Raw genomic sequence first — 1,064,407 nt, forward strand, 5'->3', positions numbered from 1 at the left:
CTATGGGCTGTAGGAAAGTCTACAACTTCATTCACTTGACTGACTATCGAAGAGATTTGAGTGGAAGATGTAAACATCCTCACTGCAGCTCTATCGAACTTATAGTTATTTGAGAATGACGAACAGGTTTGAAGAGTGAGGGAAAAAAAATCCTTATTTAGCGGTAAATAAAATACAATATATTGAAAGAATGGGAGAAGATACTGACTTTCAAACTGTCACTGGTTTTTTATTTCACTGATAATACTTTTCTATTTTATTGACATTTCCATAGAAAACGATCACAATGGAAGCATTACCTTCGGAACGACTCTCCCACCATTCCATATACTGTATTTGGGATTGATTATCACATGTGAAACCTATGTTTAATATCTAGTAAACAAAGATCACACGCATTTCGTAACGTTAAACCCAAAGCTAACAACGCGACAGTTGTTCTTACTTTTTCTGTCCTTCCATTCGAGCCGTGGGCGCCACACGTAGCAACTGAGATTTCCCTAGCCATGTGACCGCGAACAAAAATTGTGTTATCCCCACCCCGGACACTTGTAATTGGTATTCGCACTAAATTTGACGGAAATATCGCTTGTAATTGCACTGTAACTAAGCGAATTTTGAGATGAGCGTTTCTACATAACAACGTTGATTTTTTTTTTCCAGTTCACCCTGTGAATTTATACCATTAATAACATCAAATTATAGTAGTAAAAATTTACCAAAAATAATGACTTTTTCATAAGTTGTAGACTGTTTATTACCCAAACGTAAGGTTAACATTTAACCCCAGAAAAACATTCGTATGGTGCTGGAACAAATACTGAAGAAGTCTTGATTTAAAATAAAATTTAAAATTTATTTCAAATGCTTAACAAATCCAAAGGAAGTGCAACAATACCCACACAAAAATAAGACGTCAACTACACTTCGAGTCTGCAGTAGTAACTGAGAATTCTTCAGGAGGTTTTATTCTTCCAAATTTATTAACAGAGAGCGAGACGCATTCATCTAAAAGGCTTGTCAGAAAACCAATATGCCACTACAGATATCGAAGAATTTCTACGACGGCAAAGAAATAATTTTATTTTCCTTATTTTCATTTCAGAGAAACAATTCATTTTTTTTTTTTTTTGCACTAAATTCAACACATACACGCGCACGCTGTGCACTTATTAATTTTAGAATAGAACATTAATATGGTGATAATGCTTGTCTTTTTTGTCTAATGACAATTTCTTTCACGTACTTAAATCTCACAAGTTTATTAACTAAGTGCCAAAGGAGATAATAATACTAAAAAGAAATAAATTTATGATCAAAAACAAATGAAAACAGTTCCATACGCTTTCACTAGAACGTTTCAGCGGTGGCCATGTCCAAAATTAATCCTACAATTCATTCGATGAAAGCGCAGTCATTTGACAACGTTAACAAAGCTCGTTTTGTCGTCCAGAGCTTTTCATAATGTCACCAAAAGTAATTGTTTTAATTACTTAAAATTGTGACTTCGTGTAGTACGATAACGAAGTTAATTACAACGATACTTAATATAAACATCAAATGATTACCGATCTTTTTGGTATTAAAACAGTTGCCAACATGCAGAACTACTGTTCATTCTTTTAATTAAATTTCTGAAATAATACGTAATGTGATGTCATGAAAAAACATTAGAACCAATTAATAGCATCTCTTATTGCAAAGAGTAAACTTTATCTGTTGTTTACGACTGTGTGACGTAAATGGCCCTTTCAGTATTCGCTTAATGTTCAAAGTAATAAAACTTGACATTTTTGTAAACTTTACATTTATAAAAAAATGTAAAGTTTACAATTTTTGTAAATTGTAAATTTTTCTTTCTTGGGTCACAAATTGTTCGCAAATAATTTTTAATAAGTTTAAGCTACATTCAGTATACTGTCGGCGGTACTGAATGTAGAGTTGACAAGATAAAACTTTACATTTTTTGTACTGAGTAATCAATTTTACGACTGGTTACTCAGTTTTATGATAGACTATGCAAAAATAGGTCAGTTTAACCTGAAATTATTTCTTTCTTATAAATCATCCAAGAAGCATAAATCTGCGATATTAAACAAACATTATCAGAAGATCATGCTGTCAACAATGGCAAAAATTGATTGGAGGGAAAAGAGGGAGAGAGAGAGAGAGATGATCACCACAGTTTGTTACTCCAATTACTTTGTTGTTAAATATAAGAAAACGGAAGGAATTCCGTGTCGAATATTACAAAAATAAAACTTCTCCTCGCATTTACACATCATTAACTTAATGATTCCAATAAGGACAATGATTCACTACAGCTGTTCCAGACGTTAACTTTCGAGTTATTTTAATGACCCACACGACAAACACTCAGTTAAAAATGCGGACGTAAAAAAATCTTGTTTTGCAAGATGCGCAGAAATGCAATTGGCAAACAAAAGATTTACTGGTTCTTTTGTAGCGATCACACTGCAAGTACTTAAAAAGATTTTCTTAATTTTCATATCATTTTCATCTCGTATATCTTAAGAACCAATCATTTCCAGTTAAAGTAAGTTATTTATATACGGTGATGTCGTTTTTCCCTACATTTTACAAAGAAACCTCATTTTGCTTCTCTTGTGCAGATAAAAAGTTTTTATTTTTTTTATTTTTTTTTTATTTTTATTTTTTATAATAATAAACCATTCTATCGTAAAATTTCAGACTTTCATCACCATTCAGTAATATCTTAACAACAGACTAGCGGTGTCTGTTTTGCTTTTTGGAAAGTATTACAAAAGAAAATAAACATGGATAATATCCAGGGGCGACTCGTGCATAGGCTCTGCGGAACTGCAGCACCTCCAATTTTTCTCGATATATAAATATATTTATTAATTTATTTATATTTGCTTGTAATGTTTAATTTTATCATCAACAATCCTATACAATTCTCTTATTTTGTAAAAAATAATAAAAATCCATCTTGTAGCACTCAGGAGGGCGAAGGACGCTATCAGCAATGTGTTTACCACATGTCATATTGCTACGCGCGCAAGCATATGCACGTCATAGTGAGATGCTATTAGCGTAATGCGGCACTGTCCGTCACGCAGTTCCACTGTTGTTTGTATGCAGTTTGCGCCAGTAGTAGAGTTTTCGTAGTGCTTATCGTGTTTACTCCGTCTCTTTAAATATTTGGACATTGCAATTAAATCCTTTAATTGTAATGTCCAAAAATTGTAAATCCATTCCTTTAATTACAATTAAAGGAATGGATTTTTTTTTAAAGTAATTTTGAATTATACTAAACTGTATCATTTTATCGATAATAAACAATATTTCTTCATGAAACAAAACAAGAAGAATATATTTTATTTTTAAGTAATTTTGAATTATACTAAACTGTATAATTTTAACGATAATAAACAATATTTTTTCATGTTTATTTTTAAAAAAAAATTTTTTTTAATAATTTTGATATTTTATCCAAACACGTTTATACTGTACTTACAGTGTGTATGTATATTTCGAAAGTTGCAGCATCCCACGATTTCAAGCCACGAGCTGCCACTGATAATATCAGTGTTATTCTTTGCTACGAATAACAGAATAGTGACAATGGTGCTCTAAGACGCCATTGTCACTATTTTTGGATAAGTATCACACGTGAGCATCCGTAGCTGAGTTCAGTATAGACGACGATCTTTGGTCAGGAAAACCTGGGTTCGATTCCCATCCATGACGTGTGGAACCTTTATCTGGTCTTTTCGTGTAAAGGCGAACCAAAGGGTAATACATAGAAAACTATTGGCGAATTATTAGCAATCTACAGCCAATCTATTGACAACTTTCAGCGATTGTTGTAAATCTCAGCATGGTCTTTTTATAACTCGAACAGCACTTTGATAACAAAACTTTCCTTTTAGCGATAATGGCTTGTTAAAAGTCCCGAAAAGACCAGGAACATATAACAAGCTTTTCAACCAAAAGACAGATTTTTCCTCCCATAAACTGATTTATTCCTTCAAATCGGACAAACAGCCAAAGTTTAAAGGTCAAATACATATAACTAGGATATTATCAGAAAACTAGGGTAAAAATCTCTATATAGCCCGTAAAGGACGCAGAGAACAAACCCGGACTTTTCACTCTATATCCAACCATAACCTACTCGAGTTGCACATTATTATTGGGGGATTCATGTGGATAATGAACAAACGAGGACAGCCTGGAAATTTTGGACCGTCGACCAAATTGTATAGACCAATATAATGATATAAAATGACCAACTGTCATGTATGCTTTCCTCAGGAAAGCAAGGATCAAGTTGAAACGCAGTATCTAGTAGAGAAGAACAATAATAGGAATATCATAATTATTACTGCCAAGAAGACTGCTAAATATTAAACATAAGACATTATATATTCTGCCAGTAATGATCAGGATGAAGACGAAATGGGTACAATATTAAACAAAGGTAATAATATGCAGGTGGAGAGATATCGATAATTTTCAAAATGAGAATTCGGACAAGACTTTTAGCGAAAAAGTGAGGGAATTTTCGATATCACTAGAGAGAGAGAGAGATCAGCTAACAAAAAATTAGCATCAGGAGAGAAAAAAAGAAAAGCTAATGATAATGATAAGAACCTAAATACATGTCTGTTAGCACATGGACTAGTCATTACTAACACCATATTCCACAATACAAATTCACATGGAGAGAACACACAAGAAATAAGTAAAGCCTCGTTGACTACGATCTCCACGCTGGTTCAGGATACAACAGTATATAGTGAATATGAATAGGAAGTGATCTTCATTTAGTTTTGAGCTGCATAAAAATGAATATCACACTGAAAAGAAGAAGCTGTAAGTAAGTTAAAAAAAATAAATTGAACTAAATTACTTAAATTAAATTAAAATTAATTACAGTTAAGTTATTATTTTTAATTTTAATTTAATTTAAGTTCAGGCCACAACGCGCCACTGCACGCAATTTGGATTCCTTTTTACGTACGCACCCTGCCTTGTTGTACTGATGATGTCCTAAGATACCTAGGATGAAATATTTACGCAATAAAAAACCTACTAATGTGGTTCACGTGTGTTAAACTTAGTCATAAATTAGAAGTTAAGCCTGTAAAATTAGCTGAGCAGATGTCTTGGGAAAAGCTTGGAATTAATATCGAAAATAAATATCAGTAGCGTGGCACAATGTACTAGAAATATTGAAAAAAACTTTCAGAGAAAAGAGCTCAGTAAAAGGAATCAAAGAATGGTAAAAGTGACATGAACACTGAAAAAGAAAAGGATATGTATGTTTATGTCTGAAGTAATTACTATTAACAGATTTCTCTGTCTCTCTCTCAAACCACTTCTCCCAAAATGGCAGTCTCGTGTTGTAGGTCCTGAGGCCTCTTCTCAGTGGGGTTGATATAAAAACATTAAATTTTGTTAATTATTTCAAGAACTGGAAATGAAGTGGAAATGAACGAATTTTTTTATTTGTGGCTCTCGTTGCCGCAAAGATATGAGAATGTTGAAGCTACATAGCTACGTGTTGGTGTGGTGAATTCTGTTTCTTTTATGTAGGTTTTGTGTATATCGTATCGAGCCACCTACATATACAATCATGCAAGTGGCGAGCTCGACTGTGTCAAACGCGTGCAAGTCATGTAAGCTAATTACAGTAATTTTGAAATTGTGTTATTGTTCTATTATTGAAGATAGTGGAAAGAATTTTTTAGAACCACTTTTGAAAAATATAAAACAAATGAAATATTCTCGTGTGACATTGGATGACAATACTGATGTAAATGACACATCCCAACTTGTTATCTTCATACCGAAAGTTAATAAGTTTGCACCATTTGGATATTTTAAGAGCATGTACGGAACAGCTACAGGTCAATTTTTTTTTGAAAATTTTTGCCAGTCTATTGAAATGTTTTGATTAAACATTAAAAACGTCACGGTGCAAGAAAATATTGCGTGGTTAAAACATTGGGCTTATGAGTAAAATAGCTATGAAAATGATAGACATCAGCGCTGAACCACCAATTGAAAATTCACCTCAACGTGCATTAGGAAACTCTCTGTGGGAAAATATTGGATCTCCAACACGCTATAAATGTGGTTATTTCGCTGTAAATTTTATAAGGTGACGTGACCTTATAAAATCACGTGACCTTAAACATCGTATATTTCAACGGTTTCTTTCAGAAAGTGGCGCTGGATGCCGAGATGTAATTTTACATAATGCAATGAGATGGCTTAGTTGTGGCAAATGTTGTACTTTTTCTTTCAAGTGCGTCATGAAATTGATATTTTTATGAGAGAAAAAGAAAATCTTTATGATATAAATATATATATCCATTTATCTTTACTTGACTTCCATGGTCGTTGTTAATACTGCATTCACTGCATGGACATTTAAACATTTAAACGTCTCATGTCCAGAGCAACAACAATGAATTTAAGATATTAAATACATAACATATAATTCTAAATTAGGATAGATTTTCATCTTCATAGAATTTTTGACATGAACCCTCAAGGTACAGGATATTATAATAGTACTACATGAAAAGCATACATCATTACTAACTTCCTGGCAAAAAAGTTTCCGCCAAATTAATGTTATCAATCAGGACATACAGTAAATATCAATTTGACCTTATATTTCGGTTTTATAAGGAACTTGTTAATGTATTAAACCACCTAGATCTCGGCCTTCCCCTGGTTCGTTTTTTCTTTTTTCTGCCATCCTGAAAACACCTACTTCACTAATATTTTCTTTTATCCCATTCTGTTTTTTCCCACACATTTCTCAGTGCTAGCAGTGTCAAGTTCCTTCCTAATATCTTTATTTTTTTTAATATGACACTGCCATTGATGCTAATGGCAGTATCAATGTTTTGTTTTTTTTATCTATGTATCATTGATCTTTGATCAAAGTTTTATTTCTAACCTAACTTTCAGATCCATAAGGTAAAATTGGTTTTTAAACACCTCTTGTAACAGCTAGTTTAGTGCTTTGATTAATTTCTCTCTCATATCATAAAAATTTAATTAGTTAAGTCTCTACCATACCAGCTTTGCTAATTCTGCTGTCTATTTCCATATTTAGTTTGCCATATTCACTAAACATTGTGTCTAAATTCCTCCCTATTTTCACAGTCTTTTTCTTTTTTTACTGCTGATTTTGTTATCTAATTTTTTAACAGTTATTCAGTTTAATTAGGAAGTCTTGCAGAACTGGTACCGGTTTTATTTAGGATTATAATATCATCTGCATAAAATAAAGAGCTCAGATTAACATCTCCAAAGTTGATGTCGAGTTTAATTTCACTTTCCTTCATAATGTGATCCGCATATATGAAGTAACAGTAGATGTAACGTGCCCCAATTATCCCATACCTGATTTAACATCAAACCATCATCCTATACCTCCTCCAATTCTAACTGCTGACTTACAACTCTCATATATAAATTATATATTGTCGATATAACGTCCATTTACATATAATGTAGCATTTCGAATTTCGAACAGCTTTTCTGTTGGTACCTTGTCATATGTCTTTTCTAGATCTACTGATGACTTTTGTTTAGCTACTTTTACACACAGTTTCGATTCTTACATTTTATTCTATTATTCTCTCAGAGCGCATGCTGTCTTACTTGGCAGGAACTTGCGGTACTCTTTATTCTTTTCCGTGACTGCCTCTTTAATTTCTTGAGTCTACCATGGAGACCTGGTTTTTTTATCCTTGCAAACAACTTCACCACATACATATCTGGCTGAATCAATGAATATTTTATTCATTCTGCCACTCAATCTCCGTGGTCTGGTTCTTGTTTTCAGACTCTTTTGCTTTTCTTGAATAATATTTTTCTATTTGAGTCTAGAGTTCACCTCAGAAATCATCTCACCTTTCATTATTTTTAAAAACTCTCTTTTTAATATGATATTCAATTTTATCCTGCCCAAAAGTAAATAGTAATTCCTATTTCTAAATTTAATTCCTATTTCATATTCCTTGTATACTTGTGTGTCCTGGACTAGTGTGAAAATATTGCTATAGCGATAACGTAGTCGATGAAAATTTTCTTACTTCTTGTGTCTTCTCTCTATGTGAAATAATGCAGAAGTTTTATGTTGAAACATGGTGTTAGTAATAACTAATCTTGCCTTGAACAGAAATCCAGCAGGCATTTACCATTATTATTAGCTTTGCCGACGACCAAATAATAATTACAAATTCTGATGATAACTTACAGAAAGCTATTTTAGATCTCAATGAGATAGCCAAAGATTATGATATGATAATATCAACAGAAAAAACAAAAACTATGGCCTTTAAAGGACAAGATCCAGCAAGAACTGAAATAGTAATAGATAACAAGATGTAGAACAGGTGAATTCATTTAACTACCTAGGATGTACGATCACATATGAAAATGAAAACGATATAAACGTAAAAATTGCAAAATATTTAAAAATAACAGGAGTAATTAACTCTATATTTAAACCAAACCTAGTTCAAAAACAAACCAGACTAAACGTATAGTCTGGTTTGTTTTCATGTATGGAAGCGAAATCTGGACAATAAAACAAAAAGACAAACAAAGATTTTATAACAGCAGAAATGAAGTTTATGAGAAAAACTGCAAAGTATACCTTATTTGATCACAAAAGAAATGAAGAAATTATGAAAGAATTAAACCAAGTACCAGTAATAGAAAAAATTAAAAAATATAAACATAAATGGATGGAACACGTTCAAAGAATGAAAACAGAAAGATTATCAAAACAAGCCTTAAAGTACAAGCCATTAGGAAAAAGAAAACCAGGACGTCCTCTTAAACGATTCAACGATGACTTCTAAGGCCAGAACAGGCCACGCTAGGCCTTAATCCTTGATACGGATGATGATGATGATTAGCTTTGCGCTTTTCTCTAAATTGTCGTTATTTCTATATGTCTTATATTTATTTCCTAAGAATTTCATATTCTTGAAGTATTCATAAGAAGTTTTTTTTTAATTTAATTATATATAATATTAATTTTAAATTTAAAATCTTTAAAATTAATGATGAAATAAAATATATTACTCAAATGATTCTAATGTATAAGAATACATTATTGTTATTATTCTTTTAATAATAATAATTATTAATTATTTTGCTATTAAGTAAGTAATATATATTACTTGATATTATAAAACCAATATATTAAACTAACAATTTGCTTGGGTAAGTCCTAGTATAAGAGATGTGTTTGCTTTAGTTTTTCTTTCTTAATTCAATAGCGAATATTTCCAGATATTTGATATTTACTATGAAGTTAATTTTTAAAAAATACAAGGTCCTAAGGTCCCTTTCTTAGCTTTTATAGTACAACAGAAAAGTCAATTAAAAAAAAAAACAGCTTTATTTGGACACGCGTTATATTCCAATCTGAGATTTAGCGTAAAATGTTATTTGGGAAAATCCAGATATTTCCAGTTCCATTGATTCGCCAGGAATGTAAAATATGGACACAAACAGTATTCAAATGAGTTTAAAATGAATGGACTAAAGTGCATGTCTTCTCTTTTGGTTTTTAATCAAATATTCAAAAGAAAAGGATTTTATGAAGGATGCGACACATATACACATACCAGATGTGCTGAACACAATGCCTGCGTAAATACAACTTTGCATGTTGTGTGTTCCACGCGCCATATTAAATGAAAAAGATCGTAAACCAAATACACAATATGATGACATGCATTTTTAAAAGAAGTCTATGCCCAAACATTAACTTTTTAGAATTTATATCGATGAAAACCTGTTTACTATTAATCAGTTCTCACAAACAGTAATCTTCACATGCACGAGATCTAACTAGAGGCATAGTAAATAATCATTAATTCATTATAACTTATACAAGCTAAATTCTATATTCCGACATCTGCTAATATAGTAATTCTTCCCTGTGCTACTGTTTGCACGTTTCGCCCAACCTACAACAAAAATTGATTTTAGGAAGTACATAAATTTTAGTAAAGAAATCACATATTAAATTCCATCAAATACATTATGAACAACTCTTTATGTGACGCAGGTTTGAAATATTTTATTCATACTTTAAATTAGTTTAGCATCTTCGAAAAAAAAATTTTTTTTAGCTAAAATATTAAATTCCATATTTAATATTTGGATAGTTTGGCTTTTTTTTTTTTTTTTTTTTTTCTGGTTTCAATACTTGAAAGAAAATTGGAAGAGTCATCATATGTTTGCAGGTTTAAGTAAGACATTCGCTATTCTACCTGAATTAAATTTCCAAGTAACATTGGTTTAATAGTAATAAGTTTTTATTGAATTTTAATGAATATTCATTCATAAAATTACATTTGATTATTATTATGCATTTCACGCACAGTTTAAAGTATTCCATGTCATGTGTCGAAACGCTCAGATTTTACTTTCTTACCACTAAAACTATAATTCACTGAATAATTATTTCAGTGACTGATCGATCATTTTCAATAACTATTACAAACGGTCGATTTATCACTAGGGATCGAGTGTAATTAATGGTGTCAAAAAAGTGACCCATTTATGATCTCTATCACAAACCTGAGAACAAAGAAAAACTGTACTCAATAAATCGGCGGTCAGCATTTATAGGCTAATTACTGAATTAACCTTTTTATTTCAGCGTGTGTGTGTGTGCGCGCGCGCTCATTAACTATTTTTAATTTAATATTATATTCTTACGTATTACAAACAGACACGTGTTAAGTTCCCCTCAGTGGTTGGTCAACACACAGCTATCAATTCTTTACTTTTTGCTTCTCCAATATGACCTAAACATAATTTTAACATATTTTAAATATTTATTTTAACTAATAATTAACTAATTAATTGACTGTATAATTTAATATATAATTACTATATGATATACTATAAAATAATATTAACATTCTTGCTCAGAACATTTCGACACGGTTATCATCACCTTAATCCTGTTAGCTACATCATTATCAACAAGTGGATATGCGCGTTATGCGGTAAGTATAACGCATGTTCACTTCACAAGCGCATCTTCCAGACAACACTCTTCATTTAGTTTAAAATGAATTATAATTTTAATGCCACGTTTCTTTATACTATGAGAGACCTTATCTTAACTGGCCATTTAATAGCACTGCTATACTGAAAGTCAACTAACAAATAATGTATCTTTCAGTTTTATAAAAGGTCGTAAATACAAAAGGTTGTTTTACTGTGGTACGCTACCAATGTGGACAGGCAGCTGGGAAGAAAGAAAACACTTGTTAGCTATGAAAATCTGTAGATTGTACTCATTCGGAAACACAAGCAAAGGCCGATTGCTCCAGAGAATACTGAGAAGGAATGAACAAAGAGGAAACATTTGTTGTGAGTGTAGAAATGAACTGAAAATTGGTGCGGATGGCTGTTGAAACAGTCGTACAAGATTTAGAAGAGAGTGGAAGAATTATTGATAGCAATCCTAATGAACATTAAGCGAAATATCTGTAGGAAACGCATTCCCTAGAAACTAGATGTGTTCGAAATAAAATGTAGAAATAAAAGATTGAGGAGTCAATCAAACTAACTGTTTGGTTCCATATGAATGCTTAAGATTATAATCCTAAATCCGAAAACAGTATTCAATTCTGTAGATTTAATGGTTGTTGAGATACTGAATTAACAACTGGAACAAAGAAAAAAAAAATATTGACTAGTGATCAAGGTCATCTCCATTTAGGTATTATGAAAAGTAACACTGGGGGATTATTTTTTTGAGGGGGTTAATAAAACAGGATTAAAGTTTTTTGCACTGAAGTTCGGACGGTTGTTAGGTTCCCATCGAACAATGGTTTGGATCTTCGTATTTAAGATTGCAGAGCTAGATACTCTAGAAGTTTGTTCAATGGGCAAGGTAATCAAATAAGAAAGAAGAATGCAATGTACTCTGATCAGCAAACTGTGGAGATTTGTAGGTTGAGAAGGTATGATATTTGTCCATTGTTATCTAACAACGGACAAGTAAAATACTATATATTATACTTAATATATTTTAGCATTTAGCATATATTTGCTAAAAGTTAATTTTACGAAATAGCATTAAGTGCACCATGATTGATGGACCGAAGAGACTTATATTATTACTGAAGATTTATTATTGGATAACAACGATAAATATTTCTAATAAATATCTCTAGCATGGATTTTCTTTCTGATTTCAATGCACAAGGAGCACTTTTTCCTATGTGATCACCTTGCGACCGAAAAAATCAAAATCTTTGGAGAAACTTAGAAAATTGCTCTTGATATTCCTAAGGCAGTAGATCCTGGAATGGATCCCGAACCGGGTCTTGGTCATTTTTAACGATATTCGAATATTCCGATACTAAACTACCTTTTTTTTTTATTAATAAAAAAGTAATTATGTTATTGACTACCTTTCCTGGAAATGCACGTCTCGGTTAATTCTCGAAGCTTTACAGACCCAATAGACATAAAAATATCTTCAGTGAACACATGAGAGGAAGCAATAAATCTTCAGTATGGTTTACACAATGTAAACCATACTAACACAATGTAAAAGATGTTCAAAAGAAATTTGATGTTGTGGAGGATCAACAAGTGGACTCCATACGCATTTGAAGAAAATAGATGATATAAATTTAAGAAAAAGCGATGTGCAGGCGGCTACTTTAGAGGAGGAAGAACAGGAACTTGCTACAACAAAAGAGGCAAAGCCGAAATTTTTATTGACTGATTACTGTTGGGGGAATTTTGTGGAATATGGAGCTAGTGTGTGTGTGTGTGTGTATGTGTGTGTGTGTGTAAGAGAGCGTCTACAAGTTCTAAGTAGCAGAGAACTGCTGAGAACTTGTAGAAAACAAAAGGTGAATACGGTCTCTGTTTTTTTTTAAACACGTAATTTGCATAATTTGATAAGATGATCAAATTTGATAAACTAATCGATGCCGAACAGCAGTTCTGTTTGGTCGATGATTAATACGTTTAGCAGTAACAGATGTGCTTTATAAGTCAAAAGTAAATGAGGAAAAATCCGAGTTCAACAATTTTGTAGAATCAATTGTTGATCAGGAAAATTACGATGATGAAGATGATGATGATGATAATGGGAATGATGTAATTCTAGAAAACACTCTCACAGGTATTCTTTATGAACTGAATCACAATTATTCATCTCCTCTTATAACAAAAATAAGAAAAATAGAATTTTTAGAAGTTCACCATCCAGAAATGATAAATATTTACAAAAGTATATTGTAGCAGAATTTGGCAAAGAAATTATCTTCCAATTAGATTCCAAGACTCGCTGAAAAACTATCTGCTGTCCACGTTGAAAAGAAACATTTAGTTGAGATATTACGTACAAAAAGATTTAATTGATTTACGTGCAAGTATTAATTTCTGTGAGGATGACTTTAATTTGTTATCTGCTGCTATATCTACACTAATCCTTACAAAGTTAGCGATATGTCGCAAAGAAGCAAATCTTTTAACTTTAGATGCTGCCATAAAAGTTATGATCGCAATCAAAATTGAAGCACCGTATTTTGCAAAAGGGTACAAATTTATCGCAGATTCTTCGGTATTTGCAATGCCATATGATAGTAAAGATACTACAGTGGCAATTATACCTCGCTTAATAAAACATCATTTTATCCTGGAGAAAAAGATTTTTTTTAGAAGTCAAACATCTTAGAAGTCAAAAATGGAACGTAACATCGGATATGTTATAAAGGAAACGAGATATTTTGAAAACAAGGGAACAAGCGGTTAACCTGCAACTCGTCTTCGATTCTCACTATCCAGCATGTAATCCGAAAGGGCGGTTTTGTTTTCTGCCGCTAAAGAAATATCTACCAAAATTAGATTCAGTTTAAACGATAGGAGAACACTATTGATCGCTTATGTTTCTTAAAAACTCACTATTCAGACAAGTGGTGTTGATGCTTAAACATAACTAAAATTTGCAGTATCAGTATTATATATTTTTGTTTTTTAAATAACTGTGTTTGTGTTTACAACAACACAGTTAGAATAACGGTGTTTTTGATTGTAACGGTGTTTTTAATTTTAATTTACTATTGTAATAAGCATTTGATTTAAAACATTCTTTACTTTCCTTTTCCTTACTATTATTACGCCTAACTATCATCCAAATGTATTGGCGAAAATGTTTGTGTTTTGGAATACTATTAATGCCTTTACAAGGACTTGATAAGACCTCACTTGGACTACTGTGCGCAGGTCTGGTCTCCTGGTTACCGTCGTGATTCTGATACAATGGAGAGAGAGCAAAGTTAAAATTATATCAGGATTGTGGAATACTGATTATGAAGGCAGAGTGAGAATTTGTAGACTGCAGACACTAGCAAACAGGAGACAGAGGGGGTGATATGATTGAGATTTACAAACGTCTGAAAGGGTCATACAACATTTCAGTTGATGGAATTTTTCATTTTACTGAGGGCGGGGAAAGGACAGGCCTGGTTGGTCGGTCTGGTTGGCCGAGTGGTTAGCGTGTCCGCTATCCAGCCAAGAGGCTGCGGGTTCGAGTCCTGCCATGGACACGGATGTTTGTGATTGTCCTACAAACCCTGTGAATGGAATCTACTACCTTACCACTTATTCTAGCAGAAGACTTCACTCCCAAAACCCGGTGAGGTACGGGAGTGACCATACGACATCTACGAGCATTAAGTGTGAATTTTGTTTGGGGGGGGGAGGGGTAAGGACAAGAGGGCATCCTTGTAAGCTGACAATGAATGCCGCCAAGAAGGGTATGAGGGCTAGATTTTTCTCTCAGAGGGTGGTGCGTGATTGGAATGAATTACCATTGGATGTTGTGAGTGCAAGCAGTGTGAATGAATTGAAGAAAAAGTATGACAGCCTACAATATGATGACATCCCTCTACCGTTATGAACTTTATATAAATATTTCAGCCACAGTTGTTCATCAGAACTGATATTAGCGATTCCCTTACAACCATCAACTTATTATGACGTGAAGAAGCACTAAAATAAACGCACTAATGCTTCTGCATTCCAAAAAGGAAACGGCGGAGGTCTGTACAGTTTTATGATTTAGTCATTTCCTTTTGGAAATTGGTAGAAAACCGATCTCCACTTCCTACTCTCGCAGGGGTTTAGTTCATTTCTCGGGGCGCTATACGCTTCTAATTATAACTAGTATTTATGTGTATATACTCATCTGTTTTCTCGTTTTTCTAGTAGCGTTCAACACATCGACATCACTACACTTATTATTGGTTGAACGATTTTTGAGTCCTGGATCACCATAAAAATTTTGGAAATACTGAATTTGATCGTGAGCTCTCTATTTAATGATTCTGAAATACAATACACGATTTCATGATTTTAACGAAACACGAAAAAAAGGTTTTTATCGTATTTCTTAATTCATTTGCTTTTGTGAAAAGCATAATTAAAATTTAATGAATAAATAATAGTTTCCTGTGTATCCTCATAGTAAAGATTAATATGTTTGTTGATCCTTAACTGACGAAAGTAGTCTTTTCGTTCCATCCAGAAAGAAACTAGCGTTTATACAGTGTAACTTGAGCCTTCGTAGCTCAGTTGGTATAGACGAAGCTCTTTGGTCGGAAAGACTTGAGTTCGATTCTCGTCAATGACGTAAGGAGCCTTTATCTGGTCTCATTTCGACTAATGGTGAGTTAGCCGGTCTCATACAGAGGTAGAGGGTTTTTCGTCCCTCAGAACAGGCAAACCGGCCCGTGAATACACGGATTTACAGTCATAAAATAAATACCTAATTCCCTCGTTAGGAAGGCTCAACCAGTCCTAAGGGACGGTTGATAGTAGTTAGAATTAGGAACTTAAGATGGCTCCAACAATCTGCCGTATGCTCGGTCAACTTTCGTCCAATGCAAGCTAGAAATGCACTCAAAGCCTCCTATGAGGACAAAGGGCTTATGCGTTTGGAATCAAGGGGAAAAAAACTTTCATAACATTAAAGTAACAAGAATTAATTTTGACCAAATTGGCGTCTATTTTTTGAAGGCCAAAGTTACGACTAAAAAAGTGCATCCACTATTTTTTATGAAGTGAAAAGGAGAATACTTATATTATATCAACATAACCTATATATATATATATATATATATATATATATATATATATATATATATATATATATATATATATATATATATGTATATATATATATATATATACAGTATATGTCCCCATCCTCACCCATGGTCATGAGAGTTGGGTAACGACCGAAAGAATGCGGACACGAATCCAAGCGGCTGAAATGAGGTTCCTTCGAGGAGTTCCGGGGCTGACAAGACTCGACAGGGTCAGAAGCTCTGCAATTCGGGAAACCCTCAATACTCAACCGCTGCTTCTCCGTGTTAAGAGATCACAGTTACGTTGGTACGGCCACCCTCACCTGGCCACAAGTGAGGGTCCCAGCAGGCCCTTTTTGCCAAGCCAGAGGGTGGGAGGCCACGTGGAAGGCCAAGGATTCGCTAGATAGATTATATCCAAAACATTGGGTGGACACTTTTGGAAATCCCACCAGAACACCTGAGCTTGGTGGCAGAGGATCGTGACCATTGGAAATTCCTCTTGCAGCTTTTGCCCCCACGACCCAATTAGGAAAGGTGGGCCTTGAAGATGCATGTATCTTTTATACTTGCGTATTTAGTCTGGTATGGCACGACTGTCTGAATGCACAGCAATTAAGCTTCCAATCTTTTCCTGCTTCCGAGAATCGTCACTATCATCCTACAAAGGTCCAACGCTCGGAAGAAGTCAATGTTCAACTATATATATATACTGTATATATATATATATATATATATATATATATATATATATATATATATATATATATATATTGTTTATGAAAAAAATTGAATGACTAGAACCGAGATTTAATTAAAAAGGTTTTAATATAAACACACTACTAGTTTCGGCCTGTAACAGCCTTCTTCAGGTGACATTATAAAAGAAAAAACACTAAACATTGAGGGTTAAAAGACTATGAACAACATAGACAGTCTTTATACATAATTAGCATGAAAACATTGTATTTGTATTTGAAGCTGTTCTTTCATTTGTTGCATTGTTGGCAGAGTGCCAACAATGCAACAAATAATGCAACAAAAAAATAAACAAACAATGCAACAAAAAAATAAACAAACAATGCAACAAAAAATACAATATCAGAACCTTGTTCTCTCCACTTCCAAAGATCCGTTCCTTAATTAGCCACCCAAAACCTTGTCATCATCAACTCAAATACTCTGGCGTATATAAAATATTATGTGACTGCGATATTCCTTATTTCGGGCAAACAGACAAATCTGTCGAAATGCGTATGGAAGAACACATGAGAGACATTACTTACAAGAGACAGAGAGCAAGTGCATTATCAAGTCATATCCTTTTCTCGGCTAATCCTAATGATGATAACCAAAGTCACAAAGTCTGCTAGGAAAAATCTACAAACATCTTCCGTTGCAGTGACGAAATAGAGAGAAAAATTGTGGAATCGAGAGAAATCATCTTCAATCCTGTTCATCTAAATAACAACTTAAGCTACAACCTCCTAGATAGTCATTCAGCTGTAATCATGTACTGGCGTTCACGCGATGCAGCAAGCACGCACTCTGCCAACAATGCAACAAATGAAAGAACAGCTTCAAATACAAATACAACGTTTTCATGCTAATTATGTATAAAGACTGTCTATGTTGTTCATAGTCTTTTAACCCTCAATGTTTAGTGTTTTTTCTTTTATAATGTCACCTGAAGAAGGCTGTTACAGGCCGAAACTAGTAGTGTGTTTATATTAAAACCTTTTTAATTAAATATCGGTTCTAGTCATTCAATTTTTTTCATAAAACTATGTATGTTAACCGAGTCAATGATCATTCTGTCATATATATATATATATATATATATATATATATCCAAGAAAGATAACATCGTATGACTACTTCGGCGTAATGTTAAACACACGCACATACACCGTAAAAACAGGAGGACAAGTATTGTAACGATCAAAATGGCCTCAAAACTGAATTGGTGGCAAGAAGTAAAATGTAGCCCATTGACGAGGCGTCACGAAATATTTGCGAACACTGGATAACTGGATTTGACTTATAAGTAAATCCAATGACAGTATGACGTATAGGATAAGAGAATCACCCAGGTAACAGTAACAGTTTGTACGTTGGCTTGACGAATATGAGCATGGCACTGGTCTATTGGAAAGGCATAGTTGGATAGCAAATAAATTTCGACATGACGTTTTTATCCTTCCTTTTCTACTATGCACCGTTGCACGCACTGGATATTTTAAACTTTGTCAGGTCAAGTGCACTGAAAGTATTTAAATTTTGACAGTTCCTCTGGTGGTAGGAATTTTTATGCCATCAACAGAATATTCTTCTTACGAACAACTTGAGGGATATAGAAATACTCTTCTGTTTAGAGAATTGAGCTCAGTTTTCATGGCGGCGAATAAAAACGGATTTTAGAAACATAAATATTTGAACGTACTGCAAAAGTGAGTAGTCTCTTTAGATATGTCTCACTCGCTTTAAGAATTTTAAAAAAATTGGTAATTTTTTTAAAATTACCAATTTATTTATAATGCAAAGAGCAATATAATGATTAGTGTAGCCTTATTTTTGCTTACGAAGAGCCCTTCGCTTACCAGAATGTTAAGTTAAAATGTATTTATTTAAACTTTCTTTTTATCGTGATCTGTAATCTTCTGTCAGCAGTATCGTCTCAGCTGAGATGTTTAAATTATAATTAACTGAGATGTTTAAACCCCGCGCATCTAATTCAACTTCATGCAGTTTTAATTAGGATAATACGAGAACAGTGCTCGAAAACTCGGAGTTTATGATTAAGTTTAACTCCAGCAATTCGATTCAAGAAAGCAATGATATATCATTGCTTTCTCAAAAAACAATCATTAAATATACCAAGGAGGGAAGTTCACAATTGCTGCATGATTAAACTTAGAAAACTTGGCACAGTTTTGCTGAAAATCTGAGCAATGAACCGCAACTGTCGAGTTTTGGTGCAGCTTCTAAATAAGTTTTATTAGAGAAGCAGCCACCACAAATCAGCCTTAAAAGCATCAGTCACAATATTCAGTGGCATCAAGTTTATGTCGCTAATTACGTCTCGAATGTTGCTACCCCACTAGAACACTTCCCTAGCGGATTGCATATCGCCGAGCAATCCGCTTTTTTTTCCCTTCTTCCCATTCCGGGACAGTGACCTGATCAGCTGGCGGAAGGAGGTTTCTTGGTGACGTAAGTCGGAGGCGGACCAAGAGGGGGCGCGCTACTTGGAACGGAAACGCGTCACGCCACCGCCGCCGGTCTAAGTTGAAGGACGTAGTTTCTTTACGGGCGCATGTCGCTGCGTGAGCCACATCGCTGCTTCGTGTAGGACTTCCTGGAGATCTCCGAGTAGGTTTGGATTGCTCCCAAGGATAAACGAACCTGGGCATTACCTCCGTTAGAGACATTTCTCAGCAGCAGAAACTTGTTCGTGTGTTGGGATCGGATTTGGTAGCCGAGAGAGAACCGCAGGAATGACACGTGAGTTGTTTAGGTTTGATCGACGACACGTGGATATGACAAGTTCTCCTCTGGTCTTTGTGAAGAACTTATACGTGATCACTGTCTTTATTTATACAACAGTCGCGTTTAACGTGGATACCAAGTTAGCCGTAGTTCATCAAGGACCACAAGGATCACTTTTTGGTTTCTCGGTTGCCCAACATCGCATCGGTGGAACAAGCTGGTAAGTTTGATGATCCAAATTCAACTTACAAGATTTGTATTTTATTTCATTTCATAAAAGCTTTATTTCATAAAAACTTCCTATTGTTGTTTTTCAACAAAAAATTATTGCACGTTTGCGCGTGAAAGGCTCGTTCATCGACTGAATTGGGTTTGAGGATTGTGTTGAACGGTCTCTTGTGTCCCAGTATTCCACGAACGTATCCGTTTTAATAATAATAGGCGTGTAAGCATTTACAGTATATTTTGACTTAGTAAATGTTCTTAGAGCTGTTTAATAAATCAAAAGTTCTTTGACTTGTTAAATATATCTTAAAAGTTTTTATTAAAGTAGTTCATAATATCTGACTGCTTGCTTGCTCAGAAATTGTTTCAAAACACCGACAGTTTCACAATGCAGTTCTGCATTTAATGTTCTGCTTTGGTCATGTTTATTATAATCGTTATTTAGTATTCATATACACGTTTAGTTATTGCTTAACAGCATATGGCTCTCCTCGTCAAAATCTATTAAAAAAAAAAAAAAGAGTTAAACGTATGGAGGGAAAAAAATAGAACGTAGTAGGAACAGATATTTCTTTCGTTTTTTTTTTTTTTTTTTTCATTTCTAAGAATGCCGGGGGGGGTAATCAATATTCGCTTAACAACAGTCTTCAACCCACTCAAAAAGTACTTAAAGTGTATTTTCTTTTTAATTTAATAAATATTGTTGTTTTAATGCTGTTTTTTCTATTAATCACAACCGTGTTCCTATTAGTAATTGCTTGTTAAAGAAATAATTATTAATATTAATACCTGCCAGGTTGTCCGGAGATTAGTGTATCCACTGTTCTAGGCTGCGGGTTAGAATCATGATGTGGAAAAGTTCCATGTTTGGCCACTAGAGAGCAGGATTTCTGAATTATGGACAAAAATATAAAAAATTCAAAGATATATACAAATATGTAAAAAAATAATAAAAATGCATAGTCTACGCACTGTACTAATGAACTATAAGTTCATAAACTTTCTCGTGTGTGGATGTCACATGCATATATATATATATATATATATATATATATATATATATATATATATATATGCATATGAAATATATATTTCACATGCATATATACATGCATGCAATATATATATATATTTTTTTTTTTTTTTTTTTCAAAATCTAAACTTATATATTAATTCAGATTTGAAAAACTTCTAATGAATAAAATTTCATTTCGATTTCCACCATTTTCGGTTCTACTTGGTTCTCCCTGTCCCCTCTTTTTTTCAGCAAGTTGCGGCAACGGCAAATAAAGATGAAAGGGAAATGCTCTTTTCCGGAAATCACTTTCAACGTACTTCCTCTGCACTGTTTCCTTCACTCTAACCTCTCTTCCTGCGGTACTTACAATGTCGTGCTTCAGTCTCAGTTTAATGATTTTAACTATCGAGTAATCTGAGATTTTCTCCTTTTTTTTTTATTTGATATTATTTTTTGAGCAAATCAGGAACATTTTGTTTACAGCATCAAATTAAAACTGTCAGAACAGTTTTAATTAAAATCATTAAAACTGTCAGAACAGTTTTAATTTGATGAGCTGCAAACAGCTAGCCTAACTAAACAGCATTCCTATTCGGCAAACTTTACATCAAACTGGACTTATAGCTGTTAAAAGCAGCCTTACTCATCTATTTGTCACATTTAAGAAAGTGATTTGTGACTATACGCCACCTTGTCGTCCGAGTGTGGGATGAGTGCCGTAAGTAGTCTGGGACACGAAAAACGCGTCCTTCGAACAGCTTAAACCACTAAAACGGGAAAAAAGTGATTGCATCTGGCCCTGAATGTCGTCTGTGTTAACCCCCAGATGGTGTAAATTACAACCCCAATTTCCAAGCCAGCAGGTAGAAGCTATCAAGAAGATGTCACCGGAAAATGGCTATTAAGGTCTAAAGTTACACACACACATGTCACGGAACCGCACCCTTCCTACCAAGCCACACACACATACCAATTCTACTTGACCTTCAAGCGACACGCTCAGCAATCGGGAAAGAATAATGTTTAGATGGGCAGCGTTTCGCACATTTACTGAATTTCAAATAAAAAATTTGGTCAGCTTTAATTATAATTCATCGCGCCCAAGTATTAACTGTAAATTAATTTCAATTAAGTGTTTTGGCTTTCCATTCTTTAATTATCATCATCGGATTATGAGATAATTAGTAAACATTACCTTGTGATAAGTCCAGTAACTTATTAGCGTGCAGGGCTGACGAATGATTTGTAGAGACTTGAAACTATGTGTCATCATACCATAAAAGCCTTTCTACAAGGATCTGACATTCCTTGACGTGGAAAATTAAGTTTCGTATAGCATTAAGTAACAAATCTTTCGAAGTAACGCATGCATAATGCAGTTGATTTAGTCTCTTCATGAATTCAGTTATCAGTGTAATAAAATATAAACTATACTTAAATCACCTTTCAGAGTTAAGTAAATATTTTATGACATTTCTAGAAGGAAAGTTAATTCTCTCGATATAGCAGTTTCTTTTAAAAGAAATATTAGCATGTCCTTCCTAGAATGTCTAAGAATTCATCGGCAGTATCGAAGTACAGCGAAAGACAGTTTGAAAAATACTGTTATGACATCAAACATCTAGAAAGTTAAAACTTTCCCCAGAACTAACTTCATTTCATAGTACATGTACTATTTCTGCTGCAACTGTTTTAATTAAATTATACAGCTTATTTATCTCACTACAAGTTTAAATGAGAGACTTTAAAACAATTTTAATCAATGCGGAAAACTATGAACGTGTTATTGTAGACAATGAAATTGTAAACAATGGAAAAAATGCATTTCATAGCGTGGACAAAAGTGAAAATTAACAATTATTAATGTCTAACAATACACAATCACCTCTATTAAATTCAGGTACTTTTTAATTATTGTGAAATTTCTGACGTGTTTATTTCAAACAATAAAGGTTACTACTCAAAGCACGTCATAAAAAAAGAACGAGTAAATGCTCCATTGCACAGAATGTATATTAAATAACTGCAGCGCAGGATGAACAAATACATAGAGTAAAGTTGAAAAAGTAGCGAAGGATACCTACTCTCATTTATTAAACATAACTGATCGCAGTGAAATTAAGGAATGATTCCAAAGTAAGTTAGTAAGTTATTACATGTTAGCTTTAAATTTAAATGAATAATCTGTGTTGCAATTTCAAACAAACGACAATTTACGCCACACGGGTAGATGAATCATCCAACTGTGAAATATGAACTAAGAGCGCTAGGCATAACAAAAATGAAACTGCTCTTTCTCTCTCGCTAAAAAATATTTCTGCATTTAACATTACTGCACTGATGCTACGTATGAAATACTAGTAAAAACTGTTTCTTGTTATGTACAGCATTCATCACATCGGATCAAACTTTTTATCGAGTTTGTATAAAGATATAGGAACAGGTTTGAAGCTGTGGTTCCTACCTTTCTCACGCGCTTTCTTTTCTTAAAATTTTAGTTTCATTCTTCTTATAATCTTATAATCTTCTTATAAAGTTGTTTCACTAACTGACACTCACTTTTTTATTTAAACTACTGTTATAAACCCAGCAGAATCGTGATTCCTCTAAATTTACAAATGATTGCATCTCCTTTAACCGTAATTACCACATAGATCGGCGGTGAATATAAACATATGTCTATGTTTATATTTAATTTTATATCATTATTATTATTTGTCACCTCCAGGGAGTCCAAGACTCATCGAGGAAGGGCATCTACTCTACAATTCTGCTTCTGCCACTCCCAATCCACCAACTGACCGCAACTACACCAACGCCATCTACCGCCGACCACCACCACTAGTATTTCCACAGACATTCACAAACATCCATGCCCATGACGGGATTCGAGCCCATAGCCTATTGGCTGGAGAGTGGACAAGCTAACCACTCGGCCAACCAGGCCGGCCAATTAATATTAATAAATATTAATTGATTATTAATAATTAATTTTTCTAGAAAATATCTTGCAGCTCAGAAATATCTGAAAAACGTCCTATGTGGCCCTTGGTCCTAGGAAACTTGGCCTCTCCTGATTTATGTCATCAAATTTCAAATCTTTGAGATATATTTTCAAGTCTGCCAACTATTTTTGGATGTGAATTAAAAAAAAAAAAGGACTGGGTTGTATGGAATTATCCTGAGATAAGATAATAAGGTGTCAGTGTGTTATGTCTGTGAAGTGAGTGTGTTGTGTTCTCAGACTAGTTTATCCCGAGAGGACAAATCGATTTGCTAATGGAAGGAAAATTCTGCAATCGCTTTCTGAGACAATCGGTTAACTTGTGGAAGTGTTTGCAAAAAAAAGATTAGAAAATTTCTACTGTCACACTTTCGTATGACTAGCAATTCTCTATGAGCTCGGAATGTGAACTTGAACTTTTTTCCACGCGAAATCGCTCAACCAGGCAGGTATCCAACTCATTCGGGAACAAGAATGAACTTGGATTACCCGAATTGCTTGATGACCTCCAGAGAAACTAAACCTGTTATGCAATATGCATCATCTAATTCTAATTTCGTGTGTTTTTCTAGTCAGTCTGTCTGATTTTTGGGAGGGGACAAAGTTCCGAGACATTTGACAACATGCGTTATAATGTTGTAAAGTGTAAAGGTAGTTACTACAAAATCACAATGTAAGACTTGCGCAACTGTCAATGTATGACATACATTCCACATCCTACCCTCAAACCAATCGTCCAGAGAACACAACCTAGGTTTAAAGTGCACTTCAAGCATAGCCTCCTAACATCTATTAGACGAATTATTTGTTGAATACCAATCAAAGATGTGTTTTCGTTGATTATTGGTATTCAACGTTATTGAATGACTTGCAGCACTCAACTGTTTGGCATTATGGGATTGCCTGTGACTGTTCACATCTTCAGACACAGATATACTGTTGAGTATGATGACGAAATTAGGCAACCAACCTTCCCAAGACACAACAGCTCAGGTCAGTCAGTACTGTAGGCGTAACTGTCGTATCGCATACCAGGTATCTTCAAGGAACTTTAACTCCGTATATTGGCAACCGTGAGCTGTAACAAATGCCTTATTTGCTTCGCAACAGTACATTCAGATATTTTTCTCCCCTACTGTCATTTTCTCTCTGAAAGACTATTTCTGTGTCTTTCGAGAAAAGATATGTACATGATTTCCTTGCGAAAGGCTGGTGTAGTCTACAATATTTAAATTGTTGACGGCGATAGACCTTAAAAATTTAAATACTGCATAGTCGCATCGTTTTCTTGTAGTCAAAGGAATGTCCATAACTTTTGGTCGAATACTTTACGTTTATTATATTTTAAAATATCAACTGTAACTTTCATGAAAAATAGGCATTGAATAATGTTAAAAATAGTTCGAGGATGTTCATGTTTGAAAACGCGTGATGATTCTTCACGTGTGTCAGCAGAAAAAAAAAGTTTCTGAACTGTGGGTTCCAAAATTATTTTCTATTACATCCCCAAGTAGCTCATCACATGTTCACAATTTCCATTTACGTAGTATCCTTAACTTTTTATTTTAACTTCATCATCAACAGAAGGTAAGGGTGAAGCTTGCCCCCCCCCCCCCCCCACATATTTGATCTAAACTGGAAGAGTGCGAGAATTCAATCATGTGAGAACTATAATCATTGTAAGAGATTCTGCAAGATCTTCCTTTTATAAACAAATCTGGATGAAGATAAGTGCTCGATCAGTTTTTGTAACACACGTGCCTTGAATCACGAACTTGAAACTAACGCTATCACAATTATATAACGAAGGGAAATTCTCTTTCTGGTTTTGAAGAATCATCGTTTTTTTTTTCTTCTTTCTTTTCTTCTCTAGTAACGTAACACTGTGACTCGAATGCACGTGACCACAGTTGCTTGCCTTGCGTCCGTGGTTTCTAAACATAGGTGACACATATGTGATATAGAGCCGGAAATTGCTACAACCTTGCAACGACTAACAATAGTTAGACTCGAGATGGATATCAGAAAAAAAGAATTATTCACTTGCACATCTGATATGTCTTTATAGCAAAATGTTCGTGAATCCTTATAATTTATTTAAAATATAGATTATGAACTGGACTAGTTCTAGAAGTAAAACAGAATGCGAGAAAATATTTCTAGGTTAGCACATCAGGAAAAAAAAACATTTTTTTTCCTCCTTATGTATAAAATATGATTTATTTATATATTTTATTCCATTTTTTACTTTTTTTATTTGTTCTTTTCTGTCACTGCGTCGTTTTTTTTTTTTTTACTGATTATTTCAAGTTCATTGATTTCTTGTTCAGCCGTCGCCATCCTTAAATGTTGATTTAGACTCAAGCTATCCGATCTATTGCTATTCTTAAAAGCTAATTTCACCCCCCCCCCCCAATTTTCTTAAAGTTATGGAGGAAGGAGGATTACGGTGCTAAAGAAAAGTAATACTTGCTCTTGATCGAATTCTTTGAGAATGTGAATCCCGATTTAATAAAAAAAAAAAAAGTACTTCATGCCTTCTCCATTTTTATCGACGCCTTTCTTATGAATAAACGACGAGAAATTATAACAGTCAGAAGGACTGTTTCCACTCAGACGCACAGAAAGCTTCATAGTAAGCTGCCGATGGGAAGATTCGGCTAAAACAAAGGCTAAGTCATTAACTATCTTTGGCTTTTACTGGCGGGCTTCCTTTTGCCCAAGTAATTACTTTGTCAGCTAAAAACGTCCAGCCGATTCCAAGTGTAATTATCCAGGTGTTTAATTAAACCTTCCCTTACCGCACGTGTCGCTCCTCGAAGAAATGGCCCGTGCATCTTAAAAGAAAACTTCGGCAAATAAAGAAGTCCAAAGAGGGATCCAAGTGAGCAAGAGCAAAAACTATTCAAATATTTCTCCACAAATGCCGACAGGTGGAAAGAATACTCGAAAAAAAAAAAAAAGATGTGAAGTAGTCAAGTAAAAATAATGCGTGACCTGAATGGAACAAACGAAAAATCAATAGAAACAAAGACACTAAGACAGCACTTTAGCCTTAATGAGCATCAAGGGAAAAGGACCTAATCCGAAAACAAACATTTGGTATCTGTTTGTGATCCATTCTTGCCTCTTTAATTATTTCCAGACAAGTGATATATATCCAAGTATTCTCTCTCTCTTACACACGTGCGAGCGCGCGACTATCAATTCATAATTTACCTTACTCCTAAACAACAATCGGAATATTAACAATAGCGATTTTGTTTTCGAACTTCTTTCTTAACTCTCGTGTGTGTGTGTGTGTGTGTGTGTGTGTGTGTGTGTGTGTGTGTGTGTGTGTGTGTGTGTGTGTGTGTGTGTGTGTGTGTGTGTGTGTGTGTGTCGTCCTTCTCTTTCCGTCGTGTTTTGATGTGCGTTTCTCATTCTTTGTCAGTAGGTTGTAGGCGTGTGCAGGTCGTGACAGTAATACGCGGAAACAAAATCTAGGGACCAGGTGTCATTTAAATGAATATCATTTGAGACACAATGTAAGCAGAAAAGGTTTATGTAGCACACATCTGAGAGTTTACATCATGAAAAATGAAACCCTAAATTTCAAAACTTTGTAAAAACTTTGAATGTAACCAAGGACTGAAACAAGAAAAAGAAAGAATATGAAAACGACTTGTTCTGTATCTACAATATGTGGATGAAGTTGAATAGGAAAGCTTGCATTGATGTATGATGAAAATGACAGCGGGGCAATCTAAGAAAATTCTACATTTTCCTTTCTCTTCAGGTTGATATATTCAGCAATAAGTATTCATGATATTCAGAGCACGAAATCTAGCGAATAAATGTTATGCAAATACTCGGGAGTCGTTTTTTTATTTCTTCTTAGACCCTTCTCTATTTCCACTTCTACCAATTTAGTGAAGCTGCGCACTTTACAGTGAACTGTATCCATAAATACCAGTTTTCTTCAAAATTTTTTAATTTCTCTAATTAAAGCGATGTTATTTATGAGAGGAAACTGGCAATTTCATGTATACTGTTATCCACAATGCTTGTAATTACTCTATTAATGGCACAAATCGTATAACATTACAAAGTTGAATGGGCAGCTATTTTTTTTCCCTGCCAAGCATATCGGAATATCGCTCCTGTGGCCATTCTTAAAAGAAATATTTGCAATTTAAAATATCGCATTATAATTCGTAATTCAGGAAATTTTTGATAAATTGCCGATTCAAATTCTAAACTTCATGCAAAACAGGATGCTTCTTTCGTTCAGGAAAAATGATGGCTGTTTCTAATACCAAACCCGTGTAAAAGCACCTATTTCAAAGAAGCACCGCAGAAATAATCGCAATGTTCACCTAGAATTAATAAGCACCTGTTCAACATGAGTTTAAGTGAAGGATAATGTTCCGAGCCTTGCAATTTTGAGATAGCAGCTATACAATAATTACTGCTAAGCAGTAAATAAAAGTGTCAAATGATAAGCGATGCTTTTATCTATTATAAGCTTTTATTTGTTATAAGTATCGTGCAAACCCATCAATTAATTTATAAATATTTTTCTCTAATTTCAGACTTCTTCTTCCTGTGGCTGTACAGTCTAAATCAAAACTTTCCCACTTGTCATTCTTCTTATTATTTCATATCGGCTCTAAGTAGTACAAAGACTCATCGCGGGAGGGCGCTCCACTCAACACAAACAATCATCTCTACTTGTGTCAGTTAAATAATATTAGGCTTAGCATTAATCATTATTCTGGCTTTTTTGTTGATTAATTTTAGCCCAATCTCGTGTACTAATCAAGCAGAAATATATTTCTTCGGCTTTCTGTTTGACTTCATGAATTTTAATATGATCTGTATATGCCATCAATCTGCGCTGATTTATTTATTTAGTTGCCAATAGATACTAAAGGCACCCTAATGATAAGTTAAAAAGCATTGGAACTATTTGACTATTTGCTTTAATTAAACCTAGAGTTACTGAAAAGGAATCTGTTAAATCATGTTGCATTTTAACCTATTTTTACTTTTTCACTGTTAATCTTGAATATCCTAAATTGTTATCCGATCATTGCTAAAGGCACTCACAAAATCAATAGCAGCTAAATATTAGTATTTTTATATAGCGGGCAGGTAAGATTCTTTCTCCATTCTCCTGGCATTTTCTCTTTCTTCCATATGGTCAAAATAAATTTGTACATTTTGTCTTCAAGTTTCTTTCCTTCTGCTTTCAACAACTCCATAGGAATTTTATCTATTCTTGGTGACTATCTTATCCTGAGATTTGTAGCTATACTTAATTTGATCAGATAATTATCTGAATCACAATAAGCTACTTTACGTGATCTTAAATCAATAATACTTGAAGCAGATCTTCTCATGTATCTGAACATGGTTAAATTCTCTGCCATTGGGGATGTCCAAGTTCTTTTATGAATGTCTTTATGAAGAGAACCTGTAAGGATATTGCCATATGTCTACATTGAGCAAAATTTGTCAGGTTCTCTACATTATCGATAGAGTGACTATGCAGATTATGTTTCCCAAGTGTCCTTCATATATTTCTTCCTGTCCAATCTTGGCATTAAAATAATCAATAATAGTTTTTATACCATTAGATGGGGCGATTCGTACAGACTCTCAATTTGGCAGTTTTTTTTTTAATTTTTTTATATCATCTTTTCTTCTAACGATGCATGGGCATTTAGAATCCCGAAATAAATAAAAAAATATTCTGATTGTAGTAGTATTGCGTATAATCTTTTATTCACAGGTCTCTAAAATTTAAAACATTCTCTTTTACGATCCATCTTGTTCTTGTACTGAACTAATTTTAATTTACATTAAAGAATTTTTGAAGTCGTCCTACCTGCCTTACATAATGGCATTATATTCAATGTTCCAAAATCATAATCCCAGAGCTGTTTAGTCTGTGAAAAATTATGTTCTTCTTTTCTTTCTAGGTTCTTTAACAATTAGTAGTTTTGTGGAAATAGGTAGTCAGCCTAACTCCCAACGTGAAGGAACCATATTTCTGTATTTATATCCCCAAGAATATGGCAGCCCGGCCATACACCCGGGCAATGGATCTACATGATCTATGGCTCCTTATTCAATATCTTCGGAGCATCCCTAACATGGAACAAATTCCAAATCAGAGGTTCTCTTCATCCGCCACTTGAAGGGATGGGCGGTAGGTTGCAGTAAAATAAAACAGTCAATATTTATTAAATCATAATGCGTGTCCAATACCGTCTGCTAAATTGGAAAAAAAAATTCATATGCATTTTCTTCAGTTTTGAGTTGGTTTCGGACCAAAGGAAAATTGCTCCATATTATCTCTTTCATAATCAAAAATCATGAAATTCCTGATACATTTAAGGGATATTTAGGACAATTGGTTTCATTGGAGGATGTATCGGATACCTATACACCCACCTTATATAGATCTACTGATGGCTATGAGAGCTACTGGAGACGTATCGATCCCCATTAGTAGATCTCCAGAAAAGCTGGAAATCAATGATGTACAGCGAAATAGAATTATTTATCAGATCATCATCCCATATTTCCAAAGTATTTCATGTAACAACTAATATTACATGTATTATTCAAGTGCACAAATTGTTCATTCTCCTACTCAATGCTATCCTTATAATAAACATTATACTGGAGATGTAGTACTCAGCAGAAAAACTTTTCTAGATCTGTCCTCCCTCCTATACAGAATAAAAAACATACTTTCCAACTGCTCTTATTTGAGCTTTCTTCTCACGAGGTATAAATAGTACATTAAATAGAACGTCCTTCTATTCTCCCTCAACACCAGTATGAGATCAGCAAAGTGAATGGCTAGCCAAATACTGCACGTCGGAAATCTTAACTATAGTCACCAGTGTGAAAGACGTGTTCTTACATACTGTATTATGCAATATCCTGAGGGATAAAAGGAACGGTCTCGGGTAATAAAAGAATTGTAATGAAGTACTCATTCCAAATATCTTCTCTCTCTCTATATATATATATGTGTGTGTGTGTGTGTGTGTGTGTGTGTGTGTGTGTGTGTGTGTGTGTGTGTGTGTGTGTGTGTGTGTGTGTGTGTGTGTGTGTGTGTGTGTGCTTTCGTTATATATATATATATATATACTAGAACTTGTTTTCGCTATTAGGTTTTTTACGATTTTCGTGGTGATTCCAGGCAAGATAGATTGTTCAATCTGCATCACGGAAAAAAAAAAAAAAAAAATCTTACCATTAAAGTTGTATACACGTGGATCGCTTTTGAGAAATATATAACAAAGGGAGAATGTTTCAAAATTTTATTCCGTGATTTTAGAATTGAACTGCAAATGAGTGGTGGATGTCAGATCACTGAACGTATCGCAACAGATTGTGAGCAATGTGGAAAAATTACCATTGCCAATTCTGATGAATAATGGTTATGGGAATATCAGCAGAAAATAGAAGTGGACGAAACCAAACATTACGTGCGTGCGTGCGTGCGCGCGCGCGTGTGTGTGTGTGTGTGAGAGAGAGAGAGAGAGAGAGAGAGAGAGAGAGAGAGAGAGAGAGACCACTGGTCATTAATCAACCTGATCACGCTCTTCTGCAATGAATCAAGAATTTTTAGAGACCTTTGGAGTGCCATCCCAAATATGAGAACGCCATTCTATGGTTCGAAGCATTTGGGATTTTTACCATGATTAATAGCTGTTCAGAAGTAAGTTGACATCTGAGGCAAAAGAGAAAACTGGCTTCTTAGATGCGAGGATGTGATATGTGCGACAAGTTAACGCCAAGAAAGATTGGAGGTTAAATGTATCTCTAGAAAAGAAATTTCCTGCTTACATTTTTTTGGATTGATTGGAATCCCGGCTACGAAACTAGTGCATCTGTTAATTTCTTTCCCACTCTGCAATTTTTGGGAATGAGTTTCCGGGGGGTAAAATTGTACTACCTCCTTATAAGACCAGCTAACTCACTTTAGATCAAAACCATTATAAATGTTCCTCGCAAATTACACAGAACTCGAATCCAAGCCTTTCGGACTGAGGGCAGTCTCGTTGTCATGGTGACTCTAGATTGAGGATAAAATGGGGGAAAAATTTTGAGATAAGTAAGAATTAAGTTTTAATTGCATTGAAGTTATCAAGATTACGAGATACTCCTCCTCCATGAAGATCGGTTTGATGATTGCTATAGAGAGATATATTTAGAGGACACGTCTGTCTTTGTAGCGCAGTACTCTTGAAATAAGAAAGAGGGCAATGCTTTATAGTCAACAAAGCTGTTGATTGTATTTGCAGTCAACTGGTTTTATTTATTCTCATGGGGGTTCCCCCCATTCCTCAACCGTTCCTTAGGACTGGTTGAGTCCTCTTAATAAGGAATTAAGTACGTATTTTTCACTGTAAATCCGTGTATGTTCACGGGCCGGTTTGGCTGTTCTATGGGACGAAAACCCCGAGTTTCTGGGCGAAAAAACCACTATCTTCGTATGAGAGCGGCTAGCTCACCTTTAGTTGAAAGAGACTAGATAGTTCACCATGGACGGGAATCGAACCCAGGTCTTTCCGACCAAAGGGCTTCGTCTATACTGACTGAGCTACGGAGGCTGTAGTCAACTGGTCAAGTTCGTTGATCACATTTCGTTACCATCATCCCTTACATGAGAGGCTCAATGGCTTGTCACTGCCAGGTAACCGGACTTGTTTCGTACCTGATGAGTGCTTTCTCAGAGAACAAGGCAATTAATCCTACGTTAAGGGATAAAAAAATTCGAGTTTCCAGGAAGAAAAATCTTTTCACCTCCGTATAAGATCAGCTAACTCGCCTTCATTTGAAAATCTTGATAAAGGTTGTCTTGTTAAATTTATAGTTCTGTAAAACGGCTGAAGAAGAGACACGGATTTCGACATTTTTGAAAAAAAAAAGTGTTAAATGTGTGATTTGCGCACATCTTGGATGAACAGTTCTGCATGAATGACTGCATCGTTTAGTCTGAATGGAAAAGAACCTCCCACTCACAGAAAAATGCATCAAAAATATATACACTATATCAGCTGCAGTGAGGAGTTTCAATTAGTCCTTAAGTGTAAATTTTGTTTAGGTAATAGCGAGGTGTCAGTACAGCGATTGCATAACGACAAAAACATTTAGCACGATTTTTTTAAAAGTAATTAATTGTACACTGGTCGCGTAGAGTGCACTAATGTACACGTAGTTATCCCTAATTAGGAACATTTAAGTGCAAAGAGTCTACTGAAATTCAAGACCTGATTTAGAAAATGCTAAGTAGATGGCGGTGATTTCATTAGACGAGTTGAGTTTCTTACATAATATTTTATTTCTTTCAATATCTTGAAAATCTTTTTTATATAAAAAAACTAGTCTCCGGAGCTCTGAAATATCGTCTATTTTGTTCTTCAGTTTGTAACTAGTTAAACATTCATACTCAAGCACAGAACACTATATTTTTAGCAGCCTCGTTGGCTGAGTGGTTAGCGTATCCGCTATCCTGCCAAGAGGCTGTGGGTTCGAATCCCACGTAGGTATGGATTGTGATTGTCACCATGGGAGTAGTAGACCCAAAACCTCCCGCAAAGGGAGAGTCCTTCCGTGGGTAGAAAAATAGGCTGTTAATTTTTTATTTATTTATTCTAAATCGGAAGACTTCAGTATTAATGGAAGAACATTAGTGAGTGAAGTTTTCAAGAAAAGTTTGGAATATTGCACATTGATGTGCCGTATTTTCTGAGCATATTGCCTTGCTGAATTATCCGCTTGAACATAGTCATGCTATTCAGTTAAATATACGAGAGAAAAGAATATGTAATGATATTTTAAGGGGATGAAGGTTGTATTACATCAGAACTCATCTAAGATCACGATATGGTAAGTAACAGTTTTTCCTGCGTTGAGGGGGTTGTTTTGAATTATGACCGAAGCTACAAGACCAATGTTTATGTCTACTAATTGCGTGTATTCTTCTGATCAGTTTGCCTGTTTGGAAGAAATGAAAAACTCGGGTTTACGGAAGCGAAAATCTTGTGACATCTTCATGACAGTTTTTGCTACAGTGGAGCGTATATGAGTAGATTCAGTGAGAAAAAAATAAAGTCGAGCTGGTGTTGATGACAAACTAATGACTAGGGTGTCCAGCAAATCAATGACTATCATCACATGTAGATATCTACGTGTACACGTTTAGATGCATTAAAAAAAAAAAAAAGGTTGGTTATCTTGTAAATGTTCATTTTTTGCACCTGCTGTACTTTTAGATTACAGAAATTTAACGACTACGATTGGGTCTTTTCTGGTTCATATAGCTGATAACAATAAGATAAGTATCTGACTTAAATATTAATTAAAGTTCATGTTAATGTTTTGGTGAATACTGATCGAATTAAAAAGTAAATAAATGATTGCCAATACTTTCTACCTGAGCATCGTAAAAAATGATTTATGAGAAAAAAAGTAAAGAAAAAATATTAGCCAACCTTCCCTTTATTTTTCAATATTAAAATGGAATATGAGTGAGTGAAGTTTTCCATGATTTCACAAGAGAGAGTAGCTCCGCTGCAAGCAATGGGCTCTTAAAAATGCAATGACGATGCATCTTTGTTGGTAAAAATACGATAATAAAAAAGTCTTTTCTTGTAGGTGAACACCTCATTTGTTGATTCAGGCTTGCGCTGCTAATCAGATTTTGCACGAAGTTTAGAGAACAGCGGTGTTTATGTTCAGATAACGTTGTAAGGGTTAATGTCATTAATGATAAATAACATTAAGAAAAGGGTGTTTACATTTCTCAAGTGGACAGCAGAAACATCGTCTAAGTAATATGTTTAGCGATAACACAGCGAATTAAAAGCAAACTGAATTAGTGACGCAACGTAACTACAAGAACACAAGTTAGGCTCTTTTTCTTTCTTTCCTTCTTTTTTTTTTTTTCTCTTCCTCTGCATGGCTCTAAGCAGACATTTGAAGTTAGCAGAATATCACTGTTGACCATAGGATATGAGTTTTTTTCCTTTGATATTTAATAGTTAAAATTTTAAATATTAATGGGGCTTCTAGATATTTGCGTCTATCAGTATACGAACAATTCGTGAAATTATGAATAAACAAGGAAAGGATCCAAGAAACTAATAAAAAAAAAACGCATTTTTATGCTGATATAATTTTTTTCATTCAACAACTGAACCAGACAAGTTTTGACTTTGTATTTTAGGAAGTTTATTTATCATTTATTGGTTAAATAATTAATTCCGTTATTCATCGTATAATACATTACTGAAATTGGTTCCAGGCATGAGGAAACGGGGGGGAAACGGGGGAGAACGGGGGGAAATGGGGCATTGCTCCCCCTGGGATCTACTTGTGAAAAAAAATTGAAAAATTAAATAAAAATTTATTGATGTAATTATTTGTCTCCAAGGTTTGTCCACCCCTCCCCCTGTAAAAATTTCTGGGACGCCCATGGTCCCAGTAAGCCAAAATTGAAAATTCTCGACAATTTTTTTTTGTACACATCGCAGATACCACATTTCATTAAAATCTGTCCAGCGAAAGAAGAGCTGTTATATGCTGCATAAACAAAACGAGGGTAACAAATATTTACTCATAAAAGCACTTGAAGAGATTTATTAAACATAATCAAAATTTTCCAAGCAGAAATGTTTTTATGTTTTTTAAATATGAAAATCAACAAGACAGCACTGCTTATTTAAGATGTGTCGTTGCTTGTTGTTGTTTATGGTTAAATAAAACAAAGCAAATAAGGCTACGCAGCAAGGACATCATGTATTGTTAACTGTGTGTTCCACCTGCTGGTTTGTCTTTTAATGAAAAAAAAAAAACTTTTCCGGTAGGTAGAAAAAAAATTATACCATCTCTGTATAAGCTAAATAAATTTCAGCTGAAAGGTTTTATAAGGGTCTTGATATCGTATGCAGACTCCATACCAAGGTTTTTACAACCGTATCCAAAAGGGATATAGGTTTTGTTGTCACATGAATTTTAAAGAGCACCTGGCGTGCTCCATAATACACCCGCTTTGATGTGATCAGTTACACTTTTTTTATTATATAAAACCACATAACAGATTTTCTTTGTGTTTGTTGAGATTTTTTTTTTCACTTCGTGCACAGCACAGAAATACGAGAACTGTGAGCATCAATAATCTCAAAGAAAAGGTTTAAAATCTGAAACGTACGCACACACGCACACACACCTTCGTAAAATATTATTAGAATTTTGCGATAAGTTGCGGACACAATGTAACTTGTCACGTTCACTTGTATACAACTGGTTTTCGTAACAAATAAGAATTCTTTTATTGAAAAAAAAAAACTGTTTTAATAAGAAAATATCTATTCGGCTTTTATATATAAGAAAATATGGCTTTTTATTGATATTCTTTGCTGCCCATATTTATTCAGTTTTCTCCATCACTTAACAGGATTTTTTTTGAGTTAGTCGCACTAACAAATTCCGCTTCGTAATCAAGTTAGGCTGCACTCTTGTCGGTGAAAAACACGCGGATCTTATTTAATTTATATGCCTGAGATGAAGCAACAGATTCAGTGTAATGATGAAGTGTTCACTTGAGAATACTCTTAGCATAACTGCGACACATTTTTGAGATATTTTAGATACCGTGGGATTGTGGCTTTACAAGCCTGGAATTATTGATGTCGCTGTTCCCCCAACTGAAGTATATTAAAGCCATGCGAATTCAAGTTTAGACTCAATTAAAGTTAATGCCACTAAGTGCAATGTAATTTGGAGGTACCTTGGCACAAAATCTTCATTATGGTTTTGTGAAAGAGTGCAAGGCGATTGTGTTATCCCCGATTATATTACTGAAGATTTTATGTCAGTTTTCATAATAATACAGTCCTGGTTTCAAAATTCTCAAGTGCATACACTTGAGAGACTATCTAAAACTACCTTCGTACACTTTCGGTGCTTTCTAATTCCTTAAAATCCGTTTTTTTTGCTCTTTTGTTATGATTTTCTTTCTATTGCAGTAAAGTGCCGTAAAGGAAGTTAGATAGCAGCTTGTAAGGATGCTTCCATGTCGCGATTCTCTTCACTCCATTAGAGCAGTCCCTTGAGTACACTACTATGTATTCCCTTGTGCTCCACAGGGAAGTATATAAAGGACTCATTCTGTTTATGATCTTCATTAAGGATTTGGTTGACAATTTCCAAATAGCTTGCGTTACTTTCCCGTAATGTGTGCTGCTATCAGTTGGGCATCGCATGGGAAATTTGGCATGTCGTATCCATGATGATATCGCTGAATAACTGGAAGCAATTCCTCCAATACGTTCAAGTGGAAAATCCTTATTGAGTCGTTTATATCTATCTAGGGTGAAGTTGTATCTGTTTGTTAGCCAGAGTGTTAACCACAAAGCGATGCGGTTAGACTTTATTCCAATATATTTCATTCGGTGAGAATCAGAATAAATGTAGAATGTAAATCATGTTAATTTCTAATTATATGTTCAAGTTTTAACAATTCTGATTTAGCGCGCCCACGAGAGAGAAAGCACGAACCATGCGCAACAATAAGACAGGACTATTTTAAATTACCAGAATTCTGTTTAGAATGGTATTTGTTATCACTTGTAATGTTTATACATTACCGTTTTCTATGCTTAGTATGTAATTGTCTAAACTCGAAGACGTTCTTTGTAATACGCATAATATAACTATATACTCAAATACTAATATCCTCTTCCTTTCCACATATACTTAATGAACTACTAGCGCCATGTAATGGGAATCCTAATGACATAGAGAGTATGAATTTAAACATAAACCACAAATTTAAATCACAATCCACACATCGTATTAATGCATGCTTTGAAATATCCTGTTTTATTCAATCTTTAAAATAAGAACGCATTCTTCTGTAATACAGATAAGACGTGCATTGAAATAAGTGAGGTGCCATTTCATTTAACTAGTTTTTCTGAGCTGCCCATTTCAATGGATGTCCTTCCTGTCTCGAGAACGCATTAGTTCGTGAATAGATAGCCAGTACCGTTTTATGCCCACACAGTAAATGATGGAATTTGAGATTTTTACGATTATAATAGACCTTATACTTGATGCCATAAAATATTTTATCATAAAGAATATATCATTCACGTATTCTGCAGCTAAGGCGTAAACTTAATTTCTTTTTCAAGAAAGTGATCAAACATGGTTTTATGTTTTGGTAGAGCCGGTATCTACTGTAATAAAATGGGCTATCATATATATTTTCTGTACGTCCCTCGAGCTTGGCTGAATTTAGTTATTGAAAATCATTCTTCTTTAAAGAAAGAACGAAGAGATGTGCAGCAGATTTTCCGAAACTGAAAAGTGAAATTTCCGCATCACATCACATGTGGATTTCGGGAGGATACAACATTTGTTGAAAGAGAAAACTGAAATTCAGCGAAACGAAAAAAATAAAAGAAAAAGAAATATTTGCAGATCCCTGATGATCTGACATTAGCTCAGCCCACTCACTGTTCTTCGAGTTACATGTAGTACGAAAGGGAAAATGTCTAGTCATGACAACTACAAAAGCTATTTGCTCAACAATGTCATTTGAGATAAACTACTAAAGCTATTTGCTCAACAATGTCATTTGAAAAAAAAAACTACAAAAGCTGCTTGCTCAACAATGTCATTTGAGATAAACTACTAAAGCTGCTTGATCAACAATGTTATTTGAGAAAAACTACAAAAGCTATTTGTTCAACAATGTCATTTGAAAAAAAAAACTACAAAAGCTGTTTGCTCAACAATATCATTTGAGATAAACTACTAAAGCTATTTGTTCAACAATGTCATTTGAAAAAACTACAAAAGCTTGCACAACATGTCATTTTAGATAAACTACAAAGCTGTTTGCTCAGCAATGTCATTTGAGATAAACTACAAAAGCTATTTGCTCAACAATGTTTTGAGATAAACTACTAAAACTGCTTGTGTAACAATGTCATTTGAAAAAAAACTACAAAAGCTATTTATTCAACAATGTCATTTGGGAAAAGATACAAAAGATATTTGCTCAACAATGCCATTTGAGATAAACTACTAAAGCTGTTTACTCAACAATGCCATTTGTGATAAACTACTAAAGCTGTTTGCTCAACAATGCCAATTTGAAAAAAAAAACTACAAAAGCTGCTTGCTCAACAATGTAATTTGAGGAAAAACTACAAAGCTGTTTGGTCAACAATGTCATTTGAGAAAAACTACAAAAGCTATTTGCTCAGCAATGTCATTTGAGATAAACTACAAAAGCTATTTGCTCAACAATGTCATTTAAGATAAACTACTAAAGCTGTTTGCTCAACAATGTCATTTGAAAAAAAAACTACAAAAGCTGTTTGCTCAGCAATGTCATTTGAAAAAAAAACTACAGAAGCTTCTTGCTCAACAATGTCATTTGAAAAAAACTACAAAAGCTATTTATTCAACAATGTCATTTGGGAAAAGCTACAAAAGATATTTGCTCAACAATGCCATTTGAGATAAACTACTAAAGCTATTTACTCAACAATGTCAATTTGAAAAAAAAAACTACAAAAGCTGCTTGCTCAACAGTGTAATTTGAGGAAAAACTACAATGTTGTTTGGTCAACAATGTCATTTGAGAAAATCTACAAAAGCTATTTGCTCAGCAATGTCATTTGAGATAAACTACAAAAGCTATTTGCTCAACAATGTCATTTAAGATAAACTACTAAAGATGTTTGCTCAACAATGTCATTTGAAAAAAAAACTACAAAAGCTGTTTGCTCAGCAATGTCATTTGAAAAAAAAACTACAGAAGCTTCTTGCTCAACAATGTCATTTGAGTAAAAACTACGAAAGCTGTTTGCTTAACAATGTCATTTCAGAAAAACCACAAAAGCTCTTTGCTCAACGATGTCATTTGAGATAAACTACAAAAATTGTTAGCTCAACAATGTCATTTCAGAAAAACAACAAAAAGAAATTCATACCAGCCACAATCTTCAACGGACAAATATACTAAAACTATTTGTTTACCTTACTTTCAATCTTTTTACTGTGGTCTGACTTAACCGCACGTTGCATATCCTGTCTTCTACTACACAATAGTGTGCGAAGAAGTTTATTTCACTTATTCAATAACAAACGAACGCAGTTCTGCTTCCAATAAGAATTTAATTATGAAACTAACTGTAACAGCCACCAAAGATAATGTGCTTTGCAGACTGAAGACACTAGCGCTACTACATGTTCTAGAGCGCAATTCTGACATGTTTTAAGCCTACAGTGAACAAAATGAAATCTTTTATAAATATGCCTATCATCATAGAGGAATTCGAAATCATGTGTTCATTTATATGGATACTTCTTGAAAAAAATCATCTCTATTTTGAGCTACTTATTTCTTCGTAGAAACCAAAGCTAGTGCCGTATAACTACGATTTTTGTGCCTGCCGGCAAACATGCTTTACTTTGGACCTTCACAGATTCCTTCTGTGAAAGCTTTCGCTGAGTTGCGTTGAATTCTTACATTGGACAAAGTTGTTTTCTTCTTTCAGTTATAGTATATCGTAATACAGCAGTAATACTGTCGATCAAAGATCGAATATATATATATATATATATATATATATATATATATATATAAAACATCTAAAAGGTTTTTCGGAGTCTTAGTTGAGATCTGAATCCACGTATTTTCAAATTAAGGACTTTGTCGATATCGACTGCGCGATGGAGGCGTCAAACTCACCTCGTTTGTGACATGATACTCTCTCACTTAATCATATGTTGGGCTGAAGAGCATAGAGAGAGAGAGAGAGAGAGAGAGAGAGAGTCCATGGAAAGATGCTACCAATCTAATCTTGTGGCTAAAGTACCACTTGAATATCCGGTATATGTTTATGTGGATTGAACCTTCCCAACTCTTCACGCAATCTTTATACCATGCAGAGAAGAGTGTAAAATAATATATGCCTTTATTTGTTTAAATGAGACAGGAAACGAAGAAATTTCGCTCAGATAAGGCTTTTTTTTCTTCTGGATTTCCACTAAATGATCAAAATGAGTATGTGGTAGGAAATGAGATTGCAGCCTTTGACAGAACCCCATCCGGAAACATCCCAATCTGTACGCTGTTCCATTAAGTTTACTGTGTGCTGAATATGATTTTCACGGAAAAGCACGATTATTTAGGTAACTTGATAAGTAAAGCTGATTAACTAAAAAAAAAAAAAGCTAAGGAAAAAAATAAGCTTTTAGAGCGAAAAAGATTTTTTTTTTTCCAAAAGGATAGCTCGGCCATCCTCACCAGATCGTAAGTTTGAATCCCATTTCGAGCACAGATGTTTGTAAATGTCTTCAAGTAGTAGTAGTGAGATAAAAGACCACTGTCCTACATCTAAAGATCCTCCACTATTGAAAAACCTTCGTTATTTGGTTTCTAAAGCAAGGTTCCCCGATTATCTGGCCTTAGCCCATCTACAGTACAAATATACGATAAGTTTCTAACGGTAAGTGGAAAGGATTCAAATGAAAATAAAATCAGTTTAACTAAACCCGATAATTAATTAACTAAATAACGAATATTCACTAAAAACGTTAATCATATCCCGAAATTCTATGCGGATTTGTCTTCCAGCAGTGCGTTATCCTTCTTCGATTGGTAAAGTGTGTTAAAAGTTCGGAGTAACATCGACCAATCCGTCAGTCCGCACTGCATTTTGACCTGAAGGTAAGCAGTGTGAACGCAGAAAAATGAATGTGAACGAAGTCATGCTCCTTGACTGCAGCACCTGACACTTCAGAATATGCACTGGAGCAAAATAGCATCAAGTTCTTAAAATGCGTAAATGAAATCCAAAATATTACGATAATCTCTTTTGCTAGGTAAAGTCCAAAAATTATTTTATAAACTTTTTTTTCACTGTTGAATTGCACCTTTTTTTTAACCTTTTTTTTTTTTTTTGTTCAGATGACGTTTTTAGGTTACTAGGACTATGTGTGCTATATGCTGAGGCTGATCTGATATGGAATAGTAATTGTCGTTCGATATTTTATAAAAGTCATAACTAAGTAATTTTAATAATAACTTATGTCAGCTAACAGTAGACCTGCTAAGAGTGTCCTCTGTCTATTACGTAATAGTTGAGTAGGCCAAATGGAAGTAAACAAAATAAAGGCTTCACAAAAGACATACTTTTGCAATATTATATATATATATATATCATAATCATCATCATCATCATCATCAAATTCCTGCCATGTACCCACAAGGGGTGTACAGGATATGATAGTACTACGTGAAAAAATTATATCATTACTAACTTCCTATCTATAATTTTCCTCCAAATCAGTCTGTTACCTGTCAAGACTCCAACATTATCAGATCTTATATTTCTATCGTCGAAGGCACTTTGTACCGTATCAATCCACCTATATCTTGGTCTTCCCCTGGGTCGTTTTGCTGCCAACCTGGCAGAGAGCACTTGTTTTGCTAATCTTTCCTCGCCCATTCTGTTTAGGTGACCATACCACCTGAGATTAGCTCTGCTAACGCATTCCCGGATGCTGACAATGTCAAGTTCTTTCCTAATATCCTCGTTTTTAATATGATATTGCCATTGATGCCATCTGTTCACGCCTATAATCTTTCTCAAGACTCTCATATCTGCGGTCTCTAGTCTTTGGTCAAGTGTTTTACTTCTGACCCAGCTCTCAGATCCATAAGTTAAAACTGGTTTGAACACTGTCTTGTATACAGCTAATTTAGTGTTCCGACTAATTTCTCTCTTATTCCATATTAATTTATTCAAATGACTTCCCACCATACTAGCTTTGCTGATTTTGTTGTCTATTTCTATATTTAATTTACCATCTTCAGTAAAAATCGTGCCTAAGTAGCTGAAATGTTTTACTTGTTCCACAGGTTCTCCATTCACAACACACTTGACATTTTCAATGATTCTGCCTATTTTCATTGTCTTTGTCTTTTTATTGCTGACCTTCATACCATATCTATTACAACAGCTATTCAATTTAGTCAGAAAATCGTGCAGACTTGTAGCGGATTTATTTAGAAGTATAACATCATCCGCATAAATAGAGCTGACATTAACATCTCCAATTTTGATATCATGTTTAATACCACTTTCCTTCATAATGTGATCCATATAGATAATGAATAACAGAAGGGATAATGTACATCCTTGTCTCACACCAGATTTAACATTAAACCATCTTCCTGTACTTCTTTCAATTCTAACTGCTGACTTACAACTCAAATAAAGACTAAGTATTGCTTGATATAATGCCCCATTGACACCATATAACTGCAGCGTATTGAATAGCTTCTCTCTTGGCACCTTATCATATGCCTTTTCCAAATCGACAAAACTAAAATACAGATCTTTGTTATATTCCCATGCTTTCTCGACTATTTGTCGTAAAGTGAAGATCTGATCGTGACAGCCTCTGTTTGGCCTGAATCCAGCTTGTTCTTCACCAAGCTTTTTTTCCACAATTCTTCTCAACCGTTTCTCAAGTATACTTGTATAGATCTTGCCAGGAACACTCAGTAGGGAAATACCTCTATAATTCTCACATTCGGTTTTATTTCCCTTTTTATATATGGGTACTATGAGAGCTCTACTCCAGTCATCGGGAATTCGTCCCTCTGTCCAGGCTTTCTGAACTATGCAGTGCAGCCACTGTAAGACTCTTATACCACCATACTTCAGCATTTCTGGTCGAATATCATCCACTCCAGCTGCCTTTCCACATTTCAAGCATTTGATGGCTTTTTCTACTTCAAGTATGGATATGTATTCCTGACTGCATGCCTGGTCAGTGTTTCTTACCACTTTCTTACTTAGAGCCAGTTCTGCTTGTAAATTTTTATGTTTTCAATAATATCCAAATTACAATTTAGATTAGCGTCATTCATCAATTTCAAAATAAGCGTCATTTGCCCACTGATTCTCTACCCAGAGAGGGTACAATTAGTCTCTTACCTTAGTAACACTCCAACACCCCATTTTCCTCCCATATCCTAATACTCAGAAACCAGCTTGAAGCAGCAGAATGGATGAAAGAATCTGAAGGAAGAGAAGTCAGTGGTGCCTGAGGGGATACTAAAGAGAAAACTGTTGACAGCAATGGTTGATTGTATACCTTGAGTGAAGAAGATAAAGCAATTTGAAGTAAAATGGATGGCCAGAGAAGAAACTAAACTGAAATTACAGATGGAAAAAAAAAAAAAAAGAGAGAGATGGAAAGCATATAAAGAGAAACATGAAGAACAGCTGCATGAGGAATATAAGACTCAGGTTAGGAAGGTAACTAGTATAGTATGGAAATAAAATCAGAATACAAAAGAAGAGTAGTGTGTGCTACAATCCACGAAGAATTCCAAGGAGTTTTTTTTTTCAGAATTACAGATTTGACAGATTATTTTGTTGAATTGAGGAAGAGACTCAGGTGACCAAGTCAGATGATATAGTTAAGATATGTAATGATCACTTTAATATTAGTGTTAGATCCCAGTAAAGCAGGCTTTATTCCTTTACTGAGCATGATGGATGTCAGTAAGACAAGGAGACTAGATGGAATTTCACCACGTGTTTCAAGGGAATGTGCTGTGGAACTGACTGTACCATTAACCTAGCTGTTTAACGAAAGTCTAGCAATGGGGAAAAGTTCCTCAAGAGTGTAAGGAAGGTAAGTCATTGCCAATGTATATGGGTGATGGTAAAATAGAGCTATCCAACCACAGACCAGTTTTCTATTTCTTCTTTGGTTGTTAAGATTTTGGAAAAACTGATAAGAACTCACATCTGCCCAATTCTGGTAATATTATTTACCCAGGCCAGCATGGATTTATTAAGGGAGAATTTAAGTTGTGCCATAAATTAGTTTGGCTTTCTGACAGACGTCAAAGAATTGTATATAGGAGAACAATATGGGAGGGGGGGTAAAGAGGGTACAAGCAACGTTTTACAGGGTTCAGTACCATTCATTCTCTATGTTAATGATATTGTCACTGAAATACAGGAGATATTCAGTTTTTACAGATGATGTGAAACTTATAAAGGGTTATTAGTAATAGTGCTGTGGCTCTTCAAGAGGATTTGAATAAGCTAGAAAGGTGGGCAATTAATGGGGGATGTCAGTTTAATTCAACTAAATGTAAAGGTTCTGAAATTTGAGATCCACAGACAGGATGTTTCATACTCAGTTTGTGGAATTATACTGCAGGAAGCAAGAGATCTTGGGATGATTGTAGGTAGAACTTTAAAATGCAAAGGATTATATTGACCATGAGAGAAAAGGACAGTGATCCCAGTGTACAAAGTTTTGATCAGACAAAATCTGGATTTCTCAAATCAGATGAATGGAATTTGAATTGGATGAAACAACTTTGGAGAGGATGCAGGGAGGCAAATAATGAAAAGGATATAAGAATTATACAATGTTAGATATGAGGATAGACTGAAGGCATGCAAACTTTGGTGCATATAAGTTGAAAGGGGAGAAGGGAGATATGATCGAAAGATTTAAGCTGTCGAAAGGTTATTATTGGATCGATTTTCATTTATGGTGCTGAATCTTGGACACTTAGCAAGAAAGATACGGACAAGATAAAGCTTTGAGATGTGGTGCTGGAGAAGGATGTTGAGAGTCTCCTGGATGGACAAAAGGTCTAATGAAAATATAATAAGTCAACTAAAAATAAAGAGGCAGCTATGTGACATTGTAAATGAAAGAATTCTCAAATATTTCAGTCACATATCAAGATGTGAAAATGACAACCTTGGAAAAGTTATCATCCAAAGCAAAGTGGAAGGACAAAGAAAAAGTGGATGCCCAAGACCAAGATGGTTTGGAACCAGATTAAAAAGATCACTGAACTTACTTTGGAGTTGGCCACTGCTGCAGCAAAAGACAGAAAGAAATGAAGAGATATTATGGCTAGGGTCACAAGTCCTACATGAGGAGACCGAGCAAGTGTTAGTCATGAGACTGCAAAAGTATATTCAACGATGACGTTCAGCAAAGAGCCTTTGTCTCTTCTGATGGCTGTGCTGAGAACATCCATATTCTTTCCGTGCTCCTTTCCGATTCCAACCGATGTTTTGAGCCTCTGTTTCTGGCTTCCCCGGGCCTTCAGAAAGCCTTTGATAGTGTTTCTCTTCCTGCTATTTTAAAAGCATTATCTACTGCAGGCTGCCCAGATTCTTTTTTTTTCACTTGTTTTAAAGTTATACTCTAATAATCCTCTAACCATTAATATAGGGGCCTGTGCAACTTCTATTCCTGCAGTTCAGGGTGTTCATCTGAATGCAATGGCCTTTGCTGACAATGTTAATTCTTGTGGCCTCCACTATGGTTGGCCTGCAGGAACTCCTTGACCCGGCAGTAGACTTCTTTCATGTTAGAGGTTTTACCATAAATGTGGAGAACTCCTGCTCATTAGCACTTGTCCCTTTGGGGAATGACAAGACGCTAAAGGTCAAAAATCTTGAGTTTTTCCTGCACAATAGGCCATTGCATTGCCTTACTGTCCTGGAGAAACCTTCTTTATGCCAAAAGGATGGTCTTTTATTCCACTCTCTTTAGAAAATGCTTTGTCATCTTTAAGAAAAGCTTCTCTCAAACCACAGCAAAGGATTTTCCTCCTTTCAAATTATTTCCTCCCTAAGTACTATCATAAGTTGATACTCGGGCATACCTATGTCTCAGTACTGACCCATATGGATAGGGCTATTCACTCTGCCATTCATTCATGGCTCAGGCTTCCTTTAGATACTCCTGTTGTCTATTTTCATGCCATGGTGAAGGATGGTGGACTTGGTATCCCTTTCCTCTGTTGGCTTATCCCACACCTCCGTTATAATAGAATTAAGAAATTTTGACTTCTCAGAGATGATTTCATTGTCCTGCTATACAGGAAGACTTTCGGCATACTACAGGGTGGGGCAAGTATCAAGGTCAACTGACAAAGACTGCATCAGCAGAGCATAAGAAATGGGCTACACAGCTATATAGCTCTGGCGATAGTGCATCACTATATGGATCTAATCTAGCACCTCCTGAGCATCGATGGATATGGGAAGGTGCTAGACTCCAACCTGGTTATGAATTTGACTTAATCAGGTCTAGGATAAATGCCCTACCCATGAAGGCCTTCACAACCCGCAGCAGCAGAGGTGAGAGTAGTTGTAGGGCAGGTTGTGGCTAAAGTGAAATCCTTTCTGATATTGCCCAATGTTGTTTTCGAACTCGCTTCATTGGGTGAAGCGGCATGATGCTGTGGTCTCCATATTAATTAACCGGCTGAAAAACAAAAGTTGAAAGACTGCAGTTGGACCGCAATACAGGACTATAGCTGGTAACAGAAAGCCAGATAATGCATAGCATTATAAACGTCTGCAAGGATATGTGCTTTGCATTATGGGATACTAAGCTAAGTGATGTGAAGTCATTAGCTTCTGTGTATGAGTTGCCCCAGTCCTGAAAATACTTCAGGCACAAACTTTTTTGCTTACACTTGGATAAAGGATTAAACCAAGTATATAAATTTCTTGGTATCTTTAATTTATAGTATAACCAAGTGGAAAAACTTCCAATAAATAATAAATAAAAAAGTTATTAAATGTTCAAACCCCTTCATTACTTGTGGGCAACCCTGTATATTCACTGTTGTTAATTTATTACCATTTAGTTGATACTTACCTTCTGCAGTGAAGTGAGCTAACATATATCTTTTCTCCTCCATTCTAAAAGAATTATTAAAGAATAATCAAAAAATATGAATTTGCATAATTGGTGAAATTCATGTATTTGCTACTTGAGACAGTTATGTCTCTTGGTGGAAGGCCAAAAATAACAATTGTAGCATAAGAGATTCAGAACATCTGGAAGTAGTGGTAAATAGTAAATTACTAACTGCTCACTAATTTTTATTTGCTAACATGATGTAGAACCTACCCACTGTCATCACTTTAGCTTTGATGAATAAAAAACTATTTTGTTATAACAGAAAGATATATCAATCAGCACTACCACAAAAGATTTTTCTCCTTCTGTGAATGGTCTTTACTTCTGTAAGTGTACATAACATATATACTTCTGTGTATATGTCCTTAATTATGAAAAATTAACAAAATATGCCTTACCTGTATCCATTTTGTATAATAATCAATAACAGTTGCAACTTGTGTTTGCTGCAACATAATTTCAGAAACCCATACAGCATATCCTCTCTTATTTAGATTTTTTTCTGTTTTTGCCATCTCTCGCCATGGTAATTTGCGTTGGTCTTTATCATACCAATCTAGCAATTTATTCTGAATTAAAAACACCTCATCTTCAGTGAACCTATGTAGTTTGCAGTAATTTCTCGATTAACGCTCAGGACGCATTCCTAGAAGACAAAGCGCTAAACGAAACAGCATTAAACGGGGTCATTTTAACACATAGTAAATTGGGATAGGGAAACGCAACCATGAATAAACAAGTTTTACTTTAATTTCAAGTTATTTTTATATTAATTTCCCTTTCATGGCTCTTGGTGTTTTGAAATAATACACAAGCAACGGTTTTAATTTGAAATCACCATTGGCGTTACCCCCCAGAAGAAGGGTTAAACGGTCTTTTGCAGCTTTGAATCCTGGTGCATGTCGCGCGATATAAATGTGCGCTTTAGTATTCTCTTACATAAAAGTCCCGTTTCATCAACATTAAAAACTAGTTCGGAGGATAATTTCCTCTTTCAATTATGGCCCTTAAAGTTGATGGAAAGGCTGAAGCAGCTTCAGTATCTGCACTCGCCGCTTCTCCGGTGATTCGAATGTTGTAGAGGAGGTTGCTTCTTTTTTTAAATCTATCGAACCAATCTCTGCTAGCTACAAAGTTTTCGCTCGTATCCTCTCTTTGTTTTTGAATATGATTAAAAATACTTCTGGCCTTTTCCATGATTATTGCCTGACTTAATGGCATGTTGCGTTGGGTTTCATCATCAATCCAAATGAAAAGCCGTTTTTCCATTTCCTCTAAAACATTGCTTCTGGATCGGATTGCCTTTCTTGCAGAAGACGTTGTGGTTGTTGAACACTTAATTTTGTCATTGTTTTTTAAAATCATTCGTATAGTAGAAGTAGACAAATTTAAAGCGGCTCCAATGTCAACTAGACGTTCACCTTTTTCTAATCGCAGCACCACCTGCATTTTAATGTCGAGCGAATTGCTTTTCGTATCAATTTTGTTTTGTTTTAATCTTTCGCTGATTGGTTCGGGTACGTGATAATCGTATTTTATAAGAATTAAGGGAAATACAGCGATAAATTGAATCAGCGTGAATTTAGCGCTTATTTTTTTAGGCTTCGAGTAAAACCGCGTTATATCGAATCATGGAATATTTAGGACTTTTTTAGGGTTCGGAAAAAACGCGTTATAGCGAATCGGCATAGCGTTAAACGGGGTCTTACTGTATATATAATAAATCATTTATTCGTTATCAGTATTCTTTCAATTGTATTGTTGTAGAGTGTCAGTTTTCAGAAGAGCAAAATCATAGATTTTAAAAAGTACGAGAAACCTCGAGAAGATGAACGCGCGCGCGCGCGTGCGTGTGTGCGTGCGTGGTGTTCAGGAGAAGAAATTTGTTAGATTTGAAACATATTCTTTCTTCATCTCCTACCCAAAGATGAGTTGAGTCCTTGGCTACGAATTTGCAGGCATTTTTAATGCAGCCGACTTGACATTCCTATGCCATACCCCCTTAAGGGCAGAAGTGCTATGTCTGTAGAAATGTATATTCACAAGTCCGATTCATCTGTTTGCTCGAGAAAAAAATCCCGTCACCTAAATATAAGACTGAATGACTTACCTTTTACTGAAAAGCCTTTATTCGAACCAAGCCTAGATTCGAATCAAGATGTTTTCAACGAGGCATTGCATTACCGACTAAGCTACGGCTTTCCTGTATGTGGTGCACTCTAGGAAATACATGACGCGCGAGAGAGTTCCCAAAGACAACAGATGGAATCAAGAAGAAAAAGGTTCTATGAGTTTGAAGAAATGTTTGAACGTGTTTCACCAGATTAAGAAAAGAGTATTTTCAATTTTGCGCCTCATGACGAACATCTTACGATTCCGATTAACGCAGTGGTGTAGCTAGAACTTTTGTCGCACGGGGAGGTCCCTGAGTTTGCCACCCCTCCAATACAAACCAAAAATACTACGAAAAGTCAAAATGACGTATAGGGAAATAAATTAAAACACTATGTTTATTTTTGAAGTAAAACTTTACTTTCAACATTCTAAAATGTTATTTTTCTTGCTTTTCTGTTAGCAAAGAATGACATTGGCCAAAAACTCCTCAGGAAACACTTACAGCAATTATAAGAAATATTCGCAGTAGTATTACAATATTTGAAAATGAATTCTCGAGACTGTATTTTAGAATTAACTGAAAAAATTCAAAAAAGATTCAAAGTTCAAAATTCAAAGCAGAGGGTCGGACCGCCCCCCCCCCCCCCCCTAGCTATGTCACTGGACTGACGCCCTAAATGAAACATGAGTTCGGAAGACATGAACTTCTCAGCAACTTGAGAACTGGCTCAATGCTAAATGATTAAAGCTGCAGCTTATTATGATGTTAAAATTATAACTTTAGAAAATGAATCATTTTCATAATAATTAATGAAACATAATATGAACAAGATGTAAACGAATGTGGAAGTAAAATTACATTTCATCCACGCGCATCTGCGTTATGAATTAGGAATATGTATTAACTAAATATTTTAATCCCGGAGACAACTTTCTATTTGCATCCACATTAGGCTTCGCAGTGTTCAATGAAACATGAGCTCACACAGACGCTCGCTTACGTCGTAACAGACGAGCAAGCTTTGGTGAAAGACGTGACAATTTTCTACACCTGTTTAGTTAGGGTACGAAGGAAGGGAGGTGAATCATAGTGCATTTATAGAAAACGACAAGGGGGAGGAATGAGACTTAAAGATGACTAAACTAGTGTAGGAAGTTTTAAAAGAGAGAGAGACATGGAGGAGTGAAAAAAAAAGAAAATAAATTAAAAAAAAAAGGCAAAACGTTTTTCTTCTTTTTAAGAATTCCACTGCGCATGATCAAAGCAGGACTGTTTTCATGCGTTAAATTTATGAACGGTTTAAATTTCGTACTCTTTTAAACAATACATGGAAAGAGGACTTCAAAAACCCTTCACAAAGCTATGCGGGTCAACACATGCAGTATCCACCCATTGCCGTATTTTAACCTTAAACAAATTTTCCGTTACCTTAACTTCAACTCCTGAAATGCTGATCGGCCGATAATGTTATGTTTTCATAATAAATTAGACCTCGGAAAATAGGAAGAATCACTATTATTCTCTTTTTCTGTCAGCTTACTAGTAGAATTATGCTCTTATTATCCTCTTAAAGATTCAACGATGACTTCTAAACCGGAACAGGCCATGCTAGGCCTAAATCCTTGATATATATGATGATAATGATGACTACTATTCTCTTATATTAAAAAAAATTAATATAAATATAAACATTAACAACAGGACCGATAAAAAAATACAATAACCGGATACAAACATGCTTTGTAGACTTTTTAAAACTAAAAAATAGGAAGTGTTCTAAAATAATTAACTAATTACAATAATAAAATTAATGATTTCAGTGATTTATTATTATTATTATTTCTTTTAAAATGAATAAACCACTATTAGAAACAGAAGAAAGGCTTTCATCATCACTCATTTCAAGGATTTAGATTTGTCCCAGTTTTTTCGGCCTTAGAAATCTATCGATTCCCCTCTTTAAACCACTACTTGATTTCCTTTTTCCGAATGGTTTATGCCCGAGTGCTTATCTGGCCAATCTTTTAATTTGTGTTCTTTTTAATATGCTCCATCTCCCCCACTAGTAAACTAGTGGGAGAGGGCTTTAGAATATGCAGTTTACTTATAAATTTAAATATATTTTCAGTGATTTTAATTACGTTTTATGCAGAAGTCAATCTTCTTGCTCTACGCGTTTATCCCGCTTCCAATGCAGGGTCCGCGTGTTACATTTTGATGCGTGTTACATTTTGTTAGTACAAAAATACATCCCCCACCAACCGGCCTGCCGCTGGTGGGGGATGTATTTTTTGATTGTAGACGCGTGTGTTCACAGGGCCGGTTTGTCTGTTTGTGGGATGAAACCCCTCCCAGATAAACTGGGAGGAAAAACTCTGCTGTCCACGCCCAAGACCGGCTAACTTGGCTATGGCTGAGAAAGATCCTTAAGCTCCTCACGTCGTAGACGGGAATCGAACCTAGGACACTCCTTCCCCAGGCATATGGTTATGAAGCGCATGGCCACTAGGCTAACCGCGCGGACTTTATGCAGAAGTCAATAAACAATTAAAATCCCCAAATTTGGATCCTTAAACTTCGCGTATCCGAATGTCTCGCATTCATTGCATCCTTTACCCATCCCTGAGTAGAAATATGCTGACCAGAAGACTAGATGTCACCATAAACCATTAAAATATTTCCGAATTTGAAATATTTTGATAGATTTGTAACTGGATAAATGGAACTAGTAACCATTAATTACTTGTCGAAAAAAAAATTGTAGCCATAAAAGGCTGAAGAAACACGCAAATGTGTGTGTGTGTGTGTGTGTGGTTTCACGAAGATGGCGGAGTTCTTCCCTAAATTAAACATACCGTCGGTGATCACACATAATAATGTATTCTAATAACACAATCTCTTCATGAGCTCTCTGTTTTAATTTTAATTCTAAACCAATCAGAATTGTTTTTAATAAATCTACAATAGATTTCGAAAAACTATCGAGTAGGAAATCGTGAAAAGTTTAATAACACGTTAAGGAACACCTCTCAACATATATGGTCTTTTCTTTAACTCAGACGAACAAGGCAAATCTATTCTCCTCCCAGTATATTCCACAAACTACCCACAGCATGCTCGTGCCTCCTCTGATCTCTCGTCAGAAGGATATCAGCAAAACACTGAAGTAGCCTTGATACTAATAAAATCTTCTAGTCCAAATGGGACACCATTTGGACCAGGTGCTAAATACTTGTGCTCCAAAATTAACACCCTCTATTGCCACTGTGAGCTGCCATACACAATCTGGCACCTGCCCAACAACATGAAAGCAAGTCTTTATGTAGCCTGTCCTTAAAAAGGTAGTCAAAGTCAGCCTTCATACTAACGTCCCATTATATTCACCTCAATTCTCTCGAAAGTGGCGGAGAAGGTCATTACAACCAGCTTCGTCACTACATAGAGGTTCATCAGTTAATTAGTGATTGCTAATATGGACTCCACCATTCCTGTCTTCCAGCAGACCTCCTTGCTAACCTTACCCACCTTTGGACACAGGCCATGAAAAGATTTGGAAAAGCTCATCATATTTCGTGAGTTTCTCTAATGATATATCGAATCTCTCTCGCTTGATATTTTGAAGGCTTCCGATCGTGTTTGACACCAAGTTACATTTTATAGTCTCTCTCTCTCTCTCTCTCTCCTGTCCCTTGCTATTTGCGAAATGGTCCTTCACTGCATGTCATGGTGATAGCTCCTTCTCACAGATATGCTTATCAATACTGGAGAATCTCAGGGTTCGGTACACTTCAGATTTATCCATAGTTTTGCTAATGATAGTAATTTCCATTTCTCTTCTTCATTCGAGAAATATTACTCAAGTTTCAAGATCTTCCATAACCAGTGCTTAAAAACCAATGCCATTGTCAAGTAGGGTGAAGATAATCTAATGAATTTCAATTTTATCAGAACACAAGCCTGCCTTATTTTTCAGAAGAAAGATCTCACTTTAGTGAGATCTTTCTTCCGAGAAATTCCGATGTTGTTTATTATATATCGGCTATGGGAATTTGTATATTAACATGGACGTATATATTGTTTACTCTGAAATTATTGTTATTATTACCGGTGAGTAATGTAGCACCGAGGAAACAAGGAATGCATGGATATGTTTAACCAAAAATTCTCCAAAAATATTGCTTAAGGTGGACGTTGCTTCATGCAGAGTTAATCACTTTTAAATGGATACTCCTTGTACTGATTTTAAAACATATCTATTACCGATTCGGTGCAGTTAATACCATATCGTGAGTATATCAAACAGTGAGTGTTTCTGTTTAAGTTCAGTGATTACAATGAAGCTAATTCAATAACATTTTTTTAATTGCGAGTGACTATTAACGAAACTGCACTTTGAAAACTTTTGCCCAACATTATCTTTCAAGATGAGTTATGTAAAAATATAAAGGTTCCAATCAGACGCCGTTAGTATTGCGTTTCACTCGCTACGGGAATGTGAATCTCTTGGAAATTTGTGATTTCACAAATATATGATGCTAGCAGCTTCGTCACCTTTAATTTTACACGGTTCTTCATAGGATGGACATCACGAGACAGTCAATTATTGAATGTAACGAGAGGAATTCTTAAAAATGCGGTATCGAAATGTAATTAACTTTCAGAGAAAGCGGCTTAAAACGTGATGACGGCTCACTAAAAGCGAACCATGCTAATAATAACAGAATATTGTTCTGTTAATAACATAGTAATTCTGTCTGTTCGTTCTCAGAGAAATGCACGACTTTCTCTGGCGTAACAAAGTATTCTTTTCAGAAAGAAAGTATCGCGTTCCACAGCTGGATAGTCATTTTGGGGTAGTTAATATATTTAAATAAGCCATGTTAAAGAATTAAATTGTTAATAAAAATAATAATTTTATTTACGAATTCGAAGATTTTTTTTTTGCGAATATTTTTTTTTTTTTTAGAATTGCAAAGTGCGAATAATCTCATCCCATGTCTCTCATTTGCCACATGTGCCTAACAAGACTCTTAAATACTCCACAATTTCAGTCAGACGTGTCAGGATATTCTAGATATCGAGTGATGAAATAGTAGAGAACATGACTGATCCACAGCATCACCTATTACCAGAAATATAAAATAAACCTTTTGAATAGCTAGCATTGCTGTTTTAGAAATAGAATTGACTTCCATGGAAACCAAATTTGCTGATGCAAAACGGCACTTACAAATTTAAATGTCTGCGGGTTTCTTTTTCTGAAATTATTTTATTTATATTATTATAGAAAAGAATTTAAAAAAAAGAATTCAATTTCAGCTCTATCACGTTTTCGAAAACATCAAATTAACTTCATCACGTCCTCTACCTAATATCAACTTGATCGTTGTGTGTGCGATATGAAAATTTCCACTTTTTGCATCCACAATCCCCCCCCCCCCGTGCACAGAGTTCTTATTTCATGTTTGCCTAAAAGAAAAGGAACACACTAGAAACACTAAACTAGTTTTATGAGTAGCGAAAATAAATCAGCGAAAAAGGAAATTTATACGATAATCCATGTTGAATGAACTGTTCGCTTTTTTTTTTTTTTGTTTGTTTTTGTTCAAGGGATAACCAACAATGTCATTGTTGAAAATGGTTGGATTAATTTACGTGTAAGCATCTGATATCTGCCCACGATGGGATTCGAACGTGCAGCCTGTTGTTTGGAGAGCGGATATACTAATCACTCAGCCATATTTCTATTATGATTAAAAATCTTTTATTTTTTTATTACATAATATTAAAACAGCCGATGAACAAACACAGTAAAATTATTAATTTTTATTAAATAAAAACACGTTAAGTACTTTTTTAAGCAAATAGTTTCAAAATACAAGGAATTTTGGAGTTTGGCTCGCGATTTTTCTATCAGCAATCTAAAAGTGTGTTATACTGTACGCATCTGCGTAAAATGTTTGCCGATCTATTTGTACTATCAACTTCAAGTCTACGTGTACTTTTTGCGAAGTATCACTTATATTTCTATTATTCTTCATACCAGATACAAAAACTCCGTTTCCTATATATATTTTTATTCAATTTTATTTTTGAATTCCAAGAACGATTTAATCAAGTAAATGCGGTCTCATTTTGAAACCCGACTGACGTTCACGAATTTAAATATTAAAGTCATAAATTGTTATTCATCTTGATAAGGTAACGATTTTCTGATGGAGCCAATGCACGTAACTCTTTTCTAATTAGTCAGATAATTGATTAACGGTGTGTTTTCCTGCAGCCATAATCGGAATTGACATAATATATCAAAATGCACTTAGGGGGATTATGTTTGCCAAAAGGTTTTTCCAGTCTCGGAACAAGCGTTTTTGTGTCTGTTTTAGTGTGATTAATCATTCCGTCCCCTAAATGTGCATGCTCAAAATAAAGTCTTCTAAGTCTTTTTTTTACTTTTACTTAACCCTTCCAGTTGCTGTTTTTTCTTTTAAGACGATATGAATGCATTTGCTCCACACATCTCTTAATATAATGCAACTAGCCCTCCTCTGCAACCTCGTAGAAAGATATTTATCGAATGCATTAATCACAAAGTTCACGAAACTAAAGGCAGACTCGCACGATGACGTAGTCACCCATTGCCCGTTCCATATTCTAATATGGAACCAGCCTTCCTTTTCACTCCTTGACCCAGTGCCCTCGACGTAAACAGGACTACCACAATCCTAATACAGATTAGAGAAAACGACATGGAATTTTTGTCACGCGAGAATTTCTCCCTCCCACCAATTCTTACCTAACATCGTAAGGTTATGACGTTCAGTTGCGTGACCTACATGTTTGACATTTATGTCTCTCTGAGACTTTTATATGTGTGTGATATGCACCAGAAGGGGTGAAAATAATAATAACAGCTATTATTTTCAACTTGAAGTGGTATCGTGATAATATCCCGCAGAGAAAATCTCAGCTGATAAATGGGTAACCGCGTATAAATCAGTGCACGTTAATCAAGTATTATAAGTAAAAATAGCTACAGGCATGAAGGCAATGCATTCGTAATAAAATTAGTAAAAAAAAATCGACATCAATTTGTGAAATGAATGCTGTTCGCTTTTTTTTTTATTCTTTATGGTTAAACTAGCTTTTTTTATGTTACTTTACACAAGAAAATATCGTTAAAATGTGTGTGTGTGGGGGGGGGGGGGCTAAGAAAATAGGAGGGAGAACGAAAGAATCTACTGATGTGTTTCTTGAATGGCTACAGGTTGAGATCTTTGGAATTGAACAGAAGTTAATTCAGTTGTTTCAGGTTGAATTGTGTATGAATGTTGCCCAGCGGCTAATTGAGTTTTTACATGTTTAGAGGGGAAATGAAGGGTGGGAAACGGCCACTATGATGGAGCGGATATAGAAAGAGACAATTACAGAAAGAGAGCTTCTATATGAAAGCGGCTGGATGGAGTTTTTGTGACAGGAGTCATCTATAAGCGGACCTGCCGCTACTGGGTAGCATCAATCATTCTTAGAAAAATCCCAAATATGAAAGCAGTATTCTAAGGTTGGGAGAATTTATATAGTGTTAGGAGTTGTACAGGATGGAGACTTTCACAAACAGAAGAGGACATTAAGATTTTTGAAGGATGAGGCTATGGATGCAGTGTGTTTTTGCAAGGAAAGGCTAGCTTATAAGTTCGCCCAAGAAGAGAAATTTGATCTTGACTGAAGATTTGAATAAATAAATAAATAAATAAAAGTAATAAAAACTGAGTTCTTTCTGATGAGAAATAAGACAGTACTGAATCTTGGTAATGCTGAAATTCAATAGATTATCTTTATTCTTGCAGAATGATATGAAGATCACGGTTTAAGACAATCAAGATCTTGAAGTTAACGAGGTTCTTGAATCATTTGAGCAGTCGATGAGACAAGATCATTCATATATAAGAGGCAAAGTGTGAGCTACAGCATTGAGCTATACGGTACTCTAGCATTGATAAATATATGAAAAGAGAGGAAACCATCCACGACGATATCCGGTAAACTATATCAATACAGCTGCAAAGAGTGGAAACATACAATAAGAGCTTGGAAAAGGGCCAAGGCGAGGCAAATCAAATGCTCTGGAAATGTCTAAGAATCAACCATCAGTTTTTACAACCCTTTCATGGCTGTTGTCTACATCTTCTTAATCCTCCTCTTCTACCGTTTACGATTTCGAGTTTTTATTATTATTTATTTTATTTTATTTATTTATTTATTTTTATTTTTGCAACCGTCTCGAGGATAAGATGATTAGCCCTATGCCTCCCAATGTGTCTTATGTCTGTAGATGCGTGTGTTCACGGTGCGAGTTTGCCTGTTCTGGGTGAAAAATCTTCTACCACCGTACGAGACCTGCTAACTCACCTTTGGTCGAAAGAAACCAGATAAAGGTTCCTCACGTCACTGATGGAAATCGAACCCAGGTCCTTCCGACCAAAGGGATTCGTCTATACTGACTGAGCTACGGAGGCTCTCAAACGATATTTATTACAAAACAAAAATACAAATATACAAATCAATAGTTAATCCCATGGGCAATAGTGAAAAAAAATTAACATCCAGGAAACATTATCGTCAATGCGTTGAAAATACTGCTAATAATGGTGTATGCCATTGTTGAGTAGAATTTTTTAACATCGTTTTTTTTTTAAAGAGAGTTTGCATTGTTTCAATAAATATTTGGACACCTATAAAAATCTCAGAATATGAAGGCCTGTTACTACAAAATTAAATTGAATTATTCAGAAATATCTAACAGGACGATAGTTAATAAAATAGTATTCAAATACTACTACTACTACTACTACTACTACTAATAATAATAATAATGAATGTAAGCGATAGCACTATGACAGTAATTTCAGAAAAAAATTGTTAATGACTCTAAATGAAAATCCTGTCAGAAGTCCCAAGTAAGTGAATGATGTCTGAAGTCTGTGTTTTCGTTATAATTAATTTAAGGTGGTCCTTCAGGTTACCTTACTAAGATAAATTAATGAACCGATAATACGAAATAAGGCACTTTAGTTTCTTTAAATACATGCGATATACTTGGATTTCTAAGAAAAGCGAAAACATTAAGAAAATTTTCGTAATTTATATTATAAATTTATGTTATTAATGATTCTGAACCAAAAAAAAAAAGTATGAACCTAATCTATGCTCCATTCAATCAATATTCCCCTTTAAAAGATCGTGCTGTGGGCTTAATAGCCCTCAGCACGAGGCTTTTAAAAGGAAATTTTCTTACGTGATAAAAAGTTTTTGCCTTGTAAATCACGTCATATCTTCGGCTAAAATCCATTAAAATAATCTTCAAAAACTTTAACAAAGCGTTTTATTTTTGTACTGGAGCGGTCAGCTTGCTTTCGAGTTCGCATTCTGCATATACAGGATCAGATCTGACTTCCCTCTACCTGCTCAATCTTGTTCAATCATCATATGTAACCAAGTTCATACTTTTGCATTCGGATGAATATTCTCTTGTCAATATTATTAGGTAATAATAAAAAATAAAATATTTTTAATAACCCCCACCACTTTTTCTGTTTTTTATTTATAATATAGTATATATTACATATTAAGCAGTAGATTTAATATTCAGAGAAAAGTAAGAGAAAAGTGAAAAGCTAGTGTGTCTATCTGCTATATCCTATGATAAATCACTCATCTAGATAAATGCTTTTCCACGTGATACTATATTCTAACTCATTCTTCGAATATTTTCTGCAGAATACTCAAAATTCGTACTCTAGTTAAACAACAATGCCACAATTTTAGTTGCTTAGTTACCTACTGAATCACAACAATGCCACAATTTTAGTTGCTTAGCTAGCTTTTTTACCTAATGAATCACAATACTGATATATTACGCTTCCAGTGTGAAATTCTATCAGAAATATTCAAAGGAGTTCAATCACCTACGTTATAATATACTTTGGGTTGCGGCTACGAAGACAAATAAAGGACAGTGGAGAGTTATTCCTCTGCGATTAGATATGAGGAACCGTTTTGTATTGGTTGCGCCGTTTCGCCTTCGATTTTGCGCCTAATAAATATTACTCGTAATCTCTCTTCACATGTCAATATCTCAGTCAGTCGGTTATCAGTCGTTTATCGTTCTGCTGGTGGTTCATCTAATTTCGATAATTATATAACCGAGTCCATGCTGGAGGTCTGTTGAGGAATTGCTCCGTTTATGATTCCCACTCGCTCAGATATCTGAAGGAGATTCACATTATAAGTTTTCAACTCCAATCGTTTTCATTCAAAGTGAGCGAAACGTTTCTCCCTGATCTCGCACAACTACGTTTTTTTTTTCTTTTTCCCACAACTAATTTCTTCTCTTTTTCATTAAATACTATCCATAAAGCTGTATCACCCACTAAATCATTTTATCGTTTTATCTATATAACCTCAGGAATTATAAGCATTTAATTTCGTAGGATTTACCCGAAAACTATACGAAAATAATTTTATCAGTGTCTTCACCTTCATCCCTTACCTGACATTAAACCGGATTTATCGGAGTTCTCGAGAGAAAAGAAAACACCACAGTATTATTGATGAAGGGACTATAATGAGAAATTTTTAAAAATGATATAACTAAATCACGAAAGATGTAACACGTGCATAACTTATATCTTTGGAATCCATTCTCTGCTCTGTTTTAATTTCTGCGGCAATATTTTTATCTGTCCAGATATATTTATTAATTGAAGGAGTACCATTGTTAGCCCTCTTTACGGCTGAACAGAACTGCGAAATTATTATGAGCTACTTTCCTAAGGCAAGTCTTGAGTACGGAGTTCTAATTACACAAACCAATATCTATAATTCATAAGAACACTTAAAGTAAATGTTTTCTCACACTGTCATAGGATAATGTGCTGCGTTGTTTCGTTTGTACATTCGAAGACGTGATGGTTAGAAGATGAATTTTTATTTAACATAAATCTTTAAGCCTTTGCGTTTAGTTAAGACTTTCGTTTTCTTTTCTTTCGCTTGTTTCCAGCAGCTAAAATATTTAAAAAAAACAAAGGGGGGGGAATCTTCTTATTAAACAGGTGTAGTAAATTTATAACTTCGTGACGATAAAATGTTTTATCTCATTCCATCTTCCTAAACGCAGCCCAGACAGATAACTTGGCCGTAACCGAGCTTTGGTTCATGATAAAGAGATTAATCTTATCTCCATACTCCGTCTGTCAATGGTGTGTGTTTTCTAGCAGGTTTCTTTGAGGGAAAGTTCCAGTTTAGCGTAAAAAAGAGTTCTGTCGCATTCGTATGAGTGAGTGACTAATAAAAGCTTTTCAATCGTACCTTATAAGGAATCTTTAAAGATTTCTCGCAACCAAGACAGAGACGAAAGCCCATAATAGCTAAACGTATGCTAGCGGGTGAATTACCGATGAGATAAACACGCTTTTTTTTGGGGGGGGGTACAACTTTTTATTTGTTAACAATGGCGTGATAATACTGATTCTTCAAATAGCCTAGTCAAACACTTCGTCGTCTATTATTCAATTTAGAAGCAAATTGACAGTAACAGTAGCAGTACTGTTAATTCATCATAAAAAAATTTTGAATTTTTAATTCTAAAAACATGACGCTCTAACTCATGTTAGAATTTTTAGACATAAAACTCTAAAAAAATGTAATGGTGAACAACATTCAATTATTCTTATTTATAATTTCAAAACACTAGCGGTAATATTGTTATCTATAAATTAACATTACTTAGTAAATATTTAGAAATCAAACTTATCTATATCTATATCTATATAATATATAGATATACAGTGGTATCTCGCTAATCCGAACAAATAAAAACCGTGCTCGTTCAGAGTAGCGAAAAGCTCGGATTAGCGAAATTTCCCCCAAGAGAGAACAATAATTAGCGTTAAGACAAAAATAATCAGATTCTAATGGTACATCAATTTAATTCTTTAAATAAATGAAGTAACTGATAGAAAAAAAAAGCTACTGTACTGTAATGTGAAGCTTAAAAAATAATACAGTACACACGTTTATTTTAGTAAAAAATTTAGTTTGTATGTGCCTGTATTGTTGAGGATTCTGATTTAATAAAATTGCATAGTTCAGTACGTAACTTAATTTGCTTAAAAAAAATATCACTTTCTTGTACACAACACAAAAAAAGTTTCACAAAATAACACACACACAAAAAGTTTTATTTCTTTGTAAAAAAGTCACTGATTTTCTTTTGCTTCTTGGAAGCTAAACTTTTTTTCGAATGCTTCTTCTCGGAGCTGAATTAGCAATAAAATTTTATGGAATGACACCCATCATTCTGCTTAGCCCACTCTATACACATATTAAAATTGTCAACTGCCTCTTCATGTTTAACTTTTTTTCTTCGAGTTCTTTATCGTCATTGTCGTCTTCTAATTCATTCTGTATCTTCATATTTATAATTTCAGCATCTGATTTGATTTCAAATTCGACGATTCATGCCGACAATACAGTACGTACTGTACAGTATGTAAAAGCAAACGTGAACACACACAATAAATCAAAATGGGCCTACAATATAACCGTACAATCGACAGTATGAAAAAAATACTGTACTGTAATAATAATAAATAATAAAATAAATAATAATAGTTAAAATAATAATTATTAAATAAAAATAATAGTGCATAAAATAATAATACGTAATAAATAAAACATTTTTTTTACCGCAGTTCGGATTACTGGAGGATTCGGACTAAAGAGGTTCGTATTAGCGAGACACCACTGTATACAAATTCAAAATTTTTATTACGAAGATTTTGAAGACAAACTTTTCTTTTTAAGAAAGTGAACTTTATGCTATGGAACGAGTGGAGAAGATACGAGGATTCAAAATTCTCTTTAAAAAAAAAAAATCCGTGACCTAATTTTTTACTTATGCTTTTTTTTTTTTATTTTTTTATGAAATTTGGATGCCAGCGTCTTCATTAATGAAATGTCAAAATATTAGCACCATTAAATACTTACAAATGCCCGTCACCTTTTAGAATTAAATTTTTGCAAATCTGCATATTTTTATATTGATAAATAAGTAAAATAAAATAAAAATAAATAACAGTGAGATAGCGAGAGAGAGAGAGAGAGAGAGAGAGTACAGAAAGCAATTGCTGCTATCTAATGTCTCTAAACCCCCACACTCGTATTTTTTCTGTATTAGTGTGAGTTCAACGGTCGATTTTCTGAGATGTTCAATTAAAACTCAAACTTCCAGGAAGAAAATCTATTTGTAGGATACAGACCAGTGGCGGCTCTTACATAAGCACTGCGACACTGCAGCACCCCCAAGGAAAAAATGAAAAAATTAAATTTTTCTGTGTTTATAAATAATGACAATGCTTACAACATTATATAAATGCAATACAACATGCTAAAGGTTACAGCTTATGTTTTGACATTGATTGAATAGTTAATAATTGGAATTGTTCGATTAACGCTTTTTAGATTACGAAACAAATGCACTGCGATCTAACGCTGATATTCGTTTGCGCTTGTCATTACACGTTACGTCATTAGATACACTGCCGTTTGGGCAGTGTATCATATGCTTCCGCGCCTTATTTCTGGGAGATATGAAACGTTCATTATTGGTGCTTGATCTTGGTGAACTGTTTTTTGTAGATCTTATTTTATTTTGTTAAAATAACATATAATTATTTATTTGTTATAGATACAAAGCTGAATTATGACGAGTGTCACTGTTGAAAATAGGAAAATAATTATATTTTTTCAATTATCGTTACAAGAAACAAATGCACTGCGATCTAACGCCGATATTCGTTTGCACTTGTCATTGCTATTGATACGAAACTTTTATTATTGGTGTTTGTTCGTGGTGAGAATGAAATATTTTCAATAAAGCAATTTTTAATATGCAAATTTTTTTATTAATGAATTCGTTAAGAAAAATGTTTTTTTTTTTTTTTTTTTTTGTATATGCAGCATCCCCACTTAAAATTTTTACCGGCCACCACTGATAACATCGTCTAATTGGAGTTCTGCCTGAAGGAAAGGCTTAGAAAAAATTCCTCTAGTGGCCAACTAGACTCTCACCCGTAGCAGTCTTTCTTCGAACCACCTATGGATGTAAATGTCACCATATCTGTTTTTTATATTAATATTCTCTAAATTGACACCTTTTTTTTATTTATTTGTCAAACAGGAGCAAATTTTTCACTCTCACTCACTTCAGCGCTGGTCCTAGATCAATCCTGACGGCAAGCACGAATAAGATAAAATGTCACAGAGAATCAAATAAAAGGCAACGAAATGTACAGTTGGTACACATGCCGTTTAATAACATACCCGTTAAAAGCTAATTTTAAATATTACAGTTCCGTTATCGAACTGTAATAATATTCCTATTACAAAAGGAATAAATTTACTTCTTTCATGCTACCACCTTCAAGGTGTCCGCTTAAGAAGCGAAATTTGTTAGTTTTATGATAATTAAAGTTTGTGAGGATGTATCTTGCTTTTAATTTAATCATTTAATGTAGATTAAATACTTTTCTTTGTCTGATTTATAAAAAACGAATAAATAACAACTTCCCGACAAAAAAAAAAAAAAAGCTGTCTAATAAGGGATATCCATACGCGTTAGTCTCCAGTACTTGTGGTACAACCAGAAGACGTTCTCCAACACCCCTTATATGATCTTTTAGAAAGACTGGAATAGCAAACTAAGGTGCCCAGATAAGTTTTGGTAAGCTAATTCTGATAATGCTATTTCCATATGTTAAAAGATTTTTCGATATTCCAGTTAGAAACTAATTAGTTAACAATAAATGCTTCCTTTATTATTAGTTTTTCATGTATACGAGGCGTTCCCAATCCCATTCGCTAACCAGCAGCCATCATTTCACATAGTTTGTATTTTACGTTATTTATTTATTTATTTATTTTTTATTTTTTCAATTTACCTCATACATAAATGAGCATTGTATCCTCCTCCCACACGCACACACATTTATGTAATTCTTTATACGTACCCACGAAATTCCTGAGTCTCCTATGGCACTGATAAATCCTTAGTATATCAGTGCCACAGGAGATTCGGGAGTTAATTCAATTTTTTTTAAATTATTTTTTACATAATCCAGAAACTCTGCTCTAAAGGCCAAAGCTGGAACTTTTTCAAGCCCCTCAGATCTCCCGTAAGCAAAGCATGATCTCACCCCCAAACGATGGCATATTCATCTTCCATCTAACGGTAATCACAAACATCCAGGCCACAGTAGGATTTGAACCAGCAGCCTATTGGATGTAGAAGCGGATACGTAACCATTCGGTCAAACCAGGCAGGCAAGTTACATTTATACATATATATAGAACGTAGTGTATATCAACAGATGGCGCAGAGCGATGTTTGTTCGTCGCACGACGATTTTGTATCATAAAGAAATGAAATAAATTGCAGAGAATGCATTGAAAAAAAAATGGATTGATAGTTTATTCCTTGACGAGCAGATAATGCTGAGAATTCTGACCACAACGTTGTATGTTTGCAGAGAGCGATGCATTTCGTATATCAGAGACATCTTTTGTGATAACTGGGACCATTCAATAAAACCAACAGTTATCATAAATTATCGGAAAAACAAACGAAAACTATTTTGGGCAAAGAGGGGAACGAACTTTCGCGTAGAAAAACAGAGATACAAGATAAGCAAATTTAAAAATTTAAAGGTAAAGGATTTAAATACTGAATTTAAAATTTAATGTTCATACAGTGTTCACTCAATTTTGTAACAGGAATTCGTCTTTTTTCTGATACTTTTCGTGTATTAAACGAAGCAAGTAAAATCGAAATCCAAAGCCATAGAGGAGGCATAAATCTATTCTTTGCACACTGTTACATGTGATGACCGTTATTGATTTATTTATTTATATGAAAATAGAGCTTAGAGGACTTGAGTAACCTTGTAAAAATGGGCCAAACACTTTAGAACAAACTGACTGGATTTTAGCAATAAAATGAAATAAATTACACAGCCTGTCAATATCCATATTTTGGTGTTATTTGCTTTTAATATCACTTTTTTTTTCTCTTCTTCACTTTTGTGCCGCTTTAAGCAGCAGAAATATTGATACTGCCCTTACAAAATGGTCACTAAAAGACTTTATTCTGAGTTGAAATTTATTCTGAGATGGATAAAATATTCATAATGTTAAATGGATAATTTTATTCTACACAAACAGATAAGACTAAGTAAACGTGTTAGCGACATCTAAAATTGAAATTCCACCAAAATTGATCCAAAGGAAATTGTTGTTCAGATGAATTCGGGAAATGTTACTGATGATCTTCAGCTGTTCGACCCCAGAAATACGAAGTTTACCAAATAAAGTATATAATTATATGGAGATCTCCTTCCCTCTCAAAGAAATGGTTATATAGACATAATGTATTATTATTATTATTATTATTATTACATGACACCGCTAAGCAGACCAATATATTTATATTCTAGTGAACATGTTTATGTTCACTAGAGGCCATTACATTAAACTCTCTAACCCCCCCCTCCCCCACATTTAATCCTCCAACTACTCGCAACGATACCACTATCATAAAGATACTAAAAATAATTTTAATTATACAGTAATTATAGTTGTAATTATTGTAATATAATGATAATAACTTTACAAGTTATTATGCAGCCCAAGATTAAGTAATTCCAAGATTAAGTAATTGTTTTACACTTTTAAACAACAGGTAAAGCCTTATTATTTAATGTCGCTACTCACTGAAATGCAAACTTAATTTACGCTATTGTATAATAAAAATATATATAATAAATACCCTTCATTAATAATTTCATATGCAGTGCATAATTACATATCTTCATTATAAATATCAGAGAGTTAATAATTACACTCAATGAATAACAGTCGAGCAAATTAAGTACATACCGCAGGAACGTGACGTCAAAATTACTGCTTCATTGATCTTCACTTATCAGTCACTATTAAATAACGTAAACACATAATTTTTGTCAATCAACAGTTTATTATAACTACGATGAAGCCCAAACAAGTACATTAACAAGTGCGTAAACACTAGCGCATCTAGCTTAAATAGAAGGAGGAAAATACATAAACAACAAAAGCCAAACGATACTTAGCTTTGTAACTGGAGGTATTTTGTTTATATATCTGTTTCGCTAGGTGTCGCTTTCTTATTCTGATTTTCATGAAATTTTATATTTTATTCAACAAACCAAAAAAGGTAAAGGCATAAATATATAAATAAATATCTTTGTGAAAGAATATTGAAGATAAAAATCAAAATGAAAAATAAAACTTTAAATATAATATATGTCTATAGCCACAAGGAAGGAAAACAAAAATCAAAACCTGAAGAATTTTACGAAACATTACAGAAGTTCATAAAAAAAAGGATTATATACTGAATATAGAATACTAGCTGGAGACTTAAATGGAAGAACTGGAAACAACGAACATGGATTGGGGTAACTTTAATTTTGCACGTGGCGAATTTAGAATGTATAACACTAGATTAAACGCGATGATTGATTACATCTGCATGTGCAACATACCAATCCTTCACTATACAGCCCTTTAACTGGCTCAGACTTGACGGATGAGGACTTGCTCCAGGATCTGTTTTTCTAACATGATCCATACATTCTCAATGGGATTCAGATCCGGGATTTTTGGAGTACCGGGGAAGATGGTGGTCACCACAGTTCTTGCGCGATAGACAATAGCATTGTCATCTGTGAAACAACCGTCACCTAACATTGCAGGATGGACTTGATCGGTAGTAATGTTCAGATATTCCTTGGGGACACCCGACCTTCCAGCAATATCAGGGGACCAATTCTGTACTAACATAACATTCCCAATAACATGCCACCACCACCACCTCCAGAATCTTCAGTTGTGTTCAAAAGACAAGCAGGGTTCATGGACTCCTGCCAAACTCTTTGCCTACCGTCAGTACAGAACGGGTGTACCGTGACTCGTCAAACCACGTGACTTATTTTTTACAGTCTTCCAGTGTCCAGTCGCAGTGTTCTTGACACCCCCCCCCTCTAAACGAAATTCCGGTTCTTCATAGAAATTGGTGGTTCTGTATAAGTATGCGACTGCCAATACCGATCCTCTTCAATTCTCTGCCCATGGTTCGATGATATATAGGTCGGGAACAGACTTCATTATAAGGTTTGGTCAATTGCTGCACACAGGAAGTTCTGTTTGTCCCCTACAAGTCGTCTCAGACGACGGCAATATCGTTCTTGACAGACCGTCTTAGGACCATAGTTATGTCTCTTAGACAAGCAATATGTTTTTTTTTTTTTTTTTCTCACCGATCACACACCTGGGATATCTTACCTTTTGAGAAACCAGTCAGCTCTGCTGTTTTCAAAATCATGGCTCCAGTCAGATGGGGTGCCCACAATAAGTCCTTTATCGAATTTCGAAAGATTTTTTGTTTTTTCCATTTGTGATCAACACTATTGACGATTAATGACAAGCAGCAGCATTCTTAAATAGTTGTCTAAAACACTTGGTGACGCACGTAATCAAGTATATACGCTTGTTCACGTGCGTCATATAAGCATAAACTAAAGTAAAAAAATAGAGTTCATGTATACATCGATACATATACTAACTACAGAAAGGGAACTTTAGGTAAGTTATTTTACCACATTGTATCAAGAAAAAAGAAACAAAAATCGCAAGTAATCAATTCGGAAAATACTGATTACTGATCATATTAAATCAGTAAACTTAAAAAAAACTAAAAAGAAATTACCGGTTGATGGAATTTATAATGAAAAACTAAAATATGGAGATAAAGAAATTGGCTGGAAACATGAGAAAATAAACTAATTAAACTCAATTAAACTAATCTTTAAGAAAAGTCAGATGCCTAATGAATAGAGGATGGTTGTTACAATTCCAACATTTAAAAATGAAATAAAATCTGTTCCTAAAAGCTATCGAGGAATAAATTTGTGCGCAAATGATAGCTACAAACAACAGCGATTGCGTAAAACGTCTGAATATGCCGATTTTCTGATGTTTCTTGTAAAACAAATAATAGAACATAACAAACCAACATTTAGGTCCTTCATTGACTTAAGAAAAGCTTCAGAATCAAATTACATATTTGGAAAGTAGTCTAGCATTAAGAAATATTGAAATGGTTCAAGATATAAACACAATGAAGGGAAATGAATGTGTAATAAAATAATACGACAACTTTTCAAGAATCCCTATGAGAAAAGTAATTACTAATTATCCTTATTTAGCTTAATCATATATGAAGTCATAACATAATTTAATAACGAGAAATCATTATTATTATTACGTGATATCCCCAAGGAGTCCAGAGTCATCGAGGGAAGGCACCTACTCTACACTACCTAATGCACCAACTACAGCAAACCGCCACCACCATCATCACTTATACCAACGCCATCTACTGCCCACCACAACTAGTATATTTTGTTTGTAAATTGCGTGTGTTTTCAAGGCCAATGGGATGGAAAAATCCGAATTTCAGGGAGAAAAAAACCTTGCTATCTTCGTATGAGATTGGCTAACTCACTTTCAATTGAAAAAAAAAATAAAAAAATAAATAAATAAAGATTTCTCTTGTCAAACGACGAAAATCGAACTTAAGCCTTTTTCAAACGAAGAGAGCAACGTACAGTCGTTCTTCCTATTGCTACGGAGATTAAATAGTGTAGAGATCAAATAAGCAATTTAAACGTAGCCAGATATGCAAATGGTATTTTATTACTTTCAGAAAAAGACGATTATTCAAACTAAGATAGATATATGGCAATTTTAATATGGAAATATCAACAGAGAGAACAAAAAGGATGCTAAAATCACGATGAAAAAAAAAAACATAAACTCGCTAACTATTTATTCTTCAAAGCAAAGAGAATGGGTGAGGTAGTTTTAGCGTTTAAAAGCTTCCCTGCTCTTAGCTGCCAGTAATCGCTGGCCCAAAACGATTAGTCATCCAAAAGCCATCTGTAAGAATAGCACTGCATGCAACTGTTGCCAAATCGTAGTACATAAAGCTATATATTATTGTCTAAAATGGTGTGAGTTCTATGGTAAATTTATCATGAGCTGCAGAATTTAAAATCTGAGATTCAAGTAGGGAAATCCTACTGGTCTGTGCCAAAGATCAACTAGCTCGGATACTGGCTAAAAAAAAGGACAAGAAAAAGTTCTACTAGGCGGCTACTAGAATCGAAATTTATAAAACGGTCTTTCTTAAATTTGAACTAAACAGAAATCATTAGAACTTGTAATGAAACTATAATAGGATTAACAGTAAGCATATTACACGGGAAGAAGTCAGAGAAAGATCTAGAAAGTTAATAAAATATCAAAATATTAAATTCAATAATAAGGAAAAATAAAGACAAACCAAAATAAATTAAATCTAAGAATCTATAAATAATAATTTAACTAATTTTAACATTTGCATATGAAATTATAATTCTTCTTCTTATGGTGCCACCTTCTATCGAAGGTCAGCGACCATCTTGGTGAACAAACATGTTCTTGCGTTAATCTGAGCAGTTGTACACTGTTCTTTCCTGCCCACGTCTTGATGTTGTCAAACCAAGATATTCTTTTTCTTCCTCTGGTTCCTTTGCCATCAGTTCTTCCTACCAAAATAGTTTGTATAAGTTGGTATTTGCCACATGATGTGGCCAAGATATGATGCTTTTCGTTTCTCGATTGTTTGTATGAGATCTTTGGCTTTGCCAATGGATTTTAAGATCTTCATTGGTAATATTTTCTGTCCATGACTGCCACATCTCAAAAGCTTCAATTTTTCTGGATGGTTGTCACCTTCAATGTCCATGTTTCAACTCCATAGGACAGAATGGACCAGACGTAGCATTTCAGCATTCGGAAACTGACTTCTATGTTTAGATCTTTATTGCAGAATAATGTTGATTAAAATTAAATTATAATACAAACAACATAATTACAACGGATAACTACAGATAAATAGATATATAAAAAAATAAAATTTGACAGAATACAAAATGAAAAGAGATTTATGAAGAATGGCCGTTACAAACAATGAATGAATGGAGAAGAAGAAAAAAAAAAGAGAAGCTCGGAATGGAATGAGCATAATCATAAAATGCACTCGAAAACAATGTTACTTATTACTATGCAAATAGAAACTAAAAAGATAAATTTGCAGACCCTGCGGAGGGATAAAACATTGACTGACAGACTCTCTACATTGAAATACTGTATTGTAAATACGAAATTTGGTTTCAAGCAAAGAGAAGCTTTTTAATTACAGTCAGCATATGAAGTAACTGGGAAAAAAAAATCCGAAATGACTTATGTGGTTTTATATATTTTCGTCTGTAATTTTTCTTCTTTTTCACGTTTGAAAATTTAGGTGCAGTTTTTCTGTGATCCCCAATTCGTAATACAAAACTATGCTTTTTTAAATAACTTTACAAACGAATTATTTTTGAATAATAATTAGTTTCTCTTTTAACAATCATAATACTGTTTTGTTTTGAAAAAAATGTAGTAACTTCGTCTGAGATAATTTTAATTGGCTTATTTTTAAAATGTTCTTCTGAACAGAATCATTGTTCACGTTATTAAGGAGATAATTCTTGATTATTATTAAAGTGTTGATTTTGATATAGAGAATAAAACATATTGATTGGAGACTACAGATCGACAGGTGTATGCGGAGGGGGAAACGTTTACACCTTTCCAAATGTTTTTAAATTAATTTTCCCTTTTTATTTAAAAAGGCACAAAGTTAAGGCAATATTTATGTACCGTAACTGATATATAATTGTTAACTATGCTTTATCGTAATCAACACTTATTATAACTCCGCATATATAGCTTTGACTTTGAAGAATAATTATTGTACAGGTAACCTTTGTATAACGCGGATGTTAAGTTGCTCAGAAATGCCGCGTTATGCGAGACTCAGATCACATAGAAAAAGTAGGGTTATGTTCCGAAATCGATTTTTTTTAAAATTATATAAACAACAATGACGATTCCAACAAAAAAAAATTATTTAATTCAAATAATTCATGTAAGTTAAGAAAACATATAAACTATGAAATAAAGTATAGTATAAAAATTACAAATTGTACTCAAACTTCATTGCACATAATGCACAAATAGTTCAGGCAAATTAAATAGTTCATATTTTAATCATTCACAGCACGAGAGGATCGGTTAATAAACATTTGTCATGTAATCACCTGATGCATTACTACAAAAGAGCACACTAATTTTATCTTTGGAAACTTTAAATCCAGGAGCTGATCTTCCATTTTTCGAAATATAGGTGCGTTTTTGCATTTTTGTTTTCAATATAACCCGAATTGATCCGCATTGAACACTTGGTCTGCACTATAAATGTTTATAAACTTTGAAAGAGTTTTGTTTAATAAGATTTCCATCCAAAGGAATTTTCTTTTGAGGTGCAATCTTCTATCCAAATCATTAGAGATTTCTCCATTTTTTTCCATCAGAATACAGATTTCCATCAGTATTAAAAAACTTAGCTCTAGTGAGTGAAAATCGTGATTTTCACTCACTAGAGCAAAAGCCTAAAACATAAATTGGCTATCGGAACACGTGTCGTGTGTGTAGCAAGTGGCGATGGTTCAGATTTATTTCTTCATTTAAAAGTTCCCTTACTATACGTGTCGCACTTTGATGTGGCACTTATCTATCCCAATGGCTTTAACAGACCTTTAAGGCCCACAACCTTCCAAGCATGCTTGGAATTCATAACCGAAAATACGAGTATAGAATTGTCACTCCTGTGCCTCGAAGTATTCTTGGCCGTATCACTGTGTGTTCACGGGTCCGGTTTGCCTGCTTGCGGGATGAAAATCCCCAGATAAACTGGCAGAAAAAACCCTGCTGTCCACGCCCAAGACCGGCTAACTTGGCTATCGCAGATCCTTAAGCACCTCACGTCGGCGACGGGAATCGAACCTTGGACACTCTTTCCCCAGGCATATGGTTGCGAAGCCACCAGCCACTAGGCTAACCGCGCGGACTACTTTGATGAATAAAGGTACTAATAATTAACACCTCGTTATGCAAATGAATTGTTGCTTTGGAAATGCAAGATTTGTTTCACATTAAGTTAGAAGGTAACAAATGATTTTCATATAATTGAAACAATATTGACATTTAATGCGAAATGTTAATTATTAGTTCGTTGAATAAGAATACCTTTGAAAGATAAATGCATAATTTTAAACTGATTTTTGAAATTAGCTTTTATTTGGATAATGAAAAGATTGTGAAGTTATCTATCATAGTTATTGTAGTTTTAGCTTTTATTTCATAATACTGATTTAGTTTCATTTTTTTTTTTAATTCCACTTGAAACTTCTTTCTTAAAAATCAATTTTACTCCATAACGAAGCAATATCATGAAGTAACGTGAAGTCACTACGATACAAAATCATATCTGTCTATCTGGTTTTTAATCAGCTGTATGAATTTTACATGAACTGCTCTTTCTAATCTGAAAAATGACTTATCTTATTATTATTTTATTTTATTTTGGTTTTTACTACTTCAGTAAAAACAAATCAGTATACCAGTTTTACAGTTTTACGATGGCAAGCTGTGTTCTGAAAATAACAATTCGTATGAAACGAATTTTAGGGTAGCTAATAATTCAAGACCAAAATATATCGTGCAAAAGCGAGGCGCTATCGATATGTATATCACTGCTAATTTCAAATCACTGGCTGAAATAAAAGATCAGTCAGAAAAGAAAAAGAAAAAAATAAATAAATAAAAGGAAGAAACCAAAAAAAGCTTATATTTTTTAGATTTCGTTCAGACCTCATTATCATGTTTTTTTTTTGGTAATGTCTTTTTAAATGTTTTTGTAAATTACAATTGGAGTCATAATAAGTATCTCTTGGGCATGGAAAGAGTAATTAATGTGTTAGCACCTCCTGATCTTCCATTTTTGATATCATGCCAGAAAATTGAAGCAATAAAATAGAAGAATTTACAAAAGTAAATTATAAATCAATGAAATATATAAATAATAATAAAAAAAATTATGATTCTGATTCCACTGGCTGTTTGGGAAATACAGTCAACAGTAAAACTATGTTACCAATGTGGTTTGAAAATGGAAATGCAATCCATCAAATCTTTCTTTCTCCACTGTGAATGGATAGTATTCGGTTACGATCGTGAACTATGAATGAGAATATTTGAATGTAAATCTAATTTTCAAAGTTTTTTTTTTTTTTTTAGGATTCATCTGATCAGCGAGCAGATGAATTACAATTCTTGAGGGAGTTTAGAAATGTAAAACCTGCTTGTTATGATGTTGGTCTGAGCACTGAGGATGAAAGTAAAATTACGTAATGATTGCTCTGTTATTTCATAATGATTTGAATGGTTTAGTTATTAGTTTATAAAGGGAAGACCTGCTAGAATATAAATAAATGAACCAAAATTGTAAAATATCAAGTAAACAATATTTCAGTAACTTATTAGGCTCTGGTTGGATATCATATAACCTGATATTTTCGAGGCTAATGAAATAACAACGTTGTTTAATGAGATCCCCGAAAGAGACGGAAAAGGAATGGAAATTCTTCCGGAAATTCTAATTTATTTCGTATAAGTCATGGAGGGGATAACTGAAATCATGCACCAAACAACAGTTTAAATTGCAGATGGAGAATAAGCAACTAAATAAGAGTTTAAATCGCAGATGGAGAGAAACTTATCAAATTGATATTTTCGTTTACCAGGATAATGGACTTTTTAAACAAGAGCGAGAAACGTTTGTAACTAAAACAACATAAACTGGAAAAACGAAACAAGACTAGATTTTTAGATTAGATAGAAAACAGCAAAAAGAACATTGTGATGAAGAAGCTTTAATACCAAGCATCCAAAAATCAGTATTTATTAGTTATGTAAAATAAACAATTCTGCTGCCGATCTACACTCTCTATCATTACCTACAGTTGAGCTCATGGCTACCAATGATTTTTGAAGATTTCGGGACATGAATACAGCAGGCAAAACGAAAGCCATCTTATTTTCCTGAAACCTAAGTGGCATTGTTGTCTAACATCATGAGATTTCTGTAGTTAATTTTCTAGAAAAATGTTTTAACTTTAGGTGATACAATAATTTGTATATTGTGTAATCGTATAATTACTGACTCATACAGATAGGATTTAATACAGTCATCCCGACAAGAACCAAGGAAGTGAGGAGGGTAAGAACAAATATCATTCTGTGTCTTTTGGGATAATCTTAAACCTAAAAATCTGTTTCCATTATTTTAAATATCCAGTCAAGTATATTTAAGAAGGGAGAGAAAAATAATTGAAAGATCGCCATGCATTTTTAAAGCGTTTCATTGACTTCAAGTGCCAGGAATTTTTATCTTATTTGACTGACTACTGTTCTTGTATTCTTTTGCTCGGCAATGTCCCCCTTCACCACCCCTACCCCACCACTTTCTTTCTCAAGAAAAGAGTAAATGCTTGTAACTTAAGAAAAATCTAGCCATTACTTTATGGTGATTAACTAATACATGCAAGTACAAACATCGCAAATACTAATCATTACCCCGCGCTGCATTCCATTTCCCTAGACACTCTGCTTCTTTTAAAAACTGCTGTTGACATGGCTTGCATGCTAGACACGTTCATCTTTGTCACATTTGAAGTATTCATTTTGTCTCATAAAAAAGTAATCGGAGCGCTACATTGAAAGCTTTTAACGATAAAAGGTAGTCATGTCAAAGGGATTTCTGATGTTTTCCTCATTTATTAAATGTTGTTGGAAAGGTAACTAATGTTCCATTAAGACCAACAAATGGCTTTCAGTTTTCTCTTTCAAGTTCTTTCATTTAATTGATGTTTCATGCGTAATCCGATTTCGGTTCGGATTAGGACGCCATCTGCGGTGTCGTGTGTAAATAATCGAGTTTATCTTTTTACGCTTCCGCTTCCATCTCTACTATTATCTTATAGCTTTCATCTTAATATGAGAGAGATAGATTGTGTGTGTATGAGAGAGAGAGAGAGAGAGAGAGAGAGAGAGAGAGAGAGAGAGAGTTCTGTCTCTCGTAAATCCATTTCTGGTTGCGTTGATTATGAATAATCTCCGTGGTGACGTGTTGCATTGCATTAACTGAATTGCGAACCTTCCAACGCCAGCCGTAATTACTTAGCATTTCAGGAACTCAAATGTAAGCATCAAGAATACAGCGCACTCTCTTTTAGAAGTGCTGTGTTTTTAAGGAAATGAATACAGAAAGCAAGGAAGCATTAATCATTTATCATGGTTAGGAGAAATATGGCTTCTGACAGACGAAGATAAATTGTTTTTTTTTCCCACGAACACCAATATGCGCTTGTAGTGCGCCGATGTTTATATCCAAAGGAAGACGGATGTAATTTGCAAGTTTTACTCTAAAACACAATCCGGATCTACTAAAAGCTAGTTCTGTTGCTACATATTAGGTAATTTAGTGACGTCATTGCATCACGACCAAGCAACAGAATGTCCCTAAAGAACAAATTGATGTTTTCCTTTGAAGCGCACATTGAGAAACTTGATAAAAAAAACAATTTAGGATTATTGAAACCAAAGAAGAGGAACGATATATCGTATAGTAAATGAATACTGTGGCTACTTGTAACCATCACGTCCGTAATGAAATTTGAAATAATCAAGGCATCTTTAGGAATGAATGAATGTATAATATATGACGTGTCCTGGCTCAAAACACAGATGATATCTGAAAAGACATGATCGAATAGGATGGTGTTAGCTGAATATTTTAAGCAATATGCGGAATTACGAAGCAGTTAGAGAGAATTTAAAACCTATTGATACAGAAATTCTCCTTAGATAGCAGTTTACGTACGTGAATAGAGTTCTATTGAAAATAAGAATAATTAACATAAACAAGGTAATGTAACCAACTTATGTGGTTCGCTATCCGTTAGTGGTCATTCTTGAAATAATACAAACGTAATGTCTAAGTTCAGGCAAGTTTGTATGAAAAATATTCATCACATCCACGACAAATGTCACGAATGTTTACACCAATTCAGAGGCAAGCAAAACGGAAATAGTGCAGGAAACTGCAAGCATTCCGTTGCGAATATAATCAAGTATATAATTTAAAAATTGAAAAAACAACAACAACAACTGAGTGTTAAAACATTCTCCTGAAACACCAGAGGGTTCTCATATAGTTCCACTGAGCTATTATTTCATATCAATAAAAAAAAAAATAAAAATAAAAACAAAGATCAGTGCTCAAGGATTATTTGGTTTTAAATGTAAGGTAGGCATCCTGGTTTGTCCTTGGCTTATTTAAAGGCCTAATGAAACATTCAAATACATACCCATATCAAAACTGTACATTAGCCAACACAATATAGCACTTTTAGCAACACTATTATTTTTGCAATAAACTCTAAATAAATTCTTGTTGTTTTTAGTAGTCTGGTGACAAAATTGAATAAGGATCATCAATTTTAAGCAGGTGCCAATTCTCTGAATTTCGTGCTCATGTACTGATTCGATGGCCAAATTTTAAATGATGCTCGTCGACGATAATTGATTCCCCTACAGCAGCGTTTCTCAATGTGGGGCGTACGCCCCACAGGGAGAAAGGCAATTTGAATATTTTGGGGAAAAATTAGAAAATGCACATGTACATAACTTTTTTAGAACTTGGCTGACTATTATGCTAGAGGGGGCATCAAAATCTTTGAGACGTTGAGGTGGGGCATGATCCAAAAAACGTTGAGAAACGGGAAACTGTTGAGAAACTGCCCTACAGTAAACAAGACACCTTACTAAACTAGAAGAACATTTGATTGAAAAAATATATAGAAGTCTAGCCTTGCAAAACATTTATAGCTTCTTGCTTCTCCTAAGTCTAGTAGCTGACTGGAAAAACGTTTTTAAAGCCTTTTTTCACCGATTTCCGAGTTAGTGGATCTCTGGCACGGACAAGTAGGTTTTTTCTCCTGGAAACTTTGGTTTTTCGTCCCGTAGACTCAATAAAATCACCATCTCTCGGTACAAATCCTAACAGGATTTGGTACCGAGAGATGGCAGCACTTGTCTGTCCACGTATTCATCGGTTGCCACTTATAATTAGTGAGCGTCTTGGAACAGCAATTCTGATTGGCTACAGTGGAGATTGAACTGCCCTCTCAGTCTCCAAAAGCTAGATATGGTTAAAAGACCTCGCCTAGTTAAGGCCTTTTATAAAGTAAAAAATGTAGCTGCTTTTTTTGTTTCTGCTAAAATGCTCATTTTTTAATTATGATTTATCATATCAAAAGTGTAATTAATCATCACAGAAATGTTTTCTTTTCAACAGTGATGGCGTGAATGCATATAAACAAATATGCACAAACATTATCTTCGAAATCTCCAGTTTTTTTTTATATAAAATGCATGGATTTTCACCCTAGTAATTAATGCAGGGGCCAAAAAGGTTACTGTGTAATATTAAACTTTAATTTTTCAAAAATATTTCTGTTACATTGGTTAAACTGTAAAGTACGGTGATTGCTATCACCATACTTTCTGAAAGAAGTCCTATTCATTCAATACTGTGGACCTAAAGTACACTAGTATTCACTTTTGATTATTTTAATCACATAATCAAAAGTGAATTTAAATTAAATTCACCTTTGATTATATGATTAAAATAATCACATAATAATTCACACACAAATTAAATTCTTGATTTAATTCAATACCAGCAGGTCATCTATGTCAGGGCTGTCCAAAGTACTACCCGTTGGCCGGATGTGGCTCGCGGTGCGATTTCTTGCGGCCCCGGCGGGTTTTGATTTTGACGAGGGAAAAAATAAAATAGCAATTTAAATCGAATGGATATTAGATATTTTAATTTTATTACTAATCGATAATCTCGATGTTGATAATTTTATTTGATGGTTTTACACACTTGTTTTTCAAATATTAGATGTGTCAAAGAAGCGTTGTTACACTGTTTTGTTCAACGCGCATGCTCTGGGAGCTCACGGGGAACGTGAGCGCACGACTAGTGCCCAATCAGTGTTGTTCGTTTGTTCAGCTTTCGAGGTTGTGTCGCTGCTGCTCATCAAATTACTAGATACTCATTGTGATGCGACCCTCGGATAAATGTTTTTTTTTTTTTTTAATGCGGCCCTCGGATTGTTGGCCCTAAGGTTGGACAGCCCTGGTCTGTCATATACAAGATGCGAAATTGTATATTTAATATTTTAGTAACAGACCCTTCATATCTGAGTCTGTTTTGGCGATGCTGTTTTGTTGGAAAGATCTGGGTTCAAATAACGCCTAGAAAATGAAGAACCTTCAAATGGTCATTTCAGTTTGAAGGTGAGTTAGCCAGTCTCGCGTAGAGGTGGATGGGTTTATTCTATCGGAAACACAAAGTTTTCAACGGGGAAAAAAAGCGGCCTAGGAAAACACTCACTTGACAACAGCATTATTATTATTATTATTATTATTATTATAAAAACCTCCATGGAGTCAAAGACTCATCGTGGGAGATCCACTGTTATACACACAGTTTATCATACTGCCTTAAATATATTCACTGTCTCTGCACACACCACACACTCTCGGGCAAAGTATTCCAATCACTCACCAATCTTCATGCAAAAAACCTCCTCACTCCCTTGCTCACACCCTCCTTATACAGGTTCCAGGAATGACCTCTTGTTCTCCTACTATCCTCACCCATTCTGTGCAAAACCACCCCGACATTAAGCTGGTAATAACCTCCTAACAGCTTATATATCTCAATCATATCCACCCCTCCTCCTTCTATCCACCAATTTCTGCAAATTGCATTTTGTCAATCTGTCTTCATACTATACATTCCAGAGACCAGAAACCACCTTAGTCAATCGCCTCTGAACTTTTTCCAATGCAATTTCATCTTTTTGAAAACCAGGTGACCAGATCTGTGCACAGTAATCCATGTGGCCTGATCAAAGCCTTATGCAAAGGAACCATAACATCCTTACTTCTACAAGTCAATGTCCTCCGCATCATTCCCGTTATCCGCTGTGTTTTCTTCGCTATTTTAGTAACATGTCCCCGAAATTTTAGGTCTTTGTCTACAATCACTCCCAAATTTCTCATTTCCTCTACCTCTTCCAAAATATTTGCACCGATTGTGTACTTTACATCCCATCTCTGCTTCCCAAATTTCAAAACCTTACATTTTGAAACATTGAATTGACATCCCACTTATTTACCCATTCAGCCAGTGTACTCAAGTCCTCTTGCAAAGCTACAGCATCCACACTACTCCTGATAGCTCTCCCCAACTTTGCATCATCTGCAAACAACTGCACATCACCATTCAGACCTTTCCTCTTCTGGGATATTGCTCCTCCATAGACAACTCGCTGATACCTATCAGACAGCCAATCTCCAATCCAGCGAACCAATCTACTGTTCATCCCCATCCGTTCCAATTTAATTACCAGCTTGTCATGTGGCAATTTATCAAACGCCTTTGCAAAATCTAAATATACCACTGTATATGCAACACCCTTATCCAACGCATTTGTCACTTTATTATAAAAAGTAAGCAGGTTGCTAAATCATGATCTTCCTTTAGTAAATCCATGTTGGTCGCCAAAGAGTATTTTTCTGTTGTCAACCCAATTCTGAATCTTATTCCTAACTAACTTCTCTAATACTTTGACCACAACTTCAGACACACCGACTGGTCTATAATTCAAAGCCTTACTCTTATCACCTCCCTTATGAATTGGAACAATTTTACCTTCTTTCCACTCTTTTGGAACTTGACTCAGTGAGAGACTCATGTTAAAAAGATATACAAAAGCTGTTGTTAACTCTCTGGCACATTCCTTCAAGATACGTGGTGAAATAACATCAAGTCCCACAGCCTTATTTACATCAAGTCTATTCAATTCCTCATATACTTCCTGTTCACTTACTAACAGTTCCTTCTCCTTTCCCACTGCTTTCAATTTCTGCATGATGCCACATTCACAAGAATGAAATATCTTTAGAAATTGCTCACTAAATATCTCAACTATATCCTCCGCAGCGGTTATCATTCCTCCGTTTTCACCAATCAATCTCCCATCCTACCATAATCATTCATTCTTCTACTGGCGACATATCGAAAAACTCCTTAGGAATTTGTTTTGGCCGCTTTAGCTAACTGCTGCTCATACTGCATTTTTGCTACCCTTATCAAGCTAGTCACCTTCCTCGCCTGCTCTTTGTACTTCTCATGCAACTGGTTGTTATAAATACTCATTTTGTGTTTCTTTCATAATACATTCTTCTTCCAGATTGCATACCTTATCTATTGATTCATCCATTTTACACCCACTCTATTTACCCTCTTGACCCTTGGAATACACTCTGATATTGCCTCCACCAAATAGTTCTTGAGTATGGCCCAAGCAGCATTGATATCCTTCCCATCCAGTTCCTCTTTCCAATTTATTATCGCAAGCTGTTTCCGGGGCTTTTTGTAATTACCAGTCTTATAATTCCACATATATCTCTTTCTAACAGACGTCCTCGAATGACTGGTCACCCTGCAGGTGATCACCTCGTGGTCACGCTCACCAACTGGTGGAAGATTTGACACCTCATTTATAATAACATCATCTGATGAGATGATCAAATCCAATACTCTTGATCCTCGTGTACCCTCAGTTATGTGCTGACTAAGGTAATTATCTTTTAAAAACTCCAAAAATTCATTTTCTTTAACCCCAGATGCAGTCTTGCTTCCAGTCTATATTATCATAATTAAAGTCGCCCATAATGATAACTCGTTTCTTGCTAGCTAGGCCAATTTGCCTATACATTTCCTTCTCATTATCCTCCATATTACCAGGTCTATAGCAACACCCAACTAAATATTTCATCCTGTTATCTTTAATCAGGTTTCCAAGATGCCAAATTACTTGCTATGAGGGTTCATTGAGCCTGCCATGCAAGAGAAATGGGAACAGAGTATTTTAGTATACTCTGGATTTAAGAGATTGGTAACAGATTATATATCTTGTTTGCTTACTAAAGGGAAATATGATGAAAAGGAATAAAATTAATTATCAAGTATAACATCTTATCCAAGTAAGCAAAAAAAACAACAAAAAACACAACTTACTCCATATGACCGCATATTGCAATTGATGATAAACATTGGTGCAGGAACTCCTATTCTACTGAACAGGTGCAGATGGAATGGATGAATAAGAAAGCGGAGTTAACCGGATGATCCAGAAGTTTGACTGAAATTGCTTGTTTACTGCTTATTTCTCAGTCACAATTTTGATAACAAATTTCTAGGATTTAAAAGTAAAGCAACTTCCCAAAAGCAAAGCAATATTCCATTACTGGAATAATGCGATTTGTGAAAGAATAGTTGCAGAAACGATAATTGGTGTGTCTACCAAAGTGCACGTTAAAGGACAACGTTTCCAACATTTTCGATTTTTTAAATGATCATCCTGCCTGGAAAGGTTTGAAATCTTTAACTCATTAGTAGCAGGCTCAGGTCATGTTATAAAGAATAAGGCCTTTTCGAACGTCACAACCTTGTCGCAGTACGATTCAAAACTGCAGTTCTCTGGTTCCAAAGGTAACGATAGCCATTAGGTTACTTAATCTAGCAATGGGATATTTATACCAATACTCAGTGAAAGTGGTGCTTGCATCCTCTGCGCTAGGTCGCTTGAAGATAGACTTAAGTTCAAGTCTAGTTGCCGCATTGGAGGAACTTTTTCTAAGCCTTTCTTTGACCGGTTACTGAGTTAGTTGATCTCTGGTATGGGTAAGCAGTTTTCCAGGATTTTTCCCCCGGAAAATCTGGGTTTTCGACGAACCCTGCGGTCTAGTAAGCAGGAAAGAAGCTGAGTGGTCATAACGTTTTGCTGATGAGTGTGGTATGATATTCTATACATTGATATCCTAGTTAAAAATTACGTATTGATATACTAAGAAAATTACATCGCTGATCTTCTACCCCAAAATTTCAAATAGAAATATCTCCTTAAATTCTTATAATCAAAGCATGCATTGTAAGACTATAGTGCAATATACAAAGAAAGTGATTCTAGTGATGAGTTTCGTGGTGCTCATCACAAAGTAAACTTTCTCAATCTTTAATCTCGCTCTGCCTGTCTGTCATTGCATCACTGCATAGCTTACTGGCTCATCTATACAGTCTCAATTAAATCACGAGCATTGCTGCACGTCAGTAGGATTAGCCAAGCAGTATATTTATCAAGGTTGTAAAGTATGGGTTGGGGGTCTTTGGTAGTGTATAACAATGTTATAAATATAAGGAAAACTCAATCAAACACTTTTAGAATACTATCACTTCGCGTCAACAATTAATTCGCTCTGCTATTTGACATCAATTATTTCTAAAAAAACCTGCTGATGTCCTTTGGATGAGAAACGTTCAAATACACTGGAACTTAATGAGCAGCATCTGATATACTCTCTGGCATCTTTACCGTATATGTTAAGCGCATGCTCGCGCAAGCACGCATGCACGCACACACACACACACACACACACAAAGTTCCAAGGCTGCCTCAAGTTATTTTAAGAAAAGGACAGTCTCGGTTATTTCACACCGACTTCCCCCTCTGAGTAAACATTCGAAGTAAAATATGGATTTAGAAATGTGACCTCTCGGTACACTAAGGCCTCTTTCTAACGAACAGGCCCTCATCTATAAAAGCATACTGTAAATACCGAGGTGTAGACAAGTCTGACCGCGTTGATGAACAACATTCGGTACAATTTTCTTTTCACCACCATCCATCCATTACTCCAAGCGATCTATAGTGTGTTACATGTGGTAAACTTCAAGGCTACTGACCCAACAAGTGTTTTTATTTCTGAGTATTAGTCATACTGTAATACATTTATTCATGCCTTTGTTATGTATAAGATTTTTTTTCCCTTTTTTTTTCACATCTCATTTTAGTTGAAATAAAAATTGTTTCATGTGAAAAATGAGAAGTTCGATAAACAATGGACAATAATAAGTGGGTAGAGCCAAACTTTTTCTAAATTATTTATATAATTTAGAAATTATTTATATAATTTCAAAATAGAAAATCATTTTCTATTTTGAAGTTCGATAACTGCAAATATTTATTTAGTATTTTCACTTTCATTTCCAAGCAGAATTTACTGTGAAAATTTGTCGAGTGGTTTCATTCAGAGCTAAACAGAAAAGATGACTTCTGCAGAACAACACGACAGTTATATTTAATCAGAGAAACAGTCTTCCAGTTATGAAACTCCAATGAAGTAGGTGCAACCAATAAAGGAGAAAATTAACGAAGTGTTCTTGTAACTGCTTCAGAACTCAGTTAAATATGTTACAATGCATTTTCTAGTATGTTATTCTGCTAATACCTGTTACTACGAAGACAGCCAATGCCGTTCCACTTGCAATTTCTAATTACAGAGCATGCGATAAATCCAAGAAAGCTCCAAAAGTTTTGTTATTTGTTCTTGTATCAGGCGAGTCCCAATAAGTAATAAAGTTCGCATAATTATTTAAAAGTTTACTTTACTGAAGAAAACTTTAAAAAGTAACTTCTAGTTCTTACAAGATTTGAATAGTAAATGTCTTTAAAAACACTTTCAGTATAGTATTTTACTAAATATTGCACTAGCAAAGTTACATCCTGGAGTATAACTGAAGAATTTTCAAATAATAATAATAATAATAATAATAATAATAATAATAATAATAATAACTAGTGGTTTCAAGTTGAAAAATGTACGATGTGTTCATTCTTTTAATTAATATTATTCACAATTATGATTTTATTTGTATATCTTAGGTTACTAGTGGGCGCTCCTGAAGCTCAAACTAATCAGCCGCAAGTTACTACAGGTGGCGCTGTATATCGATGTAGGACTGACGTTAGGGGCACGTGTACTCAAATTCCTTTTGATACTACAGGTAAGTTGTTTATGTGGTTACGCGTAATGCAATCTGGAATTACAGTATTTAGTATAACCTCTTTCTTTAATTTAAGAAATCGACGAAATCTAGTCGGCATTTATACTAACAACTGATGTTTAGCTATTTTCGAGCTAACGCAATTACGTCATTCCGGCGGCCATTGGCCATTATTTCTGTTTTCTTACATACAAAAAAACATTCCAGTTTACATTGCAAATTAGGTTTGCAACCTAAATTCATTAAAATCAAAGTGAAATACTCGCGGAGAATAATAGCATTTTCCCGGTCTCCCATATAACAACCTAACAAAATTTGAAATAGTCATACTAAATATGTTGCATAATAAACATATAGTAAACAAGTGAATAATACAGATCCTGCATAAATAGGCTTGTGATTTTTAGTGATAAAAACATATACAGTATATATATTCTGCATTCTATCAGGTGGTAAATAAAATACAAATTACACATTAAATTCATCCAGAGTTCTTATTGAGTGAGTTTTTTTTTTTATATTTTATTTTAAAATGCATGTGAAATGAATGGCCCTTTGCAGATTAAAAACTGTTGTGTTAAAATAGTTTAGTGTGAGATGAACTTCATCGCTAGGTGTGAGATAACCACCCGGCTCATTGCAGGTCTGAATCGATTAAAAATAATATCTACTCACCCTCGACTCTGATGTTCTGTAGGTCTTGCGATGTTTCGTTTGTGAGTCAGATATTGAACAATTGATAAAATAAAGTAGAAATTTAGCGTAGGCTTACATTACACAGCGTTTTCTAAGAAATTATTTCTACATGTGTGTTGAAGATGTACTGCATTATTATTATTATTATTATTACTATGACTACAGCAAACTAAGTGGTATTTAATTAATGAAAGACATGCTCAGACAAATAAATCATTACATCGTGTTCAAGTTTATACTTGAACTGTATGAGCGCGCGTGCATGTTCGTGTGCGCTCACACACACACCTGGCTAGCAGTTTGTTTCATGGCGAAAACTAGTGGTGTAGTAGTGATTATTCATTTTCACTTTTTTGTTTGTGCCCACAAACTCGTTAAATTTCTTAATGTTAAACTAACTTTTTTCCTTTAATAAGGTAATAACTAATCCGACTGCGAATAAAGAAAAAATTTAATTATTCATAATGAATTATTTAAAAAAAATTCAAATATTTTATAATATTAATTATAAATACAATATATTGAAATTCAGAATTAAAAATAAATAAATAAAATAATAAATAAACGAAAGCAGGCAAAAAAATAGCTGTAAAAATAATAAATAAAATAGTTTTTATACAAAAAAAATGAATGTTTAAATTCACTTATTTTATGTCTTTTTCTGAAAAATGCCTTTTTCTGTTTGTTTAAGGTTCAAAGTTTACATTTATTGGGGATAAGGAGAATCAAACAGATGAAAAATCAAATCAGTGGTTCGGTGCTACAGTTCAAAGCTCTGGAGAGGATGGCGTGGTTGTGGTAAGTTGAGCTATCCTTTATTAGTAAAAGACTAGTTCATTTACTAAATAAATAAAAGTTAACTCCGAGTATTTAAAATTCGCAATTCGTTTGTGAACACGTCTCCTTTCGTGGGGTAGTTGGAATTCGATATTCGAATATCAAGTAAGGATATTCGATAGCTGATAGTTCAGTTAATGCTGAGTTCCTTTTACAGTAATATCTAAGTTATTATTTATTTCTTATTATTGATTTATTATTAATTCTTAATTTATGTAGAAAGATGGTAAAAATGTGACGCAGATTATAATTCTCATCCAGACAATTTTTATTTTAATTAATTTATTTTATATTTTGAATTTGACTTAATTTATTTATTTATATTTTGTTTTTGCGAAATGTCGTCAGAAGTGACGTGCGTATTAAAACGAATTTCTTCCATATTGCAGAAAGTGATTAGCACATCTTAAAAATATTATGAACCACATCTTAGCGGGCAGCATCCCTACCTATTCATCATTACCCAAAAGATATTTTTGCATTGATGATCAAATTTATAGATGGCGTGAAGATCGATGAATGAGCTCGCATTACAGGCAAACCTCGCTTAACGCGATAATTAATCCATCAATTCATGCGCGCTAAGCGAATTCTCGTTCTCGTTAAGCGAATGCACTAAACAATAGGAATAATTATAATTCATCCATCAGTTAGCGTAAATTTAGAAGGAAAAAAATTATAATATAAGCTATAGTAGAGGACGAAAGCATCAAAGTTAATAAAAATCAATTGCTTAAATTTTTATTTAATGTCTAAACATTGATTGAGCTACTTTTTTTTACAAAAAAAAATTTAGTAAAGATGTTTGAATCGTGCTCCACTTTTTCATCTTATCATGCAATTTGCGATAGTGGGGGAACGCACGCTTTATCAAGATTACGGCGGACTTCGAAGTTTCGTTCCATATCAGGATCAACATCAAACAGAATTTCCTTAGCAACTGAATATAATTGAAAACTAGCTCAAGTTCTTTCGCAGTTAGCTTCTTAGTCGTAACATTCTCTTCTTGTTTGCACTCATCATCTTCTTCTTCATATGCACTCTGTTCTAGTTGAAGGAGATCATGCTCGCTTAACTGTTCTGAATGGAAATCGAACAAGTTTCTCACATTTTTATTATCCAGTTCATTAAATCCAAGTTCTTTTCCAATTGTGATGATTTCTTCAAAATATTATAACTTGGATTTCGCGCACGATAAACTAACATAGGCTTGAATTTAAAGCCACCTTCTGCATTGCCTCCTAATAAGAGCGTAAAACGATCTTTATATACTTTATATCCTGGTTGAGATGCTTCAGTTTTAGCTAGGTAAGTTTTTCTTGGCATACGCTTCCAAAAGAGACCGATTTTCGTGTACGTTGAATATTTGCCGATCGTCATAATCACCCTCCTTTAATTAACCTTTGCAATTCTTCAGGAAACTTGGCCGCAGAATCTTTATCGGCACTAACAGATTCCCCAGTTATTCTTACGTTATGCAGTCCAGCTCGATTTTTAAAACTGTCAAACCATCCTAAACTCGCAGTAAAGCTTTCACATTCCTCTTGAAATTTGGTCTCTCTCAATGAGGTAAAAATATAGAGAGAGCTTATGCCTGAATATTTCCTGTATTAAGAGGTATTCTTTTTTGGTTATAATCCTCAATCCAGAGTGATAGAAGACGATCCATCATGATCATTAAATGGCTTTTATTTCGGGTGATCTGCATACTTAAAGAAGCAGTAGTAACTTTTCCTTGTTCTTTGTATTCTTTGCTCTTATTTAATATAGTCCAAACTGTACACTCGCTGTTTCCCAGGTCTCGCACAGTCATTGTATTACTAGCACCACTTTCATGTCTCTTAATGACTTCCAGCTTTTCCGCTCGCTGCAAATCGGCGCCAAAAAATTTCGCGTAACGTAAAAAAAATCGCGTTAACTGATTAATCCCTCACGTAAAGCGGGAAATGGTATCATTTCACTCAATCGCGCTAACTGATGATCGTGCATAGCGAATTCGTTAAGCGGAGTTTTCTTGTATTTAGGATACTGTGTTTTTGATAATGTATTAGCAAAACATTCATCACAGCAACGCGAACTGTTGTGTGTGTGTGTGTGTGTGTGTGTGTGTGTGTGTGTGTGTGTGTGTGTGTGTGTGTACTGATGGGTGACGGTTGTTTTTCTCATTTCAAATCAGTGACTTTACGACGTATTTATTAATTTGAGTACTATCAAACAAGATAACTGATGAAAATTCATTACATAATGCTCTATTGCAATGCCAGTGTCTACTTTGCGATTTAATTAAGTGATTTTTACTGTAAAAAAAGGGCAAGTTTCCCTGCCTTATGATCTTCTCATATAAGAAGTATTTTTATGATCGCAAGGAAAAAACAGTCGATTCATTGTCGCATGATCATATACAGTATATTGCAAGGTGCAGTAAACGGGTATACTCCGTTTGCAGGCCTAATATACTGATCTCATTTCCTTTGGTGTAATATAAAAGAAACAAAACAGCAGCTTATGATGTACCGCATCAAGGAATGGTAAATGGACTTTAATAATCGATTTCACGAAAATCGTCTGTGTGCCTCATCACTGTATGCTGCGCATAAATGTGTTCCCAGATATTTGTCATAATCTCAGATGCCAAACACTGTGAGAAGAGCGATGTTAAAGACACTTTCCATAACTCTTCCAGTTTCCGATCTTATCGCCTGTGACTTACTCGAGGCTATACTTGAAAGAACAAACCACTCGCTAATCCCTTTCCTCGAACAATCGAGCAGCTGAAAACCTACATCTAGTGGCAACGAGAACCACCAAGAGCCACGGGGATAGTAACATCTCAGGTTTCTCTCTTTTCCTTTCCTTCACTACCGACAACGAAGGCATAGGTCATACTTCAAGCAAAACAAACAGCGCAACTGTAGACTAGCAGCCAAGCTTCATATACAACTAGTGCTAACCAGGCCACACATAACGTTGGTATCCAATATGTTTCTTCTTAGTACATATTGCATGATATTATTTCTTACACGCAGTCAAGTCATTAATATATACTTTGAACTCTTGAAATTGCTATGTGTTGAAAAAAAAAAATTTATCTTGTGCAATCAAAAAATTTTCTTTTTCGAGTTTAGTCCAATTAAAAATAATAGGTGAAGTTACTCGTTTCTGTTAAGATAAAAATGTTATTGCAAACAATTAAGCTGCGATTCGCTAAATACCACTTTGTACTCTGCGATTTCAATTAGGAATGGCGCATCTTGTAACTTAGCAACAAAGTAGCCCTTAATCAAAATTAAATCAAGCTACACGTGGATTCTTAAGTCCTGACTTCTGTCTAGTCAAACATTTTCTCTCATTGGCCTACGAGGAATCCTAATCTCAGTCTCCGAATTTAAAATATCTCACAGAAGTGAACATACTTCTGTACATTCCATGCATAATTTTTGGCTATTATTATCAATATGTTTAATTTGTGCGAATATTTGTGTGTGCATATATACCCACGTCATAACTCCTTGGCAATGGTTGGATTGGTTTATATAATTGGTGGCGTCATTATGCATATTGAACCAGCTAAAAAAAAATGAAGTACATTTGCCTTTCTAAAAACGTAGCTATATGTAAATCTTTACGAGAAAGATAGTTACAAAACGTCAAGAATCGTTAAGGCAAAAATAACCGAAGAACAGAGCTAACATCAAAGGTCGTGCGACAGAAATAGGTAGATAAACACGATTCCCGTGGAACACAAATACAGTATTTGAACTTCTGTTTCACATCTATGAAAGATGAAGAAATTCTTGTTGAATATCCTAGCTTACGGAACAAGCAGAGGCTGAAACATTGGAGACAAAAGTATAAATAGCATTACATGGGGGGGGGGGCACAGAAGGAACTTGCAAACCGCTTGCACACGCGAGAATGAAGAGGGGGAGTAAATGCCTTGGGTAAAGATAACGATCGCTCCTTGGTGTTTGTATTAAGCAGACAACTGTCTTCAACCTGGAGGGGAGGGAAAGGAATGCGTTTCTTTTGCGTTCAGCTCTTTGTCACATTTATATATAGCAATAGGGGTCGACTCCCTAATGCATTCTTTCCATCTCGGGGCGCCGATACTAATTTCCCCTCTTCATCTTTCCACCTTGAGAGACATAGGTATAGCAATCACTACCACGCATATGTCATGAAACGGTGGAAAGTATTTGTAGAGCAGAATTGGAGTGGGTCCCTAGTGAGCTTACTGGAAACCCTGGAAGATTCAATAATACAATACAAAACTGATTCTTCTCATGCAGCGATGCAGTAAATCTCGAACTAATTACTTATTCAAAGTTTAACTTGGTTTAGGTTTTTTTTGATAAGGTCTTTTGGCGTCACCTAAGTACAATACAATATATTTCGACCTTGACATTTTCTGTATTGGGATTTCTTAGAGCTCGTCTGCAGTTCTTTATTTTCAGTCTAATTATAGGAAATCGTTGTTTGTTCTAATTTAAATGAAAATCAGTTTTACTTTCCAAGGAGTTGCGTCCTTTAATGGACTTTCACAGAGTCACCAAATCGACTTTAAAATCAATTCCCTAAACTGATGTGGCACAGAAGAAAATGTTTACGTTTCTTTAATGGAGGAATCGAATGCTGAGTGTAGTTGCATACTTGTAGTTAAATAAAATGCGAAAAAGTATACAAAAATATGCAGCTTTTTCGACGAAGTTAAATTAGTAGCCATGAATAAGAGACGTGCAGTAATTAAGCTGAAGTTCTTTATCATCTGTATCTCAATTAGAGACAGTCGATCTTCAGACCCGAAACAATGATATAAAACCATAAAAAATGAGTTCAGATCGATGTTCTTTCTCTGCTTTCGGCCACCTGGAGAAAGAAATCATAACGAAATATGAAGATAACATAAAACACTCAAGACAAATGTTACGCTGTAGATTAAACCATAAACACAGGCACATCCATTCTTCACGTGCTGTCTTGCGGATGGTATGTTGGTGCAGAGTTCTAGTAGTCCTTTGTAACCCGTTTATATATTGGCTTATCAAAGTATGCCTTGTGTCTTCAATCAGGCCTAACGTCAGTGCTCATATTAAGCTTACGATAAGGCGTTCTGTCATTATCACTTCGCGAGTTGAGCACGTGTAATGTTACGAAGCCATTCTCCATCCTTCATATATGACATCCACGTCTACCCTATGCGTGTACCAATCGAAGCAGTCTTCGATGACAGATGTGGTACTTGTACTTAAGACACACTATTCAAATTGAGAGAGAGAGAGAGAGAGAGAGAGAGAGAGAGTGTGTGTGTGTGTGTGTGTGTGTGTGTGTGTAGGGGAGTAGATAGAGACGAGAAACATGACTGTGCATGCGCATTATACTCGCACACTCATTCAGAGTTGAGTGCGTTCGGACCAGCTGACCGTCTCAATTTTTGGTTTCATTGGTAGTACTTTGGTGTTTCAATCTCAAATCGATCCTTCTTAGGCAATGATTGAGGTTTTTCAGTCCCAGAACCTTGAATTTTCTGTCCCACTAAATAGACAAACTATTCTAAATATACTGCATACACACAATTTTCTTATATATTAAATCAATAAAATGCTATGTGAGTCAACCACAGTATTAATGTACCATCGTCCATTAATACCGTGGTTGAGATAAAATTAGATAATCTGGTATCCTCGATCTAGAGATCCAATAGTAGGTTAACAGTCCACTTCAGAAAATCGTTTCCTATCTCAAGTCTTTCTCAGTTTCCTCCAATCCGCAAACATTTTCACAAACATTCATGCTGCAATAGGATTCTAACTACAAGACTATTGAATGGAAAGCGGATACGCCATCCTCTCCTCTCGGTCAACCAGGTCAGTAACTATTAAATGTACCTTGAAATGTGAGTGTTCTGATTCTCCAGTATAGATTCGTCTAAGCGTGATAATTGTAATGTAAAAATTATATTTCTTTCACCCCATTTCTTCATAATAAATGTTATAAACATTCAGACTCTTATTTGAAAGCTTATTTCAGGTTTTGTTTACTGATGGTTTTGGTTTAAATGCTTAATAATGTGCTACATAATTCCTTCTTCACCAGTGCTGACTTTTAAGTGTTTCTTTTAAGTTGGTCAGAAATAAAGATTTTTATTCAGATTATCTGAAACATTCAGTTCAATACTTTGAAAGTCATTTTTTGCGTTTTGTTTTTGTTTTTAAAGTTTAATACTTAAAAAAATTCATTTGATATCCTAAGATGTGTTGTATTATGCACATCAATATTTACAAATCTGTAAATCATTTTCTTCTAATGTTTGTTAAATTAAGATTTACTGAGCCATATTGTAGCATTGCAACATTTGACTCTTTTGTTGGAATCAGCCTGCCATGGTTTATTACTCGACAGTCTTGCGCCAGACTGCATTCTGGGAGCTAGTTAGGACTAAATTATGTTGCTTGAACTTTTGTCACTAGTTAAGTCACAATAGGAGTAATTTCTTCCACATCCCTTATTGCGGTAAAGCCCACACTGTTCAGTCACTGTAATACTGCATCGTTGCATAATGCAAAAACCTCTCATTATAATGCCAGACCTCTGTTCACTACAAGAAATCTAAAGGCCAATTACCACCGTGTTATCCACATTTCGTACATCCCCAATGGTCGACCCAACACGTGTTCCTCATCTCTTTTTCCTTCATTTCCCCCTTGAGCGTTCTAAAGGATAGATAGCTGCCACGTTTTCTCCTGTGGCGGTGGCTAACGACCTGCAAATCATCGTTTCTCCAGACCCCAGCTAAACTTTGTTTTTATTTTATTCTCCCCCCCTCCCCATTGTCTCCTTTGAAAGTAAGAGTAATACAGTGCTATTGTAGCCTCGTACAGCATGTAGCAACGGAAAGAGATAGGGAGGACAATCATTCCCGAACAGAAGAGCTAATTAGAAACATTTGTAATTTGTTTTCAGTATCATAGAATTAACCATGTATCAGTAAATGAATTGTGTAAATTATATTATCGTTTACTCTCTGGAGTTTTAGGAATATATACGATGAGAATAAAAGTAGTGCCCCCATGAGTTATCTCATGCCCCTTTTTTGTTTTTAAATTATAATTGATGTAATGGCACTAATATGATTTGCTATATCTCTGGTGTCTTGATAACGATTATATTTTATTTGTTTCACTTTTTTCCCACAAAATACTCCCGCACCTTATTTTGGCACCGCTTCATTTCATTAACGTATTCAGTTCACTGATGTTGCAGCAAAATATCCCTTGTTTAAGGCATAGCATAGAATAGTTTCCTGTTGATGTGTTTTGGTGAGACGTTTTGTTTCCAATTTCCTTTCTTGTTGAATTTGGTATAAAAAAATTATTCCTGACTTCCTCTTTGCAGCACTTTATGCATGGCGACTGGTCGCTCAAGTTTCTTTTACTGTTTAGATAGACATGGCACATCTCTCTTGAGTAGAAAACTCAAAACGAAGCCCTATGGTTGGAAAGACCCGAATTCGAATCTGGTAAAGGTAAGTTATCGGTCATATACAGAGATTCCTCAAAATTAGCAAACTGGTCCAGTGAGCACACACACACATCTACAGGCATAAAGCACTCGTCCTTGGAGATTCAACAGAAGAGTGACATGCCAGCTGTATTAAAATACATGCCAGCTGTATTAAAATACATAATTAGGAGACTCCACCCGCCCTAATACACGCAAAAGTGGAAAGGGAAGGTGTGTGTATTATAGCACAAACAACATCCCACATGCTTATTGTCTGATTAAAGAAATTTTACATTTTAGCATGATAAAAAATAATGACTCCCAAAACAAATAGACTATGACCAGATTCACTGTGTTCAAACTGCATCGAAAAGTTTCAGCGAAGAAAACTGATGAAAGGCCTTATAAGTGAAAGTGCTCAACAAATATGTTTAATCACACACACACACACACACACACACACACACACACACACACACACACACACACACACACACACACACACACACACACACACACACACACACACACACACACACACACACACACACACACACACACGCGCGCGCGCGCGCGCACGCACGCACGCACGCACGCACGCACCCATCAAATTTCGGATTCAGTGATCTATTTGGAATCTATAATCTAACGGAAGTCTTTTTTTTTCTGTATGCCAACAGCACTAACATAAAGTGTATTCTGCATTGCATCATGGAAGTCTCATGCATATTGATAGTTATATGTACATCATCCCTATTCTTTTGTGTGTGGTATGCAACACGCATATTTAGCTTCTGTTAATGTTTAAACAATTTAATGTTTAAACTTGTTTTGACCCAAGAAGACGAGTTTGAGTCAGACTTAACTGCTAACCTCATTAATGGCGCCAGTATTCACCGTCTGTATACTTACAGAGGAATTAACTCTTATTTACCTTCTTGAAGCATTTTCTGTATCGCTGTTGTTAGTCCTCTCCTTCTCCCAGTAGAAATTTAATGCTCTGACAACAAATTACCTAAGTTACTGCAGCTTGATTTCTCAAGTCCTAGCACCGTATCAACACTACTTAACTCATAACCTTACAATGACGTTCGTGCTTCTCGTCCAGATTTATAACCTTTGTCTTCCATTAGCACAGACCAAGTGCCATCTTTTGGCGAGAACGTGGAAGCGCCAATGAGCTATTGTTTGCTGGTAAAGCTTAGTCTGTTTACATTGTTGGCACTTTGGGCCATTAGTTAGCTAGCATCAACTGCTTCCCACTACCGGGTTACTCTAATGTAAAGCTAAGAATCTCAGCGGTGTAATGGCAAGTAACAAAATAGTAACAGGATTATGGAGTAAAGCGATATAAGAAATTCAAAAAGACGAAGATTGGTATATTTAGACTCAAAACTTTCCCAACTCCTCATTGAGTGTTTACTTTAAGCATTATTCAGATAATTAGTTCTACGCCTTCTGACAGAGAGCATTTATCTTCCAGGTTTATTCTGGCCGAAATAGCAGCTCAGCACCAGTAATTACGAACTCAAGTTCTTTGAAGGTTAGGAAGGTAATCCTTCGGAGTTCTCATTACTGAACTTCATAGTTGTATATGTAGATAAGTTTAGATTAATGTTACCATCCACTAACATATTCTTGCAACGCTCTCTATACTCGGATAACGCACCCAACCTATAGTAACATTTTCGCTCATTAAGAGCATTATAGAATCACTATTCTATAATGCTCATAATGAGAAAAAATGTTACAGTGTATATCGGGTATATGATATGAATAAAATTTTATTAACCTCGGGGCTTCCATTATCAGCGAGTGTTAACGTTACCAGGAAATCAAAACGTATTTGTATAAAAGCTTTACATATTCATATTACTCCATCTACCGCAACATTTTACATAAAATGTAGTAGATAGAGTAATAAAGTTCATTAAATTGAATGAACAGTAAAAAGAAAGATAAAGATGCACAGATTTTATGCTGCAATTTCTCTACTTTTATGCCCTTTCTGTTCTGTTGTACATTTATGGCATTATCTTGCAAAACAGTGTTGGCCTCAGTTGGATACATGAAACCAAGTTGCCTAACTGAGAAGAGTAACTGTTTGGATTCCCAATAGACTAAGTAGAGATATAAATAAATTTATTATAAATATTTTATGATATAATGTATGATAGTTCAATTGTACAAGGATGGTGCAAAAACTGATGCCTCTAACTACCGACCTATCAGTATCAGTGGTGTGGTAGTAAAGATTTTAGAGAAGTTGGTAAGAACTCGCATACAAAAATGGATAGACAAACAAACTATACTCTGCAAGTTGCAGCATGGGTGTACTAAAGGAAAGTCTTAGTAATTTGCTCATATTTTATAACAACATTACGGCCGAGTATGATAACGGGGATGGATACACTATGATAATGTTGGATTTTGCTAAGGCATTTGATAGGATACCACACTATAGGCTGTTACGTAAACTGGAGAATATGGAATTTAAATAAACTCTTAATTTGGATCAGGGAATGGTTGACAGACAGATATTAGAAAGTATACAGTGTACACCTTATACAATGTATAAGGTCTACAGTGGGTGTGAATCTGCCAGATTTAAGGTAACCGTGGTGTACCTCACGGTTTAGTCCTTGGGCCATTATTATTCAACCTATACATTAATGATATCAAGCAGGGTCTAACATAAAATGTGCAATTGTTGCCGTTGATGCGAAGATAGGTATGGCAATCAGGGATAATCAGATATTCAGCACTTACAAAACCATTTGAATAGGCTAAAAATTTGGGTAAAAGAAATAGTTGTCAGTTATTAAGTGTAAAGTTATACACTTCCGCGATGAGATTTCCAGTGGCATCTTATATTAGCGGGGTTGTGCTACAAGGAACTGAGGAGGCAAGGGATCTTGACGTAATGGTGAATAGGAATTTAAAGTTCAATTACATAACAAAAGTTGCAAATACAACTCAGAGGATAATTGCGATGTTGAAGCGAACCTTGACATGTAAGGATAAGGAGGTCACTTTGCCTCTTTATAAGACACTTGGATTATTGTACGCAGATTTGGTCTCCGGGGTTGGGGATAAAGAAGCCGTGGAAAGGGTGCAAAGAAGAGTTACAAAAGATATCCAGATTATGAGGACAGGTTGTGAGTATGGATTACAGACTCCGGTTAACAGGAGAAAGAGTGGTGATGTGATAGAGGTCTGTAAACTTTTGTGAGTATTATAAGATATCGTCTGGTGAAATATTTCGTTATATGGAAGGTGGGGAGAGAACATGGTGCGTCCATGGTGCATCCACTATTCCACTCACTCACAGAGCAGTGAGTGAGTGGAATAGTTTGCCCTTTTAGGGTAGTGAGTTCATCCAGTGTGAATAAATTTAAGGGAAGGTATGACAGCTGATTTGGGTGATATATAGCCTCCCTCGATGAGTCCTTGACTCTCTGGAGGTCTCAGATAATAATATGAGACGTAGAGTTTATAGTAAAATGCTGGTTAGAGCGACAAAAACTATTTTTTCGGAAAAAGCATTTACTAATTTAGTTGAGGAAGACATATCTATTCATAATTTAGAATATTCCAGTCGCGATTTTGATGACATTTCCATGTAGGTTATTTGAGCAAGATACTTTGAACTGGCATATGGAGTGTGCTTGCGTGTATATGTGTGTGTCAGTGGTTAAATTTTAAACGAATAAGCTCCGAGGCCCTTAAAATAAGGACCATAAATGTGAGGCTATTGCTAGATTGTCGCAACATTTGTTTAAATTTTATTTATTTATTTATTCTGGTGGATTTAAAGCCATCGGGCCCTCTCTTCCACACCACCAGACACATTTAATAGAAATACAAATTGGGATACAAATACAAAATTACAAATTAATATATTCTAACATATTAATCGTAATCGTTCGTAATCAGGCGACTGTTGATATTGACTTTATATACACATTCAAAACTGTAAACAATTATTGAATAATAACACCATGATGTAGGCATAATTACTTTAAATGGAGAAAACTCACAAAACAGAAAAATGTCCCGGGTGCGTGCTCAGTGAATAAAAAAGTTACGGGGTCGGACTCCAAAGGGCCCCAGATGAATTTAACCACTGGTGTGTGTCGAAATGCGCGTCGAAGCATCTATCCTATCTTATCCCTACAACTTTTTATTTCAGGCGTGTGCTCCAAGGTACGTGTATTTCTCAGCCAACCTACATAGAAGGGAGCCAGTTGGCACGTGCTGGATATCAGAAGGTACCCTGAACAGTTTCGAGGAATATTCACCCTGTCGCCTAAAATGTAAGTAAGCTAAGAAATATTCTTCTATTATTCTATAAACTCAGTTTAACTTCTACTGCCAGTGCTCTTGGCATGTGTTTGACACATTATGATGACGTGATACTTCGTGAAACCGTATCGAAGAATGTTTTCGGTACACACATGTTGGTTTGCCTACCTGTATGTTAGGTGATCAAGTTGAAAAACACTGAAATGGATTTATCTGCTATTCATTCCCTCCAGAGGGAAGGACAAGCCCAGAGGCTGTTCTACATTTAAAGCACATTGCAAGGAATTCCATTATGATGTCTGTAAGACTACGAAGAACATGATACTTGTTTGTAACCAATAAATCTTAACTTGTTCATTAGAGCTTCCATATAACCATTTGCTGTGAAATAGCCATGTGGTAGGGAAACATGTAATTACGCCTTTACGAACGATAACTATACACGACTTAGGAAGGGAGTACATCGTGTTTCTTTCTGCACCATTGTCTGACCTCATGCCAGTCAAGTGACAGGGTCACAGAAATACATGACAGCACTCACCAACACTATCATTCATTATGTGCATCTACTTGAGAACTTGAGATTAGTGCAGCTCGATCAACTTCTTTATGCTGCATTATGATGTATTAACGTCTCCTTGTAGCCGCAAACTTCTCTCTGGGGAGCGATAAAAAGTCCCCAAAGCAAGTCCCAAAAAAAAAAAAGTAGAAAAAGAAAAACTTTTTCCTATCCCTGCAAGCAATGCGTTATAATTATGAAAGTGTCAGATAGTCTCTGCAGCTATCACCTTACATTGCTTCCAGACTTTCGACTTTTCTTGGTGATAAGGGCGTGCCTGAGTGTTCTTGGCACACATTTCGCATTTGCGATAAAACGACACTGTCATTTTGCGAACGCCATTCGTGACCTGTTTCGTGACCCAACGATCTAATGTGATATCACGCCTCTACCGGCGTTTTGACAAACTACTTATCACTTTGCTCTTTAGTCCTTTCCATGGAAAGATTTTAATATTCAGAAATGTCGCGAGTCTCATGGTCATCGTCAAAGTCGAATCGTGACTTAACACATATTAGCAACATTTCCAGCAATTTCTCTCTTCCCCATTTCTTTTTGTGATTTTTTCTTCTGTGCTTTTAGTCACATTTCGGACTACATGAAATACTTTTCCCAATGGCAATAGAAAAGTGTATTATCAGTCATAAATTTGTGGAGTCATGGTGTTCTCTTCACGCTATAATAAGTATTGCTGTTGCTAACGACCACTAACTCTACCTAATCGATACACCAGTGCGTTATTCGATCACACACTTTCAGGATGGCTAGACATTATTCTTCATTAGCAGAAATCACACACCCTGCTAGTTTGTAGTAAAAGTTCGCTCCACTATCCCTTTATGGTCATTCCTACCTGAGGCGAAACCAGTCTTCAGTGCTTTCATCACATTTATAATCTATGATATCGGTCACGAGCTAGTTGAACTTACCAGGCTAGTTTCTGATGCGTTTTTGGCCTTAACCTAAAACAAATATAACATGGTAGCATCCACCAATAAGATGTTTAAGAATTAAGTGACCTGCTTCCGTCTATTAGGCGATCAGACTAGTTACATAAGCTTGTTGCTGTAACACCATGTTGTCCTTGAAGAAAATAGTAGTAATGCCTACTTGCTTTCAACAGCATCATGCGAGAGAGTAGTTTTAATGAACAACGTTGAGAGTGTAATGTAGAAAACTGATCACGCTTATAGCTCCATGAGCTAGATATTCTTTGACTAATATGGACTGTCACTGATGTGTATTTCCTAATTTAGAATACTGTATAATCTAAGAAATCCATTTGGGAATAAGGTGAACTTTATAATAAACTGTTGTGGTGCGATATTTGTATCTCAGCTAATCTGTTCCTTCGGATTTGTGTTTATTTATCTCAAACTCTACACATCTAGATCTGTAAATAAATTATCTTTTTCGGTTTCCATGGATATGCCGGCATTCTAGTGCCCATCCTAGCCGAGACGGTTATATGTAGTGAAGATTCCGGAAATTGCCCTAACACCGTTTACAGAAATTTAATCAACATCCCCTTCCTTTTGTTCAAAATCCATACTTCATAATGGGTTCATAAAACTTATAAAACAAATAGATAATCCTGTCATCCCCGTGAACCATAGGTTTCCTTAAAAATGTTAATAATGTTATTTTGAATGTCTGTCCTAGTTTTACAGTGTAAAATTATCTCTCCATTTTCTTTTTTGTGTGCGTATTTCGCAAAACTACTTTTTAGTCTCAGTGGGATCATTTTATCGGCAAAATGTTTTGAAAAAACATTTAATACTAATATAAAAAAAGGGCTCGAAGTTTCTTAAAGCTGTTTCCTGACTTTATGACTTTTAATAATTTTTCCCCGTTTCCAAAACACCACTATTCGATAGAATTGTATGATTACCGCAAATTCTTCACAAAGATTACGACGATTCTGTTAAAAACGGCCGAAATATTGATATTCAAAAATTAGTTAACCTCTGAACTGTATTGCGTAAACAATTTTAAGATTCTGAGAAGTATGTTTTGCATATTTGTTCATCTGTGTTTGTTGTAGTGCATTAATTTTTCAGGCTTGAGTTCACGATTGACTGATGAGACTTGTGGACCGTTAACCACGGCCGGCTGGAGGGCTCGAAGTTTCTTAAAGCTGTTTCCTGACTTTATGACTTTTAATAATTTTTCCCCGTTTCCAAAACACCACTATTCGATAGAATTGTATGATTACCGCAAATTCTTCACAAAGATTATGACGATTCTGTTAAAAACGGCCGAAATATTGATATTCAAAAATTAGTTAACCTCTGAACTGTATTGCGTAAACAATTTTAAGATTCTGAGAAGTATGTTTTGCATATTTGTTCATCTGTGTTTGTTGTAGTGCATTAATTTTTCAGGCTTGAGTTCACGATTGACTGATGAGACTTGTGGACCGTTAACCACGGCCGGCTGGAGGTTTTGCGGGCCCTCGGGAAAAAAGTTATTATTGGTGTCCTAAATATTTGCAAAAACAAATTTTTTTATCGAAAAATCATAATTTTATTAAACATAATTTACAAACTATTTCCTATTGCTTTTATCAAAAATAATTAATAATTCTATGATTAATTATTAATTTTATTATAGAATGAAATAATTCTATTATCAAATTTTCTTTAAAATGTGAAAGTGCGGGGGCCCTCTTTTCATTGACGGTCTTCGGGCTGAAGCAGTTTAAAATGATAACAGAAATTCCCCTCTGGCTCGTTGGCAGGAAAAAAAAATTTCCCAATACATTGCCAAAAACATTTCTGCATGAGGTTGTTGTAATAATGAATGAATGTCAATGTACAAGCATACAATTATAAAATACACATTTTTTTATGATTGTCTGCGATTATTTCCTTTATTATTCTTATTTTATTAAAAGACGAGCTTTGAAACCCCAAGGAGCTGTACAAGCTTGTCCAAAGCAAGATTTTACAAACATCCAAGTCTTACGCAGTATTCAAAGCAGCGAGCTTAGCGATAAACAAGCAGTGACTTCTTCAGCAACTAAGCTTCCGAGGTATCATTATTATTAGGCATCTCTGTAGTTCAATCGTTAATACGGATGTCCTTTGGTTGGAAAGTATATTTGCGAATCCTAATTTATAACGACTTTTCAACTGAAGGTGATTTGACTTGCATCATTCCGATGGTCCTCCACCATCTCCTCGGAAACTCTGGTTTTTCATTCCACAGAACAGACTATATGCTAATAAAGAATGATAAGATCATTGTTTATGATATAGAGAAGATCTCAAAGCTTCAATGTAAGTAAATCATGCTTGGTTGAAAAAGAAGAGGAACGAAGTGTGCTGTCGTCAGAAAACTGTGGATAGGATTTAAGGTTAGTGAAATAAAGTCATTGATGTATAGTAAGAAAAGTGTGGGTGAAAGCACAGAACCCCAACATTGACAGAGAGAAGAAATCTAATGAGAAGAATCCATCACCATACGCAGTGAGCGACCATAGAGGAACCTGGGAGTTTATCCCCAAAGGACAGGGGAGAGATGACCGCTTCGTAAGAAGGCCTCGATGTCAGACTTGATCCAGTACCTTCGGAAGTATCAGGAGCAACCACTTGAGTTTCTCCAAACTTTTTCATTGTTTTTATGCATAGGTAGGAAAGGTTGATTAGAACAAATGGAGAATTCATATAGGTGAACACTAATTAACTGGACGAGTCTCTAGGTAATGAAGAAGTTGGCTCTTAATGACCTTGTTTTCTGGAATTATTTTTCCAATTTTTCTAGCTCATCGACACCATGATTAAGATGTCACATACGAGTAATATATAGCTTCCTTGTTTCATAGTAAGTATTGTTGATCATGCATATTTATCCGTATGTTCATAGTAAGTATTTAGAAAAAAATCCTCTTTCTGTTTTCACGTATAGTATTAAAAAGGCATTTAACAATAACAATAATTTATCTTCTCATACAGAATGATTATGTAGTTAATGGACAAGTTTTATGTTATTTCGTTGACTTTGGAGTGCCGTATGGCTAGTGAGCGATTTGATTATTTTTAAAAGCAACACGGTATGATATCACATTTTTTTTTAATGAGGAGGGCAATCCCGAGGAAACTCATGACAAAAGTAGAGCGACTCTGAATATATAAGCACTCAGAGGCCACTTGATCTTGATTCAAAGTGGCTCGGGACCGAACCTGGATTACAAGATCTTAAAAAAACAACAACATTAGAATTGGACAAGATCGGGTTGGGTGTTTAAAAAATTGAAAGCATTTATGAAATACTACACACTTTTATTTGCAGATATTTTTTCGTATAACGCATATATAAATCAGTCAATAATTTTAACAAAGAACGCACAAGGAAAAAAAAAACAGAAAAACGGCAGTTATATAAAATGGGGCAGATGCGATTTCATTATAAGTTGGATTCAACACGCGCACTGCCATTTTGCTATCGCTGTATCATGGCGATGTCATGTTCATAAACATTTCCTGCTGCAACCATTTATTTGAGTACTTAGTGCGAAACGCATGTTTTAAATCTTCTAAATAGTAAACTAAGTTTGTCAGGGAACTTAACTTTAGATTTTCTGGTTAAATGGTAAGCTATTTTCTTCACTTCCGGTAACCGATGTATCAGAAGCAACAGTGGTGCAGTAGTGAGACATTTTCGCGATGTGACAATGACAAAGTTTAAGGATCTGTCAGATCTTATCCATTCCCTCCTCTCCACTACTCCTCCGGCATATGTCTGCACTTCGTCACGTAGTGAATGGGCGCTTCCTGTTCCTGGAAGTAACGTGACCGGCAAAATGCCAGCGATTTATATTTAAAGGCGAGAGCGATGCCAAAACACTGACACTGGTAATAGCGCCAAACAGGAGAGACCTGGTTTACAAGATAAATAGAAAGTAGGGCCACGGATCTAGCCGCATGAAACAGTAATAAAAATATTTACGTTTCCGTTTTTACCAGTGCACCGCTGTTTTTCTCTATCTCTGGCTAGATACTACATATATTACTGTGTGTGTATTATATATATATATAAACTTTATTTCGGAATCCTCTAGAAAACTATTGATTTTTATATAAAATCAGTGCTTTTGAAGAATGACAGAACAGCAAGTAGATTATTCATAGAATTTACGTCAAGAAGGAAAAGAAGAGTGTTTCCATTTTTTAATGTAATTCTAGCCGACTAATATTACGAAAGGTGGTTCTTATTATTTAAAAACAATACTTTTTATATAAAATATCTTTTGTTTAGATTAATACGCTTTGCATTTATCTGACCTGCCACTGATCTCTGAGATTTTGTTCTGTGGGAGGTGTCTGTCTAGTATTATCTACCTGTCAGTTAACTTCACGTGTGTGCGTTTTTTTTCTTATTTTTCTTCACTAGTTGGTTACAGTACAGTATTGTTGAGATCGATTAGGGCAGCACTGCTTGAAATGACCTATCAAATTCCTGACGTAATTTGAATCAATATCATATCATTCGAGCACAAAAAAAGTTTAAAACATGTTTTTAAACTATGCTGTTAAAAACAGATAAGTATCAGCTTAATTCAACAGTAGAATGGATATTGTTTAATTTGGATGATTCGTTGTTCACTAACTCGTTTTTTAAGTTGTGAAGGTTGTATTTTATTGCCTTAAAATAGTAATTTTGCACCAAAGATCGTGTCACCATTTCTCAAAAGGTTGTTCTTAACTAGTTAAAGTATAAATAGTATAAATATAATTTAGCTAGTTAAGAATAAAGTTGTAATCTTTGGTTGATTTTTTCTTCATCCTACTCGAGCCTCTTTTTTTTTTTTTTTTTGCTGCTTTGACTCTTCTCTATAGGTTCTGTAAACAGGAGATGTAATGGATGCACCACACCCATGGGACAGATATAAAAAAAACTTTTTTTTTGTTTTACTTTTTATTCATGTGTTATATACCGATCTCTTTTTTTCTCTCCTACCGAGCTGTTTAGATGACAAGGCTAGTATCTAAATTGTAAATGGTGATGCTATATTCTGTTTCAGGCTTCTCCATTAAGTTCCCAGAAAATATTTGTTGTTATTATTTATTCCTATGTCATGGACTTGTACTCTTAGTAATGGATGTATTTAGGGCGGGAGGGAAAATACAATTTTTTTTACAATTGTTTTAAACACATGGTGGTCGGGAATTCGACCACCATGTGTTTAAAAATATTCTTCTGTTATTCTTTTAGGTTTCACAACCAGCTAATTATTCAGTGGAGATGAAATTTGAAATTTCAGCTACATTTTATATATACATTTTGTATTCTTTGAATACATCTCTTTCTCAATGCGTTTCTTGTGAAGAACTACTCCGAAGGAACCAATGCAATCATCCTAGCGACTTTTCTGATATGTTTTGTTTATGAGAAAATGGCTTAAATACAATGCTGTAAGGTCAACGACCATTCGTGGGATGGAGTTCACATAATAATATTGAGAATATTCTTGCTTGTGAAGGTTGTTAATCACTTCTAAGCATTGCCGTTCGTGAATATTAATCTCATTTATTCATCCACACGTGGCACATTTTAAGTATGGTTTCTGTTGTTGATCAACACCGTATAACATAGTACTTGTTAAAACCACAACATAAATCGAAATATCAATATCCATCGAATAGTGAAATGCCTACAGTGCACAGAAAATTGAAGAATTATTAATTTTTCAATTTTCAATTGAAAAATTACAATTCAAATTGAAAAATTACAAAATTCAAAATTCAATTGAAAAATTACAAAATTGAGAATTACAATATAACAGAAGGCCTTAAGGCCTTCTGTTATATTGTAATTCTCCAAATATATTAGTGTTTCTTCAAGTATGTAATTGCTTTTAAGCAGTGGTGAGCTATGGAAATTTTAACAAAGGGCTCACATCGTCGAGAGAAAAAAAAGCCATATTTCACACAAAAACTTTTATTAATACAGCTTGTGTACAAATTCCAATCAAAAAGTATGAAAGGACAATCAACCTCTAAAGGCTATCATTTTTAAACAAATATTTCATTATCTAAACATGAAATATTTGCACACAATCAACTGTGTTCATTTATCTTACATAAGAAAAACGTTTTTTTACTATCAAAATATAATAAGAATGAAATCTTTTATAATCTTTTACAAAACATTTAATTGGCTACTGGTTTTACTATACGATTGACTACGAGAATGGTAAAGATAGCGCATGCGCTTTCAAACTTGGGCGCATTCGTCATAGAGGAGTTGAAACAATAATTCCAAATAATCTATACACTGCCGAATAGACTAATTTTTGTTAGTATCGTATGGGTTTGTCGCTTAATATGTTTCAAAAAAAAATTTTTTTTTTTGAAAAAATAAAAAAGTAAACAAGGGGCTCGCAAATTTGAGAAGAATTTAACAAAGGGCTCGCGCGAGCTCCTTATAGCTCACCACTGTTTTTAAGTAATGTTTCAACGCCTGCTTCTAGTTTCTTCAGTCAGTAACTGAAATGATTAAAACAGAATACTGCACATTGAACTGTGCAGTATTCTGTTTGATTGCTGTTGGAATGTTTTTTATTCAGCAAAATACAAGAGAATTTGATAAAGCACTTGAAGATGTCACTCTTCAACTAATAACCGACAACTTGACTCAAGAAAGATTTCCCGTAAGCTGCACTAACAGACTAGAAGACGACAATGTTGTGTACTCCGACAAACCAGGTTCAAACTGAGTAGACTTTGTCTGCTAGAAGTATAGGCGATAGGTGATTATCATCATTCGACGTGAGACCATTGACTCGCTTATTCTTCTTCACTTCACTGGGCATCTACAGATGCCGTATGGTCACTCCGATGTTCGGTGATGTGCCACACCAGGCCTCGCCATGTAGTCCTGTTGTTTGCTTTTCTGGCGGCCTCAACTCTCTGAAGATCACTCGCTCCACACACGCCATCCATCCATCTCATTGATGGTTCCTCTTTTTCTAGGAACTTTACAGTCGCTTATTTGCGACTTGGAAAAAAAAAAAAAATGCATATTTAGTCCCAGAGTGTGTATGTGTGTGTGTATATACCAGGTCTTTTGCCCAAACACGGCACTTCTTGTGTGTAAGTTCATATTAAAAATGTACATTAAGTACGGTCACCACGTATAGCATATTAGAGCCATGAGGAAGCAAGATAACAAAGAAATAATCTGATGATAATGCTGAGCTATCAAACAGATCCTTGAATTTTAAGTGGCCATTTACACACATTCGGGTCATTTTTTGTGAAGTGAAGAGAACTACAGGAAACATTAAGGTTATTTTATGGAAAAACAGAATTGATACAATGTCCGATATAGTCGCATTGGGTCCTCCCATCTATTACGCGACACCGTCTCTATCTCTTCCCCCCCCCCCTGCTAGAATAGGATGTTGGATTTTAACGTTTAAAAGTTCGTTCGGCATAAAACAAATGCTGAAAATACATCCAGACCGATCCGGTCTGAATGTATTTTCAGCGGGTGGACGCCTTTTTGACGATGGTTGTGCCTCAAATGCCAGTTTTGCTTGGACGATAAAATCTCGACGAAACAATAACGTTCCGACTGAGAAGATGCAATCATGCTGACGGTTGCCAAACAAAACGGTTAGTACCGCGCAGCGGTCCTTGCACCACAAAGAAGTGAGATATTTCAACTATGTCGCCACCCCGCACATCCACCGTCACGTGACAGTTGGTGTACCGCATGACACCAAAGGAATTCCTGCCAAACTGGTGATGTAGGGCAGTGACACCTAGATCTTAATGTGACCGTTAAAACACAGTTCGCTTCCTTGTCACTCTTGATGTACGGTGTAGAATGTCGGTGGATGCCTCGAGACCATGCAGAAGTAGCTGGGCGCTCGTGAATACATTTGCTAGAAGGAATCAGGCACTCTTACACCTACTAATTTAATGGTTAGGCGAACAGAAAGTTTGTGAATTAAGATGACTCTCTCAAAGAGCAATTTCATACCGGCGATGCCTTTCAGTATATATAGACGATTTTTAAAACACTTCTAGCAGTAATAGCAACATTTCTCGTAGTTGCAGTTTATGTTAGCTGGTAAATGGAAACAGTATTGTTTTTGAAAGAAAACTGAATGAGTAATCTTTGAGCAGTATCAGTGAATTGTTAAGATCTATGGTAAATCAAGGCAGGCTAGAATAGCATTATACAGGAACAGCTATTCCATATTACGGTATCATTCATCCACTTTGAGATTTTTCTGATTTTTAAAGAAGTGCACGTGTTATGGTTTGGTCTATCCAGTAAATTATTATACAGAAGGGGAAGAAATTAGGCTTTATGGGTTACACCGAGGATGTAATGCCAGATCGCTAACTACAGATTTGCTTTCAACCGATTTGGAGAAAGGAGGATAATCATGTTTTCAAATATTTAAAAACCAGATATTTGAATATGCCTTTGTAAAAGGGGCATCATGTGATGCAAGCAAAATCAGAGTTTGTAGAAAGTATTAAAAAAAAAAAACCACTGCAAATAGCATCTCCCTGCTACTAGTTCACTGATATACAAAAGACACAGCTTACGTAACTTAAACTTACGTTTTCCGAGAGTGTATTTCAGCAATTCACCCCCCCCCTCCCCGTGCAGTAACAGATCTGGATTTCAGATTTGGGGGGAGGGGAGGAAAAGCATAAGAAATACCAATAAGTATTTCTTAATGGCGCTAATAAAAGATGAAATATAAGTTTTATAATATTTCATCTTTTATTTTATATTAAAGATTTCACGTATAGCATTTGTTTCAAATTTATAAAAGCATATTGTCGTGTTTTTGAATTCACAATATTATGTTCTCGTTCTTGAGAGGACAGGGAACGATTGTTCCTCTCTCTCTCTCTCTCTCTCTCTCTCTGAATTCCTTTCTTCTTCATAGCTCATTTAATCAAAATTTGTCTCGCAGTTTAGGCTGATACTTAAGCAAATTAAAGATATAACTTCGACATGAAGTCTTTTCGATACTTTTAAAGAAATACTAAATACACAAGATGAGAAATTCGATCATTCATAATTGTCTTTTGAAAAACTAACTGATATATCAACTGTCAATTAGTTTTTCCACGTTGGCTTGCATAGGATAAAGAGGGATAATCCAAAATCCGTCTGTAACCGGAGGAATTTTAACCATGAAGGGCTAAGTTAATCTACGTTATGCGGGAACGAAGGAATTTCTCCCGGTATCTGTAGTTTTCCTTTTCAAAGAGGAAAATTCGCTTTCCTCTAACGAAACATGGAAACTAGCCAGTGAACACAGTCGCAAACAATCATACAATTCTTCGTCTACATCTTTATTTATTTATTTATCTTTTATGTTTACGAACAGGACCACGTTGCGGAACACTGAAGCCAAGTCTAATTAGCCGCCCCTATTCTCAGTTTGCTTTGTAAGGGTTGGTTTACCTGTTTAATGTCACGCAAAAAAGGTTGGTTTATTTGTTTTGCTAAAGATTTGGAGAAAATAGCCCTACTAGTACTGTATGCGATATGCTCATTTATCTTTAATTGAAAAACTGCGCTTATAATGTTTCAAATGTATCATGAAATGTTTCGAACCCATGTATTTTTTAATGAAAAGGCGTATGTTATTCTTCCGAATGCGCTACGGTAGATACAATGCGTTTAGAGTTCGAGATGCGAAACAAAATAAATCAATACTTTTTATAAAAATCCAATAGTATTCTTTGCTTAACGTTATTTTTTCTGTTGCTGTTCGTTGTTGTATTCTCCATGAAGCACAAATTAAGAGACTCTTGAGACCTGAACATTATTTACTGTTTGAAAAAAATTGCCCTGGACAAACTTGAATACTAATTAAGGTAAAGATTATTGAATGCGCTTTCCCTTCGAAATAGCAGAAATTCAGCGGAAGTTTTCAGAACAATTTACATTCAGTGAACACTTCCTCTTCATAAAGTTTGACTTTGTGTCACTTTAACGTAACGATATCCAGAAACTGCGACGCTTCCACAAGAGTCAAGGAGGGGCACTTGTCACGTTCTGTTGAGAGGTGTTGAAGTGTTTCTATCGGAGACCTAATAGTATGATAACGCGTCATCTCTCTCTCTCTCTTCCTCCGTCCATTATTTCCAGTGACCTGTGTTATCTGATTTTAAAATAGAAACAGAATAAAAAAAACTTTAAGTGATACAATTAAAGATGTTTACATGCTCCTAACAACATAAATTATTACTTTCGTAGTGCTTCAAACAAGGTTGCACGCAGCACATAAGAAACTAGATCTTACAGGAAAAAGTCGAGACATACATGGTTTATGAAGAACGGTCTCCCCCCCCCCCCTCTTGGTATCAGTTATCTTTTCTTTGCTTTTTCTTCTGTGCTAAGAAACGTTGACAACATTTTGAGAAAATAAATTACCTTTCTGGATGAATAGGCATTATTAAATGCCTAATTATCCTAATTATTCTAATTATCCTAATCTACCGAATCTATACATTAAAGTTTATCTCTTTCGCAGTGCATCCTTTTTATGTGACTTCTACCCACGAAAGATTGTCAACCTTTAGTACATTAACTTCAACAAGTTAAGGGTTTCATATTTATTTAAAATATATCAAGAAAGCTTGCTCGACGGACTAAACATGGAGCTTTTTTTCAAGTGAATTTAGTTTGTGTTTCTACGTGTAGAATTCCACGTATTAAAGATGCTTATCTACGTACTTACTTAGGATGAGTACTTGATGGAAGGACACCTATCACGACTTCCTCGACTGAACAAAGGAGATGGGCTTTAATGTTACACCAGTTGACGGAGCTGCATTACAAGAATCTAAACACATTCTCTACGAATATCTTCCTTCCTGGATTTGAATATATTGATTTAATTAGGAAAAGAATCAATGCTCTGACGATATGAGCTCGTACAACTCGGAGAAGAAGTGATGACGTAACTGCAGAACAAGCTGTCAGAGAATAGAAACTTTGGCTCATGCTGGCAGAGTTGTTAATCGCACACATGAAATATGTGTCAGAAGACACAATACAATAGTGAGGGTTATAGAGAATAGGTTGAAGAACAGACGTTGGACAACAGCTATTGAATCAAATCCTCATTATATAGGAGTAACATTGTATTGAGGAAGCTTGACCTTGAAGTAGTAAAGAAAGGAGATGAACTAATCGTTCTTGGTGCTGGGTAACCATTCACTATCCTTCATGAGAAAGCTACCTACTATGCTGAAAATCAAGACTTGGTGCGGCTACTTCTGGAAGAACACTACATTGTGCCAAAATTTATCAATGCAACTGTATCCATCAAAGGTATATGGTGTAGCAGAGTTATATGGACTTACTAAGCTTTGTATTTTCTCGAGCTGATTTCAAGATATTCTCTTTGCGTGCCTTGCTGGATAAATTGGCGGCATGGAGGACTTACTGGAGAATGACTTCTCGAATCGTTAGGACACGATAGGATAGCACGGCATAGTTAGGGGCTTGTCCTACAGGTGGGACCGTGGTATATAGTATTGTTTGCAGTGCGAAGTTAAAAAAAATAAAAATAAATAAAAATTTCCAACAGTATGCAGGGTCTTGGTTTCACACCCGCGATTGAAATTGATACACCTGAAGATGTTCACAAACATCTATTTTCCACTACTTGATTCGAACATATAGTCCTCTTTTCATTCCATTTTTTTTATAATGCTGTCCCAATGTTGTTATGATTTTTGAAAACTAGTGACAGCCTCCGTTTCTTTAATCTTAGCTGGTAAGATTTCTTTATCAAACTGAAGTTATTTATTTTGTTTGGGGAGGGGGATATTTTTCTTACATATATCCTTTCCACGTTGTTTCTGGTCTCATGTATTTGAATTTAGCGATTAATATAGTAAACATGTGATGTTTAGTTATAATGATTATTTTGCCTTCTAGTTTTCATCATCATTTACACACCATCTGAGTTTATTACAGTTTCATTCTGGTTTAGGATTTAAAAAGTCTTTGGCAATTTTTCCTACCACATTTAGTATATTCATGGCCTTTTTGTTTCAGTAGTATTGATAATAACAACATCATCATCATGCTTGTCAAGGATTTAGGCCTAGATTGGCCTGTTCCGGCCTTAGAAGTCATCGTTGCATCTCTTAAGAGGACGTCCAGGTTTTCTTTTTCCTAGTGGTTTGTAATTTAAGGCTTGTTTCCTGTTTTCATTTTTTCAACGTTTTCCCTCCATTTAGGCTTATATTTTTTTAATTTTTTCTATTACTGATTCTTGGTTTAATTCTTTCATAATTTCTTCATTTCTTTTGTGTTCGAATAGAGTATACTTTGACATTTTTCTCATAAACTTCATTTCAGCTGTTATTAATCTTCGTTTGTCTTTTTGTTTAATTGTTCAGACTTCACTTCCATACAATAGGACTGGTAGGGCTAATGTGTTGTTTACTTTTAGTCTGTTTTTTTTTTTTTAACTAGGTTTAGGTTTAAATATGGAGTTAATTTACACCCGTTATTTATAAATATTTTGCAAATTTTAGGTTTATATCTTTTTCTTTTTTATATATGTAATCATACCTCCTAGGTAGTTAAATGAATTCACCTGTTCTAAAATCTTGTTATCTATTACTATTTTAGTTCTTATTGTGCTTATTTTAGTTCTTATTTTAGTTGAGTGCACAACTGCTCAGATTAGCACAAGAGCGCAGTTTGTTCGCCAAGATGGTCGCTGACCTTCGATAGAAGATAGCACAATAAGAAGAAAGAAGAAGTTCTTATTGGATCATGTCCTTTGAATGCCACCGCATACGTTTACACCTATACAGATGGATAGACAGGAAAAAGCGAAATTTAATACGCCTTGGATTTCTGTCAAACGTATGCACGTGCAGGGTTGGATAGACAGGAAATATGTTTTCCTGTAATTCTACCTGTACCCGTCTTTCCGAACATACCTAAAAAGATGTGCTTCATGCTCAACTCGGATTGTGCTTGTAATCTCCTCGCGATCGTCTCATGAAATACTCAACTGAAGAAAATGTAATCCTCATCATTATCAGCCATTTTCTGTCCTCTGTGGACGAAGGCCTCCATCAAAGCCCTCCATTCAATCCTATCTTGAGCTTTTCTGTGCCACTGAATTCCAGCCACCTCTTTAATCTCATCTTCTCATTGTCAGTTTGGTCAAATCTTCCTCTAGCTCTTTCATCTCCAGGCTGGCTACCGGAAATTTCCCGGTGGGCAATTCGTGCAATTATCTAAATATCTGCCGATTTTTTTAATCATTTGAGCGTCGTTGTTATTCAGAAAATACGATGGTAAATAAATATTGCTTCTCAAACGTGAGGTCAATATATGGCCAAATAGAACATAATGTATTGAACTTGCTTGGGTATCCGCCGGCGACAACGAGAGAGTAACGTCATATCCCTTCCCCCCGTTTAGACTTGTACTGCACACTTTTGTGCAATTGGCTGTTCTGCTATTCAGCGCTTATTTGTTTACCTTGTGAATAACTAGGTGTATTTATTGCTGCTAAATAATAGTTTAAACTATTTTATATGCTAACATACCCATAAATATGTCAAAAAGGAAAGTGGAAGCGTCTGGAAGAAGAAAAATATGATGTTGCAAGTAGAATCACGGTAATATAAGAAATAAAAATATATTTTCACTAAATATCGCATAGTATTTCAGCTGTGAATGTGATCAACCCGTCTTCTCTATCACTATCATTGCCACTGAATGCAAATATTGATGCAGCGTCATTGGTGGCTCGTAGCCTGAAGAGAGGCAATCATCTGATCTACAGCTATATCTGCACTACAAAGTTCGGTGTTCATATTATCAGCATTAACGATAAATAGGAATGTACTGTATACACCTGACGTTAATTAGTCAATTCTATCAATGTCCTGTTTTGAGAATTGAATATATAAATCCAAAGAGCTGTTAAATTTAGAATCTTTACTGGTAACCCTAATGAATTTTCAGGTTTTATCAGAAACAACTTAGTTTTAGTTGGTAATTTCAATAAATTTTTGAACAAATCCCTCTTGTAGCATCAAACTTTGTAAAAATGACAATTGAAGTCTTGAAAATCTATATGTTTGTTCAAACAGATTTTAAAAATAAACGGGCTACAACGATAAAAAATTTCTTTAGAAAATGATTATATAACAAACATCAAAATTCAAAAGAAACATTGTATAAATGCGTAATTAAACAGTGGATAGATTACTTCATTGTTTCAATGAAAGATTTTTAAAATATCAAGAATTTTCCAAGAAAATGCTCGTAAAAACTAAACGAGGTGTTAAAATTACTAACAATATCACAAAGGAAATATTACAAGTGGATCTGAATCTGACGTATTTTCCAGTAAAATGGAGAAAATTCAGTTCATCTCTTTATACAAATATTAACAATTATGATGATGCCTGCGATGTCAGTTGTACACTTGACATTTTGGATATTGGATTGACACTAACACAATATCACTGATTCGTTATTAAGAAATAAATTTTTCGATTTCAAAACAAAACTGAAATTATTCGACAGATTTTTACCAGAGATTCCATATCTGATTAAAACGATCTCTTTCTTAAATATGGAAAACGCTGTTGTAATACGTGTGCAGATAAACAAATCAAATAATCCAAATAAGTATTTCATTCAGTCTTATGAACAGGACCGGAGTGAGGAGTACGTCATCTGCGCAGTTATTTGGGAAAGGCACTAGCCTTCCTAAGGACGGACGCCTTTTATTAACTATTACGTGCCTGAAGCAACACTCTTTTCAAGTGACGAAATGTTCTATTCTAACTCTAATTGTTCATTTCTGATGCGCACGTAACGCAACTATACACTGCTGTCTATTACCAGAGCACTACTAGACGCTATTTCCATAATCCAGCAATTAATATTGTGTACGACACACAGGATATCGGATAATATATTTATATCATATATATTAGAAAAATATTCAGGAAATAGAGTAAAACAACAAAAGAAATATTACAAACCTTCATTTCTCTAAAAAAGGTCGACAATAAATTGTCATTCTAATTAGATGGTGACGTTCCTTAATTTTTTTTTTTTTAATTTATGGGTCTGTGTAAGAAATCTTTACAACAAGAAGACTATGTCAATCGCAAATAGAGGTAACATATGTGAGAGAGAGAGCGTCACGCAGAAAAGAATGAACTAGTAAGTGAAACGATTGGTAATGACAGCAGAGAGAGAGAGAGAAAGAGAGAGAGAGAGAGAGATCAATACCTCAACGAGGAGATAAATTCCTCTAACTTAAATCATTCGGATGTGTATTAATATGCAAATTTATTGCCGTTTGTGCTCACCATTTAATGTGGTCTTGATAAAAGTGAGTGATATCATTTCAGTAAAGATCTAAGATGTGATCGTTATGCAAATCTGTCTTTTGGTTGAAGGAGTTTGAACTTCTCCTCGGAACGCGCTTGCATTGCCAGAAAGCTCCCATCAGCGTTGTTATATTGCCTTCAGTAATGCCTCCCTCAGGCGTTATTAGGATTGTCGAACCAACTTTGAAGTCTTGCAGGGAAATGCTAGGACTGTTATGCCATCTCGTTTGTTATCCTTCGCCTAATGCTTCATAATCAGAGAACGAAACTTTATGTCAGTTCTGTCCAACAGAACATTCTATTTAGGATGAATCACCATAAAACGTCCACTTCAATGCGAAATAAATTGTTTCTAGAGATTTTCTGATAAACTGCAGCTAGCATTTGCTCAGCGTTTGCATATAGTGAACTCGAAATGATAGCAACGATAATGTTTTAGCATCTACCATACTGACGGAAAAGCAAAATGCGTGCGCCAAAACGAACGAATTCGTAGCACACATTTCCGAAAGGTTGTAATCATACATTCGCCACTTCTACCCAACAGTAAACTTTTTTACATTCGACCATAAATAGCTGCTTATATTTGCAGTCCGTTCTTTATTAGGTCGAAATATTTTTGAGCTGTTTAGAATTAACACCAATCCAACATTAAGGCCAAGAGACGAATATTATCTCTATTAATCACATGTTATCCGTTCATTGTTTCTCTTTTATAGAAGGAAAAAACTTGAGTTTTCTATAGAAAGAGCACTGCCATATCCGTCTCAGTCTAGCTGGTTGAAATATCATCTGCTGAACAATTCATTTATTATAAATTGAATTTCGTGGAAATGCTGTCATATACCTACAGATAGAGACCCAGATTTTTCACGCATTGTTACTTATTCGGCTTTCATTCTGTTTGAATTTTAGTAAAATTTATTGAGCCATTTAAATTGGATAACTTTCTGATACTTATATTGTATGTAAACTCAAACACACAGACGCTTTGACAGGACAGTTCTTTCTTTATTTGGATGTGCTGTCGTGTGGCTTATGCAACCCGCGCTACAAAATTCAGGCCAACTTGAACGTATGACTGCATTTTTATTGATGTATGAAAGTTTTCAGAGTGCATGGCGCATCTTAATTAGCCCAACGCAATTAATTGTAGGATAACTTTGAATACTTTAATTGATCAATTAATATGATTTTAAATATCTTAAGCATAAAGGTCAAATGAACAATAGCTATGGTTCACGCGCGCCGTTTATGCGAGAAGCACAAAGGGTTAAAGCTTCGTGGTGAGATTAGATTATCATTGGCAAATACTAGTGAGACACGAATAATTTGAATTTTAATACGATTTTTAAATACAGCCATATACTATGCATAGAAATCAGAATAAAAGTAATCACTTGGGAAATTATTATTTTTATTGATTGTCCCAGAGAAAGGCTGAAAGAACTAATTTTATTTACCTATTTATACACAAGTTCCAACCTCCGACTATAATCATACAATCCGCGAAAGCGCTGGAAGTAAACGGGACATTCAGTACATCGTCAGCACTGTTTTCCATTGTAAATATGGGCAAAAAGTTATACATTATTTATGGAAAATTATATACTGTATTAAAATTTGTCTGTATCGGTGTACTAAACACGTCAGTTTACACTTCACGCACGCAAAAACAGATGAAACTCATAAAACAAACATCAACTCATGAAAAATGACCACATTCAATTGGAATGGTTGACACAATAACCAATCACAGCCACTGCACTCTGAGTGCTATTTTCCCAGCGCACAACGTGCCTACCTTTTGGATGATTTAAATCCACCGGAATGCTAAGAATTTGACTCGCTGCGCCATTTGTACGTCTGCTCAAAGGTGTCCATATTTGTGACTACACACCATGTCTATTAGCGCGAATGTGGTGCAACGTTTACGTGTCGAAAAGTGTCCTCTTTTCGAAACATTAATATATTGCGTTTAATTTTAGGAATCACGCGAGGCCAGGAAACAGTTAGGGGAGTCTTTAACATAAATATCGGTGATATTGCTATTCCGTGCATGTGCACTGCACTGCACACCCGGAATATACGTCCTTGATACTGTATATATAAGGTATGAAATATAATATATATGAAAACTAAGTTAAGGGGATAATAAATCCCTCATTATTTTAAAGCCGGATACGAAACTCGGAGATCGAAATCTAAGAGTTTGATGCCGAAGAACTATCGGCGAGTCCAAGCGAAAATCAACACTTGGGTAGCACAACACTAGGGCAACTCAGAGCAAAAGGTGGAGCAAGATCCATCACTATCCTTAATATTTTCTGATAATGTAAAACGCAGCTTCTAGGAGATGTATTACTGTTTTACATTATGAGAAGAGGTCACTACCCTTAGATTTCGATCTCCGAGTTTCGTATCTGGCTTTAAAATAATGAGGGATTTATTATCCCCTTAACTTAATATACGGCGCCGGAAAAAAATAGCCTCTTGGCGCTTTATAGTAGTAATAATAATATATGGGTACACCGGTCGGGCAATTCGTATAGTAAGGGTATATGTAAGTTCGGTTCACTTAAACCTTGGTATTCCAGGTCTACCTACTCACTGATGAGACCTCAATAAAGGTTGAAACCGGTCTGGGTAGTGACCTCTCCTCATAATGTAAAACAGTAATACATCTCCTAGGAGCTGCGTTTTACATTATCAGAAAATATTAAGGATAGTGATGGAGCTTGCTCCATCCTTGCTCCGACTTACCCTAGTGTTACTACCCAGGTGTTGACTTACTACGCTTGGACTCGCCGATAGTTCTTCGGCATGAAACTCTTAGATTTCGATCTCCGAGTTTCGTATCCGGCTTTAAAATAATGAGGGATTTATTATCTCCTTAACTTAATATACGGCGCTGGAAAAAAATAGCCTCTTGGCTCTTTATGTATGAAAATTGTCATGTCTCTACATCATTTTTGGATTCTTCGCATTTTATTTATTTTTTAATATTTCTTTATTAAATACTATCACCAAATGATCCACGCTAAGCGTTTTATGTATATACATGTAGGATTATGGAGGCAGTTTCATAAAGACAAATATATACCTCTCTAAAGCTAATTTAAGGATAGTAAACAGTCAAATACCATTTAGAATCGACAGGTACCTAGTGTTTATTCCAAGTATTAAAAAGATTACAAATATGGCGTCTCTGATGATAGCAAATATCTCAAGTCTACATAGTTTGTCTCATTCACTGATGCGATTGTTTTAAGATTGAGTTCTCTCAGTCCACTATTTCAGTTCACACACACACGCACGCACACACAGATATAACTATTTTCCCCTCTCAAATTTTCGGTGATCCCCCTTTGATATTTCGAGAATTTTTTGACCGCCTTGATTGGATCCACCTAAGCCTCCCCTGCCGTAACAAATGGATTGCCATTAAGCACTATTCTTGATTTAATGCGCAAGTACTAAAGCTTAATTTGATCCCTGATTGCAGCTGTTAGAATTCGAATGGAATTTCAAGAGTGTAAGTTTTAGATAGTTCAACTTAGAAGTAATTTTGTTAAAGAACTGGAGACTGGAGTCAAATATGGACGAGTAAGAGTGTAAGTTTTAGGATATAAATAAAACGAAAATTAAGCAAGGAAATGATGTTTGCCGATGAGCTTTAATACGAATAAAGGTAGTCCTTAACTAACCTCTTAGTTCCAGTCTAGGCCTCTTTCATGTTCCCATGTCTAACTTTTAGAAATTTCTTTTGCTTGCAAATTCGGTTTTTTCTTACAATATCCTTTATATACATTCTTTTACACGTGGCTCGGCAGCTAATTGATGTCAATTATATCAGCGAGTGTAGCTGGTCAGCAGGTGATATCATAGGGTTTTTTTTTTTTGGGGGGGGGGTAAGTATTAATAGCCCTGTATATGTAGCTATCCTGTAGTACTTAGTGATACTAACGTACTCTGTTATATTTAATTATTTAATCAGTATTATTTATTTATTTATTTTGAAGTCTTACAAACTCAAGACTTACACAAACGTGTTCAGAACAGGCTTTTAAGCCATCAATGTTTTAAGCGGAACTCGAATCCATAGCTTTTGAGAAAAGTTTTGGTAAAATTCCTACTTGAAGAAGCGATGATTTTATACACCTGCGTTTTTGAAGCACTGAAGTCACTTAAATATCTGTTAGATAAAAATCTTTGATTCGGTGATTTATATTTTATCAACTGGGATATTAATTTAAAGTTTTCTTATGATTTAATACTTTTGAGTTTTGATTTATTTGAAAATGCTGATTTTACCTGCACAAATTATAAAAGGGTTACAACCCACATTCTGGTCTCGAGGCAAATGATTGAACGATCCTAATCTTCACCATCTGAGTATCCCTATAGGAATGCTCTAGACGTGCATATGTGAGCTTTAGCATTAAAAAAAAATGCATTATTCTGAGTCAAATTTTTGCTTACATGATTATACAGTTAAAGATTAGGAATAACATTTGTAATAATTCTTAGCTTGGCAACTAAGGGAGCGATTGAAACCAGTTCCAATATATTAACATTTCTTTAAGATGTTACGGTTTCCCTCTGAGTTTGTTTCCAGTTTATCGGGAAGAAAGAGTGGCACGTTTGTTACCAAGAGACAACATTTAATTAAATCAGAATCAATATGTAATTTAATACCAGAAAAGGTGCTGCCTCGGTATAAGTTAACATTTCTGGTAAATAATGAGGGAGATTTATATTGTTTACACGCCCAAACTCGCACATTTATTTAAGTGATACAGTTGGTCTACTCTTTTGTCTGTTATTACTTCAACGGACGTTAACGATTATATTGTCTGCACACACGAAAGGACACTTCAAGCGAAGAATATACGTCTTCTTGAAAGACGCAGACAAGAAATAAAATTCCTAATACGATGTCGTGGTGGGGGATGGGGAGAAAAAAGAAGCAAAATCACAGTAAAATACGATAATAGAGTCACTAGAAGAAATCCATTTCTCCAGTAGTGACGACATTATCTCCGCCTTTGCGTCGTAAAAACTCTTCGTTTATGATTTCGTTTTCCTCTGGAGGGTGATTTAGTACTTTTCAATACTTGTACAGTGTGTACATTTTTCGTACTCGACTTTGAGTTCCTTTTTTTTTTTTCCTTTTTTTCTGGAGAGTGAAAGATTTTCTTTTCGTGGATAATATGATTACTTCACGTATCACTTGAAACGCATTTATAACCGTAGCTTTCGTTCGTAAGAGCTCACAACATAGTTGAAGATTTTTTTTTTTCCGGCACAACCAGAAATAAGATTTTTCTGCAGACAGGCTGTTACAGACCCAATACAATCTCGTCAGTGGTGATATTAAACACAATTGTTAGGGGGTTTGTAGTTACCATCCCTACTCGCAGGGGTACAATTCTAACTTGGAATGGTGAATTTCAGGTTGAAAATGATACCTTTGAGACGTTCTCGTTCACTATTGGCTTTACTGCCTAAAGACACAAATCTTTCGTTTATCTAATACAAAAGTATTTCTGAAAAATAATATTCGGAAATAAGTGTAACGATGTTAGAGAGAGCAAAAGAAAAGAAAAGAAAAAAACTGGTATTGACAAAGAAAAACAGAATCGAAATAAAATAATAAAAATCTTTGGGAATGCATTAGATGGCGCTGTAAGAGTTGGAGAGATCCGAAAGAAATTGAAATAAACATACGCCACCATAGTAGACACTAGTGAAACAAAACTGGGGATATCATTAACCTTTCTTAATGACAGCAGCTCGTTGTTTCCCATCTTGTTTGAAAGCATGCCCCCCCCCTCTTCTTTTATAAATTTACCTATTTATGCATAAATTTTTCTTAGTAAGAATACGCAAATAGGAAGATGTGGCTGTTACAACCATATTTTATGCATATTTATACGACTAAAACATCGTTGTCATTGCCATATGTTTAGAGTGGACATTTCTGTTTTAAATGATAAAATGGTATGTTTATGCATGATGATGCATAAATATATATCTGTGTAATATAAGGAACGTAAACTTGTTTCTGTTCAGCTCCAATCTACTTTGGAGAACCAATAAAGCTAAATGGCCTTCTTTCGCAGGAAGTATTTAAGATAGCTGAAAGTACGGAGCAAAATGCATAAATTTCATTTTCAAAATTGACAACACTGCTAATGACGACTTGTCTTGGACAATATAGGAGGCATGCGCTGATATTTTTTAAATAAATATCAACCTATACACACCAGTGGCGAATTCTCCATGCTTGCTGCGCAAATTCATTAATTGAGAAAGAAGTAATATTTATTTGTTAATAAATGCATGCATTTATAAGCATTCCGTTTAGGCTTTTATTTTTGTAGACAGAAGACGTTTTAAGCTTGTGCGGCAATAATTGAGCTTTGTGTTGTGTATCGAAAGCCGACGCTAGTCAAGCTACCTTGGCTTGCTCGGTTGTGGGAGCATCGCTTCAGCACTGTGATTTCATGCGCGCGCACAGCCATTTCCGCTCCCTCCACGTCATCTCACCGTTGCTTAAACACGGGCCATACGCAGTCAAAGTAGCTCTAGTCAGTGAGCTTCAGCTAGCCTTTATAAGTGTGCGTGTTGCTTGGGAAAATTAAGTTACAACCAACTTTTTATGACGATGTTATTGACTAGTTCATAAAGAAGAACCGTAGGGTAGAATTTGTATTCAAGTAGCTAAATTGAAAAAGATAGAATATCATTTGTAAAATAAATGTTGTATTTGTATGATTAAATGTACATAAATTTCTAAATACAGTACATGGTTTTAAATGGTCAGTAATTCATTATTCCCCTAATCAGACTTCAATCATACCTCTCATTCCCTGAATGATAACAAGAGCAAGTGTGAATTTCAAGACCAGCATTCGCCCCTGATACACACGCACTAGAAATATCAAGATATGTAATATGACTGTATCGTATGTGACGGATTCAGTAGCGCACCCAGGGAAGGGGCCAAGCCCCCCCCCCAAAAAAAAGGGAAAAAACACTCGAAAATTTTCCAAAAATCTTTTCCTAATTAAAATTCTTTTTTTTTGTTTGTTTTTAATTTATGTTGTGTCGTGTCTTCTATTTCTATACTACTTATGAATTAGTGATCATTTCAGATGCTCAGTCATAGGTCGTATGCGATGCATAGTGTGTATTCTCAAATCGTCTACTCAACTCTCCCCCATCCCTCCAAGAATAAATCCTGAGTACTCGGCGCCCCCTCCAAAGTTAAATCCTGAGTGCGCCACCGGACTGATTACTGTCAGACACGTGGACATGAGCAGAATCTGTTGTTGATATGGAAGCATGAGGTCACGCTTTTCTGAGTTGACAGCAAACAAAACTTTTATCATTATCGGCATCAATGGCCTTCTTCAGTCCACTGCTGGACGAATGCTTCTCCGTGTTTCTTCCATTTGGCCGATCGTGTGCACTTTCCACAATAGATGTCCATAATATCATTTTATTTCATAATTTCATTCTTACAGCTGGTCTACCTAGTCTCCAATAACCAGTTCTTGGTGTTCATTCTGTTGTTCTCTTTGTGTTAAATATAGAGACTAAAAAGAAACGCTACACAAACTTCAGCTTTCGTACTCGCAGGGTTTAACTCCCAACTACTGTTTTTTTGTTCCACACTCATAGTATTTCTTAAGGGTCGCAGATTCGATAACGTTGAGTCCATTAATCGAAATTTCACGATAACACTCGCACATTTTGAAAACGGATTTCGATAATTGTTTCCGGTGATGACAGAAACGATGGGAAAAGTTTGTTGCTGCTTACTTTAAGAGAGACTGTATTCCAACTCGTCATTCCTCATTCTTTGTGCAATCACATCATTCTGGATACTTGGGAACCAACGTTATATTTTCAAAGAAAATATACGAATTGACGATATTTCGCTGTAGTTGGACGATTTTATTTCTAAAGGCGTTTTTTCATTATGTTTCCCATCCATGAAATGAAAACCTTAATGACAATTGCCTCCTTAGAAAAAGAAAAAAAAATGTCTTAATACGCGATATACATATTAATAAAATACTTTCAATGGCTTATCACTAAAAAATTGTAAAATATACCAATATTTTGCTATAGAAACATTTTCCTGGAAAATGAAAATGCTTCAGTTACTGTAGAACTACCAGTTTTAAAATATTTATTTATTTATTTATTACCTTCTGTATTGTGATAAGCCAATAAAATGTTTTTTTGAATCGTCTTAAAATGATACTTTAGATATCGTACTTTTAAAAATTAAAATAGGTTAAAAGCATGTCTGGATATCTCTTTACTGTAGAGTTACAAAATTTGAAACTGTTTTGTTTCACCAAATCTCATTCAGATGCGAATATTGCTAGTCATCCTCAGCTCTAAAGTGCGAACAAACAAACTTGTCTCGCAAATAAAATGTTTTAAATAGACCCTATGTGTATTAGTGGGGTTTAGGGGTGGAGGAAAGAATATTTTTTTAGAAATTTAAAAGTTTCACCAAAGGGCCTCATCAGATCTCAGTATCTTGCGTACTTGTTTACGTAAGATAAGCAAGTACCAAAATTATCTCAGAAAATCATTTCTGAGATAAAGTACCTTTCTCTGTAGTATTATTGAATAGTGACGTCATCCATTTTCATTTAATAAACTATGAGCCACTTTTTAGATGCGTTTTTACAAATGCTTGAAGTATCTTAAGTTTGTTTGCCAGTCGGCCCGTTCTTGAGTACTCAAATTATACCTCGGTCGTGGCTTGACGAATTTTATTGGCGTGCGTTGATAACGAATGGGACCAGTTGCGCATGCAAAATTTGTCCAAAAATTTCGAAACTATAGTGAAACAGTAACTTCTCTGTGCCTGAATAAAATTAAATAAAATTACATATTTAAGATGTATGCTAATATATGTTTGCGCAACCAATGTTAGTTACATTCGGACCAATATCTGTTTACAAAATTAGGCAAAACGAAACGATAGCAATAATTCCGTTCTAGCTGGACAGAATTTAATGACATTTGGTATGTAGAAGGTCGAGTAAACTTTGTCATTTCAACTGTGATGATTTTACCGTGATGATTATTAGCTGTATATGTATAAAGTATGACTTTTGGTATATAAACTTACCTCCCCCCCGCCCCATAAACTGTGTGAAAATTGCTCTTTAGATTGCGTCGTTGATGCCCTTGCATTTTCAAGTTCATAAAATTATTTTTTAATACATGCACGTGTATTTCTTGTTATTTTATAAGTCTTTTCTTAATAGGGTACATAGTATTTTGCTTTGCATATTTATTCAGTACAGTTTCCTAAAAATCTTATTTCAGAAAAAAATTCTGAAATAGTTGTCTGCTCCTTTAAAAAGAAAACCTGAGTCGCTTTGAAAACGATTCTTTTTAAATAGATCCACTTTTCTATTTGAATAACAACAACAGAAAAAAAAAAATTAAATATAAGCGTGAAAAGGTACACACGTTGGAAGGAAGGTTAGGTAGCGCCACCTATCGAGAGATATTGTTAGTATGTTACCTTTAATTGCATGCATCAAACCTCTATACAAATATCAATTTTAATGTGACAGGACACGCACACAGAACACAATTTATCTGCATGAAATAACTTGTATCTCGCATTGCATCTTTGACTCAGTGGCGCGTGCTGCTTGTTGGCCTCTCCGAATAGATATGCGTCACGGCGGCGCATCGTTTTCAGGCCTCCACGTGTCATGAGAGACACATGAAATAGCACTCCCGCTACGGACAAGAATGAAGGATGGTGTCCTGACAGGAGGCTATCCCCCATGAAGGATGGCATCTACAGGAATGTTCGGAAAACTCATTCTTCTTCCGGACTTGTCACACTAACCCTCTTTGTGGGAACTTGCCAGAAAATACGACTTGGGGGAAACATCCATTTAGAAGTGGTAGCAGTTCTAAATATTCGAAACGGACATCGTGGTCCCATGTAGTGCAGATGTTTTAAGAAAATGATTGAAAATATTCCCCATTAATTAAAGCATTGTGACAGAGATTTTCTTCTTATTGGAAGGTCAATTATATCTTTAAACCTTTGACTAATTGTTAATTAAGATCTAAGGATACCGCAGGTCATTCGTTTAAACTTTGAAGAACTCCATACTTATCTTTACCAAAGCAAAAAACTGGTTATTTGATAGAGTTTCTCTAACGGCTGAAACATTTAGTCATCATTTCATGTTTATGCTGTAATAGATGATATCTAAGAAAAAATGCAAATATTAACTGCATCCCTCAGTAGAAATCTTCAGATTTTTCTTATTTGCTGACTGCAGAACTCCATAGAACAACTCCCTTTTTCCTTTGATTTCTTGTCAACTTTAAGTTATATAACTTCTATAATTACAGAACATCGCTAACAAAATTGCACTTCTTATTTAATTTTTGTTAGTCATTGTTTGTCTTATTTAAAGCAAAATGAGCAATTTCTTTTCCAAATATATTTCTGAACAGCTGGAATTCTTTCTTGCTTCATTGCTTGTGTGATTGAAAATATCATCCATATGTCTGCATCTTTAAAATTTTCATTCAACTTTTAATTGAACTGTCAGAAAATGGATCTTCCTGATAGCAAGTTCTGAACTGTAGTAACCAATTTTAATTCTCCTGAGCGCAAAAAAATGCAGTTTACTTTTTGTTTTTATAAAGTAAACTCTGTTTAGTTGCTGCAATTTGGTCCATACTAGTACCTCTAAGATACGACGAGAAATTGCAAGAAAATCAAAAAATTAAATTTTATGACTCGTTTGGTAAAATATTCTGTTGGAAAAACTGAAAGAATAAAACTTATAATTGAGATGTGGATTTAGTAGCGCTCCCTTAACTGTATCATTTAATGAACTCTTCAACCAACTGTAGTATCCTCGGTGAAGTTTTTAATTTCTAATCTCTCTCTCTCTCTCTCTCTCTCTCTCTCTCTCTCTCTCTCTCTCTCTCTCTCTCTCTCTCTGTGTGTGTATGTGTGTGTTCATTTGAATACATTTTTTGATTAATTCTCTAACAGAGAGAAGTTTTGCTTTGAGACACATAATAATCTTTAGTAAACAGAATTTACTTTTAAATTTTTTACCTTCGGTTCTTTTTGAAGCAAGTCGCGTACACTAGGGAGAAATGCGAATTAAACAAACAAACCAAAAAAAAAAAAAAAAAAGACGAATGAATAGACGTATAGCAACAGGGACTACTTTATATTCCATTTTCACCTAAGAATAATGTAAAATTTTATATTCACACTAAAAGCGATTTATGCATATCTCTGAATTGATAAAAGCGTGAAGACCACAAGTGAAGTATATTTTGCTAAAACAGTACAAAATTAAAACCACAAAGACAGTTTCAAGACCAGTATTTGGAAAGTATCTTCTAGAAGAAGAAAAACAACAACTTCACAAAAATAGGGGGAAGATTACTGCATTTATTAAGTAGCGTTATGTAAATACCAAAATATACTTAATCGAAGACTGAAATGATCCTTGAACTGCCATAACCATCTAATAATAAATAAAAATCCGTGATTACCATAAAACTAAATAATGCATCTCAAATGTAAGCGGCGAATCTGCAACTATTGTGACGGATAACTTTAAGTTCGTGTCCTTGCTTATCGTAGTTAATCTGGATCTCCAAAAGCTTTTGCTTTGAAACTCACTTTGTCCATTTTATTATATGCGTGCATGTACGTGATTTAGAGAAATGCCATCATTTCTGGGGAGCCTCTACATCATCAGATAATGTGATGTCTTGTCACCAGTTACAGAAATTCGTTTTCTATAGCCCTGATTCACATTCTGATTAGTTTTCTACAGTTGTAAACCATTAACCCAAATGCGTACGCCATTAATAATACATTTGCCTCATCTCTGCAACGAATGTTCTCTAGTTGAAAAGCTGTTGTTTACATACCAAGTAAACAACATCTTTGTAGATTTATTGGCTGCCTTTATCGAACGCGTTGGAATGTCACAAACGCACGCTCTTTCTCTTCGCTTGAAATGGCTATTGATGACACGTGATCCGTTTCTATGTGTGCGAGTGTCTCTCACTGTGTGATTTCCTCACTACGTGCGCGTGTCAATATTACATTCGCAGAGAAGACACAACTCGAAGGTAGCACTAGTTTGCCAGTACTCGAGCAAGACTGCTCCATCTTGCTCTCTAATAACATCGCTCAACATGACACAGTCACGTATTGGTTGACAAAAAAAATTCTAGAAAGTGTATTCTTATAGAAATGGAACACCTTCATAAAATTTTAGATGTTGCACACTCACAAACTTTAGCTTCCCATTGTGCATCGATGAGACATTGTGAGATTTCCATCGTGAACTAAAAATATTACATGAAAAAGCCCTGTAGCTATGCCAGAAGAGACAAGGAGAATGGCAAGAATTAATTCTTGTTATCCAATCACTTCGCCGTTCTATATTCTAAATTCGCTCAAGAATCTCCGAGTAGTTGTAAAACTCTGTGAAAAGTAAATTTATTGGATAATCTCATATGCAGTTAAGGTAATAAATTAAACTAGGATGATGCCCACAGTTATATTTGATCGATTTCACATCAGCACTCTGAATGCCATAAAAATATTAACCAAAAAGACGTCTGTAGATAAATGATGTATCGAGTTAGATGTTCCTTCAATAATGATAATAAAAAAATAAAAATTGAAATGGTTATAAATATGTTTTCTTAAGATAATGCCCAACTGTCAAGCTATCTATGTCAAGCAGAAATGCTTTAAATCAAATGATATTAAAAAAAAAAAAAAAAAAAAAATATATATATATATATATATCCAAGAACCAATTGAAGTTTTGGTTATTCAGATCTTACGTTTCTTCACATTGAGCTCATTATTGTGATTACCCCCCCCCCCCCAAAAAAAAATAAAGATAAATTTAAACTGGTTGAAGAAAACACAATAACAATTTAAGAAACATATTAATATGTATATATATCCTAGCCTATAGCTAATACTGCACTATACTAAACTACATTAAAGCCAGTCTGCCTAAGTTAAAAGTCGCTGCTAAATTATCACAAAAGCTGCATGTTCGAATTCCGGTAAAGAATGAATATTTGTAAAACCTACTATGGTCGAGCTTATATAATACTAATAATACAAACGCCGTTAAGGCCTACGACCTACCTAGTGACCATGATAATATTTATTCTCGTGTATAATTTGCGTTTATTCCCAGGACGGTTCACCTGGTTGCGGAGGGGGAAAAAAAACGAATTTTCGAACGAAACGAACGAAAAAAACGAAAAAAAATTCTACCACATCCGTATGAGATCAGCATAACATGCCTTCAATTGAGAAGCCTTGAAAACGGTTCTTCTCCTATACGGAATCCAAACGCAGATCTTTCCAACTAAAGGGCTTCGTCCAAACCAACTAAGCTATGAGAGAAAGAGGAAAAACCATCATTTTTCTTTTTATTCTTACTCCTTCATATCCCCTGATATAGATAACTTAACAATATGTAAGAAACACATATCTTAACTGCAAGTCAATGGTCGGGCCTACTAAGTGCACTTAATCTGACACTGCCAGTAAAAATATCTTAGAATAGTTGAGAAATACAAGTCGAATCCTTTCTTAGCGGAAGGAAACCTGTATGAAGTCATTCCAGCCGAAAGCGAGTTAGCCCCTCGTATGGAAATAGCATCGGTTTACCTTCTGGAAATTCGGATTTTTCATTCTGCAACACAAACTTCACCATTTACAGACATAGCTGGAGATAAAAGTTCATTGAACTATCATTACTAAAAGTTAGACTTTAAAGAAGCCGTATTTCTTAACCAAAACAGCCCCAATACTCAAAAGAAAGGATTCTGTTAAAATGTGATTTTCCATTTCCATCCTTCAAAACAGACAAACTCATCAAAAGAATACACCCAAACTAAGAGTCATAACACTGGCTATGACGCCAATAACGCCCTGGCCTCTTGGCTTAAACTGTTTCTGCCATAATTCAGAACAATCCAATCCAATATGTAAAGAAAGAAGAGATAGCCGTATTGCTAATAGCAGCATTATTTTATTATAATCCCCCTCGCGAAAAGTTGGAAATTGCAACACTTGCAAAATTTAGTGTGACTAAGAATTCAGTGTTCCAGGAACTCCTCTCTAGAGATCACACCTCGTTCCCTTTCAAGCCAGTATTTCAGGCCTCCAGTAAATAGTTTAGTTTACCCAGTATTTTTATAGTTATCACATGGAAGAATAAATCACGAAGTCTTACATCAAACATAATTGTGATTGACAGGAAATCGCGTCATTCTTCTTAGTGAAGATCATATTAGAAGATCAAGACTAGTAAGTCGGATGTTGACGGATAATGTGTTGTTCTTATTGAATACACAGTAATTAAACTTTTACTCAATTATCTTTCTTAATTAGTTCGTTATAAGTAAGCATGGATAATGTAGAGAATCGATCCATAAGCACCGAGTGTATACACAGTATGACCGTTAAATAGCGAGACAGATTTTTTATGGGCATACTGTAAATAGAATTGGACAAAAGAGTATATAATTTTAACCGCTAGAGGGTGTTCTTTCCAGCGAGCACATGCGCGTTGCGATAGCTTCAGTTCTCTGTCGACGCTGATGAGTGAGACGGTGTTAGGGCTCCGTGTCAAAAATTCGTAAATGAAATCCATTTTAGAAAAAAAAAAAAAAAATCATTACCTGTGATGAATCTTAATGCTTCCATTACGACCCGAAACAAAACGACAAATTATGGAATAGCGATCGTCGATCTCCAAGACAGCAAAACGTTCTCCTGCAGACGTCTGAAGTCACCGTGTTCTTTGATATTCATAGACTGTTCATAAGGAATTTGTTCCTTAGGGCCAAACGGTTAACACTTAATACTATCTCGGTGCCATTCAATGCGTTAATCAAATGAGAGGGAAAGCAGTATAGAACAAATGGCACAATGCACTTTCACATTTGTGCGTGACTGCCGAGCTGAATTGTATACCTTCAGATGCCCACCAGGGGTATTTTGCAAATTTGTATGAACGATGTAAACGTTCATAGAAACGTTCATAGAGATTGAATATTGTATTGAGTTAAGGGGAGAATTGGAGATAAACAAATGATTTATCTTCCTGTACTTGCTCTTTATTTTTATAGGAATTTTATATCGTTTTAAAGCATTCACAGTGCATACATATACACATTTTGATTTAGGAACGACTAGTTAAATGTATCGACCGTATGAAATGACCGCATGTTGGCATCCTGTTTATAATCACTTGACGTGATGCAAATAACTAAGTAAAAGTTAAGGATTTTATGTCTGTTATAATTAATAACTGTGTTATTTTTCTTTCCATTTCCTTAACTTGGAGCTTTTTTGTTACCTCTGATCTAATTAGTTTGAACTTTTATATATATATTTTCGTCAACATTAGAAACTTTCAGATGTAGAATATCCTTGAAAGTGATTTAGTAGTATTCTCTCTGTGATTATTTTCATAGTTCCTTTCGATCATAGATTAAAGTCTTATAGCAGACTGTTCTAGGATTTTCGCGACTTAACTCAGTTGAGCATAATTGTGTTTGGTGTCCTTGGTAGGATCTCATCTTTGAAAGGATTAGCAATTAAGTTGCAAGGGGCTGTTGTTCTATTGAGCAGAATCACTTATAAGGGAAAATAGTTTTTGTTTTGTTAGGATTTCTAATTTTTTTTTTATTGCGGTAGCAAAGTAAAAACAGTGTACTGAACTAGTTTTCTTTTCATTCCAATAACACCTACGAAGGGTTGTTAATCTATAATACGTTGTACTCTTGGTGGTTATAAAACGAGAACCTTGCTCTAAACGCAAAACGTTTTCAAGCTCTTTCAGGGTTGGATTTATTGGAGTTACGAGCGAAGCAGCCCAGACTATGAGAGTAGCGCAGGTGTCTATTAATTGCATGTATTCTGTCGTCAATCTGATATGGCTGTTTTGAGGGATGAAAAACCCCATTCTCAGCGTTGAAAAAAAAACCTGCAGGTGAGATTTTGTAATTCATCCTCAGCTCAAAAGAAATCCTTTAAAAGTTTCCTTGCGTCTTAAACGAGATTCGAGCCCAGGTCATTGTACCCGAAGGAAAACTGTGACATCCTCAGTACTGCGCTACTGAGGAGATTGCAATTTCAGCGTTCCAATAGTAGTGTAATGACTGTGATCCCACGATGAAAATAAGATTTCACTTTCACAAACGCCCATACCACAGTAGGATTTGAACTCGCAAAATGAGATGCTGTGGCCAACTTGGCCGACTAAGCCGGATGTGGGGACACTACATTAGCATTCTAAATTAGGCAGGGCTTCAAACTGTTTGGTAGGCCACAATCTTTGCGTTATAAATTCTCGTGAGACTGTACCTATCATTTCCTTCAAACTCTTTCTGATAGTTCGCCATTTCGCCAAATATTAATTTTAGGCATCAGTGGAGCTAGGCTTTTCATACTCAAAACGAAGATGACAGGTAGTTTTGAAATCTGACCTGCGGCACTATTTGTATCATCGTTCGAAGCGCAGACACGAAAATTGAGAACTGTAAGAGGCAGAATAATTTCCATCAAATGAAAATATTTTTGACCAGACTTTACATCTTAATGTGTAAATGCTTATATCTGCTGATGCAGATTTGTTTCCAAGGATTTTATTGGGTAGGTGCTTGAACTTGTCACTAAAAATTGTTGATTGCCTATTGCATGAATTTCTGCATTTGCTGTATGACAGTTTGGTGTACGGACTGAAACTGAAAAAGGAGAAATATTCCATGAATATCGACTTGAAGAACAAGCATGGAACGGATCTGAGAATCATACAAAGGTACGTTTCGCAGTCACGCACTTTAAACTCCTTCGATCGTTCTGCTGATTTTAACCAAAATTGAGAATACAAGACAAATTTTAGTGAATTATTTGGTGTCATATCTTGTGTTGCCAATTTTTCGAACTAAAAATGGACCGATTATAATCATAACTGAGCTGAGGTAACTAAAATTTCATAAAGATCCCAAATACCAAATTTCATTAAATTCAGACCAACAGCAGAGCAGAGTTTTATAAGTGCTTTCTCATTTTGAGAAAATCACTTAAAAAAACCAACTTGACTTTAGAGAACAATAACATTTTTAGAATGCTACCTAAGAGAATATTTATTTTAGTTCATTACTAATTGTTTTTATCTCATTGTAGAAATTTCATACTGTTGCCTTGAACAAAATTAGGTTATAGTTTGGAAGTAGCTGCCACTGTTTTCAAACGTGAATCAAGAGAGCATAGATAATAATAATAATAATAATAATAATAATAATAATAATAATAATAATGATAATAATAATAATAATAATAATAATAATAAGTAGCTTCATAGTGTTTCCCGAGAAGTTTTAAATATATTTCAAAAACATTTTGCGGCCAGTGATAAGATCGCAAAGTAGTTTCAGTGCAAAGAGACTATAATCAAACCTACATTGCTGGGGAAAAACGAGAGACTACTTTAATATGACAAGTTATTCATTCCAGTACCATGAACATTCATTACAGTTATACGTTATGGGCAATAAATGCACTTAGTTTAAAAGTGTAATAAAAATTAAATAAACTCTGATATGAATTTGAAATGAAAACCAACTTAATAGAGGGAGCTTTCAAGTTTATTAGGTTTTTCTAAATGACCTGCATCATTTTGAGCGCACGGTAAATACGTTCAGCCCACCTCAACCGTGAAGATTCCTTGTTGCGAACTTATTAAGACATTTCGAACCCGAGAAAAAAGCGATTTAAGAGGAAAAAAAAATTAAAATTGGCTACATATTTTACCCACCTTTGTATACGATGCACATGTACAGTATGCATTTTAAGAATGAATATTGTTAAATTAAAGGGCATTATTTTGTGGACCGTTGTTCATTACACAACAAAGTATTGCCGAAAAAAAAATCAGTACGCCACCTAACTTAGCTGGTACGACATGACAACGATTGTCCATTTAAACGGAATTCAAGTGAGAGGTCTCTGACATTCCGAAAGAGTTTATCAATGGAACGGAAAGGTTTGTTCCTTGTATAAGCCAGAATCCATTAAACTGGTTATCACATAGCACAGGAAAAATATCAAGCTGTCTGACGTACTTTCGAGGCGGTGGTAATCCCTTCGGCAGGTAAAGAACGTGACATGGAATAGTGCTACAACTACCTCAGTCAGCATTACAGACATTATCAATTATTCAGCTAGTCAAGATGTTGGCTCAGAGATTAGGAGATTAATCGGTAAAACCTTTCTCGTGATTATCCTTGTGACATCGATCGATACCACTCTATCAAGGAGGAACAGTACCTTTTGTCATTATAAGACCGAAACCAGTTGCAGTGTCACATCTCGCATCTGTTACCGTGAAATATTCTTTCATTTTGTTCACTGGTGAAATATCAGATTTGGGATTATTAAAATATCATCAGCTAGTTAGAATAATTTTGATGATATAAAAAAGAAAGTCAATTAAAACCATCTTAAAGTCCTCGAGACTTTTATATCATCGCCATCAAATGAGCATCTTTTAAACGTTTCGGCGGTTCTGAAGTTGGCGCTTATCACTAATTAACCAGACTATCTTAGAGTCATTTTGCTTGAATGTTAATAGTGTGAAGGAACGAAGACGACAGCTTTAATTCATTTCTTCGGTGACTATTTTGACTGAAGGCTTAAAACCGCTAGGATGATGGTCTTTAATTTCACTTTTGCCTTGACAAGCGGCTACAGACGCTTTATTAATTTGTATGCGCTTTAAAAAAGAGAACATTAGCTTGAGAAAACTGCAGATGAGTGGGAAATCTCATCCGTTTTGTGACCTTTTAAACGAACATTTTACTAAATTATGGGCCGTAAATTAAAGCCTTCCGGTTCATTACTGTGCACACAAAACCAGCACGCACCATAGAAGATCTCCCATCGCACAAGACGGTTAGCGTAACAATGAACTTAATTAAGAATCCAAATAGTGATATAAAAGTGATTTATGGTACTTAATCGTTTTAGAAAGAAATAATGCACCGAAAATGAAAAGTGTTTTGTAATGCGAAAACAATTAAAAGGCTGCCGTTAGTCTACCAGGAGGATTATGGGAAATTAATTTACCTAATTACGTGCTATACATAATCAGAGGATTTCATCATTAAAAGCAACTAACTTAAGTTTGCTCCTGTATTGTCTTTACGCATCGCACAATGTGTGAGATCCCTTTTGAAAGCGCTTAAATATTTTTATTTTTAGCGCTAGTCAATAACTTGGGATTTGCTTTCCTAGAAATTTTACTCTTTAGTTTAATAATGTACTTTAATGAAGAGTTGTGTTTTCTAAGCTTAATTACACAACTAAAAAACAACGAGCAAAAAAAGTAGGAATATCCACTCTATAATTTAATTAAATAAGTTTTTGAATAGTCGGGCATTTTCTTACAGTTCGGTCAGTATTCAGATCAGCACATGTATTAAAGGCTTCCCAGAAAAAAAAGTTATAAAAATGAGAGGAATCAATAATTATCCATTTCCCAAAGTCTACTAGCTAAAAAAAAAAAAAGTTCAGAAAAAACTATTTTGCCCTACGCCACTCACTTTACTACGAGTTATAATAAGCAAAAAAAAGTTTTAAAAAATTATACATACTTTCCTTTCGAAAAATTGATTCAAAAGGGATAGAGTTCTTCGTTGTTGCTGTTGTTAAAAGAATATTTGCTTTATTTAGGCCAGCTTAGATTAATTAAAATGAGGAGTCACTTGAAAGAGACAAAACTCCATCTTGTACATTGCTCATATCGTTCACACTATACTTTTATCTTAGCACGTATTTTATGGTTTATTTTATATCTGTATTCTTTTATAATAGCCCTTCGGGGAAGATTTCTGAGGAAACATTACTTCACATATATACTATCTCAAATGAAACGGAACTGTTTTATTTTATGCACAGATGAGAGATGCGAGAGATCCAAACATGTGCTGTCAGTCAGTATGCTTGTTTATGAATATGAATAGCGTATGTAGAGGGCCGTGATATCTTTAAGTATGTATTATATAATAAAGCATTAAAATACTTTTGCAGTTAACATTATCTTAAAATAATATTTAAATGTTAATTTGATAATAAGGTGGATAAAAGTGTATCGCCTTTTTATTAAATTTTATTTTTAGTTAAAAATATTTAATGATACCATAGATTTTTTTTTGTTACTTGTATATAGAAAACATATGACTTATGCATTGATTCAACTTGGTATCTTCCATGGTCTGGCTCCCACTGGTAAGACCTTAATAAAGGTCGAAATCGAAACCGACGACATTGGCCCTTCCCATAATGAGATATTGAGGCAATTGATGTGAAATCAACAGCTTCTGTATTTCATATTCAGCGTAATCGTGAAGATATTTCACTAGAAAGCTTTGTTTGCTTGGATAAAGGCTTAAACAAGGACATAATTTCTTATTAGATATAATTTATCAGTGATAAACCAGTATTCTGCTTCCTGCACCACCTTTCCTGCAGAATCCTTGGTTATCTTTTTTTCACACCCTTCTGTGATGCCCTAACTCCTTCCATACTCCTCGAAGGGGAACATGGTTCCCCAAATATTAAACAAACCGTTCTAGTAATATCCGATGATGGTGGAAACCAATCCAAGAGACTTTCTAAACCATTTCGTTAAGGAAATATGAAGGCTCTCGTATATAACATTAACCACTCCTGCATGCAGGATATCATTTTTTTATAAAAAAAAAAAAAAAAAATTAAAGGACAGTCCATGTGTGATGGTCTCTTCCTCCACTATCATTATGATGTACAATTCATTCCACATAGCAGGCATTTCAAGTGAATACAAATCGCTTTCCAAAGAGGTTCTTGGTATGCGAAGTCGTATTAACACGGTCTATAAATCTACAGAATTGAAAACTTCCTTCTCTCACGTATATTAGGCCTAGTGGCCCGTTATGTTCGCATTAGGCATGGCCTATTACGATTTAAAACCAGACCGCCTCAAGGATAAGGTGGTTGGCCCTATGCCTCCCGGTGTGTCTGTCCTATGTCGTAGATGCGTGTCTTCACAGGGCCGGTTTGCCTGTTCTGGGGGACGAAAAACCCGAGTTTCAGGATGGAAAAAAAAAAAAAAACCTACCTCCGTATAAGACCGGCTAACTTACCTTTAGTCGAAAGAGACCAGATAAAGGTTCGTTTTTTTTTTTTTTTTTTTTTTTTTTTTTTTTTTTTTTTTTTTTTGCATAATCCTGAAACTCTATTTTAGAGATTAAGCGTGAACCTTTTTCAAGGTATTTTAGATTTTCGGTAAGCGGAGAGTTGGTCTCATATTGAACAATCAGACACCTCAAGACAGTTAACCCTAATCACAAATATCTTTCCAGGAATTTGAGCACGCACACTGTTGGTTGGCGAGCAAGTACTCTAACCACTCCGTCAGCCAGACCAGGCCGAATAATGAATCTGTGTGTAATTATAATTTATTGTACTCCAATTATTACTAAATAATTAAAAATAATCAGCAGGTGAAAAATACGGAAAAAAAGCTAGGAAAATTAAATTGAATACAAATAATAAAAATCAATAGAAAGCACTCCAAAATGGGTTTTGCTACATATGAATATTCTCTTTAGCATTCCCATTCTTTAAAGTCAGCTGAAAGATGAATAATGAAATGTTGTCAATCGAATATTTATAGCTTGTTTAGATGAAATTAGATTAATTAAACGTGGAGAAACATCTACCTGTAGAGTGATCTTCTTCAATCCCTTCTTCCCTTAGGATGGGTACAATCCTCTTATTAGGAATCACAGCGATTTAACAGCCTGCACGCCACTTCTCTGCTGCTTCTGTAGAGTTATTGTTATGCATTAGTAGCCTCTGGAAAAATAAGTTTGAGAACTGATGTACATTTTTCATTATTTTGGATAATCTGTAATAATTATAAAATGAATACATAAGGTTTCATCGAAGATTTAACTCATGTGGTGTCACGGATAGTACGATGAAAGATTTTTCAACTTACAGGCTGCATTATGAAGGCAACACTTTTATGTTAATTCTTTTCGCTATCCAAGCAGTTGAAATGAAACGAAGCCCTTTCATTGGAAATATTGGATTTAATTACGGTATTCTATCTATGTTGCTTGAATAGTTTATAAGGCATTTTCAACTGAGAGTGAATTTGCGTTCTCATGGAGGCCTCAGAATTTTTCTACTACCTCATATAAACCCGTTTGATAGCCAGGTTTATATGGAGATGGTAGGAAAAAAAAACCTCTACAGATAATATGCTCTTGTCAATTTTTGTTATTATTCTAACTAAATAACAAAATAAATCTTTGAGATCTGACTTGATTATCCTTATGATATCCAGTACGCTGACCATGCGGTTCGCTGTTTATTGATTAGCAGTTCAGTCTTTATTCCTGACATCAGCAGTGTTAGCGAGTTAGTTTTTATGCTTTAACTCCCCTCCTCTCCACAAAATCATGCCTTATGTAAACTAAATGATGAGTGCTTAAAAATCCGCAATCAATGGGTATTTTTTTTCAAGGTTGATACACAGCTTTATGTCATTATTTCAAGATCATATTCTTTGTTAGAAATTCCATTTGAAATTGGGCCTCAGCCCCCCACGGTTAGGAGACAATGCATACCTGAAATGTAGCAATCTTTGACATGTTCATAGGAAAACCAGCACACCATAGCACTTCAGATGGCAAATAATGTGTCGATAACATGTATGAGAATTCTGCCGTTTCCATTTTCCAGTATGCAGAATATACATCTTATTTTAAAAGTAAGTTTCTTATCTTTAGAATTTTTCTAGGCAGCATTAGTATTTCGACTTCCTACTTTTGTAATTGCAACGCGACGTGGGAATTTGGAAAAATATCGACGAAAAATTTCCACGATCTAAGATTAACTTGAACGTGTGCAATGTTCACCGATAATTGTGATATCCGATCTTTCTCCCTTTCATCCTCAGAAGGCGAGTTTCCTCACCTCTTTGATGGGGAAGATTACATTGGTTTGCCATTTCCCTGCTACATCCCTTAAAGGCAGGTGCATTGTATCTGTCTCTAGCTGATTTTGTTGAAGACAGTCTTGATAAAAGTGGGAAGAATAGTTGACTGAAGAAACTGACAGTTAACTTTCTATAAGAAAGCTAAATTTTTTTTTTCAGATCAAAGAAGGAAATATCTGTCAGTAAGGTATATATATTATGACCACGTACATTTGTGAAGTGAACTGCAATGTTTTAGGTGGTTTGCCTTTTTCTTCGTGTAATCCATTTCTCCTAGGCTTGGCTTTTCATAGATGTTAATATGAGTTGAAATTGGAAACGATATGAAGTATGCAGGAATAGATTCTCTATTAAGGTATATACAGTACATGGAAAATTTCACCAAGCTCCTCAGCAAATAGTGAACCTGTTTAGTCCCATCCTCACATATTCGGAATTCCTCCATCATATCTGGAAGCAAGATTATTTGCTACTTTAACTGGAATCTTCCCAGAGCCTTACTACTACGTACTGTTCAGTATAATATCTTTTGATTGGCCTGTGCAATAATTGTTTTAAAACTGTACGCTCGGAGAAATGTTGATCTCCCCACTCCATTAAATCTGATATAACTCTGAAAACACCAGTCATCGCGTTTCATGCTGTGTGAGATTAGGGGAAAAAAGTGAACCAAGTTGCTCCGGAGTTAATATTTTATTATTTTTTTGACCACTTCATATCGTAAATAAACAAAGCGGTAGTATTACACAATACAACGAAAATCATCCGTCACCTAGTAGTGTCTATCAGTATGGAGATGTTACCTTTCCTTTGAACGATATGGACACCACACCCTGACCCCCGCCTATATGCTCACTTCTAGTTTCCTTCAGGTTTGTTTTGAGCGTCTTGGCTTTTTCCAAGGATATGAACAGGCCACCAACATGAAGGATCAACATGTAGATGAAGATTTAGATCTCACAGTAAAGTGCATTGCATTGTAATTTCCCCAACCAATCAATAATCATATTTGTTCAGTCCAATTCAAGCTATGCTTAAATACCGGTTAACTGCTGAGAATCTAATCCATGTTCGTATAACATTTGTGACTGATATTAAATCAAGCGGACTGCTTACAATTCTTTCTGACTTACTTGCTCCAAATCGCGGAAATGTATTCTTCACTTAGTAGGAATTTTCCTAAGTAAGTTCCTACTGAGTTTTGCGGTTAGTAACATTTTATACATTACTTCTAATTTATATCCAGTGAAGATTAAGGAAAAACACAAAAATACGAATAATGAAACCTACCTGATTTGTTAGACATGTTTCGCTTACACATAAGGTTAGAGCCAGCTCGGATGATCGTCCTAGATTCTCTTTCTTTCACCCCCCCTGTGGAAACGTTATTTTCACAGCTTACTTGGTAATACGAAAAAACACCTAGCTATAGGCGGTTCCATAATAACTTTTCCTTATATAGAACGTAAAGGTCATATTGTCATACCTAGCTATTTGCAGTATATCAAAACACATGGACAAATAAAAGAAAATTGCATGTAAGAAGCAGCAAGCCGTACACCAATCTCGGGAGAGGCTTAGGAATGGTTCATTATACCGTTGTCGTGTAGTAGTATCGCTTCGGTTTAGCCTCACTATAAATTGTTTAGATGTAATTTGCAAACACACTCAAGAATACAGTTTCTGATTGCAACCCTTCTCTAATCCTTTTGTTTTACCTTAAATCATTCGGTAATGTCAGACATAAGGATATTACGAGATTTTATCATATTTATGAGATAACATTATTTCACATATGGTTAGATCGGTGGTCTCGACTTTAATTTGTTTCTACAGCTTGATAGACGTAATCTGAAAATTTTCCGGCACAGCAAACGCAATCGGAAAACTTCATAGCACACAAAAGCAGTTTGTCTTGCAAATGTAATTTACAGAATGATGTAATTCAGTAAATATTACTTATTAATTCGCATTTAATAATTCTATTCTATCACCCTTTAGCGGATATACATGAAGTTGAATTTCCGTTACTTACAGCGGAACGAACCGAACGAAGAAATAATAATATTTCGTAATATCGTACTAATACTGGATGCATAACGAAATATTTTTCGCTTTTCAAGTTGTAAAATAACTTTACAATGTCTCTGGAACTATTCAATCCAGATTGAATTACTCTAGGACGTTTATACTTACAAAATAAGCGAAACAAGAATCCAACAGGGTTAAAAACAATGAACAGACCAATAAAAAGATTTTCGAAAAAGGAAAAAAAAAAAAAGAAAGGCAGGTTAGGAAATGAACGAGAGGCAAGGCTCCAGATTGGAACTCCTATCTCGAAATGTCATTTCTATGGAATAGAAATAATATTTAACTACTTAAATATAAAGAGCCAATAGGCTTCATTTCGGCGATATAAACATTATTTAAACATTATTCAAATTAAGGGGATATTAAATCCCACATTCTCTCTGATTCCAATCTTTGAGTTTCTTATTCGATTTTAAAACAATGTGGGATTTAATATCCCCTTAATTTGAATAATATTTAGCTGTTTAAATACCTCCCAATGTTCCTTATTTTTTGATGCTGTTAGTATTTTATTTCAATTAAATGTAGTATTACTAAGATGAAAAGCCAAACGGCTATTTTTTTCTGGGGAGGTTGATATAAGTTAAGGGGATAAAAATCCCTTATTGTTTTTCAGCCAGTAAGCGAAACTAAGATCGAAAACTACGATCTGTAACGTTTCATGCTGACGAACTGTCAGCGTATCCAAGCGTAAGTGACCACTTGGTAGTGCCACACCACGGCAACTCGTTGCAAAGGTGGAGCAAGATCCCTCACTGTTCTTGATATTTTCTCATAATGTAAAACACACAGCTCTTAAGAGATGTAGTACTGTTTTACATTATGAGGAGAGGTCACTACCCAGACCGGTTTCAACCTTTTTTGAGGTCTCATCAGTGAGTAGCTAGACCTAGAATATCAGAGTTTAAGTGAAGAAAACTTACATACTTTTACTATACGATTGCCCGAAAGGTGTGTCACTATATTATCGGCATGAAACGTTACAGATCGTAGTTTTCGATCTTAGTTTCGCTTACTGGCTGAAAAACAATAAGGGATTTTTATCCCCTTAACTTAAATGTAGTATTATTATTATTCTAAAACTTTTAATTCATTTTATACCTAAAAATCCTATCGAAAGTAATAAATTCCTGTGAGAGCGTAGTTTTTACGAATATCTAAAAATGTTATTGCGGTACCTTTTTTAAAATTATTTTTTTAATATTTTTTCAATAATAATTACTGTAAACTGATTATGAAAATGTTTTGAAAAACTATAATAAAAACTACAAAAATTGGAATTTTATTTAAATTATTTTTGCGAATTCCAGAACGCGTTCCGTGGAACTTAATTTGAACATCACTGCTACGGTTTGATTTATTCACTAATCACGCATTTTTTGACATATGTACTGTAAATATAACTGTCTTTTTCCTAATGTTGTCACTAAAAATGTGTCGAATGAGACCAAATTAGATCGATATGACATGCCTGTGATTATTCTAACACTTTAAAGTCAGAATGGAAGTATCATTATCATCATGAATTCGTTTGCGAATAAAAACAACCCTCTTATAAGTAAAATTGAAATGAGTTGCAAGACTTTAATGCACGTAATGAATATCGAAATCCATTCAGTTCCATCCAACCAGATCGTAGTTCGGAATTACTCTGTTTGAAGCATTTCGCCGAAATTTTTCCCAATAGGTTATTAACTTGAAAACAGATTTAAGACTTTTTTTGAGAAATTTTTGTAAGAATTGCAAATACTATACCGAATTTCAATAAAATCAGTTCAGCTAAGCTAAAGTATATATCATGTAGCAACGATGGATAAAACGAATGTAAAAGATGCTGACACATTTTGCGAACCACACCTGAGAAGAGGAGTTCCATAATTGCATTTTGTATATACACCTGTGGTAAGAATATTAGAAATAATTCTCATGCTTAACGGAATCCGCTCGTAAAACCGAATCTACCTGGGGCAAAACCCGAAACGGCTGATCGAGGCAAGAGGCAGATGAAAGATCGGAAATAAATAAATAAAAATAAATAAAAAAAAAAACTGTAAGGGAGTTCTTTTTAACAAAATAATATCAGCATCTTAGAGAAAAAAGTTTTCAAGGATTTTTCTCCCGAAAATAGGAGACTAGACCAGAAGAACACGCGGCAAGCAACAGGCATAATATAAAGGTCTTATAACCTTACTGCTTGAAAGTCACCCCATCCCAGTTTTTGTTCACAATAATGCACGTTGATGGTAAAAGTCTTGGGAATGTTCTTCTGGCAATGTTTAGGCCCTTCATACTGAATAAACGCTGAATGATGTGGTGTACCTAAACATTTTGTTGACCAAGTAAACTCCATTAAGTTGACCATTTACTCTGTATTTGGTGGACACTTCTAACAGGATAATATGAGGTCAATGAGCGTATCATCAAGGAATGATTACAAGAACAACAATGACATTATCTTAAGAGACTGGCTTCCTCAGTCACTTGTTCTCATTCACATTGAGTATCTGCATGATGTGGTGAAACAGAGTGTTTATTGACATGGATTTACTAAATGTGTTTAAGCTTCAGGAACTAACCATATCCACTAGAAATACCAGTGAAATCTCCACAGATATTCCTGGTGAACAGCTTACAGTGTGTAATAACATGCTGTTATGTATGTGTATAATAAACTGACCTTTCAGTGATTAGTGTCATACACTATGTTGACAAAAGTATTTGGACATCTAGGTGTGGTCAAAAATGCGTTTTAATTACATTTTAGTACCAAGTGGGACCACCTTTGGCCTGAATGACAGCAACTACCCTTCGGGGGATGATTTCAACCAATTTCTGATACATCGCACAGGAATATTCTTCCATTTCCATTACTCGCGCAAAGCAACCCCCCCCCCCCCCACCCCCAATTGCTACTGACGGCCGCTGTGGTCTGGAGCGACTTCGGTGTTCTAAATTCGTCCCATAGATGTTCGATGGAATTGAAGTTTGGACTCTGAGCCGTCCAGTCTAACAGTTCAATGTTCTTTTGTGGAAACCAGTCTCGGACACGGTGCAGTATGGCATGGAGCTTTGTCATGCTGAAACATGCAAGGGTCACTGCCGAAGTATTTCCACAGCGTCGGAAGCAGGAAGCTATGTAGGATGGCCTAGTAACCATCAAATGTCATGGTTTGGGGCACGTTTCAAGTTCCATCCAACTGAAACATCTCCATTACTGAGCTTCCACCAAACTTGACAGCTGGAATTCCTGAATCGTTCCCCGGATAATCTCCAGATCCAAACACGACCATTAGAGTGAAACATTTGGAAGTGTGATTCGTCGCTCCACAGAACTCTTTTCGAATCATCTACGGTCCAGAAACGGTGTGAAAGACACCAGTCCAAACGTCGTTTGGAGTGGAGAGTGGCTTGTTCGCAGCAGCTGTGCCGTTACCTAAGGCATACCACTCTCTACGGACATCTGAGGCGGATTCCCCCCCCCCCTCCCCCCAGCTACGCCTCTGTAACTTAGTGGTCCGCAGAATCGTTTTAGGCATTTTACTGGTCATTGGGCTTAGAAAGATTGAGAAAAGCTGCTCTAACTGAATGAAATATAATATTAAGTACTTAGACTTCACTAATTGTCTGAACCCAAATGATTTCAATCGGACCACTGTGATTGGTCCGATTCCATTTCGACTAGATGGAATTTTATGAATCATTAATTTTAATCGGACCACTTTTAGTGTCAGAATTAGGTAACGCAAAATTATACATCTGCGATATAAGCTAACAATCGAAATAATCAGGCAATCAAAAAAAAGAAAAAAAAAGATGCGTTTTATACTAGCATTTTTATATAGTTGGCATCGTTCATACAACTGAATCGCAAGTTGTTTTATGATATGTACTGTTGATATAAAATTTTTGCTTAATTCTGCCATCAAAAATGGTTCAATTTAAGTCAAAACTGAAAAAACATCGATAAATTTTAGTAAAGATCTTAAATACAGGGTTTTATTATCCATTTGACCTGCATGAAATTACCACTTTTATTTTGAATCGTTTTCTAGTTTGCCAATATTCTGATATTCTAATAGTCTGATTGACGAAACAAATATGGAAACTAGGCAGGTTTTAGTGAAGATCCAAAACGCTGAATTTTATTAAATTCCATTCAGGCAGAGCAGATTTATTAATGACCCAGTAAATTGTTGTACCACTAAAATAATACAAAATCGCAAACTGAAATAACTTGACAACTTTCAGTTATAATTACAAGTAAATTATAAGAAAAATAAATAAATAAAAAAAATAAAAAATAAACATTACTCCAGTCCTGTTGACAGTAATCCCGGCTGCTGGCCTGGTGGAATAATTAAAACTAGGTAGAATTACTACCGGACTAAATTTATCATCCTAAATACTGAAACCTGAGGTTGCTGTATTTAGAAAAATCTTTGTCATATGTGCATAAGGTCCACTTTTATCAAGACTGTCTTCAACAAAACCAGCTAGAGACAGATACAATTTACAGACATAATGCCTGCCTTTAAGGGATGCAGCAGGGGAATGGCAAACCAACTGCATTAGATGCCGGTAATCTTCTCCATCGAAGAGGCGGGGAAATTCACCTTCTGGGGATGAAAGGGAGAAAGATCGGATATCACAATTGTCGGTAAACATTGCACACGTTTAAGTTAATCTTAGATCGTGGAAATTTTTTGCCGATATTTTTCCGACTCGCTAACTCGCTTTCAACTAAAAAGAATTAAAGGTTCATAGAATTAGAAAGACATCTCTTGTTCGTGAGCATACAAGACGAGAGCGAACTACACTATGGTGAAAAGTATTTGGACACCTTACGTGCCATGCAAATTTCGGATCCTACCACATGCAAATATTCAGCGAGTGTCTGCGTAAATCTGGTAATAAAAGTTGGGATGCATGTTTTCGATGTCAAGATGCCACGTTCAACTGAAATTACAGACTTCCAACGTGGAATGGTAGTTGGGTGCTACATCAGTGGTCTTTCTGTCCATGATTTTTGTCATTTGTGAATGGAAAGTTTGATGTTACTACTACAACAGGAAAACACCCTGGGAGTCTACCGACACTCACTGGTCGAGATCGACGACCTCTGTCTCCAAACGTTCGTGCATTCGGCACGTCATCAGCGCTGGACCTCGCAGTCAACAGTCAGCGCCAAAAAAGGCGGCACCTTTTTTTGGCGTTTATGAAATCTTGCCTTACTGTCTATAAAACAGCAACTGAGTGATGAAATAGACTTCGACAATGTGATCGACGATTTTGCGAACAGAAAAGCAAGAAAAATAACATTTTAGAATGTTGGAATTAAAGTTTACTTCAAAAATAAACATAGTGTTTTAGTTTATTTCCCTATACGTCGTTTTGACTTTTTGTAATTTTTTTTTAAAAACCTATGTGGGAATTACCAACATTTCGGAAAAACTGTGCCATTTATATCATTAAAAGCATGTTTTGAAAGATATGGCAACATAATTAATTAAATTGGAAGTAAACGATTAAAACGATTTTTATTAAACAAATAAATAAGATGATATAATTATGTTACTACTTACTTTTAATGAGATGGATGAGCTTCTCGGCCCTTGCAGAGTTGCTGGATATCTTGCTCAATATTGGTCAACTTCCGTCGAAGATCGGAACACACACTAAGACGATTTCTTTATTTTGTTTTTATTTGAAGGAGGGATGAAAATCCTTTCTCACAAAGATAGGTTGTAGAAAACTGCAGGACGATTTTCAGTGCTTTTTCAGATAATTCCGGAAATTCACTTCTCACTGAAGACGAGATCCAAAATCGAGCAAAACCAAGATCACGGAATTGCATTTTAAGTCAACTGTCACTTGAAAGCTCAATTAACTGTTCCTTTTTCGATAACGAAAGGTCGTTCTCGTGACTGCAAGCCTGAAATGGATCGCGAACCCACAGAAATTTCTTATAAAAGTTATTCGGAAAATATGTTTCAAAATTTCGTTCAGATTTTTGAGGTGGTCACAAACCCTTTCCACAAACTCAAAATGAACAAAAATACTATTTTCCACTAAAAAGGATTCCAATGTTGGAAAAGGTGCAAATTGTCTGTCTTTTACATAATTAATCCATAAAACCAGTATTTTCTCGAATGCCTTTATTTTGTCGTAGGCATCAAGAACAGTTAAAAATTTCCCCTGAAGGAAGGGAGAGATTTAGTTCATTTAATTTCGAAAAAATGTCTGAAAGATAGGATAGTGTTGATAACCACACTTCGTCAACAAGGAGTGATGCAAAATCAGAATTATGTTCATTTACAAATAATAAAACTTCGTGCCTTAATTGACTGGAAAGCCAGCGAATTTCAGAATGAAGCAAAAGTTGTGTATATTCACTGTCCATTTCATCACAGAGTACTGAAAATAACCTGTTATTTAACGGTCGAGCTTTAATAAAATTAACTAGCTTGACAGCGTTGTATAGCACAGCTTTAAATTCTGGTGGCATTCCTTTGCAGGCTAACGCTTCCCTATGTATGAAACAATGCACCCAATTCATATCCGGAGCTACTTCTTTGACCTTAGAAACAACCCCACTATGCCTGCCTGTAAGCTCGAGCTCCATCCGAACAGAAGCCTATACATTTTTCCCACTGGATCCCTTTGTGTATTATGTAATTATTGAGAGTGCGAAATACTTCTTCTCCAGTTGTTCGGAATGACAAAGTTCTGCAAAACAGAATATCATCATGAATGTTGTTATCATGCGCATAACGTAGCATATCAACTGCACATCATTTGTAACATCAGTAGTCTCGTCTATTTGTAATGCATAATAAGGGCTCTTCTTAACTCATTCGATTAACTGAGATTCTATGTCATCTTCCATATCATTAATTCTGCGACCAACAGTGTCATTTGAAAGAGGAATCAAATCAACATCTTTTAGTAACTTGTTGCCAAACATAGTTTTTACCACATCTTTTATAGCTGGAAGTAGTAAATTTTTCCCGATAGAATGAGATTTCCCTGTTTTCGCTATGCGCAAACTTAAGAGATAGGATGCTTCCAGTGCTTTGCTATTAATGGAACACATGGCTGAAATTATATCTTTCCCATGATTTAATGTCACTAAGCGTCGCTGAAAAAATTCAATTGGCTTATTTTTCACATCACAATGTTTAGTTTCTAAATGTCGTCGGAGTTTCGCAGGTTTCATGCACTCGTTCGACAACACTTCATAACACAAAACACCTTGAGGTTTCTGTTCACTTTCATCTCCACACCAAGTAAACCCGAATTCCAAATATGAACTGTTATATTTCCTACTGTATTTTTTCTTTGAACTGCTTGTTTCTTCTTATTTAATAGTATCAGATTTACTGCCCATTACAACACGTGTATTACAATTAGGGTTAGTATTACCTGTTTCATTTGCTCTTCTTTTCAAAGTCCTAGTTCTAAGCCACTTTTCCATTATTAAAAAACACGTTTCCGAAAAATATATAAATATATAAATACTGGGGGTTAACTCACAACACACTTTGTTCAAGTATCACTTAGCACTTCTGAAGATATACTGAGCCTTGGTTGAAGGAAACCTTCAATAATAAAAATCAATGCACAACAAGCAATTGGTTGAAATGTGGATAACACATGTTTACTTCAAATCTGGCAAAACAGCAAGGGAAGGCAGAAGCAATAAAACTATATTGTTTTTCATTTTACCCCTCTTTTATTATTCATCATTCTGCAGCTACAAATTTAGCGGCAGAATGACGAATAATAAAAGAGGGGTGAAGTGAAAAACCATATAGTTTTAGCTTCTGTCTTTGAACATTCTGACGCTATTTGTTGTTTTTTTAAGGCTCCAGTTGATTTAAATAATTTTTACTTACTTATTCAATTTTAATTTGTTTTGTTTGGATAATTAAAAAAATATATTTATTTAATTAATTTAAGTCTGCCTGCGGACTACCTGTGGTCTGCGGACCGCAGGTTGAGAAACACTGAGTTAGAGCAAAGTTAACAGTTTAGTTTCGAAACGTTTTGTCGTTAAAAATCATTAAACTGAAATCATAATTAAAATGAATCCAAATTTTATGCAATGATTCTCAATGCCGAATTTAAATGAAATTTACCAGTCCGTAGACAAAATAATAATAATAATGAAGTGTACGATATACAGTAAAATACTCATATGTTGTATGACATTGCAATACTCATTTGTATGACATTGAAATTATCATTATAATTTCAATGTCATATAAATATCATTATTATGATATATAAATAAAGCTAATCAAGGCGTCATATATATCAAAGTAGCATATATGCAAGTGAAGAGACTGAGTTGTTCGTTTAAATATAATTGTGAAGCACAGAAATTATTAAAATTCAGTGAGAAGGACTCAGCTGAATTACACACTGATAGTTTCAACTCTGGGAGAAATATGTTTGCAGCAGGTGTCAGTGAGATCGGTGAGAATTAAAGGTCAAAATTCTGATTTGCTTAATGATTTACTTAACGCTGATTTTGAAGTCCTAAGATTTCAAAATCAGTGGTCAGAGTACACCCGTATATTTCAGAAATCTGAAAACCTTTCCAGTAAGTTCACTTTCGAAGTTTAAAAATTTTATAGACGCAGGCATTTTTGAAATGTTTTTGATTGTTTTAATCTGTATTTTAGTTAAAAACAGCAAAATCAAAATTTACATTTATGAAGTGTTTAGATTTAAGTAACTTTTGATTGACTCACTGATCTTGAGAACAACGAGTGTGACACTGAATGCATAGGCCTCATTTTTTACTTTATGAGATTCGAAGTTTCGGATGGGGGATCGACGGAATGGGTAATGTTATTATTATCATTTTTTTAAAAGTAATCAAAAATTCTGCCAAGTTCTGCTTCAATCACTGTGAGTTCTTAGTTTAGCCTCTCTCTCTCTCTCACACACACACACACACACACACACGCGCGCGCGCGCGCGCAATCATGTTGTTCAGCATACCAATCTTTGAAATATTAACATCCTTGGCTATCACAGTCTGTTAAACATAATGCAATTCATTTAATTAGCGATTCTAATCTTTTTCATCTTCAAAACTTCAAATGTCTGTATTGTACCGTCCTCTATGTGCTCTGCAAAAGGGGAAATAATAAATTTCCATCAAGGACCTCAAATTTGTGCTTGTAGTTTCGGGGTAATATATTTAGCCATGTGTACGCGGACTAATCAGAAACATCTTTATACATCCCATTTTAATCACGGAATAGAATATTTGATCTCTGTATTAAATTACTTTCTTTTAGGGTAGTTTCCGCTCTCAACTTTCGTCATGCATCTGTTTAATAACGTGAAATAAATGAAACGTGCCTTAAAAAGCATTTTCTCTCTGAAATATAATCAGACTTGAACATGGGAAGGATATTTAAATTTAATGAAATGGTTTTTTAACCTTTAGTGCCATTACAAGACAAATCAGTTTTATATTTTTTTTTAATTCCGAAGTAAATTTTAGATTATTTAATATGCAAATAGACAATTTTGGACTCCACACAAGAGCATTTCTCAAATGAAAACGATATAATGATAGCAATAATCTCCGCTATGAGATGTGATTTAGATTAAGTCGAATTTAATACCAAGTGTTCTATATTAAAACGTACAGTTTATTGTGAATTCTATCCAAAAAATTTCACGATTTTCTTTTAACATTCTGTCTGCTTTGTTGGCTGCGTATTATTCGCAAAAGCCATAGTCTCTGTATACTTAAATTTATTTGTTGGTTCATGCCAATAAAACACAGTTGCTCTTTCTGGACGGACAAAGGCAGATTCAGATTTTAATTTCCGCAGGGCAATTGCAAAACATTTATTCGTTTTTTTTTTTTTTTTACCGTTCCTAGTTTTACTAAATATTTCAATTTTTCACTAGTAACATTTATTGCAAATTCTAATTTAAAAAAAAAAGTACAAATAAATCTTATAACGCATTTTCATTTTACTGGATTTTTGGAAAATGCTATACTGTTGATCTTCGCGTCTCACCATCGCCGAGATTGATTGATTGTTTTCTCATGACGTGTTTTACAAAAGAGGGTGTTCCTAATCCTAGCTAGTATTAATTTATTTATATGTACTTGCGTGCATATTAATAAATAGCACGAACCATGAGGCTTCGAAGGCAGTTTTAATATGCAATTTTTAATCTCAAAGTAAAACATGAGATAAATTTATTTCATATGAGATCCTTCGATACCAATACTATGAATGTATGCTACTTTTACTTTGACTACAAAGAGCGTAAAGTAAAATTATGATATGAGCTCTGCAACCTTGAGGTCACCAACACGTACGACTCCCGGAATGTCCACTTAACATTGAATTAATAAAACATATGGCAACTGGAAAGTCTGGATAGTCACCTTATTGGTTCATTTTAAAGGATCCACTATTTAGACAGCATTGTTTCCAACTCAGTGGAATGGAATCTGTGATATTAGTAATTTGATAGTCATAAGTTAAAAGCGAAGGGTAGCAAATCATAATAAATACAGGAATGAATAGGCATCATTGGCAAAATCGGACACTTTGGTTGTGCTTTTATTCGATAGTAAGCCTACGATTATCAAGATATGTAAACATCTGTGACCCTCAATTTAAAGAGGTTCTGATTTTATTAACGCCTTTGCGTTAAAAGTAAAAGCTGGATACATCTATTGCTTTTCTTTTTCTTTTTTTTTTTAATTTCTATTTTGTTATGTTTTACTTTTTTTTTACTATTTTAACAAATAAAATTTAAATAGCTGTAAATTTAACATTGATTAAGGAGAAAAATAGAACTTATTTTCCGGAACATTTTCTTTTCTTTTTTTTTCTAAAATAAAAAACCCAGGCATGATATATGTCACAAATTTTGAAGACGTTTTATTGGTTAGATTATTATTATTAATAATTCGGGAAGACTGATCATGTTTATTAGTACATACGATTCTAATTCTAATCCGAGCGAAGAGACAACGGAGAAAGGCGCGTTTACTGATTAGGGTTCTTACTGTGCAGACAAACTTTTAAAACATTTTATGTGAATTGCTCCCACGACAGACTGTAACCTATACCCCATTTAGTAGGTGGGTGGGTGAGTGGGTGGACTAATGACGATATAAACTGTTCTTCCCGTTTTTAAAAGTTTATTTTAATGTGAATCTCACCTGCGAAAAGTTATAAACATATCTTACATTGAGCATCGTGGATGGGTTAAAAATTAGATAAATTGTCTCCCCCCCCCCCTCTCTCTCTCTCTTTTTTTTTTTGCATCATGCATTTAGCATCACGAGTGGGCTGAGGGTTAGCTATTCTGGGAATCCTGTTCTACATTAAAAAAAAAAACAAAAAAAAACCGTCATGCTGTTTCAAACCTCTAATAAGTAAGTTGGAGACCAGAGATCCAGCAACGAAAATCGTCTAACACAGCATGAATTTCATAAACACCCGTGCCGGAGTAAAATCTATTGGTTGGATAAAGGCGATGAGCTTGTGCCAGGATGTCCACTGCTAGCATATCCTAGCACAAATACATTACAGCAATCCCTCGATTAGTGCTCCTAATGCGTTCTTTAAAACAGGCGCATTAATCGAAAACGTGCTAATCGAATATAATAACCTATGGGAAAATGTATAATTCGTTGCTCAGATTTCTTTTTTGACCCTTAATTTTTTTATAAAAGAATTAGGGTATGTGTCAGGGCCTAGTTAAAGGAAAACCATGAAGCTGAAAGACAATAAAACATATTCAGAATATAAATTTATTATTCTACTTCTTAACAAAGAATTGAGCTAACGTAGTTTGGTGGGCATTTTGTTTCTTTTTTTCATACAACGGACGGTATGGCCCTATTGCCTCTTCTGCAAATTTTACTGGTTCTCTCTTCACCAGGGTCAGCCTCTAAGCACTGCTGCTTAAAAACTTCGATTGTACGAAAACTATTTTCAAATTGTTTCTGTGAAATCTCTTTTGGCTGACTATCAGTGGTTAAATTTTCTTCATATTCTTCGGGATCTTCCCGCTGTGCATCTATATTTAGCAGGTCGGAATCACTCAATTCTTCAGAATGAAATTTAATTAACTCTTGGACGTTATCATTGAAGGGGAGAAAGAAATGAAGTACGTACGAATTGGTCGCCAAATACGCGAAATCACGTGCTCTATAGATAAAATTTTCAAACTGTTATACAAGCAAAATAGTTACCACTTTATAAGTTACAATGATCATAAAAGAGAAGTTAATTTTCCGACGTGTAATAATAAACAACTCATCCCAGAAGACGTATTGATTACCTTATCTGAATGGAGTCTCCTTTTTGTGACATGCGCAGAAGTGGCGAAGGATCTCGAATCTGTGGGCGTACTATAGCAGACACCATTAATTTTGGCGGTAAAAATTTGGAACATAGTATAAATAATGTGTACATAGACATAGTGTAGTATGCCATTGAAAATAACTTTATAAAATGTTTTAAATCAGTAACTAAATTATTTCATTCTGGTGAGTGATTTTTTAAAATAGTTTGCCATAAAAATGTATAGATAGAAAATTCTTAAAATCTGTAACATTTATTTTTAAGATGTATATAGGCGCACTAATCGAAAACGCACTAAAGGGGGATTACTGTACATCAAATCTATTGCCGCCTCAGTTTCCAAAATGACTTAAACACTACTCCTCACCTGCACAACACTATAAAAAAACTCTAAAACACTATCAAACTCCCAACACTATAAAAAACTAAAAACCGCTTGCCTTAGAACACTGTACTCACATTTACGTGTGTTGCACCAAAACCCTCCAGAAAATTTCTTCATGCTATTCATAGGAGGTCAATCCGATTTATAGACGACTTGGAGATTCTGGTTCTGCATTATGTCATTTTCATAGGCATTTTCGTGATGCTGCTATACCGAATTGGTTGCAACTTTCTTTTAAGCTTGTAATAACACGGGAAGCTGTTGGTCAGCATCTATACATGGTCCAAGTTTCAAACTTATCGAAGAAACATAATCCTTCTCTTTCATTCCGTTTGCCCGTGTTCTTTGAAACAGCTTCCCTATACTGTTTTGTCCAAATACAACATTCAAGAAGAGCACATGGACTCATCTCTTCTTTCTTTCTCATTACTTGTACATACAGGACGGTTGTTTTCTAGGTTTTGTGACCGCTTTTGTTTGGGATTGATTTGAAGGGAAAAAAAAAACGCTGACTTATTTAAATTTTCCGAGAGATCGGTAGACGTCCTGCCTTTATAAAAATAGACTTGTACAGATTAATTTGAGTTGAAATCACCTTAAATCCAAAAAAAAAAAAAAAAAAAACTCTGACAGTCCGGATGATCATCTCAGCTTGAAAAACTTTGTCTAATTTCTATGTATATCCACAGCTCATTACACAATTTGTACATATATACATGTACAATATTTTAGCTTAACATATTGTACATGTATATATAAATAGCCTCGTCTAGCTAATTCGGTAATGACAGAGCCGTTTGGTTGCAGAATCCTTCTTGGATGCATAGAACCTTTATAAGGACTTGTCAACAGAAGGTGAGTAATTTGGATTTTTCTTTACACGAGAGAGAGAGAGAGAGAGAGAGAGAGAGAGAGAGAGAGAGAGAGAGAGAGAGAGAGAGAGAGAGAGAGAGAGAGAGATCATGCTTTGATAGAAACAGCAGACTTTAAATAGAATTAACTGCCTTGTCACAACATTAATTACGTTTCGCTGAAACCAAGTTACTGGGCTTCGGCGAAACTTTAATTTTGTAACAGTGCATTCAGCATCGCAAGTTAAAGGAAGATGGAGGATGAACATGATTTAAAATATACAATTTGAGAATGTGCATTTATCTCAAACTGTGCTTTGGTCAGTCAGCCAGTCGTGTGCTCATTATTCGAAGAGATACTATCGATTAGAAATATTAAGCGCATTTTTTTTAAAATTTACTTAATAAAAGTTTATTATTTGTTTTGCAGAACCTCCGTACAATCCAAAGACCCATTGCGCGAAATTCGCTTTAGGCGTCACATTTTTTATGTTACTCAAGCATTCCATGTGTCCCTTTTTTGGGGCAATGCATGACATGATGCATCAGCGCGCGCACACACACACACACACATACACATGCTCTCTTATTTGCACCCCCCCCGGTGTACCCTCCGGGGATAACCACTTAGAATATCATTCCTAATAACTTTCCGCAGCTTCGTATCATCTACAAACAATTGAACATTTCTTTGCAATCCATTTACAATATTGTTGACATAACAGTTTAATGGTAATTGCCCCAGATTGGAGCCTGCAGAATGCACTTGCAACTTTTCACTTTCCTTCATACACATACCAGCCACTGAATTAGAAACTTATTTAATACCGTGTTGGACCTCTTTTAGCGACTGCCAATACCAATCATCTTCAATTCCCTGTGCATAGGTCGGTGATATATGGATCGGAAACAGCCTCCATTCGGTGAATTCTGCACATAGGAAGTTCTGTTTTCCCGCACAATCCTTCTCAGATGACAGAGTGTCTTAGGTTCACAGTTACACCTCGTAGACAAAAAAAAAGTGGGTTATTTTCCCACTGATTAAACATCCTGCATATTTCAAATATTTGAGAAACCAGTCAACTCTGCTGTTTTCAAAATCGTGGCTTCAGCCACACATGGGTACCCACAATGAGCACTTTATCGAATTTCGAAAGATCCTTTGTTTTTCCCATTGTGATCAACTCAGTTGATGATTACTGATCAGCAGCATTCTTAAATAGTTGCCTGGAACACTTGGTGACGTACGTGACCAAGTATTTTACATATACGCTGCGTAAGTGACATGTACATTCTGCATAAAGATTTCTGTTTCAGTGGCCGGTATGTGTACTACTTTTTCCGTGCACAAATTTATGATATCTATCACACATTCAATCGACAATTTGATTCATTATCCTTGTGGATTAAATTATCAGCTATTACGTGCAATCTGTCAAATGTGTTTTTAAAATTTGAAGGATCAGAGTTTATGCGTTTCCCTCACTGTTCACACTTGTCCGTGAAAAGAAAAATCTGACTATATGACATAAAGTCTCCTCCTCGAAAGCCTATGAAATCATTCATAGACTTGTACTTGCTATCAGTGACAGCTAAAGGTGGAGATTGGCTGCCTTTCGATCTTCAAAAAGTTAGGACTAAATGACCTCGTCTCCTACATTTGGGGAATGTGCTATTCTATTTTTTATGAATATTCTTTCTTAGCTCTATGTTACGAAAAATCAGAATCGGAGCGTCTGATATGAGCCGAGTAAATAACAGTAAGCTCAGTCATCTATTTACTCTTTAAATGAACATTTTTCACAACTTCAGATCATTTACGCAATGATCACTTCTTTCTATTTGAAACTACAGTTTTTAACGACGCCAGTCTTGTTCTACCTGAAAGCCTTTTCGTGTTGAGTACATAAAAGTTCATTGGTAGCTGCTGTTTTTAGTATTTTTATTTTCTACTGAAACTGGATTCTTGTAGCATATATTAATAGAGTTTGGGAATAGGAATTCGTGACTGACTGGCAATCTGTATTTGATTCGATGATTAAATGTTTATCAAGTATTTACGTTTTTGGCCACAACAACGCTTTTCAGAACAAAACGAATTAAAACACTGAAAAAATCCTTTATATAAAGTATGTTTGCAAAAAATAAAATAAACTCTGTAATAATAATTTTTGGAACATTTTTCATGTCTTGGCTTTTGAAATTCATTCAGATAGGTTTATATCGACATTGCCTAAATGGAATCAACATGAAATATCCTAGTTTTGCTACTTGTATTACTATTTCTCGCTCCTGCAAAGCTTCGCAGTTGCCTTTATGAGCAATGATGCCATGGTTAGGAGCGAGAAATTATTAAATAAAAAGATTCAACGAATGGCCGCAAAGCTGCTGTAATATAAAGTATTATTATTATTGTTGCTGTTGTTATTGGAGGATTTTGATGAGAACGGACGTGTTATTTTAGACTGAGCCTGATTACATTGCATACAAGGTTTCTCAGTAATCTGACATTGCACTGGTGCTAACACAGTGTGATTCCTACTGTCTTCCCCTCAGCACGAAATCTGCAAGAGGTCAAATGGCCGGCAGGCACCACCTGCCCCACCTGCATTGAGGACCAGTGGTGGAATTAAGGTTTTTATAGGGAAGTAGGTTTCTAAACTGTGGCCAAGTGAGATATTGATACTCCTTTTCCCCAATTAGTAGGTTCTAACAAGATTTTGCTAGTAGACCAACTCAGTCTACAGAACACTTGCCGGCAGGCTTCAAGCCCTGCGGAATTATACACTGCTAGTAGTCCGTCTAGGTCTACAGGATACTTTGCTGGGAGGCCCCTGACCCTGCGGGATTATTTATACTGCTATTAACCAATTTCTGCTGGCAGGAAATCGCCAATTTGACATGGAAAACATCAAAGAACAGATCCAGAGCCTTAATAAGGAGCAGTTCCTAGAGGAACTCAAACTCATAATAGGCAAGTTAGAATCTGATTGGCCAGGATTTATAAAACAATATATTCACTCTAATGATCAGGATGCAGAGGAGGAGGAGAATGAGATCTGACAAGATGAACTCATTGCTGCTCTGTCACAAAAATCCCCCTGTCTAAACATCTCTCAAGGGGAGCGCTCCAACAAAAGAAGAACTATAGAAGACCAGATGGATGAACACATACCAACATTAGAAGTCCCGAGGAACACCGAAAAGGTTCCACCAGTAATACTAAGGGACAAGGACAAATGGACCACTGTCACATCAGCCCTTAAGGAACATAAAATCGCATATTCCTGGGCTAAAAATCAAGATGAAGGAGTCAAAATCCAGCCATCCTCAGTCACTGACTACAGACAGTTGATAAGATTAATGGATAACAAAAGTCTTCCATATATCACTTTTGCTTTACCCAGTCGGAAGAATCTCAAGAATCTCTTCACAGAGTGACCGAGGGTGTCACCTGTGAAGAAATCACTGCTGATCTTATGAGTTGGAGCCTAACACCAGTGAAAGTGAGCAGGATGTTCAGGGCAGATAAACGACCAATGCCACTGGTACTCGTAGAAATTGATAAGACACAGAAAGAGATTTATGAATGAACTGACAATGATATGTGGCCTCAGGATTTCTACTGAACCACTAAGGAAGAAGTCGACAGCTGGGTAGTGCCATAGGTGCCAAAGGCTTGGCCATGCCCAAAAACTTTGCAAGGCACATTACAGGTGTTTAAAATGTGGCGAGGGCCACCAGACCATCATGTGTACAAAACCAAGATCCACTCCAGCTAAATGCGCCAATTGTGGAGGACCTCACTCCGCTAACAACAAGGGATGCATTACACACCCAAATAACCGAGGGTCAGGAAAAACTACCCTTCCAACACATTTCAGCGATGCTCAAGACAGCCGTGCAAGTCACACCCCAGTCCAAATTATCTCCAGCTTGACAACTCAAGAAAGGAAACAAATGCCTAAAACTTATGCAGAGGCAGCACGAACAAAGGCTACTCCATCTCATGACCATATAAGCTCAAATCTAACATCAGTACTAACTGCCTCACTAGCTACCATGTTACAAGAATTCAGTTTGACGAATCCTCCACGAAAAGATTCCTACAAGGTACCCCCACTCAATTCTGACAGCCCTCAATAATGAATAAAAGAAAATTCCATCCCAACTCTCTCATGATCACTGCATGGAATGCCAACGGACTCAATAACAAAATTCTGGAGCTGCAAGAGTTCTCTCACAGACACAATCCTGACATAATACTGGTAAATGAAATTCATCTCAGGCCAGCTAATAATCCCAAATTACGGAACTTTATGTACAAAACAGATAGACTCACCAGCAGCAGAGGAGGAACAGATATATACATTAAAAACTACCTAAGCCACAATGTTCTGACCAATCCCCAAACCATGAACCTAGAGATAACAGGCATTGAAGTTCATACCAACAATGCAGGTAATATCAAAATCTATGCTGTATATAATTCACCCAGCATTCCATTGCTGGTATCTGGCTTGGACTCCATTCTCAGCTTCACAGACTCCATCATCATGGCTTGTGACTTTAACGCTAAACATACAGCCTGGCATAGCTCCATAAGCAACGACAAAGGTCGAACTCTAAACCATTACTCAACGCAACATTCTATTGTTGTAACAGGACCCACAGAGCCCACCCATCACAGCTCAACTGGAAGTTCAGATGTACTGGACATAGTCGCCCTCAAAAACATCAGATACTAATAACAGCTGGAAACAATAAATGAACTTTCGTCCGATCACAACTCTCTTCTGCTTCAACTTGGTACACAAGAACAATTCTCCACTCCCCACTCTTTCATATCTTGGGACAAACTTTCCGGAATCCTACCTGATCACATTGGCCTAGTCCCTACTATTCACACTAAAGAGGAGATAGAATTGGCTGCAAACAACCTTACCAGACAAATCAGAAATGCAATAAAGTCAATCACCCAAACTACAGTCTTTCATCCAAGTGGTCGGATCCCCGAGGAAATCGTGAATTTAATTAGACTGAAAATTCAAAACCAGAAAGAGGTATCATAACACAAGAGCACTTCAAGATAAATCAAATGTGAATAAATTAAACAGACAAGTCCGTGAAGCCCTCCAAAAACATCGAAACCAAGAATGGGAATCTAAGCTAACGAAATTAAACCCAGAAGACAACTCTATTTGGAAGTTTCTGAGAACCTTCCGCACTAAAAGACAACTTTTACCCCCAATTCAGACCACGAAAGGAATAGCTCATACTGACAACGAAAAGGCAGAGGCTCTGGCCGACAGCTTGGAAACTCAATGCAACCCCTCATATGAAAATTTGAACATCAATCTCATCTACAAGATTCACCACCGAGTTAGACAGGCCATAACACAACAAAAAGATGACCTAGAACCTCTCACACCCACTTCTCAAACAGAAGTTATAAACATTATAACCCACCTGAACAACAATAAAGCTCCAGGTTCAGATGGAATTACAAACAAAATAATTAAACTACTCCCCAGAAAAGCCATTGTACATCTAGTCAACATAATTAATGCCATCCTCAGACTGAAGTATTTCAGTCTGAGGCATGGCATTAAACTGAGATTAAATTAAATCTGAGACATGGAAAATAGCAGATGTCACACCAATTAAAAAGATTGGTGTGACAAAAAACGCCTAACTCCCTGAAAACTACAGACCTACCAGTCTTCTGTCTAACCTTGGAAAGATCGCAGAAAAAGTAGTTCTTACTTGACTTCAATCACTAACGGACCAACTACGTATAATCCCAAATGAGCAATTTGGATTTAGAAAAAATCACTCCACCGTCAGCAGATCCACAGCTGATCGAATATATCTGCTCATCACATTCAATATGCCTAATAATCTAGTTAAAATAATTCACTCTTACCTCAGAGACAGATACATGCAAGTCAAAATAAATGAAACTGTATCAACGAGACACAAGGTTCTGGCGGGAGTGCCGCAGGGCTCACTCTTGACCCCCTTGCCGTTTTCTATCTATATTGCTGATATCCCTCAAAACCCAAGCTCAACAATCACTGCATTATTAGCAAGATCTCTCAGCCCCAAACTAGCTGTCAAAAGACTCCAAAACATCCACACAATAGAGAAATGGTTGATGGACTGGAGAATCCAATCCAATCCACAGAAGTGTTCGGCCATACTGTTCACTAGGAAAAAAAAGCTTCAAATCAAGGAAGATATGCATTTACTAGGTGTTAAAATCCCATGGCAGAATACAGTCAAATACCTCGGAGTAATTCTCGATAAAAAACTACAATTCACCAATCATATAGAACACATAAGTTCAAAGACATCCAAAGTAATAGCGCAGCTCTACACCATGATCAACAGAAAAAGTAAATTCGATACTGAGAACAAACTGGTCTTATACAAGATGGTAATACGCCCAGCGATCACTTACGCATCTCCTGCATGGAGTCATACTTCGAAAACAAATATTCAAAAGCTGCAGAGAATACAGAACAAATGTCTGAGAATGAGTTTGAATGCTCCGTGGTTTATCAGAAACTCCCAAATTCACAGAGAAGTCAACATTCCCTACATCACATCTCTCCTTCACGACCTAGCTGAAAAGTTCTTCATCAAGACAATTAATCATCCGAACGACTGATCAAGCAAGTTTCAGACTATAATGAAGCAGATTTCTGCAAATACAAGAGACCCAAATCAATTCTATGCTCAGCTGAACACAGTTAATCTCACTGCCCTTTCAGGGCGAGCTTAAAGCTGAATAATTCTCCACCCAAAGAACTTTCCTTTTCAGATGGAGGGGAATATGAAAAGCATTTATGCTTCACCCATCAAAACAGTATCGTTCTGCGTTCTGCTGTTGTTATTATTGCTCTCAACGTCATCAGTGTTAGAAGTCGTTCAATGAAGAAGTCCAAAAATATAACTAATAAACAAGAGACTAAGTTGTAGTCGTATAGTAAGCTTACAAACTATTCATATATTCCTTTTGCTAAAATAAAGTTTCACCTTCTGTGCTTTACGAGCATTTTTTCAATTATCTTTGAACTTCCATTGTAATTTTTTTCGGAGGAAGACTTCTTTCTTAAGAAAGAAATAAATGGCCTCGATAATTATTTTCTTCATTTATTTTGCTCACCCAAATTGACACCCATGCATTGTCATTTCATACTTGTCTAACATCCAGGGACGGCTCCTGCATAGTGACTACGGAACTGCAACACCCCAATTTTTCTCGATATATAAATATATTTATTAATTTATTTATATTTGCTGGTAATATTTAATCATCAACAATCCTATACAATTCTCTTATTTTGTATAAAAAATAATAAAATCCATCTTGTAACACTTAGGAGGGCGAAGGACGCTAGCAGCACTGTGTTTACCACAGTGTCATATTGCTACGCGCGCAAGTATATGCACGTCATAGTGAGATGCGAGATGGTAGCGTAATGAGGCACTGTCCGTCGCACAGTTTCACTGTTGTTTATATGCAGTTAGCGCAGTAATAGAGTGTTCGTAGTGCTTATCGTGTTTACTCCATCTCTTTAAATATTTAGACATTACAATTAAAGGAGTTAATTGTTATGTCCAAAAATTGTAAATCCATTCCTTTAATTACAATTAAAGGAATGGATTTTATTTTTAAGTAATTTTGAATTATACTAAACTATATAATTTTATCAATAATAAACAATATTTTTTCATTAGAACTATAACTCATTTTAGGAATGTTAGTGAAGTGAGTAATATTTATTATCCAACTAGTTTTTTCACCGATTTTTTGCTATCGGCATCTTCAGGGACACAATTTGTAAGCGATATAAAAGTAACAGGCTAGGTTTTAACTGACAGTTCTAATTCATACAAAATTAGTACTGTGCATGAGACAATACGCATGTCGCGGGTACATGATTTATTCGTTGAGAGACATAATGTAATTGGCGTGAAAGTTCATTTCTTTAGTGTTTAGTGATCTAATTAAAGTTTTCCAAATATCCGGTAGGACTAGACCTTGATTCTTATTTAGATTTCCTGTTGAACGGGCGACTATACTTGCTTCGCCACTACCAAACCATCTTATTGAGTGGGATAAGAGTCATATGCCCTATATAGAAGAGAACTACCATTCCAGAACCTTCAAGGAAGCTGCTATAGTCGCCCGTTCAACAGGAAACCTAAATAAGAATCAAGGTCTAGTCCTACAGGATAACTTTAATTAGATTACTAAACACTAAAGAAATGCACTTTCATGCCAATTGCATTATGTCTCTCAACGAATAAATCGTGTACCCGCGACACGCGTATTGTCTCACGCACAGTAGTAATTTTGTATGAATTAGAACCGTCAGTTAAAACCTAACCTGTTACTTTCATATCGCTTACCAATTGTATCCCTGAAGATGCCGATAGCAAAAAATCGGTGAAACTAGTTGGATAATAAATATTACTTTAATACAAGTAGTCAAGAAAAAAAAGTCACACACAATATTTTATCCAAACACGTATACACTGTACTTACAGTGTGTATGTATATTTCGAAAGTTGCAGCACCCCCACGATTTCAACCCACCAGCCGCCACTGCTAACATCTATCTTACATCATGAAATCAAGTTTATATTTAACCAATTAAAAAAAAAAAAACGGGAAGGAATAAAAATTATCGTCTGCTTTCATTCCTTTTTGATAATAATGAAGAAGGTCATCTAAAGCCAACTTTTTACCATCTAAATGACCAGAAATAATATGGATTCCACTACTCGATCCACAGATATCCTAGCCAACATTACCACTTTTTGGACAAAAAAAAAAAAAAGCTCTTCATATCCAAAACATTTAATCTGATTTGACTTTGACATAGAGGTCAGATTACCAACTCACACGTCTTTGTTTGTAGTAGCGATCAGCCCTCTCTGTTTGTTCCAATACGTTACAGTTAACGGCATCCTCTTTTCAACCTCACCCCTTAAACCCTTCAGACCCACTTCTGCTGGCCCCGCGGCTCTGCACTTATGCCTTTCTCCTATGAATAAAGATTTTTCCATTTCTAATGTCTTAATGCCTCCATACCATTGTCACGCGGTGAAAGAACAACCTTGCCTCTACTTCTTGGACCCCAGTGATACAAAAGCACAGCAGCGTTATCTTATTCCTTGCAAGAAAGATCTCATTTCAACAGCCTCTTACATTTGATAATACCCAGATCTTCAGACAAGATTGAATTTCTCTGTTGTCTAACTTTTACCACTAACTTTTCTTGGCATAAACGCTTCGCATCCACAGTTTCTTCATTGTCAATGTGGGTAAAAAAAAGAAAAGAAAAGAAAGAAAATGCTGTCCTTTTCTGCTCAAGGAACTATTTCTGAGCACAATTGCTAACATTATAAGCAACACAAGCTTTAGAACAGTGTCTTTCAACATTTGGAATAATGCACCAAATATTAATAATACCTCTTATTTATTATTATTATTATTTATCATTTGGAATAATGCACCAAATATTAACAATACCTCTTATTTATTATTATTATTATTATTTATGTAACTACCACCCACGAATGTTTTTTTGTAAACCTATAGTACATTTCTATAAAACTGAAAAACAGATCCTTCTTATATCCCCATGAATTTTCAACTATCTGTGTTGAAGTGAACAAAAATTTCCTATTTCACTGGAGCCAGCTTGTTTTTCTCCAGGTTTCTCTTCGACAATTTTTCTTAGCCTCTTTGCAAATATATTTGCATAAATCTACCTGGAACACTCAGTAGGAAAATTTCTCTGAAATTTACGTATTCCGTTTTAATTCTCAATTTATAGATGTACTCTGAGTGCTCCACTTGAACCATCAGGAATTCGATCATCTCACCATGACTTATGAGTATGTAGTGCAGTGCAGTAGAACCAATATAAGTCTATATTAGAGTATTTCTGATGGCATTTCATCTGCGTTAAGCTGCCTTCTCACATTTCAGGCTTTTGAGTATTTATATTTCAAGGATTGATATATATATATATATATATATATATATATATATATATATATATATATATATATATATATATATATATATATATATATATATATATATATATATATATATATATATATATATATATATATATATATATATATATATATATATTAGGATAACCAAGCAATTTTATATGCTTGGTTATTTTAGCTCCTAATCCCAAGTATGCAAACAATTAAGTTTGCGCCTGAAACAAAGTTCAAGTCTAAAGATGGTACAACACCTGTGCAACTCATTGTAAAGGTGGGTAAAGCTCTGATCACTATTCTTAGTATTTTCCCATAATGTAAAGCACATCTCACTAGAAGATGTATACTGCAATGCATTATGGGTGGGGTCACTACCCAGACCGGTTTCAACCTTTTTTGAGGTCTCCTCAATGAGTAGCTAGACTCATTGAGGTATTAAGCTTTAATAAAAATCTCTGGAGGAGATATTGATGGGAATAAATTTTTAACTTGGGTATATTGTATATTATTGATTCCCATCAATATCTCCTCCAGAGATTTTTATTAAAGCTTAATACACCTTATTGCAACTTATATAGGTAAAGTTGATAACGCTCTGTATTACTAAAACCTTGGTATTTAGGGTCTAGCTACTCACTGAGGAGACCTCAAAAAAGGTTGAAACCGGTCTGGGTAGTGACCCCACCCATAATGCATTGCAGTATACATCTTCTAGTGAGATGTGCTTTACATTATGGGAAAATACTAAGAATAGTGATCAGAGCTTTACCCACCTTTACAATGAGTTGCACAGGTGTTGTACCATCTTTAGACTTGAACTTTGTTTCAGGCGCAAACTTAATTGTTTGCATACTTGGGATTAGGAGCTAAAATAACCAAGCATATAAAATTGCTTGGTTATCCTAATATACAATATACCCAAGTTAAAAATTTATTCCCATATATATATATATATATATATATATATATATATATATATATATATATATCTTGCTATATATTCCTATTATTCCTATTGATATTTCCTCCATTTGTACGTTTATAATAGCCTGTGGATCATTTTGCCACTTTCCTGATATTTATCATCTATATTATTACCAAACTATTCCCAATACTTTTCTTTAACTACTTTTTTACACGTTTTGTTTTCTTACGTTTTTCCATGTGTTCCCAGCAGAGGGTGACTTAAAAGGCTCAGTGGAGATCTTCTCCCAATGTCTGGTTTTAACCATTAAATGACCTCGTTAAGAACGAAAATGAAGATGGGTTGGCCATATTAGCAGATTTATCAGATGAATGGTCAAGAACAAGATGGAAAGATGATTTATAGAGCTTTGACTTAATATGGCCAGTTATCTAGTAATAGCTCATTATTACTAGATAACTGCAATAGCATAAACATTTGTTGCAGTTATCTAGTAATAATGAGCTCCAAAAAATTACAACGTTTTTTTTTTTTAAATACAGTGGTGATTTTAAAATGTAAAGAATATCAAGGAATTACTTTTTTAATGAAATGGAATTAAGCTTTACTGATTTCAAGGAATTACTTTTTTACTGAAATGGAACGAAAAACGGTTGGTCACTCGCAGTGAGCAAAGAAATTCCATGACTCTGTTAGCTGATATGTTTTCACAGTAAAATCTTTGCTCGAAGAGAATGAGAGTATTATTATTATTATTATTCATTCGTCGAATATTTGTGGGAAAATTCATCTAATGGTACCAACCGAGCAACAGTAAGAATTTACAGTTGTGGGGTGGGACGAAAAAGAATATTGAACAGTCGTTATATTTTACCGGTATAGTTACAAAGTGTGTTGTTTTTAAAGCCATGTTTGAAATAATTGAGTGAATGAAATATTGTAAATATAAGTATCCTAATTTTTCTACTAAAAGCTGAAACTTATTCAAGTTCCTGTTCACGAGTAATCTGAAACCGCTTCGGGCATCTCTTAATTTCTCACTTGCGCGACCGTTTGTCACCATGTTTGGCAAGCATGCTGTCACAGTTAAATTCTGCCAAGTGGGTCATGACTTTATTTCTTTCTCCAGATCTGACATACACCTTGACACATCAAAAAGGGTTCATTTCAGTCATACAAATACAAAAAGCAGTTAGAAAATTATGATCATTATTTTGATAGGATATGTATATATATTTTTTAAATTATATCTTTTGGATTCTGAAGTTCCTAATAATCGAAGTTCTAAAGTTCGCTACCTGTGACTGGAAAAAATAAATAAATTATTAATTAAATTAAATAAATAATAAATAAATAAACCAATAGCTAAACTCGGTGTCTATATATAGCAGGGGTGGGCAAACTGCGGCTCGCGAGCCGCACGCGGCTCCTAAAGCTACTCTCTGCAGCTCCCGAGACAATATTGGCTTTCCTTGCCATTTTTTCTTCTAAAGTTTTATATTAATAATCTATAATAATATAGTATGTACCAATATTAGAATATTTTATTTCGTAAATGCTTTAAAGATAAGTAAAAAAAACATATATTTTGAAACTTTACATTTTTAGCTTTTAAATGGTACCGGCCAAAATGGTTGTTAACGTGGATTTTATTATCGTATTTGGTTGGTAAAAAGTGTTTCGACATTTTATGGCCTGTGTTGCTCCCGCCAAAATTAGTTCCAAAAGTGATTACTATGATCGCTGCATTACCCACCGCCTCTGTTGCCTGGGACTCTGCGTCATCACTTGTCACGCAGTACACACAAGTTACGCGCTTGTGGTGGTAGCGAAACATAACTAGTGAATTTTAGTGTAGATAAGTACTTTTCTGATTAATAAATAATTAAGATTGATTTTAGTGAAAGTTATAAAACCCTTGTTTAAAATGACTGAACAACAGAAGAGTATAAAACAAAAATACGAACAAGAAACGAGAGTGTTTAACCAACAATGGGAGGACGATTTTGCTTTTACTGTTAAGGGTGAAAAGGCTCTGTGTTGTCATACAACCATCAGCCACTTTAAAGCCAGTCATATAAAGCGTCACCATGAATGAACACCATAAAAAAGTTTACATCTGAATTTCCTCCTGAATCAGAACTGCGAAAAAAACAAGATAAAACGTTTGAAATCTAATTTAGTTACTCAACAAAATTGCCTATTTAACCTCTGTAAGCAAAGTGATTTGGCTACTGAAGCTAGTTTTGTTATAGCTTGGAATATTGCTCGTAGTAAACTACCTTATAGCAAGGAGAATTTGTTAAAAAGAATATTAGTGATGTGATTGCAATTCTCGCACCAGAGAACACAAAACTTAAACAGGCAATAGAACAAATTCCTATCTCCCGCCGCACTGCTGAGAGACGTATTTCTGAAATTACTTCTACAATCGTATGTTCACTGCAGAGTGATCTGAAAAACTGCGTTGCTTTCGGCTTTAGGATTGGATGAATCTACAGACATTCACGATATCCTTCAGCTAGCTATATTTGTTCGCTATGTTACGAACGATGGAAATGTAAAAGAAGAATTCTTAGACTTGATAAGCTTAAAGGAAACTACAAAAGGTATTGACAGCAAAAATGCACTTAACAAAGTTTTAATAAATGCTCAACTACCACTGCATAAACTTGTTAGCATTGCAACAGACGGAGCACCAACTATGGTAGGTCAAAATACTGGCCTAGTTTGGCAATTGACACATAATACCAACTATCCTGCATATCTCTTTATTCATTGTATCATTCACCTTGAGCATTTAGTAAGCAAACACTTCATGTTCAAAAATGTCATAAATTGCGTTTTAGAAATTGTGAATTTCATTCGGACAAGTGCAAAACCACACCGTGAAGTTAGAAATTTTATTGAGAAGCTGGAGCTTGAAGAAAAGCCAAGTGAGCCATCTTACAATACAGTAGAATGAAAGAACTTTCATTCTACTGTATTGTAAGATGGCTATCCACTACCAATCTTTTGAATAAGTTTGTTGCTCTTTTTGAACCAATCATAGCTTTCATGAAAGAAAAGAAAAAGAAATAAAGGAATGGAGCAGTTATTTACAATGAAAGGGTGTTGACTAATCGAGTTTATGTTGCAATATAAGGGCTACTTAAGAAACGTAAAATTATTTTAATGTACAGTTAAAAATAGTTGAGAGACACATTTAACAGCTTTCCAGACATTTGTCGCAAGTGAAATGCATATTACTCCCGCCACTCCCATAAAAGTGTCTTGTGTATCAATGGGGTTTAAATGTATCTTAATGGAAAATAAAAAATGAAAAAATAATTTAAAAATTAATGTGTTTTTCCTCTTCTTGCCAATTAGAACAGGCAATCATTTGATGAATCATTGGAAGAAGTACATATTCCAATTTCACTTGGTGGTCTGCTAATCCAAAGTGCCCTTGTATGTATCCAATCTTCATATATTCAAGAAACATAGAAACCCCGATGTTCTCCTTCTGGTGTGCGCTTTTCTTATTTCCAAACCACTGAACTTTTAGGAATGTCAATTAACTTTTTTTTCATTCTACGCATGTTCGGAAATACAGTAGTACCACTTCCTCTCAGTCAACCTTTTTATGCCCGCAGTATTGGTTTAAATATTATGATTGAGATGGCGCAGGAAAGTTATTCGATTGCAATTTTAAGATGCAACAGGCAAAATGTGTAACATTCTTCACTTCATGCAGGTAAGTTAATTTAATTATTCCCGCAATGTCAAATTGACACATAATACCAACTATCCTGCATATCTCTTTATTCATTGTATCATTCACCTTGAGCATTTAGTAAGCAAACACTTCAAGTTCAAAAATGTCATAAATTGCGTTTTAGAAATTGTGAATTTCATTCGGACAAGTGCAAAACCACACCGTGAAGTTAGAAATTTTATTGAGAAGCTGGAGCTTGAAGAAACGCCAAGTGACCGTGACGTTTTGCTTCTTTCACCAGTTACAGCATAACAATTTTTATTTATTTTTTTAAAGCAACTATTTCATAATATGGCAGCCCCACAAGTAATCTAAATACATTTATTTTATATCTAAGCAAGATTTCAGTAACCAAAAATAAAATTAACATCACAAAATGTGTTCCTTGCGATATAACAAAAAAAAGAAAGAAAGAAAAGAAAGAAAGAAAGCAACGTTTAACAACTTTATAAAATAATACCGTATTATTAATTGCTTAACTTTAATATGGTTTATTTTTAATTTGCGAGAAGATATGTGAATTTTAATACAGATATCCTACAATTCACAAAGTGGATTAATGCATAATGCAGAGCTATCCGTATGCGATAGGTTAGTGTGAATTGATTTCGTAAACTCGGTCTCATACGCTGGTAGAGGTTTTTTTTTTTTTTTTACCTTGGAAACTCAGATGGCAGGTTTGAATGCTTTTCATCTCCTAGAACAGTAAAACCGGCTCTTGGAACAGACCAATTAACATACATAATACACTGGCATCATAGTCTGAGTTTTTCGGCCGTAAATCTAACTAAACTAAACTTCGTAAACTCAGACCGTGAGTCATTTTATAATCTTACTTTCTCATGTGGTCATGTACATTAAAATAGAACCAGTACTATTTTTCTAAAAATTAGGTGCCTGTACTCATTCTTTACTGGAAGGAAAAATTGATACTATTATCACACTACTTTATAGTGCGATAATTATTATGTGACATCCTCAGGGAGTCCAAAGATTCATCGAGGGAGAGTGTGCTAACAGCATCGAACTATTGAACCCTTCCTACTACTAACCGCGCTCAAACTTGCTTAACTTTTTAAGTGAGCCATTAGTAGCAGAGGCTCTACTAATCGACCAATCTTTGCTGTTTTTGGAATAAGAACAGCAAATTAAATATATAACACTCAGTTTTTAAGCATATATTTGTTATACATCTATCCCATCTATCCCAATGGCTTTAACAGGCCTTTAAGGTCCACAACCTTCCAAGCATGCTTGGATTTCGTAACCGAAATACGAGGATAGAATGGTCACTCCAATGCCTCAAGGTATTCTTGATTGTATCCCTGTGTGTTCAAGGGTCCGGTTTGCCTGCTTGCGGGATGAAAAACACCAGATAAACTGGCGGAAAAAACCCTACTATTTTTTATACAAGTATATAAAAATAAGTAATATATATATATATATATATATATACAGGGTGTTCGGGATAAATTTGACAGTTTCGTAAGGAAAAAGAAAATCTTCTTTGTATCTATTAAATTTAATGAATTGACAAAAAAACATTACAGGCAGAGTTAATTACAATACTATCAACAAGATTTACTCAAAATAACCACCATTAGCATCGATCACAGCTTCAATTCTGCTTCGGAACCTCGAACAAGCTGATGCTACAGTCTCCCTGGGAAGGGCCGCAAAAACTGTTTTAATTTTATCCATTAACTGGGCTTTTGTATTACTGGAAGTGCGATTGGTGTCTTTTTCAACTGCGCCCCATACAAAATAATCCATGGGGTTAAGGTCTGGGGAGTTTGGAGGCCAAACATTTGGACTGGTGAAGTCGTAGAAATTTTCAGACAACCATTTTTGACTTTTCCCAGAGGTGTGGCAAGGGGCCGAATCCTGCTGCCATACATACGGCCTACCATTGGCTACCCTTGTTATCCAGGGCTTGACTACAGTTAGCAACTCCACGAACAAAGCCCGAATTCCAATGCCAGGGTTCTTCAACACCTGTTCCTGCAGATTTGCGAGGAATTCTGCTGTACGAACGCAATCAGATCGTCTGCTAGGGATCTTTCTTCTTGCTACATCCTCGTAGTCACCATTGCAAGTCTCTAGTTCATGCCTGATTGTTTTTACTGTATTCAGGGAGCATTGGGCAGCAGTCGTAATATCCTTATTTTGATGGCGGGCACGAATCATCATGATACAAGTTATTCTCTTCCATGATTCAGGTGGGTTCCAGCTATCCATCCTTTCTGACATCTTGTATATGAATGAAGAAGGGTCCAAACTTTTAAATGAAGAGAAGTGTGTGTTAATACATGTAACTTACGGAAAAATATAATTAATTATAAATATGTCAAATTTATCCCGAACACCCTGTATATAATATAATATTTTATATAGAAAATATATAATATAATATTTTATATAGAAATATATATAAAAATTTTTATATAACGCTTCTTAGCAATAGATAGTGAAAAATTTAAATCTTATTAAATAACTAAGTAAACATGTAAAAATTATTGAACATCACACTGCATAGCATTCGAAAATTGCAATGGATAGAACTATGTGCATGGTTTAGCTTATGGTATTTTCCTTAGGTCAGCTAGGCATAAGGAGGATGGCTGAGCAATATTAATTCATGTTTAGCTATAAGCACAATCTAGTGAGAGCCAGTGAATGATTTTTAAATAACTTTAATTTTCAATTAGCTGTTGTTTGTCATTGAAGTAACTTGAAACCAAGAGCATGGCATTTCTTTTTAGAGACATTGTGGTGAGTTAATTGTTTCCTGAATACTAATAGTGTTCATGAAACATTATTATTATTATTGTAGAACATCTGAGAAGTTATGAGATTTGTTGCAGGAGATCCATTCTACGTAGTATAAAGCTGATCATTCTGTTGCTTGAATTAATTCAGTTTGCACTTTCAGTTGATGCCCTTAACACACCCACCCACTGCTCTCCTTGCAAAAAAAAAATTTTACACATATCCTTTCATAAATTCAGGGATGAACCTTGTCCTTTCTCATATTTTTGTATTTTTAAAAATCTTCCTAACCCATCAGTAAATACTCTAACATCATATACTTCACATTGCCCCATTTTCTTTCTAGTTTGCAGATTACATGCTCATAATCCATCCTCTTAGTCAATGTTCTACAGGTAGGATATAATTTTTTATAGTATCTGATGACCAGGTCTGAACAGAACCTTATCTAAAGTTGGTCGATTGGTAGAGCCTCTGCTACTAATGGCTTGCAAAAGGTTAAGCAAGTTTGAGCGTGGTTAGTAGTTGGAAGGGGTTCAATCATTCGATGCTGTTGGCACAATCTCCCTCGATGAATCTTTGGACTCCCTGGAGGTGTCACATAATAATAATATTCTGACGACTATAGAGTATCTGTTCTCAGGGTTGTTTTTTCACTACTTTTGTAGCTGAACTTCAGCTTCCCACGACCTAAAGATCCCTTGCCACCTCTGTTACCTGTAATATAGTTACACTTGTACTTGAGACAGCATGCAGGCTTCATCTGTTGAGCAGAATTTAAAAGCTGTGTGTAGATTTAAACTAGTATCCACTCATTTGTCCCTTTCTCAGCTTTTCAAATCTTCCTGGAGAGCAACATCACCATTACTAATAATCTGCTAACTCCCTTTATTCTCTTACAAGAAGTAGGCTAGCCCTATTTAACTTTTGGTTCAATCTCCACTGGTAGCCCATCAGAGATAGCTGGCCCAAGGCTATCACTAATTTAAAAGGCACACTTTGAAGAGACACTAAAAAAGATGGCTAACAAGTGCTGCCAACTTGTGGTACTTTACACAATATTTTTAATGTCTGAAATAGTGTGGATTCTACAGTTGATTTACTTGAGTTTACAGAACAGAAAACCTGACTTTCCTGGAGAAAAACCTGCGTGCCCATGCTAGAGATCGACTAACTCAGGAACTGGTTGAAAAAAGACTTGGAAAAAGTTTCTGTAGTCAGAAGCTAAGAAATGAACTCTGAAGAGTGCAAACACCACTTCCACTGAGCTACACAGGCTCTGTACTCCATGACATTGCAGAAGTTTGCTTGGTTTCAACTACCTTGTAGTTGCGAAGCACCTCAGCTTTACATCACCCATAAATAACTGAATCGATGATTCAGATCAATGAATTGCTTGGTTTCAACTACTTTGTAGTTACAAAAGATATATTTCGGCGATTACACCACATTTTTTATTCATTTATATAAAACACTGAAATACTTTGTAGTTGCGAAGCACCTCAGCTTTACATCACTCATAAATAACTGAACGATCTAATGATACTGTCAGAACAAAAGTTAACAGCACTTGAAATCTTAGTTTTTGATAAAATATGAAATTCTATGATTACCTATCAGATAGCCTAGCAATTCAGACTACTAACCAAGACTTATTTTGGTTAGTAGACTGAAAATTTAATAATCAAAACTTATTTTTTTGTAGCTTAAATATGAAATTGTTATACAGCAACTTGTGATTATTCTTTTACAAAATGTAGAAAGATCAGAGTATGTGCCATTTTTTCATTGACCACTTTTTTAACCGTTTTATTAAATGTGATGAGATTTCTAAAACAATATACTGAACGGGATCAAAAATTCTATACACTGGCTTCATTTTGTGATAAAAATGATGGAATGGATGAATTTTTTCATATGCAGATTTATTATTATTATTATGTGACACCTCCAGGGAGTCCAAAGACTCATCAAGGGGATTGTGTGCCAACAGCATCGAATGATTGAACCCCTTCTACAGCGCTCAAACTTGCTTAACTTTTTGTTGAGCCATTAGTAGCAGAGGCTCTACCAATCGATATATGATAGATTCATATTGATTTTTGTTTTTAAAGAATAAAAATCAAAATGAATCACTATCGGTATTTTAATCAAAAATTTAAAAAAAAAAATGTTGCACCCTAGTTTTAGATTGTTAAAAATATGTAGGAGAATAATAATGTGTGTGATTCATTGATAGATTGCTATTTCACATATGTGATTTAGCTCTTCATGTTGACCAGTTATGCTTGCAAAGAATCCTATCATCATCAATTTCCTGATATGTACCTACCGTAAAGAGGTGTTTAGGTTACTGTAACAGCACTATATGATTAAGGTTACATTATTATTAATCTCCTATCCACAATTTTCCTCCATGAAGGTAGCATAAGAGAAGTGGTGATAACCAATTCTCTGAGGATTACAAAGACCAGGCAAGGCAGGTGACTTGGTTGGTTAGGGTAGCAAAAGTGAGATATAAACAGCAGTTAGCTAATGAAGCCAAACAGAATCCTAAGGAGTTTTTTCAATATATAGCCAGCAAAAAAAAAAAATGCTTATGGAAGGATGACATTGATTGGAGAAATGGTATAAAGACAGCTGTTGCAGAAAATTTAGTGAAGATACTTAATGAGCAGTTCATGAAGTTCTTTCAGTCTTGTGAATGTGGCTTTGTGGAGAGATTGAGAGCAGTTGATAATGGGGAATAGAGACTGACTGTAAGTGAGCAAGAGGTGTATGGGGAGTTGAGCAAACTAGATGATAATAAGGCTGTGGGACTTGATAATATATCACCACATATTCTGAAGGAATGTACCAGGGAATTGACACCCACCTTGACATATTGTTTTAATATGAGTTTTGCATTGGGTCAAGTTCCTAAGGAGTGGAAGGAGGGCAAGATTGTGCCACTTCATAAAGGAGGTGATCGAACTCAAGCATCAAACTATAGGCCTATCTGTGTCAGGTGTTGTGGTTAAGTTGTTGAAGCTTATGAGAACTAGGATCCAGAATTAGGTTGACAACAATGGTATTATTTTTGATGGGCAGCATGGAATTGCTAAAGGGAGGTCATGTTTTAGTAATCGACTAATTAAAATGAGGTGACTGCTTCGTTGGTCAGAGGAGAGGGATAAACAGTAATATACTTAGATTTTGCAAAGGCTTTTGATAGATTACAGCATGATAAGTTGATAGTCAAACTAGAGAGGATGGGGTTGGATATTAGATTGGTGAATTGGATTGGAGACTGGCTATCTGATAGGTATCAACAAGTTGTGTATGAGGGAGCGATATCCAGGAAAAGGAAAGTGACTAGTGCAATGCTTCAGGGGTCTGTTTTGGGTCCATTGCTGTTTAACTTGTATATTAATGATAGGTGAAGATTTGGATGGAAATATTCAGTTGTTTGCAGATGATGCAAAGTTGGGACAAACCATGAAGAGAAAAGATGTTGTGGCCTTACAAAAAGACTTGAATAAATTGAGTGATTGGGCACAGGAATGGGGATACGAGTTCAATGTTGCAAAATGTAAGGTTTTAAAATTTGGAAAACAAAGATGGAATGCAGAATTTATGCTTGGTGGGGTATATTGTTGGAGGTGGATGAAATAGATCTTGAGGTGATAGTGGATAAGGATCTGAAATTTAGGGGACACATTGCCAAAATTGTGAAGACAACACAGACTTCTGGGAATGACGCGGAGGACACTGACGTGTAGAAGCAGGGAGATTCTTGTTCCATTGTATAAGGGTTTGATTAGGCCACACATGGACTACTGTGTCCAGATTTGGTCATCTGGTTTTCCAAAGGATGAAGAAATGTTGGAAAGGGTCCAGAGCCGACTGACTAAGGTAGTTTCTGACCTCTGGAATATCGAATATGAGGAAAGATTGAGAAGATGCAATTTACAGAGGCTGGTGGATAGGAGGAAGAGGGGGGAGATATGATAGAGACCTACAAGTTGGTAAGGGGTTGTTATAGGATTAGTGTTGGAGAGGTTTTATAGAAAACAGTGGGTGATCAGGGGAGAACCAGAGCTCATCCCTGGAAACTTTATAAAGAGGTTGTGAGTTGAGAAGCAGGTTTTTTTGCATGCTGAGTTGTGAATGATTTGAATGCCTTCCCTGATAGTGTGGTGTCTGCAGGGAATTTGAGTGTGTTTAAAGTGCGGTACGATGAGCTGTGTGAATGATAATAAGACCTTCTAGATGAGTCTTTGACTCCATGGGGTCTTGGGTAATAATAATAATAATGATAATATTAGTCTATTACTTGTTATCACTCCACTCAAATATTCTAATATCTAACACTTTGTGCTTCTAAGGCACTTCTGACTGAATCAGTCCTCCTGGATCTTGGTCTTCCTCTGGGTCTCTTTCTTTCATGCCTCCTTAGCATCAAACATCTGATTTGCTAACCTTTCCTCACACATTCTATTTTAGTGGCCATTGCACCTTAGATTAGCTCTGCTGACACATTCTTGAATGCTAACAATGTCAAGTTGCTTTCTAATATCTTCATTATTAATATGATTTTGTCACTGATGCAATCAGTTCACTCCTGTAATTTTTCTTAGAATCCCTATCTCTGTAGTCTCTTGCTCTTGTGTTTGATCAAGTCCTTTATTTCTAACCCAACTCTCAGATCCATAACCTAAAACTGGTTTGGACACTGTCTTGTATAATGCTATTTTGGTGTTTTGGGCTAATTTTTGTCTCATTCCACATAAATTTATTCAGTTGGCTCTCCACCATACCAGCTTTACTTATTCTGTTGTCTATTTCCAGATTTTAACTTCCCATCTTCACTAAAAACTGTGTGGAACTAGCTGCAATGTTTTACTTGTTCAGTTCCCTGTTGGTGAAGGTGATCACAAAGTATTGGTTTGGAAGGTAATCAAACAGGAAAATATTATCAAGAAGATCTATATGTGGAATTATAAGGTGGGTGATTATGAGTCAAAGCTATAGTCAACTAGCATCTTTTCTACATGACTACAATTGTATAGAAAAGATACATTATGAAAATTATGGAAACAACTACCACGTTTGAGTAAAAACTGTAAAAACTTTAGTTTAATATAAACCAGAATCGACACTCAACATTTTGACCTTCAAAAAGCTGTACTACAATCTACATAGTATGCTAAAGTTACTGATCAATCATTAAAATTATTGGCCTGACCTTGTATGGAAAAAAAACAAAAAACAACAACCTTACTACATCAAAGCTAGAGTCATGTTGTTATTATTAGGTTACAAAATTAAATTAAGCTGGAGAGCAACATGTTCACACCAAAATATAGGTATACTTATTATAAGTAAATTTTCTGGTGTGAACATGTTGCTCTCCAGCTTAATTTAATTTTCTAACCTAATAATAATAACAGGACTAGCTTGAAGGGTTTTTTTTTCCACACAAGAGGTCAGGCCAATAGTTTTAATGGTTGATCATTAACTATAGCATTCCATGTAGATTGTAGGGTAGCTTTTTTCTTTGTATATATGTGTATACTCCAGATGATGACCTTAATGTGAAGGTCGAAATGTCAAGTGTTCATTTTGGATGGGAAAACTTCAAGATGTACATGAGAAATGCATTCACAGTCTTGCCAGTATATAAAGCTTTACATGCAAGTATATAACATTATATACTGGTATAGAGCATGTCAACGTTGCCGGTATATAAAGCTTTATATACAAGTATATATAAAGCTGTTTAGTGCTTGTTGATTTTTAGAGCCATTCAGTAATGATATCTCATGCTAACAAAATTACTGCTATATGCTCTATTCAACAGCATTTTTTTTCTGAAGTTTTTACTCTAATGCGGTAGTTGTTTCCATAGTTTTCATAATGTATTCTGATCACCGTGTAAGCATGAAGGAATGTATAGAAAAGATGTTGACACTGCATGAGAAATTATAAGGCAGTATCTAACACAAGCAGTGCATAACTACATACCAAGAGTCAAGCAAATAAATAGAGTAGGTGTGAGTTGAATGAACAGCAAAATCAAGCAAGCAGTGTTGCAAAAGAAGTTATGGAGTAAGTACAAGAGTTTCCAGTGAACAGATATATGAAGAATATAACGTGCAGGTCAGAAAAGTGACAAGCATGGTTAAAAAGAAAAAGTAGAATATGAGAGGAGATTGGCCAGTCAGATCAAAACTAATCCAAGGGAATTTTCTGCTATGTGGCAAGCAAGAGGAAAAATAATATGGCAGGTTGCTAGTGGATAGCTATAGTAGCAGAGTAACCATAACAAAGGTGCAAGAATCGGAGGTGCATCGAGGGTTGCTCAGGTTAGATGTTAATAAGGCTGTAGGAATGGATAATATATCATCACGTATTTTTAAAGGATGTGCAAAAGAGTTAGCCATGCCCTTGTCCTGGTTATTTAATGAGAGTCATGCAGTGGTTAAGGTTCCTAAGCTGTGGAAAGAAGGCAAAATAATACATCTCCAAATGCATGCTTCAAGAACAGAAGCTTCCACTTACAGACCGATCTGTATATCTGCAGTTGTGATTGAAGTGTTGGAAAAATTGGTTAGAAATAGAATGCAGGATTGGGTTGATGAACATAAGATTCTCTATACTGTACTATTCTATACTGTGTACTATGCTGTACTGTCTTTGCAACACTTGCATTGTGCCCTCAGATCTGCAGTTCAGTATGACAGAATTAGAGGATAACAACATTATCAAAAAAGAAAAAAAATAATAGTCTTTATTTTTCCTCTTTAGAAAGTCATTTTGGATGTTGTTTTAGTTTGTCTAAATAATTAATGTGGCTGCAAAATGAAAAATTTATAAAGTGTATAAACATAGTGCATTCTATATAGAATTTTAATAGAGAAACTTCTAAAATTGCTTACTGTTCTTCAGCTCAGCTGAAGCTATCAAAAATTTAGGAAGTCCGATGAGCAACTATTCATAATATTAAAGTCAAAATCACTGGTATAGGCCCTTTATGCAAGATATGCTAGAGAAGCCCCTGACTATGCTTTCTTTAAGAACATTTTGTCAAATAAATATTCCATTTGTTTCCATTTTAGAAATGGACTGTAAACAGCACTTAAGATACCTGTATGTGAGATAAAAGTACTGAACATTAGACAGTATTAGAAATGGTTCAAAATGAAGAGTCTACTGCAAGTATGAATCCTGCTTCAGTTAAGGATATCAACTTAGAAATTTGAACCTGATACATCTAAACTGACATCTAGTGTTGAGAAAAAGGGTTGGGAATCTGGTGATTCGGTACCAAAAGCATCTTGTTCAGGAAATGAATTCCCTAAAGGAATAATTCAATGCCTAAAAAAAAAATTGATATTAAACAAAAAAAATTCTGAATTAATTAGATTGGAAGAACAGATTACTTCTTTTGTTTATGATTAAAGTTGAGAGTCTAAAAGATAGGCATTTTTACCAAAATGTTAATAATGATACTTTCACTATTAGAATACCTCTACTTTTAATAAAAGGCAATTTAGATGCGATAGCTGTGGTACTTTGGATTAAAAGTATCATTGGTTTTTATTTCACTGATATCTCTTTTAAGTGGGGGAAGTATCAGAGTGGAGGTACTAATTTTATAACATACCTTGTATACTTCTAGAAAAATTATGGGATATAGTAATTTTTAATTTTATTTCTCAGTTATATAGTGTTATATCCTTTGGTTTTATATATTGTTATATCTCTAACTGTCTTTACTTTAACTTTACAGTTAACATAAATTTTATTTGTATCACTTAATATCAGATATTCGTTTGCTGACAAATTTGTATTGATTAAAGACTGCACCAGCCGGCAACTAAACTCTGATACATTATCCAAGAATACTTAAAGAAAATGTAGGGATCATGAAGCATGCAGTCGTGGTCCCGATATTTATACCACTATTGGTTTCCCCCTTAATGCATGGTACGTAAGTTTTCAAATGATAGCTCAATCCGCAGAAAGGATGACAAACTCATTTGATTGTATATAAAGAAACACATTTATTATGGCACAAAGACAAGTATACATGTTAATCAAATCCTTAATCTTAAGAGTCTGGGTTCCCTTTACTTAATTAATCGCATCCAAAACTTCTATATTATAATCCCTTACTTGACATAAATTTCTCACTTCTATAAGTACATCTATTCTCAGACTCTTATAACTAAGTTAGCTAATATTATCACACATGTAATATTGCATATATACACAAGACAACTCAATAATTCTGACATGAACTTCTCTAGGATAATACTTCTTATTCTTACTTTATCCTCCTTACAAAAATTCTAGCTAACATTTAATTACGTTCTGAGTATATAATATTACTGTTCCTAAATCACACAAACAGTTCGGGCCTCGGTGTCCTGTTCGCCTGGAGCCTAATATGCTTTCTTCTCAACTGCAGACAAAAGTGTCCAAATCACAGACTGTTCTTATAGCACCACACGGAAATAGCATGTTTCCTTAACTTCTGCTTCCTTACCCCACGATTACTTTAATCCAACGTTTAACATAAGAAAATCTTATGCTTACCATTCTTGCCTTGAACTTGATATTCTGTTCTGCTTACAGTATCTTCACTGATGGCAGCCTTGCTATTCCTTTGTTTCCATACGAACTGGAAATACTCATACACAGATTTTGAACACTGACGTTGATCTCATCAGTGGCTCTTTCTTCTTATGGATCTGAATACATTGTAGTTGCAGCCTTGGCCCACGTAGCATACATAGCAAGGGGGAATCTTGCTACACGTGGCGGCAAGCTCTACACAGCTCTCCGACAGGAAACTAGGTGCTGACGAAAACCGGAGACAAGAGAACGATTCGAATCCCCACCGAAACCTTTATACCTCAGAACAGCTCCCTCACTCGGCGGTATCGTCACGCATACGGCGACTGCCGATTGGATGCCGTGGCCACGGACTGTTTTTACATGGCTTAAAACATGCTCTAGCTTATACATATTTACTTGGCAATCTATACATGATTTTATATTCTAATTCATTTACAACTATTCTCTATTAAACTCATGGGTTATTTTAACACTGTTCAGAGCTTACACACTTGGATATTTACATGTTCTTGGGACATTGGTCGGTACATTTCCCATCTGGAGGCATAAGCATGTCCTTATCCACTCCTTCTGAAATAACTTAATGTTGGGTGGGAAAAAAAAGTGACATCATTTTTTTCCAACACAACAATAGTCATTCTGTGAAACAGGATTAGATCCTAGATTCCTTGACAATGATGTGATGTTGTTGGCACACTCTCCCTCGATGAGTCTTTGGACTCGATGGAAGTGTCACATAATAGTAATAATAATAACTGTGCACTTCTCTAATGGACTCAATTAATGAGCTGAAAGTCTCGTTGGAGTATAAATTGCAATTTCCGAAAGGTATCTAGTGCTGATGCTGTTCGCTAGATACACACCAAACATGCAACAAAATTTGACAAAATTTTCCAGTTTGCTCTACACACCAAACATGCAACTTTTTTTTATGCAATTTCATGCTTTAAATAAGCAGGGTGGACACACACCAAACAGTGAAATTCTTCTACAACCTAAAACAAGGAACAAAATTAAATTGAGGTTCATTTTTCTTCTCTATTCTGATCCATAACTTTCATCACATCAGTCAACCAGTACCTGAGTTTGAAATTCTGCATGGATGTTATTGATAAAATTTGATTGGAATAGGTTGAAAAGGTAGGTGAACAAGTGATCATTCCAGTTTATTGTAACAGAGTATAAGGTTTTTAAGCACTGTGAAAGAGAATGCTGCATACTGTATTGGTGAAAATATATTGAAGGAGACTGATCTTGTGATGATAGTGAACAGTGTTGAAGTTCACATATGCATTGAAAAGTAGGTTATTCAAGAATAAGTAGCTAATGGCAAGAAATAATAACAGAAAGAAGAATATACATTTTACTTGACTAACTGGACAAGAAATTATATTCTTGTTTTAATGTTTACCGAAGCATGAGCAAACAAAAGTTAGTGTGTGAAATATATATTACTTCACAACAATTTGATTTCATTTGATTTGCTGTTAAGTCAATAGCTTCCATATTGTTTGCTCATTATTATTACTATTATTCAAGCCTCCATGGAATCAAAAGATTTATCGTGGGAGGTTCCTCCTGGGAAACACAAAGTCTGTCATACCACTCCTTAAACTCATTGACCATTCTCGCTCTCACCACTCTATCAGGTAATGAATTTAAGGAGTGGTATGACAGACTTTGTGTTTCCTATTCCTCAGTGTCAACACTGTAACCACCTCTCAACAGTTCATCATCAAATTCCTGCCATGTGCACTCAAGGGGTGTATAGGATATGACAGTACTAAATGAAAAAATTACATCATTACTAATTTCCTATCTACAATTTTCCTCCAAATCAGTCTGTTACTTGGCAAGGCTCCAACATTATCAGATCTTATATTTCTATCGTCTAAGGCACTTTGTACCGTATCAATCCACCTATATCTTGGTCTTCCTCTGGGTAGTTTTCCTGCCAACCTGGCAGAGAACACTTGTTTTGCTAATCTTTCTTCGCCCATTCTGTTTAAGTGACCATACCACCTGAGATTAGCTCTGCTAACGCATTCCTGGATGCTGACAATGTCAAGTTCTTTCCTAATATCCTCATTTTTAATATGATATTGCCATTGATACCATCTGTTCACGCCTCTAATCTTTCTCAGGACTCTCATATCTGCGGTCTCTAGTCTTTGGTCAAATGTTTTACTTCTGACCCAGCTCTCAGATCCATAAGTTAAAACTGGTTTGAACACTGTCTTGTATACGGCTAATTTAGTGTTCCGACTAATTTCTCTTTATTCCATATGAATTTATTCAATTGACTTCCCACCATACCAGCTTTGCTGATTCTGTTGTCTATTTCTATGTTTAATTTACCATCTTCAGTAAAAATTGTGCCTAAGTAGCTGAAATGTTTTACTTGTTCCACAGATTCTCCATTCACAACACAGTTGACATTTTCAATGATTCTGCCTATTTTCATTGTCTTTGTCTTTTTATTGCTGACCTTCATACGATATCTATTACAACAGCTATTCAATTTAGTCAGAGAATCTTGCAGACTTGTAGCGGATTTATTTAGAAGTATAACATCATCTGCAAAAAGCAAAGAGCTGACATTAACATCTCCAATTTTGATGTCATGTTTAATACCACTTTCCTTCATAATGTGATCCATATAGATAATGAATAACAGAGGGGATAATGTACATCCTTGTCTGACACCAGATTTATCATTAAACCATCTTCCTGTAATTTCTTCAATTCTAACTGCTGACTCACAACTCAAATAAAGACTAAGTATTGCTTGATATAATGCCCCATTGACATCATATAACTGCAGCGTATTGAATAGCTTCTCTCTTGGCACCTTGTCATATGCCTTTTTCCAAATCGACAAAACTTAAATACAGATCCTTGTTATATTCCCATGCTTTCTCGACTATTTGTCGTAAAGTGAAGATCTGATCCTAACAGCCTCTATTTGGCCTGAATCCAGCTTGTTCTTCACCAAGCTTTTCTTCCACAATTCTTCTCAACCGTTTCTCAAGTATACTTGCATAGATCTTGCCAGGAACACTCAGTAGGGAAATACCTCTGTAATTCTCACATTCAGTTTTATTTCCCTTTTTATATATGGGTACTATGAGAGCTCTACTCCAATCATGAGGAATTCGTCCCTCTGTCCAGGCTTCCTGAACTATGCAGTGCAGCCACTGTAAGACTTTTATGCCACCATACTTCAGCATTTATGGTCGAATATCATCCACTCCTGCTGGCTTTCCACATTTCAAGCCTTTGATGGCTTTTTCTACTTCAAGTATGGATATGTATTCCTGACTGCATGCCTGGTCAGTGTTTTTTATCACAGTGCTGTCATCACTGCTTGTTTCATTTAGCAGTTTTTCAAAGTAATTACTCCATACTTCAAGGATATCTTTTTCTCCTGTTTTCATGTCACGTTTATCATCTCTAAATCCTTTTACAGCACTCTTTCCTCCACTCCTAAGCTTCTTCAACAACCTCCAGAATATTTTGCCACCTTCATGATATTTATTTTCTATATTCTTGCCAAAGTCCTCCCATGACTTTTGTTTAGCTAGTTTTACACACTGTTTAGCTTTCTTACATTTGTCTCTGTATTCTGTAAGAGTAAAAGCTGACTTATTTGGCAGGAACTTTTGATATGCTTTCTTCTTTTCCTTCACTGCCTCTTTAACTTCCTCTTTAACTTCTCTCAACTGTTTAAAGTCTCAATCATATTACCTCTCCTTCTTCTATCTACCAAATTCTGCAGTCCACATTCCCTCAGCTTCATAACTAACATTGTACAATCCTGAAACCATCTTTGTTGTCTGCCTCTATACCCTTTCCACAGTTAATTTATCCATTTCAAATCCTGGGGACCAAATCTGAGAACAATAGTCTAAGTGGTCTGATCAGGCTCTTATACAATGGAATGATAACTCTTTTATCTCTGCAGGTCAGAATCCTTCTCAGTATTGCAGCAATCCTCATACCTGAAGTGGTGAAGGTAACTTCACCACCTTTGCAATATGTGGCCTGAATTTCAGGTTTCTATCAATCATCAACCCCAGATCTCTTGTCTCCAATAGAGCATTAAGTGTCCCATCAATATGTCCCAAACCGCAAGACCTTATATTTTTCTGCATTAAACCGATACCCCCATTCATTTGCCCATCTGTCTATCTTATTCAAATCCTCTTGCAGGTCTACCACATCTGCACTATTACTAATAATCCTTCCCAGCTTCATATCATCTGCAGACAACTGAATATCCCCCTGCAATCCACTGACAATGTCATTGATATAAAGGTTAAACAATATAGGTCCCATAATGAGCCCTGTGGGACCCCACTTGTAACCTTTTGCCTCCTCGAAACTGCTCCACCATACACAACTCTTTTATACCTATCAGACAGCCAATCCTGAATCCAGTTGATCAACCTGACATCCAAACCCATGCGCTGCGACTTACATATCATCTTATCATGCGACACCCTGTCAGATGCCTTCGCTAAATCCAAGAAAATGGCAATATATGCCTTTCCCTCATCTACTGCTCTTGTAACTTTATTATAAAAGGCTAGCATATTGCTAAAACAAGAGTGCCCCTTCAGAAATCCATGTTGACTCTCGCAGATAAAATTACTTTCATCTGCCCAATACTGTATACGGTCCCTCACTAATTTCTCCAAGATCTTAACAATTACTGATGACACACAAACTGGCCTGTAATTAGACACTTCCAGTCTGCTACTGCCCTTATGCAATGGCTGTCAGTTCTTTTGCACATTCTCTCAAAACCCATGGTGAAATACCATCCAGTCCCACAGCTGTAATGACAATCAGAGTACTCAGTATTTGGAACACACTCTCCTTCTGTACCTCTAAACTTCGAAACTGCCCTAAACCTCTAGTATTAATATTTACTCCTCCAGGATGAAATACTCCAATAAAGTGTTCAAACAATTCCACTATGTCCTCCGCATCAGTCATTTTTATTCCCATTATTATCGCAAGTTGTCATTCTTCCACAATCGTTTAACCTCCTACTGGCCACATAGCTAAAATATTCCCTAGGATTTTCTTTGGATCTTAGTGGCAATCTCTTCTCATGCAGTAATCCCTCGATTAATGTGCCCCCGATTAGTGCATTTTCGATTAGTGTGCCCCTAAAATTCGATTAGTGCTCCTATATACATCTTAAAAATAAATGGTACAGATTTTAAGAATTTTCTATCTATACATTTTTATGGTTAACTATTTTAAAAAATCACTCACCAGAATGAAATAATTTAGTTACTGATTTAAAACATTTTACAAAGTTATTTTTAATGGCATACTACACTATGTCCATGTACACATTATGTATACTATGTTCCAAATTTTTACTGCCAAAATTAATGGCATCTGCTATAGTACGCCTACAGGTTCGAGACCCTTCGCCACTTCTGCGCATGTCACAAAAAGGAGAATCCATTCAGATAATAAGGTAATCAGTACGTCTTCTGGGATGAGTTGTATATAATTACACGTTGGAAAATTTACTTCTCTTTTATGATCATTGTAATTTTTAAAGTGGTAACTATTTTGCTTGTATAACATTTTTGAAATTTTCTCTATAAAGCACATGATTTCACTTGTTGGTGACCAATTCGCACGTCCTTCATTTCTTTCTCTCCTTCAGTGATAACGACCAAGAGTTAATTAAATTTCATTCTGAAGATTTGAATGATTCCGACCTGCTAAATTTAGATGCACAGCGGGAAGATCCCGAAGAATATGAAGAAAATTGAACCATTGATAGTCAGCCAAAAGAGCTTTCACAGAAACAATTTGAAAATATTTTTTGTACAATTGAAGTTTTTAAGTAACAATGCTTAGAGGCTGACCCTGATGAAGAGAGAAGCAGTAAAATTTGCAGAAGAGTAGAAGAGACAATAGGACCATACCGTCGGTTGTATGAAAAAAAATAAACAAAATGCGCCCCTCCAAAAAGCTCAATTCTTTGTTAAGATGTAGAATAATAAAATTTATATTCTGAATATGTTTTATTGTCTTTCAGCTTCATGGGTTTCCTTTAACTAGGCCATGAGACATACCTTAATTCTTTTATAAAAAAATTAAGGTTCAAAAAAGAAATTTGAGGAACGAATTATACATTTTCCCATAGGTTATTATATTCGATTAGTGCATTTTCGATTAATGTGCCTGTTTTAAAAAAACGCATTAGGCGCACTAATCGAGGGATTGCTGGTATTCCAGTTTCGCCCTCCTTACCATATTAGTCACTCTCCTGGCCTGTGTCTTACATTCTTCATGCATCTGCTCTCCACCCCCTCTCCTTATATCTCTTCGATAATCCCTTTTTCACCTGCAGTTCCTGTTTAATATTGTTTGTCATCCACTTTACACCAAAGTGTGTCCTCTTCTTCACTTGTGGAATACAGCTTACTGTTGTTGCTAACAAATATTCCTTCACAATTTCCCAAGCACTAATGATATCCTGGCCTTCCAATTCCTCCCTCCATGAAACTTCCTCAAGTTGATATCTAAGACTGTTCTATTCACCTGCCTTATAATTTCACATACATTCCTGTCTATTTGATATTCCTGCATGTCAATTCATCTTCCAAGTCAAAACCACATGGTCACTCTCTTGAACTGGTGGGAGAGATGTCATCTCAGTTATTATCAAATCTTCTGATGCTGTGACCAAATCCAAAACTCTCGAACCTCTTGTTCCCCTCTATTACATGTTGCTTGAGACATTTGTCCCTAAAGAATTCTAGATATTCCATTCCCTTGTTGCTACATGCATCTTCTTCTCCCCAATTTATACTGCTGTTGTTAAAATCTTCCATAACCATCATTCTTCTTGCACTTGCCATGCTCAACTGTCTAAACATCTTCTGGTACCCACACTCTGTACTCCTTGGTTTGTAGCAACACCCCACTAAATATCCTGTCTTGCCCACCTCTACCTCACACTATATGCTTTCAAAATCATTAGTGTCTCTCAGGGGCGAATGCTGGTCTTGAAATTCACACTTGCTCTTGTTATCATTCAGGGAGTGAGAGGTGTGATTGAAATCTGATTATCGGAATAATGAATTACATACTGATCATTTAAGATTATATATTTAGAAATTTATGTACATTTATTTTACAAATGATATTCTATATTTTTCAATTTAGCTACTTGAATACAAATTCTACCCTACGGTTCTTCTTTATGAACTGGTCAATAACATTGTCATAAAAGGTTGGTTGTAATTTAATTTTCCCAAGCAACATGCACACTTGTAAAGGCTGCTGAAGCTCACTGGCTAGAACTACGTTGACTGCAAATGGCATGTGTTTGAGGAACTGAGTGATATGACGTGAAATGGCTATGCACGCACATGAAATCGCAGTGCTGCTGTGAGGACCTGTCAGATCCTACAACCGAGCAAGCATCGGCCTTCGATACACAATGCAAAGCTCAAATATTGCCACACAAGCTTAAGATGTCTTCTGTCTACAAAATTGAAAGCCTAAATGGAATGCTTATAAATGCTTGCATTTATTAACAAATAACTAGTATTCTTTCTCAATTAATGAACTTGCGCAGCAAGCATGGAGAATTCACCACTGGTGTCACTGCCTTCCAAAGCACCCACTCTTAGAGGACATGAGTCGTCACTTATAAGCAGTATGCTACCACCACGCTTTCCCTTCCAATCCTGCCGAAAAATACTGTACCCTGCACTTCTATTCCTGTTACTATAACCTCTTCTGTTAATCACGTCTCATTGATCCCAATCATTTTTGGCCAGGCTGAAGCTATCAATGCCACCAATTCCTCTCCTTTATTCTGGATACTCCTGGCATTAGTATAAAGCATAAAAAATGCCACTGTTTCTATACCTAGCATTATCCCCTCTAGACTCCACTGGGCTCAGCATTACCTGATGGCATACCCCTTGCTCATGCTTTGGTAAAGGATCAATGAAGAGTATTTCTTTTCAAGTGACATTTATTTTCTAACCAAGTGTTTCTACAACAAGAATGCGGTGGTTCTAATGTATGGAATATTGGTCATATTATATATGAACTGCTATGCAGAGAGAGAGAAAGGGATCAAGCATCTTAAAAAGGATACAAAAGTTGATACTAATGGTAATATCTGCACTTTGGAATGGTGGTTATGATACCAGATTGAAGAAATGTAATCTGCAGAATTTAGTAGATAAGTAGTAGAAGATTTTCATCACTGGTGTATCATGACTATCTGCTTATTGAAGGCCTGGAATGGCTTAAAAAAATTCGTCTTCAGAGCATGATTCCCAGATAATCTAACACCTAGTCTACCAGTAGTACTAAAATTGCCATGCATTTCCAGTCTTTCGTGGATGACTTTGATAAACAAGAATGGAAAATATAAGTGTGTGTGTTATTTTTGGAGGCACTTAACGACAAATAGATAGCTTTTCAAGAATAGAACAAAAGCAAGGGACCAGCGGCCAGGAAAGTAAGTTTTTTTTTTTTGCATGGCAAATAATGAGTGTGTGAAATATGTTGTTGCATAAGGAAATAAGTATGAGAATTTAATGTGTACGTGTGACAGAACTTTGTGGAACATTGGACAAATTCCCAAGTTGGGTATCTTTACTCCATAGAGGTTCTATGATATTACTGACTGTTAATAATAAAACAGCCAAAGCAAAGCATATGTGATTAAATTTCTCAGGGAGGATGAGGATTATAATAATGTTCTACATGCAGATTTCTTCTTTAGGTATCAAATATTTTAATTACTGACTGTTATTAAAGCTGTCTGTTTATATTTCAATAATGTTTAGGACCAATGAAATTCTGTTTGAGTGGAATTTCTAAAGATTTTATTTCGTTAAGTTAATGAACTGGTTTTTGTCAAATTAACTTTTGTAATGCTTTGTAAACTTTATAATCCATTTTATAAATAAGGAGGAAATATAATATTTCTTATTTAATTTGCAGTTAGTTGGGGATTTCACAAACAAGGATTCTGTCAGGCTGGCCTTTCTGCTGCCCTGACCAAAGTAAGTTTGATATTTTTCAGAATCTGTTTTAGTTGAAATGATATAGTGAGAGAAATTAATAGTGAATGATATGTATTTTATTGTGGATTTTGATACTGTTGAGAGTGCTTTTGTTCAAAATCTAAAGATATGGGAGGGAAAGGCATAATAATACTGGAAGTTAATTATTATTATTCAGGCCTCCATGGAGTCAAGAGACTCATCGCGGGAGGTCCTTCCTAGGAAACACCAAGTCTATCATACCACTCCTTGAACTCATTGACTGTTCTTGCTCTCACTACTCTATCAGGCACTGCATTCCACAATTCCACCATCTTCCATGCAAAGTAACCACTCCTCACCCTCTTGCTCACAGCTTCCTTTCATAACTTCCAGGGATGGCCTCTTGTCATAGCTCCTTCTTGCTGATCCACCAAGTTAAAGAACTCCCCAGTGTCCATCCTGTAACTGCCTCTCAACAGTTTAAAAGTCTTGATCATATCACCTCTCCTCCTTCTATCTACCAAACCCTGCAGTCCACATTCCTTCAGCCGATCCTCATAATTAACATTGTACAGTCTTGAAGCTATCTTTGTTATCTGCCTCTGCACCCTTTCCACAGTTAATTTATCCCCTTCAAATCTCCGGGCAAAAAATTTGAGAACAACAGTCGTAAGTGTGGTCTGATCAGGGTCTTATACAACGGAATGATAACTCTTCTATCTCTGCATGTCAGCATCCTTTTCAGTGTTGCAGCAATTCTCTGGGTTTCCTTCACCACCTTTTGCAATATGCCCCCTGGATTTCACGTTTCTATCGATCATCACTCCCAGATCCCTTGTCTCCCCTGCTTTCTCCAGGACAGCTCCTCCAATCGAGTATGCAGCCTCTCGTCGATGTATTACAAACGTCAAAACTTTACATTTTGGCATTAAACCAATGCCCCCTCCCCCATTCATTTGCCCATCTGTCTAGTTTATTCAAATTTTCCTACAGGGCTGCCACATCTGTACTATTACTAATAACCCTTCCCAGTTTCACATCATCTGCAAACAACTGAATATCCTCTTGCAATCTGTTGACAGTGTCATTGATATAAAGGTTAAACAATACAGGTCCCAGTACCGAGCCCTGCAGAACCCCACTTGTAACCTTCTGCTTCCTTGATATTGCCCCACCATACACAACTGTCTGATACCTATCAGACAGCCAAACCTGAATCCAGTTGACTAAACCCAACATTTAAACCCATGTGCTGTAACTTAAATATCAGCTTATCATGTGGCACCCTGTCAAATGCCTTTTGCAAAATCCAAAAAAATGGCAGTGTATTCCTTTCCCTTATCAACTGCTCTTGTCACTTTATTATAAAAGGCAATCGCATTACTTAAACAAGAGTGCCCCTTAACAAATCCATGTTGATTCTAACAATCAACTAATGAACTGAAATTAAATCAAACTTAAACACTTTGCTAATCTCTTAAGTTTGAATGGTAAGATTAGGGAAGTGTTTAAGTAATATAAAATTTTAGAAAGACATGAATTTAAGGCTTACATTTGCATAGCCATATGCACTTTTCCTGCCTATAATAAGTTAAGGACATATAGAAACATGCAGAAAAATATCCAGAATGATGTCTCCCTTTTTTAATTTTTAATTCTTTAAATTTGCTTTTTGTAATGTAATGATGAGTTTTTAATATAATTAACTTTTCCTTGAAATTAGTCCAAAACTCCTCTTTAGTTTTTGCTACAGTGACAAGTTCACATCTGTCAGTTGACACCCACCGGTCAGCCAGAAGTTCAACTTGGAAAACCTTGCACAGGAAATGTGTGATGTCGAATGCCTTCCTTCTATGAATGTGATGACATGGTATGTGCAGTGAAGTTCAAGGAAAACCTCTATGATATTTAGCACTATACACAACCATGTTCAATGAGTTCGAACAAAAGAAGAGCAGCTTTCCATCACAATGTTCCTGAAAAGGACATCTACATTGACTCCTAAGACTCCTCGTGCACCTGAACCAGAAGTCTCTACATTGGCCTATCCTGCCTCTTTTTTAGCCTCTGAGATCCCTACTAGTGAGGTGAATACCCTGGTGCATGCCCTGTTCTTAACACTAGTAGCATTTTTGATATAGTATTTTCAAAACATAGGTCTGAAATGGTACTCATTATTGTAAAACACAAGACATTTTAAACACATTTAAACCTTTTTCTATTAACTGTAAATGGTTGCATGAGTGTTTAGGGTTATGTAGAAAACATTAGGAGAGAGTATATATTTCCACAGAATTTCCCATTTTTGCAGGAAGTGTTACACATAATGCTTGTTGATATGAAGATCCAACTGTAGTTAAATCAGATTTATTTAATTTTCTGTCCATAATAAAATTTTCCTTTATACTAAATTGTCTATTTTATTGATTTTTATTGTGAACACCTTTTTACACATAATATGGCCTCTGTTGCCAGTTCAACAATGAAGTACACACTGACCATCTTCATTTAAAATTTTTCCTTGGTTGAGAGAAAGAATTCACATTGGGCCATAGAGACTATAGCACTTGTGTGGCTGAACATTATTTCAGAAGGTGATTTGAATAGATAGATTTGTTATTGTTGTCTCTCCACAATCTGGACACATCAACTTTTCATCACAATGTGAAGTAGTTTATTCCAAATTTCTTATGAGAAAAGTATTGCATCATCTGCATGTTTTGTCTAGCTGTAATATTCCTTATCTGAATTGAATCAAGAAAATCTTCAAAAGAAAGAGATTTTGTGAAGTGAAAATTGCAAAGGAACATGCTACACAAACTACTTTTTGACAGGCATTTCTCACAATGTTTATCAAAACTGAAGAAATACTTGACTGTAGAAGCACTTCAGAGGAAATTAAAAGAATGAAATTACATATTATCCTATTTCAAAATTATGGGATAATATGAATAATATCATAAATTATAATACATATAATAGAGGAAACTTATTAATCTATCCTATTATATATTATTATCTCGTTATAAAATCCAATAAGTAAGATATTAAATATCTTGTTTTTTCTATCATTGGTCATATTAATGTTTCAGCAGTTTTTAGTATATATTAATTTATATTACTGGGATAAAAAAATGAGCTAAAGGTATTATTTTTTCAGGATGGAAAAAGATTGTATGTTGGAGCTGTTGGAAGTTGGTACTGGCAAGGTAAAATCATTTCTACTTAGTTATACATCACAGTGCTTATCATTCTTATGTGATAATTAAAAAGTGGGACATTAAGAAGTGAAATGCTTTTGAAAAAAATATGAAGATAGAGAATTAAGACAGTTTTAATACCATACAATTGAAACGAAATACCTCTGTAGCAGTGATCCTCAATCTTTCAAAGAAGGTGAGAATGTGTTAAAGATCAAAATGTAGAAGGATTGCACTCATTAACAGAGAAGGCATCGCCTCATGTTAGACTTAATGGGGTGAAACAGCACCGAGAGAGGAGTCATGAGACTCATCGTGGGAGTTCTCTCTCGCTCTCACACACACACACACCCTACTCATCATACCTCGACTTAAATGCATTCACTGTCCCTTCACTCACTGCACTCTCATGCAATGCATTCCAATCACCCACACTCTCCATGCAAAAAATTTACTCTTCACCCCCTTGCCCATCTTATACAGTTTCCAGGGATGGCCTTGCATTCTCTCCCGTCTCTTTCTTGATGAAAAATCTATGAATAATCTCGCCCATGTTAATCTGGTAATTAGCCATCTTGATCATGTCTTCCCTCTTCCTTCTATCCACTAGATTCTGTAATTTGCATTCTCTCAGTCTGTCCTCCTATTTCAATTCTGGAGATGAGAAATTTAGTCAATCATCTCTTGACCCTCTCCAACGTCTCATAGTTTTGAAAACCTGGCGACCAAATCTGTGCATAGTAATCCATATTTGGCCTGATCTAAATCTTGTACAATGGAAATCAAAACATCCTTACTTCTACATGTCAATGTTCTTCTCATCATTACCATAATCCACTGTGTTGTTCTCACAATTTTAGCAAAATGTCTACGAATTTTCTACTATTCACCACAACCCCTAAATCCTTCATCACCTCCACCACCTGCAAAATATTCCCACCAAGTCTGTACTGTGCATCCCAGCTTTGCTTCCCCAATTTAAAACCTTACTCTTTGCAGCGTTAAACTAATATCCCCACACATTCGCCCATTCAGACAGTGTATTTAGATTCTCTTGCAAAGCTACATCTGTTCTACTTCTCAGAAGTCTACCCAACTTTGCATCATCTGCAAACAACTTTGAGTTCCTGATCACCATTTAAGCCCTTTATACTATCATTTACATGCAAGATAAACAACAGCAGTCCCAGAACAGACTCCTGGGACACTCCACTCCACTAGTGAACTTTCCTCTTCTGGGATACACAATGTTGATACCCATCTGAATAGCCAATCTCCAATCCAATGCACTAATGTACTATCCAGCCCATTCTGTTCCAATTTAACTACTAGTTTGTCACATAGTAACCTATTGAAAGCTTTTGCAAAATCTAAATGTACGACTGTATATGCATCCCCTTGTCCAATATATTCATCACCTTGTTATAATAAGCAAGCAGATTATTAAACATGATCTTCCTTTAACAAACCCATGCTGTCCATTAAAGAGAATTCTACTGCTGTCCACCTAGTTCTGAATCCTTGTCCTCACTATCTTCCCCAACACCTTGACCACAACTCCAGATAAGCAGATTAGCCTGTAATATGAAGCCTTAGTCTTATCACCTCTTTTATGAAGAACAATTTTGCCATTTTTCTATTCGTTTGGGACCTGGGCTAATCTAAGACTCATGTTAAAAATGTATATTAAAGCTGTTGTTAACTCTGGAACATTCCCTCAAGACATGGTGATATACCACCAAGTCCTATGGCCTTGTTGACATCAAGTTGACTCAATTCCTTATGCTCACTCACTCACCATCAGTGGTTCCTCCCTCATTCCCATTGCTGTCAAGTTCTGCATTATGTTATAGTCGCAAGGATGGAATCCTTTATTGAACTGCTCATTTAACAGCTCTTCAATATTTTCTTCTTTCATTCTCCCATTATCACTGACCAGTATCATCCTCCCATAATCATTCTTCCTTCTACTGGCCACATATCGAAAAAAACTCCCTAGGATTTTTTTATTGTCATTTGTTAATTGATGCTCATACTGTACTTTGGCTACCTTACTCAGTGAGTCACCTTCCTTGCTTGCGATTTGTACTCCTCGTGTAACTGATCATCCTCACTCATCTCGTGCCACCTCCACAATGCCTTTTTTTCTTCCAGATTGCATGCTTCACCTCTTCAGTCATCCATTTTACATCTACCTTATTTAATCTCCTGAACATTTTGTCATTGCCTCTTCCAGATAATTCCTGAGTAGAGACTAAGCAACACTGATTTCCTTCCCATGCAATTCCTCGTTCCATAATATCGCTGCAAGCTGTCTCCAGAGTTGGCCATAATCAACTGCCTTATAGTTTCACACACAACTCTGTTTCACAAAAGTCTCAACATGGCTGGCCACCACTCAAGTGTCACTTCATTGTCACTTTCACCAACTGGAGGAAGATGTGACACTTCATTTACAACAGTATCTTCTGATGAGATATTTAAATCCAAGATCCTTGATCCTCATGTGCCATCTGTTATCTATTGCTTAAGGTAGTTATCTCTTAAAAACTCAAATTCATTCTCTTTGGTTCCTGATGTCATCTCTTCATTCCGGTCTATATTACCATAATTGAAATTTCCCATAATGACCAGTTTATCTAAATATGTCCTTCTCACTGCCATCCATATTACCTGGTCTATAGCAAACCCTACTAAACATTTCATCCTGTCCACCTCCATTTCACACCATATTGCTTCAAAATCAGTCACTATTTGCTTCTTGCATCTCCACTCTAGATGGGCACAACTCCTCTGCCTTCATCAATAACACTTCTCCTGCATTTTTGCTTTGTCTGCCTTTGCGAAAGACTACCTATCCATCCATCCATCTCAATTCCTTTCAGAACATCATCCTCATTCAATCATGTCTCACTTATACCAACAATGTTTGGGCGAATGAACTCTATCATTGGTACAGTTTCATTCACCTTGTTTCAAATACTCCTAGCATTTGTAAACATACACGCTAGCTCATTTCTATTTCTATAACAAGTCTCACTAACTCCCCTCTTCTTGGACATGACTCCTCTACACTTTGTCCTGTCCATTCTTAATCTATCATCACTGATATTACACACCTCTCCTGATCTAAATGTCATCCCCATATCCTTGTCTGTCTTAATCCTGTTTTGCACACTCACATGACTACTCCTGAAACCATCATCTCTGCTCTTCATGCGCTGTTCCCCCTGCCCACTCTGTGTTCCTTCTGTCTTATTCTTTTCACTCGTGCCACTTACCTTCCCATTCACAAACTTGCTCACCTCACTCTCCTGCTCTTCCACAACACCTCTTGCTTCCTCAGGTCTTACATTCACTTAAGTTATTCTCTCTGGCAGCAACAGTTTCTTGAACTGACTCACACCAGATCCATTCAAATGCAGTCCATCTCTTTTGTACAGCTTTATCCGTCCCTCGACCCCCCCCCCACATATACATTCATAAAATAAACTCCTTTCTCCTTACACAACTCTGCTAGCATGCCTTACATGGAATCATAACTTTTGTCAGAAAATTCAAGGAATCTTCAAAAACACACACACTTTCCCAGTGTAATAAAAACCTAGAAATCATAAGTAAAATCTTGTCATTAGTCATCAAAAATCTTACACATGCGAACTTCTTATATTATTATTATCTGAGACCTTCAGGGAGTCAAGGACTCATCGAGGGAGGTCTCAGATGATAATAATATCATCTGAGACCTCCTTCGATGAGTCCTTGACTCGATGTAAATTACCCAACCCAGCTATCATACCTTCCCTCAAATTTATTTACACTAGATGCACTCACTACCCCTAAGGGCAAATTATTCCACTCACTCACTGCTCTCTGAGAGAAAAATCTAGCTCTTATCCCTTTCTTGATCTTTATCCCCTGAGAACAACCTTAACTTCAGTGGACGCTCCTGTGTTCTCTCCCCGCCTTCCATATAACGAAAAATTTCATCATTTGAAATGCTGTAACACCCATTAAAAAGTTTATAGACCTCTATCATATCACCCCTTCTTTCTCCTGTTAACCAGAATCTGTAATCCACATACTTGCAATCTGTCCTCATAATCTAAATCCCATAATCCAGATATAATCTTTGTAACTCTTCTTTGCACCCTTTCTGCAGCTTCTTTATCCCCTTGGAACCCGGGAGACCAAATCTGCGCACCGTAATCCAAGTGTGGTCTTATCAAAGCCTTATAAAGAGGCAAAATAAATTCCTTATCCTTACATGTCAAGGTTCGCTTCAGCATAGAAGTTATCCTCTGAGTTGTATTTGCAACTTTTGCTATGTGACCTTTGAACTTTAAATTCTTATCCACCAATATCCCAAGATCCCCTGCCTCTTCAGTTTCTTGTAGCATAACCCCGCTAATATAATATGCCGCTGGATCTCTAATCACGCCAAAGTGCATGACTTTACACTAACTAACATTAAACTGACAGCCATTTTAGTTTGCCCAGATTTCCAGTCTATTCAAATCATTTCGTAATTTCTGAATATCAGTAGCATCCCTGATTGCCCTGCCTATCTTTGCATCATCAGCAAACAATTGCAAATCTGATGATAGACCCTGCTTGAAGTCATTAATGTATAGATTGAACAATAATGGCCCAAGGACTGAACCCTGAGGTACACCACTGGTTATCTTAAATCTGGCAGATTCACACCCACTGTATACCACTTTTTGATATCTATCTGTTAACCATCCCCTGATCCAAGTCAATAGATTATGTTCCAATCCCACATTTTCCAGTTTACGCAACAGCCTATCGTGTGGTATCCTATCAAATGCCTTAGAAAAATCCAACATTATCATAGTGTAGACATTTCCTTTATCCAACTCGACCATAACATTGTTATAAAATGAGCAAATTGCTGAAACATGACCTTCCTTTAGTAAACCCATGCTGTTCCCCGCAGAGTATAGAATGATTGTCTACCCATTTCTATATGCGAGTTCTCACTAACTTCTCTAAAATCTTCACTACCACACCAGAAATGCTAATAGGTCGGTAGTTAGACACATCAGTTTTTGCACCTCCCTTGTGCAATGGAACTATATTACATTCCTTCCATTCCTGTGGTATCATTCCTGAGCTTCTTAAGTTATACAAATGTGTGAAAGGCCTAGCCAATTCAGCTGAACATTCCTTTAACAAGGAATTTTTTTATTTTAATAAATGCGTGATGGTTTAATAGTTATTAAACTGTTGCGATGTGTGGTGCCATTACAGTTAGCATATGTGTAAGAAATATCTCTCGTATCCTCTCAACTTAATATTTTTTACAAATTTCCCCCAAAAGAAGTATACAGAAGATATGCAAGATTAGTAGAGAATTGCAGAAACAATAAAGTAGTCTTATTGTCTCATGGTCTATATACCATACCACTGAAAGAATTTATTTTTTTGATACGACATAGTATGGGAGATTTATCAGTTTAATCTTAAAACTAGGACCGTGTGAAGATGATCTTGTTTGCATTACATCTCATATTGGATGGATGAACAGCTTTAAAGCTTAGATCATTAGGAAAACATATAGAGCTACCTAAAAAGAATAGGGATTGTTTATATTTGGGCAGCTATTCAGCAAAGTGTGTTTCTAATCCTGAGTATGTCGTTTCAAGTGAAAGGTTAGTAAGTGATTATGGTTTCCTTATATGTCTTCGTCATATAAAAGAAATATTTCTCTTCTGAACTTAGTCATCCTTCTGGTAAATATATACATTAATTCATAGACTGTTAAATTCCAAAAAATAACAGTTTAAATTTAATCAAAAAAGCAAGGTTCAACATACTTAAAAAGAGGAACACAATTTAATAAGAATGATAATATCAAAATAAATGAAAATGTGATTCACCATCTGGTTTAGTCCTCCATCTATCTAAGAAAAGCATAATTCTTTACTAGCATAGGAATGGGGGATGGACTTCAGTGAAATAATACAATTAATAAACATGTATTTAGGCTTAATGTTGGTTTATGCTTCTAACAAAATTTAATGGAATGAATACTGCACACAGAACAATTATTAAACCTCAAGTTTAGTTGCTCTGATATTTTTTTCTGTCACAGAGATATCTTCAGGAATACAATATTAAAGTTATAACAACATGCACAAAACATTGTATTCCTGAAATCTTATGAGAGGCACCCTCTATGGGTGCTGTTGGCTACCATTAGTTAGGTGGGAGGCCTAAGAATTAACGTTTACCAAATATTAAATCTTCTGCTGATTCATTTTAGAATCAGCAGCAGATTTTTTTTAAAAAAGCCTAATCTTAATAAATATGGTTGTTAAACTTCCAAAGATTTGGGAAACTTCATTTCTTAGGCCTACTGACCCAAAACTTAGGATAGCCATCAACACCCATAGAGAGTAACCCCCCATATGACATTAGGCTTTAAATAGTCTAATTTCTTCCACTTATTGTTTTCTGTTTTTTTTTTTATTTTTTTATGTGTTATTACAATATTAATATTGCATTCCTGAAGATATCTCTCTGCAACAGAGATGAAATATCAGAATGATTAAACCTACTGTTAATTTGTTTGTGCTGTATTCATTCCATTAAATTTTATTATGAGCATATATGTTAAAGATGTCTTTTAATGCTATCTGACTGGCTATGGGGATATGTTTTTTATATGAATAAAAGAAAAAAATTTGCCTTTTGAGTAGATAAGAAACATTTCCTTTAATGTCACTTTACTGGGCTTTGTTTGTTCATTTTTCCAGTGTTTGCTCATGACAGCAGAATATCAGAATAGTTGTTCTGCTTTATGTTGACATTAGCTCACAATCAAGAGGGAAGAAGTAATCATATTTCTTAACTGAATTATGAAATGCAAATATTTCACTTAATCATGAAGAGAAGGAAGACTTCATAAATAGTTGGAAGATGAAATCTGGTTTGCCAAATTAGCTTACTTCACCAGCATTTTTGAATATCTTTAACAAAATTGCAGAAGAGACAGAAATTTAGTAATTTTGTCTTATTCATACAAACTTTATGCTCTAAAAGAAAGGATATAAAGTTTGTATGAATAAGACAAAATCACTATATTTTTGTAGATTTAAAAGAAAGGATGTAGGGTTGAAGGGCTTCTGACCTAATGTCGAATCCTCACCTTCACGTGGTGCACTGGATACTGAACGAACGAGGATGGGCTGGCAATTTGGGATTTAGCTGACAAAATTGTATTCCTATTGGCTTAAACCAATAAACAAAATGATGGTACAACATGACAAAATTTCATGCCGGCTGGGGCGTCGCCCGGTTAAACAAGGCCCCCGTTGTTTTCGCCAGGGAACCAGGGCGAACAGCGAAAAGTCAGCTACTGGAACAAATCTGAAAATAAACCCCAACTCAACATCACCAGAGTTAAAGATCGGTACTATCAACGTAAGAAGCTTGAATGGCAAAGAAATGGAGCTAGCTGAGGAATTAGATAAGTACCAGATCGACATAATAGGGGTGACTGAAACAAAAAAGACCAAAACTGGTGAGATCTTTCTGAGCAATAAATACAAAATGTTATATTCAGGCAATGACAATCAAGGAAAAGAAGGAGTAGCCATAGTATTCAACACAAAATACGAGGCTAATCTTCTTGAATGGCAGTCAGTCTCAAGTAGAGTAATGTAGAGTAAAGTAGAGAAAGGCAGCAGGAGTAGATTATATTCGACCAGAAATGTTGAAGTATGGTGGTATAAAAGTCTTACAGTGGCTGCACTGCATAGTTCAGAAGACCTGGACAGAGGGACGAATTCCTGATGATTGGAGTAGAGCTTTAATAGTACCCATATATAAGAAGGGAAATAAAACTGCATGTTAGAATTACAGAGGTATGTCCCTACTGAGTGTTCCAGGCAAGATTTATGCCAGTATACTTGAGAAATGGCTGAGAAGAATTGTGGAAGAGAAGTTTGGTGAAGAACAAGCTGAATTCAGGGCAAATAGAGGCTGTCAGGATCAGATCTTAACTTTACGACAAATAGTTGAGAAAGCATGGGAATATAACAAAGATCTGTATTGAAGTTTTATCGATCTGGAAAAGGCATATGACAAAGTGCCAAGAGAGAAGCTATTCAATACACTGCAGTTATATGGTGTCAGTGGGGCATTATATCAAGCAATACTTAGTCTTTATTTGAGTTGCAAGTCATGAGTTAGAATTGAAGGAAGTACAGGAAGATGGTTTAATGTTAAATCTGGTGTGAGACAAGGATGTACATTATCCCCACTGTTATTCATTATGTATGTGGATCACATTATGAAGGAAAGTGGTATTAAACATGATATCAAAATTGGAGATGTTAATGTCAGCTCTTTGCTTTATGCAGACGATGTTATACTTCTAAATAAATCTGCTACAAGTCTGCAAGATTCTCTGACTAAATTGAATAGCTGTTGTAATAGATATGGTATGAAGGTGAGCAATAAAAAGACAAAGACAATGAAAATAGGCAGAATTATTGAAAATATCAACTGTGTTGTGAATTGAGAACCTGTGGAACAAGTAAAACATTTCAGCTACTTAGGCACGATGTTTAGTGAAGATGGTAAATTAAATATGGAAATTGACAACAGAATCAACAAAGCTGGTATTGTAGGAATTCAATTGAATAAATTCATATGGAAAAAGAGAGAAATTAGTCAGAACACTAAATTAGCTGTATACAAGACAGTGTTCAAACCAGTTTTAACTTATGGATCTTAGAGCTGGGTCAGAAGTAAAACACTCGACCAAAGACTAGAGACTGCAAATATGAGAATCCTGAGAAAGATTCGAGGCATGAACAGATGGCATCAATGGCAACCATTTTAAAAACGAGGATATTAGGAAAGAACTTGACATTGTCAGCATTCAGAAATGCATTAGCAGAGCTAATCTCAGGTGGTATGGTCACTTAAACAGAATGGGTGAGAAAAGATTAGCAAAACAAGTGTTCTCTGCCAGGTTGGCAGGAAAATGACCGAGAGGAAGACCAAGATGTAGGTAGATTGATACGGTACAAAGTGCCTTAGACGATAGAAATATAAGATCTGATAATGTTGGAGTCTTGACAAGTAACAGACTGATTTGGAGGAATATTGTAGGTGGGAAGTTAGTAATGATGTAAATTTTTCATGTAGTACTATCATATCCTGTGTAGTACTATCATATCAAATTCCTGACATGTATCCTTGAGGGTACATGTCAGGAATTTGATGATGAAGCAAGAAAGGATATATCCCTTGGAGGTAATCACAAAAGAAAAGGACATGATTCCAAATGCTATTGCTGAAAACTGAACAGGATAATACTGCTGATCTGCAAACTAGGAATTACTAAAGAAGCAAATTATTTAGCATTTGTACTTTCTAGCTATGTACTTTGTTCTGCACTCCAGACCATGAGTTTGAATCCCACCATATACATATATATTTTTTGAGTCATTATTATTATTTGACACCTCCAGGGAGTCCAAGGACTCATTGAGGGAGGACACCTGCTCTTCAACTCTTGTCTCCACCATTCAATCACCAAATATGACCGCAACTACACCAATGCCATCTACTGCTGACCAGCACTGGTATTTCCATAGACAATCACAAACATTCATATCCATGGCGGGATTCAAACCTTTTTAGCTAGAGAGCGGATATGCTATCCACTCTATTCTTAAAAAACTTAATCTACCACCATTAGGTGGTAGATTAAGTTTTTCACTATGTTTGAGACACCACTTTCCTTATTGAGACCTGAAATAGGTTTGTATAAATCCTATATTTGATACTAATGTTTTCAACTTTATTTTGCAATATGGATTTTGTCATATGCACGTTTCATTGAACTAATCAAGAAGGAAGTGGTTATCATGTTTTAAATTGAAATATGAAATACTAATATTTTTCTTAATGTTATTCATAGTTCTGCTGATGATAGCACCCTCCACAAGACTTTGACAGAATGCTTTAACAGTGAAGAATTGCTATCTAATTAGACCACTAGTATGGATTTCACCAATTCAGATCCAGTGATGTCGTGGCCTGCATCACACACTTCTGGACTCTTTCTATGGAAAGGTTCGGAGAAACCTGTGCCATTGCACTTGACATCTCCAAAGCTTTTGATAGGGTCTGGCAGTGAGGGTTTCTCAGCATATTACTACTATATGGACTGCCTTCATTTTTGTGTAATTGGACTGTCAGTTTTCTCTCCCTGATTGATCACTATGTGTAATAGGAATCAATCAGTGGCTACTGTTCTCTCAGATTTTCCTGTTAATGCTAGTGTCCCTCTGGGTTTCTGATTTATATAAATTACCTGCTTTCAAAAGGTTTGCATTACCTGCAAACCTTTTCATAGTTCTGCAGATAATAGCACTCTCTACAAACATCCCAGGCTTCAAAATACTCTGTCATAAATTCCCTGAATACTGATCTCCACAGTCTCCTTGATTGGGTTGAAAACGACTAGTCAACTTCAATGCTTCCAGAACACAGTTTTGTTTTCTCTCTCTCTCTCACACGCACACACAAAACCTTGGATCTTCTCCACTTCCTTTTAATGATTCTCAGCTCAGCAGTCAAGACCAGATATCTCTTCTTGTACTGACTCTTATTCCAAGCATTTCCCAGCATAATCATGTCACCTCTATAGCATCATCACTTTCCAAGAAACTTGACATCCTTTACTGCTCAAGATAGTGCTTCTCTTCTGACCAGTTACTTACTCTGTATAAATCCCAAATCTTAGCCACTCATTGAATGTTATGTCTAAGACCTCTCTAAAAATTCTTGATGTGTTCAGAAAAAGAGCAGTTTGGTTGATTAATGACACATTTCTTATAGACTCTCTTCAGGCACTTTCTCATAGATGATCAGCTTTGCATTGTCTGTTCTACAGATATTTTTCATGGCTGCTGTTTAGCAGAACTGGCATCTTTTATGCCTTCCATTTCTGCCAGATCAAACATCTGCTCAACATCCCTTTATGTCAATGTTTATCAATGTGGTGCATATGCCCCCACAGGGGAGCAATTTGAATATTTTAGGGGACAATTAGAAAATGTACATATTTATATTATACTTTTTCAGAACTTGGTTGACTATTATGCTACGGAGGGGGGGACATCAAAATCTTTGAGACGTTGAGGTGGGGCATGATCCAAAAAAGGTTAAGAAAGTTGAGAAATTACTTTATAGTCAGAACTCCATGCTCATTGAACCTGTCATTCCCAGTCATCTTTTGTTTCATCTACTGTGCAGCATTTCCAAAGACTGTCATCTCTAACAGTTTATTTATGATGAACATCAACAGATTGTTCTGTTCCTGACCCCTACCCACATACAGAATTTATTTCTTATTGGCTTCTCTGCATCTCATGTGTGGAAATAATATGAAGGAAAAATAAATCAGTTTTGGTTGAAGATAGAGTGAACTGTTTCTTTCTTTCTTTTTTTTTAATCAGAATATGATTCATTTGTAGGAGCCAGCATTAGTGTGTTAAGGGGAAGTTATATTTTACTTATCTATTTACATTTTATAATAGAGTATCACCAGAAGTTGATAAGCAGAATACATATACTTCTGTATTTTGAATTTTTGCAGAGGCATTTACAGATTGTCATATAGCAAATTGGTGCTACTATAGTAAGTAGTTAAACTTGATGTGAGAAAGATATCAATTGTATGTGAAAAGTAATGCCTGGAAGTCACGAGTGACTATTTGGGTACTACAAGTTTTCCCAGCTTGGCACACCTAAAGACATTCACAAACATCCATGCCAATATGAGGATTTGAAGCTGTGGTCTGTTAGAGAATTGGACAGAATTCAAGCAGAACTGGCTGCTTTTGACCTACTCTGCTGCTTTAGTGATATCAGCTGAAGCTACACAGTCACATTGCAGCACATATTTCAATAGTTGCCATGTTAATATAATGCTTTTTCTAACTCTGTGGCACATTCCTGAGATTGTTTGTTTGTAGAATAATGACAAAACATTAGCAATTTATAATTATTCATTATCGATATTGATGAAATCATCAAAGCTCATTGATATTTTTTCTTTATTTAGAAATATTTTTTATTCATATGTTTATTTATTTGTTATAATGCCATTTTACTTATAAGTTTATAAATCTATAGTACAGTAGCACCATAGGTGGGGATGATCAGATAATCTAGAAGCTCTGTTTTATAAACTTTTTCAATCTTAAAGGCATTTTTAGAGAATAGGAAAATTTTGGAAAGAGCAAGAATAGCAAGGAAGGAATCTTAAACATCTGTGTATTCTGTGTTAGACTGTGTTAGAGCCTAGTTCCAAGCACCATCTGCTATGTTTGCCCTTAGGAATAACCTGTGGTTTTTCAAGCTATTTCAGCTCTTCACTATGTGTGGTGGTAGTTTCTCACCATATATATGCTGCATTATGATATTTAAGTAGGCTGACCATATTTCCTTGAGACAAAAACGGGACATCAGGATGGCAAAAACAGGATGGGGGTTATGTAATAATATTCTGGATTCATGAAAAAGCAAGACGACAAAAAAAAGTTTTATTACATAAACATATTGACCTTGCCAGTATTCTTCAGTGACAGAACCCATACAAAAATTTAGGTAGACGCAGAAGGGGAGGGGGGGGGGACTGTATTTCACCATGATCATGAAATGAATATTTCTCTGAAGTGATCTTGCACAGCAAATTTCGGTCTTTCAACACTATCAAAACTTTTCACAACTCCATGACACAATTTTGTCTTACAACTAACATAGTCCTCATTGTCTCAACACTTAATCTAGATTTCTCCTTTGACCACATACTTTTCATAACAGAAAATATTCTCTCAATAGGTGCTGTACTTCCTGGAAGACAAAGAATAAACTCTGCAATATTACAAAAGTCTCGAAATGCTAGGCGTTTTTCGCTCATTTCAGAAAAAATTTGGACCCATCTATCAGATACAGGAATGTTTTCTTTATTCCATGTATCCAACTGCCTCACAATTATAGATACAATGAGGATCCACTGATCGAATACATGAGTTTCTTCTGTTTTAGTGCATGTGATGAGTTCCTTGTTCCTGCTGTCCTGTATTTCTTTCCATTCAGGTGTCTTCTTTAGTAACACCTACTTGAACTTCTCAGTGTTTCCTAAACTGCACTTCCACTTGTTGATATATTGTATCTGGTTTCATAGAAATTCTCAACTACCTCAAAAAAACTTAGCCTCATTAATTTCTCCTGAATCTACTAACATTTTCAGTTGTTTTTTGACATCAGTAGTTACAAACACTTCACTTTTTCTGGACTCTAAATTGTTTACAAGAATATCAGTGTTCATGGCTACTTCTGTAGCTGAAATATTCTGATTTGGTACATGCTGAAGAAAATTTTGGTTTATAAATTTTATTTATCAATGTTGACAAGCAGTTATTTATGCGAAAATTTTGGCCATGGCACACAGTATGATAAGCAAGGAGCTTCACTTCCTGCAATTTTATCACTTTCACTATCACCATCTTTTCAGCATCCTTGTGTTTCTAGCTACGTAGATATTGGTTGATATGTCACTTCTGCCTCCATGAGCAACGGAAAAATGAACATTACAGTGTTGGCATACCACTTTTGTTCCATCACTACACAGCTTGTCCAGTTTAATAAATTTGAATTCTTTCTGGAGATTGTCATTAAAACTGCAGTTTCGCTTCTTTGACATTGCAAGAATAGACTTAAAGCTTTAAAAAATAAGACTTAAAGCTTTAAAAAATATGAAATTTAAACCACTGGCATTGAATAACAAAGCTACCGGTTAGCATACAGACAAAATAAACACTAATGCTACAGCAGAACAGAGACACTGCATCTGAGATGCGCAAGTGTTGCCAACATGTATTTTTTTATTTTCTCTGAATAAATCATAGCAGATATAGATATTTAGTATCAAACAATGTGACTCCATGGTTATGCAAATTACTGGTACCCATGATATTGATATATGATTATAGGTTATGAATAATAATTTATGATTGACCAATATTAAAGTATATTTATAGTTTTCAATAAAAACAGGACAAAACTGACATTTTTATTAAAACAACAGGATGCCCGGGAAATATGAAAAAAAACGGTACTATTCCATTCAAAACGGTACCTATGGTCAGCCTATATTTAAGATATTTGTATCAAGTGATGGAAATCATCTGTTACTTAACGACATCCACATCCCTGCCATAGTTGGATTCAAATCCACATCCTAGATTTGAGAGTAAGTGGCTATTCACTCAGTCCAGAAGACCAACAACAAGGCCAAAAATTCCTTAATTTTTTCTTTCTAGCAGATGTGAAATAGAAAAGAAACCTTTGGGAAAGGAATAGCAAAGATTATAAGAACTACTTATCTCATTTTTTACTTAGCTGTTATTCATGTTTATTTTCTGAAACATTCTTATTAAATAAGTATAGAATTTTAGTATTATTTCATCATATAATATCATTTCTTTTTTTCTGTTAATGATGTAGGACAGGTTTTTTCTCGTAACATTCGCTCTGGTGTGCAGCATAGCACAGCTGAAGCACCAGCATACGATGATGACAGTTACCTTGGTAATTATGTTTTGAATTATAAAAGTCTTGTACCAGAATACTCTTTTTTTAGTCATGTTTTTGTAAAATATTTCCCATCAAAGTTTTTTTTTTTTTTTTTTTTTTTTTGTTATTTGTAAACTTAAAAAGAATTCATAAAAATAATTATTATATTTTCAAGACTAACACATATAACTGAATTAAAAAAATAAAAAAAAAATATATAAGACTTCAAGCCTTGGTGGTTAAGAATATGTTACTCTATATAGGATAAGATATTCTTTTTTTCCCATTGGAAAACTTAATGATTACAGTTTAATATCCTGTAGATAGCAAGCTTACAATGCCGGCTTGAGCAAATTTTTGAGTGTGGGCAAGATTTTTTTTTTCTGCCCTTTGGTCGAAATTGTATATGTATATATAAAAATTATAAATAAATAATAATAATAAATAAATAAAATATTTTTGCGTTTATTAATGAGTACATAATTTTAACACAATTTATAAATATTACATAAATCACAATAATATGACAAAACAAATATGAAGAAGTCTAAATTAAGAATTAACAATTTTAATTATTTAAAAAAAAAAAGAAACTTTCTAGCCTTAATTTCAGCAAAAGACTTTACTACTTCTTTTAGATCTAATGTCTTGGCTATGTCACTTTCAATAGATAAAGTGGCTAAGCCATCTAATCTCTCTCTTGGGACATTGCAGACCTCAAATAATTTTTAATAAGTCTTAATTTAGAAAAACAACTACGATCTGCACTTGCTTCGTAGTGATGTGTACACATTAGGAAAAAGACTTATGCAGTTATTTGCACAAATATGATTTAATACTTCTTTGGGAGAATAATTATATGATATCTTCCGAGACAAAATTTTTAATTCATCTAATAAACCTATTGCTGAAATATGTTTTTGATCACCATCAGACAGAACAATTTCTAAGTTGAAATAAGCTTTTTTTTAACGTATCATTATCAAATTTTAAGTTACCAATGTTAAAGAGAAACCCAAAAATTGATTCATATTTATTTATTTATTTATTATTATTATTATTATTACCCCAAGACCTCATGGAGTCAAAGACTCATCTGGGAGGTCCTTTTATCACACACACATCTCATCATACCATGTTTTAAAACACTCAAACTCCTTGCAGACACCACACTCTCAGGCAAGGCATTCCAATCATTCACAACTCTGCACGAAAAAAACCTGCCTTTCACTCCCCTACTCACATCTTCTTTATACAGTTTCCAGGGATGACCTCTGGTTCTCCCCTCATCTCCCACTATTCTCTATAGAACTTCTCCACCATCGATCCTATAACAACCCCTTACCAACTTGTAGGTCTCTATCATATCTCCCCTCTTCCTCCTGTCCACCAGACTCTGCAAATTACATCTTCTGAATCTTTCCTCATACTCGAGATTCCAGAGGTCAGAAACTACCTTAGTAGCTGTTCAAATCTCTCAGTAATTGATGTTATTGCTGAATCAAGAATTACATTTAAAAAAATTAAATTATTTAAATTAAGGGGGATATTAAATCCCACATTTTAAAACCGAATAAGAAACTCAAAGATCGGAATCAGAGAGTTTCATGCCGAATATAGTAAACTATAAAAGTATCGGCGATCACTAGCGTGAGCTAATGCAAGTGACCCTAGTACATAGTACAATACCGGAGAACTCGCAGCAAATGCGGTAAAGTTCTGATCGCTATTCTTAGGTATTTTCCATAATGTAAAAACACATTTCCTAGGAAATGTATGTTGTTATTACATTATGGTGGGAGGTCACTACCCAGACCGGTTTCAGCCTATTTTGAGGCATCATCAGTGAGTAGCTATACCAAATGAATACCAAAGTGTATAGCGAAAAGAACTTATATACTCTGCTATACGAGTTTCCAAACAGGTGCAACCATTAAGTTACTTAAATATAAAGAGCCAATAGGCTTCATTTCGGCGATATAAACATTATTTAAATTAAGGGGTTATTAAATCCCACATTGTTTTAAAACCGAATAAGAAACTCAAAGATCGGAATCAGAGAGTTTCATGCCGAATATAGTAAACTATAAAAGTATCGGCAGTCACTAGCGTGAGCTAATGCAAGTGACCCTAGTACGTAGTACAATACCGGAGAACTCGCAGCAAAGGCGGTAAAGTTCTGATCGCTATTCTTAGGTATTTTCCATAATGTAAAAACGCATTTCCTAGGAAATGTATGCTGTTATTACAAAAGGCTGAAACCGGTCTGGGTAGTGACCTCCCACCATAATGTAATAACAGCATACAATGTAATAACTGCAAAAACAGAGGGTGAAAGAGATGATAATCGTGGCAGGAACGAACGATTTGAAAGAGGACAAAATGGAAATGATAGAGGATGTGAGGGAGTTGTTTGAGGTAGCAAAAGAGAAGAGTGAGAGAGTTAGGATGGTATCTTACCGTGGTATGACAGCGAAGTGTTTAGAAGGAGGGCCATAATTGACAATGACTTTATGCGAGGGTTATGCATGGAGAGTGGTGTGGAATTTGTGGATGTGTGGAATGAGTTCGATGGACGAAAAGACTTATATAAGATGGATGGGTTGCATTTGAATGGAGTTGGTGTACGGAGACTTGAAAGAGTGTTGATGAATGATGTTGAAGTGGATGTACAGACTCAGGGAAACTAGATTTATTAAGAGGGGGGAGTAGATATGCAGACTTTAGGGGGGGCAGTTAAGTGTATGAATGAGTATATTATGCCCGAGCGAATACGACAGACAACAAATCAGAATGGGATAGTTAGGGATGGAACAAATGGGCTTCTGCGATTCATGTACACTAAAGCCAGGAGTATTAGGAACAAGAAGGAAGAGTTTTTGGCCATGGTTGGCACTTCCAGGCCACAGGTTGTCGGTATTAGTGAAACATGGCTGACAGAAGATGATAAAGCTAGTGGGATTGAATGCGACAGGTATAGCGTGTTCAGGAGTGACAGGGTGAATAAAAAGGGGGGAGGATTGTTATTGATGATAGCTGATGAGCTTCAGCCAAGGAGTATAGAAGTTGAACTGCATGATGGGGAAAAAAGCACATTTGAGGCTGTTTGGTGTGAGATAGAATCTAGCAGAACAAAATATACAATTGGGTGCTGCTATAGACCGGGTGATGGAGCAGATGGTGGGGATAGTATGCATAAGCAAATAGAAGAAATGAGTGGAAGGAGGGTAATTATTATGGGTGATTTCAATTATGGTAACATTGACTGGAAAGAGGAGAGGGCACATGGGAGGAAGGAATTGGATTTTATGCGGTTATTAAGAGACAACTATCTACGGCAACATGTATTGGAAAATACCAGGGGGCAGAGAGTGCTGGACCTAGTAATTGCAACCGAGAATGTGGCTGTAATGAACATGACCAAGTTGCCACCAATTGGTGAGAGTGACCATAAAGTCATGACTTGGGAGGTGGCTAAAGGAGTCGAATTTACAATTAAGACAGGGTACATGTGGAATTACCGGGCTGGTAAGTATAACAAGCTTAGGTGTGTGCTTGGCTCAATGCCATGGCATGTAAAACTGCAAGGGCTGGATGTTGATAGTGCATGGGAGGTGGTTAAGAACTGTTTGCAGGAGGCAATGGTTGACTGTATACCAAGAGTCCGAATAATAAATCAAGTAGGGGTTAAATGGATGAATAACACTATTAAGCTTGAGCTGCAAAAAAAGAAACAATTGTGGAGGGAATTTAAGGAGAAGGGTGACCATCAGGTGCAGGAACAGTATAAAGCTCAGGCCAGGATGGTAACAAGGGTGGTAAGAAAAGCAAAAGCAGATTACGAAAGGAAATTGGCCATGCAGGCTAAAGAGAATCCCAAACAGTTTTTTCAATATGTTGCAAGTAAAAGGAAAAATGCTCATGGTAGAATGATCTTAAAAAATGCTGAGGGTAGGGAAGTAACCGAATCAGTCGATATTGTGGAATTACTGAGCGAGCACTTTGCAAGAGTATATCATCCAGGTGGTGACTTCGCAGGAATGGAAGAACCAACAGCTTATACTGGAATTGTGATGAATGAAGTAGAGGTAACTAGTCTATTACAGAACCTCAATGTCAATACATCTGTGGGATTGGATGGTATACCAGCTTGTGTCGTAAGTGAAGCAGCCAAAGAATTGTCAGTGCCCTTGACCATTTTGTTTAATTTGAGCCTCAGGACTGGGTCAGTCCCAAGGGGGTGGAAAGAGGGGAAAATAGTTCCACTGCACAAAGGTGGTTCCAAGGCTGCTGTTGAAAATTACCAGCCAATCAGCATAACAGGAATCATTATCAAGGTCTTAGAGAAAATAGTCAAGAGGAAAATACAAGATGGGATAGAAGAAAATGGGTTACTGTATCGGGGACAGCATGGTTTTGTGAAGGGTAGGTCATGCCTCAGTAACTTGCTCACGTATTATAACACAGTGACGGCTGAACTGGATAAGGGTAATGGGTTTACAGTGATTCTACTGGACCTTGCTAAGGCCTTTGACAGGATACCACATGGAATTCTAATCAGTAAATTGCAGCATATGGGAATGGACATAGGGTTGGTGAGATGGATAGGAGGGTGGCTGACGGAGAGATATCAGAGAGTGGTTTACTCAGGAGTAGAGTCCACAAGACGGCCTGTGACTAATCGTGTGCCACAAGGATCTGTTCTTGGACCACTGCTGTTTAATTTGTTCATATAGGAAAGGATAGGAAATATAGGAAAGGATCTGAGAGGAACAGTTCATTTGTTTGCAGATGATGCGCAGTTGGGTAGGGCAATAGTGAATGCAGATGACGTCAAAATTTTGCAGGATGATTTAGATAGATTGGAGGTCTGGGCTAAGGAGAATGGATGTCAATTTAATGTGGCAAAATGTAAGGTTATGCATTTTGGGGTGAAAAGATTGGCGGCAGTTTACTGCATTGGTGGAACCGTGCTCCAGAAATTGATGAGGCACGAGATTTAGGAGTGTTGGTGGATAAGGAATTGAAATTTAGGGGACACATTGCAAAAGTGGCCAAATCAGCTCATCAAATCACTTGGTTGCTGAAGAATACGTTGACAAGCAGAGACAAGCAGGTTATTGTTCCTCTGTATCGAGCCTTGATAAGACCCCATCTAGACTACTGTGCTCAGATTTGGTCACCTAGGTTTCTTCTTGATGGGGAGGAGGTGGAGAGGATCCAGAGGCGAGTGACCAAGATGATAGCAGGTCTGTGGAATGAACCATATGAGAACAGGTTGAGGATTTGTGGGTTGCAAAAATTGGTTGATAGGCGGAGGAGGGGAGATATGATTGAACATTCAAATTACTGAAGGGTTTCTATAAAATTAATTCAGAAGATATTTTTGAGAACAGGGCTGGTTGTGGGAGGACTAGGGGACATCCATGGAAACTGGGCAAAAGTGTGGTTAGTAAAGGTGTTAGAGCTGGGTTCTTTACTTTTAGAGTAGTGAATGAGTGGAATGCGCTCCCTGAGTCTGTGGTGGATACTGTGACAGTGAATGAGTTTAAGGCGAGGTATGATAGATACTGTATGAATGTCAAATAGTTGTGATGAATATGATTTGGGGCCTCCCTCGATGAGTCTAATGACTCCCTGGAGTTGCCCGTAATAATAGTAATAAATATGGTTTTAAGTTTAGTGGGTGGTTTAAAGGTGGCATTGAGGTTATAATATTGTAGGATTCTGTTAATTTTTTCTGATAACCCTTTAATGTATGGGATGTATAATTTTTTATTTATTTATTTATTATTATTTTTATTATTTTTTTTATTTCACTTTTTTATTTTTTATTATTTTTTAAATTTATGTATTTTTTTTTTTCACCAGAGGTCAGGCCAACAATTGTGGTAGCGGTTGGTCAGTGTCTTTAACGAACCAGTTTGATTGTAGTATAGCTTGTTTCTTGTGTATATTTGTACGCTCCAGAAGATGAACTTGACATAAAGGTCGAAACGTCAATTGTAGATTTTAGTTATATTAAACTAAACTTTTTAATTCAAACGTGGTAGTTGTCTCCATAATTTTCAAAAATGCATTCGGATCACCGTGCCAGCCTAAAAGAAAGGATACTTTATGGGTTGTTACCTTCAGTATCTAATAAGTGGTTTCTAAAATGTTTAGTTTTAGTATGTGTGACTATAATTTTTTTATTAATAAAATATAATAAGCACATTTTTAACTGTCAATGAGAAATGGCAACTTTTTTTATTTAGTAAACTAAATGCTGTATTTTTGTAAAATATTGTTGCCATAATACGGCTGAACGAGTGCCCTTATTAACACTCAGGAGCTCGTGGCGGTAATTTTGTAGCGTACAGTGCGATATATCTGAGAGATACATTCATTACTAGTATGTGCTAAAATGCAAAAAACATAAAGAAAAAACACTGCAAAAATAATACATGATGGTACAAATTAAGTGAATATTGAATCCAACATTATTTCATAGCCGAATATAGAAATTAAAAGTTTTGGCAGATGCAAGCATAAATAGTGCCTTATGGGCAACTAGTAGTAAAAGGTTGAGCAAGCCCCAGACCACTTTCCTTAGTATTTTCCATAAATGTAAAGCGCATCTTCTAGAGCAGTTCTTCCCAAACGTATGGATGTAAAGGGCCCCTCCCCCCCCTTTGGAAAAATTAAAATATTTCACGGCCCCACATCGAAAAAAAAATCGTAATACAGACATATATTATTATAACATTTATTGTATTGGGTTCCTTTGCATAAGGGTGGCTCTAAAACTGCAGTATTGAATTACAGACCAATCACCATCTCAGGAGTAGTGGTAAAAGTATTGGAAAAGTTGGTTAAAGACAAAATTCAAGAATGGGTGGATCAGGATATGATACTCTATAGAGGCCAACATGGTTTTGTTAAAGGTAGATCCTGCCTTAGCAATCTATTAACTATCCATAATAGAATAACATCAGAGTTGGACAAAGGAACTGGCTACACAGTGGTACTTCTGGATTTTGCTAAGGCTTTTGACAGGATACCCCATAGAACACTGTTACGCAAATTGGAGCAGATGGGAATGGATATTAAATTGGTGATATGGATAGGAGAATGGCTCAGGGAGAGATACCATAAGGTGGTGTATGGAGGAGCAGAGTCCAGAATGAGGCAGGTGACCAGTGGTGTGCCTCAGGGCTCTGTGCTTGGGCCAATGTTGTTTAATTTGTATATAAATGATATAGGAAACGGCTTAAAGGGAGATATTCAGTTGTTTGCTGATGATGCAAAGTTGTGTAGTGCAATAAAAAATCAAGCTGATGTTGAAAGTTTGCAGGAGGATTTAAATAAGCTGGTAAAATGGGCAAAAGAAAATGGATGTCAGTTCAATGTGGAAAAGTGTAAAGTCTTGCATTTTGGGATTAAAAGATTACCAGCTGTGTACTACATAGATGGAAAGGTACTCCAAGAGATTGATGAGGCTAGGGACTTAGGGGTATTGGTAGATAAGGAGATGAAGTTCAGAGGACACATTGCTAAGGTGTCCAAGATTGCACATAGGATTACTTGGTTGTTGAGGAACACACTGACATCCAGAGATAAAGAGGTTATTATTCCCCTTTATAAAGCATTGATACTTCCACATTTGGATTACTGTGCTCAGGTCTGGTCACCTGGATTCCTTGGAGATGAGGAGGCTGTGGAGAGGGTTCAGAGAAGAGTGACCAAGTTGGTGAGTGATATAAAAAATGCTCCCTACATTGATAGATTGAGAGCTTGTGGATTGCAGAGATTGGTTGATAGGCGAAGAAGAGGGGATATGATAGAAACATTCAAATTACTAAAAGGTTTTTATAGGATTGATGCAGGGGAAATGTTTCAGCTGTGTGATAGTGATGGAAGAACAAGAGGTCATCTCTGGAAATTAAAGAAGAGTGTGGTTAACAAAGGTGTCAGAACAAGGTTTTTTGCCTGGAGGGTGGTGAATGAGTGGAATTCATTGCCTGACTTTGTTGTGAGCTCTTCATCTGTAAATGAATTCAAGAAGAGATATGACAGATATTGTTTTGCTAGTTTGGGTCTCCCGCGATGAGTCTACTGACTGCATGGAGATACCCGTAATAATAATAATAATAATAATAATAGTATTTATATTCATTGCAGTTTATATTCAAGATTTTCCATTTGTGCGCTTCTTATCAATACCTTTGAAATGAAACTTATATGAATAAGCCTATATTTACTAATATTCATTAAGCGCCGAAATACGCAGGAAGCAAAATTTGTGAATGAACACCGATGTGCGATTTTTTCCATTATGACATAAAAGAAATTATAAAAATGAAATGCGTTTCTTTTAAGATTAAAAAAAAAAAAACTGCTTAGTCTTAAAACATTTTAAATTTGTTTTCATTATTTCATGGCTCCCTCAACAAAACTTGGGGCCGCAAGGGGATCGTGGCCCACAGTTTGGGAAGCGCTGTTCTAGAGGACATGTATGATAAATAAGCCTTTGGCTCTCTATTTCTGTAATACATGATAGTTTATTTATTTTCAGTTACAATCTAGAAATTATTGAAATAAAGAAATGTAAAGAATAAAAATTTTTGTTACAAAATAACGGAAACATCAATAATGAAAGAAAATAAAACTAAACAAATGCATTTAACATTAATTAATCAGAATCTTCAATAGTTGGATTTACAAAACTGTCATAAGTCATCGCAAAATACTTTTTACAATGCTTGCAAAAATATTTTGATAAGCGACTTTTTGAATTCACAGCACATAAAACATCTTTTTTCTTTTTCTGTTTGTCGAGAGAGCTATATCTATGTCGTCATTAGAATTTCCTTCAAATTGTGTCTGAAATTGAAGTTTCAGCTGTAAAAGCCTATTCACACCTGTAGAGATTTCTGAATGCCTTTTTATTTGTTCTGGCACTAACTGCATTACGAGATTTCTAATAAATATTCTGTGTCGTATTTTCACATTGTTGTTCAGCATATGAATAATCTGACCATTTATATTTATGAGCGATACTGACATCGGAGCTTGTGGTATCTCTCAAATACAATTTACTATCAAATATCACAAACCTTTACCAAAAAAACGTGTTCAACCAAACTGATAGCAAAACTAAAGTGTGGAATATCACTCGTAACATACGCATGCTCAGCTAGTTATGACTTTCAACCTATACAATAAAATATCTATGTCAATTAGCAAGTATCTGTCAGATCTGCCAGGACCTCCGCAGGGTCATATATCACAAATCTTTGCATAACACATATTAAACCAAACTGACAGCAACCAAAAGTGCAAAATTGCACTCGTAATATACTCACGTGCAGCTACTCATGACCTTCAACCTATACAATAGATAGGTTAAAGAATATTCATATGAACAATTAGCATGTATCTGTCAGATCAGATGCGAGCGCCCGAGTGTTAAGCAGAGCCATGAGGCAGGCTGCCTCTATACTACATGCTGTCGACGGTACTGGTCCCAAGGATTATCAAAATAAAAATAATTATTTGGACCTTATATAATTAGAATAAAATATAATTATCTTTATAAATATGTATATATAAATTTAATATTTTTTTAAAATTTTTTCTGCCTCCAGTATAATCGTAACGTAAACTCTAAGTTTTCCACCCTTTTACTTTTCCACCTGCGGCATTCTCCCATTCCGCCCCTGCCTCGCGCCGTGGCTGCAAGCTTAACAAAACTTAATTGTGTGATTCCATTATAACAATGGGATCATGCCACACACACATACAAACGAACAATCTGAATATAAACAACAGGCATTAAATAGACATCAAATTCTTGTTGAGTCTAATGTTTTGGATTTCTGTGATAAAGAGAATCATTTAATGTGCTTTGTGTTATGGTACTGAGAACCTCCTATTATGGCTCTTTTGACTCTTTGAAAGTGCTGTTAATAATCTTTGTAGAGAATGGTTGCAGCATTTTACTGCAGAAAATTGCATGCGATAAAGTATTAATTTTTATAAGGGAATTATCAACCAAGCTGTTTAATATAAGCCCCAGTACTGGGAAGGTGCCAATGGAGTGGAAAGACGGCAAAATAGTCCCTTTGCATAAAGGACGTCCCAAGACAGAAGTAGCATATTATATGCCAATCAGCATCTCAGGAGTGGTGGTTAAGGTATCGCAGAAATTTGCGAAAGCTAGACCTCAAGCCTTGGTGGAAAACATGGTTTTTGTAAAGGGTCAGTCTTTAGTGATTTGCTTACTTTTTCTAAAAAAGTGAAAATGACAGTGGAGATGGATAAGGGAAATGGCTACTCACAGCGATACTGCTGGACATTGCAAAGCCATTTGATAAGATTCCACACAGAACTTTGTTGCATAAATTGGATCAATTAGAGATGGATACGAATCTGGTGATTTGGATCACTGGATGGATGAATACTTTTCCATGAACTATAACCCATAAACCACTCTTTGACAGATATCAAAGAGTGGTTTATGAAAGAGTTCAGTCCAGAAGAAGGCAGATGACTAGTGGGGTATCGTAGGGCTTACTACTTGATCCGCTGTTATTTAATTTGTATATCAATGATGTAGGAAATTATTTGATAGGAAATATTCTGAAGTGCAATGGTAAATGAAGGTAATGCAGAGATCCAGCAGGAAGTCTTAAACAGACTAGCAGTTTAATGTGGCCAAGTTTATGGTGATGCATTTTGGGAAGAGATCAGAAGCTGTGTATGTATTGATGGAACTGAATTGCAAGAAACTGATGAGGCCAGGAACTTGGTCGATTGTGAACTGGGATTGAAGTTTAGAGGGCATATTGCGAAGGTAATCAAAACAGCACATCAGATTACTCACAGTGATACTGCTGGAAATTGCAAAGGCAGTGTTCAAAAATGACAAGCAGGGTTAGAGAGGTTTTTGTTCCCTAATATAAGTCCTTAATAAGACCACATCTGGACTACTGCACACTGATCTGAACTCTAGAATTCCACAGGGATGGTGAAGTTAGAGAGGATTCAAAGGTGTGACAAAGATTGGCAAGTCTATGAAATGCTCCCTGTGAGAATGGATTGACAGTCTGTAGGCTTAAAAAATTAGCTGATAGGTGAAAAGAAGAGACATATTAGAAGTATTTAAGTTTTTAAAGGGGTTTATAGGATTGATACTGAAGCCTTTTTTTGCAGCAGGGCAAGAAGGGAGAAAACAAGTCACCAGTGGAAGCTGTGTAAAGAGTGTGGCTAGCAAGGGTGTCAGGACAAGATTTATTGCTTGGAGGGTGGTGAATGGGTTGCCAGAGGTGGTTGTTGGTGCTTCATCAGTGAATGAGTTTAAGGAGAGGAATGATAGGTATTGGGGCTTAAGAGTCAAAGCTATATAACTGAGAGGAGATCACCATATATCCTGGTCAGAGAACTGACCAGAGCTTCTGATCCACTGTCCAATCCTAACTTTCTTGTGCTGTGCCCTGTTAGTTATCTACCTGGATACTGAACAAACATGGATGGGCTGCCAATTTGAGATTTAGCCAACCAGATTGTATTCTTATTGAGTTGAACCTAAATATAAAATGAAGATACAACATGACAGAATTATATGCTGGACTGGAGTGTCACACGGTTAAATAAGCCTCCCCCCCCCTGTCTTTGCCAGGAACCAGGGTGAAGAGCAAAAAGTCAGCTACAGGAACAAATCCTGAAACACACCCCAACTCATCACCAAAGTTCAAGATTGGTACTATCAGCATAAGAAGCTCCAATGGCAAAGAAATCGAGCTGGCTGTGGAATTGGATAAGTACCAGATCGACATAATAGGGGTGACGAAACAAAAAAGACAAAAAAATTATGAGATCTTTCCGAGCAATAAATACAAAATGTTATATTCAGGCAATGACAATCAGGGAAAAGAATGTGTAGCTATAGTATTGAACACAAAATATGAAGCTAATCTTCTTGAATGGCAAGCAATACCAAATAGAGTGAGGTGGGCAAATATCAGAATGAGGAACTGGACAATGGGACTTATTTGTGCTTATGGTTCCACAGGTCATAAGGTAGAAGTGGAGGAATTTTTGAGGCTCTAGAGATAGCAATGGACACAATGAAAAAGGAAAAGTTGGTCATTGTTGGGGATCTAAATAGCAGAGTAGGAAATGATTGTCAGGCATACAAGCATATTGGGAAAATTTGGATAAAAAAAGCAAAGCCAATAATAATGGCAAATACCTGTTGGATTTCTGCTCAGGACATGGGCTGGTTATTACTGACACCATGTTCCAGCATAAAAATGTGCACAAATTCACTTGAAAAGAAGCGGTAAAGAAAAAGAGAAGTCTCATTGACTATGTTATTGTTGATAGTGGGGTTTTCTCACTGGTGCAGGACACCAGAGTGTACAGTGGATTTGAAATTGGAAGTGATCACCATTTCGTTTAGTTTTGAGCAAGTTAAAATTGAATTCATATTGAAAAGAAGAACAAACATGTAAGAAAATTTTAAAGTGAATAAAAGTTGAGCAGCTCTCAGATGTGAACTGTAGACTAAAATACACAAAGTTTATTGATAAAAAAAAATGCAAGAGTTTGAGAACAGGAAATCAAACCTTGGAGATTCAGTGACAAGCCTTGAAGAAAGCCTTGATTGATTCAGCTAGAGAGGCATGTGGTGAGGTTGTCTGCAATGATAGAAAAATGAGAACTCCATGGTGGACACAGGAAGTTAAAGAGGCAGTGAAGGAAAAGAAGAAAGCATATCAAAATTTCCTGGCAAATAAGTCAGCTTGTGCTCTTAGAGTATACAGAGACAAATTTAAGAAAGATAAAAACTGTGTAAAACTAGCTAAACAAAAGCTTTGGGACGACTTTGGTAAGAACGTCGAAAATAAATATCAAGAAGGTGGCAAAATATTCTGGAGGCTGTTTGAAAAAGCTCAGAAATGGAGGAAAGAGTATTGTAAAAGGAATTAGAGATGATAAAGGTGGCATGAAAACTGGTGAAAAAGATATCCGTGATGTATGGAGTAATTACCTCGAAAAATTGCTGAATGAAACAAGCAGGATAATAGCACAGTAGTATAAAACACTGAACAGACATGCAATCAGGAATATATATCCATACTTGCAGTAGAAAAAGCCATGTAAAACCTGAAATGTGGAAAGGCACTGGAGTATTTGAAATGCTCAAGAATGGAGGTATAGAAGTCTTAGAGTGGCTGCACTGCATAGTTCAGGTCTGGACAGGGATGAATTCCAGATGATTGGAGTAGAGCTCTCATAATACCGTAAAGGGCTCGCATAGAGCTATTTTTATACATGGGTACCATGTATGAAAAGGGAAATAAAACAGAATATGAGAATTAAGAGGTATTACTGTACTGAATGTTCCTGGTAAGATTTATGCCTGTATACTTGAGAAACAGTTGAGAAGGATTGTGGAAGGGAAGCTTGGTGAAGAACAAGCTGAATTCAGGCCAAATAAAGGCTGAAGTACAGGAAGATGGTTTTATGATAAATCTGGTGTCAGAGAAAAAAAAATGCATTATCCCCTCTGTTATTCATTATCTATATGGATCATATTATGTAGGAAAGTGGTACTAAACTTGATACCAAAATAGGAGATGTTAACCTTAGCTCTTTACTTTATGCAGATAATGTTATACTTCAAAATAAATCTTCTACGTCTGCAAGATTCCATGACTAAATTGAATAATTGTTGTACTAAATTTTGTATGAAGATCAGCACTAACAAGACAAAGACCATGAAAATAGGCAGATGCATTGAAAATATCAACTGCATTGTGAATGGAGAACCTAAAGAACAAGTAAAAAATTTCAGCTACTTAGGCACGATTTTTAGTGAAGATGGCAAATTAAATAATGAAATAGGCTACAGAATCAACAAAGTTGGTATAGTAGGAAGTCAACTGAATAAATTTATATGGAATAAGAAAGAAATTAGTCAAAACACTAAATTAGCTATATACACGACAGTGTTCAAACCAATTTTAACTTATGGATCTGAGTGCTGGGTTAGAAGGAAAACACTTGACCATAGACTAGAAACCACAGTTCTGAGAGTCCTGAGAAAGATTAGAGGCATAAATAGATGGCATCAGTGGCAATATCATTTTAAAAACGAGAATATTAGGAAAACACTTCAGATTGTTAGCACCCGTGAATGTGTTAGCAGAGCTAATTTCACGTGGTATGGTCACTTAAATAGAATGGAGAGGAAAGATTAGCAAAACAAGTGGTCTTTTTCCTGTCAACCTGACAGAATACTTATTTTGCTAATCTTTCCTCTCCCATTCTGACCAAGACCAAGGAAGACTAAGATATAGGTGGATTGATACTGTAAAAATTGCCTTAGAAGATAGAAATATCATCATCATCAAATTCCTGTCATGTACCCTCAAGGGGTGCACAGGATATGATAGTACTACATGAAAAATTTACATCATTACTAACTTCCTATTTACAATTTTCCTCTAAATCAGTCTGTTACTTGTCAACACGCCAATAATATCAGATCAGTCAGAGAATCTTGCAGACTTGTAGCAGATTTATTTAGAAGTATAACATCGTCTGCATAAAGCAAAGCACTGACATTAACATCTCCAATTTTGATATCATGTTTAATACCACTTTCCTTCATAATGTGATCCATATAGATAATGAATAACAGTGGGGATTATGTGCATCCTTGTCTCACACCAGATTTAACATTAAACCATCTTCCTGTACTTCCTTCAATTCTAACTGCTGACTTACAACTCAAATAAAGACTAAGTATTGTTTGATATAATGCCCCATTGACACCATATTACTGTAGCGTATTGAAGAGCTTCTCTCTTGGCACCTTGTCATATGCCTTTTCCAAATCGACGAAACTTAAATACAGATCTTTGTTATATTACCATGATTTCTCCACTATTTGTCGTAAAGTGAAGATCTGATCCTGACATCCTCTATTTGACCTGAATCCAGCTTGTTCTTCCCCAAGCTTTTCTTCCATAATTGTTCTCAACCGTTTCTCAAGTATACTGGCATAAATCTTGCCAGGAACACTCAGTAGGGAAATTCTCACATTCAGTTTTATTTCCCTTTTTATATATGGGTACTATTAGAGCTCTACTCCAATCATCAGGAATTCGTCCCTCTGTCCAGGATTTCCGAACTGTGCAGTGCAACCACTGTAAGACTTTTATACCACCATACTTCAGCATTTCTGGTCGAATATCATCTACTCCTGCTGCCTTTCCACATTTCAAGCCTTTGATGGCTTTTTCTACTTCAAGTGTGGATATGTATTCCTGACTGTATGCCTGTTGAGTGGTTTTTATCAGTGTGCTGTTATCACTGCTAGTTTCATTTAGCAATTTTTCGAAGTAATTACTCCATACTTCAAGGATATATGTTTTTATCCCTTTTTCATGTCACCTATATCATCTCTAACTCCTTTTACAGCACTCTTTCTTCCATTTCTAAGCTTCTTCAACAACCTCCAGAATATCTTACCATCCTCTTGATATTTATTTTCTATGTTCTTGCCAAACTCCTCCCATGACTTTTGTTTAGCTAGTTTTACACAATCAGCTTTCTTACATTTGTCTCTGTATTCTCCAAGAGCATAAGCTGACTTATTTGCTAGGAACTTTTGATATGCTTTCTTCTTTTCCTTCACTGCCTCTTTAACTTCCTGTGTCCACAATGGAGTTCTCATTTTTCTATCCTTGCAGACCTCACCACATGCCTCTCTGGCTGAATCGATCAGGGTTTTCTTCAATGTTTGCCACTGAATCTCCAGGGTTTGGTTCTTGTTCTTAAACTCTTTCATTTTTCCTTCAATAATCTTTGTGTATTTCAGTCTACTGTTCACATCTGAGAGCTGCTGAACTTTTATTCGCTTTAAAACTTTCTTACATGTCATTCTTTTCAATATGAAATTCAATCTTTATTCTGCTCAAGACTAAATAGTGATCACTTCCAATTTGAAATCCTCTGTACACTCTGGTGTCCTGCACCAGGGAGAAAACATCACTATCAACAATAACATAGTCAATGAGACTTTTCTTATTCCTTGCCTCTTCTCTCCATGTGAATTTGTGCACATTTTTATGTTTGAACATTATGTTAGTAATAACCAGTTCATGTCCTGAGCAGAAATCCAACAGATATATGCCATTATTATTAGCTTTGCTCTTTTCTCCAAATTTTCCCAAAACATTTTTGTATGTCTGACAATCACTTCCTACTCTGCTATTTAGATCCCCAACAAGGACCCACTTTTCTTTTTTTCATTGTGTCAGTAGCTCTCTCTCTCTAGAGCCTTAAAAAATTCCTCCTCTTCTACCTTAGTAGAGCTTTCTGTGCGACCATAGGCACAAATAAGTCTCATTGTCCAGTTCCCCCATTCTGATATTTGCTCAAATCGCTTTACTTGATACTGCCTGCCATTCAAGAAGATGAGCCTCGTATTTTGTGTTGAATACTATGGCTGCTCCTTCTTTTCCTTGATTGTCATTGCCTGAATATAACATCTTGTATTTATTGCTCAGAAAGATCTCGCCAGTTTTTGTCTTTTTTGTTTCATTATTCCCTATTATGTCATCTGGTACTTATCTAATTCCTTAGCTAGCTCCATTTCTTTGCCATTCAGGCTTCTTATGTTGATAGTACCGATCCTTAACTCTGGTGATGTTGAGTTGGGGTTTGTTTTCAGATTTGTTCCAGTAGCTGACTTTTCGCTGTTCGCCCTGGTTCCCTGCCGAAAATAGTGGAGGGGGGGCTTGTTTAACTGGGCGATGCCCCAGCCGGCATGAAATTTTGTCATGTTGTACCTTTTGTATATTGGTTTAAGCCAATAGGAATACAATTTGGTCTGGTAAATCCCAAATTGCCAGCTCATCCTTGTTTGTTCAGTATCCAGGTAGATGCCCAACAGGGTGCACCATGAGAAGGTGAGGATTGGACATTAGGTCAGAACCCCTGGTCAGTTTTCCTCATTCCTTTCAAGGCTATATGGAGGTCTCCTCTCAGTTATATAGCTTTGACCCTTACGCACCCCAAGATAGAAATATAACATCTGATAATGTTTGATTCTTGACAGGTAACAGATTGATTTGGAAGAAAATTGTAGATCGGAAGTTATTAATGATGTACGTTTTTCATGTATTACTGTCATATCCTGTACACTCCTTGAGGGTATCAGTAATTTGATGATGATGATAGGTATTGTGTGAATAATGAATCTCCCACAATGAGTCTTCTCATTCCATTGAAGTACCTATTTAATTATTTATTGCAATGGCCTTTCTTTTTATTATTATTTTTATCTATCGATGGTGAATTGATATTATGCACTTTGTTTCTCTTAGTATTTTATATCTTCTATTAATGCTAGGCTATTCAGTGGCTGTAGGAGAATTTACTGGGGACAATGATGCTGACGTCGTTGTCGGAATGCCAAGAGGAAGTAATCTGACTGGAAGGGTATTTGTTAATCAAGATTTTATTTGTTTAATATGGCTGTTTTCAAATGTTGAAAGTTTAACTTAAAATGTAAATTATATTGTTGACTCTCCTTATGTGCTACAGATGTGTTGCAGTATTTATTAAATTAAATTGTGAAATTTTTATTCTGTTTATAATTGCCAAGCTAATTGTTTACCATATAATTGTGTATTGTTTTATATCATGTTGATGTATAATATGATTTTTGAATTGAATGAACATGAAAACTTAATTCAAAAAAGATTGTTGTGAGAATATATATACACCTCCTAATCAAAAAATTAGAATAATCAAAGAAAATGTGTTGAGTGATTTGCAATTTAATTTATTGAATAGAAAATAATCATTACAAATATGAATTAGCATCATCTAAATCTACATACTTTCTAGATTATATAATGTAAACACACAAAAATGTAATATAAATTATAAGAAAACTGTTATTTGATAACATTTACAAAATTAGAATAATTTTAACCTGCTTCAAAATATTACAATAATGCAAAAAAATTACAGTCCAAGGGAAACAACATAATAAGTAGTACTTTGTTGTATTCCCCTTAGCTTCTGTGACCATTCGTAAATGGCCAGCATATTATTTACTAGTGGTTCAGAGTCTTTTTTTTTTATCAAAACATGCCCATATGTTCTGCAGACTAGTTCATTTTCATCTCTTGGGGAAGATGTTTCTTCATAATACCTCACAAATTCTCATTGGGGTTTAAATCTGGTGAGTTTGCCAGCCACGGAATTACATTGATTTGCCTTTCTTTGAGCTATCTTGTAGTGGTGTCGGAAGTGTGACAAGAAGCTGAATCTTGCTGAAAAGGCAATTACCATCACATAAATCTTCTGATGCCAGTAACATGAAGTGCTCAAGAATTTCTTGGTATGCTTTGGAATTCAGTCTTTCACACAATACACAACCTACCTGGATTCTCAACAGTCATACAAGCCCATACCATGATAGAGGTTGCAAATTTCACCGAACGTTTCATGCAAATGCTTCTTTCTTAAGAAACATTTGATAACACAAAACATGTATCCCTTGATGACAATGAGACACATAAAACATACTTTCATTGCTAGAAAGTACCCTTTTCCAGTCCTCTTGATTCCACAACATTTTTTGTTTATACTATCGCACTCTATCTGCCTTTTGCTTGGAAGTCATAAGCAGCTTCGTCTTTGCCACACATGATTTAAAACCCAATTTGTGAAGTCTTCTCAAAGTCATAGATTTAGACACGTTCACACCTAGTTCTTTCCATCTCCTATGAAAATACGTTTCACTTGAGAAGCGTTTTTTTTTCCTTCATGATATTCTTCAATTTCCTCTCATCCCTAGATGTAGTTATTACCTTTTGACCAGTATTGCAGTGATTATTTTGAAAACTCCAGTTATTAGAGTATTGTCTCATATTCTACTCATGCTTGCTTGAGAACACTTCAATTCTTTAGCTATAAACTGCTGACTTTGGCCTTCTTTGTGTAGAGTCACCATACAAAACTTCTTGGCTTCTGATATATCACTCGTTCGACCCATGTTTAGTAAATGATTAACTGAAATCCACGTGAAAACAATTCCTCACACACAAATCAGTCCCGCAGCTACTGAAATATATGCTATTTCTATGCTCTCCTCAAAACCAATCGGGAAAAATTTGGAATATTCTAATATTTTGAATCACATTAAAAATTATTCTAATATTGTGGATGTTTTTGAATAACAGTTTTTTATAATTTATATTACTTTTTTTTTTATCTTTACCTGGTTATATAATCTACGAAGTACGTAGATTTAGATGATGCTGATTCACATTTGGTAATAATTATTTTTATTCAATAAATTAGAATTGCAAATCATTCAACACATTTTCTTTGATTATTCTAATTTTTTGATTCAGAGGCGTAGTGCAATTTTGGATTTTGCAATTATAAATCAAAATAACTGAAAAGATAGGATTATCATTAGGTGAATACATATTTAGGATCTACCTTCATGTTGATAGTAGAATAAAACAGACATTGAAAGCTAATAATTAACTACATTTATTTAGCTAATTAGATTACCAAGCCAGTATATTTGCCTTGATAACCAAGGCTTGGGCATAAAGAGATATATTGAGAACATGCACATAGGACGGCATACACAGACCGATTATAATGGTGGGCTCTTGCAGTCCTAACTGGTGTCCTCTCTTTTTGTGATGGACATTTGCTGAAGATCTCAAAATGATGGCCTCTTGGATTTTTGGCAACATGATGCTGTCTAATTTAAGTTTGCAGGAATGTTGTAGTGATGTGATGGATTGTAGAAATAGTCTCTCTGATTTAAATCTGTTTCTGTATAAATGGACGATTTTTTTCTTTGATAATATTTGGTTGATCCATATCAGTGGCATGGTCTACCACCCTGACATTACTATAGTGTAAGTGGATATTTTCTGTGTTCTTCTAGATGGATATTGGCAGTTCTTCTTGTTTGAACAAAGAAGTTTAAGATTGCAGAGAGACGAGGGATATTGTAGACCCAGGATAGGCTAGTTGGTGGAGAAAATCTTTAGGTGAGCAGATAAGAGTAGTCAATATTTGGGATAAGGCCTGAAGGATGTCTCTGTTATGCTTTTTAAGAATGCATGCAATTTTTATTGAGGTGCCCCAGAGTTACAAAATGGCAATGGATTTTTTGTGTTCTGGATTTTTATTTTGGGATGGGGGTGGAGAACTTGGCTAAAAAGGAGTCCTAAATGTGATTGATTGTAGTGGAAAGGCTGCTGTGTTTTCAAGCACATAATTCTGGCTCTGGTTCCTAAGTTTCCATTACAACATGTCTGTTTCCTAAGGGTTTGATAACACCATGCTGCTCAGGATATGCAGAAAATTCATTGAAAACAATTGTTTGAACGATAGTTTATAAAAGGCAATTTTTCGAAAAAAAAAAAAATTAATTGAATAAACGATTATTCTAAAAACAGTTAATTCAATAATAGTTAATCAAATAAGCATTTAATCAAAAAGAAGTTCCCCCAAAAAACAATCGATCAATCAGCAATTAATTAAAAACATAATTTGTCAAAAACCAACAATTCATTAAAAAATCACAATTCGTTGAAACTACAAATCATATAATTCATCCTCGTGAAAGTACATCATACACAAGTTGAGAGCAGGGAAGGGAGAATAAGCCACTGATGGTGAGTGAGCAGGAGATATATGAGGAATTGAGTAAACATATCAATAATGTCAATATAGCTGTAGGACTTTGATGGTATATCACTGCATTTCTTGAGGGAATGTTCCAGGGAGTTAATGACAGTTCTAACTTACCTCTTTAACATGAGTCTTAGATTTGTTGAAGTCCCAAAGGAGTGTAAAGATGACAAAATTGTTCTGCTTCATAAAGTGGGTGATAACATTAAGACTTCTAATCACAGTCATTCTGTTTGGAATTGTGGTAAAGATGTTAGAGAGGCTAGTGAGGATGGGATTCAGAATTGGGTTGATGATAATACCATTCTCTTTGATGGATAGAATGTCCATCAGATGAAAGGAAGATTGTGTTTTAGCAGTCTACATAATGTGACAGGTGCAATGGACAAAGAGAATGCATACACAGTGGTATATTTAGATTTTGCTAAAGTCTTTGGTCGATTGCCACATGACAATCTGCTAATTAAACTGGAACAGATAGGGTTGAATAGTTTATTAGTGCACTGAATTGGAGATTCACTGTCTGATAAGTATAAGCAAGTTGTCTAATGAGAGCAAGATGTCCCAGAAGAGGAGAGTTGTGGGTCTGGTTTTGAGATATTGCTGTTTAATTTGTATCTGAATGATGTTCCGAAGTGCTTGAATGGTGATATACAGTTGTTTGCAGAAGATGCAAAGTTGGGAAGAATTATGAGAGGTAGAATTCAGTGTAATGACATTTAAAGTTTTAAAGTTCGGGAAGCACAGATGGAATGCAGAGTATAAGATTGGTGGAGAGATATCTTTGAGGTGGAGGAGATGAATGATCCAGGATGTTGGTGGGTAAAGATCTGAAATTTCAAAGAAAATTTTACTAAAATTGTGAGGACAGCACGTTATGCATTATTGCAGTGATGCAGAGTACACTGACATGTAGGAGTAAGGATGATATGATTCCTTTGTATAAGGCTTTGATGAGACACCATATGGATTACTGTGCACAGGTTTAGTCATCAGGTTTTCAAACAGAAGAGATATTGGAAAGGGTTCAGAGACGAATTGACGAAAATAGTTTCTGATTTGTAGAATGGTGAGTATGAAGATAATTAAGGGAATGCATACTGCAGTGCAGTGGATAGAAGGAAGAGAGGGGGAGGGCCATGATCAAGACATATAAGTTGGTAAGAGGTAATTTCCAGATTAATGTGGATCAGATTTTTCATACAATGGACGAGACAGTGGAAGAACAAGAGACTATTCTGGAATCTGTATAAAAAGGGTATGAGCAAATGGGTGAGGAGTAGGTTTTTTTTTTTTTTTCATAGAGAGTTGTGGGTGGTTGAAACATCTTGCTTGGAAGAGTAGTGAGCGTGGAGACATTGAATGCATTCAATCACAGATGAGGGGGTGTCTGATAAGTATAAGGTGAGGGGGTATGTGTTATGGAGACCTCCTGGGTTGAATCGTTGGCTCCAGGGAAGGTGCAATAATAATAATGATAATAATACATGCATATGCCAGCATATGACACTGTAGGTTCCAGATGACCACTGTATAGTGAATCACTGCCTTTTTATCACTTGTAATGATGCATGTAATGGTTAAATAACATTTAAATAGTCATAAATGTGTGTAAATGATGTAAATAAATCATTTGTGTGTCAGTTATGCAAAAGAGAAATTTATAATAATTTTCAGGCGTAAATATTATTCTGAATAGCCTGGCTTAAGGAATGCACCAACTTTTGGTCATCGATCTCCATTGAGCACTTTCCACTTCGCTATGAACTTTATCTTTGTTTTTAACAAATGCAGCAGCAGTAGTCTAAGGTAAGTTCAGCATATGGCCTCTCTCAGTATGCAATACACCATTGTCACTAAATTTAATAATTTTAATCTGTATGTATTCTTATGGCAGAATTCAGCTATAGTTTAATGTCCAATGTTGAAAGTTACTCTAGAGCCTTCTTGATACACTTCATGTATCAAGTTGCCTTGGAAGTGGCGAAGGGGGCAGTCACTGATGATATGTCTGTAGAATATGGGTGCAGTCACAGTTAGGGCTGTTTGCCATATTCCCAGTAGGAGATATTTTCATTTGTCCTATTTCTGTTGATAGTTGTCCATAGCCTTCTAGGAAGGATGAAACCGGGGAGGGGCAGCTGCAAGGGGGGGGGGTTCTTTCACAAAAGAGTCCTTTGTTGGCGAGTTCATAGCCCATTGTTGGTTCTACATGTTGTGAGTTAAAGGTGCTTGGCCAGAAAAGGCTCTGTTTATGTCCCAAAATGGATGCCTTAACTCCATCCAGGTTCTATGAGGGGGGGGATTTATAAGGGTTGAGTGGAGAGGCAGTAGTGAGTTATTAGTGATTTTTCTCTAATAGTTCTTTTAAGTGAAGTCTGCATTTTTTACATATTTGGTGGGGCTATGTTGGAAGGCACTGGTAACCATGGCAGAGGGGTGGATTTCAGAGTCCTGTAAATTGTGTGCATGGTTATGTTCAGTTAGGAGTCAATGTTTGTGAGAGCACGTCTTTCCCAGACTGGTGCACAGGTTTCTGCAGCAGAGTAAAGGGCCAGGCCCTGAGACTAAGTACCACGACTCTGCAACTCCAGCTCGTTCCACTTAGTCTTGAGATGATGTTTCTCATTCCCCTCCCCTATTTACAAATGATTTTTGTAGGTCAGACTTCTATCCAGGTTCACTCCTATGTATTGCAGATAAGGATCATTCTCGACTGGTCTGCCACAGAAAATTAGGTTGAGTTAGCAGTTTGCCTCCTTGTTAGTTATTAAGATGGAAAGGCATAGACACTTTTGGTGAGGTTCAGCTTTATGTACATCTGCTTGAAATATTTCTCGAGGATCTCTAAATCTGTGTTCAGGGCAACCTCCAGGGAATTGAAAGAAGGTGATTGGTGGAGTATCTCCTGTCATCTGTGTGCATATCTTTGCTTGTTCTCGTTGAGGGAATGTCCGAGATATAGATCTTAAAAAGAGTTGGAGCCAAAACAGAGCTCTTGGACAAGCTATTCTGAAGGAATCCGGATCTGCTTTTCCTTCCTCCAATATGGACCTAAATTTTTCTGTTTGTGAGCATGGATCCTACGAGTGTAAGGTTGTTTTTCATTTTATGATGAAACTGATCTTTGATAGCAAGCCTGTGATCCAGACTGTATCATAGGCCAATGTCAAGTCAATGAACAGTTTCAGATTTTAATTTATTTTGGAAACTGGACTCAATTTGAGTTGTTAAAATCAAGACTTGTTTATAGCAGTTTCTGCCAGACCTAAAGCTTACTCTATAGGGAGAGAGCAGTCTCGATGAATTGGGGGGATGGGATCCTTTTCAGTATGATTCTTGCCAGAAGATTGAGCATAGAAGGGCAATTAGGTGGTTTCCAATGGGGGAGGAGGGGGGTGTCTTTCCCTGGCTTGGGAACCGTAGTTATCTTATATTCTTGCCAGAGGGCTGGTAGTTGTACAGTAGAGATGATGGTGGAAAGCAGGACTGCTGGCCTTTCTAACTAGATTTAGGGAAGTCAAAATTTTCCATAGCCGACAGCCATCTCTTTCTCTCCCCTATTGTTATCCATGAGCTTTAATAGTGCTTTAGCCACTAATGGGTCACCAGATTCTTCCTGCAGAGCTAGCAAATCTTCAAGCTATAAATTATATATTTAGTTTAATCCTTTATCCAAGTGTAAGCAAACAAAGTTTATGCCTGAAGTATCTTCAGGACTGGAGCAACTTGTGGCAAAGGTGGACAAAACTTCACATCACTTGCCTTAGTATCCCATAATGCAAAGCACATCTCCTTGCAGACATGTATAATGCTATGCATTATTGCTTCAACCTTGGTATCACCTCTTGATCTGACTCCCACTGAAGAGATCTCAATAAAGGTCGAAACTGGTCTGGGTAGTGACCCCATAATGCATTGCATTATATATGTCCGCAAAGAGATGTGCTTTGCATTATGGTATTCTAAGGCAAGTGATGTGATGTTTTGTTCACCTTTGCAATGAGTTGCCCCATTCCTGAAGATACTTCAGGTGCAAACTTTGTTTGCTTACACTTGGATAAAGAATTAAACTAAATATACAATTTATAGTCTAACCAAGTGAAAAAAACTTCCAACAAAAAATTCTTCAAGCTCTTTGTTCCAGTATGGTGTATGATGGGGGGCCAGAAACTACAAGAAATGATTGCTTAGACTGCTGTTTTTACTAATTTGACAAATTAGGTGTAGTTTTTGACACAGGCAGGATTGCATTGGTGGTTTGATCAGTTTTTTTCACCAAACTCCCTCCAAAAAAACTGTCTTTCCAAAGGTTCCATGTAGGGATTGCAGCAGTTTAATAAGTAGAATAAATAAACTGATCTCCAGAAGGAAAAAGCAATATTGGCTGCTTTGAAATTGTTAAAGATAGATCTGCGTATTGGCAGGGGAGGGATTGTCAGTGTTTCCCTATCCGGCAGAGTGAAAGGTTCCTGGTTGTTGGGCAGCAAAGATCAGATGAAGATTGTGGATATCCATCCATTTGGCCAGTGGTTCTCTGTTAAGGTCAGCAGATTGGTAGCTTAGATTAGACGTAGATTTTAAGATTGTCCACCTTTATTCTAATTGTTTATTCCAAGTCACGTCACAAAGTAACTGTTGTGAAGTTACTTCACGTGCGAACTTTGGATGAAGGATTAAACCAAGAATATAATTTCTTGGCATCTTTAAATTATTATACAACCAAGTGGAAAAACTTTCAACATCTATTTCTAATCCAGAGTATTTTAGTAATAAGGTGTTGCACCTTTTGGCTACTTGTATATGGAAATATGACTTCTGCATTACATCAACCTTGGTATCACAAATGGTGTATTGAGATTCTGCTAGTGACTTTTGATGTGATCGGATGTGTTATTTTAAGCTGTGAATGGAGGATTGACGAAAAACTTTTGTAAGTGATGGTTGGTGCATATAATAAGATCACGCCATATTATATGAGTGCTCTTACCCAAAACATTCTGAGTCCTGTAAAAGTGCCGGCAAGGCTACAACTGCACGGTAAGCAGCCCCCCCTCCACCGCTTCAGGTACTTCACATTGACAATTATGGAAAAACAGTTAAACGAGACAGTATTTGAGGAAGTATATTGGGAATTTATCAGACTAGGTGAGCTACTTAAGAAAAATTGGCCGGAAAAAGTGAAACTTTATGACACATTTCCCCTGGCAAGTGTCATAGACATTGATGCCGAGAAAATGGAAGATCAGTTAGAATCGGTGATCACCGCTTCTTCAGATTTTTAAGATGTCTGCACGTGTAAAAAGTGGAGAACAACAGTTGGACCACTCAAAGACAACATAATTGAACAAGATGGTCAAGTTTTGGACTCCACTGCTTCTCCCAAAGAAAAGGTGCCTCCAATCATATTAAAAGAAAAACACAGATGGGCAGCCTTAAGATCAACAATGTCTTGATCTTAAGGCTGCTTAAGGTTAACTAAAGAAATGGATGATATAGGTATTCAGTTTCATACCTATTCGCTCGGCTCGTAAAAAAAATGTAAAAGGTTAACTAAAGAAATGGACGATAGAAGCATTCAATGGACGATAGAGGTATTCACAGATGCCATACCTCCATGGCATCTGTGAAGACATTGATACAGAAGACATAGCTGTTGATCTTAACTTGCAGGATCTGCCTCCAGTTAAGGTCAGCAGAATCCAACAAGACTCCCATGCCATTAGTCCTTGTAGAGATCCACAACATAGATCCACTGAAGACAGTTCCAGATTTTAATTTATTTTGGAAACTGGCCTCAATTTGAGTTGTTAAAATCAAGACTTGATTATAGCAGTTTCTGCCAGACCTAAAGCTTACTCTATAGGGAGAGCAGTCTCAATGAATGGTCAATTCATCGAGACTGCTCTCTCTCTCTATAGAGTAAGCTTTAGGTCTGGCAATTTGGTCATGCCCAGAAACTATGTAAAGGTGAATACAAATGTCTGAAGTTTGGGGATAGCCACCCAACCAATATCTGCACAAAGCCAAAAACCACCTCTGCTAAATGTGCCAACTGCTGTGGCCCTCATGCTGCCAACTATAAGGGATGTATTTGGCACCCAAAGACCAGACAGATGTAGAGAGCTAAACAGTCCTCCTCCTTTAGTACAAGAACACCAGAGGCCTCTACTCCACAGCCGGAGGCTCGGCGGCCACAGTCGGAGACCTTCAAAGATAGAGGGAGCCAAAAGCAAACAAGAAGTTATGCTGATGCACCTGCACAAACAAATCAGCACCTACAAACCTAACAGCTGTTATTACGGCCTCTTTAGCAAACATGCTACAAGACTTCAGCCTGTCAAACCCTTCAACAACAACTTCCACTAAAAGATTTCTACGTGAAATACAGGCCATTCTCACAGCACTTATAGATGAGTAGAAACAGACTTATTCCAGCCTCTCTTCAGATTGTTGCATGGAATGCAAATGACCTTAGAAACAAAATACTGTAGCTCCAAGATTTCACCTATAGATATCAGCCAGATATTATACTAATTAGCGAGACACATCTAAGACTCTCAGACTACCCTAAAATAAGAGATTATCATCTACATAAAAATGACAGATTAAGCTACACAGGTGGCAACACCTGCTATCTTCATTAAAAATTACATCAAGCACCATTCTGTAAACAACCCTCCAACCACTAACCTTGAGATCACAATTGTGGAAGTATTCACCAGCTCGGCTGGCAGACTGAAAAATCTACTCAGCTTATAACCCACCCTTAAAAACTCTACTGATCTAAATGCCATCTTAGGCACCAGAGAGTCTACCATTATTGCTGGGGATTTGAACTCCAATCACCATGCCTGGAATTGTAGAACCACCAACAAGAATGGATGGCTGCATCCTCTCCAACTACAAAGGATCAAACTATGCTGTTGTGGCATGCCCCACAGAACCAACTCATCTTAGTACGTTTGACACTGCTGGCATCCTGGATATATATAGCTATCCTGCAAGATATTAAACTCCAATACAGCTTAAAATCATTAAATGAGTTATCATCTGATCACAACCCAATTCTACTGCAGCTGGGAAGATGAGAATACCTGTCTCCTCCCTCTCACTCCTATATATCGTGGGAAAGATTGTCGGAAGTGCTTGGGGATTGTATTGGACCTGTTCCTCACATATGTACAAAAGAAAATGTAGAATCTGCAGTTACAAGCCTCACCCAACAAATTAATTCTGCAATAAATGTAGCTACCTCCTACAAATCTGTCCCCAAACCTGGCTCTGTTTTTTTCAGAGGAAAAAACAGAGCCAGGAAAAGATTTCATAACACTTGCATGCCACAAGATAAAACAGTTCTAAATAGATTGGGGCAGTGAGAGATGCACTCAAGGCTCACAGAGACCAAGTATGGGAAGAAAAATTATCCTCTATCTCACGTACCGATCACTCTGTCTGGGGACTACTGAGAAATATCAGAAATAAAGGCAGATCCCTTCCTCCAATATTTTCTGACGAGGGCCTTGTTCACACAGATGTAGACAAGGCAGAAGCCATAGCAAAAAATTTAGAAGAGCAGTGCAAACCTTTATATGAAAATCTAGACTTCGATCACATATATAAAATTCACAGATAGGTCAGACACTCAAACTTCCTGATACCAGTGCTGACCATATTGCACCCACATCACCTGCTGAAATATATAATATTAAAAATTTAAAGAACAAAAAAAGCTCCTGGGCCAGATGCCATCACAAACAGGGTGATCAAGCTGTTGCCCCGAAAAGCTGTAGTGCATTTGACCATAATAATAAATGCAATCTTAAGATTTCACTATTTTCCTTCCACTTGGAAACTGGCTGATATAATCCCTATACATAAGCCAGGCAAGGACCTGCATCTACCTCAAAATTATCGTCCGGTCAGTCTCATCTCCAACCTGGGTAAGGTTGCTGAGAAGGTCATCCTCTCATGACTTCAAGCCTCAGTAAATGAACTAGACATCCTCCCTAAAGAACAGTTCGGTTTTCAGCAACACCATAGTACTACCCAGCAAATCCACAGAATTGTGGAATATATTACCACCAGCTACAACTGCGTCAAAAACGGGAGCTGTTTTTCTTGATCTATCCAAAGCATTTGACAAGATATGGCACTTCGGATTGCTACACAAACTTATCTCAGCTGGTATCTCACTAAAAATGGTACATTTAGCTAGATCATATCTCCAAAACAGAACCATGCAAGTCAAATTTAATGGGATTCATCTCAGTGCCATATCTTAGCCAGAGTACTGCAGGGATCCCTACTGGTTCCATTGCTGTTCTCTATATATATATATACACATCAGAATATCCCACACAACCCAATGTCATCCATCATAGCCCTATGTGCGGATGACACAGCACCATTAGCCAGATTTCTCTGACCACACTTCATTACTAGAAAGCATCAAGAAAACCTTCTAAAATTAGAGACATGGTTCTCCAAATGGAGACTGGAAGTAAATCCCTAAAAACATTCAGCCATTCTCTTCACGAAAAGGTCGATATCTCCTGCAGGAGACGTCATACTATTCAATACCAAAATTCCCTGGCAGACAGAAACAAAATACCTTGGTGTCATCCTCGACAAAAAATTAACTTCTAATCAACACATCAAGGCTACCTGGGCAAAGGCATCTAAAATCATCGCTCAGATCTACCCCCTAATTAACAGGAACAGCAAGCTAAACATCAGAATCAAATTGCTTTTATACAAACTGATGATTCGTTCTATACTTACTTACGCTTCTCTAGCCACTATAAATATTATCAAACTGCAACATGTGCAAAACAAGTGCTTGCAAATGATCTTGAACGCCCCATCAGGTTCGCCATAAACAATCAACTTCATCGAGATACAAATATTCCTTATATTTTCTATTTCCTACAATCTTTAGCAACAAACGTCTTCTTAAAGACATCCATACACCCAACGATCTAGTTCACCAAGCTGTAGCATATGAGGCAACAGATATATTCAAATATAAAAGATCAAAAGCCATTTGAAGCTTCCAGTAGCGATGCATAATCTCCATGCCCATCCAGGGCAAGCAAACTGCTCATAAAACTACCCTCACTGTAGCCGTAACAGATAGCGGGGGGAATATGAAAAGCTTCTTGCTTCACCCCTACAGACATAATATCAATTGTCAAAAGTCTTGGTATCACTTCTGGGTCTAGTTCCCACTGATGAAACCTCAATAAAGGTCGAAACTGGTCTAAGTAGTGACTCTTCCCATAATGCATAATATTATACATGTCCGTAAGGATGTGCTTTGCATTATGGGATACTAAGGCAAGTGATGTGAAGTCATTAGCCTCTGAGTTGCTCAGTCATGAAGTTACTTCACATGCAAACTTTGTTTATGCTTAGATAAAGGATGAAACCAAGAATATAATTTCTTGGAATTTTTAATATATAGTAACCAAGTGGAAAAATTTTCAACAGAAATATTAAAGCTGTTCTTGAGATTGACACAGAAGACTTCTTAAGATGTGGCAGGAAGTGACAGAACAAAGAGTTGCCTCTGTAAATTATGACAGCATGTGGTTAGCAAGGATATGAGGAATAGAAATTTTGTAAGGGTGGTTGAATGAGTGGTTTTGAATGCTTTATCAGTGAATGAGTTCAAGCAGAAATGTGACGGATATTGTGTGAATAAAAGTTAGTATTGATCTCCCAGAGTGAGTCTAACTGCATGGAAATGTTTGAGAAAATAATAATTTAGATTGACTCCAAAGATTTTGAATTACCCTTGAAGGTGAGCCACCTTGCTATGAGTTGCCTTTACAAGTGTTAATTTAGAGCATAGGTTCCCATAGTGGGTGGTACTGTCCCCCAGTGGGTGCTGAAGCCTTCTAGGGGGGGGGGGGGGCTATAGTGGGATCAGAAGCATTTGGGGGTGTTCAGGCGGTCTAGAGATCGGTGGCTCTTTATAGAAGAAATTAATAATATATATTTAAAAATTAATTATTTTCATGATTTTGCGATTAGATAATCATTTAAAATTTAAATATTGCATTTTAATTTATCTTATGCCTGTCTTACACGATCAATTTTTTTATCAATTTTCTATTTCAATTATTTAATCATTTAAAACTTTACCATGTCAGATAGAAATAGATGTCAATTTTCAACGTCAAAAGAGCATGTATATATGTGTGTATAATATGTTATATTTACAGTAGCAAATATATTCATTATATTTCATTTCAAAATATATATAAAATATTTAAAACCACTTTTTTAATTGATTTGTGCAAAAATAAACCCAATTTTATATAATTTAATATTACGAGTAAAAATAATAATGGCAAGAAAGAAATAAAATCGTAAATTTTAATTAGCCTAGTTAGTGCTAACTAGAGGGAAAAAACAAAGCAAATATTATTCGAAATTTATTATACTGTTTTCTGTGGTTATGTTTTGTAGGTTTGTTGTTTATTATCTTGTGTAATTATTTATTATTTATAATTATTTGGACAATGTCGTGGCCAGATGAACAAAATGCACTTGTGTGCAAAATAAAAAATTGAACGTGTCATACAGGATATTTTAACTTCTATTTTTTATATACTTAAAAAATTTATTCATTTTTTGCTATTGTAAAAATGGGGGGGGCGTTACAAAATTTTTGTCTTGCAAAGTGGACGGTGGCCCGAAAAAGTTTGGCAACCTATGATTTAGAGTAATGTGTTGGAAGGTAATTATTCATTATAAAGATGGCTGGCTTAAGTTTAGTTTTCAATAGCATTTCTGTTCTACAACCAGTAGGCCATGGTTGTGATCCCAAGACTTCTAACTGTTATTCTCCTTCACCCTCCCCCATAGCACCATTGTGTAGTGGATTTACAACCTTTCTTCACATTTAAAAAAAAAAAAATAATAATAATAATTCTAATTTCATGTGTATCGTTGCAATTGTTTGGCAATAATTCATCAGTCTAATACATGAATTTAGAATCCCCATATTACAGACAAGTTAATATACATGAGGAGAATTATTAATTTTATGACTGATTTGTATACAGTAGTGCTGTGGTGGTAATGTAAATATTTTTATAGGAGGAAGTTGAAAATCAGGTGTAACATTCTTCATGTGAAGGTTCTTAAATTCCTTTTTAATTTTTTCTGGATAAGAATTTTTATCGAATGTTGCTATGAATGAGAATGGCTTCACATTGGGGGGAGAAAAAATTATTAAAAAAAAATGAAGTTCAAAAGTTAAACCCACAAACTTTTTTAATAAAATCTTTATTTTATAAATATTTGTAGATGTTTATTTTTTTCAGTAAGTTGGTATTCTTTATGTTGAAAAACTATGTGATTTATATCTATCTCATTACTGTAGGTAGTTCTGTTTAATTCTACTCTACATAATATCCAAAACATTACTGGAGAGCAATTAGGAGCATACTTTGGGTATTCTGTGTGTGTTTCTGATGTTAATGGAGATGGGTGAGTTATAGTGTTAAAATCCCTGTTTATTCAAAATTTTCTTTAGTTAAGAATTAAGTGATACAAGTGGTTTCATAAACCATGACTTATTTGCTTTATTTAATTAAAAAAAAAAATAACCGTCATGACTTCATATTGACATTAAAATTTATTTCAAGGAAGGAATATTTGTTATTGTTTAAACAACAACAAACATAAAGAAAATATTCTTTGTGTTTTATGATGTGAAAAACTGTCATATTTAAATGTTTGATTCCTTTAAATGTGTCACTTTTTACATAGCACTTACAAATGACATTTGTAAGTGCTACGTGAAAAGTGACGAAGCCGGGAATGGTTATTAGTAATAGTGCAGATGTGATAGCCCTGCAAGAGGATTTGAATAAGCTAGATAGATGGGCAAATGAATGGGGGATTGTCGGTTTAATGCAGCAAAATGTAAGGTCTTGAGGTTTGGGACACCGATGGGATGCTGCATACTCTATGGGAGGAGTTAAACTGGAGGAAGTAGGGGAAACAAGAGATCTGGGGTTGATGATTGATAGAAACTTGAAATTTAGGGGACATATTGCAAAGGTGGTGAAGGTAACACAGAGGATTGCTGCAATAATGAGAAGGATACTGACCTGCAGAGATAAAATGGTTATCATTCCATTGTATAAGTCTCTGATCAGACCACACTTGGATTTGGTCTCAGATTTGTTCTCAGATTATTGTACTCAGATTTGGTCCCCAGGATTTGAACGGGATAAATTAACTGTGGAAAGAGTACAAAGGTGGATAACAAAGATGGTGTCAGGACTGTACAATGTTAGTTATGAGGATTGGCTGAGGGAGTGTGGTGGATAGAAGGAGAGGTGATATGATTGAGATGAGACTTTTAAACTGTTGAGAGGTGGTTATAGGGTTGACACTGGGGAGTTCTTTCGCTTGGTTGAACAGCGGGAAGGAGTGATGACAAGGGGGCCATCCCTGGAAGTTACGAAAGGAAACTGTGAGAAAGAGGGTGAGGTGTGGTTTCTTTGCATGGAGGGTGGTTAAACCATGGAATGCGTTGCCTGATAGAGTGGTGAGAGCGAGAACGGTTAATGCATTTAAGGAGTGGTATGATAGACTTTGTGTTTCCTAGGAGGGACCTCCCTCGATGAGTCTTGATAGACTTGTGCTTCTTAGAAAGAACCTCCCACGATGAGTCTTTTGACTCCATGGAGGCCTGAATAATAATAATAATAATAATAATTACATGCTAAAAATTATCAAACAAAGTTGAATATTTAGAATGAATTTCCCTGGAATTGTACCACTTAAGACACACAGTTTCTGGAGTCCATTCATCTACATATGTAAGGAATTTATGGCTAACAAAATGCAGATGTATTGATTCCGGAGACTGTATCTGTTTACATTCTTTTATTTTTCACTAAATATCAGCCTGACAGCTATTCTGAATTTTGGGTTTGTATCAGAGAAGACTTAATATATAGCATATATGGTCATCTATTATTTATCTGATTACAGTGGTAAGGCAGTTGCTGTTCTGATAGTTGATGGGTCAGATAAGTGAGGAGAAAAATCATGTCACTATACCAGAAGTTGTGAAAGGGTGTGTGTGTGTGTATATATACATATAAGAGAAGAAATTGCGGAGGTAAATATAAGAAGGGGCATCTTTCACAGAGACTCATTATCTTCTTTATTGTTTATCTTGTCATTGATCCCCTTAACTAGAATTTTAAATAAAACTGCTCATGGTTATCAAACTGCACAAAAAAGTGTAAAGATAAGCCACCCTTTATAAATGGACAATCTGAAACTATACACAAAATCAGAGAATGAACTCGGACATCATTGCTTAATAACTAATATTTAAGGAATTGACAGCGTATACTAGAAATATAGATTAAATAAACTTTAATATATACTTTCCGATATTTCGGCGAACGTCACGTTGCCATCTTTGCTATTATTAGTACTTGTGTGCACGTGTCTTGTAGTAAGTTCCCAAGAAGATGGCAACGTGACGTTCACCGAAATATCAGAAAGTATATATTAAAGTTTGTTTAATCTATATTTCTGGTATACGCTGTCAATTCCTTAAATATTAGTTATCATGTTTAACCAGCGTATAAGCTTCTCAACAAGAATAAACATCATTGCTTAACACGTTCGCTGGCTCACTACTCGGGCATTTTGTTACTGTATGCCAAGCAATTTCACTTCTTCAAAGTCAGTATGGGTAATCTCGTTGCCTACGGCAATCGACATAAGAGTATATTCGTAGTTGGCTTGTGGGACTCGTATACCATCTACGAGTATACACACTTTCGCTGCTAGCTCCACATGCCAAGCATTTTCACTTCTTCATAGTCAGTACGGGTAATCTCATTGTCATACGAGTATATTCATAGTTGGCTTGTGATGCTCATATACCAACTACAAGTTTACTTGTAGTTGGCGGCGAACGTGTTAATACTGTGCACATATTCAGTCAAGATGTAATAATGGATTTTGGCTTAGACAAATGTGCAATTGCTGTAATAACAAGAGGAAAGTTGGAAAATCTGAACGAAATTGAGCTGCTCAATGGTGAAAAAATCAATGCAATAAAATTCGGAGATAGATACAAATATTTGGAAATTTTAGAAGTATCAGAAATTCTGCACAATAAGATCAAAGAAAAAAACTAGAGCAAAATACATAAGGCAACTAAGAAAACTCCTTAAGTTAATGTTTAATGCTGGAAATTTGATAAAAGCAATTAACACCCGGGCCATACCTGTTCTGAGATATTCAACAGGCATCGTTGAATGGACCCAGCTGGAGGTGGAGAATTTAGAACGAAAAACTTGAAAATTAATGACAATGCACCATGCCTTCAATCCTCGCAGTGACATTGATAGGCTCTACCTATCACGTAAAAAAGAAGGCAGAGGATTATTACAGGTAAAGCAAGTTGTTGAAGAAAAAAAAAAGAAATCTCAATGATTATTTGCAGAATACAACAGAACAATTTCTAATTGAGGTAAGAAAAGAGGGTTTATTCAAACCCATGGAGACAAAATTGGAGTACAAGACCAACCATGTAAAACGGAGAACTGAAAGATGGTAAAATAAGGCATTGCATGGAAAATACTTTCATAGCCTAGAGGACAGCACTGACAACAACTTGACATGGCAATGGTTGAGAAATGGAGCACTAAAGAAAGAAACAGTAGGTAATTTTTGCAGCACAAAAACAGGCCATTAAAACCAACATTATGAAAAATACAAAAAATTCAAGAAGACAGTAAATGCAGATTGTGCAAAGAAAAGGAAGAAGCGGTAGACTACATAAGTGGGTGCAGCAAAATTGCACAAATTGAGTACTGTAAAAGGCATGATTATGTAGTTAAGATAATTCATGGAATTTTATGTAAAAAGTATGGGTTTAAAGTATCTGAAGACTATTGGAAGCATAAAGTTGACCAAAAAGTGATTGAGAATGAAAAAGCTAAACTACTCTGGTATTTCATAATCCAGACTGACAAAAGCTTGGAATGTTATACAACATATAAGAGTGGTTGAAAAAAGTGAAAACAAGGGTGTTCAGTTTATCAAAATATCAGTACCAGGAGATAGGCGAATTGACAAAAAAGAAACTGAAAAAATTACAAAGTATTGTGAGTTGCAAGTCAAAGTTGAACGAATTTGACAAAAGAAACGAAAGTTGTTCCCATGATAATAGGTATTTTAGATGCCATTCCGAAAACATTGAATAAATATCTAGAAGCACTTCAGTTAGATGGATTAAAAACTGGGCATCTGCAAAAGGCTGCTTTCTTAGCACAGCATTCATATTCAGAAAGTATTTCCACAACCCATAGGCCCTTGGGTAGGGCTCGAATTAGTGGAATATGACCAGCCTTTTATTTAAGTCTGAGGAAGCAAATCAAGCTTGGATGAATATTATATAAATATCAACCAAAGTATTATCTTGTCTGAATACATCCTATCCTTCATAAATCAAGAATATTCACGTGAATGCAAACAACATTTGGAACAATTAGAAATAATTTATAAAAAATAACATCAGTCTCTTTTATATCACGCATAACAGTTGTCACCTTTGTTATTCCTTACTGTTATTGTCTATTAGTTTGTTTATTTACACATGAGAAATACTGTGCATTTAGGATGAAATGTCTTACTTAGTAAATAAATGTTATCAACTTATTCTGGTGTTTTGCCTTATAAACTTTAATTGTGTGTGTGTTTGTGTTTGATTGAAGATTTACTCGGTTTGATATCATATTTAAAAAAATTTTAATGAGTAAACCAAGGTTTGAATAAAAAAATTTAATTACACTACTAGTTTTGTCTAAACCAAGACTTCATCAGGTGTGAAATAAATATAAATACCAGTAACCAATCTAAAGGAATTGGGTTTTTTAAAACATAGAGTAACGTATCTAACACTGAAAAGAATAAAGGCTAGAGTTTAAAAAGAAGAATGAACTCTGACTATATCATTATGTACATGCATGTGTATAAGGTCTTGAGAGTGCCAATATTGAATGGTGAAGCTATGAGAGTCTGGTAGGCTGTAGATTGGGAGTGCTGGATGAATGGAATGTTTTTCCAGAAAATGTGAATGAATTTAAGGCATGGTATGAAGATATATTAGTGGTTGAGTGGACCCTTCCTTGATGAAGTTTACTGACATCAAAAAATTAATAATGATAATTTGATAACCACTTTTTTATGCTACAGCTGTTTGTTAGGATGTGGGATATATCAAGCTAAAGCTACTGATTAAGAATTTTCTAATTTAGTATAATATCATTCATTTCAGCTATATCTAACTATATATTCATCAGTTGTTAAACGGATAAAATTTCATTGGTTATAATAAATGAATAAAATATTTAAAATTTGTTTTATAGATTAGATGACATAATTATTGGTGCCCCACTCTTTACTAATTTCACCTCAAAAGAAGGCAACTATGAAGAGGGAAGAGTCTACATATACCTGAATTCAGAGGTAAAATCATCATCATTTATATTACAGTTATGGTACTGTTTATTATTTTTGCAGATAGAATAATTTTCCCCATGTATAAAATTTTAAAACATTATTGCACCATACTATTTTATTATAATGAAATAAATTAAAAAGGTAATCTAAGTTAAAATGAATAATTTTAATGATGGATTTTTTGCCATCATTAAAAAATGACCATACTAAAAATGACATACTCATAGTATGTGCAAGAGTATCACTATGATAGTCCAACACAGTTAAGTGGTCATTACTAGTTTCCAACTTACATTATTCCTCCCAAATTGCTCTGTTATTTATAAGATCTCTGATTTGATTAATTATTCTATTTCTTTTTTCAAAAGTGATCCTAATTGCATCTACCCATTATCTTGCGCTTCCTCCATGTTTTATCTTTTGCATTTTTTTCAAGCAACTGTTCAGCTAATCTTTCTCATCTCCCATTCAGTTTAAGTATGCTATGTTAGCTCTGCTTATGCATTCATATCAGAAATACTAATAATGTCCAGTTTCTTTCAAATATCTTAATTTTTCATATAATTGTCATTGATGTCATTCAGTTCATTTCCCTGGTTTTCTTGATAATTCTGATATCTGTGTGTCCAATCATTGACTCATAGTATCCAATCAAGTTGTTGAATTGCTTTGTTTTCTAACACAAGTGTTTTATCTGGTGAATTGTGTTTTATATTTAGGTGTACAGAGAACAGATAGGGTGAAGTTCAGGAACCATATTGCTGATGTATTGTAAAGTCATTGTGGTAGAGTTCTGGCTTTGGTGGTGTACTTACATTACAGCTTAATGGGGGGGGGGGGGGGGGGGGGAGAGGAAACAAATCGAAATCTGACTTGAAAAGGCCAGGTGCAGGAAACGTACCTCCTACTTCACCAGCACCTTTACCTTCTGGTTCCTTATCAAGGCCACTAATTGTATCTTCTTCCCTTCCAACATATCTCTAACTCTCTCACACATATACATCTAGAACCATCATACCATCACAATCAGATGTGTATGTTTGTGTGTGTGTGGGTGGGTGGGTGGGGGGGGGGAATGTGCATTTTTCTTGTTTAATATGTGTAATCCTATCAAGTTGCACCCTTTGTAAATTATTCCCTCCACTCTGAGTGGTTTCTTAATTTTAAATAAAAATAAACCACCTTAAACTAAACTACATATTAAACTTACACAGAGAAGATTAGTATCAAAGGATGTTACATACATCCTTTTATCATTTACTCACTAAGAGATCGAGTCTTCAAATACACGATAACCAAAATTAAATCAATGCTCATAGCTGATTTTGCTTATTTCCTAAAGGAACACTCCTTGTATTAAATCGTTTTTTGAATGATTAAATTAAGATATGAATGATACATACATCTTTGAAACATATATTGAAAGAGAAATGATAAAAGAAGAGTAATTTTTGATATATGTTTAGAGAATCTTCATGTTTACTTTAAAATTTTTGATGAAACATTAGAAAATATAAATGGTAAAAAATATATAAATGGAACTCTAAAACAATAATCAACTATAAAAGGATTTTTAGGATTGCCAATGAGATTAAAAATTAACACATTTCCTGCCACGCTCCTCGGGCATAGTTAGTTACTGCACGCCAGACACTTTAACTTCTTCAAGGTCAGTATGAGTAATCTCTTAGCCGGCGGTAATCAACATACGAGTATATTCGTAGTTGGCTTGTGAGGCTCATATTCCAACTACAAGTATAATCGTAGTTGGCAGCAAACGTGTTAAAAATGCATTGGAAATATTTTCAGAAGGGGGTAAAATATTGAAATTAAAAATATGCAAATTAGAAACAGAGGAATACATACAGTGGTGCCAATGGGTTCATACCAAGAATGAAGTATTGAAATTAAAAATAAAAGATAAATAAAAATGACAGGGATTGAGTCATTTCGACATGAGTTGTCTTCAGAGCTCAAGGATAAAGTGGGGTCTATGCCATGTCTGCTTTATGTTTGCATCAAATTTCCTGGGTTATTGTTCATTGGCAGAAATACTAAATAATAACCAAAATTAAAATCATTTAATTTACAAAAAGAAACACAAATTAGAACATAAAATCAATACAACTTAACTATACGATTACCAAAACCAAGTCTTTAGAATGAATTCATTTTATGAAAGCCTCAATATACTTCTTTAAAGAAATAACTAAGCACACATCTTTTTTTAAAGGATATTCTCTCTTAGTTTTCTGTTTGTAACTCTTTTAATTTCTGTTTATTCTTCATAGTTTGCAGACACAAACTCAATAGTTCTCCCCCTGCTTTGTTCCTTTCCTAATTTTGAAAAGCTGAACCTTACTGATGTCTGTTAACTTTCTTTTCACATCACAGTCGAGTAATTTCCATTTAATTAGCAATTATATTCCACCATTACTGTTTTTGGTACTGTGCTTGAAAACGACAGTTATTTTCAATTTACATTATAAAACAAGCAGGATTTATAACATTTGTTCATTTCACAATCTATTATGCACTGAGATAAGTTCATTTAATCCCTTCCAATAATAATAATAATTATTGGTATCGCAAAATTGGTATATGTTCATTGGCAGAAATACAAAATAATAGCCAAAATTAAAATCTTTTAATTTACAAAAAGAAACACAAATTACAACATAAAATCAATACAACTTAACTATGCAATATTAGTGTGTGGGATATTTTGTTTAAGTTTATTTCCAAATTCGTTGATATTAGAGCTTAGTGTAGTAACCGGCAAAGGAAAGATGGTGGCGGCTTTGTCCATGCAGGAATTTAATTTAGACTTCAGTCATTTCATGAAATGTGAGGTGTGCTATATGTACTCGTTTGATTATATAGATAAAATGTGGATATTTAAGGCAGATGGAAGGTGTGTGTGCGCGCGCGCGCACGAAGTGTGAGCTGAATGAGGACTTGAAGAATACTAATATGTTGATAACTGAAAGTCTTAGTAGAGAGAATGCCACGAGGAGGATCAATGCTCGTTTGATAGAGAAAAACAACGTAAAAATGTAGCAAAAAAATCTTTAAAAAGTTTTGAAAAAGAGAACAAGCGATCTGAGAAACTTAATCGATGGTAAGAAAGAGGAAAGTGATGCAAATGTGGTGTAAGCAATGAAATTATGAGAATGAAAGGGAAAGTGTGATGCAAGGTTAGAAATATCAAAAATTCAAAAGAATGAATGAGAGCAAAAATGTGACGCGAAATTGGAAAGTTGAGTTGGTTAGGATGAGGCAAGAGATGAAATGGATGCAGAATGAAATTAAGAAAATTCAAGATACGTATGGAAGAGTGAAAATTGAAAACAAATGATGTTGGTATGAAAGAGGTAAAGACCTGTGAATGGTGTTGTATGGTGATTCAATTATTAAAGGTATGCTGGATGAGAGCATGCACAAAGTATGTTTTACTGGAGGTAGAATGAGTAGAGTGATGAAGGCATTAGATACAAGAGGCAAACGAGTGAAAGAGTTGGTTGTTGTAATAGGTACAAATGACTTGACTGTGAACAAAGATTGGATATCAAGAGGTTGCTTAGATGGATAAAAGAGAATATTGCAATAGGAAAGGTAACATGTTGCCTAGGTATGACAGGTAAGATGAGGCAGAGAGCAGAGTATCCATTTTGTTTAAAAACTTGGAACTATATCTACCTTAGGACACAGAGCACGTTCTCTCTTAAATGAACAAGATGAACTACAAAAAGAAATGAATCACCTCACTCTTATTTTTAAACAAAATGGATACTCTGAAAAAACAATTACGAAATTTCTTCTGGATCCTCCTAGGCAGTGCACAACAGAGACTATTAATTTTAAAGGTAGCATCTCCATTCCATACATTAGCACAGTCTCCAAAAAAAAATAGCTAAAGTCCTTAAAAAATATAATATCAGGACCTTCTTCACCACACTTCCTAAAATCCGTTTTCTAATCAGCCATCCAAAACCTACTCATCACAACCTTAAGTACCCTGGAGTATATAAATTATGGTGGGATTGCAATATCCCATACTTTGGACGAACTAACAAATCTATTGAACAATGCATAGAAGAGCATAAGAGAGACATCTCTTACGAAAGATCTCATGCAACTGCGTTATCCAGTCATGTTCTTTTTTCAAATAATCCTAATGATGACCAACCAAGCCACTCCGTTTGCTGGAATAGATCAGAAAATATCTTTCGCTGTGATGATGAGTTTGAGAGGAAAATTGTAGAATCAAGGGAAATCCTGCTGAACCCAGTCCACTTAAACAACAATTTAAGTTATAACATCCCAGATAGCCATGCTGCAGTTGTTCAATATTGGCGTTCACGTGAACCTGCACGCACAATTGCAATAAACAATGACACGCCAGTTGGAACAACTTGAAAAAATACAACATTTTTATGTATCGATTATGTGAGGCAATTTGTACCTGTAATTTCCAGTTTGTTTAGATAATTCAATGTTTATCAGTATTCTTTTCCTTTCTAAATACCTGAAGAAGGCTGCTATATGCCGAAACTGTTTCTCTGTTTTCTTTTGTTGCTTTTGTGGATTACATGATTAGTGTTTTAGTAATAATTTCAGTGGTCTTCTAATGATTAAAAATGCAGAAAATCAGTTGTAGAAAATAATATTATTATTCAGGCCTCCATGGAGTCAAAAGACTCATCATAGGAGGTCTTTCCTAGGAAACACAGTCTATCATATCACTCCTTGAACTCATTGACCATTCTTGCTCTCACAACTCTATCAGACAATGCATTCCACGGTTCAGCCACCCTCCATGCAAAGAAACCACTCCTCACCCTCCTGCTCACAGCTTACTTTTGCAACTTCCAGAGAAGGCCCATTGTCATCTCTCCTTCCTACTGTTCTACTAAGCGAAAGAACTCTCCTGTGTCAACCCTGCAACTACCTTTCATCCGTTTAAAAGTCTCAATCATATCACCTCTCCTTCTATCTACCAAACTCTGCAGTCCACATTCCTTCAACCAGTCCTCATAACTAACATGTCCAGAAACCATCTTTATTTGCCTCTGTATCTGTTCCACAGTTAATTTAGTCCATTCAAATACTGGGGACCAAATTTGAGAACAATAGTTTAAGTGTGGTCTGATCAGGGTCTTATACAATGGAACAATAACTCATCTCTACAGGTCAGCATCCTTCTCAGTATTGCAGCCAAGTGCTCACATCATTTCAAACAATTAACATGTGCTTTGAAATCTTAATTTTACTACCTAATAAGTATAAAATTAAAATTTTGTTAGGTAGTCATATTGTAAAAGTTTGATGCAGCATGAGTTTTTGTCCAGTTAATGCATTGACCTTTTACAGAAAGGTCAAACCCAGAAAACTTGTAAATATGTCTCTTATATTATTATTTAGTATTGTATACAGAATATGTACAGCACAACGGGGATTAGCTTACTCGTTACAAAAACAAAACATAGAATTGATAATGCCAAGGGCAAGGCCATGCAGTCGGGAAGCCGTTTTATTCTTGTTTACATGTTCAGTCGCAGGTGGCCTTCAAAGTCAGTGCAAAAAGGGACTGCAGGAATCAAACGTGACTTCTGTGAGCCAACAAAAACAGAATAGGAACATGAAAGAAGAGGTCAGCGAAAGTTCCAGAACACACTATCATGTGATATTGCAAGGGGGTTCCAAAACTGAACGATATAAGGCAAGTTTTGGGGAATGAGGGGGATCGACATCTAAAGAAAGGAACAAGGGGAGGTTCCGCTGAGACACGGAGAAGTCCGGGGAAGGAGATCGGAGGTCGATCAACCGTAAGCCGTTTGAGTCAAGGAGCATGGATGTCCAGAGGTGAATACATAAGGAGAAATGAAACTGTCCAGACGCTATTCCACTCAGCCAAGTCTGTGAATGCCTGACAATCGTAACCCTTCGATCGAGTGTTCGATGCCGGAGAATCGTTCCTCGTATCCCGCTCGCCGATCCGACAAAGCTGCCAGTTCTCCGAGGATCCAGAGGTAGAAAATCCAAAACCCAGAAAGGAAAAGGAAACATAGGACACCGTGACAAAAATAGAAGAAAAAGGTGCATCATAGAGGGGACTGTTCACGTGAGTCTGATATTGTATCTTATAAGATTATGTGGTGTGAGAAAGATGTTTTAACGAACTGATAAGATTCATAAGATAGGATGGTCATTGCCAGAGAATAACTGATATGTCCCTTAAGATTGAAATTGATAATGCATGTGTATATGAATATAGCTAATTCCTGAGAAGCTAATTGAGATTAGGAGTTAATCTAACACTTGTGTAATATCTAAGTTTTGTCCTGTTGTTGATATGATTGATTGTTTTATAATTCTTGATAAAGATAGAGGTGCATTTAAACTAGATATTGAAATTTAAACTGAGGAAAGTATTACAAACTGGCTGAGAAATGTTGGGAAAATACCTTGCGTTTTATTGATAAAGATTGATTGCTATATACTTGTCATGTTGTTATATTGATGCAAATAGAAGTAGATATTGAGAATTAAGTTGAGAAAAGTAATATAAACTATTTGAATAACTAAAGAAAATTGTGGTAAGAGATATATAGGTAGTTACGTGAATTTTGAACTGAGATTAACAGCATAGTTCCCCTGCTCTTCTCTTTGTATTGTACATTTTTTTAATTAGTGATCATTAAATATGCTTGTTGAATTTTCTTAAGGAGTGTCACCTGATCTTATTTATTGTGATGCATTGATCTAAAAATAATTTGAGCCTAGAAGTGGGAAATCATTAGAGTGAAATAAGGTAAAGAGACCACGACTGTGAATGTTCTAAGAAGTAATTAATATTGCATGATTGAGGTCTACCGGAGGTATCATATTTCATGTACCATATTGAGGCAAGGTGGCACAGTCAAAAATCTATATAAATTTCCTATGCTCTCAGGTGCAAAGAATATAGAATCACCAAAGGAGCGATATATATGCTTCAGTTAATAGAAAATAAGATAGTTAGGATAGATACAGAAAGAGGGCACTACATGTATGTACGTTACAAAAATATGTAAAACAATGAAAACACAGTGAATAAATAAATAAATAAAAAAATATTACAATATATTTCACTAAGCACAGAAACAATTCAATTTCTGTAATGTGTAATATTTTTAAATGGAATGCTTTTTTTTTTTTTTCTGTCACTTGAAATAAGAACATTACATTAGTGTTTTGCTGTGCCTTTGAAACGGTCATAATTACAAGTTTTACACAAAAATTCTCCCCCCAAAAATTGAAACCATTCTATTAACATTGACCAGTTGCTGAAAATGTGCATGCTGATTATGGAAAGAGTATAGATAAGTGACCTCCTGGTTTATTATTATTATTACCATTACCACCCTAAGACCTCATGGAGTCAAAGATTCATCTGGAAGGTCCTTTTATCACACACACAGCTCAACATACCGTGTTTTAAACACATTCAAACTCTTTGCAGACACCACATTCTCAGGCAAGGCATTCCAATCATTCACAATTCTGCACAAAAAAAACCTGCCTCTCACTCCCCTACTCACACCCTCTTTATACAGTTTCCAGGGATGACTTCTGGTTCTCCCCTGATCTCCCACTATTCTCTGTAAAACTTCTCCAGCATTGATCCTATAACAACCCCTTACCAACTTGTAGGTCTCTACCATGTCTCCTCCTCTTCCTCCTGTCCACCAGACTGCAAATTACATCTTCTCAATCTTTCTTCATACTCGACATTCCAGAGGTCAGAAACTACCTTAGTCAATTGCCTTTGGACCCATTCCAATATCTCTTCATCCTTCTGAAACCCGGTTTATGTTCAACACATATGATGAATGTGTTAATAATGGATGTATCTAGCACAATCCTTACTGGCGGTCTTTGATTAACTGGTAGATAGACTTGAAAGTAGTGGAGAAGTTACTTTTGATGACTTCTTAATCTTAATTTAAGATGAAGGTGATTGTGATGTCATTGGTTGAATAGCAGAATTTTATCTCCTTTTTTGAAAGATACATGTTTTCTTCCACTCATTGGGATAAGTTCCAGCTGGGTATATAAGATTTTAAAGATGATATAGGACATTTAGTTCTGGTGTGTTTGAGTACTGTTGGAAAGATGCCATTGGGACCAGTAGACATTTTAATGCCTAAATTATTTAGTGCTCTTGTGATGTCTTCATTTCAAAAAATCACAAGAAGCAGGCATATGCTGTACTGTTTCTGGTATGGTGGGGGTGATTTGCCTTTATCATCTGTGCAGCTTTATCTTTAGGTGCTGTAACAGTGCTACTATCAGGATGAGAGAGGTAGAAATGTAAGTGTAGTACAGAAGTTGTATTAAAGCCTTTGCAAGAGAACCGCAAGCCACAACTTCCATTTGGACAGGAGCTAAGGGTCAGATTTTGATATGTTACTATTATTATTATTATTATTATTATTCAGGCCTCCATGGAGTCAAAAGACTCATTGTGGGAGGTTCTTCCTAAGAAACACAAAGTCTATCATACCACTCCTTGGACTCATTGACCGTTCTTGCTCTCACCACTCTATCAGGCAATGCATTCCATGGTTCAACCACCCTCCATTCAAAAAAACCACTCTTCACCCTCTTGCTCACACTTTTGTAACTTCCAGGGATGGCCTCTTGTCATCACTCCTTCCCGCTGTTCAACCAAGCGAAAGAACTCCCCAGTGTCAACCCTGTAACGGCCTCTCAACAGTTTAAAAGTCTCAATCATATCACCTACTCCTTCTTCTATCCACCAAACTCTGCAGTCCGAATTCCCTTAGCTGATCCTCATAACTATCATTGTACAATCCTGAAATCATCTTTATCTGCCTTTGTACTCTTTCCACAGTTAATTTATCCCCTTCAAATCCTGGGGACCAAATCTGAGAACAATAGTCCAAGTGTGGTCTGATCAGGGTAGTATACAATGGAATGATAACTGTTTTATCTCTGCAGGTCAGTGTCCTTCTCATAATTGCAGCAGTCCTCTGTGTTACCTTCGCCACCTTTGCAATATGTCCCCTAAATTTCAGGTTTCTATCAATCATCCCAGATCTCTTTCCTCCCCTACTTCCTCCAGTATAACTCTTGCCATAGAGTATGCATTGTCCCATCGATGTTTCCCAAACCTCAAAACCTTACATTTTGCTGCATTAAACCGACACCCCCCCCCCCCCCGCCATTCATTTGTCCATTTATCTAGCTTATTCAAATCCTCTTGTAGGGCTGCTGCATCTGCACTATTACTAATAATCCGTCCTAGCTTCGCATCATCTGCAAACAACTGAATATCCCCTTGCAATTCACTGACAATGTCATTGATATAAAGGTTAAACAATATAGGTCCCAGTACTGAGCCCTGTGGGACCCCACTTGTTACCTTTTGCCTCCTTGAAACTGCTCCACCATACACAACTCTTTTATACCTATCGGACAACCAATCCTGAATCCAGTGGACCAATCTGATATCCAAACCCATGTGCTGCAACTTAAATATCAGGTTATCATGTGGCACCCTGTCAAATGCCTTTGCTAAGTCTAAGAAAATGGCAGTATAAGCCTTTCCCTCATCTAATGCTCTTGTAACTTTATCATAAAAGGCTAGCATATTGCTAAAACAAGAGCGCCCCTTCAGAAATCCATGTTGACTCTCACAGATAACATTACCCTCATCTGCCTAATGCTGTATACGGTCCTTCTCTACTTTCTCCAAGATCTTAACAACTACTGATGACACACGAACTGGTATATAATTAGACACTTCCAGTCTGCTACTGCCCTTATGCAATGGCACTATCTTACCTTCCTTCCATTCCATAGGTGACTTTCCAGCAGCCAGACTTTCATTGAAAAGCCAGGTCAAAGGCACTGTCAGTTCCCTAGCACATTCTCTCAAAACTCGTGGAGAAATACCATCCAGTCCCACAGCTTTACTGACATCTAGAATACTCAGTATTTGAAACACACTCTCCTCTTGTACCTCTAAACCTTGAACCTGTCCTATCCCTCTAGCATTAAAACTAACTCCTCCAGGATGAAATACTTCAACAAAGCGTTCATTGAACAATTCTACGTCTGCTGCATCAGTCACTCTATTCCCATTTTTATCCCACAATATCATTCTTCCACAGTCATTTCTCCTCCTCCTGGCCACATATCTAAAAAATTCCCTAGGATTTTCTTTGGATCTTAGGGCTAATCTCCTCATATTCCAGTTTGGTCTTCTTTACCATACTAGTCACTCTTCTGGCCTGTGTCTTATACCCTTCATGCATATTCTCTTCTCCTGTCTCCTTATATCTCTTCCACAGCCTCTTTTATGCATGCAATTCCTGTTTAATATTGTTTGTCATCCACTTTACTCCATATTGTGTCCTCTTGTTCACTCATGGTATACAACTAACCATTGCTGCTAACAATTATTCTTTCATAATTTCCCACGTACTAATGATATCCTGGCCTTCCAATTCCTCCCTCCATGAAACTTCCCCATGTTGGCATCTTAGACTATTATAATCACCTGCCTTATAATTCCACATACGTTCCCGTCTCTTTGATACTCCTGCATGTCTATTCATTTTCCAAGTCAAAACCATATGGTCACTCTCTCCAACTGGTAGGAGATGTGTCATCTCAGTTATTATCAACTCTTCTGATGCTATAACCAAATCCAAAACTCTTGTTCCCTCTATTACATGTTGTCTAAGACATTTGTCCTGCAAGAATTCTAGAAATTCCATTCCCTTATTGCTGCATCTTCCTCTCCCCAGTTTATATTGCTGTAGTTAAAATCTCCCATAACAATCATTCTTCTTGCACTTGCCAAACTCAGCTGTCTAAATTTCCTGGTCCCCACCCCTCTGTACTCCTGGGTCTATAGCAACACCCCACTAAATATCCTGTCTTGCCCACCTCTACCTCACACCGTATGCTTTCAAAATCATTAGTTTCCCTGTTTTCCAAAGTCTCCACTCTTAGAGTACATAGGTCGTCACTTATCATGAGCAGTACTCCATCACCACACTCTCCCTTCCTATCCTGCCGAAAAATGCTGTACCCAGCGACTTCTATTCCTGTTATTATATCCTCTTCTGTGAACCATGTCTCAGTGATCCCAATAATGTTTGGCCAGGCTGATACTATCTGCGCCACCAATTCATCTCCCTTATTCTGGATACTCCTGGCATTAGTATATAGCATATAAATGCCGTTGTTTCTATACCCAGCATTACCCCTCTAGACAGACTTATTCTGCATTTATTGCATTCTTCAGCACAGGCTGAGTATGAAGCAGAGTTCTTGTTTCAAGTTATTTGCAGTTACTGCAGTGGCAGAATTTCAATTACTTTGGTACACCTTTTGTTAAGACCATATCTGGGAAAGTGGGTGGGAATTTTGGGTGGACTCGGGAATGAAGGCCTTTAGGTAGGAAAGGTGCCCTCTACAGTATATCTGGAAGGAGAATTGGTTAAGAAAAGATCAATAGTATTGGGAGAGTGGAGAGGGTTATCTGAATTGGCAGATGCATGATTGCTTATTACAACTACTTTTGCATCTTGTCCAGCTTGTCGCTGGTGCTGGAAAAGGTAGCCAGTCGGTGTTGTGAGCATAAAGGTTATCTAGGATTTCAGTGTTTGAATTGCTGGATTGCAGAAAGTCAAGCTTTAGGGATAACAAGATGAATAAGACAGAGTGGTTTTTGGAATCTGGAGATCAATAAGTACAGCAGATGAACAAGGAGTCACTCCCAGAGTTTTTGAGAGTGTAATTAGTAATGCTATCAGGACTAAATTTTTTCTTGTAGAATGCTACATGTATGATGAAATGGATTTCCAGAGGTGGTTCTGTGTGATTTGAAATACGATAAGTATCATGTGAATAACAGTGTGGTCCTTCCACAGTGAGACATCAGACTCCATGGAGATGCTTGTAAAGTAATAATAATATGGGGTATAATTTATATTATTTATGACTTGTTTTTTACAGATTTGCTTTTTAACTGCAATACTCATTTTTGGTGCATTTTATAAAATGTTAAGTGCCTATTATGTTTTATCTTATCCATGTTGCAGTTATTCTAGATGGACAGATTTTATTGAAATTTGGTATTTGAAAGTGCAAAAGGTTTTATAACCATCCCCCTTTTTTTTTTTCAATTAGACCATTTACATATGCATGAAGTGGTACAATGTGTGAAAATTATATACCGCTAACTTATTTCTGCATCCTACTGTTATTATAATCTAATAAATTTAGTTTAATCCTTTATCGAAGTGTGAGCAAACAAAGTTTTTGCCTGAAAGTATCTTCAGGACTGGGGTAAGGTGATACAACACCAGGGCGACTCCTTGCAAAGGTGGAGCAAGCTACCAACACTCCTATCTCAGTATCTCCCATAATGCAAAACACATCTCCTTGCGGATATGTCTAATGTTATGCATTAAGGGAAGGGCCACTACCCAGACTAGTTTCGACCTTTATTGGGGTCTCTTCAGTGAGAGCCAGGCCCAAGTGGAGATACCAGTCAGCATTAGCAAGGTCATCTCTACCTGTATCACCTTACCCCAGTCCTGAAAATACTTTCAGGCACAAACTTTGTTTGCTCACACTTGGATAAAGGATTAAACTAAATTTATTATATTCTAACCAAGTGAAAAATAAACTTTCAACATCTTCCTCTAAATCCAGAGTAATTTATTAAAAAGGTGGCACACCAATTGGCAACTCCTATAGGACCTTGCTAATGCTTCTGACTGGTATCTCCACTTGGGCCTGGCTCCCACTGAAGAGACCTCAATAAAGGTCGAAACTTGTCTGGGTAGTGGCCCTTCCCTTAATGCATAACATTAGACATATCCGCAAGGAGATGTGTTTTGCATTATGGGAGATACTGAGATAGGAGTGTTGGTAGCTTGCTCCACCTTTGCAAGGAGTCACCCTGGTGTTGTTATCACCTTGCCCCAGTCCTGAACATACTTTCAGGCACAAACTTTGTTTGCTCACACTTGGATAAAGGATTAAACTAAATTTATTATATTCTAACCAAGTGAAAAATAAACTTTCGATATTATAATCAGTTATGGTATCTAGTCTTTGTTTGCAAATGTTCTCACTGAAACTCTTCATTTAAACCATTGGATGTTGCCAAATTGTTTTACTACTTTATCCACTCTGACAATTTTGTCTGCCAATTTCTACCTTGAGCATTTACGAAACACGATATCCTCCTTCATACAATCCAAACCATCGTTTTCGTCATTCTGTATGAATGCCTGCATGTATGACAGATGCATTAATTCAAGCTGACTACTGCTGATGAAACTGCAATAAAGGTCGAACCCAATCTGTATAGTGACCCTTCCCATAATGACCATGGGATTAGATGGCATATCAGCTCATTAGATGAGCTGATATGCCATCTTATTCCCTTGCACATTATTATAATAATGTGCAAGGGAATCATAAACTTCTCTGACCAAACTATAAGCCTGAATATTGGGAAGGTGCCAGTGGAGTGGAAGGAGGGGGAAAAATAGTTCCACTCATCTGGAGGCTTCAAGAGAGAGAGAGAGAGAGAGAGATAACAAATTATAGGCCAATCAGTTAAGATATTGGAGAAATTGGTAAAAGACAGTGCAAGAGTGGGTGGATAGGAACATAATACTTCATAAGGGGCAACATGGTTTTGCAATGGATTGGTCTTTCCTTAGTAATTTGCTTACTTTTTATAATAAAGTTGAGTGTAGATTGGATAAGGGAAATGACTACTCACAGTAATACTGCTGGGCATTTGACAGGATTCCACACAGAACTCTGTTGCATAAATTGGAGCAAATGGGAATGAGATATGAATCTGGTGATTTGGATTAGAGGATGGCTGATGAACAGATATCAGAGTGGTTTATAGAGGAATTACGTCCAGCAGAAAAGATGTGACTGGTGATGTACCACAGGGCTCAGTACTTGGTCCTTCATTCTTTAATTTGTATATCAACGATATAGGAAGTGTTCACTTGTTTGCTGATGATGCAGAATTGGGAAGAGCAATAGTAAACGATAGTGATGTTTGAGTTACTGCAACACAATTTTAAATAGACTAGTAGTAGGGGCAAAGGTAAATGACTTCCAGTTTAATGTGGCCATGTGTAAAGTGATGGACTTTGGGAAGAAGAAATCGCAAGCTGCATGTTATATTGATGAAACTGAACTGTGGAAAACTGATGAGGACAGGGACTTGGTGGGTGATTGTGGACAGGAAGTTGAAGTTTAGATGGCATATTGCAAAGGTAGCCAAAACTGCACATCAGATTATGTGGTTTTTGAAGAACAAACTAACAAGCACTGATTGAGATGTTATAGTTTTCCTTCATAAGGCTTTAATAAGGCCACATCTGGACTACTGTACACAGATCTGGTCAACTGGATTCTGTGGGGGGGGATAAAGAAGTTATGTAGAGGATCCAGATGTGTGACAAAGATTGTGGCTGGTGTATGGAATGCTCCTATGAGAATAGATTTGAAGGTCTGTGGGTTTCAAAAACTAACTGATAGGTGAAAAACAGGAGACATGATAAAAGCATATTAGGTTATCAAACAGGTTTTATAGAAGATTGACACTGAAGACTTTTTTTTAAGTATATGGCAGGAAAGGAAAGAACAACGGGTCACCCTTGGAGATTATGTAAGAGTGTGGTTAGTAAGGATGTTAGCAGACTAGATTGTTTGCTTGGAGAGTGTTGAATGGATGGAATGGGTTGCCAGAGGTGATCGTGAGTGCTTGATCAGTAAATGAGTTTAAGTAGAGGTATGATAGGTATCGTGCGAATGACGAATCTCCTTCGATGAGTCTTCTGATACCATGGAGATGCCTGTAAAATAATAATTCTGTGCATTCTCACCAAATGTTGAACTGTTAGATCTTCAGTTCCACTGTTCAAGTCTCCAAGGACAAAGAGGTGTTGGTTATCTCTACGTTTCTCCATCATTTCATTGAACTTTTAAAAATGCTAATTTTTCATCTGTTTTGGGACATAGTCTTACAATTACTGTTTACACCTCACAAATGTTGAATGCTATTTAATAACCAATCACTGACTATTTTGCAGCTTTTAACAGGTTTTACATTTCTTTTTTAAGCACAAGAAAATTGCACTTTAGTGTCTGCTCATGTTGTCAATAAAGAGAGCTGTTCTGAGAGGTGAAATATTGTTGATGAGGAATTTGATTGCTGTTTGGATAAGAAAGAGTAAGCATGGTTTAGAGGATTGAAGGTGAAAATGAACATAATGTGTCACATCATTTGGTTCTGCATTAGTTAAACTGCTAAGTGTATTTCAAATGATTTGGAATATTGAGATTCATGAGATCCATTTTTTATTCTCAAAAGATCATTTGTTTTACTTTTCATTTGTTTTGAAAGGGAAAAAAAATGAAAATTAAGACTCCAAAGTATGAACAGATGAACTGTGTGTATGCATATTATGAAATCACTTAGCTTGTTCTTAGTGGACTCTGTTTCTTGTCACAAACTGTTATCCAGTTTCTCTCATGGAGTCTCTGCTGTTCATCCAGTATCAATGATTCTTTTGGTAGGAAAGACCTGGATTTAAATCCTTACTGAGATGCAAATAATCTATGAGGATTTTTAATATAAAGGTGAATCAGCTAGTCTTCTCATACAGAGGTGGAAGCAGAAGAGTTCCCCCCCCCCTCCCCTGTTAAACTTGGTATCCTTCAAGTCAGGCTAACTGACCAGAAGAACATGCACAGTCATAGTACACTATCCCCATAGCTTTACTTGCTTTGGCTGCAATCCCACTAACAATACCAATGCCATATTGCTCCCCCCTCTCTCTCTGCCCCCCCCCCCCCCCCATCAAGATCAGCTGGAAGTTCAGTTGGTAACAAGAACAAGACTATTCACCATCTTATCCTGAATTTCCAAATACATTAAGTGTAGCTTATTGGACTTCCTCTCATTCTTTTTTCCCCCCCTCTCCTTCTACTATTGCACAAATATAAAGAAAAAGAGGACTCTTCTCACTCTAAAACAATCCTATTCTTGAATATTAGCTATTTAAAGTCATCAACAAATGTTGAGGTAGTTTTATACTGAATAATAAGTTATCTAAGTCCTATATTTGATTGGGTAAGCATCTTGCAACCAGTACCCTTCTTTTTAGTCTCTGTGAAGACCATTATATCTGTTTTTATTAGTAACATTTTTTTATGCTTGATGATGATCAGCCTGTTTTTCTACCCTCTACAGGGTGAAGGCCTCTCCTATTGTAGTAGGGTTGGATCTACTTCTCCAGTGGTGACCCAGTCCATCTTGAGAGAGTGTGTATATACTTGGATGAATGAATGTATGAAGGTGGAAGATAATCGCAAACATCCATGCCTAAGCGAGATTCGAACCTGTAGCCTCTTGGCTGGAGAGCAGATACGCTAACCACTTGGCCAACCAGGTCGACTTTTTAATGCTTACTCTCATTTAATTTCATTCTGCATGTTTTATCTTCTAAATGTCATAATCCATTTTTTTAACCAATTTCATTGCTTAAATATCTGTGCAGTTCCACTCTTCTGTTGAGAATATGTAGTAATAAGATTTTTTTTTACAAGGAGATGGTGCATTTGTTAAACTACCATCCTGGAGGACCAGTGTTTTGTTCTTGCAGTGCACATTCAACTATCTTGTATGAGGAACCAATCCAACACCATACCTAGGCCACACAGAAGTATTAACATTGGAGATCTCTACTCCTGGAAGAATTGTCTTCACCCTGACTATGATCTCTTTTTACTCATAGAAAGGTGGCATAAAGTAGGAGAAGAAAGGAAAGAACCTATCCCTTGACTCTTCTGACATCATCAGGAAGTACAAAAGGGTTAGTCAAGAGCGACCTGACCTCAAAGGTAAAAGAAAATAGCCTGTTTCAGAGTTAAGTGTCAAAAGAGAACAAAAAACCCAGTTTGGGGAGGGGGGGGGTATCATAGGAATTCCATTTCCCTTACTATAAAGATGATGCTCCTCTACCACATTGTTTTGATGTTTAGCAATAAAAAACAAACATTTAGGGATAATTACTAACTAAATTTATTTAACTAATAACTTATTACACTAATATTTTGCCTTGTGCCTGTATGCAGGTACATTAACAGGAGGGCACACACCCATGTCATAATCAATGACAAAGTATCCATACCAGATTTATGATATCCTCCTTGTTGGTCCTTATTCAGTTTATCCAGACTACTCCACCACAGTAGGTTTCTATATCTGTGGCTGTGGGGATGCACTCTTTAGAGATCAGAGTACTCTGAGAGATGTAACTAATGAGAAAAATATTTTGATAAAGTAGAATGTTGGCATTATTCTTAATCTCAATTTGGTTGATGTTTATGTACTCTTTCTTATGTGTGAAAATATAATTTTATAAGCACTTATTTTTATTGTTCTTTAGCATCAATTCATAAACAGTACCCGTTTAGATGGCGAATACAGTAAAGGTAGATTTGGACTTTCTTTAGTGAATCTTGGAGATATTAATAAAGATGGATATGAAGGTAGGGAATATTTCAAATATTTTTATATACTGTGTGCAGAATTAACTTTTTTTTTAAATACTAGACCAAATAAATTTTCCAATCCATCTTATGAATCGAATCTAAATGACAAAGTACTATTAATACATTAGTCCATGTATATAATTATATATATATATATATACAGTCAACTCTCACTATATCAAACACAATTATAACAAACTCACTCATTGTAACAAGCTGTTAAAAATTCCTAACCAAATTCCTTTAGATACGGTACTGTGATTAAGAACACTGATTACAGTCAGTGTTCTTAATTGCATAGCAGACTCATCAACTCATAAACTTAATCCTATAGCAAACTCATAGGGACCATGGGAATAACAAACTGTCCCCTTGGTCCCTATGAGTTTGCTATAATGAGAATCAACTGTACTATATGGTGAATTAATGTAGTAGGTTAAAAGGACATCTGTTTAATTATTTTTTTTTCCACAGGCACTCCATGCAGTCATTAGACAAATCAGTGGTTTCAGTAAGGAGGTCTGCTTTATATCCCAAATAAAATGAGAACAAAAAAAGAATAAAATATATATGTCATTGAAAATATCTAGTAATTGCTAATGGTTCAGAACTATAAACCTGGGATGAGACCTCAACATGCTCGTTTAAGGAGTGTGGAGAACTGATAAGGGCTTATGATCTTATGTGCAAATGTGTGGGGTGCACTATGATCTTGTCATAGTACACCCTGTTGGTAAATATCTACCTAGATATTGAACAGGCAGTGAGCTTGTGATTTAGCTGACCAAATTGTATTCTTATTGACTATTAGAGATGGCACAGCATGGTGGCATTCGTGCCAGCTGAAAACCTGGCCAAATAATAAATGTCAGCTACTGGAACAAACTCAATATTAGCAGAATTCAAGATAGGCACTATCAATATAAGAAGCATCAGAAAAGAAGTGGAACTGGCAGAATTGCAGAGTATGTTAACATAATTAATGTTGCTGAAACAATTCAGCAACATTAATTGTGATTATTAATTGTAAAGGATGAAAATAGGTGAAATTCTTCTAATTGTAAAGGATGAAAATAGGTGAAATTCTTCTAATTGTAAAGGATGAAAATAGGTGAAATTCTTCTAATTGTAAAGGATGAAAATAGGTGAAATTCTTCTCACTGACACTTCATAAACATCACATCCACCCAACCTTACAATATTATTCTCACGTTTTGAAACTTGACATAGAAATTTATTTGTACCTATGGTCACACAGAAGGTTCTTCTAAAGAAGAAGTGAAGGTGTTTTTCGAGTTATTAGAGTGAGCAGCTGACATAAATAGAAAAAATGCTCTTTGTTGGAGTTCTAAACACCAGAGTAGGAAATGAATCCCACCAGGCATATAGGAATGGCAAAATTTGAAAAAAAAAGCAAGATAATCCTAACAGTAATTATCTGCTAGATTATTGCTCAAGACGAGTCATTACTAACACCATGCGCCAGCATAAAGATGTGCACAAGTTGGCATAAAGAGAAGACAAAGGAAATAAGAAACGCCTCATTGCCTATGTTGTTGTTAATATCTTCATGCTAGTTCATGATGTGAGAGTGTTCAGAGGAGTTGAAATTGGAAAGGGACTAGTACTTAGTGCTAAGAAGGATAAGAATGGATATTACATTGAAAAAAACAGTCTATCAGAAAACTTGGAAAATAATTAAAGGTGAGTAGCTTTTAAAGGTAAACATGGTTTGGACCTTGGATTCTCAATGGCAAACTGAAAAAGATGTTGATTCAGCTAAGAAGGTATGTGATGAAGTTGTCTGCAAGGATAGAAAAATAAAAACACTAATGTGGACACAATGTTTAGGAAGCAGTCCTGGACAAAAAGTACATGGAAAGTTCCTAACAAAAATGTCTGCTGATTACCTAAAATAATGCAGAGAAAATGTAAGAGATGCTAAGTTATGTGTAAAAGTAGCTAAACAAAAGGTAAAATTATAGAAAATATCAGGCAGGTGGCAAAATGTTCTAGAGGTTATTAAAAATAGCTTAGAAAGAGTACTATAAGAGGAATCAAAGATGATAAATTTGACATAAACTGAAGATAAAGTTACACAAATGTCTTGGGTAATTACAATGTCTCGAGGCTCACAACATGGGTTTCCATGGTAGGACCACAATATGCAAGCCCCACATCACCAGAACCAACATGCAGCATCATCTTCAGTGGTGCAAAGAGCATGTATAGTGAGACATGAAAGCTTGGAAAGCTGTGTCATGGAGCTGTGAATTATGCTACACCCTCTACCAAGCAGGTGGATGGATGTATATCTTTGTGGCGGATGCCTGGTAAACATCTCTTACCATAGTGTGTGACCCTAACTATGAAATTTGGAGGTGGCAGTGTGATGGTATGGTGCTGTTTTTCTGGTATGGCCTTGGATTTCTGTTTGTGGTGCCACAAACATTAAACTCCAAGAGGTATATGAACATTCTAGACAATGCAATACTTCCTACTTTGTGATGTTTCTACAGAACTGACAGTTGTTGTCTCTTTCAGCAAAACAATTCATGGTATGGTCGATGTCATAAGGCTACTGATATAATTGCATGGTTTGTGGACACAGACAGCCACACTTGACTGGCCTCCACAGAGCCCTGATCTCAACCCTATGGAATATCTGTGAGATGAACTGGAGCAGCTGGTGAGGTCAAGGGATGTCCATCCCCAACAGTCCAGAAGCTCATTACATTACATTACAGGAAGAATGATCAAAAATTGATGACTATTGTGCACTTCTGGAAAGTATGCCCAGCAAAAGTCAACACAGCAAAAGGAGGTCCTGTATTTTATTAAGATGGTTGTTTGTTCCTGACACTATTATGATTTTTGTTGACTTCTTTCCAAGCAGTGTATAATCCTTGTCCACTTTCATATGAAGTTATTTAAATTGTGAGGTTGTCCTAATATTTGAATACTCTATTCAGCTTAATGTTATCAGAAAAGAGGAAAATTTTACTGTCATTTCCTTATTCAAGGAGTCAAGATAAAAGTGAAGTGAATGTAGACAGGACAAACTGCTTAATGATGTTTAGCTATAGGCCTATATATATATATATTTTTTTTTTGTCACTTAATGACTACATTTTTACAAGTCAGTAAGTGATTTTTTTTGACTTAGTGATTTATTCGAAGGAAGAATCAAACATTATGAAGAAGAAATTTCTGGAGTTTCTGGTTATATGCCACCTGTTAATTGTTTCAGGAAGAAAATAATTCTAGATTTGATAATGGCATCAGAGAATATGATTGTAAAAAGTGTTGTTTTTCTTCCAAGGAGGGATAGTGATCATTGGTCTTTGCTGTGTAGATGAGCCAGTACATATATGTCTCAGGGAGAACAGATGTGGAATTATAAGATGAATGATTATGGCAGTTCTAGAAGATCTTTCAGAAATACCATAGTCCTTATGTGTTTGGCAGAGAAGAAATTATTAGAGCTAATAGTTAAAATAAAAATAATACTTAATAGATAATAGTTTAAAAAATATTTTGCAGTCAGCAATGAAGAATTATGCTCTCAAAGTTAGCAGGAAAAATAGAGGAATTAAGCAGGAATTAGTAAAGAAAAAGTAGTATAAATATAATACATGAGAAGTATAAATAGGATAGTGGTAAGCTGACAGGCTAAAATATAACTGATATAGTAAGGAAATGAGAAATCAGAATATTAGAAAAGAAATCCCTTGTGAATTTTTCTGTAAGTGGGCTGTAATAATTTCTTTTGAAATACTCCCACAAAAGTAGAACTAGAGATCATCAATGGAAGCTGTATGAGGAGAGTGTGAGCATGGGAGTGAGAAGTGGGTTCTTTGCATGGAGAGTGATTGGTGAGTGGAATGCATTGATGAACTGCACTACAGCTGTACACTACACTGGATCTTGTGCAGGAAATATAGGTTTTCAATTTACAAAACTCTGGGAATACATGGTTGAAACGTGTGGTTTATTCACATGGCAATAATGGTTCACAGTACAGTAAAAGACAAAAGAGTATGAAAAATTGACCAGATATAGAGATCTGGAGATTGAAATTATGATTATTTTCATCCATAACCAACTTTTATGGAGTCAGTAGACTCATTGCAGGAGGTTAATTCAACCAACAACATATATAAAATAAAGAACTTTTATTGTTAAAAGACCAGAAGATAAATGATAAAATATACAAAAAGCCAACAAGTTTCACTAGCCACTGTCTAGCATTTTCAAGGCTGAACTGGTGTGAAAACAAATGCATTAAGTTACATGTAAAACATACACTTTAGTAACTGTTAGGCCGTTACATTTGATCATTTGTGTTTGATGGCGTGCATGCGTTCGAATGTTTCAGTCAGAATCTGGTACATGACCATGTGTTGTGTAGTTTTTTGCATATTGTAGTTCTGTTGAACTGAGAAAGATGATGAGATTTTTCCATATGTCTTTAAGAATAATACCTTGATTTCTATTTAAATTATTGCCTGTGCATAGTACCACAGCTGCTTCTTTGAAAGTTCTGTGTCTGTAGTCATTCTCGATGCAAGGTATAGAACTGTTTTTCCAATCTATAACATGATTTGATGTTGAGAAATGATGAGCTAAACCAGATGTGATGATTCTGTTATGATTGACATCCCTCACATGTTCCTTCTGTCTTATTTCAAAACTTCTAGAAGTCTGACCAATGTAAGAAAGGCCACACGTGCATGGAATTTCATATACTCCAGGACAGTTGAAGAAAGGTACCTCATCTTTGGGTGATCTTAAGATTTGTCTGATCATGGTAGTTGGTTTAAAAACCACTCTGATGTTATGAGCTTTTAACATTCTCGCCAATTTTGTGGAAACTGAATTAATATATGGAATGACAGCTGTGGACACATATTGGGGCACCGTAACATGTTGTTGGTGGTTGTCTTTAAATAGCAATTTGTTTAAAATGTTAGAAGGGTATCCATTCAGAGATAGAGTGTTAGCTATTAGTGACAGTTCTCTCTGTACATCTGCTTCTTTTGAAATAGACCTTAAGGCTCTATTACGGAGCATGTGAATGATGGTGTTTTTGTGATCTATGATGGTTGGACGAATAATGTAGATATCTACCTGTATCTGTGTGTTTCTTGTAAATGGAGAGTTGGAAATTGTTGGAAAAAATCAAGAGTATTAAAATATCAGAAATGGACATTATGTCTAGTCTTGATGTAGTGTCCTTATTCACTAATGTACCGATCATAGAGGTAGTTAACGTTCTGAAAGATCTTTTCCCTCAAGACATCATACATTTGTTTCATCATTGCCTGAAATCAAATTTCTTTAAATTTAACAACACTGTATACAAACAATCGGAAGGTCTAGCTATGGGTAGCCCCCTGTCACCACCATGTGCAGACCTTTTTATGAAAAAACTTGAAAAGGATATTCTTTCCACCATTTTACCAAAACCGTCAGTTTGGTGGAGATATGTCGATGACGTGTTCATCATCTGGAAGGATACCATGGAAAACCTTCTTGTGTTTCTGAACAAAATCAACTCACTACACAATAAGATCAAATTCACTATAGAACTAGAGAAGAACAAAGCACTTCCTTTTCTTGATATCCTCGTGAAGAAAGAAGATAACAATTTCCAACTCTCCATTTACAAGAAACCCACAGATACAGGTAGATATCTACATTATTCGTCCAACCATCATAGATCACAAAAACACTGCATCATTCACATGCTCCGTAATAGAGCCTTAAGGTCTATTTCAAAAGAAGCAGATGTACAGAGAGAAGTGTCACTAATAGCTAACACTCTATCTCTGAATGGATACCCTTCTAACATTTTAAACAAATTGCTATTTAAAGACAACCACCAACAACATGTTACGGTGCCCCAATATGTGTCCACAGCTGTCATTCCATATATTAATTCAGTTTCCACAAAATTGGCGAGAATGTTAAAAGCTCATAACATCAGAGTGGTTTTTAAACCAACTACCATGATCAGACAAATCTTAAGATCACCCAAAGATGAGGTACCTTTCTTCAACTGTCCTGGAGTATATGAAATTCCATGCACGTGTGGCCTTTCTTACATTGGTCAGACTTCTAGAAGTTTTGAAATAAGACAGAAGGAACATGTGAGGGATGTCAATCATAATAGAATCATCACATCTGGTTTAGCTCATCATTTCTCAACATCAAATCATGTTATAGATTGGAAAAACAGTTCTATACCTTGCATCGAGAATGACTACAGACACAGAACTTTCAAAGAAGCAGCTGTGGTACTATGCACAGGCAATAATTTAAATAGAAATCAAGGTATTATTCTTAAAGACATATGGAAAAATCCCATCATCTTTCTCAGTTCAACAGAACTACAATATGCAAAAAACTACACAACACATGGTCATGTACCAGATTCTGACTGAAGCATTCGAACGCATGCACGCCATCAAACATGAATGATCAAATGTAACGGCCTAACAGTTATTAAAGTGTATGTTGTACATGTAACTTAATGCATTTGTTTCACACCAGTTCAGCCTTGAAAATGCTAGACAGTGGCTAGTGAAACTTATTGGCTTTTTGTATATTTTATCATTTATCTTCTGGTCTTTTAACAATAAAAGTTCTTTATTTTAATACATCAGACGAAATGTGTACAATTCAACAACACACATATATCATACAGAATCTTAAAATTCTGAAATCTTAAAAACTTCCCATTCTCCCACAATTTTCCATATAAAAAATCTACCCGTGACACTTCTTCAGTACATTCTTACACAACTTACAGGGATGGCCTCTTATTCTTCTGCTCTCACTATCTACCTAGCTCTTACAGCAAGATTGCTTATTCAGACTAATAAACAAATGCATAATTGAGATGCAAAATTATTATTATTATTATTACATGATCCTCCAAGGAGTCCAAAGACTCATTGCAGGAAGGACACCTACTCGACAGCTCTCTGTCTCCACCACTCAATCCGTCAACTACAATGAACTGCAACTACCATCATCATCTACACCATGCCATCTACCATCCACCACCACTACCACCACTAGTATTTTCACATGCAATCGCAAACATCCATGCCCACAGTGTTATTCGAACTTGCAGCCTTTTAGCTGGAGAGCGGATGCTCTAACCACTTGGCCAACCAGGCCAGCCACTACACTACACTGGATCTTGTGCAGGAAATATAGGTTTTCAATTTGCAAAATTCTCTGGGAATACACGGTTGAAATGTGTGGTTTATTCACATGGCAATAATGGTTCACAGTAGAGTAAAAGACAAAAGAGTATGAAAAATTGATCAGATATAGAGATTGAAATTATGATTATTGTCATCATAACCAACTTTTATGGAGTCAGTATACTCGTTGCAGGAGGTTAATTCAACCAACAACATATATATCATACAGAATCTTAAAATTCTGACGTCCCATTCTCCCACAATTCTCCATATAAAAAATATACCTGTGACGCTTCTTCAGTACATTCTTATACAACTTACAGGGTGGCCTCTTATTCTTCTCCTCTCACTTTCTGTTCTTTAAATTCCCTCTGTATTAAGCTGATAAAATGTTCTCACTAACTTAAATGTCTCTGTCATCACCTCTTTTCCTCTTGTCTACCAAACACTGTAATTAACATTCCTTTAACCTTTCTCTATAACCAACATTCTATAGTCCTGATATGGCCTTAGTCACTTGTCTCTGTACCTTCTTCAATGTTTATATATATATATATACACGGGGGGAACTGGAAAGTTCTGATAAACACCTAATGGTATTAAAGCAACTGATATAATCACAAGAAAACACATGAGGGTATAAGAATATAAGAACATGAGTTACCTTCATAACTCTATTACTAGTATGTTCTTGTGGTTATATCAGTTGCTTTAATATTATTTTTGTTCCATCTGTTTAACTTTTGAGTCTCACCCACAACAAATGAAAACAGCGACATGTTTCAATTAATATGGTGTTGATCTGCCATGGGCATCTAGTACAGCCTGTATTCTTGAGGTCGAACTATCAGTGCTTGGAACTCAACAGGAGGAATTTTACACCATTCATTCAACAGAAACTGGATCAATTCGCTTTTGTTCTTTGGAGGTGAGAAATGTTGCCTGAAAGCTTGCTCCAAAATATCTCATAAATGTCCTATGGAATTTAAGTCTGGTGATTGGGATAGCCATGGCAGACAGGATACTGCACAAATATGTTCTGCAAACCACTGGGTGATCACATTCACTTGATGAATGGGAGCATTATCCTGTTGAAATATGGCTGGCTGCTTAGGAGAAAAGTGTGTCAACATGGGATGAAGATAATCACTAATGATAGAAAGATAACATGCAGCATCCATTTTGCCTTCCAATACAACAAGTGGATCCAAAGCATGCCATGCCACAAGAATGCACTCGAGACCATTACAGAACCGCCAAAACTTTTCACAGTTGGAAACAAGCACTTTGCCTGATAAGCTTCCTTTAACTCACACCACACACATATTTGTTCATTTGCAGTAAAAAGTGTGAACTTAGATTCATTGGACCATATCACATCTCTCCACTGTAGTCCATTGGCTGTGATCTTTAAACCATTGGCTGTGCCTATGTGTGTTGACAGGAGTGATCAAAGGCTTGTGTAAGGCAGCCCAACCATGATATCCAAATTTTTCTGTTGTTGAAATGGGTTTCTCATAACCAGTGTTGAATTTTTCACACAATTGCTCAGTAGGGTGTGTGTCATTTTTTCCATTCAGTCATTTTTGACTTCTGATGTTTCTATGAACATACACTCTCTATTCAGATCTGTCCCTGGCCATGTCCCATATCTTTCAGAATTTCCAAGCACATTCCAGTTGCTTCTTTAACTCCATCCACCCATCTAATTCTTGGTCTTCCTCTTCTCCTGCTTCCATCAACTTTAGCAAGCATCATCATCTTCTCCAGACTGTCATTTGCTCGCATAATATGTCCAAAATATGACAATTTTTGCTTGATGACCATAGCTTCGAGGGAGCAATCTGGCTTTCTTCTGTCTATCACTGATTTATTGCTTTGCAGTCCATGGTATTCTTAGCATCTCCAAACCCATAATTCAAGTGCATCTATCTTCCTTCTTTCACTCTTTCTCAGGTCCAACTTTCACATCCGTACAGTACCACAGGGAATACCATTGATTTCACGATTCTAATTTTTGTTGTGAGGCTAATATCTTTAAAGATCTTGCTTAAATTTGTCATTGCTTTCTTTCTTTCCGAGTAATAATCTCCTAACTTCCTCAGTACAAAGCCATCTTTATCAATTCGGGATCCTAGGAGCACAGAATTGTTAACTGCTTCCATTTTCTCCCCATCTACTTCAAAAAGATTAAGTTCACATTTTGCCATAACTTTTGTCTTTTTGAGGATAAGTTTAAGGCCATATTTATCACTTTCTTCTTTAACTTTCATTATAAGTTCCTCCAAATTTTCTTTGCATTCTGCTAGCAAGGTGGTATCGTCTGCATACCTCAAATTATTAATATTTCTTCCACCAATTTTAATTTCAACTGAAGACTCCTCCAGCCCCGCCATTCTTAAAATGTATTCGGTGTACAAGTTAAACAAGTATGAAGATAAAATACACCCTTGTCGCACCCCTTTACCTATTGTGAAGTACTCAGTTTCTCCAAGATCTGCTTGGATAGCATCTTGTTCACAATAAAGATTCCTCAACAGATAATGAAATGCTCTGGTACTCCCATTGTTCTTAATACATTCCAGTTTTACGTGATCTACACAGTCAAAAGCCTTACTATAGTCAAAAAAACAAAGGTAGACATTCTTTTGATATTCCTGTTCTCTTTCTATTTTCTATCTCACATTGAAATTTTGAAATCCTGCCTATTCATCTGGCATTTCTCATTTCATGAATGGTTTGTCTTTTCTGAATGATCTTAACTTTACTTGCATGAGAAATCAGTGCTATAGTTCTGTAATTTTCTCACTCTCTTGCATCACCTTTCTTCAATAAAGGTATATAAACTGATTTTTTTCCATTTCCTAGGCCATGTAGTTGTGATCCAAATTTGCTGACATAGAGCTGTTAAAATTTTAACAGCCTCGTCTCCCAGGGCTTTGAACAGCTCAATAGGTATTCCATCCCCTCGTGGTACTTTCTTACTGGATAGTTGTTGCAGTGCCCACCTCACTTCACTCTCCAGTGGTACTGGCTCCTGTGTATAATCCTACTCTTCAAATTTCTCAGTAATTTTTGAATCCTTTTGGTAAAGGGCTACTGTATATTCTTTCCATCTTTCTTTGATGTCTGCAGCTTCTGTAAGATATCCTTTATGTTTACTTTTCAATATTGTCACTTTGGCACTAAACTTCCCTGTCAGTTCCCTTATCTTTTTGAAAAGATCTCTTGTAATAATAGACAGGCTACTGCTCAGCAGTAGCCTGCCTATTTTTCGTGGTACAGTACACTAATGCTTGAACCCCCCCCCTCTCTTGCAGTAAGCACTTTCATCCACTACTGCATTTCCAGATATAACATATCTCAAGTCCTGAAAGTGGCACTGTTAGGAACATCTCACATATCATGATGATATTTATTCAATTCCTAGACCCTTAAGGCATGAATTAAACTAATTTACCAGCCAAAGATTTGATTATACTATAGTTCGCCCACCGATTTGAGGTCCCTCGAAACTACTGCGCATGTCAGAAAAAGGAGAATCCATTCCGATAATAGGGTAATCAGTCTGTCTTCTGGGATGTAATAATAAACAAACTGAGTTTGTTTATTATTACAGGTCGGAAAATTTAGCTTTTCTTTTACGAACATTGTTGTTTTTAAAGTGTAACTATTTTGCTTGTATAACAGTTGGAAAAATGTACGTAGAGTGTTAATACGTGCAAATACTGCGTTCTACATAGAACAATGTCACTTCGCTCCATGATAAGTTTCCTTTTATTCTGGGACTTTTTAAAACAAAATCCGATTTCATGAAGTATTTTCCTTAAAGTTTCTCTTTTCCACGGAAAATTAATTTTTTCTTTAAGCACAGGAATCAAGTTCAGAATAGTTGGCACTCTTTTCTCGAATACGTAAAATTCGTGAATAGCTCTTCTTATAACGTCTACATCAAAATCATTCAAAGCTACAGTTTCGATGGTTTTCTTTCTCTGGCGCTTTTTTTTTTTTTAGGAGATTTAAATTTTGGCTCACCTTCACCTTTTGATTCCCTACGAATTCTTTTAACAGTCAACCCCCGCTTGCACGTTTTATGACTTGAGAAAGGGGAACAAGAAGACGGCCTTCTGACGATTCTTTTTCGCAGAATATCAGCACATTATTCAATATTCTTTTGCAAGAGCTACTGAAACGTTTAACAACAGAACTTGTTGACTGTACTGGATCCATCATACAAATTAATAATAAAAAAATAATGCAAAAAGAGAACAACAAAAATCAAGCTAGTGCTAGTACAGCAACAGACAAGAAAGCACGTGATTTCACATGTTGGCGACCAATTCGTACATCCTTCATTTCTTTCTCCCCTTCAGCATGAATCGACTATTCTTGGCACAAAGCCAAGAAGGGATCTAGAAATGGTGGGCAAACTATATCACATGTTTCCCGTTACTCTTTGACTGTGATGGATTAACTGGTTATAGAAATAAAAAATAATCGGTTGTTTAGATAATTGTCAGTTCATAGTGAATTCCCTCCCCCCCCTTATATTAAGAACATGGCTTAATATAAGGACTATATTAAGCCATGTTCTTCTCTGATATTACTTCTGGTATGAACCACAATGGGGGGAGGGAGGGTGTTAATTAAAAATTTTGTACTTCTACTATTTAACTAGGCCACGCAGCATACTTCATCCAGAATAAATATTTTAATTTGAAAAACTTATATTTACATACTAATTACTAATACATAAACTCCCATAGATACATAGTTGTTAAACTGATTATGCATGCTGTGCTCAGGTTCAAAACATGTGATTTAGTGTTGAGTTGCAATATGTAATGTTTATCATGACCTGGTTTCGTGCTTTTCTTAGGTTTTTTTGGATGCTGACCATAGTTGGTTTAACGCAAAGCCTTGATTTGTTGCAGTGTGTTGGCATACATGTCCTTTCCGCAGCCTGTTTGAGTTTGCAAACAGTTATTAAATTCATCATATGGCATCCTTATGATGCCATATGATGAACTGCTCACCTTTTCTTAACATCTTTATTATGTGCTTTCATTCAAATCTCTCTCTCTCTCAAGCATCTCTTCTATCACATGCAACAAAGACTGCATTCATAGAAAATTTTATAAAAACTTGATTTGTTAAGTCATTTTGACGTTGTTTTAGTGAACTTCACGGGGACTTTCATCATTGGCATAAAATTGACTTAAATTTTTTTCTATTTTTTATTGTACTGCCTTAACATAGTGCCAGTTTTGTCCATAAAGTTTTTTTTATATAAATTAAAAGAACTCCACCTGTATGTCTGTTTTCTTGTATATGAGCTGAAACATTTGATGGCTTTCTCAAAATGCTATTGATAGTCTTAAGATTATAGCAATTCACTGGAAGTGCTGTCTGCATGGTTAGCCTTGTGGCTATGCGCTTCGCAACCATATGCCTGGGGAAGGAGTGTCCTAGGTTCGATTCCCGTCGGTGATGAGAGGAGCTTAAGGATCTTTCTCAGCTATAGTCAAGTTAGCCGATCTTTAGCGTGGACAGCAGGGTTTTTCTCCCCAGAAAAACCCTGCTGTGGGAGGGGGGGGGTCATCCCACAAACAGGCAAACTGGCCCTGTGAACACACAATGATACAGTCAGGAATACCTAAGACGATCCCTCCAGACCATAGGTCTGAATTGTCAGCTAAACCCAGATAAAAATAGGGGGAATTGAGGTGGTGCTGTACCTCCCTGTAATAGGGGCTCACTGCCATTGAATCACCATACGGAATAAATAAACTGGAAGTGCTTAGATGAGGTAATGCATTATTTGTTCCCTTTTATTGTTGTCACTTGTTATGGCACATGTTCACTTTAAGGTTTTTTATGACACTTTGTTTCTGGGTAGAATGATCATAGCAATTAGGATGTAAATATCTTCCAGTGTTGATTTTTGTATGTAGAGAAAGACAGTCTATTTATTATTATTATTATTATCCCAAGATCCCCATGGAGTCAAAGACTCATCCAGGAGGTCCTTTTATCATACAGACATCTCATCATACTGTGCCTTAAACACACTCAAATTCTTTGCAGACACCACACTTTCAGGCAAGGCATTCCAATCATTCATAATTCTACATGCAAAAAAACTGCTTCTCCCTCTCCCCTGCTCACACCCTACTTATACAGCTTCCACGGATGACCTCTGTCCCTCCACCCCCCGATCTCCCATCATTTACTATAAAACCTCTCCAACATTGATCCTATAACGATCCCTTTCTAACTCTTGTAGGTCTCTGTCATGTCACTTTTCTTCCTCCTATCCACCAGACTGTTGCATCTGTTCAACCTCTCTTCATATTTGACACTCCAGAGATCAGAAACTAACTTAGTCAGTTGCCTCTGGATCCTTTCCAACATTTCTTTGTCCTTTTGAAAACCAAGTGACCAGATCTGTTCACAGTAGTCCAGTATGGCCTAATCAAAGCCTTATACAATGGAAGAAGAATCTCCTTACTTCTACAAGGTAGTGTCCTCCGCATCATTCCCAGAATTCTTTGTATTGTCCTCACAATTTTGGCAATGTGTCCCCTAAATTTCAAATCCTTATCCACTATCACCGCAAGATCTCTTATTTCCTCCAACAATATATCCACACAAAGCATAAATTCTCCATCACATTGTTTGTTTCCCAAATTTTAAAACCTTACATTTTGCAACATTGAACTTGCATCCCTATTCCCATTCATATTCACTCAATTTATTCAAGTCTTCTTGTAAGGCCACAACATCTTCTTTACTCTTCATAGTTCGGCCCAACTTTCATCATCTGCAAACAACTGAATATCCCTATCCAAATCTTTGCAAATCCCATCCAAATCATTAACATACAGGATAAACAGCAATAATCCTAAAACAGACTACTGAGCCATACCACTAGTGACTTCCCCTCTTCCGGGATATTTCTCCCCCCATGCACAATTTCTGATACCTATCGATAGCTAGTCTCTGATCCAATGCACTAATCTTATATCCAACTTCCAACTCCATCCACTCTAGTTTGACTATCAACATATCATGTGGTAATCTATCAAAAGCCTTTGCAAAATCTAAGTTTACTACTTTCTATTCCTCTCCTCTGTCCAAGGAAGTTGTCACCTTATTGTAATAAATAAGTAGATCACATAGATAGGCCTATAATTTGATGCTTGAATTCTATCACCTCACTTATGAAGTGGCATATTCTTGCCCTCCTTGCACACATTTGGTACTTAACCGAGTGCAAGGTATATTAAAAAAATATGCCAAGGCAGATATCAACTCCCTGGCACATTCCTTCAGAATATGTGGTGATATGTTATTTAGTCCCAGGTAGCCTTATTAACATCATGTTTGCTCATTTCCCATACACCTCTTGCTCACTTACAGTCAATCTCTCCTCCCCATCATCAACTGCTCTGTCTCTTTCTTTCTCTATGATGTCACTTTCACAAGAATGAGAGACCTTTATGAACTGCTTATTAAGTATTTCCACTATATCTTCTGCAGCAGTTGTCCTTATACCATTTTCTCGAATCAATGTCATTTTTCCATAATCTTTTTTGCTAGCTACATATGAAAAGAACTTCCTAGAATCCTTTTTGTTTTCATTAGCTAACTACTGCTCATATTTCAGTTTTGCTACCCTTACCAACCAAGTCACCTTCCTTGCCTGGTTTTTGTAATTCTCATGGAATCTTATTACCACTTCTTTTATGCAGTCTCCATATTGCCTTTTTTCTCTATATTGCATGCTTAATCTCTTCATTCATCCATTTCACGCCTACGTTATTTAACCTTCTGACCCTTGGAATACATTTAGACTTTGCTTCTACTAGATAGTTCTTGAATATCTCCCAAGCTGCATTGATCTCTTTTCCAGCTAACTCCTCATTCCATGTTACACTTGCAAGCTGTCTCCTGAGTTCCTCATAATCACCAGCCTTTTAGGCCAATATATACCCTTTTCTCACTGAGGTCCTATCACTGCTGGCAACCACCTAGGTAATCACTTCCTGGTCATTTTCACCAACTAGAGGGTGATTTGACACCTCATTTATAATTATATCCTCTGATGAGATGATCAAATCCAAGACCCCCACTCCTCATGTGCCCTCTATTACATTCTGTCTGAGGAGTTGTCTCTCAAAAATTCAGTGAACTCATTTTCTTTACTTCCAGTTGCTATCTCATCATCCCAATCTGTATTGCCACAAATGAACTCACCCAAAATTATCACCCTTTCCTTATTCACTGCTAATTTGATTATACATTTCATAGTCACTACCATCCACGTTACCAGGTCTATAACAACATCTGACTAAGCATTTCATTTTATTCACCTCTTTCTGATACCATACTGCCTCAAAACCACTGGCACTATTTTTCTCTCTCTCTCTCTCTCTCTCTTGCATCTCTACTTTGTATCGACATAACTCTTTCTCCATCATCAGTAGCATTCCGCTCCCTTTTTACCATTTCTATCCTCGCAAAACACATCATACCCTTCCATCTCCATTCCTCATCTAACCATGTCTCACATTTTCCAACAATTTTTTTGGGTGAACAGACTTAATTAATGCAACCATTTCATTTGCCTGTTTCTTACACTTCTAGCATTTGTATACAAACATAGCAGCTTATTCCTGGATCTATATAGCTTCTTCCACTGATACTTATTTGATGTGACTTCTCCATGCTTAACTTGTGCCATTTCTTTTTCTACTTATTCATCTTAGAATCTTTTTTAAATCCAACTGTTTTCCCTTGATCCCAGGCCATCCCCTTGCCTTTTTGTCTACTCATGCATTCGTATCTTCTTGTTGCATATACTTTTCTCATGCTGTGTTCTTCTGTCTGCCCTGAGCCTCCTTGTTTCTCCTGTCTGTCTTACACACCCATTCTCTCATTCTCTGTAGTCATGCCACTCACTTTTTCATTCATAACCACCTCTTCAATCACTTCTGTCTTACTCTCCTGCTCTTCCACATCACTTTACACATGATCAGATTCATTCTCTGCACTCACTTCTCTATCTAACAGCAGCAGTCTCTCCAAGCGACTCACACGAAAAACCACTCAAATGCAGTCCATCACTTCTATACTGTTCACTTCAAACTCATTCCACACATCAATAAACTGCACTCCTTTCTCTTAACACATTTCTGCTAACAAGCAATCATAAATTTTGCTCTCCACCTCATCTCACCACTGCCATACCTTGGCAACATGCTTACTACCTTTCCTATCATACCACTTTCTTTTATTTGCTCAACAACCTCCTGATATCTAATCTATCGTGTCCTTTGTTTGGAGTCAAGTCGTGTACGTATTACAACTACCAACTCTTTGCTCACTTACTTCTCATATCTAATGCCTCAATCACTCTACTCATTCTACCTCTAGTAAAACATATTTGTGCAATCAGTAAACAGTTAAAAAACTACTTAAATATAAAGAACCAACAGGTTTCTCACTGATGAAGCCTCAACAAAGGCTGGAACCGGTCTGGGTAGTGACCTCCCACCATAATGTAATAACAGTATACATTTCCTAGGAAATGTGTTTTTACATTATGGAAAATACCAAGAATAACGATCAGAACTTTACCCACCTTTGCAACGAGTTGCCCGTGTTTGTACTACGTTCTAGGACTACTTGCATTGGCTCACGCTAGTATTCGCCGATACTTTTATAGTTTTGTATGCTATATTCGGCATGAAACTCTCTGATTCCAATCCTTGAGTTTCTTATTTGGTTTTAAAATCATGTGGGATCTAATATCCCCTTTATTTAAACAAAGTTAAAAAACTGTTTTTCGACACTCATTGTAGCCCCTGAGTGTCGAATCTTCGAAATTCGAGACATCAGAATTCAAGGAGAACCGGCCTACCAGTCCGAAACATATGGGTTGGGCACCGTAGGTGCCAGGGGAGCATCCCCCCCCCCCCCCTAGTAAACCTATAAAAAATGTTTAACTAGGTGATGATAGACATTACATATTGCAGCTCAGCAATGAACCACATTTGAAATCTCAATACAACATGCACCATCAGTTTAACAACTTTGTATCTATGGGAGTTTGTATTGGGAATTGGTGTGTTAATACAAGTTTTTCAAGTTAAAATGTTTATTCCCAATTAAGCGTGCCATAGAGCCGAAGAAATGCATGGAATTAAACAATTGTTATATGGTGTTTTTTCATTGTGGTTCATACCAAAAGTAATGCTATGAACAGTACCATAAGAAGCTTAATAGCCCTGTGCTATTTTTTTAAATTGATTACATCTTCTCTAGTAAAAAAAAAAAAAAAAGTAATTTTGATGGGATGAGTGTGTGTATATTCAAACATTTATTTATGTCTTTTTTGTCATAGATTTTGCTGTTGGTGCACCTTATGCTGGTAAAGAAGGCAATGGACTGGTATACATCTTCCATGGTGGTGTTAATGGAGTTAACAAAAAACCGTCTCAGGTAAGAAATAAAGATTAAACTTAATTTTCTTCTAGATCATATTTTGAATTAGTGGTGTTTCTGTTATGTAGGACATCATTTGAGGATAATTGCTACTGGGAAAAGGCAGCATTTTCAAACTGTTGGTTGTGGCCAGCATTTCTTTTATAAAATAGAATATATCAAAGCTGATCTCACAGATTTTGCAGCTTTAAAATACTTAGATTTGAACACTTGTGCACAATCAAATCAAACTATAAAATACAAATGGATGGATGCTACACTTACAAAAATGTTTCTTTCACAAATGGAATACTGTGAGTTGCCATAATCAAAATAAATATAAAAATGGAGGAAAACTAACATAGGCAAAAATTTACATTACTTTTTTTTTTTTTTTAAGTGTCATAGGCATCTTCTATATAGGATCATAGAATGACATAATAACAGACAATTCCAAAAAGTGCCACCTAGATACAGTCAGTAATTTCCTAACTTAAAAAGATATATATGTGTGTGTATAAATAAATAAATAGTTGGAAAGATTAGATTTAAAAATTATCTATGTCTATGACACTTAGGCAAAAATTTTACATTAAAGAAGTTTTTTACATCTAGTTTCTTTGATTTTTATATTTACAAAAATGTTTTCTATCTTGCTGACAAACCATATAGGTGGCAGGAAGTGTGACATTTTCCTGTACTAAAGACCTCAAAATAAACCTATAAAAAGTGTTTAACTAGGTGATGATAGACATTACATATTGCAGCTCTTGTGGCATCTAGTTAAGTATTATGCACACACATATGCACACAAAAATCCATTTACCTGTCAGACTGATGTCATTTAGGAATTATCAGGGAGTTTTTCAGAAAGGACATTTCAAGTTCAAACAATTGTAACATTTTAATCAACCAAGTAAAAATCGCTTTCAAAATGTATCGTTTTATATTAGAATAAAAAAGAATGATGAAATAAAAAAAAAACTTTTATTTTCAACCTTTAGCTGACTTGAAAACAAACATGCTGAATAGTACACTATATATATATGTAATATTATCCACATGTCTTCCATGTTGGAACAAACTTATGAACAGGTAAGTACACCTGGTACATTAAATAAAATAATCCCTAATTTGCATTGTTTATTTTGAGGTCTTCTTCAATGTTGTATTCAAATTCTAATAAAATCATATTTGATATCATCTTATGCAGAAGAAGTGGTGTGCAGGTTGTAGACCTGTGGATTGAATTTGACAAATGGAAAGACATGCTGATGTATTGAACCTAAGCAAATTTAGAGTTAGATGCCTCAAGAATGCATTATTCAATGAGTGGAATTGCAGTCAGGGAAACTAGACCTGATGTGTGTGTGTGGGGGGGGGGGGGTTACATATAACATGTATTCAAGCATCTTTAAGATGAGTTAGTGTTAGAATGACAAAAAAATGCTGAAGATAGTCTCTCAATTGACAGAATTAAATTAAAACGGATAAAAGTAGTAGTTGCCTAATGTGCACGTTATATATATACACTAAGAATTGTCTGGAATAAGAGGGAGACATTTTTTTGGCATATGCAGATTTTCCAAAGGATAATTTTTGATATTAGTGGAGAAAAATTTTTTTCACAGTACATGTAAATTACAGAATAGAATGTTAAGGAATTATTATTATTATTATTATTGCACAGGCGTATCTGTGGAGTCCAAAGACATCGCAACAGACCCAAACTATCCACACAATCTATCATACCTCTCCTTGAAACTATTAATAGATAAAGCACTCCCAACTGACACTGGCAACCCATTTCACTCATTCACAACTCTCCAAGCAAAAAACCTAGTCCTCACTCCCCTTACTAACCACAACTTTATTCAACTTCCATAGATGACTCCTTGTTCTGGTCCATCCAGCCAAGTGCTGAAACATTTTCCCTGCATCACCCCTTTAAGCAACTTAAATGTTCCTATCATATCCACTCTTTTTTTCCTATCAAACCAGCTTCTACAATCCACACATCTTCAATCTATTCTCATAGGGAACATTCCACAGACCACTCACCATCTTGATCTCTCACCTCTTAATCCTCTCCACTGCTTTCTTCCTCATCCCCAAAAACCCAGGAGACCACACTTCAGCATAGTAATCCAGATGTGGACATATCAAGGAATTATAAAGGATAATAACAAGTTCATTATCTCTACTTGTTAATGTGTTCTTCAATGGCCAAGTAATCTTAGGGGCTACCTTAGCAACATGTTCTCTAAACTTTAGCTCTGTTTACAACCACTGCTAAATCTCTAGCTTCATCTATTACCTGGAGTAAAGCACCATCAATGTAATACACAGCTTGTAATATATTTATCTCAAAATGCATAACTTTACATTTTGCATCATTGAACTGACACCATTATATTTTGCCCATACTTGACAGCCTATTTAAATCGTCCTGCAAGTTCTCCACATCACCTTGATTAACTATTACTCTACCTAATTTCACATCATCATCAAACAACTGAATATTTCCTATATCATTTATATAAAAAATTAAACAGTGGTGGCCCCAGCACCAAACTTTGCAGCACAGCACGCCACTAGTCACCTGTTTTCACATCGATTATGCCCCTCCATGTACTACTTTTTTGATATTTGTCCAGCAGCTGTCCTCTTATCCACTTAACCAGTGTCATATCCATCCCCATTTGTTCTAATTTGCATAACAGAGTTCCATGTAGTAGTCTGTCAAATCTAGCACAATCATCATATAGCCATTTCCTTTATCCAACTCTATAATACTCTATATTACTCTATTATAAAAAAACAGTAAATTACTAAGGCATGACCAACCCCTCACAAAGCCATGTTGCCCCTCATGCAGTATCATATTTTTATCTACCCATTGTTGACTTTTCTTTGGAACTCTACCAAAGCTGAGAATTAGAGCATAGTCAGAGATATTGTCCGTTCCCTTTCACATTTTTGCAAAACCAAAGCTGATATCCCATCTAATCCCACAGCTGTGTTTACTTTGAGTTTCTGCAATATCCTAAGAACCTCCAATTCATCCACCTCTGTTTACACATTAGAGTCTGTCACATATGTTAAAGCAGCAACCTTGCTAGGATGATATACCTTTGCAAAGTGGTCACTCAGTAAGATAACTATTTTATTCACTTCTGTCAACTTGTGACCTTCATCAGTGATTAAGGTTAATCTTCCATAATCATTATTACTCCTACTTTTCAGATAACGACACAACTCTGGGATTTCCTTTGGCCTGCTCAGCTAGATTCTTCTCATAATCTGATTGTGATTTCCTTGCCATGCTTGGTCACCTTTCTCCTTATATACCCTCCACAGCATTTTTTCTTCTGCAGCTTGTGCTTGATGATATTACTCATCTAACTCCTACCTGATTAACCCTCCTTATCTTAGATATACAATTTACAATTGCTTCCTCTTGATGATCCTTAAGTATCTCTCATTCACAATCCTTACCTACAGTGCTTTATGCCATTGCACAGATTTAAGCTTTTTTTCTAAGTTTGTCATAATCACCTGTCTTGTAGTTCCACATATCTTGAAGTTTCCATCTTCTTTACAGAATATTTCTCATGTTGTACAGTCTCCCAAGTAAAGACCACTTTCAGCACTCTCACATCCCTAGTCCCCCTCCCTTGCATTCTGCCTCAAGTAATTATCTCTCAGTAGAAGTATAAATTCCATTTCCATCCTGCCATCTGATCTTTCTTACTTCCAGTCTTTATCTCCATAGTTGAAGTTCCCTATAATAATCACCCAATCTGTACTCATTATACTAATTGGGTGATGCATGTCTTCCAGTAAAACAAAATATACATACTATTTAAATTAAGGGGATATTAAAATCCCACATTGTTTTAAAACTGAATAAGAAACTCAAAGATTGGAATCAGATAGTTTCATGCCGAATATAGTAAACTATAAAAATTCGGCGATTACTAGCGTAAGCTAATACAAGTAGTCCTAGTACGTAGTACAATACCAGGCAACTCGTTGCAAAGGTGAGTAAAGTTCTGATCGCTGTTCTTGGTATTTTCCATAATGTAAAAACACATTTCCTAGGAAATGTATGCTGTTATTACATTATGGTAGGAGGTCACTACCCAGACTGGTTTCAGCCTTTTTTGAGGCTTCATCAGTGGGTAGCTAGACCAAATTAATACCAAAGGGTATAGTGAAAAGAACTTATATAATCTGCTATACGAGTTGTCCAAAAGGTGCACCCATTAAGTTGTTTAAATATAAAGAGTCAACAGGCTTCATTTCGGCGATATAAACACTATTTAAATTAAGAGGATATTAAATCCCACATTGTTTTAAAACCGAATAAGAAACTCAAAGATTGGAATCAGAGTTTCATGCCAAATATAGTAAACTATAAAAAATCGGCAATTACTAGCGTAAGCTAATGCAAGTAGTCGTAGTACAATACCGGGCAACTTGTTGCAAAGGTGAGTAAACTCTGATTCCAATCTTTGAGTTTCTTATGTGGTTTTAAAACAATGTGGGATTTAATATCCCCTTAATTTAAATAGTGTTTATATTGCCGAAATGAAGCCTGTTGGCTCTTTATATTTAAGCAACTTAATGGATGCACCTTTTCGACAACTAGTATAGCAGAGTATATAAGTTCTTTTCACTATACCCTGTGGTATTAATTTGGTCTAGCTACTCACTGATGAAGCCTCAAAAAAGGTTGAAACCGGTCTGGGTAGTGACCTCCTACCATAATGTAATAACAGCATACACTTCCTAGGAAATGCGTTTTTACATTATGAAAAATACCAAGAATAGTGATCAGAACTTTACTCACCTTTGCAATGAGTTGCTTGGTATTGTACTACGTACTAGGACTACTTGCATTAGCTTACGCTAGTAATCGTCGATTTTTTATAGTTTACTATATTCGGCATGAAACTCTCTGATTCCAATCTTTGAGTTTCTTATTCGGTTTTAAAACAATGTGGGATTTAATATCCCCTTAATTTAAATAGTGTTTATATCACCGAAATGAAGCCTATTAGCTCTTTATATTTAAGCAAAATATACATATTTTGATTTACTGGCATTAATCTCATGTCAGGCTACTTCAAATGAACAGCCACCCTCCTGCTTATCTCCTATTCATTTTGGCTGCAATTTGTCTGCTATCATCAGTACCTTTCTCCTATCCCATCTTTATCTTCCCTGAAAATACTAAACTCTGCACATTCTATCCCTGTAAGTACATCATCTGTTGTTAGCCAAGTCTCACTAATGCCTATAACCTTTGGTGAGGTTGCACTAACCAGTGCCTAGAACTCCTCCCTCTTGTTTCTAATACTTCTGGCATTAGTATATAACAACTGCAGCATCCCTTTAGTCCCCCACCCACCCACCTTTGCTTCCCAAATTGATTGCCCTATTCGATATTTTTGCTGGAGAGACTAGATTCTGTCCTTGGTCATTATCACACTCACTCGCCTTATGGATGCCTTCACACAAACTCACCTGTTTCCACCATAATTGCTTAGGTTTTCCTGAATTTGCACTTTAGCATGCTCATAAACAAAGCTCTCTTGACACCTAACACCAAAACCATTTAGATGCAGAACATCGGGATTGTATAAATCCTTCTTTCCGTCAAATACAGACCACAAATCCTACATTATTCTTTCTCCACAACCTACGTATAGACGCATTAGCCAGCAACACTCACCTCCTCGTGAGGGAGGAGGCTAGGGATGTGAGAATATTGAACTTGGTAATGGGATCACAAGAGCTACCCATAACACTGTGACCATGCTGCCTCTGATAGGTGAAAGTGATCATGTGGTCTTGCTTTTGGAGATTGTACAATATGAGGAATATTCTGTCAAGAAGGGTTATTGTGGAACTACAAGACTTAGGAAGCCTTGTAGTTCCACAAGGACAAGCTTAGGAAGACATTTATATCTGTGCCATGGCATAAAGTACTGCAGATTTAGGGTAGTGAATGGGAGGTAGGGTCATCTAGAGGAAACAGTAGTAAATTGTATATCTAAGGTAACAATGTGGAGTGTATATAAGGAGATAAGTATATAATGCTGTGGAGTGTATATAAGGAGAAAGGTGACCAGCATACCAAGGAAGTCAAAATCAGATTATGAGAAGAATCTAACTGAGCAGGCCAAAGGAAATCCCAGAGAGTTCTTTTGTTATGATAAGTAAGAGAAAGAATGAGCATGGAAGATTAATCTTAATGAGTGATGGTCATGCTGTGACAGAAGCAAATAAAATAGCTGAGTTACTGAGTGACCACTTTGCAAATGCATATTATCCTAGTGAGGCTGCATTAACATATGTGACAGACACTAATGCTGGGAAAGAGGTGGATGGTTGAAGGATTTTAGGATATTGCAGAATCTTAATGTAAATACAGCTGCTGGATTAGATGAGATATCAGCTCTGGTTTTGCAAGAATGTGTAACGGAACTGGCAATGCCTCTGACTAGGCAGTTTAATTCAAGTCTCTGTTCTGGTAGAGTTACAAGGGAGTGGAAAGAGAGCAAAATAATTCCCTTCCATAAGAGAGGTTCAAAAACTGCATTAGCAAATTATAGACCAATCACTTTCACAGGCTTGGTGGTAAAAGTACTGGAAAAATTGATCAAAAAGAGAATTCAAGAATGGGTGGATAAAAATATGGTACTGTAATGAGAGGCAACATGTCTTTATGAAGGGTTGGTGATGCCCTTAGTAATTTACTAACTTTTTATAACAGAGTAATAGCTGAGTTGGATAAAGGATATGGCTACATGATGATTCTGCTGGATTATGCAAAGGCATTTGACAGAATATCACATGGAAGACTGTTATGCAAATAAGAAGAAATGGGGGTGGATATGACACTGGTTATGTGGGTAAGAGGATGGCTGCTGGACAGATATGAAAAAGTGGTATGAAGGGACGAAAACAGGTAACTAGTGGTGTGTTCAGTGCTGGAACCATTACTGTTTAATTTGTATATAAATGGTATAGGAAATAACCTGAAAAGAAATATTCAGTTGTTTACTGATGATACAGAATTAGATAGTAATAATTAATCAAGGTGAGCTTGCAGGAAGATTTAAAAAGGCTTTCAAGTATATGCAAAAGATAATGGGTATCAGTTTAATGTGGGGAAATGTAAAGGTATGCATTTTGGGATAACTTGATTAGAAGCTGTGTATCACATTGAGGGAAATGTACTCCAAGACATAGATAAAATTATAGATTTAGGGGTGGGTAAACAGAGAGTTAGCGTTTAGAGGATATATTGCTGAGGTAGCCCGTAAGATTACTTGGCTATTGAAGAACACACTAACAATTGGAGATAAGGATGTTGTTATTCCCCCTTTATAAGGCCTTGATACTTCGACATCTGGATTACTGTGCTGAAGTCTGGTCTGCTGGGTTTCTTGGGGATGAGGAAGTGGTGGAGAAGATTCAGAGGCAAGCGATCAAGATGATGAGTGGTCTGTATTATGTTCCCTATGAGGATAGATTGTGGGTGTGTGGATTGTCAAAGTTGGTTGATAGGAGGAAAAGAGAAGGCATGATAGAAACATTTAAGTTGCTTAAAGAGTTTTTTAGGATTGATGTATGAGAAATGTTTCAGCACTTGGCTAGAGAGAGAGAGAGAGAGACCAGAGCAAGGGGATCTTCTATGGAAGTTGAATAAAGGTATGGTTAATAGGGGAGTGAAGACTAGATTTTTTCCTTGGAGAGTTGTGATTGAGAGGAATAGGTTGCCAGAGTCAGTGATTGCTTTTATGTTAGTGTTCAAGGAGAAGTATGATAATTTGTGTTAATCATTTTTGTCTCTCTCTCTCTCTCAATGTCTGCAGACTTCATGAAGGTGTCCTTACAATAATAATAATAACAATAATATAATTATTGATTACAGTTTATCTATAGCATAGTATCAATAATTATTTTTTAAGTTAACCACTCAGTCTAACCCAACAAAGATTGTTGGATTAAATTCCACTGTGGACATGGAAGTTTGTGATTATCTTTAGGGGACAATGTATTTTTTTATTTCAATGCAATTATCTTGGACCAGTGTGAGATCACTTCCTTGCTTAACGGAGGTGTAAAGTCACTCTGTCAGAGATTTACATTCTTTTCATTCATCTTTTTAATCAGTTTCTAAAACATTTCAGGATTATACAAAAAAATAAATAAATAAAATAATAGCAAATATAAAAAAATTTAAAGAGAACAATATAAAATAAAGCACATTAATAAAAATAAGTGAAATAAAAAAAACTCTTAGCCCTACAGTGCTGAAGTACTAGAGGATTACAACGTTTTCTGGGTGAGAGTTGCATAAAAAAAATTTAATTTCAAATTGTTTTCATTTAATAACTATTACTAGCATGTAGAAAATAAACTTTTTTTTAATACACATAGCTATATATCTAAAATGAAAACTAGAATCTAGTGAAAACAAAGTAGGAAAGAAACTACATAATTTCTTATTATGTGAACCTCCAAGGAGATATCACATAATAAGATAATGACTTATTAAGGCAGGACACTCTACTCAACTCTCAGTCTCAACCACTTAATCCACCAACTACACAAAACTTCTACTGTCATAGTTGTCTCTCCACAGCACCATCTATTGCTCATCACCTACTAGTATTTTTTGTCTGTAAATTTCCTGTGTTCTCAAGGCCAGTTTGCCTTTACACAGGATGAAAAACACTAGTTTCTGGGAGAAAAATCCTGCTACCTCTGTATGAGATTGGTTGACTTACCTTCAATTGAAAAAAAAAACTAACATAAAATTTCCTCGTGTTATGATGAGAATCAAACTTAGGCATTTCCAACGAAGGGCACGATGTATCGTTGTTCTTCCATTTGCACTATGGAGGCGCTTATCTCCAAGAAGATAATGAAAATCTAGATTCAAAATTACTGACATAGCTGTTTATCTCAGTTTCTTGTTTTTTTGTGCCAAAATAAATATAATGCAAAATATAAAAAAAAACAGTATAGGAGATTCAGAACTTACAAGCTACACTTACTGCAACAAATATCAGAATCATTAGAAGCTTGAAGAACTAAAGGCAGTACTGCAAAGAAATATAGTTTGGAATAAGATTTTTGGAATCAATTCATTAGTAATATTATCATCATCATTCAAGATCCCCATGCAGTCAAACACTCATCACAGGAGGTTCCTTTGTCACACACACACTCTCTCTCTCTCAGATACATTCGCTCTCAGACAATGCATTACAATCATTCACAACTCTACATGCAAAAAGCTTTTCCCATCCCCTTGCTCAAGCCCTCCTTATACAGCTTCCATAGATGACCTCTTGTTCTCTCCCATCTCCAACCATTTTATGAAAAACTTCGTGAAAGTTAATTCTATAACAACCCCTTACTAACTTGTGCACCTCTATTGTATCATTCCTCTTCTCATTCACTCCATCCATTCATTCATTGGACATCATCATTAGATGATGGTCACTTAGTTGCTTGATGTGCCAAACTAGTCCTTGCCATGTGGTCCTGTTGTATCTTTTTCTGGAAGCTTCAGCAGTCAGTGATTCTACACACCATCCATCCATTTCATTGAAAGTCTCCTTTCTTTTTCTCCAGGAACTTTACCTTCTCCTATTGTTTTAGAACGTCCTCCATTCCTTTCATTGTGTCCAAAGTGTCTCAACTTGCTTCTAACAGCATCGTTAAGGAACATCAAAGTTCTTGTGATCCTTGCTAGCACCCATCCATTGTCTGCTTTTCAATATATGATATCCACAACAGCACATCTCAAAGCATCAAATTTCAAAAGAAACTATCCTTTTCCTATTAGACTTCATTACGTTCAAGTCTCACATCAATAAGTCGCCATACCTAATCTTCTTCTTACATCTGCTGAACAGCAATTCTTCATGTTAATCATGGATCTGGTACTATTTGCTAGACTCTATAAATTGCATCTATTCAACTCTTCTTCATACTCAATTCCAGAGACCAGAAACTACCTCAATTAATTGTCTCTGGACTCTTTCCGATATCTCTTCATCCCTTTGAAAACTAGGTGATCAAATCTGTGCACAGTAGTCCACTGTGGCCTAATCAAGAGTTTATACAATTGAATCAGAATCTCCTTACTTCTAATAGTCAGTGTTCTCTGCTTCATTTCTAGAATTTGTTATGTTGCCCTCACAATTTTGGCAATTGTCCTCTAAAATTTCTCCTCTAAATTTTAGATCATTATCCACCATCATCCCAAGATCTTTTATTTTCTCCATCCCCAAGAATATATCCCAACCAAACATAAATTCTACATCCTGTTTGTTTTCCAAATTTTAAAACCTTACATTTTGCAACATTGAACTCACATCCCCATTTACTTGCCCAATCACTCAATTTATTCAAGTCTTCTTGCAAGGCCACAACATCTTCACTACTCTTTAAGGTTCGTCCCAACTTTGCATCATCTGCAAACAACTGAATATCTCCATCCAAATCTTCGCCAATATCATTAATATACAAGTTAAATAGTAATGGCCCCTAAAACAGACCCCTGAGGCACTCCACTAGTGACTTTCCTTTTCCTGGATATTGCACCCCCATACACAACTTGTTGATTACTTTCAAATAGCCAGTCTCCAATCCAATGCACTAATCGAATATCCAACCCCATCTGCTCTAGTTTGACTGTCAACTTATCATGAGGTACTCTATCAAAAGCTTTTGCAAAATCCAAGTATATTACTGTGTATCCTTCTCCTCTGTCCAAGGAAGCAGTCACTTTATTGTAATAAGTAAGTAGATTACTAAAACATGACCTCCCTTTAGCAAATCCATGCTGTCCATCAAAGATTATACCATTGTTGTCAACCCAACTCTGGATCCTAGTTCTCACAAGCTTCTCCAACAACTTAACCACAACACCTGACACAGAGATAGTCCTATAGTTTGATGCATGAGTTCGATCACCTCCTTTATATGAAGTGGCAAAATCTTGCCCTCCTTCCACTCTTTAGGAAACTTGACCAAGTGCAAGACTCGTATTAAAAAAATGTCAAGGCAGGTGTCAACTCCTTAGCACATTCCTTCAGAATACGCGGTGATATAGTATCAAGTCCCACAGCCTTATTTACATCTAGTTTACTCAACTCCCCCAAACACCTCTTGCTCACTTACAGTCAGTCTCTCCTTGCCATTATTAACTGTCGATGAAGTCATATTCACAACACTGAAATATATTTATGAACTGCTCATTAAGTATCTCCACCACACATTCTGCAACAACTGTCTTTTCCTCCAATCAATGTCATCCTTCCATAATCATTCTTTCTTTTGCTGGCTACATATCGAAAGAACTCCTTAGGAATCTTTTTGGCTTCATTAGCTAACTGCTGTTCATACCTCTCTTTAGCTACTCTCACCAACCAAATCACCCTCCTTGCCTGGTCGTTGTAGACCTCATGAAATTGGTTACTTCCACTTTTCTTATGATGCCTCCACAATGCCCTTTTTCTCTGTATCGCATGCTTAATCTCTTTATTCATCCGTCTCACACCTACCTTATTTAACCTTCTCGCCCTTGGAATACATTTAGACATTGCATTTACTAGATAGTTTTTGAAAATCAACCAAGCTGCATTGATCTTTTTTCCAGCTAACTCCTCATTCCATGCTACACACGCAAGCTGTCTCCTGAGCTCTTCATAATCATCCCCCTTGTAGTTCCACATGAGGATTAAGGGTCTTGGACCAAATCCAAGACCCTTAATCCTCGTGTACCCTCTGTTGCATACTGTCTGAGGTAGTTATTCCTCAAAAACTCAAGAAACTAATTTTCTTTACTTCCAGTTGCTATCTCTTCATTCCAGTCTATATTGCCATAATTAAATTCACCCATAATGATCACCCTTTTCTTATTTGCTTGGCTAATTTGACTATACATTTCACTATCACCACCATCCACATTACCTGGTCTATAACAACATCCCACCAAGTATTTTATTCTGTTCACCTCTATCTAACACCATACTGCCTCAAAACCACTGGCCCTATTTCCTCTTGCATCTCTACCTTGTATGGACATAACTCTTTCTCTATCATCAATATCCCCCCCTCAATAGCCCCCCTCCCTTTTTACCCCTTCTATCCTCACGAAACATATCATACCCTTCCATCTCTATTCCTGTCAAGATGTCTTCCTCATCTAACCATGTCTCACTTATTCCAACAATCTTTGGTTGAACAGATGCAATTAGTGCAACCATTTCATCTGCCTTGTTTCTTATACTTCTAGCATTGATATACAAACACAACAGCTCATTTCTGGATCTACAGCTAGTTCCACTGATACTACTTGCTCGATGTGATCTCTCCATGCTGGACTGGGGCCATTTCCCTTTCTGCTTATTTATTTTAGAACCCTTTTCATTTCCATCTGTTTCCTGTTGATTCCTGGTTATCCCATTTCTTTCCTTCCTACACATGCTCTCACCTCCTCTTGGAGCACCACCTTTCTCATGCTGTGTACCCCTGTCCACCCTGAGCCTCCCCGTTTCCCTGCTCCTCTTGCACACCCATTCTCTCATTTTCTATACTCATACCACTCACTTCCCCATTCATATCCACTTCTTCAATCTCTCCTGTCTTACACTCCTGCTCTTCCACATCACTCCCCTCCCAATCTGATTCATTCTCTCTATTCACTTCTCTACCTTCCAGCAGCAGTCTCTCCAAGCGACTCACACCATAACCACTCAAATGCAGTCCATCACTCCCATACAGCTCACTTCGTCCCTCAAACTCATTCCACACTTTAACAAACTGTACTCCCATCTCCTCGCACATTTCAGCCATAATATCATTCATAATCCTTGCTCTCTGCCTCATTTCACCACAGTCATACCTAGGCAATACACTGACTACCCTTCCTGTCACACTATTCTCTTTTATCTTACCAAGCAGCCTCCTGATATTCATTCTGACATGCTCTTTGTTCTCTCTCAAATCATTTGTACCAATTAATACTATTAACTCTTTTGCTCATTCCCGCCTGATATCCAATGCCTCAATCACTCTACTCATTTTACCGCCTGGAAAACATACCTTGTGCATTTTATCCTCTAGCACACCTTTAATCATGGAGTCGCCATACAACGCCACTCACTCAGCTTTCGTTAACTCTTTCATGCTATCATGATTTATTTTAATAGTTTTGACCTGAATCTCTTAATTTCATTCCGCTTCCATTTCATTTCTTGCCTTATCCAATCCAGTTCACTTTCCGAATCTCGCGAGACATTCTCTCTATCATTAAATCTTTCTAACACTCTAATTTTCAACCCCCTCTTCTCACTTTCCTTCTCATTCAACCTTCTTTGTTTCTGTACTTTCGGTCCAACATACGTCCAACTTTCACTGTCATTCTTCTCACTTTCACTCTCATTTATCTTTCTTTGTTTCCATACTTTCGGACTAACATGCGTCCAACTTTCGCTATCATTCTTCTTACTTTTACTCTCATTTATCTTTCTTTGTTTCAGTACTTTCAGTCCAACTTTCTCCATCATTCATTCTTTTTTCGCTATCATTTATTCTTTTGATTTTTTTCACTTGCGATTTCTGCATCACACCATTTCTAGTTTCATTCGTTTTCTCAATTTCGTTTCTTTCTGCCACTCTTGCCTCACTTCCGTCCCTTTTAACATCCATCACGGTTTTCAAATCGCTCTTTTTCTATTTTCCTGATTTTTTAACATTTTTTCGCCTGCCTTCTCACCATCCTTCTCTTTCAAAGGTGCACTCGCGACACAATCGTTACTAACACTTTCTGTCATCAATTTCATATTTGCATTCATCAGTTCCTCATTCAGGTCACACTTTGCACACACCCTTTTTCCGTCCGTGCTAAACATCCACAAATCATTTATGTAATCGAAGGAATACATATAACAGACATCACACTGAACAAAACGAGTGAAATCTAAATTAAAATCATGGAATGACAATGCCACTGCTATTTTTTTTTTTTTTCTCCCTGCAGGTTACTAGGTCTAATAATAACGATTTCGTAATTAAGTTTAGGCAAGAAAAATCCCCCACAATAATAATTCCGGTAGCGCACAATGTTTACAGCTGCTCTTACTCAAACAATTATGCATATATACTTAATTATTCCTAGAATAACTTATCTCAATCAGGAGCTCTTCTTATACACGTCCACTGCACTTGGCTCGCTAGCCCCTCTTCCGATTTATAGTATAACCAAGTGATAAACTTTTGAATATGTTCTGTTTGTAATCAGTATTCCATTTTCATCTTTTACACCTGTCATATAAAGATTATCTGCATTATCAAGAAGTTTTATCTTGTTTTCTTATACTGTTGTTATTTCCTATTGCTATTTCTATCATTTTTGTATTGAAATGTCATATCCTCTCTTATCTTTTTCCTGATTGTTTTGTAAAGTTCAATATATTTATATATTTTGTTTCTTACACCATATCTGTTATGTTTCTTCTCTTTTTTATTAGGTTTTTTCTTACACCATATCTGTTATGTTTCTTCTCTTTTTTATTAGGTTTTTTCTTACACCATATCTGTTATGTTTCTTCTCTTTTTTATTAGGTTTTTGGTTTTCTTTATTAATTTGTTTGTTTTTGCTCTTTTTGAATCCCCAGAGAAACAACTGAAGATCCTCATTAAAATTTCTGCAATATCATTAACATAAAGGTTAAACAGCAGTGGCCCTGAAGCACACCACTAGTGACTTTCCTTTTCTGGGATATTGCTCCCCCCATAGACATCTTATTGATATCTATCAGATAGCCAGTCTCCAATTCATTGCACTAGTCTGATATCCAACCCCCACCTGCTCTAGTTTGATCAATGTGTGGTAATCTGTCAAAATCGTATGCAAAATCTAAGTATACTTAGATTTTGCACACGATTTTGATCTGTGTATCCATTTCCATTGTCCAGTGCAGCTGTTACTTTATTGTATGAAAATTATTTATGTGGATATAAAACATCACTTATAAATTAGTGAAATATTTGAATAAATCGGAAAAAATGCAGCAGGATTTTCAGAATGGAAAATATCTTAAAAGAAGAATGGACACATCATCACAACAGCTTGATATGAGCCAACATTTAGTGAAGAATAATTAGCAACTGAATATGTGTATGATACAGGAATAGATTTATTGCTGATTGTCAGATTGAATGAACCTTTATCTTTAAAAAAAAAAAAAAATAAAGGTACATATGGAATTAAATTAATTAAATACAGTTATATTAAAGTCGATGATTGAGCCTATTAAATGTTTGACCTACCTGTAGTATACTTGATGAATGAAAAATGCTACAATAAAATATAAATGTTGGAGTTTTTATGCTTTCATGTCTTGTTAATCTTCGACATAAGTGTTGAAATATTGAAGTCTTCATGCCTTCCATCTCATGGAAGGCATGAAGTCTCAGTTCAGCAGGATGAATGAATGAAGAGATTAAGAGACTAGAGAGCTTTGTTAGTACAAGAGAGCAAAAGTAGGTGGGGGGGGGGCAGAAAAAAATCTAATTCTCTCTTCCACTCCCAGATAGTGAATAATTATTTACTTGAAATTAACAAGGTACCAGTAATGAGAGAGAGAATGGGAGAGACAGGGAAAGATGGGAAATTGGAGAAAGTTAAGAGACTGTGGGAGCAGGGGATAGCAAGATGAGAAGAAGGAAGGAAGGAAAGAAGAGTGATTGGCAGCAGAAAAGGTCAGGGATGCCAGCGAGACAAGAATGAATGAAGCTGTTAAGAGTATCATGTATGGAGATTTAATGATTTGGAGGTGTGCAGAGCAGAGTGCCACAGTAATGCTTGCCAGGAATAATGATAGTTTGGTAATGGCTAACCAGTTCATTGCCAGTCATTTTTTATTTTATTTTATTTTTTTTTTTGCAAGGGTACTTGATAGGGTGCCACATGACAAGTTGGTTTTTAGTTACAACATATGAGTTTAGATATCATGTTAGTAGATTAAATTGGTAACTGGTGCTTTCTGATAGATATCAGAGAGGAGCAGTATCAGGGAGTAGGAAGGCTACATGTAGAGTTCCACAGGTTTCAATACTTGGACCATGACTGTGTAATCTTTATTGAACTCCACTTGTAACCTTCATACACCCTGTGATGAAACTGCCTTGTGTTAGTTTCTAAGTCTGTTGAAATTATCCATTTTATAATTCCACATTAATTTCTTTCTCCTTGAAACGTCTTCATATCATTCTCTGAGTCATGGTTATTCTCAGCACCAAGGATGCCACCCTATATTATCATCTACAATTAAATTTCCTCTAGAATTCAAGAATAATTAACTCAATAAAAATAAATAAATATCCTTTACTGGTAAATATTACACAAAATTAAAAGGATTTATAAAATAATTACAGTAATAACTGCATTGATAATGATTACTTATTATATCTCTCATCATATAATTAGCACAGAGCATCTTCACTGTACCACTTTATGTGTGAAATAAATCTGTAAAATTAGCTTTTCAATGGTCCCATGAGAATTAGTGTTATTCCAGTAGACACTTATGCCTATTTGCATAGATAGGTGGAAGAGTAACGTTTAATCACAAGCAGTATTGCATCTGTCACTTGTAATACATCTGTGAAGTGACTTACTTGCCTTTCTCTGTATATATATAAAAAAATTTCATTGTTTGGTGTGAGACTACCACCCCATTTATTGGAGGTCTGAAGCGGTTTGAAAAAGTTCTGTGCTTGGTCTCTGGAGTAAGGTTTCTGGACATATATAAAAATATGTAAGTATATATATGTGTGTGTGATCATAGGCTTTTACTAGATTGTTGCGATACATTTTAAAACATAGATATTAATAACTTAAAATACTGAGATAACTTATAAAGATTTTAATGAGAATAATGCAAACTAGTTTCGGCTTATAACAGCCTTCCTCAGGTATTCATAAAGGAAAAGAATAGTAATAAACATTGAAGTATCTAAAACAACTGGAAATCACAGGTAAAAATTGCCACATGTAATTGATACATAAAAAACATTTTTTCAAGTTGTCCTAACAGCCTTGCCTTTGTCTTTTGCAAGTGTGCATGCAGGCTCACATGAACGCCAATATTGAATAACTGCAGCATGGCGATTTGGGATGTTATTACTCAAATTGTTGTTTTAAGTGGACAGGGTTCAGCAGGATTTCCCTTGATTCTGCAATTTTTCTCTCAAACTCATCATCATAGCAAAAAATATTTTCTGATCTATCCCAGCAAACGGAGTTGCTTTGTTGATTTTCATTAGGATTATTTGAAAAAAGAACATGACTGGATAACGCAGTTGCATGAGATCTTTTGTAAGAGATGTCTCTCTTATGCTCTTCTATACATTTTTCAATAGATTTGTTAGTTTGTCCAAAATAAGGGATATTGCAATCGCACCATAATTTATATACACCTGGATATTTTAGGTAGTGATGAGTAGGTTTTGGATGGCTGATTAGAAAACGGATTTTAGGAAGTGTGGTGAAGAACGTCCTAATATTATATTTTTTAAGGGCTTTAGCTCATTTTTTAAAGACTGTGCTAATGTATGGAATGGAGATGCTACCTTTAAAAGTAATAGTTTCTGTTGTGCACTGCCTAGGAGGATCCAGAAGAAATTTCTTAATCGTTTTTTCAGAGTATCCATTTTGTTTAAAGATAACAGTGAGGTGAGGTGATTTATTTATTTTTGTAGTTCATCTGGTTCATTCAAGAGAGAGCGTGCTCTGTGTCCTAAGGTAGATATAGTTCCGAGTTTTTGTGGTGGAAAATGATGAGAAAGATTATGCAGATATCTATTGGTATGAGTAGGTTTTCTGTATATAGAGATTTTTAATCTTTCAGAGCATCGTGTAAGCATGACATCCAGGAAAGCTAAGGAGTTATTATTTTCTAGATCAGCAGTAAATTTTATATTAGGATGCTGGATGTTTAGATGATGAAGAAATTCTGTGAGAGATGTGTGCCCGTGATTCCAAGTAATGAATATATCATCAACATATCATTTCCAAACTTTTGGTTTAAATGAGAAGGAAGATATGGCTTTCGTTTCAAAATCTTCAAGGAAGATGTTAGCTAGAACTGGGGACAAAGGATTGCCCATTGCCAGGCCTTGTTTTTGTTGGTAAACTGAGTCCTGATATCTGAAGTAACCAGAATGAATGCAATGTTTTAATAAAGCAAACATTTTTTGGATAATTTGTCCTTTAGTGATGTAAGTACCTCATCTGTAGGAACGTTAGTAAATAAAAATAATGTCAAAACTTGCTAGAATGTCAATTTCATTGATGGGAATATCTTTTATATGAGAAACAAAATCTGTGGTGCCTTTGATGAAAGACGAAGATTTATTGGAGAAACACTTGACGTACTTTGCTAGATATTTGGAAAGTTTACATGTAGGCGAGTCAATTCCTTCTACAATTGGGCAAAGAGGGATGTTTTCTTTATGAATTTTGGGAACTCCATAGATGCGTGGGATAAGAGGATGTAGAGAGCGTAAAGAGAAGCGAACATTATGAGGAAGTTCACTTGTAGTTTTTAACAAGTTGTTTGTACGGTGTTGTAATTCACTTGTAGGATCTTCCTGAAGAATTGAACATGTCAAATTATCTTCACGTAATTGAAGCATTTTGTTGTGGTAATCTTCAGAATTGAGGATGACCGTGGAATTGCCTTTATCCGCAGGTAAAATAATAATGTTACTGTTCTGTTTTAGATTTTTCAGGGCTTGTCTTTCAGCCAGAGAAATATTATCTGTTGGAGGTTTAGCATTATTGATAATGAAAATCGATTCAATACGAAGAAGTTTCGCCAAATGATTAGGAATGAGTGAACTTGCTTTTTCTATTTTTGTAAGAAGAGATTCTTTAGGGATAAATTTTGGTGAGGGAATGAAATTGGGACCTTTGCTAAGAATATCCGTTTCCGCATTCGTTAAAATATGAGAAGATTTGTTCACTACAACTTTTACAGGATTAATATGGACTTCACTATGACCAGATCTGTTTTGTATCCTTTTTAGATTATTAAATTTCCTGATAAGAGTATATTTATTCTTGTTTTGTATTCGTGTGGCTTGTGCTTCACTGTTAATGATAAAATCATGCAAGTTAACATTATCCATAATTTCTTCAAGTTTTTGAATTTTTTGTGTCTGAAATTCTTTTGCTGAGTAGATCCATCATAGCTTCATGATAAATTCTTTTAGTGCGTTCCGTTGTTATCTTTTCTTGAAAAGAGATGAAATTGGGAAAAACTGTATGGAATTTACAATGTTTGAGGAAAACTAACCTGTTTATTTTCAATCCTATTTTCTTCAATGTTTTTTTAAAATTCCTTTGTATGTTAATTTGAGATGCCTCATCATTAGGCTATAGATGTGATCATAGACTTTTACTCGGTTGTTGTGATACATTTTAAAACATAGATTTAATGACTTAAAAAACCGAGATAACTTATAAAGATTTTAATGAGAATAATACAACTAGTTTCGTCTTATAACAGCCTTCCTCAGGTATTCATAAAGGAAAAGAATAGTAATAAACATTGAAGTATCTAAAACAACTGGAAATTACGTCATGCCATTGTTTATTGCAAGTGTGCATGCAGATGTTATTCACTATTGGCATTTACGTGAGCCTGCATGCACATTTGCAATAAACAATGGCACGTCTGTTAGAACAACTTGAAAAAATACGTTTTTTATGTATCAATTATGTGTGGCAATTTTTACCCGTAATTTCCAGTTGTTTTAGATACTTCAATGTTTATTACTATTCTTTTCCTTTATGAATACCTGAGGAAGGCTGTTATAAGCCGAAACTAGTTGTATTATTCTCATTAAAATCTTTATAAGTTATCTCGGTTTTTTAAGTCATTAAATCTATGTTTTAAAAAAAATATATATATAGCTCTTATAAGCTCAAAAATTTAATGACAAAAAAAAACCAAAATCAAATTCTCTCTCTCTCTTCTGCTCCCATATAGTGAATAAATATATGCTTGAAATTAACAAGGTACCAGTAATCAGATAAATGGAAAGTTTGAGGTACATGATGATGCTCATATCATTAGTGTTGTGCTTATTTATTAAGGTACATGCTGATCTAGCTAATCCTGTATAAAATTTGGATTAAGTTTTATGATGTAATTTTTTTTTATTCATTTATTTATTTATTTTTAGGTAATAAGTGTAGATGATGTTCGTGACACGAAAATTGACACTTTTGGATTTTCCCTTGCTGGAGGATTAGATCTGGATGGTAATCAATATCCAGGTGATGTGTATATATAATATGTATATGTGTGTGTGTGTGTTCACGTGAGCAAATATTTAACTTATTTGATGTTTTTACTGCTCTTCTTCAACTTACCTGTCCATTAGAACAAAATGAGTCCCCTGATTAGGGGTCATGAGAAGTAATGCAGCTGGCATGTCACTCTTCAGCTACATCCCCTACTTGAAACTGATGATCACTTCCAATTTCAAATCCTCCCCAATATACTCCTGTATCCTGAATCAGCATGAAGATATCAATTGTACACCAATGACGTAGTCCATGAGGCTTTTCTTATTTCTTGTCTTTTCTCCACATGAAGTTGTTTACATATTTATTTTGAAACATTGTGTTAATGACTACAGCAGAAATCCAGCAAATACTTAGCTGTTGCATTTTGGAGTGCAGAAATATAAGACGGTGTACTTTACCGATGGTGCCGTATTGTAGGAAGTGGATGAGATTAGGGATCTGGGAGTGATGGTTGACAGTAGACTGAAGTTTAGAGGGCATACTGTTGCAAAGGCTGCACATCATAGTGCTGCTATGATAAAAAATACTCTAACATGTAGGGATAAGGAAGTGGTTGTGCCATTATGTAAGGTACTGGACAGACCACACTTGGACTATTGTGCTCAGATCTGGCCACCTGGTTTTTAATGTAATGTGGAGACATTGGAGAGGGCCCATACACGAGTGACTAAGACAATATCAGGAGTTTGTAATGCTGGCTATGGAGAGAGGTTGGAGAAATGTGGATTGCAGAGTTTGGTGGATAGGAGGAAAAGAGGCGAGTGATATGGTAAAGACGGTTAAGTTAGTGAGAGGATTTTATCAGATTAATTCAGAGGGGATTATAAAAAGAGTAGAAGGTGAGAAGAGTATGATGTTTCCAACAAGTAGAAGGTGTGAGGAGTAGATTTTTTATGTGGAGAATTGTCAGTAAATAGAATGCATTACCAGAATGTGTTGGTAATGCAAGGAGTGTTAAGGATTTTAAGATTCCATATGATAAACATGTTGAGAGTTGGGTGAATCTCCCACAATGAGTCTGGAGACTCCATGGAGATTGTAATAATAATTAGTGTTGCTCTTTTTTCAAAATTTCCCTAAAATATTTCTGTGTGTCTTGTGGGATTGGCTTGCTACTCTGCTCTTTTATCTCCAACAAGTACCACATTTTCCATTTTGCTTTATGTCGGCATCCTGCTTTCAAAGAATGTGACTCAAAGAATTCCCACACTTCTTCCTTAGAGAAACTTCTGTGGAACTATAGGCACAATGCTATTTATACTCCTTCTTTTCCTTGATCATTATTGCCCGAATATAACATTCTATACTTATTATTTAGTGAGATGTGTTTCTTCTTTGTTTCAGTCATGCCAGTTGTGTCCACATGGTACTTTTCCCAATTCTTCTGCAAGCTTGATTTCCTTTCCGTTACTACTCCTTATAATGATTTTTGCCATCTTCATTTCTTCTAACATTGGATTTGTTCTTCTATCTAGGTATCGAATTTGAGTCTGTTTCATTAGCCAACTTTTCAATTTTGTCCTGGTTACCTGATGAAAAGGTGGGGGGGGGAGGTTAAATGGGTGATGTCTCAGCCAGTATGAAATCTCATGCTAGATTTCTGGTTTAAGCTTATAGAGAGTAAAATTTGATCCACTAAGTCCCAAATTGCTATCCAATTTTCATTCATTCAGTACCCATTGAATATCTGCTTAAAGAGTGCACCACACGAAAGTGAGGAATGGACATCGGGTGATGTCCATTCCTCACCTTGAAGCCCCAGTCGGTTATCTGCATTTCTGAATGGCAATGTGGAGGTATCCACCCAGTTATTTGGCTTTGACCTTTAAGCGACCCCTTTGCAAATACAGTGATGAAAAAACATAAAAATTAAATTTCTGTTAACGTAGAATATACTTTACAGGATGATGTTTCCAACAAGAAATTGTTTTTTTGGGAAAAAATGAAGATGAAGAGTAAAAAATAGACTTACAGTTCATTTTGGCCTACAAAATTTTGGGATATATTACAAAGTATGACAGACAGATTTTTTTAAGAAAGCTCTTATGTATGGAAGGATGAATATTCAAAAGGGGCTGAAAATATATTAAATTATTTAAAACCTCTGAGATTTATAGTTGAATGAACTCTGCTAACAACGGAATGAATTTTTAGATTCCTATTTTGTAATTTGGAAAAACAGAATTCTGATTTAAGTGCAATGCTTTTGAAATAAATCTTTGTCATTTTTTAGATATAGAGATAATCTTATGACTTATTGTTTAAACGAGGTTATTGATGATTTTTGTATTACAGAAGATAAAAGTGAAATTACACAGTGAGATTGATAATGATAAAATTTTCTAAGAATAGTGTGCTTCAGTAGACGTTTGAAACAGAAAATAATATGAACAAAGAAATGGGAAATTGTGATCTTGAAATTTAGAAGCAAATTAGAAAACACAGGTAATTAGAGATATATTCATTTTGAATACCCAATCAGAGACAGTTCGATTAAAGTATTTTCATCATTAAAAGGTGAAATGAATTTATATGAATCAATGTATACTGGCATAAAAGCTAGAAATTTGCTTTGCTAGATGTGCTATTAAAAACTAGACAGTGTTGTTGGTGACTGAACAGAAATCCAGGCTTTCTGAGTGAACATTTAAGACTTTTTTTTTTTTTTTTAAATTGTATTTTAAGAATGAATGGTGAGTATATACGTGTTTATTTTATTTTTACATCAGACTCAGTATTTTTTTCAACAAATATATAATATCACCTGTCTGTACATTGTTCCAACATAATACATGAATATAATATGTATGTACATTTTTTCAAACATTGAACTCGCTCTGCATACCCAACACCTTGACTAATTTGCATAAACCTCATTGTAGATGTGCCTCTATTATATTGTGTCAGCAGACTTACTATGTTTATAGCTCATCATTCTCTTTTTGCTGCTTTCAGTAACTTTTTCATCCTCTTCCTCATGACTTACTTATCTCCATTCAAAGTTTATACCCAACAGACAATCCACTATTTCATTATGCTCTCATCAAACTCTTCCTCTTTTGCATGGAATATTGTATAAAATTCTGTCCTTACTTTCCTTTCTTGCTTAGTTGAGTGTGGAAGAATGATTTGTGTGTCATCAGTAGTTAAGATCTTGGAGAAAGTAGTGAGGGACCGTATACAGCATTGAGCAGATGAGGGTAATGTTATCTGTGAGAGTCAACATGGATTTGTGAAAGGGCACTCTTGTTTTAGCAATATGCTAGCCTTTTATAATAAAGTTACAAGAACATTAGGTGAGGGAAAGGCATATAGTGTAATTTTCTTAAACTTAGCGAAGGCATTTGACAGAGTGCCACATGATAACCTGATATATAAGTTGCAGCACATGGGTCAACTGGATTCAGGATTGGCTGTCTGATAGGTATCAGAGAGTTATGTATGGTGGAGCAGTTTCAAGGAGGCAGAGGGTTACAAGTGGGGTCCCACAGGGCTCATTACTAGGACCTATATTGTTTAACCTTTATATCAATGATTGCCAGTGGATTGCAAGGGGATATTCAGTTGTTTGCAGATGACGCGAAACTGGGAAGGATTATTAGTAATAGTGTAGATGTGGTAGCCCTGCAAGAGGATTTGAATAAGCTAGATAGATGGGCAAATGAATGGGGGTGTCAATTTAATGCAGCAAACTGTAAGGTCTTGAGGTTTGGGAAACATCAATGGGATGCTGCATACTCAATGGAGGAGTTATACTGGAAGAAGTTGGGGAGACAAGAGATCTGGGATTGATGATTGATAGAAACCTGAAGTTTAGGGGACATATTGCAAAGGTGGTGAAGGTAACACAGAGAATTGCTGCAATTATGAGAAGGACACTGACCTGCAGAGATAAGAGGGTTATCATTCCGTTGTATAAGTCTCTGATCAGACCGCACTTGGACTATTGTTCTCAGATTTGGTCCCCAGGATTTGAAGGGGATAAATTAACTGTGGAAAAGATACAAAGATGCGTGACAAAGATGGTCTCAGGACTGTACAAGGATAGTTATGAGAATTGGCTGAGGGAATGTGGACTGCAGAGTTTGGCAGATAGAAGGAGAGGTGATATGATTGAGACTTTTAAACTGTTGAGAGGTTGTTACAGGGTTGACACTGGGGAGTTCTTTCGCTTGGTTGAACAGCAGGAAGGAGTGATGACAAGTGGCCATCCCTGGAAGTTACGAAAGGAAACTGTGAGCAAGAGGGTGAGGAGTGGTTTCTTTGCGTGGAGGGAGGTTGAACCGTGGAATGCATTGCCTGATGGAGTGGTGAGAGCGAGAATGGTCAATGAGTTTAAGGAGTGGTATGATAGACTGTGTTTCTCAAGGGGGACCTCCCCTCGATGCGTCTTGACAGACTTTATGTTCTTAGGAAGCACCTCCCACGATGAGTCTTTTGACTCCATGGAGGCCTGAATAATAATGATAATAATAATAATTTCTTTCTCTTTTCTCTCTCATCTTCTTTGTTTCTTTTCTCCGCTGTACCACTCTCCAGATGTCTGCATTCTTTCAAGCTTGCATTTCTTTCTATGAAGGATATCACACAAGCACACTCTCTTATTACTTTGAACTTTTTGTTCTTCGCATAATCCATATTATCATTCTTATGCTTATTAACTTTCTCTCTCATTTTCATACCTATTTCCTGCTTTGTGCACCTCTTCACTCTCCCACTTGCAAGCCAGCATGTATTTCTTGTACTCTCTCAAACACTTCCCTCACTTTCTCATTAGAATCTATTCACTCTTGGTAAAGAATACATTTCATAGCTGCTACATTGCATGAAATCTCTCATCCTGAACTCTTTGATCTAGAAGGACTTGGACACTATTATTCTAATAGTGTCCAAGTCCAATTTAAGCTATTGCTTAATACAAACATATAAGCAGTATCACTAGATTATATATATATATATATATATATATATATATATATAAGACAGCTCTAATTATATTGACTTCTACCAGGTGACATCTATTAAGGATGAATGATATATGCCTTTTCCTTAGGAGCACTCTTGGAAGCTCCTGTAGAGAAGACATAATGTTGAAATACGTTTTCAGTGAGAAAGAGTCATCAGTTAACCAAATTGTCCTCTTACAGATAACATCAAGAATTGTGCCATACCTCAAATATGAAACAGTATTCTGCTGTGGATTTCTATGGTGTTAGCAGCTGGAGAGTAAAAAGTAATGTCTTGAGCAAAAATTTAATAATATACAGATTCTCTCTCGGTGCTTATTTGAAGATAAGGAATAATTCCTGAAATAAGTTACTAATGTGAAATGTGAAGCATTGAAGTTGACTAACATGTTTGATCTATTATAAGTGCATCGTGAGATACTTGTCTCCTACCTAGCTAACTGTTCCATTTAAGTTGGTTTGTTAGTCTTATCTTAACCTCTTTAATTTCCGTTATACTTGGTTAGTTGTTGATTGATGCTCATCATATAATATAAATTTCATATAAAGAAATTTATATTATACTGCACCACCCTATACTCAGATTAGTCTAAATAATATAGAGGAATTAGTCATCAACTATACTTATATTATCTCTTTATGTTCAGGCTGAGGCTATTACTAGTATTTAAGGCTTCCGCAAAGGTCCGAATAATTTTATGAGCGGTGGTGCAATGTAAGAAAATCAGGCAAACACCAAGTTTAACTCAACAAAAGAAAACATTTAATGTGGAAAAGTACAATATATACATTGAAGTATAACTATCTGCAAAAGGTTATCCAGTTAAGATATAAGAATTCACATTCATACATTAATAACTTCTCAATTAGGTTTGAGATCATGACTAATATTAACAATTGTTAATTCACAAAGCATTAGTATTTCTCTGACATATTTCCCTCTAACCAACTGGATGAATCACATCATAAATATATTAGCTCAGTTTAAAGTATTTAGAATAATTACAATCCATAAATTATCAAACATTCATTTATCAGTTCTTTATGTTCAGTCAATCAAGTTGAAAATAGTTCTTCAAAGTTCGACCTTGCAGATGTTACAGTAATTAATCTTATGACAGGCTACACTATAATTTTTCTCAGTCAGCTAACACTCAACAGAACAACATGAGATTTATTATTTTGAGGGGAAAGTACTTTAGTACATCTAACATCCAACCATTAATCGACATAACACCACAGCTAAGGTTAAAATATATCCGATGGAGTTAACAGTTGTAGCTTCACAGGTTACAGAAAGGACAACTCTTACCGGGTTACTGCTTCTACACATCGAATTCGCAAAGGCACATTTGAAATTCTTGTAGACTTTTACTTTATGACTACACAATTCTAAAGAAATCTTCTACTATAATAACTGAATTATAGATAAATATACAAGTCTTGATGCACCAGGTTTCAGTTATCTACTAATTCCTTATTTTCTTCTATGTATTAACTTCGGTTCTGCACTATTCTTCCACAAACCACTTGGAAAATATTGTAGTATCAAAACTCCCATAGAAGTAATTCACGATGCTTATTAATTCCCGGTCCTTTCCCAGTCGATTTATGGCATATGTTCCTTCCTCTTCGGTTACACACAACCGGTCTCTCTCTTATCTCTAAAGCTTCTCCCTTACTTACTTTCGTTTTCCAATCAACTACGTTCCTCCTTCCCGCCAAAATTCGGTTCTAACCAGTTCAGCTCATATCCACTGGCGTCTCTGTTTATACAACAGTAGTTGACGTTCTGCGCATGAGCTAACTAAAATAAACTTGGTTTCTCCTTTAGCAGCCAATCAAATCCAATCAGAAGAATTACATAAAATCACTCTTACATACAGAAATAAAAAGATATATCACAATTCATATAATATACATTTAAATCTACATACACACAGTTTCTTATAATAAATTTTACAGAATAAACTAAATAATATAAATGACATTTATATAGAGTATGGGATAAGCATTTATCACTGTATGCTTTTTGAAGCATTTGATGTATTTCGGTAAAACTTTTACCAAGTTTAATACAAAAGTCAATCGCAGTTCTCTGTTTGAAGCTCATTTTCCGACTATTTGTCAAAACACACTGTCGCTCTTGGCACTGTAACTCGGCTTCTAATGAAACAAATGTCATAAACATCGCACAAGCTCGGGCGTGAACAGATGTGCCTGAAATCGCTCCTGCTTTTTCCTTTGCCGGCTTGGTTGGGCAAGTGGTTAGCGTATCCACTCTCCAGCTAAAAGGCTGTGGGTTCGAATCCCACCGTGGGCATGGATCTTTGTGATTGTCTGTGAAAGCACTAGTAGTGGTAGTCGGCAGTAGATGGCATTGGTGTTAGATGATGAAGGTTGGTGGAGTAGTGAGACAAAGAGTTGTAGAGTTGATACCCTCCCTTGATGAGTCTTTGGACTCCCTGGAGTTGTGATATAATAATAATGAACAGTTGACACAGCACTAATGAAGGTTGCCACTTTTTCCAACAAAAAAAGATACAACAGGCTGCACCACTAGTTTCTTGTATTTTCGAAAAGTTCGGTTTCTTTTTGGACAGAGGGTTTACATCAAGCCACAGGCCTGAACAGAAAAAAAATCTCAAAATAAAGAGAAAACAGATTTTTTAATATTAACATTAGAGTATATAAGTAGAAAATACATGTTACAAAAATACATATAAAATATAAAGTTTACATATTTAAATAAAATTATACATATCGTTTTTTTGAAGAAACTTGACATTTTTCATTAATGAATCTTCAAAATTTGGTTTAATTTGTTGAGCTGTAGCTATTTTCAATATTGCTTGCACATGCTGGTCTGTTAATCTTGATCTTTCTGCAATTTTATTGTTCTTTAAAGTTGAAAATAGTTGTTAGCATAAATATTTGCTACCAAACATAGATAAAATACTCCTAATTGCACATAACACATTGGAGTATCGATCAACTGATAAATAATTATAAAACTTTGGAATTCCAACATCTATATATTTTAATTTCAATATGGAATCACACTGAATTTCAATTAATTCCAACTGTAAATTGTCATCTTCAATATCAATAGATATAGGAGAAGTAAATAGGTGAAACTGATTTTTATTTCTTAAAATCTAAAAATCTTTCAAAATCATTTTCTAATAACTTAATTTGATTGACATATTCTGAAAATTTCAATTTCGGTGATTTTTGTAATAATGATTGAGACAACATTCAAATTGGGATGAATTTTCTTTTTGAATTTGTTTTTGCAAAGTAATAATTTCTGTTTGAAAATGTTAATATTGTCAAATAACATGGTAACTACTTGACGTTTGCCTTGTAGTTTAAGATTAAGTTGACAAAGTCACTTTTTCAACTGAAAAAGCCAGGTCCTTTATCCATTGATCAATTTTTAATATTTCACATTCATAATTTTTCAATTCTAAAAAAAAATGCTAATTTCGTCCAGCAATTAGAAGAATCACTTTAAAACTTTACGACTGGAAAGCCATCTAATTTCTGTATAATAAGGTAGATCGCTATATTCACTATCTGTATCTTCTAGAAAGTTACTAAATTGGCGATGATTAAGCCCACGTGCACGAATATAATTTACATTTTGTTAGGACATGTCCAATATTTAAAACTTTGGAGCATAGTGTTTGCTGATGAATAATGCAATGAAAATTATTGTCTTGTTCTTTGCATTTTTCTTTTAAATTTGTAACAACTCCTTTAACAACACCAGTCATGGCAGGAGCACCATCAGTTGCAAGACAAACTAGCTTTTTTAATGGTAAATTGTATTAATTCAAAACTTCCATAACATCAAAAATATCAACTCCAGTGGTGGTATCATGCATAGGAATAATTTCTAGAAGTTCTTCACTTACTTTTAAGTTCATATCACATTTACTAATAAAAACAGCCAGGTGAGCGATATCCCGTACATCTGTACTTTTGTCAATTCCAAGGGAATAGGCCTGAAATGTTGGAATTATTGATTTCAGTTGATTCCTTAAGTTCCTGGCTAGCAATGGTATTTCGAGATAAGCTTATTTTTTTTAAATTTCCTTAATTGATCAGGACAAAACACTTCAACTGCTTTAATAATACATTCGCGAATAAATTCCCCTTCAGTGAATGGTTTCGACTTGCTTGCAATTAAATGTGATAACAAATAACTGGTTTACACCATAGCTCTGTTATCTTCAATAGGTTTAGTAAATAAACTGGGTTGATTTTGAAGTTTCAACTTTAATTTCGACAGTTTATCTTCACGAAGTTTTGCAACATATTTGTCATAGTTTTCTTTATGATTTGTATCGTAATGCCTTTTAATATTATATTCTTTGCAAACTGCAATAGAGTTTCTACATATCAGGCATAATTTGTTTTTCCTTGAATGCAAAAATATTGTAACTCCCATTTTACTCATTGAAGATTTTGACATTTTGTAAATTCAGAATAAGAATGACAGAATTTTGTAAATTCTGTATTAATTATGAAGAAAACACTACACTTTCTTACGACTTGAAAATTGCTAATGGCTAGCCTCCTATTGCTGTGGTCAGCAGATTAGCCGCGTACGTAGACTTTGCTTGGTAAAATTCGATTTTATGCAGTGGTGTAACAAGATTTTTTGAAATGACAAATAGAACATTATTTCCTTTAGAAATTGCAGAGTAGTTTGCCAAATAAAATAGTGGAAATATTAATTTTTTAAATATGTTTATTTAATTCGGTGTTGTCAAAAGTTAAACGACTATATTAGTTACACAGTTTGGCAGGCAGCATGTTACCTGTCAGCAGGCTGCATGCCTGGTATATCAGAACCAGAAACCTTTTTAGTAATCTCAGTTGTGTAAGATTCTTCTGATATCACTTTGGTGACATGAGATGTTCATTATATTTTGGTATAACAGTAGGAGGATTTGCCTAAGTCACTCAATACAATTAGCTTTGTCATTAATTGTTGGTGTAATAATACTTATTTATTATTATTACACCAACCTCTCCATGAAGTCTGGTAACTCATGATACAATAATATCATACCCCTCCCACCCACCCCTCTTCCTTAAAGTCATTCACTGAGAAAACACTCATAACCTCTGTCAACTTAGTGCACTCAGATCTGTGTTATAGTTGTCCAGATGTAGTTGCATCAAAATCTTATGGAGAGATAATAACTAACCTTATCCCTGCCTGTCTGTGTGTTTCTTTATTATTATTATTAAACAAGACCTCATGGAGTCAAAGACTCATCTAGGAGGTCCTTTTATCTCACACGCATCTCATCATACCGGGTCTTAAACACATTCAAACTCCTTGCAGACACCACACTCTCAGGCAAGGCATTCCAATCATTTACAACTCTGCATGAAAAAAACCTGCCTCTCACTCCCCTACTCACACCCTCTTTATACAGTTTCCAGGTATGACCTCTGGTTCTCCCCTGATCTCCCACTATTCTCTGTAGAACTTCTCCACCATTCATCCTATAACAACCCCTTACCAACTTGTAGGTCTCTATCATATCTCCCCTCTTCCTTCTCTCCACTAGACTCTGCAAATTACATCTTTTCAATCTTTCCTCATACTCGACATTCCAGAGGTCAGAAACTACCTTAGTCAGTCGCCTTTGTACCCTTTCCAACATCTCTTCATCCTTCTGAAAACCAGGTGACCAAATCTGGGCACAATAGTCCATGTGTGGCCTAATCAAAGCCTTATACAACGGAACAAGAATCTCCCTACTTCTACACGTCAGTGTCCTCCTCCTCATTCCCAGAAGTCTTTGTGTTGTCTTCACAATTTTGGCGATGTGTCCCCTAAATTTTAGATCCTTATCCACTATCACTCCCAGATCTCTTATTTCCTCTACTTCGAACAATATATTCTCACCAAGCATAAATTCTGCATCCCATCTTTGTTTTCCAAATTTTAAAACCTTACATTTTGCAACATTGAACTCGCATCCCCATTTGCTTGCCCAATCACTCAATTTATTCAAGTCTTCTTGCAAGGCCACAACATCTTCACTACTCTTTATGGTTCGTCCCAACTTTGCATCATCTGCAAACAACTGAATATCTCCATCCAAATCTTCGCCAATATCATTAATATACAAGTTAAATAGTAATGGCCCTAAAACAGATCCCTGAGGCACTCCACTAGTGACTTTCCTTTTCCTGGATATTGCACCCCCATACACAACTTGTTGATACCTATCAGATAGCCAGTCTCCAATCCAATGCACTAATCTAATATCCAACCCCATCTGCTCTAGTTTGACTGTCAACTTATCATGAGGTACTCTATCAAAAGCTTTTGCAAAATCCAAGTATATTACTGTGTATCCTTCTCCTCTGTCCAAGGAAGCAGTCACTTTATTGTAATAAGTAAGTAGATTACTAAAACACGACCTCCCTTTAGCAAATCCATGCTGTCCATCAAAGATTATACCATTGTTGTCAACCCAACTCTGGATCCTAGTTCTCAAAAGCTTCTCCAACAACTTAACCACAACACCTGACACACAGATAGGCCTATAGTTTGATGCATGAGTTCGATCACCTCCTTTATGAAGTGGCACAATCTTGCCCTCCTTCCACTCTTTAGGGACTTGACCAAGTGCAAGACTCGTATTAAAAAAATATGTCAAGGCAGGTGTCAACTCTCTGGCACATTCCTTCAGAATACGCGGTGATATATTATCAAGTCCCACAGCCTTATTTACATCTAGTTTACTCAATTTCCCAAACACCTCTTGCTCACTTACAGTCAGTCTCTCCTCCCCATCATCAACTGCTCTTAATCTCTCCATGAAGTCACATTCACAAGATTGAAAGATCTTTATGAACTGCTCATTAAGTATCTCCACCACACATTCTGCAACAGCTGTCTTTATACCATTTCCACCAATCAATGTCATCCTTCCATAATCATTCTTTCTTTTGCTGGCTACATATCGAAAGAACTCCCTAGGATTCTTTTTAGCTTCATTAGCTAACTGCTGTTCATACCTCTCTTTAGCTACTCTCACCAACCAAGTCACTCTCCTTGCCTGGTCTTTGTAGAACTCATGAAATTGGTTACTTCCACTTCTCTTATGCTGCCTCCACAATGCCCTTTTTCTCTGTATTGCATGCTTAATCTCTTTATTCATCCATCTCACACCTAACTTATTTAACCTTCTCACCCGTGGTATACATTTAGACATTGCATCCACTAAATATTTTTTGAAAATACCCCAAGCTGCATTGATCTCTTTTCCAGCTAACTCCTCATTCCATGCTACACCTGCAAGCTGTCTCCTGAGCTCTTCATAATCACTCCCCTTGTAGTTCCACATATACCCTTTTTTCACAGGGGTCCTTGCACTGCTGGCAACCACCCAAGTAATCACCTCATGGTCACTTTCACCAATTGGTGGATGATTTGATACCTCATTGATAATTACATCCTCCGATGAGATGACCAAATCCAAGACCCTTAATCCTCTTGTGCCCTCTGTTACATACTTTAATACTTTACATACTGTACATACTGTCTGAGGTAGTTATCCCTCAAAAACTCAAGAAACTCATTTTCTTTACTTCCAGTTGCTATCTCTTCATTCCAGTCTATATTGCCATAATTAAAATCACCCATAATGATCACCCTTTTCTTATTTGCTTGGCTTATTTGACTATACATTTCACTATCACCACCATCCACATTACCAGGTCTATAACAACATCCCACCAAGTATTTGATTTTATTCACCTCTATCTCACACCATACTGCCTCAAAACCACTCGCCCCATTTCCCTCTTGCATCTCTACCTTGTATGGACATAACTTTCTCTATCATCAATAGCACTCCCCCTCCCTTTTTACCCCTTCTATCCTCACGAAACACATCATACCTTTCCATCTCTATTCCTGTAAGGACGTCATCCTCATCTAACCATGTCTCACTTATTCCAACAATCTCTGGGTGCACAGACGCAATTAGTGCAACCATTTCATCCACCTTGTTTCTTATACTTCTAGCATTGGTACAAACACAACAACTCATTTCTGGATCTACAGCTAGTTCCACTGATACCACTCACTCGATGTGATCTCTCAATGCTGGACTAGGGCCATTTCCCTTTCTGCTTCTTCATTTTAGAACCCTTTGCAATTCCATCTGTTTCCTTTTGATCCGTGATCATCCCATTACTTTCCTGCCTACACATTCTCTCACCTCCTCTTGGAGCATCCACCTTTCTCATGCTGTGTATCCCTGTCCACCGTGAGCCTCCCCGTTTCCCTGCTCCTCTTGCACACCCATTCTCTCATTTTCTAAACTCATACTACTCACTTCCACATTCATTTCCACTCCTTCAATCTCTCCTGTCTTACTCTCCTGCTCTTCCACATCACTCACCTCTCGATCTGATTCATTCTCTCTATTCACTTCTCTACCTTCCAGCAGCAGTCTCTCCAAGCGACTCACACCATAACCACTCAAATGCAGTCCATCGCTCCCATACAGCTCACTTCGTCCCTCAAACTCATTCCACACATTAACAAACTGTACTCCCGTCTCCTCACACATTTCAGCCAGAATACCATTCATAATCCTTGCTCTCCGCCTCATTTCAACACAATCATACCTAGGCAACACACTGACCACCCTTTCTGTCACACTAGTCTCCTTTATCTTTCCAAGCAGTCTCCTGACATTCATTTTGACATGCTCTTTGTTCTCTCTCAAATCATTTGTACCAATTAATACAATTAACTCTTTTGCTCGCTCCCGCCTCATATCCAATGCCTCAATCACTCTACTCATTTTACCGCCTGGAAAACATACCTTGTGCATTTTATCCTCTAGCACACCTTTAATAATGGAGTCGCCATACAACGCCACTCGCTCATCTTTTGTTATCTCTTTCATGCCATCATGATTTATTTTAATAGTTTTGACCTGAATTCTCTTAATTTCATTCCGCATCCATTTCATTTCTTGCTTCATCCAATCCAGTTCACCTTCTGAACCTCGCGACACATTCACTCTATCATTAAATCTTTCTAACTTTCTAACTCTCGACCCCCTCTTCTCACTTTCCCTCTCATTCATCCTTCTTTGTTTCTGTACTTTCGGTCCAACATACGTCCAACTTTCACTATCATTCTTCTCACTTTCACTCTCACATATCTTTCTTTGTTTCCGTACTTTCGGACTAACATGCGTCCAACTTTCGCTATCATTCTTCTCACTTTTACTGTCATTCATCTTTCTTTGGTTCAGTACTTTCGTTCCAACATGCATCCAACTTTCGCCATCGGTCATTCTTTTTTCGCTATCATTCATACTTTCGATTTTTTTTTACTTGCGATTTCTGCACCACGCCATTTCTACTTTCATTCGTTCTCTACTTTATATCCAAGTAATCCTTCAGGATATTTTGTCTACTTTTCAAATATTTCTTAACTTTAGCTCTCTGTCCACCATTGACCCTATATTCCTAACCTCATTAGTTTCTTGCATTGCAGTTACAACTATGCAATATACAGACTGCTTTTTTAAATTCTTTTTACAACTTTTTAATAATTTTACTCTGACACATTAAATAGCATCCAGTATCCCCTTCCCAAACTACCAGTCTGTTTAGATCTTGCAGTATCTCTGCATCGTCTTTATTAACTATTACTTTCCCAAGTTATTCCCTGGATATTATCACTGAATTCATCTCCAGTATCATCCATATGTTCACTAGTACCACCTGGGTAATACAGAGGCAGAAGCATTGATTTGGAAAAAAATTTCATAATTGGACTTGATAAAAAAAAAAACAGAAGGCATGGCTGGACTGATCGCTTCTTTTATTAACAATTACTTTCCCAAGTTATTCCCTGGATGTTATCACGGAATTCATCTCCAGTATCATCCATATGTTCACTCGTACCACCTGGACAATGCAGAGGCAGAAGCATTGATCGGAAAAAAAAATTGCATAATTGGCCTTCATAAAATACCAGAAGGCATGGCTGGGCTGTCAGTTGAATAAGTATTTTGTATATTCAACCTTTTTGAAGTAGTTTTTACAGTGTTTGAATGCTTCAATACATCATGAGAATAAAGCTGGGGTGTTCTTATCACAAGACACTCCTTTTTTTTTTTTTTTTAAATTCCTCTTGGATAGTATTAGTCCACCTTTTGAAAACCCAAGAATTGGATGAGTGAGAATTTTTTGAGCAAAGTAAGGAATGAGGACCCTCATTTTACAACAGCGGAAAGGAAGAGTACAGGCTGTTGACTGCTATTCCACTTGACACATTGTAGAGTCAAATGCTGTGAGTGGAGAGTACCTGAGAGAAAATAATGTAGGGAATGAAACTTGTACACATGAACTAGGTAGAGGTCAATACTTTTTATGATAAAAATCATTTACCTTTACAATATAATTTTAAATGAAGGGAAAATTTGGTTAATAAAAAGATCACCAGTGTTGGGAGATTGGACATCTTGCATTCTTTTAGGTTAATTGGCTGTGTGTGTGTGTGTGTGTGTGTGTGTGTGTGTGTGTGTGTGTGTGTGTGTGTGTGTGTGTGTGTGTGTGTGTGTGTGTGTGTGTGTGTGTGTATTGGATTACTTTTTTTCAGTAATTACTTTGATATCTCTTTCTCTGTTTGGATAGTAGGATTGTAAGAAATCATGCAGCAGTGGTAGAGATGCAATTATTATGGAATGTGACAAGGAAACCTTGTGATGAAAGGTCAAGAAGAGAGAGAATTCTGAATTTGGCATTATCAGATATGGAATTTCACATTGAATGAATTTACAGATACTGCCAGAGAGACTGTTAAAAGTTTCTTGGACATAACTGCCATACTATAATGCAATTCACACTATACCTCAGAAACTGGCCACATGTCAGTATCTGAAGTATGGTGTGATTAAAAAAAAAAAAAAAAAAAGGAGAATCAAAGCAATCTTGAGCATATGGCAGAAATGGCTCATTGATCTGAGAAGCAGACAAAGATCATAAAATCCAACAGATTTGCTATAACTAGTCAAATAGCTGTGCAGTACAACCAGAGTTTCATGGGATTCAAGGAACATCTGCATTGGAAAGCAGAAAATTGAAGAAAGTTTTATTTCCAAATACTTAAATTTATCATTTAAAATTATGTTTTTTGAATGTAATGCTGTAGTACAAGTTAAATGCCAGTCTGGTTGGCCAAGTGGTTAATGTAATCTCTTCTCCCCAAGCAAGTTGGTTCAATCAAGCCATTTTGTCCATAGGTGAGAAAATATCATCACCCAATGTGAGACCACCATCACTATTTATTGGTGGCCTGTGAAGTGGCTTGAAAAAATGGCATGCTTCTTCTCTAGAACAGGATGTTCAGACTGTGTAAAAATATAAATAAAGAAATAAAGAAAATAAATAAAAAAATAAAAAAAATTCCTTTGACCATGATTTCACTAATGTACAGGTTTGCAACCTTTTGAGGGTGGAGATATAAAAAATTAGATTAACTTCTCTTCTTGTGCTATGTCTTTTTAATATTTCATTTAGAAACCATATACCATTTTTTTTTGGAAGACTAGATTATACCTCATAAAAAGTTGGGAAATAAAGCCTTGTCTTTCTCTTTCTAAAATAGAAAGAAATTTGTTAACATTACTGTTATTCTTGTTTTTTCCTTTAGATCTACTGATTGGAGCTTATAATTCAGATCGAGTGGTCTTCTTAAAGTAGGTTCATTTAAAATTTTCTGAAGTGCCATTTTTAAAAATTTTATTAGTGTGACATTCAGAAAGAATGTTATTATATTTACATAAAATATAAAAAATATTTATGACTTAGTTGAACATTCAGAAATACATGATCTAAAGGTGTGAAACTAATTATTCTTACTATTACACAAGCAATGTCATTTATTATTTTATATTGTATATACTGTATAAATTATATACAGTGGAACCTCAGTTGTTGAACTTAATTCATTCCCGAAGGCTGTTCGGAAACCAAATTGTTCGAAAACTGAAACTGTTTTCCCATAAGAATTAATGTAAAATGGATTAATCTGTTCCCGAACCCCAGACAATTGTTTATTTAAACCTTTACAATAGTACTTCATGCATAAGATCGTATACAAACATAATGAAATGCATAAAATCTTACATAAAAAGAACAAACACAATAAATAGATAAAATAAAAACGAAAATTTAACTTCACTTTAACTGTATATACGAAGGAGAGTTGATGGCATAAGTGGAAGGAGGTGAGTAATGGGAGTCCCCTTCCATAAAAACAACAGGTTACTGTCCTTCTGGGTTTTTTTCTCTTTTCTGTCTCTTGGCACTACTTGACTCTGCTTGAGACACACTGGGCCTCTGTCCCACTAAAAGCCTATCCATTGAGATTTGTTTTTGCCAGCATTTTATAATGTTTCTGAAGTGAGACATGGCACTGTCATTGAAATGGTTTATGATGCGGTTTGCTGCAACTTTGTGAGGGTGATATTTTGCCACAAAACATTGCACCTCATCCCATTTTGCACACATTTCTTTGAACAAAGAACTAGGAACATCCTCAATCTCTTCCTTTGTGTCCGAAGACATTTCCTCCACCTCTGTCTTTTGCTGCTCCTTCTGAAGGTGTTCTGGTTCTTCCATGGTGAGCTCATTCCCATGATCTTCCACTAACTCCTCCACAGTGGTACACAAGCAATGGCTTGACCTTGAAGTCCCCACTTGCGTTTCCACATAGCAAAGTCCTTCATTGGCTTGTGTCCTGGCAGTGCTTTTTCCTTCCGAGTGATGTAGGTCCTCTTTGGCAATTTTTTCCAAAATAGGCTGGTTTCATGACAGTTGAACATTTCTTGGGTAAGAATACCCTCAGCCTTTACATAGTTACTAAATTCTTACACATATTTTTCAGCAGCTTCTCGGTATGCTGCTTCTCTTAAATTTCTCGAACCACCCTCTACTAGCTTTGAAGACATCAGTATCACCACTCGTATCAAGGTTTTTCTTTAACAGGTCATCATGTAATTGCCTCGCTTTTTCACAAATTATAGCCTCAGAAACAGTATCACCAGTTAACTGTTCATTGTTTATTAGCTCGTGTAGTACGAGAAGCAGCTAAAGAATTGTCAGTACCCTTGACCATTTTGTTTAATTTGAGTCTCGGGTCTGGGTTAGTCCCGAGCGGGTGGAAGGAGGGGAAAATAGTTCCACTGCATAAAGGTGGTTCCAAGACTGCTGTTGTAAATTACTGACCAATTAGCATATCAGAAATCATTGTCAAGGTCTTAGAGAAATTAGTCAAGAAAAGAATACAGGATTGGATAGATGAAAATGGGATATTGTATGGGGGACAACATGGTTTTGTGAAGGGTAGATCATGCCTCAGTAACTTGCTCACGTTTTATAACACAGTGACAGCTGAACTGGATAGGGGTAATGGGTTTACAGTGATACTACTGGACCTTGCCAAGGCCTTTCACAGGATACCACATGGAACCCTAATCAGTAAACTGGAGCAGATGGGGATAGATATAGGGTTGGTAAGATGGATAGGAGGGTGGTTGAAGGAGAGATACCAGAGAGTGGTTTATTCAGGAGTGGAGTCAAAAAGACGTCTTGTGACCAGTGGATTGCCGCAGGGCTCTGTTCTTGGACCACTGCTTTTCAATTTGTTCATCAATGATATTGGAAAGGATTTGAAAGGACGTGTTCACTTGTTTGCTGATGATGCAAAGTTGGGTAGAGCAATTGTGAGTGCACAGGATGTCAAAATTTTACAGGATGATTTGGATAGTTTGGAGAACTGGGCTAGGAAAAATGGATGTCAGTTTAATGTGGCAAAGTGTAAGGTTATGCACTTTGGGGTGAAAAGAATAGCAGCAGTATATCGCATTGGTGGAACAGTACTCCAGGAGATTGATGAGGCCAGGGATTTGGGAGTGCTGGTGGATAGGTAGTTGAAGTTTAGGGGGCACATTGCAAAAGTGACTAAAACAGCTCACCAAATCATTTGGCTTATGAAAAATACTTTAACATGCAGCGACAAACAAGTTGTTGTTCCTCTGTATCGAGCTTTGATAAGACCCCATCTGGACTTCTGTGCCCAGTTATGGGCACCAGGGTTTCTTTGTGATGGGGAGGAAGTGGAGAGGGTCCAGAGACGAGTGACCAAGATGATAGCAGGTCTGTGGAATGAACCTTATGAGAATAGGTTGAAGATTTGTGGGTTGCAGAGATTAGACGATAGGCGAAGGAGGGGTGATATGATTGAGACATTGAAATTACTGAAGGGTTTCTATAAGATTGATCCAGAAGATATTTTTGAAAATATGACTTTTTCAATAAACTTTGTGTATTTTAGTCTACAGTTCACATCTGAGAGCTGCTCAACTTTTATTTGCTTTAAAAACTTTCTTACATGTTATTCTTTTCAATGTGAAATTCAATTTTATCCTGCTCAAGACTAAATAGTTTTTTGAAAATAGTGATTACTTCCAATTTCAAATCCTCTGTACACTCTGGTGTCCTGCATCAGAGAGGAAAACATCACTATCAACAATAACATTGTCAATGAGACTTTTCTTATTCCTTGCCTCTTCTCTCCATGTGAATTTGTGCACATTTTTATGTTGGAACATTGTGTTAGTAATAACCAGTCCATGTCCTGAGCATCAATCCAACAGTTATTTGGCATTATTATTGGCTTTGCTCTTTTCTCCAAATTTTTCCAAAACATTTTTGTATGTCTGACAATCACTTCCTTCTCTGCTATTTAGATCCCCAACAAGGACCAACTTTTTCTTTTTCATTGTGTCAGTTGCTTTCTCTAGAGCCTAAAAAAATTCCTCCATTTCTACCTTAGTAGAACCTTCTGTGGGACCATAGGCACAAATGCGTCTCATTGTCCAGTTCCACATTCTGATATTTGCCCAAACCACTCTACTTGACACTGCCTGCCATTCAAGAAGATGAGCCTCATATTTTCTGTTGAATATTATGGCTACTCCTTCTTTTCCTTGATTGTCATTGCCTGAATATAACATTTTGTATTTATTGATCAGAAAGATCTCACCAGTTTTTGTCTTTTTTGTTTCAGTCACCCCTATTATGTCTGGTACTTATCTAATTCCTCCACTAGCTCCATTTCTTTGCCATTCAGGCTTCTTATGTTGATAGTACTGATCTTTAACTCTGGTTGTGTTGGGGTGTGTTTTCAGATTTGTTCCAGTAGCTGACTTTTCACTGTTCACCCTGGTTCCCTGGCAAAAACAATGGGTTGCTTGTTTAACTGGGCGATGCCCCATCCAGCAAGAAATTTTGTCATATTGTACCATCATTTTTTATTTTTTTTTATTTTAACCAATAAGAATACAATTTGGTCGGCTAAATCCCAAATTCCCTGCCCATCCTTGTTCGTTCAGTATCCAAGTAGATACCGAACAATGTGCACCACTAGAAGGTGAGGATTGGACATTAGGTCAGAAGCCCTGGTCGGTTCTCCGCATTCCTTTAAAGGCTATGTGGAGGTCTGCTCTCCTCAATATTTAATATAAGTATTCAAAAAATAACATTTTTACAGAATAACAGAAAATAAATTAAATTACATAAATATACTTGAAATTGTTTTCATTAAAATTTTAGGGTTTTTGATTTCATATTCACAAAATTACAAATAATGGTCTTAATGTCTAATTCCGCACATATATCATTTTCAATAGCTATTAACGGCAAAACGCTTTTGTGACATATTTGTTCTTAAATAGGCTTTAAATGAATATTTAAATTATCCTTCCGAAAAATATCCTGGAAAGCACATAACTCGTCATATAGTTCTATTGCATTTACGTCTTTATTGTCACCATCCTTCAAGAGAATCTAAATCGTCACAATTTTTTTTGTAAATCTTCATTATTCGTTTGTAGTAATCTATACAAGAAATTGAAATTATCATAATATGTTTTTAGTTGTTGAAAACGTTCTATTAATGAACACATTGAAACATCTAGAAGTGTATAAAACACATTCACTCTAAATTGATCTTCTGGTGATTGTGGCATTTCATCATGATGCTCGTAGTCAAATTGTCGCGTCTTCTTTTGTCGTCGAACTTTTGTACCAGTTTTAAATTCTTGTTCTCCATTCACCTTTACTTGGTTCTTTTGCCATTTTTAGAACTTCTTTAAAATTTGTATTTGATCGATACTCTTGTAAGAATATTTTAAAATTTTCAATAGAGAGTGGATTGCATTAATTTTACTTTCCCATCGCGTTTCTGATGGCTGTTTCAATGTTAAATTTTTTACGAACTTTAAAAGGATTGCTCAACATTTGTAAGAGAATGAAAAGAAATTGTATATTTCTTGAATAATTGCAAGGAAACTAATTGTATCTGCATTCACTTTGGCAGCATCATTAAAGATTAAATTTAGAGTATGAGTAGCACATGGCACGTAAAAAGCTCGAGGATTTTTGTTCAAAAGCTTTTGTTCAATTAAAAATGTACACGTACATATTTATATTATACTTTTTCAGAACTTGGCTGATTATTATGCTAGGGGGTGGTAGCATCAAAATCTTTGAGACGTTTAGGTGGGGCATGATCCAAAAAATGTTGAGAAACATTGCTGTACACCCTATAAGTCCATAGCATAGAGAGTCCCACTTGCAAACTTGCCCAACAGTTATCCAAGTGCCTTGTCTCCCTTACTGGAACTCCTCTACTTTTGTAAGAAAAACTCAATCCATTTCAAATCACTAGTTAAAAATCATATCCTAAAAAATTCAGATATAATAGTTAGTTTTGATGTCACTTCTTTATTTATTATTGTTCCACTAATAGACACTCTTGATTTGATCAAGTCAAAATTTCCCCTGAATACCTTTTGAATTATTCGAATTTGTTATATATGCATATAACATTACATGATGAAGATTATGTAATAAAGACTATGTATGCATATGACATTACATGATATTCGTAGATTTTTCCTTCCTATGTACGAAGGAAAAATCTACAAACAGATTAATGGTTCTTCTATGTGTTCTCCCCCTCTCCACACTTGAGCAAACTTTTACATGGAACACTTTGAAAACAAAGTGCTTACCACAGCTATAAACAAGCCTCTAGTTTGGTTATGCTAGATGCTTGTTTGCCATTTGGCCCCCCATGGACAAGACACTCTGGATGCGTTTTTCACCAACCTAAACAGCCAACAAACCTCAAAATCCATTTCGCAGTAGAAAAACATTCTAATAACTGCTTACCTTTTCTTGACACATTAGTCACCCACCATTCAGATGGATCGCTTTGTTTTTCCATTTACAGAAAGCCAGCACACACATGGGAAAATATCTATATAAACAATTGCATCATCATCTATTTCAACAGTATAGTATTTTAAAAAGACTTACTCAAGCCAGAGCCGTTTGTTCTAATGATACAGCTCTGTCCACAGAATTCAAATATCTGCACCATACTTTCTTGGCCAACAGCTACAATTCCTACAAAATAGATAAAATACTACATAGTCCCATTACTTCTCTCTCCTCTAATACACAAGAACATGTTATTTCTATTCCCTCTGTCAGAGGTACATCAGAAAAGATAGCCAAAGTACTAATGAAACATGGCCTTCACACCACATTCAAACCTCATGTTAAATTAGCAACTCCGATCCACTTGCCTAAGGGGAGTGTATGAAGTTCTGCGTGAATTGGCCTGCTATGGTCAGACAGCAAGATCTGTTAACATCTGCCTGGAAGAACATAAAAAATACAGGGTGGCCATAAATTAATTTTCCCTCATTGGAGGATACACGGAATGAGACCACATTTTATATTGAGACTTTCGAAGGTAATGGGAGATGAATTCCACGAAAAAAGATTTAGTACCAAAAGTCACCGATAGGGGAAATTTTGGCACTGGCAGAGCCAAAAGCAGTCAAATATTTGCAGTAAATGCAGGTAAAAAGGATTATGCAAATTTTACTGTGCGTACGTGACAGCAGCACCACCAATTCCACTTAAAAAGGGATTGGGAACGTTCAGGCAGTTATTCAAATGACTAATGAATTGTGCTCAATATGCATCCTATCTTGCCCCAGCATGCTTTACTTGTTAAGTTGTTTTACCTTAAACAGTGCAATGCCGTAGCAGCCCTTTTGGAATTTGGAAGGCCTCATAACCTGCGTACAGGTCCTATGTCAGCTGTAGTACTGAGAGTAATGATTTAGAAGTTTGAAGAAACTGGATCACTAGGAGTTAGACCTGGCAGTGGACAGAAAGCAGTGCAAGAAGAGACAGTAACAGACGTTGCTACTGTGGTGTTTGATGACACAGGGACCAGTACTGGTCCAAGCGCTCGTGCTATAGCTCGCAAACTTGATATGGCTTATGGTACAGTCTGGAAAATCTTACTGAAAATGCTTTACTTCTATCCGTATAAGTTCAGTCGTGTGCAAGCACTAACTACCACAGTTTATGATAAGCACATGACCTTTGTGCTAACGTTTCTTGCCCAAATGGAGGTCGACAATGACTGGCCTTGGGGAATATTGTGGGGTGATGAGGCTCATTTTTATCTGAATGGGTCGGTCAACACTCGCAACTGCAGAATTTGGGCATCTGAACATCCCCAAGCGATCCAGCAAGTACTGCTGCATTCTCTAAAAGTAACCGTGTGGTGTGGCTTCACAGCCGATTTCATAATAGGACCATTCTTTTTTGAGCGTATTACCCCTACAGGTCCTGTAGCCCTGCTCCATTACTGGAGAGATTTATCGACGAATGCTGGAAAATTTTGTCATTCCTGTATTGCAGCAAAGACAGTGTTTGGACTCCATAATTTTTATGCAGGATGAAGCATGGCCACACATAGAACGTTCAGTACAGCACCTTTTACGCCAACATTTCAGTAATGAGAGGGTTATCAATCAGTTCTTTCCGGTGGCATGGCCGCCTCGATCCTCGGACATCACTCTGTGACTTTTGGCTGTGGAGGTATTTGAAATCCGTTGTGTATGTTGCTGGCATTCCCAGCTTGCATGTCTTGAAAGAGAACATAAAATGGGCTGTTATGAACATCCATTCCAACTCCTTACGCTCAGCTGTAGAGCATGTCGCACACTGGATGCAATTTTTTATACACAAGAAAGGTCAGCACGTTGAAAATCATGTATGTGGTCCAGGGGACCCTGATTCTGATGAATAAAACATTATTTCCTGTGAGTCCAAGTTGTTGTTTTAGTTTAATTATTATTATTCTTATTATCATTGTAATGCGCCACATATCCAGCTGGAATGAGTGATGCGGCTGTCGCTTACACCGTCGAAATGTTATTATTCCATTTTATCTGCCTTTAATGTAATTATCAGCTTGTTTTTGACTCCACCAGCACCAAAATTTCCCCTGTCAGCGATTTTTGGTACTAAATCTATTTCGCAGAAATCATCTCCTCATGCCTTCTTCGATATAAAATTTGGTCTCATTCCATTTATTGGTTTTAGCTACAGATGCAGATGCCTCCAAAGAGGGAAAGTTATTTTATGACCTCCCTGTACATTTGCTACCATTATTATGGAAAGTCACGACTGCTAGACTACGCTTTGGACATCCCTTCACACAGGATTAGAAGGAAGAAAAGTAACGTGCTATATAGAAGTCGTTAGAAATTCAAAAGATTATTTTTTGAGTCAGCCATAGCTGTGAAGAAATCTCCGAACCTGAAGAAATATGGTTGCATTAATTTGTCAAACATATGGAGACTTATCTTAAGAACAACTCCCACATAGCTTTAATTTTTTTTTTCTCTTTATTTTTGATGACTGATCTGGAGGAGAAATAAAAATTGAAATTATCCAATATATATAAACGGTAATATTCAGCACTAGTGTTAAAAATTATTGGAAGTTCAGTGAATTGATTAATTATTTGAATAGATATGAATAGTTCTTAAAATAATGCTAGAAAATTTAAGGAAAAAATATAGGTCATCATACTGGCATATACATGCCGGTCTGGTTGGCCAAGTGGTTAGCGTATCTGCTCTTCAGCCAAAAGGCTGCAGGTTCGAAATCCTACTCTGGGCATGAATGTTTGTGATTGTCTGTGAAAATACTAGTGATGGTAGTGGCCAGTACATGACTTCGGTGTAGATAAGGTAGTTAGTTGTGTTTTTTTTTAATTTAATTTTATTTAATTTTATTTTTTTTAAATATCTGTTGCAGTACTGCATTGGTTTGTTCTCTCCTTTTAATGCAGTATTTGAAATTTTATCTTGGCCAGTATATTCCCAATATTTTTCTTAGACATGTATCTGTAGTTTGTTTGTATTTTCCTTAGTTAATTTCCAGGTTTTCGATCCATGTAGTAGAATAGTTTTAACATTAGCATTGAAAAGCCTTATTTTAGTTTTTAAGTTTTGTTCTTTACCTCTCCATATGTTTTTCATTGTATTGAAGATACTTTGAGCTTTTTGTATTTTGTTTTTTATATCTTCTTCTGTTTTGGTCATCAATAAATAGGAACAGAACTAGTCAAGGTAGATGTAGCCACCTTCCACATAAATGGGAACTGTCAGATCACCCTTATTGTGATTATTCTCCCTTGGCCCAGATGATTACTCATATTGTGTACGTCTGCCCAAGGCGCCAATTTCACGGTGGTGGTCTACAGGACATCCACAAGGTGACAGATGAGGCCTTGAATTGGCTTTCCAGCCTGGACCTTGACCTGTAGTTGGTATGGCGGTGGCAGTGGTTATGGAGGAAACAGAAGATCATGGTTCCGTCTCACTACGAAGATGTTATTCTCATAGTCACTCTTATGGTCCTCGTCATAGTATCAGCAGAACTCCTCCTCGTGTTAGAAGATGATGATGATTAAACTTCGGATACAGCTACATTTATGTTGTGAAGTGTTGTGAGAACATGCAGCCTTTTCATACTTATTGCAACAGGACGATAATTGTCCCTGGCTTGATTATGACAAGTTACTGTTGCTTTATTTTAAAAAAAAAGGAAAGACTTACAAAGCAGGTTGTGCCTTTTATGTAATGAACTTTTATATGTTAAGATTTTCATCATTTGTTTCTGGAAATTGTGATTGTACTTTTCACTTACCAGTTTCATGTAGCCATAAGCATAAATAAATGTTCTCTGGCAGTATTTCTTCCTGTGTCATAGATTTGTTGCCCAATACTTCCTGAAAATATTCAACCCATCTTTTTTTTTTCTAGCTTTTCCCTAGTCAGTAAATTTCTGTATTAATCTTTTGTTTATTTTTCTTTTCTCATCTTTTTCCTCACAGTTATTTTTCTTGTTATCTCATATAGTTTATTGGAGTCATTGTTCCTTGCAGCTTGTTCTGCGTCTCCACATAATTCTTCAGTATATTTCCTTTTATAATTTCTCTCTCTTTTTAACTTGTTCATTTTTTTCTGTGGGGTGTTGCTACAAACCAGGGAGCACAGAGGGAGGAGAGCAGAAGATGTTTAGGCATTTGAGCTTGGCAAGTGCAAAAAGAATGATTATTATGGGAGATTTTAACTACAGCAATATAAACTGGGAAGAGAAAAATACATGTAGTAATAAGGGGATGGAATTTCTAAAATTCTTGAGGGACAGATGTCTTAGGCAACATGTAATTATTATTATTATTAAAACAAGACCTCATGGAGTCAAAGACTCATCTAGGAGGTCCTTTTATCTTACACACACATCTCATCATAACGTGTCTTAAACACATTCAAACTACTTGCAGACACCACGCTCTCAGGCAGGGCATTCCAATCACTCACAACTCTGCACGAAAATAACCTGCCTCTCACTCCCTTACTCACACCCTCCTTATACAGTTTCCAGGGATGACCTCTGGTTCTCCCCTGATCTCCCACTATTCTCTGTAGAACTTCTCCACCATTGATCCTATAACAACCCCTTACCAACTTGTAGGTCTCTATCATATCTCCCCTCTTCCTTCTCTCCACGAGACTCTGCAAATTACATCTTTTCAATCTTTCCTCATACTCAACATTCCAGAGGTCAGAAACTACCTTAGTCATTCGCCTTTGGACCCTTTCCAACATCTCTTCATCCTTCTGAAAACCCGGTGACCAAATCTGGGCACAATAGTCCAAGTGTGGCCTAATCAAAGCCTTATACATTGGAACAAGTATCTCCCTACTTCTACATGTCAGTGTCCTCCGCATCATTCCCAGAAGTCTTTGTGTTGTCTTCACAATTTTGGCGATGTGTCCCCTAAATTTTAGATCCTTATCCACTATCACCCCCAGATCTCTTATTTCCTCTACTTCCAACAATATATTCTCACCAAGCATAAATTCTGCATCCCATCTTTGTTTTCCAAATTTTAAAACCTTACATTTTGCAACATTGAACTCGCATCCCCATTTGCTTGCCCAATCACTCAATTTATTCAAGTCTTCTTGCAAGGCCACAACATCTTCACTACTCTTTATGGTTCGTCCCAACTTTGCATCATCTGCAAACAACTGAATATCTCCATCCAAATCTTCACCAATATCATTAATATATAAGTTAAATAGTAATGGCCCTAAAACAGACCCCTGAGGCACTCCACTAGTGACTTTCCTTTGCCTGGATATTGCACCCCCATACACAACTTGTTGATACCTATCAGATAGCCAGTCTCCAATCCAATGCACTAATCTAATATCCAACCCCATCTGCTCCAGTTTGACTGTCAACTTTTCATGAGGTACTCTATCAAAAGCTTTTGCAAAATCCAAGTATATTACTGTGTATCCTTCTCCTCTGTCCAAGGAAGCAGTCACTTTATTGTAATAAGTAAGTAGATTACTAAAACACGACCTCCCTTTAGCAAATCCATGCTGTCCATCAAAGATTATACCATTGTTGTCAACCCAACTCTGGATCCTAGTTCTCACAAGCTTCTCCAACAACTTAACCACAACACCTGACACACAGATAGGCCTATAGTTTGATGCTTGAGTTCGATCACCTCCTTTATGAAGTGGCACAATCTTGCCCTCCTTCCACTCTTTAGGAACTTGACCAAGTGCAAGACTCGTATTAAAAAAAATATGTCAAGGCAGGTGTCACCTCTCTAGCACACTCCTTCAGAATACGTGGTGATATATTATCAAGTCCCACAGCCTTATTTACATCTAGTTTACTCAACTCCCCAAACACCTCTTGCTCACTTACAGTCAGTCTCTCCTCCCCATCATCAACTGCTCTTAATCTCTCCATGAAGTCACATTCACAAGATTGAAAGATCTTTATGAATTGCTCATTAAGTATCTCCACAATACATTCTGCAACAGCTGTCTTTATACCATTTCCTCCAATCAATGTCATCCTTCCATAATCATTCTTTCTTTTGCTGGCTACATATCGAAAGAACTCCCTAGGATTCTTTTTGCCTTCATTAGCTAACTGCTGTTCATACCTCTCTTTAGCTACTCTCACCAACCAAGTCACCCTCCTTGCCTGGTCTTTGTAGACCTCATGAAATTGGTTACTTCCACTTCTCTTATGCTGTCTCCACAATGCCTTTTTTTTCTGTATTGCATGCTTAATCTCTTTATTCATCCATCTCACACCTACCTTATTTAACCTTCTCACCCATGGTATACATTTAGACATTGCATCTACTAAATAGTTTTTGAAAATCCCCCAAGCTGCATTGATCTCTTTTCCAGCTAACTCCTCATTCCATGCTACATCTGCAAGCTGTCTCCTGAGCTCTTCATAATCACCCCCCTTGTAGTTCCACATATACCCTTTTTTCACAGGGGTCCTTGCACTGCTGGCAACCACCCAGGTAATCACCTCATGGTCACTTTCACCAATTGGTGGATGATTTGACACCTCATTTATAATTACATCCTCCGATGAGATGACCAAATCCAAGACCCTTAATCCTCGTGTGCCCTCTGTTACATACTGTCTGAGGTAGTTATCCCTCAAAAACTCAAGAAACTCATTTTCTTTACTTCCAGTCGCTATCTCTTCATTCCAGTCTATATTGCCATAATTAAAATCACCCATAATGATCACCCTTTTCTTATTTCCTTAGCTTATTTGACTATACATTTCACTATCACCACCATCCACATTACCAGGTCTATAACAACATCCCACCAAGTATTTGATTCTATTCACCTCTATCTCACACCATACTGCCTCAAAACCACTGGCCCTTTTTCCCTCTTGCATCTCTACCTTGTATGGACATAACTCTTTCTCTATCATCAATAGCACTCCCCCTCCCTTTTTATCCCTTCTATCCTCACGAAACACATCATACCTTTCCATCTCTATTCCTGTCAGGATGTCATCCTCATCTAACCATGTCTCGCTTATTCCGACAATCTCTGGGTGCACAGACGCAATTAGTGCAACCATTTCATTCGCCTTGTTTCTTATGCTTCTAGCATTGGTATACAAACACAACTCATTTCTGGATCTACAGCTAGTTCCACTGATACCATTCACTCGATGTGCTCTCTTCATGCTGAACTGGGGCCATTTCTCTTTCTGCTTCTTCATTTTAGAACCCTTTGCAACAACATCTGTTTCCTCTTGATCCCTGGTCATCCCATTACTTTCCTGCCTACACATGCTCTCACCTCCTCTTGGAGCATCCACCTTTCTCACGCTGTGTATCCCTGTCCACCCTGAGCCTCCCCGTTTCCCTGCTCCTCTTGCACACCCATTCTCTCATTTTCTATACTCATACCACTCACCTCTCCATTGTTTTCCACTTCTTCAATCTCTCCTGTCTTACTCTCCTGCTCTTCCACATCACTCCCCTCTCGATCTGATTCATTTTCTCTATTCACTTCTCTACCTTCCAGCAGCAGTCTCTCCAAGCGACTCACACCATAACCACTCAAATGCAGTCCATCGCTCCCATACAGCTCACTTCGTCCCTCAAACTCATTCCACACATTAACAAACTGTACTCCCGTCTCCTCACACATTTCAGCCAGAATACCATTCATAATCCTTGCTCTCCGCCTCATTTCACCACAATCATACCTAGGCAACACACTGACCACCCTTCCTGTCACACTATTCTCTTTTATCTTTCCAAGCAGTCTCTTGACATTCATTTTGACATGCTCTTTGTTCTCTCTCAAATCATTTGTACCAATTAATACAATTAACTCTTTTGCTCGCTCCCGCCTCATATCCAATGCCTCAATCACTCTACTTATTTTACCGCCTGGAAAACACACCTTGTGCATTTTATCCTCTAGCACACCTTTAATAATGGAGTCTCCATACAACGCCACTCGCTCATCTTTCGTTAACTCTTTCATGCCATCATGATTTATTGTAATAGTTTTGACCTGAATTCTCTTAATTTCATTCCGCATCCATTTCATTTCTTGCCTCATCCAATCTAATTCACTTTCCGAACCTCGCGACACATTCTCTCTATCATTAAATCTCTCTAACTTTCTAACTCTCGACCCCCTCTTCTCACATTCCCTCTCATTCATCCTTCTTTGTTTCCGTACTTTCGGTCCAACATACGTCCAACTTTCACTATCATTCTTCTCACTTTCACTCTCATTTATCTTTCTTTGTTTCCGTACTTTCGGACTAACATGCGTCCAACGTTCGCTATCATTCTTCTCACTTTTACTGTCATTCATCTTTCTTTGTTTCAGTACTTTCGTCCAACATGCGTCGAACTTTCGCCATCATTTATTCTTTCGATTTTTTTTACTTGCGATTTCTGCATTACGCAAGTTCTACTTTCATTCGTTCTCTCAATTTCGTTTCTTTCCACCTCACTTTCGTCCCTTTTAACATCCGTTACGGTTGTCAAATCGCTCTTTTTCTTTTTTCCTGATTTTTTAACATTTTTTCGCTTCTCTTGCTCACTATCCTTTTCTTTCAAACGTGCAATCGCGATACAATCGGTACTAGCACTTTCTGTCATCAATTTCATATTCGCATTCATTAGTTCTTCGTTCAGGTCACACTTCGCACACACCCTTCTTCCATCCGCACTAAACATCCACAAATCATTTATGTAATCGAAGGAATACATATAACAGACCTCACACTTAACGAAACGACTGAAATCTACATTCAAATCATGGAATGACAATGGCGCCGCCATTTTTTTTTCTCTCTGCCGGTTATAGGTCTAATAATAACGATTTCGTAATTTAGTTTAGACAAGAAAAAAAAACCCACACTAATAATACCGGTAGCGTACAACGTTTACAGCCGCTCTTACTCAAACAATTACGCATATATACTTAATTATTCCTAGTAAAAACTTATCTGAATCAGCTCTTCAAAACACGTCCGCAGTACTTGGCCCACTAGCGCCCCCTTCAAGAGGGAACAAGATAATAGAGGGAACAAGAGGTTCAAGAGTTTTGGATTTGGTCATAGTGTCAGAAGAGCTGATAATAAGTGAGATGACATCTCTCCCACCAGTTGGAGAGAGTGACCATGTGGTTTTGACTTGGAAGATGAATAGACATGCAAGTGTATCAAAGAAAAGGGAACTTATGTGGAATTATAAGGCAGGTGATTATAATAGTCTCAGGTATCAACTAGGGGCAGTTCCATGGAGGGCAGAATTGGAAGGCAGGATATCATTAGTGCTTGGGAAATTGTGAAGGAATATTTGTTAGCAGCATTAGAAAGCTGTATTCCACAAGTGAAGAAGCGGACACAATTTGGTGTAAAGTCGATGACAAACAATATCAAACAGGAACAGCAGTTGAAAAAGAGATTATGGAAGAGATATAAGGAGAGGGGTGGAGGGCAGATACACGAAGAATATAAGACCCAGGCCAGGCAAGTGACCAGTATGGTGAGGAAGGCAAAACTGGAATATGAGAAAAGATTGTCACTATGATCCAAAGAAAAAATGCTAGGGAATTTTTTAGCTATGTGGCCAGTAGGAGGGGAGATGATTGTGTAAGAATGACATTGTGGGATAAAAATGGGAGTAGAGTGACTGATGAAGAGGACATAATGGAGTTGTTCAATGAGCACTTTATTGGAGTATTTCATCCTGGAGAAGGTTTTAATACTAGAGGGATAGGGCAGGTTCAGGGTTTAGAGGTGCAACGGGAGAGTGTTTTCCAAATACTGAGTATTCTGGATACCAGTAAAGCTGTGGGACTGGAAGGTATTTCACCACAGGTTTTGAGGGAATATGCTAAAGAACTGACAGCTCCATTGACCTGGCTCTTGAATAAAAGTATGGCTGCGGAAAGGTACTCAAGGAATGGAAGGAGGGTAAGATAATGCCATTGCATATGGGCGGTAGCAGACTGGAAGTGTCTAATTATAGGCCAGTTTGTCTGTCATCAGTAGTTATTTAAGGTATTGGAGAAATTAGTGAGGGACTATATACAACATTGTAAGATGAGGGTAATGTTATCTATGAGAATTAACATGGATTTGTTAAGGGGCGATCTTGCTTTAGTAATATGATTGCCTTTTATAAAAAAAAGTGACAAGAGCAGTTGATATGGGAAAGGCATATACTGCCATTTTTTTTTTTTTGGATTTTGCAAAGGTGTTTGACAGGGTGCCACATGATAAGCTGATATTAAGTTGCAGCACATTAAATGTCGGGTTAGTCAAATGGATTCAGGATTGGTTATCTCATTGGTATCAGAGAGTTGTGTATGGTGGAGCAATATCAAGGAGGCAGAAGGTTACAAGTGGGGACCCACAGTGCTCAGTATTGAAACCTGTATTGTTCAACCTTTATATCAATGACATTGTCAATGGATTGCATGGGGATATTCAGTTGTTTGCGGATAATGTGAAGCTGGGTAGGGTTATCAATAATAGTGTACATGTGGCAGCCCTGCAAGAAGATTTGAATAAACTAGATAGATGGGCAAATGAATGAGGGTGTCGATTTAATGCAGCAAAATGTAAAGTTTTGAAGTTTGGGATCCATCGATAGGAGGATGCATACACGATTGGAGGAGCTATACTGCAGGAAGTAGCAGTAGACGAGATCTGGGAATGATGATTGATAGAAAACTGAAATTCAGGGAGCATATTGCAAAGGTGGTGAAGGTAATCCAGAGGATTGCTGCAATATTGAGAAGGATGCTGACCTACAGAGATAAGAGTTATCATTCTGTTGTATAAGACCGTGATCAGACCACACTTAGAACTATTGTTCTCAGATTTGGTCCCCAGGATTTGAAGGATATAAATTAACTGTGGAAAGGGTACAAAGGCAGATAACAAAGATGGTTTCAGGACTGTACAATGTCAGTTAAGAGGATTGAATGAGGGAATGTGGACCTCAGAGTTTGGTGGATAGAAGGAGAGGTGATATGATCGAGATTTTTGAAGTGTGTTGAGAGGCAGTTATAGGGTAGACTTTCGGGTGTTCTTTCACTTGGTGGAACGGCAGGAAGGAGCAGTGATAAGGGGCCATCGCTGGAAGTTACAAAAGGAAGCTGTGAGCAAGAGGGTGAGGAGAGATTTCATTGCATGGAGGGTGGTTGAACCGTGGAATGCATTGCCTGAGAGAGTGGTTAGAGCAGGAACGGTCATTGGAGTGGTATGATAAACTTTGTGTTTCGTAAACATGACCTCCCATGATTAGTCTTTTGACTCTATGGTGGCCTGGATAATGATAATAATATTTTGTTCCTGTCACGTTTTTCTTCTACACTATGACTTTGCAGTTCTTTTTTACCCATTTCTCTTCTTTCTTGTCTTAACTATATTATTTTATCTGTTTATCCATTATTTCTTTGACCTATCCTGTCTCCCAAGTATTTGCTTAGCTTATAATAAATTTAGTTTAATCCTTTGTCCAAGTGTGAGCAAACAAAAGTTTGCACCTGAAAGTATCTTCAGGACTGGGGTAAGGTGGTACAACACCAGGACAACTCCTTGCGAAGGTGGAGCAAGCTAACATCACTCCTATCTCAGTATCTCCCATAATGCAAAACACATCTCTTTGTGGATATGTCTAATGTTATGCATTAAGGGAAGGGCCACTACCCAAACTAGTTTCGACCTTTATTGGGGTCTCTTCAGTGAGAGCCAGGCCCAAGTGGAGATACCCCAGTCCTGAAGATACTTTCAGGTGGAAACTTTGTTTGCTCACACTTGGATAAAGGATTAAACTAAATGTATTATATTCTAACCAAGTGAAAAATAAACTTTCAGTATTTGTTTAGCTGTTTCATTATAAATTTGTTTTATTTCTCTCCGTCCTCTATATCTGCATGTTGCATTTTGTTCAATATTTCTATTTCATATTTATCTTTAATTATATGTGAATTTTTCTGTATAATCCTAATTTTTTAATTTACTTAAATTATATTGTTTTCTCTGATTTCTTGGTTTAAAAAAGTTTGCTAGTTTTATTTTTATCTTTGCTATTATTAATATATGATCTGTATATGCATCTGCTGATCTTTTTGTTCTTACATCCTGTAGAGAGGATCTCGATGGTTTATTTATTATTATATGGTTTATTTGATTTTTACTATTATCATCTTGTGTTATGCGTGTATATTTATGTATGCCTTTGTGTTTAAACAGAGTGCCTCCTATTATCAAGTTATTGAAGAGGCAGAAATCTTTTAAATTTTCAAATTAAAATTTTTCATTTTCAATGCCAAGTCCTTCCTTTCCCATAATTGCTTCATCTCCACTATTATCTTTACCCACCTTTGCATTTGCATATCCAATTTGCATCTACTAGTCATATCTATCTCTCTCTCTCTCTGTTGTAGTTCATGAAAATCTTCTTTTTCCCTTAAATAAGCATTGTTTGTGGGAGCATATATATTTGTTATTGTAATATTTTTATATCGTGTTTTAAATCTAGCTCTTATCATTCTTTCTGTTTCCATTCCAACATTGCCTTTCTTGTCTCCTCTGACATCATTATAGCAACACACCTTTACTATGTTCCTCATTCTTCTGGGTTGTCAGCGTATTGGATATGTTTGTTTGAAGACAGGTTGACTTCCAATTCCATTTCATCTGGTTTCGCTAAGTCTCAGGATTTGTATGTGGTATCTGTCCATTTCCCAATTTTTGTCACATGATTGGGTGTGAAGATATCCCTTTCAGTCTTCTGCCTGTTGGCTTCTCCAAATGAGCTTCCACCAGCATGCATCATCTCCTCTGTAGGTTCATCAGCAACATAAGTCCAATTTCTTGAGGTTTCTGTAGCAATGTTTTTTTTTTTTTTTTGCATATTGTGGTTGATAGCAACAAGTATAACTCTCCTCCTTTCTCATCCTTGCTTGGGACTGGCAATGGCAGAGTTAATAGTTGGAACAAGTAACAGAAAAGGTCAGTATGGTAAGAGAAAGTATGAAGACTTGTGAAATAAGAGCAATAGAGTAAAAACTGTGCTGTTATTGCCAAAGTGTGAGATGAATAAATTGAGAGAGAGAGAGGGAGAGAGTAATAGAACTGTAATTTCTAATCATTCAGTACATTGGCCAGTGAAACAGCATGTAGCATGTTGATATATAGTCTTTTTTTCATGTTAGAAAGGATTTAAGTGTAACTTAAATGGACTTGATATTAGTAGCTTGGATCTGAGAGGAGACCTCCACATAGAGTTTAAAGGATTGTAGAGAATCGACCAGGACTTTGATCTAATGTCCAATCCTCGCCTTCTCATGGTGCACCCTGTTAGGTATCTACCTGGATACTGAATGAACGAGGATGGGCTGTCAATTTGTTATTTAGCTGAGGAAATTGTATTTTTATTAGCTTAAATCACAATATAAAATGATGGTACAACATGATAGAATTTCATGTTGGCTGGGGAATCGCCTAGTGAAATAAGACCTGCCGTTGTTTTTGTCAGGGAACCAGGGCAAACAGCAAAAAGTCAGCTACTGGAACAAATCATAAAACACACCCCAACTCAACATTATCAGAGTTCAAGATCGGTACTATCAACATAAAAAGCCTGAATGGCAAAGAAATGAAGCTAGCTGAGGGATTTTGAGTACCAGATCAACATAATAGGGGTGACTGAAACAAAAAAGACAAATTGGTGAGATCTTTGAGCAATAAATACAAAATGTTATATTCAGGCAATGACAATCAAGGAAAAGGAGTAGCCATAGTATTCAACACTAAATATGAGACTATTCTTCTTGATTGGCAGGCGATTTCAAGTAGAGTAATGTGGGCAAATATCACAATGGGGAACTGGAAAATGAGACTGGTATGTGCCGATGGTCCCACAGATGGTTCTACTAAGGAAGCACTGACACAATGAAAAATGAAAAGTTTGTTCTTGTTGGGGATCTAAATAGCAGAGTAGGAAATGATTGTGAGACATCCAAAAAGATTTTGGAAAAATTTGGAGAAAAGAGTAAAGCTAATAATGATGACAAATAGATTCCTACTTACGACATTATTATTATTAGTGTGGACTGGTAATTACTAATACAATGTTCCAACATAAAAATTTGCACAACTTCAAATGGAGAGAAGAGTCAAGGAATAAGAAAGTCTCTTTGACTATGTTATTGTTGATAGTGATGTTTTCTCCTTGGTGCAGGACACTGGAGTGTACAGAAGATTTGAAATTAGAAGTGATCACCATTTAGTCTTGAGCAGGATAAAATTGAATTTTATATTGAAAAGAAGACCATGTAAGAAAGTTTTAAAATGAATAAAAGTTGAGCAGCTCTCAGATGTGAATCTGAGATATTGTAGACTGAAATACACAAACATTAAAAAAAAAAAAGTTTGAGAACAGAAACCAAAACCTTGGAGATTCAGTGGAAGCCCTGAAGAAAACATTGATTCAGCCAGAGAAGTGTGTGTGGTGAGGTTGTCTGCAAGAATAGAAAAATCAGTTCTCCATGGTGGACACAGCAAGTTAAAGAGGTAGTGAAGGAAAAGAAGAAAGCATATCAAAAGTTCTTGGCAAATAAGTCAGCTCGTGAAATATGAAAAATGTAACAATCAGTGTCTGCACAGTGTTCAAAAACACTTTCCATGGATGTGATCAGGAATACATATCCACACTTGAAGTAGAAAATGCCATCAAAATCCTGAAATGTGTAAAGGCAGCAGGAGTAGATGATATTCGACCAGAAATGCTCAAGTATGGAGGTATAAAAGACTTACGGTGGCTACACTGCATAGTTTAGAAGGCCTGGACAGAGGGACGAATTCCAGATGATTGGAGTAGAGCTCTCATTGTACCCATATATAAAAAGAGAAATAAAACTGAATGTGAGAATTACAGAGGTATTTCTTTACTGAGTGTTCCTGGTAAGATTTATGCCAGTATACTTGGGATATGGTTGAGAAAAATTGTGGAAGAAAAGCTGGATGAAGAACAAGCTGGATTCAGGCCAAATTGAGGCTGTCAGCATGAGATCTTCACTGTATGACAAATAGTTGAGAAATCATCGAAATATTACAAAGATCTGTGTTTGTTTTATAGATCTGGAAAAGGCATATGACAAGGTGCCAAGAGAGAGAAGCTATTCAAAATGCTACAGTTGTATGAGGTTAATGGGACATTATATCAAGCAATACTTAGTCTTTATTTAAGTTGTAAGTCAGTAGTTAGAATTGAAGAAAGTACAGGAAGATGGTTTAATGTTAAATCAGGTGTCAGACAAGGATGTACATTATCCCCTCTGTTATTTCTTATCTGTACGGATCACATTATGAAGGAAAGTGGTATTAAACCTAATATCAAAATTGGAAATGTTAATTTGAGCTGATTGCTTTATGCATATGATGTTATACTTCTAAATGAATCTGCTACAAGTCAGTAAAATTCTATGACTAAATTGAATAACTGTTGTAATAGATATTATTATTATTATTATGTGACACCTCCAGGGAGTCCAAGGACTCATCTTGAGAGGGCACACACTACTCTACTTCGCTAAATATGTCTAATCCTCTCCACTGCTACTTAATTCTCCAACTACGGCACTACTACTACCATCAACACCATCTATCGCCCATCACCAACGACAGTAATTTTTTTGTCTTTACGTGTGTTCTGAAGGCCGATTTGTCTGTATGTGGGATTAAAAACCCGCATTTCCGGGAGAAAAGACCTGCTTCTACCGTATGAGATCAGCTAACTCACCTTCAACTGAAAAAGCTCCTATAGGGATTCCCCTCATCATGACAAGAATTGAACCCTGGTGTTTTCCAATTGAAGGGTGCAATGTTCTGCTGTTCTTCTAATTGCGCTATGGCGATTATGTGGTAAGAGGGTCAGAAATAACAAGACAAAGACAATGAAAATAGGCAGAAGCATTAAAAATATCAACTGCATTGTGAATGGAGAACCTATAGAACATGTAAAACATTTCAGCTACTTAGGCACGATTTTTAGTGAAGATGGTAAACTAAATATGGAAATAGATAACAGAATCAACAAAGCTGGTATGGTAGGAAGTCAGTTGAATAAATTCATATGGAATAAGAGAGGAATTAGTTGGAACACTAAATTAGCTGTGTACAAGACAGTGTTAAAACCAGTTTTAACTTGTGGATCTGAGAACTCGGTTAGAAGTAAACACTTGACCAAAGATTAGAGACCGCAGATGTGAGAGTCCTGAGAAACGTTAGGGGTGTGAACTGATGGCGTCAGTATCATATTAAAAACGAGGATATTAGGTAAGAACTTGACATGGTTAGCATCCAGGAATGTGTTTTAGCAGAGCTAATCTCAGGTGATATAGTCACTTAAACAGAAAGAGGAAAGATTAGTAAAACAAGTGTTCTTTGCCAGGTTCATAGGAAAAAGACCCAGAGGATGACCAAGATATAGGTGGATTGATACTGTAAAAAGTGCCTTAGAAGATAGAAATGTAAGATCTGATAATTTTGGAGTCTTGACAGGTAACAGACTGATTTGGAGGAAAATTGTAGATCGGAACTTAGTAATGATGTAAATTTTTCATGTAGTACTATCATATTCTGTACAAACCTTGAGGGTACATGTCAGGAGTTTGCTGATGATGAAGAACTTGGATAAGTTGTTTCAGATCAAGAGGCAATGGAGATAGCCAGGAAAACTAGGTAATGACAGGTTGGTGATTGCACGAGAGCTTGAACACATGGACTAAGGTAACATATTAAGATTATTGTGAGTACAAGGTTGGGGCAGCAACAATAGTATGGAAGGAATAAACGATTAGGGAATTTCATTGATGAGGTAACTTTCAACCAGTCTGGTTTAAAGGGTTACTGGGTTACTTGAATATGCATTGGCTTGGTTGTTAGTGGTCATGCTTGTTTTCTAATGTTAAAAGCATCAGACTAAAAGGAGATTCATTTTAATCATGAGTAATGAAATGAGGCCAAGAATTATTGTCATAATGTGGCCTGTCTAATAGAAGAGAATATCTTTATGGAAATAGCACGATAGAAATTCTATTCTTGAATTTGGTAACTGGGAATGCAGGTTGTAAGGAGGAGAATGCAAGATGAAGGAAAGAGAATTTACAAGAGTTCCTGAGGATTTATGTGCACTAAATGGCTCATGATTGAAGGAATTGTTTAAGTATATTGGATCTAGTAATAACTTCTGAAATATAAATCAAGTGACTGTGTTGTTTCCCTTTAGAGAGAGAGAGAGAGAGAGAGAGAGAGATCATGCTGTCTCATTTTGGGAGTATTTATCTCACTGATTCTCAACCACTGTGCCGCGGCACTTTGGTGTACTACGAGATTTTTTAAGTGTGCCGCCACTGCGAATACCCATACATAAGCAGCGTCAGACAAGTGGTTCAATCAGTTCTACCTTCCTAGTGGGGACTGGCTGAACCAATGCGCATGGCTATTATAGTTTTGGCTACTGGCTAACAAAGCTACATATTAGTTTAGTCTACTAGTCGCTCGCTTGATGTGTGCTTACGGTTAGTTACAACTTATATATTCGTTTTCGTACGTGCAGTACCACAATATTGTGTAGTCAAACTTAATTAAAACGGATTCAAAGGCAATAAACAATATGTCGTTTTTAATAATTTTTTGACAAAATTATTTTTATTTTCAATGAACCCCCCCCCTAAAATGGATAAATGGAAAAAAAAAGAAAGCTTAACGACGATAATGATGATGCTAGCGATCATGCTAACGAGCCTATTACAAGTAAAGATGTTTCCTCCACCAAAAAATATAATGTTCATCTTAAGTATAATGATGACTTCTTAAAATTTGGATTTAAATCTACAATGGAAAATGATAAAACTGTTCCTGAGTGTGTGGTATGTGGTTGTAAATTATCAAACAGTGCTATGGTTCCGAGCAAGCTCCAACATCACCTGCTCACTAATCATCCTTCGCTAGCATGAAAAGACAAAGCCTACTTTCAAAATTCATTATCTGCAAGATCCAAACAGTTAAAGATTTTTAAAAAGCAAATTAGGGTCTGAAAAAGCTCAGATAGCTTCTTATGAAGTGGCTGAATTAATTGCTCTCAAATTAAAATCTCATAATTTGGCTGAAGAAATTATATTACCTGCTTGTCGTAAAATTGTAAAAAGAATGATCGGTGAATCAGCAGAAATTGATCTTTGTAAAATACTACTTTCAAATGACACAATTCATCGCAGAATTATAGACTTGTCTCGAAATATTGAAGAAAATACTGCTAAAACTCTTGCAAATTCAAATTTTGCTTTACAAATCGATGAAACAACTGATATTATGGGAAAAGCACACTTAATTACATTCATTCGATTCATTAACAAAAGTGATATAATTAATCAATTTTTATGTTGCCGTGAATTATCTGATTTCACAACAGGAAAACATATTTTCGATGAAATTAATTCTTAATTACAAGAAATTAAAATTTTGTGGAATTTGTGCATTGGCATTTGTACAGATGGTGCTCCAGCTATGACAGGAGCTATAAAAGGATTTGTAGCACATGTAAGAGAACATAATGCAGATATATTAGTTACCCATTGTTTTTTTGCATCGGGAAACACTCATTACAAAACAATTACCATCAGAATCGAAAGTAGCACTGGAACAGTGTGTTAAAATGATTAATTATATAAAATCAAGACCATTAAAAAGTCGCCTGTTTAGTCAATTATGCCAGGCTATGGAGTCTAAATACGAATCATTGTTACTACACACGAAAGTCAGGTGGTTATCCAGAGGGAAAGTTTTGTCTCGCGTGCTTGAATTAAAAAAACGAGATAAAGATATTTTTTGAACAAGATAATAATGATTTTGTTGGATGACAAAATATGGTGTGCTAAGCTGGCTTACTTATCTGATATTTTTGTTATTTTTAATAACATAAATACGAGTTTGCAAGGACCGAAAGAAAATATTTTAAACTCAACTGATAAATTGTTGGGATTTCAAAAAAAAATTACTTTATGGAAGAATAAAGCACAAGAAGGTAGTTTAGAAAAGTTTGAGTCAGTTCCAAAAGATTGTTATAAAATAATTCATAAAATAGTTATTGATCATTTGACAATACTAGAGCAAAAAATTGTTCATTACTTTCCAAATTTTGAAATAAAAAAATTTGATTGGATTCGGAATCCATTTGTGATAAACGACACATCCATGTATGAACTAACTTTGAAAGAAGAAGAACTGATTTCTGTGTGTAATAACCGAGATTTAATTTCAAAACATTCAGAAGAATCAATAATTCATTCTGGATTAATCTTAGATACGATTATCCAACAATATCACAAAAAGCTTTAAGTGTGTTATTACAATTTTCCACATCTTATTTGTGCGAATTCGGATTTTCGGCTTTGACCGATATTAAAACGAAAAAAAGATCCAGACTTTTAAATCTGGATCACGAAATGAGAGTAGCATTATCATTTATACACCCAAATATAAATGAAGTTATCAAAAAAAACATGCTCAAATTTCGCATTAAATGTAATTTATCATTAAATAAACATTTTGTTTACTTTGTAATGCAATTTCATTTTATATTTTATTGCAAATTATTATTGTATGCTATTTTTACAAAATATATTATAGGTACATGAATTAATTAACCAAGTAAAATTCTTTTAAATTTATCTTATTGTTAGTGTGCCATTTCATTTTATATTTTATTGCAAATTATTATTGTATGCTATTTTTACAAAATATATTATAGGTACATGAATTAATTAACCAAGTAAAATTCTTTTAAATTTATCTTATTGTTAGTGTGCCGCCAAATTTTAAAACTATTAAAAGTGTTCCGTGACGAAAAAAAGGTTGAGAATCACTGATTTATCTTGTGAAATTTTGAATAAAAGAGATATGTATGTATTTAATTATAAGTCAGGAGATTATGATCGACTAAGAAGGCAGCTTGATGCAGTGCCCTGGCATGAAAAAACTGCCTGTCTTCAAATACTGAGAAGTGTTAAATGGTTTTAAGAAACTCATATTTTTGCATCCTACAACACAGCCAGAGAATATACACAGTTGATAGACACAGAAGATTATTCAGATAGGATTAACTACTCTATCAGAGCACAAATTAAGTCTCTAAGAAGCTAATTTACTTGTCCGTTGTTATGTCTTGTTACTTCCCTGTTATTATTATTTATATTTCACTAATCTTACTTATCCTCAGCTATTCCGTTGCCGACAAATTTATATCCTTTTAAGTCGACTGTGACAGCCGGCAACAGAATTCTGACACACAATTTAAAACTACTAAAAAACAATATAGGGATCAAGTGGTTTGCAGTCGTGGTCCCCCTTTCTTAATTGCTAATGGATTCCCCTACTAATTATGCATGGTCCGAAATTTAACAAGTGGTAACTCAATTCTCAGAACAATGACAGACTCATGACGTTTGAATTAAAGAAATACATTTATTTAGACAAAATACATATATACACTTTGGTCAGAGATTTCAATTCCAAAGAGCCTGAACTCCCCCCCCCCCCTCTTAAATTTACATATCCAAAAAAATTTACTCTAAAATCTTATAGTATCAATCTCGCACGCTTCTTTGTATAACTATATTCAGGCTCGGTTCATTTCTACTGGGTTGCTCTGTTCCCATATATAGGAATAACACAAATACATAGATGCATTCTACAACCCTAGTGTGAAGCATATCAGACGTACTCTGTCTTGCAAAATTCATGAGACAATATTCTCTCTTATGTTCAGGCTTTATCCTCCCCCAAAATTCAGTTAATATTTAAATTCAAATTTAATACAATGATAACAATGTTTCTTCTAACATAAACAGCCCGAAGCCTTGGTTCCCAGCTCAGCTTAAGCTTAGGGTGTCACTTGCTCTTTAGACGTAGACAGAATATCCAAAAGATTACAGTTCTTTAGATATAAAGTAGAAGTTGACTATATGGAGCTCCTTAATGTTCTGTTTCTTATACCCTCTTTGATTATTATTCAATTTTAATACGAAAGCTTGCATCTTACCGTTCTTGCTTTTCTGGTAGCTATTGGGACTTCCTTAACTTGATCTCCGGATTTCCTCACTGTATGTATTTTATGGCGTCTGCGACATACTTCTTTTCTTTTTGAAAGAGATTCACCTCTTTGCTGTTTTATACGTTGGCATGGCTAACCAACGGCCCTTTTCTGGAATTTTCCGGCCGCATTCTTCAGTTGTGGCTATGGTCGACGCGGCACCGTATAGCAAAGGGAGAATCTTGCCGGGCACGGTGGCAAGCTTCACAGCTATCCAGCACTTTGATCAGGAACCAGGAACAGAAAATAAGAGACCGATTGAATTCAGCGCTGAAACCTATATAGCTCATGTGAGCGCCCTCTCTTGGTGGCTACATCACGCACATAGCGGTGGCCGATTGGTCACCACAGCTCCGAACTGTTTTTGACATGGCTCAATACATATATCATCTTATATACACCTTTCAGCATTTATAAAAATTTTTTCTCTGTTAAATAATCCACAAACATTTCTATTTACATTATGGGTTTCTCAAAATTTACTTAATATCTACTAGAAAAATGATTAGACACAGTTCTGAGTTACCAAGATGCACATTTTCTTCTGGAGGCATAAGCATGTCCATATCCATAGCTTTTAATGTTACCTTATGTTGGGTCGGAAATAGGATAACTCATTAAAAGTGAGTTGGCACTTTTTCCGACAAAACACCGTAGTAAGTCATTTAACAAATAAGGGAAAGATGAAGAATATCAGTGTGTTTATATTTTACCACAGTTTGTAGTTTCATTTTCTGTAGTTGCATGATATGGTGATCATCTGAAATAGGCATTAATGCATTCAAAAATGAATTTGCTTTCTTTCATGGAAAATAAGAATTGTGTTTATGAATTAGGTTAGTGCAGAGATGAATTCATGTGTTATATACATTGCTTTTAAAGAAATCAATGGACACACCCCATGGGTGTGTTGTGCATTGTGCCATGTAACAAGTTATCGTTTTGTAGCCAGTTTAAATTGGAGAAATATGATGCTCCCAAGTCAGTCTAGGTGAAAGGGCTGCAAGAAGGGAACTGCTGGAGTGTGAAAGAGCCATGTGATAGGATGTCATGTTGCATGCATGTCTGTTTGGCAAATTGTTGACAAATTGAGCCATCCCAGGTCAACAATCAGTGATACCATATTGAGATGGGTGGTCCAATGCCTATATGCTACCTACCAAGTTTGCAGTTTGCAAATGGAAGTGCAGGGAGTTAGCTGCTATCCACAGTAGATGACCCACCATACTCACTGAACATAACCATAGAGCACTATGAAGAATAATATGTTAAAGCTGCCATTCATTGGCAGACATGTTGGATGCAGAGTTCTGAGCATTTGTTGTGAAATAAATCTGAACAAAAACATTCAGAACTGAGGCTCATAACATGGGTTTCCATGAATAGGACCGCAATATACAAGCCCGACATTACTTGAACCAACTTGAACCAATGCAGCATCATCTTAAGTGGTGTAAAAAGTCTGTGTGTGTGCAGTGGGACATGGAAGCTTGGAAACCTGTGTTTGTGAACAATGAATCACACTAGCCCCTCTACTGAGCAGATTGATGGGTGTGGTGGATGCCCAGTGAATGTCTCTTACCAGAGTGCATAACTCTATCTATGAAATTTGAAGGTGGCTTTGTGTTGGTATGGTCCTAGTTTGGTCTTGAAGCTTTCTATTCTGAGAGGTATATTCTGAATATTCTAAAGGAATATTCTGGACACTGCAGTGCTTCATACTTTGCGGCGGTTCTCTGGATCTGACCATTGTCTTTTTCAGCAAGACAATGCACCATGTCATAAGGTTACTACTATAACCATGTGGTTTGTAGACATGAATGTCACTACACCTGACTGGCCTCTGCAGAGCACTGATCTCTACCCTTTTGAACATCTGTGGGTTGAATTGGATCTTCTGGTGAGATCAAGGAACGTCTTTCCAGGAATTGATTATATCTCTAGAGTCTAGAGGAAGAATGGTTCAAAATTTCTATTGATCACTATCATACACTTGTGGAAATTCAGCCCTTGTAGGATTGATGCAGTCATCTGAACAAAAGGAGGCCCTTCATCTTAGTAAGCTGGTGCCATGGCTCTTTGTTCCTTGCACTATGGTGACCATTGACTTCTTTCCAAGCTGTGTGTGTAGGCTAAAACATAGTTTATTTATTTATATAATTATCTTTGCAGAACTCGTCCAGTGGTAACAATATCATCCAGTTTGTTACTTGAACCTGATGTTATTAATTTAAGTGATAAAAATTGTTCCTTAAGAGATAAATCAGCTGGTCCTTGGTAAGTAAACATTCTGAAACTTTTTCATATACCATCCCATATCATCATCTGACAAGTAGCCAGATGTGTTATGTCTGGACTTAATATAGGAAAATTAAAATTAAAAAAAAAATATTTGAAAATAATTTAAACTTAAAACTGAATCATATTATTGGAAGTGTACCTGATGATTATTTTTAATGATTACTGCAAAATACTCTGGTGTCCAAAAACTAATAACAAACTATATTTATATGAAAAAATGTTCACGACTACAGCCAAACATGGTCATAAATTTATTGCCAGCATACTAAAAAATTATATTGCACAAAAAAAGTGTTATTAATTTTGTATTACAAATTAAATTGCACTACATTTTTGGCAAAAGTTACAAATTTCCTATGGACATGGTAAGAAATTAATGTATAGTGCTTACAGAAAATGATGCAGAGAAACATTTTAGTATGGAATATGTCCACTATGAACTGCAATGCAGCTCTCATAATGCTGTATGCTTAGAATCAAGTGATTCAAGAATTCTTGAGGCAAAGTGGCCCACTCCTCCTTCAGAGCAAGGATATGGTCGCTTTTTTTGGGAAATTTTGAGCTGCAGTGCTTCTTCTTATTGTATCCCAAATGTGTTCTATTGAGTTGAGATCTGGGGAGTGTGCTAGCCACCTGATTTGATTATTATCCTCTGTCTCCAGAAGTATTTCCACAATGTGGTGTGGCATTGTTGTCCATAAAAATGAATTCTTTGCCTACAGCACCATGGAACAGTTGAACATAACGTTGAACGACTTTGTTGCAATATCGTTTACCAATCATAGTCCCTCTTTCCAGCACTTTCAGCTTGGTGCATCCATTAAGCATACCATTCAAGAACATTCTCATGATGGTAAGCAGTACCACTTTCACACCAGATCAAGTGTCATCTAGAATCTGAGGAAAGACTAAAATGACTCATCTGTAAAGATTAGCTCATTGGTGTCCAATTTTTATGGATGCTACACCACTGAAAATTATGCTCAATAATGACCTATGGATAAAAAGGAGCAGGACTTTAGTCATTTGCAAGCTGACATGCCATGTCGTGTTGATTATGTTTTGCTGTTATAACCAAAAATCTGTCTTGATGCTCCATGGTAGAGCGAGCGTGACTTGTTAGCAAACGTTTGGAACATATTTCCTTGGTTTTAAACATTGCCCAGAGCCTGGTTACGATGCTATATGAGATTCCAAACTCTCTGCCAATATCAATAATTCTATCGCTGCATTCAATCTTTCCAATAATTCTCCCCACGGGAAATCACCCAGATGATGTCTTTGAGACATTACAAGACATCCATGTATGTATGCAACTTTATTCCTTTACGAAAAGAGCTTCCTTCAAACACAATTCACTTAGACTTAGTTGCATCCTTTTGCCTTTTATCTTGTTGAGTGCTACCACATGATCCCTTTGTGTGCAATTTGAATGTTCACATGCTTTCTGCTTGAAATCGTCAGTTGTGTAAATTGCCATAAGCTGATTTGTCTGAATTTGTGGTTGTAATCTTCAGAAATAGTGTGTTCATCTTTAGGTTTTGGACACTGGTGTACATTTGAATAATTATTAGGAATGAGGAACAGTTATTAGGACCTGCTTGAATTCATAGAGGAATGCCTATTTATGACTACAATGTTTAATATAATTCTTGGAATTATTTTTCCAGTGTATCTGTAACATTGTGTTTGAACTATACCGGAATTGGTGTTGATCATGAATTAGGTAAGTGTCTACTATTGAGTATTTTAACTTATTTTAAACAAATATTGGAAAAAATTTTGCACTTATTTCTCATATGCTCATCTCCTAGACTACCAAATGATCATTGTGTTAACAAGCATCAGAAATTGATTTCTTAATCCAAGTAGTAGCAAGTCACAGACTAATTTGGTCTTCTCACTGACAAAAATCTTTATATGCCATGGTCTCCTGCTGCCACCACTTCAGTCTGAGGTGAAGGATAATTGCTAAACACATTTGTTATACACATACCAGTCACTGGTATGTGTATAACATTAGAAAGTTTTATTTAATACCTACTTTGGACCTCCTTTATTCCTGAATTACAGCATGTATCCGATTTGGATTGCATCTATGTCTATAACATGCTTCCTGAATTACAGCACGTATCCAATTTGGATCGTATATATGTCTTCACCATGCCAGTCTTTCACCAGACAGTCCTTTAACTGGCTCAGATTTCATAGAAGAGGATCTTGCTCCTGGATCTAATTTTCTACCATGTCCCATTCATTATCAATGGGAATCAGATGCAGGCTTTGTGGTGGCCAGGAAAAATGGCAGAAGTCACTCTCGTGCCTACCATCAGTATTGAATAAGGCATACCATGACTTATCAGACTACATTCCCAGTTCTCAGCAATCAGTGGTTTGTGTGACCGCCAGTACTGATCCTCTTCAATTCCTGTGCATATTGGTCAGGAACAGCCTTTATGGAATGTTTCAGTCAGTTATTGCACACAGGAAGTTCTATTTGTCCATACAAACCTTCTCAGATGACAGCAATCTCGTTCCTGACAGACTGTCTTAGGACCACAGCTACACCTCTTAGACAAGAAATGTGGGTTATTTTTCATTTTTCTGCTGATTAAACACCTGGGATATCTCACCTTTTGTGAAACCAGTCAGCTCAGCTCTTTTGAGAATTGTAGATCTCGCTAGAGAGACACCCACAAAGATAGACACTCTTTATCAAACTCTCTGAAAGATGCTTTGTTATTTCCATTGTGATCAACACTGTTTGTGATTACTGACTAGCAGCATTCTTAAATAGTTGCCTAGAATACGTGATGTGATCTTTACATACATCTGCATAAAAACTTGTGGCTGGTGTATTAGATTTATGGAGTCAACTACCATTTGAGATAAAAATTTTAAAATTCTGTGTTTTACTTTAAGGCAGTGTTTCTCAACATGGGGCAATTAGAAAATGTACATATTTATATTATACTTTTTCAGAACTTGGCTGACTATTATGCTAGAGTGGGAGGGGTGGGGGGGGCATCAAAATCTTTGAGACATTGAGGTGGGGCATGATCCAAAAAACGTTGAGAAACACTGCTTTACGGCCATCTTCAGGAATATATACCTGCTTGGAAAGAAGTCTGTGAACAACCCCCCCCCCCCATGCCATTTAATGCGCAAGGTTGCATCATGCCATTTAATTGATCATGTGTTCATAGCTGGAATAAATTTGAGGAATATGATGCTCCCAAGTCAGTGCAACTGTATTTGGGTGAAATGGCTGCAAGAAGGGGTACTGACTGTGTTTTAAAGCAATCTGTTTGCAAATTTGGACCATCCCAGGTCAACAATCAGTGATACAAAACTGAGATGGAAGTGCAGGGAGTCAACTGCAAGTGCTACCCACAGTGGATGACCCACTGCACTCACCAGACATGACTGTAAAGTGCTATAAAAGATATGTAAAAACTGCTATTTGTCAAATGACATGTTGAATGCAGAATTCTTGGTATTGACTGGGAAATGAATATGCACAAAAACATTCAAAATCGAGGCTCACAACATGGGTTTCCATGGTAGGACTGCAATATTTAAGTCCCACATTACATGAGCCAACATGCAGTGTCATCTTCAGTGGTGTAAAGATCTTGTACAGTGGGTTGTGGAAGTTTGGAAAGCTGTGTTATGTAGTGACAAATCATGCTACACCTTCTATGAATCAGATGGACAAGTGTGGCGGATGCCTGGTGAATGTCTTACCAGAGTATGTAACCCCAGCTATGAAATTCAGAGGTGGCAATGTGACGATATGGTCCTATTTTTTCCTGGTTTGGATCAGGCTTCTGTTTTTCGAGAAACATCAACTCCGAGAGGTATTGGAACATTCTGGGTAATGCAGTGCTTTCTACTTTTGACAGTTTCTGTGGAACTGACTATTTTCTCTTTTAGCAAGACAATTCACTGTGATATAAGGCTGCTGCTGTAACTGCATTGTTTGTGGACATAAATGTCACCACACTAGTCTGGCCTGCACAGAGTTTTTCTTGATCCACAGATGTTCAGATATCTGTGGGATGAACAGCATGATGTGAGGTCAAGGGACGTCCACCCCACAATGGTTCAGGACATTATTACATGCTTACAGGAAGAATAGTCCAAAATTCCCATTGATTGCTATTGTATGCTTGTGGAAAGCATGTCCTCCTTAAGATTGCTGCAGTCATTGCAGTGAAAGGAGGTCCTACATCTTATTAAATTGGACACTATGGCCTTTCATTCCTCACACTATGGTGTTTGTTCACTTCTTTCCATGCAGGGTACATCTATATATGAGGGACATCCAGAAAGTAAGTTCCGATGGGCTGTCAGAGAAACAAAAATATACTTACAAAAAAAACCTTATTGGAAATTAAAGTAGACATCTTTCACTACTTTTCTACATAATTTTCGCCATTGTTCAGGCACTTGTCATAACGGGGCACCAAGAGTTGTATATCTTCACCATAGAAGGTTGCCACCTGTGACGCAAGCCACGTATTGACTTCTTTTTTGACCTCGTTGTTGTCTTGAAACTGCTGGCCACCAAGGAAAAATTTCAGTTGTTTGAACAGCTGAAAGTCGCTTGGTGCAAGGTCTGGACTATATGGGGGATGATGGAATTGTTCCGAGCTGAAGGTGGCCAGAAGTCTTATCCATCTTTGTACCATTAAATGACTCGTTGCATGTTCTTCATAAACCTCAATAATTTGTCGATGAATTTCAGCTGCTTTAATGTTCCTCGCATTCAAGAAACGAATAACTGAACTAATTTCACATGTGGCGAGCAATTCGATTTTACATGCAGCAGGTGATTAGATTTTCTTAGACATTATAAACATGCACCAAGAAGCGTACCCACTGTGAGAATGTCTGAAAATGGCACCAATTCCTCGATAACAAATCAACAAACTTGGCACGCATGCACACCATTGCAATTGCAGCACTGCAGTGAAAATATTTAAAAACAGAACTTACTTTCTGGATGTCCCTTGTACGTACAACTACATTAAAACAGCTAGCAGTATAACATAGCAAGCTACACCATGTCTAAAGCTGATTAAACAATTTAGCCTGACCTCTTGTGGTAGAAATAAAAGAAAATAAATAATCAAATAAAATTTTTACTTAAAAAGCATCCAAGTTGAGATTGATAAATAATTATATTAACCGATCAGAATTTTCTTATATATGACATTTGGTTCTTGCATATTACTTTGCTTTGAGTTTGGTACTTTGTATTACTGTAATCATTCCCTTCTGGTTTGACCTGTGGTATTTAGCCTAGAGTCCTTTTTACATATATTTAAAAAAAAAAAAAAAAAAAGAGTAGATCAGCTTTTTGAAGCTTATTTTACTTTAAAGTTTCCATTCATCTGATAATTTTTCTTCTTTTTCTGTTGTGGAGATCAGGATCACCGGTGGTGATATACTCGAAGCAATCTGAGGATGTACATTTTTTGTCAGAGCTGTATATATGTTGTCCAAAACTTTTAGATTTTTAACTCATCATTTTTGTTTAAATTAGTTTTTTAATGTTTGATGTGGCTGTTTAATTTTTTTTTTTTTTTTTAATACCAGCTTCTGTGATGTAAGAGTTGAGTGTGTTTTCAATCAATTCTATGGAAAATCTCCAGTGCATGATTGGAAAGGCCTGTTTTTCAATGGTGTATTAGGCAGATATGAGGTTTTTCTCTCTCTCTTTCTCTCTCTCCAGATATTATGAACTATGTGTCCAGTTTAACTAAGATGTGGAAAGTACATGTACATTTGATTTGGTGCAATACTCTTGAACATGAGGTGGGTGGGGGGGAGTCTTTAGGTGTGCTGAAGAAATGTTTTCGGAGGTTTAAAAGTAGTTTTTATGTTGTACTTATTGGTGTTTTCTGATAACCTTTAATATACATGACGGACATAGTTTGTTGAAATTAGTTTTGTATCATTCTGCTGTCTTTATGTTGTCCAGTATGTTTGTCAGTTACCTTTTTGTTATATCCTTATTATTATTACCTGACACCTCTAGGGAGTCCAAGGATGCATCGAGGGAGGGCACCTAACTCTACAACTCTCTCCACCACTTGATCCACTAACAAACTTCAACTACACCAATGCCATCTACTGCCCATTACCACTACTAGTATTTTCACAGACAATCACAAACATCCATGCCCATGGCAGGATTCGAACCCTCAGCCTTTTGGCTGGAGAGTGGATATGCTAACTATTCGGCCAGCCAGGCTGGCTAATATATATATATATATATATATATATATATATATATAAAAAGACTGAATACCATAGTTAGGATCGATGAATAAATACGATAATATAAAGTATCAGACTGAACATGCAAGAACCAGAATTTATAAATAAGAATTTTCTTATTATAAAAATATTGAGAATATGAAAATAAGAAAATCTTATTAATTTTTACAAAAAAGTGAGATTAATAATTGATTGGCAGATGTAATTAATTATTAATCACTTTTTTTTGTAAAAATTTTAAAGTTTATGATTATTTAATTGTATTTTTTTTCTTTTATTTTTACCACAAGAGGTCAGGCCAGACAAAGTAAACAGCTTTAGATGTGATGTAGCTTATTGTTGATGTAACTTATGTTGATAGTTGCTGTAATGTGGTTGTGTGCATTTAGATGTATATTTTCCTGAAGATGGCCTTAAAGTGAAGGTCAAAATGTAGAATTTTATTATTCAAGTTTTTATCTTGAATGGTAATTGACTCCATACATCAATCAGTGCTATTCAATATTTAATTAAATCAAAGGAAATGCTAACCATGTTTATTTGACAAGGATATTCAATGGGACAATGTCAGATGGGAAGCATAAAATTAATTAATAATAGCATGTACTTGTTCTTCTATGCAGACAGCTCTGCAGGTTGCAACATTGAACTGATTTCAGCCAAATATGGAATATAAGTTTTTTTTTCTCTTGTCGATGATATCCTGAGAATTTCAATCCAACTGTACAAAAATGAGGAGAATTATAATATGGAAGAGGAGAAGAATGTGCTTTGCAGACATCTACACGTGTTGGTTTCAAACAAATTTAGGTTGGTTTTTTTCTGACATTACTTATGGTCCTCTGGAAAACAGACGACAAGTTAAGTATTGTGTTTGTGTGGTGGTGGAGGTTTGCTTCCTCTACAGACACTTCTGCAATTCACACCATTCAACTGAATTTGACTAGATTTGAAATGCAAGTTTTTTTTAAAAAAATTCCTTAAGCATTCGGCTTAATCAGAGTAAAATTAAGGGAAGGAGGTTCTTCTTTTGCAGGCACATGAATCACCTGATTTTGAACACATTTAGAAAATAATTGTTTCAGTTCTCATCTGATCACTGAAGTTGAAGCAAAACCTGACCCCAATTAGTACCTAAGAGTGACCACCTGGGATTACTTTGGCTGCTGACAAAACAATTTATTGGTTAGTGTAGGATTCCCATGTTGAACTTTGACTCCATGGAGATGCCCAAGAATATAATAATGTTATGTCCCATTCTATCTTACGATATTTGTTTGTTTTACAAATTGCCTTCATCTATATTCTTCTAACTTCTACTTTCAAGACATCACCAAAATTCCTACTAATATCTGAGTTATTGTTCCCCGTAGTATCCCTTGTATTTGTATTTTAACTGCACCCTTTGGGATATTTAGTTTAAGATATTTTATACATAAACAGAGAAAAGGAACTCAAATATCTGAAAGTGTAACTATTGCAGTTGTGACACTATTTCTTGTTACTCGACATTAATTCCTTAAACTTCCCGTTTCTTAACATTAAATTCCCCGCGTAATTAGGCTCGAATGTTTCTAAGCAGTGCATTGGATTAGCAATATCAGACAACTTTTTTATCATTAAACAAAAGGTTTATTATTTCTCTAAACATGGTACATATCAAAATACTCAACTAAATTACTTACACACTAAAATTAGCTTAATACAAGTAGTTGGGCTATGATTCGACAAAAGTTACTACGATCATCCCGCCACAAAATTTCATACAAAACATGAATTCACTTAACATGGACAACTTAGATTACCACACACTATTAGATTATTCAGCTTCAAGTACACTAACAAAATCATTAACTACTCTAGCACATATTTATGACAATTCCGATTCTCTACACATCATATTAGGCATTCAAATTCCTCAGGCTACTTGATTACTCAATTCACACTAATCAAACTCAATATTAACAAAACCATTTACTTCATTAACACACAACTATGTCATTAACTTTCCTTTTACAATATAGTAGGCACTCAAGATTCTTAGGACAATTAATTATTCACAAATTATCAACACTAGCTAGCTTATTCTTGTTGAGAGGCTTATACGCTGGTTAGACATGATAACTAATATTTAAGGAATTGACAGCGTATACTGGAAATATAGATTAAATAAACTTTAATATACACTTTCCGATATTTCGGCGAACGTCACGTTGCCATCTTCTTGGGAACTTACTAAAAAGACACGTGCACACAAGTACTAATAACAGCAAATGAGTACTAGCTAGCTTACTTTTAACACTCTCTATCAAACTCTAAAGTCCTATTATAATTTCTCCCTAATCACTTTAACAGTTCCGTATTATGACAATGGTGCCTATCACAAACAACTTCTAGTTAACATAAGACAAAATTCACAATACCTTTCTTTAGCTTCACTTACGGGCCTTTACCTTCTACTGAACGAACTTGCTTGCATAACTTCTTGCAATTCAGGGGTATATAAACATCTGTGCCGTTGGCTGTACTATCTGAAATGAGGACATCGATATTTTCACAGCTTCCTATGACTCTATGGTATATTTCGCATTCTACATAGGAATACGGGAATAGCTTTCCCACTCACCTTTGATTCCTTGTTGTGGCATGAGGATATAAGCCATATCTCTCCACTCAGGAACACCGTGAAATCCACTAGAAAACCAAACTAAAACCACCGCGACTATCCAAACGTTTCTTCTCCTCTGGCAAAAGGCAAAAAGGCCTCAAGCCTCCTTGACTATCTAAGCGTTTTCTCCCAAAACCCAAAAGAGCCAACTCTTCTCAAAAAGCCTCGAGGGGGGGGGGGGTTACCCTTTTATAGCTGCTCTCCTAACAGCGCCCTTCCTTACTTCTTTTTCCCGCCTCCTACTTGTTTTCCGTCTGTCTACCAATTGGGTGGCATTTTGCCGCCATACGTCATTTTGATCGGCAACTCATAACGAAGTTTCTATCCGGGTATAGGCCCTAAGCGATATTCCGTTATTTCTCTTGTTAGTCTCTATCTTAACCCCCTTTTAAACCTTTTCTCAGAATTCTACTTAATGCTTAATCTGTAGCCTCTTACATAGCATATTTCATGACTCATTCTTTTATACTTATGCACTTAACTCTTTCATTCTTAATCGCATTACTATATTAATTCTTAGTTAGCTACTTATTCAATACAAATTCCTTGTTTAGTCATAATACATCTTAATACATTCTTTTCTTTTGTTATCTTAACTAAACAATAGACCTTTACATTTTACTCAATTTATACTGGATGCAAGAATATTTTATTAATTAAATTATTCCTTTTATGCAGGGTTTTTTATTTATGTTATTTATTTTCCATGTTACACCATGATAACTGAGAATACTATATTCTCATGATATCAGGTGTAACAATAATAACACTGGCCAAAAAAAAAATTTTTTTTTCTGCTGATTATGATCTGACACTTGTTTTTTACTAATTTGGGTGTGCTGATTTCAAATATTGAACCCATTTTTCTCTATCACGTCAGGTTTTTCCTCTATGGCATTTTCTTTTTGCTAATTTGTAAGTTTTTGATAGTTTTAAGGAGGCAGTACTATTTAGAGGATCAAAAAAATCGATTTTTTAATATTATTTTCTGAAAGTATGTACTTTGAAAAATCTGTTCCTAACTTTTTATCAAGAAATTCAAAAAATTTCCAAAGATATAGCCTATTATTCAAAGCGGTGCGCAGATCAGATTCGGAGCGCTCACCGCTCTCGCTTGTTAGTAAACAAATAAATGCATAAGAACCTGCAACGGCACATACTGGCGCTTTGAATGCAAGAGAGGCCGATAACCGACCTAATACATTTAAGTGATGAAAAGTAGGCGATGACAACTGCCTAAAACAAATGAATGCTATATGCATCATAGTGGACAAAGAATGATCGAAATCAGTCGATCGTTAATCGATCGTGAAAGTATGATGAGTGCTTATAACGTTTCAATAAAGTCTCTGGTTTTTTTTGTCTTGTTAATTGCATGTTAGTCGGCAGTGAATAAAATACATCATGTCTACTACTTGAAAATGTGTCAATAGTGTAGATTCCTTCTGCTACATTTGTGGCAGCTTTACTGTTCCCAGTCAAAGGACAAATATCGCTAATTTCATTAAGAAAGTGAACTTTGCATACTTTGACATAAAACTTGCAGATCAGGACAATTCATGGGCTCCAAATAAAGTGTGTAAGTCGTGTAGAAAATTTACTACAGTGGAGCAAGGGAAAATGCCAAAAATTAGTTTTTGGCATTCCAATGATTTGGCGTGAACCGAAAAATCACGTAGATGATTGCTATTTTTGTTTAGTTCAGACTTCTGGTTATAATAAGAAAAAATTGCGTATCCAAATCTCGACTCAGCAATTCGGCCAGTTGCTCATTCCAATGAAATAGCCGTGCCAATTTATAAAGGACTTCCTTTACTTGAGAACGAGCATGATCGGGATATGCCAGATGTTCTTGAGGAACAAGACCTGGATGTTGATTTAGACAATGAAAATTTAATTTCTAGTTCTGGACCGCAACGTTTTACTCAAGCGGAATTGAATGACTTAGTAAGAGATTTGGGCATATCAAAGGAATCATCAGAATTGTTAGCTTCAAGATTAAATGAAAAAAACTTACTGGAGCAAGATACGAAGATAACTTTTTATCGTAGCAGGGAAAGTAATCTTGTACAATATTTTAAACACGAATGTGGGTTTGTTTACTGTAACAATGTGTCAGGTTTACTAACTGAAATGAGTGTTGTACAATATCATCCAAATGAGTGTAGTTTATTTATTGACAGTTCAAGCAGAAGTCTCAAGTGTGTCTTACTACACAGTGGGAATGTATATGGCTCAATTCCTATTGGCTATTCATCCACTTAAAGGAAACATATGAGGACATTAAAAAGGTTCTGAAATTATTAAAATATACAGACCATAACTGGATCATCTGTATGGATCTTAAAATGGTGAACTTTTTATTTGGCTTTCAAAGAGGATACACAAAGTTTCTGTGTTTTCTATGCTTCTGGGATAGTTGAGCTTAGGATTAGGATTAAAACATTAATTAATTAATTTGCTATTTTATCTGTTTTTTTTTTCCCACTAGAGGTTATGCCAATTGAATAAATGGTGATCAAATCATTGTTTCTTTAGCTTACTGTGTGAAATGTAACTCAGCTTGTTCTTGTATATTTGTATATACTCCAGATGATGACCTTAATATGAAGGTCGAAATGTCGGGAAATTAAAATAGTTATTTATAACATGGTTATAAAGTCCATAATTTCTAAAATGAATAAATTATATCCTTAATGAGCATATGGAATTACTGGAGAAAGTACTTCAAAGAACAAATTCTCAGAATGTGTAAAAAAGGCATTTGACAAAATGCTTCTAGTTGTACCCTACACTAATGTTTTCCACAATTCTGAGAATTTAAGGGTACAACTAGAAGTGTTTGACAAAATGTGGCTTCTTTTCAAATTGCTAGAGGCTAAATTCCCACTAGGGCTGGTCAAATATGAAATCCTACCTCAGTGATTGTGAACTCTGAGTGAAGCTATAAGGCATCATATCATCCAAATGCAAAAAAACACAGGAGGTATACCTCAGGACTTCCTGCTATCACCCCTGAACTTTGCCATTCATATGGCTGTTGTTGAATAAACAGTTACCACCACAATGGTCCTATTTGCAGATGATACTGTAATAATTGTACACTCCATCCAGCCTAGATTAGCAACTGCAAAGCACAATCTTGGAACTAGAATGATGGTTCAAAAAATGGCTAATTAATGTCAGTACAGACAAGAGACTGCATTGCTATTCAAAAGAAGACAAGTATCACCAGAGGGAAAAATGGCATGTTCAGTACCCTAAGCCATTAGCCAGATGAACACTCAGGGCTGCAACTAGATAAAAGGCTTTGCTTCACAACTCACTTTGATCATGTCTGCTTTAAAGCAAATAGGGCAATAGGACAGATATACTTACTATTACTCAACTGAAAGTAGCCAGCTAAGTATGGAACCTTAACTACTCCTGGAAAAGATGCTAATCTGGCCTACTTCTGATATATGGTTCATCCATCTGGAATCACTCAGCAGATTCATGTGCTCAATAATCACCTGAGATCAAAACTTCCCTACGGGAAAGGGCTACAGAATTCTTTGCAAATGCTGCAGTCTACCCTAAGTCAGTAATCGTCCAACTAGTGACTACAGTGAGCATGACTCTGTAAAACACAAATGTCTCAAAACTATAGTGAATGGGTAAGTTTGTTCCTTCTCACTGCCTGAAGCCCTAAATGGATGAGCCAAAGGCTAAATAATGTTCAAGTCCATTGTGGTCTTCTACCTAGCACTAGACTAGGTAGCAAATATCTCTGGAGAAGCTTTCCAAAAAACTACACTGAACTAGTAAATTTTTTTTTCGTCCAGTAGCCCAAAATAGGCAAGCTAGGTGCTCAGAAATCACTCTTAACTCAACAATCTCTTTGCAGATCCTACAGATGAATAAGGATGTGCAGGTCCAGTCAGTCCATCATGCCAGAACAGTTATCATTCTCGGTATCTTCTTGGATCTAGCTCCTATTAAGGAGAACTCAGTAAATGTCAAAACTGATTTGGATGGTTATCCTTCGTATAATGCATAGTAATATATATTATACATATCCAAAAAGATGTGTGCCTTGAATTATGGAATACTAAGACAATTGATGAAATTAAGAGACTACATGCAAGTAACCTACTCATGATTTTGTTTCACACATAAACTCTGCTTATACCTGGTTATAGGATTAAAGAAGAATAAAAGTTCTTGTCTATTATAATTTTCTTTCTCTTATAGTTATATTATTTCTGATAATTTTATCTAAAGAAAAGTTTCAATAAATGTCAAGAGTTTGTAAAGCAAAGAAAACTTTAAAAGTATTCAGCAACATCAAAAATGCATAATAATAATCACATTTATTTATCACTCTACTTAAAGAAAAAGGAACTCATTTATAATACAAGTGAAAATTGTATCACTTACTATGGAAAAGGGTTGCACTCCTCAAGAAAAAAATTTGGATTATATTGAAGCTGTTATTCCTGAGAGGGTTATTATAAACCGTAAAATTCAACCAAGGCAAATAAGTTTGCATTTGAAAAATGAGGACACTATTTCATGTACTAGAGTATAAAATTTTCATTTATTACTATTATAATATTTTAATATTTTTCTTTACATATATTTCAAAATAATTTTCAGATTAATTTATTTTTCAAACTGCAATTTAATTTTTTTTTTATAACCATAGATTTTAGGTATAATATTACATTGGATTCTGAGAAACAGAGTTCTAGAGCATCCTTCACTGATGAGAGCCACCACCTCGATGATCAAACAATAAGACTTCACATAGATTCAAATTACTGCACATACACTGCCTTCTATATTAAGGTGATGTATTGTTTTATTTTATTTTATTTATTTTTTGCTTATTTGATCTTATTTTGCTCTTGTTGTGAATATATATATATATATATATATATATATATATATATATAATTACTACAATTTATGTTAAATTTTAATTTAAGTATTTCAAAAACCTTCTCTGAAGAAGAATTCAATTGCAGTGGAAGTCACAGGTATAGCACCTACTTTGTCATAGCATCATGGTTAACTTTGAAGTATAGAAGCCCCAAATTACGTATATTCATACTCTGTTTAGACAGAACTTATTTCTTATTATAAACACTATAAAAATGATTTTGGTTCATAATGATGGAGATGTTGGAGAATCATTCTAATTCTTTTGGGGCATAGGGAAAAATTTGAAAGTCTAGTGGAACATTCAAAAATATTAACAGAAATCCTAAAGAAATATGAAGAGCTATTCGTGGAATTTGCATCAGCCCTGAAAAACTTTCAAAACCTCAGCATATTTGGGTGCATGAAACTGCTCCAAATTTCAGAAGCGCTCATTCACAGATCCACAGCCAAAACTACCCGATTTAGTCCACTACGGGGCATCATTTAGGACTCGAGGCCTGACTTTGGTTGACTTTTGGTTCACATTTATCCACTGTTAGTTCCTCTGTGCACATATCATTGTTTTGTAATTCCTGATGATGGCAGTGTAACGCCACTGAAATATAGGGAGTATTAATTAAACTTATCATAATTAATATTGATTATACATTGTGATTTCCTGAAAAATAATAGTAAGTTTTGTATGTCCAAGTTAATTCCTTGATCTATAGTAAAATACAGCTGTGTATTTAGCTCTGAGGTTTTCTTCTACTTCATGCAATTTCAGATATCTGTAAGACAAATGTCTGCTAACAAAAAAAACTTTCATCTTCCAAGGTCTCTAGATGATTTCAGTTTCTCTGCTATTATTAGCAGGGATTACCCCCCTTTTTTTTTGTTTTGTCTATCAGTCATTTTTTCACTAAAAGCCTTACTAAAGTAATAAAAAAAAAAAACTGGGATATTCACTAGAATAGATGATGATAATATATAATTTAACTAATTATTTCTATTAAACTACACACACACACACACACACACACACACACACACACACACACACACACACACACACACACACACACACACACACACACACAGATGCCAAATAGAAAGTTTTAATTAGACTAGTTTCATGAAAAACTGTTCACTTCATCAGGAAATAGCATGAATGAATTAAAAACTAGAAGGAAAGTAATCAGTTAACATTTATTATTATTATTTTAGACTTCCAGGGAGGCAAAAACTCATTGAGAGAGGCTATAAATCATCCAAACCAGCTGTCATGCCTTCCCTTAAAATCATTCACACTAGATGCACTCACTACCCATAAAGGCAAACTGTTCAACTCACTCACTGCTATTTGAGAGAAAAACCTAGCTCTTACCCCCGTTCTTGACTGTGAACAAACTTAGCTTTCATGGATGCCCCTGTGTTCTCTCATTACCTTCCATATAATGAAAAATTTCATCAGAAGATGATATCCTATAACCCATTCAAAAGTTTATAGACCTCTATCATATCATCCCCTTTCTCATGTTAACCAGAGTCTGTAATCCACATATTCTCAATCTATCTTCATAATCTAAATCCCGTAATCCGGATATAATCTTTGTGACTCTTCTTTGCACCCTTTCCACTGCTTACCCCCCCCCCCCCTTGGAAACTGGGAGACCAAATCTGTACACAATAATCCAGGTGTGGTCTTATCAAAGCCTTATAAAGAAGTGAGATGACTTCCTTATCCTTACATGTCAAGGTTTGCTTCCACATCACACTACATTAATTCCACATCCTCCAAATTGTATTTGCAACTTTTGCTATGTGACCTTTAAACTTCAAATTCCTATCCACCAATATGCCCAGATCCCTTGTCTCCTCAGTTTATTTTTTATTGCATAACCCTGCTAATATAATATGCTGTTGGAAATCAAATCACGCACCAAAGTGCATGACTTTACACTTACTAACATTAAACTGATACCCGTTTTCGGTTGTCCAATTTCCAGCCGATTGAAATCATTTTGTAAGTACTGAATATCAGTAGCATCCCTGATTGCCCTACTGATTTTCACATCACAGTAAACAATTGCACATCTGATGGTAGACCCCACATGATGTCATTAATGTATACATTGAACAATAATGGTCCGAGGACTGAACCCACTGTATACTACTTTTTGATATCCATCTGTCAACCATCTCCTGATCCAAGTCACAAGGGGGTTATATTCTAATTCCATATTCTCCAATTTATGCAACTGCCTTTCGTGTGGTATCCAATCAAATGCATTAGAAAAATCCAACATTATCATAGTGTATCCATTCCCTTTATCCAACTCAGCCATAACATTGTTATAAAATATGAGCATATTGCTGAAATGTGACCTTCAGTAAATCCATGCTGTTCTTTACAGAGAAGACTAGAGTATAGCTTGCTTGTCTACCCATTCTTGTGCAAGTTCTTACGAACTTCTAAAATCTTCACTACCACACCAGAGATACTGATAGGTCGGTAGTTAGACACATCAGTTTTTGCACCACCCTTGTACAATGGAACTGTCATACATTCCTGTGATAACTTTACTGAGCTGAGACTCAAGTTATACAAACATGTAAAAGGACTAGCCAATTTGTCTGAACATTCCTTTATCAAACTGGCTGATATTCCATCTGTCCCTTTAGACAAATTCTTATCCAGGTTATGCAACAGCTCTTCAACCACATTTTCATGAACCTCTAACTCTTTATCCAATCTATCAATAGCATTAGACACCATGCTACATACACTTGGTTGATATATGTTAGCAAAGTAATCACTCATTAATTGAGTACCATCTGCATTCAGTAAAGTTATTCTTTCACTTTCATTCTTTCTTTTGCTTGCGGCATTAACAATAAAATTCCTTTAAATAGCCTTCAGCTTGCATGGCCAATTTCTGTTCATACTCTGATTTAGCATTCAGCACAATACTCGTTACTTTTCTGGCCTGAGCTTTATATATTTCTTAACTTCTCTCGCTCTTATTCTCATGATATTCTTTCCATATCATCTTCTTCTTGTGAATCTTTTGCTTAATAAAGTTGCACATCCATTTCACTCCTAACCTATTTATTCTTTGAACACTAGGGATACATTCAGATACCACCACATTTAAGCACTTTTTCAATGATTCCAATGCATTGCTGATACCATGGGATCAAAGATAGTATTCTCCTAATTTGATCATAATTTCCAGATTTGTAGTTCAATATATAATATATTCTAATCAGAGCTTCAAAATTAGATACTACCCAGGAAAGCATAGCATGATCAATGTCACCAACTGGTGATAATATAGCCATATTTTTAACAGAGATCTCCTTCTGATGCTATGAGGAAATCCAACACTCTTTGACATAGAGTTCCTTCTTTCACATGCTGCTTGAATAAGTTGTCTCACATTTCAATAAATTCCTCTTCTTTCTTATCATGAGAGTTCTCTTCTACCTAATTATTGCTTGGAAAATTAAAGTCACCCATAATGATCACTGATTTGGTACCCATGAGGCTAAATTGGTGATGTTTCCTGCAACTGAGCTGTTAGGTCTGTAGTAACACCCCACCATATATTTCATTCTGTTAACCTCCAGATAGACAAACTCGCTGCTACATGGGACATTGCTACCATTGTTGTTTTGTTGTGTTTTTACTCTAACTGGACTAAAGTCAGCTGATTTTATTAGTAGTACCCATCCTCCTCTCCTATCTCTTCTGTCATTCCTAAAAATAGTATACCCATTACACTCGATACCACTTACCATATCTGATTCTGATTGCCTGGTTTTACTAATGCCAATAATGTTAGGCCACATCATATTCAATAAAACAATGAACTCAATCCCTTTGTTTCTGATGCTCCTGGCATTTGTATATAGACATAATAAATTACCGCCTAGCCTATTCTCATAGTTAGATATGCAATCTAGTTGGTCTTGTTCTAGAAGTTTCTCTTTTCCCTCCCCATACATACTCAAAAGGTTTGAACCCAGAGCATATTTTTCCACCCCTTTACCACATACATAACCATGTCCTAAGACATTCATATCTTTATCACGTTTGCATACCATAGCTGAACTTTCACACGTTTTTCCCATTTCTCCTTTATGATCTAGTTTGCCTTACTCTCTGCATTCGGTCTCATACCACGAAGTAATTTTTTCAGGCTCCTGATGCCAAATGAATTCAAGTGCAGGCCATCCTTCTTATACAAGTCTTTTCTGCCATCAAACTCATTCCACACATCCAGAAACTCACATCAATTTCTTCTACGCAGCCTGTGTGTGAAATCATTTGCTATCATCGCCCTCCTCCTTAACTTGTTACTGTCATATCTGGTTTGCAATACTACAATTTTTACTCTCTCAAATTTCTTTTTTGCTTCTTCCAACAGACCTTTCATATCTTCTCTCATACTATATTTCTCACTACTTAAATTATTAGTACCTACCAGAAGTACAATCGCTTTTTCTTTTTTTTCCCAATTACATTTGTCAGATTATCAGTTTTCGACCTGGGAAAGTAGAAGTGATGACTCACTCGGCAAGTGCAAATTTTAAGATTGAATCACTGTAACATATCATCTCTTTTTTTCTTAGAATTTTTTTCATTATTTCTAGTTTAAAATATCTGAAAATGTTTAAATAATGGAAAACATGTATTTGCTATTATGCTGCTGGTTACTGTGTTACTGTATACTACTGGTAGATGCAAGTGTTTCATATTGGATTAAGGAAGACTAGAGGCAATGTAAAATCAATGATCATTTTTTTAAAATTTAAAAAAAAAAATTTTATACTGATTCTCTGAAAGCTCTTGAGTAAAATACAGTAATCGATGTGGAGTATTTCAGTTTGTTGCCATTCTACTAGATGTTGGATGTATTTGTATGTGCTGCCATCACCTTCTTTTATTCTCAATGTCCTTGAAGTGTTCCTATCGCTGCATATCACCAGATCTGCCAGTTTGTTCTATGTACTGTAGACCACAATTGCAACTGATCTTGTAGACACCTGGATTTTTAAGTGGTAGATATGGAAGTTTCAGAGGTTTTAGATGATTGGATATTGTGTTGATTAGGTAGACAGCTACTTTTTTTTGAGAAGCAGTCGGGCTATTTTATCTGTGATTGACTGTGTGTGTGTGTGTGTATATGTGTGTGTGGGAGAATCACTGCTAGTTTATTTTATTGGTTTATTTGTTCATATGTTTGCTTCTGAGGGTGAGATAGAATTTTTTTGACAAATGTTCTGTTGTTATTTTTAGGAAGAACAGAATTAAGATACTGTAGCTCTTGGTTTCTTTTACCTAAGTCAGTTGAAATTCTGTAGGCTCTAAGAACACAACACACTTCATAGAAAATATCAAAGACATTGCATTGGCTTCTACTGATATAATTGCAAACTTGGACATAGTAAACCTCTTCACCATTGTTCTAGGAATAGAAACCATACAACTACTTCCTCACCAGATACAGTACACCTATTTAAACATTGCATCCCCATAGCACTTTTTTCAAATTTGAGATTTTTTTTTTTTTTTTTTAATAGAAAGGATGATTAGCAATGGGCTCTCACCTCTATATAAGATGACCTATTCATGGATTGGTTTGAAAGAATAGCTCTACGCATCATAGAACACAACCAAAAATTTGGCGAAGATGTGCAGATGATATTTTTATCATCTGCCTTGTTTCCTCTATCCAATTAGATTTCATCACCTTCCTGAACAACATTCATCCTCAAATTAAATTCATTGTTGAATTAGAAAGAAATAGGTCTTTACTGTTTTCGGATACAATAGTTGAGATATCAGAATAAAACACACTTAACTTCTTAGTTTACATTAAACCAACTAATGCAGGATGTTATTTACACTCAACTTCTCATCACCACCCAGCACAAAAAATGGGTAACATTCACTCTTTATGGGATAGAGCCTACAGATTTTCCACCAACTTAGATGAAAGAAACCAAGAGCTATAGTATCTTAATTTTTTCCTTCCAAAGGATAGCTACAACAGAGCATTCAAAATAATTTTATCTTGAACTCCAAAACAAATAGAAGAACAGATAAACCAAGAAAACAAACTAGCAGTAATAAAATAGCCAGATTTCTCCCCCCCCCCAAAAAAAAAAAAATCCTAAAAGTTGCTTTCTACCCACTTGACAAAATCTCCAGTCATCTGAAACCCCCCATATCAACCACCTAAAAAGCCAGGTGTCTACAAGATCAGGTGCAATTATGGTCTACACTACATAGAACAAACTGGCAGATCGCTTGAGATGCACTGATCAGAATACTTCAAGGACGTTGAGAATGAAAGAAAGCACAAATCAGGTTTGGCAGCACATACAATGGATATAAACCATCCAGTAGAATGCCAACAAACTGAAATTCTCCACATTGATTACTGTGTTTTACTCAACAGCTTTCAAAGAATCAACTGAAATGATGAAGAATTCTCTACAGTATTAAAAAAAAACAAAAAACATTGAATTTACATAAAGTCTGGTCATCCTTAATTCATCACAACACACTTGCATCTACCAGTAGCAATACAGCATCCAGCTTAACAGAAAATTCCTGCTTTCCATTCATTGTTTAAACATTTTCATATATTTTTCAATAGAAATGTTAACTGTTATTACTTCTAGATTTTTAATTGATTCGTCCTATTTCCTGATGAATGAAAGTTTTTCACAAAGGTAGTCAAATTTAAACATAGTTTCTATTTAACATCTTTGTGTATATGGTTTAATACTACAAATAATTAGTTCTAATGTGTCCTTTCCACAGAATATTATACAACAAGTTAATAATATAAGCAAAAATCAACTCTAATTAGTCTTGGCTGCTCTGGAAATCAACGTATTGCCTTCCTCCCTGTTCAGTGCTCAATCTAAAACCTGTTGTATGGGTACTACAACTTAATGTAAATAATTAATAACTTAAATTAAAATTAATTATATTAAGTTAGAATACAAGACCATTCTAGAGTAAAAAGAGCTCATAATGGAATGTCCCATTCTCCCCTCTCTCTCTCTCTCTCTCTCTCACACACACGGCTCTCATTTGGTAGTACTTGTCCAAATAATGTCTAGTTTGGACAAGTACTACAACTTAATGTAATTAATTAAGAATTTAAGTTAAAATTTAAATAGTAATTTAAGTCCAAACAATATCTAGTTTAACTCTGGATAGCAAATGTATATTATTGATATTTTTTTGTATGTGCCTTATTGCAAATAAATATTCATTTTTTAGGATGGTATAAGAGATAAGTTAACACCAATTGTAGTAAATGTCGACTACTATTTAATTGACCTGGAGCCATATCGTTATGTTCTAAAGCCAATACTCAATCAACATGTGTCCAATAGTATCTCAAAACAGGTAGGTCACTAGTGTCAAAAACTTCAGTTCTATTTTTATTTATCAGTTTTATTTTTGTTTTTTTATGTAATTTCTATTCAATGAAAAGTAAGTTTAATTTTGCATGAATTCTGTAAATACATACATTTTATGAGCAACATTTGGAAATTCTTGTAACTCATTATAGTTTACCTGGCTACGTTATTATCACTCGTTTCTCTTAACTATATCATTAGGGATAAAATTTTACATTCATGAGAAATCTTGTGACTTAGTGATGTTTACCTACATAATTATATTAAGCATTTGGTGATATACAGCATTTAACACTATGCTTGCTGTTCTTAAATGTGTAGTTGTCATTATCAAAGATAAAATTATACTTTGCAAGGCATGACAATGGCTTGCAAAGTATAATTTTTATTCCAACTTATTCCACTCATTCACCACTCTCCAAGCAAAAAACCTAGTTCTAACACCCTTGCTAAGTACTCTCTTTCTCTGTTTCCAAGGATGGTACATAGTTCTCCCACCACCACCACCAGAATTTCTGAAAAATTTCCTCTGTATTAATCTTGTAAAAACTCTTCAGTAATTTGTGTGTGTGTGTGTGTCTCAATCATATTACCCCCTTTCCTCCTGTTAACCAGTTTTGTAACCCACAAATCTTCAATTAATTCCATAGACCTGCTAACATCTTAGTCACTCACTTCTGGATCCTCTCCACCTCTTCCTCATTGCCAAGAAACCCAGATGATCAGATCTGTATGCAGTAGCAAAGATGGGGGGGAGGGGCGGGACCTTATCAAGGCTCGATAAAGTGAATAATAACATGCTTTTCTCTGTTCGTCAAGGTATTATTCAGTAACCAAGTAATCTGATGAGCTGCTTTAGCCACTTTTGCTATGTGCCCTCTGAACTTTAACTCTCTATCCATTAACACTCCCAAATCTCAGGCTTCATCAGTTTTCCAGAGTACAGTTCCATTAGTGTGGTATACAACTGGTAATCTTTTTGCCCAAAATTACATAACCTTACTTTTTCCACATTAAACTGACATAAATTCTCCTTTGCCCAGACTGCACCAGTCTTTCCAAATCATCCCACAAAATTTTAGCACCATCCATATTAACTATTACTGTACCCAATTTTGCATTATCAGCAAACAACTAAACAGTTCCTCTCAAATCCTTTCCTAAATCATTAATGTACAAATTAAACAGTTGTGGCCCAAGAACAGAGCCCTGTGGCATGCCATTTGTCACAGGCCTTCTTCTGGTCTCTACTCTTGATTAAACTACTCTCTGATATCTCTCTCCATCAACCACCTTCTTATCCACCTCACCAACCCTTTATCCATCCCCATGTGCAGCAATTTATTGATTAGAATTCACTGTTATATCCTGTCAAAGGCTTTAGCAAAGTCCAGCAGTATCCTTGCCTTGCCTTGATTACCTTGATGGACCTGTGATTTAGTCGAGATTTCTCCATGACTGCAGGTCGTAAAGAGTCCAGCTATTCCTGTCTTGGGCCTTTCTTCTCCATTTTTTTTCTGACTTTCTTAATCATTGGTTTACCCACCTTAAGGCTTGTCTTCCAGGTTTCCTTTTGGTATCTCTCAGATACTAGTTTGTTACTCTCACTGTCCATCTGTTGTCTCTCATGCTGGCGAGATGTCCTGCCCATCTTCTTTATAGATTGCTTTTATTACATCTGTGACTCCAGACTTCTTCCTGATTTCTGTGTGCCTTACGTGGTCTATTTTATTTATATTGCACATTCTTCTTTCTATTGCATGCTGAGTTGTTATTAAGCTTTGTTCTTCTTTTAAAGTTGTATTCCATGTTTCACTGCCATAAGGTAATGTTGGTAAGATGTGACTATTGAAAAGATGGACTCTTCTTTCTATATCTGTGTTTTGGTCGGTAATTGTTGATTTTATTTTGTTGAAGGCTATCCAAACAGCTATTTTTCTCCTTGCTATTTCATTTGATATGTCATTATTCATTTTTATGGACTGGCCAAGGCAGATGTAATCTTCAACTTTTTCTATGGTGTGGGATTCTGTAGTGATTGTATAATCTCTACAGTATTTGTTTTTCATCCATCTTGTTTTTGTCTGGATGTATTTCCAATCCAATTTTTTGGCAGTTTTGGCTTATGTTATTCAGCGTTGATTCTAAGAGTTTGGGTGAGTGAGATATTAATACTACATCATCAGCAAATAGTAGGATATTTAACATTTCACCATCAATGTTTATTTCCACCTTTCATGTCAGTTTTTCGAATGATGCTGTCCAGGATAGATGTGAAGAGATTAGGTGATAAGACATTGCCCTAATGTTCTCCTCTACTTAAGTTAATGTAAATTGGGTGATCGAAAAGGGTGATATTTGTTGTGCCTTCATTGTATATATCTTTTATGAGTTGGATGTATGCTTTTTTTTTAAAGCCTTGTTGTATTAAAGTTTGGAATACTGCATTATGTTCAACAGTGTCAAATGCCTTTTTAAAATCTATAACAAGAAGACAAAGTGAATCTGGTGTTCTCTGCATCTTTCTGTTAGCTGAGTAATAGTTTGAATGTGATCTATTGTCGAAAAGCTTTTTTTGAAACCCACCTGTTCTTTTGCAGCTATTTTCATTGATGAAGGTTTGTATTCTGTTTAGGATGACTCTGGCGAATATTTTGTGTGCGTGCGTGTGTGTGCTAATAGACAGGGTCTGTAGTTACTGATGTCTTCTTTATTACCTTTTTTTTAATGCAGAATTATAGTCATTGATGTTTTCCATTCAGTAGGTACTTTTCCTTAATTGTATATATATCAGGTAAATCTTTCTGCTAGAGCTTTAAAGAGTACTTCTCCACCCATTTTTAAATCATCAGATTTTATACCATCAATTCCTGGTGATCGGTCATTTTTCATATGGTGGATAGCCATTTTTACTTCTTTAGGTAGGACAGATGGTATTTCCAAATTTTTGTCTGGTACTGGAGCTGTGATTACTTGCTTAGATGAGTAAAGATTGTCATAAAACAATTTTATTATTTTTTCCATTTCACCTCTGTGTGTCTGTTTCCTTGATTGTCTATGAATGCAAACTGTAGTGGTTGCTTTAGATTTATTTCTTTTTCTACTTTTTTTAGGCTACTGTGGAACCTAGCTGCTTCTGCCAATTTTGTCATTCTGTATATGTTAGTCATCTTTGATATTCTGCTTCAGTTGTTTACAGATAATTTTATATTCTAAATAGTCCTTTCCTGTATCTTTCAGTATTCTTCTTTTCTTCAGTAGTTCTATCGTTCTTGCTGATAGGTGATAGGTCTTAGGAGGAAGTTCATACAAGGTTCTTTAACTGATTATTAATGTTTGTGAAATCTTCGTTGATGTTGTTTTTTAATTTCCCGTCGGTTTCTTCCACATTTTTTTCTAAATTCTAATGGGTTTATTTGTTTTGAGTTTTTTATGGTTAGACTGTGCTCGTATGCATTCCTCATTTTTTCTATGTATTTTGAGGATGGCTCTTATTGGACGGTGGGCTGAATGAATGTCTCAGTAGGTTTTCCCAATGACTTCGATATTTTTTATTAATCTTTTGCAATCTGTTAGAATGAAATCAATTTTATTTCTTGTCTCTCCATTTGGAGATTGATAAGTCCATCTTTTCCCAGTTCTCTTTTTAAAAAAACTATTCATAATGTACAGCCTTTCTACTTCTACAAATTATGCCAGGAGTTCACCTCCTTCATTTCTTTCCCCCCATGGTCCTATGTATTTATGTACTTTTCTTCAATAAATCCTGATACCAATCTTTGCATTGAAATCCCCACACACTATTGTGTATGTTGTTTTTTTCTGTAATGTTTCTCGTAGGTGTTCATAGAAGTTTTCAATTTCTTCTTTTTCAGCTGTTGAGGTGGGTGCATAGGCTACTATTATTTTTATTGTTACTGATTCTCCTATTTTTAATTTTAGTCTTCCTAGTTGTTCAGAATGGATTGTGCAAGAAATAATATTTTTAGTTAGCTTTTCATTTATAATGAAGCCAACTCCTCCAGCCCTTATAATGTTATCTGAAGCTTCCAGGAAAATCTGGTTGCCATTGTTCGTTCCATTTTGCTGTTAATTCAGAGCTTCTTCAGGTTTCACAAATAGCAAGGACATCAAACTTTACATTTTGCAGTACTTGAAACAGGAAATCAATATGGGAGTCGGAAGACAGAGTTTGAGTGTTGAAAGAACCAATAAATAGGGTCGAATTTCCAGATGTGGTCTACCTTCCTCTGCGAGACTCTTAGCATCCTCTGCTCTTGCAGATTTCTCACCACCACATTGGTTGGATTGCAAAGAGCTGTGCAGGACTGGGGGGGCTTTTTCTTCTTCTACTTGCTGGCATCTTTACAGTGGTCTACAGCACTTCTCCTGACCATTGTTCTGAAGTGTTCCTTTGGTCCACAGCTCCTTATTCGTTATTTGGAGCTGCCTGCTTGTGCTTCCCTCATCCGCCACCTGAGGGACGTGCTTGGTAGGGGTGAGGGTCCTTTCCCCCACCCCCAGCTTGGGGGGGGGGGACCCTCACCCCTACCAGCAGTATCACTAAACCCATTTATCCAACTCAGCTGTCACTGTATTATAAAACATGGGCAAGTTACTGAGGCATGACCTACTCTTCACAAAACCATGTTGCCCTTATACAGTATCCCATTCCCATCTATGCATTCCTGTACGAGGGTGGTCTGAAGGTTCTCGGCATCGACCATAGATGGCAACACTATCGGCAAGAGATTTTTTTTTTTTAACTTGGTACATCTGTCATAAGCATCCATGTGAAATTGCAAGTCATTCTATCAAGTAGTTTGTTTTATACAGCTGTCTGAAGGAAAAGTGTTGTCAGTATCCCTTGAAATGGATAAAATTTGAGCATCGTGCAGTTATAAAATTCTTTTTAAAAGAAGATTTAATGCCAGAAATTCATTCGAAGTTCATTAAAGTTTATGGGCACTCTTCTCCTTCGTTTTTGGCAATTAAGCAGTGGGCTGCCGAGTTTAAACATGGCTGTACCAACCTTGAAGATGATCCATGTGAAGGATATCCAACAAGTGTAACAACACCAGAAATCATCAATCAAGTGCACGATTTGGTATTAGATTAGCGGCGAGTCAAAATGCGTGAAATTGTTGAGTCTATAGGCATTTCAAAAGAACGTGTGGAATATATTTTGCAAGAAGAATTGCATATGAAAAAGCTTTGCACAAGATGGGTGCTCTGCTTGCTCACAGCAGATCAAAAACACACTCGCATGAAAATATCTGAATACTGCTTGAAGCATTTTAGCAAGAATAAAACTGATTTTGTGCATAGATTTATTACTATGGATGAGACTTGGATTCACCATTACACAGTAGAATCCAAACAGCAGTCAAAACAATGGACGGAAGCTGGTTGTTCAGCATCAAAGAAGACAAAGTCGGTTCCATCAGCAGGAAAGGTCATGGCATTGGTGTTTTGGGATGCTAAAGGCATATTCTTATTATCTTGAAAAGATTAAAACAATAACTGGGGAATATTATTCCTCTCTTTTAACCAGATTAGACAAAAAAAATTCATGAGAAAAGACCCGGTTTGCAGAAGAAAAAAATCATATTTCATCAGGACAGTGCACTTGCCACAAAGGTGTTTTGGCAATGGGAAAATTAAGGGATCTACCCTATGAATTGTTGATACATCACCCTATTCCCACAGATTTGGATCCTGACTTCTACCTCTTCCCAAAACTAAAATTATTCCTCGCTAGTCAGCGTTTTTCATTGTATGAAGAGGTGATTGCAGCTGTAGAGGAGTATTTTGCAGATCTTACTGAGAACCACTACAGGGATGGGATAATGGCATTGGAGCATCACTGGAATAAATGTATTAGTCTTAAGGGAGATTATGTTGAAAATTAAAAATAATTTTGAAATTATAAATTAGTTTTTCATTGTTATGACAGAGAACTCTTCAGACCACTCCTCGTATTTTGCTCTTGACCAACTTCTCCAGTACCTTGACAACAACTCTGATATGCTGATTGATTTGTAATTTGCTACATCAATCTTGGAGTCTCCTTTATGCAATGGAACTATTTTCCCCTCTTTCCACTCCATTGGGAGTATCTTAGAGCTGAGACTTAGATTAAGCAATGTGGTCAAAGGCATTGACAGAATTGCAAGAATACTCATGGCAGAATTAAAATAATTCTGCCATGAGTATTCTTCCTTTTACTTGCAGCATATCGAAAGAACTGTTTGGGATAATCTTTAGACTGCATTGCTAATGCTAATTTCCTTTCATACTCTGCTTTTGATTTTCTTACCACACTGGTTACTGTTCTGGCCTGTGCCTAGTACAACCCCATGTGACTGCTGGTCACGTTTTTTCCTTGAATTCACAATACAATTTTTTCTTTTTTTGCATCTTAAACCCAATGATTATCATTAGGTTTAATTATCATTATTCACCCATTTAACTCCAATTTGATTTACTTTCCTGACTTTATGTATGCAGTCTGCCGAATTACTTACCTCAAACACTCCTTTATGACTTCCCATGCAATATCAACATCCAGCCCATACAGTTTCGCATTCCATGGCACTGATCCAAGTAGTCTCCTATGCTTGTCATACTTACCAGCCCTGTAATTCTACATATAATCCCCCCCCCCCCCCCCCCAACTGGGATTTCCACTCATTTAGCTGTCTTCCAAGTCAAGATCATATAATCACTCCCATCAGTTGGTGGCAACATTGTCATCTTGGTTATAGACAAATTCTTAGATACAGTTACCTGATTGAGTACTCTCAAACCCATACTATATTCCATTGCATGCCGTGTCAGGTAATTATTTCTTGGTAATTGCTTAAATTCCATTTCCTTCCTCTCATGTGTTCTCTACTCCCTCCAGTCTACGTTCCCATAGTTGAAATCACCCATAATAATTACCTCTCCTCCACTTATTGAACTTATTTGCTGATGCATACTATCCCTGTCATCTTTTCCATCCCCTGGTCTATAGAAGCATCCAACTGTATATTTTGTTCTGCTGGGCCTCTGTCTCACACCAGATAGCCTCAGATGTGTTATTTTCACTGGCCTGCAGTTCTACTCTACTTTTGTTGGTCGCAGTTCATTGTTATCGTCAATAACACTTTTCCACCCATTCTTTTCTCTCTATCCTCCCTGAGCACACTATAACCTTCACATTCTATTCCACTTACTATATCATCTTCTGTCAGCCATGTCTCACTAATGCTAATAATCTTGGGCCAGGATGAACTAACCAATGCCAAAAATTCCTCCTACTTGTTCTAAGTGCTCCAGGCATTAGTGTACATAAAGTGCAAAACTACCTCAGGCCCACCACTATCCTGATGCTTTATACTAACTATCCCATTCAGGTTTGTTACAAGTGGTACTAACTTGGGCATTTTATACACATTCTTCCACTCGAGTGCTTAGCTAATGTCTGCATATCCACTCAACAGCTTCTCCCCGAAAATCTCTAGCTTCCCTGATTTTGCACATTCACTTTCCTTCACTCAACAACACTTTTTCCAGATTCTGAACATGAAATCCATTCAAATAGAAACTGTCCTTCTTTTATAAGTCCTTTTACCAGTCATATTCACTCCCACATCCACAAGCTCCACATTATTCCTCCTGCATTACCCATGCATCAAGTTATTTATTCGCTATTATGGTCCTCCTTCTGAGCTCTACTTTTTTCATACTGCAGCAACAGACTCACTATTTTAACTCTGTTACTGTTTTTTTTTTCTTTTGCTACTTTTAATAATTCTTTCATGTCCTCCCTCATGCCATACTTCTCTCCTTCTAAAACATTCATTCCAGCCAAGAAATTTAACCATAAAGCCAAGATAAACTATTATCTTTAGTAATCGCATACTTTTAATATCATTTATTTTCACAATAAATGAAACTATAGCCTTGTTTGTCATATGGACATAATTTTGTTTTGCCATATTAAAACATAGGAAAAGTTCCTAGCAAGTGAAGTAGTAGTAGTAGTGCCCTGAAAAAATACAAAGAAAATGTAAGAGAGCTAAGTTATGTGTAAATGTAGCTAAACAAGAGCCATGGGTAGACTTTGGTAAGAATATAGAAGCAAATATCACGAGATTACCAAAATGTTCTGAAGATGTTGTAAAAATAAAAAAAAATAAAGCTTCAAAATATAGAAAACAGTACTATAAAAGGGATTAAAGATGATAAAGGCTGTATAAAAACTGAAGTTATGGTATTCTGAGTGTCAAGTAATTGCTTTGAAAGATTATTATATTAACCAAATCATTATCCTCTTCCTTCACGTATTAGGCCTAGTGGCCTGTTAGGGACATATTAGGTCTTGTGGCCTGTTATGATTCAAAACCGGAAATCATTATTATTATTATTATGGGTATCTCTATGGAGTCAGTAGACTCATCGCAGGAGACCCAAACTATCAAAACAATATCTATCATATCTCTTCCTGAATTCATTTACAGACGAAGAACTCACAACTGAGTCAGGCAATGCATTCCACTCATTCACCACTCTCCAGCAAAAAACCTCATTCTCACACCCCTGTTAACCACACTTTTCCCTAATTTCCAGGAATGATCTCTTGTTCTTCCATCACTATCACACAGCTGAAACATTTCCCCTGTATCAATCTTATAAAAACCTTTTAGTAATTTAAATGTTTCTTTCATATCTCCTCTTCTCTGCCTACCAACTAACCTCTCTCTGCAATCCACAACCTCTCAATCTATCAATGTAGGGAGCATTTTTTACATCACCAACTTAGTCACTCTCCTCTGAACCATATCCACAACCTCCTTATCTCCAAGGAATCCAGATGACCAGGAATCCTGAGCACAGTAATCCAAATGTGGAAGTATCAATGCTTTATAAAGGGGATTTGAAGTTTTTTCCCCCACTTGGTTAGACTATAATAAATTTAGTTTAATCCTTTATCCAAGTGTAAGCAAATAAAGTTTGTGCCTGAAGTATCTTCAGAACTGAGGCAACTTGTGGTAAAGATGGACCAAGCTCTCATCACTCCTTGTCTCAGTATCTCCCATAATGCAAAGCACATCTCCTTACAGACATGTATAATACTATACATTATGGGAAGGGCCACTACCCAGACCTGTTTCGACCTTTACCGAGGTCTCGTCAGTGGGAGCCAGACCCAGAAATGGTGATACTAAGGCAGAAGTAATGGAGAAGTCATATTTACTTATGAGTTGCCAAAAGGTGTACTACCTTATTATTAAATTACTCTGGATTTAAAGAAAGATGTTGGAAGTTTTTTCCCACTTGGTTAGACTATAATAAATTTAGTTTAATCCTTTATCCAGTGCAAGCAAACAAAGTTTGCGCCTGAAATATCTTCAGGACTGAGGCAACTTGTGGTAAAGGTGGACCAAGCTTATTATAGTCTAAACAAGTCAGAAAAAACTTCCAACATCTTTCTCTAAATCCAGGGTAATTTAATAATAAGGTGGTACACCTTTTCGTAACTCGTATAGGTAAATATGACTTCTCCATTGCTTCTGCTTTGGAGAATTTGGAGATGTGCTTTGCATTATGGGAGATACTGAGACAAGGAGAGATGAGAGCTTGGTCCACCTTTACAATGCGTTGCCTCAGTCCTGAAGATACTTCAGGTGCAACTTTGTTTGCTTACATTTGGATAAAGGATTAAACTAAATTTATTATAGCTTTATAAAGGGGAATAATAATCTCTTTATCTCTGGATGTTAGTGTGTTCCTCAATAACGAAGTAATCCTATGTGCAATCTTGGACACCTTAGCAATGTGTCCCTCTGAACTTCATCTCCCTATCCACCAACACCCATAAGTCCCTAGCCTCATCAATCTCTTGGAGTACCATTCCATCAATGTAGTACACAGCTGGTAATCTTTTAATCCCAAAATGCATAACTTTACACTTTTCCACATTGAACTGACATCCATTACCTTGTGGTGTGCCACAGAGCCCTGAGGCACACAACTGGTCACCTGCCTCATCCTAGACTCCGCTCCTCCATACACCACCGTCTGGTATCTCTCCCTGAGACATTCTCCTATCCATATCACCTTTAGTATCCATCCCAATCTGCTCCAATTTGCGCAACAATATTCCATGGAGTATCCTGTCAAAAGCCTCAGCAAAATCCAGAAGTACCACTGTGTAGCCATTTCCTTTGTCCAACTGAGATGTCATTCTATTATAAAAAGTTAATAAATTGTTAAGGCAGGATCGACCTTTAACAAAACCATGTTGGTCCCTATAGAGCAGGGGTATCAAACTGGCGGCCCTCCAGCCCCGTGCAGCCCCCCAGAGCAATTTCGTGCATCCCCCGACGTCTCAAGGAAAGATTTTAAAAAAAAGCATGGTTGCTTTTTATAATAAAACAGAAATACCGTATTTACTCACTCTCGCATATGACTCACACCCCAGTACCCTGATTTTACTTTATAAAAAAAGATATTAAAAAGTTTTGCATGTACTGTACATCGCAGTCGAAAATAAAGTTTAACCACTTTCACGTCGGGACGATAACTCGCTCCCCTCAGTAAACAACACGTCTTCCCCAACTGCAATTAGAGACAACTGGTATAAAAACGGCACTAACTAATGAATCACGTCTCCTTCCACATTAACCATGCTGTTTAGATTTAAGCAAAAGCATATGTTTCACCTGGCAAACACAGTATCTAACTAAAATCTATTGTTTTTAGTTAGATGTGTGTGAGTGCCCCACTAACTCAAACACAAAGCTGCAATAAAATTAGTAAACGTGTTAAAACTAAGACATATAGAGTGAATGTTGTTATAACAGTTTTAGATATTATGGAATTTGGTTGAAAAGAATTAGCATTTGAGCTCAAAAATGTGCTTGACTTTGTGTTTTGGTAATGCGATCTTTTGTTAATACCGCACCAATCATATCCACATCTTCATAGCTGTTCTATCTCTATTGGCCTACCATTGCTATCTATTTCATGTTCTGCTTTCACTTCTCAGACATTCGTGAAGGGTGTTCATTAGGTATCTAAAATCTTGTAAATTACTTGTAATTTTTACTTGGAATAATGGGAAAGAAGATGACGCTATTTGGATAGATGACTTTGACAATGCACACCAGGAAACCGCTCTTGAGGCTGGAAGTAGCTATAACGAAGAAGAGATTCTTGGTAAGTCAATCCCAATTTTTAGATTTTTTTCCTGAAAACTTGAGCTTCTAAAAATCCCTGCACATATCTCCCAGCATGATTTTTTAGCTTGAATTTTTTGGGGAAAAAATGAGTTATATTCAAGTAAATACATCATTTATTTATTCCTTTTCATACGACATTTATAGTTACAATATGGATGCAATGACCTGCTATGATATAATTGCAGTAATAAAAATTTATATCACAATTTCAATGTTAGATCCAATCCTAATCAATCGTAAACTATATAGTTATAATATGGATGCAACAATCTGCTATAATATAATTGCAATAATAAAAATTTATGCCACAATTTCAATGTTAGATCGGATCCTAATTAATCGTAAACTATATTTATGCTTTCATTCTTAATTTATAGCACGCTGCTGGTAGCATACTGAAAAAGTTGAATTCTGTTGGCTACCAGCTGTTCACGTGATGTGCAGCATATGCACTCATGGGAATCCAGCTATGAGTTTATAATTGCCTGCTACAGTCAATCAGTGAACTTTGAAGTCAGTGCGTCGAACACGATTCGACGACAACCTAGCAGTGAGAGAATCCCTTTTATTATTATTTTTTATTTTTATTTGCAATAGTATCGTGCACTGGCTACAGTTTTGTGCATTTTTATTCAAACAATTTTTATAAAAATTGTTAATAATATTCACCGAGGCAATGTCTCCTTTCAAGCCAACAAGAAAAAAAAAATTGCTGATGAGAGGAGAAAATTTCTAGAAAAATGGGAATTAAATTAAGTCTGCACTGAAACAAAGGACAAAATTGTGTGCATTATTTGTAACGAAACAATTAGTGTCTCCGAAGAATATAATATAAAAAGGCACTATGAGAGTCTGTGTAGCTCAGTGGATGTGGCGTTTGCATACCACCGCGCTTGGCCGCACGAAGGAAGTCTTGGTTTCGAGTCTAGTCGGCGACTAGAGGAAATTTTTCTAAGCCTTTTTTCGACCGGTTCCCGAGTTAGTCGATCTCTGGCACGGGCAAGCAGGTTTTTCCTCCCGGAAACTCGGGTTTTTCGTCCTGTAAACTCAAGAAAATCGACCGTAGAACTCACATTATTTCAGACATTAAATATATTGTGTTAGGGTTAGAGACCACGAGATGGCGGCACATTTGAGCCGTCTCTCTTCACTGCGTACCGCTTAATTAGTGATTGCCTTGGGCCATCTGTCTCTGATTGGGTAGCAGTGGAGATTGAACTGCCCACTCAGTCTCCAAAAGTTAGATAGGGCTAAATGGCCTCGCCTACTCCCGTATATACGGGAATAAAAAGGCGTTAGCTGATTTTTTTTTTTAAAGGCACTATGATAAAATTCGCAAAGAACAATATTCGCGCTTTGAGGATAAACTGAGAGAAGAAAAATTAAGAACTATGAAGAATTCACTTCAAAGTCAACAACAAGTATTTTCAAAAATTATGAAAGATGATGAATCAGCAGTGAGAGCCAGTTATGAAATCAGCTATTTATTGGTGAAACATTCCAAACCTTTTAGTGACGGTTCCTTGGTTAAGGAGTGTGTGATAAAAGCAGCCGAAAACGAAAATGCCCCAAAAATGTGCAAGTATTTTGCAATATTTCTTTGTCCAGAAATACTGTGATCGAAAGAATAACTGAAATGGCAGATAATCTGCATGACCAGTTGCAAGAAATATCCGCAGAGGTACAGTGCTTTTCAATTGCAATTGACAAAAGTTTCGATATTCACGACATGGCTCAAGTTGCTTTGTTTCTTCGGGCTTGTGACGACAATATGAATATTACTGAAGAGTTCTTGGAAGTGATTCCGATCCATGGAATCACTACAGGGGATGCCGTGTCGAGCATTTTGGAAAATTGCACCTGCCTCTGAACAGGCTCATAGCAGTGACAACCGATGGTGCTCCAGCAATGACAGGCAAAAATAAAGGTTTTGTGTCATGACCTGCAGCAAAGTTAAAGGAAATGTATCCAGACATTCCAAAACTGCAATCTTTCCACTGCATCATTCATCAGCAGGTTTTGTGCTCCAAAGTGTTGTAAATGAGCAGCATACTCAAGCCTGTGACAAATACTGTGAACTTCATCCGATCCAGAGGCCTCGATCACCGCCAGTTTGCACAATTTCTAAAAGACTTGGAGAGTGAATTTGAAGGATACTTTATTACACTGAGATTTGTTGGTTATCTTGTCAGAAGGGTCTAAAAAGCTCTGTTTTTTACTTTTAGAGGAGATCAAATTGTTCCTAGAAATGAAAAATCATGATGTTGCATTTCTTAATGATCAGACATGTGTACAAGATCTGGCAGGCATTCTTAGTTGATATTACAGGACACTTGAATGTCAAACTTCAGGGGAAAGGTCAGTTAATAACACACATGTATGATGCACTGGCAAGTTTCAGATGTAAGTTAGTTTTGTTTCAAAATCATTTAAAATAGAATATTCTAAACTACTTTCCTATGTGTGAACAGTTGAACAATAAGAATCGAAGCTTTACCTTTTCTCAGTATTGTCCCAAACTAGAAAAGATAAAATAAGAATTTGATGCGCAATTTAAAGATTTTAAGGAGCAAGAAGAAGTTTTTTCGCTTTTTACAGATCCTTTTTTCTTTAATTTTGAAAAAGCTCTTATTTGTATTCAAATGGAACTTATTGATTTCCAAAATGATTCCACTCTAAACGTGAAATACCAAGAAGTTGGTGTACCAAAAATATACAGTTATTTAGGTCAAAAATATCCGGAAATAAAAAACGTTTTTCAGCAGATATTCTATGTTATTTGGGAAGCACCTATTTATGTGAACAATTATTCATCATCATCAAATTCCTGCCATGTACCCTCAAGGGTACAGGATATGATAGTACTACATATGTACAGGATATGATAGTACTACATGAAAAAAATTACATCGTTACTAACTTCCCATCTACAATTTTCCTCCAGATCAGTCTGTTACTTGTCAAGACTCCAACCTTATCAGATCTTATATTTCTATCATCTAAGACACTTTGTACCGTATCAATCTACCTATATCTTGTTCTTCCTCTGGGTCATTTTGCTGCCATGCCAACCAGCAGAGAACACTTGTTTTGCTAATCTTTCTTCGCCCATTCTGTTTAAGTGACCATACCACCTGAGATTAGCTCTGCTAACGCATTCCTGGATGCTGACAATGTCAAGTTCTTTCCTAATATCCTCGTTTTTAATATGATATTGCCATTGATACCATCTGTTCACGCCTCTAATCTTTCTCAAGACTCTCATATCTGCAGTCTCTAGTCTTTGGGCAAGTGTTTTACTTCTGACCTAGCTCTCAGATTCATAAGTTAAAACTGGTTTGAACACTGTCTTGTATACAGCTAATTTAGTGTTCCGACTAATTTCTCTCTTATTCCATATGAATTTATTCAATTGACTTCCTACCGTACCAGCTTTGCTGATTCTGTTGTCTATTTCTATATTTAATTTACCATCTTCAGTAAAAATTGTGCCTAAGTAGCTGAAATGTTTCACTTGTTCCACAGGTTCTCCATTCACAACACAGTTGACATTTTCAATGATTCTGCCTATTTTCCATTATCTTTTTATTGCTGACCTTCATACCATATCTATTACAACAGCTATTCAATTTAGTCAGAATCTTGCAGACTTGTAGCGGATTTATTTAGAAGTATAACATCATCCGCATAAAGCAAAGAGCTGACATTAACATCTCCAATTTTGTTATCATGTTTAATACCCCTTTCCTTCATAAAGTGATCCATATAGATAATGAATAACAGTGGGGATTATGTGCATCCTTGTCTCACACCAGATTTAACATTAAACCATCTTCCTGTACTTTCTTCAATTCTAACTTACAATTCAAATAAAGACTAAGTATTGCTTGATATAATGCCCCATCGACACCATATAACTGTAGTGTATTGAACAGCTTCTCTCTTGGCACCTTGTCATATGCCTTTTCCAAATTGACAAAACTTAAATACAGATCTTTGTTATACTACCATGCTTTCTCAACTATTTGTTGTAAAGTGAAGATCTCATCCTGACAGCCTCTATTTGTCCTGAATCCAGCTTGTTCTTCACCAAGTTTTTCTTCCACAATTCTTCTCAACCGTTTCTCAAGTATACTTGCATAGATCTTGCCAGGAACTCTGAACAATTATTCTCATGTATGAAAGGTAGTAAAACACTCGCAGATCAAGATTAACCGAAGTCAACCTTTCTGCCATAATGGAGGTCATATGCTCACAATCTTTGAGTCCAAATTTTGACAGGCTGGTTAATAATAAATGTCAAGTGCTGGGAAAAAAATAAAATACTGAAATTAAATTATTTTAATCATATTATGAAAGTATATATATATATTTTTTTTTTTTTAACCCAAAATATTATAATTTTTGGGTTAAAAATATAATATTTTTAACTTTTTATTTACTAAAATATTTTTAGTAAAGAGCCTATTGTTTCTTTATATCAGTAATTTTCAGTCGGCTAAAAAAAAAAAAAAATCGGCTAACGCCTTTTTATTCCCGTATACGGGGAGTAGGCGAGGCCATTTAGCCCTACCTAACTTTTGGAGACTGAGTGGGCAGTTCAATCTCCACTGGTACCAATCAGAGATAGATGGCCCAAGGCTATCACTAATTAAGCGGTACACAGTGAAGAGAGAGACGGCTCAAATGTGCCGCCATCTCGTGGTCCCTAACACAATATATTTAATGTCTGAAATAATGTGAGTTCTACGGTCGATTTTCTTGAGTTTACGGGATGAAAAACCCACTTGCCTGTGCCAGAGATCGACTAACTCGGGAACCAGTCGAAAAAAGGCTTAGAAAAATTTTTTCTAGTCGCTGACTAGACTCAAAACCAAGTCTTCCTTCGTGCAGCCAAGCTCCATGGTGTGCAAACGCCACATCCACTGAGCTACAGAGGCTTCAATATTACCCCCTGGCTTGTAGCAGCAACCAACTGTATATTTGGTTGCATTGGTCACTATTTCACACCAGGCTGCCTCATATGAACTGTTATTCACGTCTATCCTTTTGATATACTACTTTTTGGCTGCAACTCATCAGCTATCATAAACAGTACTCCCCCCCCCCCGTTCTATCTTCTCTATCCTCTCTGAAAATACTGTACCCATGACATTCAATTCCAGTGACCACATCTTCTGATGACAGCCAAGTTTTACTAATGCCTACAACTTTTGGTGAGATTTCACTGACTAATGCCAAAAATTCTTCCCTCTTATTTCGAATGCTTCTCGCATTAGTATACAAAACTTGCAGATTCCCTTTAGTTCTTGTACCAGCTTTATAACTGATATGCATGTCACTAATTTCAGTAGTCCCATGCCATTTTTATCCACTCTATTCTGCAATTTATTCTGCGAATAAGGATCAACAAATATACACTCACTGCTTAAGTTTCTCCCTCTTGCACTCAACCTTTTCAATTTTAGTTTCCCTGCCCCAATTACTTCAACTTGTTCAGAAAACAGGAACTTCTTCAATTGCTTATGACCTTCCATGTTCAGATGCAACCCATCACAGACTCCCAGATGAGTCTTTGACTCCATGAGGTCTTGGGATAATAATAATAATAATCTCTTGCATACAGCTGTCTTTTGCCTTCAAACACACTCCAGACATCAACAAATTTGAGACCTCTTTTTTTGCATATTCTTGTAATCATACCATTCATTATCATCGCTCATCTACTTAACTCATAATTGTCAAGACGAGTCAGCGCACATACTATCCTCCCTTTGACACTTTTCTTCTTCACGATATCTAACAATGTTCTTAAATCTTTTGCTACCTGATTTATACTACCACTCATGTCATTTGTACCCACCATAACTATCATCTTTTCTGTATCATGCCCTCTCTTTATAATATAATATTATATTATATTACCCAATTTGAATTGGCAACTTTGAAATCGTTAAAATCAAATCAGGACATCATAATCACTAGAGCTGATAAAGACAGTGAGTGCCACTGTTATTTTAAACCAAACAACATATTTATAAAAAATGAATCAATTAGTCATACAACAGCACCTATCAACTTGAAAACTATAACCCAACCAATTGGAAAAAAAAGAAACTGAAAAATTACTTAAAATCAGTCACTTCTTGGCCTGAGGATACAGTTAGAGAGCTACTTCCACACGACGCTCAATCCCTGAGAATTTACTGTTTACCCAAGATTCACAAGCAGAAATTGCTGATCCAGCCGCTAGTTGAAAGTACAGACAGCTCCAGTTATCATTTAGCCAAGAAACTAGCATCAACACTCAAGGAATTGGAAGGTCATTCCCCCTCCTATACTAAAAACATGCAACAGTTTGTAAACAAAATTAAAGACATCACACTGGAAAAAAGTGATTTATTAGTCAGTTTTGACATCTCTGCCCTTTTCACAAATGTCCCAATCAATGACACAATTATTCTTTTACAGGACAAATTCCCTCCCAATATCACAGTGCTCTTTGCACATGTACAACATTCTGGCTATTTTGTGTGGCAAAATACTTTCGTCTATCATACCACTCCTTAAATGCATTGACTGTTTTCGCTCTCACCACTTCATCAGGCAATGCATTCCATGGTTCAACCACCCTCCATGCAAAGAAACCACTCCTCACCCTCTTTCTCACAGTTTCATTTCGTAACTTCCAGGGATGGCCCCTTGTCATGACTCCTTCCCGCTGTTCAACCAAGCAAAAGAACTCCCCAGTGTCAACCTTGTAACCACCTCTCAACAGTTTAAAAGTCTCAATCATATCACCTTTCCTTCTTCTATCCGCCAAACTCTGCAGTTCACACTTCCTCAGCCGATCCTCATAACTAACATTGTACGGAAGTTTTTGAGTTGAGCAATGGGCCCTAGTTTTCTCTACTTTAAAACCCAAAGTCTGGCTAGATACATTGACAATGTTTTCACTATCTAGTCCCTTGGCTGGCAGACATTAGACACTTTCCTCAGCCACCTAAACAAACAACACAAATGCATACAATTCACAATTGAGATTGAAAGGTCAGAGCACATTGCCACACGTCTTCCTTCTGGTAGTCTTTCCTTCACTGTTTACTGGAAGTTTATGTATACTGGCCAATATATACACGAACTTCTACCACCACCACCCAACTCAAAAAAAAAACAAAAAAAACAGGGCTTTGAAAATTTGCTCAGGTGAACAAGCACTTAAAGATGAATTAATAGTTATCAGCAATACCTTCCTGAAAAAATGGCTGCAGCCAAAATACTATCAACAAAATTCTTCATGAGGCCTCAATTAAAAACAAAAATAAGCTAGATTACAATAAAACTGTAACCATTACATACATTAAAGGGATATCAGATAAACCAGGGGTTGGCAAACTTTTTAGATCATTGACCCCTTTACGGAATCCTTGATCCCTCATCGACTCCCATCATGTTAAATAAATTAATAAATGTTATGAATAATAAATTTCTCAATTTAAAAATAATAATTCCTTCACCCTTTTACTTCGTTACTGCTTCTTGATAAGAAATATTTAAAGAAAATACTTGAAGAAATTTATAAAGAACATTAAAAGTTTACTTACATTTTATTGATTTACTTGAAATTGTTAATGAGAAGGATGTTTGGTGAATAGTAGCCATTGCATCAATTTTTGGTTGGATATTGGTGAGTTTTAGCCTTAAGTCACCATGCTCTTCGAAGTTCACTCTGTTCCTCTCCTTCATTAAAAGTGAATTTGCATGGCTAAAACCTACTTCAACCATGTATGAACTTGGGAATGCAAGTAAAAAGGGTTCAACTGTTGCACTAAGCTTGGAGTATCTTTTATTAATATTTACATTGCTCCAGTAGTCACTGAGGCGTTTGTTTTTAAACAAGGATTTAGCTTTGAGATTCACACATACATTAACAAGCTCATCTTGTAAGTCAAATTCAATGTCTGCATTTCTATTTCTGAATCAAACAGTGTAACAATCGAGTCAGGTACGTGCATTTTCTCCAAGTCCTTAAAACGTACTTTGAAGTTTTCCTTTAATTTTTCTAGGGGATTTAAGTATATCTCTAGGTCACAGTGTGAATTTTTTTTTCCTCTTCTCCATCTTCCAGTTGCCATAAATTTGAAAAATCTCTGTAATCTTTACGTGCCAATGAAGATTTAAATAGGCCTATTTTAGCTTGAAAGACTATTAGGATTGTTCAAGCTTGAATAATTGTAACATCTTTACTTTGCAGATGGTTCTGTATTTTGTTAAATTTTGAATATAGGTCTGCCAAATAGAAAAGATGATTTTTATACTTTTTTAACTCGTCACATAGTGATTGGTTGACATCCGTAAGAAAATCAACAGTGGAGTCATACAAGTCAACACGTCTTTGCAAGGAATCACCTCTTGACAACCACCTTAGCTCAGTGTGCAAAAGAAGTTGGTTAAAGATTTCATCATTTTTTCACACAACGTTGCAAACAGTTGCAAATTCAGAGGATGTGCTTTAATTTTATTCGCTGACCTGATACATGCTTTTAAGGCAGCATGCAGTTCGCCACTTAGATTCTTGGCTACAAGATGGTTTCTGTGTAATACACAGTGAACAGTGCGCACATCAGGAACCTTTTTCTTGAGTAAGGATGCAAATCCTCTGTAACAGCCAGTCATTGCTGGTGCACCGTCGGTAGGCCACTGCAGTAATATTTTCGAGGTGAACGTAAAGTTTCTTCAAATAATCCTCTAGGCATTGCAAAATTGTCTCACCTTTTTCATCAGCTTTAGGGTATTCGGCAAACAAAAATCCATCAACAATGCACTTCAGAATTTGATTATTATACCTCACATAGGCCATGAGAATGACTCATTGAGTTGGATGGAAAACTTGCAATGTTGAAACTCTGACCTCAAAGTTTTCTCCATATCATTGACCATCTCATCAATATGCCGGCTCACTGTCTTTGCACTTAAAGGTATACATTTTAAAACAGGTTGAGAGTCTTTCTTCAACAGTTTCAATCACATCTTTAATGGCTAGTATGATCTCCTCACCAATGGTATGTGGTTTTCCTTTCTTGCTATATTAAGAGCAATCCTTCATAATCTCCACTGGCAGATATTTTTAAAAATGTTTTTAAATTTGGTCATTTTATGATCTTTTCTTTTAGTGCCTTAAAAAATTAAGATCTTTTGTTTTTCTTATCAGAGTGAACACTTTCAAGATGGTCTTTCATCTTTGCAGGCTTCATGGCATCATTACTGAAAGTCTTTTCACATAATTGGCATAAGCATTGTTTCATTGGTAAATGATATTATATAAATCCAAATTTTAAATACTCTTGCGAATAGTGTCTGCACTTCTTATTATTAGGGACTGCCATTATGGGCACTATAACTTTTAAAAAATTAACAGTAAATTCAAAGTTTTCAGATCACTGAACACTACTCTGCTAGCTATAGGCGATAAATGCACACTAGTCCTGATTGTCTGTTCTAGATGTCTTCATTGAGGAGAGCATGCACTTCTCCCTTGTTGGCTCAACCGATCAGCCAGTCAGCATTGCATGTTTACTAGGTGTTACTGAAAATCGTTTTACCGTATTTATTGGAATATAACTCGCACCCCTGATTTTACTTTAAGAAAAAAAAAGAAATTGAAGTTTTGCATATACCCTGCACATGAAAAAAAAAGCTTTAACATGTTCATGTTGGGGGCGATAGTAACTTGCTCCCCGTGGTAAACAACACTCCCTCCCCAGTAGCCACTATACTGCAGATGCAAGAAAAATAAGTAGTTTTATTGTACCACTGTGACATTTGCAGTCTGTGTAATATATTTCTCAACAAATAGTGCAATTAGAGACAACTGTGATAAAAATGGCACTAATTAATGAACCACATGTCCACCTCCTACGGAAACTATGCTGTATAGACTTAAGTAAAACCATATGTTGTGCTGGCACATATCTAACTAAAAACTATTGTTTTTAGTTAGATGTGTGCGAATCCACCTGCCAGCTGAAACCCAAAGCAGCAATAAAATTCAACCAAACATGTTAAAATTTGCAAATGTGTTAAAACTAAGAAATATGTATATAGTGAATGTTGTTATGGCAGTTTCAGATATTATGGAATTCGGTTGAAGAGAATTAGCATTTCAACTCAGTTGTCAGCTTGCTTTTATCTTACGGTCACGTGATCTTTTGTTAACACTGCACCGACCATATGCACGTCTTTGCTGTCTGTTTTGTGCTCTACTTTCAGTTCTCATTAGTCATTTCTGAAGGATTGTTCATTACGTATCCCAAGTCTTGTAATGAGTGGTAACTTTTGCTTGAAATAATGAGAAAGAAGATGATGTTATTTGGGTATGATGCACACAACAAAACTGCTCCCTAGGCTGGAAATAGCAATAGCGAATAGGAGATTCTTGGTAAGGCATACCCATTTTTAGTTTCTGAAAAAAATCCCCACATATATCTTGCACCACAATTTTTTAGCTTCAATTTTGGGAAAAAAAGTGAGTTATATTCGAATAAATACAGTAGGTGTTTATTTGACCCCCTTTTGACCCCTAGACTTTTATCAACCCCTTGGATAGCCACATTGACCACCAGGGGTTCATATTATCCACTTTGCTGACCTCTAAGATAAATAGAATACTACAGTAATACAACCTTAATGGCACCTTTAAACCCCCTGCAAAATTAAAGAACTTACTCAACTCATCCAAGGATCCACTTCCTCCGCTGCCCTACCCTGCAGTATACCGTATACATTGTACCTGTAATTGCCCTATATAGGTGAAACAGGATGCACAATTACTATTAAAAAAAAAAGGAACATAAAGGCACATTAAATTCAATAACTTTCGTAAATCTGGCCATTCTGGTCGCCATTCTATCGCCCGTCCTGATCTCAAATTAATTGGAAAGATACCTGTTGTTTACATTCACACTAAAACATGGTATGAATGTAAATTCAAGGAGGCCTGTGATCTTATCAACCTCCCTAATCTTAACAATGATGGTCTAAAAATCCCAAGAATAAGGAAGGAACTTATTCTATCACATAACCTTTCCGTCTAAATTTAATTAATTATGAATTATCAACATGTTAGCACAAGAATATTTTAATATTTGCAAATATTTCAGTCTGAAATTAACGGACTATCATCAGTGGCTTGATAGGAACAGTTTTTACAAGGTGGAATACAAACAATTGATCATTCAAAAGTAGAACAGGCCATGTGATGTAACATTGCAAAGCACTAAAGAGAGGTAAATTTCATCAGAGTGATGAATAAATTATAGGTATCAATTCACAATTTCATACAACAATCTTAATTTATAAATTCAATTAAAGATAAATTAGACTAATGTAAGAATTAAAGGTCTCAATTGGAAAAAATTATTATTAGTGTGTTATCTGGATTAAGCTTTTCCATATTTTTAAAAAGGATAGGCAATCATTTTGATTCAAGTTAGGGCATTGAAGTAAGGCCTCAGCACTCTCTTTGAATAGGCATTCGAATTTATAGTGACATCTGTGTAGAAAGTGAGTCCTGGACCAGAGAATGTTGTGACTTGTCTCTATCCCACGTTGCACTAATCCAGACTTATTGGAGTTGTTGGACTCTCCTTCTACACAGATGTCACTATAATTTGAACGCCTATTTAAAGAGAGTGCAGAGGCCTTACTTCAATGCCCTAACTTGAATCGAAAATATGGGAAAGTTTAATCCGGATAACACACTAATTATTATTTATTTATTTATTTTTCAATTGATACGTTGTAATTCTTACATTAGTCTGATGTTATCTTTAATTGAATTTATAAATTAAGATTGTTGTATGAAATTGTGAATTGATATCTATAATTTGTTCATTACTGATGAATTTTACCTCACTTTAGTGCTTAGCAATGTAACATCACTGAGGATAGTCTGTTAGTTTCAGACTGAAATATTTGGCAAATATTAAAATATTCTTGTGCTAACATCTTGATAATTCTTAATTTCATGCCAAAAGTGCAGTGGTGTAGCTAGAACTTTTGTTGCCCGGGGCAGTGCCTTAGTTTTCTGCCCCTCTCAACACACATACCAAAAATACTACAAAAAGTCAAAACAACATATAGGGAAATAAATTAAAATGCTATGTTTATTTTTGAAGTAAAACTTTAATTTCAACATTCTAAAATGTTATTTTTCTTGCTTTTCTGTTAGCAAAATCATTGATGACATTGTCGAAGTCTATTTCATAGTAATGTAGGTAATTCTTAATCAGTTTTATTTAGAAAAACTCCTCTCACAACTAGCAACACTTACAGGAATTGTGAGGAAAATTCTCTGTAGTATTACAATAGTTGGAACTTCTCGAGACTGTATTTTAGTATTAACTGCAAAAGTTCAAAAATGTTCAAAGGGCTGCCCAGGGTGGACCGCCCCCTCTAGCCACACCTCTGCACAAGTGTCTCTCAAGAATAAGATTAATTATAAATAAGACTGTATGTAATCCAGGACCTTAGCTAATATAACAACTCTCATGCTAAATTCAGACACCACTTTTGCTGTAATAAAACTATCTATATGAAATTGTCCTCTGATGATTGTTATAAATAGAATATAGCTTCGATATAGTTATTTAATTTAATATAATTTTTTCCCCCACTAGAAGTTAGGCCAGTAGAATAGCCAGTGATCAAGTCATTGTCTCTTTGACATATTGTTTGTAATGTAACAAAGCTTGTCTCTGTGTATACTCCAGATGATGACCTTAATATGAAGGCAAAACATTGGGAAATTAAAGTAATTATTTCTAACCCAGTTGTGGTCTCCATAATTTGTCTGAAATAAATGTTTGGTTTCTGCTTGGTCACTAGCAAGTGTTTGGGACTTGTGCAATTTGAACTCTCATAGTTTGGTTTCTGATGAGAACCAGCAGCCTTCAAAACAACTGTCAGGCTAGTGAAACTTAATCACTGCACTAATAAAATGAAGCTACATGTGCTCCTAAGCAGATTCTGTCTTTTCTGGTAGTGCAAGCAAAGGCAACCACTGTGTTGAAGGTTCATTTTCAAACTCTGATGAAATTTCTTTCTTTCATTTGGCTATAAAATGATAAAGGATGTCTAATATCCTCAAACGTTATTACAAATCATTTTCTCATTAAGAATGAAATTATATTCATAATTTCATTCTTAATGAGGGGAGAGTGAAATGAAATTGAACGTGACTAATGAAAGTGACTATCCATTGCTTCATATGACTATCATTACTTCACATATTACTTCATTTGAGCTAGTGAGTTGCTATGACCAGTTACATGCAAACTTTTCGTTATTTATAATGAATTATGAATATAATTTAATTATGAATTATTATAATTAAATTTGAGGAGGTGGAGGAAGCAAGGGATCTTGGTGTAATAGGTTATAAAAATTTGAAGTTTAGGGGACATCTGTGAAGGTAACATGGACTTAGTACTTTAAAGTAATAAGAATCCTAATAAATCTTAAGTTTCTTAACCTGAGTATGAGGCTTAAACTAAATGCAAAAAATTACCTCCCTAGTATCTGTGCCATTTATAGGATAAAGGACATAGTTTATAGGATGGCCTTCTGTCTTTTCTTAGTGTATATAGCTTCTTCTTCTTCTTAACATTTACAATTTAGGCCAAGTGGCCTATTCCGGTCTCATGCCATCTCTTTCTTGGTCTTCCGATTCTTCTTTTTCCACTTATTTTGTATCTGTATAATATTTTTGGTAGTCTGCTGTTGTCCATTCTATTTAAATGTTCTAGCCATTTTTGTTTATACTGTCTTACGTGGTAATTAATTGGTTTTATTTTCAGGGATTGTAAGATTTCTTCATTTGTTTTGTGGTCCCACTTGGTATATCCAGCTGTTTTTCTGAGGAACTTCGTTAATGCTGTTTGAATTCGTTTTTCATCTTTCCTTTTCATGGTCCATGTTTCACTTCCATATAGTAGAGTTGCTTTTGACAAGACATTATATAGTCTGATTCTAGTGTGTTTTTGTACTAGGGATGGCTTAAATATATTATTTAATATGCCATTTACTTGGACAAAGTTTGATATTTTAGTGTCCATGTCTTTTTCTTCTTCGTATGATAGATCACATCCCAAGTATCTGAAAGTGTTTACTTGTTCTAGTATTTTATTATCTATCACTATTTTACTTCTAATTGGGTTTTCTCCTTTGAATGCCATTATTTTTGCTTTTTCTTTAGATATTGTCATATTATATTGCTTTGGGATATCATTTAATGATTTTAATGATCTTTGTAAGTCATCTTCTGATGTAGCTAATACTATTTGATCACCTGCAAATAGTAGTGTATCTATCTTCATTTGCGGGGTCATTTGTATACCAAATGGGTTATGCTGTTTCCAGATTGTTAATATTTCATTTATATATATATATTGAAAAGTGGAGGTGAGAGGATACATCCTTGTCGTACTCCTCTTGATATATCTTTCCATTCTGAGATGTGTTTTAATTTAACTGCTATTTTATTTCCTGTATATATTTCTTGAATAGATTATAAAAGTTGGTTTGGTATGTTTAAATCAGTTATTTTAAGCAATTTTTGTCTACTAATTTTGTCAAAGGCTTTTTCATAATCAATAAAGGCCACGTGTGTTTTTTTTGAAATTCTCTTCTCTTTTCTATTAATAATTTTAAAGTAAAAATTGGATCTATGCAGGATCGACCTTTTCGGAAACTATTTTGTTTTTCTAGTAATTTGTCTTCTACAATGCTTCTTAGTTTCTCTTTTAATATTCCTGCATATATTTTATATCCTGTATTCAGCAGGCTAATTCCCCTATAATTATTGCAATCGTCTTTATTTCCTTTTTTATAGCTTGGGATAACCAGTGCTTTTTTCCAAGAGTTAGGGGTTTTTCCAGGCATCCAAACCATATTAAAAATTTTCAGAAGTCGTTCATTAAATTTTTCACCTGCATTTTTGTATAATTCTAAATTTATATTGTCTTCTCTTGGTGTTTTCCTATTTTTCATCTTCTTTATTATATTTTTCAGTTCTAACATTGTGATAGTTTCTGTTAGGTCATTCTTTGTCTTATAAAATTTTATTTCATTGTTCTCATCTGTCCAGAGATTTTGGAAATAGGTCACCCATTTTTCTAAATCTATTGTTTGTATTTTTATCTTTTCTTTTATTTCTTTATCCATGTATTTTATTACTTTATAGGTTTTGGGTTGTTGCTTAAATAAATCCTTTTCTAGTTCTGTTACGAAATTGTTCCATCTTTCTCTATGTTTTTTCCTTACTTCTCGTTTTGGAATTGCACTATTTCTTTTATACTCTATTTCTGCTTCTATTGTTTTGGAATTTAGCCATTTCTGGTAACTGTCCTTTTTTGGTTTTTATTATATTTTCTATTTCTTTGTTTCAGTCTCGTAGTCCTTTTTTTTTTAACCCATTTGTGCTTTATTCCTAAGGTTTCTGTTGCTGCTTTTGTGAGAATTTGTTTCAAATTTTCCCATTCATCTTCTATGTCACTTGATTCATGTGTGGTTTCTGTTTTTAAGTTTGTGCATTTTTGATATTGTTGTCTAACTTGAGGATCCTGTAACAAAGAAATTTTGTAGCTTGGCTGGTAAGAATTTTCAATTCTATGTGTTTTTAGCCACTGGTTTAAAACGAATTTTTGCTGATACCATATAACGATCGGAGTTTAATTCAAAGCCTCGATATGCTCTTATGTCTAAAATTAACTCCACTAATTTAAAATTTGTGATAATATAGTCAATTACTGATTTGTATCCTCTGGCTGACAAGTATATTTATGTATTTCCTTGTGTTTAAACATTGAATTCATTATTCTCATATTATTATAAATGACAAAATCGTGCAATCTGCAACCATTTTGATTACATGTATCTTCTCTAAATTTACCTATGTTTGTTTTGTATTTTTTGTTTCCTATTCTGGTATTTAAATCTCCTGCTAAATTTCCTTGTGTTTAAACATTGAATTCATTATTCTCATATTATTATAAATGACAAAATCGTGCAATCTGCAACCATTTTGATTACATGTATCTTCTCTAAATTTACCTATGTTTGTTTTGTATTTTTTGTTTCCTATTCTGGTATTTAAATCTCCTGCTAGCGGTAAATAGTCAGTTTTTGTTTGTTTTATCTATGGCATTCTTTAATTCTTTATAAAATATATTACTGTTTTCTTCTTTTCCCTCTTCTGGTGCATATGCACCGGGGGCCACATAACAATAATGTCTTGAGTCTAATTTCTATTAGTCTTTCATTCAAATAGTTGTAATATACAGTATTGTTCTTTAGGGATTTATGTACCATAATCATTATACCTGCTTTTGCTCTTTCTTCTTTTTTCACCCCACTGTAGATTTGTATATAGTTGTTTGTTTCTTTTGTACCTTTTTGTTTTTTCTTTATTTCTGTTACTATACATATCTTTAGCTTGGTTTAGTTGTTTATCAAGTTCTTCTTCTTTGTGTGCACTGCTTCTCACATTCCATGTTGCAATCTTCATTATGTGTTCCTTTTTCCAATTTCGTTTACCATTTCCTGGATTTGTGGTCTTTTCCCTGACAGTCCATCTGGCTTTTCTTTGCATGAAACTTGAAAGTATTTTGAATTTCCCCAGGGCAGGTTACTAACCTGTCACTGGGTAAGTCCAGTGGCAGGGCTGCTACCTAATACCTCTGGATAGGCAGATCTAACAGCATTTACTCTGTTAGGATGTTAAGGTTCTGCTGCCCATACTCGGTTGCCAGTGCTTCGTTTGTACTTTTAGAACAGGATGGACCACAGGAAGGTGAGGTTGACATTTGAGTGGGAGAGGTTATGTATGGCACTTCAACACCCCTTCCACCCCAGTGTATATAGTATTTCTTGCAAATGCTTATTTACAAGAAATGCTATATATACTAAGAATACTTTACATCTGGAGTAATATAGAAAAGTGACATTTCTCTTATGGTTAAACATGGTGTTTAACCACATAAGAAACTGGAAAAATGATGCCATTGTAAATAGACCAGGGTTTAAGGCTTAAATACTATTTTTGAGCAGCAGAAGTTAATAGATATATGCAGTCTGAATAAAGATTATTCTGCATACATCCCAATAATTCAGTCTGCTTTTTTTATATAGCTAACATTATCAATTGCTCACTTATTTTAGGTCCTGTTTAACTTATGCCAGCTGCAATGTGATCTTCATGCTAATTGTGTAGTATTATTATTCAGGCCTCCATGGAGTCAAAAAAAAAAAAAAAAAAAAAAAAAAAAAACTCATCATAGGAAATTCTTCCTAGAAAACACAGTCTATCATACCACTCCTTGAATTCATCAATCATTGGTGCTCTCACCACACTATCAAGCAATGCATTCCAACTGTTGAACCACCCTCCATGCAAAGAAACCACTCCTCACCTTCTTGCTCACAACTTCCAGGGATGACCCCTTGTCCTCGCTCCTTCTCTCTGTTCCAGCAAGCGAAAGAACTCCCGATTGTCAACACTGTAATTACCTCTCAACAGTTGTCTCAATCACATCACCTCTCCTTCTTTGTATCAAACTCATCAGTCCACATTCCCTCAGCCAATCCTCATAACTAATGTTGTACAGTCCTGAAACCATCTTTGTTATCTGCCTCTGTACCCTTTCCACAGTCAATTTATCCCTTCAAATCCTGGAGACCAAATTTGAGAACAGAAGTCTAAGTGTGGTCTGATCAGGGTCTTATATAATAGAACGATAATTCTTATCTTTGCAGATCAGAGTTCTTCTCTGTATTGCAGTAAATCTTTTGGGTTACCTTCACCACCTTTGCAATATGTTTCCTGAATTTCAGTTTTCTATCAATCATCACCCCAGATCTCTTGTTTCCCCTACTTCCTCCAGTACAGCTCCTCCAATCAAGTATGCAACCTCCCTTTGATGTATCCCAAACTTCAAGACTTTACATTTTGCTGCATTAAACTGTTACACTCATTCATTTGCCTATCTGACTAGTTTATTCAAATCCTCTTGCAGGGCTGCCAGATCTGCACAATTACTAATAATCCTTCCCAGCTTCACATAATTTGCTAACAACTGAATATCCTCCCCTGCAATCCCTACAATGTCATTGATATAAAGGTTAAGCAATACAGGTCCCAGTACTGAGCCCTGTGGGTCCCCACTTATAACCTTCTGCCTCCTTGATATTGCCCCACCATACACAACTCTCTGATACCTATCAGACAGGCAATCGTGAATCCATTTGACTAACCCGACATTTAAACCTATGTGCTGCAACTTAAATATCAGCTTATCATGTGGGACTCTATCATATGCCTTTGTAAAATCCAAAAAAAATGGAACAATGTGCCTTTTCCTCATCACCTGCTGTTGTCATGTTATTATAAAAGGCAATCATACACATCACTTATCATGTTACTTAAGCAAGAGCGTCCCTTAACAAATCCATGTTAACTCTCACAGATAACATTAAACTCATCTGTGCAATGGTGTTTATGGTGCCTCACTAATATCTCCAAGATCCTAACATCTGATGATGAAACACAAACTGGTCTATAATTTGACACTTCCAGTCTGCTACCGCCCTTATGCAATGGCCCTATCTTACTTTCCTTCCATTCTTTGGGTACTATCCTACAGCCAGACTTTCATTGAAAAGCCAGGTCAACAGAGCAGTCGGTTCTTTAGCACATTCTCTCAAAAGCTGCAGCAAAATTCCATCTAGTCCCACAGCTTTACTGACATCCAGAATTCTCAGTATTTGGAAAACACTCTCCTCTTGAACCTCTAAACCTCAAACCTGTCCTATCCCTCTAGTATTAAAACCTTCTCCAGGATGAAATACTCCAATAAAGTGCTCATTGAACAACTCCACTATGTCCTCTGCATCAGTCCCTCTACTCCCATTTTTATCCTGCAATGTCATTCTTCCACAATCATTTCTCCTGCTATTGGCCACATAGCTAAAAAATTTCCTAGCATTTTTTCTTTGGATCTTAGTGGCAGTCTCTTCTCATATTCCAGTTTTTCCTTCCTCACCATACTGGTCACTTGCCTGGCCTGTGTTTTATATTCTTTGTGTATCTACCCTCTGCCCCTCTCTTTATATCTCTTCCATAATCTCTTTTTCAAATGCAGTTCTTGTTTGATATTGTTTGTCATCCACTTTACACCAAATTGTGTCCACTTCTTCACTCGTGGAATACAGTTTGTTATCGCTGCTAACAAATATTCCTTCACAATTTCCCAAGCACTAATGATATCCTGGCCTTCCAATTCTGCCCTCCATGGAACTACCCCTAGTTGATACCTAAGACTATTATAATCACCTGCCTTATAATTCCACACACATTCCCTTTTCTTTGATACACCCTGCATGTCTATTCATCTTCCGAGTCAAAAACCACATGGTCACTCTCCCCAACTGGTGGGAGAGAGATGTCATCTCACTTATTATCAGCTCTTCTGATGCTATGACCAATTAAAACTCTTGAACTCCCTTGTTCCCTCTATTACATGTTGCCTAAGACATTTGTCCCTCAAGAATTCTAGAAATTCCATCCCCTTATTACTATATGCATTTTTCTTTTCGCAGCTTATACTGCTATAGTTAAAATCTCCCATAACAATCATTCGACTTGCACTTGCCAAGCTCAACTGTCTAAACATCTCCTGGTCCTCACCCTCTGTGCTCCTTGGCTTTTTGCAACACCCCACTAAATATCCTGTCTCGCTCACCTCTATCTCACGCCATATGCTTTCAAAACCATTAGTGTCACTGTCTTCCAAAGTCTCCCCTTTGAGAGGAAATAAGTCATCACTTATCATAAGCAGTACTCGACCATCTTGTTTTCCCTTCCTATCCTGTTGAAAAATGCTGTACCTGCTACTTCTATTCATGTTATTATATCATCTTCCATCAACTGTGTTTCAGAGATCCCAAATATCTTTGGCTAGGCTGATGCTATCAGAGTCATTTCATCTCCTTTATTCCAGATACTCCTGGCATTAGTGTAAGGCATAAAAATGTCACTGTTTATATATCTATTGTTATCCCCTCCAGACTCCACTGGACTCAGCGTTACCTGATGTATTCCCTCTCTCTCAAGCACCTATTCCCACAAGAGACCCCCCCCCCCTGCTACCATCCACCCTAGTAATTCTAGTTTCTCTGCATTGACAGAACGACTCGTTCAGAGAAGACTACTCTCCAGATGCCTACATCTGTCCTCATTCAAATGCAAGCGTTCTGTCCCATACAGTTCCTTTCTGTCCTTAAATGGCCTCCAACTCTCTCTTCTGACACATTCTGGCCATCATGGTATTCATTATTAATGCTTTTCTACTCAGCTCATCATTATCATACCTGGCAACACACACTATCTTCTGTCTCTGAATTTTCTTCTGTACAACCTCAAGCATGAATCTCAGATCTCTTGCCACCTGATTTACACTGCTTCTCAAGTCATTTGTGCCCACCATCACAGTCATCTCATCTACCTTTTCACCCTGCTTAATTGCCATAGCCACACTTTCTGTCATTCCTCCAGACAAAGCACTCCTTTGGCATTGCACACCACAGATCATCGTCTCCATACATCACACCTCTTAGCACTCTGTTCCTTGATTAATTACATGCATCTCTCTCTCCATTCCCCTTACTTACCTGCTGTCCTGGCATCTCTGTATCCCTGGTTCCAGCACTCCCTTGCATTCTTTTCATTCCCTCCCTTCTACTACTTCTATTCTTTCCTATCATTCCCATAACTCTCTCTTTCTCATTCCTACTCTGATTTGCCATGCATTCACCTCTTCCATTCTCTTAATCTCATATTTCACACTTCTCAACTCATTCCTAAGACATTCCGCTACTTCTTTCAGCTCATCTCTCTCTCTCTCTCTCTGCAAGCTACCCACTCTTGCTTGCCATTCATCCTCCCAATTAAGACCATCTCCGAAAACTTCACAATTATTCTAACTTTCCACACTTCCCACTCTTATTTTTTCATTTATATTTTGCTTGTTATACTCATCTCTCTAGTTTGATATTTTCCTGCCTCTGATGCAACACTGTTGAGGTCTGTTATGCTAATCTCTAAGTCACAAATTATATATTTGGTTTTATCCTTATCCAAGTGTTAGCAAACAAAGTTTGCACCCGAAGTATTTTCTCAGGACTGGGACAACTCCTAGCAAAGGTGGTATAACTTCTCATCACTTGCCTTAGTATTATCCCATAATGCAAGGCACACCTCCTTACACTTGAATAAAGGATTAAACCAAATATATAATTGGTAGCATAGCCAAGTGAAAAAACTTCCATCAACTTATCTCTAATCTAGAGAATTTTAATAAGATGTGATACCTTTTGGCAACTCCTATATGGAATGACTTCTCCATTACTTCCACCTTAGTACCATCACCTCTTGGTCATGGGTAGTGACCCTTCCCTTAATGCATAGCATTAGACATGTCTGCGTTGGAGATCTGCTTTGCATTATGGGATGCTAAGGCAAGTGATGAGAAGTTATACCACCTTTGCCACGTGTTGCCCCAGTCCTGAAAATACTTCAGGTGCTTATACTTGGGTTAAGGATTAAACCAAATATATAATTGGTAGCATAGCCAAGTGAAAAAACTTCCATCATCTAACTCACAAAGTTCTTCCCATTTCTTACATTTTCTGCAAATATGTACTCCCCCATCTCTCACCTGCTACATATCCAACTGCCAGGATGCATACATACCACAAGCACCACATACCACAATATCCTGTAGTATGCTGTGCAAAATGTAGTCATTAAATAGAGGTGGCCTTGGTGACATGCCATTAGTAATTTGAACTGCGGCTGCTGCCATCATTCAAATAGTGCCGAGCATTAGGAACTTCTACAACTATACTAAACACTCTACTATAAGCACTATTTAAATGATACTATAAGTATAAACTCTACTGTATTACAACTATACTAAATAACAAAAATAGTTTGTTTCTTATCTGAACTCTAGTGCTATTGTTGCTTTGCTTGCATTATTTTGCATAAAGAAATTCTAACATAAGTTTGCAAATTTTTTACTGCAAGTACAATGATAGATGATGAACTGCCAGCTGATGACATTTATTTTCCATAAATTGCAACATTTTGAAATGTGAATTATTTGTATCTTTTGAGTGAAAAAAGTATAAATTGTGAAATTTTTATTCTTAATATCTATTTACCTTATTCTAGGTAAATATTCAGAAGAATTGTGGCATTGATGATATCTGTGTTCCTAACCTGAATCTACAGGTGGTTTCGTATGTATGAATTTTTTTTTCTTTTTTAAGTAACTAATGATAATCTCAATAGTTGTTTTTGTTCATTCCTGTATTTATTTTTATCTTGAAAATTAGTTTATTTACATATTGTTAAGCAGGAAACATACCAGAGCACTGCACATGTGTATGTATAAAAAATTATACAGATATTATTCATTTGTTGGTGCTATAGCCAGATAAGATAGAAACTTTATGTTTTTAAGATTTTAAGAGACATTTGAAATATAAAGGTTTATTAAATGTAACAAGCAGTGACATAACAGTGCTAGAGAATTCAAGGAATGCTATTAAGAGACACATATGAATAATACAGGTACAAAACGTCATCAAAAACCTGAAATGTGAAAAGGCAGTTAGAGTAGATGATACCTGAAGGAAATGATTAAAATTTTTCATTGTGAATATGCTGTTTAAATCTGAAGTCCTTTACATCATCAATTGCTCAACAGCTCTAATGGGCCTTGGCTTTCCTTCAGAAACTTCTGCCACCCTTTCTTATTCATTGCTAAATTCCTCTAATTTTTGATACTCGGAGCTTTCATTTTCTGGATCACTCCATCTTCCCATCTCAGCGTAGTACTTCCAATTTTCCTTTATGGCCTAGCATTAAACTTCATCTCAACTATATTATTATCCATGCATATATTACATTCCACCCAACTTAATCTATTCATTTTAACACGGTTAGCCTAGTGGCTGTGCACTTTGCAACCATATGCCTGAGGAAGGAGTGTCCTAGGTTCGATTCCCGTCGGTGATGTGAGGAGTTGAAGGATCTTCCTCATCCATAGCCAAGTTAGCCAGTCTTGGGCGTGGACAATAAGGCTTTTTCCCCAGTTTATCCTGGGGTTTTTCATCCTGCAAAGCAGGCAAACCAGTCTTGATAACTCAACACTACAGGACATAGGATACACTAGGGTGTAGGGGCTGACCACCTTATCCTGTGAACGGTTTGAGGTTCGAAGGGGTTCCAACCCTTTTATACTTGCTCTCCTAATGGCACCCTCTTTAACTTCTTTTCTCCGCCCCCTACTTGTTTTTACTTTACCGACCAATTAGGGTGGCGTTTTTTTTTTTTGCCAAACGTCCTTTAGTCGGCAAGCCAAACGATGTCTCAATCCGAGAATCGGCCCTGAGCGATAGTCTGTTGTTTTTCTTCTGCTAGCCTCTAACTTAATCCCCCTTCCAAAATTTCCCTATGAATTCACTTAATATTTTAATCTCTAGCCTCTCACATACCATCTCTTATGACTAATCCTTTGCTGTCTTATTTAGTTAAATTTTCTCTTTTATATCATATTACAACATTAATATATTCTTTCTTTTTGTTAGTTAGTTCAACCAAACACCTTTATATTTTATTGGATGCAAGGATATTTCTTTTTCTTTTAAATAATTCATCTATTATCTTTTATGCAGGGTTTTTAATTTATTTGCTCTTCATGTTATACCATGATATCTGAGAATTCTATATTCTCAAGATATCAGGGAGCAGTGCCCTCCCTCGATGAATCTTTGGACTCCCTGGAGGTGTTACGTAATAATAATAGAAACATCTGTTTGCTCATTAAATATGTTTCTGAACCGCAACACTAATTATCATTTTTACAATACCTTTTATCCAATGTATATAAAGTTACAGTAAAGAGTATCAAATTTATAGGAACCGATTTCAATTTGAGAAGGATTTTCATTACAAATTTTTCTGCTTACTCGCATATATTTTGTTTTTTCTTGGTTATTCTGCACATGCATTTTGTTTCCTGCCTTTTCCAAACTGATAAATGTTTCTTTCATTGCTTTCTGTGTCATTCCTATATTAGTATCATCTGCATATGCCAGAATTTGTATCCATTACTAATTTCCTATTAACTATTTTTCTTTTTCTAATCTTTCCTCTCCCATTCTGTTTAAGTGACCATACCACCTGAGATTAGCTCTGCTAACACATTTCTGGATGCTAACAATGTAAAGTTCTTTCCTAATATCCTAATTTTAATATGATATTGCCATTGATGCACATTTGTTCACACCCCTAATCTTTCTCAGGACTCTCATATCTGCATTCTCTAGTCTTTGGTCAAGTGTTTTATTTCTAAGCTAGCTCTCAGATTCATAAGAGTTAAAATTGATTTGAACACTGTCTTTTATACAGCTAATTTAGTATTTTGACTAATTTCTCTCTTATTCCATATAAATTTATTCAGTTGACATCATACCATACCAGCTTTCTTGATTCTGTTGTCTATTTCCATTTTTAATTTACCATCTTCATTAAAAATCTTGCCTAAGTAGCTGAAATGTTTTACTTGTTCCACAGGTTCTCCATTCACAATGCAGTTGACATTTTCAATGCTTTTGTCTATTTTCATTGTCTTTGTCTTGCTATTGCTGACCTTCATACCATATCTGTTGCAACAGTTATTCAATTTAGTCAGACAATTTTGCAGACTTGTACTGGATTTATTTAGAAGTATAACACAATCTGCATCAAGTAAAGAGCTGAGATTAACATTTCCAGTTTTGATATCAGGCTTAATACCACTTTCCTTCATAATGTGATCCATATAGATATAATGTACATACTTGTCTAACACCAGATTTGACATAAAACAATCTTCCTGCACATCCTTCAATTCTAGCTGCTGACTTGCATAATAAAGAGACTAAATATTGCTAGATATAATGCCCAATTGACACCATACAACTGTAGCATTTTGAATAGCTTCTCTCTTGGCATCTTGTCATATGCCTTCTCCAGATCTACAAAATTTAAATACAGATATTTGATATATTCCTGTGATTTCTCAACTATTTGTTGTTTGTGAAGATCTGATGGCCTCTGTTTGGCCAGAATCCGGCTTGTTCTTCACCAAGCTTCTCTTCCACAATCCTTCCCAACCATATCTCAAGTATACTGGCATAAATCTTACCAGGAACACTCATTAGAGAAATACCTCTGTAATTCTCACATTGTTTTATTCCTCTTTTTATAAATGGGTACTATGAGAACTCTACTCCAATCATCGGGAATTCATCCCTCTCTCCAAACCTTCTGAACTATGAAGTGCAGTCACTGCAAGACTTAAACCTCCATACTTGAGCATTTCTGATCAAATATCATCGGTTTGCACTGCCTTTCCACATTTCAGGCTTTTGATGGCTTTCTCTTTTTATCTGCTTCAAGTATGGATATGCATTCCTGATTGCATGCCTCATGAGTGTTTTTACTACTGTGCTGTCACTGATTGTTTCGTTAGCAATTTTTCAAAGTAATTACTCCATACTTCAAGGAATATTTTTCCACACTCAGTAGGATATCTTTTTTACCCGATTTCATGTCACCTTTATCATCTCTAGTTCCTTTTACAGCACTCTTTCCTCCATTTCTGAGCTTTTTCAACAGCCTCCAGAATATTTTGCCACCTTCTCAATATTTATTTTCTATGTTCTTATCAAAATCTTCCCATGACTTTTGTTTAGCTAGTTTTACATAGTGTTTAGCGATCTTACATTTGTCTCTGTATTCTCTGAGATCATAGGCTGACTTATTTGCCAGGAACTTTTGATATGCTTTCTTCTTTTCCTTCACTGCCTCTTGCACTTCCTGTGTCCACCATGGAGTTCTGATTTTTCTATCATTGCTGACAAACTCATCACATGCCTCTCTGGCTGAATCTATCAATGCTTTCTTCAAGATTTGCCACTGAATCTCCAAGGTTTGATTCCTGTCCTCAAACTCTTTCATTTTTTCTTGAATAATGTTTGTGTATTTTAGTCTACAGTTCACATCTGAGAGCTGCTCAACTTTTATTTGCTTTTAAATTTTTTTACATGTTTGTTCTTCTTTTCAATATGAAATTCAATTTTATCCTGCTCAAAACTAAATGGTGATCACTTCCAATTTCAAATCCTCTGTACACTCAAGTATTCTTCACCAGTGAGAAAAACATCACTATCAACAATAATAAAGTCAATGAGACTGTTCCTATTCCTTGTCTCTTCTCTCCGTATGAATTTGTGCACATTTTTATGTTGGAACATAGTGTTAGTAATAACCAGTCCATGTCCTGAGCAGAAATCAAGAGGTATTTGCCATTTTTATTAGCTTTGCTTGTTTCTCGAAATTTTCCCAAAATAATTTTGTTTGTCTCACAATTATTTCCTAGTCTGCTATTTAGATCCCCAACAATGACCAACTTTTCATTCTTCATTGTGTCAGTGCTTTCCTAAAGCCTCAAAAAATTCCTCCACTTCCAACTGTAGAACTTCTGTGGCACCATAGGCACAAATAAGTCTCATCATTGTCAAGTTCCATATTCTGATATTTGCCCGCATCACTCTACTTGATATTGCTTGTCATTTAAGATGCTATAGCTATGCCTTCTTTTCCCTGAATTGTCATTGCCCGAATATAACATTTTGTATTTATTGCTCAGATAAATCTCAACAGATTTTGTCTCTTTTGTTTCATTCACCCCTATTATGTTGATCTGGTACTTATCCAATTCCTCAGCTAGCTCCATTTCTTTGTCGTTCAGGCTTCTTATGTTGATATTACTGGTCTTGAACTCTGGTTATATTGATTTGGGGGTGTGTTTCAGGATTTGCTCCAGTAGCTTACTTTTTACTGTTCACCCTGGTTCCCTGGAGAAAACAACAGGGGCCTTGTTTAACCAGGTGATGCCCCAACCGGCATGAAATTCTCTCTTGTTGTACCATCATTTTTTATTTTGTTTTAAGCCAATAACAATACAATTTGGTCAGCTAAATCCCAAATTGCCAGCCCATCCTCATTTGTTCAGTATCCAGGTAGATACCTAACAGGGTGCACCATGAGAAGGTGAGGATTGGACATTAGGTCAGAAGCCCTGATCAGTTCTCCACATTTCTTTAAGAGATATGTGGAGGTCTCCTCTCAGTAATACAGCTTTGACCCTTAAGCACCCATTGTATAATAAAAATCTGATCATTTGTAGATCTTTCTTCACAGAAGCCACATCATCAGTAATATTCTCTGTATAAGGGAAAGTGTCTTCAGTAGATTGCCAGAGGAAATTTTATAGATGATACATAATAAATTGATTTCTCTATAATTGGAGCAGATCATTATCACCTTTCTTATCAATAGGGCATATGATGCTCAGATTCCACTTGTCTGGGATTGTTTCATTAATCTTGATTTTGGTAATAAGGTGAACACAGTTGAAATATTCTGTACCTGCATTTTTAATTAATTCTGCTTGTATCATATCTATTCCTGTGTCTTTATTGTTCTTAAGTTTTGTAATATTTTCTTCCACTTCAGCTGTTGTTGCTGTTGGTTGAACTACTTCTAAATCTTCTGTTTGGCTCTGTTTTATCCATGTCATCCAGCTGATCAGATACGTTAGTATTCAGTAATTCATCAAAAAGCTCTGCTTATCTTTCTTTCTAGTATCATTTCATTCCCACTCAGGATTATGCTCTCCCTATCCCTACATAATGGAAGTAGGTTGGAAGTCTTTCCTGCATCTATTTCACTAATGATGGAAGGTCCTACTTGTATTTGTATTTAAAGTTTGGAGATGTTCCTGTCCCTTTCATCCTCATAGTATTTCTTCTTGCTATTCTTATGCACTCTCTTTTCATCTTTACTAACCATATAGTATTCCTCTATGAGTAGGGATCCCAGATACATTTGAAAAAAATACGGGACACTTATGACAGATGGTGAAAGTTTAGTATGCTCATTCATCACATATGCCAGTCTTACAAAATGATTCTAACTTTCCAAGTGTGTGTGTGTGTGTGTGTGTGTGTGGTAAGGTTTACTATGCACACATTTTACTAAGATTTATGTCTTTTTGTAGCAATGTGCTGGGTAATGTTGGACTTTCTGCCATGCTCGATGCTAAACAAGCCACTACAAACTGTACACTCTACTTAATCTGTCTCGCCCAATTTAGTAGATTTTTTTAAAAACGGAAATGGAGTTTTTAAAGCATCTGTATAATCACACTTCTTTTTTGGCATTTTCAATGTTCAACAGAGCTACAGGAGAATTGAAAAACAATAGATTTTAACAGCAGCCGTACAGTACTTAATACTCTTAATTAACACTCTAAGTAATTAATAATCAAGCACCAACCTATTTCTCTCGGAGCAAGCTTCTAAAATGGTGTAGGCCAAACAGACCATTCCGTGCTATTTAAAGCTGAGCCAATATGCCCCATGTGCCCCATTTTTTGCTAAATGGGGCAAATACTAATGCATTGAACCAATGATTATATTCAGCTTTAGCTACTTTTCTTAATACTATATCTGCTGCTGTCACCATCACATCCTTAAGAATTTCCCAAGTGTCATTAGCATTTTCACTATCAATAAGATTAGACAGGCATTAATTTTTTCACTGTCTAGCTGTAACTTTTGAATCCTTTAATCTTGTATTATTGAACTTTCTGGCATGGGAGCTTTCTTGCATTTGAGATTCTGTTTCTAATCTTTGATATAACTAGATTAGTGGTTAGCCAATATTTGCCCCTCTGTTTGAGGTCTGATATCCCTCAAATTGGACAAGTGTCTTAATCTATTAGGAGGTGATCAATTTGGTTGAAGGGGGTATACATCAGAATACTTAGACATCATTTCATGAATGTTTTATAATTAAACATTGTACTACCAATAACCATGTTTCTTGAAGAAGCATTTCCTAGTGGTGTGCTTAATGGTCAAAACTGTATAACTCAGAGGAGACCTCCACATAGCCTTTAAAGGAATGATTAGGAGCATGAACATATAGCATTAATGGCAGTATCATATTAAAAATGAGGATATTGGTTAGGAAAGAACTTAACATTGTTAGCAACCAGGAATGTGTTAGCAGAGCTAATCTCAGGTGGTATGGTCACCTAAGCAGAATGGGAAAGGTAAGATTAGAAAAACAAGTGTTCTACCAGATTGTCAGGAAAAAGACATAGAGGAATACCAAGATATAGGTGGATTGATATAGTAAAAAGTGCCTTAGAAGAGGGAGAGAGAGAGAGAGAGATATAAGATCTGGTAATGTTGAAGTCTTGACAGGTAACAGATTATTTTGGAGGAAAATTGTAGATAGGAAGTTAGTAATCTAAGTTTTCCATGTAGTACTATCATTTCCTGTATACCCCTCGAGGGTACATATCAGGAATTTGATATTTCCTAGTAGTTGGCCCGTGTGTGATGTTCTTTGCCTATCTTAGCATTCAGTCACCTATAATAATTTTAATATCCCTTCTTTCATTCCCCATAGATCTTATCTAAATCACCATAAAAGAGATGTTTTTTTGGAATCACTCTTTTCTTCAGTTGGTGCATATGCACAGATAAAATGGTCCTTTGATTTATCTGTTCATTCCTAGGAGATTTTGCTTTGAAGTCCAAGACAAGATGTTTTATCTTCTTGTTTATAACAAAGCCTGTTAAAAACATGTGATCTTTCTTTTGGCAGCTATAAAATATAATATGATTCTTCTTTTCTGTTATCCCCTTTCCTGTCCATCTCATTTTTTGCATAACAGTAATATGTAATTTATACTAATCCATTTTAAAAATTTTATGGAATTTACAACCATGTTAAAAAAACTTTTTTTATTATCCCGACATTTCGATCTTCACATCAAGATCATCATCTGGAGCGTACATAAGTATACAGAACAAGCTGAGTTACATCATTAACTGTAAGCTAGAGAAACAATGATTTGATCACATGTTATTCTACTGACATAACCTCTGGCGAAAAAAAAAAATAATAAAAATAAAATAAAATAATTTTTTTTTACATCAAGCTAAATTCTATTTTTATAGCGACAGGGATAAACATTCTTTTAGATGGTTTTCTTTCAGAAACAATTGGTGTCCTATTTTTGCCTATTATTTGTAAAAATAGAATTTAGCTTGATGTAAAAAAAAAAAAAAAAAATTATTTTTCATTTTATATTATTTTATTTTTTATTTTATTTTTATTTATTTATTTTTTTTTTTTTTTTCACCAGAGGTCACGTCAGTAGAATAACATGTGATCAAATCATTGTTTCTCTAGCTTAGTTAATAATGTAACTCAGCTTGTTCTGTATACTTATGTACGCTCCAGATGATGATCTTGATGTGAAGATCGAAATGTCGGGATAATAAAAAAAGTTTTTTAACATGGTTGTAAATTCCATAAAATTTTTAAAATGGATTAGTATAAATTACATATTACTGTTATGCAAAAAATGAGATGGACAGGAAAGGGGATAACAGAAAAGAAGAATCATATTATATTTTATAGCTGCCAAAAGAAAGATCACATGTTTTTAACAGGCTTTGTTATAAACAAGAGGATAAAACATCTTGTCTTGGACTTCAAAGCAAAATCTCCTAGGAATGAACAGATAAATCAAAGGACCATTTTATCTGTGCATGTAACTCAGCTTGTTCTGTATACTTATGTACGCTCCATATGATGATCTTGATGTGAAGATCAAAACGTCGGGATAATAAAAAAAAGTTTTTTAACACGGTTGTAAATTCCATAAAATTTTTAAAATGAATGCTGATCACCATGTAACCCTAAAAGAAAGGTATACTAATCCAAATACTCCAGCAGCATTCTTAAAGCACCAAAGTGTATGTTTTATGATCCAATTCTCAAATCCTTAAAACATTTGCTATTTTCTTGTCATTTAGTCCTTCCAGTAGTTACTGTTTCCTCAAAGTTCATGACAAGGTAATTTTTTCGTGGAGGGGATTAAGTGTCCCACATGCAACACTTAATCCTCTAGGATTGAGGATTGCATGTGGGACTGATGTTTTCTGTTAGGGTTGTTTCCTAACAGAAAATGTTGATGTGGGACCAATGTGTTCTGCTAGGGTTGACTCCCTTAGTTGAGTGGTCCTATTTTTCAAGTGCCATCAACTCACTTTTTTGCCCTTGCATAACTTAGATGTAAAAACATTACCCAGCAGCCACAATGAGGACATACATGCATCAGAGTTGGTAGGAATAAATGGCATTTCTCTATGTTTTAATAGTATACATCTGTCATCAAGACCTATACCCCTTGAGAACACATATCTCTTTGACTCTCGAAGTCCTTTTCAGAGAATTCTAGGCAAATGGGGAAGAATATTCTTAGTAGCCATCTATAAAAAGAGAAATAAATCTGATTGTGAGAATTACAGAGGAATTTCCTTGCTTCTTATTCTAAGCAAGCTTCATGCATGCATTTTTGAGAAGAAGCTAAGTAAAACTGTGGACAGGCTCTTTTAGCCATTCACTAAAGAAGAGCTTATGATGGCTGTTAACGAAATAATACCAAGAGAGTCTCTGGGATTCGATGATATCCCTCCAGGAGGTTTAATTTATTGTGATAAAAAGATGATAAAGTGACTAGCAATTTTTTCACAGATATATTTAAACGTGGGTTGATCACCAGTGAAATTTAATGGTGATCAACCCATGATCAAAATTGTAGCTATTTTAAAAAAAGGGAAAGCCTGCTGATCAAAATGCAAGCTATAGGCCAATATCTCTTGTTAGCATTTGCTGTAATTTGATGGAAAGACTTATTCATAATAGAGTTAACACTGTGACTCTTCAATAATCTTTGACCTGATCAAGTTGGATTTATACCACACTGAAATTGAGGACCAGGTTCTTGCACTAACTGACATACATCAAAGTGGGATTTAAAAATCTGAGGCTGTCTTTATAGAGCTTACTGCAGCTTATGAGAGAGTATAAAGAAATGTAATAACTTACAAGTCCCTGAAAATCACAAGATTTAATAGGATGGCTCATCTACTGAACAAGATGCTGTCTGATAGGATTATTCAGGTGGCGATGGATAATGAGAGTAGAAAGAGTAAATGACAGACTTCACTGGGGATTTGTTCTTGCCCCACTGCTATTTCATTTACATACTGTAGATCTTTCAAACCTGCTCTCAGCTATGCAGGCAATCTTGCAATTGGGATGCAATATATAAGAGCTAATGTTTTGGAGAACACCTTGAATGGGGATATCGATGTGCTGAGCCAGTGTTTTACAAAATGGAGACTTAAACTTGAGTGTCCGAAGATAGAATTCTGCTGCTTTCATCTAAATAATATTATTATTGTTGGTTGTTATTATTATCGGCAACTCCAAGGAGTTCTGAGACTCATCGACGGAGGCCCTAAACATAATTTCAAGAACTATCCAACATTTATATAACATTTATATGATAGATATATCATACTTTACTTTGAACTCATTCACTCATGGCACCCACAACAGACTGACAATCTATTCCACACATTCACTACTCTCCAAGCAAAAACCCTAGTTCTAACACCCTTGCTAACTACACTCTTACTCAGTTTCTATGGATGGCCCCTAGTTCTCCCACCAACACACCTGTTCTGAAAAATATCCTTTGAATTAATCTTGTAAAAACTCCTGAGTAATTTGTATGTCTCAATCATATCGCCGCTTGTCCACCTATGAACCAGTTTCTGTAATCCACAAATCTTCAGCCTGTTCTCGTAAGGTTCATTCCATAGACCTGCTACCAACTTGGTCACTCACCTTCTCCCCATCACCAACAAACCCTTTCGCCCAGATCTGCTCGGAGTAGTCAAGATGGGTTTTTATCATGGCTTGATAAAGAGGAACAGTAACCTACTTGTCTCTGCTCATCAAATATTCTCCAGTAACCAAGTGATCTGATGACCTGCTTTAGCCACTTTTGCTATGTACCTCCTAAACCTGAACTCCCTATCCACTAACAAGTTTCTGGCTTCATCAATTTCCTGGAGTACAGTTCAACCAATGTGGTATACAGCTGGTAATATTTTCACCCCAAAATGCATAACCTTACACTTTACCACATTAAACTGACATTCATTCTCCTTTGCCCAGTCTGCCAGTCTATTCAAATCATCCTGCAAAATGGTGTCATCATCTGTATTAACTATTGCTCTACCCATCTTTGCATCACTGGCAAATCTGAGAGCAACTGTTCAGTTGCTCTCAGATGCTTTCCTACATCATTAATGAATAATAATATTATTCCATTAATGTATACAGTAGTGGTCCAAGAACAGAACCCTGCTGCACACCACTAGTCACAGGTCTTCTTTTGGATTCTACTTCTGAATAAATTATTCTCTGATATCCAGAGGCATAGCTGGGGGGGGGGGGTCTGTCCCGGACAGCACTTTGAACCTTTTTGAACTTTTGTAGTTAATTCTAAAATACAGTCTTGAGAACTCATTTCCAAATATTGTAATACTACTGCGAATTTTCCTCACAATTGCTGTAAGTGTTTCTAGTTGTGAAAGGAATTTTTCCAAATTAAAATTGATTAAGAATTACCTACATTGCTATGAAATATACTTTGCCAATGTCATCGAAGATTTTGCTAACAGAAAAGCAAGAAAAATAACATTTTAGAATGTTGGAATTGAAGTTTTACTTCAAAAATAAACATAGTGTTTTGTTTTATTTCCCTATACATCATTTTGACTTTTTGTAGTATTTTTGATGTGTATTGAGAGGGTGGCAAACTCAGGGACAGCCCCGGGTGGTAAAAGCTCTAGCTACACCACTGCTGATATCTCTCCATCAACCACCATCCTATCCATCTCACCAACCTTATATCCATCCCCATGTGCTGCAGTTTACTGATTAGAATTCCATTCAAATCAGTATCAAAAGCATTTGCAAAGTCCAACAGTATCGCTGTAAACCCAACTCAGCTTTCACTATAGCTAACCTCCCTTTAAATAGGGCATTTTTACTTTACAATCCCAATCATCTAGGTATTATTTTGGATCGAACTTTATTCTGTAATAAACACATCCTAAAAGAATATTATTCATAGCAAGCTGGCTGGTACATCCTGGGGAGCATATACATCTACTCTATGTATGTGTTTCTCCATTGGGATGTGTATTGACATCTGAATACTGTTCAGCTGTCTTGATGAACTATTGATATTCAATTAAAATTTCCATAGTCTTAAATACACAATTTGAATTATATCTGGTACTATTAGAACAATGCTTCTATTTTGGCTCCCAGTTCTAAGTTATATTAGAACCCCCTCAATTAAGGAGAAATAGAAGTTTACTACAAGAGTTTAATAAAATATTTGAGGATGCATCTCTTCCTTTTCACCATGATGTAAATAGTGGATTTGGTTGATTAAAATCAGGATTCTGCCAGTTGAATATGCCAAGAAACTTGCTTCTGGTAATTACACTGTAACCGCATAGCACTTGGGGTGGATTGATAGGGCTCTTCAGTGGTCAACATCCAGCAGGATTTGGGCTTCTACATAACATCTGGGTCACAGTAGAGTGCAGATGGTCAATGCAGTTACTCACTCCACAAATGGAGAATGCAGACTCCATCATGTGATTGCAAGACAGAAAATCAGACTGTTCATCACATTACCAACTAGTGCCCACTTAGAGTGTGCACATCATATGTTGCACACATAAGATGGAATCAAGATCTTACTGATTCTCCTGAGGCAGTTCAGTAGTGGCAGCATTTATATTTGAAAATTTGATTTTTGTTCTTGTTTTGTAACTTGATTTCTTTTTCTTTTAAAAATTTGAATTATCTTTGCCATCTTTGAGATATCTTGTCATGAATTATCTCATATATCACCTCCTGAAGAAAACTTATTTTACATCTATTAAAAGATAAGCATCTTGTGGTAACTGTATAAACTTTAATATAGTAATATAAACATGTAAACTTTAGTACAGCTCTGTTGTTGTATTTTATATTTATTTCATAAGTCTGTTGTTTTATTTTTCTAATTTATTTTCTTATAGGAAGTATTTAGTCTTGATATCATTATAATTTTTTCTTTACAAGAAGTTTCCCATTCCTCCATTTATTATTATTATTATTACCCAAGACCCCATGGAGTCAAAGACTCATCTAGGACAGTGTTTCTCAAAGTGTGGTACGTGTACCCACCTGGGGTATGCGAAAGGTCTTCGGGGGGGGGGGGTAATTTTTGGCTATGCAACATTAACGCATGGAATCATTATAGTTCTCAACAAATAGTGCAATTAGAGACAACTGAAATAAAAATGGCATAACTAATGAATCACATCTCCCCTCCAACAGAAACTGCTATATAGACTCAAGCAAAACCATATGTTGCACCGGCAACATATGTTTTGCTTGACACCACCCCATCGTGAACATGTTCAAACTAAGAAATATATAGGGAATGTGTTTCAGATATTATGGAATTCGGTTTAAGAGAATTAGCATTTCAAATCAACTGTTGAAATGCTAATTTGTCTTTGGTTCACACGATCTTTTGTTAATACCGCACCAATCATATGCACCTCTTCATAGCTGCTCTACATATCTCAAATCTTGTAAATTACTGGTAATTTTTGCTTGCAATAATGGGAAAGAAGATGATGCTATTTGGGTAGATGACTTTGATGATCCACACATGGAAATTGTTCTCGATGCCTAAAGTAGCGAGTAGGAGCTTCTTGGTAAGTCACACCATTTGCAATTTTTTTCCTGAAAACTTCAGTTTCCGAAAATTCTCGCATATATTTTGCACCACAAAATTTAGCTTTAATTTTGGAAAAAAAAAAGTGCGTTATATTTGAGTAAATACGGTAATTTTTTTAGCTTTCAAATTCTGAAGTATGGATCATTGGTTAAAGATTGGATTTATAAAATGCACAAAAGAGATCAATATAATAAATACAAGTAGCTGTAAGCAATAAAAAAACGTTGATATTGCATCTGGATCAAATGAAATTGATAAGGGTGTGTCTCTGAGATCTCTCGAGAACCAACTAGGAAGAAGATGAAAAATCTTTGTAAGTATGATATGAATTACTTCAAATGTAGATTTTCATGGATGGGAAATGAAGACGAACCTATTCCAAATTTTGTTCTATTAAAAATAGATCATATTTTTTGTATACATGAACATATAATTTCAAATAAAATAGACATTTACAATGAAATATACTTTATTTATTTATTATTTGATAAGGGGATAAGGGAGATATGCGGATATCTTAAGTTTGAGAAACACTGATCTAGGAGGGCCTTTTATCAAACACACAGCTCATCATACCGTGCTTTAAACAAACTCAAATTCTCTGCAGACACCACACTCTCAAGCAAGGCATTCTAATCATTCACAACTCTGCATGAAAAAAATCTCCTTCTCACTCCACTACTCACACCTTCCAGGGATGACTGCTGGTTCTCCCCTGATCTCCCACTATTTTCTGTAGAACCTCTCCAACATTGATCCTATAACAACCCCTTAATAATCTGTAGGTCTGTATCATATCTACCCCCCCCCTCTTCCTCCTGTCCACCAGAATCTGCAAGTTGCATCTTCTCAATCTTTCCTCCTAATCGATATTCCAGAGGTTAGAAACTACCTTAGTCAGTCACCTCTGGACTCTTTCCAACAACTCTTCATCCTTCTGAAAAACAGGTGACCAAATCTGGGCACGATAGTCCATACATGGCCTAATCAAAGCCTTATACAACAGAACAAGAATCTCCCTACTTCTACAAGTCAGTGTCCTCTGCATCATTCCCAGAAGCCTTTGTGTTGTCTTCACAATTTTGGCTATATGTCCCCTAAATTTCAGATCCTTATCCACTATCACCCCCAGTTCTCTTATCTCCAACCCCTCTAACAATATATCCTCACCAAGCATAAAGTTTGCATCCCATTTTTGTTTTCCAATTTTAAAACCTTACGTTTGGCAACATTGAACTCGCATCCCCATTTCCTTGCTCAGTCACTCAATTTATTCAAGTCTTCTTGTAAGGCCACAACATCTTCTCTATTCTTCATGGTTCATCCCAACTTTGCATCATCTGTAAACAACTGAATATCTCCATCCAAATCTTCACTAATATCATTAATATACAAGTTAAATAGCAATGGCCCTAAAACAAACTCCTGAGGCACACCAATAATAACTTTCCTTTTCTTGGATATTGCTCTCCCATACACAACTTGTTGATACCTATCAGATAGCCAGTCTCCAATCCAATGCACCAATCTAATATCCAACCCCATCCACTCCAGTTTGACTATCAACTTATCATGCAGTAATCTATCAAAAGCTTTGCAAATCCTTCTCCTCTGTCTATGGAAGCAGTCACCTTATTGTAATAAGTAACTAGATTACTAAAACATGACCTCCCTTTTGCAAATCCATGCTGTCCATCAAAGATAATACCATTGTTTTCAACCCAATTCTGGATCCTAATTCTTACAAGCTTCTCCAACAACTTAACTACAACAGCTGACATAGAAATAGGCCTATAGTTTGATGCTTGAGTTCTATCACCTCCTTTATGAAGTGGCACAATTTTGCCCTAGTTCCAATCCTTAGGAACTTGACCAAGTGCAAGACTCATGTTAAAAAAATGTCAAGGCCGTTAACTCCCTGGCATATTCTTTCAGAATACGTGGTGATATATTATCAAGTCCCACAGCCTTATTTACATCTAGTTTGCTCAACTCCCCATACACCTCTTGCTCACTTACAGTCAGTCTCTCTCCCCCATCATCAACCCCTCTCAATCTCTCCATGAAGTAACATTCACAAGATTGAAAGACCTTTATGAACTGATCATTAAGTATTTCCACCACACCTTCTGCAAGAGCTGTCTTTATACCATTTTCTCCAATCAGTGTCATCCTTCCATAATCATTCTTTCTTTTGCTGGCTACATATCGAAAGAACTCCTTAGGATTCTTTTTTGTCTTCATTAGCTAACTGCTGTTTATACCTCTCTTTAGCCACTCTCACCAACCATCACTCGCTTTGCATGGTCTTTGTAGTCCTTATGGAATTGGTTATTTCCATTTCTCTTATGCTGCCTCCATAATTTCCTTTTTCTCTGTGTCACATGCTTAATCTCATTATTCATTCATTTCACACCTACCTACCTTATTTAACCTTCTCACCATAGGAATACATCTAGACCTTGCATCTACTAGATAGTTTTTGAAAATACCCCATTGATCTCTTTTCCAGCTAACTCCTTATTCCATGCTACACGTGCAAGCTGTCTCTTGAGCTTTTCATAATCCCTCCCCCTTGTAGTTCCACATATACCCTTTTCTTACAGAGGTCGTTACACTGCTGGCAACCATCCAGGTGACCACCTCTTGGTCACTCTCACCAATTGGTGGGTGATTTGACACTTAATTTATAATTACATCCTCTGATGAGATGACCAAATCCAAGACCCTTAATCCTCGTGTGCCCTCTGTTACATTCTGTCTGAGGTAGTTATTCCTCCAAAACTCAAACTCATTTTCTTTACTTCCAGTTGCTATTTCATCATTCCAGTCTATATTGTCATAATTAAAATTGCCCATAATGATTACTTTTTACTTATTTGCTTGGCTAATTTGATTATACATTTCATAGTCACTACTATCCACATTTCCTGGTCTATAACAACATCCAACCAAGTATTTTTCCATTCACCTCTATATTACACCATACTGCCTCAAAACCACTGGCACTATTTTCCTCTTGCATCTCTTCTTTATATGGACATAACTCTTTCTCTATCATCAATAGCACTTCCCCTCCCTTTTTACCCCTTCTGTCCTCATGAAACACACCATATCCTCTCATCTCTATTCCTGTCAGGATGTCGTCCTCATCTAACCATGTCTCTCTTATTCCAACAATTTTTGGGTGAACAGACTCAAAAGCAGTGAATTACTTTTCAGCAGTAAAGTTCACTGTGACAATACAAGATAATTTGCAGGCTGCTACCTGAGAATTTATCTACCTACAACTTATTCACAGTTCATAGTCACCATGTTAACAAACCACTCCAGACTACAATTGCTATTAACCCAATTTTGAATCCCACTTTAATGACCACTCATATGCCTATATTTATAGCTCAGCCTTTTCATCTCTTTTGTGAAGTTGAACAGTTTTACTTTCTTTCCACTCCTTTGGACTCATGCTGTTGCATTGCTCTTATTAAACACGTATATATATTCTAAGGTTGCTGTGAACTCCTTGGAACATTCCTTTAAGACTTTTGGTATATGTTGGCAATTTCTATTGTAAGTCTTTCATACATCATACCTTCTGTTCTCACCCTCCTCATAATGTTATATCCATGGGGTTGAAATACTCTGATTAACTACTCAATGAATGCCTCAACTATATCCTCTGCTGCAGTTACCAATCTACCATTTTTATTCACAAATATCATCCTTCCATTATTATTCTTCCTTCTACTTTCTATATATCAAAACATGGAGTTTTGATATGTAGAAAGTCAACGACTATCTTAGGCAATATGTAACAGAGTAACAAAACTCCTTCTAGAAGTTTTGTTGACTTGATTGGCTAATTACTGCTCATACTGCTCTTCTGCTCTGTCCTCCTTGGCCTGCTCATTTTGCTCCTTCTTCACCATATGTTGTACACATAATTAAAGCTTTATTTTTCAGATTGCATACTTCTTCATCCATTTTTACTTACTTAGTCTTTTCACCTTTGGAATACACTTAGCTCTAACTGCTGTTAAATATCGTCATCTCATTTCTTTGCTATAATGCCCATTTGTCTGTCTTTTATAATACCAACATTGTAGGCCCACATACATATCCTTTCCTCACAGAAGTCTTGCTGGCACTCTTACCAACTGGAGAAAAATTAGACACTCTGTTCACAATAACTTCATATGATGATATCATTAGATCTAAGATTTTTGGTCCTCATATATATCCTCTGTTACATATTGCCTAAGATAGTTGTCTCAAGAATTCAAGAAATTCATATTTCGTATTCTCTGATGCTCTCATTCAAATCCATATTATCATAATTAAAATCACCAATAATGATCACCTTTCTCTTGCTCACTAAATTTTTTTATCTCCACCCTTCACGTTCCTCAGCCTATAGCTACATCCAACTAGATATTTCATCCTGTCATCCTCCACTTAACACCATATTGCTCAAAACCACTATTTCCTTCATCTATCTCAATCTGCTTTAGCTTTTTGAAGTCCAGCTTACAAAGAAGAAACTGACATTAATGTACAATGCAAATTTGCATTAATTAACAATGCAAATGTACAACGAAGCACTTAGAATAATTAATCGACTTTTCAATCTGACAATACAGAAACATACCAGAATTGAATCATATCAGACATTAGCAACACTAATACTTACTTATGGAAGTGATGAATGGACCATCAGAATAAGATGAACAATGGCTTACTTCAGTTGAAATGAAATTTTTGATAGCTGCAGTATACGAGGTGGTATCAAAACGTTTCGAGACTAGGTTTGTAACAGACCAACAGATGGCAGCACAAGGCTGCACACGCAGTCACAGGGAGCACCTACCTTCATAAGTCAGTGTGCTAAAAGATATTGTCCTGTGTACATTGGGAGCTGTGCATCTGATGCTATTCTGATCACCTGCGTTACCACATCTGCAATTTCATCACGGACAGCAAGTTAGAACAAAGAGCAAAAGTGAAATTCTGCATGAAACTGGGCAAATCTGCCAATGAGATGTTTGATATGATTCGGCAAGTGTATGGCAAAGCTGCAATGTTTGTTCAAGGTGTTTGAGTGGCACGCTTGCTTCAAGAGCAGAAGAACATCACTGGAAGACGATGAGAGATCAGGAAGACCTTCGACGAGCTTAACCAACCCTTCAACAATGTCGAAACCATTCAGCAACTTGTGCATGAGGATCGTTAGAGAACATTCCACAACATTGTTGCCATTGTCGGTGTGTCATACGGAACAGTCCAGGCAATCCTCAAGTGTGATTTGAGCATGTGCCGTGTTGCTGCCAAGTTCGTTCCCAGGCTGCTGACCCAGGAGCAGAAGGAATACTGTGTCGAAGTCTGCCAAGAACTCAGTCAGCATGCCGTGGATGACTCGATCCTTCATATCGAGGATCCTCACCTGTGACAAAACGTGGGTGTACGACCCTGAGACGAAGCAACAGTCTTCACAGTGGAAGAGCCCATCATCTCCACGACCAAAAAAGACGAGGGAGGTCCGCAGCTCGACCAAGTGCATGCTCATCGTCTTTTCCGACATACTCGGCATTGTGCATCGAGAATTCGTCCTCAGGTTCCAGATCAATAGCGTGTTCTACTGCCAGGTTTTAAGGCATCTAACTGAGGACATTTGGTGAAAGCGACCAGATCTGTGGCATGCGAAAACCTGGATGCTCCACGACGACAATGCACTCTGTCACTGAGCTCTCCTCACACTTGAGTTTCTTGCCAGAAACAACATGATCTCACTTCCGCACCCACCCTAATCGCCAGATTTGGCTCCTGCAGATTTTGCCCTCTTTCCGAAGATGAAGATCCAGTTCAAAGGTCACCGTTTTGACACCATTGCGGAGATCCAGCGCGAATCGCAGCAGGTGCTTATGCTTCGAAAAGAAGACTTCCAGGACACATTCCAGCAGTGGTAAGAACACTGGGAGCGCTGTATTGATATGCAAGGGGGCTATTTTGAAGGTGATAGTGTGTGTGAACGTAGATAAATAAAGTAATTTCTCATAAACAGAGCTAGTCACAACTTTTTGATACCACTTTGTTTGCATTACTGGACCGGATACAAAAACAAAGGTATAATGAATAAACTAAATATAATCACTATAATACACTATCTGGCAATATAGACAAAAATGCTTACACTATGTAAACAGAATGCACAGCAACAGGATCCACAATGGGTTTTTCGATACATCTCTAGAGGAAGGAGACTGCTGACAAGACCAGCTGAGTCAGGCCACTAAGATAATTTTGGAACTTGTGCAGTCATAATTTCCCTGTTATCATCAGGCAGCAGTTTCCTTCCCTTGACCTCATGAAAAACATCACAGCCTTCCACTTATATTTCCATCAGTATATTATTCTCATCCAACCATGCTTCACTTATTCCAACTTTTTTCAAGTAAATAAGCTCAATTAATGCATCCATTTCTTCTTTATTTCTGATGCTTGGGTACATTCCAAGACCATCCTATTCCTATTTTGATCATCCCCATAAATACTTTCGTTTCTACTTTAGAATCCACTCTCATTACACTATATTCTCCCTGTCCACTCTGACCCCCTATTTCCTTGTTCATCTTTAAATTTCTGTTCCCACATTCTTATCTGTTGCACTACTTTCTCCTTCCCATTTACAGATACTTCAGTCTCACCTATTCCACTCTCCTGCTCTTTCATATCACCTCCTTGTTTTCCTCTGATCTCTTATTCACAACACCGATTACACTCCTTTCTAGTAACAGTCTCTCTGGATTATTCATTACGAATCCATTGAAAGGTAATCCATCATTTTCATACAGTACCATTTTTCTTTCAAATTTTATATATCAACAAATTGCACCCATCTCTTCACACAATTCTGCTAATGTGCTACTGATAATTTTTGCTTGAAAGCCTCAAACCATCATCACACCTAGGTAGCACATACTTAACTACCTTTTCTCTGATTCTGTTGTCTTTTACTGCCCTCTATAAATCTCCTAATATCTATCCTCACGATATTAGGAGATTTATAGATACCTCTATAAATCTCCTAATATCGTGAGGATATTAGGAGATTTATATCTCTAATCACGATATTTCTCATACTTGTTTAGTTCCCATATCTGAAGCATCAATCCCATTCTTCATCCTCCATCCTGGAAAACAGATTTTGTATACCCTTTTATCCAACCCACCTATAACACTCTCTCTCTTCCTTCATACAGCACTGCTCGAGTCATTTGTCAACCCTTTTTCTCTGTAATTTTTAGTTTTATTTTATTCACTCTTCTGCTCATATCTACTAATCGTCTAATCTCATTTTGTATGTGTCTCATATCATTTTTCGTCCTAATTATCTCGGTCTTCATTTTTTTTCTCTATCTTCTCTCTTTTTCCATATAAATTTATTAAACTAGCTCCCAAACATTCCATCTGTGCTTATTCTGTAATCTCTTTCCAAATTTAAATTGCCATCTTCATAATACGTGCCTATAGAGCTGAAATTTTTTATACCTTGTGTCTAGCAAGCATCATCTGCAACTTTTTTGGTAAGAAATTACTATTTAATGTCCATACAAATTACTATTTCGTAGAAATTACTATTTAATGTCTAGTTTCATACAATATGTATTTCTTCTGATTAAAAAAAAACAATTAGGAAATATGGTATTCATTATTCAGATTAAACTTGTAATAGATATTGAAAATCTTGGCTTAACGTCAGACATGTGGCTCATTGTTGTAATGTGCTATATAACTTCTTTCATAGCTTAATTCATATTAATGAATTAAGATCTGCATATTAATGCAGATGTTTTATATATGCTGCTCATAGTCAATTTATGATGAGACCTTGGTTTTTATTTCATTAAATTGGACATCATATCATTTTGCTTGCATCTTTAAATCTACATACATAAACTTGAATTTTATGTACAGCAGTTTAGTAAGTTGCTAATTTACTTGGTGGTGTTTCATTGATGTTGTGAAATGCGCCAGTCCTGATTTATGGGCCCGTTTTTTTCTCCACATCATTGATGTATTCTTTTTGACAGATTTCTCCAGATTGACCTGTCTGTCCAACATAAATGCTGCAAGTAGCAACATAACAAGTGGTACACTCCTGGTTGTTTAAGAGGTGGGTGAGGTTGTTAATATCAGAACTTATCTTTCTTTACCTCACCTCATATTACTAAATGCTAAACTCTTTGCCTTTTAGTAGTGAACCTTCCAAAAAAACTTATAGTTTGAGACAAAATATAATAGGAATTATATATTTTTGAAGAGAAAATCATAATATTTTGACACAGGCAGCAAGTCAATATGCAGCTTATGGTTACTGCATGCCATTGTTCATCAGACTTTAGTAATGTTTATTTATAATGAGCTCTCTTCCCAGTTAGAAATTTTGAACCAGTAATATAAACAGACAAGCTCTAAAACTTTTTTTGCTAAAAAACATCTATAGTTAGAGTGAAAAGTGGAAAATCTAACAGCATTTATATATATTTTGAAGAGGAAAATAATATCCGTGTTTTGGAACCATGTCAGGTTGACACATTGGGCCACTGGCAATCATTAGCATATAAGGAAGGCCATATTGTAGCCGTCTACTTAGGTACTACAACATGACGATAGATTCATTGAACAACAGAGATGCACGAATGATTGAATTTTTCAAAAAAGCCCTTAATAGATTGCCACACTATAAGTAGGTAACCAAACTGGAATGCATGAGACTGGATAATGGATAGGTGAGTGGCTGTCAGGTATCACTGGATTGTGTATGAGGTGATATCCCGAAGGTGGAAGGTCATTAGTGGAGTGATGTACATTTTGGTACCATTATTGTTTAACTTACATATCTTTATATGCAAGTTAAACAATAATGGTACAAGGAGGATCGGAATATGCTATTTAAGTAGCCAAGTGAGTGAGGTATCAGTTCAGTGTTGCAGAGTGTAAGATCTTAAAATCTGGTAAGATGAGATGCAGAATATACAATATATATATATATATACAATATATATATATATATATATATATATATATATTATTAAAAAAAAAATTGAAGTGTAGGAAATGAGAAATCTGGAAATTGTCTTGGACAGTGACTAGAAGGTTAAGGATAACATTGCTTGAAAACCAGGTGACCTGATCAAGTGCCGATGAGGATATCTTAGAGAGGGTCCAGAGAAGATTAACTAAGGCATACTTGGAATGTAGAATATGAATAGAAGGAGTTGAGATGAGCTATGTGAGCTGTTGTTACCAGATTAATGTGCAAGACATTTTTCATAGAGGTAGGTGAATAGAGCAACAGATCATCTGTGTAAAGAATGTGTAAGCAAGGGAGTGAAGAGTGGTTGGTAAGTGCATTGCCTGAGAGTGTAGCAAGCACATTTCGTGTGAATGGGTTTAAGTCGTGGTTTGGTGATCTTTTTGTGTGAGAGTGTAGACCTCCTGCAGCAAAGCTTTTGCCTCAATAGATTTCTAATGTTAATGTTAGTAATTGTCAAAAACAGTAAGTAGCCAAAAATTCAATTTCTTCATCCGAGAGTTGGGTCAGAAATAAAATAGCTGATCAAAAATGAGAAACTGCAGATACGAGTGTTCTGAGAAAAATTAGAGAGATTTCATCAATGGAAGAATCATACCTAGAAGGAAGAGACTAAAAGATGTGTTATAATATATTATATAAAATATAATATAAAACAAAAGCAAAAGTGAGAATAGTGTATCCAATTTTGATACAGGTTACATTCTCCAGGGTAGCAGATCCATTCTACCTAACTGAATAAAGTGAACTTAATAATCAAGTACATCTCTCAAAATGAGCAAACTTTTGTAATATCATAATTCAAAATTTACTTTTGAAGGTTAACTAATTAAAGGATTTTTTGAGAGAAAACTACTTTAGCGAATATATGGCATATGGGTTTAGAATCATGAATTGCTACTATTTGTTCATAGCAATCCTGTGCTGTCGATCTTTTACTTAAGGAGTTAAGTAAATATACCAAAAAGAGAGGAGCATGTATGAAAATACATTAAAACCATGGGGACAGGATGTTAGAGAGCAATAAATCAGTATTGCTTGAGAGTCGCTTATGAAATATTTGAAGGCAGCAAAGACAGATATATTGTTGTGTTTAGGTTCTTCTTTTGAGAAATTTCTGACTTCTAGTGATCCTATGCACCAAAGCCCTCTGAGATTATTCTCTTGCCACTTCACATAACTTTAGTATGGTCATTTCCATTCTCTTTTGTGTCTATCCACCTTGTCCCTTACCATGCACTCCTTGTGCTTTAGTCAGTTTTGCTCATCATGATTTGACTTCTCCAACAGGTGGTCTGTCTGTGTCCTCATCACATGACTAGATTGTGAGAGTTTGAGGTTATGTAGCATAGACTGCAAAGATATGCTATATTTATTACTTCCATCACTGACTAATTGCTGTCACTAGGCTAAATGCTTTTTTCCCCCCATACATTACAACTGGAAAACATGTATATAAATTTTTTTTATAGTTGTCAGGCACATTCTCAATCTTTAATTTTTTTAAATTAGGTTTGTCATTGCTACTCTGCTAAACATTTTCTTTCTTGCATATAATTACTATTGTGAATTATTTAATCTAAGAAAATGTGGCTCTCCACCAATTCACTCTATTTGTTATCCTCCTTAATTTTTAAATATTCCTGTTATTACTTTTGCCTTATTTATGCTTAATCTCACACTAGCTTTGCCTCTTTCTTCTTTTACCCTGAGAATGTAATTTTTTAGATCTCTTTCATTTTCTCTGAAAATTAGTATCATGTGCATCTACGACCATCAATGTTCCAACCTCTTATTTTAATTCTTTCTGTAATTCCCCATTATACTGCCATTCTCATGATATGCTAAGTGTAGAGGTTAAATAAGTACAGAGACAAAATGCATATCTACAAATCCGTCTATGTACTTAACCTCTTAACACGTTCGCTGCCACGCTACTTTGGCATAGTCTGTTCCCGTACGGCGAGCAATTTCACTTCTTCAAGGTTCAGTACAGTAATCTCGTAGCTGGCTTGTGTGGCTGGTTTACCAACTAAGAGTATACTCATAGTTGGCAGCGAATGTGTTAAGAAGTATAAATAAATAGTAGTAAAATGAATTGGAAAGAAATTATTAAAAAACTGTAAAAAAGTAGAGATCAGGAGACAAAGAAAAAAAATAGTGAACAGTAGGATGAAGAGCATAAATTGCAAGCTAGGAGAACAATCCAGTGTGGTAAGAAGAGAAATACTCATATGAGGAGTCTGGTGAAATAGGCACTCAATCTATCCAACCAGAATTAATTCATGAAAATATGTTTAAATAATTTTATATACTGCAACACGATACTAAGGCTTATATTTTTTGTCTTCTCTCATTTCCCACAATAATATGAAAAATTGGTGTTATTCATTATAATAATTATGGAAACACTGTCATGTTAGATTAAAACTTCAGTTTAATATAAACCAAAATAATCACTCAATGTTTCAACCTTCATATTAAGGGCATCATCCGGAGTATACGTCAACTGTTAAAACTACTGGCTTGAACTCTGGTGGGAGGGGAGCTTACTACATCAATGCTCGAGTCCTGTGGTTATTATTATCATCTATTTGGTTATAAAAATAAATTAAGCTAGAGAGAAACATGTTCACAAAGAGTTACTCGTATAAGTATACAGCAATCCCTCGATTAGTGCACCTAATGCGTTCTTTAAAACAGGTGCACTAATCGAATACAATAACCTGTGGGAAAATGTATGATTTGTTCCTCAAATTTCTTTTTTGAACCTTAATTTTTTTATAAAAGAATCCAGATATGTCTCAGGGCCTAGTTAAAGGAAAACCATGAAGCTGAAAGACAATAAAACATATTCAGAATATAAATTTAATTATTCTACTTCTTGATAAAGAATTGACTAATGTAGTTTGGCGGGCATTTTCTTTCTTTTTTTCATACAACCGATGGTATGGCCCTATTTTATTGCTTCTCTCTTCACCAGGGTCAGCCTCTAAGCATTGCTGCTTAAAAACTTCGATTGTACGAAAAATATTTTCAAATTGTTTCTGTGAAATCTCTTTTGACTGACCATCAGTGGTTAAATTTTCTTCTTATTCTTCGGGATCTTCACGCTGTGCATCTAAATTTAGCAGGTCGGAATCACTCAGTTCTTCAGAATGAGATTTAATTAACTCTTGGACATAGGAATTGGTCGCCAACACGCGAAATCACGTGCTTTATAGATAAAATTTCCCAACTGTTATACAAGCAAAATAGTTACCACTTTAAAAACTACAATGATCATAAAAGAGAAGTTAATTTTCTGACATGTAATAATAAACAACTCATCCCAGAAGACAGATTGATTACCCTATTATCGGAATGGATTCTCCTTTTTTGTGAGATGGGCAGAAGTGTCGAAGGGTCTCAAATCTAGGCGTACTATAGCAGACGACATAAATTTTGGCAGTAATATTTGGAACATAATATACATAGTGTACATGGAAGTAGTGTAGTATGCCATTAAAAATAACTTTGTAAAATGTTTTAAATCAGTAACTAAATTATTTCATTCTGGTGAGTGATTTTTTAAAATAGTTAGACATAAAAATGTATAGATAGAAAATTTTTAAAATCTGTAACATTTATTTTTAAGATGTATATAGGCGCACTAATCGAATTTGGGTATCAAAAAAAATGACGCAATAATCGAGGGATTACTGTACATATAAATTAAAACAAAACAAAACTGCATGGAGGTGGCCAATAAAAGCTGAAATAATTTCTTTGAGTCCTAAAGTTTTCCTGGATACACTGGTCACACGTATTCCTTCCGACTGTCTATCCTTCACTGTCTACTTTAAGCCTACACATATTGGCCAATATATACATGCTAACTCATATCACCACCCTTAGCAAAAACTTGGAATCTTTAACACCCTCAAAAATAGAGCTATAACAATTTGCTTTAATGAACAAGCTCTTAATCAAGAATTACAAATTATTAGCAATCATCACTGCCAGCCTGGTTGGTCGACTGGTTTGCATATCCACTCTCCAGCCAAAACACTGCCTGTTTGCATCCTACCATGGGCATAAATGTTTGTGATTGTGTGTGAAAATACTACTACTACTACTACTAGTGGTGGCGGTCGGCAGTAGATGCGTTGGTGTACACGATTAAGGTAGTTGCGGTTTGTTACAGTGAGTGGAATGAATGGTGGAAACAGTTGTTGAGTAGGTGCCTCCCTCAATGAGTCTTTGGAATCCACTGGAGGTGTCACATAATAATAACAATAGTCAAAAAAAAAAAAAAAAAAGGAAAATCATCATCATGCTTGTCAGAGATTTAGACATAGTGGCAGTGCCGACTCAAGGATCTTTGCCACCCACATGCAATTTCTATCTAAGCACCCCTGTAATGATCCGGGCATGTGTGGTTCTTCTACGATAATCAAAATTTAAATTATTTGAAATTTCTTAAATAAATTTTGACAGAACAGCTACATGTTGGTTTGCTAAATGTAACGACCTGGGGGTTTTGACTAGGCAGGATAAAAATCCGAATATTCAAAAAATTCTCAAAAGTTAAAGCAAATTTTGATAAAGCCACTTCCCTTTAATCATTGAATATAAAAATACAGTGATTATAGCCTTTGCACCGACCCAAATCGATAACAAAATTAAAATGAATTTTAATTAAAGTTAAAATTTATTTGAACTAAAGTTCAGATAAATCGACCAATCTTTGCCAGCAAAAGTTGGTCGATTGGTAGTCCTATGCTATTAATAGCTGAGTTAAGTAAGTTTGAGCACAGTTAGTAGTTGGAAGGAGACCAATCGTTCGATGCTGTTGGCACACTCTCCCTCGATGAGTCTTTGGACTCCCTGGAGGTGTCAAATAATGATATCTTCTGGTGATTGTGGTGTTTTGTCATGATGCTCGTGGTCAAATTGTCATGTCTTCTTTCGTCGTCGAACTGCCATACCAGTTTTAAATTCTTGTTCTCCATCCTCTTAACTCAGTTGTTTTGCCGTTTTTAGAACTTCTTTAAAATGTGTATCTGATCAATACGCTTGTAAGAATATTTTTAAGTTTTCGATATATTCTGAAGCAAGTGTAATGTTCGTATTTTTGTCTTGAAGCATTTTACTCACAGGCTTTTTCTGTTAAGTAAATTATGCCAAATTATAAGAGAGCAAATAAATTTGTAGTCCTTTATTTTAGCACATGTTTGTGCTTCATGCTGAGTTTCTTTATTAAAATTTTCATTATTTAAATTTCAAAATGTGCATCGTAAATTTCTCCTAACTGATATCGTAGAGTGCAGATTGCATATTTTACTTTCCCATCACGTTTCTGATGGCTGTTTCAATGTTAAATTTTTTACAAACTTTAAAAGGATTACTCAACGTTTGTAAGAGAATGAAGAGAAATTGTATATTTCTTGAATAATTGCAAGGAAACTAATTGTATCTGCATTCACTTTATCTGCATCGTTAATGATTAAATTTAAAGTATGAGCAGCACATGGCACGTAAAAAGCTCCAGGATTTTTGTTCAAAAGTAAATTTTGAAGCCCATATTTTTTTCCCTTTCATATTTGCCCCATTGTCATACCCTTGACCTCGCATATCTTCAGTGGGAATGTTCCATTTTTCCAGTTGTTTCATTATTGTTGTACATAAACCACGTTCTGTGGAATCTGATATATCTGCAAAACCTAAAATGTTTTCCCTGATCTTGACAATTCCATTGTCACAGAAAACAAAGCGAATAATAGTGGTCATTTGTTCTGTTTTACTTGCATCAGGTGTGCTATCTAAAATTATGGAATAATATTTAGATTTTCGAATTGATAATAAAATTGTATCTCTGATTGTGTTACTTAAAGTTTCCAATATTTCATTTTGACTGTCTTTACTCAAATAGTGTACTCTATTGTTTCCTTGTAGGGCCCTTTCAACATGATTTTCCATAATGGGATCAAACTTTGCAAACAGTTCGATTAATTTTAAAAAATTGCCGTTATTCCTTTCATATAAATTATTAGATAATCTGCGAAAAGCTAAATTCAGGCATTCTAAAACAGTCATCCAATGTTTCCTTTCCATTTCATACATGCTTTGAAACTTGCAATCAATAGTAGTTTTGTTTTTTAAATTTTTATTAAGTTCTTTCCATTTTAAGAAATTTTTCGTCTGAGTTAAACTAGTCATGTCTATGCAAAGTTGTACTTAAATTTCTCCAATGTTATAACCTTCTACAAGACTACTTGATTCAGTAGGTGCAAAAAATAGAATTTAAAGTTTCGGAATAAATGAGCCATGTTCTTGGCACGAGCTCCCCATTTTTCTAATATAATACGTGTCGCCAAATTTACGACCATATGTATCTCTGGGATATATTATATTTTTCTTTTGGACAGGCCCCATTTCTATTAAAATGACTCGTAATTTTTCATCAATATTTCCCCATTCACCTGGATATTCTAAATTTACAGAGACTAACAATGTGTACTTTCGTAGTCAACTACAACTAAATCTTCTGTTTTTCACCTAAATCCTGCGTCTTGTTATCTTGTTCAATAGTTGCAATAGTAATTTCATGAAAACTGGATGATGTATTAACTCTGATTTCTGATCTATCGAGTTGGTTACAATCTGCATCTGTATATATTAACTAATTTATTAAGAGCCCCAGTTTGTTTCTTAATATCTGCTTCTTTCGCAGCATGACACTTAAGATTTTGTGCACCGGATAACTTTTTAATTTTTGATTCCATTTCTATTTTATACCCACAAGAAATTATTACACAACACAACACAGAGATGAAACACTAGTCCGCACAGCAGTACTGTCAGTAGTGCAGTGCAGACTATTGAGATGCATACTGTTATAAATCTACTGTTGCTATCCTGTCATTACTGCGACATTGTAAACTTTTATTATTATTTAACTTTGTATACTTGTAATTTCTATTAATTACTTGTGATGTCTTTTTTCTTTACTTTATACTTTATTCTCTGTTATTCTAATGTAGCTGTGCACGCTTTCTCTCTCTCTCTCAGAATCTCTCTTGTTTATATTTTTACATTCTATGTTTACAAGAAAGTCAAATAACATTTATTTACATTACTATGAAATGTAATTTAAACATTAGGGAGATTGCTTTCTCTATCCTTCTGTAAAAACTCTTTAGTAAAATTTAGAACCTTTTTTCTTCAACTTTAAATGCTTTCTTTAACAAAAAAGTTAAAGAGTAGATAACAAAGTTATCTACTCTCAGTTTACAAATTTTACTTATTAAACTCCAAGCTTACTCGCAAAGAGGTTACCTAAATCTCTCTGTTAAGTTATCTTTAGAAATTTGATATCAACTTCTAACATGCCAATTGATTCTCTTAAGGACACTTCTTAACCTTATTAAACATTAAACATATATCTTAAAAGTCTTTCTAATACAAATATAAGAGGAATTATATAAAAGTTTTGAACTTACAAAGGCTCTGTATCTCACAATCAGTCAAAAGTCTTTCACTAAAAGTTCTATGGCAATTCTTTCATCTCAGATCTTCATCTGGAATTTTGGCTTCCGCTATATCTCATCAGGAGCATAACGGGACTTGTACAAATCCGGAAAAATGTTATTTTCCTACGGCGAAAAGAAAAACTTACGAGTGAAGGTACTTTGGGAAATTTGCCTTGCCTTTTCTCCTCTACTTGGGCTTGCCGAAAATGCCTGGACGACTGCTGTCTCAAGTAGCTTGAATTGCCGCCTCCAAGAAAAAATGAAACTGCCATCAACTGTCAATCACCATTCCTCTCTGGACTGGAAACTTTTCTCTTCTACAGTGTTTGGGACTTCTCCTTTCGGCAATTTGAAAGCCCTATCTGTGGCTTAGAAGTCATTTCTTTCTAGCTACGTCTTGAACCGAGAAGCTCCTTTCTGGAAGTGGAAAACTCCTCTCTCAACCACCGTCTGGATCTGGGATGCTCTCTGACGATGTCTGGAACTGAGCAGCTCTGTCTCTCTTCGGCAACATCTGGGACTGGGCAGCTTTAGCAATGTCTCTGGAACTGGGCAGCCTCCTCTTTGACAGCGTCTGGAACCGAGCAGCCTCTCCTGTCTCTCTGTGGATGTCTCTGGAACTGGGGCCCCTTCTACTTCTGCAGCAATCTCTGGATCTGGGCAGCCCCTTCTGTTTGCTTCAGTTCCTTTTTATTATGCCTCCTCTGGGACCTTGCATGAAGTTTGGCAACCCCCCAAAGAATCGGTATGATTCTTTCATCTTAAGTTTCAAGTTCGGCACGCCTTTTATTCTTCTCCGCTTTCTTTTAATTGTAAGTTGCCGGCCGGAAAGTTATTTAAACCTTTCTGACTGACTTAGCAGATGTTTACACCTAGATCCTGCAACCCTTTCTCATAGAAACAAATTTTAATAACAATTTTTCTAATGCCGCCATGTAGATCTATTACATGCAGCTTCGGCGATAAAAACATTGCCTTTGTTTTTAACACTCTAACATATTCTTATTAAAGCAGTTAACTTCCAGAGTGTTATTTACAATAACATCTTAAACAAACTATACAGAGATATAAACTATACAAACTATACACATTCACATGGGACTTAACCTAGGTAAACAATCGAATGGAATGTGCTTTGGAATATTTAAGCTGCAATCAAGTTTTTACATTACCATATGAATGGTTACATAGCAACAAATGTTTTGTACGAAAATTCGTTTCTGTGCATAAAACAGTTCACCGTTTCACTTTAGATTCTGCACGCAAGCATTTAGCCTGCTCTCGCTGCAAAATTGTAAACAGCCAGCAATATACAAGTTTTTAAAATTTTTATTCAGTGTATCCGGCCTTATTTATTTTAATATTGATCATTCTAAGAATATTTTGTTTTTATGATAAAAATTTTGTTTCTTAAAAATGAACTGTGCCCGTCGGCGGCAGCGCCCCCTTCGTAGCGACACCCGCATGCTCTGCATGCCTGCTTCCACTGGCCCTACATAGTGGCCTGTTCCAACCTTACAAGTCATCATTGAATCTCTTAAAAGGACGTCCTGGTTTTTTTTCCTAATGGTTTGCAATTTAAGGCTTGTTTTGATAATCTTTCTGTTTTGATTCTTTCAATGTGTTCTGATCATTTATGTTTATATTTTTTAATTTTTTCTGTTATTGATTCCTGGTTTAATTCTTTCCTAATTTCTTAATTTCTTTTGTGATCGAATAGAGTATACTTTGCAGTTTTTCTCATAAACTTTATTTCAGCTGTTATTAATCTTTGTTTGCCTTTTTGTTTTATTGTCCAAATTTCACTTCCGTGCAATAGGACTGGTAGGGCTAATGGTATTGTGTACTTTTAGTCTAGTTTGTATTTTAACTAGGTTAGGTTTAAATATACAGTTAATTACACTTGTTACTTTTAAATATTTCACAATTTTTAGTTTTATATTTTTTTCATTTTCATATGTGATCATACATCCTAGGTAGTTAAATGAACTCACCTGTTCTGAAATCTTGTTATCTATTACTATTTTAGTTCTTACGGGATCTTGTCCTTTAAAGGCCATCATTTTTGATTTTTCTGTCGATATTATTGTAGAGTGATTATTTTGATTTATATTAAACTGAAGTTTTACTCTAACACAGTAGTTGTTTCCATAATTTTTATAATGAATTCTGATCATCATGTAACCATAAAGTAAAAATTGGTTTTATTGTTGTCATTTATCTTGTGTGAACAAAGCAAGAGGATGGAAATCTTCCTGCCTTGTTTCTCACAAGCAAAAAGTATACAGGAAAACCTCACTTAATGCGAATTCAATATGTGTGATTTAATGAAATTATACTATTTCCTGCTTTAAGCAAGTGATTAATCAGTTAACGTGATATTTTTTATCACGTTAACTGATTATATACACGACATTTATGTCACCAAGCTGCAGCGAAGAGAAAAGCTGGAAGTCAATTAGAGACATGAAAGTGGTGCTAGTGATACAATGATTGTTGGAGATATGGGATACAGCTAGTCTACAGTTTGGACTATGTTAAATAAGAGCAAAGAACAAAAAGAACAAGGAAATGTTGCTACTGCTTCTTTAAACATGCAGATCACCTGAAATAGAAGCCATTTAATGATTGAGATGGAGCTTCTTCTATCACTCTGGTTTAAGGATTATAACCAAAAAACTCTTAGAACAGAAAATATTCTGACAAAAGCTCAAATTATTTTTACCTCATTGAAAGAAACCAAATTTCAATAAGAATGTGAAAGCTTTACTGCAAGTTTAAGATGGTTTGACCATTTTAAAAATCAATATGTACCGCATAACATAAGAATAACCTGAGGAATCTGCTAGTGCTGATAAAGATTCTGTGGTCAAGCTGCCTTAAGAATTGCAAAGGATAATTCAGGAGGGTGACTATGACAATCAGCAATAATCAACGTTGAAGAAACTGGTCTCTTTCAGAGTGTATGCCAACAAAAACTAGCTAAAACTAAAGCATCTCACTCAACCAGGATACGAAGTATCTAAAGATCGCCTTAAGCTTTTATTAGGAGGCAATGCAGAAGGCAACTTGAAACTCAAGCCTATGTTAATTTATCGTGCACAAAATCTAAGATCTAACATTATTGAAGAAATCAGCACAGTTTGGAAAAAAACTTGGATTTAATGAACTGGATAATAAAGATGTGAGAAACTTGCTTGATTCTCATTCAGAACAGTTAAGTGAGAATGATCTCCTTCAACTAGATGAATAGTGTGCTTATGAAGAAGAAGATTTGGAGCACGATAGTTTTCAATCACATTGAGCATGCTAAGGAAATTTTGTTTCATGCTGATCCTGATGTGAAACGAAGCTTCCAAGTCTGCCGAAATGTTGATAAAGTGATCGCCAGCTATCGCAAATTGTAGGAAAAGATGAAAAAGTCAAGCACGATTCAAACATCTTTACTTAATTTTTTTGTAAAAAAAGTAGCTCAATCAAATGTTTAGACATTAAATAAAAATTGAAGCAATTGATTTTTATTAACTTTGATGATTTTATCCTCTACTATAGCTTATACTGTGATTTTTTTTTTCAAAATTTGCACTTACTGATGGATGAATTATCATTCCTATTGTTTATTGTATTTGCTTAATACGATTTCGCTTAGCACACATTAATTGATGGATTAATTAATCGCGTTAAGCAAGGTCTTCCTGTATAAATATTGAACAGTAGGGACACAAAGAATGAAAGCTTTACTGCCTCACTGGCATTGTTACTTTTTCGTTTTTTCTTTCTTTCAGATTATCAAAGCAGTAAGACTTTAAGTTTATTGAGTAGGAATAATCCTAGGAGAACCAATATTTCTAGAATTATTTTGAGTAGCAAAAGTATACTTTATATCTTTATCCACAATATACCACTTTATACCTTTATCTGCAATATACTACTTCATAATCTTCCTTTATCTACAACAGCAAGTTTTCTCATTCTCTTGGTACATACCATTCTCATGTTTTTGAGGTGTAACAGGTTGGCATCTATTTATCACTTTGCTAACTACTCTCAGTGAACATTTCATATTGAGTCCTTATAAGTGGTTGAGACAGTTTTAAGTGTCCTCCCGCGTTGAGTCTTCGGACTCCTTGGAGGTGTCATGAATAATAATAATAATAATAACAACAACAACAACAATAACGATAATAGTTTTTAGCTTATCATAAGAAAGAGATTTAGTGAAGTTGTTTGCATAAAAAAATTTTCTATTTATACTTCATGCAATATATTAAATTTCTCTATCCTACAAAGCCATTATCTGAATTTCTTTTATAGAAACATGAGCGAGTTCTTAATTGGCAGTTCAAATAGATTTGGACTTGATGTAACAATTCATAATGCTGGTGAAGATGCTTTTGAAGCAATGTTGTATCTCTCAATGCCTCTAGAAGTTGATTATATTAATATTAACAAAAGCAGGCTTGTAAGTATTAAATTATGTTTTTATTTTATTTGCTATTAATTCATATTTGCCAGTCAGTAATGTAATTCAGCATAAAGTGTAGAACAATTCAATGAAAAAATCATTGAAAGAAAGTTCACCAAAAGAGCATTACATTGAATAAAGCATTTATAGGGGGGGGGGGGGAAATCACAGAATGACAGGTCATATTTAAAATAATTTAATCAGGGAAAAAAAGTTTTGACAAAATAATTTTTATAATTTACTAAAACATTTATTTACTTCTAAGCAAAAATACAAGATGCTATGTTCAAACAAATAATAATGCTGATCAGGAGGGATAGCTATAGCACTCAGTACTACATATGAGGATAATCTTCTTGAATGGCAGACAATATCAAGAAGAGCGATCTGGGCAAATATAATGAGACTTATTTGTGCCTATGGTTCCACAGAAGTTGCTACTAAGAAAGAAGTGGAGGGATTTTTGAAGGCATCAGAGAATGCAGCTGATACAAACGAAAAATTGATCCTTGTTGAAGATCTGAACAGCAGAGTAGGAAATGATTACAAGACATATAGAAATGCTTTGGAAAAATTTGAAGAAATGAACAAAGTAAATCTTCCTCTGCACATTTTTTTCCTGCTTCCATCGCAGGGTCCACGTGTTACGTAGATAAGACTTTGTTAGTGCAGCCGGCCTGCCACTGAGGTAGGGGGAGGGGGAGAGATGTATTTTTGATTGAAGCAGCTTGTGTTCACAGGGCTGGTTTGCCTGCTTGCAGGAAAAACCTCAAATAAACTGGGGGGAGAAACCCTGCTGTCCATGCCCAAGACTGGCTAACTTGGCTATGGCTGAGAAAGATCCTCAAGCTCCTTACGTCAGTGAAAAGAATCGAACCCAGGATACTCTTTTCCCAGACATAGGGTTGCAAAGTGCATAGCCATTCGGCTAACCACGTCGAAAATGAACAAAGTCAATCAAAAAAAAAAAAAAATCAGCTAACGCCTTTTTATTCCCGTATATACGGGAGTAGGCGAGGCCATTTAGCCCTATCTAACTTTTGGAGACTGAGTGGGCAGTTCAATCTCCACTGGTACCCAATCAGAGACAGATGGCCCAAGGCTATCACTAATTAAGCGGTACGCAGTGAAGAGAGACGGCTCAAATGTGCCGCCATCTCGTGGTCTCTAACCCTAACACAATATATTTAATGTCTGAAATAATGTGGGTTCTGCGGTCGATTTTCTTGAGTTTTACAGGACGAAAAACCCGAGTTTCCGGGAGGAAAAACCTGCTTGCCCGTGCCAGAGATCAACTAACTCGGGAACCGGTCGAAAAAAGGCTTAGAAAAATTTCCTCTAGTCGCCGACTAGACTCGAAACCAAGACTTCCTTCGTGCGGCCTAGCGCGATGGTGTGCAAACGCCACATCCACTGAGCTACACAGGCCAAAGTCAATAATAATAGTAAATACTGCAAGATTTCTTTTCAGCACATTGAATAATCTTTGACTATACATTTCATGCTCCTTCCATTCTCCATGGGGGGGGGGAATCTTATTTTCCATTCTCCTACTCACTAGTTCCAGGTATGGCCCTTTTTCCTTATTTCCTCTCCTCATTCTATGATATGAAAAGTCTTCCCTGTTATCAGGCTGATAATAACATTTCAGCAGCTTAATGTATTAAGCTGCTGAAATATCGTATGTCATATCCTTCTTTGTCTTCTAACTGCCAAAGGCTGTAGTTTTGCATGTGCCTACATTCAATTTTCATAAATGATGTTGTGCAGTGCTGATATCATTTTTATTATCTCTACACTCTCGCATCCCCCTTCAAATCCCAGTAACCATTTGAGCACAGAAATCCTGAGGGGGGGGGGGTCTCTGATCAAAGTTTTATACAATTGAACAACCTCCCTTTTATCTCTCATGACCAACATCTTCCTTGATATTATAGCAATTTTCTGCATTGTCTTCACAACCTTTGCGATATGTCTTCTGAACTTCAAATTTCTTCCATTCAAAGATTTGTTGCTTCTTCCAGTATAACTTTACCAAGTGAAGTTATACTCGAAGAATAACTTCACCAAGCGAGTATGTAGTCTGTGGATCCAAAATTTCAAAACCTTACATTTAGTTTCATTAAATTGGTATCCTCATTCAATTCTCACTTTTCTAGCTTATTCGAATTCTCTTGAAGAGCCCAAAACATCATTGCTATTGCTAACAATAACCTTCCCAAGCTTCACCTTTTCAAACAACTCACTATCTCCCTGTAATCCATTGACAATATCACTGGTATAATAGTCACAGTAGTGAACTCTGTGGAACTCCACTTGTAACCTTTCTATTACTTAATACTGCTCCCCCATATACAACTCCCTGTCTTTCAGAAAGCTGATTATCATTTATTCTGCTAACCTAATATAATATCCAAATCCATATGTTTCAACTAATGAAGCAGGCACTCAACGTGTTGTGTGGCATCCTATTACTAAACCATATTACTAAAATAAGAGTGCCCCTTAACAAATCATCCATGCTGGTTTTCATCTGCCCAATTATGTATATGAATTCTTACCAATTTCTCCAAAGCCTTTGCATCTGCAGAAGAAATACAAACCGGCCTATAGTTTGATACCTATTTCTACCCCCCCCCCCCCACACACACACCTGTATGCAATGGAACTGTCTTATTCTCCTTCCATACCTACTTCATTGAAGGGCTTTCTTGAACAGCTAGGTTAATAGCATGGACAACAAATTCCCTTAAAAAACCTGGCAAAATTCCTTCTAGTTTTTGTGCCTTACTGATATATCGCTTACTCGGTATTCGGAATACATCTCTTCATTTGCGCAAATTAAGAGGATGTATTCCGCAAATGCCTCAGCTCTCCTTATCCTATGTGAATAAAGCCTCCTTTACTGGGATTGAACAGATAAAAATGTGATAATTAAATGGTTCAATATGTCATGTCATCTGCATTAATCACCTGAGTCCTATCTTCATTCAGCAAGATAAAAGTAATCTGTTTACATTTATTTCCCCTCCTACTGGCCACATAAGTAATAAACTGGGATTCTCCTTGGATTGCTATGTTAGTCTCCTCTCATAAAAACCTAGAACAAAAATTAATTTTATGTCCTCTTATATACCCTAAAAGGAAAAAAAAAACAAATTATTACAATATAATAAAACATGGGGAATAAAGATTTTATGGTATGTTCTTTCTTGTGGTTATATCAATTGTTTTAATATCATTCTTGTTTTACGTGTTTATCAGAACTTTTCAGTCCCTCCCCTGTAGTTCTATACAAGACAGTGTTTAGACCAATTTTAAGTTATGGATCCGAGAGCTGAATTATATAAACAGCATTTGATTTATTTCTAATACAAAAGCAGAGGCATGAACAGACAGCATGAATGACATACTCGTAATAGACGAAGATATAAGAAAGGAACTTGACATTGTTAGCATTGAGTAATGTGAAAACAGAACTAATTCAGGTAGTATTGTCACTTAAACCAACTTTGACAGGAAAGGTTAGCAAAACAAGTGTTTTTTTCCAGGAAGGTAGTAAAAAGTGTCCAAACATTACCAAGGTCTAGGTGGATTGATACTGTAAGAAGTGCTTTAGGAGACTGAAATTTAGGAATTGACTGTATTGGATTTAGAGGAAAATTGTGTGGGAAGTTTTTGGTATTGAGACCACATGGTTATGTAATTAAAGAGTTTAGTCTGGCCAATGTAACAAATGCCACAAGAGCATTTATTATGTAGGAGTCTCATGGATGAATCTCATAGATCTATGAAACTAGGCATTTATGAATCTCATAGATGTCTAGTTTCAAATCTTGATAATTTTTGTAAAGTAAAAAAAGCCACTTTTACTTTACAAAAATGTAAAATTTGCATGGAGCAAGCAGCCACTTTGTGACATTCTTAATGCAAGGCAATGTGATTGCATTCTTGAAATCTTGTTTAAGTAAGGGAGTTGCAGGAGATGTATTGAGAATTTTTCTGATCGTCTTGGGTTCAAAATCATTAAGTATGAGGTTTTATCTGAGGTAGTGCAGTTCTTCATTCCTTTCAATCAGCATGCTTGATATATTGTATGCCCTGACTCATAAAGTTTTAATTTATTAATATGCTTATCTTTTGCAATGGATGGTGGTGTGAAGCAGCATTTAAAAATCTTCTCGTTGTGATAGGTTTTTTGTATACGGAAATGATAGCCTTATTTTCTTATTGTTTACTTCAACAAGGAAGAGTGAATTTAATTTTGGGACAAGTTGTTTAGAAAAATTTTGAAAGCAATCAGCTCATTCACTATTCCTGACCAAACGGCAAAAATATCACTGATGTAATGTAACCAAATTTTACTGTTTCTCCTGATAGTTTTTTGATGTATTCGTTTTGAAATTTTTCATTGGCAGGTTGGCTAAGCTGAAGAAAGGGGGGGGGAACCCTATGGCAAGTCCTGTTTTTTGTTCAATATTTGTCTTCAGATATGAAAAAAGTTTTCCAATGTTTGACTAGTCCTGTGGTGTCCAGTGGGAAAAAATTTATGAGTGGAACCACTGTTATTTTTGGGTATATCGGTGAAGAGACTGAGTACATCTAAACTTGCTAAGATGTCTGAAGGTGCTATATTTATCTTTTTTCAATAAAATATAAACTATTTTTTACAAATGATTGTTTTTCCTATGTGTGGTGATATCAGGATTGACAGATTTTTTGCTAAGTTTGAAGTCAGAGAATCAATCTCATCTGCAATTGGGTAACAGAATATCCTTTTTGTGTATTTTTGAAGTACAATAAATTCTTGTAATTAATAGATATTTTGATGATAAAGATTTTTTAAATTCTTCTGGCCAGTTAGATCAAGTCATTAGCTTTATTATGTGTGCACCATGTGGCATCCCTTTCTAAGGATGGATAGGTATTGGAATATTATAATAGTCTGTTCATTTTTCTCGTGTATTCACTTGAATTCATAGCCACTGTTGTATTTCCTTGTCTCATCTTAATTCTTTAACGGCTATTAACTCTGATTTTGGTAAGTTTCTATGTGGTAATTTACATTTTAGCAATAAGGCTGAAGTTTGTATGTGGATGAGATCTGCCAAATCTCTGGGAAGATTGCAAATTCCTTTTTCAGTTTACACTATAATATCTACTTTTTGAATGTTCTGTGGAGATAAGGCAAAATTAAAACCTTTCATTAGATTTTTTCTTTTTTAGAAAGGACTTTGAAAGAAAGATTTATAACTTTAGACTGATCTAGGTATTTTTCTTATTTTCTTTTTCTTGTTGAATCAAGTTACTTTCTTATCAAATTATTTCTTTTTATTTGCAACCACTGTGGCTTTGTCGGATGTAATTCTGTCAATGCAATCCCATATGTCAGGTGGTAGCAATGTAGCTAATTCACTATGTATCGTAAATGTATCTTGATTGATCTTTGAAACTTCTGATCTAGTGGCTGTGATCTGTTCTCTTAAGATAGCTAGTACTGTTTCTTTGTAGATTCTATTTGCTTTGAATGAATGGAATGTCTGTTTATTTCATCCACCAAAACCCCCACATCATCCCCATTAAAAAAAACCTGGCATCTATGAGATTCATTGCTCTTGTGGCATTTTTTATATAGGCCAGACGGGAAGGTCGGGAGAGATCCACATGTCTGAACTCATAAAAGACATTGAAAAAAAAAAAAGAAAAGAGCGTAAATCAGGCCCGGCATTCCACACAACCACTGCTGGCCATCCAGTACTTTTGCAACAAACAAAAATGTCATATCATATATTGATCATAACAGTTTTACAAGAAAATTTAAAGTCTCACAAATGCTTAGGATCATTACACAATGCAGTAAAAATCGAGGCTTAATTTTACATCAAGTATGGTCTGCTTTCATCAAAAAATTAACTGCCACGGACCTAGGCTGTAACATTGATTATACCACAGAACGTGATAACAACTAGCAATGTTCCAACATGCATACAATAATGAATTTGCCATTTGTATTCTGGTTTATTATTATTATTTGACACCTCCAGGTACTCCAAAGTGGCTCCAAAGACTCATCGAGGAGGGCTCCTGCTCTACAACTCTGTCTCAACCACTCAATCCACCAACTGACCGCAACTACACCAACGCCATCTACTGCCACTGGTATTTCCACAGACAACACAATCATCCATGCCCACGGCGGGATTCGAACCCGCTGGCTTTCGGCTGGTGAGCGAATACGCTAACCACTCGGCCAGCCAGGCTGGCAATTATGTATAATGGTAACGTATAATTTATCAATTATACGTTACCATTGTGAAGTTGTTAAAAACATTAATACGTGTAATTAATTGTTAATAGGCTTTTGTTGCATAAACTTTTATATACCAGTACTCCGATGATGTAAGTCATTCAACTTACGAAACTTGTTGAGTTTTAATTGTTTATTTTTTTTTTTATTAAACTCTAATTACATAACAATGTTGTCACCATACCGAAAACTTTCCACAGAACTACTAAACGGAAACTTACATTTGCATTTAGAGGAAAATTGTCAATAGGAAGTTAGTAATGATGTAAGCTTTTCATGTAGTGCATTCAAAATATCCTGTATTCTCCAAGGTACCTGTATAATATTAATAATGATCATATTAATAATGATAATGATGACTTATTTTGTTATAAAATATTCTTTTAATTCATATTTACGAATTTAGGGACACAAAACACACGTGTTGAAATGATTATTTTACTTATTCATTTCAACACGTATGTTTTGTGTCCCTAAATTCGTAAATATGAATGCTGATCACTGTGTAACCTTAAAAGAAAGAGATATTCTTTTAATGTTTTTGCAAAAATTATGTAATATTATCTTTACATGATTTGTGGATCCCATGATTTCATATTGATCAAGCATTAGCTCAGTGAAAGTGGTATGTGCTGTTCACAGTACTAGACTACCCAAAGAAAGAGTGTCATAAGTTCTATTCTAGTTGCTGACTAGAGGAATTTTTACTAAGCCTTTTTTTTTTTTTTTTACTTGTTCCCATTAGTCAATTTCTGGCACAGGCAAGCAGGAAAATTGAAAATTCTCGAGGAAATTGATCGTTGAATCTACACTATTTGCAGATAGTAAAACACATTAGTAGGATTAGGGACCATGAGATGGCAGCACTTTTCAGCCACTCTTCAATTGAGGTCATACATAATTAGTGATAGTCTTGGCCAGCTATCTGTGATTGACCACTGGTGGAGAATGAACTGTCCCCTTAGTCTCCAAAACTTAGGGCTAAAATGGCCGTAACTATTCCCTATACAGGAATAAAAGGCATTAGCAGATTTTTATTTTATTTTTTATCCCCAAGGGCTCCCATCTTGGGGGGTACGTGGTTAGCGGCCATGGGGGTGCCGTGCTGAGCCTGACATTGCTTCCACTTACTTGTGTCAGGTTCCTTCTATATTCTTTCCTATATGGCCTAACTTAGCTGAGTCTTGCTTACTTCAATCCCCGAGGGTATTAGAGTACTCGTGGCCCGAGGGTGTCTTCTTTTCCCAACTTTTACTCTAGCTGGTAGAGGGCAGAAGCTCTACTAGTACTTGCTAGAGCACTGTGGTAGGGAAGGCAATGGAAACCACACCACTAATATCCCTAGAAAATTTTAGTAGCAATGAATAGAACTTATAAGGGGGCAGCTACCAACTCGTCAGACCAAGGTGGTGTCTCTTGGCACAGAGAGGAAAAGAAGGTGCACATTGGAATGGATACAATATCGGGAAATAAGGACACTTCAAGGGCTGATGTTCCTCCCGATCAAACCGCTAAAAGTGACTTAAAACAAGTTATAAACAAACTGAAAATGAAAGATCATCATCAGAGAATCAAAATTGCAACATGGAATGTGAGACCAATGAACAGATGTAGAAAATTAGAAAATCTCAAACAAGAAATGGACAAATGAAAAATTGATATCATAGGGCTCTGTGAAGTCAGATGGGAAGGAATTGGTGATTTTTATAGTGACGAAGTAAGAGTAATTTACTTAGGTGAAGATAAAAAGGAGTTGCACTTGTTTTTAATAAAAGAACAGCAAAGATTATCATTAGCATAAACTGTCTGAATGACAGGATTATGGTGGTAAAATTGAAGGCTGAACCAGTGGACATAACAATAATGAAGGTATATATGCCAACAAGTGACCATTCAGATGAGGAAATAGAGGAAATGTACAAACAATTACAAGAACTAATTAAGGAATAAAAAAGGAAAGACTATATGATTATAATGGGAGATTGGAATGGAGTTATAGGAGAAGTAGAGGATGGGAGTGTAGCAGGAAGATACAGACTAGGTAATAGAAATGAGAGAGGGGAAAGGCTAGTGGAATTCTGTAAAGAAAATAAGCTAATAATTATGAATACTTGGTTTAAAAAATCCAAGAGAAGACTATACACATGGAAAAAACCAGGAGATATAGAAAGGTATCAAATTGATTACATTATAGTAAAGCAAAGATACAAGAATAGTGTAAAAAAAAAATTCACATATCCTGGAGCTGATATTTACTCTGATCACAACCTACTATTCATAGAAATAAATGTGAAACTAAAGAAAATAAAAGGAGCTGTGAAAAGGAAAAAATGGAACTTAGAGAATTAAAAAATACCAAGGAATTTGGAAATAGATTGGAGAAAGAATTAGAGGAAACAAGTTTTGTCAAAACTGAGGATCCAGAAAAGAAATGAGATCAAGTTAAAGACAAAATAAAGAAGATTGCAGAAGAAGAAATTCGATATGTAAGAGCTAAAAGAATAAAAAAAAAACAACCTTGGATAACTAATGAGATGAATTCTCTAATAGAAGAAAGAAGAAAATGGAAAAATAAAGACACACCAGAAGGGATAATACAATATAGAACCCTGAATGACAAATTGAGAAGGGAAGCAGAAAGAAGTAAAGATTGGCTTAAAAAACAATGTGAAGAAATGGAAAACTATGAGAGAGTGGGAAGGTATGATCTTCTGTATGAAAAAGCAAGAAGCATGAATCACAAGAGAAATGAAATTCCAGCTAGAATCATAGAAAATAAGAATGGAAAAATTATTATTTATTATTATTATTACCCCAAGACCTCATGGAGTCAAAGACTCATCTGGAAGGCCCTTTTATCTCTCTCTCTCTCTCTCTCTCACACACACACACACACACCATCATCATCATACCATGTCTTAAACATACTCAAACTCCTTGCAGACACCACACTTTCAGGTAAGGCATTCCAATCGTTCACAACTCTGCACGAAAAAAACCTGCCTCTCACTCCCCTACTCACACCCTCTTTATACAGTTACCAGGGATGACCTCTGGTTCCCTCCTGATCTCCCACTATTCTCTGTAGAACTTCTCCACCATTGATCCTATAACAACCCTTACCAATTTGAAGGTCTCTATCATATCTCCCCTCTTCTTCCTGTCCACCAGACTCTGCAAATTACATCTTTTCAATCTTTCCTCATACTCGACATTCCAGAGGTCAGATACTACCTTAGTCAGTCTCCTTTTGACCCTTTCCAACATCTCTTCATCCTTCTGAAAAACTGGTGACCAAATCTGGGTACAATAGTCCATGTGTGGCCTAATCAAAGCCTTATACAATGGAACAAGAATCTCCCTACTTCTACACATCAGTGTCCTCCGCATCATTCCCAGAAGCCTTTGTGTTGTCTTCACAATTTTGGCGATGTGTCCCCTAAATTTTAGATCCTTATCCACTATCACCCCCAGATCTCTTATTTCCTCGACCTCCAACAATATATTCTCACCAAGCATAAATTCTGCATCCCATCTTTGTTTTCCAAATTTTAAAACCTTACATTTTGCAACATTGAACTCGCATCCCCATTTCCGTGCCCATTCACTCAATTTATTCAAGTCTTCTTGTAAGGACACAACATCTTCTCTACTCTTCATAGTTCTTCCCAACTTTGCATCATATGCAAACAACTGAATATCTCCATCCAAATCTTTGCCAATATCATTAATATACAAGTTAAACAGTAATGGCCCTAAAACAGACCCCCTGAGACACTCCACTAGTGACTTTCCTTTTCCTGGATATCGTACTCCCATACACAACTTGTTGATACCTATCAGATAGCCAGTCTCCATTCTAATGCACTCATCTAATATCCAACCCCATCTGCTCTAGTTTGACTGTCAACTTATCATGAGGTACTCTATCAAAAGCCTTTGTGAAATCCAAGTATATTACTGTGTATCCTTCTTCTCTGTCCAAGGAAACAGTCACTTTATTGTAATAAGTAGATTACTAAAACATGACCTTCCTTTAGCAAATCCATGCTGTCCATCAAAGATAATACCATTGATGTCAACCCTAGTATTACCTTTGATTCATGTATGCGTGTGGGACTTGATAATATATACGCGTTGATATATTATCAAGTCCCACAGCCTTATTTACATCTAGTTTACTTAACTCTCCAAACACCTCTTGCTCACTTACAATCAGTCTCTCCTCCCCATCATCAACTGCTCTTAATCTCTCCATGAAGTCACATTCACAAGATTGAAAGATCTTAATGAACTGCTCATTAAGTATCTCCACCACTCTTTCTGCAACAGCTGTCTTTATACCATTTTCTCCAATCACTGTCATCCTTCCATAATCATTCTTTCTTTTGCTGGCTACATATCGAAAGAACTCCCTAGGATTCTTTTTGGCTTCATTAGCTAACTGCTGTTTATACCTCTCTTTAGCTACTCTCACCAATCAAGTCACCCTCCTTGCCTGGTCTTTGTAGACCTCATGAAATTGGTTACTTCCACTTCTCTTATGCTGCCTCCACAATGCCCTTTTTCACTGTATCGCATGCTTAATCTATTTATTCAAGCATCTCACACCTACCTTATTTAACGTTTGCATCCTTGGAATACATTTAGACATTGCATCTACCAGATTCTTTTTGAAAATCCCCCAAGCTGCATTGATCTCTTTTCCAGCTAACTCCTCATTCCATTCTACACCTGCAAGCTGTCTCCTGAGCTCTTCATAATCAACCCCCCCCCCCCCCCACCGATAGTTCCACATATACCCTTTTCTCACAGGGATCCTGGCACTGCTGGCAACCACCCAGGTAATCACCTCATGGTCACTCTCACCAATTGGTGGATGATTTGACACCTCATTTATAAAAAATCAAAGATAAAATCCTAATGAGATGGAAGGAATACATTGAAGATCTATATGACAAAGAAAATAGATCAAACGAGTTGCCATTAGAAGATATAAAGAAGGTAAACGAAGATGATCTAGGCCCAGAGATTTTGAAGAGAGAAGTAGAAATATCCATTAAAGAACTAAAATGTGGAAAGGCAGAAGGAATAGATGAAATACCTGAAAAATTCCTGAAACAACTTTAGAAGAAAGGAACTGAAGAAATAACCAAAATAATAAATTTACCGTATATTATTGGTAATAATACGATCCATGTATAATGCGAACTAGAAATTTAGTTTGAAAACTAGCCCTAATATGCCATGTCCACGTATAATGCGATCTGTTAATTTTGTTCCATAACATTATAAATAATACAATACGAATTAACGAAAGAAATATTTATTTTAAAACAAAATGTCAAAATCCTTTAAATTCTTCATCTTTTGAGTAGTCAAACATTTCATTTAAAAATTCATCTGTAGGGATTGCGTCATCAGTGTAGCAGTTGTCCCCATTGTCTTCATGCTCTCCAATTTGTTGTGCATCATCCTCGCTTTTGTATATGACGTGATCTTCGGATCCATCCATTGAATTACTTATTCCGCATTTAAGAAATGAGCGTTGAATCATTTCAGATGATATTGAATCCCATGCTTCTTTAACCCATCTGGTGACTAGGGTGACCTCAGGCTTCTGAAAATTCCCACCCTTTGTCATCTTTACCAAACCAGATGACATCCATTCTCTCCATTTTTCACATAAGTGATCTTTAAATGTCTTATTCAAGCTGACATCAAGCAGCTGCAAAACGGAAGTTAGACCATCCGGTATGACTGCTAGGTCTGTACGTAGCTCACGTGCTTTCTCTTTGCTTGCCTCTGTTAAATGCACCTGGAACATATATCAGACTAGCATGCTTTGTTGACGTAACAAGCTACCTGGACATATGTTCCATACTTGATTCAGCCACAATTGTACACCTTCTTCATCCATCCAACCTTTCTGATTGGCACGAACAATTACACCTGGTGGAAATTTCATATGTTTCGGAATTTTCTTCCTTTTAAATATCACTGTTGGCTTTAATTTGGTTCCATCTGCCATGCTTGCTAGAACAACGGTAAAATGCGTTTTTTCATGTCCCATTGTTTTTATGAAGACACCCTTTTCACCAACTGAGTTTACTGTTCGATTCCCAGGTATATCAAAGTACATGGGTGTCTCATCCATATTGCCAATTTGGGAAAGTTCACATCCGTGACGCTTCCATAATTTTATGATAAATTTATGGAAGGACTGCACTTTTTCTTCAAGCTGCTTTGGTAACTTCTGCACAATTTTTGTTTGGTGTCGTAATGTTAATGCTTTGCATTCCATAAATCTGTTGCACCACCCAGGCGAAGCAAGAAAAGATGAAATACCTGGTGTGTCCTTGAATTTACCATTCTTGAGTTGTAGAGCTCGAAAACGAATTGCATTTCTTGTTACTATAATGCCATCTTGTTGTTGCATCAAAATCCACTCATTTAGCTCTTCTTCGAGTTCTGGAAAGGATGCTACATCTCCACGACGGGCACGTTTCATTTTGGGGAATTTTTCAAGACTGTCTTTTTGCTTATGCCAAAGTCTAATATTACTCTCTGCTACACCAAATTCTCTCATAGCAACACTGTTATTATGTTCTTCTGCAAACTGCACGACACGCAATTTAAATCCTGCTTCAAAAGATGAACGTTTACGTTTCTCTTGGCTCATTTTCAGGCTAGGTTTGTTTAACGAATAATATTTAAAATGAACTGTGGTTAAACTAATATACCTAACTGTGCTGTATCTATCTCACTGTGCTCTATCATTCGGTGACAGAGAGCACATCGTATCTGCGATTAATGCCAGTAATGTAAGTAACTTTATGCGCAGATACGATGCACGCTCGGTCGCCGAATGCGAGTGGGTCCAGTAGATTTGGTTGCATAGGCATTAGGTAGTATATATTGCGTGTGCAAGTCTAATATGATGTTATATTTTTTAGGATCCGCATATAATGCGAACCCTTAACTTTAAGTAGTATTTTTTACCATAAATTTTTCGCATTATACGCGATAATATACGGTAATTTATAACAAAGCAGAACTATCAAAAGATTTTATGATCTTAATATTTATACCTATGCCAAAGAAAAGTAATGCAGTGAACTGCAAGGATTTTAGAACAATAAGCCTCATTTCTCATACATCAAAAATACTTATGAGAATCTTAACACGAAGAATTGCATCTAAAGTGGAAGAATTTCTTGGTTGGACTGTTTAGAATAGAAAGTGAATGAAGTCTGGAAGTGAATAAAGAAGTTAATATCTGTTATATAGATTTTGAAAAAGCTTTTGACTTTGTAAAATGAGATAAGATAGTGGAAGTAATGGAAAAGATTGGTATAGATTGGAAAGACAGAAGGCTAATTATTTCACTATATATGGGACAAACTGCCATGGTAAGAGACATATATGGTACAACAGAACCAGGTATCATTGGATAAGGAGTAAGACAAGTCTGTTCTCTGTCACCAATTTTGTTTAACATGTATTCTGAAGCACTGGAGAATTCGGAAGAAGGAATAAAGATTGGAGGTAGACAAATATTTGCAATAAGATATGCAGATGACAAGGCATTATTATCAAATACTCAAACAGGACTACAACATCTGTTGAACAGATTACTGGAATCCTATATCAATTATGGAATGAAAATTAACATCAGAAAAACAAAGGTAATGAAAATAGCAAGGAAAGAGGCAAATATGGATATCAGAATAAATGGGGAAAAATTGAATCAAGTAAAGACATTTAAATATCTAGGAAGTGTTATTAGCAGTGATGGAAGATGTAAAAGTGACATCAAAGCAAGAATAGCAATGGGAAGAGATGCCTTTAATAGAAAATGGAATTTATTCAGAAGTAAAATGGATAGAATCCTAAAGAAAAGACTAATAAAATGTTATGTGTGGAGTGTTGCCCTCTATGCAGCTGAAACTTGGACATTGAAGAAAGCAGAAATTAAGATTTTGGAAAGCTTTGAGACGTGGATTTGGAGGATGTAAAAAATCAAATGGACAGATAAAATAACTAATGAAGAGGTCTTAAAAAGAGTAGAAGAAGGAAGAAGTCTGTTAAGGAGGATAAAAAGAAGTGAGAGAAACTGGATCGGACATATTCTGAGAGGGAATGGAATCATCAGACATGCCATCGAAGGGAAAATTGATGGAAAAAGACCCAGTGGAAGAGTAAAGAAAACAATGCTTGATGACATGCTGAATGGAGACAGGTACACAACCTTCATCAAGGCTCAGAACAGAAGAGAGTGGAAGGAAAGTTTCTCTACTAAAAGAACCTGCTCAATTGCAGAATACTCAAGAAGAAGATTTTATTTTATTTTTCCCATAAGCATTTCAATAATTTTGTTCTTCTTTGGAATACTATTCTGTAATGTACATATTATTATAAATAGAAGGCCTGGTGATTCATCTTCATCATGAGAATTTTTTTTTTTTTTACTTAACACTGAGTTATAACTACATTACAACTGTCAGGAAACGCATCATAAGAAGTGGCCCATTAAAAATTAGAATTTAATTGAATTGACTGGAAAATACATATTGCTTTAACTTTTGTTTCTTGGGAACCAAATGTTTTAAAAACTGCTGCATTAACTGCATATTAACTTATCATTCAATTCCTGACATATACCCTCAGGGACCTAGGATTTATGATAGTAATACATGAAAGTTACATCATTATTAACTTCCTATCAACAATTTTTCCTCCCGATTAGCCTGCTATCTGTCAACATTCCGATATTATTAGATCTTATATTTCTGTCTTTTAAGGCACATTTTACTTTATCAGTTCCACCTACATCTTAGGCTTCTGAGTATTTTTCCTGCCATTCTGGCAAAGGACACTTGTTTAGCTAATCTTCCCTCCATTCTGTTTAAGTGGCTGCGAAATCTCCTGAGATTAGCTCTGCTAACACATTCCTGAATGATAACAATGTCAGGTTCTTTCATAGTAGCCTCATTTTAATATGACGCTGCCATTGATGCCATCTGTTGAGTCCTCTAATCTTTCTTAGGACTCTATCTGTGGTTCTGGTGTTTGATAAAGAATTTTATTTTTAACCCAGGTCTCAGATCCATAAGTTAAAATTGGTTTCAACACTGTTTTGTATACAGCTAGTTCAGTGTTTTGACCAAGCTCTCTCTCTCTCTCTCTCTCTCTCTCTCTCTCTCTCTTGTTCTGTATAAATTTATTCAGTTGCCTTCCTACCATACCAGCTTTGATAATTCTGCTGTCAATTTCCAATTTTAATTGCAATCTTCACTAAAAATTGTGTAAATATAAACATGTAAAATATAAATATAAACATGTAAATATGTGTAAATATAAACAGAAATATTTTACATGTTCCATAGGGTTTTCCATTCAGGATGCAGTTGATGTTTTCAATTTCTGCCTATTTTAATTGGCTTTGCCTTTTTAATGCTGATTTTCATAAAAAATTTATTACAGCAATTATTCAATTTGGTCAGAGAATCCTGCAGACTTGTCCTTGATTTTTTATGAATATAACATCATCTGCATAAAGTAAACAGTTGAAACCAACATCTCCAAACTTGATATCAGGTTTAATACCATTTTCTTCATAATGTGATCCATATAGATAATGAATAACAGTGGAGATATTTGCCCTTGTCGCACACCTGAGTTAATGTTAAACATCTTCCTGTATCTTATTCAATTCTAACTGCTGACTTATAGCTTAAATAGAATATGTATTTCTTAATATAATGTCCCATTTACACCTTATAACTGGGGCATTTTGAACAACTTTCATCTTGGCACCTTGTCATATGCCTTTTCCAGATCTACAAAACTTAAATACACACTCTTGTTATATTTTCATGATTTCTCTGTTTGGAGGAGAAACTTGTTCTTCTATGCATATTTGCTCTCTAGCCTAAAGGCTGCTGGTTCGAATCCTGCTGCAGTCATGGATGATTGTGATTGTCTGTGAAAATACTAGTGGTGGTGGGCAGTAGATGGCATTGGTGTATATGATGATGGTATTTTCAGTTCACTGTAGTTAGTGGATTGAGTTGGTAGATGGAGAGTTGTAGAGTAGGTACTCTCCCTCGATGAGTCTTTGGACTCCTTGCAAGCGTCACATAATAATAATATTTTACTACCTTCCTGATATTTATTTTCAATTCTTATGAAAGTCTTCTTGAGTTTCGTTTAGTTAATTTTGCACAATTTTTTGTTTTCTTACATTTTTCTCTGTGTTCCCTAAGAGCACAAGGGGACTTACTTGCAGCAACTTTCAATATGCTTTTTTCTTTTCCTTTACTGCCTCTTTAACTTTTTGAGTCCACCATGGAGTTTAGATTTTTCTATCCTTGCATATTACTGATCAAGTGCCTCTCTGGCTAAATCAATCAGTTTTCTTAGGGTTTTGCCACTGAATCATAAAGGTTTGGTTCTTGTTTTCAAACTCTCAGTTTTTCTTGAATAATGTTTGTGTATTTCAGTGTATAGTTCATATCTGATAGCTGCTCAACTTTGATTCATTTTAATACTTTCTCATATACTCTTCTTTTTAATATGAAATTCAATTTTATCCTACTCAAAACTAAATGGTCATTTCCTCTTTCTATTCCTCTGTACACTTCGTGTCCTGAACCCATGTGGAAACATTGCTATCAACTATAACATAGTCAATGAGACTTTTCTTGCAGCTTCACTCAATGTGAATTTGTTCACATTTTTATGTTGGAACATGGTGTTAGTAATAAGTAATGCATATCTTGAACACAAATCCAGCAGGCATTTACCATTATTATTAGCTTGGCTCTTTTCTCCAAAACATTCTTATGTCTGGTAATCATTTCCAACTCTGCTGTTTATATCTCCAACAAGAACCAACTTTTCCTTTTTCATTGTGTCTGCTGCCTTCTCCAAATGCCTTGATAAATTCTGCCACTTCTTCCTTATTAGAACCTTCCATGGGACCATAAGCACAAATAAGTCTCATTGTTCAGTTCCCCATTCTGATATTAGTCCACATCACTCTACTTGATATTGCCTGCCATTCAAGAAGGTTTTCCTCATATTTAATGTTTAATAGCATAGCTGCTACTCCTTTTCCCTGAATAAAACATCTAGTATTTGTTGCTTAGAAAAATCTTACTTTTTTTTTGTCGTCTTTGTTTTGGTAACACCTATTATATCAATCTGGTACTTATCCAATTCTTCTGCTAGTTCCATTTTTTTTTCATTGATGCTTTGTATGTTTATGGTGCCAATCTTAATCTTTGCTGATGTTGAGTTGGGGGTTTGGGTTTGCTCCATTAGCTGACTTTTCACTGTTCACCCTAATTCTTGACAAAAACAATGGGGGGGGGCTTTTCTATCCAGGCGACTACCCCCTTAGCCAGCATATAGTTTAAACCAATATGAATACAATTTGGTTGACTAAATCTCAAATTGCCAGCCTGTCCTCGTTCGTTCCGTATCCAGGTAGATACCCAACATGGTGCACCATGAGAAGGTGAGGATTGGACATTGGGTCAGAAGCCCTGGTTGGCTCACTACATTCCCCAAAAGGCCACCCCAAAATGCATTCCCCAAAATGACCTTGACCTTTAAGCACCGCATATTAACTTATTTGCGTGTTATATATCCAATCTACACACAGGCAAAACCTACATCAATACTGTATAGGGATAAAGTATGGAGTAAATAAAGTAAAACCATTATGATTTGCCATTTAGGAGCTCATGAAAGATATACATTTAGAGTGTTGTTAATTATAATGGAGTACTGTTGCAGTCCAAAAACTGTGCGTTTAATTTTAGCACTACATACACCTGTACTATAAATCTTACATATGGGATAGCAGAAGAATGTGTAATAGCATAGTATACTGTGGTTCGGGGGGGGGGGGGGGAGCTGTAAGACCCACTATGACATGAGGAATTGAAGGAAGGAACTGTTGCTTGAGTGTTAAGTTTAGGATCATTTGAGAATGGCAGTATTGCACTATATTACACTAGAAGAAAGGTTGAAAGTAGAAAAATGATCTTAGTTGGTGGAATTGCAGCACACTCACAGAGTAGAGGATAATTTGATAATCACTGCTGTATTTCAAATATAGAAGGATGCACAATCAGTTTTACCCAGTATTTCAAATTTAATATATAAATAAAAACATATACACTGCTTGGAAAGAAGTCAACGGACATCCCCATAGGCAAGGTGCATCGTGATATATAACGAGTCACATGTTTGTAACCGGTATAAATTGGAGTAATGTGATGCTCCCAAGTCAGTGCAACTCTGTCCGGGTGAAATGGCTGCATGAAAGGAACTGATATGATACTTTGAAAGAGCATTGTGATAGGATTCTATGTTGCAGTCCTATCTGTTTTGCAGGTTGTTGGAAAAATGGCAGTTAAATGGAGCAGTGTCCTCCCTGTAAATAGTATAAAAAAGACAAAAATGCAGAAACAGAGCATCCGTGAGAAAGCATTTGGAGGAATAATAGCTACTTTGGATGCAGTCAAACATTATGAGCGAAATTCGTAGTGCACATCCCAGATGTTGGTACAACATTCCTAACGTTGGCCAGATTGAGGATTTACCATGTTAGGAGTTGAGCAGAAAAGTTGATGTTTAGAATAAAAAAAGAATACCCAGCATTTTAAAATGTTCAAATGCATGGGCATAATCTACTTATTCCATGATAGGCTAGATATGAAATCAATCCAAGAAGAGAAAACTTATCTTGTTTGGCGAGCAGAGCAGCACATTATCAAAAGTATTGAAAAGTGAGCTGTGGTTGTTCTTCCACTAGTAATGGTAGGATTGTGATTTGGTGCAATTAAAATTCAATAGGTTATTGTTGCCCACTTGAGAATGTCTAGAAGATTGGTGTTAAAAGTATTGATCATAGATCTTGAAGCTTGAGTCATCTGATCTGGGGAGAAGATTATTAATGTGCAGAAGAAACAGTTTAGGCTAAATGTATTCAGCTGGCAACTCACCATAATAGTTTCTCTTTTTGTGTGTGTGTGTGTGTGTGTGTAGTTATTACTACTTGCCATATTTACTTAAAATTTTGCCTAAATAGTCAACATTATTTACAGGAAAACCTCGCTTAGAATGAATAATTAATCCATCAATTAATGTGTTTAAGCAAATGTAATAAACAATAAGGATAATTATAATTCATCCATCAGTTAGCATAAATCTGGGAAAAAAATTACAGTATAAGCTATATTATATTTATTTATTAACTTATATAAGCTATAAGTTAATAAAAATCAGTTGCTTACATTTTTATTTAATGTCTAAACATTTGATTGAGATACTTTTTTTATTTACAAAAAAATTAAGTAAAGATGTTTGAATAGTGCTTGGCTTTTTCATCTGGTGATGCAATTTACAAAAGCTGGCGATTGCTTTATCAGGATTTTGGTAGACTTTGAAGCTTCATTCCATATCAGGATCAGCAGCAGACAAAATTTCTTTAGCATGCTCAATGTGATTGAAAACTAGCTCAAGTTCTTTTGCGGTTTGCTTCTTAGTCATACCATTCTCTTCTTGTTTACACTCCTCATCTTATTCATATGCACGCTGCTCTTCTAGTTCAGTGTTTCTCAAAGTGTAGTATGTGTCCCCCCCCCAGTTACACGAAAGGTCTTCGTGGGGGGGGGGGGGGTACTTGGCAATTTTCAGATATGCATCATTAACACATGGAATCGTTATTAAGAAAAAAAACGAATTATTTTAAATGTATATATTTCGCAATAAATTATATATTATGTATGAATTCTCCTACTAAAATTAGGATAACTGCTTCATTTGAATAGTTGCAAATTCGTGGGTCTTCACTCATGAATCTTCGTTCAAGTTCGTAAATGAACATACATTGCGAACCTGAAACAACATGAAGAGCGTACAATAGCAATTGATAAAGTAATTATCTGAATCAGTTTTGTTCTATTAAAAATATTTTTTGTTTATGTGTACATCTAAATTCAAATAAAATAGACATTTACAATGAAATATACTTTTTTTAATTTTATTTATTTATTATTTTGATAAGGGGTACTTACTAATAATGAAAATTTAGGAAGAGGATACACGGATATCTGAAGTTTAAGAAACACTGTTCTAGTAGAAGGAGATCATTCTCACTTAACTGTTCTGAATGGGAATAGGGCAAGTTTCTCACATCTTTATTATCCAGTTCATTAAATCCAGGTTTTTTTTTCCAATTGTGCTGATTTCTTCAATGTTAGATCTTGGATTTTGTGCATGATAAACTAACACATGGTTTATCATGCACAAAAAGTTGCTTTCTGCATTGCCTCCTAATAAAAGCGTACGATGATCTTTAGATACTTGTATCCTGGTTGAGTTTTAGCTAGGGAAGTTTTTGTTGGTATACACTTCCAAAAGAGTCCCTTTTCGTTGATGTTGAATATTTGACAAATCATCATAATCAACCTCCTAAATTATCCTTTGCAATTCTTCAGGAAATTTGGCCAGAATCTTAATCAGCACTAGCAGATTCCCCAGTTATTCTTACGTTATGCAGTACATCTTGATTTTTAAAATGGTCAAACCATCCTGAACTTGCAGTAAAGCTTTCACATTCCTCTTGAAATTTGGTCTCTTTCAATGATGTAAAAATATTGAGTGCTTTTGCCTGAATATTCCTTTTACTTGTAGCAGTGAAACTTTTCCTTGTTCTTTGTATTCTTTGCTCTTATTTAATATAGTCTAAACTGTAGACTCACTGTATCCCAGGTCTCACCCAATCACTGTATTACTATGCCACGAAAATGTTTCTTAATGGCTTTCAGCTTTTCCTCTAGTGTAATTACTTTCCTTCTCTTTTTATTACTGCTGCTTTCTTTATCAGTCTTTCTCTTTTCCATATCAGGGATTGAATATAGTAAATCCTTACGGGTATCTAAATTAAAGCAAAATGAAGGAAAAGTGATTGAGAAAGAGAACAGTTTGAACGTGCACTTGCAAAGATAGCTTTGAGTCAACTACTGAGTGTCACTGGCTGCTACATTGACAAGTGCTGCCAGTTGCTGCAGATTGGGGATAAAAAATGTAACACAATGTAAAAAAAATCACATTAACTGATTAATCACTTGCTTAAAGTGGAAAATAGTATCATTTCACTCAGTCGTGCTAACCGATTATCACGCATATCCAATTCACGTTAAGCGAGGTTTTCCTGTACTTGTTCAGTATCTTCTCCATTGAATATGCAGTTGACATTTTCCATGTTGCTGCCTATTTTCATTGCTAATTTATAGCAGTTATACAATTTAGTTAAAGAATCCTGAAGGTTTTTTGGTTTTATTTAGTATAACATCGTCTGCATAAAGTAGAGCTGATTTGAATAGCTGTGATTTTTTATCTGGTTTAATCTGCTTTCTTTCATAATGTAATCTGTATAGTGTTCTATATACATAATAAATAAATGTCATATTTTTCCCTTTTATACAGTTTATTAAAATTAATATATTAATTTTACAGGACTTTCCTGTTAGTTGCAGTGGAGCCCAGCCAGAATTAACAGGTGTTAATGAATTGATATGTGATATTGGAAATCCACTTCCGGCAAATAAAACAGTGAGTTTATATAACATGCATTCTCAAGGTTCTTTTTAATATGAGGATAGATTTTTCTTTTAAATTCTCACTGCTTTCACATAACAGTAATATATGGTAAATAATATTCATTGCTGTGATAGTTATTATTGTCATATCTTTATATTACTCTGGCAAAAAATTATAAAAATAAGTAAATTAAAAACAATATTTGAAAAAATATAACCATTATTATATTTTTATCTTAATCTGTTTTCACAAGCAGTTCATCCCCTCTGTAATACCAGGTCTAATTCTTAGATTGGGAGGGGGGGGGGGTTAGCCATCTATTGCATAACTTGACCTGAGAAGGGCTCTTGACCAAAACTGCCATATCCCTTTGTCATTTATTTGGCAGAGTATTCATTTTCATTTGATGGATGCTCATGAAAAATCAGCATGCATAACACATAACACTCTTGTTAATATGCATTCTAATACTGCTTTCTTCAAACACCTCTTGACTCCTACATGCACTGCTAACATCTTTATCTTCCACATTCTTATGCCATGGGACAACTTCAACATGATCATCAATTTGTCATAATCGGTTACTTTATAATTCCACATATGCCATTTTTATATTCTATGTGAAGACAGTATGATCACTCCTTCTGCATAGTTGCAGCCAAGTTTTCTTACACTGTCACAAGATTCATCAGCCTTGCATCCCTCACATAAGTACTGACTCAAGTAATTTTCTTTTTTGTAGCCATATAAATTACATTTCTTTCATTATCTGTGACCATGCCTCATTCCAACGTATATCTATCATAATAGCTGCTCATCCTCTGAGTTGAAAGGGAGAATCTGCATTCTCCTTTCTACATTCTCTTCTGGGATATGGTCTCACTGATGACATTTATTGATGCTTGTCATTGGGTTTGCTTACTCCCTGGAAAGTAGAGAGGATGTTTTACTCAGTGGTCTTGTAGATCACTTAGTTTTTGTAGAGGTATCCCTGCACTTAAACATGTGGTAATAAAGATGAAAACTGGTCTGGCTAGTGGCTCATCCCATAATGCATAGCATTATAAACATCCAAAAGTTGTGTGCTTGGCATTATGGAATACTAAGGCAATTGATGTGAAGTCATTACCCTCTATATACATATACAAGTAGTAGCCCAGTCGTGATGAAGATACTTCATATTATTATTATTATTAAACAAGACCTCATGGAGTCAAAGACTCATCTAGGGGGTCCTTTTATCTCACACACATCTCATCATACCACGTCTTAAACACATTCAAACTCCTTGCAGACACCACACTCTCAGGCAAGGCATTCCAATCACTCACAACTCTGCACGAAAAAAACCTGCCTCTCACTCCCCTACTCACACCCTCTTTATACAGTTTCCAGGGATGACCTCTGGTTCTCCCCTGATCTCCCACTATTCTCTATAGAACTTCTCCACCATTGATCCTATAACAACCCCTTACCAACTTTTGGTCTCTATCATATCTCCCCTCTTCCTTCTCTCCACTAGACTCTGCAAATTACATCTTTTCAATCTTTCCTCATACTTGACATTCCAGAGGTCAGAAACTACCTTAGTCAGTTGCCTTTGGACCCTTTCCAACATCTCTTCATCTTTCTGAAAAACAGGTGACCAAATCTGGGTACAATAGTCCATGTGTGGCATAATCAAAGCCTTATACAATGGAACAAGAATCTCACTACTTGTACACGTTGGTGTCCTCCGCATCATTCCCAGAAGTCTTTGTGTTGTCTTCACAATTTTGGCGATGTGTCCCCTAAATTTTAGATCCTTATCCACTCTCACCCCCAGATCTTTTATTTCCTCTACTTCCAACAATATATTCTCACCAAGCATAAATTCTGCATCCCATCTTTGTTTTCCAAATTTTAAAACCTTACATTTTGCAACATTGAACTCGCATCCCAATTTGCTTGCCCAATCGCTCAATTTATTCAAGTCTTCTTGCAAGGCACAACATCTTCACTACTCTTTATGGTTCGTCCCAACTTTGCATCATCTGCAAACAACTGAATATCTCCATCCAAATCTTTGCCAATATCATTAATATACAAGTTAAACAATAATGGCCCTAAAGCAGACCCCTGAGGTACACCACTAGTGAGTTTCCTCTTCTGTGATATTGCTCCCCATACACAACTTCTTGATACCTATCGGATAGCCAGTCTCCAATCCAATGCACTAATCTAATATCCAACCACATCTGCTCTAGTTTGACTGTCAACTTATCATGAGGTACTCTATCAAAAGCCTTTGCGAAATCCAAGTATATTACTGTGTATCCTTCTCCTCTGTCCAAGGATGCAGTCACTTTATTGTAATAAGTAAGTAGATTACTAAAACATGACCTCCCTTTAGCAAATCCATGCTGTCCATCAAAGATAATACCATTGTTGTCAACCCAACTCTGGATCCTAGTTCTCACAAGCTTCTCCAACAACTTAACCACAACACCTGACACACAGATAGGCCTATAGGTTGATGCTTGAGTTCGATCACCTCCTTTATGAAGTGTCACAATCTTGCCCTCCTTCCACTCTTTAGGGACTTGACCAGGTGCAAGACTCGTATTAAAAAAATATGTCAAGGCAGGTGTCAACTCTCTGGCACATTCCTTCAGAATACGCGGTGATATATTATCAAGTCCCACAGCCTTATTTACATCTAGTTTACTCAACTCCCCCAAACACTTCTTGCTCACCTACAGTCAGTCTCTCCTGTCTCCTGAGCTCTTTATAATCACCCCCCTTGTAGTTCCACATATACCCTTTTTTCACAGGGGTCCTTGCACTGCTGGCAACCACCCAAGTAATCACCTCATGGTCACTTTCACCAATTGGTGGATGATTTGATACCTCATTGATAATTACATCCTCCGATGAGATGACCAAATCCAAGACACTTAATCCTCGTGTGCCCTCTGTTACATACTGTCTGAGGTAGTTATCCCTCAAAAACTCAAGAAACTCATTTTCTTTACTTCCAGTTGCTATCTCTTCATTCCAGTCTATATTGCAATAATTAAAATCACCCATAATCACCCTTTTCTTATTTGCTTGGCTTATTTGACTATACATTTCACTGTCACCACCATCCACATTACCAGGTCTATAGCAACATCCCACCAAGTAATTGATTCTATTCACCTCTATCTCACACCATACTGCCTCAAAACCACTGGCCCCATTTCCCTCTTGCATCTCTACCTTGTATGGATATAACTCTTTCTCTAGCATCAATTGCACTCCCCCTCCCTTTTTACCCCTTCTATCCTCACGAAACACATCATACCTTTCCATCTCTATTCCTGTCAGGAAGTCATCCTCATCTAACCATGTCTCACTTATTCCGTCAATCTCTGGGTGCACAGACGCAATTAGTGCAACCATTTCATTCGCCTTGTTTCTTATGCTTCTAGCATTGGTATACAAACACAACAACTCATTTCTGGATCTACAGCTAGTTCCACTGATACCACTCACTCGATGTGATCTCTCCATGCTGGACTGGGGCCATTTCCCTTTCTGCTTCTTCATTTTAGAACCCTTTATAATTCCATCTGTTTCCTTTTGATCCCTGATCATCCCATTACTTTCCTGCCTACACATGCTCTCACCTCCTCTTGGGGCATCCACCTTTCTCACGTTGTGTATCCCTGTCCACCCTGAGCCTCCCCGTTTCCCTGCTCCTCTTGCACACCCATTCTCTCATTTTCTATATTCATACCACTCACTTCCCCATTCATTTCCACTTCTTCAATCTCTTCTGTCTTACTCTCCTGCTCTTCCACATCACCCCCCTCTCGATCTCATTCATTCTCTCTATTCACTTCTCCACTTTCCAGCAGCAGTCTCTCCAAGCGACTCACCCCATAACCACTCAAATGCAGTCGATCACTCCCATACAGCTCACTTCGTCCCTCAAACTCATTCCACACATTAACAAATTGTACTCCCATCTCCTCACACATTTCAGCCAGAATATTATTTATAATCCTTGCTCTCCGCCTCATTTCACCACAATCATACTTAGGCAACACACTGACTACCCTTCCTGTCACACTATTCTCTTTTATCTTTCCAAGCAGTCTCCTGATGTTCATTTTGACATGCTCTTTGTTCTCTCTCAAATCATTTGTACCAATTAATACAATTAACTCTTTTGCTCGTTCCCGCCTCAGATTCGATGCCTCAATCACTCTACTCATTTTACCACCTGGAAAACATACCTTGTGCATTTTATCCTCTAGCACACCTTTAATAATGGAGTCGCCATACAACGTCACTTGCTCATCTTTCGTTAACTCTTTCATGCCATCATGATTTATTTTAATAGTTTTGACCTGAATTCTCTTAATTTCATTCCGCATCCATTTCATTTCTTGCTTCATCCAATCCAATTCACCTTCCGAACCTCACGACACATTCGCTCTATCCTTAAATCTTTCTAACTTCCTAACTCTCGACCCCTTCTTCTCACTTTTCCTCTCATTCAACCTTCTTTGTTTCCGTACTTTCGGTCCAACATACATCCAACTTTCACTATCATTCTTCTCACTTTCACTCTCATATATCTTTCTTTGTTTCCGTACTTTTGGACTAACATGCGTCCAACTTTCGCTATCATTCTTCTCACTTTTACTGTCATTCATCTTTCTTTGGTTCAGTACTTTCGCCATCATTCATTCTTTTTTCGCTATTATTTATTCTTTCGATTTTTTTCACTTGCGATTTCTGAATCACACCATTTCTACTTTCATACATTCTCTCAATTTCTTTTCTTTCTGCCTCACTGTTGTCCCTTTTAACATCCGTTACGGTTTTCAAATCGCTCTTTTTCTTTTTTTCCTGAGTTTTTAACATTTTTTCGCCTGCCTACTCACCATCCTTCTCTTTCAAACATGCACTCGCGACACAATCGGTACTAGCACTTTCTGTCATCAATTTCATATTCGCATTCATCAATTCCTCGTTCAGGTCACATTTCGCACACACACCCTTCTTCCATCTGCACTAAACATCCACAAATCATTTATGTAATCAAAGGAATACATATAACAGACTTCACACTTAATGAAACGACTGAAATCTAAATTAAAATCATGGAATGACAATGCCGCCGCCATTTTTTTTTTCTCTGCAGGTTGCTAGGTCTAATATTAATGATTTCGTATTTAGTTTAGGCAAGAAAAAAAACCCACTCTAATAATATCGGTAGCGTACAACGTTTACAGCCGCTCTTACTTAAACAATTACGCATATATACTTAATTATTCCTAGTAAAACTTATCTGAATCAGGAGCTCTTCAAAACACGTCCATGGCGCTTGACCCACTAGCGCCCTCTCCAGCGACTCACACCATATGCAAACATTGTTTGTTTACACTTGGATAAAGGATTAAACCAAGAATATAATTTCTTGGCATCTTTCATTTATAACTCAGGTTTCAAACTCCATACATCCACAAACTCCACATTCCTGCTGCATAACCCACACAATGAACCATTCATAATCTTGGTCCTTCCTAACTTTGCCTCTCTGATACCATGATGGCCAACTCACAAGCATTATTCTTTCCCTCTTTTCATTCATTTGTGTGAGCAGCTCTTTCATATTCGTACCTCACTTGTTGCTTATCAGATACTTTGTACCTGTCAATATACTTGCATTCACTTTTCCTCTCGGTATTCCAACAGCATTACTAGCACTATTGATTTTTGCCTAGGGAACACATTTTAAAAAAAAATTGATATATATTAAATATTGTAGTTTATTTTTAGTGCAATTAAAAATTATAGTTGGTAAACATTTTTAATCACTGAATATGATGTTTTGTATGCTCTGATAAACAATTTGTTATAAAATTAGCATGTTTAATAGTGCAGTAGATGTCTTGTACTGTAAGTGTGTTTAATTTGGTATAGATGCTCATTCTGCTATAATTTTTGTTCTTTGTTATATTAATAAATAAAATGCTCTAGAAACAATTGTTTATGATAGGATCATTTATTACATTTTGTTGGCTTCAGTTTTTAATATCTTCTCTTCCCAAATAAGTTCAAGTATATTAAATTCCCAATGAATTCAAGTAAGTGTGTATAAATGAATTGCTTACTTTAGTTTCTACAAGCTTTTTTGTTTTTCCTCTAGCTAAAATTTGTGGTTCTTTTGGCACCATCTCGAATTGTTACTTCAGTATCTGACTTAATCTTCACTGTTACTGTTAACAGGTAGGTATTTTATTTTATTTTTCAATTTTTGTCAATCATATCAGTCACTTAAACTTGGTTGAAAAGCTGTTCACACAAACAGCTACTCATCATCATCAGTTGCTTGATATCTGTCCTCAAGAAGGGGTGTTCAGACTATTATGACACGATTAACTTTATATTATTAATCTCCTAACAAACATTTTTCTCCAAATTAGTCTATAACTTGTCGGCACTCCAATATTGTTGCATCTAACATTTTGTTCTTCTAAGGCACTTCTGACTGAATCAATTCACCTCGATCTTGGTCTTCCTCTGGGTTGCTTTAATGTCATCTTGGCATCAAACACCTATTTTTGCTAATATTTCAGACTCATAACTTTTCTAAGAACTTTAATCAATCTCTAATCTTTGAGCTATAACTTAAAACTGGTTTGAACACTGTCTGGTATACTGCTAGTTAAGTGTTTGACTAATTTTGCTCTTATTCCATATAAATTTATTCAACTGGCTCCCCACCATACCAGCTTTCTGTGACTATTTCACGATTTAATTTACTGGCTTCACTAAAAACTGTGCCTAAATAGCTGAAATATTTTACTCGTACTATGGGCTTTCCATTGAGAATGCAGCCGAAGTTTTCTATGCTTCTGCCAATTTTTATATTTTCACTGCTTTCAGAACTGTGAATTTTTTTATTGCTGATTTAAATGTCAAATTTGTTGGCTGTTATGCAATTTAGTTAGAGCAGTGTTTCTCAACCTGTGGTCTGCAATGATGGGGCAGGTGGTCCGCAAGCAGACTTAAATTAAATAATATATATTTTTTAATTATCCAAACAAAACAAATTAAAATAGGATAAGTAAGTAAAAATTATTGAAATGAAATGGATACTTAAAAAAACCAACAAATAGCAGCAGAATGTTCGTGAAATGAACATTTTGCCGCTACAAATTATTGTAGCGGCAGAATGACATGTAATAAAAGAGGGGTGACGCGAACAACAATATGGTTTAATTGCTTCTGCCTTCTTTTGCTGTTATGTCAGATTTGAAGTAAACATGTATTATCCACATTTCAACCAATTGGTTGTTTTTTATGGATTTTAATTATTGAAGGTTTTCCTTCTTCAACCAAGGCTCAGTATATCTTCAGAAGTTCTAAGTGATAATTGGACAAATTGGGTCATGAGTTAACCCAAGTATTTATATATTTTTCGGAAACATTTTTTAATAATGGAAAAGTGGCTTAGAACTAGAACTTTGAAAAGAAAAACAAATGAAGCAGGTGATGCTCACCATAATTATGATACATGTGTTGTAATGGCAAGTAAACCTGATACTATTGAAGTAGAAGAACCAAGCAGTTCAAAGAAAAAATACAGTAGGAAATATAACACTTCATATTTGGAATATGAGTTTACTTGGTGTGGAGATGAAAGTGAACAGAAACCTCATTGTGTTTTGTGTTATGAAGTGTTGTTGAATAAGTGCCTGAAACCTGCAAAACTCCAACATTTTGAAACTAAACATTGTGATGTGAAAAATAAGCCGATTTAATTTTTTCAGCGACACATAGGGACATTAAATCATGGGAAAGACGTAGTTTTGGCCATGGATTTGATTAATACAAGGCACTGGAAGCATCCCATCTCTTAAGTTTGCACATAGCGAAAACAGGGAAACCCCATTCTATTGGGGAAAATTTCCCACTTCCAGCTATAAAAGATGTGGTAAAAACTATGTTTGGCAACAAGTTACTAAAATATGTTGATTTAATTCCTCTTTCAAATGACACTGTCGGTCGCAGAATTAATGATATGCTAGGTGACGTAGAATCTCAGTTAATCGAAGGAGTTAATAAGAGCCCTTATTATGCGTTACAAATAGATGAGACTACTGATTACAAATGATGCGCAGTTAATATGCTATGTACGATATGTGCATAATAACATTCATGACGATATTCTGTTTTGTAGAACTTTGTCATCCCGAACAAGTGGAGAAGAAATATTTCACACTCTCAATAATTACGTAATACACAAAGGGATCCAGTGGGGACAATGTATGGGCTTCTGTTCGGATGGAGCTTGCACCCTTACAGGCAGGCATAGTGGGGTTGTTTCTAAGTTCAAGGAAGTAGCTCCGGATATGAATTGGGTACATTATTTCATACATAGGGAAACATTAGCCTCCAAAGGAATGGCATCAGAATTTCAAACTGTGCTATACAACACTGTAAAGCTAGTTAATTTTATTAAGGCTTGACCATTAAATAACAGGTTATTTTCAGTACTCTGGTGATGAAATGGGCAGTGAATATATACAACTTTTGCTTCATTCTGAAATTTGCTGGCTTTCCAGGGGCAAAGTACTAACAAGGTTATTTCATTTAAGGCACGAAGTTTTATTGTTTGTAAATGAATGTAATTCTGATTTTGCATCACTCCTTATTGATGAAGCATGGTTATCAACACTATCCTATCTTTCAGACATTTTTTTTGAAATTAAATGAACTAAATCTCTCCTTTCAGGGGAAATTCTTCAACTGTTCTTTGATGCCTATGACAAAATAAAGGCAAAGTGCATGAAATTGTTGAGACTATAGGCATTTCAAAAGATTGTGTAGGATATATTTTGCATGAAGAATTGCATATGAAAAAGCCTTGCACGAGATTGATGCCTCACTTGCTCACAGCAGATCAAAAACGCACTTGCGTGAAAATCTCTGAACAGTGCTTGGAGCATTTTAACAAGAATAAAACTGATTTTGTGCATTGATTTATTACTATGAATGAGACCTGGATTCACCATTACCAAACAGCAGTCAAAACAGTGGACAGAAGCCAGTTGTTCAGTGCCAAAGAAGACACCATCGGTTCCATCAGCAGGACAGGTCATGGCATTGAATGGTATCAGAGTGTTGGAAGCTAATGAGATTGTTGAATTAAAGAGTGCCCACTTTGCTAAGATATAACAACCAGGTGTGCATACTCCGATTAGAATACGTTACATATTGAACTACAAAGCTGTTTGGGATGCTAAAGACATTTTTTTTATAAATTATCTTGAAAAGGATAAAACAATAACCAGGAAATATTATTCTGATCTTTTAACCAGACTAGAGGAAAAAATTTGTGAGAAAAGACCTGGTTTGCATAGAAGAAAAAAATCATCTTTCATCAGGACAATGCACCAGACTATGAAGGTTTAGCAATGGGAAAATTAAGGGATGTGCACTATGAATTGTTGGAACATCCATCCTATTCCCCAGATTTGGCTCCCTGTGACTTCTGTCTCTTCTCAAAACTAAAACTCTTCCTCACTGGTCAGTATTTTTCTTCAAATCAAGAAGTGATTGCAGCTGTAGAGGGGATATTTTGCAGATCTTACTGAGAACCACTATAGGGATGGGATAATGGTGCTGGAGCATCGCTGAAATAAATGCATTAGTCTTGAAGGAGATTTTGTTGAAAAATAAAAATAATTTTTAAATTATAAATTAGTTTTTTAATTGTTAGGCTGAGAACTTTTCAGACCACCCTCGTATGTAACGTGGTGCACAGTGCTACTACTACATTGGATGAAGAGTTAGAAGTTCATGAAAATGAAGTTAAATGGCTGTTGCATAACCTGGACAAGAATTTGTCTATAGGGACAGATGGAATATCAGCCTGTTTTCTAAAGGAATGTTCAGCCGAATTAGCTAGGCCTTTGACATCTTTGTATGACTTGAGTCTCAGCCAGGAATGTATGATAGTTCCATTGTACAAGGGTGGTGAAAAAAATGGATTTATATAACTACCAACCTATCAGTATCTCTGATGTTGTAGTGAAGATTTTTAAAGAAGTTGGTAAGAACTCATACAGCAGTGGGTAGACAAACAAGCTATACTCTTCCAGGAGCAGCATGGGTTTACTAAAGGAAGGTCATGTCTTAGCAATTTGCTCATATTTTATAACAATGTTATGGTCGAGTTGGATAAAGGGAATGGATACACTATGATGTTGGATTTTTGTAAGGTATTTGATAGGATACCCCACAAAAGGCTGTTGCATAAACTGGAGAATATAGATTTGAATATAAACTCTTCATTTGGATCAAGGGATGGTTGACAGACAGATATGAAAAAGTTGTATACAGTGGGTGTGAATCTGCCAGATTTAAGGTTACCAGTGTTATACCTCAGGGTTCAGTCCTTGGGCCATTATTATTCAATGTATACGTTAATGATATCATGCAGGGTCTAACATCAGATGGGCAATTGTTTGCCGATGATGCAAAAATCGGCAGGGCAATCAGGGATGCTATTGATGTTCAGCAATTACAAAATGATTTGAATAGACTGGAAATCTGGGCAAACAAAAATGGCTGTCAGTTTAATGTTAGTAATTGTAAAGTTATTCACTTTGGTGTATGATTAGATTTCCTGGCATATTATATTGGCAGGGTTATGCTAAAAGAAACCGAGGAGACATGGAATCTTTTGGAAGGAATATTGCTTATTGGTGGATAGGAATTTCAAGTTTAAAGGTCACATAGCAAAAGTTGCAAATACAAATCAGAGGATAATTGTGTTGGATTCTGATTATATAGAGATTGGAGTAATTATTATTTGTTTCAGAATCCAACATGATCTTCCATCACATAAGCTAGATCTGTAAATATTATTTAATGTAATTCACTTGTTTATAATTTAATATTCATATAACTACCTTTAACCCTATTTAATTATTTAATCAAAGATATATGTATTAATAATGAAGAGACTGTATTAAATATTATTAAACTATTATATTTATCATCATCATCATCAAATTCCTGCCATGTACCCTCAAGGGGTGTACAGGATATGACAGTACTACATGAAAAAATTACATCATTACTAACTTCCTATCTACAATTTTCCTCCAAATCAGTCTGTTACTTGTCAAGACTCCAACATTATCAGATCTTATATTTCTATCGTCTAAGGCACTTTGTACCGTATCAATCCACCTATATCTTGGTCTTCCTCTGGGTCGTTTTCCTGCCAACCTTGCAGAGAACACTTGTTTTGCTAATTTTTCCTCTCCCATTCTATTTAAGTGACCATACCATCTGAGATTAGCTCTGCTAACGCATTCCTGGATGCTGACAATGTCAAGTTCTTTCCTAATATCCTCATTTTTAATATGATATTGCCATTGATGCCATCTGTTCACGCCTCTAATCTTTCTCAGGACTCTCTCATATCTGCGGTCTCTAGTCTTTGGTCAAGTGTTTTACTTCTGACCCAGCTCTCAGATCCATAAGTTAAAATTGGTTTGAACACAGTCTTGTATACAGCTAATTTAGTGTTCCGACTAATTTCTTTCTTATTCCATATGAATTTATTCAATTCACTTCCCACCATACCAGCTTTGCTGATTCTGTTGTCTATTTCTATATTTAATTTACCATCTTCAGTAAAAATTGTGCCTAAGTAGCTGAAATGTTTTACTTGTTCCACAGGTTCTCCATTCACAACACAGTTGACATTTTCAATGATTCTGCCTATTTTCATTGTCTTTGTCTTTTTATTGCTGACCTTCATACCATATCTATTACAACAGCTATTCAATTTAGTCAGAGAATCTTGCAGACTTGTAGCGGATTTATTTAGAAGTATAACATCATCCACATAAAGCAAAGAGCTGACATTAACATCTCCAATTTTGATATCAGGTTTAATACCACTTTCCTTCATAATGTGATCCATATAGATAATGAATAACAGAGGGGATAATGTACATCCTTGTCTCACACCAGATTTAACATTAAACCATCTTCCTGTACTTCCTTCAATTCTAACTGCTGACTCACAACTCAAATAAAGACTAAGTATTGCTTGATATAATGCCCCATTCACACCATATAACTGCAGCGTATTGAATAGCTTCTCTCTTGGCACCTTGTCATATGCCTTTTCCAAATCGACAAAACTTAAATACAGATCTTTGTTATATTCCCATGCTTTCTCGACTATTTGTCGTAAAGTGAAGATCTGATCCTGACAGCCTCTATTTGGCCTGAATCCAGCTTGTTCTTCACCAAGCTTTTCTTCCACAATTCTTCTCAACCGTTTCTCAAGTATACTTGCATAGATCTTGCCAGGAACACTCAGTAGGGAAATACCTCTGTGATTCTCACATTCAGTTTTATTTCCCTTTTTATATATGGGTACTCTGAGAGCTCTACTCCAATCATCGGGAATTCGTCCCTCTGTCCAGGCTTTCTGAACTATGCAGTGCAGCCACTGTAAGACTCTTATACCACCATACTTCAGCATTTCTGGTCGAATATCATCTACTCCTGCTGCCTTTCCACATTTCAAGCCTTTGATGGCTTTTTCTACTTCAAGTATGGATATGTATTCCTGACTGCATGCCTGGTCAGTGTTTTTTATCACTGTGCTGTCATCACTGCTTGTTTCATTTAGCAGTTTTTCAAAGTAATTACACCATACTTCAAGGATATCTTTTTCTCCTGTTTTCATTTCACCTTTATCATCTCTAATTCCTTTTACAGCACTCTTTCCTCCATTCCTAAGCTTCTTCAACAACCTCCAGAATATTTTGCCACCTTCTTGATATTTATTTTCTATATTCTTGCCAAAGTCCTCCCATGACTTTTGTTTAGCTAGTTTTACACACTGTTTAGCTTTCTTACATTTGTCTCTGTATTCTGTAAGAGTAAAAGCTGACTTATTTGCCAGGAACTTTTGATATGCTTTCTTCTTTTCCTTCACTGCCTCTTTAACTTCCTGTGTCCACCAGGGAGTTCTGATTTTTTTATCTTTGCACACAACCTCACCACATGCCTCTCTGGCAGAATCAATCAATGTTTCCTTCAGAGTTTGCCACTGAATCTCCAAGGTTTGATTCCTGTTCTCAAACTCTTTCATTTTCTTTTCAATAATATTTCTGTATTTTAGTCTACAGTTTACATCTGAGAGCTGCTCAACTTTTATTCGCTTTAAAACTTTCTTACATGTTATTCTTTTCAATATGAAATTCAATTTTATCCTGCTCAAGACTAAATAGTGATCACTTCCAATTTCAAATCCTCTGTACACTCTGGTGTCCTGCACCAGGGAGAAAACATCATTATCAACAATAACATAGTCAATGAGACTTTTCTTATTTCTAGCCTCTTCTCTCCATGTGAATTTGTGCACATTTTTATGTTGGAACATGGTGTTAGTAATAACCAGTCCATGTCCTGAGCAGAAATCCAACAGATATTTGCCATTATTATTAGCTTTGCTCTTTTCTCCAAATTTTCCCAAAATATTTTTGTATGTCTCACAATCATTTCCTACTCTACTATTTAGATCCCCAACAAGGACCAACTTTTCTTTTTTCATTGTGTCAGTTGCTTTTTCTAAAGCCTCAAAAAATTCCTCCACTTCTACCTTAGTAGAACCTTCTGTGGGACCATAGGCACAAATAAGTCTCATTGTCCAGTTCCCCATTCTCATATTTGCCCACATTACTCTACTTGAGACTGACTGCCATTCAAGAAGATTAGCCTCGTATTTTGTGTTGAATACTATGGCTACTCCTTCTTTTCCTTGATTGTTATTGCCTGAATATAACATTTTGTATTTATTGCTCAGAAAGATCTCACCAGTTTTGGTCTTTTTTGTTTCAGTCACCCCTATTATGTCGATCTGGTACTTATCTAATTCCTCAGCTAGCTCCATTTCTTTGCCATTCAGGCTTCTTACGTTGATAGTACCGATCTTTAACTCTGGTGATGTTGAGTTGGGGTTTGTTTTCAGATTTGTTCCAGTAGCTGACTTTTCGCTGTTCGCCCTGGTTCCCTGGCTAAAACAACGGGGGCCTTGTTTAACCGGGCGACGCCCCAGCCGGCATGAAATTTTGTCATGTTGTACCATCATTTTTTATTTTGGTTTAACCAATAAGAATACAATTTGGTCGGCTAAATCCCAAATTACCAGCCCATCCTTGTTCGTTCAGTATCAAAGTAGATACCCAACAGGGTGCACCACGAGAAGGTGAGGATTGGACATTAGGTCAGAAGCCCTGGTCGGTTCTCCGCATTCCTTTAAAGGCTATGTGGAGGTCTCCTCTCAGTTATACAGCTTTGACCTTTGATATTTTAACTGCGCATTAATTGAAATGTAAATATTCCTTATCTATTCCTATTTGTAGAAGTTTAGCGTTATGCAATACCTCCATTTTATTATATTTTGTTTGGTTGTCATGGAGACGTATGTAATGAGCGAGCACGTTTTGGAACACCACGTGAGGAGAAGGTTTATTAAAAAGAGTTTTAGGAAGAAATCACGAGAATAATTTAGGCGGGGAAGAATGGATATAAAAAGGGGATGAACGCTGAAAATAGGGAGAGATTAGATGAATTAAGAGAGAAATTATTAAGAGAGAGAGAAAGGAGAGGATTGGCATTAGGTTGGAATCAGAGCATTCGGCATTCGGGAATCACAGTGTGATAATAGCGAGTCGGCAAGTCACTCAAGCAGCTAAATAAAGTCTACTAGTCGAGAGGCAGTTAGCTAATAAGTTGTAGAATAACAATTATAGCTATGGAAGACAGCTGAGTGACTACTAAATAGACTAGCAATACTTGAGTTGAGATTTTATTTCAGGGCCGACCTGTCAAGGACACACAGAATCTTGAAATAAAGCATCGAGTAACTAGAGAATAGTAGAGGCTGTAAAATTGAAGTTTACCGTTAGCTGTGTTTAGAATTATAGTGCCTAAAGAATTATTTGAATGCAGGAGGAATGAACAACTGTGCATATAAAACTTCAAGATAAGGAATTATTGTGTATTGCCTTAATTCATGAGTGATCAGTAGTACTTCATGCAAGAACGTTTGTTTATGTGTATAGTGACCAATGATTAATTCAGTTATTGCTTAGAAGATTTATTTAATGAGTGCCGTATACTGTTTAAGTGTTTACGTATAAGTAGATGAAGAAAAAAGATTATCGGTAAGATTATTCCAACCTTTAATATTTCTATACAGAGAAGTGTGTGAGTTTCATCCTAGAATTTCCTTATACTAACAGTAACTATTGCGAAGATTAGCTGAAGTGTAAATTTAAAAGTGTTTGTTTGTGAAGAGGTGTTACCGCAATTTTATTGTATTTGGAACTTAAGGAACTATGAGAAAACTGTAATAGACATAGCAGAATTACCATTGTCTGAGTTAGTATGACTGTATTGTCAGGAAGACTGAAGTGTTTCTAATAACTTAATTAGTGATTTGAAGTTAAGTGTAAAATTTGTGATTCTAAAATTAAATGTTTGTTTTTGTTAATCATAAGTTGTATCTTGCCTGAATCTCTTTTACTGCACCATTCATAAAATATTTGAACCAAAGCGGGTAAGTTAAGTAAGTTAAATATACTCGGGCAGTATATATAATAACAACATATAAAGGAAGGGTAGTTGAGAGTTGGTTTATCTTCAATTCTTGAACTAATTCAGATATAAAGTGCTGCAGTCTTTAAATATAAATTTTCTTTATATTTAAATTAGAAATCAACTTATAACCTATCAACTAGTTAAGAACATCGTATTAACCTTATATCGGATCCAAAGTATAGATTGAAAAGAAGTAGGATCCAACAATTGCAATGCTGAAGTGAACCTTGACATGTAAGGATAAGGATGTCATTTTTATTCTTTATAATGCTTTGATAAGACCACACCTGGATTATTGTGTACAGAGTTGGTCTCCAGGTTTCTAAGGGAAATAAGCTGTAGAAAGGGTGCAAAGAAGCATCACAAAGATTATATCCTGATTGTGGGATTTAGATTATGAGAACAGATTGTATGTGGATTAGAGACTCTGGTTTACATGAGAAAGAGGGGTGATATGATGGAGATCTATAGACTTGTGAAATGGGTATTATAGCATAACGTCTGATGAAATTTTTCGTTATATGGAAAGTGGGGGAGAGAATATGGGCATCCATGAAAATTAAGTTTGTTCACAGTCAAGAAAGGGGTAAGAGCTAAGTTTTTCTCTCACAGAGCAGTGAGCGAGTGAGTGGAATAGTTTGCCTTTAGGGGTGGTGAGTGCATCTAGTGTGAATGAATTTAAGGGAAGGTATGACAGCTGGTTTGGTTGATTTGTAGCCTCTCTCAATGAGTCCTTAACTCCATGCAGGTTGCAGATGATAAGGATAATAATATGTTGTAAGTAACAGCACAGTTAAAATTGTTTGCTAAACATGCCATCCAGTGAAGTATTTTAGGTGGGAAACAAATTTTATTATCTGGCACGAACCATCACCATTCATGTTGAAGGCCTAGTTTGAATTATGAATCAGATGTATGTTTGGTGTCCAGAGCAGGGTTTCCTGGTTATTTCATATACTTATAAAGATATACTTAAATCTGATATATACTAAATATCAGATTGAAAACAGAAAACATTTTTGCCCAAATGCAACATTTATAATTAGGTGATCTGAATCCTTTCTTTTAGGCTTGCACGGTGATCCGAATGCATTTTTGGAAATTATGGAGACAACTACCGTGTTTGAATAAAAACTTTAGTTTACTATTACTAAAATTTTACAATTCGACGTTTCGACCTTTATGTTAAGGTCATCTTCTGGAGCGTACAAATATACACAGGAAACAAGCTATACTACAATCATACTGGTTCGTTAAAGACACTGACTAACCGCTACCACAATTGTTGGCCTGACCTCTGGTGAAAAAAAAAAAAAAAAAAAAAAAATTAAAAAAAAAATAAAAAAATAAAAAAAATTATACAGCAACGCTAAAGTCCTATTATTTGTGTTGTCTACTATATACATATATTAACATCATTCCAGCCAGTTGGAGTGGAATGGTTTCTAATAATAGCAGATTGGCTAGAGTCCTGACTTATGTTGAATCTTTCAAATTAGGTTGGCTGAATGTGTGCCATCTAGATCCTTGGAATTTTCATACCATCTTTATTGTTGATATTTGGGTGGTTTATCAGGATTTTGCAGGATTCTTTAAATTTTCTTTCGTACCATGTTTTTGTGCGGTGTAAGGAGCAGGTGCTTTTCCAGTTGATTTGGTGTAAGGTGTTGAGTGCGTGGTCTGAGAGGCCTGCTTCACCATAATGGTTATATTTAATGTGTCTAATGTGTTCTTTTTTGCGTATAAGGATTGTCCGTCCTGTTTCACCAATGTATGGTAAGTTACAGGTGCAGCGGATGCAATAGACTCCAGAATGTGCTAATGGGAGGAGAGGGTCTTTAGAGGAGCTGAATATGGTTTTAAGTTTAGTGGGTGGTTTAAAGGTGGCATTAAGGTTATAATGTTGTAGGATTCTGTTGATTTTTTCTGATAACCCTTTAATGTATGGGATGGCTATGGTTTTACTGTAATCTAGATTCGTTTTTGTTGTGGTTTTATAGAGTATTTTATTGACAGTATTTTTGTTATAGCCATTGTTTATGAATGTGTCACTAATGATTTTTAGTTCTTGTTTTAGGGCCTGCTGGTTAGAGCAAATAGTTGTGGCTCTGTTTTTAAGGGTGTTTATGACTCCATATTTTTGTGCTGGGTGGTGATATGAATTCGCATGTATGTATTGGCCCGTGTGTGTCGGTTTTCGGTAGACCGTGAAGGATAGATTGCCTGAAGGAAGACGTGTAACTAGTGTGTCTAGGAACGGGAGCGAATTTTGGTTTTCGATTTCGATGGTAAATTGTATGCGTTCGTGTTGTTTGTTTAGGTGGCTGAGGAATGTGTTTAGCGTTTGTCGACCGTGCGGCCAGATCGCGGACACGTCGTCAACGTATCTGAGCCAGATTGTCGGTCGAAGCGTGGCGGAATCAAGAGCCCTTTGCTCAAAGGTTTCCATGTAGAAGTTCGCGATTGGGGGGGGGGATAATGGTGAGCCCATGGCTGTACCTTCCTTTTGTAGGTAGAATTTGTTTTGCCACATGAAGTAACCGGACTTTAGTACGTGGGCAAAGAGGGCCGTAATGTCGGTCGGAAATTTGTTCTGTAGTAGGAGAATTGTGTCATTGATGGGGACATTAGTGAAAAGGGCAGAAACGTCAAAACTGACTAATAGGTCGTCTTTGTCGAGTGTTATGTTTTTGATTATGTTTATAAAGTGCTGTGTGTTTTTTACGTAGGAGGGGGAATGACCTACCAACTCCTTGAGTGTTGCCGCTAATTTCTTGGCTAGGTGGTAATTGGGACTGTCTTGGCCACCAGACACAGTTAAAAAACTCAAACCCCACTACGCCCCCCCCCCCCAGAATATATGGGGTTCCGAAAATACACAAACAAAATGTGCCCCTTCGACCAATAGTGGAAGGAATAGACAGTCCCAAAAGCAGAATAGTAACAGTCAAATTTGACTGTCAAATTTGAATAGGTGACCTATTCAAATTTGACTGTTACTATTCTGCTTTTTATTAAGCTGTAAAGTTCATTTTTTACCGTGTTATTTTATATCTTATGTTTTTATTTCTCACCTGAAGAAGTCGGAGCACCGATGAAACTAGTTGTGATGTATTAAAGGTTTTTGTTATACTTTCTCGGGTTCTAGTCAGTTAAATTTATTTTCATATATATATATATTTATATATATATATAATGTGATGTTATCATTATCATGATAACATCATTATTTTAGTAATATATACTATTATTGTATAGCATTATAAAATGTATTACTGTGTGTCATAATCCAAGTGTCCATTGTGGCATGGACTGTATATTTAACAGGTGTAATATGGATTAAAAATGTTTAGTTTGTTTACTTTCTAATGGTTTTCTAGAAGCTGTATTTGTACAGTTTCTTGAACTTAGTTACAGATTTATTATAATTAATAATAATAGATTTTGTTTAATCCTTTATCCCATTCTATTATAGTCTAACCTAGTGATAAAATTATTATAATTAATCTTCTGTTGTTTTTCAGCACCAATGCTGAATTTGAATCCAAAGTGGAAATAAAACTTCCAGTACGTGTTAAAGTTGAAATTGAATTAAGAGGGTAAGAATTTTTTTTAAATATTCAAATAAAGAGATTTTACTCCTAGTTATACAGCCATAGTTTAAAATAATATATAGCAGTGAACAAATTAATCCAAACAAGCTGAATTTGGTAAATTTGTGGTTTTGGTTGGATTTTTGTTTCATTTCACAGTTTGATTTTGGTTTCGGTTTATGATTTTGGTTTTAATTCACTATTTGGTTAAGTGCTGCATGTTTTAACTGTCTCTACAACGTTTTTAATTGTTTAAAAAAGTTGACATTTGTAGTGTTTTATTCATTTTGAGTAGCTATAAAATGGATACATTTCCAAGAAAGTGTTCAAAAATATGTACTCTTTCTCAGCACACATCCATGACTCAAACTCAAATTGCAAATGAGTCTGGTTGGTTTGGTACTGTTAATGCAATTTTAAAGAGGTTTAGAAAGACAGGTGCCTTTTCTCCTGATAGAAAATGAAAATATGGATAAATAGGAAAACTACACTTACTTAAGATCGTTTACTGATTAGGAAAAGCAAAATGAATCCAAGATTGTCTGCTGTGGACTTAAATAGAGACTTGGCAGCTAGTGGAATTAATGTTTCTGACATGACAGTCTGTCAAAGAGTGTTGGATGCAAGGAGGACTGGCCATAGACCAAAAAAGAAACAACTGTTGATGAAGGCTATGCAGAAAAAGAAGCTCCAGAAGTGGAAGAAGGTCATATTTTCAGGCGAGAGCCATTTCTTTGTCAAAGGACAGTGAGTACCTATGTTTGCAAATCAGCAGCTGAGAAGAATTCTCCTTCCCGCTTTCAACAAACTCCTCACCCAGCTAAAAAGATGTTCTGGGATTATTTTACACATGATGGTACAGGATTGCTTGTGCCTGTTGATGGTATGATGAAAAGTGACCAATACATAAAAATACTGGAGAAAAGAGTGGTCTCACAGGTCCAGAAAGAAAAAGAACTCATCTTCCATCAGGATCTTGCTCCACTCTACACTTCAAAAAAAAAAAAAAAAAAAAAGTGAAGGATTTCCTCAAAAATCACAACATCCAATTGCATCAGTGGCCAGGTAACTCTCCTGACATTAGCCCAACATAAAATTTGTGGGCCATAGTGAAAAAGAGACTTGGAAAATTAAATTATGATACAAAGGATAACTTAATACAATACATTATAAATGTATGGTTTTGAGATGCAGAAATAAGAAAAATGTGTTCTGTGTTGGTAGAGTCCATGCCCAAGCAAATTAATGAACTTAGTAGGAACAGAGGAGCACATATAAATTAATTGGTAAAGTTGGAGTTTAATTTTTATACTTTTTTTTTTCTTGCAAAATTAATTTTTTTCTCAAAATGTGAGTGTTCAGATTAATTTGTTCACTACTGTATTTCAAAGGCATGTGTTAAAATGGGATTTTATTACAAAACCCCTAAACACTCAAAATCTATCAGCTTGCTAGAAAGTGTTATATATTCATCAGTAGGATTAAATCTATAGCCAGTTAGTGATAAACTAGTTTATTTAATATTGAAGCTAATTAGGCTTAAATTTTCTGCATCTGTCTATATAAAAAAAAGATTATTTAAGTGTATGTTTAATGTCAGATACAGTACACTTTATTAAATATTATTTTTTTATTTCTTTATTTATTTGTGCAACTTAAGTTTGTAAATGCACTGAAACTCCTATTTTATGATTTCATTATAATTAGAAAAGCAGTTTCAAAGTATTTGTGTAAGAAACTGCTTTCTTACACAAATACTTGTGTCAACCCACTTCACGGAGAGATTAAGAGCAGTTGATGATGGGGAGGAGAGACTGACTGTAAGTGAGCAAGAGGTGTTTGGGGAGTTGAGTAAACTAGATGTAAATAAGGCTGTGGGATAATATATCACCACGTATTCTGAAGGAATGTGCCAGAGAGTTGACACCTGAATTGACATATTTTTTTAATACGAGTCTTGCACTCGGTCAAGTCCCTAAAGAGTGGAAGGAGGGCAAGATTGTGCCACTTCATAAAGGAGGCGATCGAACTCAAGCATCAAACTATAGGCCTATCTGTGTGTCAGGTGTTGTGGTTAAGTTGTTGGAGAAGCTTGTGAGAACTAGGATCCAGAGTTGGGTTGACAACAATGGTATAATCTTTGATGGACAGCATGGATTTGATAAAGGGAGGTCATTTTAGTAATCTACTTACTTATTACAATAAAGTGACTGCTTCCTTGGACAGAGGAGAAGGATACACAGTAATATACTTGGATTTCGCAAAAGCTTTTGATAGAGTACCTCATGATAAGTTGACAGTCAAACTAGAGCAGGTGGGGTTGGATATTAGATGAGTGCATTGGATTGGAGACTGGCTATCTGATAGGTATCAACAAGTTGTGTAGGGGGGGGGGGTGCAATATCCAGGAAAAGGAAAGTCACTAGTGGAGTGCCTCAGGGGTCTGTTTTAGGGCCATTACTATTTATTTAACTTGTGTATTAATGATATTGGCAAAGATTTGATGGAGATATTCAGTTGTTTGCAGATGATTCAAAGTTGGGACGAACCATAAAGAGTAGTTCCATTGTTCCATTGTATAAGGCTTTGATTAAGGCCGCACATGGACTATTGTGCCCAGATTTGGTCACCGGGTTTTCAGAAGGATGAAGAGATGTTGGAATGGGTCCAAAGGCAATTGACTAAGGTAGTTTCTGACCTCTGGAATGTTGAGTATGAGGAAAGATTGAAAAGATGTAATTTGCAGAGTCTGGTGGACAGGAGGAAGAGGGGAAATATAATAGAGACCTACAAGTTGGTAAGGGGTTGTTATAAGATCAGTGGTGGAGAAGTTCTACAGAGAATAGTGGGAGATCAGGGGAGAACCAGAGGTCATCCCTTGAAACTGTATAAAGAGGGTGCGAGTAGGGGGAGTGAGAGGCAGGTTTTTTCATGCAAAGTTGTGAGTGATTGGAATGCCTTGCCTGAGAGTGTGGTGTCTGCAAGGAGTTTGAATGTGTTTAAGACGCGGTATGATGAGATGTGTGTGAGATAAACGGACCTCCTAGATGAGTCTTTGACTCCATGAGGTCTTGTTTAATAATAAATAATAATAATAACCCTGTGACCACCTGTTGAGAGGTGGTTACAGGATTGACACTGGGGAGTTCTTTCGTTGGTTGAACAGCAGGAAGGAGTGATGACAAGAGGCCATCCCTGGAAGTTACGAAAGGAAACTGTGAGAAAGAGGGTGAGGAGTGGTTTCTTTGCATGGAGGGTGGTTGAACCATGGAATGCATTGCCTGATGGAGTGGTGAGAGCGAGAATGGTCAATGAGTTCAAGGAGTGGTATGATAGACTTTGTGTTTCTTAGGGGGGAACCTCCCCTCGATGAATCTTGATAGACTTTGTGTTTCTTAGGAAGGACCTCCCACAATGAGTCTTTTGACTCCACGGAGACCTGAATAATAATAATAATAAGATGCATTATTGCAATAATTAATTTCATCCCATATTTAAGCAATAAATAAACAAACATATCTTTTTTTTTGTCTTTCCTGTATCTCTGTTTGTTTTACATTCCTGTTCTCTCATTCACCTCACTTACACTTCTTACTTCTTCAGATCTTCTCTTCACCAGTCATTACTTTCCTCTGAAAACAGCAGCCTCTCCATTTGACTCACACCAGAACCATTTAAATGAAGTAATCTCTCTTATACAGTTTCATCTATTTCTTAACCTTATCACACTTGGACAGCACACTGACTACCTTTCCTACCACACTCCTATACTCTCCTCTTACAACTCCCCAACTTTCATTCTCGCATTTTCCTTGTTTATGATCAAATTATTTGTTCTTGCTAACGATACCAATTATTTTGCATGCTTACTCCTCATATCCAGTGAATCAACTTTCTGTTTATTCTACTTCCAGGAAAATAAACCTTGCACACTTTGTCATTCACCAAACCTCGAATGATCACTCCATAAAACACCGCCCCTTTAATCATTTACTTACCTTTTTTTACACAGTCATCTTTTATTCCATTCTTCTTCTTCTTCTATGATTTTCACAGAGAGGAAAGATTGTGTGTGTGTTGCTCAGGTATGATAATGACGAACTGAGCAAAAGAGCAGTAATATTGAATGACATAATAGCCAGAACGTGTGACAAGAGAGGACAGGAATATGTGGATGCTTGGAGTGCATTTGAGGACAGAGAGGAATTGTATGCAAGAAACCACTTACATTTGAATGATAAAAGGCGTAGGCATCTGGAGAGATTGCTGTTCTGAAAAAGTCAGTGTGTCCCAAGGAGGATGGTAGCAGGGGTGGCCTCTTGTGGGAATGGATACTTGGGAGAAGGGGGGGGGGGGGATGACATCGGGTAATACTGAGCCCAGTGGAGTCTAGAGGGGATAATGCTGGGTATAGAAACAGCGGCATTTATGTGCTATATACTAATGCCAGAAGTATCCGGAATAAGGGAGGGGAATTGGTGGTGCAGATAGCATCAGCCTCACCAAAAATGATTGGGATCACTGAGACGTGGTTGACAGAAGAGGATATAATAACAGGAATAGAAGTTGCAGGGTGCAGCATTTTTCGGCAGAATAGGAAGGGAAAGCATGGTGGTGGAGTACTGCTTATGATAAGTGACGACCTATGTCCTCTAAGAGTGGAGACCTTTGAAGACAGGTAAACTAATGATTTTGAAAGCATACGGTGTGAGGTAGAGGTGGGCAAGACAGGATATTTAGTGGAGGTGCTGCTACAGACCCAGGAAAACAGAGGTGGTGGGGACCAGGAAATGTTTAGACAGTTGAGTTTGGCAAGTGCAAGAAGAATGATTGTTATGGGAGATTTTAACTACAGTAGTATAAACTGGGGAGAGGAAGATGCATGTAGCAATAATGGAATGAAATTTCTAGAATTCTTGCAGGACAAATGTCTTAGGCAACATGTAATAGAGGGAACAAGAAGTTCAAGAGTTTTGGATTTGGTTATAGCATCAGAACAGTTGATAATAACTGAGATGACATCTCTCCCACCAGTTGGAGAGAGTGACCATATGGTTTTGACTTGGAAAATGAATAGACATGCAGGAGAATCAAAGAGATGGGAACTTATCTGGAATTATAAAGCAGGTGATTATAATAGTCTTAGATGTCAACTAGGGGAAGTTTCATGGATGGAGGAATTGGAAGGCCAGGATATCATTAATGCGTGGGAAATTATGAAAGAATATTTGTTAGCAGCAATGGTAAGTTGTATACCATGAGTGAACAAGAGGACACAATATGGAGTAAAATGGATGACAAACAATATTAAACAGGAATTGATGCGAAAAAGAGACTGTGGAAGAGATATAAGGAGACAGGAGAAGAGAATATGCATGAAGGGTATAAGACTGACTAGTATGGTAAGGAAGACGAAACTGGAATATGAGAGGAGATTAGCCCTAAGATCCAAAGAAAATCCTAGGGAATTTTTTAGATATATGGCCAGTAGGAGAAGAAATGAATGTGGAAGAATGATATTGTGGGATAAAAATGGGAATAGAGTGACTGATGCAGTGGACATAGTAGAATTGTTCAGTGAACTCTTTATTGGAGTATTTCATCCTGGAGGAGTCAGTTTTAACACTAGAGGGAGAGGGCAGATTCAAGGTTTAGAGGTACAGGAGGAGAGTGTGTTTCAAATACTGAGTACTCTGGATGTCAGTAAAGCTATGGGACTGGATGGTATTTCACCACGAGTTTTGAGAGAATATGCTAGGGAACTGACAGTGCCTTTGACCTGGCTTTTCAATGAAAGTCTGGCTATTGGAAAGGTGCGCAGGGAATGGAAGGAAGATAAGATAGTGCCATTGCATGAGGGTGGTAACAGACTGGAAGTGTCTAATTATAGACCAGTTTGTGTGTCATCAGTAGTTGTTAAGATCTTGGAGAAAGTAGTGAGGGACCGTATACAGCATTGAGCAGATGAGGGTAATGTTATCTGTGAGAGTCAACATGGATTTGTGAAAGGGCGCTCTTGTTTTAGCAATATGCTAGCCTTTTATAATAAAGTTACAAGAACATTAGGTGAGGGAAAGGCATATAGTGTAATTTTCTTAGACTTAGCGAAGGCATTTGACAGAGTGCCACATGATAAGCTGATATTTAAGTTGCAGCACATGGGTCAACTGGATTCAGGATTGGCTGTCTGATAGGTATCAGAGAGTTGTGTATGGTGGGGCAGTTTCAAGGAAGCAGAAGGTTATAAGTGGGGTCCCACAGGGCTCAGTACTGTGACCTATATTGTTTAACCTTTATATCAATGACATTGTCAGTGGATTGCAAGGGGATATTCAGTTGTTTGCAGATGATGCGAAGCTGGGAAGGATTATTAGTAATAGTGCAAATGCGGCAGCCCTGCAAGAGGATTTGAATAAGCTACATAGATGGGCAAATGAATGGGGGTCTCAGTTTAATGCAGCGAAATGTAAGGTCTTGAGGTTTTTGAAACATCGATGTGACACTGCATACTCTATGGGAGGAGTTATACTGGAGGAAGTAGGGGAGACTAGAGATCTGGGGTTGATGATTGATAGAAACCTGAAAGTTAGGGGACATATTGCAAAGGTGGTGAAGGTAACACAGAGGATTGCTGCAATAATGAGAAGGACACTGACCTGCAGAGATAAAACGGTTATCATTCAGTTGTATAAGACCTGATCAGACCACACTTGGACTATTGTTCTCAGATTTGGTCCCCAGGATTTGAAGGGGATTAACTGTGGAAAGTGTACAAAGGCGGATAACAAAAGATGGTTTCAGGACTGTACAAAGATAGCTATGAGGATCAGCTGAGGTTATGTATACTGCAGAGTTTGGTGGATAGAAGATGGAGAGGTGATATGATTGAGACTTTTAAACTGTTGAGAGGTGGTTACAGAGTTGACACTGGGGAGTTCTTTCGTTGGTTGAACAGCAGGAAGGAGTGATGACAAAAGGCCATCTCTGGAAGTTACAAAAGGAAACTGTCAGCAAGAGGATGAGGAGTGGTTTCTTTGCATGGAGGGCGGTTGAACCATGGAATGCATTGCCTGATGGAGTAGTGAGAGCGAGAATGGTCAATGAGTTCAAGGAGTGGTATGATAGACTTAGTGTTTCTTGGGGGAGGGGGGACCTACCCTCAATGAGTCTTGATAGACTTTGTGTTTCTTAGGAAGGATCTCCTAAGATGAGTCTTTTGACTCCATGGAGGCCTGAATAATAATAATAATAATTTTCCATGCATATCTACAATTCTCCTTAAATTATTCCAGATATGCTTCATCTTTTGCCTTATCCTTACCAACTCTGCTTTCAAGTTTTGAATTATTTCTTGCTGTCATTTGCACTCAATATCTTGCCATCACTTATTCTCTCTCTTTTTATTTCTCTCTCTCTCTCTCTCTCTCTCTCTCATTATCAATCTTGCATGCTATCTTACTGTTAGTCACACCTCTTTCTCATTATCAATATTTCTTATTTCTATATGTATACTCCTAATTTCTTATTCTCCCTTTTGTCCTTGAGTGCTCACATTCTTACTATCCACATTGCCTTTCACTCTTGCCCCAACATTACTTACTCTGATTCAAAGAAGCCTCCTTGCTATGTGTATGTATTTGCTTTCTTCTCTTATTCACCCTCTCCACATAAACACATTCTCATTTCTCCATGCATAATATCATTCACAGCAATGTATCATTCTTGAAAAATCCACACCACTTACATTATTTGTCCTTCATGCCAATGTATGTAATCACTTCCCTCTCACCATCATCCTGTCTCAGATCAATGAATAATGAAACACATAAATGAATCAATAAAGACCATAAGATCCACTTGAACATTATGCATCAAACTCAGCTGCCACATGGTAAAATTGACGATAACACCACGCAGTAATAAAATTTAACTTATCTTTTAGCATCCCGTACTGTCTTCTTGCAATTTGCATCACTATCTGCTTATAATTGCCACATTTTGGGAAAGGAATGGCCCTGTACAGATACTAATATGTGATTCCTTTTCTGAGTACATCAGCAATCAAAATCTTTCTGTATTCAACAACGTTTTGCTCTGTATTGATTATAATATTTTTAATTTTTCAGTAAATCTGATCCTCAAAATTTAACCTACAATATTTCTCAAATACTACCAGAGGAAAAAATCAGAGAAACTGATATTGGACCTGAAGTTATCCATATCTATGAGGTATGCAATAAATATTTCATATTAAAATTTAGCTTAAAATAAAAAATATTAATAAATAAATAAAACACTTGAAGTTTGAAAGTATTGTGTGCTTGATTTTACATTTGAATTACAGTTCTTTACATCAATCTGATCACTATGATAGCCTTCCAACCTAAGACACATCAATACTATAGATGGGTTAAGAGTTTCATAATCCCGAACTGTCACAAAGATCAAACATGGAACTTTTTACAAGATACTCTTTTTGCATGATTTGCAGGGTACACTTGCAGATTGGAGAACTTACCAGAGAAAGGATTCTTGAATCCTCATACGTGATGGATAGCACAGGATATTGTTAAGGCCTTAGGCCTCTTCTAGTCTTACGTGAACACAATAGTACATTACACTGTTTTTGTTGCAAAGTTAGCAAAATAAATAAATCGCAATAAGTGTGAAGTTGGTCTCACAACATGCAGTAGAAATCAACACAACTTAAAACTTACCAAACATTTGGTGGATTACAATTATATATATACCAGCCTGGTTGGCCGAGTGGTTATCGTATCAGCTCTCCAATCAAAAGGCTGCAGGTTTGAATCCCACCGTGGACATGGATGTTTGTGATTTCTGTGAAATTATTAGTGGTGTTGGTTGGCAGTAGATGGCATTGGTGTAGATGATGAAGGTAGTAGCGGGTAGATTGGTGGAGAGTTTTAGAGTAGCCGCCCTCCCTCGATGAGTCTTTGGATTCTCTCATCACAACAGAAACTATCCTTACTGTTTAATGCAAGTGTCCTTATCATAGCAGTAGTAGCATACTGTGAAGTCTTTATAACATTTTTTATCATTATAGGTAAGAAAATCAGTACATAGTTGTGGTTATTGAGTTGTAATCTGGTGAAGCAAGTTAGTCAGATCATGCATAAGATACATAGGTTTGCTGCACTTGGCTGAACCATTCTCTGCTGGAGGATGGACATTAAAAAAATGATGAAGAAGAGAGTGAGAACAAATATACAAAGTTCATTTTTCACTGGTAGGATAAAAAATATATAGAAAGCATCAGGTTATAGTAGTTGTGTATTTATGTGATGAAACTTTAAAGAATTACAAAGTTGGCATGGCTGGAGAATAGGTCTATTAAAATATGTACAATAATTATGTAAGTTGACATTCTAGACATGTGGTATTGTTATATGTGTATAAATATATACAGAAAAAATATTAAAAATATATTAAAATAATAGATAAAAAAAAACAACGATGAGAGGGTGAAGATAAGCTGACTGAATATGCAAGTCAAGAAACTGAATAAGATATAAATTTTAAAAAAATAAAAGGACAGAGAATGAATGTGAGGATGAAGATAAGTTGACTGAATATACACATATCTTCCTATATAAGAGAGTTGGAGTTGTTGCAAGTTTCATCACTTGGTCAGAAAGTATACAGGAAAAGAAATGATATTCCAGTTTTATTCCTGTACCCAAGCTTGAAACAAAAGTTTTTGTGTGAAGTATCTTTCATTACCCAGCAGTTGAATATAAACTTGTATGTAGATGTTGACTTCGCAGTAAATATCTTAAATATTACTTCAATATACCATAATGCACAGGAACTCCCCCCCCCCCCCCACTTCAGATGCATATAGCATTGTGCAAACATGTATAGTGTTGGCTATTATACAACATCTGGAAGGAAATATGCTTTGCATTATAGAATACTTGGACAGTTTGATGTGAAATCAACTACTAACACTGAATTTATGACAGTACTGACAATAGAGAACATACAGCTAATAGATGAGAATACTAACTGCAAGATGGAAGAGATTAGAGCCTGACTTATCTTTCTACTGCACATTATGAACCTCAAGTAGATTCATAATAGTCCCCTCTTGGATGGAGATGGACACTTCACAGGACAGAATTGTGTGGAAAAAGGATAGTGATTTTCAGTATAGTAAAGTGTTTTGTAGGTGATAGTAGACAGGTTGAAGTTCAGAGCATGTTACAAAAGGGGAAAAAATAGCTCATTGGATCACTTAATTATTGAAGGACATACTGATAAGCAGAGATTCTTATGAAGGTTTTACTCCTGTGTTTGGTCAGCCACATCTGGATTACTGAGCAGATCTGATCACCTGTGTTTCTCAGGATGAGAAATAGGTAGAGAGGATCTAACACACAGCAAGTGACCAAGAGTATGAGAGGTCTATGGAATTCTCCTTTTGATACATTAAAGTTTTAAGTTACAAATATGGGATCATGGATGGAAAAGAAAGGTGTGCATTATTAAAAGAAGTTTACAAAATTGATGCAGAAGAAATTTTGCACTACATGACAAGAAGGGAAAGGTTCATCCCTGGAAATCTTTGGTGTGAGGACTAGATCCTTTGCTTTGGGAGTGGTGAATATGTTGATTGCCAGAGTCAGCTGGGAATGCTATGTCATTGAATGAGTTCAAAGAGAGATATGATAGGTATTTTGTGAATAATAGTTAGCAGGCCTTTCTGCAGTGAGTTTTCAGACTCAATGAAGATGTCTGTATATTAATAATAATAATTATAAATTAAATTTGTCCTACCAGATATCGTCAAATCACAGCCTTCTTACAGTCACTTGTTATTGTTGTTATTATAATACTAAAAGCTCCATAGAGTCCAAGAAAACAGACACTAATACCTATGAACACACATGTGTTGGATCTCCTGAAGAAGGCCCAAGATATGTTTATGTTCATTGGTGTAAGTGTTTATTTTCATGAATTAAACATAAACCAGAGTTTAATATCTTAATAAACATCCACCATTGGTGGATTTTGTTTTTGTGTTTTGTTAAATACCACATACAAGTTTTTTTAAGCAGTCATTATTTAATTACTAGTTTCATATACCATTTTTCATGTACTTCCTCAGATTACAAAACAAATAGTTGCACATTGGTATTTTCCAGACACAAAAGAGGAAAATTTCAAGCTACAGTAATAACATTAACTCATTAAAAAGTTTAATTTAGATGGGGTGAGTATGGAGGTATGTGTGTATAAATGATTTTTTAATTATTCATTTTGTAGTTGACTAACAATGGTCCTAGCATAATTCATCAGGCTGAAGTGCATATACTTTGGCCCACTTATACCTTGGAAGGAAAAAGTTTGCTTTATCTGATGGACCAACCATATGTAGGAGAAAAAGGCCACTGTCAAGATGTAGCTGATGTGAATCCTCTGAACCTAGAGGTATGGTTTATATTTTTAAGATGGGTATTTTTGAGTAAATTATCAAATTGTTGAAACAAGTTGACCATATCCATAATCTTTTCTAATGATGCTTATGAGAACAATATCACATGGATTTTATTTGTTAAGCATGAAAAATTTGTCTGAATCATTCCTTTTTTTTTTGGCTGTGCCAATTCTACTTTATTGTATTTTAATTTAAATTAAGATTAATCAGTTTTGATTAAAAACTTTTTGATTTTTTGCTGATACACATACTACATAGTTAATTTATTAGGATACTTAGAAATAAATGGACAGCTGAATACACAGTGTATTCAGCTTACAGGAATCCATATACATTTAGGTGCACCTAAGAAGCAACGCAACAAATAAAAAGCAAGGCTAACTACTATGATTCAACACACACACACACACACACACACACACACACACACACACACACACACACACACACACACACACACACACACACACACACACACACACACGTGCACACATTAAAAAAAAATCATAATATAAAAACTCCCATTCAATGATGAGGAATTATCATACTCAGTTAGGAATAGTGTGTCTGAAGTGGATTTAACATAGTGCCTGGAGTGGACATCTTCTTTTGGCATCTGAGTGCTGAATGATGGTTAATCAAGCAGATGTTTGGGATAAATAGGTACATCATAGTATAGCAAGGAGTTTTTATGTTTATATGTTTATGAGACATTGAGAAACATGGATTAACAAATCACTAGCTTTGCTATTTGTCTGTTTTGATTTGGTTGCTGCTGCCATGTATAGCTGACCGACCACTCTGGGTTGTCAGTGTTGTCTGATTAGATACCTGAATCTCTATATAAAGACAACAGTCAAGTCATCTAGATACTTATCTAGATTGATATAAACTGATCACCAAGCACTGAAGAATGAGTTCAAAGAGAAGCATGGTAAGTAATGTGAATTATAGATAATGTAAGATCTCCCCACGTACACACAACACATGACTTGATTAGACTTGATTACACTTTCTAGCAGCACAATCTTTTTGCAGATGCCTGTAAGTGATTGATTGTTTGGAATTATACACAGTGAATAAGGAATGTCCACAGGAGCTCATTTTTAGTGAGCACAGGAGCGGTGAATCCGAAGTATCTGATGCTGGACCAAGCCTTACTACACATAATATATATCTGTAGGCTCTTCCTCTTCTTTCTGTTTTTATTTTTTCTTGCTCCTTCCTCCAATGCTATTAGAGTATTTGAGGGCTAGGGTGTATCTTTCCTGTTTTGCTGAATTTTCTTCTTTACAGCAGTGGGAGTCTGCCTTGTCTCCCAGATATTTGTCTTACCTAAGTAGGCTGCCATTCTATGAAGCCTGCTCAGCAAGGAAGGATTAGACCAAAACCCCTCAAATGATGGGTAATAAGTATAAAGTAGGTTGTAAAGCCCAAGGGCATATAAAAAGCACAAATGTACCTCTCTCTCAAACATATGACAGACCAGATTTAAACACTTTGTGGAGGCCTGCTCTTGATGAGAAACTTGAGAAATACCATACGATATGCAGACTGAGAACATTAAATCTAATAGAACTAATATCAGAAAATTATGTGTGTGTGTGTGTGTGTATACCTACAATTGTAGGTCATTATTAGGACAAAGAAGATGAGAAGAATAACTATTGGAAGCATAAAACATAAAATGCAGCATCATTGGATTGAGTGGAACTTGGAGATTTGGTGAAAATAGTATCGATCTGAAGAATGGACATCTAATCCATAGTTATGGTGACAATCTCAGAGAGGAATTGATATCCTAATTAACCATCCATAAAAGATAAAATACAAGAAAATATATTATATCACAAACAGGATTGCATAACTCTACCTTAAAATGAACAGATCTTATAAATTAAGAAATATGTAAGTTTATGCACCGACCTCAGACCACAGAAGAAATAGATGCATTTCAAGAAACACGAAACCAAATGATAAATAGCAATAATGCATTCTTTACGATCTTGATGGGATACTTCAGTGTGAAGTAGATGTGAGAGATGCACATCTAACAGTGTTGGAAAATATGGACTAGAACCGAGGAATGAAAATGAAAATTTATAGAATTTGTTGAAAATATAGGTCTTTATATAATGAATACTTTTTTCAAAAAAAAAAAAAAAAAAGGGACATTGCAAAGTCCAAATGGAGCGATGTTTAATGAAATATAATCTATTTTAAGAAAATATTGTCCAAGATGCAGATGTAATCATTTCAATACAGGTAGTGACTACAGATTAGTGAAATCAGAAATTGTCAACAAAAAAAAAAAAAAAAATGGGAAAAACGGAAACTGATCAAAAATAAAACATCCTCTATTAATTTACGAAAAAAACAAAGAGCTCTTCCAGAAAGCGATAGAAGAGTTTTATAACATTGATATGAATGAAGACTGGGATAAAAATTTTCAAATAATAACTGAGACCCCTACTAAATAATGCCAAAGAGTTTGGAATTAACCAAAAGAAAATGGTCTGATAAAAGACTAAACCTTCTCAGAAAAAAGAGAAGAGAACTGAAAAGAGATCTAGACATAAGAAGTAGAATAGAATTCTCAGAGCTATGTAAAACAATATGAAAAAGAATAACAGAAAAAATTAGAAAATTCAGAACAAAGAGAATTAGAATAGAAAACAATGAGCTGCCTAAAAGGAGTGAGAAGACAGTTGTCAATAGGACAAAATAAATTAATAACCTTTAAAGATGAAAATGGAGTACTAATTAAAAATAAAGAACAGATCATAAGAAGAATAGAATCCTTTTATTCCAAGTTGTATGATAATTCCCATTGACTTAAACCAACATAAAAACAAAAATGTAATATCCCAAATGGAAGAGGAAGAATTATGCCCTGATATTTTAAAAGAAGTTTAATATGCAGTGGGTAGCATGAGTAATTGAAAGACACCAGGTGAAGATGAATTACCAATACAAATTGTAAAAGATGGAAAGAGAACTACAGGAGGACCAAAGAGATGGTGGGAGGATGAGATTAAAGACATGGTAGGAACTCAGTGGCATATAAAGTCCCAAGATAGGAATGAATGGAAGATTTTGGGAAGGCCTTCAACCAGCAGTGAACAGAAAATTGCTGATGATGAATAAGAAAAGATATAAAAGGTTTTGCATATATAAAAGTTAGTGTGAGTCTCCCATGATGTGTCTCCAGACTCCATGGAGATATACATATAATAATGATTATCGCATACAGTCCAAACAGAATTGCAAGTAAGCATATTAGCACAGCAATTTCTCAGTTATAATTAAGATATTAGTTTTCTTGCAGGTTAACTGAATGCCCAGTTAGATAGTAGTGCTATGCTGGGAATTAAATGACATACTAAACCCATTTAAAGAGTAACTCTGATTATTATTATTATTATTTTAGTGGGATAATTGAAAGATTACTATATTAAATCCAATGAAAGGGAAAGGGGAACAGAGCTTATCGTGTACTTTATTTAACAGAAGACAATTTTTACAAGCAAAATGCTAGTAATGTTATATGCCAGCCATTCCCAACAAAAGTAATTTGAGTTGTGTTGTCTTCACAATTTTGGCAATCTGTCCTCTATATTTTAGATCATCACCCAAAGATCTTTTATTTCCTCCACCTTCAACAATATATCATCATTAAATGTAAATAATTCTACTTCCCATCTTTGTTTCCCAAATTTTAAAACCTTACATTTTGCAACATTGAACTGTCATCCCCATTCCTGTGACCATAGCATCTCTACTCTTCATAGTTCATCCCAACCTTACATTATTTGCAAACAACTGAATATCCCCATCCAAATCTTTGCCAATATCATTAACATACAGATCCCAGAGGCACACCACTAGTGACTTTCCCTTTCCAGGATATTGCTCTCCCATACGCAACTTGCTGATACCTATCAGATAGCCAATCTCTGATCCAGTGCACTAATCTAATATCCAACCCCATGTTCTCTACTTTGACAATCAACTTATCATGTGGTAATCTATCAAAACCCTTTCAAAATCTAAGTATACTACTCTGTATCCATCTCATTTGTCCAATGTAGCCATCACTTTATTGTAATAAGTGAGTAGCTAAAACATGACCTCCCTTTAGCAAATCCATGCTGTCCATCAAAGATAATACTGTTGTTGTCAACCCAATTCTGGATCCTGGTTCTCACCTGCCTCTCCAACACTTTAACCCCAACATTCAACACACAGATAGGTTTATAATTTGCTGCTTGAGTTCTATCACCTCCCTTATGAAGATGCACAATCTTGCTCTCCTTCCACTGCTTTGGAACTTGATCCAGTGCAAGACTCATACTAAACAAATATGTTAAGGCAGATGCCAACTCCCTGGCACATTCCTTCAAAATACTTGTTGATATATTATAGTTATGCAGCCTTATTAACATAAATCTACACAATTCCCCATATACCTCTTGCTCACTTACAGTCAGTCTCTTCTCCGCATCAAATGCTCTTAAACTCTCCATGATGTCACACTCAAGAATGAAAGATCTTTATTAACTACTCATTAAATATCTCAACAGTATCCTCTGCAGAAGTTGTTCTTATATCTTTTTCTCCAATCAATGTCATCCTTCCATAATCTTTTTTTTCCCCCTGCTGGCTACATATCAACTAGGATTCTTATTGGCTTCATTAGCTAACTGCTGCTCATGCAACCAAATGTAATATCTTGAAATTTTGGTTACACTGATAGGGCTTACTAAATACTGTATTTTCTGCATACTTTATTGTTGGATCTATACCAGAAAAAGTGGAGGAGGCAAGGAATCTTGGAGTGATAACCAATAAAAATGTTAAGTTTAGGGGGCATATTGCCAAGGTTGTTAAAGTAATCCAAGGATTGCTGCAATACTGAGGATTTTTGCCATTAGAAATAAAAGTGGTGATTCCTTCACACACACACACACACACACACACATATATATATATATATATATATATATATATATATATATATATATATATATATAAAGCTTTTATTCAAGTCACATCCAGATTAGATCATATTTGATGACTGGTATTTGAAGAACATAATTTAACCTTGGTACAGAGCTGACAACGACATAATATCAGGACTCTACAATGTTAGTTGAGGATAGACTGCAGGCATGCAAACTACAGAGTTCAATGATGATACAGGGGTGACATGATTGAGGTATTTAAACTATTGAGCAGTATTTACAGGATTGACACTGGGGAGATTTTTCATACAGTGGAATAAGGACAAGAAGCTATCCCTGGAAGTTGTAAAAGGAGGAGGTGAGTAGGAGGGTGGGACCATTCAGTTCATTACCTGATAGAGTGGTGAATATGCAAATGGTGAATGGGTTTAAAGAAGCAGGCAAGAACTTATTGTCAATGCATTGCTACATTCATAGGCAAAACCTGGCCTCCAAAAAAAATAATAAGATGCCTGAGCTCTGAAGTCCTGTCTTAATCTTTTAAAATTGTTAATTATATAAAAATCAGTGCTTTAAATACAAGACTGTTAAAAGCATTATACAATGAAATGGACTCTGATCATCAAAATCTTCTTTTCCATTCAGAAGGTTGTTGGCTGTCCCATGATAAAATCCTCGAGAAGTTATATGAACTCCGAAAGGATTTTGAGCTGTTTCTAATTGATAAGAAAAGTGACCTGTCCCATTATTTCCCAGATAAAAAATGGGTAGCCAGGCTGGCATATCTCAGTCAGATATTTCTTACATAAATGAGTTGAATTTAAAACTTCACGGTTCAGATACAACGATATTTAATGCTTGGAACAAGATTGAATCATTCAAAAAGAAACTCAAACTCTGGCTTAATGTGACTGCAAAAAGAAGTGATGAAATGTTTCAGTTGTACTCAGATTATATTATGTAAGTAGATGATTTCTATTCCCAGAATCCAGTTTCAGATATTCTTGAAGATGTTGTTGTCGTTTGAAAAGTATTATCCCAAACATGAGGATCCCTGGAGGCAAAATATGTGGATTGTGAACCCCCTTTGTTGAACACAAAGAGACAGCCACCCTTTCCCCTGAAGAAACTATTCAACTTATTGAATTATCATCGGATAAAGGACAGGAAAGTACTTTTAATTCTATGAGTAATTTGAAATTCAGGATAAGAATGAAAAATGAATTTCCAAATTTACATGAAATAGCAATGAGATTTCTTCTTTGTTTTTCCAACACATATTTTTGTGAAACTACATTTTCTGCCGTAACTGTGCTTAAAATGAAACAGAAACTTCCTGCAAATTTCTGACTTCTCCATATGACTATCACTTCAATTCCTCCCAGAATTAATAAGCTAGCAGACATAAAACAGCAACAAAAGTCTCACTAGCCTAACTAAAACCTTCAAAAACACAGTTGTAATAAAAGAAACTAAATTTAACTTTTTCAGTAACTTATAATTGCTGTGTTAAAGTGCTGCATTTTAAATACAAAATATTAATTAGTATTAGTGTTTAGAATTGAGAGATTCATACATTTTTATTTATTAAATTACATATTTGACATGTGTATGTGATAATAAGTGTTTTGCCAACAAGTTGACATCCTTCTGCTGCTTCCCCTGCTCAGCTGATTTCTATGGCGAGTTACAATGGATAAATATTTTTCTCACAATTGTTTTTTTTTTCCTTTCAAACCAACATCATTACAATCAATTTAATGAAAATAATCAATTTTACATTGAATATTATAAATTTTTGGTGATCAGAATGGGATATGTCATTGAAAATCAGCACAAATTAATTTAATGATGTTGGCATGAGCAAACTACAATATGCTACAAGATTTCATTATTCCAGTGATTTATAACTAATTTAAATGTAATTTTATACTTTTTAACATGCCACACCATATAAGTGTACTAATACTCTTTATGATTATGTCATAATTAACTATTAATACTTACGTTAGTTTAATGTATGAACTTTAAAATAAAATTGAAAAGGTATTATTACTATTACTATTATTACGGGCAACTCCAGGGAGTCATTAGACTCATCGAGGGAGGCGCCAAATCATATTCATCACAACTATTTGACATTCATACAGTATCTATCATACCTCGCCTTAAACTCATTCACTGTCACAGCATCCACCACAGACTCAGGGAGCGCATTCCACTCATTCACTACTCTAAAAGTAAAGAACCCAGCTCTAACACCTTTACTAACCACACTTTTGCCCAGTTTCCATGGATGTCCCCTAGTCCTCCCACAACCAGCCCTGTTCTCAAAAATATCTTCTGAATTAATTTTATAGAAACCCTTCAGTAATTTGAATGTCTCAATCATATCTCCCCTCCTCTGCCTATCAACCAATTTTTGCAACCCACAAATCCTCAACTTGTTCTCATACGGTTCATTCCACAGACCTGCTATAATCTTGGTCACTCGCCTCTGGATCCTTTCCACCTCCTCCCCATCAAGAAGAAACCTAGGTGACCAAATCTGAGCACAGTAGTCTAGATGGGGTCTTATCAAGGCTCGATACAGAGGAACAATAACCTGCTTGTCTCTGCTTGTCAGCGTATTCTTCAGCAACCAAGTGATTTGATGAGCTGATTTGGCCACTTTTGCAATGTGTCCCCTAAATTTCAATTCCTTATCTACCAACACTCCTAAATCTCGTGCCTCATCAATTTCCTGGAGCACGGTTCCACCAATGCAGTAAACTGCCGCCAATCTTTTCACCCCAAAATGCATAACCTTACATTTTGCCACATTAAACTGACATCCATTCTCCTTAGCCCAGACCTCCAATCTATCCAAATCATCCTGCAAAATTTTGACGTCATCAGCATTCACTATTGCCCTACCCAACTTCGCATCATCCGCAAACAAATGAACTGTTCCTCTCAGATCCTTTCCTATATCATTTATGAACAAATTAAACAGCAGTGGTCCAAGAACAGATCCTTGTGGCACACCACTAGTCACAGGCCGTCTTGTGGACTCTACTCCTGAGTAAACCACTCTCTGATATCTCTCCGTCAACCAACCTCCTATCCATCTCACCAACCCTATGTCCATCCCCATATGCCCCAATTTACTGATTAGAATTCCATGTGGTATCCTGTCAAAGGCCTTGGCAAGGTCCAGTAGAATCACCGTAAACCCATTACCCTTATCCAGTTCAGCCGTCACTGTGTTATAATACGTGAGCAAGTTACTGAGGCATGACCTACCCTTCACAAAACCATGCTGTCCCCGATACAGTATCCCATTTTCTTCTATCCAATCTTGTATTTTCCTCTTGACTATTTTCTCTAAGACCTTGATAATGATTCCTGTTATGCTGATTGGCCGGTAATTTTCAACAGCAGCCTTGTAACCACCTTTGTGCAGTGGAACTATTTTCCCCTCTTTCCACCCCCTTGGGACTGACCCAGTCCTGAGGCTCAAATTAAACAAAATGGTCAAGGGCACTGACAATTCTTTGGCCGCTTCACGTACGACACGAGCTGGTATACCATCCAATCCCACAGATGTATTGACATTGAGGTTCTGTAATAGACTAGTTACCTCTACTTCATTCATCACAATTCCAGTATAAGCTGTTGGTTCTTCCATTCCTGCGAAGTCACCACCTGGATGATATACTCTTGCAAAGTGCTCGCTCAGTAATTCCACAATATCGACTGATTCGGTTACCTCCCTACCCTCAGCATTTTTTAAGATCATTCTACCATGAGCATTTTTCCTTTTACTTGCAACATATTGAAAAAACTGTTTGGGATTCTCTTTAGCCTGCGTGGCCAATTTCCTTTCGTAATCTGCTTTTGCTTTTCTTACCACCCTTGTTACCATCCTGGCCTGAGCTTTATACTGTTCCTGCACCTGATGGTCACCCTTCTCCTTAAATTTCCTCCACAATTGTTTCTTTTTTTGCAGCTCAAGCTTAATAGTGTTATTCATCCATTTAACCCCTAATTGATTTATTATTCGGACTCTTGGTATACAGTCAACCATTTCCTCCTGCAAACAGTTCTTAACCACCTCCCATGCACTATCAACATCCAGCCCTTGCAGTTTTACATGCCATGGCATTGAGCCAAGCACACACCTAAGCTTGTCATACTTACCAGCCCGGTAATTCCACATGTACCCTGTCTTAATTGTAAATTCGACTCCTTTAGCCACCTCCCAAGTCATGACTTTATGGTCACTCTCACCAATTGGTGGCAACATGGTCATGTTCATTACAGCCACAATTTACGTAAATACATTACAGTATTTACGAATAAATTTGTTGGGGTAGGCCATTGTCTTATAAAAAAATAATTTATTGATTTTTTTATAAGACAGTAATTTTTTTTTTCTTTTAGTTTTATTTATGTTGGTATAGTCTTTAAAGGGACTGAATTGTTTTGTTTTCTCAGTAATGAACTGAGATATTTATGAGAAACTAATCTAAGTAATTTAAATTATGCAGTCTCTTTAGCTGGGAGTTATAGTTAAATATATTCCAAAATGAAATCAGTAACACTTAGATATTTAAAACATGAGATAAAATTGTACTCTTTTCTTGGTTTATTTTTTTTAAATAATTTTATTATTATTATTTACATATATATATATCCAGATTGGGTTGTTTTTCCACAATCCGTTCAAAAAATAACATTGTATGAATTTGAAATGCTAATGTTCTGTTCCTAATTTAGAAAACTTGGAATTTTTTTCCCTTTCCAAAATAAATATTTATTTCATAAATGAATATAGAAAGTGAGAGGAACTTCAAGTAGAGTGGCTCCCAATTTCCATGAAATGCAAAATTATGGGCTTCTCATGAATTTAGAACAGAATCCTGAAGATAATGCATCTAAATCTAGATTGAGAAGAAAGAGGCAAAATGACATAACTGATGAAGAATTGGTATGTAAATGAGTAGTAATATTCCTTAATTTGTATGAAAATTAGAAACTGTTTTTTGGCATTACTATAATTTTTAATATATATAAAGATATTATTTTTTATTTATAGTTCTGTGGACATACAATTTGCACAGATATCATTTGCACAGTGTCTAATGTTAGTAGAGATGAGCGGGTTGTATTTTCCCTGCGAGCTAGAATGTGGAGGAAGACATATAGTGAGGTAGGATTAAAATATAGAGCAAGATGTTGTTGTTATCATTATGCTATTATCAATATACACTACATGAAGTCTATCCCATTACTTTTCCTCTCATACTGTACTTTAAATCAGTTCCCTATTTCTACACTCTCCACCCCCACCTTTTTACTTTCCTTTGATACTTGAAAAATTAGATTCATTTTTCTATTCAATTAGGAAAAAAACAGAAATTGCATCTCATCTTAGACTTGTCTCACTGACTGTTATCTATCATTCTCCATTTGCTAGATCCATGCACACACACACACGCACACACACACACAGACACCAGGATACATCAAAAGCCATTGAAAAAATCATAAATCACTACTAGAAGCAGCCTTGACTATAAGTAGTAACTGTATTGCACCTATGGAGTGATAGGGGTAAAAATGCCAGAACTGTATAAAACATACTAGAATAACTTACTAAATTAAAGAGTATCTTTAGTTCATCTAATGAAGCCCCCCCCCCTTCACATTAAACTAGGTATATACTGAATTATTATTATTATTATTTATTCACATAATTGATACACATTCAAAACAAGATTTAAACAACATTATATAAACAATAAATATTATTTAAACAACAATTTGACTGGTGATACAGAACAATTCAGATTCTGCCCAAGAATCTAAGAATAGTCTGTCAGGTAGCGTCATAAAATATGGTCTGTTCCAAGTAATGCTGTTTTTTGTAGATCATATGGGGTCACTTCGTTGATATTTAATTGCTGTAAATAGTTGGAAGGCTTCTTTGAAATTGCGCCAAGTGCACTGATAACTATTGGGATAACTTTAGTGTGTTTAAGCCACGGCCTGCCAACTTCGATTGCCAGATCTCGATATTTAGTCATTTTTTCCAGTTTTTTGTTGTTAATATTGTTATCACTGGGTACTGCAATATTGATAATCCAAACCTGTCGCTGTTCAATAATTGTGATGTCAGGTCTATTGTGTTCCAAATGCTGATCAGTTTGTATTAGAAAGTCCCCGAGAATTTTTGCTGTTTCATTTACCAATACTGTTTCTATTTTATGCTGCCACCAGTTACCAGAAGTAGGAAAGCCAAAACCATTTTCCTCAGGTGAGAATTATTATTATTATGTGACACCTCCAAGGAGTCCAAAGACTCATCGAACTGCATCACCTACATCTACTGCTCACCACCACCAGTATTTTCACAGACAATTACAAACATCCATGCCCATGCAGGATTCGAACCTATCCACTCGGCCAACTAGGCTAGAATTAGTCATACCTACAACCACCATTCATACATGAGAAAAAGAAGAGTGCACACAGATTATATTGATAATTACCTCATAGAATGTGAAGTGATTCCATTTATACCACAGGACTGACTAGAAAGCCATCAACCTTCTGCCTACCAGGGTCTAGTAAGCAAGATTTGAAAGAAACATGGCAGACCTTTCTCTACCATTCCAGTCTCACTGGGAACAATTGCACACAAATCTGAGAATCTAAACATGCATTGCTAATTCCAGCTGTTTTTTGCCAACTCTTGCCTGAAATTCCATCTTCTCATTGAGGAGAGCTACCATTCTTCCATTAGTGTTCAGTGATGATGCCAGAGTTAAAACATGTATAATGTTTGCCTTATCAAAATCATGCTGGTTTGGTTGCTTAATAACTAGACTTTTGTCTACTTGGAATTGTACATTTTGTTTAGGTGATTGATTGCATCCATCTGCTTAAATCCAGGTAACATTTTTGTCTTTATATGCAGAATTCTAGTTGCATTTTACTTAAATTAAGATGGGATTAGATGACACTCTGAACCTATGCATAGATAATCTCATTTTGTTTATCTAAGTTTAGCATATCGTTTGTCATTGTTATTCAGATCTTCTAAGGAATGATCATGGGAAGTCTTCCTTTTAACCCACACAACAACCTTTTTTGTATTTCTCTTTAAATTCATTCACTGATCTTGCACTGTTTATACTTACGATTATCACTATACAACCTGGTATAGTGATATTACAAGAAATAGCTAGATGTAATGTGCTTGCTAATCATTCTCCTTCTCAACTTAAATTGGTGAACACATGTTTTCTTTCATTTTGTCAGCTATGGAAAATCCTATATGATCTGATCTATACTATTATTCTCATATCCCATCTCAATGTTGTTTACCACTCTTCTTTGCAGTCTACCTTTTGTTTCTTCAGATCCAATGTTTCTTGATTGTTTACTTCAGAGTTCTTTCCCATTTTCTTATTCCTGTGGAACCCATGTGACCAAATTTGAGCTCAGTACCACTTGTGTTCTTTCTTATGAAAGCATTATAAAGAAGCATTAAAAAAAACTTCCTTATCTTACAATTTATGGAAATTATTATAGTTGTCACATTTCATAGTAGCTTTATCCCAAATGTTCTGTCTTCTGTCACTTTTAGATTCATAGCGAGTTTACAAAAGTGGATATCAGTGTGATATCCACTTTTGTAAACTCTTTAGTCCAGACCACACCTTTCATGTGGCAGCAGTGAATCCATTACCATTTTTCCTTATATCAGTCTTTTCAAATCATTCTATAACTACATTAGAATTATTACTTATCATTTCTAACTTTGTATCACCAGGAAAAAATTGTATCTATCTCTCCAAACACTCCCATCATTAACACATAAATTGAATGCTAATGGTTCAAGGATGGAGCATGTGCAGCACATCACTAGTTATTCTCTTAGACTGCTTTGACATATACTATTTCATACACTGATATAACATGCAAAAAATAGACTGGATCTACAAATCAAATGGAACACTGGTACCGATCCAGTTTTTTTTAATACCTGACTTGCACACCAAAGGTTGCAAGACCACTGGCATATCAGTTGCCATTTGTAGGCTCCCCATATGTTCCAATTTAACCAGCTACAGAGCCATATAGATAAAATATATCAATTCATTTATGCTTTGTATCCGTATTATTTCAATAATATCCACAATGTATTAAATAGTATAGGTATGCTGTTATATCCACACTTATTTATCGTGTTATTGTAAAATAGGAGCATGTCGCTATGGCCATTTCCATTTAATACAGCTATGTTTCAGAGAGTCTGGTTAGGATTAGATTTACAAAAGCTTCATATATATATATATGGTGTAATGCAGCTAACTGCCTATAATTAAGTGGTGTCATTTGCAACTGCAATGACACCACTGTGCAGTTTCTTTCTAATAATTTAGGATATTGTTCTCTTATTCCATATAAATTTTTTTCAGCTGACTCCTCACTATACCAGCTTTGGTATAGTGAGGAGCCTAAATAGCTGAAGTATTTTATTTGTTTCATAGATTTTTCCATTTGGAAGGCACTTGATGATTTCCTGGTTCCTGCTTATTTTCATAGTTTTCTACATTTTGTTGAGATTTTCACACTAACCCCTTTATAGCAGTCATTCACTTTATTCTGCTTGAATATTTTCTACCATTGTTTTCTGTGCAGATGTGAAGAGCATCAGAAATAAAGAACAGAAGTGTGAGCTTTACTTCACCAAAAATTATTGATATCAGCAAGACCTGATTGAGAGAAAATGGTATAGTTACAGAAATAGAATGTAAGATGTATTGTATTTCAAGGAGGAAGGATACAGATGACAGTTGAACAACTTTAACCAAAATGGAAGTTAAGGAGATTCTGCAGAAGGTTATTTATTTGAGGCATCTGTTGTGCAGGATAGAGGCCAAATGAACAAAATACATTGTTGGTTTTTCCTATAGACTGGGGGGGGGGATATCTCGAAAGATATAGATGCCATGAATCAGCAGATTAACACAATGAGTACAGTGTGAGTAATTATTATAGAAGGCTTCTGTGGGGATACAGATTGGAGGGAAGAAAGGGTGTATGCGATATGGAAATGGAATTTATACATTTCTTAAAATACAATAACACAAGGAAAGGAGTGAGTAATATTTATTCATCATTATCATAATCAAATTACTGATATGTAAACTCAAAGGGTATACAGGATAATTATGGTAGTACTACATGAAAAAGTTACACCATTACTAACTTCTGATCAACAATTTTCCTCCAAATTAATCTGTTATTTGTCAAGACTAACATTATTAGATCTTATATGTGTCTTTTAAAGCAATTTTTACTTTAATCAATTCATCTACATCTTGGTCTTCTTATGGGTCTCTTTCCTGCCAAACTGGCAAAGAACACTTGTTTTGCTAATCTTTCCTATCCCATTCTATTTAAGTAACCATACCACCTGAGATGAGCTCTACTAACACATTCCTGAATGCTACCAATGGCATATTCTTTCCTAATCCTCTCATTTTTAATGTGATACTGCCATCGATGCCATCTGTACACTCCACTAATCTTTTTTAGAACTCTCATATTAGAGGTCTCCAGTCTTTGATCACATATTTTATTTCTAACTCAGCTCTCAGATCCTTCTTCCTTTTCCCCGCTTTTTACCTTGCAGTGGCGAGGGTTTTCTATTCATTTAACTGCAACCGCACTCAAGGATAAGGTGGTTAGTCCTATGTCTCCCAGTGTATCTATGTCTTTAAGTGTGAGTTCTCAAGGTTGGTTTGCCTGCTTGCAGGATGAAAATCCCCAGATAAACTGGGGAGGAAACCCTGCAGTCCATACCCAAGACTGGCTAACTTGGTTATGTCTGAGAAAGATTCTAAGCTTTTTATGTCAGCAACGGGAATCGAACCCAGGACACTCCTTTCCCAGGCACATGGTTGCGAGGTGCATAGCCACTCGGCTAACCATGCTCTCAGATCCATAAGTTAAAATTGGTTTGAACATTGTCTTGTATACAGCTAATTTAGTGTTAGACTAATTTCTTTCCTATTCCATATAAATTTATTCAGCTGACTTCCTACTATACCAGCAGTAATTATAAATCAATGGATTGGTTTATAATTACCTGAGAGAGCATGTGATGGAGGACTCCAGTGGTTTGAGAATGCTCAATCTGGTAATAGCATCTGAAGATATATCCATAACCACAGTAGCCACTCTGCCTCCAGTGAGAGAAAATGAACATGCAGTCTTGTTCTGGGAGGTTGCTAAACATGTGAAATTCTCTCATGAAGCAGTTTATGTGGAACTACAAAGTAGATTTCTATGACAAACATGGTGGTAGCTAGGAGATGGCAGTAGTGTGGTGTAGTGCCATGGCAAAAGAAATTACAAGAAAATAATATCAGTAGTGAATGAGAAGTTGCCAGGGATTATTGGAAAGAAGCAATATAAGACTGCATATCCAGTATCAGAAGGATGAACCAAGTGGATGAGTCATGATATAAATGAGCTGGGGGTGGGGCATTGTAGACAGAATATAAAGGGGAAAAAAAAGTGATCAGCATGCTTATGAGCAATACAAAGCACAGGTAAGAAGAGCAACCATTATTTTAAGGAAGGCTAAATCAAATTATGAGAGAAAATTAGCTAAGCAAGTGAAAGTTCAAAAGTTTTTTGCTATGCAGCAAGTAATGAGACCTTCACAGACTTATAAGAATGGGGAGAATTGACCAGGGTTTCTGACCCAATGTGCATTCCTACTTTTCTTGGTGTGTCCCATTCTTAGGTGTCTGATGGGATACTGAATGTAGTTTTTTCCACTTTGTAACCAAGTAAATTATACTTGCAAAGACACATACACAGCTGTAAGGAAATGTGCCTTGCATTATAGAATACTTAGGCAACTGTTTAAGTATCTGCCTCCAACTGGGGGAGGCAGATACTTAAGCCTTACATCCAACATTACATGAACGATGTCCGTGGACATCTAACATTATAGGGACACTGTCCATATAGCGTTGGATGAAATGGAGACATACTGTTAACTACATTCAAAATATGAATCACAATAATGAGTTATAAATCATGTGTACAAAGTGTGCCCATTAATTAAAGAGTGATTTTTTACAGGACAACCCTTTCAATAAAAGCAGCAAACGTGTTTATAGTTTTGACTGTTAGAGTGTGTTGTTATCACAGGTGCGACTTTCAAGTTGTGTGACGGCAATTTTTGTGGGGCAGCTGTTGAAGTTAGAGTGTGTGAGTGGAGTATATCAGAAGTTTCATAATGGAACAAAGAGCTATGATAAAATTTTACTGTAAATCAGGAAAAACTGTTACAGAAGTGTACCAAGACCTAAAAAAAAGGTTTATTATTATTCAGGCCTCCATGGAGTCAAAAGACTCATCGAGGGGAGTTTCCCCCTAAGAAACACAAAGTCTATCATACCACTCCTTAAACTCATTGACCGTTCTCACCCTCAACACTCTATCAGGCAATGCATTCCATGGGTCAACCACCTTCCATGCAAAGAAACCACTCATCACCCTCTTGCTCACAGTTTCCTTTCGTAACTTCCAGGGATGGCCTCTTGTCATCATGCCTTCTCGCTGTTCAACCAAGTGAAAGAACTCTCCAGTGTCAACCCTGTAACAACCTCTCAACAGTTTAAAAGTCTCAATCATATCACCTCTCCTTCTTCTATCTGCCAAACTCTGCAGTCCACATTCCCTCAGCCAATTCTCATAACTATCCTTGTACAGTCCTGAGACCATCTTTGTCACCCATCTTTGTATCTTTTCCACAGTTAATTTATCCCCTTCAAATCCTGGGGGCCAAATTTGGGAACAATAATCCAAGTGTGGTCTGATCAGAGACTTATACAATGGAATGATAACCCTCTTATCTCTGCAGGTCAGTGTCCTTCTCATAATTGCAGCAATCCTCTGTGTTACCTTCACCACCTTTGCGATATGTCCCCTAAACTTCAGGTTCCTATCAATCATCAACCCCAGATCTCTTGTCTCCCCAACTTCTTCCAGTATAACTCCTCCCATAGAGTATGTAGCATCCCATCGATGTTTCCCAAACCTTAAGACCTTACATTTTGCTGCATTAAACTGAGACCCCCATTCATTTGCCCATCTATGTAGCTTATTCAAATCCTCTTGCAGGGCTACCACATCTGCACTATTACTAATAATCCTTCCCAGCTTCGCATCATCTGCAAACAACTGAATATCCCCTTGCAATCCACTGGCAATGTCATTGATATAAAGGTTAAACAATATAGGTCCTAGTACTGAGCCCTGTGGGACCCCACTTGTAACCTTCTGTCTCCTTGAAACTGCTCCACCATACACAACTCTCTGATACCTATCAGACAGCCAATCCTGAATCCATTTGACCAATCTGACATCCAGATCCATGTGTTGCAACTTAAATATCAGCTTATCATGTGGCACCCTGTCAAATGCCTTTGCTAAGTCTAAGAAAATTGCAGTATATGCCTTTCCCTCATCTAATGTTCTTGTAACTTTATTATAAAAGGCTAGCATATTGCTAAAACAAGAGCGCCCTTTCACAAATCCATGTTGACTCTCACAGATAACATTACCCTCATCTGCCCAGTGCTGTATACAGTCCCTCACTACTTTCTCCAAGATCTTAACAACTACTGATGACACACAGACTGGTCTATAATTAGACACTTCCAGTCTGTTACCACCCTTATGCAATGGCACTATCTTACCTTCCTTCCATTCCATGGGCACCTTTGCTGAACCCAGACTTTCATTGAAAAGCCAGGTTAAAGGCACTGTCAGTTCCCTAGCACATTCTCTCAAAACTCGTGGTGAAATACCATCCAGTCCCAAAGCTTTATTGACATCCAGAGTTCTCAGTATCTGAAACACACTCTCCTCCTGTACCTCTAAACCTTGAACCTGTCCTATCCCTCTAGCATTAAAACTGACTCCTCCAAGGTGAAATACTCCAATAAAGTGGTCATTGAACAATTCCACTATATCCTCTGCATCAGTCACTCTACACTCTATTCCCATTTTTATCCCACAATATCATTCTTCCACAGTCATTTCTCCTCCTACTGGCCACATAGCTAAAAAATTCCCTAGGATTTTCTTTGGATCTTAGGGCCAATCTCCTCTCATATTCCAGTTTCGCTTTCCTTACCATACTAGTCACTCTTCTGGCCTGTGTCTTATATTCTTCATGCATTCTCTCTTCACGTGTCTCCTTATATCTCTTCCATAGCCTCTTTTTCACATGGAATTCCTGTTTAATATTGTTTGTCATCCACTTTTCTCCAAATTGTGCCCTCTTCTTCACTCGTGGTATACAACTTACCATTGCTGCTAACAAATATTCTTTCACAATTTCCCAAACACTAACGATATCCCGGCCTTCCGATTCCTCCCTCCATGAAACTTCCCGAAGTTGATGTCTAAGACTATTATAATCACCTGCATTATAATTCCACATAAGTTCCCGTCTCTTTGATACTCCTGCATATCTATTCATTTTCCAAGTCAAAACCATATGGCCACTCTCTCCAACTGGTGGGGGAGATGTCATCTCAGTTATTATCAACTCGTCTGATGCTATAACCAAATCTAAAACTCTTGTTCCCTCTGTTACATGTTGCCTAAGACATTTGTCCCTCTAGAATTCTAGAAATTCCATTCCACTATTGCTACATGTATTTTGCTCTCTCCAATTTATACTACTGTAGTTAAAATCTCCCATAACAATCATTCTTCTTACACTTGTCAAACTTAGCTGTCTAAACATCTCCTGGTCCCCATCCTCCGTGCTCCTGAGTGTGTAGCAACACCCCACTAAATATCCTGTCTTGTCTACCTCTACCTCACACTATATGCTCTCAAAATCATTTGTCTCACTTCCTTCCAAAGCCTCCACTCTTAGAGGACATAGGTCCTCTAAGAGTGGAGGCTTTGGAAGGAAGTGAGATATCATCACTTATCATAAGCAGTACCCCACCACCACGCTTTCCCCTCCTATCCTGACGAAAAATGCTATACCCAGCGACTTCTATTCCTGTTATTATATCCTCTTCTGTCAACCACGTCTCAGTGATCCCAATAATTTTTGGCCAGGCTGATGCTATCTGCACCACCAATTCCTCTCCCTTATTCCGGATACTCCTGGCATTAGTATAAAGCATATAAATGCTATTGTTTCTATACCCAGCATTATCCCTTCTAGACTCCACTGGGCTCAGTGTTACCTGACATAGTGTCCCTTCTCTCAAGTATCCATTCCCACAAGAGGCCACCCCTGCTATCATCCTCCCTGGGACACACTGACTCGTTGAGAACAACAATCTCTCCAGATGCCTGCGTCCTTCCTCATTCAAATGTAAACGGTCTCTCACATACAATTCCTCTCTTTCCTCAAACGCACTCCAAGCATCCACATATACCAGTCCTCTCTTGTCACACATTCTTGCTATTATGCCATTCAATATCACCGCTCTTCTGCTCAGCTGATCATTGTCATACCTAGGCAATACACACACTATTTTTCCTCTCTCTGTCTTCTTCTGTACAGTCTCAAGCAAAAACCTCATATCTCTTGCTGCCTGACTTACATTACCACTCAAGTCATTTGTTCCTACCATCACAATCATCTCATCCACCCTTTCACCTCTCTTAATTGCCATAGCCACCCTTTCTATTGTTCCTCCTGGCAAACACTCCTCACGCATCCTATCTTGAACACCACGGATCATTGAGTCACCATACATTATACCTCTTACCATTCCCTCTCTCCTATTGTTTCCATTCTCTCCTCTTCTTTCATTCCCATACCTCTCTCACTGTTTCCATTCTCTCCTCTTCTAGCATTCCCATACATCTCTCTCATTCCCTCTCTCCTACTGTTTCCATTTTCTCCACTTCTAGCACTTCCATATCCCTCTCTCATTCTGTCTCTCCTACTGTTTCCATCCTCTCGTCTTCTAGCATTCCCATACCTCTCTCTCATTCCATCTCTCCTACCGTTTCCATTCTCTTCTCTTCTAGCACTTCCATATCTCTCTCTCATTCCGTGTCTCCTACTGTTTCTATCCTCTCGTCTTCTAGCATTCCCATACCTATCTCTCATTCCCTCTCTTCTACTGTTTCCATTCTCTCTCTACGACCCCCGTACCTCTCGCTCATACTCCCTAAATTCTCTCTCTCTCTCTCCTACTTTGATTCTCCTTGCATTTATCTATTCCATTCTCCTAATCTTATCTTTCATACTTCTGCTCTCATTCACAAGACATTCCACCTCCTCTTTCAACTCATCTATCTCCCTCTGCAGGTTAGTCACTCTTAATCTAAATTGACTCTCCCAAACAAAACCATCTCCTAAACTTTCACAGTCACTCACACCTTCCACACTATCAACTATTATTTTCTCATTCATATATATCTTTTTTTCATTCTCTCCTATCACACTACTTGTCTTCCTACATTCATTCCCCGTTCCTGGAGCAACAAAGTCAGATATCGATATTTCTAATGCACTTATTTCCTCCAACTGCCTGCATTTTGCGCATATACGCTCTCCGCTCTCTTTCACAAGCCACATATCTAATTCCTGAGATGCATACATGCCGCAAGTACTGCATGCCACAAAGTCCCTTATGATATTGCTAATAATTGAGTTCTTAAATGGCAGAGGACTTGGCAATACGCCACTTGCGACTGCTGCTGAATCCATCATCATTCCTTACTGCCGAGTAGCGTAATTGTTAATTATTCAATTAACAAATTCTGTTAAATAAATAGAAAAAAAAGTACAAACAATTACAAGCAAAACAAAACATTTAAGTACACTAAATAAAATGAAATATGACTAAATACAGTAATGAAAACTTAGCTTCGTTTTGTCTTCCACTGTTATGCATTCGATTCCGAAGGTAACCAAAATATATTATATCGTGACAGCAACCAACTTCCAAAAAACAACCACTGAAGTACACTCGTATTCAGAGAAACAATTTAGCACTCAAAAACGTAGAAAAACGGGGAAAAAAATGGACTATTCACCAATTAAAAATCACTTTCTTCTACACAGCTCAAATTCACTGCCACATCAATGACTGTCTGAGCCGTGCACAGGAGAGCGAGTCCCTGGAGGATGAGCCATGGTGTGAACCACCAGTTTCTGCACGGACAAATGAAAATGTGAAAGCTAGGGAAATTGTTGCCCAACAGGCAAATAACCAACACTAGGCTACTCACTGTACAGGTTGGTATCGGTAAGGAAATGGCCAAATTCATCTTAGAAAGTGATTTGTATAGAGAAAGATTTTTTGAGGTTTTGTGCTGCACATGTTGACACATGAACAGAGAGAGAGAGAGAGAGAGCACGGGGTTCATGTTGTCAAAATTTCATCTATGTAGTTGATCATGATTATGATTTGTTGCAAAGAAATCTCACTGGTGATGAAAGTTGGTGTTTTCAGTTTGATCTGTATATAAAACACCAGAGCATGGAATATCTTCTCCCCAGCTGACAAAAGTCAGGTTGCAAAAATCACGTCAAGACATTGGCCATTGTTATTGTTGACGCTGCTGGAATTATCCACTGCGTATTTGATCCTGAGGGCACCACAGTAATCAGTCAGTATTATTTAGGAGTAATGCAATGTCTGCATGCCTGCATGTAACTTTCCAGGAAAAAACGATTCTACTACAATCGGTTTCTGTTGCATGACAATGCACCCCATGCACTATGCATGCTGTGAAGCAGTTTCTTTTGGCTTCAAAGTCGATCTGTGTGATCTGTGGTGTGCAAGAATGGATGCCAGAGGTGTGCTTGCCTGGATGAACGGTAGAAAATGTGTCTGACAATTAAGAGGGGTGAAAGGATTGATGAAATGATTGTGATGCTGGGCACAAATGACTTGAGAGGTAATGTAAATTGGGCAGCAAGAGATCTGAGATTCTTGCTTGAGGTTGTGCAAAAGAAAATGCAGAGAGGAAAGATTGTGCGTGTTGCCCAGGTATAATAGTGACAAATGCACAGAAGAGCAGTAACACTGAATAGCATAATAGCCAGAATGTGTCAGAAGAGAGGATTGGAATATGTGGATGCTTGGAGAGCATTTGAGGACAGAAGGGAACTGTATGCGATAGACCACTTGCATTTGAATGAGGAAGTATGAAGGCATCTGGAGCAGTTGCTATTTTCTGAGTAAGTCAGTGTGTCAATGTAGGGAAACTAGAATTCCCAGGGTGAATGGTAGCAGGGGTGGTCTCTTGTGGGAATGGGTGCTTGGGAGGAAGGGGGATGACATCGATAACACCGAATCCAGTGGGGTCGAGAGGGGACAATGATAGGTATAGAAGCAGTGACATTTTTATACTCTATACTAATGCCAGGAGTATCTGAAATAAAGGAGATGAATTGGTTGCGCTGATAGCATCAGCTTGGCCAAAGATTATTGGGATCTCTGAGATGTGGTTGACGGAGGATGATATAATAACAGGAATTGAAATAGCAGTGTATAGCATTTTTCGGCAGGATAGGAAAGGACAATATGGTGGTAGAGTACTGCTTATAATAAGTGATGACTTATGAGCTAAGAGTGGAGGCTTTGAAAGGCAGTGGTACTAATGGTTTTGAAAGCATGTAGTGAGGCAGAAGTGGCCAAGACAGGATTCTTAGTGGGGTGTTGCTACAAACCAGGGAGCACAGAGGGTGGAGAGCAGGAGATGTTTAAGCAGTTGAGCTTGGCAAGTGCAAGAAGAATAATTGTATGGGAGATTTTAACTAGAGCAGTATAAATTAGGAAGAGTAAAATGCATATAGTAATAAGGGATGGAATTTCTAGAATTCTTGAGGGACAAATGCTTAGGCAACATGTAATAGAGGAAACAAGAGTTGGATTTGGTCATAGCATCAGAAGAGCTGATAATAAGTGAGATGACTCCCACCAGTTAGAGAGTGACCATGTGGTTTTGACTTGAAAAGATTAATAGACATGCAGGTGTATCAAAGAAAAGGAAACGTATATGGAATTATAAGGTAGGTGATTATAATAATCTTAGATATCAACTAGGGGTAGTTCCATGGAGGGCAGAATTGGAAGGCCAGGATATCATTAGTGCTTGGGAAATTGTGAAGGAATATTTGTTAGCAGCAATAGTAAACTGTATTCTACTAGTGAAGAAGCGGACACAATTTGGTGTAAAGTGGATGACAAACTACATCGAACAGTAACTGCAGTTGAAAAGGAGATTATGGAAGAGATATAAGGAGAGGGGAAGAGGGCAGATACACAAAGAATATAAGAAACAGGCCAGGCAAGTGACCAGTATAGTGAGGAAGGCAAAACTGGAATATGAGAAGAGATTGCCACTGAGATCCAAAGTGATTGTGGAATAATGACATTGTGAGATAAAAAATGAGAAGAGTGACTGATGCAGAGCGCATAGTGGAGATGTTCAATGAGCACTTTATTGGAGTATTTCATCCTGGAGAAGGTTTTAATACTAGAGGGATAGGGCAGGTTCGAGGTGCAAGAGGAGAGTGTGTGTGCCAAATACTGAGTACTCTGGATACCAGTAAAGCTGTGGGACTGGATGGTATTTCACCACGGGTTTTGAGAGAATGTGCTAAAGAACTGACAGCTCCGTTGACCTGGCTCTTCAATAAAAGTCTGACTTGGGAAGGTACCCAAGGAATGGAAGGAAGGTAAGATAGTGCCATTGCATAAGGGTGGTAGCAGACTGGGAGTGTCTAATTATAAGCCTGTTTGTCTGTCATCAGTAGTTGTTAAGATCTTGGAGAAATTAGTTATGGACTGTATACAACATTGGGCAGATGAGGGTAATGTTATCTGTGAGAGTCAACATGGATTTGTTAAGGGGCGATCTTGCTTTAGTAATATGCTAGCCTTTTATGATAAAGTTACAAGAGCATTAGGGAAAGATGAGGGAAAGCATATAGATGAGGGAAAAGTGTATACTGCAATTTTCTTACACTTAGCGAAGGCATTTGATAGGGTGCCACATGATAAGCTGATATTCAAGTTGCAGCACATGGATCTGGATGTCAGGTTGGTCAACTGAATTCAGGATTGGTTGTCCAATAGGTATCAGAGAGTTGTGTATGGTGGGGCAGTTTCAAGGAGGCAGAATGTTACAAGTGGGGTTTCACAAGGCTCGGTATTGGGACCTGTATTGTTCATCCTTTATATCAATGACATTGTCAGTGGATTCCAAGGGAATATTCAGTTGTTTGCAGATGATGTGAAGCTGGGAAGGGTTATCGGTAATAGTTCAGATGTGGCAGTCCTGCAAGAGGATTTGAATAAATGACAGATGGGAAAATGAATGGGGATGTTGGTTTAATGGAGGAGCTATTCTGGAGGAATTAGGGAACACAAGTGATCTGGGGGTGATGATTGATAGAAAACTGAAATTCAGGAAGCATATTGTAAAGGTGGTGAAGGTAAATCAGAGGATTGGTGCAATACTGAGAAGGACGTTGACCTAAGAGAGATAAGAGTTATCATTCCGTTGTATAAGACCCTAATCACACCACACTTAAACTGTTGTTCTCAAATTTGTTCCCTGGAATTTGAAGGGGATAAATTAACTGTGGAAAGGGTAAGAGGCAGATAAACAAAGATAGTTTCAGGACTGTATAATGTCAGTTTTGAGGATCGACTGAGGGGATCCTCAAAACTATCCAAACTCTGTGGACTGCAGAGTTTGGATAGAAGGAGAGGTGATATAATTGAGACTTTTAAACTGTTGTGAGGCAGTTTCAGAATATACTTTGGGGAGTTCTTTCACTTGGTGGAACAGCAGGAAGGAGCGATGACAAGCGGCCATCCCTAGAAGTTACAAAAGTAAGCTGTGAGCAGTGGTTTCTTTGCGTGAGGGTGGTTAGAGCAAGAAAACGGTCACTGAGTTCAAGGAGTGGTATGATAAACTTTGTGTTTCCGAAGAACCTTCCACGATGAGTCTTTTGCCTCCATGGAGGCCTAGATAATAATAATAAGCACTGACAGAACAATTATTATTTATTGTTATCATATGGGAATCTCCATGGAGTCAGCATCATCATCATTGTGGGAGACTCACACGATTCATTACTCGCACAATACCTATTGTGCCTCTCCTTAAATTAATTCACTGATTCACTGGCAGTGCACACAACTTCCTCTGTCAAATCATTCTGTGCATTCACCTCTTTCCAAACAAAAAAATTGAATCCACGTACCCTTACTAACCATGCTCTTACATAACTTTAAAGAGTAACCCCTAGTTCTCTCTCTCCCTATTCATCATCCATATTCTATTTTTGTAGATAAGCTTATATGTTGGTTAGACATACTTCTAATTTTTTAGGAAATGACAATGTAAGCTAAATTATTAATTATAAAAACTTTGCTGGTTGGGGGTTAACATCCAAGTTATTATTTGAGCTTTTTTTTTTTTTCTTTTGGTCAACTTTTGCATTATACCTTCTTCAATTCTCTATCCACTATCATCTCTAGATTGATATTCTCATCAATTTCTTAAAGTCTGTACCATTAATGTAATACATAGTATGGAATATTTTCATCTTGATGCACATAACCTTACATTAGGCTAGAAAAATTTTAATAAGGATTCAAAATGTGAAATTTCAATGACATCTGATCAGCCAGGATGAAAGTCATTTTGGGACTTTGACTTTCATATGGATGCTCTCTTGAAATGTTGTTTCATGTACAGTGGATTAACTCATTACCCAAAGGTTAAAACTATTTACTTGGCTCTTGGTGACAATGCACAAATGAAAATTAAACATACAAAATAACACGAGGAGAATGTGTTCAGCAGTAAATGCCAGTATCATTGGCCAAGTAACTAGTATTTCTTTTCTCTCCAATCAGCTATATGAGTTTTGAACAACCACACGGCTAAATGGATGTTTGTGAATATTGATATATAGGAAATGAATTTCACTGTCTGATGTGAAACTCATTTCCTACATGGGAATAATCACTACCCTTGGATCACAACTTGTAATGGAACTTATGTGGGAGAGAGAAACATAACCTATCATTTCACTATTATCAGTTACATCGCATACTGGTGGATTGAACAGAAGTTTAACGGTCTTTTTATCATGGTCATTCTTGTGAAATATGGCTGAAATTTCATTTCTTGGTTATTTCATCATCATCATCATTATGAGAATGTGGGCTTGAGATCCTAATATTGATATAATTCATAAAGTTTGTGGTTGATAATGGTTATATATTTCATTATATACCACACACACACTATAATTTAATGATTTGCTTCAAATATATAAAATAACTTGTGGTATTCTGTATTCTGTGAAGAATGCATATTTGACAGAGAAGAGCAATTGGCATTTCTTTTGTGTTCACTAAATCACATTGACCCCATTTTCTTACCCATAAATTATATATGCCCATTGCCAGCCAGGATGGCCGAGTGGTTAGCTTATCCACTTTCCAGCCAAAAGGCTGCTGGTTCGAATCCTGCCGTGGGCATGGATGTTTGTGATTGTCCTTCAAAATACTAGTGGTGGTGGTGGTCGGTAGTAGATGGCATTGGTGTAGTTGCAGTCAGTTGGTGGTTGAGTGGTGGAGACAGAGTTGTAGAGCAGGTGCCCTCCCTCAATGAGTCTTTGGACTCCCTGGAGGTGTCAAATAATAATAATATAAGATATAGTAGCAAGCTTCTGTGACATACATATTGTTTAAATAATTTATTGTAATTTTAGTATCATCTTTGATCACATTTTTATTTTTATTTTTTATTTTTTTTTTATTTTTATTTTATTTTTATTTTTTTATTTTTATATTTATTTTTATTATTGCAGCTAGGCTTAGCAAAAGTTCAAACCTCATCAAAGATGATTGCACGTGTTACAGCTTTACCTTATGGTGTGGATCCTAGTTATCTTCCGCATAAAGAATTAATGGTAAATATTTGGGGATTTCTTTCAGCTGCATTGATGGGATAAGGAAAGTAAAATTCAGCAAACTATATTTCAACATTTGTGTGTACCTGTTCATGAAAAAATTCTCTTTTTCTAAATTACCAAATTAGAATACAGATTTTATTAGGAAATATATTAGATTGCATTTAGTGCTTAATGGATTGATGTGTGCTGAAACATATTTAATATTGATATACTGTATTTGCCAGCATAGTTGGCCAACTAATTAATATATATTCATTCTTCAATCAGCAGACTGTAGGATCAAATCAGACCATGTGCATGGATGCCTGGTTTGAAGTAATTCAAAAAAAAAAAAAAAAAAAAAACCAGTTTCACATAGCATGATTTCCAGATTGCTAATCCTTAGCCAATAGTTTCACTACTGATATACTGTACACTAACAGCCTTTGGTGAGCTGGATTCACATTAGAAAAAATAATAAATAAAATAAGGTTTGTTTGTGCACCAAACATAATTTTCTGTTTTTAAAATTCTAAGCAGAACTGTATGCATGGTGAAACATTGCTAGTTGTTGCTATCATGTTCTGCAGTATCATGCATGTTATGTTCTTATTCCGTGGCAGTTAAATTTTTGATGAAAGCAGACAATACTTATATAAAATTAAGCCTTGATTTCTACTGCATTGTATACAAATCCTAAGCATTTGTGAGGTTTCTTTAAATTTCTTGTAAAACAATTATGATCAATATATGACATTTTCGTTTGTTGCCAAAGTAGTTGATGTCCAGTTGTGGTTATGTGGAATGCCAGGCCTGATTATGTTCTCTCTGATTTTTTTTATATGTTCAGACATGCAGATCTCTCCCGACCTTCTTGTCTGGCCTACATAACAAATGGCACAAGAGCAATGAATCTCATAGATGCCTAGTTTTTTCCATGGGGTGATGTGGAGGTTTCGGTGGATGTAAGAATCTTGTTATCTTTTGTAAAGGCAAAAAAAAAAGCCACTTTTGCTTTGTGCTTGTGAAGCATTGCAGCCACTTTGTCTGTGACATTCTTGATGTAAGGCAGTGTGAGTGCATTGTTGAAATCTTGTTTAAGCAAGGGAGTTGCAGAGATGCATTAAGTATTTTTTGGATTATCTTGGATTCATAACCATTAAGTGCAAGGTTCTGTTTCAGGTAGTGCAGTTCTTCATTCCTTTTTATTGATGTGCTTGATATATTGTATGTCCTGTCTCGTAAAGTTTTAATTATGCCAATCTGTTATAATGGATGGTGGTGCGAAGTAGCATTTAAAAATCTTCCCATTGTTGGTAAGTTTTCTATATATATAGAAAAGAATCACCTTTTTTCCCTCTTTGTTCACTTTGACAAGGATATCAAGGAATGGCTATTTTTCATGCTGTTATAGTTCAAGAGTGAATTTTATTTTGGAATGCAAGTTGTTCGGATAATCTTTGAAAGCAATCAACTCATCCACTGTTCCCAACCAAATGACGAAAATATTGATGTAACATAGCCAAATTTTTCATTTCTGCTAATAGCTTTTGTAATGCATTAGTTTCGAAATTTTCATTGGGTGGTGGGGGGGGGGGGGTACATGTCAAGTCCTTCTTCTTGTTCTGAACATTTGTCTTGAAATATGAAAAAAAGTGTTTTCCATACAGTGTTTGAATAGTCCTACAGTGACCGGTGGTACAAGTAGATTAGTGTGTCATTTCTGGGTACTTTGGTGATGAGCGTGACGACATCTAAACTTGCTACGACGTCTGAAGCTTATATATTTATATTTTTTTTCAATGAAATTTAAACTATTTTTTACAAATGATTCTGTTTTTCCTATGTGTGGTGATAATAGGTTTGACCGATATTTTGGTGAGGATTAACTAGGCTATACTTAATTCTGTGCAGTTTTGGAATTAAAATAGGAAAGGATTCTGATTAACAACATCATCATTAGTGTTCTATCTCTTGACAGGTCCAATGGTATAACTCAGCAGATTCTCTTCTCCCAGTTTCCTCTGTCTCTTGCTTCCTCCTTCATTTCCTGATATCTTCTTGTTCCCATTATATCATCAGGCATTGTTAGTCGTCTTCTTCCTCTTGGTCGCTATCCTTCAATTTTCCCTTCTATCATTCTTTTCAGTAGGCTGTCTCCTCTGGATACATGTCCTATCCAGTTATGCTTTCTTCTTCTTATGGTCTTTAGTAAATTCCTTTCTTCTTCAACTCTATGTAATACTTCTTCATTGGTGATTTTTTCAGTCCACTTTATTTTTCTCCTTTTTCTCCATAACCACATTTCAAATACCTCCAACATTTTAGCTTCTTTCTTCCTATTAGTCCATGTTTCTGACCCATATAAGGTCATACTCCAAATATAGCACTTAATAAGCCTTTTCTTTAGATTTCTATTCATTTTATTAATAAACACACATTTTTCTTGCTATAAAAGGCATGTTTTCTTTTGTTAATTCTTTATTTTATTTCCATGTCACATTTTCCATTTTCTTGTATTATACTACCAAGGTATTTGTATTGTCTCACTTGCTCTACACTTTCTCCATTCATCATCATCACCTTGATACTTCCTGGTTTCCTGGAGACCCTCATCACTTTTGTTTTCTTTGCGTTAATTTTCACACCAAATTTCTTGCATATATTTTCATATTTTTGCATTAGGTGCTGTAGTTCATCGTCGGTATTAGCTAATATTGCTTGATCATCTGCAAATCTAATATTTTGTATTGTTCTTCCTCCATTAGTGATTCCTCTTTCCTCTTCATGAAATCCTTCTTTTATCATTTCTTCTGCAAATATATTGAAGAGCGTTGGTGACAGGCAGCATCCCTGTCTTACACCTCCGCTAATCACACATTTTTTAGTTTTTCCTACTTTTGTCTTTATTATGGCCATCTGGTTCATATATAATTCAGCTATTAACCTTTAGTCTCTCCAATCTAAACCTATTTTGCGTAATATTTCCATCCCATTTTCCCATTTCACCATGTTAAATTCTTTTTCAAGATCGATGAAACAAATATAAACTTCTTTATTTACTTCTATATTCCTTTCACATATGGTCCTCATTATTCCAATTGCATCTCTGGTTCCTCTGTCTTTTCTAAATCCAAATTGATCATCCCCCAGAAAATACTCCACTCTATTATACAATCTTTGATTTAATATTCTTAGCAGTACTTTGGAGGCATGTGAGAGTATGCTTATAGTTCTGTAGTCACTGCACTTAGCAGGATTGCTTTTCTTTTCAATTGGTATAAGAATACTCTCTGTGAAATCTTTAGGCCATACTCCTGTTTTGTAAATGAGGTTGCAGAGTTTCCATGTTTCTGCTATACCTTTCGTTCTCCAGTTCTTTTTGGGTTTCACTAGGTATTCCATCCACTCCTTCCATCTTTCCACTTTTTAATTCCTTAATTGCTGTTTCTACTTCTCTCTTTAGTATTTCAGGACCTCTTTCTTTTGTTGAGATTTCATTTTTTGCGTAAAGTTTTTCGATCTATTCCTTCCATCTTTCACCCTGTATTTCAATATAATAAATCAGTTTTCCTTGCTTATCTTCTAATGGCAGATTACTTATGCTTTTTTTAATATTTGTAATTTCTTTTGCTTTTCAAACATTTTATCATATCGCCCTCTTTTTTCCATTTCTTCAATTTCTTTGCATTCTGTTTTCAACCATTCTTCTCTTGCTTTATCAGTTTCTTTTCTCAGTTCATTATTTAATAATTTGTATTTTCTTCTTCCCTCTTCAGTGTTTACATTTTTCCATCTTCTTCTTTCTTCCATTTTTCTTATTATTTCATTTGTAATCCATGGCTTTTTAATTCTTTTCCCTTCCACAAAACCTATCTCTTCAGCAGCTGTTTCATATATCAAGTTTTTCAGTTTATTCCATTTTGCATTAACATCCATAGTTTCTTCAGATATATTCTCTTTGTTCCTTATTTTATTTTCCAGTTCTTCTCTGAATTTCCTACCTGCATCTCCTTTGAGTTTTTCTAGGTTCCACCTTTTCTTGCTTTTACCTTCATTTATTTTCTTATATTGTATTCTTAATTCCATAACAAGCAAATTATGGTCTGAGTTAATATCAGCTCCTGGATATGTTGATATCCTGTTTACACTGTTTCTGTACCTGTTTTGTATTAACATATAATCAATCTGGTATCTTGCGATATCACCTGGCATTTTCCATGTATATCTTCTTCTCTTTGGAAGTTTAAACCAAGTATTACCAATGATTAGTTTGTGTGTTTTACAAAACTCTAAGTCTTTCATCTCTCTCATTCTTTTTTTCCAAGGCCATATCTTCCTGTTATTCCCTTCTCTACCTTTTCACCTACCACCGCATTCCAGTCTCCCATCCAGATGGTACACCTTTTAGTTCTGTCTTCTTCCATTATCTCTTCTATTTGATTATATATATCTCTTCTTCTTCATTTTCATCATGGTCACTTGTGGGCATATATATCTGTATAATCATTATGTCCACAGGCTTTGCTTTCAGTTTAATCATAATCACCCTGTCACTTTTATATATTATTTTTTTCTACTGAAATTTTAACCTTTTCATTCAAAACAAATGCTACTCCATTTTTCCCCCGTGTTCTACAGGAATATATAATTCTATACCCATCACTTTCAAAATCTCCTATATCTTCCCATCTGATTTCACTTAGACCAACCACATCCAATTTATTCCTCTCCATTTCTTTCTTCAGGTTCTCTAATTTACCAGCTCTTAACATTGTTCATACATTCCAAGTTGCAACATGTATAGTTTCTATCTCATTCTCTCTCTTTTGGATGTCTTATTTTCTTCCTATTTTCCTCAATACTTGCAATCCCATCCTCATTGTCTATTTGAGGATTTCGTAGGTTAATGACCTGATAAGCCTCATTTCTTCTTCTGTTGGGCATGACATCCATCGTTTGCTGATAGATCCCATTTTTGCCAGTTGTGGAAACTAAATTTGCCGAGTTCACCATATTTTCTTGGAAATAATACTGAGGTGGTTTCCTGTTGCGTTCCTCAGGAAACCATTATGGTATGGTTTCAAACCTGGGAGAGCAGCAGACTCCCACTGCTTAAAATAGGCTATTCCTCTCACTACTAAAGGTAGAAAATAAAGTAAATAGAAAAGATTCACCCCTAGCCCTCAAATTACTGTAATAGCATTGGGGGGGGGGGGGGAGAAACAAGAAGAAATTAACAACATAAGATATCTTTACTTTACTTTTTACCTTAAGTTGTAAATAAGGCTAAGTTTTTTGTTCACCTCTTTGACCCCCCCCCCCCCTCTCTCTCTCTCTCTCTGTGTCTATATATATATACACACACACACACACACACACACACACACACGCAGTAAAACCCCTTTTTTTACACTTTTCAGGGGACTGATGGAAAAAAGTGTAAATAGCAGGAAATGTAAAAAACATTTTAAAAAAAGGCTAAAAGATGACTTACTACTAGTATGTGAAAATCTAGTATAAAAAAATCTTTAATTGTTGATTGTTTTTGCTTTTCGTTTTTTTTTTTGACATAGCGCCAGATTGCTTTGCATTGAGTTCAATGCTTGACTTGTTTTTTTACTATCGTATTCAAAGTGGACACGGAGAGTCCAAGATCTTTTTCTAAATGCACACGTGTTCTGGCATGCCAATCTACATGTCGCAGAATTGCCATCTTTTCTTCTACCAAAATACATTTTCTGTCTTTTTCTTCATGGTGATTTATCCATGTTACTAACATGGATAATCCACCACCGCAACTTTCACACACCCAATTACATAGCAGAAATTCTGCAATATCAATTCGTACTGTGATTGAAAAATCACGGTATCGCTCATCACTACATTACTGCTGCAAGCGTGCAAGTCACAGTGATGACAGAAACGAAACTTCAGCCAAAAGCAGCGCCATCTGGGAACAGAAATATGCAGATTTGTGCAGAAATCATTTCGAAAATCAATATTGCCACCCGAGGGGGAAAAAAGCAAATCACGGGAAATAACGTCCACATCAAGTTGTTAATGGCGGGAAAACAATACAGTATATCGTAAGAATATGCCTTAAGACGGGACCAACAGAAAATGACGTAAATGGCAGGAAAACGTAAATTGCAAGAATGTAAAAATGGGGTTTTACTGTATATATATATATATATATATATATATATATATATATTTATAAAAATAAATTTAACTGACTAGAACCCGAGAAAGTATAACAAAAACCTTTAATACATCACAACTAGTTTCATCGGTGATCCGACTTCTTCAGGTGAGAAATAAAAACATAAGACATAAAATAACACGGTAAAAAATGAACTTTACAGCTTAATAAAAAGCAGAATAATAACAGTCATATTTGAATAGGTGACCGCGTGCTACCGTTGGCATGAGTAGAATGTGTGCGACAGCTAATTTTTGAGCGCCAGTACTGGATTACTGCGCTATGGGAATCGGGTAAATTGTAGCTAAGATTATTGTTTAAATGTGAAGGGTCCAGAACTATTTCTTTTGATTCGATGATTCTTCTTTCGAATTCATCCTTGCAAATATATAAATTAGTAGTGCGTTCCCAATCAACTTGATGTGGCTGTTCTTCAAGGTTAGAGTTTGCCGAGAAAAGGACATGACTGGAAAGGGCGCTCGCTCGTGCTCTACTGTAGGAGATGTCACGTCTATGTTCCTCAAGACGAAGTGAAACAGATTTGTCTGTCTGGCCAAAATAAGGTCGACCACAGTTGCACAAAACTTTATAAACACCAGGAAAATGCAGATGGTTGTGTTTTGGTTTTGGTCGACTCAGAAAAGAACGAAGTTTTGGCAGCGTAGTATAGTCGGTCTTTATGTTGAATTTTTTCAGAATCTTAGCTAGTTTCGGGGTAAGAGTGCTGATAAAAGGCAACTGTATATGAGTGATTGGGTTGGAGTCATCTTCTTGTCGAGGATGTTGGCGTGGTCTCAAGCGTTTAGTGATGTTACGAGACGAATATCCATTATTTAAGAAGGTGTTTTTCAGGAAGTTAAGCTCTGTTTGAAGGTCTTCTTCTGTGGAAATGAGACATCTTGCTCGATGGGCGAGGGTGGAGATGATGCCCAGTTTCTGAGGTGGGAAGTGATGAGAAGAACCATGTAAATATCTATCAGTGTGGGTGGTTTTTCGAAAAATTGAAAATTTAAGACAGTCAGGAAATCTACTGATCTTTAGATCCAAGAAGGGGAGAACGCCGTTAACCTCTAGTTCAGATGTGAATTTAATGTTTTGATGTTGGTTATTTAAATGGTTTAGGAAGTTTTGCAGTTCCTCTAAACTATGTCCCCAAATAAGGAAGACGTCATCGATGTAACGTAACCACAGTTTAGGTTTCAAAGTAGCTGAGGAAATAGCTTTCTCTTCAAAATCTTCTAGAAAAAAATTAGCTAAGACTGGAGATAGAGGGCTGCCCATAGCTAAACCGCTAGTTTGTTTGTATATTTTCTCTTCGTAGCAGAAATAGCCGGAATTGATGCAGTGAGTTAGAAGAGCGAACACTTTTTTAGAAACCTTGTCCTTAAGAAGACTCAGAACTTCATCTGTAGGAACATTCGTAAACAAAGATACGATGTCAAAACTCACCATTCTGTCCGAGTCTAAAAGATTCAAATTTTTTATTTTTGAGATGAAATCTTCAGAGTTTTTGATGAAGGAAGAAGAATTGCCAACTAAATGTTTTAAAGAAGCTGCAAGATATTTAGACAGATTGTATGTAGGTGAGTCAATCCCTTCCACAATAGGTCTTAAAGGGGTGTCAACCTTATGGATCTTAGGCAAGCCGTACAACCGAGGAATGAGGGGATGGAGAGAGCGGAGAGATAGTCTTGTATGTCTAGGAAGTTCAGAAGTTGATTTCAGAAGATTATTTGTACGGTTTTGAAGTTCTCTTGTGGGATCACTTTCTAGCATAGAATACGTATTAGAACTTAACAAGTTGTTCATCTTACAACGGTAGTCAGCTTTGTCTAAGATTACAGTTGCATTCCCTTTATCAGCAGGTAGGATAATAATGTCATTGTTGTTACGAAGTCAATCCCTTCCACTATTGTGGAAGGGATTGACTCACCTACATACAATCTGTCTAAATATCTTGCAGCTTCTTTAAAACATTTAGTTGGCAATTCTTCTTCCTTCATCAAAAACTCTGAAGATTTCATCTCAAAAATAAAAAATTTGAATCTTTTAGACTCGGACAGAATGGTGAGTTTTGACATCGTATCTTTGTTTACGAATGTTCCTACAGATGAAGTTCTGAGTCTTCTTAAGGACAAGGTTTCTAAAAAAGTGTTCGCTCTTCTAACTCACTGCATCAATTCCGGCTATTTCTGCTACGAAGAGAAAATATACAAACAAACTAGCGGTTTAGCTATGGGCAGCCCTCTATCTCCAGTCTTAGCTAATTTTTTTCTAGAAGATTTTGAAGAGAAAGCTATTTCCTCAGCTACTTTGAAACCTAAACTGTGGTTACGTTACATCGATGACGTCTTCCTTATTTGGGGACATAGTTTAGAGGAACTGCAAAACTTCCTAAACCATTTAAATAACCAACATCAAAACATTAAATTCACATCTGAACTAGAGGTTAACGGCGTTCTCCCCTTCTTGGATCTAAAGATCAGTAGATTTCCTGACTGTCTTAAATTTTCAATTTTTTGAAAAACCACCCACACTGATAGATATTTACATGGTTCTTCTCATCACTTCCCACCTCAGAAACTGGGCATCATCTCCACCCTCGCCCATCGAGCAAGATGTCTCATTTCCACAGAAGAAGACCTTCAAACAGAGCTTAACTTCCTGAAAAACACCTTCTTAAATAATGGATATTCGTCTCGTAACATCACTAAACGCTTGAGACCACGCCAACATCCTCGACAAGAAGATGACTCCAACCCAATCACTCATATACAGTTGCCTTTTATCAGCACTCTTACCCCGAAACTAGCTAAGATTCTGAAAAAATTCAACATAAAGACCGACTATACTACGCTGCCAAAACTTCGTTCTTTTCTGAGTCGACCAAAACCAAAACACAACCATCTGCATTTTCCTGGTGTTTATAAAGTTTTGTGCAACTGTGGTCGACCTTATTTTGGCCAGACAGACAAATCTGTTTCACTTCGTCTTGAGGAACATAGACGTGACATCTCCTACAGTAGAGCACGAGCGAGCGCCCTTTCCAGTCATGTCCTTTTCTCGGCAAACTCTAACCTTGAAGAACAGCCACATCAAGTTGATTGGGAACGCACTACTAATTTATATATTTGCAAGGATGAATTCGAAAGAAGAATCATCGAATCAAAAGAAATAGTTCTGGACCCTTCACATTTAAACAATAATCTTAGCTACAATTTACCCGATTCCCATAGCGCAGTAATCCAGTACTGGCGCTCAAAAATTAGCTGTCGCACACATTCTACTCATGCCAACGGTAGCACGCGGTCACCTATTCAAATATGACTGTTATTATTCTGCTTTTTATTAAGCTGTAAAGTTCATTTTTTACCGTGTTATTTTATGTCTTATGTTTTTATTTCTCACCTGAAGAAGTCGGATCACCGATGAAACTAGTTGTGATGTATTAAAGGTTTTTGTTATACTTTCTCGGGTTCTAGTCAGTTAAATTTATTTTTATAAATGTATACATCCCGAGTAAATCCTAATTTCAACAATATATATATATATATATATATATATATATATATATCTATCTTTTGCATTCACTCAGTTTCTTGTCTCATTCTAAACATAATGCTTTTTTGATATAGATGCATCATATGTCAATTACATAAATCTGTGATGTCTGCAGGAGGTATTATGTTATCAATATAAACTTGCGTATATGCTGCATTATTTGCTATCATAGACTATTGATGATGTTAATAGTCTATGATCATCATCAAAAGTCTATGATAGACTATCATGATGACAGACTATTGATGATGATGATCATAGACTATTAACATCATCAATAGTCTATAATAGACTATTGATGGTGCTATGTAGGTATTATGTTATCAATATAAACTTGTGTATATGCTGTATTATTTGCTATCATAGACTATTGATGATGTTAATAAATAGAACACAGGTATTTTGGCCCAGTCCTCTGGAAGAGTTGCAGTAGATTCCTGAAGTAAAGTTGGACATGGAGTTCCATTCTTAAGTAACCTGTGGTGCTCTATCAATATAGTGTTTTGTACCTTAAATTGAACTTTGCTGTTATTCTTACCTTTGCATGGCTTTTGACACACAACACAGATGAGCACAAATTTTAGCCACAAATGGATGTAAGTTCGACACAGAACAGAAATAGACAATGATCAACTTATTATTATTACTACCCCCAAGACCCCATGGAGTCAAAGTCTCATCTAAAAGGTCCTTTTATCGTACACACAGCTTATCATACTGCACCTTAATCACACTCAAATTCTCTGCAGACACCACACTCTCAGGCAAGTATATGAATACTTAACCTCCCCATGAGTCCCCTCATGGGGAGGTTAAGTATTCATGGCTGTAGATCCGTTTGTGTTCACGGGGCCGGTTTGCCTGCTTACGGGATGAAAAACACCAGATAAACTGGCAAGGAAAACCCTACTGCCCGTGCCAAGACCCGGCTAACTTGGCTATGACTGAGGAAGATTCTCAAATCCTCACGTCTTCGATGGGAATCGAACCAGGGACACTCCTTCCCCAGTCATAAGGTTGCAAAGCACACAGCCACTAGGCTAACCATGTGGACATTGATCCAGTAACACTCCCTTACTAACTTTTAGTTATCTATCATATATCCCACTCTTCCTCCTATCCACTAACTTCTGTAAATTGCATCTTCTCAACCTTTCCTCATATTCAACATTCCAGAGATCAGAAATTACCTTACTTACTTCAGTAGCCTCAGGACACTTTCCAACATCTCTTTGTCCTTTTGTAAACTAGGTGACCAAATCTGCTCAATAGTCTGTGTGTGGCTTAATCAAAGCCTTATACAATGGAACAAGAATCTCCCTACTTCTACAAGTTGGTGTCCTCCACATGATTCTCAGAAGTCTTTTTGTTGTCCTCACAATTTTGACAATGTGTCTCCTAAATTTCAGATCCTTATCCACTATCGCCCCAAGATTTCTTATTTTCTCCACCTCCAACAATATATCCACACCAAGAATAAATTCTACATCCCATCTTTTTTTCCTAAATTTTAAAACCTTACATTTTGCAACATTGAACGTACATCCCCATTCCCTTGCCCATTCACTCAATTTATTCAAGTCTTCTTGTAAGGCCACAACATCTTCTCTGCTCTTCACAGTTCGTCCCAACTTTGCATCATCTGCAAACAACTGAATATCTTCATCTAAATCTTTGCCAATTTCATTAACATACAAGTTAAACAATAATGGCCCTAAAGCAGACCCCTGAGGTACACCACTAGTGAGTTTCCTCTTCTGTGATATTGCTCCCCATACACAACTTCTTGATACCGCTCAGATAGCCAGTCGATCCAATGCACTGATATAGTATCCAACCCCATCCATTCTAGTTTGACTATCAACTTACCATGCAGTAATCTATCAAAAGTTGTGAAATCTAAGTATATTACTGTATATCCTCCTTAGTTTGGGGCACAGTTTAGAAAGTTCTAAAAAGTAGGAAAGAAAAGCTAAGCTATCACTCCTTTCTTTTAGTGTTATATGGTGATCAGCATTCATTTTAGAAATTATGGACTTTACAACCGTGTTATAAATAACTATTTTGATATCCCGACGTTTCGATCTTCATATTAAGATCATCATCTGCAGCATATACAAATATACAGGACAAGCTGAGTTACATTATTACATACAGTAAGCTAGAGAAACGATGATTTGATCATAGATTATTCTACTGGCATGACCTCTAGTGAAAAAAAAAAAAAAATATTTATAAACTACATCAAGCTAAATTCTATTTATGATAACATGAATAAACATTCTTTCTTACAGATAGGACATCATTGTTACTGAAAGAAAACTATTTTTAGCATTACAATCATTATTTTTGATTTAGGATCCTGGATTTTCTACAGTCCTATTTATAGTTGCGTTGCTCTTAGAGAGGAAGGTTTGTTGAGTCGAATATATGCCTTCCATATGTTTGCGATTTTTAGACCATCATTATTGTTCACATTGGGGTGGTTAGTAATAATCTCACTGGCTTCCTTAAATTTGCGTTCATACCATGTTTTGGTGTGATGTAGACAACTAGTGCTTTTCCAGTCAATTCTATGTAAGGTGTAATTGGGATATTCGTAAAGAGGTCTCTGCCCTCATTACGAATGTCCCAATCAATGACACAATCCTACTTTTACAGAACAAATTCCCTCCAGGTATAGTGGCACTCTTTGCACATGTATTGCATTCTGGTTATTTTGTATGGCAAAACACTTTCTACCTACAAAAAGAAGGCACAGCCATAGGCTCGCCATTATCCCCCCTTATGCTAACTTTTATATGGAACATTTTGAGCAACTTGCTTTAGGTTTCTCTCCTTTAAAACCCAAAGTCTGGCTTAGATACATTGACGATGTTTTTGCGATCTGGTCCCATGGCCAAAATACATTAGACACATTCCTTAGCCACGTAAACAAACAACACAAATGCATACACACAATTGAGATTGAAAAACAGAACACACTTCCATTTCTAGATACACTTGTCACACGTCTTCTTTCTGGCAATCTCTCCTTCACTGTTTACTGGAAACCGATACATACTGGCCGATATATAAACATAAACTCCTACCACCACCCAATACAAAAACTGGGTGTCATTAATACTCTAAAAAACAGGGCTCTGAAGATCTGCTCCAGTGAGCAGGCACTGAAAGACGAATTTAAGGTCATCAGCAATGCTTTTCAAAAAAATGGGTACAGCCAAAACACTATTAACAAAATTCTCTACAAGACCTCAATAAAAAACAAAGACAAACCAGACTACAATAAAACTATAACCATTCCTTACATTAAAGGGATATCAGATAAAATAAACAGAATACTACAAAAATACAACCTCAAAGCCACCTTTAAACTCTCCTGCAAAATTAAAAAGCTTACTCAACTCATCCAAAGACCCACTCACTCCACTGGTCCACCCTGGAGTATACCGTATTTACTGCACCTGTAACATACTATATATAGTAGAAACAGGACACACAATTCCTATCAGACAAAGAGAACATAAACGACACATTAAATATAATAATTATGGTGTAGCCGGCCTTTCTGATCATGCCCTGAACACCTTATATAGAATTGACTGGAAAATCACTAGTTGTCTACATCATGGTATGAACGCATGGCGTTCATACCAAAAACATAGTACGAATGCAAATTTAAGGACGCCTGTGAGATTATTACCAACCACCCCCATTATCTGAACAATAATGGTCTAAAAATCCCAAACATATGGAAAGCATATATTCGACCCACAGAACGTTCCTCTCAAAGTAGAAAATCCAGGATCCTAAATCAAAAATAACGATTGTAATGCTAAAAATAGGACATCATTGTTACTGAAAGAAAACTATCTGTAAGAAAGAATGTTTATTCATGTTATCATAAATAGAATTTAGGTTGATGTAGTTTATAAATATATATTTTTGTTTTCCACAAGAGATCATACCAATAGAATAACTGGTGATCAATTCATTGTTTCTCTAGCTTACTGTATGTAATGTAACTCAGCTTGTCCTGTATATTTGTATATGCTGCAGATGATGATGATATTTGTATATGATGAGATCTTAATATGAAGATCGAAATTGGGATATTAAAATAGTTATTTATAACTAAGCTATCAATATTTATGGCAGACTCTTTGTAACGACTAAGCTTAAAAGTTAAATTTAATAGTTTTTATTAAAGGATTTTAATTTACATACCTGTGTAAAAGTTTTGGAGCTAAAGATGATAAAAACCTGACAGAAGACTCGATTAGATCTGAAACAGTATGCAATTAAGTGGTAAGTACAAAATAGTGACAGCTGAGTGTGCAGAAAATATTCAGATAAACAAGATGTAAAACCAATGGGATAAAAATTAACACTGAAAAGTTCTAAAATTATTAAAATCAAGCAGCTTTTAGAGGGTATTATAGAATCTAATATAGAAATATTATTCAAGAAAACATGAAAACAGGTTGAAGACAAAAATCAAGACTCAGTGACAAACTCTAAAGAAAGCATTGATTGGTTCAGCGATGGAAACACAGTCATGTTGTTTGCAAGGATAGAAAAATCAGGACTGCATGATGGACTCGGGAAGTTCATAAGGCTGTCAACGAAAAGAAGAAAGCATATTTGGAAGTTCCTGGCAAGTAAGTCAATTTGTGTTGTGAGAGAAGACAAAAAAATGTAAGGAAGCAAAGCACTGTATAAAACTAGCTAAACAAAACTCATGGAAAGACATTGGTAAGAAAATCAAAATAAATATCAGGAAGATAACAAAATATTTTGGAGGCTATTGAAAAAGTTTAGAAGATCATTGGAGATTATAAAAGTGTCTAAAGAGGAAAACATTTTCTAGAAATTGAAACAAGATGTGATAGAACAGTGGTGGCAAACATCCAAGAAGAATGCAATCAAGAGTACATATCAATACTAGAGGTATAAATAGCCATCAAAACCTGTAATGTAGGAAGGCAGCTAGAGTAGATGATATTTAACCAAAATTCTCAAATATGAAGGTACAGCAATTTAAAGTTGCTGTACTGCATAATCCAGAAAACATGTTCAGAAGGTCAAATTTCAGATGATTGAAGTAGAGCTCTCATAGTACCAGCTATAAAAAAAGAGAAAATGTACTGAATATGAGAATTCCAGAGGAATTTCCTTACTGAGTGTTCCCGATAATATTTATGCAAGCATACTTGAGAAGAGGCTAAGAAAAATTGTAGATGGGAACCAGGGAAAAAACAAGCTGTATTCAAGCCAAATCAAGATTCTGAAGATATGTATTTTGAATTTTTTAGACTTGAAGGAATATGAAAAATCACCATGAGAAATCTCTTGGTGCCTTTTCATATGCATTTTACAAGTCTGCATATAATTCTGTAAGGTTTATATGTAGAATTATATTTACATACAGTATATAATTATATTATATATATAATATACAGGGTGATTCAGAACTCTTGGGCCAAACTTTAAGGGGTGATAGAACACAACAAGCACTTTTTGTCATACAATGCATGGTCTGAACTCGAGCGGTGAAGCCCTAGGGATAGTAACTACTGTCAGGAAATGAAGAAACACAAGAATGACAGAGGAGATTTGAAACAATTACAGAACACAAATTAAAGAATTTTATTGAACAAATTAAAGAAACTGCTCAAAAGAGCGACCACCAACATTAATGCAGGCTTCACACCTTCGACGTAGTGATTGGCGAAAACACCAGGCATTTCTCATACAGCAGCAGTGGCAATAGAAATCCTGGCAATAAGGTCCTCATTGGAATCAATGGGACTATCGTAGATCAGGCTTTTCATGGCCCCATAGGAAAAAGTCCAGACATGAGATATCGGGCAATCATGGCGGCCAAGTGATGGGACCAATCCGTCATCCTGGAAATGTTGCATCCAAGGCGTTCCGCACATCCGTGCTGAAATGGGATGGTGCTCTGTTATGTTGGAACCTCATACATGTTTGAATGTTTGCTGGAACAGGGTTCAGTAATTCTGGCAAGACCTCTTGTAAAAATACGAGGTATGTTCTCCCATTCAGTCATGCTGGCAGAAGGTATGGGCCAATCAAATGGTCACGTAGGATTCCAGCCCAAACATTTATGGAGAAACGCCACTGGTACAAATGTGGATGTGTGGCATGCAGATTTCTGCTCGCCTACACATGATAATTATGGATATTAAAAATGCCCTCGTGGGTAAAGTTGTATTCGTCAGTGAAGAAGACATTTGCATCAAAGTCCAGCTGCACTGCAGTCTGCTGCAGAAACCACTGTGCAAAATCCACACGAGGCCGGTAATCTGCAGATGTCAAGGCATGCACCCTCTGTGCATGGTAGGAGTGTAATCGTTTGTCTCGTAGAACTCGCTAAACCATCGATTGGGGCACGGCATGGCAAATTGCTCGCGTGCTTCATTCGGGGCGATCTGCAACCCTACATAGAATTTCTTCTGTAACACGTGGCATCCTGACACTCCTTGCATGCCCTGTATCCTGCATGCTGCTGACAAAGGAGCCCATTTTGCACAGATACCAGTGCAATCGCTGAACGGTTTTACGATCAGGCACATGTCTGGTCGGAAAGCTCTGTCGGTACAGTCTTTGGGATTCCTTTGCATTCCCGTCCGCAGCTCCGTAAATGAAATGCATATCAGCCTTCTTCTGATTTGTGAAAGAATCCATCCTTTTTGCACTCCATGGTAGAAATAACGACAACTGCAAAAACCAGCGCTTATAAGTGTTCACTGTAAAGTGCCCTTAGCACTTAACCGCTTGAGTTTGAACCATGCATTGTATGATGAAAATTGCTTGTTTAGGTGTGTTCCATCACCCCTTAAAGTTTGGCCCAAGAGTTCTGAATCACCATGTATAATATAATTGTTATTTTATAATATGGTTTAATTAGAACATTAGATCGAGTAATACATGGTCTATATTTGAGTTGTATGTCAACAGTTAGAATTGTAAGATATACAGGAAGATGGTTTGATGTTAATTCAGATATAAGACGAGCAAATGCTATCTTTACTCTTTTTCATCTATCTTGGTCACATATGAAAGAAAGTGGCATTAAACCTGATATCAGAATCACATATATCAAACTTAGCTCATTGCTTTATGAAAATGACATAAACACATCCAGATTCTTCAACAAAATTGAATAAGAGCTGTAACAAATTTAGCATTAAAATAAGCAATAAAAAGATCACAATTATGAAAATATAGCAGGAACATAGGCATCTACATTCTCAATGGAGTACTAATGAGAATGTAGATGTAACTGTGCCTGAATAGATGAAGTAAAATATTTCATCTATTTAGGCACACAGTTTTAGTGAAGTTGGCAAATAAAATATGGAAATAGACAACAGAGTAAGCAAAGCTGGTATGGTGGAGTCACCTGAATCAATTTTATATGGAATAAGAGAGAAATTAGTTAAAGCACTAAGACTGAAGACCACAGATATTAGAGTTCTGGAAAATAATAATAGAGTGAACAGATGGCATCAGCAGTGACAGAATCGTTAACAATGAAGGTCTTATGTATGTACTCGATACTGTTAGCATTCATGAATATGCTAGAAAAGCTAATCTCAGGTGGTTTGGTTAGTAAAACACATGTTTTGTGACAGGATGGCAGGAAAAATACCCAGATACTAAGAGCTATGTGGATTGATATGTTAAAGTGCATTAAAAGGCCTTAAATATAATGTCTGACAAGGATACATATCTAAAATTTGATGATGATGTTGGACACAGATATTTTTGCACAATTCTCTATCAGAGTGACAACAGCTTATTGTAAAGTTGGACACATTTCAGCTGATATTGTAACTTTTCCAAAAGGGTTCTATAAGGTTCAGATTGGGAATTTGTGCTGCCTCTGAATTCCCATTTCCTTGAGACCAAATCACCTCAGTGCTTGTATTATAATTTGTATTATCATGCTGATAATCAGCTGGGCTGTTTCTGTAGAGAAGCCACAATGCAATTAACACAGAATTGGCTAGTTTTCAATTTATCATTTGGTGTTATTTTATTTTTATTTTTTAACACTGTGACAGAAGCATCCACATCACACTTGACAGTTTAGACAAATGTACTCTGTACAAGCCACCATTATTAACCATATCTACTTGATTCATAGACTGTTCATTATGATTCCTTCCTTCCTGTATACTACAGTTTTAGAAAATACTTTCTATACATTCATGGCTACACTACTTTTATGTTGAACCTGAGCATTGTTTGTGTAGAGATGTTCAATATCTGTGCAACAGACTTTTCAAAGAAGGAAATCACAACTGTTGAGCTTAGTGTATAATGTTCTGGTACAAGTCTCTACTGCAGTTGTGGATAGTTTAAAAGCACATTGTTTCATGATAGAGGAATGAAATATGCTATAGTTGATTCTCAGAGCTATAATTGTGCAGCAGTTGCATAAACTGAAGCATAGTTGATTGATGACTAATATGGCATCATATGATAACTTATTCTGTGAAGTTGCTGAGCCTCTGTAGCTCAGTCAACATTGCTCAGCCCTTTGGTCAGAAAGACCTGGGTTCGATTCCCTTCAGTAATATGAGGAACCTTTATCTGGTCTCTTTCGATGAAAGGTAAGTTAGCTGGTTTCATACAGAGGTGGGATTTTTTTTCACCTGGAAACTTGGGTTGTTCATCCTCCAGAACAGGCAACCTGGCCCCGTGAACACATACACTGCCCTTAGCAGATGCAGCAGAGAAGTGATGAACCGGCTGCATTAATTTATTGTAAGCCCCCTCATTAGGGGGAGGACTCAACCCGTCCTAAGAGATGGATGGCAAGGATAGGATAGGTGAAGTTGCTAAAGATATTACATATTGTTTATATTAATTTAATACTTCTCACCAGCAAATTATGGATTTCTGAGTATGAGGATATGCTGATGGAATCTGAAATGTAGTGACTAGTGAAGGACAGAAAAGGGGAAGTATGAATGAATATATGGCATTTTATATGACAGATATAAAATGTATGTCATATCTTTCTTGTCAGAACAAATAGGAAAGAAGAGAACAGGTAACCATCTGTAGAAACTGATTAAGAAATGTGATCAACAAGCAGTACAGAGATTTTTCTTGTGATGACTAGTGAGTGAATGATCATCAGTGAATTGACTTTTCATGATGAAGGTAACAATTTCATGGGGTTCCAGGTAATATTATTATTATTATTACCCCAAAACCTCATGGAGTCAAAGACTCATCTGGGAGGTCCCTTTATCACGCACAACATCTCATCATACCGTGTCTTAAACACACTCAAATTCCTTGCAGACACCACACTCTCAGGCAAGGCATTCTAATCATTCACAACTCTGCACAAAAAAATCTGCCTCTCACTCCCATACTCACACCCTCTTTATACAGTTTCTAGGGATGACCTCTGGTTCTCCCCTGATCTCCCACTATTCTCTGTAGAACTTCGCTACCATTGATCTTATAACAGCCCCTTACCAACTTGTAGGTCTCTATCATATCTCCCCTCTTCCTCTTGTCCACCAGACTCTGCAAATTACATCTTCTCAATCTTTCCTCATACTCAACATTCCAGAGGTCAGAAACTACTTTAGTCAGTCTCCTTTGGACCTTTTCCAACATCTTTTCATCCTTCTGAAAACCCGTTGACCAAATCTGGGCACAATAGTCCATGCGTTGCCTAATCAACGTCTTATACAACGGAACAAGAATCTCCCTACTTCTACACATCAGTGTCCTCTGCAACATTTCTAGAAGCCTTTGTGTTGTCTTCACAATTTTGGTGATGTGTTCCCTAAATTTTAGATCCTTATCCACTATCACCCCCCCAGATCTCTTATTTCTTCCACCTCCAACAATATATTCTCACCAAGCATAAATTCTGCATCCCATCTTTGTTTTCCAAATTTTAAAACCTTACATTTTGCAACATTGAACTCGCATCCCCATTTCCGTGCCCAATCACTCAATTTATTCAAGTCTTCTTGCAAGGCCACAACATCTTCACTACTCTTTATGGTTCGTCCCAACTTTGCATCATCAGCAAACAACTGAATATCTCCATCCAAATCTTCGCCAGTATCATTATTATACAAGTTAAACAGTAATGGCCCTAAAACAGACCCCTGAGGCACTCCACTAGTGACTTTCCTTTTCCTGGATATCGCACCCTCATACACAACTTGTTGATACCTATCAGATAGCCAGTCTCCAATCCAATACACTAATCTAATATCCAACCACATCTGCTCTAGTTTGACTGTCAACTTATCATGAGGTACTCTATCAAAAGCCTTTGCAAAATCCAAGTATATTACTGTGTATCCTTCTCCTCTGTCCAAGGAAGCAATCACTTTATTGTAATAAGTAAGTAGATTACTAAAACATGACCTCCCTTTAGCAAATCCATGCTGTCTATCAAAGATAATACCATTGTTATCAACCCAATTCTGGATCCTAGTTCTCACAAGCTTCTCCAACAACTTAACCACAACTACTGACACACAGATAGGCCTATAGTTCGATGCTTGAGTTCGATCACCTCCTTTATGAATTGGCACTATCTTTCCCTCCTTCCACTCCGTAGGAACTTGACCAAGTGCAAGTCTCTTATTAAAAAAATATGTCAAGGCAGATGTCAACTTCCTGGCACATTCCTTCAGAATACGCAGTGATATATTATCAAGTCCCACAGCCTTATTTACATCTAGTTTACTTAACTCCCCAAACACCTCTTGCTCACTTACAGTCAGTCTCTCCTCCTCATCAATAACTGCTCTCAATCTCTCCATGATGTCACATTCACAAGATTGAAAGATCTTTATGAACTGCTCATTAAGTATCTCCACCACACATTCTGCTACAGCTGTTTTTATACCATTTTCTCCAATCAATGTCATCCTTCCATAATCATTCTTTCTTTTGCTGGCTACATATCGAAAGCTGTCCCTAGGATACTTTTTGGCTTCATTAGTTAACTGCTGTTCATACCTCTCTTTAGCTACTCTCACCAACCAAGTCACCCTCCTTGCCTGGTCTTTGTAGACCTCATGAAATTGGTTATTTCCACTTCTCGTATGCTGCCTCCACAATGCCTTTTTTCTCTGTATCGCATGCTTAATCTCTTTATTCATCCATCTCACACCTACCTTATTTAACCTTCTCACCCTTGGAATACATTTAGACATTCCATCTACTAGATAGTTTTTGAAAATCCCCCAAGCTGTATTGATCTCTTTTCCAGCTAACTCCTCATTCCATGCTACACCCGCAAGCTGTCTCCTGAGCTCTTCATAATCATTCCCCTTGTAGTTCCACATATACCTTTTTCTCACAGGGTTCCTCGCACTGCTGGCAACCACCCAGGTAATCACCTCATGGTCACTTTCACCAATTAGTGGATGATTTGACACCTCATTTATATAGTTACATCCTCTGATGAGATGACCAAATCCAAGACCCTTAATCCTCATGTGCCCTCTGTTACGTACTGTCTGAGGTAGTTATCTCTCAAGAACTCAAGAAACTCATTTTCTTTACTTCCAGTTGCTATCTCATCATTCCAGTCTATATTGCCATAATTAAAATCACCCATAATAATCACCCTTTTCTTATTTACTTGATTGTACATTTCATTATCACCACCATCCACATTACCTGGTCTATAACAACATTCCACCAAGTATTCATCTCTATCTCACACCATACTGCCTCAAAACCACTAGCACTATACTCGTCTTGCATCTACTTTGTATGGACATAACTCCTTTTCCATCATCAATAGCACTCCCCCCTCCCTTTTTACCCCTTCTATCCTCACGAAACCCTTTTCTTATTTACTTGATTGTACATTTCATTATCACCACCATCCACATTACCTGGTCTATAACAACATTCCACCAAGTATTTCATTCCATTCATCTCTATCTCACACCATACTGCCTCAAAACCACTAGCACTATATTCGTCTTGCATCTACTTTGTATGGACATAACTCCTTCTCCATCATCAATAGCACTCCCCCCCTCCCTTTTTACCCCTTCTATCCTCACGAAACACATCATACCCTTCCATCTCTATTCCTGTCAGGATGTCATCCTCTTCCAACCATGGCTCACTTATTCCGACAATCTTTGGGTGCACAGATGCAATTACTGCAACCATTTCATCTGCCTTGTTTCTTATACTTCTAGCATTGGTATAAGAAGGGTGATCATTATGGGTGATTGGTATAAGGGTGATCATTACGGGTGATTTTAAATATGGCAATATAGACTGGAATGATGAGATAGCAACTGGAAGTAAAGAAAATGAGTTTCTTGAGTTTTTGAAAGATAACTACCTCAGACAGTATGTAACACAGAGGGCACACGAGGATTAAGGGTCTTAATCAACAGCTCATTTCTGGATCTACAGCTAGTTCCACTGATGCCACTCACTCGATGTGATCTCTCCATGCTAGACTGGGGCCATTTCCCTTTCTGCTTCTTCATTTTAGAACCATTTTCAATTCCTACTGTTTCCTGTTGATCCCTGGTCATTCCATCCAGGTAATGATAATATTGAGTATTTATTACTAACAAAGTGTAATTTGATTATTTGGTAAGAGTTTTATTTTTCAGGTTACTACTATAATAACTCGTGAAGATGGAATTCTAAAACCAAAAATTATACCATGGTGGATTATTATTTTGGCTGTATGTATCGGATTATTACTGTTGGGCCTCTTAGCTCTTCTGTTGTGGAAAGTAAGTACAATTTTCATATGATTGAAATATATAGATTGAGATGTAACTGCTGCATAATGTTACTCATCTGATTTTTTTTTTTTAATTAAAGATTAAATATTTGCATGCATCACTAAGATTTTTTTTTTAATTTGAGTAACAAATATTGCTCCTGTTTTAACTGTACATGCATATTTCTTAATCTTAAAGAATGTTAGACATATAGATTTAGCTTATTAAACTTGATAAGAAAATGTATCTTGTTTCTTGTTTCACTTTTTGAGCAAACATTTACATGTTTTACTACCTTTTTACTGACCACATCTTAAGGATGGAGAACAGAAACAAGAAAGGAGGATAAATATAAAATATTTAGATATACTGTAAAGAATACTTTGATAACAGATATGCTTTTTTAACCAAGTAAATATTGTGAGCTAATTATGCATGTGTCTATCATGTAGGCAGTTCAGTATCTCTGATAACTCTTAAACTCATTAAGCCAACTGAGTAACTGAATCAGATATTAGAATTCCAGATATTATGAAAAAGGAGTTCTGGTTTCTGTTCAGACACGTGTGCAATTACTTTATTACACTCCTTGAAGCAAAAAAATACACTGTACCTTTTTTATGTATATATTTTGCAAACAATTATATTCTTGTTTTTAATTCTTTACCCAAGCATGAACGAACACAATTTGCACATGTATATCCAAAGACTTCTCTTTATCAGTAATCTAATGCAGCTGAATAACCAAAACACTAATTGGAGCCAAAATCCAGAGACAGTTGATATGTGGTTAGCCCTTTCTATTTGCCTTAGGTGGGCCTTTACTGCTGGATTGTTCTCCACTCATTTCTGCAATTGACAAGAAGACCACAGAAAGTAAAGAGAAATGGCACAGTATGAGAAGCTAATAAGAATAGACAGTGATCTGCACCTCCTCACCAGAATTTTGGAATTTCTAAAATGTTTCTTTCTAATTACATAAATTGATGGATGGAACAATAGAATTTCTCTAATACAATGTTGTGAAGTATTTGAATCTTATTGCTAGCTTTCAGAATTGTTTTTAACTTTCTATAAATGATATCTTAGCTCATTGGGGAGGGGGGGGGGGGATATTGCAAAAAAAGAACTTGTTCTACTTTGAGTAATGAAATGCCAAACATTACATAGTTTGTTCCAGATATGCAGAGCAAGGATAGTTGTAGAATCCACATTCCACTGTTTCCTGTCTGCAACAGACATTACAGAAGATTGGATCACTAATGTTCAGGTACCTCCATTTGATGGTCTTTATTGGAATGTGTCCATGTGGAATTCTCAGAGATTCCTCTTGCCTATTTAAACCTTAATCTGTGTTTTATTATTCTGTGTGCTGTTTTTGTTCCATTAAACACAATTATGATTATCAAATAGTGTCATTGTTAGTACCCTACTGTGGAAGTTTGTTGTCAAAAAGGGTAAATATCTCCTTATATATCATTCCAGTGTTTTTAATGGATAGAATGTCAGTGCTGAAATCATGTTGCAGAATAACGGTTAAGTACAAAATTCTGCAATATTCAGAAACAATCTCAGCCCTGTGGACCATTGTAATCATTATTCTAAATAGTGATAATCATTTATTCTAAAGGTCTAATATTTTATAGATTTTGAGGCTGCATTGCTTAAATAGCAAAATTTTGATAGTCGTATGGTTCCATAGGTTTAAAAAAATTCTCTTTTAACTTTTGTACAGCAGGACCAGAAAAATTGCACAACTTTATTTTATATTTGTTTATCTTTGGTTTCTGTAAATATCTTTAATATATTAATTATGCATAGCTGATTAGACAAGATGATGATTTTAAGTGCTTTGGTTTCAGAAAGAAAGTGTCCTAATTTTCTAGTTTTCTAAGATACTTTTGTGTATAAGTTCTTGAACTAGTAGTATTGGACAAGTTCTCTCTTAGAGATTAGTTCACATTCTTATATTTTTCTCTATATTCAGAGGGAATGCCTATGAGATCCTATCTTCCAAAAATCTTTAATAACATCTTTAATAAATACATTTCTTTAATAAATACAAAAAAGATGTACATTGAATTATTATCCCCAAAATACTTATTGCATCATCTGCGTATGTCAATGCTTATTTTCCTTCTTGGTTGAGATTATTATTATCCCTCTTATAGCATATAAATTGTCACCATTCTGTAAGAAAGATTCTAGAATGAATAACAGCAAAGAACTAAGAGGGTATGCCTTGCTTTACAGTTATTTGAATTTTTGACCAGTTCTAATAGGAATCCATCATTTGGGAGGCAGGTATCATCGGTGAGCTAGGTCTGTGATGATACTGAAAGCTAAATGCAGAAGTATAGTTCATATCCAAGTAGCAAAATGGTATCACCATATTCAAGACTTGGAAAAAATACTCATCTATCATCAGTGATGATTAACAATTTTATCACAAGAATAGGTTTGGTTTGATAGTTTTATTTACATAATGCCAATTCATTTACATAATGCCAATTCAATGACATTTTATGTCAAAAATAGTTTGTATTTTTACCTTACGGGCCAGTCATTACAAGTATTTGTTTTGCGATTCATCACTGCATATGAGCAATAAGAGGATAGGATGAATATACATGCATCATTTTATCTTCTGAGAGCACTTAACTGTACTGTGAAGCAACAGCTAATCATAACATGGTATCTTAAAATTGATGTGCAGTGGTAATTGGTTTATTTCATTCTGAAAGATAGAATATGTAGAAATTGAGCCAAGATTAAAAATGCAAGCTAAATGTTTTATTATTGTTTTCTTAATTGCTGCCACTTCATATAATATCACTGGCCATGTCTGTTCTCCAGTGCTTCAGAGCCAAATGAAATGTTGGCTGAATTCAGCCAACATTTCATTTCATTTAGCCAACATTCACAACCCAGTAGTGAAGTTGATGTATGTGAAAACCTAAAAGCTTTATTTTTAAGTCTTTACTAATGTGTATATAATGACACAGAAGAAACTGACTTTTTTTAATAAAGGTGATTTGAGACATACCCTCAGTCTTAGAACTGAACATGTATGTGAAAATGATCATGTGTCATTAATAAATATATGCATGTATCAATCTTCAGAAACAACAGATGTAGTAAAAATTTATCTATTCCTGACTAAAAATGACTACTTCTATGCATTATAAGAAGTGGTTGATCTAGAATAAAATACAAGCATATGTGAGAAATCTATTATTGATAAGACAGAAGAACTGAGAGGTAACACACACACACACACAAGAATGAATGTAGGATTAGAGAAAGTGTGGATAATTCCAATATTGACTGGATATTATGTATCCTATTACTATGTAAAATGCATACTTCTCTCCAGTAAACAAAAGAAAATTCTCAGAAAATGAAGTAAAATATAAATACATGCACAACAAATTTTACATGATCTACTGATCCATCAGCCAACATATATTCCTGCCACACCTAAACGAACCACCCGATTAACATTATTAGTTCATTGGATTAGCTCCTTCCCATCGTGATTTACTGAACTATCAAATGTATACAGTGGCTGTTTATTATTGTTTAGTTATTTATACTTTGCAAACAAATCTGTTTTCCTCTCCTTGTAAGTTTTTTTTTTATTATGCAATCAAAAATTCACTTAAGAATGTCGAGAAATTATAGGATCACATGCTATTCACTCCACCCAGCAACTTATAGGACACACATCTCACAGATGTTAACTATTAATAATTCATTTGCCAGTAATGAAAGTATTTCTACTCACACTTGTTCTTTCCTTTACATTTCCCATTCTCACATGGTTTGTTACTGATGGTTCATATATTTACATCTCCTTTATTATTGTTTTCTAATATATCCTAAAACAAATACCCCTCCCCCCGACCTGCAGATTTGATTACAATTAAAGAACTGTTACAATACAAAGTGCTTCTGCTGAAACACAAGCACAACATTTCTGGGGACACAGTATTTTCTCTCTCCCTGCCAGATAGGGTGATGGCAAGAATCATCCCAGCATTGAATATCTTAAGCTGCCTTTCCACATTTCAGATTTTTGATTGGAATTTACCTCAAGTACCTGGCTGCACTTCTCTCGAATAATTTCCACCCCATTTGTAATGGTCCATCTAGTTTCATTTAACAGTCTTTCAAAGTAAATTACTCCAGACATCTAGGATATCTTCATGTTACCATAATCTCTGATTCATTTTATGTTCTTTTCTCCATTTCTAAGCTTTTTCAGTAGCTCCAGAATATTTTTCCATTCCTGATATTTATCTTCCATGTTTTTACCAGTCTTCCCACGACATTTGATTAGGTGACTTTTGCACATTGCTTCACTTTCTTTGATTTTTCTCTATATTCTTTTAAGCATCTGCCAACTTGTTTGGTAGTAACTTGCAATATGCTTTCTTCTTTTCCAAGATTGTTCTATAACTTTTTGCATCTGCCATGGAGTTCTGATTTTTCTGTCCTCCTTGGCAATTTTTCCATATGGCTCTCTGACTGAATTAGTTTTTTTTTCAGTCTGTTACTGAGCTTCCAAGGCTTCATTTTTATTTTCAAACTCATTCATTTTTTTTTTTAATACTATTTGTATATCTGAGTCTACATTTCACCTCTGAAAGCTGCTTAACTTTCAACATATCAATCATATGCCAGCCTGGTTAGCCAAGTAGTTAATGTATCCGCTCTCCAGCCAAAAGGCTGCAGGTTCGTATCCTGCTGTGGGCATGGGTGTTTGTGGTTGTCTGTGGAAATACTATTTCAACAGCCAATACAGCAGTATTGTTTGTTGAAAGCCAGTTAAGCTGAATGCACTTTCTTTCATGAATTAATTTTCACTGAATGGTTTCAATTACCAGATTTTTCATAAATATCATAATCATTCCCATTTATAAAAATGGGAATAAAACTAAATGGGATAATTACAGATTTTCTCTACTAAGTGTTTCAGATAAGACTTATGCAAGTATACTTCAGAAGAGAAAGAGAAAAGTTGAAGAGAAACTTGGAGAAGAGCAAGCAGGGTTCAAGGCAAATAGAGGGTGTCAGGATCAGACTTTTACTTTAACTTTACAACAAATAATTGGGAAATCATAAGAATATGACAGTGATGTGTACTTAAGTTTTGTAAATCTGGAAAATCATAGGACAAACTGCTCAGGGAAAAAGCGTTTCAAAACACTTTAATTATATGGGATAAATGAAACTTTATGAAACAGAGTAATATATAGTCTAAATTTGAATTGTAAATCAGCAGTTAGAATCAAATGAAATACAGGAAGATGGTTTGATGTAAAATCATGTGTAAGATAAGGTTCATCATCCGTTTGGATCGCATTAGAAAAGAAAGTGGTATTAAAACTGATATTAGAATTGGCGCTATCATATCAGCTCTTTGTTTTCTGCAGATGATATTGTATTCCTAAACATCCAATGCAAGCCTGATAACTAAACTGAATAATAGCTGTAACAAATTTGGCATGGAAATAAGCAATAAAAGGATCAAAACTATGAAAATAGGCATGAACAAAAATTAAGAATTATAAACACGTTAACACAAGAATATTTTAATGTTTGCCAAATATTTCAGTCTGAACCTAATAGACTATCCTCAGTGGCTGATAGGAACAGTTTTTACAAGGTGGAATGCAAACAATTGATCATTTAAAAGTAGAATGAGTCGCGCGATGTTATATTGCTAAGCATTAAAGAGAGGTGAATTTCATCAGTGATGAATAAATTATAGGTATTAATTCACAATTTCATATAACAATCTTAATTTATAAATTCAATTAAAGATAACATTAGACTAATGTAAGAATTAAAGGTCTCAATTTAAGAAAAAAAAACTTCTTTTTAATGTGTTATCTGGATTAAACTTTCCCATATTTTTGACAAGGATGTACAATCGTTTCGATTCAAGTTAGAGCGTTGAAGTAAGGCCTCAGCACTCTCTTTGAATAGGCATTCGAATTTATAGCGACATCTGTGTAGAAGCCGATTCTACAACCAGAGAATGTTGTGGGCTTGTCTCTATCATGCTACGCTAATCCAGACTTATCGGATTTGTTGTGAAGAATGTATGATTGATATTCTTGTATTCTTTTTTCTATAGAGCATCCAGTTTGTCCAAAGTATGACAGATTGCAGTTACAAGGAACTTGATATACATCAGGCAGGGTAGTTGAGCGTTTATCTTGAGAAGAGGGGAAATAGGTGGATATTTTGTTAATAGGGATATATAAGTGGCTGTTAAATCATATTCAGAATTCTTGAAATTGGTTCTGAAATCCTGGAAATATATGGAATTGGAACTCAACGTATTGATTCTTGGTTGTTCTGGATTGTGTTGTAGGAATCGAACAGATGTGTAGTTTTTTTGGAGAAGCCATTTAATTTCATGTGATGTTTGATAGTTGAAAGTTCTTTCTGTAATTCATGGGGAGTTGAGCAATTAGTTCTAGCTCGTCGATTTAAACATTTTATGAGTCCTTTTTTTGATAAGGATGATGGGCCGATTGTTTGAGAATGTAATGTCCAGTAAAAGTGGGTTTTCTGTAAATTGTTATCATCAGAATACCTGAAGGTGAGCGGAAAAAACTACACATCTGTTCGATTCCTACAATCCAATCCAGAACAACAACAGAATCAGAATCAACATGTCAAGTTCCAATTCCATATATTTCTGGGATTTCAGAACCAATTTCAAGAATTCTGAAGAAATATGATTTAACAGCCACTCCCCTCTTCTCAAGATAAACGGTCAACTATGTCTCTGCCTGGTGTATATCAAGTTCCTTGTAACTGCAATCTGTCGTACTTTGGACAAACCTGACGCTCTATAGAAAAAAGAATACAAGAACATCAATCATACATTCTTCACAACAAATCTGATAAGTCTGGATTGTCGCAGCACGGGATAGAGACAAGCCACAACATCCTCTGGTCCAAGACTCGCCTCCTACACAGATGTCGCTATAAATGTGAACGTTTATTTAGAAAGAAAGTGCCGAGGCCTTACTTCAACGCCCTAACTTGAATCGATTTAAACATTTTATGAGTCCTTTTTTTGATAAGGATGATGGGCCGATTGTTTGAGAATGTAATGTCCAGTAAAAGTGGGTTTTCTGTAAATTGTTATCATCAGAATACCTGAAGGTGAGCGGAAAAAACTACACATCTGTTCGATTCCTACAATCCAATCCAGAACAACAACAGAATCAGAATCAACATGTCAAGCATTATATATTGTATATCTTTATCAAAAATATGGGAAAGTTTAATCAGGATAACACATTAATATATATACTTTTTTTAATTAAGACTTTAATTCTTACATTAGTCTAATGTTATTTATAAATTAAGATTATTATTTGAATTTGTGAATTAATATCTTTAATTTAATCATTACTCTGATTAAAAAAAAAAAAAAAAAAAAAAGTTTTCCTCTCTTTAATACTTTGTGATATAACATCACGTGGCTCGTTCTACTTTTGAATGATCAATTGTTAGTAATTCCACCTTGTTAAAAAAAACTTTTTCTAAGTAGCCACTGAAGATAGTTGTTGTTTTCAGACTGAAATATTTGGCAAATTAAAATATAATATTCTTGTGTAAACGTGTATGTATTATAATGTGGAGAATTAAGCTACTGAGCATAGTACTGATACTGATTAAAATTCTTTTTTTTTTTTCACTGAAAAGGCCAACCTTACAAGACATGCTAAATTACAGTCATAAGGAATATGACAAACACAGAGATGATAGAGGACAAAACATAAATTTGGAAAACTACACAAGCATCTTTTGTAGTTGCAAAAATTAGAAATCTTGGAAAATATACAGATATCAAGTGAAACTTCAAGATATCTATTGATAGATTCCAACATACCCAAAATTATGTGAAAAGAGCTCTATATTCTATTATGGTATCCTAGATTGTAGAATCATAAGAGTCCAAATTCTGTTGAATCAAATTTTCCTCTGAAGATGCGAGTTAACTTATCGGAGTGCTTATTTTTTTTTTTATTTATTATTATTTTTTTTTGCAACATGATCTTTTTTTGTTGAAGTCTTTGATGGAATCATATAACTTTGAATATATTCAAAGGTTTTGTGAAGGGTAGGATCATGTTCCTTGCTCCTGTTTTATAATACAGTGACAGCTGCTCAGTTGGATAAAGGTAATGGGTTTATAGCGATACTTCTGGACTTTGCAAAGCCCTTTGACAGGACACCACATGGAATTCTAATCAGTAAACTGCAGCACATAGGGATGGATATAGGGTTGCTGAGATAGATAGGAGGATGGTTGATGGGGAGATATCAGAATTCAGGAGTAGAGTCCAAAAGAATGCCCGTGACTAGTGACATGCTTCACGGTTCTGTTCTAGGACTGCTACTGTTTAATTTGTACATTAATGATATAGGAAAGGATCTAAGAGGAACTGTTCAATTATTTGCCATTGATGCAAAGTTGGGTTGAGCAATAATTAATACAGATGATGTCAAAATTTCTCTGGTCCAAGAATTGCCTGCTACACAAATGTCGCTATAAATTCGAATGCCTATTCAAAGAGAGTGCTGAGGCATTACTTCAATGCCCTAACTTGAATCGAAATGATTTCCTATCCTTTTCAAAAATATGGGAAAGTTTAATCCGAATAACACGCTAAAAAAAAAAAAAATTTTTTTTTTTTTTTAAATTTAGACCTTTAATTCTTACATTAGTCTAATGTTATCTTTAATTGAATTTATAAATTAAGGTTGTTATATGAAACTGTGAATTAATACTTATTATTTATCCGGCACTCTGATGAAATTTACCTCTCTTTAATGCTTAGCAATGTAACATCATGCAGCTCGTTCTACTTTTGAATGATCAATTGTTTGTATTCCACATTGTAAAAACTGTTCCTATCATGTCACTGAGGATAGTCTGCTAGTTTCAGACTGAAATATTTGGCAAACATAAAATATTCTTGTGTTAAAGTGTTTATAATTCTTAATTTAATGTCACAAGTGTCTCTGAAGAATGAACAGAAATATTCAGCTGCATTCTCAGTGAAGAACTTATATAACAAGTAAAGTATATCAGCTATTTAGGCACAACTTTTAGTGAAAATGACAAATTAAAACTCCTGTACTATTTACAGGGCTTCCCTGTAAGTAGTAGAGGAGATACCAGATAGATATAAAAAATTATAGAGCTGATGCAGGACCCACACTTTCTGCTTTACATAAACGATCTACTCACAATAATCAATAATCTTATCCACAGCTTTTCAGACAATAGTACTACTTGCGACTCATCCTACTCATTTGACAAGCATGCAGTACTCTGACATCCCAGGCTACAAGATCATCTTTAACTATTGCCTTAAAATACTATCCCTCAATGCCACCAAAAAAACAGTCTTGCCTTTTCTTGTGCAAAAGAGATCCCAGATCATCTACCCTTACTCTCAGTAATACACAAATCACAGACAAGATCAGATCTTTTTTTTGTTTGGACTAACATTTACATCTAGTCTTTCCTGGCATAAGCATATCACATCAACAGCCTTCTCAGAATCAATAAACTCAGCATTTTACACTCATCCAGCTCTTAACTATATACAAATTCCAAATCTGCCCATGTTTAGAATACTGCTCACATTTTTGGAGCGGCACTCCTAAAACTACCTGTGAAATCCTACACCATCCAGAGGCAAGCAGACTCATAGATGATCCCTCTTTTACTGATTTACTTCAATCCCCATATAACAGGTGCAATGTTTAAGCACTATGTCTATCTACAGATACTTCCATGGTAACTGCTATTACAAGAGCTGCAACTGTCTAGTAACCTTTATCGAGTAACTGCAAACACACTGAACCTGTTTCGCCTCTGTCTTTCATTCCATCCACCTCTATCTTCTGGAGCAGCTTTCCTTATGGAGTTATATCCAAACAACTATAACTTGCAACTCTTAAAAAAAAAAAAAACTGTCTGTCCTCATGTATGGCATCAATATATATATCAGTGGAGTCGCATGCCCATTTGGGTTGAGTGTGCTGTTGTGGTTTGTGTAACCCACGCTATGAAATTCACATCCATTTGACCATATGATTGCATTTTTATCGATGTATGAAAATTCATTATTCATTATTATTCCGGGCAACTCCAAGGAGTCGACAGACTCATCGAGGGAGGCCCTAACATCATGTCAAGAACAACTATTCGACATTCACACAGTGTCTATCATACCTTGCCTTGAACTCATTCACAGTCGTTTGGGTTTACAGTGATTCTACTGGACCTTGCCAAGGCCTTTGACAGGATACCACATGGAACCCTAATCAGTCTTAAACTCTATGGACCCTATGCACTCTTAAAAAAGTTTTAAGAGTGCATAGCACGTCAGTGCTAAACTTAATCCATCCAATGCAATTGTAGGATTACATTGAATACTTTAATTTATCAAATAATTGTAACCAAATCTGCCCAGAGGTTTGTTTTAAGATATATATTAGAACACAATAATGAAGGAGAATGCTATATTTGAATTACTCAAAGGTATAAAATTTGGAAGAGGAAGACAAGGGTTAGCTCCTTCGACTACAATACTGTTTCCCATTGTAAATATGGGCAAAAAAGTTATAAATTTATTGAAAATTTTATATTAAAAAATAGTTTAACAATTTTTTAATATTTCATGTTGGTAGGTAAGTTTAAAAAAAAAAACTTGCCTACCACATCAGTTCAAGTTCCTGCACGCAAAACAGATGATACTCAGAAAACAAAAACAGCAATTCATAACAAATGATGACGTTCAATTGGATTGGTTGACACAATAACCAATCACAGCCTCAAGGTGTTATTGTCTCAGAGCTCACCATGACTCTTCTTCTGAAGTTTAAAACTACTAGAACATTAAGAATTTGACCCGCTGCACCATCTGTACATCTTTTCCAAGGGCTCAAAGGTGTTTAATAGCCCAGGTGTTGAACGCACACCTGGGCTATTAAAGCTAATGTGATGCAATGTTTACACGTAGAAGTTTCCTCATCATGAAGCATTAGTATATTGTGTTTGCTTTTAGGAATCACGCGGAGTCTGGAAACAATTAGGGGAGTCTTTAACAGGAATAAATGCAAAAATATAATATCAGTGATATTGCTATGTGGTGGATGAGCACTGCACACCTAGCACATCCTGAATGTTTCCCCCTGATATATATATCCTATTCTATCTGTCTAGGATAGGTTGAGTCACCTCCGAATCAGGGGTTACTGGCATATTAATGCAGCTGGATCGCCACTCCTCTGCCGCATCCCCTAAGGGCGATATTCATGACTGTATCTGCGTGTGTTCACGGGGCCGATTTGGCTGCTTGTGGGATGAAATACCTCCAGATAAACTTTGGGGGGGGGGGGAACCTGCTGTCCACGCCCAAGATTGGCTAACTTGGCAATAACTGAGGATGATCCTCGAGCTCCTTATGTCGTCGACAGGAATCGAACCTAGGACACTCCTTTTCCAGACATATGGTTGCAAAGCGCATAGCCACTAGGCTAACCGCGTGAACATATATATATGATATAACAGATTTACTCGGCTGAAGGTCATTTAAACTATTTCGTATTTGAAATAGATTAAATAACTGGAAGCTGAGAGATAAATCTTTATCTCAACTTCCAGTCATTTAATCTACGATGGAGATCTGGAAAGTCCTGATAAACACCTAGAACAAAAATTATATTAAAGCAACTGATATAACCTCAAGAAAGAACATACTAGTAGCAGAGTTATAAGGGTAACTTATAACATTGTATTAGAGATCATATTGGAGGCTTAATGGATTGTATACAGCACTCAGAAAGGATTAAAACAGAATTTAATACTTCCTATATATATTTCTATATATATGCCTATATATATTTAATACTTCCTATATATAGACATCTTCAGGACATCTTCTTTGTTCCAGTGGAACCGCCTTACAACTGAGCTTGACCACATACACAACACTTTCCTCTCCAATGGCTACAGTGATCACAGTATTAAGAAAGAAAATAAAAATAATAATAATCAAGTCCTCCCCCTCTCCTCGGTCTTCTCTTGAGAAAGAGTTTAGAAATGCCATCACCATACCCTACATCCGTGGCACATCCAAAAAAGTAGCCAAGATTTTAAAAAAGTACAACCTACACATCGTGAACCTTGTGAGCACACCTCGTTCACCTCGTGAACACACAGGTTACAGTCATAAATACTTACGGCAAGGAAGGCAACGGAAAACCACCTTGCTCATAATCATCTCTCCCTAGAATGGTAGCATATAGCTACCCTCCCCCGGCCGTATGGCAGATGGGAACCAGAAGACAACCTACACACAGCATTTAAGCCCCACTGCAAACTTGCTACCCTTATCTGCTCTACAAAAGATCAGCTCCCTCCTCTCTCAGTGCCTGGAGTCTATAAAGTACCCTGTTCATATAAACTGGTGTACTTTGGACAGACAGGCAGATCAACCACTATCCTCCTGGAGGAACATAAGTCATACATCCGCAAACACAACTATGGTCAGTCAGGCTTGGCTGACCATGTCTTGGATACAACCCACAGGATCTCGTGGGAAAAAACCACCATGCTCCACCACAGCAAATTCAAAAAAGAGAGACCATTCTTAGAATTAGCAGCAGCTCTCAGGAATCAACCAAATCTTAACAAATATGGTTGCATTAAGCTTCCTAGGATTTGGGAAACGCTTATCATCAGAGGTTCCACTTTACATTCCAGGCCACCTATAACTGCCCTTAGAGGGCGCTCCACCTAGATAGGACTTTAGTGTCACCCACATGGTTGGGCTTAGTATTGTGTGTTATTTGTTTTTGATGTTACATTAGTTTTTTTGTAATTCCTGAAGATGTCTCATTTACTGAGACAAAATATATAGGACGTATTAAATTCTGTTTTAATCCTTTGAGAGTGCTGTATACAATCCATTAAGCCTCCAATGTGATGTCCTCACACACTTAAGCCTCTACACATGGTATTAGAGAGAACAGAAGTGAGAGCAATTAAACGGTAATTTGTTAGTTGACTTTTATCACCTTTCTTTGGGATGTGCTAAATGTTGACCTGTTTTCATGTCGTAGAGTAGATATCAGTTGATTAGGATAGATTGAAGAGACAATACAGGATAGGTGTTAGTTCTGGGGCACAGTTTTTTAACACCGTAGGTGGGATACTGTTAGAACCAGATGGTGTACTTTGGACAGACAGGATTCTTCAGGCTTCTTTTTGTTGGAAGAGTATGGAAAAACATGAAGGGAGCCATTCTTGTTGGAATGGAGGGAACTTTGCCCAAGTCATCAGTGCAGGAATTGGAAGCATGATGCCAGTAAGTTGACCTTGCTTTAGGTGAGGTTACTACAATACCATCCAGATGTGGGAGTGGGGGAAACCTGGGTAGGCAGAAGATCTTGGCAAGGAACCAGAAGGAGTGACTGCCATTTGTGTAGAAGGCAAGTTTGCAAGGTTAAAGTCATGCAGAAGTCATATTTCCATATACAAGTAGCTAAAAGGTGTTACACCTTATTACTTAAATACTCTGGACAAGAAATTATATTCTTGGTTTTAATTTCATGGCATCTTTAATTTATGGTATAAGCAAGTCGTAAAACTTTCAACATCTATCTCTAATCCAGAGTATTTTAGTAATAAGGTGCGAAAATTTTGGCTACTTGTATATGGAAATATGACTTCTGTTACTTCAACTTTAGTATCACTTCTGGGTCTGGTTCCCACCAATGATACCTGAATAAAGGCCAAAATTGGTCTGGATAGTGATCCTTCCATAATGCATAGCATTATACATGTCTATAAGGATATGTGCTTTGCATTATGGAATACCAAGGCAAGTGATATGAAGTCATTAGCCTCTATATATGAGTTGCCATCATAAAGTTACTTCACACACAAACTTTGTTTGCTTACACTTGTATAAAGGATTCAACCAAGCATATAATTACTTGGCATCTTTAATTTATAGTATCATGGAAAGGAGGCATAGAAGTAATGGAAGACCTCCAGTTAGCACCCTTGTAGAGTCAAAGAATAAAGAGACTGCGAACTGGTTGAAGGTTGTTCTGTGGCAAGAGGCTTGTATGAGGTTGTGGTTATCGGTTACCAAGAGGAGAACTGATAACCACAGTTCACCTGGAAGGGGAGCTTGTTACGAATCGGTGAAGTGTGTTCGCAAATTAAAGGGGATTAGGTATTCTGGTAGGAAGATTGATGATCTGGGATAGGTCATTGCTGGTGGCAAACACCTCAACATCCCTGCCTGTTTGATTGGTAAAACTGCAGAAGGGGATTCAGTATGAGTTGTGGACACTGAAATTCCCATGAAGGATGGCCTCACTATTGAACTATTTCACCTGAAGAAAATCGAGTTTTAGAGAGATAGTTGAAGAGGTCAGCATGGTTGACAGAGTTTGGAGAGCAGTAGAGAGAGCATATGAAAAGGGCAGGTTCATTTGGTAGAGAAATTTTGAGCCAAAACAGATCAAACAGTGGGAACTCAAGGATTTGCAGTCTCAGGCATGGTATGTCAGTTCTGATGAATGTACAAGTGCCTCCCTCATGGTGGAAAGATCTGTGTAATATATAGTTTGGGCAGTTGAGGTGGACAGCGGTTGCTGAGTCTGCCATTTAGGGTTCTGATAAGAATAGTAATTCTGGTTTAAACAACTGTAGGTGTTGTTGCATATTGTTTATATTGCTGTTTAGGCCACAGATGGTGAAGTGGATGTGGAATCTTTTTGGTAAGAATTAGTGTTGGTCAGTTGTTTGGTTGGATTTCTGTTGTTTTTGTGGCTGGATTTTTTTTTTTTTATGGTTTTTTTTTTGAGGGAGAGTTTTTAAGATCTGTAGGAAAATCACATTTCCTTGGATTATGGTCTACTGTATTTGGTGAGGAAGAGATAAAAGAAGTGGGGCATGACATTGAGAGGTGACAGACTTGCAAACATACTGAACACACAGAGGGAACTTGGTCTCCTGTCCATACATGCCTTGACAGTTCTCCTGGCAAAATACCTGGTTGTAGGATTTGACGTTAGCTGATTGGGAAGCCTCCAGATTCATTACTAACTGATTCGGTCCAATGTACTAACCAGCGACAGGCCTGCAGAACCGGTTACTGCTGTACTCTCGAATGAGGACGGGTCTGGGATTCCCTAAGTGAGATTGGTACGTCACTCTCACTGCATGTGGGAAGAGGGGGGGGGAGTAGAAACTGCAATCCCTGCTCTAGTGACCAAACATAGCTTCAGAGCTCCATTTGTGGAAACAGAACTATACTGCTGCAAGGTGGGGATAACCTGACTACGAGAGGCTATATATTGAAATCGGCAGCCCTTTAGTAGCCACCTACCATTACTCATAATTTACCTGTCACTCACTTATCTTTCATTCACACATTCATATATCTTTTAGAGATGGCTTATCAACTTCTCAATCACTTATCCATTAAACTCAGCAATTTACATTTACTCAGCCTCTTCTCATAGCAACATTCCAGATATTACTTTTGTTACCAGCTTCAGAGTATCACATTGGAAGCCAAATGACTAAATCTGCATGTGGTCATTCAGATGTGGTCTGATCAAGATTTTGTACAATGTTATAACTGCCTCCTTTAACAAAGTGCTGTGCCATTTGAATTTTGAGTGTCTGTCATGTCCAGTCCAAACTAAAAGCATATCTTCCTGAATGGACATGGCATCACTCCTTATAACTTCTATGAATTCCACCTATGAAAGGTTGTACACCTATGGTACATTAATATTGTGGATGTGCTTAGGATTAGATAATTCAGAATCCCTGTTCTAGAAATCAAAATAAAGCTCTTTGTAATTTTTTTCTTAATGAGAAAAAAAAAAAGTCCTTAGCTACTTAGTATAGGCTTACAATCTTTTGTGAGTGGAAGACATGTGCACACATACACACACACACACAAAAGCAATGCAATTCATCTACCATGAAAGGGCATTCAAGCATCCATATTCGGGATTGGATTCTAATACCTATGGCCTGTTAGGTATAGAGCAGATGTCAACTCAAGTAACCACACACAAACTCTCCTCAGCCAACAAATGGATATTTCTTGTCAATCCACTTAGCGAAATGTCATTAAGAAATAAGATGAACTGTAGTGGCCAAAGGGTAAAAAATCCTGTGCAAAAAATTTGTTCTTTGTTACTTTCCTTTCCTTCCTCTCAGCATCGAGTAGAATGCCAGTGCTCTTTGTTTGAATCCTACTTAGGATTTCAGGAATATTTGTAATGACTCTTCAACTGAAGATGAGTTAGCAGCCAGTCTCATATGGAGGTGGCATTGTTTTTCTCTCCTAGAAACCACAGTCAAGTCTCTTCCCCTTTCAATTACAGAAGGAGAGAAGAGCAGAGGTTTCCTTCTAGTTATCTGGCTTCAGTTGTTAAATGGCACTCACTAATTTTTTTTAATTATGAATCCTATATCTTGAAAAGTTGTAAAACTATAGCACACAATTTCGCATAAACATGGCTTGGATAGCTTGGAAAACTTCCTATAGATATCAACAAGGAACTTTTTCAAATATTTCAGGCCTCCAATAAGCACGGTAATAGACTTACTAGGCATTGATATTCATCTACTGCTGCAAATATCCATACTAAGAGTAGGATTCAAACCTACAGCCTGTTAAGTGAGTATTCTGTCCACTTGGCCAACCAGACCAGCTGTTTATTTATTTATTTCAAATCTTATTTTTATTTATTTGTTTATTTTAAAAATTTTCTGAAATATCAGAGGTTTTTTTTTTTTTTTAATGTATCTTTATAATATAACCATTTTTTGATAATTGACAGCTTGGGTTTTTCAAACGGAAGAGGCCAGAAGAAGAGGTAGAAAAAGAACCCCTTCAGGGATCAGAGAAAAATGGCTATCATATGGCTAGGGGTGATGCTGCATTGTGAAAGTGCATTCTGTAAAATTTAAGTGATTTTAAGACAAATTTGTGATATGCTCGTCAATGAAGTGCTGGCTTGCTCAGGGCAGAAAATAAATGTTGTGCCATTTACGAACTTTTTGAAATGAAGCCAGGCGTGAGAAGACTTTTTTTATGACATAATGCATTGCCATCAAATAAATATTATTAGTGCAACAGGTGGAATACACAGGGATCCAGATGAAGACCGAACTACTGTTCCTTTTCTGGATGAAGGTATTAATTTTGTACTAGTTATTATACTATTTCATTTTGGGTACCTGATTTTATAATTTTGTTTTTTTTTTTAATTTCAAATGTTGATAAAGACCACTAAAATTGTAATCATTAAATATAGTCATCTGTGCACTTGCTTTACAATGAAACAAAAAAAGCAGTGTATGTTTTTTCCATAATTTTGTTTATAATTTCCTATTGTAAGTTTAGAAAGTACACCAATCAATGCATATATAGTACTAATGATGCGCACTGGTAAAAATAGCTTTGGAACTTAGATTAAATGCGTGTATTTTAGCTATCAGTGTGTGTGTATATGTATATATATATATATGTGTGTATATGTATATGTATATATATATATATATCTGTGAATAAACATGTCTTCCGGATGTGAACTTTGTTTATAAAATGAGACATATAATTATTTAAACTTTGATTGACACCATTCCTGATAAAATTATATAACAAAATATGGAAAACTACATTCGTTTTGTTTTGCTTTTTTATATAAGGTCAAATCATAACTGTCACTAACCTGACCAGTATTGTTTTATTTTGAATGCCTGTCTAATAATTTCTGCAGCAGTTAATAAAATTCAAAGGAAATTTTATATTTTGAGGTTTTAGACCAGTTAAAACTCACATGAACTTCATTTATGTTTGAGAATCATTAAGTTACGAAAGAGGATATGATTATACATATGTGTTGTACATATGCTACTATTGCTGACTGGTTGCTACAAAATTTTGGAAATGTGTACACTGGAATCATTAAGCACATTTGCATGACTTCAATACTGTTTCTTTTCATAACAGTTTTGTATGAGAAAGTAATGTGCAAGTTTTTATATCAGATTTTAGTGTCAGAGGTTTATTATACAGCTTGTGTATTGATTGATATATAAATCACATGCTAACATGAATATTTTTGAACATAGAAAATCAAGCAACAATAGCAGAGCTGTGTGTGTTACACAAGTGCACATTTTTTTTAAAATCTTGTTAGCAGAAACTGTAATAAAAATAAATCTAGAGATATTCTGTTTGCTTAAGTTATATAAAACACAATATGCATTAGTTTATATATTTTGTACAAGTATTTTTAAAAACAATATCTATAAAATTATCTGTACAGTTTGTTCTTTTAAACTATGTTTAGTGATGTAAAATTCTTTCTAATATTTATCTATTTCACTAAGATGAGTATATGCAGTGATAATTTGAATGTTCAAAATTTAACATTATTCTAAAGTATGGACTGTAGTCCATACTTTAGAATAATGTTACATACATAAAGTATCCACACTTAAAGTATGGACAGGTGGGAGGGGGGGGGATATATATCTAAAACTCCTGCTAAATATTTGGGGTATTAAAGTTATTTTTAAATAAAACGATTGCTTGTAATCTAGGTTAAGCTAATTTTTTTTAAATCCAGGATTTCAGTTTATAAATCTAGCTTACTTTTGTCTCCTAAATAAAGGTAAGCTGCTGTAATATATGTTATATTTCATTATGTTAATTGTTTCAAACAGAAAAAAAAAAAAAAAAGTGAAGCTCTGAATGACAGTGCTTGTTAAATGTAAATATGCTACTACAACTTTTTGTTCAATAATTTTATCTATTATTTATGTTTATTGATTTGAACTAAATGAGTAAATAAATCTGTTGAACTTTTTTTTTCTTTTGTCTTCATTTCAGTTAGCATACTACTGCATAGCATATAATTTTGATGACATACAACTTACTGAAATGGAAATCAATGACAAATTTTGTTTGTGTTAAATGTATCTGTTATGAAGGATGAAAGATTTATAGAGGGAAAGTAAGAGTGATGAGTGAATATGTCAAAAGTGAGTGCCAGTTGTTTGCGATGAATAAAAACATGATAGAGAATGTTGACAAAAGAAAGTGGGGAAAATGAGTGTTGATGAAAGTGCAGTGATGGAAGGTCAGGAGAATGAAGAGATCATAAGAGAAATAATACATTTATGTGGAGTCTCATAAGATAAAATGTGAGCTGAAGAAAATAAAGAAAAAAAATCAAAGCAAAAGAAGAGTTATGAAAAAGTTTTTAATGTGATTCCATAATAAGAGGAATACTTAATAAGATCACAATGAAATCTTGCTACCCAATTGTAAAAATTAATGAGGCAGTCAGGGTATAAGGAGGCATAGTATAAGAGAAGATATGAATTATTGGAATAAGTGAAAAGAAGAGTGAGAGAATATAGATTGTGAACCTGCTGCCATGGTATGATAGAAGTGAGTTGAGGACTTCTTTTGTAATGGCAAATGAATCAATGGTGGTGCAGGAAAATGTTGTCAGTTCATACACATGGAATGATGAAATAGTGACAAAATAATGACAAAACACATGGAATGACAAAACATCGATCATTCTGTCACGTCATCACCTATCCTAAATACCCAAATCACAAAAAAAAATTCATTGCTTCTTACATTTGAGGTATATTAAAAAAAAAAATAGATAACATCACATTCTTAAAAGATATATCATATAGACTTTAAGCCATACTGAAATGTAGCTACCCTCATCCACTCACCAAAAGATCCCTTCTATGATCCAAAAACAGCCAGTATCCAACTGGATTAACATAGAAATGTCTGCTATCGTTCTAAGGTGGAAGAGCCAATGGGGGGGACCTTCCTACTATCCAGAATTAGATACAAATCTAAGAGATTGTTTCTGAAATCTGCCACACCATTCTATGAATCTAAATAAAAATAACTGCTTCACCTTACCAAAAATCTGGGAGATGCCATCTTGAAAATATCAGCTGAACAAGCGGGAACCAAAGGATACCAGTTAAGACCTTGCTTTATCATAATCACGTTCTTGGTCAGATAATAAGATACAGGAAACAAGTTCGACTGGCCGAATCCGTGGCAGCCCTGACCTGGTGATAAGGGGATGTCAGACTCCATCGCTGCCCTTATGGCCAAAAATAATAATAAATGAGATAGCCATGCATCTGGCCAACTATGGCCAGATGCATGGCTATCTCATACTTCACGTACATTTCCAACTGAACGCCCTTAGGTTCGATTTGAACCCTCTAAGTCAGAATCCTGTCTAGCCACTGCAACGATGCCATTCGTGCCTTATGTGTTGAAAGGCAGTGCTAGCTGGAGTTGCTTTTTTTGTGTTACAGTTCAATCTGGCAATGAGGTCACTAGAACGGAAGCATCAAGGCAGCCATTGAGACTATGTGGCCGCTACTTCTGCATTACAGGATTCAGGTGTGATGTGCAGGCACCAAATCGTCCACACAAGTGGACGATTTGGTGCCTGGGTGTCATGCTTAGAAGAGCAGCCACCATACTGCGATCTGTTGAGATTCATCGTCTGACACTGTGAAACCATTGAGTTGCACTTAGTGAAATATTTAGGGCTTCCCTCAATGAGTCTGCAGACACCATAGATGTCATGTAGCAACAATAAAATAGGAAGGGCAATGCAACAAAAATTGATGCAACATGTGAAAAATATGTAGTTCATATATACAAGTCTGGTTGGCAAAAGTGTGAATACTGCAACTGCACTCCAATTTAACAAGCCATGTTCAAATCAGCATGAATGTTTATGAATTTAGGTGGTAGATGATTTTCATCACTCAGTGCAAATCACTAGTTCTGCTTACTGGAAGCCTAAAGTGACTTGAAAAAAAATCATGTTTGGTTTTCTAGAGCAGAGTGGATTATCTAACTATTAGTCTACCATAATAACAATACTGATGAACAATAGGTTTACACCCTTTTGTGGGTGGGATTTAAACAAAGAAAAGGTGTCCATGTGGGCATGTAAGCACACCTTATAGTTAACTAAATCCCAAAAGCTATGACCAAACATATTCCTTTCACTTTAAACTCATTCACCAACAGAGCCACAACTGACTGGCAATCTATGCCACTATTCATCTCTCCAAGAAAAAATCTAGTCCTCACTTTTGCCCAGTTTTCTCTCTCTGCATCAATCATATTAAAACCTTTAAGTAACCTGTTTATGAGAGCTTCTCTTTTTCATCTATCTTAAGCCACAAATCTTCAACCTCTTTCCATAAGGAATATTCCACAGATTTGCCACCAACTTGATCACTCATCTCTGGTTTCTCTCCATCTCTTCCTTATCTCTAAGAAACACAGGTGAAAAGATGTGTGAACTATAATCCAGATGGAATTATAAAGTGATTATAAACTAAGTAATTCTATGAGCTATTTTAGTCACTTCTGCCAGATGTCCTCTGAAGTTCAACAATGCAAAATCCCTAGTATCATCCATTTCCTTGAGTATGATTCCATCATTGCATTAATTAATGTTACATCAGGGAAACATACATCTGTTCTCCTCTATCTGTGCTGCTAGTATTTAAAATCACCCTGCAAGATCTCTACATCATCTTTATTAACTTACCCAATTTCACAACATCAACAAAGAACTAAATATTTCCTCTTGAGTCATTTCCAGTATCATTAATGTGCAAATTAAACGGCAGTGGCCCAAGAAACCCTTGGAGAATACAGACACAGGCCTTGTCCTGGAGTCTGCTCCCGGATAAATTACTTTCTAACATTTGTCTATCAGCCTCTCTCTTAACCAATTCACAGTCCATTTGCTATGATTTATGTAACAGAATTCCATGCAGAATCATGTCCAATGCATTTGCAAGTCCAACAGTATATCACTATGTAGCCATTACCTTTACAGTTGTCACCTTATCATCAAAAGTAAATTACTGAGGCATGACCAACCTTTCACAATTCCACCCCCATCCCTTCCCCATATAGGAGCCCATTCCTATCCACCCATTACTAGATTTCCCTTAACCTTCTCATACCTTGTTCACCACTTCTGAAATGCTGATCAGTTGGTAATTTGCAACTTGTCTTCTTGTAATATGCAAGTTGAAATACCATTTAACCTCATCTGCATTAACATTAAACATCTGTAATAGCATATATATATATATATCCATACATCCAGTTCATCCACCTCGTTTTGTACATCAGCTTCTATCACATTTCCATCTGGATGATATGCTCTTGCAAAGTGATCACTCAGTAATTAAATTATTTAATGTACTTCAGTTACCTCTCTGCCATTGGCATTTGTAAAAATTATTCTACTATATAATCTTTCTTTTAATTGCCGTATACTGAAAAGACTTTTTGGGATTACCTTTAGCTTACACAGCTAATTTCATCTGATACTTTAATTTTGCCTTCCTCACCACACCTCTCATGCTTTTGGCCTGTGCTCTGTACTGTTTGTGCTTGTTGATCACCTTTCTATTTACATTCTCATCATGATGTTTTCTTTTATTGTAGCTCTTGCTTAATAATGTTGCTTATCTATTTAACTTCCACTTGATTTATCCACCTTTGGCTTACAGAACTAATTTCATCTGATACTTTAATTTTGCCTTCCTCACCACACCTCTCACGCTTTTGGCCTGTGCTCTGTACTGTTTATGTGCTTTTTGATCACCTTTCTCTTTACATTCTCATCATGATGTTTTCTTTTATTGTAGCTCTTGCTTAATAATGTTGCTTATCTATTTAACTTCCACTTGATTTATCCTTCTGACTCTTGGTATGCAGTCTGTTACTACTTCCTTCAAACATGTTTTTCCTGTTCCAAATGTACTATCAGCATCCAAATCCTTACAGCTTCTATTGCCATAGCACCTCTTCAAGCAGTCTTGTGAGTTTGTTGTAATTAGTTTGTAATTCCATATACACCCTTTTCAACTGAAAATTCCACACATTTAGCCCTCTCCCAGTAAAGACGACATGATCACCCTCACCAGTCGGCTTCAATGTGGTCATCTCAGTTATAGACAAATCCCCTGATGCAATCATTAAATCCAGCACTCTGAAGTTCCTGGTATCCTCCATTACATGCTGCTTCAGATAATTATTCCTTAGTACTGCATTAATCCCATTTCTTTCTGCCTGTGTCCTTCTTCTTTCCAGTCTATGTTCAATTCCCCATAATAATTATTTGCCCTTCCCCCACTCAACTTATTTGCTGATATATACCATCCACATTATCCTTTGCATATTTTGGCCCAGTTTTCTTCAAGCTTTTCTAACTCCTCAATAAAAAATACATTTTGCATCTCAACCTAGCATCAATTGACAACAGTCATGGGTTCAATGCCCGTAGATGTCTGATGCCATCTTGATATGATTCTTCCATTGCATTCTATTTTGTGCAAGATGACTCAGTTTGTGTACAGAGTTTCTGCACCATTTGATGATGTCATCGCACCATTCTCTGTTTGGTCTTCCTGTTTTGTTCTTTCCTTCAATCATCCCAAACAGCATTTTTAATTTCCTGTCATCATTCATTCTACATATATGGCCAAATAGACAGTTTCCTTTTGATTATTTTCTCGATCCAGCTTATTCTCAAGATCTTTCTATAGCACTTCCTCTCGAATGCTAATATCCTTCATTCAGATTCTCTCAGGCCTCACTGCTGAAGAAACAAGTTTCCACAATACACAGTTTAGTGTGTATCTTTATAGCTCAGCTCTTCCATATTTTGTCAATGGTTTTTAAGATAGCTGTTGCTCTGGCTATTCTAATTTTTACCTCTTTTTTTTGGGGGGTCCAAGTCATGCATCATATGACATCCAAGATATCCACATTTTCCAGTTGAAATCCTTCTATGGTAACTTTGTTCAGTAACTCCTATTGTTTGAATATCATTGTTTTAGTTTTTTAAAAATTGAAGTTTATCCATATCTTTTTCCTTCTGCATATAGTGTTTGCAGTGTCTGTTCCAGCCTTACTGCATCTTCTTCAATCAGGTTGATGTCACCTGCAAAGCAGAGGTAGTTTATTCTCATGCCATTTATTGAAATGCCACTGCCTTCTTTAATCTTATCCAGTGTTCTCAGATGTGTGATTAAGATGAGTGGTGATATTGGGTCCCCTTAGGTTGTGCATTGACTAGTGGCAAACCACTCTCCAATCACACTTGCTATCCTTGCTTGTGCTTGGCTGTTAATATCTTTCAACAGGCAGATCAATTTATTGTCCACACCATAGGATTCCAAGACTGCCCGTGTTATATTTTGTTCAATATTATCAAAGGCTTTTTGGAAGTCCACAAAACAGCGGTATATCTTTTTGTTCTTTCTTTGAGCTTTCTCTGCTATGAGTCTTGGTGCGAGCATTTGTTGCACTGTACTTCGATCTTTTCGAATCTGGCTTGCTCATTAGGAAGATGTGCCGCCATATGACTCTTCAGGCGTTCTGTAAGTATTTTCATCAGTCTTTTGCCAAGATGACTCATTAGTTCCGAAAATAGTTCCATAATTTTAGTGAATTCGAAATCACTGCCTTTTTTTTTTATGAAGAATAACCAAGACTGATTTTTTCCCATTCTTCGGTGGCATACCTTGATCTCCATATTTCATTACATAGCTTCTGCATTTCTTTTCCAACCAATTCTTTCCTATATTTTAGCATCTCACCTATTATGTTGTCATTTCCAGGACTCCTCTTGTTCTTGAGATGTTTTATAGCCTTACTCACCTCCTCTTCCAAGATGTAATTTTCAAAGATCTCTGCTATTGGAGAGATTGTTTTTAGTTCTTTGATTACTTCTGTTGCAGTATTATTTAGCTGATTTTTTATGTAGTTCGCTGCAACATCTTGTCCATCTGTGTATAATTTTGGTCTTGTCCATCTTCATCTTTGAATGCTACTGATCTTGTTTGCCACTTCCTATTGACATTTTTTAAAAGATTATAGACCTATCTAGTTTTGTTCTCCATAGTATACTGTTCAATGTCTTTGCATTGGTCCTAAAGTCATTTGCTTTATCAGATCTTGCTGTTTGCTGTACTTCATTGCATTTTTGGTGGTATATAACTCATCTGCTGCCTCTAAATTATCTCTAGCACACACACTCTATAAAAAGGCTGAAAAGCAATACCCCGAGGAAGTTGTGCAATACCAAGTAACTTACAACAAAGTCAGAACTAGCCCAAAGCTCTTTGCTGCCTTCCAAAAATCAGTTTAATATCTTGTGGTCCATATCAGATATTAACTGGCAGGAACAGATACTACTCTCTTACTTTAGCAAAAGGCCGAAGAAACAAAAAATATATCTGTTCTTATCAGTTTAATATCTGATAAGGGGTCCCTCAAGATGAGCTTATTTTTGAAAGGCTGCAAAGTGCAACTAGCTTACTTAACCTTCACTACAAGTTGCCCTAGTGTTGCACTACCTCCAGGGTCATCTCTCTCTCTCCATCGAAGAAATGAAAAATATTATATGTATATATATATATATATATATATATGTGTGTGTGTGTGTGTGTGTGTGTGTGTATATATATGTGTATGAGGTGGTATCAAAAAGTTTCGAGACTAGGTTTGTAACACACCAAGATGGCAGCACAAGGCTGCACGCACAGTCACAGGAAACACCCACCTTCATAAGTGAGTGTACCAAAGGACGTCCTGTGTACATTGGGAGCTGTACAACTGATGCTATTCTGACCACCTGTGTTACCACATCTGCAATTTCATCATGGACAGCAAGTTAGAACAAAGAGCAAACGTGAAATTCTGCACGAAACTGGGCAAATCTGCCACAGAGACGTTTGACATGATTCGGCAAGTTTACGGCAATCCTGCAATAAGTCATTTGAGGTGTTTTGAATGGCACGAGTGCTTCAAGAGCAGAAAAACATCACTGGAAGATGATGAGAGATCAGGAAGACCTTCAACGAGCTCTACTCCCAAAAATGTCGAAACCATTCGGCAACTTGTGCATGAGGATCGTCAGAGAACACTTCACAACATTGCTGCCATTGTCAGTGTGTCATATGGAACAGTCCAGGCAATCCTCACGTGTGATTTGAACATATGCTGTGTTGCTGCCAAGTTCGTCCCCAGGCTGCTGATCCAGGAGCAGAAGGAACACCGCATCGAAGTATGCCAAGAACTCTGTCAGCATGCCGTGGATGACTCATCCTTCATGTCGAGGATCATTACCGGTGATGAAACTTGGGTGTACAGGTGCAACCCTGAGATGAAGCAACAGTCTTCACGGTGGAAGAGCCCATCATCTCCACGACCGAAAAAGGCGAGGCAGGGCTGCAGCTCGACCAAGTGCATGCTCATCGTCTTTTTCGACATTTGCAGCATTGTGCATCGAGAATTTGTCCTCAGGGGCCAGACCGTCAATAGCGAGTTCTACTGCCAGGTTTTAAGGCGTCTGAGGGAGGACATTCGGCGAAAGCGACCGGATCTGTGTGGGCGCGAAAAACTGGATGCTCCATGACAACAATGCACCCTGTGACCGAGCTCTCCTCACACGCAAGTTTCTCACCAGAAACAACATGATCTCACTTCCACACCCAACCTACTTGCCAGATTTGGCTCCTGCAGACTTCGCACTCTTCCTGAAGATGAAGATCCAACTCAAAGGTCACCATTGCGGAGATCCAGCTCGAATCGCAGAAGGTGCTTGATATGCTTCGAAAAGAAGACTTCCAGGACACATTCCAGAAGTGGCAAGAACACTGGGAGCACTGTATTGCTATGCAAGGGGACTATGTTGAAGGTGATAGTGTGTAAATGTAAAGTAATTTCTCGTAAACAGAGCTAGTCTCGAAATATTTTGATACCACCTCGTATATACACACACACTAAACTGAAACAAAAGTTTCACAAAATGTGTCTTTACTATATATAATAAAGTAAAAGCAACAAAAACAGAATTAGGAAATATTGTATTTATTAAATATTCCTTTCCCAGCAGACACACCATACTATAGATTCAAGAAAACGAAGTAGCTCTATTGACCCACTACATACAGTAGGGCTGAAAAAAAAAAAAAAAAAAAAAAAAAAAAAATAGGAATTCAGATAATTCAGAGAAGCAATGCATTTGAAATTACCTTGTATGTGTCAGTTTGGCTGCTGAAGGCCAGAGCAGTGTTTTTTCAAACTGCAGGTCACAACCATGTAATCGGATTAGTGGGTCACAACCTTTTTTTTTTTTTTTATTAAATATAATAATAATAAAAAAAGAGTTGGTTACAGATTTTGTAGCTTTAACATTCATGCTGGGCTGAATCCTTTGTTTCCCTTGAAGAGGAAACATGGTCGATGAAATATTTCCTTTCAGCTGAGCATGTGCATTTTTCCTAAGTGTTAAATATATACCGTATGCTAATTTGAATGTTTTTGATTAAATTTTTTTAATTGTCAAATTAAATTGTCTTAATTATAGTGTCTGTGAGAAGGTAGTCTTTCTTTATGCAGCCTGGTCATTTTCATTCTAGATGTCTCCAATTTACACCAATTGTCACTATATAGACTCTTTTCATGTTCATTTTATTGGGGAGAGAATATTTATCACTATACAGCAATATTTTCATTTACCACCAGCAACAACCCCCTCTCCCATCCTTTATTTTCTCAATCCTACCTAAAAATACCATATCCCTCATCACATTCCATCCTGCTAGCATCAGTTCTAATGTCTCACTAATGCCAATAACTTTCAACCAAGAAGAACTGACCAATGCCAAAAAACTCCTTTCTCTTATTCCTTGTGTTTCTTTTCTGGCATTAGTGTAGATAAGTGCAATAGTAGGGTGGAAGAGGGTGGTGAGGCACAATACATAGCCTCTCCCACTCAAATGCCAACCTCACCTTCTTGTAGTCCATCCTGTTCTAAAAGTACAAATGAGGCACTGGCGATAGAGTATGGGCAGTATAACCCTAACATAGTAAATGCTGTTAGATCTGCCTGTCCAGAGGCGTTAGGTAAGTCCAGTGGTAGCAGCTCTACCACTGGACTTACCCAGCAACAGGTTAGTAACCTGCCCTGGTGAAATTCAAAATACTTTCAAGTCTCATAAAAGAAAAGCCAGACAGACTACCAGGGAAAAGATCACAATTCAGGAAAGGGTAAACGAAATTGAAAAAAGGAACACAAAATGAAGATTGCAACATGGAATGTGAGAAGCATTACACACAAAGAACTTGATAAACAACTAAACCAAGCTAACATAAAGATATGTTTAGTAACAGAAACAAAGAAAAAACAAAAAGGTACAAAAGAAACAACTATATACAAATCTACAGTGGGATAAAAAAAAAAAAAAGAAGAAAAAGCAAAAGCAGGTATAATGATTATGGTACATAAATCCCTAAAGAACAATATTGTATATTACAACTATTTGAATGAAAGACTAATAGAAATTAGTTTTTCAGGACATTAAGAGGCCACATAACAATAATTGATGCATATGCACCAGAAGAGGGAAAAGAAGAAGTCAGTAATATATTTTATAAAGAATTAGAGAATGCCGTAGATAAAACAAACAAAACTAACTATTTACTACTAGTAGGAGATTTAAATGCCAGAACAGGAAACAAAAAATACAAAACAAACATAGGTAAATTTGGCAAAGATCCATGAAATCAAAATGGTTGCAGAATGCACGATTTTGTTATTTATAATAATATGAGAATAATTCAGTGTTTAAACACAAGATGCTCGCACACTGATTCACCTGTTCCCTCTCCAGTAGGTGTAGTTTGCCTGCTTTTGCACTTTCTCCAGACCCCCAAACATTAAATTCATTGAAGTGTAAACCATCAGTCTTATATAAATCCTTTTATCTGGTTCACACATTCACAAACTCCACATCATTCCTCAACCACAATCTACACATGGATTTATTTGCAGTTGTAGTCTTCTCAATTCACCTCTACCATACTAATCTTACTTTCCATCCAATCATATCTCATAATCAATACTCTAGCACCATACTAACTTTACTTTCCCTCACTATTCTCTCTCTTGCTGCTTAATAATTATTTCATGTCCTCCCCTCATACTGTACTTGTCTCTGTTCAAACCATTTGCTAGCCAAAACAATTGAGTTTTTCAAGATTAATGATGTTAGCCTTGCTAACATTAATCTTCTCACCTGGGAGGCACAATTTGGTTGCACTGTTAAGTACACTAGTTATCATGGAATTCCTTCATGAACTCTTTCTTTCTCTTCTCCACTCTCCAAACATTTCTGCATTCTCTTATTCATCTTGTGAAGTGCAGTGCCTCTCTCTACTAGACTCTTCATTCTTTGTCATTCCCACTATCCTCCTTTTGCTTGTCGTTGCAAACAGCCTGTTGTGCCAGCCTCTTTTCATCATCTATCATTGTTTTTTGCATTCTTCTCACTATTTCTAACAACACTTGCAAACCTAATGTTATATTCTCTCACAAATCATTTGTGTCAATCACCATAACCACAGCCTGTCCTCTTGTCTCTAATTAGCATTCTACATTGTCTGACCATGCAAACATACCTTCAACATAACCATCGTATTAACACAGTAACTTTCTTCCTCATCAGCTGACCTTTCAATTCTTTCATTCTAGTCTCATTCCACTTCTTACCTCTCCCTATCACTTTTAATGAACATTCTCTTCTCTACTATCCAGTTCCACTTTACATGCTATTTTCCTCATTCTTCAGTCTTATAACCTGTTTCTTCATTTCATTTGTCATTTCCATTTATGCCTGTTCCATCCTCAACTCTTTTGATCACCTCCAATCATATTCTTGCCACTTCAAGCTCCCATAATTTGTGTGCATTTTCACTGCTTTCATTTCAGGATTATTTAAATGTTGGTGCTAAGTCAAATTTTTAAGAGAAAATGTAACTCCATCATGATTTTGCTTTTAAAAGCAGATGCAAGAGCAAATTGTGAGTGGTCACTTCACACCAGGTGCACAATACTATCACTACATTGAATGAAAAAATAGAAGTGCATAAGAATGAGGTTCAAGAGCTGCTGCATAACCTGGATATCAGTTAAGCAATAGGGCTAGATGCACATGTGCTAAAGGAACGTTCTCCCACCATTGTATGATAAGCCTCTTCAACATTAATCCTATGACACCTCCTTGCCAATTTGTATGTCTATCTTGTCACCCCTCTTCCTCTTATCCCTTGGTAAATTGCATCTTCTCAACCTTAGTCAATTGCTGCTGGACCTTTTACATCTTTCCAATATCTCTTTATCCTTTTGGTTGCAAAATCTGTGCAGAGTGGTCCATATGTAGCCTTATATGATGGAACCAGAATCTCCTTACTTCTACAAGTCTGTGTCTGCATCATTGCTAAAATTTGTGTTGTCCTCACAATTTTGGCAATGTGTCCTCTAAATTTTAGAATCTTATCCACCATCATTCTCCAGATCTCTTATTTCCTCTACCTCCAAAAGTATATCCCCACCAATGGTGAATTCCCCCATCCCATCTTTTTTTTTTTTTTCTCCCCAAATTTTAAAACCTTGCATTTCACAACATAACTGGCATCCTCACCTTCATGCCCATTCAATGTCTTTTTGTAAGACCATATCTGTTCTACTCCTCATAGTTCTTCCCAACTTAGCATCATCTGCAAACAACTAAATATCCACATTCAATTCTTTTGCAACATCATTAACATAGAGGTTAAACAGCAATGGCCCTAAAAGAGATTCCTGAGGCACACCACTAGTGACTTTCCTCTTTCAGGATATTGCTCTCCCATACACAACTTCTCAGATAGCCAATCTCCAATCCAGTGCACAGGTCTAATATCCAACTCCATCTGCCCTAGTTGGAGACTAACTCATGTAGTAATCTATCAAAAGCCTCTACAAAATCAAAGTATACTACTATATATATATATCTTATACCAGTGGTGTTCAACCTTTTTTACTATGCAAGCTACTTTTCTATAAAAATTTATTCGCCGATCTACTCTCTTATATAGATCACGTTCCCCCAACCTGATATCTGATTACGCACAAATAAACAACTAAAAAAAAAAATACACAACTAAAAACTTTATTTGAGTATTTAAAAATTTATTTATCACTGTTAATTATTTTAATACAACAAAAAAAAATATATATTGGAATAAAATATTTATTTCTCTATTTTGGAAAACCAAAGTTAGAAAAAACAACAGATTGATTACAAACTCACAAGTTACAGGAAATGCTGGTTGATTTAAAAAAAAAAAAAAAAAAGTTAATGTGAAATCTGGCATTGTTTGGACCTCACAATATTTTCATAGTCAAGTTGATATGAAGAAGTGGCCAATCGCAGAGAATCACCCAAATGATCATTTGTAATTTGGTTTCTTAATTGATTTTTTATGACAGTCATATTTAAAAAAGCAGATTCTGAAAGTATGTCGATCCGAAACACGACAGAATTTTTCACGCAATATCAGTTAATATTGGGAATTTTTCATGTGCATACTTCCAAAACTTCATTGTTTATTGATTTTAAATTTAAACTATTCTGAATATTTATTATCTCAAGTTCTACATCAGCTTGGTTTATATCAAACAGCCAACTAATTTTATTTGAAATTTCTGTGATGTTCAAGTTTTCTTGAAATGGATTATTGATAAAAGATACAATCATTTCAGTTTTATTAAAACTTTAAATCTTGAATTTATTTCTTCCTCAACTAATTCTATTTCACGAATAAATCTTTTAAATCGTTGCGAAGCATTTCTTGATTTTGTTCAAAAAAACTTTAATAAATATGGGAGATGTCTGAATTCGTGGTCATTTATATTTTCTTGAATAAAAGTATTGTTGGAAAGTTTTTATTGAACTTAACATGTCAATTAAATTTTTATATCTACCTTGTAACTCTAAATTTAAATTGCTTAATTTCGTACAGAAATCTACTAAAAATAAGTGTAACAACCATCTTTTATCACTTAATTGTGGATAAATATCTCCTTTTTCATCAAGAAAAATTTTTATATCGTTAATTAATACAAGAAACCTTTCTAAAAATTGACTTCTGCTGAGCCAGCGAACATTATTGTACAACAGAAGTTCCCTATCATCATCTGCCTGTAATTTAAATTACTGCCGTTGCAGGGCTTTTCCTCGAACAGAATTTGCAATTTTAAATGTAATATCCAAAGCATCTTTTGTTTAATCTTTTACTACACAGTACTTGTTGGTAAATAATACAGTGATACGTTAAAAAATCTGGTCATTGTTTTAACATAATGAAATGAAGCCTAATTTATTACCTATCATTGCAGGAGCACCATCAGTAGTAATAGACACAAGTTTAAAAAGCAGAAGTTTGTGTTGTTTCACAAATTCATCAAATGCCGAAAAAACGTCTTCTCCCCTAGTCCCTCCCAATAATGGTATAATTTTCAAAAGTTCTTCTTTATTTGAATAATCTTGAAATACCATTAACTGAGCAACATCAGTGAAGTCGTTTGATTCCTCAAATTGTAATGGAAATGCAACACACTGGTGAATGTCTGACATTAACCTGGCCTGGAAACTTTTCTCCGGCCTAGAAATATTCTCTAGCGACTAGAGAGAGACTATTTCTCTCTCTAGTCGTTCAACTTCTTGGGTCAACGTCTCGACCCAAGAAGCTCCTCTCTCAAGCAACGTGGATCCGGGCAGTCTCTCTGACGGCGACTCTGGACCAGGCGACCTCCTCTCTGACAGCAATTCTGGAACCGGGACCCCTTCTGCTTGCTTCAGTCCCTTTTTATTAGGCTGGCTCTGAGACCTCACATGAAGATTGGCAACCCCCCAAAGAATCGGTATGAGTCATCTTAAGTTTCAAGTTCGGCACGCCTTTTGTTCTCCTCCGCTTTCTTTTGATTGTAAGTTGCCGGCCATTGGAAAGTTGTCTGAACTCTTTCTGACTGACTTCAGAGATGTTTACACTTAGAGCCTGCAAGCCTTTCTCATACATACAAGTTTCAATAACAATCTTTCTAATGCTGCCACGTACAGCTCTGGGGACAAAAACATTGGCTTTGTTTTTAACACTCTAACATGTTCTTATTAAATACAGTTAGCTTCAAAAGAGTTATTTACAAAAACATCTAATACAAACTATACCGAGACAAACAAAGTTTATTTTTTTACAATATTCACATGGGACTTAACCTAAGTAAAAAATCAATGTAATGTGCTTTGGAATATTTAATATTTAAGCTACAATCTAGTTTTTACACTTTGCTTATAATCGTATTCATTCGGCTCGCTGTTTGACTTCCACTGATCCAAATTAATTCATTTACCCAGACTTATAAGAAAATTGCTGATTTGACAATTTTAAAGAAAAATAAACAATAGCAATACACTTAAAGTGAATTAAAAATAATACAAAATAATGATAAATAAAATATTATGTTTTCAGTTTTAATTAAATTTGTAAGGAAGAAGGAATACACGAGATGGACCAAAAATCACTCCACAATCGACAGGTTGAACACCCATCCTATACTATATAGTATACCATGCGGATGATTGGTGAAAAGACATGCTGTTAGAAAGCTGAAAGATCTGTGATTTTTGTTGATTTATTAAGTTTTTTCTTAGATTTAATTATATATTTTTAGTATATATTCTTCTTTAGCACTACAGCCCCAGGGCCTTAGCCTCCCATTTTTGGGTTTCATAACTCACCACGAGGTGAGGTCGTTGCCCCTACGCTCAACCATGTGTAATTGTCTGTGAAGCGTTTTGTTCTTAAGACTGGTTTGCCTGCTTTGCAGGAGGAAAAACCTCAGATAAACTGGGGAGAAAAACCCTACAGTCCATGCCCAAGATCGGCTAATTTGGCTATGTCTGAGAAAGATCCTTAGCTCCTCACGTCGGCAACAAGAATCTAACGCAGGACACTCCTTTCCCAGGTATGTGGTTGCAGAGCACGTAACCACTGGGACATTTTTTTATTATATTATTATAGTTTTTAGTGTAATTATTGTGCTGCAGCATTTTATAACATACTTGCAGAAATTTTTTGGCTCTTCATATAATTAGTTAGTTTTTTACTATTCTTAAGAATGGCACCAAAAACGTATCACAGAAAGGCAGTTATTAAAGCTCAAGTTGTTATTGCTAACAACTACTAAGGAAGGTGTTTGCCTGATGAACAAAAGTACTGCTGCAGTGATGATAATTTATCTGAAGATAAGTTGACATAAGAAATATCTTGATTAAAAGAAATTATCAGAAAATTGGAAAAATGTTTGACTCAACTTAGACAGGATAAGAAAAAGGATCAGAACAAGAACAGGCAGGCGAGTACTGAACTTGGTAATCATAATATTAAAGTACTGAACTTGGTAATTATAATATTAATATGGTAAGTCAGTTAAAATCTAAGAAGAAAAGAGGTGATATGGTATAGTGACTCAATCTTAAAATTTGGGCTTACCAAGGGAGTCACCACTTCTAGTTTCCTGGGGGCAAAAATTAATATGACAAATGTAATTCAAAACCAAAAAAGAAAAGTAAAAGAGATGGCAGTTCTGGTAGGTACTAATAATTTAAGTAGTGACAAATATAGTATGAGAGAAGATATGAAAGGTCTGTTGGAAGAAGCGAGAAAGAAATGTGAGAGAGTAAAAACCGTAGGATTGCTACCCAGATATGACAGTACTGAGTTAATAGGGAGGGCGATGTTAGCAAATAATTTCAAGAGCAGATTGTGTAGAAGAAATGAATGAGAGTTTTCAGATGTGTCGAGTGTGTTTGATGGCAGAAAAGACTTGTATAAGAAGGATGGCCTACACTTGAATTCATTTGCAACTGAAGCCTAAAGAAGTTACTTTTTGGTATGAGACCTAATGCAGAGTCAGGAAAACTAGATCATCAAGGGAGAAATGTGTGAAAGTTCAGCTATGGTATGCAGAGATGATAAAGATGTGAATGCTTCGAACATGGTTATGTATGAGGTGAAGAGGTGAAAAAATATACTTTGGGTTCAGACCTTTTAAGTATGTCTGGGGAGGGAAAAGAGAAGATTCCAGAACAAGACCAAATAGATTACATATCTAATTATAAGAATAGGCTAGGCAGTTTTATTATGACTATACATAAATGCCAGGAGTATCAAAAACAAAGGGGTTGAGTTCGTTGCTTTAGTGAAACCTGGCTATCAGAATCATATCTGAGTCTGATAGCCTCTCCTTTAAAACCCAAAGTCTGACTTAGATATGTTGACAATGTTTTTGCAATCTGGTCCCATGGCCACCAGACACTAGACACTTTCCATAGCCACCTAAACAAACAACATAAAAGCATACAGTTCACAATTGAGATTGAAAAACAGAACACACTTCTGTTTCTAGATACACTTGTAACACGTCTTCCTTCTGGCAGTCTTTCCTTCACTGTGTACCAGAAGCCGACACAATACTAGCCAATATATACACATAAACTCCTACCACCACCCAACACAAAAACTAGGTGTCATTAATATTCTAAAAAACAGGGCTTTGAAGATCTGCACTAATGAAGAAGCTCTGAAAGACGAATTTAAAGTTATCAGCAATACTTTTCTAAAAAATGGTTACAGCCAAAACACTATTAACAAAATTCTCTACAAAACCTCAATAAAAAACAAAGATAAACCAGACTACAATAAAACTATAACCATGCCTTACATTAAAGGAACATCAGACAAAATAAACAGAATACTACAAAAATACAACCTCAAAGCCACCTTTAAACCTCTGGCAAAATTAAAAGCTTACTCAACTCATCCAAAGACCCACCCTGGAGTATACCATATTTATTGCACCTGTAATATACCATATATAGGGGAAACAGGACGCACAATTCTTATCAGACAAAAGGAACATAAACGATATATTAAATATAACTATGGTGAAGCTGGCATTTCTGAGCGTGACCTGAATACTTTACAAAAAATTGAAGGAAATTTTATGTAGTGTGCAGGGCATGATAGTGATCATGCCCTGATCAATTTAAGCAATTTTAAAGAAGCCTGTGATATTCTTATCAACCACCCCAATCTGAACAATAATGATGGTCTAAAAATCCCAAGCATATGGAAGGCACATATTCTACCCATTGAACCTTTCTCTCTAAGAGTTAACTAAAAACAGGACTGGAGGTAATCCAGAATCCCAAATCTAAAACAATTGTAATGTTAAAAACAGGACATCATTGTTACTGAAAGAAGACTATAAGAAAGAATGTTTTTCTCGTGTTTTCTTAAATAGAATTTAGCTTTGATGTAGTTTCTAAATAATTAATTTGTAATTTTTTTTTTTTTTGCTAGAGGTCATGCCAGTAGAATAACCGGTGATCAAATCATTGTTTCTTTAGCTTACTTACAAGGACAAGGTGTGTAATGTAACTCACCTTGTCCTTGTATATACTCCAGATAATGATCTTAATTTCAAGATAGAATTGTTGGGAAATTAAAAAGAGTTATAACATGGTTGTCAAGTCCATAATTTCTAAAATGAATGCTGATCACTGTGCAACACTAAAAGAAAAGATGTCAACTCGCCTGGCACATTCCTTCAAAATACATGGTCTTATATCATCAAGTCCCACAACCTTATTAATATGAAATTTAATTCTCCATATACCTCTTCCTCAGTCACAGCGTCGCTACTCTTTCTTGTCCGCTGCTCAATGATGTCATATTCACAAAGATGAAAGATGTTTATGAACTGCTCATTAAATATCTCAACTATATCCTCCACTGCAGTTATCCTTATATTATTTTCTCCAATCATTGTCATCCCACCATAATCTTTCTTTGTGGGTTACCTATTTTAAGAACTTGCTAGTTTTTTTTTTTTTTTTTTACCATTAGCTAACTGAAGCTCATACTGCACTTTTGCTACACTCACCAACTGAGCAACCCTCCTTGTCCATCCTATTGTACTCTTCAAAGAAACCGATTATTACCATTCAACTTTTGTTGCCTCTGTATTGCATGCTTAATCTCTTCATTCATTTCACACTTACCTTATTTAACCTTCTGACTCTTGGAATACATTTAGACATTACTTCTTCTAGATAGCTCTTGATCAGCACCTAAGCAGCACTAATCTCCTTTCCACCCAGCATCTCACTCCATGCTACAGCTGTCTCCTGAGCTTTTCATAATCACTGGCCTTGTAGTTCCACATATACCCTTTGCTCACTGAAGTCCTCACATGGCTGGCAACTACACAGGTAATCACTTTATGGTCACTGTCACCAACTGGAGATAGATTTCATACCTCATTTGAGGTGGTCAAATCCAAGATCCTCAATTCTCACTTGCCATCTGTTACATACTGTCTGAGGTAGTTGTTCCTCAAAAACTCAAGAAATTCATTTTATTTACTTCCAGTTGCCATCTTGTCATCCCAGTCTATATTGTCATAATTGAAATGACCCATAATGATCACCCTTTTCTTATTTGCTTATACATTTCATGGTCATTATCTTCCACATTATCAGGTCTATAGCAACATCTGGCAAAGTATTTCATGCAATTTACCTCTCTCTCACACAATATTGCCTCAAATCCACTGCTACTATTTCCCCTATTGCATCTCCACCTTGTACGGACATAACACCTCTTTTTATCATCAATAGCACTCCACCTCCCATTTTACCCTATTTTCACAAATAACATACCCTTCCATCTCTATTTCTGTTGAGATGCAAACTTCACTTAACCATGTCTCAATTATTCCAAGAATTTTTCAGTGCACAAACTCTGAATGCAACTATTTCACTCCCCTTGTTTCTGATACTTCTAGAATTTCTACAGAAACATAAGAGCTCATTCCTAGATCTATAACAAGTTTCACTGATACCACTTATTAGATGCGACTTCCCCATACCTCAAACCATTTTTCTCATTGCCCATCCCAAAACCTTCTTCACATTCAACTGTTCTCAGTTCTATCTTGTCCCCTTTTATCCACACACACACACACACTAACTTCTGCTTTCAGCATCAGCCTCTCTCACACTGTTCTGCTGTTAACCACACTTGTTTTCTCATTTTCTACACTCATGCTATGCACTTCTCCATTCATAATTCACAATCCCTTTTTCTTCTTTACTCTTCTGCTCTTTCACATCACTTCTCACCTGTTCACATATTCATTCTCTGCACTCATTATTTTTCCTTTCAGCAGAAGTCTCTCCAAAGGCCTCACACAGAAAGAATACATTGGAAGGAATCTAAACAGCAATTCTTGGAAGGACTTGACAGGAGATGTTCAATTGTTTGCTGATGATGCAAATATAGGCAAGGTAATCAGGGATGCTGCTGATATACAGAATGATTTGAATAAACTGGACCAGTGGGCAAATGATAATGGCTATCAATTCAATGTTAATAAGTGTAAAGTTATAAACTTTTTTGTGATGAGATTTCCAATAGCACGTTATATTGGTGGAATTATGTTAGAAATATTTGAAAGGCTAAGGATATTGGAGTTATGGTGGACAGAAAACTGAAGATCAAAGGTCACATTGCCAATATTGCAAATTAAACTCAGAGGATAATTGCAATGGTGAAGCAAACATTTCATAATTGTTTGAAATGTAAGGATGAGGAAGTCATTTTCCCTCTTTACACAGCAAAGACCATACTGGATTACTGTGCACAGATTTGGTATGGTTTCAGAGGTGATAAAGCACTGTAAAGAAGGATATCAGGATTATAGAATGCATATTGAGAGTATGTGGATTGCAGACACTTCTAAACAAGAGAAAGAGAGCTGATATGATAGTTTATAAACTTCTGAAACGATGTTATAGGCTATCAACAGATGAAATTTTTCATTATATGGAAGGTAAGAAGAGGACAAGGGTCATCCATAAAAGTAAGAAAAGGGTGAGAGAGAGAGACTTTTCTCTCACAGAGCAGTGAGTGCATCTAGTGTGAATGAGTTTAAGACAGCTAGAGTGGGTGATCTATGGTCTCTTAAATAATAATGTCCAATAAATTTAATTTTGGTTATGTAAATATTATTATTATTATTAAACAAGACCTCATGGAGTCAAAGACTCATCTAGGAGGTCCTTTTATCTCGCACACATCTCATCATACCGGGTCTTAAACACATTCAAACTCCCTGCAGACACCACACTCTCAGGCAAGGCATTCCAATCATTCACAACTCTGCACAAAAAAACCTGCCTCTCACTCCCCTACTCACACCCTCTTTATACAGTTTCCAGGGATGACCTCTGGTTCTCCCCTAATCTCCCACTATTCTCTGTAGAACTTCTCCACCATTGATCCTATAACAACCCCTTACCAACTTGTAGGTCTCTATCATATCTCCCCTCTTCCTTCTCTCCACTAGACTCTGCAAATTACATCTTTTCAATCTTTCCTCATACTCGACATTCCAGAGGTCAGAAACTACCTTAGTCAGTCGCCTTTGGACCCTTTCCAACATCTCTTCATCCTTCTGAAAACCAGGTGACCAAATCTGGGCACAATAGTCCATGTGTGGCCTAATCAAAGCCTTATACAATGGAACAAGAATCTCCCTACTTCTACACGTCAGTGTCTTCCTCATCATTCCCAGAAGTCTTTGTGTTGTCTTCACAATTTTGGCGATGTGTCCTCTAAATTTTAGATCCTTATCCACTATCACTCCCAGATCTCTTATTTCCTCTACTTCCAACAATATATTCTCACCAAGCATAAATTCTGCATCCCATCTTTGTTTTCCAAATTTTAAAACCTTACATTTTGCAACATTGAACTCACATCCCCATTTCCATGCCCAATCACTCAATTTATTCAAGTCTTCTTGCAAGGCCACAACATCTTCACTACTCTTTATGGTTCGTCCCAACTTTGCATCATCTGCAAACAACTGAATATCTCCATCCAAATCTTCGCCAATATCATTAATATACAAGTTAAACAATAATGGCCCTAAAACAGATCCCTGAGGCACTCCACTAGTGACTTTCCTTTTCCTGGATATTGCACCCCCATACACAACTTGTTGATACCTATCAGATAGCCAGTCTCCAATCCAATGCACTAATCTAATATCCAACCCCATCTGCTCTAGTTTGACTGTCAACTTATCATGAGGTATTCTATCAAAAGCTTTTGCGAAATCCAAGAATATTACTGTGTATCCTTCTCCTCTGTCCAAGGAGGTAGTCACTTTATTGTAATAAGTAAGTAGATTACTAAAACACGACCTCCCTTTAGCAAATCCATGCTATCCATCAAAGATTATACCATTGTTGTCAACCCAACTCTGGATCATAGTTCTCACAAGCTTCTCCAACAACTTAACCACAACACCTGACACACAGATAGGCCTATAGTTTGATGCTTGAATTCGATCACCTCCTTTATGAAGTGGCACAATCTTGCCCTCCTTCCACTCTTTAGGGACATGACCAAGTGCAAGACTCGTATTAAAAAAATATGTCAAGGCAGGTGTCAACTCTCTGGCACATTCCTTCAGAATACGCGGTGATATATTATCAAGTCCCACAGCCTTATTTACATCTAGTTTACTCAACTCTCCAAACACCTCTTGCTCACTTACAGTCAGTCTCTCCTCCTCATTATCAACTGCTCTTAATCTTTCCATGAAGTCACATTCACAAGATTGAAAGATCTTTATGAACTGCTCATTGAGTATCTCCACCACACATTCTGCAACAGCTGTCTTTATATCATTTCCTCCAATCAATATCATCCTTCCATTTGCTGGCTACATATCGAAAGAACTCCCTAGGATTCTTTTTAGCTTCATTAGCTAACTGCTGTTCATACCTCTCTTTAGCTACTCTCACCAACCAAGTCACCCTCCTTGCCTGGTCTTTGTAGACCTCATGAAATTGGTTACTTCCACTTCTCTTATGCTGCCTCCGCAATGCCCTTTTTCTCTGTATTGCATGCTTAATCTCTTTATTCATCCATCTCATGCCTACCTTATTTAACCTTCTCACCCGTGGTATACATTTAGACATTGCATCCACTAAATATTTTTTGAAAATCCACCAAGCTGCATTGATCTCTTTTCCAGCTAATTCCTCATTCCATGCTACACCTGCAAGCTGTCTCCTGAGCTCTTCATAATCACCCCCCCCCCCTTGTAGTTCCACATATACCCTTTTTTCACAGGGGTCCTTGCACTGCTGGCAACCAACCAAGTAATCACCTCATGGTCACTTTCACCAATTGGTGGATGATTTGATACCTCATTGATAATTACATCCTCCGATGAGATGACCAAATCCAAGACCCTTAATCCTCTTGTGCCCTCTGTTACATACTGTCTGAGGTAGTTATCCCTCAAAAACTCAAGAAACTCATTTTCTTTAATTCCAGTTGCTATCTCTTCATTCCAGTCTATATTGCCATTATTAAAATCACCCATAATGATCACACTTTTCTTATTTGCTTGGCTAATTTGACTATACATTTCACTATCACCACCATCCACATTACCAGGTCTATAACAACATCCCACCAAGTATTTGATTCCATTCACCTCTATCTCACACCATACTGCCTCAAAACCACTGGCCCCATTTCCCTCTTGCATCTCTACCTTGTATGGACATAACTCTTTCTCTATCATCAATAGCACTCCAGCTCCCTTTTTACCCCTTCTATCCTCACGAAACACATCATACCTTTCCATCTCTATTCCTGTCAGGATGTCATCCTCATCTAACCATGTCTCACTTATTCCGACAATCTCTGGATGCACAGACGCAATTAGTGCAACCATTTCATCCGCCTTGTTTCTTATACTTCTAGCATTGGTATACAAACACAACTCATTTCTGGATCTATAGCTAGTTCCACTGATACCACTCACTCGATGTGATCTCTCCATGCTGGACTGGGGCCATTTCCCTTTCTGCTTCTTCATTTTAGAACCCTTTGCAATTCCATCTGTTTCCTTTTGATCCCTGATCATCCCATTACTTTCCTGCCTACACATGCTCTCACCTCCTCTTGGAGCATCCACCTTTCTCACGCTGTGTATCCCTGTCCACCCTGAGCCTCTCCGTTTCCCTGCTCCTCTTGCACACCCATTCTCTCATTTTCTATACTCATACCACTCACTTCCCCATTCATTTCCACTCCTTCAATCTCTACTGTCTTACTCTCCTGCTCTTCCACATCACTGCCCTCTCGATCTGATTCATTCACTCTATTCACTTCTCCAATTTCCAGCAGCAGTCCCTCCAAGCGACTCACACCATAACCACTCAAATGCAGTCCATCGCTCCCATACAGCTCACTTCGTCCCTCAAACTCATTCCACACATTAACAAAGTGTACTCCCATCTCCTTACACATTTCAGCCAGAATATCATTCATAATCCTTGCTCTCTGCCTCATTTCACCACAATCATACCTAGGCAACACACTGACCACCCTTCCTGTCACACTATTCTCCTTTATCTTTCCAAGCAGTCTCCTGACATTCATTTTGACATGCTCTTTGTTCTCTCTCAAATCATTTGTACCAATTAATACAATTAACTCTTTTGCTCGTTCCCGCCTCATATTCAACGCCTCAATCACTCTACTCATTTTACCGCCTGGAAAACATACCTTGTGCATTTTATCCTCTAGCACACCTTTAATAATGGAGTCGCTATACAATGCCACTCGCTCATCTTTTGTTAACTCTTTCATGTCATCATGATTTATTTTAATAGTTTTGACCTGAATTCTATTAATTTCATTCCGCATCCATTTCATTTGTTGCTTCATCCAATCCAATTCACCTTCCGAACCTCGCGACACATTCACTCTATCATTAAATCTTTCTAACTTTCTAATGTTAGAAAGTTAGAAAGATTTTCTCACTTTCCCTCTCATTAATCCTTCTTTGTTTCTGTACTTTCGGTCCAACATACGTCCAACTTTCACTATCATTCTTCTCACTTTCACTCTCACATGTCTTTCTTTCTTTCCGTACTTTCGGACTAACATGCGTCCAACTTTCGCTATCATTCTTCTCACTTTTACTGTCATTCATCTTTCTTTGGTTCAGTACTTTCGTTTCAACATGCGTCCAACTTTCGCCATCAGTCATTCTTTTTTCGCTATCATTCATTCTTTCGTTTTTTTTTACTTGCGATTTCTGCATCACGCCATTTCTACTTTCATTCGTTCTCTCAATTTCGTTTCTTTCCGCCTCACTTTCGTCCCTTTTATCATCCGTTACGGTTGTCAAATCGCTCTTTTTCTTTTTTTCCTGATTTTTTAACATTTTTTCGCCTGTCTGTCTCACCATCCTACTCTTTCAAACGTGCACACGCGACACAATCGGTTCTAGCACTTTCTGTCATCAACTTCATATTCGCATTCATCAATTCCTCGTTCAGGTCGCATTTCACACACACCCTTCTTCCATCTGCACTAAACATCCACGAATCATTTATGTAATCGATGGAATACATATAACAGACCTCACACTTAACGAACCGACTGAAATCCAAATTAAAATCATGGAATGACAATGCCGCCGCCATTTTTTTTTCTCTGCAGGTTACTAGGTATAATATTAACGTTTTCGTATTTAGTTTAAGCAAGAAAAAAAACCCCACACTAATAATATCGGTAGCGTACAACGTTTATAGCCGCTCTTACTTAAACAATTACGCATATATACTTAATTATTCCTAGTAAAACTTATCTGAATCTGGAGCTCGTCAAAACACGTCCGTAGCGCTTGCATATTTATATTTATTTATTTGCGTATTTATTTATATTTTATATTTATATATAAATATAAAAAATTTACCAACTAGTGAAATGTAGAAATAAAGCAGCAAAGGACATATGGAGGGACTTTTGAATGAGGAAAATTCAAGGACTCAGAGAAGATTGGCAGCCTTCTGAGGGGATGGTGCAGAACATCAGTAGAGTGGAAGTGACGGAGGCCATGAAGAGGATGAGGAATGGAAAATCGGTGGGCCCTGACAGGATTCCAGTGGAGGCATGGAAGGCACTAGGGGAAGAGGGAATTGACCTGCTGTGGGACCTGTTCGTGAAAGTTTGCCAACAGGAAAATATACCCGAGGAATGGAGGGAGAGTACTCTTGTCCCTGTCTACAAGGGTAAAGGGGGATGCACAAGACTGTAAAAATTACAGAAGAATAAAGTTGATGACCCACACAATGAAAATCCTAGAAAGGGTTCTTGATGGAAGATTGAGGAAGGAGTTGGAGATTGCAAAGGAACAATTTGGCTTCATGCCTGGTAGATCAACAACGATGCTATCTTTGGATTACAGCAGATGATGGAAAAGTTTCGAGAGAAACAATGGGAGCCACATCTGGCATTTATTGATCTGGAGAAAGCATATGATAGAGTGCCAAGGCAAGAAGTCTGGAGGTGTCTGAGGGAGAAGAAGGTTCCAGAGAAATATGTCAGGTTGGTGCGGGAGATGTACAGAAGTGTGAAGACAAGTGTTTGGACCTGTCAAGGACAGACAGAAAGTTTTCAAGTAACAGTTGGCTTCCATCAAGGGTCAGCATTAAGTCCGTTTCTGTTTAATATTGTGATGGAGGTGGTGACGGAGGAGGTGAGAGAAGATGCACCTTGGACAATGTTGTATGCAGATGACATCTTGCTGTGTGCAGATTCAAGAAAAGAAGTGGGAACTAAACTGGAAAGATGGAGAAAAGTAATGGAAGAGAGAGGTATGAGACTGAGAAGAAGTAAGACAGAGTATATGTGTTGCCCACTTGGCAGCAGCCAGGAGACAGATCTGGAGCTGGAAGAAAATGTCATCAGGAAGGTGAGGGACTTTAGATACTTAGGTTCAACAGTGGAAGAAGATGGAGGAGCTGAGAAGGAAGTGGGATGCAGGATACAAGCGGGATGGAGGAACTGGAGGGAGATGACTGGAGTGTTATGTGATAAGAGGGTGCCGATCAATCTGAAAGACAAAATCTATAGGACAGAAGTGAGGCCAGTTATGATGTATGCTATAGAAACTGTGGCCCTGAGGTAAAAGTAACATCAGCAGAGATGAGAATGCTTAGGTGGATGTGTGGGGTGACCAGAAAGGATTGTCTGAGAAATGATATGTGAGGGGAGCAGTGAAAGTTACGAACTTAGGAGCGAAGATACAGGAGGCAAGGTTGAGATGGTTTGGTCATGTGAGGAGGAGGGAGGACGAATATGTGGGAAGAAGTGTCATGCAGATGGATGTGCAAGGAAGGAGGAAGCGTGGGCGGCCAAAGAAGAGATGGAGGGAGCTGGTAGATAATACTTGAGGATGAAGAACTTGGATGTGGTGACAGCCCAAGACAGGAGCATGTGGAGAAGACATCAACAGTGACCCCACTTAAGTGGGAGAAGCTGCAGAAGAAGAAGCTATGTAAATATAATTTTAAATGATAACTTCTACCCCTACCACATTGTGAAAAAATCTTAACATACATCAACAACATGATTCCATTTGTATACCCCAGTGACTCAGTTCTTATGGTTATTTAGATCACTGGCTTTATTCATTCATTTCTGTATAGAAATAGCTGCATTAATGTACTAACTGTTTAAAATATTTCTTTTGTTTCCTCCTTTTAATTTAGAATTTACATATAATATACAGCATGTTTTCCATTGCTTTATTCGTCTTTCGTTGATGTAATTCTTTCTGGAGAAACAATATGCACGTGAAAAATTTTGAGCATAGACTGTTCAACACACACAAAAAAAAGTTTAGGAAGTAATAAGTAGAATACAACAATTAAAAATGTAATAAAGTTTATACATCAGGAAAATTTTTTTACAAAACAAAAGTAATATACACTGCTACAAAAAGAGATCTGCATTTATACAAGTTTTTTATATTACTACTTGGTATAATGATGGACAGCTAATTTTTCATGAAAAAGAATAGCAACACAATTTCTGATTGTTTCAGAAAATAAAATTGCAGGACTTTCCACAATTCCTCTTCTGTACATTATGCGAAAGAGAAATAATCTGTGCTTATCCACCAATGATTAATTAAAGGCCCTGAGAGCCAGTTTTTACTGGCCATAGAAGAACTAAGTCATTGCCATTTTTTTTAAAAGCAGGAAATGTAACATTTGAACTGGATTCTACAGCTATTGATCTATTCTTATTTCCAAGCATGCACTTCAAATGAGGATTAACAGTAACTTGAAGCTCATTTTGCTGAGACCTGAAATGAAAAACAAACTTCATTGATGATTTTTTATGATTACATTTCACACATAAAAGATGATAAACATATAGTCTATACCCTGGTTGGGTTACAAGAATTGTATTCTAAAAGCCAAACATATGTTTCAAATCACATCTAGTCTCCAGTATGGCAGTGCTCCTTGAATGAGTGATAAAAATAATATCTATCAATTAATCCATTTACTGCATACAACAAAATAAATTGATGATACATCTAAAAACAAATGTTATATTTTATAAAAATATTAATGATCTGGCAACATTGACAGATAACACACTAATTTCAAGTAAAATGGTTGATAGGAAATTACAATGTATAATGTAAACTTTTCATATAAGATAATTATAGTACATCCCTTGAGGATATATATCAGGAATTAGAGTATTTAATTTTAGGAATACCCTACATATGAACTGCCAAATATATTGTTGTAATCTTAAGTATTCAAAACAGATTGAGGCACTATAACAAAAACAACAAGCTTAACTCTTTCACTGCTAAGCTTGACTTACCTCTAGCACTTCAAACATAATGGTCAAAAGATTTGCCTGCTGAAACCTACCAGTTTTCTAAATACAGTGACAACAAAAATCAGCATAAATGTAGAAACTGTACAACATATTTCATTTTGACATAAAAATCTTTGTATTACATAAGTGAGACAAGTGCAAATACAGACATAGTTCCAGAACTTGAATTTTGCAGTTTGCAGGAGTGGTATAAGCATCAATGGTAGCCAACTATATACTTAAAGGCCAAACTCTGTAAGACAAATGGTTTCAAACCCTCTTATTATTGGCTGCACAAAACAAGTATGTGTGTAACAGTTATGAAAAACCAAAAGGAGATGCTAAAATTCACAGAGAAATTAGAATTAGGTAGAGGAAAAACATACTAATAAGATATCAGTTTGGATGTGTGCTGACCTCATGAAAATTGCAGAAAACCCATCAGGAAAGAGAGGTGCAGATTAATCAGCCAATAATGAAAACTCCATGTAATAGAATATGGTAATAAAGTTCCAGTTAATGGATGCACAAGGCTTGGAAATGACAGTTTTAAATTCTCAACTACTGTGCAAGATATATTGTCCAGGGAAAAATCTAACACCTCATATTTTTGGGGTTAAACAACCATTCACTTGACTTCCAGTATAGAGACTACCTTTATTAAAATAATAAAATCTGATAAGTTGTTGGACTTGCATCATCAGGGGTACAGGATGTGTATTAATGAATAAAAAAATCGAGAGAGAATTACACATGACAGTTTTTTTTTTTTTTCAAACTTGTACGTGTAGCAGAGTGGAAAAACCATTGGATAAGGATTGTGCATATGTTTGAGCAATGCTAGTAATTACTGTCATATCCTGTGGAATAATGCACATCATCACATCCCAGAATGTTCTGATAAGCCTTTATTAGAATCATCCCATGATTCTAGATGAAGACCAAATTTGGTGTAGAATTAAATCTTGGTTTTTGTTACTTTGCATGATGGATGTACCTTTTCTTATATAACTATTATGATCAGTGTATTACATTTCTGGTTTTTGCTAAATTACTTGGTGTTTGTTTTGGTGTGTGAAAATCTAATCTTATCTATGCTTCTTTACTTGCATCCTTCATACATTCTGACATGTGGATATCATTGCATTGTCCTGTCTGGCCTATATTGCAAATGTCACAAGAGCAATGAATTTATATATTCCTGGCTTTTTCATTGGTGATAAGTTGTTGGACTTACATCATCATCAGGGTACAGGACATGTATTAATGGATTAAGCACGCACTCTGGAAGAGTCACAGTCAGCATAATATGAATGGTAATAAGGAGAATAACATGCAGGCTTGGAAGTTGACTCACTCGATAAGTATAGTGCAATGTGTGAATGTGGAGATTTCGGTCAATGCAAGAACCTAGAAATCTTGTACACTGGCATAGAAGCCACATTAATGTAATTACAAAGCATTGCTACATTAAGGGCTCTTAAAGAATTACAACACAGCAAAAACAGTGTTATCTTCAGAGAAGATGTGAGGAAACTCAGATGAATACATTACCAAAATGAAACAACCTACTAGAAGTATAATGGAAGGCACACAAGGATAGATAGTTATTCATATTTGGTCATGAAGTGTTAAAATATAAGACTTATTATTGTTTATTACGGAGGTGATTGTCCAGTTTAGCGCATCACTTTTAAACTTCTAACCCTTCTATAGACTGGGAAAATAGTTCTATGCCCTACATAGACGATGATTTCAGACACTGATTATTCAAAGAAGCAACAGTAGTCCTACGAACAGGCAGCAACCTAAACAGAAATCAAGGTGCCATATTGAATGAGACTTGGAAAAATTTAATCAATTCACTCAGTTTGATGGAACTACAGTATGCCAACAATCATATAAAGCGTGCAACGCGCGTTCAGGACACGGACTAAAGATTCGCAATACATGCTGACATTGTCATGTGAATGTATCAACTTAGCTACCTTATAGTTACTAACGGTTTTGTATTCTTTATTTTGTGCATTTGTACTTTTTTGTGTTTACCTTTCAAGCCTTGAGAAAGCTAGACAGTTGCTAGCGAAACTGGTAGGCGTTATTATATTAACATATATATAGTAATTAAAAAACCTATGGTCACATAAACAATGATGTCTCATATTTTAAGGATAGATAGTCTTAGATTCAAACACATCTTCATAGAATATGATTGAGCTGTGAACTATCCCCTCCCCCTCCAATGATGAGAATGATCATCAGATTACTGATCACCTGGGTGGTAGACAGTTAGGATGTCTGTGAGGGGGAAAAAAGTACATGTAGAAATTAGGAGATCAATGCTACTTAAGCACTAGATAGATTAAGCATGCAATCTGGAAGCGTCACAGTCAGCCAGTGGTGTAGCTAGAGCTTTTGCTGCCTGGGGCGGTCCCTGAGTTTGCCTTCCTTCTCAACACACCAAAAATACTATGAAAAGTCAAAACAACGCATAGGGGAATAAATTAAAACAGTATGTTTATTTTTGAAGTAAAACTTTAATTTAACATTCTAAAATGTTATTTTTCTTGTTTTTCTGTTAGCAAAATCGATGATATTGGCGAAATCAATTTCATAATAATGTAGGTAATTCTTGATCTATTTTATTTAGAAAATCCTCTCACAACTAGCAACACCTACAGCAATTATGAGGAAAATATGAAGTAGCATTACATTACAATATTTGGAAATGAGTTCTCGAGACTGTATTTTAGAATTAACTGCAAAAGTTCAAAAAGGTTCTAAGTGCTGCCCGGAGCAGACTGCCCCCTCTTCTCCTCCCTAGCTGTGCCTCTACAGTCAGCATAATACGAATGGTAATAAGGAGAATAAAGTGCAGGCTTGGAAGTTGACTTACTTGATAAGGATAGTGCAAGTACAGTTTCAGTAACAATTATGCAAATAGTCATGAAAAATCCTATAGAGTTCTTTTGATATTTGGTCAATAAAATAAAGAATGAATATTAGAGATATTAGTTGATGATTCCAAAGGAACTGGATTAATGAGCTACAAAAGGATCTTTCTTTTGTATCGAATATATATGTTACATTAAGAGTGTGAAGTAATAAAGGCAGTCATTGTTTTTACCATAGCAACCATATCATTATAACTCTGCTATTGAAGAAGAGGTGACTAGTAATGAAAGTAACAGCATCTCAAGATATCTCTGATAATCTTACTGAAAAAGTGAACTTGTAAGAAAAGGTATTAATAGGAGTCTTGACAAGTTCTTTCAGTGTGACTAAGCTATTAGGAAAATATGCTGTATTAAAATGTCCAAAAACTTCAACTGTGTTTTTTCTTTGACCATGCTGAGCTGCTGCAATATAGGGAGAGGAAAGTAATTGTAGAAATGCCATACCTCTTTCTGAAAAAATAAAAGGTAATTTAAAGGATCCCTAGCATATCCTTCACTAATGAAAATCCTTGGGTCTAAGTAGTGCATAAATATTTCTAAAGCTTTTTCCATAGGTTCTAAAATTATTTAGACAACTGCCTACCACCATCACAAAGATTTTTGATGGTGGTTTTACAACCTAACTTCTAGAAAGTAAGATGGTACTGACATATAGACTACCTACAAGAAGTCTGCTGGATGCAGTTATAAAAAAAGTTTTATATGTGCATGGTATCAAGAAGATATATAATGCAGTTAACTCAGAATTGAAAGATAGAGAGACAATGTTTGCAAGGGAAATTAAAAGTTTCACTTTTTAATTTTTTTTTTCAATGACTCTACAAAAGTGATGGTCCTTTATTCTGGGGTTAAGAACAGCATTTTTAGGTATGGAACAGATTGTCAGAATAGACTCAGAAAACGTCAATTGCTTCTGAGTCTTCTACTGTTATAAATTTAGTTTAATCTTTATCCAAGTGTGAGCAAACAGTTTGCACCTGAAAATATCTTCAGGACTGTAGCAAGGTGGGGACTCAACTGCTGGCAACTCAGAGCAAAGGTAGACCAAGCCCTCATCACTCCTTGTCTCAGTATCTCTCACCATGCAAAGCACATGTCCTTGCAGACATGTATAATGCTATGCATTGAGGGAAGGGTGACTACCCAGACTGGTTTCCCTTTAAGTGTAGGGATACCTTTCCAAAAACTCAAAATCCTCTGGATCACCCAATAATGAGCAACCCGCAGGATCAGAAACTCAATTGGCTCTACACCTGGCAGGCTTCCCCACCACCGAGCAGAGCCGCTCATTTGTTTATCTGGAAGGGTAAGAGCAACGGCTGTGCCTCAGTTAACTTCACAGGCTACTGCATTGCCATTCATTACCCCACCACGCAGGCCCTGGATGACAGCAACAGCCGAGCCTCAGTTAAATCTTCATGGGCTACAGCATTGCCATTCATCACCCAAGCTTCCAACCAGTTTCGACCTTTATTGAGGTCTCGTCGGTGGGAGCCAGATCCAGAGGTGGTGACATTAAGGCAGAAGCAATAGAGAGGTCATATTTACCTATATGAGTTGCCAACCTCTATTGCTTCTGCCTTGGTGTCACCACCTCTGGGTCTGCCTCCCACTGATGAGATCTCAATAAAGGTCAAAACCGGTCTGGGTAGTGGCCCTTCCCTCAATGCATTATACATGTACACAAGGATATGTGCTTTGCATGGCGGGAGATACTGAGACAAGGAGTAATGAGAGTATGGTCCACCTTTGCTCCGAGTTGCACCACCCTGCTACAGTCCTGAAGATATTTTCAGGCACAAACTTTGTTTGCTTACACTTGGATAAAGGATTAAACTAAATTTATTATAGTCTAACCACGTGCAAAATAAACTTCCAACATCTTTCTCTAAATCCAGAGTAATTTAATAATAAGGTGGCACACCGGCTGGCAACTCATATAGGTAAATATGACCTCTCTATTGCTTCTGCCTTAGTGTTACTACCTCTGGGTCTGCCTCCCACTGATGAGACCTCAATAAAGGTCAAAACCGGTCTGCGTGGTGGGGTAATGAATGGCAATGCTGTAGCCTGTGAAGTTACCTGAGGCATTGCTGTTGCTGTTGCCCTTCCAGATGAGCAAATGAGTAGCTCTGCTCCGTGGTGGGGGAACCTGCCACGGTATAGAGCCAACTGAGTTTCCGACTTTCTGATCCTGCAGGTCGCTCATTGGGTGATCCAGGGGATTTTATGAGTTTTTGGATAGGTATCCCCCACCAAAGGGAAACCAGTCTGGGTAGTCGCCCTTCCCTCAATGCATAGCATTATACATGTCCACAAGGACATGTGCTTTGTATGGTGGTAGATACTGAGACAAGGAGTGATGAGAGCATGGTCCACCTTTGCTCCGAGTTGCCAACAGTTGCACCACCTTGCTACAGTCCTGAAGATATTTTCAGGCGCAAACTTTGTTTGCTCACACTTGGATAAAGGATTAAACTAAATTTATTATAGCCTAACCAAGTGCAAAATAAACTTCCAACATCCTTCCATTTTCTACTATTCTTGCTACAAAACCTCTCCCACTGCTTTGAAAACCTAGGAAGTCAGCTACTAATACAACTTGTATAGAACAGAGCAAATGCTGAGACAACAAAGGATATTTCAAATTTAGTGTTGAGTTTGTCATTATCACAGCTGAAAATTAAGTCATTTTTTTTCAAAATTTAGTTATTAATATATAGTCTTGCAGTAAATACCATTACAACTTTTGCACAGCCCATGCTGCCGACAGAAATGCATGAGCTCAGTTCCGTTAGTGACGCTGGGTGCAGCCAACATTTGTGTGTTTAGCTGTATGGGTTAATAGCATAGTTGTAATAGCAATTTACAAAGTTGAAATGCAGCTACGTGTAAAAATACTCAGGATTAACAGGATGTTTGTGTATCGGACTATTAACCATTATAATGATACACACGACATATCTGACATGTGTTGTGTGTATCATTATAATGGTTAATAATCTGACACCTGTTACATCTTAATGACCACACTGCATTAAGATGCAACAGGTTGTGAGGGCATGCTTCTGTCATTATCTCATGAAAGCCCAAAGAGTGGAGATGAACATTTCGCAGAGAACAATGTCAAGCATACTAACCAATGATCTGGGGGTAAGAGCCTATCATCATTCTACTGGACACTTCCTAACACTACAACTTATGTGACATTCCTCTTCACAGATGAAAAGACTTTCACCACTAAAGAGTTGATTAACTGCCAAAATGATCACACAGCACAGCATGTACCATAGCACCCAGCATTCAGAGAGGTAATCACCCAGCATCAATGATGGTTTGGTGTGGGGAGGGCGACATATTGGGGGGGGGGGATCTATCCAAGTTTCATTTCTGTGAGAAAGTGGTCAAAACCTCTGCCAGAGTGTATCAAGACACCATGCTGGAACCTATAGTACATCCCCTGAACAACACCTTGTTTCACAGTGGGTAGTGAACCTTCCAACAGTGGTTGGAGGCGAACGTGCCCGACCACATATCATGATCTGATTGTCTGCCTGGAAGTCCTGATCTGAATCAGGACTTCCAGACTTCAAACTGTGGTCAGAGCTTGAGAGAGTAACTTGCAAGAAATGACACCCCAGCATCGCCAGCCTGAAGATGGATTTGGAGTGAACAGTGGCAGCATTTCCATTGTATGTTGTGTGTGTGTGCTGCCATTGATATGTGGCCTCAAAGAATTTGAGTGCACGTTGAGGGCAAAAGGGGAACATTTTGAACATTGAGTGCTGCTCTATATGTAGTTTGTGTGTGCTGAAAGCTGTAAATGATTTACTGATAGATTAAAGATTTATGCACTGTTTAAGTTGTAACGGTATTTATGGCTAGGCTAGCTAATTCATTGTATATTTTGTTTTATATGGATATGTCATAAACTGAGTTATTTAGTTTTAAGTAAATTTGTTTAAATTAGACATTGTTGGTTAAATTGAATTTGCATGACTTTGTTCAGTGCATCTGCATTTGCCAAAAAGTTGAAGATTTTGTGGAAGGAGAATAAAACTGGGGGAGCAAGTGCGTAGTAAATGTTTTGAGAGCTAGTACCAGTGAACAGAGAGAACGAGGCATGTGATAGTAGAGAGTATTGACAGTATGCTGGAAAATGTGCATATCGAAATTAATGTTGAACATGCAGTGGTGGAAAGTCAAGAAAGTCCTTCACAGGACAAAGCACAAAATTGAAAAACTGCAGGAACAAGAGAAAACGGCAGGAGCTGAATGGCAGTTCTTTCGAGGCAGTCTAGTATGCATTTGAAGCAAACAGGACAAAATATGTGGTTGGTTGTTGAGAGTAGGTCAAATAATTATTATGAGGAAACTTCAACTATGAAGACACAGATCGAAAGGAGAAAACTTAACATGGCAGAAAGAAAATGGAATTTATGCAACTATTGAGAGATAATTTCTTGATGCAATTCAGGGTATGAGAATGTGGTCATAAGATTAGCAGACCTATTCATAACCAAGTTGGCCACACCTTCAATTAGGAAGAGTAAACATGTGGTCTTGACTTGGGAGGTTGCACAACGAATTTTTTGTCAAAAATGGGTATATGTGGAACTACAGTACAGGTAATTAGGACAAGCCTAGGAGGACGCTTGAAGCCATGCCATTGCATAAAAAAATGCAAGGGAAGGATGTTAGCAGTGCATGAGAGATAATCAAGTAGTATCTGAAGCTAATAACTTTTCATGGGTGGGAATCACATAAACCTACATTTAGACTCAAATCCTCTTGTAGGTAAAAGATAATCTCTTGGCAGATTAGACAATTTATCCGTTTTCATAATTTTAGTGAGTGGATCCTGAATTTCCCTCTATTATCAAAAGTTAAAATATCTGGCTACTACTATCAACTTAAAAAAAAGTTTATTAGCTATTGATAAGTTGAAAGAACTCCCCCCCCCCCCCATATATACACAGTAAGGAGTGTTTATCAACCATCCCTTTAAGTCGAATGGGGAGTAAGTATCAATTAGACTCTTATTTGATACTTACTCCTCATTCAACTCTTATCTAAGACTTAAGAATAATAATCTTGATGTAAATAAAGATAACATTTTGTTGCTCAACATTACTTTAGTAGGGGTGGCTGAAGAAGGGACTTTTCCATGTCAGCATTTCTTATGGCTAATAACTTAACTTTTCATATTGCCATGTTAGTGGATTTCATTCAGCTCTGTCCAAGAGTTTTTTGTTGACTAATGTTAATTCACAGAATCAGTATCCTGTTTATGCAAAGGTTCAATTTTGCAAGTTAATTCTGAACTATAACAGCCAGTACAGGCTCAAAGCTCACATGCAATGCTATGCTAAAAGAAATTAGCTACAGCAAACAATTCATGCAGTCTTTAAAAGTTTCTTATAGTTAGAATTTTTTATTCAAGTTTCCCTTTACACCAGAGCATCAATAAATTTGCAATGTCACACACACACACACACATTTTGGGTAGGTTTTCAAAGTACAAAAACAGATGATGCAGAATGTTTAATGATTATTATAGACTGGAAGTTGGGAGCACCATTACTCATTTGCTTACTGCAGATTCCCTAATATTTCCTACCAGTTGTGTTTTTTTTTTTGGGAGAGGTTCAAATCACTGCTGCTAGCTTTTGGAATTGCAAAGAAGATACTCATTGGAATAAGCTGGTAACAAATAATTTCTTTCATAGAAGCAAAACTGTGTATTCACAGCCTTAATCCTGGTAGATACTTGGAGGATTTACAACCTTCATAAAGTGAATAGTACTATATAGTTGAAAGGAGGTTATAAACACTTGAACATTTCTACATCTTCAAATCATGTGTTGTGAGTTTGAGGTATACAGCAATGGTTGCCAATAACTTCCTAACAGATTCCAAGTCGCTACTTGAGGTTGCAGAGAAATCCAGGTCTTAGAGACTACAGTCTAATTTCACCCGATCTCTTTAGTGATGAGCTGCAGTTGTTAAAATATTTAAACTAGAATAAATCACTTAACATAAAACTTATTTATTAGAAACAAACTTTTCAATCAGATTTTATGGCTATATTCATTGCACACTCAAAGTGAGAGGATTAGAATCAAATAGAATGGAACAATGATAAATGTTAGAAGTTTTTCCACTTAGTTGCCTCAGTCCTGAAAATACTTCTGGTGCGAACTTCGTTTACTTACACTTGGATAAAGGATTAAACTAAGTATATAATTTCTTGGTATCTTTAATTCATAGTCTAACCAAGTGGAAAAACTTCCAACAACTATCTCTAATCCAGAGTATTTTAATAATAAGGTATGACACCTTTTGGCTACTCGTATATGAAAATATGACTTTGGCATTACTTCAACCTTAGTATCACCTATCAGTCTAGTTTCCACTGATGAGATTTCAATAAGGGCTGAAACTGGTCTGGGTAGTAAACCTTCCCATAATGCATAACATTATACATACCTGTAAGGATATTTGCTTTGCATTATTATTATTATGGGCAACTCCAAGGAGTCCTTAGACTCATCGAGGGAGGCCCTAAACATCATGTCAAGAACTATTCAGCATTGGCACAGTATTTATCATACTTTGCTTTGAACTCATTCACAGTCATGGCATCCATAACAGACTGGCAGCTTATTCTGCTCATTCACCACTCTCCAAGTAAAAAACCTTGTTCTAATACCCTTGCTAACTACACTCGTACTCAGTTTCTACGGATGGCCCCTAGTTCCACCTATTAACCAATTTCTGTAACCTACAGATCTTCAACGTGTTCACGTAAGGTTCATTCCATAGACCAGCTATGATCTTGGTCACTGAGCTCTGGATCCTTTCCACCTTCTTCCCATCAAGAAGAAACCGTGGCACCCAGATCTCGGCACAGTAGTCAAGATGGGGTCTTATCAAGGCTTGATAAAGAAGAACAATAACCTGCGTGTCTAAGAATTCTTCAGTAATCAAATGAGCTGATTTAGTTACTTTCGCTATGTGAATCCTAAACTTCAATTCCCTATCCACCAACACTCTCAAATCTCTGACTTCATCGATATCCTGAAGTACATTCCACCAATGTGGTATACTGCTGCTTATCTTTTCACCCCAAAATGCATAACCTTACACTTTGCCACATTAAACTGACATCCATTTTTCCTTAGCCAAGTCTGCCATATCCAAATCATCCTGCAAAATTTTGACATCATGTGTATTCACTATTACTCTACCCAACTTTGTATCATCATCAAATAAATGAATAGTTCCTCTCAGATCCTTTCCCTATATCATTAATGAACAAATTAAATAGCAGTGGTCCAAGAACAGAACCCTGTAGCACACCACTAGTCACAGTACTTCTTTTGAACTCTACTCCTGAATAAACTTCTCTCTGATAGCTCTTCATCAACCACCCTATATCCATCTGCTGCAGCTTACTCATTAGAATTCCATGTGGTATTCTGTCAAAGGCCTTAGCAAAGTCCAGCAGTATCACTTTCCCACCCCATTACCCTTATCCAATTCAGCCGTTGCTGTATTATAAAACGTGAGCAAGTTACTGAGGCATGATCTACCCTTCACAAAACCATGCTGCCCTCCATAATTTCCATGAACCTGGAAACAAAATATCCCAGTTCCAGGTTCATGGACAATTCATCGATAGGAAAAAATTCGCTGAAAGCATTATTCACTAGAAAATTGAAATGATATTGCATTGATACCAATATGTATATATATATATACATATATGAAAAGTAAATGCAGTGCAAGATAAATTTCACAAAATATACTTTTTAATGTATTTAAGTATTATTTGTTTAGATTTTAATTAAATTTCATAATATTTTTATTCTTATACAATGAAAGTAATATTTTATTGATCAGTGAGTTTCATTTCTGTTTCTTCTTAAAAAGTTGTAAATATTTTTTATTATTTAAATACTGCAGGTTCTGCTGATGGAATATTAATATTTACAAAACTGGAATAGGTATAGGGAGAAAGGGCATCATATTTAAGAATATTTATTCTGCAAACCATTCATTATATTTCTGCACACTTAGACACCCATCCAGATGTGATATATAAATAAATATTAGATGTGTAGATAAAATCAGATCTGGTGACACATTTTGAAAAACTATATCAGGTGCTAACAAAAAAAAATTGTGATCATGATATTAGATACAGATATTATCAATTCAAAATTTCAATACACACATATAGATATATAGTGTGGCTATTAAATAACGAGACAAGGTGCACTGTGAATCGTTTACTCGTAGCAGTGGGATGCACTTGCGCCCTGAATGAACTTGAAGGTTCTAGCAGTTGAGATAAGCACTGTTCACTGTCACTCATAGTCTGTAGGCAGTTATAAAAGAAACATGAAGTAGCTTTGCCAAAATAATGTCTAACGTTAAACTCGAGCAGTGCATTAATCTCCAATTCCTTGTGAAATTGAAGAAATTGCCAGCCGAGTGTTTGCAACTGTTGCAGGAGGTGTACAGTGATAATGTAATGTCATATGGGAGAATGTTTGAATGGCACGAACACTTTGCTGAAGGTCGAGAAAACATGGAAGATGACGAATGACCAGGTCGCCTTGTGAAGGCAGCAACCGAACAAAACATTGTGAAAATTAATGAAATTGCCTGCAATGATCACCGATTAAGCATTTGGATGATAGCAGAAGTGATGTTCATTGATAAGGAGACTGTACGACAAAATTTGCATGAGCAATTGAACATGAAAAAGTCTGTGCCAAAATGGTTTCTGAAAATTTGTGTCAGGAGCAGAAAGATGTCCAGAAACAAATCTGCACTGATATCATGGAACGGCTGCCAACAGAGCTGGACTTGCAGGAGAAGATCATCACATGTGATGAGACATGGATTTTCCAGTACAAGCCAGAAAAAAAAGATAATTGATACACTGGAAAACTCCCACATCAATGAGAATGAAAAAAGCAAGAATGAGGAAGTCAAAACTGAAGGCAATGCTGATCTTTTTTTTTTTTGATATCGATGGCATGGTAATGGTTGCATGGGTATCAGAGGGCCAGACAACTAACATTATTACTTTGAGGTTCTGAGTGAGGAGGAAGAAGGGACCCGATCTGTGGAAGAACAATGCTCCAGCCCAGTGCACTGTCTGATAAGATTTCAGTGTTGGACCATCCACCTTACTCGCTGGATTTAGCCCCATGCAACTTTTACTTTTTTTCCAAAGTCGAAATCCACATTTAAGGGCACCCATTTTCAGTCAGCAGATGACGTAAAGGAGAAAACATCAGTGCTACTGAAGCAGATAACACCTGATCACTTGCAGCACTGCTTTCAACAATGGAAAATTCATATGCAATAATGTATAGATAAAGGAGGGGAGTATGTTGAACAATTAAGTTGTACAATTGTAATAATAAACCACATTTTTGCAACCAGTCTCATTATTAATAGCCACATGCCGTATTTTTTTTTTTCAGTAAAGAAGACTAAATATGAAATTTAAAATTTCTTAGTGTTATAAAATACTAGTACTGGAGGAAAAGGTAATGAAGCTGCAGATGGCAATTTAGCTTATGCTGATTTACATAATGATGATAGAATTTACGTATTTTACTATCTTTTTCTTTAATATAATTACTCAAAAGTGCATCTATGATCTTAAACTAGCTCTGTAAACGATAGCAGCATGCAAGATGTCTTTACTATGCTGGAAAAAATGGAATCATTTTCAAAATACACATGTATTCAGTAGTTGAAACAAGTCACCTCCTGAATCAAAGACCCTGGAGGTGTCTAATAATAATAGACACCTCCAGGGTGTCTAATAATAAGGTGCCCTTTCTCCCTAACCATCCTATCCCAGTTCGGTAACAATTATTATTCCATCTACAGAGCCTGTATTAAGAAAGAATATGAATAATTTTATATGGAATAAAAATTTTCAGAAAGCTAAATATAATCAAAATATTATTTGACACCTCCAGGGAGTCCAAGGAATCACTGAGGGAAAGCACCTGCTCTACAACTCTGTCTTCAACATTCACTCACCAACTGACTGCAACTACACCAACCACCACTTGTATTTCCACAGACAATCACAAATATCCATGTCCAGAGCCTTTTGGCTGGAGAGCAGATATGCTATCCACTCGGCCAACCAGGCCGGGTGTTTCTTAATTTTTTTAAAATATGTCTTGACTTTTTTTAAAAAAATATTTCTTATATGGGAAATATTTTTTTTCACATATATCCGATTAATTTTCCCCACAATGAATAGTCTCCACAATTCATATTCCTCATGATGAACTGTTTGGACATGCCATTTCCATCTATCCATTCCTGTATTTTGCTCGACTAATTTCTCCAATATCTTGACGATGACTCCTGATATGCTGATCTTTAGGTAATTTGTAACAGCAGTCATGGTATCCTTTATACAATGGAACTATTTTCCTCTCTTTCCATCCCATCAGGACTAACCCAGAGCTGAGACTTAAATTAAACAATATGGTCAAGGGCACTGACAATTCCTTTACTGCTTCACGTAAGACTCCAGCTGGTATACCATCGAATCCCACAGATGTATTCACATTAAGGTTCTCTCATATATACTATTCGCCTCCATTTCATTCCTGCAATATCATCACCTAGATGATATACTCTTGCAAAGTGTTTGCTTATTAATTCTACTATTTCAACTGATTCAGTTACCTCCCTACAATCGGCATTCCTTAAAATCATTGTGCCGTATACATTTTTTCTTTTACTTGCAGCATATCGAAAGAACTGTTTGGGATTCTCTTTAGCTTGCATTGCTAATTTCCTTTCATAATGTGCTTTTGTTTTTCTTACCACACTAGTTACCCTTCTGGCTTGTGCTTTGTATTGTTTGTGTTATCCCTGCAGGTCACCTTTTTCCTTAAATTCCCTCCACAATTGTTTCTCTTTTTGCAGCTCAAGCTTAATGGTGTTATTCATCCATTTAACTCCCACTTGATTTACTCTCTGGACTCTAGGCATGCAGTCAGCCATTACCTCCCTCAAACACTCCTTTACCACTATCACATGCCATAGCACTGATTCAAGCAATCCTCCTACGCTTGTCATACTTACCAGCCTGGTAATTCCACATATACCCTCTCTTAATTGAAAATTCCACACATTTAGCCATTTCCCAGGTCAAAACCTTATGAACATTCTCACCAGTTGGCGGCAACATGGTCATATTCGTTATCTCAAATTCTCAAATGCAATTACTAGATCGAGCACTCCTGAACCCCCCCCTAGTATATTCCAGTACATGCTCTCTCATGCAGTTATTCCTTAGAAACTGCATGTACCTGTCATCCACTCATTGAGTCTATTTGCCTATGCATACTATCTCCATCATCTATTCCATCATTGGTCTATAGCAGTGCACAACTGTATATTTTGTTCTGCTGGACCTCTATCTCACACCAGATAGCCTCAAATGTGCTATTTTCATTATCCTGCAGTTGAACTTCTATTCTCTTTGGCTGCAGTTCATCAGCTATCATCAATAACACTCCTTCCCCATTCTTTTTTCTCTGTCTTTCCCGAACATGCTATACCCTTAACATTCTATCCCACTAACTATATCATCATCTGTTTGCCATGTCTCACTAATGCCATTAACCTGTGACCAGGAAGAGTCAACCAAGGCCAAAAATTCCTCCTCCTTGTTCCTAATATTCCTGGCATTAGTGTACATAAAGTGCAAAAGTCCCCTAATCCCAACCATATTTTGATGCCTTATACTAACTATCCCATTCTGGTTTGCAATCCTTCATACTAACTCAGACATATTATCCACTCAACAACTCCACTCCCCAAAAAAAGCTCTAGTTTCCCTAATTTTGCACATCCACTTTCACTTCATTCAGCAACAGTTTTTCGGTCTCGAACACCAAATCCATCCATTTAGATGCAAACCACCCTTCTTGTATAAGTCCTTTTGCACGTCAAAGTCACTCCATACATCCACAAACTCCACACCACTCCTCCTGCATAACTTATGCACAGAGTCATTCACAATTATGGCCCTCCTTCTCAACTCTACTCTGTCATACCGTGGCAACAGACTCAACTCTCAATCTTTTCTTTTGCTGCTTCTAGTAATTCTTTCAAGTCCTCTCTCATAGCCAACTTTTCACCTTTTAAATCATTTGTTCTCCCTATGCTTCTGTGCTCTAATAGCCTCACTTACATCATTAATTTTCACACCAGGAAAGCACGATTTTGTTAAACTTTTATCTATTAACCTTTTACTACTGAATCGCTGTATAACGTCCAATCATGTTCTCATTTTTCTTATCTGACACTTGCTTCATTTTGTTAGCTGATCCACTTGGTAGACATTTTTGTAATCGCTCCAGCTGCCACTTCACGCTATGTATCACTCTGCACAACCGAGCTATCTCCCTCATAAAGCAGCTAACTCTTCATTTTTTATATCAGTCAAACAATTCTCTCGCTCTGTACTTTTACTCTCACTTTCAACGCTATCTGGCGTTATATCACAATTTTCTATTGCATTCTGACTTTCATCCACTAAGTCAATCTCGCAACTTGAGAGACACTTTAGATCCTCTCTTTCATGACACTTTCCTACTACTATCACTCTCAAACCAAACTTGAGCTGCTCTCGGCAAAGCATACATTCTGTAAACCTTACACTGGACGAACTCCCTTTGGTTAAATTCTTTAATACTAAATATGAGATACTAAGGCAAGTGATGTGAAGTCATTACCTTCTATGTATGGACTGGAGCAACTTCTGAAAATACTTCAGGCACAAACTTTGTTTGCACCTGAATAATTTCTTGGTAGCTTTCATTTATAGAACAATAATAAAATAACTGTTACAATAATGCTGTGTGTGTGTTTCTCTCTCTGTCTTTAACTCAGTATCCTTTACTTCATCAGTTCCCTGTTTACTATAATAATCATTCCTCATTTCAAGTTACTGTGAATATCCAGCATGCTACTGAATCTTTATTTTTCCAGTTGCAATGTCAAAACATTGGAACTGTATTGAAGCATTATCTTTATAATTTTTCTAGTACTTGAATCATCTGCAAACAGCTATATAATATTCTATCAACCATGCTACTAGTTTTGTGGTTTAAATGGACCAGAATCAATCTTCATGGTACCAGTTCTTTTGTTTGAAGTTATTTCATAAGCTCTATTTGCTACTTGTGACATTACCAATATACCATTTAGTCCACATCTTCATCCAGGAAAGTTGTTAACTGTGTGATGATCTACCAAACTACATCCCATAAGGATGAGGAAGTCATTTTGCCTCTTTTCAAGGCCTTGATAAGACCTGACTTAGACTATTGCACGCAGGTCCACTCTCCTGGTTTCCATGGTGATTCTGATACATTGGAAAGAGAGTGCAAATGAGTGTCAAAAATGACATCAGGATTGTAAATCTGTAGACTGCAGACACTAGCAAACAGGAGAAACAAAGTGATATGATTGAGACTTACAAACTTCTGAAAGGGTTATACAGAATTTCAGTTAATGGAATTTTTCATTTTATTGAGGTTGGGGGAAGGATGCAAGATCATCCTTGAAAGCTATCAAGAAGGGGGTGAGATTAAGATTTTTCTCTCATGGAATGGACTGCCATTGGATGTTGCATGTGTGCAAGTAGTGTGAATGAATTCAACAACAGGTACGAATAGTATGGCTCCCCTTGATGAGTTCCTGACTCCCTGGAGATCTCTCTTAATAATAATAATAATTTCATTACACATTTATAAAATATTTATAGAGTTATAAAATAAGACCTAAAAATACATGCTATCCCATGTATTTATCTGCTTTGACCAATCAAATTAATAAATTTTCCTTTGCTAATATCCTCATAATCATATGCATAATCTTAACTACTATACTTGATATATACACTGGCCAGAAGGTTTATTGTGATTTGTACTCCTGCTGAAAGAATACTATGTTTCCTCTTCTCTTTCTAAAACTCTCCTAGATCTTTTCCAGTCCCGGTCACACTCAGTTCTCACTTATGAAATAGTATCCAGAGAATGAATTAATGGGGGAGAGTAATCTGTGGACTTAGGGAAGGGATAGAAAAAATAAGAAGAAAGCCTATTGCAAGAATACACTTTTTATCCTTATGGATGTTGCTAGAATCTTTGAAAATAAAAAGGAATTATTTATAGATACTAGGAAATTAAATGCCAAAATTCCTCACAACGATAGAGAAAAGTGCAATTGTACCATTGACTTGACGATTTCTGCCATTTTTAAATGAAGTTTTTTTGGAACCTATTAAATACGTTAATAAATGCAAAAAATAAAAAAAATAAAAAAATATCACAGCATTTTTCTCTATCCATTTCTCAAGAAAAGTGCACTCAACTTACAAATTCCAGTAGTAAACAATAGCTCCAACAATCTCTCCTATACGATTGTCTTGACAACGAGATGTAAGAGCAATAACTAAATCATTACCACCTTTCAAATGTAAAATAATTAGTTGGTCCACATCAGGTGTAACACTAATCCCAGTTACCTAGAAAAGAATAATCCTGATTATTTTTTAATTTAATGTGAAAGCAATGCTTTAGGACAGTGACAAGGATAGCTCTCAAATTTATTGCAAAATATTACATTATAAATTGTTACATGTAACATTTTGTGATAAATCTGTAAGTTGCTCTGTCATTACTTAAAAAAGCATTGCTTTTAATGATATATTGGAGGTGTCACGAATAATAATAATTAAAGTTAAGTAGTTAATTTTTAACAAAGAAAAAATCAATAACCTTTTATCAAAATAAAAAATAGCTCTGAGACACATCTTTTGGAATTGGAATATTAATGTCTGACAAATATCAAAGAACGATGTATGGGAAAGAGGGGGGGGATCAAGGATACAGGTCATTAGAAGTCTAGTGATTCAAGTTTTGTGTTAATGGTAGAATGTGATCAGCAAATACCATTATAACAAAATCATTCATTATACTGAACTGCTAAGAGAATACTAACCAAACACCTAAGCATAAAGCCATGTTAAAACACATCCACTATAGCAAATTATTATTTTGAGGTCATTGATTCGTAATGCTGTGGAAAGATAAGTCATTTTTTTCCCAACTATTTGCTAACAATACTGAGTTAATTTATTGTAATTATTAATTTATAAAGTGTGTGAGACAAATTTAAGTAAAACATACATATTTCCTTAAACTATATATTGTTAGTATGGTGCCATGTGTAGCAGAACAATGATGGCCAAGATGACTTTTTGGGTGAGCTGAATATGCATGATTTTGTCCAGTGTAAAATATTTGTAGAAGGAGAGCAAAACTGGCGAGAGAGTGTGTAATAAATGTTTTGAGAGTAAATATGGCGAGAACAAATTACGTGATAGTATTGATAGAAGACAAGACCGGAAAATGTAAATATCAGTGAAAGTGTGGTGGTGGTAATTAAGGAATAAATTTTTTGCATTGTCCTTCATAGGCCAAATTGCAAAACTTAAAGGCTGCAGAAACAGCAAGAGATCAGTCAAATTGAGAACAGAAAAAAAAAAAAACAAGAGGTCAGAAGCCAAAAAAAAAAATTATATACGAATAAATGAGAGAAAGAGTGTAAGTAGATAATTTTTTATGCTCATGATATGGGGGAGTACTTCACAAAAGTGCCACTTCAACTTCTGTGCCATAGATTAAAAGGAGAAATATCAGGCACATAGGAAATTAAATTTATATACTTAATGAGAGATAATTAATTGCCATCCAATCCCACATCTGTATTTGTATTAATATTCTGCAATATCCTAAGTACCTCTAATTCATGAACCTCTGTTTTTACATCAGTCCCTATCACCTCTGCCATAACAATATCACTTGGATGATATATCCTTGCAATATGATCACTCAGTAGTTCAACAATTTCATCTGCCTCTTTAACCTCTCTACCATCTACACTCATTAAAGTTATCCTTCCTCTTACTTACCACATAAAGAAAACCTCTTTGGGATTTCCTGTTGCTTGCTCAGCTAATTTCTTCTCATAATCTGATTATGCTTTCTTTAACATGCTGGTCACCTTTCTCCTTATATACCTATATACCCTCCACTTTTTTTTTTCAGCTAATGCTTAATGATCCTATTATGCATCTAACTCCTGCCCTTGGGTGTACAGTGTGATATCGCTTCCTCCAGATACCCCTTGACTATCTCCCACGAACATCATTTCCTTGCAGATCTTTATGCTTCAAGTTACTTCATGTTACTGCTTAAAGCTTCCTCCTGAGTGTATCATAATCACCTGCCTTGTGGTACCATATATACCCCTTCTTAAATGGAATTTCCATATGTTTTGCTACCTCCTAAGTCAAGATCACATGATCACTTTCTCGAATTGGAGGCAATGTAGCCACCTTGGTTATGGACAGGTCTTCTGATCCTCTAATTAGATCTAACACTCTCATACCCCCATATCAGACAGTTTTATTACAGCAAAAATGATGTCCTAAATTAGGGTGATTGATAAAAATTTCACAGGCCTCCTTAAATTTACATTCATGCAATATTTTGGTGTGATGTAAACAGCAGGTGCTTTTCCAGTCAATTCTATGTAAAGTGTTCAGGGCATGATCAGAAAGGCCAACTTTACCATAGTTATTAAATTTAATGTGTCGTGTATGTTCCTTTTTTCTGATAGGGATTGTGTGTCCTGTTTCACCTATATAGGGCAAATTACAGGTGCAGTGATTACAGTATACTCCAGGGTGGGTCAGCAGAGGGAGTGGATCCTTGGATGAGTTGAGTAAGGTCTTTAATTTTGCAGGAGGTTTAAAGGTCGCTTTAAGGTTTTATTGTAGTCTAGTTTATTTCTGTATTTAAGTGTCTTGTGAAGAATTTTGTTGATAGTATTTTGGCTGTAGTCATTTTTTAGGAAGGTATTACTGATTAATTGGAGTGAATCTTCAAAGCCCTGTGTTTTAGTGTGTTAATGACACCTTGTTTTTGTGTTGGGTGGTGGTAGGAGTTTATGTGATGTGCATATATATATATATATATTGGCCAGCATATGTAGGTTTCTGGTAAACAGTGAAAGACTGCCAGAAGGAAGATGTGTGACAAGTGTATCTAGAAATGGAAGTGTGTTCTGCTTTTCAATCTCAATTGTGAATTATATGTGTTTGTGTTGTTTGTTTAGGTGGCTAGATAGCGAAAACATCATCAACATATCTAAGCCAGACTTTGGGTTTTAAAGGAGAGGAATCTACAGCACGTTATTCAAAATATTCCATATAAAAGTTAGCAATTGGGGGGAATAATGGCGAGCTCATGGCTGTGCCTTCTTTTTGTAGATAGAAAATGTTTTCTCACACAAAATTTTTCACTTGGAGACTGATGAATGAATTGGAGAATGGAATGAATGGGTTGTCTGAGTTAGATATCAGTGCTTTGTCTTCAACTGCACTTATTGTACTATACTGATGAATTCGTCAACATCATCTCTAAAACCCACTGGCCTAGAGCAGCAACCAGCCATAAATTTTGTCCTTATTGGCCTTGATCTTATGCCTTAATTTAAACAAAAAATACAAGGTTTTCTTAATAATTAAATAACTCAGTCCATCACACACTCATATAAAACCAACAAATTTACCTAATGTTATTAACTAAATTATGAAAAAGTAGCATCTTTTAGTAACACTAATAACGATACGACACATACACTGTGACACCTTGTGCTGATATTACTCAAAGTTAGTAAATGACATCCACTATATCTATTCCTGAGGCCACTATGGATCTGAGATATATATATATATATATATATATAGATATATATATATATATAGAGAGAGAGAGAGAGAGAGAGTTGACTGTATTATAATGGGACTACAGGGAAACAGTCATTTGTTTGCAGATGATGAGTTATGAGAAGTAATGCTGATGAAATGGATGCAATGAGTGAGGATGAAGTTTAATGCAACTAAGCGTGAGATTTTAAACTGAGATTAAGAGATTGAAGACCATAAATGCTACTGATGGGAGATGTCCTATAGGGGATGGAGGGAGTGGGAATCTTGGAGTGGTATGGACATAGACTGCAAAGATGGTGAAGGCTATCCCAACTATTGCAGTGGTGAGACCAAAGAGATAAGAGTGTAGTACAGTCAATTCCAACTACAGCAAACTTGTAAGGAACACAGAAATAGTTTGCTATAGTAAATTTCATTTAGAATAACATTGTCTGTGGGGCTTTGGTTGGAACTTTTTAGTAGTTTATGAGCGAGCTTGTGATAAAGGTATTTACTATAGTATGCTATTATGCATGAACTGTAATTCTATAATGCCTCAATAACACCACATCTGGACAAGTGTGGGCAGACCTAGATTTTGAGGGTATGAGGTTAGAAAGGGATACAAAGGGAAAGATGTTGTTAGGATTTTCGAATATCCTAAGATAAGAAATTGAAAGAGAGTAATCTAAAATGTTTAGGTGAAGGAGTGTAAATGATGTGATCACGATATATACGATACCATGATGTGCTAACCAAACAGAATGGTGTCTGTGATTGGAAAGATTTTCCAAAGGATACCAAAAAGGGAGAGGAGACTATCATTGAAAGTTGCTCGTATATTAGTGAGAAGTATGTATTTTACAATGAGGGTGACAGAGAAATGGAATGCATTTGGTTGCTGTTTTTTTTTTTTTTTATGTCTAAAGCAGTGATTGATTTTTGAATAATGTACACTTTATTTTTTCAGAAATGTCTGGTAGTTGCATTGTCTCCTGCCCCTTCATACACTCAAGCTGGTGAAAGTTTTTTCACTTGGTTATATTAAAAATTAAAGATGCCAAGAAAAGTGTAGGGATACCTCTCTAAACACTGTGAATGAACTACAAGATCACTCTAAATCTTAACGAGCTTCCCTAAAGGATCACCAGTAAAGACTTGAATCACTCCAGAACAGTAAACTCAGCAGTGGCTCCATTCAGTGACAGGCAAAAACCTACCAATGAGAAGAGCCTCTCTATTTATTCCCCAGGAAGTAAGCAAGCCTACAGATGTTTTTTGATGAAGTTTTTCTAGCCTACAGATGAAGTTTTTCCACTTCGTTGTGAAGTCATTAGCTTGTGTGCTGCTAATGTATGGTAGCAGAGAGAGCTGAGTAGAACAGCAATGATTACAAATAGCATGGAATGAGCAGGATGAGAGGAATTGTGTTTGTGGATGTATGGGATAAATTTGAAGGCAGAAGAAAGCCATTTGCTGTAGATAGTCTGCATTTCAGTGAGAATGGTAGTGTGAAATGGATAGATTGTTAATGAGAAGAAGAAATTGTGCAAGCAGTCAAGGAAATGAAAGCTAGATGGTGAGACTAAGATAAAGGGAAAGGAAGAAAAATATAGGGATGTATGGATGGCCTAAATTGGAGCAACAAAGTCAGAGAGTAAATATGTGCTGGATTGCCTTAACCTCACCTTGCATCATACACTTTCAGTGCATCCCCTCTATTTTTGTTTTCTATTTTGAGTGAGACATAATTCTTCTATTATCTTCAGCAATTTCTCCTCCCTGTTTGTTTTTTTTCTATCATCCTCAAATATCCTACGTCTCTTGATTTCTAATCATATACACTGCCACTTTCATAAAACACCAACACTTTTTGATAAACTGAGTTTACTAAAGCCACAAACTTATTTTCCAATAACCATATAACTATTGTTCTTCCAAACTATCATCTTCATCTGAAGCTGTTGCTGTCTGCTGATCTAGCTCACATTCACTCTACTGCCAAACATTAGCCTTTCTAAGTGCATATTAATATGTATTGCTACCAAAGGAATTAAATTTTGCATAAAACCTGGTAAAATGGACATAACAAATTATGGAATGGTGTTTGACAATGAATATTATTGTTAAAAAAATAATTAAAGTACATAAGAGAATTAACAGAAGTCCTCAACATTTGATATTATTATTATGCATCTCCTCCAGGGAAAGGTTAAGAACTAGCTGAGTGAACCTTTTGTCACTCATATTTAAATATTTTTCATATCACTCCTTGAACATACATACACACGCACTCACAATATCTAATGGTGGCCCATTTCACCAACTTACTATACTTGCATTCTTAGGCAGCTTCCAGGGAAAAACTTGAGTGTTTCTCCTATTTATAATGTGAGATCTCCATACCAGCTTATATAACACTTTCAGTCAAGCTACTCTGCTATTCATGTTATAAGTTTTTACCAAAAACTAGCTTTGCTTTCTTTGTATAAGTTTTTACTTTGCATACCCATTCCTTTGACTTTCTATCCAGAGTTATCATGGTATATTTAATACGAGTCTTGCACTCGGTCAAGTTCCTAAGGAGTGGAAGGAGGGCAAGATTATGCCACTTCATAAAGGAGGTGATCGAACTCAAGCATCAAACTATAGGCCTATCTGTGTTGTGGTTAAGTTGTTGGAGAAACTTGTGAGAACTAGGATCCAGAATTGGGTTGACAACAATGGTATTATCTTTGATGAACAGCATAAATTTGCTAAGAGGGAGGTCATGTTTTAGTAATCTACTTACTTATTACAATAAAGTGACTGCTTCCTTGGACATAGGAAAAGAACACACAGTAATATACAGGTAACCCTCATATAACACGGATGTTAGGTTCCACAAAAATGCCGCATTATTTGATTATATAAATTGCATTATGCGAAACTCAGATCACACAGAAAAAGTAGGGTTAGGTTCGGAAATCATTTTTTTTTAAAGATTATATAAACAATGACATATCCAACAAAAAAATATTTTTATTTAATTCAGGTAATTCATGTAAGTTAAGAAAACATATAAACTATCAAACAAATACATAGTATAAAATTATAAATTGTACATAAACTTCATTGCACATAATACTTAAATATTTTAGGCAAAATAAAATAAAGTGTATATTTTAATCGTCATCACTGTAAAAATAACATTCGTAGATGTTCTTTATTTACAAGTGGCCGGACGTCGTCATCACTTGAAATCTATAATTCTCATTGCATACTTCAGCTGGTTTAGTTATCAAGAAGTTAGTAATATGACCTTGCTTACCATTATGCTGCAATTTTTATTAAGTTCATAATATGGAGCTAAACAAAAACCATCGATTAATTTACTATTGAAGAGATTGAAGCACTTATGAAGAAGATCGCGAAGATTGAGTCTCATGTGCTGATCGAAACCGAATGTATCTTCAGTCTTGTTCAATTGTTACCTTGGCAATTTACAGTGGGTGGGTTTATCCCTATTAACAAACGTGCTCTAAGTGGCCATTAATATAAAAATATACTGTTTTTTTACATAAAAAAAGCATTACATATTGTATGTAACTCACCAAAAAATAGAGTGCTCAGCTTGAGATTAACACACTTATTTTTTACATAAAAAAAGCATTACATATTGTATGTAACTCACCAAAAAATAGAGTGCTCAGCTTGAGATTAACACACTTATGATTTTTAATGCTTTCCTGGCAGAAAACGAAGAGAATTTTCGACAATAAATACTTTATACAGTAAACAATTGACGTACATGCCTCTAAAAGGTATTTCCCCTAATATAAATTCGCTACTTATTTTGTTCTTCTATTTAATGTATATTTTAGTATGTTTTGGTGCACCCATCATTTCAATCGTTGGAGAAGGTTTCTCAAAAAAAAAAAAAAAAAAACTATCCATCTTTGCATGTGCAATACGACAGATGCAAATTTAACGAAGATAAAATTTGATTTTTAAGTCGCGTGTTGAAAAATATATGAAAAGATAAAGGGTTACTACAGTTTGTAGACCATCTTGTATCGAAACTGCGTTGTATGAGTACCGCGTTCAACAAGGGTTTCTATCATTTGTAGACCGCGTTATATCAAAACCATGTTGTATGAGTACCGCGTTACCTACAAGGGTTACCTGTACTTGGATTTTGCAAAGGCTTTTGATAGATTACCTCATGATAAGTTGACAGTCAAACTAGAGCAGATGGGGTTGAATATTAAATTAGTGCATTGGATTGGAGACTGGCTATCTGAAAGGTACAATAAGTTGTGTATGGGGGAGCGATATCCAAAAAAAGGAAAGTCACTAGTGGAGTGCCTCAGGGTCTGTTTTAGGGCCATTACTGTTTAACTTGTATATTAATGATATTGGTGAAAATTTGGATGGAGATATTCAGTTGTTTGCAGATGATGAAAAGTTGGGATGAACTATGAAGAGTAGTGAAGATGTTGTGGCCTTACAAGAAGACTTGAATAAATTGAGTGAATGGGCACGGAAATGGGGATGCGAGTTCAATGTTGCAAAATGTAAGGTTTTAAAATTTGGAAAACAAAGATGGGATGCAGAATTTATGCTTGGTGAGGATATATTGCTGGAGGTGGAGGAAATAAGAGATCTGGGGGGTGATAATGGATAAGAATCTGAAATTTAGGGATCAAATTGCCAAAATTGTGAAGACAACACAAAGGCTTCTGGGAATGATGCGGAGGATACACTGACTTGTAGAAGTAGGGAGATTCTTGTTCCGTTGTATGTATAAGGCTTTGATTAGGCACACATGGACTATTGTGCCCAGATGTAGTCACTGGTTTTCAGAAGGATGAGATGTTGGAAAGGGTCCAAAGGCAACTGACTAAGGTAGTTTTTAACCTCTGGAATGTCGAGTACGAGGAAAGATTGAGAAGATGTAATTTGCAGAGTCTGGTGGACAGGAGGAAGAGGGGGAGATATGATAGAGACCTACAAGTTAGTAAGGGGTTGTTATAGGATCAATGCTGGGGAAGTTCTACAGAAAAAAGTGGGAGATCGGGGAAGAACCAGAAGTCATCCCTGGAAACTGTATAAAGAGGGCGTGAGTAGGGGAGTGAGAAGCAGGTTTTTTTCGTGCAGAGTTGTAAATGATTGGAATGCCTTGCCTGAGAGTCTGGTGTCTGCAAGGAGTTTAAGTGTGTTTAAGACACTGTATGATGAGCTGTGTGTGTGTGATAAAAGGACCTCTCAGATTAGTCTTTGATTCCATAAGGTCTTGGGATAATAATAATAATAATATATTCATTCCCTTTATCCAACTCTGCTTTCATTATTACATAATGTAATAATGAAATCAAATAATGAAATGAAATAATGAATCAAACTTGCAGCTGGTTGGGCTGCAAGTTTGAATCCCACCATGGGCATGGATGTTTGTGATAATCGTTAGGTGGGTGATGAATTTCATTGCTTGGTGCAGTATCACTGTCCCACTTACTGGGGACCTGAAGTGGTTTAAAAAAAGTTTCATGTTTTATAGGTATTATTTCTGGGAAAATTCCCATGTTACTCCTCTAAGATAAACTATTATTTTACGGCTAATATAGCCTACTTTCGTTTAGGAGTGCCCCTTTTTTTTTTACAATGTCATTGGCTTTTTAATTAGATCGTAGGGCATTACTGATATGTTATAAAACTAATATGAAGAATAATGTAGGAGGGAAAATTCAGACATACCTTTTTTGGATGTTGTTGGCTGTCTCCTTATCCCTGTGTTAAGCTGTTAAGGAAAGGGGGTTTGGGAAAGTGAGGGTAAAGTAATTTGGGGAATTATTTGAAAAAACCCGTTTTTTATATGCACAATATGATTAAGGATGGATGGAGAGTGAGAGAAGGATCTGAAAATAGAAACTATGTTTTGGGGAAGAGGAAGAATTGATGCGAAAAGGTCAGGGATAGGAGTAGCGTGGGATGAACCGTTTCAACAGTGCGTTGTCTTCGGAACAAGTGGGGAAGTGGAATCTATGTTACTTCGGCTTGGTGTACTTGTGTTATCTCCTATTGGTCGGAGTTGTGACCTAATTTTTATGTTATGGAGCTTCCAACTCTCGGAGATTATATAGAGTTGGTGGACATTTATTTAATTTTCATCACATTTTATAGCTACTGTTTCCAATATTCTAAGCATCGTTTCTTTGTGTTGTATGTCTAATATTATAGCCTTATCAATTTGTGGGGTATGTTTGTGTTCAAGGGCGTGGACTGCTATTTCTGTTTTCATTGCACTTTGTACTCTATTTTTCTTTTTTTATGTTACATTTTTTAGTGTTTAAATGTTCTGGAATAGAGATGTTACAGTCATTCATTTTTTTTTTTAAAAGAAAGGATTATGTTACAGTCATGGAAGTGTTCCTGTAGCCTTGCCCATAAAGACCTTATAGTTGAACCTGTGTAAGTGACATCGCAGTCTTTTTTGGCAAGAAAATTTGTAAGCAACGTTGGTGTTCTAATATTTCTTTGTGTGTGTGAGATTTTGTTTGTTTTAGAAGTGTTGCCAATTTTTGGTTAATGCCAAGGCCATAATATTAGACATATTATTCTAATGTATATCATCATAATTTAAACCACCATTAATGATCACCCTTCACTAAGCCAATGTGCCTATAAATGTCTGTCTTCAAATCCATTCCCTGACCTATTGCAACATCCAGTTAAATATCTCATCTTGTCAACCTGTACTGTCACTGTATTGCACAAAAACACTGGCATAATTTCTTCCTTGTATTTCAGCCCTTCCCTTAATTATACATGTCTGCAAGCAGATGTGCTTTGCATTATGGGAGATACTAAGGCAAGTGTTGAGAACTTATACCACTTTTATCACGAGTTTCTGAAATCCTGAAAGTACTTCAGGCGCAAACTTTGTTTGCTAACACTTAGATAAGGATAAAACCCGATATATGATTAACAGTTTTTTTGATGACAACAGAGAAATTACACACAGAGAAGGCTGAGATTCAAGGAAGAAATTATGGCAGTTTTTTTGTGCAATACAGTGACAGTACAGGTTGACAAGATGAGATATTTAACTGGATGTTGCAATAGGTCAGGGTATGGATTTGAAGACACAGAAATTTATAGCAACCTGGCTTAGTGAGCAAGGGAAGGGTGATCATTATGGGTAATTTAGATTATGATGATATAAATTAGAATGAAGAGATAGCATATTGGAACAAAGAATTTTTAATGGAAAACTATCTTAAACAATATGCAATGCAAGGCATATTATAGGGATAAGAGTCTTAGATCTGATCATATCATCCTCCTGCTCTCGAGCCTGAAAATGTTCAATGATAAATTTGGAAGAATAAGTGGTGCAAAAATTAAAGAGATTATTATTCCTAAAAGCTGTATGCTTATAAAGGGCATGGCAGTTCATTCAATATCATCTTAAATGATATCGAAAAGCACACACGCACACATTTAATACAACTTCCACCCACAAAAGATTATACATGTCTGCAAGGAGATGTGCTTTGCATTATGGAAGATACTAAGGCAAGTGTTGAGAACTTTTACCACCTTTACCACGAGTTGCCCCAGTCCTGAAAGTACTTCAGGAACTGGGGCAACTCGTTAGTTAGTTAGCAACTTTCACCCAAATATCTATAGTACCTTATTAGTACTTTGAGTGAGTTAAGAGTTAAGCATAATCCAAGAACTCTGCTGTAGAGACCAGACATGGAACTTTTTGAAGGCACCTCAGACTTCCAAATACAAAGGTGGTTTGAAACGTTCTCGACCTAACAATGAAAAAACGAATTTATAATTTCAAAATTATGTTTATTTTTCAACATAATTTCCCTTAAGACTAATACATTTATTCCAGTGATGCTCCAGCGCCATTATCCCATTGCTGTAGTGGTTCTCAGTAAGATCTGCAAAATATCCTCTACAGCTGCAATCACCTCATGATTCGAAGAAAAATGCTAACCAGCGAGGAAGAGTTTTAGTTTTGGGAAGAGATAGAAGTCAGAGGGAGCCAAATCTGGGGAATAGGGTGGATGTTCCAACAATTCATAGTGCAGATCCCTTAATTTTCCCATTGCCAAAACACCTTCATGGTCTGGTGCATTGTCCTGATGAAAGATGATTTTTTTCTTCTATGCAAACCAGGTCTTTTCTCACAAATTTTTTTGTCTAGTCTAGTTAAAAGATCGGAATAATATTCCCTGGTTATTGTTTTACCCTTTTCAAAATAATTAATAAACAAAATGCTTTAGCATCCCAAAACACCGATGCCATTACCTTGTCTTCTTTGGCACTGAACAACTGGCTTCTGTCCACTGTTTCGATTCTGGTGTGTAATGGTGAATCCAAGTCTCATCCATAGTAATAAATCGACGCACAAAATCAATTCTTAATGTAAAATGTATCTTACACGTTCTTTTGAAATGCCTATAGTCTCAGCAATTTCATGCACTTTGACTCGCTCATCCAATAACATATTGTATACTGATGAATGATTTTTGGTGTTGTTACACTTTTTGGATGTCCTTCAAGTGGATCATCTTCAAGGCTGGTATGGCCGCGTTTAAACTCGGCAGCCCATTTCTTAATTATCAAAAACGAAGGAGAAGAGTGCCCATGAACTTCAAATGAATTTCTTTTGGCACTAAACCTTCTTTTACAAAAAATTTTATAACTGCACAATACTCAATTTTATCCATTTCAAGGGATACAGACAACACTTTTGCTTCAGAGAGCTGTATAAAACAAACTACTTGATAGAATGACTTGCAATTTCACATGGATGCTTATGAAAGATGTACCAACTTAAAAAAAAAAATCTTGCCAATAGTGTTGCCATCTATGGTCGAGGCAGAGAACTTTTCAGACCACCCTCATAAGCAAGATGATAGTCTCATACACAGCAATGAAATTCATCTCCACCTCTGGAGATGAATTTCATCAAAAGATGGAGAAATAACATCCATCCCATGATGGATGGTATTTCTCCAGCTATTGGATGGAGAAAGCAGGTATGTGAACTACTAAGTGAACTAGGAAAACGAAGCATACAGGCATAGAAATCAAATGAATTCAAACACGTCATTAAAGATCTACTCTCTGCATTGATGCCTGGATTCCTTTCCTTTCCCTCTCAGTGACAAGCATAGCAAGTGATTTCATCACAAAGTTTCTTGTATGGAGCTCAGGCAAGAAGAACTGCAGTGTGCTTGCTGATTTTTGCTGGTTGTTAATCAAAGAAACTACTATTAGCAGAAGATTACTTTTTTTTTAAATTTATAAATAATATGGTTAAAAAAAATAATGCAGTATCGCTTGTAGATTCATGTGCTACAAGTTCAAATTCAGCATATTGAAATTAATGTTACACATATTTCTGCATTAAAGAAAAATATGTCAATCTTTTGCACAAAGTATTATCTAGAGATATTAGAAGATTTAAATATCCTACATCATTTTGGATGAAAATGAAAAATTGTCAACTGACATGTTAATAAATTTATGTATAATAAATAAAATTATTTCCCATCTATTTCTTCATTTCACATCAACATCATAATCTTAACCCTCTCATGCATGAATTTTTATATTCATTTATAAAAAATTATAACGATGATACAGTACCATTTAATCTTACAGTATTACCATAAATTCATTAATTTTGCTAAATTTGTGCCCTGTATATGCTAAAAATAATGTCCTCATTTGAGGACATCATTTTTATGTGTCCTCATATTCAGGCCCTTATGAGAGGGTTAAACTATCACTGTGGTATCATGATTCTGTTTGTAATACAAATTATGAGTATAAACTTAATTTTTGTCTTTTCAATGTTAGCAACATAAATGAATATTTCCTTCTTTCCATAAAATTATACAATAAATGTGCAAACTGAGCTTATTGCTTTTATCCACTCACTCACCTCACTAAATGGAATAGCAGGTCTTAGTGGCCTAAACCTCTTGTTGTCCAATTTATAAAGATACTTGTCTGTAACTAGAAGGACTCGCTCAGCACACTTGTTATGTTTATTAACCTAAAAATAAACATAATGAATTAATTAAGTTTTAAGAAACAGTTCATTTTATTTAACATAAATTAATCATTAAAATATTAAAATATTTGATTAAAATATGCCGACCTTTTTCACAAAACTAGAAAACAGAACTTGACGAAAGTGATCCTTGTTCTTCAGACTTTCCACGGAAGAAGTGAATACACCTGTATTATCATTATCTGCAGTCTAAAAATTATTTAAATAAATTCATGTTAATCAATTACCTAAGATATTTGAAATGTAATAATTATGGAAATTCTTATACTTACAATGAAAAATAAATGTGCTTATGAACCAACAAAATGGTGGCTTGACTTTTCAGTGTGAATCCATGTATGTTAACTCTGAACATCTAAATTTTGTAAATGCTTCCAGTTGTTATTCATTTGTTGAGTAATGCTTAAAACTATTTTGTAATTTCATCAATCTTTCATCAGCAAGAATCAACAAAAAACACAGCTAAAAACAAAAAGACAATCCAAATAGCAGGAGGGAAAAAAAAAAAAAACTATTAAAAGTTAGCTGGAAGTAGGCATCCAAGATGCATAGTGGTTCAACCTCAGTGTATGTTGGCTCTCCTGTGCCTTGAAGGAATGTCTCATAAAAGCAAAGATGCAGGATCCATTCATCATTCTTGTCCAGATATAAAGAGTTTTTGATAATTCTGATAACTTCTACAAATATGACTTTCTTTATAAATTCTATGTTCAATAGAAACTGCCTAGATGATAAGTTTGGATTTTTCATTTTATAGAACTTACATTAATTTTTTTTTTTTTTAAATTGTGTGTCAGTCTAAATAAATGCTTCATTTACAATAACTATATGACTGTTTTACAGTTACAATAACTATATGATATTTTGAACAGCTTTTCTCTGGACACTTTATCACATGCATTTTCCAGATCTGCCAAACATTAATACAAAATATCATATTTCCATGATTTTTGTACTATTTTAAAATAAAAAATATTATCCTGATATGTGGGCCAGAACATAGATTGTGCTTCTTCAACTTTTTCATACCCACTGCTCAAGTATACTTGCATAAATCTCATCTGGAACACTTATTAGGAAAATTTCCTTAAAATTCCTAAATTCAAGTTAAGTTTCAGAGAAATTTTCAATGCATAACTTAGGTCTATTTCTCCTTTTATAGATGAGTACTAGAAGAACTGTAGCCCAATCTAAAAAATCTATCCTTCTAATTAGGCATAAGTTATATGGTACAGCCACTGTAAAACTTTTATAGTCACGTCTGATTCTTTTTACAGTACTCTTTTCTCCATCTTTTTCTCCAGGTAGATGATGATGTTCATGTAGTTGCAGTTCACTGTTGTTGGTGGATTGAGTGGTGGAGACAGAGTTATAGAGTAGGTGCCCTCCCTCAGTGAGTCTTTGGACTCCTTGGAGGTGTCACATAATAATAATAATTTCAATAACCTTCAGAACATTCTACCATTCAAGTATATTAAAATTTGTAAACTGTTGAATGCAAGTGGAATTTCAAATGAGGAAGCATATGAGATGGAATGACAGATAGTGAAATATGCAAAAAAGGAATATAAACACGAATGGAGATGCTGACGACATGTAAGGCAGTGATAGCCATGTGAAAGGTGATATGAAAATTACAGAAAAGAAGAGTTCCATATGATGCTCGAAGATAATTCCATACTTGAAGTATGTTGGACAAATGAGTAAAAAAACAAAACATGTTTTATGGACGTAAAGACTCATGTCATGATTGAGGCTGTATGTAAGCAAGTAGATGATATAATTGCATTGGAATGAATAACTTGAAATCGGATAAATTTGGTATGAGATATGAAAGTTGCTGAGTGAGATGAGGCACAAGCTTGATTTCAAATGATTCAGTGAGCATACTGCATAGAAGAAATGGTGCAGTATGTACAAGGTGATTTTGATGTTCAAAATGATTTGTACTTGCAGGATGGATTACACTTGAATATGTTTAGTGTTAGGTGATTGGAGAAATTGTTGTTTAGTCAAAAAAAAGAAGAAGAATATGAATAAGCAGGGAAATGAGAGGTGCCTGGGTGGTTGTCTTAAAGTATGAATGTGTGTGCATTAACTTAGGAAGTTGTAAATAGGAGTGTAATAACATACACAATGAAAAAGAAAATAATAACAACAAAATCCAGTTCCTTTTTTGAATAAGCCATATTTTAAGAGTTACCAGAATACTAATCGGCATAATGCACATAACACTAATGCTAGAAGCATCAGGAATGATGGTGAGGAGTTCTTAGAATTGTTAGATGTGGACCAAATTATTAGCATTAGTGATTCCTGGCTGACAAAGTAGTCTTAGGCATACACATGATTAGTAATGGACACAATGGATTAGAGCAGCACTTCCCAAATTGTGGGCTGCGGACCACCTTGGGGGGCATAGGTTTTGTTGAGGGGGAGCGTGAAATAATGAAAACAAATTCAAAATGTTTTAAGACTAAGTAGATTTTTTTAATCTTAAAAGAAACGTATTTAATTTTTATTATTTATTATTTCTTTTTTATTTTTTATATTTTAATGGAAAAAAAATTACACATTGGTGCAGGTTCACAAATTTTGCTTCCTGCATATTTCGGTGCTTAATGAAATAAAAAAGCTTATTTATATAAATGAAACTTATATAAATAAGCATATATTTACTAATATGTAAATATATGCTTATTTATATAAGTTTCATTTCAAAGCAGAAATCTAAGAATTGCAGTTTCACCTGATATTGACTTTTTGTGTAGCAGTATTGAAACATATCCATCACATTAAATTGTTATTAAACTTCTTTTATGGTTTTAATTCTTTCTTTATTACTAATAGTTTTACGTTTCATGTGCTTGTACTGCAAATGTACCATAATAATATATCTATCTATATAAAAATATGAGATAATGTGCCATGTCAAATGTGTATGTAAGATGCTAAAAATGTAATATTTGCATTTGATTTTTGCAATATTCGCTGTGTATGTTTTGTATTGAATATAAATACAATAAATATTATAATAATATATGTCTATATTACGATTTTTTTCCGAGGTGGGCCGTGAAATATTTTAATTTTTCCAAAGGGGGGCCCCGACATCCAGAAGTTTGGTTATCTACCTAGGTACTGAACAAATGAGGATGGGTTGGCAATTTAGCATTTAGTTCAACACACTATAATCTTACTGGCTTACTAAAACAACAGAATGGTACAACACGATGCAATTTTAAGCAAGCTGGGGCATTATCAGCTTAAACAAGGTCCTTGTTGATTTTGTCAGGAAATCAGGGTGAATGGTGAAAAGTCAACTATAGGAACAAACCCTAACCCAACAAATCAATACAGCACTATCAATATAAGAAGCATCAATGCAAATAAGTCAAACTGGCAGAAGAATTAGAGGAGTACCACATCGACTTAAATGGTGTTACTGAAACAAAGATGACCAAAAAAAAAATTCATTCATCTAAATAACAAATACAAGATCCTATATTAAAGAAGTAATAATCAGGGAAAGGAAAGGTTAGAATTAAATACGGAAGATTAAACGATGCGATTTATTTATGCCTATAGTCCCATAGAAGATTCTGCTAAGAAAGAAATGGAGTAATTTTATATCAGCTACCTTCATTACAGAAGGTAGCTGATATAAAAACGAGTTGATTCTTGTTAGAAATCTAAACAGCAGAGTAGAAAATGCTTTGTGAAAATTTGGAAAAAATGGCACAGCTAATAAAAATGATAAATACCTGCAGGATTTCTGTTCAGGACATGGAGCAGCTAATACTAACACCATGTGTCAATGTAAAATGTGCAAAAATCATGTAAGGAATCAGATATGATAAAGGTGAGAGAAAAATTGAAGAGTATCATATACTTGTATAATAATAATGATAATAATAATAATAAAGATATTCTAGATGTCAGGAGTTATTACTTTGAAAATTTGTTCAATGAAAGAAGTGACAGAATAGTGCCAGAAGATATTCTGGCACTATTCTGTCATGAGAAATCAGGAGGACATATCAATATTTGAAGGAGAGAAAAAAAAAAGGCATCAGAAACTAGAAATGTGGAAAGGCAGCTAGAGTAGAGGATATTCAACAAGAAATGCTCATATATGGAGAAATAAATGTTTTACAATGGCTACATTGGATAATTCAGAAGGCCAGGTCAGAGAGTTGAATTTCATGACTGGAGAAAAGCTCTGATTTTGTGAATTGTGCTACATTTTTTCCTCAGTAACACAAGTGTTCTTTAGTGGCTCTGCTTTTGGAGTTTCATTGTTGTTATATAGCGTGTTATTTTTGGGTTACCAAGAAGGTGAAGTCACAGTTGGCAGCATTTGCGGTGGAAGAGAAGATAAGTTTTCGCTATCTAGTATAGTTGAATATAGCGTTTATATATATATATATATATATATGTGTGTGTGTGTGTGATACAGTGTTTATATAGCATTTAGTTATATAAACACTGTTTAGTTTAGTAGTCACGGCAGACGCAGCTGCAATCACAAATGGCGTGTCACCAAGTCCTCCACCATTTAAGAACTCTATTATACGTAACATAATAAAGGACTTTGCGGCATGTAGTTTTTGCGGCATGTAGGCTTCCCGTGAGTTGGATATGTGGCGGGTGAGAGACGGGGGAGTGCATATATGTGCAAAATGCAGGCAGTGGGAGGAAATCAATGAATTAGATATTTCGATAACTGACCTAGTTGCGTCAGGGATGGGAAATGAATGTAAATAATGTGATAGGAGAGAATGACGAGTGAAATATGAATGAGAAAATAAGAGTTAGGAGTGTGGAAGGCTTGAATGACTGTGAAGTTTTTGGAGATGGTTTTGATTGGGTAAATGAATGGCAATTAAGAGTGACTAACTTGCAGAGAGAGATAGATGAGCTGAAAGAGGAGGTAGAATGTCTTATGAACAAGATGAGAAGTATGAAAGATAAGATTAGGAGAATGGAAGAGATGAATGCAAGGCGAATCAGAGTAGGAGTAGGAGAACGTTTTGGGAATGAAAGAAGAGGAGAGAATAGAAGCAGTAGGAGAGAGGGAATGAGAGAGAGGCTTGGGAATGCTAGAAGAGGAGAGAATAGAAACAGTAGAAGAGAGGGAGAGAGAGAGAGTTATGGGAATGATAGAGGAGGGAGAATGAAAACAGTCAGAGAGAAGAAATGAGAAGAATGCGAGAGAGAGAAATTGCTAGAACCAGGGGATAGAGTGATGCCAAGACAACAGGTAAGTAAGGGAACATAGAAAGAAAGGGTTAGATCCTCATCTCTCTCTGTTTCTCTCTTCTAACCCTTTCTTTCTGTGTTCCTCTACTTACCTGCTGTCCTGGCATCACTCTATCCCCGGTTCTAGCACTCTCGATGATCTGTGGTGTGTGCAGGATAGGATGCCAGAGGTGTGCTTACCTGGAGGAATGATATAAAATGTGGCTATGACAATTAAGAGGGGTGAAAGGATGGATAAAATGATTGTGATGGTAAGCACGAATGACTTCAGAGGCAATGTAAATCGGGCGGCGAGAGATCTGAGATTCTTGATCGAGGTTGTGCAAAAGAAAACACAGAGAGGAAAGATTGTGTGTGTTGCCCAGGTATGATAGTGACTAGTTGAGCAGAAGAGCAGTAATACTGAATAGTATAATAGCTAGAATGTGTCAGAAGAGAGAGGATTGGAATATGTGGATGCTTGAAGGGTGTTTGAGGACAGAGGGGAACTGTATGTGAGAGACCGCTTGCATTTGAATGAGGAAGGACGAAGGCATCTGGAGAAATACAGGGAAACTAGAATTCCCAGGGTGAATGGTAGCAGGAATGGCCTCTTGTGGGAATGGGTGCTTAGGGGAAGGGGACAACATCAGGTAACACTTAGTCCAGTGAGGTCAAGAGGGGAAAATGACAGGTATAGAAGCAGTGACATTTACTAGTATGTTCTTTCTTGTGGTTATATCAGTTGCTTTAATATCATTTTGTTCTAGATTTTATCAGAACTTTCCAGACCCCCCCCCCCACTCATATAACAAGGATCTGTATTTAAATTCTGAAGATCTGGAAAAGGCATATGACAAGGAGCCAAGGATAAAAAAACTGTTCAAAATGCTACAACTGTATAATATAAATGGGACATTATATCAAGCAACATATAGTCTATATTTGACTATAAGTCAGCATACAGAAATTAAGTTTTAAGATTGTCTGACAAAATCAGGTGTGAGACACAGGTATCTCAATTGCTGTTCATCTGTGACTAACATTATGAAGGGAAAAGGCATTAAACCTAATATAAAAATGGAGATACTGAAATAAATGTGATATGAAAATCAGCAATAAAAACACAAGAAGCTATAGAAATAGGCAGCAACACTGAAAATATCAGCTACATCCTGAATTAGAAATCTACAGAGTAAAACAGTTCAGCTTAAGGCACAACTTTTAGTGAAGATGGCAAATTTAATATGTTGACAGAAAATAGAATTAGTACAATTAGTATGGTAGGGAGTCCACTGAATAGATTCCATGAAATAAGAGCAAAATTAGTCAAACCACTTAAGTACCTATATAGAAGACAGTGCTCGAACCAATTTTATCTTATAGATCAGAGAACTGGGTTAGAAATAAGACCCTGGATATTATTTCTCATATCTGTAATTCAAGCTGGGAATTACAGATATGAGGATTTCTGAGAAAAATAAGGGAGTGAACAAATAACATTAATGGCAGAATCACTCTAAAAATTAACATATCAGGAAAGAACTCAATACTGTAAAATGTTCTGCTGCTGAATTACAAAATATATTATATTTAGCGGATTATATTCTTGTTTCAATCTTTTTAATAATAATACAATATTTTCATAAAAACTGCTTGTATATGTATATTATTTCTGGGAAAACTCCCATGTTACTCCTCTTAATAAACTATTATAATTACGGCTATTTTGCCTGCTTCAGTTTAGGAGTGCCCCTGTTTAAATGTCATTATTATCAATAAAGCTGACAAAGGGGACACTGTAGTCATCACAAACCAAACCGATTACCACAACAAAATAACAGCCATCTTAACTGACCAACACACCTACCGAAAAATACAAATTGACCCCACCCCCGACCTCATAAAACAAATCAACAGTACCCTACACATCCTAAAAAATGAAAATAAAATAGACAAAACCACACTGAAAAACACAACCCCCTGCACCACACACATCCCTTGTATGTTCGGACAAATAAAAACCCACAAAGATGGGTACCCGATGAGACCAATAGTCTCCTACAAAAATATCACCACAGCCCCTTTATCAAAATTCGTAGCGAAACTTCTCAAACCATTAGTTACAACGTCTAACTTCATGATAAAAAACACAGACGACCTTTTCAAAAAAATAAAAAACCTAACCCTATCTCAAGATGACATCCTCACTTCATTGGATGCGGCCTCTTTATACACTAACGTGGACGTCCCCAGAACTTTAGACATCGTACACACACTACTCACAGAAGACCACACCCTACACTCTCGTACTAAACTAATGCCCATTGACATTATTAACTTAATAAAACTAATAATCTCAGCAAACTTCTTCAAGTACAACAACAACATGTACATTCAAATCTTCTGACTCCCCATGGGCCAAAACATCAGTGGACAACTAGCGGAATTATTCCTAGCACATATAGAATCACTCCTACTCCACCCTTCCCTTCCCCCTGGCATCACCTTTTATGGCATATACGTGGATGATATTCTGTGCATTGGTAATCCCACACACATCACCACCTTAAAAACATCCCTAAACGGTTACAGCAACAGACTAAAATTCACCACAGAAACCGAACAGAACAAATCATAAATTTCTTAAACTTGACATTAACCAGAACACACAACAAAATAGCCACAAAAGTATACCACAAACCCTCACAATCGGAAACTACCTCCATTTTCACTCATACCATCCATATTCTGTTAAAAAATCTGTCATCTTATCACAATTCATAAATGCCTACAAATTTTCAACCAATCAGAATAATCTAAACGCAGAAATAAAAAAACTAACACAGATTTTCATAAATCGCAACTATCCTACACAACTGATTAAGTACACAAACAAGACGGAAAAAAAAAAAAAAACGGCAAAACAACCCTAGTACCAAAACGAACTTCCCAACACAAATATTATCAAACTACCATACACCCAAAACACATACAAAGCTTATAAATACATCTTCAAACATACTGACTACAAATTGGTATTCACCACAAACCAAAAACTGGCAAATCTAAAATCCACCAAACCTCACACACACAGAAAGAAATATGTGAGCATCACAATGTAGTCTATAAATTTCCCTGCCAAAAAGACTGTGATATCACCTACACAGGTTCCACCATCAGGTCTTTATGGGCAAGACTACAAGAACACTTCTGTGATTGTAACATCCCTATTCCAGAACATTTAAACACTAAAAAACGTAACATCAAAAAGAAAAATCGAATACAAAGCACAGGAAAAACGGAAATAGCTGTTCACGCCCTTGAACAAAAACATACCCCGCAGATCGACAAGGCCATCATAGTAGACAGACAAGACAATGAAACAATGCTAAGAATATCAGAAACAACAGCCATAAAATGTGACGCAAACTCTATCAACATACACAGGCCCTACATAATCTCCGAGGTTTGGAAGCTTCACAACATAAAATTGAGGTCAAATCCCGACCAATAGGCGATAACACAAACACTTCAAAAACAGAAGCACCTACCCACCTGACATAGCATCCACTTTCCCAATGTGTTCAGATGACGATCGAGAATAGTTGAAACGGATCGTACCCCGTCAACCCCCTTATCCCTTCCCCCTCCCTATATAAAAAATCAACCCTTTCACCTTTCCCCCACCCTATATAATATAGTAATATAATATATATGTTTATATATATATATTACTGGAAAAAAACCTGGGTTTTTCTAATTTAATTCTCCCAAATTGTCTACCCCCCACTCCACACACTCAGTAGTTTTTTGGTAATCGCATAAAGAAGAAAAGCCGCAACATCCAGAAAAAGGTATGTGTAAATTTCTCTTCCTTATGCTACATATACTTTTTGGTATTACATCTACAATGCCCTAAAAATCCGTGAGTAAATAGCCAATGACATTTAAACAGGGGCACTCCTAAACTGAAGCAGGCAAAATAGCCGTAATTATAATAATAATTGCATATATATTTAAATTAATCATTAGATTATCTGGATACAGTGTATGTAAAAAGGAATATGTTAAAATTTTTGTATAAATATATATATATATATATGTGTGTGTGTGTGTGTGTGTGTAGAAAGTATTTTTACCTTGGGTATAATAAATGTTAAAGATACCAAGCTATTTTAAACCTGGTTTTACTCCATTTTCCCAAGTACGCAAACAGACAAACAAGTCAAGTTTGCGCCTGCAAGTGTTGCAAGTCTAGCTGATCCTGCACGTAGTGCAAGACCAAGGCAACTCATGGTAAAAGTAAAATAAGCTCTGATCACTAATCTTAATATTTACCCTTAATGCAAAGCACATCTCCTGGATGAGATGTAAAATACTTATAAGCTCTGTATTACTAAAATCTTGGTATTTCTAGCCTGGTTCCCACTGATGAGACCTCAATAAAGGTTGAAACCGGTCTGGGTAGTGGCCTCATGCCTTTAATACAAAGCATCATACATCTCCTCCAGGAGATGTGCTTTGCATTAAGGGGTAAATATTAGTGATTAGTGATCAGAGCTTATTCTACTTTTACCATGAGTTGCCTTGGTCTTGCACTACATGCAAGGTCAGCTAGACTCGCAACACTTGCAGGCGCAAACTTGACTTGTTTGTCTGTTTGCTTACTTGGGAAATGGAGTAAAACCAGGTTTAAAATAGCTTGGTATCTTTAACATATATATATATAAAGTAAGAAATCTGATTTTGCAGAATATAAGGTTCTTTGTCTATATGGATACTGATTTTTCACTAAAATCCTTTTAAATTTGAAAGATTCTTCAAGGAATGCTCTGAATCCCTTTGCAATCCACCTAATTTAAATCAAAATGATGGCATAGAAGTTTTAAAATCACTAATAATGTCACATATAATTGTAATATATGTAAATGACAGGACACTTTTGAATTAGGAGGCAACAATAAATACAAGAGTTTTGACTAAGAAGGAACATGTTAAACTCTAGGGTAGGTTAATATAATAAACTCGGATGCCAACTTAAAGTGCCATGAGAAACTGCATAATAGCAGAATCAGCAGTGCATGGAAAGTGGTTAAAGCATGCCTGAAGGAAGTACGTCTGACTGCATCCACAGAGTTAAAATAATAAATGGCATGGGAAATAAATAGATAAATGACACTTCAGAGCAGAAATGCATAAAAAATATGCATTTCTTATGGTCTTTATTCTGGAGCAGAATAAAAAGCAAACCAGGAAAATGACTGTCGTGTTGAGGAAGATATCAAGTCAGATAATAAAATGTAGTTAGTCAAAGAGGCCAAGAGAAACCCAAGATAATTTTATTACTATATAATAAAGCAAGAATGACTACAGAAAAATAACCTTCATGAACTTGGATGGCAGGAAAGCATCAGAATTAAATGTTGAGTTTAATAAGGTACATACTTTTATTTAATAAGGTGTGATGAAAAGTTGTGATAATCACTATGAAGGAACTGAGGTAGAACCATGCAACTTACACATTATTCTACATAATCCCCATGAAGTGTTATATATTTGTTACAATGAAATTACAAAGATTGCAATGAAACAATAGCATTGTTTCATTGCAATCCTCTGAGGGAAAAAAGTCTTTCCCTTCTTGCACAAACCAGTCCGCAGCTGCAGATATGACTTCATCATATGGGGGGAAATTTTGTTCCTTTCAAGTGTTTCTTTAAATTTGGGAATAGGAAATAGTCAGATGCGACCAGGTCTCGTGAACAGGGTGGGTGATACAGACACTGAAAGCCCAAACTGTGTATTGTCTGTTGGGTTTCATGAGTAGTGTGAGCAAGTGCATTGTCCTGCAAAAGCACCACGCCTCTGCTCAGTTTCCTACAGCATTTTTCCTTCAGTACCCCTTCAATACTTCACAGCTGTTGAATAAACTGCTACTGTAACAGTTTCACCTTTTTTGAGGTACTCGATAAGGATTACGCCATTCATATCCCAAAAGACAATGACAAGAACCTTCCCTGCTGACTTTTGGGTTCAGAACTTCTTTGGCCACGGAGAACCTTCCACTCCATTGACTGTTATTTGGTCTCTGGATCATAGTGATGAAGCCATATTTCATCAACAGTCACAATACAAGCCAAATAATTTGTGCCTGATTTCTCAAAACGATCCAAAATCCCTTGAGATGACAGCACACATTCTCTCTTTTGGTTGGCATTCAAACATTTGTGGATCCACTTTACTGAGAGCTTCAGCATGTCCATATCTTAAAGGGTTTTAAGATATGGACCTTTCTTGGTCATATTAGTTGCTTTAACCCTGTGGAGGTCGTGGTCAAAAAAATTGCAGCATAAGTTGCATGTATCTGAGAGATACATTCATTACTAGTATGTGCTAAAATGTGATAAAAACTTAAAAAAAAAACACCGCAAATATAATACATGATGTTAATTTATTTTCAGTTACAATCTAAAAATTACTGAACAAAGAAATAAAGAAAAAAACCCCAACTAAATCAATACTATACTGACATCAGAGTTCACAGTATCTCTCAGATACAATTTACTATCAAATATCAATTTCACTTTCACATTCAACTCTACCATTCTCATCATCGGACTCGAGTAACATTCGCTGAATCTCTTCAACATCTGATGGATTATCCAATCGATATATTTTTCCAGCCATTTTCAATGATAAATAATAATAATAAAAAAAAACTAACCCTATACTGACATCAAAATTCGCGGTATCTCTCAGATACAATTTACTGTCAAATATCACAGACCTTCACATAACACATGTTAAACCAAAAACTAACAGTAAAAAACAATGCGGAATATCACTCATAACATATGCACGTGCAGCTAGTCATGACCTTCAAGCTATACACTGAATATATATAAGAATATTTATATTAAACAGTTTGCATGTATCTGTCAGATCAGCTGCGACCTCTGCAGAGTTAATATTATTTTTGTTCTATTACAACTATTACAACTCTATAATGATTTATAGAGTTGTAATACCCTTAGTTACCCTGACTGATGCAATGAATCAGTCAGCCAGTTTCTCTGATGTGGTGATTGAGGTATTAAAAAGGCTGGTTAGAAATCACATCCAAAGGTGGGCAGACAGCTATATGATCCTTTGTAGATCCTTTGAACCCCCCCCCCTCCCACATTGTATTAACAATATGGGGAGTCACTATTGGCTGGTTTTGACCTTTATTGACGTCTCCTCATTGAGAAGCAAACCCAAGATGATATCTAGATAAATTAATACAGAAGTATTATTATTATTGGATTCTGAATGAAGAGAAATTAAAATTATTAATACTCCCTTCAGAATCCAACATAATCCACCATATCAAAGGCTACATTTGTAGATATTATTTAATGTAAATCTTATTATTATGCATATAATTACCTTTGAGTTTTTTTATTTAATTATTTAATCTGGGATATGTATTAATAATGGAAAGGACTCTGTATAAAAAATAACGTTTAGATTATTTTATTTATTCCTATATTAATAGTAGAAGAATTTGTGTTCATCATATTTAATTGTATATTATTTGAATTGAAAAATATCCTTTTATTTTTTTTTATTTCTGTATGTGAAGGTATAATGTTATGAAATGCTTATGCTTATGTACTGCTCTAATTGTTGTCATGGAGATGGAGTTAAAAATAGAAGGCGCGAGCGTAGTAGTGCGTGAGTTATGGATGTGAGATGGAATTGATATGAGCTAGACGGTGAGAACAAGTTTTGGCAGGAAAACAGAGTGAAAATATATAAACGGAAAGCGAAAGTAAAAAAGAAGAGAGTGGGTCAGGAGTTGGTCAAAGCAGTTAGTCGGCAGTCAGTCAGCACTAGAACTAGGGACTGGGTACAATTGGAGCACTCTGCACAGTAATGGCACTGAGAACAGTACAATAGAGATGAGGAAATAATTTATTAGCAACACAGAGTTAAGTAAGAGGCTGTAGTACAAAGAATTAAGTGCTGTAATCAGATTACGAAGGATCGAAATGTAAATTGACAACTCAGAATATTGATATGGAATTCTGAAGTTAATGTTGTATTCCAGTTCTTTCAAGGAAGATTAGTAGAAAGCTGATTCTATTGTAAAATAGTATATGGGGAATAAGTAGATTTTCTAGTGCAAGTGTGTCTGCATATGTGATGTGCTGAAATTAAAGATTAAGTTAATTTAAAGAAGATTACTTTTGAAATGTGTAGCTCCAGTGTGATAATTAACTAAAGTTTTAAGTATGCCTCAGTGAATAATATGTGCAAAGATTTATTCCGGTAAGAACAGTTGTACTTTATAGCATTTTAGAGTGAAGTTATAAGAGTTAGCTGCTTCTGTTAAATCCTAACATTAACTGTGGTGTTTATGCTGAATTTTGCCGAAGCTAGAAGATTAATAAAGTAATAGCTATCTCTTGACTGAGCTATGTGATTTCTGACTAAGGGATAGATAAAGAATACTATTGTTAAAATATTTGCTGTGAATTTCAGTGGTAAAGAACTTTAGAACCATCTTTGCCTATTAGGGAAAAATAAGATTTTGAAGCTCAGTGTTTAATACCAGAAGTTAAGTGAATGTTATGTGTAGTTGAACTGAGTTAATTTTGCATTATCTTGTATCCAAAGTATGCTTATGTATATATTATATAACCTTGCATTAAATGTTTTGTTTTATTGATTTCAATTTGTTGTTAGCCTGATTCTTTTCCACTGCACCGTTCATAAAATTATCGGACCTAGCAGGAACCTCAATTGTTAATGTAAAATTCGGCCTATAAGTAAACATTAGACTGCTAAAGTTAATTAATATTTGATTACACTATTTTGCATAGACTAATCTGAATATAGGGTGGTACAGTATAATAGAAATTTCCCTATATTTGGATTAGTAATCAACATGCAATTAATTAACCTTAATAAGAACAACGTTAAAGCAAGATGGCGGATCAAAAGACAGGAAGGACAATCCAACATTATTCCTTTTTTTTTTTTTACCTCCTTGGAGTCAAAAGACTCATTGTGAGAGATCAATGCAAGTCAACACAAAGGCTATCATACCATTCCGTTTGCCATTTACATTTTCACCATCTTCCCAGGCAATGCATTCCATATTCCTACCATTCTCCATGCAAAAACCAAATTACATCTTATCCTTTTACTCATTATTTCCTTTTTCAAATTCCAGGGACGACCCCCTTGTCCTTGTTCCTTCTCCTCGTTCTATTATATTAAAAATCTCCCCAGTGTTAATCTGATAATAACTCTTCCAACAGCTTATTATTAAATATTCTGGATGAGAGATGGTTGTGGAAAGTTTTTTCAGTTGGTCACCATATATATTATACTTGACAAATTATAATCTTATTTTAATCCTATAACCTAAGCATAAAGTATCTTCACAATTAGTCTATTTGTATATAAAGAATGTTGACTTAACTTCGATTTCCTTAGCATCCCATGATGTATTATGATAAAGGAAACTACCCTTACCCAGACCAATAGCATTAGAAGATACAAAAGTTAAATCAATGCAGTAGTCATGTGGAAAGATTTTGTGCAAATATCTCACATCCAAAGTATTTAATAATAAGTTGATACACTTTTTTTCTACTTGTACATGGAAAATATATGACTTCTGCATTGATTTAACCTTGGTTATATTCTTGGATCTAGCTCTTACTAATGAGACTTTGAAAAAAAAAAAAAAAAAAGGTCGAAACCAATCCAGGTACTCAGCCCTTCCATAATATTTCTGTTTTTATTCATTTAGCATGGTTAAAATACAAACAATTAATGGAAAAAAAAAGTAAATACATATTGACAGTTCATTTAACCAACTGTTGGGAGTAAATGCAAATTCATGAAGCCTCCAGGGATGGAGTATGTTAGGCAGTCATCAGTGATATGATGCATAGTCTGCACAGTACCACACATGCAAACAAGTAACTGTGAAATTCCCTACAGATGTAATAAGCAGGAACAGCAGCTTTGTCCAGTCCTAAATCTGTTTAGCTGGCTCCAGAGGTGTTGACGTAGATTGAATCCTGAAGGTTTGATAGTTGAATCTGTAATCAGGTACTTGTTTGTAGCTCATTCCAGAGAGTCTTCTCCACCAGTCTTGGGGACCATCATCTAGTATTTCCATAAGCCAAATGGGAGATCTGGAGGCAAGACAGTAAGCTGGAGAGATCTTGATGTAACAGGAAGGTTCATGTTATTTCTGATTTTATTTATTTCTCTAATGGTAGCTTCTTTTCTGAAGCATGGAGGAGTGATGCAGATAAGAACAGGAATGAGAGAGAAGTAGATCTTAAGGTACCCAAGATAGTTCTCATTGTTATGTTTCTGCATCATGGGATACTAAGGTAACTGATGTGAAGGCAACAGCCGTTATATGCTTCATGCTAAGCATAATCATGAAATTATTTGTTCAAGATTACATTTTGCAATGACAACATTGGTAGAGTGCAATATTATTATCATCATCACACCCTTCATGGAGTCATCATGGGAGGTTCATTCAACTGATAATATAGTTATTCTATTGAATCTTAAGATCCTTAATACCTCCTTCATTAGTAACATGTTCTGATAATGTGTTCCATTCAATCATGATTCTCTATGCTAAAGATCTACTATTCACACCATTCTTTGCCACACTCTTAAAAAACTTCTAGAGATGGCCTCTGGGTCTTCCTATCTCACCTTCTACTTTTTTTTATAATCCATCTCTGTATTAATCTGATAAAATTTCCTCACTAACTTAAATGTTTCTATCATATCACCTTTTTTTCCCCTCCTATCCATTAACTCTGTAATTTACATTCCTTTAACCTTTCTCCACAGCCAACATTCCAGAGTACTGATATCAGACAATTGCAATGTTGAACTAAACCTGTAAGAAAAAGAAAGTTATTCTCTTACTTTATAAGGCATTGATAAGATTAGATCTTAGAGTAGTCTATATTTGGTGTATGGATATGGATTCCAATTAGATAGGGTAACAGCTGAAAAGATCCAATGCAGGTAACAAACTGGCCTATGAAATTCCACATACGAAGAGAGACTGAGGAATATAGTCTTGAGTAATAAAGTGAAATTTTGCAGTTTATGGTGGGTTGGGATAGAATATGGTGAAGTTAGGGAGCATCTGAAGTCCAGATTCTTCTCATAGTATGTGGCAAGTGTGTGGAAAGGGCTACTATTAGATGTTGTAAGTGTATCTTGAATCAACATATTCATTAACTAAAGACAAAAATACTACTAATAATATACATGGTTGCTTAAAAATCAAAGACAAATATCTGGGAGGAGACCTCCATATCACCGTTAAGGAATGCAGAGAACTGCCTGGGATTCTGACAATGTCCAGTTGTCACCTTCATGTGGTGCATCCCATTCTATACCCATCCACTGGGTACTGAACAAATGAAGATAAGCTGGCAATCTGGGACTTAGCCAACCAAACTGTATTCCTCTATGGACTTAAACAAGAAATTCACATGATGATACAACATGAGCTTTCATGCTGGCTGGGGTGTTGCCCAGTACCCCTCCCACACACACACTGTTTTCACCAGATAACCAGGATAAACAGTAAAAAGTCAGTTACTGGAACAAATTCAAACTTACCATCAAGAAGAAGAACAAGAAACCCAACATTAGAAGAATGGAAAATAGGAACCATCAATATAACATGTATTAATTAATCCAAAGGATATCGAACTTGCAGGAGAACTGGAAAAGCACCACATGGATGTAATTGACATTACTGAGACAAAGAGGACAAAAACAGGTGGGATCTTACTTATTTAGTATTATTAATTATTTAGTATTCTGTCTATCTTATGGGGATTACAGCCATTGGCTAAGAAGGTGTGATGTAAGCGAGTGAGTTCAGCAGTGAGAGTATTATCATTGGAACAAATCGCTCTAGCTCTGTGGATTAGTGCATTTCAGGATACCATAATGTGGAGATGGGTGATGGTGATTGTTTGTGCAAATATCTCCTTGTATGTATGGGTTTTCTATAAACTGAAAATGATAAGGAACCATCTGGAAGAAGTGTGATTAGTGTATCTAGGAAGGGTAGTCATTAGCTTCCAGTTTGTAAAGTGAATTTTTGGGCATTGGCTATTTAAATATGCTAAGAATGCATCCAATGTGTCTGGGCCATGTGGCCAAATAGCCAGCACATCATCAACAACATAGTGTAGCCAGAGCACTGGTTTGAGAGTGGCTCTATTGATAACTAGCTTTTCCAAGTGTTCTATGTAAAAGTTGGCTGGAAGGGGGGGGGGGAGAGTATTGCTGTCCCATCTAAGAGGTTAACAAGAAGTTAAAGAAGCAATTCTTAAAAAGAAGAAAGCAAACTGAAAGTTCCTAGTAAATAAGTTGGTGGATGCCTTAAAAGAATACAGAGAAAAATGCAAGAGAGCTATAATATCAGAAAGATGAAAAAATGTTCTGGAAGCTATTAAAAAGCTTAGAATGGAAAGAGTAGGTAAAAGGAATCAACAATGATAAAGATGACATGAAAACTGAAGATGTGGATATTATAGATGTCTGGAATAAGTGCTTTAAATGACTCTCAAATGAAACAAGAAATTCATGAATCAAGAGGTCTGGAATATGTGGATGACTAAAGTGAGTGCAATTGATGATAAGAGAAACCATATGCAAAAGATGGGCTCCACTTCAACATGGAATGATGCAGGCAATTGGACAGATTATTGGTCTCTGGGCAAGTGGGAGTGTTAGGGGCAGGGAAACTAGAGTTACCAGTGTGGATGGTAGCACAGGTGACCTCCTTAGGAGATGGGGAAAATTTATGGTAAATCAGGAAGTAAGAATCAGGACAAAATAATAAGTATAAGAATACAATAATACACTGACTATACAAGCACCAGGGGGATCACAAATAAAGAAACATCAGTGTATTATCAGTATACCTATTATTATTATTATTTTCCTCCACTCTGTTTGACTCCCTGACATAACATAATTTCTTCCCATCTCCCAAATAACTATCCCACAAGAGGTAAGCCACCTGGAATGAACTAGAAGCACTGATAGTTTCAAAGCCTGTCCAAAGATTACTGGAATCAGTGAAGTATGGTTGACAAAGATGATGTTCTGAGAGGAACAGAAGTCATATCAAGCTATATCATTGCATCTGTAATTTGACTTATACTGGTGAAACAGGATGCATATTGCCTATCCGAAAAAAGAAAGAACATAAACAGCACATTAAATTTAATAACTATGGTAAATCTGGCCTTTCTGCTCATGCCCTGAGTACACTACATAGAAATGAGTGGAAAGACACCTGTTGTTTACATCACACCAAAACATGGTATGAACGTAAATTTAAGGAGGCCTGTGAAATTCTTATCAACCACCTAATCTTAACACGATGGTCTAAAAATCCCAAGAATATGGAAGGCACATATTCTACACACATAAGGTTTTCATACAAGAGTTAATTATAAATAGGACTCTAAGTAATCCAGGATCTTAACTCTAATATAACAACTCTCATGTTAAATTAGGATACCTTGCTGTAATAAAACTATCTATATGAATTTGTTCTCTGATGATGTTATAAATAGAATATAACTTTCATGTAGTTTTTTTTTTTTTTTTTCCTACTAGCGGTCAGGCCAGTAGAATAACGGTTGATCTGTATTACTTAACCTAGGTATTTCTAAGCCTGGCTCTCACTGTTGAGACCTCAATAAAGGTCGAAACCAGTCTGGGTAGTTGCCTCTTGCCTTTAATGCATAGCATCATACATCTCCTCAAGGAGATGGGCTTTGCATTAAGGGTAAATATTAAGAATAGTGATCAGAGCTTATTTCACCTTTACCACGAGTTGCTTACACTTGTACTCCTTTACGGGTCACTTAGACTTGCAATACGTGCAGGTGCAAACTTGACTTATATATTTATCTGTTTGCTTACTTGGGAAATGGAGTAAAAACCAGGTTTAAAATAGCTTGGTATCTTTAATATATATTATGCCGAAGGTAAAAAACTTTCTACACACACACACACACACATATATATATATATATATATTATTATTACCCCAAGACCTCATGGAGTCAAAGACTCATCTGGGAACCTTGAACCTTATATATATGTATATACTCTAGATGATGACCTTAATATGAAGGTCAAAACATTGGAAAATTAAAGTAATTATTTCTAACACGGTTGTAGCATAATTTGTTGGAAATGAATGCTGATCACCATGTAACACTAAAGGAAAGAATAAGACTCAAGCCAGGAATGTGACTAGTAAAGAAGATAAAAAAGAAATACACAAGGCAAGTGAGGCAATCCACGGAAAATTCTAAGAAATTCTTTTGTTATATGGCAGTAAGAGAAGAAATGACTGTGGACAAATGATTCTGTTGGATGGAAATGGGAATTGAGTAACCAGTGCAGATAACAATGTAGAATTATTTAATGATCACTTTAGTGGAGTATTTCATCCTGGAAAAGTAGGTTTATTTGCTAGAGGGATGGGATGGGTTCAAGGTTTAGAAGTGCATGAGGAAAATGCACTTCAAATAGTAAACACTCTGGAAGTTAATAAGGCAGAGGAAAAGATTTTGCCATCTGTTTTAAGAGAGTGTGCTAAGGAATTGACAGCTCTGTTAAATTCACTGCTTAGTAATAGTCTAACTACTGAAAAAGCACTCAAGGAGTGGAATGTGGGTAAGATGGTACCACTGCATAAAGGTGATGATATAAGTCAAAGTATAAACCACTTTATATTTCCTCTGTTTTTATTAAGATTTTAGAGAACTTAGCATACAAAACTAGACAGATAAGGTTCATGTAAGCTCAGTATGGATTTGTTAAGATACACTGTTGTTTCAGTAATTTGCTTTTATAATAAATCTGCACGTTTTACATTAGTGCAGATTTAGGTTTGAGAAGTTATTTAAAGAGAGTGTTGAAGCACTTCTATGCCAACCCAAATTTAAATCAAATAACTGCTTTCTATTACCAAGGTTTGGGAGATTTTCATCCTCATAAATGGCATATGAGGATGAGAACCTCCCTTTTTTTTTTTAATACAATGCTGTGACATTCAATTCATTATCTAAATGTAAATTTTCTTTCAAATCACTTACTTTTTGCTTTAATTGTAATCATATTTTAATTTGTAGCCACCTGTAAGGTTGCATTCCAGCACATGGCTCAGCTCTGTAAACAGGATTAACATACTTTGTTCTGGCTTCACCTTGTGATTATGCTGATGCACTGATGATGACCAGTTAGTTTATGATTGAAATATTTGCAATAATAAAAATCATTATTTATTCTTGTGAATACATATGTCTAATAAACTTTATATCACAAGTGCCATTAAAAACTCAATACTATCATTAGATTATGTGGAGATATTCAGTTACCTGCAGATGATATGAGAGGTTATATTAATAGTGCCAATCAGAAAGATTTGGATAAGCTGGACAGGATGGCAAATGAATGGAGATATTAATCAGGATTAACAAGAATTTTTTATTGTTGAAAGTTTTTTCATCTTTAATTTATAGTTATACTATAAATTAAAGATACCAAGAAATTATATTCTTTGTTTCATCCTTTATCCATAAACAAATAAAGTTTGCCAATGAAGTAACTTCTCGAGTGGCTACTTGTATATAGAGACTAATGAGTTCACATCAATTGCTCTAGTATCCCATAATGCAAAGCACATATCCTTAAGGACATGTATAATACACTGCATTATATACATCTAAAAGTGTGTGTATTTTGCATTATGGGATACCAAAGCAATTGATGTGAAGTCATTAGCCTATATATACTAGTAGCCCAGTCGAAGTTACTTAAAGTCCAAACTTTTTTTGTTTATACTTGAATAAAGGATAAAAGGATGAAACCATAAATATAATTTCTTGCCATCTTTAATTTATAAGCATTTTTAATAGTTGTTAATTTATAAATTAAACTTGTAAAATATGATCAACATCTCCAACATGTTTTTTCTTTCTGACCTCAAATCCATGACTTGTCTGTCATATGTAGGTCAGACCATATGAATATGATACCATAGACTACCAGGTGTTTGTTAAAAAAAAAAAAAAAAGGGGGGGGGGGGGGAAGCCATTCTTGAGAAGGTGCTGAAATCAGTTAGAATCAGATAAAATCTCTGTATTGGATGTGTTCTAGTTATGGAAAGAGATGGCTTGAAAATAAAATTAAAGAGGGCCCGGAGTTCTGTCTTAAGTTGATCTTGATTTTGTAGAATCAAAATTAACTTAAGATTAACATGCTTGATTCTTGAGGTTGTGGATGAAGCATGAAGACAGTGTCTTCTGTAAGTAGGTTTATGATATATACCTCCAGAGAGAGACCGTTATCAGGTTTCTTTATGATGAGGACATCTAAGAATGGAAGTTTATCATCATATTCCAGGTCTACTATGAAATTAATTATAGGCTTTAAAGAATTGGAAGAATTAAGAAAGAGCTGAGGATCTGTAGTCATGTTTCCATAATGAAGACATCACTGATGTATCTTCACCAAAAGGGCTTATTTCAAAGTAGTTTCAGCTAGGAACTTGATTAACACAGGGAGAGCTAGAGGAGACCATTTGTCTTATGAAGATGGATATCTACTTGGTGTCTACCAAGTTGCTTGTGACTGTCATCGTTCTTACTTTGGACAAAACAGATGCTCTGTAGAAAAGAGAATACAAGAACACCAATCTTATATTAGCAACAGTAAATCTGAAAAATCTAGCTTGGCATAGCACAGAATAGATAGAGATCAAAATATTCTATGGTCTGAAATATGCTTACTGCATCAATGTCAGTATAAATTTGAATGCTTGTTTAAAGAAAGCACTGAGGCCTTACTTCACTGTCTGAACTTAAATCAAAATTACTGCCTCTCTCTACCTAAGATGTAAGAAAGTCTTATTTTAATCACATATCAGTAATTTTTTTTAAATAGCTAATGAAATATTAATATATAATTAATATTTCCTCAGTTATGCCATTGCATTGTTTTATATATAACATCACACAGCTCTTACTTTCTTTATATCAATCCATTGTTTGCATTCTACTTTGTAATTACTATTGTTATCACTGATGATGGCCTGTAATATTCAGGCTGAAATATATGGCCTTAAATAAATAACATTACTTACTCCTTGTGTTTTTTTATATTAATTTAAAGAAAAAATTCCTTAAACTTGTGAATCATCTGCACTTTCAGTATCCTATTAGGAAATGTATTTCATGGTCCATACAAAATTCTGCTTTTCAGTCTCTTACTCACCACTTCCTTTTACACTTTCAGGGATGGGTCCTTGTCCCTTTACCCTTGTTCAACAATATGAAAAATCTCCCCACTATCAAATCCTGTAAATATCTCTCAACAGTTTAAATGTCTCAATCATATCTCTGCAATTAGCATACCATTACTCTTTTCTTATAACCAATATTGTTTCTGTCTTATATCATTTTAATCTGCTTCTATACCCTTTCCAAGGTTACTTCATCCCCCCCCCTTCAAATCCCAGTGGCCATATCTGAGTACAGTAATCCAGATGTGGTTTTATAGAGGTGTTATACAATGGACTTGCTACTTTTTTTTATCTCTACTGGTCTTCGTCTTTCTCTGTATTGAAACATTCCTCTGATTTACCTTTAGTGCCTTTATGACATGTCCTGTAAATATCAGATTTCTATCAGCCCACCTTGCTTCCTCCACTTTCTCTAATATGCTTTCACCAATATCATATGCACTATTGGTAGATCCCAAACTTCAAGACCTTACATCTCATTGCATTAAACTGATATCCCCCATTCTTGTGAGTTTTTATAACTAAACACAATGATGATTAACAAAGATTTTTTTATTAGTTCTTAAATTTAAAACATGTACCAACTAATTTTGCTCACACAAAAAAACTGGTGGCTTCTTCAGGATTTATAATGAAAACACACAACAAAAAAAAAGTATGAACACTGAAGATATCCTGCTTACTCTCTGACTCTATAGAGAAAAGATATCCTGCTTACTCTCTGACTCTTCCACCCACTCAACCCTAGATCATGATTCTAGTTAGCATACCCATGGGAAGTTTGTTTAAAAATATCCTAAACTGGCCACTGGACTTCTACAAGAACTCAAATCACTGCATCCAATTCCTCCATGACTGTATGGTTCTCCAGAAATACACAAACCTGGCATCCCTTGGAGAACAACTGTGGATAGCATCAGATCTGATTTATGCTTTATCAAAATGTCTGCTGGACATCACATCAGGGTCCTCTGACATTTACATCAAGAATTTTTAGTCAGATTTAGACATATCATCTTATGACATTTTTGAAAGTCTCAAATTAGTATCTCTCTTTAATAATGTTCTGGTGGATGATAGTTCAGTTCTTGTTGGAGATCTCTTTCCACTAGACATTACTTACCAAACTGTGTGAACGCTGCATCCAATTCAATTTCTTTTAATGGAATAATGTTATATATATATATATATATATATATAAATAACAATTAGTGCTAGCAATAGGTAAACCCCTCTTATCTCCTCCATCAGCTGATCTCTTTATGAAGAATTTTGAAAAATGTTTTCTAGCTGAAAGTACTTTGAAAACAGCCGTTTGGTGGAGATATGAAAACAGCCATTTGGTGGAGATACATCAGTGATGTCTTTGTTTGATGTTTATTAATGTCTTTAGGTAGGAGATGAATTTTGTCTCTGCTTAATGGAGGCCTGAACTGGCTTGAAAAATTCCATGTATGGTCTCTTAAGCAGGATTTCTAAATTATATTGAAATGTAATAAAATTTTTTAAAAAATAATTTTTAAAATCCTTAGCCCATCCATACTAACATACTAAAGATTTGTAAACTTTCATGAGTAGTAGTGACATAAATAAAGAAATACTAGAGGAAAAGAGTAGGGAGACATGTTCAAGACTTTTTTTAAGCAAGTTAGACTTATGTTCTAGCAAAAGAAGTATGTTCTAGCAAACTTACTGATGCAAGATAGTTGCCTTCCCATTTATGTTTAAATCCCCATTCTTGTCTCTTATTTTTGAGCAGATCAGCTGCAGTAACTTTAAGTTTCATTTGCTGCCATTCTTCTTTAGGAATTTTCTTGAGAACCATATAAGCTTGCCATCTGAAAGAAAGTTTAAAGGTGCTCATTTATTATCCATAATACCTTTTTTTTATATGTAACTCTCACATACAAAAGGTTTTTTTTAAAACCTATAGTGGATTAGTATCATGGGAAGGCAGGATTTTTTCTCTATTTTTATTAATTTTTTTTTACTGTTTTGCATTTTTATTTAGTTTTTACATAGTTCAGAAACCCAACTCCAGAGACCAAATGAACTTTTCAAGCCAAATCGAGCCTCCATTAATAATGGATTAAAAATATACACATATTATGTACAGTGTCACAAAAACATAAGTAAAGATAATATTTTACATGCCAACCTAATTTAAGCAGTTTTGGTTTAATAACATTTATAACTCAAAGATCAACAAATCAGTGCTATATGAGCAAAACTGTGCACATGTGCAGCCACATGGCAGCTGTCACATGCCCATACATGAGCCTCAGTTACCCACTCAGTATTAAAGATGATGTACTAACAAAGTTCTGTTTTTGTTATCATCGTATTAATGCAGCAGATCAGTAGTGTATGATTTTTAAAAATTTAAACCTTGATCTCACCGAGATGTCAAAGTGTACAGTATAGTACAATATGTGTATTTTATGTATTTATGCATTTTTAGTTGAATAGCAACGTGTAACTTCTCAATTTTTTTATTTTTATTTATTTATTTTTTTATAATTTTGGAATCTTATAAATATAATATTATTGTCTTTTTGAAGTCACTGCTCTCCCCCCTTTCTCAACCAAGGCCAACTCAGATGCTGCTCAGAGAACATGGTTGCGAATTTGTTTCCCTGGCTTAGAAGGAACATTGGTCACTTGGACTGAACATCCAAAATAACACCACTTTATTTTGTTCACAATGACCATTGAAGGCAAAGCATGGAGTTTGTGTGAAGAATACATTAAAAATGAAGCCAGTGTAGTACCCCTTGTGGATATCAATTATTAGTTTTGTCACTTTAATGCATTTTATAATTTCAAATGGACCAAAGAATCTTCTGGCATAATTGAAAGACCATCTTTATTTGAATTTATCTTAGATTCAAAGCAGTAAAGAATTGTGGGCTGAAATCGACCCCATCTCGACTACTGTGCTCAGATTTGGTCACCTAGGTTTCTTCTTGATGGGGAGGAGGTGGAGAGGATCCAGAGGCGAGTGACCAAGATGATAGCAGGTCTGTGGAATGAACCGTATGAGAACAGGTTGAGGATTTGTGGGTTGCAAAATTTGGTTGATAGGCGGAGGAGGGGAGATATGATTGAGACATTCAAATTACTGAAGGGTTTCTATAAAATTAATTCAGAAGATATTTTTGAGAACAGGGCTGGTTGTGGGAAGACTAGGGGACATCCATGGAAACTGGGCAAAAGTGTGGTTAGTAAAGGTGTTAGAGCTGGGTTCTTTACTTTTAGAGTAGTGAATGAGTGGAATGCGCTCCCTGAGTCTGTGGTGGATGCTGTGACAGTGAATAAGTTTAAGGCGAGGTACGATAGATACTGTATGAATGTCAAATAGTTGTGATGAATGTGATTTGGGGCCTCCCTCGATGAGTCCAATGACTCCCTGGAGTTGCCCGTAATAATAGTAATAGTAATAATAATAAAAATTTATGTAATCAAGTCTTGTTGAACAAGTCGGAAAATCCTATAAAATCACAAGTGAGTATTTAAATATTTGCATTCCTACAAGGAAAGCCTGGATTACTGTTGCCCATTTTTCTGATTATACCCTGCTCCAACTTGAACCATAAATAGTCTATTGTGGGGAGAAAGGGATATTCTATTTATGATTCTTCATAATACTTCTGATCATTCTCCCAACCTTGCTGATCTCAGTAATTATGTTAAGAATGTTTTCCTCCCACCCATATGATTTAACTTATGAATCAGGGTGTTTCCAATTGGTTATACTATAAAGATGCCATGAATATATATATTCTTGGTTTAATCCTTTATCCAAGTGTCAGCAAAGGACTGGGCATCTCTAATCCAGAGTATTTTATTAATAATGTGTGACACCTTTTGGTTACTCGTATATGGAAATATGCCTACTGAATTACTTCAACCTTAGTATCACCTCTGGGTCTGGCTCCCACTGATGACACCTCAATGAAGGTCAAAACCAGTCTGGTTAGTACCCCTTCCCATAATGCATAGCATTATATAATGCTATGCATTATGCATTATGTAATGCAAACCACATTACATAATGGTTTATGTAATAAATAAATAATAATGCTGATGAAGTGAACCACATATCCATAAGGATATGTGGTTTGCATTACAGGATATTAAAGCAAGTGATGTGAAGTCATCAGATTCTATATATAAGTTGCCCAGTCCTGAAGTTACTTCAGGAGCAAATTTTGTTTACTTACACTTGGATAAAGGATTAAGCCAAGAATATAATTTCTTGGCATATTTGATTTATGAATCAGAGTGTTCCTGCAAAATTTAAGCCCGAACCTTTGTCAAGCTTCTAGGGGATACTGACAAAGAATGACAAACCAAGCATAAAAGAATTATGACAAAGTTTCAACATTAAAATGACCATTGGTATAACTCACAACTTCTGGGCATTTAAATGTTTAGATGAGATAATGGAGAAATGTATGTTCTGAGGGTGTCAATGACTTCAGAAGAATTAATGTGCTAAACATGGAAACTAAAACTAACACCATCATTTATTTGGTTTGCTATGCTGTCATTGAGTAAACTGACATAGATAGTACTGAGATGCTATGTTCACATATGGAGTAGCTGATTAATGAAGATTTCTGGCCTAAAGAAACACCAAGTAACAGAATAATCTAAGTTTAGTGCTGATGAAGTGGACTGATCAGAACTTTGCCAGTAAGGGGACTTGCAATGATTTTGGTGCAGCTGGATGACAGAGCAACAACTAAACAATTCACCATGCTGAATTTGAGGAGGTTGATGGAAGCAATACTGAGGAACTGCTACACTCATACATGGAGGAGCTCACTAATGAAGATCATATGATATTGGAGGAACAGCAAATAAGAAAGGAATCTAAGTCTAGTGCTAATGAAGTGAACCAATTAGTACTCTGTCAGCAAAGAATATGGCATTGATTTTGAAGTTCTGATTGACATGGCATTATGATTAAAAAGATCCAGATTGTCAGAGGAGCTTAAAAGTTATATAAGAGAAGCAAATCATATCTTAACTGCTACAGAGAATATTACAATGAGAAAAGGAAAGTATTAACTAGGTGCTCCATGACACAATCCCAGAAAGAAACCTAGAACCTCAATTTCATTTGCGTCATTAATTTCAAGTGCATAAGTAACTTAAAACTAAAAATTTTTTTTTGTACTATAATATAGTATCATGAGCATTTTATGTCTTAAAATAAGTTATATCAATTTAAAAATTATGTTATAAATAAATATGACTTGAAAACTTAGTTCCAAAATTTTGTCATGAACTTTAACTGACAGTTAATGTAAGAATCCCTGATTGCCATTCATTTGCATAACAGAGAGGAAACTGTTAGCTAATGAAATGAAATACTTCAGTAAAATAAACAGAACTCATTGGACAGACCTTAAGACTAATGCAGACGATTTGAACCCTATATCATCAATTCTTAGCACAGTTAAAAAGCATCAATTGTGTTGGTTTGGTCACACTGTTTCAATTTAATGGTTAATGGTTTTAATTACATAGGAGTATGCTTGACTTCAAATTTAAATGACATAGCAACAATAAAACACAGACTCTCCATAGCATGTTCAGTGATGAATAAACTTAATAAAATTTGGAAAAACAACAAAATTCTTTTAACTCTAAAAATAAAATTATATGAAAGTATAATACTACCAACAGCTTTCTATGGGGCAGAAACCTGGTCCTTAAAAAAAAAGCAGAGAGGAAACTGCTAGCTAATGAAATGAAATGCTTCAGGAAAATAAACAGAACTCATTGGACAGAAATTAGTGACGTGTATATCAGTTCTAAAGCCGGTACAAGAACTAAAGGGAATCTGCAATTTTTGCAAACCAATGCAAGAAGCATTCGAAATAACAGGGAAAAATTTTTGGCATTAGTCAGTGCAATCTCACCAAAAGTTGTAGGCATTAGTGAAACTTGGCTGTCAGCAGAAGATGTGGTCACTGGAATTGAATGTGACCAGTACAGTATTTTCAGGGAGGATAGAGAAGATAGAACGGGGGGAGGAGTACTGTTGATGATAGCTGATGAGTTGCAGCCAAAGAAAGTAGTATACCTAGATGATAGACATGTGAATGATAATTCATTTGAGATGGTCTGGTATGAAATAGTGACCAACGCAACCAAATATACAGTTGGTTGCTGCTATAGGTCAGGGAGTACAGGGGATGATATTGAATTCATGCATCAGCAAATTAGTGCAATGCGTGCAGAGTTAGTGATTATTATGGGGGATTTTAATTATGGTGATATCAATTGGAAGGAGGAAATATCATGTGGAAAAAAGGAAATGGAATTCATACATCTTCTACGAGATAATTATTTGAAACAGCACATAACTGAAGGGACATGTGGTGTGAGAGTGTTGGACCTGGTTCAGAGGATATATGCATACGTAAGGTGTCCTCGTTACCTTCAATTGGTGAGAGCAATCATGTGGTATTGATTGAAAATCAATACCACAGGGAGGTTGCAAAATTTGTGGATTTCTCTCTTAAGAAGGGGTATATACAGAACTACAGGTTAGGCAATTAAAACAAACTTCGGAGTGAGCTTGCAGCCATCCCATGGCAGAACACATTGCAGGGGAAAGATGTTAGCAGTGCATGGGATAAAATCAGCAGGTATATATGAGGAAGGCAATATCAGATTGTGGATCCCCATGGTCAGGAAGACAAACAAGGTAGGCATTAGATGGATGAGTAGTAGTATCAAACTGATCTGCAAAAAAAGAAAATGTTATGGAGAATTTACAAGGAGGAAAGGCGATCAGTACACCCATGAGCAGTACAAGGCTCAAGCTAGGAAGGTTACCAGCATAGTAAGAAAAGCTAAATCAGATTATAAGAAGACCTTAGCCAAGGAAATCAAGGGTAATCCCAAACAGTTCTTCCGCTATGTGGCAAGTAAAAGGAAGAATGACTTCGGAAGGATAACTTTAGTGGGTGCTGATGGTATTGAGGTGACAAATTCAGATGGAATAGTAGAGTTACTGAGTGATCACTTTTCAAAAGTCTATCACCCAAGTGAGGATATCTCTGTACCTGTAGCAAAAACTAATGTGAAAATGGAAGTTAAGAAATCAGAGGTATTGAGTATATTGCAAAATTTAAATGCAAACACTGCTGAAGGTTTAGATGGAATATCAGCTTGGGTGTTGAGTAAATGTGCAAAGGAATTGTCAATGCCTCTTACTTGGTTATTTAACTTAAGTATGAACTCTGGTATGGTCCCTAGGGAGTGGAAGGAAGGCAAAGTAGTTCCTTTGCATAAAGGTGGCTCTAAAATTTCGGTAGTTAATTACAGGCCAATCACCATCTCGGGAGTGATGGTAAAAGTATTGAAAAAGTTGGTTAAAGACAAAATTCAAGAATGGGTGGATCAGGATGTGATACTCTATAGGGGCCAACATGGTTTTGTTAAAGGTCGTTCTTGTCTTAGCAATTTATTAACTTTTTATAATAGAATGACATCTGAGTTGGACAAAGGAAATGGCTACACAGTGATACTTTTGGATGTTGCTAAGGCTTTTGACAGGATACCCCGCGGAATACTGTGGCACAAATTGGAGCAGATGGGGATGGATACTAAACTGGTGATATGGATAGGAGAATGGCTCAGGGAGAGATACCAGAAGGTGATGTATGGAGGAGCAGAGTCCAGGATGAGGCAGGTGACCAGTGGTGTGTCCTCAGGGCTCTGTGCTTGGGCCATTGTTATTTAATTTGTAACATAAATGATATAGGAAATAGCTTAAAGGGAGATATTCAGTTGTTTGCTGATGATGAAAAGTTGAGTAGCACAATAAAAAATCAAGTTGATGTTGAGAGTTTGCAGGATGATTTAAATAAGCTGTCAAAATGGGCAAAAGGAAATGGATGTCAGTTCAATGTGGAAAAGTGTAAAGTTATGCATTTTGGGATTAAAAGATTACCAGCTGTGTACTACATTGATGGAACGGTACTCCAAGAGACTGATGAGGCCAGGGAGATGAAGTTCAGGGGACACATTTGCTAAGGTGTCCAAGATTGCACATAGGATTACTTGGTTATTGAGGAACACACTAACATCCAGAGATAAAGAGGTTATCATTCCCCTTTTTAAAGTGTTGATATTTCCACATTTGGATTACTGTGCTCAGGTCTGGTCATCTGGATTCCTTGGAGATGAGGAGGTTGTGGAGAGGGTTTGGAGGAGAGTGATGTAAAAAATGCTCCCTACATTGATAGATTGAGAGCTTGTGGATTGCAGGGATTGGTTGATAGGCTGAGAAGAGGGGATATGATAGAAACATTTAAATTACTAAAAGGTTTTTATAGGATTGATGCAGGGGAAATGTTTCAGCTGTGTGATAGTGATGGAAGAACAAGAGGTCATCCTTGGAAATTAAGGAAAAGTGTGATTAACACGGGTGTGAGAACGAGGTTTTTCGCCTGGAGGGTGGTGAATGAATGGAATGCATTGCCTAACGCAGTTGTGAGCTCTTCGTCTATAAACGAATTCAAGAAGAGATATTGTTTTGATAGGTTGGGTCTCCCGCAATGAGTCTACTGACTCCATGGAGATACCCGTAATAATAATAATAATAACTTAGGTATATTCAAATCTTGTGCATTAGTCTTAAGTCATCAAGTCTTAGCACAGTTAAAAAGCATCAACTTTGTTCGTTTGGTCACATTGTGTGAATGGAACCAGACAGACTTCCTTACGTGGTATTTGAGGGCACAAGACCCAGGGGAAGACCAATATTAACATAGCATAAAGCTTTTAGACTTGCATTAGACTTTCAAAGTTGTTGAAATATGAAAGAGCTTTGGACACAGAATGGTGGGAGGCTCTTATCTTGGGACTCAATCTATTGTGGATGGAAAAGAAGAAGAAAAATGCCCTACCACATAAAATCACTTAAAATATATATTGATAATGAATTCACCAACTGAAAACAGAATCAACTGCATTCACAATCACATCCACTGATGCTAATATCAAATCTAAAACTCTTAATCCTTTATAAGAAGAAATACACTGGGTTTATTTGGCTGTAATAATATGAATAAATGATAACTGACTAGTTTCACAATAGACACTTGCAGCTTCATCTGGGTTAATATAAAAAAAACACAAAAGACTAATGAGAACTATAACATTACTAACATACAGAACATGTAGGAACTGTTACAATATACAGGGTGTTCGGGATAAATTTGACATATTTATAATTAATTATATTTTTCCGTAAGTTACATGTATTAACACACACTTCTCTTCATTTAAAAGTTTGGACCCTTCTTCATTCATATACAAGATGTCAGAAAGGATGGATAGCTGGAACCCACCTGAATCATGGAAGAGAATAACTTGTATCATGATAATTCGTGCCCGCCATCAAAATAAGGATATTACGACTGCTGCCCAATGCTCCCTGAATACAGTAAAAACAATCAGGCATGAACTAGAGACTTGCAATGGTGACTACGAGGATGTAGCAAGAAGAAAGATCCCTAGCAGACGATCTGATTGCGTTCGTACAGCAGAATTCCTCGCAAATCTGCAGGAACAGGTGTTGAAGAACCCTGGCATTGGAATTCGGGCTTTGTTCGTGGAGTTGCTAACTGTAGTCAAGCCCTGGATAACAAGGGTAGCCAATGGTAGGCCGTATGTATGGCAGCAGGATTCGGCCCCTTGCCACACCTCTGGGAAAAGTCAAAAATGGTTGTCTGAAAATTTCTACGACTTCACCAGTCCAAATGTTTGGCCTCCAAACTCCCCAGACCTTAACCCCATGGATTATTTTGTATGGGGCGCAGTTGAAAAAGACACCAATCGCACTTCCAGTAATACAAAAGCCCAGTTAATGGATAAAATTAAAACAGTTTTTGCGGCCCTTCCCAGGGAGACTGTAGCATCAGCTTGTTCGAGGTTCCGAAGCAGAATTGAAGCTGTGATCGATGCTAATGGTGGTTATTTTGAGTAAATCTTGTTGATAGTATTGTAATTAACTCTGCCTGTAATGTTTTTTTGTCAATTCATTAAATTTAATAGATACAAAGAAGATTTTCTTTTTCCTTACGAAACTGTCAAATTTATCCCGAACACCCTGTAAGTTGTAAACAAAAACCACATGGAGCATGGAAGCTGGCACAGATTAGCTATTGTACAGTGATGTGAACAAGATAGTTGGCTGAAAAGTTAAAGTCTGACGTGTAGAAAGATCTACTGAGCGATTTCCAAACATCACACAGGATCATTCCTTGGTTCCTATTGAGTGTGCCTTGTGAACAGATGACAATAGGAGATGTTCTCTATGTAAGGCATGGAGCTCTTTTTCCATTCAATGTCATGATGAGTGTGGGACAAGTTAAAATCTAGGTCCTCTCTGTTGTTATTAACATCTCCAATATGCTCTCTTTGTCTAATTTCCAAACTTCTAAATATCTCCTTTATGTTAAAAAGGCCATAAGAAACATAGAATACTAAAATACATTTCATCAGAACAACAAGATTTTGTGGTATGTATTTTTCCTTGTAATTGATTTTAGTGGTTGAAAGTCTACATATTCACTTTTAATTCTTGTGTTCCTTCTAACATGGCTAACATAGCTATTTCTCTATATTCTTCAGAAATATAAGAAATTTAGCTTCTTTATGTCATTACTATTTCCATACTTCTAATCCACATTTGTTCTGATTGAGTTACTGAAATAACTGTTTAGAAATGAAATCTCCCATTCTATTCACTTCACACTTTGAAGTGAATAGAATTGTTGAAAAACCAAAATTTGGTTTTTCAACAAATGTGCCAAGAACATATCACACGATGTTTAAGAAAAAAAAAAATAGCTCACAGTCAATAGTAAACCTTTTAACAGCTGCAAAAAATTGACTCCAAATTTGACTTTGAGAGGGTGAAATGCAATTAAGTCATCTACAGTTTGATTGCCATCATCTCCTTTAGTCCCTTACGAAGGGCCACTGGCCTTGGTAAGGGATTGCTTCTTTCAATCTATGCTTCAACTCTCATTGCATCCAAATACCACTATTGTTGCATGATTCCTCTATTTTCTGTCAGAAATGTCAAAATATTCTGAATGACATCCAAAGAATTTTGAAAACTTAATGCATACCAAAAACTCTTGTAGTTTTAATGAAATCTTCAGGCTATGTTCCAAAAGTTACAAATATTTTAAAATTTGTAAAGGAGATAAAAGCAGATTCATCATGCCCATCTGCCTCATCTCTGTGGTCTACCTAAATTCCACAAGTATGGCAAGCAACCCATTCTGCCCAATAGTGGCTTGTATTGGCTATCCCACTTACTACTTTGCAAAACATCTTTTTCATCATTCTCAGAATCTCACTGGCCACCTTAGCTCTTATATTCAAAAGCCTTGACATTAAAGAGAAAAAAAATTAAAGATCTATGTCTGTGTAATAATGACAAGATTATGATTTTGTTTGATGTAGTATTCCTATTCACTAACATACCACTACAAGATATAAATTGTACAAAATTGTAAGAAATTATATACTTGGTTTAATCCTTTATCCAAGTGTAAGCAAACAAGTTTGCACCTGAACTATTTTCAGGACTGGGGCAACTCGTATAAAGAAGCTAAGAGTTAACATTTTTTTTCACCCTGATAACTTAAGAATGTGAAAATTTCAGTTATCATGATGTAACAAGAGAAGAAATAAAACCCTGTACAGATAACTAAGTAAGCAAGCTTGTTCCTAAGCAGATATCGTTAAGAGCCTTTGAAAGTAACGAATACAAAAAATAAAAAGAAAGAAAAAACATGCTTGCATCCAAGTAAAAAATATAGCTGAAATTGTTTGTTGAACTAAATTAAAAAAAAAAAATAAAGAAGGGAATTTTATTACAGTTGTGATATGATAAAATATGGTTAAGTAAAGCAAAGAAGATTAGTCATAGGATTTTGTATGTGAGAGGCTAGTTTTTTTACACTTGAAATAAGAGATTAAAGATTCGAGTTAATTCTTAGAAAATTTTGGAAAGGGGATTAATTTAGTATAGATGACACAGAGGTTATCTTAAACAAAAAAACCAAAGCTCAAGGTCATAATTCCCAAATTGAGACTTCGTCATGTGCACATGGACCGCATGATGTTTTGGCAGAAAAACGGCACTCTAATGGTCAGTGAAATAGACTCCAGAAAGGTGGGAAGAAAAGAAATGGAAGAAGGTGCCGGTAGGGGTCGTATAAAAGGATTGGGAACCCCCCCCCCAAGGGGCTTTTTTTTTTCTGAGAGTTTTCTTCACGAGTCTTCGTATAGGTCTCACACGGTTTTCCTGAGTGACGGGTTAGGAGTTTTCTCCATCTGACACAATAAGGAAACAAAGTGTGTGGGATTTCGATTCCATGTTCCTATTGTAAGAAATGTGGGGCACCATTCAGTTAAAAAGAGAGAAGATAATGTCAGTGTGTTTCATTGTCCAGTGATCATAACGAGATATAGAAAATTCTATAAAGAAGTCAGTGCCCACGTGGTGAATTTCACAGCCATAGAATAGATGATCCTATGTATGTCCTTGATTGAAGAATGTAAGGTAAAGATTGTGAAAGCCAATCTTAGTGCCAAGAGAACTTAGGAGTGATAAGTTATAGAAGAGTTCATCCTAGGAAGGTAAAATATCAGAAAAAGGTAGAGACCAGTGTAGAAGACCCAAGTCAAAAGGTACTGTAAAAACTTGTGTCAATTCAAATCATATGTAACTGTAGTCATTGTTCAATTACTGAACAGTTGAAAGGATTAATGAGAATTATACTAGGACTTTAGTACATGTCAAACTAGAATAAAAATGAGCTTGTTACTATTAATTAATACGTATTCATGTGTCTAGAGATTTATGCATGTACATTGTATTTTAATTAAGAGAGTTTTAAAGTTCAAAAGTGTGTATTAGCTCAGCAAAAGGATAATTTTAATCCATATTGTCTTAGTGAGAAAATTAGAGTAACTGATTATATATGTCCTAGAAAATACAGAATTATAGCATGATCAAACCAGTAAAGGGTTAAACAAAGGATCAACTAGTTCTAGGATTATACATGTTTGTATGTATAGAATTTGTTATGGCGATATGATCACAATTTCCATGTAGGATCTTAACCTAATACTTGTGTTCAGCTAGTGAAAATTTGTATTATATATTCTTAGTATTGAATTGAGTTTTATTTGATAAAGAAAGAATTGTATCATGTTTAAGAGTTCAATAAACTTTTATTCATTGAAAATACAGTTGTCTGAGATTGCCGCTCAATGCACCATTTGTAACAATATACAAACCTAATCATGCAGGGGGGGGGGATTTTGTTAAGTTATGCGATAAAGGTCACAACTGCATATTAGTTTCACACTCAGACATATTTTGGAAATTGCTCCTTGTTTTTGAATTTTATATCTTAAACTAAATGTCCTGAAAAGTGCAGTATAAAATAAATATTTAGGGACACTAAGGGGAGAAGAAGCTTGAATATTTGTATTTGGGTGATATCTCGTATATAAATAAGATTTGGACAAAGACAAGTAGAGTTTCACATGTAAGGATAGTTGAAAGCCTAATAATTGTAAATTGGGACAGAACAACTTCGCTTGCCTTAGTATTAGCTTCTTTATACGAGTTGCCCCAGTCCTGAAAATAGTTCAGGCGCAAACTTGTTTGCTTACACTTGGATAAAGGATTAAACCAAGTATATAATTTCTTGGAATCTTTAATTTATAGCATAACCAAGCAGAAAAACTTCCAATAACATTACGAGAGAAACTTCAGTTTTTGCAATCTTATTTTCCGGTAGACATTGTGAGCTGATTTAAATTCACCATCAATGCATCTATTTACATGATGGAATAAGTTGTTCAAACAAATCGAAGGAATAGTAATGGCCAGTCCCATCTCATTAACTTTAACTGACTATTTTATGGAGCATCTAGAAAATCAATTCTTTCACACTGTTTGTTTGTTTGTTTTTTCCCCATCTTGTATATGGTTACAATTTGTTGATGATATATCTGCAGTCAGGTCCCATTCAGAGGTCAGAATTACTTCAGTTCGTAGAGAAAATAAAACTCTTTGTACTCCTGTATCAAGTTCATTATTGAACGTAAATCCAATAACTATCTACCCCTTTGGAATACCTTAATAATTTGAAATTCTACAGGTCATTTTGAATTTTCGGTTTATCAAAAACCAACCTTTACAGACCTCATCCTGCTACCATCATTCATCAGAGAAGGTATTATCAAGAATCTTGTATACAGAGTTCATTACGATCTGCTCTTTTGATTCCTTTTTATTAGAACTCAATAAATTTAAACACAATTAATATGATATCTAATGGAAACAATGAAACTACCATTCATTAACCAAACTCAGAACAAAAAAGCAGATTCTCTACAAATTCAATCCATGTACTTCAAACCAGCTTGGAAACCGTCTTCCTTCTTACCATCCAAGAAAGATATATTACTCTCCTTACCCAGGCCAGCCTGATTGGCCAAGTGGTTAACATACCCTCTTTCCAACCAACAGATTAAGTTTTAAAAGAGGTAAACCATGAGTAGACATATCGGTACACAATAAATAACAGAAAAAACTCACATAGAAAGATTATTTATTAATATAATTTTTGCCTGTGTGACACACAGGCGAAAATTATACTAATAAATAATCTTTCTACGTGAGTTTTTTCCGTTATTTATTGTGTACCAACCAACAGATTGCAGGTTTAAGTCCCACTACAGGCATGGATGTTTGTGATTGTCTTATCTTGTGGACTGCTAACCTTTGCTGTCCTTGCACCATTAAAACCATTTATCATCACCATCATCCTTACTGGTGATGATAAATCACCGGTAAGTGTAGGATACCTGATAGACACCTACTAATATCATCTTTACTATTTTGGACAGACTGGCTATTCAGCTTTGATTAGAATCCAAGAACATCAAGACTATATTGCATTTTTGGAATCTGCCAAGTCTGGCTTTGCTTCTCAGGCTACCGATGCTAGGCACAGAATTGTTTGAGAACCAGGCAAAGATTCTTCATTCCAGCTGGTTCAAATTTGATCATCTTTTCCTTAAAACATATGAAACACTATGAAATAGTCTGAACCTTAATCCCTGAGACTATATAACAATCTCTAAATTTTGGGAAGTGATTACTATCATTTGATACGTTTTTTTTTTTTTTTAATAATTTGACCAACCTTTACAATTCTTCCTTTGAACTCTAATAGTATAATCACATCACCTAAGCTGTGTAATTTGTACAGTGGCCCTAGGTCATGGTGTGGGGAGTCATTATGCTTAATGGAGGGGCCAAGCTACAAGTACTGGAAAAAAGGACTATGACTGGTGAATAATATTGCAACGAAGCTCTTCAATGTCATGTTTGATTGTTCTGTGGTGCTGTAGATGAAGAATTCATTTTTATGGATGACAATGCCACATCATACATGGGTGTGAAGATCCTTCTGGGGGACTGAGGATATTAAATGAATTGAACAGCCAGTATGCTCCCCAGATCTCAACTCCATAGAACACATTTGCGACACAATAGGGCGATGGATTGCTGCTCGAAATTCTCCTTCAAAAAAAAAACAAACAAGGCCTTATCCTTGTTCTAAAGGAGGAATGGGCTAGTTTGTCTCAAGAATTCCTGAATCACTTAGTGCTAAGCATAGTATGACGTTGTGAGAGCTGCATTGCAGTTCAGGGTGGACACATTCCATACTGAAATCTCTCTCTCTCCGCATAGTTTTCTGTAAGCACTGTATAATAATTCCTTATCTACTTCCTTAGGAAATTTGTTGCCAAAAACATATTGTAATTTAATTTGTATGAAATTTATAACTCATTTTTTGTGTAATTTATTTGATTCATTCAATGACTCATTCAATTGATTCATGTTTTGAATGTAGTTACTGGTCTATTTTCTCTGATGATGTCCAATTTATGTTGTATGAAATGTATCAGTTTTTTCATCAAATTCTATACTTTTCACATGTGTAAGCTGTGAATGTTTCTATAAATAGACTGTTGTCCAAAACCTAAGGATGAACACCATTTCTGAGGATTACCCATAAATTCAGACAAATCATCTTGTCGTAATTTGTATAAATGATGATTTTGAGTAGAAAGCGGGTACACATTCAAATTTTCGAATTGCATGCAAAGGGGTCATGTGGTAGCATTGAAGGATAAAAGGCAAAAAGCTGCACTAAGAAAAGTGTGTTTGAAGGAAGCTCTTCAAGTGAAGGAATAAAGTTGCAAACTTGGATGTCTTGTAATGTCTCAAAGACATCATCTAGATGATTTCACGTGGGGAAGAATTATTGGAAAGCGTGAAGAAGGATGCAGAATTACTGATATTGCCAGAGTGTTCGGAATCTCACTTAGCATTGTATCCAGGCTTTGGTTAGTATTTCAAACCTATGGAATGTGTTTCAGATGTATACAAAGAGGTCATTCTCACTCTACCATGGAGCATGAAGACAGATATAACAGCAAAACATAACCATGGCAGATCAGCTTGCAAGTTGCTTCTATTCAAGCATAGGTATATGGATATCTTGACAAACTGTGGGAAGATGTCTGCAACAAGTAGGCCTATATGCCCAAAGGTCTGTAGACTGCATCCCATTATTCACAACTCATCATAGAGCACATTTTTAGTGGTGTTGCACCAATAAAAGTTGGACAAGACAACAATAGGCTAATATACTCTTTACAGATGAGAGTCATTTTAGTCTTTCCTCCGATTCTAAATGACACTTGATCTGGCGTGAAAGTGGTACAACTTACCATCACAAGAATGCTCGTGAAAGGGGGATAGATACAGTGGCACTAGGTCATGGTGTGGGGAGTCATTATGCTTAATGGAGGGTGCCAAGCTACAAGTACTGGAAAAAGGGACTATGACTGGTGAACAATATTGCAACGAAGTTCTTCAATCGTGTTTGATTGTTCTGTGGTGCTGTAGGTGAAGAATTAATTTTTATGGATGACAATGCCACATCATACATGTGCATGAAGATCCTTCTGGGGACTGAGGATATTAATGGAACTGAACAGCCAGCATGCTCCCTAGATCTCAACCCCATAGAACACATTTGGGACACAACAGGGAGATGCATTGCTGCTCGAAATCCTCCTCTAGAAATCAAACAAGGCCTTATCCTTGTTCTGAAGGAGGAGTGGGCCAGTTTGTCTCAAGAATTCCTGAATCACTTTGTGCTAAGCATGGTATGATGCTGCGAGAGCTGCATTGCAGGTCAGGGTGGACTCATTGCATACTGAAATTATTATTATTATGTAGGCCTCCAAGGAGTCAAAAGACTCATTGCAGGAGGTCCTTCCTAGGAAACACAAGTCCATCAAGACTCATCGTGGGAGGTGCCTCCTAGTAAACACAAAGTCCATCATACTACTCCTTAAACTCATTGACCGTTCCCACTCTCATCAGGCAATGCATTCCACAGTTCAACTACCCTCCATACAAAGAAACCACTCCTCACCCTCTTGCTCACAGTTTCCTTTCGTAACTTCCAGGGATGGCCCCTTGTCATCACTCCTTCCCGCTGTTCAATCAAGCAAAAGAACTCCCCAGTGTCGACCCTGTAACCACCTCTCAACAGTTTAAAAGTCTCGATCATATCACCTCTCCTTCTTCTATCCACCAAACTCTGCAGTCCACATGCCCACAGCCGATCCTCATAACTAACATTGTACAGTCCTGAAACTACAGTTAATTTATTCCCTTCAAATCCTGGGAACAAAATCTGAGAACAATAGTCAAAGTGTGGTCTGATCAGGGTCTTATACAACGGAATGATAACTCTTTTATCTCTGGTCAGTGTCCTTCTCATTATTGCAGCAATCCTCTGTGTTACCTTCACCACCTTTGCGATATGTCCCCTGAATTTCAGGTTTCTATCAGTCATCAACCCCCAGATCTCGTCTCCCCTACTTCCTCCAGTATAGCTCCTCCAATAGAGTATGCAGCGTCCCATCAATGTGTCCCAAACCTCAAGACCTTACATTTTGTCGCATTAAACTGCACCCCCATTCATTTGCCCATCTGACTAGCTTATTCAAATCCTCTTCCAGGACTACCACATTTGCACTATTACTAATAACCCTTTCTAGCTAACATCATCTGCAAACAACTGAATATCCCCCTGCAGTCCACTGACAATGTCATTGATATAAAGGTTAAACAATATCGGTCATAGTACTGAGCCCTGTGGGACCCCACTTGTAACCCTCTGACTCCTTGAAACTGCCCCACCATACACAACTCTCTGAAACCTACTGGACAGCCCATCCTGAATCCAGTTGGCCAACCTGACATTCAAACCCATGTGCTACAACTTAAATAACAGCTTATCATGTGGCACCCTGTCAAATGCCTTCACTAAATCCAAGAAAATGGCAGTACAGTGGTGCCTTGGTTAACAACGGCCTCAGATAACGACGAGTGGCTGTAAGGAAAAAATCTCTTGGTTAACGACACAGGCTTTGGTTAACGACTCTCGATTATGTGAACCTCTATCCAATCTAAAAAACCGGAATTTTCCGATCGCACTCAGCCACGCGCGGGAAGACATTGTCGAACAGAGAACAGCCACACGAATAGCTGTGAAGCTCAGATATGTTTGACCCATCATAGCCAGCTGTTTGCGTTTTCCTTTTATTGTTTCTTTTCTTTTAGTGTACTGTGCTTTATTTTAAAATTTGTGATTATAAATGCGTTTTATGATGAAAATGAATATTTAAGCATTTATTTTTTATGTGTTGGTTCATATAGACAATAAATCGGCGAGTGCGTGTCACTGTTCGTTTTGCCATCAAAAGGCAAAATCAAATCTCATCTGTATAATAATCATTGTATCTATAAGCTGCTAATTAGTGTATATTACGGTAAGTGCTGTATCTAATATTACAAGCAAAATGCACTAAGTCAAAAATTGCAGGTTTCGAATTTAACTGTTAATTTTTATTTCAAAAAGTTTTTTTTTTTGAACTTTTACTTTTATTTTCAGGTGATGATATGTTCTTTTTATCCCTTGTCTTAGTGTTTTACAATTTGTAATAATACCGTATTTTGCATATCTTTTTTTTTATAGAGTGAATTTTTTTACAGTGTGACAAAATGGGTCCCAAAAAGAAAGCTAGTGAGGGAAAAAAAACAGAAAAATTTTCTCTAATGAACAGAAGAAAGAAATAATAGAAAAACATCATGAAAGTGTGAAAGTTATGCAGCTAGCTCAAATATATGAAACCAGTCATTTTACAATATCAACCATTTTAGCTAAGAAAGAAGAACTTATGGTAGCTAAGGTTGCTAAGGGAACTTCAGGGTTGAATTTCAGAGGGCTTCTTTTTGAGCAAATGGAAAATCTATTACTAATTTGGATCAAAGAAAAAGAAATGGTGGGCTCTCATTTCAACGAGAGCCCGCTACATCTCAAAATGTAATCTGTCAGAAAGCTAAACAGATTTATCAAGATTTGAAAAAGAAGACTTCGGGATCAAGTTCTGAGGTAGATGATGATGATTTCAAAGGTAGCAGAGGTTGGTTTGACAACTTTAAAAAAAGAACAGGAATTCACAGTGTGGTCAGACACGGAGAGGCAGCTAGTGCTGACAAAGCAGCAGGAGATAAATTTGTCAATAGCTTTACAAGAATTATAGAAGAAGGAGAATACCTACCTCAACAAGTCTTCAATTGTGATGATACTAGGTTATTTTGGAAGAAGATGCCCAACAGGACATTTATCAAAAAAGAAGAAAAAACACTTCCTGGGCATAACCAATGATAGGTTAACATTGCTTTTAGCAGCAAATGCAAGTGGAGACTGCAAGGTAAAACCAATGTTAATCTACCACTCAGAGAATCCCTGAGAATTCAAAAAGTTCAATGTCTCTAAATCCAATCTCGGTGTTTTATGAAAGTCTAACAGCAAAGCCTGGGTCACAAGAATAGAATTTAGAGACTGGATTCGTGAAGTGTTTGGACCAACTGTCAAAGCCTATCTTGAGCAAAACAATCTGCCTCTAAAACCAATTTTAACCTTGAATAAGGCACCTGGCCATCCAATAGGCATACAAGAAGAGCTACCAGAGGAATTAGATTTTATCAAGGTGATTTTTCTTCCTCCCAAGACTACATCTCTGATTCAACCTATGGATCAGCTTATAATTGAAAATTTTAAAAAAACTTTACACAAGGGCACTTTTTACCAGGTGCCTTGAAATGTGTGAGGCTACCAACATAACCCTAAGAAAATTTTGGAAGGAAGAATTCAACATTGTCATAGCAATTAGGCTAACTGTAAAGGCTTGGCAAGAAGTAACAATGAAATGTCTCAAAGCAGCATGGAGGAAACTGTGTCCTTCCTTTGGTAATGAAGAAACTTCAGATGAAGGACACAAATTGGTAAAGGATATTGTGACAACTGCTCATGATCTTAACTTGGAAGCAGAGGAAGAAGATGTTGAAGAATTATTGGAGATGCATGATAGAGAACTGACTACTGACGAGATAAAAGAACTTTTCAAGCAGCAATGTGAAGAAAAGGAAATGGAAATTTTGTCTGAAGATGAAGAGAAAGAACAAATTACAACTGCTGAAATCAAAAATGTTTTGGCAAAGCAGAAGGAAGTTCAAAATATTGCTATGAAATGGAATCCAAACAAATCTGAGGTTATCAGAACTGCAGATCTATTTAATGAAAAGTCCATGCAGTTTTTCAGAAATATTTTAAAAAAGAAGCAGACGCAAACAACCCTAGACATGTTTTTTACAGGTCCGTTTGTCAAAAAACTCCGAAGTGAGCCCAGTTGTCCTTCTGGTGAAGACTGATAATTAAAAACTGTTTTCATGAACATCATTTTATTGCAAATACATTATATATGCAAATACATAATAAATAAATGATATTTACCAAATTTTTATGACATTTTAAATGAGTTTTATCTGCATTTTTAATATGTACTATGGCTGTGGGGAGGAGCAGAAACAAATTAACCGATTTTCAATTAAATCTTATGGGGAATCGCAGCTTGGTTAACGACGGTAATCCTGGAACGGATTACCATCGTTAACCAAGGCACTACTGTATATGCCTTTCCTCATCTACTGCTCTTGTAACTTTATTATAAAAGGCTAGCATATTACTAAAACAAGAGTGCCCCTTCACAAATCCATGTTGACTCTCACAGATAACATTACCCTCATCTGCCCAATGTTGTATACGGTTCCTAATTAATTTCTCCAAGACTGGAGGGATAGGGCAGATTCGACATTTAGAGGTGCAGGAGAAGAGCATGTCCCACAGCTTTATTGACATCCAGAGTACTCAGTATTTGGAACACACTCTCCTCTTGAACCTCTAAACCTCAAACCTGCCCTATCCTTCTAGTATTAAAATTTACTCCTCCAGGATGAAATACACTAATAAAGCGTTAATTGAACAATTCCATTATGTCCTCTGCATCAGTTACTCTATTCCCATTTTTATCCCACAATGTCATTCTTCCACAGCCATTTCTCCTCCTACTAACCACATAGCTAAAAAATTCCCTAGGATTTTCTTTGGATCTTAGGGCCAATCTCTTCTCATATTCCAGTTTTGCCTTCCTTACCATATTAGTCACTCTCCTAGCCTGTCTTATATTCTTCGTGCATCTGCTCTTCACCTGTCTCCTTATATTTCTTCCATAACCTCTTTTTCACATGCAGTTCGTTCCTGTTTAATATTGTTTGTCATCCACTTTACACAAAATTGTGTCCTCTTCTTCACTTGTGGAATACAGCTTACTATTGCTGCTAAGAAATATTCCTTCACAATTTCCCAAGCACTAATGATATCCTGGCATTCCAATTCCCTCCCTCCATGAAACTTACCCAAGTTGATGTCTAAGACTATTATAATCACCTGCCTTATAATTCCACATATGTTCCCGTATGAATAGAAATGCAGGAGTATCTTTGATACTCCTGCATTTCTATTCATCTTCTAAGTCAAAACACATGGTCGCTCTCTCTCTCTTCAACTAGTGTGAGAGATGTCATCTCACTTATTATCAACTCTTCTGATGCTATGACCAAATCCAAAACCTCTTGTTCCCTTTATTACATGTTGCCTAAGACATTTGTCCCTCAAGAATTCTAGAAATTCCATTCCCTTATTGCTACATGCATTTTCCTCTCCCCAATTTATACTGCTATAGTGAAAATCTCCCATAACAATCATTCTTCTTGCATTTGCCAAGCTCAACTGTCTAAACATCTCCTGGTCCCCACCCTCTGTGCTCCTTGGTCTGTAGCAACATCCCGTCTTTCCCACCTCTACCTCACACCATATGCTTTCAAAATCATTAGTGTCACTGCCTTCCAAAGCCTCCACTTTTAGAGGACATAAGTCATCACTTATCATAAATCTCTCTCTCCACATAGTTTTCTGTAAGCACTGTACAATAATTCCTTATCTACTTCCTTAGGAAATTTGTTGCCAAAAACATATTGTAATTTAATTTGTATGAAATTTATAACTCATTTTTTGTGTAATTTATTTAATTTATTAGTATTCTGGCAATAAATTTATGTCCATGTTTGGCTGCAGTCATGAAAATGTTTTCATATACAGGTAAAAATACAGTTCGTTCCTAGCTTTTGGACACTAGTGTATATATACACACACACATGATTTTGGAGTTTAGGTAGAACTAAATGCTGGGAATAGATTATTATTATTATTATTATTATTCCTGATACCTCCAAGGAGTCCGAAGACTCATTGCAGGAGGACACTTACAACTGTCTCAACCACTACACTGAACCTCTACTACGAATCATCTCCATCAGCGCCATCTACCGTCCACCTCCACCACCACCACAACTAGTATTTTTTGTCTGTAAATTGCATGTGTTCTGAAGGGCCGATTTGTCTGTATGCTGGATGATAAAAACCATGCTACCTCCGTATGAGATTGGCTAACTCACCTTCGATTGAAATCGTCCAAATAAAGATTCCTCTTGTCGAGATGAGAATCGAACTTAGGCCTATTCCAATCGAAGGGCGCAATGTACCGTCGTTCTTCCAATTGCGCTATGGAGGTGCTTCATTTCATCATCATCATCATCATATGTATCAAGGATTTAGGCCTAGCATGGCCTGTTCTGGCCTTAGAAGTCATCGTTGAATCGTTTAAGAGGACGTCCTGGTTTTCTTTTTCCTAATGGCTTGTACTTTAATGCTTGTTTTGGTAATCTTTCTGTTTTCATTCTTTGAACGTGTTCCATCCATTTATGTTTATATTTTTTAATTTTTTTCTATTACTGGTTCTTGGTTTAATTCTTTCATAATATCTTCGTTTCTTTTGTGATCAAATAGGGTATACTTTGCAGTTTTTCTCATAAACTTCATTTCTGCTGTTGTTAATCTTTGTTTGTCTTTTTGTTTTATTGTCCAGATTTCGCTTCCATACATTAAGACCGGTAAGGCTAATGTATTGTATACTTTTAGCCTGGTTTGTTTTTGAACTAGGTTTGGTTTAAATATAGAGTTAATCACACCTGTTATTTTTAAATATTTTGCAATTTTTACGTTTATATCTTTTTCATTTTCATATGGGATCATACATCCTAGGTAGTTAAATGAATTCACCTGTTCTAAGATCTTGTTATCTATTACTATTTTAGTTCTTGCTGGATCTTGTCCTTTAAAGGCCATAGTTTTTGATTTTTCCGTTGATATTATCATACCATAATCTTTGAATATCTCATTTAGATTTAAAACGCTTCATTTCAAAGGATGTAAATATGTATATATGTATTTGGTATAGTTGTCTTTGTGCTGTTCCTTTTATGCAATGTAAACTTTAATCAGCTCAGTTCACAAAACTGGAATTATCAGAAACATATACAATATTGAACCAAAGTTCCTGTCTTCTTGAATAAAATTGTTAGAAACTTAATAATTTTCAGCACTTTTTTTCTTCATTTAAAGCAAAAATGAACACAATTTGGTTGAATGGATCTCAAGAAATAGAGGTACAAAGTTTTAAAAACCAGTTTTAAATATATATATATATATATATAAGTAATTTAAATACCTCTGAAAAATATGTTTGAGATAGCCCACACTAGGTTTTATGATATAAGGTGTGGACGGCCAGGATATATTTTTTCCAAAGTTTTTCTTTTCTTTTACATTCCTAAAAAAATAAAAAATAAATGTCAGTAAAGTGTGTGAATGTACACATACAATGCATTTGCACATATATAATCTTTTGCTATTTATAAAATAGACTAACAAAATTTTGCATTTCAGCTTTTAGACTTATGTTCATGACATATGATACATGTTAAAACTGCAATATTGATAGTAAATTATTTATAGTAATAATGTTAGCTAAAACATCAGGGTACTAATAATTAGAATTACCAGAAACATTTAAAATGAGCATGTGTAGTGAATCATGATGGATGGAGATGAAAATATATGATGGTTAACAGCAATAAGACTAAAAAAACATATTCATATATGTAAAAAAAAAAAAAGTTTGTATTTATGGATGACTACTTCCCATATGTATGTGCAATGGACATAAAATCAATAAAATATAATAAAATTTTAAAAATAATATTTCACCAAGCTAAAGATACATTCCATGCAACAATAGGATTTGAATTCTTCAATGGGTTTTCGCTGAATATAGATTAAAAGTCGACTTGTTATCTATTAGGCCTACCAAGCAGATGTGCAATATGTCTTTTGAACTTCAGGACTCTGTCAACCATCACCATCTAGTCTGGATGGCAAGTGGAGAGTATATTTATGGCTCGCTTAGGTCGTAGATGAGAATTACTGTAGGCATGGATGCTTTCTGAATGTCTTCAGGAGGTAGATGAAATTCATTTCTTGCTCAGAGACCATTACCCTGCTTGCTAGGTGCAAAGTGATTGAAACAGTTACCTTCTAGGTCTCTAGATTATGCAACCCTTAACCCAGGGGTTCTCAATCTGGTTGTGTTGTACATGCATTTGAGATTAGGAAAAGAGTGGCGGGCACCAATATCTTTTTTCTATGAAAATTTCTACTTGCTTATCATATCAAATGATAACAATTAACAAATTAATTAACTATGAAAGTAGGATAAATACACATAACATTTATTATACAACTAAATTATTTGATAATCGTTCTGTCATTATAATTATTAAAAATAACAAAACACAATTTCATACAAAAGAGATTTTTCCTCAGATTTATTTAAAAATATATAGAAATGTAGCAATAGTAGCATTTTATTCTTATCTACTGTTTAATGAAAATTGATTGCTGGGTAAATAATCTTGATTTGAGTTGATCAATATTTCTTTTTCTAAGCTCAGATTTAGGTGAATGACTAATGTCAAAAGAGCTGTGATTGCACTTGAAATGACGTTCGAGGTTGTGTTTCTTCATCACTGATACAATACCATCACACAATAAGCAAAAACATTTTCTTTATTCTGGATAAAACAATAGTCTTCTTTCCAATTGTTGTTGAATTCGTAGGTTCCTTATTTTTTATTTGGATTACTTATTGTGGGTGCAGAATTTTTAAACATGAGAAAATAATGTGTGGTCAAAGCGTGCTAACAACACTGGTGAAGTGGCGATACATCCCTCAAGTACACAGTTGCCAGTGGAGTAAATACATAAAACACACACAAAATTGGCACTGTTAACACTCACACTCAAAGACTGAGAAATTACAAAATGTTCGTAAAATAACATAAATGGTAATATTTTTTATGATTTCAATAAATATTATTACTAGGAGAAGACATATTTTTCAGCTTTAATTTTATTTTTTGCTTATTTAATAATTGACAGTGGATGCATGCAAATAACTCTGCTGGCGCATTTGTGCTTGCAGGCATAGGATTGAGAACCTTAACCTAACCAAAGTACAGTATAAATACAGATATTATTATTATTATTATTATAATACAGAGATCTCCATGGAGTTCAGAGACTCATCGTGGGAGACACGCACACTAACTTTTATATACACAAAACTTATCATTCATACCTTTCCGTAAACTCATTCGCTACTCTCCACAAAAAAATAAAATCCACACACCCACAAACAAAACTTCTACACAACTTCCACATATGACCCCTAGTTCTCTCTCTCTATTTGTCATGTACTGAAAAATTTTTCCTTTCTGTCAATCTTATAAAACTCCTTTAATATATAATAATTTTCTATCATGTTCCCTCTTTTCCACCTATTGAATATTAATAATCCTATGCATGAAATGTCAATCACAACCATTAAAGGCTAAGAGCCTTTCATCGGTGGGATTACGAAAAAAAATCCCCTCTAGACTTGAATCTTATTCAATGACTGTAGCATTTAACTATACAGCACGCATGCATACACGTGCATATTAGACCACGTTTTGAAGTGCAAAACCCTTCCCTTAGCAACATTAAAAATAACAAATCCACTCATGTGCCAAGCTAAATGTCCATCTAAATTCTTCCGAGGGACATCAGAATCACTCCTTATAAAACTCAACAACTTCACATCATTTGATGCGAGTCCCTTGTCAAACCACATGAAATATCGTTCATGCACAAGTTGAACAGTGTAGTCCAAAAACAGAATTCTATGAATGCTACTAGTCACCCTTTCTGAGACATCCCCCCCCCCCACACACACACACAAAACATGCATTCTGGCACCTTTCACACAACCAATTTTCTCTATTATATCACTAATCTATTATCCATTCCTCAAATTTGTGAAGGTATCTAACAAATGTCTTCACAAAGTAGACAATCACACATCAGTAGTTTACACTGTAATACTATCATGTAACATCATGATAGTGTTGCAAATAGTACAAAGCACAGCAAGAAGAGTAACCAGTAAGGTAAGGAAGACAAATTAGATAATGTGAGGAAAGTAGCCAAGCAGATCGAAAGAAATCCCACAGAATTCTTTCAATAAGTGGTGAGTAAAAGAAATTGTTGCTACGGAAGAATAATTTTAATGAAAGCTGATGACAGGAAGATGACAGAAGAAGTCAGAATAGTTGACTTATTGAGTGATTAATTAGTAAGAGTGTATCATCCAAGTGGAGATGTGTGGATATAGATACCTGAATAGAAGATACTTCAGATACTAAAAAATCTTAACATGAAACATTATTGGATTAGATGGGATATCATATGTTACGAGAATGTGGTTATGAAATGGAATTGCCTATGACTAAGCAAATTAGTATTTATCTGTCAAGACTCCAATATGATCAGATCTTATATTTCTTTCTTCTAAGGCACTTCTTAGAAGAAAGAAATATATCTTTCCTACTATCCGGGGAAAAAAAAGCACTTGTTTTGCTAACATTTCCTCTTCCATTCTGCTTAAGTGACCATAGACCTCAGATTAGCTCTACTAACACCTTCCTGAATGCTAACAATGTCAAGTTCTTTCATAATATCCTATTTTTAATGTGATAATGTAATGTGATAACATCTGTTCACTTCATTGATCTTTCTGAGAACTCTCATATTTTTCACCTCCAGTCTTTTATTTCTAACCTAGTTCTCAGATCCATATGTTAAAATTTGTTTGAACACTGTCTTTTATATGTTAGCTGAGTGTTCTGACTAATTTATTTCTTTTTCCATATAAATTTGTTCGGTTGAATCCTCATCATATTGGCTTTACCAATTATGTTGTTTATTTCTAAATTGAATAGCATCTTCATTAGAAATTGTGCCTAAACAGCTGAAATGCTTTACTTATTCTAAAGGTCATCCACTTAGGTTGTCATTCAGGATGCAGTTGCTGTTTTCAATGTTTCTGCCTATGTTCATTATCTTTTTATTGCTGATTTTTCATACCAAATTTATTACAGGCAGTTATTCAATTTAGTCAGCCATCTACAAGATTTATTTTGGAATATAACATCATATGCATAAAGATGCTGAGATTTACATCACTAATTCTGATATCAGGTTTAATGCCACTTTCATTCGTAATATGATTCATATAAAGGGTGGTTCAAAATCCCACATACAAACTTTGAGGGGGAGGTAGAAAACATCATCATATTCACATAGGAAAGCATGACCAGAAATGCCACCCGAAAGTGATAGGTGGCGCTCCAGGTGAGCAATTCGGGCTTCCTTATTCAAGCTTTTGACATCGTACAAAGAACATGCGTCGTTTTACGAATGCTGAGATGGCAGACATGCACCTCGTTTACCATATTATGTATCCAACTACTATTTAACTGTTCAGTTACACCTGATAAAGTTTTTACACTACTTACTACCTTGTGTTATTTCTGTATCTTTGTGTCCCTGTTAGTACCTTCCGGTGGCATTTCCGGTCATGCTTTCCTTTGTGAATATGGTTGATTTTGATGTTCTCTACCTCCCCTCAGTTTGTATGTGGAATTTTGAACCACTCTGTAGATGAAGAATGAGAGTCGAGATAATGTCCACTCTTGTCTCACACTTGATCTAACATCAAACTATCTTCCTGTACTTCCTTCAATTCTAACTACTGTTTTACAACTCAAAATAGACTATGTATTTGCTTGCTATAATGTCTCATGCCATATAACTGCAGTGTTTTGAACAGTTTTTCTCTTGGCCCCCTCCTCATATGCCTTTTTCTAAATCTACAAAACTTAGATAGATCCTTGTAATAGTCACATGATTTTTCAACTATTTGTCTTAAAGTGAAAATCTGATTCTGATGACCCCTCTATTTGGGCCTAAACCCGGCTTGTTCTTCTCCAAGCTTCCCTTCCACAATTTTTCTTAGCCTTTTCTCAAATATACTTGCATAAATCTTACCAGGAACACTCAGCAGAAAAATCCTCTGTAATTCATACATTCAGTTTTATTTCCTTTTCTACAGATGAGTACCATGAGATCTCTACTCAAATCATCGAATTAGACCGCTCTTCTGAATTACGCAGTGTAGCCACATTGCAAAACTTTGATATTTCAGCATTTCTGGTTGAATATCATCTACTACATCTGCCTTTCCACATTTCAGGATTTTGATGGCAAAAAAGCCATCAAAAAACCGGTTTTTCTCCCTCAGGTACTTCTGATATATAGTATTATTGTGTTTTTCTAGAATGGATTCTACCACTGCACTATCAATCACTGCTTGTTTCATCTTTAGAATATCTTTATTCTCAATCTTCATGTCACTTTTAGCATCCTGGATTCCTTTTACAGCCCTGTTTCCTCAAAAAAACAACATCAGGTGGCATATGGAGAGGGCGCTAGTGAGCCAAGCACTGTGGATGTACCTAAGAAGAGCTCCTGATTCAGATAAGTTATTCTAGGAAGAATTAATTATATATGCGTAATTGTTTGAGTAAAAGTGGCTGTAAACGTTGTGCACTACCGGTATTATTAGTGTGGGGGATTTTTCTTGCCTAAACTTAATTGTAAAATCATTATTATCAGACCTAGTAACCTGCAGGGAAAAAAAATGGCGGTGGCATTGTCATTCCATGATTTTAATTTAGATTTCACTTGTTTCGTTAAGTATAAGGTTTGTTATATGTATTCCTTCGATTACATAAATGATTTGTGGATGTTTAGCATGGATGGAAGAAGGATGTGTGCGAAGTGTGACCTGAATGAGGAACTGATGAATGCAAATATGAAAGTGTTAGTAACGATTGTGTCGCGAGTGCACATTTGAAAGAGAAGGATGGTGAGAAAGACAGGCGAAAAAATGTTAAAAATCAGGAAAAAAGAAAAAGAGTGATTTGACAACCGTAACGGATGTTAAAAGGGACGAAAGTGAGGCGAGAGTGGCGGAAAGAAATGAAATTGAGAGAACGAAGGAAAGTAGAAATGGGTGACGCAGAAATCGCAAGTGAAAAAATCGACAGAATAAATGATAGCGAAAAAAGAATGAATGATGGCGAAAGTTGGATGCACGTTGGACTGAAAGTACTGAAACAAAGAAAGATGAATGAGAGTAAAAGTGAGAAGAATAATAGCGAAAGATGGATGCATGTTAGTCCGAAAGTATGGAAACAAAGAAAGATAAATGAGATTGAAAGTGAGAAGAATGATGGTGAAATTTGGATGTATGTTGGACCGAAAGTACGGAAACAAAGAAGGATGATTGAGAGGGAAAGTGAGAAGAGGGGTTCGAGAGTTAGAAAGTTAGAAAGATTTAATGATAGAGTGAATGTGTCGCGAGGTTCAGAAAGTGAATTGGATTGGATGAGGCAAGAAATGAAATGGATTCGGAATGAAATTAAGAGAATTCAGGTCAAAACTATTAAAATAAATCATGATGGCATGAAAGAGTTAACGAAAGATGAACGAGTGGCATTGTATGGCGACTCCATTATTAAAGGTGTGCTAGAGGATAAAATGCACAAGGTATGTTTTCCAGGCGGTAAAATGAGTAAAGTGATTGAAGCATTGGATACGACGCGGGAGCGAGCAAAAGAGTTAATTGTATTAATTGGTACAAATGATTTGAGAGAGAACAAAGAGCATGTCAGAATGAATGTCAGGAGGCTGTTTGGAAAGATAAAAGAGAATAGTGTGACAGGTAGGGTAGTCAGTGTGTTGCCTAGGTATGATTGTGGTGAAATGAAGCAGAGAGCAAGGATTATGAATGATATTCTGGCTAAAATGTGTGAGGAGATGGGAGTACAGTTTGTTAACGTGTGGAATGAGTTTGAGGGACGAAGTGAGCTGTATGGGAGCGATGGATTGCATTTGAGTGGTTATGGTGTGAGATGCTTGGAGAGACTGCTGCTGGAAGGTAGAGAAGTGAATAGAGAGAATGAATCAGATCGAGAGGGGAGTGATGTGGAAGAGCAGAAGAGTAAGACAGGAGAGATTGAAGAAGTGGAAATGAATGGGGAAGTGAATGGTATAAGTATAGAAAATGAGAGAATGGGTGTGCAAGAGGAGCAGGGAAATGGAGAGGCTCTGGGTGGACAGGGGTGCACAGTGTGAGAAAGGGGGATGCTCCAAGAGGAGGTGAGAGCATGTGTAGGCAGAAAAGAAATGGGATGACCAGGGATTAAGAGGAAACAGATGAAATTGAAAAGGGTTCTAAAATGAAGAAGCAGAAAGGGAAATGGCCCCAGTCCAGCATGGAGAGATTACATCGAGTGAGTGGTATCAGTGGAACTAGCTGTAGATCCAGAAATGAGTTGTCATGTTTGTATACCAATGCTAGAAATATAAGAAACAAGGCGGATGAAATGGTTGCACTAATTGCGTCTGTTCATCCAAAGATTGTCAGAATAAGTGAGACATGGTTAGATGAGGACGACATCCTGACAGGAATAGAGATGGAAGGGTATGATATGTTTCGTGAGGATAGAAGGGGTAAAAAAGGGAGGGGGAGTGCTATTGATGATAGAGAAAGAGTTATGTCCATACAAGGTAGTGATTCAAGATGGAAATAGGGCCAGTGGTTTTGAGGCAGCATGATGTGAGATAGAGGGGAATAGAATCAAATACTTGGTGGGATGTTGTTATAGACCTGGTAATGTGGATGGTGGTGATAGTGAAATGTATAGTCAAATAAGCCAAGCAAATAAGAAAAGGGTGATCATTATGGGGGATTTTAATTATCGCAATATAGACTGGAATGAAGAGACAGCAACTGGAAGTAAAGAAATTGAGTTTCTTGAGTTTTTGAGGGATAACTATCTCAGACAGTATGTAACAGAGGGCACACGAGGATTAAGGGGTCTTGGATTTGGTCATCTCATCCGAGGATGTAATTATAAATGAGGTCAAATCATTAACCAATTGGTGAAAGTGACCATGAGGTGATTACCTGGGTGGTTGCCAGCAGTACAAGTACCTCTGTGAAAAAAAGGATCTATGTGGAACTACAAGGGGGGGGGGGGGGGGATTATGAAGAGCTCAGGAGACAGAAGATATTTTTGAAAATATGACTGGTGGTGGGAGGACTAGGGGCCATGCATGGAAGCTGGGCAAGAGCGTGGTTGACAAGGGTGTTAGAGCTAGGTTCTTTACTTGGAGAGTGGTAAATGAGTGGAATAAGCTTCCAGAGTCTGTTGTGGGTGCTACGACCGTGAATGAGTTCAAGGCAAGGTATGATAGATACTGTGTGAATGTTGAATAGTTGTTCTTGACATGATGTTAGGGCCTCCCTCGATGAGTCTGTCGACTCCTTGGAGTTTCCCGGAACAATAATAATAAATAATAATTAGGCAAAACTGAAGTGGTAGACGGAACAGAGAATAAGCATAAAAATGTGTGTGACAAAGGAGAGGTTAAAACTGACACAATTGAGAGAAGAAAAAGAGTAAAGGTGTTGATAGAAAGAAGAGTAGTATGATAGATGTAAAGGAAAAAGAGTTGGCTGTAATGAGGGAGATAGCTTGGTTATGTGGAGTGATATGCAGAACAAAGCGGGATCTTCAACAAATGCAGAATTGTCTGGCGAATGGATAGCTGATATCAGAAAGAAAGAAGTGCAAGATAAGAGAAATGAATGCTTGACTAAGAGAGAAGGAAAAATCAAGGTGTTGAGTCTTGTATGATGATTCAATCATAAAAGATATGATTGATGAGAGATTGACAAAATGATGCTTCCTGGGTGCAAAAATTAAATATGTTAGTGAGGATATTAGAGCACAAAAGGATAATGTGAAAGAGTTGATCGTTTTGGCTGGAACAAATGATTCAAAAAGAGAAAAGTATTGCATTAAGGAGGGCATGAAAGAATTACTGGAAGTAGCAAAAGAAAACAGTGAGAGAGTTAAGATAGCAAGTCTATTGTTGCAGTATGACAAAAGAGCTCAGAAGGAGGGCTATAATAGCGAATGACTTCATGGCTAAGGACGACTCCATAGAGTAGCCTGTAATAATAATAATTTATAAGCTTTTTACAAGAGACTTCAAAATATTTTGCCACCCTCCTAACTTGTTTTCTATTACTTGTTCCTAATACTTGTTACAAAAGTCTTCCCATGACTTTTGTTTAGCTAGTTTTATTCAGTGCTTTGCTTTCTTACATTCTTCTCTGAATTCTCTCAGAGCTTAAGCTGACTTACTTGACAGGAAATATCAATATACTTTTTTTCTTTTCCTTGACTGCCTATTTAACTTCCTGAAACAACTTCACCACACCTCCTGATTGAATTAATCAATGTTTTTATTAGGATTTGCCACTGAATCGGCAAGGTTGGTCTTGTTTTCAAATTGTTTTATTTTTTATTGAATAATATTTGTGTGTTTGGGTCTATAGTTCATCTCTGAAACCTGATCAACTTTGATTCATTTTAAAACTTTCTTAAATACTTTTCTTTTCAATATGATATTCAATTTTATTTTGGTGGTCATACTTCTCTTTTCAAATCTTCGGAAGAGATGACCATTTGGTTTTAAGCTAAATGAAAACTGAATAAGGAAATATACCAAAAACTGAGATATGGAGGAGCAGAATCAAGAAGGCAGGTGACTAGCAATATACCAGAAGATTTTGTACTTAGACCATTGCTATTTAATTTGTACAAGATTACAAGATACGTGATACAAGATATGAAACAAAGAAATATATTGAGTTGTTTGTGATGTAGAGAACTTGCAAAAAGATTTTAAAAGGCTGACAGTACAAGCAAATTATAATGGGACCACGTTAATATGGGAAAAGTGTAAAGTTATGCACTCTCAGATGAAAAAGATTACAAGCTGCATACAACAATAACTGAAGTGGACCCCATGAAATAGATTTGGAGGTACTGGTAGATATGAAGAGGTAATTCAGAGGACAAACTGCAAAATTCACCCTCTAGCTAATAGGTTTACTTGGTTACTGAAGTACACAATATTATTTCAGTGAAAGCTTCATCATACCAAAATGCATAACTTTACATTTACTAATGCAACTGACATGGAGCAAATGCTCCATGTCAGTTGCATTCCAAATTACCCTGCCTATCTTAACATTATCAGCAAAGAGCTGTATATTTCCTGTCAAATTCTTCCCATTCATGTAAACACTGAATAACAATGGACTAAGGACTGATTCCTATGGTATACTGCTGATCACCTTAAATCTTGCAGGCTCTCCCCCATATGGCACTTTTTGATAACTGCCAGTCATCTATCCACTTATTCCTTATTCAAGTTAATAGTTTATAAATTCCATATCTTTCAACATATGCAACAGCCTTCCATGCTGTATCCTGCCAAAAGCCTCAGCATAGTCCAACAGTATCACTGATGTGCCCATTTCCTTGTCTAACTCAACTGTAACATCATTATAAAATGCAAGTTACTGAAATATGACCTTCCTTTCCATGCTGTTCATTGCAAGTATATATTCTCTGTCAACTTTTCCAGAATCTTCACCACCACTCTAGAGATAATAGTCTCCAGAGATAGGTCAATTGTTAGACATATCGGTCTTTGCATCACCCTTGTGGAATGGAATTATCTTGCATTCTTTCCACTACTGTGTAATCTTCTCTATGCTGAAACTCAAAGTATACAATCATGTCAAAGGCACAGTTAGTTTGGTTGAACACATTTTCAGCATCAGTGCTGATATCACATCAGATCCTACTGCCCAATTCTCATTCAGTTTATTCAACAACTCTGGTATCTCCTCTTTATATATCTGTGTTTCTTCATTCAGTGTAGAGGTCGCATTGAACTCCATGTTACATACACAGTTTCTTCTGCATCTGCCACCTGCATACAATCTATTTAGTATTATTCTTCAACATTCATTCTTTCTTTTACTAATATCTTCGAAATCACTAACATCACCATGTTTGAAAGATCTTAAATGTAACCTCTAAATTTTGGGGTTCCAAATCTGTATATTTAAGAATAACCTCACCCACAAGTGAAAAAAATCTAAACATACCTAAAGAGCTTTTCAAGCTGATTTATGTATGATCTCACTTTATATTTGCGATAGTAGGTAATAATAGCAAGTGCTGCTTTCATCTTTTGGTATTGAAGACGAGCTAAGCCACCACGCCACATCTAGAAAAGGATATCAAATTAATTAATGGGAGCAAAACATTTTTGTTGAATAAAACTTTCTAAAGTGAAAAAAAAATTAAATTAAAATTAAAAATCATATATATGATCCAATAATCATCAAATGTGAGACAATGTAAAGTGGTACGGCACACCAGTGTTTCAATGTTTGGGGAGGAAAATGGAACCCAAGCAACAAAGTTTTAATTAAAAGTTAAATACAGAATTAAAATTCTGAAATAAAAAGTTGCTTTGTTATTATTATTATTTCCACTTCATTATTAGTTTCTACTTTTAAAATAAATCCAATAATGAATTCTAATTCCAATCAGTTTCTTCAAAAATATAAATGCCATTCCAGAAACACAAACTAGTTCTGTAACATGCTACTTCTTTGCTATAGCAATGGCTTTATTTTTTTTTCCCCCCACATTCTTGCATGTTCAGTATTAATATGCTTGCTAAACAATCTTGTTAAAGAAAACATTAATTTCTTTCTACATTCTCTTCATATGAGGCAAGGGATCTTGGTGTATTGGTGGATAAGAATTTAAAGTTCAAGGTCTCATAGCAAAAGTTGCAAATACAACTCAGAGGATAATTGCTATGTTGAAGCGAACCTTGACATATAAGGATAAGGAAGTAATTTTGCCTCTTTATAAGGCTTTGATAAGACCACACTTGGATTACTGTGCACAGATTTGGTCTCCTGGGTTCTAAGAGGATAAAGAAGTGGAAAGGGTGCAAAGAAGAGTTACAAAGATTATATCCGGATTATGGGATTTAGATTATGAGGACAGATTGCGAGTGTGTTGATTACAGACTCTGGATAACAGGAGAAAGAGGGGTGATGTTATAGCATTTCAAATTATGAAATATTTTGTTATATGGAAGGCGGAGAGAGAATACAGGGGCATCCATGGAAGTTAAGGTTGCTCTCAGGTTAAGAGCTAGATTTTTCTCAGAGAGAGCAGTGAGTGAGTGGAATAATTTGCCCTTAGGGGTAGTGAGTGCATCTAGTGTAAATGAATTTAAGGGAAGATATGATAGCTGGGTTGGGTAATTTACAGCCTCCATCGATGAATCCTTGAATCCCTGGAGGTCTCAGATAATAATAATAATAATAATAATAATAATATTAAGAATGATTAACATCAATATTAGCTCCAAATTTACCTGCTTCTGTTCTTTGACTGAGAATTATGATTATCAGAAAGCATGTAGACAGGAATGCTGTTGCAGTGATGAGTGAATGAAATACAACAGGAGAATGGAATGGAAAAATGATAACACAATATGAGTCCTAATGAAGAACTGTCTGCAGAATGATGGAGCAGTAAAAAGAAAGAAAGGAGAGGTGCACACAGGAAGAGAAAGAATGAAAGACAAAATATGAGAGAAGTGAGGAAAAAGACAAGAGAAGTGTAACGGAAGATAAAGAAAGGAGAGATGTGAAGGAAGGAAGAGAGGTAAATTAATGAGTGATCACTTTGCAAGGATGTATTCAGGTAGAGATTAAGCACTAACTGAAGTGAAGACTGATTTGAGAATAGAGATAGATGAACTGGAAGGGTTCAGGATATTAAAAACATATCATAGTGAATACAGTCATGGGAACAGATGGAACACTGAGCTATATGTTATGAGAAAGTGCAAAAGAAGCGGTAGTGAAACAACTGGGAAAAAAAAAGACTCATGTGAGAATGGAGGATAGAACTGAATGTTCAAGATAGAAACCTATCAATATGAATGCCGCCATTGAAATAGGTGGAATATTGGGTTGTGCATTACAAGAAGGTGCAAGAGAACTAGCACTGCTTCTAACTAGGTGTTATTACTGACTGAATCCCAAGGAGATAAAGAGTACAAGGAAGTTATTTCAGTTATTTTACATAAAGGAAGCTCCATGACAGAAAAAGCTATAGACATCAAATTATAGGTTAATGTATTAACCATGGTTGAGACCAAAAATCAATAATGAACACATATCAAGTCATCCCAAAAGTAATGTCGTTTTTAGCATTAAGTTTTGAAAGGATATAAAAGATAAATCACTTGCTAATTTAATCAAGTATATATTCTCCATTTGAATCAATAATGCTCTTCCAACATTGTGAAAGCTTCATAATGTCATTTCTATAGAATTCAGGAAGTTTAGAGGCAAAGAAGTCACATAGGCTCAATTTCAGTGCCTCTAATGTATTGTATTGTTTTTCATTAATGAAATGTTGCAAACTTCAAAATAAGTGGTAACCTGAAGGCACAAGATCAGGAGAATACGGAGGATGTGAAAGCTTTTCCCCAGCTGAGTTCTTCAATCTTAGTGTTATCATGGTGAAAAACAACACCCTTTTGATTGACCAGAGAAATCTCTTTTTTTTTCAATTTTTCATTCAATCAATCGAGTTGTTCACAGTATACTTCAGCTGTGATTGTTTGGTTTTATGGCAAGAGTTCAAAGTGTATGATACCAGCCATATCCCACCAAAAACGCTTAACAAAACCTTCTGAGGGTGAAAGTCTTGTTTTGGCTGAGGTTAAGCCCATTCCCCTGTGAGCCCACTGCCTTCAGTGCTTAACATTCTTGTAAAGTATCCACTTATCATCACCAATGACTACACAACTCAAAAATGGAGATTAAACCTCTTGAGAATGAAGAGCAATGCAGATGTTAATGCACTGTTCTTCATTCTCTTCAATTGTTATTTGTCAGTTCATGAGGAATCCACTTGCTGAGCTTAGACACTATTCAAAGTTCTTGAAAATGGCGATGGATGGTCGTCAATAATGATGAATTAAGATCTTTTGCTAAATTGTCAACAGTTGCATTGGCATTTCTTGTAACAGTGGCTTTCAGCACACCATTATTGAGAGAGATAGGGTGCCCAGAGTGAGGGGAGTCTTTCCAGCAAAAGTCCCCTTGTCAAAACTTCTGGTACTGTTTTTGAACTCATAAAGTATGATGTGTCTAATTGGCTCGAGTGACTTCCAGAGTAATAAAGGGTTATTTAAACAATAACTTAGGTATGATGTTCTTGCAAGATGGAATTCCTTAGAATGAAGAAACCTCAGCTTAACAGCTTATAAAGCTTTAAAAATTCATGGTTAGACAAGTTGAGACATGACTGAACAAGCACAATATAAAAAAACAACATTACTTTTGAAATGACCTGATAGTAATATGATACTATATGGAAGGCAGCCAAGCTTTGTAAAGGCTAGGTTTAGGCTTAGTAATAAACTTTCATTTATTTAATTTACAACCTAGAGATCTGGCATTAATAATAATAACTTCAAGGACTCAATCTAGGGAGTGGCGGGGAGGGGGGACTGATCCCAAGATACCCAATCCTGGACTTGATATTACTTAATGTAATATAATGGTTATATGTTACCACATACCTGTTCCTATCCTTCTTTTAATTCCCCTCCTCCAAATGCTATTAGTGTATGTGAGGGCTGAGAGTGGTCTTTTCCTTTTTTTTTTTCTTTTCTGAAGTAGGGATCTGCCTTTTCCCCCTAAGGTTCTAGCTTTATCCTTAATGGGCTCTGCACAGAGGAATGGCAAATTATCTGTTTGCTAACAGTTACTATGAGCAAAATCAAAGTATCACAAGATGCATTAAATGTTACATGTTAGGAACAGCTGAGATATTTCCCCAAGTGACCAATTAAGAGAGAGAGAGTGATGAGAAGTGGTCAGCAACAAGTACTGCAAATTATTATTATTATTATTATTAAAACAAGACCTCATGGAGTCAAAGACTCATCTAGGAGGTCCTTTTATCTCACACACATCTCATCATACCGGGTCTTAAACACATTCAAACTCCTTGCAGACACCACACTCTCAGGCAAGGCATTCCAATCATTCACAACTCTGCACGAAAAAAACCTGCCTCTCACTCCCCTACTCACACCCTCTTTATACAGTTTCCAGGTATGACCTCTGGTTCTCCCCTGATCTCCCACTATTCTCTGTAGAACTTCTCCACCATTGATCCTATAACAACCCCTTACCAACTTGTAGGTCTCTATCATATCTCCCCTCTTCCTTCTCTCCACTAGACTCTGCAAATTACATCTTTTCAATCTTTCCTCATACTCGACATTCCAGAGGTCAGAAACTACCTTAGTCAGTCGCCTTTGCACCCTTTCCAACATCTCTTCATCCTTCTGAAAACCAGGTGACCAAATCTGGGCACAATAGTCCATGTGTGGCCTAATCAAAGCCTTATACAATGGAACAAGAATCTCCCTACTTCTACACGTCAGTGTCTTCCTCATCATTCCCAGAAGTCTTTGTATTGTCTTCACAATTTTGGCGATGTGTCCCCTAAATTTTAGATCCTTATCCACTATCACTCCCAGATCTCTTATTTCCTCTACTTCCAACAATATATTCTCACCAAGCATAAATTCTGCATCCCATCTTTGTTTTCCAAATTTTAAAACCTTACATTTTGCAACATTGAACTCGCATCCCCATTTGCTTGCCCAATCACTCAATTTATTCAAGTCTTCTTGCAAGGCCAAAACATCTTCACTACTCTTTATGGTTCGTCACAACTTTGCATCATCTGCAAACAACTGAATATCTCCATCCAAATCTTCGCCAATATCATTAATATACAAGTTAAATAGTAATGGCCCTAAAACAGATCCCTGAGGCACTCCACTAGTGACTTTCCTTTTCCTGGATATTGCACCCCCATACACAACTTGTTGATACCTATCAGATAGCCAGTCTCCAATCCAATGCACTAATCTAATATCCAACCCCATCTGCTCTAGTTTGACTGTCAACTTATCATGAGGTACTCTATCAAAAGCTTTTGCAAAATCCAAGTATATTACTATGTATCCTTCTCCTCTGTCCAAGGAAGCAGTCACTTTATTGTAATAAGTAAGTAGATTACTAAAACACGACCTCCCTTTAGCAAATCCATGCTGTCCATCAAAGATTATACCATTGTTGTCAACCCAACTCTGGATCCTAGTTCTCACAAGCTTCTCCAACAACTTAACCACAACACCTGACACACAGATAGGGCTATAGTTTGATGCTTGAGTTCGATCACCTCCTTTATGAAGTGGCACAATCTTGCCCTCCTTCCACTCTTTAGGGACTTGACCAAGTGCAAGACTCGTATTAAAAAAATATGTCAAGGCAGGTGTCAACACTCTGGCACATTTCTTCAGAATACGCGGTGATATATTATCAAGTCCCACAGCCTTATTTACATCTAGTTTACTCAACTCCCCAAACACCTCTTGCTCACTTACAGTCAGTCTCTCCTCCCCATCATCAACTGCTCTTAATCTCTCCATGAAGTCACATTCACAAGATTGAAAGATCTTTATGAACTGCTCATTAAGTATCTCCACCACACATTCTGCAAAAGCTGTCTTTATACCATTTCCTCCAATCAATGTCATCCTTCCATAATCATTCTTTCTTTTGCTGGCTACATATCGAAAGAACTTTTAGCTTCATTAGCTAACTGCAAATATATCACAATTAATGACAGATTCTTATTTAAAATGAGAAAATTTAAGAAAATTTAATTGTTATAATTTAAAAATTTAAATATAATGGTACATTAGGTATCTCAAAAATTAACTGGAAAGAGATGGGATAAATTAACATCTAAAATGCAAGAATATTTTACTTAGGAAGAAAAGATGGAGTACAGGAAAGATGGAGAAAACAAACTATAATCAGTAAAAAAAAAAAAATTTTAATTCAATAACAGATATTGTCCTGATATCATCAAGATTAATTTTGCTAAAAAAAAAAAAAAAAATTACAGGTTTGTGCACTGAATTGCTCTCACTGAGATGATTATTATTAGGAATTCTCTCAAATCAACAAACAGAAATAGATAATACTAATATAAAAGACATGTTGATAGCAACGTGAGACTAATGTAAATATATTTTGAAGATATGGAGGAAGTAATGGGGAAATTTGAGACTGATGAAAGAAACAAGAGGTGAAAGATTCGTCAAATTTTGTAAGACATCAGTAATGGTGACCTGCACTATGTTTTTTTTTCATAGAAACACTCACAAATACTGCAGATAAAATGGAAAAAACTTCAAAGAAAACAAATGAGGATTGCAATCATAAAATTCTATCAGCAAAAATAAAGTTTAAATTCAAAACAACCACTAGCAAGAAAAGATGGAAGAATTAATATCTTAAAATTAAACCATTTCTAATATGCAAAATGTGTTTCAAGGAAAAAAAAATCAATTATAAAACAAGAACTTAATTCTTGGAAACACAGAATAATTTAGGGAAATAAGGAAAAAATGCAATGTCACAAATATTACAGAAAGAAAGAGAAGCCTAATAATAATTGAATGATTTCTGATCTGTAGTATCAAAAGAAGATAAAAGAAAAACTGACTATTCAGGGCACACTTGAATTAAGAAAACCACAAATATTTTAAAAATAAAATGCTTTGTCCATTTACATTTTTCTTTTATCAATTATGGCAGCTACCATTTACTGATTCAGTGTCACCCAACCCACCACCATTTAAAATTACATTTTGTGAAATATAAGTTAAAAAATGTGGTAGGAAAAAGATGGGGATGTGTGCATGTTGGTATGAAATTGAAGACAATGATAGCAGCTGGGTGACGATATGATGATAAGATAAAATTCAGTGATTCAAGATTAGCGCTGTACAGATATTCTATTATAAGAGGTATGGAGTATGAGAGAGTGCACATGATCTGTTTTCCATTAGAGAGGATGAAAAAGGTTTTTGATTTTGATTTGATTTTGTATGGCACAAAGACATCAAAGGTCATACTGTGCCAGAACACAGATTACAATGGCACATATGGTAATTGGTTAGTAGGGAAATCACAAACATCCATGACTTGGCAGGATTCAAACCTGCAACCTCTTGGCTGGAGATTGGATACACTAACCACTTGCCCAACTAGGCCGGTAATGAACAAGGTGATTCATGCTCTGGACATGAGAAGTTAGTGTTGGTAGCGGTAGTATTGAATGATTTGGTTGAATATGGGGAGAATGTGAGAATGGATATCACGAGATTATTGAGAAGAATGAAGGACATTAATGTGGTAGGAAGAATCCCAGCTATGACAATAATGAGCTGAGATTCAAACCTGCAACCTCTTGGCTGGAGATTGGATACACTAACCACTTGCCCAACTAGGCCGGTAATGAACAAGGTGATTCATGCTCTGGACATGAGAAGTTAGTGTTGGTAGCGGTAGTATTGAATGATTTGGTTGAATATGGGGAGAATGTGAGAATGGATATCACGAGATTATTGAGAAGAATGAAGGACATTAATGTGGTAGGAAGAATCCCAGCTATGACAATAATGAGCTGAGATGGAGAGCAAAAATTGTGAATGGTATATGCTAGCAGATCTGTGAGGAAAACGTCACATCTGCATATAAATCGAGATGAATTGCAAAAAGAGATGAATTACCTTTAAATGAATTTGGTGTGAATCAACTGCCAGCCTGGTTGGCTGAGTGTTATCATATCCACTCTCCAGTCAAAAGGCTGCGGGTTCGAATCCCGCTGTGGGCATGGATATTTGTGATTGTCTGTGAAAATACTAGTGGTGGTAGGCAGTAGATGGCATTGGTGTAGTTGCAGTTCATTGTAGTTGGTGGATTTGAGTGGTAGAGACAGAGAGTTGTAGAGTAGGTGCCCTCCCTCGATGAGTCTTTGGAGTCATAATAGTAATAATAATAACTAGAGAGACTGTTGCTAGAAGGAAGTGTAATGAGTAATAATGTGTGCAAGAGCTTAGAGGAAGTCAGAGGTAATAAATAAGAGGGAGAGAGTACACTATGTAAAACTGAAGTGACTATGAATAGAGATGAGAATGTGAGAGAAGAAATGCAAGTAGGCCAAGGAAATGAGGGAGCCAAAGAGGTCATGGATGCACCACATAAGGAGAGCAGATTCCAGAAGCATTAATGAATGCATGTATGTATGATCAGCCTCATTGGGATGTAATGGGAGTAGGTGAGGCTTGGGAGATATATGGGACAAAGGGTAAAGGGGAAGGTGTGAAGAAGTCACAGATGAGGGTTGGCATAGATAGTATAAACCAAGAAATGAATTGCAGTGCTTATTTCACAAATGCCAGGAGTATCAAAAATAAGGGAAATTAAACTGTTTTCTAGACAGGCTTATTCACCCAAAAATAGTTGGAATAAGATAAACATTGTTGGATGAGAAAGATATCCTAACAAGAATAGAAATGGAAGGATATTATATTTCTGTGTGGACTGGAAGGACAAGAAAGGAGAATGCTACTGATGATAATGGGAGAATTATGTCCACACTAAGATAAGATAAGAGGGGGGGAAACAGTGGCGGTGGTTTTTTGTAGTAGTATAACGTAAGGTGGAATGAGATATTTAGTTGGTGTTGCCATGGAATATCTGTCCACACAAGGCTAAGATAAGAGGGGGAGGGGAAAACAGTGGCAGTGGTTTTTGTAGTAGTATAATGTAAGGCGGAAGTTGGTGGGATGAGATATTTAGTTGGTGTTGCTAGAGGCCAGGGAATCTCTGTCGACACAAGGCTAAGATAAGAGGGGGGGGGAACAGGGGCAGTGGTTTTTGTAGTAGTATAATAATACAAATACAAGAAAAATACAAGAAAATTAAGACATTGAGAAAGAATGGAATAATATAAAAGAAATTATCGCATCAGCAGCATATGAAAGTCTAAGAACACACAAAAAATATCATAAAAATAAAAAATTACATATATGGGACAATGAAATAAAAACAATAATTGAAAATAAAAAGCTGGCTTTTAAAAGATGGTTAAGTAGCAAAAAACAAGAAGATGAAATTGAATATAAAAAAAAGACGAGCAATAGCCAAAAGAGAAACCAGAAAGAGACACAGAGAAAGCTGGGAAAAATATGCATCATAATCTAGAAAATGACACATACAAAATAAGACCCAGTGCATACAAAATACTAAAACACGTGAATACAGATATAAAAGAAACTGCAAATATAAATTGTGAAATAGATGTAAAAGAATTCTTGGATTACTTTACAGATCTTTGGATGAATAATACTGGCATCAAACATAATTACACCAGAAACTTACAAAATTCCTTAAATGATATGATAACAATGAAAGAATTAAAGGACAACCTAAATAAAATAAAAAATGGCAAATCAGCAGGAGAAGATGGAATAAACTCCGAACTGTATAAATTTGCTGGAAAAAAATTTCACCAAACATTACTAAAATTTTTAAATAAAATATATACAAATACCAATAGAATGGAATACAAGCATAGTAATACCTATATTTAAAAAAAGGGGATAAAACAAAACCTGGTAACTACAGAGGTATTAGTTTATTGAATACATGCTACAAAATATATAGCAGCATATTTAAATGAAAAACTAAAAATATACAGTGAAAAAATATTATCAGAATAGAAAGGGGGATGGTAAATCCCTTTATGTTTTTATAGCCGGGTACGAAACTCGGATAGAAATCCATAGGGTTTCATGATGAAAAAACTATCGCCGAGCCCAAGTGTAAAATGATCACTTGAGTAGTACAACACCAGGGCAACTCCATGCAAAGGTGGAGCAAGATCCGTCACTAACTTTAATATTCTCTCATAATGTAAAACCCAGCTGCTAAGAGATGTATATATATTGTTTTACATTATGAGAAGAGGTCACTACCCAGACTGGTTTCAACCTTTTTTTGAGGTCTGATCAGTGAGTAGGTAGACCTGGAATATCAAGGTTTTTACATGAACACGAACTTACATACCTCTACTATCGAATTGTCGAAGTGGTGTACTCCTATATTTATTGTTAATTACTAATTTAATAAGCCGAAAGGCTATTTTACCGGCGAATATATTAATAGAAAGGGGGGAGGGTAAATCTCTTTATGTTTTTATAGCTGAATACGAAACTCGGATCAAAATCCATAGAGTTTCATGCCGAAAAAACTATCGGCGAGCCTTAGTGTAAAATGTAGTACAACACCAGGGCAACTCCATGCAAAGGTGGAGCAAGATCCGTCACTAACTTTAATATTCTCTCATAATGTAAAACCCAGCTTCTAAGAGATGTGTATATATTGTTTTATTGTTTTACATTATGAGAAGAGGTCACTACCCAGACCAGTTTCAACCTTTTTTGAGGTCTCATCAGTGAGTAGGTAGACCTGGAATATCAAGGTGTTAAGTGAACACGAACTTACATACCTCTACTATCGAGTTGCCGAAGTGGTGTACTCCTATATTTATTGTTAATTACTAATTTAATAAGCCGAAAGGCTATTTTAATGGCGAATATGTTAATAGAATATTTTAATATTCTGTATATATATATATTCTATATAATAACTGCCGAATATGTTAATATGTTAATAGCTATTAACATATTCGCCGGTAAAATAGCCTTTCAGCTTATTAAATTAGTAATTAACAATAAATATAGGAGTACACCACTTCGGCAATTCGATAGTAGAGGTATGTAAGTTCGTGTTCACTTAAAACCTTGATATTCCAGGTCTACCTACTCACTGATCAGACCTCAAAAAAGGTTGAAACCCGTCTGGGTAGTGACCTCTTCTCATAATGTAAAACAATATATATATACATCTCTTAGGAGCTGGGTTTTACATTATGATAGAATATTAAAGTTAGTGACGGAGCTTGCTCCACCTTTGCATGGAGTTGCCCTGGTATTGTACTACCCAAGTGATCATTTTAAACTTGGGCTCGCCGATAGTTTTTTCGGCATGAAACTATGGATTTCAATGGATTTAGATCCGAGTTTCGTACCCGGCTATAAAAACATAAAGGGATTTACCATCCCCCTTTCTATTAACATATTCACCGGTAAAATAGCCTTTCGGCTTATTAAATTAGTAATTAACAATAAATATAGGAGTACACCACTTCGGCAATTCGACAGTAGAGGTATGTAAGTTCGTGTTCACTTAAAACCTTGATATTCTAGGTCTACCTACTCACTGATCAGACCTCAAAAAAAAAAAGGTTGAAACCGGTCTGGGTAGTGACCTCTTCTCATAATGTAAAACAATATATACACATCTCTTAGAAGCTGGGTTTTACATTATGAGAGAATATTAAAGTTAGTGATGGAGCTTGCTCCACCTTTGCATGGAGATTCCCTGGTGTTGTACTACCATGTTTTTATAGCCTGGAACGAAATTCGGATCGAAATCCATAGAGTTTCATGTCGAAAAAACTATCAGCCAGCTCGACATGAAACTCTATGGATTTCGATCCGAATTTCGTTCCAGGCTATAAAAACATAAAGGGATTTACCATCCCCCTTTCTATTAACATATTCACTGGTAAAATAGCCTTTCGGCTATTTTACAAGTGATATCAAAATGATTATCAGAATGTCAAATGGATTTAGAAAAGGACGCTCTACAATGGATGCAGTTTTCTGTTTAAAACTACTTATAGAAAAAAGAAGAGAATTTAATTTGGAAACGCATCTTTTGTTTATAGATTACGAAAAAGCATTTGACAAAGTAAAAAGATATATACTCTTTGATGTATTACAGAGAATAAATATACCTAATATTTTACTACATGCAATATTGAATATATATATATATATATATATATATATATGTATGTATGTATGTTCATTTTTAATATTAACTGACTTAAAACCCGAGAATTATAACAAAATGAGATTTATTTGAAAACGCAACATGTTTCGTCGAGATTGACTTCATCAGGCGTTAAGAACATAGAAAGATATTAAAAGACACTGAAAATAACATTGAGACACTCTGAAACTATACAATTATAAAGTCATAATATTCGACTGTGAATTACAGTTATTATGAACTTGAGCTATAGTCCGTGTTAAAGTTCTATTGTTGTACATTTGTGCGTGTGTGGAACCACGCGATCTTCAGTATCTGATAGTAGAGCTGAAAGAGTCAGGCAAATTATAGCTGAGATTATTGTTCATATGAAGCAGGTCTAAGGTGATTTCTTTTGACTCCACAATGCAGCGTTCCATCTCATCATGGCAAATGTGTAGGTTTGAAGTTGATGTCCAATTTATCTCATGTAGGCGGCTTTCGTTGTTCGTTTTTATTGAAAACAGGACATGGCCCAACAGAGCAGTTGCTCTGGTTCTCTTATAAGCAATGTCTCTCTGGTGCTCCTCGAGACGCAGTAGGATAGATTTCTCCATTTGCCCATAGTAAGGCTTTCTGCACTCACATGTGACCTTGTATACACCTGGGAATTGTAGAAGGTTTTGAGATTGTTTATAGTTGTTGAAACGTGATCTTATTTTTGGCAGAGTCGAGAAGCACGTTTGTATGTTAAACTTCCTTAGGATTCTACTCAGCTTTTTGGATAGTGTGCTGATATATGGCAAGACAATATGACCTTTGGAGTCGTCCTGTGTCTCTACATTGCTATGTTGACGGTGGGATAATTGGTTGTTAATACTTTTTAAAGAGTAGCCATTGTTTTTAAAGGTCCATTTAAGATGTTGTAGTTCTTTTTTTAGTTCTTCTTCATTTGACAGTACAGATCTTGCACGATTCGCAAGAGTTGATATAATACCCAACTTTTGCACTGGATGGTGATGTGAGGACGCATGCAAATATCTGTCCGTGTGTGTTGGCTTTCTAAATATAGAGACTTTTATTGATTCAGGCGTCTTGGTGAGTTTAACATCTAGGAAACAAATGGAACTATTTTCTTCAATCTCCATTGTCAATTTTATATCCTGATGGAGGTTGTTTAAGTGGTTGAGAAACCTGTGAAGATTCTCAATACCATGCTCCCATATGAGGAAAATATCATCCACATATCTAAGCCCAATTCTTGGTTTTAAACTAAAAGAGGAGATTGCTTTTTGTTCAAAATCCTCGAAAAAAATGTTGGCTAATACAGGAGAGAGAACTTTAACACGGACTATAGCTCAAGTTCATAATAACTGTAATTCACAGTCGAATATTATGACTTTATAATTGTATAGTTTTAGAGTGTCTCAATGTTATTTTCAGTGTCTTTTAATATCTTTCTATGTTCTTAACGCCTGATGAAGTCAATCTCGACGAAACATGTTGCGTTTTTTCAAATAAATGTCATTGTGTTATAATTCTCGGGTTTTAAGTCAGTTAATATTAAAAATGAACATATCCCAACCCCGAGTTAATAGTAGTAGTCATATATATATAAAAATAATGAAATAAAAATAAAAATAAATGAAATGTTGTCTGAAAAACAATCTGTAAACCAAGGAGATCTATAAAATCTATAATCTATAAACCAAGAAATCTCTAAACCAAGATAGGGATGCCTTCTGTCTCCAACACTTTTCAATATTTATATTAATGAAATATTAATACAGTGGAACACCTTAAACAATCAAGGTATGGAAATTTCCCTGAATAACAAAATAAATATGCTATTATTTGCAGATGATCAGGTAATAATATCAGATAAGGAAGACAATTTACAAAGAGCAATATATAATTTAAACATTATAGTAGAACAGTTTGGGATGAAAATTTCCATTGATAAAACTAAAACAATGGCATTTTGTGGACAAACTCCAGTTAGAAGCAAAATAGTTATTAATAATAAAATAATAGAACAGATCTTTCAGTTATCTTGGATGTGAAATATCTTTTTCTACTTCATATGATATTTCACATCCAATACAACATAAAATTAAAAACTTCAAAATTTTTACAGATTATAGGCCTGATAAATAGAACACTCAACCCAAATATAGTACAAAAAGAAACACACTTGAAAATATACAATACTTTAGCAGTGCCCACATTATTATACAGCAGTGAAATTTGGGCAATAAACAAACAATATAAACAAAGAATAAAAACAAGTGATATGAGATTTATGAGAAGAACTGCAAAATACACATTATTAGATCAAAAAAGGAATGAAGACATTTTAAAAGAACTAAAAACATGCAACATGCAAAATCAATAGAAGAAAAACTAAACAATTATAAACAAAAATGGACTGAACATGTAAACCGAATGGCCAACACCCGACATCCTTAACAAATACTGAAATATAAGCCAATTGAAAAGAGAAGGTAGGGTAGACCTCAAAAAAGGATGGATAATGAGACCGGAACAGACCAATATGGTCTATACCCGTATTTAGTGTTATGATGATATAATGTAAGGTGGAAGTTGGTGGGATGAGATATTTAGTTGGTGTTGCTAGAGGCCAGAGAATCTCTGTCCACACAAGGCTAAGATAAGAATGTGTGTGTGTGTGTGGGGGGGGGGGGAACAGTGGGTAGATTTTGTAGTAGTATAAGGTGGAAATTGGTGGGATGAGATATTTAGTTGGTGTTGCTAGAGGCCAGGGAATCTTGAGGATGGAGACAAAGAAATGTATACGCAACTTAGCATAGTGAGCAAGAGAAGTGTGATTATTATGGATGATTTTAATTATGGAAATATTGATTGGAATGAAGAAAGAGCACATCAGGGAATAAGGAGAATGAATTTCTTGTATTCTTAAGGGACAACGATCTTAGGCAATATGTAATGGAGGCCTCACAGTGATTGACAGTCTCAGATCTGATCGTATCATCAGAGAATGTGATTGTGAATGGAGCATCTAATCTGCCCCCCAAGTGACTATGAGGTGATCAACTGGGTTGAAGCCAGTTATATGAGAATTACTTCTGTAAAGAAAGGATATATATGGAACACTTAGGAAACATCTGGGAGCTACAGCATAGAAAGAAGAGTAAATAGAAAGGAGAGAGACGTATGCTTGGACATTGAAAAAGAGCTTTTTAATAGCAGCAATGTGTTAGTGTATTCTAAAGGTGAAAAGGTTAGATAAGGTAGGAGCAGAGTGGATGGCATCTGGATGAAGTTACTATGGAGGCAACACAAGATTAATGTGGTAATAATTGGTTGCATGAAGAGTACAAAGAACAAGCCAGAAAAGTGACCCAGTTGGTAAAGACAGCAAACATGCAGATTGAGCAGAAATTAGCCAATCAAGCCAAGAAAAATTCTGGTTTCTTTTGATATGTGTCAAGTAGAAGAAAGAATGATAAAGAGAGGATGATGTTAGTCGATGACAATGGTATATCAGTAACTGATGCAGAGGATATAGTTGAGGTATTCAATGAGCAGTTTATTTCATCCTCATGAAAGCAACAGCATGAAAAGTTTCAGTGTACAGAGTATAAAGAAGAGATTGACAATGAGTGAGCAGAAAATATATGAGGAATTTAGAAAAACTCAATGTTGATATGGCTGTAGGACCTGACTATACATCACTGTGCATCTTAAAAGAATGCTCCGGGGAATGAAAGGCACACTTTGTGCACCTGTTTACCATAAGTTTTGCAACAGACCAAGTCCACAAGGAGTGGAAAGTGGGCAAAACTGTTTTTGACTTCACAAATGGATGGGGGATGGATTAAGACTGGGGCTAAAAATTGTAGGCCCATCTGTGTATGGAGTTATTAAGGTGTTAGGGATGATGGTGAGAACTAGGATTCATAACTAGTTATAATGGTTAACATGGGGGACAGATCATGTTTTAGCTATCTGCTTTTGTTCTACAATGGGGGGTTTCCAACCCATGGCCTGTGGGTGGCCCTGGACTGTTAGTAATGCAGACCCATAAGATCCTAAACTTTTAACATTATTATTTGATGCGAAAAATATGCTGTCTTTCTTTCTGTTTTGATACACGAATTTGAGCGGTTTCAAGATTTCAGAAAAAGTTATCAATATTTTTGTATATTTGCAATTCCATTTTCAGTCAACTTATACGAATACATTACCTTCAAATTTTCAAATGGAATGTATAGACTTGCAATTAGATATTCATCTCAAAGAAAAATTTAATCATATGTCTTTGCTAGATTTTTATAAGACCTATCTTCCCAGAGAAAAATATCCTTCGCTTCAGAAAAATATTCTTTGATAGGCCTGTTGCAGACCTATCTATTTGGCAAATTGAGCCATCCCAAGTCAACACTCAGTAATACCATATTTAGATGGAAGCACAGGGAGTTAAATGCAAGTGCTACCTGCAGTGGACAACTAACTGCAATTACCAAACACGATCGTAGGGTGTTATGAAGGATATAGATCGACAGATTATGTAAAAACTGCCATTCGTCAGCCTCCTATTTGTTTATATTCCATTACATCCTGTGGCAGATTTGAACATTGGATACTAAATAGCATCCCTCCTAAGCCATTGTTATGATACAGCTATGTTGATGATGTTTTCTTAGTTTGGCATGGGCCTCCATACAGACATACAAGATTTTGTCAATAAGATGAAGACTTTGCACCATCATATCCACTTCACTCTTGAGTTAGAAGAGAACAATCAGGTTTCCTTTTTAGATCTCATATTACTTCATCAACCAGATGGTAGCCTTCATTTCTCAGTATTCATAAAGAACCCACATACTGTATTTTACATTCATCCTCTTTCACACCATCATAATTGTTAAAAATCTGGCACCATTAAGACTGTAGTACATTAAGCACCTCTCTTTGCTCCACTGAATTGCTGCTCTCACAAGAAATAAATCATATCGAGTCCACCTTCTTACTAATGCGTTTATTGAATCATATGTCAACAAGATAATAATTATAGTTTCCTTGTCATCTGCCTCTCAATGTAATAATGATACTGAGGTGGTTCATCTTGTCACCATTCTGCATGTTAAGGCATCTCAGAAGGTATAGCCAAACTACTTAGATCTGTTGGCCTACAGGGGACCTTCAATCCTGTAAACTTCTACCTTTAGCCCACCCTGGAATGTATCAAATTCCTTGTTAGTGTGGATTATCATATTTTATTTTGACAAACGGGCAGATCTGCAGCTCTGCATCTTGATGAGCATTTGGATTATATTAAGTTCCATGTGCCAGAGAAATCGGGACCTGTAGAGCATGCTATCCAAACACCAGATCCTTTGGAAGAAAATTAAGGCTCTCCATAAAAGTCATCTGCCTCTGTAATATCTCTTGGAACATTTATACAATGAAAGATGTGAGACCTTGCTACACTGGCCGAATCTAAACAGAAATGATGGACTTAAATTATCCTCTTATGGATAATAGTTCTTCTTCACAAATTCCAGAATTAACTTATAAATAAATAAATATAAAAATTTAATTTATTTCTTTTCATGAAATCTTATTCAAGTTATTTTTACTAGAACCTTAATATAATTAGTTCATGAAGCTCTACATCATGTATGTGCAGTTCAAGCATTTCATTGCTGAATATACTGCTTTATTCTGTTCCTGTTGTTTAATTTGAAAGTCATACTGAAGATGCCCTTAACACTAGAGCAAAAATTTTATACTAATAAAAATATACATAAGTCAAATCCAATTTATGTTGATAATTAATTATGATGTTGTACATTCATATATGTCAAGTTATAAACAGACTAAGGGTACAGCAATGGACTCCCTCTCTCCTCCCTCTAGCCAATAACTATATGGAACATTTTGTAAAACATGCTCTTGATACTGCCGTTATTAAACTTTCTATCTGGCTAAGACTAAAAATGTGTTTTCTCTATTGGGTCACATGGCTCACACACATTAGACTCCTTCCTCTCAATAGCAGCATCCAAGAATCTAGTTCACTATAGAAAAAAAAAAAAAATAATAATAATAGCCTGCCTTTTCTGGGTACTGTAATAACACATCTTCTCAATGGCATCGTTTCTTTCTCAGTTTACAAAAAAGCCCAACCACACAGGTAGATACACAAACTTTCCCAGCATCATCCTCCCTCACACATACACGCAACAATATGGTGTTATCAACAGAGCCTCCAATCTCTGTTCTACCTAGGCTTTCCTTACAGTTCAACTACCCTTTATTTGCCAGATATTATTCAATGGTTACAATGCCAAAAGATCAACAAGTAATTGTCCTCTCATTTCTCACAATCCTTTCTACATGCAGACTATAGTAATGCAATCTGTGTTCCTTATATGTGGAGTAATTCAGAAAAAAATAGCCAGAATTCGCCTAAGGATTCTCTCCGTCCTCTGTCTGATCCAGGTGTTTACAAGGTTTCTTGTACTTGCAAATTATATTATGGTCAAACTGGAAGATCTGCCTGCCTAGAAAAACAAAATAAACACATCTATAGCCATAACTATGGTCAGTCATGTGTAGCTGACCATACCTTGGATATCCTACACATAATCAAGTGGAAGAAAACTACTATGCTTCACCACGACAAATACAAATTTGAAAGACTTTTTTAGAATCAGCAGTAAATTTTAAAAAAAATCACCCAAATCTTAATAAATGTGGTTATCTTAAACTTCCAAAGATTTGGTAAATTTTAATTCATAGGCCTCCTGCCCAACAGTGCCCAGAGAAGACACCCCTCACAGGACTTGAGGCTTTCAGTTTAATAATTTCTGCTTATCGTTTTGTGCATTTTTGTGTGTTTTTTCAATTTTAACATTGTTTCCCTGATGATGATGTCTCAGTGATTGAGATAAGATACAGGATCAATTAAACTTGTGTTTAATTACTTATATGTACTGTATTCTTTTTATTAAATCTAACAATGAGTAAACCAGCACATAAGCCTAAACAGTCAAACACATTCATTATACTCCATGGTGTGTTTTATATCTACCTTTCATTTTCTGGATTTTATGTCATACAATTTCTGCACTGATTGTTTGATTAATCAGTGATATAAATTGGATCCAAGGTTGTTTTGATTCTAATGTCTCACATAATGTACTTTGGCCAAAGCATATTTAAAAGCCATCAGATTTGATGTGGTAGGGTATCTACAAAATAGAATCCATTTTCTGTCTTGATCTTTTTTTTTTTTTTTTTTTTTTTGACTATTTGGCACTCTGAGTTCCACATGGCTTTGGATAGAGTGGAAACTGAGATGAAGTTTATAGAATTGCAACTGTTGCTGCCTGGACAACAGAATCTGTTACATACCTTGACTGCTTCATTGATAGGCATTTGATTGACTGCTGACTGGAAAAAAGTACTCCAGTCAGCTTTTTTTTCCCATGTGATCATCTGTGTAAGAAAATATGGTTTCTGTGAAGTCACAGTGCAAATAACAGGAAATTGTTCCCTTCCATACTGTATATGTTTTCTTCAACATCTCACATGAGCAGTGTAAAAATGGCATGGGAGCAGATTGTAAGCTCAACTGAAGAAAATGAATAGGTAGGCATATGAAAGAGGATAGCATAGATAGGTCACGATTGCTGAGCATTTGCTCAATGATACCTCATCAATTTGTGTCAGCACTACTCCACAGAATGTTGTGTCCATTAAAATCACCCGTGAGAAGTATGGGCTGAGGTCTTTGCAATATAAGATTATCAAGTTTTCAATCTCATTTAACTCATAACCCAGTGGTAAATATAAGGAATACAGTAATACCCCGACTTACACGAATCCAGAGTTACATGGTTTCTTATATGTACGTATTCCCGTCACGCCTCACCACTAGTCATATCTTTCCGCGACAGCCGCATTCGCCAGTGTCGCACATGCTGTGAACAAGCACTGACGTGTTTCGCACGGTCTCCATTCATATATGATTTTTATAGTCTACAAAATCACATAAAAAATAATAATATCATCCAAAAGAAGCAAGTCTGATTCTTCTATAGCTAGCAAGAAAAGAAAAACATTGACTTTGGCATTGACAAAACATATTGACAAAACTCAACATTATTAAGGATTTTGAAGGCGGAATGAAAATTTGTGAGCTATCAAAGAAGTTCGATCTACAGGAATCCACAGTAAGAACAATCATGAAAGATAAAGAAAGAATTCTCGCTGCTGTGAAAAATGCCCAATCATTGAATTCACGCATAATTCGTACACGTCATGGGATTATTGGTGAGATGGAAACGATGCTTAAATTATGGTGTGATAATCAAGTGAGAGTAAAAAATTGCCCAATTGATCAAATGATGATATGTAGCCAAGCCAAGCTGATTTTTGAGAGGCTAAAAGTAGACGCTGGAGAAGCGGTCAAAGAAGAAAATTTCGTGGCCAGTAATGGTTGGTTCAACCGATTTAAAAATCGCTGTAACTGGCACAGCATCGCAGAGAGTGGAGAGGCGGCAAGCGCTGATAAAGAGGCTTATTCTACTTTTCCTGAGACACTTAAAGCTATCACTGAGAAAGGTAGCTATAGCAGTCAAACCATATTTAATGTAGACAAGACTGGCTTGTTCTGGAAAAAGATGCCTAAGAGAACTTTCATCGCACGTGAAGAAAAAACGTTTCCTGGCTTTAAGGCTTCCAAAGACTGGTTGACAGTAATGCTTGGTGGAAATGCAGCTGGTGATTGCAAATTAAAACCTCTCTTAATTTATCGCTCCGAAAATCCAAGAGCTCTGAAAAAAAAAATCTAAATCTGGCTTGCCAGTGATTTGGAAGTCAAATTCTAAAGCTTGGGTGACAGCTTCTATTTTTGAAGACTGCTTTGGTCACCACTTCATACTTGAAGTTGAACATTATTGCCAGTTTAAAAAAATCGAGTTTAAAGTTATGCTCATTATTGATAATGCACCTGGTCACCCTCCTGCAACTTTAATTGATTTTGATCCACGTGTAAAAGTTGTTTTCTTGCCTCCAAATACAACCAGCTTACTTCAACTGATGGACCAAGGAGTTATCAAAATATTCAAACCGTACTACACACGGCATTCGTTTGCAAGTGTGAATGAAGCTGTGAGGCAAAATGAGCAACTGTCTGTTAAAGAGTTTTGGAAACAGTTTAATGTTTTAGATGCTGTAAGGATTAACGGAGATTCTTGGGGTGAAATTTCCCAAAAAACCTTGAATGGTGTCTGGAAAAAACTTTGTCCATCCTTTTTTAAATGCGAAACGGAAATGTTGCCAGAAACTGATCAAGTTACTGAGGCAGTAGAAGAAGTTGTCAACCTTGCCAGGCAATTAGATTTAGAAGTCGGCAGTGAAGATGTCAGCGAGCTGTTAGACTCGCATAACAAGGAGCTTACAATCGACGAGCTCATAGAGATGTGTAAGCAAAGCACTACTGAAGAGACTGAAACCTCAGATCCAGTTTTACCAGAAAAGCACATGACAATTGCATAATTAACAGAAGGTCTCAGCTTAATTAAGAAAGGTTTACAGATTTTGGAAGACATAGATTCTAACGAGGAATGAATTGTAGCCACAAGGCAAGGAATAAAAAAATCACTGGCTTGCTATGAAGAAATTTTGCGTGACAAGAAAAAGACATTATGCCGTCAGATGAATCTATTAGATTTTATGAAACCATAAACATCGAAATAACTTTTTTTTTATGTACGAAAAACTACAATTATGATTACTGTATATTTCTTAAAAAATATAGGTGTTTTTGTAAACCTTTGGTCCCAATTGCATGCAAAATTACACCCTGAGTTACGCGAATTCGACTTATGTGCTTTTCGTTGGTCCCACCTACCGCGTAACCTCAGGGTATCACTGTATACTCTAAATAGAAATCTCATAAAGAGGAGAATTGCTACTGCTTCCAGAGCAGTATTAAGCTTGAGGAGATAGAAAGGAGTGTGATTGCCCAGTTTGATAGCTACTCCACTGCGATAGGACCATCTCCAATTCTATCCTTATGAACAACAGCAAAATTCCTTATGGCGAATCCTCAGCAGGTTTTAAACATGTTTCCTGCAAACAGTAGTGAATTATCTTGTATTTCTGCAGCAGAATCTTGATAACTGATATTCTGTTGAAATCCATAACAGTTCCACTCTAAAAAATTTTCCAATTTTATAGCTTTATAGACTTGTCCAAATCCCAAGAGATTGTAGATTTAATTTTGACAGATTTATATTTATCAGTTGATTTTAGGAAGTATGGATGGTCAATGTACGTCTCTTCCTCTGGAATCTCAAAATATTCAATAAATCATCTGATGTGTCATGACCAAGTATCCATTCTTTCTGTGGAGGTGTCTGGTGGTTTATCTTTCAGTGATACCTTGCCATAATTTTTTTTTTTTTTTTTGACAAGTGGGTTCTCATCAAATGGGACCATTTTTGGAGTTGTTTCGGGAGTGAGATCATAGGTCATGCAACTGATGTGCCCCTCAGTCAGAATCATAAAGTTGAGCTATGGTGAAATTATCAGATGACGGAATAGATATACAAGTTTGAGTTGCTATTGATTAACTTAACTGCCACCTCAACATAAGAGGATTTCAAGATAAGTGTGGTGGTAGCTAAATTCCTTTTTACATCCTGATATGATATATTTTGTTCCGTTTTAATCTTTTATATTTCTTTTTCATCCTTCCATTTCTGACATGCACTGGAGTAGGCTTGATTACCAACCTGACAGCTGACACATTTAGCTTTCTTTGTAGAAGTCTAATACTCTCCAAGTGATTGGTTCACTGTGTTAGTGCACTGCATGTCACCAATTGTTTACTGGAGGAAAAAACTGAATTCGATGAAGCCTATCTTTTTTTATTTTTAAAGGACAAAAAATATCCAAAAAGATCATTGCCTGTTATAAACACTGTAAAGTTAACCAGGTTTATATTCCTATTGTTCAGTATAGTTCATAATGCATTTCATAATAACATGCTTCAACTGCAACATTGTATTTCATCCAGTTTGCAAAACGGAAGAACTAGTCCATCGTAAGGATAATGTAACCTATTAAAGATCCATTGCCTTATGGTACAGTACACTATAACTACTCTGTTCTTGTGGTATGTCTTACTTTGGACAGACAAAGTATTTCTCATATTCTAGAGGAATATTACAATACCTGTTTTTCCTCTTTTCTTACTGACTATACCTCAATTGTTTAACCTTTCAGATTAATTCTAATTCTGTGGCTTCCTCTCTTTGAGAGGGGGTTGCAACTGATTACTAGTGAGATAATGACACAAGGTGGTTTCCCATTGCCTTCCTTGTCTTGTGTCTATGACGGTAGCCATGTGGGTTCACAGGACTGGTTTGCCTGTTTTGAAGGATGAGAAACCCAAGTTACCAGTAGAAAAAAAAACGATTAACTCACCTTTAGTCAAAACAGACCTGATAAAGGTTCCTCATGTCATGGACAGGAATCCAACCTAGGTCTTTCTGACAAAAGGGCTTCATCTATACCAACTGAGCTATGGAGCTAGTGTGATGCTCTCCATATTTATTAAACATGTACCCTTTGAATGATTTCAACTTATGAAAATGGAGAAAATGGTTTTAGTAACTACAAACTGTTTGAGGGACATCTGTAGCAACAGCAGCAAAAAAGTAGTGCTTAAATATGCACATAGAGAAGAAGCCAACACATAAAAGAGGCAAGGGTTAAATTTTGATTTTACCAGCTTCAGTTTTGATATTATTATTATTACATGTAACCTCCAAGGAGTCCAAAAGTTATCAAGAGAGATCCACTCAGCTCATACAATGCCTACCATGCCTCATGTGAAATTCATTTATAGACCATCGTAGATTTCACCAACCTCTAACCCATTCAACCCTTTTACTAACCTGTACATCAAAATCATGTTGCCGCTCCTTCACCAACTAACCAAAGTTTGAAGCCACATTTTCTTCATCTGGCCTTATTCTTGTAGATAAGCTTATACATTGGTGATACATAACTGTTAATTTTAAGGAAAGAACAACGTATATTATTATATTAACTAAATAACTTTAATTAATACTTCCAATATTTCGGTCATTACCGAAATATTGGAACATTACCATCATCAGGAAACATAAAAATTAATGAAATGTGCATGCAGGCACTAACACCGAGCAAAAATGGCTGAAGAAAAACAACCGAAGTCAGTCCTAGAGTCCTAAAGGATGCCACCTAGTGGGCCAAATTGGGTATTAATTTTGGCTGTTTGGGCTGATGTTCTAAGAATGCAAGCCTCCCATATTTGGGGTAGTCTCATGCATCCAAATTTATTGAGGTTTGGGGAGTTTTTTAAGGCTGAGACTTCTTCTTCTTCTTCTTCTGCAGCTTCTCCCACTTAAGCAGGGTCACTGTTTGTTATGAGTCTCCTCCACACCTTCCTGTCTTGGGCTGTCACCACATCCAAGTTCTTCATCTTCAAGTCCTCTTCTACCAGCTCCCTCCATCTCTTCTTTGGCCGCCCACGCTTCCGCCTTCCTTGCACATCCATCTGCATGACCCTTCTTCCCACATATTCATCCTCCCTCCTCATCACATGACCAAACCATCTCAACCTTGCCTCCTGTATTTTCGCTCCTAAGTTCGTAACTTTCACTGTTCCCCTGACATAGTCATTTCTCAGATGATCCTTTCTGGTCACAACGCACATCCACCTAAGCATTCTCATCTCTGCTACTTCCATCCTGCTAATGTTATTTTTCCTCAGGGCCACAGTTTCTATAGCATATGTCATAGCTGGCCTCACTACTGTCCTATAAATTTTGCCTTTCAGATTGATCGGCACCCTCTTATCACATAACACTCCTGCCATCTCCCTCCAGTTCTTCCAACCTGCTTGTATCCTGCATCCCACTTCCTTCTCACCTCCTCCATCTTCTTCCACTGTCGAACCTAAGTATCTAAAGTCTCTCACCTTCCTGATGACATTTCCTTCCAGCTCCAGGTCTGTCTCCTGGCCACCGCCCACTGCGCAACACATATACTCTGTCTTACTTCTGCTCAGTCTCATACCTCTCTCTTCCAGTACTTTTCTCCATCTTTCCAGTTTAGTTTCCGCTTCTTCTCTTGAATCTACACACAGCAAGATGTCATCTGCATACAACATTGTCCAAGGTGCATCTTCTCTCACCTCCTCTGTTACCACCTCCATCACAATATTAAACAGAAACGGACTTAATGCTGACCCTTGATGCAAGCCAACTGTTACTTGAAAACTTTCTGTCTGTCCCAAACAGGTCCGAACACTTGTCTTCACATTTCTGTACATTTCCTGCACCAACCTGACATATTTCTCCGGCACCTTCTTCTCCCTCAGACACCTCCAGACTTCTTGCCTTGGCACTCTATCGTATGCTTTCTCCAGATCAATAAATACCAGATGTAGCTCCCTTTGTTTCTCTCGATATTTTTCAATCATCTGTCGTAACCCAAAGATAGCATCTGTTGTTGATCTACCAGGCATGAAGCCAAATTGTTCCTTTGCAATCTCCACCTCCTCCCTCAATCTACCATCAAGAACCCTTTCTAGGATCTTCACTGTGGGACATCAACTTTATTCCTCTGTAATTTTTACAGTCTTGTGCATCCCCCTTTAACCTTGTAGATGGGGACAAGAGTACTCTCCCTCCATTCCTCGGGTATATTTTCCTGTTGGCAAACTTTCATGAACAGGTCCCACAGCAGGTCAATTCCCTCTTCCCCCAGTGCCTTCCATGCCTCCACTGGAATTCTGTCGGGGCCCACCGCTTTTCCATTCCTCATCCTCTTCATGGCCTCCGTCACTTCCATTCTACTGATGTTCTGCACCATCCCCTCAGAAGGCTGCCCATCTCCTCTGTGAGTCCTTGCATTTTCCTCATTCAGAAGTCCCTCAAAGTATATTTTCCATGTGTTTCTTATGTCCACATCCCTCCATAATACTCTTCCTTCAGCATCTTTGATCTGCCTCACATGTAAGATGTCCTTAGCTGCTTTATTTCTACATTTTGCTAGTTGGTAAATTTTTCTCTGTCCTTCCTTTGTTTCTAATTGATCATACAGATCTTGATATGCCATGGCCTTCGCCTGCGCCACAACTCTCTTGGCTTCTTGCTTTCTCTCTTTGTACACCTCTCTGTCCTCTTCCACTCTTGACTCATCCCACTTCTGCTTTGCCTTCCTTTTAGCTGTCACTGCCACTTGTACATCATTATTCCACCACCAACCTTCCTTCTGCTCTCTAATATTTCCAGATGTCTCACCAAGCACCTCGATTGCACAGCTCAGGATTACTTTTGAATTATGTTTCCACCAATCTTGTACACTTTCCAGTCCATCCGAAATCCTCTCTAACACTCTCTTCCTAAAACGATTCCTCACACTCTCTTCTTTTAAGCGAAACCACTTAATTGTCTTCATCCCATGGCAACCAGAAGTTCTTATCTTCGATCTTAATTTAAAGTCTGCGCACAGCAGTCGGTGTTGTTGTGCTACTTGATCTGTTGGAATTACCTTACAATTTGTCACAACCTTAAGATGTTTTCTTCTAGTCAAAATGTAGTCAATTTGTGAGCTGTTGTTACCACTTCTAAATGTTATCAAATGTTCTTCCCTCTTGAAGAAAAACGAGTTCACAATTGCTAGATCAAATGCTACTGCAAAGTCCACAACCCTCTCTCCTTCCTGGTTCATCATTCCCACTCCGTAGCCACCATGCACCCTTTCACAGTCTCTATTCTGTCTTCCTATGTGCCCGTTCAAGTCTCCTCCGACAATCACCATCTCATTTTCTTCCAATTCCCTCATTTCTTCATCTAACACGTTCCAGAACTCATCTTTTTCCTCTGCTGTACAACCAACTTGCGGGGCATATACACATAATACGACCACCCGCTCTTCTCCAAGACCCAATTTCATTCGCATGATCCTGTCGTTCCTTCTACCCACGTCCAGTACTTCACCCTTCATTCTGCCACACACTACAATTCCTACACCATTTCTTCTCTCGTTATTCGCTCCAGAGTAGAACAATTTATAACCATCTCCCAGTTCCTTTGCCTTTCCCCTTTCCACCTTGTCTCCTGCACACATAAAATGTCCAACTTCCTCTTCCTCATCATGTCTGCCACCTCTCTTCCCCTTCCAGTCATGCTTCCAACATTCAGTGTTCCCACTCGCAACATCCTCTCCACCTGCTGGGCTCGCTTCTTTAACTGCACCCGCCCTTGATGCGGTAGCCCTCGTCCACTTCTCACAGCTGTAGGGCGATGTGGCTGCGCGTCGCTTAAGGGGTACGCCCTAGCCCTTATATCATTTTCTCTTAGACTCATAATCATAGTTTGAGTTGGCACTGAAGTTTTACGACCGGATGCCCTTCCTGACATCAACCCTCGCATTTATCCGGGCTTGGGACCGGCACCTATTGAGGCTAGCTTGCCTCCTTCGGTGGCTGCATAAGACGAAATGACTTAGCAAGATAGGAAAGACTCACCCCTAGCCCTCGAATACTCTAATAGCATCAGGGGGAAGGAGCAAGGAGAGGAGAAAGAAGCAAAGAAAGAAGAGGAGGGACCAGTCTACAGAATAATATAACAGATATATATTACATGAAGTAAGGCATGGTCCAGCATCAGGTACCTCGGGTTTGCCATGCCCGTACTCACTAAAGTGAGCCCTTGAGGAATTTTTAAGGCTGAGACTGATTCTAAGAAAAATCTCTCATATTTAAACCTTGCTGTGGTGTAGTAAGGAAGCTTTCTTCCAACGTATTTTATGACAGGTGTCCAAGGCATGGTCAGCAAATCCTGAGTGGCTATAACGGCAGAAACGGATATAATTCTTATGTTCAGATATTCTGATATTAGCAGTCCTGCCTGTTTGGCCATAGTAAGACAGTTTACAACTACAAGGAACCTGGTAAACTCCAGGTAGGTCTAGAGCATAGATTCAAAAACTTTTTCAGGCCACTGCCCACTTTGCAAGACATGAATTTTGTAACGCCCCCCCCATTATATAAATTATATAAAATTTGGTTTATTTTTGTACAAATCACTTAGAAAAGAGATTTTATATATTTTATATATATTTTGAAATGAAATATAATGAATATCCTGAGAAAGATTATAGGAGTGAACAGATGGCATCAATGGCAATATCATATTAAAAACGAGGATATTAGGAAAGAACTTGACATTGTCAGCATCCAGGAATGCATTAGCAGAGCTAATCTCAGGTGGTATGGTCACTTAAATAGAATGGGAGAGGAAAGATTAGCAAAACAAGTGTTCTCTGCCAGGTTGGCAGCAAAATGACCCAGAGGAAGACCAAGATATAGGTGGATTGATACGGTACAAAAGTGCCTTAGACGAGAGAAATATAAGATCTGATAATGTTGGAGTCTTGACAAGTAACAGACTGATTTGGAGGAAAATTGTAGATAGGTAGTTAGTAATGATGTAATTTTTTTCATGTAGTACTATCATATTCTGTACATCCCTTGAGGTACATGGTAGGAATTTGATGATGATGACGATGATATAACGAATATATTTGCTACTGTAAACATAACCTATTATACACACATATATACATGCTCTATTTTCTCATTGACATAGAAAATTGACATCTATTTCTATCTGACATGGTAAATTTTCAAATGATTAAATAATTGAAATAGAAAATTGATAAAACAAATTGATCACGTAAGACGGGCATAAGACGAATTAAAATGCAATATTTAAATTTTAAATGATTATCTAATCGCAAAAAATTACAAAAATAATTAATTTTTAAATATATATGATTAATTTCTTCTATAAAGAGCCACCAACCCCTAGACCGCCCCCAAATGCTTCTGATCCCGCTATAGCCCCCCCCCCCCCCCCCCCCAGAAGGCTTCAGCACCCACTGGGGGACAGTACTGCCCACTTTGGGTAACCTATGGTCTAGAGTAAGTGGCTGGTCCTTGGGAGAGTGGAAAGAGATGCCAATTTTTAATATGGTTTGTAACAAGTTGTCAAGTCATATTTTTTTAAGATTTTTGTTAACTTTTCAGAAGTACCACGAATAGTGACAGATTTAGAGTAGTCCTTGTTGTGGAGGGGGGGGGGTTTAACTGGTTTTAATATTTTTTGGATTTTATGGGGGTTGTAGCCATTGGCTACAAAGGTGTTAAGAATATGAATAAGTTCAGCAGTAAGGGCATTGTTATCTGAACTGATTAATTTTGCCCTGTTATATAGGGTTTTTATAATCCCATATTGTTGGGAGGAGGGATGGTGTGAACGCTGGTGAATGTATCTACCTGTATGTGTAGGCTTTCTGTAAAACTGAGAAAGCCAGGGATCCATTAGGCTGGCATGTAATCAGAGTATCTAGGAAAGGGAGATTGTTATTGTTTTTTTTTTAAGGTAAACTGGATCCTGGGGGGTGTTGATTGTTTAGGTGTAAAAGGAAGTTTTCGAGTGTGTCTAGGCCATGCGGCCAAATAGTGAACACATCATGGGGCCGAGTTTAAGGCTTTTTTTTTGAAGGTCTCCATAAAGAAGTTGGCCAGAGGTGGGGAGAGTGGAGAACCCATGGCAGTCCCCTCTATTTGTTTGTAGAATTTTCCTTGCCAAACGAAATAGCCTGAGTTCATGGCAAACTGAAATAGGGCTGAGATATTGGGAGGAAATTTGCCTTGGATGAAGTCCAAAGGATCTTTGAGTGAAACATTAGTGAATAAGGAGGAGATATCAAAACTGACCATTATGTCAGTGTGGTGGAGTGGTTTTCTATACTGGCTTTAAAGTGGGTTGAATTTTTTAATGTGTGAAGGTGTGTTGCCAGTATATTGTGTGAGCACTTTGGCTAAATGTTTGGCTAGTTTGTATGTGGGGAAATTGATGCCATCCACAATGGAATGTAATGGCACATTGTGTTTATAGATTTTTGGAAGTCCATATATTCTGGGGGGGGGGGGGGGGCTAGAGTTAAAAGGTTTTAGTTTATTAGTAATTTCCACAGACCAAGAAGTAACCTTCTTAAGGAGCCTATGGTGAGTTCTGATTTGGGAGCTGGTAGGATCATATTCTATAGGGAGATAAGTGTAGACCTATCTAATAGCAAGGAGGAAAGCTTACTTGTGTAGTCGGTTTTGTTTAGAACTATAGTGGCAGTTTGCAAGTACAGTGTGGTTGTACATGCAGGACTGCTAATATCAGGATATCTGAACATAAGAATTATATACGTTTCAACTGTTATAGCCACTCAGGACTTGCTGACCATTCCTTGGACACCTGCCATAAAATATGTTAGAAGAAAGCTTCCTTACTACACCGCAGCAAGGTTTAAATATGAGAGATTATTCTTAGAATCAGTCTCAGCCTTAAAAAACTCCCCAAATCTCAATAAATTTGGATGCATGAGACTACCCCAAATATGGGAGGCTTGCATTCTTAGAACATCAGCCCCAAACAGCCAAGATTAATACCCAATTTGGCCCACTAGGTGGCACCCTTTAGGACTCTAGGACTGACTTTAGTGTTTTCTTCAGCCATTTTTGCTCAGTGTTAGTGCCTGCATGCACATTTCATTAATTTTTATGTTCCCTGAAGATGGTAATGTAACATTACCGAAATATTGGAAGTATTAATTAAAGTTATTTAGTTAATATAATAATATACGTTGTTCTTTCCTTAAAATTAGCAGTTATCTGGCCTTATATCTAACATTCCTGATATAATTTTGGTTACCTATTCTGTACTCATTCCAGAGTTTCCTCTTTGAGAACGGATACTAGCATAGTAGCTCATATACAATCATAACAAGATCTTTTAAAAAAGCACTACAGTTCTTTATTCTTGCACATTGCTGACCTTTCGGCATTACTTCACTTCCCTATCCATCACTCACTTCAGGAATTTCTTTATCCAGGTATTTGCTTACGCTTGGAATCGCCAAACTTTATATAGTTTCTATATTCGGCATGAAACTCTTTGAGTTTCTTATTCGGCTAAGAAACAATATGGGATGTAATATCCCTTTGTATTTTATTTTAGATTTACAATACGTCCACAAAATATTTGTCGACATAGTAAGCTATAATACAATTGACATTAAGGTCTTCCCACCAGGTCTTAGTTTCACTTTCAAACTTGGGTTTTAACTCTAACAGGTGTTATTACTAGAGTTCATCAGTGTAGAAAAAAAAGCAGAAATATGGTGATCAGCTAAGGAATTTTCTTTTTTTTTTAAAAAAAAAAGCAGAACTTATAACATCTTAACTACAAAACAGTTATTTTTACAAACATTCAATGTCTTATGCAGGAGATTTGAATCTGCAAGCTTTTCAGCAAACAAGTAGTGGAAAACAATGCCAGTGCTAAATAATTACAAGTAAGGGATAATTTATATGCAATCATAAAAAGATGCATACCATTTAAAGTAATCATATTCATTACAATACCCCCCCCCACACACACACCTAGATATATACACTTTTCATAGGTTTTTAAAAATTCTTATCATAAATTTGTCAATACTAAAAATTTAAATTACTATCACTTAATTGCCATTTTAAATCTTTTATGCCTCCCTCTTAAGGCACACAGTGATAAAAATGAATGGCAACATGGCCTGAACATATCTCACCATGCCTAACATCAAGAAATATTAAAACTACAACATCAAAAATGAACAGTCTGTTAGAGTTCCCACTAGAACTCAGACGTCTCTGAATCACTTAATTCTTTAATTTATTGTTATGTCATGTTTCAAAGTTGGAGACTCTAAAACAAACGTGGATTACTTTTGTTACATGTATATGCGATTCATTTACAAGTATAATGCTACTGCTTAAGCAGAAATGCATGCTTTTACTATTTTAGGTGTGGAAGTGGACAAAAATAAAATGCCTAAAATAAAATGTGGGAGTCCTCATTATTGGTGTGCATCTTGTAAGGCATGATGCAATGGAATCAGGAAGAGAGCCACTCTATGACTTTTGTGGTGCCAATGATTTTCAGAAAACCAAACGATCATGTGTCCTTCCAAAAAGGACACCACAAAAAAGAGAGAGAGAGAATGTAAAATATAAGCTCCTCATTGACCTCAAGAAAATATTTATTACCAATACATGATAAACTGGGTCTCATGAAAATCTCATTTAAAATATTGGACAAATATTGTTTTGTATTTGAGTGCTTAACTACAGGATTTAAAACAATATTTGTCCAATACTTTAAATGAGATTTTAAACTTTAAACAGATATAGATATACTTCCTTAAATATTTATAATAGCCAAATTTAAAGAAGTATATCTATATCTGTTGGACTTAAAATTATGGAGGTAATAAAAACATCAGGAATTCAAAAGTGGTTTCACTAAAACAGAACAAGAAGCTAGGAAGTTATTCAGAAATATTCTTGTATAGTTTTGGAATTGTATGATTAATTCTCAGCTTGTGGATGGAGCCAAAGAACAGAGATAAAAAATAGTTCCACTGCATAAAGCAGGCTCCAAGAAAAAGGTAGCAAATTACATACTAATCAGTATCTTTTGAGTGATAGTTAAGGTATTGAAGATGGTGAAGGCAGAATTCAGGGTGGAGAAGAAATTAATACTCTATGTGAGGTAGTCAAGTTTTATGAAAGACAGGTCTCATCTAAGTAAGTATTTCACTTTTTATAATAAAGTGACAATTCAGTTGGATAAAGGAAATGGCTACACAGTAATACTGCTGAGCATTGCAAAAGCATTTGATAGGATAACTTGTGGAACACTGCTACATAAATCAAAGCAAATGGGGTTGGATATGATGGTAGTGATATGTGTAAGGTGGCAGTATGACTTGAGCCACTGATATTTTATTTGTGCACCAATGATATAAGAAATGAATTTAAGAGGAAAATACTAGCTGTTTCCTAATGCAAACCTGATAAGGGCAGTAGTCAATGATGATGATACAGATAATGCAAGATGACTTAAATAGTTAGCAGTTCATGGCAAAAGTTAATATGTTCAAAGAGAGAGAAAAAGAGAGAGAGAGAGATCACAGATATTTAGGCATTAGCAACTCAAAGAACACTCCCCTTGATGAGTCCTTTGGGTTCCTGCAAAACTTTTACCCAAAATGCATTCAAGATACTCAGTGGTAGTCTACTGCACATCATGATAAGAACCTAGATGTCAGATGATTCATAACTATACTCAGAGATGACCCTGAATTCACTTTCTGCCTGCAAATATGATGTAAATTCTGATTATGTTCAATACAGGAAAATCCCCTTATTAACTTTTTATTTATCACATCTCCTCTTCTCCATCTATGCTCAAGCTTTGAGCACCACATTTCCTTAATTTTTTTTTTCTTGTATGTGCAAATCTGTAGGCCAAATATTATTTTAGTCACTTGCTGTGGGAGCCTTCCAATTATCTCATTTCATCTTCATGGAACCCAGTGACCAAATCTGCACCCAAAAGACCAGATGTGATTCTTATCCAAGCCTTGAAAAGTGATAACTTGCTTCTTTCTAGAAGGCAATATTTTTCTTTAACAATGCAGTTATCTGCTATGCAATAGTACCCAGCTATGTATTTTCCTGTTAACCTCTATCTCACATCAAGCATATTACCACAATCATGCAAGATTCAATTTAATTCCTCTGCAATCATTAACAATAATCTCAAACCCTTTTGATCTTGTTCTATCCTCCCTGAATACATTACCCATCACTTTCTATTACTGTGAGGACATCCTCTTCTGTTAATAGCACTCACTAAAGCCATTTCCTTTAGCCAACTGAATCATCATTTTATTATAAAAAGTGCATAAATTACTAAGATAAGACATACCCTTCACTAAGCAGCCATGCTGTCCCCAAAAGCTGAATTCTGCTTTTAACTAACTAACTTTTCAGCTATGTTGACCAACTCTAAGATAATGATCAGTCTATAATTTGATACCTCTTTACCATAAGTAATGACCTATTGCAAACTGTTCATCTACCTACACAAATTTATGACACCTCTTCACTCACCCAATACTTTGGATCTCTTTTTAACTCTCATTTCTCCCTCTAAATACACTGTAGAGGTCACCTCCACTCTCTCTCAGCAATTAAGAGGTAAGACTATGTTTTGGTAAGACCAAAACATAGTCTTACCTCTTCTCTCGCAAAAGAAATCCCAAGATCGCACTGCTTTACCCTCAATAATACAGAAATTGCCTGCCAAGATCATATTTCTCCACTTGCACTAACATATATTGCCAGACTCTCCTGCCACAAACACACCTCAACCACAGCCTCATCAGGATCCAAAAACTAGGCATTCTCTTTTGTTCAAGATGATTTTTACACCCAACCAACTCTTAATTACATACATATCCCAAATCCACCCATGCTTAGTATACTGCTTACATATGGCACGGAGCACCTAAAGCTTTTCTAAAAATTCTTGATGTTGTCCAGAGAAGAGCAAGTCAATTCACAGACAATCCCTCTCTTACAGATTCCTTCAATTTCTATCTTACAAATGCAGTGTTTCAGTTCTGTGTCTATTGTATAAGTACTTCAATGCCATTATTCCACTGAACTGGCAACCTCACTCCCCTGCTTTCTGTCACACCTGTTAATAACAAGAGCAGCAGTTGCCCAACACTACTTTACTGTGTAACAGCAAACATGTGGAACCCGCTATTCTTCTTTCTCTTTCATTCCATCTATCTCCATTCTCTGGAACAGCCAATCCAGTAAGAAATATTTCTAGATAGCTACAAACTGCAGCTCCTAAAAAGTGAATAAACGTCTGTCTGACCCCTCACCTGCATCCTAGACACCGCACTGATGTACTGCTTAAAAGTCTCTTGACTTGTCATGTATGAGATCAATATATAAAAATGCCACTTCAGGCCTCCACTAATAATAAAAGTTAAAAGTAATGCAAGTTGTGGTGGTTGTAGTGAAGATTAAATTTTATTCTACAAAACAGAATAGACATTGGGGAAGAGACAAGATGCATTTCTGATTACTCTGTACAGATATAGTAATGGCAATTTCATGGTTTATGAATACTCAGGTAAGCTTTATTCTGAAAGAAGCAAAAAAAAAAAAAAAAATAGCATCATGACACATTTGGTAATGTCAGTTCTGAGGGATATAAAAATGCAGGTAAGCTTTCAGAACAAGGAATAAAGTAACATCCAGATTAAAACATATGAGCTATAAGGATAGACTTTAGATAGGAATTAAATTTCATTGCCCAATGTGAGATAACTACCTTGCATGTTCAAGGCCTTAAGTTTTTTTTTTTGTTTGTTTTTTTTGTTGTTGTTCTAGCTACTTTACTGGTCTTTGAAATGGAGTTTCAAGACCATATAAAAATAAATAAAAATTAAAAAATTAAAATCCCTTGGCCCAACCACAGCACTAATTATTATAGTTTTACAGACAGAAATGATATTACAATATTAAAATTGTTAAAATATATGATATATAAAGAAGTTTTCAGCAAAGGAGAGCAGCTGAGTGGAATACATTAAGAGAAAGCATGATGAGTACATACATTCTGAATGAATTTAAGTAGGTGCATACATGTATGATATACAGCAGGCTATTTAAGATGAACCTCTCACTCTGATTCCTCATGGAGGCAAAATAATAATGATAATAATTTATTACTTTTAATTTCACCAAGAAAGAAATGGCACTTCAAGAACATGTTTACATTACCTTTTGTAAAAACACAACAATATTTGGTATTGCATCTGCTCTAGCCTGTTCAAGGTGAGCTATGGTATGTGGAGACCTAATAAATATTTTAGTCCTACCATATTTCACATCATCAGAAAAACCTTTCTCATCTATTAAAACTTGACATCCTTCTAAATCAGAACCTCTAAAATTGGGCCAAGTTCGTTTGGAAATCATTTTGTACCTGAAAAAAAAATGTAATACATAAATTTTAAATATTACACAAGTGAGAGATTTTATCATCACCATCAAATTCCTAAAATGTACCCTCAAGGGGAACACAGGTAGTCAGTTATACCATAAGGTGCATAATTCATATAGAGAAAATATACAAGAAAAGTTATGGCATCATCGTTTTTATAGTGATATCATCAGCTGGTGCATGATATAAGAATGAACAGAATCTAAAACAGGCAGTGACCATCTGGTTTTTATCTGAAATGAAAATGAACATTATATCAAATAGAAAGATGTGCAAGAAAGTGCTAACAAGAATCAAATTGTAACAGCTTTCAGATCTGAAATGTTGACTCAAAATATACAAATAATGAAGTGCTGAGGATGAAATATAAGGGTGAAAGAAGAAAGAAAGCTTGAATGCAAGAAGCAAACTTTAGAAATAAAAAATCTAGCAGTCATGCCCTTACACAACCTCCAAGAATGCTGTCCCCTTATAAAAAATTGAGGAAAAATTCTTTCCAAGGATGTCTCCTTATGGAAAATGTAGAGACTTCTGAAGAAAGTTTTTAAAACTACTTTTTATTATTTGGAAAAAAAGTTGCACCATTGTGAATAAGTTTTGAACTATTAAATATTGTTTATTGTGCCTATTGTAAAAATAGTTTGTGAATGGTATCAGATTTCTGTACTGAATTCTAAGCACACAAATAAGATCCTAGATATATGTAATTTGCTATGACAATTCACTATTAACAATGAAAATTAAACTTAAGCCTTTACCAATTGAAGGGCACAATAAAGCATCACTCTTCCAATTGTGCTACAGAGGTGCTGTAGCGATCCTGCAGGATAATTTAAATAGACTGGCAGTATGGGAAAGGATAACAGTTACCAGTGTAATATGACTTTAAGGTTATGCACTTTGAGATAAAGAGATCACATGTTGAATGACAATGATGGGGCTGAAGGCAGGAAGCCAATGAAGTCATGGATTTTACGGACGATTGTGAACAGAGAATTGAAGTTTAGAGAGCATATTGCAGAGATTACCAAAACAGCACATCTGTTTGGGCTAACTTTTACTGAGTTATCAGAGTGAATGGACTTCCTATTGAGGATACATTACATCTACCTTCAGAAGATTTCCACAGGATATAGTAAAATTATTCAACATTTTTATGCACTCTGGATATTTTATTTGTCAGAATAAGTTTTAGGATCAAGTTGAAGGAATCGCAAGAAACTGGAAGTCCACTCTTCCCTACACTTGCTAACTCTTATTTAGAACATTTAGAAGACATGGGTTTCTTGTCCATACACCCTCAGCCTCCATTTTGGGTTTGTTATTATTATTATACCCTCCATGGAGTTATCAGACTCATCGTGGGAAGTTCATTCAACTGACAACATATTTATCATATAGAATCTTAAAATCCTTAATACTAATTTCATTAACAATACATTCTGCTAATGCATTCCATTCATTGACAATTCTCCATGTAAAAAATCTACTCCTCACATCCTTCTTCACCACACTTTTACATAACTTCCAGGAATGACCTCTGATCTGATTCTTCCCCCTTCTCACCTTCTACTCTTTTTATAATCCCCTCTGGATTAATTTGATAAAATCCTCTCACTAACTTAAATGTCTCTATCATATCACTTCTCTTCCTCCTATTCACCAAACTCTGCAATCCACATTTCTTCAACCTCTCTCCATAGCCAGCATTCCAAACTCCTGATATTGTCTTGGTCACTCGTCTCTAAACTCTCTCCAATGTCTCCACATCACACTGAAAACCAGGTGACCAGATCTGAGCACTTGTGTGGTCTGACCAGTGCCTTGTACAGTGGCATAACCACTTCGTTATCCTTGCATGTTAGAGTACTTCTTATCATAGCAGAACTATAACATGTGACCTTTGCAACACTAGCAATATGCCCTCTAAACTTCAGTCTACTGTCAACCATTACTCCCAAATCTCTAATCTCATCCACTTCCTGCAGTACAGCACCATCAATATAGTACACAGCCTTATATTTTTGCACTCCAAAATGCAACACCTTGCACTTATTAATATTAAAACTACAACCCCACTTCTTTGTTCAAGTAAAAAGTCTTTTCAAATCTTCCTGAAGGGATTCCAAAGGTCATTCAGCATCAGCAGTGCTACTTATAATTCTTCCCACCTTTGCATCATCAGCAAATAACTGAAGATTCCCAATCAGTCCACATGATATGTCTTTACAAATAAATTAAAAAGCAGGGTCCCAAAAACAGAACTGTGGGGCACGTCACTAGTTACCCTTCTTTTTTGAGAACTGCTCCATCATACAGAAACCTGCTGGTAACGTTTAGAGAGCTAATCTCTAATCCATCTGACCAATATACTATCTATTCCCATCCTCTGCAGATTGTACACCAATTATCAAGTGAAAATCTATCAAACACTTTTGCAAAGAAGTCTAAGAATATCACTGTATATGATTCTCCCTTATCTCTAACACACTCATCACCTGATCATAAAATGCAAGTAAATTACTAAAACAGGACCTATCCTTTACAAATCCATGCTGACCATCATAAAGAATGCCATGCCCATCAACCCAATTCTGTATTCTATTCCTTACCAATCTCTCCAACACCTTGACCACAACTGCAGTTATACAGACTCGCCTATAGTTGGAGACTATATATGGATGACGTTTTTGCTATCTGGCCCCATAATAAAGAAGCATTACTACTTTTTTGTCTCATATAAACTATCTACATCAGGGGGTGGGGAACCCCTCGCCCGCGCATCTATTTCAATTCGCCTCTTTACTGATGTTCTCGTATGTACATGCAAATAATAATTTAAATTTATTATAATAAAATTTATTTAAATTTAAATAATTAAATATACAAAATCAAAAATAACTATATTACATAAAATATAATCATCATACATCTGGCAACCATCAAATCGGGACCAGCCATTAAAATAAAAAGAAATCAGGAGCATTTCTCGCTGGCAAAGTTCAGACTTTCTCTGATTGGTTGCTTCCCAATTACTGCCATGACATTTTCCCACGTGTCAATTATATTGTCTTTTGACTTTGTTTTTCTCATGCAGTACTGTGAGTGCCTTGTAATTAACCAGTTGACAACTTTATTCAATTTATTTTTTTAAATGACAAGTTGTAGTGAAAAGCGTAAAAAAAGTGGTGAATGTGCTCTGTTTTGTGAAAATTGGACAGAACTATACTTCTCTATTGAAATTAATAACAAGTGCATTTGTCTTATTTGTAACAAACAGGTACGGTTTACAAAAAATATAATCTTGAACAACATTATTTGAGTAAGCATAAGAAATGTGAAAATTTAAATGGATCAGAACATTTAGACAAGTTAGTGACTTTGAAAGAAAATGTAATCAAAAGCCAATCTCTTTCTAAAAAGCTTATTCAGGAAAGACCATCTGTAACTCAAGCTAGTTATGCGTTGTGTGAACAAATTGCTAAAAAACTTAAAACCATAATGAAGGTGAGTTTGTGAAGGATTGCATCCTTACTGCCATCGAGATTTTATGTCCAGAAAAACTGAGTTTGTTTAAAAATATTAGCCTATCAAGAAGAACTGTTTCTGACCATGTTAAAGATATCGCTGATGACATTCAAACTTCTTTGAAAGTAGATTCAGCAGAATTTGTGTTTTACTCATTAGCCATCGATGAGACTACTGATCTGTCAGATACTGCACAAATGGCTACATTTATACAGGGAATAACTACAGATTTCAATATGCGAAAAGAATTTCTTGCTTTAAAATCAATGACGCTCTAGAAAATTTGACGCTCTAGAAAAAGCAACTGACACAATGAAAAAGGAAAAGTTGGTCCTTGTTGGAGATTTAAATAGCAGAGTAGGAAATGATTGTGAGACATACAAAAATATTTTGGGAAAATTTGGAGAAAAGAGCAAAGCTAATAATAATGGTAAATATCTGTTGGATTTCTGCTCAGGACATGGACTGGTTATTACTAACACCATGTTCCAACATAGAAATATGCACAAATTCACGTGGAGAGAAGAGGCTAGGAATAAGAAAAGTCTCATTGACCATGTTATTGTTGATAGTGATGTTTTCTCCCTGGTGCAGGACACCAGAGTGTACAGAGGATTTGAAATTGGAAGTGATCACTATTTAGTCTTGAGCAGGATGAAATTGAATTTCATATTGAAAAGAATAACATGTAAGAAAGTTTTAAAGCGAATAAAAGTTGAGCAGCTCTCAGATGTTAACTGTAGACTAAAATACAGAAAGATTATTGGAAAGAAAATGAAAGAGTTTGAGAACAGGAATCAAACCTTGGAGATTCAGTGGCAAACTCTGAAGAAAACATTGATTGATTCTGCCAGAGAGGCATGTGGTGAGGTTGTGTGCAAGGATAAAAAAATCAGAACTCCCTGTTGGACACAGGAAGTTAAAGAGGCAGTGAGGAAAAGAAGAAAGCATATCAAAAGTTCCTGGCAAATAAGTCAGCTTTTACTCTTACAGAATACACAGACAAATGTAAGAATGCTAAACACTGTTTAAAACTAGCTAAACAAAAGTCATGGGAGGACTTTGGCAAGAATATAGAAAATAAATATCAAGAAGGTGGCAGAATATTCTGGAGGATGTTGAAGAAGCTTAGGAATGGAGGAAAGAGTGCTATAAAAGGAGTTAGAGATGATAAAGGTTACATGAAAACAGGAGAAAAAAATATCCTTGAAGTATGGAGTAATTACTTTGAAAAACTGCTAAATGAAACAAGCAGTGATGACAGCACAGTGATAAAAAACACTGACCAGGCATGCAGTCAGGAATACATATCCATACTTGAAGTAGAAAAAGCCATCAAAGGCTTGAAATGTGGAAAGGCAGCAAGAGTAGATGATATTCGACCAGAAATGCTGAAGTATGGTGGTATAAAAGGCTTACAGTGGCTGCACTGCATAGTTCAGAAAGCCTGGACAGAGGGACGAATTCCCGATGATTGGAGTAGAGCTCTCATAGTACCCATATATAAAAAGGGAAATAAAACTGAATGTGAGAATTACAGAGGTATTTCCCTACTGAGTGTTCCTGGCAAGATCTATGCAAGTATACTTGAGAAACGGTTGAGAAGAATTGTGGAAGAAAAGCTTGGTGAAGAAAAAGCTGGATTCAGACCAAATAGAGGCTGTCAGGATCAAATCTTCACTTTACGACAAATAGTCGAGAAAGCATGGGAATATAACAAAGATCTGTATTTAAGTTTTGTCAATTTGGAAAAGGCATATGACAAGGTGCCAAGAGAGAAGCTATTCAATAGGCTGCAATTATATGGTGTCAATGGGGCATTATATCAAGCAATACTTAGTCTTTATTTGAGTTGTAAGTCAGCAGTTAGAATTGAAGGAAGTACAGGAAGATGGTTTAATGTTAAATCTGGTGTGAGACAAGGATGTACATTATCCCCTCTGTTATTCATTATCTATATGGATCACATTATGAAGGAAAGTGGTATTAAACCTGATATCAAAATTGGAGATGTTAATGTCAGCTCTTTGCTTTATGCGGATGATGTTATACTTCTAAATAAATCCGCTACAAGTCTGCAAGATTCTCTGACTAAATTGAATAGCTGTTGTAATAGATATGGTATGAAGGTCAGCAATAAAAAGACAAAGACAATGAAAATAGGCAGAATCATTGAAAATGTCAACTGTGTTGTGAATGGAGAACCTGTGGAACAAGTAAAACATTTCAGCTACTTAGGCACAATTTTTACTGAAGATGGTAAATTAGAATATATAGCAATAGACAACAGAATCAGCAAAGCTGGTATGGTGGGAAGTCAACTGAATAAATTCATATGGAATAAGAGAGAAATTAGTCGGAACACTAAATTAGCTGTATACAAGACAGTATTCAAACCAGTTTTAACTTATGGATCTGAGAGCTGGGTCAGAAGTAAAACACTTGACCAAAGACTAGAGACCGCAGATATGAGAGTCCTGAGAAAGATTAGAGGCGTGAACAGATGGCATCAATGGCAATATCATATTAAAAATGAGGATATTAGGAAAGAACTTGACATTGTCAGCATCCAGGAATGCATTAGCAGAGCTAATCTCAGGTGGTATGGTCACTTAAATAGAATGGGAGAGGAAAGATTAGCAAAATAAGTGTTCTCTGCCAGGTTGGCAGGAAAACGACCCAGAGGAAGACCAAGATATAGGTGGATTGATACGGTACAAAGTGCCTTAGACGATAGAAATATAAGATCTGATAATGTTGGAGTCTTGACAAGTAACAGACTGATTTGGAGGAAAATTGTAGATAGGAAGTTAGTAATGATGTAATTTTTTCATGTAGTACTGTCATATCCTGTACACCCCTTGAGAGTACATGGCAGGAATTTGATGATGATGAAGATGATGATGACACAATTGTAATTAAAAGATACCATATCAGATGAGAATGTTGCACATTTACTTATTGAGATATATATTGCACACTACATACACTATATATAAGAGTTAAAATTTGCCAGTTGCCCATAGAAGTTTTTTAAATTAGCAATTTTCACCCTTGATACTAAAAAGGTTCCTCACCCCCTGATCTACATCCACAAATTAAACTCATTCAATTAAACTCTGGAAACAGAAAAACGCAACAAATTGTCCTTTGTAGATATTCTACTCCTTTGCTCATCATCAGGTGAATTAATTACTTCCTTTTACAGAAAGCTTACTTTCTGGAGGCTACATTTAACAGCAATTGGCTCACCATTCATTACAGAAGAGTGGAATTATTAAAACTTTATTGTGACATACTCATACTATTTGTTCTACACCTCAACTATTACAGCAGGAAGTCTTAAACATCAAATGATATATGAAACTCAATCTCTTCTCAGAAAGAACCATGAAAGAGCTTTTGAATTTCTATAATCCTAGCTCAAATAGTTAGAAAACACTACATGAAGTTTCAATCCCATTTTTAATCTCAAAGGGAAGTTACTGGGATGAAGACTTCTCCAATGGAATCTTCTCAAGAAAATGCCCAAGTGACTTTGTTTCGCAGTCGTCATGAGCAGTTTGCGCCTTTCTTCAGAAAGGAAGATGACCTTGTTTTCTGCTACAATGTGAATTGCCTGATGAATTCCCTTCAAATCAAACATGACCCATATGAATGGTGAATATTCATTGACTCGTCAAAATTGAGTCTCAAGGCAGTGTTGCTGCATAATGGAAACTAGCTTCCATCCATTCCAGTCGGATGTGCGGTCTTCATGAAAGAAATGACAACCTATTACAACCTAAAACAGCTGTTGGACTGTCTTCAATACTGCAAGTACAGCTGGCTCATCTGTGGTGACTTGAAGGTAGCACCTGTGTTGATGAGTCTGCAGCTTGAATATACAAAGTACTGATGTTTTTTGTGTGAATGGGACAGTCAAGCAAGGACTTTGCACTATGTGCAGAGAGACTAGCCTGCAAGGAAATCTCTGAAGGTCAGAGAGAAGAATGTGCAATACCCAGCACTGGCAGAAATGCACAAAATTCTGCTATCACTCCTGCACATCAAACTCAGTCTGGTAAAAAACTTCAAAAAAGCCACGGACCAGACTTGATCAGCTTTCAAGTACTTGGCTGACAAATTCCCTTGACTCAGCAAAGCATCAGGAAATGCCTCGGTAGAAACTACAAGGAACTGGTTGTCTCTGTATCACCAACTTGGTTGTATTATGTTCTTAAAAATACACTTGCTCCATTCACATTTGGATTTCTTCCCTGACAACCATGGCATGGTTAGTAATGAGCGTGGTTTCATTTAGCTGCATAAGTGCTCTTAGAATACCATACTGTTGGGTAGATGATGATGTGATTGTTTGTGGATATCTTCTGGCATGTGTTTCTATAAATAGAAAAAGATAGTGAACCAGGCTTGCCATAATTTTCATCAGGAAATTGCAATATGGACAAATGATACCAGAAAGTGGTCAACTTCTATAGTGGCTGACTACTGTTGGACACTTGGTGAGATTATCCTGAGCAGCTACACAATGTTAGATTTATGAAATTTGTTAGGATATTTCTGTATATATAAATAGGTGATATATAGTATTCAGTGATAATTATTGGATTGAAAGTAAAATTTATAAATGGAATTATTATTTCTTCAACAGGCAAAGCGACGCTGGATGTAGAAGCGGACATTTACCGGTATATGTGATAAGTATGTATTACTCTATTATATAAGAAACTATTGTGGATCTCTCACAACCTGTAGCCAATTTTGCATTTTCATATTTATGTTCAGAACCTCGAAATCTATAAGAAATTACTAAATTAATCTGGGGGGGGGGGATGACGCTTGTATAATTTTGTTGTCCACTGTATTCAGCTTTAACTTTGCAGTTTTGGAGGTTAAATCAATTTCAATATCCTCCTCAATATCTTCAGTATCTTCCTTAGTGGAGTAAGTCTTCTTGTTGGTTTCACTGTTTTTGTTATTATTCCGTTTCTTGTGTATTTTTGGCAGTATTTTGAATGGTATTTAATATTGCAATATTCCAATAAAAATGTTATAAAAAAAACACTAAATACTCTTAAAACACAAACATTTACTCTAATATATTATAAAGCACTAATTTTCTAAGTAAAAAACATAATAATAGAGATAAAAATCACAAATTTTTCTAAGATAGTTAAATACTGTACTACACACATGCTAAATACATACCATACCTGCAAACATGTACTGGTTTTATTTAAGGATAGCATCATCTGTATAATATAACAGCTTAGATTAACATCTCCAATTCCGATATCAGAGCTAATGCCTTATCTTCATACAGTTGATGAACAACAGTGGAGATACTGTGCACTAATTACTAATTTAATAAGCCGAAAGGCTATTTTACCACCAAAATTGTATATAGATAGGGGGAGGGTAAATCCCTTTATGATTTTATAGCCGGGTACGAAACTCGGATCAAAATCCATCGAAATCCATAGAGTTTCATGCCGAAAAAACTATCGGCGAGCCCAAGTGTAAATGATCACTTGGGTAGTACAATACCAGGGCAACTCCATGCAAAGGTGGAGCAAGCTCCGCCACTAACGTTAATATTCTCTCATAATGTAAAACCCAGCTCCTAAGAGATGTATATATATATTGTTTTACATTATGAGAAGAGGTCACTACCCAGACCGGTTTCAACCTTTTTTGAGGTCTCATCAGTGAGTAGGTAGACCTGGAATATCAAGGTTTTAAGTGAACACGAACTGAACTTACATACCTCTACTATCGAGTGGAGGAGTTGCATGGAGTTGCCCTGGTGTTGTACTACCCAAGTGATCATTTACACTTGGGCTAGCTGATAGTTTTTTCGGCATGAAACTCTATGGATTTCGATGGAGTTCGATCCGAGTTTCGTACCCGGCTATAAAAACATAAAGAGATTTACCATCCCCCTATCTATTAACAAATATACTAAGTATTACTCAATATAATGTCCCATTTACACCATATACAGTCTCTCACACTGAACAACTTTCCATACCTTAACCCAGTGGTGTAGCTTTTGCTGCCCCTCTCAATACACACCAAAAATACTACAAAAAATCAAAACGACATATAGGGAAATAAATTAAAACACTATGTTTATTTTTGAAGTAAAACTTTAATTTCAACATTCTAAAATGTTATTTTTCTTACTTTTCTGTTGGCAAAATCATCGATGACATTGGCAAAATCTATTTCATAATAATGTAGGTAATTCTTAATCTATTTTATTTAGAAATCCTCTCATAACTAGCAACATGTACAGCAATTGTGAGGAAAATTCCGTAGTATTATAATAATTGGAAATGAATTCTCGAGACTGTATTTTACAATTAACTGCAAAAGTCAAAAAGGTTCAAAAGTGCTGCCCCCCCTCTCTGCCCCTCCCTAGCTACGCCTCTGCGTTAACCTATGCTATATCTTCTATATCTTCTAAATCCTAAAAACAGCTCTTTGATATAGTCCCATGATTCCTCAACTAATTTTCCTAAATTAAAAATCTCATCATAATACTTCTATTTGGTATGAACTCAGCTTGCTCTTCTCCGAATTTCCCTTCAACAATTCTTCTTAGTCTCTTTTCAAGTACAGTGCATGAATCTTACCTGCACCCTAAGCAGAGAAATTGCTCTGTAATTCTTGCATTCTGTTTTATTTCTCTTTTTAATCAATGGGTATTGTGAAAGATATACTCCAATCAACTTGAATTTAACCTCTGATCAGGCTTTAGAATTATCCAATGTGCAGTCACACTAAAAGCTTTTATACCTCCATATTTGATCGAATATCATCTATTTACTCCAGGTGCTTTTTCACATTTCAGGTTGCTTCTGAGATTTTTACAACCTCGAGTGTTGATATTTACTCCTGATTACATTCCTCCCGGATATTTTATGTGAGGCGGGGGGGTCTGGAAAGTTCTGATAAACACCTAGACAAAAATGATATTAAAGCAACTGATAAAACCACAAGAAAGAACATATGAGGATATAAGAATATAAGAACATAGGTTACCTTCATACTAGTATGAAGGTAACTTATATCCTCGTATGTTCTTATATCCTGCTACTAGTATGTTCTTTCTTGTGGTTATATCAGTTGCTTTAATATCATTTTTGTCTAGGTGTTTATGAGAGCTTTCCAGATCCTCCTCTCACTACTGTTCTGTCACTTCTTGCCTCATTCAGCAATCTTTCAAAACACTTACTACAGACATCTAGGGCATCTTCAATTTCCATATCTTTATTATCCTAATTTCTTTAATGGTATGCTTTGTTCCATTCCTATGCTTCTTCAACAGTCTCCAAAATATTTTGCCACCTCACTTCCTGATATTAATTTTTTACATTTCTACTAGTCTTTCTGTGGCATTTGCTTAGCTGTTCACTTTGTTTCATTTTTCTTTGTATTCTCTCAGAGTATAAGCTGACTCACTAGGAATTTTCTGTATGCTTTCTTCTTTTCTATGTCTTCTCTTTAACTTACCGAGTCTACCACTGAGTTATGATTTTCTATCATTCCTGACAACTTCACAATGCCTCTCTTGAAAAATCAATTGATGTTTTCTTCAGTCTGCCACTGATTCTCCAAAGTTTGGATCATTTTTTCAAACTCACTGTTTTCTTCAATGCATATACCATTCAATGCTAAAATTTATATTCTGTTTCAATATATGCATTCAATAACACAAATATTATTTTTAGCCCACATTAATTTAGATGATTAGCCCACACAGCTTATATGTAGTTGCATGAACTTTAAGTTGAGACTACTCCTGCCAGAGTAGGGGGGAAAAAAGTGTCTGATATATTATTTATTACTACTATTATTTTTAAATAGTTTTAATGGAACATGTGTACTAAACATATTTAACTAACTTTCATGGCTTACATATGTAATAAAAATTATGTAGAATTTAATTCGAAAACTGCAATATATTTCATCCAACATTAGGTGGACACTGTCAGGGAGACAGATCTTTAACCACGTGAATCACAATAATTAAATGTAGTTAACGATCTGGTTCCCTGATGATGTCTGAGTAATGTCAGGAGAAATATACTGGAGTTTATGAATAAAATTCTAGGTAATTTTTGTTACATGCATAAAGTTTATGAGAATAAACTTAAGAACATGTGGTGATATGTCATCATTCCCACAGTCTTATTTACATCTAACCCAACCAACATCTGATACAACTCTGATTCTTTCAATTCTCCTAATACTTGCCTCCCTTCTATATATTGCACCACACTGTTTACACCAGTATGATATACGCTGATAAAGTGCTTGTTCAATAATTCCACTATATCCTTTACAACTGTTATTCTGCTGCCATGACTATCCACCAGTGTCAACCTGCCATAGTTATTCTTTCTCTTGCCATACAGTGGAAAAATTCCCTTGAGTTAACCTTAGCCTAACTTGCCAATCTCCTCTCATACTGCACACTTTTTCTTTCTTTACCATGTTTGTCACCTTTCTAGGCTGGACTTTATACTCTTCATGGATCTGATCACCACAAACTGTACCTCCTCCACAGCATTTTCTTTTCCAGGACAGCTTGCTTGATTTCGCTGTTCATCCATTTCACACCTACGTTATTTACTAGCTTAACCTTTGCTATGCAACTATACACTGCTTTTGTCAGATACTGCCATGTGAGTTTCCATCAACATCTTTCATGCTCAGCTTATCTATCCAATGTATTGAAGCTAACTCATTACAGAGCTTCCCCATAATCACCTGCTTTATACTTCCTCGTGTATCCATTTTTGGCAGTAACCTTTTCTTGTTTCATCACTTCCCAAACAAGTATTTCATGTTCACTCTCATCGATCGGCAGCAGTATCAACACCTCATTAACAACTACATCTTGTGAAGTTATCACCAAATCCAAAAGAATAAAGCCTCTAGTTACTTCAGTCACACACTGCTTAAGATATTTATCTCTCAGAAATTTAACCAACTCACTCTCCTTGTTCCCATACTATCTCCTCACTCCTTTTTAAATACTCCTTTCATTCTATATTCCTGTAATTAAAGTCTCCTATTAGCCTTCTTTTTACATGCTCAACTAATCTGCCTAAATATTTCACAATTGGTATTCTCTACATTCCCTGGCCTATAACAGCATCCTATCAGATATACTAGCCTATTTATTTCAACTTCACACCACACAGATTCAAAATCTGTGCATGCACTATCAACTTTGTAGACATAATTCTTCTGCAATCATTAATAGCATTCTCCCCTCCTCCGTTCACACTTCTCTCCTTCGGGAAAATTATACATCCTTCCATTTCTAGTCCCGACATCACATCCTCCTCAGACAACCAAGTTTTACTTATTTCAATTATCTTTGGGCATAATGACTCAATCAATGCAACAAACTCACCTGTCATGTTTCAAATACTCCTTACATTTGTGTACAAACATAACAATACCTGTGTTTTGAGACCATTCTACCAGCACCAACATTCTCTAATCTATATGCTACACCACACCTCTTTCTTCGGTCTGATGACTCCCATTTTCCTGATCCTGACTCTGATTTCCATTCTTACATGTGTCATACTCACCTTTATGCATTCCATCACCTTCAGCTGCTGCAACCACATATTCAATTTCATATCCGTCTTCCTCCTGCTGTACAATCTGTGTAGTTGTCCTATCCTGCTTTACAACTCCACTCTGATCATTTACTACATTACCTTCTTGACTCTGTGCCTTCTCAGAAAACAATAGCCTTTTTAAATACCCAACACCAAACCCATTCAAATAGAATCCATCAGCTTTAAACCATTCCAACTTCCCTTCAAATTCATTCCACAGGTTTACAAATTGTACCCTTTTGCCTCACACAACTGAGCCATATTACTATTCATTATGTCTGCTCTCCAACTCAATTTGCTGCAGTCATATCTAGGTAACACACCTCGACTTTTCCAACAACACTTCTTCTTTACTTGCTGCAACAACTTCCTCAGGTCTCTATCAACATCCCCCCCCCAACTAAGTCATTTGTGCCCACGACCACCACTACTTTTGACACCTGGTCTTTCCTTTTCAGTTATTTGCTTCATTATTCCACCAGGAAACCATGTTATGTGCACTTTATTAGTCATCACAGCTCTAATGATGGAGTCCCCATACAATGATATATGACTATCCTTTGACCTTTTCTTCATAATACTTACTCCCCCCCCCCTTCTCATCAGCCAATCTCTTCTTTAGATGTTTAATAATCCTCTTTCAGATGTTTCATTTTCTTTTCATTTTCACTAACTCTTGTTTAAGCTCTTCTACTATGGTCTCGACATTTACTCCCATTTCTATCAAGACATCTTTCACGTACATTAATGCTTTTCTTCCTTCTCATTTACCCAAACAGTTCACAAATCTTTTACATTTTTCAATGCATACAAATAGCAATTTTTGCAATGCATCCACTGTGAAATATCCAAGGCAGAGCTAGATCTCTAGATCTGAAATGTCAAAGAAATGTATACATATACAGATATTACTTTGCTTATATCTATTATATATGCAAAGTGGATATTAGATCCAGCATTATTTCAAAGTCGAATGTAGAAACAATGATACATTCACGTATACATGTAATATATTTTTCTGACATTTCAAGTTCCTTAGTACTGAACGAGAGCTTTTCTCTCTTAAGGTTTCTACCTGATCTCTGAAGAGAACCAACCAGTTCGAAAAAGCTGTCAGGTCAGTGAAACCTTATCAAAATGGACTAATAAAAGGCGAATATATAGACGCTTAGGCAGTGCCTATGTCTTCTAAGTAGTCCACACTAAGGCAACTTATGAATGCTGGGGAGTGTATTGGCTCTCTGGTCAACTTACCTTATGAAACTTTCATGGTTTCTACATTCAGCTTTGAAATAATGCTGGATCTAATATCCAATTTGCTTAAATAATTTTGTATGGTCAAACTGAAGCCTTTTGGCTCTTTATTTTAGTAATAGATATTTAAGATATTCTGTTAAAAAAAAATGTATCCTCACACTATACTTGACAATCAGTGATCCTAGTATTTGAATCTCAGTTTCACCATTAATTCTTTCAGTAATATTTTAACTTATTAATTGATTATGACACTGTGAGCAAAAAACTTTTACCATCTTCATGATTCTCCGAGAGAGAGAGAGAGAGAGAGAGAGAGAGCACACACTCCTTGTATACAGAGATCAACTTTAAAGAAGTGGAAGACTTCTTTAAAGCAGTCTTCCACTTCTTTCAATACGTTTTTGTAGTGGTAGAAAGTGATCAGAAAGTAATCCGATATGAATATTTACATAACAACTGCACTGTTATTACACAAAATAACATCCATCAATAAAAGCAACTTCCATTTTTAGTAATTTTCCTCAGAAATACCACATTTATCAAGCAGTATATACCACACTAAAAAAGGAAGGAAAGCAAAACACTGAAACCCATATCATAGAATGTCTGTTTTGTATTTATGCTTTTTTTGTAGGATGCTTATTTCTTATAGTATCCACAACAAATATTATTTTATTTATTTATTAATTATTATTATTTTTTTTTTCTGGCATACCTCCTCAAAAACCGTGTATATGTCTGTCGGAAGGCAAATCCAGCTCTTCTTACTCTTACATTTTCCAGTAATCCAAGATAGCAGACTTGATGTTGAATTCTTTCTGTATCAAACGTCACAGGAGATTTGTGATCGTTGGGTTTAATACAACGCACATAATATGGTTCCTGAAAAACAATAATAGTTTATTAGTATTATTACAGTACCATCCAACTTCATCTCTATGTCATCAAAACTCTCAATATGGAAGATTCATCCCAAATGTCATAATGCCTGTGATGTCACACCTTAAATTAATTTACAGTTCTTACATTCATGACAGTCTATGATAATGTATTCCAATCACAATATGCTCCATGCAAAAAATCTACTCTTCACATTCCTACTTACCATACCTTTATAGTTTTCAGGAATGGAATCTCATTCTTACTCCTTCCACTCAATGAAAAAATCCCACTAATATTTCTGTAATAAGCTCCTATCAATAACATATAAGATAACCATTTACATGTTCTATTTATTAGACTCTGCAATTTAGATCCCTCAGTTTATCCTCATAATCTACATTATTCTATAGTCTTAAAATTATTGTCATTAGCCCTTCTAGGAATTTCCTATTCCCACAGAAGTAGGCAAGCACATCGAAGCACAACAGCCCAGTGAAGTCTAAACAAATGCATCACTTTTGTAATGCATCCCATGAATTTTAATGTCACAAACACTATCATGCCAGGATTCCATGCTTCCTCTACTTCTTATGACAGCCTTCCATCCCTGAATTCCAAAGCACCTTCCATCACCACCTTGGTTGGCTAATGAACAGAATTTCACCTCTCTAATGAACAGGCTGCCATTTGAATTAATCCTAATTACAGACATGGAAGCCTGTACAGGCTTCCATGTCTGTAATTAGAATGTCAAATGAATTAGGTAAATTGTATGAATGGTTTATAAAATAAGGCTTTATTATTATTATTACTACGTGACACCTCCAGGAAGTCCAAGGACTCATCGAGGGAGGGACTCCTACTCTACAGCTCTGTCTCCACCAACTACAATGAACCACAACTACACCAATGCCAACTACTGCCAACCACCACCACTAGTATTTTCAGAGACAATTACAAACATCCATGCCCATGGTGGGATTCGAACCTGCAGCCTTTTGGCTGGAGAGTGGATATGTTAACCACTCTGCCAACTAGGCTGACAAGAAAATCAAGGAGCACTCGGGATTGAACCCAGGACTTCTTGATTTCCAGTCGAATGCTCTACCACTGAGCTACACCCCCCCCCCCCCCCTGATACAAGCTAAAGAAATTTATCATAGATGTAGTTCATGATAGTCTTTCAGGAGGATTCAAATGAACTGGCAACATGGAATAAAGATAAATGAGGATGTCAGTTCTGTGTGGCTACATTTATTTTATTTATTTATTATTATTATTTTTTGTTTGTTTGTTTGTTTGTGAATTTCCATGAAAGGTTTCTGACCTGTATCACATTTAGTACTGTTGATAGGCTAAGGGTTATTGTAGAGGCCAACCTTTTCAAGTCACTTTAAGTTTATGGTAATACAAATGTGATATAAATCCTGTATTACATTTAGTACTGTTGATAGGCTAAGGGGTATTTTAGAGGCCAACATTTTTCAAGTCACTTTAGGTTTATGGTAAGCAGGTCGTGGTATCACTTATGGTCCAAGAAACCATCTGGCACCACCTAAAGATTTGATGTATGAAATAAGGATATAATGCATATGTATGAAAAATCCATACACATGCATTATATCCCTTAAAAATTTCTGTTGTTACTCTATTATAAAATGTAACTCAAGTACTAAAATATATCATAAGAAACCCAAGCTGACCTTCATAAAATGTTTCTGTCTAGTTAGTATAATGGCAGTTCTAAAACTCCAAACCTTAATCCCCACTCCAGAAATGCAAACTAATCTGTAATTCAATGTGTTTACTTCTATACTATACCTGCATCGTGGCATTATCTCAACAGTTTATTCAGATCCTCTTGTAAGGCCACAACATCTGCCAATTCTTTAGAGTTCTTCCCAACTTTGCATAATCTGCAAACAGCTGCATATCTCCAGTTATGCCTGTCCCGATATCAGTAACATAAAAACAATAGTGGTCCCCAAACAGACTTCTGTGGCACACCACTAGTGACCATTCCCTTTTGTGATACTACTCCCCATACATAACACACTGATACCTATCAGGCAGCCAATCACCCATACAACTCAATAGTCTATTATCCAATCCCATCCATTCCAATTTAGTTACCAGCTTGTTATGTGGCAATCCAGCAAAGACCATTGTAATAACCTATATATACCATTGTATATGTGTCACTCTTATCCAGTGAAAATCACCTTGTTGTAGAATTGGGTGAATATTATCAACCTAATTCTAAATCCTGGTCCTCACAATCTCTCCAACAGCTTAATCACAACTACAGCTACACAGATCATCCTATAATTTGCAGCCTTATCGCTCATTCTGTAAAATAGAACAATTTTATCCAGTTTTCAATCATCTGTGACTTTCTCTTGCAAAATCCAAGTTAAACATATACCAAGGGTACCATCAGCTCCCTGGAACATTCCTTTAAAATACGTGGTGATATATGGTCATTATACCAAAGTTTGGGTCAAGAATTTCATCACCAGGTAAATATTATCTCATGTTGAATGGCTAATTTCCTTGTCTACTGTGAGACTACCACCACCCTGCTTATTAGAGACATAGAGTAAATTGAAAAAGTTCCATCTTTAACTATAGAATAACACGTGTCCCCAATAAATAACATTTATATTATGTAAATATTTCATCTAATGAATCACAAGACATCACCAGTGCAATTATCGAACAATAATAGGAACCGAATTCAAAAAAACAGTAGCAAGCATGCTTAAATTGGAATCCCTCTACTTATACAATCACATATTTATGAATTAAACCTAATGGGCTGAAATTAAAAATAACTAAATTAAAATCATTTCTACAAAAAATTGACACCCTGCATCCTTGTATTGTTCACACTAGAAAAATAATCATCAAAAGGTATTAATTTCCTTTCTTGATGTACACATTCAGTATAAGCAAGATGGATCCATTTCCACTTCTGTATACTGAAAACCAACTTTTTCAGGTTGTTATATCCACGATACATCAGCTCACCATCCATTTCAAAAATATGGCATCATAACTTCAGTATCCAAAGAACACAAGATTTATTCTTCTGAAGAATCTCTAAAGCAAGAATTGGAAATTGTCAAAGAAACAGCCTTACTAAATGGATATAATCCAATAATAACCCAAAAAATAATTAACCACTCTCCTGCCAATCAATCCAGACAAGAAGCCCACAGGACTACTATATCATATGTTAAAGGCATCTCTGAATATGGAGCAAAAATTATGAAAAAATATCAACTGAATGCTACCTATAAACCCATCAACCAAATTCAAAACTTCCCACTTTCTCAAAAGACAAACTCTCACCAATAATGCTACCTGGAGTATACGAAGTACCGTGTTCGTGTAACTTGTCTTAGTATGGACAAACAAGAAGATCTATAAATAAATGTATCTCTGAACATCGAGATCACATCTGTTTTATCAAACCTCACAAATCTGGCCTTGCACCACATGGAATTGAAAACACTAACCACAGGATCCAATGGCAAAATGCTAAGCTGCTACATAGATTCATATATAAACATGAATGTTTATATCAAAAAAATGCTGAAGCCTTACTTCATAGACCTAATCTTAATTGGAAAGACTCACTATACCAAAAATTTGGGAAATTGTTATCCTAAACTGTATAAAATAAATTTATCTGTTATATTTTAATTTAATTAGTTTTAATTTCAGCCCATTAGGTTTAATCCATGAACACGCAACTGTATACATAGAGGGATTCCAATTTAAGCATGTGCACTACTGTTTTTGGAATTCCATTCCTACTGTTGTTCGATAATTGTACTGATGATTTCTTATGATGTATAAGACAAAATAAAAATGTTATTTACTGTGACATACAAGTTATTCTATAGTTATGGGTACTCCACAGGTTTCACTATATAAGAAAGTTCCATCTTTGGTCTACTAGCAGGCTTTTTTGGATCATCTAACACATATAGTCACTCATTGTACTAATATATAAGAAGTTCAAAACCTTTTCTGTGGATGGGTTTCAAATAAAAAAGCAAAAAAAAAAAAAAAAGTTTTTCTTCTCTGGATTTTATTCAATATAGTAATGGTACTACATCAAATGAAAATAATCTACTAACTAGTTCCATTATGTCAAATCCAATAAATTTCAAAAGCTGGGATTTTAAAATTTGAAAATAAGGCATAGCAAGAGGATCGAATTCTAGATAATTGAAGTAGAGCTCTCATAATATCCATTTACAAAAAGAGAAATAAAACTGTATGTGAGAATTACAGAGGTATTTCCCTGCTGAGAGTTACTGGTAAGATTTATGCAAGTATTCCTGAGAAATGGCTAAGAACAATTATGAAAGGGAAGCTGTCTGAAGAACAAGCTGAATTCAGGCCAAAGAGAGATTACTGAGATCAGATTTTCACTTTAATACAAATGGTTGAGAAATCTTGGCAATATAACGAAGATTTGTATTTAAGTTTCATAGATATGAAAAGGACATATGACAAGGTGTGTGAACAGCAAAGTTCTTCAAAATGCTACAGTTCATCATCATCAAATTCCTGACATTTACCCTCAAAGGATGTACAGGATATGATAGTACTACATGAAAAATTTACATCGTTACTAACTTCGTACTTACAATTTTCTGCCAAATAAATCTGTTACCTGTCAAAGCTACAACACTGTCAGATCTTATATTTATATATCTACCTTCTAAGGCACTTTTTACTGTATCGATCTACCTATATCTTGGTCTTCCTCTGGATCTTTTTCCTGCCAACCTGGCAGAGAACACTTGTTTGGCTAATCTTTCTTCGCCCATTCTATTTAAGCGACCATACCACCTGAGATTAGCTCTGCTAACGCATTCCTGGATGCTGACAATGTCAAGTTCTTTCCTAATATCCACAACTTTTAATATGATATTGCCATTGATGCCATCTGTAAATGCCCCTAATCTTTCTCATATCTGCGGTCTCTAGCCTTTGATCAAATGTTTTATTTCTGACCCAACTCTCATAATTCTGACTCAGATCCATAAGTTAAAATTGGTTTGAACACTGTCTTGTATACAGCTAATTTAGTGTTTTGACTAATTTCTCTCTTATTCCATATAAATTTATTCAGTTGACTACCATACCAGCTTTGTTGATTCTGTTGTCTTATTTCCATATTTAATTTACCATCTTCACTAAAAATCGTGCCTAGGTAGCTGAAATGTTTTACTTCTTCTATAGGTTCTCCATTCACAATGCATCTGATATCTTCATTGCTTCTGCCTATTTTCATTTTCTTTGTCATGTTATTGCTGACCTTCATACCATATCTATCACAACAGTAATTCAATTTAGTCAGGGAATCTTGCAGACTTGTAGCGGATTTATAATTTAGAAGTATAACCTCATCCACATAAAGCAAGGAGCTGATATTAACATCTCCAATTTTGATATCAGGTTTAACACCACTTTCCTTCATAATGTAATCCATATAGAATGAATAATAGAGGTGATAATGTACATCCTTGTCTGACACCAGATTTAACATTAAACCATCACCCTGTGCTTCCTTCAATTCTAACTGCTGACTTACAACTCAAATAAAGACTAAGTATTGCTTGATATAATGATCCACTGACACCATACAACTGTACCGTTTTGGTTTTGAATAGCTTCTTTCTTGGCACCTTGTCATATGCTTCTTCAAGATCTACAAAACTTAAATACAGATCTTTGTTATATTCCCATGACTTTTCAAATATTTGTCGTAAAGTGAATATCTGATCCTGACAGCCTCTATTTGGCCTGAATCCAACTTGTTCCTCACGAAGCTTCTCTTCCACAATCCTTCTCAACCGTTTCTCAATATACTGGCATAAATCTTACCAGGAACACTCAGTAGAGAAATACCTCTGTAATTCTCACAATCAGTTTTATTTCCTTTCTTTCTTTCTTTTAAGCTTGCACGGTGATCTGAATGCATTTTTGAAAATTATGGAGACAACTACCGTGTTTGAATAAAAACTTTAGTTTAATATAACTAAAATCTACATTCGACGTTTCGACCTTTTTGTCAAGGTCATCTTCTGGAGCATACAACTATACACAGAAAACAAGCGACACTACAATCAAACTGGTTTGTTAAAGATACTGACCAACCGCTACAACAATTGTTGGCCTGACTTCTGGTGGGGAAAAAAAAAAGTTATACATCATCAGCACTAGAGTCCTATTAATAGTGTTATCTGTTGGTTGTAGAAATACATTGGCTCAACAATGATGATTTTGAGCAAAGGGCTCTTGATTCTGCCACGTTGACCGACAGTCTGGCTTAGATATGTTGACGACGTGTTCATGATCTGACCACAAGGGCGACAAACGCTAAACACATTCCTTAGTCACCTGAACAAACAACACAAATGCATACAATTTACCATCGAAATCGAAAATCAAAATTTGCTCCCATTTCTAGACACACTAGTCGCACGTCTTCCTTCAGGCAGTCTATCCTTCACGGTCTAGTGAAAACCAACACACACTGGCCAATACACACATGCTAATTCATACCACCACCACCACCCATCACAAAAATATGGAGTCATTAACATCCTTAAAAACAGAGCTACAACAATTTGCTGTAACCAGCAAGCCCTGAAACAAGAACTAAAACGCAACATCAGCGACACATTCATCAATAATGGCTATAACAAAAATACTATTAATAAAATACTCCATAAAACAACAACAAAAACGAATCTAGATTACAGTAAAATAAAACCATAGCCATCCTATACATTAAAGGGTTATCAGAAAAAATCAACAGAATCCTACAACATTATAACCTCAATGCCACCTTTAAACCACCCACTAAACTTAAAACCATATTCAACTCCTCTAAGGATCCTCTCCTCCCATTAGCACATTTTGGAGTCTATTGCATCCGCTGCACCTGTAACTTACCGTACATTGGTGAAACAGGATGGACAATCCCTATACGCAAGAAAGAACACATTAGACACATTAAATATAACCATTATGGCGAAGCAGGCCTCTCAGACTATGCGCTCGACACCTTACACCAAATCAACTGGAAAAGCACCTGCTCTTTACACCACACAAAAACCTGGTATGAAAGGAAATTCAAGGAAGCCTGCGAAATCTTGATAAACCATCCAAATATCAACAACAAAGATGGCATGAAAATTCCAAGGATCTGGATGGCACACATTCAGCCTACCTAATATATAAGATCCAGCATAAGTCAGGACTCTAGCTAATCTTCAACTAGTATCAGAAACCATTCCATACCAACTGGCTGGAATGTACAGGTATAATCATGATGTTAATATATGTATATAAATAGTTACTTATTGTTGAGCCAATGTATTTCTACAACCAACAGATAACACCATTAACAGGAGTCTAGTGCTGATGATGTATAATTTTTTTTTTCACAACAGAGGTCAGGCCAACAATTGTTGTAGCGGTTGGTCAGTATCTTTAACAAACCAGTTTGATTGTAGTGTAGCTTGTTTTCTGTGTATAGTTGTATGCTCCAGAAGATGACCTTGCCATAAAGGTCGAAACGTCGAAATAGCAGTTTATATATGAGTACTATGAGAGCTCTACTCCAATCATCTGGAATTCGTCCTTCTGTCTAGGCCCTCTGAACTATGCAGTGTAGCCACTGTAAAACCTTTATACCTCCATACTTGAGCATTTCTGGTCTAATATCATCTACTCCAGCTCCCTTTCCACATCAGACTTTTGATGGCTTTTTCTATTTCAAGCATGATATGTATTCCTGATTGCTTGCCTGGTCAGTGTTTTTTATCACTGTGCTGTCATCACTGCTAGTTTCATTTGGCAATTTTTCAAAGTAATTACTCCATACTTCAAGGATATCTTTTTCTCCAGTTTTCCTATCACCTTTATCATCTCTAATTTCTTTTACAGCACTCTTTATTCCATTTCTGAGCTTCTTCAACAACCTCTAGAATATCTTGCCACCTTCTTGATATTTTTTTTCTATGCTCTTACTAAAGTCTTCCCATGACTTTTGTTTAACTAGTTTTAACAGTGTTTAGCTTTCTTACATTTGTCTCTGTATTCTCTAAGAGCACAAGCTGACTTATTTGTGGAAATTTTGATATGCTTTCTTCTTTTCCTTCACTGTCTCTTTAACTTCCACTGTTCACCAGGGAGTTCTGAATTTTCTATCTTGCAGACAACCTCACCACATGCCTCTCTGGCAGAATAAATCAATGTTTTCTTCAGAGCTTTCCACTGAATCTCCAAGGTTTGATTCCTGTTCTCACACTCTTTCGTTTTTTCTTGAATAAAGTTTGTATATTTTAGTTTACAATTCACATCTGAGAGCTGCTCAACTTTTATTCGTTTTAAAACTTTCTTTCATGTTATTCTTTTCAATATGAAATTCAATTTTATCCTGCTTAAGACTAAATAGTGATCACTTCCAATTTCAAATCCTCTGTACACTCTAGTGTCCTGCACTAGAGAGAAAACATCACTATAAATAATAATATAGTCGATGAGACTTTTCTTATTCCTTGCCTCTTCTCTCCATGTGAATTTGTGCACATTTTTATGTTGGAACATGGTGTTAGTAATAACCAGTCAATGTCCTGAGCAGAAATCCAACAAGTATTTGCCATTATTATTAGCTTTGCTCTTTTCTCCAAATTTTCCCAAAATATTTTTGTATGTGTGACAATCATTTCCTACTCTGCTATTTAGATTCCCAACAAGGGCCAACCTTTTTCATTGTGTCAGTTGCTTTCTCTAAAGCATCAAAAAATTCCTCCACTTCTACCTTAGTAGAACCTTCTGTGGGACATAGGCACAAATAAGTCTCATTGCCCAGTTCCCCATTCTGATATTTGCCCATATCACTCTACTTGAAATTGCCTGCCATTCAAGAAGACTAGCCTCGTATTTGGTGTTGAATACTATGGCTACTCCTTCTTTTCCTTCATTGCCATTTTTTTGCCTCATTGTTTATTGCCTCAATATAATATTTCATTGCCTCAATATAACATTTTGTATTTATTGCTCATAAAGAACTCACCAGTTTTGGTGTTTTTTGTTTCAGTCACCCCTATTATGTCGATCTGGTACTCATCTAATTCCTTAGCTAGCTCGATTTCTTTGCCATTCAGGCTTCAAGCAACACATAGTCTCTATTTGAGGCTGTAAGTGTACAGTTAGAACTGAAGGCAGTACAGGAAGATAATTTCATGCTAAATCAGGTGTGCAACAAATGTATACATTATCTTTATTACTATTATCTGCTTTATACTTCCACATATATCCATTTTTGTCAGTAATCTTTTCTTGTTTCATCACTGCCCAAACAAGTACCTCATGATCACTCTCACCAACTGGCGGCAGTGTCAACACCTCATTAACAACTGCATGTTGTGGAATTATCACCAAATCCAAAACATTAAAGCCTCTAGTTGCTTCAATCGCATGCTACTTAAGTTACTTATTTCTGAGAAATCACAAACTCACTCTCCTTGTTCCTGAACACTATGTCCTCCTTCCATTCTATATTCTTGTAATTAGAGTCTCCCTTGGGATCACCTTCTTTTTACATGCCCAACTAGTTTGCCAAAACATTTCACAATCAGTATTCTCTGTATTCCCTGGCCCATAACAGCATGCTATCAGATATAATAGCCTATTTATTTCAACTTCCCACACACAGATTCAAAATCTGTGCATGCAGTATCAACTTCCACACTTTGCAGACAGAATTCCTCTGCAATCATTAACAGCACTCCCTTTCCTGTTTTCACATTTCTATCCTTCTCGAAAATTATATATCCTTCTATTTCTATTCCCACCATCACATCCACCTCAGAAAACCAAGTTTCACTTATTCCAATTATCTCTGGGCATACTGACTCAATCAATGCAACAAACTCAGCTCTCTTATTTCAAATACTCCTTACATTTGTGTACAAACATAACAATACCTGTGTGTTTGAGGCCATTCTACCAGCAGCAACATTTTCTATTCTAGCTGCTGTATCACAACACTCTTTTCGGTCGTTTCGCTCCTGTTTTTTCCCAGATCCTGACTCTGATTTCCATTCTTACCTGTGTCATCTTCACCTTTATGCATTCTATCATCTTTTGCTGCCGCAACCACATCTTCAACCTCATATCGATCCTCCTCCTGTTGTACAATCCATTTGGTTGTACTATCCTGCTTCACAAGTACTCTGATCATTTATTACATTAACTGCTTGACTATGTGCCGTCTCAGAACACAATAGCCTTTCTAAATGTCCAACACCAAACCCATTCAAAATGAATCCATCAGCTTTTAACCATTCCAACTTCCCTTCAAATTCATTCCACATGTTTACAAATTGAATCCCCTTTGTCTCACAAAACTGAGCCACCTTACTATTTATTATCTCTGCTTACCTTCCCAATTCAATGTTATCATATCTGGGCAACACGCCTACAACTTTCCCAACAACATTGCACATTGAACACACATAAATATTACAATTAATAACTTAATCATTAAAAAACATTTCATTACTTATATTTATAATGGCATTTTAATATCAATATAAAAGAAAAAGAAATGGTAAAGAAAGAAGATACATTTATAACAAATTCTTTAATATCAGCTAAGTTAAACATACCTTAGAAGCCAAATTTTGTACTAAAGCAATCATCGAATTTTTAAATAATGTACCAGCTGTTAGAGGACGCTTATTGACCTAAGGAAAATAAAACAATATATACATATATGGGTGTGTGTGTTATTATAACTACTACTACTAATAATAATAATAATAATAATAAATATTTATTTATTTATTATTCTATTTTTTTAATAATTTGTTAATACACTTAATTGATTTTATTAATTTCAAATTTAATCTTAATTTTAATATTAATATATGAAAATAAATTTATTTATTTTAATACTTAATTTAATATTCATATTTAAATATTTATATTTAATATTATATTCTTCTTCTTCTGCAGCTTCTCCAACTTAAGTAGGGTCACTGTTGATGATGAATCTCCTCCACATCCTCCTGTCTTGGGCTGTCTCCACATCCAAGTTCTTCATCCTCAAGTCCTCTTCTACCAGCTCCCTCCATCTCTTCTTTGGCCACCCAAGCTTCCTCCTTCCTTGCAAATCCATCTGCATGACCCTTCTTCCCACATATTCATCCTCCCTCCTCATCACATGACCAAACCATCTCAACCTTGCCTCCTGTATCTTCACTCTAAAGTTCGTAACTTTCACTGTTCCCCTAACATAGTCATTTCTCAGACGATCCTTTCTGGTCACATCGCACATCCACCTAAGCATTCTCATCTCTGCTACTTCCATCCTGCTGATGTTATTTTTCCTCAGGGCCACAGTTTTTATAGCATATACGTCATAGCTGGCCTCACTACTGTCCTATAGATTTTGCCTTTCAGATTGTTCGGCACCCTCTTATCGCATAACACTCCAGCCATCTCCCTCCAGTTCCTCCAACCCACTTGTATCCTGCATCCCACTTCCTTCTCAGCTCCTCCATCTTCTTCCACTGTTGAACCTAAGTATCTAAAGTCTCTCATCTTCTGGTACTTTTCTCCATCTTTCCAGTTTAGTTCCCGCTTCTTCTCTTGAATCTGCACACAGCAAGATGTCATCTGCATACAACATTGTCCAAGGTGCATCTGCTCTCACCTCCTCTGTCACCACCTCCACCACAATGTTAAACAGAAACGGACTTAATGCTGACCCTTGATGCAAGCCAACTGTTACTCAAAAACTTTCTGTCCGTCCCAGACAGGTCCGAACACTTGTCTTCCCATTTCTGTACATCTTCCGCACCAACCTGACATATTTCTACGGAACCTTTTCTCCCTCAGACACCTCCAGACTTCTTGCCTTGGCACTCTATCATATGCTTTCTCCAGATCAATAAACGCCAGATGTAGCTCCCGTTGTTTCTCTCAAAACATTTCCATCATTTGCCGTATCCCAAAGATAGCATCTGTTGTTGATTTACCAGGCATGAAGCCAAATTGTTCCTTTGGAATCTCCACCTCCTTCCTCAATCTTCCACCAAGAACCCTTTCTAGGATTTTCATTGTGTGGGACATCAACTTTATTCTTCTGTAATTTTTACAGTCTTGTGCATCCCCCTTTACCCTTGTAGATGGGGACAAGAGTACTCTCCCTCCATTCCTCGGGTATATTTTCCTGTTGGCTAACTTTCATAAACAGGTCCCACAGCAGGTCAATTCCCTCTTCCCCCAGTGCCTTCCATGCTTCCACTGGAATCCTGTTGGGGCCCACCGATTTTCCATTCCTCATCCTCTTCATGGCCTCCGTCACTTCCACTCTACTGATGTTCTGCACCATCCCCTCAGAAGGCTGCCCATCTTCTCTGTGAGTCCTTGCATTTTCCTCATTCAAAAGTCCCTCAAAGTATATTCTCCATCTGTTTCTTATGAAGAGCATTATCCCTCCATTATACTCTTCCTTCAGCATCTTTGATCTGCCTCACATGTAAGATGTCCTTTGCTGCTTTATTTCTACATTTTGCTAGTTGGTAAATTTTTCTCTGTCCTTCTTTTGTTTCTAATTGATCATACAGATCTTGATATGTCATGGCCTTCGCCTGTGCCACAACTCTCTTGGCTTCTTGCTTTCTCTCTCTCTCTGTACACTTCCCTATCCTCTTCCACTCTTGACTCATCTCACTTCTGCTTTGCCTTCCTCTTAGCTGTCACTGCCACTTGTACATTATTATTCTCCCACCAACCCTCCTTCTACTCTCTAATCTTTCCAGATGTCTCACCAAGCACCTCAATTGCACAGCCCAGAATTACTTTTGAATTATGTTTCCACCAATCTTGTACACTTTCCAGTCCATTCGAAATTCTCTCTAACACCCTCTCCCTAAAACGATTCCTCACACTCTCTTCTTTTAAGCGAAACCACTTAATTGTCTTCATCCCATGGCTTCCAGAGGTTCTTATCTTCGATCTTATTTTAAAGTCTGCACACAGCAGTTGGTGTTGCTGTGCCACTTGATCTGTTGGAATTACTTTACAATTTGTCACAACCTTAAGATGTTTTCTTCTAGTCAAAATGTAGTCAATTTGTGAACTGTTGTTACCACTCCTAAATGTTATCAAATGTTCTTCCATCTTGTAGAAAAAAGTTCACAAATTCAATATATATATATATATTTCTTTTTGAATCCTTCTACTCTCTAATCTTTCCAGATGTTATATATATATATATATATATATATTTTCATTTTTTCATGTAGTACTGTCATATCCTGTACACCCCTTGAGGGTACATGGCAGGAATTTGATGATGATGATGATGATCTCAGATGGTATGGTCACTTAAATAGAATGGGAGAGGAAAGGTTAGCAAAACAAGTGTTCTCTGCCAGGTTGGCAGGAAAACGACCCAGAGGAAGACCAAGATATAGGTGGATTGATATGGTACAAAGTGCCTTAGACGATAGAAATATAAGATCTGATAATGTTGGAGTCTTGACAAGTAACAGACTGATTTGGAGGAAAATTGTAGATAGGAAGTTAGTAATGATGTAATTTTTTCATGTAGTACTGTCATATCCTGTACACCCCTTGAGGGTACATGGCAGGAATTTGATGATGATGATGATGATGATATATTATAACTGGTATTTACTCGGATTGTAGACATTTTAAATCATAATTTTACTGATTAGGAACACCGAGATAAGGTACAATAAAAACTTTAATTAAAACACAAATAGTTTCATCGGAATGCTGACTTCTTCAGGTGTGCAAATTATCACAAACTGGAAAAATGGCAAGATTTCAGTTCAAATTTGACTGTTGTTATTCCAAACTTGTTTATGTGGGAAGTCCATGTTTTATCTTGCTATTTTTTTAGTTTGTTTTATATAAACTGAAAATATATTTTTTCAGTTTATAATTTTCACACCTGAAGAAGTCGGCATTCTGACGAAACTAGTTGTGTTTTAATTAAAATTTTTATCTTATCTCAGTGTTCCTAGTCAGTAAAATTATGATTTAAAAAAATATATATATATATTACTATATTATTATAATTAATGATAATAACTGTTAACTAATATTATTATTATTATTATTATATATTTTGAGAGTCTGTTGCCATGGTATAATAAATGCAAGCTGAGACAAAAAGCTATGATTAAATAATAAAGCAATACGTAAAAACCACAGTGATATCTTTAATTAGTAAAAGGACAGATATTTCGTACTAAAATTAATAGTTTTATTAATTTTAATTTAATTAAAACCAAACGTTTTGCTTGTATTCCATTCCTATTACTGTTACAGACACTGAAGATGTACTATTAATTTTAGTACGAAATATCTGTCCTTTTACTAATTAAAGATATCACTGTGGTTTTTACGTGTTGCTTTATGATTTAATTACTATGCCACAGGTTTCACTAAAAATCAAAAAGCTGTGATTGTGAATGAGTGAAGTATGCAGTGTGCAGGAGCAATGGTGTGGAAGAAAGATGGAAGGAAAGATTTATATAAGGCGGTTTGCATCTAAATGGATTTGGTGTCAGGAGTCTTCAGAAAGTGTTGTTCAGTGAAAGTTCAGAAATACCAAGTTAGGGAAACTAGAATGTTTGGGGTGGGGATGTAGGTGAACGTGGATCCATGCAACTTAGAGTTTAGTAAGTGAGAGAGTAATCACATAATGCTAAATGTAGTGTCCCAGGTTATCTTTAGTGGCCAAGGTAACACAAGGTGAAAGGGAGGTTGTGTGATGAAGAGGGTATTGCAGTTTATGTACATCAATGCTGGAAGTATCTGAAATAAGGTTGAGAAATTTTTGGCATTGGTTAGCATAACTTGGCCAAAAGTTATAGGTGTGAGATATGGTTGACTGAGGATGATATAGTCATAGCAATAGAATGCAAGGGATCTAGTGACAGCAGAGGAATTAAAGCCAAAAATAGAAGTACATCATGGGGACAGCGATTCAGAGTACAGTTCATTTAAAGCTGTCTGGTGTGAGATAGAGGCCAACAGGACTAAATATATAACTGGTTGCTGCTATAATCCAGTGGGTATAAGGGAGAATGTAGATGACATACACTTGCAAATTAGCACAGTGAGTGCAGGTCAAGATTATTATAGTGACATTGATTGGGAGAAGAAATGGTCACAGGCAGGGAAGCAAATGGAATTTATACACAGCTGCTGAGAGATGATTATCTGATCACTGCAACAGAGAACTTAACACTAACCAATCCGGCTACACTATGCTACCTCCACTTGGGGAAAGTAATCATATAGTCTTAACAAGGGAGATTGCAAGACATAGAATTTTCTATTAAGTAAGGATTTATGTGGAATTACAAAGCATGTGATTAAGACAAGCTGAGAAGTCAACTTTCAAGAGAGCCATGGCATAAGAATTTGGAGGGGGGGTAGATGGTGTTGTGTGGGAGATGGTTAAGGGGTGAAAACAGTATCTGAATGTATACCTAGAGTCAGAAGGTTAAATAAGATAGGAGTTGGATGAATAGCTTCATTAAGCAGGAGTTGCACAAGAAAAGATTGTGGAGGGATTATACAGAAAAAGGTGATCAGCATGCTCATGAGCAGTATAAGGCACAGGAAAGAAGGGACTGATATGTTAATGAAGGCTAAAGCTAATTATGAGAGAAAGCCAGCTGATGAGGCCAAAAGAAACCCTGAAGAGTTCTTTCGCTGTGTAGTAAGTAAAAAGAGGAATGGCTATGGAAGGATAACTTTAAAAAGTGCTGATGGTGAGGAGATAACAGAACCAAACCAAATAGCTGAATTTCTGAGTGAACATTTTGCAGGGATGTACCATCTAGGTGGTGAGATTGCAATGCCAGATGTGACATCGACTGATAAAAAGAAAAATGGGTGTGCTTAAAATATTATTATTATTATTATTATTGTTCCGGGAAACTCCAAGGAGTAGACAGACTCATCGAGGGAGGCCCTAACATCATGTCAAGAACAACTATTCAACATTCACACAGTATCTATCATACCTTGCCTTGAACTCATTCACGGTCGTAGCACCCACAACAGACTCTGGAAGCTTATTCCACTCATTTACCACTCTCCAAGTGAAGAACCTAGCTCTAACACCCTTGTCAACCACGCTCTTGCCCAGCTTCCATGCATGGCCCCTAGTCCTCCCACCACCAGTCATATTTTCAAAAATATCTTCTGGATCAATCTTATAAAAACCGTTCAGTAATTTGAATGTCTTAATCATATCACCCCTCCTTCGCCTATCGTCCAATTTCTGCAACCCAAAATATTGCAGAACTTCAGTACAAACACAGCCATGGGATTAGATGGCATAGTGTACCATGTATTACGAGAATGTGCAAGGGGAATTATCAGCTCCTCTGAACACGCTGTTTAAGCCGCAGTACCGGGAAGGTGGCAATGGAGTGGAAAGAGGACAAAATAGTCCCATTGCATAAATGAGACTCCAAGACAGAAGTATCAAATTATAGGCCAATCAGCACCCAGTTTTCACCCAGTTCTCCAATACCTTAACCACTACTATGAGTAGTGGTTAAGGTATTGGAGAACTGGGTGAAAGAATTCAGGACTGAGTGGATGGGAATATGATACTCTATAAAGGACAATGTGATGTTGTGAAGGATAGGTCTTGCCTTAGTAATTTGCTTCCTTTTTATAATCAAGTGACAAAGGAGTTGGATAAGGGAAATGGTTACTCAGTGATATTGCTAGCAAAAGCATTTGACAAGATTCCACTTAGAGCTCTATTGCATAAATCAGAGCAAATGAAGGCCTGGATGGATGAGCAGTTAGCATATCCCCTCTCCAGCCAAAAGCTGCAGGTTCAAATCCCTCCATGGACATGGATGTTTGCGATTGTCTGTGAAAATACCATTGATGGAGAGTAGAAGGCATTGGTGTATATGATGATAGTTGTCGTTCATTGTAGTTGGTGGGTGGAGATGGAGAGCTGTAGAGTAGGTGCCCCTCCCTCAATGAGTCTTTGGACTCCTTGGAGGTGTCAAAGAAAAAAAATTAATTTTTTGGATTAGATTTGGATCAGAGCATGGCTAATGGATGGATATCAAAGAGTGTTTCATTGAGGAGTTGAGTCCAAGAGAAGGCAAGTGACCAGTGGCATACTACAGAACTGAGTACTTGGTCCTCTGTTGGATGTTTAATTTGTATATCAATGACATAGGAAATGATTTGACAGGAAATATTCAGGATGATGAACATTTCCTGTCAAACTAGCAACAGATGATGCTTACCTCCAAGTTTAGCATCATAAGTTATTTGCTGATGATGCTAAACTTGGAGGAGCAACAGTAAATGAAGGTGATGTGGAGATCCTGCAGGAAGATTTAAATAGAATAGCAGCGTGGGTAAAGGAAAATGACTACTAGTTTAATGTGGCAAAGTGTAAGGTGAAGGATAGGTCTTGCCTTAGTAATTTCCTTACTTTTTATAATCAAGTGACAATGGAGTTGTGACATTGGATAAGGGAAATGGCTACTGAGTGATATTGCTAGCAAAAGCATTTGACAAGATTCCACTTAGAACTCTATTGTACTTTGGAAGGAGATCACAAGTTGTGTACTAATGGAACTGAACCACAGGAAATTGATGAAGCTGGGAACTAGGGGAGTGATTGTGGACAGGAAGTTTAGCCTTAGAGGACATATTGTGAATTCAAAACAACACTTCAGATTATGTGGTTGTTGAGAACACACTAACAAGCAGGGATACAGAGGTTATTTTTCCTCTATATAAGGCCACATATGGACTACTGCACACAGTTCTGTACTCCCTGAATCTGAGAGTCCAGAGGCGAGTGACAAAGATAGTGGTATGCCTGTGGAATGCTCTCTATGAGAATAGATTGATAGTCTGTAGGAATCAAAAATTAGCAGATAGGTGAAAAAGAGATGTGATAGAAGCATTTAAATTAGTAAAGGGGTTTTATAGAATTGACACTGAAAACCTTTTTTCAGTACATGGTAAGAAGGAAAAGAACAATGGAAGTTGTTAGCAGTGTGGTTAGCAAGGGTATTAGGACTAGATTTTTTGCTTGGGGATAGTGAATGTGTAGAAGGCTGCCAGAGGTGGTTGTCAGTGCTTCATCAGTGAATGAGTTTAGGAAAAGTATGATAGGTACTATCATATTTTTCCTAAACTTTTCCTTCATCTCCCAAATAAGACTTCTGACTCCCTGAAGATACCTGAATAACAATAATTATTATACTGCCATTCCCATGGTGAATTCCTATAGATATTATCTGAATAATAGTTAGTGAGGACTTGTTATGAGAAGACCCGCCACCAGGGCTTCCTTATCTATTGGGCTAAATGGGCTATAGCCCAGGGGTGCCATTGATCCAATGGCGTTTAAGAACCGAGTACCTTTTTTCTATTGTGTATTTTTATAAATACAAATAAACTATCTTTATTATATTATAAATATGTTGATTTAAATAAAAATGTGCAATGTCGATATATTTTAAAATAATTTTTTTTACAATGAAAGTTATTTAATTAATTATATGTATTATTTAATTATTGTTCAATCCAATGTAATTAAGGTGCCACATTTTTTTAGCCCAGGTTGCTCAAACGTAAGAGGGCCATGCCCACCATAAGAGATCCACACTAACTATTATTCACTAATACATATCATACCTTACTTACTCATTCACTACCAAAGCACTAATAACTATCTGTGGCAACCTATTTTATTTATTCACCACTCTCCAAGTAAAAAATTAATCTGCACACTCTTTTAAATTTTCTGCCTGTCAACTAAACTTTACAACAAACATACCTCCAACCTATAGGGAACATTCTGAAGACCTATCCCCAGCTTATTAGCATATCTCTAGAATCCTCTCCATCATCTCATGATCTTCAAGAAATCTAGGTGACCAAATCTGTGCACAGCAGTCAAGATTTGGCCAAATCATAGATTTAATAAAAAATTTAATAACATCCTAACCTTTACTTGTCAATGTGTTATTCAACGTCCAAGTGATCCTGTGAGCTGTTTTGGTAACTTTTGCAATATGTCCTATGAACTTCAACTCTGTGCTATCACACCCAAATCCCTGGGATTATCAATTTCCTGCAATCCAGTACCATCAAAGTCATGCAAACTATGTTATCTTTCCATCCCAAAGTGCATAATTTCACACTTTGCAACATTAAATTGACAACCATTGCCCTTATATATGCTACTAATTATTTAAATCATCCGGGGAGGATATCTATTTCACCTTTATCATCTATTGCCCTCCCCAGTTTTGTATCATCAGCAAACAACTAAATATTACCACATAAATCATTCCATATATATCATTAACTTACAAATTTTGATAGGCGGAAAAGGGGAGATATGATTGAGACATTCAAATTGCTAAAAGGATTCTATAGGATTAATTCAGAGGATATTTTTGAGATCAGGACTGGTGGTGGGAGAACTAGGGGACACGCATGGAAGCTGGGCAAGAGCGTGGTTAGCAGGGGTGTTAGAGCTGGGTTCTTTACTTTTAGAGTGGTAAATGAGTGGAATAAGCTGCCAGAGTCTGTTGTGGGTGCTATGACAGTGAGCGAGTTCAAGGCAAGGTATGATAGATACTGTGAGAATGTTGAACATCATGTTGTGTGAACATGATGTTTAGGGCCTCCCTCGATGAGTCTAAGGACTCCCTGGAGTAGCCCATAGTAATAATAATAATAATAAAAAATTAAAGACTAGTGAACTAGTACGGAGACCTGAGGCACTCTACTAGTTGTCCTCATTCTGCAAGATTCTGCTCTACTATACAACTCACTGGTGTCTATCTGTCAGCCACATTCTCCATTTATGCCAGCAGCTTCATATCCATTTCCCCTTTGACCCAACTTATGTAATAGTTTTCCACGCAACATTCAATGGTTTGTAAATTTCATTGCAAAATTCAGTGGTATAGCCATTTCCTTTATCCACTTTGATTGTCATTTTATTATAAAATATGAATAAATCACTAAGGCAAGACCTACTTTTTATAAAGTCATGCTGACCACCACAAGATATCATATTCCTATTCACCCATTCCTGGATTTTACCTTTGATGAACTTTTACAATACTTTAACCACCACCACTCTGAAAATATTAATTGGTCTGTAATCTGTTACTTCTGTCTTGGAGCCACTGATGTATATTATCTTACATTCTTTTGCCATTCCCTTAGAACCTTACTAAGGCTGAGACTTAGATTAAATAACCCCATCAGAGACACAGCCAGTTCTCATTTTCCAAGCACACAGGCTAACATGCCATCGAGTCCCACTGCTGTATTAACACTGATATGTTTGCAATATGGAAAGGATCTCCAATTCTCTGTCGTATTAGAAAAAAATTTCTGCCTCAATGATATATCCTTGCAAAGTGATTACTTAGTAGCTCAGTTATTTCTTATGCTTCTTTCACTTTTCTACCATTAACACTGATTAAAGTTATTCTTCAATAATCATATTTCCTCTCGTTATATATTAAAAAAAAAACTCATTTGGATTTACTCTGGCCTACTAAGCTCATTTTATCTGATAATCTGATTTAGTTTTCATTATCATACTGATCTCACCCTTCTTCCCTATGCTTTGTATTGCTCATGAGCATGCTGATCATCTTTTTTTTTTTTTTCTGGCTCCTGCTTTATATCACTACTCATCCATTTTAAAGACATTTCTACATAATATATAAATAATATTCAATATAGCCATACACTTCATAAATATACTCAATAAACATTCTTAAAAGTGCATGCAATGAAAAGTGTTTAATCCTGAACCAATCTTATTTCAGAATATATTAGTTTACTATTCATTTTGGAAAAATTATGGAAACTACAACCATAATTACTTTAACCACCTTACCGGCCATTAAAGATCAAATACGCATCCTCAAAAGCTTCGTATCCATCATAAATTTCAATGTAATACCAATGGTATTACAATTTTAACATGCACTTCGCATCGATGGTAATGTGGACGTATGTATATGTCCTGGCCGGTAGCGTGGTTAATTTCCTGATGTGTCGACCATCATATTAAGGTCATCATCTGGAGTACACACACACACACACACACACACACACACACATATATATATATACAGAGACAAGCTATATTACATTTCACACAGTATGCCAAAGAGACAATGATTTGATCAGCAGTTATTCGACTGGCCTGACCTCTAGTGAAAAAAAAATAATTTAAAAAAAAAACAAATAAGTAAAAATTAAATGAAATTAAATAAATAAAAATAAAATAACTACATCAAAGCTATATTCTATTTATAACATCATCAGAGAACAATTTTACATAGTTTTATTACAGCAAAAGTGATGTCCTAATTTAATGTGAGAGTTGTTATATTAGCATTAAGATCCTGGATTACTTAGAGTCAGGGCCATTTCTACATTTTGCAGGTTCCTGTGCGAAATGGAAAAGCAGGGCCCTTGAAAGTTAGTAACTTTTATGGAAATTTTAAATGGATATCTTGTTAATTATTTAATTAAATTAAATATGAAAAATATTTATGCACATAAATAAACAAGTATGCTCTCTAGCATCAATTTAAGTAAAGGGAAAAAATTAGTTAAAAAATAAATGTGTTTATATGTACATGATATATTATTTTATTATGTAAGTACACATTACCATATAAATACGCTAGAACAATGATTTATTTAATAACATAAATAATAATATAAAATATGAAAAAAATATCCATTTTTACTATAAAGAATGAAATATATGTATAACATATATTTCATTCATATATTAACACATATATGTATAACAACTTATAAGATTTAAAAGAAATCTGAATATATAAAATTTTATTTATCCTAATGCACTTATCAATAAAATCATTTATAACGCTATCAAAATTCGAATTTTTTTGCAATTTCATGCTCTTTAGATATTATTGCGGCACAACAAACATTCTTGAGACATAGAAGATCGCAAATAAGTTTTTATTAATTTTAATTTGGAAAATGACCTTTCTGCTGATGCAACCATAACTGGACTGGTCAATAACATTTTAAATGTCATAGTAATATTTGGATAAATATCCGACAAATTATTTGCAATTATGAATTTTAAAATATTAATGGGTGCATCTTCTGGAACAATATTTCTAAAAATAATTAATTCATTGTAAAATTCAGATTCATCAATATCTATATTTGATTTTTGATACAACTGTTTGCAGCAAAATTTTAATTCATTTTCTGTTATTTTGTCTGATCAATTGTATTGTGATTTTTATATTACATTCCATTTGTGTCCATGAACACATGCATTTCATGTGCACTGGATTTCGTTCGTGCGACTTTAATCTTTCACTTACATGTTGTCAACAAAAGCCATTATTAGATAAAAAGAATTATCATCAGAAGAAAATAATTTGCAACAAAAACAAAAAATAGAGTTGGAAGAGTTTCAATATACAAGCCATCTTCTGTTTTGCTTCTATCCATTTGCAATTGTTCTAACATAGTGAGCTGTGGAAAAACACCTCTTGTTGTCATCTTTTGGAAAATCATTTTCAGTCGAAGGAGATAGTGGACCACAGTGTACAATTTGTGTTAGTTTTGCATTGTTCAAAATTTTGGGCCATGTTGCCGGATCATCAATAGTAAATAGTTCACCTTCCTCTGGTGTCTCAGTTTTAGGATCTTCAATACTCATTGTTTGACCAAACGCGTCATGTTCTCCTTTCTTTGAGTATTTCAGAGCTCTCATTATTAATTAATGTTGAAGTCGAAGAACTGTTTGTAGTTATTTCAGAACTCCCGTTATCAACTAATATACCTGAACAAATATATGAGTTCAACTTCACAAATTTAAACAGTGAATTTCTTTGACATTCTTCAGCCACTTCTTTTTCTTGTTTTCGCTTTCGTTTTTCATGCCCACTTGGGTATTTTCTTCCATAATAATCTCTTTCACGACTAGTCATACTCCATAATTAAATACAATAGATTTAATTATAAAATAAGTTAATAAATTAAAACAAAATTACTTACCTGATAAATAAAATATATCTAAAATAGATAATATTAGAAAATAAATAAATCTAATAGAGATTGAAAACTGCTATTGAAGAAAAATTCTGATGTCGGATAACCAAAAACCAGTTTACAAAATATATTTTTTATGATGCTTTGCAAGTAATGTCACATAAAAAAATTGACATGACAGTACGTGTATATATATGATATATCTGAACAAATATATGAGTTCGACTTCATAAATTTAAACAGCGAATTTCTTTGACATTCCTCAGCTGCTAGTTCATGTTTTCGCATTCGTTTTTCATGCCCACTTGGGTATTTTCTTCCATACTTGTTCATAAAATCATAAACTAAAATCAAAAAATTTAAATACACTTTTCCCTATTTAACACTATGTTGTACGACAGTGGTGGCGAACCTTTTTTTTATGTGCGCATGCCAAAAGTTTACAAATCGAGTTGTGGACGTGCTGTGAAGTTTTTAATAGGGGAAAAATTAATACAAAATTAATTGCAGGATTTTATTGAGACAAGTTTAAAAATTAACATAGAATTTAATACAAATGAACTCATAATTTGGCATACATATTGTCATATACAAATCAATATCAACTAATTATCAATTTATTAATTTATCAATATCAATATATCAATTTTTTAATCAGATTTTTGCTGTTGTACATTAGATGCCAAATGCTTTATATCAGGTTCATATATTGTCACTGTTAGTAATACACACGCCGAATGAGATTCATCAGTCATTCTATTTCTTAAACTGTCTTTTATAAAATTGATTTGAAAAAATAATGACTCACAAGCATATGTAGAGGAGAAAATTGATAATATAGCCATCACTAGTTTTTTTAAACAACAAAAGGTTTCAGGAATGGCATTCCAGGTTTTCAATATTTGCTCTTCTGCATTCTTTTTAATTGCGCCCAATAATCGATCATTTTCCATTATTTCCAAGTCATTTCTCAAATCGACAAACTTTTGTTTCCATATAGAACTAGATTGAAAATCGATTAAATGCATTTCTATATCTTCCCAATTCAGCCACTCAAAAATCTCTTGAAAATTCGTTGATTAGCAACTGAATAACTATAGAAAACTCTATTTGAATTAAGGAGATATTAAATCCCACATTGTTTTAAAGTCGAATAAGAAACTCAAAGATAGGAATCAAAAAGTTTCACGCCGAATGTAGCAAACTATAAAAGTTTCGGCGGATTGTAGCATACACTAAAGCACGTAGTTCAACACTAGGGCAACTTGTAGCAGAAGAGGTTATATTGTCAGATATAACCTCTTATAGTTCTGATAATAGTGATCATACTGATCACTATTATCAGAACTTTAGCATACGCCACAATCCACCAAAACTTTTATAGTTTGCTATATTTGGCATAAAACTCTTTGATTTCTATCTTTGAGTTTCTTATTTGGCTTTAAAACAATGTGGGATTTAATATCCCCTTAATTTAAATAATGTTTGCAGTACTGAATTGAAGCCTATTGGCTCTTTATATTTATGTAGAAAACTCTTTTATGAATTTAACTTGATCTGTTTTTTCATGGGATTCTAGATCTGCAAAGAATTTTTTTGTATTTGGAAAATATCAGAAGGTACTGGAAATAACATCACGATCAAAGATTGGTAATTTAGCTTTGAATGCTTTGATTAAATCAAACATGAAAATAATTGTCTTGTTAACACCTTACAGTTAACATTTAATTCATTTAAATGTAAACACAAATCAGTAAAAAACATTAATTTCGAAAGCATTCATTAACTCGACATTCATTAACTAATTGTATTTTTCAATGATTTTCTCATTATGCAAAAAAAGTCTGCCTTCATCTAAACACTCAACAAATCTTTGAAGAACTTTCCCCCCGACTTAACCATCAGACGTTGTTGTACATAAGTAAACCATTGTACACTGAGTTTACCACGCTTAATAATTATATACATTTTCGTTTATTTAAAGCATGTGCTGATATAAAATTGACCAATTTTGTTACAATGCTCATAATATCATCCAGTGGCTTGAAACTAGCCTTTGTGCATAAAACCTGCTGATGTATAATACGATGAAAACCCAGAAATGAATGTCCAATACGTTTGGTAAATAAATTAACAAACCCATTTTCCTCTCCAGTCATACTGCAAGCACCATCAGTAGTTACTGATACAATTTTGGAAGGATCTATACCTCTTTCAGCAAGTGCATTTACAACTGCGTTGCAAATATCTATTCCTTTTGTTGTTGTTGCTGATGTTAAACTTATCAATTCTTCTTTGATATCATTCCCAACAGAATAACGAATAAAAATTGCTAAACGAATTTATCAAGTTATGTCAGTACTCTTATCAAGACAAAGAGAAATTAAACCAGAAGATTTTATATCTATTTTTTGCTGATGAGTTATATTTTTAGCCATTTCTATGATTCTATCTTTCACTGTGTTTCTAGCCAAAGGCATATCTTTTATTCTTGGAATAATTTTTTCCTTGTTTTCAAAATCTTCAAAGAGAACTGGTGCGCATTTTAACCATGCTTCTTTTATATATTCCCCATCACTAAAAGGTTTCCTGTGTTTGGCAATTACATTTGAGGCAAAAAAACTAGCAGCTGTTATATTTGAACGACTGCCGATAAATTTCATTAGGGTTGTTGACTGGATATTCCTATTTTTAATTGCCTGAGCAATAAATTCTTTCTGTTTGTCCTTGCTTTTCTCAAGGAGCAATTTATGGTTTGTCTCATAATGCTGTTTTACTGACGATGTTCTGCACACAACTGTCCCGGAAGATAAAACACATATTGCTTTATTGTGTTTGTTAATCATGCCATGCTCTTCAGTCCACCAGCTTTGGAACTCTCTGCTGCTTGATTGTGATAATTTTCGTTTTCTATTTTCACCAGCCATGTTCAGTAGAACTGTAACAAAATAACTCAAAACTTAAATCAAATGCATTTTTTATAGTTTCAAAAAAATCAGCATTTTATTATATGGCTAAATGAAATTATCTTTATAATTCCCATTTGCAGTAGCAAAAACAAAATAGTGCACATATGCAACAATAATGCACTTGCTGCTGCTTATTTCTGCCTACTGGCGGATGCTCGGTGCAAAATGCATAATGAACGCATGTGTGAGAAAAGGGAAAAAGTCAGGGAATCCTAAGGATCAGTCGTTCTCAATTCTTTTTCTATAAGACTGTATTTATATTTATTCTTACTGTATTAGAGGGCCCAGTCCCAAGAAACTTACTCGTAAATACTGTTCCCATTTTTTTAAAGTTCATACATTAAACTAACGTTTAATGCTGGATTTAATATCCACTTAATTTATATAATTTTGTATCACCGATGTGAAGCCTTTTGGCTATTTATTTTAGTAAATAAGTATTAATAATTAATTATGGAATAATTATACAGAGTATTAGTACACTTATGTATACGGTGTAGCATGTTGAGAAATATAAAAGTAAGCATTTAAATTAGTTATCAATCACAGGACCAATGCTACAATATTGTAGTTTCCTCAGGCCAACATCATTAAATTAACTTGTGTTAAGTTTCATTGACATATCCCATTCTGATCACCAAAAATTTATAATATTATTCAGTATAAAATTGATTATTATATTATTAAATTGATTTTAATGATGTTGGTTTAAAAAAAAAAAAATGGTAGTGAGAAAAATATTTATGCATTGTAACTCACCATAGAAGTCAGCGGAGCAGGGGAAGCAGTAGAAGGATGTCGACTTGACGGCGAATGCTTACCTTCGAATATAATTTGCCCTTGCATATAACTGGCACCCCTGATTTCACTTTACGAAAAAAAGACATTAAACGTTTTGTATATATACCTCCCACACAAAAATAACAGGCCTTCCCCAACAGTCATTATATACTGTAGATGCAAGAAAAAAAAAAATTAGTTTTATTGTATCCCTGAATAAGGTACAGAGGCTTTTGCAGTCTGTGTAATATATTTCTCAACAAATAGTGCAATTAGACAGCTGGAATAAAAAGGTGCTAACTAATGAATCACATGTACCCCTCCTCACAGAAACTAGGCTGTATAGATGCAAGCAAAACCATATATTGCACTGGAAACACAGTACTAACTAAAACTCTTGTCTAATTTTTCAATTACACGAAATAAGTGTTTGTTTGATTGCATTTGAAATTCTCGATGTCATTATGACAGATCATGGCTTACTTCAAATAAAATTCTACCACGAATTGAAACATGCCATATAATGCTTGTGTGAGTTCCCCTTCCAGCTCAAATGTAAACAAGGCAATAAAAATCAACCAAGGGTTGAAACTTTGTGTGAGTAGTTCTGTCGGAACGATAAATTACACCCCGTCGTGAATGTCTTAAAACTAAGAAATATATAGTGAATGTTGTTATGACAGATGCTATGAAATTCGGTTGAAGAGAATTAGCATTTCAACTCAAAAATTGTCGGTTTAAAGAGTCGCATGATCTTTTGTTAATATCACATCAATAGAATTCACGTCATCATAGCTGCTCTCTCGTAAAACAAAATTTAACTTGTATGTATTGTAACAACTAAAAAAAAAAAGATTGAATAATTTATAAGCGTATAAAAGGATATCATATGTAAATTGTTGATGTGCCAGCAAAATTCTTGGGCGTGCCATAGGTTTGCCACCTGTGTTGTACGATATTGTTATATATCTTAGAGTAGTTTTAAATACTATCGCTCTAGCGCTACGATCTTATTTCGCTTACAATAACAACAGTTGGTTGTAAAATTATATACACATATTTTTCTATATAATAATATTAATTTATATAATAATTATAATATTAATTTATATAATAATTTAAAAAAATTTTCTTTTTTCAATTTTTTGTGCTTTGCAGGGCCATGTGCCACCGCACAGGTTTGCACACCCATGAATATGGCCCTGCTTACAGTCCCATTTATAATTAACCTATTGGATGAAAAGGTTATGTGGGTAATATATGTGTCTCCATATTCTTGGGATTTTTAGACCATCATTATTGTTAAGATTAGTTTAGTTGATAAGAATTTCACAAGCCTCTTTAAATTTACATTCATACCACGTTTTGGTGTAATGTACAAGACAGGTTTCTTTCCAGTGAATTCCATGTAGAGTATTCAGGACATGATCAGAAAGGCTAGATTTACCATAGTTATTAAATTTAATGTGCCATTTATATTCCTTTTTTCCTTGTTTCTAACTTCCTGGTGGGATCATACTTAAGAGCTCATCCAAGCCAAATTTCCTCCCAATATCTCAGCCCTATTTCAGTTCACAACGAACTCAGGCTATTTCTACAAACAGATAGAGGGGACAGCCATGGGTTCGCCACTCTCCCCACCCCTGGCCAACTTTTGAAGACTTCTGGAGAAAAAGCCTTAAAATCAGCACCACAAAAACCCAATCGTTTGGCTACACTAAGTGGATGATGTGTTCACTATTTTGCCGCATGGCTCAGATACTCTTCACATCTTCTTAACACACTTAAGCAACCAACACCCAAGAATCCAGTTCACCTTGGAAAAAGAAGAAACAAGTCTTCCTTTCCTAAATACTCTGATTACATGCCAGCCTGATGGATCCTTGGCTTTTTCTGCTTACAGAAAACCAACTCATACAGGCAGATACATTCACCAGCTATCCCCTCCACCCTCACAACAATATGGGGTTATAAAAACCCTATATAACAGGGCAATATTAATCTGTTCATATGAAAATGCCCTAACCACTGAACTAAACCACATCCTTAACATGAAAGTTTTTTCACTTGGTTAGACTATAATTATATATTTAGTTTAACCTTTATCCAAGTGTAAGCAAACAAAGTTTACACCTGAAGAATCTTCAGGACTGGGGCAAGTCATGGTAAAGGTTGTATAAGTTCTCATCACTTGCCTTAGTATCCCCATAATGCAAAGCACATCTCCTTGCAGACATGTCTAATGCTTTGAATTAAGAGAAGAGCCACTACCCAGACTGGTTTCGATCTTCAATGAAGTCTCATCAGTGGGAGCCAGACCCAGTGGTGGTGATACCAAGGTGGAAGTAATGGAGAAGTCATATTTACCTATACGAGTTGCCAAAAAGGTGTTACATCTTATTATTAAATTACACTGTATTAGAGAAAGCTGTTGGAAGTTTTTTCACTTTGTTAGACTATAAATTATATATTTAGTTTAATCCTTATCCAAGTGTAAGCAAACAAAGTTTGTACCTGAACTATCTTCACGACTGGGGCAACTCGTGGTAAAGGTGGTATAAGTTCTCATCACTTGCCTTATTATCTCCCTTAATGCAAAGCACATCTCCTTGCCGACATGTATAATGCTTTGCATTAAGGGAAGGGCCCCTTCCCTCAATACAAAGGGAAATATGACTTCCTTACTTCGACATTGGTATCACCACTACCACCACCGGGTCTGGCTCCCACTGATGAGACCTCAATAAAGGTCGAAACAGGTCTGGTAGTGGCCCTTCCCTTAATGCAAAGCATTATGCATGTCCACAAGGAGATATACTTTGCATTATGGGAGATACTAAGGCAAGTGATGAGAACTTATACCACCTTTAACATGAGTTGCCCAGTCCTGACGATACTTCAGGTGCAATCTTTGTTTGCTTACACTTGGATAAAGAATTAAACTAAATATATAATTTACACATCCTTAACACATTCTTAGCCAATGGCTACAATCCCTAATAAATCCAGAAAATATTAAAATCAGTATTTTAATAAAGACTACACTAAATCTATCACCATTCCTTACATCCAGGGCACCTCTGAAAAGTTAACTAAAATGCTAAAGAAATATGACCTGACTACCTGTTATAAACCATATAGGAAATTGGCATCCCTTATATGCTCACCAAAGACCAGCCACTTCCCCTAGACCTACCTGGAGTATACCAGGTCCCTTGCAGCTGTAAACTGTCCTACTATGGTCAAACAGGCAGGACAGCTAATATCAGGATATCCGAACACGAAGACTATATCCTGTTTGACCAATATATCCATTCTGAACTTGCGGACCATGCTCTGGATACCAGCTACAGAATACAATGGAAGAAAGCTACTTGACTACACTGCAGCAAATATAAATATGAAAGATTTTTCATGGAATCAGTCTCAGCTCTAAAAAACTTCCTAAACTTCAACAAATTTGGATGCATGAGACTTCCCCAAATTTGGGAAGCTTGCATCATGAGAACATCAGCCCAAGAGCCAAGACAACCCAATTTAGCCCACTATGGGGAGGTGGGCACCTTTAGGACTCTAGGAACAACATGAGTTCAGCCTCATTTGCTCGCTGTTAGTGCCTGCATGCACATATCATAGTTTTATGATCCCAGGAAGATGGCAATATAACATTTCCGAAATATAGGAAATATTGATTAAAGTTTTCTTTTAATTAATATTTAGTATATGTTGTAATTTCCTGAAATAATTTAATAGTTGTTCAAGGTAATAGAGAATATGAGAGAAAAATTTCACCATTACTTCAAAACTATTCTACTTATAGGCCTCTGTCGTCTTATCCTACTGGCAGTCAGATGAATAGGATTAATTCTATCTGAGATGAAGAACAATAACAAAAGCTTAAAACCTTCTGCTTGTCCATCAAGATTATGTGATTTACGTAAAGTTCATAAACCAAGTGTCCCATTAAGATCGGTTGTTGACTGTATACAAATGTCCCATTATAAGTTATCTAAATACTTATCTAATTTATTTGCTACTTCTAATAGAAGATCTTCGACTTATATAAAAAACACTTTGAATTTTAAAAACAAAATTTGTGATCTTCATTTAGGCTCTTCTGTTGCAAAGTGTAAGGTACTGAAATTTGGTATTCAACAATGGGGTACACACTTGGTGAAAAAATTTTGGACGAAGTTGAAGTCCAGAGAAGACCAACTAAGATGGTAACTGGTTTTTGGAATATAGGATATGAAGACAGATTGAAGGAATGCAGTCTGCAAAGTCTTGTGAATGAATAGGAGAAAAAGAGGAGGCATATGATAGAGACATTTAGTTTGGTAAAGAGTTGTTAACAGGTTAATTAAGGGAGAAATTTTTCACAGAATGGGAGAAAGGAGAAGAACAAGGGAAATCACTGAAAGTTGTATAAGGATGGTGAGAGCAAGGGCATAAGGAGCAGGTTCTATGCATGGAGAATGGTCGGTCAGTGGAATGCATTGCCACTTACCAACACTGTAATGAATGTGGACACACTGAATGAGTTTCAATGGCATGATGGGCTTTGTGTGTAACAGTGTGTACCTCCCATCACGAGTCTTGGACTCCATGAAGGTCTGGTGTTAATAATAATATTAATTGATAATGATAATAATTTTTCTCAATATAATTAGAAAATACGCAGCTTATTATTTGAAAATAAAATCCTACTTGAGTAACATTCTGAGCTCCTTCAGGCCACATAGACTTTATCAATGGATCTGAACTGAAAAAAAATGTATACAATTATCTTTTAGAAATGAATTGCTCTTACAAAATATATTTGATCACCAGTGAAAATTCTAATTAACTAACTGCTGTGAATAAACAACTTTTTTTTTTTTTTTGAAAATACGAGATCTATTCAAATATGTTGAAATGGATATGATGCATAATTCATAAAATACTTGAAAAATATGGAATTTAATCTCTTTCCAAGTAAACCCCTTTGTCATTGCTAGAAACATTCATTAAAATCAATTGTTTTTTTTTTAAAACAGCAAAAATCCTCTTCTTTTGAATTTTATTTAATGTCTCACATCTTAAAAATAACTTTTGAACCTTGGATACATAAGTCATAATAACATAATAATAATAATCTGGAGTCAAATCTAACAAATATGGGGGCTACCACTTATGCTATTTTTTGGGAAAAAATGATGCTCCTCTGTTAGCAGATGTGGCACAAATTCAGCAGAAATGCATTTGGAGTTTTAAGATCTTCATCTTAAAATGTTAAAATGTTTAAGATCTTCATCTTAAAATGTTAAAATGGAGATGGAATTCTCAACATATAGAAGTCCTGACTGCTACAGTTACCATATTTACTCGAATATAACTCGCACTTTTTGTACCCAAAATGAAAGTTATAAAATCATGGTGCAATATATATGTGGGAATTTTCGGAAACTAAAGTTTTTCAAGAAAAAACTAAATTGACATTTATAATTAAATCCTAAGCACTCATTATAATTTATAACTGCGCACATTATTTATAAAATGAATGCATTTAAATTTTAATTATCGTTATTTGCACAATTGGACACCCACCTTCATCACACAATATATTTGAATCTTTAGCAACAATGCTTCTGTAATTAAATTAAAACAAACAGTCATCTACCCAAATAGTGTCATCTTTGCTCCCATCCAGGGCAGCAGAGATGCTGGTTTTTAAAATCTCTTGGCAATTATTTCGCGAAATCATGTCCCAAGGGCGGTCTGAAAAGTTCTCGGCCTCGACCATAGATGGCAATACTATCAGTAAGATTTTTTTTCTAAGTTGGTACACCTGTCATAAACATCATGTGAAATTGCAAGTCATTCTATCAAATAGTTTGTTTTATACAGCTGTCTGAAATAAAAATGTTATCTGTATCCCTTGAAATGGATAAAATTGAGTATCGTGCGGTTATAAAATTCTTTGTAAAAGAAGGTTTAAGGCCAAAAGAAATTTATTTGAAGTTCATAAAAGTTTATGGGCACTCTTCTCCTTCAATTTCGACAATTAATTCGACAATAAATGGGCTGCCAAGTTTAAACATGCCAATACCAGCCTTGAAGATGATCCACGTGAAGGAAGTCCAAAAAGTGTAACAACACCAGAAATCATTGATCAAGTACACAATATGGTATTGGATGACTGGTGAATCAAAGTGCATGAAACTGCTGAGACTATACGGATTTCAAAAGAACATGTAGGATATATTTTTCATGAAAAATTGCAAATGAAAAACTTTGCACAAGATGGGTGCCGCACTTGCTCACAGCAGATCAAAAATGCACTCGCATGAAAATCTCTGAACAGTGCTTGGAGCATTTTAACAAGAATAAAACTGATTTTGTGCATCGATTTATTACTATGGATGAGACTTGGATTCACCATTACACCCCAGAAACCAAACAGCAGTCAAAACAGTGGACAGAATCCAGTTGTTCATTGCCAAAGAAGACAAAGTCGGTTCCATCAGAAGGAAAGGTCATGGCATCGGTGTTTGGGGATGCCAAAGGAATTTTGTTTATTAATTATCTTGAAAAGGGTAAAACAACAACAAGGGAATATTATTCTGATCTTTTAACCAGACTAGACAAAAAAAAATTCGTGAGACTGGTTTGCAGAAGAAAAAAATCATCTTTCATCAGAACAATGCACCTGCCCACAACATTGATTTGGCAATGGGAAAATTAAGGGATCTGCACTATAAATTTTTGGAACATCCACCCTATTCCCCAGATTTGGCTCCCTCTGACTTCATCTTCCTCCCTGGTTGGCATTTTTCTTCGAATCAAGAGGTAATTGCAGCTGTAGAGGAGTATTTTGCTGATCTTACTGAGAACCACTACAGGGATGGGATAATGGCACTGGAGCATCATTGGAATAAATGTATTAGTCTTAAGGGAGATTATATTGAAAAAGAAAAATAATTTTGAAATTATAAATTCATTTTTTCATTGTTAGGCCGAGAATTTCAGACCATCATACCCAAATAGTGTTATCTTCACTCCCATCCAGGGCAGTAGAGATGCTGCTGTTTAAAAACTCCTGGCAATTATTTCTGGCGAAATCATATCCCAAGCTCTCAAAATCCAGTTGCACAAAAGTTCTAAAGATGGTCACTTAATCTTCCCTGCCCAAATCAGGTCACAGCTGCCATCCAGGGTGTAGAACCTAAACCTCACCTCATTCACTGCTTCACCCCCGTGCAATCCAAGATTAAGTAGAAGTCAATGCTCTCACTCCCACATTTCCTCTACTGGTTGCTTCCATCTCTATGTATATGACTGCTGTGATATTAACAAAAAATCATGCAACTCAACGACAAAAGCAAGCTGTTGATTTGCAAGTTGAAATGCTGATTCTCTTCAACCAAATTCCAAAATATCTGAACCTGCCATAACATTCACTATCTATTTCTTAAAGGTTTAAACTTTTTTTGTGTGCAAGATACATGTGAAACTTTATTTATTTTTTTGTAAAGTAAAATAAGGGGCACACAACATACGTGAGGGCAAGTTATATTCGAGTAAATACAGTATCTTATTAATCTTCACTTGTCATTATATGCACAGTTGCTTTCAATCGAGATTCTTCTTTCTTTAACTGACTGAGCTGTAGATGTTGTATATGTCATGATTACTAAATAACTTAAGGAATTCACAACGTATACTGAAATATAAATTAAAATAAACTTTAATATATACTTCCTATATTTTGGCAACATCACGTTGCCATCTTCATGGGAACATAAGATTAAGACACGTGCACGCAGGTACTAAAAACAGCAAATGAGGTCGAAGCGAGGAAACTACTGTTTTTCCTAAAGTCCTGATGGTGCCCCCTAGGGGGCTATATTAGGTATTCTTGGCCATTGGGCTGAAGTTCTCAAGATGTACATCTCCCAAATTTGGGGCAGTCTCATGCATCCAAATTTGTTGAGTTTTGGCATGTTTCTTAGGGCTGAGGCTAATTCTATGAATAGTCTTTCAAATTTATACTTACTGCGGTGTATTACTCTGGCTTTCTTCCACCTTATTTTATGGCGTGTATCCAGAGCATGGTCTGCAAATCCAGAGTGGCTGTACTGGTGAAACTGGATGTAGTCCTTGTGTTCCGAAATTCTGATATTCGCTGTCCTGCCTATTTGGCCAAAGTAGAACAGCTTACAGCTGCAAGGGACCTGGTATACACCAGGTAGGTCTAGGGAAAGTGGTTGGTCTTTAGTGGAGCAGATAAGGGATGCCAATTTTCTATATGGTCAGTAACAAAAAGTCGGGTCATGTTTATTCAGGATTTTGGTAATTTTTTCAGAGGTGCCCGGGATGTAGGGAATGGTGATGGACCTGCCTGAACATATTTTTTTAATACGAGTCTTGCACTGGGTCAAGTTCCTAAGGAGTGGAAGAAGGGCAAGATTGTGCCACTTCATAAAGGAGGGGGATAGAACTCAAGCATCAAACTATAGGCCTATTTGAGTGTTAGGTGTAGTTAAGTTGTTGGAGAAGCCTGTGAGAACTAGGATCCAGAATTGGGTTGACAACAATGGTATTATCTTTGATGGACAGCATGGATTTGCTAAAAGGAGGTCATGTAAGCTGACTGCTTCTTTGGACAGAGGAGAAGGATACACAGTAATATACTTAGATTTCGCAAAGGCTTTTGATAGATTACCACATGATAAGTTGATAGTCAAACTAGAGCGGATGGGGTTGGATATTAGATTAGTGCAATTGGATTGGAGACTAGCTATCTGATAGATAGCAACAAATTGTGTATGGGGAGCGATATCCAGGAAAAGGAAAGTCACTAGCGGTATGCCACAGTGGTCTGTTTTAGGGCCATTGATGTTTAACTTGTATATTAATGATATTGGCGAAGATTTGGATGGAGATATTCAGTTGTTTGCAGATGATGCAAAGTTGGGAAGAACCATAAAGAGTAGAGAAGATGTTGTGGCCTTACAAGAAGACTTGAATAAATTGAGTGATTGGGCACGGGAATGGGGATGTAAGTTCAATGTTGCAAAATGTAAGGTTTTAAAATTTGGGAAACAAAGATGGGATGCAGAATTTATTCTTGGTGAGGATACACTGTCGTCCGGGGCAAAGGAAATAAGAGTTCTGGGGGTGATAATGGATAAGGATCTGAAATTTAGGCATCAAATTGCCAAAATTGTGATGACAATACAAAGAATTCTGGGAATAATGCAGAGGACACTGACCTGTAGAAGTAGAGAGATTTTTGTTCCATTGTATAAGGCTTTGATTCGGCCACACATGAACTATTGTGCCTAGATTTGGTCACCTGGTTTTCAGAAGGACGAAGAGATGTTGGAAAGGGTCCAGCAGGGACTGATTAAAGTAGTTTCTAACCTCTGAAATGTCGAATATGAGGAAAGATTGAGAAGATGCAATCTGCAGAGCCTGGCAGACAGGAGGAAGAGGAGAGATATGATAGAGGCCTACAAGTTAGTAAGGGGTTGTTATAGGATCACTGTTGGAGTGGTTCTACAGAAAATAGTGGGAGATCAGGGGGATAACCAGAGGTCATCCCTGGAAACTGTATAAAGAGGGTGTGAGTAGGGGAGTGAAAAGCTGGTTTTTTTTTCATGCAGAGTTGTAAATGATTGGAATGCCTTGCATGAGAGTGTGGTGTCTGCAGAGAATTTAAGTGTGTTTAAAGCTTTAAAGCACGGTATGATGTGCTGTGTGTATGACAATAGGATCTCCTAGATGAGTCTTTGACTCCATGGGGTCTTGGGATAATAATAATAATAATAAAGATGTAATAAAAGATAAAAGATGAAATAAAATATCAATATCATTATTATTTCAAAAATATCGTCAAAAAGAAGGTACAGCCATGGGCTCACTACTCCCCCCCCAATAGCTAACTTTTATATGGAAGACTTGAATAAATTGAGTGATTGGGAATGGGAATGTAAGTTCAATGTTGCAAAATGTAAGGTTTTAAAATTTGGGAAACAAAGATGGGATGCAGAATTTATTCTTGGTGAGGATATACTGTCGTCCGGGGCAAAGGAAATAAGAGTTCTGGGGGTGATAATGGATAAGGATCTGAAATTCAGGCATCAAATTGCCAAAATTGTCAGCATGCCTAAAGCACAGAATTTGGCTCAGATATGTTAATGATATTTTTGCCATTTGGCCCCACGGCCATAAAGCAGTATATACATTCCTGAGCCACCTAAACAAACAGCACAAACATATCCAAGTCACCACTGAAAGAGAAAAAAACAACTCTCTTCCTTTCCTAGATGCACGTCTTCCCTCAGGCTGTCTCCTTCTCAGTGTACTGCAAACCCACATACACAGACAAGTACATACACAAAAATTCCTACCACCACCCAACACAAAAACTAGGTGTCAAAAGCACCCTTAAACACAGAGCTCACTATTTGTTCATATGAATAAGCTCTAAACCAGGAATTCAAGATCATCAACCATACATTTATAAAAAAGGGATACAGTAAAAAAAATCTATTCACAAGATCCTCCACAGAGACGCCATTAAAAACAAAAAAGATTTCAAGAATGCCATTGCCATTCCTTATGTTACAGGCATTTCAGAAAAATAGGCAGAACACTACACAAATACAACATCAAAACCACCTCTAAACCCCCGACAAAATTAAGACACCTACTCAGTTCTTCCAAAGATCCTCTTCCACACCTAGCCCACCCAGCGGTTTACAAAATACAATGCACATGTAACTTACCATACATAGGTGAAACAGGGCAAACCATCCCAATTAGGAAGGATGAACACAAACAACACATTAAATATCTCCATTTTGGAAAATCCGGCCTTTCAGACCATGCACTCCAGACATGCCACAGAATTGATTGGAAAGGTACCAAGTCCCTACACCGCACCAAAACCTGGTTCAAGAAAAAATTTAAAGAAGCATGTGAAATGCTCAAACACAATCCTAATCTGAATAAAAAAAGACTGTCTAACCATTCCAAGAATGTGGAGGACCTGTTTACAACCATTATAGCAACACCAGAACAAGCCAAAGAAAAATCTCAATACAAGAAGACTTGTGAAGATTTTTATTATTATTTATTATTTTTTTTTTTTATTAACATTCAATAGCAACCTGAACTGTACAAGTCTTGAAGAAAAGCTTAGTACTGGAGGACTTTAGCACGGTTTATTGTGATTTTTTTTAAATTTTATTTTTTTTATTTTTTTTACCACTAGAGGTCAGGCTAAGTAAAAGATCAATTAACAACATATTATTTACCTTTGTAGAGGGCAAGAGCATGTAGCTTGTCTTCATATACACATGTATTTTTCTAATGATGACCTCAATACAGGGATCGAAACATTGTGTTATTTTATTAATAATAAGTAAAATAATCATTTCAACACATGTGTTTTGTGTCCCTAAATTCGTAAATACGAATGCTGATCACCATGTAATGTAACCTTAAAAGAAACAAAATATCAATTTGATTCTATTCACCTCTATCTCACACCATACTGCCTCAAAACCACTGGCCCTATTTCCCTCTTGCATCTCTACCTTGTATGGACATAACTCTTTCTCTATCATCAATAGCACTCCCCCTCCCTTTTTATCCCTTCTATCCTCACGAAACACATCATACCTTTCCATCTCTATTCCTGTCAGGATGTCGTCCTCATCTAACCATGTCTCACTTATTCCAACAATCTCTGGGTAAACAGACACAATTAGTGCAACCATTTCATCCGCCTTGTTTCTTATGCTTCTAGCATTGGTATACAAACACAACAACTCATTTCTGGATCTACAGCTAGTTCCACTGATATCATTCACTCGATGTGCTCTCTCCATGCTGTACTGGGGCCATTTCTCTTTCTGCCTCTTCATTTTAGAACCCTTTGCAACAACATCTGTTTCCTCTTGATCCCTGGTCATCCCATTACTTTCCTGCCTACTCATGCTCTCACCTCCTCTTGGAGCATCCACCTTTCTCACGCTGTGTATCCCTGTCCACCCTGGGCCTCCCCGTTTCCCTGCTCCTCTTGCACACCCATTCTCTCATTTTCTATACTCATACCACTCACCTCTCCATTCATTTCCACTTCTTCAATCTCTCCTGTCTTACTCTCCTGCTCTTCCACATCACTCCCCTCTCGATCTGATTCATTTTCTCTATTCACTTCTCTACCTTCCAGCAGCAGTCTCTCCAAGCGACTCACACCATAACCACTCAAATGCAGTCCATCGCTCCCATACAGCTCACTTCGTCCCTCAAACTCATTCCATACATTAACAAACTGTACTCCCATCTCCTCACACATTTCTGCCAGAATACCATTCATAATCCTTGCTCTCCGCCTCATTTCACCACAATCATACCTTGGCAACACACTGACCACCCTTCCTGTCACACTATTCTCTTTTATCTTTCCAAGCAGTCTCTTGACATTCATTTTGACATGCTCTTTGTTCTCTCTCAAATCATTTATACCAATTAATACAATTAACTCTTTTGCTTGCTCCCGCCTCATATCCAATGCCTCAATCACTCTACTTATTTTACCGCCTGGAAAACATACCTTGTGCATTTTATCCTCTATCACACCTTTAATAATGGAGTCGCCATACAACGCCACTCGCTCATCTTTCGTTAACTCTTTCATGCCATCATGATTTATTTTAATAGTTTTGACCTGAATTCTCTTAATTTCATTCCGCATCCATTTCATTTCTTGCCTCATCCAATCTAATTCACTTTCCGAACCTCGCGACACATTCTCTCTATCATTAAATCTTTCTAACTCTCGACCCCCTCTTCTCACATTCCCTCTCATTCATCCTTCTTTGTTTCCGTACTTTCGGTCCAACATACGTCCAACTTTCACTATCATTCTTCTCACTTTCACTCATCTTTCTTTGTTTCCGTACTTTCAGACTAACATGCGTCCAACTTTCGCTATCATTCTTCTCACTTTTACTGTCATTCATCTTTCTTTGTTTCAGTACTTATGTCGATGAAATATTTGTCAAAATGATATTTTACTGTAAGATGAATACAGTAGCAGGTCTCCTCACAGTTATCCAGCTTTCATCCTTAAGTATCCCTCTCTTATATGTTTATGCTTCATATTCAATGAATTTTCCTGATCATTCTCCCTCTGGAAAATAACCATAAAAATACTACCTATTCTACATGTAAACAAATACTTGATTATAAATATAAAAATTACATAAAAACTAGCCAAAAATCAACATATGTAAATGTATATATTATGTGACTCCTGCCTATGAAAAGTTGTAAATATTAGCATTATATATAGTAAAAACTTTGGGGCTAAGAATTAGATAATCCCAAATTCCTTGTCCTACAAACTTAACTTGGCACTTTTTCAAGCTACTTCACACATCCAGTAAGCAGGGAGGGGATGGGGGGGGGAGGGGTCACACACCATGTGGTGAAATTCATTTACCATCTGAAGACATGGACAAAAATTCATGCAAAAAATGAAATTCAAACCCATAACTTATTAATTGAAGAGCAGAAGGGCTATCCACTTAGCCAACCAGGTTGCCAGCAGTAGTATTTATAATAGTGGTCATGATAATGTGATGTAAGCTATAAATAAAACAGATCAACAAATAATATGTTACAAAATTATTGCACAGGAATATATATAAATCATTTAAAAATGTATCTTCACTGCAGTACAGATTTCATCATCACTGCAGTAAGTTATCTTACCTACTGTACAGCAATCGCTTAAAGTCTTGGAACAGGGTGTCCTTATTTTTATCTAGGAAACCAATTATTGCATACGTAACATCACCAGCATAATGGCGGATTCTGAAATCACGATTATGTTCCAAGGTCTTGTTTGTAGGCACTAACTAAAAATGTTTACAGTATATTACAAATAAATAAAGTTTTATGTCTTAAATAAAACTATAAAAGGACTAGAATATAACATAAAATCTGGTATTTTAAAATAGCATGAGTATTGTTTGTAATCAAATGAATTTTGTGTCACATATAACAACATCTATTTTCAGTTAATCAAGTAATAATGACAAGTATTATACAGAACCACGAATAATACTGAAGCTTCAGTGGAATCCTTAAACTCAGAATGAGAGTCTTGAACTCAATATTATTAGTAGCAGTACTGTTATTGTAGGAGCACCTGCATGGAATATGAAGACTCATCTGGAGAGCCCAAACTAACTGCACACATACTCTCTCATAACTCTCCTTAAATCAATTAACAGACAAAACACTCACAATGGATTCTGGAAGCTCATTTCATTCATTCACTACTCTCCAAGTGAAAAATCTACTCCACACACTCCTACTAACCACACACTTTCAACTTCCAGGGATACCCTCTTGTTCTGTCTACTCCAGCCAAATGCTGATATATTTCACTAACATCAAAGACCCTTTAAGTAACTTACGTGTTTCTATCATATCCTCTCTTTTTCGTCTATCAACCAATTGCTGCAGTCCACACGCCCTCAATTTATTCTTCCAGGGAACGTTCCACAGAACCACACATCATCTTGGTTGCTAGCCTCTGAATCCTCTCCACCACTTACTCATCCCCAAGAAACCCAGGAGATCAGACCTGAGTACAGTAATCCAGATGTCAATGTATCAAGGCCTTATAAAGAGGAATAGCAACTTCCTTATCTCAATTTGTTGGTGTATTCTTCAATAGCCAAGTAATCTCATGAGCTACCTTGGCAACCTTGGCAATATGCCCTATAAACTTGAACTCTCTGTCTACTACCACCTTCCAAATCCCTAGCAAACAACTGAATATTTCCTTTCAGATTATTTCTAATATCAATTATGTACAAATTACACAGAACCTTGCAGGCACACCACTAGTCACCTACTTTTGCCTAGATTCTGCTCCTTCATGCACCACTTTTTAGTATCCGTCTATCCACATAACCAGCATCATATCCATCCCCGTTTGTTCTAATTTGTGTAACAAAGTTCCTCACTAATCACTCTTCTTGCTATATATCAATGACCTACTTCAGCTGACCACCAATCCAATACACAGTTTTGCAGATGACAACACAGTGCACTCCTCCCTTTCATTTGATAAACCTTACTCTACACAACTCACTTCAACCTACAGAACATCAACCACCACCGCCTTCAGTTATCTCCAAGCCATCATCCAATGGGGTTCAGATAACCTCATCAATTTCAATGCTAATAAAACCTAGTACTGTCTTATTTCTCATAAAAAAGAACCATTTTCTCCCAGTATTATTTTTGACAACACCCAAATTTCCAGGCAATTTGAGATTTCTCTTCTTGGAATTATCCTGACATCAAGCGTCTCCCATCCTTAGCTTCTAAAAAAACTAGGATTTCTCTTTCGCTCAAGATGTTACTTCACTCCTGAACAGCTGTTAACTTTATATAAATCACAAATCCGGCCAACCATCGAATACTGCTCCCACATATGGGGTAAGGCCCCCCAAAAGCTTCCACAAAATGCTCAACTCAATACAGAAGAGAGCAACCAGACTTATTAATGATGACCCATCTCTTACCAACTCACTCCCACCACTTTCGCACAGACATTTGGTTTCTGCAATATGTGTATTCTACAAATATTTCCATGGGAAATTTTCATTTGAAATAGCATCAATAATTCCCCCACTTAGTGATAAGCTCACTGGAACACGTGCAGCTGCTGCTCAACATCCCTTCACAGTACACCTTGAAATCCACAGAACGGGTTTCTTTTCTTCCTCTTTCATCCCTGCAACTGCTGTACTGTGGAACAGTCTTCCCCCCCCTGTGGTGTTCCCCAAGGAATACAATGTACAGTCATTTAAATCAAATGTAAACAAGTGCCACCCTTCCCAACCCACTACCCATACATGGTACTAATGAACTACAGATTGATTAACAACCTCTTGTGTATGGGCTAAACATAAAAAAAAATAATAATAATAATAAATTAAAAAATGCATCCAAAGGCAGGGAGATCTGCTATGGATCCTGACTGGCAGAATCTACACTGGTGGTCACTGCTCACAATTTAGATGACAGTTCTCCAGACACTGAGAAAGCTGACTGCTGATCCACTCCATTACCCAATCCATGCAGTGGAGTGGATGCCATGCAAGTATAATACAGTATAAAGATGATAAAGGACAGGTATCAGTTCAAAAGTAGATATACCAAAGATGACTGTTTGAATACCATCAGTACAAGAAGACTTTTTGATATCAAGGTGGGTCACAACTCTTCTGATGTCCTTCTGGCAGATGGATACAGGAGGCATGTAATGTTCCAGGCAAAAGATACAAGTGATCTACCTTGGCCATCCATGCTGGAGCCAGCCAAGGATAATGAGAGATCAGCCCAATCTTCAGGCAATGTTGCAATATTTCCATTTGAGTAAGCAAGAGGAGGAAGCACCAAATAGCTTATGCAAGGAACTAGAAGGCACAAATGCCATTGGTGCAGGAGGCAAACACTCTACACCTAGCCCTCTGAAAGGTAAGCACTAGTTAATGATCATTTTGAAGGTGTTGTGGGCATCAGTTTTCTTAAGTCTTGCAGCTGTGAATTAGAATGGGCAGAGACTTGAACAAATTGGCAAAAAACAATTTTGTTTTTTGCCACTCTGTTTAACACAATTACAATTACCATTAACAATTACAAGTACCCATATCTGGAGAGTGGAAACAGTGGTCCATCAATGGAAAGGAAAAGCAAAAGTGCTAGAAATCCTCCCACCTAGTGCTACTGCAACGGTCTTTCTTCACATCATGATCTGCATTACCATGAGGAGTAACTGTTATCTGGATCCATTATTATATCAACAGTGTAGTAAGGAGAATTAGATGCATGGTGAGATTATTAACATTATCTGAAAGAAGAAAGGGGATATGAAGAGACAGTATAAGGCAGAATCATATGCCTTTTCCAGAGCTCCAAAACTTAAATACAGTTCATCATTATATTATCAGGCTCAATTATTTGTCATAATTTGAAAATCTCATCCTAATATTCTCTATTTTGGCCTCAACCTGGCTTTTTATTCACAAAGTTTCCACTTCTACAATATTTCTTAGCCTTTTCTCAGGCACAGTTGCATAAATCTTCCCAGGAACACTCAATTGGGAAATTCCCCTGTTCTATTACTTCTTGTTTAATTTTAGTAATCTTCCAAAGTAATTACCCCAGACAACTACAATATCTTTATCTTCAGTTTTCGTGTCACTTTTATCATGTGATTCTTTTCACAGTACTCTTTACTCTATTCCAAAACTCTTCTTCAATAATCTCCAGATTATTCTACAACCTTTCTAATAATTATTGTTTGCATTTTTACGACTCTTTCCCTGACTTTTGTTTAGCTACTTTTATATACTGCTTTGCTTTTATTATATTTTTTCCCTATTTTTTTTTATCCTCTCAGAGCATATGCTGATTTACTTGCTAGGAATTTTCAATTTGCTTTTTTTCCCCTATTATCTTTAATTTTACCGTCGAGTTCTGATTTTCCTATCATTCCAGCACACATACCTTCAACACATAATTCTCTGACCAGATCAATCAATGTTTTGTTACAATAATGGAATATTGTGAGTTGGCATAATGAAAATAATTATAAAAATGAAGCAAAGCTCATGTAAAAAACTTTATTAATGCAGAATTTCAGCTAAGTATCATCGATATTATCAGTAAAAGATCACAGAATGGCAATTAAACAATAACAGGCAATTCCAAAATTGTTATTGTTTAATTGCCATTCTGTGATCTTGTACTGATAATGTCTAATGATACTTAGGTAAAAATTCTATGTTAATATAAGATTTTAGGTGAGTTTTGCTCCATTTTTATAATTCTTTTCATTAATTCTTATAATAGTACTTTTTTTCTATATTCTATACTGTATACAGTATTCTATACAATACAACATAGAATCTCCAAGGACTGTTTCTTATTTTCAAATTCTTTCAATTTTCTTTGACTACTATTTGTATGTTTGAGTCTACATTTCATCTCTGCAAATTCTTTAAAAATTCTTATTAAAGTTTTGTAGATATTTTTCTTCTCATTATAAAATTTATTTTCAACCTGCTCAAAACTAAACAGTGATCACTTCCCTTGTATCAGGAACAATGTGAACACTGTGGCTGTTAACAATAGCATGGCCTGAGTCATTTTTTTTTATGTGTGTGTGTTCTCTCTATGTGAATTTATGCATGTCTTTGGGGATGATAGAACACATTATTAGTAACAAGTAACCCATGTTCTTAAATCCAGCAAGCAGTTACCATTATTATTAGCTTTACTCTTTTCTTGAAATTTTCCCATAACATTTCAAAATGTCTGGTATTCATGTTGAAAGTTTTTCCACCTGGTTATATTATAAATTAAAGATACCAAGAAATTATATTGATGGTTCCATCCTTTATCCAGTTGTGACCAAACAAAATTTGCACATGAAGTAACTTCATAACTAGACAACTCATATATAAGGCTAATGATTTCACATCAATTGCCTTAGCCATAATGCAATGCACATATCTTTACAGACATGTATAATGCTATGCATTATGGGAAAGGCCACTACCCAGGCCACTACTACTATTTCAACCTTAATTGAGGCTCCATCAGTGGGAGCTAGACCGAGAAGTGATACTTCACCCTTAAAGTAGTGGCCCTTTCCATAATGCATATCATTATACATGTCTGTAAGAATATGTGCATTGCATTACGTGATACTAAGGTAACTGATGTGAAGTCATTAGTCTCTACATACCAGTTGTCCAGTTATGATGTTACTTCATGCACAAACTGTTTGCTTACACTTGGATAAAGGAGGATATAATTTCTTGGCATCTTTAACTTATAATATAACCAAGTAGAAAAACTTCTAATATCTACCTCTAATCCAGAGTATATGTCACACCTTATTGTTTGCCGCCCCTCTCAATACATACCAAAAATACTGCAAAAAAGGCAAAACGGCATATAGGGAAATAAATTAAAACCGTATGTTTATTTTTGAATTAAAACTTTAATTTCAACATTCTAAAATGTTATTTTTCTTGCTTTTCTGTTGGCAAAATCGTCAATAACATTGGCGAAGTCTATTTCATAGTAATGTAGGTAATTCTTAATCAATTTTATTTAGAAAAACTCCTCTCACGACTAGCAATACTTACAGCAATTGTGAGGGAAAATTCAAAGTAGTATTAAAATATTTGGAACTGAGTTATTGAGACTGTATTTTAGAATTAACTGCAAAAGTTCAAAAAGGTTCAAAGTGCCCCCCCCCTCCCTAGCTCTGTGCATTGGTTCATCTTCTTTTGTATTAATACTAATTATGTTGATGTGGTACTTCACTAATGCTTCTGCCATTTACTCTTCTTTTCAGTTGACACTTTGTATGCTCTGGTGCCAGTCACGAATTCTGTTGATGTTGAGTTTGAAACTGATGAATGATGTTGAGTCTCACTTTTTTATATATATTTAAATGATAATTATAAATTAAAGATGCCAAGAAATTATATTCTTGGTTTAATCCTCTATCCAAGTGTAAGCAAACAAAGTTTGCATGTGAAGTATCTTCATGACAGGGTTACTTGTATATAGACAGGCTAATGACTTGACATTAATTGCCTTAGTATTCCATAATGCAAAGCACACATCGTTTGGGTTGTGTATAATACTAAGCATTATCTGAAAGGCCACTGCCTAGACCAGTTTCTATTTTTATTGAAGTCTCATCACAGGCAGCTGGACACAGAAAGGGACACCAAGGTTTAAATAATGCAGAATCATATATTATCCATATACAAGTAGTAAAAAGATGTATTGCCTTATTATGAAATTACTTTGGATAAGAGATAGATGATGAAAGTTTTTTCCCTTTGTTATACTATAAATTAAAGATGCCAAGAATCTTTGTTTGCTTACATTTAATCCAAACGTAAGCAAACAAAGTTTGTGTGATAATATCTTCACAATGGGGGGGCTACTTGTATATTGAGGCTAATGACTTCACATGAATTGCATTAGTATCACATAATGCAATGCACTCATCCTTTTAGGTGTGCATAATACTATACATTATGGTAAGGGCCACTACCAAGACCAGTTTCGACTTGTGAGGTCTTATCATTCTCTCATGAAGTCATTAGCCTGTATATACAAGTATTCTGTTGTGGGGATACTTCATGCACAAACTTGATTGCTTACACTTGGATAAAGGATTAAACCAAGAATATAATTTCTTGGCATAATTTACAGTATAACCAAGTGAAAAAACTTTCAACAATTAATTGATAATTATTCATGTATTATTATCGATACTCTCACTTTTGCCCCTTTCTTCTTTACTTACTTTATGTTTTATGCATTCTTTTCCTTTCTTTCTTAATATTTCTTTCATTAAGATGGGATGTTGATATAGTAGGACATGTTAACGAGGTGGAAGGAAAAAAAGATAAGTTTTTGATGTAATTTATTACAGTTTTTACTTTAAATTCACAGGAAGTCTAATCTAGATAGAACTTATTGTCTTTGGATAGTTAGCACTTATTGAATTTGTACTTTAGTGTAATATTTTAAATTTGGTCAGTATTCTTTGTGCAGTGTGCAGTATTTGAATAATGGTGGCTGCATTTCAGTTTGACAATATGTTATTGGCCAACCCACCACCACCATTTAAGGACTACATTTTACACAGCATACTACAGGATTTTGTAGTATGTAGTGCTTAGAGCATGCTGACATCAAAGCAGTTAGAAATCTGCCAGGTGAGAGACTAGGGAGTGTAGGTCTGCATAAAATGTAGAAAATGGGAAGAGCTTAGCAATGTGGAAATTATCATAGCACTTTGGCAGTGTTGTGTAAAAATGAGTAAATGCTGACAGAAAGGAGCATAATCAAGGGTAAGGAAGATGAGAATCATGTGAATAATAATAAAAATATAAAATTTAGGAGTGTAGTAGGTTTGGAAGATAATGTTGATTGGGAGGTGAATGTCAAGCGAGAGTAGGTTGCTTGGAGAGAGAGAGAGAGAGAGAGAGAGATGTAAGAAAGTTCAGACTTAATGGTGAGCTTTGATATGGTTCACTATTCACAAATGTACCACTAACTGAAACCCTTAATCTGCTAAAGTCACACTTCCCCCCTGATATATTTGAACTATTTAAATTCACAATACATGCAGGATATTTCACATGGAAAGGAAATAGAAAAACAATTAGATGGGACAGCTATGGGATCCCCCCCCCCAGCCAACTTCTACATAGAACCCCTAGAAAAACTAGCTATCAATACAGCCACTCTCAAGGCAATGCTTTGGCTATGCTATGTTGAAAATGTGCTTGCTATTTGGCCACATGGCCAAGGCATGCTGGATACATTCTTAGCGCATTTAAATATTCAACATCAAAAAATCCACTTTGCAATGGAACTGGGAGCTAATAACCATCTGCCCTTCCTGGACACACTAATCACATGTCTTCTCCAGATGGTTCCTTATCATTCTCAGTGTTTAGAAAACCCACACATACAGGGAGATATTTACAGAAACGATCACACCATCATCCTTCTCAACAGTATGGTATCTTAAAAATGTTAACCCACAGAGCGAAAGCAATCTGTTCTAATGACAATGCTCTTGCTGCTTAACTGGCTCACTTATGTCACACCTTCTTGGCCAATGGCTATAATCCCCATAAGATAAACAAAATACTAAATGCTCCTAAGAAACCCCCTCCCACTATCCACCATGAAGAACTACAACAAAACAGTCACCATCCCATACATTAAAGGCACATCAGAAAAGATATCTAGAATTCTCAATAAACATCAATGATGCACTGTATTTAGACCGTGTGTCAAATTAGCAACTCTCATCCATTCACCCAAGGACATCATCCCTCCTTTATCACATCCAGGAGTCTACGAAGTACCCTGCTCATGCAATCAAGCTTACTACGGTCAAACAGGAAGAACTGTGGATATTCGCATCAGTGAACATAAAAGATACATCTGGCACTATCGCTATGGCAAGTTGAGCCTAGCAGACCATGCTTGGGATACCCCCCCCCCCTGCACAGAGGATCAACCTGAAGAAAACAAAAGTACGGCACAGAAGCTTTTACAAGTCAGAGAGATTGTTCTTAGAAGCAACAGAAGCTTTGAAACATTCCCGAATCTCAACAAATATGGCTGTATAAATTTGCCTAAGATTTGGGAGACAGTGATCTTAAGACATAACTAGTACCTGTTTTCTCTCTCTCTGTTTTTTTTTTTTTTTTTTTCAAGGTAGAGGACACCTAATTAGGACTTTAGTCTTTGTGTTGTTGCTACATTTTTTTTTAAACTAGTCCCTTTGTTACGACATGTTGTTGTAGTTTCACGTACTGTGACAAACTGTTTTTGTGCTCTGAAGATTCTGGTTACAACACCAGCGAAATATCAGCAATAAGTCAATAAATAATTATTTACTTATAATTCTGTGTTCTGATATATACTGTCAAAATTAAACAACATGTTAAGAAATTATATTCTTGGTTTATCATTTCCAAGTGTAAGCAAATGAAGTTTGCCCATGAGGGATTTTCATGACTAAGCTACTTATATAAAGAGGCTAATAATGTCACATGAAGTGCCTTAGTATCTCATAAAACACACATCCTTTTGGGTGTGCATAATGTTAAGCATTATGGCAATGGCCACTATCCAGAACAGTTTTGACCTTTATTGAGGTATGTTTAAGTTCAGGGTTACCTCTCCAAAAACTCGTGCAATTCCTCAGATCATCCGACAACGAGTGACCTGAAGGATCATTCAACTCATTACTCAGCAGTGATTCTACTAAGTGAGAGGCCCACCCTGTCACCGAGCAGAATAAGTAAATAAATAATAAGTAAATCCTGCCACTACTGAGGCAGGCTCACCCCACCATCAAGCAGAGCGGCTCATATCTCATGGGAAAATATTCACTTCTGTGACCCAATCTCCACTTCAGTGAATTTTCCTAGATCTGGCTCCCTCTGAAGTATTGCAGAAGTCACATACTTCCCATACAGAAGTAGAGAAAAGGTGTCACAGCTATTATTAAAATACTCTTGATCAGAGCTAGTTGGTTCAAGTTTTTTTCACTAATTTGTCAATTAAATTAAAGATGCCAAGAAATTATATTCTTGGTTAAAGGATAAGTAAGTATCTTCACAACTGATCTACAGTATTTTAGTAATAATATGTTACACCTTTTCACTACTTCTATATGGGAAATATATGACTACTGCATTATTTCAAACTTGGTATCACTTCTGGGTTTGGCTCCCACTGATGAGACCTCAATAAAGGAAGAAACTGGTCGGGATAGTGGCCCTTCCTGTAACGCATAGCATTATACATACATTATACATGTAAGGATATGTACATTGCATTATGGGATGCTAAGGCAACTGATGTGAAGTGATTAGCCTCTATATACAACTAACCCAGTCATGAAGTGACTTCATGTGCAAACTGTGTTTGCTTACACTTTGATAAAGGATGCAACCAAGAAAATATAAATTATATATTATAATATAAAAAATATTATTTCTTGGCATCTTTAATTTAATTTAGAACCTAGTGAAAAAATTTCAATGGAAATAAATGAATAAAAGCATATAAAATTGTAATGATAAAAAAAAAGCTTGTTTTCTTTTAGAAATTAATTACCTGTCTACTTGTATAATGTTTGTGTTTAGCCAATTTGCTATCCATGGCTTCAAGCAGCATCTGAAAGAAATTTAGATTTTTACTGTAATAAATCAAATAAAAATCATATCTACTTTTTTACTCTAAAAGCAACATTAATAAAACATCAGTATCATAAATCAACATCATTATATCATTAGAGAAGTCCATGGATTTCTGGCAAAACTGATAGATGTCCATTCTTTCATATAATTCTGTAAAATTCCCAAACATCACATGCCATCAATACCTGCTTAAGCAGGGCATTTCACTTACTCACACTCTCCAAAGAAAAAATTTATTCTACACTCTCTTGCTAGCCACACTCATTATAAAATTCTAGAAATAACTCACTGTCTTCCTTCATTCCCCCATCTGTCATTCCATGAAGGGCCTCAAGTGTATCTAATCTATGATGATTCACTCAACCACGAACTACATAAAATTTACACACACACATTATTATTATTATTATTATTTTTGTACAGGAACCTCGATGAAGTCCAAAGACTCATCACAGAAGACCCAAACTATCCACATAATCTATCATACCTCTCCTTGAAAGCATTAACAGAGAAGGCACACACACACACAACTGACTCTGGCAACCCATTCCACTCATTCACAACTCTCAAAGCAAAAAATCTAGTCCTCACACCCCTACTAATGATACTCTACTCAACTTCTAGGGATGACCTCTTCTTCTGGCCCCCTCTAGCCAAGTACTGAAACATTTCCCCTGCTACAATCCTATAAAATCTTTATATATATATTTATTAAGAAATAACAATTGCATGGATAACTTATGTGAAATAAAAGAATTTTTTATTAACATAAAATTTTTAAACTGACTAGAATAGAAATGTAAAGGATGTGTAACAAAGAGGTATAAACGTTTTTCAGTGGTTGCACTACATAATTCAGAGAGTGTGGTCAGAATATTCGATAATTTGGAGTAGACACTCATAGTTCCCATCCATAAAAAAAAAAGTAAATAAAGTTGAATATGTGAATTACAGAACAATTTCTATACTAAGTCCACTTCATGTTAGAGGTTTAATGGAATATTAACAGCACTGAGAAAGGATTAAAACTAATTTTAATACTTCAATTTCATCTCCGTCACAAAGACATCTTCGGGGATTACAAAAATTTTTGGCCTCATGGCCCAGACACATTAGATTCCTTCGTCAGTTACCTTAATAGTCTACATCCAAGAATCCGGTTTACGATGGAAAAAGAAAATAACAATAGTTTACCCTTCCTAGACATCTTAGTAATATGCCTTCTAATGGTAACCTTTCTTTCTCTGTATATAGAAAACCTACTCATACAGGCAGATACATTCACACACTCTCCCACTACCACAACTCCCAGCAATATGGCATTATTAAAACTCTGACCAATAGAGCCCACAATCTTTGTTCCAGTAAAACTGCCCTTTCAACCGAACTCAAACACATACACAACACCTTCCTTTCCCATGGCTATAATGACTATTTGTTCCAGTAAAACTGCCCTTTCAACCGAACTCAAACACATACACAACACCTTCCTTTCCAATGGCTATAATGACTACAGAATTAAAAAAATAATTAAGTCCTTCCCCATTCCCCTACCATCTCTTCAGAAGGACTTCAGAAATGCCATCACCATTCCTTACTTCCATGGTACTTCAGAAAAAATAGCCAGATCATTAAAAAAGTACAACCTCCATACAGCTTTTAAGTCCCACCAGAAACTTGCTACCCTTATCAGCTCCACTAAAGACCAGCTCCCTCCTCACTCAGTGCCTGGTGTATATAGAGTACCTTGTTCCTGTAAACTTGCCTACTTCGGACAAACACAAAAAGATGGTCAGTATCCATCTGGTTAGAAGAACACAGTTCGTACATCTGCAAACACGATTATGGTCACTCTGGCCTTGCAGACCATGTTTTGGATACATCTCACAGGATCTCCTGGAAAAAAACTACCATGCTCCACCATAGTAAATTCAAAAAAGAAAGACTATTCTTTGAATCTGCATCTGCACTCAGGAATGAACCTAATTTAAACAAATACAGTTGCATTAAACTTCCCAAAATTTGGGAAACTTTAATTATCAGAGATCTCTCTTTACATCCCAGGCCACCTGCAAATGCCCATAGAGGGCACACCACCAAGATAGGACTTTAGTTTCACTTTGTATTGTATTTGTGTGTGTGTTGTTACAAAAAGTTTTTGCAATCCCCGAAGATGTCTCTGTGACGGAGACGAAATATTGGAAGTATTAAAATTAGTTTTAATCCTTTCTCAGTACTGTTAATATTCCATTAAACCTCTAACATGAATTCTTCACAGCACTTAAGCCTCAACACATGTATTCTATACTAAGTGTTCCAGGTAAGATTTACACAAGTTCACTTGAAAAGGGGTTGGGAAAGACTGTGGAAGAGAAACTTGGAGAAGAACAAATAGGGGTTCAGGCCAAATAGAGGTTGTTAAGATCAGATTTTCACTTGAAGACAAACAGCTGAGAAACTGTGGGAATGTGACAAGGATCTATACTTAAGTTTTGTAGATCTGGAAAAGGCACATGATAAGGTGCCCTGAGAAAAGCTTTTTAAAATACCACAATTATATGTGGGTAAATAGAACATTATACAGAGCAATATATATTTATATACTATATACTATATATTATATTTATATACTATATACTATATATTATATTTATATACTATATACTATATATTATATTTATATACTATACACTATATTTAAGTTGTAAGTCAGCACTTAGAATTGAAGGAAATACAGGAAGATGGCTTAATGTAAAATCAGGGTAAGACAGGGATGCACATTATCTCCACTCTTATTCATCATCTATATGGATTGCATTATGAAAGTAGCATTAAATCAGATATTAGAATCAGAGATATCAAGCTTAGTTGCTTGCTTTATGCAGATGATGTGCTCCTAAAACATCCAGTAGTACAAATCTCTAGGATTCTACTCCTCAACACATCCAGTGCAAATCACTAGGATTCTTTAACTAAATTGTATAGTTAAAATTGTCATGCCAAATTGTAACAAATTTGGCATGAAAATCAGCAATAAAAAACTAAAGAATAAGGAAAGATAGTATTGTTCGGAGCCAGATGAATAAATTTATATGGAATAACAGAGAAATTAGTCAAAACACTAAACTAGCAGTATACAAGAGAGTGTTCAAACCAATTTTAAGTTATGGATCTGAGACTTGGGTTAGGAATAAATCACTTGATTAAAGATTAGACAATGCAAATATGAGAGTTTTGAGAAGAATTAGGAAAGTGAACAGATGGCATTATGAGACACAAAAAATTACACTGACTACCATGAATCTGAGCAGCCTGGAATTGCAGAAAACATATTAATCTTCTTTGAGCACAGAGTTCTTTCGCAAAGTTTCATGTCTTTCATAAGAGCTGCAAGACACTATTACATCATATAAAGTGTATAATGTAATCATTATAGGCATCAAGTCTTGTGTATTAGTAGAGTTGTATAAACCTCAAATTAACTACTGAACAGATTTTATGTAATCTATAAAGCTACCATTACCATAAATGTATTAATGTAATAACATGCCAGCCTGGTTGGTCAAGTGGTTAGCATATCTGCTCTCCAGTCAAAAGGCTGCAGGTTCAAATCCTGCCGTGTCATTTGAATGTTTCTGATTGTCTGTGGAAATACTAGTGGTGTTGGTCAGCAGTAGATGGCGTTGGGGTCAGTTGGTGGATTGAGTGGTGGAGACAGAGCAGGTGCCCTCCCTCCCTCGATGAGTCTTTGGACTCCCTGGAGGTGTCACGTAATAATAATAATCATCCCAATCTCAAGGGATCTGACAGATTACATTTATCCCCTTGGTTTGAATTAGTCCTTCCAGCACTTATCTTAGATTTTTTAATCTTTTAAATATCAGAACTCATAGGACATTAATACCACCTGATCATTGCTGCTATACTGAATATCACTGTGTTATATTTGTTAATTTTCTTTGAAGTGTTCATTTTTCTGTTTATATATGTTTGCACATAAATACCCAGCTTGTACTGAACATGAAAAAATAAATAAATAAACATAAAATTTTATGTTCATTTTTTTCATACAGTTCTCCATTTAATTATTATTACTTAATTACAATATACAGCTCTTTTCTCCTCATTAACAAAATGTTTACATGTTTTCTCCAAAGGAATAACAAATTTCTTATCACTAAGAATACTGTGTGTTTTCTTTACTCACTTTTAGTACTCTCAATATGAGTGCCCTCTCTCAACACACACATATACACAGTGTAAGAATAACAAAAAAGTAGATTGCAAGATCTACTACAGAATATATGCAGGTAGCATATGAAAAAAGGTATTGTGTCCATTATTAAGAAGAGAGAGAGAGAGAGGTTGTTATCATAAAGCATGCATTCAACAATCCAACCTAACTAATTTATGTTACAACTACCCCACAGTATTATTTCTATTAAAGTCAACCATTAAAAGTATGGTGAGGTAGTTTGCAGTATGAGGCGATCATCAAGGTTAGTCTGACTTAACTCAGAACCTGATGGTAAATAAATGGAACATACTGTAATAAGAAATCTCACTAAAAAGCATTAAGTTGAACATGCTGAAAGGATATGGTTTACAAGGACATCAACTCCTCCATGAGGAAGTCTGCCTTCAGTTTATCTATCTGCGGAAGGATCCTGAGATCATTAATAGTTTGGCTTTGTAAAGTGATTTCTGAGAGTTTGAGAGCTTACCTTCTTATGGCAGGTGTTTGTCATTTGAATTTGAAAAAGTATGAATGGCCACTGTTCCATCTCATCCTCTGAAAAAAAAATTTTTAATATATCAACAGATGTTGATATAGGAAACAGATGGAGAATATACTTTGAAGGGCTTTTGAATGAAGAAAATGCAAGGACTCACAGAGAAGATGGGGAGCCTTATGAGGGCATGGTACAGAACATTAGTAGAGTGGAAGTGAAGGAGGCCATAAAGAGGATGAAGAATGGAAAATCGGTGGGACCTGACAGGATCCCAGTGGAGGCATGGAAGGCACTGGGAGAAGAGGGAATTGACCTGCTGTGGAACCTGTTAATAAAAGTTTGTCAACAGGGGAAAATATACTCGAGGAATGGAGGGAAAGTACTCTTGTCCCCATCTACAAGAGTAAAGGGGATGCACAATACTGTAAGAATTACAGAGGAATAAAGTTGATATCCCACACAATGAAAATCCTAGAGAGGGTTCTTGATGGAAGACTGAGGAAGGAGGTGGAGATCGCAAAGGAGCAATTTCGCTTCATGCCTGGCCGATCGGTGACAGATGATGGAAAAGTTTCGAGAGAAGCAACGGGAGCTACATCTGGTATTTATTGATCTGGAGAATATGATACAGTGCCAAAGCAAGAAGTCTGGAGGTGTCTGAGGGAGAAGAAGGTACCGGAGAAACATGTCAGGCTGGTGCAGGAGATGTACAGAAATGTAAAGACAAGAGTCCGGACCTGCCTGGGAGAGAGAAAATTTTCCAGTGACAGTTGGCTTGCATCAAGGGTCAGCATTAAGTCTGTTCCTGATTAATATTGTAATGGAGGTGGTGATTGAGGAGGTGAGAGAAGATGTGCCTTGGACTATGTTGTATGCAGATGACATCATGCTGTGTGCAGAATCAAGAGAAGTGGCAGCTAAACTGGAAAGTTGGAGGAAAGTACTGGAAGAGAGAGGTATGAGACTGAGCAGAAGTAAGACAGAGTATATGTGTTGCAAAGTGGATGGCAGCCAGGAGACAGATCTGGAGCTGGAAGGAAATGTCATCAGGAAGGTCAGTGACTTTAGATACTTAGGTTCAACAATGAAAGAGGATGATGAGGCTGAGAAGGAAGTGGGATGCAGGATACATGCAGGATGGAGAGAGATGGTTGGAGTGCTATGCGATAAAAGGGTGCTGATCAATCTAAAAAGCAAAATCTACAGGACAGTAGTGAGACCAGCTATGACGTATGCTATGGAAACTGTGGCCTTGAGGAAAAATAACATCAGCAGGATGGAGGTAGCAGAGATGAGAATGCTTAGGTGGATGTGAGATGTGACCAGAAAGGATTGTCTGAGAAATGACCATGTAAGGAGAAACGGTGAAAGTTACGAACTTAGGAGCAAGGTTAAAATGATTAGGTTATGTGATGAGGAGGGAGGAAGAGTTATGTGGGAAGAAAGGTCATGCAGATGAATGTGCAGGAGAGGAGGAAGCACGGGTGGCCAAAGAAAAGATGGAGAGAGATGGTGGAGGAGGACTTGAGGATGAAGAACTTGGATGTGGCTACAGCCCAAGACAGGAGGTTGTGGAGGAGACGCACTACAAACAGCGACCCTACTTAAGTGAGAAAAGCTGCAGAAGAAGAATATAACAACAGATGTGTCTTGGTCAGTTTGCTGACCTGGGTTGGCTGAATGATTAGCAAATCCAACCAACAGCCTGAAGTTGGAAACCTGCCATGTGCCTGGATGTTTTTCATTCTCTATAGGTGGTAGATGAATTTCGTTATCTAGAGTCAGACCACTGTGCCACTTATTGGAGATGTGAAGTAGATCTTAAGGGCCAAAGCTCTATAACTGAGAGGAGACCTCCACATAGCCTTTAAAGGAATGCAGAGAACCGACCAGGGCTTCTGACCTAATGTCCAATCCTCACCTTCTCGTGATGCACCCTATTAGATATCTACCTGGATACAGAATGCGAGGATTAGCTGGCAATTTGGGATTTAGCCAACCAAACTGTATTCTTATTGGCATAAACCACAATACAAAATGATGGTACAACATGACAGAATTTCATGCTGGTTGGAGTGTTGCCCTGTTAAACAAGGCCTCCGTTGTTTTTGCCAGAGAACCAGGGAAAATAGCGAAAAGTCAGTCACTGGAACAAATCTTAAAACACACCCCAACATCACCAGTGTTCAAGATCGGTACTATCAATATAAGAAGCCTAAATGGCAAAGAAATGGAGCTAGCTGAGGAATTGGATAAGTACCAGATCGACATAACAGGGGTGACTGAAACAAAAAAGACAAAAACTGGTGAGATCCTTCTGATCAATAAATACAAAATGTTATATTCGGGCAATGACAAGCAAGGAAAAAAAGGAGTAGCCATAGTATTCAACACTAAATATGGCTAATCTTCTTGAATAGCAGGCAGTCTCAAGAAGAGTGATGTGGGTAAATATCAAATAGGGAACTGAACAATGACACTTATTTGTGCCTATGGTCCCACAGAAGGTTCTCCTAAGGTAGAAGTGGAGGAATTTTTTGATGCTTTAGAGAAAGCAATTGACACAATAAAAAATAAAAAATTGGTCCTTATTGGGGAACTAAACAGCAGAGTAGGAAAGGATTGTCAGAAATACAAAAATAAGGAAAAGAGCAAAGCTAATAATGGCAAATACCTGTTGGGTTTCTGCTCAGGACATGGACTGGTAATTACTAATACAACGTTCCAACATAAAAATGTGCACAAATTCACATGGAGAGAAGAGGAAAGGAATAAGAAAAGTTTCATTGACTATGTTATTGTTGATAGTGATGTTTCTTCCCTGGTGCAGGACACTAGAATGTACAGAGGATTTGAAATTGGAAGTGGTCACTATTTAGTCTTGAGCAGGATAAAATAGAATTTCATATTGAAAAGAATAACATGTAAGAAAGTTTTAAAGCGAATAAAAGTTGAGCAGCTCTCAGATATGAACTGTAGACTAAACTACATAAACATTATTCAAGAAAAAATGAAAGAGTTTGAGAACAGGAACCAAACCTTGGAGATTCGGCGGCAAGCCCTGAAGAAAACATCGATTGATTCAGCCAGAGTCATGTGGTGAGGTTGTCTGCATGGGTAGAAAAATCAGAACTCAATGGTGGCCACAGGAAAAGAAAGAGGCAGTGAAGGAAAAGAAGAAAGCATATCAAAAGTTCCTGGCATATAAGTCAGCCTGTGCTCTTAGAGAATACAGAGACAAATGTAAGAAAGCTAAACACCGTGTAAAGCTAGCTAAACAAAAGTAATGGGAAGACTTTGGTAAGAACATCGAAAATAAATATCAAGAAGGTGGCAAGATATTCTGGAGGTTGTTGCAGAAGCTCAGAAATGGAGGAAAGAGTGCTGTAAAAGAAATTAAAGATAATAAAGGTGACATAAAAAACTGGAGAAAAAGATATCCTTGAAATATGGAGCAATTACTTCAAAAAATTGCTAAATGAAACAAGCAGTGATAGCACAGTGGTAAAAAACACTCAACAGGGATGCAGAACTTGGATGAAGAACTTGAATACATATCTATATTTGAAGTAGAAAAAGCCATCAAAGGCTTGAAATATGGAAAGGGCAGCAGGAATAGATGATATTCGATCAGAAATGCTGAAGTATGAAGATATAAAATCCTACAGTGGCTGCACTGCATAGTTTAGCTGGACAGAGGGACGAATTCCTGATGATTGGAGTGGAGCTCTCATAGTACATTATATAAAAAGGGAAATAAAACTGAATGTGAGAATTACAGAGGTATTTCTCTACTGAGTGTTCCTGGTAAGATTTATGCAAGTATACTTGAGAAACGGTTGAGAAGAATTGTGGAAGAAAAGCTTGGTGAAGAACAAGCTGGATTCAGGACAAATAAAGGCTGTCAGGATCAGATCTTCACTTTACGACAAACAGTTCAGAAATCATGGAAATATAACAAAGATCTGTATATAAGTTTTGTAGATCTGGAAAAGGTATATGACAAGGTGCCAAGAGAGAGAGAAGCTATTCACTACACTACAATTATATGGTGTCAATGGGGCATTATAGTAAGCAATACTTAGTTTTTATTTGAGTTGTAAGTCAGCAGTTAGAATTGAAAGCAGTACAGGAAAATGGTTTAATGCTAAATCTGGTGTCAGACAAGGATGTACATTATCCCCTTTGTTATTCATTATCGATATGGATCACAATATGATGGAAAGTGATATTAAACCTGATATTAAAATTTGAGATTTAATCTCAGCTCTTTGCTTTATGCAGATGATGTTATACTTCTAAATAAATCTACTACAAGTCTGCAAGATTCCCTGACTAAATTGAATAACTATTGTAATAGATATGGTATGAAAGTCAGCAGTAACAAGATAAAGACAATGAAAATAGGCAGAAGCATTGGACATATCAACTGCATTGTGAAAATGCAGTTGATATTTCTTAGGCATGATTTTTAGTGAAGATGATAAATTAAATATGGAAATAGACAACAGAATCAACAAAGCTGATTCTGTTGTCTATTTGTGTATATTCTGGTATGGTAAGAAGTCAACTGAATAAATTTATATGGAATAAGAGAGAAATTAGTCAAAACACTAAATTAGCTATATACAAGACAGTGTTCAAACCAATTTTAACTTATGGATCTGAGAGCTGCGTCAGAAGTAAAACACTTGACCTAAGACTAGAGACTGCAGATATGAGTCTTGAGAAAGATTAAAAACGAGGATATTAGGAAAGAACTTGACATTGTCAGCATCCAGGAATGCGTTAGCAGAGCTAATCTCAGGTGGTATGGTCACTTAAACAGAATGGGCGAGGAAAGATTAGCAAAACAAGTGTTTTCTGCCAGGTTGTCAGGAAAAAGACCCAGAGGAAGACAAAGATATATGTGAATTGATACAGTAAAATGTGCCTTAGAAGATAAAAATATAAGATCTGATAATGTTGGAGTCTTGATAGGTAACAGACTGATTTGGAGGAAAATTGTAGATAGGAAGTTAGTAATGATATAAATTTTTCATGTAGTACTATCATATCCTGTATATCCCTTGAGGGTACATGGCAGGAATTTGATGATGATGTTTGTCTCTAGAACAGGCTATGTGAAGAAATAAACAAAAATACAAAATATACATAAAATTAATAAAATAAAAAAAATAGGAAAACAAAAATCCTTAGCCCACCCATGGTGCTAGGAGGTATTCTTATCTTTTATTTTTATTTAGTCAGTGTGGTCTTGCCATGTTGAAGTTTAAGCGCATCAAAATTAACAATGATATGCCTGGTTAAAACCAGACTACGAATCCCTTTCTATCAGAATGTGTCCCATAGCTAGATATTTAAGCTTTTGGAATCAGGTACTGACATTTCAGATGAATGTCAAGGAGATCCCACTCCAATATCACTCTCTTCTAAAACAGTTGCATGTCTTGTGGAATGTAATGTAACTGGTATTCTTCCCATGGATGTTGCTTGCAATAGTAACTGCTTGTAACTGAGTACTGTGACAAAATTTTCATACGGATATCATCAGAACAAACTTTTTAACTGTTTTGGTAGATCTTGCCAATCCTTCTAAACTTTTTTCAGTAAAGAATGTGATATTTTCTCTACTCAGGTTCTATGTTCTATGTTACATGGTAATAAGAAATGATGGTATATTTATATGAATGACTGATTTTCTCAGTTTCTAATTTCTGTTCAGATGAAGTATCAGTATCTTACCTGACTGGAGGCCTTGTGAGGGCTAAAAAATTGAAGAATGAACGATTCATGCTCAAAGAGATTTCTGGTTTGACTTGAGAGTGGAATGCCAGGGTTACCTTGGATGCTATATCAGCATTGGAATTTCATGTTGGGCTGCTGTCAATGCACAATATATAGCTTCACACAGTCAAGTAATCACCACTTTCCAGCAGTATAGCCTGTTTCCACAAATGAGGCTCTGGTGAACTTGGCAAGCATTGCTGCTGCAAAAGTATAATCTTCTCTATTGGTGGAAATACCAACTAGACCTCTAGGTGGTAGATGTCTTTCATCACCCAGTCAAATACTACCACCTTACTATTAGAGACCTGAAGTGATGCAGTCATGTTTGGTCACTAGAGCAAGGGTCTCGGTTTCTGTCCCTCCACTCTACCCACATGCAGTGAAAGTGATACCCTCAATGACATATCAATCTCACTGTTGGGGGCTGACCTTCTCCCATTCGAGGTATAGCAGTAAAATGATTCCGCAGGCCAGCCACTGGTTAGTACATAGGACCAAACCAGTTAATAATGAATTTGAAAGCTTCCCAATCAGCTAGCTGATTGGGAAGCTTCCAGACTTTCTGCAGTCAAAATACTGAGGTGTTTTGACTGCAGTCCTCATCCTTCTTGAGACTTCAATGTCCACAACTCATACTGGCTCCTCTTCTCCACTTTCACCAATCAAGCATGCAGGGATGATGAGGTGTTTGCCGTCAGCAATGACCTATCTTATATCATCAATCTTCCTACCAGAATACCTAACAACCACCTCCAATTTGCCAACATACTTGACCTATTCCTAACAAGCTCCCCTTCCAGATATACTGTCATTGTCACTTCATCTCTCGGTAACTCAGACTACAACCTCATACAAGTCTCTTTTGTCACAGAACAATCTTTACCCACCAGTTCACAGTCTCATGTCATTTGCATGAGTCTATAAGGGTGCCAACTGGGAAGACCTCTGTGACTTCTATCACTCCTTCGCATGGTCCGACTACTGATTCAGTTCTTCTGATCCAAACACCTGCTCAAACCAAATAACAGAAATCATACTCACAGGAATAAAGGCATTCATCCTTTATTCCATTCCAAATTCTCAGCCACCATCCAAGCCTTAGTTTTCAAAATAGTGTGCTAATTCTGTAAAAGAAAAAACTTCTGCTTACCACAAATGGCTCAAGACCAAAACTTCAGCTGTCCACTATTCCTACACTCTAGCTCACAATAGCTGTAAAAGTATCATCACCAAGTCCAAGTCAGACTTTCAAACAGCCAAATTCTGCAAAACTGCCTCCTGTTCAAATGGCAATTGCTCCTTCTGGTCCCTTGCCAAGGGACCAGAAGGAGCAATTCACCCAGGTTTCCACCAATCTCACATCCGGATGGTACTGTAGTTACCTCACCTAAAGACACAGCCAACTTATTGGCATCATTCTTCTCTTCTGATTCCTGCATTCATGACCTGGGAAAAGTTCCCTCCACTCCATCAAGAACAGCTCCCTTCATGTCTCCCATAGTCTTCTGGCAAAAAGAAATCCAAAGAATTGTTAATAACCTGAACACAAACAAGGCATCTGGTCCTGATGGTATCCCACCTATCGTGCTAAAAAACTGTGCCCAAGTATCGCCTCTTCAATGTCTATCTACTATCTTCAGTCTACCCTAAAATATGGAAACAGGTCCACATCCAACCCATCCCAAAGAAAGGTGATAAAAGTCAACCAATTAACTACAGTCCCATTGCTCTCACTTTTCTCTCTAAAATTATGGAGAAGGTCATCAACAACCAATTCTTGAACCTCCTAGAGATATACCCTTTTTCTTTCAACAAACCTTGTAGTGCTCAAGTATTAGAATCCTTAAGATCTACCACAACCAGTGACCTGAACTCAGATCTCCTAGCTATATTTCAGTGGGGACAAGGTGAATCCTGTAAACTTCAATGCTACCAAAACTCAGTTCTGCCTGATTTCTCACAAAATAATACTGAGACATCCAAACATGATCAGATTTCTCTTCTTGGACTGACCTGCACCTCTGATCTTTCTTGGCACAGCCATATTTCAACTGTAGCTTCTGCAGCTGCCAAAAAAATGGTGTCCATTTTTGCACAAGACACTACTTCATATCTTCACAGCTGCTAACTCTATACAAAGTCCAAATTCTCCCAGCCATGGATTATTGCTCCCATATTTGAGGCCGGGACATCAAAATCCTCTCCAGGATTCCTTGATCCTATCCAAAAGAGGCAATCTGTTAATTAATGACCCCTCTCTCACATACCCACTTCAATCCTTCTCCTGCAGATGATCAGTTTCTACCATACCCCTCTTCTACAGATACTTTCATGGATAGTGTTCTGCTGAACTGGCCACTATTATTCCTCCACTTTGCTCCAAAATCATTAAAAAGAGCCAATGCTAACCAACACCCTTTTACACTCCATTTTGAAACTCACCAAACCAACTCCACTGCCATCTCTTTCATTTCATCTACTTCAAACAGCCAAATTCTGCAAAAGATCTACAGTCTCTGCCACTCTGCTTTCCCAAAGATTACAACCATCAGCTGTTCAAGTTAAATGTGAACAGATTCCTCCTTTCTTCTATTCCTCTTGCCCACACACAGCACTAATGTGCTATAGGTCTTGTCGACTTTCATGTGTGGATAAAAAAAAAAAAAAAAAAACGCCTTGCATCTTGTCCCTGGACCAAGGAAAAGAAGTTTTACTACAACACTTTACTAAAATCCACTTGCAGGAAGCCAATAATCCAACTGATCCTGGCCAGGCCATCCAAGTCCTCCTGTCTTATGGAAAATGGGTTCAAAGCAGTGCACAACTACCAGAATCCTCCTTGCTAGATGTCCATATCCTGCACAACAACAAATACCGTGACAGGGCATTAGATTCCAGTGATTGTCTGGAGAATAGGAAAGCAAAAAAAAAGATTCATGAAAAGTAGAGAAAAGAAAAAGAAAGCAAAGTAGAGAAAAGAGGAAGAATGAAACATCATCAATGGGAGGTCTCATCCACCATGAACAGGTGTCCCACATGGGGGGGGGGGGATAAATTTTGTGAGTAAAAACCAAAAATGCAGACAGAGCCATGCCAAAGATAGAAAGATCCAAAAAAGATGGGAGAGAGAGTGTGTGTTAGACATGTATCAGAGCAGAAACAAATTAGCATTCTTGTGAATTAAAAAAGGGTTAGAAAATGTAAATGTCATAGACCATGAAGGCAGAAATGTAAATGCAGGATTGAATAAAAGTGGAAGAAATGTGAATGATGAGAAAGCATGTGAGAAAAAAAAGGGTTATATAAAGGAATCTGTGATGGATGGAAGATTGGTGATATCAGGGATGAAAGAAATGGTGTACTTATACTCATTATACACTAGAACAAGTATGAATTTGAGTGGATGGAGAAACAGCTGGGAAGTGGTGTGGAAGAGAAGAAAAAGAAGATTAAGCAAGAGAAGAGATAAAGAAGGCATGAAATAGTAAAGACTAGTATGATGTAGTTATACTATGACCAAGAGGGCATGTTGAGCTTGGTGAGCCAAGAGAACTTGTTGAGAGCATGATAAAAGTATCCTACTTGGGAAAAAAAATTAAAGACACAAATGATGCTGTTAAAGTACAAAGAGAAAAAAGGAAATACCTGCAAGTTTTGGCAGTACAAATGGTTTGAAATGTGCTGTGTAGTTTTCTTTTATTATACTAAATGATAATAAAAGCAAAAATAAATGAAAACATAACATTATAAGCAACTAAAAATATGCAAGAAGAATGCTAAATCATATATTTCTAAAAAATTGATAAAATATTCAATAAGAAATCTACTTCTGTAGATTTCTTATTAGAAACAAGGCTAAGCACTGTGTTCTTAATAAACATCTTTCACATCTTGAAAAATCAAAACTGAAAACTGACGTTTATTGCTGATTCAAAGGAAATGGTTAAATTGTAACCTGTTGCAGGTTCATTTCTAGTTGCTTACTATAAGTCTTTCTAGTCTTTCTGAAGTTACAAGTCAATCTTTGGCAAAGGCATGTAATTTATCCAGGAAACTCAGATTTTTAATCCCACGACTCAGAAAAATCAACTATAAAACTCACATTATCTATTTCAGATGATAATAGTTGTGTGATGCACTTGCACTCCAATGTTTTGCAATTGTTGCTCTGAATTCAACCATCATTAGTAATATGCTGCCCACCAATTTCCACAAGTCAGTTAGAGCTAAAACAGTTCTACCTATAACCCTCAGGAATAAAAGGCATCAACAGTTTTGATTTATATCAGTTAAATTATTATCATATTAGATAAATTCTTGCAAATATGTGGAATTTTTTTGCTTCTTTTTTAAATGCAAAGAACTTTGTGTATCTAGATATTATTACTGCATAAATGAATAGTAAAAAAGCAAATAAAAATAATCCACATTATTATTTAAAAGCATATAATAGATAAATTATAAATTAAATCTAGAATGAGTTGGACTTAATGAAATTATAAACACTACCTCATCAGTTACTTTACCAACAGTGAGACATGCTTCATCCATAATAGAAATTATTCCCTTGTGAGGTTCTTCAACTAAATTACAGATGATAGCATTATTAAAGTAGTCAATATTCTGCCAGGCAATACCTTCTCTTTGATATTCTTCTTGTTCTTGTTTCAGAACCAATTCTATAAACAGCTGTTGCAGTTTCTCATTACAGTAATTAATGCAGAACTGTTCAAAGCTTAAAAGAGAAAAATGACTTTAAATAAATACTGCATAAATACAGTTGGAATATCTTTTTCGTTTAATGATTATATTATAATCAGGCTTAGAAAATTATGAGCAAAAGCAATGAAAAATGATGAGATGAGAGATGAAATGAGAATGTTATGTGAAAAACAAGAGGGAGGAAGAGAGAGAGAGAAAAAAAAAAACTGCAGCAAATGTTATGAACAAATAAAGTATAAAAGTAGTGAATGCAGATTTAAGAAAACAGACTAACATTAGTATAAATTAAAATGGAATCAGGTATGAAGGATGAAACTCCATATGCTAATTAAGGAAATAATAAGCAGACTAAGTACAAAAGTGTGAAAGTTAATATGAAAATATCTAAGGATACTAGAAATGACACATCATTAGATTTGATTACAAAGATATGAAAGAGAACAGGATTAATAAGATATGTTTTAAAGGTGTACTTTAAATAACAACAGTTTTAACACCTTTTTCTTTAATAAGAAAAAGGTGTTAAAACTGTTGGTGGCTGTGGCAAGTATTCACAAATGACTTAGTAGATGAGAAAAGAATGCTAACAGAGACTCAAGAAATACTGTATGAAAATTTAAATTTACATACAGGATTGACCAAGGACATAAATTGACCACCTTGCAAGGATATATCATACAAGTGAGGTTAATGCATGTGACAAAGACTTATGTGGGAACAGAGGTGGATGATTGGAGGTTCTTAGGATATTGCAGAATCTCAATATAAATGGGATATCAGCTCTCATTATGCAGGAATGTGCAAGGAAATTGGCAATGTCTCTGACTAGGCTCTTTTAATTAAGTCTCAGCTCTGGTCGAGTTCTAAAAAAGTGGAAAGAGGGCAAATTAATTCACTCGCATAAGGGAAGTTTTAAGACCATAATAGTAAATTATAGAACAATCAATATCTCGGGAGTGGTGGCATTGAAAATTACTGGAAACATTGGTAAAGGAGAATTCAAGAATGAGTGGATAGGAATATGATAATCTATGAGGGTCAACATGGCTTTTGTGAAAGGCTAGTCGTGCCTTAGGAATTTACTAACTTTTTATAATAGAGCAACAGCTGACTTGGATAAAGAAAATTACTACATGATGATACTGCTGGATTTTGAAAAGGCATTTGACTAAACACCATATAGAACTCTGTTATGCAAATTGAACAAATAGGAATGGATATGACACCAATTATGTAGATAAGAGGGTGACTGATGGACAGATCAGAAAGTGGTATACAGAGAAGCAGAATCCAGGCAACAGATGGTGACTAGTGGTGTGCATGAGGTTGAGTGTTAGGACCACTACAGTTTAATTTTTACATAAATAATATAGGAAATATTCAGTTGCTTTCTAATGATGTAAAATTAATTACAGTAATAGTGAATCAAAGCAATGTGAAGAAATTTCAGGATGATTTAAATGGGCTGTCAGTATGAGCAAAAGATAATGGATGTCAGTTTAATGTGGAGAAATGTAAAGCTATGCATTTTGGGATAAATCGATTACCAGATTTGTACCATATTGAAGGAAATATATTTCATGAAATAGATGAACCTAGAGTTTTAGGGGTATGGCAGATAGAGAGTTAGTGTTTAGGAGACATCTTGCTAAGGTTGCCAAGGTAATATTACTTGGCTATTGAAGAACAAACTAACAACTAGAGATGAGGAAGTTATTATTCCTCTTTATAAGGCCTTTATACATCCACATCTGGATTTCTGTGATCAGGAAATAGGATTCTTGGGGATGAGAAAATGGTGAAAAGAAGTCACACTTCTTAAAATTATAAGAACATCACAATGGATTATGGAAATAATGAGGATGACGATAGTGGCATGTAAAAGCCAAACAGTAATGGTTCTCTTGTATAAGGCCAAGTTCAGGCTACATATGGATGACTGTGGGCAGATTTGGTTACCTAGTTTTCAAGGGGAAAAAGGATATGCTGGAGCAGGTCCAGATAAAATTCTCTAAACAAGTGTCAGGTCAATGGCCTGTAGAATAGGGGGAGAGATAATATTTATCATGTTATAAGAGACTTTTACTGTCTCAGAACTAACAGGAATTGAATCATCATTTGATTTGATGGAATACAGGTCTCTTGCAATTTACTTAAATGTAAAAGCTCCTAAAAAAAAGTATACTAAAAACATGCAAAACTGGAAGTGAATTGCAAAATTAAGATATTTCATCATCATCATCAAATTCCTGCCATGTACCCTCAAGGGGTGTACAGGATATGACAGTACTACATGAAAAAATTACATCATTACTAACTTCCTATCTACAATTTTCCTCCAAATCAGTCTTGAAATTGTTATTGTGATCCTTATACCAAAATTCTTAAGAATTTCAACATAACCACAGAAATCGCAGATCATCAACATTATTATTGCACAGGCACCTCCATCGAGTCCTAAGACTCATAATGGGAGACCCAACTATCAACACAATATCTATCTTACTCTCCTTGAAACCATTAACAGACAAAGCACGCACAACTGACTCAGGCAACCCATTCCATTCATTCACAACTCTCCAAGCAAAAAAATCTAACACTGATGCTCTGGTAACCATAGTCTTACCCAACTACAAGGGATGACCTCTTGTTCTGCACCCCCCCCCCTCTAACCAAGTGCTCAAACACTTCCCCTGCACCACTAATCCTATAAAATCCTTTAAGTAAATTAAATGCTTTTATCACATCCTCCCCCTTTCTTGCCAATCAACTAACTTTTGCAATTCCCAAACCTGCAATCCATCTTCATAGGAAGCATTCCACAGACTATTGACCATCTTGGTCACTTGCCTCTGGATCCTCTCTGCCCCTTCCTCATCCTAAAGAAATCCAGATGACCAGATATGGATGACCTCAGCACAGTAATCCAGATGTGGTCATATCGAGGCTTTATAAAGAAAATGATAACTCCTTTATCTCTGTTTGTTAGTGTGATCTTCAGTGACCAAGTAATCCATGAGCTACCCTGGCTACTCCAGCAATATGCCCTGTAGATACAGTTCCCCCCAATGTGATTTACAGCTTGTAATCTTTGTAACCCAAAATGCATAACTTTACACTTTTTCCACATTAAATTGACATCCATTATGTTTTGCCCATACTGTCAGCCGATTTAAATCATCCTGCAAGCTCTTTACACCGCATTACTATTACCCTACCCAACTTTGCATTAGCAAACAAATGAATCTCTCTTTTCAAATTATTTCCTATATCGTTTATGTACAAACCGAACGGCAGTGGTTTGATCGCAGAGAGACCTTACACCCACCATTAGTCACGTGCCTTCTCCTGAATTCTGCTCCTTGATATAATATGTTTTGGTATCTGTCCATCAGCCATCCTTTTATCCATATCATTAGTTTCATATCCATCTCAATTTGTTGCAGTCTGCATAACAGAGTTCCATGTGGTATCCTATTAAATGCCTTTGCAAAACGCCAGCAGCATCATCATCATATAGCCATTCCCTTTATCCAACTCAGTTGTAACTCTATTATAAAATGTTAGTAGATTACTAAGGCATGAACAAAGCCATACTGCACCTCATAGAGTATCATATTCTTATCCACCCATTCCTGAATTAACTTTTTGAAAAACTTTTCCCATACTTTCACCACCTCCACTCCTGAGATACTGATTAGTGTATAATTTACTGCCACAGACTCAGATCCTCCTTTATGCAAAGGTACTATTTTGTCCTCCTTCCACTCTCTTTGGACTTTGCCAGGCAGAGACTTAAATTAAACATCCTGTTCAAAGACATCGCCAGTTCCTCTGAATGTTCTTGTAAAATGTGAGCCGATATCCCATCCAATCACACAATTGAATGCAAATTCAATTGTGTGATTGGATGGGAAATTCTGAAATATACTAAGTATCTCCAATTCATCAACCTCTGTTCTCAAATCAGTCCCTGTCATCTCTCTTATAACAATATCTTCCCTTGGATGATATACCCTCACAAAATGGTCACTCAGTAGCACAATAATTCTGTCTGACTCTGTTACCTCTTTACCATCTGCACTCATTAAAGTTAGTTAGTTATTCCATAGTCATTCTTCCTGCCATATTATGAAAAACTCTGGGATTCCTTTCACTGGCTCAGCTAATAATCATATAATTCTCATAATGTGATTTTGCCTTCCTTACTCCTTTCTTTTGTCACCTTTCTCCTTATACCATACAGGGCTGGATTAAGACCCATAGAGGCCCTAAGCACTTAAAAGATTTTGGTGCCCCATATATATGTAATTCAAAATATAAACAATAATTAACCATAAAATAAATTTTAATTTTCAAAATGAAACAAAACTTATAGTAAGATGGAAAATAATGTTTATTTTTGTATACTTAGTTTATTTAGATTTGAAAAGTTTTCTCCTACTTTTTTTAATTGCAAAGTCTTTGATCAGATCGTCAAAATTAATCTTACGTAACACATCTGCTTCTATACTTAGTAGAGATAAGGCATTCAACCTGCCTTGTTGCATAGTTGTTCTGATGGGATCTTTAATATACTTCAACTGAGAAAATGAACGCTCAGCTGAACAATTTGTGACCATTAATGTTAAAAATATACGAAAGGCAATGTCTACATTTGGAAAGGCACACTCAATATTGTCTTCTACAATTATTTTATAAAGTTCAGCATGACTGAATCTTGTTTTTACATTTTTTGTTGCACTGAACTTATGGCGCACATGAGTGAAACTGCTGAAGCTCAGCTGAGAAATTAGTGTTCAAGTCCTCTGGGTAAGCATCAACCAGCTTTTGACAACACTCAGAATACCTTTCAATTTCAGTAGATGATGAAGTCACTGAAGTAGCATTATGTGGTACATCACTTAGAAAAGAACATCTCTCCTCTTCTTCTCATCTCAGTTTCAAGTTTGTCAACAACTGTGTAAAAGGTGGTGATACGAAATTTATCTCTGGCATTCAGATATACTTCTGGAGCATCTCTGTCATTGGGTACCTTCCTTCTGATATGTTTGCGAGTTTGAGCTGCCTTGTAATCAACATCTGGTGGCACTTCCTTTGTAGCTGCTTCATATCTTTCAAATTCATTCTGTGAAGTGCACAATTGGTCAGCTAATGATCCATACAGATCTGCACATGTTTTTAAGTTGACATCCTCATTCTGTAGTACTTAGCTTACTCTATGAAAATTTTGCAAAATCTCATCCCAAAAATTCAACATAAAAACGAATTCTAGCTCTTGCATCTTATGTGCAATATTATCTGCTTCTCTTCTTATGTCTGCCTTTTGTAACTGGTCTTCGGCTACACAGTCTAATGCTTCTAAAATTTGAAGGAAAGATTTCAAAATTGCTGCTGTTGCCATAGCATGTGGCTCCCATCTGGTATCAGAGAGGGATTTTAAGACATTTTCATTTCCAACACAACCTTTAAGAATTGTCCACCGGTTGAGGCTGAAAAAAAGGTATAGAGTAATAACTGCACTGTAGAGAAGAAATTAACTGGCTCTTGACAGCAGTCAACAGCACTTCAGCCTACTAAATTTAGTGAATGAGCTGCACAGGGCACATATATAAAAAACTTTTGTTTCTAAAATTTTTTGCTGCATCCCCTTATAATGCCCAGACATGTTAGCAGCATTGTCATAAGACTGACTCCTACATTTTGAAAAGTTTAGCTGACAAACTTTACATAAGTACTGCAACACCTGATTTGCCATTCCCTCACCGGTATGGCTTTTCATTTCCAGAAATGTTAAAAAGCGTTCAATAGGCTGTCCATCTTTTAAGTGCCTAAGTATAACACTTGACTGGTCGATATGTGACAGATCTGGTGTTGAATCAATGGACAAACTAAAATAACCAGAAGATTTTACTTCATCAAAAATAAGCATGTGGACCTTTTGAGCCACCAGTTGAATGAATTCCTCACAGGTGGCTTTGGACAGATAAGAAGGATTTCCTTTGCCACTATTTCCATATTTTGCAATGTGACCTGCTAAAAATGGATCAAACTGACTTATGAGTTCAAGCAGCCCTAAAAAGTTCCCATTTTGCAATGATCCAAATCTTTCTTCTGTTGCTCAAAAAGACAAGCCACGTTCAGCTAACGTACGAATAAAGCTATGACATGCCTCTGGACATGTTCCCAGTAATCACACTCTTCCTGAATTAGTTTTTCCAACTGTTGTCCCAACCTTACACCTTGTCTGAGAGTTAAGTATGTTAGCATAGAGTTTCAGTGAGTAGTGCTTTTTTCATGTTGATCAATTACAATAGTATTTCGCCAGTCACTGAACCCTTCTCTTGTAACAAAATGTAAGAAATTTTTAGGAGCAAACAGTTTACAAACAAAACAATAAACTGATCCTGTTGATGGTGAATACAATAACCACTCTCTTGTATTCCTCACCATTGGCTTTTGTCCCAACAAAAAGTTTCTGTGAACAGTATCTTACTGGTTTGCCACTACTGAAATGTCAGTAAGACTTGTCAAATGGCCCATTGTGGTAATGACAGTCACTGGGTCCACAAGCAGTCCAATAAGCTATGTCATCAGCAGAGAAATCAAGCCACAACCCTGGATCTTTTGCAGACTGAATCATTTCACCACCATCACCATGGCCCACTAAACTTTCATTTTCAGCAATTATTTCAACCTCAGAATGTTTAGTAAAGCAACTTGCATCAACATTTGCAGTAGAGATATCAAGGGAATTTACAGAGAAAGTGAGGTCAGTAGTGAGACATGTGCTAGATGAACCTGCTTGTGACACCTTGATGATTCCAACATCATCATATTTTGATTTCGAAGTGATCAAAGTGGTATTTGTGTCCACTTCTGATGATGGAGATTGGCTCTGATCAGGAATTGGTATATAATGCTGTGGAACTTGTGTGAAGAAATCAGTCAGCTTTGCAGTCTCGGAATCTAATTCCAAAGTCTCCTCTTGTTTCTTTTTTGATAGTTTTCGCTTTTGTGCACCACTTAACTGAACACGTTTCATCTTGGTTCTTGGGCTCTGTTAAATACAGAAATAAAAAAATTATTTTGTTGAATATTAGTTGACAATCAACACAGTTACACATATCACAGGCAAAATCATACGAGCAATTTAATTTTCAGCTTACAGCTGAATCTTGTGCTTTCGTGCTTTAATTAACTCTTATTTTACCGGAGTCGCATTTCTGCGACAGAAGCTAGGCCTTTTACCGGAGGTGTGTTTCTGATACAACCACGTGATTTGTTTTATATTTGCTTCTGGAGCCTTTTATAAGACATAATTTATTAAAACAAGGCCTAAAACAGATAGGAAAATAAAAAATAAAATGATTACATTAATTATAAAAAATTGCCTCATTTGACACAATGGTAGTACCAGAAAGCATCGTGAGCGATAATACGGTGTAAACGAACCATCATGCATGTGGTTAGAGTTTTATTAGGCCTTCTACACGTCATTATTTATTGAAACAAAGTAGGTAACAGTAAGAAAAGATAAAAACAATGAAAAACTAATTAAAAGTTAATTTAAATTAAATTCGTCATTTAACTAAAGCAGAAATTCTGTGGTGCCCCCCTTTCCATGATGCCCTAAGCACTAGCTTATTTTGCTTAATGGTTAATCCAGCCCTGCCTCCATAACATTTTCTTTATTTTTACAGGTCTTACTTAATGATATTACTCATCCATCTAACTCCCATCCGATTTTACCCTCCTGACCTTAGGTGTATATAGTGTGATATTGCTTTCTCCAGATATCCCATGATGATCTCCTATGCCCAGTGAACACCCTTTCCTTGTAGATCTTTGTGCCATGGTGCTACTTTGAGATGCCTTCTAAGTGTTTCATAATCAACTGCTTTGTAGATCCATATATATTCTTAACTGAATTTCTAGAAATCAAGAACCTCCTAAGTCAAGCCCACAGGACCACTTTCCAGTTGGAGGCTAGATCCATATGGACAGGTTTTCTGATTCTATAACAAGATCCAACACTCACGTATCCACGTATTCTGAGTCCTCTCTGTCATATTCTGTTTCAAGTATGTATCTCACAGTAAGTGTATAAATTCTATTTCCTTCCTGTCATATGATCTTTCATCCTTCCAGTCTATGTCTCCAAAGTTGAAGTCACCCATAATAATTACTTAACTTGCACTCATACTAATCTGCTGATGCATGCCTTCTACATCATCCTTGGGTCTCCTGGCCTATAGTATCAATATCATAATCAGTATATGTGTTGATCAGTGCTGACTGTTATATCAATGAGTTTACTACATGCTAGTTTCTTATCGAGTGATCAGTTTGAAATTAACTAGACTACAGTACAAGCTGACTAATACATGACTAGATATCAAATCTGTTCCATTACATATAATATAATTACATAAAAATGTGACAAATGATAACAATAAATGCTAATTGTATTTTTTTTGTTCTTCCTAACTCAGAAGAGGCCACTAGCAAATGTGGTGAAACTAGTCAATTTAATTATCTATATTAATATAGAAATTATATAGAAATTGCAAGGTTGTATCAGAGAGCTGTGAGGGCAGTGTAGAAAGTGAAAATGAAGGTATTAATACAGAAAAAATTAATGGTTTAACAGATAATAAAAAAGATGAGATAGATGCAATGAGTGAGATCGCGTGGTTGAGTGGAGTGATACATAGGGCAAAGCAGCAGCTGGAGCGTATGCACAGATGTCTACTATGTACCAGCCAATAATAAAAAGTATGATAGGAAAAATAAGAGTATGATTGTGAATGTAAATAAAATGAAGGAGAGAGTGCTGTATGGAGATTCGTTAGTAGGATGGGTGATAGTAGAAAATTTGACAACATCGTACCAACCTGGCACAACCATTAAGGACGTAAGTGAGTCTGTTAGGGAGCAAAAGCAAAGGGTGAAAGAAATGATAGTGGTGGCAGGTACGAATGATTTGAAAGGAGATAAAATGGAAATGATACAGGACCTGAAGGAATTGTTTGAGGTAGCAAAAGAGAAGAGTGAGAGAGTTAGGATGATTAGTCTTTTTCCGCGGTATGAGAGTTTAGAAGGAGGGCCATAATTTAATATGGCATATTAAAAACGCTAACCCATAGAGCTAGAGCAATCTGTTCCAATGACAAGGCTCTGACTGCTGAACTGACTCACTTACCACACCTTCTTGGCCAACGGCTACAATCCACATAAAATAAACAAAATACTAAACACTCCTAAGAAACCCCTCCCACCATCCACCACAGAGAACCACAACAAAACAGTCACCATCCCTTACATTAAAGGCACATCCGAAAAGATCTCAAGAATTCTCAATAAACATAAACTACGCACTACATTCAGACCATGTAGCAAATTAGCCACCCTCATCCGCTCACCCAAGGATAGCATTCCTCCTTTATCACATCCAGGAGTCTACCAAGTACCCTGCTCATGCAATCAAGCCTAGTACGGTGAAACAGGAAGAACTGTGAACATCCGCATCAGCGAACATAAAAGATACGTCCGGAATTATCATTATGGGAAGTCGGGCCTAGCAGACCATGCTCTGGATACCCCTGCACACAGGATCAACTGGAAAAACACAAAAGTACTACACAGAAACCCATATAAATCAGAGAGATTGTTCTTAGAGGCGACAGAAGCCCTAAAACACACTCCAAATCTCAACAAATATGGCTGTATTAACTTGCCGAAGATCTGGGAGACAGTCATATTAAGAAAAAACTAGCACGTTTCTAGGACTCTAGTAATATATGATAGCTTTTTTTTTTTTTTTTTTTTCAGATAGAGGGCGCCAAAATCAGGACTCTAGTCTTTGTGTTGCTGCTACAATTTTGTTTAGGTACACCATGTTGTTTTAGTCTCGCGTATTGTGACAAACAGTGTTTTTGTGCTCTGAAGATGCTGGTTATAACATCAGCGAAATATCAGCATCAAGTTAATAAATTAATTATTTACTTAGTTTCTGTGTTCTATTATACCGTTAAAATAATAAACAACATGTTCCACGAACACATAAGTCTGTCCACACGTTTATGGTAATCTGCTCATACAATGCTTTTCAATTATAACTGCTGCTAATGGAGGGGGGGTCTGGAAAGTTCTGAAACACCTAGAACAAAAATCATATTAAAGCAACTGATATAAATATAACCACAAGAAAAGAACATACTAGTAGCAGAATTATGAAGGTAACTTACGTTCTTATATCCTTGTATGTTGAACTTTCCAACCCCCTCCCCCGTATAAAGTGGCATTCACTCATAAAATGCTTTTCAATTATGAGCAATGCCCATTTATACCATTTATACAAATACTTACTGCATTTGCTCATACAACGGTTTTAGTAACATGACAGTGCACTGAATCAACCAATGCACAGTGTTCATGGACTCAGTTTGTTTATGACATCATTGCTTGATACATCACTATGTTTTGTTGTTTCAATGTGAATTATAAATTGTTTATTATAACTATTATTTTATTATTGTTAATAATGTCAGATAAAATGCAAAATTAGGTTCTGTTGCTTCCAATGAAAAAAGAAGCACAAACCTATTATATTAGATAATAAGATCAAATTTATTAAATAGGTCACAGACTAAACTTAACTCACACTACTGTTGTTACAGTTGTTAAAAACAGAGATAAAGTTCTAAGTAATTTGAAAAGTGCTTCACTAATTAATACTAGTTAACTGTAAAAATCTTATTGCAAAATAGAAAAACTTTTAATGGGCTGATGAAACTGGGGCATTTTTCCATAAACCAAGCTATTCAGAATAACTTTTTTTTGTTTTAGTTAAAACAAAAAAAAAATTATTCTAAATTTTTCATTTGCATATCTGCATAAGTAAATGCCTTATTTACTTATGCAGATATGATTTAAGCACTTATTATGACTGCTTAAAAACTATTAAACTGTTACATCCATGGAAAAAAAAAAGTGAATGGAAAAAAAAGGTGATCATACGACATGTTAGGTCTGGAACCTAACATGTCGTATGATCAAAATATACCTGTATGTATGTATGTAGAGTCTAAGAAAATGTAAGTGACCAATCATGTGGCAAAGGACTGTCTGCTCTGATTACTACTATTTAATTTTGAATTAATGGTATTGGGAATAATTTCCATATTCAGATAAACCAAATATACAACTGTTTCCTGATGATACTAAACTGAGGAGGGCAATAGTAAAAGAAGTTAATGTACAGATCCTGCAGGAGGATTGCAACTGACTGACCATGGTGACAAAGGATGTGTATGGTTATTTTAAATTACTGCCAAAGTAACTAAGGCCATGAGACCAGAGTATTATGTCTGTTAGACAGAAGATAATGACTGGCAATCAGTGATGCAAAACATATATTTATGCATTTCAGACTGAAGTAATTACAAGCTCTGCATATCACACTGATAGGTTGGCACTATAAGAAATTGATGTAGCTTGTAAGCTGGGAGATATAATGTAAAGGATGTCTGATGGGAAGAGAGGAAGAAGAAAGATATCTGCAAAAGTGGACAAAATAGCATAAAGGATCAGTAGGACATTGAAAAATACACAGAAATAAGGATTTATTGACTTTCTTCATCATACCTTGATACTCCTGAACTAATTTTCTCAGACTAGTTTCACAGAAATGAGGGAGTGATAATGCAAAATACCCACAATGAGGAAAAACCTAATAGTTTTTGATATCTAAAATTTGAATCATAGGCAGATAAGAGGTACAGGATTAGGACAGACACAAATTTCATATAGCAGATATAAGAAATGTTTGAATACATGCAGAGACAAATAACGAAAATATCAGGATTGTACAATGCTGGTAAATAGAAGACAAAGGAGGAGGGAGTATGACTGAGACATTTAAGCTGTTGAAGGGTCATTATCAGACTGACATTGGGGGAATTTTTCATGTGATGGAATGAAGATAAGGGATGAGGACAAGGAGACATTCCCTGAAAGTTACAAAAGGAAATATTGAGAAAAAGATTAAGAAGTACGTTTTTTGCATGGAGAGTGGCAGGAACATAGAATGTACTGCCTGAGATGATGGTGAAAGTGCAAACAGTGGATGAGTTTATGGAGTGGTATAATAGACTTTCTGCTGACATCCCACAATGAGTCCTGTGACTCCATAGAGGTCAGAAAATAATAATATTAAGAGGAGAAAGAGAAAATGGATCATTCCTGGAAACCGAGTCAGATTGTGGTTAGATGAATGTAAAGACTAGGTTTTTGTTTGGAGGATGATACTCAAGATGGAATGGGCTGCAAGAGAAAAAGAGACAAGAGATTTGCACACTGCTGATGAATGAGCTTAAGAGGTATAAGAGACAGTCTATAAATTAGTGCAGGCCTCTCACAATGAGTCCTTAGACTCCATAAAGATGCATGATCAATACTAATAAATAATGATAATATTTTACCTGTTGTTTTCAAAAATTTCAAAGCCATATATATCTAATACTCCAATTACTGTATTTTTCCCTGGAATATATCCCCCACTACTATTAGAGTGAACTTCTATAGCCTCATTAATTTTTTCAACAATCCAAGAGAACATACGTTCATAAATAGCCTGAAAAGCCATAAAAAATTCACAGTTAGAGAGTATATTACAAAAAAAATTTTTTTTAAGTTAAAATTATTACTTATAAAGATATCCAACAAGTCCATATTTGCTTTAAATACAGTACTCAATATAAAAAAATAATAACAATAAATAAATAAAGTATCCGAAGACATAACTTCCTATTAAAGTTACAGTTCTGAATGTAAAAGTGTCTATAAGTCCTTCAGTTTATTTCATTAGTCAACTACAAGGGGGGTTTAAAAAAACAAAGCAATGTTCCACTTATGCGAAAAACTTTACTCTGACAATGATGCATGCATAGTCACATAAGAACAAATGTAAAATCATCTATACATTTGTTTGCATCATCAAGATACTGGTGTCAAGTGCTTATAAACAAAGACAGTGTGCTATATAGTATAGTTAGTTGCAAATAGCTGGCCAGGTGCTCTTTCACATATAAAGAGTTGGATATTATAGTACACCCACAGATTCAAGACCCTTCATCATTTCTGCACATGTCACAAAAAGGAGAATCCATTCCGATAATAGGGTAATCAATCCGTCTTCTGGGATGAGTTTGTTTATTATTACAGGTTGGAAAATTTAGCTTTTCTTTTATGAACATCGTAGTTTTTAAACTAGTACAGCGACAGACAAGAAAGCACGTGATTTCGCATGTTGGGGACCAATTCATACATCCTTAATTTCTTTCCACCCTTCAGCATGAATCGACCATTCTTAGCAGAAAGCCAAGTGGAGCTCTACAAAGTGTGGCGATACTATACCGGGAAGATTATGATGGTTGCAGCACCATAATCACTTATGCGCAGTTTATAGCAAGTAGCACTGCATTATCATGCAGTGCTACTTGCTATAAACACATAATAGCCTTCACATAATAGCCCAGGACATATGTCACCACAAATAGCGCATATTACTGCCAGTGCTTTTTTGAAATGGTACACAATAGTACCATTGTGTACCAAAAAGTTGAATAAAGTGATACAGCCTCCATGTTACGTGTCATTGTTCTAAAGTGCCAGCATGCTGTACCACTGCATACCATTTCAGTGCTTTTTTTGAAATGGTACACGATGGTACAGCATGCTGGCACTTTATGAACAATGACATGTAACATGGATGCTGTATCACTTTATTCAACTTTTTTGGCTAGAAAAAAAAGTGTACTAGAATCTATTTTTTTGACAAAAAAAAAAGTGCTGGCTACTGTTATCCTGGAGTGATGGTGTCATTCTAATTGAAAAAAATCAACAAGAAGAACACCCTTATGATGCCAAACACTACTGCCCTTCTTTTTTGATAGCAAGCTATGAATTTTTTTTTTTTTTTTGCAGAATAATATCACAGATGGTCAACTAATGATGAATTTCTGCTAGTGCTGTTCTCTGAATGCAGAAATCAGATCACACTGCTTGCATCTATTCATGATTAACTTCAGTGATCCTGTGATTAATGACTTTGTGATCTTTTGTCTGGCAGTACAATGCCTTTGAATATCATTGTCAGCCAGGTTCAGTAGTTCATAAAGATGGAAATAATACTTTCTAGTACTTCTCTTTCTTGGTTAGGTTGACCAAGTGACAGTCTCTCTATGCTCTCTCTCCAATCAACAAGCAATGGAAACAAATCTCAGCATGCATGTTTGTAAAAAGACTTTAGGTAGTAAACAGTTTTCTGCTGGTGAGACACTAACCTGATTTTTGTAACATTAATGAAAAACCAACCTGATTACTACAATAATACCATATTTAGTCTCTGTGGAAGGGGAAAGAAACCAGACTATTTAACCCTTAATTCACCCACAGCACTTAAACATCAAAGGTTTACAACCATTGGGATAATGTAAAGTATTAGAAACCATTCCATACCAACTGGCTGGAATGTACAAGTATAATCATGATATTAATATGTGTATATAGATAGATACTTGTTGTTACGCCAAATGTATTTCTACAACCAACAGATAACACTAATAATAGGACTCTAGCGTTGATGTATAATTTTTTTTTTTTTCACCAGAGGTCAGGCCAACAATTGTTGCAGCGGTTGGTCAGTATCTTTAACAAACTAGTTTGTGTAGTGTAGCTTGTTTTCTGTGTATAGTTGTATGCTGCAGAAGATGACCTTGACATAAAGGTCGAAACGTCGAATGTAGATTTTAGTTATATTAAACTAAAGTTTTTATTCAAACACGGTAGTTGTCTCCATAATTTTCAAAAATGCATTCGGATCACTGTGTAAGCTTAAAAGAAAGGATTCAGATCATCCATGGAAATGATACCTACAAGCGCTGCAATCGCTATGGTAAGTTAAAGATTCGTATTTCCCTTTTGATCAATCGGCTGGCCTTTTTAAAGAGATGCAGAGACAATAACCTTATTCCTATCTGCATCAGGCTAAAAAAGAAATTTATGTCTGCTAAGGCACTCCGTATTTATGACCGCACAGAAAAAGCAATGCTCAGAGAACAGATCCAAACAGCGCACCAAAACCTAGCAACAACACAAAATCTGGTTTCAAAATTGCAATCTGAACTATTGAACTATATTAATCCAGACATTCTACAAGTACTTGAAAGAATTACTGACAATTCGGCCAAATATACCCTGGAAAAGAATAAAGAAAAACTCAAGACCAAATTCCACAAAGTTTGAAACAACGGCAAAATATGGCAGCCAATCACAGGAATCCATCCAATCAGAAGACCTCCTTCTTGATAAACACCAACAATGAATAACAAACAAGGGAGACAAGGAGCAACCAACCACCGGCAAGCAAGAACCATGTGATCAACCTATCAAGCCACACCCTCAACAACGGCGAACTTATGCTACTGAATAAAGGACTTCACTAAGCAATAGCACGTAAAAAGGTAAACAAATTGGATTTTATCTACTACATAGAAAGAGGCATCAGGTCCCTACCTAACAATATAGCATATAAAATAAGACTAGAAACTAGCAATGTCCTGAACACTAAGAAAACCATACAGAATCTCACAAAAACAGAACTAGCAGCAATTAAGTCATTAAAAGCCAAACAAAACATAATAATAATGAAATCAGATAAAGGCAATGCCACTGTCGTCCTTGACAGATCAACATGCGTACTTCAAATGAATCAACTAGTAGCCGATAACAACACATATAAGCTGGTAAATTATAACCCAACAAAAAAGATAAAGGATAAAACAGAGAAACTACTCAAGTCCATCACTTCTTGGCCACCAGACACGGTTAAAAAACTCAAACCTCACTATGCCTGCCCCCCCCCAGAATATATGGGGTCCCAAAAATACACAAACAAAATGTGCCCCTTCGACCAGTTGTAGAAGGAATAGACAGTCCCAATTACCACTTAGCCAAGAAATTAGCGGCAACACTCAAGGAGTTGGTAGGTCATTCTGCCTCCTACATAAAAAACACACAACACTTTATAAACAAAATTAAAACCATAACACTCGACAAAGATGACTTATTAGTCAGTTTCGATGTTTCTGTCCTTTTCACTAATGTCCCCATCAATGACACAATTCTCCTCCTACAGAACAAATTTCCGTCTGACAGTACGGCCCTCTTTGCCCACGTATTACAGTCCGGTTACTTCGTGTGGCAAAACAAATTTTACCTACAGAAAGAAGGTACAGTCATGAGCTCACCGCTATCCCCCCCCCTCAATCGCTAACTTCTACATGGAAACCTTTGAGCAAAGGGCTCTTGATTCCGCCATGCTAAGACCGACCGTCTGGCTTAGATATGTTGACAACGTGTTCGTGATCTGGCTGCACGGGTGACAAACGCTAAACACATTCCTTAGCCACATGAACAAACAACACGAACACATACAATTCACCATCGAAATCGAAAATCAAAATTCGCTCCCGTTCCTAGACACACTAGTCACACGTCTTCCTTCAGGCAGTCTATCCTTCACGGTCTACTGAAAACCGACACACACACACATTGGCCAATACATACATGCTAATTCATAACACCACCCATCACAAAAATATGGAGTCGTTAACACCCTTAAAAAAACAGAGCTACAACAATTTGCTCTAACCAGCAAGCCCTGAAACAAGAACTAAAAATCATCAGCAACACATTCATCAATAATGGCTATAACAAAAATACTATTAATAAAATACTCCATAAAACAACAACAAAAACGAATCTAGATTACAGTAAAATAAAACCATAGCCATCCTATACATTAAAGGGTTATCAGAAAAAATCAACAGAATCCTACAACATTATAACCTCAATGCCACCTTTAAACCACCCACTAAACTTAAAACCATATTCAACTCCTCTAAGGATCCTCTCCTCCCATTAGCACATCCTGGAGTCTATTGCATCTGCTGCACCTGTAACTAACTTTACATTGGTGAAACAGGACAGACACTCCCTATATGCAGGAAAGAACACATTAGACATATTAAACATAACCATTATGGTGAAGCAGGCCTCTCAGACCACGTGCTTAACACCTTACACCAAATCAACTGGACAAGCACCGGCTCTTTACACCACACAAAAACCTGGTATGAAAGGAAATTTAAGGAAGCCTGTGAAATCCTCATAAACCACCCAAATATCAACAACAAAGATGGCATGAAAATTCCAAGGATCTGGATGGCACACATTCAGCCTACCTAATATATAAGATCCAGCATAAGTCGGGACTCTAGCCAATCTTCAGCTAGTATTAGAAACCATTCCATACCAACTGGCTGGAATGTACAAGTATAATCATGATATTAATATATGTATATAGATAGATACTTGTTGTTACGCCCAATGTATTTCTACAACCAGCAGATAACACTAATAATAGGACTCTAGCGTTGATGTTTTTTTTTTTTTTCACCAGAGGTCAGGCCAACAATTGTTGCAGCGGTTGGTCAGTATCTTGAACAAACCAGTTTGATTGTAGTGTAGCTTGTTTTCTGTGTATAGTTCTATGCTCCAGAAGATGACCTTGACATAAAGGGCAAAACGTTGAATGTAGATTTTAGTTATATTAAACTAAAGTTTTTATTCAAACATGGTAGTTGTCTCCATAATTTTCAAAAACAAATTAAGGTATAATAATCTCCATATTCTTATTTGTGTGTTTTTCAAATCCAAGTGATCCTTTGTGATATTTAGCCCACTTGTGTAATATGTCCTCCAAACTTTGACTCCTAGTACACTATCATCCTCAAATTGTCATTCATGATAATATAAGATTAAGAGACTTTCCTAATCTGACCACAGTAATGAATTTTACTGCATTCTTGTTGGAGGCAGGGTTAAACCTAGAATACATCAGTTGATCACTATGGATCACAGTGGAAAGACTGAATCAACAGCATATGCTGTTAAGTGACAGTCAATATTTGTGTCTTTGCAAATGTAAGAAAATCAAAAGTTTGGTTTAGTTTATTAAAAGGATTTTGGACTCCAAGTTCAAAGTCTGAAATGTTAATTACTACTTCATGATATGGCTACTATTGTAAATAACCTTGCCTGCAGCGAAAGCTGCATACAATTCCAAACATGTGATTAGGTGAGTGAAATTAATGCACTATAATAAAAAAGCAAAATATACTGTATATATATATATAAATATGGTGTGAGCAGAGGAGTAAGGAGTAGGGTCTTTGCATGGAGAGTGGTTGGTGAGTGGAATGCACTGCCTGAGTGTGTTGTAGGTGTAGACACATTGAATCAGTTTAAAGCACTGTTGGAATTAATTCCAACAGTGTTTTAAACATTGTGTGCAATAGTGTGTATTGCACACAATACACAATAGTGTGTGCAGCATTATTGTGTATTGTGTGCAATAGTGTGTACCTCTCACGATGAGTCTCTGACTCCATGGAGGTCAAATGTTAATAATAATAATATCCCAAGATCATATTTAATACCAAGATAACTTATCACTACATGCTAAGATGTCATTGTGATATCTTTTGTGGGAATTTGATGTCATTCATAACAATGTATACATAAAGATGCTCAAGAATACATAAATGTTATGAATACATAAATATGTAATTCATAACAATGTATACATAAATATGACTTCTACTTTTTTTTTGCTGTAATGAAAGTAGATATTTAGGGAAGGAGGAGCACTTTTCCTTGAAATTTATTTTGCAAATCCACATATTTACTTATTTATTGGCATACTTATCTCTGTGGACCATTGTTAAGTCGGAATGAAATTTAAATTACAGAAAATTACGTTTCATACGGACTTAACATGGTTCTTATGCTTTAGGAGTAAATAATGATTTATCAGACTAAATAGGCACTTGTACAGCAATCAAAATTTACTAAACAGAGAATAATTTAGTTTTATGTTGTCTTGTATTGTATTGTAAAGTTTTATAATATATTAAGCTGTTTAATCGTTACTGCTCTGTAAGTACCTAACAACTGCTAGGAAAGAAATGTTATTCCATAATGCGAAATGGCCGACTTCTGTAACATGTACTACAGTGCACTGGTATATCCTTTAGTAAGCACGGTGCCTTCCCCCCCCCCTTCCACTACTACACTCCGTAGGTTGCGCGATGATTCTGCGTGCGGTGCCGAGTGATGCTAAGGAAGCTTGACGTAGAAGTTGATGATGTGGTGCGGAGTTTAAAACAGCATGTAACGCAGAAGTAAGTCTTCCCTTTTGCTGCTGTTTGAGTGTTCTGTGCCCTCGTAGGTCCAGCTGGTGTGGAGCCTCCCCGTGGTGTTCCTTTTGTTCGATGAGGTTCCAAAAGAATGACTTGGAAGCCTACCAGTCGGCAGCCAGCCCAGCAGATGATAATCGCAGAAGATTACAGAGATTTCCCGATATAAAGTGAGAAAGAATCTGTAAAGAATATCCTGAAAATGTGGGAAATGAAATAGACGGCGAAGATGAATATCTAGACGAGATTAGTGATGAGGCCAGATTGGTAAAGTACATTTTTTTCATTCTTTTACAAGTGGAAATGTTTAGGAAGATTAATTGTAAATGCTAGGAGAGACTCTAGAGACTGTTTCATTGATTAATTGTGAAAGGAAGAGAATAATGTATATAAAATAATGCAATGGCCAGTATCTAGAAAGTAGTTCCTAAATGAAAGAGATAGAGAAAGTTATTGTATGAAATAATCTTGTGAGAGATTGTAAGGAGAATTAATTAAGTCTGCTATATAATGTGAATAGAATTATTGGATATAATGTGAATGGAATTAATGGATTACAGTAACATAACAAGTGTAAATGTTTAGATATCATGAATAAGATTCTCAGATTGCAATCCATGGGAGAGAATGAGTAATTGTAAGCTAAAATGCTAATTCTTTACCTACTTTTTAATTGCTTGTATAATTTAGTGTCATAAAGTGTATTACATGTCTTTACTTGAATTAAATGTTTTGTTTAAAGTCTAAATGCTGTCTTGCCTGAGATTTGTACCTATTGCACTTGCTCATAAAATTTGCAAACCTTAGCGGGAGAATAGATAGTAATAGGACATGACTGCAGATATGAGAATTATAGCTGATAAGATTGAATGCTGACTGGGTTCTAATTCCTTGGTGATACAAGCTTTGTCAAATCTAGGATTCAGAGTGGCACAGCAGAAAAATAACTTTCTCTGAGTCTGAATAAGGAATTAGAACCAGTGCTGAGACAAGGGATAGGCATCTGCCATTAGCATTTCCTTTGTCTCACAAACCAACAGCTTCACTCTTGTCAGTAATTCGGCCTGAATTAAGTTTGAGTTAAGTGAAATAGATAAAGTTTAAAGCAGAAGATATTAGATAGTAATAAGGAAAGGATAAGAAGGAATTATTATAAAGGGAAAAATAGTACAAGGTATATATATATATATATATATATATATATATATAAGGAATTAAAGAGTTAACTAACGGAAGTGAGATATAAGTATAAATAGATACTATAAGAGAAACGTTAAATGATAAAAGAGACACGACATAACAAATGGCGACATAACACCATACAGTGTTCAGAGTTTCATGAGTCTATCATAATAAATCTAATTATTGTGTTGAGAGAACTACATCATCATCTCACATAGAATGCTGTACACTAAAATAGTCCTTGACTTTTGCGAGGAGACAAAAATGATAGAAATCAATGAAGATTAGTCTAAGGTAAATGGTTGATGACTCAAGTTATTCACCATATAAAATAAAGTCAGCAAATTTTTGTAACTATCTGTATGCTTATATCAGACTATGCGTTATTTTCTTGGAGAAAAAGATGCCGATTGAGAGAACAAATTTCTAATGTGTTCAGTTCCGCAAGAATTCCAACACAGTGCTCAAATTAAAGGTGATGATATTAGCATGAATTCTCAATGTTCACAATCCCAGAAAATGGTAAGCACCTCACAATCACCAGCAGATAACGCAGTCTTCAACTTTTCTGATGCTCGTTAACTCTGTTGATTTCATAAACTGCCTTTTACTTTCACACTCAAAAATACTGCACTGACAATTTACACTGACAATCTTGTAGGAATAGTACCAGCCAATGAATACAGCATACCAGCCAATGAATTAGAAACTTTGATTTAATACAGTAGTTTCCATATAGGCTTGTGACTGCCAATTCCGATCCTCTTCGATTCCCTGCACATAGTTCAGTGAGATCCAGGTTGGGAATGGCCTTCATTAGATGCTTCGGTCAATTGCTGCAAGCAGAAAGTTCTGTTGATCTGTAAAAGCCTTCTCAGATGATGCTGATCTTGATTCATGCACAATTTTTCCCTCAAGTAGAGTTATCAATCAAAATTATTATCATGCCTGCTTTCTTCTCCCCTAATATTTTCTGAAACCCTCTGCTGTTTATTCTTCATTTCTTTCTCTCTCTCTCTCTGTGTGACTCAGGAGGGCAATTAATTATTAGCTATACCTGTTGAGTTAAAATTGGAAAAAAAAAAATCTTCTTTTATTTAAAAAAAAAAAAAATCTAATTCATTATTAAAATGAATGTATAAAGATAAAAAAAAAGCATTTACCTTTGCAAATGCATCTCGTCCATACAGAGCCTCTGAAATAGTATGCCCTTTCTCCATAACCTCTCCTCTGGCTGCAATGACACGTTGACAGAGAGCCTTGCTAAGTGTTTCCTGTGTAACACCAAGTAATTCAGCTAACAGTTTCAAATTATTCTTGTTCTTGATAACTGCTTGATCATTATCCTGAATGAATTCCATATTACCCTATGAGTAACAAAGCAATATTAAGACAACTGACAATTTACTGACTTAAATATCAAATGTATATCTGATATAAATATTTAAATACATGTTCATTAAATAAAAAAGATATTTATATTTATTATTATCGCTATTGTTAAGAGCTGTAAGAAACCCAACCTGGGTGGCCTATTAAAATAATAAGCCACCCAGAAGCAATACTAAATTGCATACCTAAAGTCAGGAGGGTTAATCAGGTAGGAGTTAGATGGATAAGTAATATCATTAAGCGCAAGCTGCAGAAGAAGAAATGCTGTGGAGGGTATATAAGGAGAAAGGTCATTTGCCGGCCTGATTGGCCGAGTCGTTAGCGTTTCTGCTTTCCAGCCAAAAGGTTGCGGGTTTGAATCCTGCCATGGGCATGAATGTTTGTAATTGTCTGTGAAAATACTAGTGGTGGTAGTTGGCAGTAGATGGCGTTGGTGTAGATTATGAAGGTAGTTGCGGGTGGTGGGTGGAGACGGAGAGCTGTATAGTAGGTGCCCTCTCTCGATGAGTCTTTGGACTCCCTGGAGGTGCTACGTAATAATAATAAATATATTAAGTAAACTCATGAACAGTACAAGGCTGAGGCAAGAAAGGTGACCAGTATGGCAGGAAAAGCAAAATTGGATTATGAGAAGAATCTAGCCAAGCAGGCCAAAGGAAATCCAAAAGAGTTCTTTCATTATGTGGCAAGCAGAAGGAAAATGACTATGAAAGATTAACCTTAATGAGTGATGATGGTCACAAGGAGACAAAAGCGGATAAAACAGTTGAGTTACGGAGTGACCATTTTGCAAGGATATATCATCCAAGTGAGCTTATTGCTTTAACATATGTGACAGACACTAATGTGAAAACAGAGGTGAATGAATTGGAGGTTCTTAGGATATTGCAGAATCTCAATGTAAATACAGCTGTGGGATTAGATGGGATATCAGCTCAGGTTTTGCAAGAATGTGCGAGAGAACTAGTAATGCCTCTGACTGGGTGCTTTAATTTAACTCTTAGCTCTGGTAGAGTTCCAAGGGAGTGGAAAGAGGGCAAAATAATTCTCTTGGATAAAGGAGGTTCTAAGACTGCAGTAGCAAATTATAGACCAATCAATATCTCAGGTGTGGTGGTAAAAGTACTGAAAAAACTGGTCAAAAAGAGAATTCAAGAATGGGTGGATAAAAATGTGATACTGTATGAGGGGCAACATGGCTTTGTGAAGGGTCAGTCATGCCCAAGTGGATGAGAGAGTGGCTGCTGGACAGATATCAAAAAGTGGTATATGGAGGGGGCAGAATCGAGGCAAAAACAGGTGACTAGTGGTGTGCCACAAGGTTCAGTGCTGGGACCATTGCTGTTTAATTTATTATATAAATGATATAGGAAATAACTTAAAAAGAAATATTCAGTTGTTTGCTGATAATGTGAAATTACGTAATGGGATGTAAGATAATGAATGGGGGTGTCAGTTCAATGTGGAGAAATGTAAAGTCGTGCATTTTGGGATAAGCAGATTACAAGCTGGGTATTATATTGATGACACTGTAATATCCAGCTTGTAATCTGCTTATCCCAAAATGCATGACTTTACATTTCTCCACATTGAACTGACACCCTATTATCTTTTGTCTATACTGAAAGTCTATTTAAATTGCCCCTGCAAGTCTCTGCATTGCCTTGATTAACTATTACGATATCTAATTTCACATCATCAGCAAACAACTGAATATTTCTTTTCAAGTTATTTCCTATACCATTTGCCATCTTGGTCACTTGCCTCTGATACTATTTAGGGGGTTGTGGTAGACAGAGGGTTAAAGTTTAGAGGACATATTGCTAAGGTTTCCCATAAGATTACTTGGCTATTGAAGAACAAGTTAACAAATAGAGATAAGAAAGTTGTTATTCTCCTTTATAAGGCCTTGATACATCCACTCTGGATTACTGTGCTCTGGTCTCCTGAGTTGCTTGGGGATGTGGAAGCAGTGCAGAGGATTCAGAGGTGAGTAACCAAGATGACAAATGGTCTGTGGAATGTATCCTATGAAGACAGGTTGAGGGTGTGTGGATTGCAGAAGTTGGTTGACAGAATAAAAAGCAGGGATATGATAGGAACATTTAAGTTTCTTGAAGGGTTTTATAGGAATGATGCAGGGGAAATGTTCAGCACTTAGTTGGAGAAACCAGAACGGGTCATTCCTGGAAGGGTATTTTTATTTAATGTTTAAATGGCCTAATAGAGCAGTAAAAAAGAAAGATTGGATGACTGATGAAATTCTTTCTCTCATGGATCAATCCAGATCATATAAAAATCATAATCCAACAAAATATACAGAGGTTCAGAAAATTATTAAACACAAGATCAAAAAAGCAAAAGAAATCTGGATGAATGAAAAATGTAAAGAAATAGAAATTCTATGGGAAAAACATGACAATTTTAATCTACACAAAAAGATGAAAGAGACCTCAAGTATATATAAGAAAAAACAATTCTGTATCCTTCGAAACAAAAAGGGAGAAATTATATCCAAAAAGGATGACAAAATACAAGAATGGGTGAAATATATAGAAGAACTCTTTACTGATAACAGACAGAACCCAGAAAATACTTATGAACATATGGAAGGTCCATGCATTCTAAAATCAGAGGTAGAATGTGCATTAAACTCAGCTAAAAATGGTAAAGCCCTAGGACCAGATAGAATACCAGCAGAAATAGTAAAGTTATTAGAAGGTGACAACATTAACATATTAGTAAAGCTATTTAATAAGATCTACGATATAGGCATAATCCCTCAAGACTGGTTACAGTCGACCTTCATCATGCTACCTAAAAAAGTAAATGCAAAAACTTGTAATGACTATAGAATGATCTGCCTAATGAGTCATGTTCTCAAAATGTTTCTGAAAATAATTCAAAAAAAGAATATACAGAAAATGTGAAGACACCATCAGTGATACCCAATTCGGCTTTAGAAATGGCTTGGGAACAAGAGAGGCCCTTTTCTGTTCTCAGATCTTATTTCAAAAATGTATTGACCAAAACAAGGTAATATTCATTTGCTTCATCGACTTCGAGAAAGCATTTGACAAAGTCCAACATGCTAAAATGATTGTACTATTAAAAAGAATTGGATTAGATGGTAAAGACATCAGGATCATTGAAAACTTATATTGGAACCAAAAGGCATCTGTTCAAGTTGATGACATTATTACAGACTCCATTAACATCAAACGAGGAGTAAGGCAAGGATGTGTGCTGTCACCTCTTCTTTTTAACATCTACTTAGAAGCCATATTTCAAAAAGTCTTGGAAGGAAGAAAGGAAGGGATTAGTGTAAATGGTGAAATCATCAGTAACATCCGATATGCCGATGATACAGCTCTTCTGGCTGACAATATTCAGGATCTTCAAAATCTTTTGGAACTAATAAATGCAGAGAGTGAAAAAATGGGATTAAAAATAAATATCACCAAAACTAAATTCATGGTCATAAGTAAGAAACCAATTCTTAATTTAGCACTTTCTTTAAATAGGAAACAAATAGAAAGAGTGGCAAAGTTTAAATATCTCGGATGCTGGTTAAATGAAGATTGCAATCCAGAAATGGAAATAAAAGTTAGAATTGAAATGGCAAGAAAAAATTTTCTCTTGATGAAATCAACACTGTGTAACCGCAGTTTAAACTTAGAACTTAGAGTATGCATGGTTAAATGCTATGTATGGTCTGTACTGCTGTACGGTGCAGAAACTTGGACCTTGAAGACAACATCAATAAAAAGACTTGAAGCCTTTGAGATGTGGTTATACAGACGAATGTTAAAAATCCCATGGACAGCAAAAACGTCCAATCAGGAAGTACTGGAACAAATGGGGAAATCACGTGAACTTTTAGATACCATAAAAAGAAGGAAAACTGCATATCTTGGTCACCTACTTTGTAATGAAAAATATAAGATACTTCAATTGATTATAAAAGGGAAGATAAATGGAAGAAGAGGACAAGGAAGACGAAGAAAATCTTGGCTGGCAGATATCAGACAGTGGACTGGTATGAACTCTGAGAGACTGCTCAGAATAGCTGAGAAGCGCTCAAAATTTGCCAAGGTGGTCGCCAACCTCCGATAGGAGATGGCACTCAAAGAAGAAGAATGTTTTTTAAATGATACATAGTAGGTTTGTTGATCAACCTATAGTACATTAGTACCATGTACTAGTAGTGGGTTGGGAAAGGAAGAACTTGTTTATATTTGATTTAAATGACTGTAAAATGTATTCCTTGGGAAACACAGAAGGGGAGACTGTTCCACAATGCAGTAGCAGGGATGGAGGAGAAGAAAAAGAAACTTGTTCTGTTTGTTTCTAGATGTACTGTGAATGGATGTTGAGCAGCAGCTGAATGTGTTCCAACAAGCTCAGTATACTGAGTGGAGGAATTATTGATGTTATTTCAGATGAGCATTTCCCCATGGAAATATTTGTAGAATATACATCATACTGCAGAAACCAAACATCTGTGCAAAAGTGTGTGTGTGTGTGTGTGTGGAGGGGGGGGAGTTAGTAAAAGATGGGTCATTAATAAGTCTAATTGCTCTCCTCTGTATTGAGTCAAGCATTTTGAGAGAGCTTTTAGAGACACCACCCCATATGTGAGAGCAGTATTCAATAGCTGGGCAGATTTATGATTTGTATAATGTTAATAGACGTTCAGGGGTGAAGTAACGTCTTGAGCGAAAGAGAAATCCTAGTTTTTTATAGAAGCAGAGGATGCAATGGCTGTGATGTGTTTATGCTGGGAGAGGTTTGATGTGAAGGTAATTCCAAGAAGAAAGATCTCAAATGTCTGGAAATTTAGGTATTGTCAAAGGATACTGGGAAAAAATGGTTCTTTTTATGGGAAATAGGACAGAACTATGTTTTATTAACATTGAAATTGATGAGGTTAACCAAATCCCTTTGTAAGATGGCTTGGAGATCAGAATTCAGGGTGGTGGTGGTTGATGTTCTGTAGGTTGAGGTGAGTTGTGTAGGGTAAAGTTTATCAAATGAAAGCGAGGAGTGTCGTCTGCAAAACTGTGTATTGGGTTGGAGGTCAACTGAAGTAGGTCACTGATATATAGCAGGAAGAGAGTTATGAGAGGATAGGGAGCAATCTACCATCACACACAGTGTGCGTCCAGACAGAAAGCTGGCAATCCAACTACAGAAGTCAGACCTTTGTGCCAGACCCAGTCAAAGGCTTTGGAGATATCAAGTGCAACCACTTGAAATCGCCAAACTTCTCCATGGCATTTGTCCACAGATTTCCTGTTGATTGGCAGCGATGGAATCCATACTGGCAGTAGCTTATTAGATGGGTGTCTTTAAGGTAGTGTAGGAGTTGGGAATTGATGATTTCTTTCATTACTTTTGAAAGGACTGAGGCAAGTGAAATGGGGCAGTAGTTGGACAGCAGTGACTTGTCACCCTTTTGGGGAAATGGCTGAATATAGGCCAATTTCCAGTTTGTGGGATAGATTCCAGTGGAGTAAGAGAGAGAGAGAGAGAGAGAGTCCATGTGTTGAGGCTTAAATGCCGCGAAAAATTCATGTTGGAGGTTTAATGGAATATTATCAGCACTGAGAAAAGATTAAAACTAATTTTAATACTTCCAATATTTTGTCTCCATCACAGAGACATCTTCAGGGATTACAAAATAACTTTTTGTAACAACACACACACACAAATATAACACAACAGTGAGGGCAACTAAAGTCCTATCTAGGTGGGGTGTCCTCTATGGGCATTTGCAGTTGGCCTAGGTGTAAAGAGGGATCTCTGATTTGTTTAAATTCAGTTGATTCCTGAGTGCAGATGCAGATTCAAAGAATGGTCTTTCTATTTTTTTAATTTACTATGGCGGAGCATGGTGGTTTTTTCCCAGGAAATCCTGTGGGTCGTATCCAAAACATGGTCTAAGGCCAGATTGACCATAATCGTGATTGCAGATGTTTGTGTTCTTCTAACCAGATGGTTGCTGATCTGCCTGTCTGTCCGAAGTAAGCTAGTTTACAGGCACAAGGTACTCTATATACTCCAGGCACTGAGAGAGAGAGAGAGAGAGGAGGGAGCTGGTCTTTGTTGGAACGGATAAGGGTAGCAAGTTTACGGTGGGACTTAAAAGCTTAAAAATTAGAATTTTTTAAAATTCTAAAATTAGAATTTTAGAATTTTTAAAAAATTAGAAATTTTTTAAAAGCTTAAAAAACTTAAAAATTAGCAAGAGGGCGGGAATCCATGGCAGTTCCCCTCTATCTGTTTGTAGATTTTGTTCTTCCAAGAAAAATAACCAGAGTTGATGGCAAAGGAAAAGAGCTCCAAGATGAGTGTTAAGGTGTCAATTAGGGGAATATTGGTAAACATATAAAAATTGGTAAAAATATTGTTTACCAATATTCCCCTAATTGACACCTTAATACTCTTAAAAACGTTTTTCCTTCTGATATCTTAAAGCTCTTTTCCTTTGCCATCAACTCTATTTTTCTTGGAAGAACAAAATCTAGAAACAGATATAGGGACCTTCCATGGATTCTCCCCCCCCCCTCACCATCTCTTGCTAATTTTTACATGAAAAATTTTGAAAAAGAGCCATAGACTCTTCCCCTCTAAAACCTTCTATCTGGCTAAGATATGTAGATGATATGTTCTCTATTTGGCCTCATGGCCCAGACACATTAGATTTCTACCTCAGTTACCTCAATAGTCTACATCCAAGAATCCAGCTCACGATGGAAAAGGAAAATAACAATAGTTTACCCTTCTTAGACACCTTAGTAACACCTTCCTAGTGGTAACCTTTCTTTCTCTGTAATATAGAAAACCTACTCATACAAGCAGATGCATTCACAAACTCTCCACCACCACCACCCCTCTCAGCAATATGGCATTATTAAAACTCTTACCAATAGAGCCCATAATCTTTGTTCCAGTGAAACTGCCCTTTCAACCGAACTCAAACACACACACACAACACCTTCCTTTCCAATGGCTACAGTGACTACAGAATTAAAAAAATAATCAAGTTCTTCCCCATTCCCCGACATCTCTTCAGAAGGACTTCAGAAATGGCATCACATTACCTTACATCCCTGGTACATCAGAAAAAATAGCCAAAATCATTAAAAAAGTACAACCTCCATACAGCTTTTAAGCTCAACCATAAACTTGCTACCCTTATCCATTCCACCAAAGACCAGCTCCCTCCTCTCTCAGTGCTTGGAGTATATAGAGTACCTTGTGCCTGTAAACTGGCTTACTTCGGACAGACAGATCAGCAACCATCTGGTTAGAAGAATACAAGCATACATCTGCAATTATGATTATGGTCAATCTGGACTTGCAGATCATGTTTTGGATACAACCCACAGGATCACCTGGAAAAAAAACCACCATGCTCCACCATAGTAAATTCAAAAAAGAAAGACTATTCTTTGAATCTGCATCTGCACTCAGGAATCAACCGAATTTAAACAAATACGATTGCATTAAACTTCCCAAAATTTGGGAAACATTAATTATCAGAGATCCCTCTTTACATCCTAGGCCACCTGCAAATGCTCATAGAAGGCACAGCACCTAGATAGGACTTTAGTTTCACTCACTATTGTATTATTCATATTTAAGAATTTAGGGACACAAAACACACGTGTTGAAATGATTATTTTACTAATTATTAATAAAATAACACATGAAATTTCGACTCCGGTATTGAGGTCGTCATCAGAAGGATTCATGTGTATAGGAACCAAGCTACATACTGTGGCACTCTATAAAGGTAAATTAAATCTACGTTGTTAACTAATCTTTTTCTTTGTCTGACCTCTAGTGACAAAATAAATAAATTAATAAATACATAAATAAATAAAATAAAATAAAATATTCCATTAAACCGACATAGGATAGGAGTAAGTTCTGGTGTGTAAACTTTCAGGACAATTGGGGGAATGCCATCAGAGCCAGGAGACTTTTTTGTGTCTAATTTGGTCAGTATTTTTCTGATCTCATCATGTTGGGAATGGTTGGGAGGGGGACATTTACCATTGTCAGTTATGTGTGCATTGGAAGCAAAGTGTGAAGCCAGAAGATTGGCTTTTTCTGTGGGTGATGATGTAATAGATCCATCTGGGTATGATAAGGGTGGGAATAGTGTTGGACAGAGGTTACAGACAATTACTTTGGTGAGAGACCAAAATGCTCGGCTGCCATTTGGACAGGCTGCTAGTTTCCTGCTTTTAACTCTTTCGAACTCTGTTTTGGAGAGTTCGAAATCGAGTGTTTTTTTTTATTGAAAACTCATTCATTGATTTTTTTTTTGCATTTATTTCAGGCTTCGGTATAAGCTCTAAAGGAGAATGAGGTTCTTGATTTCAGCCAGTTATGGTATGTCTGGTGTTCGATCTGTACAGCCTTGGCACACATCTTTTGGAGAACCAGGGTTTAAAAGTGTGAATAAAAGTGTCGTTAATAAGGATGTGAGGACTAGATTTTTTGCTTGGAGAGTTGTGAATGAATGGAATGGGTTGCCAGAGTCGGTTGTGAGTGCTGCATTTGTTAAAGGGTTCAAGGAGAGGTATAATTATGTAGATAGTTTGGGTCTCCTGCAATGAGTCTTCTGACTCCATGGAGACACCTGTACAACAATAACAACAACAATAATCGAGTCAAGAAATGAAAACAGCTGAGTAATGCATTCCAACCTTTCACTAGTCATAATCAGGAAAATTCTAACCCACTTTCTCACTGATTCCCTGAATTTCCTCTCCCCCAAAGACCTACTGTTATAAGTTCTAACAAGAAGAAGTTGCTGTCAAATTAATATTTGACAGCAACCATCAAGATATCACATTTCAATCATTACATTCACTCCTCTATATCAAAGTATAAAACACACTCATTCTGCCTACCATACTAATCCAACTATACTACTGATGAAAACCATACTGATCCTGCTTTTTTTCTTTTTTTTATCATTCTAGCATCTCCATTGAGTCCAAAGATAATAAGCAAAGGTCATACTAATCATTATTCATACAACCTATCATACATCTCCTTAAACTAAGTTACCAAGTACCATGGTTCCACCTTATCTGCGGATTTGCTATCTGCGGTTTCAGTTACGCAGTCCAAATATATTAAATGGAAAATTCCAGAAATAAACAATTTATAATTACATCGGCAAAGTGGATATTGATTCTACATTATTTCAAAGCCGAATGTTTGTAGAAACTATGAAAGTTTTGTAAGTTGAAGTGAGAGCTTACAAGAATACAATCCTTAGCGTCCTCGAGTTGCTTTAGCTTGCACTACTTGACTTAAATAGCTAAGGCAACTCGGGGATGCCAAAGATTGTATTCTTGTAAGTTTGCAGGTCAACTTACGAAACTTTCATAGTTTCCACAAACATTCGGCTTTGAAATAATGTTGGATCTAGTATCCACTTCGCCTATGTAATTTTACATCACCGAAATGAAGCAATATGGCTCTTTCTTTTAGTAATAGACAATTCATAAGCTTTAAACTGCGAGCTTTTCTGGGTAGTTCTTGGTTATCAGATCGACTCCCATGGCATCCATTAAATAACCATTATTTTACTTAATAATGGCCCCAAAGTGAAAGAGTAGTGATGCTGGCAATTCCGATATGCCAAAGAGAAGCTGTAAAGTGCTTCCTTTTAAGTGAAAAAGGTAAAAGTTCTTGACTTCATAAAATAATGAATAAATAATAATAATAAACATATGCTTTGCTAAGATTCCAGTCATATTCAGATAACTTTTATTACAGTATGTTGTTATAATTGTTCTATTTTATTATTAGTTATTGTCATTAATCTCTTACTGTGCCTAATTTATAAATGAAACTTGATCATAGGAATGTATGTATAGTAAAAAAAATAATATATATAGGGTTTGGTACTATCTGCAGTTTCGGGTATCTGTGGGGTGTCTTGGAACTTAATCCCCACGGATAAGGTAGAGGGGGGAGGACAACTGTATTCATTCTGGTCATAAAGCACTTGCTTTACACAATTTCCTGAGGTGATCTCCTCCCTCATTCAATCCTCTTTTCTCTACCTCCCTTTTTGTCATGTACTGAAAAAACCATCAATGTCTTCAACTGAAAATTTTCTTCTTCATCAATCCCATAAATCTATCAATATTATCAATCTTATAGTAACTTACAGTAACTTGCATGTTTCCATCAAATCTTCTATCTTCTGTCTATCAAGCAAGTTTTTGCAACTCAGAAAGGTTCCAGTGGAACTATCATCAGAGTGAGTGTTCCACTCTGATGATAGTTCCACTCTGAGGGACTAAATTCATAAGATATGTGGCAGCATCAAACCTTATGAAAAGGGATAAACACTACCTTATCCCTAATTGTCGATGTGTTTCTTAACACCCAAATGATCTTTTAGGCAATTTTGCCCACTTATAATAAACATATTCTCTGAATTTCAACACACGGTCTGCTATCACTTCCAAATCCCATAGCTTCATCAATTCCTGGTAGTCCAGTTTGATCAATGTAAATACAAACTTGCAATCTTTTCATCTCAAAAATGCCATAACAATAATGTGACAATTATCGTACTTTGCCTACACACCGTCAGTCTTTTAATTCTTCTGACAGGCATTCTATTATCACCTTCATTAAGTAGTTAATGAATAACTCACCCTAGTTAACTGTAATCAGCAAGAAACTAAATATTCTTCTGTGACATAACACTATTCACGTGCCATTTCCTTCATTCCATTTCACCATATCATATAATACACCTTAATCTTCCATCAGCCACCCCCTTATCCATACAAAAGATCGTGTATTTTGTGGTTTGCATTTGCACACCCTCTTTCCTTTTGCATGTTATAAAATTACTCTGCTCAAATTTGCAAAGGAATTCAAAATAAGGATGAATCAGTACTTTGTACAAACAGATCCCAACTTCATTATCTCTACCTATCAGAATGCTTATCCATACTTTATACAAGGAGATTGCAACCTTATTGCCCACTTGTCAGAATGCTTATCATCACAGCCACCAATCTATGACTGCTTCACAATCTCCAATCTGTGATTCTTAACCTTCAACTTATTATTCACCAATAAATCCAGATCAATCTTTGCTCATTCCACTTCCTCCACATGCTCTTCATTAATACAACAGATAACCATGAAATTTAGCTTATAAATAAATTACTTTATGTTCTGATACACAGAATATGGCAAGCTCAATTTTGTAGTCATAATAGCAGTCAAATTAGACCGAAGTGCAGCAATGTCATCTTCACTCTTTGTTCTTCTTCTTCCGGTCTTGACATAATATGTACCATATCATCTTCCATGTAATTCAAAATAGAGGAAAGGTTGCAAAGCTAATCTTCTATTAATTCTTATTTTTTAGTGTCTTTTTTTTCATAGAACGACACTGCTACAGATTTTGCAAATGATTATGTTTGAACAACTGAAAAAAACTGTAATCCATAAGGAAAGTGAGTTATTTTGTCCACTATTACAGAGGATAGAAGTGAACAGAATGAAAAATGAAGATGATAAGTTAATTAAGTAGTTTTGCTGATGGATCATGAATAGGTAATCAAGGGATTAAAGAAAATAGAGGAATGATAAAAAAATAATAATAAAATTAAAAAAAAAAACAGTTCAGTGGCAGAGTAAACCATGAAAATACCTACAGAAGAGATATTAGACAGAAACAGAATATTATAGAAAAGACCATAATAAGTCTCTGATAGAAAATCATTTATGAATGTCCTTTTCTAGAAAGCAAGCAGTTTTAGGGAAGTATTGGATGCATTACCTCAAATATGAAAACAGTATTTCAAAATTGGATAACTCTGACATTCAGATAGGTGCTGAGCTATGTAAGTAAAATGAATCTTGAGCACAAATGACAAGAAGTTTTTGAAGGATGAGAAAGATAAGGAAGAGATGTGTTTGTATTACTGAAGGCTAGAGGCATCAAATGAAAATCTGGTCTTCTCTGGAAAGTTGAATATCAATGTAAGGAGAGATGAAGTGAAATCATCCTTTGGAGAAATAAGACAAGACTGTATTTTGGTAACACTGCATTTGAAAAGGTTGTTTCCCATCCCTCTGAAGAAAGAGGTCAATGTTTTACTTCTGTTATGGAAGGACTTGGAGCTTTGTATGTTTTAGCACTATGTTTTCAAAGGAATGAAGCGTACTGCCAGCAAAACTATGGTTAGAATTTTTAGGTTAGTGAAACTAGGTGATTTACATATAGGAGGAAAAGTACAAAAGATCTGGGTAATTTGAAACTGGTGGGAAATCCGAGGAGAGACCATTCACTCTAACAAATAGTCAATGACAAGAGGAGAAAATGATGAGCCAATTGCAAAAGATGGAAGGTACACCATAAGATAATGGTTGGGCAAATAGACTTCTGTGCCAGACCTAATCAAATTCCCTGGAAATATCAAGCATGACTATACAAGTTTCTCCAAATCCTTCTGGGGCTAGTGTCCAAAGCTAAGTAATGACTAGCTCTGCTATAGATTAAAAGAGGCATAATTTACATTGGTAGCCACTGATAAATAGATGGGCTGCCACATAGTAAAGAGGTTTATTGTTAAGGACCTTCATACTTTATTTTCAAGAGAGCTCACATGAAGGCAACGAGGTGATAGTTTGATGGCTGACTTGCATCTCTCTTTATGGGGAATAACTAGTTATAGATATACTTCCATGCTGTTACATAGATAACTGATGAGTATTATAGATACAGGATGCATGTTAATTATGGAGCATAAATATCAACCAAAATGAGAAGGAATACTATTAAGACCAGAAGATTTGTTGGTATCCTAGATATTCATAATTCTTGTGATATCTTTCTGATAAAAGAATAAAGGAGGCCATGCATTGAGCTGTTTTTGTTATAATAACAGATGATTTGCTTTGCTCATCTAAGCTGAAGTTAGAGAGGAATGATACCAGGAAGTCAGCTTTATTTTGAGACGATGTTATGATATTATTATTCCATCACACACAGCTCATCATACAGTGACTTAAATGCATTCATTGTCTCCACACTCACTACACTTTCATGCAATGCATTCCAATAACCCACATCTCTCCATGCAAAAAAACTATTCCTAGCTCCTTTGCTCATACCCTTCTTATTCAACTTCCAGGAATGGCCTCCTGTTCTCCCTCTGTCTCCACCCATTATATGAAAAATGCAATCCATATTAATCTGGTAATAACCCCCTTACCAATTTATATCTCTTGATCATGTCCCGCGTCGTCCTTCTTTCCACTAGACTCTGCAACTTGCAATCCCTCAATCTGCCTTCATACTCTACATTCCAGAAACCACCTTAGTCAATTGTCTCTGAATCCTTTCCAACATTTCTTCATCCTTTTGAAAACCCAGTGACCAAATCTGTGCACAGCAATCCATATGCAGTCTGATCAAAGCCTTATACAATGGAATCATAACATCCTTACTCCTACATGTCATAATTTTAGCGAAATGTCCCTGAGATGTATGGTCCTTATCCACCAACATCCCCAGATTCCTAATCTCTTCCACCTGCTCCAAGCTATCCCCCACCAGTGTTATATTCTGCTTTCCAAACTTTAAAATCTTATACTTTGGTACACTGAACTAGTAGCCTCATTATTCACCCATTCAGAGAGTTTATTCATGTCTACAAGCTTCCATTCTACTCCTCATAGTTCTTTTTGCATCATCTGCAAACAAGTGTATATCACCATTCAAGCCCTTCCTAATATCACTTACATACAAAGTAAACAGCAATGATCCTAAAAGAGACCTTTGAGACACAGCCCTAGTGACTTTCCCCTTCTGAGATATCGTTCTGCCATACACAATTTGCTGATATCAGACAGTCAATCCCCAATCCAGTGCACTAATCTACTATCCAACCCCATCCATTCCAGTTTAATTACCAGCTTCTCATGTGGTAATCTATCAAAGGTTTTAGCAAAATCTAAATATACTACTATGTATACATCCCCTTTATCCAATTCACCTATTGTCTTATAGCAAGTAAGTAAATTGCTAAAACATGATCTTCCTCTAGCAAAACCATGCTGATATGATGTCATCAACTAATTCTGAATCCTGGTCTGCACTAACCTCACTAACACCTTTAGTACAAATATATATAGACAGATTGGCTTGTAATTCAAAACCTATCTTATCACCCTTTAACCCCCTTGATGAAGGGAACAATTTTGCCCTCTTTCCTCTCCTTTGGAATTCAGGCAAATCTAAAACTCATGTTCACTCTAAGGTTGACAGGGGAACACAGCATGAGAAAGGCTGGTGTTCCAACAGGATGTGAATGCATGTGCAGACAAAAAGGGAAGAGAATGACCTAGGATCATTTGAACAAGGTTCTTGGATGAATAAGGAGAAAAAGAAATGGCTCGAGAAATGTATGGAGAAGTCACGTCTAATAAGTGGTATCAGTAAAGCTTGTTATAGATTTAGGAATGAGTTGTTATGTTTGTATACAAATGCTAGGAGTATAAGAAACAAGGCAAATGAAATGGTTGCATTGATTGAGTTTGTTCACCCAAAAATTGTTGAAATAAGTGAGACATGGTTGGATGAGGATGACATCACAACAGGAATAGAGATAGAAGGGTATGATGTATTCCGCCAAGATGGAAAGGGTAAAAAAAAGGGATGGGTGAGTGCTATCAATGATAGAAAAAGAGTTATGTCCATACAAGGTAAAGATGCAAGAGGGAAATAGTGGCAATGGTTTTGAGGCAGCATGGTGTGAGATAGAGGTGATTAGATTGAAATACTTAGTTGGATATTGCTATAGACTTGGAAACGTGAATGGTGGTGATCATGAAATGTACAATCAAATTAGCCAAGTAAATAAAAAGAGTGTGATCATTATGGATGATTTTAATTATGGCAATATAAAATGGTAGGAGATCAGGGAAGAACAAGAGGTCATCCCTAGAAGCTGAATAAGAAGAGTGTGAGAAAGATAGCAAGAAGCAGGTTTTTTGCATGGAGAGTTGTGAAATGGAATGCATTGCCTGAGCATGTGATGTCTGCAGAGGAATATGAATGTGTTTAAGGCAAGGTATGATGAGCTGTGTGTATGACACAGCTCCTAGATGAGTCTTTGACTCCATGGGGGTCTTAGGATAATAATAAAGAGGTAAAGTAAAGCTCTTGTTAACTCCCTGAAACATTCCCTCAAGACACATGGTGACACACCATCAAGTCCCATGGCTTTGTCGACATCAAGTTTACTCAATTCCTCATTCCTGCTTACCAACCATCAATGGCTCCTCCTCCCTCCCAACTGCTCTCAATTTCTGCCTAATGTTATTTTCATAAGGATAAAATATCTTTATGAATTGCTCATTTAACATCTTTATCCTCATTAGTTAATATTTTTCTACCATTCTATCCAGCAAGTATCATCCTTCCATACTCATTCTTTCTTCTACTGGCCACATGTCAAAAAAATTCCCTAAATTTCTTTTGGCCTCATTAGCTAACCGATGTTCATACTGCACATTCGGTATTCATTACCAAGTGATATACCTCTCTTGTTTGCAATTTGTACTCCTAGTGCAACCGACTATTACCACCCACTACTCATCTTATGCTGTCTCCATAACACATTCTTCCAAATTTGATGCTTTAACTCTTCATTCATCCATTTCACACCTACTTTATTTGATCTCTCAACCTTCAGAATGCATTCAGACATTGCCCCTGCCAGACAGTTCCTGAACAGGTCCCAAGCAGCAATGATCTCCTTTCCTTCCAATTCTCCATTCTATGATATCATCATCAGTTGCATCAGTCTTGGGCCTGGTAGTTCAGCAGCAATTTCCTCCATTCCACTCTGTCATTGGCTTTCTTCTTAACCTCCTGGTAACTCCTCAAACCCATGCTGTCTTTGACTTGGTCAAGAAAGCTTTTCCTTGGTCTGCCTCTTCTTCTTTTCCCTTCTATTTTGCCTTCAATTATTCTTTTTACAAGTCCATCATGTCGAAGTATATGTCCAAACCACCTATCCCAACTAATTCATTTTGATCAATTTAGAGTTCTTGTTTCCTTTATCTCCCGCAGGACTTGTTGGTTTGATTTTTTTCCTGTCCATTTTATTTTGTTCATGTGGCAACAGCACCACATTTCAAAAGCCTCCAACTTCTTACATCTTCTCTGCCTAGAATCCAGGTTTCACATTGGTTCCTATAATATCAGTCACTGCATTATCTCTAACTGGATGACAAATATGCTTACAAAGTAATCACTCAGTATCTCAACTGTTTCTTCTGCTTCAGTATTCATCAGTTAATCTTCCATAACAATTCTTTCTTTTACTTACTACATATCAAAACATCTCTTTTAGGATTTAATTTTTGCCTGCTCAGTTAATTTCTTCTCATGAACAGATTGTGCCTTAGTTTTGTACTGCTTACTTAGTTTATGTCCCATCCTCCTGATACTGGATATGAAGTATGATATTGTTTTCCTCAAAAATGTGCCTTAATGTCCCAGGCACAACTGACATCCATTTCTTATCTTATAGTTCTTATAGTTTCTAATACCATGGAAATGCTCCAATGTAAATGAAAATTCCTCATGATTAGCTATATGATTCCTCATTCACTCGTATTACTTCGGAGACATTCTATACCTGGAAATACACCATCCACTTGCAGATCTATATGATTCCTCATTCACTCGTATTACTTCGGAGACATTCTATACCTGGAAATACACCATCCTCTTGCAGATCTATATGATTCCTGCTATATGATTCCTCATTCACTCGTATTACTTCGGAGACATTCTATACCTGGAAATACACCATCCTCTTGCAGATCTCAGTAAACTAAATTTATCATTACCTCACCAACCTCTTGCCTAATCCTACATCCCTCATCCCAGGAATGAGTATGTCATGTGGCACTACCAAATATCTCTGAAGAATCCAAATAAAACAATACTTAAAGGTAGAAGTGTTGAATCTCAAATTCAACACTTCAACCTTTTGATAAGACTTATGCAGAACGATAAAAAGTAACTAAACATAAGAAATATAAGAAAACAAGAAATTCAGGCTGGACTCCATAACTCATGCTGTTGAAGCAAATCCTGTATTCTTCATAGCATTAATCACAAAAATAAAGATACACACATCAATGTGGTTCTACACCTGCCTTTGAAAAATGGTTCAGTTTTACCATCAACTGCATCCATCTATCTTCATGTCAATTTTAGGTTCAATGGCTTCTCAGAAGTACGTTACTCCTTATGACGGAAAGGTCAATCCTATCTGCATTATCTGCTATGCCTGTAAACTGTGTGTGTGTGTGTGTGTGTGTGTGTGTGTGTGTGTGTGTGTGTGTGTGTGTGTGTGTGTGTGTTACTAACGTTTGTCTGTTTTGCAGGATGTAAAAAAAACTTCCAAGACTAGCTAACTCACCTTCAGCTGAAAAGGCCTGATAAAGGTTTCTTGAATCCCAGACAGGATTTGAACCCAGACCTTTCCAACCAAGGTCATCACTGATAGTGAATAAACTATACAGGCTATCCCTCTATTGCAACATTTCCCAACCTTAACTGGATAGGGTTGGGCATATCTAGACAGTTTTGGACATTATCAATTATTTCTTAATATTAAATGGCATTAAATGATGATATAAGAACAAAATGAAGGTTATTTAAACGTGTGGACAGACTTATGTGTTCGTCGAACATGTTGTTTATTATTTTAACGGTATAATAGAACACAGAAACTAAGTAAATAATTAATTTATTAACTTGATGCTGATATTTCGCTGGTGTTATAACCAGCATCTTCAGAGCACAAAAACACTGTTTGTCACAATACGCGAGACTAAAACAACATGGTGTACTTAAACAAAATTGTAGCAGCAACACAAAGACTAGAGTCCTGATTTTGGCGCCCTCTATCTGAAAAAAAAAAAAAAAAAAAAAGCTATATTACTAGAGTCCTAGAAACGTGCTAGTTTTTTCTTAACATGACTGTCTCCCAGATCTTCGGCAAGTTAATACAGCCATATTTGTTGAGATTTGGAGTGTTTTAGGGCTTCTGTCGCCTCTAAGAACAATCTCTCTGATTTATACGAGTTTCTGTGTAGTACTTTTGTGTTTTTCCAGTTGATCCTGTGTGCAGGGGTATCCAGTGCATGGTCTGCTAGGCCCGACTTCCCATAATGATAATTCCGGACGTATCTTTTATGTTCGCTGATGCGGATGTTCACAGTTCTTCCTGTTTGACCGTAGTAGGCTTGATTGCATGAGCAGGGTACTTGGTAGACTCCTGGATGTGATAAAGGAGGAATGCTGTCCTTGGGTGAGCGGATGAGGGTGGCTAATTTGCTACATGGTCTGAATGTAGTGCGTAGTTTATGTTTATTGAGAATTCTTGAGATCTTTTCGGATGTGCCTTTAATGTAAGGGATGGTGACTGATTTGTTGTGGTTCTCTGTGGTGGATGGTGGGAGGGGTTTCTTAGGAGTGTTTAGTATTTTGTTTATTTTATGTGGATTATAGCCGTTGGCCAAGATGGTGTGGCGTAAGTGAGTCAGTTCAGCAGTCAGAGCCTTGTCGTTGGAACAGATTGCTCTAGCTCTATGGGTTAGCGTTTTTAATATGCCATATTGTTGAGAAGGATGATGGTTTGATTGTTGACTTCACAAACAAGGCACACCGCTACGCCCAATTGTGGACAGTATAAATAGTCCCACATACAAACTGGCTAGACATTTAGCTAAGCTACTAGCCACTCTCACAAACAATTCTCCCTCCTTTGTCAAAAATTCAGCACATCTAAAAAGCATCTTACAACACCTTACCCTAAAAAGCTCAGACTTAATAGTAAGCTTTGACATCACTTCACTATTCACAAATGTACCACTAATAGAAACCCTCAATCTACTGAAGTCACACTTCCCCCCTGATATATTTGAACTATTCAAATTCACAATACATGCAGGATATTTCGCATGGAAAGGGAAAATATACAAACAAATTGATGGGACAACCATGGGCTCTCCCCTTTCCCCCCCCCTAGCCAACTTTTACATAGAACACCTGGAAAAACAAGCAATCAATACAGCCACTCTCAAACCAACACTTTGGCTACGCTATGTTGATGATGTGCTTGCTATTTGGCCACATGGCCCTGAGACATTGAAAACATTCTTAGCACATTTAAATAGCCAACATCCAAAAATCCACTTCACTATGGAACTAGAAACCAACAACTGTCTGCCCTTCCTGGATACACTCATCACACGTCTCCCAGATGGTTCCTTATCATTTTCAGTTTTTAGAAAACCCACACATACAGGCAGATGCTTACACAAACAATCACACCATCATCCTTCTCAACAATATGGCATATTAAAAACGCTAACCCATAGAGCTAGAGCAATCTGTTCCAACGACAAGGCTCTGACTGCTGAACTGACTCACTTACGCCACACCTTCTTGGCCAACGGCTACAATCCACATAAAATAAACAAAATACTAAACACTCCTAAGAAACCTCTCTCACCATCCACCACAGAGAACCACAACAAAACAGTCACCATCCCTTACATTAAAGGCACATCCGAAAAGATCTCAAGAATTCTCAATAAACATAAACTACGCACTACATTCAGACCATGTAGCAAATTAGCCACCCTCATCCGCTCACCCAAGGATAGCATTCCTCCTTTATCACATCCAGGAGTCTACCAAGTACCCTGCTCATGCAATCAAGCCTACTATGGTCAAACAGGAAGAACTGTGAACATCCGCATCAGCGAACATAAAAGATACGTCCGGAATTATCATTATGGGAAGTCGGGCCTAGCAGACCATGCTCTGGATACCCCTGCACACAGGATCAACTGGAAAAACACAAAAGTACTACACAGAAACCCGTATAAATCAGAGAGATTGTTCTTAGAGGCGACAGAAGCCCTAAAACACACTCCAAATCTCAACATATATGGCTGTATTAACGTGCCGAAGATCTGGGAGACACTCATATTAAGAAAAAACTAGCACGTTTCTAGGACTCTAATAATATATGATAGCTTTTTTTTTTTTTTTTTTTTCAGATAGAGGGCGCCAAAATCAGGACTCTAGTCTTTGTGGTGCTGCTACAATTTTGTTTAAGTACACCATGTTGTTTTAGTCTCGCGTATTGTGACAAACAGTGTTTTTGTGCTCTGAAGATGCTGGTTATAACACCAGCAAAATATCAGCATCAAGTTAATAAATTAATTATTTACTTAGTTTCTGTGTTCTATTATACCATTAAAATAATAAACTACATGAAGGTTATTTAATTAAATTGATAATATTTCACTGGACTTTAAAGCAAAATCTGCAGAGCACAAAAACACCTGTTCACATCAACAAGGTGCTAACAATCAAGTAGTTGGAGATTAGTCAGTTTTTCCTATTCCTGTATCCCATAAGATTTTGGGAGCAAAATCTGCTCGAAGACAAACTTCAGGGATATTGTAATCCACAAAGCAACTAAGGTAATGTCCAGAAACAAACAAGTTTGGAGGGTGGTCAAAACTAGCAAAACTGTATCTCGACCATAAAAACATCACTTTTATTTTTAATTTTACATATTTTCTTGAATATAGGAGAAGGAAAATATTGCTTGCCTTGAGGTGACATATATTCTTACAATAGTCCTGACAAGTGATAGGGTAGTGGATGCCTTTTTCGTAAAGAATTAGTAAAACATGAACATCCATGCCTATGGTGGAATTCAAACCCACAGACTGCAACAATATTGAAGGGAAAAAAGCCAATCTCTATTGTAACATAGCTGCATTTTTTTTTGAATGACTGGTTTTTTTTTTTTTTCACTAATGTTATCAGATAAACTAATTTGTGATTCTTAGAAATTATATATATTTTCTGATTATTATAAATTGCAAAATTATATACTGTTTTCTGGTAATTGGGAGAAATTAATTTTTACAAAAATACAATGTTCTACAAAAACAATGTCAGAATAAAATGTTTATTCTGACATTGTTTACAATGTGAAAATTTTTTTTAGAATGTTTGCTAATTAATTGGAAAGATGAAAACAAACCAAGACATTTCTATTCTATAAGATATTGAGCTGCTGCTTGAGACTTTTTAGTGTGTCTGGTGGATGTATTCTTTCTTCTCATTTTCAATAGGTGGTCAATAATCTCCATTGGCTTTTAGCTTGTTGATAGAGCATAGAGGATCATCAGCTAGAAGATTAATCTACTTGATTAACTATGACAAAAACACAATTAAGTTCAGACATTGCATGCACCATAATTTGTTTATGAAACAAAAAAAAAACTCTAAAAATGCCATTTTCATCACTTTTTTTTTATCGTGATTTGGAGATAGTACCCTGTAACTTCTAGAGAACACGTTCCCTGGGTGGTAGATAGGGGAGCCCATCAGATATGGCGGAGTGGTCCAAATATATTGAATAAGGACTCGTGGATCAACAGGGCCAATCATCTGGATTTCCCCTTATGGCCCTGTTGTAAGGGATGTGGCACTCCCATGGTCCCATAGCTGGATATCCTTTTCTTCCTCTACTTTGAGGAAGATCCACTCACTTTAATCTTTCCTATAAGGCCTTATCAGCCAACTCTTCTTATTTTATGATCCTTATGCTATTAGAGAACTCGAGGGCTATAGGGTCTTTCCATTTCTGGCCCATATCTATGTCCCTTCTAAAATCTACTCTTACTCCTTCAAATACCCTATTCCTCCTAGCTGAACTAGGAGGAATAGGGTAGTTCAGTATTATGACTGAACTATCCATTGCCAGGCTAGTAACCTCACAAGGAGAACATTAATCTACTTTTAAGCCGACAGAGAAAGGTAATCAAAATGAATCTATGGAAAACGACCCTGGAAATGGAAAGGGTAAAACAAAAATGTAAACGACAAAATATAATACATATAGCAAACTGGAACATAAGAGAAATAATGTATAAAAAAATAGAATTAGATCAAATATTAAATGAAAGAAATTTCCAAATAGCAGTAATCACTGAAACAAAAAAGAAACTAAAAGGAATCATGAGAAGTGAAAAATTTAATGTAATATATAGGAGTTGACAGAGACCAAAGAGCACAAGCAGGTGTGTTATGATTTGGATTCATAATTCCCTTTCAAACAGTTAAAATATCATAAATTATGGAATGAATGAATAATAGAAGGTAGAATAAAAATAGATAGAGATTATTTAACTGGTTTATATGCTCCAGAAGAAGGAAGAGAAGAGGATAATATTGAAATTTTATAATCAATTACAAAATTATATAAATCAAGTGGATATTAAATACAGCATTATTTCAAAAAAGGATAATATTGAAAAGATATATATGATAAAGAGGATAATATTGAAATTTTATAATGAATTACAAAATTATGTAAATCAAGTGGATATTAAATACAAAATTATTTTAAAAAATTGTATTCCTGTAAACTCTCTGGTCAAATTTCGTACGAAACTTTTATAGTTTCTGTATTCGGCTCTGAAATAATGCTGGATTTAATATCCACTTGATTTATATAATTTTGCATTACCGAAATGAAGCCTTTTAGCTCTTTATTTTAACAAATACTTTACACACTGACCGAGAGTTCACTTAAGAAAAATACACCTCTCTAACACTTCAAGTTACTTACTTAAAATATATATAATAAAATAAATAAAAATAATTATGTAATATTAGCAGGAGACTTAAATGCAAGAATTGGAAACGTGAAAATTAATAATAATATAGGAATATATGGAGAACATACTTTAAACAGAATGGTAAAAAATTGATTGACTTTGAGTTTATAATAACCTTAAAATAATGAATTCTTTCTATAGTACGCCCACAGATACAAGACTCTTCGACAATTCTGCGCACTCAAAAGAAGGAGAATCAATTCTGATAATATGGTAATCAATCCATATTGTGGGATGAGTGTTTATTACTACAGGTCGGAAAATTAACTTCTCTTTTATGATCATTGTAGTTTTTAAAGTGGTAACTATTTAGCTTGTATAACAGTTGGAAAATTTTACGTATAAAACACGTGATTTCGCGTGTTGGTGACAATTTGTACATCGCCTTATTTCTTTTTCCCCTTCAACATGAATTGACTCTTCTTGGCAGTCTTCCAACGACAGATCTCGCTTATGTGGTCGGACTATAAACATAAAGACACACATAAATATGCTTGGACAGCAAGAGGATGGAAATCAATATTAGATTACTTTATCTTAAATGAAATGACATCAAAGTTCTTTAGATGTTAGTGTTCACAGAGGATATGAAATAAGTAGTGATCACTTCCTCATTAAAATAAAATTAAGATTACCACCTAAATTACCAATAAGAACAGAAAAAAATTTTAAAACATTTATTTATAAAACTTGATTATTAAATGACACAAACATACAGTGGCTATATGAACAAAGAATTGACCAATATTTAAATAAAATGAAATGAAGAAACAGAAATAGAATGGATTAATATAAAAACGATACTAAATACAGCAGCAAATGAAAGCTTAGGAAAGACCAAAAAAATTCAATAAAAAGAAAAAACTGAAGATATAGGACAATACAATCAAAGAAATAATAATCAAAATGAAAAAAGACGCATATCATAAATGATTAAGCAGTAAAAAATTAGATGATGAAATAGAATATAAATAGAATTAGAGAAGCTAAAAGACAGTCTAAAAGTCAGAAAAAGAGAGAGAGATGGAACAAATCATGGAACAAATTTGTTTCTAATTTAGAATATGATTTATATAAAATAAGACCCAATGTATATAAGATTTTGAAACATTTAAGTATAGATACTAAAGAAAGCATAATATTAAACACTGAATTGAAATGAGAAGAATTTCTATACAGAATTGTGGACAGATAAATATTTTAAAAAAGATAAATGGCAAACATTTAATGAAAATTAAAAGGAAATAACTAAAGAAGAATTAGAAATCAGCCTGAAAGAAACAAGAAATAGAAAATCACCTGAAGAAGATAAGTTAGGTTCAGAATTATATAAATATGCACGAATAAGGTTCAAAGAAAGACTCTTTATTGTTTTTAAATAAAATCTATATTCAACAAGTAACCCACCAAAAGAATGGAAAAAAGCAATAGTGATCCCTATCTTTAAAAAAGGTAGTAGAGATGACCCTAAAAAAAATTATAGAGGTATAAGTATTCTAAATTCTTGTTACAAAATATATAGCAGAATTTTAAATAACTAATAAAATATTCTGAAAGCTTTATTTTAGAAGTACAAAATGCATTTAGAAAGTCCATTTTGTACTTCGAAATCACGTACAGACCAGGTCTTTTGCCTAAAATTAATGATAGAGAAAAGAAGAGAATACAATTCAGAAACACATATTACATTTATTAACTTTGAAAAAACATTTGATAAAGTTAAAGGAAGTATTTTATTTAACATATTAAAAGAAAGACAAATACCAAATAATATTCTAAAAGCTATCTTAAGTATATATGAAAATAATCAAATACAAATAAGATTAAATCATGAGCTATCATATACGAAAGAGATAAACCAAGGACAGGGATGCCCCCTTTCACCAACTCTTTTTAATATTTATCTAAATAAAATAATAATAAAATGAAATAAAAATTTCCATCAAGGTATTAAACTTTCTCCTACTGTGAACTTAAACACTTTCCTTTTTGCTGATGACATGATGAAATAATAATTACAAATTCTGCGGATAACTTACAGAAAGATATTTTAAATTTCTGGTCTGGCTGGCCTGGTTGGCTGAGTGGTTAGCGTATCCGATCTCCAGCCAAAAGGCTGCAGGTTCAAATACCGCCGTGGGTGTGGATGCTTGTGATTGTCTGTGAAAATAATAGTGGTGATGGTGGACAGTAGATGGCATTGGTGTAGATGAGGTGGTTTGTGGATGAGGTTGAGTGGTGGAGACAGAGAGATGTAGAGTAGGTGTCCTCCTTCGATGAGTCTTAGGACTCCCTGGAGGTGTCAGATAATAATAATAATAAAATTTAAATGAGATGGCCAAAGATTATGGGATGATAATTCAACAGAAAAATCAAAAACGATAAAGTACAAGATCCAGTAAGAACAAAAATAATAATAGATAACAAGATTTTAGAACAGGTGAATTCATTTAACTACCTAGGATGTATAATTACATATGAAATTGAAAAAGATATAAACAAAATATTTTAAAATAACAGGTGTAATTAACTCTGTATTTAAACCAAACCTAGTACAAAAACAAACCAGACTAAAAGTGTACAATACATTAGCCCTACCAGTCCTATTGTATAGAAATGAAATCTGGACAATAAAACAAAAGACAAATGAAGATTAATAACAACTGAAATAGTTTATGAGAAAAACTGCAAAATATACTCTATTCAATCACAAAAGAAATGAAGAAATTATGAAAGAATTAAACCAGGAATCAGTAATAGAAATAAATTAAAAAATATAAACATAAATGGGTGAAACACATTGAAAGAATGAAAACAGAAAGATTACCAAAATAAGTGTTAAATTACAAATCATTAGGAAAAAGAAAACTAGGACATCCTCTAAAGAGATTCAACGATGACTCCTTAAGCCAGAACAAGCCACTCTAAGCCTAAATCCTTGAAAAGCATAATGATGATTTGGAGATGTACTTCTTCTACTCTAAATAAAGAAAATCAATGCAGTTTTCTTTTGAACACACACACACACACACACACACACACACACACACACACACACACACACACACACACACACACACACACACACACACAGGGAACTGAATAAATATCATTACATGGATAAAAGATATTTGAAACTTATTTGAAAAAAAAAAGAAAAAAGAAGAAAATTTACACATATTCTTCTAAGGCCAAACATTGGGAACTGTTTGTCCTTAAAAGCACACAACAAATTTCAAGTTTTATATAATTTCAAAGGAAAAACAAGAAATATGGCAACTTTCAAACTGCACAGTATTATTATTATTAACAATCTGACCTCCACAGAGTCAGAGACTCATCATGGGTGGTACATACTATTGCATACAATTCTCATCCAACCGTGTCTTGAACTGATTCAATGTGTCTACATTCCCAACAGATTCAGGCAATGCATTGCATTCTCCATACAAAGAACCTTCTCCTCACTCCTCTGCTCACACCCTCCTTATACGGTTTCCAGCAATGGCCTCTTGTCCTACTCACGCTCTTCCATGTGAACCTGATAACAACCCCTGACTAGCTATATGCCTCAATGATATCCCCCTCCCTCCTCTATTCACAAGGCTTTGCAATTTACATTCTCTCAATCTGTCCCTCATACTCTACATTGCAAAAACCATTGACCACCTTCATGAATCATCTCTGGACCCTTTCTAACATCCTCATCATCATGAAAACCTGGCGACCAAATCGGTGCATAATAATCCATATGAGGCCTGATCAAGGCCTTATATGGTATCATAACCTCTCTCTTTCTACATGTCAGGGTCCTCTGCTTCATTGCCATTAACCAATGTGAAGTCTTCACAATTTGTGCAATGTGGCTCCTGAATTTCGAGTCCTTGTCCACTACTACTACTCCAAGATCCCTCATTTCCTCTACCTCCTTTAAAGTTTCCCGACGACGTGTATACTTTGCTTCCCATTGTTGCTTACCAACACTCCAGTAAGGCCATAACATCTACTTGGGTCTGCATTGCTCTCCCCAATTTTGTATCTGCAAACAGCTGTATATTACTAGTTAAATCCATTCCAATATCATTAATATGCAAATTGAACAACAATGGTCACAAAACTGACCCCTGCAGAACACTAGTGACCGTCCTCTGGTATACTGCACCTCATATACAACTTTCTGATACCTATTTGACAGCCAGTCACTGATCCAATTCAGAAGTCTGTTATTCAATCCCATCTGTTTCAATTTATTTAATAGCTTGTCATGTGGCAGTCTATTAAAAGCTTTTGCAAAATCCAAGTACATCACTGCATCTCTCCTGTCCAAATTATTGTCACCTTTTACAGGGTAATCATGTTTTACATGATTATCCTTTAACAACCCATGTTGACAACCACAGAGAATACTGCTGTTATCAACCCATTTCTGTATCCTACTTCTCACCAATCTCTCCAGTACCTTCACCACAACTCCATCCAGATATAGAGACTGGCCTATAATTTGAAGTTACAGCTTTATGACCATCTTTACGCAGTGGAACAATTTTACCCTCCTTCCACTCCCTTGGAACCTGTGCTGTTATAAGCCTTTTATTAAACAGGCATGCCAATGCTACTGCCAATTACCTGGAACATTCCCTTAAGATGAGTGGTGATACACACACACATACACTCCAAAATCTTCTTTTGAATTGTTGCCTAATTCCTCCAGTAATTTTTTTTTTTAAAAAACAAATAACCACAGTTTCAAAGTAATGTACAATACCACCTAATGTTCAAATGATTTTTGAAATGTGCCTATTCTTAAACAGTTCATTAAATAAGGATGAGTTTGCTGGTAATGAATTTATATATATATATATATATATATATATATATTTTTTTTTTTTTTTTTTTTTTTTTTTTTGACAGCCTTGCATGCTACAGATGAAAAATATACAGAGCAGCACTAATAATATTTTGTCATAAAATACCAAATAAAAAATTATGTTGTGGCATCTTCAAAGGAAAAAACTATGCCTTTTTTAAGGACAAAAAACATTAATATTCAAATCTACCTTTTTCACCATAAAGGCAATATTTTTATGTATGGAAAATAAGAATTAATATAATTAATTGAAGGTGAAATGAAATACAGAATTATAGTGGCGCACTCAGGATTTAATCTTGGGGGGGGGGGAGTTGAGAATAGACACTATGCATTACATACGACCTATGACTGAGCATCTACAGTGATCGCCTATATACATGAAACCTGTGATCTCCTCTGGCCCAGCTCAGACAAACGAAGTAGCGCTTGGTCCACCTGAGCACTACCTCGTTCGTCATGCGTTCACAGCAGCCGTGATTCCCAAAAGCTATAGGGTAGTCCCACCTTATGTGACTGCTAATTCATAAGTAGTACAGAAATAGAAGACACGGCACAACATAAATAAAAAAATTAATTTTAATTAGGAAAAGATTTTTGGAAAATTTTCTAGTGATTTTTTCCTTTCTCTTTTTTTGGAAGAACAGGACCCCTTTCCTCCTCCTCCCCCCTGGGTGCAGCACTGCAGTATTATATTTTCTTTTAATAAATATATATATATATATATGTCATTAGCACCAACCACACCACCTCTTTGAAAATTTAAGTGAAATATCCAGCATGCAAAGGACCAAATTATATAAAATAATGATCTACTTCCTTTCAGAGTTAATCCTAACATGGTGTGCTTTTTTTATATAAATATATAGCATGTATGCTTCGAGTGAAGCATTCTAATGTTTAATGGGACCCTATTACTAAAACCTTTGCTGTATTTCTTGGATTATTTCATGAATTTTATTACAACTGAAAGTAATCTTTGCATATTTATGCAAAACATATTAAAAAAAATACTAACTAAATTCATTCAAGTAACTCATGAATGAGTTCAATCATTCATAGAAGCTCAGATCAATCATGTCTAAGTATTTTCCCCAAGAAATCTAACTTAGTGAGGGGACACTGATTATTAATGCTTACCAAGTGTAAAATTGCAGCAACAATCTTCCAAAGGGTTTCTGACTGCACATCTGAAAATCCAAGGATTCTCATTGCCGAACAAACAGCTTTATAGTCAGCTTTGTCATTTATTGTATCAACCTGTAAATGTTGAAAATGATAAATATTACATACTTTATGAAAAATATCAGTTATTCAAAAATAAAATTTTTAACAATAATTATTTCTTTTTCAGTTACTGTTGCTTAAAAAATGCAGAAGGAAAGGAAATATGAAAATGGATACAGAAATGGTGGTGAGTGAATATATTATTCATATATATATAAAACATATTTTGGGATGCATTACCCATGCTTTTGCTTGGAAAATGACTCAGTAATATCCATATATCCTACCTTCTTGTTCTAGATAATACAACCCTTAATGGAATTACTTCCATAGAACATATAAAATTTTGTATGTTTCCTTAGTGCCCTTTTTTTTTTCATAAAGAAAATCCGTAGCCTATTCACGGTATTAATCTAGCTCAAAAATCTTTCATGAATGGGAATCATATGAAAAATATTGTACCAATTACTTTGTTTTTGAAAATTTATTTGATTGACTTAATATGTATCTAAAATTAATGTGGCTAGCAATTTACTTCATCACAAATATATGCCACTAAGCCATATGAGCATCCACAGGTAACTGCTAATCAAATTGCTCATCCAGCTGCTGCTGAATGGAAAATTCCCTAAAAAGTACCCCAAAAATAATATATTTAGAACCCCAAGTGAGGAATAAAATATGATTAACTCAGATTTCATGATCACTGAACTCAACACTGCAATAAATCTATTAAAACCTAGAAAATCTGCAGGCCTTGATGATATCTGTAATGAACAAATTAAACATTTTGGACCCAGGAATAAAGAATGGCTATTAAGCCCTATACAACACTTGCCTCAAAACACTAAAGATACCAACTATCTGGAGGCATGCTAAAGTTGTGGCCTTTCTGAAACCAGGGAAAACTCTAACCGAAGCAAAAAACTGAACCTTTCTTATATTCTTTTTGCTCTTCTCCAAATCATTATATCTACTATCCTAACTAATTATGATATTTGTATATCTTCTCTTGCTCAGATCAACTAGCTACCTCACATGGTATTATTATGATTCAGAACCTCCATGGAGTTACAGGACTCATCGTGGGAGGCCCATCCTAGAAAACACAAAGTATATCATACCACTCCTTGAACTCATTCACTGTTTGGGCTCTCATCACTCCATCAGGCAATGCATTCCATGGTTCCATCATCCTTCATGCAAAGAAACCACTCCACACTGTCTTGCTCATGATTTCCTTTGTTGCAACTTCCAGAAATGGCTCCTTATTCCACCAAATGAAAGAAACCCCTCCCCCACCAGTGTCAATTGAGACATTTAAACTACCTCTCAACAGTTTAAATGTCTCAATCATATCACCTCTCCTCCTATCTACCAAAATTTGCAGTCCACATCTCCTCAGTCTATCCTCATAATTAACTGTGTACAGTCCTGATATCATCTTTGTTATCTGCCTCTGCACTCTTTCCAAAGTTAATTTATCCCCTTCAAATCCTGAGGACCAATTATGAGCACAATACTCCAGATGTGGTCTGATCAGGGCTTTCCACAGTGGAATAACAAGTTTCCAGGAGGAAAAAAATACTTGCTCTGCCAAAGATTGATTAAATTCAGGAACAGTCAAGGAAAGACTTAGAAAAAGCTTCTCAAGTCAGTGATTAGAAACCAAACTTGTAATGGCCTTTCTTACAGCAGCCCAGCACTATGAATGCTAATGCTATTTTCACAGGACTACACAAGCACCTTAATAAAAACTATAATAAATAATTTAAAAATACCTTTATTTGAAATAATTAAAGAATATTTAAAAATTACCTTTGGACTATTTCCTTGTTTAGCATAAAAGTAAATTTGAGGATCAGATTTCAGCTTGTATTTCTTTAGTACATCACTAGAACTTCCAAATAATAACTGATAAAAGGAATGGAAGTTTCTTTCTCCTAATTGCTGCATTACTACTCTTGACTACACTTGTGGGGAAAAAAAAATAGAATCAAATTATGAAATACAATTTTATTACATTATTATGATTGTTGTTGTTTAAATATGTTTTATCATCATACATAAAAATGAAACTCTCATCATCTTGGTTCAACAGTGGGAGGTAACTGATCTCAAAGCATGGTTATTCATTACAAGTGACTGAATTTATGGTAGTGAGAACGAAATTATTATTATTATTATTCGTGACACCTCCAAGTAGTCCGTAGACTCATCGCAGGAGGACACCTACTGCACAACTCTCCATCTTCACCACTACTACCAATCGTCTACATCAATGCCATCTACTGCCCACCACCACCACCATAACTAGTATTTTTTGTCTGTAAATTGAGTGTGTTCTGAAGGGCCGATTTGTCTGTGTGCAGAATGAAAAACCTGAGTTTCCGGGAGAAAAAATCCTACTACCTCCATATGAGATCAGCTAACTCATCTTCAATTGAAAAAGTCTCCATATAAAGATTCCACCCATCATGACAAGAATCGAACTTAGGCCTTTTCCAATTGAAGGGTGCAATGTACTGTCGTTCTTCAAACTGTGCTACGGAGGCACAAATGGTGCTTATAATCATCAGGATGGGCTCTAGGTGACAAACTATTTAGTATGATCATAATATTATGATACAGAGCATTGAACAAGAAATGACAGCTGGAGTAGATAATTAAAATAAGTTATGAATACTGGTGAAAGTAGCATTCATCATGTTCCTCACCTAAGTGACTCTACAAATACTTGTTTTTGATTACGGGAGAAGTTTCAAAGCATTCAGAAAAAAAAAAAAATTACTTCTTTTCTAACCAATAAATCTAATTTCTGTTTCAGCTGATCATTAAGAATAAACATGATATACAGCCTTCAGAAAAGAATATTCATCTTACAATAAAAATAAAAGTCACAAAAATGATTCCAAAAAAGTCTACAAAAACTTCCAGCCAGGGTATTGAATCGACAGCATACACAAGGTTGTGAATTCTAATTCCATTATGGGCATTGATATTTGTGAATATCTTTAGGTAGGAGAAAAAATGCATCATCCAGTGTAAGACAAATGCTCTGCTTATTAGAGGCTTGAAAAGTTCTGTTTTAGTATCTACAGCAGGTCTTCTATATTATATAAAAAATAAATAAAAAATATTAAACAATAAAAATTTAAAGAAAAACAACAACAAATAAAAAAGCCCTTAGTCTAATCACAGTATTACAATCATCCCTCGACTTACGTCCTTTCGAAGATACGTCCGTGAACCCATAAGGGAATAAATAACATTTTCGACTATACATTCAAACAAGATGCAAGCGACGTAAGGTAAAGCATGCACAGTAGCAACAGTGCTTTCATCGGCAACCTTCCTTGGCAGTCGGAACGTGTCTTCAACAATTCCTCTGTAGACTTTGCGTTTGAGAAATGGGTTATTTGTGTATTTATCATTAAATATTTCGCATAACCCCCTACACGCACAATCAAACAACTTAGTGAAGAATCACAGAAAAAGAGGCGAGCAATTGATCTTGAAACAAAGTTGCAAGTTCGGATGGTCTCATCCTACACTGACGATCATTTTGAAAAATAAGGATAAAATCGTAGACACTGTGAAAGGATCTGCTTCCATTAAATCAATGATACTGACAAAGCAACAACAAGGTCCTATCGGTGATATGGAAAAGCTACTTGTATCATGGATAGAGGACCTGAACCAAAAGTGCATACCCCTTAGCGCTATGACCACAACTGCTAAGGCACTAAGTCTCTTCAACATGTTGAAGGAGAAAGCAGAACCCGATTATGATTATGAATTCAACACTTCTTCTGGTTGGTTCATGAGATTCAAGCAAAGTTTTGCACTGCATAATGTGAAAATGTATGGGAATCTGCAAATGCTGAGAAGGCTGCCAACGAGTCTGTCGAAAAATTGGATAAAATTATTACGTAGGAAAATTATTTGCCACAGCAAATATTTAATATGGATGAGATGTCCCTGTTTCGGAAAAAAATGCCCAAGCTGACAATTCACCCACAAAAAGCTAAAATCTACGCCTGGTTTCAAAGCTATTACAGACCAGGTTACAATTCTGTTACGGAGTAATGTGGCTGGATATAAACGGAAACCATTTGATATGGCACAGTGAGAATTCATGAGCCATCAAAAACATTAGAAAACATACACTTTCAGTTCATTATCGAATGAGAAGTCGTGGAGGACTCAAAAATTGTTTGCGGATGCCTTAATCAACTGTAATGCAAGTGAAATGGAAAGCTATTGTGTGAAAGAAAATGCAGAATTTAAAATTTTATTAATTCTGGATAATGCTCCAGGTCATCCGTCTTATACATCTTATAGCGGTGAACTTCACCAAGTTCAAGGTCATGTTTCTCCCTCCAAACACTAATTAAAATAACAGTATACTTATTACAGTTAAGTCCCTAACCCATATAACTCTGTTGATTTAATGTATCGACTTACGTCCTGCCGGATGGAACGAAACCCGGACATAGGTCGAGGGATGACTGTATTGCCCTGTAATTGCTCTCACACATAAAAGGTTGTGTATAGATTCACAACCTTTCGCGTGTGAGAGCGGTGATGAGCTGCCAAAATTTAACAACCAATTCTTCATATAAGTTTCGGATTTAAGGAATGTGTTATGATATTTTCAGTACCTTTTCCACAATTCCATTTGCTTTAATAATACATTTTTGCCATTTCAAAGAAATGTGGAAGGATTTTATTCAAACATCTGAGCAGTGGAATCATCAGTTGTATCCTTTAAAAAAAATGTTGGGCCTGTTTAGAAGTCAAGCAATCAGGCACTAAATTATTACAATTATTTCAATCCTTTTGGGAGAGGACAGTGGAGAGTCCATGGCTATATCTTCTTTTTGTAAGTAAAAATTATTTTGCCACATGAAACAACCAGCATATAGTACACAGGCAAAAGGGACTGTATCAGGTAGAAATTTGTTTTGTAAGAGAATCATGTCACTGACTGGGATATCTGTAAAAAGAGCAAAAGCTTCAAAACTTATGAAGTATTGTGTGTTTTTTATATATAAGAAGGAATGACCTACTAAGCCCTTAAGTGTCAATGCCAGTTTCTTAGCTAGGTGATAATTAGAGCTGTCTATACCTTTGACTATCGTTGGATAGCACAGTATGTTTATCTATTTTATTATTATGATGATGATTATTTATATAGGCACTCTATGGAGTCAAAAGAGTCACTGCTGGAGACACCCACACTATCCATTAACACAATAATTAACAATAACCATATATCTCTTTAAACCTATTCACTGTTGAAGGTGCTCACAACCACCTCTGGCAATTCATTCCACTCATTCACCACTCTCAAAGCAAAGAACCTGATCTGCACACCCTTACTAACTACACTCTTAGACAGCTTCCAAGTGTGACCCCCCCCTTGTTTTCCCCGCTCCTCCCCAAGTATTGAAAATTTTCTTCTGTGTCAATCTTATAGTATCCCTTTAGTAACTTAAAAGTTTCTATTATACCCCCTCTCCTCCACTTGTCAACTAAACTCTGCAACCCACACACACACACACACACACACACACTCTCAATCTATCCTCATAGGAAACATTCCACAGACCTGTCACCAGCTTCGTCACTCATCTCTGAATCCTCTCCACCACCTCCCAATCCCCAAGAAATGCAGTTGACTAAATCTGTGCACAGTAGTCAACATGTGGCCGAATCATAGCCTTATAAAGAGGGATATTAACCTCTCTCTACCTTTACTTGTCAGTGTGCTCTTCAGCATCCAAGTAATCCTCTGAGCTATTTTGCCAACTCTTGCAATATGTTCTCTGAATTTCAAATCTCTATCCACCATCATCCCCCAGATCCCCAGCCTCATCAATTTCAGGTAATCTACTGCCATCGATATGATACCAAGTGTGTAATCTTTTCATCCTGAAGTGCATTACCTTACATTTTACAACATTAAATTGACAACCATTTGCCCACATTGCCAATTTATTTAAATCATCTTGTAAGATATATACATCACCTTTATCAACTATTGCCTTTCCTAGTTTTGCATCATCAGCAAATAACTGAATGCCCTCCCCCCCCTTCAAATCTTCTGCTATATTATTAATATACAAATTAAAGTGTAGTGGCCCTAGTATAGAGCCCTGGGGCACTCCACTAGTCACCCCCATTTGCCTTGATTCCATTCCACCATACACCACCCTCTGATGTCTGTCTATCAGCCACCCCCTATCCATGCCATCGGCCTCATATCCATTCCCATTTGCTCCAACTTATGTAATGCTTTTCCATGCAGTATTCTGTCAAATGCCTTTGCAAACTCCAGCAATATCATGATGTAGCCATTTGCTTTATCTAATTCTGCTATCACCTTATTATAAAATGTGAATAAATTACTGAGGACCTACCTTTTTTTGAAAACAAAGCCATGCTGCCCTCCCATAAAGTATCGTATTTTTATCCACCTATTGCTGAATTTTACTTTTAACCAACACACCAGAAATACTAATTGGTCTGTAATTTGCTACTTCTGTCTTGAAGACACCTTTATTTAATGTAACCAGAGCTGAGACAGATTAAACAACTTCATCAGAGACACTGCTGGTTCACTTACACATTCTTATAGTACACAAGACGAGCAGATATACCATCCAGTCCCATTGCTGCATTCACATTGATATTTTTCAATATACTGAGTACCTCCAGTTCATCTACCTCATTGCTCACATCAGTCTCTGTCACCTCAAAGTAACTGCAAAGTCATCACCTGGATAATATACCCTTGCAAAAGTGATCACTTAATAACTGAACTATTTCTTCTGCTTCTGTCACTTTCCTGCCATGAGCACTGAGTCAAGTTATCTTTCCATAATCATTCTTTCTCTAATTTGCTACAAAGCAAAAAAAATTGTTTTGAATTTACTTTGGCCTGCTTAGCTAATTTTCTCTCAAAATCTGATTTAGTCTTCCTTACCATACTAGTTACCCTTCTTGGTTGTGCTTTATACTCCTCATGAGCATGCTGATCACCTTGTTGTTTATATTCCTTCCACAATGCTTTATATTGCAAGTCATACACTTAATCCCTACTTGGTTTGTCCTCCTGACACTGCACTCTGATACTGTCTCACTCAAACAATCTTTGACCATTCTCTTGCACCAATGGCATTCATTCCATGTAGTTTCTAATGCCATGGCACCCAGAGGCTTAGTGAGGCTATGGCCAATGTGGCCCCAGCCATAGGTGCTAATTTTACACAGGTGCAAAAATTGAGATTTTTAAAGTTTTTTTTTAGAACGGCACAATTTTCTTTCCTATCCATAGGCGCCAAAATTCCTCATGACGTCTCTGATGGCACCATTCCATGTCGCCTCCTAAGTTTGTCATTTTAGGAAGACATTAAATTCTTAGGATTACTGTGTAATTCGGTGACAGCTTTTTAGCAGTGTCTGACAGCCATGAAGAGACAGATTTAAGTAATTTTATAATGTTCTTTTCAGTGCTGTTAGGTGGATATAGTTCATAAGTAGAACTATAACCCACCTAACAGCACTAGGTGGGCGGGTTATAGCTCATAAGTTGATAAGTGTTGCTGTCAGAGACTAATTGATTTATTTGATGAAAGTAAGTTGACATGTTTAAAATGACAGTATCATTACTTTGTCTACCAATGTAATCCTGATACGGTTGATGGCTGTTAGTTCTGTTCTGGTCAGATTGCTACATGCTGCTTTGGTTTTATTCACAATATTACAAGTTTCTAAATGAATTTTAACAGCTATATTAATTGGGAGAAATTTAATGCTGCTTTCAGTATGGTGTATAACATCCAGTTCATTAACAGTTCGGCTTTAATAAATAACAAGAGTTCACTGTTATTCAGGATGTGGCTGGACGGAATGATCACACAGCATTTGCAAGTAGTTTGTCATTCCACTTGCATATAATTCTAAAAGCAGCTAATTATTCAAATGGGAAAAGATATTCCAATTGGTTGCATTTATATTATGGTTGTTTATATCTCACTGTTGTTTCAGTCTAAGAAATTCTGCTATTAAGCATTCTTTACTAGTTTCTAGAATGTGTTTAGCTGAGTTGTTGGTAATTATTTTGAGCACTTCTGCTATTAAGCATTCTTTACTAGTTTCTAGAATGTGTTTAGCTGAGTTGTTGGTAATTATTTTGAGCACATCCCAAATATAAAGATTTATATAACTAGAAAGTTGAGATTTTAAATTTATAACTTGATTTTCAGCAACTGCTAAGTTTTCACAAGTTGTCTGAATTTGCTCCCTGAATACTGGTACAAGCATAGATCCATAGCAATTTAGCTGAAGTTAATTTATTTTTCAGCATGATGCAGTTAGAAATGTGACTGCATCTACATTTTTTAAAAACATAAGTTGATGAATCAAAAATGAAATCATATATTTAGTTCATATATTCATATCTTTAGTGATTTTAATACTTGTGGGCTAAATCTTCATGGATTATGACAATGCTTTCTTTCTTTCATAGTTATATGGTGATTAGCATTCACTGTAATAAAATTATGGAGACAACTGCTGTGTTTGAATAATAACTTCAATTTAATATAAACCAAGATATCTATATAACTTGTCTAATCATTTACACATGTAGAAATCATCAACTTTTTCACTTTTTTTTTTCCTCATTTTAATAGTGTCACCAACTAGAGGAACATTTTAAACCCTCTTAACTGGTTCCCAAGTTAGTCGATATCTGGGAGGAAAGTAGAGTTTTCCCTCTTGAAACTCGCGATTTTAATCCCACAACTCAAGAAAACTGATTGTAGAACCAATACTATTTCAGTAAATAATATATTCCAATAGAAACCACAACATGATGGCAGTTTTCTGCCATACTCTCTTCACTGAATGCAATTTAAATCACTAATAGTTTGAGCCAACTATCTTTGATCACATAAGAGTGGAGAGACGACCCCTTGGTTCCCAAAAGTTAGACAGGGCTAAAACATCTTTACCTACTCCCACTGGGAAATAAAAGGCATTAGTGGCTTCATTATTATTTTTTATACAGTGACATTTTTAATCTTCACATCAGGGAAAACAATTTTGTTTCACTTTCACCAAGCACATGCTTAACTGCACATGGAATCGACATAAAATACTGCCTCCTTACTGTTCCTGTCTTGTTCTTTCATATTCTCCTTTCTACCTTCTTTTTACACTATTTTATTTCTTTTCTGCAGCCCTACTCAAAACATGTTTCTCTAGTCAATTGTGCTCATCTGTAAAAGTACATACAACTGATATTTCTTTCATTACCATCTCACTATTTTCCCCAACTTCCACCAGTTTCTCCCACCACACCATTCAAATTTCATTTTCAGATTCACTCACTCACCATGATCATTGGCACTTGCATTTTGCCTTCTGTCACTATCATTCAGCCCTCCACTATCTTACTTCTGACACGAGCTCACTTCTGACACTCTCTCCTGGAACGATTTTGTCTCCCCCGCCCACCTACCCCAAATTTCTCACCTTCATAAACATATCACACGCACACATTACATCTTACACAATCCCATATGTCAGACTCCATAAACAATTACTTATGAAAGATAAACTTATTGCTAGTCATGTTACAATGTGAAGATGCCCAAACAACCAAACAAGTCTATAAAGAAAGGGCATTTTATTTACATCAGACAGTTAAGAAATAAGAAAAGTCTCATTGATCATGTTATTGTTAACAGCAATATCCACACAATGGCTCAAGAAAATTACTGTTTGAAAACAAGAATTAAACAATAGGGACTCAGTGGCAGAATCTGGAGAAGTTGGTCGATTGGTAGAGCATCTGCTACTAATGACTCAAGTAAAAAGTTAAGCAAGTTTGAGGGCAGTTAGTAGTTGGAAGGAGGTCAATCGTTCGATGCTGTCGGCATACTCTCCCTCGATGAGTCTTTGGATCCCTGGAGGTGTCACATAATAATAATAATAATAATAATAATAATAATAAACACTGATTTAGTCAGGGAAGCATAGGGTGAAGATGTCAAAAAGGAGAGGAAAATCATAACTCCAAGGTAGACTCAGGAAGTTAAAGAGGAAGTCATGGAAAAGAAGAAAGTGAACTAAAAGTTCCCAGCAAGTAAGTCAGCATGTGCTCTAAATATATAAATACAGGAAGGCAGCAAAGTGGTAAAAATATTATCATCATCGTACCATCCATGGAGTCAGAGGTTCATCATGGCAGATTCATTCAACTAACAACATATTTATCATACTGAACCTTAAAATTTCCTACATTCACATGTTTGGGTGATGTATTCCATTCACTCACAATTCTATATGTAAAAAATCTGCTTCTCACACCCTTCTTCACCACACTCCCACACAACCTCCAGGGATGACTTCTTGTTCTTTCTCTCTCACCTTCTACCCTTTCTGTAATCTCCTCTGTATTAATGGCCCTCACCAACTTAAATATCTCCATCATATTGCTCTTTTCCTATTCTTGCACCTCATTTCTGCCTACCAAATTTCAGAAATTTATGCTTTGTAACACTGAATTGACAGTTTCACTCACTTGCCGTCTTATACATTGTATTCAAGTCCACCTGTAAGACCAAAAAGCTGCTTAATTCATCTCTCTCTCTCTCTCTCTCTAGTTTTCCACCATCTGCAAACAGTTGTGTATCTCCAGTTAAATCCATCCCAATATCATTAATATACAATTTAAATGACAACAGATCCAAAACAGACCTCTGAGGAACACCACACATGACTGTTCTTCTTTTGGGACACAACACTCCATACACAACATGCTGATACCTATCTAACAGGCAATTCTAATCAGCTATCCAACTCACTAATCTAGCATCCAATCCCTTCTGCTCCAATTTATTACCAGCTTGTCACGTGGCAATCTATCAAAAGTCTTTGAAAAATCTTAGTATTATTCACTGAATACCGTATATGAATCTGCCTTGTCTAATTACATGCATCACCTTATTATAGTAGAAAAATAAGGAAAACATGACCACCATTTAACAAACCCATGCAGACAGTCATAGAAAATATTGCTATTATCAATCCACTTCTGTAACCCTGCCTCTGACCAACCTCCCAACACCTTTACCACAACTCCAGACACACAGATTGACCTATAATTATAGGCTAATCTGTAATTTTGTAACTAAACGTTACAAATTATAATTTGTAACCTTAGCCTTTAATCGCTACCTTTGCGAGGTGAAACAATTTTCCTAGACGAGTCTTTGACTCCATGGGGTCTTGGGTAATAATAATAATAATTTACTTTCATTCCAATCCTTTTGGACTTGTGCTGCTGCAAGACTCTTCTTAAACAGTGAGCCAAATAATTTGTGCAACTGATTCTTACCACTATTCATTTTGTTACACTTCCACGGTGCCTTCTCCTTCTTTCTCTTATTCTTTCAGATTTCATGCTTAATCCCTTCATTCATCCATTTAACACCTACCTTATTTAGCCTTCTGACCTTTGGGATACATTTGCACACTGATGCGGTTAAATATCTTTTTGTCAATGCGCAAGCAGCATTTATCTTTCTTCTGCTTAACTCCTCATTCAATGCTATAGTTCCAAGCTGTTTCCTAAGCTTTTCATAATCACCAGCCTTATACTTCCACATATATCCTTTCCTCACAGAACTTCATATGGCTGGCCACAACCTAGGTTGTGGCCAGCCATATGAAGTGATCATAACTTCATGATCACTTTTACCAAATAGAGGGAAGCACAATGCCCTACTCACAATCACATTCTCTGAAGAAATTATCAGATCTAACACTCAATCCTTGCATTTCTTCCTTTACATATTGAAGAAGATAACTGTCTCTCAAGAAATTAATTTTCCTTATTCCCAAATGCTCTCTTTTTCTTTCCAATTTATATTGCCATGATTAAAACCACCTATAATGATTACCTTTCCCTTGTTCATTAACTCAAATTGCTTATACATTTCTTCATCACACCCTCCACATAATTGACTATTTCATCTCCCAAATACATTTGTGAGAATAAAACAACAAAAAATATTTTACTTCAATGACTGATATGGCAAACTGTCCTAAAATTTTGCCCTTTTTTTTCTTTTTGGAATTAGAATAGCTATACTCGTATACAGCAGTCTTTTGGCCACATTTCAGTGTTCAAAACCTACTGGCGAAGTGAAGTGCATTAAGAATAGGTTTCATCCTTCTTTATGTAGTTCTAATGAGATAATGTCATATTCTGCTGCTTTTCCTGATTTTGAGCTTAAAATAACTATTTCTACTTCGTCTCTAAGTACAGGATAATCACAATTTTCTGATGTCACTGGAATAAATCCATTTAAATTTGTTTATGAAAATTATCATCATATTCAATTAGCTTACTTCTATATTCATACCATCTTTTCAACAGTGGCTCATGATCATTAATTTTTTTTTCAACTCTTACGAGCAAAAGGTTTTTGTTAATTTTCTAATTATCTCGCTTGCTTTTGCATAGTTATTGTTTTGAAGACCATCCTCAATTTCTTTGAATTCTCTGATTGTTTGCAAGTTTTGCCTCCTTTTTTTAATTGTCTATTCAGTTAATAATCGTGTTATTTGTTGTTTTCAAGGAACAACAAACTAAGAACACAAAATACTTTTTCAACAACTAAACATTCAGACATATATAATATAGTATAATTTTTGTAATAAATTACTATTATTATTCCAAGACCTCATGGAGTAAAAGACTCATCTGGGAGGTCCTTTTATCACACACACATCTCATCATACCGGTGCTTAAACACACTCAAACTCCTTGCAGACACCACACTCTCAAGCAAGGCATTCCAATCATTCACAACTCTGCACAAAAAAAACCTGCCTCTCACTCCCCTACTCACACCCTCTTTATACAGTTTCCAGGGATGACCTCTGGTTCTCCCCTGATCTCCCACTATTCTCTGTAGAACTTCACCATTGATTTTATAACAACCCCTAACCAACTTGTAGGTCTCTATCATATCTCCGCTCTTCCTCCTCTCCACCAGACTCTGCAAATTACATCTTCTCAATCTTTCCTCATACTCAACATTCTAGAGGTCAGAAACTACATTAGTCAGTCGCCTTTGGACCCTTTCCAACATCTCTTCATCCTTCTGACAACCAGCTGACCAAATCTGGGCACAATAGTCCATGTGTGGCCTAATCAAAGCCTTATACAACGGAACAAGAATCTCCCTACTTCTACACATCAGTGTCCTCCGCATCATTCCCAGAAGGCTTTGTGTTGTCTTCACAATTTTGGCAATGTGTCCCCTAAATTTTAGATCCTTATCCACTATCACCCCCAGGTTTCTTCTACCTCCAACATTATATTCTCACCAAGCATAAATTCTGCATCCCATCTTTGTTTTCCAAATTTTAAAACCTTACATTTTGCAACATTGAACTCATATCCCCATTTCCGTGCCCAACCACTCAATTCATTCAAGTCTTCTTGCAAGGCCACAACATCTTCACTACTCTTTATGGTTCGTCACAACTTTGCATCATCTGCAAACAACTGAATATCTCCATCCAAATCTTTGCCAATATCATTAATATACAGTTAAATAGTAATGGCCCTAAAACAAACCCCTGAGGCACTCCACTAGTGACTTTCCTTTTCCTGGATATCGCACCCCCATACACAACTTGTTGATACGTATCAGATAGTCAGTCTCCAATCCGATGCACTAATCTAATATCCAACCACATCTGCTCTAGTTTGACTGTTAACTTACCATGAGGTAATCCATCAAAAGCCTTTGCAAAATCCAAGTATATTACTATGTATCCTTGTCCTCTGTCCAAGGAAGCAGTCACTTTATTGTAATAAGTAAGTAGGTTACTAAAACATGACCTCCCTTTAGCAAATCCATACTGTCCATCAAAGATTATACCATTGTTGTCAACCCAACTCTGGATCCTAGTTCTCACAAGCTTCTCCAACAACTTAACCACAACAACTGACACACAGATAGGCCTATAGTTCGATGCTTGAGTTCGATCACCTCCTTTATGAAATGGCACAATCTTGCCCTCCGTCCACTCCTTAGGCACTTGACCAAGTGCAAGACTCGTATTAAAAAAAATATGTCAAGGCAGGTGTCAACTCTCTGGCACTTTCCTTCAGAATACGAGGTGATATATTATCAAGTCCCACAGCCTTGTTTATATCTAGTTTACTCAACTCCCCAAACTTCTCTTGCTCACTTACATTCAGTCTCTCCTCCCCATCAACAACTGCTCTCTCTCCATGAAGTCACATTCACAAGATTGAAAGATCTTTATGAACTGCTCATTAAGTATCTCCACCACACATTCTGCTACAGCTGTCTTTATACCATTTTCTCCAATCAATGTCATCCTTCCATAATCATTCTTTCTTTTGCTGGCTACATATCGAAAGAACCCCCTAGGATTCTTTTTGGCTTCATTAGCTAACTGCTGTTCATACCTCTCTCTTTAGCCTCTCACCAACCAAGTCACCCTCCTTGCCTGGTCTTTGTAGACCTCATGAAATTGGTTACTTCCACTTCTCTTATGCTGCCTCCACAGTGCCCTATTTCTCTGTATGGCATGCTTGATCTCTTTATTCATCCATCTCACACCTACCTTATTTAACCTTCTCACCCGTGGAATACATTCAGACATTGTACACTATCTAATTTTCAAAAACTAGATAGTTTTAAAATTTCCCAAGCTGCATTGATCTCTTTTCCAGCTAACTCCTCATTCCATGTTACACCCTCAAGCTGTCTCCTGAGCTTTTCATAATCACCCCCCTTGTAGTTCCACATATAACCTTTTCTCACAGGGGTCCTTGCACTGCTGGCAACCACCCAGGTAATCACCTCATGGTCACTCTCACCAATTGGTGGATGATTGGACACCTCATTTATAATTACGTCCTCTGATGAGATGACCAAATCCAAGACCCTTAATCTTCGTGTGCCCTCTGTTACATACTGTCTGAGATAGTTATCCCTTAAAAACTCAAGAAACTCATTTTCTTTACTTCCAGTTGCTATCTCATCATTCCAGTCTATATTGCCATAATTAAAATCACCTATAATGATCACCCTTTTCTTATTTTCTTGGCTAATTTCACTATACATTTCACTATCACCACCACCCACATTACCTGGTCTAAAACAACATCCTACCAAGTATTTGATTCCATTCACCTCTATCTCACATCATACTACCTCAAAACCACTGGCACTATTTCCATCTTGCATCTCTACTTTGTATGGACATAACTCTTTCTCTATCATCAATAGCACTCCCCCTCCCTTTTTACCCCTTCTATCTTCACGAAACACATCATACGCTTCCATCTCATCATACCATTCCTGTCAGGATATCATCCTCTTCCAACCATGTCTCACTTATTCCGACAATCTTTGGGTGAACAGACGCAATTAGTGCAACCATTTCATCTGCCTTGTTTCTTATACTTCTAGCATTGGTATATAAGCTCAACAGCTCATTTCTGGATCTACAGCTAGTTCCACTGATACCACTCACTCGATGTGATCTCTCCATGCTAGACCGGGGCCATTTCCCTTTCTGCTTCTTCATTTTAGAATCCTTTTCAACTCCAACTGTTTCCTCTTGATCCCTGGTCATCTCATTCCTTTCCTACCTACACATGCTCTCACCTCCTCTTGGAGCATCTACCTTTCTCATGCTGTGTACCTCCTGTCCACCCAGAGCCTCTCCGTTTCCTTGCTCCTCTTGCACACCCATTCTCTCATTTTCTATACTCATACCACTCACTTGCCCATTCATATCCACTTCTTCAATCTCTCCTATCTTACTCTCCTGCTCTTCCACATCACTCCCCTCTCGATCTGATTCATTCTCTCTATTCACTTCTCTACCTCCCAGCAGCAGTCTCTCCAAGCGACTCACACCATAACCACTCAAATGCAGTTCATCGCTCCCATACAGTTCACTTCGTCCCTCAAACTCATTCCACACATTAACAAACTGTACTCCCATCTCCTCACACATTTCAGCCAGAATATCATTCATAATCCTTGCTCTCCGCCTCATTTCACCACAGTCATACCTAGGCAACACACTGACTACCCTTCCTGTCACACTATTCTCTTTTATCCTTCCAAGCAGCCTCCTGATATCCATTTTGACACGCTCTTTGTTCTCTCTCAAATCATTTGTACCAATTAATACTATTAACTCTTTTGCTCACTCCTGCCTCATATCCAATGACTCAATCACTCCACTCATTTTACTACTGGAAAACATACCTTGTGCATTCTATCCTCTAGCACACCTTTAATAATAGAGTCGCCATACAATGCCACTCGCTCATCTTTAGTTAACTCTTTATGCCATCATGATTTATTTTAATAGTTTTGACCTGAATTTTCTTAATTTCATTCCGCATCCATTTCATTTCTTGCCTCATCCAATCCAATTCAACTTCCGAATCTCGCGACACATTCTCTCTATCATTAAATCTTTCTAACTTTCTAACTCTCAACCCCCCCTCTTCTCACTTTCACTCTCATTCATCCTTCTTTGTTTCCGTACTTTCGGTCCAACATACGTCCAACTTTCACTAGCATTCTTCTCACTTTCACTCTCATTTATCTTTCTTTGTTTCCGTACTTTCGGTCTAACATGCGTCCAACTTTCGCCATCGTTCATTCTTTTTTCGCTATCATTCATTCTTTCGATTTTTTTCACTTTCGACTTCTGCGTCATGCCATTTCTAGTTTCATTCGTTCTCTCAATTTTGTTTCCTTCCACCACTCTCACCTCACTTTCGTCCCTTTTAACATCCGTTATGGTTTTCAAATCGCTCTTTTTCTTTTTCAATGATTTTTTAACATTTTTTCGCCTCTCTTTCTCACCATCCTACTCCTTCAAACGTGCACTCATGTTTCCCACAACATTCTCGTTACTAACACTTTCTGTCATCAATTTCATATTTGCATTCATCAATTCCTCGTTCAGGTCACACCTTGCACACACCTTTCTTCCATCTGCGCTAAACATCCACAAATTGTTTATGTAATCGAAGGAATACATATAACAGACCTCACACTTAACAAAATGACTGAAATCTAAATTAAAATTGTGGAATAACAATGCTGCCGCCATTTTTTGTTCTCTGCAAGTTACCAGGTCTAATAATAACGATTTCGTAATTAAGTTTAGGCAAGAAAAATCCCCAACACTAATAATACCAGTAGCGCACAACATTTACAGCCGCTCTTACTCAAACAATTATGCATATATAATTAATTATTCCTTGAATAACTTATCTCAATCAGGAATTCTTCTTAGATACGTCCACAGCGCTTGGCTCACTAGCGCCCTCTAGTGAATAAAATGTTTTTTTTTTGTTGTTGTTTACAAGTACTGTACAAAAATAAGAACACAATACTTTTTCCTTATACAGGGTGATCAAAATTAAAGTATCTCTCTTAAGGCCTTGTTGAGCACCATTCAGTGATCCAAATGTAGCAAAACTTTGCAGGAATACATCCTGCATAATACAGAAGTGATATCTGAGAAAGAAAAAAAAAGTAGTTCCAAAATTCACCTAAACAAATGAAATTTGCATATCATGCAACTTGGTAGGTGCCAGAAGGATTTAAAAAGATGGATACAGGATTTTTCTCTTCATTCTGGTAGTAACACTGTCCACAGTGATAGCACTAACCTTGCCCTAACATGCTTTGCTCATGAAGCTGTACTACCCAAACGATTCCAATGCTGTTGCTGCATGCCATGAATCTCGTCGCTGAACAAATGTCAACAAGGTCCACTTTCTCCATGTGCTCTGAGACATATGATTAGTCGTTTTGAAGAAGCAGGATCATTGCGAGTTAGATCTGGCAGAGGTCACAAAACAATCAGTTCAAAACAAGTGAATGAAGTTGTTAATGCCATTGTGGAGCAGGCCATGAATAATAGCATTGGTTCCTACAGTGTATGTGCTGTAGATCAACACATGGATATGCCTTACACAACTGTCTGGAAAATGCTATTTCTACCCATTCAAGTATAACTTGACAAATGTGTTGCATCCACAGGAGTTTGAAAGGTGACTGATATTTGCTTTAACATTCCTTGCTCAAATGGAGTTGGATGCTGCATAGCCATGAATGATTTTGTGGACAGATAAGGCTCACTTTCACCTGAATGGAGCTGTGAATACCCACAGATGCTGGGCATGTGGGTATTCACATGCCCAGCATCTGTGGGAATTTTACAAAGGAATTTGTTAGATTGCATGCAGGTTTGCATGCAATCTAACAAATTCCTTTGTAATCACCAAACTTACTGTCTGGTGCTGGTTTACAGCCTTCATTTATCGTTAGACCATTCTTCTTTGAAGACATTGGCCAGTCTGGTCATGTGACCTGCTCACAGTTACTGCTGAGAGGTATTGCAATATGAAACAATTTTGTTGTGCCACAGCTACAGCAGTGCCTTTGCATGGATTCAGTCATTTTCATGCAGGATGGGGCACCTCCACACATCAGTCAATCCGTACAGGAGGATTCTTCAATAACATTTCACAGAAACCAGAGTGATCAGCCATGAATTTCCCACCATGGCCACCTTGTTCACCTGATCTCACCCATGGCGACTTCTGGTTCAGGAGATTTCTCAAAGACTGAGTTTATCGAGATCATCCTGATAACTGCCAACACTGAAAGACGGCATAACACAGCATGTGTGCAACATCAGTCTCCTGACCAGCTGCATTCTGCCATTGAACACACTGTGCAAAGGATACAGTTTGTGGCATACTGGGAAGGGTAGCACACTGAACAGTACAGCCCATGAATGCATAATGGAAGTGAATAAAAATGTGTTATTTAGGCTTGTGTCACTATCGTCCTTCTTACACACATGAAAAAATTACTACATCTGCATTCAGTATATCATTCCAAAATTCACCTGGCGATGAATTTTGGAACTACCCCCCCCCCTCCTCCAAATATTGCTTTTATATGATGCACAATGTATTCCTACAAAGTTTCACAGCATTTAGATCACTCCATAAGGCCTTAAACAGGGATACTTTAATTCTGATCACCCTATATATCTCATACACGAGAAGTTCCAGTGTTTATAGTAGATTAGTAATGTGTGGCTGCAGACAGAAGAGAGAGAGCCTATAGATGAACAGTTAGAAACTGCAGTACTTGAAAAACACTATGGAAGGAACACAGTTCAGAGAATAAAGGCAGATGAATGAAATATGAGGACGAACAAAACAAGTCTGTACTACTCACCAATTCCTGTGGTTTAACCATAGAAGTGAATATTAACCCATACAACAAAGGCAAATGTTAATTGCAATTCAAGTTTACAGATTTTTAATATGGCAACCATGCAAAATGAAACAGTGGGGTGTTGATCATGATTTGGTCTTTTGTGACTTTGCACATGCTGCATTCAATTATTTCTGTCTCATTAATTAATCTTTTTTGTTTTTATGATCTAAAAAAAATTTTACAACTATTCATATATAATAACAAAATAATTATACCTAATAAAAAATCATAAGCACATGTAGAAAAACATTTGCAAACCTTTTCAAGAAGATATTTGCTGATATGACCTCCTAAAGGATCACCTTTAAAATCAAAATTTATATCCATGTATTTTCCAAATCTGCTTGAATTATCATTCCTGTTGGTTTTGGCATTGCCAAAGGCTTCTAATATGCAATTAGACTGAATAAGAATATTCTTCACTCTGTAAAGCATTATGAAAACATTAGACTTTTCTTAACAATGAAGTCTCATGTAAGATATCTGTATTAAAATTCAGATATCACACTAATAATAATAAAAAAGGAACTGAATCTAAAATCAAGTTTATCATAAAATGCTATCATTTTATAAATTTGTTACTTAAATATATTTTTCCTTTTGTATGGTATAGGTAAGATGTTTTGGGATAAAACCTGTTTCATCTTTGGCCACTGAACTCACTTTTTCTTAAGTATATAAATGAAATTATTTTGATAAGAATTTAGTGTATAGTTTTTTTTACAAACAGTAACTTTTGAAATTTTAATCTGTTACTTATGAAAAATGCTTTTGACCACTGCATACACGTCTCAATGTTTAAACCTCATGAAAGGAAGAAACATTTTCATTACAAAATTATAAATAAACAGCTATCCTACAGTTAGAAAACAATTTTCTTACCATTTTAAACACAGCATTAAAACCTATGATAGCTACATAAAATACTGAACTGAAGCAGAGGTTGTTGTGACATATTTCTGAGCATTTGCAGAAGTGAGAAAGAACAACAGCAGACATTACACATCAGCTGTTCAAGAGAGAAGAAAAGAAAGAATTCAGAGAAGTGAAAGTTTTGTCACAGTTTTATTATTATTACTATTTATATATTTTATTCAAATTTTAGGTGCTCTCCCTCGATTAGTCTTGGGATTAATCAAGGCAGAGCACCTACTCTACAACTCTGTCTCCACCACTCACAATCCACCAACTACAACAAACTGCAACTAGAATCATCTACACCAATGCCATCTACCGCCCACCACCACCACTAGTATTATCACAGACAATCACAAACATCCATGTCCATGGCAGGATTTGAACCCGCAACCTTTTGCCTGGAGAGCGGATACACTAACAACTCAGCCAACCAGACCAAATCTTAAACTCCTTGCATTAGCAACACATTCTGGTAATGCACTGCATTCACTGACAATTCTCCATGTAAAAAAATCTACTCCTCATCTCTTCACCACTCTCACATAACTTTCAGGGATGATCTCTGGTTTTTCCTTCTCTCTCATCCACTAAACTCTGCAATCCACATTTTTCCAACCTTTCTCCATAGCCAGCAGATAAGTCCTGATATTGTCCTAGTCACTTGCTTCTAGACCCTCTCCAAAGTCCACACATCACACTGAAAACCAAGTGATCAGATCTTAGCACAAGTGTACACTGACCAGTAATTTATACAGTGGCACAACCACTTCCTTATGCAGTTATACATGTTAGAGTACTTCTTATTATAGCAGCACTATGATATACAGCCTTTGCAACACTAGCAATATGTCCTCTAAACTTTAATCTATTGTCAACCATCACTCCCAAAATCTCTAATCTCATCCACTTCCTGCATACAGCACTGTCGATATAGTAAACAGCCTTATGTTTCTGCACTCCAAAATGCAACACCTTGCATTTATTGATATTAAAACTACAACTCCACTCCTTTGTCCAAATCTTCCTGAAGGGAATTAACATCAGCAGTGCTACTTACAATTCTTCCCAACTTTGCATCATCACCAAACAACTGAAGATTCCCAGTCAGTCCATATGATATATTGTTTAAAAATAATTTAAACAGCTGCTCCGTCATACACACTACTCCATCATACACAATCTGCTGGTATCGTTCAGAGAGCCAATCTCTGATCAATTTAACCAATATACTATCTATTCCCATCCTGTACAGCTTGTATACCAATGTGGTAATCAAATGTTTTTGCAAAGTTCAAGAATGTCACTGCATGCGATTCTTCCTCATCTAACACACCAGTTACCCTATCATAAAATGCAAGTAAATTGCTAAAACAGGACCTACCCTTTACAAATCCATGCTGACCATTATAAGGAATGCTCTGTCCATCAACCCAATACTGTATTCTATCCTTAACCAATCTCTCTAACATCTTGACTACAACCACAGTTATACAAACTGATCTAAAATTGGAAACTTCTGTCATAGAACCATGCTTGTGGAGTGGTACTATTTTGCCTTCTTTCCACTCCTAAGCACAATCCCCCCCCCCCTACCCACTGCAAGACTTTCATTAAATAACCAGGTCAAGGGCATAGCCAACTGTGGTGTGCACATTCCTTAAGAATATGTGGTGACATACATCCATTCCCACAGCCTTATTAACATCTAACACAATCAACACTTCATACACCTGATCCCTTCACATCCAATTCTCATAATACTTGCCTCACTTCTATATATTAGTGTATATCATATGGGTGTGAATGATGTGGTGTAATATATAGAAGTGAGGCAAGTGTTATGAGAATTGGATGTGAAGGAATCAGGTATATGAAGTATTGATTGTGTTAGATGTTAATAAGGCTGTGGGAATGGATGTATGTCACCACATATTCTTAAGGAATGTGCACACCACAGTTGGCTATGCCCTTGACCTGGTTATTTAATGAAAGTCTTGCAGTGGGTAGGGGGGGGGGGATTGTGCTTAGGAGTGGAAAGAAGGCAAAATAGTACCACTAGTGCTTGTTCAATAATTCCACTAGTTACTTATGAAAAATGCTAGTGACTAGCATTTTCCTAGTGACCACTGCAACCGTTATTCTGCTGCCATGACTATCCACCACTGTCAACCTGCCATAATTATTCTTTCTCTTGCTTGCCATATAGCAGAAAATTTCCCCTTAAGTTAACCTTGGCCTGACCAGTCAATCTCCTCTCATATTGCACCTTTTCTTTCTTTACCATGCTTGTCACCTTTCTTGCCTGCACTTTATACCCTTCATGGATCCAATCACTACCAACCTCCATAGCATTTTTTTTTCCAGCACAGCTTGCTTGATTTCACTGTTCATCCATTTCACTCCTACTCTATGTACCTGCATAACCCCTGGTATGCAGTTATACATTGCTTTTGTCAGATACTGCCTTGTGACTTTCTATGCATTGTCAACATATTTTCTGCTCAGCTCATTTATCCAATTTACTGATGTTATTAATTGACTACAGAGCTTGCTATAATCACCCTCTTTATACTTCCAATATATCCATTTTTGGCAGTAACCTTTTTTTTTGTTTCATCGCTTCCCAATCACATACCTCATGATCATTCGCACCAACCAGCGACAGTGTGAACACCTCATTAACAACTACATTGCCAAATCTAAAACATTAAAGCCTCCAACTGCTTCAGTCTAATGCTGCTTAAGATATTTATCTCACAGAAAATCAACAAACTCCCTCTCCTTGTTCCTATACACTATCTCCTCCTTCCATTCTATATTCCTGTAATTAAAGTCTCTCATCAGGATCATTTTATATGCCCAAATAATTTGCCTAAACATTTCGCTATCAGTATTCTCTGATTTTCCTGGCCTATAACAGAATCTTATCAGATATACTTGTGTTTCTCCGTCAACCATATGGTTGGCTGGGTAGCAATATGCTACTTGACAAGGGAATATTTATGGTACAAAGTAGTTTGCTGGTGCCTTCCTTGCCCTAAGTATTTTATGTCTGTAGATGTGTGTGTTAATGGGACTGGTTTGCCTGTTTTGAGGGATGAAAAACTAGCCCATTTATTTCAACTTCACACTATGCAGATTCAAAATCTGTGAATGCACTATCAACTTCCACACTTTGTGGACACAATTCCTCTGCAATTGTTAACAGTATACCCCCCTCCTCTTTTCACATTTCTATCCTTCCAGAAAATTATATATCCTTCTATTTCTATTTCCGACATCACATCCTCCTCAGACAACCAAGTTTCACTTATTCCAATTATCTTTGAGCATACTGACTCAATCAATGCAACAAACCAAGCTCTCTTGTTTCATATACTCCTTACATTTATATACAAATATAACAATCCCTACATCTTTGAGGCCATTCTACCAGCACCAACATTCTCTATTCTAGCTACCATACCCACCCCCTTCAGTTTGACCACTCCTGTTTCCCTGATCCTGACTCTGATTTCCATTCCTACCTCTCTCATCCTAACCTTTATGCATTCCATCACCTTGTTCTGCTGCAACTACATCTTCAACCTCTTATCGATCTTCCTCCTGCTGTACAATCTGTTTCGTTGTGCTATCCTGCTTCACAAGTACACTCTGATATTTACTACATTAACTTCTTGACTCGGTGTCTTCTCAGAAAACAATAGCCTTTCTAAATGCCCAACACCAAATCCATTCAAATGCAATCATTAACTTTAAACCATTCCAACTTTCCTTCAAATTCACTCCATAGATTTAAAAATTTAACCCCTCCCCCGCTGCCTCACACAACTGAGCCATCTTACTATTCATTATTTCTGCTCTCCAACTCAATTCGCTGTTGTCATATCTAGGTAACTCACCTACGACATTTCCAACAACATTATTCTTCTTTACCTGCTGCAACAACTTACTCAAGTGTTTATCAAATTCTTTTTTCCCCCAACTAAGTCAATTGTGACCACTATTACCACTAATTTTGACACCCAGTCTTTCCTTTTCTGCAGTGCATCAGTTATTTGCTTCATTGTTCCATCAAGAAAGCATGTTTTGTGCACTTTATTAGTCTTCACATATCCCAAACAATCAAGGCATACAATGATATATGACTATCCTTTGACTCTTTCTTTATAATACTAACTTCTTCCTTCTCATCAGCCAATCTCTTCTCTAGATGTTTAATATCCTCTTCTAGATGTTTCATTTTGCTTTACATTTTCACTAACTCTGACCTAAGCGTTTCTATTATGGTTCTGACACTTGCTGCCATTTCGAATCACTATCATCTATCAAGACACTTTTCATAATTATTAATGCTTTCCTTCTTTTTGTTTACCCAAACAGTCCATAAATTTTCACATTTTTCAGTGCATGCAAATAGCAACTTTCAAAACACATCCACTGCAAAAAATCCAAGGCAGAGCTAGATCCTCATAAAGAAGCCTTACTTGCCACCAGTGTGCATTTTTTTATGGATGCCACTGTCAAAAGCAGTATGAACAAACAAGTAGCAAAACCAATATAAACAACAAAAAATTCCAACAACTAATGGACACTTGTATCCAAACTGAAAAAATGAAGTACAATTTGCGATAATAAAAGCCACAATATATACTAATTAAATTTTTTTAGCACAGTTCAAATCTACTGCTGCTTTCACTTGCGACATTATCGCCACACCCTGGTTGTGAAACTGTGGTTGTTTTCAACATCTTCAAGTATATATGGAGGTTCAACAAAAGTCAGAAGTTGAAAAGGATTTCAGTACAGAAACATGTTAAGTACAGGTTAAGAAATAAATCAGCTCAGAAAAATATTTCAATAATAGGAAGTAAAGAGAGACATAAAAAGGAATGCAGGTGTAAAGTTTATCATAGATATTCAGCAATGGATGGCCTACTCACTGCGGCAAACTGAAGGAAACTTTCTTGTTCAATTCCAGTAAAAGTGGACCTGGAAATGGTATTTCGACATGTATGAATTTGCTGTTTTATTTCAGAATCTTGGTCTGAAAAGGTAATCTAAAATTGTTGCAATGGTTCTAATTATTCAGTGAAGTTTACTGAGGCTTTCATACAGAAAGTCTCAGTAAAGTCACTGAAATATTTTGGATGAAGACAAGATATGCTGGGTTCAGTATTCTGTGATTAAGGATGCAGATATGATTTGTTTGTTCACTTAACCTGTTTGTGTCGTTATAAGTTTGTGATGTCATCTGTTCTAACTGCTGTTTAATTGTTCGTGAGGAAGCTGAAGAAGTAAACACTTCAAAAATTGTCTGTCATTAGATTATTATTATTATTATTCAGGCCTCCATGGAGTCAAAAGACTCATCGTGGGAGGTCCTTTCTAAGAAACATAGGTCTATCAAGACTCATCGAGGGAGGTCCCTCCTAGGAAACACAAAGTTTATTACACCATTCCTTAAACGCAGTGACTGGTCTTGCTCTCACCACTCTATCAGGCAATGCATTCCATGGTTCAACCACCCTCCATGCAAAGAAACCACTCCTCACTCTCTTTCTCACAGTTTCCTTTTGAAACTTCCAGGGATGGCCCCTTGTCATCACTCTTTCCTGGTGTTCAACCAAGCAAAAGAACTTCCCAGTGTCAACTCTGTAACCACCTCTCAACAGTTTAAAAGTCTCAATCATATCACTTCTCCTTCTTCTATCCACCAAACTCTGCAGTCCACACTCCCTCAGCCAATCCTCATAACTAACATTGTACAGTCCTGACACCATCTTTGTTATCCAGATCTGAGAACAATAGACTATTGTTCTCAGATCTGGTCCCCAGGATTTGAAGGGGGATAAATTAACTGTGGAAAGGGTACAAAGGTCTAAGTGTGGTCTGATCAGAGTCTTATACAACGGAGTGATAACCATTTTATCTCTGCAGGTCAGTTTCCTTCTCATTATTGCAGCAACCTTCTGTGTTACCTTTACTACTTTTTGCAATATGTCCCCTATCATAGCACTCCGAGTATGCAGTGTCCCAAACCTCAAGACCTTACATTTTGCTGCATTAAACTGACACTCCCATCATCATTTTCCCATCTATCTAGCTTATTCAAATCCTCTTGCAGGGCTACCACATCTGCACTATTACTAATAACCCTTCCCAGCTATGCATCATCCACAAACAACTGAATATCCCGTTGCAATCCAGGGACAATGTCATTGATATAGAGGTTAAACAATATAGGTCCCAGTACTGAGCCCTGTTGAACCCCTGCCCACTTGTAACCCTCTGCCTCCTTGAAACTGCCCCACCATACACAACTCTAAGATACCTATCGGACAGCCAATCCTGAATCCAGTTGACCAACCTGATATCCAGACCCATGTGCTGCAACTTGAATATCAGTTTATCATGTGGCAGCCTCTTTGACAAGTCTAGGAAAATGGCAGTACATGCCCTTCCCTCATCTAATGTTCTTGTAACTTCATCATAAAAGGCTAGCATATTGCTAAAACAAGAGTGCCCCTTCATGAATCCATGTTGACTCTCACAGATAACATTACCCTCATCTGCCCAATGCAGTATACGGTCCCTCACTATCTTCTCCAAGATCTTACTAATTACTGATGACACACGAACTGGCCTATAATTAGACACTTCCAGTCTGCTACTGCCCTTATGCACTATCTTCTACCTTCCTTCCATTCCATGGGCACTTTTCCCATAGCCAGACTTTCATTGAAAAGCCAGGTCAAAGGCACTGACAGTTCCTTAGCACATTCTCTCAAAACCTGTGGTGAAATACCATCCAGTCCCACAGCTTTACTAACATCCAGAGTACTCAGTGTGTGGAACACACTCTCCTCCTGCACCTCTAAACCTCGAACCTGCCCTATCAGTCTAGTATTCAAATTGACTCCTCCAGGATGAAATACTCCAATAAAGTGTTCATTGAACAATTCCACTATGTCCTCTGCATCAGTCACTCTATTCCCATTTTTATCCCACAATGTCGTTCTTCCACAGTCATTTCTCCTCCTACTGGCTATATAGCTAAAAACTTCCCTAGGATTTTCCTTGGATCTAATGGCCAATCTTTTCTCATATTCCAGTTTTGCCTTCCTTACCATACTAATCACTCTCCTGGCCTGTGTCTTATATTCTTCATGCATCTTCTCTTCACCTATCTCCTTATATATCTTCCATAGCCTCTTTTTCGCATGCAGTTCCTGTTTAATATATGTTTGTCATCCATTTTACTCCAAATTGTGTCCTCTTCTTCACTCGTGGAATACAGCTTACCATTGCTGCTAACAAATATTCCTTCACAATTTCCCAAGCACTAATGATATCCCGGCCTTCTAATTCCTCCCTCCACGAAACTTCCCCAAGTTGATGTCTAAGACCATTATAATCACCTGCTTTATAATTCCACATATGTTCCCACATATGTCTAAGTTTTGCATAGATTCTTATGCAAAACTTAGGCATGCATTGCAATGCAGCCAAATTTGCCTTACCTTTTAACTGATGATCAAAAACAAATTCGAGTTGATATGAGCCAAGAACTTTTCACTTGAGCTTACAGGAATAAAAACTTTTTAAAAAACATCATTACTGGGGATGAGATGTGGGTTTAGGTTATGACAACAAAACAAAAGTTCAATCGTCACAGTGGGTGTCAAAACTGTCACCACAACCCAAAAAAGTGAGATAAGTGTGGTCAAACGTCATAGTGATGATGGCAGTTTTTTTATTATGAGGGGCATCGTTGTTCACCAAATTTCTTCTACAAGGAAAGACAGTGAACAAAGAATATTATCTTGACGTAATGCAACATCTTTATAAGACAATCAGAAAAAAAAGGTCTGATACTTGGAGGGAAAACTGATGGATCTTCATCATAACATGATGAAGCATCCACCCACCCGCACATCATTATTAATCCGTCAGTTTGTGGCAAAACACAGGCTGTTCCATAGCCTGCTTACTCACCTGACCTCGCACAGCAGACTTTTTTTTTTATTCCTCAAATTGAAATTGATGTTGAAAGGCCAATGTTTTGAATCTATTGACTAAATAAAGAAAAAAATTACTAGCAGAACTGCAGTATCCTGAAAGAAGCATTCCAGAAATGTTTCTGGAATTGCTGGCAGAAATGTATACACAGTGGAGGAGAGTACTTTGAAAGCAACAAGGCCAAATAGTTTATAAGTTAAGAGAAAAATTTATATTTAAAAAGTTTGGGAATTTCATGGATAAATCTCGTATTATGGTTGATAGCTTATAACAAGTAATTGGCTAAAGGCATAAACCTAAATTAAGACAGGAAAGATTGTCAGCCTTATCCCTATAGTCTGCTAAGCCTGCAAATTCTTGTTTGTTTGTTTTTTTCAAACCCAGTTTGCCTCTTTGAATGTATAGTGAGAAACTCTAACTTAATGTGTTCTGTATTAATCCTGTAAAATCCCCATATTGACTTAAAAACATTTCTAGCAAATCAGCTCTTTTCTGCCTATCCACTTAACTCCGCAATTTATATTACCTCTACCTCTCCTCCTAGCCAATATTCAAGTCTTGATATTGCTTTAAATACCCATTGCTGGGCTCCCTCTAGAGTTTCCACAAAGTAAATGCCTAAACATAACATTCCATGTGATATCTGCCCATGCCTCATACAGTGTTATAACCACTTAAGTGCACTCCTTATCATAGCAGCAATGTTCTGAGCAATATTCACAATGCTTGTTATGCCTTTTTAACTTTGAGCTCTGTTAAACATCACTTCACCCCTCCCCACAGATCTCCAATCTCAGCCATCTCTTAAAGCCTGGTTGATGAAAAACTGCACAAAACACTTCACCTTTACATCCCAAAGTGCACAATTTTTCAATTATTAACATTTTAACTGTAACTATACTTATTTGTTCGGGCTAAGAGTCTATTTAAATCTTCCTGCAATAATAAGTTAAACAGGAGGACCCAAAAAACTTCGAGAATGCTACTGTTTACACCTTCTATTTCTGGGATACTGCCCCAACACATAATTTGTTAGTATTATTTGGAGTTAATCTTCTAGCAGCATGACTATTCAATTATCAATGCACATCTCTCTCTCTCTCCCAGACTACCACAAATTGCTATGTGGTAGTCTACCAAATGCTCTGACAATGTTTGAGTATAGTACCATATATAGTCGTATCCAGTCGTATGTCATCATTTTATCATAGAATGCAAGTAGATTTCTAAAGAAAGACCTACCTTTTTATAAACATGTGCTAACCCTTAGAGAGAATTCTATATCTATCAGCCCAATTCTATATTCTACTCCTACGTAATCTCTTCAATACCTTAATCACAATGTCTTAATCAGGTATGGAGCAATGCATAAATGTAAACAACCACACAAGCATCATAAATTAAAGATGGCAAGAGATTATATACTTATTATAATCCTTTATCCAAGTGTAAGCAAAAAATGCTTACCTGTGAAGTATCTTCACAACTGGGCTAATTTGTATATTAAGCCTAATGATTTCACATCAATTGCTTTAGTATCCCATAATGCAAAGTACACACCATTTCATGTGTATAATGCAATGCATTATTGCAAAGGCCACTACCCAGACCTGTTTCAATAATGAAACAGGTCTGGGTAGTGGCTTGTGTAGTAGTTGAGAATACACTTCATGTGTAAACGTTGTTTGCTTACACCTGGATAAAGGATTAAACAAAGAATATAATCTCTTGATATCTGTAATTTATAGTATAGATCAAGTGAAAACACTTTCAACATCTATCACTAAGAATCCAGTGTATTTTAATAATAAAGTGCGACACCTTTTGACTACTTGTATATGGGTAATATATGACTTCTGCATTACTTCAACCTTGGTATCTCTTCTGGGGCTGGCTACCAGTAATGACATTTAGTGATGATCATCATTCTTGGATGGGAGTAGAGAGGTCCTACTCATAAACGGGTTTTTGTCTGTCCCTTGGTTGAACCACTGCTGAGTTTCCTTACATGGAGTGATTCAGATCAAGAGCAATGAGTTTGGTAGTGATCCTTTATAGTCCCTCAGTGATGATCTTGTACATCACTCAGAGTTTTTTAGAGAGGTATCCCTTCACTTAAGCATACCTCAATACAGGTCAAAACTGGTCTGGGTAGTGCCCATTCCCATAATGCATTGCATTATGTGATACTAAGGCAACTATGTGAAGTCATTAGCTTCTATATACAAGTAGCCCACGACTGAGCTACTCCTATATACAAGTAGCCCAGTTGTGAAGATACTTCACATGCAAACATTGCTTGGTTACACTTCAATAAAGGAAATTAGTGCAGTGTTACTAATATTGCCTTTTTCCACTCTTTTTTAAAAACTCTACCACTTACAAAACTCTTGTAAAAATAGCCATGCCAAAAGCACAGCCAAACTTTTGCATATTTGCTACAAAATATGCAGTGATATTAATCCCATAAGCTTTATTATCAACTAGACCAGCGCTTCCCAAACTGTGGGCCGCGGCCCCCTTGGGGGCCATAGGTTTTGTTGAGGGGGAGCCGTGAAATAATGAAAACAAAATTAATAATGTTTTAAGACTAAGTAGATTTTTTTTATTTTAAAAGAAGCATATTTAACTTTTATTATTTATTATTTCTTTTTTGTTATTTTTTATATTTTAATGGAAAAATTCACACATTGGTGTTAGTTCACAAACTTTGCTTCCTGCGTATTTTGGCGCTTATGAATATTAGTAAATATTGCTTATTCGTATGTTTCATTTCAAAGCAGTGGCTAATTGTATTTACTTCGAATGCTCTCCAGGGAAGCTCCAAATCTTCCTGTCCCTTTCATCACGTGTTCGTAATCAGGGACTGTTGATATTGACTTTATATACATATCAAAACTCGTTTTATATTATCACTGTCATCCGAGCTAGTTTTCTGTTACCAATAAAAGTTTCGCATATACTTCACAAGTGAAAAAAACCTTAAACAAGTTCATGTGCAGAGTAGTAACTCGCTTGTAGTGGTAAACAACACCCCTCCCTAACAGCCACTATACTGCAGAGGCAATAAAAACAAGTACTTTTATTATGCCAGTGAATAAGATATGAGGAGTCTGTGTAATATATTTCTCAACAAATAATGCAATTAGAGACAACTGGGATAAAAACACTAATTAATGAATCACATGTCCCCTCATACATAAACTATGCTGTATAGACTGAAACAAAACCATATGTTGCATGGGCAAACACAGTATCTAACTAAAAACTATTGTTAGTAATTAGATGTGTGTGAGTTCGATTTCCCAAGGCAGCAATAAAATTCAACACCGAATGTGTTAAAATTCATAAAAGTGTTAAAACTAAGTAATATATATATATATATATATAATGAATGTTATGGCAGTTTCACATATGGAATTCAGTTGAAGAGAGTTAGCATTTCAACTCAGTTGTCAGCTATGCTTTTATCTTTCGGTTGCGGGATCTTTTGTTAATACCGCACCAATCATATGCATGTTTTAATAACCTGCCTTTGCTGTAACTGTTTCGCGTTAGGCTTAATTATCGTAAAGGGAGAAAAGTCACAAAAGAGAAAAATGTTCCTGGTCTGGGGGATTCCCTTATCTTATTCAGGTAACATTCACTAATTTCATGTCTGTGGTATGCCAGTATTGGTAAGTGGTGATATTATTTGATCTATTCTACGTTAAAAAATTTAACCCTGAGATGGATAAGTGGTTGATAAAAAATTTAAAAAATTTCCCGCGAACAATCAGAAGAAGCAGAAACAGACTCAAAAAAAAAAAGGACGGTATTTCATATTTTACCAGAACAGCCCGCGTCGTCTTCAGAACCAAAAGGTAAGAGGCAAAAATGTAATATATGCATTTGATTTTTGCAATATTCGCTGTGTATGTTTTGTATTGAATATAAATACAATAAATATTATAATAATATATCTCTCTATTACGATTTTTTTTCGAGGGGGGCCTTGGAATATTTTAATTTTTGCAAAGGGGCCCTGACATCCAGAAGTTTGGGAAGCACTGATCTAGATTACTCAACAGCTCTGGTTCTATCACTATCACTTCTAGTCCCAACAGCATTTTGGCTTTTTTCTAAGTGTCGTGCATCACTGATACCAGTTGATAAACAACAAAATATTAATTAAATAATTAAAGATTTTGCAGCTCCAAATTTTAATAACTTTTGGAAATGAAGTAAAACCTATTATAAAAAATATTTTTATACTGTTATTTGAAACATTTTGCCAACATATACTATACGTATGAATAAACATTTGAGCACTATTATTATGGTAAAATCCTTTTTCCTCAGAGTTGGATGAATTTTCAAAATGTGAAGCTGGCCCCCCTTTTTTGCACTGAATTGCATAAAAATACACTAATCTAAGGTAAATAATTAAAAATAATGCAAAATATTGATATAAAATAATTTATTACTACATGAAATATATATATCAGAAAATAACACAGTTTTATGAAAATTAGAATAAAATATTGTCTGCGTGGTTAGCCAAGTGAGTACGTGCTCTGCAACCATATGCCTGGGAAAGGAGTGTCCTGCATTCAATTCTCGTCACTGACGTGAGGAGCTAAGGATCTTTCTCAGACATAGCCAAGTTAGCTGGTCTTGGGAATGGACTGCAGGGTTTTTCCTCCCACAAAGCAGGCAAACAGGTCTTAAGAACACAATGTTTCACAGACAATTACACATGGTTGAGCATAAGGGTAACGACCCCCACCTCGTAGTGAGTTATAAAACCCAAAAATGGGGGGGGAGGCCCTACATGGGGCTGTGGTGCCAAGGAGGAAGGAAGGAAGAATAAAATACTTACAAGAAATCATGATATTAGTTGCAAGGCTGTAGGGTTCAAGTATACTATAATCATTATAACGCTGCATTAGCTTATTAGAGCTACCTTATTCTTATACCAATCTATTCTGCAATTTATTTATTTATTTTTATTACATACAGTGCAACTGTAACACAATTTTCCATCAAAAATGGGGTTACCTCCTTTTAGTAGCAATCTCTTCAATTCTATTTTATCTGTGCCATGGTCAATTTCCCACATCACCATCCACCAGTATCAATTTTCCATAATACAGTAATTTAAAGAAGATGGCCACACTGTGGTTATCTTCCAACCATCGGTCTATTCTAAAAGCTTTGTTAGAGATCACTCCTTAGTTTTCAAATGCATCTTGTTTTTTACTCTACATATTTGGATAGTCCAAAAAGTAAAATTTAGATTAAATTAAATCAGCTGAACATGAAGAGGAGGAATATTCAATACATTTATTACAGTAAGGGAGGGAGGAAGGGTGGCATTGTTAGTAACAGTAAACTTTTTTATTCCAAAAAAAAAAAAAAAAAAAAAAGAGTGATATGGGCAAATATCAGAATGGGGAACTAGACAATGATACTTATTTGTGCCTATAGTCCCACAGAAGACTCTACTAAGAAGTGGAAGAATTTTTTGAGGCTCTAGAGAAAGCTACTGACACAATGAAAAAGGAAATGTTGGTCCTCGTTGAGGCTCTAAATAGCAGAGTAGGAAGTGATTATGAGACATACAAAAATATTTTGGGAAAATTTGAAGAAAAAAGCAAAGCTAATAATAATGGCAAATACCTGTTGGATTTCTGCTCAGGACATGGAACTGGTTATTACTAACACCATGTTCCAACATAAAAATGTGCACAAATTCACATGGAGAGAAGAGGCAAGGAATAAGAAAAGTCTCATTAACTATGTTATTGTTGAAAGTTTATTTTTCACTTGGTTAGAGTATAATAAATAATATAATAAATTTAGTTTAATCCTTTATCCAAGTGTGAGCAAACAAAGTTTGCGCCTGAAAGTATCTTCAGGACTGGGTTAAGGTGGTACACACCAGGGCAACTCGTTGCAAAGGTGGAGCAAGCTACCAACACTCCTATCTCAGTATCTCCTATATATATATATATAATGCAAAACACATCTCCTTGCGGATATGTCTAATGTTATGCATTAAGGGAAGGGCCACTACCCAGACTAGTTTCGACCTTTATTGAGGTCTCTTCAGTGGGAGCCAGGCCCAAGTGGAGATATCAGGCAGAAGCATTAGCAGGTCATCTCTACCTATAGGAATTGCCAATTGGTGTGCCACCCTTTTTTTTTTTTTTTTTAATAATTTACTCTGGATTTAGAGAAAGATGTTGAAAGTTTATTTTTCACTTGGTTAGAGTATAATAAATTTAGTTTAATCCTTTATCCAAGTGTGAGCAAACAAAGTTTGCGCCTGAAAGTATCTTCAGGACTGGGTTAAGGTGGTACACACCAGGGCAACTCGTTGCAAAGGTGGAGCAAGCTACCAACACCCAGTCCTGAAGATACTTTCAGGCGCAAACTTTGTTTGCTCACACTTGGATAAAGGATTAAACTAAATTTATTATATGTTATTGTTGATAGTGATGTTTTCTCCCTGGTGCAGGACACCAGAGTGTACAGAAGACTTGAAATTAGAAGTGATCACTATTTAGTCTTGAGCAGGATAAAACTGAATTTCACATTGAAAAGAATGACATGTAAGAAAGTTTTAAAGCGAATAAAAGTTGAGCAGCTCTCAGATGTGAGCTGTGGACTAAAATACACAAAGATTATTGAAGAAAAAATGAAAGAATTTGAGAACAGGAACCAAACCTTGGAGATTTAGTGAATCTTGAAGAAAACCCTGATTGATTCAGCCAGAGAGACATGTGGTGAGTTTGTCTGCAAGGATAGAAAAATCAGAACTCCATGGTGGACACAAGAAGTAAAACAGGCAGTGAAGGAAAAGAAGAACTCCATGATGGACACAAGAAGTAAAAGAGGCAGTGAAGGAAAAGAAGAAAGCATATCAAAAGTTCCTGGCAAATAAGTCAGCTTTTGCTCTTAGAGAATACAGAGACAAATGTAAGAAAACTAAACACTGTGTAAAACTAGCTAAACAAAAGTCATGGGAGGACTTTGGCGAGAACAAAGAAAATAAATATCAACGTGGCAAAATATTCTGGAGGCTGTTGAAGAAGCTCAGAAATGGAGGAAAGAGAGCTGTAAAAGGAATTAGAGATGATAAAGGTGACATGAAAACAGGAGAAAAAGATATCCTTGAAGTATGGAGTAATTACTTCGAAAAATTGCTAAATGAAACAAGCAGTGATAGCACAGTGGTAAAAAACACTCAACAGGCATACAGTCAGGAATACATATCCATACTTGAAGTATAAAATGCCATCAAAGGCTTGAAATGTGGAAAGGCAGCAGGAGTAGATGATATTCGACCAGAAATGTTTAAGTATGGTGGTATAAAAGTCTTACAGTGGTTGCACTGCATAGTTCAGAAAGCATGGACAGAGGGACGAATTCCCGATGATTGGAGTAGAGCTCTCATAGTACCCATATATGAAAAGGGAAATAAAACTGAATGTGAGAATTACAGTGGTATTTCCCTACTGAGTGTTCCTGGTAAGATTTATGCTAGTATACTTGAGAAACGGTTGAGAAGAATTGTGGAAGAAAAGCTTGGTGAAGAACAAGCTGGATTCAGATCAAATAGAGACTGTCAGATCTTCACTCTATGACAAATAGTCGAGAAATCATGGGAATATAACAAAGATCTGTATTTAAGTTTTGTCGATTTGGAAAAGGCATATGACAAGGTGCCAAGAGAGAAGCTATTCAATACGCTGCAGTTATATGGTGTCAATGGGGCATTATATCAAGCAATACATAGTCTTTATTTGAGTTGTAAATCAGCAGTTAGGATTGAAGGAAGTACAGGAAGATGGTTTAATGTTAAATCTGGTGTGAGACAAGGATGTACATTATCCCCTCTGTTATTCATTATGTATATGGATCACATTATGAAGGAAAGTGGTATTAAACCTGATATCAAAATTGGAGATGTTAATGTTCAGCTCTTTGCTTTATGCAGATGATGTTATACTTGTGAATAAATCTGCTACAAGTCTGCAAGATTCCCTGACTAAATTGAATAACTGTAGTAATAGATATGGTATGAAGATCAGCAATAAAAAGACCAAGACAATGAAAATAGGTAGAATTGCTGAAAATGTCAATTGTGTTTTGAATGCAGAACCTGTGGAACAAGTAAAACATTTCAGCTACTTAGGCACAATTTTTAGTGAAGATGGTAAAATAAATATGGAAATAGACAACAGAATCAACAAAGCTGGTATGGTAAGAAGTCAACTGAATAAATTCATATGGAATAAGAGAGAAATTAGTCGGAATACTAAATTAGCTGTATACAAGACAGTGTTCAAACCAGTTTTAACTTATGGATCTGAGAGCTGGGTCAGAAGTAAAACACTTGACCAAAGACTAGAGACCGCAGATATGAGAGTCCTGAGAAAGATTAGAGGCATGAACAGATGGCATCAATGGCAATATCATATTAAAAATGAGGATATTAGGAAAGAACTTGACATTGTCAGCATCCGGGAATGTGTTAGTAGAGCTAATCTCGGGTGGTATGGTAACTTAAACAGAATGGGCGATGAAAGATTAGCAAAACAAGTGTTCTCCGCCAGGTTGGCAGGAAAACGACCCAGAGGAAGACCAAGATATAGATGGATTGATATGGTACAAAAGTGCCTTAGATGATAGAAATATAAGATCTGATAATGATATAAATTTTTCATGTAGTACTATCATATCCTGTACACCCCTTGAGGGTACATGGCAGGAATTTGATGATGATGATGAAAAAAAAAATAATAATAATATAAGTAGCATGGATATCAAGAGAATAATGAATTTTCCTCACTCATTCAGCAAGTTATGTGCAACATAACTTGCACATCTTACAGCATACAACATAACTCATACAGTATACCAAATGTTAAAATGATTGCAATTCTGGAAATCATTGTCTGTGATGAAAGTACATTGAAAATTCACGTTTACTGTCATTGTATATAGTCACATTTTCCAATATCACTATGCACTGATCAAAGTATGTATGTATAGATATTTATTTAATAACAACTTTACAGATGCCTTCTATATTATTCAGTGGCGGCTTGTACATAAGCACTGCGACACTGCAGCACCCCCAAGGAAAAAATGAAAAAATTAAATTTTGTTTGTGTTTATAAATAATAACAATGCTTACAACATTATATAAATGCAATACAATATGTTAAAGGTTACAGCTTATGTTTTGACACTGATTGAATAGTTAATAATTGGAGTTTGATTAATGCTTTAGATTACAAAACAAATGCACTGCGATCTAACACAGTGTCGGAATTATCACATTTGGCCAATTGCAGCTAGACTCGCCGATATTCGTTTGCACTTCTCATTGCACGTTACAAATGATTCCGACACTGCTCGTTTGGGCAGTGTATCATATGCTTGCGCGCGCTATTTCTGTGAGATACAAAACTTTTATTATTGGTGATGTTCATGGTGAGGGTGAACTATTTTTTGTAAATCTTACTTTATTTTGTTAAAATAACATATAATTATTTATTTATTATAGATACAAGGCTGAATTATGATGAGTGTCACTCACTGTTGAAAATATGAAAATAATTAATTATCATTACACGAAACAAATGCACTGCGATCTAACGCAGTGTGAGAATTATCACGCCAATTGCAGCTAGACTCGCCGATATTCATTTACGCTTGTCATTGCACATTACAAGTGTTTCCAACACTGCTCGTTTGGGTAGTGTAGCTTACAGATAAACTGTATACATGCGACCATTATTTCTGAGATATGAAACTTTTATTATTGGTAATTGTTCATGGTGAGGGTGAAATATTTTTAATAAAGCAATTTTTTTAATATGTAAATTTATTTATTAATAAATTGGTTACTGATTAGGAAAAAAATAATTTTTTTTTTTTATATGCAGCACCCCCACTTAAAATTTTCACCGGCTGCCGCTGATATTATTATTATTTTATTGACCTCAATGGACTCACAAGACTCACTGTGGGAAGTCAACACTAGCCAATAAAAAGCCTATCATACCACTCCTTAAACTCCTCTACCATTTGCCCTTTCTCCACTCTCTCAGGCAATGCATTCCATGCTCTTAGCAACTCTCCATACAAAAAACTTACTTCTTACCTTTTATTTATTACTCCTTTTGCAACTTACAGGGATGGTCCCTTGTTCAACCATGTGAAAAATGTCACCGTGTTAATCAAATAAGAACCATTCAACAACTTAAATGTCTCAATCATACCTCCCCACCTCTCAGATTCTCTGATGCTATGACCAAATCCAAAAGTCTCAATCCTCCTGATAACTGCCTGAGACAGTTACTCCTCACAAAATACAAAAATTCAGTTCCCTTAATGCATGCTTCCTCTTCTACTCAGCTGATAATGCTATAGTTGAAGTCCCCCCATAATGATCACTGACTTTGTAATTGCCAAATCAATTTGCCTAAATATTTCCTACTCATCACCATCTATATTCCCTGGCCTATAGCAACATTCAACTAAATATCTTGTCTTATAAACACCTATCTCCAGTGGTGAGCTATAAGGGGCTCGCGTGAGCCCTTTGTTAAATTTTTCTCAAATTTGCGAGCCCCTTGTTCTTCTTGTTTAATAATCTTGTAGAATTAGAAAATACCACCGTGGAATGTATACATGCTACTATAATTGCTACTTTAAATTCATATGGATTTTCTGATAACCATATAAAAAATTATTTCATTGCATTTTGTTCTGATGGAGCTAGTGTAATGTTAGGAAACAAATCAGGTGTTGAAATCAAACTTCTACAAAAATTTCCGAACGTTCTGATTTGGCATTGTGCTCATCGTTTACACTCGCCATTACATGATTTGATAAAAAAACATTAAAGAAATAAATCATTTTGAAATGTTTATGGATAAATTTCAATTATATGCTTTTTATCTTTAATCATCAAAAAATCAACGAGAATTAAATATGATTGCAAAAGACCTTGATATCGAAATTTTAAAGATCGGCCGTTTGTTTGGACCACGATGGGCAGCTTACAGTTTATGAACGGCTCTTGCTTTGTGGAGAAATTACCCAGCTTTATGCAAGCATTTTGCATTGAACGATAAATGTAAGGACTTTTTAAACTGACTTCTTAATCTGGAATTTTTAAAAGATCTAGCATTAATGATTGATATCCTATAGGAATCATGATATCTGTCAGAAGCTCTACAAAGTCGCAATATAATATTATAAGGTCTAAGTTAGGCCTTTTTTTTTTTTGCTCGACAATGCGAGCCCTTTGTTAAAATTTCCATAGCTCACCACTTCCTATCTCATACCATATACTCTCAAATATATATGATGATATAGCACAGTTACAGTTCAGCAATAACATATAATAGTACAGCACAGTTGATAGGATGTATAATGCTGTCTTTCGACTGTGTCATTTCCAATACAAAGGAATTTCTTCCTTTTGTACTGGAAAAGGCATGAGTTCAAAAGTGCTTCTTTCAAATGCAAGTGAATAAGCCACTTTCATATGAAGGTAGCAGAACTTTTCTCCCACTTTTGGGAGTTAAAAAAATACTTAGAGTTTTTCAATCATCCTCAATTCCTGTCAAATGACAGGTATACAGAATATATGTTCATCAATATCATTATTATTATTACACAGATACCTCCATGGAGTCAAAAGGTTCATCACAGGAGGTCAACACTAATCTGCTGTTGACATAGTACCATCATTCCCCTCAAACTCGTTCACTGTCAGAGCACTCTCTCAACCACCTCTGGCAATCCACCAGTCATTCATCGCTCTTCGAGCAAAAAATCTCAGTCCTCATACCCTTACTAACCACACTTTTATGCAACTTTCAAGGATGCTCTCTTCTTCTCTCCATACTCATGTATAAAAATTTCCTTTAGACCAATCTTATAAAATCCTTTCAGTAATGCTTCCATCATGTTGTCTCTTTTCTTCCTATCAACCACACTCTGCAACCCACATGCACATCTATCTTTATAGGACGCATTCAACAGACCTGTTCATATTGTTCACTTGTGTCTGAATTCTCTCCACCATCTCCTTATTCCAAAGAAACCCAAGCAACCAAATATGTGCACACCAATCAAGAAGCAGCAATATCATAGTCTTCTTAAAGAGGGATTTATAATCACTACCGCTCTACTTCAACATGTGTTTCAGCATTCACTCGTCTCTGGATCCTCTCCATCTCCTTATTCTGCAGAAACCCAAGCAACCAAATATGTGCACAACAGTCAAGATGCAGTAAAGTCTTATTAAAGAGTGATAATAATCACTCTATCTCTACTTCGATTTTGTCCAAAAGACAAATATCCTCCTCTCTATTTAATCAGGAATTTACAGAATCCCTAGATCTTATGAGAGGTTTTGAGAGAATGTTCCTTTGACCTGGCTTTTCAATGAAAGTCTGGCTACTGGAAAGGTACCCAAGAAATAGAAGAAGGTAAGATAGTGCCATTGCATAAAGGTGGTAGCAGACTGGAAGGATCTAATTATAGCCAGTTTGTGTGTCATCAGCAGTTGTTAAGATCTTGGTGAAATTAGTGAGGGACTATAGACAGCATTGGGCAGATGAGGATAATGTTATCTGTGAGAATCAACATGGATTTGTTAAGGGGTGCTCTTGCTTAAGTAATATGATTGCCTTTGATAATAAAGTGATACGAGCAGTTGATGAGGGGAAAGGCACATTCTGACTTTTTTTTTTTTTTTTTTTTGGATTTTGCAAAGGCATTTGACAGAGTGCTACATAAGCTGATATTTAAGTTGCAGCACATGGGTTGAGATGTCAGGTTAGTCAAGTGGATTCAGGATTGGTTGTCTGATAGGTATCAGAGAGTTGTGTATGGTGGTGCAATATCAAGGAAGCAGAAGGTTACAAGTGGGGGTTCCACAGGGCTCAGTACTGGGACCTATATTGTTTAACCTTTATATCAATGACATTGCCAGTGGATTGCAAGGGGATATTCAGTTGTTTGCGGATGATGTGAAGCTGGGAAGGGTTATTAGTAATAGTACAGATGTGGCAGCCCTACAAGAGAATTTGAATAAACTAGCAGATGGGCAAATGAATGGGGATATCAGTTTAATGCAGCAAAATGTAAAGTCTTGAAGTGTGGGATACATCGATGAGAGGCTGCATACTCTCTTAGAGGAGCTGTACTGGAGGAAGTAGTAGAAGCAAGAGATCTGGGGGTGATGATTGATAGAAAACTGAAATTCAGGGGGCATATTGCAAAGATGGCAAAGGTAACCCAGAGGATTGGTGCAATACTCAGAAGGATGCTGACCTGCAGAGACAGAAGAGTTATCATTCCATACTTAGTGATCTAAGTGATCCGACCACACTTAGACTATTGTTTTCGAAGTTGGTTCCCAGGATTTGAAGGGGATAAATTAACTGTGGAAAGGGTGCAGAGGCGAGGCAGATAACAAAGATGGTTTCAGGACTGTACAATGTTAGTTATGAGGATCAGCTGAGGGAATGTGGACTGCACACTTTGATGAATAGAAGAAGGAGAGGTGATATGATCGAGACTATTAAACTGTTGAGAGGCAGTTACAGGGTGGAAACTGGGGAGTTCTTTCAGTTGGTGGAGCAGCAGCAAGGAGCGATGACAAGGGGCCATCCCTGGAAGTTAAAAAAGGAAGCTGTAAGCAAGAGGGTGAGGAGTGGTTTCTTTGCATGGAGGTTGATGGGACGGAATGGAATGCGCCTGATAGAGTGGTGAGAGCAAGAACAGTCAATGAATGCAAGGAGTGGTATAATAGACTTTGTGTTTCCTAAAAAGGACCTCCCACAATGAGTCTCTTGACTCCATAGAGGCCTGAATAATAATAATATTATGTACCGAAATCCTATGTCATTAAAATTAAAAAATTATCAAAAAAAATTTATTTATACATCACCTCACCTTTCGATTTCTTTCTGACCACTGACATTTGTAATAGCAGCAATATAGCGCATTATAATTTTGGAAGCCTCTGTTTTCCCCGATCCACTTTCTCCTAGAAAAAATATTAAAAATAAATATAGAAAACAACCAAAGTATAACAAGAAATTATATTCTTGGTTTAATCCTTTATCCAAGTGTAAGCAAACAATTTTGTGCCTGAAGTAATTTCAGGACTGGGCAACTCGTATGTATATAGAAGCTAATGACTTCACATCACTTGTCTTAGTATTCCATAATGCAAAGCACATATACTTATGGACATGTATAATGCTATACATTATGGGAAGGGTCACTATCCACACTGGTTTCGACCTTTATTGAGGTCTCATCAGTGGGAGTCAGACTCAGTAGTGATACGAAGGTTGAAGTAATGCAGAAGTCATATTTCCATATGCGAGTAGCCAAAAGGGGTTACACCTTTATTATTAAAATGCTCTGGATTAGAGATAGATGTTGGAAGTTTTTCAACTTCGTTATGAAGTCATTGGCTTCTATATACGAGTCGCCTAGTCCTGAAATTACTTCAGATGCAATTGCTTACACTTGGATAAAAGATTAAACCCAGAATATAATTTCTTGGCATCTTTAATTTATAGTATAACCATATGGAAAAACTTCAAAGTATAATAACTGCAATAAAAAGTTATTTATTACAATAGATTTCCTTCACCATTCATTGATTTGTTTATTCATGGTTAAGTTTTTGAGATCCTGTTTTATGGACTGTGGGAATTGCTTTGACTGCTTATAATTTGTACAAGAAGTAAACCAATCAAGAATGAATTTGAGTGGCAAGGAACATAGCTGCCATTCGCTCTTTCAATGTGAAAGCTATCAACAGTGTACATAGCTATCAACAGCTATGTACACTGACTGGAACATTTATGTTAAAGGATGACGGATATTAATTATGAAAAATAAATCAAGGACATAATTTTTCATTTTTGTAGATACAGCAATAAGTATGAATGTAGAGGTAAGCTACATTCATACTTAATAACTTAGAATGGAAATAACTGTTCACAATTGGCATTGTCCTGCAGCCTGGCAATTGAAAAAACACTGGTCTTTGTGGCAGGATTTTTCTTTGTTAACATTAACCTAAGTTATTATTATTACATGGACAACTCCATGAAGTCTGTAGATTGATTAATGGGAGATCCTAAACATTATTCCAAGCACTATTCAATCTTTGCACAGTATCTATCATACTTCACTTTGAACTCATTCATTCAGAGCACCCACAACACACATTGGCAACCAATGCACTGATTTAGCACTGATTCACTATTCTCCAAGCAAAAAAATCTATTCCTCATAACTTTTCTAACCACATTCTTGTTCAATTTCCACAGATGATCACTAGTTCTCCCACCACAAGACCTGTTCCAAAACATTTCCTCCGTATCAATCCTATAAAAACCTTTAATTAATTTGTATATCTCAATCATATCACACTTTTCTGCCTATCAACCAATTTCTGTAACCTGCAAATCTTTAAGCTATCCTCATAAGATACATTCCATGGATATACTGGCAAGTGGTCACTTGCCAGTAAATCCTCTCCATATCTTCCTCATCCCCAAAAAGCCACATGACCAGATCTGTGTGCAGTAGTTCTGATGGGGTCTTATCAAGGCCTTATCTCTGCTCATCAGGGTGTTTTCTTCAGTAACCAAGCAATCTGTTTTGGCTATTTTTTACAATATGCCCACATTTCAAATCTTTATCCACCAACACCCCCACATCCCTCTGGCTTAATACATAATCTTACACTTTGCCAAATTAAACTGACATCTGGTCTCCTTTGCCCACAATGTCAGTCTATTTAAATCATCCTGCAAAAATTTTAACATCATCTTTAATGACTATTGCTCTAACTAATATTCATCATCAGCAAACAACTGAATATTTCCCCTGAGATCATTTCCTATATCACTAATATATAAATTAAATACTAGCGACCCAAGTACAGAGCCCTGTGGCATGCCACTAGTCACAAGTCTTTTACTGAACTCTATTCCTAAATAAACTACCATCAGGTGTCTCTACATCTCCATGCAATGTGCTCATCAGAATTTCGTGCAATATCCTGTCAAAAACCTCAGCAATCACCATATACCCATTACCTTTATCCAAATCAGCTGTCGCTGATTAAGGTGATTTAGTTAGCTAGGCATGACCTGCCATTTACAAAACCATGTTCTTCCCCATAAAGTATCCCAATCCTATTTGCACATTCCTGGATTTTTTTTTTTTTCTTAACCAACTTTTTATTTATTTTTTTAACCTTATTAATTTATTTTAACCTTATCAAGATAATTAATAAGCAAAATGCCTTTATCATCCGAAAACACTGATGCAATGACCTCTCCTGCTGCTGATGGAACCAACTCTGTCTTCTTTGGCAATGAACAACCAGCTTTTGTTCACTGTTTTGACTGCTGTTTAGATTCTGGTGTGTAATATTGAATCTGAATCTCATCCATAGTAATAAATCGATGCACAAAATCAGTTTTAATCTTGTTAAAATGCTCCAAACACCGTTCAGAGATTTTCATGCGAGTGCGTTTTTGATCTGCTGTGAGCAAGTGTGGCACCCATCTTGCACAAAGCATTTTTTTCATATGCAATTCTTTGTGCAAAATATATCCTAGACATTCTTTTGAAATGTTATAGTCACAGCAATTTCACACACTTTCACTCGCCGGTCATCTAATACCATATTGTACACTTGATCAATGATTTCTGGTGCTGTTACACTTTTTGGATGTCGTTTACGTATCATCTTCAAGGTTGGTACGACCACGTTTAAACTCAGCAGCCCATTTCTTAACTACCCAATCGGTCATCATCATCAAATTCCTGCTATGTACCCTCAAGGGGTGTACAGGATATGACAGTATTACATGAAAAAATAACATCATTACTAACTTCCTATCTACAATTTTCCTCCAAATCAGTCTGTTACTTGTCAAGACTCTAACATTATCAGATCTTATATTTCTATCGTCTAAGGCACTTTGTACCGTATCAATCCACCTATATCTTGGTCTTCCTCTGGGTCGTTTTCCTGCCAACCTAGCAGAGAACACTTGTTTTGCTAATCTTTCCTCTCCCATTCTATTTAAGTGACCATACCACCTGAGATTAGCTCTGCTAATGCATTCCTGGATGCTGAAAATGTCAAGTTTTTTCCTAATATCCTCATTTTTAATATGATATTGCCATTGATGCCATCTGCTCACGCCTCTAATCTTTCTCAGGACTTACATATCTGCGGTCTCTAGTCTTTGGTCAAGTGTTTTACTTCTGACCCAGCTCTCAGATCCATAAGTTAAAACTGGTTTGAACACTGTCTTGTATACAGCCTAATTTAGTGTTCCGACTAATTTCTCTCTTATTCCATATGAATTTATTCAATTGACTTCCCACCATACCAGCTTTGCTGATTCTGTTGTCTATTTCTATATTTAATTTACCATCTTCAGTAAAAATTGTGCCTAAGTAGCTGAAATGTTTTACTTGTTCCACAGGTTCTCCATTCACAACACAGTTGACATTTTCAACAATTCTGCCTATTTTCATTGTCTTTGTCTTTTTATTGCTGACCTTCATACCATATCTATTACAACAGTTATTCAATTTAGTCAGAGAATCTTGCAGAATTGTAGCAGATTTATTTAGAAGTATAACATCATCCGCATAAAGCAAAGAGCTGAGATTAACATCTCCAATTTTGATATCAGGTTTAATACCACTTTCCTTCATAATGTGATCCATATAGATAATGAATAACAGAGGGGATAATGTACATCCTTGTCTCACACCAGATTTAACATTAAACCATCTTCCTGTGCTTCCTTCAATTCTAACTGCTGACTTACAACTCAAATAAAGACTATGTATTGCTTGATATAATGCCCCATTGACACCATATAACTGCAGCGTATTGAATAGCTTCTCTCTTGGCACCTTGTCATATGCCTTTTCCAAATCAACAAAACTTAAATACAGATCTTTGTTATATTCCCATGCTTTCTCGACTATTTGTCGTAAAGCGAAGATCTGATCCTGACAGCCTCTATTTGGCCTGAATCCAGCTTGTTCTTCACCAAGCTTTTCTTCCACAATTCTTCTCAACCGTTTCTCAAGTATACTGGCATAGATCTTGCCAGGAACACTCAGTAGGGAAATACCTCTGTAATTCTCACATTCAGTTTTATTTCCCTTTTTATATACGGGTACTATGAGAGCTCTACTCCAATCATCGGGAATTCGTCCCTCTGTCCAGGCTTTCTGAACTATGCAGTGCAGCCACTGTAAGACTTTTATACCACCATACTTCAGCATTTCTGGTCGAATATCATCTACTCCTGCTGCCTTTCCACATTTCAAGCCTTTGATGGCTTTTTCTACTTCAAGTATGGATATGTATTCCTGACTGCATGCCTGGTCAGTGTTTTTTATCACTGTGCTGTCATCACTCCTTGTTTCATTTAGCAGTTTTTCAAAGTAATTACTCCATACTTCAAGGATATCTTTTTCTCCTGTTTTCATGTCACCTTTATCATCTCTAACTCCTTTTACAGCACTCTTTCCTCCATTCCTAAGCTTCTTCAACAACCTCTTGCGCACCCATCTTGCGCAAAGCATTTTTTTCATATGCAATTCTTTGTGCAAAATATATCCTAGACATTCTTTTGAAATGCTATAGTCTCAGCAATTTCACACACTTTCGCTCGCCGGTCATCTAATACCATATTGTACACTTGATCAATGATTTCTGGTGCTGTTACACTTTTTGGATGTCGTTTACATATCATCTTCAAGGTTGGTACGACCACGTTTAAACTCAGCACCCCATTTCTTAACTACCCAATCGGTCAAGATGTATATATACTTCCATGTTACAATGGATGCGAAGTGCATATTAAAACTGTAATACCATTGATATTACACTGAAATATATGATGGATACAAAGTGTAGAGGAGTGATGTATTTTATCCATATTGACAGCGATGTTTAATTGCTGAAAACGAAAGAGAAGAGTGCCCATAAACTTTTATGAACTTCGAATGAATTTCTTTTGCCATTAAACCTTCTTTTACAAAGAATTTTATAGCTGCACGATACTCAATTTTATCCATTTCAAGGGATATAGGCAACACTTTTGTTTAAGACAGATGTATAAAACAAACTACTTGATAGAATGACTTGCAATTTCACATGGATGCTTATGACAGATGCACCAACTTAGAAAAAAAAAAATCTTGCCGATACTGTTGCCATCTATGGTCGAGAACTTTTTCAGATCACCCTCGTATTATTCACATTTGACCTCCTTGGTTAGCACACACCTGCTCTCCAACCAACAGGTAACAGGTTCTAATTCTGCTGTGGCCATGGATGTTTGGGATTATCTTATGTACTGCTACAATCTTTGATATGGCATAGCCATCCTCCTGTCCATACTAATATTTTATAATCCAAACGCGTATTCTCCAAATTTTTGCAACATCTGTCAAAAACCTTAGTAAAATCTAAAAGTATCATGGTGTATCCATTCTCCATGTCTAATTCAATGGTAACAATATTACAGAATGTGAGCAAGCTGCTAAAACATGACTATCCCTTACAAAACCTATGCTGTTCATTACAAAGTGGAGATTCACTGTCAACCCATTTCTGAATGCAAGCCCTAACCAATTTTTCCAAAATCTTCACACCACTCCTGAGATACTGATTGGTCAATAGCTGGATACATCAGTCTTTTCACCACTCTTCTGCAATGGGATTACCATACATTCTTTCCATTCCTGCAGAATCTTCTCTGTTCTGAGTCTCAAATTATATAGCCTGGTCAAAGGAATAGCCAGTTCAGCTGAGCACTCTTTTAGTACCCATGCTGATATCCCATCAGCCCTTATTGCTGAATTCTTATTTGGTTTGTATTCAAATATTAATGAGGATGTATTCAAATACCTGAGTTTCTTCATTTACTGATGAGGTAGCAGTGAAGAATATATGAAAAGAACTCAATGTTCCATACACCAGGTTGAGCTTTTAGCAAAATGAGCATTCATTAGTTGAACAATCTCTTCTGCATCTGTCATCCTCACACCATCTGCATTCAGAAGAGTTATTCTTCAGTATATTCTTCTTTCACTTGCATCATATCGATAGAATTCTTGTGGGTTGTCTTAGCTTTCAGAGCCAGTTTCTTTTCATACTCAGACTTAGCTTTCTGTACAACAATGGTGACTATTCTAGTCTGCTACTTATAATTTTCATAACAGACATGATATTCCTTCCGCATCATCCATTTCTTACAGATCTCTTGCTTAATAAGATTGTGCATCCATTTGACACCTATCCTATTTATTCTTCAAACTCTTGGGACAACACATTCCAATATTGCATCATTTAAGTATTTTTTAAATGCTTCCCATTCAGCAACCGATCCCATTCCACTGAACTCGGTGTACTCCTCAGTTGATCATAATTTTCTGCTTTGTAGTTCAGCATTTAACTTTTTCTGAATGGAACATTCATAAACTTAGTCACTTCCCAAGTGAGTACTGCATGATCACTGTCACCAACTGGAGGCAGAATATGTCTTTAACTGAAATATCCTCTGACACTATAATCAAATCTAACACTCTTTGACCTCAAATTTGTTCTGTCACATCAGCTTGAAGAAGTTGTCTCACAACAGCTCAATAAATTCAGTTTCATTCTTCTCATGAGATTTTACTACTACCCAATCAATATTTGGATAATTAAAGTCTCCCATTATAATTACTCTTTTCATGCCCATCGTCACTATTTGATGATGCATTCCTTCATCACTAGAAACAGATCCACCAGTCTGTAACAACACCCCCACTATGTAATTGATATTATTAGATTCCACTTTACACAATATAAATAAAAAAAGAAATGTATACAACAAGTATACATAATAATTTGTCATATGCCTGCCTGAATACACAAACTGGAACCAAAAAACAATTTACACATCCCACTCCAATTTTTTATTGCCTGGTATGAAGATGTTAATGGAAATGAGCAATGAAATTTAAGAGAACCATTCAGGCTCTCATGGAAACCCCGAGAAAAGTTTATCAGGGAGCAGCTCTAACAAATAAACACTTTATTCGTTTAGAAAATTGAATCTCATCAACAAGCTAGTAATGTTGTGCAATGATAGATCCATAATTTTTATACGGTACTATGGTTACAGTAAATTTATAAAAACCAATGAAATAAAACAAGTATTTTCATCTGTAACCTTCAAAGATAAATCTTGTGACTCCATGGGAGTTGTGAATAGTAAGCCAAAAATTAAATGGAAGTAATTCTCATTTTTCCATAATCTTTAAGATTATGTACATTTTCAGCAAATGAAAAATGTTTGTATGCCATCAGAAAGGCACTGATGATTTGCAACACAATTTTAAGAAGCACCCTCTATTCTTTTAAAATGAATTGCAAAAAAAAAAAAAAACATTTCTATCGTTATCAGAAAAATCAAACACAATGCATAGTGAAAGTTTTTAATCTGATTAGTGTTTTAAAAAAAAATTTATGATGAACCTGAAAAACCTATTCCTCCATCTTTCTTTAGTCTTTTAATCAACAAGTAGAAATTAACATGCAAAAACAGGCAAACCTCCCAAACATTCAATTCAGAAATAAATGGAGTTTTAACCATAACATGCTTCCATGATATTGTTGTTTAGAATTACTACTGAAGCAAAACTCTTGCAAATAAACATTCTTTGTATCATGACCTTAATGAGGTTAATGTTTTGGAGAAAAAAACAGCAAATCTAATAATAATGGCAAGTACCTTCTGAATTTCTTTCAGAACATGGACTAGTCATTATAAATACATACCATGTTCCAACATAAAGATGTGCATAAATTAATTTGGAGAATTAATTTATATAATGATAGATCCATAATATTATCAGGGAGCAGCAGCTGAGAAAAGAAACAAGGCTTATTGACTATTTTGTGTGTGTGTGTGTGTGTGTGTGTGTGTGTGTGTGTGTGTGTGTGCGTGCGCGTGCGTGCGCGCGCAGGATATTTGAAACCAGATGTGATCACCATTTACTATTGAGAAGAATAAAAATGAATTTTATATTCAAAAATAAAATATTCTTTGTATCATAACCTAATGAGGTTATGATACAAAGAATATTTTTTATACAAATAATATCCATCACCAATCTATGAATACATCCATTTTTTTGAGCCAAAACTCAAATTTCAATTGGTAAAAAGAGCATGAACAGTTTGGAGATATTGTTCATAAAAAAATAAATAAATAAAATAAAAATAAAAAAAGAGACAAATTAATCACCAGTCTTTACCTAATGGCGGCTAATGCATGCCATGCAATTTGGCTCTCTTGTTTAGGAGAAATTTATTTATTCTCTTTTGTAATAATTTTTTCAGTGATTGGACAACACCGCTGAGCTGAAGACAGCAGTTAGAATTGAAGGAGGTACAGGAAGATGGGTTGATATTATATCAGGTGCAAGAGACAAGGGTGTACATTATCTCCACTATTATTCATCATCTATATGGATCACATTATGAAGGAGGATGGTATTAAACCTGATATAAAAATTGGTTATGTTAATTTACCCCTTTACTTTATACAGATGCTATTATACTTCTACCAGTGCAGTTCTGCAAGATTCCCTGACTAAACTGAATAACTGTCGTAATAAATTTGGCATGAGAATCAGAAATAAGAAGACAAAGACAATGAAAATAGGCAGAAACTTTCAAAACATCACAACTATATCCTAAATGAAGAAACTATAAAACAAGTAAAACATTTCTGCTATTTAGGTACAATTTTTAGTTAAGATGACAAATGAACATGGAAACATTCATATTCATTTGTCATCTTAGAAATTAGTAAGTCTCGTATGGTAGGAAGTCAACTGAATAAATTTATATGGAATAAGAAAGAAATTAGTCAAAACACAAAATCAGATGTATACAAGACAGAGTTCAAACTAATTTTAACTTATGGATCTGAGAGCTGGGTGAGAAATAACAGACTTGATCAAACTGGAGACCACAGATATGAGAGCACTGAGAAAGATTAGTGGAGTGAATAGATGGCATCAATAGCAGTATCACATTAAAAATGAGGATATTAGGAAAGAACTTGACATATTTAGCACTCGGGAATATGTTAGCAGAGTTAATATCAGGTGGTATGATCACTGAAAGAGAACCGAGGAGGGAAGTCTTTTTTCCTGCCAGAATGCAGGAAAAAATGCCTCAGAAGAGATAAATATAACATCTGATAATACTGGAGTCCTGACAGGTAACAGATTAATTTGGAGCAAAACTGTTGATAGGAAGTTAGCAACGATGTAACTTTTTCATGTAGTACATTATAATATCCTGTACACCACTTGAGGGTACTTGTCAGGAATTTGATTAAAATGGTGATTTTTTGTGCTAATTATAAAACCTGAAGATGCACCAGTATTTTTACGTGAGCAAAACTAGTTTGCATAAGTTTCAAATTATCATCATCATAAAATTCCTGCCTTGTACCCTCAAGGAGTGTACATGATATGATAGTACTACATGAAAAATTTATATCACTACTAACTTCTTATCTACAATTTTCCTCCAAATTTTCCTCCAATCTGTTACCTGTCAAGACTACAACATTATCAGATCTTATAGTTTCAAATTAATGACTAATAAAATATCCTTGTTAATGCTCAGTGTTTGTTAGTTGTAAAAGACCCTTCAAAGAATAGATTACAATGCCAGAATGTGTTATGAATACCAGGAGAATGAATTAGTTTAAAGTTCAATATGATACAGTTGTAGAGGATGCATAAGGTAAAAAGGTGATCAGAAAGCTCAGGAGCAGTACAAGGCAGAAAGGAAAGGTGACCAGTATGGTAAGAAAGGCAAAATCAGATTATGAGAGGAAATTAGCCAAACTTTAATTAGTGATGAGGATAGGGAGGTAACAGAACTGGTTTAATTACTGAGCAACCACTTTGCAAGGGTCCATCACCCAGGCGAAGATATATTATAGTAATAGATGTGATAGGAACTGATGTGGGAAAAGAAGTGGATGAATGGAAATTATTTAAGATATTGCAGAATCTCAATGTGAATTCAGCCAGGGTTAAGAATAGATTATATCAGATATATGGACGTGGATTTATGTAATATATGGGAGTATATGAAATCTGTTAGATTGCAAACAGTTCAGTCTACTATGTCATAATGGTCTGTGTAAAAATAGATAAGTTTCAATGTTAATTGTTATCAATATAATAAAGTGAGTCTAATGAATCTGGGTATAAAATGCCTAAGTTACTACCACTTGTGACAAACCAGAATGGGATAGTTAATATAAAGTGTCAGGATAGCGGTAGGCCTAACAGGCTTTAGCATTTTATGTACACTAATGCCAGGAGCATTTGGAACAAAGGGGAGAAGATTTTGCCATTTGCTAAGTTCATCCTGACCAAAAGTTATTGGCATTAGTGTGACATAGCAGACAGAAGATGATATAGTTAGTGGGATATAATGTGAAGGGTATAGTGTGTTCAGGAAGGATAGAAAGAAAAGAACGAGAGAGGAGTGTTACTAATGATAGCCGATGAACTGCAACCAAATAAAGTAGAAGTTCAACTGCAGGCCAGTGAAAATAGCACATTTGAGGCTATCTGGTGTGAGACAGAGGCCAGCAGAACAAAATATACAGTTGGATGCTTCTATAGACCAGGGGATTGAAAGAATGATGGTAATAGTATGCACTGGCAAATAAGCTCAATGAGTAGAGGGTAGGTAATTATTATGGAGGATTTCAGCTACGGGAACATAGACTGGAAGGAGGAGAGGACACATGGGAGGAAGGAAATGGAGTTTGTACAGTTACTAAGGGATAATTACCTGAGATAGCATGTGATGGAATATACTAGGAGAGTGAGAGTGCTAGATCTAGTAACTGCATCAGAGAATTTGTCTATAACCGATATGACTACATTGCCACCAATTGGTGAGAGTGCTCATATGGTCTTGACCTGGGAGATGGCTAAATGTGTGAAATTTTCAGTTAAGAGGGGGGATATATGTGGAATTGCAGAGCTAGTAAGTATGACAAGCTTAGGAGATTGCATGGATCGGTGGCATGGCATGTGAAACTGCAAGTGTTGGACGTTGATAATGCATGTAAAGTGGTAAAGAAGTTTTTGAGGAAAGTAATAGCAGACTGCATACCTACAGTCAGGAGAGTAAATCAAGTGGGAGTTAAATGGATGAATATTATGGTTAAGCTAGAACTACAAAAAAAAAAAAAAAAAAAAAAAAAAAAAATTGTGGAGAGAATTCAAGGAGAAAGGCAACCAGGAGGCACATGAGTAGTACTAAGCACAGGCCAGAAGGGTAACCAGCATGGTAAGAAAGGCAATAGCAGAGTATGAAAGAAATTAGCAGTGCAGGTCAAAAATAATTCCAAAGAGTTCTATTGATATGTTGCAAGTAAAAGGAAAAATGTTTATGACAAAATGATTTTAATGAATGTCTATGGTAGGGGGATAACTGAATCAGTCGAAATAGTAAAATTACTAAGTGAACACTTTCAAGACTATATCATCCAGGTGGAGATATTGCAGTAATGAAAGAGAATAAAAAACTTATATGGGAACTGAGGTAAGTGAAATGGAAGTGCATAGCATATCACAAAACCTTGATGTGAATATAGCTAAGGGATTAGATGGTATACCAGCTTGAGTTTTACATGAAGGTGCTAGGAAACTGTCAGTGCCTCTGACCACAATGTTTAATCTAAGTCTTGGTTCTGGGTTAGTCTCAAAGAGATGGATTGGTGCAATGAACTATTTTCTGATCAGTGGATTGGAAAATAGTTCCATTGCATAAAGGAGGTTCCAAAACTGATGTAGTAAATTATAAACCAATCAGCATATCAGGACTTCTTGTCAAGGTACTGGAGAAGTTGGTCAAGAGCAAAATACAGGAATGGATAGACAGAAATGGGATACAGTATGGAGGACAACATGGTTTTGTGAAGGGTGGATCATGCCTCAGTACCTTGCTCATGATTTATATTACAGTGGCTGCCAAGTTGGATAAAGGTCTATCAGTATCATTGGGTTTACAATGATGCTGATAGACTTTGCAAAAGCCTTTGATAGGATACCACATGGAATTCTAATCAATAAACTGCAACACATGGGGATGGTTATAAATTTAGTGAAGTGAATAAGAGGGTGGCTGATGGAGAGATATCAGACAGAGAGTAGTCTACTCAGGAGTCAAGTCCAGAAGAAGACCTGTGGTTAGTGGCATGTTTCTGTTCTCGGGCCGCCACTATTTAATTTGTATATTAATGATATAGGAAAGGAGCTGAGAGGAACTATTCAGTTGTTTGCCAGTGATGCAAAATTAGATAGAACAATAGTTAATATAGATGATGTTAAAATTTTGCAGGATGATTTGGATAGACCATCAGTCTGGGCAAAGGAGAATGGACATCAGTTTAATGTGGCAAAGTGTAACGTCATGTATTTTGGGGTGAAAAGATTACCAGCTATATATATATATATCTATATTGATGGAACTGTACTCGGAAATGGACAGAATCAGAGATTTGAGAAAATTTTGAGAAAATTAAAGGAAGGGAGTTAAAGTTTAGAAAGCTCGGATTACTTGGTTATTGAAAAATACTTTGGCGAGCAGAGACAAGCAGGTTATTATTGCTCTTTATCAAGCTTTGATAACTTTGAATACTGTGCATTGCACAGATCTGGTCACCTGGGTTTCTTGGCAATGAGGAATAGGTGGACAGGATCCAGAGGCAAGTGACCAAAATGGTAGCAGATCTATGGAATGAACCTTATGAGAAGAGGTGGAAAATTTGTGGGTTACAGAAATTGGTTGACAGGCGGAAAAGGGCATGATATGATTGAGATATACAATTACTGAAAGGTTTTTACAAGATTAATACAGAGAAAATTTTTCAGAACAGGTCTGGTGATGGGAGAACTAGGGCCATCCTTGGAAACGGAGCAGGAGTGTGATTAGCAAGGGTGTTAGAATTAGATTTTTTGCTTGGAAAGTGGTGAAAGAGCAGAATAGCTTGCCTGAGTCTGTTGTGGGTGCCATGACTGTGAATGAATTCAAAGCAAAGTATGATAGATACTGCACAAATGTTGGATAGTGCAGGTCCTCCTTCGATAAATCTAAGAACACCATGGAGTAGCCCGTAACAATGATAATAATAATAAATTGGAGCAAATGGGGAGTAATATGAAAATGGTGACATGGATAAAAAAGCAGTAACAGACTTCAAAGAACACTACATCGTGTAACAGAATCAAGAAGACAAATAACCAGTGGTGTCTCACAGGGCTCTTAGTTGCACTGCTGCATACCTTAAATGACGATGTGGATGATTCAAGGTTAAAATATCTAGTTGTTTGATGATGATGATGATGCTAAACTAGTGAGTTTATTTACAATATATTTACAATTATTGTAAATAAACATGATGTAGAGATCCTTCAGGATGATTTAATTAGACTAATATTGTAGGCAAGGATAATGGTTACCAGTTGAGTGGTAAAGTGTAAAGTTATATGATTTCAGGGTAAAGATGTGTATTCTACTGATGAAACTACACACCATGAAATTGATAAGACTAGAAACTTGTGGGCAAGACTGGTCAGGGAGTTAAAGGAGGGAAGGGATATATTGAAAAAGTGGCCCAAATAGCAGAAAGGATAACTTAGATGCTAAACCCTCTGATAAGAAGGGTCAAGGAAAGTAATCCCTCAATTAAAGATACCAAGAAATTATATACTTGGTTTAATCCTTTATCCAAGTGTAAGCAAACGAAGTTTGCACCTGAAGTATTTTCAGGACTGGGACAACTTGTATAAGGAAGCTGAGAATTTGCTCACTTGGGTTTCTTGGGGAAAAAGGAAGCAGCAGAAAGGATGAAGGGAGAGAACAAGAAATCACTCCTCAAGGTTAAGACTGTGCTTAACAGAGAAGAGAGGATTAGATTCATTTTATTTCATTTTATTTTATTTTATTATTTTTTTTGCTTGGAGAGCAGTGAACAAATAGAATGCAATGTCAGAGGTGGTGAGTGTATTATCAATGAATGAGCTTAAAGAAGTATGATCAGGCATTGTGTGAAAAATGGCTAGTTTGGGCATTCATATGACGAGTCTTAGGACCAAGAAGATAAAATAATAATAATTATTATTATTATAGCAACTTCCATGGAATCAATAATCTCAAAATAATATTAAATGAAAAATTTCCTTAACTTAAAGTGATATTTACATATATCTTTACCATAAGATGTAGTATTTTAAGAATTATTTCTCAAAATATTCTTTTTAGCTGACATATTGAATGGTTTACCTGAAATAACAATGCATGTGTCCCTTGACTTTCTCTTCATTGATTTATATGCAGCATCAGCTATAGCAAAGATATGTGGAGGTCGTTCAAAAATTTCTCTTCCTTTATAATCATTAACATAATCGGTCCCATATATGTTCATAGTATGATAAGGATTTACAGATACACAAACTTCTCCAATGTAAGTATATATTCGATGATGCATGTACCTAATCAAATTATTAGAGTTTAATCAAAGACAGAATACTTCTAAGCAAAAATAATAATTACTAATCACATAAATATTATTAAATAATTTTTAAGCACTGCATTAGTTTAAAAATTATTTATGAAATCTTAGTGGAAGAGAATTCCTTACCATATAAAGTATAAGAATGCTTTACATTTGAAGGATTGATTTATTATTTTTTTTTACAACTGCCATCTCTAAAATTAAATGTTTTAGGATGGTTCCACATCAGAAATTAATAAATTAAAGTACTATATTTTTATTAACTCAATCCTTTCCTTTAGTGCTACCCAGTGATCAGCATTCATTTTAGACAAATTATGGACCAACTGTGTTATAAATAATAAAAAATTATTATTTATAACACAGTTGTAGAGTCTATAATTTGTCTAAAATGAAAGTTATTAACCCAATAGCAATGTTTGCTGTTCAGTCATCAGTATATTGGAAGATGTCAGAAGTTTATTTTTCACTTGATTAGACTATAATAAATTTAGTTTAATCCTTTATCCTCAACAGATTCCCTAATAGTCAACATCGTCCTACATTACTAGAGATAGGAACTTCAATCCCAGTCATAAGCGGAACACCAAATGCTAGATGGAATCTCCACAGGTCCAACTGGACTGCATTTCAGAAACAAATCGATCAAACCATTAGAGCAATTCCACCTACTCCTAATTGTTATCCTAGATTTGTTAAACTACTCAAATCTGCAGCAAAAGCCTCTATCCCTAGAGGCTACAAACAATATATCCCATGTTGGAGTAGAGAAAGTGAGGAACTCCTAGCCAAATATGAGGAAACTGAAGATCCAACTGTTGCTAAGGAGCTCATATCAACCCTGGATAAAAGCAGAAAGGCAAGATGGACCTCAACCATCAACAAACTTGATTTTGTCACATCTAGTTGGAGAAGCTGGTCACTTCTGAGAAAATTAGGTGGTGCAGAGCCAACAACACACAAAACAACAGAGATAACTCCTGATCAAATGGCTAACCATTTATTGAAAACTTCCAAGATTCATCCCAGCTCTACCAGGAAAACTGCTGTTACAAGCTTCCATCAGACGGAACCCGAGTCTCCTGAACTCGTACACCCAGTATCTCTGGAAGAGGTACAAATAGCCTTAAAATTCACCAAGAATGGCAAAGCTGCAGGAGTGGATGGTATCCTCCCTGAGTTCCTGAAACATCTTGGTCAACATGGCCAAACATGGCTGGCCGCTCTTTTCTCAGAAATTATCATGACTGGGAACCTGACAAAGCTGTGGTGGGAAGCCAAAATAATTGCTGTGCCAAAGACAGGGAAAGATCCAAATGATGCAAAAAACTTACGACCTATCTCCTTACTTTGCACCACCTTTAAGCTCTTTGAAAGAATTCTCTTTAAAAGAATTTCACCACTCATCGAAAGAGCTCTCCCAACTGAACAAGCTGGCTTCAGATCAGGAAGAAGTTGCTGTGACCAGGTCCTGGTCCTGACAACTGAAATTGAAGCAAGCTTCCAGAAGAAACTTAAATCTGGAGCCACTTTCATTGACCTAACATCAGCTTATGATACTGTCTGGATCAGGGGCCTCCTCTAAAAACTAGGGAACATTGTAAAGTGCAAAAAAACTTTACAACTTTTTGAATCTATTCTCTCCAACAGAAAGTTCCAGGTCCATATTGGCAGAAAAAAGAGCAGGCCCAGATTCCTTCACAATGGTCTTTCTCAGGGCTCTGTGTTATCCCCTTTACTTTTTAACATCTACATGTATGATCTACCTCATACCAGATCAAGCAAGTACATGTACGCCGATGACCTAGCAATCTTACATCAATCCACCTCTTTTCTTTTAGTGTTACATGGTGATCAGCATTCATTTTTGAAATTATGGATTCTACAACTGTGTTAAAATAACTCTTTTTATTATCTCGACATTTCGATCTTCATATCAAGATCATCATCTGGAGCATACATAAATATACAAGACAAGCTGCGTTACATTTCAAACCATAAGCTAGAGAAACAATGATTTGATCACATGCTACTCACTGGCATAACCTCTAGTGAAAAAAATAAATAATATTATTAAAAATAATAATAATAAAAAATAATAATAATAATAATTACATCAAGTTAGATTTAATTTATGATTACATGAATAAACATTCTTGCTTACAGATGGTTTTCCTTCCAGTAACAGTGATGTCCTATTTCTATTATTACAATTGTTAACATTTTTATTACAATAGTTAACAATTAACAACTGTTAATTTCAAAAATCAATCCACCTTCTTTGCCAACCTAGAATCAACCTTGAATACAGACCTGATCACCCTGGAAGAGTACTTCAAGCAGTGGCACTTGAAGCCAAATCCAACAAAAACAGTGTCCTCAGTATCTCGCCTGTACAATGCAGAGGCAAATCGACAACTCAACCTATCTTTCTGTGGAAAAATGGTGGAACACTAGCTTCACCCAAAATACCTTGGAGTGAGCCTGGACAGAAGCCTAACCTATAAAAGGCACATCATTAACCTCTCCAATAAAATTAAAACCAGAAACAATATCATTTCAAGGCTTGCTGGAACAACCTGGGGTTGTGGTGCAGAAGTCCTAAGGTCATCTGCACTAGCCCTCGCATTCTCTGCAGCAGAATATTGCGCCCCTGTCTGGGAAAGAAGTGCACACACTAACATTATAGACACCCAGCTAAACTCTACCATGCACACAATTAGTGGGACAGTGAGAAGCACCTCTCTCTCCTGGCTGCCTGTACTATCTAACACTGTTCCACCAAACGTACGGAGAAGACAAGCCTCGATTAAGGAATTTAATAAAGCAATGAGCAATCCACTCCTGCCCCTACACCAGACTCTCATAAATCCACCTAGTCTTTGCCTCAAATCTAGAAAGCCTCTTCAGCTGCGCTGCCATAAGTATCTGACATATGGAGAGAACTCTGGTCTAACAATCTCCAAACAAACGGCTTCCTGGTAAAAGATCCCTGTGCTACGCAGCCTGGTTTGCTCTTCCTATGAAGATTTGGTCATCAATAAACAGGATCAGAACTAATCAGGACAGATGTGGCTATCTTTTACATAAATGGGAGCTGTTAGATCACCCTTGTTGTGATTGTTCGCCCATGGCTGAGACGATTACTCATATTGTGTATGACTGCCCAAGGCACCAATTTCACAGTGGTGGCCATCCACAAGATGATGGATGAAGCCTTGGATTGGCTTTCCAGACTCGACCTTGACCTGTAGTTGGTATGGTTGTGGCAGTGGTTATGGAGGAAACAGCAGATCACGGTCCAATCTCACCACGAAGACGTTATTCTCATAGTCACTCTCATAGCCCTCGTCATAGTATCAGCAGAACTCCAATTCATGTTAGAAGATGATAATGCAATGTGAAATGGGCCTCCTCTAATGGATCAAGTTTCTCGCACAAGACACAACTGCTCTCTAATTAAACCTCGGATACAGCTACATTTATGTTATGAAATGTTGTGAGAACATGCAGCCTTGTCATACTTGGTGCAGCAGGACGATAATTGCCCCTGGCTTGATTCTGACAAGTTACTTTTGCTTTATTTTAATCAAAAAAGAAAGACTTAGAAAACAGGATGTGCCTTTTATGTAATGAACTTTTATATATTAAGATTTTTATCATTTGCTTCTGGAAATTGTGATTGTACTTTTCACTTGCCAGTTTCATGCAACCATAAGCATAAATAAATCCTTTATCCAAGTGTAAACAAACAAAGTTTGCGTACAAATGACATCACTCTACAGCTTAACGACATACAGACCGTAAATCGGATTCCCAGGAAGAGCAAAAAACAAGGCTTGCCACGACCCACACCAGTCATAGTTCATCTTACAAGCAAGTCCACAAGAGACAATCTCATAAAAGCTAGCAGAGAGAAAAAACCAGTTGCCAAGGGCTTGAACACATACCAAGACAATACACCAATCTTCCTATCCGAATATTTAACACCATTCAATCAGGCCTTTTGTACCAAGCAAGAAAGGAAAAATAGAAAAAAATTACCAGTTTTTGTAGAACAGAGATACCAAGATATTCTTGAGGCAGTCACAAACTTCAAAGTCGATACAAATCAAAAGCTCAGAAGACATAGAAAGGCTTTCACAGTGAAAAAAAAGTGTCCCCAAATTAGTTCAGAAATAAGACCACAATAAAAATGAATGTGTACCAACAAGACAGATGTAATAACACCAGAATACATCAGCAATTTCACTTTGATAGACATTTCAGATCATTCATTTGACCTCTCAAACATCAGCCTACTTCCAACACAGCAATCAAATTAATAAAAGATATCTAACTGGTGTCATCCTCAGATAAGTTTACTAAAAAGTTTCAAGGATGCAAGCCGAGACATTATATCTCAACTGAGATCAACAAAAAGAAGAAAAAAAGTCCATTTACTACATTGAAGTGTTGTAGTTACAGGGCTTAAATACATTAAAAGCACAATTGTAAAATATATATATAACTAGACTTACTACATTATATATATATATAACTAGTAATATATATATAATCCAGTTATATATATATATAACTAGATTTGATAAATTTTTTTTTATCGAACCGGGACATTTTTGAGAGTTTGCTCAAAACAGAAAGTAACGCCTTCTATGCTAAGTACTTATGATTCAAAAGGTTAAATAACGGAGTGGTTAACAAAAAACATTTCATAGTAATAATTTTTAAATACTCTTAACTGAACATAACTTATTATTAAAAATTTATTAATATTTATCACTAGTATGAACTTTCTTTAAAAATTCTTTGTTATTTTTAACCATGTCAAAAAACTCACTACAATTTAGTTCACTATTAAGTTTGCAGCACAATACAGCTTTTACTGTTAATTCAGCCAATCTACCTCTTTCTTCAGACCATATGTCATTCATTATTGAGAATATCCTTTCAACAGGTGAAGATGTCCCTGGCAGGATGAAAATGTATTCTATAATTTGGACAAGATTGGGCAATGAAATGTTCTTTTCTTTGAAATGACTGAATAGTTGTATCCATTTTTTTTCGCAACTTGCATTTTTCAAAATGTCATAGTTTGCCAACCAAAAAACTTTTGCAATCACCACTTCATCAAACAGTTCATCCATGTTTATTGCATTATTATTATTATTATTATTACTACCCCAAGAACTCATGGAGTCAAAGACTCATCTGGGAGATCCTTTTATCACCACACATCTCATCATACCAAGCCTTAAACACACTCAAATTCCTTGCAGACACCACGCTCTCAGGCAAGGCATTCCAATCATTCACAACTCTGCACGAAACTTTATACAGTCCTCTTTATACAGTTTCCAGGGATGACCTCTGGTTCTCCCCTGATCTCCCACTATTCTCTGTAGAACTTCACCATTGATTTTATAACAACCCCTAACCAACTTGTAGGTCCCTATCACATCTCCCCTCTTCCTCCTCTCCACCAGACTCTTCAAATTACATCTTCTCAATCTTTCCTCATACTCAACATTCCAGAAACTACATTAGTCAGTCGCCTTTGGACCCTTTCCAACATCTCTTCATCCTTCTGACGATCTGCTGACCAAATCTGGGCACAACAGTCCATGTGTGGCCTAATCAAAACCTTATACAATGGAACAAGAATCTCCCTACTTCTACATGTCAGTGTCCTCTGCATCATTCCCAGAAGCCTTTGTGTTGTCTTCACAATTTTGGCAATGTGTCCTCTAAATTTTAGATCCTTATCCACTATCACCCCCAGGTTTCTTCTACCTCCAACAATATATTCTCACCAAGCATAAATTCTGCATCCCATCTTTGTTTTCCAAATTTTAAAACCTTACATTTTGCAACATTGAACTCACATCCCCATTTCCGTGCCCAATCACTCAATTCATTCAAGTCTTCTTGCAAGGCCACAACATCTTCACTACTCCTTATGATTTGTCCCAACTTTGCATCATCTGCAAACAACTGAATATCTCCATCCAAATCTTTGCCAATATCGATAATATACAGTTAAATAGTAATGCCCCTAAAACAAACCCCTGAGGCACTCCACTAGTGACTTTCCTTTTCCTGGATATCGCACCCCCATACACAACTTGTTGATACCTATCAGATAGCCAGTCTCCAATCCAATGCACTAATCTAATATCCAATCCCATCTGCTCTACTTTGACTGTCAACTTATCATGAGGTACTCTATCAAACGCTTTTGCAAAATCCAAGTATATTACTGTGTATCCTTCTCCCCTGTCCTAGGAAGCAGTCACTTTATTGTAATCAGTAAGTAGATTGCTAAAACATGAACTCCCTTTAGCAAATCCATGCTGTCCATCAAAGATTATACCATTGTTGTCTACCCAACTCTGGATCCTAGTTCTCACAAGCTTCTCCAACAACTTAACCTCAACATCTGACACACAGATAGATCTATAGTTTGATGCTTGAGTTCGATCACCTCCTTTATGAAGTGGCACAATCTTGCCTTCCTTCCACTCCTTAGGAACTTGACCAAGTGCAAGACTCGTATTAAAAATATATGTCAAGGCAGGTGTCAACTCTCTGGCACTTTCCTTCAGAATATGCGGTGATATATTATCAAGTCCCACAGCCTTATTTCCAACTTGTTTACTCAACTCCCCAAACACCTCTTGCTCACTTACAGTCAGTCTCTCCTCCCCATCAACAACTGCTCTCAATCTCTCCATGAAGTCACATTCACAAGATTGAAAGATCTTTATGAACTGCTCATTAAGTATCTCCACCACACATTCTGCAACATCTGTCTTTATACCATTTTCTCCAATCAATGTCATCCTTCCATAATCATTCTTTCTTTTGCTGGCTACATATCGAAAGAACTCCCTAGGATTCTTTTTGGCTTCATTAGCTAACTGCTGTTCATACCGCTCTTTTGTTACTCTCACCAACCAAGTTACCCTCCTTGCCTGGTCTTTGTACACCTCATGAAATTGGTTATTTCCACTTCTCTTATGCTGCCTCCACAATACCTTTTTTCTCTGTATCGTGCTTAATCTCTTTATTCATCCATCTCACACCTACCTTATGTAACCTTCTCACCCTTGGAATACATAAAGACATTGCATCTGCTGGATAGTTTTTGAAAATTTCCCAAGCTGCATTGATCTCTTTTCCAGCTAACTCCTCATTCCATGCTACACCCGCAAGCTGGCTCCTGAGCTCTTCTCTTCATAATCAACCCCCCACCCTGTAGTTCCACATATACCCTTTTCTCACACCAGTCCTCGCTCTGCTGGCAACCACCAAGGTAATCACCTCATGGTCACTCTCACCAATTGGTGGATGATTTGACACCTCATTTATAATTACATCCTCTGATGAGATGACCAAATCCAAGACCCTTAATCCTCGTGTGCCCTCTGTTACATTCTGAGGTAGTTATCCCTCAAAAACTCAAGAAACTCATTTTCTTTACTTCCAGTTGCTATCTCGTCATTCCATATACCACTATTAAATGACTATCTCGTCATTCTGTATGCCACTATGGAATGACGAGATAGCAGCTCAGTGGCATACAATGCCACTCGCTCATCTCTTTGTTAACCCTTTCATGCCATCATGATTTATTTTAATAGGTTTGACCTGAATTTTCTTAATTTCATTCTGCATCCATTTCATTTCTTGCCTCATCCAATCCAATTCAACTTCTGAATCTCGCAACACATTCTCTCTATCATTAAATCTTTCCAACTCTCTAACTCTCGATCCCCCTCTTCTCCCTTTCACTCTCATTCATCCTTCTTTGTTTCCGCACTTTCGGTCCAACATACGTCCAACTTTCGCTATCATTCTTCTCTCACTTTTCACTCTCATTTTATATTTCTTTGTTTTCAGTACTTTCGGTCTAACATGCATCCAACTTTCGCATCATTCATTCTTTTTCGCTATCATTCATTCTTCAATTTTTTTCACTTTCGATTTCTGCGTTACGCCATTTCTAGTTTCATTTGTTCTCTCAACTTCGGTTCCTTCCGCCACTCTCGCCTCACTCTTCATCTCTTTTAACATCCGTTATGGTTTTCAAGATCGCTCATTTTCTTTTTTACTGATTTTTTAACCATTTTTTCACCTGTCTTTCTCACCATCCCTTCTCTTTCAAACGTGCACTCATGTTTCCCGCGACATTCTCGTTACTAACACTTTCTGTCATCGATTTCATATTTGCATTCATCGGTTCTTTGTTCAGGTCACACTTTTGCCACACACCCTTCTTCCATCCACGCTAATCATTCCACAAATCATTTACGTAATCGAAGGAATACATATAACAGGCACTCACACTTAACGAAACGACTGAAATCTAAATTAAAATCATGGAATGGCAATGCCGGCACCATTTTTTTTCTCTGCAGGTTACTAGGTCTAATAATAACGATTTTGTAATTAAGTTTAGGCAAGCAAAATCCCCAACACTAATAATACCGGTAGCGCACAACATTTTCAGCCGCTCTTAACTCAAACAATTACGCATATATAATTAATTATTCATAGAATAACTTATCTACAAGAGTTTGCAGATAAGTTATTAATTATTTGCAAGAGTTTCATTAATTTTTTCACCTGAAGCTTCAATTCTGACAAAGTTAATTCACTGTTGTTTATCCAAGTAAAAGATTCTGCTCCACCAAAACTGTTTACCCAAAGCTCAATGTAAGAAAGACACTTGGTCATAAAATTTTGTAAACTCTTGTAGTATTGTATTAATATTAATACTTCCAGTAAATATTAATATTTAGTCCAGTATTCTAAAAAGCTTTTTGCTTCTTGAGGTATCAAATTTACTTAACTCACGCCATTTCCTCAAGATTTGTTTTTAGATTTTCTAAGTTCAATCGACTAACCTATCTGTTGCACTCGCTTTTGTACTTTCCATAATCAAGATAGCTTTGTTAAACAATTTGAGTTGTCCATGCACAAACCACAAATACATTTCACCACAATCATTATCAAAGAACTGTTTTATCATCACCAGACAGTGTTCTTGTGAAATAAAATATGATTTCAGTCCCTCATAGATTTCAAGTATTCTGTCAATAGCTGGAAGTAGCGAAAAGAAAATGGGTGTTGCAATGTTGAAGAACCTTTTTATACTCTACATCTACAAATTCACAGAACGCTTTTAGTTCAGTGACTCGAACCATATAAATGTGGAAATATTTATAAATTTTGACACTACTAAAGCTTCTATTTCAATAGGTAGAACAGCAACTGCAGTTTGAAGACAGTTGTGAGCACCGCATCAACCAATGCCCACAATATTTCTTCCTAGTTCTTTCTTCAATCGACTGTAAATATTGTTTTCTCCTCTCTGTTATACCACCCCAAACTTGGTATTTACAGTTATCTCCACAAAATCCAATAATTTTTTTTGTTATATTATGAGTTTTCATAACTGCCATTAAATATTTTGTCAGTATTTCTGCAGTTTCACCAAAAACTGATTGAAAGTCTAAAAGTTTCACTTTTACTCCACAATCTGGTGCAAAATACCACACAACACATGGCACAGTTTTAATTTCTTTCCTGTTGGAAGAATCAATTGATATCGTCACAAAATTTGTTTTGTTTAAATCTTCACAAAGTTGCTGAAACAACAGTGGCTCAATCACATTAACAATGACAGCTTCACATTTTGTTCTACTTTTTGAAACTTTGTTTCAAAAAGCTTTGATATCAATTTAGATGAACAATCGGCAGACTTAAAGCTGCGATTGTGAACAGCAACATGAAATGCAAAAGTAGCTTCTTTGGCAGTTATTAAAAATTCTTTGTCACTTGGATCGGCACCTTAAAAATATGAAAATATCTTTGAGGGAGTTCCTGCCGCTGCTAGACTAGCTTTATGTTTCACACATCTGAAGTGATTTTTTATGTCCGAACGCCCCACCATGAGCCACAGAAAATTCTGAAGAGCACTGTTCACATTTCACTTTATCAATATGACCACAAGCTTTTTTCAAAAACGGATAATCCTTTTTTTAATTCATCCGTAAACACATAGTTTCTTTTTGGCATTTTGGGGTTAAATTAATTTAATGAAGTAAAAAAAATCACAAACAACACGCCGAAAAGAAACACCGACTTGCAATCTAAACTCAATTAAGATTGCACTTTTTGTACTATGTGTATATTCTGTACTTTTAAATTTTTACCAAATAACCGGGACAAAATGATAAACTGGCCAGGACGCCAGGACCATACCCTCAAACCGGGACGTATGGTAAGCCTAAATATAATTCAATGTTATAGTATAAATACTGATAAAAAAATGTAATCTTATTCAACTGCAACTATAAATTACCATCAACGGTAACTATTATTATTACCCAAGACCCCTTGGAGTCAAAGACTCATCTTGGAGGTCCTTTTATCAAATACAGCTCATCATACCGTGTTTTAAACACACTCAAATTCTCTGCAGACACCACACTCTCAGGCAAGGCATTCCAATCATTCACAACTCTGCATGAAAAAAACCTGCTTCTCATTCCCCTACACACACATACATACACACTCTCCTTATACAGCTTCCAAGGATGACTTATTCCGACAATTTTTATGTGAACAGACTCAATTAGTGCTTTGTTGAGTGTAAGAAACAATCTGCCTTGTTTCTTACACTTCTAGCATTTGTATATAAACACAACAGGTCATTTCTGGATATATAGCTAGTTTCACTGATGACACTCGTTCGATGTGATCTCTCCATGCTCGACTGGGGCCATTTCCCTTTCTGCTTATTCATTTCAGAACTCCTTCAATTCCAACTGTTTCCTCTTGATCCCAGGTCACCCCATTTCTTTCCATTATACAAACAAAAGGAAAATTTGTATGAAATTCATTATTAAAAAAATAAATAAATAAAAATAAAATAGAACAACATGTTTTGTAAATGCATAATATTAATAATAAAAATCATTGAATTAAAAAAATATGCTATTATTATTATTATTATATGTGTGTGTAATTTTTATAATTTCTCAATTTTGAAATTTCTATACTTTTATAATGTAATTATTATATTAAGAGTGGCCTCCAAGGAGTCAGAGACACATCGAGGGAGGCCACATACCACACACACACACACACACGCACGTGCGCTATCATACTTATTCTTGAATTCATTCACACTCAAAACATCCAAAGATAATCCATAAAATCTAGCCCACATCCCTTTCTTGGCAGCCTTCATTCTCAGCTTCCAAGGATGCCCTCTTGTCCTTTTACCACCCACTCTCCATAAATTGAAAAATTTCATCAATTGAAATCCTGTATGACCCTTTCAGAAGTTTGTAAGCCTCAATCCTATCTCCCCCTCTTTCTCCTGTTTGCTAGTGTCTGCAGTCTACAAATTCTCAATCTGTCTTCATATTCAGTATTCCACAATCATATCATTTTTAACACTCTCCTTTGCATTCTCTCCAATATATCAGAATCACAACGGAAACCAGGAGACCAAATCTGCGCCCAATAGTCCAAGTGAGGTCTTATCAAGGCCTTGTAAAGAGGCAACATAACATCCTTATCTTTACATATGAACATTCATTTCAGCATTGTAATTATCTTTTTTGAGTTGTATTTGGATTCTTTGCCACATGGCCCCCTGAACTTCAACTTCCTATCTATTAACACTCCAAGATCACTAGCCTCATCAGTTTCTTCTAACCTAATATAATACAACATTGGATATTTAATCATGCCGAAGTGAATGACTTGACATTTACTAACATTGAACTGGAACCCATTTTCCCATGCCCATAATTCCAGCCTATTCAAATCATTCTGCATATCACTAGCATATCTGATTACCCTACCTATCTTTGCATCATCAGCAAATAGCTGAATGTCGCTTGTCAAATCCTTCCCAATATCATTAACATACAGATTGAATAACAGTGGATCAAGCATTGATCCTTGTGGTACACCACTTGTTACATTAAATCTTGCACACTCACATCCCCCATATACCACTTTTTGATATCTGTCAGTCAGACATCCTCTTATCCATGCTAATATTCTATAATCCAAACCCATTTTCTCCAATTTATGCAGCAGTTAATCATGCTGTATTCTGTCAAAAGCCTGAGCAAAATCCAAAAGTATCATGGTTATCCATTTCCTCTGTCAAGTTCAATGGTAACATTGTTATAGAATGCGAGCAAGTTGCTAAAAACATAACTTTCCCTTAGTAAACCCATGTTGTTCATTGCAAAGTTGAGATTCACTGTCAACCCATTTCTAAATGCAAGCCCTAACCAATTTTTTCCAAAATCTTCACCACCACTCCTGAAATACTAATTGGTCAATAGTTGGATACATAGGTCTTTGCACTACCTTTGTGCAATGGAATTGCTATACATTCCTTCCATTCCTGCAGAATCTTCCCTGTTCTGAGACTCATATTAAACATTCTGGTCAAAGGAATAGCCAGTACAATTAAACATTCTTTTAGAACACATGCTGATATTCCATCAGTTCCTATTGCTGAATTCTTATTCAGTTTGTACACCAGCTCTAATACCTCGGCCTCACACACTTGCATTTCTTCATCTAGTGATGAGGCAAATATTATTATTATTATTATTTGACACCATCAGGGAGTCCAAAGACTCATCGAGGGAGAGTGTGCCAACAGCATCGAACAATTGGTCCCCTTCCAACTACTAACTGTGCTCAAACTTACTTAACTGAGCCATTAGTAGCAGAGACTCTACCAATCGACTAACCTTTGCCAGCTAACAGTGAGCTCAATGTTGCGTTCACTAGGTTGATAGCTTTTAACGAAATGGGCACTCATTAACTGAACAACCTCTTCTGCATCTGTAACCCTCACACCATCTGGATTTAGAAGAGTTATTCTTTCATATTCATTCTTTCTTTTACTTGCAGCATATTGATAGAATTCTTGTGGATTGTCTTTAGCATGTAGAGCCAGTTTCTTTTCATACTCAGATTTTGCTTTCCATACAACAGTTGTGACTATTCTAGCCTGCTGTTTATAACCTTCATAACAGACATCATCCTTATGCAAATGGTATTTCTTCCACGTTGTCCTTTTCTTACGAATCTCTTGCTTAATAAGATTACATATCCATTTGATTCCTACTTTATTTATTCTTCAAACTCTCGGGACATACTCTGTTATCACATCATTTAAGTATTGTTTAAATAATTCACATGAACTGTCGATATTTTTCCCATCCATCAACTGATCCCATTCCACTGAACTCAGTATACTCCTCAGTTGGTCATAATTTCCTGCTTTGTAGTTCATCATGTAACCTTTTCTGAATGGAACATTCATAAACTTGGTCACTTCCCAAGTGAGTACCGCATGATCACTGTCACCAACTGGAGGCAAAATAGTTACGTCTTTAACTAAAATATCCTCTGACATTATAATCAAATCTAACACTCTTTGACCTCCAGTTCCCTCTGTCATATGCTGCTTGAGGAAGTTGTTCCGCAACAGCTCAATAAATGCATTTTCATTCTTCTCATGAGATTCTACTGCTACCCAATCAATATTTGAATAATTAAAGTCTCCCATTATGATTACTCTTTTCATACTCATCTTTTCTATTTGGTGATACATTTCTTCATCACTAGCAACTGATCCACCAGGTCTGTAATAACACCCTACTATGTAATTAGTCTTGTTAGATTCCACCTCACACCAGATGGCTTCTAACTCACTGCCACATGAAATGTTGTTAGTAGCATTACTACAATCATAGGTCTCAACTCTAACTGGATTTAAGTCATCTGATATTATTAGCAACACCCCCCTCCCTCCCTCCTCTTTCTACCCTTAAAAATACTGTACCCATGACACTAAATACCAGTTAGTAGGTCTGATTCTGATAGCCAGGTCTCACTAATACCTAGAATGTGAGGTCGCAACATGACTAAGGCAATAAACTCTATCCCTTTGTTTCTTATACTCCTAGCATTCATGCATAGACATAATAATCTGCCTGTCGGTTCTTTTGTATTGTCTTGTCTGCAGTCCGCCTGACACAGTTGGACAACTTGCAGATCTCTATTATTCTCTAATGCCTTACACATGTAGACATCGTTGCACACATATGATGGGGGCCGAACCGGATGAACACATACCCTCTTCAACATTTCCATGACAAAGCCCATTCGCGTCATTAACAAAATTGTATAACATTGTCACTCTCACATTACATTCACACCATTCCTCCGTTTATAATTTAGTTTCCCTGACTCTCTGTGTTAGGTCTCATACAGTTATTAGTTTTTTTTCTAGACTCCTGATACAAAACGTATTCAGGTGTAGGCCATCCCTCTTATACAAATCCAATCTTCCCTCAAACACACTCCACACATCCAAAAACTCACATCCATTCCTTCTACATAGCCTATGCATCGAATCGTTTGACATCATAGCTTTTCTTTTTAATTCATTTTTATCATAGCAAGGTAAAATACTAACGATTTTCACTTTCTCACTCTTCACTCTCACCTCTTCCAACAACTCTTACATGTCCTCTCTCATACTTAACTTATGGCCAGTTAAATCATTCTTACCTAATTCTCTGTTGAGGGGAAACAACAAGTATTTTTAAGCAGAAATCACCAGAGAAACCATGAACATCCATACAGACTGTGGGACACATCAAAATGAAGTGACATGTGTACACAGCCACCACCCCCCACACAAAAAAAATTTATTGTCACATTCTGGAATCTGATTCTCTAAGACCACTATCCAATATCTGATGCTTAATACCTAAGATTACACACATGCAAAATTCAACTGCAACATGGAATTAAAGCTACTATGTTCACCCAAAATGAGTCAAATTTGTAATTGTCATGTTAAGTGAAACTGATATTATTATTATTATTTGACACCTCCAAGGAGTCCAAAGACTCATCGAAGGAGAGTGTGCCAACAGCATTGAACGATTGGTCCCTTTCCAACTACTAACTGTGCAAAAACTTATTTAACTGAGCCATTAGTAGCAGAGGCTCTACCAATCGACCAATCTTTGCCAAAAATGAATTTACTTAAAGCAGGTAATTTATATAGATTGAGGCTACCTTTCCATGTCAAAATGTTAGAATCAGGACCATCAAATGAAGTTTTGGAGTATACACATAATAATACCTAAAAGTAAGCATGGGATATGGATTACTTCATGACAGCAGAACAGGACCTTTTTTTTTGTGGAGCAATCTGTTCTTCTTCTTCATTCTCTTCTTTGGTCCTCTCCAGGCATTCTTCCTAAGCCATGACATCCTAGGTTCTGAAGGAGTTATTAGCTTTATGTGTCTTATATTGAAATTGAAGAGTGTTCTAAAATAAATAAGCAGAAAGGGAAATTGCCCCAGTTGAGCATGGAGAGATCACATCAAATGAGTGGTATCAGTGGAACTAGCTGTAGATCAAGGAATGAGTTGTTGTGTTTGTATACCAATGCTAGAAGTATAAGAAACAAGGCAGATGAAATGGTTGCACTAATTGCGTCTGTTCACCCAAAGATTGTCGGAATAAGTGAGACATGGTTGGAAGAGGATGATATCCTGACAGGAATGGTATGATGAGATGGAAGCGTATGATGTGTTTCATGAAGATAGAAGGGGTAAAAAGAGAGGGAGGAGTGCTATTGTTGATAGAGAAAGAGTTATGTCCATACAAAGTAGAGATGCAAGAGGAAAATAGGGCCAGTAGTTTTGAGGCAGTATGGTGTGAGATAGAGGTGAATGAAATGAAATACTTGGTTGGATGTTGTTATAGACCAGGTAATATAGATGGCAGTGATAATGAAATGTATAATCAAATTAGATAAGCAAATAAGAAAAGAGTGATCATTATGTGCGATTTTAATTATGGCAATATAGACTGGAATGACGAGATAGCAACTGGAAGTAAAGAAAATAAGTTTCTTGAGTTTTTGAGGGTTAACTACCTCAGACAGTATGTAAAAGAGGACATGCGAGGATCTTGGATTTGGTCATCTCATCAGAGGATGTAATTATAAAGGAGGTGTCAAATCACCTACCAATTGGTGAGAGTGACCATGAAGTACTTACCTGGGTGGTTGCCAGCAGTGTGAGGACCTCTGTGAGAAAAGGGTATATGTGGAACTACAAGGGGGATGATCATGAAGAGCTCAGGAGACAGCTTGCAGGTGTGTGTAGGCATGGAATGAGGAGTTAGCCGGGAAAGAGATCAATGCAGCTTGGGGGATTTTCAAGAACTATCCAGTAGATCCAATGCCTAAATGTATTCCAAGGGTAAGAAGGTTAAATTGGTAGATGTGAAATGAATGAATAAAGAGATTAAGTATGCGATACAGAGAAAAAGGGTATTATGGAGGCAGCATGAGAGAAGTGGAAATAACCAATTCCATGAAGATTACAAAGACCAGGCAAGGTGGGTGACTTGGTAAGGGTAGCAAAAGTAAGGTATGAACAGCAGTTAACTAATGAAGCCAAAAAGAATCCTAAAGAGATCTTTCGATATGCAGCCAACAAAAGAAAGAATGATTATGGAAGGATGACATTGATTGGAAAAAATGGTATAAAGACAGCTTTTGCAGAAGATGTGGTGGAGATACTTAATGAGTAGTTCATAAAGGTCTTTAAATCTTGTGAATGTGACGTCATGGAGAGATTGAGAGCAGTTGATGATGGAGAGGAGAGACTGACTGTAAGTGAGCAAGAGGTATATGGAGAGTTGGGCAAACTAGATGCTAATAAGGCTGGGGACTTGATAATATATCACCATGTATTCTGAAGGAATGTGCTAGGTAGTTGACACCTGCCTGAAGATATTTTTTTAATACAAGTCTTCCATTGGATCAAGTTCCTAAGGAGTGGAAGGAGGGTAAAATTGTGCCACTTCATAAAGGAGGTGATAGAACTCAAGCATCAAACTATAGGCCTATCCGTGTGTTAGGTGTTGTGGTTAAGTTGTTGAAGAAGCTTGCGATTCATAAGTTCGAAACTATTCATAAGTTTAGTAATTATTTTTGGTAATATTTTACTTACTTTAGACTGTGTGTGTGTGTGTGTGTGTGTGTGAGAGAGAGAGAGAGAGAGACATTAGTCAGAAAGTATCTTTCATGCCATTGATATGCACTTGGAAAATGGTGGCCAAGGATCTTGTTCACTGAGTTTAACATGAGAGATTTCATGCAATGCAGTGTGTTGCAAAGAGGAGAATGGTTTGTAATATAGAATGAAATAGTACATATTCTTCACAGGACAAAACTTGAAATGAAGCGAAATAGCACATATCCACAGGATACAACTAGAGCAATTGGGGAAATGACTGTCACGTAGTACAGCAGATGGAAGGTTGAAAGAAAAAGTGAAAATGAGAAAAATATGAATGTGCAATTTAAATTATACATTTTTGGTTGTTTTATAATAGAAATACAATTTTATTAATACAGACCAGTTTATAATAAAAACATTTATTCAAACCTACCACTTTCGCCAGCAAACTGTCTGGCTTTTTCAAGGCATTACGGAGATATGAAAGTTAGTATATGCAAATTAAAAGGAACATAAAAAACGTTGTAACCAAACTAGTAGCTATGGTTACACGTTTTGCGTGACAGAGATGACTTATTGTTCTTATTCATTATCACGCATGCGTGTTTGTTGTAGACTTGTAATGTGATTACTGGCTAGCTGTAGTTCGGATTGATTGAGAGAGAGGATCAAGTTTTTCCACGAACTGTTTAGAATTACACCCTGATTTCTGTTGAGGTTTTCGCCAGTTATTAGTACTATTGTGGCTTCCTTAAATACACGATGTCTGTAGTCATCATCGAGATATGGCATGGAGCTGTTTTGCCAATCTATCGTGTGGTTAGACGTGCAGAAATGATGTGCTAAGCCGGAAGAGATGCTTCTGTTGTGGTTTACATCACCAACATGTTCTTTTTGTCTAATTTCTAAACTTCGTGAAGTTTGTCCGATGTAGGCAAGACCACAGGAGCAGGGAATGTAATATACTCCTGGATATTTGTAGAACGGAACTTTATCTTTTGGAGATCCTAAAACTTGTTTGATGTTGGTGGTTGGTTTGAAGACCACTCTGATGTTGTGTGCTCTTAGTATTCTTGCTATTTGATAAGAAATTGACTTGATGAAAGGTATCACTACAGTAGAAATGTGCTGACAGTGGGATTCTTCTTGTCTGCAGTTGTCATTGTATAGATATTTTTTGATGATGTTTTGAGGATATCCATTTTGTGATAATGTGTTGGCTATTAGTGAGAGTTCATTCTGTGTATCCTCCTCTTCTGATATAAACGTTTTGGCTCTATGTTTCAACATGTGGATAATACTCAGTTTGTGTGTCTTGTGATGGTTTGAAGTATAGTGAAGATATCTTCCAGTATCTGTGGGCTTTCTGTAAATGGATAATTTGACACTATTAGGTTGTTTTTTTTATCAAGATATCTAAAAAATGCAGTTGGTTGTTGTTTTCTACTTCCAGAGTGAATTTTATCTTGGTAGCAGAATGACAACTGAAAAGGATATAGCGGAATTATTAAATAGGCACTTCATCAGTATATGTCATAGTGTTGTGAAAGATATTGTACATTATATACAAAAAAAAAAAAAAAAGGGGGGAAGCAAGTGTTAGAAGAACTGTAAATGGAAAGAATCAGAGGTGTAGCAGGTGTTGATTGAGGTAGATGTTAATAAGGCAATGGGAATGGATGACATATCACCACATACTTTTAAGGAATGCACAACAATTAAGAAAAACAGTAAGGTATGCCCTTGGCTTGGTTATTTAATCAAAGTCTTACAGTGGGTAAGGTTCCTAAACATTAGGGGGGGGGGAAGCAAAATAGTACCACTCCACAAGCATGGTTCTTGAACAGAAGTTTCCAATTATAGACCAGTCTGTATAACTGCAGTCATGGTGTTAGAAAGATTGGTTAAGAGTAAAATGCAGTATTGGATTGATGAACATAGGATTCTTCATGATGATAAGCATGGATATGTAAAGAGTAGCTCTTGTTTTAGAAATTTACTTCCATTTTATGATAAAGTAATTAGTGTGTTAGATAAGGGTGAATCATATACCCGTGTGTTGAGACTTAAGTGCTATGAAGACATCATGTTGGAGGCTTAATGAATTGTATACAGCACTCAAAAAGGATTCAAACAGAATTTAATAGTTCCTATATTTTGTCTAGGAAGTATTAAATTATGTTTTAATCCTTTCTGAGAGCTGTATACAATCCATTAAGCCTCCAACATGAAAATCATATACAGTGATATTCTTGGATTGAGCAAAAGCATTTGGTAGATCAACGTACACCAACTTATCATCTACAAATTACCAACTTATCATCCGGTGATTTGGCAGATCATCGGATGATAAGCTGGTGTACAAGCTGCAGAAGATGGGAATAGATAGTAGTACATTGATTAGCTGGATTGAAGATTGGCTCTATGAATGACACCAGCATGTTGTGCATGATGGAGCAGCATCTCCAAACAGGAAGGTAACCAGTGGTATGCCATGAGGTTCTGTTCTTGGTGAAAGACTGTTCAACTTTTGCATAGAAAGATAACTTATGGTTACTAACACCTTCTTTAAGCAACATAAATGGAGACTATACACCTGGAGGTTGCCGCAAGAAAAACAAGAAACCAAGTTGATTATATCCTTATTAACAAAAGATGGAGGTCTATGATGAAAAATGTTTAAGCATTTCTCAGAGCTGATTATGGCTCTTTGATCACCAACTCCTCATTGCTGATATAAAAATATGTTTGAAAAAAAAAAAAAAATAACATCACATACCACCCAGATCACACTTTACAGGAATTACTGAGACATATAGCATTAAAGTGGAAAATAAATTTCTAGAACTAGAGAATTACACTGATGAAACAACCCCAGAAAAACTTTGGGATAAAACCAAAATAATATTACTGGAAACTGCAAAGTCAACATTGCCCAAAAAATCCAGAATCAACACACCCTGTATATCAAATGAAACTCTGAGAAAAGACGAGAAATAAAGCCAAAAGGACTTGCAACAGAAGATGATAGACAGATCTACAGCAAGTTATCTAAGCTCATCAAACAACTTTATTGACAACATATGCAGAGAAATTGAATATTGCTCAAATCAAAATCAAACCTGACCTATTTAGCAAAATAAGGCTGTTGAATAGAAAATTTAAAACAAAGTAATCAAGTATTGCTAATGTCAACAATAATATACTTAATGATCCAACAGACATCCTTAATAGAAGGAAAGACTATTTCTCGAATCTATATAAAGATAATTTAGTCTCATTCAACAATGAAAACACTAGAGACTTCCATAAGTAAACTTGCATCTTAAAAGGAGAGGTTGAAGACTCTCTAAAAAATCTTAGAAAGGAAAAAACCCAGGCTATGACCAAATACCAAGTGAACTTCTCTTCTTGCATGTCTAGGACCCATGGGAATTGAAATCAACAGAAAAATTTGTAATAAAATCTGGGAGGCAGGAGATTGGTCTGATGATTGGGTAAAATCCATTTTTATCCCAATATGCAAAAAAAAAAAAAAATAAAAAAGGAAATGTCAATAAATTTAATAATTATAGAACTGCAACCCTTGATCTCACATGTAAGCAAAATTCTTCTCAATATTATTAAAGAAAGACAAACATATGTTGATCAGAAACTTTCTGCAGAAAGGCAGGTTTTAGAAAAGAACCTGGAACCAGAGATCAAATTTCTTATCTAAGGCGCTTGGTTGAAAAGGCTCAAGAATTTAATATTCCCTTGTATATGGACTCATTGATTACGCCAAATCATTTGACTGTGTCAAGTAGAAAGACCTGTGGAAAATACTAAGTAAAATGGGTGTCCCAGAACATTTGACACACCTTTTAAAACAACTCTATGAAAAGAATCAGGCTGCAGTAAAGATGGATAGAAAAACATCTCAGTGGGCCAATGTCAAGAAAGGTGTAAGACAAGGATGCATACTCTCTTCTGATCTATACAGTCTTTATGGAGAATACATTATGAGAAAGGCACTTAAAGGATATGATATCAGTTTCTCAGTTGGTGGCAAAAAGATAAATAACCTTAGGTATGCTGATGATACCATTCTTATTGCCAACAGCAAAGGAGAACCGGAGTCCCTCATTAAAAGAGTTGAATAGGAAAGCCTGAAATATGGTTTAAGAATTAATCGTGATAAAACAAAATACATGGCTATAGATGAAAATGACAATTTTGTCCATAACATTGACTTCAAGAAGCTGGATCAATTCATTTACTTTGGAGCTCTAATAAGCAGCAAGGGTACATGTTGACCAGAAACTAAAAGAAGAATTACCATGGCAAGGTCAGCAATGGTGCAAATGCAGAAAATATGGAGAGACAGAAACATTTTTATCAGTACTAAATCAAGACTGGTCAATAGCTTGGTGTTTTCAATAATTATTTATGGTGCTGAATCTTCGACACTTAGCAAAAAACATACAAACAAGATAAAGCATAATGCACTTTGCAAGCATATATCTTCCTAGTAAGGTTACTGCTTTAGTCTATATGACAGACACTAATGTGGGAACAGAGGTGGCTGAATTGGAGGTTCTTAGGATATTGCAGAATCTCAATGTAAATACAGCTGTGGGATTAGATGGGATATCAGCTAGGGTTTTGCAAGAATGTGCAAGGAAACTGGCAATGCCTTTGTCTAAGTTATTTAATATAAATCTCAGCTCTGGTACAGTTCCAACGGAGTGGAAATAGGACAAAATTATTCCTTTGAATAAAGAAGGTTCTAAGACTACAGTGCCAAATTATAGACCAATCAGTATCTCAGGCGTGGTAGTAAAAGTACTAGAAATGTTTTTTAAAAAAGAGAATTCAAAAATGAGTAGATAAAAATATGATATTGTATGAGGGTCAACATGGCTTTGTGAACAGTCAGTCATGCCTTGGTAATTTACTAACTTTTTATAATAGAGTAAAAGCTGAGTTACAGAAGAAGAAGAATTGAGGTGTTCGAGCTCAGGTGCTGGAGAAGATTGTTAAGGGCGTCTTGGACAGAAAGTGAACAAAAGTATCCTAGAAGAACTGAATATCCACACAAGACTGATAAACATAATTGAAAAGAGAATACTGCAATATTTTTGACACATATGAAGAAAGGAAGGCAACTGCCTGGAAAAAATAATCATCCAGGTTAAACCTTGTTGGAAAAGAAAAAGAGGAAACCCACCAAAAGGTGGAATAACTAAATATGAAGAATCGCAGGACTTAAACTGGAACAAGCAATAAGAGAAGCACAGTGGAGAAAGAAATGGTGAAACATCATCAGGAAGGTCACGAGTCCTCAGACATGAGATCTGAGAGAGAACAGCTGAGCTGGATAAAGGAAATGGCTACACATTGATTTTTCTGGATTTTGCAAAGGTATTTTGCAAATGATAGTACCCTGGGAGTGGGGAAAGCTGTGTTATGGAGGGATGAATCACACTACACCTACCAAGCAGATGGATGGATGTGGGTGATGGAGCCCAGTGAACCTATCTTACCTGATTGCATAACCCCAACTATGAAATTCAGAGGTGGCAGTGTGATAATATGGTCCTGTGTTTTTTTTTGGTTTGGCCTCAGACCTTTGTTTGTAGTGTCAAGAACAGTGAACTCTGAGAGGTATCTAAACATTCTGGGCAATGCAATACTTCCTACTCTGTCATGTTTCAAGACAAACCTCTGTCTCTTTCAGCAATACAATGATCCGTTTCATTAGTTTGCTTCTGTAACTGCCCACTTTTGTGGACATAAACATCATCACACTTGACTGGTCTCCACAGAGCCCTGTTGAGGCCAATCAATCCTATATCTCAATCCTATAGCATGTCGGTGGGATGAACTGCTGGAGTGTCAGGTGAGGTCAAGGAATGTCTGCTCCACAACAGTCAAGGACCTCATTACATGTCTACAGAAAGAACAGTCCAAAATTCCCACTAATCGCTATCATGCACTTGCATGATCCTACAGGGCATGCTTTCCATGCCCTGTAGGATAGCTGCAGTCATCACACATCTTATTGGTGGGGGGGGGGGGTAAATTATTTTAGATTAGTTTAATAAGGAATTGGTTTAATACTTGGATAAAGTATTAAACCAATTCCTTGACATCTTTAATTTATAGTATAACTAAATTAAAAAAAACTTTCAACAAAAATGTTGTCAGTTGAATGACCATCCTACGATGGGTCTGCTGCTGAAAGATACCAATACACACAAGCATGCCAACGAATCAAACCACACTGTATTCCACACTACATATTCCCAAAGCATGTGATCGCATACTTTAGACCTAGAATATGAGACTAAAGTTTCACTTCATCCATGTATACAAGTGTAGTTAATACTGATTGAATAAATAAAAATATAATTTCATAATAATTCAATTTCATTTTCCTTATGCTTCAATCCCCTATCATTTTTTTTTTTAAAGTCTGCTTCGATTACTAACACATTTCCGTACGGATGTTATTATTATTATTATTATAATAATAATATTATTATTATTATTATTATTATTCGCGACTCCTTTTGGTTGCTTAACATGCTCACAAACGATAACCGTCTACCATCCTTTTTCTTAACTATTCAAATACTTTCATTGTTTTAATTCGTGCTCACAGTCCATAATTCATTCATATTTTTCCGCCTGGATTCACGTAAAAGTTTAATACAAAACTCGATCTTTGAACTGAAACTTTCGAGCTGCAGACTTACAGGTGCCATTCTTAAACTTTCGACAGTCGTCAACAAACCATTCTAAAACACCCAAACCACAAACCAGCATAAAAAGCGCGATAAAACAAGTACCGCACTAATCGGAAAGGATTAGTGCGGTACTTGTTTATACTGTTTTCTCAGAAGAGGCGAAGGAAGGCTTCAACCTCGGTGCAGTTAGGGTTTACTAAATTTTTAATAACATGTCGTAATAAGAGATATTATTATTACGTGACAAGGAGTTCGAAAGACTCATCGAAGGAGGACACCTGGTTCTACAACTCTCCACCACTCCACCCAGCAAATACAGCGAACCGCATAATCTGTACTAACACCATCTACTGCCGGCCGCCATCACTAGTATTTTCATAGACAATCACAAATATCCATGCCCACGGCAGGATTCGACCCCTCCGCCTGTTGGCTAGAGAGCGGATACGCTAACCACTCGGCCAACCAGGCCCGCGATCTATTGATCTATAAAGTGATTATGCACCATAGCTGGAGAAGTTTATTATAATTGTTATTATAAAATAAAAGAATATTCTATTTTGTCCAATCTGCAGCTACTCGCCAGGTGATAACATCTACTGTCCACGGATGAATGAGTGAGAGTAGTTGTAGAGCCTTGATCACTATTAGCCTGTGTAACTCAGTAGAAGTGACATGTGCCGTTCTATTATAAACTCGGTTTTTTTTGTATTAAATTCAAGAAAACCGACCGTAGAACCCATAATATTCTAAAACAGTAAACATACTGTTAGGAATAGGGACTACGATATGGCGGCACTTCTCAGCCACCTCTTTACACCAGATGCTGTGTATAATTAGTAGTAGTCTTGGGCCAACTATCTCTGATTTGCTACTAGTATAAACTGAACTCCCCCCCCCCACCTCAGTCTCCAAAACTTAGATAAGGATAAAACGGCCTCGCCTACTCCCGGTTATAATAAAAGGCATTAGCTGATTTTTTTTTCTTTTAATTATCGCTATTGGAAGTTATTCAGCTATTATTATAGCTGAACGTCCCAAATGAAAGCCCATCTCATAACACCCTTTGGATAAAGATCTAGAAAAGATAGCGGTTGCCACAAACATATAAAATTGGAAAATCAGAATCCCCACCCAGAATGTTCAGGTATAGCAAAAAAGTTCATGAATTAGATGCAGAATTAAGATGGCAAGACTTAAATTGTCAATAATAATTAAAACAAGATAAAAAAATAACAAAAGATTAAAACATTATTAGTTCTAGTTAGAGAGTAGGATTAATAATATAGATCTGAAAAGATCTCTCTACAGCTGCAATCACCTTTCTTGTAGAAATGGGGTCAAAACTTCTGTCAAAGTGTATCAAGACATCGTGCTGAAACCTGTAGTACAGTCCCTGAACAATACCTTGTTTCAGAGCAGGCAGTGGATCTGCAAACAAGGCGAGGACCACACAACAGTAATTACAGGCGAATGCACACGACCACATATCACCATCTCATTGAGGATCTGGAAGTTCCGTCCGAATCCGTTCGACTTCAAACTGTGGTCTGAGCTTGAGAGATTAGCCTGTAAGAAATTACCTGAAGCTAGATTTGAAGCAAGCAGGCACGCAGTGTTAGTGTTCAGTGTTATGCATTCAACTATTGATATTTGGCCTTACATGTATTTTCTCTATGTGCTGAAAGCTGTAAATGATTTATTAATAGATTAAACGTTCATGCACTGTTCAAGTTGTAATAGTATTGATGGCTAGACTAGGCATGTATGCATATATATATATATATATATATATATATATATATATGTGAGGGGGGGGTCTGGAAAGTTCTGATAAACGCCTACAACAAAAATGATATTAAACCAACTGATATAACTCCAAGAAAGAAATTACGAGGATATAAAAATATAAGTCACCTTCATACGAAGGTGGGCCTGAAAAGTTCTCGGCCTAACAATGAAAAAACAAATTTATAATTTCAAAATTATTTTTATTTTTCAACTTAATCTCCCTGAAGACTAATACATTTATTCCAGCGATGCTCCAGTGCCATCATTCCGTCCCTGCAGTGGTTCTCAGTAAGATCTGCAAAATATCCCTCTACAGCTGCAATCACTTCTTCATTCGAAGAAAAACGCTGACCAGCGAGTCTGATCACTATTCTTAGTATTTTCCCATAATGTAAAGCACATCTCACTAGAAGATGTATACTGCAATGCATTATGGGTGGGGTCACTACCCAGACCGGTTTCAACCTTTTTTGAGGTCTCCTCAGTGAGTAGCTAGAACCTAAAATACCAAGGTTATAGTAATACGGAGCCTTATCAACTTTACCTATAGAAGTTGCAACAAGGTGTTTTTATTTTTAATAAAAATCTCTGGAGGAGATATAGAGACCTCAAAAAAGGTTGAAACCGGTCTGGGTAGTGACCTCACCCATAATGCATTGCAGTATACATCTTCTAGTGAGATGTGCTTTACATTATGGGGAAAATACTAAGAATAGTGATCAGAGCTTTACCCACCTTTACAATGAGTTGCCTTAGTGTTGTATCATCTTTAGACTTGAACTTTGTTTCAGGCGCAAACTTAATTGTTTGCATACTTGGGATTAGGAGTTAAAATAACCAAGTTTATAAAATAACTTGGTTATCCTAATATACAATATCCCCAAGGTAAAAATTTTATTATATATATATATGAATACAGAGAGAGAGAGAGAGAGAGAGGGCGAAAAAACTGCAATTATACGAATATATATATCCAAGTAGAGAATAAAGATGGAGAATGTGATGAATTTTATAAGTTGCCAAAAATAAATGATAAAACAAATCAAATTATATTGAAATGGAGGATATCACGGATTCATGAAATTTTACCTTGCCTTTGTATGCACACCTTAAAAGACCTTTGGATTAGGAGTTGTCTGGATATACACTAATTAAAACACTACAAGCTCTGCCATGTTTGCATTTTATTAAAGCTTAAATTGGATTTCACTCGTTCCTGATAGCTGTTTCGAACAACTGGTTCTCCTTAGAGACCAGGCAGGTATGAACGTTCAAATCGGGTAAGTTCCAAACACTTGCGAGTGACCTGAAAAGACCTCTGAAGAAGATACACAATTTTTAGTGCCACCAAAGGATGTCCGATGAATATGTAATCTCCACTAGAAATGGAAAAAAACTGTATAATAATCTCAGTACAACAAACGACAGAGCTAAAATCCTCATAAGTGAACTCTCATTACGTGAATAATCAATTAATAAAGCTTAGAGCAGACCAGCTATAATTTAGCATAAATAAGATATTGAAAGTAGATATTATGGATCCATTCAGATTTTATAACCTAATATCATCCATTTTAATATTTATTTTTTCCAAATTGAAAACAGCAGCTCTATACATTAGTAAAAAAAAAAAAAAAAGATTTTATAAAATGTGTCGCGAATAAATATAGCTATAGATTTGAGCTGTGCTAAAGAAACAGGGGAGGGGAGGGTTAAACAGTATATAGCATGGCTTTTTATCGTAATTATACTGATTTTTTTTTTAACTCTGAATACAGAGAAGGTGTCTTTCAGAAGTGTTATTGGTAGGATATTTTGTTTGTTTATATTATGTTCTGCTATTTGTTTGTTCTTACTGCATCTGAAAATGGCGTCCGTAAAGAAGAGAACGTCAGCGAAATGGAAAGCTTCGGCACGAAGATCGAACAGAAGCTTCGGCTTTGGATTTTTCCAATCGATGTGGGATTTCCTTAAGTTTATGGGAAGAAAAACCTGAGTTTCCGGTAGAAAATTCCTGCTTCCACGTGCTAGGGATCGACTAACTCGGGAAATGGTCGACGAATGGCTTAGAAAAAGTTCCTCCAGTCGGCGACTAGACATGAACATATAGTTTATCTTCGAATAGCCTAGTGAAGAGAATGCGAGTGTCACTTCCACCAAATTACACAAGCTACGATTAAAGAGTCAAAAGATAATCGCATATCATTGTTTCGGGGGACTCGACTATTAGAGGTGTAATGACTAATAAAGTATACACAGCATGCTTTCCTGGTGGAACAATGAAACAAATAACTAATGCGTTGCAGAGAAGAAAATGCCGGCATCGGAATTAGTGGTAGTTGTATACATAAATTACTTAGTTCGTGAAAAAAAAATGTTGATGGAGACTTGAGGAAGTTGTGGCCACAGGTAGATAATAGTATTGCTGGGAAAGTCGTCAACATGTTGAACAGATGGAACAATAGTGAATTATGAAGGAGAGCAGACATAATGAATAGTAAGATGGCTGAGTTTTTTGAGGCAAAGGGGAATCAGTTTGTAAATCAATGGAGTGAATTTGAGGAAAGTTGGAATTGTTTAAAGTTGACGGATTGCATTTGAAGGAATTTGGTGTTGGGCATTTAGAAAGGCTATTGTTTTCTGAGAAGACAGAGAATCAAGAAGTTAATGTGCTTAACTATCAAAGGGTACTTCTGAATCAGGTTATCACAACAAATTGTTGTATGACAGGAGGAAGACGGATATCTGGTTGAAGATGTGGTGGAAGCAGTACAAGCTGATGAAATGCATAAAGGTGAGGATGAGACAGGTAGGAATGGAAATCAAGATCAAGAAAACGAGAATGGTAAGACTGAAGAGGTGTGGTATAACAACCAACTAGAATAGAAAATGTTGGTGCTGATAGAATGACCTCAAAGACAGGGCTTGCTACGTTTGTACACAAATGTAAGGAGTATTCGAAATAAGAGTTTGTTGCATTGAGTCAAACTGCCAAAAGTTAATTGGCACGAGTGAAAGTTGGTTGGTTGTCTGAGGAGGATGTGAAGTCAGAAATAGTAATGGAAGGAATTGGAATTTTCCAGAAGGGTAGAAAGATATAAAAAAAAGGGGGCCAAGATTGCTGTTAATGATTTCACAAGAATTGTTTCCACATAGTGTAGAAGTCGATTGTATATGCAGATAGCAGATGTTGAATCTGTGTGGTGTATAAGCTTGAAGCTGACAGGCTGGTATACGTGATAGGATAATGCTATGGGACAGCGATTATAGAGTATAGTGATTGCGAATTGTTTAGGCAAATTGGTTGGGCATGTAAAAAGTAGATAATGCTGATAGAGTTTAATTACAGGAATAATAATAAGACAGTGCAAATGGATGAACATATTGCCACATATTATTAAGGTATGTTCACAACAGTCAGCAATACCCTTCACTTGGTTGTTTGATGAAATTCTTGCTGTAGATAGGGTTCGTAAGCTGTGGAAAGAAGACAAAATATTACCACTCCATAAGCAATATTCTAGCACAGAAGTTACTAATTATTGGCTAGTTTTTATAACTGCAGTTGTAGGCAAGGTGTTGAAGATATTGGTTTGCATTAAAATACAGGATTGAGTTAATGGACATAGAATTCTTTATGATGGTCAGCATCGATCTATAAAAGGGCGGGTTTTGTTTTAACAATTTACTTACATTTTATGGTTAGGTAACGAATGTGTTAGGTAAGGGAGACCCATATACATTGATAAATTTTGGAATTGCAAAAGCGTTTGAAAGTTTACCACATGATGAGTTGGTGCAGAGGATATGAACAGATAGCATATTGTTTAGATGGATCAGTTAGCTATCTGGACGATACTATTAATTTATGTATAATAGAACAGTCTCACAAATGAATGTAACCAGTGGCGTACCCTCCCGCCCCCCAAGGCTCTGTTCTTGGGCTCCTGTTATTTAACTTGTTTGTAGATGATATCATGTGGACTCACTTGGGATCTTCAGTTGTTTGCTGATAACGCAATGTTGGTGGGAATTATAAGTAGCGCTGCTGATGTTAACTCCCTTCCAGAAGATTTGAATAGACTTTTGACTTGGACAAAGGAGTGTGGTTGTAGTTTTCATATCAATAAGTGCAAGGTATTGGAGTGTAGAAATATAAGGCTTTGTACTATATTGACGGTGATCTACTGTCGGAAATGGATGAGATTCGAGATTTGGGAGTGATGATGGCAATAAACTGAAGTTAAGACAGCATATTGCAAAAACTGTACATAATGGTACCGCTATGATAAGAAGGGATAAGAAAGTAGTTGTGCCACTGTATAAAGCACTGAACTACATTTGGACTATTGTGGTCAGATTTGGTCACCTGGTTATCGTTACGATTGCATCAATGTCATCAGTCTGCTGAAGTCCAGAGATGAGTGACTAAGATAATATCAGGCCTTCAGAATGGTGGCTATGCAGGTTTTGTGGATGGGAGGAAAAGAGGTGACATGATAGAGATGTTTAAGTTAGAGGATTTTGCCAGATTAAGGCAGAGGATTAATAAAATGTAGAAGGCAAGAGTAAGAATCAAAGGCCATCCCTGGAAATTATTATTATTATTATTATTACATGACACCTGCAAGGAGTCCAAACACTCATTGAGGGATTGCAGCTACTCTATAACTCTCCATCTCCACCACTCAACCCACCAACTACTGACTCGCATTATCTACACCAATGCCATCTACTGTCCACCACCACTACTAGTATTTTCACAGCCAATCACGAACATCCATGCCCACGGTGGGATTCGAAACCTTAGCCCTTTGACTGGAAAGCAGATATGCTAACCACTCAGCCAATCATGCAACTCTTAATGCACACGTTCTTATTCTATTGGGTGTATAGTAATTCATCTCTGCCTAGAGACATTCATAAAACATCCATGTCCAAAGAGGGATGCGAAGTCATAGGCTGTTATTTGGGGAATATCTCCGCTACCGACTCGACCAATCATCCTATAAATGATGTACAAGTGTGATGAAGAGGGATGTCAGGAGTCGATTTTTTGTTAAGATGACAAATATATTGATAGTTGAATGATACCACAGTCAGTCTGCTGACTCCATGGAGGATGTTATAATAATAGTAATAATAACAATAGTAATTATTATTATTAAGTATTAGTATTATTTAATTTACATTATACCAAGAATCATACGCCCCGCATCACTATCGATACATTGTCACACATACCGCTGCATTAACAACAAAAATACCTGCCAATGTTCCGAAATCAAACCTGTAACACACGCAAAATACCTCGGTCTCTATATAGACTCCCACCTTAAATGGCCAAAACATATAGAATACCTACACACCAAACTCCGGATCATCGCAGCAAAACTCTTCCAAGTTAAAGACATTATTCCACTCAACATAAAAAAACTCCTATATCACGGTATCTGCGAATCCCTACTCAGATACGGAATAACAGTCTATACAAATACATCAAACAGCCACCTAACAAAATTAGAAGCACTACACAGGAAAATCGTGTCAACAGTGATCTGAACACCTTACACGCAACAACCAATATCCGACAAGCACATGGCGATACACAGAATTCTGAGCATTAAAAACCTGAAACACTACATGACATTAACAAGGAATTACTTCAACATCATCTATCGAAACAACAGAGACACATATCGTATAACACGACCTACAACAACTCTCTACATCCCCACACTCTTCAACAACTCATACGGTTCTTTTGTGAGATCACACCAGATACCCACCCAACTCAACAACCTACCAAGAAAGTTAAAACACGTAGATAACTACAGAACATTAAAAAACGAACTCTGGAAAATATACCAACAAAGTTAAGAAACCATTAACACTAATATACACACATCACAAATCACTAGCATCCAATGCCTACATCCCATACATAAACAGTAGCAACAACACAAATAGCGAAGGCTAAATCCCACTCTCTTCATAAAAGCTAACCCAAGCTTCGAAGTAGGTGGGATTAACTTGCCTCACTTATAAGCAAATGCAGAAATTTGTATGTATAACCATTATTTCTCAAACTTAAAATATAAAATAAAATAAAAATAAAATAAAAAAATAAAAAATTATACAAAAAATTCTGTATAATCTTCATTGTTAATATTAGAAGAATGTGTGTTGTAACTACATAATATAAAGGCAAAAAAGTATTATTAAAAATTTTAATTAAAATTCAATGTAGGAATTGCAGCACTTAGTGCTGAACTCTGTAAAATTATAAGATGCAATGTCACACAGGATGTTTATTGTATGTATAAATATTTTAGCAATCAATAAAATATATTTAAATATTTAAAAAAAACATTAATTATTATTTAATTTACATTAATTATTATTTAATTTATTATTTTATTATAATTATTATAATTATTAGCATAAGAGCCTATGTAGCTCAGTGGATGTGGCGTGTCAATTGTAAGAAATGCAGATAACATAAGTTCATAACATGATAATAACCCAAAATGTAAATAGGATATGTTATCCATTTATAGACCTGTAACTAATTCTGCAATTCAGAAAACTTTTGTATATAAGAAATTACAGATTTATCTCTTAAGTTAAGCAAATAATATAATTTTAAAGCAATATGGAATTCATTTTGTAAAAAATAAGAGTGCCTACAAAAAAAAATCTGCATGAGGTATAGAGATGCTACCAAAATATATATGCATATATAAATGTAAATAAAAACATAAGCAATGCATGTATTTTAAGAATAAGATGTGCATTTAAATTAAGTTAATAAAATAATCATCCAAAATATGTGAACAAAGATATAGAATGAAGATATATATATATAACAAATTGTACATATGGAAAATGTTAATGCTAACATATATATGTATGTATATGTAGGTATATATATATATGTATATATATATATATATAAACGTGAATAGACTGATCTGATAATGGAACTTATAAATAGACTGAAATCACTATGTAACATATACTAACAAAATAACAGCTCAAACAATTCAATAGGACAATAAGAAAAATAGAAATTGAGCATGTGACATGTTGTATCTTATTTAAACAGTGATTGCAAAACAGGTGTCATAAGTATATTGTAACGAGTAAATGAAAATGCCTAATAGAATTAGCAGCCTATGTACAAATTGTAAATAGCTGTATATATATTTATTTTTAAATGTACACAGCTGCTGTTGTTGATACAAATAAACTCAGTGGATGTGGCGTTTGCACACCACGGCGCTTGGCTGCACGAAAGAAGACTTGGTTTCGAGTCTAGTCGGCGACTAGAGGAAATTTTTCTAAGCCTTTTTTCGACCAGTTCCCGAGTTAGTCGATCTCTGGCACGGGCAAGCGGGTTTTTCGTCCCGTAAACTCAATAAAATCGACCGTAGAACCCTCATTATTTCAGACATTAAATATATTGTGTTAGGGTTAGGGACCATGAGATGGCAGCACTTGAGCCGTCTCTCTTCACTGTGTACCGCTTAATTAGTGATAGCCTTGGGCCATCTATCTCTGATTGGTACCAGTGGAGATTGAACTGCCCACTCAGTCTCCAAAAGTTAGATAGGGCTAAATGGCCTTGCCTACTCCCCGTATGCGGGAATATAAAGGCGTTAGCTGATTTTTTTTTTTTTTTAATTATTAGCATTTATATGAAAGAAAGGGTATTGAGTTATGATGTGGGGAAATGGTAGAGAAACTTTTAATAAAAATGGAAAAAATAAATACACTTTACATCTTGCAATATGTAAAAAGTAATGAATACCACTTTTTTTCATATATACAAGTTTATAAATTTACCTTGACAGCTGGACATCAAAAATCATTAATTAGTGATTATTAGATAGCTAATAATAAACTAACAAAATTACAAAATTAGTATTTTATAATTACAAGGAACTCAATATTATTATTATTATTATATGACACCGCCAGGGAGTCCGGAGACTCATCGAGGGAGAGTGTGTGCCAACAGCATCGAACGATTGACCCCCTTCCAACTACTAACCACGCTCAAACTTTCGAGTCCAAAGTTTCAATACTGAAGATCCACACTATATACACAGTACCTGTCTTACCTCTCTCCTTGAATGCATGACATCACATCACTCACTTGTCAGTGCATGTTGTGAGTGATGAAATTCCACTTATTCGCCACTCTATATGCATCCTTAAACACACACACACACACACACACACAAATACACACATCAGCTGCCTTTTATTCCCGTATAGGGGAATAGGCGATGCCGTTTTAGCCCTCTCTAACATTTTGGAGACTGGGGGAGCAGTTCATTCTCTGCCAATATCCAATCAGAGACAGATGATCCAAGACTATCACTAATTATAATCGCCACCCGATAAACAGACGGCAGCCATGTGCCTCCATATTGTGGTCCATAACCCTAACATATCATTGTGTAAATAGTCTGGGTTAAAGCGACGAAAAACCCGAGATTCCTGGAGAGAAAAAAAAATATACCGCTGTGGTTTGTTAAAGATCAACTGGGGACCCGGTCATAGAAACAATTAGAAAAAGTTCCACTGGTCGGCGATGAGACTAAAACTTAAGTCTTTCTTTAATCGAAATAGTGCAGAGGATTATTGAACTATAAAGTCCTTATTGAAATTCCAGGAGTGTCCCCTTGTTCTGTCTCCCTCTAGCCAAGTGCTAAACAACTTCATTTTCACAGATGAATTTCCATAGATTACAGTATTTATCCAGATCAACATTTAATAATAGTAAATATTAGTGCCACTCAACTGGGTAAAAAAAAAATCCAATGAAAATCAACTATGCAATCTGCTAATACCTTTTATTCCTCATAGGGATCAGGAGAGGCTGTTTTAACCCAAACCTTTGGGCTAAAACAGCCCGAAGGTTTATGGAGGAAGTTTATTCTCCACTGGTAGGACCAATCAGAGATAGATGCCCGAAGACTATCACTAATTGTCTGACAGTGTGGGTTCTATGGTCGATTTTCTTGGGTTTATATAACAAAAAATCCGTGTTTCCAGAAGAATATCATGTTTGCATTTATAGCGTTATGTCAGGATGCCCATAAGTTCACTTCCAGTTGTGAACTACAGAAAGTGTTTCTGAACCTTTCCATTTCTGCCATAGACAAACGGATTGTTTAAGCGCCTTTGTAGTGCAATTCGAAGAAAGAAAGTACATTAGACATTCTGATTGAAAAAGATCTGAGTTCGATTCTCCTTGACAACAGGAATCTTTATATGGAATTTTTTAATTGAACATGAAGTAGCCGACCAAATATGGAGATAGCGGGAAATCTATCACGCATAATCTATTCCTGCAAAGTTTCGCAGCATTTGGATCACCGGTGGTGCTCAACAAGGCCAGGGATACTTTAATTTTGATTACCACCATATATATACCACTGGTAAAGGTAAAATATCCACTGGCTGGCTGGCTCAAACTGTGATTCTCATTTTTAATAAAGGAAATAAGAATACAGCAGGAATAGTACAGAGGTATAAGTTGAATAATGCAAGTTACAAAATATTTAAAAAAAAATAAAAATAAAATGAAATTAAAGAAACTGAAGAGCTGAATCAACCCTATTTTTATTATATATATATATATGTGTGTGTGTATATATATATATATATATATGTATATATATATATAAATGAAGAACAAGTAGAAAGGAAAATCCTGCCCAGATCCTATATTCCCTCTCAAAATACAAACTGAGAATTCAATTAAAAAAAAAAGTTTACAAAATAGATTGATATAAATGCTTTGGTATACAAAACAAAATAAAATAAAATAAAAAAAACTACTTACCTATAAATTGATTAAAACTACTCTATGACAGTTCGAATATATATTATATTATTAATGGAATAATCAACAAACAAGGAATCCAGATATAAGCAATTCCATGTAATCACTAAAATGAGAACAAACAGAGCAATTGATTCCTGAAAGGAAAAATAAGTAAAAATTCAGGGGTGTTTCCCACTATAAATAGCATTCCATAGTTCTTCCATTGTGCTAGGCTGCATGAAGATATGTTTCCTTATAATTGCTGAGTAGAGGAACTTTTTTTTTAATATTGCTCCCACCCACAAAAGGTTATTTCCATGCCTAAAATATATTTAGTACTTTGAGTAGACTAATTAGTTTTTCTGTTTTATCAATTTTATAGATTTTTTTTTTGTATTTTTAATTTATAAATTAAAAAGACTGATATAAATTCATAGTCTAGAAACTCTACTCTAACGACCATAGACCATACATTGAACTTTCCAGGCTTTCAGTATGTAGGGGCAGTGGTCTCACACTGGGTGATGAAATTTACCCCCTACCTAATGAGTCAGCCAACCAAGCTAGCAGAGTTTTTTCCTTCTGGGAACTATAATCCAGTATCTCAAAAAAAAAAAAAAAAAAGGCTTACTATTACAGTTGATGAGTGTTAAGAGTTTGGTGTCACAATATGGCATTAGTTGTGTCGTACACTATCTTTCCTAAAAGGCTCGGTTCATTGATTGCTTGAGCTCAATATTATTTAAAGAATGAAAGATGTAGACTGGCTTATATATATCATTGGTTGTAAAAGATCTGGGTATGAGTTTCTGCAAAAAGTTTCAATTCAACTTTCAGATTTTTTTTAGTGAATATGATAACCAATGAAATTAGTTTTATGTTAGCATAAAACTGTAAGCATGGATGTTTGTGATTGTCTGTGAAAATGGCAGTGGTGGTGCACATTAGATGCATTGTTGTGGTTCATTGTAGTGGGTGGAGACAGAGTTGTAGAGTAGGGCCCTCCCTCGATGAGTCTTTGGACTCCCTGGAGGTGTCGTAATAATAATAATGCAGTTTTCGGTAGCTTTTATTCTAACTTTCAGCTAGACACAAAACATGTAGAAAAAAAATTGTGCATTAGCAATTTAAAATTTGCAAAATTAAAATTATCACAGAGAATACAGAAATATTATAGAGGTCCACATAACTCTATGTGGACCTCTATTATAGTTATGTGGACCTCTATAATAGGTCACACACCTGCATCCACTTAACTAAGCCCTGCAAAAAAAAAAAAAGACAAACTTTTTTGTAAGCCTTTCTTTGGTTACTTCTGCAGTTATTTTTAGCAGGGAGTATAGTTTTTCCTCCAAGAAACTCAGTTTTTAACCTTACATCTTAAACATCAATTTTAAAACTCACACTTTCTGAGACAGTAAAATGTTAAAGTTCAGGATCTCAAAACGGTGGCAATTGTCTGCATACTCTTAATCTCTCCCATGAAAAGCCTTGATACATTGATAGTTTGCACTCACAATCAGTGAGACTTGACGGATGGAGACTGGTTGTTAACCTACCTTCAAAAATTGTTAGGGCAAAAGGAGTTCTACCTTCTACCTGTAGGCCATAAAAGGCATCAGATAATTTTATAAATAAAATAAATCCTCTGCTATCTTTTAATCACAAAAGGGGATATATGGAATTCCTTTAGCTCTAACTAACTTGTAACTTTTTGAACACAGTTGGCAGCAAGTCTCATTTGACAGAATACTACATGGAACTTTGTTACACAAATGGGAATGGATGTGACACCTGGTTATGTGGATAAGAGGGTAACTGCTGGACAGATATCAAAAAAAGGTATATGGAGAAGAGTCCAGGCAAAAGCAGGTGACTAGTGGTGTGCCATAGGGTTCAGTACTAGGACTACTGCTTAATTTCTACATAAATGATATATGAAATAACCTGAAAGGAAATATTCAGTTGTGTGCTGATGATACAAAATTAGGTAGAGTAATAGTGAATCAAATTGAGGATGAGTATGGGCAAAAGGTAACAGGTATCAGTTTAATGTGGAAAAATGTTATATATTTTGGGATTAAGAGATTACAAGCTGTGCACCACATTGATGGCACTGTACTCCAGGAAATGGACAAAGCTACAGATTTAGTGGTGGTAGTGGAGAGAGAGAGAGAGAGTTGAAGTTTAGAGGATATATTGCTAAGGTTGTTCATAAGATTACTTGGCTACTGGAGAAAACACACTAACTAGTAGAGATAAGTTATTCCTGTTTATATAAGGCCTTGATACATTCACATTTGGATTACTGTGTTCAGGTCTGGTTTCCTGGGGATAAAGAAGTGTCAGTTTATGGAGAGGTTTCAGAGGCAAGCAACCATGATTGTGAATGGTCTGTGGAATGTTCCCAATAAGGATAGACACGAGGGTGTGTGGACTGCATTTTATTATGTCTCTAGTGACTTGTGCCTCCTCCATAATGGGTTGCACCAGATGGCAATAATAAGATAATTGCTCAGAGGACTCTAGAAGAAAAATGGCAGTGAGAGGCATATATAGATTATTATTGTATAAGTACCTCTATGGAGGCTTAAGACTCATCATGGGACACCCAAACTATCCACACAATCCATCATACCTCGTCTTGAACCCACTAGCAGACAAAGGGCTCAACTTAGTGGGTTCAAGTTTATAGAGAGGATTCAGAGGCAAGCAACCAAGATCGTGAATGGTCTGTGGAATGTTCCCAATAAGGATAGACTGAGGGTGTGTGGACTGCAGAGATTAACTAAGAGGAGAAAAATAGGGGATGTGACAGAAACATTTAAGTTAATTAAAGTGATTATAAGAAACAAAGAGAAAATCTAATATGTGACAAAAAAAAATATTCAAAAATTCTGCTATGCCAGAAGCAAAAGGAAGAATTAGAAAGGTGATATTGGTGGCTAAATATATGGTAGTGGTAGTTGGATGACTGTGACATAATGGAATTATTTAATGACCACTTTATAAACATATAACATACTGATGTAAATGATGCTGGCAAAAGATGGAGATGGAATAATCAGAAATGTATGAACTGCTTAGTGGACTGATGTTACTGAGAATGTCTGTGTAGATGATATATCAGCATTTATTTTTTAGAAATGAGCAGCAGAGTTGGCTATGTTGTTAACTTGGTTGTGTAATGAGAATTTTGCAGTGGGAAGGGCTGCTAAGGAGTGGGTAATGTATAAGGCATGATAATGCCATTGCATTAATATTGAAGTTTCCAACTATAGATAAACTGGTCTGTATATCCACAACCATAATTAAGGTATTGGGGAGGAATACAATGCGTGACTGAATTGATAAACATAGAATTATTTGTGATCGTCAGTGTGAAAAGTAGGTCTTACTTTAGCAATCAACTTGAAATTTATATAATAAAGTGCTGAGTACACTGGATAAGGGAGTTCTTAGAAAAGGCATTTGATAGACTACCGTTTGGCATGTCGGCTTACAAGTGGATAAAGATGAATGTATAAGGGACTGGGTTAGATGAATAAGAAATGGCTGCCTGAACAACATAAGAGAGTTTTGTGTGTACGTGTGGGTGAGCCTGAGAGGGGAGAAGCAGCAGGAAAGATCATTATATGCAGGGTTATGTTCTTGAATCCCAACCATTAATGATATTTCTTGTGAATTACTAGGGTATCTTCAAGTGTTTTCTACCTTATGCAAACTTAGAGAAAGTTATAAGAGGTGATGGTGATATATGAGGGTGGTCTGAAAAGTTCTCGACCATAGATGACAACACTATCAGCAAGGTTTTTCCTACGTTGGTACATCTGTCATAAGCATCCATGTGAAATTGCAAGTCATTCTATCAAGTAGTTTGTTTTATACAGCTGTCTGAAGAAGTTGTCTGTATCCCTTGAAATGGATAAAATTGAGTATCGTGCATTATAAAATTCTTTGTAAAAGAAGGTTTAGCATCAAAAGAATTTCATTCAAAGTTCATAAAAGTTTATGGGCACTCTTTGCCTTCATTTTTGATAATTAAGAAATGAGTTTAAACGTGGCTGTACCAGCCTTGAAGATGATCCTCATGAAGAACATCCAAAATGTGTAACAACACCAGAAATCATTGATCAAGTGCACGATATGGTATTGGATGACCGGCAAGCATGATATGTATTGAGTGACCGGCAAGTCAAAGTGTGTGAAATTGCTGAGCCTATAGGCATTTCAAAAGAACGTGTAGGATATATTTTTCAAGAAGAATTGCATATGAAAAAGTTTTGGCAAAATGGGTGCCGCACTTGCTCACAGCAGATCAAAAACGAACTTGCATGAAAATCTCTAACAGTGCTTGGAGTGTTTTAACAAGAATAAAACTGATTTTGTGCATCAATTTATTACTATGGATGAGACTTGGTTTCACCATTACACACCAGAATACAAACAGCAGTCAAAACAGTGGACAGAAGCCAGTTGTTCAGCGCCAAAGAAGACAAATTCAGTTCCATCAGCAGGAAAGGTCATGGCATCAGTGTTTTGGGATGTTAAAGGCATTTTGTTTATTAATTATTAATATTTATTAATTATAAATAAGTAATTATCTTTTCAAGATAATTATTTATTAATTATCTTGAAAAGAGTAAAACAATAACTGGGAAATATTATTTCAATCTTTTAACCAGACTAGACAAAAAAATTTGTGAGAAAAAACTCGGTTTGCAGAAGAAAAAAATCATCTTTCATCAGGACAATGCACCTGCCCACAAAGGTGTTTTGGCAATGAGAAAATTAAGGGATCTATGTCTGCACTATGAATTGTTGGAACATCCACCCAATTCCCCAGATTTGGATCCCTCTGACTTCTATGTCTTCCCAAAAATAAAACTCTTTCTCGCTGGTCAGTGTTTTTCTTCGAATCAAGAAGTGATTGTAGCTGTTGAGGGGTATTTTGGAGATCTTACTGAGAACCACTACAGGAAGGATAATGGCAATGGGCCGTTGCTAGAATAAATGTGTTAGGCTTAAGGGAGATTATGTTGAAAAATAAAAATCATTTTGAAATTATAAATTTGTTTTTCATTGTTAGGCCGAGAACCTTTCAGACCACCCTCGTAAACTGTCTTGGAAAGATTTAAATAGGCTTTTTAGCTTTAATGAGCGGACTTATTTTATGTTTTGTTTTATGTCTTCTTCCTAAGAAAGGTAATAAACATATAGTACCTTAGGTAAGCTTAAATTTTTTAATAACTTTATATTAATTTTTATTTTATCTTTAATGTTTTAAATTTATTATTTTGGAAACCTCGTCAAGAGACCAAACATGGAACTTTTTGAAGCAATTTTAAGTCTCCCAAAAGCAGGGCAATTGTCTTACATTAGGGGAATGAAATTCATCTTGTAGTATTTTGAACCCATAGGTTAGGGGGAAAGTATGTTACACATTTGCAAGTGTTACAAAAGATATGATATGTCTGTTATGGCAAACAGCACATTTGCAAGTTGTTTTTTTTCTATATATGTGACTCCTATCACAAAATATGATAAACCTATACGAGGTGTGGCTATTAAATAATGAGACAAGGTGCGCTGTGAATCATGTACTCGTAGAAGTGGGATGCACTTGCACCATGAATGACCTGGAAGGTTCTAGAAGCAGTTAAGATAAGCATTGTTTGCTGTAGCTCATAGTCTGTAGGCTGTTATAAAAGAAACACGTGTGAAGTCGCTTTCCCAGAAAAACAAATTTGCACTGACATCATGGAACGATGACAGTGGAGCTGGACTTGCAGAAGATCATCACATGTGATGAGACGTGGATTTTCCAGTACGATCCAGAAACAAAGAGACAATTGATGCACTGGAAAACTCCGTCACCGAGAAAGAAAAAAGCAAGAATGAGCAAGTCAAAACTGAAGGCAATGTCATCGTTTTTTCTTTTTTTTGACATGTGATGAGACGTGGATTTTCCAGTACGATCCAGAAACAAAGAGACAATTGATGCACTGGAAAACTCCGTCACCGAGAAAGAAAAAAGCAAGAATGAGCAAGTCAAAACTGAAGGCAATGTCATCGTTTTTCTTTTTTTTGATATCAATGCCATGGTAATGGTTGAATGGGTACCAAAGGGTCAGACAGTTAACCAACATTATTACCTTGAGGTTCTTGCCAAGCTGAGAGATCGAATGAAGAAGAAGAGAGCCGATCTGTGGAAGAATAACGCTTGGATTCTCCATCAGGACAATGCTCCAGCCCACAGTACACTCTCTGTAAAGCAGTATTCTGGCTGATAAGAAGATTCCAGTGTTGGACCATCCACCTTATTTGCTGGACTTAGCTCTGCGTTACCCTTACCTTTTTCCAAAGTTGGAATCCACATTGAAAGACACCCATTTTCAGTCAGTAGATTAGGTAAAGGAGAAAATGTCAATGCTACTGAAGCAGATAAAACCTGATGACTTGCAGCATTGCTTCCAACAATAGAAAATTCATATGCAACTGTGTATAGATAGAGGAGTATGTTGGAAGGGTTAATTAATTTGTGCAATTGTAATAAGAAACCACATTTTTGCAACCAGACTTGTTATTTAATAGCCACACCTCGTAGTACATGATATATATGAGTGAGACAGAGGTTTTTATTTTTGTAATATACTTTTTACATAATCTAGAATTCTTGCTCTAGAGATCAAACATGATGGAACTTTTTAAAACTGCTTCAAGCCTGCAACAAAAGTGGGACATTAATCTCATGCTGGAAAATAAAATTCATCTTCTACCTGAAGTACTATTGTGCTCATTAGTATTTGGTCATCTAGGTTCAAGTGTGATATGAAAACTCTGAAGAGGGTCCAAAAGTGGGTAGCTAAAGCAAAAGCAGAATTCTGGTATTTTGGTTATGCAAAGAGGTTCAGGGAATGTAAGTTGCATTGCTTAGTGAACAGGCAGAAAAGAGTTCATATGATATACAAGTTTAAGTTAGCAATGAGATTGTAACAGATTAATGCAGAAGAGTGGAAAGTGAGAAAAGGGCTAGAACAAAATGCCGTTGCTGGAAGTTGTGGAATAACATAGAGAAGATGACAGTGAGGAGTAGAAAGGCATTGCTGGAATGTTGTGAATGCTAGGGGTATGAATAAGATAAGGTTTAGTATGAGAGATATGTTGCTTGCTGAGTGAGACCTCTCACAATGATTCTATTGACTCCATGGAGTTTTTTATATTAATAACAGTAATGCATTTTAAACTCATTCACATGCCCAGAATATTCTGGTGATGTGTTTTACTCACCTGCCCCTTCATGAGAAGGAAAAAAAAAATCTTTTTTCTTCACCATACCTTTTCACAACCTCTACATATAATCTTTTCTGTCTTAATCATGTAAAAGCCTTGTGCTAATTTAAATGTCTCCATCATTTCACCTTTTTCGTATATATTCACTAAACTCTGCAATTGACATTTCTTTAATCTCTTTCCTAAAAAACACCATAGTCTGTGATGTGGAAATACTGGAGAATGTCCAGTCCTGATACTGTCCTAGTTACTTGTCTTTGGGCATTCTGTAGGATTTCCACATCAGAGAGGAAACCATGTGACTAAATTTGAGCACACCAGTCCACATAGGGGGGTTTGACCAACTCGTCATGCAGTGACACAACCAACCGACCAGTTAATGTGCTCCTTATCATACCAGCAATGTGCTGTTTATCTTGTCAACACCTGATTCTAATAATATGGTACACAGCCTCATACCTCTGCACCACGTAACACTTAAACTGCCATTTGTCCAAGCTAAGTCTATTTAATTAAACAAGAATTTAATTTCTTGTTTACACTTAAGTGTGAAGTAACTTCATGACTAAACATATAGAAGCAGATGACTTCACATCAATTGCCTTAGTATCTTAAAATGCAAAAACATTATAGGAGAGGTCAATAGATCAGCTATAACTTTTGAGGTCTCATCAGCAAGAGCCAGATTCAAGAAAATTCTGAAGTTAAATTAATGCAGAAATCTCATATTTTCCATATACAAGTAGAAAACTGGTATGTCACCTTATTATTAAATACTCTGGATGAAAGAGAGTTTTGCCAAGTTGTTCTGCTTGGTTACAATGTATATTATTATTATTATTATTGGTAAACCTTCACGGAGTCAACATACTCATTGTGGGAGGCCTACTCAATAACAGCAAGATGCCTATCATAATGAGCTTTGAAATTATTTACATTACCTGAATTCACAATGCACTCCATGAATGCATTTCACTCACTAACAACTCTACAGAAAAAATCTAATCCTCACATCCTTCTTCACATTATACAACTTCTAGAGATGGCCTCTCATTCTTTCTATCTTAACATCTACTCTTTATATAATTGCTTCTGTATTAATCAGATGGAATCCCTTAATTTGAAGGCTATCATATCTCCTCTTTCCTCCTATCCACCAACTCTGTAATCCACATTCTCTCAAACGCTCTTCAATTAAAGACCAGTTTGTGTTTCATCAGTAGTTGTGAAGATCTTGGAGAAATTAGTGAGGGACCATATACAGTGTTGGGCAGATGAAGGTAATGTTACCGTGAGAGTCAACATGGATTTGTTAAGGGATACTCTTGCTTTAGTAATATGATTGCCTTTTATAATAATGTGACAAAAGCAGTTGATGAGGGAAAGGCATATTCTGCCTTTTTTTTTTTTTTTTTTTGGATTTTGCAAAGACATTTGACAGGGTGCTACATAAGCTGATATTTAAGTTGCAGCACATGAGTTTAGTCAAGTGGATTCAGGATCGGCTAGCTGATAGGTATCAGAGAATTGTGTACGGTGGGGCAATATCAAGGAGGCAGAAGGTTACAAGTGGCGTCCCACAGGGCTCAGTACTGGGACGTGTATTATTTAACCTTTATATCAATGACAGTATCAGTGGATTACAGAGGGATATTTAGTTGTTTGCAGATGATGTGAAGCTAGGAAGGGTTATTAGTAATAGTGCAGATGTGAAAGCAATGCAGTAGGATTTGAATAAACTGGACAGATGGGCAAATGAATAGGGATATCAGTTTAACACAGCAAAATGTAAAGTCTTGAAGTTTGGGATACATCGATGGAAGGCAGCATACTCTGTTGGAGGAGCTGTACTGAAGGAAGTAGGGGAGACAAGAGATTTGGGAGCAATGATTGATAGAAAACAGAAATTCAGGGAACATACTGCAAAAGGTGGTGACGGTAATCCAGAAGATTGCTGCAATACTGAGAATGATGCTGACCTGCAGAGATAAGAGAGTTATCGTTCCAGATAACTCTTTTATCTGACCCTGATCAGACCACACTTAGACTACTGTTCTGAAATTTGGCCCCCAGGATTTGAAGGGGATAAATTAACTGTGAAAAGGGCACAGAGACAGATAACAAAGTTGGTTTTAGGACTGTATAATGTTAGTAATAAGGATCGGCTAGGGGAATGTGGACTGCAGAGTTTGGTAGACAGAAGTAGAGGTGATATGATTGAGACTTTTAAACTGTTGAGAGGTAGTTATACAGTTAACACTGGGGAGTTCTTTTGCTTGGTGAAACAGTGGGAAGGAGCGATGACAAGGGGCCAACCCTGGACGTTGTGAAAGGAAGCTGTAAACAAGAGGGTGAGGAGTGGATTCTTTGCATGGAGGGTGGTTGAACCATGAAATGCATTACCTGATAGAGTGGTGAGAGCACAAGCGGTCAATGAGTTCAAGGAGTGGTATGATAGACTGTGTTTTGTAGGAAGGACCTCCCACGATGAGGCTTTTTTGACTCCATGGAGGCCTGAATAATAATAAACACTCCAGAGTCCTGATATCACTTTCATTATTCACCTTTGAATCCTCTCTAGTGTTTACACATCACAATGAAAACTAGGTGACCAAATGTTATAACTGACAAGAACTCATATTCTTGTTTTAATCCTATAACCAAGCATAAGTTTAAGTGGAAAATAACTTCATGACTAAGTCTACTTGTATACATACAGAGGCTCCATACCAATTGCCTTAGTATCTCAAAATGCACAAACATCATGGGATGTGTGTCATCAGCCACTATATACAAGTAAATGCAGTTGTGAAAGTAACTTAAGACTTAATTATATGCTTAGGTATAGGATTAAAACAAGAATACAATTTCCTGTCAAGTATAATAAATTATTATTATTGCTATTGAAAAGCCTCCATAGGTCACTCGGTATAGACAAAGACCTTTTGTCGGAAAGACCTGTGTACGATTTCCATCCAAGATATGAGGAACCTTTTTCTGGTCTCTTTCAACTAAAGGTGAGTTAGCTGGTCTCATATAGAGATAGGAGTTTTCTTTTTTCAACTGGAAACTTGGGTTTTTCATCCCCGAAAACAGGCAAACCAGCCCTGACAACACATGTATCTACAGCAATAAAAACTGTACCCCACCAATGTCAAACTGCAACAAGTCAGTTGGGTTTCCCCATAGTCACATAATCACAGTACCCTGCACCAAGTGAGATAAAAAGCGCTATAAAGAGAAGGAAGATTATTATTACTACTACTACTGCATGGCCACCTCCATGGAGTCCTAAGACTTATCGTGGGAAGCGCAAACTATCAACACAATATCTATCATACCTCTCCTAGAAACCATTAACAAAGCACTCACAACTGACTGAGGAAACCTATTCCATTCATCACTCTCAAAGCAAAAAATCCAGCATTCATGCCCTTGCTAACCACACGCTTACCCAACGACCTGGGATGACCTCTCGTTCTTCCCCTTTTAGCCAACTGCTGAAACATTTGCCCTGCATCAATCCTTCAATAACTTGACTGTTTCTATCATATCTGCCCCCCCCCTTTTCTTGCCTATCAACCAACTTTTGCAATCCACAAACCCTCAATCTATTCTCATAGGAAGTATTCCACAGACCACTGACCATCTTGGTCACTCGCCTCTGGATCCTCTCCACCAATTCCTCATCTCCAAAAAACCCAGTAAACAGACCCGAGGACAGTAATCCAGATGTGGTCATATCAGCTTTAAAAAGAGGAATAGCACACTTATCTCTCCTTGTTAGTGTTCTTCAATAACTTAGTAATCCTGTTAATTACCCTGGCTACTACAGCAATATGCACTCTATGTGATACACAGTTTGTAATCTTTGTATCTCAAAATGCATATATACTTTTCCACATTAAATTGACATCCTCTCAATAATACCACACTGTCAGCCTATTTAAATCATCCTGCAAGCTCTCTCTACATTACCCTAATTAACTATTATTCTACCCAACTTTGCATCATCAGCAAACAACAGAATATCTCCCTTTAGATTATTTTCTATATATGTATAAATTAAACAGCAATGATCCAAGCACAGAACCCTGCAATCCACCATTAATTATGTGCTTTCTTCTGAATTCTGCCCCTTCATATATGACTTTTTTGGCATCTGTCCATCAGCCACCCTTTTATCCATATTACCAGTTTCCTATCCATGCTCATTTGTTGCAGTTTGTGTAAGAGACTTAAATGTGGTATCCTGTCAAACACTGTTGCAAAATCCAGCTGCATCATCATGTAGCCATCCCATTTATTGAAACTGGTTGTCACTCTATCATAAAAAGTTAGTAGGTTACTAAGGAATGACTGACTCTTCACAAAAGCCATGCTGCCCCTCACAGGGTATCATATTTTTATCCATCCATTCTTGAATTCTCTTCTTTGAGAAACTTTTCCAGCACTTTTACCACCACTCCTGAGATACTAATTGGTATATAATTTGCTACCACAGACTTAGATTCTTGTTTATGCAAAGGAATTATTTTGCTCTCCTTCCACTCTCTTGGGACTTTTCCAGAGATGAGACAAATTAAACAGCCTAACAAGACTGTTTCACCAACTCCCTCGCACATTCTTGTAAAATGGGAGCCAATATCCCATGCAATCCCACAGGTGTATTTGTATTCAGATTCAGCAATATACTAAGTACCTCCAATTCTTCAACCTCTGTTCTCAACAGTCCCTGTCACCTTTGTCACAATATCTTCACTTGTATGATATACAATTAAAAAATTAACCACGTGATAGCTTCATTTGCCTCTATCTGATTTTACCTTCCTTTCTATGCTATTCACCTTTCTCCTTATATACCCTCCACAGTTTCTTTTTTTTTTTTTTTTTTTTTTTTTTGCAGCTCTTGCTTAATGATCTTACTCATCCATCTAACTCCTACCCAATTGACCCTCCTGACCCTGGATATACAGTGTGAGTATTTTCCTCCAGATACTCCTGGACTTATCCTACATGCACTGTGAACATACATCCCCTCAGTTACAGGTCATTATGCCAAGGTGCTGCTTCAAACTACCTCTTTACTGTATCATAATCACAATCACCAGCCTTGTAGTTCCACGTGTATTTCTTCTTAAATGGGATTTCTACATTTTGCTACCTCCAAGTCAAGATCACATGATCACGTTCCCCGATCATAGGCAATGTAGCCACCTTAGTTACGGACAGGTCTTCTGATCCTATAATAAGATCCACCACTCTCATATACTGAATTCTCTCTGTCACATTATTCTTCAAGCAATCATCTCTTAGTGAGTGTATAAATTCCATTTCTTTCCTGCCATGTGATCTTCCCACCTTCCAATCTATATTTCCAAAGGTGAAGTCTCCCATAATCATTACTCAAGCAGCAACCAATTTTATATTTTGTCCTATTGGCCTCAATCTTACACCACATCAACTCAAAAGCATTGCCATCTACATGACTGATTCCTACTCTTTGTTGGAAGCAGTCATGAGTAGACAGAATCAAGTAGTAGAAAGGATCGAGTAGACAGGACTGGGTGTTAGCAGTACCTGATACCCAGTCCTGTCTACTCGATCCTCCCTGAAAATACTAAAGAATACTAAAGCCATTCTATCCCTGTAACTGTATCATCTGCTGTACGCCAAGTCTCACTAATTCCTATGATGGAGGTTGCACTAACCAATGTCAAAAACTCTTTCCTGTTGTTCCTCATACTTCTGGAATTAGTATATAGAAACTTCATCATCCCTGTAGGCACCAAGCCACCTTTACTTTCTAAATTTACTACCCTATTCAAACTTTTCTTGAGAGACTAGATTCTGCACTTGGTCATTCTCACATACATTTGCTCCATGGTTACTTTCACACACACACTCATCTGCATCTGCCCTAATTTCTTTAGTTTCCTGATTTGTAATTTCACACTTTCAGTGTACAAAGCTATCTGTAGACACCTAACTACAAATCTGTTTAAGTGCAGTCCATCAGCATTGTACAAATCTTTATGCCCATCAAATCCAGTAATAGGTCCACAAACTCTACATCATTCCTTCTGCACAACTTGCATATTGATTCATTAGCTATCATTGCCCTCCTTCTCACAGATCACCTCTATCGTTGCATAGCAGCAGACCCACCTGCGCCTTTTTGCTCTTCTTTTTCACTTCTTCCCCATACAATATTTCTCACCTCTCAGTCATTGGTTCCAGCCGAAACAACCAATTCTTTCACCTTCCCTTTCTGCGTTCTAACAGTGTTACTATTATTATTAATTTTTGCGCCATGGATATAAGATTTTGTAGCACTTTTGTTAAGAAAACTCCTTATCATAGAATCGCCATAAAAAATAATCTGCTTATGTTCTTTCTCTCATTTATTCTTACAATTTTCTTTCTGGCTTCCTTCCTCTTGCTTTTTTTTTTTCCATTCTCAGTTCTATTAATCTCTTGCTGTTTCTGCAGCTTTTCACTCTCCCACTTTTCCTGTGAAGAACATGCAAGTTTTTTCTTTATTCAGGTCATCTATGTGCTCTTGAACTTTTGCCACCGCCGCTTTCAACCACCTCATTTATACTCTCTTTCACCATCGTTTAAATCCAGAACTCCATTCACTCCAATATGCTTGGTTTCACAGCTTTCAGTACTAACTTCTACTACTTCATTCTCTTGCTTTGGAAAAGTCTCTCATCTCTGGCTCATAAAACATCTATGACACACTCCATCTGCACTGCCACTCTCATATACCACAATCCATTATCTCTTGGTAATGAATATATAGCATTTACATGCTACATTTCAACTATTACAATATACATTGTTATAGTTATAATACAATATACAACCTGCATCGTATATTGATTCTTTAAACAATACTCGATGTTGAATAATCAACGTATAAGCCTAAACACCAGGAACAATATACATTGCAACCAAGCTGAAAAACTTTCCACTGCTACCTCACAAACTTTGTCTCTTTGCCAGATAACTAAAGATTCCCTGTCAATCCACATGAAATATCATTAACAAAAAAAAAAGGTGCACAGCAGGGACCCAAGCTCTACACTACTGGTCACCATCTTGTTCTGGGACAGTGTCCTACATACACAATTTTGTGGTATCATTTCCAAGAACCAATCTCCTCTTCACTTATCAATATTATATTCCTGTTGTAATCCTTTATCAACATGTAAGCAAACAAAACTTGCACATAAAAAAAATACAGGCATCATTATATGTCAAAATTATGTGTCCTGAAACTAGCTAGTTTGTTCTACAAAATGAAAGATTATTTTCTCTCTTGTATGCATTTCTTCCATTAAAAAAGCTTTAGTGGAAGTCAACAGCAGTAAAACTAAAGTCCTAAAGAACAGAATAAAAGGAAATATTAGGCTCAATGACCACATTCTTGAAGTAAATGATTTTCAGTACCTTTGTTCTTACATTGATACTCTAACATATATATATATATATAGTGAAAAGAAAACACAAAGCTCTTCAGTTTTGTAAAAATCTAACTAATATCTGGAAATCCAATTTCATCACTACAAATATCAAATTTCTTCTGTACAACACCACCAATACGTATCAACGAGCTGTTAATATTATCATTAGCTTTGGGATAGCATGTCTTTGAACAATTCCTAATACTGTCATTCTTGAAGAAAACCAATAAAGACCCATAACAGAAACAATTTTTAAAAAAAAACAATTGAGATGGTTCAGACACCAACTTAGACATCCACCCTCATCTACATTCAGTGTTCTTGCTCTCTACAGGCCAACTAATAGACACAGAGAAGGAAGCAGTTTTAGCAATACATAAGCAAATTTCTTTATGAGGCTCATGAACCAGCTAACATTTACTATTTGGAACAAAACGTCATCTAATAGAATAACTCCATGAGTTTTTGCTATATAAATATTTCTGTATTTTGGATTTAGCTAACCAAATTGTATTCTTATTAGCTTAAAATACAAATAAAATGATGGCAGAACCTGACAGTATTTCATGCCGGCTGGGGCCTCGCCTGGTTAAACAAGGCCTCTGTTGTTTTTGCCAAGGAACCAGGGTGAACAGTGAAAAGTAAGCTACTGGAACAAATCCTGAAACACATTCCCAACTCAACATCACTAGAGTTCAAGAGCAGTACTACCAACATAAGAAGCCCAAATGACTTCGTATGAAGCCTAAATGGCTTCATAAGAAAAAATGGTTAGGAAATGGATAAGTACCAGATCGATATAATAGGGATGACTGAAACAAAAAAGACAAAAACTGGTGAGATCTTTCTAAGCAATAAATACAAAATGTTATACTTAGGCAATAACAATCAGGGGAAAAGAAGGAGTACCTATAGTATTCAACCTACGAGGCTAATCTTGAATGAGAGGCAATATCAAGTAGAGTGACATGGACAAATATCAGAATTGAGAACTGGACAATGACTTCTTTGTGCCTATGGTCCCACGGAGGGTTCTACTAAAGTAGGAGTGGAAGAATATTTGAGGCTTTAGAGAAAGCAACTGACACAATGAAAAAGGAAAAATAGCAGAATAGGAAATGATTGTCAGACATACACAAATATTTTGGAAAAATTTGCAGAAAAAAGCAAAGCTAATAATAATGGCAAATACCTGTTGGGTTTCTGCTCAGGACATGGACTGGTAATTATAATGTTCCAACATATTCCAAAAGTTGGTAAAATAGCTCAATGAATTACTTGGATGTTGAAAAACATGCTAACATATAAAGATAAGGAAGTTATTATCACTCTTTATAAGGCTATGATTTTCAGCCACATCTTGACTACTATGCACAAATTTGGTCACCTAGATGGGGACAAGAAGGTGGTCAAAAAGATTCAGAGACAAGTGACCAAGATGGTGACAGGTCTGTGAAATGTTCAACAAATTCACTATGAGGATTGGTTGAAGGTTTGTGGGTTACAAAGTCTTGTTGATAGGTGGAAAACAGGGGACATGATAGACACTTTTAAAATATAAAAGGGTTTTATAAAATTAATGAAAGTGAAATTTTTCAATACATGACAAATAGTCACAGAACTAGGTGCCATCTGTTGAAGTTGTGTAAGGATGTGGTTAGTAAGGGTCTGTAGACCAGATTTTTTGCATGGAGAGTGGGTGAGTGGAATGGATTGCCAGAATTGGTTGCGAGTTCCCTGATGGTGAATAGATTCAAGGAGAGGTATGATAGGATTTGTGTGTACGATGTTTGATTTGGGTCTCTCGCAATGAGTCTCCAGACACCATGCCATAAATAATAATAAACACAATCTCAACAGCAAAGGAGGCAAAGACCAAAGTAGTTTTGAACCATCTGAACTTGAGCCCAGCATTTATGTTATTGAAAAGAACCTAAATCCACTAAACATAGTCATTTGAAAATTTCAACTACTGCTACTTAGCACAGCTAATCAGCATCAATTACACATATAAAATAACATCAGAAAAATAGAATATTTAATCTGAAAATACTTCATGAGTATACGATCACAAATTCAGATAGAAGTATATATAACAATTAAGCCATTGGAACTGCAAACAAATGCTGCAGCATGTATCTTTTTAAAACTCTGAGGCAGAATAAAACTATTTGGAAACAAAGGAACAATTTATACATAATCATCAGCATTGAAGTTCAAAGTCTAGGTATAAAAATATGCATTAAAAAAAAAAAGGTAGATTATGAGAAGTTCAAAGTCACCAATTACCCAAAACTCAAGATATCAAATTACTGACACCTTGTCATGTGCCTTTTCCACATCTACAAAATTTAGTTAGAGATGCTTTTGTATTTCCATGATTTTTTCAGTGGTCTATGAAAATCTGATCCTGATAACACCTGTCTGGCATGAACCCAAACTATTGTCCTCCAAGTTTCCCCTTTGTAATTTTTCTTAGCCATTGCTCAAATATACTTACATAAATCTGATCTGAAAACTCATAGGAAAGTGAGTTTTCAGATCATTCTCACACTGTTTCATTTTCTTTTTATAGATAAGCATTATGAGGACTCTTCTCCAATCATCCTGAATTCGACCTTTAACCAATTATCTTTGCACATACCAAGGTTTGATTTTTTTTTCTATCTCTTGTGTTGATATTATTATAAAAAAAGTTAAACCATTCTCCAAATTACTCCTCACCATACCTTTATACAATTTCAACGGATGGCCTCTTTGTTCTTCCTCTCACCACTCACTTTTTATAATCCCCTTTGTATTAATCTAGCAACCCCTCCCAATTTAAATACCTCTATCACATAACCTCTTTTCCTCTTATATACCAAAGTCTGCAGCCTTATTTCCTCAACCTCTCGACATAACGAACATTCCAGAGTTCTGATATTACCTTGGCCATTCATCTCTGAACCCTCTCCAGTATTTCAACATCATAATGAATACTAGCTGACTAAACATGATCAGTAATCCATGTATAGTCAGACCAATGCTTTATATAATGTAAGTGGTACCACTCAGCACTTCCTTATTCCTATTTGTCAACATGCTCCTTATCACAGCAGCAATACATCCTGTCTTTGCAAAACTTTCTGCTTTCTGAACTTCAGTCACTGTTCAACCTCACTCCAGATAGCAAATCTCATCTACTCCTTGAAGTACAGTTCCACCAATACAGTAGTTCTCCCTTATACACAGGTTGGCTTTCTACTGTTTCAATTACCTTCAGTCAACTCTGGTCCGAAAATATTAAATGGAAAATTCATCAACTGTTGCGGTATTGCAGTGCTTGTGTACAAGTAACTCCTATTTTACTTGATAATGACCCCAAAGTGCAAGAGTAGTGATGCTGGCAATTTGGACAAAGAGAAGCCGTAAATGCTTCCTTTAAGGGAAAGGTGAAAGTTTTTGAATATGAAAGAAATGAAAGAAACAAAAAGGATACTGAGGTAGCCAAGATCCCATTAACATAACTTCTATTATATTATTTTGTTATAATTAATTGTTCTATTTCATTATTAGTTATTGTTGTTGATCTCTTACTGTGCGTAATTTATAAACTTTATTTTAGGTATGTATAGGAAAAACATAGTATATACAAGGTTCGGTACTATCTGCAGTTTCAGGTATCCACCACGGATAAGGAATGGGGGGGGGGGGCTACTCTACAGCACACAGCATTGATATCTCTGCACTCAAGTGCAGCACCTTGCATTTATTAATATTAAAACTATAATTCTACTCACTTTGCCAAGCTAAAAGTCGATTCATATTTCCTCAAGGGAATAATTCTTCCCAACTTAGCATTGTCAACAAACAATTGAAAATTTCAAGTAGTCAATTCACACGAACATCATATTGGAGGCTTAATGGATTGCATACAGTACTCAGAAAGGATTAAAACAGAATTTAATACTGAGACGAAATATATTTAATCCTATATATTTCGTCTCAGTAAAGGAGACGTCTTCAGGGATCACAAAAAAACTAATGTAACATAAAAACAAATAACACACAATACTAATCCCAACCACGTGGGTGTCACTCAAGTCCTATCTAGGTGGAGTGCCCTCTAAGGGCAGTTGTAGGTGGCCTTGAATGTAAAGTGGGACCGGACCTCTGGTGATAAGCGTTTCCCAAATATACAATCCATTAAGCCTCCAATATGATGTCCTCACAGCACTTAAGCCTCTACACACGAATTCACATGAAATAAGTTAGATAGCAAGACCTAAGAACAAAACCTGGAGCACAGCACTGGTCACCTTCATTTTCTGAAACTGCTCCATCATACACAACTTGCTATTATCATTCACAGAGCCAATTTCCAATCCAGCTAACCAATATGTTATACAATCCTGTTTTCTACAGTTTGTACACAAACTTGTCTTGTAAACTATCATGTCTTTCCAAAGAAAATTACATATTACGAATCTGTATTCCAATAAACATGTAATCCTTATCATGAAATGCAAGTAGACTGCTAAAAAAAGGCCTATGCTTCATATACCCATGTTCACAATCACAGATTATTTTATGATTATCAACTTTATTCTATTCCTAACCAATTTCTCCAATACCTTAATCATAACTATAGATTGGTCCATAACTGGAAATTTCTGTCCTTGAACCATGATTGTGAAGTGGTACTCAACTGCAAGATTAATTATCCAAGTAAAGGCCATAGCTAACTTTTTTGCACTTTGCCTTGCTTGTATGGATTGCGTACATCATTTACAGCAATATGAAATATGCTGATAAAATACTCATTAAATAATTCTACCACATTTTTTGTCATCTTCACTCCGCTACCATAATTATCCAGCAATATCACACTCTTCCTCTTGTTTGCCATGTAGTCAGTTTAATTTAGCAGTATTTCAAAGTAATTACTTCAAACCAATAATATCTTCATTTGCAGATTTCCTGTCAGCTTTACCATTTCTTACTGCTTGTATAGTATTCTTTCACATTTCAAAAGCCTCCACAATATTTTGTATATTCTTACCAGTCATCCAGTGACATTTATTTAGCTAGATCCACGGAATGCATAATCCGCACTTTGTTTTTTGCTGTTATCTCTCAGAGCATATGCTGATTTACTTGCTAGGAACTTTTTTTCCCTCTCTTATCTTTTTCTTCACTGCCTCTAATTTCCTAAGCCTACCATAGAGTTCTGATTTTTCTGTCCTTGCAAACAACTTCATCATATGCCTTCTAGCTGAATCAGTCAATGTTTTCTTTAGTGTATATTACTGAATCTTTAATATTTGATTCTTGCTTTCAAACTTTTTTTTTTTTTTTGAATAATATTTCAGTCCACAATTTCTTTCTGAAAATAGCTTGCCTTTCTTTTTTAAAAGTTTTTTTAACATATTTTCTTTTCAATATGAAAATTAATTTGTATATTTATATTGCTCAAACTAAAATAACTTTCAATTTCAAATCCTCCCCTGAACTGGTATGAAGGTTTCATTAACAACAATTATATATCTAATGAGAGAGATTTCTTGTGTCTTCTCTCTCTATGTGAATTTGACATATCTTTATGTTTGAACAGAAATGCAGCAAGTACTTATGATTATTATTAGCTTCGCTCCTTTCTCCAAATTTTTTCAAAACATAGTCTGATATTCATTTCCAAATCTGCTGTTGAGATAGTGAATGAAAATCAACTTTTCTTTTTTCTTTATGTCAGTGGTCTTCTGTAATGACTAGAAATATGCCACCACTTGTGCCCACATCATTCTTCTTGATATTGCTTGCCATTCAGGAATAACTTTGTGTGTAGTGTTAAATGCTACAAAATCCTTCTTTTCCTCATTAATGCTTGAATATAATATATTTAAATTGCTACTTAAAAGAATCTTATCTGTTTCAGTAACTCCAATTATGCTGACATATTACATATTACTCTACATAACTTTTTAAGGAATGCAGAGAACCAACTGAAGCTTATGACCTATCAAACTCTTAATGTTACGATGCATCATGTTAGTAGGTACCTTCCAAATAAAATATTAGAGGATTGTTTGGCAATTTGAGATTTAGCTGACTTGGAGCACATTAACAGGTTGAACGTATATATAAAGTGTGTATATATATATATATATATATATATCAACAAAAAAAGAAGTGGAACTGGCAGAACTCTGATTCTAATGCCAGTTCCACTTCTTTTTTTGTTGATATATATACTGACTATGCCTAGTTTTAATTCTGATATTAAGTTAGAATTACTCACTAGCCAACATTTTACAGTTTGCCTTGTTTCCTCATGAAAACAGCACAGGATCTTGTTCAACCTGTTAATGTGCTCCAAGTCAGCTAAATCTCAAATTGCCAAACAATCCTCTAATTGTTTATTTGGGAAGATACCTACTAACATGATGCATCATAACACTAAGAGTTTGATAGGTTTGATAAGCTTCAGTTGGTTCTCTGCATTCCTTAAAAAGTTACGTAGAGTCTTCTTCTAGTTCTGACTCTTAAGTGACATCAATTTTAAGATATTTAAACCACAAATGCAGTCCAAATTAAGTTCATTATGAAAGGCTTCATATCTTCATAAATTTCTTTGCTAGACCTACAACAGACATCCAATGAGTTGAAAATACGGATTACATGCATTTCCATTATACTGAGAAATCCACTGTACAGAATATGGAGTCTATGGCCTGAGGAATCTTTAGCAAAATGTAGGAATGATATAAAGAACGAAATTTCTACATATCAATTCTTACATATTTGAGGATCTTTTCTAGGAATGCTAAGAAGTCCATGATCAACTTAATTTGAACATAATGGTGATAAAAGTATCTCAGAATTTTAGGAACTGGTAACTGCTACTAATAATCTATACAGCAATCCCTTGATTAATGCACCCCCGATTAGTGTGTCATTTTTTTTCGATACCCAAATTCGATTAGTGCACCTATCTTAAAATTAAATGTTACAGGTTTTAAAAATTTTTGATCTATACATTTTTTATGGCTAACTATTTTAAAAAATTACTCACCAGGATGAAATAATTTAGTTACTGATTTGAAACATTTTACAAAGTTATTTTTTAATGGCATACTACACTATTTCCATGTACACTATGTTCCAAATTTACCACAAAAATTTATGTCGTCTGCTTTACATAGCATTTTGCTGATCATATCACATGCAATTGTTTTCCTTACTTTTTTATTTTAAATTATTTTCCTAACCTTTCATCATGAGTAAAAGAATTTGTGTAAGAAGGAGTCTATTGTGATCAACAAATATTTAATATCAATGAAACCAGCCTTTTTTTTGGAAGCGAATGCCTTCCAAGACTTTTCTAGCCAAATCAGAGAAATCTCAGCCTGGTTATAAAGTCACAAAGTTGAATGAAACTAGTGCTAGCAATGTGCGAGCCATTTGGAAGCACATTCTTCGACATTGTGCAAATGATTTTAGAGCCTTTTTCAAATGAATCTAAGTTAATTAAATCTCATTCTAAGAAGTTGAGTGATTCAGACCTGCTAAATGTAGATACACAGCTGGAAGATCCTGAAGAATATGAAGAAAATTTATTCACTGACAAGCCTAAAGAGGTTTCACAGAAACTATTTGAAAATAGTTTTCATACAATCGAAGTTTTTAAGCAGCAAAGCTTAGAAACTGACCCTGGTGAAGAGAGAACCAATAAAATTTGCAGAAGAAGCAATAGGGCCATACCGTCAGTTGTATGAAAAAAATAAACAGAATGCCCACCAAACTACGTTAGCTCAATTCTTTGTTAAGAAGCAGAATAATAAATTTATATTCTGAATATGTTTTATTGTCTTTCAGCTTCATGGTTTCCCTTAACTAGGCCCTGAGACATACCCTAATTCTTTTATAAAAAGGATCAAAAAAGAAATCTGAGAAACGAATTATACATTTTCCCATAGGTTATTATATTCGATTAGTGTGTTTTCGATTAATGCACCTATTTTTAAGAACGCATTAGCCTCACTAATCGAGGGATTGCTGCACTTTTTTTTTTTCCTTAAATGTATATTTTGATGTACTGTGCTTTTTTCACCTCACTTATTGACTATATTTACACTATTCCTTAGTTTCTTAACATTCTGATATTTCTAGATGGCAAAAGGAATGCATTTTATTTTTTTCTTTCAATTCCATTCTTTCTGGTTTTAAGTAACAATCCAATTCTTAATATGTTCTGCAGATCACGAAATACCCTTTGCAAATTGTATTTTTATATTAATTATTTTTCCTTATGCCACTTTACATGTATAGACTATTCATTATCTTAGTAGAAACTATTACACTGAGCTTTCCTTTACATACATTTCATCCATAATCAGCATCCAATGTGTGCAAAAATTTGTACAAGGAAAAAAATAAACAAGAGGTTACTGCTACTAAGAGATAACTCATGAACTCTGTCGAGACAAAAACACTTCAATTCAATTCGCATCTTCAATGTAATGTTCTCATACTAGGCAATGAAAGTTATCTACCATCTAAAGACATGCAAATCACAAACATCCATGATGGAGCCAGCAGGTTGGATGGTGGTAGTACCATCCACTTAGCCAACCTGGCAAAATGTTTCTCTTAAACGTATTTTATTTCATCTATAACACAACCGTCTGAAACACAATAAATATATTCTCATCAAATAAATTTTCACAGACAGCATCACAAAAAATATGTTGCAGTGCAAATACTTTTAAAGAAAAGGCACCATTACAGAAATTTGTAAATATTTTAATGCATTCCAAATTGAAATATCAAACTGATACAATGTAAATAGAACTTTAAAGTAGATTTTTAAAATAAATTATGCTTAACTATAGATATAAACATTAATTTTTTTACATAAAAATAAATCACAATCTGCAAAACATTTGCTACACCTCTTGAAAACAAGTTAATTTTCTCTTATTTATTTGAAATGAGGACTACTGATTTTATTGTCTGACAAGTAAGGAATGATTGTATCCATAAAAAAAAAATACATTTTTTTAAAAATTTGAATGAAAGATCTCTTTCATTACTGTTAGGAGTACTATCAGGATTACTATACTTGTAATTATTTTGACAAAAAAAGGAAGGATGTTTGTATAAGTTAAACCACTTTTTTTTTTAATCCAAATGAAAAACAAAGGTCTTGACTTAGTAAAAAACTAAAAAAAAAACATTCTTTATCTGAATGAAAAACTAAGTCATAGTAAAGCTCACAAATCTTAATATTTAGAATGCTAAAGGAATGTATAAAACTATGAGTACACATTCATATATCTTTAATGTATAAGATATTTACAATTTATCAAAATGATTGCTTGCAGTCTGAATATAGTTATAAGTTATCAAATTGCATATGACTAGAAATCATTAATGACTAAAATTATACATTTGTGTTGAAAACAGTCTGGATAATTACTGTAATACATTCTCCAATAAAATTATGATTATTTTGACAACTTACTGATGACACGAATAAGAGCTCTATTTTCTTCCTTTAGCCTTAGATTGTCTGCCCTTAACTGTTCCATCTCTTTAACTTTTTCTTCTAGTTCAAATAGTTTTTCTTGTAAGGACTGGTCCTTTACTGTCTGATAACTACTACAGGCTTGCTTTTGATCCTGAAGTGTTTTCTGAAGTTCAGATTTACATTTGGTTAACTCTTCTTCCACCTGTTTAAGCTTTTTCCTCAATATTAAATTCTCACTTACAAGACTGTCTCTATATAGTTCATGGATATCTTCTTTCAACACATCAGTCTGAGTAATATCACCTGAACACTCATTAGAAAGTGGTAATGTATGTGAATCACCATCAGCTAAATGCTGAAACCCTGAAAGTACAGATTCACCAGAACTTGCTATTGTACACAATTCCACAGGAACTGATTCAGAAGTTTTGTCAGTTCTGCTTTCTAAACCAACTATCTGATCAATATGTTCAACATTTCCTTGTACAACTCCTGTAGGCTGCCTTTTGGGTCTTCTTCGTCTCTGAACAACAGCTTGTGAAACAGAATTTATTTGGCCTTCTATACCTTGCTTTTTTTTTGGCTTTTTATTACCTTCCTTTGCACTGGATAAAGACACTGTCTCTGATGCTGCATAACTAGGCATTGAATGTAAACCTTCATTTTCACTTTGACTGATATCTCCAGTGGTATTTTCCTTCGAATATGATACATTGTTTTCATCCTTTTTTTGTTTTGGTTCTTCTATTATTAAGGTGGTATTGTCATTAATTTCTGTGTCTAAGCAATTATCTGGTTCATTATTAACATACTGTTTCTGGACTGTATTTTGCAAATTCCCACAATCAATTTTTCCTTCACGATTTTCTACTGCTTTTAATTCTTCAAGGGATATACCCTGTGTTGAACGGCGAGTACCTCTTGCCCTTTTTGCACGAACTTTTCTTTGTGTTTCTGAATCATCATCTTGATAAGATACACTTGTCCTAACTGATGTTTGATGTTTCGATGATATATTATTTCGGGCTACAGTATGTAAATCATTAAGATTAGATGAACCTATGTTTTCACTATTTACAGTAAATCCTAAAATATTCTTTAATGAGCAATTCACATTTTCTTTTGTGGTTTTCACTTCTTTAGTTGAGGCATCTTTTGCTATCATGTCTTCAGCAGTTTGAAAAATATTTTCAACTTTAACGGGTTCTTTAGATTGCACCTCAGATTTTGTACCAATCTGATTATCAGTTTCAATAGGTAACTGCTCTTTTCTTGTCTTTTCTGCTGCTGATCCTTGTTTTTCATCCTGAGAAATTTCAGATTCTCCTTTATATTCTTCTGGCATGTCTTTCTTGGGTGTCTGTACATTTTCAGTCACAGTATTAATATGATCGTGGGTTAATCCCTTCTTCTGACATACCTTGGCTTGTATCTGAGCACATTCAGCTTTTGTATCCCTTAACACAGTCTTGCTTTTTTCTTTTGCACTCATTCGAGTTACAGATGGTTTTCTTATAATTGGAGAATCAGCATCACTTCCCAGAATTTCTTTTATTTCTGGCCATGCATTCCTTTGAACTGATGCTTGTTTCTTTTTCAGTTCTTCTAGAAGTTTCATTACAGAAGAATCAGCAACATCAAAGCAAGTCTGACCTGCATGATCTGAAATCTTCATATCAGCCATTTCATCTACTAATATGGCACAGGCTTCTTTTTGACCCCAGTGAGCAGCAGCATGCATTGGTGTCCAACCATCAAAATCCTGGGAATTTATATCTGCTCCTGCCTCGATGAGAATTTTCATAACATCGATATATCCTTTTGCAGATGCTACATGCAATGAGGATGCTCCAGTTCTCGGGTGAATTTTGTCAATAAATTTTTTATTTACTAAGCACTCTTGTGCATCATGCAACATTAACCGCTCCTCTGCAGTTCTTACAGTATGACAATCAATGTTTCTCTCATCCATTTTGGTCTGAAGAAATTCTTTTACACTTTCCGAAGTTCCCAAATCAAAAGGCAAATCGCCATCGTTAGTAACTGAAGTCAAATCAGCTCCGTGATCAATTAAATAACTAGCAATACTCTTTAGTTCGCAAGAAGCGGCGGCAACATGAAGTGATGTCCACCCTTCGTTATCACACTGATTTACGTTACATCCATGTTCTACAAGGAACCGAACCATTTTAAAATTATTATCAATACATGCCTGATGTAATGCAGTCAATCCGTCCACATTCACAACATTTACATCGGCACCGCTGCCTAGAAGCAGTTCTACTTCCTGCAAATCACCTGCGGAACACGCTGCTAAAAATTTACAACCTTTACTGAACTCTACTTTACAAAGCTTCTTATTACTCAATTCAGTTGGCGTATTGTTAGTCTCCGAGGTTTTCCATCTTTTTAGCTGTTCCGCTCTTTCGAATATAGATTTAATTTTGCAACTACCTACTGACATTTTTTCTAAAACTTAACTATTTACATCAAGTAACCGTAAACTCGAAAATAAACATACAAGTGTCATCATGGGCGTAGTTCTCTCGTGCAGGGCTAAAGGTATGCAGCTTAATTTATTTCACTTTTATCTTATACATGTATTTTCACAAAATATGATATCTCATTGCCAAACACACTATAACTACTCAACTTAAAGAGAGGGGCAGAAAAAAAAAACGTATACATCTAAAACACATCCATACCAAGTTCTTTCGAAAACGATAAATCTTATTGGATATAGTGGAAGTGACGTACATTGCACAGTGCTGCCATCAAGCATCGACTACTTCAAGACTTCCTCATGCATTTTATTTTATTTTTTCTTTTAAATGAAAAAAAGTGAGATATTAATATGATAAAAATCGTAAATCTACCTCATGACATCTATTTCATCCTTGGGAAGTTTATAACTTGACCACGTTATGAATTCTCGAATAAAACTTGACTCTGTGGTTGTTCTAATTGCTGCTATACGAGTATTATCAACAGCAGCCAATTCAGAAACAATTTCTCTCAAAGATTTTATTTTTATTTTATTTAGTTTTTTTTTCACAAAAGCGCTATCAGTTGGTTTGAATTTTTAGAAGCATTTCCATCTTATGTTTCAGTATCATTCTGGCAATAACGACATATTTAGTTGTTAAATGTTCCTTCTTCGTTGCTGCGTTTTCAACTTTATTTGAACCTGAGCCTCCGAGTTTGCTACAGCTTTGTAAAATTCCCAGACTTTCGATTTCTTTGGCATATTTAACTTTTTATCTCCTTATCGTTTTTGAAATTTATAAGTTAAAGTTTTTCAAACTTGAAATCAAAACGGAAACCTTCTTAGTAAAAATTGTATCATTTGCGCCCAATCGGTATTGTATCAATCGGGCGCAAATGCCACAGCAAGTTTCTGCAATCCACATGTTGAAAGGATAAACATTATAGCCATAAATTACCGTCACTCATATCTGAAACATACACAACATTCTTCTTTTTCTATGATTCTAAGCAGATTCTTAAGAGTCCATAATCATCCAATGTATTCTTGGATTTCGTAACCATGATTCCAGAATAAGGTGATTAGCCCTGTTCCTCTAGGTATAGTTTCTAAAGTGCGTGTGATCTAGTGGCGGGTATGCTTCCATGCAGGACGAAAAACCTAAGTTCTTTAATGAATTACCTGGTCTCCGTATGAGACCAGGTAATTCACCTTCAGTTTGATTTTAAATGTCAAAAAATTAATAATTTTTATAGAAACTTTTCTGAAACTTTAATTCATGCCGCACCTAATTTAAAACAATATTAAATAATTGCAAGTCTTACTAGGTGATGGAGAAACCCTACTTTCCAACCAAAGGCTAATTTTGATCTGACTAAAGTAGGTGTAGAGTAGGTGCCCTCCCTCGATGAGTCTTTGGACTCCCTGGAGGTGTTATGTAATAATAATAACATAACCTCCCTTAAGACTAATACATTTATTCCAGCTATGCTCCAGCGCCATTATCCTGCCCCTGTAGTGGTTCTCAGTAAAATCTGCAAAACATCCCTCTACAGCTGCAATCACCTCTTAATTCGAAGAAAAACGCTGAACAGATAGTCAGCGTTTTAATATAATTAATAAACAAAATGCCTTTAGAATCCCAAAACACCGATGCCATGACCTTGTGTCCCTTGGCGCTGAACAACAGGCTTCTGTCTACTGTTTTGACTGCTGTTTGGATTCTCGTGTGTACTGGTGAATCCATGTCTCATCCATAGTAATAAATCGATGCATAAAATCAGTTTTATTCTTGTTAAAACGCTCCAAGCACTGTTCAGAGATTTTCATGCAAGTGAGTTTTTGATTTGCTGTGAGCAAGCACGGCACCCATCTTGCGTAAAGCTATTTCATTTGCAATTTTTCATGCAAAATATATCCTACACGTTCTTTTGAAATGCCTATAGTCTCAGCAATTTCACGCACTTTGACTCGCCGGTCATCCAATAACATACCGTGCATTGATCAATGATTTCTAGTGTTGTTACACTTTTGGACGTCCTTTACATGGATCATCTTCAAGGCTGGTACGACTGCATTTAAACTCGGCAGCCCATTTCTTAATTGTCCAAAACGAAGGAAAATAGTGCCCATAAACTTTGATGAACTTCGAACGAATTTCGTTTGGCGTTAAACCTCCTTTTACAAAGAATTTTATTACCGCACGAATCGCGCGGCACGATACTCATATAAACATCATATACGGATATTGTAATATGCATATGGCAAATTATTTATTTCAGATATTGCACAATGCCCATATTGCTATTGGCCAATTCGGCAGAAACCGCATGAAAAAGAATTAAGTACGAAATATAAAAATATTACACGGGAGTTGATCGTAATTTACGTTAGGAGTTTTTTGTTTTTTCTGAAAATCAAATTGCCCAAAAGAAATGTAGCTTTATTCATAATGGCTGGGCATTATCAATAATGATCTATTAGTCACTAATAATTCTATCAGGTGCGAATATTCTAGGTGTGCAGTGCTCATCCACCGAATAGCAATATCACCGATATTATATTTTTGCATTTATTCCTGTTAAAGACTCTTGTGATGCGTTTCATTCCTAACGTAAGTCACAAATCTGAAGAGTTACAAGAGGCGGTTTTGACTTCAGCAAATTGTAGAGTGCAGGCATAATGATAATGTTAGTAACATGTCAAGCAAGAACACAGGACTGCAAGCAAGAATTCTTGAAATAAATCCATTGACTGAATTTACACAATACGCTGGACATTCTCTGTCGCTAACTGGTTGCGCAGCCGAATCCTGCCGGTACTCTTCCGCATTTTTTGATGTCTTTCAGAAACTGTACATATTTTTCACATCTTCAACACATCGGTGGAGTGTTCTAAGAAAGCACCTGGAAATTTCTGCAAAAGTAATCAAACATCCTTCGCCTATTCGTTGGTCAGCTCGTGATGATGCCTGTCAAAGTCTTCGTGAGGGATGGAAGAAAATAACTTCCACTTTGTCTGAAATTGAAAATGACACCACCCAGAAGAAAGTTACGTGATGTGAAGCAAGTGGGATTCTACAGCAACTTCAGTCACTGGAGGTTGGGATCATGACCTGCTTATGGGGTGATATTCTCGCAAGAATGAATGCCACAAGCAAGAAATTACAAAGTGTAAACATTGATATAGGAACTGTATGTGAACTGTACGGGTACATCGAAGAATATTTCAAAGAACTAGAGTTATTCTATGAATTCTACGAAGAATAGGGCAAGAAACTTAGTGGAGTTGACTTGTATGAGGAAGAGAAAAAGAGGAAGAAAAAGCCCAACAAGTTTTTTGATGACAGCGCAGATGAAAATAACGAAAATGATGACGAGTACAATCCATCAGTCAGTTTCAAAACTGATACTTATGACACAATTTTGCACAGTCCCATGAAAGTGTCATATGGAAACTTCTCGAAGGAGTTCCGATTTATCACAATGCATGTGATATGTGAAAAGGGCATCATAAAAGGGGCAAAAAGACTTCAAGAACACTTTTCGACTGATATTGAATCTGAATTTGTAAACGAATGTCTGCAATCTAGACACTGCTATTACGATTTTTCTGTGTTAGATGGCAACAAATTGCTCAGCTGAACGATCGTTTTCCGCCCTCAAAAGGTTGAAAGACTACTAGAAGAAAACTATGACAGAAGAAAAGCTCAGCAACGTGGCATTTCTACAAATTGAGAGCGATATTACAAGGGCACTGGACTACGATGACGTGATAAATACCTTCGCCGACCAAGCGGCAAGACGTAGAATATTCTAGGACATTTTGAGTGAGTCATAATATATTTATTTATTTATTTATTTATATTACGAATTTACGATATAAATAGGTTATGACATGTTCATTAAATATGAGGGGTGGCACATTCTGCGGGCCTAGGGTCGGGAAATATCTAAATACGCCACTGATCATTCTAGTAGTTTTAAACCGCTCAGAAGGCGAGGCAGGGTGAGCTCTGAGACAATAGCACCTAGAGGCTGTGACTGATTATTGGGTTAACCAATTCACTTAAACGTTGCCATTTGTCATGAGTTGCTGTTTTGTTTTCTGAGTTTCATCTGTTTTATGGGAATGAAGTGTGAACTAATGTGGTAGGCAAGTTTTTATATATAATATAGACAAGTTATTAATATATAGTTTTCGATAAATTTATAACTTTTTTGTCCATATTTGCAATGGGAAACAGTATTGTAGTCGTCCTCCTCTTCACCTTTGATTTTACACTTTGAGTAATTGAAATATACCAACCATATATAGCATTCTCCTTCATTATTGCTAATATACAGTCTGGGATTGACTGATTGATTGTAGTCGGTGGGAATGACTTTTGTAAGTGATACTTGTTGCAGATGAGTTCTGAAGATCTCGCGATTTTATGCCAGTGCTTTCATCCATAAATTCGTAGGTTTGCAGAAGTGCCAGGCAGGCTACAACTGCACAGTAAGCGTTTTTTTTTTTTTTTTTTTTTTCTCAGCTTCTGACACTTTACACTAATAGACATGGATGAGAAGATATTTAAGGAAGTATATCATAAATTCATCAGACTAGGCAAGCTACTTAATGACAATTGGCCGGGAAAGGTGAAACTTTATGATACGTTCCCCCCCCCCCCCCGCAAGCGTCACAGGCGATGACGCCGCTGAAATGGAGGAACAGTTGGAAACGTTGATTTCTACACCCTCAGATTTTGAAGAGATCGGCCCACGCAAGAAGCACAAAACAACAGTTGGACCACCCAAAGATAAAGAAATGGAACAAGACGGTCCAGTTTCGGACTCACTGCTTCTTCCCAAAGAAAAGGTGCCTCCGATCATACTAAGAGAAAAAATACCGATGGTCAGCTCTAAGGTCTACTATGTCCAGTTTACAAATTGATTACACAAAGGCCAAAAATGTTGATGAGGGTATCAAGATACAACCCGGCACAGTGATGAATTATAGAAGATTAACAAAGGAAATGGTCGTCAGAGGTATTCAGTACTATACCTTCTCACTCAGTTCAGAAAAAAATTTTAAGGTGGTCCTCCATGGCGTCATGGATCCAGAAGAGATAGCTGCTGATCTTAACTTACAGGATTTGCCTCCTATAAAGGTCAGCAGAATGTACGGATCTGACAAGGCTCCTATGCCGTTCGTCCTTGTAGAGATCCATAACATATACAAAAATATTTACAACTTAAAATCAATCTGCGGGCTCATCATCACACCAGAGCCACTCCAGAAAAGGGCATCTTCTGGGCAATACCACAGGTTCCAAAAGTTTGGCCACGCCTAGAAACTGTGTAAAGCTGAGTTTAAATGTCTGCAATGTGGGGATAGCCACCCAACCAATATCTTTACAAAGCCGAAAACCAACTCGGCTAAATGTACCAACTGCTGTGGCCCTCATCCAGCCAACTACTATAGTCCTCTAGTACACGAATACCAGAGGCCCCCTGTACCACAGCCGAAGGCTCAGCGGCCACAATCAGAGGCCTTCAAAAATAGAGAATACCAAATGAAAACAAGAAATTATGCAGATGTGGCTCGTTCAAACATGTCAACACCAGAAGAGAATCAACAAACAGCACCTACAAACCTGACCGCTGTTATTACTGCCTCTGTAGCAAACATGCTACAAGATTTCAGCCTGTCAAACCCTTCAGCCACCTCCACTAAAAGATTCCTACGTGAAACACAAGCCAACCTCACAGCACTTACAAATGAATAGAAATAAACTAATTCCAGCCTCTCTTCAGATTGTTGTATGGAATGCAAATTGCCTCAGAAACAAAATTTTAGAGCTCCAAGACTTCACTCATAGATATCAGCCAGATATTATTCTAATCAGCGAGACACATCTAAGACCCTCGGAGAGCCCTAAAATAAGAGGTTATCTTATCTCCTATACAGAACAGACAGGCTAAACTATAAAGGCGGCGGCACTGCCATTCTCATTAGAAATTATATTAAACACCATTCTGTAAACAATCCTCCGACCACTAATCTTGAGGTCATAGGCGTGGAAGTATTCACTAGCTCGTCTGGAAGACTGAAAATCTACTCAGCTTACAACCCACCCGTCTACTGCTTTCTGATCTAAATGCCATCTTAGGCGTCAGAGAGTCCATCATTATTACCCGATACTAAAACTTCACGCACCCTGCCCGGAATTATAGAACCGCCAACAAGAATGGCTGCATCCTTTCCAACTACATAGGATCAAACTATGCTGTTCTGGCAGGCCTCACCGAATCAACTCATCTTAGTACTTTTGGCACTGCTGACATCCTGGATATAGCTATCCTGCAAGATATTAAACTTTGGTACAACCTAAAATCATTGAACGGGTTGTCATCTGATCATAACCCAATTCTACTACAGCTGGGAAAACAAGAATACATGTCTTCTCCCTCTCACTCATTTATATCGTGGGAAAGATTGTCAGAAGTACTCCGGGATTACATTGGATCTGTTCTCATATAAGTTCAAAAGAAGATTTTGAAACCACAGTCACAAGCCTCACCCAACAAATTAACTCCGCTCTAATGGCAGCCACCTCCTACAAATCTGTCCCCAAGCCTGGTCGTCTGTCAGAAGACATTATGAATTTGATCAGAGAAAAAAGCACAGCAAGGAAAAGATTTCACAACACCCATGCGCCACAAGGCAAAACAGTTCTTAACAAACTAAATGGTGCAGTGAGAGATGCATTCAAAGCTTACAGAGATCAATTATGGGAAGAAATGTTAGCTTCTATCTCACCTACTGATCACTCTATATGAGAACTAGTGAAGAATATCAGAGACAAAGGCAGATCCCTTCCCCCTATCCTTTTTGACCAGGGCCTTGTTCACACAGACATAGAAAAGGCAGAAGCCATAGCAAAAAATTTAGAAAAGCAGTGCAAACCTTCATATGAAAACTTAGACTTCGATCACTTGTATAAAATTCGCAGACAGGTCAGACTCTCATTAAAACTCTCTGATACCAGTGCTGACCATATTGCATCCACATTACTTTCTGAAATATATGATATTATAAAAGCTTTAAATAACAAAACAGCTCCTGGTCCAGATGGCATCAAAAATAGGGTGATCAAGCTGCTGCCCCAAAAAGCTGTAGTGCACCTGACCATAATGATGAATGAAATCTTAAGGTTTCACTATTTTCCTCCCACCTGGAAACAGGCTGATCCCAATACATAAACCAGGCAAGGCAAGCACTTGCCTCACAATTATCGTCCTATAAGTCTCATCTCCAACTCTCCAACTTGGCTAAGATTGCAGAGAAGGTCATCGTCCCGCGACTTCAAGCTTCAGTAAATGAATTAAACATCCTTCCTAAAGAGCAATTCAGTTTTTGGCAATACCATAGTACTACCCAACAAATCCTCAGAATAGTTGAATATATTACCACCAGCTACAACTGGCGTCAATACACTGGAGCTGTTTTTCTTGATCTATCAAAATCATTTGACAAAATATGGCACTTCGGATTGCTACATACTTATCTCAGCCGGTATCTCACTGAAAATGATACATCTAGTTAGATCGTATCTAACTAGATGTATTCAAAGTTATTTGAAGTTTATTCAAAGTCATTAAAGCAATTAAGATGTGCACTGATGTACTATACATTCTTAAAATTTTCATACATCGATAAAAATGCAATTATGCGGTCAAACTGACGTGAATTTTGTAGCGTGGGGTTGCACACGCGAGAGCACACCCAATCGAAATTGGGCAAGCGATGACGAAAACAAGATTCGATCCTTCAGGATAATCCTCCTCCTAAAGACACTTCAATGCAATCACACTTATGTAACCACCTTCGATTACATCACGAAAGCATCCACCAGAGGACTTACACTTTCCACAATCCTCCGAATGGCCAGTCCTGCACCATCTCCTCCTAAACTACCTACCTTTTACAAAGATGCTCTACAGCGATGGAAAAACACAGGACTCCATCACACACTCACAGGATCAACAGAGTCAGCTGTACTTACAGAACCACTATTTTCAAACAAAAACATCACAAGTCTCACAACTGGCCAGCCTTTTCTTTTCCCTACATGGAACTGGGCAGGAATAAGAGTCATAGGAGACCTCCTAACCCACACCCTAAAGTGGAAAGCATTCACAAGCCTACCAATGAATAACCCAAAAACTGAAAAACAATATCAACAGTTGCAAGCCTCCATTATAAAAGCCTATCCAGATATCGCTACACCTCAGGAAATCCGTATTCCTTCTAGAAACTGCTCGGGGCCAATATTTCATCTTGTACAATCTGAAGCCTCACTTCCAATTCATCCCTCCAACTACAAGAAAATATACCACTTCCTCATGTCAGTGTCCCCATCCTCACCATTCTTATATTCAGCCTTAACACTCTCATCTACAAGGCTGCATATACCACACAGTTTTCAGTGGGATCTGCCATATAAATCAAAATGTGCCAAACCAGATTCCGAAATACAGTGGAGATTATGGCATAACATCTTACCAACTCCTTCAAAGCTCTACAAATTTAAGCTAAGAGAAACGGATCTGTGTCCATTCTGTGACGTTTTCAGGCACCCTGGAACACACATATCTGACCTGCCCTGCAAACAAAGTGATAATCACCTATGCCCTGAATACCGCCTCTAGCACCTGTAACTACACACACAGCCAAGAAGACTACTGGAATTTAGTCCACACAGAAGAAAACAGACACAGAACATGCAATTTCATCTTCATCTGCGCTAAGGCCGTCATCTACAGCTTTTACCTAAAACAGACAAGAAGTAACCAGCACCCATCGATCACTGAAGCTGCACAAACCCTCATGCACATCCTCCGTCAGAAACTAAAAAGCAGGCTTCTATTGGAACTTGAGCACTTCAAAGAAACAAGAACTGTCGCGAAATTCCTAGAGGAGTGGAATCCAACTGGTACCCTCTTCTGGATTGACGACGACAATGTGCTCCATCTGAATGATAACTCAGAATGAAACTGAACTGTTAATTTTGAATATTCATTTATATCTCTATTGTACACCCGAAAGGAAAATGTTTTTTTCTTTCTCTGTAAATATATACTTATAATATGTAAATAGTCATTGTTGCCTATCGTGTAATGTTTATTTTAACAAGTTAAATAAAAAAAAAAAAAAAAAAATATATATATATATATATAGATAGATAGATAGATAGATAGATATCTGTCTCTCTCTATATATATATAATTAAGTCACTGTCTCTCTTCACTGCGTGAAGAGAGACAGTGACTTAACTGTCTCTTCAGTGACTCTTCACATGACTCTTCAGTGCGTGAAGAGTCATGTGAAGAGTCATGAGAACAGTGACTCTTCACTGCGTGTTAGCTATCGCTCACACGCAGTGAAGAGAGACAGCTCAACAAGTGCCGCCATCTTGTGGTCCCTAACCATAAAACTCTTATTTAATGTCTGAAATAATGTGGGTTCTAAGGTCGATTTTTTTTTAGTTTAGGGGCCGAAAAACCAGAGTTTCCGGGAGAAAAAACCCGCTTGCCCATGCCAGAGATCGACTAACTCGGGAACCAATCGAAAAAAATCTTAGAAAAAGTTCTTCTAGTCGCCGACTAGATTCGAAACCTAGCGGTCTTCCTTCGCGCGGTCAAGCGCCATGGTGTGCAAACGCCACATCCACTGAGCTACCCTCCACACACAGAGAGAGAGAGAGAGAGGCCTGTGTAGCTTAGTTGAAGTGGCGATTGCATCCTAGGCGCTATACTTAGGTTCAAGTATAGTCCCCAACTGTCAAGTATAGTCTCTGCAGCTTAATGGAATTGGTGATTGCATTCCTCAGGAATAAACCACCCAAAGATAGACTTAATTAAGTTCAAGTCTAGAGGAACTTTTCCTAAACCTTTTTTTTTTCTACCGGTTTCCGAATTAGTCGATCCTTGGCACGGCCAAGCAAGTATATTCTTCTGGAAACTCGGATTTTTCGTCCAATAAACTCAGTCCAATATCCAATAAAATAGATAGACTTAATTAAGTTCAAGTCTAGAGGAACTTTTCCTAAACCTTTTTTTTTTTCTACCGGTTTCCGAATTAGTCGATCCTTGGCACGGCCAAGCAGGTATATTCTTCTGGAAACACGGATTTTTCGTCCAATAAACTCAAGAAAATCGACCGCAGAGCCCACACTATTTCAGACATTAAAAATATTGGCTACCAGTGGAGACTGAGCTGGCTATATATATATATATATATATCATAATGGTGACTGGAAACTGAAACTGTACTGGAAGGCTGGGGAAAAAAAGTCATCCAGTTGAACGAGTCACTGTAAACATTAGCAGAGTTTAACCAGAATACCACGAAGCATGGAGAGAGAGAGAGAGAGAGAGAGAGAGAGAGTTTAACCCAAATACGGCACTATATTTCATCCAATGTTACACGGACATCATCAGAGAGAGAGAGAAAGAGAGAGAGAGAGGTAACTACTTTCAAAACACGAGTCAGAAAGCATATGCATACTACACGCCGGCCACTGAATTAGGAACTTTTAAGCATCTGTATGTAACCGTCATTTATGCAACGTATATGCAAAATGCTTAGTCATGTGCACACCGCGTGTTCTATGCAACAATTATGAATGCTACTGGCCAGTAATCGCCAATAGCGTTGATCACAATGGTAAATAATAAAGGATCCTTTGGAGTTCACTAATTGGCTTATTGTAGGTGACCGTCTGGCTGGAGCCACGATTTTGAAAACAGCACAGCTGACCTGTTTCTCAAAAAGTTAGATATCCTGGGGTTTAGTCAGTGGAAAAATAATCTCCATTACTTGCGAATAGGAATAACTGTGGTCCTGAGACAATCTTTCAGGATCGCCGTCGTCTTTCTTTGTCCTATACAGAGGACAGAGAAAATCCTGTGTAGAGTAACAGACTGAAGCATTTAATGACGGCAGCTTCAGACTTGTATCTCACGTGACTATGAGCAAGAATTTAAGAGGATCGGTATATTGGCAGTAGCATGCCTATACGAAAACCACTTATTTCTGCAAAGAACAGGAAAGTTCATCTACAGTGGTGTTGGAAATACTGTGACTGAAAATTGGAGGGGAAAAAAAAGTCATGGTGTCTGCCGAGTCACGGTACACCTTGTTCTGTACTGTCGGTAGGCAGATTTTGGCCAGAATCCCATAAAGCATTGAATCCAGCTTGCCATGTAAACACAACTCAAGGTTTTTGAAATGGTGTCATGGCGTTAGGCATGTTCTGTTGGTACGGAATGGTACCATGATGTTGCTGGAAGATCAGGTGTCTTCCAAGTAATATCTGAACATTGTTGCCGATTACGTCCATCCTTCAATGTTGACTTTTTATCCAGCAAGTGACGGTGTTGTTTTATGGGCGACAATGCTACTGTCCACCGTGCAAGAATTTTTCAGCAGTGGTTCATCGAGCATGACAACAACTTTCACCATCTTCCTGCCCCCCCCCCCACACACACAAAGCCTGAAATCTGAATTCCATTCAGAATGTCTAGGATATATTAAAAAACAGATTCTCTTCCACCAAATCTGAGCCAGTTAAAGGAGCGTCTGATGAATGCTGGTATGTTGTAGACATAGATGCAATCCAACATTTTGAGCAATCTGTTCCAAACCGCAGCATATATGTTGTAATTCGAGCTGAAGATCCAACAGGGTATTAAATAAAAGTTTCTAATTCGGTGGCTGGTATCTGTAGCTCATAACTCATAAAGCATGTGCATATGCTATATACCAGCCCATGAATTAGAAAATTTTATTTTACGTATGGACATGCAAGCGCCAATAGCGATCTATCAATCTCTTCAATTCCCTGTGCATAATTCGGTGAGAAATAGGTCAGAAACAACCTTCATTAACCACCTTACCGGCCGTTGTGGATCAAATACGCATCCGCATACGCTTCGTATCCATCATATATTTCATTGTTATAACAATGGTATTACAATTTTAATAAGCACTTCGCATCCATGATAAAGTGAACGTCTATAGACGTCTTGGCCGGTAGCGTGGTTAAATGCTTGCCAACTGCTGCACACACTGTTTGTCCTTACAAGTCTTTTCAGATGACGGCGATCTCTTTCCTAACAGACTGTCTTAGGACGACAGTTACGCTTCTTAGACAAGCAATGTAGGTTATTTCCCCATTGATTAAACATCAGGGATATCTCATCTTTCGAGAAACGAGTCCGCTCTGCTGTTTTCAAAAGAGTGGCTTCAGCCAGACGGGCACCCACAATAAGCCCTTTATTGAATTCAAAGATTCTTTGTTTTTTTTTCTCACTGTGATCAATAATGTTGACGATTACTTACCAGCAGTTGCCTAGGACACATAGCGACACACGTGAGCAAGTACCTGAGCTGACAACTACCTGATCTTTTCTACCTGATCTCTGAGGAGAACCAGCCAGTTCGAAACAGCTGTCAGGTCAGTGAAACCTTATCGAAATGGACCAATAAAACCCGAATATATAGACGCTTGGCAGGCGCCTGTCTTCTAAGTGGTCCATATTAAGGCAAGTCGTACATGCCAGAGAATGTATCTGGAATGTACCCTGTAAGCTCTCTGGTCAACTTATCTTACGAACCTTTCAGAGTTTCTACATTCGGCTTTGAAATAATGCTGGATCTAATATTCATTTGATATATAACATAACATTATTTTGCTGTACCCAATTTTGCATCATCGCTAAACAACCGAATAGTTTCTCTTAGATCATTTTCTATATAGTGACCCAAGAACAGAACCATTTGCACACAACTAGTCACAGGTTTTCTACTGGACTTTACAGCTAAATAAAGTACTGTTTGTTATCTCTCGTCATTCAACCTCTTATCCACTTCACCAACTTCATATCCATCGCCATGTGCTGCATTTTTGTTTTATCTTCAATGCAGTATCCTGTCAAAAGCCTTTGCAAACTCCAGCAATATCAGCACATACCCATTACCTTTACCCATCTCAGGTGTCACTGTATTATAAAAGTAATTTACTGAGGCATGACCTGCTTTTCACGTTACCACCCTACCCATATAGTATCTCATTCTTGTCTACAATTTCTGAATTTTTCCCCTAACGAGCTTCTCCAATACCTTGACCACTCCTCCTGAGGTGCTCGGTAATGAACTGCCTCGGGCTTTTATGCAGTGGAACTATTTTCTCTCCTGCTGGATACACAAGACTGATGGATGAAGTGAGCACTCACTATTTGAGTAGTGAGTGCTCACTATTTGAGTAGTGAGTGCTCACTAATAATTCAAATATTTGAGTTATCTCATCTGGATTGGTCTTACCTTGCACCAGTCTCGAGCTAAGACTTAAGTTAAACAATGTAGCTAGAGGCACTTCCAATTCCCTACTATAATTCATCGTTCGCAACAATCGAGCTGGTTAATCTTCTAATCCCATAACTATATTCAGATCAAGATTTTGAAATATCTTATGCAATATCCTCTACAGTTCTTCTATCTCTATTTCTCTATTATTATTGTCTCTATCTTTGTTGGATGATACACGCTTGTGAAGTGTTCACTTAGTAATTTAACAATTTTGTCTGCTTCAGTTGCCTCCCTACATTTGGCATGCATCAAAATTATTCTTCCTTTTACTTGTGACATACCAAATAATTATTTGGTGTTACCTTTGGCCTGCAACCCTAATTTCATATCTTACTCTCATTTTGTTTTTCTTACCATGCTGGTCCCCTTCTGATCTGTGCTTTGTACTGACCATGTACCTGCTGATTACCTTTCTCTTTGAATTCCTTGCAAAATTCAAAGATAGGTAGGGTGATCAGGAATGCTGCTGATATGCAGTACTTGCAGAATGATTTAAATAGGATGAAATTATGGGCAGGGGAAAATGGGAGTCAGTTCAATGTCAGTAAATGTAAAGTCATTCACTTCGACGTAATTAGAGATCCAATGTCGTATTATATTGGTGGGATTATGCTAGAAGAAACTGATGAGGCTAGGGATCTTGGAGTGTTAGTAGATAGGAATTTGAAATGCAGGGGACATTTCGTAATGATTGCAAATACAACTCAAAAGATAATTGAAATGCTGAAACAAACGCTCACATGCAAAGATAAGGATGTCATTTTAGCCTCTTTACAAGGCATTGATAAGACCACACTTAGACTATTGTGCTCGGGTCTGGTCTCCTGGTTTCCATTGTGAATCTGATATATTGGACAGAGTACAAAGGAGAGTGTTAAAAATGATATCAGGATTATGGAATACTGATTATGAAGACAGATTGAGAATTTGTAGCCTGCAGACACTAGCAAACAGGAGAAAGAGGGGTGATATGATTGAGACTTATAAACTTCTGAAAGGGTCATACAGGATTTCAATTGATGGAATTTTTCAATTTATGGAGGGTGGGGAAAGGATGAGAGGGCATCCTTGGAAGCTGAGAATGAAGGCCGCTAAGAAGGGGATGAGGGCTAGATTTTTCTCTCAGAGGGTGGTGTGTGATTGGAATGGATTGCCATTGGATGTTGTGAGTGCAAACAGTGTGAATGAATTCAAGAATAAGTATGATAGCTGGTGTGTGTAGTATGTGGCCGCCATCGATGAGTCTCTGAGTCATGGAGGTGTCTCTTAATAATAATAATAATAATAATAATTTTGTAGCCCCGGTCTAATAATGCTTTCAACCATTTAACCTCACTTGATTTTTTTCTTCCTGATTCTAGATATGCAGTCTGCTATTATTTTTCTCAAGCACTCTTTTACCACTACCCATGTTCTACCAACATCCAACTCTTGAAGTTTTTCATGCCATGCCATTGCTCTAAGCGATATCCTAAGTTTTTTATACTCACCAGTCCTGCAATTCCGCATATATTATCTCGTAACTAAAAATTCCATACATTCAGCCATCATCCAGGTCATGACCACAAATTCATGACTTCTCAGTGTAGTTATCTTGGTTACAGACAAATCCTCTGATACAATTACTAGATCTACTATTCTGAAATACCCGGCACATTCCATCACATCACATCACATTTTTCATCAGGTAATTATTCCTTAGTAACTGTGTAAATTCCATTTCCTCCTGCCCATGCTCCTTTCCTCCTGCCAATCTATATTTGGACATATCAGAATCTTCTACATGTTCTCAGCCACTGACATCCTGAGATTTTCCCACCCAAAAACATGATTTTATGAGTAATTCATCAACTATTCACAAAACCTTAATTATATAATCTCCATACTTATTTTTCTGACGTTGTTATACCATTTCATCGTCTTATTTATTTACGTGGAAATCACTCACCAATATTTTATCGATATTCTACAAACTCCGTTTCTTTTGAGTACCTTGATCGAAGCTTTTCAATGTTTCATAAATTTGTTCATATGGTATTTCAAATTCAGTCCAGTCATTTATCAGAATATAAAAAAATAAATCCCCTAGCACTGTGTATTCCCCAAAAGGAGTAGGAGGAATTCATTCAGAATAAACTCACTTTTGGAAATCAGTAAGCAGACTGTCTCCACTCTTCCTACCGACAGTTGAGTTCATGGCTAACGACACAAGACCTAAGGGAGAAAGTATGACACATAACTGCAGCCATCTCGTATTCCTGAAGCACAAATGCGAAGTTATTGTTTAAAACAGTGATTTTTCAACCTTTTTCATAATATGGCACACCTAGACTAATTATGAAAATTCTGCGGCACACTAAAAATTTATTCTTTTAATTTTTTTGACGATCTGGCAAAAAATAGGTATGATTTTGATTGATTTACATACAGAAGATATTAATAATAGTAATTACTTTCCTTTTTTTGGGAGCTTCAAGGGAATAAATGCGCAAATTATGACATTATTTCTTTCAATTAATTTGTTTTCCCAAATCTCGCTGCACACCTGAAGACCTCACGCGCATACCGGTTGAAAATCGCTGGTCTGAAAGAATAGCGTTCGTTCTAGGGAAGATTTTTCTGAAATTCCTAGTGATTAATTCTGTGTTATAAACCCTTCATTCCTCCATTCATCCATCATGAATTAGCTGAACGTAGGCCTATAAAAAATCCTTCTGGTCGAATGCCAGAACCGAACCTATAACGGTCTTACTTCTGGTTGTCTAACAATATTGAAGTGTTACGATTCCTGTTTTTGTGCATATGATTGGCACCTACGGAGTAAGTCAAAGAATATGTATAATTTCAGCAACTTATTCCAGAAATCTGCTTTGAATATAAATCCATATGAACAGAGATCAGTTAATAAACGCTTACCAAACAATGGCTATATGAATTTCTTTATAAATAAAATCGTAAGAAATTTTCAATGATAAAAAATAATAAGCCAGACGCGTACTTGTAAAAGGGTTCATTCAAGAATTTACAATTGATATTTACAATATTTATAATAAGTTCTATAATAAAAAAAAAGAAACCTCAGTCTTAATGGACAATATAGCTCGGTCTTTGAATGCACATATTACCTAGCTCGTTCACCTTTCATCTACCCCAACACATAAGAAAATTCAAATGGATTTTGGTCAGAGACTCAACGATGACAGTTGCGCTAGATAAAAAATTCTGATCCACAAGCTAAATCTAGTCGATAACTTTTGAGAGCAGTTGCTTCGTCGGCCATGAATAAGACCAACATGTTTAAATTCACTACGGGGACTTACGACTATTTTGGTAAAGGAAGTCAAACTTCCACAGGCAAACTGGCTCCCGTGAACACACACGCATCTACAGATATAGGACACACTGGGAGGCACATAGGGCCAACCACCTTATACTCGAGACGGTCGCGGTTGTGAAATCCACAGTTAAAAAACCTCAATGGTTTGTGAAAAGCTTAAGCACAAAATACCGTCTGAGAAATATTTATTATTGCAGTATTGTGATTAAAAGTGAAGAATGAAAAACTTACGTGTCTGAAGTATTCAGGTTTCCATATCACTTTATAGAATGTTTATATCGTAATTCAATGATTTTAAAGTCTTCATGATTGCCTTGTTTCTCTAGTTTCTAGGTGTTGTTATCTGACGGCATTCCGCTATAGCACTTAAAACATACTTAACATAGTACGGGATGGAAAGGAAGAAACTGAAAGTACTACACATTTCTAAGAACACTTAGTTGTTCACAAATCATGTAAGTGAAAATTTAAAACTAATTGCTATGGAAATTGCAATGTGTGCGAATATTAATAGGCTAATATTCTGTGTTATTCTGTTATGGTAAGCATGTTGCCATTAGTTTCACGTACCTATGCTACTATCAAGCAGCATTGCAGTATATTATTGAAACCAGACTCTCACACACACACACATGGAGATAGGAAAAGCTGCTGAATGTGACACACCAAGTCTCCATAACTTTCGAACTCGGAACTGTGGATGACGAAATATCGTCAGCAGAAGAGATGACTCTCTTGCGCTTCTGTATATCCATGGTATTTATTTCTTCGTATGGGGTTGTTTCCTCTTTCTCCCTGTCCCTTTTGGGGGGGGGGGAGTGGTTTGAGCCCTCCTAATGAGAGATTAAGTATATGTATCTTATGGCTGTAAGTTTGCCTATTCTGAGGGACGAAAAATCCGAGTTTCCAGATGAAAATACCCTCTACCTTCGCATGAGACTGGCTAACTCATCTTTAGTTAAAAGAGACCAGATAAAGGTTCCTCACGTCATGGACGGGAATCGAAGCCAGGCCTTTCCCACCAAAGGGCTTCCTCTATACCGAATGAGCTACGGACGGTTTATATCCATGGTAACTCATCTCGTCTTCCTTCTTTTACCCTCTTTTACCTTGCGGTGTCGAGGATTTATTAATCATCGGACCTCAAACCGTTCACAGGATAAGGTGGTCAGCCTTGCGCCCTGGCGTATCCTATCCTATAGTGTTGAGTTCTAAAAACCGGTTTGCCTGCTTTGCGGGATGAAAAAACTCCAGGATAAACTGGGGAAAAAACTGTCCGAACCTAGGACACTCCTTTCCCAAGCATATGATTGTGAAGCGCACAGTCACTAGGTTAACCGCACGGACATTCCATGGTAACGTCCTATAATATAAAATACTATTTGTTCAAGTTAATTGCATTTTTCTTCGCGTTTTATTTCCTTAAATAAAAATAAAGTTTTAAAAATATCGGATATATTACATAAATCTAAGTCTATATTTCTTTTTTGTGTTCGTTTATATACTTCACTTATGAACCGACTTTACATACAGCGGCAAGAATTAAAATTATTTCTTATTACTTTTTTTTTATCGTCTGCTTGTATTATCCGTTTATAGAATGGTGCTGTTTAATTATTTTATTTATTTATTTAGTGAAATAGATGCCAAGATTTGCGATATACTATTTGCCGGGCTTACTGCTTTTTTTAAGTTATATTAACATTAATATGTTTAATATTATCTGCTCGTTTTGTCTTATGGCATCACAAGTTATTCCAGGTAAGACATATTTGTTATTCCATATGGATTAGTAATATTAGACAAACTATTGTGTGGCGATTTTACAAGAGAAGTATATTTCTCCAAGTAAAATAATAATAATAATAATAACAATAATATAAATACGGATTACGTAAGCTATCATTTGCTTTTTTAATTCATAGTTTGCGCTCAACGTGTCATGAGCATTACACAGAAGTTTAAGAGAATAATCATTGCAAATATGGTATAATGAATTGCTGCATGGACTCATTAACTGAAGTCATTGCAAGGTTTGGTAAAAGATTAGATAAAAATTAATTTTAAAATATATAAATAAATAAATAATACAATAAAATAACTTAAAAAAAGTAACACTGATGAACAATGTTAATTAATATTTTTACAACACAAAGATAAACATGATCCACCAGACCCGTTCGATAATCCCATACGGTGTTTTTCATTTCTTCACTAGCTTACAGAAAACTTGAATGAATTTTCCATAAGAAAATCTGTAAAACAAATAACTCCACGCATATAGACTTATATACTCTGATATACTTCACATTTTTCATGAAGTATATCAAAGCTACATTTAGAAATTTCTGCACCAGACTTTAAATTTCGAAACACCGTCTAGAAAAATAAGCTAGGATTCGTGTTAAATGAATTATTTTTATGATTATTTTACATACATAAATATATGTCATTAAAACGTTTGAAGGATAATCATTGGATTGAAATCAGTGGCGGATCGTCCATAACGGCTGCAGCCCCTCCAGTATAAAATGAAAGTTCCTGTTTTCTTATCGCCGTTCTTAAATTGTTATATATTTATCTAAAAACCGTTATTTTCTTGTTTGTAATACAATACCGCTCGATAGTATTTTATATAATTCATTTTGTAGCAATAGTCAATGTGTTGTGCTAGCTAGGGCCAGTGTCAGTACTTGCTGGTATACTTAACGCTGGAGCTGCATTCAATGCAGACCGCACCAACCCCTACATAGTGGGGATAACGTAGTGGGTGTAACGCGTGATTTACGTGCAGTTTTGGGGCTGGTTTGCTACTACACGAGCACAAACAACACAAATTAACGTCGTTGTCGTAGGTAAATATTGTGCGGTTTTTCTTTTTTCTATTTAATTCTAGCATTTGATTTATATCTTTGTAGACATGAACGAAGAGAACAATGCTGCTAAATATTGTTAAATTCTGTTATATTTTAGTTTTATTAATGATATTTTTGCAATCATATTGATTTTTTTTTTTTTTTTTTTTTTTTTTTGCTTTTATTGCTACAGCCCACCACCACTACAAATTCTTACGAGACGCCACTGATTGAAATTTATCCCATGGATTAGGCACCAATGTAACGGAAAATTATTATTATTATTTTATTGCATATTCCATATTTATTATAGATTCCATATCATTAATATGGAATAAATGATATCCATAATAAATTCCTACATTTAATATGCAAATCATTTGAGCTCAGATAATGTATTTTAAATTGACGTTCACAAAATCGATAAAGAGAAAGACTTGTTTCTTATAAAAATAAATAAATAAAAATAATAAATCCTCTAAAACTTTTTATTCGCCAATGATAACCTCTTCTTAGCCCTGTTCACCTTCGTGATCACCGGAATATTAAAACGTTTGTAACAATTTGTGGGTGGGAATCGCATAAAAACACTTTTAGAAAGGAAAACAATCATGGGGGGTGGGGGAATCAAGAAACGAAAAGAAAGAAACAATCCTTCATCTTGAATCAGAGGTTGGAAATATCAAACAAACAAATCTTAAAGATCAAATTATATCCAGCCAGTGTAGAATTATCACCATCTGTTCGAAACAATGTGCTTCTGGGTTTTGGCAATGAAAATGGTCTAATTAAACGGAAATTTGAACTATATGGACTTGTGCTCGTGCATATAGTGTCAATCAAAGCGGAGTTATTGCTATAATTTGGAAAAGTTTCGCTCCCCCACTTCCCCCCCTCATGCAAACATCTGATTGAAACATTTTTAAACGTAAATTGAGGCTCAATAATTTTTACATAGATTTTAAGCACCAAATTTGAATAAAATCTGTTCAGTCAGTGCAGAAACAAGCTGTGTATGGACGGTAAGACAGACAAAACGAATCTACTAAGTGACTACTCATGTATCGAAAAACACCTTAAACAATTTAAAAATCACATATCCACAATTTGCATTGTGGATATGTGATTATCTTTTCAGAGCGTATGAGAATTTAAACTCTGAATTTAAACCCAATAAATTATTACATTAAACAACGCAAATAAAAATTTATACAACATTTAAACTGGAATAAGTATTACGTGAATGTTAATTCTATTTTTAATACTAAAATTATATTAGTTTCACATAGAAATTACGTTTTTTTTTTTTTTTTCGCATTATAAACTTATGCTAAATTTCACATGCTTAAGATAGTTGACTTATGGTGTCCTGGTTAGCAGAGCAGTAGCTCCCTTGGTCTCCAAACTGCATATTTGAGAACTGAAGGGGATTTTAAAAGTTCATGTTAGAACTTTAACTGCATGTGTTCTTCAATGTGATTGGTCTGTTCTGCCGAAGTAAAAAAAAAAAAAAAACTAGGCTTTCTAGAAGAAAAATCTTACTGCAACAGTATGAGACCTCATCTTCCAACTCATTATCTTAAAAGCCTGTACAATGTTCCTGGCGTCCTGTACGAATTTAAATCCTTCTAACCAAAAAGGCATACATAGAGTTAGGAAGCAGTTTGGCCAAGCTTATTATGCATTGGATAAAATTCGCAATTCTAAAATTGCAATGGTCAGAAAATAAAATTTCCAATTCACTCCTTATATTCACCGAAGAACATTCAGAACTTGCTGTATTCATCTATTCTGTAACAATAAAAGCTGATATGGTTAATAGTTTAGTAGAAATTCATTTTAAGAGCCGATTCACCCATTGCGGTTTTCTTGAAAATGCAGTAAACTGAGAAATTGTGCCAACGCCGTTCAACAAGGTTAATTAAAGAAACATATTTATAACGGTACAGGAGAAACAAGTATCATATCAGTCTCAGGTGATCGCTACCATTAACCGTGTCCAGAACTTTACCGAATACCTGCTGATGCATGAGAACTTCCTCTTCGGTGGTTATTATAGGTATTCACTGACCAACATACAATGTTTCACACTTCATTGCGGCAATGCACATCCTGTCTAAGCGTTCATTGGAAAGTGCGATGAACGTTCATGTAAAGGCGCGATGTCTTCGCTGGTAAGGGCGTCGGTTTGACAACTTTTATAGAACAATATAAGGTTACGAACTCTGTAACAAACAAGACTGTGTACAATACCGGTTTAAATACAGTAGAATTATAAAAATGGCTACTTGGGATTCGAGAGTTCGTAGTTGACATTTCACACGCGTTTTTTTTTTTTCTCCCTCGAATTTTCACATGTAAATAAATAGAAGTGTCCATGGATATGCAGAAAATAAGCAAAGATAATCAGAAAACAGTGTATATGAAAAAGAAAGCAAAGATAATCAGAAAACAGTGTATATGAAAAAGAAAGCAAAGATAACTAGAAAACTTTGTATGAAAAGCAAAGGTAAGTAATCAGAAAGGTGTGCACAAAAGAAGCAAAATAAGTATGAAAGAGGCAAAAGTTAGCATGAAAGAAAAGTAGAATTTGAAGCAGGAAGATAGATATAACTTAAAGGAAAGCAGATCACAAAGAAATGCGTGGGTTATATTCCATTAAGAAGGATAGAAATATTCAGCAATAATATTTAAAATGCTGTTATTTTAAAGTTTTTCAAACACGATTGAAAACTCAGGAAGTTTTTAATCATGTTTTAGAAACCTTAATAATAATAATAATAATAAACATGAATGTCCAAACTTCTCTTTCATGTTAGGCTCGTTAGCCTGTCTCGGCGAAGCAACCTGGCTTCTTCGTAACTTAATGAATCTTCTGATAGGTAGATTAATCATATCTACAGTGTATTTTGGCTGCATGTATTCTCTGATCGGTTTTTCCATTTGCGAGATGAAAAAGTCAGGTTTTTCATATGGAAAACCCTTTCGCTACTGTATGAGTGAAATGTATGTATGAGTGATTCTAACACAGGGCATCTTTCCAATCAAAGGGCATCGTCGAAACCGATTGCATTACGAAGGCTCCTACAATTAAAATTTAATCATTTATTTCATCAGTTACATTATTATTAGCTTCCTTTAAATTTGCCTAAATATTCTCAAGGATTGAGTCTAGATCGCATCTCACCTTCCTGACGTCTTCCGTTCAAATAGCCGTGATGGTCAATTAAGTGAGTTCATATGTACATAGTTGTCTAATTAATTCCTAATTAGGGCGGTTACGTCTATATGCATATTATGCTATGTCTGTCAGTTGTATGTGTTCTGTGGCTGGTTTGACTGTTTCATGGAATAAAAAAAATCCGAGTGGCCTCTGGGAAGAAAAATTCTTCCACTTCCATATGAGACTGATTAATTCATAATCACCAAAAAAGTCCTTAAAGATTCCTTGCCTATATATACAAGTGGTATAGAAATTTAATTAAATCATTCGTCGCCATTAAATTACTGGATTATTACTGACATTGTAGATTTAATAGAAGTGAAGTACAGCATAGGTAATGACATTAAGAGGTAATTTACTGTTGCCAGAAGCATTAATTAAAGTACAGTTTAATAATTCTAATAATTTAATAAGTTTAATAATTAATAAAATAAAATAAGATCCTTTTCGCAGATGCGGACATTCATGTCAGACCTGATAGATTAGACAAGTTTCCCAAGATGTGGTACGCGGATGGTGAAAGGGTAGAGGATACGAGGTATTTTTTAATTACTTTTTTTTTTTTTTACTTTTACATTTTTGTAGCCGTAATGTTGTAGATAGCTGGATGTCGGTCTATTCTATAATTAATTTTTCAATAACTAAAATATCCAAAGGAACTTGGGATATTTTAGTTATTGAACATACTTTGTATGCTCTTTGTATACTTTATACTCAGTACATATTTTGTACACTAGAACAGTGCTTCCCAAACTTATGGATGCCAAGGCCCCTTTGGAAAAATTAAAATATTTCACGATGGGGGCCAAGGCCCCCCATCGAAAAAAAAATCGTAATATAGACATATATTATTATAATGTTTATTGTATTTATATTCAATACAATTAATATTCAAGATTTTGCTTTTGTAAGCTTTTTTGTGCTTCTTATCAATACCTTTGAAATGAAACTTATATGAATAAGCATATATTTGCTAATATTCATTAAGCGCCGAAATACGCAGGAAGCGAAATTTGTAAACTAAGTAGTTTTGTTAAAATATAAAAAAGAACAAAAAAGAAATAATAAAAATTAAATACGTTTCTTTTAAGATTAAAAAAAATGTACTTAGTCTTAAAACATTTTAAATTTGTTTTCATTATTTCACGGCCCCCTTAACAAAACTTACGGCCCCCAAGAGAGCCTCCGCCTACAGTTTGAGAAGCACTGCACTGGAAACATTTCTAGTGTACACTAGAAATGTTTCGCAGGTATTCTTCCACATGAAAGAAATAGATGGGACAGAATAATTTATTGACTACGCTACTAGATGGGATTCGAACTGTGAGATGTAAAAATTCTTGTTTCATATCATTAGGAGAAATAAGTGAATAAACTGAAAAACAGGTGTTATAACAGGTAACGTACATAATTAAATATTTGAAAACAGGAATAACAGTGGAAAGAGCGTATTTGCTATGAAGTTGTTTGCTGGCTCTTGGTCTGCTGCAAACTGGTAACCGCGTGCGTGTCGTAATTAATCAGAGAAGACCAGATTTGATGTAAAATCTTCCCTTGTATTTTGTTTGCGCTGTTGAGGATGGTTGATCATTTCAACTGTACTCTATGTAGAACACTTTGGTGCTTTGTTGCTTCATGTTTTATTTCAGTTGTATGTGCTACCACTCCTGATTTTGTATTTTCTTTCGTTCTCAACGTCCTCGAAGTGTTCGGATTGGCGAACCTCTCTTGACATGCCTACCTGTCCTATGAAGCATAAACCATATATATATACAGTATATATATATATATATCTCTTGTAGACACTAAAATTTTTGAGAGGTGGATAAGGAAGTTTTGAAGGTTTCAGGAGGTTGAGTTCTTGTTGAGCGGGATAGAAGGCAACCTTTATATTTTATTGACGTAGTATCCATGATATTTTATCTAGGACTGACTGTATATAGCGGAGGGGGAAGGGAATCACTATTCCTCTGAAATGTTTTTATCATGTTCATCCGATTGTCTTGAAAGAGGTTGACGTAGAATTTTGTTGACTATTTGTTTTACTGAAACCATTCTTTGGTAGGAGATGGTGCAGAGGTAGTCGAGCTGTTTTTTTTTTTTTTTTAATCACGTAGGGAACGAATAGTGCCTATTTTTTGCGCCAAATGGTGATGGGATGTGGTGTGCAAGTATCGTCCGGTGTTTGTTGGCTTCCTATACACAGAAATTGAGTGTGTCCTACTCGGATACTTCTAGACGTACGTCTAAAAATGGTAAAGACCTGTTTAACAGTGAATTTAATAAGAGGATGAATATTATTCAGGTGCTTGCGAAATTCTTTGAAGAGATCTAGGTAGATAAAGCCTTGTAGCAGTTGTAAGGTTTTTTGTTCTTGATATGTTAGTGAACAGATTAACTACCGTATATATCAAGGCTTGCAAGCAGATCAGTAGGTTCTATGAAATGTGACGTGTTCTGTACAAAAGAGGTTGTTTTGCTGATGTGGGGGGGGGTTTAGCAGGTTTGCTAAATATTCGGATAGCAATGGAAGAATACCTAGTACCAACAATAGGCCTCAATGGCAAGCCCTACTTGTGTATTTTTGGGACCCCATAAATTCTTGATACCAGGGGTGTCTTTACACGAGCCTTTTTGGTATCTTCAGATAAGCGCAACATGACTTTCATCAAATGATTGGTTTCATTATGGAAATGACCCCTCAAGTAGTGATCCACTGTTATATATGTTTGCATCATTCAGTAGAAATTGCATGCTTTATATGTATTTTACTGAACTTATCAAAACTACTGTGTTGCCTTTGTCAGCTTTCAGCAATATGATGTTCTTATCCAGTGTAATATTAATATTTTTAGAGCGAATCAGTTTCGTAATGTTATTACTAGATAATTTTGCTTGTAGAAGTGCGGGGCGAGGCTGTTGGATGCTAAGAAAATTTGCCGCTGTAGGAATTTTTTGAAAGCTTTTTCCACATTACCCAGGATATCTTATTTTGAATCCTACTCGGTGATATCGCTCCAAAAATGTTCCACATAGATTACAGATTTTTCTCAAGGGCGTTCAAGGAATCAGCTGAAATGATCAAACATCCTCAACAGTGCAACAAAATATAAGGGATGATTTTTACATCAATTCTGGTCTTCTCTAATTCAACATGACACGCATGCATGCGGTTACCAGTCGCAGCAGATACGAACCAGCAAACAACTTCATAGCAAATGCGCGCTTGCCGTTGTTATTCCTGTTTTCAAATTTTTCTTTGTGTATATTTCCTATTATAACTTGTTTTTTAGTTTATTCACTCATTTCTCCTTATAATGTGAATCACACGAATTTTCACGAAACTAGTAGAGTGATCAATAAATTATTTAGTCCTATCTATTTCATTCATGTGGTCGGCAAAACACTTCTAGTATGTTCTTACTCCACAGAAGTCCACGCAACGATACTTTTAGTGTGGTGGTCGGCAACCTTTTTAATATGAAGGGCGCAATACTGCGGGCGTCATTACGCTCGCAGGCGCTGCTTTGCTGACTCCTCCTGATTTAAATAATTAAACTTAAAATTACAACTGGCGTGAATGGTTTTGAAATGTCTTTCTATATTACTTTTTTTTTTAGAAATAACCACACTATTATTGCATAATAAACAAATACATTTGCCATTATGATTGATAAAGCAAGGCGCTCGCATCTGATCTGACAGATACATGCTAATTGTTAACATGAATATTCTTTTTGTATTCATTTTTTATTTTTATTTTTTATTTTATTTTACATTCATTCATATGTGACAAAAATGTGTTGTAAAAGTGAGGTAAATAAAATAATGTTAAAATTTGAAATCTCATTTTTCTTAAAAACAACTAATCATAGAATTTCTAAGCCTGAAATGAGAGAAAAAAATGGCTGTGTCATGAAGCCGTAATTTTCAAATTTTATATTGCGCTCTTCATATTAAAAAGGTTGCTGCTCTCTGTAAGATGTCAGCAACCTTTAATAATGCCTTTAATTTTCCATTTATGGAAAATACTAAGGAAAGAGGTCTGGAGCTTGCTCCACCTTTACTACGAGTTATCCATAAGTTATCCACTTATACTTGCATCCACCGAAACTTTTAGTTTCTATATATTCGGCACGAAACTCTTGTAGTTTCTACATTCGGCTATGAAATAATGTTGAATTCAATATTCACTTAATTTGTACCATCGTGTATTATATTTGCAGTGTTTTTTCTTTATGTTTTCTTGCATTTTAGCACATCCTAGTAATGAATGTATCTCTCAGATATACTGCGATCTACGCTGCAAAATTACCGCTGCGAGCTCTAAAGCAGTTTACAATAATTTCTCTGAGGGCGCACTAAAAATTCCTCTGCTTTAGTGTATTCAGTAATGGTGTCAAATTTCCATAATACCTGTGAAAATCATACCACAAATATTTGTCGTCTTCGGAGCTCGTGGGAAAAGTCTCGTGGCTTTTCCCACGAGCTCCGAAGACGACGCACTGTCGAAACGGCTCACACCCCGTTACTCCCACCCCTAATCTTGTTCCATCATATTCTATACTCTTTCACCAAAAAATGTTTCTATTTTTCACCTTCTCCCCAAAGAATTCTCAGTCCACCCTTAAACCCCGGGTTTTAAAATTCGCATACTTCTTGCCTCACCCGCAATTCTCCCCCATCTTTCCATCTCCATATTTCCAATCCCCCCCTTCCTTTCAGTCATACCTGAACTGTAGCACAAATGTATATCGCCACACGCCGGATGCCGCTGAATAAGAAGACAACCAGGAACATCCTACAACTGTATGTCCAAAATTATTCTTCCCATATATTCTTCATGTATCTGTCTTTAAAACATTAATAATGCTCTAAAATTTGAGTAAAAAGCCAATGACAGTATAAAAAGGGGTACTCCTAAGCAAAAAAATAATAGCTATAAAAATTAATATTTATTTAGAGGAGTAACGTGGAAAATTTTCCAGAAATAATACCTATTACAATCAATATTAATTGAAATAAAAATTTCACACAAATGAAATCAAACTTGCCTTTCTACACGCCTTTTTTAAACCTAGTATTTTGTCTCCAGCTGAAAGGATCGCATTGCCCTTGACACAATGTTACTTAAAGCTATCCATGTGTAAAAATATATTTCATTAAGTAAATTCCGCTGTCCATCCTGATTATAATAGAAAATGCAACCCGTAATGGAAACTGTCATCGTTTAATAACAGAAAGTATACTACATATGGAGTTAGATCTAACCCCCATTGAAAGCAATACACATTCCTTTTTCCTCCTGCATTTTTACCGATCATCCCCCAAATCTAGGCAATTTTTATGCATTTTATTTAAAAGGAACTCGCTTCCATTCTTAAATTAACACCGACTTAGAATTTCTCATCAGCATAAAACCGATAATCATTTGAAGTGTGAATCTGAGAGGAGACATTTGTTACCATAGTAACCATTCTGTAAATATTATTTGGTCTTCTACTTCAGCTATAATTAATTTTCATTTCTCTCCTCTTATCTGTTGGAAAAACTCGAAGCGATGAAATGAATGACTGTTTTATGATACAAAATCGACTTTTATGAAAAAAAAAAAAAAAGTGTTGAATCGTGATTTTTGGACTTTTAATTTTGGAAACTTGTATATTTCCAAAGTTTTATAACCATATATCGAATGCTTATATATTAATGTATCTGTAACTTAAAACGCATCTAGCTAATGCAAGATTTAATTAAATAAAAATATCCGCTTAGTCGAGCTGATAGCGTCTTTGCTTCCCACACATTCTGCGGGTTCGTATCCAACTATGGTGTGATGTTTATAAAAGTTTTTAAGTAGTCTATAAAATTCAGATCTAGGTACCAGACCACTCCTTATTAGAAGTAAGAAAAGTGCCTATCGTAGTTTGGTACCGTTAATATGCCTAGTAATTTGGAAACTTCTCTAGAGACCCAATATACAACTTGTATACTTCGGGCCTGTAAGCAAGATAGTGGTCTCTCAAATTTACTACCACATTCTGGCATTCGCAAACATCTCTGACCGACGGTTTCCTCCACAGATTATCCGATCATTATCTCACGGCACTTATGGGATATTGGATTCCCACCTTTCTTAAGTGTATTATCAACTTTAGGCAACTTTACTTCTTTTTTCTTTTTTTTTTTGAGATCCAATGTGCAAACCTTACATTTAAATTGATATTTCCACTTGTCTGCCCACATAGCCACTTTATTCAAATCGCTCTGAAGCACCAGTACATATCATCATTTCTAATAACTTTTCGCAGCTTAGCATCATCCGCAAACAGCTGAATATCAGCTTGCAATATCATTAACAAACAAATTGAACAGCAGTGGCCCTAGAACAGAACCTTGTAGGACTCCGCTGGTAACTCCCTCCTGAGAGACGTGACACCTCTATACACTACCGTTTGATATCGATTAGAAAGCCAATTTGCTATCCAATCAACCAACTAATTTTCCAATCCCATTGCCGTAACTTATATATCAGTTTATTATGTGGTAGCCTGTCAAATGCCTTTGTAAAATCCAGAGGTATTGCTGTATATGAATCATCCCTATCCAGAACTGTAGTCACCTTATTATAAAATGTAAGTAAATTTGTAAAATAAGGCCTCCCCTTTAACAAACCCATGTTGACCTCTATACAGAATTTTTTTCCTTTTCCACCCAATCCTGGATTCTATTCCTAATCAATCTCTCCAAGATCTTAACAACCACTCCAGAAATGCAAACTGGTCTGTAATTTGAAACATCCGTTTTGCTTCCACCTTTATGCAATTGGACAACCTTGCCTTCTTTCCATTCATTATGAATTGTTGAGGACACTACACTCTCATTAAACAATTAGTTAAATTTAATTAATTAATTAGCATAAAATAAAAATTTTATAACGTTTCTTTCATTAGTGTATAATCTAGGCTACATAAAGCAATCATATTGCTTTATGGTAGCTTTTTTTTTTTTTTCACTAGAGGTCATGCCAGTGAGTAACATGTGATCAAATCATTGTTTCTCTAGCTTACGGTTTGAAATGTAACGCAGCTTGTCTTGTATATTTATGTATGCTCCAGATGATGATCTTGATATGAAGATCGAAACGTCGGGATAATAAAAAGAGTTATTCTAACACGGTTGTAGAATCCATAATTTCAAAAATGAATGTTGATCATGAAAAATGAAACACTAAAAGAAAGGACAAAATCGAATCATATTGCTGCTTCTTCGTTATCAATGCATGAATCGTTATACCTGTGAATAAATATATATATATTTTTCACATTGTCTTTTCATTTTTGATGTCTAGTGTTAGTAATATGTTTAACATCTACAGAGTTTTGTATCATATAAGACAATATTGATTAGGTACTGACAGACAGACGATTCATCTTGTATACAGACTACGTAAACTTACGGTTTCGATAAGTACAGCCGTAAATGTATTTTCTCTTCCTTATGATTTTCTTAATGACATTTTCTTTTCTCTAGCTTACTTTATTGTAAGACTACAGTATATAATACATATAACATACAAAATATGTGTTAAGCGATTATTTATGTTATCAGGAAGGCTTCCGTAGTTAAACAGTAGTTAACAGTAGTCAACAGTAGTTAAACTTTTGGGAGTCAAAAGTTATAGGCCGATTTTCGACTGCGCAGGGGGGGTCGGCGTCCCTAATCCCCGAGTTGTTCAAGGGTCAACTGTATATCCTTTGAGGTGTTTCATTGTTTTCTTTTTCTAATAATAATGGCATGAAAATTATATTATCACGAGAGTCATTAAAATGAAACAAGAAAAAAAAAAAACTCGCATTTTGTAAGTTGATTGAAATGCTTTTGAATGATTTCATAAACGTGGTAAAACAGCTGAAGGGTGGGAGGGGGGGGTGAGCTACTGCACCATTTCTTGAACGTGACCCGACTAATGCGCTCACGAAACAAGCATGTACAACTCTTCAGTATCGTGACTCGGACTGATATCAGTTATCAACACCAACAACCTTCCTTGAACGATAAAACGTTTACCGTTTTGTATAAGAGATTTCGTATCTCATACAAAGGCTTTTATACAAACTAAAAATTAAAAAAAAATAAATAAAAGAAATCCACAGTTCACTTTAATATTGAATTAAATTTATTGAGTTGTAAAACATAACTGTAGCTTGCAAATGAACCCTTCTGGCCTAGTAATCTTTGCTCCCGAGTTGCACTTTAGGACAAGAATCGACAGTTGACCTGTCGTTCCACTTTTACAGCTACCTAGAAAGAAAACAGGTTTTCTTTACCAGGAACGCCAATGCGTGTTAATATAACTCGTCCGAGTAACACATGTCCTTACGGCTATATGAATTTCTCAAACCTCACACGTGGACTCTGTTTGTAGATAAACTGTAAGCGGATGAGGAAAAGGACGTATATAATCTCTCTCTCTCTCTCTCTATTTGTCTTTTTCTTTTGGTTTGCAGCTCCCTTTTCTTTCTTTCTTTCTCTTCTTATATCCCCCCCCTCGCTCCTTATAAAGTCGAATCATTAAGCGAAGGTCATGTTAGTATATGCCATTTAATTTCTGCTTTGAAAACAGACATCGTGTTTCAGGTTTGTTGACAATAATGACCTCATAATACTTGCGTCATGAATTGTGGTAATGTGAATTCTGGTTTTATGGCGAATGACTCATAAGAATAGTCCATTTCATTTGAAACTTAATTTCATTAGTCATGTTAATGGAAGAGATTCTTAGCTTTACTTGGGACATCTTGGATTCTTTAGATTCAAAAGTAGTACTATGAAAATGAAATTTTTTTTTGTTTAATGCCATATTAATGTATTAAAATATTTATTTATACTTTTATGAATGCGCGCGTGTGTGCGTGAAAGCGAGCGAGCGAGCGAGAGAGAGAGAGAGAGAGAGAAAGAAAGAGAGCAATCGTTTATCTTATTTAATGCTATCTTCTAAATCAGTGCTTCCCAAACTTATGGATGTAAAGGCCCCTTTGCAAAAATTAAAATATTTCATGGCCCCCATCGAAAAAAAAAATCATAATACAGACATATTATTATTATAATGTTCATTGTATTTATATTCAATACAAAACATACACAGGGAATATTACAAAAATCAAATGCAAATATTACATTTTTAGCATCTTACATACACATTGGACATGGCACACCTAGTCTTAAAACATTTTAAATTTGTTTTCATTATTTTACGGCCCCCTTCAACAAAACTAACGGTCACCAAGGGGGCCGCGACCCACAGTTTGGGAAGCGCTGTTCTAAATGAGTAATTTTTGGATGGGAGAATTATCACATTTTACTCTAATGAGAATTTTGTCTTTATAGCAAAAAATAAAATTATATCTCTACAAATAATTACTTAACAAAAGGCACATTTAAAATATTTTTTGTAACCTTTCTAAGGATTATTATTCTCGAATGGAAGTAAAGGCATATCAACTGTGTTAGTCTAGAAAATAGGGACAGAAGAGGCACGACTTTGTGCAAAAAAAAAAATATATATATATATATCCAACAATCGTGTTATCAGCGGCAATGGTATTATTATCTAGACAAAGTAGACCATAGCCTGCGGATGTATTTTTTTCCTGCTTCTAATCTTTTGTGAATCAAATGAAATATGATAATTAATGACTGTCAGTACAATGTGCTCTACTTATTAACTTAAAAAAAGAAATAAATATAAAGGTCCTCAATTAATTTTTACTTGGAGGAGGCAAAACGTGTTTATTCACTTCTGGGAAACATCATGTGGAATATCTGCAAAAAGTACAATGGTCATTGAACAGTGAAAGAGAGATCACAGAATTGGTGCAACATCGAAAAGTTAACTCGTGATGAAATTTGCTACACATTATGAGTGAATTCAGTAAAAGGATAACACCCTTTTACTGAATTCACTCATAATGTGTAGCAAATTTCATCAAATTTCGTTCTTAAGTTTGGTGTTATCCAAACTTAAGAACGAAAACGAAACGGAGTGCATTATGGTTATTACTGCGTTACTTCAATTAACAGACTTTCATAATGATAGCCCAATTGGGTTCTTCAATTAAGGGGAACTTAATTTAAATAATGTTTATATCGCCGAAATGAAGCCTATTGGCTCTTTATATTTAAGTAACTTAATGGTTGCACCTTTTTGACGACTCGTATAGCAGAGTATATAAGTTCTTTTCGCTATACCCTTTGGTATTTATTTGGTCTAGCTACTCACTGATGAAGCCTCAATAAAGGCTGAAACCGGTATGGGTAGTGACCTCCCACCATAATGTAATAACAGCAGACATTTCCTAGGAAATGTGTTTTTACATTAAGGAAAATACCAAGAATAGCAATCAGAACTTTACCACCTTTGCTGCGAGTTGCCCGAGATTGTACTACGTACTAGGACTACTTGCATTAGCTCACGCTAGTAATCGCCGATACTTTTATACTTTACTATATTCGGCATGAAACTCTCTGATTCCAATCTTTGAGTTTCTTATTCGGTTTTAAAACAATGTGGGATTTAATATCCCCTTAATTTAAATAATGTTTATATCGCCGAAATGAAGCCTATTGGCTCTTTATATTTAAGTAGCTATTTACAATTGTTTGCTATCTGACCGCAGGGGTTTAGTTTTTGGAGCGCTGTTCTTGTTGCCTTTGTAGTTTTTGTTCTTATATCCTGTCTTGATCTCCCATCCTTATTAAGAATTTGAACCGATCAACTTCTATAAATTTACTCTCGAGTAGGTTGTTTTTGAGCCTCCGTAGCTCAGTCGGTTTCGATCTTTCCCTTTGGTTGAAAAGAATTGTCTTCGAATCCCATATATGACGCGAAGAACCTATCAAGCACTTTTAATCAAAGATGAGTTAGCCGGTCTCATACGAGGCGAATGGTTTTTTTTTTTTTTTTCCTCTCTCACCTGGAAACTCGAGTTTTTCGTCCCTCAGAATAGACAAACTGCCCCGTTCATAAAAAAATATTTATATGTGCATGGGAGGCAACGGGAAACCACGCTGTCCTATTATTATTCCCTAGTGAAGTAGCATTGTTACCCTTATCAACCATTGGGTTGAAGAAGACAGACATGGTTTGTTTTCAGTTTCCGTTCCAGCAAATATTTTTCTTTTTTTTTTTCTTTCTTTTTTTGTGGTGACTTCATGAAGATCTGATTTATTTTCCGCTAGGAGATCAATATCACATTTCTTCAGAGTTCCGTTTGCAACATATTCCAGGAAGTAATGATGATAGCTTGCACCTCTGTTTCACTCCACTGGAAAGGAAGTGCTATAGTTCCCCTTGATTTTAACAGTCATTTCAGAAGATTAATACACAAATGCAGTCAGCTTTGTTATCTATTCCACTACCATAGAACATTCCAAAGGGCATTATGACAGAGTAAAAGGCTTTTTTGTAGGTCAGTAAAATTATGGTACATTTTTTTATGATCTCCTTTTGTTTGTTTGTCAGAAAAATTGTATATTTTTCTCCGATGATATGACTTGTTAGTATATGATTTATTATACTCGTGTTTTTTTTTTTAATCCAGCCTGGAAATTATGAAAAATCTGATTCCATTTTTACTTTAATTCTTTAGAGAAAGATGTCTGAATTGTGTGTGTGTGTGTGTGTGTGTGTGTGTGTGTGTGTGTGTGTGTGTGTGTGTGTGTGTGTGTGTGTGTGTGTGTGTGTGTGTGTGTGTGTGTGTGTGTGTGTGTGTGTGTGTGTGTGAGAGAGAGAGAGAGAGAGAGAGAGAAAGAGAGGAATCATCGCTTAATCGGATTGGCGTTTCTGAACAGCATCAAAATTCATGAGGTACGGCAGTGTGGAACAGGAGAGAAATAGTATCTTGAGCAGAAAAGTATACTTAGTTTTTAAATTTGTGTTCAGGATGAAGAATTTATGGATGAGGTGTGGCTTTGTTGGAAAAGGCTAGAATCAGTCCAAGAAGAGAAATCTGATTATATTTAGAGATCAAGGTATTATAAAAGTAAGAAGTGATGTGAGATCTTTCTTGCGAGAAATGATAGGATCATGTAATAATAGCGTTGAAGTTCACAAAGGTATCCTCCCTTCCACAAAAGAGCAACAAGGAGATCAGAATTTAGGGCAGTTATGGTAGAAATCTACTTTCGGCTTCTTATGATTGGAAACTACAAGATTTATCAAATGAAGAAGAGGAATGGAGATTTTGTGTGCTGTCATTACAAAGTTATGTTCGCTCCACTGAAGAATACAAAGCGACTGGAATTTAAGACAAAAGCACTAGCATTCATATAGTTTAAGAATTTTTTCACAAAGGTATCCTCCCTTCCACAAAAGAGCAACAAGGAGATCAGAATTTAGGGCAGTTATGGTAGAAATCTACTTTCGGCTTCTTATGATTGGAAACTACAAGATTTATCAAATGAAGAAGAGGAATGGAGACTTTGTGTGCTGTTATTACAAAGTTATGTTCGCTCCACTGAAGAATACAAAGCGACTGGAATTTAAGACAAAAGCACTAGCATTCATATAGTTTAAGAATTTTTTCACAAAGGTATCCTCCCTTCCACAAAAGAGCAACAAGGAGATCAGAATTTAGGGCAGTTATGGTAGAAATCTACTTTCGGCTTCTTATGATTGGAAACTACAAGATTTATCAAATGAAGAAGAGGAATGGAGACTTTGTGTGCTGTCATTACAAAGTTATGTTCGCTCCACTGAAGAATACAAAGCGACTGGAATTTAAGACAAAAGCACTAGCATTCATATAGTTTAAGAATTTTTTCACAAAGGTATCCTCCCTTCCACAAAAGAGCAACAAGGAGATCAGAATTTAGGGCAGTTATGGTAGAAATCTACTTTCGGCTTCTTATGATTGGAAACTACAAGATTTATCAAATGAAGAAGAGGAATGGAGACTTTGTGTGCTGTCATTACAAAGTTATGTTCGCTCCACTGAAGAATACAAAGCGACTGGAATTTAAGACAAAAGCACTAGCATTCATATAGTTTAAGAATTTTTTCTTCTCGAGAAAACAAAGTCTCAGATAAATATTAAGTGTGTTGGAAAACTGCCTTGAAGCTCGAACTAATTTCTGTCAATTAATATTTTCGCCGAAATCCTGAAAGAATATGTATAATATATTATTTCTCTTCCATTCAGATTTCTTCGTCGCTCTAGGTAACTAAAATTAGAGTATACACTGCTTGGAAAGAAGTCAACAGACATACTATGGGCAAGGTGCATCATGCCATACAATGAGTCAGTGCAACTGTGCCTTGGGCTGCGAGAAGGGAATTGACAGAGTTTGAAAGAAGCGTTACTAGGATGCCATGTTGCACGCCTATCTGTTTCGCAAATTTTTGACAAATTGGACCATCCCAGGTCAACAATCAGTGATGTCATTCTGAAACAGAAGTGCAAAGAGTCAACAGCAAAAGCTACCCACAGTGGATGACCAACCACACGCACCGAACGTGACTGTAGGGTGTTGTGAAGGATAATATGTAAAAACCGCTATTCGTCAGCCAACGTGTTAAATGTGGTGTTCAGGACATCGACTGGAACAAGAATCTGCACAAAAGCATTCAGCATCAACACTCACAACTTCGGTTTCCATGGTAGGACCGCAATATGCAAGCCCCATATGCGGCGGCGTCCTCCGTGGTGCAAAGAGCATGTACAGTGAGATGTGGAAGCATGGAAAGCTGTGTTAGGAAGCGACGAATCACGCTATGCTATCTACCGAGAAGATGGAGGTGTGACGAATGCCAGGGTGAACGTCTTTGACCAGAGTGAGTAACCCCAACTATGAAATTCGGAGGTGGTGATGTGATGGTATGGTCCTGTTTTTCTTGGTTTGGATTTGGACCTCTTTGTGGTGCCACGAACGTTGAATTTCGAGAGGTATCTGAACATTTTGGACAACGCAATGCTTCCTACTTTGTAGAATTTCTATGAACTGATCATTGTCTCATTCACCAAGATAATGCACCGTGTCATAAGCTGCTACTGCTGTAACTGCGTGGTTTGTGGACACGAATGTCACCACACTTGACTAGCCTCCATAGAGTCCTGATCTCAACACTACTGAACATCTGTAGGATGAATTGGAGCTTCGGGTGAAGTTAAGGGACATTTTGTCCCGCACCAGTACAGAACCTCATTACATGCGTACAGGAAGAATTGTCGAAAATTCCCATTGATTGCTTTCGTACACTTGTGGAAATTATCCCGAACATCTTCTTTCTTTCCAAGTAATGTATCTTCTTCTTCTTCTTCTCTTCCGTCTAAGACGGGTTGAGTCTTCTCTTGAGCAGGGTCTTCCAGTCTTCTCTATTCCTTGCTGTTCGAAAAAGTTCCTTATATGTTCTGCATCCCAAGATGTTCTTTATTAATTTCAGCCAGGTAATTCTTGGTCTTCCGGGTCTTCTTTTTTCAGTTGGAAAAGTATTGATTAAGACGTTAGGAAGTCTGTCTGCGTCCATGCGTACAGTGTGTCCAAACCATCTCAGTTGTTGTTTTCTAATTTTTTCTATTATTGTCTTTTTATACAATAATTCTTGTCTGGCTGTGATGTTTGTTTTCTTTTCTATCCAACTTGTCCTATTTATTTTTCTTAAGCATTTCATTTCAAATGCCAGCAGTTTTTTCTCCTCTCTTTTTTTAACTGTCCACGCTTTTGCTCCATAGATGACTGTTGGTATAATTATTGCTTCATATAATTTGATTTTGGCTTGTTTAGATATCTTGTTTGTTTTCCAGATTTTCTGTAATTTTCCCATGCTGGTCCATCCTATCACTATTCTGTGTTTGATTGTTTTGAGTTCATCTATTGTTTCTGTTAGTTTTGATCCAAGTTATATGAAGTTGTCTACTTGTTCTATTTGTTCTCCGTTTAGGGTGGCTGAGATGGTAGTCCCGTTCCTCCCTATTTTCATCACTTTTGTATATTTATTGTCATGTCATATGTTTTACAGGTTTCGTTTAGCTTGTTGATCAACTTTTGTAGTTCATTTGGGGGTTCTTGCAAGAAGGACGAGATCATCTGCATATTTGTTATTATTTATGTTCAAATCATTGACATTGATTCCAGGCTCATTGTCTATTGCCTTCTTTACAACTTCTTCTAGATATATGTTGAATAGGCATGGGGATAATGGGCATCCTTGCATTACTCCTTTTTGGATCTCTATGGGTTCTGTTGTAAGTGTGTCCTTTTTAATTATTGCATTTTGTCTTAGAGTAATATTTTATCAGAAACTGTATTATATATTTGTCTATTGCTTTTTCTAGTAGAATTTTAAAAAGAATTTCTCTGTTGATGTTATCGAAAGCTTGTTTAGTCCACAAAACAACAATATAGTTCTTTATGGTCCTCCCAGCTGAGCTCTGCTAGTTGGTGCAATCTGAAAATTTGGTCTATTGTTGAATAGTTTCCTCGGAAACCAGCTTGTTCTATGCCTATCATTTCTTCATAGGTGTTTTTTAATCTATTTTGTATAATTCTTATGAATATTTTATGGGTGTGAGGGAGTAAATTGATTGGTCTGTAATTTCTGCAGTTTCTTTTGTCTCCTTTCTTGTATATTGGGATGATCTTTCCAGTTCTCCAGTCATCTGGGATCTCTCCTGTTTGTAGTAGTTTATTGAATAGGGTTGTTAAATATTCTATTGATATGCTGCCTCCATATGACCACAAAGTAATGTATAACCCTGTCTATTATATGAGTTATATGACCACCTTCGTATGATGCAGTTAAACAAACAACCTTTACTCTTTATAAATGTCTCTTGAGTCTTAGATGGGATGGGTTCTTATCTGAGATGTTCTAACCAAAGGAGCGTGTCATTCGTCCACTGCACTACCAAGCAAGCGAAGAAATAGAATAGAAGTGAAAGATGAAGTATTCATAACGGGACCTTCATAGCTCAATTTTCTATTATTATTAACGAGACTACACAAGTTAGAAAGATTTGGGTACGACTTATGTCTAGGACACCAAGAAGTTTTGAGGAGTTTAAAAAGTCTTTTCAGCTGAAAGTGAGAGTATCTCGATTGCACAGAGAAATAAAAGGATATTTTTGCTATCAATATCGGGATTTTCATCTCAAGTTTTTCGTGTCTCTATTCAATATTCGCGCTTGAAAGTGCAGGTAAGATAACTAATTGTTGAAAATGATTAACTTAAATTCAGCTAAATAATAATAATATTCAGTTGGATCTGTTATAGTAAAAGACATTTTTAAAATACTAAATTCGTTATATCGGAGAAAAAAAAAAGTTAGTCAACAGTCCACAAATGAAGCAGATTTACTTTGATTTTTATGGATTTCAGTTATAAGCAACCGTATCTCTGAGATGAATGCTTTTTAACTACTCTTAATGATAATTAATTTAAATGAATACACAGTAGAGGCTCACTCTTGCCTTTAAGGGATACAGCAGAGAAGTCGGTATTAATTCGCCGTGATCCGTAATCAGGGGGCTCTACTTGTCCTAAGGAGCAGATGGGTTGAAAGCTTCCAGTGAGCATGGTGTTTGTGTCGTACCAAACAATAAAATTAATCTGCCATCTAAAGTAGGTCATGAGATTAGAACTCATGACTTACTGTGGAAAGAGTGGAATACTGTGTACTCGACCAAAGCACCTGGAGTACGACATAGTCCAGATCATATTATTATTATTATTATTATTATATCTATTTTTGGAAAAATTCGGTAGTTTTACACTTTTTTTCCCCAAAAAAAATCTTCGTTCTCCTTACGGTTAATAAATTTTGATGATGTTTAGTTAGACATCGTGATGCAACATCTCGGGTTTTAAATCCCTCAAAATAGGCAACCAGCCGGAACAAAACATAAAACAAACATAATACACTAGCCTTAGATGCTTTTCCAGTAACTGGCAAACAAAACCAGTCTCTCTGATGTTATGGTATTTCTTGAACTCGTTGATTTATCTTGGAGAGAACAACTGCAACTGGAGATGTAAATTAAGAAAAGGAGAAATTAAAAAAAAAAAAAAAAGAAAAGAAAAAAAGTTGATAGTGCCTTTTTCCCGGTTGCAACGTGCGATTGTGGCATGCTACTTTTTTCTTTTGCTTCTGTGAAAGCAATCATATGTTCAAGGAGTTATCACACTTTTGCATGTTCCTGTCACTTTCGTTTCTTATCATGGATGGTATGTTCTTGAATGATGTGGTGTGTTATTTAGTTGCTATCGTCTGCACGGACTATGTTTATATACCTGTGTACATATATGTTGGAGGGATTCGTTGAACATTAAATTGATTTTATTCGAATATGAATAAAAGTGAAATGAAATTAAACAAATGCACAAAAAATTCACGGAAGAAAGTAAGTGAATGTTTTCAGCGCCAAACCAGTATCGTGCTTTCACCCATTCTATTTTACTTGATCATTAAATGAAACAACTCACCAAATTTGAGCCCACATTAGCAAAAACATGGCTGACTGAACTATCGCAGATAAGCTAGCCAATCTCTCAGCTACATTTAATACAGCGAATATTGAAAATACAATTGGATTTGTCAATAAATATGTACATTATATTAAACCTGTTGTAAATAATTCAGGGTCACCTAGTACTGAAGCAATAGGATGAAAATAATATATCGGAATGAAAAGAAAATAATAAATATTTATACAACAAATTAGCTTTTTTCTTTCTTTTTTTTCTCTCTCTTTAGAGAACTTACGTATTAGATCCAAAGATCCAACTTTTTTTTACTGCCATTTCCTTATTACTAATTAGATATACTACAATTTCAAGTTTAGTTAGCTTAAATCCTTAATTTATTAGCAGTGACATAAGTGCAATTAGTCATCTGAGAGGACTATCTACTCATATATTGTAACCTTCTCCTGCAATTATGATTGCTCAATACCATGTTGTCATATCAGCGGCACGCTATTCTGAAGCATGTTTACTTATTAATCGTAACTAAATCATATCGCTTAATCTTACTTTCTAATGTGGTGCGTGCCTTTACCATGCTTCACCACTCATGCATGTATTAATGATAAGGTTCGACTGTATCTGATCACTTTTCCGCATCCGGGACCACATTGGGAATGTAAGGCATTCTCGATAGGCAGAAAATATAAATCTGCTGCAAAATATTTCATGATGGTTTCTTTTGGTTACGCAAAATAGAAGTATTACTATGAATAATACTATCAGTCTGAATGCTATCCACCGAAGGTCATTATACGACAAAAATTAGCTTAAATGGTAAGTTTAATGAGAGGTAGCATAGCCAATTGCTGGCGTGATTTGTGTCATAATCTCCAGGGTCGGTTATAATATGTAGAAGGCGTGAAAAGGGATGGGGGTTGAAATACGATTTATTATTAAGGAAACTGGCATTACTTCCCTGAATGTTTTCCGGTAACATAATTTAATACGAATATGAATGCATGATCTTTTAAAAGAAATTAGGCATACGATGACAGCTTAGCCACTTAACTTTTCCTATTTACTAATTTAGTATGTTTAATCATCCCATGACAATCGAGCCAGAGCACTGCTTTACTTTAAAATATCGTAACTGATCAGCTGCATTACAAAAAACTAATATTGTAAAAACTCTAATATTGTAAAAACATATAAAAACATTTAGAGATAACATTTATTTATATATTTCTAATTAGAAACCAGCACAGTGAGGAAATGATTATCAACACCCACGAATAGCTCCAGACGAAATATGAAAGGCGGTTGTTTCAGTTCTCCAAAAGTAACTCGAAGTAGCGAAACTGCGGAATGAGGTTATATTATTCGATTACGAGATACTTGTTCAGTGACTTAACTACGCTTTCATTCGATCTTGAGATAAATATAAAGGGGCCCAACTGCAACAAGCTTTCGTTGGGTTCGTTTTTGAGACTGTGAAAAATTTTTGCTGTGTTCTCACAGCCAGCACTGGATCCATCGGTTCTTCGAGACAGCATTGAGTCCACCTATGGACTTAATGTTGTCTCGAGATGTGATAATTACCATACTGCATATATTCATTTACATTTCGTTTGTATTAATTTCTGCAAGTATTTCATAACGACGATGACGTGCTCTGGAGTTGCCCCGCTTTCGAACCTTTATTGAATGCAATGAACCTTTATACTTTTCGACTAGTTGAACCCATAGGAAATAGCGCCATTTTCTCTTTAGTAAAACAACCCAAAGAGGATACCATGTAACTGACGAACAATATACCATATTCCTGTAATAGTAGCTTTGCCGTAATCAAAAGTAACTAACCAACCAACTGTCCTGGATAACTTTTGCTGTCTGTAGTAACTTATTATGGCAGCATACAACCTGGAGATCGAGACGCAAAAAGTATAAATAAAATGTTTATTTATACTTGCTTCCTCCTCCTCCTCCAGAGTTTTCGCTGAATCCACTTATGCTGCTGGTTTCCTTTCATCACGTGTGCACTGGAATTTTTCTGTATATTGACAAGGACAGGTATGTACAGTGTGTAATATATGCTATTTTGAACCGTACTCTCTGTGTCTGACACATTTTTCTGTATTATACTAAAGGCACATAAATGTTGCTTTGTGTGTGTGTGTGTGTGTGTGTGTGTGTGTTGCATCATTTGGAATGCTGAAGCAGAATTACGCTCATAGTCACATGCAACAATCAACTTCACTTGCAAGTTGTCTAGGATGCCATTTGTTGCCTGGAAATTTGAGTACTAGTTTCGGACCAAACCACATGCTCCACTACTTGATTGATGCAACTTAAAAATCGTAACATTCTCTCTCTCTCTCTCTCTTATCGGTCCAAGTTTTGTGAAAATGCATCACATCCCGAAAAGGCAGTTTTCTGAACTTTAAATGCTTACACAATCACAAATGTCGTTTGCAATGCGACAAATGCAAACCATATCACTTCCGCCATCTACACGAAACATGCACACTCTCACACGCCAAGAGTCATTTTTGTTCTAGAAATTGTTTTACAGGTAACTGAATGTTTTCAAAATATAATACAATATGCATAATAAATAAAAAAATAAATATTCTAATGCCATTTATTCTCCTGATAGAGTACGCGAAACCCCTTTACTCCTAACTTTTGATGGCAGGTAAGCAGCCAATCTACATCCTTCAAAGTATTAATTGACAGTCAGCTTATTTGTACTACAAGATGCATATTAGTGTGGTAGAGAAATAATCAGGAAGAAAACGTATATTAGCAATTATCTATGAAACAGTTGATAATGATACATGTAATGTTCCTGAGGTGCAGACTAAATAATCAAAGGAAAATAAGAGAGACAGTAAAAATGTCTTGTAAAAAGTGATAAACATACAAAAAAAAAAAAGTACATCGATAAGGCATAACGGATGTGCCTTATCGATGTACTTTTTTAGTCAGAAAGCAGGGGTAAAAGCAAACGCCATCTATTTTAATTACCATTCAGGGGGAAAAAAAAGAAAAAACAGTCCTTAAAATAATAAACCGGTACATTAAAATATATGTTTCGTTCCCCGAACAACGCTAGAAACATGTGAAACCGTTCTTTTCATTATAAAATGATAAAGCATTAAAATATTCGGCACAAGGAAAAATTCCGATAAACGTTTTCATCTGTAAACACGGAACTTCATATATTTATCAAGTAACGATTATTAAAATAGTTGTTCAAGAGTTTTACGATCTGTTTAAGAATTTGCGAAAACGTTTTTTTTTTAACTTTCTTTTTTTTCAAAAATTCGTTTGGCTGGCTATGCAGGAAATTGCATTGGCACCTTTTCCATTAGAGCAGTCCTATTTTTGTTCCTTCTCAGCAACATGAATTCGATTAGTTTTACACGTTATTAGTTATTAGATTATTCGATATTACACGTTAGTGTTATTAGATTATTCGATTAGTACATTAAAATATATGTTTCGTTCCCCGAACAACGCTAGAAACATGTGAAACCGTTCTTTTCATTATAAAATGATAAAGCATTAAAATATTCGGCACAAGGAAAAATTCCGATAAACGTTTTCATCTGTAAACACGGAACTTCATATATTTATCAAGTAACGATTATTAAAATAGTTGTTCAAGAGTTTTACGATCTGTTTAAGAATTTGCGAAAACGTTTTTTTTTTTAACTTTCTTTTTTTTCAAAAATTCGTTTGGCTGGCTATGCAGGAAATTGCATTGGCACCTTTTCCATTAGAGCAGTCCTATTTTTGTTCCTTCTCAGCAACATGAATTCGATTAGTTTTCACTGGCAGACCTTCTTGAATCATAGACGACAGCGTTATGCAATGCGGTTATTTGTCTCAGCCGTGATTAAGACTGACGATGACGTAACTTTTACACGATTTGACGGCTTGTGGGCGCTCTGTTATATTAATGTGAAGGGGGCGGAATATGGGAATAATTTATTCATTGTACTCGTTTTGAATGGTACCATAAAATAATAAGAAAAGAATGAATGACACGGATGTTAGGAAACGATAAGAAAGGTAGAAGCATTTTGACAAATAGCTTTAACTGCGGATTATGGACCATCATCCTTTCATCTATATACATATAAATGAAATAGTCATATAAATATATATATGTGTGTGTGTGTGTGTGTGTGTGTGTGTGTGTGTGTGTGTGTGTGTGTGTGTGTGTGTGTGACGTAATTTACAAATAAATTACATCCCTAAACAATCCACAATGCTCTTTTATTCGAGTATCACTTTTTAATAGAATTATTTCTTCATCTATGGATATACTGACTTTAAAAATTCAATGAAAAAAAAAAAAAAAAGACAAAAAAGTGTTCACTGCACAACGTATTTTTTCAATGTTTCTCTGATTCTTTAATTTTAAATTTTAAAGTTAATTCACTTAAAAAATCTACGATTCCTATCATGATAATCAATATTTGTTTGATCTCTGCTATTCATCCCTCCTTGCGTCTTTAGTTTATCATATAATTTGCTTTCCGGAGCCGTTTCCTCTTTATACTCCTATGCCACGTACCATTTCTTTGATTACATCTTTTTCGCCTTCGTTGTTCTCTTATATTATCTCACGTCTTGCTATTTGCAATGTTCTTTACTAATCATTTTTAGTAATTTATCTCCATAGAAAGCAGCTTACCTTGACAATTCTCGTTTCACGTCCACGTTATGCTCTGCATTCTCAAATGGGGAAAAAAAAAAAAAAAGAAGTCATTGTTTTGTTCTATTTCAATTGAGAATACTCGAGATTAACAGATATAATACTCTAGTCTTACTTGCTTCGACTATAAATCCAAAATAATCTATCCATCTGTACTGACCACCAGATGGCCCTACTGCAATTATCATAAAATTCCTCCATTGAACTCCTCCATCTGCTGGATCATTCGCAATTTTTTTTTTCAAACCTGTGTCTTGTATTATAGAGAAGAAATAATACCTTATAAAGTGTGCATGTGAAGATAGAATTGTATTTGTATGTTGTTCCTTTTACGATGTCAGCTCCATTAAAAAAAAGAAATAAATAATAAAAATAAAATAACAACATAAAAGATAACATAAGTTTGAAAAATATTTGCAGAAGTCGTGTGTTTTCAACTCAGCAAATATAGCCCGGTTATATTCTGAAACATCATGGTACACTCAAATGTCATTCCCTTCAGTCCAACTTAGCGGGGGAAAAAAATCCGCAAGGTCTTGCATAGACAAAAAAGAGTAAGAACACTCACGTCTTGTGTCCAAATACTTTCACATTATCCAGATGAAATTTCCAACAATTAGCTAAGTCGTGATAATGCATTCTTTTAAGGACAAGTTTCTTGGTAAGTGTCACAATTTCATATTTTGGTCTGTCGATGGATGTTCCCAATGCTCATCATCGACAGATGTTCCTCCACTTTTGTACTTAAAGAAAAGCTTTTGTACTGTTAGTGTTTCCTTTCCAAAAACAAGTTTCAACATCTCGAATTGCTCTATATTTGCTGAGTTCAAAACACACGGCTTGTGCAAATGTAGTCACAGTGCTATTGGTGTGAAGGTGTGCATGAGCTCGTTGTCATGCTGGAGCTGTTTCCTGGGGACAGCATTGAGCAGTAGTTAAATATCGTTATCTTAGAGAATAAAAAAAAATAAAAAAATAAAAAAATCAGCTAACGCCTTTTTATTCCCGTATACGGGAGTAGGCGAGGCCATTTAGCCCTATCTAACTTTTGGAGACTGAGTGGGCAGTTCAATCTCCACTGGTACCCAATCAGAGACAGATGGCCCAAGGCTATCACTAATTAAGCGGTACGCAGTGAAGAGAGACGGCTCAAATGTGCCGCCATCTCGTGGTCCCTAACCCTAACACAATATATTTAATGTCTGAAATAATGTGGGTTCTACGGTCGATTTTCTTGAGTTTACAGGACGAAAAACCCGAGTTTCCGGGAGGAAAAACCTGCTTGCCCGTGCCAGAGATCGACTAACTCGGGAACCGGTCGAAAAAAGGCTTAGAAAAATTTCCTCTAGTCGCCGACTAGACTCGAAACCAAGTCTTCCTTCGTGCGGCCAAGCGCAGCGGTGTGCAAACGCCCCATCCGCTGAGCTACACAGGCTCTTTCTTAGAGAATATATATACACACACACACACACACACACACACACACACACACACACACACACACACACACACACACACACACACACACACTCCGGGATTTTTTTCGCACTTCGTGTATGTATAAGACACCATTCTAACTCCTTTCATCACTGTTTTTTCCTTCTCTCTCTCTCTCTCTCTCTCTCTCTCTCTCTCAATATAAATTAGTATTGATATGCGTATGTTGCTTTAAATATTCACTGAGGTCATTCTATTAGAAGTATTCGTTATTTTGGCCGCCATTGTGCAAAATCAATAAACTACATTCAGAGTTCATTTCCTTGTTGTGGATTTCTGATAAAACACACATAATAAACATTGAACCAAGGCCTTTTTACTTATACAGATACCTTCTCGAAAGCACTCTCTTTAAGAGGGTGGGGCACTTAATCCACTGTTTATCGTGACGTCTGTGAAATGCAACACCATGTATTTGTAAAACCAGACAAAGAATTTAGCGAGACAGGGTCAAAGATCTGTATACGTCATGCTGTACCCCATTTTTACTTATCTGTCAGCAGCAATTGCGAAGCACTTACATACAGCTGTCTGACTTCAATGACGATGCCAGGCAGAACATGCTAAATCATGTGCGGTTAGCAAACAGCAGTGCAAAATATTATGAACATTTAAATTATTATTAGAATTTTCATTATATATATAACGAAAATTTTAATAATTTCTCCATGAAAATTTTTTTTTTTTTTCATCAGAAATTCGTACCAATGCCACTCTTCTCCAAAATTTATAATTTTAAAGCATTAACATAGTTTTCATTATACTCATAAGTCGATGGGAGACGAAAGTTTCTCAGAAATTGAATTTCAGTTTTCTACAGATGTTTCAGATTATTTCGCAGTTCAAACTACGAGTTTTTTCTCAACACTTAACAGCTGTCAATATTTGACCCGAAACACCTGACGAAAATTTCTCAACGAATGATTTCTTGAATTCTTCCCCCCCCCCCCCCTCGCTTCGCCCTACGCAAAAATAAGAAATAACGACGATGCTGGAAGTTTCACTGTTAAGTCTTTCCGCTCAGTTATAAAACTTTCTAATACTTTTTTATTTTTTCAAATTCTTTAACGTCCGATCCATTGACTTAAAACTCATCTTCTTATAATGATAAGATACTTCCCCTATTTTTGTAAATAAATCATCATTAATATCCGCAGACACACGTTTAAATGAAAATTTAAGACGAAGCACGTTCAAATGATTAGAAAGATAACTGATCTTATATCACAAACTAATCATGTGTTCACATTGCTCTTCACATATCTTCAAAGACTCTATTTCATGTGCTAATTTATTTATCGCTATCGGCTTTTGTACAAAAAAAAAAGTATTCAATATAAAACTGATTTCTTTTCTTTTCTTTCTTTCTTTCCCCCCCCCCCTCCTCATATGTCAAGGTTATTTTAATCAAGAACATCGAGATGTACTGACTGGGAATCACAGAATTGTATTATTGCCATTTTCTTGTAGTTTAATAAGTGACTTCATCCATTCATTATTACAACAATTAAATCTAAAGCCGTTTCTGGCTTATATACTGTATGCAGTTTATTATTTTCATGAGCAACGGATAATTTCATATCGTCAATCATTATACATAATTTTGCACAATCAAATTAGTCCCAAATTGAGCCAACAAAATTTAGTAAAGAATTCCAAAAACCAAATTTTTGGTTAGCTTTCATTCAGTCAGTGCAAGGTTATTATTTTGCATAATTTCGAATCGTTTTAACACTAAACTGTTCTCAATTTATAGAACGAAAACTGAGTAGAAATCCTGATATCAAATGTGTCAATAGAAAGCTGTTCGACTAGTGTGGAGCTTGGTATTAACGGACTGAAATGAACGGGTCTAATCGCTGCTAGAATACAATTATTTAGAGTGATTCTTATTCAGCGATACGTCATAAAAATAATTTTACACGAACTGCGTTGACTCTGTTAAATTTAAGCTGACATAATGAATTATGTCACTGTTTAATTAATTACCGTCAGAGAAATATAATATTTTTTATTTTGAGAGAAATACTGACTGGTATTTTGGACATAGCACATTTGGATTTTAAACTTCGGATTTTTAGAGAACCGCTTCCTGTCCTTCAGGAACAGAAAGAGGCTTCATTTTAACATTATTAGGCCTAAGGTATGGAGCGCCAAATCGATTTTGCATCCTAGAGACAGTTAACTTACACATCAGTTGACAATTATCCCTTGGCTCTTCCCGTTTGGGATGTCTACAGTCATGAAATTTTATGGATAAAATACATCACATAAGAATGTCGTAATCCTCAAGAAAATTTAATGATATATACCAAATGATTAAAAAAAAAAAAAAATGACAGTCCGCATGAAATGAAGATAGTCACTGGCTTCATGACAGTTATATAATGAATAAATTATATAACTGTCATCAAGCCAGTGAAAACTAAAATTATTCTGATATAAATAGTTGAATATTCTTATGTTATCATTGATTTTAAAATGACAACTGAAATGATCTAATTAAGTTTTAATCATGTTGCATTTTTCGTGTCGAACTCTTTAAAAAAAAAAAAAAACTTATGTAGTTGACATTTATTAAGCAACTACTGTCACTGTACTCGTAAAATGCGAATGAGATACTTTTCAAAACTTGTAAATGTCAATTCGTCTAAACTTCAAACCTGAGGAGTTCAACAATTAATATTATTTAGCTTATTCAGTATGAGAGTTGATAAAAAAAGACTGCCTAATATCTATTGATTTTTTTGGCTTGTTTTTCAGAAATATTGGCTGAAATGCACTATGTTAAGCAGTGTTATAGAGTTGCAAGAATTTGAATTTACGGGGGTGTACTTGGTAAAATATTAATCGGTTATAAACGATATGAACAGCCTTCGTATTAACAGTAAAAACATATCATAATAACTACAGCGTTTGTGAAATATAAAAGTGGGAATATAAGATTTTAGAAAAATATGTTTTTGTGAACGACATAAAGGAACTAGCTTCAGCAATGGACAATATCCTTAAGTTCTTCAAGTGCCTTAATGACAGCCCTACAAATGCTCTATGGTCTTCGTTTTCTTTTTCTTGTTCTTTCCCAATACGAATGACTTTTTCATGCTATTTACGTGAGAGAGAGAGAGAGAGAGAGAGAGAGAGAGAGAGAGAGAGAGAGAGAGAGAGAGAGAGAGAGAGATTCTTTATTAATTAATGTATTAAAACGATAACAATGCAGCGAGGGACTCCCACATTTTTTGCTATGGAACCTGTGGAGGTTTTAGTAATCCAATAATGTCTTCGGTTGGTTATTGTTCATAATATAGTACGCGGTGATAAAGGGAGAATTGGTTCTTACTTCTTTTTAAGTATCCAAGAAAGATTTCTGGTCGCGGTATAATCTGGTAAACTAAAACAGTGTAATTACATTCATATCTAAGACAAATTACTACAAGCAACTTTAATGTTTCTCTGTATGTATATGCACACACTGCACTTTCAGGTTAATTTTAAAATGGGACGATCATAAACCCACTTCGTAAGGCTTGTTTACCTTTCTCTAATAATCAGTATACATAATCAGAGGTTAATATCCACGAATGTCCCTTTTCGACATAAATGCAGGTCCGTGAAGCAACTCACTAATGTTTTTCATATAAAAGTTAAAAATAATACAGACCTAGTTCTAAGATCTAGGTCTCCTTCTACAGAGTGGCGACGTTCGCCTTCTTGTCTTATTTTTGTTAAAACCATTTCCGGTTAGTTGAGCGACTACGCAATTCTCCATATTCCAGAACACCCGTAATTGCCAGTGCATATAAGCAACGCTAATTGGTAATGCATTAGATTTATACGCTTTGTAGTTTGTACTGCATAATTAGTTACATTTGTGAGTTTCAAATGAAATGAGCACTTCTTGATGTGAGATCAAAATTAGATAACCCTCGATATAACTTATCCTGGAATAATTATATGAGTTGATTAGAATCAATAAAGCATACTTTCTCTTTCAGTTAACTACGTACATTTTTGCCATCTTATTCCACTCTCTTTTTGAACTGCATCCAATTCGTATCCAACTGAGAATGGAACAGTATAAATGTTGTGAAACTTGGTTTCTCAGATTATATTTAATTACGTCCTACGCCTCGCTAAGAGCGAATAGATCGATGGATCGAAGAGAGAGAGAGAGAGAGAGAGAGAGAGAGAGAGAGAGAGAGAGATCATTTTTCATATCCTGTTGTGTTCATTATTTGTAAAAAAAAAATATAAAAAAAACAGGCAGTTATTTGTTCCTTGTGCATATTTTCAAAAGCCTCATTCCACAAGTGGCTGATAAGGTACATAAAAAAAGCTGAACTATTATCCGTGTATTTGGAACAAATTGATAATTTTGTTATGATGGTTGGACTGTAAACTTGAATGTTTTTAAACATCAGATTAGAGGTGCGAAAACCATAGAATAAGACTGGGCAAACATAATTTTATTATTTGGCTATAAAACAATCATGGATATTTTTTTTTTCTCTTAATGCCAAATGAAATTTTTCAAATTCTTTTCTTCTACACTTATGTCTTTTTTCTGTTTTATGACATTTTTTAAGTTTTCTGAAATTAAGTTTATGTGTAATTCTAAGAGAGGGGAGAGAGAGAGAGAGAGAGAGAGATTATGAGAGAGCTGCAGCAGCATTCCAAAGAATTCGTATACAACAAAGCACGTGACCAGGAAGCAATGCGTGGTACGTCAACAATGTAAACATACGCTCGCGAACGAACAATAGAAGCAAATGACTTTTATATTTAAGGAACACTAAAAAACGAAACCGTTTTTTTTTTACAATTATGTCTCAGTATTTCTAGCAAAAGGAAGAAATTAACTCCGAATTGTTTAACAACGAGTAGAGGGCAGGCTGAACCCTCTCACACCCTCCGAAGATTTAAGAGTTAAATGTAATTATAAACCACAAATTTGTTGAGGGTTTTTAACAAGGAAATTGGAGAAGTTCACCGTTTTTCCTCAAATCATACAACATTGAAAAGTACAAAATTGTCTTCAGATTATTTGGCTAGCGGAGACCACGGTCTATTCGTGAAATTGTTTCAAGGAAATTGGTGGAAAGGTTTCATGCTATTGTATATGACAATATGCTATTTTAATTGTTAAACATATTTATACGTTAGTTGCAGTTAAACATTTCTCTCTTTTTCTCGGAAGTTAATGTATATGATTGTAGCAGAATTTTTTTCTCTTCCCATAAAATCAAGTTTTTTTTTTTTTTTTTACTTCTCAAAAAAATAAATAAATAAAAATAATAATAAAATATTGCAACATTGACTCTACCATCTTTTGAGTCATCACTCAATCAATGTGAGAATGTTAAAATGGAACAAGAACTCCGTTTCTAATATAATAATAATAATAATAATAATAATAATAATAGTCAAATCTAGTTCTCTATTACAAATTAGCAAAACAACTTCACTTAATTCCTCTTTGAAATGATAAAATCACTTAAGTATAAAGAGCTAATAAGTTTCATTTCGGCAATGAAAACATTACTTAAATTAAGGGGATATTAAATCCCGCATAGTTTTAAAACCGAATAAGAAACTCAAAGATCGGAATCAGAGAGTTTCTTGCCGAATATAGTAAACTATAAAGTATCGGCGACACTAGCGTTAGCCAATGCAAGTGATCCTAGTACGTAGTACAATATACCGGGCAACTCGTTGCAAAGGTGGAGGAAGTTCAGATCGCTATTCTTAGGTATTTTCCATAATATAATAACATAATGTAATGATGTAATATAATGTAATGATGTAATCCCTCCATAATGTAATAACAGCATACATTTCCTAGGAAATGTGTTTTTACATTATGGAAAATACCTAAGAATACCGATCTGAACTTCCTCCACCTTTGCAACGAGTTGCCCGGTATTGTACTACGTACTAGGATCACTTGCATTGGCTAACGCTAGTGTCGCCGATACTTTATAGTTTACTATATTCGGCAAGAAACTCTCTGATTCAGATCTTTGAGTTTCTTATTCGGTTTTAAAACTATGCGGGATTTAATATCCCCTTAATTTAAGTAATGATAAAATCACTTTTTTTTTTTTTTTACTTCTCAAAAAAAATAAATAAATAAAAATAATAATAAAATATTGCAACATTGACTCTACCATCTTTTGAGTCGTCACTCAATCAATGTGAGAATGTTAAAATGGAACAAGAACTCCGTTTCTAATATAATAATAATAATAATAATAATAATAATAATAATAATAATAATAATAATAATAGTCAAATCTAGTTCTCTATTACAAATTAGCAAAACAACTTCACTTAATTCCTCTTTGAAATGATAAAATCACAAAAAAAAAAACAACAACAAAAAACTCGGATTTGAGCGAACATGTTTAACCGAATAATTGCATTAAGTCCGTAGGATGCTCTTAGATTAACCAGATGAGATAAACATTGCTAATTAGCTTAAAAGGAAAACAGAGGTCAATCTTCATCGTTAACTCAGCTAACATATGAACAAGTATCTTGGCCACAGATTACAAGAACAAAACAAGACAACTATCTTAGAATTACTCCCATATGTCATTTTACTGTTGTTAGGAGGGTGGCTGCCTCAGCCAACTACTGCACAACGTCATATTTCAGTCAGTGAAATCATGTCTTTTCTTCGAACCTCTTTATAAGGAAGTAAGGAGGTTAATGCGTAATCCTTGTGGACTTTGTAACGGTGACGTCAACGTATCAGTGATTTCATATGCAATGGGGACGTGAAACGTCTCTTATTTCAATGTATTTAGCTTGAGATATCCTTTAATCTATATCTACATACATCTAAGAGATCCGTATGTAATCAAGATTATGCATAATGATTGTCACACTTAGTAAGATAACAAACGTTAGCTAAGGAGGTAAAACGGACACGTGTGGGTTATTTGGCGAAGTGACAACTCGGACAATTACTAACATGTGATATTTGTAATAACAAGGGTCTGAACTGAATACCGCAAAACAAAAAGTATTAAATATACTAAAGCAAGTGTGTTTAAATTTTCCGCTAACTTTAGTAACATTTTTCAGCAACTTTACTCATGAACACCTCATGTAAACATGCGTCGATGCGTAATCACTGACGTAACCTATAAGCGTTACGTCTTATTAATCCCCACGTAATCCAGTAGAACAAAACCATCATCGCAAGAGCTTTTGTTATGATCCCTTTCACAAATATCAGAAAGCAAGCCCGCGCCACGAATAAATAGATTCATCTGCTTTTATATTGACAATGTACATTTGTTCTTTCAGCTGTTATGACAGTTGAATTTCTATCGAAAACTTGTAAATACATATTTTTCGTTGCTTCGAGAAAATATAATCATTTCAGCTAATTTCCATCAGTACATGATTTTTTTAACGATTTTTACTTTTTCAATTAATATAATATTGTAATATGAAAAGAATGCTTATGATTCGCCGGCAAGCCGGGACACTACCTTCAGCGTTTTTAATGAAGTTAGATGAACGGTATTGAGGTGCTAATTATCCACAGCCAACTTCGCTTTTGTCCAGTCATTCCATATGTCAGATACCCGCTTCCCAAAACCGATTTTCTCGGAACTGGAGAAGGGACAAAGAACCAGATGAGCAAGAAAGCGCTTCAAGAATAACTTCAAGGGTGAATATGATGCAATATTCTATATAAGCAACTTTATAAGAAGCCTTAGTTCCAGATTAGTCAAATATTTCAGTATTTTGCAAAAAAAAAAAAAAAAAAAAAAAAGAGGAGTAAAAATGACACCAAGAAGAGAAAAAGAACGAGAAAGGAACATCAAATAACAAGGAGAAATGCTTCGCGACCATCAATACCTCCAGGGGAAACTGAAAAGTACTTTCAAGAAACAAGCCCGATGATACTTTACGCGTTTGCTAAAGATACTGGCTGGGAGATACTTTCCTAAAAATACTGACTATGTTTCCCTCTAGGAAACAAGTGGTCAGTATCTTCAGGAAACAAGCCATTTTGGAAGGTCATGAGGGTCACGCATCGGCCTAATCAGTCATCTTTGAATCCACTAGTAATCATATTTTGAAAGGTAATCGTATTCGTTCGCGAGTATTAATAGTATAAGCTGATTGTTAAATGGGCTAAGTTAGGAAGTGACAACGTTCCTGAAATATTTCAAGAGCCGCGACATTTACACGAAAATGGATAAAGACTCCATATTTGTTTTCTCATTGTTACACAGTTTCGGGTTGCATGAGGTTAACTTGGAGTTTGGTCTAATTCAGTATTAATGGGTTCATTTGCTTCCATTCCGTCTCATTCTCGGTGTTTAGGTTGTCCTTTTTCTTCATTTTCTTTTTCTATGTTTAGAAGCCCTCTCTATTTATTACTTTTTTTTATCAGCTCGAACTACGAGCGCATGGTTGACTATTGTTATGTCTAATACTGCGCACTTGTTTGTTTCTTCCTGTAGTCAACCATCACCTAGCATCTGTGACATTTGACGACATTGACAATAGTCACATAGACTATAATTAACAATAGTATCAAAAAAGACATTAGCCGAATGTCAACAACCGGATGTATTTGGTTTGTGGTGGCTAGCACCTATACATGGAGGTCGCATTTACAGAGAATTACTCATTATCAATATAAATTTGTTGTTACCTATGTTTGGACTCGATAAAAATAAGCATTTAATTAATTTTAAATGTGTTTCTTGAAAAGGCCTCGTAGATCATAACTTAATTAGAAAGAAAACAAGGTTTTGTAGTGTAGGTTTCCCCAGTCTTTTTTTTAAATAGAACTATGTGTTACAATTGTTTCACATTATCCCTTTCGAGCTATCCCCTTGTTTTGTCAAAGGTATCCAGGCATAGAGGGATTATCTTCTTTCCTCTCTTTCTCTCTCCCTTGCTCTAGACCAGCGGTCAAATGAGCTTCAAATACGTACCGGGGAAGGGGGGGGGGAGAAGAATCCGAAGTTTGGTGCACCTGTTTCCCCGTCTTTGTCTAATGGGGAGGATTGCGGAGGCTTTGTTTTCCAACTGACATACCCAAAACAGTACCTGTCCAGTGGTGGCTAATTTCATTATTAGGAAGTGCATCTTAGAGCTGTTTTCGTTGATTTTCTAGCACGCATTTGTGTAACTATGAAAACTAAAGATACAGTCGATTTAAAAAAAGCATACGTACTCTGACTAGTGAACTGATTGAACTTCCTGATTACTAGTTGCCATACCGACACTGACTCTTTTGACAAGAGAGACACTAACTACTGCTATTAAAACAATTCATTAAGAACCAAATTTAACTTGCTATTAAGCCCGGTTCCGGGATGAATCTTATTAAGCCGCTATTCATTAAAAATAGGTATATTGTGTTTAATTCGTATGTTTAATTAGTGGAATTGCATAATTAAAGTTTCTCAAGGATAAAGAAATTCTCTTGCGAGAAACAACTTTATCTCGGATATTTATCCGATCATCATCATAAAATGGCACAGCTTAACTTATTCTAAATCTTTGTACTTATTAAGAACAGCTGTCGATTATTAACAATATAAAGCAGAAATACTTTACGCACGCACGTACATACACACACACAGTTATGTACAATACTGAAAATGGGGTGTGGTTTACCGTTAACCGACTTCGAGCGAGGTACGTGCCAATATTAGTCATCAATCGGTTCTTGCGCTTACAACACCCAAGATCAACTGTAGATGACGTCATAAAAAAAAAGAAAGAAAGAAAACGTGAGTGGAAAGAAATTCGAGAAGCCCTCCTTCATTACTAACAGAATGGGATAGGAGAATGCTGAAAACATCTGCACATTCCTCCATTATGCACCAGTAGATTCTCTTAAACAGAACTTCAAGGAAGCCATAACATTACTATTGCGTACTGAACTGTATAGTCTGTGTGTGTCTATGGAATGACTACGTACAAGCCAAATGCCATCACCAGCAGTGCTCGGATTTTTGACCTGCATAGTGCAGAACGCTCCGTGGCTGGACAGGTCACAGTTGAAAATTGTGATATGAAGTGGCAAATCATGACGTAAGTCTTCAAATCATATGGATGCGTCTGGTTAATGGGCTGCTATGAAAAACCTCCAGGAAAACTATTCCTAACAAAAAGCATCTCAAGTAATCACAAAGTTTTAGGCTTATCATTTCAAAGCTTTTGATTTTAACAGAATCAGAATTGAATCGGTTATTCTACTGATTATCCGGAAATATTAAGAACAACATATAAGGGAATGATTGCAGGCAGTCATAAAAAAGACGGGTATGTTTTTCCATCAGGGATATATTGATTCCAGTTATATTTTCGATGAATGATTCTGTTGTTTTCAGATTTACATTTTCAAATAACCCTATTAAGCAGTGGCGTTTTTGTAAAAATCCGGTGAATCCGACAAAACTTATACACACAACAATAATTATATAATTTGTTTTGTATAATATTGCGACTAAAAATGGTTCTATGTAAACTAATTTCCATAACAGTACGAAATTATTAATGTTAATTCGAATGTTATTTTATTTTATTTTATTTTTATTATGTTAATTTGTTTCCCAGTAAAATGATCCTAAATCAACTTGTTGTGCACATCATAAATATTAACTTTTATTAAATTCCACTGAGCCAGAGAGGAAATACTTTAATATAAAATTTTGATACGTCTGCCCTTGAGTCCCTGCAGTCGTTACTATCGAAACAAAACCTGGATAGGTTTTTAATAGATTATTCTAAATATCAAATTTTATTCAAATTGTTCCAGAATAATCTCTAGCTGAATTAATTATTATAACTAAGACGGCAACGAAATCCAATACAATATACCTATTTCGCGAATGCATCTAAAATAACTAGCTAATGCACGATTTCACTCAATTTAAAATTATTTTTATTATATCTGTATGTATATATATGTACCGAGATAGTTCCTTTAGAAAGTCCGATAAATTGGCAACTTCAAACACAATGAAATAATAAAACAGTAGCTAAGTTACTTGAAACGTAAGCTCCTTTAAACAAATCGCACTATCTCAATATCACTCTTAGCTTTAATTAATTTCGAATTTTTGTACATCAGTCGCTAGGTTTGCCCTTTGGTTGGAAAGAAAAAGTTAATGTATCCGGACCTGGGTTCGAATCCCATCAATGGATGATGAATCTTTATAGGCTTTTAAGCAGAAGAGGCGACCGCTCTCATCTCAAGGAGTAGGGTTTTACAGGGTAGTTTTGGTTTTCCTACCGGAACAGGGTATACAACTCCCAACCCGACTTAGGGGATGCTGCAGAGGAATGGCAAACCCAAATCTGCTTCATTAAAAGGTAAATCCTCATCCCATCCCATCCTACGATGGAAGAGATGAAGATGAAGAATTAACTTCTTCAGAACCTCTTGAGATTAATATATTATATTAATATCAAGAAGTGAATATGTTATTATGATGTCAATATATTTTTAATAAATGTAATTATAATTATGGATGAAAAAATTGTGAAATAATAGAGAAAAAGATACTAAAGTACAAATCAGTAGTCTCTCTCTCTCTCTCTCTCTCTCTCTCATGGCAATGACAGCTGAGGCAATAGAGTGAGTGACCGAGAGAGAGAAAGAGAGACATATGATAACTGACAACAGATTACCGGTTCGTATCCAGTTAAATACGTTAAAAGTAGAGAAAAACTGAACAAAATTCTTATATAATTGAAAAGGCTCGCATATGAAAAATTATCTTTTTTTCATATGCGAGCCTTTTTTTTTTTTTTCACGTGAAGTAAGCATTCAAGATAAATTCGCGTTTATAGAAATAATGTTTTTCTTATTCTAAATAATTTACATAAGTCTAGCTTAGATGCATGGACTCTTTCGACAACGGAAAAAGAAAAACTTGAAAGAATTGTTTATAGAAATGAAGTTACAGTATTTGAAAGGAACAAGAATATATTTTATCGGTTTTGTAAGACATTCCAAAATTTTTCGAAATACTCGCTCCTCTGTAGTTTCTCCTTTCAGATAAACAAGTAAAAACATGTGAAGGATTCAGAGTCCGATAATGCAATATTAATCTGGGAGAAGGTTACGAGATTCCCTGTCTGTCAATTGACATAAATATATTTATTAATCCGTCTAATATTCACAGCATATGTAGATATGTCATTCTCATTACTCAGCTACAATACAAGAATTTCCTTAAGGACCATCGAGATTTCTACGAATTATTAACCAGAAAAGTTTTTCATCGCAAAAGTCGAAGTTGTAACAGCAGAATTCAATTGTCAAGCAAAACAAGGCGTCGAACGACATTATATGTAAAACAGTTCGCATTATTTGAAGTACTGCCAAGTTTTAAGGGACCGATAAAAAATATAAAGTGAAAAATATGACTGATAGGTCAAACACAAAATAACACATTCATCCACCCTACGCTATCTTCATGAAAAAGTTTAGTCTGATTTAAACCACATGCGTCCATCACTAGCGTGAACCAGAATTCCAACGTACACCCTTCACGCTCGCCTTACCTTGTTGCTGACCCACGGGTGTCGGACATTTCCCGAAATAATGCTTTAAAAAAAAAATAAAAATAATAAAAAAGTTTTTATTAAACTCAGTACAAAAGTCAAAATAATTTTACCTGGTTCGTAAGTTTTCCATGAATGCATCCATAGTAATGTCCTGCAAGAGCACAAAATCCCCGATACCGACATCATCATGCGCAGCCATTGCGAATCGGTGCGAAATGATCAGGGCGGTAAAAGTGCCGGAGCACATTGCATACTTCGCTCCTTACCCACAATTCCTGGCGAACGCAAACAGCAGGTAGACAAGGCAAAAAAAGTTCGTTCCGATAGCAGTCACTGTTGCGTGGCAACAACCTAGTGACATTACGTTGTCACTTTTGTGACCTCAATGGAGATATCGTTGTGACACCCACGTTGGGTGGACAATCCCCTTTTCCCCCAACTATACCGGTGTCTACTGAAAACAATTAGCATTAAAAAAAAAAAAAATTCAAAATGGCCACAACACGCGTTTGTGGTCGAGTTTTTGACTGTAGAATAGATGGAGTGCAAGTGGGAGTGTTTAGTTTAAAGGCGCGTGACCGAGCATTTTGAAAGAAACCGAGGACTTGAGGGAAGGAGGGGGGGGGTTATGTGGCGAAGCATATCAACAATTAACGCCTTGACTAAGTTTAACTATAATAGTCGTGCAATAATTGAATGTCACTCAGCTATGATGAGCTGTAAAACAGATTTTACAAATACAAACGAGTAGCCTATGGTAATCCTGCTTATATATATAGACCATATTTGGTCTCCAGAGCAGAGTTTCCGGATTATCTTAACCCTTAGCCTACCCACGGCATTGCATCATTAATGTACTATGGGATTTACAACCTTTCGCGGTGGAATTGAGAATAAAAATATTAATCATAATAATAACTATAAATAAATAAAATGACATTAGATCAGTTTTAATAACTTCTTTTTCATTTTTCTTCTTTTTATTTATTTTTCCCCGTTTTTTTCTTCTTTTCTTTTTCTTTCTTTCTTTCTCTTTTTTTGCAATAAACAGCTTTCAAGTGTGACGGTTCATGATGCATTATTTTTTTTCTCACTTTACTTATCAAGTTTCGAAATGTAGATTAAGATATTTTTCTATTTAAAAATATTTATTTCGTCAGTTTTCTAATTTTATGAAAAATAGAACAATATTTTGCGAAAACAAAATTAAAATTAAATTTTAATTCCTCAAAAAAAATTTAGATTTCTCATAAAATCTTATCTATGGTTTTTATTTTTATTTTTTTAAAATAAAAACCAATACTACTTGTAATTACTGAGAATAACAGCATATAGTTTTACTTTTATACAATTGAAATGTTTTATTTATAACAATGATGATAACAAATTGATAATGGATTTTCTTTCTGTAAATAATAGTCTATCATCAGTACAAAAATGAATTTCACATTCATGGTACGACTCGTGCGTGCTAGAAACAGATAATAGGATTGCTAAAGATAGAGTGTACTAATAAAAATAAATAATAATAAAAATTTAAAAAAAATGATTGCATCTGTTTGACAATGGTACGTTTACATAACCAACACTTCCAGTTTTTCTTGCAGGCATAAACGAATTCTTTTCCGTTCCAACTCTTGATTTCACCACATATAGCTCACAGTAACTAAACCAATCAAATCAGTTCAGATCAGTAACTTGGAATGTTTGCGGATTAATATAGAGAACTGGCAGAACATGGTATGTCAGTTGCATTAATGACATTCTTTGTATCAATACACTTCGAAATAGTTGCTTCAGGTATGTTTCGCCGTAGTTGATTAATACGTATAACTGTTCCACTAAACAATTTTGGTGTGTAGATATTCGATGACTGCACAACAGTTTTCTATAGGCCTATAGAAACGTGTGTGTAGAATTTATTTTTGAAATCTGCATGAAAAGCCCTTTGAAATGAGCTGTCATTTATTGTGAGTGATGAGAAAGAGCTGTTTTGTGACACACGTTGAAGAGAGAGAGAGAAAAAAATACTGTTTTATACATTTCGACAGCTGCGCAAGTTTTTCTGGGAGAGTAGCGTATGTACAAAACATAATTTTAGAATGAATATGAGAAAGCCCTTTGAAACCATGTATCATTTGAGGATCTAGGTACGACCCACCTAGAGGGGGGGGGGGCCCATGCCGATTAAAAACCATCTTTAATTCTTTAAGTTGAGCTATATATACTCGTATAGCATTTCTCAGTTCTTTTCTTTTCTTTTTCTGTTTTTCCCCCAAGTTCCTCTGTCGACTGTAGAGAATAACAAACTGAACTGTAATCAAACAGTAACCTCATTTTGTAGGCAAGTACTGTTTGCTTTTATCTACTCTTTCTAGATCTAAAAATGTAAATACACATTCTTGTTAATTCCCATTATTTCTCAGCTATTTGTCTTAAAGTAAAAATCTGATCTTGACCACCTTTATTTAGTCCTGAACCCAGCTTGTTCCTCTCCAAGTTTGTTTTCCGCAATTTTTCTCAACCTCTTTTCAAAAATGCTCGCGCAAATCTTCCCAGGAGACTTAGTAGCGAAATTCCTCTGTAATTCTAACATTCAGCTTTATCCCTTTTTAAAAGATGGGAACTATGAAAGATCTACTCCAGTCTTAGGAATTTAGCAAAACACTCTTATACCTCCATAGTTGAGCATTCTGGTCGAATATCATCTTCTACTCATCCGTCTTCTACATTTCAGGTTTATGATGGCTTTTTCTACCTCAAATACTGGTATGTACTCCTAACTTCATTCCTCTTTAATGTTTTCTACCACTACTGTATCACAACTTGTTTCGTTTAAGTCTCTAAAAGTACTTACTCCATACATCCAGAAAATTTCTTCTGTAGTGATATCGCTTTGATCATTTCTGATTCTTTTCATAGTATCAGAAGCTTCCATAGATGTCAGTATCGACGCTCTTTGGTTAAAAAGACCGGGTTCGATTCCGTCTAAGTTGAAAAGAATTTTTATAAAGTTTTTTTCAACCGAAAGCAAGTTAACTTGTTCCATCTCTGGTTCCTGGGGAGGTTCCCCTCTCGGAAACTCTGGTTTTTAATCCCACAAAAAGAGACAAGCTGTCTGGTGAGGTGTATACATACACACCTCACCGGGCGGCTCTTAGACAACTAGCATTAGACAGTCGTAAGGAATACCAAGTAAACGTACCCCAGACAATCACTCCACCTCCACTGTCTTGCATTATAGTGATCGAACATAATGTGTCCTTGGATTCTTGGATTCCACGGGACCTACTACTTTTCTTCTGTTACTGGGTGTCCGATCCGATGCTCATGTGTCTTCGTCCACTTTAACTGCTGTAAGAGAGGCACAGTGCTGTCACTTCGTTGATTTTGCGTTGTCTGACGAATAGCGTCTTCCAATAAACTCTTTTGCAGTTCCTGGATGTACTGTTACGCACTGTCGTTTGATTAATTTTAACACGTCAGAGCACTTTACAATCTTGTAGACCCTTCCTGTTCTTTTCGCATCGGTCCTTTGTTTCCGTCACATGCCTGATACGTATTGTTTTTGACATCACGATAAACACTGTTCTGTTGTATGAGACCATCCGAACAAGACAATGGTTTCCGAGATACATTTACCGCTCTGTTCCTGATATCATTACCCCCCCCCTTCAACGAGTTTAGATCTTTTGCCCATCACTCCATGCTACTAGTGCTTCTCCATGCTTTGCGCGCGCGCACACACACACACACACACTTGAACGTAGATATTGTTTCCAGTAGAAAATTTACTGCCTGTTTGTAATCCTGCATGTTAAGTTTCGTTTTTCATTATGTTGGATTTGATTTAACATTGGAATGGAATGTCACTGACATTTTAACTAGACGTTTGGTTATGGAGTTGGTTTTCCGTATAACATTCGTTTCAATGTCAGTTTATTCCTTTTTATGTTCTTAACATTCTATTTATTTATCAATACGAAGAGATCCATTTCATGATATGTTCAGACGTTATGAATCTTTTTATAGTTTCATTAAAACTAAGATTTTTATCAGTTCACTAAAGTCTGATTTGCCCAGTGTGATAAAACTAAAAATCTTTAAAGCTTTTTTTTTTTTGTATTGTTTTATCAGATTTGAGTGGAAGATTTACACTAATTCAATCTTCTTTAAATTATGCTTTAAACTAAAGTACTGTTTTTTTTTTTTCGATCACTCCACTGACTGAGCATTATAAAAGCAAGTACACTGAACAAAGGCATACTTCATGACAATTTTTTTATGACACTGTTCAAACTAAACAAACACTAAAAGTCATTTCCAGGAACCACTTGGTTTACCACTTCCGTTCTCCATGCTAGTGCTTCTCAGCCAGTGTTAAGCATACTGGCTATGGTGGTGGTGTCAGAAATTTGTATTAGCTGTTCATTAATATTTCAGTGAGTGGAATTAAAATCGTGGAAGTATATGTAATAGTTTTAACTAACTGGATAGTAGCATATCTGGGTAACTATAAAGTAATATTTATTCATCTAATCCCATTGGAATGTGGTAAATTAAGGCAGCACAGATTCGTCTAATCCAGATCTCATTTTCTTCTTCCTTTCTGGTCTAGTCTGTTAAGAGCAGATTAACTGGCTTATCGCTGTCTAATGCTTGTGTGTTCTCGTATCGGTTTTGCGGGTTCTACTGAACGAATAAACCTGATATTGGACGCAGGGGCGAATGCTGGTCTTGAAATGCTCGCTTGCTCTTGTTATCATTCAGGGAGTGAGAGGTGTGATTGAAGTCTGATTAGCGGAATAATGAATTACTGACCATTTAAAACTATATATTTAGAAATTTATGTACACAAATACAACATTTATTTTACAAATAATATTCTATCTTTTTCAATTTAGCTACTTGAATACAAATTCTACCGTACGGTTCTTCTTTATGAACTGGTCAATAACATCGTCATAAAAAGTTAGTTGTAACTTAATTTTCCAACACGCACACTTGTAAAGGCTGGCTGAAGCTCACTGGCTAGAGCAATTTTGACTGCGTATGGCCCGTGTTTAAGCAACAGGGTGAGATGACGTGGAGGGAGCGGAAATGGCTATGCGCGCGCATGAAATCACAGTGCTGCTGCGAGGACCTGGAAGCTCCTACAACCGACCAAGCCAAGGTAGTTTTGACCCCCGTCGACCTTCGATATACAACGCAAAGCTCAATTATTGCCGCGCAAGCTTAAAACGTCTTCTGTCTACAAAAATAAAAGCCTAAATGGAATGGTTATAAATATAAAAAAGTTCGCCCACCGTTTGTAGGTCTCTGCTTGGCGTCTTGCTAAGAATAGTCGATTCATGCTGAAGGGGAAAAAGAAATGAAGGACGTACGAATTGGTCGCCAACAAGCGAAATCACGTGCTTTATAGGTAAAATTTCCCAACTGTTATACATGCAACATAGTTAACTACAATAATCATGAAAGAAAAGTTAATTTTCCGACCTGTAATAATAAACAACTCATCCCATAATACGGACTGATTACCCTATTCGGAATGGATTCTCCTTTTTCTGACATGCGCAGATGCATTTATTAACAAATAAATAGTACTTCTTTCTCAATTAATGAGCTTGCGCAGCATGCATAGCAATCATGGAGAATTCGCCCCTGATTGGACCCAAAACCCACCGCTGCAGTACAAGACTACGTAACGTAGTAATTCTTAAGCGAGGTTGAAGAAACAAGTTTCATGGTAGCATATTATGATTTACTGAAAGAGGGGTGGGTGCTAAGCATTTCGACTGAAGTTAATTTTCCTCTCAATTTTTTTTTTTTTTTGCATTTTTTTTTTTTTTTAATGAGGCGAAATTTTCCTACTGATTGCCCTCAGAATGACGCAGACTAGTCTGCTGCCGAAGCTAAACTGAAATAGATAAAAATTCATTGTCAACTCACTTATCCTTGGCGCATGCGCTTCAGATAAGTATATACGTCGAAAATTATGTCATAGAACGGTTACTTCATTTCAGCCGTTCCAAATGAAGTGCACTGACTCTGGATTCGCAGGATTCTGTTCCTAAAATGCTTCACTTCGGAGAATATTTTGCAGGTTGATCTCAAAATAAAGTAACTGCTTGGACATAAATGAAAGCAGTCTTTACTTTTCTCTCTCTCTCTTCTGAAATGAAACCAAGATTTTCCAAACTAGCATCTAAAAAGTAGTAAACTTAACATTTGCAATTAAAAACAATAATGTCAACTGCATGATAAATGCACGTAAACACAAAAAAGATATTTAATTAACCAAATATTTCGGTCTGGAAATAGCAGACCATCTTCAGTGGCACTACAAGAACAGTTTTTAAAAAAATACAAGGTGGAATACTAACAATAGATCATTTAAAAATAGAACAAGCCGCGTGATGTTATATCACTAAGTATTAAAAGGAATATTTTTAAGCAGAGACATGATTGAAATAAAGATATTAATTAATAATATTAAATAACATAAAATTAATATGAATTAATGAGTTATTCTGATTAGACTTTCCCAGATTTTTGATATAGATATACATTCATTCCGATTCAGGTTAGGACGATGGAGAAAGGCCTCTATGCTTTCTTTGAATAAACGTTTAAATTTATAACGGGACCTATGTAAGAGGCGAGTTTTTGACCAAAGGATGTTGTGGTTAGTTTCAATCCCGTGCTGAGCAAATCCAGATTTTTCAGGTTTGTTGTGATGAACAGAGGATTGATGTTCTTGGATTATTTTTTCAAGAGAACGTCCAGTTTCTCCAAAATAGGAGAGATCACAGTTGCAGGGAATTTGATAAATTCCAGGAAGATATATAGTTGAGCGTTTGTTTTAGGAGAAGGAAAATGGGAAGATAATTTGTTAATAAGTGAATAAGTAGCTTTTAAATCATATTTCTTCAGAATTCTTGCCATAGGTTCTGAAATCCCGGAGATGTAACGAATTGGAACTCAACGTATTGAATCTTCGTTGTTTTATGGTGGATTATAAGAATCGAGAAGATGTTGAGTACTCTTTTCGGAAAAGCCATTGAGTTTCATGTGTTGTTGGATAGTAGAAAGTTCTTTCTGTAGAAAATTAGAAGTGGAACAATTAGTTTTGGCTCTTCTCAGTAGACATTTTATGATTCCTGTTTTTTGACAAAGATGATGGGCTGATTCTTTAAGAATATAACGACCTGTGAACGTTGGTTTCCTGTAAACTGTAGTTGTAAGAGTATTTGAAGGTGATCGGATGAGGAGAACGTCTTAAAAAAGATAACTGGTCGTTTTCTTCCATTTCCATAGTAAACTTTATATGATGATGTAAGGAATTGATACCGTTTAAAAAAGAAGGTAAGGAGTCTTTGTTGTGCGGCCATACAGTAAAGATGTCATCTATATATCTTACCCAAAAGGATGGTTGAGGGAAAATAGATGAGAAGGGGACTTTTTCTAGATGTTCTAAATAAAAGTTGGCTAAAGCAGGAGAGAGAGAGGACTTCCCATGGCCGTTCCTTCTACTTGGCTGTAAAATTTGTTTTGACATAAGAAATATCCAGAGTGTATTACGAAATCGAATAGTTTTATAATGTCTTCTGGAAAGATCTCAGCAAGTAATTTTAAAGTCCTTCCAAAAATAATGAAAATAATGATTCGCAAATTTCAAATTCAAAAATGACAGTTTACTTCCATCAATTCGCCGTTAGAAACATTGCAATTTTTAAATGCAAGCAATTCGCAGAATATAGTTCCAAATACGTGGGTCGCATTGAGAATTTTGCTGACAATTCCTATAACGGTAGCAACAGCTAAAATAAGTTTTAGCAAATTGAAACTTATCCAAACATATTTCCGATCGACAATAGGGAGTGAGAGATTAAATTCTTCAGTCTTGTTATCTGTTGAAAATGTTGTTGCGCAGAAAATAGGCGTTAGTGAAAGAATAAAAGCTTTTGCAGATTTTAAAATCAAGAAAAAAATATATCCAAATTATAATTGATTAAATTCAAATTACAGTGTGAAATCAATAATTTTTGTTTGTAATAATTTTTATTTGTTTCTTTTTTTATGTAGTATATCTGAGTGAATAAAAATGATAAGTAGAAATAACGAAGTTATGAAATTATTAATAATTTGAAAAAAAAATACTTATACTTACATTAGAAAGTACTTAAGTGTATATATATATATATATATATATATATATATATATATATATATATATATATATATATATATATATATATATATATATATATATATATATATATATATAAATAAAACTTAGGGGGGCATCGCACACGGAGTCTGTCCGGGGCGCGGAATTATCTTGGTCTGGTACTGCTCCCACCTAATATCACGTGGGACAGTCTTTCTTACGAATAGGATCTCATCCGCCATGTCATTTATTCCCCTAATGATGACATTGATGTGGATCTGTTGCTATGATATCTGCAAGACATCCTGTAGATCCTTATTTGCATCTTGCTGGAGATCCAAAGATGGACATTGTTGTTTGTGTATTCCTAGAACACTCAGAGTGTATCTCGTGAATTGAAGCATTATTATCCTGGAAGTCTTCGTTGATGTCCGTCAGGAAACAGGTCATAGCAGAATGCACGAAATCTGCTAACAGCCGCTGATGCAGAAAGTTACATCGGGCATTCGTTGGTCAATACGCAACGGGCAATAATTCTGATCAGCAAAACATAATCCATCTCGTGACATCCCGCTACTGGTTTGGTTGATGGAAATCGCAGACGGGAGCTATCAACTCGTTCTTTACGCTATACGCAAAGTCTGCTGTCTACGAGGGCGGTCTGAAAAGTTCTCGGCCTAACAAATTTGGAAAAACGAATTTATAATTTCAAAATTATTTTTATTTTTCAACATAATCTCCCTTAAGACGAATACAATTATTCCAGCGAAGCTCCAGTGCCATTATCCCGTCCCTGTAGTGGTTCTCAGTAAGATCTGCAAAATACCCCTCTACAGCTGCAATCACCTCTTGATTCGAAGAAAAAGCGAGGAAGAGTTTAAGTTTTGGGAGGAGACAAAAGTCAGAGGGAGCCAAATCTGGGGAATAGGGTGGATGTTCCAACAATTCATAGTGCAGATCCCTTAATTTTCCCATTGCCAAAATACCTTTGTGGGCAGGTGCATTGTCCTGATGAAAGATATTTTTTTTTCTTCTATAAACTGGGTCTTTTCTCACTAATTTTTTCGTCTAGTCTGGTTAAAAGATCGGAATAATATTCCCCGGTTATTGTTTTACCCTTTTCAAGATAATTAATAAACAAAATGCCTTTAGCATCCCAAAACACTGATGCCATGACCTTTCCTGCTGATGGAACCGACTTCTTTGGCGCTGAACAACCGGCTTCTGCCCACTGTTTTGACTGCTGTTTGGATTCTGGTGTGTAATGGTGAATCCAAGTCTCATCCATAGTAATAAATCGACGCACAAAACGAATCAAAAATCAGCACAAAAATGCTGATTTTTGATCTGCTGTGAGCAAGCGCTCCACCCATCTTGCGCAAAGCTTTTTCATTTGCAATTCTTCAGGCAAAATATCCTACACGTTCTTTTGAAATGCCTATACTTTCAGCAATTTCACGCACATTGACTCGCCAGTCATCCAATACCACATCGTGCACTTCATCAATGATTTCTGGTGTTGTTACACTTTTTGGACGTACTTCACATGGATCATCTTCAAGGCTGGTGCGGCCACGTTTAAACTCAGCAGCCCATTTCTTATTTGTCGTAAACGAAGGAGAAGAGTGCCCATAAATTTTTATGAACTTCGAATGAATTTCTTTTGGCCTTAGACCTTCTTGTACAAAGAATTTTATAATCGCACGATACTCAGTTCTATCCATTTCAGGGGCTACAGACGACAGTTTTGCTTCAGACAGCTGTATGAAACAAACTTCTTAATGGAATGACGTGCAATTTCACATGGATGCATATGACAGATGTAACAACTTAGAAAAAAAAAAAAAAAAAAAAAAAAAAAAAAAAAAAAAAAGGACCGCGCGGTTAGCCTAGTGGCTTTGCGCTTCGCAACCATATGACTGGGGAAGGAGTGTCCCAAGTTCGATTCCCGTTGTAGACGTGAGGAATTTGAGGATCTTCCTCAGGCATAGCCAAGTTAGCCGGTCTTGGGCGCGGTCAGTAGGGTTTTTTCCGCCAGTTTATCTGGCGTTTTTCATCCCGCAAACAGGCAAACCGGCCCCGTGAACATACACCTCTACAGTCAAAAATATATCCCCCCAGCGGCAGACCAGGCGACGGGTCGGTTGGGAGTAGTACTAACAAGTAGTCGCATCTAAGTAACACGCGGACCCTGCATAGGAAGCGGGAATAACGCGAAGAAGAAGAAGAACAACTTAGAAAAAAAAAAATCTTGCCATAGTGTTGCCATCTATGGTCGAGGCCGAGAACTTTTCAGATCATTCTCGTATATATCTTCAGCATAATCTTTATTTGTGGACCAGAGCACGTCTTATTACCGCTTTCAGTAATGAAAGGACATTTTGTTTGTGTTCGGTTCTCGATTCCGTACGAGGTACTCCACTATTTGTGGGTCCCGCTCTGGATATGGGTAGTTATAATTCAGTATCATTATATATTATAATGATAACAACAGTTATTTGTACCGTAGGATTTATTACTTATTTTCATTTATTTTTAAGTTATTTTCTTGATTTTTTTCCCATAAGAATTTCGCTTTACATTTGCTTATCTCCCTCATCTCTTCCATTACGTTGTTGGCACAGGCATTTAATGCAGCGACTTACCATGCCTCTGCTGGGTCTGCCCTTAACGAATCATGTCTATCGATATGTGTGTGTTTTGGGACTGGTTTACATTAGGAAATATCGAAGTCACTGGGCGATTAAATCCTGTTTCCTCCATCCAAAGCCTGCTAAATCACCTTCAGCTGAAATGTCTTTATAAAACGTTCTCGTGTAATCGATGGGTTCAAACCTAGGTCATTGTAATCGAAGAGTAGGTGCAATGTCCTCACGAGCCTGCTACGGAGAATCTGCCTTTCTTGGCTACAACTCTGTATTTCTTCTTACAGTCGAGTATTCAATATCGAGCATTCAATATTCTTGCTTTTTTGTCTTTATTTATGTATTCTACAACTGTCCATTTAATGTACACATTTTATAATATTTGGACTTTATGTTTTTAATATAACTTTCTTTCCTGTATTTTGATGCTTTTTTTCTTTCGTGTATAATGAATTAAATAAAACTGGGCGTTGATCTGGTTTAAATAAATTGATATTTTTGATAATAGCATGTAAATAATAATAATAATAATAATAATAATAATAATAATAATAATAGTAATAATAATAATAATAATAATCCCCGTTAGAAAATTCTTCATATAATCAAAGAACTGAGGTCCCACGACATTTTGGCACCATTCCTACATAAATGGTCCTGAATTCATTTTTTTTTTTTTTTTTTTTTTTTTTTTAAATAAAGCTGCCTAATAAATTTGCCTAAGATGATGAACTGACATTTCATCATCTTATAAAAAAAAAATGAATTCAGGACCATTTATTATCATTTTAGGCAAAATTTCTGTTTGTTTTGGTTGATTGATCAGATGTGTGTGTGTGTGTGTGTGTGTGTGTGTGTGTGTGTGTGTGTGTGTGTGTGTGTGTGTATACGCTTCTATTTGAAATATTGGAAAAATGAAACTGCTTACGCAGTTTTAATGATTTCTTATTACAACTAGTGTGGAAATGTCTCATAAAAATTTAATTTTATAATATATGTAACATATCAATGTATGATTATTTAAAAATAAAATCTAACGCTTTTTTTTTTAAATTTGTGTAGTACACTGTTACCTTATTCTGTTGAAAAGTTAGAACGCGCGCAGGTAAAAAAAAAAAAAAATAATAATAAATTCCTGTATTTGTCAAAATATATGCAAGCATAAGTTACTGCTTATCGAATTTGAGAGAATTTTATTTACATAAAATTAATTCTATATGTGCTTGCTTAAATATTATATTTTTATTCCCTTCCTCTTCAGAAAGTTAGGCAATGCACGTGGCGCGTTGCATCCGACACAACTTGCAGAGGGGATGCAAGGAGAAATGTTGTGAAACTATTGCAGACAATTTATTACGTAAGGCAACAACTTTTCAAAATGTGCTTGCATTTTTTAAAGTAAATATGTACATTCAAATATCTTTCTTTTTTGTGTTATCGACTTCGGAACATCAAAGGGATTGTATACGGCCCAAAAGCCAATTTAGTTCGCATTTTCACATAGTTCATTCCGATTATTTCGAGTACTAAGCAGCCAAATTTTGAGTACTGTGAGTGTGCCATTGAAATGTCTGCTCCATTTTGGGTATGCTACTCCAAATTAAGGTAGGTGAAAGTTATATACGTAGATTCGGATATTTAAAAATGATGAAATAAGTAAATGTTTATTTCAAAAAAATCCCAAATGTTCTATTGCTCTTTCGAGAAATCCTCAAAATAGAAATAGAGAAAGTAGACTGTTCATTAATTACGCAAGCAAGCGATTATTCACCCAGTACTAAATGTGCGTTAGGTTTGCAACCTTCTTAAAGATGAAATTTTAAATATTAGATTAACAGAAAAAAAATTGAAATCTAACATAGCATTTATAAGAAGTATTTCTTCTATTTCTGTTTGAAAATTGAGATTTACTTATTTATTTTTTTATACGAGTGATTTGGTAATTTTTGTTCATTTAGTTAGGTGATGTATTATGCAATGGACCCACTTTGTGCTAATGAAATGTGAATTAATCATGGGTTGTATACACTCTAGTTTCCATCCTAATCTACTCTATTCCGCCACGTCCCATTGTACACTCATCACCCGCAGTGTGTGCGTGCGTGCGTGCCTGTGTGAAACTTCACTACGCCTTCATACAAATTAAAATCCATCCCTTCTCCCGCCTCCTGTATAACATAGGAGCTGTAATTCACGAAGTATCCTTTCCTAGTGATTTTTTTATTCTCAAAAAAAAAAAAAAAAAAAAAAAATCACTAGGAAAGGATATATTTTCCTAGTGAAAAATCACTAGGAAAATAAGTCAATTTATCATCATTTAATGATACTCAACAGAATTTTGACCATTCGTCTAATAAAATGGCAGCTATTTGTTGTTGAACATTTTTTGTTTTGACTTTATTTGAATTAATACATTAATGTTAGACATATTGGTTAAAAAAAAAAAAGCCAAAAACTCAACTGTTCCAACTCTTCGCAAAGGCGCTTTAGAAGTATTTTGCGAACTTGAAACATTCGCTCACACCATATGGGTCCCCAGTCTTATCGGCATTTCCTGTCTCACTCTTTTCCTTGGTTGGTCGAGTGGATAACATCTCAGTTTTTCCAGTCGATGAAAATCGTCTGATATGCGATCACTACCATGCTTATCGTAGAAGGGGAAAAATTGCACCGTCTTTGAGATTTGCGGTTATTTAACCATTAGTCTACCACTGTGCTATCACCTTTATAGCTTTTTTGTTTTGACTTTATTTGAATTAATACATTAATGTTAGACATTAATGTTTGAGTTGTAAGTCAGCAGTTAGAATTGAAGGAAGTACAGAAAGATGGTTTAATGTTAAATCTGGTGTGAGACAAGGATGTACATTATCCCCTCTGTTATTCATTATCTATATGGATCACATTATGAAGGAAAGTGGTATTAAACATGATATCAGAATTGGAGATGTTAATGTCAGCTCTTTGCTTTATGCGGATGATGTTATACTTCTAAATAAATCCGCTACAAGTTTGCAAGAGTCCCTGACTAAATTAAATAACTGTTGTAATAAATATGGTATGAAGGTGAGCATTAAAAAGACAAAGACAATGAAAATAGGTAGAATTGTTGAAAATGTCAACTGTGTTGTGAACGGGGAACCTGTGGAACAAGTAAAACATTTCGGCTACTTAGGCACGATTTTTAGTGACGATGGTAAATTAAATATAAAAATAGACAACAGAATCAACAAAGCTGGTAATATGATAGGAAGTCAATTGAATAAATTCATATGGAATAAGAGAGAAATTAGTCGGAACACTAAATTAGCTGTATACAAGACAGTGTTCAAACCAGTTTTAACTTATGGATCTGAGAGCTGGGTCAGAAGTAAAACACTTGACCAAAGACTAGAGACCGCAGATATGAGAGTCCTGAGAAAGATTAGAGGCGTGAACAGATGGTATCAATGGCAATATCATATTAAAAATGAGGATATTAGGAAAGAACTTGACATAGTCAGCATCCAGGAATGCGTTAGCACAGCTAATCTCAGGTGGTATGGTCACTTAAACAGAATGGGGAGGAAAGATTAGCAAAACAAGTGTTCTCTGCTAAGTTTGTAGGAAAACGATCCAGAGGAGGACCAAGATATAGGTGGATTGATATGGTACAAAGTGCCTTAGACGACAGAAATATAAGATCTGATATTATTGGAGTCTTTACAAGTAACAGACTGATCTAGAGGAAAATTGTAGATAGGAAGTTAGTAATGATGTAAATTTTTCATGTAGTACTATCATATCCTGCATCCCCCCCCCCCCTTGAGGGTACATGGCAGGAATTTGATGATGATGATGATGTTAGACATGTTGGTTAAAAAAAAAAAAAAAAAAAAAAACGGCCAAAATAAATATAAGTTGGAGGACGTGGAAATTGATAAAATATACATAAATATCTAGATCATGTTTGATATTATGACGGTACAGGAATTTGCAAATACCTGTGGAATATTAATAATGAAATCACAAAATTTTTACAAAATTAAAAATTGGAACTTAATCTATAGTTTTCTAATACTGTATATTAATTTCAGGTGGGATGAAGGCGCATTTGGAATATGCCACAGAATACATCATTACTAAGGACAGATCTTTAGATTTGCGAAGGGTAGAAAAAATAACGAAAACAAACAAAAACCTTCCAAGAGATTTGAATATATTTCCGTTATTAGCTGAGATGGAAACTTGTAAAACTCTAGGAACGTGTGGTGCCATCTGATGCCAATAAATATAATGACATTAATATCTGATATTCCATTTTTTTTTTTAAATTTTAAAAATTAACAATGTTAACTTCGATCTCTAGCAATTTATGCAGCTGTTGTATCATAATTATCCATTAATTATTATTTGATATTAATTATCCATTAATATCAAATAATCCATTCCTTCCTAAAAGTAAGAAAGTTCAGAAAGAGTTGAACAGGTTGGTGTTGGGGTTAAAATAACTGGAGAATATGAAATGCGTTGATATTTAGGGATTGACTGGATTTTTGTTTGTTATACTTGCATAATGTTGATTAGAATGCAAATGAAGACTGTGATCTTCCATTAAGTTTCCTCTTTTTTCCGCCCTTATACGAAACCTGTGCTCCTTGTCATTACATGGTATTTAAACACTTTGTCAATAGCTGCATGAGAAAGCAGTTTTCTTTAATGATACAGTGCAGGAGTTTGCATGCTTATATATACCAGTACATTACAAAATGTTGAAAATGTTGCAACAATAAGATAAAAGCGTATTATCTAATTGCTTGGATTAAAAAAAAAAATTATGACGGGACCTGTGATTTAAAACGTACTTTTAAATCACAGATTTGGTATTGTAACCTTATTATTTCAGGTGTCCAGGATGAAAAATTACATTTTTTTCTTCTTGCCAGTGTACAAAAAATAAAAATGGAGAAATCGGTGAATGTAAAACATCATTGCATCTCAAAACTTGTTTAAAAATCAACGGAGATTAATCAACTGGATCAATTATCCTACTAACGTCGACTTTTTTTTTTTTAATCAGCGATGCTCACAGATCCTGTTCTATGTCTCTTCTACAGATGCATTCGTGAGCATTGCTCATCTTTTATTATAATTTCGCCATTCTTCTCATCACTCAACATCAACTGTCCTAAATGCGGTTGGTAATTTATTTAGGAATTACATAAATTAATTATTGATTACTTATGAATTATTTTGGCATTATATTTATGCCACCATGTTTTCATTCAGTTTTTCAAGCTAGCTTATATTGTTATTTCCAGTTAATATTTAGTTGAATGCATTTTACACAGAACTCTAATAAAAAAATAATAATTCCGAAAATGAGAGAAACATAATAAATTAATTAAATGAGATTAGTGAAAAGAAATTTCATTATTTCTTTTCCTCCACTTTTTTGTAAATTGAACACATTTTGCCTGATATATATCAGACAAAATTCCTGATATATATCATTCAAGGTATGCGAAGGATATTACGAGATTAGTACATCGACAGGTTCTTTTTAATATGATATTCAATTTTATCCTGCTCAGAATTAAATGATGATCACTCCATATTTCAAATCGCCTGTATACTTTTGACTTGAACCAGCCTGAAGACATCGCTATCAACATGAGACCTTCCTTATTCCTTGCATCTTCTCTCCATGTGAATTTGTGTACATCTTTATGTTGAATCATGGTAATGATAAGGATATTCATAGATGATTATCCATATCATTAGCTTTGCTCTTTTTTCCAAAATTTTCTCATTATTTTTGATTGATATAAGACATATAGAAATGTTTAAATCTTCAACAAGAACCAGCTTTTCCTTTTTCTTTCTATCAGCTTCCTTCTCTAGTGATCCAAAAAATTCTATCACCTTTTTTTTGTACAATGGAGGAGTTTTACATGCTTATATATACCAGTGCATTAAAAACAGATGTTGAAACTGTTGCTCCAAATAGTAGAACCTTTTATGGGACCATAGACACAAACAAGTCCCATTGTCCAATTTTCCATTTTCATTTTTTCACTCATCTCTCTCTCTCTCTCTCTCTCTCTCTCCCCCCTGCTGGATATTACCTGTCACTCAAGAATATTATCTTCGTGTTTAGTGTTGAATACTAGAGCTACTCATCCTTTTCCATGAACATTATTGTCTGAATATAATAACATTGTATTTGTTATTTAGAAGATTCCCACCTGTTTTGTCTTTGTTTCGGTAGCACCTGGTATTTTTTTAATTTCTTTTACTAGTTCCACGTTTTTTCCGTTGATAGTACCAATACCAATCTTGAATTCTGCTGATAGTGATTTTGACTTTTTTTTTTTTTCCCAGTAAGCTAACCCTGCAATGTTTAGTCGTGTTTAGCTTGCATAAAATTATATCATGTTATATATTCATGTTTTTTCCGGTTTTAGCCAGTATAGAAAACATTTTGGTCGTCTAAATTTCAATTTGCCAGTTCATCCTCTCACTATCCAGTTGAATGCCTGCTGACTGGGCGCACACTTGAACGTGGGGATTGTAAATTGGATCATAATCTCTAATCTGTTCTCTGTATTCCATATACAGTATGCTATATGGAGGTTCCCTCTCGATTAGCTTTCACTACTTTTAAGCAAATCCTTAAAGTATCTAATATTAGTTTCAGTAAATAGCGACAGTTCCCATTAAACTTCTGACATGCACAATATTTAACTATTTAACCAATATACGTATAACTACATCAGAGAAAGAAATATCAGTTTTTGGCAGAGCAGGATACTATTAGGAAGAAAAACCCAAACACATCTCTGCCAGTTTAGGTTACATAAGTTCGGCTAAGCCTTAATATAACATAACCTGATAAAAAATCAGAATGAAGTAATTTAAATCTTCCACTCTCCTTTAATTTTTTCCCATTTTTCTGTTGAATAACCGTGTTGTTTGTATAAACATTATATGAACAAATCCTTTTTATCGACTTTTTCTTAGTAAAGCATTACTTAGCACTTAGTATATGACTGATTTGCTGACGTCACCATGATGACACCTTCAAGAAAGGCTGAGGAGATGGCAGAGCACCTACATCTCTCAAATCATCTCAAGGTCAACAGAGTTCAAAATTGGAATTTTCTTTCTTTTTTTTTTTTTTTTTAGATTATAATTCTATCCAGAGATTAAAAAAAAAATGGTATAGATATGGCTTTCTGCAGCAATAAAAGTTGTTAATGCAATATACACTAGACGTAATGTGTGTGTATATATATACACACACCCTCTGTCCAAAAAGAAACCGAACTTTTTGAAAATAGAAGAACTAGTGAAGCATTTGATGCGTTTCGGTAAAACTTTTACTAAGTTTACCACAAAAGTCAATCGCAGGTCTGTTTGAAACTCATTTTCCGACCGTTCGTCAAAACACACTGTCACTCTTGCCACTATAACTCGGCTTCTAATGAAACAAATGTAATAAACAGTTAACACAACACTAATGAAGGTTGCTGCTTTCGACAACAAAAAGTCACTAGTTTCTTCTATTTTAGAAAAGTTCGGTTTCTTTTTGAACAGAAGGTGTGTATATATATCCAAAATTTTGAAAAACTTGCATAAAAAAAGAGAACTATATATACCCAGAGAAACAATAACCAAGAAGATATTTATATGAAACACGCACACACATACGTGTGTGTGTGTGTGTACGTGTACTTGTTTTTTTTTTTGGGGGGGGGGGCTAAATATTGTTGAAAAAATTATCTCAACACATTTTATTTCAACAATATTTATGTATCATTCAGAGCCTCCATATCTCAGTCTGTATAGACGAGGCGCTTTGGTTGGAAAGACTTGGGTTCGATTCCTGTTTATGACGTGAGGAAACTTCATTTGGTCTTTTTCGACTAAAGGTGAGTTAGCAGGTCTCATACGAAGGTAGGTTTTTTTTTTTTTTTTTTTTTACCCCGAAACTTTTTCGTCTCCCCAGAACAGGAAAAAACCGGTCCTGTAAACACTCGCATTTGCAGTCATAATAAATTATCCTCCCCCCCCCCCACACACACACATACACGCAAAACGCCAGACTCTGTGATTGGGGGTTTCCCACAGTCACAGTCGCATAATCATAGCGGACCCTGCATTAAGCGGGATAAAAGCGTTATAAAGAGGAAGAAGAATAAGAATATTTGTCCATCATTATTTTACAGAATAATGTTGAGTGGAATACATGTGTAAATATCTTCTTTTACTATTCCCCCCCCCAGTCTACATTTGATTGATTGAAAATAAAGTCATTGTCATTTCCTTCTAGTTTTTTATCGTTCGAGTAGAGTGTGGGCTGCCTTTTCCTTATGAAAATGAAAATATGCATGTTTGCAAAATTCAAAAAGTAATTATAGGAAATCTCGAAGTTCATTTTATTTTATTTTTCTTGAAAAACTTACATCCTTGTTCTTTATCAGGTAACAGTTTTCTTTTGCTTACTTGGCAACCCTTTAAAACATAACAACATCACTATTGTGTACCTCATCGCAGAACTGTTCAGTTTTGAAAGCGGTTATACAATAGCACGCGGCTGAATCAGTTATGGGCAACAATGAGAGCAAGTGCAGGATACGTACCACTCACTAAATTCCTCTCAAGTACTCTTTGTCTTGTGAATACGTTATTCATTCCCTATCAAATATCACTGTACAAAAAAGTCAGGGGTGTTTTTAATATTATCTCTTTGTTCAGATTGTCTTTACAAAATTCAACACTAAGTTCCATTTTTCAAAATGGAAATTAGTGTTGAATTTTTTAGAAAATGAACATAGATGAATTTCATCGTCCGGTGTGAGACCACCGCCCTGCTTATTTGAGGCCTGAAGTGGCTCCAAACAGTTCTATGTTTGATCTCTAGAGCAGGGTTTCCGGACTATGCAAAAATTAAATGAAAAAAATTATAAAGTTAATTTAAAAATAGAAAAAAACTTTGTATAATATAATATAATTATATACATAATAACTCCAGCTGTATTCCTTTTACACGAGTGAAATACTAAGCCAAGTGTTACACCTGATATCTTGAGAATATAATATTCTCAGTTATCATGGTGTAACATGAAAAATAAATAACATAAATAAAAACCCCTGCATAAAAGGAATAATTTAATTAATAAAATATTCTTGCATCCAGTATAAATTGAGTAAAATGTAAAGGTCTATTGTTTAGTTAAAATAGCAAAAGAAAAGAATGTATTAAGATGTATTATGACTAAACAAGGAATTTGTATTAAATAAGTAGCTAACTAAGAATTAATGTTGTAATGCGATTAAGAATGAAAGAGTTAAGTACATAAGTGGAAAAGAATGAGTCATGAAATACGCTATGTGAGAGGCTACAGATTAAGCATTAAGTAGAATTCTGAGAAGGTATTTGAAAGGGGTTAAGATAGAGGCTAACAAGAGAAATAACGGAATATCGCTTAGGGCCTATACCCGGATAGAAACTTCGTTACGAGTTGCCGATCAAAATGACGTATGGCTGCAAAATGCTACCCAATTGGTAGACAGACGAAAAACAAATAGGAGGCGGGAGAAAGAAGTAAGAAAGGGCGCCGTTATGGTGGCAGCGATAAAAGGGTGGGTAACCCCCCCCCTCAAGGCTTTTTGAAGAGAGTAGGCTCTTTGGGTTTTTTTGGAGAAGACGTTTAGATAGTCAAGGAGGCTTGAGGCTTTTGCCAGAGGAGAAGAAACGTTTGGATAGTCGCGGTGGTTTTAGTTTGGTTTTCTAGTGGATTTCATGGTGTTCCTGAGTGGAGAGATATGGCTTATATCCTCATGCCACAACAAGGAAACGAAGGTGAGCGGCAAAGCTATTCCCGTATTCCTATGTAGAAAGCGAAATATGCCATAGAATCATAGGAAGCTGTGAAGATATCGATGTCCTCGTTTCGGATAGTACAGCCGACCGCGCAGATGTTTGTATAGCCCTGAATTGCAAGAAGTTATAGCAAGCAAGTTCGCTCAGTAGAAGGTAAAGGCCCGTAAGTGAAGCTGAAGAAAGGTATTGTGAATTTTATCTTATGTTAACTAGAAGTTGTTTGTGATAGATACCTTTGTCATAACACGGAACTGTTAAAGTGATTAGGGAGAAATTATAATAGGACTTTAGAATTTGATAGAGAGTGTTAAAAGCAAGCTAACTAGTGTTGATAATTTGTGAGTAATTAATTGTCCTATGAATCTTGAGTGCCTACTATATTGTAAAAGGAAAGTTAATAACATAGTTGTGTGTTAATGAAGTGAATGGTTTGTTAATCTTGAGTTTGATTAGTGTGAACTGAGTAATTAAGTAGCCTGAGGAATTTGATTGCCTGATGTAATGTGTAGAAAATCGGAATTGTCATAAGTATGTGCTAGAGTTAATGATCTTGCTAGTGTACTTGAAGTTGAATAATCTAATAGAGTGTAGTAATCTATTTTGTCCATGTTAAGTGAATTTATGTTTTGTATGAAATTTTGTGGTAGCATGTTCATAGTAACTTTTGTTGAATCATAGCCCAACCACTTGTATTAAGCTGATTTTAGTGTGTAAGTAATTTAGTTGAGTATTTTGAAATGTATCATGTTTAGAGAAATAATAAACCTTTGTTTAATGATAAAAAAGTTGTCTGATATTGCTAATCCAATGCACCGCTTAGAAACATTCGAGCCTAATCACGCGGGGAATTAATGTTAAGAACCGGGAAGTTTATTATTATTATTATTATTATTATTATTATTATTATTATTATTATTATTTCGGGCGACTCCAGGAGTCCTTAGACTTATCGAGGGAGGCCCTAAACATCATGTCCACACAACTATGCGATTACATTCTCACAGTATCTATCATACCTTGTCTTGAACTCGTTCACCATCATAGCACCCACAACAGACTCTGGCAGCTTATTCCACTCATTTACCACTCTAAAAGTAAAGAACCCAGCTCTAACACCCCTGCTAACCACACTCTTGCCCAGCTTCCATAGGTGTCCCCTAGTTCTCCCACCACCAGTCCTGATCTCAAAAATATCCTCTGAATTAATCCTATAGAATCCCTTTAGCAATTTGAATGTCTCAATCATATCTCCCCTCCTCTGCCTATCAACTAGTTTCTGCAACCCACAAATCTTCAACCTGTTCTCATATGGTTCATTCCATAGACCTGTTATCATCTTAGTCACTCGCCTCTGGATCCTCTCCACCTCCTCCCCATCAAAAAGGAACCGAGGTGACCAAATCTGGGCACAGTAGTCGAGATGAGGTCTTATCAAGGCTCGGTACAGAGGTACAATAACTTGCTTGTCTCTGTTCGTCAAGGTATTTTTCAACAACCAAGTGAGTTGATGAGCTGATTTGGCCACTTTTGCAATGTGTCCCCTAAATTTCAATTCCTTATCTACCAACACTCCTAAATCTCGTGCCTCATCAATTTCCTGGAGCACGGTTCCACCAATGCAGTAAACTGCCGCCAATCTTTTCACCCCAAAATTCATAACCTTACATTTTGTCACATTAAATTGACATCCATTCTCCTTAGCCCAGAACTCCAATTTATCTAAGTCATCCTGCAAGACTTTGACATCTTCTGCATTCACTATAGCCCTACCCAACTTTGCATCATCAGCGAACAAATGAATTGTTCCACTTAGATCCTTCCCTATATCGTTAATGAACAGATTAAACAGCAGTGGTCCAAGAACAGAACCCTGCGGCACACCACTAGTCACAGGCCATCTTTTGGACTCTACTCCTGAATAAACTACTCTTTGATATCTCTCCATCAACCAACCACCTATCCACCTCACCAACCCTATATCCATTCCCATATGTTGTAGTTTACGGATTAGTATTCCATGTGGTATCCTGTCAAACGCCTTTGCCAGGTCCAGCAGTATCACTGTAAACCCATTTCCCTTATCCAGTTCAGCCGTCACCTTGTTATAAAACTTGAGCAAGTTACTGAAGCATGATCTACCCTTCACAAAGCCATGCTGTCCCCTGTACAGTATCTCATTTTCATCAATCCATTCCTGTATATTTCCCTTGACTACTTTCTCTAAGACCTTGACAACGACTCCTGATATGCTGATCGGTCGGTAATTTGCAACCGCAGTCTTGGATCCTCCTTTATGCAGTGAAACTATTTTCCCCTCTTTCCACACCTTCGGGACTAAGCCAGACCTGAGACTCAGATTAAACAACATGGTCAAGGGCACTGATAATTCTTTAGCCGCTTCACGCAAGACCCGTGCCGGTATACCATCCAATCCCACAGAAGTATTCACATTAAGGTTCTGTAATAGACTAGTCACCTCCACTTCATTCATCACTATTCCCGTATAAACTAATGGTTCCTTCATTTTTTCAATGTCACCACCTGGATGATATGCTTTTGCAAAGTGCGTGCTCAGTAACTCCACTATATCGACTGATTCAGTGACCTCCTTACCATCGTCATTCCTTAAAATCATTTTACCGTGTACAGTTTTTTTCTTGCTTGTTGAAAGAACTGTTTTGGATTCTCTTTTGCTTGCAAAGCTAGTTTCCTTTCATAATCCGCTTTTGCTTTTTTTACCACACTCGTTACCTTTCTGGCCTGCACTTTATACTGTTCATGTGCCTGCAGGTCACCCCTTTCTTTAAATTCCCTCCACAGTTGTTTCTTTTTTTGCAGCTCAAGCTTAATGGTGTTATTCATCCATTTAACCCCTACTTGTTTTACTATTGGGACCCTAGGTATACAATCAGCCATTACCTCTTGTAAATGCTCCTTGACCACTTCCCATGCTTTATCGACGTCCAGCCCTTGCAGTTGTACATGCCATGGCACTGATCCAAGCAATCTCCTAAGCTTGTCATACTTGCCAGCACGGTAATTCCACATATATCTCTGTCTTAATCGAAAATTCCACACCTTTAGCCACCTCCCAGGTCAAGACCTTATGATCACTCTCACCAATAGGTGGCAACATGATCATATTCATTACAGTCAAATTCTCAGATGCTATTACCATGTCAAGCACTCTCACACCCCTAATATTTTCAATTACATGCTGTCTCAGATAGTTATCCCTTAATAATTGAATAAAATCCTTTTCCTTCCTCACATGTGTCCTCTCCTCCTTCCAATCAATGTTACCATAGTTGAAATCCCCCATAATAATTACCCTCCTTCCACTCATTTCATCAATTTCCCTATGCATACTATCTCCACCATCTATTCCATCACCTGGTCTATAGCAGCACCCAACTGTATATTTTATTCTGCCAGTCTCAATCTCACACCAAATAGCCTCAAATGAGCTCCTTTCACTATCTGCGATACATACAATTTTTAATTCTCCTTGGCTGCAGTTCATCAGCTATCATCAATAATACCCCTCCCCCCATTTTATTCTCTCTGTCCCTCCTAAACACACTATAACCTACACATTCTATCCCACTAACTATATCTTCTTCCGTCAGCCATGTTTCACTAATGCCAATAACCTGTGGCCAGGAAGAGCCAATCAAGGCCGAAAATTCTTCCTTCTTGTTCCTAATACTCCTGGCATTAGTATACATGAAATGCAGTGATCCCTTAGTCCCACCCCTATATTGATACGTTATTCTAAATCACCCATTTCCATTTTTTGTACTTAGTGCTGGCTCGGGTACATTATATACATTCTTACACTCATCTGTCTCACTGATGTCTGCATATCCATTCCCCCCCCCCCCCTTGGTAGTTCTAGTTTCCCTGGATTTGCACATCCATTTTCACTTCATTCAGCAACACTCTTTCCAGTCTCCGCACACCAAGTCCATTCAAATACAGGCCATCCATCTTGTATAAGTCCTTTCGCCCTTCAAACTCATTCCACACCACACTGTCTGCATAACCTACGCATAAGTTTAAGAGATTAATGTTGAGTAACAAGAAATAGTGTCACGACTGCAATAGTTACACTTTCAGATATTTGAGTTCTTTTTCTCTGTTTATGTATATAATATCCTAAACTAAATATCCCAAAGGGCGCAGTAAAAATTACAAATACTAGGGATACTACGGGGAGCAATAACTCAGATATTAGTAGAAAATTCGGTGATATCTTGAAAGTAGAAGTTAGAAGAATATAGGCGAAGGCAATTTATAGGATAAGAACTAAAAAAATAATAAGTTGGGACATAACACAAGTAACAGCAAATATTCTTCAATGTTATGCTTATTTTTGTGATATAATATATGAGTCTTTACTTGCTTAACTATATACAGAGTTAATTATTTTACTAGCCAAATCTAGACACGCGTTACCTGACTCAAGAGCAATAGCTGACCTTGCTTGTTACTGTTTTTTTTTTTTTTAATAACTGTCGAATTATGTATACCATCATCAGATAGCTCAAATGATGGTATACTTAATTTATACATGCTTTCAGAGGAAATTTAGAAAATACCCTATTCTTATTAGCATGAGCAAAGCTAAAAATAATCTCCTTGATTATCCAAGAGTTTTCCTTTTATGATAACATCTCATTGATTTAAATGTACTCGTAATTGCGCACTTGTGAATACATAATCATGAATTAAAAACGGCACGTGTTTTTGGACAGAGACTGCACAAATATTACGCATGTGCAGACGAAATTCATAACTTTGTATCTAGAAAGAAATTTTTCAGTTTTACTTTTTACTTCACTTTTAGCCACAGAGGCTAAAATATCCTGGAAAATTAGCGGAAAAGTAAGAATTAAGTCAAATTTTGTTTTAAAATATCGATCATAACACAGATGCATGTTTTTTTAATCTTTATATATATATATATATATATATATATATATATATATTGAAACGGCGCTAGAAGACGAGCTTTTAGGAATTGCTGCAGGCTTAAGATAAACTCTGTTTATCCTAATGGGGTTATAAATCTTTTGAATGACAAGCTGGAAGCCATTCAAGACTAATTTAATTTAATGTTTTTATGCATATAAAAAAAAAAACAGTGTAAAAGTTAAACCAGTAGTTTGGCAAGAAGCAGAGGTTGATTTAGTAGTATCTATTTTTAGCTACATTTAACAAACTTAAAGATTTTTCAAAATAAAATCTTTACATTGTGTGTGTGTGTGTGTGTGTGAAGTAGGAAGGTTAATTAATAAAATTAAGTTGCTTTTTTTAAAGGAAACCTTTATAAATTAGCAATACTTCCTTCCTTTGTACCTCTTGGTCCACCTGAGTGTATAGGTTTTCAAAAACTTGTAATCGGGATTGTTATAAATCAAAAAATAATAAAGTACCTGTGTAAAATTGTGTATTCGATAATGGCGACTATATTTTAAGTACATTCAAGCATGGTACGTGTCGCCATCTGGTGTCAAGAAATTTAACCACCCTTAGTAATCCTGGCTTATATATACATTGCATACATCCCTTGAACATCCGTCTTCCTCTTGAACGAATGACGGAAACTGACGACAAGATGTTTGCGCATCTTTTCACTCTCACTAGTAAGAGGGTCAGAGAGGAATCTATTTTTGGATCGTTGCTACCTCTGTATCAGATATCTCGCCTACACATTCCATCCGGGGTTGCAGTTGGCCCCGAATTCTACTGCAAGCCTACTAACAAGAAATTTCTGGAAGTCTGACTGATGTGTAGTGCTGGTAGACTAGTTTGTTGACTAAACTATTAGGCGTAACAAAAGCACACACAAAAGATCTTTCTTATTCATGTACTATATTGTCTTCATTTTGTCATGTAATACGGTATAATAATCGAGTAATAGTGCATGTATGTGCAGCTCAGACGATTAACATTTCCTTTCTTCGTAAATTAACGAATTATATTTATATATTCAAATGAATTGACAACACACACACACACACACACACACACACACACACACACACACACACACACACACACACACACACACACACACACACACACACACACACACACACACACACACACACACACACACACACACACACACACACGATGATGGATAACAGTGTCCTCAAGGAATAAGGCTAGAGTTAGGAAACAATATCAAATCTTAAAAGTATTAAATCCGTCCCAAAACTCAGGAATCAATCTTATAAGATAATACAGAGATAAAGTGAATATTTTCCTTTTGATATAATCGAAAATATTGAAATTTATCTCCAGTTACGTTAGATCCAGAACACTTACATTTTTCTTGTCTATTTATAATGATATTTGATTTTTCTTGTGTATTTTAAAATATTAAAAGTGGTAATAAATATCCAAAAACTCGTTCCCCTGATATTGTACTCCTTAAAAGACGAACTTCGTTCACATTTATTTACCATTATTGTTGTTATTTTTATTTATTTTTAACTTTGAACTTAATTGGTTGATGGACTGAGTCCTTGACTCTTTATCCCTTCATCTGGATTTTAGATTGTGGGTAATTTACCCGCTCATTGTCTGCATTGAGGCAGTATCAGCTTTCTCTTGCGATGGAGGATTTCGGTTTTTTATGTTTGAAACGATCTGAGGGCTTGTAGTCCGCTGCCTGTTGAACTAGCTGATTTGGGTGATTATCGTGATTGTGAAGAATTTCTCCGCAATGCCTGTCATGTAGGTCTTAATATCTGGAAGATTGGCTTCTTGATGTAACTGGATGTTTCTGATGAACCATGGGGCATTAAATGCTATTCTTAGGCATTTATTCTGTATTATCTGAAGTCTGTTGATGTTGCTTTTAGTCGTGTGACCCCCAGGTTGGAGAGGCGTAAGTTAGTTGCGGTTTGATTACCGATTTGAAAAGGAGGATTTTGTTGCTTATGCTTAGGAAGCTGTTCCTATTCAAAAGTGGATATAGCTGTGCTATGGTCTGAGTTGCCTTAGTGGCGACACTATCCATATATGACTTGAAGTTTAGACGTCTATCAAGATGAACTCCCAGATATTTGGTAGATTTGCGCCAAGGGATGATTTTACCAAACATTTGTATGCTTGTATTCGGTTCTGCTTTACGTCTGGTGAAAAGTACTGCAGAGCTTTTGTTTGGATTAATCACGACACGCCACTTGGTGTACCAATCCTCCAATTCATTGACTGCTCTCTGCAGCTTGATTGTGGCCAGGTGTGGACGGAGGGATCTGGCTATAATGATTGTGTCATCGGCATATAGAGTGGTGATAGCTGGGGACAGTTTGGGGAGATCTGCCACGTATATGGAGGAGAGTAGGGGAGATAGCAGAGAGCCTTGAGGGACTCCGGCCCTCTCTGTGGATCTGATACCGTTGAGTTTTATTTTAAATTTTCTGTTATTTAGATATGATTTGATAAGTAGAACTAGTGGTAATGGAATACCAACTTCGTGTAATTTAAAAATTAGTCCGTGATGCCACACTCTATCAAACGCCTGAGTGATGTCCAGGAAAACTGCGCCAGAGTGTTGGTGCCATTCATACTCTTGGGTTATATGTTCGACAACTCTGTGAATTTGTAGCGTTGTGGAGTGATATTTCCGAAAGCCGAATTGTTCATCTTGAATGACATGGTTGATATCTGTTGCCTCTTGAACCCGTGTGAGAATAGCACGTTCGGCTATCTTACCTATGCATGAAAGAAGGCTGATTGATCTGTAATTTTCAGGAAACTGTGTATTTTTTCCAGGTTTGGGAATTAGGAACACGTCGACAATTTTCCAGGGAAATAATTTAGCTGGAGGATGGCATTAATGATGACTACCAGATGCATAACCCCTTTGCGGGGAAGTAACTTGAGTACCTTGTTTGTTATTCCATCTGAACCCGGAGCTTTTTTGTTATTTAGTTTTCTTAAAATCTCATATATTTCTTAAATTAAGGGGATATTAAATCCCGCATAGTTTTAAAACCGCACTTAGGCACTTTACGCACTTAGGTTTTAAAACTATGCGGGATTTAATATCCCCTTAATTTAAGTAATGTTTTCATTGCCGAAATGAAGCTTATTAGCTCTTTATTCTTAAGTAACTTAATGGTTGCACCTGTTTGGGAAACTCGTTCGCAGAGTACATAAGTTCTTTTCGCTATACACTTCGGTATTAGGTCTAGCCACTCACTGATGAAGCCTCAAAAAAGGCTGAAACCGGTCTGGGTAGTGACCTCCCTCCATAATGTAATAACAGCATACATTTCCTAGGAAATGTGTTTTTACATTATGGAAAATACCTAAGAATAGCGATCAGAACTTTACCACCTTTGCAACGAGCTGCCCTGGTATTGTACTACGTACTAGGATCACTTGCATTGGCTAACGCTAGTGACGCCGATACTTTATAGTTTACTATATTCGGCAAGAAACTCTCTGATTCTGATCTTTGAGTTTCTTATTTGGTTTTAAAACTATGCGGGATTTAATATCCCCTTAATTTAAGTAATGTTTTCATTGCCGAAATGAAGCTTATTAGCTCTTTATTCTTAAGTAATCATATATTTCTGTTGGTGACACGGATTTGTTATTGGATTGGAGTGAGGCATTTTGAGTTATTTTACGCACTTAGGTGTGTATTTTACTTATGAAATTTATATCTGTATTGATATTATTTTTAACTGACAATTGACAATTGACATTTATGTCTTTAAGGGTAAAGCAAAATGCTTTTCATATTCCCCGGTATCTGTTGTGGTTACAGTGAGGGTAAAATTTACGAGCAGTTTGCTCGCCCTGAATGGGCATGGAGATTATGCATCGTTATAGGAGGCTAATATAGCTTTTGGTCTTCTATATTTGAATATGTCCGTTGGCTCGTATGCTGCAGCTTGTTGAACCAAATCGTTGGGATGTGTGGACGTCTTTAGGAAAAACTTGGATGCTAAGGTTTGCAGAAAAGAGAGAATATAGGGAATATTTGTGTCTCTGTGGAGTTGGTTGTTTCTAACGTACCAGGGGCCTTCAGAATCATTCTCAAGTACTTGTTCTGCACTCGCTGTATTTTGATAATGTTAGTATTAGAGGTGTGGCTCCAGGTCGGAGAGGCATAGGTGATTATAGGACGAATCGTCATCTGGTATAGTTGCAATTTGATTCTGTTGCTGAGCTTGCTATTTCTATTAATTAGCGGATAGATCTGAGCTATGGCTTTAGATGCTTTTGCGCACGCAGACGTGATGTGTTGGTTGAAAGATATCTTTTTGTCGAGAATCGCACCCAGGTAATTTGTTTCTATCTGCCAGTGGATTTTAGTATTGAATAGTAACACATCTCCTGCAGGAGACATTGGCCTTTTTGAGAAAAGTACGGCTGAGCTTTTCAGGAGGTTGACTTCCAATCTCCACTTGGAGAACCAACCCTCCAGCTTTAGAAGGTTTTCTTGAAGCTTTCTGGTAACGAAGTGGGGGTCTGAGAGATCTGGTTAGTATTGCCGTATCGTCCGCATACAGGGCCAAAATGGAAGTCATTGGATTGTGTGGAATGTCTGACATGTATACAGAAAACAGCAATGGAGCCAGTAGAGATCCCTGCGGCACTCCAGCAAAGATATGGCGCTGGGATGATGTAGAACCGTTGATTTTAACTTGCATTGATCTATTCTGAAGATATGAATGGATTAGATGAACCATTTTTAGTGAGGTACCGGCTGAGATAAGTTTGTGCAGGAGTCCAAAATGCCAGATTTTGTCAAATGCTTTGGATAGGTCTAGGAAAAACAGCTCCTGTGCACTGGCGCCAGTTGTAGCTGGTGGTGATGTATTCGACAATTCTGTGGATTTGCTGGGTAGTACTATGGTGTTGTCGAAAACCAAACTGTTCTTTAGGGGGGATGTTTAGGTCATTTACTGAGGTTTGGAGTCGTGAGAGGATGACCTTCTCTGCAACCTTACCTAGATTGGAGATGAGACTGATTGGACGATAATTCTGCGGTAAGTGTGGGCCTTTGCCTGGCTTATGTATAGGAATCACATCAGCCAGTTTCCAGGTGGAAGGAAAACAGTGGTCTTAAGATTGCATTTATTATACTGGTCAGGTGCACTATAGCTTTTCGAGGCAGCAGCTTGATCACCCTGTTTGAGATGCTGTCTGGTCCAGGAGCTTTGTTGTTCTTAAGTTTTTTTAATAATATCATATAATTCAACAGGTGATGCAGGTGCAATATGGTCAGCACTGGTATCTGGGAGGTTTAGTGCATGCCTGACCTGTCTGTGGATTTTGTACAGATGATTGAAATCTAAGTTGTTATAAGAAGGTTTGCACTGATCCTCAAGATTTTTTAGTATGGCTTCTGCCTTATCTGCATCTGTGTGGACTAGGCCCTGGTTTGAGATTATAGGGGGGAGGGATCAGTTTTTATTTTTGATGTTTCTCAGTAGTTCCTAGATAGAGTGATCAATAGGTGAGATAGAGGCTAACTTTTTATCCCAAACTTGGTTTCTATGTGTTTTTAGTGCATCTCTTACTGCTCCATTCAATCTGTTAAGCACTGTCTTGTCCTGAGGTGCTCGAGTGTTATGAAATCTCTTCCTAGCTCTGCTCTTCTCTCTGATCAGGTCCATAATGTCCTCAGACAAGCGATCAGGCTTGGGAACAGGTTTCTGGAAGGTCGCAACCATTATAGCTGACTTAATCTGTTGGGTGAGGCTAGTCACTGCAGATTCCACATCTTCTGGTGTGCTTATGTGAGGGACGGGTCCAATTTGATCCCTAAGTGCTTTAGACAATCTCTCCCACGATATGCCTGAATGAGAGGGAGGAGACAGGCATTCTTGTTCTCCCAATTGCAGTAGAATTGGGTTGTGATCCGACGACAGCTCGTTTAGTGATATAATGCTGTACTGTAGTTTAATGTCTTGCAGGATGGCTATATCCAGGATGTCAGCAGTGCCAGACGTACTGAGATGAGTTGGTTCGGTAGGTCCAGCCACAACAGCATAGTTTGATCCTGTGTAGCTAGAAAGGATGCGACCATTTTTATTGGTAGATTTACTGTTCCAAGCAGGATGTTTTGCATTGAGGTCTCTAGCAATGACGACCGGTCCTTTTACTCCAAGGATGGCATCCAGATCTGAGGCCAATAATGTCTTTAATGGAGGGTTGTACACAGAAAAAATTTAAAGTTTCCAATTGAGTTTGTGAGGACATTAATTCCTGTGATTTCGAGGTTGGTGGTAGTAGGGTTGGCTATTGAATGATGATTGATATAGTTTTTGATAAGTGTGGCTGTACCTCCACCTCTATACCCAAGTCTGTAGTTTCTTTAAATCTGATACCCTCTGATTTTCAGGGTGTCAGCAGGCCTCAGGTGCGTTTCATTGATTAGCAATATATCTGGGTTGTATCTATTATTAAATTCCTGGATTTCTAACAATTTATTTTTTATACCGTTGGCATTCCAACCGATGATCCTAAGAGAGTTTGGTGTGATTCTTTTCCTATGCATCAGAGTGCTGATAATATGGATTGGGTTTGCTGTAAGAATCTTTTTGTGACACTTAAGGATGGATTTGAGTTGCTGAAATCCTGCAGCATGTTTGCAAGAGAAGAGGTGATGACAGCTGATAGATTTGAATGTGGATTATTCAGGTTCTGGGTTTGTACACTCTGTTTGGAGCGTTTGGAGATGTTGAGGATTCGTTTTCTTAAGGGGCTCAGTTAACGATCGGCGAGCACCTGTTGTCATGATCTCACCCTTGGAGAACTGAGGAGCCTGAGCTTTAGGAACTCTCGCACTAGATGACGAGGTAGATTGATGATTTGGATCATTCCATCTGTTTTTGGGGTGATGTATACACCCTCTATAATTAGCAGGGTGAGGATCCCCACAATTAGCGCACTTAGCCGGGGTAGATTTTGGCTTGGTGCAGGTGTTTGTGGGGTGATTCTCGCCACATTTCCTCATAGGCATCTGAACTGAGCTTTGCATAGCTCCTGGGCATGGCCAAATTTTTGGCATCGGTGGCACTGCCCAGAAGATGCTTTCTTTCTCAATGGTTCTGGGGTGATTTTGAGTCCACAGATTGATTTTAAATTATAGATGTCTTTGTAAATGTTGTGAATCTCAACCAAGACCAAAGGCATAGGTGACTTTATGGGAGGTAGTTCCTGCAAGTTAAGGTCAGTAACTATTTCATCCGTGTCAATATCCTCGGAGACTCCTCGTAGAACTACTTTCAGATTTTTTTCGGAGGCAAGTGAAAATGTGTGATATTGAGTTCCTCTTGGGTCCAATTCCTTGTAAGATTTCTATAATCAGCCACCGTGGTGGAGTGAATTCTTATACCTTCGTCTGCATCTTTAGCCGATGTATAACTTATTTGTAAATTAGTCATGATGGTTCTGAGTGTTGTCCATCTCTGCTTTTCTCTTAGGATAATCGGTGGCACCTTTTCATTGGGGGGAAGCAGAGGGATCTGAAATGGGAACATCCTCGTCCATACCAACAACATTTGTTGGCTCAGCAGCGAGAGTTTTTCTCTTCTTACGAGCGTGGATTTCTCCTTGATCAGAATGATTAGAGGTAGAGACAACTAGATTGAGTTTTTCCTCCATTTGAGGAGAGTCTTCATTTTCCTCAACGTCAACTTCAGGTGGGGAATATAAATTTAAGTAGATTGGCCAATCCCGTTCAAACTTTTTGAGAAGCTTTTTAATAAAAGTGAGTGCTAACCTTTTATCGATGCTAGTAGGCCATGTCAGCTTGAACTTCTTTTGGAGTTTATCAATAAGTACAAGAGCTGGCTCTTTATCGAGCAAATCAGTGAATACGTCTAGATCAGGTACGCTCATATCGTTTTAACTGCGTATGAGCGTTAATAAAAATCCCGCAGGTCTAAAGATCTGCCAGCAGAAATTTTTGTAGAATATCCCGCAGCCGCAAAGGACTGTCAGCAATATCAAGCGTAGGCTAAAGAAAGCGATAGCAATTAAATTGCATCTAAACAAAGTCTTACCTTGATATTTCACAGAATGCAGAACGCCATTCCAAATTGCAAAACGATCATAACTAAAAGACCTTATTTTTAACTGTTTTCGACAGCAGGAAGTTGTATTTTTCATAAGTGAACTCTAAATAGGTATGTAAATCATGAGTAAGAAGAGAAGAGCGCACAATTCTTCATCTTGGCATTGAAAACTATTTAATGAAAGAATGATAAATGTCCAGTATTATTTTATAGATAGGTTCCAAATCAGTGTGGGCTTTTTTCCAAACTTTATAAGATGATCGCTTTTGAATGACAATTTCGCTCACCCCATAAAAATCTGTAGTATACTGGTAAGTAGATGGGCTGAATATTAGATAATTCTCTGCCCTGGCCCTTTTCAAACCACTTCGCGCTTAAAAAGTCGTATTTATCGTTTTCAGGTTTGGATATTTTGTTATAAAATAGTGGATGTTTATTTTCTTTTCTTTTGTGATAATTCTCAATGTCGATATGAAGTCCTTTAGTCTCTTTCTTTCATACCTGATTTAAAATTTTATTTTTAAATTAAAATTATTATTACTTAAGTTGATATAGTTGTCTGAGATGATATATTTGAACAATAGTTGACAGAGCGGATAGCGTGCCTGTTCAGTCTGCTTTGCAATCTTAATGCAGACATGAATGCTTGAGTATTTAGTGGGAAAAGACGAATTTCTTTTCCCAGTGTGCGACCAATACTCTGCTTATTGTAGGATTAAAGTGGGGGTTGAAAAAATCCTTTTTATGCCTTAGATCAGGTTTTCCCGCTTATCTAAATTTCGGGCGAGGCTAAGAATTATCATTCCTTAACTAATCCATAGCAATAAAAGATGCGTCAGGTTTACAACTATCATGTCAATTGGGTGTACACTGTAAAAGAGATACATTGATGATGTTTTCCTGATCTGGAGCCATGGTCCGAATTCCCTCCAAGAATTCTTGAATCATCTCAAAAACTAACAAGAATAAAATTTACCGCCAAGTGAACACATGCTAACATATCTTCATACTCAATCTCATCATTACCCACCCTAAAAGCTCTCGGTATCGTTTCTACATTAGGAACTCTTTGCGTGCGCCCTCATAAGCGATGAAGAACAGATCACCAAAGAATTAAAGACGCATTTAATGACTTTTCAGAAGAATGGTTATCGTAAACATTCAATTTTTAAACTCCTGTTTAATTTACCTTCACGCAGTATCTTAGATGATAATGATGCGAAAAGTTTTATTTACCTTCCGTACATTAGCTCCATTTCAATTAAGTTGGGGAAAAAAATTATATTTCCAAGAAATATAAGAACTGTGCTTCTTTCACTGCTCCTCTAACCATACTTCGATCTTGGCTTCGCCCTATGAAACCAAAACACAACAGCTTAAAGTATTCAGGCCTGTACTGTCCTTGGTGTGGCTTCAGTTCCTTCTATTACAAACAGAGAAATCAATTAGGCTTCGTATAGAAGAGCATGTTAGGGATATTACCTATGGTAGAACCAGTGTCTCTGTTTTATCCAGTCATGTTCCTCAATTCTAATCCTGACGACGACCACGTGATTTCGTTAATGTGGTCGTGGTCTCGCGTACATCTTAGATTGTAAACAGCTTACTTAACGTTTCGTTTTCACAAATTTATGAAGTGCTAGAAAAGCGAGATTTTGTCCGGTAATCATCTGTTCCTTGGAATTTTTTTTTTTTTTTTCTGGTCTTACATATTTTTGTCTTACATTAAATACTACTAGATGGTTCACAGTCTATTTTAGTCTAAATTTTAGCTAATATATTATAAACATACATACGATTACATGTAAATCAACTGAATTAAATTAAATTCGATTAAAAAAATGAAATGAAGACAACACCATTAAACAAAAGAAAGAACACGCAAATCGGAGAAAACTGTAAAATACATCCAATAAATGATTAGATCTCGGAAAGGGAAAAGTAGAATGGAAAATCAGCGGGAAAGAATGCATATACCTGATGGATTAAAAAAATAAGAAGTAAAGATCTGTGTACCAAAGAGTAAGAACGACAAAGGAAACGAAATGGAAGGATGACCTTGAAAACAACCACATGCATGCACTTAAACTGCTAAATAGATTCATTGTTTGCTAAGTAAAAGCTGTGAACACTTTGAAATAACCTGCAAGGACTTCTAGTTTTTCAGAAATCTATTGTGCGAAAATTTTATCGCGATGAGAATGGAGAGAGAGAGAGAAAGAGAGAGAGAGAGAGAGAGAGAGAGAGAGTAAAAGAAAAAAGGGAAGAAAAAAAGATTGAATAAAGTTGGTTTCTCATTTCCATTAAAACGTGCTGTCTCGTGTAACGGAAGACTGCTATTGGCTTCGGATGAGAGATTTCCACATAGCATTTAATTCCCGACCTTTGTTCCTGATCAGCGTTCCGTGTGATTTCACCACCTCTTGTTAAGTCTTCAAAAATTGTCTCTCAGTAATTGTCCTACGTAATACAACATAGTGGTTGTTCACTACGTATCCAGATCTTAAGAGGTACTAAGACCAGTCCTCTCTGTTCTGTTGTTGTTGTTGTTGTTGTCCACATGGTTATGAGTTAATATTTTTCAGATTTCTGTCGTCTGCGCCTAACTTCTAGGCTGTGTGTGCGATTTCGTGCTAGAGCGTCATATTTTCTAGAAGCATGCGTAGTTTATTTTCGATATCCGTGTTGAATGAAAGAAAGATGGACGTTTGAAGAGGTCTATAAGTTATCATTTCTTGTTTTTGTTTTGCAGTTCGTGAAGAGATATTTCCAACACTAGAAGAACTACACGAAATCACTTAATTATACGCTGATGTGTAATTATATAATATACATAATTTGTCATTTTGGTTTAAAAACGGGGATTTTGTTATCGTTATTGTTTCACCAATGTTGATAAAACTGAGTGTTCTGCAACAAAGAAAACAGCGTATTAGTGCAAACGTGGAAACAACGAGCCATGCACAGAACGTGTTCTTGTGTTAATTTTTTTATATGATTGTTGGAAAAGTTGAACTCGTGTGAATTACGAGAGCGCATTAAACACTTCCGGACTCACTCAATACTGAGGTTTTCTATAGGGAGAAAGCCATGTGAGTAGATTATTTCTGTGAATTCTTTTGAACGGTGTGATAAGAAGGTTTCTTCCAAATAAGACATGGCGACTTTATTCTATTCTGTGTTATGATCTGTAGCAGATTCGTGAATTTTCTTGTCTTTTATGAGGCACGTCGCTAAGATTATTTTCTTTTTTAATTTTAAAATTTCTTTCAACAGGGGTTTCCGTCTTTAGGTGACATAAAAAGATTTCTCATGACCTGCTTTGATCTGTAGGCAGCAACTCTGATGTTGTGCACTTTCCGCACGCAGTGTAGCTATCATAGCAATAGTCTTCCAAGATATGGAATAGATACGGAAACTGTACTGGGTGCTAGAGATGTGGCGAGGTGGTGTTTTTTAAGAACTGTAGTTTGTGAATAAGCTTCTTCGGATAGTATGAAGAGTGAACTGATGGAACGGTGATTGGAATTCTTCTTACTTTTCTATAATCTCGACATTTCTACCTTTCAATAATTCCTTTCGTTAAAGGCTTTAAAATGGTTTCTGAGCATGCAGTTTCCAAATCTGTCCGTGCATTAGTTTAGCCAAGAGCGGGGAGATGTGGCTTGTCCAATTGAAAATATTAGAAAGCAGTGCCGTAACGAGGGTATGAAACGCCTGTGATAAGTGTCTAATTTGCCTCCCCCTAACCCAAAAATGAAAAAAAAAAATTGAAAAATGTAAATGTAACAAGTTAAATTTTACTAAATGCAATATGTTAAATACTTGCTATTAACCCCCATCAAAATGAGTTGCCTGTAAATCCAATTATGTATTTGTATAAATAAATAATCTATTAAATAAGAATCAATTTTTATTCATATTCAATGACCAATAAATTAAAGAAATACACGACATAGGTATAATATAAAATAATATAATAAAAGCATAAATAAGTTCAGCATATTTTATTAAGAAATTTTTCTAGCTTTTTCATTTTCAAACACATCTATTATATCGTCATAATTTAATGTGTTTGCAATATTTTTTTCAATTGATATTATAGACATGTTTGTTAATCGCTCTTGTCCAAGAGAAGAACAAAGGTACGATTTTACGATTTTCAATTTGCTAAACGAACGTTCGCAGGAAGCTGTTGTTACAAGCATTGTTATGTATCAGGGTAAACACTTGTATTATCGCACAACTCGGGTCCATGTTGTACAAATATTTGTATGCTATGTCTAGATTTGGATACGTGTTTTGTATTGAGAGTTCGTAATTTTTTTGAAAGATTTGAAAAGCGTTCCATATTGCCTAAATTTTCAAAAACTTCCATGGCTTGATATTTGACTCTCAATTTCACATACAAATTCTGGAGCATCTAAGTCGCTATTATATTTCAATGCTAGGTCAGCTGCGCATCGTTTTTCATCTAGCTGTATAATTTTTAAAGCGTGTCCATTTAAAAAACTGAAGTCGTTTGCGACCTCTTGTAAAGAAGTAAATCTATCATTGAGTTGTATGAGTATTAGATCTAAAACTTCACACATTTCTTTTTTTGGTAATGCAGTTTCATTCATGGCAAACGAATCATCAGTAGCTCTGGAATGCAAGTTTCAATATTTATTGTTTCGGCTAAACGTTTTGCCGAATTGTGAAGCGAATCGAAAAAATAATTTCGGTAATGTTGAATTTCATTTTCTAGAGCTTTTTTATCATTTTTTTCACAGCATTTTCGAGTGTGGTTTTTTTTTCTTGTAAAAGTAAATTTATTTTATTTATCTTTCCTAATATTGTATCCCAAAATATTAATAGTTCAACAAAATTAAATTTTGTTACTAATTTTAGCAACATTCGAGCATTTGTTACAGAGCCTACTGTAACTTGTCTTTGTCCATCACACGTTTCATTAAGAAGTTGTATTATTAAAGGCATTTGATTTCGTAAGGCTTTTACCACGTTAGCTTTCGCGGACCACCTTGTGTCACTTAAACCTTTAAGACGAACAGATAATTTTTCCTTTAAAAGATTCCATCTATTAGTAGAGTTTACAAAAAAGTTAAACAATTGTTGAATTGTTCCAAAACATGATTTCATTTGAACAGATGTTTGTGTACATGAACGCCTATTAAATTAAGGCTGTGAGCAGTGCATGGAACAAACTTCGCTATTGTTTAAACTTAATCTCCTGGCTTGTACCCCATTGTATTTACTTGCCATATTCGCTCTATTATCATATGACTGTCCTCTTATATTTCTAATACTTTATTTAATCCGTCTGATATTAACTTTTTTTTCGATGTCATTCGCGAGTGCTTCGCCATTTTTTTCATGTGTCACAATAAAATCTATGAAGGTTTCTTCAATGCTACATTTAACATAGCGCAAAATTTCAGTTATCTGTTCCTGGTGAGAAGTGTCAGGTGTGCTATCAAATAAAAATAGAAAAATATTTTGCTTTTTGCATATTTGAAATAACATGCTGTCTAATTTTAGAAGCAACTATATTAATTATATCATTTTGTATTATAGGAGAGAAAAACAGTAATTAACTTGATTTTTCTTATGGCTTTCAATATGTTGCGTAATAATAGGATCATAATGACTAATTAATTGTAACGTGTTCAAAATTTTCCACATTCGGGATGACCGATTTTTTCACAAGTTCCTCTCAAAGCGTCATTATTTTTTACGCAGTGCAGAATGGCATCCAAAATAACTTTTAAAATATGCCTCCACTTTTCTTTTTCTTTTAAAATTGCTTCTTGTAATTGATCTTCTACAAAACCACCTTTCTTAATTTTTGATTCGAAAGTTTTCCATTCGACGTAATTTTTTTATGATATAATGAATTTTCATGACGTGGTAACATAGGATTCAAATGCTGCCAGTCTCGGAACCCCGCAGTGGTCCATACATTCTGATTTTTTTCCAAAAAGAATACATGGAAAACAGAACAGTGCATCTTTTCGCTTGCAATATATCAACCAATTTCTGAGTTCTTGTTTTCCGTGTGACATGGTTTTTACAAACCATTTTTTTATCAAAATGCCGATTTTCTGTATCAGGATAAACACTTATATTATCGCAGAACTCGGGTCCATGTTGAACAAATATTTGTATGTTACTATTGGTTATATGCCATGTTGTGGGATCATTAAAATCTATTATTTTTGCATTATCAATATTTTCTAATTTAACATCCACATATAATTATCATTATTACATTGCTTCTCGATTTCCTGGTTTTGATGTTCAATTGTACTTTTCTCTTCTGTTTCAATTTCACATGAAACATAACTACTTGTAGAAGGCAGATTTAATTCAGCTGTTAAGCTTGAATGAACTAGAGGTGTAGATGATTTTTTAATAAAAATATCAATTGGAGTTATATTTTTCTTTATATTTTCAATCTTCTGTTCTCTTATTTTTTTAAACTGTGCGCCGGAAGGTTTTTTTAGTGGCATATTACCCTAGAAGTGTTTCTTAATTTAAATTTGTGTTTTTATTAATATAATTATTTATAGTACTTACTCAATATGCCAGTATGTTGTATATAAACAAAATTATCTGTCTTTTCCAGTATGTTTTGTTCCACAAAAGAGCGAAAATATCTAACAATAATTATGACACAGCAACAACACAACTGATCTCGTGAATGACAACAAGACTAATAATAATTACATGATTTTTGAAATTCTCTTATCTACAAAAAGTAGAGACGAATGGAAATATTGAGGGTGGGAAGATTGTGATTTTCATTGGATCCTGGGTTTGATGGGTGTAAATAAGGGCTGGCGAATAATTTTTGTGGGTGGGTCATGAAACGAGGGATTCAGGTAGATGGAATGATATCGAAGAAGGTCATAAAGGGATTAAAATTATAATATGGAGGGTAATAAACTTGGGATGGGCAGATGAACACATTAGGAGGATAACGGAGAATGCATTAGATTATCTATGCAAATGTTTAGGATTAGACGGGAATTTGGAGATACAAAATTCTACAAAATCATAAAATGGGAAAATACATTCATTAACAGTTTATGGTGCAACGGAACAATTTACTTGAGACAAAAACCAGAACAATTGCAAAGAAATGTTATGTTCAAGTGGTTCAAGTCGTGATGATACGCTGTCGTTGCCATCTAACTCGAGATGAATTGGAACTCACCGGTGTTACCAAATGTAGCGGAATTGCGCTGTGTTGCAGAATTTGTATGTCTAAAGCGGCGTATTGCCTAAACTTAAAAATACAATATAAAATAGCGGATTTTATATCTGTTTATTTATTTTTTACATTGTTTACGTTTTTTTACTCCCCAAACCTAGTTGCTCCCGTGGCGGGCGCCTCTTTCGCCGCGCCCTCGTTACGGCACTGTTAGAAAGTAGGCGTTGCTACTAGAGTTGAGACGCTACTAGTATAATGTATACTCATAGGGTTTCTGCATCAAATACTGTATAATGAATTATAAACGTTGATAATTATCCCATGACTATGCACCAGCACTCTCGATTGGTGACATTCTGTCAGTACGCGGTAATTTTTAATTTTTCACCTGCCGGCATAACATTCACGAGCAACACGTCCTTAACTTCTTAGTAAAACTTACAAAGTAACAATTGATAGACAGTCTCCATAGTATCGGTGAGTGAGCTACGGAGGGTTTGAAATCCCGTTTTGGGCGCAAGGAGCTAGTTTTTATTTTTAATTGAAAATGAGTTAAACCGGAAGTTACGGCTTTTCATCCAGGAAAATAGGCAGGCCGATCAAAAAAAAAAAAGGCACGCAATTAATGGGCGTAATACACATGGACCTCATGTCTTAGTTGATTTAGCCTTAATTCCAAAACAACCACAAACCCTCGATGACAAAGTGAACTGTACCGTAAATTGGCGTTAACTGAACAGTAATGAACAAGAACATCAAAGATGTTCCTCTTAAGTAACAGCTTCGAAAAAATAATTTAAAAACAAACAAACAAACAAAAATGTAGATATATATATATGTAGAAAGTATTTTTACCTTGGGTATAAATATGTTACAGATACCAAGCAATTTTAAACCTGGTTTTACTCCATTTCCCAAGTAAGCAAACAGACTAAAAGTTAAGTTTGCGCCTGCAATTGATGCAAGTCTAACTGATCCCACAGGTAGTGCAGGACCAGGGCAACTCGTGGCAAAGGTGGAACAAGCTCCGATCACTAATCTCCGATCACTAATCTTAACCTTATTAAATTTTATTTAATAAGGTTAAAACACCTTATGGTAACTTGTTTTGGTGAAATACTTACAAGCTCTGTATTACTAAATCTTGGTATTTCTAGCCTAGCTCCCACTGATGAGGCCTCAATAAAGGTCGAAACCGGTCTGGGTAGTGGCCCCTTGCCTTTAATACAAAACATCATACATCCCCTTCTTGGAGATGTGTTTTGGCATTAAGGGTAAATATTAAGATTAGTGATCGGAGCTTGTTCCACCTTTGCCACGAGTTGCCCTGGTCCTGCACTACCTGTGGGATCAGTTAGACTTGCATCAATTGCAGGCGCAAACTTAACTTTTAGTCTGTTTGCTTACTTGGGAAATGGAGTAAAACCAGGTTTAAAATTGCTTGGTATCTGCATATATATATATATATATATATATATATATATATATATATATATATATATATATATATATATATATATATATATATATATATATATATATATATATATATATATATATAGGATGGCCCAAATATATATATAGGATGACCCATAAGTCACGAAAGAGTTTACATATTTAATAACTTTTTATTTATTTTTATTCTTTATTATAATGAAATACAGAACCTGGAGGGTTTTTTTTTATCAGTTTTAAAAACCACATCACGTAAATGCCTTCCATTTTCGGCTTCAGAAAGACCGGCCCTTTGTACGCCATGTTCCACAACAGCTGTTAATGTTTTTGGTTGCAGCGCCCTAATTTCTGCACGAATAATTTCTTTCAATTGTTGGATTGTTTGGGACTTGTTCACATCATTCGGGTAACTCCATAGGAATAAGTCGGGAGTCATCAGATGTGATGATCAATTTATTACAGACCTTAATGAAATTGTTCGCTCGCCAAAAATCTGCCTTATGAGTCCATTGTGGCTCTAGTGGTGTGGGAAGTGGCTGCAACTTGCTGAAACCACTTTTCGGGTCTGTCTTCTTCCGCAGTGCGTACAAAATTTTCAATAATGGCCCAATATCACTCCCTGTGATCGTCTCTGCATCTTGAAAGAAGTAAGGCCTGATGATTCCCTTTGACGTTACACCTCATTAGACCGTGCATTCGAGGAAGAGCAATTCACTTTGGTGAACTACCCTTGGATTCTCCGGCCTCCAAATCCTGCGGTTCTGCTTGTTTATGAAACCATTGAGGTGAAAGTGAGCCTCATTGGATCTTGTATGGGAACAGGTGTAAATAATTTAAAATGCGACATTCCGAGACACACCCAGCTGGTCGGAACGTCTTCGAGTCGACGTTCCTGGTTCTTCTTTAACACTGTTCCGCACACGTTGAATGTTTCCCCTCTGTCCTAGCTGAACGGAGTCTTCTGGGTTGTGGCAAGTCACTTATGCCGGAACCCTCTTGCTGGAAATGTTCAATCAAGCGACGAATCATTATTTCCGCGGAGCATTTCTGACATTAAAATAGCAGCGATATGCTCTTTACATTAGAATAACCGATTGCTGATTTTCAAATAAAATTGAACGATTTTAATTTGTTGTTGGGGGTGTGAACTTTTCCAAGATTAATTTCCCAAATGTTCCTTAGAATACCTAAAAAAAAAAAAAATTAAAAAATTAATAATCAGAAAAATGTATTCACATTTTCAACCCCATTCGTGACTTATCAGCCATCCTGTATAATTAAACCCCTTTCTTTTTATATATTTTTTCTATCCCACAGCCATTCATTACTCCTCATCCTCATTAAAATCAGAATTCGTCGTGAATAGTTAATTCAGACGTGCGATATCAATTTTGCAGTTTTTTTATAGTTTTTTTATTTGGTATTTTTTTTTTTTTTAAGTTTGAAGATCTTGTTTTATTTCAGTGACTAACGAAATGAAAGAAAAAGATTTAAGGATATTTTTACTCTGTTTATTTTTTCTTTCTTGTCTTGCATCATTAGTGACACCGATAGCTTGACGTTGTTTTAACAGTCAACAGATGAGTTTTTTTTTTTAATATATATTTTACTAGTTAGCATTTTTACTATTTTACATATTTTACTAGTTTGGATTTATTAATACTGTTGTAAACAGCTTATTAGTTGTCATTTGTAACATATGCTGTTGTACATCTTTACAATTTTTTTTTACCATATTCTACTATTATGATATGGGTAAAACCAAAATTGATATGGGAGAAATTTTAACAGCAGTTTGAATTACCAAATTTCATTAAATTATATCCAACCAACGAAACGGATTGTATCCATAAGAAACGGATCTAAAGAGATGATTTCGCATTTTGCTAAACGCATATAAAGTGGCACGACATCTAAAGGGCTCCATTGCAATTAATTGAAAGACAATCATCGAAAAAATAAATAAAAATTCGTTGAACGACAGTTCTTCTTCGGCACTACGCCCCGTGTAGGACTTTGGTCTCCCATTTTTAAGTTTCATAACTCACTACGCTCAACCATGTGTAATTGTCTGTGAAGCGTTGTGTTCTTAAGACGGGTTTGACTGCTTTGCGGGAGGAAAAACCCCAGATAAACTGGGGAAGAAAACCCTGCAGTCCACGCCCAAGGCCGGTTAACTTGGCTATGTCTGAGAAAGATCCTTAGCTCCTCACATCAGCTATGAGAATCGACCGCAGGACACTCCTTTCCCAGGCATATGATTGCAGATCGCGTAACCACTCGGTAAACCGCGCGGACATCGTTGAACGCCAGTTAATTGTCAAAATAATTTATCGAGATAACAGTTCGCCAATACTTTTCTGTGAATTTCCTTTTCATAATTCACCGGAACGCTTCTTATCTTATGAAATATATGTTTTTTAATTATTTATCATTACCTAAACTGTAGATAATACGATTCAGACATCATTGAGGATTTTGATATTCAGTTGTACTATTTCAGAGTATTCTGAAATAGAACAAACTTCATATTTTAACTGACATCGATAGTCGCTGTTGTCATGGAACGAAACTTGAGAAAGTCCTCCTGTAAAAATCGGTATTTAATCAACCAACTTGAATGGAAAATACCCTTCACCTGTAGCGGATTCCTTTATATTTTGTTTCCTTTCGTAAATCCCATTGTCGTGATAACTACTAATCATAAAGCTTGTCAATCTGTGTCATTTTTATTTTTATTAAAATAAAAATTGATATTATTTACTACAACCGCTTTTTAGATATCTGAGTTAATTCAGAGTTAGTTCCACTTTAGCATTAAAAAAA

The 1,064,407-nt window shown here is 35.9% G+C and overlaps 3 protein-coding genes, 1 non-coding gene and 1 pseudogene across 5 annotated transcripts; 2 read left to right on the forward strand and 3 right to left on the reverse strand.

Moving 5' to 3' along the window:
• Positions 1–19,527: 19,527 nt before the first annotated feature.
• Positions 19,528–556,500, forward strand: LOC150105451 (integrin alpha-PS2-like). The gene is made up of 30 exons (XM_090394825.1): positions 19,528–19,872; positions 84,827–84,948; positions 86,336–86,442; positions 98,174–98,297; positions 189,172–189,233; positions 192,376–192,424; positions 206,975–207,058; positions 224,454–224,542; positions 239,172–239,278; positions 244,201–244,300; positions 261,811–261,913; positions 279,542–279,639; positions 299,914–300,007; positions 316,727–316,772; positions 345,698–345,802; positions 347,497–347,552; positions 359,470–359,612; positions 366,994–367,122; positions 400,656–400,723; positions 435,208–435,355; positions 457,203–457,298; positions 463,471–463,550; positions 476,492–476,566; positions 484,687–484,789; positions 487,850–488,014; positions 497,805–497,957; positions 498,066–498,179; positions 514,896–514,997; positions 537,417–537,542; positions 554,463–556,500. Exons 1-30 carry the CDS (start codon positions 19,661–19,663, stop codon positions 554,568–554,570), a joined length of 3,168 nt encoding a protein of 1,055 aa, XP_090250951.1. The 5' UTR covers positions 19,528–19,660; the 3' UTR covers positions 554,571–556,500.
• A 6,277-nt stretch (positions 556,501–562,777) lies between these two features.
• On the reverse strand, positions 562,778–562,959 carry LOC150105452 (U2 spliceosomal RNA; annotated as a pseudogene).
• On the forward strand, positions 562,927–563,110 carry LOC150105453 (U2 spliceosomal RNA). The gene has a single exon (XR_016548516.1). It is a non-coding gene; the product is annotated as a U2 spliceosomal RNA (small nuclear RNA).
• Positions 563,111–583,433: 20,323 nt separating this feature from the next.
• On the reverse strand, positions 583,434–1,019,395 carry LOC150105454 (unconventional myosin-Id-like). 2 transcript variants are annotated; one of them, XM_090394828.1, is made up of 22 exons: positions 1,019,283–1,019,395; positions 897,641–897,849; positions 883,141–883,234; positions 860,488–860,653; positions 842,648–842,797; positions 840,743–840,862; positions 811,704–811,907; positions 802,519–802,670; positions 789,821–790,046; positions 774,706–774,765; positions 764,713–764,858; positions 755,650–755,704; positions 734,731–734,808; positions 723,858–724,024; positions 708,485–708,689; positions 672,922–673,043; positions 662,113–662,214; positions 639,620–639,764; positions 615,381–615,482; positions 615,162–615,275; positions 601,809–601,957; positions 583,434–583,874 (listed from the first exon to the last, which is right to left on the reverse strand). In XM_090394828.1, exons 1-22 carry the CDS (start codon positions 1,019,369–1,019,371, stop codon positions 583,697–583,699), a joined length of 3,033 nt encoding a protein of 1,010 aa, XP_090250954.1. In that variant the 5' UTR covers positions 1,019,372–1,019,395; the 3' UTR covers positions 583,434–583,696. The 2 variants fall into 2 exon arrangements, with proteins under 2 accessions (XP_090250954.1, XP_090250955.1); XM_090394829.1 differs by lacking the exons at positions 883,141–883,234; positions 897,641–897,849; positions 1,019,283–1,019,395 and having other exon boundaries at positions 842,648–842,802; positions 860,488–860,625.
• LOC150105455 (uncharacterized) lies at positions 956,958–960,310 on the reverse strand. Its single transcript, XM_090394827.1, has one exon. It carries the CDS (start codon positions 960,076–960,078, stop codon positions 957,592–957,594), a length of 2,487 nt encoding a protein of 828 aa, XP_090250953.1. The 5' UTR covers positions 960,079–960,310; the 3' UTR covers positions 956,958–957,591.
• Positions 1,019,396–1,064,407: the final 45,012 nt, after the last annotated feature.

The sequence above is a fragment of the Typopeltis vanoorti genome, chromosome 6 (genome assembly GCF_054136105.1).
Source record: "Typopeltis vanoorti isolate ZY-2024b chromosome 6, IOZ_Tvanoo_1.0, whole genome shotgun sequence".
NCBI lineage: Eukaryota > Metazoa > Arthropoda > Arachnida > Uropygi > Thelyphonidae > Typopeltis > Typopeltis vanoorti.

Bases quoted from the DNA above. Each gene is read 5' to 3' on its own strand.
- LOC150105455 (XM_090394827.1), bottom strand. From the start codon at position 960,078: ATGTCAGTAGGTAGTTGCAAAATTAAATCTATATTCGAAAGAGCGGAA.
- LOC150105451 (XM_090394825.1), top strand. From the start codon at position 19,661: ATGACACGTGAGTTGTTTAGGTTTGATCGACGACACGTGGATATGACA. The intron at 279,640-299,913 runs GTAAGAAATAAA...ATTTATTTTTAG, and splicing joins TTAACAAAAAACCGTCTCAG to GTAATAAGTGTAGATGATGT. The intron at 484,790-487,849 runs GTATGCAATAAA...TTCATTTTGTAG, and splicing joins AAGTTATCCATATCTATGAG to TTGACTAACAATGGTCCTAG.
- LOC150105454 (XM_090394828.1), bottom strand. From the start codon at position 1,019,371: ATGGCTGCGCATGATGATGTCGGTATCGGGGATTTTGTGCTCTTGCAG. The intron at 883,235-897,640 runs GTAAACCATTCA...TATTTTTTCTAG, and splicing joins CACATGCATTGTTATTTCAG to GAGAAAGTGGATCGGGGAAA. The intron at 615,483-639,619 runs GTAAGTTTGCTA...AATAATTTTTAG, and splicing joins AAGGCAACTATCTTGCATCA to ACTGCAGATAATGATAATAC.